General features: G+C 42.4%; 2 protein-coding genes and 1 non-coding gene across 8 annotated transcripts; 1 reads left to right on the top strand and 2 right to left on the bottom strand.

Moving 5' to 3' along the window:
* Nucleotides 1-21,384: 21,384 nt before the first annotated feature.
* ASTN2 (astrotactin 2) lies at nucleotides 21,385-924,131 on the bottom strand. Of its 5 annotated transcripts, none has more exons than XM_063082086.1 (23): nucleotides 923,684-924,131; nucleotides 806,033-806,220; nucleotides 736,648-737,032; nucleotides 670,817-670,969; nucleotides 613,051-613,158; nucleotides 558,382-558,528; nucleotides 526,205-526,372; nucleotides 500,428-500,512; nucleotides 499,828-499,902; nucleotides 498,914-499,051; nucleotides 401,203-401,353; nucleotides 362,625-362,791; nucleotides 348,500-348,688; nucleotides 285,471-285,595; nucleotides 282,144-282,248; nucleotides 278,893-279,072; nucleotides 203,760-204,025; nucleotides 175,237-175,370; nucleotides 173,756-173,904; nucleotides 74,085-74,226; nucleotides 36,349-36,449; nucleotides 34,448-34,631; nucleotides 21,621-21,882 (listed from the first exon to the last, which is right to left on the bottom strand). In XM_063082086.1, the coding sequence occupies exons 1-23, from the start codon at nucleotides 924,129-924,131 to the stop codon at nucleotides 21,645-21,647; spliced, it is 4,026 nt and encodes a 1,341-aa protein (XP_062938156.1). In that variant the 3' UTR covers nucleotides 21,621-21,644. The 5 variants fall into 5 exon arrangements, with proteins under 5 accessions (XP_062938159.1, XP_062938160.1, XP_062938156.1 ...); XM_063082087.1 differs by having other exon boundaries at nucleotides 498,914-499,039; XM_063082088.1 differs by lacking the exon at nucleotides 670,817-670,969.
* On the top strand, nucleotides 235,767-248,756 carry TRIM32 (tripartite motif containing 32). Of its 2 annotated transcripts, none has more exons than XM_063082091.1 (2): nucleotides 235,767-235,822; nucleotides 245,117-248,756. In XM_063082091.1, the coding sequence occupies exon 2, from the start codon at nucleotides 245,198-245,200 to the stop codon at nucleotides 247,157-247,159; it is 1,962 nt and encodes a 653-aa protein (XP_062938161.1). In that variant the 5' UTR covers nucleotides 235,767-235,822; nucleotides 245,117-245,197; the 3' UTR covers nucleotides 247,160-248,756. The 2 variants fall into 2 exon arrangements, with proteins under 2 accessions (XP_062938161.1, XP_062938162.1); XM_063082092.1 differs by having other exon boundaries at nucleotides 235,779-235,822; nucleotides 245,120-248,756.
* On the bottom strand, nucleotides 707,405-707,476 carry TRNAV-GAC (transfer RNA valine (anticodon GAC)). Its single transcript has one exon. It is a non-coding gene; the product is annotated as a tRNA-Val (tRNA).
* Nucleotides 924,132-959,185: the final 35,054 nt, after the last annotated feature.

Raw genomic sequence — 959,185 nt, 5'->3', positions numbered from 1 at the left:
GCCCTTTATAACTTTTATTTAATAATGACTCATCCACTTCAAATGAACTCTTAATGTCTAGTTAGGTCAATTGTAATTTGGGCCAAACTAGTATTTAGAGAAACTCTTCTTATGATATCTACTCAAAAATTGGTTTCCAGAAGAAAATAACTTTGCAAGGAAGCAGCTTCAGAGTCAAATAATCTTGGGACTAACCAAAGAACCCTTTGGTCATGAATCTGAACACCCAAACTGAGGTTTGAAGCCCACCCTAGGTTACACAGGGAGTGCTCTGTTTGATTTTATTCAAGGGTTCTTTTAGCCTTTTTTAAAAAATGAAATTGAGGCCTGAAAAGATAAAAATCAGATTTCACATGCTGTGTGGATTAATCATTCGAGATCATAAAAATGGGGTCTAATTTAAGGGGCAGAATATTTTTTTCCATTGACAAGTAGGTAGACATCGTTTTTATTCTCCTATATTTTCCTGAGAAAGAGCAGCAGTAACAACCAACATTTTAATTAACTGTGATACTGTAGGTAACCACCTATCATCATGCCCAGCAGATAACAGATACTCATTACATGTTTGCTTAAAAACTCAAAGAGTTTTCAGGATGACTCATTTAAAATGGAGTAAATAGGATAGGACTACATAGACTGTACGTGCAACGTACAGGAATTGTTTGGCTTGTTAATGTCAGTTGAAATAATCAGCCAAAGTTCTTATGTGTGGCCTGGTCAATAAAGGTTCAACAATTTTTTTTTTCTCTTCTTTAAAAGCAGCTTTATTGAGGTATGATTTATACACCATAAAATTCAACAATTTCAAGTGCATACTTTAATGATTTTTAGTAAGTTTAAAGAGCTGTGCAACTGTCAGCACAATCCAGTTTTAGAACATTGCCATCCCTCCTAAAGAGTCTAGATGCTTTTTTGTTTTCTCTTTTTTTCTAAATGATTTTTGATACATATTTTAATAACTGCCTCTTATAAAGCTCCTTCTAAGTGTCAAGCCCTGTTCTTTTTTTTAATTTAATTTAATTTTATTTTATCAATATACAATGTGGTTGATTTTTGTGTCCCTTTACCGAATCCTCTCCCCCCCTTCCCTCTCTCCCATCCTGCCCGTCATCATCATATCTGTTCACTTGTCTTAACAACTTCAAGGAATTGTGATTGTTGTGTCTTCTTCACACCACCCCCATTTGTGCATTTATTTATTTATTTTTAGCTCCCACAAATAAGTGAAAACATGTGGTATTTCTCTTTCTGTACCTGACTTATATCACTTAATATAATTTTTTCTAAGTCCATCTGTGGATTGGTAGTATTTCATTCTTTTTTTATAGCAGAATAGTATTCCATTGTGTGGATATACCCCATTTTTCTTATCCACTCATCTGATGATGGACATTTGGACTGGTTCCAACTCTTGGCTACTGTAAATAGTGCTGCAACAATTCTAACTTCTAACTGATTTTTCTTATGAGCTTCGTTGAGATGATAACTGACATATAATAAACTTCACATATTGAAGGTTTTAAAACCATCACCACCATCAAGATAATGAAAATATTCTTCACCTCCAAAAGTTTTCTCATGCCCCTTTATAATATGTCCCTCTGTCCCTCACTCCCAGCCCTTAAAAACCACTGAACTGCTTTCTGACACTATACGTTAATTTATACATCCTAAAATTTTGTATAAATAAAATTATACTTGTACAGCATGCACTTATTATTGTATGACTTAGTTCATTCAGCACAATTATTTTGAGATTCATTCATGTTACAGCATGTATCAATAGTTCATTCAGATAAAGCACAATTTATCCATTAACTTATTGCTTATATTACTTGCAGTTATATCAATAATATACTCCCAGAATAGTCTTTATTTTTATTTTTTCTTGATAATTGAACACAGCCGTCCAGCTTATCAAATAAACCTGCACTGGAACTGAAATGTTGCTGCTTTCGATCTGTCTTGTGTATCTCATTCTTCATCTTAGTAGCTATGTGATCTTTGAATCACATATTTTTATTTAGTTTTTCCATCTGTGAAATGGAAATAACAAAAGTACCCAGCTCATAAGGTTTTTGTTAGAATTAAATAGGATAAATATGCAAGATTTAAATAAGAGAAATATGCGATATGTCTAGAACAGTGCTGGACACAGATTATAAGCTCTTATTACGAGTATTATGAGACCAGGGCTGCTTATGAGAAGCATGAAGTATACACTATTTTTTCTGATATCTATTTTTTTTTTAAAAGAATAAGACCAAGATGCACTAAAGCATCCAAGTACTTGCACAGGCATTTCTATGGAGAAAATTTATGGGCGTTGTACACTGAGCTGTTGGCTGGCAGTACCACTATAAGGCAGATCAAAATATGTGTTTATCTCCTGGAACTTGCAATTTTGAATTTTGCACAGAAAGGCAGTTTGGGGGCATCAGTGTGAATTATACGTAGGGCAGGGTTAGGGAAGTCAAGAACTACTCATACTGGGTTTTTCTGACTCTTAAAAACACAGCCCACTGAGAGAGATAAGGGAAGCCACCAAAAAAAATGTAATTACTAAATTTTTCCAAATAACTAGTTATTTTCAGAGTAAGATAAATAATTAAAGAGAATATTTTACATTTTTTTTTTTCAATTCACTGTGAAAATTGAAACAACACTTACAGAATAGGCTTATGGAAAGAGGTAAATTATTTCCCAAATAGAAAGATAAAGAGAGAGAGTTTTTAATTTGGCTTTTTATACTCCTTGGTTTTGTCTGTAAAGACAGAAGGTCATGGGGCAAGGAGCTTTCTCTTAGCAGATGAAAGATCTCAGTAATAGTGTCTTCTCTCTTTCTCCAACCCTAACACACACACACACACACACACACACATGCACATATACACATGCACAGAGTAATGGAGAGTTTACTGGGCGTTTATTTGCTTAATCTTTCAAATGGGAAAATGACTCCTTTCTCACCTCAAAGCAGACTGAAATATTCAGCATTCAGATCTGTTTATATTTATCATTCAAGTTTTTAGAGTTGAATCAAAGAAAGTGGTATTTAAGTTAAAAAAAATTGGAGAGGGCATTCTATCGTGCTATGCTGACATTGCTTAATGTAGTCAGTTCTGAGCCTTTAGTACCAGAAATAAGAACCCAGGACAAAATCACAGCCTCTCTAATGTTCAGGCTTGCTTCTTTGAGCACATGTTTTTAACTCTAAAGGAATGAGGTTTGAGGTGAAAAATAGCAGTGCTGTACGGGGGGGCAAGGGCTATCCATTGGGGGAACCAGGTTCAAGTACCATCTGCCCTGTGACCTTAGACAAGTCACTTACCTTTGCCGAAACAGAAGGAGTTGAAAATGAAGAAAAGCAGGTGCTGTGTTTAAGCAAATGAGACCAGCAAGTGTATCATCCTAAGTAAGGAAAAGCATGGTACTTTCAAGGAACTGAAAACAAACGATAAAAGCCGATGTGCTTAGAGAGAAGAAGTTATCATGAGCCATACTAAAAATTTAAGGCTTGATCTCAAACGCAATGTGGAGCTGTTGAATAGAATTTAGAGATTTACATGATCAGATTTGTGGTTGAGAAAAATCCCTCAAATGGCAGTATGAAGAAGAAAATCGAGGGAGGTAAGAGCAGATGTATCTTAAGAGTTAAGAGGATATTATGTAGTCAAAGAAAGACATGATGACTGTTTGGACAAAAGAGGTGATAGTGGTTGGCCAGAAGATTTTCTTCCATTCTGTGAAATGGTAAGCTTGGATGGAATGATCTCTAGAGTTTCTAACATTCTGTGATTCTAGAAACTCATTGCATACCACTGCTATTGACTGATTTTTAGATGTCTTTTTTCTTTGTTAATTGACTTTATTTTAAGAAAAGTTTTGGGTTTATTGAAAAAATGAGGTGAAAGTAGAGTTCTCATTAAGTTTATTTTTAAATAATAAAATATTGGGACAGAAAAATGCTAGCTATTTTCTCAGACCAGCTGTCAGGAAAATATAGCAACCTAAGACCTTGTGATCAGGTGTGTAGGTTTGGAAATTCAAGTAATGTTCTTGATGACCCTTCAGTGATGTTGTCATGATAAGGTCTCAAGATGAGTGAGACAGTCTTTGGGGAATGGGTCAGAATAGAGTCTGGTGGGATCCAATCATAGCTATTTACATACTGTGTATCCTGAGCAGTTCCCCCCGACCTCTTTGAGTTTCAGTAGCCTCGTCTACAGAATGGGAGTCAAGCATGGGCAAAGACCAAGAGGGTGAAATAGGACATGAATTGTTTGATGAATGGTAAGTGCTCAGGCCACTCAGGTCTTGATTGGGAAGAAGGGGAACTGAGGAAACCCTTGAAGGAAGAAAGGTACCAGGTGATGTCAGAGAGCTACATTGAGACCAGATTGCCAAGAGCTTTGCAAACGTGTGTCTTAGTTTAGGTTCCTTCAGAGGCCAACGCTGAGACAAGGATTCATATACAAGTAGTTTATCTGGATGATGATCCCAGTAGCTACCAGAAGAGAGAGGGCATGTGAAGCAAGGATGGGAAGGTAGCCAAAGAAGGTATATGATCACACACATGACTACAGTGGACAACTGCAGCTTAATCCCCCTTGGGAACTCTGTGAGCCAGTGGAGAACACACTCCTCAAAGTTACCCCACCTCAGATGCTAGGGAGCTATGGTATTTATCCACCCACTCCCATCAGTCACTGGTTGAGGGATTCCCCTGGAACATTAACCATCTAGCACATCTGCCTTTCATGCTGGGCAGATGTGGGCAGAATGGGCTCAGGCCACCAGAAAAGGCTCCCAGGCAAAGAGATGTGGATACTGACTATGGGAAGTCATACCAGCACACTCGACAGTGGCAGCAGATATGGGCAGAGAGCCGATGGGATCTGCTGCAGCACAGGTGGTTGGACACTATTTTGAGGGTGATGGACAAACGTGGAAGTTTTTAAGGAAAGGGATATCAAGAAAAAAATCTCAATGTGGAAGTAGATCCCTTTGTGTGAAACAAAAGTTGCAGGGAAGGGCTGCGATTCATTGGAACCAAATGGAGGCTGGAGTGATTGTCCAGGTGAGAATGACCTGGTGGTGCTGGGGCAGCGGTATAAAAAAGAAGTTGGGATTGAGAGAGCTGTAGGAAGTAAAGGGAGCACGTCATTGATATCGAGGACTGAGGGAAAAAGAGATGGATGATACAGGTTAGTTAAAATGCACATACTTGCAGTGGATGACTAGATATCCCAGGGTGTTTAAGGGCCAAAAAGTAGCCTGAAAAGGTACAAAGGCCATGAGGGATTAAATCTATTCCAATGCATTTTTCATATAAAAGGGGAACTGAGTGAAGAGGACATAAGACATGACAGAACTGGATGCTTATAGGAGTTCTTGTAACAGTTAAAATCCATAGTACACTTTCTGGAGAGTCCCCAGGAGTAATCTCCTAATACAGTAAGGAATCCTCGCTCAGAGCTCATGATGCGCTTGAGTTCTATTGAAGCTGGAGTTGACAGTACCTTGTAGGAGCTATGGTGTTCCCATTACAGTGGTCCAACTCCTTCCAGACTGGTAGATCTCAAACATTAGCATGCATTAAAATCCCCTGGAAGGCTAGTTAAAACACAGATTTCTGGGCCCTACCCCAAAGTTTCTGATTCAGTAGTTCTGGTGTACAGCTTAAGAATTTGCATTTCTAGAAAATTTCCATGTGATGTGGTTGCTGCTGGTGGGGGGCGGGAAGGCACCCTTTGAGAACCATAGATGCCAGATCTTTCAACAATCCACATACTCACACATCTACTTTGATAGGTTGTAGGGATTCCTAAATAAATAAAATTAACACAACACGATCCCTGCCTTCAGGGAATTTCCTGTCTGTTACTAGAGACATGAGAGTAGAGGGACATATATTTAAATTCCAATGTCAAAGACCAAGGCTGAGAGGGGCTCAGGCTTGAAGGTAGGAATGTGATGCTCAAGTGGAGTTTTGAACATGCGTAAAAGTCAGGCAGATCAAGAAGGAAGGCATGGGGTTCCAGGCAGAAGGAGGAGCTTAGACAAAGGCCTGTGGGTGGGAGAATGCACGGTAATACATTTAGACAACTGAAAGCTGTTAGGCATTATCAGAACATTGTCTGCATGTGGGCAACTGCGGGAAATGGGGCTGGAGAAGAGACTGGAAGTCTTCTTGGAGGAGGTAGCACTTGAGCTGAGCCTTAATTTAGAGAAGGGAAAGAAAAGTAGTCTGGATGAGAAAACTCCAGATCCCTTTGACTTCAGGACTCTCTATTGTCTCCTTATTTCTTCTTCATCTTCCAAACGAATGAGGAAGCATAGAAATTGTGTCCTTTGACAGGATTTTGTCCAGGGCATGTGCTGCTTCCCTATGGCTCTTCCCAGGGACCTGTCTGGGCTTTGCATAGAAAGAAGCAGCTCATTCTTCTTGATACCCTTGCACCATATGGAACACATTCCTTTCCAGGATTAAAAATACGTTGAGGTGACACAGAGCTCATATAGGGAGAGAAGTGATCAGAAGTCCCATTTTCTCCAATCCTTGAAACATATACACACACAGTGCATCTATCCCTTCATTCATCTGCACACACACACACACACACACACACAGCACAGACCAAGAAGGCAAAATTTCCAAAGACCAATTTCAAAACTTCTTTCCAAGGAGCCAGAGAGAAAACTTAGTTTCCAGACATTTAGCGTACCATCCAAGACCTAAACCCAAAACTTGCTATTTCTCTTCCTGTAGCAGAATGACTTTCCCTTGAGTTGTTACAAATATTTCTCTGTATTTTTAAAATATTTTCCACGAAGATCCCTGCCAAATGCTTTAGTCTCAAACATCTGCAGTTCTTCTGGAATTCATGTTAACACATACGAGGCACCAGTTTTGGGGAACACATTCACCTGTAAATGTAGGTTGTCTTCAGAGCCTGAAATCTGTAAACAGGCTCACTTCTTCAAGAATGCTGCTGCCCAACATTTTACCTGGCCTATACACTTCACTGTAGATTCTGCTATCTTGCTAGGCTTGTCTTTCATTCCCATCCCCATCCAGTCACTACCCAGTCTTCATTTAATGCTCCAACCAAACTGAACTTCCTTTGTTGATCTTCACATGCCATGTCCTACTGGTTCTGAGCTTCCAAACACCCTCCCGTACTTACATATAGCTCACTCCTATTAATTCTTCATTTTGCAGCTTAAATAATTATATTAATGATAATTATAGTTTTACATTGATCGCAGGCTCACCCTATGCCCAACATGAAATTAAGTACTTTACACATAATTACTTACTTAATATATGCAATAACCTATTTGTAAATGAGGAAGTGGAGGCAAGAAATTTAAATGTTTCCCAATGTTGTAAAACTAATAAGAAGGTGAAATCTAAATTTGAACCTAGGCAATCCGATTCCAAACTCCCAGATATAGCTATGCATAATGATACTCAAAGCCTTCTCTGAGCCTGGCCAAGGCTGGCAACCCTGTGAATCCCCATCAGCCTCTATTTCCTCAACTGCCTTAACCACACTACGACAATTGCCCATTCGCTTTCCATTCCTTGGAAACACACAGAAGCTGTCTCTCATTCAAACTGTACCTCTGGCACACAGTGGGTCTTCCGTGACTATGTGAAGAAGGTGTGAATACATTTAGAAAGAGTCTAAGTTAAATATCATCCATGAAGAAAACACATGTTAAACCAGTTAGTGGTATAAATTCCAGGCTGTAACTAAATTAACTAAGAGAATCAAGTCTTTCAGTACTTTGGAAATGCCTACTAACACATAAATCATATCAATTACCAATCTTCTCATTGTTTATTAGAGAGGTGCCCCCAAAATACCTTCAATTGCTAAGGCTTCCCAAGATAAGCATGTGTTTAGAGATAAAAATCTGATTTAAAAAAAATCAATAATTTCAACACTATGTCATAATTGCCTGTGTTTGGATAACAGAGTGAAATATGGAGGAGAGTTTGGTTGATCAAAAAGAAAGCTAATGTTTAAAGTTTTGATGCCAGGTGGGGAATTGGGGCAGACAGAAGACATTAAAGCACCTGAGAAGGGGTAGGTATGCCATGACTAGCTCCGCCCCGTAGGAGGGCCAGTGAGTTTCACAGGCTTAGAGGTGAGGGATGGCCAAACTCCTTCTCCCTAGGTGAGGATGGGCTCTACAACTTGAACCTCCAACTAGCAGCAAGGAAAATGAGGTGGCTTCGTGCACTGACCTACCTTCTTTTGATACTCTCAGGTTCTGAATGAGAGGATTGCTGGCCACCAATTAGGTCACAAAGCCAATGACTAGACAGACTTCCAGACTTAGACTTTATTGTGTGACCAGGATCACCCACACAACTGACCTCTTGATAATGACCTGCCTAGGTCAGTTAGGAATTTGTTTCCATAGTTTCCATTTTCACAGGTTTTCTGGTAAGGCAACACTCTCCTTACCTTCCTTCCAAAGTCATACATTCTTTCTTCCTCTTCTCTTCTGCTTTTTGCTTTTTTTCTTTGAGCTTTCTACCTCAATGCAATCAGCAAGAAGGAAACTACAAATGTAAATATCAGAGGCTATCCTGCTAGCAGAATGACACCTATAAACCCGATGGCACTGATGAAAAAGCCCAGACTCCATTGGTGGCCTACTGGCCCTGCCTGGCACTGTCCAATCCAGCAGCCACTAGCCACATGTGACTATCGAGAACTTGAAATGTGATTATTCTGAATTGAGTTGTGCTGTGAGTGGAAAATACACAACGGATTTCAAGGACTTACTACCAAAAACATATACATATATATAAAATTTCAATAATTGTTTATATTGATAACATTGTAATAAGATTTTTTTTAATTTTTATTTTATTGGTTATGTATATTCATGGGGTACAAAGCTGGCCATCACCACCTGTGCCCAAGATGTGACGGCCAGATCAATACTCTCAGCATGCACATTATCACAAAGTGCAATTATTTCCCATTTCTCCCTGAAATAATATTTTGAGTTAAACAAAATATATTATTAAATTTAGTTTCACATGTTTCTTTAGTTTTTAAATGTGGCTTCTAGGAAATTTAAAATTACATACGTGACTCATATTTTGTTTCTGCTGGGCAGTATTCATTTAATTCATACTTAATGTTCAGCTCCCATTCCTGTCACTCTTGCTCTCGCAAGTTCTGTTCCAGGCATGCTGAATTCCTGATAGGCTCCCTAACCTTGCAAGTCCTCTACCACTACCCAGCTTCAATCTATCTGGAACATTCTTTCATTTCATCAACTCTTACTCATCCTTTAGACCACAGTTCAGATATTCTTTCTTGGAGTAGGGTGGTGCCCCTCTGTGTGACCTCACAACTCCCTCTTTTTCCATTTGTTACAGCACTCAGGCTACTGTAATTGACATTTTCTCCCCCTCAGAACCATAAGCAACAACAATGAAGTAACTGCTACTATACGTGGTACACAGTAGGTGTTCAATAAACACTTAAGGAAGGAAGGAAGGAAACCTAATCTGATCATACTGTATCAATGGAACCCAACACCCTATAATAGGGATCTGCAAACTACAGCCCACAGGCCCAATCTGGCCCTCAGCCTATTTTTGTAAATAAAGTTTTATTGGAACACAGCTCTACTCATTTATTTATATATTATCTATGGCTGCTTTTGTGAAGCAGAGGTCAGTAGCTGTGACAAAGACCACACGGCTGACAAAACCTAAAATATTTACTATATGGCTTTCTAAAGAATAAATTTTGCCGACCTCTGCCCTGTAAGTTAAAGCCCAACTCTTCAAGACCTGTCACTTTTTTACCTGTTCAGGTATATATGGCTACTCCACCTTCAATACCTCTCTATTTTAGGTGTGCTGAACTATGGGCAATGCCAAGAAATCTTCTACGCTCTTAGGCTCATCCATCCCACCTCCAGACCACACTGTCACTCTCAACACTCTCTGTTACATACATTATGTAATTATTGTTACATATGTAATATATAATAAAATAAATATATATCCATATACAAGTCTTTATTCTTTATACTAAACTGCTCAAGAATGGGTACAAACCTATTCATTAAGTGCCCAAAATGTGCCAATCATGGTTTTGGGAGCTGGAGGCAGAATGGCCACCATGCTCGTGACACTAATAACCAGATGGAAATAGATGGTAAGACCATTCTCTCTCAAATCTGTGTGCTCACTGACCAACCCAGTGCCAGGCAAGCTGTCACCCAGCATGTGTTTGAATGAATGAGTGTACACCTTCTACCAGTATCATTCTTTCATCTTTGCATAACACTAGAAGAAATAAAGTGAAATTAGGAGTCAGACTTGCTTCTGTTCCCAGCTTTGATAGGCAAGCAGGCAGAAAACAATGATTAAGAACATAGATTTTGGAGGCCAACTGTCTGGGCTTACATTCTGACTTTGCCACTGGCTCTCTGTATGATCTTGAGGAAACTGCTAGACCCTTGTGTGCCTTGTTATCCTCATCTGTAAAGTGGGTATTAAAATGTCTGTCTTGAAGAAATGCCATGGAGAGTATATGAGCTAATTTTATAAAGTGCTTAGACCAGTGCCTGGCCCATAGTGAGTGCTTTATTAGTGCTGCTTACCGTTATTATCACTGCTGTTGTTATCACTGCCTAAGCAAGGGCATGTGACAGTTTTAGGAGCCTCCTTGGTAAAACGGGGACAACAGCAGATGTCTGTTCTGCTGTGGGAATCTGATTAGAGACGTCAGTGAGAGGACTTCATAACCTGTAAAGTACTCTCCAGATGTGAGCCGTGGTGATGATACATCCCAGATGTGTGGGCCAAACCATCGCAGACACATCTGCAAGAGGCAAACATCTGGAGGCCTGGCATGCCATCATCTCAGCCTCTGCCGCCCTTTCCCCTGCTCTAGTTCCTTTCCTCTCACACCCCCTCTCCCACCCAGGGGCAGCCTGCCAGTTCCAAGTTTGCAGCGAGAAGAATAACATTCCTCTGTTCTCTGTCCAGTGTGGAAATTCCGTCTCTTTGCAGTTTCCATCATGTCAGAGCCACACTGAGGGTCCATTAAGGCTTCTTATGGGAAGGGAGGAGGGTGTGGAGAAGGAGGGAATGGGAATCCCTTTTACTGGGATTTTTACTAGCACCCTTAGATGAAATCTTTCCATCCAGTCACCAAAGCACTTATTGGGTCATGGCTACTGCTAGAAGGTGTTTTTTTTGTTTTTTTTTTTTAAATAGGCCAACAGCAAAAGAATGCCTCATTGAATCAAAGCACACATCCATTGCAATTTTTTTTCCCCAACTGTTTTTTTTTCCCTCTTTGCTTTCGCAAACACAACAGTGTCTGGATTAATCCTCAAAGCAGTTTGGGTTTAAGGCTAAGACTGCTTTGTAGGGAGTCCCCCAAAGTAAGTCAATTCAGTTCAACACACTTTTATTTAGCATCAACTTTGTGCCAGCACTGTGCTGGGCACTAGAGGACTGGAGGTGAATGGGGTATTGTGCTGTTGTTGGGGGTCACACAGGCTTTGCAGGAGACAAGCCACAGAACCCAGAGCTTTCCAACATGCTATGTTAGGACTAACATAGAAGAGATCTCTGGTGCTTGGGCATCTCAGAAGAGGGGGCAGGGATCCAGGCTTTGTGTTGCCTGAGCCCAGCATAGAATCAAGCTCATAGTAAGTCCTCCATAGGAATATCACAAATCAATAAATGAGCCCTGTCTCTGAGCGTCTGAGGAAGCTGCCCAAAGAAAACAGCCTTAGATCATGGTTGAATATATGTATCATGGTTCATAGGTTGCAAGAGGCAGCAACAGAGTTTAGCCCAAATGGAACTTATTGCAAGAATTTGGGGGAGTTTGGCTCACAGGTTTCAACCAGCAAGGAAAGGCTGGAGAACACAACTTGAAAGAATTAGAGAGCCAGGCCATTTCAGGGGCTTAGTAGTAGGAAGAGCTCAAAAATCTTACCCAGGCTCTAAAGCTCAACAGACTCCAACTGTTCTTTCCTTGTGTCATTCTGCTCAAGGTTGAGAGTACTGGGAGTGGACTCCAGTTGGCCACCCACAGGTCATGTGCCTGGATGTTCTGGAGTGGGAGAGAAGAAAACACTTGGATTCAAGTTCCACCAAAATCATGCCCAGTGGGGCAGAGGTGGTTCTCCACTTTCTCCCTCAAAAAAACCCAAAACTTACTGAACAACCAAAGAGAAGTTGCTAAAGCAAGAGCTAGGCAGAAGAAAAATATATATCCCAAGAGTATGTACGAAAGGTTGGAGATTTGAAGAAACAAGGGGTGGGCAGAGAATTTTACATAGCTTAACACAACTTGAGTATAAGCATAAGGGGAAAAGGTCTTCTGAACAGGGTATAGATGGGGCAGAGCATGACAGTGCTTAAACCTGATTCTGCACTGTGATGTGATTGGGATAATGAAAGAGGCTATGGAATCTGGGGCAACTCTTGCCCATGTCACTGCTGTTTGGAAGTATTGTGCAGAGAAGGCTGCAGCGTGTTCTATGACTGTTACATCCCACTGACAACTGGGATAAATAGATTAAGCAAGTCCAAATACTATTAACCCAATTACAGATGTGCCGAGCAGGCTCTGAGCTTGGCCCATCCCCAACTAGAAGTTTCACTTGAAGACTTAAAAGCAACAGGGACAGAAAATTCTCCTCTGCAGCCCATGCCCCATGACTCCAGCCAACCATGGAAACCTCAGCTGCCCAATAATCATCCTCTGTCCTATTTTTGTTTGTTGATTTTGTTTTGGTGCAAGCCCCAGCATCTTACGTAACAGAACATGAGGTTGGGTGAGAAGCTCTTTCTCCCTGACGTTGGGCTTTGTGGGAACTAATAGTGATGCCAAAGGAATGGACAAGACAAAACTAAAGAAAAAGCAAACCATAACCTTTACTGAGCACTTAGTGTGTGCTAGGCTCTATGCCAGGCCCTTTCTTATTTACTTATAATATTTTCCTTATAACGTCCTAATGAGGTAGATGAATCCAGTGATTTCTGTTTTTCTGGTTAGGAAACTGAGTTTTAGGTCCATAAAGTTCCTATGTTTGGTGAAGCTGGCATTTGAACTCATGTTGTCTGACTCCAAAGACCAACATTCATTCTTCAGAATGACTCTATCCTTTAACAATTCCTTCTGTAGGTATTTTATTCTTTGCCACAGAGACCTGCATCTCAACTTGGTTTCCTCTCAGTTTGGACCTCTCTGGGGATGGAAAGCTCACCAGATTCCCCCCTGGGTTAGAAAGGCTCTTGGAAATCATCTAGATCTGTGGTTCTCAAACATGGCATGCATCAAAGCCACCCTGGGAAATTTGTGAAAATACAGATTCCCAGGTCTCTCCCAAGACTTATTCAATTGGAATCTCAGTGAGTGTGGTCCAGGAATCTGTATTTTCTCCCAATCTCCCAGGTCATGTAGATGTTTAAACCCAATTCTTCAAATTATTTTGCATGGGATATCAAGATCCAAGGAGTGGAGAAAACTCACCCGAGGCTACACAGCTGATTGGTCATGCTTTTAATTTCCGATAAGGCAAAGCCAGCCTCACTGATCCCTGCAGACAGCCCCCCCGTAAGCACTTGCCCCAGGAAGGCTGTCTTGACTGTGGAGTTGAATAGCTTGCAAGTGAAAAAAAAAACTACGTCATCCCTGATCATAAACCTAGTGAACTGCAACCAGTCTGGTATTTGTGCTGCAAAACCGCCTGGGGAGGCTGGCCTGCCTTGGCACTTGCCTTGAATGCTGAGAAGAAGTAATGCTTTCTCCCTGCCCTTTCCTACCTGCGCAGAGGTCAGGGAAGGGGATAGGCCTGGGGTTACCACAGAGTCAAGAATGCACTGGAGATAAAATCAAGTAATATTCCACTCTTGGTTCTGCCACCTGCATGAACCAAGGGCTTTTTCTTTCTGGCCCTCAGTCTCTACATTTCTAGAATGGGAGCATTGGCTTCTGGAGTAGTAATGAAAATGGAGCTGTAGAATTACCATGTCTTTAGTTAGAAATGAAATCTGGTTCCTTACTAATGACATAACTCCAGGAAAATCACCTAACCTCCCTGAGCCTCAAGACCTGTTATGTAAAATAGGGTTTTGAAAGCTACAATATTGGGGTGGGGGAAGGGGGGAAAGTGGCAATGACTAAATGGGATATTGCAACTAATGTGCTTAGCACAAACCATGGTCTGGAACGTGCTCAGCAAGAAGGCAACTATTGCTCTTGTTGTAAAAGAAAAGTGTCATTCTAATCTAAATCCCTAAGAGACCAGCCTCTCAGACTTAGGGGGAGAGTGCTGAAGACTTACGTTTGAATAGATTTTTCCAGGAGGTCTCTTCAGTCCCTCAGTGGCTCCTCAGCAAATCCATGAATAGGCCTCTTAGAAGACTCCAAAGGGAATTGGTCTGGAGTCAGATGAAAGAAGCCCAAAGTCCTATTCTGGCTTGGAGATCTTGTGAACACAAACCCATCTCTCAACTTTCATTTCCTCATCTACAAAATGCAAATCATAAGCCTCATTCCAGAAGACTTAAATAAAAACAGTTTTGAGACTACATGGAACAGCATTGGCATACATTTTCTGAGCCCTGAAGACATAAAATATGGCCCTATCCAGGAGCTCACATCTCAGGGGAAAACAGATATCTAAAGGGACAATTACAACCCAATCGACTAAGTAGAAACACCACAAAAATATGCTGATTTTAAGAGCCAAAAGTAGGAATGCCTGTCCTGAATTTGGGGGAATAGAGCAACTTTCATAGAATAAGTAATGCTCCTCTTCCAGGAGTTTGCTTTGTAAACATCATCATCCTTCACAAATATATAGGATGGTCTACCCTCTCTTTTTCTAGCTGCGGGCCCTGAGAGCTTGAAAATCCTTGAGTATTTAAGCTTAAGATCTCCTCAGTATTCAGTGAAGTTCTAGTCTATCCAATCTGTTGATAAAGAGACACTGAGGACAAGACTGGGGAGATACTAGCTCAGAGTCCCACAGCCTGTTAGTGTCAGAGCTGGGTCCAGAATATGAGTTCTTAACCACCCATCTGGGGTGCTTGCTGCTACATTAACTAACAACCTCCCCAGCCACCTTGTCTCTCTTGCATGTGGGTGTGTGCACACATGCACATGTGCACACATACACACATATGCACACACACATGCACAGGCACACATGCCTGCTTGTCCAGCAGAGCACACCTGTGGCCCCTTGCCTTCCCCTGCTGCCAACTCTTGTAAAACAGGAAAGCAGAACACCTTGGCTTAGGCTATAACAGGTACAAACACATGGAGCAAAGTTTCCAAAGGGAGAGAGACAGTGAATGCCTTTCAGGGTCTGGCAGTTTATGGGCAGAGGCCAATTAAAAAGCACACCCCCACACAAAGCCTGTGGGTTTTGGTTGGCTGTGGACTTCTCCAGGCCCTCATGTGCTGCATTGAGGGCACAAAGGGGAAGGGCCTCTGTTCTTGAGGAATTCTGGGCATTAGCGGTGTTGCTGGAGGATCCTCTCATGGGGACTCATCATTCTAGGCATCGAGCTCAATTTTACTGGGTGCTAGCCATGAGCTAGGTCCAGGGCAAGGCTCCAGGGTACAGAGAGAATCTTATCAGACCATGCCCTGGTATTGCGCACAGTCCTGTGGACAAGAATGACACTGGGTGGGGAAAGAGCTGAAATGGAGGCAGGGACAGGGTCCCCACAACAAGACCGCAGAGGAAAGAGTTATAGACTCCTGAGAGAGCGAAAAGGTCTCGGGGGGTCAGTGAATGACATTTAATCTGGATCTGCCCAAGTTGAAAGGCCATTCCCAACAGAGGGAGTGGCACATGCAAAGGCTGAGAGGGACAAGTGAGAGGACATTTCTGAGACTTGTGTGTGGCTGGATGGTGTGGTGTTGAGTATAAGAATGCCAACAATAATTATTAACACTTATGTAGCACTTGTCACGTGCTGGGTACTGTTCCAAGTGTCTAACATATACTGACCCATTTAATTCTCACAAAAACCTTATGAGGGGCACTACTACTTTCCCCAATTGGAAAAGGGGTAAACCAAGGCATGGAGAAGTTGTTGCTTGCCCAGGACTACTGGGCCATTAGCAACCAGTGGTGTGTGTGACTGTGACAGGGATAGGGACTGTCTTGAAAGCAGTAGAGTTGGCTGGGGTTGTGGTGTTACAGAAAGAGCTGAGAGTCAGGGGACCCCAGTTCTCCACACTCTGCTCCAACCTCACAGAGAACATTGACCCTCTCCAGACTGGCCCAAGGGAGACAATCACTCTGTCACTGTCAACCTCAAAGAGAGGTGGTGAAGATAAAAGTGAAAGAGAAGTGAAAAGTGTCCTTTGGACACAAGTCATCATCTAATATTGTCCCTCATGTCCATGACACAAAATGTTCCTGAGCATGGTGGGTGCATAGGGAGAACCCAAGAACAACAGAGGATGAACGGCTTGCTCGAGGTCATGCAGCCACTCCACTATAGGGGCAAGGCTAGAACCCAGAGCACTCCTCAGGAGGCAACAGAGTATAGTAGTTAAAATACTGAGGTCAAAGGGATCTGCGCTGAAATTTTGTTCTGCCACATACTAGCTGCCTGAGACCAGGAAGTTTCTTAAATTCTCTGAGGCTCATTTATTTCATGCATAAAATGGGTATGATAATTTATACATCACCGAGTTGTTGTGAGGAGCTTATGAAATAACATTTGGGTAAAGAATCTGACATATGGTAAGCAACTAGTCAATTAAATCATGATGGTGATGAGGATGAGGAGGGGGAGGAGAGCTGAGCACTCATGCCATAAGTCCAGTGCTTCACTCTTCCACAAAATTCTATCCTGGCTTTATACAAGCCCCTCACTATGGTTCACACACCTGCATTTGGAAGTCATAGCACATTAGTGCATAGTTACACACAGGTCCATGCATGGTTTCCTCATAAAGCTAAATTCTATTTTTGGCCCTCTGATGTTCCAATTACTGTACCTACACGATGCAAATCATGCCTCATTCATGCACCATCCATTGAACCTAGGTGATTCACCATCATCATGCCCCAGCTAGTTCTGTCCAGGCTAACACTCAGACACCAGTGAGGAAAGAGAAAACCCAAGTCACTGGGTCTCTTAGTGAACAAGGCCTATGGAGTCAACTTCTTTAACACCTCTCAGATGTAGCCTCATCATTGCAATTACCCAGTCTCAGCCTCCCTCATCTCCTTTCTAAACCACACCTCCAGTCTCCTGTCTAGTCTCCACGCCACTGGCTCCCTCCCTTCTTTCCACTCCTACCTGAAGCCAGAAGGGTCTTTTAAAAAAGCTCCTCTGCCTTTGTGACAACTCTGCTTTCAATCCAGTGCCTTCCAATGGCCATTGGGGTCTGGCTCTGACCACCTCTCCAAACACACCCTCCATCTCTCTGCTCACCCCAGTTGTTCACCATCCTTCAAACATGGTACACTTTGCAATATGCTGGTCTCTGCCCATAATGCCCTTCCTCTTCTGCCCTGCTCACGGAACTCACACATCCTGTGGTTGTGAAGGTTTTCCTGATGATGACCTGCCTTCCAATGGCAGATTCTTCTGCACCCATTCTTTTGCACGGAAGTTATAATAATAACTATTTATTGAGAGCTTTTGTTTTTAAAGCACCCAATGCCTTTATATACATCAGATAATGTAATCTTCCTGACAGTCTTTTGACATAGTGTATTTATCCCTTCGTGGATAAAAAAGTGAGCTTACAGAGGTTAAGTTAATGTCAGTGAACGTGTGCTTCTTAGTCAGCAAGACCTGTTGAGTTTTACTTCCAAGTTTCTCTTAGGGTCCAGCCCCTCCTCACATACAATTACACAGCCAATATTTAAACCCAGATTGGCTTGACTCCAAAGTATCTGCTTTTATCACACTATACTTAGCTAAATTCTAGAGTTCCTTAAGGTCAGGAGCTGAGTCCTACTCATCTCAGCACCCCAAACCTGGAAATCAGTACTCAGTGTTGGCTGGAAGTTAGACTTAGCTCTTGGCTTGAGATGGGGAAGAGAGGCATCATGCCCACTTGCACCAAGAGGTAGTAAGCATAGTGCTCACCAGTTGGAATTACTTTGTCTGCCCAAGCTTAGATCTCAGAATCTCAGCATTGTCACTTACTAGCTATAGGATATGGGGTATGTTATTCAGTATGCTTAAACCTCAGTTTCTTTCATTGTAAAATAATAATCACAATAGCATGTGGCAGTTTTGCACATGGTAAAATGAGCTAAGTGTGTAAAGTCATTTACACAATGAGGATTCCCTAAAGTGGTAGTTATCAGCATTTGTCTGTGGAGTGCAAGCCTGCCTAGAAAAGATACTTCTTGACCATACAGAAGGAGTGGGTCACTTAGGGGCAATTTCCTGTGCACCCCTAACACACACCTCAGTGTACTCATGACTTCTTTATCTGACAGTGGAGACATGAGAAGCCCCACCTTGGCAGCATATTGGGACATGAGTTCTCCTGGCATTTTCTGTGGCAGCACATGAATCAATGTGGCCATGCAGAGGCCAGGGTGCCAGACCTAGGAGTCTCATTTGCATTTCAATAATTTTTCTTTTTCTTCTTCCAGTGAAATATCTTAACAAATATTGGTCTAAGCTCCTTTTCTGCCATGGCACAGTACACACACTACACACACACACACACACACACACACACACACACACACACACACACACACACACACACACACACACACACACACACACACACACACACACCCCTGTCTCACCAAGCTTCTGGCTTCCTGCTCTTGAGAGCCTTTTGATGGCTGGAAAGGGCAACACATTCCACAGTGCTAGAGAAAGATAGTCAAAATCGGAGGTATGTGGATGGGAGAACAAGTTGGGGATATGATGGTGGATATTCCTGGGGACCAAAGCAGTCTAGGGCTCTTACTACTGTATTAGGCTCCACCGTCACAACCACTTCTTTTTAAGTTAAAATTTTGATACTATTTACAATTCATATACCTCACAGAGCTGCTAGTCATTCATTCCTTCTCTTAATCAGCATTTGTTAGGCCTTCCCCAGCCAAATTTTCCTGGTTGTCTGCCCAAGATTCACAGTATTATACGTATCATTTCTGTAGGAGAAACAAACAAACAAACAAAAAACAAACCAAAAAAAAAACCCCTACTGTATATCGTGTTGGATGCACCTTAGCTACTGTCTCACTCAAGCTGCACAACAACCCCAGGAGGTGGGACTGTCATTGACCCCATTTTGTTGATGAGGAAACTGAGGTCCAGATGTCAAGTTACTCACCTAAGGGCAGTAGTTGGTAAAGAGCTGTGGAGTCAGAGTCAAATTTAATTGGGCTCCAGTGACTCTCCTAGCACATCCCATTTTAATTCTCTGCAACTGTAGAACTAAATTTTCCCTCAGGCTGGGTCAAGACAATAGAAAGCTATAACAATCTGGTGGCCTGGCAAAGGCCTGGGATCCAGGGTTCGTGAAAGGGCATATGTGAGAATCGTTTAGAACAGGGCTTGGCACATGGCACATACTCAATGAATGGTAACTGTTACTTTTTGGGGGGAGGGGTGGGTAAAATATTGGTTCCTCTCTCAATGTACTATCTATCCCTGGGAGGAGAAGAGTTATCAACATTATAGATGAAATTTGTTCATCTAAATTTCACCTGTATACTTTAACATAAACTCAACAATAACAAAACTTCTTGAAAGCGTGCCTTTGAGTTTAGATTGGTGGAGATTGAGAAGATTTCCAGGCACCTTAAGTTACCTGGAAGAATCTCCTACTTTTTTTCTCTTTGTATTACCCATTTTCCCCATGTGGACTGGAGTTCTGGTGGGAAAAAAAAAAAACTCAACATGTAGGTTTTCAGGAAGGAAAATGTTGATACAAGCACTCATCAAAATTGAAAAGTAGTCATTTGTTTTTAAAGTAAGCATATTTTTAAGTGCTTATGTTTTACCGATATTCAATATCTATTCCTCTTCTAAATCCCTCATGGTGCCCTACTCTCTTCTCTTTAACAGGGGTCATCTTTGCATTGTGATATATCTAACCTACATCTCATTTCCTCCGGCTAGCTAGCTTACCTGAATTAATATCAGGGTGTTAAAAATTTATATTGCCTCTTTGTACTCATTACCTTCCCAGGGAACACACTGGAGGCAGTACAATTGCCATGTAAAGAGATTTCAATTATACCTCAATAAAGTTGTTTTAAAATTAGATAAATAAAAGGAGACTCTAATATTGGAATGTCTCCCTCATGACCACAGGATCCAAGCTGCCATCACCTCTTGCCTGGAAAACAACAATGTTCGCCCACTTTCTGGGGTCTTCTCCAATCCATCCTTCACCTTGTAGCTGGAATAATTTTTTTTAAAGAGCAAGCTGACTTGTTAAAGTCCTTCGTTAAAGTCCTGAAGTGGCTCCTGGTTACTTCAAGATAATGTGAAACGTCTTGTCCAACACTTGCAATGCCCTACTGAGCTCCCAGTCTCACCCTTGGCTACTTCCTACTTTGATCCCTACTCTCAATGAAAGTGCATTCAGCCCTTGAGTGAATTATGTTTTCTCTTATCTCTGAGTTTTTGTTCATGGTGTCCCCTTTGCCTGGAGCAAATACCCTCCTTTCCACCTCTCTGTCTGGCTTACTTATCCTTATCCTTTAGGCTTGGGTACCCCCTTTTCAAGGTAGCATTTCAGGACCCCCTCCAAGTGTGCCTCATGATCCAACAACAAGTTCAGAGGACCTCCATCCTTCCTCTATCACAGACTGAAGTCACCAGACTGCTTCTCTATAATTTCCACTGTGCAATAAGTTCCTTGAGCACAGGGAGCCTCTCTGTCTTTAGTTGCATGCCCTGTGCCTGGCACATAGTAGATATTCAATAAATATTTGTTGAGTGAATAAATAGAGGTCCCCCAAGCACACTCCATTGGTAAGAAACACCACCCAAGCAGAAAGAGAGACAATAGGAACTTTTAATGCATGGGAAGTCCTGCAGAGACTCTGCACAGACCCACAGGTAGCAGGAAGAGGCAGGGGTCCTGCAATCGCAATAACGACTGGAAAAAAAATTAAGAAAAAGAGAGAGAAGTCCTTAAAGACCCAAGCTTCCTCGCTGCAGCAATCCTCGGGTCTTCCTTCCTGATGCTGAAGGGGTCAAACTGTCTCTCCAGAGGTCTCCTCCAGGGGTCCATGGCAGGAAGGAAGCTGAGTGCGGCAGGAGGCACGAAGAACAGGAAAGGCCGCTTGGTCTCTACCCAAAAGCTCCTGCCTTGGGATTGACTGCCATCCATAAGAAAAGGTTTAAAAAGGAGAGACTTTTGATAGAGTCAAATAATATCTTAGAAAAAATAAAAGATAGAGAAAAATGAATAATTCCATTGGTTACAAAGTTCTCTTTCTGCTATGCACAGGAGAAATAGTTTGCTTTGGCCCTGCTGGCAAGCTCCATCTGCCAGGCCCATCCTCAGCTGTCCCCCAGCCCCCCAGGCCCCAGGATCCATAAGAGTACTGCTCCTTCTCCCCTGGAGAGTCCCTGCACTCATGGAGGGCAGTACTCTCTCTCACCGGCCCTTGGATTCTCCGTACATGTTTCGGGCCATGGACACCATCTTCTCCTCGCACGTGATTTTGGTGTCCTTGAGGATGCTGTACCACACCATGCCTGCAGGTCGGACCTCTTCGCTGCGGCAGAAAAGGTAGGGCACGGTGTCCACGCGGCTCTGGATGTAGGCGCTTCGCAGGAGGCTAGAGCAGTGGCTGCTCACCCTCTCCAGCCGCCGCAGGATCAGGTGTGCCTTCCTGAAAGGTAGAACAAGACAGTAACAATTAAGCAAGAAGCCCAGATCAAGGGGTAGGCCATTGAGGTGAGGAACAGACAAAGGAGGACTTCTTGTCCCAACAATTTCCTGTCCATTCCTGACCGGAGTGTGATATTTCAAACATCTATTCAAAAGTTAGCTTAGAACCTCTCCTCTTCAACTGTGCAATGTGTAAAAAATAAAACAGACATAACCTTTGATCTGTCATTTTTACTTCCAGTATATGGGAGCCCTAGGAGTTAGAAGGTCACCAGAACTGGGGCTCTGACCAAATAAAAATTATTATAGCAATGATAAAAATAACAACTAAAATTTACTGATACTTATCGTGTGCTAGACACTGGGTGTGTGTACTTTGTAAACATTTAAAATTTTTTAATTTAATCTTCATCGCAGTCCTGAACATATTCTTCTTTCAACGCCCATTTAATGGGTGAAGAACCCAAGCGAGGCTCAGTGAAATGAGATTAGTTAACCAAGATCAAAAAGCAAGTTCACCTTTGGACTTGGGCATTGAATCTAGGCCTGAACCCTCCCCAGTCCCTCTCCAGCTGCTTTCTTGCTTCTCTAACCCTCTCATACTCTTTTCATGATACTTGGAAATCCTGCCCTTTCTGCTCCTTTTTTTCATCAAAGCTTGATTACATATGCCCCCAAGTCCGAACTTCTCTGTCTCATTTCTTCCCATCTCTAGAATAGTGATGATGATCTTATCCTCATAAGAGGGTTGTGAGATTAAGTATGAGAAATGCCCAATGCCTGGCACACAGTAAGCTTCCAATAAATGACAGCTACTATCATAAAGAATTATTATAATGACTCCTCAGGATCAAGGTCACACTGAACACCAGTCTTAGCAAGAATCATGCTGTACTACGGTGGTCACTATTAGAAACTTATCTAGATCCAGCACCAGAAAGAAGGTCTGTCAAAGATCCAATGGCTGCATGGACAAATAGAGCTACATAGGATCTTCAAGATCACCCAGTCTAAGGTTCCTCAAGAGTGGCACTATTGACATGTGGGGACAGACAATTCTTCGATGTATGAGAAATCCTGTAGGATGTTTAGCAGCATCTTGGGGCCTCAACTGACCAGATATCAATAGCTCCCCTGCCCTGGTCATGATAATAAAATTGTTTCCAGACATTGTCAAATGTCCAGTGGTGGGGGGTCAAAATTGCCCCCACTGTGCCCCACTGACCTAGCCTGCCCTATTCTCATTAAAAATGTGGAAACAGGCTTAGAGAGGGAATGGGATGTCCCTTTTCCAGGTAATTCAACAAGTCAGTCTCAGTGTTAAGGTGTCTGTCTCCAGGGGGAGCCCACTTTTCCCTACATTCCAGAATCTTCAAGATGCCCAGGGATCCTGGGATGCTAAACGAGTAGCTTGCTCTCCTGCTGTCCTCTCCATGACACTCTGACACCACAGGAGGGAAAGGGTTTTACAACAACAGACCCCACAAATGAGAGACTGTGTTAGGCACCTGTGAAGCAGCTGAAAAAGGACCGGGCTTGTGTGTACATTTTGTGGGCACAATTTATGAGGTGCTTTTCCAAAAGTCCTCTTTGTATAGTTCACCACTTGGGTGGAATATTTCCTGAGGTGCCAAGAATTCATCACTTCATAATCACACTCTATCCACAGTCCTCTCTCCTCTTGGGCAAGTACCTGCCCCACCCCCAAGAGAAGCCTGAGGAGTTCACGCCCCACCTCTCCTCATTTGAATTCTTGTTCTGTTCTATAATAACTGTGACCTCAGGAAATTTGCTCCACATCTATAAACCTGTTTCTTCATCTGAAAAGTGGGGCCGTTGCAAAGTCAAAAGAGATAAAGTCATTCATTGTTCATTTATTGAGCATCTATTATGTGGTGGAGCTTCTGATTCAGTGGGAAAAATGGACACATGGAGAGGACAATACAGGTAACAAGAGCAGTGGTAAAAGAGGTCAGGGGAGCTGTGTGAAGACAGAGGAAGGTGCAGAAATAGGATTGGGGATGTCCAGGAAGGCTTCCTAGTGGAAGGATAACTCCTATAAGTGAATAGGAGTCAGATAAAGAGGAGACCCAAGTCCCAACAGGTGGCATAGGTAATGGCATAGAGATAAGAGATTGCATAGAAGTTCTGAGAACTTATGGCTGCTACACAATGCACACAAGTGGGGACACAGTGGAAAAGTGCAGAAGTGGGCAGGAGCCAGGCCTCTGGAGCCTAGAAACTGGGGCATTGCTTGTATGAAGTAACAGTGATGCTACAGGCCCTAAAGCACTGACTACACAGTTCAAATTCCAGCTCAGCCACTTCTCAGCTGTGTAAGATTGAGCCAATTGCTTCGCCATGTGTGCCTCAGTTTCCTTACCTTACCCACAAAGTGAAAATAATAAATACCTACTACAAAGTGTTGTTTCAAAAATAAAAAGAAAGGAATAATAAATCTATAACAAGCCCACCATAAATGTAATCTATGATTATTGTCTCAAACATTAAGTGCGGGAGTTACTGACAGGTTTAAAGAAACAAAGGGACAGTTTTGGAGCTGGACTGTTTAAAAATATTTGACTCCCTTGCTGGAGGGTAAAACTGGCAGCAAGATGTCAGGTAGAGGGCCCATCCAGGTATTAACTGTTGCCCATCATTGTCCTTAGGGGGGTTGGTTTGATTTTTCTCTCTGTATTGGTCAAAAGCTATTTATTCTCTCCGTTTTCTCATCTGTGAAAAAGGGAAAAACATATCACTTACCTCATAGGATTATATTGAGGGTTAAGTGAGTGAACACAAGACATATAAAACTCTTAGAAAAGTGTTTGGCATATACTAAGGACCTCATGCATGTTAGGAAATATCATCACCATCACATCATTATCATCATCATGTTGAAGTATCCTTTGTGTACCAGGCACTGTACAGATATGTACTGGTTTAGATTAAGATCCTTAAATCAGACATAAACTGTTTTAAGCCTTGAGTGTCTTTATAAGTCAGGAGACAGGCAGACAGAAGAAATATCAACCTCTGATTCAGGGGCAGAGTGCTGGACTGGGGAACATGCAAGTTGCTGTGGAAGTATATAAGATGGGCACCTAATCATTGGTTTGGGAGCCCAGAGAAGTCTTCCCAGATGGTGTAACAGCTGAGCTAGGTTTTCAATGATGAAATAAAATTTTCAGGTAGATGAGAAGACAGAGGAAGTAGTCCATCCCATGTTAAACTGGAGACAGAATAAACCACAAGTTGTTCCAAATAGCCAGTGCAAAGAATGGGTGGGAAACCAGGGAGCTTGGCAGAGATCAGACAATCCAGGCTCATTTAAGTCATGCAAAAGTATTCGGATTTTATTCTCTGGGCAATGGAGAATCATTGCCTGATCCAGACAGTCACAAAAATAAGCAATAAATAAAAAACTTGAAAAGGGCAAGTCTTCCAACATTCCTAAATGCTTTGTCTCCAAATACCCAGCCATTTCCTGAGAGAGAATCTTGCAACTCAACTGGACAAAGCCTTCTTTTGTATGAATGGGAGAACTGGGGTTTGGAGTGAGAAAATGACTTGCCTTAAAGGAACATCTTCAGTTTGTAACAAGGGTAAAGGTAGAACAAATTGTTCCTCATTGCATGGAGTTGAGATGAATATTTGGTTCTGCAGTCCCTGATTCAAGCCCTAGCTCTATAACTTTACAGCTATGTGGATCATGAGCAAGTTTTTCAATGTCTTTAACCCTCAGTTAACCCATCAGTAAAATGGCAATAATAACTGTGTTGTCGGGAGGATGAGATGATGTGGGTAATTTGATTAACTTTAAGTAAATGTTAGCCATGATTCAAAGTGGCATATTATAGTAGAAAGGACATAGGCTTTAGAGCTCATTAGGGCAAGTCACCTCCCTAAGTCTCAGTTTCTTCATTTACAAAATAGTAACAGAGATACTTCTTTTGCAGGTGAACCTCTCTGAGCCTCAGTCTCCTTATTTGTAAAATGTTAATAGGGATATTTATTTTGTAGGTCTGCTTTTAGGCTAAAATGAAATGACTGTCATAGGCATCCAGCACAGGACTTTGTACATAATAGGCACTAAGCCAATGATTGCATGTAAACAACAGACAGAAGAATTCAGAAGGTGAAGCCATAGAGAGAAGGGCTAGAGGTGCTCAAAGGCTGCAGAGAAGGAGAGGGAGTGAGAGGAAGGTGAAAGTGCCAGGTAATAAATTGCAGGCAGTCGAGATCCATAAATCAAAGGCCAGGCATGCTTCAAGCTTTCCCTGGAGGGGAAATCGTAGGTCAGAGTGACCACTTTTCTCAAATACCGGAAATGAAATCTTCCTCATCAGAGACAGGACTCAGCCCGCTGGGACAGGAAGCAAGAGTGAAGGAGGAACACCACACGCTAATTTATCACTGTATCAGCAGGTGAGACAGAGACAGGAATGGCTTGTGGAGGAGTCAGGGGCTGGACCCAGATGCCACTTCTCCAGGAACTGTAGAACCTTTGATCTAACATGCTATTTCCAGCACCATTACCCAATCAGCTGTTGACACAGTTATCAGACAGAGAACTAGTTTCTAAGGGGGCACTGAGGTGCAGAAAAAGAAGAGAGGCAGGAAGGAAACATTCCCATTTCCCTCTCTCCCTCCTTTCTGCCTCCTTGAGTTGAGCTTAAATGTCTCTGTGTTAGTTGATCCCATGCTTAATGAGAGTCGAGGGTATGACGTGGTTGCAAAAAATTGAAACACAACCTTCAGAAGTGGAGAGGGCAGATTAAAAGAAGAAATGATTTATTCATGCTGCCTTTGTCCTGCCACATCTGGAGAACCCCGGTCACGTCTGGCAAGACGGACATATGCAAGCTGTAGCCAAATCATGATGATGGAGGGCATTGCAAAAGCAAATCTTCTGAGCAGAAAACAAGAATGGACTGTGTCCATGGAAGAGGGGATTTAGGCAAATGGTTATGTTGTTCTAGCAACTGAGGATAAATGGGCGAAAAACTGTGGTTCGGGGATGATAATAACTACAATTGATTGAACACCTACCATGTGCCAGAAACGGTACCTATGCAACATCATCTTAAACTAAATTCTCAGTACAATTCTAGAGTGTAGACTTTATTCCCCATCTGTAGGTGGTAAAAGTTAGCCTGAAGTAAGTCATGTGATTTGACCAGAGGGACAGAGTGATAGAATGAAATCTCAAATCTCTGCTGCAAGTCACCCAAGCATTATTGACAAAACCACTCTAAAATTAACAGAAAGTAAATATGGCTCAATATAATAAAAAAATTTAAACTTGAGTTCTCCAAATATAGAATGAGTTCTTTTGGTAATGGGTTTCCCATCATCGGAAGTGATCAAGTCAAGAACGTTTTAAAAATGAGTCTGCTGGTAGTGGGAGTTGAAGTAAGTGTTTGTTGTTGTTGTTTCTTTGTTATCAAAGGAATGGGAGCCTTGATTCGTAGAGAAATACCATCTGACAAGCAGGTCACAACAGAACCTGCTGTGACACAGCTGTCAAAGCCCTGAGCTCCTGAGACGAGACAGTAACTTCTGTTGAGGTTCTATTCATGCTTCAGAGTCACGCTGAAATTTCATCTTCAGGAAGTCTTCCAGATCTTCCTCGCTCTCCTAAGTCATGTTTTCTCCTTTGTTGCTAAAGCATTTTATTTATTTCTCTGCTAAGATCCATATTACCTTCCCTTTTAGTTTGTACGTACCTTGGGACGCAATATGTTATACTGGACAGGACACTGATATGACATAAGAAGACAATATTTTGAATTTTGCCTTTTAATCTTGAACAATTTAGTAACTCCACCAATTCTCTGTTGCTCAATCTTCAAAATCTATTGTTCAGGAGATGAAATGAGATGTAAATGAATGGGCCCATAATAGGTGCTCAACTAATACTTCCCAACTGGTTCTTGGACAGTGTCCAGCTCCTGCCTGTGCAAGAAGAAGGGATTAATAAATATGGATTGACTTAAAGTGAGGGAATTTTTAGTCCTTAGCTTTCCAAATACAACCGTTCTTTAGCAGGGGTTGACAAAGGGACTGAAATGGCACAGGAGCATCCTGTGGAATGAAGGAAATAATCAGGCAAGTGGCATAAAATGTTTATGCAGAATTATGATAGGAGGAAGAAGAAGAAGAAGAAGAAGAAGAAGAAGAAGAAGAAGAAGAAGAAGAAGAAGAAGAAGAAGAAGAAGAAGAAGAGGAAGAGGAAGAGGAAGAGGAAGAGGAAGAGGAAGAGGAAGAGGAAGAGGAAGAGGAGGAGGAGGAAGAAGAAGGAGAAAAAAAGAAATTTAGTTGGACTTTAATAGAGAACTAGACTAATGTGTGATACATTCATATATTGGCATGGCTAAAAGGCCCTTCATAAAGACAACACATTTACATATGCATCCATGGGAAAAGACTTGTGCAGTATATTGGGAAGTGAAAATAGGCAGATAACAGAACATAGTATGTGTAGAGATGATAGATGTGGAGATGTGGTTGTAGACACAGACTTATCTGTAAATTCGTATGTGTTTCGCTCTTCCCATGCATTTCCATGCCCATATCCATATCTATATACGGAAAGGTATATGCACGCTGTTAGCAATTTTATCTCTGGGGTAGGGTTGGGATTAGGGAGTTCGAAGGTGCAACATTTTTACTTTCTATTTTACATACTTCTGTATCATTTGGATGTTATAGAATGAGCAAGAATTATTTTGGAATAAAATACAATTTGAAAACATAAATATATATACACATGTTTTAAAGTTGGTGTGATGAATTTGTACAATGAAGCAATGGTTTTATGGCTTCTCAGTAGTTCACCAGGGTTCCTTTCAGAATAAATCTACATCAAACTTCGTATGAGATCACGTCCACCAAACAGAAAGCCAGATGCTCAGATACTGCCACTGAATACAATACCGTCAACACCAGGTTTGAAATGTAATTTGTCAGGTGCCTAGTAAAAATGTTTGTGTTTGGTTTCCTCTCCTCCTTGTTCCTTCATAAGAAACCATGAGATCTTTTCAAGAATTTATTCCTTGATGATGGTAAGAATGATGGAGTCTCATGTGTCCCCAAGCCATTTCAGCTGGAGCTGATGGGAACATCAAGATTATAACCGACCTTGCTATACTACCAGTGGGGAAACAGACCCATGGGATACTTGTTCAAAGCCATCGTACATTTTATTAGTATTTCTCCATTCTAAGCTATCTTCGATGATAAGAGATGCTATTCTTTAATAACACCCTTTCAAGAAAGAAGAAAAATTACAATACTTAAAGTGCACATGCATTGTGCACGATCCATCGAGATTTTAGAAATGTCAAAATCTGCAGAAAAAAACTTAAAATGTATCTAAGATTATAGGAATATGGCCCTAGCAGCCTAAATCTGCTCTTGTTCCCAATATCTTAAAAAAGATAAGATTAAACTTCCAAAAAAGTTAATTGAAAAATATCTAACTAAGGATCTATTACAATCTTGGAAGAATGTACAGTGACATCCAAGATTTACTTGTTTTCACTAAGGGCACAGAAATGGATCTGCCAACTCTTTTCAGATGTTTTGCTATGTTGAGAAAGATCCCAGGCTGAGCCAAATCTGTGATGCTTTCTGTGATCTATTAGCAATGTCTGCTATGGAAGCAAGGAAGGCTGACACCATAAATATACCGCTCCTAGTCTAGACAGATCAATTTCACTGAAACAAAATCTCTTCAAACCCTTGCACTCTCCTCTCTCGTCTATCAATTTGATCAGACATAACTAACTGAAAGTTTAGAGAAGTGAAGGGTGGTTAAGGATATTTTCACTGGAGCAAATCTGATCTCTAGCCACCTATGAGCTCAGTTTTTCAAGTGTCCTAATAGGAGCCTTATGGCTGGGCCAGCTGGGTGTCAGCGGGTCTTCTTTGAGCAGCTATTTGCAGTAACCTGCAGTTGTCATAAGAACCAGGTTCTTGGGGACATCGGCCTGGCAGATTTATTAGGCAGAGGTAAGAGATAAGAAATGCCCTTTTGTCACTAAATTTTATGGGGATATGTGACCGCGGATCCAGGGAGGAGGTAAAAACATTTTGGGGCTTGGTAATTATAAAGGCCAAGAAAATCCTAACGGAGCTTATCTTGTGATAGCAGCCCTCAGCATGCTCCTGGGAAAAACTTTCATAACCCCAAGATAATCTGGGTCCCTGGACCAAGGAACCGTGACATTCATGGTGCACTTGTTCTCTGGTCTCTACAACCTTCAAGGCTTTTTGGTTCCTGGGCTTCTCAGCTAGAAGAAACTTTGTAGTTCAGCCTTTTTATGTTACAAATGAGGTCTGGAATGGGGATGGAATTTATCCAGGGCCACACAGAAATTAAGTGGCAAAACCAGGACATGAACACTGGGCTTCTGGCTCCAGAGAAGTGTTTTGCTCTCTCTCCTTTATACTTCAATGTTCTGCACAGTTGCTAACCCTTGAGAGGCACAAATTTGTCAAAATCACTCCGTTGTTTAAAATCTTTACTTGGCTTCTGGCAGAAAGAACAAACTCCTGAAAACACAAGAGCCATCATGATGTGACCCTTGCTAAATTCTCTGGCCTTGTTATTCTTTTTCCCTTTTCCCTCTCACCTTGAACTCTCTGTTCCAATGAGATTTACACTTTTTGACTGAAGTATATTCTCTTACCCCACCCATCTTTGCATTGGATGACATGCATCCTTCTGATGAGAACACTCTCCCCCTTCCACATGGAGGACTCATGTTCATTCTTTGAATTTAAACACACACTTCGCTTCCTTCTCCAGGGGTCTTCCTTTAGCTCCAGGCTTAGCTCCAGCTCTCTGCATTTGGAATCTTGTCACTCCAAGTGTGCTTTTTGGACCAGCAACATTGGCATCACCTGACAGCTTGTTAGAAATGCAGAATCTCAGGCCCAGCCCAGACCACTGCATCAATTTGAATTTTCACAGGGTCCCCAGGTGACTCTCATGCACATTAGGTTTGGGAAGCACTGCTCTAAAACATCCATCCATCCTCCCTTTCTTAGCATGTGTCTTGTGATGCGTTTTCCTGCAACTGCCTGCAGCCCAGGCTTTTCCTCACTAGATGCTGAGCCTTGTAAAGACAGGATCTGTCTTCTTCACCCTTTTATTTCCAACCCCCAGGAAAGGACCTGGAACATAGTTAGTACATTATCAAGAAATTATGAATTAATTAATGAAATGATGCTTCTTGAAGTCTTTTCATATTTGCAAAGACATTGTATTTTTTAGAATGTTAGAGGGTCTTAGAATTCATGGAATTCAGTTATTTCCAACTGTGATCTATAGATACTTAAGAGCCTAGAAAGTCTTAAGGGACCCTTGGGGTTGGGTGGGGTGGGGTGGCATAGAAGAGGAGGCCTAGCGGGTGGGGCACCAGGCCAGCCCCTGTACCTTCTGCCAGATCAACTCTGAAATCATCTGGACCACATATATTATCCACCTATTCCACAAGTAATTATCTAGCATCTACTTAGAAAAGTGAATAGGACATAAAGGATCACTAACTATTCATAAGTTACACTGTAGTGGGGAAGAGAGATAATACATAAATGAACATGTAAGCAAGTAAGATACTAAAACTAGTAAATGCAATGCAGAGAATTAAAACACGAGGGTATAAGAGAGTGAATGGGTGCAAATTTTAGAAAATTCTCTAAGGAAGTGGCATTCTAGCTAAGACCTGGGGTTCTTTGTAAGATTTATTTAGGAAAACAAATTCCACTGATTAAAAAAAAAAAAAAAAAAAGAATGTCACCATACTAGTTGATCCTGATCATTGTACAGACAAGGAGACTGAGAGCCAGAGGGAGCAGCGCCCAAAATTGCACAGTGAGTGTATGAGCAGAGCCAGGACGGATTAGGACACAGCACCCTTTATTCCTGCTGACATGCCAGTGTGGGATGTTGGGGCAATCTGATATCCCCTCTAGGAGACTAGAAAGACTAGAGGAGGAGGAAGCTGGGTGCCACAGGTGGAAGTGGGCCGACAGTGGCTGGTGACCGGCTGACGGAGGTCAGTGGGTTATTGCAGTCCATTACCGAGTGGGTTGCCCTGCCTCTGTGGGTGGCCAGGAGGTCTTTCCAGAAGATTTACGTCCTGGAGGGTCAGAAAGAATCCCAGCAGGTTGTAAAGACAAAGTCAGGAGTGGAGCTCTGGTTTAGCTTCCACTCAAACTCCCTGAGCCCTGTGGGGAAGCCCAGTGAAGTGGAAAGCCTTTCTTTTCCACGGGCAAGGTGGCAGCCGAGATGACTCACGTAGCCAGTGCCTTTCATCTGGGGCTCTGTACTCGTGCCTGCCAGTCTGCCCTCTTGTTGCTTTTATCTAAAGAACCTTCCTTTCATGTGAAAGGGAGAAAGTTAAAGTCCTGGGCCCAAAAGAACTGATAAGGCCAACTCCTGGAAGAATCCCCTTTATCCCCTGATTGAGCTCTCATCCTGTCTCTTGAGGGCCTCGAGTTCTTGGCAAGCCATTGCAAGTGTTGAAAGGGCTCGGGATGACAGCCTTCCATGTCATACTCAGTGCATCTTTGGACAGTTCATTTAACTCCATGGGGCCTCGACTTCCTTATCATCCAAAAAATGGGAAGAATATCCTATAGAGCCATTTTGAAGCTTTTGAAAGCATGAAGTACCACTAATTATTTCAGGAAGTCATGCAATTCTCTCCAACATCTCAATGCTAGCCTGACCCTGAATACTGCAGTCTCCCAAGGACTATTATCACAACAGGCTGTAGGGCCTCACTGCCTCCGTCTTGCCTTGGCCCCTCTAGCCACACATCAAACTGCAGCCAGAGGGATCTTTCTTGAGAATCTGAAAATATCACCCCCCTGTGAAAAACACTTGAAAGCGTCTTATTACCCTAGAGAGATAATCTAAACTTCTTAACCCAACTTAAAGGGCATTTAGGATCTGGCGCCTGCTGACATCCCCCTTCTTATTTCTTACCCCTCCAGCTGTCATTCACTTTGCTCCAACTACATAGAAATTCTTCAGTTCCTCCAAACACAGTATTTACCGAAGTGTAGAAGGCGTTCCTCCGGGGTAGGGGAAAGGGTTTTAGGTGGTACTCAAGGTGATCACAGGTCCAGTATGAAACAAGGACGAACCACATTTGGAAAAGTGGTAAGCTTACCTCTTTCGTTCTCTTCCTGTCCTTCAGACTACTTTAGAAAGAAAATCTTGATTTAGGACTGTGTCTTTAACACTTCTTTTGCTAGTCTCCCTTTTAAAGGGACAGCCTCACGCTCTGCTAGGATTGAACACATTGTTTTCTGCTTTTGTATATTGTTTTATTTGGTTTTTGCTGTTCTTGTTCCATTGTATTGAATGGTGGTTAGGTTAAACTTTCTATTAAGGGTAGATGGTACTAGTTTTCCCTTTATAGGATGATACAGTGTTTTCTTTTCAAATATATTTTTAATAGGAAGTGAATCTAAGAAAGAAATATCAAATAAATAAAGTGCATATGGCATGATGAGATGGGAAAAGTGATAAAGATACCAGGCAAATAATCAAAATTTGAGAAGAAAACCCCTGCTCTAATGTAATATTGTCTCCTTAGCATTTCCTAGCCTAGTCTCTCTGCCTCAAATACTCTAACCTCCACCCCCTTCACTTACCTAACTCAGTCATTAGGTCTCAAAGTCTCCATCCCTGGACAGCCTTTACTGGGTTACCTACACCAGATGCCCACTCTCATCTTCCCAAAGGGTTCTGCTCTTCTGCTATCATGACACTTATCATTCCTGTTCTTTGTAATTGCTTATTTAATTACCTGCAACAGGAAGCTATGTGTGGGTAAAGACTGTTTCTGCCTTTTTTTCACTGCATCATCAGCAACACTATATAAGAGGCACTGTTAAATACATGCCGAATGGATAAATGCATGGTGGTGTTAGAGGCGAGACATGAACGGCAACCACCCTTGCATGTACTATTTTATGAAGCTTCTGAAGACAGTGACTGTGCTCTGGTTCTGTTTGAATCCTCCATGGCACAGTCACTGATAGGGACAAAAATAATGCCTTAATACATGTTAAATTAATTAATTAATTTAGTCATAGACACTAATGGACTTTAGTCAAGGTCATAGCTATTTACTCTTAAATAAAATCAAAAACAAAACAAAACAAAAAAAGCTCAGATTTCTTATGGAAGAGTAATAAAGGCCTTAGATTAGGGACCATGGCCCTGTTTCCATGCCCCTCTGTGATCTTGGTTAGGACATAGCACTTCAAGGAACCTAAGTTTTCTATCTGGGAAACTGGAGGTGGGAGGTGGGCAAAGAGCACTGATGTCTCTCCCCTCTCTGACATTGCAGGAGTGCGAGAAGCTAAAATTCCAAGATTCTTTCATTCTTTCTGCTCATTTCCCATCTTTAGACCAGACACGACTAAGGTGACTTGTTTACTCGATAAAGGTCATTCTCAGCCTATGGGGAAAAAGGTCCAGTAAAGTCAACCAGAAGCAAGAAGAACATGCCCCTCCACTCACACTCCTACACCCCTACCTGGGCCCCAGCTCATCCTCACTCCTCCAGACAAAGTCGCCGAACTTCTCATAGTGAGAGTTGTAGTGGTGCTGGACTCGGAACAGCATCGACGCTGAGACTTCCATTAGCGTGTTGTAGGCAGTCTGCTGCTCCTTTCCGCTTGTGTACCCATTGTACAGATTGTAGATCTTGTCAGCTATCTCTGAGAGGGAAGAAGTGCAGGAACAGATCACGGGGCAGTGGGAGAGCGTGAGGACAGAAGCATGGCTTGCAGCAAGGAAGGCACAGCTGTGTGGGATTTGCATGGTCTTTGGGAGCAGAAGAATCTTAATTTCACCCTGAGGATGTCATTGATTAATTGTGTTCAGATTTCTTATCTATTATCTGGAGTTAACAGTGTCTACTCTGGAGGTGCATCGAGAGAACTAAATTAAAAAGTGTATGCAAAGCACTCAACACAAGGCCTGGCACAAAGTTAGAGCTCATAATTGTAAGCTTAATTGTTAATATAATTATTGTATCCATGATTTAATAGAAAATTCCAAACAAGTGCAGAGGCTTAAATAAACTGTCTTGGCTCATCTCAATACACTTCTATCTCCTGTCTGTATTATTTCCAACACATTTCTGTGACAAGCTCTGATTGGTCCCCGTTTGAAACCTTTCAAAGAAAATCCAAACTCTTCTGCTTGTCAATTATGGCCATTCTTGCTCCTTCAGTCACTCCTACTAATAAATGTAATTTAAATTCATCATGAGTAGAAGGCACATTCTTTCCACTTTAAAGGCTCTGATCAAAATCTGTATGTGTCCCCAAATTGTTATTAACAAGTTGCTTCTAGGAGAATCTGGGGAATTTAGGGTGAGGATAAGAGGAGTATTTACTTCGCACTATTTTTTACCCTGATTTTAATTTTTCTTATTTTTTTAATCATGTGGATGTATTATTTTAAAAGAATAACAATAATAAAATTACCAGGAAAATATCTCAAATCCTTTCCCCTTTGAGGTGCAATGGCTCTCTGTCTCCTCTTGTCTGGTAGCACCTAAGACACTTATTATTGAGCTTAGAATTGAGCCATTTGTGAGAATGTCTGTCTCTCCACACACACTGTGAACTCCTAAAAGGTGCAGACCATGTCCCAACTGCATTGTTGTACCAGGGCTTTTGGGAAATATTTGCTGAACCTGAAGTAGCCCACAGGACTCATGACCTACCATCACATTTTTCCAGTCTTGATATAGAAACTACATCTACACATTCTCCACGAGCTAACTATATGGTGTATCTGATTGATTGGTTGTATTTTTTCAGATGCTTTTGCCTGATGTTTACAACTTCATGGGCCAGAAGCAGCAGAAAGGTTTAATCTTCCATGATAACTCTGACTGATAGTCACTGACTGTAGCTTTGTGCTGAGGATTCTGGGGCCATCTCTGGTCTGGATGGGACAGTGTGCTGTGATCTGCTAATGATGTCTGCCATGGGCACAACTAGGTGAAATGGTGCTTATTTGCTGGCCCTAGCATAGACTTCAGTGGAAGAATGTGATCGGTCCCTAAGAAGCCCAGGCTAGGGGACAAGATAGAGCCATGGGGTCTGACTCTCCACAGTTCCTGGTCTGTAAGTCAGAATAGGAACAAACTCCATAAAAGAGGAGCAAGTCTTTCCACTGGCACAGATATAGCTAGTCAATCTCATTTTTTTTCCTTTGTGGCTTTGATTAATTTACCTCCATGTTCCTCCTGCTCCCTCAGTTCCTTCACTTTCCTCTCCCTGTGCCAGTGTGTGTACATGCATATGTGTGTGTGTATGTGTGTGTGTGTGTGTGTGTGTGTCTGGTAGTTAGTGACTGTTGGATGCTGAACTTAGGGGAAATGTGGTAGTTCTCTGGGAAGTCAAGAAATGGGTCACCTACCTTCTGCCTTGTTGTCATCCACCAATGGACAGGCTGTCCGCAGGGTCACTGTGCTGAGCTCTGAGTGCCTCCCCCGTGTATCCACAGCATACAGAGTGAACCTGTTGCACAACAAGAAAACAGAGTATGGAGCTGTGACTTCACAGAAGGCCCTGGAAGCTGCAGAGAAGAATGCAAAATCTGGCATGGGATGCTTATGCTGTAGGAGAAATGATTTAGGGAAAAAAATGAGATAATTATAAAGCATTTATTGAGCATCAACTGCCTAATGGGCACTTAGCACTTAATCTACTAGTCTTCAATTAAGCAAGCCTAAAAGGGAGGGATTTATTATCACCCACAATGAGGACACTGAGTTGTAGACTGTGTACCTTTCCACGAACTCACAGTTACTGAGGAACAGTACAGGGATTTGAACTCAAGCAATCTAAGTAGAAGCCCTGAGAAAAAGTTCCAATACTATCCTGTAGGGCTAGATATCCCAGTTTTTATATTGTTTCATTCATTTGTTTAACAAACACTTACTGAGCACTAACTATGTGCCTGAAACTTTTTTAGGTGCTAAGTTTATAAAGGTAAATAAAAGAGCTCAAGTCCTTGCTTGCATAGAGCTAATCAAAGAGTAGATAAAAAATCAGATAATGGTAAGTGTGATAGAGAATATAACAAGATAATATGAAAAAGACTAATGTGGGGGTGTGGGATGCATGTGCTTTAGACAGGGTAGTTCATAAAGGCCTTCCTGAGAGGGGAGGCTTGAGCTGAGACCTGAAAAATGAGAAAGAACAAGCTTATGGGAGGAAGACCTGGGGAAGAACATTCCTGGAAGGGAGATCACCTCATTGCAAAGGCCCCAAGGAGAAGAGGAGCCCACCCTGTTGAAGGAATAGTCAGCTGGTATGGCTGGAGATAAGTGAGATAAAATGAAAGGGTGGTAGGAGAGCTTGTAAGCTATGACAGGGAGCCTGGGAGTTATTCTAGGTACAAGTCATGTCTCCACCTGTCCGTGATGTCATTTGAAGCTGCATGCTGTATTGGTGTGAGTAGACATAGCCTGTGTGGCCTTAGAAGGGGAGAACTGGTAAAACACAGACCTGGTGGGTTCAGGTCTAATCCAGAGCACAGAATTCTTTCTAGAGCACTGCAGCCTGTCTTCTGTCCTACTTTGAGGAGACGGTGACCCTCATACCTCCAGATCTCCAAGTTCTGTGGTTTACACAAAGTCTAAGGAGGGAGCAGAGAAGACATTCCAGAGAAGGTGAGCTTCAGAGGCCTGGGGCAGTCTGAAAAGAAGGGTTGGGCATCTGAGTGTCCTGTCTTTGTCACACCACCCTTTTTCATCAGCCTGTGACATAGAAGCAGGAGTGTGGTGTGGCTAGAGGGCGTTCTGTGTAAGCAAAGGAATGGGGTTCTAGTGGCCCTATGTCCTGTCCTCTTTCCCCAGCACTTCAACTTATCTCATGTTATAAAATGGGAACGATGGTGTGATTGCCAAGTTTCAGAATGGTGAGCCCTGATTGACTGTACATATGAGGCACTTAATAAATGAGTTGATTGTAAAAATTAATTAATAGGTGCTAAGATCTTAATACATGTCAAGCACTGAGCTGACCAGTTTTACCCACATTATTGCAATTAATTCTTCCAATCAGTCCTAAGAGATAGGTACTATTACTCTCATTATTTTATATATGTTTCTCAGAGATGGGATGCAGCTTGCCCAGAACCACATAGTAATTAGTGGGACTGGCCATTTAAGACTAGGTTTGCCTGACGCCAAAGCCCATGCACTTAACCACTGTCAGCTATTGCCTTCTGGCAACACGTCTGTGCATATCAGCTCTGTACAGATATAATTCCATCAGCTGCATTTGCTGACCCTCAACTACGTTGAGGTGGTGCCATCTCATATGTTTCTCTAATTTTAAGGAAACATGCTAAAATAATTACCCTTATTGTCTTCGTCTTTTAGAAGAGGGAACCGAAGACAAAAATAATTAAGCAATGTGTCTGAAGTCACAGATTCAGAACACAATAGAGCCAAGACTATGGTTTATATTACTTTAAAACCCATACTCTTTGCTCTTAGCTGCCATTGTGCTGGTCCAGCTCTACCACTCACTGGTTTACTAAGGCCTGAACTTGGTAATCTACATGGTCCTTTCCAGCTTTAATAGCCCATGACCTGATGCCTCAAAGGTTGTTTTTACAAAACTTATCATGAATCAAAACTTCTTGGTACCAGGGAAGCAGGCGGTGACAGAGCTTGATCTTGGAGATGGCCTGACATGGGTTCACATTCTAATCCTACTACTTTGCTCTGTGACCTTGAGCAAGTCAGTTCACCTCTCTGAGCTCCCTTCATCTCTCTGCACTGGGTACCTGTGATAAGAAGACCACTACCCACCTCACAGGTTCAGTGAGGATGGATGTAAAATGTAAGCACTCTATGAGGTGAGTTATCATTGGAAAGCCATGTGAAAGGATTGGGAATAAGATCACACACACAAAACCTCCGGGATGTGAATGTAAACAAGTGGCAAAGTGGGCAGGTAAGAACAATTTGCGGTAACACTATGCAGACACTTACCATCCACACACCAACTCATCTAGGAAGTGGCAGAGGCAGGATCCAAACCACAACCTGAAGGTCCCAGAGGGTGTATACTTCAGCTTGGTTACAGCTACAAGCTACATCACTGTCATGGTACTAGGCACATGGTAGGCACTGCATAAATGTTTGTGTAAATGAATGAACCTGCACATACCACATCTCATTTCTCAATTTCAGTTTCTCTACAAATAAAATGTGGATAATTTTACAGACAGTGCATGGCTGTTTCAAGGGTTACATGGAGTGATTTGTGAGATAGCAACTTGTAAGTAAAAGATTTTTGTAAAGACAATATATAGAACACTTATTTGTTCAAAAGTACACATTTTTAACAATGCTTCCTTGGGGTTAGAGGAGAAGGAGATGCATTTCAACTGGGGGAATGTGGAAAGCTTGTAGTGAATGGAATATGTGAATGAAATCTCAAAACATGAGGAGCTGGAATGTTTTTTAACACCATTTTCCACAGGCCATTTATGTTTCTGTGGTCCTTCTGCAAAACATTTCCCCCACCAAGAGGGTCTAGGGTCGCCTCTCTGCTTAGCAAGCAGCATGAGTAACAGCATGCAGGGGAAGAAGTAGTCTTAGGTTTTCAAGTTATAAAGCCTGGGTAAAATTCTTGCTTTCTCCAATTTCTGGTTGTGCATTCTTTGAGAAGTCAGTTTCCCTTCTCTGAGCCTCAGCCTCCTCACCTGTAAAATAGGGTGAAATTCTCCATATCTCACAAGTTGGGGATCAAGACTCCATGATATAATGATCATAGGCCTGGTTCCATCTTTGCTCCCTAAAAGGTAGCTTCTGTTTTTGTTATTGCAGTAAGCAAACATGTCAGTGGAGGCCTCAGGATGCAAAAGGCCTCAGGCCACCCTGCTGGGGAGTGTGGGGAAAGAGGAAGATGTCAGCCTCACAGGCCTGGGTCAAAAGTCACAAGGGCATGTGCTTTCTGCCTGTCTCAGCTGTAATTGTAGAACTGTTCCAGAGACACATCTGAAAGCTGTTAGGGGACCAGGCAGAGCCTGGAGGGGCTCTTAGTAGGGGGAGAAAGTGGTGATCCCTGATGTGGAGAAGGAGGAGAGAGGGGGAGAGAGAGACTGAGAAACAGACACATGTACACGCCACACACAAACCCATAGAACAGAAAGTGAAAGAGGGAGAAACAGAGAGAAACAAAGACAGACAGACGAGGGGTCGGTGGATACAGCCAGACCTCTGTGTTTCTCAGGGGATCAGGAGAGTGTCAGCCACTCTCTGCTGAGTTCTGTCATCTCTCTGAGGCAGACTGAGGCTCACTGATAATCTGAACCAAAACTCCTGAGCCATCACCTAACTCTGAATCCTCGTTTTATGGGTGGAGAAACCAAGGCCCAGGAGGGAAAGCGACTTGCACAAGGACCCACTGCCAATAAGTTCAGAGCACAAATGCCAGCCTTCCTGACTCCTCCTCTAGTGCTGTCTGTACACTGCCATGCCCCTTGTGCCACTGGCTGACCCAGGTCCATGCCTACTCATGGGATGCTTTCGTCATAAAAGAGGTGCCTCTAAGGATAAAGGTGGGAGGGTTAATTATGAGCCTACAGCTCCAAGTCCAAACCATTGCCCTTCCTTCCCCTGACTTGTTTCAGGGGAAAGAACACTGGCCATGGTGGCTGAAAATGTGAGTTCAATGCCCAGCTCTTCCACAGACTGTGTGGCATACATCTTGGTGACCTAAAGTAATATGGTCTCAGTATATTGCAAGGTTGGGAAATCATCATGTTGAAGGGATACCTGTACTCCAATGTTGATTGCAGCACTATTTACAACAGCCAAGAGTTGGAACCAGCCCAAATGTCCATCAGCAGATGAATGGATATGGAAAATGTGGTACATCTACACAATGGAATTCTACTCTGCTATAAAAATGAATGAAATACTACTATTGGCAGCAACATGGATAGACTTAGAGAAAATTATATGAAGTGAAATAAGTCAGGCATAGAAAGAGAATTACCACATGTTCTCACTTATTTGTGGGAGCTAAACATAAATAAATAAATGCACAAAGAAACAGTGGGGTCAGGGAAGAAGACACAGAAATCACAATTCCTTGAACGTGTTAAGATAAGTGAACAGATATGATGTTGATGGGTGGGAGGGGGGAGAAGGAGGGTGGAGGGAGAAATACAGTAAAGGGACATAAAAATCAACTACATTGCATATTGATAACATTTTTTTAAAAGAAATGAAAAACAAACAACAATAACAACAAAAAAACAACAACCACCACCAACAACAAAAAACTGTGCGGGGAAAGTATTTTCAATGTTTCTTCATCGTGGTTAGGACTTCATCATCCTCAGGACATCCTCCTCATCATCAACCCGAACCTCAGAACAAACTCCTCTCCTCGGGGCTCCCAGTGCAGCTCCCGTTGTTCATCATTTGACAGTACTCTATCACTGGGCCCCAAAAAAGTTCTGGCCACAGTTCCAGGCTTGTTTGCTGATCTGTGCTTCCTACTCTGTTTCATAGTAGAGGCATATCCAACCACTGATGGTTCCAGAGCATGCCTCGCACCTCTTGGCCTTTGCACCTGCCACCCCTCAGCCTGGGTCACCCCTCTCCTTCATCACCTGACCCCCCCCAACCTCCACCTTGTCCTTGAAGTGTCACTCAAACCTCATCTCCTCTTGGAAGCTTATTTGGATGGGCCCCTTTTTCCCTGCATGGTGCCATGTCACACGGCTATGTCAGGGCCCCATCACTGCTTTCTTGCCCCATGAGTCTGTGAGTGTCTTCAGGACCAGAATATAGCTCTGGCCATCTCTAAACACCTACACCTGGTGCACCAACACTCAGCAAATACTGGCTACAATGAATGATGTACTGAATGAATGGCAACCAGTTGTGAGGTTTATTTTCTTTTTCTGTAAATCAGTCTCTTTGTCTGTAAAATGAACAAAAGTTGATTAGGTGATTAAAAGGGAAGGGCTAGCAGAAGAGCTAAAGGCATGACTCAGGAATCAGACAATTTGGACTTTAAAAAAAATTATTTTATTGAAACATAATTGATTGTACATACCTGTGGGGGTACTGCATTGAATATCAATAACTGTGTACAATAGGTGATGCTCAAATCAGGATAATTAGTATATTCAGCATTACATAATGTAATCATCTTTGTGTCCCTTTATCAATTTCTTGCTAACCCCTCCTCGTCCTCCCCCTTTCCCACCTCTGGTAACAGGGCTGAGACAAGCATTCCCAGAAGACAATTTGGTTTTAAATGCTGGCTCCCCACATATGGGCTGTGTGAGGCCTTGTCTTAGTCTACTCACCTGTACAACGGGACTCATAATATTAAAACCCACAGTGTAGGGTAGTTGTTAGAACAAAATTGGATGCAGCACAGAAGATGTTCAGAGTGGTATCTGGCATGTGGTAAGCAATCAGTGAGCAATGGCTGTTGATACTATTACCATTTGTATTGGTATTTTGCCTCTGCCCAAGGCTCTGACTTCACCCCCACCCAGAGTAAGTGGTCACAGTGGAGATCAGAGGAGGGTGGAAAGGAAGCTGTTGTTGGTCCCTTCCAAGACCCCCAGCCCTCCTCACAGCAGGGGTGAGAGAATGAAACCGAGAAGTTAATTGGCGGTGAGAGCTTCTCACGGATCTGACAGGGGGTAAGAGCAGGGACAGAGCCCCAGAGGCCCGCGTCAGGCTCGGGTCCCCGAGAGGACAGGAGAATGCGTTTGAAGTCTCCAGGCCAATGGCTGCTCTTCCCCAGCCGCCACATGATTTAGGCATTCTGAGGAGGCTGAAGTCTCCTTGCTGATTTGAAGGGAAACAGATGTTTCCAGGCCAGAGGCCCTGGTCTTGTAAAGTGCTCCTTCCCCCCACACAGCTTTGGCAAACAACTTCCCATTAGCTCAAGCCCACCCTTCCCACCCCTCTACCATCAGTCCCTTCCTTGCCATTCCCAGCACAATGCGGCAGGCAGAGGTGGTGAGAAAACACTGGGTCCCAGCTCCAGCTCTGGGTCTGAGCAGCTGGATGGCCAGGGACACCTAGCTGCCCTCCTCTGAGTCTCAGTCTCCTGTCTCTGCAGTGAGGGAATTGGATCAAGAACACCTATCACCTCTGAGGGATAGGTTAGATCTGATATTTTAGCAACTAAGGATTTTTTTCTCTGGTAGAACTGGTCTTATCCATCCCAGACCTTTCTCCACTAGAATCTGTCACAAAGAGCATGGGCTTGCAAATCAGACCTCACTGGGTTTCAATCTGAACAGCACCAGCTACTGGGCAAGGAGCAACTCAAACACTGAGTCTCAGTTCCCCTATTTGTAAAATAGGGACAAATGTTCCACCTTATAGGATTGTGAGAAATAAATCAGAATTCATTCTCCCCACTAGTATTTTAGGTTTCCTGTGTCAAAACTGAGCACCATACCTCTTCCCTGTGCTACCCAGGATGCCCAGACTGGACCCAGAGTCAGCATGCTATAATGTTTGTAATTGATTATTGGTGGGAAGACTGCTAGGCACCCTAGAGTCCAAGACTTGGGTTCTTAATCCAGCTCTGCTCTAGTAGTAGAAAGAGTCCAGTCTGAATTTCTGATCCACAGAATCCATGAATGGAATAATATGGTTGTTTTCAGCTGCTAAGATTTGGGGTCATTTGTTATATCATCAATAGTAAGTGTGTAACAACCTCCAAGCACTGAGAGCAGCGTAGGCAAACTGCAGCCTAAGTCTGGCCTGCTGCCTGTTTTTGTAAAGAAAGTTTTAGGGAACACAGCCACATGCTTTTTTTTTTTTTTTTTTTTTTTTGCTTATTTTTAACATATTCTCTATGGCTGCCTTCACAACACAATGGCAGATTTGAGTAACTGCAATAGAGACCATAGGGCCCACAAAACTAAAATATTTACCATCCAGACCTGTAGAGAAAAGTTTGCCAAACCCAATGTAGAGCTTTAATGGTATTTAACAGAATGTCTTTTGCTTACATTATTTCATATGATCCCAGGGTTAGAAACCATTCCCATTTTACAGATAGGCTTGGAGAGTTCAGATGATTGGTCTAAGGCCACACAGCTCTTTTGACTCCAGGTCTAATGCCGCAGCTGACTGCTGGAGATCTAGACTCCAGTTTGGGTACTGACACTGTATGAGCAGTGTGACCTTGGGCAAGTCCACCATGATCTGCCCTCAGTTTCCCAGCCTAGGGCATGAGCACATTGGGCAAGGTGGTCTGGAGTGGCTGCCAGAATTTGAATGTCCAAAGTTTCCCCAGCTGGGTGCTGGCTACCAAGCAAAATCTCTCTGTTCCCCTTTAGTCCAGGAGTATCAAACTGAGACTTGAGAATGAGCAGACAGGGGCTGCTACGGATCCCTGCTCCTTTCCACATGCAGACCGCCCACCTCCGAGAACCAGAATCTGATTTTCCTATCTCCCAACTCAGGCTGTCAACCCATGCTTTCTGCCAACATAAATATTTAATTCCAGTGCCCGGCACAGAGAGACCATCATGGTATTAAGGACTCCAGTCCTGGTTTCTACTTTCAAAACAAGCCAGTCTGAGACGTAATTGGGGAGGCCCTGGCCAGGACAAAGGTGAGGCAGTCTGTGGTTGGACTCCAAACATCAGCTCTCACCACTTGCACTCCCTTCAACCTCTCCAGCTGCATGAGCTAACAGGTAAAGAATTGGGGGAGTGGGGAACTGGCAGGGAGAGCTCTGGGGGAAGGGCAAGTCTGGGAACCAGCAATAGTGCTAAGCTCAGGCAGAAGCAACAGCAATCTAGAATTGTTGTGAGGCCTCCACTGCTCTGCCTGCCAAGGCTTCCAAAATTCACTGGTATGTGAGCATTACCCTAAAACTCACGGCACCAAGAACACCAGAGCTCAGAAATAAATGATTACTGTATTGACATTGAAAATTAAATAAATATAAATTGATTTACAATTAAAGCGTGTCAAGGGTATCTCCGATACCTGACTGAGCAGTGAGTGATTATTTAGCAGCTCCACTCTGTGCATTCCTTACCACCAGGGCAACACCTACAAGGTGCCAGGTACTCTGCTAAGCAGGTGAGAAACACCCATGAAAAATAAGCATGTGGTCCTTGCTTTATGGAGCTCACAGAAGAGCAGGGAGATGATCAAATGAACAAGAAATGGGATGCACTGCTACAAGCTCCTCGATAGAAATGTATTCTTGTTCCTACCTTTGCTGGAGGTGTGTCCCTTCTTCCTTCTTTCAGAACAGTGAATTAAGCCTTGGCAGGGGCTACCTTGAACTATATTCTACCTTGATGTATCCTCTGTCAGTGGCAAACTGGGGTTGTCAACCACCAAAGGACTCTGATTTTCTTCTATGAAAAAATGGCAATAAATCTTGCCCTCTCCATCCAGAAAGCCTCTGAAGAGTAAATAAGCCAGTGTATTTGAATACGTACATCCTATGCATATGATCTCTCTGAGCTCATTCACTCACTCATCAAACATAACATGACCCTTCTTGAAAGAAAAATTCAGGTTGGCACTTAGCTTGGCTTAATAGTAGTTGTTGTCCTTGTCCTTCCTAAATGATAGCACATAGTTGGACTGACCATAGTTCTTAGTTAGAAGATGATCATTTTTTAATAAGTTACCTTTGGATAAAGGAGACAAAAACTAAGTTTATGGTCCCAAGTGAAGGAATGAACTAAACATGGAATGCCCAATTATTCCATTCCAACTTGTATTCTTGAGATCTTTAAGCAATTGTAGGCTTTTTCTTATATCTTTATTGCATATGTAGGACAGCATCTCTGAAACCCATACATACATGACGATTTTTAAATGACTTCAGTTATAGAAACGATTTTGCAAAAAGGTGTAACTTGGAAACATGTTGCATTGTGAAAGAGAGGACATAATTTGTAAGTTTTGCCTTGTCATTTACTAGCTATGTGGCTCTGGTCAGATTATTTGACCTCTCTGTGCCTCGGTTACCTGTTGATAACCCCACAGGGATGCTGTAAAAACCAAATGGCCATTATGGATGTGAAAGTGCCATAAAGATTCCGTACACACTTCCTGGGCATCTACTCTGTATCAGACACAGTGCTGGGAGCTCTTACACAGTTGTCTTCTGTTCTCTGTACAACTGCGTAAGGGACATGCATTATTAAATCTCTTTTACAAGGAGTGAACCATGGAAATTTGCATTGACTGTCTCAAGGCTGCAGAGATAGTAGCAGTAGTTCAGCCAGGCCCCAGCACAGGTCTACTCACTTAAAGTCCAGTGCTTTTCCCAAATACATAGAATTATTAGGTATTCATTGGTCCCAACGGGGTCCTGAGTCACAGTTAAAAAGAGGTTAGAGTTTATAAGGAGGATGAACTCCATGTTCCCAACTTTTGACAAGGAAGAGACCTTACCACAGGAACATCATCACCCATATCCCGCTTTCAACACTGACACTGCTCCTCTTCTCACATCCCATCCTAAAGCCCTTCTAGTCTTCCCTGGTGCCTTTCATGTACTAATTTTGCCAAAGCCAAACCCAGAAGAGGAGAGGCCAAGCAGAGCATTAAGTTAGGGAACGCTATAGACAGGATTGTTCTTATCTCCTTCAAGCTGAGCTCAGCCCCCACCTCATACGGGAGCTGTTTTCCCATGGGTGGAGGGGTGGGAGTGGGAGGGGGGAGCAAGCCATGCACTTGGAGTCTGACAGAATGTGTTTGTATCATGGCTCTATTTCCTGTCTCTATCACCTCTCACAGCCTTAGTTTCCCTATCTGTAAAATGGAGTCAACAACACTTGCCACACACAATTGTTCTATGAATGAAATGACGTGGGAACAGTTCTTGGTACAGTGACTGTTATCTTGCTTGTCTTGGTTACTCATGATACTCAAGTGAGATAAAGTGCACACAGTGTTTCTTGAAAGTCAAATCCCTGGGCAAAGGCAGTGGTCCTGGAGGGTGTTGTAAGCAATAAGGACATGGTTTTACATAAGGTTTGGTTAGAGCTCTAGCTCGTCCACTGTAGGTATGGGCAAGTCATACTGTCATACCACGTCCATGAGTCTCAGCTTCTACATCAGTCACACAGTGATGACAATATCTACTTCCAGTACTCATTATGAGAAACAGAGACAACTCACACAGTGAGGCACTGGCTGAGCTGGGGTCTGAACCCAGGGCTGCCTATCTGGGAAGCCCTGGATTTGGCCCTGATTAACAATGTGACCTGGGGTGAGGTTCTTCCCCATGGACCTTGCTTTCTTTTCCTATCTAACATTGGGCCACCAGATGTCTTCACTGGTGAATTATATCGATGGTTAACACTAATAAGCAACAATCCTCTGCAGACTCATCCAAAAAAGTAAATGAGGAGGGAACACTGACAACTAATTCCATAAGGCCAGTATTACCCTGATACTAAAACTAGACAAAGGCATTACAAGAAGAGAAAACTACAGTCCTATACCCCCTATAAATATAGAAACAAGAAAATGCTAATCAAATTTTAAAAAACTATAAAAAGGACTATACCCCATGACCCAGTGGGATTTATCCCATGAAAGCAAGATTGGTTCAGTATATGAAAATCAATCAATGTAATACATTGTATTAATGAAATGACATGATTATCTCAATAGACACAGAAAAAGATTTCACAAAATCCAACACCTTTTCATGATAAAAACACTCAACAAATTATGAATAGAAAGAAACCTCTCTAATCTGATAAAAGGCACTTATGAAAAATCCACAGCTAATACCATACTTCATGGTAAAAGACTGAAAAATTTCTCCCCAAGATCAGTAACAGGACAAGGATATCTATGTTCACCATTTCTATTGAATATTGTACTGAAAGTCTAGAAAAGGCAGTTAGGCATGAAAAATAAATAAAAGGCTTCCAGAGAGTAGAGGAACATGTAAAACTATTTCTATTTGCATAGGCATGATTTTTGTATATAGAAAATAATAAGAAATCCACAAAAAATTAGATATTAAAAAAAAGTTCAGTGAGGTTGCAGGTTAGAAAATTAATATATAAATATCAATTGTATTTCTATGTATTAGCAATAAACAATCAGAAAATGAAATTAAGGGCCGGCCCGTGGCTCACTCGGGAGAGTGTGGTGCTGATAACACCAAGGCCATGGGTTCGGATCCCATATAGGGATGGCCGGTTGCTCCCTGGCTGAGCGTGGTGCTGACAACACCAAGTCAAGGGTTAAGATCCCATTACCAGTCATCTTTAAAAAAAAAAAAAAAAATGAAATTAAGAAATCATTCTATTTACAGCAGCACCAAAAAATAAAACATTTAGAAATAAATTTGGCAAAAGAAGCGCAAGACTTTTACACTGAAAACTACAAACATCATTGAAAGAAATTAAGGAAGACCTACATAAATGGAAAGACATCCTATGTTCATGGATTGGAAAACTCAACATTGTTAAAATGGAAATACTCCCAAATTTATCTATAGATTCGACATAATCCCTATCAAAATATCAGGTGATGTTTTTGCAGAAATTGATAATTGCTCCTATAATTCACATGGAAATGTAAGAATAGAATAGCCAAAATAATATTGAAAAATAAAGCTGGAGGAATAACATGTCCTGATTTCAAAACTTACTATGAAGCTATAATAATCAAGGCTATTTAATAATGGTATGTGGATAGATATAGCTCAATAAAATAAAATTGAGAATCCAGAAATAAACCCATACATTTATGGTCAATTGTTCTTCAATCAGGGTGCCAAGACAACTCAACGGGAAAAGCATAGTCTCCTTAGCAATAGTCTCTTCAAGGAGTAGGACAACTGGGTAGCCACATGCAAAAGAATGTAGACCATATACAAAAATTAACCATGGATCAAAGCCCTAAATGTAAAAGCTAAAACTATAAGAGACATAAGAGGAAAATCTTCATGACCTTGGATTAGGCAATGGTTTTCTTAGATATGATACCAAAAGCACAAACAACCAAAGAAAACACAGAAACATTGAACTTTATCAAAACTAAAAACTTTTGCATTTCAAAGAACACTATCGATAATGTGAAAAGACAACTCACAGAGTAGGAGAAAATATTTGCAAATCTTATATCTGATAGGAGTCTAATATCCAGAATACAAAAAGAATTATTATAACTCAACAATTAAAAAAACTGTACAATTTATAAATGGGCAAAAAAAAATTTGAAGACACTTCTCCAAAGAATATGTACAAATGGCTAATAAGCACATGGAAATATGTTCAACATCATTAGGGAAATGCAATTCAAAACCACAATGAGGCACCACTTCATACCCACTAAGATAGCTATAATATAAAAGACACGAAATAACAAGTGTTAGCAAGGATGAAAAGAAATTGGAATCCTAATTTATCACTGGTAGGAATGCAACACGGTACAGCCATATTGGAAAAGAGGTTGGCAGTTCCTCTCAAAGGTAAACATAAAGCTACCACATAACCTAGCAATTCTACTCCCAGGTTTATATGCAAGAGAACTGAAAACAAATATTCACAGAAAAACTTGCGTGCAAATTTTCATAGCAGCATTATGCATGACAAAAAGTGGAAAATGATGCAAATATCCATCAACTGATAAAATAATTTTTTAAAATGTGGTATATCTATACAATTGAATATTATTCAGCTATAAAAAAAAAATAAAGTCCTTATTCAAGCTACACTATCACTGAACCTTGAAAACATTATGCTAAGTGAAAGAATCCAGACACAAAAGGTCATATATTCCGTGATTCCATTTGTATGAAAAACCCACAAGAGGCAAATTCCTAGAGACAGAAAGTAGATTAGTGGTTGCCAGGGGCTGGGGGAGGGAGCAAGGGGAATGAATGTTAATGGGTTACAGAGTTTCTTTTTCGGGTGATGAAAATGTTCTGGAATTAGTTGTGATGGTTGCACAACTTTTTGCATATCTAAAACCTAAAATCCACTGAATTGTACACTTCTAAAAAGGTGAATTTCATGGTATGTGAATTATATCTCAAAACAAAACAAAACAAAACAAAACAAAACAAAACAAAAAAAAGAAACTGTAAAAAAAAAAAAAAAACTGGTGGAGTCAGTTAGAAGGATCCTGCCTTGATAATGGTGGCTTTGGCAGGGGTTTGAGGCCTGGTTCTCTTAGATCTTTAGCTTTCTGATTTCTGAGTTTCAGCAAGTACCTCCTGCCCCAACCCCTGTCCCATATTTCTTCATTTAAGTAGAACGGGTTACTTAAAGGGAAAATAGGAACGTTTAGTGAAACCTTAAGTGGATAGTTATGGCTCTATTTTACTCGTAAATTTAGGAATCTGAAGACTGCAAAGGAACTGTTCAAATGACTATGGTGCAGAGATAAGGGGCATGGACTTGGAAGTAGGGAAAGTTCTGTGTTTAAATATCATCTCTGTTGCTCTCAGGCTATGTGACACTGGCTAAGTATCTTGCTTCCTCCAGACTTAGTTTCTTAGTTTCAATAAAATAAACATAGTTGCACTTGGCTCAAAGGGTTGTTAGGAGGATTCCACAGAGTAGATACATGCCCTTAGACCAATTCTTTACAAATGGTAACAGCTCAATACATAGTTAGGATTACTATTGTTAATGATCTTCATCTGCATTTCTTATTTCTTTACTAAACAGAAATAAACAACTGTTTTCAACCTAGTGGGGCTTTATCTTGAACCTTTGGCATGCTCCGCACAACCTGCACTGGCTGCTCTCTTTGCCTGGAATGCTCTCTCCCCAGTTCTCTCATCACCTCTTTCAAATCTTCACGCCAATGCCTCCTCTTCAGTGAGGTTACCTTTCAACAACACCCCAAATGCTACACTTCTGATATCATTCACCCAGCTCTATTTTTTCTTCATAACATTTATGATCTTTTAATATTATATAATTCACTGGTTTGTTATATTTATTGTTTTGTCACCCCCACTTTAATTAAAATTCATAAGAACAAAAATTTAGTGTGTTTTATTCACTGATATATCCCCAGTGACCCAAACTGTGCCAGACCACATGGGAGACTCTCAATAAATGTTTGTTGATTTTATATATATATATATATATATATATATATATATAATATATTGATTATATATATATATGTATAATCAATACCATCATCAGTGATGTCACTGAAGATGGTATTGACTAGACGATGGGGCTTCAATCAGTGTGGGTCTCTGAGCAACTCCTGGAATAGAACTCCCTGCCAACCTGTACTGCATATGTTCAATGAGTGAGAATGAAGCTTTTGCTAGGTTATGCACTCAGATTCTGGTGTCCTTAACTCAGCATAGCTTCACCTGTTCTGAATTATATATGCCTCATTCACAGATGGAAGACAATAGGGAGAAACTGATTCAAGAACTGCAGATCATGCAACTGTGTATTTTGGACATTTTAGGGCAGGCATCTTGCTAGGAACTTTACATGAATTGCCTCTGATTGTCCCATTGTACTGCTAAGTTATGGTTATAATTACCATTTTGTAATTGAAGGAACTAAAGCTGTGGTTTGATATGATTTTCCCAAATTCACCCAACCAGTTATTGGCAAGCCAAGTGCTGTACCCAAGTCTGTGTGATTCTAAAGAACACTCCCTTTCTGCTACATTTTGATGCCGCATGGGACACTTTTAAGTACTACACCTCAGATGCATTGCCTTTAGATTGAATGAGCACATATAATGTGCTGGGAAATCCATCTAACTTCACCACAATCTCATGAGGTAGGTTTCATTATTGCCCTCTTTTTACAGAGGAATAAATGGGAACACACAGAGGTGAAATAACTTGCCTGGTGTGCCCCGTGTAGAAAATGGCAGAACTAGGGTTCAAACCCAGGCAGCCTGGCTTCAGAGACAGGGCACTTAACCTGCTGCTGTGCCACATCTCAATTCTTTAGGAATTCCTGTCTTAAGCCACACCAGGTGATAATAATTCCATATTCCTCCTGAAAAGGACAGAGAAAGAGCATTTCCTTGCCTTGGGAGGGATGGGTATTAGGAAATAGTCAGGATTATATTTTGGGATAAAAAATGTTGGAACGAAAGTTTAATGTTTTGCTCTAAATTCACTGTTGACTCCCTTACTCTTTAAGCTAATCTGCTCCCTTTCACAAAGTGAGTAGGTTTGGCTATAATGTAGGGACAATGGGATAATGGAATATACTCTTTCTTAGGTTACAGAGAGGTTCTATCATCTTACCTCAATAGGTCTTATCCACCTAGGATTGCTCTTTAAGGGTAAGTGCTGAGTGAGCATGTGTGTAAGCATACACGAGTGCACACACACGTGTGTGTGTGTATCTACCCATATATGCAATTGGCATATGACACTCTCAAGTAAACTTCTAACCAGTGTAACCCACTATCCACTGGATACCTCCATTTGGAGGTCCACAGACAACTCAAACCCCTACCTCCACACTCCTCCTCCTCCCCCCAAACTGTTCTTCCTCCCGTCCACCTTATTGTAGTGAGTGGCAGCTGCCTCTATTCAGTCACTCAGTCATGCCCTGGGTGTCACCCTCAACCCCTCTTCTCCCTCACTCCCCTATCCAATCAGTTTCCAAGTTCTGTGGAATCTATACCTTCACTATTTCTCAAACGTATCCACTTTTTTTTTCTCCTATGTGACTACTCTAGTTTAGGCTGCAAGCATTTCTCACCTGCACGGTAGTAACTGTCTCCCAGCTAGCCTCTCAGGCTGCCCTCTTCGCACCCCACCACCACCCTGATCTACTCTCCACACCTCTCTAAGGATCTCTTTCTGAAATGGTTATCTAATGATGTCACCCCTCCGCTCAAAGCTATCTGATCTCTCCCCACCACCCATAACATAAAATGTATTCTCCTTAAGCTGGTCTACAAAGGCCTTTGGGATCAAACTTCTATCTCCCTAACTCCTGCTCAGCCTCCTCCCAATGTCTCAGTCCCCATTTTTATGCTTGAGTAATACCAAACTATATATTGTTTCTCAAACATGCCTTTGTTCCTCAGCCTAGGGGCTTTTGCTGTGTTCCTATTCAATACAGGCTGGCCAATTAGCTCAGTTGGTTAGAGTGCCACCTTGTAACACCTTCCCTCACCCCTCTGGCAATCTTCTGCTGCTCCTGTATATGTCCCTTCCTCTGGGAAGGCTTCTCCAACTTATTCAGCAGATGTGAGGAGCACGGTCTTATGTACAAACAAAAAGTCCTCTCCCTCTTCTCTGTTCCTCTTAGTGCCTTGCATAGAACTTCCTTGTGGCCCCATGTTATGTTTTCTCCACTATCTTTCCCCCCAGGCTGAGAACTCCTTGAAAACAGGGGCTGCATCTTATGTCTTTATATAGCCAGAATCCGACACAGCAGAGGAACATTAAAGATTTGTTGAATAAGTAAATGAATTGATTTGTCAGTGTGTGTATATTTATCTATGTATTCTTTTGTGGGTATTGCAAGGTTGCATGTTCCCACAAGGTATTGAAAGGTATTGCAAGTCTGGTGATAATTAATATGTATGAAGATGGGTGAGTGCAGAAGGCATGTATGTGAGGTGGTGATAGAACATATTGTTATGCATTTGATTTTCTAAGTCATACACATTTTTTGAGGATCACCTGTTTGGAATTTATTAATTGTTAGATTTGGACATGGATGATATCATCTCTCTCAGACTCACTTCCATCAGTTGTAATGTATGGATATTGCTGGTACATGCTTCCTCCAGTCACTGTGAAATGTCAATAAAGGCTGAGCACAGTGACTGGCACATGGCACTCAGTACATTATTTACAATTGTCTTCCTTGGGAGCAGTTATGTGCCCATTCACGTATAGATATGTCTGTGGTAAAGCATATCTGAGTACTGAGTGTTTGTATGTCTGTGTGCATGTTTATGTGTATGTGTGTTGGGGAGGGGGTAGAACATGAGGAATTGCCCATGCATTGCTCAGAGCAAGGGTGGATCTTTTTTCCCACACTCGGCATTGGAGTATGGGGAAAGGAAGGGGTGGAGAAAAAAGAGAAGAAAAGAAAGAATTACAGCTTTCACAAACTCAACGACTTAGGATGGCTACTCCCTCTGTGGCTATTAAAGTGACAATTTGCTTACTCCACAGTATGTCTAGAAACCTATGTGCACCCAAGTGCCTTTGCTACAGCTATTATAAAAGCAGATATAGTCCAGAAGAAATTTAAAAGAAATATAGAAATAAAGTCCCTGACCCTCAAGGGGCTTGAATATATATATATATATATATATATATATATATATCAGATATAGATAAAATATCATCTTTATCAATCATTGGCTATATATCATCTTATTTACTCTTTACAACCATCTGAAGTAGTAGGCTGTATTATCTGTATTTATCTATATTTACAGATGAAGAAACAGAGTCTCAGAGAGATGAAATGAGATTCCTGAATCAATGGCATGAGTAGTGAGTTCCATAGCAGGGTCCAACCCAGAGCTTTACCTGACCCCAAATCTGTGGCCTTTGGGTTTTGTAGTACTCATGTCATGAATTAACACTTCAGTCCTAATTCAAAGGGCACTTGCAATCCTACTTGGACAGATAAAACATGTTCGCATGAACAAATGGTGAACAAGACAGGATAGAAAGTTAGGCATTGTTAAAACTATTCAGATAAGGCATAGGGGATTGGCAAAGCCCTTCCCTAGGTGAGAGCTGGGAGCTGCTACCCTCACTGATTTAGGAAGGTCAAAGCGATGGGGTGTGAAATTGGGGAGTACAAACAGTATGACATAAAGATCAACTATTCTATACAGGAAGCCAATAAAAGGTAAAAGACGATGAAAGCATGTAGGATGACTGATATTTCAGTAGGATTCCCACCAGAGTGGGAAACTCAGAGGAGATAGAATCAGCTGCCTAGAAGGCCTGGAGGGAGGTCTTGCCTGTGTCAGCCCCAGGTTCCTAAAGAAAACTTCAAGCACTCTTGCAGCTGAGAAATAGCACTGGGATACAGTCTTGTCAAGTCACTCTTTCAATCCCTCCATTTAACTAAGGCTCAGAGAGGGCAATCAACTTGTCCAAGGTCACACAGTGAGTTCTAAGCAAATCCAAGGTGGGATGCTGTATAGACACTTACCATGGTGAGCAGCTATGCAGTGAGGACTAAAAGCAGTGCTGAGGTAGGGGTGCCCTTCCCAAAAGTGTCACCTGCCTCCAATCCACTTAGCATGAGTGGCAGTGGGGTATCCAGAGAGCCTTTATACTAGGCACTTTTGGTTCTGTTTTGGTGTTTGTTTCCTTATCTCCTCTCATTTCGGTGCTTGGTCTCTGGGCCACCCTGCTCTGGTCTCTGCTTGCTCATATGGACTGTTCTACCATTTCTTCCTATCAGCTGTGTTTCTGGTAAGCGTGTGTCAGGCTCAATGGGTACAGAATATGGAAACCGGCTCAGAGTGGAAGGACAACTGCCTGAGATGCGGCAGAGTACAGGATTCGAGCCCAGGTCTGTCTGCCTCCATTGGGGCTGCACACTTCCCACCATGCCACCCCTCTTTGCTCCAGCTAGCAGGTCTGGTTGCTACTTTGAACTCAGGCAACCTCGCACAGCCTTCATCTAATATCTCAGAGCCCCAGTTACCATCTGCTTCCTTTGCCCCATGAAGATAAGCCTCTCTGGTCGACTGGACACATCAGCCTTAGAAACCTTGAGTTACCAGAATGGGGGCAACAGGCTGGCTGGGCACAGTTGGGGCATCCGGCCCTGATAAGACCTCTCCACGGCTGGACAAGCTCTCAGAGACGTAAGACTTTGCGTAAGCACGAGATTAGAAGAATACATTATTAAAATATTTACTTTCTTACAGGTATTGACATAAAAATGAAAAAAAAAAAAAAAGGTTCCCAGGAGAGAGATAAGACCCAGTGGGACTTTCTGTGCCTTGGTTTTGAATACATGGTTATCACAGAAATTAAATTAATATTAATAATAAATAATAACAATACAAGCTGCAAGTGTTGGCTGGAAACAGCTGTAGTTTCAATTTGCTAATATATGAAACTAGAGATGATGGTGGAAATTAAAAAGCAAGCAAGCAAACAAGCATAAATCCACTTTGCTCTATGGACTGCACTACGATAGATTCAGCACAGCTGTGTGTCTTAGCAGGGAAGGGGGAGAAGAATGATACTGATGATGGGGGACAAAGTAGTCTTTAAGCGTACCTTTAATTTTAATTTCTTTTAGGAGAAAAGAAAGAGCTCTGAAGCAAATGTGACAGAGTAGCGACATGCATTAATCCTGCATGGTGGCACAGGGTAGCTTACTGCACTTTCTTCATACTTTCTGTATTTTATTTTAGTTTTCTTGATTAAAACAAATGAACACATCTCTGACACCTATCAATTTATACTTTGCAAAGCTTATTGCACAAATAACCTTGAAAGCAAGACAAAGCAGGCTTCATTGCCCATATTTTACATTCAGAGAATTTGATATTGTGAGGAGGGAGGGAAGGGGCTTTTTGATCAAGGACACATAGTGGGAGAGTGATAGAGCTGGCACTTAATCAACTGCTGGACTAGGGCTCCTTGCGCTGCATTCACCTTGACTTTGAAGACAAAACTGTTCCCCTTCTTGCAGAAAAATCTCTTTGAGGTTTGCATTGGTCCAAGGACTAAGATGGCACCAACATACTTCTGATCTCTAGCTTCTCGGTCAGTCCATCCACCTTCACATCCCTCCACTGTCCAACAATGCGTCTTATGTTACCAGCTCAGCAAACATTTCCTGAAGCCAGGACATGAGGCTGGGACCTTAGGCATTCCCTGCAGCAGAATACTTCATAATTCATACCAGTCCATTCTCTCCGTCACCCTCTTTGCCTATTCCCTTTTCATTAGTTTGGTTGCTGCACCTGAATAGGGTTTCCACCTTCCCCACACAGAACATTGAGTGTAAGGTGAGGCAGTGCAGCACAGTGGTTAAGGGTCCAGGACGTTAGCATCAAAAAGACCTAGATATGGACCCCTCTCTGTGCTTCAGCCCTGTGATCTTCTATTTCTTCATCTGTATAATGGGGATAATAAGACTCTGAGGACAACAGTGTTTGTTTCCCTTACCCAACCATCCTTACCCCTTCTTCTGGAAGCACGGTACCTGTATCAACTGAAGAAGCTTTTCTCCAACTATCCATGTAGTTTGGGTGGGACTGTTCACCTCGTGTCCCTGCTTCCCATCATAGGAGTGGTGACATCACCCAAGCAAGGCAAGAGTCCTTCCCAACTTGATTCCTACAGTTCCATCCCACCTCTAACCTATTACCAGTATATTAGCCAGAGTGATCTTCCTAAAGAGCAAATCTGACGATGTCTACTAAGCAGCTGGCTCAAGACCCTTAACAGCTCCCTTTACCCTCAAGATGGTCTGCACTCCTTAGTTGGGACTTTGAGTGCTACCAACCTCTTCTGCCTCATCACCTAAACTTGTTCCATCATACCATGATGACTTCAGTATGGTTTGTAAACTTGCAGTGTTGCTCACTTCTCAGAACCTTTGCACGTATGACTTCCTCTCTCTGGAATAACATTTTCTCTTCTCTCCCTAGCTTCATTTTACTGATCCTGATCGCCTTTTAAAATTCAACGAAAACGTCCCCCTTTCTGGCCAGCTTCCACTGAGCTGAGAGGTCTTCTCTCCTCTGATCGTTCCTATCATTGACCACATCTCATCGTGAGTTCTGTGGAAGCAGGGATGATATCTTGTTCATCTCTGGGTTCCAAGAGTGCAGTACAGAGCCTGACAGATAGGTAGACACTCAGGAGATAATGGAATAAATGAACACCATTGCTAAGAGGGAGGATGTCACATTTGGGCATACCCTTAGAGAAAGAGTGTGCATTGGATAAATAAAGGCAAAAGGAGGTCATTCCTGGCTGCTGAACACTTCCTTATTCCTTTGACCGTCTTTGCCTTAGCCCATGATCTGCATGATGTTATAGAATCAGTTCACCAGTTTTAATTGGCTTGTGGTATAGTGGTTTGTGCATGCATCTAGTTCCTTCCAGCAGAATAGGGAACTCTTTAGGTCAAACATTTTGTCTCATTCCTCTATATGTCCTCTTTAGGGAATAAATAGCAGGAAGGAATATAGTGCAGAGGGTCAGAGGACGGGCTCTGAAGTCAGAAAAGACTTGCTTTCAAATACTAGTTCTGTCACTGATTCGCTCAGGGACTTTGGCCAATTTAATGAACCTCTGTGAGCCTGTATTTTCTTACCTCTAACGCGGGGGGTGGGGGGGGAAGTATCTTATAATACTACAGATGTTTAAATGCAATATTATACATATTCATTTATTTATACAATAAATTATCTATTACACAATAAGTACTTATTGAGTGCCTCCTGTGTGTGCACAATTGACTGTATATAAATAAACAAAACAGACACCACCTTTACCCCCAATCTACGATGTGTAATAGGGAGCAGGCATTAACACACATGTAAATATGTATTGCAAAGTGTGATAATTGCAATAAAAGAAAGATGAGGTATATATTTTAGACTATGGGTTTGGGGGATTCTGATGAAGCAATATTGAGGCTGAGAACTAAATGATGAATAGGCATTAACCAAGGGAAAAGATGCAGCATGTGCCAAGGCCCCGTGATGCGTGACAGCACATGCCCTGGTGTACAGTAGGCTCATTAAATGATAATGTGATTTCTGCGGAGGCTGGGTCAGTTAATGATTAGAAACTTGGGCTCTGGAGTCAGCCTGCCTGATTTCAAATTCTGGCTCTGCCACTGACTTGCAGCATGACTTTTGGCAAATTTCTTTACTCCTCTGGGCTTTGGTTTTCTCATCTGTTAAATGGGGCTAATAAAATAGTGTTCTCATTGAGAGGATTGGATGAGATAACTTATGGAAAGCATTTAGAACAGTGCCTGGAATGTCAAAAACGTTCTTTAAATAATAGTCATTCATACCATTGATTCTTTTATTTGTACTCCAAAGTATTTACATGGATGCTATCATGAAAGAGAAGGCAAGGGTCTTGCCTGAAGAAGACTTGTTCAGGTTATAAACTGAAAAAGAATAATGGGAAATTCTGGGAGGTTGTCCAGTAAAGTAACAGGGACTCAGTTTGCCTCTCTGTAAATGCTATAACCCTTGCCTCTAGGAATGGAACATTTTATGATGCCCAGGGTAGTGCTGAGACGCCTTGAGAAGATTCCCCTAAACCTGCCATTGGCTATCTAGATTTGGACAAGGGTATTGAGATTCCTGCAAGAAAGTCATGACTCCAAGACAACATATTATTCAAAAAAAAATCACTAGATTAAAATAAAATCAAACAAATAAAAAAATCTCTGGGGGTTAGCTCTGTTTTGTTTTACTTTGTTGTTTTTTTTTTTTAAAGATGTTTTAATATCTATCAAGAAGCCAGTAAAATTGCTGTTTATTTGTCCTGTTACTTCTGAGTGTCTTCCTTGCCCCTGTGCTCTCTCCCCTCTCTCTGTTACAGGACATAGATACGTTAAGAAAGATCTATTTAATGGTATTGTTACTACACACATTGAAGGAGAGATTTCTGGGGACAGGCCTGTGATAAGGGTGGGAGGAACTGGATACAGTCGTGGGAGTCAGATAGGCAGTTCACCGACCCACCCCCTCTCCGCAAGCAAGACAGCTCCCCGGCCTTCCCTGCTTGTTTTAATCTGTGAATGTTTCCCAGAAAGAAATAGTAACTTCTCCTTTTTCTGGCAGGAGTGCCTGATGAAACTCCCTGAAAACAGGGCCTCTCCCTCCCCTTCAAGCTGGCCTCACACAAGCTAATGCAAATCAGTCCTGACCCAGCCAGGGGTCTGTGGGAAGGCTGCCAGGAGCTTCAGGACAAACACGCAAAGAATGTTATTTCATTTCTGGCATCCTGGGGAAAAAGGGACGGAGAGAGGGAAGTTGGGCAGTGAAGGGGGTAGAGAGAGGGAGAATGAATACCGATGCTTACTGCAACAAGAGTGAAGCAAAAGGAAAGGACGGGAGGAAATTCACAGAAAGGACTGACTAGGTGCCAGAAATAAACACATGGACTACTTTATTTAAGTTTCACATGTACATTTTGAAGTAGAATTTATTACTCTCACTTTTTGAACGTAGGAAAAGGCTTGATCTCCAAGGTTTGGCAATTTTTCAAAGGTTACCCTACTACAAACTGTAGAGTCAGGATTTGAACACAGATTTTGAAATTTCAAATCTCAGGCTCTGTCTTCACACTGAGGCTCGCTTATTGGTTGTCCTTTGAGAGATTCCCCCCAAAAACTAGGAGCATAAGAACCCCCATCTCATGACTCCTATCTTCTGTCTCCTCTTCTGCAGCCTCTGCCATCTTCCAATTCCAGATTCATTCTCTCTTACCAGAACTATTGTAACATACCACTAACTCGTCTCCCCACCTTCAGTCTCCCCTACTCAAACTCATGCACCACAGAAATCTTTCCAAAACCCACCTGTGACCTTCTCATTGTTGCTCAAAACCCATCGATGGTTCCTTAGCCTGAACTGCAAGGCCTTGCAAGTCCTGCATCTCCAACCTCAAATATTGTATATTGCAACTATCTTGAACTTTCTGCTGCCTCCCATATGTGTCCCTCCAACTTCCCACCTTCTTGACTTTCTTTCAGCTATTCCCTCTGCCTGTGATGCAATCACTCCCACAATTCTAAATGTTCAATGCTATCCACTCTTCCAGACCCAGTTCAAAGGCACCTGCCCCAAGGCACACTGGCTGTTAGAGATCATAGCTTTCTCAGAACTCCCATGCCTTTATTATGGGGCAAATCACCCTCACACCCAGAATCACTAGCTGCTTACAAGATTGTCCCCAACACCAGGCAAAGCTCTGTAGATCTGAGCCATAGACTTCAAATTCTAGCTGCGTCCCTGCCTAAAAGAAAAATGCATAAGAATATACAAGTGCAGAATCTGAAGCCAGATAGCTTATGTGAGAAGCACGGATCTGCCATTTTCTAATTAGGTGACCTTGGGCAAGTCATTTAGCCTTTCTGTCTTCATTTGCTTACCTATAAAATGAGTATGGTATATTACTTACGTTAGAGGGTACCATATTGTTAAGGTTCAAAGAGTTAGTGGACCTAAAGATTTTAGCATAACGACCGGCATGTGGTAGAGTTTGATAAACAGTACATGATGACAGTGATTGGCAGGCAGGGGCTGCATCACTGCTATGTTCTCAGGTAATAGTTACAGCTGTTTACGTGAAAGCTGTAATACCTATTACTGATCTTTGGTGTTTGCTAAATTGAATACATACTGAGTGCCAGACCATATTTTAGGGATTCACAGGTACCTAAAAACATGGTTTCTAAAACCTATCCTTCTCTTGGGCACTGACAGTCTTGGTTCTCTATAATCATGAGAACCATATTAGAGATGTATTCAAGGAACAGTAGAAGAAAACAAAAAAAAAAAGAAGAGGGAAGGAAGGCATCTCTTGTTATGTCAGATGTTTGAGGAAAACGCCCCCCAAACTGTCCATATCTCATGTCCAAAAGGCTTCTGAGAGATGCCCAAGAACAGAAAAATGTGAGTAACTTTACAGTGGGCAGGACAATTAACCAAGCATGAGTCCCCTTCATGGTCACTCAAACTAAAGAAAGATCTTGTATGTACTTGATACTGTGCTGAACACCCTGTGCCTGGAAGCTTTGCATTTGTTAACCACTCTGTATTTGTTAGACCATGTAATTCTAACACAGAAAGCAGCAATACCCCCACCTTACAGATGTGGAAATTGAGACCCAGAAAAATTAAGTATCTTGTTTAGTGAGAAGCAGTCTGAGATTTGAAATGATCCGGGGCAGTCTGACTCAAAACCCCATGCTCTTAGCCTCTAAGACACCCAAGAGGATCAGGGACACACAAATACTTGGATTTAGGACAAGAGAGCAGCGGGTGGTCTATAGTGGAGTTAAAAGCCCTGGCCCACCTCTGTCACTGGCTTTCTCTGTGACCTAGGGCTTCAGTTTCTCCTACAAAGAGAGAAGGTTTGGGTCAGCAGTGTCTGCAGCCTCAAGCTCTACTATCCTGTGATTAAAATATGAAAGCAGAATGGGATTGTTGCTCCATGAGGGAGTCTGTCCTTGAGGGAAAGGAGAACAGAGCAGAAAGAAAAACTCCAGAAGTCTGGATTCTGTCTCGCCTCTGACTCTCTGCACCTCCTTAATGGGGATCCCTGCTGTCTGCTAACATCTTTCCAGCGATGACCTCAAGACTGCTCATAGCAACAGCCTCCTTCACAAACGGAGGTGGGAGTAGGGGGAAGGCAGCCCCTCAGTGTGGTGATGGACCCTCAGCCAAGGGATAGGGCAGGGAAATGTTCAGGGGCCTGGCTTCTAGCCTGGGTTCATTCCTAGAGTCCGAGAAGGTCAGAGCACAAAAGGACTTCTCCATCCAACCCCCTCATTGTAATGAGAAGGAAACTGAGGTTCAGAAAGATGATGATTTTGCCCAAGGCCCCAGGTGGATGGGCCGCAAAGCTGGGCACAGAGCCAAGGTGGGGCTTAAGACCTCTTCCCAGAAACCCCTCCTCCTGCTGAGCTGTCTCTGTGCCTGGTCCGTAACAAAGTGACGCTAAAGTAGAAAGTGATGGACACAGCCTGCTGGTAAGAGCCGTGGATCACGAGTCAGGATCCCTACATGTTAATCCCGGCTTTGCCTTCACTATGAAGCCTATGGGTCTCTTAGGGTCTCAGCTTCCTCATTAACACACTGAAAGAACTGACCCAGATTAGAGTTCCCAACTTAATGACCTGCAGGTTAATTGTTACCTATGCAATTGGCTTATTTGGTGAATTTAAAATTGGCTGTCAGCATGAACTAATTAGGAAGTTTTACTCAAACATCTAGATTTCTGGCTTGGAACCTTTGTCATCAGTGGGGCAGCATTCTCATATAGTAATGAGTAGCTGGAGCTAAGTAGTCTCTGCTCCATTTCTAGTTTACTACTGTCCCCACTGTTCCCTGTTATTAAGCATCTGACTACACTGATGCATTGACATCACTGGCAAGTTCCTCCTTACAAAGGGCAACCGAGAGTTTGCCTCATGTCCATCAGCTCTCCACTGCACCCAGCATGGGGTTGTCACTGCCCCCTCAGGCTGCCAGCCCATTGAGGGTCAGTGATAGAATGTTTCCTGATAGTGAGCTGAAATCCACCTCTCTTGTAGCCTTGCACCATTGTCCTGATTTCTGGGGTCAGAGTAAACCCATCTGTGCCCTTTGACCCCTGCACAGCTCCAGAGAGGGTGGAAGACAGCAGAACCATTCTCCTGTATCCTTTCTTAACTTGAATAAACAGTCTAGGTCACCCAAATGTTCCTCAGGAACATTATTTCTAGGGCATTCAGCGATCTGCTTCCTCTCCTCTGGGCATTGTTCAGACACTTGGTCTTCCCCTTGCTAGTCAACTCTTGTCTGCAGCCATGAAGCTCATTCACACATTCTCTCCCTTGCAGCTTTCCCACACTCCTCATGGAGCCCACCACAGCTGACGAGTCCTCATCTGCCTGTACAGCCCTGACTCCCCTAGTTCCCCTTGCCCCTTGCACTCTGCTGCACCATGCTGCCTCCTGTTCCCAGCCTTCTCACAGTCTGTGCTCTGCCCGAGACCCTCTTCACCCCTGTATTGGCTTCTTAGGGGATGCCATAAAAAATTCCCACAAAATGGGAGGCTTACAATGACAGAAATGCATTCTCTCACAGTTCTGGAGGCCAGAAGCCTGGAATCATGGTGTCAGCAGGGCCACGCTCCTTCTGAAGGCTCCCAGGAAGAATCTTTCCCTGCCTCTTCCAGCTTCTCATGACTCCAGGTATTCCTTGGTTCAGGACAGCACAACTCCAACCTCTGCCTCCATTTCCACATGACTTCTTCTCTCTGTGTGTCTCTCTGTCCTCTCCTCTTCTTAGAGTGACATCAATTGTTGGATTTAGGGACCAACCCAATCCAGTATGATCCCAAACTAAGTACATCTGTAAAGACTATTTCCAAATAAGGTCACATTCTGAGGTTTCAGGTAACAGATAGGAGTTTTTCGGGGACACTGTTCTACCCACTACAATCCCTCCTCTCACTTTCTCAGGAAGACCTTGCAGCAGAGTGTCCTCCTGGCTGGGTTAGTGGCTCTTCCTTGGTGTTCCCACAGCCCCTGGACATTCCCATCAGAGAATGAAATGCAGCATCATGTAGCAATCTGGCCCCTTCTCTGTCTCGCTGCCATGACTGTGAGCCCCATGAGGACAGAGACTGTGTTCTGCTTAATTAGCTCTGCATCCCAAGTACCTAAGTTAGTGTGAAATACCTTGTAGATGACCAACAGATATGACCTTTTCCTGAGCACTCTGCACCTCCACCAGTTATGAAGAACAGGAAAAGCCATTTCCAGATGTTTCGAGACAGAGCTAAGGCTGTGCTGCTCCACTTTCGCCCAGCACATTCCCTATGCAGGGCAACACTCATTGGTTCCCCAAATGTGTGAGGACCACCCTTCCCCTTTCCCCTGCACCAAACGCCCTTCCTCACTCTGAACTCAACCCAGACTGTTCTCCACACTGTGGTCGGTGTTATCACCACTAAACACAGGTTAAAAGACATCTTGTCCCTCTTCAAAAGACTTTTCTGGCTCCCTGCTATGTCCAGCTCCTCTGCTCGATATTCAAGTCCTGGTTCTCCAGCCCAGCCTGGCTCCCTTGCCCACTCCACGAGTTCACACCAGCAGTCTGTGCCCTGTCCCTCTGGAACCCTGGCTAGCCTCCCATTCCTGGATGAAATCCTGGATGCAGTTTGAGGAAACAGCCTGCCTGAGAGTCCCCAGCAGGTTTTAGGAGCCTCACTGTCTGTCGGCTGAAAAACAGCGTTATTTTTCCTCTAAAGAGTGTCTCTTGGCTTGGGATGCATGGCTGTATTTGCTTCTGGCTTGAGGACAGCTCTCCCCTTCTCCGAGGCCCCAACTGTGCACTTTGGAGAGGTCAGCATGACCTGTCGTTAGATGGAATTGCGTCTCTAGGCTGCTGCCCCTGCCCCTACCCCCTGACCAGTTGGACTAGGCACTATAACCAAAGGAAGTTCACATTCCACTCAAGTTTGGGGACATCAGGGACCCAGTCCCATGCTGAGTTCTGGGACACTTGGCCACACTCAACTGGCTATTCACTCCAGAGTCACATATTAGGCACAGAACATTATACTCAGGCTGGTATGGGGAGTGGGGCATCGGGGGAGGAGAGTGGAGGAAAAATGCACAGGAGGATCCTGGACTCAGCAAGACAGGGACCAGGAAATGAAAAGAAAAGGAGAAGATGACGGAGATACAGACACCGAGAGAGCAAGTAGAAGGGAAGTACACACAGACACAAAGAGACAAAGATGGACAGGAAGTCGGAGTGACACAGAGAAGGAGGTAGTGTCCATGAGCAAGACAGAAAGACAGCAAGGGCGCAAAAGAGAAGGAGGAAGAAGAAGAAAAAAGTCAGACAGCAACAATAAGGAAAGGATCGAAAGGAGAAAGCAGAGGAGAGGTGGTGGAAAAATGGGAGGGGTGCAGGGAGGGAGGAAGGAAGGGAGGGATGGATAAAGGGAAAGAGAGTGAGAGATGGAGGGAGGAAAGCAGAGATAAAAAAAAGAATGAGAAAAGCTCACAGTGGGAAAGAAACAGCCAGGAAAGAACAGGACAGGAACTCTGTCAGGCCCCTCCTGGCTGCCTTCCCTAGTGTGTCCTGGATCAACCTTGGGCCGCAGCCTCGGCTTGCATTGGTTCGGAGGCTGCCGCCCAGTCCCCTGGTCAGTGTGGAAGCCTTCCTCTGTGCACGTCTCCTTTCTCACAGGAGCTGAAGGGACTTGGCTCAGGACGCCCACTAGACAGACTGGGTCACTGCAAGTAGGAGAAGGAGAAGTAACTGGCCATAAGCTGAATGCGGTTCTTTCACCTGGACTCAGACCCCTGCCTCCTCGATTGCCAGGTGCTGGGGTCCGTCTCCTTGCCTCCATCATCTCTTGAGATGCACAGCCTCCAAATTCATGAAACTGCCCTTTGAGATAGCCCCTTCCTATCCCTCTTCTACAAATGGAGAAACTGAGGCTTCCAAAGTGGAAACCACTTGTCCAAGGTCCCATAGCCACTTACAGCCAAAGGCAGGATGAATCTTGGGTCTCTGGCCTTATGTAGTCTGGGCAAACGCTCTTGAAAGCCAGCCCTGGAGGACTCCTGATGACTTTTGTGCTGTTTCCAGTAAATTCTGCACTGATTCTTGGCATGAAGAGAGGAAATGAAGAGGGTAGGGTAGGAATGTAAATAAGAGGAAGCAGTGGGATTTCATCTAATATGTAATTATATTATCCATGGTGGTGGCCCTGGCTGCTTCTGAGATGTGCTGCCCAGGCTATGCCCAGGGAGGGTGGTGTCCTGGGGTGCTGGGGAGCTCAACAATGCTCCATCCAAGGCTCCAAGCCCTCAGGGCTTTTGGAATAGCATCTTTGGGCCAGGAGCCTGACCTGTTTGCAGAAGCACATGGGAGTTTGGAGACACTGGGAATAACTCAGCTGATGAGAGCTGGGGATCAGAGGGATCTCAAAAATGACACTGGGAGTCCATCCGTAGGCAGGAACAGGGGTCCTCATACAGACTCAGGGTTCAACTCTTTGTATGGAACAGTGGGGGTTGGAGAGGCAGGACAAAGTTTGGAGTTCAGTGGTAGCCACATAGCTTTTGGTGTGAGAACTGAAAACTTGTTTTCCATATTGTTTCCAACCCACACAGGCATGGAGTTTTGTCTAAAAGATCCCTTTCCAAAGCTTCCATCCCCTGACCCCCACAATTTCTGCATGTCAAATTCTTCTCATAATCTAGTGGGATAATTCTGAGTTCAGACACTGGAAATAAATTGGCTGGGCTCAAATCTTGGCTTCTCCACTTACCGGCTCTGTGACTCTGGTCAAATTATCTAACCTCTCTGTGCCTTAGTAGCCTTATCTGTTGGATAAGAACAAGAGCAAATGCCTTAGAGAGTTGTTTTGAGGATTAAATTAGACAAGATTTATGAGAATGAAAGGAAGGAAGGAGAAAGATAAAGAGAAACAGAGAGGGAGGAAGAAAAACACGGAGACAGAAACCTAGAGACAGATGTGGAGATGAGGTACTGGACCACAGCCTGGCACACAGTGGGTGTCCCCTGCATATTTGGTGAGAAAGTGAGTAGGAGGTCGTGAGTGAGTGAAGGGGAGAAATCAGTGTCTCCAGGATTTTTGCATTGACTTGGAAATTCGTTCAAAGCACTCAACAAATATTTCTTGGATTCTTAACTGATGTCAGGCCCTGTTCAAGGCACCAGGGGTAGACGACGAACATGGCAGACACAGACCCCACTCTTATGTCCTTCCAGAGAGAAAAGATAAACAATAAACAAGTAAACAGATAGTAAGTCATTACGGCTTTAGTAGGTACCATGGCTTGTGTGTCTGTGTGTGTGGCAGGTGGTATCTACGGTAGATAACGTGGTCAAGGAAGGCCTCTCTAAGGAGGCGACATCTAATCATGAACCTGAAGGCAAACAAGGAACCAGTCATGGGAAGAGCCAAGAAAAGGACATCCTGGGGAAAGGAAACAGTAGCAGCAGAAACCTGGAGGAAGGGAGAGACTGGCAAATTCTAGCAAGTGCCTGGACACTAACAAGTGAAGGGGCTACTGCGGGTGAAGAAGACTTGCCCTGCTTTCCCAGTGAAATGCTGTGATCGTAACGGTGTCAACAGCGGCCACCCCAGGTGTGATCGCTTAGGTAGAGTATGTAGTCACAAACAGTAATAGCGGTGGTCACTCCTCCTGCCATTTGCTAAGCCCCGACAGTGAGCGAGGCACTATCTTGTGCTCTTTACATGCCTCAGGTCATGCATCCTCACGAACCTATGAAATAGGTTCCTTTATGATTCCATCTTAAAGATGAAAAAACTGAAACACAGATAGGTGAAGGAACTTGCCCAAGGACACACAGTGGGGAAGTGCTGGAGCCTAAAAACCCACCGCTGTCTGATTTCAAAGGCCTTGTTTTAAAATGTGTGTGTAAGGGGGGTGGTGGTGATGGGGGTACCCCCCTTCCTGTTGCTGCTCTCTGACAAACACAGAGTGGTATTGACAACCCCTCACATGTGCACACAACCTTATGAAAATGTTAAAGCATTTTCTCATCTACTATCCAGTTTAATCTTTGCAGCAATCTGGAAAGTTACAATTAATAATGTTCATTTCATGGATGGGAATGATGAGGTGTGCAGTGCCTTCCCCCAGGGTCTTCCAGTCCCCAAGCCTGGTGTTCTTGCTGTTGCAGTGTTGCTTGCAATTAGAAAGCCCTCTTCTACTCCCACCCTCTCCAGGTACCTCTGACAACTCCCCTCTGACAACTCCACACACGAGTGGATGGAGACTTGAATGGCAAGAGGGGAGGGGAGGCGATGGTGGGCTTTGGAGGGGGCTGGGGCATGAATCTCAGCTCTATCCCATCTTGTCATGTGACTTTGGACAAAACAATTCCTCCCTGAAGCCCCAGTTTTCTTATTTGTGAAATGGGATATGACAGCACTATTAGTGTCATCAGTAGGGTTATGGTGAGGATTAAAAGAGATGGCACACGGACCTCAGCATGGGTCCTGGCACACAGTGAATATTCGGTTAAATATTATTAACAGCACTGCTGTTATTCAGAAAGTATTGGTGGCACTGAGAACCAGAACCTTGGTTTGGAGTCCCCACCCCTCCTTCAGCACACAGGTCTTAGTGCCCACTGAGTTTAACCTCTCCATTTCACAGATGAGAACATCAAGGCCAGAGGAGGGGAGGAACTGGTCCAAGATATCACTGGGAGCAGTGAGAACTGCTGACTGATTCCAGACCTCAGCTGTTTTGTTTTGCTTTTCTTACAATGCCCTTTCTTCTCGAGAGCCCTGGTTTTCCTTCTGCTCCTCCGACCCCACCCCTGCTAAGCAGGAGCCTTTCTCCTAAGCCTCCATTCCCACCATGATGTTGGCTCTTGGCTGCAGGACCCAGGCTCCTTTGGCATTCCTTTCATAGAGATGCAGCCAGGGAGGTGAGGGTGGGCCTGGGGCAAGCCTCTGAATGTGTGGGAATGAGTCCCCCACCCCAGGAATCAGGCCTAGCTGCTGCTGGCATGTTTACTGAGGACCTTTTGGCAGCCCGCCACAATTAGAAAAAAGCAAAGCAGCCAAGACAAGACAGAGGCTAATTACCTGGGGTAATAGGAAATTGGAGAGCAGCTACAAGAGGGGTGTCTAGGCCTCTGGCCAGGCAAGGGCAGGGACCGTGATGCCCAGCCTGGCATGAGCAACTGGCTCTGAGTGGATACTCCCACCCAGGGTCACCCTTGGACTCCAACAACCCAAGGGAACAGAAGCTGGCTCCACTGTCAGTCCTTCTGGGGACCCTCTCCCTCTGCTGTTCTTGTTTGTTTTTATTCAAAAGCAAAACAAATGAAACAAACAAGGAAATTCAATTTAAACAGGGCACGGGTGCTGATGTTTCTGTTTTGTTACACCAGGGTGAGCTTAGGACAGAAAATCAGCCTCGACTTTCACTCCCTCAACTGGTCTCACCCTGCGGCGCTGTGCAAAATTACATGCATGGAGGGGCTGCAAAAGCAATTTGCCTTCTTAGATGGGGTGGAGAGAGGGAGTGGGAATGGAGGAGGACCAGAGAGAGAGAAAAACCAAATTGCAAGTAAGGAATATGACAGAGAGACTGAGCTACGCACTCAGAAATAGAAATGAAGAGATCAACAAGTTGAAAGGCAAAGAAAGAATGACAGAGAGAACCACAGACAAAGACAGGAAGCCATACTGAAGATACGTACACAGAGGGGAAAGAAAAGACAAAGAGATACCAACAGAGAAGCAGGGAGGCACAGCTGGGCAAAAGTAAGTGAGAGAGGTGGAAGGTTGGAAGGGCAGGAGCCCAGGAGGAGGGGAAGGAGAGAGAGAATGAGAAGAAATTCCAAGGCAAAAGTGTGCATTCCCAGAACTCACGGCGGGAGTGGACCGGACCGCATGCACCTTCATCTTAAAGATGCTGAAGTTGCAGAATGGGGAGAGGGTATGAATGTTTAGCCCAAGAGGCCAGAGGCAGAAGTGGTGGCAGCAGGACGTGAACCCAGGCTCCCCGGTGGAGAGACTGGCCCTCCACTCCCCCGTCACCTGAATCTGGAAGTGTGGATGGGGGCTTGATGTCCAGCTGAGCTGAGCTGAACTAAGACTTGGCTCTTTCTGAGCCTTCTCTTGTCTGGATCCATTCTCTCCTTTCATTCTTTTTCTCCCCAAAGGATTCTGAATGGTCATTCCTTCCAGGGCTAGTGGGACCCCAGCTTGCTTCATCGGGGCCAGCTCTTCCAATGTTGTCCTTGGAAGAAAAAGACACTGATAACCAGGGACTGAGTCACGAGAATGAAGCAGGAAGAAAAAGATAGTGACTAACACTTCCTACAGACCTCCTATGTGTCAGGCTTATTCTGAAATACCCTGTTCGTGGAGTTTCTCAACTTCATCTTCCTTTCTATAGCCCTATGAAATAGGGATGATTACCAGCTTCCTTTACCAGAGGAAAAAATTGTTGCATAGAAAAGGGAAGAATGACTTGCCCCGGGCAGGGTACGTGTACAGGGCAGAATCAGGATTCATACTCAGCCCAGACTGTCCCCAAAGCCTGCACTCTTTTCAGAGAGTCCAGTAGCCTTTCTGGCTCAAGAGGAAGAAAAAAAAAAATGGTAGGCATCCATCAAACAGAAAATGAGAAACCCCAAGAACTGACACTGGAACTATTTTAAAACTCGAGACTGAGTCGGTCAGACTTCACAGGAAGAGAGCCGCCACTGGGATAGGAGACTGTTCCAGACATGACCCTGGTCCCTGGTCAGAGTGGCCCAGAACCCAGGGCCATTAATAAAGTCAATTTCTAAATATACACATGCCCAGCGACGACCACTGAGCTGCCACAGGAACCCTCCCGATCTCCCCTGCTGGACTGAGGGGGGTGCTGCGGGCCTTGACCAAGCCCCCACCTCCTTCCCACTCTTCACACTCTATTTCTTTCCTCCTTTCCCTCTCTCCCTCATCCCCAACTGCTCTGCAACTTCTTAGAATGTAAAAATAATAATAATATTAATAAATAAGCAAACAAATAAATGAAATAAAGAAATGTTCAGAGTTAGGGATGACAAGTCCATGACAAGCACATTTCCAGGACAGAGGAAGAAAGAATGTCCCCTATTTCAAGAGGTGGGGAGGAGGGCTGGAGTCAGGTAGCGGGGAAAAGAAAGGGCAAGGAAGCGTGTTCATTGCTTTTGAAGGATGGCAGTTTGATTAGTCAGCTCTCAGTGTTAATTGTTTTGGGGGGTTCCTAAAACATTTCATTGCTTTCTACGTAATGGGGCTGTGGGATTCCAGCCCAACCAATGCCAAGTCCCTACAATGTCATCACAGTAAAAGGGTTACTCCTTCTGTCTTAGCAGATAGGAAGCACCGGATGGGGTTCTGCTCCTCTCTGCTAGATGCTGTCTCTCCCGTGGGTTGGAAGATGGATGGGGAGGGAGCTGAAATTAACAATTAGCACAAAAAGGGCAACGACAGCAATGGTGATAACAGCTAACACTTTTCAGGCTCCTACTGGGAGTTCATTGTCAAGCAGAGATTTTGCATGTTATCTCATCAAGGTCTCCTGGAGTCCCAGTGAGCTGGACACTGCAGTATTCACATTTTCACAGGGAAGGAAATGGAGGTTCAGAGGGTCAGCAGCTCACTCAGTGTCACACAACTAATCAAGGGCAGGGCAGGGATTTGAACCCAGCTCTGTCTGCCTCCAGTCTACACCCTTAATGAGAGACAGAGGAACCAAAGCCAGCCATCAGGAAATCTTCAGAAAGTTTCACTTTCTTCATACAATCCCAGTTTTTAGAGTTGGTGGGGACTGTATAGCTCTTAATCTAGTCACATACTTGTATTTCATAGAGGCAGTGACCCCAGAGCCAAGGGGCTGGTGTCAGTGCTTACTGAGTAAGAGGCTGTAGAGTCATGCTCTCGAAGTCTGGATCCCAAAGCCACCACTCACTGTCAGGACTGTGGTCATCCTTTAAGGCCTGAGGCCCAAGCTACCTCCTCTATGAAGTTTGCCCAGATGTCCCACTAGAAGAGATCTGATAGCCTACTGCTTTTCAGGGATTTCATTTCTAGAGCATTCACTGCCCTCAAGTGATTTCAGATAAAATTTGAACCCCCAAATCTCAGAGACAGTCAGTGGTAGGGCCAGGGTCAGAAGACTCAGCTCATAGTGATATTCCTGACTTTGGTGCACCAATGTCAACATGTGGAGTGTTCAAAAGTTCACCACAGTCTTCAGAAAAGTAATGGACTCCAGATAGGTAGAGGAAGGGGGAGATGAGTCGTGTTTTAGAGGTGAGGACGTTCACAGATTGTGGAGGGACTAATATTTATCGAGCACATACTTGGAGATACTGCACTATGGTGTTTCTTGTTTAATTCTCACACAACTCTGCAAGCTAGGATTTTTTCTATCTCTGTTTTACAAAGGCTGAACCTGAGGATTATAGAGGTAAAGCAACTTATCTAAGGTCACATAACTAAAAATATCAAAGTCAGATTTGAATCTACAGTCTGTGGCCTCTCACATCACCACTAGGTTATAAGTTACCTGAGGATAGGACCTCTGTCTTAGTCACACTCATACCTGCAATCCTTAGCACAGAACCAAGACATAGGAAATCCTCGGAAAACGTCTGCTAAATAAGTAAATTAGTTATGAATTAGTAAATAAATATGCAGCTAAACAAAATAATTGATAAATGAATGATTGAATGAAATGAAGTGTAAGAGCAGATGAATAGATAGATGGGTGAATGGGATGGATGGAAGGATGGATGGTTGGGTGGATGGAGTAATGAATGGATGAATGAATGAATCACTGAGTGTGTGAATAAAAGAATAAATGAACGAGTTGAACAACTGCTGAATGAAGCTCGACTTCTTCACAACTGCACCTTTCTAGGTTGATAAAAAATGTGGTCTATGGTTTCATAATTAGGGTCTATGAGGAGAGCTGGTCTCTAGAGCTCTGTGTTATAGCTTATGATGGCTGCATCCAGATGCAGCAACACTCATTGAGGTGGAAAACAAACAAAAGTGAGACCCTGTTTTATTCTGAGACTAACAAATGACTCTCAGAGTAACTTCTACTTGCATTTCCAGAAGTTTGAATGCAATGACTCCAATGTACTCTACAAAAGAGTCATAATGGCATTGTTTCTAAGAGAACAACTGGATCTACTGATAAAAAATTACATATGAATAAATACATATATCTCAGTATATATATCTTAGTGTGCGCATATATTATATGTATATGTGCATGTGTATATACATATATATGTGTGTATATATACTTATGTGTCATTAATGATGGGGATATGTGCTGAGAAATGCATCATTAGTTGATTCTGCCATTGTGCAAACATCATAGAGTACACTTACACAAATGTAGATGGCATAGCCTGCTGCACACCTAGACTATATGGCACTGCATTCTAATCTTATGGGACCACTGTCATATATGAAATCTGTTGCTGACCAAAATGTAATTATGTGGTGCATGACAGTATGTATATACACTGATCTAATATTTTTAAGAGGAGGCAGCATGAAGGAGAGAAAAGAACACTAGGCAGGGATCCCTGTCCCAGCCCTCCTGGATATCTTGCTCTATGATCTCGAGAAGGCCACTTTCCCTCTCAGGGCTGCAGATTCTTCATCAACAGGAAGAGTCATTTTGAATTTCTAACCTCCCTGCACCCTTCAGCACTAATCCTGTGTGATTCTGTGACCCACTGTAGTCACACTTCTCAAGTGGACGCGTCTAAAGCTTAGCATCTCAAGGTGCACACACAGGCTGGCCAATAAAACATTTCTTTGCCCTGGACAGAATAACTTATGTCTTCCTTCCCAGGTTTAAAATTGTCCCGTCTGCTTCATGCTCCCCATCCACCCAACATGTCTTACTTGTAGAGACCGTCAGGTTCCAGACACTTGAAGATGACCGAGTAGATACTGACTTCAGGGGCCTCTCCATGGCTTCGACCAGCTGCCACGCAAGACGTGCCCAGGCCAGAGAGTAAGTCATCAGCAAAACTCAGGAATTCTCCTGAAGGGAGAAAAAGAAAGGTGAGCTCCCCAGCTCAGTCTAGGTGAGCAGACATTCTTGCTGTCATCCAAACCCATCAAATCTGGATACTATTATCAGGAGGATTAGTGGATAGAAAAAGCACATGACTAGAAAATGACACAGATTAGTATGTAGCCTTGATGACTTTGTTCACATTTATGTCTGAAAATTAAAGCGGGGATGTAATACCTACCTCTATAAGATTGCAGCAAGGCTCAAGTGAAATAAAAACATATAAAAAAGCAACAAGGGAATTGTGCTTTCTTTCTGTCCGTAATAACTTTTCTGTCCTTGGCACTGCCACTGACTTCTCAAACCCTTCGGCAAGGCCCTTCTTTCTTGGAGTTGCATTTTGTTTATTAGTATAACGAAGGAGTTGGACTAAGGATGTAAAATAGTTTCATTTCGCAGGTCCACTCTTATGCACTGGTACTGGATTTGTGGAGTATTATGCTGAGATGGACAGAGACCTAGTCCAGCTAAGGAGGAAAGAGTTCTATGATTGATTAGTCACGAAGGTCAAGGGTACTGAAAGGAAAAGTGTAAGAATAAGTGGAACATATTTGTGACCGCCCCCTAAACCCATGATTCCTAAAAGTCAATCTAGCCATGAGAATTTAGGAAGCAGCTGAAATTCACTAGAAAGAGAACTAATAAAGGAGAATAGAAAGAACAACCGAATACCTGGAATCATGGGATCTAGTCTTAATTCTGCTAAAAATGTGCTGTATAGCTTTGGGCACCTAAATTCCCACCTCTGTGCCTTAGTTTTCTCTGCAGGGTGAAGGTTCTAGAATCACTATTAGGACTCTTAAAAAAATTAAAATAAAAACATGGATGTGCACAAAGATTAAGTTATAAAGACAAACACTGAAGTACTATTTATACTAGCAAGGATTTAGAAACAAGAAAATGTTCAACACTATAGAAATAGCTATATCAATTATAGTTCAATGATGCAATGGGATATTGTATAGACATTAAAAATAATTTGTGAAAAAATGTAAAGTTGTGTGGAAGAATATTCATGAAATATTGTTCAGCTAAAAAACAGAGTACACTATTACAGAATAATCCATTTTTTGGTGGAAATGTATATTACATATTACATGTATATGTATTTAAAATGGAAGAAAGAAAAAACAGCTAATGCTTAATGGTGGATCTGTCTGGAGAGTGAGATAATGGGTACTTTTTCCATTTTATTTTTGCTTATCTCTATTTTTTAAATTATCTTCAATGAACATACATTGCTTTTGTAACAAGAAAAAAATCAATAAAAATTACTTAAAAATAGATAAAGTAAATGAGCTACACTAACTGGCCTCTCAGTTCCCTTCCAATTCTAAAATTGGATGATTTAGGAGCAAAACTGGCATGTGAGGTACTTTAGAACACACAGAATGAAATGAAATGAGGCCTCCAACTCCTGTTTCCCCGTTCCCCTTCATGCCTGATGTGGAGTCTCTCAGACTCTCTATTCGTGTATATTCCTGGTCATAAACAAGAGGAGGATACCAGTTCAAATATATCCTCTCTACCCGGGATTAGGGGCAAGCCAATGCAATGGAACCATCATGGGACAATATTGGACAAGTGTTTAAGAAGACTGGGACTCAGAGAAGCCATGTGGTACTTCTCCACCAGGGCACTGGTTGGGCAGAATATACAGATCACTTTCTGCTGGTCTTTCTTTTTTAATTTCTACAAAATCACAATGAAAAACAAACAAAAACATTTAATTCTTCACCTCACAAGTGCAGCTTATAACACTATCTAACTGAATTGCCTGGGTGCCCCTCGGATTCAGTTGAACAACAACTCTGTGATGTACTTGTCCCTATAATTCAACAGATAAGATGGGTACTGTTTTTTGTTTTCCATTTTTAAAAAGACAGTATACAGTTCATAGACTTGACGTGTAGATGCCAGAATAAGTGTCTAAATTAAGCCAATGTCAGCAACATGTAATTCCAGCTGCTATTATAAGACAGACCTGGGACTGAATTCTATTTCCACCTTAAACCTCTCAATGTCTCAGTTTTCCTTTCTGTTGCAAGGGGCTAAGAGTTCTTTTATGGATTTGGACTCTAGAAAGTAAAAGCCAAGAGTCTAGAAAGAGAGAAAGATGTCCAGAACTAGAGGTTTTGCTGGAAAATGAAGAAGTAAATGAAACTGTTATTCATCACAAATTTTGCCATCTCAAATTTCTTTTGTAGATCTCTTATGTCAGCTTCTTCCATAGCATGATCATAAACCAAACAACATCTCCATTCCAATAGATATCAAAGCAGAGCAATGTATGGGGTGAAAAGTTAAAAACAAGAAAAAAAAAAAAAAGGGAGGGGAGAGACCTTGGATTATTCATTGGATGGAATGAGGCCCTGTTTCACTTAGTTTCTCAGGATCCAAGTCTGGCTGCTTGTATTTGTTTTCTTTGAGCTTGGATCCATGTCTGTCTGCTTTTCAATTTGTTTCCAGATAGCCATTGAGAGAGTTGGCTCTTCATGAGGGAATTCAGCTGCTTGTGGCCTGTATTAATTGTCTTGAAGCCAAAAGATGGCTGACATTTATTTTCAAATGGGCATAGCTTACCAGATATTTCCATGAATTTCAGAATAACTTGGACCATGGATAAAAGCCCCATAAACATGTCAGGTCACTGAGATCGGCACAGTTCTAAGTTCTAAACAGTTCTAAGGTTTATAAGTTTAGTTCAAGTGCAGAAACTGGGTAACCTGGAGTATAATTAGTCATATCAATACCATCATAAGGCTATTTAGTACCCAATTCTAGTTGGGCCTATATACATATAATGACCTTCTAATGAAAAATAGTTAAAAGAAAGTGAACTGATATTTCATACATACTTTTCTTTTTTCCACTTAATTCTCACAGCAACCTAACAAGTTAGATGTTATCATCCCTATGGTAAAGCTGAGATTAAGACTGCAGAGTTAGAAAAAGACAGAGCTGATATCTGTTTCCCAATGTTTATCGCAGCCCTCTTTACAATAGCCAAGAGTTGGAACCAGCCCAAATGCCCATCATCGGATGAGTGGATACGGAAAATGTGGTACATCTACACAATGGAATACTACTCAGCTATAAAAACGAATGAAATACTGCCATTTGCAACAACATGGATGGACCTTGAGAGAATTATATTAAGTGAAACAAGTCAGGCACAGAAAGAGAAATACCACATGTTCTCACTTATTGGTGGGAGCTAAAAATTAATATATAAATTCACACACACACACACACAGACACACACACACGCACACAAACCGGGGGGGGGGGGGAAGAAGATATAACAACCACAATTATTTGAAGTTGATATGACAAGCAAACAGAAAGGACATTGTTGGGGGGGAGGGGGGGAGGGAGAAGGGAGGGAGGTTTTGGTGATGGGGAGCAATGATCAGCCACAATGTATATCGACAAAATAAAATTAAAAAAAAAAAAAAAAGACAGAGCTGAGATTTGAACCCCTATTCTTCTAACTCCAAAACCATAGCTTTTCTTTAATACTATGCTGCCTCCTAGAGAAAGTTTTAAAATGACAGTGTTAGAAAAGAAGATTTCTCAGTGCTATTCAATTTGCAGTTGCATTCCTGCCACCCTCTCAGCTCTACGGGGTTGGGGAATGAGACAATAAAAGAAATGGTCCCTGACCTTCTACAGCTTGTAATCTGACAACAGGAGGGGTTGTTAAATACAAGAACAGACCCATAAAGTAAATTGTAATATTGCTTTTCTTGGCACTCTATTTCAGAAGGTTTAAATGCAATCTACATAGAGACAGGTGAATGAAGTGACCTCTCGCTATCCTTCCTCACCTAGTGGCGGGGGTACTGAGAAAGGCCTGGGGGCTTCTCTATGCACTAATGCAAATCAACAGATGTATTGTGGTTCCCCAATGTACCATACTCTGCATCTGGCAGCGGTGCAATTGAATGAGCAATAATATAATGCAGTGGTTAAGAGCTGGGGCTCTGAATTTACACTGCCCAGGATTAAATTCTGGCACACCCTCACTTACCGCTTGCCTTGGACAAGTTCCTTAACTCTCTATATCTATGTTCTCACGTGTAAAAAAGATAATAGTGTCTAATTTACAGAGTTGTTGTGGATATCATATAAAACACAGTACATAAGTTAATTAGCAAAATGGCTGGCACACAGTAAGAGCTCAAAAAATATATTAACTCTCATTGTTTCTGCTGTTCTTATTCTTGTTGTCATCCTAACAGAGTAGAGATAAGAACTCTTACGGATTTTCTTTTTTTATCCAAATTTCTCCTTTCATAAGGGTCAAAACTGAATCCCAGAGAAAAAATGTGGCAAGGTCATGGCCTTACACAGAGTGCAGGAGGATCTGGAACAGAACTTAGTGTCTTGACGCCTATAGACTATGAAATCATTTATATCAGCCAGCCTATAAGATAAAATTGCTAAGAATAGAAGAGTTTTCCAAGCTGCCACAGAAGCTCTTCCTCAAATTCTGACAATTTTATTCAGCATGCATGTGACATACATTTACGGAGCATTTACTATGCACCAGACACTGTTCTAGGTGCACAGTTCCATCTTTGTAAACCTGGAATTTCTGAAAAGATACAAAGTCCAGAAGAGAAAGAAGGAGTTCAGTAGTATATTCTAACAATATATTCTAACAGTGGTTTGGAAATTAAAACATATAGAACTCCAAGAGTAAGGTTAAACACTAATGAGAGAGGGGCTGGGCCCCCCCAACCCCCGCTGTAGCCACACTAATCTCCAGCCAGACACACTCCAGTTTGATTTATTTTATACACTAATGTTCTATGTTTCATTTAGTTAAAACAAGAAATTGTTTATAAAAACTTGGTTTCAAAGTTTTATTGCCGGGCTGGCCAGTTAGCTCGCTTGGTTAGAGTGTGGTGTTGATAACACCAAGTTCTGGGGTTTGATACCTGTACTGGCCAACAGCCATATATAAAAAAAAGAAGAAGAAAGAAAAAGAAAAGAAAAGAAAGAAAGAAAAGAAAAAATTTTTATTGTAAAATGTTTGAAACACAAAATCATGCTACATTCCCTCATAGAAATATAAAAGCTCAGGAATGCTGCACCCTAAATCAAGGTTTGTAGCTCCTTGGGGGCAGAGTCCAGAATCAAACCAAGCTCTTTTGCATATGAGCCCATCCGCCTTCCACCAGGACACTCTGCCTAGGGTGCCTTTGTCCCCTCCTCCCTGTACATTGTCGTAGTCTCTTGATAAAACCCCACTAGAATCCAGGCTGCTGCCATCGCTTCACTCAAGCCTGTCTAAGTCTCTAACATTCTTTTTCTGTTTTTCTTTCCTTGAAAACAGATAGGGAGTTGGGAGTCGCTTGTACAGGAATGTGCCTGTTCCCTATTACGGCTCTTCTGGGGCTGTAACCCGAGTGGGCTGGGGCCAGACCCCCACACATTTCTTTATCCACTCAGACTCGAGCCTTGCTCTCATTACGTCCCACAGAAAAGGTTAATCATGATTCTGCTGCAGCTTCAGAACCAACCCAACAAAGCACAGAGCGATTTTTCTAAAGGCCCCACCCCTTACCTCAATTCTCTCTCTCCCTCTCACTCCCTTAATCCTTTTTCTCCTCATTTTCTCTCTCCTTCTCTTTCTCCCCTCACCCTCTCACTTCTGATTGAGTTGAGGTCACAGTCAAAGTCGGTCACAAGAGCAAATTGAAAACAGGTTGGGAGAAAAGCAGCAAAGAAATTCCAGAATGGAAGGTGGGGGAAGCAGTGAGTTATTTAGCCCAGGTGGGGAAAAAGGTCCCCAGCTCAGAACTCCATGCTCTTTTCAGGAAACACCAATGGGATTTAGGGTCCCCTCTGGACCTGGCCTCTCTCTAACCTGAGATGCTCTTTGCCATGCTGCCGAGGAAGAAGCAGGTCTCTCTCTCCCTTCCCCACCTTTGCTTTACTTGGACTAAAATAGAAGTTCATTCTGAGACCTCATCAGTGACAAACGAATCTTTAAGGGCCTCACACCTATCAGTTGCAGTTGGTTTGTTTCTTCCAAAATATGTTGTTACTTTAAATCTGAAGAACCCGTGTGAACGATTCTCATCTTTATCATAATGGCAGTATAAGGTAGTGGAAAGAAAGTGGGTTTGGGAAGCAGATGAGCCCTGGTTTTGAAGCCATGCTCCCTACTTGTGAACTAGCTTATCCAGGGATGGATGATTAAACTTTCAGCGACTGCATCTTCATCTGGAAAGGAGATGACCATATCTATTTCAGAGAATCAGGTGAGGAGTAAATGAGACAATACATGTAGTGGACCTGACACCTGGATGGTTTGCAAAGGTGAGTGCTCCCCCATTCCTGCTACCTTATCCCCACCAGTTCTCATCAATTTATCTGATGGCAAAATTGATGGTGGTCAAACTTGGATGCTTTTAGATACGTTACAGAATATCTAACTCCCTAGAACATTCCTGTGTTTTGCAAAAGGAAGTAATTATGGAAGAAAGTTAAAAAGAAGGAAGCAGGCAAGGAGAAAAGGAATAGAAATGTTTATTTCATTCTTTTTATGTGGCATCAACAATGCTAGACATTTTTACTTAGATTGTCTTGGTTAAACATTCAAAACAACCTGTCTTGATTAAAATCTGATACAACCCAATGAATTAGGTTAATTGTGCTTTTACAGGTGAAAAACAGGCTCGTGGAAGGTTAAATAACTTGTCTAACGAAGTTCCACCTAGGAATGGCAGAGTAAAGGTTAGATAGGACATGTGAGACCCAAAGTCTGTGCTTTTTCTACTACACATTTGCCTCCAGACTGCAAAACGCTGAAGGTGGGAACTGTGTTTGATCACCTGTGTGTTATCAGTACCCAGCATAGGGCTGGCTATACATACAGCTGTTTACTGAATTCTGTGAAACTGAACTTCACTGGATTCACCCCATTTTCTGAACATCAGCACCTGGTATGAGAAGTCTCTCTTTCTTGACGGCCCGTGGCTCACTCGGGAGAGTGTGGTGCTGAGAAGTCTCTTTCTTGAGAGAGCCAGGCTGCCTCCTGTGTGACCTTTCGGGAGTAAATAAGACTCAAGAGGCACAGGAAAGAAGAGATTGACAAAAAAATAAGGGCTCCAGAAAAGGTGATCATTGTCTAGCAATATCTACCGAGAGTTCCCATGTCCCAGGCACTGTGTTAAGGGACTTCTGGCTCATTCTCACTCCCATCCTCTGGTGGACGTCTGTTGGGTTGACTACTGGAAACCTGTGCCTCTTTCTGACAACAGCACCCCAGTTTTCTGTGGGGGAACCAGCTCTCCCTCAATCTATTTGATTTAGGTTGAGCTAAGGCCCCTTCTATCCTGCAGAGATTGGCATGTGAGCAACGACCAGACAATCTACGTCAGAGGCCAAAAAGACAAGTGACCCAGTCCTGATAAACCAGACTAACTCTTGGGAAATAGACCAAGTCTTGATGTCATCATCTGAAACCCCGGACCCAGTCGTGTCTGAAGCTGGATCTCCACTGGATATTTCAGATACATGAGTCAGTATTTTTTTCCTTTTCTGCCAAAGCTAGTTTCTATTTGTTTGATGTTACTTGCAACTTGGAGTCTTACGAGATACAAATCCTATCAAGTAAGTTTTATAATCACCACATCATAAATCCAAAGAAAAAATGACACAGATCTAAAGCAAATTGCCCAAGGTCATACAACATCTAAATAACAAGGCTGGAATTCAAATTCAGAGTTGTCACACTCCCAAACCTGAGCCTTTCCTGTCATAAAACAGTGCCCAGGAGGAGGAATACAAAGCTTGTCCTATTCAACAAGAATTCATGATATCCCCCATGTCCCACTTCCTCTGGCCCTCCTTTCTTCTTGCCTGTGCTTCTGTCCTCACTCACCCCTTCCAGCCATGCTGGCATTCTTCTTCCCCTCTAACATGCCAAATGCTCCTGCTGCAGGGCCTTTGCACCGGGGGTTTTGACACCTGAAGAGCTCTTCCTCATATCCTCGCATAGCTCACCCCCTCTCCTTACCCAGACCCCTGCTTTAATGTCACCTCCTCAGAAAGGCCTTCTTCCCCCATCCAATCTAAAGGAGCATCTGCTGTCATCCTCTACCACTTTTCCTACTTTACTTCTCTCCAAAATCTTATCACTATCTCTCATATATTCGTGAATTGCTGCATCATCTGTATACCTCACTGTAAGCCCCGTGAAGAAGGGACTTTGTTCACTTAGCATAATGCTATATACAGCAGATTCTCTGTAAATATTTGTCTAGCGAGTGAATGTATCCACTGTGTACTGTAAACTGAGCTGGTGACTGGGAGGACAAACTTCAAGAAGGAAGTCTTAGTTTGACTTCCCTCAAAAGCAGTGCCTAAGACAGTGGCTTGGGTGCAGATGGTTTATTTGGGAGGTGATCTCAGGAAGCAAAGGAAAGGGAAGAGTGAGACAGGAAAGAGGAAAAGTCAGTGTGAAAGTGCATCATCAAGTTTGCTGCTGTGAGGGACAGGGGCTCAACTCTGCAGGGGTCTTTAAGAAGCAAACAGGATGCCTCCTAGAACTTTTTGGCTAGAAGTCAGGGAGCCAGAGCCCTTATCCCCCACTTCCTGATCCCCCTGAGTTGAGCCTCCCACCCAGGAGTGTTAATTTCCCCACCATGTTTTAGCTGTGCTTGCACATGGGACTAGGGAGCTCCCTTGCTCTTGCAGAAGGCTGTGGGGCAGAAAGTGCAAGTGTACGCTTGAGGCCACTGGCAGCACAGAGTGAGCCTGGACGTGCATAGCTGCGGCGGAAACAGCCATGGGCCAAGAGGACATGGCACGGCCCCAGAGGCATCTGCTACGGAGACCCGATCTCTGCCTTTGAGGAGTTTGTAGAAAGAGCAGCTGACGTGTCTTCTTCACTGCGGTTTAGGACAAACTTGTTAGCCCCACTGTTGAAACAGTTCACAAGCAGTTATTAAACACCCACTATGTGCCAGGGAAGGACCTCTAAATGTTTACACAGCTTCGAACTGCACGAGCAAAGCCTTTTCCCTGTGGTGTTCACAGCTTAGCAAGGGCAAATTACAAGGGTTGCTTTTACGTGAGACCCACCAAGGAGTCCTGCAACTTATTAATATGGAATTTAATAATATTAACTTCAGCATTAATATGCACTTGGCTAACAGAGCCTTTCCTTTTCTGCAGTTGGATTAATTAGTGCCGTAAAAACCCTCGTCATCTCCACTGTCTCGAGGACAAATGATGCTAATGCATTTGGCTGGAGCGGGTATTGCTAACATGTGTGAGAAGCTGATTTGGGGACTGGACTTGGGAGGAGGAGGAGGAGGGTGGAAGGAAAGCCAAGCCCCCCTCTCCTCGCATCAGTCTTTAAAGACCTCAGCGTGTGCTTAGTGCCTTACAAGCACTCATCCACAAAGTGTTTTCTTTTCTTTCTTCCCTTTTTAAAATTGCATTCCCAAATGTTAAGTACGCTGTTGTAAAATGGAAAGAAGTGACTGCACAATGTGCTTCTCATCACGTTCTCAGTTCCTCTAACACTTCCAACTTTCCCTGGGCCGAACACTTCATTCAACATCTCCTTCTCTGTGCAAATAGGCAAAAATCATGAGGTTGTCGATAGTGGGTTTTAAGAACCCTGGCGTGCACAAATGTGATGAACCAGCATATTACCAGATAGGGTCAGAGTTGTTATTCTCATTTTGTGAAGAAGAAAACAGAGGCTCAGAGAGGCAAATTACTCAAACAAACAGCTACTACACAGCGAAGCTAGGAGTTTGAACCCAGGTTAATTCAGTTCCAGAGCCTGGGGTTTTTCCACCACAACACGTACTTCCTGCTTGCTCGGTCTCTATGATCCTCAGAATCCTTGTCTCCAAAACTTCCTTGTCTCCCCTTACTCTGCAGGGGGGTTATGAAGAACAAATAAAATTAAGACTATCAAAGTACTTTACAATCTGCAAAGCATGATGCACATGTAAAGGGTTATTGTTAAGGGAAATCCACACAGTGTTAGGTAAGATGGTAAAAATGTCAGATGGATACTTCTGGAGTCAGAGGAGGGAGAGGAAACCTCCTTTGGGAGGTACCGAGGTATGTCAATGTTCAGCCTCAAGGACACACCAGAGCACACACCAGAGTGGGACGGGGAAGAACCTTTACCAACCTGGAAACATACCCATTCAGGACACAGAGGAATTCCAGTGCCAGTGAGCTAACTCGCTCCACATCCAGAGAAAGCACTTGGGGGAATGAGGTTGCTAAACTGCAGGAAAATTTAGGGCTTACTTCCTAGGACTGAAGCTTCCAAAACTCTTCTCCTCCCAGTCCTCTGAAGAGCTGGCTTCTTCTCTTCCTTCATCTCACCTGAAGTTCCACCTCTTCCTACCCCTCGGGGCCACCGTGTCTCATGCAAACCCATACAGCCAGCTCTCAATGATGCCTTATCATAGAGCTCTTGATTTTCTTCCAGCACTAATGACAACTTGTAGTGACTATGTCAGTTTGTTTATTTTCCTCTTTATTTTCATTGTATTCTTAAAATGCTAGCTTCATGATTTCAGGAGCCTTGTCCATCTTGTTCATGATCTCCCCAGTGTCTAGCAGAGTGTGGGGGACAGTAGGGCTAGAGAGGTAACTAATGACTCAGCCAAGGCTTTGTAAACATGTTGAGACAACTCATGTTCATCTTTTACATTTTTGTTCATACCCAATATCTTTAAAAAAAATCTCTTCTTGGCCACCCTTTGCTTCCATCCAACAAGGATAAGAGCCTCTCATCTGGGATCTATAGTTCTCTCTGCCTTTCTCCATTGTGGTCCTTAATTCACTGCCCTCCAATTTCCTATTTTGTTGTCTTCCTCCTCCATGGACTGGGAGGATTTATAGGAAGGGTCCTGGCCTATCTTATCCTCCATTTGAGCCCTCTTGCCTACGCTTATGCAGAACGAGCTAGTTGATGAACCAATGAGCATGGCTTCCTTCCCCAGCTGGAAGGACCATGGGGCGGGGGTGGAAGAAAGCTAAGGATTCTTTGTGCATCAACCTTTGAGGTGTGTTGGAAAGAGCAATCATATGAGGCCACTGGATCTTACATGAAAAAGCACTGATTCTGGGGACTGGCCTGTGCCTCTGCCTCCCTGTGAGACTCTGTGCAAAACCATTCAACTCCCTTTGCCAAAGCAAATGACCAGAATAGAAAATGTTCATCAAGTTCTCTCCCAGTCTTTACCTATTTGATATTGCAACTCACCCCAATGTCCTGATGCTTCTTTATTTTCCTCTCTAATTTCCCTATCACTTTACTTAGTCTTGGACTCCCTGGGTTCTTTGTCTAGCTGCCAATCACCCCCCCCCCCACCCACACATACACCACGAAATTTGCTTAATTAATATTATCGCTTCTTGATGTCTTCCCAACACAGCCTTCTGCTGCATCACCTCAGCCATCCACACTGGCAGTCCTTCAGCCCTTTGACTCTTCTTTCCCTTTACAAGGAGAATTGCCTTTCTCTTATAACAGCCCTCTCCTCTTATAAAACTCTTTCCAGTTTACAAGGCATGTCCCCACCACCTCCTCATATCTGTGCTTCACAAGTGCTTGAGAAGGTGGGCATGATGTGATGAAAGTGGAAGTCACCATTTTTCAGAAAGGGAAAATGAAGCTCAGGTAAAGAACACATCCCCCTGAAGAGGTACAGGACCAGGTCACACACTTCCTGATTCCTGATCCAGTGCTTTAGCAGCTGTACCATGTTCTCTTGCCTCTTCATCCAGGCTGTGAATTGAACCACCATGAACAGGCTTGATAGCCAACCCACTGCAGTGCTGAATGAGAAACCTCCCTTTCTGAGTCCTCCACACATGTTTACGGAGTTAATTAAATTTATTGAGATGCCAATATCAAATCCCCATTGTGGAGGGAAAAGTGGCAGATAAGGCAATATTGTGCTCAGCCCTGGGTCTGAATCCCGGCTTAGCCCAATGACTCAAAGCAAGTAACTTAATCTCTCTTTTCCACATCTGTAAAATGGATGTGAAAATACAAATGGAATCATATTCAGAACTGACGTAGTACGTGGGGAGCACTTAGTAAACTGCCTTGCACATGGTAAACACGCAATACGTGGCTGCTTTATTGTTGTTACTACTGTTATTACAAAAAAATACCAATTCATGAAACATTTCATATAGGTAAGCAGAAAGAAAAAATTCAACCCATCAGGGAAAGTGAATTATCCCATGTATTTAGCACTTTCTACTCCTTCCAAACCAGAACTGCACAACTATGTGCCCAGAGATTAAAAACTGCTGAATGCCCAAAGCTTCCCTCCCTTTTCTAAATATAAACCTTAAAGCCTGCAGTTAGCAGATAACTGGGATATCTTCAATAGATAAGGGAGCCTCTGCTTGTCTTTCTTCTTCTGCCCTAGGATGCGAGAAGAACCCAAGCTTCAAATTCAAACCCAACCAAGACCCTCCAAAGGCAGCCTCTGGGGACCCCACCAAGGTACCGGGGAAATTGAGATCCTGAGCCCATTCCCTTCCACAAGCCCGCTTCCCACTCCACACCCGCATATACATGGTGCTTGCACACACAAATACACATCCGCCTCTCCATTCCATCCCTAGAGGCAGCAAGCCTCCAGAAGGGTGGAGAAAAGGTCTGGGCAAAGATGAGTCAGGTTTTCTGGTCGTGCAAGCAACACCATTTCACCGGGCTGAGGTGAATCACTGAGGAGGAGGTGGGACCTGGGAAGTGGCAGACAGAGGTGGATTTCCAAGTGTGTGTGTGTGTGTGTGTGTGTGTGTGTGTGTGAGAGAGAGAGAGAGAGAGAGAGACAGAGAGACAGAGAGACAGAGAGAGACAGAGACAGAGAGAGACAGAGAGAAGGAAATAGAAAGGAATAGAAAAAGAGGCAGAGTGAGAAAGAGAGAGAATCACATCCAGAAAATACTCAGACAGAGAGACTGAGGCAGAAATAGACAGCAATAGTGAGGGACAGAGAGAGAGAGAGAGAGAGAGAGAGAGAAAGGAAGACAAAGTCATAGACAAATGGAGAGAGAAAGACAAGCATACATAGGGACAGAGACACAGAGAGCCAGAAATAAAAATGCAGAAAAAGGCAGAGTCACTGCGAAGAGAGAGTCAGAGACTTAGAGAGACGGTGATAGAAAGACACATGCAGAAGGAGAGCAAGACAGAAAGACAGAGAGATAAAAAAAAAAGAGAGAGAGAGAGAAACTGAGACAGAAAGAGACCAAGAATGAGAGAAACAGAAAGGAAGGGAGGAAAGAAGGAAGGAAGGCTGGCCAGAAAGGCCTGCACTGGAGATGGATGCCGTTGAGCGTCTGACCAGGGCAACTTTACCTCTGGTCCCACCTCTCCTGGGGGCAGATCACCGCGAGGTAAAGGACAGAGAGTGAGAAGGTAACTGCCATTGCATCCAAGTCCCCTGTCTGTCCCTCCCACCCACATGAAGATTTTTTTCACTCTATTCAAATGACTCCCTTGTTTCCCCATTTATATTAAAATTTTCCTTTAAATAGAGTAGAGGAAACAAGTTTTCTCTTCAATCCACAATGAAAACTATAAAAGGGTTTTTAAGTTTGGAAAGTTTGGCTGGTCAGATTTTCCTACTGTTTAATACCCGCCTTGGGTTACACTGAATGAGTAAACATGTTTTATAAGCTTCTAATTCATACCTAACCCTTTGAGTTTACAGCTTTACGCACTACACACACACACACACACACACACACACACACACACACACACACACACACGGGGGTACTTTAAAAAGTTCGTGGACAAATAGAATTGAAAGATAATACAAATATTTTCATATACACATATATACGTAGACATACGTACACACCTGTAGGCACATATGCAATATGAAACTCATAATACATGCATAAACAAACACACGTAAATACTTATATATGAAGGTATTTTAAAATTTCATGGAAAAATAGAATTGAAAGATAATAAAAATCTTTCTTTTTCTTTTTCTTTTTTTTTTCTTTTGTCTTTTTTTGACCGGCCGCACGCGCACCGGCCATCCTTATATAGGATCCGAACCCGCGGCGGGAGCACTGCTGCGCTCCCAGCGCCGCACCCTCCTGAGTGTGCCACGGAATAATAAAAATCTTTCCATGAACTTTTTGAAGCACTCTCATTTATGAGTGTGTGTTTGTGTGTGTATAAGTAATCCCTCAAATTTGTACAGCTCATTAGTGTTTACAAAGCACTCTCTTTCCTCATATCCTCACAATAACCCCATGAGGTAGGCAGGGTAGAGCTATCAACCTCAGTTTACAGGTACCTGTGGTTAAGGAACCCCCAGGTCTCTAAGGGGTCACACAGACTGATGGCAAGCAGTGCCCATTTCTGGACCTGAAAGGACCCAAAGCCAAGGAGAGCCTCAGGCATCATCTGTTTCAGGGTTTCATTTTACAGACTGAATGACTAAAGCTCTGAGAGACACTGTCAACCTATATGGTGCCTCTGTGCGAATCAGAGAAAAAGAAAAAAGCATCCCTTCTTTAAGACACTTTCCTTCCACGTGTCTGAAAATGGTTTAAAGTTTTCTGTTTGTTAAGATAAGACACTTGATCAATAATTAATGCCTGTTTATGATGTCTACACTTGGAATGGTGAGCTTTTAGATGTGGTACCATTGTGTACTGCAAAACCTGTGAGACTGCACCTGACATTCCCAGGAGGGGGCTCAGCCAAGGTCAGGGCAGAGAGGACAGCAAGAGAAAAAGAAGGGAAGGTCAGATGAGGGAGGACCAACCTGGATTTCTGAGGTCTAAGAAGACAACCCATTTTACTTAAAGAACAACTGAGAAAATCATAATAACTAGTACTTATTAAACACCTAATCTTTTCTGACATTGACAGTAGTACTGTGAGAGTGGGACATACCTCTACTGCTTGCATTTCTGTCTTGCCTTCTCAACTACCAATAATATTTTTAACAATAATGGTGAGAATTCATATAATTTAATCATCCACAATATTGGGTACTATGTCTAGTATTTCATGTACTTCATCTCACTTCAGCCTCACAACAATGCAATGAGTTAGCTATTTCTCCACATTTACAGATGAATATGTCAAGATTTAGAGAGGTACAGTAACTTGCCCAAGGTCTCAGAGCCAATACTTGAGTTTTATGAAAAAAGGATAGAAGTCAGAGATACTTTCACAGCCTCTGAAAGTGATTAAAATGCTTTACATTCTCAATAAACACTAACTATCCTAGCACATCCAACGCACCCTACTTCACACGTGGGGCATCAATATCAAGAAAAGGGAAATGATTTGCTTAAAATCACATTATATGAAATCACCAGCCAAGAATGAGAGCTTATCTCTGACTTCTCTTTCCATGTGCTTTCTAGCAACCCATAGTCTACTCATTCCTTTTAGCACATTGAGGCTGTTGATGAATGGACCCATGTAGACAATGCATCCATGACATCTCTGCTCTGGGGACAGAACGTTGCTCCTGCCAGCTTTTCCTTGGTGCCCAGGTTGCTTCCCTGTTTCCACCTCTCCCTCACTGGTTACCCAATGCATATAAATGGATATAAAAAATCATTAGAATTAAAAATAAAATAAAATAAATAAAAAAGCAAGGCAAAACAAAACCAAAACCAGAAGTCTGCCACAACAGGCAAAGAACCACCTTTGGATTCCAATGGAACTGGGCTTCCTGCCTTGAGCATCCTCTTGTATAAAACAGGAATAAGAAGAACTTTCACCTTGATGGAACGTTTTAAGGATTCAATGTGATGTAAAATGTTAGTGCTTGCCCTTGATACGTAAAATATATTCCCAAGGCAAGGAGAAGTGGCTATGTGTCAAGCACTTATGTTGGACTACAACTTTATAGTGTACTTGGCACTTTTATACCCACCAACCCCTCACCATGGTCTGTAAAGCCTCAGTTCTGCTCCAGTTAGAGCTCCTGCTTTTCCTTTGCTGACCTTACTTCAATGACTGTGCCCTTCTTGATGCTCCTTGAGCATGTCCCAGGGTCTTTGCTATTGCTATGTCCTCAGCCTGTCACAGTCCCCTCCCAGATCGCCTCTCCCTCCCATTTTTCAGGTCTCTGCTCAAGTTCACCTCCTCTGAGAAGTACCGCCTGATCTCCTTGTCTAAAATGGCACGCCCTAACCTTTATCCTCACACCCTGTTTTATTTTTTTCAAGCACATATTACTTTTTGCCATTATATTGTACATCTATTGTATCATCATTCCCCCCCACTAGAATACAAGCTTGTTCAGTGCCTTATCCTAAGCTTCTAGAATAGTGCTTAGTACATAGTAGGTGCTCAATAAATGGTTATTAAATGACTTGTAGTTCTTCACAAGACCCTAAGAGGCTACGAAGACTGGCATTCTGATTCCATTTTATACATGAATAAGCTGAGGCCCTGGAAGGTAAAGAAACCTCCAAGCTCTTCAGTTGGTAGGTGACAGAGGTGGGACTGGCAAACTGAGCCACCAGACTCAAATCCAAAATCCCTTCTATTCCACCAAGCTGTATTTCCTAATACCACTCCCCTTCACCTCCAAGTATACACTGGGAAATGGGTGTTATTTGGGATTCTGTCTCTCAGCTGAGAAGCCACAGGAGATGGAAGTGTGAGGAGTGATTTCTCGATGTGTTCTCCACCCAGACACTGGCCTTTCTAGAGTCCCATGGGCAAATCACAGCCCTGGTCCTCACATGGGGGTGGGCAGCACAGCACTCCTGTCCCAAGCCAGCCACCAGCAGCCAGAAAGAGGAAGAGATTGATGTCAGGTTGGGAGGATGTGGGAAGAGGGCAGGAAAGGGATTGTTGTAGCCATTCCAAGGCTCCAGAGAGCCCGGCAGGATAAGCCCAATTACCCTTTCAGAGTAATTTCCGCTCAGTAAAGAGGCGATGACTTACTTCATCACCCCGAGGTTTCATTTGCCCACTGGGAAAAGCCAAGTCCTGCAAGAAAGGGAGTGACTCGCTGGGGCTCCGGTTCCCTGGAGAGGAAAAGAACCTGGGCTGGGACATGGGCTGTGCTCTGACTTACTTTTTACTCTGTGACTCACCTGCCCTTTCTGGACTTCAGTTCTCTCATCTATTTAAAGAATTTGGGGGCCCAGAGAAATTCTGGGGATTGGTTTGGGGGAGGTGGTGTAGGGAAAGGCATGTGTCATGGCATGGACCAAGTCTCGAGTTCCTTGCTATAGACAGGCACTGTGCTTCGTGCTCTCCTGACACAAGCTCTCTAGTCCTCACAGTATTTCTGGCATTAGGATGCTCATTTTGCAGTTGAACCAATGGAGATGCGACATCAGCAAACATCTCCAAACTCATACAGATGGTGAGCAACAGTTTCGAGATTAGACATCCTCAGAGTCAGAGCTGGGGCCCTTAAAGAGCATTAAAGTAAATCTTCTATTTTCCAGATGGAGAAATGGGCACAGAAAGGAAAGGGATTTGCCTGAGGTCACAGGGCAAGATAAAAGCAGTCTAATTAGAACTAAACCAGGCTTTCTACTGAACTAGGAAGCAAACCAATGTGTCAATGGTAGTCCACGTGCCATCACCATTGCCCAGTCAGGAAGGTGGGTGGCCTGTGGTCTGAAGGGCATGAGTTCCTAGGAAATGAACCACAATATTCCCAGAACCCAGGACCCAGTGCTGGCCCCTAGTGGATATTCAAAATATTTTTGAGTGAATAAATGAATGGTTGACTGGATTCCCTGGCCAGATTCACTCCTGTCTTATTATTTTTGGAAACTTCCCACAGTGGCATTTTTGTTCACACTTGTCTCTGTCTGAAGTGTTCTTTCTGTCCTTCTGCAAACTCAACCCTCAGGTCCCAGCGTAAGGTTCACACCCATTCCCACCACTCTCTCTTTCTACTTCAGTTCACAGGAACCTTCCTCAGCTTATAAACTCAAAGCAGTTTCACAACTTTTCCTAGTCTCTGTTTTCTCACCTAACCAACAGGGGTGGATAGTAACAGAGCTTCCACAGAGCTTCTCTGTGGAACAGCAACGTCAGATGCATTCAGTGAGGGACATATTACACATTTGCTTCATGATGGTGGTGTCACGGTCAAGGTCATCATCTCAGCTAGTTCTATAGCTGGTAGAAATTTCAGTATGTTCCACACTCTCCTTTAGAATGTCAGCTCCCACTGAATGTGTCCTTTCAACAGGACCAGATGACAGCCTGTGCAGGGTGTGTGTGTGTGTGTGTGTGTGTGTGTGTGTGTGTGTGTGTACTAAAGACCCACCATTTGGGAAGCCCTGACCTAGGAAGGCATCGCCAGAACCCTTGCCCACATGCAAGGCACTTTACCATGTACAAAGCTCTTTTCTTTTCTTTCTTTATTTTGATGCTTACAGCAATACTTCTGAACAGATGATGTTATTTTCACTTTGCAGATGAGGAAAGTTGAGGATCAAAAAAGGAAGTTGACTTGCCATAGCAATACGTGGAAGATGTAGAATTATTGTGAAGGTTCTGGGATCTTGACCCAACTCCACTAATTTACCACCAAATACTCTTTCCTCACCATCTCCATACACAAGATGAGGGGATGATTTTAGAGAGCAAAGAAGGAGGTGCTTCCATTGAAAGAAGTTCTGGGAAGAAAGCAAAAGTCAGGACTGTTGGGCAAGGAAGAGGTACCTGGAAGATCCTCACAGGTGCATTCTTGCAGGTGGAAGTACTTGGTGGGGGGGCTCGGTCTCTGTTTCTTCCTTCCCCCCCCCCAATGCCTCTATTCTACCTCTGTTTTTTAAAACATGTTCCCTGTATAATTCACACACACACACACACACACAAAACCGGGGGTGGGGGGAAGAAGATATAACAACCACAATTACTTGAAGTTGATATGACAAGCAAACAGAAAGGACATTATTGGGGGGGAGGGGGGAGGGAGGGAGGTTTTGGTGATGGGGAACAATAATCAGCCACAATGTATACCGACAAAATAAAATTAAAAAAAAAAAAAAAAGTTCATGGAAAAAAAAAAACAAAAAAACATGTTCCCTGATAAGCTGAACTTTTAAACCATTCCCATTTGTTTATCAACATGAATCTTGATTTTCTCCTTTTTTCTTGTGACAGAACACTGATTTTGTTGAGGGATCTACGTCTTAGGAAATGGCAAAGCTTAAGTCATAAGCCAATCACTGTTAATGTTGGTTTAGAGTGGTGGGCACATGATCCACATGTGATGAAGAGTGTGGTGAAGGGCTTCCAGGAAAGGTCCTCTCTCTCTCTTAAGATGTAAATTAGTACAACCACTATGGAAAACAAAATGGAGGTTTCTCAAACAACTACAGATAGATCTTCTATATGATCCAGCAATCGCTCTTCTGGGTATATACCCAGAGGAATGGAAATCATCATGTTGAAGAGATACTTGCACTCCCATGTTCACTGCAGCTCTGTTTACAATAGCCAAGATACGAAACCAACCTAAATGTCCATCGATGGATGACTGGACAAGGAAACTGTGGCATATATACACCATGGAATACTACTCTGCCATAAAAAAGAATGAAATACTCCCACTTGCAACAACATGGATGAGCCTGGAGAAACTTCTATTGAGTGAAATAAGCAAAGCACAGAGGGATAAATACCACATGTACTCACTCATATGTGGGAGCTAAGAGAAAAAGAAGGAAGGAACGAAAGACCACAGTAGTGCATTGGTCTTACAGAGGGAGAGAACATTCCTTGGGCTTCAAAGTGGAGTGGGGGGCAAAGGGGGAGGGGGAGGGAGATGGGGGATAATTGGATGGGGACATGGGGTACAAAAGTAATTTCTGGTAATGGGTATGCTGCCAGTATGAATCTGGCCCTCACATCATGGGCATGAAGGGTGACAATTAGCTTTGTATCTCATGAATATTCATAATAAAAAAATTAAAAATTAAAAATTAATTAAAAAAGATGAAAACACAGAAAGAGTATCCATTCTGCTGCCAGCGTAAGGAAGGAGCCAATACATGGTTGTTTGCAGAAGCAAGGATATTACAAAGAACCAGAGTCAGTCACCTGTAAGGCCACATGTGGTCACACACAACCTTTGGACTTCTGGTAACATGAGATAATCCATTTCCTTACTGTTCAAATCAATTGGAGTTGAGGTTACTATTCCTAGTAGCCAAAGGCCATCTCACTCCTCCTCATGGCTTGTAAGTGCAGACTGCTTTGTGCAGTTCTCACTTATCCTGTTGCAACCTACTGAGTAGGGAGTCAGAAGTTGTTACTCACAGAGAAAGAAGATAAAATATTTAAGAATGTTTGGCTATTGATAATTTAGACCAATGGGTCTTAACCTTTTTCATGCATCAGAATCAACTGGGGTGGCCTCGTTAAAACAGATTGCAGCATCTCCCACCTCCAGAGTTACTAATTTAGTAGGTCTGTGCACAGGTTTAAGAATTTAAATTTTTAACAAGTTCTCAATTAGTGCTGTTGCTGCTGGTATGAGAACCACATTTTTTTTTTTTTTTCCTGGAGGTGGAATAGGATGTCAGCTTTTATTCTGGAATATCAGTGACCTCAGGAGAGATATTAGGCAAACACATCTCTCCAGAAAAACTGAAGGAGAAAGGACAGGCTAAAACCATCTCAATGACTCAGATTTACTGAGGGCTTTTTATAGAGGGGGTTGAGGGAATGGAATGTGGGAAGTGAAAAACAGGAGGCAGAGGGATGTGAGCAGTGGGGGCTCTGAGCCAGGAGCCAGGTGCAAGGTCTCTCCAAGGCTCTGTCCGGTTTCTGTTCCCATCCTTGATGTTATCTCAGGGTCCTGCTGGATTTTGATGTGCTACAGGATAGAATTAGCATAGCTCTACTGATGCCTTCTATGGATTCTCAGGGTCTGGATAGTACGTAACTCATGGCAACGTTGCAACTCCAGGCTGTCCGAAAAACAACATTAGTTCTTTCATACAATTGCCTCCCTACTCTTGAGTTACTTTAGTTCATGTTCTCTGTTAGCTGCCCTAAATCATACAGCAAGCTTTTCAGGAAGAGTTCAAGGTTGACATACTTTCTTAACCCTTGCATCTTTTGAGAATGTCTTCCATTTGCTTTTGTAAGAAAATGATAACTTGTCAGGTATATAATTCTTGGTTCAAAATTGTTTTCCCTTAAAGCTCTGTAGGTATTGTTCCTTTGTCTTCTGACATTTGGAGTTGAAAGGGAAAAATCTGAGGTTAGCTTGACTTTTGTCCCTTTACAGGGACAAAACTTGGTAACTTACTTTCTCTGACTGGATACTTGTAGAATATTTTCTTTATCCTTGAAATTTAAAAGCATCACCAGAATATGTCTAGGTGTTGCTTTCTTTTGGCCAAATTTTAAAGGTACCCTGTGCACTTTTTCTGTTTATCAATATAGTTTGTTCCTCAAGTCTGGAAATTTTTCTTCAATTACTTCCTTAACTACTGTTTCAGCTCCATTTGATTTGTCCCCTGTTTTGGGTATTCCTATTATGTGTAGATTGTATCTCCTGGACTGCCCCTCCAGGTCTCTGAGAACCACATTTTGAAAGCAACTGAGTTAGAAAATTGTATAATAATTTCCATCACACTTACTTGCATGTAAGTATGATTTCTTGGGCAGGGAAAAAGGAAGTGGAACTACAGCTAGTAGTCATGTACCTGGAAACTTCCAGGGGAGCGTGTCCTGCATTGACTATTACCCTGCATATGTGTCACGCAAAAATAAGGGCTGATATTCAAGGTTCAAGATGCTTATTGCTTCAGACTAAGGGAGCTTAAGACCTCAGTGCAATGACTGAGAGATAACCCAGAATGAGTTTCCTGTCTTCATCCTCTTCCTTGAGGCAGCAGCTAAGCTAATACATTTGTGAGATAAAAAAAGGTACTAACTATCATCATTATCGATGTGTCAGTGTCATCTCTTAGACTTTATAAACTCCTTCTTCATCCGACATCTCATTTAATCTTCATAACGACACGGTGAGGATTGTCATTGTGATTATAAATAGGATAAAGAGGATGCAGAGGAGGAGGGAGAAGAGAAGCAGGCAGAGGAGGAGTAGAAGGAGGAGCAAGTCTCCTATTGTGCAGATTTGGAAGCTGAGTCTGAATGACTTGGCCATCGTACAGCGGGTAAATTCCTGAGCTAATACTCAAACTCAGTTCTGTCTATGGCAAAATTCTGTATCCTCTCTACCAGACCGTGCTGCTTTCACTGAGTTGGCACAGGTATTAACTACGGATAAAAGCAATCAAATTTAAGAATTATATGGTTATCTCACTTTTCAAAAAAGGGCTAACTTCTTGCTTCAGAAACACCTCATGTGCTTTAATAACCAACCAACATCTTCATTCAATTAGAAATAGCAAAGACTCAAAAACTAAGGCAGAATAACTATCTAACATATCCTAACATTGAGGGAGACTCTTTCATGACCTCACCTGAGGGCTATTAGCCATTATTTATGATGCAGTTCCATGAGCTTGATTTTATGACTACCAAGCCCATCACGTAATTCAGAGACCATTTTTTAAGATGACAATTATTATAAGAAGTGACGTAAGGCAGCGTGTAGCAAAGGAAGAGACAGGAAGACTCTCAGAAGCAGATGTAGGAACTCAAATTTGCTCTTGTGATATTTAAACACTTTGAGATGGACATTTTAATTAAAAAGGAAGGACAATGAGAAAGAGAGGAATAAGCCTGCCTATTTCTCTGAGTAAACTCAAAGCATTTGTTCACCAGCAGAGTTCACTCAGCTTCCTGGGATGGCATGGTGAAAAAGAGAGCATGTTGATCTTGGTAGGTTACTAAGCATCTCTGAGTCTTCCTTTCCTCAGCTTTAAAATGCAAGGTTATAATGCCTTCCTTGCAGCACTGTGAGGACTGGCAACATGATGCAGAAAGAGCCTAACAACTCCTGTTCCAAAGTAGGCTCTAAATAATAGGTAGTTCTTGTGATTTTGATAATGATGGCATATGTAAGGTAGGGGCAAAGAAGCTCAGATAGGGGTTTCTGGGCTTGGCTTGGGAACGTCCAATTTACAAAGTACAAGGATACTTCCAATTTAACTAGGCTCTCGACACCAGCCTCAAATATTATTTTCTAAAGTCACAATTTGCTAAACCAAGCAGTTCATGGGCCTTACTTCACAAATTATTACTTTGCTGTTTCAAAAGCCTCCCTTAATGAGAACCAGCCCTACATGAGGCAAGCAAAGAATCAGAGCTGAGTCCCACTAAGAAAGCATTCTATCTGGGGCTACAGATGCATGGAATATATTTTATGGCCAGACCTGGGTGAATTTTTAGCAAGAAGAGAAAGACCAAACTTAAAAAAAAAAAAAAAAAGTCACACAGTGGCATAGCTTATATGCTTAGATTTGGACTGAAGTCTGTCTTACTCTAAAACTCTAATTATTATGGATATTGCCTCCCTTATTCACTGACAGAATATAACATAAGTTGAACTCCCTGGTGAAAGAAAAAGAAAAGTTATTCTTGGTGGGAGAAGGATTAGGGGGCTTCTATTTTTGAATGGCTTCTGTATTTGTCTGTATCCCTCACCAGGGCAGGAAAAACTTCTTTCTGTTATTTTGTTATGGTAGGTGCTATGTGAAATATAACTGGATCAACTGGAAGGCAAGTGAATTACTAAATCACAGTGCTTTACTATTGGAGCCATAGATCGTAACCAGCATGGGTGACAATGTTTCCATGGGAAAATGTGGTCAGAGTTCCCTTCCATACTGAGGTGCCAGAAACACCTTTTCCTTTCAGGCTTTCATGGATTTCTGGGAGGCAGCATGGTGTAATGGAAAGGACTCCCTATTTTAGAGCAAGATAACCTGAGTTCCAGTCCAGTTTTCTTGCTCTGTGGGTTGAATGACCTTTAAACTCTCTGAGTTTCAGTTTCCTTATCTGTCAAACAGGCATGAAAACTCCTCATTCCTTGGGATTTTGTTGAGCTAAAGGAAAATAACATTGGCAGAATCACTCTGAAAACCATAAAGCTCCCTGTACAATTGTGAAGAGTTGTTAATAACTCTCCAGTCTGCTAGGATATGAGCCCCTCTACACAGCTTCTACAAGAAAGCTGACATTCACTTCTCAGGGTTACATGGCCAAGGTTCCCATTCCTCTCTGTAGACATGTGCCTGCTTCTGTCTCTACGACAGGTCTTTGACACCAGCTGCAAATATTATTTTCCAAAGTCACACTTTGCTAAACCAAGCAAATTTCCAGGCATCTCTGATCCAACACTTCAACTTCAGAAATTCATAAACTCCGGGCTGGTCCATGGCTCACTTGGGAGAGTGTGGTACTGACAACACCAAGGCCACAGGTTTGGATCCCATATAGGACTGGCTGGTTGCTCACTGGGTGAGCGTGGTGCTGACACCACCAAGTCAAGGGTTAAGATCCCCTTACCGGTCACCTTTAAAAAAAAAAAAATCATAAACTCCAAGAAAAAGAGAACTAAAGGAAGCAGTAATGGGAAATCTCGTGGAAAACATGTGGTGTGGTTCATGCTCCCTCTTGGGGTCCTCCTGACAGAGTGTAGGTTGGAGAGTAAAAGGTAGAGAACAGGAGGTAGCTCCAGAGTACAGGAGCAGGTGTCTTAGGTTAGGGGGTGGGACTCCCTTATCTGTTTTCCCTTCATCCAGTCTCAGAGCCTATGCACCACTGGTAGCTTCTGCCCTCTATGGCCACTGCAAGATATCAATAAATTAATCATCAGATTAAAACTTGCATCCAAAAGCTACTCTTCTCATCTCTAACACTGGATTCCTGGATTCTAGTGATAATGATAACCCAGGGCAGTAGGTGCAAAAGAATTATTAAAGCAAACCACTTGCATTCAACAGAAATGGCAGAAGGAAGTACTGAGAATTCCCAATGAGGCTTCTCACCACTTTATCCTGCAGGTGCCAGACTAACCAAAGCGCTTACCATACTATTCCCTGCTGAAAGGTCCTTAACGATTCCCTATGAACCTCAGAAAAAGGTTTTTTTCTTTTTCTTTTTTACTTTTTTCAGAAAAAGGGCTCTTTGGAGTCACCCTGAACAATGCAGTCCTACCCACCCCTCCAGATCCACTCTTTCCACAAGCCATCCCCTCCAGATTTATCCCCAAACAGAGTTCACAATTTCATACCTCTGTGCTTTTTCCAAGGCTGTTCCCTCAATATGGTAGGTCATTTCACCTCATCCCTTTGCCTGTCCCCAACATAGATCTCTTACTAAAACCCCACTCATTTCTAAGGCCCAGCTCAAGTGCTATCTTCTCTAGCAAGACCCTCTTAATCCAAGACCCCCTCCACGGCCTTCTCCATTGCTTCTCCTTATTCTCTGATCTGCAGCTGATCTCTATTACTTGGGGCTGATTTCATTCACACAAAGAACATAAGGCGGTTCAGACTCACATGCAAGTTTCAGCTTCTGCATTCATGCTTCTACATGCATGTGTACCGTGTCATGGAAACCTGTAAGAGCCCCTCAGTTTTTATCTATAATATGGGAATAATCATAATATCTATCCCACAGGGCTGGTAGGGGTAGCAAATGTGACAACAGATACAAAAGTAAATTCTAATTTCACAAATATAACCAATTTGTCATTGTGATTTTTTAGTATGCCTTCCTAGCAGGATTTTTTTTAACCTCTTGGTGAGCCGTCTGATATGCATATCTTGGGTGCTCAGACTTAATTCTGACCCAAAGCAGGTTATTAGAAAATGTCTGATAAATAAACCAATTGAACAGAATAGAGAACTCAGAAATAAATCCACACATTTATGGACAATTAATTTTTGACAAAAATGCCAAGAACCCACAATAGGGAAAGGACAGTATCTTCAATAAATGGTGCTAGGGAAACTGGATATCCACATGAAGAAGGTCAAAAACAGACCCTCGTCTCACACCACACCATTTACAAAAATCAACTCAAAATGGATTAAGACTTCAATGTAATATTCGAAACTGTAAAACTACTACAACAAAACGTAGGGCAAAAGTTCTCTGACATTGGTCTGGGCAGTGATTTTCTGGATATGACCCTCAAAGCACAGACAACAAAAGTAAAACTAGACAAATAAGACTGCATAAAATTTAAAAAGACTGGGAACTGCAGACATACAGGGGAGCCCTGGGAGGTGAATAATTGAATTTTGGTGCAAGCCAATTGCAGTTGAGTTTCCAAAGCCAGAAAATCCAGGAGAATTTCTTAGAGGAAAGTTTTAAAGATGGTCCAGGCTTTGGAAAGAGTGGCAAATTGGTGAAATTGGAGAATTCCATTGACTATTACAGAATCAGAATATCTGAGGCAGATACTGCATGGGAACAGGATACTAACATAGATTCAAAAAACTGAATTTCGGGCCGAGCCCGTGGCACACTCGGTAGAGTGCTGCGCTGGGAGCGTGGCGACACTCCCGCCGGCGGGTTCGGATCCTATATAGGAATGACCGGTGCACTCACTGGCTGAGTGCCGGTCACGAAAAAACGACAAAAAAACAAACAAACAAAAAAAAAAAACTGAATTTCAAGAGACAGGTACCTATGGGTAGTGGCCATGATTCAAACCAGAGAGGAAGACTGGAGCCAAGCAAGGCAGCTTGGATTGGGAGAAGCATAATAAATAAAAGGCACTCTAGTGTGTTATTTTACATAGTTTTCACAGCAACTCTTCCAGGCTGCTGTCATTTCACAAAAGACAGAACTGAAGCACAGAGAGGTTGAAAAATTTTTCTGAGGTCACACTGATCCGAGATGGTTATGTCAGGATTTGAAAGCAGATCAGATCTGTGTGACTCTGAACTCTGTGTTGAATCCACTGCACAACAATGCCTTCTGGCTGATGTTTAGGCTGCCTCTGGCTGATCTGTGAGGAGTGAGTTAGAGCTGTGGTTCCTGTTCCTGGATTAGAAAGAAATAGAGAAGGGGAGGAGTGAGTGAGTGAGAGAGAGAGAGAGAGAGAGAGAGAGAGAGAGAGGAGAGACAGAGAGGGAAGGAGAGAAAGAGAAAAAAAGAAAGACAGGACAACAGGAAGGAAGGAAGGAAGAAAAGATTCGGGGTTCTACACCAGCCCTACTGAAATGAATCTTTAAGGAGGTGACACATAATTCATATTTAAAAAACTTTCTCCAGGTGATTGTCGAACCCAAAAGCAGAGAATCAAGGGTACAGCGAGGACTCCTGCTCGAGCACTCTAGGACTTGTCTAATATGTCTTCAAGTTTCTGGGCTGTGCCCTACATCTCTCTGCTTGTTCGCGCTCAGAGGGAAAGCTCTTCGTGTTGATCTAAGGAAAAGTACTTAAAGATATATTTCCTGCATTAGTATTTCTAAAACATACACTTGCTTGTCTTTGAATGTGTCTGAAATTGAGACACAGCCTACACGTGATGATGTCACGCAGCCTGGCGGCAGGTCCCATCATCTGTGCCCATGTGAACTTGGCTGTCATTCCTGGTGGTCCAACAGAATAAGTACAACCCTTGACATTTCAGGCCACAAACTATTTAAGAACTAATTGTAGAGGGAATGTGAATCCTGAATGTCATCTGACAACCTTCGTTTACAAGAGCTGGTACCATCAAGAAAGCACCAGCGGTAAAACATAAAGGAAGGGCCGAGCCCGTGGCGCACTTGGGAGAGTGCGGCGCTGGGAGCGCGGCGACGCTCCTGCCGCGGGTTCGGATCCTATATAGGAATGGCCGGTGCACTCACTGGCTGAGTGCCGGTCACAAAAAAAGGCAAAAAAAAAAAAAAAAAAAAAAAAAAAAAAAACCATAAAGGAAAATCCCAGAGACAATAACAGAGTCTTCTGTTAAGAAGTCCAGCAACATGAAGGAATGACGTACTGATGATACATGCCACAACAGGGATGAACCTTGACAATTAAGTGGAAGAAGCAAGTCACAAAAGACAATAAATGGTACAATTTTATTTGTGTGAAATGTTCAGAATAGACAAATGCATAGAGACAGAAAGTAGATTAGTGACTGCATGGGGTTGCGAAGATAGGGGGAAAATAATGAATGGCAACGAATGAATATGGGGTTTACTTTGTGGGTGTTGAAAATGTCCTAAAACTGACTGGTGATAGTTACACAACTCTGTCAATGTGTTAAAAAACTATTAAATTGTACACTCTAAATGGGTGACTTGTAGAGTATGTAAATTATATTTCAATAAAGCTCTTTAAAAATAACTAAGGCAAGGGGTAAAATGCCGCATCACCAACCCTCTGGCTGGTAGAAAGGACAATAGTCTATGAAAAAAATACAGAATTCAAAGATCCTGGGTCAAAAAGTGATTCAGAAAAGGTAGACGTGAATGTGAAGTGGTTTTATGGCTATTTGAATATTTATTTTGCTTTATATTATGAGTGATGTATTATAAAAATATCAGAATAAATTAGCTCTTTCAATAAGTATAAAATCTAAAAACATAATTCATGAGAAAGCATTGGGTTATAGTTCACTTAGAAGCATTTTCTTTGATCTCTTAATGGCACCTAAAATAAAGTGGCTCTTAAAACGAATGGCATCTCAATGTGATAAAATATAGAATGTGAGTCTCAGCTACATGAGGTGATTCTTCCAGTCAATGACTAGCTGTAAAATACTGGGTATATCATTTACCTCTTCCATTCCTAAGCATTACATGTACCTATAGTGGACTTATCTCTAAGGATCCTTTCTCTTGGCTCTGAGATTTTCTAGTTTATAATTAAAATTTTTATTCATATGTGATGGGAAATTTACCATTCATTAGATCTGTACCAGGTCACAGGCATTATAAATAAGGAAAAGAGGAAAATATCACATCCATCTAAATTTATCTTCTACTGAAAAGGATACACAGGAGCATAAAGGTAAAATAATTTCTTCCAGTTTTTCCTATGATTATTTATAGAGTTTCATTTCTTAATCCTCTCTGAATCCCAGATCCCCAGAGACCTGAGGATGAACAGAATGACATATTAAGGAGGAGAAACTCTGGACCTGTGGTCAAAATGTGCTCACTACGGCAGCCAACAGTTTGGGCAGCAGCTTTGGCCCCTGGAGGAGTGCTTGGCAAGGGATCATCCAGCATGTAGGTGCCTTCGTGATGATTTGTGTGCAGGGCACCAACCAGGCCATCGAAAGCCACTAACCCCAAAGGGAGCTTACACAGAGACAGGACTTTCAGAAAAGAAATCAGAAGAGAGCAGCTGCTTATAAGTTCCATCAGAGAAGTAATTTTTTTTTAGTAGACTTGAACATTTCCTTAGTTTCCAGACATCATAAAAGGTCACTTTTGTCTAAACTGCAAAGACCTGTGTTTATTTTTTTAATTTTTATTTATTTATGTATTTATTTTTGCAGCTGGCCAGTACAAGGATCGAACCCTGGATCCTGGTGTTATCAGCACCATGCTCTAACCAACTGAGCTAACTGGCCTTTGTGGGGGGGCAGTAGTGACTGGATATGTTTATATTAACAGTCTTCAAAATAAGTAAGATATTGGAAATGCCTAAATGTTCAACACTGGAGAAATGATTAATAATATCTGAGATATCCATATTATGAAACAGTGTACAGAAACTAAAATGTTTACAAAGGTTTGTGATACTATGAAGAGAGGTTTGAACTCCACATCTACTAAAAAAAGCAGAAAAAAAATCATACATACATTATGTTTTCCCCTATGTAAGGAATGGACATTGACTGGGAAGGAAATAGGCCAAAATTATGACCATCCAAGGCTATATAGTGCTGAGTGATTTGTTCATTTTTCTGCATTCCCACTCTAAAATAAATCTCTGATACAATTTTCTATCATAAAAATTGATTTCATATAATTTTAAACAAATAATAAAATATGTCCATTATAGGAAATTTAGGGAAAAAGGAGGAAAATATAAATCTGCTAAACCTAACACAAAGAAAACAATGGATAATACGATCACATTTTGATAGAGGTATATACTCTTGCAGTCATTTTTGCTCGAATAGACAGACAATACATACACACACACATACACACAAACACAGAGAGGGGAAGGTTCTATAACTGTATAAGCCACTGTGAGGTCTACCCAGCCTATAACTACTTTCTGAGAAGTGGCCCCAATACACACAGCAGTGGGCTCCTTTAGCCATGGTTTTCCTAGGTAACCCTATCCCTTTAATCATAGCTGATTGGACCAAGAGTAAAAATGTAACCCAAGATGGCCCAATACCATTTTTTTTCCCCAGGAATTAGAGCTGGCGATACAAGGTACTCGGAAGATAGGCAGCTAGATGAAACACTAGGCTGTAGCAGGACTCTACACCATGAAGAAGTGGAAATAGACAGAGAAGGAGCCAAGAGGTGATGGGCCTCCAAAAGACTGAGAGAATGGCACATGAGGTTCCTAATAATTTACCAGTTTTTGTGTCTTCTTGACTTACGAGATTTCCCTTTACACTCTCAATAAATACTCCCAACACCCCTATAACAAGAATTGCTTTAATTAAGACACCCCATTAACTATTTTGTAACCAGTTTTCTTCAATAGTAATATTTAAATGATTTTCTTTTATTTTCTATTAGACACTGTCATGAACACCCTCACTTATATTTTATGAACAATTTTTCTTAGAATAAGTTGTCTTTTGATAAATATTACTAATTGGCCTTCAAGAAAGTTTTATACATTTACATTTGCAGCAACATACTATAATAGAGTCTAATAAACATTATATAATTTTTATGAAATAAATAAAATAAACTTTTAGTAGTTTATAAGATCCTCTAAGATCTATGGTCTATAAGGGAGCCTACTAAATCCTGCAACTTTAATTGAATAAGTTGTTTTAAATCAGATCAGTTTAAGTTAATATGTTTATTACTTTTGGTCAAAGATCGTTGCAAGGGTGTCAGAAAATAATGTAAGTTCAATGTCAACATCAATTACAACTTAGAAAAATATGAACAAAGTCAAGTTATATATTCTGGGGAAAATAGATAACATTTTGGAATTATTCAAGAATATAATCAATCCTATTTATCAAAGTGTTGTTTTAAGACTATTATTTTGTAATAACCTTGATGTTCATCTTTTGAATCATCCAGTCAAGAGTCATATAGTATCTGTGTTCAACAACAATATAACATTTTTAGAACTATTTTACATTGAATATTAGCTCTACTAGTGATGCACAGAAGAGATTTAAAGGAAAGGAGGGGAGTTCTTCATACTTTAGGTTTGGGGATTACAGCATAAAGGCAGTTTGATACACTCTATTATTGGTCATGGCATAGTTTTGAAACAGATTGCCATTTTGAAAAAGCTAAAAATTGGTTAAAAAACAGAAGCTACACAAAGTAGAATAACTCACCACCATGCCCCATCCTGTGTTGCTTAGTTGAACTCGTGATCCCTTTCAAATCATGTTCCCTTAAGACAATAGTCTTTATTTTCCTTATCCTCCTCTCCAGTGGCCTCTCTTGAAAAATCATCCTTACCCACAGATGGTCAACATTATGATGGAATTTTGTTTTCCTCTTATGTGAATTTGGAGCTGATAGAAACCTCTAAGCTCCTTGCTGGGACCTGCTGACAAACCCGCTGGCCCCAGAATAACTGTGACATCAGGATGATGGTTGTGAGGTTCCTGTTGGTATATTCTCTAGAGCTACTGTGCCCAGTGGACAAGCACTGATGAGAACATAGAGTTAAGACCTTATCAATGCCCTGGAAAAGCTGGTGTAGACTGGGGTAGATGACTAACCTCTTCACTGTCTTTTCCCCTGTTAGGATATGACATAGTGCAGCTCTAGCAGAGAGAACAGGGTCTGAGTTAACAATGTCCAAATTCCCTGCAGAAGCACTTGGGAAGGGTCTGCCAAAAGGACCTCATTTGTCAACCAAAGCGGCTGCACTCAGAACTCTCTAAGGGCCCTTTATGGCTGACATTCTAGTATTCTATGATGAATCAACCCTGACATTTGCACTGAGATGGTCATACGAAGGAATACACAGTGTCTGGGGAGAAGTGAGATATCTGAATGAAGAATTCAGTGTCCCCAGACATTCGGGGAAAGAGATAGAAGTAACCAGAAGCCTCCCATGTGTAGTCACATGACTCACCTTGCTACAGTATCACCCTCATCCACACCCATCGCCCCCCCCAAAAAGATGTTTATCATCAAAAATTGCCATTGACAGTAAGTGTGTGGGTTGATTTCTGGATTCTCTATTCTATTCCATTGATCAGTGTGTCTGTTTTTATGCCAGTACCATACTGTTTTGGTTATTATAGCTTTGTAGTATAGCTTAAAGTCAGGTAGTGTTATGCCTCCAGCTTTATTTTTTTTGCTCAGCATTGCTTATCTTGGTGGGAGCTAAAAATTAATATATAATTCACACACACACACACACACACACACACACACACACACACACAACACAAAAAACCGGGGGTGGGGAAGAAGATATAACAACCACAATTACTTGAAGTTGATACGACAAGCAAACAGAAAGGACATTGTTGGGGGGGTAGGGGGGAGGGAGGAGGGAGGGTGGTTTTGGTGATGGGCAACAATAATCAGCCACAATGTATATCGACATAATAAAATTTTAAAAAAAATTGCCATTGACAATGGACACAGGTATCTTAGACATGATAGTGGTAGGTCTTTTCCTGAAATGATCCACCTTTTTTTTTCTATTCTTATAAGTGATTTGCTATGTTTACATACCCCAGAAAACAGTGAAAGGATGACTTGGGTTCTTCTATTTGCATAGACTTCATGTGCTTTTGAAACAGTTATATCACATTTCTGGCAGTTACACATTTTGGTTCATGGGTTGTTTGGTCAATTGGTTCTTGGGGTATCAGAAGTTTACACTGGAACACAGTAAGGGCACACAGACCTTATATTTATGACACAAAAGGTCACATTTGGATTAGGTGTTGGAACCAGGTTTCTAGACCACAGGAGCAAACACAACAGCAATTTTCCAGGAGCTAAATCAGTGGGAAATATGGCAAAGAAGATGAAGCTGAGAGACATTTTTGTGGCTGTCTTAAGGACATAAAAAGTCATGAAGCATAAAAAGGCCTTAGAGGGATTCCCCAGTCTTCTCAGCTGCAGAAACATTCTGCCTAGCTTGTTTTGGAGTCTGAGCCAGAAGACCTTTGGTGGGGGTGCCAGTGGCCTCCTCCTGGCCCAGCTACCTGCCTCCCTGTATACCTTAGAAAACATGGATGGGCCCAGCTCCTCTGCAACCACTGAGTCTTTTCCTTCTAGCTTCCCAGAGATGTTCTTGGACTGCACTGGCAGCTCTGACCCAGATGTGCCAACTCGAAGCCAGGGATGCCAGACCTGGCATGGGGGTGCTGCCTGCCTGGGGCCATGGGCTATTCTCAAGAAAAAAATAGTTTGAGAAGGCCTGGAGTTTCACTCCCTAGCTGCGGCTGGGTGCCAGTAGGTATCTGTAATTGCATGTGGTCCTGAAATGGACCAAAAGATTTATATAGAAAGCGTTGCTCCCAAAATTGGAGAATGAACTGTGGATTGGAGTCTTCACATGCACCTACAACTCTATACTCAGGGCCTCACTGGGGGAATATCCCAATTCCTTCTCATTACCTTAAAGTGGTCATTTTCCAAATATTTTCAAAGCAGTAGAATCCACCTTTCCAACAAACTTTATGCTTACGTACTATATGGAAACAGGTGAGAGTGGGGCCATCAGACTCTATTCATGGCCCCTCACCCCAATCAGCTATTCTACTGTACACCTTGTCATCTTCTGCAGTCTGGCCACAGATCCCTTGAGCTCTGACAGAAACTTCTTTGAAAATCATGGATTGATGAGTTTTAAAACAAATACAATCTTTCTTAAAATCCAGTTTTAAAATTACTTATTTTTAGCAGGGAAAAAAAAATTTAAGCAGATTCACATAAGTCAGTGTCAGAATGCATCCAACAAACATTTTCTCAATATAGGGTGCAGGCCAGGTGCTGTGCTAGGCCGCAGGGAAGAAGCGATAAAGAAGATACAATTCTAGCTCCAAAAGAAACCTCATTGCTGAGTGGCCTTGGGAAAGTCAATGGCACCTCTTTGAGTCCCTGGTGTTTTATATCCTCATGAAGTAAACAGTGCTAACAATGTGGGAGCTGATGATTACTGTCATGTAGAAGCTCTTCATTTTACACTAAAGGAAGTTGAGTTCCAGAGTGGGACATCAGACATGAGGCCCACACTCAACTTCTGATCTCCTGACTTCCTGTTGAACAGTGTTTCAGATTCCCTGACCGCAGAGTTACGGGAGAAGTTAGCAAGGAGTTAATGACGAGAGTGACTTGGGAATAGCAGGGATGGTGATGTCTGAGTCTTCTAATCCAACATGAAAACTGAAGATATTGAGTCTTAGATGATGTTGTAAAAGGGCTCCAGAAGTAGGGTACTCAGAGCCTAGCAGAAATGACACCATAAAATCACATACACCAGTTTGACATATAAATGAGTTCCCATTACATTTGACCATTCCTTTCTACTTCCCAGATGCTTTGCAGCTTGAAAAGCATTTACACTGCCAATATCATATTTGATGCTCACAGCAAATATCTGGATAGGGTAGGAAGAACATTATCCCCATTTCAGAGGTGACAAACTGAGTCTCAAAGATGTGAGCTGACTGGCCCAGGGTCAGACAACTAATACGAAGCAGAGCGTGGACATCTCAGGGAGCCGGGGGTCTTAAGTTCCACACTTTATGCTCCAGTTGAGTAATATATTGAGTTGGCAGCAAGCATGGATCTGAATTTTTGCCTAGGAGTGAGAAATAATGTGACTTTGAGAGAACTTTAGAAGAAAGGGAATTGACATTTATTGAGCATATCCCATCATACCAAAATGAAACACAGTTATTTGGAACTGTACAGTAAAATGGGGAAGACAGTCATGTAAAGAGGGAAATAGCATCTAGGGTGATGAGTCCCATATCAGAGATATGTACAGGAGCGTGTTTAATTGTGATAGCAAACAGGTGATAATCTTATTATTATTATTATTATTATTATTATTATTTCCAACTCTCTGATGAGGAAACTGAGGCTCAGGGAGCCGAAGTAACCAGCCTCCAGGCTCCTGCAACCAATATGTGGAGTTGAACCCTTGTCACTAACTCCAAAGCCCTTGCTCTTTGTAGCTCACCCAGCTTCCCTCCGCTTCTATGAGCCTGTCTGCAGGCATGCCAGCTGAAGGGGGTAGAAATAATATCATTTCATTTATGTTTTATTTATGTGGTGCCATGATATTTATCTAGAAGCTTTCATCTGAGAGATGTGAAGTGTTTTATAAACAGATTCTTAAAATTTTCTCCCTCCCCTTCCACTCCTCCACTTGAGCTCTTGAAAACCAAAGAGGTTGCAGGGATGGCCAAGGTCACAAGTGTGGACAGGTGTATACAGGATGGTGGCTCCTCCATGTGTGGACACAGCTGTGTTTGGCGATAACAGCAATAATCTCTTATATTTGTATATCCCTCTGCTGTTTACTAACCCCTTTCATGTTCAGCTTTCATCTGATCCTTGCACCAGTCACATGAAATAAGCAGAGCAAGCATCAATTTACAGACGAGAGACCTGAGGCCCATAAAGGTCAATTAACTGTCTAAAGTCATGTGGCCTGCCATGAAAGGAGTGGGGATTCAAACCCAGGTCTGCTGATTCATACCAAAAAAAAGAAAGTATTGCATAGTGGCTAAGAAGCTGAGCTCTGGAATCAAGCCGACCTGAGTCTGAGTTCTGTATCTGCTGTGTACCTTCAGAGCTGTATACCTGGAACAGTGACTTTATCTCTCTACTCCTGTTTCCTCATTTGTGAAGTGGGAAAACTAACCATTCCTACCCTGGTGCTATGAAGAATCTAAATGAGTGTTACATATAAAGAACCAAACATAGTGCCTGGAAAGTAGGGAGCTCTCAGTAAACAGCAGCTACAACTAACTTTCCAACCGAGGTCTCTTTCCACTATAACTAGTACTGGGGAAGAAGGCTTGGAGCTCACCTAGTCCTGAAAGGGTCTGTTTGGAGGCAGGTCAAGGTGCAGGGTTTACCTGAGCTGCCACCCAGGCTGCAGTTCTGTGCTCCATTCCCTTGCCTTCAGGCATCAGTCTCTGTGTGGGGTGCATTCTCAGGTGTACACTCCCGACCCCCCCAAACCCTACCCACCTGCCTCCACCCCTAGCCACTGGCAGCGCCACTTTGCCTGGAGGCAGGCAGCAAACCTGTGTCCTCAGGTGCTCTCCTCTTAGCTCCCCCACCCCGGGAGACAGCCAAAGAAAACCAAAGCACTCTGTTTGTTTTCTAAGATGGAGCCAAGAGCGATTCCCGTAAGGCATTGCCTGGCTTAATGGGGCTGTGTCTGGGCCTAGCCTCTAAGCCAGGTTCTGGCAGAGGTTGGAGGCTGCTCTCCTGCCTGGCTCTACCAGAGGCCATGGCATTTGCTTAAGGTGATTCCAAGTCAAGGCCAAAGGGACAGAGATGGTGGGAGGCTTGGTTCTGGTTCTGTCTATACTGAATCACCGTGTGACTCTAGACATGTCCCTTCCCAGCTCCAGGCCTCAGTGCCTCAGTGCCTCAGTGCCTCAGTGCCTCTGTTTGTCTTTACCAAAAAGCAGATTCTTCTAAATCAGTAATTCTTTACCCTGGCCACAGAAGAGAATCACCTGAGGGAGCTTTTAAAAAAAATGAATGCCTGGGCCCCACCCCATAAATTCTCAATGGAATTGGTCTGGTATAGAGGTCTTGGCAGGAGTACGTTTAGAAGCTCAATAGGTGATTCTGGTAGGCAGCCAAGGTCTAGATCCATGACCCTAAAGACATGCGGAGGTCCCTGTGAGCTCTGTCATTCCATGATTCTATAAGGAGACAGAGGAGTGGAAGTGGAGAATTACAGGAGTCCTGACAGGCTTTTGCCTTTGAAACTATCATCTAATCAAATTGCTTCATTGGGTAGATGGAAAATGATGGCCCAGAGAAAAAAGGTGAGTCTAAAACCACATAGTGAATCATTGGTGGTCAGGTCCAGAACCTGGGTCTCCTGAATCACACTGCAAATAACAAAAATATAGGCAATGAAAAGACTTAAAGAAGGAAGAGAAAGAAGCTTAACATAAAGAAAGGAGAGACAGAAGAGGGCAAATTAAAAACAGGAAAAACAGAAGAAAGTCAAAGAAAAGAATAGGAGGCAAGGGAAGAGAAGGGGGCGAAATGTAGAGGGGAAGAAAGAAAAGCCATAACAGAGGCACGAGCGACTCGGAGAACTCCTGGTGACTCAGGGCAGCTGTGAGCCACACTTGGCTGTACAGTCCGTTTTCAGCAAAAGCAACCCGGGCAAGCGCTCTGATCCCAGCTGGGGCCCCAGGCCAGGGCTGCAGCCTGTGTGGGGGCGGTCTGACTCACAGCTGCTGCTTCCTCGCCCTTCGTCCAGCCTCTTGCTCAATCTAGGCAGCGGGCGGATGGATGCTCTTTTGCAAAGTGATCTCAGCAGAGAGGGCCCTGCAAACTTTACAAAGGATTTAGGCTAGGGGCAGGGAAGAAATGGGGCAGAGACCCTGTACTCTTGCCACAGTGAAGAGCTAGGTGGCTCCTGAGGGGACTTCCTGTTCCTGCCACCAAGCCTTTGCTGCCCGCTCCCACTGGAGTGCCCTGCCGCACAGACAGCCTGCCTAGCATGGCATTTGAGGTCTCCCACATCTGGTCCTGTAATAGCTCAGGACTCATGGTTTCCCTCCATGCTTCTTACACTACCTGTAGACCATTTACTCCCCAAAATGTGAGTCAAAGTTTCCTACCTCTTCACCTTTGCTTATGATGTACTCGCTCTTCTATCCAAGTAAACCTACAGGCATCCTTCAAATCCTGCAAGTACACATGCACACACACACACAAATCCCACATAAATTGTCCACATCCAATATCTACTTGTCCTCTGCACTACATAGCACTCTGGGCCTTTTATATCAGACCACAAAATTGGAAGTTCCTATGTGACTAGATTTATGTCCATATAATGTCTCTGGGAATAAGATGTGGATTCAGACACACCGGGGTTTCAGGCTAGGTTCTAGCACCTGTTACTCACCTGCTCTGAGGCACAGCATCCTTGTCTACAGTACAAGGATGTAAGTTTTCACCTCCTAGGATAGTTGTGGCCATCACCAGAGATAATATGTGAGGGGTGCCTAGAATACAGTAACAGCTTTAAAAAATAGTTACTTTGCTATGGTCATGAGTCACCTTTGTGATTCCCATAGGATCCTGTGCTGGGCCTGGCCTGTAGTGGTCTTCAGAAATGTGGCTTACATTACTGAACTGAAGCTCAGTCACTTTCTGAAAACAGTGTGTGACAGAAAGAGATTGGGAGAGGAGAAGAAAGAGAAGTCAAGAATGAACCCTGCAGTACAAGGATGTCATTATGCTCTTTTACTGATGAAGAAACTGAGGCTGGCAGATCTGGAGCAACTTTCCTACTCAAAACCTCATTCCTTCCTTAGAATAGCCCTGTAACATGGGCAGGAATGCTTGTCCCTGACAAATGGTGGGAGACCCTACCTGATGTAGGGTAGCTTGGAACAAAGCCATCAGAACTCAGACTCTGCTGACCTCCAAGGTGCTTGGTCTTGCTGTAAGGCTCTGCTGCCTGCCAGGAAAAGGAGCAATATTGGTCCCTATTACAAACAAATGTCAACCTTTTGGCACAATGGGACTGGACTGTGGGCCTAAAGGAAGCCGAATGTATCAGGGAAACCTTGCTCCGCTTTTCACGGGAAGCCGAAATGTGGAGCCAGGAGAGAAGGGGCATTTAAAGGGCCTGGGGTACTCTTTGGGAAAAAAAACAAAACATCTATTTGACTTCATCATCCCAAGGAGATTCTCAATCAGCGTGGTCTCAAACATTAGTAGACATAAGAATCATCTGGGGAGTAGGTAAAAAATAAAAATTCCCAGAAATTCTGATTCAGTAGTTTTGGGGCCAACACAATCATTTGCATTATTAACATGTTCTCCCTGATGACTCTGTTATAAATGGACCACACATTGCAAAACACTGTAACCCATCCCCTGATCTCAATCATTTCTCTGTCCTCCCAGTCTAGTCTGCCACTCAGAATCATTCTTTACTGAGAACACTGAGCAAATCAATGTGCATATCCCCTTCCCTTTCTTCTGCCCTCACATAATGTCCTCCTGTCCTGTTTCAGCTGGGCTCTGGACTAAGGGAAGGGTGTCTGACAGAGCAGCAGCACCTTTGACCTCTATAAGACCAGCCCCGCTCATGGGTTCCAGATCCTTGAAGGCTCCCTTTTTGACTCCTTTGAGACTCAGTTCTATCAGTTCCTATATTTCCTTTCCTCCAGAATTGCTTCCCCTCCACTCTTTTCAAATTTGGAGACTGGCCCCAACATCCATATAGTCAGTGGTCTTGGTTCAGCCCTTAGTGTCTGTACCATTCTGCCCATTCAGTCTTCTCCTCCAGCAACCTTACACGCACACATGTGCACACACACACATGCACACATATCACCAACGTCCCATGGATTCTCCCTTTCAGCACCTACCCATCCTCACTGCTGTCATTCTAGTTTAGTCCTCATTTCTCCTTAGAGCAATGAGGCTGGAAAGTAGAGTGTGTGGGGGTAAGAAACTAGGCTGGAGAGTAAGGGAGCAGGACTTTCTACTCTCAGATTTTCAGAAAATTGAAACAGCTGTGGAGAAGTAGGGGGAGGCAGAGAAAATAAAGGTGCTGTATAACCAAGTTTGTAGCTCTATATGTAAAGATAAGGCCAACAAATTTTGAAATAACCTGCCACATGTACATGTGCACATATGTACGTGTGTGTATGTATGTATGGTGGGTAGATATATATCTCCTTGACTGTAATAATTGTTAGAGAAACAAAAGGCGTACATGAAGACTTTGCTTCTTTCACCCAGTAGCCCAAAGAGGCCAAAGGTGGTACATTAGACTCTCCTAACACCAAAGATTCTAACATTCTTCCCTCATGGGATGTACAAAGGTGTGCATGAGTGAGTGAAGTCTTTTCTTAGTTAACTTCCTTCCCATTTCTCAGAACTATTATCTAAAATGGGCATATTTATCATTGGATGAGTGGAAACGGAAACTGTGGTATAGCTACACAATGGAATACAACTCTGCTGTAAAAAAGAATGAAATACTGCCATTCACACCAACATGAATGGACTTAGGGAAAATTATAAGTGAAATAAGCCAGGCACAGAATACAGCATGTTCTCACTTACATGTGGGAGCTAATAAAAATAAATAAATAAATAAATAAATATACAAATAAACAGGGCAAGGGAGGGAAAGACACAATAATCACAATAATTCCTCGAACTTGTAAGTGAACAGATGTGATGTTGATGGGGGGAGAGGGAAAAAGGAGGGGGAAAAGGAGGAATTGCTAAATGGACATCAACTACATTATATATTGATAAATTAAAAAATAAAAAATGGGCATATTACTAGAAAAATAATGTGTTTTGTTTATTTTATTTATTTCCTTTGGGGGAATTGGTGTGGGTGTGTGTACTTTTGTGTGTGTGTGTGTGTGTGTGTGCTTTTCAATGAGTGTTTTTCAAATTGTCTTATTTAAACAGAGAACCACTGATTCCTCATACAACCTCACGGGAAAACCCAACAGGTAAAGGTAAGAGCATTCTGCCAGTAGCAGGAGGTGAGTAGGCTCAAGCTCTTTCCCAAATTTGCCTCCTTCAGTGAGTCCTGGGGTGCCTCAAAGTATCCCTAGGGTCTAATAACATTGTTTTGGAAATTGCTGATGTAGTCTAAACTCCTTATTTTGAGACCCAGGGAAAGAGGGAGACCTGCTGGAGCTCATGAACCAAGTCATAGCAGAACTGGGATTTTATTTTTTCTTTTACTTTTTTTTAATTATGAATATTTATGAGATACAAAGCTAATTGTCACTACTCGTGCCCATGATGTGAGGGCCAGATTCATACTGGCAGCATACCCATTACCAGAAATTGCATTTGTACCCCATGTCCCCCACTCAATTATCCCCCAACCTCACTCCCCCTCCCTTCTCCCGCCCCCACTCCACTTTGTAGCCCAAGGCATGTCGACTCCCAAGTCTCACACCAGTGCCCCTCCAGCTAGGGAACTGTGCTCGGTGTGCTGGGATGAAGCATTTGACTCAGAAGTCAAAGGAAAGATGAAGATCCCAAGGTCTGGCACCCTGAAACTTGGCATCTCTTGGCACCAGGTTTGGGACCAGCCACTCTGGTCCAAGCTGCCAAGGGCAGTCAGTGAGAATGCTCAAGCTCTGTAGTGCAGTCAAGGGCTTTTGGTGTGATTTTATGGCTTCCTGTGGAAATCTATGAAATTATTAGTGTCAAGAAGACACCAGGAAAGGTTCCAGTGGGGCAGGCCAGTAGGACTAAAGGTGACAAGGTCCAGTACAGGGAAGGTCCAGACAGCACCAGAGGATGGTGCCAGGTGAGACAGAGAGAACTGGATGCTTCCCCTGGCTGAGTATCTTAAAAGATGTCTGAGCTAGGCTCAGGCAAAGCCTCCTCCTGAAGAGCATATCCCCACCCCCCTCCACTTTTTTGTTTCTTTTTCTCCTTTTTAATGGTTAGCTAGTTTGAGGAAGATTCTGTGAATCTGCAGACATGCCAGGGAAAAGAGGCCAGAAAGTCTACCTCTGACTCTAAAAGAAGACTAATCAATAACCAGTCTCACCTCACTTCATTTTAGTTCCCATATTAAAAATAAATAAAAAGATGCAACTTTCGATGTTTATAGCATTCACCTCCAAAAAGCCCTAGGTGAGGGAGTAAAGTCCAGAGAGCACTGGGCTGGTGGTCATTGCTCATTTTCCTTCACTTTTCTGTTCTGAACCTCACCTTTCCCCTGTCTGTTACAGCACCACTATCTTCAGCAGATATTTTCTGTGCAGCAACTGTGTGTTAGGCTTTGCGACAGAGCAGAAAACACACGTGAGAAAAATGTTCTGCTCTCAAAATGTTTGTAAGCAGGGCCGGTCTGTGGCTCACTCGGGAGAGTGCAGTGCTGATAACACCAAGGCCACGGGTTCAGATCACTATATAGGGATGGCCGGTTAGCACACTGGGTGAGCGTGGTGCTGACAACACCAAGTCAAGGGTTAAGATCCCCTTACCGGTCATCATAAAAAAAAAAAAAAAAAATGCTTGTAAGCATGTAGCTCTGAGATGCAGTGGAAAGTGAGAGGTTTTGGAATCAGGAAGACTGGAGCCCAACTAGGACTTTTACCATCCTGGGCTGGTGAGACTTGGGCTGAGCACTTCATCTGAGCCTCTGCTTTTCCATGCACGAGGTGGGGACAATAGCACCTACTAGCACCGTCCTGGCACATCGTCATCACTCAACAAAGGTTACAGACTCTCTTCCCCGCCCCCCTTAGAAAATCTGGGGAAGTTGAATTTGGGGTAAGTCTGTCCCTTAACTCTCTGACCTTAGGGAAAATTTGAAGTTTTAGAAAATTGCTGTGGAAGAACCAGATATCAGGCTTCGAAGGGTCTTCTGCTACGTATAGGTGGATGCATCTAAAGGTGTAAGTTGCTCAGTGAGGAATGAATGATCGAATGAAAAAAATATTCATAGTCGAAGTTCAGCATGCTTGTGAATGATTTACTTTTTAGGTTTTTTACAATTTAGCACAGACTACACCTTATCACCTCATCACTGTAATAGTCACTTTACTGCACTTAATTCTGATGTACTTTCTAAGCAAGGTAGAAAAATACAAAGTGGTAGCTAGAATACTGAAAACTCAATATTTGCCTTAAAAATACCACAGAGATACCACAGGGTGTTGTGGTAAAAAAGAAAATATCCTTTTCTCTGGAAAAAATCCTTACCTATGAGACCCCACTTCTGAAAAGTAAATTGCTCTCTTCAAAGAAGCAACTTGGTAGGTGTTAAGGGAGCAGAGAGGAACCACTCTGGGATTTGGTGACATGGGTGTAGTCCCACCACTGTCACAGATTTACTGTGTGACCAGGATCTGGCCCCCTCTCTGGTAAAAATCATTCCACTGGTTTATATAGTATCTACCAAAGTACATCAGCATAAAATCACTTAATGCAAACAAAACAAAACAAAATTTTTTTAAAAAAACCACTTTCTAATTTTTTTACAGTGGCTTGGTTTAGTGCCTACATGCTCTTCACACCTTTGAAACATTCACCACCTTCTTTTCTTTAAAAATGAGAGAACAAGGTTCTGGTTCAGAACCTTCCAGAGGCAACAGCGTCAGTCTTGAATTTTATAGGATGGTTTTGTTTTCATTGTATTTATGTTTAGAGTTATCTTCTATTTGTGGCAATTGAATCTGGTTTTTCATTTACCGGTAGTGATATAAACTTCCATCTTGAAATCATTGATTTTAACCAAAAATAAAGAAATAAATTTTAAAAATGTGGGCCAGCCTGTGGCTCACTTGGGAGAGTGCGGTGCTGATAACACCAAGGCCACGGGTTCGGATCCCATATAGGGTGGCCGGTTAGCTCACTGGGTAAGCGTGGTGCTGACAACACCAAGTCAAGGGTTAAGATCCCCTTACCAGTCATCTTTAAAAAAAAAAAATTAAAAATGAGTCAATTTCAAGAGGAACACATTAGGTTAATAATATCCCAGGTATGGCACAATCATGAAGATGACGCTCACGTGAGATGCAGGAGAAACGGTGCTTGATGATTTTCCAGAGTCCTTTGAGGAGAGAAACTCTAAGATTATCTGTTCTTTCCAAACCCTGAAACTGCCAGCCAGAACATTATAATGGGGATCAAATAAATTGGTTTTCAAGATAGAGTTTCGGGGAAAACTAATTTGTAGAAAGTGAAACCTGGACACTCGAGCAGCTATTCTCCTCAACCGGTGCCCGTTAGGGAGCAAAGCAGGTCTACAGAGGCCCTGGAAAGAGTAAAGAGCCCTTTAACGTTAGAGGCCAGAGAAAACAGGCCACAGCTGCCCAGAGGCCGCCCCAGAAACAAGCTATGGTTTCTGTGAGCTCCCCCAGTCAGAGCCTCTCTGCTCCCTGGCCAAGAGAGGCAAGGCCAGCTGCACAGGCCAGCCCACTTGCGCACGGCCAGCCGGGATCTCTGAGCCAAAGTGAATCAGGGGCCCGGGTGCAGGTCCCTTCTCCTGCACTGCCCCCACCTCCAGCTTGAAATGTAGCAGAGCACGAGGGTGAAACCAGGACAACCCAAAACTGCACAGAATGGGTTTAAGTAGGATGGAGATCAGCTTTCCCCTCAACACTCAACGTGCTCCACCTCCACACCCCAGCCCCCAGGCCATCAGAGCTCACAGAAGACCTCAGCTGGAGCTGACCTCCAGAAAAGCTATTGGATGGTGCTCGGAAATCACTGAGGAGGAGGAGGTCCCCAGCTCTGTAGGGGGAGAAGGAAAGAAAGGAAGATAGATTTCTCCACGGATTTAACATTCACTGAACAGTAAATGGGGTTAGCTGAATTAAAAAACAAACAAAAAACAAAAACCAAAAAACCCAACCCTGCATCTGAAAGCCGAATGACAGGAGCTGCTGGTTGTGGAATGAGGGGAGGCCTCAGGGTGTGGGGGTGTTGGGAGGGATGGGTTATTATTCAGGATAATTAGCCTCTTGGGTTAGGGGCTGCTAGTTCTGGGATGCACATGTGTGAGTGAGTACATGGACCCATCATTTGGATGCTTGATACTCACTCCCAGCATGGCAGCACCGGACTGGGCAAAAAGGATCTACCCTTGCCCATCCAACTGTCCATTCAACAACATTGTACTCAGCACCTACCACATGTGTGGCTCTGTGAGGGGTACTTAGGCTACAGTGGAGAACAGTCCACATGCTGTCCCTGCCCTTTAAGGACTTCACCTTCCAGTAAGAGAAGATAGAAAATGTGAACAAAGTACTGTCATGAAGCACGAAGACAGCTCCACGTTGAGCGCCCAAGTCCCATGTCACTTCTGATAGGGAGTTTCTGAGAGACTTCGAGAGCTGTCTTCACATCCCTCTCACTGACAACATTAGGGGGGGTTGGATTGATGATTTATAAGCCCTAGGGCTCCTCAAAAGTGCTCAGAGGCCACTGAGAAGGAGGCTTCAACCAGGTCCCTAAGCCACCTGCTTTCACTTTCTACACTGGGTTTGTGCAAATTGTGTTTGAACAAAGGGTTCTGATGATATGAGGGAGAGAGAGAGAGAGAGAGAGAGGAGGTTGACAATGAAGCAACTAGATAATCATTGATATTACCCCTAGCTTTGGCTTTCTGGAACTGGGGTTACCCAAACGTCCCTAAGTTTAACCCAGTGACTCTGAGTCATAAGCAAATACAGATAGGTGACCATACTTAAATGCTGAAGTAATTTTCTACCCACTTTATCCACATGTTTTTCTGTGAACACCTAGAAAGCTGAAGTCATTAGTGTGTATGTACATGTACAAATGTACATGTGCACATTATATTTGCAGTGCATGTAGAATATATATATCCACAGAAGGATGCAGATAGAGAGACGTGTAAATATATCTACCACCAGGTTTAACTAAGTGATGTTCAATTCAGTGAAGAGATGGTTAAAAGTATAGTATTTTGAGTCTAAATGACTACGACTTCCTAGATATGTGATTTGGGGGGAAATTATTCAATTTCTCTATATCTCAACCTCTATTTTTATGAAATGGGAGGAGAAATGCCTAACTTTGCAGTCTTCTTGGATTAAATGAAAGTGTGTCACTATAGCACTCGGCATGGTGTACAGCAGGTAATAGAAACCTGTAACTGATATTTTCCTTCCCATTTATGCTCCTTCCTAAATGTTCAGGCATCATGGCCACCAATTTCTCTGTGTGCCCTTTTTGCTCTCAGATAGGACATTGCCACTTGGAAATTGTACTTAAAGTAACCACAGGTTGTTGCAGAAGTGAAAGTATGATAATGTGGAGGCTCTTACCTTGTCCCTTCACATCCTACATAAATCACCTACGTAATACATGGTCCTCCATTGAAACAGTAGAATGTATATATAACTAGAAAGAAAGAAAAGTAAAATGACCTGCAATCACTCCACTTCAGAATAACCACTGTTCACATTTTGGTGTGTATTTTCCATATTTTTTCTAGGTATATATAAACAAATGTACTATATTCTATATCTTTGAGCAGTTATAAATCCCCAGGATGAAAGAGGCACAGAGATAACACAGACAAATAAAACACTATAACTAACCAATGCACACACCCCTCTCATTTTGTTCTTTGGTTTGTCAACTGCTCTGAACTTTCATTTGCTTCAAGTACTGTCCACGTTCCAAGATTAAATACGCATTGTTGGATTTTTGTTTTTGCAGAAGTCCAATTATGGAGCAATAAGTATAGAAACAGAATGAACATGTCCACAGTGTTGATCAGTCTTTCTTTCAGCAAATGAGCACTGGAAGCCCACTACGGGCCATATCCTGTGTAAAGGGGACTGAGATGAAAGGCACTGTCCCTGTCCTCACAGGACTGTCACACTACTGTGAACACACAGCCCCATCCCATCCTGAGTCCCAGATTTACCTGGTGATGGGTTAGACCAGGTGGAGGCCTTCAGATAAAATACAGAAACTATGCTAAACATTTTACATTCACTCTCTCTGATTCTCTCTGCACCTCTGCAAAGTAAATATGGTGACCCCTTTTCTTTATTGCACTGAAGAGAAAAACAAAAAAGTGACTTGCCTAAGGTAATGCAGTTGGTAAGAGGTTGAGACAGAATCACATAATAAGTTTCCTTCCTTCTCTGTGCAGTAAGAAAGCATATGAAAAGAAATGGACCACTTCTTAGCAGGATCAGACTGCACAGTCATAGGTCAATGACTTGGTATTGCTTTATCCCAGGAAGTTCAGTTCAGAGAGGTGAAACAAAGCAGCCCAGGAATATTAGTTCTGAGAAATTCATTCCTTGGAGACCTCCATGCTTGCTTTGGTCAAACCAAGGGTTCTAATTGGGCTATTCTCTGACCACCCGCTCAGCATACATCTTCATGTGGAGTCTACCTGCCTCGTTCTGGTCTGCCCTGGCTGACAAGAGTCACCTTCCAGATACCAGGTCAGCCTGTCTTTCACAAGGCACCTGATATGGCAGTTCACAGAAGAAAGAGCCAGCGTTGAGAGCAACGTGTGGATCCTGATGGCTTGAGCTTATCTAGGCCTCAGAAGGAGATGAGAATATTATCTACTACATAAAACGGATGTGAGATTAAAGAAATTATGTGAAATTGCCTGGCACATGGTAGATATTTAAGAAATGCTCATTCTCATTTATTTATTCATTCTCATAATAAATATTGAGTGTCTACTATGAGCCAATCACTCTTGTTGATGCTTAGAACATATCAGTCAACAAAAGAAGCAATAGATTGTTGCCTTTGTAGAGGTTACATTTGGGAGTAGGGAAAGCAGTTCTCATCCCATCCTAGCTTTCTTTCTTGCATGGGTCCCAAGCCCTGTGTGATCGGAGGAGATCTCCCCTTCTCCTCTCTCAGGTGTTAAATGTTGCATCTAAAAGGACCCTCAGAAACACCACTGTGGGGCCTTTACTGCACTGTAATTCTCTTTCCCTAACCTTACTCCATCTCACAGACCAATTCAGAGAGCTGGAACCTTGGAAATCTCATCAGACCAGATGGACGAGAAAATCATCTAGGGAGAGGAATTTCAACAAACACATGCTGAATACCTCTCTGTGCAGGGCCCTCTGCTGCTGGTGCTGAGAAACAAACTGGAGCACACACCCAGTCTCTTTCACAACTTATTTGGAGGCAAATTCGATCTGAATTAATTGTGCTCTATGGCCTTTTTTCTTTAATCTCTCTTAGTATGTTTGTGTAAGTATATGTCTAGATGCAGAAGTAAGAAGTTTGATTATGGGGGTGTAGTCTGTGAACCCAACGAGAATGCTACAAAATATATGGTATATGAACTGTACTGCCTTTCTAAAAATTAAAAGAAAGATTCTGAATTCCTAACACATCCAGTATCAAGGATTTTGGATAAGGGATTATGGATCTGTAGTATATTTTCCCTGTTTTACAGATGAGGAAGCTGAGCTGTGGGGAACCTAAGGAACTTGTCCAAGACTACACATCTACTAAATAACAGAATTGAGATTTGAACCTGAGAAGTCTGACTTAAGAACCTGTATTCTTGGCCTCTATACTACTCTACTTTCTTACTTGCTGAACAATAATTATGTGCCACACAGTTTACATTCTTCTTCTTTTTTTTAAAAAAAAAATTTAACCCTCACTACAATCAAACAGGTAGTTACTATTATTGTCTCTATTTTGTTGATAAAGAAACAATTGCTCAAAGCAATGCATTTAAGGACAAGCTGCTTAATAAGTAGCAAGAATGGGACTTGAATGCAGGACTGTCTAGCTATAAGGCTTTTTCGTATTAACCAATGTATCATACTGCCACAGTCCAGTGAGGTCCAAAGTGGGCTATGATTACAGATGACTCACACATTTCTTTGGCTTATGTACCTCTCCTCTCTTGCCTCCTTGCAACTCATTCTCCATATAACAGCCCAGTGATATCTGTAAAATAAAATCTTATCATGTCACTAATTCACTAATTCACTCAATTGTTCCATAAACATTTATTGAGCACTTTCATGCCAGGCACTTTTCTGGTCACTAAGAGGACAGTGATGAATAAGACACAGTCTTGCCAACTGTGGAGCATCAAGCCCTTCCCCAGATTTCCATTATATTTAGAATAAAATCCAAAAGCTTTAACATTAGACCCAGGGGATCTGGACCCTCCCATCCTTCCTCTCCTCTCTTCCATTCACAATAACCTCCACTAAGTTCATGCATCAGCTGCCCACCAGCCTTATGTTCTTAGCACATGGGAGTTCTTCTTTCTAGACTGTTCTTCCTCATACATTCATTAGTTTTATGATTCAATTGATGTGTTTTTCTCCTATAGACTGTAAGTGCCATGTGGTCATGACCATGCCTTTTCTTGTTGACAGAGTTGTCTCCAACCTCTAGCAAAATGTCCCTGGGACCTGGGAGGCATCCAATATACATTTGTTGAATAGTTGAAGGCATAAGCATTATGTTAGAGACACAGAATTTAATTTAATAAGTTCTGACAGAGAGGGAAGATAGAAAGCTTCTCAGAAAAAGAGAAGTTATTTAAACTGTGATTCATGACTGGTGTTTGACAGGCAAAGAAGCAGGAAAGGCACCATGGAGCAGAGAGAGGGGAACACAGAAGTGTCTAGAGGAACCTGGATAGTTTGTAAAAATGAAACTGAGAGAGGGTTTGGGGGAAATAAGGTTAGAGAATTCATACATGTTGAAAACCAATGCTCTGAAGACAAAAAAGAGAAATCCCTGCTTCAAACTTATCCCATGAGCACAAATCCTCCAAACATTCCCACCTGGGGTTCCCCTCTTGCCTTATACCCTCTAATTTAGTACACATTATGATGCATTTGGTCACCTTTTTATGTCTGTCTCCCCTACTATGCTAGAAAGTTCTCATGAACAATGGCTATGATTTATTTATCTTAGTCTCCTCAATGCCTATGATGGGGACCCTGGGAGAAGTTCAAGAAATGTTTATCGATTTAAATGGAATTGAAGTAAAATAAAATACATTGAGGCAAACTCAGTTGTATTGTTCTCATTTCTCTACTATACTAGCTATCATCTTCCACTTCTTAAAGTTTAGCTGGATCATCAGGTTCCAGGTTGGAAAAAGTCATTCCAAATTTATGAGTCAACAGAGACCACCAAAGAGAAAAGCAGAAACACAGATTAACTTTGAGAAAGATACAGACAAAATGAGACTGAGAAACACAAGAGTCTCCTTGTCAAAATCCGGAGGGGCCAGTTGGCATCTTGCACAAGCCCCAGGGAGCGAAGATAAAGATCCCATCCCTGTGGGCATTAAGCCGCATCCATTACACACCACCACTAATTTAATTTTTACAGCATGAGCTGACCTGCCAAACTTTCATTGTTGAGACTACTCTAGAAGGTACAGAGGGTAAGCAGGAAAAAGCCATGCACTTTTCCTCCACAGGCCTGGGTTGTAGCTGTCCCCTTTTCATTCTCTTGGCTTCTTTCCAGTTTTCATAATTGTGACTCTTTATATTTCATGAGGGGTTCCCAACTGGCCAGGAAAATTTTAAAGTCTGAGGTCATTTCTCCTTCCTGAGCAGCCTTTTTCTCAGCAGGCAAGTGGGAGGTAGAAACCAAAACCAAGGTGGCTGCCCTGGGCCATGGAGCTAGGGTGACAGAGGGTGGCTGAGGCTAAACCAAAGAGCATTCCAGAAGATGGGAGAAGCCCAACAATCCCTACCGCCTTCCCTCTCATCCTTCTTTTCTTCCTTTGTTACTCAATCCACATTTCTTCATAGAGTCATATATTCATTTAGTAATTAATGAATTCATCCATTCATTCATCAACTCATATATTTGTATTATATTAATGTATAATCTGCATTTATTCATAAATACATAAATCCACTCATTTTCTTAATCACATCAGGTATTATAAGGGATATTATGAAAGTTACCTGATTTTGAAGAAATCACTTAACTTCTCCAAGAATCATTTTCCAGCTGAAAGAGGAAAAATGATTCAACTCTGTGTTTCCCAAAGTGGATTTCTAAAATGTTCTCCTTTGGAAAAAGGTACACCATAGTCAAATACATTTAGGGAACATTCCTCAACAATCCCTGTCTTTGAGATTCATAAGCCCCTTTAACATATGTATTAAAGTCTGAAAAGTCATTGGATAGAGAAACCCACTTACATTTGATTAACCAACAATTTTTCAAACTGATTGATCCTAGGATTCTTTTTATGTTGTACAGCTCATACATTAGCATACCAAGGGACTAATGTTCTCCTGTGTCAACTTTGTAGATCAGGTCAAGGAGAGGTGAGCACGACCTTGACAAGTTAAAGAAGGCTTCTTGGAGGATGCAAAGCTTATGCATGAACTTGAAGGCTGAAGGACGAGGAGGTTCTGATTAAGTAGAAGAGAGAGAGAAGGTTGAGAAGGCTCATGTGTTCACTTAATAGTGCATTCGATGAATATTCATTCAGTGCCTACTCTGAGCCAGAGAGTATTCTTGGTGTTGAAGACACAGAGATGAACAAGAGAGATGTGGGCCTTGCTCTCATAAAATTTGCACTCTGCAGAAGAAAAGCAGACTATCAAAGACTGATTCCCCTGTCTGGTATGGCCACGGAAAAGAAGCTGGGGCTTGAAGATCAGTTAAGAATTCACCCAACCGAGTAGCAGGGAAAGGGATTTGAAATAGAGAGGGTACAACATGAACAGTGGTCTCCTCGCCATCCCTCACATACATCAGGCATGCTCCACCAGAGGGTCTTTGCACTTGCTCTTTCCTCTGCCTGGAACACTTTCCCCCCATGTCCTCATCTCTTTCCAGACTTTGCTCCAATGCTGCCTTTTTCATACCACCTTATTTAAAATTATGCAGCACCCACTCTTCTAATACTGTTTTCTTTTTTTCTGCTTTTCTTTTTCTTCTGTATTACTTATCACCATCTGATAAGCTGTATATTTTGTGTTTTTCTTTTCTTTTCTAGCTCTCTGTCTTCCTCTCCTTCAAGACATCTCTTAGAGCTGTGTGAAGGGTGCCCCTGGAGTTATGTAACCCTGCAACCCCATGCTCCAGATGTTTGCTCCAGGAAGTCAAGGAGTCTTGTCTCTCTGGTTCACTGCTCTATCCCCAGCACTGCAGCACCTGGTACACAGTAAGCACTCAACACATATTTGTTGAATAAAGGAATTAACCAGTAAATTTAAAGCATGGCACATTTGAAGGACAAAGAAGGGAGGGAGAGGCCAAGCACGTATTTACCATAAACTGTTTGCAAACACATGGATTATTGAAATAGCACAGTGTTGATATTATGTCCATTTTATAGATGAGTAAACTGAAATTCAGAAAGAGAAAGTGACTTAAACCAGTGCCACATAGCAGATAAGAAGAAGAGCCAACATTTGAACCTAGATCTGACTCAAAAGTTAAAATGACTAAGGCCTGGTTAACTTTTAGTGATCTCAGGTAGCTCTTCAGGTTCTTGCTCTTCATCTTAAAGGTCTTCTCCTCCTAACTAAACGTGCACCTTTTGAAGTGGCCCAGAGTCCATGGAACTGATTGGCTCCTAGTCATGGGACGGATGAATAATGGCATGGCAGCTCTCAGGGCTGCGGATGACTCAGCAGACCAGAACTGGGAAAAGGAGCCTGTATCTCCCCACCCCAAACACCTCATTCATTCTCTGATGTCAGGCGCCTTGCTACCCTCACGCTGGGCCAGTTAATAGCTCACTCAATAAACGGGTGCGTAACAAAGTCTACTGCAAGGCCATCATCACTTGGTCAAGTTTGGCCAATCTCTGTGTTGGCTACATGATTAATTCTAACTGGCTGTGGTCCCCTGCCTGGGGTCATTCAGAAATCCGTCACTCCTTGGCCAGAAGGCTACAGACTCCCAGTGTCTGTAAGGGGATTTGAGACTTTCCTTCCTCCCCCATCCCTTCTTCCTTCCCTTTTTCCCTTATACCTTCTCTCTCATCCTTCCTTCCTCCCTTTCTTGGTCAATCCACATTGTTTCATATACTCATATATTCATTTAGTAATTAATTTATGAATTCATCTATTCATTCATTCATCAACTCATGTATTTATATTATATTAATGCATAATCTGTATTTATTCATAAATTCATACATAAATCCACTCATTTTCTTAATCAAGTCAGGTATAGTAAGGGATATTATGAAAGTTACCTGATCTTGGAGAAATCACTTAACGTCTCCAAGAATCCTGTTCCAGCTGAAAGAGGGGGTGAGCTGCTCACTGGCCCAAACCTTCTAAGCCGGGTAGATCCAAAGGCCTCCTCCAACACTTAATTCTTTGAGTTTAAGTTGTGTAGACACAACCCTGTCCTACAGGAGTCAATAGTCTAAAAAAATTTTTGGACTGTGATTCATATATTTTCATTCCCAACCTAGTACACACGTGTGTAAATATGACCAAAATACATGCTTTATGAAATAATCCTTACCCTTGCTACATGTAATACAATCTAGTATATTATATTTTCTTTATTTTTTTAAACATTGGCCACAATCCAACAAGTTGATTTCACAATCCACTAATAGGTTATGACCAGAAGTTCAAAAACTATGATCCAGAAGGTCTAGAGAGAGACCTTCAGTTACAAGTATGTATAATACAAGCTAGATACTTGGGCAACATTTACCATCTTCCAAATCCAATAGTCATCTACTTGTGTAGGCTCTATATGTCTCTTGGTTGATTGTCCTTCTCTGCACTACATGTCCCTGCCTCTTCCCTCCCACTTGGACCAAGCTTCCTATCTTGTCTTCCTGCCTTCTATCTTACCCCACCAATCCATCCTCCAAACAGTAGCCAGTGATCATCTAAAATGCACATTTGATGAAAAGTCTGTAACACTCCTCATTTGTCTAAAGTCTACAAAATAAATAATGTATCCAAGTCCTTAGCCTTGTCTGGCCTTGATTCCTCCTCTAGGGTCATTTCTCACTAATTGCAGTCTCGTGTCTTACCTAATTGCAGTTTCGTGTCTTACACTGAATCAATGTGAAGTCACTTGCAAGTCCTTGAGTCTTCCATGCTCTTTCCTATCTGTGGGCCTTTGCTTTTGAAGACTTTTCTGCCTAGAACTCCCATTTCATCCAATACTGGGCTCATTTGAGAATCAGCTCAATCACTTATTTTTCTATGCAGCTTTCACTGCCAGGCCTGCTAGCTCTCCCCTTACCTTATGTACTATACTAAATGTGTCTGTTTACTTGTCAATCTCCCCTGCATGGAGCTTATATATAAGGGCAAGGACCACGTTCTTGAACATTTCTCCAGCCCCATGCCTCAGCACAGTGTCTGACACAGGTTATATGTTTAGAAAATATTTTTAATGGTGTATGATGTGATCTAGATAAGTGAGATTTGACGTGTTAATATCTGTGGCAGCTGTGAGAATGCACCTTGCAGAAATCTAACTACAGGGGGCTTAATTAACCAAGAGCCCTAGTTTGAGTGCTCTGAATTTTATTCCTGCATTGGCACTGAGGCCACGCTTCCTACAGGCTGCTCCTAGCCAGTGTCCAGGCATGGCAGGGATAGCGAGGCAGGCCCGTTCTTGGAGATGCAGGACTCCTGCTCAGACGGCAGACGGTGTTGAGGTCTCCCTTAGACTGTGCAGCAGTCTGGATGCTTCTACACACTCTTCCTTCCCACTCTCCTTCACTCAGTGTCAGACTCACCACAGTCCAATGGCTCCCAGCCTTGGCAGTAACCTCCCATCTTCTCTCTCATAGGCTTTTCCCTTAATACAATCCTTGGATGCTTTACCCCATCACTGTATCTGCTTCTCAGAGGATCCAGACTAACTATCCTCAATGTACATAACAAGGAACTGAGGCTCAGAGAAGTCACATGGTTGGTAAGCGCTGAAGAGGCTGAGGTTCATTTGAGTGCTGGCAAATGTTTAACAACTGGCTCTTGGTTAGGGGGCGGTGCGGAAAGGTGCTGATTTGTAGTGCTGGCTGATTTTCAGGGTATAAATACTTCCACGCTGGCCAATTTCACACCGTCCACGTGACTTCACTGAACATGGAATTGGGGAGAGATGTGCACAGTGGTCCCAGGAGTCAAATTAGCCGGCTCCAGCACACCTCGGTGAGGCTACAAGCCCAGGCTTCTGTCTCTCTGCCTGGCATCTTTGGACAGCCTTCCCAGTTCTCCTTCACTCCTGAATGCTCTTCTCAGGAGAGGTCCTGGAGACAGCCTGGCCTGGGAAGTCTCTGGCAGGTCACTGGGCTGGAAACCTTGTGCATGTGCAGTTTTAGCATGGGATGAGGACCGTCATGTCCCTGGAAATGTAGGCTCTGCTAGGTGAGTGGCAGTCACAGAAGGCCTGTGGTGCCAAAATGGCCTTGGATGACCTTTCTGGTTGTGACATGGAAGATGGATTGAAGGAGAGAAGGCAGAAGACAGCAAGACCAGTAACAGATGGTTTAAATAAAAGAAAAAAAACCCTGAAAGAAAGATGGTGGTATGGGGACTGTTTCATGAAGGAAATATGAAGAAAGGAAAGGAAAAGGAAGGAAGGAAGGAAGGACCATAGCTAGCAGTTACTAAAACTTTACTACCTGCCAGGCTCTATGCTAACCACTTTCTCATTCTAAATCCCCTCCCTCAAGTGCCAAGGTGATAATCATTATCCCCATGTTACAGATGTGGAAACTGATCCTCAGAGAGACTGTGCCTTAAAATAATAACAAAAGAGGTAGCAAAAAAAAAGTAGCTAACATTCTTTGAGTATTATTATTATTATCACCCCACTTTAAAGATGTGATCAAATGATTAACAAATGGTGGAGCTGAAACTATAATCCAGGCACTTAGCCTCTTGACCAAGGTCTAAGTATCCTGCTCGAGATGCCATTAAGAATTCAGATTAAGTCCCGAAATGCGGGATATAGTCCTTTTCATTTTTCCTTTCCAAATCAGGACAGAGTAGGAAATGCATGGTGTAAAAATAATAGAATGATCCTGAGATCCATTTTGCAGAAGGAAAACCTGAGGTGCCCTCCCTGTTGGGACAAGCATTTCAGTTCAATACTGTACTAGCGGACCAGCTTATAGAGAATTTATCACATGGAAGGAGTTTTGGAGGTGTTAAGAAGGTTAAAGACCAGGAAAAGCTAGGGAGAAAAATATATTTGAGAACAAAGGCAGCCATTAACCATCTCACCCTGGGAATCTAAGTCTGTAGCCACATCTCTGCAGACAGAGACAAATGATGCCAGCGTAAATTTCCTTGCTGAAGAAGAGACAGATTCCACCAGAATACACAACAATATTTGAACACTGTGGACACCCAGCTTCGCCGGCCAGCTCTCCATTCTCAACACGTAGAATCTTTGTGGGGAGACTCCAGCCAGTTATTTCACTAACCTGAGTCTGGTCCCTCTCTGGGGCCCAGGGCCAACTGTTCAGTTCAAGTCTGAACTGGAGAAATCTAATACTATCTAGATGGAACAGAAGCTTGACCAACTGAGCTAGTAAGACTTAAGGGATCAAGAGGTGGAAGGTCCCCCTTCCCAAAGGAGCCAACTGCAAGACAGTTATCAATTGAGCGATGTGTTAAAGAGGAAAGAGGCCCAGGACAGGGTGAATGCCACTTTCTAGTATTCCAAAAAGATCATTCCTGGGCAAGGCGAGGCCTTTTATTGACTCTGCTACTAACTTTTTGGCCAACCCTGAAAAAAGGGTGGGAAGGCCAAGCTTGGTCCAGAGAGTGGAAGGAAGGGAAGTAGATGAGAGGTTTGGAGCTCTGAAGCTTGATAATCAGCTCAGTTACACTGAGCAAGATACTCTTCCTCTCTGAACCTGAGTTCTCTTCTCTCTAAATCTGGGATCAATGTCCCTTCCCACACCTCCAGTTTGGCCAGGAAAGCAACACACGAGAGCAATTAGGAGTGACAGCTAAGAGTCAGACAGGCCTGGTCTGCATCTTAGTGATGTCCCTGGCTAGCTGTGCAATCCACAACAGGCCACAGCATGTCTCTGAGCCTTGGTTTGCTCATGTGTGACAATGACAAATATAGTGCCTTCCTAACAGGAGCATTTGATGAGAAAATATGTGCAAAGAGCACAGTATGAAGTACTTAATAAATATTTGCTATTATGATTATCAATCAAAACACAACATTGATAAATTAAAGCATGTTATTGGACTTCAGTTTCCTACCTATAAAGTGAGTAAACAATCCCAAATATTCCTTCCAACTCTGCTGTTATCTGAGCACCCAAAATAGACACTTAGTGATACAGAAAAGAAAGATGTGCTCTTGCCCATGTGAACGGGGGAACAGAATTTGATTCTCTTCAACCTCAATCCACATTTGGGTTCACCAGTGTTGCTGCCATTTCTCCTTTTCTCTACCCACAGACACTCAGGGAAATTCAAGAAGCTAGAGGTCAGTTCCTAAGTTGAAACCTGACGCCAGACCCAGGAACTGGAGCACAAAAATCCTCAGGGGACGAGCTCTTCACTATCCAATGTTTCCCCTTCCCAGTGGGAGAGTCTAAGGCATTCATTCCCTCATGCCATCTAACTCAGAGACTCTTTGCTTTGACAGTCTCTCTCTCCTCCTTCTGTTGGCTCTTGCTCAAGATTTTAAAAGCCAGAGGAAATGCTTAATTATTACCATGTAGTGGAAAAGACAAGGGGCTTTGAAGTGGCGCTGCTTGGTTTGGATCTGGACTTCCTAACTATGCTGCCTTGGATACATGGCTTCACACTTTGAGCCTTGGTTTCTCCATCTGTAACATGAAGCTGATAATCCCTATCTTTCAGAGCTTGTCTGACAAGCTTTAACTGAGATAATAGATATACGGTGTCTAGCATAGTGCACATAGTAAGTTTTCAATTAGTATTCACCCCACCCCCTTTCCTTATCAATATACAATTAACTCTTTACTCCTCATGGCATAAGTTTTACATTTTATATCTCTCTTCCCCATTAGACTGTATGTTTTGGAAGGTGAGCTCTGAGTTTCTTATTTCTATATCCCAGCACCTTGCAATGGTCTGGGCCAGGATGGTTTCTCGATCGAGTTTTTCAGTCTGAATCTGTTTCACTGAAAATCCTGTGATTTCAAGAGGTGAGTTGTGTTTATTTAGTTATATAATAAACAATCTTTTCTGAGTCCTGTACCATCCTGACCTGTCCTGTCTTCACTGGTGGGACAAGGCCTTTTAGGATCACTGAAGTTATTCCCCTTTTCTTCTTTTAAAAAAGTATATTTTTAAAAGGGGGAAGGAGATATATCCTGAGAATTTTGGTAGTAGTTTCTTTGCAACACTTGTTGCCTGGGGAAAGTCAGATGTGGAACATGAGCAACTCATAGGTCAGGATTAGATGAGATGGGGCAGGGGCCGACTGCGTGGCGCACTCAGGAGAGTGCGGTGCTGGGAGCGCAGCGGCACTCCCACCGTGCAGGTTCGGATCCTACATAGAGATGGCTGGTGCGCTCATTGGCTGAGCGTGGTGCGGGAGAGACACCAAGCCAAGGGTTGCGATCCCCTTACCGGTCACAAAAAGGACAAAAAAAAAAAAAAAAAAAAAAGATGAGATGGGGCAGGCTGGAGCAGGTCTCCCTGGAGATGAACTAGAAGCTGCAGGGACTCGGCAAGACGTGGTTTGTGCCACTAACCCAGCTGAGACTGAGGCCCAAGCCCTGGCCCCAGGCTGATGGCTCACTCTCCCTGGGGCACCATCAGTACCTGCTGTAGCCACCAAGTCGGTGTGGTCTCCCCAAGGGCACCACCTGAAACCAGCTTGCATTTTGCTACTGTGACGAGGGAGAGGTGCAGAGAGGGAGAGATGCAGAAGCAGCTGAGTTGACTGTTGGATCTGGTCTCCAGCCCTCCAGCCCTATATCTCCTCTTCACACTCCTTTTATTCCCTGTCCCCTTTTCCATCTTTCACAACCCTGTTTCTCTTCTCTTTGACCATTTCTGGCCTCTATTTTCTCTTGCAGAAATGTTTACTGAATTCTGAGTGTTTCCGATGCATGTGGACTTGCATTCACACAGTGAGTGGGAGTGTTGTGTGGTATGTGCTGCGTGCTGGGTGAGCAGATGCCATCTAATGTGTTCTGTGTGCCTGTTTGTGCTGGGTGGCTCGACGTGGCATATGGTACATATGTCTTTACAGCATGCCTGTGGGGAAGTGGCTGTTTATGCATCTGTGTGCTTCTGTTGTTTATCTATGATATGCCTCTTGTTGTGTGGTAAGTGATGTATGTTATGTGTGTGTGTGTATGTGTGTGCTATCCCCATGCTGTGTGTCTCTGCATGTGTTGTCAATGTATTGTATGCATCTGCATGCTACCCGTGTGTGTGTGTGATCGTGTGTCTTTGTTATCTGCCTTTCCTATATTGTACATAGCTTGAATGTCCCTGTGGGGTGACAAGCTTACATATCTCTTCATATATGTCCATGTCCGTGTGTTGTCTTTGTTGTTTAGTTGGATGAGATGACTGTACTATGTGTATCTGTGTGTGATGGTTGCATGCTGGTCTGTGTTGCATTTGTTGTTTGTACATAAATGTGCATATTCTGCGTGTTTCCCTGTGTCTCTGTCTCTGTGAAATGTATGCCTGTGTGTTTCCCCTAACCGCTCTTCCTCCCCTTCGGGTGCCCCAGCCTCCCTCGACTCCCATCTCCTCCTTAGGCTGTGACCGCTCTCAGCTGACACCTCCGCTGCTCTGGCAACCCAAGAACAGCCTGGAGAAAGGTCAGCTGGCCGCCTTCTCCCTGGGCCTGCCGGAATCCTTCAGCCCCAGAGTTGTGTGGTGTGGGAGCGCCCTCTGTTGGCTACCTGGACCATGAATGGCACTAGAAATGGGCTTCCTCTTCCCCTCCTAGATCACCCCTGAGATGTTCAGCCCCCTTAGTAAAGGGCCTCAGGAGGGGAAGCGGTAGGGACCCCATTTCATTTATTCAAAGTGAGACGCTGTTGAGAATGGAAGAGGGTGCTATTGAGTGTACTGAGACACTAGCTAATCAATGTCTCAAGCAGATAGTGAGGAAGGCTTCCCTGGCCACCTTCTCAGGTCACAGCTCCATGGAAATGAGCCTGCAAAATCTGTGCTAGCCCCCACAGGTGAAGGGGCCACGAATCCCAATTTATATGCGAGAGAGTTAGAATCGCAAACCCACACTTACCCAATGACTTCATGCTTACCCCGGGGAATAATTTCCAAAGGACTTAATTTCCCCTTTGTAACAGGGACCCAAGGTTGAGACCCAAGGGTTCCAGTTCCATTTCTTTTGAGGGAGGGGTCAGCTGGGCAAGAGGAGGAATGAAAAGTTTCCAGTGGGGCCGGCCTGTGGCTCACTCGGGAGAGTGTGGTGCTGATAACACCAAGGCCACGGGTTCAGATCCCATATAGGGATGGTCAGTTAGCTCACTTGGGAGAGCGTGGTGCTGACAACACCAAGTCAGGGATTAAGATCCCCTTACCGGTCATCTTTTTAAAAAAGAAAAAAAAAAAAAAAGAAAAGAAAAGTTTCCAGTGGATTTAATGTAAAGAGGTCAAAAGCACCCATTTGAGATGAAAGAGAAGAGTCATGGAGACACCCAGGACTTATAACACCCCAGGTATGTGATTCTAGGAACTGCAACAAGAGGAGAAAGGTGATGTGTGCACACATATGGGTGCATGCACGTACACACGTGTGTGTGTGCACACATACACACCGGGAGGCAGAACACTCAGCAGCCTGTGTGGCTAATATGGCAAGGTTTGGGAACATGCATGTTTAATAATTCTTGACTTATAGAAGAAATAGAACTAAAAGGCACCATTTTATGCAAAAACATGGGTTTTCATTGCCTCCTTTTGCTGGTGATTAAAGAGGATGCTCTCATAAGCAGTGGCTGTTGCTGTAAACTCAGGATGATGGCTGCAGGAGGACCAAAGGACTTCTTGGCCCAATGGGTCCAAAGTGTGATTTTCAGAACATTACTTCCCAGGAGACATTAATAGTTATTTCAAAGTGCTGCCAAATAAATTTGAAAAATACAGGGTTAAACAGATTTCTTTCTCATAGGATATCTTAGAGCCTTTAATGTGATAATATTTCTTATGAAGTTCTAAGAAAGGGGGAGACTACACTCAGTGTTTTACAAAAAAACATAGATAATAGAATTTCTCTCTCCAGAATTTTATGAGATTTCTCATGGGCAAAGCAAGACCACAAGTAGCATAATACAATTACTATTAAATAACAACTCACTGCAAGAATCCTGCTTTTTGCTTTTGTTTTTGCTGTTGTGTGTTTATTTGAGTTCTCTCTCTTTGTGTGTGTGTGTGTGTGTGTGTGTGTGTGTGTGTGTGTGTGTGTGTGTGTGTGTGTGTGTACAGCCAGAATAGGGATCCACATCTGTGACTTCAGTGTCAAAGGCTACACTCTAACCAACTGATCAAACTAGTCAGCCCCCTTCTCTTTGGGTTTTGTCATAACCTGCATAGGTAGGTACTATGTTATAATGCTAAATGACAGATGAGAAAAGAGACTCAGAGAGGTGAAAGGACTTGTCCCAAGTTATGGATTGTCAGTGACAGAGCAAGACTTGACCCCAGGCATCTCTCTCCAAAACACACATGCTTCCACTTGGCTAATGACTGTGAGCACAGCTTTACAGAAAGTTTAAAATGTGGCTCCTGCCCACAAGAGCTGTACATTGTACTGAGAGAAAGCTGCTTAAAAAAAACACATATAAAAGGTGAGTGGGGGAAATAAGGTACTATAAAATAGTGGATAATAAGTGGCATTGTAAATCTTGGATGGTCAAGGAAAGCTTTACAGAGAGTTGAATTTGAGCTGTACTTTGAAGAATGGAGAAGGCTTAATTAGACCAAAGGTCAGCAATTTTTTAATGTAAAGTGCCAGATTGTAAATATTTTCTGTTTTGTGAGTCATACAGTATCTGTTCTAAGTGCTGGACCTTGTTGTTGTAGTGTGAAAGCAACTATGGGTAATATGTAAAGGACGTGGCTGGGTTCTAGTAAAAGTTTATTTGCCAAACAGGCAGCCAGTCCAGGGGCCCTAATTTGCCAGCCCTTGAGTTTGAAGGAGGGGAGAGGGGAATGAGGCCTTTCCAGGCTAGGAGAATCCCTTTTGCAAAGAAGGTAAGCAGTACACTCAAGGGCCAGCACCAGCCCCAGGCCTGCTCATAACTGTTTCCCGTTTGTCTCTCACTCCGCCCCAACCCCAATTCAATTGTGTCCTAAGCCCTGAGGGTGAGCTTATTGCAGCTATGCAAAGAGAAAGCTGCCTGCATTAGAGATAAGCTGAATAAACAGCTCACTGATCCCAGTGGAAGGTGCTTGTGAACATATGCCTGGATTTAGTCTGTTGGGAAGGAAGAGAAAGACAACAAGCCTAGTTCCCTCTTTAAAAAGGGATTGGCCTTTTCTCCTTTCAAGAAGTCAAGGCCAATACTAAAATGCTTGCCTGTTTCTAGAGACAGGGTTTACACCACCTGCCCCTTAGCAGACAGCAAAGCCAATCTGCAGAGATCCCAGTTTTATCAGATGTAATACTGTGTATCAGAGCAACATCTCTGTTCTTTCACCTCTAGCACAGGCCCAGGATGTTACTCCTTTGCACATTAAACTTAAGTAGCTCTCCACTTGGTTCAGGGTCAAAATCAAGTGCCACAGCCAGGCATTCAAGGCACTGTATAGCAGACCTCAGTCTAAGACCCAAGCCTTATTCCCTTCAGCGTCCACTCCAACTACTTCATCTACTACACTACTTTGTCTCTGTGTCACTTGTCCCTGTGTATGATTTACAAGTTCCAACCTTCAGACCTTTGTACTTGCACCTAGAACATTCCTTTCCTCTCTTCTTCTCATCCAAATCCTACCCTGCCTTTCAAGGTTCTACTCACTTCTGCTTGGTGAAAATACCCTGTACTTCTTTCAAATTAACTCAACCCAGATACTGCACTTTTTAGGAGCAGTATCACTTTCCTTGGCTTTTTTTTTTTTGTCTTACAGAATGAAATTATCTATTTAATGATCAGAAAAATAAATTTACTGTTTAAAAGACCCAAGCATTCTAGAATCTATAGTAATAACAATAATAATTATAGTAAAAATAATAATAATAAAACAACTCAGGATGGTAAGGTCCAAAAAGATGAAAAGGGGTAATAAGGCACAGTCTTTTAGGGAATACAGCTGCTTTGGTGGAGCTGAGTAAAGAGTCGCTATAGAGAAGTGAAGAGAGTTGAGGCTGGGGAGATGGCAGGGTCCAGATCGCCTTAAATTCTGTAGGTTTCATTGAGTCTTGATTTACAGATTGTCAGAGAAAAGGCAATGGATAGCATATCCCGACTAAGTGCCTAGCTTGACACATAATAGGTAATCAATAAATATTTGTTAAATTAATATGAGGCTGGTCTTGGGGTCTTAGGCTGAGAAAGCACCCGTAACAGGATTTCCTTGCATCGTTCATATAGGAAAAGCATTGTGCGTGACAGAGTCTGCAGTAGAAGGGTCACGGGGCTGGCTCCTGCAGGTGGTCTTCTAAACTAATTCCTTAATCATTTCCCCTTCCAAATATTGACAGAGTGCCTCCCCATGTATATTGGCCTTTGTGCTGAAGCTGGGAGGGAAAATGTGAATGGATTAGTTCTGCAGTGAACTGATGAGGGAAATTAGAAGAATACGTGATGGGGAGTTATCCACTTCAAGGGAGACTGTCTGGCAGTATGCTCATAACACTGGAGATTGGGGCTTGGGGGTGGAGAGAAAGTTGATGAGTGTTCCCCTAGTCTTCAGACGGAATTCTCAACCTGGGAAGGTATTTACAGAGTAGCAGAATTATAACTTTGAATGAACCCAAAGGGTCATTGAGCCTATACCCTTCTATCTACATTTGGGTGCCATTTGGCCCCACTTGGATTGCCCTTCATTACAGGGAACTCATCCTATGTCCAGGAGGCTGACGTGGAGCCGTGTCCACCTGCAAGTGCAGACAACGAAAAGAGGAAGGGGGACTGACTAATCCTCTAAGAAGCACTTATTGTATGTCAGACGCTGACTTGGCATGCTACCTGTGGTGTTTCATGTAACCCTCATGACGACCTTGTGAATGGGGATTAACATCCCTATTTTACAGGCAAGGAAACTGGAGCTCAGGGACATTGAGTCATCTGACCTAATTACAAATCTGGTAAGTAGTGAAACTGGAATTCAAACTCAGGATGTTCTACCACCCAGGCCCCTGGTATTTTAGCCAAAAAAAAGAGCTTCTCAGACTAAGAAAAGGCAAGATGGTTTAAGTAGGCCAGGGTGGGAGGGGATGACCCTGCCAGTTGGTGTTGCCGCAGGGAGAGTGTGAGAGGTTGCCAGGCTAGGCCAGGAATGCAGGAAGCGCTTCAGGACAGGATTAGGGCACCCTGGCAAGGACAGCCCTGCTGCTCATGTGTTGTTGGTTCTCCCTGTGCCTGTGCCTGCCCCACGATGAATGTTTTGGGCATTCCCTCCTTCTCACCCCCTTCCTGAGTCTCAAACAAAAGAGGGAGAGAGTAGGGCTCAGGGGATCAGGAGTGTCCTGGTTTGATCCCATAATCACACAAAGCAAGCCCCACCTTGGATCTGTTACTAATTCTCCTTTGAAAATCATCAGAAAGCTCATCCCACACTCCTTTTGCTTATAATGCACTTTTCATCTTTTCAACAATTGTTGTCTCGTCTCTGGGCCAGGCACTAGGAATACAGAAACAACAGCATCCACAACCACAGCACTGACAGAGTTGTTTCTATGTGCCGGGAGCTCTGCTACGTGTTTTACATGCATTTTCTTACTTGATCCTAACAACTTTGTGAAATGGATGCTGCCATTTACTCCCATTTTACAGATGAGACAACTGAGGCTCAGACTAATTCCTCCTAAGTTACACACAGTAAATGATGGAGCTGGGATATGAAATTGGAACCCAAACACAGAACGACAAGGGCTCTCAAGGAACTAACTCACAGTCCAGTGAAAGAGGAAGACACAAGAATGGGGTAATACAATCCAGCGTGATGAGCTCAGTGATTACACGCAGTCTGAGCAGAAGAGAACAAACAGACGGAGGACTAACCCTGTGAAAGGCACGGAGTTTATGCCAGGTGCTTAACAAGTCATGTTGGTTATCTCATTTCATTTCTCCTTTGACCCTGTGGAGAGGGGATTAATAACCTTATTTTACAGATGAGCAATTTGGAGCAAGAAAAGGTTGAGTCACTTGACCTAAATGATAAATATAATAATTAGGGAGTCTGTAGAAAAATTTCCTAAGACAGTCTCAGGTTGAGGTGGAGGTTCTTGAAAAAAAAAAAAATAGATAGGCAAGGGCATTTCAGCAGAGGAATTATAATTTGCAGTGGCCCCAGACAAAGGTGGGCAGGGACGGGGCAGGGGATGTGAGAAGAGAAGAGCCTGGAGAGTCGAGAATGGGTAAGAGTTTGGAGAACCTTATAATAAGCCACACTAAGAAATGGGCACCTTGTTCTGAGGGCAAGAGAGAATTATGACCGCAAAGTGAAAAGTGGATCAGAGAGATAACAAGGGAAGGACGAATGGAGAGAGGGAGACTAGTTAGGAAAATATTACAATAACCCAGGCCAACAGTGATGAGGACAGGGCTAAGGCTGAGACAGTGCTCCCAGAGATGATGGGACACTTTTCAGAGACACTGTGTTGAATTCTTAGATTGGGAAACTGAGGCTCAGAAATGTAAGTCCCTGTCATTGTTAGAACTGGGACTCCAACTCTGACCTTCTGATCCTGAGGGCCCTTTCTGGAACTATTAACGCCCTTTCTTCTAGAATTCTCTCTCATATCTTTGACAGTGTGAGTACCTACCATGGGCTACAACATACTGCTGCTTGTTTTAAGAACATTTTGAATTCTCACTATAATTAGCTGATATGACTTTTATGTTCCTCATTTTGAAGTTATGAAATCATAAGTTCAGAAAAGCACAAAGCAATTGTGTCTAAGATCGTGCAACTAGGAAGTAGAAGAGACAGGACTTGAACCCAGGCTGTCTGGCTCCAAAGCCTGCGTTCTCTCTGCTCTACCACGCCAGTCCCTGAAACAACATCTTTGTTTCTACTCCCCCTTACTCTATCCCCTCCTTATTTTATTTTAAAAAGTCAGGTTTTCAAGCGGAAAAAATACCGACTGAGCAAGTACAATATGTAATGCATTCTTGGATAAAGTTATTTTTATCAATGGCACTTTCTCCTCTTCAGAAGAATTACAGGAGGTTCAGATTAGCAGAAAAGTAGCCTTGAAATTTTATGCTTTAGTAAGTTTCAAATATTTTTGTATTATCATTTGCTTATTTTCTTAGGAAGTAGATTCTACACTTGGAGGAGGGGGAGGCCAAGAAGTGGCCACATTCACAGGTTTTGAGTCACTCTTAAGAAGTAAGACACCTAGAAAAACCACAGCTTGCAATTATTGATCCACTACCATGGGTTGACCATACCCACTGGCTAATTTAGTTGTCCCAACAATCCTAGGAGAGTGACAATTTTATCCCTATCTTACAAATGGGCAACTGATGCCTAGAAAGGTGGAGTAACTTGCCCAAGGTCACTCGAATGAAAGTGGATGGAGATGCAAACACAGGATCTACCTGTCACAAAAGGTTTTCTCTTTCTGTTGCAATCTACCATGACCTCTTCCACGGTTAGCCCAGCTCATCTCTTCCTTTCCCCATGACTGATTTTGCCAGAAGGTAGTGGGAGCAACCATCATCAGGTTATAATGTGAGGGGCAGAGCAAATACCATCCCTCCAAAGCCACCACTGTTTCTTCTACCATCTGGCTGTCTGAAATCCCACTGTTGGGAAGTCATCCTTACAAAGGAGTGAAAAGGACTTCAGACTAAGTGTCTGGGCCCTGGGGTCTAACCCTGGCTCTGCTATGCCATAAGTGTGGGTCTATGGGAGAACTATTCCCCCTCACTGGCCCTCAGTCTCACTATTTGTAAAGTGAGGAAGTTAGAAAATAATGAGGGGTCCTTCGTGGATTCACAGTTTAGGATATTAGTGTCTCAGAGGAAATGCAGGGGATAAGTCCTCAGAGCAAAGGTGAATACATACAGGACAGAAGAGGCAGAGGTATGGGGTCAGGGAGAGGGAGCAAGAGGTCTTGAAACAGGAAGGAGGTCTCCAACAGAGGGGTACGAGGCATTCCAAGGTGACAATTCTGCCCTACTGTCCACAGCCTTGCTGACAAGCTTCATCCTAGATCAAAGACCCATGGCCTTGGGAAAACACCAACTGGGGTTGATTAGAATCTGGGGTGTAAAAAGGGGAACAGAAGACAGGCGCTGACAAAACTTCCAGCACTCTGAATGACCTGCGAGATCAGGCTGCTTCTAAAGCTGTTCTTTGCTGCAGGGCAGCCCAGTTGGTGGCACAGGACAGCCAGACGTAATTGCAGAACCAGCCTAGCCTTCCCTCTCTCTTTCCCTGGCTGCCATTTTCACATGAAAACCATAAAAGATCCCAGAAATGGGAGGTGCACTTAATGGGTTTTTTTGGCACCGAGAAATTAATCTTTTTTAAACTAAGGGGAATTTTTTTTTTTCTTTCCTAAAGATCTTTGGCAAACAGAAGCTAAATTGCTTCCAGACCTCATGAAAGGTATTTTGTGCAAACGAGGTGTGATTTACACTTCCTTTAATTAGTCTGAACCCTGGAAAAAGAGAGAAATAATAGAAAACAAGAGCTATGTAGAAAACAAGCCCAAACAGCCCTAAAATAACAGTTTTGTAAAAGCATCAGTTGAGGGTGTTAGAAGGAGACCAACAACAAAAAAATCCTTCTAATTCTGGGAGTGGAGCAATTACAAGTGAATTGAAGTTTTGTTGGCTTTCTTTCCCTAGGGATTGGGGCAGGGAGAAAGTCTGGCAGAAAGGAGCCTTAGTGTTCTCAGAGTGAGTTTCAAGTTCTGTTTGACCTTCCTTCCGTCAAGTCTAAGTCTTTTCTTAGGTCATTTGGGGTCTATGGAGCCAGAGAGACAGGGAAGGAAGATGACAGCTCTACTCGCAATCATGGACATTAACCATTCAGCTTGTCTCATAGCTGGTGGCAACAAAACATTTTGGAAGGGATATGGCCTCTGAAATCACAGACCTGGGTTCAAATTTTGATTCTGCTATTTACCACCAGAGTGACTCTGCGAAACTTGCAGCTCCAATCCATTGACCACTCTCTTACTTACTGCAGCTCTCTTTTCCTGGCTGCCTGGTCCCTGCCACTCTTCTGGGTATTCCACTGGGATGCTCCTGCTTAGTCTCTTTTGTAGGTTTAGGCTCATCTACCTAGAAGTTGCTGGAGTTGCTCTTGAGTCTTAAGCCCTCTTATCCTCTCTGTCAGTTGACTTTATCAAGATAATGTATTGGCATGCATTGTATCACCTTTCATTTGATAACTCAAAATTCGATTGCTCAGGCAGATCTCTTCCCTTGGTTCCAAGTCCTCATACCCACCTGTTTCTCTATGACTTTACTTGGATATTTCTAAGTACCTCATATTCAACATATCTAAAATTGAACTCAGGATTTTCCATCTTAATCAGCTCCACTTCCCAAGGCTTTTCTTAGAGAGGAACATCCCCATCCATGCAGATATCATCTCTGACTCCCATTCTCCCCCACCTGATCCAACACCAGGTCCACTTGACTTCATCTTTGCACTGACATAATCCATGATCGTGCCCCATCTCTTGCCCTGTCTCTGTGCAAAATGGAAAAGATGAGTGAGATGGTTTCTGAGCATGTCCTCGTTCTGACCCTGTGTGATGACCCAACTGTGATCATTTTCCTTCATGCACGCCTCTCTTCTTAATTGGCTCACTTATCATCTACTGCAGTCTCTGAACCCTTCCATAGCCTGGGCCCAGGAGCCCTTGAAGAAATTTAAGTTTACTAAGACAATACTGGATATAGCAAGAGCTGCATCAGGGCTGAATCTTATCTTTGTCTTCAATAATCTCATCCCTTCTGACTATTTCTCTCCCTGAGGAGGGGAAAAAAAGAGAGAGAGAGAGAGAGAAAAGCTATCTTCTGGGCAAAAGGAATAGAATGGCCAAGGCCACTTTCTGCACAAGCCAAAAGAACAATTTCATTTGACCTTAAGGGATGTTTAAAGGCCTAGGGCTCCATTTTATTTCTAGAATACTGGAAATCATAAGGCCAATTGATAATCATTGCTAATCTTCCTGTCCATATGTGAATGAAGAGTAATGAACCAGAAGACTTGGGCTCAAGTCTCAGCTCTGCCTCTAATTCACTGCAGGACCTAGGATCAGTCCCTTCACAGCTCCAGGGCTCCATCCCCTCACTATACAGTGAGGGAGTTGTCCTGAGTGGCTTACATGGGCTCTGGAAGCAGCGCTAAGGTTTTCAGGACTGTACTATAAACTATGAAGAGAACGAAGGAAGGGTCCAGCAATTCTCCTTTGCAGCTTTTCTAGAAAATCATGCATTTTCCCGATTAAAAGAAGAATACAAATAGTGACGGCTGAGATTCCTTGAGCACCCCTTACGTGCCACACACTAATGCCCACCGTTAAGAGTTAAACTAAGACCAAAGACAAAAAAGAAGTTGAGTGCTGTATGCAACGTCCCATGGCTAATAAATGATATAACTGGGATTTCAAACCTTGGGCTGACTAATTCCAAGCCTGGGTTGGACACCACCCTCTCCATCTACCCAGCCATTTTTGTTGTCGTTGTGCCTCTGTTTGTTTATCCATCCATTCATTCGTGCTATAAACGTTCCCTCAGTACTTTCTCTGAGCACGAAACTGTGTAAACACAAGTAAGCATGAGAATAGAGCCATCAGGAAGCTCTCAGTTTGGCTAAAGAAACAAGGAATCGTGATCAGGAGGTTTAGGAAAGTTATCTTTCTTTCCAAAGTGCCACTCTGATCATGTTTATGATCCTCCTCCAAAGGCTTCAAAGGCTTCCCTTTGCCTACAGGATAAAGTCCAAATAGCTTAGCCTGTTTTTTAATCCCTCTGTGATCTGGCCCCTGTCTCGTCTCCTGTCAACCTCATTCATTCAACAACATGTTTGAAACACTAACCATGTACCAGACACTGTAGTAGAGTCCTGGAAAGCAATGTTGAGTGACACAGACTGAGTTCCTGCTCTCTCGGAGCTTACACATGTTAATCAGATTATCACACTGAGACAGAATCGGGCATTCTCTTAAACTTTCAGAGTCCAGGCCCATTAGATGCAGGGTCCCCCATTCCAGCAGATGCTTCCAGCCCAGCAAGCACACAGTGATGCAGTTCTCCTTGGACTCACTAAATGATCAATTGACTTTTAACAATATGATTTGTCTTTTTTTTTTTTTTTTAAAGATGACCAGTAAAGGGATCTCAACCCTTGGCTTGGTGTTGTCAGCACCATGCTCAGCCAGTGAGCGAACCAGCCATCCCTATATAGGATCCGAACCCATGGCCTTGGTGTTATCAGCACCACACTCTCCCGAGTGAGCCACAGGCCGGCCCCTTGATTTGTCCTTTTAATCAAGCAGAAATATTTGCATTTGAAGACAGAACTTTTTTTGCTCCCATGAATAAACTTTTATTTTATTTCAAAATAGTTTTTCAACAACAGGTTAAAACTCCTTGCTACATACTGCCATAGAATGTCATGCCCCCCTCCATAGAGGTGGCTGTACTTAAACTTAATTGCTACTGTCTATGTCCCCTATTCACCTCTAAAAGTTCAAAAGAGCAGTGTTTTTGCCCGTTTTTGTTCACCAATGAACTTTGCCCAGTGCTTGGCATACTGTAGACATACATGTGTTGGTTAGATGGAACGATCCTTAACTGCATAGAACCTTAATTCAAAAGAAAACTGTGGCAGACATAGATTTCTACCCTCCCTCTCCCCCCCCCTTTTTTTTCAGATGGGGAACTAGAGCCTGAGAGGAAAAGCTACCTTCCAAACACCAAAGAGAAAGTTGGTAGGTTATTAACTGAAGTCAGAACCAAAGAGAATCAAACAACCTGGGCTCCTGCTATGCCGCACCCATTCACAAACCTTGAGTCTGAAACGGCCTGGAAGACAGGGTCTCAGGGGAAAAAAGTAAGTAACTGGAGGCAGACGCAGCCTCCCCAGTCTTTGCTGTACATGAATTTCCCTCAGAGAGGGTCACTGAGGGGACTCTTCCAGAGCTAGAGGAGCCCATCTTCGTGGGAGAAACCCTTGCCTGTTCCCAAACATGGCCTCTGACTGAGAAAAATATTCAATCACTCCCTTTAACCCAAACTCTCCAAAACACTACTTCCTATTATGTCTCAATAACCAAATTTACCCACCTGCATCTCAAGATTAGATCTGTGAGCTCATAAAAGCTCAATCACCCAATTAAGAGGAGGAAAAATCTGATACTCTCCAAACAAAGTGAAATGTGACATAACCCAGTTGCAAGGATTATGTCTCACTCAGAAAGAAGCAGAGGTGCTAGGAGGGAACGGGTGGGTCATCCATTAAAGGGAATTTTCCAGGAAATTTCAGTGGTGTGGTCCTGCAGATCTCAGTGTTCCAGGCCCCAGAACAATGCTAGAGAAAAGGCCCTGGCTTTGGGAGGACCATGACGGTAAGGATGGCTTTTCTCTCCTCACCCTGAATCCCTGGGTAATCTCCAGGTGCATTCTGATTCCTGCCAGGATGAATGGCCTGGTATCGCTGATCAACTTTACACCCAGGCCCAGAAAATCCAAGAGGAAAGTGCCAACCTCCCAAACCTACTCAATTAGGCTAATGCAGAACATGGAAGAATTCCTCTTAATAAACAAGTCCTTTTCTTCCTCTGGGCCTCAATCCCCACATCCTTAAAAAGGAAGTTGACAGGAAGCTGACTTAGATAATATCTAAAGTCCCTTCTAACCCCTATGGTCTCTGGTTCAGTAATTGAAAGACAGTTTTCCATACCAGAAAGGGCAAGGACTCTGATTGAGCACCAGTTTCCTCTTCTTTAAAACTTCTAGCTCATTGAATTGCTGTAAGGATTTGAGAAAGTATATTTGATGTCCTTAGCACAGTGTCTGGCATACAGATGTATGTCGTAAATGGTAGTGATTACTCTGAGAAAATCTTTGGACTTTGGCTACTTACTGACTGATATCAAGAATGAAACCTTTATGGATAAAATCTTGACACAGACTTTGAGTTTAGAAAGAGGCCATGTTCTCAAGTTAAAGATTCTGCTAACTCATCAGCAACTGCTCATCTGTAAGAGGCCACTAATTCACAGCTGGGGAAACATGCTTTCTCAAAATCAGCTGGCCTGTAAAAAGCAACACTGTTACAGAACATCCAAATTTTAGGCCAGCAAGTGAGGGAACCATTCTTTGCATGTGGAGAGTTACTAAGAAGAACTTCGGTATGGGCTCAGGGTTAGACCATCTAGGGTAACTTCTGCTAGTGACTGAGCCATGTAATTAATTTGGGGCCACTCACATTACCATCCTCAGGTTTCACTTTTCCCATTTATATGTAGGGATGAATGATATAAGCTTCTAGGACTTGCTGAAAGGATTGACTGTGATTACTCTAAATCCTTGCAGAGTGGCTGGCTGTCCACAAGAGCAGGTGTCATTAGCAGTTAAGTCCCAACCACTTCTCTTACTAGCTATAGGTCCTTGGTTAAATTACTTTCCCTTTCTGAGCCTCCATTTACATATCTGGAAATGAGTCAAGGATACTCCAAATTACAGGACTGGTGTAAGCAATTGAAGTGACAATGTATAAAAAGGTTTTTATAAATCAGAAGACATTACTGAAAGGCAGGAGATGTTCACTTCTATATCCAGGCCCTTTTAGGGAAGCATTCCAGTCTCTCCCTCTTATTCTTTCAGTCTTAAAACAATTATACTTCTATGTAGAAAAGAATGTGAAGGCCCCATATCCATCTCTGACCTGCGAAAAGGTTACCAATATTTTTTCTCTTGTTAGTTAGAGGGGAAGTTAGCCAGACTGTTGTCCTAGGTCCAGAGTCTTACTACAAAACTGAAACCCCACCCAGAAACCTGAGTCAGCTGAAGAATGAGGTACTGGGCATTAACCAAGCCAAAAATATCCACCCTCTGCTTTCCAGGATCCCAAATGACACTGGTCATTGAAAACCCATCCCTCTAACCCAGAGGGAAAATTCAGCTCTGCTTAAGATGAATTTAATGCCCAACATTAGTGTTAAAACCCAAAAAGGTCCTTCCAAAACTGTGACCTTCTATTCAAAGACTTGCTTTTGTTTGGTTGTATCTTGTAAAACACTTTAGCAGCAAATTTAAGACTTATAAAATAGGGCAGATTGACAGCCTTGGGAACCAAAAGTCTCTGTTTATTCACCAAGCACAGATAGTGGGGGCAGTAGCAACAAAGAAGATGGTCATTGTGCCAGGGTTTCTGGAGCAAAGATGTCTCAGAATCTGAAATCTTAATGGATCCTGAGGTGGGAATTAGAAAAGACGTCATGGAGAAGGCAGAACTAGTTATAATTGCAATAGGCTTTGAAACTACAATGGGATAAAACTGAACACCACTTGACCGTGGATGTATTACTTAATTTCTAAGAATAGAATTGTCCTCATCAATAAAATGGGATGATAGACTTCCTACTTCATAGCTACTAAATATTGTTATGCCAGAAGGCTTGATAATGGTAGTTTTCTTCTCTGACGCCTACTTACACTTTTTTTAAAATTGAAGAATGTCATTTATATACAGAAAAATGCACAGATCTTAAGCATATAGTTCATACCTTAATGGTTTTGAAATATTGATGGATTATTCACTTTTATATGGGTGGCTGGCCCATTTCATAGAGGCATAGGCAAGAGAAATAAAGGAAAAGAGATTATATCTCTGGGATCTAGGATGTACAAACCTAGAAGGAAACTTAGACATGGACTGCTCCAACAACTTTCTCTTTTTCTTTCAGTGGAAAAACTGAGGTCCAGAGAATTGATTTGGGGAGACAGATGTGGGAGAAGATCATACAATTCTACAGTTATGGAATTGATCTTGATAATTAGCAAATACCTATTTAGTGATTAATATGTCCCAGGAAGATAACTCTCCCCACTAACTGCTCCATTATCAATCATATCAGGGGGGTATGGTCACATGGAGCCTTCTAATTATAGGTCAACATACCGATTGCATTAAGAAAGGTAGGAGGGGCCAGCCCGTGGCTCACTCGGGAGAGTGTGGTGCTGCTAACACCAAGACCACGGATTCGGATCCTATATAGGGATGGCCGGTTCGCTCACTGGCTGAGCGTGGTTCTGACAACACCAAGTCAAGGATTAAGATCCCCTTATTGGTCATCCTTAAAAAAAATAAAAATAAAAGACTGTTAAAGTGAAGAACAATTGCAGTTAAAGATATATTAATCTAAAATTGCCAAGCATGTGTGGTACTTCTACACAATGGAATACTACTCAGCTATAAAAACGAATGAAATACTGCCATTTGCAACAACATGGATGGGCCTTGAGAGAATTATATTAAGTGAAACAAGTCAGGCACAGAAAGAGAAATACCACATGTTCTCACTTACTGGTGGGAGCTAAAAATTAATATATAAATTCACACACACACACACACACACACACACACACACACACACAAACAGGGGGCGGGGAAGAAAATATAACAACCACAATTACTTGAAGTTGATACGACAAGCAAACAGAAAGGACATTGTTGGGGGGGAGGGGGGAGGGAGAAGGGAGGGAGGTTTTGGTGATGGGGAGCAATAATCAACCACAATGTATATCGACAAAATAAAATAAATAAATAAAAAATAAAAGTGCCAAGCATATTGCATATACAGTTAACAGAAACCCAATAAATAACTGTTGAATGAATGAATGACCATGTAGACCCCTTCATCAACTCTGAGTACAAACACTTCTTCAATGTTTGGATCAATTGCTCCCTTCATCTCACATGCACACAATGCTGAAAAGTCTAACATCTCTCTCAGAGCTAGCCCCTCTCCCTTTCGGTTATAAAATAATTTCATAGGTTTTCTTAACTAAGACTTCCTAATGCCTTGTGGAGAGAGAAGGGAGAATTGCATCAAGTCTCCCAAGAGGGCCTTTTCCTCTTTGCCTGTAATTCCTGAAATTGCCACATGATATCACTCTATGCAGTCACGGTGGAGGTGGCGGCATTAGAAAGGAGCCTTACACAGGCCACAGTAGTTCTCCAACAAGGAGAAATCCCATGCCCTCAGCTACAAGAGGCCTAACCTTAGGCTCCAAAGTCTCCAGCTCCCTAGTTTATGTTTCTTTCTTCATTCTCAGGTCATGCCCACTGTGCCAAGGTGGCTGTGCATACTGTGGTTTTGAGCCTGATACAGACTTCTTCCTCCCTCACCTTCATTCTATGGAAATTTCTCTTCCATAGAAATTTCAAAAAGCAAATGAAAGCACTCTGCCACAAATGAATAAATGAAGAGAAGATAATATATCCATTTAATATCTCTTCAGGCTTGAAGTCATAAAGTCTTAAAGACATAAAGTCCCCAGAGATGATCAGGTTCAACCACCTCATTTCATGAATAGAGAAACTGAGGCCCATAGATGGGAATCCCAGGATCACACAGGCATTCAGTGTCAGAATCAGGTCTCCTGCAACCCAGCTCATGGATCTTTGCCCTTCACAGTGTACCTTCCTTCTTCAGATGATAAAGAGGAGATGTGAATGAGGTCTAAAGATGAGCCATACATCAGGATGTCACAGGCTAAAATTTTTCAGATGCTGATTAATATTAATAACTGCCTTGAAAATGGCTTCAGCAGCTGGGACAAGGCAGATGTGGCCACACAAATGTGTTACCCATGACACATGGGTAGGAAGAGTGGGGCTGAGGCAGCTCTTGAGTGAAGAAACAAAAGGAGAGGTTACTGCCTGGAATGCAATGGGAATGAGGATTCAAGAAGGTCATCCAGGGAGAAGCTATGCCCGAACCCCAGAGAAGGCTGGGTGCATTTACAGACATTCCAAACATCTGTGCTTTTGCAAGAGAGATAAAAAGGAATCTGCTTCCCTGCCTCAAGGCATGATAGATGAGCTTCCGAGGCACTGGGTGTGGGCTGCTGCTGAAGGCATGCTGCAGGGTTTGATGGATGAAGGCTGAGGCAACACTAGGCCACACATTAATAAAAATTATCAAACTGTCCTGGTTGGTGGAGTAGAATGCTAATGCCATTCTCCATGTGGATGTCAAAGGCAGAGAATGTCTGGAGGGAGCTATCCTGCTTCATATTTTTACCTTGATTCCACTTGTCCAAATTAGATACTCTGTTCTTCTGCCAAGGCCATACATAAGCCAAGTCTGGCAGGGCCTATGGTACCCCACAACCACCCATGATGCTTCACTTGCATCTCACTATTTTAAACTAATCACCACTTAGGCCCATAATCACCTTCCTTCAGTCTCCACTTCCCAAAGAATAGAGTCCAGATATCTTAACCTGACCTTCAAGGCTTTCATCCACTTGGCCACTAACTCTAGTCTCTCTCATACTCTGCTTCTCCAAGCACCTTTCTTTCCTATCTTCATGCCTTTCTTGGTTTATTCACTTCCCTTTGTCTGAATTTCCTTTTACTTGTTCTCTACTATTGAAACCCTTACCATCCTTCCAGGTTGAGGTCAAAGGCCACTTTCTTCATAAAGGCCTCCCTGATTACCAGCTCCCCAACCCAAACTAACCTTTCTTCCATTGTGAACTTTTGCAACTATTTAGTCATATTTCATTTTTACCATACTATGATGCAGTTGTCCCTTTTTCATGTCTTTCTCTCCAAATTGAGTGCTTCAACAAAGAAGCAATAGTATTTTTCATGTTCTGCATTGATTTTCCAAGACCACAGCAATATGCATATACAATTGCTGAATGGGTATGTATGAGACTCCTTGGAGCTCCTGTGCATCCCTAGCCTCTGATCTCAGACTCAATTGCAGTGGACAGTTCCAGTGTGATTCAGATTCTGTATTGCTCCAATACCTTCCACTGCTAACATACACCAGGTGTGTCTTCCACTTTCTGCGCCAAGGCCATCTCTGATGCCTTATGAGGTCTCTCAGCTCACATGAGCAAGCACAGCCCAGGAACATAAGAAATAGCAATCTGCAATCGATAGAGGTAGGGAGCCTGAGCAGACACTCTCCAGCTTTGCATTCTTCAGGCAGCAACAGCCCTCAATAATGACCTGTGAGGGCCGACCTGGTGGCTCACTCAGGAGAGTGCGGCGCTGGGAGCGCAGTGGTGCTGGGAGTGTGGAGGCTGCGGGTTCGGATCCTATATAGGGATGGCTGGTGCGCTCACTGGCTGAGCGCGGTGTGGGTGACACCATACCAAGGGTTACAATCCCCTTACCGGTCACACACACACACAAAAATAATAATAATAATAATAATAATAATAATAATAATAATGACCTGTGAGAACACCTCTATACTGGCTTTTATTCCTGTGTTGCTGTTCATGATCCCTCACACCTGTTTCCTGTGTACATCTACCAACTAAACTACTGCTCCCAGTGCTTCCTCTGGCTCTATGTTTAGGGTTATCAACATGAAAACAAAATAAAGTAGGCCAAGAGCCTGTTCACAGTTAGGTCTGTCTCTGGCATTTCCCAGTGCCCAAGACCAACAGTCAATAATTTTTTTGTTGGTTAGAAATGAATTTTAAAATATGAGCCACCAGTACCAACTGAGCATGTGGAGAAAAGCCCCCTCGTAAACTACGTAATCATCAAGACAGCTGTCCATGTAGCAAATTCTAGGGAGAAACGTTAGAAAAATACAATCTCACCAACATTCAATTTTGCTCTGTTACTTTAGGTTTAGCCAGTTGACTCTACTCATTGGATTTCATTCTCATCACCCCTTGTCTCCCTATGCTACCAGCCCAGAACTCCCGTGAGAAGCTCAGCTGCTGCAGAACAGTCAGAGCTGACCTTCCTAAGGCATGATTCATCATGCACATGATGACAGAACATCTGCACCCAGATGGTAACCTGCAGCTTCTGGCCCAGAAGATGACCCAAGTGGCTCAGAGCTTAAGTTTTCCCATGATTTCTGCCTTGAAAACAACTCCCAGTGCCACCTCCCCATGTCCCCAGTCAAAAGCAAACCCCCTATAATTTCATTTTTCATTTTATTCTCCTCTTTCTTTCATTAAAAAATAAATAAATAAATCCTTTCCTCTTCAGGCATTCCTTGGAAGTCATCAAGAGTAGGAATAAAAAGCATGGGCTTCTGAGTGAGAAAGAATTAGGTTTAAATCCTAACTCTGTCACTTAATGCTTACTTCCTGGTATGGAGTAGGTGCTTAACAAATGTTATTCCTCTTGCTTTGTTCTTGCTTGGGCTTTCTTTGTATTAGATATCTTTCCGCTTCTTAACTTGAGGTGTAACTGCCTGGTTTCATGACCTCTGATAATAGCAAAATTCATATTTTTTGAACTAGGGATATGGAATGAGGCAGGCAAGTCCTCATTCATATTGAGATTATACTCAAGAGCAGGGGAGCCCTTATACACTGTTTGTGGGAATATAAATGGTACAGCCACTATGGGACACACTATAAAAATCCCTCAAAAAGTTAAAAAATAGAATCCCTATATGATCCAGTAATCCCATTTCTGGCTATATATCCAAAAGAATTGAAATCGAGATCTGAAAGAGATATCTGTACCCCCGTGCTCACTGGAGCATTATGCACAAGAGCGGAGATAACAAAACAACACAAATGTCCATTGACAGATGAATGAATAAAGAAAACACAGTATGTGCATTGAATGGAATATCATTCAGTCTCAAAAAAGAAGGAAATTTTGCCATTTGCAACAACATAGATGAACCTAAAGGACATTCTGCTGAGTGACATAAGCTAGTCACAGAAGAGCAAACACTGCATAATTACACTCATATGTGGAATCTAAAATACTCAAACTCAAAGAAGCAGAGAATAGAATAGGTGGTTTCCAGGGGCTGGGAGGGTGAGGAAACATGGAATTGTTTTTTAATGGACTATAGAGTCTCTGTTATGCAAGATAAATAAGTTCTAGAGATCTGCTGTAGAACCTGGCACATATAGCTGTCAATACAGTATTGTGAACTTTAAAATATGTTAAGAGGGTAGATGTCATGTTAAGTGTTCTTACCAAAACAAACAACCCCTCCCCGCCCCCCCACACACAAGAACACAAGAAAATTTTTGGAGGTGATGGCTATGTTCAGTATTTTGGTTGTGGTGATGACATCATGTCTATATGCACATGTATAAAATCATCAAGATACATACATTAAATGTGTGCAATTTTGGTATATTAATTTCACATCATTTTTTTAAAAAAGGAAAGATCAGGGGAAACCAAACATAAACAGGCAAATGCATAAATAAATGATATAATTTCAGAAAACTCTATGTGACATGAGGGTAATGACACTGGGGAATGTGACAGGGAGTAACGGAGAGCAACCTTTTATCTGGGTAGCTGGTGGTTGGGGAGGCCTTTCTGTGGAGATGAAAATGGGATTACGATCTAAATGCTGTAAAGGAGGTAGCAATCCAAACAGCTGGAAGGAGAACGTGGGGTACAGAATTCTAGGCAGAGAGAAGTAGACGTGACATAATGAGCCTGCTGTGTCTGATAGGATAAAGACGGCCAGTGCTGTCACTGCTCTCACATGGAAAGTTAGTCATCAGCTTCCGGAAAGTCTACTCAAGAAAGGGAAGAGTTTGGGTTATATTGTTCTCTTTTCTCTCAAGGATAGTTTTACAGAGAAATTTATTTTCTTGCCTACTAGAATGTACAGCTTCCATTTTTGTCTGGCCTTTGAAAATGGTACAGTCCATTCCTGGAGGCAATTCTCCCCGGAACTCCGACTCCTCCAAAGGATGACTGCTGTCCAGGGATCTGAAATCATCATTAAGTGAACCTGAAGCCATAGGCATCGTGGTCCAACTCTTGCCCTTGAATGGTCAGAGTTGAGGGCAGGAATTATTCCAAGACTCCTGATCTATCTTCTAGGATCTACAGAATTATATTCATGAACTTTGAATGACCTCAGTGAAGTCACTTCTCCTATCTGATTCTTATTCCTCATCTGTATGATATGATTGACAGCTGAGGGGTGGGTAGAAAACATTGGGTGGAGGGTTATCTGCAATCTCTACAGTTCCTTCCAGATTTTCTGTGATTCTAAAAGGCCCTTTGGAATCTTGCAGTGAACACTCCCATGGAACTTCCAATACTCCCAGGTGTTGGAAAGCTCTCCTACATCACCCACATCAGCTGTGCCTGAGGCTTTTAAATAGGTCAACAGTCTCCACAGGTGAGCTGGAGAGAAACCTGGCAATTATGGGTTAAAGGACAATTACATCAGGACCTATAATTTTTCTCTTATAAGCCCATCTTCATTGTTGGGAAATAACCAAATTCCCTCTTTCCAGGGGACTCCACCGACACCTTTTCCCACAGGGGTAGGTGAGGCTGGATCAGGGCAGAGTTCTCCCTGGGGAGTTTTGGGTCAGGTGAGCACAACTCCTTGATCTCATCTCAGGTGGTTGTAGGGATGTACCAAGAATCTCTCACCTGGGAGGCAGGACAGGGTGACTCAGGGAAAGAGAAGTAAATTGCAGGAAGTTTATGAAGACTGGGAATGTGGTTGGTGGAAAAATCCAAACCTGGATTCATTCTCCTGTTGTATGCTGGAGATAGTCTGCAGAACCAATGCTGAGTGGGGACCCAGGAGACCCTACCTGTGTGCTGGCCATAGCTTTACTAACCAGGAGACTGAGGGGAAGATCCTTGACTCTGGCACTCATTTTCAATGGCAAAATGAGGGGGTTGGCTAACGTGATCTCTAAGTATCTTGTAAATATGGTGTTTTAGGATTCCAGAAGCATTGACTGAGTGGGCTAATTCTGAGCCTTGGTTTCTGCTATTGTGAAAATGAGAAAAACAATAATAACCTCATCGTAGAATTGTCAGGATTAAATTAGTTTAACACAGCATCTCTGCTTTATTCATTTAATGGTTACCCATTAGGCTTCTACTCTAAACCATATTCTGTACAGGAGAGGATGAATAATTCATACAGCAATGAACTAAAGATATACCCTCACCGAGCTAGAAGTCTTGTCGTGTACATAATAAACATTTAAAAACACAAACAATTTTAATGAGGCATTTCTGTTTTTATCGAATAGTCAGATCAAACTCCCCTGCCCATGTTAAGAGCAAACAGCGGGCAAAAATATTCCACAATGAAATATTTCATTTTTGAAATAGTTTTTTGGAGACACTCTCAAGGAAAGATATTTTCTGGGTCTGGTCTAAGTTAGAAATGACACATTCAGATGCCTACAGAACAAAGCCGATAATGTAAATTAATGTAATGAGTTAAACGTCAGATAATCTGGAAGAGGGGGACTACGGCACACTAGAGTTTGCATGCATTTTCTAAAGTGGGAAGCTGTTCCTCATCTCTCCTGCCTACGCTGCCATGTGGGAATGTGAGCCCAAGAAACTTGCCAGAAACTACTAGTTCTCAATAGAAGCCAGAAATCCAAATTGTCATATAAAAATCATCCAGATTTCAAATGATGGCAATTTATTCAAACATTTTAAAACATTATATGAACTCGTTTATTACGAGTTCATTACGTCTAATTTAAGGCCAATTATTTCAGGTAAGCAAGAGCACTGTGCATGTTCTCAAAGAGGAAGGCAAGGAAAAAGGAAGGGGGATGAATGATTATTGAATATTTTCCTTGAGCATCTCACATACATCATATATCATTTCATTTTTTGCTTATAACAATGCTGAGAAGCATTTGTATTTAGTTCTGATTTTTTTCCCCTGATGCTATACACGTATGAGGAATGTGTTTGGGGAAACACTGCTGTAGAGAACTATGACTCCAGCAGCATGAAGAAGGTTGGAATGTAGGAGCAAGACTAGAAGTAGAACAGGCTAGCGAGGAAGCAACAGTGGAAGTATGTGTTATGGCCCCAGTGGGGAGGAAAACAAGAGCATACCTGAGAAAAAATGGAGAAGTTATTAACTAATATGTTTAAAAGTCAATCAGTAATGTCTCAGAGGAAAATTCTACCTCCACATATCAGATGGGGGTGGCACTTACAGCTGTACCCTTCTTCTTATTTTATTTCTTCACCCTCAGGCTATCTGTTTAATGCCTCTGCTCAGTCCCATGTCAGCCATCCCTCCAGGTGGGCAACAGAAACTGAACCTTAGTCCTAAAGGTTGGATCAACTATCCATGCCTTGATGTCACACAGAATAATTTCTTGGAGCAATGAAGTTCTGTAGAAAAGACCGCTGAACCATTATTCCTGATCCCCAGATCCAGAGGCTTCCTGCCTCTGGTTGGCATTACACTGGCAGTGGACAGTGGAAAGAAATGTAGATTAAATGGTCAGGAGATACAAACTCAATTTATGGCCCTACACTTCTTAGAAGTTTGACCTTCAGGGCTGGCCCGTGACTCACTCGGGAGAGTGTGGTGCTGATAACACCAAGGCCATGGGTTCGGATCCCTATATAGGGATGGCTGGTTAGCTCACTTGGGACAGCGTGGTGCTGACAACACCAAGTCAAGGGTTAAGATCCCCTTACTGGTCATCTTAAAAAAAAAAAAAGTTTGACCTTCAACTATCAACTTTACCATCCTGATCTTCAACTCCCTTATTTGTAAATGGATATCATATTTCCCTCCTACTTGGAAGGATTAATTTGTGGGTAAAATGAGATAATGGATTTAAAGATCTTTTAATTCATCCTTCATAGAGCAGCCAGGGTGATAAAACTTTTACTCTTTACCATGCCTTATACATCTCTCCATAATCTCATCCCTTCTATAGTCTCTTCTCTTTTAATTCCATCACTCAGAACTTTTATTCTAGCTGCACCACCTTGGTATTCCTTAATGCTACTGTATATGCTGTTCTTTCTACCTAGACAAATCTCCATCCCCACTCACCCCTCAAACTTCACTTTATCATACTATATCCTGCACATACTTCAGATCTTTATTGGTGCTTACCATGTGCCTGGCACCGTACTAGGCACTAGGAATACAGTGTTGAAAAAAATGAACATAACTACACATTGGAGAAGCTAACATTCTAATGAGAAAGGCAAATACTAAATCCCTGCCCACCTCCCTGCAAGAGATGATGGGTGACTTAGATTATGCAGTGGGAATAGGAAATGCATAAAGTCAAGAGATAATGGAAATCGAAGAAAAATAACCTGGTTATGAATTGAATATGAGGGTGAATAAGAGAAAAGAGTTGAAGATAGTCCTTGGGATTTTGCTTTAAGGAGCTGAGTTTATAGTGGCACCAGTTATATAGAGAGTAAATGAACACCTGGAAAAGAACAAACTTGTTGGGAGATGATAACAAGTTCAGTTATAGATGTGTTGAGTTTAATTGCTTGTGAGACATCAAGTTGCAGATGCCTACAGTAGGTTGAACATAGGTAGGGAGCTCAGAAGAATTAGGTAAAGACAAAAAATGTAAGAGCAATGAATATATTGATTGTTACTGGTGGAGTGGATGTGGTAGCTCAGAGACAGTTTAAATTAAGAAAAGAGGAAGATATAGCACTAAGCCATAAAAACCTTTAAGACTTAAAGAGCAGAAAAGTGGACCTAGCAAGGGAGTCTGAGCTGGAGTCAGACAGTGGAAAACCAGAAAATTATGGTGTCAAAGAAACCAAGAAAAACAAATTTTCAGAAGATAATGGCCAACCCTGTAGAATGTGTAAAGATATCAAGTAAGTTCATAACAAAAAAAAAAAGCTACTGGATTTAATGACATAGAGGTCACAAATGTTCATGAAGAAAAATGTTTCAGTATCTGGGTGGAGCAGAAGACAGGGTGAAGTGAGTTGAAGAATGACTGGAAAGTGCAAAAATGGAGCCAGCTGTTGCAGACTGAACTTCCAAAGGTGAGTTTATAAAGAAGAGGAAAGAGATTACTATGATGGTGGAATATGGAGCGTTTTGTTTGTTTCTTTATTTTAAGAGAAAAAAACCTTATATGCATATTTAAATGATAGTGAAAATAATTTACTGAATAAGGACAGATAGGAAACATAGGATACAAAAAGAGAATTTAAATCATTTCCTAAGAATTTAGGAAGGTACAAGAAACAATGCAAGAAAGGATTAACTTTATAGAGGAGGAAGGGCACCTCCTACATTATATCAAAAAGGAAGTGGAAGAGTATGCACACGGATTTAAAATTGTTATGGAGGGAAGTTGAAATACTCCCTGTTAATTGTTTTCTCTGTGAATGAAGGAAGGATAGGGTGTCATGGGTTAAAGGATGATGAAGAAGGATGGAAATTGACAGGAGAAACCTAGTAAGATTGCCTTGGGACCATGCAAAGCTCAGTCAACATTGATGGCTGGTGATATATTGGTTCCAATATTCTAAACTGTGTACTTATGTCTAGCTGTTTGACTGTACTATCCCAGATGGTGGAGAGTTGCATGTATCCAGTGCAGGTGTTTGGTCAAGCAGGGCAAATAAAGGACACAAAGGTAAGGGAGATCAGGAAGTTGGTGAGATCAGTGATGAAGATACGCACCATGGACCCTTCCATGGATAGGGAGGTGACTAAAGAAAAGTTAGAACTGACAGATAATACCACAGGACAGGAAGTCCCAATAAGTTAAAAGACAGGCATGGAGGGAGTGGGAGATCTAAAAACGAATGAGATGAAAGATTATGGTTAAAGAGTGAGATGTTGCACAACATCATGTTAGAACAAAGTCCACAGTGTGGTCCAGGAGTGAGTGGCTGTAGTACGACGGAGGAGAGTCCACTGGAGATGAGCAGGGGAAGGAATGAGAGACTGGATTGTTGGACAGGGCATTCACGAGGACCCTGAACACAGCTACTGAGAGGACGAGAAAACAGAGGAAGAGATAGCTCCAAACCAGGAGAGCTTAAATACTTAAGAGATAACCAGTTTCAGTTGAAGCAAGGAGATGAAGGACAGATTCTGCTTGACAGATTCTTTTGGGGAATAACTGATTGTCACAGACATAAGGCAGGATGGGTTTTAGTCTTCACAATGTCTCTGGATGAACGGTAGGTACTTGCCTAGCATAATTCTTGCCTGGCCTGGAAGGAGATTCTGGTGAGTGCAGAAGGGAATATGGTTTTTATTCTCTCAGCATCCATCATGAGCAGCTGCTACTCAGGACAAGAACGGCAACAGATGGCAGCAGGGAGGATGTGAGACCTGAAGAGCAGTCTTTTCAGCTGGGGATGACCCCCAGGTGGGGAGCTGGTAGTCTTGAGTATGAGGGTTCAATCGGGATGATTAATTTACTGGAAACAGAATCTCAGACAATTGCCTCATTTCCTCTGGGTAGCCTTTCCTAACCCTACTGGACTGAATTAGAAACCTTCTTCTATGCTCCTACAGCATCTGAGTTATCTCAGTACCTATCCTGCTACCACAGCAATTGCTTACTAAATTGTATCTCTCTCCCAGTAGATTGTAAACTCCATGAAAGAAGGAGTCATGCCTGTCTTCTTACCATTCCACACCCAGCACATATCCAACTGCCTGGCCCACAGTAAGAGCACCTTCCACATCAACAGGATGAATGAGAGCTCTGCAAACTGCCAAGAACTACGTGATATAGAAGGCAGGCTGGGTGGCATGAATGAACAGAATTAAGATCTCCCAGTACCTTTTCCCTTTGGAGGCTCTTGACTTTAGAAACCTCTTACCTGAAGAGCAGCTGGAGTGACAGAAACATTTTCAGAGGCCTTAATATTGGTTCCAGATGTTTGCAGTCATGTTGGTTTGTACCTCACCCTGTAAAATATATTTCCCCAGTCCCCCCCCCACTTCCACTCTAACTGAGGGAGGGGAGCCTAGTCTCCAATGACATCACCTCCCTCAAACTGGTCCAGGGCAAGCAGACAGCAGATGGGTGAGGGGCCCTCTAGCTTGTCAGACAAAGAGCATGGTTCAGCCATGCCCCCCCCCGACTGCTTGAGGAGCTATGAGTAATTTCCACAGGATTTCATAAACACCTCCAATATGACTGCTCCATCACAGCCACTGCTGCCACCATCTTCTCAGCTACTAGAGAAAAGGGGTCTTGCTGTCCTCTGCCTTGAGTTTATTCCCCATACAAAGTCACCTCCATAACTCTCTCCATCACTTGAGAAGGTCTTCAGTCTAAGGTCTAAGATGGGATGGTGCAACGGTACGTTAAACTTAATGGTAACAGGGAGAAGAGAGGATGTAGAATAGGGTTGGGAAAGGGTGGAGATGTCCTCAGATCATGCTGGCTATCCTTGTCTCAGATCTGAATCTAGATGAGCAACTCATACCTGAGCCAGCTTGGAGAGACAAAGACAAAAAAAAAAGGTAGGCTGAGACATGGGCAGAAAATGACATGGGGTGAAAAGAAGAGACAGAGAGAGAGAGAAAGAGAGAGAGAGAGATCAAAAGATGGAGACATAAAAAAGAAGGAAGGAGAGAGGGAAAGAGTCAGGAAAGGATGGTGAAAGGAAGAAACAGAGATAAGAGTTGAGAGCTGGCAGGAGGCAAGCTTGGTACTGATAAGCTGGGGGAGACCCGTCAGGCTCCCAGATGCCAGGACAGAAAGGGGTATTGACCAGCTCCAGATGTTCTGCCTTTTATGAGGGGTGTGGGGGGGAAGGAAAGAGGGCGAAGGGCCCATTGCTCTTGTGGGAGCCAACAGAGCCAGGTGGCCTTCCAGCTCTGAACCAAACAAGCTGAAGCTGGGAATTCCATGATGGAAGAGAGAAGCCTCTGGTTTAAAAAAAAAAAAAAATTCCAGCAGGTGACCAAAGAAAATACATGGGAGTGTGGAGGGAATATCACCAGACTGAGAAATAGGAGATTGTGATGCTAGAGGAGGCCCTTCCCCTTCTTGTCCTTACTCTTCTCATCTTTACAACAAGAAGGGTGGACTCATGCTTAGGGTCCTTCTACTCTGAGCTTTTGAGATTCTCAGAAGCCAGCCTATAGGATCAGAGACCTCTAGTTACTCTCGGGTGGCTAAATACTCCGTTCTGTCCAGCCACGCAAATGCCCTGTATTCCCTTATTTCCATCTACCTTTAAGTTTATTTCCAACCAGACCAAACCATACTAGCAGCAATATGGACTGGTGGAAATATCTTTGGACTTGGTGAGGAGGGCAGGAAAAGAAACCAGAGCCCTAGTTCTAGCTCTGACTCTACTAACTCACTCTGTGCATAACCTCTGGACAAGTCCCTCTCCTCTGAGCCTTTTTCTCCATAGGTCAAACAGGGGATTCAGATTCATTAAATCTGCTTGTGCCTCAGCCCCCTTCCTACTCCCACCCCCCGGGTCTCCCCACCCAAAAGGCCGAAACCCATGCCAGTTGCTCTGATGAGGCCACGTGGGAGAACCAGATGTCTGTTTTTAATATTGATGACAGATTAGCATGCAGGGAATTCAGCCGCCCCCCAAAACAAGCCCCATTTCTGCTCAGAACAACTGGAACAGGAGGCTACTTATGCTTGGCTTTCCTAACAGAGTCCCAGGACTGACAGAGCAATGGCTTTTCTGAAGGAAACACAGAGGGTACTAACCCCAGGGGTGGGGGCAGGGGTAGGACACAGGGAGAGAGAGCGAGCATTTCAAAAGTTAGTTCAAAAGGATGTGGAACAGATGGCAGCCATAAAGAGAGAGAGTATGTGTGTGTGTGTGTGTGTGTGTGTGTGTGTGTGTGTGTGTGTTTTCGTATGTGTGAATCAGAGAGAGAGAAAGAGATGTGCATGCACCTATGTCTGTACACGTGTGCATATGAGCTCATGAATAAATAAATAATTCCAGCACTGGACTTGGCTGCTGGCATAAATCCAGAGAGATCAAAGGAGGAAACCAACATTTCCGTAACCTGGCCTCACCTAAATATGTGAGTAATCCTAATTCTCTATCCAAAACGAGTCTTAAACCTTATTTTGTTGTTTTCTTCCTGACGTTTATTTCTGCATTTTTTTTAATTCATGAAAATAAGAAAAAAAAATAGGTAAAATTTATTAGTATCTACTACATCCCAAGAACTGTGCTATAATAGACCCTCAAAATAACTCCTGAAATAAGTGTCATTTTCCTGGTTCCACAGATAAGACAACTGAGACCTAGAAAAGATGGTGACTGGCCCTAGATCTCTCAGTGTGGAGTGGCAGAAACTGAAAAAAATCAGAAACTAGGTTTTCTAAAGTCCATTCTTCTTCATTAGACTTATGTCCTCCAAGAGGAAACTCAGCTGAGTGCTGATTCAAAATTGGGCCGAGTTCATTTTCCAGAGGATTGAGACATGGTAAAGGTGATGCAGAGTCAAGCAGATAAGGTGAATGCTTCAGATATCCACCCCTACTCATCAATAGCATTAATTGTGCATAAAACATTTTAGAAGACTTACTAGTACCCAGCTAGGTTCTAGCATTACATAAAACCTCATAAAACTCCCAGTGCTCAGGAGTTAATGACAGAGTTCAAAAGTTAATATTTGCCTACCCATATACAATTTGATTCAGTGAACATTGAAAATCTGTGCATGACAGTCGTTGTGGGAAGACACCAAATTATAAAGATACAAGATTCATTATCTTTAAAGAAAATTGCCCTCCCCATCCAAGAATTGGATAATATAGAGAATGAAAATCAAGTCATACACACACACGTGTATGCGCGCGCACGCACGCATGCACGCACGCACACACACACACACACACACACACACACACACAAAAGGTTAAAAGAACCTGTAAAGATGAAGGCAGATATGCCATTATCTTCAACCTTCTGATTGGCTTCAGGAAAAAGAAGGGGTCAAATCTATGTAAAGTGACACTAGACCAGGCAACTAAAAAGAAAATTTTGCCTCAGTAAAAAAATTTTAAAAAAAACAAAATGAGCTCTTGAATTAGAGAACTGTTTCCTAGATCATAAAGAACCTTGGATTTCCATTTCTGGACTAGGTAGAGTAACAGAGACTAGATTTATTGCCCTACTGACTGCAACATTGAAAAATTAAAACACACATTCATACACATATACAAACACATGAAAAAAAATACATGAAATACGTTTTCAAACAACTGGAAATCAGGCAACAAAGGACAGAGATCCTGAAAGATGGAAAACAAATTATGTGAGTCTTAAAATTTCCCCTTGCCTTTTGAGATTTTCCAAGCCACTGTGCAGGGAGAGGGAATGTGTAGCAGATTCTCTAAATTGAGAAGACAGAGCTCTGAGTCTAGGGAGACTAAAGTGACTAGAGCTTGCAGACAGAGTAATGGAGAGGAGATAGCTGCATTATACTAAAATCAACTCAAAATGGATTAAGGATTTAAATATACACCCTGAGACAATAAAACTTCTTAAAGAAAACATAGGGGAAACACTTCAGGAAATAGGACTGGGCACAGACTTCATGAACACGACCCCAAAAGCACGGGCAACCAAAGGAAAAATAAACAAATGGGATTATATCAAACTAAAAAGCTTCTGCACAGCAAAAGAAACAATTAAAAGAGTTAAAAGACAACCAACAGAGTGGGAGAAAATATTTGCAAAATATACATCTGACAAAGGATTAATATCCAGAATATATAAGGAACTCAAACAACTTTACAAGAAGAAAACAAGCAACCCAATTAAAAAATGGGCAAAAGAGCTAAGTAGGCATTTCTCTAAGGAAGATATCCAAATGGCCAACAGACATATGAAAAAATGCTCAACATCACTCAGCATCCGGGAAATGCAAATCAAAACCACATTGAGATACCATCTAACCCCAGTTAGGATGGCTAAAATCCAAAAGACTATGAACGATAAATGCTGGCGAGGCTGCGGAGAAAAAGGAACTCTCATACATTGTTGGTGGGACTGCAAAATGGTGCAGCCTCTATGGAAAATGGTATGGAGGTTCCTTAAACAATTGCAAATAGATCTACCATACGACCCAGCCATCCCACTGTTGGGAATATACCCAGAGGAATGGAAATCATCAAGTCGAAGGTATACCTGTTCCCCAATGTTCATCGCAGCACTCTTTACAATAGCCAAGAGTTGGAACCAGCCCAAATGCCCATCATCAGATGAGTGGATACGGAAAATGTGGTACATCTACACAATGGAATACTACTCAGCTATAAAAACGAATGAAATACTGCCATTTGCAACAACATGGATGGACCTTGAGAGAATTATATTAAGTGAAACAAGTCAGGCACAGAAAGAGAAATACCACATGTTCTCACTTATTGGTGGGAGCTAAAAATTAATATATAAATTCACACACACACATACACACATACACACACAAACGGGGGGGGGTAAGAAGATATAACAACCACAATTATTTGAAGTTGATACAACAAACAAACAGAAAGGACATGTTTGGGGGGGAGGGGGGGAGGGAGAAGGGAGGGAGGTTTTGGTGATGGGGAGCATTAATCAGCTACAATGTATATCGACAAAATAAAATTAAAAAAAAAAAAAAAAAAAAAAAAAAAAAAAAAAAAATGAAGAGATCTGTTGAGAGTTCTCTTTCAATATTCAGCAGAGTACAAACTGATGCATGTGTTTAAGAAATTTACCAATCCAAACAGATTAGAGAGAACAGTGCCTAGTGCTCATGCAAGGGCTATGATGGAGTTTGGATGTATTGTCCTCTCCAAAACTCATGTGGAAATCTGATCCCCAATGTGGGAGTGTCAGAAACTGATTGAGTCATGGGGGCAGATCCCTCATGAATGGATTAATGCACTCCCTGGGACAGGAGGGGTAGTGAGTGAGTTTTCGCTCTATTAGTTCCCACGAGAGCTTGTGGTTTATAGGACCCTGGCACCTCCTCTCTCTCTCTCTTGCTTCCTCTCGCCATGTGATCTGCTTGTACCTGCCGGCTGCCTGCTGCTTTCTGCCATGAGTAGAAGCAGCCTGAGGCCCATGCCAGATGCATCTGTCCCAGAATAGTGAGCCAAATAAACCTCTCTTCTTTATAAATTACCCAGTCTCAGGTAATTCTGTTATAGCAACACAAAACAGACTAAAACAGGCTAGTAGTAGTACCTGTTCCTACCAGCCATACCGGACAAACCTCATAATTCATGGGCTATTGTGTAGAGCACACAGAAAGGTCTTCCCTTAGTAGTATGGAATAACTAGCCCTAGATGAAACACTGCTCTGGTTCCACCAACAAATCTTAAACACAAGATGTAAAAGAATCAAACTTTTTCCATGTAACTTAACTATGTATCAGAACAGAGTTCAAACATTTTTAAGGAATACAAACATATCCAGAACCCCACAAGGCAAAAATCACAATACCTGGCATCTGACCAAAAATTATATGGCATGCAAAGAAGCAGAAAAATGCAACCCATGATAAGGAGAAAAATCAATTAATTTAAACTGACCCAGATCTGATAAAGATGTTAGGATTAGCAAACAGGGACATTTAAAGTTATTGTAACTATATCCAAAAAAGTTAAGACATGGAATATATTAACAGGACTCAAATTAAACTTCTAAAGATAAAATGACAATGTCCAAGACAAAAAATTCACTGGATGGGATTAACAGCAGATTAGACTTTGCAGAAGGTATTGAAGACATTGCATCAGAAACTACCCAAAATGGGCTGGCCCATGGCTCACTCAGGCGAGTGTAGTGCTGATAACACCAAGGCCATGGGTTCAGATCCCGTATAGGGGTGGTTGGTTAGCTCACTGGGTGAGCATGGTGCTGACAACACCAAGTCAAGGGTTAAGATCGCCTTACTGGTCATCTTTAAAAAAAAAATAAAGAAACTACCCAAAATGTTTGATATAGTCCCATTTGTTTATTTTTTCTTTTGCTGCTTGTGCTTTTGGGCTCATGTTCATAAAGCCTGTGTCCTGACCTAATTGCTAAAGTGTTTCACCTATATTTTCTCTTAGTAATTTTACAGTTTCAGGTCTTATACCTAGGTCTTTAATCCATTTTGAGTTAACTTTAGTGTATGGTGACAGACACATATCTAGTTTCATTCTTCTGCATATTGATATCCAGTTTTCCCAGCACCACTTGTTGAAGAGGCATTCTTTTCCCCTACGTAGATTTTTGTTGCCTTTGTCCAACAACAGATGGCTATAAGCCTGAGGAGTGATTTCTGGGTTTTTTATTCTCCTCCACTGGTCTGAATGTCTATTTTTATACCAGTACCATGCTGCTTTGATTACAACGCTTTGTAGTATAATTTGAAGTCAGGCAGAGTTATGCCTCTGGCTTTATTTATTTATTTATTTTTTGCTCAGTATTGCTTTGGCTATTCAGGGTCTTTTGTTTTTCCATGTGAAAGGTAAGATTGATTTTTTCATTTCTGTGAAGAACATCATTGGTATTTTAATGGGGATTGCATTGAATCTGTAGATTGCTTTGCATAGTCTGCACAGCAAAAGACACAATCAACAGAGTGAAAATACACCCTACAGAGTGGGAGAAAAGTTTTGCTAACTATGCATCCAACAAGGGATTAATATCCAAAATATACATAGAACTCGAGGAATTATACAGTAAAAAAATAAATGATCCAATTAAAAAATGGGCAAAGGAGCTGAATAGACATTTTTCAAAGGAAGACCTACAAATGGCCCACAGATACATGAAAAAATGCTCAACATCACTAGTCATCAGGGAAATGCAAATTAAAACCACTTTGAGATCACCTCACTCCAGTTAGACTGGCTATAATAAAAAAGATGGTGAATTATAAATGCTGGCAAGGGCGTGGAAAGAAGGGAACACTACTGCACTGTTGGCGGGACTGTAAGTTAGCACAACCACTACGGAAAACAATAGGGAGTTTTCTCAAACAACTACAGATAGATCTTCCATGTGATCCAGCAATCCCTCTTCTCAGCATATATTAAGAGAAATGGAAATCATCATGTCGAAGAGATACCTGCACTCCCATATTCATTGCAGCTCTGTTTACAATAGCCAAGATATGGAACCAACCTAAATGTCCATTGATGGATGACTGGATAAGGAAACTGTGGTATATATACACCATGCAATACTACTCTGCCATAAAAAAGAATGAAATACTCCCATTTGCAACTACATGGATGAATCTAGAGAAACTTATGCTGAGTGAAAGAAGCAAAGCACAGACGGATAAATACCACATGCACTCACTCATATGTGGGAGCTAAGAGAGAAAGGAAGGAAGGAAAGAAAGACCACAGAAGTGCCATGGTCTTGCAGAGGGAGGGAACATTCCTAGGGCTAAAAAGTGGAGTGGGGGGGGGAGGGGGAGGGGAGGGGGAGGGGAGGGGGAGGGGAGGGGGAGGGAGGTTCGAGGATAACTGGGTGGGGACAAGGGGTATAACAGTAATTTCTGGTAATGGGTATGCCCCCAGTACAAATCTGGCCCTCACATCATGGGCAGGAGGGGTTTAGCTTTGTATCTCATGAATACACTTAATTTAAAAAAAAAAAAAAAGAAACTACCCAAAATGAAACACAAAAGAGAAAACATAAATAATGAAAAGAACATCACTGAGATAAGTAACAATTTCAAAGGGCTGAATATGCATGTAATTGGAGTCACTGAAGGAGAATAAAAACGGGGGGAAAGAAAAAATAACAAAATAATAGCCAAAAACTTTTCAAATGTGATAAAACTATAAACCCACATGTTCAAGAAGCTTAATAAAGAGAAAATCTTTGAAGAAGCTGGGAAAATAAAACCCCAAAAAAGCATATATATCCAGGGAAACAAAGATAAAATTATGGCAGATTTCTCATTTGAAACTGCCAATGAGAAGACAAAGTAACAACATCTATAAGTTACAAGGAGAAAAATCTGTCAATCTAGAATTCTGTATCCATCAATAATATCTTGCAAAAGCAAAATCAGTAAAAAATACATCACTAACTGACAGAAAACATAAAAAACAGTAAAAAACATTCTTCAGGCAGAAGAAATGGCACCAGTTGAAAATACGAATGGTACACAAAGAAATGAAGAGCATCAAAACCAGGATCTACATGGGTAAATATATAAAACAATTTTTCGTATTAAATACTTTTACAAGATAATTGAATACTTAAGAAAAAATTATAAAAATTAATTATAAAAGTTTTAGCATATGAATGAGTAATATGGTACAAACTGCATAGTGGCTTAGAAGAGAGAAATAAAATTATAGTAGTACAAGGTTCCTATAATGTACTTGAAGTAGCATAATATCACTTCAAGGTACACTGTTATGTGTTAAATATTTATACTGTAAATCCTAAAGCAACCATTAAAATAATAAAAGAGAGATATAGCCAATTAGCCAACAAAGGAGGTATAATGGAATCATAAAAACAATCCAAAAGAAGATAGAAAAGGAGGAGAATGAAACAAAGAAAGATGAGACAATAGAGAACAAATAACAAGATGATAAACTTAACCATACCAATAACACATTAAATATAAATGGTCTAAGCATCGCAATTTCAAGTTAAGAATGTCAGATTAGATAAAAAAAGAAAAAAAGATTTAACTATATGCTGTCTACAAAAAAACCCTCACTTTAAATATTAAAGCACAGATTGTATAAAAGCAAAATAATGAGAAACGATAGACTCTAACGTTAATCAGAAGAAAGCTGAAGTAGTTATATTAATATCAGGCAAAGCTGATTTCAGAGCAAAGAATATTACAAAGATATAGATCATTTCACAATGATAAAGGGATCAATTCATCAAGAGGATATAAAAATTCTAAATGTTCATGGACCTAATAACAGAACATCAAAATACATAGAGTGAAAACTGATGAAACTGCAGGAGAAATTGATATGTGAATATTTTAAAAAATTCATAGAAAAATAGAATTAAAAGACAATACAAATCTTTCCATGAACTTTTTGAAGACCCCTCATAAATCCACAATTACAGTTAGAGATTTCAATACCACTCTCCCAATTATTGATACAAGAAGAAGATAAGAAACGAGAAAGGCTTTGGAAAACTTGGACAACACAATCACACAATTTGATCTAATTGGTGTTCACAGAACACTTCACTCACAAATAGCAGAACACACATTCTTATAAAGTGGACACTAAATACAAGGATAGACCATATTTTTGACTATAAATCTAATATAAATAAATGTAAAGACTTAAATTCATCAGAAGTATATTACCTGACTACAGTAGAATCAAATTAAAAACCAATAAAAGAAAGATATCAGAAAAATCCCCAAATATTTGGAAACTAAGTAACATACTTCTCAATAACCCATGGGTCAAAGAAGAAAGCAAAAGGGAAATTAGAAAGTAATTTGAACTAAATGAAAACGCATTTAAAATAAGCTGTGGGATACCACGAAAGCAGTAAAGAAAATGCCTATATTACAAGAAAGGTATCAAATCAATAACCTAAGCTACTACCTTAAAAAAAAAAAAAAAAGGCAGCAAACTAAACCCAAAGTAAACCAAACAAGGAAATAATAAAGATGAGAGTAGAAACCAATTAAATACAAAACAACAGAGAAAATAGATAAAACCAAAAGCTGATTCTTTGAGAAGATAAATAAATTTCTTAAGTCATCTAGCCAGACTGATCAAGAAAAGAGAGGTGACACAATATTTGATATCACTATAAATTCAACAGATATTAAAATAATAATAATAGAATATCATGAACAAATTTTGCCAGTAAATTTGGAAATTAATATAACATGGACAAATTCCTTAAAACACACAAGTTACCAAACATCACTCAAGAAGAAATAGATAACCTGAATAGGCCTATATCTAATAGAAATTAAGTTAATAGCTAAAAACCTCCTTACAAGAAAAGGTCCATGCCCAGATGGTTTCACTGGTGAATTCTGCCTAATAATTAAGGAAGAAATACTATGAATTTTAACCAAACTGATTTTAAACAAACTGGTTGTTTGTTTTGTTTTGTTTTTCTCTTTTATTTTTATTTTTATTTATTTTTTAATTTATCAATATCCAATGTAGTTGATTTTCATGGCCCTTTACCAATTCCTCCCTTCCCCCTTCCCTCTCCATGCTCCCACCCCCATCAATATCATATCTGTTCACTTATTTTAACAAGCTCAAGGAATTATTGTGACTGTTGTCTCCTCCCCACACCCAATTAATTTGCTTGTAGAATAAATTTTAGAAAACTGAAAAGGAAAACGTATTTCACAATTCATTTTGGGAAATCAGAATGATCCTGACAGCAAAATAGACAAAAGCTTTAAAAGAAGAAAGAAAGAAAAAAAAATGCTACAGATCAAAATCCATCAGGAACATAGAAGCAAAAATCCTAAGCAAAATTTTAACACATCAAATCCAAGAATGCAAAAAAAAAAAAAAAAAAAAAAAAAAAAAGATAACACCTCATGACCATGTGGGATTTATCCCAAGAATGCAGGTTGTTTTATCATTTGAAAATTCATCAACATAAGCTGCTATATTAACAAACTAAGAAGGAAAAACCATGTGATCATTTCAAAAGACACAGAAAATTACACATCCATTTCTAATTAAAACAGAACAAAAATCTCTCAGAAAACAAGGAAACTAACAAAGGGCACCTACAAAAAAATTACAGCTAGCATCATACTTATTGGTGAAAGACTGAATGTTTTGGCCTAAGATTAGAAACAAGGCAAAGATGTCTACTCTTACCATTTCTGTTCAACATAGTACTGAAAGTCCTTTCTAGAGCAATTAGGCAAGAAAAAGAAATAAAAGCCATCCAAATTGGAAAGGAAGAAGTATAATTGTCCCTGTTTGCTGATTACATAATCTTATATTTAGAAAATTTTAGGGAGAACTGAGCTTTCCAACCCTGGAGGCATGTGAGCAGAGTATATTTGAATGGTGCACTGAAGTGCTAAATGGGAAGCAGGACTAGGTGATCTCTTAAGATCCTTCCAACCCTGGAATTTTCTACTGATATTTTAAAAGACACTTTGAGGCGATAAATGGAGTATGCCAAAGAAGTGGTAGAAAGAATGAATGCTCTATGTTGACAGGAGAGGTAGAAAACTTTATGCCAAAGGGTCAAGCCTTTGTAGAAGAAACAACACTGGAGTTTTGATGCAGATGCTGCACAGTATATAAGAGCAAGCACTGGGCTGGGAGTAAGAAAGACCTGGTTGTAAAGCCTGGCTCTACCAGGCACTGATTGTGTGACTTCAGGAAATTTACATACTTCTTTGGGATTATAAGGTTGGTAATTGTTCTTAACTTACAAGATGTTTTTCTTTGCTTTTTGGTTTTTGTTTGTTTGTTTGTTCTTTGATTCTGAAAAGAATGGTGTGCTATAGAGATGTGAAGCATTACTGTTAAGGTGTAAGCCCACCATTGGAGGACTTTCACTTTTCTTGGTGATCCATGGTCTATAAAACTCTGCTATTATAAAACAGTACTCCACAAAGGCAAACACACACACACACACAGACACACACACACACACACACACGCACGCACACGCACACACACACACAAAATATGCACTCACCCATTCGGATACTGTCAAATCTCACCCACATAAAAATAATGAACACAAAACAAATGAACACAAAAACACATACACTTAAATTTGCACGCACACACACACACACAGACACAGTCTTGCACAAACACATGTGAACCACACATAGACTCAACAGCATAAGAATTACTAAATCCAAAAGATGAGGAAAAGCCAGCTGCCCAGTTGCTGTTCCACGACCAGCCACTCTGAAAGCAAAGCTCACTCCATCCTCCTTGTAGTGAAGGCTAATAATTTTACATTGTCACTGTATCCATTCTGTATGCAAGCTTAGCTTTCTCATGCCAGAGACAGTGTGCAGTCACCCTTGACACAGTTTCCAGTTCTACTCCACACTGAAATGGCTCGAGCCAGTGGCAGACGTAAGAACTGAGAGGCATCTCTCCCACCTAGCGGACTGGGCTCCCCACTTTCCAGCTGCTTCCTTTAAAGGAAACATTCAGCCACTTGCCTGCAAACTTAAAATGACCCATACCCTATCCTCCAGTACATGATGGTAGTTGCCACTCTATTCTTTCTCTCATGCATTCCCTGACCTCCATGTATGTGCAGTGTAGCCCCCTGGATCTGTAAGTAGTAAAAACTCTTAAACTTTCATGTTGTGGTTGGTGTCATCAAAGCTGTGCAGTAATCCGAGCCTGGACTAAGAGGCCTCCTGGAAGGGACCCAGGCAGATTCTCTTCTGTTCACACCTCTGGAGGGTATTGGGAATAATAGCTACCAGCTAAGTTGATAGAATTTCATTCAAAACACCCCTTCAGTCAATAACATCGAATAAACCCAGTCCACCAAGCACTCACCCTTCTTATGTCAACCATAATTTGGGCCTTTCTGTTTCTGACCTATTTCACATTCACAGCCTCATTTTACCACTATCTTCACAATTTCAGAGGAAGCAAAGCAAAAATTGCTCAGAGAGGGAAGTGAGAATGGTAGGAGAAAGACAAGGTAGAGGGAAGGAGACAGGAAAAGGAAACCATTAAAGTCCTTTTATCCATTCATTTTTCATTCATTCAACAAATAATTGAATGCCACACTTTATGGTAGGTGTTGGGAATTCAACCATGATTAATAGGCAAGTCATCTTTTCTCCTTAAGTTTATAATGTAATTGGGCAAATAACCAAGTAATTATAATTTTAAAATTATTTTAGTATTCTGGTCATGGTTCAGGATTAAAATTGTGATTTGATGGGATATCACTAGCTCAATAATCTTGAGCTCATCTCAATTTTCTAACCTGTGAAATGGGCACAATAAATACCAACCCTCCTAAAGTTGGGAGGATTCAGGGAGATGTTGAACAAAGTACTTATCTTAGTGCCTGGTATAGGAAGTAGATGCCCAATGTTTTCTGATTGGGAAAAAAAAAAATACTGAATGCAAGTCTTGGAAGAGAGCAAAGACTGTAAGCCCCCACTACAGATCACAGGTGAATGCTTAGCTTCTTGGCAGTGTCAGGGATTTAGAACAACTTAAAGATAAAATTCTGAGTTACAACCAAAGGTAGCCCTCTTAGAAGCCACCTTTTTCAAATGGTCCTGCATGCTTGAATCATTACCAATTCACTCTTCCCCAGCACCAGTTAATGAAGTTAATGAAGACTATCTCAGTACATCTCAATAGAAAAGGCAATTGTTTGAATTTCCTCATCGCAGTTTCAGAGATACTATACATACAGACCAAGGCCTTCAAACATGAGACCTGTAGGCCTTCCCAAACAAAGAAAGGTCAAATCCTCTTCAGAATCAACTAACCCTTTGATAAATGATTTTGAAGGTTCAACTCAGAGAATCAGAAACTCTTTCCAACTACAATTTGCTGTCTTTTCTTTCCCCCAAATCATACAAAAATTACACAAAGATGAGCACTGGAAAATCACTAAATAACGAAACCTCCCAAAGCCTTCCCAAGCCAGATGACACCGAATCTCCAAAGACATTAGAAAATCCCAGTTTCCCTCCTCTGTCATACTATCCCAACAAAGTGTTAAGTCATGCACCTACCTGTGTACAGGTCAGTGTCTGTGTATTCATCCACTTTCTTGTGTTGCAGAATATAATCAGAGACCTTCGTTCCAATGGCTGGCTGAACATCCACCCACTCCAAGGAGACCACGGTGCTAGAAGGCTCCACTGTTGGTGACAGCCGCAGCCTACAGGGGTGACAGGGAAAGTTGTTTGCCAGCCCACACTGGCTGGGGCCCAAAAGAGTCTGCATGTGTCAAGATGAAGCACAGATTTCAGACTGGGTTCAAATCCTGACTCCGCCTACCACCTACACCTTGCATGGCCTTTGGCGACTTGTTTCACCTTGCATGACCTCTGTTTCCTCATCCATGAAGTGGGACTATGAAGAGCCACCTTTCCAGATTAGTGTGGAATTCAGTAAATTAATCTATGCACACAATATGTGCTGAATGATAATTGATTAGTTTTCCATTCATTTAAACTATATTCTCAGTGATACTTCATTTTCAGTTAAATTGGCAGTGCTTTCAAACCCAGGAGCTTTCAATCTTTCTGCCATTCCCTTCAATCCCCCAATTTGTCAGTCAACTGTTTAATATCCTTAAGTCAATATTTTCTCAAAAGGATGAATCTTTTTGTAAAGCAAGAAAAACAAAACAAAACAGAACAAAATGATTGAAGGTTACATTGGGAATGATTCCTAGGTAGAATGAAGTATAATTTCCTCATTTCACAAAATGGGGAAAGTAAGGTCTAGAAAAGGGAAATGGTTTGCACAAAGTCACACAGCAAGTTGGGGACAGTACCACGATGGTAACTTTGTTTATCCCTAGCCCAGATTTTTTCTTTCTTTCCACTATACCACACTGTCCCTTCACCCCTCAAAGGTGTATGATAGGACTCTATTTCCCAACATTGGTACCTGCCCACCTCTCCTGTGCTCTACATAACACTTCTCCCTCTTAATCACTCTCTTCCAACCAAGATGACCTTCCTTTATTCCTCCAATGGGAATTTCCTGTGTCAGAGCCTTCACATAGGCTATTCCTTCTATAAATTGTCAGCTCCCTAAGTGCATGGACTGCACCTATCTTGTTCCTTGTTATATCCCCCAGGGCCTGACATGTAGCAGGTGTTTAAAATTATTTATTGAATAAATGAATGACATGAAGCTCCTTATAAGAAGATATACACTTTCTTTATCTCAATAGCCCCAGTGCCCAACACAGGAACTGACAAGCCCAATAAACCTTTGCTAAATGGATGAATGAAGGAAGGAATGATGGATGGAGTGGCATCATTTAAAATAGCACCCACTGCCTATCAGCAGCTAGCCTTGCACCAAGCTTCTATTCTGTCAAAGTTCCTTCCTTCCCAAAGAAGGAGGTAGTGGGCCCCAGAGGCTTCAGGAATCTGGTTTGGCACTATGGGAACAGAAGCAAGTCATGGGCTGGCAGGACAGGAGTGGGAGTTCATGAAAAGGGGTGGCCAAAGGAAGCAGGGGCATACATACGTACACCGGCTGTGGAAGGGGGCTGCAGTTGGGGAGCCCACTGGTATCAAAGGCGCTGAGGTCACACCTGCACCAGTCATCGATCACGTCCCCTTTCCCTGAGCACCAGTAGGAACTCATCAGTGCACTCCTGAAGGCCTGGAATAAAGGAGGACAGAAGAGACAATAATAATGACAACTGTGGAGAGACAGAGAGTAATGGTGCATATGGCCATGGCAGTAGTCAACCAAGGCTTCAGAGAAGCCCTGCTAGGCACAGGACACCGTCTCTTTCCTAAATCCCTAGCACCCTACCATCGGGTTCTCTCATCCTGTTCCATTACCTACCCAGCAGCCAGAATGATCATGGAGACACAATAGTAACAGCATCCATTAAGCACCTGCCCTGGGCCTGGCTTACTACCTGTATGAAGTTATTTAGTCTTCACAACAACCCCACACAATAGATATTATTATTATCATATTCCATCTTACAAATTGGCAAACTGAGGCAACAGAAAATAAGCACACACACTCACAGTTGGTAAGTGACACAGTTGGGAGCTGATCCAAGGCACTCTGGCCCCAGAGCCTGTCCTCTTAAACACTTTGCTACACCGCTTCTTATAGAAGTCTGACCATCTCACTGCTCTGCTTTACAACCTTCAGAGTCTTCCTACAGTCCTCAGGATAAAGTCTAAACTCCTTGTTCTGTCTCCTGATCACCTGCCCAGTCTCATCTCTTACCACTCCCCTGACCTTCTTTGCACAGTACCGTTCACTCTCATGCAACCACAAACATCTCCACCAACAGTGAATTCCTGTTTATATAAAGTGTGCTCTAAATCAGGAAATAGCAAACTGTTTCTATAAAGGGCCAGATAGTAAATATTTTTGGCTTTGCAGCCAGGTAGTCTCTGCCACAATTACTTAATACTGCCTTTGTAGCATAAAAGTGGCATTGACAATACTTTAAATGAATAGACATGGTTTTGTTCCAATAAAACTTTATTAACAAGGGCAGGCAGCAGGTTGGGTCTGAAGGTCTGAGGGCCATAGTTTGCTGACCTTTGCTCTAAATGATGATCAATATTTATTTAATTGCAATGTGCTTCACTGTCCTTTTTTTTTTTTTTAACCTATCCTGTCTTCTGTCTAATAGTCTCCTCTTTGCATTTCGATTCACTCTTTGGGTCTCAAATGAAGCATTCCTTTCTCTGGGAAACCCACCCTGACTTTCTTAAGCCTGGGATCGTGCTCCTCTTCTGAATACCATAACACACTAGACCACTCCGACCGTTACATTTCCTTGCCTGTCTCACCCAACAGACACTGATCCCCCCAAAGGCAAGGGCCAGACCTTATTCACATGAGGATTGTCATGGGAAATAACACAGTTATTCAGTCAATATTTAGTAAATAAATGAATGGGCCCTAAAAAACTGATCATTAATATCCGGCAGTCAACAGAACTTGGAAGGCATTTCTTCGGTTCAGTTCAGGACAGTCTTCAAGTCTTACCTTCTACTTTCATCCCCTCCCTCAGGCTCAGGTGTGAAAGATACCTTCACCGTGGTCTGGATGCTTGAGTGAATGGAGTGGTTAAGTCACTCCATTCACACTGACATTTCAAGGCATCGGGATTCAGAATGTATGAAAGCTCTCTTTAAAACTTAAGGATTCCAGAGAACATTGATCTCTTATTCCTTTGCCAGGTATGTGTTTGTCAGCTCTATGTGCTTGCTTGCTTGCTTTTTCCTTTATGTATTTTTTACTTTCTGTGTGCTTTTTAAATGAAAGTAGCATGCTGCTTATAAGCAAGAACTCCTGATGACTCAGACGTCACTTTTTCCATCCTGCATTGTTCAAAGATTCAAGTATGCATGTTTGTGTAAAGTGGGTTTGTGGTGTCCCTCCTTAACTACCCAGAATACAGATCCAGAAAGAAAAGGTGTGTATAAAGAATGCTGTTATGTAAGCCTCTATAACATTTCTCCTGGAGATTTTGACCAGAAGACTTCAGTTATTCCTGTCATATGCTCTTACCCAAATCCTCTCCTAGGGATGAACAAATGATCTAATTTCACCTGAGTTACTCATAGAGACACAAAGAAATAAAAAAGATTTACAATAAAAGTTAATGTTCATGAAGCACCCAATTACATAGTGCAAAGTGCTTTAGCTGCATTAAAAGATGGAATCCTCACAACAGTCCTGAGATACAGATATTACGATCCCCATTTACAGATGAGAAAACTAGGAATCAGAGCAGTGAAACAATTTTCCCAAGATCACACAGCAAGGAAATGATAGAAGCAGAATCCCAGCACAGATTTCTAGGACTCCTAAGTGCAAGTATGTTCAGTTCAACCATGCAGAGCAGTGTGATTAACCCCAAGTAGAGTTGCCAGATTCGGTAAATAAAAATACAGGATGCCCACTTAAATTTCACTTTTTTTTTAGTATAAGTATATTCCATGAAATATTTGCATATAAAGTGTCTGGGGTAGGATCTGGCACACAGGAGGGGCACTGTTCCTACTATGTGCCAGAACCTATGCTGGGAACGAATGTCCGTTCTCCTACCAGCACCAGAGGGAAGCACTCTCATGAGGACAGAAACCAGATGAGATGGCATGAAGTCATGCTGACTGCCTGACATTTTCTCCCTCCATTTGCAGGTTTTCCCTTAGTGAAATCAATGTGCGTGACTATTCATGGCTTAAGATTCTGTAACATCTCCAGCCGCTGCTAAGTAAAGGGCTTAATTATAACAATGGTGAAATCCAGGGCCATGGGTGAAAGTGACACAAATGGAAAGGCTGCACTGGACTCCAGAAATGGGAGGAGACAGAACATCCTGTTTTGTATGTGTATGTGTTTTTGTTTGTGTGTGTGCATGTGTGTGTGTGTATGGTTTTTGTAATCAATAGGAGACTGAGCTTGTGGAAAACAAAACAGGAAATCTCTCTGGACTTTGTGAGTTTCACCATCCAGGCAGTTCTTGGGAAGAAATCCTGCCTGTGAGTCTCTACAGCCACTGGCTCTTTCTCAAAACCCTGAGGAACAGAATGGGGACTAGTGCAAGGGCCAGGCAAACGTGGTCAGAGCACAAACACACCCTGATAAAAGGCCGACATCAAACAGGGAGTGCTCACAAGGCAGCAGAAGCCAGCATTTTGTCAGCCCAGGATCACTCTTTCCTGACGTCTTCAGTCCTTGCAACACTCCATCCAGAGTCCAATTAGATCCCAGGGGAAGAGAATGATAGAATGTTCCAGCTTCACAGGACTCTGTAAATCATCTAATCTAATCTGTTTTACAGATGCAGATACAGTGGCTCAGAGAGGCTAGCTGGCTAGCCCAAGATGATCGAGCAACTGTGATGAAATGACTCTATTCCTTCATTTAATGCTCAAAATTACCCTTTGAGATGGGTGTCCTATCCCCATTTACAGAGGAGCATGGAGCCAGGGAGGGACTTGAACTGAAGTCTGTTTAAATCCTGGCACCCTTGACCTTCCTAGGTCACACAGAATGATAAATGCCAAGATTTCATCCCAAATATCCTTTTCAGCTGCTTTGCTTGGCTGATGTGCTTGTGGGTGTGTGCGTGTGCATGCATGTGTTGTTTGTATGTGTTGTTTGCATATGTTGTTTGTGTGTGTGTGTGTGTCTGTCTGTCTGTCTGTGTATGTTCTCAGAGGAAAATGAAACCTTACATTGGAGGCATTGTTGACTCCTGGCTTTTGGGTAAGTGGTAGGACCCCAAGAAAGAAATCCTGTACTTAATACAAGGGCTACATTTGCACAACCGTTAGTTTTCATAATAAAGAAAGTTTGCATTTTCACAATTTCTAAATGCTTCCAACTTCTGGCTAATTAGCTAGCAAAACAAGCTGGGCAGGAGGAGAAAACAACCACAAAAAATGTTAAGCAATCAAAATAAACTAGGATTTATTCCTGACTCTGTTGTTACTTTCCTATTTGAATCTGCATAAGTGATTCCTCTTTCTAAGCCTCAATTTTCCCAGATGCAAAAGGGACAGAAGACGTATTTTCGAAAGTTTAGTTAAGTTCAATAAACATCCACTGAACTTCCTACTCCACACCATGTGCAGTCTAAGAGCTAAGAAAAGGGAAGAATATGACCCAGTTGCTAACTTCAAAGGATTCATGGTTTAATGATGAAGACACACACACACAATTACAATTACTATGGTTCGAAGGCTATGAAGTAATAGATACAGGAGGTGTTGCAAATACAAAAGGAAGGGGTCGATCTAGCTCTAAAAATGATGACAATGTCTTAGGAATCTTGAACTTTGAGACTTGTGTTTGATTAAAGTATTTGAGACTATCTACATAGAATGTCACTAAGTCCATGAATTAAATTCTATATTCTGCACTTCTACTAACTGTACATTTTCCACTAAATCTTGAGTCTCATGTGCTGACACTAAGTCTGGATGACTCCAGAAAGATTCCCTAAAGTCCTCTCTCAGAGTCTAATAAGTTTTATTATCTTCAACGTACCAAAAAGTTTGGTAATGTGTCTGTCCAACCCATACCAAATGAGGAAGGGAAAGGCTTTCTAGAGATGAAATAATCCATTATCTTTTTTTTTTTTTTTTTTTTTTTTTTTAGCTCTGGCTTTATTTTAGGGCCTACCACAGTACCTAGCATACAACATAAGTCAGTCAACATTTTGAATTAAAAGTTAACAAGAAATGCTGAATGAAACAAACCATCTTATAAGTGAAAAAAGCAAAGAAAACGTGTATGTTTGTGACTCTCTTCCTCCCCAAATTGCTTGTATTTCTCATTTCAATTTGGTTCTTCCAGCCAAAACAAAACTCAGCTTCGGTCTCTCTCCCTCATAAAGTGTCTCAAAATCAACCTGCCTTCCCTGGTTCCACTGCTGTCTCCTGGTGCAGGTTAGTAATGCCTCTTCAATAGGCAATTGCCGTGGCCTCTGGACTCCTAGCTCCAGTGAATGTCATCTTCTCCAGCACAGCCTCTCAGAGCTTTCTAAAACATTGCTGCTTAATTCACCTTCTTGCTTGGACCCCTTTAAAAGTTCCACCACCTTTTGGTTAAAGCTTTCACTAATTAACCTGAAATTCTAACTCCTCCTTTTCTTCAGCTTGTGACTCTTCTATCTTATCCTGTCAGCTCTACTCTAACTCCTTATAGAAGTGCACTGTTTCATACCCACCAGCCTTTTTTCATGATGTGTCTTTGGTCTGAAATGCCCTTCCCTCACTTATTCCTCCTTGCTAAACTCCAGGAAATTTTCCCTGCCCACCCGGATCCTTCCACACCTTGAAAGATTTTTGTCTCTCTCTCTTTGCTCACATTTCCTTACGATTTGCTAATGTGTCCTTCTCGCCTATTATACTGTGAACTCCTCCAGGGCATGGCCATATATCTGATTCATTATATGTCCTCAGCTCAAAGAAAAAGAGTGAGCACTTAATAGGGTCCCCAAAATACGTGTTAAATTCCATCCATAGGATGCTCTGCCCACAATTAAACTTGTATACTTGCCACTGTAGTGCTCTTCTAGCAAAAGAAATCACAGAAATGCAATTGGTGGGCTGGCCGATTAGCTCACTGTTAGACCACAGTGTTGTAACATCAGGGTCAAGGGCTCAGATCCCCAACCTGGCCAGCCACCAAAAAAGGAAAGACAGAAAGAAATGTCATTGGTCACCATAAAAAGACAAAATTACCTTGAAACAATTGAAAGAGAGTTGAGGTGGGACATGGAAGTAGAATCCCTTTTGGAAACAATTGAGATTAGTGCTTGGAGAAGAGTGAGTTGATAGTTTTTTTGCCCAGGAAGTGCTTGAGATATAAAATAAGAAGCATCTAGGACCTGAGAGATGAGAGAAAGGGACAGTGGTTGATGTTTCAGCTTTGCAAGGAGCCTATGTTGACCATATGTTCAGTTGGTCAGGAGGGAATAGGATTGATGGACAAAGGGAAAATTGAACAGGGCATCTCAGCAGCATCTGCCCAGAAGCAGAAATACAGGTTTCGAGTCTATCCTGGAACTTTGCGGTACAATCTACCTGAGCCATCTGCCATTCAGTCATCAGCACACCCCCTCTTATTGGCTGCAGATTCCAACCACTCATTTCTCTGGTTGCTATAGGAGATAGAGAACAGGGGCTGGAGCCCCCATTCTTTGGGAATGGAATAAGACACGCTGGTTTGACCTGAGGTTGAGAAGGAGATTAATTGGTCATCCTGTTACAAATCAATGAATGCATAATTAAGATGCATGCTTGAGAACACATTTAAGGAGAGAAGTGGGTAGTGTTAGTTGACTTAAGTCTTATTCCCAAAGCAGGAAGGCAGGTGTGGTGAGTCATTTCAAAGATTGCATGCAGGAGGTGGGAACTAGGGAGTAGCTGAGCAAAGGGAAATAGAAACCTCAAGCTACATATAGATGCCCAGATTTCTGGCATTTCACATCTAGAAGCGTCCTGAGAAGTGATACTAGCCCTTGCAACTTTGCACAGCCTAGGAGGCCCAAAAGGTATGCCCAACTATTTTGTATACTTTGGGTCTTGGGTTCAAGCCACCGATCTACTCTGTCATTTTTATGCGAAACAATCATAATAACAGCATTTACTGATAGTGTGGTAAGCACTTTAATACACATTGCCTCATCCAGTACTGTCATTAGCCTAATGTGGTAGAATCTGTTGTTACTATCCCCATTTTACAGATGAAGAAGCTGAGATTCAAAGGATCAAATAGCCTGTTCAAGGTCACCCAGCTAAAAAGCAGTAGTACCAGGATTTGAACTCAGGCCATCTGATCCTGAAGCCTATTCTCTCAGCCACTACAATCATAAGCAATATTCTACTGGGCTAGAAATATTAGCAATAGCACTTGACATTTATTGAGTGACTACAAGCCAAGCACTGGTCTAAGGTCCTTGCATGTATTACTCCTCACAACAACCCTAAGTATTTTAGATATATTAGCTGAATGAATTTTCCCAAGAATCTGTAAGGTAGGTATGGATATCACGTCCATTTTGCATTTGTGCCTGAAATCATACAGCTAGTACGTGGCAGAGCCAGGACTTTAACCCAGGTAACCTTCCTCAAACCCAGGAAACCTGTGCTTTGAAATGTAAAGCCTCCAAATAAACATTCTGATGGGAGACTATCCTTTTTTCAAAAATAAAAATAAAAAAAGTTATTTACACTCCTGATTTTATCCACCTTTAGCATATATTGGGATTTTTCACCATACAGATGGAAATGAACCACTAAAAATGCCACATGAAATTGCCATTTTTGTAAGCCAAATGTCAGCAATTTCATATGGTTCAATGTGATAGAAGCCACAGAGTGAATAAAATCCCACAGAAAGTGGGTATAGAGCCTGAAAAGAATAAAGAGCCAGACACAGGGAAATTTCAGAATTTTCTGACTAATCTGCGGTGTGACCTCAGTCAGTCCCTTCCCTCTCTGGTCCTTATTGTCCCCTGTTAATTTCTTCAAACTGGACATTCAGATCACAGCATTGCTGTTTCTTATCATTTTCTGATTGGTGCTTGGGTTTTGCTTTTTCTCAAATCTGGCCACAATTTTCCCATCCCCTTTAAAACTTTGCATCCTAGACATACTGCCTGGAATTGCCTGCCAGCAGGCAAAACTATGGAGACAGGAAAAGGATCAGTGGTTGCCAGGTGTCAGGGGGAAGGAAAGGCTAAACAGGGGGAGCAGAAACATGTCATTTTACATTTACCAAAACCCATAGAATACAAGAGGCAACCTTAATATAAACTGTTGACTTTGGTTGACAGTGATGTGTCTGTCAATACAGGTTTATCGACTGTAACAAATGTACCACTCTGGTTTGGGATGTTGATAGGGGGCATCTGTGCACGTATGTGGGTATGGGGTATATGGGAACTCTCTGCTCAATTTTGCTGGGAACCTGAACCAACTCTAAAAAAAGTCCATTTGACTTCCTGACAGCTAACGTCCTCTCTGCATAGGAGGTCACACAGTCAATGAACATACCATTGCTAGCTTTCGAAGAAAGAGAAGAGGGAGATGAAGAGAATAGACACCTATTAAGCATCTCCTTATTCTAGGCCCAGTGCTTGGTCATCTGTCTGTTAGCTTCTATAATCCTCCCAACAACCTGCAGCTGCATCAGCTCTTACTGTCCCCAGTAATTTTTGCAGATGAGGAAGTGAAGGGCCAGAGAAGATACTGCCCCAAGGTCTCCCAGGTAGAACATAGTACAGCAGGGAGTCTTCTTCGGATTCAACTCCAAATCCCAAGCTTTGCCCCCTGACCTCCTTCAACCCACCTCTTATTTTCTGCCTCCAATTCCCCCATTCAGGGAAGAACTACTAACTGGCTGGGACCCATTTCCTATATAAGAAATTGTTCAGCTCCATCTATGGCTCTATAAATCACAGAAACGACGCCTAATTTCCCCTGTCAGGATAAACTTTGCTTTTCAAGCCATTCTCCCATGAATTATGAGAGCCCAACAGTACAGGTCCTTAATCTGGGTGACAGGAAGAAGACATTTACAGCCAGCCAAATCCCCATCTTGCCACACTTACCTCTGCTAATGAAAAAATATTAGAGAAATAAATATACAACCCACTGAGTCACTCCTGCATGGGGCACTGTCAGCTGTCTGTTTCCCATGATGTACAGACAAGATGATAGGATTATATGATCCTCAGGCAAGGAACTATTTTTCTTGTCTTTGAGTCCCATATTTCAGCTCCCATCCATCTCACACGGAGGATGAAGTACTAGGTTCTAACACATTAAAAATAAAAGTGAACATTTCTGAACATCTCTATATGGCAGGCACAGTGTTCAATGTTTGACATACAGGGAATCATTTAATTTACACAGCAATACCATGAACTGGGTGCGCCTATTGTTCCCATTATATAGAGGATGAGACTGAGACCCCGGGGAGTTTGAGTTCCTTTCCTAAGTCACATAGCCAGTATTTTGCAGAGCAAAATTCAAGCTCATTTCTCAAATTCCAAAGCCTAAATGCTTAACCATTATGAGCTTATTTAATGCTAAATAAAATTTAATAAGCCTCTATCTTAGGTTGCACTGTCTCCATGCAATCCTTGAAAAAGGTGGAATTTTAAACAGTTGAGGCTCCTGTGATCAGATGACTTGATCAATGTCACAAACTCAGGATGATTTGGAGTTAGGATTCAAACACAGTTCTGATTGCAAAGACTGAATCCTCTTCTCTGTCCTGGTCATTTTTCCTAAATGCTGAGGACAGGTGGCAGTTGAGGCACATGACATATTCTCAGGAGGAAGCAGGGTAACTGCTTAACCTTGCTCTGGTCAGTCATAAGTCCTTATTGGTCTGAACAACATTCCAGAGTGTGTTTCCAGGGACACAAGTTCATTGGGATGTTAACTAACTTCGAGTTCAACAAAATTGGGGTGGGGGTGGGGTTATTTCTGTGGTCAAATGAATTTGGAAAAGACTAAACAAAACTAAATAGATTGCTCTGCATAGGATGTTTAGCGGCATTAACATGCCAGTCGTTACTGGGAAGTCCTGAGAAGGTAATGTATAAAATGCAGCATTTCCGAAACATGTATGTCCATGGAATGTTTTTCTCCCACATGGCATCTGGGGATCTGGCACTCTGGAAGTCTTCTCCTGGTTGTGCTAATCTAGATTCTAGTCTGGACACAAAGCCACAAAGCTAGCCAAGGGCTGTCCAGGATAGAGAGCTCATCCCAGCTCTGTTAGTAACCATGCAACCTTGGCCAAGGTTGGTTATCTTGCTTATAAAATGAGGGTGTGAAACATTCTTATTTCTGAGGCCCTGACCTCCTAGTAGCACCATGAGTGCACGAAACCTTTGCAGCTCTGGCTTGCAGACCAGGCCCTGGGCTGCCCTGATTACCTGAGCCCACCGTGACTCTCACCTCCCTGGCCACCAATTCTGCCTAATCCCATTCTACTACAATAAGTCACTTGGATGCCTTTCTGCTGATGTCAAGGCCCCAGATCTCAGGCCTGTTCTTCTCCCTCCAGCATCGCCTCTTGCTACCACACTTTTCACACTCTGTGCACCACCCATGCTTTCTGACCTCAAGCCTGTGCATGTTACTTCCTCTCCTTGGAACATTTTTCCTCCATTTGATAATTTCACCCATTATTCATCCATCAACTCTCAGCTCAGAAACCACCTCTTCCAGGCAGCATTCCCTGACCCTCTAAAGCTGGGATAGATCCCTTCCTTTGTCATTCATGTTCTCCTGACTTTTCCTACAATAAAACTTAGTTTACTGTGTTAGATTTTATTGTCCATTTCATTACTTATCTGTCTCTCCTAATAGACTGTATACAAGTTGTGGTTTGGGGTCCTGTCTGCTTTACTTACTACTTAATCCCTAGTGCCTAATATAGAGTAGGGACTCAGTAATTGATTAATCAGTTGTTCGACTGTAAATTAATTAATGGCAGGAATCCTAATCCTGTTGTATCTCTCCCTATTCCTTTGCCTTAGAATGGAAGATTTCTCCTCTTCCCAGGATAATTCTGGGCTCCTAACCTCAGCCATGCTCCTATCAGAGGCTACCTTCACTTCTCAGAAGAGCCCAGGAGTTCTAAGAGCCAGAGTCCTTGGCTTAAAAACTTTCCATGTCTTTCAATAAAATATGGAAGGTTTTTTCAAATTTTTTGTACAAGACAACCCAAACATCAGAAGAAATAAGTACAAAATTTCTTTGAATTTTCTTATTAAAATCTTAAATGTTTTTATATATTACCTATTCTAGTCCACAATAAACTTGGGTTGGTTTTAATATAAACAATGGAGTTTTTCTCAAAATGCTTCTTATAGTGTGATCGCCAGGCGCCGGGCCTCTTGGCTCATTAATGACCTGAAGCACATGTTACTAATTCAGATTCCCAAGCTAAACTCACACCCACTGAATTACAATCCTGGGAGAGATGTGATGCTCCAGATTCTGTGATTTCATAAACTCTCAGATGATGCTAATATACCATTAAGTCAAGAATTTCTTATCTTTTTATCCTATGGCTTTGGATATATTCTGGCACTTCACAGGGTATCACCCTGGGTTTGGCACTCCAGTTTGAAATTGAGAAACCTACAGGATTTTGATAGTTAATTTCCATGTATCAGATACCAGAATACAGTTTGGCGGCCTGTAAATAACCCTGCTGTTTTGGCCAAGTCTAGCTAGACTAAAGTTGATTACCTGCCCCAGCTGGACCAATGAGAATTTTTCTTGGGAATTTAGAATCAGATATCTGTCAGTCTCTCTGAGTTCTCAAAGTGGTATGAGACGTAAAACTAGACTTGGCTTAGTCTGGGCTTGTCATGTTGAGCTATGCACATGGAGACCAGAAAAGCTAAGAGAGAGAGAGATACTGGGAGAGACAGAGACAGAGAGAGAGAGAACCCAAGAGTAGAAGAAGCAGAGAGACAGACTCCAGGATTACTGCTGAGGGTGGCTACCTGGATGCTGATAGCTCATCTGTGCTCTCTGTCCTTAAGTTATATAACAAATCACTGTATCATTGCAATAATTTCTGCTTTTTTGCTATGAAAGTTTTGTCAGGTTTCCATTTCTTACTATTAAAAGAGCTTTGACTGACACAAGTATAAATATTCTGCTTTTTTAGCCTTACACCCAGGGCCCTTCACAAAGTGATGTCAAGCAATATCTGTAGCTTCATATCCCATTACCGTACTCTGTCCCAGTCCTACGTACTAGGTACCTTGAACCACTTTTCATGGACAGGCAGGCAACAAACTTTTATGCTACTGTGTGTACATGGCTTCCCTCAGCCTTTGCTCCATTCTACCTTTGATTAAATCATAGGACCCACTACAATTGCAATCTTCTCTGGGAACCCTAATCTGATTTTCTAGCAGAACTGAAGACCCCCACTGCACTTTGGATGACACATCTGTTAGTGAGCTTACCATAGTTGATTGAATTATTTGTTTGTACGTCTGTCCTCTCCACTGGACTATGAGTTGTTTGCCTTATTTTATCAGAGGCACTCCATAAATGTTTGTTGTGTGAACAAGTGTTGCAAGAATGAATTGTAAGGTGTGAGGAAGAGAAGACTGGGAGCTCTTTGGATGTCTAATCTATGTGACCCTAGTAGACCTGCTCAGTCTTCAGGGCAGTAGACTGTGCTTACATTGCACTAAACTGTTTCCAGACCATTTGTCCTGCCTGCCACTGAGCTGATAGCAATTGTGGAAGTGATGAATAGCAGACCAATTATGAGCAATGGGAAACATCGGTTATAACTCTAGGGAGAAGACATAGCCATATCAGTAGCCTCATCCATCTAATCATGAGTCATCTTCCCAAGGCATCTTGCCCTGTGACCTTGAACTGCCAAGGGCTTCTTAGTCTTGTACACATCCAAGTTCTTCAGAGAACAGCGTCTCCTACCAGTCTGTCTCCTTCAAGGCATCACTCCTGGCCTGCTCTATCCTGGAAGAGGAAAGCTGGATGAAACCCATGTACTTTTTCTGAAGGGAAGACTTTAACCAAGGATCCCAGCCGTACCCAATAGACAAGACCTGTCTTCTAAGGCCTCCTGTCCTTTGACAGATAGTAACTCCTCTCCACTGTGGTGAGAACATCTGGAGATGAGAGGCTGGTGGGAAAGTTTCAAGTGAAGGATTTGTCCAAGATTGCGGAGCTTATGCTGCTAAAAGCTAGTTTAAGCTAATGGCAAGTTTCTGAGCAAAGGTTTACAAAATTTCCCATCTGTGGCCACTGGTGATCTCATTTTTCCAGCACACCCATTTTCCCTTAGGAGGCATCTGAGGGAGGATGCCTCTCACTGGTAGAGTTTCCATGGTTGGAACTACAAGTGGGGGCAGGGAAAGAAAGACCTCATCTTGGCCTTTGAAAGGGAGACTTGAAAATTGGCTGAGGAAGTTACAAAAAGGTAGATTCTTATCAGGTTCACTGTAGCCATATTTCCGTTGTGGCAAGTGGAACTCTAAGAAGTCTAGATCACTTAAACTAGAAAAAGATCTTATACATGCTGGAGAGGCATCAGAAAATAAAGTTCAAGAGTACAGTCATTGGAACCAGAATCCTGGGTGCAAATCCTAGTGCTTTCATGAAGCAAGCTGATAGAAGTAACTTCAATTCCCTATGCTTCACATTCTGCACATGTAAAAGGGGGATATATTAATACTTACCTCGATATAAAGATCGTTTATAAAGTGCTTAAAACAATTGCTGATCTATACACATACTGACATGTATAAATACACTTGATAACTAAATAAACATTGATTTAGCCCTGAATTTGAATATTCTCTAGATCAAACTAGATTGATAAGCATAACAAAAATAATGTTGTGAGACACTTATTTATAGACAAAAGAGGTTCTAGGCAAGTCTATACTCACCTAGAATTGTTTTTATTCTTGTAATATTTTCTATTGGAAAAAAAATACTTTACTAGAACCAGCTAGTATACTTTTGGGGAAGTATGACTTCCCTTGTCTCAGTGACAAGAAATGTCCCTTTTGATTTTTGAATCAGTGGATCCCCGAGGGTAAGGCAATGACTATTTATTGTATACCTACTCTGTGCTGAATGCCTTAATCTGAAGTAAGAGCAGAAGACAGGAGGAAGAAAAGAAAGTGAAGAGAAGGATGAAGAAGAAGCAAAAGAAAAGGAAAAAAACCTGCAACTAATACTAATTAAGTGTTTAATCACAGTGGACATTGCTAAGTGCTTTATTTACACACGTCATCTTCTTTAATCTAACAACTCTATGAGGTAAATACTATTATCATCCCCATTGAGATTCTGAGTAATTAAATTATATCTCCACAGTATGTGGCAAAATGAGAACTTAAGGCTAGGTCTTCATGACTCATGTACTGCTTTTACTTTGCATCCATCATCTTATACAATACCCAAAACCATCATATGAAGCAGGTCCTCTTATTATCACCATCTTACAGATAAAAAAAAAAAAAAAATAGAGCTTGAGCAGGCTAAGACACATGAGCAATGCCATCCAACAGGTAAGCATAATATCTGGAATCCAAATCTAGATCTGATTGACCCCAAAACCAGGGTCTTCTCTATGACATCTCACTAAAACCCCCCAAACTCAAAATCTTACTGATAAACCTGTTTACCTTGAATGTAACTAAAACCCTCCTGAATATATTAAAAAATAAGTAAATAAACCTATCTATAATGATATCTATATCTCTACCTATATTTGCTCCAGCTCCATTCAAAATGGGCATCTGCACACTTGAGAAACAACAACCAGGAGAGCACTGTGGAGGGGTGGGAAAAGCTTCTTTAACACGCACTCTCCCACCCCAAGCAGCTACTGTGCTTCCTTTTCCTGGTGTTCCCTCTGATTTTTTGAAGAGAAGCAATAAATTCTGAAAAAGATGCAGGGTGGAGCATGCTAAAGTTGAAGGAGCCAAGCCCAAGCAATTTTGAGAATGGAAGTATGCTCTCTAAAAAAGTGTTAAGAAGCAGGTTTTGGATAGAACTAACAGAAGGTCTTTGTTGAGTTTTTGACAAGAGCTTCAATTAGATGGCAGAGCAGAACCCAGCTTCCAAGTAACTAACAGGTGAAAATGGAGCAAGAAAGGAAAGATGAAGAAGTGGATAGTGACAGGAGAGACTCCAGAAGGCTACTTACTAGTAGAACAGGCTTGCCCATGTCAATGTGTAGTGGAAAGAGCCAATGATGACCTACTGGCTATGTGACGCTGATAAGAGATTTCTCCTTCTGAGCTTCAGTATCCTCTAGCCATTCCAAAATTATGTTTTGAATACCTACTATGTGCATGACACTAAAGATAGAAGCTGTTGTGACCCAGGACAAATCCAAAAGTTTGGAAGTAAGAGACTTGGTTTCTAGCCTTAACTCTGTAGACAACTGAAGCAGTCTTTATGTGTTCTAACTTCTTTCTTCATAAATCATATACCATACTTTAAGACGAACTTAAATACACTGGAGTTCTTTCAGAGGTTAATAACCAGGATGGCTGTGATAAGACTGAGTCTTCTATGGTCCCTTCCAAAATTCATGTTGACACTTAATCCCCAAGACAACTGTATTAAGAGGTGTGGCCTTTGGAAGATGACTGGGTCATGAGGGTTCTACTCCCATGGATGGAATTAGCACCCTTATAAAAGTGTCCAGGGTTTAAGGGAACACTCTCTTGCCCTTCTGTTCCTTCCATCATGTGATGACAGAGTTCTCCCCTCTGAAGGGTGCAGCAACAAGATACCACCTTTGAAGCAGAAAGTAGACCCCGTCAGACACCAATCCTGTAGGTACCATCATCTTGAGCTTCCCAGCCTCCATACTTGTGAGAAAATAAATTTCTGTTTTTTATAAATTACCAAGTCTCAAGAATTTTGTTATAGAAGTACAGACTAAGACAGAGTCTAAGTTAAGATTCGAACTCATGTGATGAAAAACCATTGAAAGAACTGAGGATGATTACCAGAAGAGAAAAAAGTCCAACTGAAACCTAAGAAATCTTCAAATGCCTTAAAGACTCACTTAGAACTTGAAAGAGAATTAACTTTTACTGAGTCGCTTCTATGTGCCAAGCATTATTGCTAAGCACCTTACACTGACCATCTCAGCTAATTTGCAAAAGAATTCTACACAGTAGACATTATTAATCTCATTTTACTGATAAGAAAACAAAACCTTAAAAACTTAGGCCCAAAGGCACACAGAAATTTTTTATCCTCATCTCTCTGATTCCAAAATGTATGCTCTGTCTACTAAGTAAATAGCTAAGACTGTCTCAGTAGAGTGTTGATAGGTGGAACTAGAAACAGTGAGGATAGGAAATGTATAGAAAAATATTTCGACTCATGACTCATGTAAAGAAGAATGTTCTTATCGTGAGGGAACAGGCTGCTTAGGGATCACTGAGCAAGCCGTTTCTGAGAGTATTCAAATACGAGATCTTGCAGGGCATAGTGAAAAAGAATCAAGCAATAGATAAGTGTTGGCCTAGAAGCCTATATAATCCTTTCTATCCATTCCTTCCTCATTGGCACTGCTGTGGTTTTAAAATAAAATAATAAAATGTAGAGGAAGAGAAGAAGGAAGATCAAGAGGAAGAACAGAGAGGAGAAAAAGTGAAATAAGTAATCTTGTCTTTACTCAGCTGTTATTATGTGCCAGGCACAAGGCTAAGCACATTAATACCCATTTCATTTAATACGACAACCTCAGAAATTAGGAATTATTATTATTTATTATATTATTAATATAATTTATTGTATATTATATTCATATAATTATTATTATATGTCATAGTATAATTAATACTTAGGAATTGTAATTATATATTATTACTGTTCTTAAGACATTACATCTGAGAGAATTAAGACTCAGAGTCCCTCGCCAAAAGTCACATAGGAGAAAGGGAAAAACCGGGGCTTGATGAGAGATTTGACTAGCATCAAAGACAAACTCTCAACTACTAGAGTAGAAAGTTTAAGTTCTTCTATTAGATTACCTTGGTCTACAGGTCTGTCAATACTGGTTGTGGTGGACTGCCAAAAAAATCAAGCCTGGTCAAGCCTCTAGACCTAACTACCTAGCTAAAAGAAATGCAGGGCAAGAGGGGCATGTTAAATGACACCATGTGGATGCAGACAGCAAAATCCAGGCTGTGGGGAACTCTACTGGAGAAATACCCCAATTTGTCAACAGAATATCCCAAGGAATAAAAAGAGAGAGAGGTGGAGGGAGAAATTCAGAGACTAAAATAGACTCGCACGTCAGCCAACCACAATATTTAGATCTTATTTAGATTCTTATTTGAGCAAACAAACTGATACCAAAGATAAAAGACAATCTAGTAAGCATGAACAATGACTGAATATTTTGATGATATAGGGTAGTTACTGTTAATCTGGTAAGCCTGGTAATGGTATTTAGGCTATTTTTTGAGTGTTTTTCTTTTAGAGATATGGACTTTAACATTCACATTAAAATGATCTAATGTTTGAGATATGTTTCAAAATTATCAGTGCAGTGGGGACACAGGCTTGGTATGAGTCGATCATTGCTGAAATTAGAAGGTGATAGGTTCTACACAGAGGTTCATTTTGCTATTCCCTCTACCTTCATGTATGTTACATTTTCTTTCAAACTAAATTGGTTTTTGGGTGGGTAACAGAGCCTGGGATTTAACAAAGTTCCCCCAAATGGGATAATTTGAAGACAAAGCTAAAAAAGAAAAGAAACATATGGTCCAAGAAGTAGCCACAGTTCCTGTGGTCTTTCCCTCCTCCCAAGATATGAATTTATGGCCTGAAATTCTTCTGCTCAGGGATGCTTGGAATGATGTGACTCTGTTGACCAGAAAAGGCACTGTACAGACTATCTGCATAATGGTACCAACTCAGGCTGCTTTCAATAGCATATGCCTGATGAATTGCGAGGCACACCTGGAATGGCTTTTTTTCCCGCTTAGATTAGAGAAAGTAAAAAGACAGAGAGAGCTGGATTGTTTGTGAATTCTCTCACAGCCCTTAGCAACACTGCTGACTGAAGCTGCTTAATGACCCAAGAAGAGCCCCCTGAGAACAGGGTTAAGCTCCAACAGGGATGAGACCCGCAGCTTGCTCTCTTCCTGAAAGCCCAGCACTGCCCTGGCTGGGGCAGTCTTTGCATGATACCCTTAGGTAAATGATGGTGGTGTGATGAATAGTGGGTGGCAGACAGCTGGAAAAGGGATTCCAGCCTGGCTCTGACATTGCCTAGCTCTGTGGGACTTCAGGTGATGGTTGCCTATACTCTCTGAGCCTCAGTTTCCTTATTTACAAAATGAAGATAAACCTTGCTACCTTCATAGCCCTATTGAGAGGATTACAGGAGCCAGTGTATGTGAAAGCTGTGTAAGCAAACCAATGCAAATTGGCGACCTTTCTTCACTCATTCATTCATTCATTCTCATTTAAATATATTTATTGAATTTCTACTATGAATCAGGCACTATACTAGAAGCTGTTGATGGGATATTGAGCAAAAATTGGTCCAGTCCTTGGGCTCATGAAATTTACCCCCTAATGTATGGGAAAATATTTTGACTCAATATAAAAAAAGATGTTCTCTCAGTGAGGGAAACCAGATGCTTATGGGTCACTGAGTAAGCCATTTGAAAACTGTGAACGTCCAAACATAGGTTCACAACCTCTTGCAACCTCTTGTGGTAGACGGGAATCAAGAAACAAACTAGGGTTGGACTACATGCCCTCGTATGATCCCTTGCATTCCTGAGTTTACCTGCTCTTTCTTCCTCATAAGCACTGTTGTGATCATAAAATAAAATTTTAAAATGTGGAAGAGGACTAGGAGACACATACATTAATCAGACAGTTTCAAAAAATAAAAGCATAATTAGTGACTATGATAACTGCTGTGGAAGAAAAATAAAAGAGACCCAAGAAAGTAAGTGAACACATAAACAAACAGAAGGCTCTCATCAAATCTAGAAGCCTCAGCAATCTGATGAGTAAGTAGCCGCTCACTCAGTGGAAAGAAGGACGGGAAGAAGTAAAACACATTCCAAGTACAGGGAACAGCAAGTGCAAAGTCTCTTTGGCAGGACAAAACAAGTGTTTCCAGAAACTGGAAGAAGATTATTATGGCTGGCACAGAAAACAAGAGGGATAAAGGTACAAGATGAGTCTTAAGAAATTAGAAGGACCCACTGCAAGCAGTCCCTTGTACAAAGACCATGGTAAGAATTGTTGGTCTTATGCCTAAGAGCAATTGGAACTGGTAAAGGATTTTTTAATAAGGAAAGTGATGTGAGCAAGTTTTAGTTTCGAAAATGTCACTCTGGCTGCAAAGAAGAGAATGTATTAGAAGGGGCATGGGTCATTATTAGCCAGTTAGGAGGCTACTGCAATAGCACAGGCAGGACTTGGATCAAGCTGGGTAAAAATGAACATATTTGAGAAACTGTTAAGAAGACAAATCTACAGGATTTATTAATGGGTTGTACTGGGGGGTGGTGCATGCAGGTGGGAAGGTCTCTGGTATGTCTCTTCGAATTCAGGATTACAAGACCTGGGATAAAAACACTGTCAGAAGAAAGGAAAAGCCATTCATAACAAATATAGTAGAGTGATCTGCAAAGGTTACAAATGAGAAGCTGCTATGTTTCCATTGGGTGGTGGAAGCCAATCTTGGAATGAATGGGGGTGAATCAATGTAGACAGCAAATGTAGTCTACGTTTTCTAGAAATGTGGTCATTAAGTGAAGAAATGAAGAGATGGTAGCTAAAGAATGTAATAGAATGCAGTGATAGTGTCTTTAGTACACATTTGACTTCCATTATTACACTTTTTAAAAAAAGTTGAAGGCAAGTAGCTAGTAGAGAGTATAGCAAAGTGAGAAAAAGCTCAGGTGCTCAGGTCAAACCCTCGCTCTGCCAGTTTCTGTTTGGAGGACGTTTGGACAAGTGATTTAACATTTCTGTGCCTAAGTTTTCACACCGGGAAAAGAAAGATAATAATAGTACACACCATGTGAGGCTGATGTGAGGGTTTGGTGAGCTAAGTATATACAGTGATGTAGCTGAGCTCCTGGCACATTGAAGTGCTCAGTAAATGCTTGTTATTATTAAAAGTACAAGTGAAAGACTTTCTGTCATTCTCTTTTTTATTACATTTAATAACCAAATTCAATGTCCCATGAAAAAACATGCTCTACTCTCCGACATGCATAAATGTTTGCATTTGCTAAAACTGTATGTCTTGTATATCTTATTGAATCTGGTAGTCTTCTGATCCCATGAAAGAGCTACGTTTTCCAGTTTTACAAGTAGGCAAGCCAAGTATTAAGTTCCTCTTTTGTAATTGACCATGAGCGCGTTGAGTAATATGCGGATTATTTCTCCCGCTTTTCTTTGATCTTCCCTGTTGCCAAGGATTGCCTGACAGTATGATTCCTGGCCAGTTCACCTCCTTCTCAGAATGTACTGAGAAGGAGAGGAAGTAGCCCATACTAGCAGAGAAGATTCAAACTGGATTATTGAAGAACTTGATTTTCTTTATTCCTAAACAAGGAATTCCCTGAAGGAATTTCAAAATGAGAGAGACATAAGAACCACAGTCTTGAGTAGTGGTTCTTAAACTCAGTGTGCATCATAATCAACTGGGAAGTTTGGAAAAATGAAGATTCCCAGTCCCACCCCTTAGAGAAACAAAATCAGTAGGAGCAGCTGGGAAGCTGCATTTTTAATGAATGCTTCCCCATCCTCAACCCAAGTGATTCTGATCCACTTTGAGGCACTCTGAGATCCAGATCTCCACACTCCACTAAGCACTCTTGCCCTATCTTATTGTGCTCTACTCTTTTTTTCCTTCACCTTTTAATATACTATAATATTTCATATGCTGAGTGCTAATTTTATGACTCACACACACCTTGGTAGAAATCAAGCTTCTCGACAGTGGAGATATATGCTTGCTTTGCCCTCTGATGAATCCCAAGTGCCTAGATCAGTGTTTGGCTCACAGGAAGCTCTTAGTCAATATTTCATAAAATTACTTGAATTTAATTAGCACTCTCTTCAGCCATCTCATATATGGACTTCTGCAGCAGATACCCCAACTAACTGGTCTCTTTATTTTAGAGTTCTACAACATTTGGGTCAAGAACATTTAGAAAATTTGCTGATGCCATGAGTCTGTTTCCCAGAAACAAAAATCACAAATAATGTATAATTCTGCATAAACTTCCTGGGGATGTGAATCCAAAGACCCTTTAAAGTCAAGGATCTGTTGGCCCCAAATTAATAACCCTTGCCACAAAACCAGCCCTGCTCCCTGCAATTCACCTTCCAATGTTGCTGTAATCATTAACCTGTAATTCATGTCTAGTTATATCTCTTCCTTGACCCCAAATCTTGAATGGTTCTTTATAATCTACATAGTACTCAAATCCTTCAACACCGCATTTAGTATTGCTCACAACTCAGCCTTCAGCATATCACTTTTCCAGTTTCACCTCTCCCAAATCTTTCATACCTGTTGCAAGAGTGACTGATTAAACCTACAAGCTTTGGACTCAGACTTCCTGGATTGGAATTCTTATCTGACAACTCACTAGCTGTGTGATATTAGGTTAATTATTTACCTTCCTCTCTAAAGCCTTGGTTTTTGGTTTTGTTTTTTAATTTGTGAAATGAGCATAATAGCTGGTTGGTTAGCTCAGTTAGAGCATGGTGGTGAAAACACCAAAGTCCAAGGTTTGATCCCTGCACCAGCCAGCTGCCCGCCCTCCCCCTAAGAAAAAGAAAGAAAGGAAGAAAGAAAGAAAGAAAGAAAGAAAGAAAGAAAGAAAGAAAGAAAGAAAGAAAGAAAGAAAGAAAGAAAGAAAGAAAGAAAGAAAGAAAGAAAGAAAGAAAGAAAGAAAGAAATTAAAGTAATAGTGAATACTTGAAATGTGTTGTAGGGGGATACAGAGTAAGAGAGCATATATTAATACACATAAAGCACTTTAAAACATGCCAGGCATTTAGCTGGTACTCTATAATTGTTAGCTTTTATTCTTCTACATGTTTGGCACACAGAATTCTTTTTTCTTTTTTAAGATGACCGGTAAGTGGATCTTAACCCTTTACTTGGTGTTGTCAGGACCACGTTCTACCAAGTGAGCTAATAGGCCATCCCTAAGTAGGGATCCAAACCCGCAGCCTTGGTGTTATTAGCACCACACTCTCCCGAGTGAGCCACGGGCTGGCCCTTGGCACATAGAATTTGACATGCCTTTCTTTTCCTTCTTTTCCAATATCCCTTACTCCAGACCAGGATTTGGCAAATTTTTTCTGTAAAGGACTAGGGAGTAAATATTTTGAGTTTTGCACATCATGCTGTTTTCTGTGGCTACTACTTAATTCTGCTATTGTAGTGGTAAAGCAACCACAGACAATATGTAAACATATGGATGTGGCTGTGTTTCATAAACTTTATTTATAAAAATAGGGAGCAGGCTGGATTTGGTCCATGGACCATAGTTTTCCAACTCTGGGCTTTGGAATCTTACAGACCTGAGTTCATGCTTCTCTGGTCCTCAATCTCCTCATCTCTTAAAGAGGAATAATAATAGTTAACATACTTCCATTGTATGTTGCTGGATGCTTCAATGAGAAAAGCATGTAATAATGTCTTTAGCACAGTTTTTGGCACATAGAATACACATGGTAGATATTATTATCTTCATCATCAATTTACTTACTTCAAGCTGTATCATTATCAGTCCATATTCACCTTCCCTTTCCCAAGAATACTTTTCCAAATTCTCCCCCTCAGAGTTTCCACCTCTCTCTCTGTACTAGCACTGTTGGAATGTCTATTGTATTATTTGAAAATAAATCATGCATTAATGTAGCATATGCAAGTAATTATAGTCGCTTATGTGGCTTCTGCCTTGTCCACTAGACTGTGAACTCCTTGAAGGCACAGTCTTTATCTTCTTCCCATCTGTATCCCACTTCCCAGCACAGTGTCTGGCACACACTAAGCATCCAGTGCAAGGTGACGGCTGTGATGGGGCTATGATGATGGAGGTGGTGGTAGTGATAGCGGTGGTGGTGGTATAGTAATAAGGGTGGTGGTAATGGTGGTGGACACGGTTGTGGTGATAATGATGGTGGTAATAATTGGGGGCAGACTTGGTTGTTAATTTACTTTCAAAGAGTAGTAATTTGGGATTCTCTTCTCAGTTTGAGCCAAGATGCAGAAATAAATCAAACAAATCTTTCTGGCAGAGATAAAGGATCTGCTGGACGGTCAGACAACCACAACAAGACCAAAATCATACATGATTCTTCCTAGGGTAGCATGAAAAGAAGAAGAAAAAAAAAAAAAAAAAAAACTCTCAGGACTGGACGTGAGGAAACCTGAAGACTAGAAAGAATCATCCAGATCTACAGGGTATTTTATAGTCTTCAAAATACTAGCAAATGATCTCTTAATCTTTCAACATAAGGCCCCTTTGGGGGAAAGTTACCACTCCCGATTTCACATATGAGGAAACTGAGTCTCGAAGAAATGAAAGATGTCTCTGAGGGTAGAAGCCATGCCTACTTCAAATTCAGACTTGGCTGTGTGGCCTGGAGAAAACCATTGCTCATCTCTAGGCCTAAATTTTATTATTTGTAAAATAAAGACGTTGATCTATGAAATAAACAGGATATAATTTTAATATCCCTCTGCTTGTAAATGCTGTGTCATTTGGATGCAGTACAAGATATGTATATATTTCTCTTCCCAATATTAAATTTAAGGAGTAAAATTGGTATTGTCTTTGAACAGGAAATAAATTGTATGTCACAGGATGTTTTGTCCAACCCCAAAATATTTCCTTTATATTCTGGGTAGAAGTTAGATCTGACTTTATCACAGTGTCAAAGGGGACCTTGGATGAAGGTAGCAAGTATTTCTCATCAAACAGATAAAGAAACAGAGACCTAGACAGCAGAAGCATGTCTAATGCCATATAGGACAAAGCCTACTTCAGATTCCTGGTGTCCCAATTCTCCAGTTCTCCCAAAGAAAACTCCCAACCCTGAAATGTGTAGGTACAGATACTATAATGCCTACTTTACAAATGACTAAAAGTAAGGTCACACAGACAGTGAATGGCAGAGATAGGATTCAAATTCAATCCTTCACCAAGATACTCCCCGCGTATGCTCCCCTTGGAGATTCTTCTTCACCCACAGGCTAAATTAACAACCACAAACAGTCTTGTACATTTAAGCACCAGTTGTACTGAGCCAAGCTCTGTGGCTTTGGGCTGTGTAAGGGCCATTTAACAGGTGGAGGGAGGAGATTTATGCATTAATCAAATTCTCCATCATAAAGACTTTTTTTTTCTGGTTTGTTTGTTCAAAACCACAGCACAAAGTGTAATTAAGGGCTCCTTTCCAGCTGAGGTGGAAGGCATCATCCTTTTCCATATGTTCACTGGAATGGACCCAAAGAAACCCCAACCACCCATTCTTGGTGTCTGATGATCTCCTGGTGTCTGATGATCTCCAAGACCATCCAGAGCATACCCTGGCTCTGGTCCAAAATCAGAGGCCAGAACTGCTCTACAAATCTCAGGAAAGTCATACCACCTCTCTGTTACTCCCTGACCGTGCCACAAAATGGAGCAAAGGAGCTCACTCAATGCCTCAAAATACTCAAGGAGTCAAAGGTTCTAATATGAAAGAACTTCCAGTCTTCATTACAGAGTCTGCAGGAAAAGGAGGTCCTTTTACTTATGTGTAATTCCATCTATAGTACCCTTTACCCACAGTATATGAGTTCCAGCAATGTTTACAAAGTGAGAAAATGCTCCTAAGATCCCATTTGTAATCTGCTTTTTGGGGTGAACCAATGGTCTCTTGCACACAAAATATGGATCCTACTCTAAAATATCATGTCCCTAGCATTTTGGGCATTAGCAAAGTTACTGATTACTACCTAGAAATGGAGGTACCAAAGGAAGCATAGAAAAAAGATCAGTTTTATATGAGTATTATTTTTATCACTATCATAGATAACATGGTTTGTTTAATGCTCTTTGCAGGGCATCATGTATTCATTATCTCATTTGATTCCCATGAAGTAGGGATCAGGAGACCACATTTTACAGGTATAGAAACGGAGGTTTGGAGACACCATTCTGCATTACACACAGTGAACAGGGGTTTGAGACAGGATTACAACCCAAACTGGGTACAGCACAGAGGCTGCACTACCTCTTTCCATGTAAACAATGTTTCAGGCAGGAATCTCAGACGGTAACTCACTCAACCTATTTGTTTCTTCATGTAGGAATAGAAAGCCCCAGAAAGGTATAAGGAATTGCCCAGGGTCTTGCTATGACTCAGTGTCAAAGCCCATGCCCCTCAATGCCGGGTCAAGGCCCTTTGTGTTGAGAGAAGGGGTGATGGGGGCTTGAGGCACAGGTGAAAAAACAAACAATGGACAAAATCAGAGTGACTGCTTTCTCTTCACACCAGCTTTGTTTGGTGGCCCTATTCCCTTCCTCCAGGATGATTTCCAGACCTGCAGTGGGCCTGTCCCATCCACTCCTACTACAATCTGGCTCCCTTGGGAATGTTTAATACACCCCAGCCCCTAAGCTGCGATGAAACTTTAAACAGGACTGTTATTTGGGCTTAGGAAGGGGGAGAAGAAACTGGAGGCTGGGAAGAACACAACTCTAGTCACCCAGCTCTACCATTTCTTTGCAGAGATCACTAAGAGGAGAAGAACGTGGAACTGAGAAGACAGCACCCATGCCTGTGGGTCTGCCCTAACCTCCCCATGGTTCTCCACTACTCTGAGGCCAAAGTGCTCTCCGCAGCCTGCACAGGTCTGCCTGACCTCTCTACAGTGTTGTTCATGGAGTCCCCCCTGAGTCTCAGCCCCAGCCACATTGGTCCTCACTGACTTCCTCAAATGGGACACATTTGCTCATTCTTCAGGTCTTTGCAGAAGCGGGTCCTGCAACCTGGAATGCTCTCGTACTTCACCTCCTACCCCGAACCCAGTCCTCCACAATCACTTCATGTCCCCAGCCTCCAAGGACTCAGCTTAAATGTCACTTCCGCAGGGAAGCTTTCTCTGATCCGACAAAGCTCCTGTTACACACTTTCAACCCACTGGCCTGGACTTCATAGTGCTTCGCACAATCTGACTTTACTTATTTGTGTAATTGTTTCATAAATATCCATCCTCTGCATAAGTCTGTCAACTCCATAAAGATAAAGACCTTGTCCTTTTATCACACTCTTCACTTCTCAGGGCATAGTACAGTGCTCAGCACAGAGTGGGAACTCAGAAATACTTAATGAAGGAATGCACGACCAAGTGCTTCCAGCTCAGCAGGTCTCCTGTAAGGAGAACAGTGACATCTAGTGACTGCTTTCACACTCTTGGGATTCTTTGATCACACACCTCTAACTGGCCTCAGAAAGACCTCATCGGGTTTCCAAAAAATTAAATATTTCGACGATGCTGAGGGAAACTGGCATAGAATCCAGACAAAGGGGAATCCGGTTCCTGAGCAAAGGGGAAAAGAGCAACCTCCCTTCCTGCTGCCACACATGTGGCAGGAACACATTGCAAAAGCCCCATGACAGCCTGCAGATGAGGAACGTGTGGCCCAGAAAGGCATTCTTTGGGGTAAATTCACATAGCAGTAGACGAGGATGTTCACAGCCTTATTTACCATGTCCTGGAGGGCTGCCTAACAGCTTCCCGTGTGCTGTTTTACTGTCCTCACTGACACAGCCCTAGTCAGACTACCCTCGTTATTCACTGTGAGCTGCAACAGCCTCTCGGGATCACCCTGAGTCTGCTCTTACATCCCTGCCATCTATTCTCACCCTGCAGCCAGAGGTGTGGTGAGATCTATGTATTTTGTTGCTGTTGCTGTTAGTTCGGGGACCACTGATGCACAGAATTAGACTATTTGCCATACTTGGTTCAAGTCTCAAGCTCTTGGGTGTGCCATCCTAGGTTAGGCTTTATTTATTAGGTTAGTTAGTTAACTAGTTAGTTAGTTTTAATACTTCAATAAACTCCCACAAATCCACCACCAAAAATGCCAATGAGGAACTTGACTACCTACATGAAACTTCCTCCCCAACTTAACATTATCATCATCCGGAATCCTATGTACATCATTTCCTTGCTTCCCTTTTTATAAAGTTTTATCACATCTGTATTTATTCCTAGAAGGTAGTGTACTAGAGGTGCATGTATGTGTGTGTGTGCACTCTAACTTAAAAAAGGGGAAAGGGCATCATGCTATGTAAAAATCTATCTTTGGGATTTATTTTCTTCACTTAATATTATATTCATTCATTTCAGAGTAATAGGTGTCCCTACAGTTCATTCATTATGACTGTTGTGGTATATTCTGTTGGATGCATATCCCACACCTTATTTAACTTCTCTCCCATTCGTGGTCATTTGGGTTGTTTACTGAGGGCTCCTTCAATCCCATCAGCCTCCTTCTAATCATGTATCTTCATCATCTCATGGCCCTCAGGATAGGGTCCAAAATCCATGACATATCTGGCTTGCAGAATTCTAAATGATCAGGCCCCTTCTAACCCCTCTGGCCTCACCCTGGCTGTCTCTCCATCTCTTGGTCTTAGTCATGGGGAATTTCTTTTGGTGTTTATACAGACTATGTTCTCATCCTCCTTAGGACATCTGTCTGACACTCTCCCCACCTCCTTATTCCATCCCTTCTCTGTCCTCTATGAAGCCCTACCTGACCATTCAAAACTCTCCTGCACTTAGCCCAATGGAAGGCCATAGGAGAACCACATAATCCATAGAGTTCCGATGGACTCAGTCAGTGGTTTGCCAGATTGTCCTCTTTAGAGGTCCAGGGCTGTCTGGGAGCTGCTGTACAGGGAAGTAGGAGATGCTTTATCCACCTTCCTTTCCTCACTGAAGTGGTGGCATCACTATTCCTGATTTTATGGATTGGGGTTGCCAAAAGATTTCGTTTGGAGAAAAGTGTTCCATGAACACAAGTTTGCAAACCAGTGAACCAAATTATTTATATGATCCCCTCAAGCTCTGACATTCTGTAACTAACAGTGAGAGACAGAGAAGAGAAAAAGAGGATATATAATTTCATGGTTAAGTATGTAAATTCTGGATCAGATCTACTTTGAGCAAATAACTTAATATCGCTGAGGTTTCCTTAGTTGTAACATAGGTATGATATTAGGATAAACCATATGGAATTGCCATTTTTGTAAATCAAAAATGGTCAGATGTCAGCAATTTCATAAGAATCAATCCAGTATTTGTAAGTAAATCACAGATCTGGAGGGCAGACTAAATGAGATAATCCAGGTATAGTACTGAGGCAGACACTGCTACGTTCTCACCAAATCCATGCCTCCTTCTTCGAGGCACATAGATAGAATACATTTCCTTTCCTTCATTACAGACCGGTGTGGACAATGGCTGAGTTCTAATCAATGGAATGGGAGCTGAAATGATGTTTTCCATTTTCAGGCTTGGTCCATTTAAACCTTTCATGTGCAACCCTCCATGTTCATGTTCTTTCTCCTTCTACAGCGACCATGGAAACATCAGGTTGAGGGAGCACAAGGAGGAACGGGCTAGTCCCTGGGAACAGACTGGGTCCCTGAACCACTTCTCAAAGTAAAGCCACCCATCAATCAAAAACATCTATTTGAGACTCTGCACAAACAAAAAAATAGCCTCTATCATATTAAGCCACTGAGAATCAAAGATTTATAAGTTACAACAGCTAGTGTTACCAAGCTATGTAAGTACTTAGAACAGGGTGAGAAATCAATAAATGCTCTCAATCATGATGATGGTGATGACAATCCCATGGACAAAGGGTCCACAATGGTAGGAGTCAGGAGGGTTGGTCAGGTTTGACTTAGCAGCTGGGCCAGGGGAGCTCACCTCCTTTGTGCCATTGTCTTGGATGAGGGTATAAAGTGGTACCACACGGTTGATTTCCAGTAGCACTGGTGTGGGGCTCAGCTGCTCCTTGCCTGGACAGCGGCAAAGGTGACAGGTCGATGGACAGCGGCCCTTCTCCTCGCAGCGGATCTCCACACCTGAGATGAGCTGGTCATCTGACAGCATCTGGGCTGTCAGCAGACCGGAGAGGTAGGTGATGAAAGGCATGGACTTAAGCTCCTTCTTGCTACCAAGCTCTGTGGTCTCTGGGTGGGCACAAAACAGGAAGAGTGAGAGGTAAATTCAGTATTGTTCATAAGGTCAGACTCTTGAACCCACAAAGAGCATATGCTAGGGTGAAGGTATCCATTGGAAAGGAAAAATGGCAAAGTGATTTGCTCCTGATGCCTCCAAAAGCCCACTGGCCTGAGGCTTCAGAGACCAGATGGTGTCTTACGCTACCATTTACATTAGATACGCTCTTGCTGTCTCTTGCCCTCAGGTTTAAGGTTGATACTTTGGGTAGAGACTCCAAAGTTCTTCTGAGGATTCTAGGCAGCTCAGCAATAATTTGCACAGCACAAGAGGGAAACTGAGCAGATAGGATTCAAAACTCAAAACTGTCAGCCTCAAGTAGAGCAGTTCCAGTTTCATTCCTTTTACACACTGGCCTTCTATATAAAATTTCATAAAAAGAAAGGATTCTATGACTATATCAAAAAAAAGCTCCACAATGTATATCGACAAAATAAAATTTAAAAAAAAAGCTCAAGTGAGTGGAGCAAGATGGACTACTAGAGGTGTCTGGTGCTCATCCCCCCCCCCACACACACACCAATAGACCAAAATAACAAATAAACAACTGTATTTTGACTTGAACGACTGAAGAAATACACTGCAGAGCTCCAGAGAAATGATGGAATCCTCGTGGAGCACAACAGACTAGGACAGCACCCTAGAGAGCCAAGCAGGGCATCCTGCCTCTGCCTTGCTGTCTCCCCACAGGGACCAGCTCAGAGTCAAGTGGAGAGAAGTTAACCTGGAAAAACCCCAGCTATTTCCTCTGCTGCCACAAATACGAGCAATACCTGCCACGGGAGAGTCCCCCAGTCTTCTCAGGCCCCAAACCCAGTTTGGAGAGTAGCTGGGAATTTATGCAGCTTATAGACTCATAGTAGAAGCCCAGGGAGAGCAACCCTCACTCTCCTGACCTAAGCAGTTATGACACAGTGCCATCTTGAAACCAAAACCACTGCTACAGTGTGTCTTGACCTGGGCATCAATGGAAACATCCATCCTGAGGCCCTACCTTCATTCTATTACATTTGCATGGGTGCTGACAGGATCATGACCCCAGCTGCCTGCAGCCTAGACCAGACAGAAAGATTGAGACCCCAACATTGGAACCCACCCAGCCTCCCCTAGCCATGAAGAGAACTGGCAGACCTACTCAGTGGGGAAGCTGCCAAATAACAGCTATCCACCACATTCATGTACACCATTCTCTGTACAACCCGCTGGCCTGCTGAGCCCATAGATGCCTGTCCCAGCCAACAGCTAGTCCCACAGTAGCTCTGCCTCTCTCCACAGTCCTCCACAGAGCTGTCAGGCCCTGCTGCACATGTGTACATCTCCTACCTGACTGACAATGATTGGGCATCAGCCTTGACTCTCCATGGCAGACCTCTGCAGAGCTGCCAGGCCTGGCTGCACTCTTGCAGGCTTGCTGCAGATTCAACAGTTCATCTGACAGCCCTCCGTAGAGCTTCTGGACCCTGCTGCACTGGTGCACATCTACTCCTTGCCTGACAGCAGATCAGGCAACAGCTCTGCCTTCACCGGGTGGCCCTCCAAAGAGCTGCACCCTTGCAGGCCTGCTCCAGTCTGAACAGCTCATCCAGTGGCCCTCCACAGAGCTGTCAGACCCGGATGTACCTGTGCACTCCTGCTCCCTGCTTGACAGCAGATCAAGTGGTGGCTTTTCCTCCTCCAGCAGTCTTCCATAGAGCCACCTGGCTCTGCTGCAGCCACACATGCCAATTCCTGGATAGGCAGTGACATCCACTCCTCTGATAGTCCTTTGCAGAGCCACTTGAGTCCCTCACCCTGTACACAGGCACACCTGTATCCAGCCGAAAAGTTGATCAGGCAGTATACCACCCCCTGGGAGAGACAACCTCAGAGCTGCGTGTCCACGCCTGACCTGATAGCCAGTTGGGCAGCAATTATGAGCCTAGGAAAGTCTACCAAATGGCCAACTGGCCCTCTACACCTATACATGCCTGGCCCAACAACCAGCTCAGAGTCCCCAACTCAGCAAAACAGAACCAGTGTTGGTACAAATTCCAAGTCTAGGCCACTGAAGCATTTGCAGACATTGCTGAAGAGGATTATATTGCTCTATTTTTGTGTTGCTATAATAGAATACCTGAAACTGGGTACTGTATAAGGAAAAGAAGATCATTTGGCTCACAGTTCTGGGACAGGTGCATCTGTTGCAGGCCTTAGGCTGCTTCTACTCATCGCCAAAAGTGGCAGGCAGCCAGCTGGTGCAAGATCACATGGCAAGAAGAAGCAAGAGAGAGAGAGGGAGCGGGAGGTGTCAGGATCCTTTAAGCAACCAGCTCTTGTGGATACTAACAGAGCAAGAACTCACTCACTACTCCTCCCCCCAGGGCATTCATGAGGGATCTACCCCCATGACCCAAACTTTTCCTCACATTGCAGGCTGGGGATCAGATTTCAACACGAGCTTTGAGGGGGACAACATATCCAAACTCTATCAAGAATTAAAACCAAAGAAACTCCACAGAGATTACACTACTGAGTCCACCCAAAGCCAAAGCCAGTATAACATATCCAACAAACACCCTATTATCCACATATGGGAAAAAAGTCATTTCTATGTAATCTACTCCATAAAATTGGGAAAATCAACCACCCCATTAGATGAGCAGATATCAATGTAGGGACACAAGAAAAAAGAAAAAGCAAGGAAAGGTGACACCCTCAAAGGACACAATAAATCTTCAGTAACAGACACCAAAGAAAAGGATAGTTACAAAATGTCTGTAAAATAATTTCAAATAATGATCTTAAGGAAACTTAATGAGATACAAAAGAATGCAGACAAAACAATTCAGTGAAATCAGGAAAACAATTCATAATCTGAATGATAAATTTAACAAAGAGATAAATATTTATAAAAAAAGAACCAAATATAAATCTTGGAGCTGAAGAATTCAATGAATGAAATACAAAATACAATTGAGAGCTTCAACAACAGACTAGATCAAGCAAAAGAGAGAATTTCTGAACTTGATGACAGATCTTTTGAAATTGCCCAGTTAGAGGGAAAAAAAGAAATAAGAATGAGAAAGAATGATGAAAACCTACAAAATGTATGGGACACCATTAAGTGAACAAGTGTTTGAATGGCAGGTGTTCCAGAGAGAGAAGAGATGGAGAAAGGCATGGGAACACTACTTAGTTAAATAATAGCTGAAAACTTCCCAAGTATTGAGAAAGATATGGACATTTAGATTCAAGAAGCTCGAAGGTCCCCAGTTAGACTCAACCTGAAAAAATACCTCTGAGGCACATCATAATCAAACTGCTAAAAGTCAAAGACAAAGAGAAATCTAAAAGCTGTAAGAGAAAATCAAGTCACATATAAGGGAGTCCCCATTAAAATAACAGCAGATTTCTCAACAGAAGCCTTGCATGCCAAGAGAGAATGGGGTGATATGTTCAAAGTTGTGAAAGAAAAGAACTGTCAGCCAAGAATACTTTATCCAGCAAAGCTACCCTGTAGAAATAAGGGAGAAATAAAGACCTTCCCACACAGACAAAAGATGACAGAGTTAATCACTACTAGATCAGCTTTGCAAGAAATGCTTGAGGGAATGCTACAACTGGAAATGAGAAGACAATAATTACCCCCATGAGAACATAAAAAAGTACAAAATGTACCCATAGAGATAAATTTGTAATTCTAACTCAGAACATATCAGTGAGATAACGGTGCTACGTAAGTCCTTCAGCCCTCTAGTATGATGGTTTAAAGTCAAAATGGTCAAAAACAGCAACAGTTACAATTAGTGGCTAAGGAAAAGATACAAATGTAAATTGTCAACAGAAATATAATTTGGAGCATGGGGAAGTCTAGAGTATTTTCATGCAACCAAAGTTAAGTTACTACCAGCTTAAAATAGCTTGTTCTACCTACAAGACTATTTGGTTAGCCCCCTGATAACTACACACACACAAAAAAGGACCCACAGCAGACACAAAAATGAAAAAGAGAAAGAAAAGAAAGCTTAGTGTCACAGAAAACCATCAGTCACTTTTAGATCAGGAGGTTTCAAGATGGCGGTGGCTGCGGCGGTTGGCGCGGAGTAGCTGAGGTGGAAAAGGCAGCCACTGGGCCTCAGGCAGCCAGAAAACTCACCATCTCTTAAGGGAGGACCGCTGCTGCTGGCCGGTCGTGGGGGCTGACCACCACTTTGCCCCCAGCAGGAGAGGCTGCCTCATTTACAGGCAACAGCTTTGAAGTGTGTGGAGCAGGAAAAGAACTGTTTCTTAGCTGCAAAAGCGAGTCTCTAAACAGGGAACACGGCACCAGGGCTGTTGTGGATGCAGACAGGGTCCCGGAGGCCAGGGCCACGCTGCAGGTGGCCAGCTGCCCTATTCAGGATTCGAGGTTTCAGGCTGGCATTAAAGAAGATACCTGGGAACGCCGGAGCTGCGCTGCGGGACCGACTGAACAGCCCGAGGCGGCAGCGGCCGAGAACGGGGAAGGCGACAAACCAGAGGCAGAGAGTGAGCACCCGACCTGGCACAGCCCTGTGAGTGACACCTGGCCCAGCCCTGCTTGTGGGGGCTGACGCCCACCCGGCTTCCGCCTGCACCACCAGGCGACTCACCGGTCCCGGGCTGCCTCCATTTTTCCAGGTGCTGGCAACTCCGCCCGGCTCAGGCCCTCACTGAGCCTTCCCACTTGCTTGGCCCAGCACGGGGCTTCCTGGGGCCTGCGGGCTGGCCCCCCCTCCCACTACCGCCGTGGTTCTCTGGCAGGGCTGGTGGCGTGGGGCGTCCCTGGCCAGTGTTGGGATGGCAAGGAAGTACGGGCAGGGCTGACTGTCACTCCACTACACCCTGGACTCTGGCCCCCGGTAAACTTCCTGTTACTGGGAGGGAGGTACCATCTCTGCGGTCACCAGTTTGGAAAAACGCCTAACCAATTTCTGCTTGGGAATAGTGTGGTAGGAGAGTTCCCAAGTCCACTTGAACCTGCCGGAGAGCTGGCTGCTAGACTCGATCCATGCCGGGGGGATACAAAGGTGAACAAGACCCGAGAAAGATCTACACAGTGCTACAAAGGCACCCAGAGTGACTGGTCAGAAACCTGGTAGACTTCCTGGGCGAGGCGGTGCCGAGCAGGGTCTTGAAGGCCCAGCTGATAGACGAGGGTTGCAGAAGACACGTCCCAGCCCAGCACAGTGCACACAGAGTGGGGAGATGTGCGGCCAGGGAGGCAGAGACTCGACAGAAACCACACACCCTGTGGGGTCACCACTGCATGATCCAACAGCCTGGGCCAGAGCACACGGAACAGGGAGAAGTCCAGAACAGGAAGTGAAAGCTCAACAGAGAACACACACCCTGTGGTACGTGATCCACCAGCCCAGCAGAGTCCAAGCTGACCAGAAAGGTGGCTCCCTGGAGAGGCCCAAGACCCGAGGCAACCATACACACAAGGCACTAGAGGCCAACTGAGCAGTCATGGAGGTAGCCATATGAAATTGGCAACCACAGCAACATCTTAGTTAGTCATTAGTCTCAAACTGGTGGACTGTGAAACCCCCTGCCACAATGAATAAACATTAGAAAAAAGATACCAGAAATACAAAAAGTCAAGAAAGTACACCACCAAAAGTTAATAAATCTCAAACTCTAGATCCTATAGAACAAGAAGACTTTGAAATGACTGACAAGGAATTTCGAGTGATAATTCTAAGGAAACTGAATGAGATACAAGAAAACTCAGCTAGACATCATGATGAAATGAGGAAAAGTATACAGGATCTGAAAGAGGAAATGTAGAAGGAAATCAATGTCCTGAAAAAAATTGTAGCAGAACTTGCTGAACTGAAGAAGTTATTCAGCGAAATAAAAAACACAACGGAGAGTTTAACCAGCAGGCTTGTCGAAGTTGAAGAGAGAACCTCTGAACTTGAAGATGGGCTGTTTGAAATAACACAAGGAGACAAAAAGAAAGAAAAAAGAATCAAGGACATGGAAGGAAATCTGAGAGAGATATCAGACAACCTGAAGAGCTCAAATATCCGAGTCATGGGTATTCCAGAAGGGGAGGAAAATGGAGATTCCATTGAAAACATATTCAACAAAATAGTGGCAGGTATAGGAAAAATGACAGATCTTCAGATCCAGGAAGCTCAACGATCGCCAAACGTATTCAACCCAAAAAGGCCTTCTCCAAGACATGTTATAGTCAAATTGGCAAAACTCAGAGACAAAGAGAGAATCTTAAAAGCTGCAAGAGAGAAGCGTCAAATCACCTATAAGGGAGCCCCAATCAGGCTAACATCAGACTTTTCATCACAAACCCTAAAAGCTAGAAAGGAATGGGATGATATTTTCAAAATACTAAAAGACAAAGATTGCCAGCCACGAATACTCTACCCCGCAAGGCTATCCTTCCGAAATGAAGGGCAAATAGTATATTTCTCAGACAAACAAAAACTGCGGGAGTTCACTACCACACGACCACCCTTACAAGAAATCCTCAAGGGAGTACTGGGTTTGGTTCCTGAAAAATAACTACCACTGCCATAAAAACCCAAGAAAAATCTAAACCCACTAGTATAATAAAAATGGCATTCATGAACAGAAAAAAAAAAACAAACACTAACGCTATCTACAACCTAAGGAACCAACAAACACAGAAAGCAAACAGTAAATCAGAAAGCAAGGAACAAAAGACACCTAAGACAACCAAACAACCAATAAAATGCTAGGAATAAATCAACACCTTTCAATAACAACCCTTAATGTAAAAGGCTTAAATTCCCCTATCAAAAGACACAGACTGGCTGACTGGATCAAAAAGGAGGACCCAACTATATGCTGCCTACAAGAGACCCACCTCACCCATAAAGATTCACACAGACTAAGAGTGAAAGGATGGAAGGGATTTACAGTGCAAACAGAAAAGAAAAGCGAGCTGGAGTAGCTATTCTTATATCTGACAAAATAGACTTTAAACTAAAAACCATAAAAAGAGACAATGAGGGACACTACTTAATGATAAAAGGACTGATCCATCAAGAAGACATAACAATCATAAATATGTACGCACCCAATGTTGGAGCAGCCAGATTTATAAAACAAACTCTATTAGATCTAAAGAAGGAAATAGACACTAATACCATAATAGCAGGGGACCTGAACACCCCACTGTCAATATTAGACAGATCATCTAGGCAAAGAATTAGTAGAGAAACACAAGATCTAAACAATACTCTAGACCAATTGGAATTGGCAGATATCTACAGAACATTCCATTCAAAAACCTCAGAATATTCATTCTTCTCATCAGCACATGGATCATTCTCCAGGATAGATCACATATTAGGTCACAAATCAAGTCTCAATAAATTCAAAAAAATTGGAATTATCCCATGTATTTTCTCAGACCACAATGGATTAAAACTAGAAATTAATAACAAACAAAACTCTGGAAACTATACAAACACATGGAAATTAAACAGCATTCTACTTAATGACATATGGGTCCAAGAAGAAATCAAGCAGGAAATCAAAAAATTTATTGAAACTAATGAAAACAATAATACATCATACCAAAACCTGTGGGATACTGCAAAAGCAATATTAAGGGGGAAATTTATTGCATTAAATGCTCACTTCAGAAGAATGGAAAGATGGGAAGTGAACAACCTAACACTTCACCTTAAAGAACTAGAAAAACAAGAACAATCCAAACCTAAAGGTAGCAGACGGAAAGAAATCATTAAGATTAGAGCAGAACTGAATGAAATTGAAAACCAAAAAACAATTCAAAAGATCAACGAATCAAAAAGTTGGTTTTTGGAAAAGATAAATAAAATTTATAAACCATTAGCATGGCTAACAAAAAAAAGAAGAGAGAAGACTCAAATAACAAAAATTAGAAATGAAAAAGGCGATATTACAACTGATTCATCTGAAATACAAGGAATCATTCGAGACTACTATAAACAACTATACGCCAACAAATTTGAAAATCTGGAGGAAATGGATAAATTTCTGGACACACACAAGCTCCCAAAACTGAACCGTGAAGACGTAGAAAATTTGAACAGACCAATAACAATAAAGGAGATTGAAGCTGTTATCAGAAGGCTCCCAACAAAGAAAAGCCCAGGACCAGATGGATTCACAGCAGAATTTTACCAAACATTCAAAGAGGAATTGATTCTTTACAAACTATTCCAAAAGATTGAAATGGACGCAAATCTAACAAACTCATTCTATGAAGCAAACATCACCCTGATACCAAAACCAGGTAAAGATATAACCAAAAAAGAAAACTACAGGCCAATATCCTTGATGAATATAGATGCAAAAATCCTCACTAAATTACTAGCAAACAGAATACAGCAACACATACGTAAAATTATTCACCATGATCAAGTGGGATTCATCCCAGGGATGCAAGGTTGGTTCAACATACGCAAATCAATAAATGTGATACACTATATTAATAAAGTCAAACACAAGGACCATATGATCATCTCTATAGATGCTGAAAAAGCATTTGATAAAGTTCAGCACCCATTCATGACAAAGATCCTCTATAAGTTAGGTATAGAGGGAAAGTATCTCAACATAATTAAAGCCATATATGCCAAACCCACTGCCAATATCATCCTGAATGGGGAAAAGCTGAAAGCTTTTCCTTTAAGAACAGGAACTAGACAAGGACGCCCACTCTCACCACTCCTATTCAACATAGTGTTGGAAGTACTAGCCAGAGCAATCAGAGAAGAGAAGGAAATAAAGGGCATCCAGATTGGAAAAGATGAAGTCAAACTGTCCCTGTTTGCAGATGACATGATCCTATATATTGAACAGCCTAAAACCTCTACAAAAAAACTCCTGGAAGTGATAAATGATTTCAGCACAGTAGCAGGATACAAAATCAACACACAAAAATCAGTAGCATTTCTTTTCTCCAATAGTGAACATGCAGAACGAGAAATCAAGAAAGCCTGCCCATTTACAATAGCCACCAAAAATATAAAATACTTAGGAATTGAGTTAACCAAGGAGGTGAAAAATCTCTATAATGAGAACTACAAAACACTGCTGAGAGAAATTAGAGAGGATACAAGAAGATGGAAAGATATCCCATGCTCTTGGATTGGAAGAATCAACATAGTGAAAATGTCCATACTACCCAAAGTGATATACAAATTCAATGCAATCCCCATCAAAATTCCAAAGACATTTTTCTCAGAAATGGAAAGAACTATCCAGACATTTATATGGAACAATAAAAGACCACGCATAGCCAAAGCAATGCTCAGCAAAAAAAATAAAGCTGGAGGCATAACACTACCTGACTTTAAGCTATACTACAAAGCTATAATAACCAAAACAGTATGGTACTGGCATAAAAACAGACACACTGACCAATGGAATAGAATAGAGAATCCAGAAATCAACCCACACACTTACTGCCATCTGATCTTTGACAAAGCCACCAAGCCTATTCACTGGGGAAGGGACTGCCTCTTCAGCAAATAGTGCTGGGATAACTGGATATCCATATGCAGGAGAATGAAACTAGATCCATACCTCTCACCGTATACTAAAATCAACTCAAAATGGATTAAGGATTTAAATATACACCCTGAAACAATAAAACTTCTTAAAGAAAACATAGGAGAAACACTTCAGGAAATAGGACTGGACACAGACTTCATGAATATGACCCCAAAAGCACGGGCAACCAAAGGAAAAATAAACAAATGGGATTATATCAAACTAAAAAGCTTTTGCACAGCAAAAGAAACAATTAACAGAGTTAAAAGACAACCAACAGAGTGGGAGAAAATATTTGCAAAATACACATCTGATAAAGGATTAATATCCAGAATATAAAGGGACTCAAACAACTTTACAAGAAGAAAACAAGCAACCCAATTAAAAAATGGGCTGAAGAGCTAAGTAGGCATTTCTCTAAGGAAGATATCCAAATGGCCAACAGACATATGAAAAAATGCTCAACATCACTCAGCATCCGGGAAATGCAAATCAAAACCACAATGAGATACCATCTAACCCCAGTTAGGATGGCTAAAATCCAAAACACCCTGAACGATAAATGCTGGCGAGGTTGCGGAGAAAAAGGAACTCTCATACATTGTTGGCGAGACTGCAAAATGGTGCAGCCTCTATGGAAAATGGTATGGAGGTTCCTCCAACAATTGCAGATAGATCTACCATACGACCCAGCTATCCCACTGCTAGGAATATACCCAGAGTAATGGAAATCATCAAGTCGAAGGTATACCTGTTCCCCAATGTTCATCATAGCACTCTTTACAATAGCCAAGAATTGGAACCAGCCCAAATGTCCATCATCAGATGAGTGGATACAGAAAATGTGGTACATCTACTCAATGGAATACTACTCAGCAATAAAAACGAATGAAATACTGCCATTTGCAACAACACGGATGGACCTTGAGAGAATTATATTAAATGAAACAAGTCAGGCACAGAAAGAGAAATACCACATGTTCTCACTTATTGGTGGGAGCTAAAAATTAATATATAAATTCACACACACACACACACACACACACACACACACACACACACACATAAAGAAAAAAGAAAAAAAACCGGCGGGGTGGGGGAAGAAGATATATCAACCACAATTACTTGAAGTTGATACGACAAGCAAACAGAAAGGACATTGTTTGGGGGGAGGGGAGGAGGGAGGAGGGAGGGAGGTTTTGGTGATGGGGAGCAATAATCAGCCACAATGTATATCAACAAAAGAAAATTTAAAAAGAAAACAGTCTTTTATAAAAAAAAAAAAAAAAAAGAAAAAGAAAAGAATCAGTCCACAGAGGTAAATCATAAGAGAAAAATAAAGGAACTAAGGATCTACAAAACAACCAGAAAACAATTAACAAGCTAATGGGAATAAGTTCTCATATATCAGTAATAACCTTGAATGTAAATGGATTAAACTCTCCAGTTAAAAGATACTGCATGGCTGAATGAATAAAAAACAAGACCCAACGATATGCTACTTACAAGAGACTTACCTAAATATTAAAGACAAACATAGACTTAAAGTGAAGGGCTAGAAAAATATATGCCATGTAAGTGGAAACCAAAGGCAAGCAGGAATAGCCATAGTTATATCAGAAAAAATAGACATTAAAACAAAAACTTTAAAAAGAGATTTAGAAGGTCATTATGTAATGATAAAGGGATCAGTTCAACAGAATATGACAATTGTTAATATATTTGCACCCAACACCAAAGCACCCAGATATATAAAGCAAACCTTATTAGAGCTAAGAGGAGAGATAGATTGCAATTCAACAACAGTAGGGGACTTTAACACCCCACTTTCAACATCAGATTATTTAGACAGAAAATAAAGAAACAGCTGACTTTAAAACTGCACCATAGACCAAATGGATCTCACAGACTTTTATAGAACATTACATCCAACTATTGCAGAGTACACATTCTTCTGAAATGCGCGTGTGACATTATTCAGAATAGATCATATGTTAGGCCACAAAACAAGTCTACACAACTTTAAAAAGACAGAGATCATATCAAGTATCATTTCTGACCACAATAGTATAAAACTAGAAATCAACAAGAAAATCTTCAGAAACTTTATAAATACATGGAAATTAAACATCATGCTCTTAAGCAACCAATGAATTAATGAAGAAATTAAAAGAAAAAATTTTAAATTCATTCAGACAAATAAGAATGGAAATACATTATACCAAAACCTATTGGATATGGCAAAAGCAGTTCTAAGAGGAAAGTTTATAGCAATAAATGCCTATATATATATAAAAAAATTATAATGAACAACATAACAATGTACCTAAAGGAACCGGAAAACAACAACAAACTAAAACCAAAAATGTCAGAAGGAAAGAAATAATAAAGCTCAGAGCAGAAACAAATGAAATAGAAACTTAAAAAAGAATTGAAAAGATCAGCAAAATGAAGAGTTGGCTTTGGAAAAAATAAACAACATTGGCAAACCTTTAGCAAGACTAACCAAGAAAAAGAGAAGACTCAAATAGGTAAAAAAAGGAAATGAAAAAGGAGACATTACAACTGATACCACAGAAATACAAAGGATCATAAGAGACTCTTATGAGCAACTATTTGCCAACAAATTTGATAACATAGAAGAAACAGATAAATCCCTGGACAAATACAATCTACTGAGAATAAATTATGAAGAAAGAAAATCTGAACAGACCAAAAACAAGTGAGGAAATTGAGTCAGCTATAGAAAGTCTTCCATTAAAGAAAAGCCTGGGACCTGAGGGCTTCACTGCTGAATTCTAACACACGGTTAAAGAAGAACTAATACCAATTCTCTTCAGACTATTTCAAAAAATTGATGCACAAGGAATACTTCCCAACTCATTTTATAAGGCCAGAATTACTCTGATTCCAAAACCAGACAAGGACACAACAAAAAAAAGAAAATTACAGGCTGTTAACCGAGTGAAAAGAAAACCTATAGAATGTGAGAAAATATTTGCAAACTATACATCTGACAAGGGGTTAATATCAAGAATTTATAAGGAACTTAACAGAAACAAAGCAAAACAAAACAAACAAAGAAAATAATAACCTAATTGAGAAATGGGCAAAGGATCTTAATAGACTTTTCTCAAAAGATGGCATACAAATGACCAACAGGCATATGATATGAAAAAAAAGGTCAACATCCCTAATCATCAGGGAAATGCAAACCAAAAAAACAATGAGATGCCACCTCATTCCAGTTAGAATGGCTATTCCTGAAAAGACAAAAGAAGACAAATGTTGACAAGGATGTGGAGAAAAGGGAGCACTTGAACACTGTTGACGGGAATGTAAACTAGTACAGTCATTATGGAAAACAGTATGAAGGTTCTTCAAAAAATTAGAAATAGACTATCATATGATCCAGCAATTCCAAAGGAAATGAAATCAACATGTTGAAGAGACATCTGCACTCCAATATTTATTGCAGCACAATTTACAACAGCCAAGATATGGAATCAACCTAAGTGTCTGACAACAGATGAATGATTTTTTAAAATGTGGTATATTTACACACAGTGGAATACTATTCAGCCCTATAAAATAATGAAATCCTGTCATTTGCATCACCGTTGATGGATTTGGAAATCATTATGTTATGTGAAGTAAGCCAGGCACAGACAGACAAATACCACATGATCTCACTCACATGTGGAATCTTAAAAAAAAAAAAAAAGAGTTGCCATTATAGCGACAGAGAGTAGAACAATGGTGACCAGAGCTTGGGGACGAAGCAGAGAAGGGAGGATGGGCAGAGATTGGCCAAGAGGTACAAAATTACAATTAGATAGGAGGAATAAGTAATAAGTTCTGGTGTCCTATGGCACATTAAGGTAACAATGGTTAACAACTAGACTAGAGGAGAGGCTTTTGAATGTTTCACCACAAAAAAATGCTAAATGCCTGAGGTTATAGTTACATTAACTACTCTGACCCAATCCTTATACAACATATATACATATCAAAACATCAGCTTGTGCCCCATAAGCATGTACAATCACAATGTGTCAATTAAATACATACTTTTTAAGTTTTAAAAAAGCTTGAGGAAGATAAGTGATTTTTACAACCCAGAGGCTTTCATTTATATCATAGATTATGTGAATGGTGGCCCCAGAGGTACACAATGCACAGTCTGAGTGGCAAAAAATAAAGGGTGACCCTATGCTAAGGGACAGAGCTTGATCCAGACAGCAGCTTCTACCAAGCTGGTAAAGTCAAGGTAAGCTCTTGTCCCACTGGGAAAAGGAGCCTTGGGCACTGAGGTCTGGGAGAAAAAGGAAAGTTTTCTCCTGCTCTTGCTCTCAGCTTGCAGTGACATGCAGCTGATCTGGAAATGGGCTTGCCAATTAGAAATACAAATAAACGCAGCCTTCATTCATTACTCTCCGGGCCCTCGGGCCTGGGATCTGGGCTCCACCTTTTCTGTCTGGCTGTCAGCAAATGCTTATGAGCATCAGATCAAAGGCTCTGGGGGAGGAAGACAAGGCAAATTCCAGCTAACCAATCCTTCAGAGGGATTAAAAAAGGGTAGTTACTAAGATAAACAAAACAAGGCTGTGAAGAAGGCATCCCAGCAGCTGGGGAGACAGAGACAGTCTTATATACAGACAAGTTAAAAGAAGAAGATGATGATGACTTTTGAAAGTGCAGACCAGAGGGATAGTTTTTTAGAGGAGTGACTTCAAACTTGGGAGAGAATAGTCATTTGGAGAAAAGGTCAGGAGGGAGTCGGAAGTATGAGGAAAGTAAGGATCAGTTAGCCCACGCTCTGGCCTTGGTCAACAATCTATAGCCCATGGTCCAAATCCAGTCCACTAGCTTTTGTAAATAAAGTTTTATTGGAACACAGCTGCCCCTGCCCCTATTCACTTACATGTTCTGTATAGCCACAATGGCAGAATTGAGTAGTTAAAACACTCTATGATGCACAAAATATATAGTGTATGCCTAAAATATGTAGTGTATGACCCTTTACAGAGAAAGTTTGGCAATCCCTTCTCTAGACCTAGTTTACATGTGGGGAAACTGAGTTTCAGAGAGAGGACCCACCTCCAGTCACACAGAAATATGGCAGTATTGTGGATTAAAGTAAAATCTTTGGAATCAAATAGACCATTAATATACTTGGATAGTAAATCTCCAAGGAGAAAAAATAGAGTGGGACATCTTTTCTCCATAACACGTCTTTTAAAAACTATTGAAAGAACACGGTTTTGAAAATGTTGATCTAATACAAACCCTCCTATTTTAAACAAGGGAAAAATGTGTTCCAAATCCAAGGTCACACAGTGAGTTAGTGATCCTTTCAGCATATGACACCAGTCTTCTGATAATCAACTGACCAGTTGAGCAACTGTTATCTCACATCTTAAAACACAGATGTCTTGTCCTTCTTAGCACCCAGCCATATGCACATAATTTAATCGGGAAGGAATGTAACCTGGTGCTGGGAGTAAAAATTCCCTCAATCAAACAAACATTCATACTCATTGGGTTACAGGTAGAACCATCCATTTAACAACAAAATAATCTGTAGTTCTTTGCTGGTCTTCTGTTTAGTAAATCTTTAGCTTTTTCAATCTATCATCCCAATTACTGGGGTAAAAAAACCCATAGCTCAGACTGCAAACTGCACAGCAATAGAATAATTGAATTTATAGCTGAACTTAAATGATGATTTTGCAAAAGGAGGGCATTTGGCTATCATTTGGTCCAACCCCACCGCTTAACAGGTGAGGAACCTGAGACCAAAATAGGGAAAAGGGTTTACCTCTAAGTCCCATGTACATGTATTAACAATGATCCTTTTCTTAAAGAATCTTTCATTCCTTAGTCATGATCTGGATAAGAGTTACAGCAGGGAAGACCATTAGCCATTCCATTAATTATTCCTCTGTAGATATTACAATTCTGAAAGCTAATTGCTTCTGATCCAGCAAAGTGATCTCCTGTGGCTAAAGTGATCTTTTCAAATGGCAAATGCTATATTCCTTTCCTTTTTAAAAACTCATCTATGGCACTTTACTGCTGTTAGGATAAAGAGCAAAATCCTTAAGATGATGCGTAAACAAACGTAGAATCCAGCCAACCCACTGCCTCATCCATCTGATCTCTTTCCCTGTCCCTCCTAGTTCTCCTACTTGCAGCTACAATGGTCTTTAACTTCCTTGCATACACCCTGTGCCTTGTTCTCTCAGTCCTGGCACAGGCTTTTCTCTGTGCACAGAATGCTCCCCCTACTCCACTCTCTGCTCCTGCATTCTCCTGGCTAACTTACACTCATCCTTCTGATCTTAGTTCAAGTGCCAGGTCCTCAGAAATGACTTCCCTGGACTCCCCATGCCACCAAAGTATATTAAGTTTTCATATCATGGATTCTCATAGCATCCTGTACTCTATATCTCCTGCTAATATCTTGAGACTGTAAACTCCATGAAGGCAAAGACAGTATTAATTTTGCTGATTCCCATATTCACCTTACTTACTACCTGAACAAAACAGTCTTTCAAAAATATTTTCAATAAATATTTGTTGAATATATAGTATACGTACATACCCCAATCACTGTATAAGTTTATCAAAGCATTAATGAATCTAAGAGCCAGGTATTTTGAGTTACAAGGATGGTAAATAATCGAGGCTTACAACCAAGACACAACCAGTTCCCAAAGTAAAATTAGCTCTCTCAATTAAAAGGCCATCAGATGAATCGCTGATCAACATTTCAGTTGTTCTGAACTCCTCTAAGTTTTCATGTAGGCCCTTGCTATTAAGAGAATGTAAGAGTTAGGTTAAAACAGGCTGTCTTTAACAGGCCAAGAATGAAAATCAGTTTTAAAGAGGCTTATCCTCTGTTCACATTTCCCATCCTTCTGAACAATGCTTCCAAAATAGGATCATGTCTGGTTTCATGCCCAATTCAGTTCCAATGACATTACAACCCATTCATTTGAAAACCTGCCAACTGAACTCTCTTTTTTCTCCTCCCAAATTCCTGCTGGGTATTATTTTGTTGCCACCAAAAAATAAATAAATAAAAGCCTCAGCTGAAGTGACAACTCCTTGTTGGGAGCGCAGCCAGAGCTTTTCGGCAGGAGGTGATGGCATCACTTGCCCTCATCCAGAAAACAAAACAAAGGCTTCAGACTAAGGGCTTCTGGGAGAGCCAAAGCTGCCATGATGTTCGTTCAATATTCAGCAATGGTGCAGGGCACTGCCTCCCTCGTAAGACAGGTTTGCTTTGGCATTAGGCTTGCACTTGAAGCACTTAAAGGCTCCACAGGGACCAAAGGGGCTGAAATTAGAAACGTACATTAAGGAAGGGGGAAAATGGCGAGACTTTGTATCATAAAGAGTGGCCTTTACTACAGCAATGGCCTCCCAGGAATTACTGAAATGGGATAATTTCTCAGGTGGAGTTACTGTCTCCTGTTGGAGGAAAGCAATTGCTCTAAAGCCTGACTCAAGGACCCACAGAAACATCCCTAGCAAAGGGAAAACAGCCAGCTGAAATGTCATCAGCAAGGCCTGAACTTTTGTGTTGTGCAATCCAAACTTTTCAGCCTAATGTTGAAGTCCAGCATCATCGGTGTGCCTTTTATAAATAATAGTGCCAACCTACAAGACTTAGTGTGAGGGTTAAATAAGGTGCCTGGCACAGGTAAAGCACTCAGTCAATACTATCTATTATTTTTGTTGTTGCTGTGGTTCATAGAACTATACTACTGTTGTTTTAACAGGATGTTAAAACTAAAATTTCTATCGAGACACCAAGACCTAATAGAAGTGAAATCCCAAAGTTGTACCCCTAGATGCAGAATTTACAAAGGAGATGAATCCTAACTCTAAAAACCTCAGCTAATACAAGGAGATAAAAAAGAGGTCAGGGAGTAGAAAAGAAGGATTTAGGGGAGATTTTCGTTGGCAAGAACTATTACCATGTTCAAAGTCCCCAGCACTCCAGGTGGGACTTGTGGAACATGTTATCTTCTAACCTCAAGTTTTGTGAGAAGAATCCACAAGAGTGCCACTTGGAGAACTTATGTCTCAGAAACTGCAAAGATAGAGGACTAGGGTCTGTCTTCACCCAAAGAGCTCTAGTGGCCCGTGGCAGCAGAACTGAGGGGCTGCGTGGGGGTTAGTTCAAACTTCCAGAGGTTGGCAGGTAAAAAATGCCAGTGCTTCCTCTGGACCAGATGTGGGTCACGTAGGGGAAAGAGCTGGCCTGGAACTAATTTGATTCCTGCCCAAGAAGAATTCTAACAGAGAGTGAGGGGTCCCCACAGTGAGTTTCATGAGGTGGGCAGCCAGAGAAACAATGGGTGGAGGAGGATCAGCAGCAGCCAGAGAAACCGCATCATGCCAGGTCTTGGGAGAAGTCCTTAGCAATGTGGATGGCTGAAAAGGCCTGAAAAAAGCTCCCAAGAGAAAGCATCATTTTAAAACATCTGCCAGGACTATAGAGCACAGAACCAGGTAAAAGAATACCAGGGCAAGCATGACCTTCCTAATCCTTCTGCTTTGACTATGGAGGGAGGGGAAGAAGAGCAAGGTGGGGAAACAGAATGAACGCCAATCATGCCCACTTCTAAATGCCCCCACTGGGAGGAGCAAGGGAATTTGACTTGTATAATTCAGAGATTTGACTAAAATCTTGGACTGGAAATCTTAATTCATTATTTGAAAGTGTATTAGCAATGTGTAATGTCTATAGCATTGTCTATTCCATAAGTGATAATAAATGAAATGTGGCCTGCTAAGATTTTCTTTTAGCTGATAACACCAAGCACCAGGGTCAAGGGTTTGGATCCCCACACTGGCCAGCTGCAAAAAAAAAAAAAAAAAAAAAAGAAAGAAAGTAAGAAAGATTCTCATTTAGGGGATTTAGGGGTAGAGGAAACTTAACCCAGTGAACACATTAAAAAGAGTGTTGACACCAACTCTCTCTCTCTCTCTCACACACACACACACACACACTTTTGAACATACATATATGCACAGGCTATATTTTGACTACTCTCAACACTATCAGTTGAACCATTTACATTGGCATTATATTGCTTATCACATTTGTAATTTTAGTGAATGTGCCAATTAAATGAGGACCCGTTTTTCTGACTAAACTGGAAGCTCCATTAGAGCAAGGACCATTTTTAATAAGCAAGGCCAATTTTAATAAGAATTTGCATTCCCAGCACATAATTCACTGTTTGATACCATATAAACTGTTTGCAGGTAAATATCTGAATAAATTAATAGATGAATATGTGAATCTGACACCTTTTTCCTTTAATCCTTCCATTCGCATCACATTTATCAGACTTCAAACCCACCGTCTCAATTTATCGCCATCACCCCAAAGGTAGTTCAGCTTCACCTTATTTTATTGATGTACACTTGGTAGCTGGTAGCTCAGAGAGGTGAAATAACTTGCCCAAAGCTACTCAGCTAGTAACTAATCTAGCTATTTCTACCCAGTGACCCAATAACCAGTCTGGCTATTTCTCCTTCCACTGTCTATATTTCCTCTCTGAAAAATTTTCAGCACCTATTTTCACTCATGCATGATGAATCATCTCTGTTCCAAACACTTACATCTTACCTATACCTGCCGCCACTGGGGCAACACCCATTTCCATGGGCTAATAGGTTTTCATGGGTAGAAAGTATTTTAAAGGTCACCTAATCAGAAATCTCATCTAATATTTCATTAACCACCAGATCATCCTCCAATTCCTTCTTGAACACTTCTAATGATGTAGAATTCATTACCTTTTTATTTATTTATTTATTTTTGGCGGCTGGCCAGTGCAGGGATCCAAACCCTTAACCTTGGTGTTATAACACCATGCTCTAACCAATTGATCTAACCAGCCAGGCCAAATTCATTATGTTTTTAGGCCTTCAGTCCCATTGTGGGAAAGCTTTGTTAAACTTATACTGACTTCTCATCCAGGAACTGCATTTCTCATTCTAAGTATCAGACTCGAGTCCAAAGTTATGGACTCTATGCTATCTGGATGCCTTATCCCCTGTACTCAAGCTTGCCCCTATTTGGTGATCATGGTAAAATTAACCAACAAACTAGGTGAATGAAATCTCTATCCCAGGAACTGCGATACATTCTTGAGTGGGTTCTGATAAGGTGTATGTGTGTGTTGTGTGTTGCGTGCGTGCGTGCGTGCGTGTGTGTGTGTGTGTGCGCGCGCACATTTGGGGAATGAAAAGAGAAGCAAAAGGGGGGATTCCAAAAAAATAAACAAAAAAGAAGATGGGTTTACAAAATTGCCAAACCCTAAGGCCACAGATCTCTGGATCTAACCTGATTTTGTGGCTTTCCCCCTATATGCACAAATAACAAGCACAATCACAGAGGGGCAACTATAGCACAACAGCTTGCTTGTGTTTGAATCCCTGCTCTTTCAATTTCCAGCTGGGTGACCTTGGACAAGTCGTTTAACCTCTCTAAAGCTCTGTTTCCTAACTTGTAAAATGTCAATAGCATTAGTACCTAAATCTTGGATTATTTGGAAGATTAATGAGAAACAGAACCCAGTGAAGAATTCCCAATTCTAGGGTGTCGAGAGCATCATCAGAGGTCATTTGGTCTAGGCCCTGGCCTTCATCCTAGCATTATTCAATTCTTGTGCATGTCTGAACCTGTCAATCTTTGCTTGATACCTGCCTGGCACTTTAACTGCCAGGAATTGCTCCTTAAACTACCTGCTTTCTACCTACTGGAACACAGTAGACCAGGACAGAATTGAACTATTAAGTCAAACTACCTGATTTCAAATACCAGGCAAGTCACTTTACCTCTCCAATCTTAGTTTCCTCATATGTAAAATAGGGATACTAATTCCTCATTCAATTGGTCTGAGAATTGAACAAGAGATGCCACAATAGCTGATTTACATATGTAATCTCATACAGTCCTCACTATCATCCTACAAAGTAGGAACTGTTGACCCCTTTTATAGATGAGGAAACTGAGACTCAGAAGAGGATATCTGTCTTCAAGTAAAAGCAGTTAAGTCTCTCAGGAAGGCCATACTCTTTGTAGGAGAGGGACCCCTGGACACTGCACAGTAGTGGCTGATGTCTTGGTCAGAGTCAGAGACCAGTCAGCATCAAAGTCTATCATTTACTTCTGCCTCTTGAGACAAGATAGGTTGTGGCCAGTAATGGAAAGCTGAAAAAAGGCCATGTGTGATCTCCTGCTGCCCTCTAGTGCCTGCTTAAGATGATTGCTCTTGGGAAATAACAGTTCTGATCCTTCCATGCTGAAGAATGATTACCATGTATGTGTAAAGCAACTTGCTAAGAACTGAGGGCAGCAGGGAAGACAGCAAAGGCTCAGCTATGACACAAGGAAGCCCAGTGCAATGACTAAAAGGATTTTGTAAGAGCATTTGATGAGAAGGCCTATTCAGTGCCAGTTTTGGAGCACATTGTTCCAATTCTAGTTGCACTCAACTGCAGAGATTTGATTCAATTGAGTGTATGGGCTGGGAAGGAAAAGCAAAAGAGATGGAGAAGGAAAGACTGGAGATATAGCAGAGAGGAAAGATAATCAATGGAGCAGGGTCTTAAAAGAGACAGAAAGAGATAAACTCCCAGGTGTCAGTGGAAACAATCTGGTCTGAATGTCAGGTAGATCTAGGTTTGAATTTCAGTTTGGTTAAAACTAAGCATGTGACCAGGGCCTCTGTGTATACATAGGTATGCAAGTTGGGCCCTGCAAAAGGGTGACAAGGCAAAAGCGTGAGTGGGGATTAAATCCCATCTCAGCTCAGCTTGCCACACCTGTGCCCACGGAGTTGAATCCAAGTGGAAGAGCACCTTTTCTTAATTCATATACAAAGTCTTATGGGCTAGCCACAGCCCTGCATGTGACCATAGACAAGTACTTCCTCAACAGGAATCTCTGCTTTTTCAGAGTGTATAAAATAACGCTAATATCACCAACAATACAAAGTTCTTAAAACTTAAGATAATGTATGTCTGTACCAGACACTTGGTGGCTACCCGAGAGATGTCAGTTCTTACTGTTATTAGTACTATTATAACAATACCACGTTACTTTTAAGATGCAGTGGGATAAGTGTTTGGAAAAGGGAGAAGGTAGAAAGGAAACTCACCCAGCCTTTAATTCTTTAATCCACAAAGCACAAGCCATTGTGGATCTCATTGAATCCTCACAACAGTGCTTTAAACTAGAGGTATCATAATTTTTACAACCATGTTTTACAGATGAGGAAACAAATGTCCTGAGAAGTGATAGACTGAAGCCAAAGGCCATTAGGCACTCAGAAAAGCCCCTTTTCTGTCCACTAGAGTTCAAAAGCATCATTAATAGGAGGACTGCCTTCTATTAATCCTATTTCTACACTTTCTTAGAAGCTCTGTTCAACTTACCCCCTCAAGGAAGGATTCCAAGATTTTCCTCCCCAATTCCTTTCTCCTCCTTCCAGTCACTTCTTAGGTTAGAAGTCAAAGAGGAAATGTCTAGAAGGGATCGTTCTTGGACAAGGCTTAGGGAATGGGAGGCCTATGAAACGCTAATGACCTGCCTTCGATGAAGACTCCCAGATTGTCCTGCTTGGACATGACCTTGAGGCAGGACAGCAGGCCAACAAGGCATACCAGGGCACCCTGGGACCAGTGAGAGGCTGCCAGGTTCAACAACCAGGAGGGTATAAACTTCGGGGGAAGTCTGCTGGAGGCTTTGGTTAGAAGAGCCATTAGGACACAAACTGCCACCCTCTGACCATTTTCCCAGGGAGTTCAGAGTCTTGCTTTCATACTTCATTTTTATCGAAATTTCTACAATACTCAGGTGAAAAGATTACCTGAAACATGCTGCCAGGCGTTTGTTTTGGAGTACGTGTTCAAAGTTGCGTTACTTCTCCTATTAGCTCCCCTCTTTCCTGTAGCTGTGCTACTAGGGGTAGGAAGAAGGACTAATGAGCCCACCCAACAAAAAATAAAATAAAAATAAAGGGCTGCAGTCCATCAGGAAGTCCCTGTCTTATCTTTGAGGCAAACAATAAAATTGATATTAATAATAACTATGATTTTACAGGCACATATTCCAAGCCAGATGTTCTGCTACTCGTTTTGCATACATTATTGCATTTGTTCTCTATAAATCCCGCTAACAATGAGAGGTAAGTTTCACTGTAGCTTTTTAAAGATGAGAAAAGGGAAGCTCATAAAGGTGAAATTAGGGGCCTAAGAACTGGACTGCCACTTTGACCTGTACCACTTCTAGACACTTTTCCACTATGTTAAGCTGCCTCCTACTCTGCTATGTTGCTAGAGATTCAGATCCAGGTGTTTAAAAATACTGGAAAAGGAATGTGCAATTTCTGTTACTTCTTCCCATAACATCATAATGATCAGCAATAAAACTCTTAAAATAACAATCTATGGACAATAAATAGGGAATTGGCTGAAAAATTATGATGTATACTAACAGTGGGGTACTATGTAGAAATCAGATCTTTTTTGATATTTTTTAGCTTTATAACTACAGAAAAGTTCTACATATTTTTTAAAAAATCAAAAAAGATACAAACAATCTATACAAATTATATACAAACTAAAAAAATATATCTAACTGTACATCAAAGTGTTTATATAGCCATATACAGAAAATAAGAATTTCAACTGGCTTTAAAATGCAATATTTTGATTTTACAGGCTTGGTGAAAAATATTCCAAACACAAAATGATCTGCAAATAAATCTTAAACTAAATTTGATGCTTTTATCACTAGTTGTAATATTGGTATTGCTAGTTTGAGGCAATTATATGTATATTGTGGGCTACAGCAAACAAGCCATCATGTTATACTGTCATCCAGAACTAAGATTTTCTGCATAAGAGACAAACTAATCAGGATATAAAGTGAAGAAGTTAAGAAAAATTCGGTAAACTAAAATTTCAATTGAAAATTATATAAACTTATGATTTGTTTTTCTCTTTTAAAAAATAAACATTTTATAGCTCTGTCCACTGAAAAGGGCTAGAAGTAATGACAATGTATTAGCAATAAATAATCCTAATGCCCAGGCTCTGGTTTCTGAAAACCATTTTCCAATAAAAGGAACAAAGGATTCTTTGAAAAATTCTTGTTTCCAACTCTGGAGTAGGTATGGTACAAACTGAGCCTGGGATGTTTTGTTGTACTAAAAAGCAAGGTCAAGACTAATGGGGTCATTTCCGAAGGACATAGAAACCTACTTAAAAGGGCTTACATTGGCCTAACATTAAACAATTTCAACATCGAAAATAATAATGATTGCAACTGATTGAAATTTATCAAACAAATTTTTATTAATTCATTATGTTCCTTAAAATAAAACCAAAACCAAAACCAATAAATAAATAAATAAATAAATAAATAAAAGGCAAGTGAACAAAGCTCATCATAATCACTCAAAGCCCATGTTATATTAGGGGTCACTCTTGGTGCTGTAGGTTCTAAAGGTTTGTACAAATGTACAATGACACACACCCACCATTATAGTATCATTCAGAGTATTTTCACTGCCCTAAAATTTCACTGTGCTCTACCTATTCATCACTGACCCCTGCTCTCAACTCCAGCAATCACTGATCTTTTTAAGGTCTCCATGGTTATGTCTTTTCCATGTCATATAATTGAAGTCATACAGTATACAGCCTTTTCACATTAGCTTTATTCACTTACTGAGATGCATTTAGGGTTCCTCCATGTATTTTCATGGCTTGATAGCTCATTTCTTTTTAGTGCTAAATGTGGTATGTCTGGATGTAGCACAGTTTATTGATCCATTCACCTACTGAAGAACATCTTGGTTGCTCCCAGGTTTTGGTGATTATGAATAAAGCTGCTATCAACGTGCAGGTTTTAGTGTAAATATATGTTTTCAGCTCCTTTGGACAAATATCAAGAAGCATAATTGCTAGATCTCATGGTAAAAGTATTTATAGTTTTGTAAGACACTGCCAAACTGTCTTCCAAAGTTCCTGTACCATTTTTCGTTCCCATCAGTAATGAATGAGAGTTCCTGTTGCTCCACATTCTCGTTAGCATTTGATGTTGTCAGTGTTCTGGATTTTGGTGATTCTAACAGATGTATCATGGTATCTCATTTTAATTTGCATCTCTCTGATGACATAAGACATGGACTATCTTTTCATATGCTTATTTGCCATCCGTATGTCTTTTTTGTTGACGTGTATGTTAAGATCTTTGCCCCATACTTTAATCGAGCTGTTTTCTTATTGTTGAGTTTTAAGAGTTTTTTGTATATTTTGGATAACAGTTCTTGATCAGATGTCTTTTGCAAATATTTTCTCTCAGTCTTTGGCTTGTCCTCTCATTACCTTGACATTGTCTTTTGCAGAGCAGAAGCTTTTAATTTTAATGAAGTATAGCTTACCAATTGTTCCTATGGATTATGTTTTAAATTTTAAAATAGCAATAAAACCTTCCTATTTTTAGAAAAGTAAAATAAAATAATGAACAGGAAGTGACATGAAAAGTATATGTGGGGTGGAGGTGAGGGAATTGGGCAAAGGAGACTGTCTCTTGTCTGCAGCCAGACAGTCTTATAGATGACAATTGGTGAAGCGATGAACAGTAGCCATCATGGAAAAACAAACAAGAAAACTCCTGCAAAAGGACATTTATGCAGACTTATTTGTGATGGTTAAATGTTCAGAGATGGGTTTGACAACTTGACAAACTCTTATTTTGACAACTATAAAGTCCAAATGATTTCAAACATTTTCCCGTATCAAGTAAATAAAATATCAAAATTTGTATTTATTAGAAAAACACTTGTTAGACACCAATCATTATCATGAACAGGTATGAACAGATTAAGAGACATTTGTAAATATTTATTTATATAAATACAATCAATACAATGATTATATTCAAGTGGTAGATGAAGTTTCTCTTTTCAAATGTTCTTTTATGCTTTAAATTTAAATTGAATTCAAACATCTATTGAGCATTTACCATGTATCAGATGTAGACTAGACTGAGAATCATACAAGGATTTGGTATGACATGGAGATAGACTCAGAGTTTCAGCAAAAAAGTAAACATAGATAGATAGTGATGGAGTTTGGATGTGTTGTCCCCTCCAAAACCCATGTGGAAATTTGATCTCCAATGTGGCAGTGTTGGAAACTGATTGAGTCATGGGGGCGGATCCCTCATGAATGGATTAATGCTCTCCCTTGTGGCAGGGGGCCTGAGTGAGATCTTGCTCTATTAGTTCCCAGGAGAGCTCGTTGCTTAAAAAGACCCTGGCACCTACTCTCTCTCTTGCTTCCTCTCGCCATGTGATCTTCTCGTACCCGCTGGCTCCCTGCCACTTTCTGCCATGAGTAGAAGCAACCTGAGGCCTGTGCCAGATGCAGATGTCTCAGAATCGTAAGCCAAATAAGCCTCTTTCCTTTATAAATTACCCAGTCTCAGGTATTTCTGTTATAGCAACACAAAACGGACTAAAACAGATAGATAGATTGATAAGAGAGGGAGGGAAGGAGGAAAGAAAAAGTGACAAAGGAAAGGCCAGAGGGAGAGAGACAGCCTCTAAAATGACCCTCAATGATCCCACTTTCTGATACTTACTGCCTGTTATACCTTCTTGCTCTTGAGTAACTTGCTCCTAACCACCAGAATACAGCAACTCTTGGTCAAAGCACTGTTGTTACAGGCTATCTCTGGGATGCCCCAGGGCCCCCTTCCTTCAATGCACCTCTGGGAAAAGATAGCACTATATTAACTCTTGAGAAAAAAAAAGGGGGTATAGCAATATTGAGAGGATGCTACTTCTGTGATTAATTTACAAAAATTGTGGCTTCTGTCTTGTTAGGAGACACTTTCTTGCTAGCTTTGATGAAACAAAATGACCCATGCAGAGGCTCAGGTGGGAAGGAACTGAGGGTATTCAAAAGCCAGCAAGAAACTGAGAACCTCGGTCCAACAACCCATAAGGCACTGAATCTTGCCAATGACTACATAAGCAATCTTGGAAATGGATATTTCCCCATATTAGTCCTCAGATGGGACCCCAGACCTGGCCAATAACTTGATTTCAGTCTTGTCAGACACTGTGAAGCAGAGGCCCCAGTTAGGCTGTGCTTGGATTCCTGACTCACAGGAACTGTGAGACAAATGTGTGCTGTTTAAGCAGCAATGTTTTCAGGGTAATTTGCTGTACAGTGATAGATAAGTAGGAGGGTGCATCAAAAAGTTGGTGGAAAAATATAATTGAAAGATAATACAAATCTTTCCATGAACTTTTTGACATACTCTCATAATACAAATAGATAGATAAAATTTTATATTATTTCATGAAAATTATAGTAGTTATACACTTCTAGGCTCAGACAAATTTGGTTAGGATATATTAGAGTTTTAAATCCTTGCATTTTCTCTCCTATATTTTGTAAGCAAGACATTTCTTTTCCCTCTTGGAATTCAGTTGCTAATGAGAGAAGAAAAGAGGACTATTTTGTTGAGAATAGTGATAACAACAATATTAACAATGATAATAATGGCTAATATTCACAGAGCACTTATTCTTTACAAGGCAGTGCTCTAAACTCTTAAGACCTATAAAGACATCTAATATTCACCTTTCTATGTGGTAGAATACCGTTGTCTCCATTTTGCAGAGAAGGGATGTGAGGTACAGGGAGGCTAAGTAAGTTGTCCAAGCTTACAAAGCTTGCCAGTTTTAACAAGTTACCAAGCTTTACTTCAGATCATCTCTCTATTCCTCAAAATAACCTTCCAGGTGGGTGGAGCTGGGGTTTTGCCTGATTCTAAAGCACTCCCTCTTTCTATACAATGGTGTACTTAATAAGTAAACTAATTTATAATAATGACAAATGCAATATAATGAACATTACTCAAGTTAGGCAAGGTGCAAAGTGTTTTAAATTCAATATCTCATTTTGCTCCCAACAATCCTGGGTTAGCTACTGTTAACCCTTTTTCAAAAGAATGAAAGAGAACTAGAGATATTCTTTATAAAGAAAACAATATTTAGCTTATAGGGTGGCATTATTAGTAGAGTTATGTCCCACAATAAGATATGTTGAAAGCCTAATCCCTAATACATTATAATGTTACCTCATTTAGAAATAAGGTCAAGATGTAATCCATTAAGATGATGTCATACTGATATAGGAAGTGCTCAGTTTCCCTGGGGTGGGTTTCAGGACACACCTCTGGGTTTCTAGCCACTCCCCCAGGTCTCAGGCCCCTCCTCTTGGCCCTCCCCGACAGGAAAGCTACTATTGCTAGTTAGACATATTTTTGGCACTAACACAGGGAAATTGAGACCACAAGCAGCAGTCTTATGCAAATCTAGTGGCTGGGCACAGAATATTCTTGACTACGTCTGGTGCATACAATGTGATGTGACCAATGAACATGCTCTGAAAAGAAACCAACTGAGCATGTGCAAGGCTATGTTACATTACAGAGAGCCACCCCCTTAACTGAATATTCATGAGAGAGTATGAATATGTATTGGGTAGTGAAACTATAAAAGCCAAATCCCTACAGAAAGAGGGGTTGTTACTCGCTTTCCTGGGGCCAACCTGCACTTCACTGGCTGAGATATGTATGCTCTACTTCTGTGTTCAGCTTACTTTTTAGCAGGTGGCTGCTCACTATCTTGAGCCAGCCTGCACTCTGTACGAAAGTTTAAGTGTGTATTTCTTACTTTCGTGTTAAAGTTGGTGTGGGCCCTGCTCAGTCTCTGGAGTTAGGCCATACTTTCTCTGTGAAATCTCTATCTCCTATTTGTTACATTAAACCTGTTTTCACTTTCTACTTTGACTCTGCTCTTGAATTCTTTCCTGTGGCAGAGTCAAGGACCTGGTAAGGGGACAGAGTGGATTGAGGCTAACCAGATCCTATCCTCTGACATAAGTACTGGAGTGGGGCAGGCTTTTAATCCAATATGACTGGTGTTTTTATAAGAAGGCACAGACACACACACTGAGGAGAATGCCTTGTGAAGGCAGAGATAACCACCTGAAGGCAGAGATTTGAGTTATGCTATCACAAGCCAAGAATTCCTGCAACCACCAAATGCTGGAAGAAGCAAGAAAGGATCTTCCCCTAGAGGCTTCAGAGAAAGAATGGCTCTACTGACACCTTTTTTCCAGACTTCTATCCTCCTAGAACAGCTAGAAAATAAATTTCTCTTGTTTTAAGCCTCCTAGTTTGTGGTACTTTGTCACCACAGCCCTAGGAAACTGACACAGGTGGTTTAAATGTTAAATAAAAAACCATTATATTAAAATGCTGAATAAAGAGTATTTAAAGTGCTCCAGAAAGTATATTTTTTAAATTTCTGTTTAAGAGGAATGCTAACATTGTGCCAGGGTATGCAAAGCTACAGGATAAAAATGAGCACATTTCCCCAGACTGCTTATTTTACTCTGAGATTTTGTGGGAAGTGTGGTAATTAATTTAACTGGTGAGTAATTTAAACATTTAAAAAAAAAAAAAGACAGTTAAACAAACACAGATTTTTTTTTTTAAAGAGAGATTTTTTTTTGAAGGCATGCTTCAGTTACACGTGTAAAAACACACAAACATTCCTGAATTGAGACTTTGCGTTGGTAATTATGGTTTTCAGCAAACAGAGTGCTAAGTCTCCCTACCTGGTCTGAAAGGGAGTATAAATCAGAAATTATTTGGCAGCAACTCTCCCATATCTCCCATCTGCAACACAGCAGCTGGTAGAAATCCCACAGGCTCCTGTCCAGAGGGCCCCTCTGCTATTCTAGTGGAACAAGCCGCAAGGAAATTCTCACTATTGTCTGGTGATGCGCTCAGAACAGCTCACCTGAGAATCTTTGCCTAGACAGGATTACACTGTGTGGTCAGAATGACAGCCATGCTTTGCCACATATTCCATGACTTCCTAATCATTGTCATCTCTCCTCTCTTTTGAGTCTTACAAATAAACCCACTCAATAAAATAGAAAGATGGTTGCTGTCATAAACTATGGGTAGGCTTTTGATGGTGGTTCTGAGTACGTCATGGGCCTGACTGGCCTGGGACTGTTCTACAGTTCTACTTCCCAAGTGGCGACTGTAAGCAAGTTATTTAATCTTCCTGAGCCTCAGCTGCCTCTTTTGTAACATGGACCCACTAATATCTATTCAAAGAACTGCTGAGGGTATTAATCGTGACATGCGACAATATCTATGAAGTGCTTGATCCATTGCTCAAAAATGGCTACCTTTTGCCTGACTAATCCACTGAGTCATTCTGCAGCTAGAATAACTCCAGGTTGGACAGAAATTGTGATTTTCCTGAGGTCACATTTCCAAGTCTAACCTACTCAGCAACTCATATGCTAGGCACCGTGCTAGTAGATGTGACTGCAAACAGCCATTATCCTCTAGGGAGTTCACAGCCCGCCGGTGGAGATGTTAGGTAAGTGGATAATTAAAGCCCAACTTGGTATGTGCTTTGTGAGAAATCATCAAATTGCAAGTCTTCATTCAGTGAACACACCACAGTTACCAGGAGCCCAGGAAGAGGAAGGTGGGAGAAGCAAGCACTCCTCCTGCCCTGTCCCTGTAAGGTTCTGTCTGCACCCACCAGGTGCCAATTTTGAGCAAAATCTCCTCTGGGCCTTCAGTGCCTCAGTGAGCTCCCTTCTCTATCTAGTTCTGACTCAACCTATTCCAGGACTGCCTGCTCCCCACTTGTTCCTGGACTGCAAGTGCAGATATTGCCAGAGTCCTATGCCAACCTAGCAGTCCAGAATCTCCAAGCCTGTTCAAACAATGCAATGAAGTATGCCAACCCAGCTTTCTATTGCCCTCAATATCTGAAATATTGGGGACTGGGCATTATGGAACCTGTAGTCTAAGAAGTTCTAAGAGCTAATTAAAAAGTTACCATTAAGTACAAACCATTTATAAACTCAATTAATTCTCATAGCAAATCTCATCTTCACTTAGAGATAAAGAAATGAGCAGAGAGATTAAACCAGGCTAAGAGGGTGGGTTGTTAATAGAAATGCTTTCAAATTTGGGCTCCTCTTATGAAGAGGTGGCCTAAGTAGGCATCAGTTGCTTTATCTCAGAGGGTCCTTACGAGGATTAAGTGAGGTATAGGCATGAAGTGCTTGGCTGCAGCCAGACAGCAAGTGTCAAAGATGCTAGTTTTGTAATTGTTTTTGTTATTTTGTCATTGTGCAGGGTCACATAGCTAAGTGGAATTTCAAATCCAAGCCCATCCTACTTCAAACTCCCTTGTCCTCCTAAGCTATAGAATATGGTTACCTTCAGGAGAAGGCAATTGACCCTAAACTACCTCAGGGAGGAAGGTTCTGGCCATCCGGTAGGCCAGACCACCTCTCACCTGGCCAGACTCCCCTGCTACCTCTCCAAAGCTAGGCTTGGGTTTGGTTCCTGGGTAGTGTCAGTATGCAGGGACAGAAGCTGCGGAGGGTATTCCCCGTATCTTCCTCTGCTGTTGGTCTCCCAGCTGAGTAGGTAAAATCCCAGCAATTTGTTCATCAGATAAACTCGTCTCTAGCAGGAGTGTATGTCACAAGGAGAAATACAGGGCCCGAGGCACTGTCCTTCCCAGGGAGTCCAGGTTCTGTGCTTGCCCCACAGTGAGTCTTATTCTTCCTTTGCCCATTTCTCAGATGGAAAGCTGAGGTCGAGAGAGGCCTTTCTACGAGGTGCCAAGGCTTTGTTGAGGACCACTCCAGGAGAACACGGTTAGAGAAGGGGTTAAGATACTGAGTTTGTAGTCAGCCACGCGTTCTGGCTTAGCTCCCGACTCGCTTAGGGAACAGGCCCCTTTTGCCTCTGAGCCTCAGTTTCTTCGTCTGTACAAAGGGGACAGAAAGCTAGATGACGTGCTGCTAAAGCCCTCAGTTCTTACCTGAGAGCCCGCCCCTACCAGGTCGCCAGGCCCCGAGAGCTCGGGCCCGCTGGACTACAAGTCCCAGCATGCCTCAGGGAGGGGTGGGGGCGGGGGCACACTGACTGACAGGCGGCTCTGCGAATTGGCGCCGATAAGGGCCACGCTACAGCGCGTGCGCAGTAGGCAGCGGGAGGGTGGGCTGGCGGCGGTGGACGCGTTGGAGCCGCGGGCGGTCAGGTAGGGGGCGGGAAGGAGGGTCTGGGACAAGGAAGAGTGGCCGGGGTCGCGGGCGGTGGCTGAGCAGCGGGGCGGGGGACCTTGCTGGCGTGCAGCGGCCGGCCCACCCCCGAATGGCAGGGTCCGGGGACCGGATCTGAGGGGAAAGACCGGGGTGGGGGTGGGGCTGTGAGGGGCAGGCTCGGGAGGGATTCGGTGGGCCTGAGGAGATCCGAGGAGATGCAGCTGGGGGAGGGCAGCGAGGGGCTCTGAGAAGATTCGCGGTCGCAGCATCACGGGAGGTATGAGGTAATGTGGGGGCGCGGAGAGACGGGGTGCAGCGTCTGGGAGGTGGGAAGGAATCTGAGGGCCCTGGCGGCATCTGGGTGCAGAATTTCAGAAATTCTGAAGGAATTGGGGAGTTCTGAGATTTGGGGTGCAGAATCTAAAGAGATTTTAAGGAATTTGGGGGCGCTAATCATGGGAGGGGGTGGCGCAAGATCTGAGATCAGAGGGAACTTGGTCTCGTACGATCTTGAGTACTAAAGAGAACGGATTTTCCGGAGTGGGATCAGGGGAAGATTGAGGGGGTGAATTCTTGGGGGAGTCATTGGGAAGCAGTATCTTGTTAGCAAAAAGAAGGAACCAGGCTAAGGTTTGAAAGCAGCACATGGCATGGAGTGGGTAAGAAAGGAGGGAGTAGGGTTTGAGGGCGGCACAGTACCTGATGGAATGCGGGAGATGGGGGCTCAGACTGAGAGACGGCAGACATCTGAGGCGTGGATTGGGGTGTTGAACTGGGATGCAGGGGTGAAGGCGGCAGAGATTTAGAAACTGGATTAAAGGATCTGTGTCAGAGGGGTTTGGGGGCAAGAGTGAAGAACTGGTGAGGACTGCAATATAGAGCCTGAAAGATTGGAATTCTGTATTGTAAGAGGGATGGGAACAACAGGGTTTGGAGAGGACTGAATAGTGAGGTGGAGATGATGTAACTGGGCTATAGAATTAAAGGTCTCTGAGTAGGTGTGTGGGTTGGTGTCTTCAGCTGCTAAAGGAATTTTCCTGTAGTCTGCATGGGAAGCAGAGGGAGTTCTGGGGACCCAAGGACCTAAAAGTAATGTATGAAACTATACATATGAGTGTATGAAGTTTAGCAGAGTTCAGGAACAAAGTCACACTCCTTTGGTGTGTGAGGGGTAGAATCCTTCTGACCTATTAACCAAAGATCCCTTACCATGAGGCAGGTGTGACACTGCCACTAACTCCACTCTGACTCCCTGCCTGCTGAAAGTGGTAGTCTAAGGGGGAGAAGAGACTGGTCAAAGCGGATGAAGCAGGAAACTATTCAAGGTCATCTGCCTAAGCACTCTTTCCCTGTACCCCCATGCTGATAGCAGATTGTATGCGACCACCAGGGCAATGAGTTGAACATTATCTCAAGCCTGAATTAATCCTATATTTAATGTCCATTACAGCTCAGAGAAGCAGTGACTCTGTGAATGAGGTGTCTGGGCTGGGAAAGAGATAAAAATAAGGGGAACTCGTATATATTGAGCATTTAGTCTCATGCCAGGCTCTAAAGCAGTGGTTTTGAACCACGGGCAGTCTTGTCCCCCAGGGGACATTTGGCAGTGTTTGGAGACAGGTGGGGGAGGAAGCTACTACTGGCTTCTAGGTAGACAACAGGGATGCTGTTAAATATCTTACAATGCAGGGGATAGCCTCCACAACAAAGAATTATCTGGCCCCAAATTTCAGTAGTGCCAAATTGAGGGACCCTGCTCAAGAATCAGATATGTTGGGTTCAAATCCTGGTTCTGTCTCTTCCTGGCTTGGTGGTCTTGAATGAGCTATAGTGCCTTGGCTCTTCATCTGTAAAATGGGGTTAATAACAGGACCTGTGTCATAGGATAAATGTCAGGATTCAGTGAAGTAAAATCAGGGTGCCTAGTGTCTGGTGCATAGCAAGTGCTCAAAATTTAGTAATTTTTAGTTTTTATATCTACTTTCTTACTCAGTTTTCATAACAGCCTTTCTAAGTAGGCTCTATTATATCCAGTTTTACACATGAAGAAACCGAGGCTTAAGAAGTCACTTGTCTAAGGTTCCATAGCTGGGAATAGCAGAGTTAAGCTCATATCTAGATTTCTGTAACTCTGTATATTCTCTCTTTCCTTGCTGCTTTCTTGCTAGAACCTACTTATTTTCTTATTTTCTCAGCCCATTCCCTTCTAATGAATTGAGTTTTGTCCATAACTATCACTGAATATCAAACTGAACTCTAAAGAGGGTAAATCTCTCTGATTAGGTACGGAGGAGAGCTGGACTTTGTTCTTGGTTTGCTCTTAGCCGAGAACCAGTGGGTAGATAAGGGAAGAAACTTCAGGTTGGCGGGCATGATGAGGTGCAAGGGACTATGGGTGAAGTATGGAGGCCGTTGGCTTGAAAAAACACATAGCAGGGACTGAGGCTGAAGGAAGTCATACTCTGAAAGAGTAACTACTGTTCTAAATGATGTGTTTTGGGTTTCTTTCCCCTGTGACAGAATAGTAGCATTGTTCTTATGAGCTCCAGGACTAGCTACAGCATTGATGAAGCCAGTTCAGAAACAAAGCTGAACTGGATCTGAGGTTAAGAGACTTAGCTGAAATATCCACACACACCTCTAAGGAAAATATGTAATAGGAATTGAGTTACATTACACTAGTTTGATTAGAAGGGCTTTGCCAACACTGAAGAGCCCCTATGTCTGGAAAGTAGTTGGAGGCCAAAAGTTTGCAAGGCACTTGAAGTGGATCATTGTCCGTGCTCTCTGATGTGCTGCCTTTGTAACATTCCCTCCATTATGTCTTTCTGGTGGAATAATCGGATTTAAAAATCACTCCTAGGTGCCTTTACCAACCTCTCAGCCAGACTTTAATGAGAGGTAATGGTAGTCTAATCAGCTAGGGAACTATAACACAACTTTTGAGTCAGTGTGGTTTTATGACTGGGAGTTAACACATAGGGATTTGAATCCTCATTCTACTACTTACCAGCTTTGAGACCTCGGACAGGTTACTTTTCTCTGAGCATTGGTTGCCTTACTTATAAAGAGGAATAACACATACTTCACATAGTTATTATGAGAATAAGAAATAATGTATAAAAGGTGCCTGACACTCAATAAATAGTAGTTGTTTTAAGAGAGAGAGCAATTGTGAGAGGAAGGTGATGCTGGAAGGGAACTGAGTGTTGCTTCGCCAGATTTTGATAACCCTAAGCAGTCTCTGCCAGTCTGCCATCCTTCTTGTACCTTTCCCAGGACCTGCTTCTGAATCCTTTAATCAAAATCTCATGATTAAATTAACACATGTAATTGCAGAGAAAGGAACTGAAAGAGAGGTAAGTGGATCAAGATTAGTTGAAGGTCCCCTGAGAAAAGGCTGTTGATTTTGCCCTTATTTTGTATTCTTTGAGTCACATTGTCAACATAAGTATTACCCAGATGTTTGTGGAAGATGCAAGGGGACCTTCCTAGGTCCTGCAGTTTTAGAGGAAGACAGAGACAACAGGCAAGCATTTTTTCCAGCAAACCGTGTTATTGATTTAACCCTTGACATAGTGTAACTAAAGTTTTCTTTTTTCACAAACATATTTCTTTCTGGGTTATTTTATGTGCCCCAACTTTGAGGGCATGCCTGTGTTTCCCCATAAGTCCTGACTTGGTGAGTTTATCTTAGCTGTCTGCAGGTGCCTTAAATACCTTTAGTGTAATGAAACATCATCAGACTCCTCTCCCACACACAGGATTGGGTGAATGTCAGGTAGTGATGTCAAGCGAACTTTGACAATTGGAGATAGTTTTTATGTACTTGATTAGCATTCTGTTAAATGCATTTTAAGCATGAGGAATAAATACAGTTTTAGAAAGCTGATATGAAGAAAAATGTAATACACTGTACAAAAAACCCAAACCACAGAAGCATGGCAATACTAAGCTGGACCTATGTCTTGTGAAAGGAAATGTAGTATTTTAATGTTGTCTAGTTTTTAGGTGAAAGCTCTGTTCATGTCTGTTTTTGCTCAAAATTGTATCTCCTATGCCTTTTACAGGATCAGCGTTAAGTGCTCAGTAAAGATGGGTTTAATTAATTGCTTAAAGTTCTCCAATTTTGCTCATGGCCTCAGCCCCCAAGGGGCTCTAATACATGTATAGAAAATAGAGATATCTAGAGAACTACCCAATGATGGGCACTCAAGCATTGGGTGAAGATTTGTTACTTTAGGTCATCTCTAATCTTTTGATTCTGACATCAGGTAAAACAATCTCCGGGAAGGCTCAAAATTTTTGTTATTTAAATGTATGTATCTGATGCCTTGGGTACAGTATCCCTGTTGAAAAGTACCTATTCATTTCTCCTCAGACTGCTGCTGCTGCTACTACCACCACTACTACTGCTAATATTAATAAAAGCCATTATTTACTGCACAGTTAATTGTGTGCCTGGCTTGGTACTGTACTAAGTGCTTTACACCCATAATCTCATTTAGTCTTTGTAGTAACTTTGTGAGGAAGATACTATTTTAAAACCCCTTTTCATAGATAAACAGAGCTAAAGAAGTACTTGCCCAAGTCTGCACAGTTAGTGGTAGAGCTGGGATTCAAATCCAGAAAGCCTGATTTCTGAGACCACTTCCTTAATCTATATAATACTGCCCACTCCCAGCTCCTGCCTTTTAGTCCTAGATCTGACTCATTTCACTCACCTGTTCTGTTTCCTCATCTATATCACTCTTTGAAATTACTGTTAATTTTAGCATTCCATATTTATTCTCTACTAGAGGGAGCTACAGTGGCTTATTTTCTGGGCAAGAGAAGTGAACTCATTTGTCCATGAGTTTATATCCTGGATGTCTAGCATTCTCAATCAGATTTCTCCAAAGCTGACCAGTCCTTTTATTAATCTTTAAGTGCCTTTACGTGCCATGAAAGAAAAGGTTCTTCAAAATTTCTTTCAAAATTTGGTTTGTAAACTGAATGCTTTGTTAGTACTTGTGGTTATACTGTTCCTGATTATTATTAAAATTATGTAAACAGCATCCTTTCACTGCATACCCACCAGTCACAGGCTTATCCTAGTCATCACAGTAACCATTTTATAACCTAAGAAAATAGGTTTAGAGAGATTAAATAACTTGCCTACTGTCTTGCAACTTGTAAATGACAGTACTAAGATTTGACCTCAGTTCTGTGGACTTCAAGGTTCATGTCTTTTGTTTTGTTTTTTCTACTAACCTGGTTACTTATATTATGGACTGGGGAAAGCCGAGTGGTGCCAGAAGAGGCTAGATCAGGCTGGGATATAATCACAGAATTTTCCTCAGTCTTAGAGCAGCCAGAGTGGAAACAGCTTAAGGGCTAGATTTGCATCTGGAGTGGAAGTATAGGCTGTATAGTATTCATCATTAGACCATAAATAGTATGTTGGGTGTTCATTCTGGTTAGTCATAGATTTTATAGCTAGCATAAAATGGACAGCTTACTTAAAGACTTGAGATGATAAGACAATTCCTTTCACCTGTGTAGTCTTTTATTTTTATTATTTTTTAAAAATTTTTTGACCGGTAAGGGGATTGCAACCCTCGGCATGGTATGGTCTGCACCATGCTCAGCCAGTGAGCGCACCACTCATCCTTATATAGGATCCAAGCCCGTGGCCTCAGCGCTACCAGCGCCGCAGTCTCCCGAGTGAGCCACAGGGCCGGCCCAATCTTTGTAGTCTTTTAAAGTTTACACAGGTCTTTGTGACCTCTGAGGCCAAATAGACATTCAATCTGAGCCATTTTCAGTACTGAAAATAATGACCAAAGGCACCCTTCTGGAAGAGAGAGTCTGTATCTGCATGTCTATTTTACCTTCACTTCAGGCTAGGGTCTTCTGAAAACAATGTTCTCGGATTGTGAGAATGAGGAGTGGTTCTGGCTTTTTCCAGATCTGAAGCTATCTTCTTACCTGATGCGTTAGTGACGGGAGAACTCATGTTTCTTATGCCTTGGCAAAGCATGGCAGCTTCAGGGCAGGGATTCTTGACATCCTCAGAGAGCCTGGTGAAGCCACAGTCAGCCGAGAAAATTTGGGTATGGTTGTGGGCATAGTAAATTCATTTTTTAAAACTGTGGCTTAGTAAAAAAAAAAATAAAAAAAAAAAAAACTGTGGCTTAGACAGGGAGGCAGGAAGCTTTTTAATTGAAGGAGGTGGTATGATATTCTAGTAAGGTGGGGAAAGAATTTGCTGGTATTTTAACAAGTTGGCACACTTGTTTAATTAGCTGGTCTGCAGTGCCAGCTCTGGGAAGAACAGATGTCCCTGTGCATTGTAAGGTAACATGCTCTGGATCCAAACACCAAATGTTGCCCTCAGTCTGTTGTCCCAGATGATAGAAGAGAGAATTGAAACTGTTCAAACTGAAACTGAAAAGGTTTGCATGGATCCTGTGTTGAGGTTTCTATTAGTATTTCTATACTATTGCCCAGACCCATGACATTTAAGAATTCAGCATTCACAATTTCATGTATTCACATGGGACCTCATAGGCTCATGATATGTGGTAATTTATTTTGAGGCATGGATTTGAGTCATAATGGGTTGCAAGCCTGGTGTGTGGGAGTGGGTCATTCAGCTAATAAATCAATCTAACCCACTCTGTAGTAGCTGAATCTCATAACTATATTATTGTCCTTTCTTGTGGAGAAAATTATATACTATAAGGCAGCATTTCCTAGAACATGGTCTAAAGAACACTTGTTAATAAGTGTTATATAACAGGAAAAAAAAAAGTAGGTTGAAGTAATGTTGGATTGAGCAAAGTAAAGATGTCTGTACTACAAGGTTCTACCCTGTTTGAGCTGTGTGACCTTGGGCTAGTTTCCTCATCTATAAAGTAAAATAATAAAAATATTGCTTACTTCATAGTGTGATTATGAGGATTAAATGAGATTAATCATATGAAATGTCTGCCATGGTATCTAGCAGATGATGGACACTAGATGCATACTTTTTCCTTTGCAGTAGAAGGGGAGTGGGATTTCAGGAAGGTAGGATTGACTTTACATAGACTGTGCATGTCCGCTGCTGCATATTGGTCAGATTGAATTCCAAAGTTAAATATGGAGGAAATTTTTTGTAATATATATCTCTACATTGAATCCCCTTCTGTATGCCTGGAGAAAGAGTTGATGATGTGTGCAAAGCTTTCCTCAGCTAACTGCACTGTACTTAAAACCAAGCTAACTTACCCTCCACCACCTTCTTCTTGATGTCTACATATCATGAGACTGCACAGGTGTAGCTGTAGCATTTGCATTTAAGAAAGGCTGAATTTATCCATATGCCTCACTTTGCTAGAGTTACTCACTCTAATTTCGGTATAAGTTGACAATGACATAAGGCTGCAAAGCACTGTCTCCCTGGGTCTGCTTCATGAGCATATGTGTATCGAGGAGGGTAGGAGTGTTCATAATATGTACTGAGTGAAGCATGGGGTATTCCAAGCAAGAAGTAAACTGTCTTGATAAGGCACTACTATTTTTTAAATCATCTGGGCTTGATTCTTTGGTCATCTTAGCTCTTTACCACTACCCCACCATAACCCACTCAGCTTTCCAAATCTAACTGATTATGCTTTTGGAATACTGAAATGCATCTTCTTTCCATTTCCACCACCTGCTCGCTAGTTCAGACTCCCATTACCTCTGCCAGGCTATTTTGCTGTAGCTTCCAAACTAATTTCTCTGATTTGTTTCTCCACCTCCATTCAACTTTCGATCATATCAGTTTCCTGCTCCAGAATATTCATTGCCTCACCGTGCCCTTCAAAATGAAGTTCAAAAGTCTCATTTGACTCTGAAGACTGTATGTAATCATTCCTCAGTTTATCTTTCCAAGCCTGTTACTCTATTTCTCCTATATTCTCCCATGATTTTAACCTAAGGACAAGAAAAAAGAGAACTAAAAATCATTTAAGACTTTTTTTGGTACAGAGCCAAATCTTAGCATTCTATATACTACATATATTATCTCATTTAATCCTTACATTAATCCTGTAAAGGCAGTGTTATTCCCATTTTATAAATAAGGAAAATAAAACACAGAGAAGCTAAGTGTTCTCTGTTCTCTTTCTAATAACAAAACTTATTGTCCTTTCCATTGTTTTCTAATCTTTGTTAAGGCTGTACCCTCTGCCTGGTATTCCTTTCCCCCATACCTATGCATCCTTCCAGGTTCATATCAAATGTCTTCTCCCCTCTGAAAATGCTGCTTCTCTTTAAGTTGTAATGAATCTGTCTCAACCTCCATCAAACTTTCATTTATGATACTACCTTCTATTTTGATTATTATTCACCTACATGTCTTGTTTCCTTTCCTAAAGTTTGAGCACCTGAATTGAAGGATATATATCCTGAAAACCTCTTAGTATTTAGTACAGTACCTGATACCTAGACTTAGATAGGTGGATAGGTGAGTAGGTAGGAGTATAGATGAATAGAAAATATGTATTTTCTGATTCAATGTTTTGAAGATCACCTAAAACTAATCACCTTAATATTCAGTTTCTCTACATGATTCCTAGGCCCCCAAACATGACACAATGAACTCTTATGACATGATTTTTTTAAAAAAAGCCTCCACCCCTTTTCCTTACATTTTCTTTGCTTAAAATACCTTTATCCCTCATTTCCACATTTCTTTTAAGACATATCTTAGGAGTGGCACCACTTCTGAGAAGCCTTTCCCGATTCCTCTAGGTAGAATCCATTCTATCCACTACCACAGAATATCATGTGGCCCTCCATATTATACCTATTCCTTTTACTGTACATACTTTTTCTTTGCTTTTCTCCTAGTGTAAATTATGAGTTGTAAACTTCACAAAATGGGAAAATAAGCACTAGCATTTATTCTAAGTATACTAAGTGCATCATATTTATCATGTTATTTAACCTTTATGATAACCATGTAGGGGCATACCATTATTATTTCTATGTTACAGGTTCGTGATGGGAAAACTGAGCTTTAGGAAGTTTAGGTTACTTCCTTAAGGTCTGAGACTTAAGTGCCTGAGACTCCAATACCTGAATTCTCACCCACTGTGCAATGCTTTGTCTGTTTCCCTGTGTGTCACTATCATCTAACACACAGTAGACCTTAATAAAATATTTATTGAATAAGTGAAAGACTGAATGAGTGGTCATAACTATTCTGTAAATATTTCTTGAGTGAATTAATTCATAGAGGCAGTGGAAAATGAATAATGGTTTCCTTTTCTCTTTAGCAGGAATTTGACCATCTGGGGCATGAATACTAAGCTATTCAGTTCTGGACTGTGCTAGCAGGACCCTTCAACAGAATTGCAATGGCCACAGCAGCAGCTTCTCACCTGAACCTGGATGCCCTCCGGGAAGTTCTGGAATGCCCCATCTGCATGGAGTCCTTCACAGAAGAGCAACTGCGGCCCAAGCTCCTGCACTGTGGCCATACCATCTGCCGCCAGTGCCTAGAGAAGCTACTGGCCAGTAGTATCAATGGTGTCCGCTGTCCCTTTTGCAGCAAGATTACCCGTATAACCAGCCTGACCCAGCTGACAGACAACCTGACAGTGCTGAAGATCATTGATACAGCTGGGCTCAGTGAGGCTGTGGGGCTGCTCATGTGCCGGTCCTGTGGTCGGCGGCTTCCCCGGCAGTTCTGCAGGAGCTGTGGTTTGGTGTTGTGTGAGCCCTGCCGGGACGCAGACCACCAGCCTCCGGGCCACTGTACACTCCCTGTCAAAGAGGCAGCTGAGGAGCGGCGTCGGGACTTTGGAGAGAAGTTGGCCCGTCTGCGGGAGCTTATGGGAGAGCTGCAGCAGCGAAAGGTAGCCTTGGAAGGTGTCTCTAAAGACCTTCAGGCCAGGTATAAAGCAGTTCTCCAGGAGTACGGGCATGAGGAGCGCAGGGTCCAGGATGAGCTGGCTCGCTCACGGAAGTTCTTCACGGGCTCTTTGGCTGAAGTTGAGAAGTCCAATAGTCAAGTGGTAGAGGAGCAGAGTTATCTGCTTAACATTGCAGAGGTTCAGGCTGTGTCTCGCTGTGACTACTTCCTGGCCAAGATCAAGCAGGCAGATGTAGCACTACTGGAGGAGACAGCTGATGAGGAGGAGCCAGAGCTCACTGCCAGCTTGCCCCGGGAGCTCACCCTGCAAGATGTAGAGCTCCTGAAGGTAGGCCATGTTGGCCCCCTCCAAATTGGGCAGGCTGTTAAGAAGCCCCGGACAGTTAACATGGAAGATTCCTGGGCCATGGAGGATGCAGCCTCTGCTGCCTCTACCTCTGTTACATTTAGAGAGATGGACATGAGCCCCGAGGAAGTGGTTGCCAGCCCTAGGGCTTCTCCTGCCAAACAGCGGGGTCCTGAGGCAGCCACCAATATCCAGCAGTGCCTCTTCCTCAAGAAGATGGGGGCCAAAGGCAGCACGCCAGGCATGTTCAATCTTCCAGTCAGCCTCTACGTGACCAGTCAAGGCGAGGTGCTGGTTGCTGACCGTGGCAACTACCGTATACAAGTCTTTACCCGCAAAGGTTTTTTGAAGGAAATCCGCCGTAGCCCCAGCGGCATTGATAGCTTTGTGCTAAGCTTTCTTGGGGCTGATTTGCCCAATCTCACTCCTCTCTCAGTGGCCATGAACTGCCAGGGGCTGATTGGTGTGACTGATAGCTATGACAACTCCCTCAAAGTATATACCTTGGATGGCCACTGCGTGGCCTGTCACAGGAGCCAGCTAAGCAAACCATGGGGCATCACAGCCCTGCCATCTGGCCAGTTTGTGGTAACTGATGTGGAAGGGGGGAAGCTTTGGTGTTTCACTGTTGACCGAGGAGCAGGGGTGGTTAAATACAGTTGCCTCTGCAGTGCTGTGCGTCCCAAGTTTGTCACCTGTGATGCTGAGGGCACCGTCTACTTCACCCAGGGCTTGGGCCTCAATCTGGAGAATCGGCAAAATGAGCACCATCTGGAGGGCGGTTTCTCCATTGGCTCTGTGGGTCCTGATGGGCAGCTGGGTCGCCAGATTAGCCATTTCTTCTCGGAGAATGAGGATTTCCGTTGCATTGCTGGCATGTGTGTGGATGCTCGTGGTGATCTCATTGTGGCTGATAGTAGCCGCAAGGAAATTCTCCATTTTCCTAAGGGTGGGGGCTATAGTGTCCTTATTCGAGAAGGGCTTACCTGTCCAGTTGGCATTGCCCTCACTCCTAAGGGGCAGCTGCTGGTCTTGGACTGTTGGGATCATTGCATCAAGATTTACAGCTACCATCTGAGAAGATACTCCACTCCTTAAGGGATGAGACCAGTTTCTTCTGCTCCCCAGCCAACTTCCCTTCCCTTAGCCATTGGTTATTGGTACTATAGAGTAGATTTGGCCTACATCCTGATTCCAGCTGGGTAGTCCTACAATTTTAGAAGCTCTGTCTTTTGGTGTTTTTTATTTGTTATTCTGCCTTTCGCCTGCCTAAATTTAGAGCTTTTACAGATGCATTGCCCCAAATAGGACACACGACAGTGTTAGCTGAAGTTTGATTAGAAATTAGGCATGTCCAAGGCTTCAGTAGAGAGCCACTGTAGCCTTTTGCTCCTGTGTTTGAAATTTGCCCTTGTATTGAATCCTTGTTAATTTTCTCCCTTTTGGCTTTGATATCCCTAGTCCATTGTTTCCTTCCTATTATAATGTGCTTCATCTGTGACACTTTCTCTTCAACTCTGGTTGCATTCACTGCACATGCTCCAGTGGGATCTCCTCCTTTCAGTGACATTTCAGACATCATATCCCTGTAGCATAACATCTCAGGTCTGATCACCTTTACCAGTATGAAGGCGCATTCATTTAGTGCCACCAAAGGAGATACCCGGTCCCTTTGGGAAGCAGTACCTCTCAGCTGGGAATTTGTGCCATCTTGGAATGGTTTCTCATTGCATATGTGACAGAGAATTGGATTGACCCTAGTTAATCAGTGTTGAAGATGTCAGCCAGGAAATTGCTTCCCTTTTAAAGGAGCATATGGATTGGAATTATGCCAAAGCACAGGAAGATGGGACTAAGCGAACAAATGCTAATATAGTCAGCAAACTTGGATAGTTTCTCGGCTCACTTTTCATACTACTTCTCTCCACTGATCTGTGCTAAGAGTTGTGTGAGGAATTGTACAACACAGGCCAGAGTGAACAAAGTGATAAGGTGGACACATCTCATTTTCATCACTAAAAAAAACAAGACTGTTGGGTTGTTATTCTGCATTTTCTTAAAGTGAGTGCATACTATTTGGTTTCAGGATTGATTTCTGTTTCTCTCTCAAGCATTAAATAATTGATAACTGTTTCTTCATCACTGGTGTTCATGTCTTTTAATTAAATATGGAATTTGGGAGGTGGAGAGAGGCATGACTTGTACCATGCAGTTTTGCTTCCTTATCTGACACTGCATTCTTGAGAGAACAGAGATCTACCCAGATCAAAATTTGAGCCCAAAGCACCATCATATAAAGATAATCCAAATCTCACTCCCACATACATGTGTACAGAATCAGCCCCCGAGGTTTAGAGTCACCAACACCCTGTTCTAAACTGAGCCTGTGCCATATGTTTTATCCTTGTAATCACAGTTCAAAAAAGGAAAATAGCCTTATGCTTTTAAGAAGAACAGAAGTGGGTGACAATTTGTGACAAGGTTCTTCAGGCTGTGGTGTTTATTAAGCAATGTATCTTGTTCTAGGTATAAGGGGTGATGGTGAGCCGAAGAGCTATTCCCCTGCCTTCACAGAAACAAAATTCGCTAAGCCACTCAACATTGTTTTTTCAGTGGCAATGGTTTTTTTTTGTTTTTGTTTTTCCTTTTTTGCTTCTGTTGTGATAGCTGCCAAAGGATAGGTAAAGAGGTAATTAAAGTGAAGTTGAACTAGTTTGTCTTGTGCTTTTCACCTGGAGAACGCCCCATGTTCTGATTATGAAATTGCGTCCGATTTTCAAAGATTGTGTAATTCAAAGGAAATTGATCCAATTAAAAGTGCATCACAAGTGACTCCACTAGTTATTAGAGCCACTTTATCTGTGGTGGCACCCGGCAGCAGGAGATCTGTCTTTGCTGTCAGTGGGGGACTTGCTGAGGCAATAACAGCAGCTTTTGGTACACAGTTCACAGCAGAGAAATTAGCATAATATTGTGGGCTGGCTTGACGTAAACGAGGCCAGGAATCTTCCAGATGCTGATGCTTTTGAAAGGAAGTGCTATCACTGATTGGCATTCAGCATTTAGATCTATCCCCATCTCTAAACCATACTCATTTCTTGGTCCTCAAGTAAAGCAGGAATCTGTGTGCTAACTTAGTAGAAGCCAAGTGTGGTCTGAACGTTTTTGTTTCTTTTCCTCCTTTGATGTGAATATTTTAGGCTCTGCTTAGTATAATTTTTAATTATCTGCCATGTTGACTAAATTGGAGAATATGACCCCAAGAAAATAATTTGCTCAATTATAGCATTTTTTTTCTTTAAAGCAGCAGTACCCTTATCCAGATAAAGTCTTATGTGCAATTTTATCATATAAAATATATCAAAGAGCAGCTGCTCTGATTGAAGCTGGTTTGTGGGGCTGGAGAACCGCCTACTTTCTCTTCTCACTTCCTGTGCTACCATTGCAAAACTTGTGAAGCTACAGAATTCTTTCTGAAAACCACTGAACTGTATAGCATTGCTAATCTCCCAGTTCCGTTTTATTGTTCATGTGGCCTTGGACAAGTCACTTAACTCTTTCCTCTTCTGGAAAATGACAAAAATGATCCCTGCCTTCAGGAAAGGGTATGAGATAACAGATGTGAAAATACTTCATCCAGTTCCTGGAATACTCAAATGATGGCTGCTATTAACTGCTTTTATTGAGTTGCTCAAAAGAATGCCTGGTAGTGTGATGCAGTCCAACCACACCAAATAATGCCTGCCTTCTTGCCTACCTTCTTGCTTTACAGGTTCTATTTGGCAACCAAAACCTTTCTCAGGCATTTCATCCCCCTAGCCACAAGTGTACAAATACTATCTCTACATGTTTCGTGTTTCTATTGTATAAATCACTGTGTTGCAATTATTTGTCCGCATTTCTGAGCTTTACTGGGGCTAATTACTAGCTACCAGTATATAACATGCTGCCTAATATAGAGTATGTCCTCAGTTATTTAATTGGTTCAGTTCTTTACCTGACTTGAGAGTGACTCCAGTAAGCTGAGTGTTCCCAGTGCAGCCTCCTTACATTGGGTAAAAAGGAATTCTCAGACAAGCTCTTTTAAAAGGTGTTTAAAAAATTAGTGGCAAACAACTGATTTGCAAGTTGGTTAAGCCCATTTTCCTTTATCATTCTGAGTAATTATATAGAATTTAAGGTTTTGGAGCAGTGATTCATTCAAAATTTATTGAGCACCTACTGTGGGCCAGGCACTATGCCAGGTCTTTAGGAAAGAAAGACTTGATAAATGTTATTCATAAATTATTCCATAGTCTTTTCTATGTGAAGTATTTGAAATCTAGTGTTCTATTACCCTGGACTTTCCCAAATGCTAGGTATAGGCAGGGTCTGAATGATTGTGAGGGTCAATCCCAGTGTACATTCCAGTTTGCAGTAATCTGCAGAGGGGCACTGCCATTATTTCAATCAGTAGGATAAATTTGGCTTGAGTTTCACAATGTTCCTGTGGGTAAGGCAAGTATGCTTAAGTAGTTGTACTTTTAAGCTTGGACTAATTAATGGCCTGTTAAAAGTGAAGTGTTATCCAGTTCTGTAGGAGGAAATGGAAGGCAGAGCCTAGTATGAGATTCAGGTCTCTACTCTGACCTGACTAGGATACTGATTTGCACTCAGGATGTGCAGCCCCTCAAGGGATCTCAAAACAAATTACAGATATGAAACAGCAGGTGCCTGGATGAATTTCACAAGCAGGGCACTGGTGAGGCTGTTTAGCAAAATATACACTTAGACTCCAGACCTATGGCTTTATCTTGTCAATATCATTAATATTCATGGTGCGTGGCTGAGTCTAAAGTTAGTAAGGCAGCTCTGGAAATGGCAATGCAGTCTACTGGGAAAATCACTGGACTTGGAGTCAGTCCTATGTCTGAATCGTTGCTTTACCTCTTAACTAGCTATGTGATCTCAAGTGATCACCATGCCTCTGAGCGTCAGCTTCCCTATCTACAAAATAAGAATGTTGGACTAGATTACTAAAATCCTTTCTAGCTCTATGATTTTAATTAATCTGTTAAGCAACTGGAATTGTGGTTGAGTTTTCCCCAGTGTTTTTGCATAGTCTTTTTAATAATTTCATTGTATTTATATTAAAGGAGTAGGAAAAAACCTGCACTTTGGAATCAGCCCCACCTTGGTCCACTTGCTTCTCTACCCCAACTATTGTGATCTTGTGTCACTTTTTAGCCATTGTCACTCTGCTGAGCTACTGTTTCCTCCTCTGGTAAAAGGAAATAACGGTTTATTTAAGTTTTAAGCGGCTGTTGTGAAAGTTAAAAGATATTAATGGGATAGTATATGTAAAAATACCTAATTAAGAAAATATGACTTCCATTGGAGGGTCAAGTGCTTCTTTCCTATCGTGGTGAGGTGATACACATTCTTCAAGTAAATACTGGGGGAGATTTCAGACCTGTATTGGTGATGCAACAGCACATCACTGCTTGGCCTCTTAATTAAAAAGCCTATTGGAGGAAGATTAGGATTGCTGTAGGGGCAGAGGCAAAACTCATTCACAGCAACGTATCCTGCTAGGAAAGCTGCACATAAAACCTAAAGTCTAATTATTTGATTAAAGTAATTTAGGTGGCATCTTGACTCTTTTTGAGAGGTAAATGGACTTAAGATTTTTAAAAAGTGTATAGATAGAAATTTTTTAAAAACCTAACTTCGAAACATACATGTTTAGCTATTCCTGTAGATGGCTAACTTAAAAGGCTTTTTCTTCCAGGTCAATATTCATTAACTCAAATAATTAAAAAAATAAAAACAAACCTCAAATCTCCCCTCTTAAGTGTAGTTAATATAACATGGCAGATAAAACTTGGGCTTTGTTAGCAGGGAGCCCTGACTTAGTTCAGCTTCCCCTCAGTTATTAGCTCTATGACCATTATGTCATTTAGTCTCTCAGCCTCAGTTTCCTCATTAGTAATATAATAATTCTGTTTCGTACTTTACCGTGCTATTGTGAAGAGATGATGGATGTAAAACACTTAGATTACCAGGCATTTGTGAAGTTATAGTAAACTAAATGCATCTGAAAGTTACCTTAATTTTTTTGATATGAGAATATGAAATTGGCAAGAAAAAGTCTATCCCCCACCCCCTAAAGAAAAATTATTTAGCTACACACTGAAATCCTGATTGAAAACATGAAGTTTGTGTGAGTGTATGTAAGTCAAATGCCTGCTTTTCCCTATACAGATAAAAATAAGGATTTTCTTACAGTGATTTACTCAGTTTACCTGATTGTAACTATAATGGCATTGCATATTTTCACAGAATATTAAGATCTGAGGTTCCATTTACTTATTCCTTCACTCCTTGTTAAATATGTATAAGACATCTACTGTTTATTATTATTAACAATACTCATATGAGTAATGAGTGCAAAGGTAAATCAATCATGAATCTTGCCATCAGGTAGCTTGTGGTCTGGCTACAGAGATAAGCTATGTAAATAAATAATACAAATATACTGAATAATAAGATAAATGGTACAGGATATAAATGGAATACTAAGTATTTGAGCAAAGATTATTTCTAGTTGAGGGATTTGGTTGCTGAAGAGCCTTGAAGGTAGCATGTCATGAACAAAGGAACAACATTAAAGAGAGCAGTGAAAAGTTGGTGCCCCCAGAAGTTAAAACCATGCCAGAGTGAGGGGACATTAAAAAAATTCAAAGGTCTACAGTGGTCCATTTGTCCATGGCACTTCTATAAGCAATAATTCAAGTGGTTCTCTTTTTCCTACCCTAGGCTGTATCACTTACTCCTATTAGTGCCATGGCTCAGTGAGGCTTTATTCTTATGGAGGTAGTAGGGTACAGATTAGAATATCCTTAGAGTCCTGATGGGAGCCAAGGTGGAGGGCAAAGGTATAGCTTGAAAATGCATCCCTTCTTCAATATTCCAATATATCTTCTTATTGGGAACCACTGATTGGCACTGTTTCAGAAGTACATTTCCTGCCTTTAAAAAATCCTGAAGTAATATCAAATTGCTTCCCCCTCAACAGCCTAAGCCAAAGGAGTCTTGTAATCTTGATATAAGTTTGTAATAGAGTCTGACTCGGGTTTTGATGTTTAGTTGACTGTTTTCAAAACCCATGATTCCCTCTTCTGCCCTGTATCTAGATATGACATTTAAAAAGCTGAAGTTCTTCCACCTTTGGTGCCAGTGTGTAGTTCAAACCACATAAGCCCTTGCCCATGCATGGGAGTCCTCACTCCAGCACTACCTCCGACCCATTAGAAAAAGCCGAGCTGGTCCCTTTTCCCTGCTCAAGCTATTTCTGGACCTGCTTGGGAGCCCATACTGTTCTCCCCCAGAAGGCCTAATTATGTAAGTAATAAACTTTTTCATACCTATTTGTTGCAAGTGTAACATCATCAGTCTCAAAATCTGAACCAAGTTTTGGGTGGAGGTTTCCTCCTCTCCATTGTGGGATGACTATAGCAGTTGATGCAATTAGCAAGGGCTCTAGGGGATCATTGCCACCACCGGAGGGCTTTCTTCTTTTGCTTTGGTTTGCTAACTGGGTATGTTGCTGACTAGCATATAGTTGAGTCACTATCTGCTGGCGAGCTTCTGCATTGAGCTGTGCTGCTTTGTACTGCATTTGCTGATCCCTACTAAGGCTCTGTTATAGATTTACTCAGCTAAGTTGGAAGTTTTGATAGTTGGCATTTGAAGACAATCGTAAAGTGTCCCTAGGTCATGTGTCTTGGTCCGGATTGATCTGTATTTCTCAGATTACAGAAGATACAGAAATACAGAAGATTGAATTGTGTGTCTAGATTCCAGCATAAGCTGTGACTCAGGGGAATAACTTATGCTGTGACTTTTGGTTGTCTTAATCAGGCATTGCTCACATTCTATAGACACTCAAGGGAAATACTGATATCCTGTGCAATATGCGGGCCCATTGGTGGTCACTCACGTGGAGGAAGACCATGTAGAATGCTATGGTCCACACTCCTAAAAGTAGATGACTCACTAGAACTTTACAAAATGCCTGTGCTGCTGCTACTGCCTATGTCACCGTGGTCAAAAAAAGATCCTGATCCTCAGGGTTATATGGAAAAGCATCCATGGCACCCCCACGTCATAGCCAAAGGGTTCACTCAAACCCAATTTAGTCCAAGGTCCTTAAACACATGAAGCAGCTATTGACATAAAAGGGACCCCAATCTTTAATATGGATCCGTGACTCTCTGGAGGAAGAAACATAAATATGAGCATTATAGAGAGAGCTCTACCACCATCACCACCGAACTATGTACAGTAACCACCAAAAGAAAAAAAAAAGGATACAGCGGGAGGAAACAAACAAAAAACTGAAACAAAGGTCCACAATTTGACTGAATTGTAAATCCAAAATTTACTAAAAATGTACACAGCAACAAAACAAGATAAAAGCTTGCTAATCGGCTTTTGTACCTGTACAGCCTTGGTTCTAAACTAACTTTTAACATCTACTGATATGCACCAATTGTTAGACTTCTATGGCCTTAATTAATACTGAAGCTTAAATTAAAATTAAACCTGAGAATTTGCCTATATTTAAACAAGGTACCCCTATAATCTTAGGGGAGTTATTGAGGACATTTCAGGACGTGTAAGGAAGACAAATAGCATGCCTCATCGTAATCATAAGAACTACTGCCTTGCCAAAATTCCCCATAGCCTTAGAACCCATTACCCTAAAATATCCCAGAGGGGGCATGGACACTGACCCAGTGAGTAATAAAACTGAATTAAGTCTTTGGTACTTACAATCAACTTCTCCTCCCCAATTGGTTAAAATAGTGGATATGGCCCAGCTTAAATTAAAACAGGGCCTTCAAGATTTGAAACACATAAACCAGACCTATTTAGAGAAGAGTGATTATCCCCATTGCTTCCCCATTTAATAGCCCAATTTAGCCTGTTAAACCTAGAAAGAGTGAATGACACCTCATAGTGGATTACTGCAATCTTAATGCTGAGGTTTTACCCATTAAGGCTCTCATACCAAATACTATTAAAATTACTAACTCTATCCAGTCAACAACTAGTAAATACTTTCCAGTCATAGATTTGCCTAATAAGCCTCAGCCACACACCCCTGACATCTGCATCCAGACTGGTGAGTCCCCGAAAACTGGGGTGGGGGAGCCAAAGGCCTCAGCAGTGTCCCCCCAACATCCCCATCCAGCCTAGAGACAACCGAGCTGCCACTGGAAACCCCCCACGTTTCCAAGCCATAGTCAGGGAGCGGAGGCCTCAGCCATGCCCTCTGGCCCTCCGCAACCAGGCCAACGAAGGAGCTGGCCATGGGCCAGCCCTGCTCCCCACCCACATCTCCATCCCTCTCCCCCATCTCCCTCCCACTGCTCTGCAACATCTTAGAATGTAAAAAAAAAAGTAAATAATTAATAAAAGTTATGTACAGTGCCTATTTTAACAGCCTCTTAGCCACAGCTTACCTTCATCTTCAAATGGACACAATACTCCTTTATTCAGCTACCCATGGGGTATCTCAACAGTCATGACTTGACACAGACTTGGCAGATAAGATTTTAACCACATCCAACTTTCTCCAGGAGCACAGTTATGAGATCACACTGATCACTTCCTCTTCCAAGTATATTCATTTTACATACTTAATGAGGACAGACACAAAAGAGCTCGCCAAAAGGGCTGGACCATTGTCCCACACATAGTACAAGATCCTGCCACCTTAGTTAAATTCCTGAAAGCCATTCTGCCCTGACACTGTCAAGAAACAGTCACAATATTAAAATAAGCCCAATATCTTTTTGGCCTTTTTTATCTCTGGAGACAACATAGACCTCACTTACAAATTCTACTTAAGTCCATTTATACTGTTTACTCACAAATCAGCCCACCTTGATTGGGACCCAGTACAACAAAAGGTTCAAGAACTGCAATACAACAGGCACTCCAATTAATCCCTCCAAGAGGGTCCTTCACTTTACAGGCTTTAGAAACCTCTGTTTCCTGAAGTCTCTGGACGACACTTGATTACCATAAATTGCCTGTAGACATCTGGTGCAAGAAACTGCCTCCTCAACCCCACACTATATACCATTAGAGTGTAATTGCTGGCAGCATACTGGGATCTCCTGGAAACAGGCTGTTTGCTCAGGGCCTGTGACCAGCCATACCCAGCTGCACAATATGCCTTGGGTCATAGAAGCAGCATCCTGAAAACTCAACATAGCTACTAAGGCCTCCTTGCTACAGCATAGAGCCAAACTTCGTATCTCCCATCTGTAGGCTGGGGTGACCCCCTCTATCCTCAGTCCCTTGCCAGACACCATGATGGTGGTGAAAGTCATCCCTTCTTCTAAACTCCTTGGACATCTAGAAAGCTCCTTGGGGGTCAACTGAATGAATAGCAAATTGAGTTTGTACACTTTATAGATGGTATCACCACCATCATATGTGATGAAGCTTGCTGGAAAGCTGCTGATTTTTAGCCCTTAACTGGGACATCCCCGATAATGGGACAGAAACAAAAGTTAACGTGACTGGCCAAACTTCATGTAGTCCTTTTAGCAATGGATGCCCTGGCCAACAATCAGCCCCATCTGAACAGTTCCGTAGACTCTTGGACCATTGCCACTGATCTTCTCATCTCCAGCCAATGGTAGCAAAAACAGTTCCGTATCCAAGGTTGCCTCTTTGGGGTAAAGAACCCTGTGAATCTCTTGCCTCACAGATACCAAAAATTTAAATCAAGTTCAGCTCTACACATACTAAATCTATAATAAAAAGGCCTCACTAAGAACACTCCTTTCAGTGTTCCTGACATTATCGATATTGACCAATGCACTAAATTTACTTCTCAAAATACACAATGTGAGGCTCTTGTTAAAAGCATTTTTTTTTTTTTTTAAAGATGACCGGTAAGGGGATCTTAACCCTTGGCTTGGTGTTGTCAGCACCACGCTCAGCCAGTGAGCTAACCGGCCATCCCTATGTGGGATCCGAACCCGGGGCCTTGGTGTTATCAGCACCACACTCTCCCGAGTGAGCCACGGGCCGGCCCCTTGTTAAAAGCATTTAAGGGAACTTTCACTTCCTTTACCAGCCTCAGTCTGCAGGCCTCATAGAAAGCCAAGATGGCTTACTTAAACAAGTTCGAGTGCAATTAAATGAAACATAGCACATTTCAGCCATCAATCAACTATCAGAGGTGAATTGTAATAAAGATTCTGGACCCCATTTTTGATATTTGACAGCTGACAGCTTTCAAGGCCCACTACTCCCCCTTCCCTTTCAGCCTCACATCTGGGAAAGCTGATAAGAAAGCCTAGGTGCTCCTACCTTTGAGGTCAGAGGCAAGTTCAAAGCATGCAAGCCCCAGGTAGCACATGGGAACAGACCCCAACCTCCCTCTCCCCCCAACCACAATGTAAAAGCCAAACTAGTCTCCTTTCTCTACTCTCTCAAGCCATTTTGGACTTGCTTGGGAGCCCCTCTGCTCTCCCCAGAAAGCTTCACTGCGTGAACGATACATTATTTTTATACCCTGTTGGTGTGCGTGTGCCATCATCAGTCTCATCATCTGAACCAAACACTTGGTGAGAGTCCATCTACTACTTCAGAGTAACAACAAATGTTTAGAATTAAGTATTGAAAATAACTTCATATTATGATAAGTAAAATTTTCATTAATTTCTGAGCAACCACACGAATAAAGCCATGTGCTTTGTGAAATGAAATGTAATATTTAAACTTAAAAAAATAATAAATCTCTAAATCCCTCAGGCCTTAGGATCTGAAATTTGTTTATAACATTTAATGATTCTGTAAAAGTGTTAGAAAATTACATGAAAAATATAATGGCTCAAGGGATGGAGAGGGGATTGGACATGCATATTTCTTCACCTGATCCAAGGCTCAGGTGGGTCTAGGAGAATAAAACTTGCACAATTAATAAACTGAAAGAAAGGTCACATGCAAATGGGCACTTTACCCTGGACCTTCTATAGAAGGCTAATTGTTAGCTAAAGGAAAGGTGCTAATGACCAAGCCAAAGCCCGAAAGTATGTATTCTTCCTTTCTGCTCTGGTGAGTATGGTCACACATGCCTGTTTTTTCTCCTCAATGAAACGGAAATATGAACTACAGCCTACTTAATATGTACTAGGACCCTTCTTCAATGCCCTATTCCATTTCCTGCAAGTAAAATCTGGCCCACAATGAACAGCATGGGCAGCTTCTCCGAATGAAATAAAGCCTCTAGAAATAAAATGTCAGAAACAATACCGGATGTGGCAGGGGAAAGTAGCTCCCTAAGAAAACAAATTGCAAAGAGGGAAATTTATTTTTATCCAGGAAGATACTGTCTTCTCTATGACTTCAATTACCTGTGCAACTAGGTCCCAAAACCTGCATTTTTCAGGTCTTACCTTTCTTTTGATCACCAGACTGGTATATATCCAATTGTCCATTTTATATTGCCAATTGCATATCCCTTAGGAACCTGAATTCAATTCAAAACTGAATTCAGCTGTACCATACCTGTTGCTCTTCCTTTGTTCCACCTAAGAAACACCAGCATTCACTTAGGCATTTAAGCCAAAAAGCGTGGCACCATCTCTAATAATTTTTCTCACCTCTCTCCTCTTATCTTCTACCATTCAATCATAAGCTTCTCATCATACTAGCAACTTAATATTTTTCACATCTTTTTATTCTTGTCATCATCCTCATGGCCACTAAATTTTAAGCTGCTATTATTTTTCTGCTTGAAACACTGCTACAGTTTTCTATCTGGTGATTCCTTCTCTAATCTAGCATCCCATATACACTTCCTCCCATCCCAGTCAATTACTATTCCACACTGGCCAGAGTCAAATTCTAAAGTGCAAATTCTATCATAATACATAAAACCTTCGAATGGCCTTCAATTGTTCGTAACAAAATCTTAACAAATTCCTTAGCATGGTCTACACACTCCAGTGGGACTTAGTTCCTGTCTATCTTCCTAGGTTTGTCTCACCACAGCTTCAAACCCTCCCTAGCATTCTGCTCCATCCACATTTTTTTCTCACCTAACGGACTTTTTTGCACATTCTTTTCTTCCTACTTGAAACAATTTCCCTCCCCATACCCACCTATGTTAGCCTAAATCTTACCTCCCTCAGGTCTTCCTGAATGCCTTTTCTGATTCACCCCACTGTTTGAGTCAGATGTGCACACCACATTTTGTGTTTCCTGCTCTAACACTTACACACTGCATTGTGATTTTCCTCATTACCTATCTATCTCCAAGACTAGAATGAGCTCTATGAAGGCACAGCAACATTTAATTTACTTCTGCATCCACAACACTTAGCACACTACCTGAAACATAGTTGGCACTAAAATTATCACTGAATAAAACTAGGGCAGGGGGTCAGCTTACCTCATATGTTTATATTTATAAACACTTTGGGTAACAATTAGCACCAGCTGGTTATGCCACCTACTGCTCTTCCCACCAGCTGCCTCCCTGAATCACCAAGTATAGCTGCAATGAAAATGGGGTATGGTTGAAAGGTGAAAGGAGTGGTTCCCTTTGATTTGCTTTTCCTTAGAGACTCTTCTCAACTATAAAATAATTGAAAGTTGTGTTCCCTTCTGGACACAACCCAAACTTTGTCTTGGTGCACAGTCACCATTAGAAGAGAAAGCTCAAAAATAAACCTTCCAGGGCCAGCCCATGGCTCACTTGGGAGAGTGTGGTGCTGATAACACCAAGGCCATGGGTTCAGATCCCTATATAGGGATGGCTGGTTAGCTCACTTGGGAGAGTGTGGTGCTGACAACACCAAGTCAAAGGTTAAGATCCCCTTACCGGTCATCTTTTTGAAAAAAAAATAAAAAATAAACCTTCAATTGTGTGGTATAGAAGCTATATACCTCAATAAACCTGTTAAAAACAAAAAAGAGATACCTCTGGACACATGGTCTCTTAAATTGCCTCTCAACACACTTTCTTGGATGGGAGAGCAAACAGAGAGAGTGCTAATCTTGTTCAAGTCCTAATCCTGTTACTAATCTATGGTTCTCTTCGAGCAAATTGTTTCTTCTCCCTAGGCCTCCATTTATCCCATCTATATCAATAGATTATTAAATTAAGGATCTTTCCAGTTGTAAATTTCAATGATTCTGGGGCTCTAGACCCCAGGGGTTTCTTGAGCCAAGATCTCCAAAAAGAGCTTTCTATCTCCTGGGCATCCCTCGAATGAGAGGGAATAAAGAAAAGGGCCCTAAAGACAAAGGACCATAATGAGAAAAGCCTGGGATCTAGCACTGGCACATCAGATGAAGACACCATGGTGAGCTCTGACCCAATGGACCAATGGTCAAGTCAATCTGTAAAGCCTGTCTCAGAGCCTGCACTCTGACCCACAGACACAGCGTTGCTAGGAAACAAGAGTCTGGAGCCAGCTGGCTGGCATTACACACGCTTAAATCATGCTGATCTGTCTGCCACTTTTTTCACCCTTCCTGACTAAGTGCTTCTAATTGTTGCAGGGAGAAAAGGAATGCCTCTCAGAGAGAACACTCTGTTTGGAGTGCCCACTGTGGCTAAGTGATAGAAAAAAGTAAATGGTGAGAGAATTGGAGCAAGGAAAGATAGAAGAAAGAGAAAGCAGGAGAGAATATCATTTGCCAGCTCTATGCTTTTAGATTTTCTATCTTACATTACCCCTTTCCCCGAATGTCAGTTTCCTAGGCATAAAGATACCAATTTTAGAAGGTTGTTTTAGGGATTAAATGAAATTGTGTACATGAAGTGTCCAGCATACCTTCTGGCATATAGTGAGTTCTTAGTACTTGGCATTTGTGGTTATAGGGCAGAGGTAGGGCACATGGATTTTGGAGTCACAAAGTCCTGGGATGGAATCCTGTTTTTGCCTATTATCAGCCATGTGACCTTGAGCAAATGAGTTTTCTCATTTGGAAGATGAAGGTGCTAATCTGGACTTCACAGCCTCGTTATGAAGATGATATAAAATCGTGATTAATAGCCCCTTAGTAGGAATTCAACACATGTAAGTCATTGTTACCCTTTCCTCTGTCACCTACTTCCCCAATACAAACACACACACCTACACATTCTTCTTGAACAATATAAGCTTGGTATTCCGATGTGCAAACATGCCCCCTATATCTCGCTGCTGGTCTCCAGGCTTTGCTTGCTATCTGATAACTTTGCCTTTTATTCCCACCTCCAGGTTCAGGCAGAGCCCAAATTCAAAAGCTGGAAGATTAACCAGGAAGAAACAGCCATGATTTAGAAAGTCTGGAAGGGAGGTTTTCAAGATGGCGGCGGCTGCGGCGGCTGGCGCAGACTAGCTGAGGTGGAAAAGGTGGCCACTGGGCCTCAGGCAGCCGGGAAACTTGTGGACCTTCCTCTGGCCATCTCTTAAGGGAGGACTGCTGCTGCTGGCCGGTCGTGGGGGCTCAACGCCACTTTGCCCCCGGCAAGAGAGGCTGCCTCATTTACAGGCAACAGCTTTGAAGTGTGGAGCAGGAAAAGAACTGATTCTTAGCTGCAAAAGCGAGTCTTGAAACAGGGAACACAGCGCCAGGGCTGCTGTGGATGCAGCCAGGATCCCGGAGGCTGGGGCCGCACTGAAGGCGGCCAGCTGCCCTATTCAGGATTCGAGGTTTCAGGCCGGCATTAAAGAACATTCCTGGGAGCGCCCGAGCAGCGCCGCGACTGAACAGCCTGAGGCGGCAGCGCCGAGAACACGGAATGCAACAAACCAGAGACAGAGCGAGCGCCCGACCTGGCACAGCACTGTGAGTGATCCATGGCACAGCTCTGTTCGGGGGGTGGTTGCCCACGCGGCTCCCGCCTGCACCACCAGGCCACTCACTGCCCCGGTGCTGCCTCCATTTTCCCAGGTGCGGGCAGCTCCGCCCTGCTCGGCCATCACTGAGCCCATTTGCTTGGCCTGGCGCGGGGCTTTCCGGACCCTGAGGCCGGCCTCCTCTCCCACTCCCTCCGCGGTTCTCTGGCGGGGCTGGGGGTGTGGGGCGTCCCGACCAGTGTTGGGAGGGCTAGGAAGTACGGGCGGGCCGACTGTCACTCCACCACACCCTGGACTCCGGCCCCGGTAAACTTCCTGTTACTGGGAGGCAGATACCATCTCTGCGACCACCAGTTTGGAAAAAAGCCTAACGAATTTCTGGTTGGGAATAGTGTGGTAGGAGAGTTCCCAGGTCCGCTTGAACCTGCCGGAGAGCAGGCTGCAGGCGGGCACTAGACTCGGTTTATACCGGGGGGATACAAAGGTGAACAAGACCCGAGAAAGATCTACACAGTGCTACAAAGGCACCCAGAGAGACAGGTCGTCTGTGCCTAGCAGAAACCTGGTAGACTTCCTGGGCGAGGCGGTGCTGAGCAGGGTCTTGAAGGCCCAGCTGATAGACGAGGGGTGCAGAAGACACGCCCCAGCCCAGCACAGTGTGCACAGAGGGGGGAGACGTGCGGCCAGGGAGGCGGAAACTCGACAGAAACCACACACCCGGTGGGATCGCCACTGCACGATCTAACAGCCTGGGCCAGAGCACACGGAACGGGGAGAAGTCCTGTACAGAAAGTGAAAGCTCAACAGAGATCACACACCCTGTGGTACGTGATCCACCAGCCCAGCAGAGTACAAGCTGACCAGAAAGGTGGATCCCCGGAGAAGCCCAAGACCCGAGGCAACCACACACACAAGACACTAGAGGCCAACTGAGCAGTCACAGCGGGAGCCATACCAAATTGGCAACCAGAGCAACATCCTAGTTAGTCATTAGTCTCAAACCGGTGGACTGTGAAACCCCCTGCCACAATGAATAAACACCAAAAAAAAGACACCAGAAATACAAAAAATCAAGAAAGTACACCACCAAAAGTTAATAAATCTCATACACTAGATCCTATAGAACAAGAAGCCCTTGAAATAACTGACAAGGAATTTCGAGTGATAATTCTAAGGAAACTGAATGAGATACAAGAAAACTCAGCTAGACATCATGATGAAATGAGGAAAAGTATACAGGATCTGAAAGAGGAAATGTAGAAGGAAATCAATGTCCTGAAAAAAAATGTAGCAGAACTTGCTGAACTGAAGAAGTTATTCAGCGAAATAAAAAACACAACGGAGAGTTTAACCAGCAGGCTTGTCGAAGTTGAAGAGAGAACCTCTGAACTTGAAGATGGGCTGTTTGAAATAACACAAGCAGACAAAAAGAAAGAAAAAAGAATCAAGGACATGGAAGAAAATCTGAGAGAGATATCAGACAACCTCAAGCGCTCAAATATCCGAGTCATGGGTATTCCAGAAGGGGAGGAAAATGGAGATTCCATTGAAAACATATTCAACAAAATAGTGGCAGAAAACTTCCCAGGTATAGGAAAAATCACAGATCTTCAGATCCAGGAAGCTCAACGATCTCCAAACGTATTCAACCCAAAAAGGCCTTCTCCAAGACATGTCATAGTCAAATTGGCAAAACTCAGAGAAGAGAGAAGCGTCAAATCACCTATAAGGGAGCCCCAATCAGGTTAACATCAGACTTTTCATCACAAACCCTAAAAGCTAGAAAGGAATGGGATGATATTTTCAAAATACTAAAAGACAAAGATTGCCAGCCAAGAATACTCTACCCTGCAAGGCTATCCTTCCGAAATGAGGGGCAAATAGTATATTTCTCAGACAAACAAAAACTGCGGGAGTTCACTACCACAAGACCACCCTTACAAGAAATCCTCAAGGGAGTACTGGGTTTGGTTCCTGAAAAATAACTACCACTGCCATAAAAACCTAAGAAAAATCTAAACCCGCTAGTACAATAAAAATGGCATTCATGAAGAGAAAACAAGCTAACAAAAACACTATCTACAACCTAAGGAACCAACAAACAAAGAAACCAAACACTAAATCAGAAAGCAAGGAACAAAAGACACCTAAGACAACCAAACAACCAATAAAATGCTAGGAATAAATCAACACCTTTCAATAACAACTCTTAATGTTAAAGGCTTAAATTCCCCAATTAAAAGACACAGACTGGCTGACTGGATCAAAAAGCAGGACCCAACTATATGCTGCCTACAAGAGACCCACCTCACCCATAAAGATTCACACAGACTAAGAGTGAAAGGATGGAAAAAGATTTACCATGCAAACAGAAAAGAAAAACGAGCTGGAGTGGCTATTCTTATATCTGACAAAATAGACTTTAAACTAAAAACCATAAAAAGAGACAATGAGGGACACTACTTAATGATAAAAGGACTGATCCATCAAGAAGACATAACAATCATAAATATGTACGCACCCAATGTTGGAGCAGCCAGATTTATAAAACAAACTCTATTAGACCTAAAGAAGGAAATAGACACTAATACCATAATAGCAGGGGACCTGAACACTCCACTGTCAATATTAGACAGATCATCTAGGCAAAGAATCAGTAGAGAAACACAAGATCTAAACAAGACTCTAGACCAATTGGAATTGGCAGATATCTACAGAACATTCCACCCAACAACCTCAGAATATTCATTCTTCTCATCAGCACATGGATCATTCTCCAGGATAGATCACATATTAGGTCACAAATCAAGTCTCAGTAAATTCAAAAAAATTGGAATTATCCCATGTATCTTCTCAGACCACAATGGATTAAAACTAGAAATTAATAACAAACAAAACTCTGGAAACTATACAAACACATGGAAATTAAACAGCATTCTACTTAATGACATATGGGTCCAAGAAGAAATCAAGCAGGAAATCAAAAAGTTTATTGAAACTAATGAAAACAATGATACATCATACCAAAACCTGTGGGATACTGCAAAAGCAGTATTGAGGGGAAAATTTATTGCATTAAATGCTCACTTCAGAAGAATGGAAAGATGGCAAGTGAACAACCTAACACTTCACCTTAAAGAACTAGAAAAACAAGAACAATCCAATCCTAAAGTTAGCAGATGGAAAGAAATCATTAAGATCAGAGCAGAACTGAATGAAATTGAAAACCAAAAAACAATTCAAAAGATCAACGAATCAAAAAGTTGGTTTTTTGAAAAGATAAATAAAATTGACAAACCATTAGCATGGCTAACAAAAAAAAGAAGAGAGAAGACTCAAATAACAAAAATTAGAAATGAAAAAGGCGATATTACAACTGATTCATCTGAAATACAAGGAATCATTCGAGACTACTATAAACAACTATACGCCAACAAATTTGAAAATCTGGAGGAAATGGATAAATTTCTGGACACACACAAGCTCCCAAAACTGAACCGTGAAGACGTAGAAAATTTGAACAGACCAATAACAATAAAGGAGATTGAAGCTGTTATCAGAAGGCTCCCAACAAAGAAAAGCCCAGGACCAGATGGATTCACAGCAGAATTTTACCAAACATTCAAAGAGGAATTGACACCGATTCTTTACAAACTATTCCAAAAGATTGAAACGGACGCAAATCTCCCAAACTCATTCTATGAAGCAAACATCATCCTGATACCAAAACCAGGTAAAGATATAACCAAAAAAGAAAACTACAGGCCGATATCCTTGATGAATATAGAAGCAAAAATCCTCACTAAAATACTAGCAAACAGAATACAGCAACACATACGAAAAATTATTCATCACGATCAAGTGGGATTCATCCCAGGGATGCAAGGTTGGTTCAACATACGCAAATCAATAAATGTGATACACCATATTAATAAACTCAAACACAAGGACCATATGATCATCTCTATAGATGCTGAAAAAGCATTTGATAAAGTTCAGCACTCATTCATGACAAAGACCCTCTATAAGTTAGGTATAGAGGGAAAGTATCTCAACATAATTAAAGCCATATATGACAAACCCACTGCCAATATCATCCTGAATGGGGAAAAGCTGAAAGCTTTTCCTTTAAGAATAGGCACTAGACAAGGATGCCCACTCTCACCACTCCTATTCAACATAGTGTTGGAAGTACTAGCCAGAGCAATCAGAGAAGAGAAGGAAATAAAGGGCATCCAGATTGGAAAAGATGAAGTCAAACTGTCCCTGTTTGCAGATGACATGATCCTATATATCGAACAGCCTAAAACCTCTACAAAAAAACTGCTAGAATTGATAAATGATTTCAGCACAGTAGCAGGATACAAAATCAACACTCAAAAATCAGTAGCATTTCTTTTCTCCAATAGTGAACATGCAGAAAGAGAAATCAAGAAAGCCTGCCAATTTACAATAGCCACCAAAAAAATAAAATACTTAGGAATTGAGTTAACCAAGGAGGTGAAAAATCTCTATAATGAGAACTACAAAACACTGCTGAGAGAAATTAGAGAGGATACAAGAAGATGGAAAGATATCCCATGCTCTTGGATTGGAAGAATCAACATAGTGAAAATGTCCATACTACCCAAAGTGATATACAAATTCAATGCAATCCCCATCAAAATTCCAAAGACATTTTTCTCAGAAATGGAAAAAACTATTCAGACATTTATATGGAACAATAAAAGACCACGAATAGCCAAGCAATGCTCAGCAAAAAAAATAAAGCTGGAGGCATAACACTACCTGACTTTCAGCTATACTACAAAGCTATAATAACCAAAACAGTATGGTACTGGCATAAAAACAAACACACTGACCAATGGAATAGAATAGAGAATCCAGAAATCAACCCACACACTTACTGCCATCTGATCTTTGACAAAGGCACCAAGCCTATTCACTGGGGAAGGGACTGCCTCTTCAGCAAGTGGTGCTGGGATAACTGGATATCGATATGCAGGAGAATGAAACTAGATCCATACCTCTCACCGTATACTAAAATCAACTCAAAATGGATTAAGGATTTAAATATACACCCTGAGACAATAAAACTTCTTAAAGAAAACATAGGGGAAACACTTCAGGAAATAGGACTGGGCACAGACTTCATGAATACGACCCCAAAAGCACGGGCAACCAAAGGAAAAATAAACAAATGGGATTATATCAAACTAAAAAGCTTCTGCACAGCAAAAGAAACAATTAAAAGAGTTAAAAGACAACCAACAGAGTGGGAGAAAATATTTGCAAAATATACATCTGACAAAGGATTAATATCCAGAATATATAAGGAACTCAAACAACTTTACAAGAAGAAAACAAGCAACCCAATTAAAAAATGGGCTAAAGAGCTAAGTAGGCATTTCTCTGAGGAAGATATCCAAATGGCCAACAGACATATGAAAAAATGCTCAACATCACTCAGCATCTGGGAAATGCAAATCAAAACCACATTGAGATACCATCTAACCCCAGTTAGGATGGCTAAAATCCAAAAGACTATGAACGATAAATGCTGGTGAGGCTGCGGAGAAAAAGGAACTCTCATACATTGTTGGTGGGACTGCAAAATGGTGCAGCCTCTATGGAAAATGGTATGGAGGTTCCTTAAACAATTGCAAATAGATCTACCATACGACCCAGCCATCCCACTGTTGGGAATATACCCAGAGGAATGGAAATCATCAAGTCGAAGGTATACCTGTTCCCCAATGTTCATCGCAACACTCTTTACAATAGCCAAGAGTTGGAACCAGCCCAAATGCCCATCATCAGATGAGTGGATACGGAAAATGTGGTACATCTACACAATGGAATACTACTCAGCTATAAAAACGAATGAAATACTGCCATTTGCAACAACATGGATGGACCTTGAGAGAATTATATTAAGTGAAACAAGTCAGGCACAGAAAGAGAAATACCACATGTTCTCACTTATTGGAGGGAGCTAAAAATTAATATATAAATTCACACACACACAAACCGGGGGGGGGGAAGAAGATATAACAACCACAATTATTTGAAGTTGATACAACAAACAAACAGAAAGGACATTGTTGGGGGGGAAGGGGAGAGGGAGAAGGGAGGGAGGTTTTGGTGATGGGGAGCATTAATCAGCTACAATGTATATCGACAAAATAAAATTAAAAATAAATAAATAAATAAATAAATAAATAAATAAATAAATAAATAAATAAATAAATAAATGACAAAAAAAAAAAGAAAGTCTGGAAGGAAGAGGCCATATATTTTAGGCTGCCATAATCAGGACTGCAAGGAGCGACACCATTATTTTTTTTTTTGCTTGGGAAAACTAAGAATAATAATAATCATCAGTAGATTAATTATATTTAATAATAATAATGATAATAATAGCTAGAATCCTGAGCATTTATTATATGCCAGGTACAGTGATAATCACTTTACAAATGTTTCATTTAATTCTCATAACAGAACTCAAGACAAGCTTCATTATACCCATTTTAAAGATAAGGAAATTGAGACTCAAAGAATCAAAAGTCCATGACCTAAGTCACACATCTAGCAAATGGGACAAGTGATACACATAGCTGGATATGTATGTTGCTCTTTATTGAAACTTACACCTTTGGTAAAGAGAGGGCACCAATGACTGACTTGTGTTGAGTTCCTTCTGTGAGCCAATTAATCATATGATCTCATGTCATCTTCATAAGAATACTGAGGTTCAAATGTTTTTCCAACTATTCCTTTGGTACCTCCCAAACTGGCCTGTTGCCTTCACTTAATGAGGCATTTGGATATTCAGCGTCTCCTATTCCTGACAGTTCTCAGCTGTGGGCAGAGGCAATAGAAGCTCCTCTAACTGCTTGGGAGAATGAGGCACAATGACATTCAAAGTTCTAACGAAGAAGCCACTGGCATTCCTCAGGAGCACCTGAGGGGATCCAAGCACTATTCCTCCTAAATGGCCCCAGAGGACTCAGCATTCCACAAAGGTCCCAGGTCTTCCCACACATCCAGCTTTGCACCTGTGCCCCCTTGCCCAGAATCTCCTTCCTCTCTACCTCCCCAGCTGGCAAAGGCCCACTCAACCTTCAGGGTTCTGCTTAGACATATTCTCCTCCAGAGAAACTTCCTAGCCCACTCTGGGTGGGTTAGGGACCCATTTCTCAGCCTCACCTCCTCCTCGCCCCACCCTCCATGCACATGTACACCTTATGCTCTCCTCTGCGACAGCATTTTTTCAAAAGGGTTGTAATAGTCTGTGCCTCTGTTAGTCTTGAGAGCAGACTGTGTCTCACTTACACTGGCATCCTCAGCACCTCACACAGGGCCTGGCGTATATTAGGGGCAGGGGCTCAAAGCACAATTGTGGAATGATGGAGGGATGAGAAAGGAAAAAGGGAAAAATGAGAGGCAGAGGGGGAAGGAAAGTGCCCTTGTGGTGTGGTATCTCAGAGGACTGTCTGTGAGTGAGGCTACTCTCAGGTTGGTAGGTTAGATCTGCTGATAATGACCCAGGGAAGGCAAAAGCTTCAGTCTGTGTATCTGTGCTCCTCCAGACTATTTTATTCTCACTAAGGGGCTGAAGACAGAGAAATAACAAAAGCTCCATATCCATCTCCAGGAAAATGCCATGTTCTTAATGCAAGACTATTGCGAGAGAAAGGTCCTATCTAACAATCTGCTCCCTCAGTCCCTGCATCTCCTGCATGGGACTGGGACAGGGACAGGGGAATGAGTATGGTTTGGCTCCAGATAGAAATGAATCAGGGTAACTAGTTTACAACAGTGTTAATCTCTCGTTGCTTCCCCTAAGAAGAGGGACAATGGGGACAATCTCCAGTGCTTCAGAATGTATTTTGTTCATGTGTATGCGCACACATGTAGTCCCAGATAAGACCATGAGCAGCCTGCCAATGACTGTACCATCTATGCGTATGTAGGGGGCTTTGGCAACCAGTCATGTTTGAATTTGCTCTAAGTTTTTAGGAGGGGAAAGACCAAAAAATGCTTCTAGCTGGTCATTAAGCTTCTGCCTTTGCAACTGCAGATTTTAATTGATCCTATAAGGTGACCTCAACTTTTGCATCTGTAGAATGGGAATGGAACGGTCCATTTAGCTCAGTCGGTTAGACCACGGTGCTGATAAAACCAAGGTTCAGGGCTCGATCCCTGTATCGGCCGACCACCAATGGGAATGGCTAACCTACATGGGAATGAAAAACACCTTACACACAGGTCACTATTTGCTTACTCTCACACCCACGACACACATAGCTAAGCGATCACTGCATTCTTTACCACTGAGCCAGGTCTTGGCCAGAATCTCAATGGAGTATTCCAGGTAGCCACTAACATTTTATTGTAACTGGCACATAAAGAGAAACTCAGGCCTGGCTAGATAATTGGTAAAGTCTCTTCTAGCTCTGGCTTTTTCGAGTTTTTCCTTAAAATGCTGTCCCCCAAACTAAGATTTTGAAGCAAGTTGTGCAGGGGTATATTGGTGAGTAAAGGGAATATTTCCACTCATGTTCAAGCTGAGGGTCTACCTCTGAATCTTAGCTCTCCTCAATTCTTTCAACTGTGGATAAGAGAAACAGAACAGGAGAGAAAATGGTTCCCTTGGGTTTGATGCCAACATCTAAAGAGTTCTCTGAGGCTGCTGTGGTGTAGTTGGATGAACACTGACTTCATGATTAAAGCAGTCTGAATTCAGATCCCTGCTCTGCCAAGTTCCCTCGTGTGAATTCCGACAAGTCGCCTCACCCTTCTGAGCCTCAGTTTCCTCAAGCATGAAATGCAGATAACAATGCCTGCCTCACAGACTTGTTGTGAGGAGTAAATTGGATGAAATAATGCACGCGAGAGTGCTTTGTGATTTGCACTGTGCTGAGCACATGCAACGGATTATTATTCTTGGTGTGCACCAATACGAAAAGACGAGGGTGTTCTGTTCCAGATGGACTCAATCTAAACCGGGGAACAAATGCTTTTTTTGGTAATTTCATCTTGTGGAAATGGCAGTATCATGGGCCTATTTGTGTTTAATGAACCACATCCTGTATCGTCTTTTTACATGGTTCTGAGGAGAGATAAGTTGGCTCTCTGCTCTGATGTGCTGCAAACTAGAGAATGTCCAGCCCATATTTAACCTCTTCTGGTCTCTCTGCTCTCTCCAAGAAAAAGTACTAGACCAATCCTACAAATAGCTTCACAGAAGCCAACATGCAAAGGGAAAGAGGATAGGGACATTTAGCCAACTCTCACCACCACGCTAGGACCTTTACATAGACTAATGAGGCCAGGCTGGGATTTTTAAACTGTGTTATAGTTATAGCGAGGCTCAGAGGTGACTGCCCTGGGGTTCCACGGTTAAGAAATGGAGAAGCTAGATTTATCTGAGTCCAAAACCATTGTTCTCATAAATCAGAAAGTATATCAAATACATCAGTAGTCTTTATCCTTTGAGACTGCAGGAAAGCTATGAAAACTTTCATCCCAAGTAAAGCACGAAATCAGACAAACAACACTTTGCCTATAATATTAAGGCATTTATAACCTTCCTTCCCAGGTTCATTCATTCATTCATTTCAATGAACATCACAGATGCTATTTATATGCCAGGCACTAGCTATGCATTATGCCACAATGGTTAGTTAGCCAAGCAGACATGGTTCCTGCTTACAGTGCAGTAACAGAGACATACATAAACCAATGAATATGAAATTACAAACTGAGGTTATGTGTAGCATCACTCAATGAAAAACTGTAGCAAAGGATCCTGACCTTGCCTGAGGCTTCTTTAAAAGTTTCCTGAGAAAGTGACATTTGAGTTGAGTGATCTGAAGTGATCTAGACAAAAAGAAAAAAAATTAAAACAAACAAACAAACAAAAAACCAGCAGAAAGCCCAAGATGCAGAGGGACTGCAGCTTGTTCTAGGACCTGAAGGAAGGTCAGTATGACTGAAAGGTAGAGATGCAGGGGCTGAAGGGGTTGGCAGGGAACAAATCAGATCTGATAGGGCCTGGGGCCATGGGAAGGAGTTTGGAAATTATCCTCAGGGCAATAACAAGGGACCGGGAGTTTTAATCCAAGAGATGGGATGATGAAATCTCCATTTTAGAAATATCCTGTGATAGTTAATTTTATGTGTCCACTTGATGAGACAATGAAATGCAGATATTTAGTCAAATATTAATCTGAGTGTGTCTGTGAGGGTGTTTTGCATAAAATTAACATTTGAGTTGGTAGACTGAGTAAAGTAGATTGCCCTCCCTAATGTCGATGGGCTTGATCCAATTGGTTGAAGGCTTAAATAAAACTAAAAGGCTGACCCTCCCTAGTGTAAGAGGGAATTCCTCCTGCCTAACTACCATGAACTAGGACATTGGTCTTTTCTTGCCTTCACACTCCAACTGAAACATATTCTTGGTTTCAATCCCAGCCTTCAGACTAGAACTTACATCATTGGTTCTCTTGGTTCTCAGGCCTTTGGATTCAGACTGGAACTACACCATCAGCTATCCTGGGTCTCCAGCTTGCTGACTGCAGATCTTGGAACTTCTCAGCCTCCATAATCATGTCAGCCAATTTGTTATGTCTCTCTCTATATCTATACACACACGTGTGTGTGTGTGTGTGTGTGTGTATCCTGTTGTTTCTGTTTCTCTAGAGAACGCTGACTAATACACATCCTCAGGGCTTCTGTGAGGTTTGGATTGATGGGGTGCAGGGGTAGAGGCAGGGAGACCGGGGGGAGGCCAAGGCTGTAGTCCAGGCAAGCTGTGAATGTGGCTTGGGATAGTGTAGCAGCAGTGAGCAAATTCAAGAGCTATTTGGGAAGTGAAACTGATAGGCCTTGGGATGGTTTAGAAATGGGGGGAGTGAGAGAGAGGGAAATGTCGAGAAGGATTCCTAGGTTTTTGGCTCTGCCTCTACATAGATACTGATGTTTTTCACTAGAATGCCAGAAAAGTACTACATCGTGTGGGGTAGAGTTTGGGCAGGCAGGGGAGCTAGCATGACAGCAAGTATCAGAAGGAAGCTTGGAGCTGGAGGAATAAAGTGGGAGTCATTGGTGTAGGAATGGCAGATGGCAACAGAGAGCATAACTGAGATCCCCCACAGAGACAGTCTAGGAAGAGGGGCCTGAAGGACAGGCTCCTTGAGAACAATAGCATTTACTGGTTTGGCAGAAGAGGATGAAACTGCAAAGCAGAGAGAGAAGCAACAGACAGGAAGGGAGGTGGGAAACCAGGAAGGCCTGGTACCGGGGAATCAAACACAGAAAGTGCCTCAAGCAGGAAGCAGTCAACTCTGTCAAATGCCACTGAAGGGTCAAGCAAGATGGGAACTGAAAAGTGCCCGCAGGTTATTAAATCACTGGGGAAGTAAACCAGTGCCCTGCAGGTCTCAGATCCCCAGAACAACTCCTTTCATGTCTTATTGCTGTCTTTGAAGCAAGTTACCTCAGGAAACTGAAAGCTCTGGAGAGTTCTCCAGCTCACATCAGCCCCTTGGCCACACCTGTCCTCACAAGAGGAGGTGACATTTGACTATATCTTTCCCTTCTCCTCCCCCACCCCCAACCCCTGGGCTGCCTTTCAAAAGCCAAAAACTCCTTTAAAAAGTAGTGTATGAATGTTTCAGCTGACATTCAAAAGTTCATTGTAATTCAGATGAAAATGCAGAAATGCATTCCCTTAGACAGTCCTGGAAAGTTACAGTAGAGATAAAATACCCTTTAAAAGGGGTGATCAGTATTTATCCATAGAGACATCTTTTTACTATAGAATCTCCCAGTCTAAGCTCAAGCCGTGCCAGCTTCACATGGAGAATGTCCTTGCAATGGGGTCACTGAGGCAGTAAACTTGGAAAAGCCATGTTAATTGCATACATTCTTTCGCTTCTAGGCTTTCTTTGTCTCCCCATTTCTTTGTGGATTTTGGTTTGCCTTTGTCTTTTTGTTTTTCATCCTCTCCTTTCCTCCGTCCTCAGTCTCTACACACACTCATGCGCACACACACACACGCACAAACACACACACACACACATATACACAATGAACAATTCCTTCACATACACACACCCTTTACTTCCCATAGTCACTTTCTCTGTGAAAAAGAATGCAACTGACAATTTAGGAAACATATCATATCAGTAATTTCTACATCTACCAATAACCTCCCTAAGCAGAGAATGACGGGATAACAAGAGTCACAGATCTCTTTTGATACCTCCCTAGTCCTGCTCCCAGGCTCCCTCCCTCCACTAGCTCCAGGACTGCAGCTAAACTCACAGAGGTTCCCTCCCCACCCAGGACAATCAACTGCTGTCCTCCGTTCTGGGACAACTGACAAAGGATGGGAGTAAATTAACAGCTATATTCTCCCTGCTCATACACACATGTGCACCTACCTGCACACACACACACACACACACACACACACACACACCACACACACACCTGGGAACATGGTAATCCGAGTGGATGTGGCAGCCACGAGTGGAGGGAATGGGTTGGATCAAGGTAATAAGAATGTGCCAAACTCTGATAGATGGGTCCAGATGGGTCCATCCATTCATCTATTTTCTTATTTGATCTATACAATGACCTCGCATTTTGCCCATGGGGAAATAAACCTGACAGAGTGAATCAATTAGGTCAAGGTCACACAGCTGGTAGAGGTAGAGCTGGGATTTGAATTGGGGTCCATCTGACTGCACAACCTGTGCTTTATCTCCAAATGAGGAAGTCTTTATTGTAGGTAGCTATAGGAATGGTGACTTTATACAGAGAGCCTTAATTATGACATAAGGCCCATACGTCAAAGTCAAATGTAGGGAGAGCATGTGAATACCAAGTCAAAGGGTGAAATGGAGCCCCAATTAGGAGAAAAGTAGCTTTTCAAAATACAGAAGCACCAAGAGCACAGCAACACGTAGTGTAAGTATTACGCTGCATTAAGAGACTCAAAACTTCACATGGTGCTTGGGGAATGGCATGGGGGCAAAGATGGTGGTTAAAGGAACCTGACAGGCTGAACAGCTCCCATTAATCATACCTGGGACCCGAGCTCCCAGGAATGACTTCACGTACTCTAGTTGCCTCCTAAGACGTAGCTCTTCTTACCTTATTGGCCTGTTTAGTGCCCCAGTCCATTTCAGACTGGGTGGACAGCCCAGAATCCCCACCTAGTGATACCTCCCTGCCTGGATCTTTCTAGTTATTTTTGGCATGCCTCGTGCCCCCTCTGGAATCATATCAAAAGCTAAGTTTATTATTCTAGCTTTTATTTTTGCCCTATTACAAGGAAGAAAATACACAGGATAGGGACCACCATGACCCCTTTCTGTATCTAGAACAGACATTACTAACTGAGCATAGCTCTTTTTCCCAATGATGCCAATGACTTCCACACAGTTATCTAGATCAGCCAATCCCCAATTTATCAGAATGGGCCATAATATGATAGTGACTGGGTATCCTACCATGTGCCAGCCCCATCCCTCCTCCCAGCTGTCTACCAATTGATTTTAAAAGTCTATAACAAAAATAGTGAAACGTTGGGAAACTAAGGCAGGCTAGTAGTGAACGATGTAAAGACAGAGCCCATGTCTTAACCACTGTGGTGTCCAGTACCTGGCACAACATGTGCAGAGAGGAAGCACTTGGGAAATGTTCATTGAACCAAAGAATTGATGAATAATAAATGTGACTTTGTTTTTTCCTGTGGGTTGCACACCAAGAAGCACTTAGGGGAATGAGAGTAAAACAAACCTTTAACGGGAAACATTTTAATCAGGCACATTCACCCCAGCTCCCCTGGCTTCCCAGTAATTTCCAGTGGCTGCCTCAGAGCATAAGAGTGGTGAGGGCCTAATCACTGGTAAACCTGGAAAGGCTGGGACATTTGTTTCTAATGTCTGGGGACACTGGGTCTAGGGAGAAGGAAGCACTCAGCTCAGGTCGGGATTCAAACACCATCTCCTTCCCTAATGAACTGTATGATGTGACAAGCCCCTTCTCTAAGCTCCAGGATTCCCTTCTATAAAGGGAATCGTGAGTACTCTTTCCTTCTTTGCTTTGTTTTGTGGGGTAGATGGAAGGATCGAAGGAAGGATCTGTAAACTGTAGAGGGCAAATGTATGAACGTTCATCGTTGTTATCCATGTCCTGTTTGGCTTATTTTCCCCAACCTCCCCTTCCAGGCTTGGCCCTTCCAGTCAGGAAGCCACTATCTGAGTCTTAGATGTCTAAGACTCAATAAATTTCAGAAAATCCTGGAATCCCTCCCCCTCCTGCTTTCTACCACTCTGGGTTGAGAGGACATTTGCAGAAACTGTGCTCTTCTAATGACATATGTAGATCACAGGGAGAAATAAGGGCTGAGGTCACACATTAGCAAGGGCCAGGGCCAGGACTGGAATTCTCAGCTGTTGACCACCATTTTTGTTCTATTTCAAGGTACTGTGTTTCATGTACCTACTATGTGCCAGGCTTTTTACCTGCATTATCTCATTTTAATCTCCCCCAAAACATAGAAGGGAATTACAATCCCTCATTTAATATATGAGGAAATTGAGACTTAGAAGTTACTTTGCCCAAGGTTACCTGGCGAGTAGGTAAGAAGAGGAGTGAGGACGTGAAATTCCATCTGTCCCACTTCAACACAGCACTCTCTCTCCTGTTTCCAAAAGCTCTGCTCCTCAGATTATCAGTTTACAAGCCCAGATTCATCCTGACCTGATGCCCAGTGTTTAGCATGTGTCAAAGGCACATACCCAATGGCTGGGGAAAGAAGGAATGCCAACTATCTCTGAATCCAAAGTATTCTTTTGGCTCCACAGAGGCAAATTCCCAGCTTCTCATCTCCCCACTCCTTAGCATCACACCCAAACTAAAAAACCAAAACCAGTGGATTTAATGTACAATCTATGCAGTCACAGCAGGTGGAGACTGAGAGGAAGAAATACACCCAACAGATAAGTTGGTTTCGATGTATTCCTATGCTCTTCTTGGGAGGAGGTGTGGATGACAGAAGAAAGAAAAGTGCCTTTGCAGACCAGAAGCCCAGAGACGAAAACACCAAGTTCACCCAGTAAGCTTGTGGCAAAGCCAGTTCTTGAAGGGGGGTGTTTTTTTCTGCTCCCCTCTCCCATCTTACTTGTAAAGTGGGATTCCATGCATCCATTTTATAAGGAATGGAACTTTCTGGAATGAGAAAGTCTAAGGCCTGGAAGCAACCAAGGATGGAGATGGGGCAGAATTTAGCATCAGAATGGTGTCCCAGGCCCCAAATGTGGTAGGAAGCAAATTAGTTCAGTGGCCACAGTGAGCAAAGGTTTTTATAAACATAACCTAATTGTATTACTTCAAAGTCCTGAAGCTTATTGCCCTGCTTAATGATGTGTCACATTATTTATAGGGTAGCACAATGAGACTTCTATTGATTTAATGCACTTCCTTAAAGACTCTTATTGTCACAGCTATAAAACAGAGCTATTCCCAGGCAACTCAATTATGTCCCTGATGCCTATAAACCACCCTGTGGCCCACACAGTTGCACGCAGGATGCAGGAAGGGATGGGAGCACAACTGGGGATGCAAAGCCTCCAAAGACTAAAGAAAAGGGTTTGGGACATGGCAAAGGCATGTGGATCAGGGCTTCATCCAGTCAGGAATGTGTGGTATAGTGAGAGACTCTAGACAGAGTATGTGAAGCACATGACTCTGTCCTGGCCCTGCCAAGAGGAGCTGTGTGACTTTGAGCAAGCTTCCTCCTCTCCTCTAGCCTTAGTCCCCCCCCCCCCCCGCACACAACTGGCATGCTGAGCTCAATGAGACCTTTAAGGCCCCTTCTGGCTCCCACATTCTGTGGTTTTATGAGTTACAGTTGATTTTATTCTTGCAAACAGGGTGGCTGAGCCGTATGAAGAAAATGCAAGCAAGTTTTTAACATTGCTTATCACTCTTTTCATCAACTGAGAGCCTTTTGTGTACAATTAATTGATAACAATAGTATTAATTATAACAAGAAGAACTTCAGTATAGTTGAAAGAGGGAAAGGACACAGGCTTTTGCAGCCAGCCAACAAGTCCTGGCTTCCAGTCCTGGCCCTGCTACTCACTACCTGTGGGTCTATGGGCACTTGACTTGGCCTGTCTGAAACTCATTTTCTCATATGTGAAATAGGGGTATAAACACGTTGACCTATTAAAATACATATATGCATGTGTGCAATATTTCTAATGTCATCAAAATACTATTGCATAAACTGCTTCCCTTTAATGTGGGAAGCAGACAAAGGTAGCTAGTTAAGTTCCCATTTCATTGGAAGCAAAACCTGAGGTAGGAAGGAAATGACTTTTCCCAATGTGAGTGGCAGAGACTGGTCTTCTGCACTTGGTCTGGGTAATTCTAATTCTGATAATAGCTGAGAATCAGAGGGAAATAAGACCTGATGTCTCTCCATGAAGACAAAAGCCTGTCCATGGGACAGATTGGAAACTGTCCCCTTGGACATAGGTGATCTCTTCCAGAGGAATGGAAACTCTTCTTGAGTTCTCTCAAGAATCCTGGAGAGAAGGTGTTGAGACACCACTCCCTAACCTCTGCCCCAATCCTGGTCAGGTATTACAAGGAGAGAGAGCGAGAAAGAAAGAGCCTGCAGTAGAAGGCAAGAGCTCTGGACACAAATTTGGGGCATCAGAAAATGTGTTAACTGAAAGAATCCTGAGAAATCATCACAGAATCCCCTAACTCTGCCCATGGTAAAAATGAAGCCCAGAGAGGGACAGGGACTTGCCTAAGACCACACAGCTTATACACAGTAGAGCCAGCATCTGGATCTTCAGCAGCTCAGTTGTCTCCCCAGCCGCCCTACCTCTTCGCCCCAACCAGCCACCTCCTCCAACAAGCACTCAGGCTTACCTTTCTGATACTGGAGCCACAGCTGCTGCTGGACTTTCTTGCTGGGGAAGTGGATGATGCAGGTGAGCTCTGATCCGTAGAGGGCTTCAGCGATGTAGTGGGAGCCATAGTGCTGGATAAAGGACAGCAGCTCCTCCCGACTGCTCTCCTTGGTCAGGATCTTGAGGACGTTGGTGAAACCTGGACAGGAGAGGAGCATGTGGAGGTGGTCACACTTGGGAGGCTGGTCGCTGGCAAATTATACAGCAGTAGGGGGGCTTTTTCCAGCATCGATTCGATGTCTTATCCCTCACCACAGGGGCAGCCTGGTGGCTGCAATAGTCCAAACATGCACATGGTTCCCTCACTTACACAGCAAAGAACTGCTCTCTCTGGTAGACACACAAGACACTATGACCAAGAGAGAATCTACAGGAGAAGAAGGCCTAACCTTGGCAACCTAGACCATGAAGACTTGAAAGTCACAATCAGGAATTTAAAGCTGACGTCTTCTGACTGAGCAACTAATGTGTACCAGTAAAACTGCTAAATGTTTCACTCTCTTTATCTAATTTAACCTAAGCCACAACACTATTGTTGACAACAACAACTCCCAATGTGTAGATGAGTAAGTCAAAGCTGAGAGACTGTAAGTGACTTGCTTTGGCCCTCCAGCTAGAGGAGCTGGATTCCAACCCACTACCGTCCTCACTCCGAAGTGGATGCACTGTATGCTACACCAAATAAACTTCCCAGGAGTAGAGTCTGGGGCCTTCACTCGCCCAGGCTCAGCCTTTATTCCGTGTCCACGGATCTGATCCTGGTTTGGCTTCCTGCAACTTGCCTCCTTTTCTCTCTCTGCTGTTGCCTCCCTGAAACAGTGGTATGGTCTCTCTCCCTAGATTGCCACAGGGCCTTCTTGCTGCTCTATTTCCCTTAGTCCTGTGCTAAGTCCTCAGCACCTGGCACGGGGACTGCACCACTAAATAACAGCTTCTCTCCCTCCTCTCTCCTTCTTCAAATGGGCACATGACCAAGTTATTCTTCCAGAGGCACCAAGGCCTTCCTGAGCTCCTCCCTGTTACTGGATAAAAGCTCAATGGCCTTATTTGGGTGTTCAAGGCCTACAAAGTCATCTCCCGTGAGTCACCCACACCAGGTTTTAGTTCCAACCAAATCAGTTTTCTTATTTGTCCTGAATGTGACCTGAGATTTCCATCATCCTTTCTTCCTGTACATCCTTACTACCGCCAACACATACACACACACACACACACACACACACACACACACACACACACACACACACACAAATGTCTACCTGACAAGGCCTCTCCACTCCTTCCCAAGTCACACCCATGCGTCAAGGCCCCTGAAAGTCACTCCTCCTCCAAGAAGGCCTTCACACCATTCTGGCCAGCAGCACCTACTCTCTGCACTTTCAACATGCACCACCATGAAAGCAGATGTACTGTCTTATTTGTCTCTGAATCTACACATGTATCCTCCCCACACTCCCACCCCGGGTACATGGCATAGTTCCTGGGGCAGAGCAAACACACCAGACACAATTATTGCAAGAACAACGAATTCTGTGCCACATCAAAGTAAAATGTAAACGAGCAAGCTCTTCTCCAACATTAAAAATGAGCTCCAATTTGCCAACATTTGATTTACAAAGGGGTTTTCAGGAGCATCGTTATTGATTAATTAAAGCAGACACCCCTTTGTAGATCTAATAGGAACATCACAGTCTTATTCACAAGTGCAGTATAAGGGGGTGGTGGGGAAAACAGAAACAGGGCTCAAAGAAAGGGTGCTTGATCAGAACAACCCTGCTCCACCAATCTGTTAACTCATGCAACTGGGTAATTAATACAGCAGAATTAATAATGAGATGGTTTCCATTAAGTAATAAATAACAACACCATGGAGATGTCCTGTGGATATTTATCCAGGCAGACAAAATTGCAACCAAATCCCTGCGCTTCTCCCTATTCTGCTACTTACTAGCTGTGTGACCTTGGGCAAGTTACTCAGCCTCTCTGACCCTCAGTTTCTTTATCTTAAGAAAAATGGGATAAATAATGCCTTCTTTGCAGGACTGCTGTAAGTCAGAAGATATGAAACATTATAAAGTGCTTGGCAGATGTCAGCAGTAATTACTCATTGTACTTCCAGAGGTGAAGTCCTTCAATTCCCAACTAAAAGAGCTCCATTTTGCTGATGAACAAAGTGGTATTGAAAAAGAAAATAAAAGATAAGAAAAGGATTCACAAATAATCAGGGGACACTCAGACAATAAACCAATGACAGTGTTATGAGTGAGAGCCACGGTAGAAAAACTGAGGCCAGGTCTCATCTATCCAGAAGCCTTCATTCGTTCTTTATATTTTGGTTCTTTTCTTTTTTTTTTTTTTAAATTTCTCCATCAAATGTGAGCACCAGCAACATGCTGATTCTCTATTAGTTTCTGAGGATACTGGAATAATTCGACCCAGCCCTGCCTGCAGCTCTCAGGTAGTGCAGGAGATAGACAAGACTCAGTTATGAATCAAGCACTTGTTAGTGCTTTGATATAGGTATTCAAGCACAGGGAGCTCCTTAAATATTTTTGAGGGCAATGGAGATTGCGAAAGCCATCACAGAGCAGTTTAGTGTGTGTTAACCAAGGAGATCCAGGCAGAGGGAATAGCATGTGCAAAGTCACAGAGGCATGAAAGAAAATGTCCCACTTTGAACACTACAAATTGTCATCATCTGCTGGAGCTTAGGGTTCGTGTGGGTAAACTGTGGGTGGTGCACATGTGGGGGTGGTTGAATGGGGGTTATGTTATTGTTGCATAGGAGATGGGCAGAAGAAAAAAAAAAAAAACTAGCCATGAGAGAACAGAAGAATTGGTGGTGCCCAAGAAGAATTTACAACCCACAAGCCTGGAATACTTTGAGAACATGAATGTGACTTAGATTGTTGTTTATCCCAACTCTTCTATTCGTCCTTCCACACCCTGCTCAGATACCGCAACCTCCAGGAAGCCTCTCTGACTCCTCCAGAATGGACAGCTTCCTCTTCTGTGCCACTGCTGCCCCATTATTGCGTTTATCCTACTGCAATGTATGGATGTTACTGTCTCAGCTTGTTCATCTCCCCTCCCTGGGAGCTCTTTAATGGGAGGCAGGGTACAGCCTCATTCCCTCAGTATCCCCAGTGTCAGCACAGGTCCCGTGCTGAATCACTCCAAGTCCCTTGGCTGCCAGGTGGTGGCCCTCACCTGCTGAGAGGGTGATGGTGCTGAGCTTCACACGGTAGAGATTGCTCCGGACTCGCCACTGCTGCACCATGGGGTAACCCATGGCCTCGTCATACCTGATATCTCCTGGGAGAGGGAATAAGATGTTTACATAAGCCCAGAACTTAAACATTTTATACCACCATGCCCACCCTGCCCCTCTCACTTTGGATAATGGCCACCTCTTCAAAGTACAGGCTTTCATTGGGGTGGACAATTTTATCTGTACCCCACCTCCAGACCTCTTTCTGGCCTCTGATCTCAGCCCTGACCCTACTTTTTCTCTCTGTTCAACAGCTTGTAAGGTCCCTTTACTCTACAAGCAAGAGCAACCTTAGGTCAGATGTATGTCCCACCTAAGCCCATTGGCAACTTGCCACAGGACATCAGACATCTCAGTGCCTCAGTTTCCCCATCTGACACTGCAGCTATCTCTGCTGATCTTATTTCAAAGGCATGTCATGAGACTCAAATAAGGCAATAGGAGTGGAAGCCTTTTGGTAGCCTAGAAATGATGTACATGTAGACCAAGGGTCAGCCCACTACAGCCCATTTGTTATGTACCATCTACAGCAGCTTTCGTGCTATGACAGCAGATTTGAGCAGAGTCAACAAAGTCTAACACACTTATTATCTGTCCCCTTACATTTGCTGACCGTGTGCAGGCCATTGCCTATTAACATGGAAACATGGATGTTCAAAAATGTTACATAAAACACACATGTACATACATAAAAGTTTCCCATTTCAAGTAAGACAGAAATACTGGCTAAACTAAGCTAAACTGTGTGATTTCTCAGTACCTTGAACAGATTAATATGCATTTTAAAGTTCCATGAAGCTAGTACGCAAACTTCTTTGACCGTGGAACCTCTTTTGTATAGAGGATCCACTGGAACTCATGTTCTATAGAACGCATTTCGGGAAACATAGGTATCAAAAAATAAAGAAAAAAGTACAACAAAATATTAGAAAATGCTTAACTTTGGGTGGTGGATGTATGAAAAATTCTTATTTTCTGATTCATATTCATTCCCATTTTATAAATTTTCTATGCTAAGTTTTGCAAACTCTCTTTTTTATAATCAAGAAAAAAATACATGAAAAGGAAATGTTAGTCACATCAGCAGTTATTATTACTGTTGTCATGTATCTATGCTTTCTTGTGCCTCTGCAAATATCAGGCACATTTTCTATCCTTTTCTCTTGTCCCCTAGTGAGGAGGCACTTAAGGACATATTTGATACCAAGATTAGAATGAGAATCTCATTGGAACAAATGATTTCTTCCTGGACATTACTGCAATATTAAAGCTGTACATTATTGTTGCCCATTTTTTTTTCTCCTTAGCCTTTTCAGGAATAATATGCTTTTTTAAAGGCTTTCATTTTAAAGAAAAATACACATGATCCCCAAAGATATGTCCATTGGAGTGAGGTTGTTTTGTTATAAATATGTCCTCTCTGTTTATCTGCTCTGTCTTTCCTGCTCTTCCTTTGCAGCGGCTGGGGAGAAAAGGAGAGCAGGTAGAGGGAAGAAAGAGAGGGCTGTGTTTCTAACTCAGGGCAGAGAAAATAGTCTGCACAAGAAGATTCAGACACCAGGTCCCAGGCCACCTCTACCCCTTTTATTACTGTTCATCTGTGTTCAAAGAAGGGTTGGTGGGGGGATTGGTGACTGAGGCCTATCTCCAACAGAGGGAGGCAGAACATTCTGATGCAGGCTCTTGAGGCAGCTCTTTCATTTGGTGGCATTACGTCCAAAAAGAAACAAGAAACAAAAGAAATTTCTTCCAATTATCAAGTAACTTATACAATCTTTCCATTAGAGCACAGCACCTCCCCATGGACCATGGAAACGTCTGGTTTGGTCAGTGGTGAATTCCCCATCACTGGAGATATCCAGAGAGGGTTATTATAGACCTAAGTCCTCATCAGTAAGGAAGATTAGACTAGGTGTCCTTCGTAGGTCATGTCAGCTCTGAAATACTATGATCTTATGAAAAATAAAACTTAAGAGAGACATAGACATTTTTGAGCACATTTTACAAAGCATTTTTACATCCGTGATTTCATCCAATTTACATCTGGGCCCTCTTTGAGGTAGGACAGGTTAGGGGAGTGAGTTAAGATAGTGGATATGGCATCAGCTTAGAGGTCAAGACCAACTAGGCTTAAACCCTGATGTGACTATAGACTAGCCACGTGGCCTTGGAGGAGTTGTGTGACCTTCTGAACCAATTTAAAAGAGAACAGTAATGCCCTTGCAGAGTTACATGGGTTAACACATGAAAAGTGCTTGGTCCCCAGGAGACCCTCAGTACATATGGGTTCTCTCTATGCCACTTTATAGGAAAAGCTCATGAAAGTTAGATGAGTTTCCAAACTCTCCCAGAGCTTGCAAGTGACCGAAGGGGATTTAAACCTAAGTCTGTTACATTGCAAGGTAATATCCCTTCTCAGTGGGAAGTGATCATTTTCCCTGGACAATGGAAAATACACCCAACTACCTGTATCACAAAGGCAGAGTCAAGGCCCTGACATCTTAGGCCCAAGAAAAGTAGGAGAGGAACTGGGAGAAGGCAGGGAGGAGCAGAAGGACATCCTGGGGTGGGAACAAAAATATGCAGCCTTAGGACGGCCTGAAAAAGACAGCTTCTCAGTAGGGGTAGAGAAAGTTTTAGGGGTGGGGAGCTGCAAAGTGGAGTGAATAGGGCAAAAGACTTGGTGCTATGGCACCTTGGTTCTAGTCCTGGCAGATATGCTGTGTGAACTTGGGCTGGTCCCTTTACCTCTCTGAGTCTAGATTCCTTATCTACAAAATGGGAAATGTAATACCCACTGGACAGATGGCTCAGTGCCCACATACAAAAACAAGCTGTGTAACTCAAGTGTTTTCAAGCAGGACAGTCTCCTGGTTGAAGAGTCCATTGATTTTACTTTAGAATAATTTTTACATGAACCAAGAAAACAAAATAGCAAAAGTGAAAAAAAGATCAGAAAATTGTCAATGAGAGTAAAAAATATTTTAAGACTCAGACACAGAGGCAAAACCCTCACTAAGAAAGATTGTACCTGTTCTGAGAGGAGCATTTCTCCTCAAAGATAGCCCAGCAGAGTCTGGGGTCTCAGAGAAGTCCCCAGTTGTGCATAGCAGAAATCCAAGAAATGACAGGTCCCTTTCCCATCCCATCCCTTATGAAGGAGGAGGCCTGGCTGGGCCCATCTTGGGTCTGCTGATGACTGATATGCACCTGGGGACCAGGTGTGTGGTTGGGGAGACTGGAAGGGTCTGGCACGTGTGTCTTACCAGTGAGCAGCTGGAGGTCCGGGAGCGGCTCAGACAGAACCCCCCGGCACTGCTCCTCCACCGGCAGCGGGATCACCAACAGCCCATCGGCCAGCTGGGGGAAGTCCTTGATGAAGTTATTCTCCCTGTGAAGAGGAGCAGAGAGACTGCCAAATGGTGGAAGTGGAGACTTCTGGAGCTGAGGGGCAGGGAGGCAGGAAGCTGGTAGTCAGGGCAGCGACTCAAAGGTGAGTGCTTTGCTGCAATGCTTCTGGCTCCCTGAATCCCAGCTCTGAGAACATGGTGCTAATGACAGGCTCTGGAACCAGACAGGCTGGGGTTCAAATCCTGGCCCCCCGTCACTGGCTGTACCATCTCAACAAGCTACTCCTCCCCTCCGAACTGCGGTTTCCTTGTCTGTAAAGTGAGACTTAGATCTCAGGGCTGTTGTAAACACTTAATGAGATAAAGGTGTCGATTGTTTAAGACACTCTCCAATGCTCTATGAATGTTGGCTGCTAAATGTTCCCTTGTATAAGCAACGACAATGGTCAACCAGGATGTGAGAGAACTGAGATCAGTGTGGATTGTTTGAAGAACAGAGGGGCAAGGCTGACCTGAAGAAAAGAAGGCTTGGAAAATGGATGTTTTTTGTTAAAGTGCAAGGGTCCTAAGAATTCTTTTGGCTCAAACTCCTCCTTTTACAGATGGAGAAACTGAGGCCTGGAGGAGTGACTTGCTTAATGACAACCAATGGGTTAGACTCAAAGCCACGACTCCTGACTCCCAGACTGGTGTTCTTTCCCTGCCTAACTTCTTTAGGGACCTCTATCCCTTCCAGGTGGGGCAATCCCAGGGAATGGAAGACAGACTGATGTGAGAGGCTGGTGGTGACAGTGCAGCACAGGGGAGGCAGGCTTCATTCTTCTAGACAACAGACCTGCCTATAACAGGAACAGCCTGCCAAGAGAGGTGGTGAGCTTCCTGTTACTGGGGTGTGTGAGCAGGAAACTTGATAGCCAATTGGCATGGATGGCATCAAGGGCATTACTGTATTAAATCCAACTTTTGAGGTTGCTTCGTATTCAGAGCTCTTCAGAGTTAGAGACACTAATTACAATCTGGACAGGGAGGATGAGGGGGAGAAGAACAAAAAGGGGGGAGGGTGTTTACTGCTTCATTTTGCCACCTGGAGTGGGCAACTTGAAAGGAAAATCAGAAAAAGGAAAACAAAAATATGTGATGCCAAAGCAATGCCTTTGAAGCCTGGATCTCAGGCAGTTCAAAAGCAGCTGCGAAAGTCTTGGGTGGCCCGGGTCACCTTCCTGTCTGAACTCCACGTCTCCGCTCCCCACCCGGGGCTCCTGTCAAGCTCACCACGTATCCATACACTTAGTGAACACCTGCTCCATGTCTAAGTCCAGAGGAAGTGACATTAGCACCATCTTCAACATCACCAGCATCACCACCATCATCATTATCATTGTCATCAGCATCTCTATTACTTCAATTTGCTAGTATTTAGCTAAGCACTTACATCCATTTTATCATTTAATCTTCACAGCAACCCCACAAGAAAGATATGATTATCTCTAAATTACAGATGAGTAACAATGAGATTCAGAGTTAATAGGTGGTAGAGTTGGGATTTAAACCCAGGTCTGGCAGACGCTGGGCCTGCCTGCCCGGGCATGCATGTGCATGATGTGTTTCTAGGTCCACATGTGCCATGTAAGCATGCTATTGTGTGTGGGTGTTCCATGTCAGTCTGCAGAGTCATACTTGTTTATGTCTATGTGTGCACATGATCGTGAGTTCCACCCAGGTGGTTATTCTTTGGTTTGTCTGTAAATCTGGGAGTGTGGAAGGGCAATATGAATAGGAAAAGACAGCCTTCTGGGCGATGGAAGTGCCACCACGTAGCATGTAACGCTAGCCAGGGTTTAAGGGACTAAGTTTTCTCATGCTTCCCTTGCGAGGTGGCCTCTGGTGATACAGATCTTCTCTCCAAGATGTAGCGGGTTGGAGGGGTGTTCCATCCCACTGAACATATACTTGAGGTGGAGCCCTGCGCTGAGTGCTACAGACAGATAGACTGGATCCTCCGCTCGTCCTCTAGATCTTCCCAGCATAGTGGAGGAGACACAAATTAGCCATGCAGAACAGTCAGTGGGGCCTGCTATCAGGAATTCTGTGTGGGCTGGGTGCTTCTGCACAAGGGTTCCTTCCCCATGAGAACCCGAACACTTGTTTCTGGGTAGGAGAGGCCAAGGGTGAGGAGGTGGCAATAGCTCTGAGGACCAGACTCCAGTTCCACATTGCATCCTACCTGCGTGATCTGGAGCAAACCACCCAAACCACAATTTTCCCATTTGTACAATGGGTATCATAAAAGTTAGCCTGCCTTGATGGAGGGGCAATAATAACCATAGCCTTTTATTGAGCACCTCCTATGCACCAGACACATTGCAAATACTTCATATTTAGTCCTCACCCAACCCCATGAAGTAGGTGCCATGAAGATCCCCAGTTTAGAGATTAAAAAGCTGAAGTGCATAGAAATTATGTCACTACTCAAGGCCACATGACTGAAAAGTGGGAGACCCCAGGTGGTCTGGCCCCAGAGCCCATGCTCCTCATCACTGCTCAGGTGCAGGGTACAGGCACAGGCTGTCTAAGCTGGAAGGGGCATAGCACCTGTGAGCATTAGGCCAAGACAGGCTGCAGCTGAGAGAAGGGGCCTGCTGCTCATTACAACTAGACCACATGTCAGGGGCTCCATTCTTAGTGTGACATCACTGGTACTTACACCAACACCAGGAGACAGGCATGATTATATTCCCCATTTAACTGATGGGGAAAGGGAGGCTCAGAGATGTGAAGTGATTTCTGCGGACTTACACAATGAGCACATCTGGGAAGCGAAATTGGAAGGCAAATTTATCTTTGTTCATTTTCTCATGCATTTCAAATCTTCTCTGGAAATGTTTTTATAATTGCAGAGAAGAGAAGGTAGAGTTGTTGCCCTCTGTATCCCCAGTCCCTCTCCTCCAATCCCTCTGCCTTCTGGTCAGGTCATTCTTACCTCAGTAGGAAAATCTGACCCCAAATGGGCAATGGGGGGCAGCCCAGTGGGCAAGCTCAGGAGGCAGAGAGGGAGCCTGGCTCATGACGCCCCCTGTTCTTGGAGGAAGGTTTTTCCTCTGAGCTTCCAGGAAGCAGAGGGGGACTTGAGGCAGTCCATGAGTAGGAGGGAGAAGATGGAAGGGGCTGGTTAGCTGGCCAGGAGGGTAAGGATGAAGCACCGGATGACAGACAGCAACTGCATGGTGGTCTCTGAGGTACTGGGTCCCTCTGTGCTGCCTGGGAAATAGCACGAGTCCTGCAGGGCGTTCGCCAGCAGATGGCGCCCAGGGCCTTTGCATCAATCAGCTCTTTCAGGAGCAAAACACATATGGGAATAGCAGTCGCTGGGAAAGTTCTGCTGGGCTGAGAAGCTCAGGTCAGATAGAAGCCCATCAGATGGAAGGAAGGACAGCAGCTTCAGAATCCACCCACCTGGGACAGGTGACCAGACAGCTGCGGGGGGCTGGCTTAAGCTCAGGTGGTCAGAAACCAAATTCAGGTCCTCAGAACGTGTGTGCGCGCGCGCGCGCGCGCGCGCGCGCGTGCACGTGTGTGTGTGTGTGTGTGTGTATGTAGTAAAAACTACTAGGTAACTAACCCTAATAACAGGAGGAAGAATACATAATACTCACTAAGATTTATTGATAGGATTTGTTGATCATGACCTATTTTAAGGTAGTGTGCCAAGATATGCATGTGTGTGTGTGTGTCATTTTAACCTTACAGGAACTCTGAGACAATTACTATTATTATTTCCATTTTATAGATGAAGAAACAGATGGTCAGAGAGGTTAAGGAAATTATCCAGCTGAGGTCCAGTGTTAGGAAGTGGCAGTGGCCAAGATCACATCTAACCCATCCAGCTCCTAGATGAGTCCCTGGCACTCAGTGAGCACATGTTCAGGTGATTCAGTCCAAAGCCTGTGCTCTTGATCACTGGGATAACTTGACTCATTTAGAGATGAGACCAGGCAGTTCTGCTGTTCACTGCCACAGTGGCATGTGCTTTCGTGAGCACAGATTTGGCTGGTATGTGTGTCTATGTATGTGTGTGTATAAGCAAATATTGTGTTTCAAATAGCAACCGGGCCACTGTTGTTTATACAAACATCTCTCAAGTTATATCTATCAAAACACACCAGTCTCAGTTGACATATGAAAACAATTTATCAAATTCTTAAGATAGCAGATCCTGGGTCATAGGGATGCAGGGAAGAAGAGGCCTCATTCATTCCACAAACACCTACTGGGAGTCTACACTGTGTCAGGGACTGTTCTGGGCTCTAGGAATATAGCAGGGGAAAATCAGAAGAGGTGCCTCCATGTGTGAAGACCAGGAGAGAATCTAAATACTATGTTGAAGTCTCCAAGTCCCCTCACAATCTAGCCCCTGCCTACCCTGGCTGCACTGACTGCTCTTAACTTCCCCTATGGGGTTACTCACATCCTACACAGAGCCCCACTTAGGATTTACACTCTTTCTAGAAAGTTCTTCCCCTCACTCTGCACCTGGACAACTCTTAGTCATCACTCAGCTACACACTATTTCACGGCTTTTGAGAAATCTTCCCAGAATCAGTTCTCTTGTTCCGTACTCTCACAGTATCTTGTTCTTTTCTTCCATAAAGGGCTTCACAATTTCTAACGATAGGTGCGCATGGGAGGCCCTGTTTAATACCTGTCTCTCCCACTAGACTGCGAGCTTCATGTGGGCCACAACTGGACCCATCCAATGTACAGTGGCCTCCCTACAGCCAAGCAGTGCAAAGTGAGTAAAACTGGGTGAAAAGTAGGTGCTCCACGAACATTTGTTAAAGCAATGAAGGAAGGAAGCCCAGAGACAACGGCCATATGTGCACAACCTGTATCTTTTGCTGAAGGCTTTCTAATGTTTTGCCAGAGGGTACTAGAATGCTTCAAGATTGAAGGGATACTGGGGATTTGAGTCTAAAATCCCAGCTCTGTCAAAAAAGCTTCAAAACCATCCTTTCTTTCCCTAACTTCCTAAATGCACAGACACCCTGACTCCCCATGGAGCTTGAACAGAAAGGGCCAAGGGCCACTGATCTGGTAGGAACCCGATGGGAAAAGACAATCCCTCTAAGCAGGGGTGGGCTGAGCCTCCCACTCTTGCCAAGCACTTGTGCAATCTTGAGGGGGTGAGCTGGGAAGAGGGGTGCCAGGAGGCAGCAGAAGCCACACTTCAAAAAACACCTCTTTCATGACAGCATTCCAGTTTTCCCCAGGTGGAATAAATCTTCCTGTCACTTTAATCTCATGAATCTTGTTTGTGAATAGACTCCAGAAGTGGCCTTGGGATCTGATGGAAGAAAGGGCATGGATCTAGAAATTCTACAGTCATGGATTCATATTCTGGCTGTGTGACCTTAGGAAGGGTCACTTAAATTTTGTAAGCCTTAGTGACTTTATCTATAAAATGGGGATAATAAATTTAGCTTCAAGGGGTTGGGAAGAGGATTTATATAATGTTATATATATATATATATATTTTTTTTTACTTAAAAAAAATTTATTATAAAAGAAATTCAAGTTAATCAGAGAAAACTTCGAAGATGTCAACAACTCTCGAGATAAAAATTAAAATACATATCTAAAATGGCATTAATTACAAATATGGTTGTATATTTGTTTTACACTTTTTAATATAACTTGTCTGCAATGCAAAGTTCTAGAGAGTGCTAGAAAAGTAATTCTATATACATTTATATAAAGTTATCTTTAATGCTAGTTTCTTTTCCTGAATCCCACACTAGATTCTGAATCTCTTCAAGGGTCTCAGAGAGCCCAGCACAGGGCCTGGTTCACAGTATATACCCCTAAGCATCTGCTGAACTATGTCCTCTTTATACTCCAACACCACTTGAATATGACCTCTAAGTGACATAAATCCTGTAAAGCATTTTCACGAAGGATGCACCATGTCTAGCTTCCTTCTGATCAGCCCAGCTGACCAGAATGTAAGCATAGGGAGCTGGACTCCTCCGCCACCCTTCTCCATATATTTGCTCCCTTCCACCTCCTTTTAAGAATATGTGTGAGTGTTTTGGATACATTAATACACAGTGACCAGCATGCAAGAGCCATCACCCCTCAGTTCTAGGAAAATTAGCATTTAAATTGAGGTATTTCAGGGAGGTAAATCACCCCAGAGCCAGCCAACACTGTCGGTAGGTTTTTCTTACTTGAAGGAAAAACTAGGAGCCTTGAACTGGGAGTTGCTGGGTTTGCAGGGAGGGGCACACTCTCCCTGCCTGGCTCTCAGGCTCTTCCTAGCCTTCCCAGAAGCCACCAGAAAGGGTTGCATGAAACCCCCAATGCTGATGAGGACATCTCCCCTGGTTTAAACTGTGCCCCATCCTTCACCTCTGAACTGAGCCTTTTTGCCAAGTATGTGACTTTGGCTGAGATCTGGGGTCCTCTGTGAACAAAGAGTGGTAAGACCTATGTTATGTTGGCTCTGACACTGCTTGTCTATGTGATTTGGGGAAGCCATTGCCCTTCTCTGGAACTGAGAGGGGTGGGGGTGAGGGGCTTGTGCAAAATGTTTGACTGAACTCCAGGCTGGGAGGTGTTGGGCTAGATTTGGTAACTGTTCTACGGGTGCTGAAGTCTGTAGGGCCTGGTGATGATTAAACTGATGCTAACACTTGCTTGTTTAAGCTCACCCTAAAGCTCTGCCCTTCTTGGGAAACAGTTAAAAAACTCTATTCTTATATGATCTACTTCTTAATTATAGGTCTTAGTCCTTTGGTCAAGCACTCAGACTTAATTATTCTTTCATTAAACCTTTTGTTTATTTATTAATTCACTCAACAAATTTTTAATATGATGTGCCAAGCAATGAGAAAACAATAACGAAAAAGATATCCTCTGTCCTCAAGTTACATACAGCCTGATAGGAGACAAATATGTGTACAAGGTGAATAGCGTTTCTGAAAACGTTCAAGCAAAGCACCTGTCATTCCCCAGAAATCGTATTTGTCTATGGCATCCCACACACTAAACCAATGGCACTCATCTCTTCGGTAGATGCCGCTTAGGAGGAAGGGGGGCTTATTGTCAGCTTTGCATCTCAAAGTTGACTTTGCAGAGTTTCAAGCTGGACAAAAATTTGAAAGCCAGCCTGTGCTGAGAGTACAGGTTCCCAGGCCTGGCCGACTCCTATCACTGTGTTTTATTTCAATACACAGGTGGTGCAGGTGCTGACCTCAGGTGAGTTCCTACCAGACAGTAAAAGAAAGTAGAAAACCCCTCTTTCTGCCACTGGTGCTGCAAAGAATTGCTGAAGAGGAAGGTCAAGAGGCTAAGAGTTCAGATGTGAGTGTCTCCATGTCCCTCATTCTGATCTTTGGAAGTCAAATTACCACCCCCCTCCACCGTGCACCCCAAATGTGAGGGTGGTGTCAACAAATGCTTAAGATTCCAACAAAGGGTTTGGGGGAAATCTTGAGGCAGGTGAGCAGGGGCCATGGGGTTTGCTCCCCCAGACTCAGGGTATAGTTTGGGGAGTTTGCAAGCCTCTTCATTCAACAAGCCAATGGGAGCTGCTACGAGAGGGTAACAGTAGGTGAGCAAGAGGCTTGAATTCATTCCCCCAAGTCCTGCACTCACAGGATAAAGAGGATAAAGCTGTCAAGACTACTTGGCATAACCCCATGCTCCATGGAGGCAGGGATCGTGGAGGTGGCTGAGGTTAGAACCAAGGGGGCTTCAGAGTGTAGAGACCTAAGGACTTTGGACTTTGGCATGGGTTCCAATACACTGCCCCTCTTAGAAGACTGCCCAAGACTCTCTGTATCATGATGAATGCCAGTGCAAGGGCCCAGAGCCAAGCTCAAACAAGAAATCACATAGTGAATACCAGCAAGTATTCGTAAGACCACATCTGTACCAGAGACATTCCCCATCCTCCCCTCCCCACTGGCCTGCACCCCAAGGTCAAGTCGAGGGGTAGGGAGACTGCTTGGTAAGGGAGAGAAGGGTTGGTGGGGAATTCAACTTTAAATGGGCTAAATATTTATCCTAGAGAGAATGTTATATTTCCTTAATTAGCAAGTGGAAATACTTTTTTGCTATCAGTGGAATGGGAACTTGAGGGAATGATTACATCGGCTGTAGAAAATTAAGAAGACTACAGTGTTTTGCATACTGAGTTGTAGTGAAATTTTTTTTGAGCCCTTGACTCTGTAAATGTATGGTTATAGACTAGAGTGATAAAGTTTAAGGTTCATAGGGGATGTGCAGGGACCAAGAGAGTACGGAGGAAGAACACTTCAGACTAGAGTTCTAGAAGGCTCTCTTATTACTAAGCACCAGATCCTCTGCATATGTCTGTGTTTAAGGACCATGGGCAGAGAACAGACCACTGTGCCTCAGCTCACTACAGAAGTCCCTGGCCTTTCTACCTCTGCCAGCTGTCAGTCCATCTCAGTTTAACTGCTATTTATGAGATTCACAGGAAGATGGCCAGATCTCAAGCAGAACCCCCAGTATTTCCTGCAAGCTCAGCCACCTCCCAGATGGAGGCTCTCAGGGCTACCATTTCTTCCATGGTAGAATGAGGTTTATGACCCCATCTCCTAGTCTGTTTCAAGGATCACGGCTGCAAAGCTGCTTTGCTGGCAGAACATGGGTATATTATTATCTCAGCTGATGCTTTCCAAAATGATAAGCATTACTGTTCCCATTTGACAGAAGAAGAGACACAAGCAGGGCAAAGAAGTGACTTATTAAAGGGTTCCCAGGTTTTTTGTTTGTTTGCAGAACCAGGACTGGCTACCAATTCATATTCTTGATTTCCAACACAGAGCTGTTTCCACTTGCACGTTGTCAAAGGTTAGTAAGAAGAACCACTCAACCTGCCTGACACCCCCACTGAACTATGAACTCCTTTAACACAGGGCTGTATCCGATTGTTCTTTGCAAACTCCTTTGAGCCTTCTTGTGGGCTTCCCAGACAGACTTTATGGTGTTGTCTCCTTCAGGAAACTGTGCCTGAGACCCTTCTTTGGAAGGGATGTCCTTCTGCTTCCACAGCAGTTGACTTTGGCTCTGATCTCAAGATCACCACACTCTGCCAGGAGTGGTTGATCTCTGCATGTCTGTCTCCTGTCTTAGACTTTGTAGTTCAATGTCGCAGGGATCTACTCATATTTGACTGGTTCCCCTCTGAGCCCTCCTCCTCCCCCCAGTCTGATTTCAGGGTCTGGTACAGACACAGCACATAATAGCTGTCTGTTCTAGTTTAGGCTACCATCCCTTCTCATAGGGACTATTGTAACAGCCTGTTAACTACGCTTTCTGACATCCGCCTTTCCCCCTCCAATTCATTTACTATCCTGCAGCCAGAATAATTTTCTAAAATGATGGTCCTAACCCAGATATATCATTGGCTCCATATATTAGTGCACTATTGCTGCCATAACAAAACACCACAAACTTAGTGGCTTTAAACAACATAAACTTATTACATTGCAGTTCTGTAGGTCAGAAGCCTGACATGAATTTCTGAGCTAAAATCAAGATGTCAGCAGGGTTGCATTATTTCTGGAGGTTCTAGGGGAGAATCAGTTTCCTTGCCTTTTCCAGCTTCTCGAGGCTGCCTACATTCCTTGGCTTGTGGCTTCCTTCCTCCATCTTCAAAGCTAGCCCACAGGCAAATCAAGTCCTTCTCACATCACACACTCTAACCCTGTCCCCACCAGCCTCCCTCCTCCACTTTAAGGATTTTTTTCCCATGATGTTTTTATTAAGAATATTCATGAGACACAAAGCTAATTGTCACCCCTCATGCCCATTATGTGAGGGCCAGATTCATACTGGTGGCATACCCATTACCAGAAATTACACTTTAAGGATTCTTGAGATTAGATTAGGCTCACCTGGATATCCAGGCTAATCTCTTTATGTCAAAGTCAGCTGATTGGAATTTTATTCCACCTGCATTCTTAATGTCCTCTTTGCCATATAAGGTAACCTATTCTTAGGTTCCAGGGATTAAAACATGACATTTTGAGGGGCCATTATTTTGCCTACCATACTCTAGTTTGTTTGTTTGTTTTTTCCTCAGGAGGACTTTGTTACTGCCTCTTCTCTCATTTAGGGGTTAGATGCCCCTTTTCCTTGTTTCCACAGCACCCTTCTGCCCCTATGCTAGCATTTTCACACTGGACTGTTGTTCCCAGGCACTCTCTGTCTTCCTCACTGGACCATAAGTACCTGAGGGCAAGAACCATGTCTGCTTTATTTGCTGCTGTGCATCCAGCCCTAATGCAGTGGCTGATGCATGCACTAGGGGCTCAATAAGTGTTTATTCAATGAGTGAATGATGCCTCTTAGCTAATGGAAATGTAGGGGAGAATTCACTGTGGTACTGCAGTCTCCCTCTCATGGTGCCAATGTAATTGCCACAGTCATCTCTGCCCCCGTACCATCCCTTCCTTTCTTCCCTGGATATCTAGCACACAGAATAATAAGCAGCATTTTTAAAGCTAGTATCTACTGATTATTTACAATGTGCTAGACATTATCATAAGGGCTTTGTACGTATTATCTCATTTCACACTCACAACAATTCTGTGACATAAGTATTCTTACTCTACTTACTCTACTTTTTTTTTTAATGAGGGAGCAGAGACATAAAGAGGTTAAATGCACAGAGCTTAGAAGTTGTACTTTGAATAGCCTAAATAGTCTAACTCCCTGTTCATAAAAACCATGCAAATATATGCTAGTAAATATTTAATTTTGCCCCTAAATGAAATGCTGAAAGTAAAGGTTGACTTGTTATAAATGCCGGTACTGATTGGATGTCCCAGACAGATGCCCTTTATTGAATGTATACCATGCATGAGGTTCTTTGCAGGCTTTGTTTCCAACCTTCTTACAATCTTATGAGATAGGTATTATCTCCATGACAGAGGTGAGGAAACTGGGCTCAGAGACGTGAGATCACTTGCCTAGAGTCACATGTGATTGAATCTGGGCCATCTGGCTCCATTCCACCTCCTAGCTCTCCAAACATTCTCTTTCCTGCCCCTCTCTCATTCATACACAGGTGTGCATGGTCACACACACACCACACACACACACACACACACACACACACACACACACACACACACACACACAGAGTGAAGGCTGGGTTACACATCACACATGCCTGCCCTCTCTAAATGTAAAACTGCTTCTACAAGTGGTACCAAACTCACTTAAGTATTCTAGGCATGGCTATTACTAACTCCTGCCCTGGTAATTGTGATCCCTGAAATTGAAAGAAATTGCAGGCTAGAGAAACATTATCTTCTCCTCAGCCACTTCGCCCTCCATCTCCTCTCTTATGTGTGTCAGCACCGGGATTCCTTTTTCTGTCATAACACCAGGAACAAGATGAGTTGCTGTCACTGGGACCTCTAGAGCATCTTCCCAAACTTTTCCCTCCAGTTCTCAGAGGAAGGAATCAAAGGCCTTATGTCTTGACATAAAACTCTAAAGCTGGAGGTGAGGAAAGTTCCACTTCACTAGGTCCAACCTCTGCATTTTTCTGACAAAGTACTATCCTTATCTATGTTTTTCAGATACTATAAATGAGATTTGGAGAGGAAAATTAGCCTTGCCTCAGAATTCACAGCTCAAATGCAGCCAAACAGAAATTCAAATCTAAAGCCTGCCTCCTTAACAGATCCACAGGGTCTGAGTGAAGGATTCCCTGGTCCAAGTGGCAGCTGTACCTTCTGATGAAGGGGCAACTCTTGGCCTATCTAGCCCCAGAATAGGGACTGTAGGCTCCACATGACTTTCGGGACCGTAGGCTCCACATGACTTTCCTTGGTCCCTGAGCTACCTGTTTATTTTTATCACAGTCAAGGGCAGAAGCCAATATCCCTGTTCCTTTAAAAATGTTTCAAGTCCAATTAGGATTTTCATGTTCTGGTGTTCAGGGTATTTTCTGTTTTCAGGAACCCTCTACCTCATACCACCATTTCACTGTACACTCCCCAAGGGTAGGGCCTGGACTCCATTCATTCATATCAGTATGTCAGGGTCTAGCATAAGTGCAGACACACAGTAGGTACACGAAAGTACTTGCCCAGCGAGTCCAAGTGCTGAAGTGATGTCATTATCCTCGTGTATGTCACCACCATTCCTCATGCCTCCTCAGTCCTACCCTGCACAGGGAGCCAGGATGCCTGAGTTCTGCATAGCCATGTCAACAACTTGCTGTATGGTCTTGAGCAAGTCATTTCCCATCTCTGCATATCTTGTATCCCAAGATACGGACCCCTGTTCTCATGGGGCACTTTGTGTCTTCTCCCTCACATTTTTTATATTCTGGTTCCACCTCCCAGACCCTATGTGGCTCTGGTTGGACAGAACATTGAACCTTTCCTGGGCTTCTGTTTGCTTGTCAGTAAAATGGGAATAATAATCATCCTTTCCTCACATAATTGTGGTAAAGATAAAAAGAGCCCATAAAATGAATTGCTTACAGAAGGCCTAAGAATAGCAGGCTCTCAATAAATGATAGCTATTGTTGCTGTAGAAAGATACTTTCTAGCACATTTTAATTTAACACACTTGGTTAATTAGGATTAAGAAGAATGCAAAGTTTAGAGCCAGAAGGGACCTCAAACCCTTTTCTTCTATCTCTGCCAAGACAGCATACACAATTTGTTCAAGTCACATGATACAGCTATAATGAGAACACAGGACACGAAGCTACTAATTTGGAGTTCTTTTCTTTATATCATGGAAATCTTTTTTCACTGGCAGATTTGATTCTTTCCTAACATACCATACCCACAACCTCTGGTAGAGTTGTTCATGCTAAAGGCAGTGCCCCCCAGCACCTTAAGTTAATTATCTTTCTTCCTACCATAGCATGCATTGAAATTGCTGTGGGCGTGTCTATTTCCCTAACTTTGGGAGCAGGGATTAACTTTGTCTTCTCTCTCCTTCTTGAGCTCCTCACAAAGTAATGGGGACGTAGAAGTTTTTCAAAAATGTTTGTGAAATTGAACCTCTAGTAGGATGTACTTCAAATTAAAGGAAAAGGATATTTCAACACTCCTAACCTAAAGCAACAAATAGGAAAAATCAAAGCCACATTTTAACTGACCACACAATATCAGTTCATTCGTAACTTTATTCCTGGCGGTAGTTAGAAAGAGAGAATTTTTTTTTTTATGTTGACCTTTAAAACCAAGCCGTAAGGTGAAATTTGGAATAAGAACACATAGCCTAAGTAGAGCTGGTTTGGGTGTTAATTTGTGGCTGGGGTCACATCTCTGAAAGTTTCTTTTCCCCTTTCGTCTTTCCCATTCTTCCCAGGGCACCTTGGAAGTCTTTCTGTATAGCCTCCTCTAATGAGCTTTGCAAAATGAGAAACCTGCTGCAGTAGAAGAAAGTCTAATAGCAATTGCTTTCTTGTTCTCTCTCTGTGTATACATACATACATACATATATATATATATATATATATATATATATGTTGCTCCTCTTTCTCTCTCTTTTTTTATTAGTCATTAGCAATGGAGAAAAAAACACCCAAAGGCAGTAGAAAGGCAGCAATATTTGCACATGCATTCTGAAACACTGCACTAATGAGGAGCCCTGACCATCTCTCATATCCTTTCTTGTTCAGTTCCAACAGACCTGACATCAGTTGCAGCCAAATCCAGACCCCAGCTAGTGTGAACATCAGCCAGGTTGCTTCATAACTAAGGTGAAGTGTGCACACTATTACAGGACAGTCAAAAATTGTTCCTTAAGAGCTCCTTAAAATGAAGGGATGTCATGACTCAAAAAGGGCTTCAGAAAACAAAAACTTCAATTAATGAACACAATTTTTGGTATTTTCAAAATTTGACACAAAAATGTAATTGAATCCAGTTTCTAAGACCCTGGACCTAGCTTCCCACCTTGTTAGCTAATGCTTATGTTGTCATATTCAATCACATGACCACACTGAGCCTCAGGTTTGTCTGTAATAACCCGAGCCATCCTCATTGAAAGAGGATCTTAAATTGTGCCTCTGACTAGGTGTGTGATCCTGAGCAGGTTATTTAATTTCAGGACCTTCATTTACCTCATTTGTAAAATGAGGATCATAATAGTACCCACTTTTATAGACTCAATTATAAGGATTAAAAGGAACAGTGAATATAGACAGCCTGTGTATATATTTGACTACGTTGTGGTTACTGTTACTATAGTTATTTATTTCTTAGTAAGAAGGACTGGGTTAAAGTTCTGCCTCTGCCTCTTGCAACTTTGGACAAGTTGTCACTCCTTTCTAGGCTTCAGCTTTCATATTTTAATAGGGTCAATATAACAATATCGGTGTTGCTGAGTTATTGTGGATTTAATGAAGTGATGCACGTTGCATGGTCCCTGGCACATCCTACCATGTACTCCATAAATGTTAACTATTGTTATTATTATTATTATTAATAGGAATGTGATTTAGGTTTTAAAAAATAATATGCAGTAGAAAATTCCAAAGAATCAACAACAACAAAAAACCTCCTGGAACTAATAAGTGATTATGGCAAGGATGCAGGATAAAGGTTCATATACAAAAGTCAGTTGCTTTCTTATATGCCAGCAATGAACAATTGAAGTTTAAATTAAAAATACAACACTATTTACATTAGCCTTCCCCCCAAAAAAGTCAGTATAAATCTGACAAAATATGTATAAGATCTATAAATGAAAAACTACAAAACTCTGATAGAAGAAATCAAAGATCTAAACAAATGGAAAGATATTCCATGTTTACGTTTGATACAGTTAAAATGTCAGTTCTTCCCAATCTGATCTATAGATTCAATGCAATCTCAACCAAAATCTCAGTAAATTATTTTGTAGAATTGACAAACTGATTCTAAAGTTTATATGGAAAGGCAAAAGACCCAGAATAGCCAACACAAGAAAAACAAAGTCAAAGGACTGACACCATCTGACTTTAAGACTTACAATTAAGCTAGGGTGGTATCAAGACAGTGTGGTATTGGTAAAATAATAGACAATAGATCCATTGGATAGAAAAGAGAGCCCAGAAATTGACCCACACAAACCTAGTCTACTGATCTTTGATAAAGGAGCAAAGGCAATTCAATGGAGAAGAGATAGTCTTTTCAACAAATGGTGCTGGAACAACTAAACATTCACAAGCAAAAAGAGAACAAGAAAAGACTAGATATAGACCCTACACTTCTCACAAAAATTAACTCAAAATTATCATAGGCCTAAATGTAAAAAACAAAACCATAAAACTTCTGGAAGATAACATAGGAAAAGTCTTGGTAACCTTGGGCTTGGTGATGTGTTTTAGATATAACACCAAAAGCATGATTCATTAAAGAAAAAAATTGATAAGTTGAACTTTACTAAAATAAAAAACTTCTGCTTTGTGAAAGACACTGTTAAGAGAATGAAAAGACATGCCAAAGACTGGAAATATTTGCAAAATATATATCTGCTAAAGGATTTCTATCCAAAATATACAAAGAATACGTAAAACTCACCAATAATAAAACAAACAACTCAATCAAAAAATGAGCAAAAGAGCTGAACAGACATCTTACGTAAGAAGATATGCAGATGGCAAAAAGCATATGAATGTATGCACATCGTCACGTGCCATTCTGGAACTCCAACTTAAACCACAGTGAGACAACACCACGTGACTATTAGAATAGCTAGAATCCAAAACGCTAATACCAAATGCTAGTGAGGATGTGGAGAAACAGAAAGAGTGCATTGCAGGTGGGAAAGCAAAACAGTACAACTACTATAGAAGATAGTTAGGCAGTTTCTCACAAAGCTAAACAGTCTTACCAGACAGTTCCACAATTGTGTTCCTTGACATTTACCCAAATGAGTTGAAAACCTGTTCACACAAAACCCTAAAGACGAATGTTTATAGCCAGCTTATCCATTCTTGCCAAAACTTGGAACAGCCAAGATGCCCTTCAATAGTGATTGGATAAATAAACTGTGATACATCCACACAGTGGAATATTATTCAGCAATGAGAAGGGATGAGCTCTCTAGCCATACTACTAAGTGAAAGGAGTCAATCTGAGAAGACTTCCGTACTGTCTGATCCTAATGACATGACACTTTGGAAAAGGCAAAGCTATAATAGAGTCAGTGAAAAGATCAGTGGTTGCCAGAAGTTCATGGAGAGGGATGGAGGGAGAAACAAGTAGAGCCCAGGGGATGTCTAGGTCAGTGAAAGTATTCTGTATGACGCTGCAATGGTGAATACATGATATCACGCATTTGTCAAAACCCATGGAACTGTACAACACAAAATGTAAACCGTGGACTTTAGTTAATAATATTGTATCAATATTGGCTCATCAATTGTAACAAATATGCTACGTTAATGTAGATGTTAATAAGAGAAACTGGGGTGGGGGAAGAGGGGATATATGGGAACTCTACTTTTTTCTCAGTTTTTCTGTAAACCTAAAACTGCTTTAAAAAACAAAGTTTACCCATTAAAATAATAACAACATGCACAGTCCTAGGTAGTTGTTGTATTAACTTATATTGTTACAGAGTAGGAGTCGACAAACTATAGCCTCTCTCCAGTCAATCTGACCCTCACCTATTTTTGTAAATAATGTTTTATTGAAACTCAGACACACCCATTTATTTTTGTATTGTGTACGGCTGTTTTGGTATTACAATGGCAGCGTTAAGTAGTTGTGATAGAGCCCGCAAGGTCCACAAAGCTAAAAATGTTTATTCTCTGGCCCTTTATAGAAAAAGTTTGTCACACCTGTATGAGAGTACATATAAACTTTAAGCTAAGAAGTTAACAATTCAGAAATTGTTTAGTTCAATTACCAAATAAATGCTGCAATCCTTGCAACCACATCATCCTGGACGAGCAGGTCCCTAGTCTAACCTTTCCAGCTAGTGAACTTCAGTACATTAACCTTGACATTAGAAATCAGCCTCTCTTTCACCCTCTGCTGTTCCTTAAACCAGCAAGCTCACACTTTTGAATATAGACACAGCATGTCAGACTAGAACTTGGGCATGTACTCATCACTCACAGCCTTCATTCTGAATCATTTTTCTTGACCCAGTTCCACCTTGCTTCTGAGCTTCCTGGCATTGACCTCACTGCTCACCCCTCTGCACTAGCCCCTGCTTCTGAGTTTTAGTTTCAATGCCAGATCCAGTTGCCCCAGCTATGGCCCTGGCTCCTTTGGCTCCACTTAAATTAAAAAACACTGTAGTAGGCTAAATAATGACCCCCAAAGATATCAAGTCCTAATTCCTGGAACCTTTGAATGTTATCTTATGTTATGACATGAATTGGGTCTCCCCCACACTTCACTCCCACAAAAATCTCATATGTTGAAGTCTTCACAATAACCCACATGAGCTCAGTATGTGACTGTATTTAGAGACAGGGCCTTTAAAAACATTATTAAGCTAAAATGATGCCATTAAGATGGGCCCTAATCCAACCTGATCAGTGTCCTTATAAGAAGAGGAAATACCAGGTATGTGCACACATAGAGGGAAGGCCACGTGATCACACTGAGGAGGCAGCCATCTGCAAGCCAAGGAGTGAGGCCTCAGAAGAAAACAAACCTGCTAACATCTTGATCTATGAATCTTAGCCTCCACAATGGTGAGAAAGCAAATCTCTTTTATTTAAGCCACCTAGTCCATGGTATTTGGTAAGAGGGAAAGAGGGACATTTGAGTACAGAAGGAACAGAAGACGATGTGAAGATGGAAAGAGAGATCAGAGTGATGTGGCCACAAGCCAAGGACAGCTAGCACCTGAAAGAGACAAGCAAGGAATTCTCCCTGGGAGGTTCCAGAAGGAAGCTCTCTTAACACCATGATTTAAGCTCTATAAGACAGTTTAGTTGTGGCCTCAGAACTTTGAGAGAATAAATGTGTGTTATTTTAATTACCAAGTTTGTGGTAGTTTGTTACAGCAGCCATACAAAACTAATACATGCAATTTCTCAGATAAATATCATTTTTAGCTTTGTTCAGTCTCCAGACCCTCCTCCTCCACAATCACCTGGCTATCAATCAGGAGTCGGACAGCCACTTAACTGCTGTCCTGTCCAAATGAGAGCAACATGCTGATACAACTTACATTTCTAGGAACTCTGCAGAACATGAGCTTTGACATCAGGCAAGACTGTTTGTCCATATGATATTGGCCATCTAAACCTCAATTTCCTAATCAATAAATGGCGATCAAATTATCAACCTCTTAGGGTTATTGTGAGGATTTAAAATGATGTAAATACAATGAACATACTTTCTGGAATAAAGTAGTTATTAATGTTCTCAGTAAGTAATAGTAATTATTGCTACCATTAGTTGTTTTGGGTTCTCTAGTAATTCTGAGTCTAACTGATTTCCATTTCCCAAAACCACTGATGGAACTTGGAAACCATGGTTTGAGGCTTAGCTCTGGCACCAATTCAATTAATTTGTACCAGTTACTTCCCTCTCTCATTCCCTGGCATCTCTGGCTATTCATGAGGTGCTTAGAATAAAAAATCATGTTCATCATTGAATTCAGTACTGCTATTTTGCTCTTAAAGGAGATTAAGCAGCTTAATTTCAGAGAGGCTAAGTGACTTACTCAAGGTCACACAGCTAGTAAGTGAAAACTGTGATTTAAGTCCAGGCTTCTACTGTGCTGTCCGATATGCCACACTGTGTATCACCTGCAAGTCTTGTCTCTCTCAATCCTCCACCCAAGAATAGAGTGTGCCCACTACATTTCCTGCTGAAAGGGATGAATGTGTACCCTGTCCGTAAAGCCAGTACCCCTCCTTTCCTCTTTTGGGGACTCCCTAGGCAGCTCCTAGTGAGGAGACAAATGGAAGGACTCCAAGCAGGTGGTGGGAAGTTCTGCGTCTCTGTGCCCTTGTGTTGGAGAATGTGGCAACACACCTAATAGTTCTCCCTCCCCCCAGGAAACCAGGGAACAAGCACTTACCCGAAGTGCCTTCCCTCTCTGTCAGCCATCCAGACCATATGGTTAATTAGCTGAAATTTGTGACTGCATCTGTGAAGCTATTTCTCTTTTTGGCACATGTGAACTTAATTACTGAAGCCTTGGGAAGCTCCTGGCCCACTGGGAACATGGTGGGCATGGAGGTTGCAGAGCATGCCCCTGGCTCAGGAGGTGGGATATGTGTGTGGTTGAGAGTCTGAGAAACAGAGGATAGAGAGGGTATTTCGACTAGCTAAGGATGGGGGCTTTCTGATGTTTGCATCATTATGTGCGGGACACAGTGCATAAGGGTCCCCGTCTGTGTCTGCTGGCAAGCATCCTCAGAAAGAAACCAACCAACCTCCCTGCATGGTAGGAAGTTAGGTTCACTCTCTGATCACCCACCGCCCTTCAAATGCTATCTTTGGTTAGTCCACAGAATATCTCTTTCCCCAGCACATATCACTGTCTCCCCAGCACATAGAACAGGGCCTATAACATAGAAGGTGTCCAATTAAAGATGGCTGATTGGTCCAATGAATGAGCCTTCATTTCTTCATCTGTAGAATGGAGATCATAAAAGTTATATCCTACCATTTTGTTGAGGATTAAATGAGATAAAATATATGCAGCACCTATCACCATCCCTGACATAAAGATAGGGGTTCAACAAGAATTTGTTGAATAAGGAGAGAACAGAACTGAGGTTACCAGAGGTGGGAAAGGGGAAGGGGGTGGCAAAGTTAGCAAGAAATTGATAGAGGACACAAAAAATGATTACATTGTGTAATGTTGAATACACAAATTATCTTGATTTGAGCATCACATATTGCACATAGGTATTGATATTCAATGCAGTACCTTATAGGTATGTACAATCAATTATATTTCAATTAAAAAAATTTGTTGAATGAATGAATAAACAAATGTATGAATGAATGAGTAGCAGAATCAAATAGTGATTGAATGTCAGTACTGGAAGAAGCCCGAGAGGTCAGAATCTAGTCCAGTTCTCCCACTATGCCTCAGTTTCTTCATCTCTAATATTAGGACAATGAAATCACCTCCCTTACTTGGTCGCTTAAGGATTAGATAACATATAGAACTTTTAGAAGAGTGCTTGGAATGTAGTGAGTGCTTAATAAGTATTGCTGCAGTTGTTATTGTGAATAGTAGTAAAATGGGAAAACTCATTGCTGGCGAGGGAGAGGGCCTTGCCCAGAGAACAGCAGTGTGTGGTATCTCCCGCATTATAACTGCTACTTCCTGAGCAGTATGGGCCTGGAACCAGGCTCACAGAGTTCCAGGGCTCATAGGACAGACATGTCCAGCTCTTAGGCATCACTGGCATGATGGAGAAGACAGAGCCCCCCTTTTGGGGAACACCCAGGCCAAGAAGTAAGATCCAGGGATGCTTCGGCCAATGTCAACAGAAGAGTAGTCTTATTCATTAGGGGGCTCTTTGGGGCTCCCACATGTGGTTCTGCAGATTGTGCCAAGGCTGAGAGGGCAAATGGAGGCTGAAGTTCAGCCCTTTTCTGCAAGCTAAGCTCTGTGCCCATGCATGTGTGTGTCCTTTTTCTATTCATATACAGGTGCTGTATTAGCAGCTGTGGCTTTGGAGTTTCCTTCAGGGTCAGGGCAGCTTGAGGGCAGAACTTGAAGGCCTAGGACACTGGGAAAGGTGTTTCATGAGACCAGAATTGGTATTTGTCTTCCCCATCTCTGTATCCTTCATGACCAGTACAGCGTCTGGTCTGGTGGACACTCAAGCAGATACATACTGAATGCATGAACCACTAGTCCTAATATCGATCATAGACCCTATCACATGGCGTGGGCTCAGTGTGTGCTGGATAAATATATGAATATAGTAGTTGGAGGAGAAGTATGAGTGAGAAAACAATGATTTACTAGAACTTTGACCCTATACAGTAAAAGTAGTTAATTTATTGAGGAGCGACTCCTTATTAGGCACAGTATTAAGAGTTGTATATGCATCATACCCTTAAATCTCACAACAGACTTAAAATATTGTTTATAATTTATAAGTGAGGACTCTGAGGCTTAAAAGGGCTAAGGAGTTTGCCTGTAGTCAAACAGCTCCTAGGGAGTAAAGTCATATTAGAACTTGTGTTTTGCTGTTTCCAGTGCCTTTTTAAACCCCCTGCTCTTCTCTCTGGGCCGATGAGTTGGCTAGTGAGATGTCAGGAGACCTGGCATTCCCTCTGTCTGCTACACTATTTCCCTCATCTAATGGAGTGCTCATCCCTTCACTTCATTCAGACTTTGGCTTGTCACCTCCTCCAAGAAGCCTGCCATAATTGCTTTGCATAAAGCAGAACTTTCCAATTCCTTACCCAATTTTTTTCTCAGATACCTCCACATCCCTATCTCTTCCCAGAAGGCTAGCTCTATGAGGGCAAGGTCCTTATCTATCTTGTTAATTGCTATATCACCAACATCCAAAATGGTACCTCACACATAAAGTGTTCAACATGTCTTGATGAAATGGCTGAAAGGATGACTGAATAACCTTGGGTCAGGTATATAAATGTCTATTTAATGTCTGATTTTCCATTTCTCTTGCTGGGCCCAGGTTTCTCCATTAGTGAGAAAAGATATGGATGCCAGGCCTGAGACTTCCCTGAATATATAGGAAAGGCCATCAGGACAGGTTTAGGAGCTCACCAAAATAGACTATATTATTATTATTATTAAACATCTGTGTACACACTTCATGGCACATATCTTTTGCCCTGTTAGGTACATAAAAGCCCAGGTCACTGCCAGAGGCCCCGCACCTTGCCAGAGCTGGGATGCACAGCCTGACTTCAAAGCCCCAGCTTTTCCACTTCCTGGATGAGAGCCTCCATGAAGATGAGTCATGTGGGGTAGAGTTAAGACTGTTTTTGAACAAGGAAGGAGTGGGCAGGTTTTTTGGCACCAGTGCTTAGTGGTCACATAATATTGGGTGAGTCACTTGTGCAAAACCGAAGTAATGATAACACCAATCTTAGAGGGCATTTGCTAGAATCAAATCAGCTAATGATTTTGAAAGCACTTTGGGAAGTATTAAGCTTAAGACCAATGTAAGGCCCTAATCTGAGGAGATAAAGCAAGGCTGAGCAACTCAGACTTCACTGAGAGTTGGGAGCCATGGGAGGATTTTGAGCAGTGAAGAGACACACTAAGAAATCATCTTTGGGAAGTAAATCTGGTAGTGTGTTCAGACAGGCAGGGCCTCTATGGTTCCTTTTTTCCCTTCTAGTTTGTGCCTGGGGAAAGGGGAGGGGAGAGAGGTAAATTCTGCAGGGTGGGGAATCCCACTCCTAGGACATGCAGTAGGGGGTGGGGGTGGCAGGGAACATGCCTGGGTGACAGGCACCACTTGTGCCACCCTGATTAGCTGGGAAAATGCAAATCTGCACTTCCTTCCCTGCTGCAGCTAACAAGATAATGAATATTTTCATCAGCTGCAGAGAATACAAACATCTGTAGGAACACCAAACCTACTCTCAGGGGATGGAGGGGGAGGGAGGACGCGGAGGTGGGGAAACACAGCTTCTCAGCAGTTTTAGGGAAGAGGAGATGTGCTGCGATGCTGGAAGGGTGGCTGGGAGCTGGAAGCTCTGGCTGGTGCCTCCTGTGCGTAGCACAATGGGGAATAGGTAACTGTGCACTGTCTTCTGTTCCCACTGCACGTTCATGGCTGGCATGTTGTCCTGGGTTTATTTGTTCATCACCCATTGATCCACCCACCTGCACCTGCATCCATACCGCTGCCCATCCACTTATCGATTCACCAAATATTTACTGAATCCTATTGTGTGCCCAGTATGAACCTGGGCTCTAGAGACATGTAGGTAAATAAAACATCCCTTTTCCTCTGTCCTCAAGAAGCTCATTCATTCATTTATTCATTTAATTATTAAATGACTATTCATGAAGTACCTACTGTGTGAGGAGACAGACACGTGAAGTGGTCACTAAAGGTGGGCTCTGCTGGAGAAGTGAGAAGAGGAGGAAGGACCACCTAACCTTTCTGGGGAAGAGGTGTTCAAAGAAGACTCCTGGAGGAGATGACAGACGACAGATAATGGATGTCAATCCATGATGAATTAGAGTTTTTTAGACAGAGAAATTGGAAGAGCATTCCAGATAGAGGAAACAGCATGTGCAAAGTCAGGGAGGCACAAGGAATGCCAGGGAACTGAGGGAACTACAAGTGGCTCTGTAGAAATGGATGACAGTGGGTAAGGCGAGGGTCGGGAGCAGTGACAGAAGATGCTCGAGAGATGGGCTTGAGTCCAGTATGTGCAGTCTTATCCACCATGCTAAGGGGGTTGGACTTTATCCCGGGAACAATGCAGAACCACAGAGCTTTGAGCAGGGGAGTGGCCTGATCAGACATGCATTTTAGAAGATCACTCTGACCACGGCATGGAGAATGGATTGGAATGGATTCAGAATGAAGATGAGTAACGGGGTTGGAACTGGCCCTTATGCAATATTCAGAAAGGCTTGTAGGAAACACTCTCTGATACCTGGCAGAGACCTACAGACATAGACCTGCAGCTTTGCCATTTTACCAGCACTGTGACTTTGCAGAATAACTCAGCTCCCTGAGAGTCAGTGGCTACTAATAATCCCTCTTTCTTGGTGTTTCAGTGAAAAACAAATGAGATAATGTGTGTCAAAGTGACCTATAAGGTCTAAGGCACTATAGAAATATTAGTTACCAGTGATTTAACTATAACAGTAATATTGGGTCTAATCATTACATCACTCTGTCTTTCACTCCCATAGCTGATATCCAGAAACAGAAAATTGTACAATACTGGAGCCTCCAGACCCTAGTTTTGCCACTTTTTGTCTGTGAACTTGGAAAGTCCCCTGAAACTCTGTGCTTCAGTTTCTCTAGCTCTGAAATGAGGATAATATTCTTCTCTTTGCCTGTTTCTCAGGTCCCCCAGGAGGGTTAATTTGGATGGTTAATATTCAAGTGCCTTGAAAAACATAAATCTTTATAGCAACTTGAAGAGGAAAGCAGAGTTGTGAACACAAATCTGTTGAGCACCTTCCATTAGCTCCATATATTAGATTAGGGATTGGCAAACTGTCCTCTGTAGGCCAAATGCAACCTTCTACCTGTTTTTGTACAGACCATGAGCTAACAATGGTTCTTACATTTTTGAATGGCTGAAAAAAAAATTTTGTGTGTGACATATGAAAATTATATAAAATTCGGGATTTAGGTTCCATAAATAAAGTTTTATTGGAACACAGTCACAGCACACTAAGCAGATGGGTGGAAGGATGGGTTTGTTTACATAATGTCTACAGCTGCTTTGCCACTGCAGCAGCAGAGATGAATATTCACAATAAAGATCATATGGCTGCAAACCTCAGATATTTACTATCTGGCCCTTTGCAGAAAAAATTTGTTGACCTCTACTTTAGATATGTTGATTTATTTGATTATTGCAACCCTATGAGTTAAGGGATTTGTTTTTTCTCCTCATTTTACAGATAAGGAAACTGAGTCTCAGAGAAATTGGATCACTTGCCCAATGGGATGCAGAATGAAAATTGCCTCAGTTCCATGACTGCTTTATTTCAAAGCCTGCTTTATTTTTACCTCACCCTGATGCTCCCCTAAGGGGTCAATTTTTCTCCTTCCTTGAGAATATCCAATAATCATGAGTTCAGGGCTATTTTCTCCCCCAGACTATGTCAAGATAGAGATTGAGACCATCTTGCTCACCACTGTCCCTGCAATGTCTTGCATGGTGCTTGGCATGCAGTATGTGCTTAATAAGTAACTGTTGCTAATGTGGACACACATGGCTGGAGGTACCCATTCTGTTCTATCACAGTTCCCTCAGCTTTCACAGGTATCAGCCATAAATCTATGAGGTATACTTCCTCTTTTTCCTTTTTGGAAGTGAGTGTGCATCCATCCCCGAGCACAGCTATCTGGAGATATTAGCTTCTGTTCACACAGCCGCTCACGGCCCCAGAAGGCCATCTTCAAATGCCCAAAATTTCTTCTCCAAACAAACCCCTTTACTCAGATTTCCTGCAAACAGGCAAGAGATTATGCAGCGAGGGTGGAGTGCTGGGACGAGGCACAGCCTATGTTTGTTTGGGGATGTGGAGTCAGGTAGTCCAGGATTTCCATTCCAACTCCAACAATGATTGGCTGTGTGTGCTAGGGCAAGATCCTTCACCTTTCTGGGTTTCAGTTTCCTTATAGGTAAAGCATGGAAGCTAGAGCCCCCAGGTGTCAGGGTTATGGAGAGCACTGAACAGGCTGACAGGTGGAGAAAATGCCCTGCAGCTCCAGGGTCACAGCAGATACTCAGTAAGCTCTACTATGTTCCTTTTACTACAACATGCAAAGCACTGAGCTAGGCCTTGGGAATGGGGGCCACTGGTGGGGGTGATGGAAAGAAACAATCCTATAACTACTGCACCAGCAGAGTAAGACAGCTGCAGAGGAAGCCCAGAGAATAGTAAACAAAAATATAACTCACTGAGGATCTCTTGGGGGCCAATTATTGTGCTGGGCATATCACTCACAGAACCTCTGAATCTTTCTAGCATTCCTATTATGTAAGGCACATTCTCTTCATTACATGGATAAGAAAGCAGTCAGAGAAATTATGTGACTGGGCCAAGGTCATACTGCTAGTGTGGCAGATGCTGCAATGTTCCAACCAGATCCCCCTGCAGGGGAGGACTTGTCCCTGCTGCTTGGTGTGCTGTTAGCATGTATCCTTCAGCTGTCAGCCCCTACAGGGACAGCCTTGGCCACAGAACTGTGTCACCCAAGGTCCTTCCCCTGCTCAGTGTGATCCATTCCCAGGCCTGGTCACTACAGGGGTATAAAGGCCTAGACATCTCAGCCCAAATAGAGCCACTGAAAGGCCACTCAGCCCGGAGTGCCCCATAGGGTAGGCTGAGGCTGCAGGGCAGCTCAACTTCTTTCCAGTGCTGCTCCCACTCATTTCTTCCACAGTGTTAATCCCAAAGCCACTCCCTAATAGATATCCTGTTTGCGGAACGCAGATTCTGCTTTCTTAGCAGTCCCAACTCGCAGCAACACCTACTAAGTGATGGAGCCAACATTTGAACCACATCTTTTTAGCTATCGATTTTAACCTCTTTCTGTAGATAACTTCACAACTAGCGAAGTCATTCATTCATTCACTTCTTCAAATATTTACTGAATGTTCCAAAAATTGTTACCTCCTTCTTAATGCCTACTTTCAAGGAGTTTAGCGTATAATAAACTTAGATTTGTTGTTTCTGATATAACTGTCTCCACCTTTACATGAATGCTGACATCTGAGAACTTTAACTGTGCCTGTTGTTTAAATTGGAAGTTGAGGGTGGCATACATTTTTAAAAAATAATAATGATCTTCAATCTGATCCTCATTCTTCTGAAAGGCCACCACCATACCCTTGTATCTGCTTGTGCCTATGTACTCAGCCCCAGCTCTCTGGCTTTAGTCTCCTTTTTTCCCCTCATTTAATTTTGTAGCAATCCTCTTTATCTTTGAGAGATGTGCTGTGTGAAATGCTGATGTCTCTACAGCATGCCTGCTAATGACAAATTTGAGGACTGAGACAGCATGGGGCTGAATTAAGGTAATTCAGCCCAAGAGGGTTCCTCCTGAGCGGAGGCCAAATTCTACCGGAGAGCATTATCTGATGTGGCAGAGCAGCCGACTGAAACTTTCCTTGCAGAGAAAGCCTCATTCTCCCCCCTTTCCCTACAGCAGTCTACCAGGCACCCTACAATTGAACCTATAGACAGCTCCGGGCAGGTAAATCCTGGACCAGCCAAGGTCCCAAGGCTATCTAAAACCACCTCCTCAAAACAGTGTTGAGTGTTAAATCAGGACTCCACACAACACCAGCTGCCTGCCCTCTGGCTAGCTCAGTACTTTTGTTAAGCCACTACATCAGGGACTTGAAGTGTAAACAAGTCTGGCCTTTCTCAAGGCTATGTGGCCTTGGGTATCAACATTTAAATATGCAAAACCTCTCGCCCAAGAGCTTTTGCTTCTGGGATTTATCCTAAAGAGACAAACAGTCAAATGTGCACAGCTGTATTTACAAGGATGCTTACAGCAACATAGTTTATGCTGGTGAAAAGCTGGAAATAATTTAAATGTCTATCAATAGGAGATTGATTAAATGAATTATAAATCTTGATAATAGAATACTGTGCAGGCATTAAAAACGTACAGCTGATCTTTGTAAATTAGAAGAGAAAGATTTCTAGGGGATATTATTAAGCAAAAAGAAAAAAAGTATATACTGGGCCATCCTTTTATAATTTTTGGACATGTATAATATGGGACTACAGCACAGAAGGACATTTGGAAGGAAGTTCACTAAAATATGTAAGTGGTCACCAGCAGAAGGAAGTTCAAGAGGTTTTCAAGTTTTTATTTAAAAAAAAAATATTGGATTTTCTACAGAAATATGTGTTAACTTTGTGATAAGAGAGGGGACAAAGGCTGTGTGGTTTTGGGCAAATAATTTTCTCTTTTACTCCTTAGTGAAAAGGGGGCTAACATTACCTGTTAATAAGGCTATTAAACATTAAATGAAAACTATGTAAGATGTTTAAAATAGAGCCTAAGGCATGGTAATCCCCAATCAATGGTCACTGGTAATAGTTATTATAAAGACACAGGGATAGGGCAGACGTCCTAGACAAATGGCCTAGAGCTATCACAAAGAGATGACAACCCAACTGAGCCAAACTTCATCCCTCCTACCCCACAGGCACACATTCATATACACACACAAATGCACATTGACCTATAAATAAATACGTGCACAAACACAGACACTCACATCACATTCACACTCAAACATGAATATACTTATACACACCTAGACGCAGTCACATCACATACATATAAATACACACACTCACACTCATACAGACAAACATGCACATTCATACTCACATACATTTAAACACACACAGTCACATAATACACATAAACATACACATTATCACACACATTCACATACACTTAGATATATGCACATATACACATATACACACACAAACATGCTCACACACATACAAACACAGACACACACACTGACATGCACAGCCAGGAGATGGAGAGGGCCAAGCCTGCAGAAATGACCCAGCAGGAACCTGCCCATCTCCCTGCCCACCCCTCACACCCGTGTCCCCTCTGCAGAGCTGCTCTTTGCTGGCTCCTGGAGCTTGTCTCTCTGTGAGGAGAGGGAGGGGTGGCTTGGGAGAGGCAAGGGTGATTGTTGGAGTTTAATTAAGCCTTGATGCTGAGACAGGCTGGGAAGATGCACTGTAAGACATATTCTGCTGAACTCAGAACCCCTGTTCTCTAGGCGGACACAGGCTTGACAAAACATTTCAAAGCAGAAGAGAACATTAGGAATGGAAGGAGCTGACAGCTCCTAATAGCACAGTAACAAGGAGATGCTAATAAAGCATGTGCCTGTGAGTTGAGCAGCTCAGACAGACAAAGACAATAGGGCTTCTTCAAAGGCATGCTGGCAAGGTATGGGCCTTGCTTCTGGGATCTGCTGTCCCCCATGCATCACAGGACAGGGTCAGGAAGTCCTGGTGAACTATGCTCAGAACCCCTGTCTACAAGCTGCCGGTCCCTGCAGCCAGCACTGGCAGATATATCCACAAGTTGTAACCCCAGAGGAACGATGAAGAACACAGCACAGTGGAGTCTTGTAGTAAGTATCTCTGGAAGGAAAGAAAGGAGGGACAGAGGGAGGGGGGAAAGGAGGAAGATCCTGCATTTCCCAATTGTATATCCACAGTAAAAGAGAACTCATTACCACTCTAAACAACCTGCACAATTGTTGATGGTGCTAGTTCTCTTTTCAAGACAGAAGTTACTAAACACCTACTTTGTGCCAAACCCTACGCATTGAAGATGAAAACAAAACAAAACAAAGCAGAAAAACAAAGACCCTGTCTTCAAGCACTTAGCAGTCTAGTAGGGAAATTGTACAAGTAAAAAGACAATTAGAATATATTAACTCCCAGATCCAATGCTCTGCCTCCACTTTCTAGTAAAATTCCTCCTTAAAAAAGAGTAATCCCACTGACTCCAGTTTCTCACCTCTCAATCTCACTCATCCCATTCCAATCAGACTTTTGTTACATTTATTCCACACATCACTGCCCGCCCGCCCACCACCTTACTACAGTTATTGATGAACTCCAAATTGCTAAACCCATCGGTCTCTACCTTCCTCTTAGGGGACCTCTGAGCAGCATGTGCCACAGATGACCAAACTCTCCTCCTGAATCACATTCCCCTGGAGACTTTGTGACATCCTTCACTCTGGTGTTTCCTCCTGCCTCCCTGGCCATTCCTCCATCATCCTGGCTGGCTCATTTTCTTGTCCCCATCTCCAAATAATCTGTCTTGGCTCTTTTCACTACCTATACTCTCCCTGGACAGTTGCTATGGTGTAAATGTTTGTGTCGACCCAAAATTTGTATGTTGAAATCCTAACCCCAAAGGTGATAGTATTAGGATATGAAGACTTTGGTAGGTAATTAGGTCATGAAGGTAGAGCCCTCTTTAATGGGATTAGTTCCCTTATAAAAGAAACCCAAGACAAACCCTTTGCCCTTTCTGCCATGTGACAGCATAGCAAGAAGTTGCCGTCTATTATCCATAAAGTGAGCCCTCACCAGACACCAAATCTGCCTTGATCTTGGACTTCCTAGCCTCCAGAACTGTAAGAAATAAATTTCTGTTGTTTATAAGCTATTCAGTTTATGATATTTTTGTTATAGCAGCCCATATGGACTAAAATAACAATCTCATCTGAAAGGATTATTTTAACAGTCATCTATGTTCTGGTGACTATAAAATGGGTAAGTTTGGGACTCAACTGTGAGGTATGTTTGCCCATCTAGTAGAGTTATTCTGGCCAGCTGGGTATACCCGTCTTTATCTCTGAAGAAAGACCCAGGCTGGGGACACATATTTGGAAGATAGCTTACATGAGATATCCTGAGAGTCTATAGCCCAAGGAGAGTGTGTAGGGAGAGAAGACAGAGCACTGAGTGTAAAACCCCAAGAAGGCTGGGAAGTATCTAAAGAAGCAGGAAAAAAAAACAAGAATGTGCTGTATACAGAAGCCAGAGAAGAAGTTTTCAAGAGAGAGTGAACAATGGTGCTAAATAAAGAGAACAGTTGGTATAAAGCAAAAAGTGAAACATGGGTATTGAATGTAACCATAAACAGGTGCACTTTTGGCCTTAGAAGAAGCAGTGTCTGTGGGTGATGGGTGTAGAAGCCAGACTGTGGTGGGTGGAAGAGGAAGTGGGAAGTGAGGAAGTGGAGACCATTTGCATAGACTTCTCTTTCTAGAAGGCTGGCTGTGAATGGAAGACATAAGGTGGTAGCTGAAGGCAATTGGAAATTTGAGGAGGGGGTGGGATTGGAGAGACAAACATATTTATGGACTGAAGGGAAAGATCAGGAGAGAGGGAGCTATTTAAGATAAAAGAGGAGGGTTACTGATGACATCAGGTTCCTTATAAGACTGGAGGGGATGGGATAAGTATTAGGCATTCAAAGAAACACCTCTTCCTCTTCTGCTAAGGCAAGAGGGGATGTAAGAATGGGTGTGCATGTGGACACTTGCGAAGAAGGGTTGGGAAGTATGTCATTTCTTGCTTGATGGTCTCACTTTTTTCCCCCTTTAAAATAATAGAAGAGAAAGGAAGGCTGAGATTGAGGCCAAAACAAAGGCTCTGAAGGTTTACAAACATGACTGCAGGGATGGGGAGAAGAGGGGGGGGAGGTCCTGCAAGAGAACTGCCTGCTAGTGCTGAGGACCCAGTTGGTATTGGAAACCATGTATGGGGATTGTGCCGATCTGCATTGCAGGGTCGGTTATACAAACAGCACGTGACTATACCTACGCTGGAAAAAAGATAGGTGATTTGTTGATCCGGGACTGGGAATCTATGCAAAACTAGTCCTTCCCTCACCTACATCTTCTTCAGGACAATGGTACCAACAGCAGCTAGCATTTGTTTAGTGTTGGTTATGTGCCAGGTGCCCTACATCCAGCATCTTTAATTTTCAGGATGGTGCTGAAATACTAGTAAGCATTCCGTCTTTCACCCTTAGGAACCCAGGTACCAGACAGGTGATGTGACTTGCCCAAGGTTTCACAAGTCTGCCTGATTCCAAATCCCTGGCTCTTTCATTTACTCTATACCTTGCCACAACCTTTGAGACCTGACATTAGCTCTCAATTTCCCTCTGAGCATTTGCTTCTCTAGAATAAACATATCCAGGCTTTGAACTCTTCCTTATGGGACCTTGTTTTCAGTCCTTTCCCTCTCCTGGCTTCCCTCTGGTTTGTTAGTTTCTCATTTTTGAACACACAGGTACTCACATGTGCCTTTTTCAAGGTGGTAATGAGCTCCCTATGGGAAAGCCAAGACTCTTCAGTAAAAACTTCTTGAGAAGGAAGGACTCTCTGGAGGGTTTTCCCCAAGGACACCTTCACATGCTTCAATCTAGTTTTCTCCCTGATCCAATTTGCCAACTATAAGCTGTCCTTTGAGGAGCCCAAGGCGCAGAACCTGGCTTTACATGGAGCTTTGCCACCTCCCTCCAAAGATCGGCTCCCACACTCTAGAAAGACAAAACCACTTGCAGTCTTACGTGTTTTCTTCCCACATTTTGTACTTTCTTCATCTGCTGATCTCTCTGCCTGAAATATCCATTCCTTTGCCCTTCCCTAATGACCATTCACCCTTCGAGATTTAACTCAGGCATCACCTCTTAGAATCCTTCCAGCTAGCCTAGTGGCATAAGGTGGCCATTGCACTTCATGCTTCTTCTACCATAACATAGGTTTAGCAGGGCATGATGATGAGGAGAGGAGGTTAATGGGCTTCTCGTCAGATAGACAAGAGCTGTTACAGGGCACTCACTGCTTGTGTCACTTCGCCTCTGAATGTTTTTGTTTTCTCAGCTGTAGGATGTGTATAGTGAATACGTGACTCATAGGGTTCCTGTGAAGAGGAAATGAGCTGATCCACATAAAGCACATGGCACTGTGCTCAGCACATAGTCAGTGGCCATTACTCCTGTAACACTTGTCAAAAGGTACTATACTTAATTTATGCTTAGATTTTCCCTGCTAGCCCATAAATATCAAGAGGGCAGGGGTAGCATCTGATTTCTGGTTCAATTTCCAGCACCTCACTCAAAGTTGGGCACATAGTTGTTGCTCATACATAAATGAATGGATGATTCTAAAGCATCTCATTGTCCTTGGGATCACATTATCTGAAATTGCCTATTTAATTTCTGTAATGTTTAAAGTAATGGTGAGAGGTAAGATATACCTGCTTCATTAGAAAGGCGAGAAGCCTCTCAAGGACTGATTGGATAAAGGGGAGTTTTATGGATCAAGGGCCAGGCTTTGTGCAGGACCATAGACAGTGGTGGTTGTGATACCCAACTGGAATATGGTCTCATTTGTTTAGAAATGGCTGAGGACAAGAAGCCAGGCAGCCAAGAGTGTAGGCAGGCAAGGGAAAATCTGTTGCATGGAGTGGTAGGGCTCTGCTTCAGAGCTAACATTCTACTGATATTCACGCACACAGCTTTTCTTCTTTGACAACAGTCAGTCTGATAGTTCCAGGGTCCATTATGATTGTTGGGCAGACATGCTGTTATTTTACAAAACACATTAAATATTCCCTGTCTCTGGAACATCAGGATCCTTGGTTCCCAGCAAGGTTGCAGAAGGTGATGAGGAATACAATTAAAGGATTGCAGACCCAAAGACTAGATTTCTGGTGGTCATAAGCTAAGAACAAAGTTCAAGGTAAGGTAAAGGCCAGCCATCTAGTTGGTCAAAGACTTAGAGATCTGAGCATTGCCATGTAAACTACTCCTTAGAAGACTCTGTCAGCCAGAGGTTCACTATGGGTTAAAATGATCAGTCCCATTCCCAGGACTGCCCTCCCTTTCAACTACCATCTCCTTGGCTCTCTTCTTCCTACACCAGAGTCATGTGCCTTGGGCCAGCAGTCTCATTTTGGCTGCAATCGCCAAGACCTCATTCCAGCAAAAGAAATTTATGAACCTCTAGGTCAAAGCTCAGGGGACTTAGCTTCAGACTAGCACTTGGTACTCATATCTATTACGTACTCACTGCATGGTATAGTCATTATTTCTTTAAAGATGCATCTTTCCCGCTATCCTGAGGCTTTTCTAGAAGCAGTAGGATAAAAGAGGAAGGGAAGGAAAAATAAAAAAATAAATGGAAGAGAAGAAATTAAGCTGGCTTCTGATTTTACTCTCTTCCTAGAAACTAGCTTTGGACACTGGATCTTCATCTTTTTTTCCCGAATACCTGTCTTGAAAGTTTGTTCCGTAAGCCATTTCTTTTGATCCTTGATGTTTTCTCTTTAGAAGCTAGAACTCTATCTCTATATTTTTGTCCCACATCTGGGGCTATTAGCCTTTAGAACATGCTTGATTCCCACAAAAAGGTCCTGGGTCCCAACTCTGAGCCAACATACACTGCCCCAGGGGGTCTGTACTGGACTTCCCATCTGGATACCATAAAGCTTTCCCTTCTGGAATTCTTTCACAGAGTTTATATTCTTGTCGAGGTCTTGCCCCAGAGGTCTTTGGATTCTAAGGAGGAAATGCTATAGCTAAGTAGGGAGGTCATGAGGAAGACGGAATCACAGAGAGGGTGATTGCTTAACAGGGAAAGTAGGTCCGTGCCTCATTCATAAAAGAGTACGTCACTCAAAGACAGGCCTTGAAGAGTTGCAAAAAGCACAGAACTCAGAATTCAGGTGAGGAAGAGGGGAAGAGAAAACATGCACTGAGTATATACCACATAGCAATCAATGTGAAATTATACATATTATCTCATTTAATGTCCCCATCTTCCCTTGTAGTAGGAGCCATTATCCCATGTTTACAGATGAGAAAACTCAGGCTCAGAGAGGTTAAGAATCCTGCTCAATTATCACCAAGCAAGTGAGGGGTGGAGCCTGGCATTGGATCAGGTCTGTATGATTGTAAAGCCTTTCTTCCCTCCTACAAAACTAGATCTCTAGCTTAGATAGACTCAGGACATTCCCACACTTTTAAGGCATGAATTGTCCCCAAACTAGTCCTACATCCCCAGGATACCTATCTTTCATAGTTTAAGAGAGAGGTCACTGTCTCCTCTCCTTGTCTGTCTCCCTCCACCAGGAAACTATAGAATCATAGAACATCAAAACTCTAATTAAGATAGTGATCTGCTGGAGCAGCGGCTTGCAAGTTCTTTTCTGTATTTGTAGCAGAATCCATGTTTGGAATTCCCATACATGAACAGAGATTGCAGCACAGTTTCTAGTCCTCAGCTCCACCTCTCTGGGAGGAACTTCTGAGGCTCTTCTGAAGACCTTATGCCCCTCCAGGAAACAGTCTGATGTACTCTGCCCCCTCATTTGTGAGGACCAGGGTCAAGAAGGGGCTTGCCCAAGGTTACCCAGTGACATTGAGGCAGAACAGGGACAATAATCTACATCTCATGCTCTCTATTCTACATAGTAGCTAAGTCATATTCATCAGGGTTGAGGAGTAGGTAACCTGGGCCTTTGCAGGTGGGCTGTTTGGGAGTGAGTTGGAGAAGGAGCCTTCTTCTGGCAGGGGATATTAATAAATAATAGCAGCAACATTTATTGTGGACCTTATGTGGTGCTAGGCACAATGCTAAGAGCTTGGCTTGCATTTTTCCATTTGATCCCCTCATCAGATTAGGGTCCCATTATGCAGATAAGGAAGCTGAGTCTTACTCCCTCAGCACTAGGTGACCCAGTTAGTAAATATTCTTGCTCCAGAGCCTAGCTCTTAGCCAGTCTGCTATACTGTCTTCCTGGGAGCGAGAATAATCCAGTGAAGACTAGGAGCTCATTCACATTTACCAATGTATCCTTCCCTCCTTTCCTGCTAATCTCACAGAAAATGCTCTGCATGATCAGACATCTCATTTTCTTCACCATGACTGCCAATATGCTGTTCTAGGGTATAAATGTGCACCCCCTACCCTTCCTCCAACAAACCCACATACACCATATACACACACAGGCACACACTCATGCATAATACATAATGCCGAGGTCTCAAATCCTGCTAAATTGAGATTCAGCTGGCTGCTGGGTCTGGAGACACCTCAGTGCCTGCGTCATTAGCTGAGCTCTGAAAGCCATCATTACTGCAGCCTCTGTGGCTGAGTCACTGAGACCGTGAGCAGGTAATAGAATTTTGGGGACACATAATAAAGGGAACGGAATGGGACTCAGGCAGGAAAGGAGGACTATCTGTTATCCAGTCCTGAAGGGTGATATGTAAACAAGGAGCTCCAGGCCCCCAGATGGCGGAGCTGCTGCATCCCTCAGCAGAAGATAATAAACGGCCCAATTATAACCTCCACTCTCTAAGGTTTCAAAGGAGAGGAAGAAAAAAGAAATCAATGAAATTAATTTAATGTGGGCCCATTCTTTATGTCTGTTTTGCTACAGCAGTTGTCTCAGATACCCCTATAGATCTGCTCATCTCTTCTCCACATAGTGTCTTTGCCCACAAGAGCAAAGAAAAAGGAAAGAGAGGGAAACAACAACAACAACAAAAAAAGCCAGGCCTTCAGGCATATATGTCTGTGGAATTTCAAAAGAAGGGGAACAGATCAGAGAGGAAGAGGCCTTCAAATCTCGTCTTTCCTAGCATAGGAGAAGACACAGGGACTCTACCTTGGTTGTGCAGGTGTGCTGTGCATGAGCATACCCCGTCAAAGGGCGAGTGGCTATGAATTGCAGTCCATCCTCTAAATGGAAAGCGGTCCTTGCATGGGGTTGCATCTTCCTCCCTATAATTAACAGGGAGGATCTTAAGGTAGATCCAGAGAGTCACGCTCAACCAGCAATCACGGATCAGCATTCTGGGGGGGGTTCACATTCTAGGTGACCTTTTATATGTCTCCTTTCTAGATATATTCCCTCATTTGTAAAGGGAGGGTACTAGGTAAGGTGCAGGACAAGGAGACTACCATTAATAAGGCACGGAATTCTCACCAGGCACAGTGCTGAGGGTATGAAGCATTTGTCTTATTTAATACTCTCAGTTATCACCCTTGAGGTTTACTTAGTCCCATTTCACAGATGGGGAAAAAAAAGCATGGCTCAGAGAGTTGTGGTCACCTGCCCCAGGTCACAAAACACTTGAGTAGAGAAGCCAGGATTGTAATCCAAGTGTGTCTGGGCTTGAAACCTATGTTCTTCTTCCACAATAGGTCTCTTCCTTAAAGTTGTCTCTAGTTTTCTGTGATTTTGTATGTAAAATAGTCTTGGTTATTGAGACTCAGGGGGTTGGGATGGTGGGGGTGGGGCAGAGGAATACGGTGGCTGTCAAATCAAACAACAGGGAACATCACCTGCTAGGAGGTAATGTGCCTCCTGCACAGGCAGGAGGAGGCAGGAGGTCAGGGAGTGGTGGCAGAAACTGACCAAATGCAGAACTGGTCTTCTTAGGTGGTTAATGAGAGGTAATCCTGAAAATCACTGTCCAGTAAGCCTGGTGTCAATATTTAGTAAAATAATTGGACGAATGTGCTCAGAGAAAATCTGTAAGCATCCATGAGATAATGGAATAGTGAGCAATAAGGAACACTGGAGGTTGATGCAGAACAAATCATTCTGGACAACTTGATAGCTTTTCCTGACGAAATTACAAAATTAGTGGATGACGGAGATGTCGTAAAGGTTATGGATCTGAGCTGCAGCGAAATATTGAATATCGTTGCATGTGATCCCCAACCTGCCAAATTAATTCAAATTGCCTCTGATTCAAGCTGTTGTGTGGATTAGTGTTGTTACTGAAGCTGCTTGAAGAATAGAGACAACAGGTGCTGATACATGGTACTGTTCCAAGGGTCAGGGCCAGAGGTTTTCTTACTCATAACTATGGTCTGGAAGAGAGTGTCAGAAGGGCTGCTGGGATCGCAGGCAAGAAATACAGACATCTACAAAGCAGAGGAAGATCCTGGGGCATCAGGAGGAAGGGACATTTTATAGATAGTTTGATTATCACCACCTCTCAATGGGGCAGGTGTCACCGTTTCATCCTCTTCATCATCTTTATCATCATAATTTTGCTTATATGGAGATGAGGGTCAGAGAGGGAGTGGCTTACCCATAGGTAGTAAGTGGAGGTACCTGGGTTCTAACCCAGGTGTGTCTGATTCTAATGGTTGGTGTACTTTCTTCCAAGCCCAGAGGTTCTTGAACTTTGGTGAGCATCAGAATCACAGGGGGCGGGGAGGTGAAGTGGGAAGGCTGGAAGGGAAGGGTTGTTAAAGCACAGATTACTGGGTCCCACCCCTAGAGTTACTGACTCAGAAGGTCTAGAGTGGGGCCTGAGAATCTATATTTCCACCAAATTCCCTTCCCTGGTGATGCTGAGGTTTCTAGTCCAGGGACCACATTTGAGAACCACTGCTCAATTCGTTTTGCTCAGGTATTAATTTGCATGTAACTCACTTGGAGATCTTGTTAAAATGCAAATTCTGATTTAATGGATTTTCTGGAGAATGAGGTATACTGCGTTTCTAATAAGCTCCCGGGTGATGTCTATGCCGTGAACTATACCTTGAGTAGTAAATACCTATGCCGTGACGTTAAGAAATGAGAAATCTAGAAAGACAGCACCACAATTCAAGAATTTACCTTGGAATCTAAAAGTAGAGGAAATAAATTGGATGGTCTGAGTTCAATATTTGGTCTTGTCTTCCTTTTATTAGTTTTATGTTTGGAGGAATATCTTTAACTTTTATAAATATTGGTGTGCTTATTATTAGAGGATCAATTTTTATAAAAAGTCCATAGGAGAAAAAAAACTTGTGGGGGGCGCTTCTCAAAACCATTGCTACAGACATATTACACGGTATTACTGAACACCATTTCTTGTGTGGAGAGCCATGGATAAAACTGTTCTCAGGGTGTACTGATAACTAGTCTCTCTCTCCCCTGTTGACTAGCTATACCTCCTTCCACAGGAAAGCTGAACCCAGTATATCCCTCCTTGTCAAAACATTTCCTGGACTCAGCACCCATTTACAGAGACTTTATTAGCTCAGAGTTCTAAAATCACCCTATTATAAAATTTAAAAATAAAGTATACCCCTCTGCATTAAAAGCCTCACTATATGTATGCAATTTATTGCCACTTGTGTAAAGTCCTATAGGAAAGCAAAAAAGGTCTAAATCTAAACTATTGACTAAGTGAACACAAATGAAAGGAGTGAAGGCTCCTGCCCAACCTCCTCTTGAGGCTTTTGTGAAGCTCGAGTGAGAGAAATCAAAGAGGGATTATTATATACTGTTAGACACAGTCAGAATGAAATGGCTAATTACTGTTGCGATTATTATTATTATACACTAAAAAATCAATTACTCTTTAAACTTGATTTTTAAGGACCTTGTAAAAAAGAGAACTCCATCCCACATAATTTCCCAACCTCAATTAATTCCTACCACTATCCCCAAAATCTCTGTGTGCCCTACTGCTTTGGTCTTAATGTATCCCCCAAAATCCATGCGATAGAAACTTAATTCTCAATGCAATAGTGTTGAGCGGTGGGGCCCTTTGGGAGGTGTTTAGGTCATGAGGGTCCCACCCTCATGAATAGATTAATGCCATTACAAAAGAGCTTAATGAAGGGAGATTGGTCCCTTTCTTCCCCTTCTGTCACTTCCGTCATGTGAGGACACAGTGTTCCTGGAGAGGAACATGTATTAGTCCAGTGTATTAGTCTGTTTTTGTGTTGCTTATAACAGAATACCTGAAACTGTGAAATTTATAAAGAACAGAAGTTTATTTGGCTCATGATTCTGGGACAGCTGCATCAGGTGTGGGCCTCAGGTTGCTTCTGCTCATGCCAGAAATCGGAAGGCAGCTGGCAGGTGCAAGCAGATCACATGGTGAGAGGAAGCAAGAGAGAGAGGAGGGGGAGGAGCCAGGGTCCTTTAAACAACCAGCTCTCACAGCAACTAATAGAGCAAGAACTCACTTCCCGCCACCAGGGCATTAGTCCATTCATGAGGGATCTGCCCGCATCATCCAAACTGCTCCCAGCATCACCAAGTTAGGGATCAGATTTTGACATGAGCTTTGAGGGACAACACATCCAAACTCTATCATCCAGATAATGCAGTAACAAAGCACCATCTTGGGAGAAGAGACCAGGCCCTTCACCAGACAACAAACTTGTGGTTTCTTGATCATGGACCTCCCAGGCTCCAGAACTGTAAGAAATAATTTTTTGTTCTTTATAAATTACCCAATCTCAGGCATTTTGTTATAGCAGCACGAATGGACTAAAACCTATCTCCACCTACTTCTTCTGTTTGCTGGAGGTTTCCCTGACCTTTCACCTTTGTGTCCTCCCTACAGTGCCTGATACAACAGAACATTCTAAATATCCATGTATTTCTTAATGCTCCTTAAACTCCAGGAAAGTCATCACTAGAACTGCTCATCTCCCAGCCTTTGTTGTCCATTTTTCCAAAGTGAAATATATTTCCCCAAAGACAAGTTTCTTGTATGGCTCTCAGTGGCCAACAAATCAGGTTCAGTCTCCTTCCATGTCCAGCTGGGTAAATAATTAATTTATTCATTCATGCATCTTTTCTTTCATTGTCATGTTTTTATTCCCTTAGTAACTCCTGCCCTCAGCCATTTCCTCTTCTATTTCACCATTCATTCACTTATGCCTTTATTGTCCATATATTAATCATATATTCATGTATATACATTCATCCATTGAGTAGTTCATTTCATCCTTCATTTATATACCAAGCAATTCTCTCATTCACACATTCATTCATTCATGGATCACAGCAATGCACATTGCGTGTTCATTCTGTCAGGATCTGTCTGGGACACTGATTCTAGAAGATGTGGCCTCTGCTCTTGAGAAATTCACAAACCAGTCAAGAAGACAAAGAATCAAACATATGATTGCAAATGCTGTGTGGCCAAGGTGGAGCAGAGAAGGGCAAGAGGTTGGACAGAAAAATAAGTAATAATAACTGCATGCCTACTCTGTGCTCAGTCCTTTACATGCATCATCTGATTTAAAAGCCTCCTCCCTTAAATAGATGATGAAACCAAATTTCCTTAGTGAATAGACTTAGTTGAGATCTGAACTCAGTCATCTCATTCTGCTCCTCAAGCTCTTAAGCACTCCTCTGTATTCACTGGTGATATCCTTGATGACTACATCTAGACTAGCATTCTGAGAGTAATGTGGCAAACATAAATTTCAAAGGGGTGAGAAGCAATTGGAATATGGAGACAAGACATTTCTTTCAACCAGTTTGTTGAAGGGGAGGAGAGAGAAGGTCTCAAATGAAGAGGCACTTAGTACTAAATCCCACACCCATCAGGAGAATCTCTCATCTGGAGAATCTCCCAAGTGTAGCAAGCATAACTAGCTTGTAGATTTCTGTCATTGTTTTTCATTAGTTGTCTTCATTTCTGTTGCCCCCTCCTCAGCCATGAGCTGTTTTATTAACTTCTATAAACACTAGGCCTTAGCTCAGGGCCTGTCATAGTGTACTTGATAAATTAATACCTGTAGAATGAATGTCAAATGGTCTAAAACGGATACACACATTGCCCAGAGTTGCATTATGCAGAGAGGAGGGAGAAACAGTTCAGTTAAGCGGGACTTCCTACCAAGTGGCCCATGAAACTGATTGGGTCCTGGAAGACTGGTGATACAGAGAGAGTGACTATGATAACCAGAAAAATAAACTAACTTAACATTGATAAGAAAAGTATAGATTCAAACACAGGGAAAAGTTGAATTCAAGCATAGCAGGGGGCAGGATCAAAAGTTGAGGATGTTAGTAGGCGCGTAGGATTGTCTTAGAGTAGACAGGAAATTGGCCACAGCACATTCAGACCCAGGGGTCAAATGCCACATGCCTGCATCATTTGGGTGTTTGCACAATTTCCTGGCAATTTGTGTTGGTCCTGCAGCCCCAGCAAAAACAGTCTCAGGGGTGTGGAGAAAATGAAGGTTTTAGCTTCAGTGAGGTGGGTTTTATTAGAACTGTTATTAGTCTGTTGTGCAAAAAGCTCATTAGAAACTTATCGGGTCTTTCAAAAGTGTTGGATATTTTTTAGAATTACATTCCTTCTGATTCCTCCATGGGTTTCTTGATGTAGTCTGAGCACTGAATCTATTTAAGATGTTTAAGGAGGGATGGCTTCCAGTTCACCTGTCATTTGAGTCCAGACCAGGTACCTGCAGATCATGTCCCACATGTTGTTGAAAGGAACAAAGGGACCTGGCAGGTGGTGAATTGTAGCAAATGCTTTGACAAGTATTATTTTATATCACAACAACGAGAGAAACTATAGGAGGATCAAATATATCAAGTAGCCTTCACAACATTACATACTTAGTGGCAGCATCAGCATTCAAACCCCAGTCAGTCTAATACCAAAGCTGTTATATATTCTTTCTAGGACCCCAGACTACCCCCAACAATGGAATTTCTTTTGTAAGAGAAGGGATCTCTCACTTCAGTTTGTCAACCTACATTTTGGGGAAGAGAGAAAAGGAGGATGTAGGAGGAGAAAGGGACAGGAGAAAAAATCATTCCATGCCAGTTTCAGACTCAAAGATCACTCCCCAGCTGTCAGCTAAACCCACAATCACTGTAGAGTTTTATTAAGGAGCAAGAGTTGTAGAAGAGTGAAGTGACAGATTTAAAATTAATTCGCCAAATTCCCCATCAATATTATGACAGTCCCCAAGTACCAGTTCAGCAACCCAGTGCACCAACTTGACAATATTAACATAACTTTGTCAGAACAAAAGCTTCCCCTCTTTCATTTCAAGAGAAGATAATTTTGGGAAGAAAGGCATTCTTCTGTCTGCCTTTTTTGGCACCTTTGTGATAGGTCCCTTTGGGCCAACCTGAGAGCACATGTTTCATAAACCCCCTTACCCTTCCACCTCCCTGGTGATCATCACTCACATGGGATGCTGACATCAGTCAGAAAAGTGTTTCTCCCCTTTAGGGACCTATTGAGTGAAAGAAGACCAGAAAGAGACTTGCCACTTTCTGAACACTAACTTAAGTCCCCTTTAGTTTTTATATTTCAAATGAAAATCAGCATTTGGAGTAATATGCTCTCTGTACCAACTCTTAGCTCACTACAACCTTCACCTAATAATCGCTATGCACCCTTTATCTCTCAGCTGATGGAGTTTGGATGTTTTATCCCCTTCAAAACTCATGTGGAAATCTGATCCCCAATGTGGCAGTGTTGGAAAGTGATCGAGTTGTGGGGGCAGAACCCTTATGAATGGATTCATGCTCTCCCTGGGGGAGGAGGGGTAGTGAGTGAGTTTTCGCTCTATTAGTTCCCATGAGAGCTTGTTGTTTATAGGACACTGGCACCTCCTCTCTCTCTCTTGCTTCCTCTCACCATGTGATCTGCTTGTACCCGCCGGCTGCCTGCCACTTTTCTGCCATGAGTAGAAGCAGCCTGAGGCCCATGCCAGATCCAGCTGTCCCAGAATTGTAAGCCAAATAAACCTCTCTTCTTTATAAATCACCCAGTCTCAGGTATTTCTGTTATAGCAACACAAAACAGACTAATACAACCACCTACCTAGAGTCCTACACCCCACATGGGTTTGCTCCCATAGTACTCTGACTTCCACACATCACACTGCACAGGTCACTTTATTGAACCTCACTGAATAAGCGTCTTTCTTTTGTTAGTCTATGACCTCAGCAGGTAAAGAGACTATATAATTTATCATCCAATCCAGACTACTTTTGTCTGAGATAAGTGTTAAACTGGAAAAAGCTCTGGGAAAACAAATCATAAACTAGAACTGTTCTGGTTAAACTGGAATACATGATTACCCTACAAATATAGGCATATTACATAACTGTCAGGCTCTCTTTGTGTCTATATCACCTTGAACAGTGGTTAAAATTTAGTCAGTGCCGGATATTTACTGAATGGATGAATGAATGAATAGAATGGTTATTTTTCTTTTAATAAATCCTACAGGAAAACTCACAGAACCTTCTCTGAATTCCTTCCTTCCTGCCTCCTTCCCTTCCTTCCTCCCTCCTCCTTCCTTCCTTCCTGTCTGTCTCTCTCTCCCTCCTTTGCCTCCTTCCCACCTGTCTGCCTTCCAACTCCTTAATAACCTTCTATGCATCAAGCTCTGTTTATTTCTATCACCAGGCATATAAATAGACAAGGTTTCTGCTTTGATAGTGAGAGGGAAAAATAACTAGCATATACTGAGCATCTACTACACACCAATTGCTTTAAAAACTGTGCATTATTTAGCTAACTGCCCAATGAGATAGTTAATATGTTCACCTTTTACAAAGGAAGACAATGAATCTTAGGGTTAGGTGACTTGACCAAGGTCACACTGCTAATAGCAACAGAAGTCAAATTCAGTTTTAGGTCTGCCTGCGCCCAAAGCCATAGTATCTCATCATTAAACTAAGCAACTGCCTCAACTTTGTAGAGGGAAACTGAAATATAAAGTAGTACAAAGTGGAAAGAACTATGACAGATGGAGCTTTTCAGTCTGTGGATGGGCATAAAAGCTTCTTTGACCCACAAAATCTCACTCAATTTATCTATGGACTTAATAACAATGACGACAACAACAAAACCACCCTCTATCTTATAGCTTCCATTTGTTGAGAACTTAGTTCTGTAGACACTTTACAAGGTTTTGGGAATTTATAATGATGAAGAGCCAAAGATGGTCCTGCACCTCAGTTCAGCAGAGGAGGTAGACGTTAAATAAAGAATCACACAAATATTAACTTAATTTAGGTTTTCACAGGAAACCTAAATCACACAGAAAATATAGTATGAGGACCAGACATAGACTTGGGGTTTTTTTTGTTTGTTGGGTTGTTTGTTTGTTTTAAATTATTATTCTCACAGACATGGAAAATGAGGCTTGGGTGGATAAATGTGCAAGACCACATTGCAGAGAGCTGGGATTTGAACCCACATTAACTTGACTCCCCCTTTCTCTTGAGCAATTCAATCTTAAAGTCACTAGTGGTACAGCACAAATCCCTCATCACCGCATTTTATGGTCTTTAAACCTCAATACCTTTACATGCAGGATGGATACTGGCTCTTCTCCCTACTCTTCTTGTGAAGATTAAAGCAGACACAGCATTTGAAGCACTTTGCAGAATGCCCATAGACATATGCTCAGTAAATAGCAATTGTTATCATTATTAATATTAGGCAGTACTGAATTATTGACTAAGGATGTATGCTGGTCCATCACACACACACAATGTCCTGTGTTGTCAGTTAACTTCAGTGTGGACACATTTTTATAACATTCTCCCAGTCCCCTACTGTCATCATCACCCTGAAGTCGCTTAGTCCAGCACAGTGATACAAATGGAACAGAATATGTGATCGACCAGGTGGTGGAAGAGTGCGGAGGAATGAATATTTGAGTATAGGTCTGGAGCCAGACTGCCTCAATTCCAATCCTGGCTCTACCATTTACAAGCTGAATGACAAAGACAAAATTATCACTCTTAGCACAGTGTTATCATCTGTTAAAAATAAGGGAGGAGGGTTGATAGCACCTCTAGGCCGCACTAGAGATTGTGAGAAGTGAATGTGTTTAAACAGGAGAAACTTCTCCCTGGGTTCTCTTCTCATGTCACTGGGAGCTCATCCTCAGTCCTTTGCTCGTGGCTCTTCATCTCTTTGACTCAGAGCATCTACTCCCTAGCTAGTTCTTCTCCTCTCATTTCTTTTACCTAATCTATATGCTAAATAATCTGAAATTTGCATTTCAAGTCTGCCTTTCTCTTGAACTGGTGTATTCTACCGGCTTCCTGTCATCGCTACAGGATTATATATTAGACATCACCAGATGATGGTGATGAGTATACCGGGGTTTCGTTACACTATTGCCTCATTCATGAATGACTGAACTATTCCACAATCAAGTTCATTTTTTAACATGGTCAGAAAAAAATTTCTGCTTCTACTCTACTCCCTCCTGTCTGCTCTGCCTGTGGTTTTTCCTGTCTCCGTCAACGCCAAGCCCATCTGTCCAACTGCTCAGGCCAAAACTGGGAGCCAAACTTGCTTCCCCTCTTCTTCTCCCTCATCAGTAAATTTGGTTGCCCCCCCTTCAGAATACATCCAGAATCTGCCCAGCTGTCCAGAGGTTGACTCCTGTGACTGTGCTCCAAATCACCATCATCTTTTGCCTGGACCACGGCAAAAGCCTGGAAACCACTTTCCCTGCTTCCATCTTGCCCACTAAGGTCTAATTTTCACACCCCAGCAAGAATGGTTCTTTTAAGCCATAAGTCATGGCCCTCTTCTGCTCAAACAATGCACAGGCTTCTTTCTCTTCTCACTCAGAGTAAAACCCAAAGTACTGTACCTGTGTGATTCATAGGACCCTACACAAACGCCCACATGTCTCCACTCCATACCGATTACCTCTTTATTTAAAACCTCTTCTCCAAATATTTGCAAAATATACATCTGACAAAGGATTAATATCCAGAATATATAAGGAACTCAAACAACTTTACAAGAAGAAAACAAGCAACCCAATTAAAAAATGGGCAAAAGAGCTAAGTAGGTATTTCTCTAAGGAAGATATCCAAATGGCCAACAGACATATGAAAAAATGCTCAACATCACTCAGCATCCGGGAAATGCAAATCAAAACCACATTGAGATACCATCTAACCCCAGTTAGGATGGCTAAAATCCAAAAGACTATGAACGATAAATGCTGGCGAGGCTGCGGAGAAAAAGGAACTCTCATACATTGTTGGTGGGACTGCAAAATGGTGCAGCCTCTATGGAAAATGGTATGGAGGTTCCTTAAACAATTGCAAATAGATCTACCATACGACCCAGCCATCCCACTGTTGGGAATATACCCAGAGGAATGGAAATCATCAAGTCGAAGGTATACCTGTTCCCCAATGTTCATCGCAGCACTCTTTACAATAGCCAAGAGTTGGAACCAGCCCAAATGCCCACCATCAGATGAGTGGATACGGAAAATGTGGTACATCTACACAATGGAATACTACTCAGCTATAAAAACGAATGAAATACTGCCATTTGCAACAACATGGATGGACCTTGAGAGAATTATATTAAGTGAAACAAGTCAGGCACAGAAAGAGAAATACCACATGTTCTCACTTATTGGAGGGAGCTAAAAATTAATATATAAATTCACACACACACACACACACACACACACAAAAACCGGGGGGGGGGGGAGAAGATATAACAACCACAATTATTTGAAGTTGATACGACAAGCAAGCAGAAAGGACATTGTTGGAGGGGAGGGGGGGAGGGAGGAGGGAGGGAGGTTTTGGTGATGGGGAGCATTAATCAGCTACAATGTATATCGACAAAATAAAATTAAAAAAAAAAAAAAAAAAAAAAAAAAAAAAAAACCTCTTCTCCCACTACTTGCCCCCGTTTCCAGTATGCTGCATCCACCTGGGCTCATTTTTTTGTTGTTCATGGAACATGCCAAGGTTCTTTGAACTTGCTGTGCCCTCTACCTGGAAGCTGTCCCCCAGATACGTGCATGGCTCACTACCTTATTTAAGATCTTTGCACAAATGTCACTTTATCAAGGAAGTCTTCCATGTGCAGCCTGTATAAAATTGAATCCTCTGCCTAGCACACTCTGCTTCCTTAACCTGCACTTCATGGTTGTACCTGACAGAGTATATACTTATTTGTTGATTGTCTGTCTCCCACACTAGATGTAACTCTTGAGGACAAGATTTTTATATATTTTGTTCGTTATTTTATTCCTGGTTTTCTAGAACAGTGAGTGGCATGTAATAGGTACTCAAAGCATATTTTTGATTGAGTGAAGATATGATAGTGCCTGGTGCAGGGTAAGCACTGTATGTGCATCATTGTTATTCTTGTTACTACTACCTCTACTGTTACTTTTACTGGAATTAGGCTCCTAACATTTCCGAGCTCAGTTGTCTCAGAGTAATATGTAATTACACTTATTTTCTATATGTGAAGATGGAAGCTGAGAAAGGTGAAATCACCTCCAAGAGGTCACCTGCCTCCAGAACCCTGGTCTCTCTGCTTCTCGGGAGCCCCTACTTTTTCCAGGTTGGCTTGGTGTCCACCAGTGCCATGCACTGTCTGAATGACCACTGTGTTTTCACTATCTGAGGGCCGGCCCGTGGCTCACTCGGGAGAGTGTGGTGCTGATAACACCAAGGCCACGGGTTCGGATCCCTATATAGGGATGGCCGGTTAGCTCACTTCGGAGAGCGTGGTGCTGACAGCACCAAGTCAAGGGTTAAGATCCCCTTACTGGGATCTTATTAAAAAAAAAAAAAAAGCTCACTATCTGTGGAAAGACCTTTAAGAGGTATCACTAAGTAGATAAAAAGTAAAAAATACTATATTTTATGTATCTTTTGTGAAAGAAAGGGGAGAAATAGTTCATCTCATTTGCTTGTATTTACCTACAGAAATACCGGAAAGACACCCAAGAAACAAATCAAAGTGAGAGACAGAGGAGAAGAGACAGAAACAAGGAGAGAATGACAGTCCTCATTGGGTGTCTTTTATACTGTTCTTATTTTTGAACATTGTGAATTTAGTGCTTATTAAAAAATCAGTTAAAAAAATGAGTGTATCAAACTGTCACAGCCAAAAGGCACCTAAGGAGCCATATGACTAAATGTAAGGTGTGGGCTGAGATGGCCTCAGGATCCCCCAGCTTGACTAAACTCCAATCAGGCTTCTTTCTGATTCTAGTTCCTGACTTCCCTTTTCTTAAAGCATTTGCTTTAGTAATTGCAAATGTTTTCTCTGCCCCTTAGAGATGTAAATCTTTCTAAAAGCTTCTTGCCAGTTTTACAACCCAGGGCTGTCTTTCACAAGGACATGGGAGCCATCTCTTTGAAATATAATAATCAAGGAAGATAGCACCCCTATCTCCCAGTCTCTGTAGGAGGATAGAAACCTAACTTCCATGAGTGCCATTTAGCAAACACATATGGCTGAATTACAGAGGCATACATTTGCAGAGTCAGGAATAACTCAATGTGCTGGACACATCCCACCGTTCAACTCCCCCTATTGTCCTCCAGTCCTTTTCTACTCACTTACACCAGCACTTAAAGACCCTTCTGCCTTGTGTTTCAATGAAATTGAGTTCAGACTCTCTCCCCTATTGCAATAGCCTTGAACAAACTCTCCCTTGCCTATTTAACACTGTCCAGTGCAATTTTTGTTTTGACAGTTGAGTACTGGATCAGAAAAAGGACATTAGGTAAAAACTAAGAAAATTTGGATAAAGTATGGATTTTAGTTAATGATAATATATCATTGTTGGTTCATTAATTGTAACAAATGTACTATACTAATGTAAAAGGATATGAGGGAAAACTGAGTGCAGAGTATATAGGAACTCTCTGTACTATCTTTGCAGTTTATAAGTTGAAAACTGCTTAAAATGAAAAGATTTTAAAAATAATCCTATATAAATCTAGAGGACATTATGCTAACTAAAATAAGCCAGGCACAGAAAGACAAACACTGCATGATCTCACTTACCAGAGACAGGGGATGAGGGGGCAGGTGGAGAAAAAGGAAATATTGGTCAAAGGTACAAAGTTTCAGTTAGACAGGATGAATAAGTTTTATAGATCTATTGGTGACTATAGTTAATAATAATGTACTGTAAATTTCAAAGTTGCTAAAAAAGGACTTTTTAAATGTGGTCACCACAAAAAATAAGTATGTGAGGTGATGAATATGTTAAGTAGCTTGATTTAATCATGTCACAATGTATATGTATATCAAAACATCACATTGTACACCATAAAAATACAGAATTATTATTTGTCAATTAAAAGTGAAATAAAATTTATATAAAAATAATCCTACCTGAGCAGGGATGGAAAAGGCATTCATTGTGATGTACAGGCTAAGTGTCAGAAAAACCCACGTAAGCAAGGCTCTGACACTAGCTGTGTGACTACAGGCACGTCTTGAGACCTCTCTGAGTCCAAGTATCCTTGTCTATAAAATAACACTTGTAAATCCACTTACATCACATATTCTCAGTGGTGGCAGAAACTATTTCTTGCTAGGCAAGAGCATCTTAGACATTACAACAAGCTTGTGGCCCTCCAATGTTCAACTCTACTCATCAAAATTGTATCCATTAATATTTAATTTCTCTCATTAGGGAGAATTCAACCTTAATTTAATTTTTCTTGGGGGGTGGGGTGGGGTGCAGTAATTAAAAAAAAAAAAGTTAAGAAACACAGACTTATATAATACCAGAAAGAAAGAAGTATATTCTTTTCCCCTTTATACCAGCGTTAGACTGAGTCTTGTTCAGCTTGAATCCCCAGAATCTGGCACATAATAAGCACTCAGTGTTACATCATGAATCTGAAGGAGAATTTAATTGCAATTTAGTTTAATTTTCAGGCTATGTTTCCACCTCCTTTACAAATACAGCTGCAAAATGCCTGTATTGCCTCTGGGCTTATATCTTCCCCGTGGCTGAATCTTCACTAATTCCTAAGAAATAATTAGGGAATTAGTAAAAACTTAAAACGGTATCCTTTAGAATAACTTTAGTTCTCTGAACGATGGCGATGGAAAAAAGATGAATTCCTTTATCGTCTTTCCTTCCTCCTACTCTCAAAAGCATCCAAAAGAAACTGAAGCCGCTTTAAGGTCACAGGGTCCTTAATGGAGAACGGAGAGGTTGACTCAAGGGTTAAGTTTCCTTCAAAGTCATCAGGTAAACATTGAATCAACCAGCCCTGGGCTACCCAAATGCCTGCAGCTGTGGTTCCTGGCTTGTGCCTGCTGATTAACTACCCACTTAATGGGCTCCTTTGAGGATCTCACGCAACATAAAAATGAGTGCTCATTTTGGACTCTTTTAAAAGCCACCTTTGAGGTGTTCCACTAGATTATTATTAATAGCAATTATTCAGTGGTGATGTTACATAAAACCCTAACCACTGCCCTTGTAGCTTTCTGTATTAATTCACATCCAATAAACCGTGATCATATCTTTCATGAGAATCGTGACTACACACATTTCTATTCAGGACATCTCCCTGAAATGAAAATATTTCCCTAAAAATTAATTTTCTTGACTCACATGCATAGGCTTATTAATGGGAGCCTAGAATGGACTTACTTTTTCATTTCTCTGGAAGGAATACAAAGAAAGTAGTTAGTGCTGGTGAATTTGCATCGCACATGATTTCAGGTGTGATAGGACACATACTACAACACAAAATTTCAGAGTAATTGGTATCTCACAGGTCCTTGGATTCATGTTGGAAAATGCACGTGTCTTTACAAAGCATCTTAACCTGAGTTTTCTCATCACTTCCCTCCCTCCCATAATTCTCCTGTGAGATAGGTGCTATTATGTTTCCTGATTTAATGGGGAACAAACAGGCTCAGAAAGGTTATTAGATGGTGCAAGGTCTTATAGCTAGTAATGGTCCCCTTACTTTGGGGCTTAAATAGCCCTTCCTGATTGCCCATCCTCAACCATGGCTCACTTACCTCTGCAATCCCATCCTCCTACCCTCTTACTGACCCACCTTGATGTTCATGTCTACAGACCCTCTGTGCTCTCACTTGCCTAGAGCCCTCCCTCCCATAGCTAATGGTTACTCTATCATCCGGGTCTCAACTAGCACCTCTTCCAGGAAGTCTTCCCTGCCGCTCACCCACACTAAGGCTGGGCCAAGTGCCTCCACTGTGTTCTCTTAGACCCCTGTACTTTCTTCCACCATGACCCATCGCACAGTGCAAAATACGCTTGTTCGGTGGTCCATATGCATAACAGTAGGGGCCTCAACTCATCTTTTCACCTCTGGGAATTTATCTGCCTGTTAGGTACAGATGTTCAACAAAACTTGTTAACAAACAAATGAGAACAAGTGGTAAAGACAGGACTGAAACCTCTGACCTCAAGTTCATTCCTCTGGTGTCACCCTATTTCCTCCCATAATTAATAAAACAACAGTAAAAATAACAAATGACTTCAAAGGTATAATTTCTTCTGAGAGTGAGATATTGATGTTGCCTTAGCATTATGCAAATATAGTAAAATTTCAGCATTGTGGACTCCATGAATTAAGGATGCATAATGCTTGGCCAGGGGCTGGACTGGCTCCTACCTATGGAGTGTTTATTTATAAAGGAGATTGTTAAGCACATTAGTGCATTAGCAGTGTAAACCAGATCATGGGGGAAATGGCAGAAGATACTTAAGAGAACAAACTGCCTGGAGTCACTTTGGAAGCACCCATTATGAACAAACAATCACTGTGCTAATTACAATTGCTCTGCTAATTACAATTACTGTGCTAATTACAATCTATCCTTATCTGTTCAGCAGGTTCCCTAGGGACTTTTCCTTCTGAGCAGTGAGACCAGCCTGAGTTACTGCCTGCATTTGAGTGCAATGGAATTGGGCTTCTTTAAAAATTGTTTCTGCTTCAGATGTCTCAATGATTCAGATAGGCTTTTCCCTCCTAGAAAAAGAACATAGTCAGGGATTTTGAAGCCAAAAATTTAAAAACAAAATCAAAAAAGGGGGAAGGGGGCTGTGAAGAGAATTGAAATGGACCCTGTTGCTTTTCCTGTTTTAGCACCTTTTGCAGACTAGAGACACATTTTTAGGTTAGTTGGAGAACGTTCGAAATATGCTGCATATAATTTGTTTTCCCCTTACATGACCATGTTTGGTGTATTTAGGGATGTGAACATTGAGAATAAAACTTAAAAAAAAAAAATAAAGCAGCTATTTTTCTTTTTTCTTTTACTATCAATAGGGGGAGATATTAAAGAAGCTTTGTTTAAAAATTGCTTACAATTCCCTGCTTCCCACAAAATAAAAAATATAAATAAAAGGCACCTTTCGCTAAGCCTTGTCCCCAGTCAAATTAATGAATGTTGATGGTATGAGATTTTTGTCTTGTTGCTTAAGAGTAATGAAACTTCACCCCAGCCAGTATTCCCTCCCAAATGGATTTCTTGATACTTTTCTAGGAGTTTGTCTTCCACCTTCGACCAAAACAGACTGCAGCCCAGGTCTCCGCTGATAAATAGCTTTCCATTGCATCCAATGATGGCCAAAATTGCAGCATGGGCACATAAAAGAGGCTCTGATCTGGGCACCCAACTGTGGCTTCAGGACACTGGTCAGGAGCCTGCCTTGCATAAGTGCCTCTCCCATTGGCATTGATCTGTGAGCATCCCCGTGACCATCAGTGAGCAGGGCAGATGGACACAGAATAACTTATGCTACATCATGTACTGGGAGCCTATTGGATTGCAGGACAGGACTGCACTGGCTGCTGCAAAACTGAAACATTCTCTGTACTTGGCCACTCTAGAGAGGATTGTGGGAGGGGAGACTTCCTTGGGACTCCATGGCTTTATTGACCATTGGCCTTGGGACTTAGTTTCTGCTTTCAAACAGGCAAATGGAGGAACAAGAATTGTCTCCATTCTCAGACATAACCTAGGCAGCTGCAGCTCCCATCTAGCATAAATGTCAGTTAGCCATCTTTCTATTCAAAACTGGTCATCAGACCCAGGAACTCATTTGAAAGGCAGAGTCTCAGGCATTATCTGCAACCTACTGAGCCAGAACCTGTGTTTTAGCAGGACTCTTTGGTTGTGGGTATGCACATTGAAGTTATACCAGAAGCACTGGTATAATTCATGTGTATTGAGCTGTGACTATAAGCTGACATATGGAAAACTCCTACTTTCAGATAGGGTTTTTGTGTATAATAATGGTGATGAGCTACTATTTGCTTTCCTGCTATTAGAGGATCATATGTTTTGAGAACATATGCATGCACATGTACACACACATTACTTGAGACTGTAGAGTACTTCAAAGGGCAGGCCTTGAATCCTGGCTCCATCATTTACAGGCTGTGCGACTTCAGATGCTATGAGTAACCTCTCTGAGCTTCAGTTTTCTCATGTAAAAAGTACAATAGTCAACCTGCTGTGTCCACTGTGCCATGGAGAAACATCCGACTATACCCTCAAAGACAGACTTTGAAAAGAATAGAACAAAAAATAGTTTTACAATATCAATCATGCATAAGGGTATTGGGAAATGGATGATAGAATGTGATGAGGCGATGACAGGGGAAGGAAATCAGGACAGGTAGGAGGTTAGTAAGATTGATGTTTGGCCCAGCAAAGCTGACTGATTAAGCTTCCTTTCACACTGGTTTGGATGGGCCTCCTTTCATATTGGTCTGTGCCACTTCTACACTAACCATTAAATATTTTTAATATCAACCCTGGAGATGAGAGATTTACACACCACTGGAACTCTGGATCTGAGCCCAGGACCAATACCAAATTCCACACAGTAAATATGAGCATCTAAATCCCACGTTCCTAATGAGAAGCATTTCACTGTAGATCATTCCGACAGGAACAAAATGGTGATGCTATAAGACACAGGTGATACAACACAATGGAGAGATTATCTTTTTCCCAAGGCTGGGATACTCCAGGGGGAAGGAAACCCTAAAGCTGCTGCCGTTGCATGCTGCTATCTGAGCTGTCCACCTCCCACAGACCACAGAGCATGAAGGGCTGAGCTTCTACCCTGTCCCGGGCATTTCATCAAAGCACTGTGTTCACCAAAATGTGTGTGTTGCTTGGAGGAAGCTGGGAGAATGACATTGGTCCCAGTCCAGAGATGGGTTTTGGAGAAATGCACAAACAACAAAAAAATCTTCATCAGCTGTATGGTTTCTGGAACTGGGGAGAAAGGAATGCAACTGAAGGCAGAAAAAAACAATGTTTATTAGAGCCTACTTATGCTAGGACCTCTGCTTATTAGTGTGTTAAATTCTCACCACAGTCCTTTGAGGATATTTTGAAGTTAACTCCCATTTTACATTTGAAGACTCTGGGGTTCACGGAAGTTCAGAGATTTGTCCAAAGTCACACAACTAGGAAATTTCAGACATGAGATTTGGACCCCGTTAGCTTTTCATGGCAGCACTCCGACAGCCTGTATTGGGTCCCAGCCAGGTATAGATTGAGTTCCTGCAGAATCACTCACATTGAAGTGGCCTTTGCCTAAAATTCCTCTTTTATTATGAATCTGGCAGCCCCCTGTGGCACCTGGGTCCTCCCTATTTGCTGAGAACAGAGATGGAACAAGTGCCAATCTCAGTTCATTATCAAAGCACCAGGAAGAGGGTATTGTTGTTATTCCTAATTTAGAGATGAGAAAACTGAGGCTTTAAATAATGTGCCTACTGTCACGCAGTTGACAAACGGCAAGCTGGGACTCTGACTCCAGAGCCTGACATCTTATACACCAGGTCATTGCATCCCCAAATTGCTAAGTCATGTGGACCACCTAAGAATACTGGTGAAATTCACTTTCCCAGGCCCCTTATCTGGAAAAATATAGTAGGTCTTGGTGCAACCCCAAGTGATTCCTATGATCAGGTGAGCGGGAAAGGCTTCTCTAAGCCACGGGGGTTGAGTAGAAGGAGTGTTGTACTTTGGGTCAGAAGCCCCCACTCTTTATCTGAGATCTGCACCAACCTTCTTAATATACAGAATGGAAATCAGAGTGGAGAACAGCCATGGATATACAGCAGGAAATGGGAGAACAGGATCAGAAACTCATAGAAGCAGAGAGTAGAATGGTGGTTGCCAGGGGCTGGGGGGAGGGGAAATGGAGAGCTTATGATTAAAGGATACAAATTTTAGTTATGCCAGATAAATAAGATCTACTCTACAGCACAGTGCCTATAGCTAACAACACTGTAATGTGCACTTAAAATTTGCTAAGAAGGTAGATATTATGTTTTCTTATCACAATAAACAAACAAAATAATTAAAATGATGGGAAGAAATTGGGAGGTAATGGATATATCTATGGCCTTGATGGTGGTGATGGTTTCACTGGTATATACTTATCCACCAACTAATCAAGTTGTATACACTAACTATATGCAGCTTTTTGTCTGTCAATCATATCTCAATAAAGTGATATAAAAAAAAGAAAAAAAATCATCTTTCTGATTCAAGGCCCTATGGTACAACCAACAGGGGCCTTGACTCCTGTAGAACACATCAGGAAACCTTGGAAAAATGAAGACACAAAAGAGAGATTATTCTGCAGCCAGCCCAGGAGTCAGCACCAGGAAAATTTCCCCTCTCATCAGGTCTCCAACTGCTGTTCTCAGTTCACTTCCAAGACCTCACAAATGATACCCCAAAGGAGGTAGCAAACTGCTGTGTCTCCAGGTGGCAAGTTGAGGATTTTGCTAAGATCTAGAATATTACTGCACCGAGGGGCTTAGGAATGGCTTTAAAAATAAGAAGCTAATGTCCCCTTTTAATTAATAATCTCTCTACTACCAGCCGCCTTTGCTTTCTCTTATTATAATGAGATCATGGTCTATTAAAAATACACAGGCCTTCCAAGCCTGGCTCTGCCATTAATTATCTAGGGGACCTTTGCCTTGGTGCACCTGTACAGTGTGGTGGATGGGTCCTCTGTCTCCAAGCCTTCAGAGTGGACACAGTGCAGACCAACAGACTGGGGGCTGGAGGCTTGGCTTATTCATTTACTAGTTATATGATTTTAGATAATTCACTTAAACACTTAAACCTCAAGTAGCTCATCCACAAAATGGAAGGGGTTTCACAAACTGTTCTCCAAGGCTCTTCCAGCTACAAAGTCTATGGTCCTTTGGGAATGGAATGAAGAAAATTGGCAAGAGAAAAGGTCATATTATAGTTCTCAGAGGTGGAATATGAAATGGGAGCCTGGGAGGCACGACTGCTAAATGGGCTTTGGTATTAGACTCAGGTGCCACCCTTTTCTCAGCTATTTGATTAGTAACCCAGTTTGCCTAACCTCTCTGTGCTTCCATGTAGTAGACAGTACTGATGTCCCACAAATGTCTCTGTGTCTCTGCTTCTCAGCACATGGTAGGATTGCATGTCTCTGCCCAACCCTTTGAGGTGGCCATGGGACTTGATTTGACCAGTGAAATGTAAGATGAATATCATCTCTAGGAGGAAGTTATGAGAGCCAAGTTTCTTTCCTGCTACAATAGCATTCACAGAAGCACAGAAAGACAAATCTTCTGTCGGCCCAGACACAAATACTAGAATGACTGGGGCCACTGACATTCTGTGAGAGGCATGTGGTATGATCGACACATAAACACATTTGTGTCAAGCTAATGAAATTTTGAAGTTGTCGATTCCTAAGGCACACCTAATGCATTCTGACTGATATCTTCACTTCCTTTTTTGTAAAGCCAATATATTAATGTCTGCTTTGAAACAGGTATTGGAAAGATCAAATGAGAAAGCACATAAAGTATGTGATATAGGACAAGACACATAAAAAATACACACAAGGTTAAAGGGGGAAAGCAGGAAAGAGGAGGAAGAGAGGGAAGGGGAGGACCCCGCATGAACAATTAACTATCTCCCTGGAAGGCACTAGAAAACCATAGGCCAGAATAGCTTTGGAGGCCGCTTGATAAGATCTGACTCAGTTCCTCAGCTGGGCAACACGTGGGTGCCACTAAGGAAGACCAGCTTTCCTTGAATCCTTAACGAGAGCCCTTCTGTCCTGCCAGGTGTGGGTTGTGGGTGCCAAATCCTGAAATCCCACATCATACCTCAAACTATCCTCTTACGTTATACAGTATGCACATCTGATAAGCAGGCCAGATTGAAAAGTGTCTTTCTAGTAAATCTCTCGTGAGCTCCTCATGCTCTTTATAGGTCATTCTTGAAGGCCTTGAAGGTCTGCTGCCAGCAGAATTGTCTTATTTTTGATGAGGGTTTTGCAAAATCTACCATTGTAATTTGCTCAGCCCCAATTCCCAAGCAACTTCTCCTCACTGCCATTTCAGAGACTCTAGGAACAATAATAGTTCTTGACCGATGTTTATCTAAATCCCTGCCATCTATAACCAAAGCTGACCTTTCTTCCTTATAGGAATGAGGTAAGATGAATGAAGATAAAAGAGGAAATAAAAAAAAAAAAAAAACATCAACTACCACCAACCTCTGGAGAGTTTATCTCACTCGAACAGTCTACCAATTCCCACACTGATCAAGAGCTAAGGGCAGGGGATTCTGATAGTGACCCCACATGGGTCATTAAGACCAACACTGCGTGCACTGAAAGGAATTAGAAACAGCAAAGTCTGACATCACTTACTGGGTTTGGGGGCAATTCAAAAGTGAGATCATTGGCTCTTCATATTTCCACATCTGAACCTGATTTCTAATCCAGTGGCCTCTTCCCAGCACCACCCAGTCTCTTAAGACAGTCCTCATTCCCTCCCTGGAAATAAACTATATTTTTATTTTCTTATGAACTCTATGTCCTCCTCTCTCTATCACTTTAGGTCTCTCCTTTGACCTGTCCATCTTCCACAGCTTCTCTGACACTCACTCTTTGCATCTATCACCTTATCTCTTAAATCTTTCTCACTGCTCTCCACCTCTTTCTAATTCTTTCTGTTCATGCTGTTTCCTTCTCTCATAGGAACACCGTCAGGAGTCAGGAACTGTAATTTTCAGTCTCAGAGGAGTCCCAAATCACTGGGAGAACTGAGAAAGGTATACCCTTTTCTGAGCCTCAGTTTCTCCATCTGTACAAAGGGTTAGGTCTGTTAATACCAGTTAATCTTTAAGTGCTTGTCTAGTTCAGAGATTTTAAATTTTGAAGCTTTTTGTAAAGCAGAAGCCCAGGTTGTTCTTTTGGAGAGTCAAGAGAGGAAATGAAATTGCAGACCTGTCTTATATTAGCAGTTGCTAGGTGTGGTGACCTGGGCTGGGGAGGCAGGAGAACAAATCAGAGCAGGAGTTGTCACACGGGAGACTCTTTAGCAAGTAGAGATTTTGATATCCCAGGCCAGACAGTTGTCAGGAAATGAGACATATGGCAAGATGGCTGGTGGTGGTGCTTGCTGGCTACTCTCTAGGGCTGGACTGGAGATTACTTGGAGGAAGGAGGAAGGGAGGAGGAGGAGGAGAGAAATGACAACTGCTTTTGATGCTGAAAAACTTGCAGGCTTTCTGAAACTTGAGGACAAAGGAGTTCCAGCCCCCTCACTCTCTAGGGCTCATGAAGAGAGACTTGAAAAAGATAAATTTAGACTCCTCAGAGGTGGCTCACCTTCCCACAGTGGGGAGTCAACTGATTTAGCATGTGGCTCCAAAAGGTGACAGGGTCTGGGGACAGAAATAATTACAAAGAATGTTTAACTGAAGCCAAGGATGAGAAAGCTTAAATGGAAAGGGTTACTCTAATATAATGGTTCTCTGGGGAGTTCCCTAAATCTTGAGGTTATCAGAAGAGCAAAGCCTGGTCTGTTCACTATACTCTCCTCCATGAGCAAATCAGGACATATATAAGCCTTTGCTATTCAGAGATGGCCCAAGGTTGAGGAGTTGGGAACAATAAGCAGAGTGTTTGAGGCAGAATAATGACTCCTGATGAGACTAAAATTCTAAGCCTCAGTACTCCCAGGCCAGCCTTTAAAGCACCATGTACTTTCTGACTGACCAGTTGTTGGCAGTGGGAAGACAAGCATGCTGGGCAATCAGGTCTGCAATCATGGGCTGCCCTGCAATGACTTGCTTTGTCACCAAGTCCCTTCTCCACATATAAAAATGAGAACCAAGATTCCAAGAAGTCCCTTCAGGCTCTAGTGTTTAACTACCCATGTGGATGATAAGAGACACATGAGAATGAGAACTAGTATATTTGATCATTTATCACATGACAGCCACTCTGAGAGTTGCTGTGAGAACCCAGATTACATAAAACACGCAATGTGCCTATTGGAGTGGCTGGCATCTGATAAAACACTCTTTTAAAGATGGAGTAGGATTATGCTTATCATGGGTGGGGCTGGGATTTGAAGCCAGGTTTATTTGGACATCTGTTTTCCTGACTCCCACTCCTGCTTATCCATATATTTGGGCCTTTGCATGCTCCATTTTGGACAGGAAAACGTCCTTATAGCTCTTATCTCTCCCAAAAGGCACCGTTCCTTGCTATCCCTTCAAACTCCAGTTCACAAAACTTGTGCTCTGAGAAGGTCTTTATCTTTCCTTCTAATTCCTTTGAAAGGCTTCACACAGGAACTCTTTGGAAGCCACTGACATTCCCTGGAACACTACCTTGCAAATGAAATTTTCCTATTTTATTCAGTGGAATGTATCATATTGCAAGCTTGTAAATTCCTTCCTCGAGGAGAAGAGACTATTCCTTTATTTGTTTTCTTTCAGATTTCAAGCAGCATTATTCTATCCACCACAATACTCGAGACAGAGTTTAATAGACAATTAAAATGATAAAAAGCCTGTATTGTAAAATCTCAGCCTTGAGCAGTTTCATCCAGATTATCCTTAAATCTCTCCTAGAGCTTTTTCAACAAAGTAGCATTCAGCGTCTGATTCAGAATCTGAGTCACGGAAAGAACCCTTTATGGGAATGCGAGGACCCAACCCTGCCAGTAAATTGCTGTGTGGACACTCAGGTTGATTCCATATCTTGGCTATTGTAAATCGCACTGCAATAAACATAGAGTGCAGATATCTCTTTGACATACTGACTTCATTTCCTTTGGGTATATACGCAGTAGGGGGATTGTTGGATCAACAATGAATGAATGGATAAAAGAAAATGCAGTATATATACACAATGGAATACTATTCTGCCATAAAAAAGAATGAAATCTTGTCATTGGAGGCAACATGGATGGAATTGGAGGTTGTTATATTAAGTGAATTAAGCCAGGCACAGAGAGACAAATACCACATGATCTCACTCATATGTGGAATCTTAAAAAAAAAAAAAATATATATATATATATATATAATATAAAAAAATAAAAAAAAATATATATAATATATCCATAATATAGAGACAGAGAGTAGAGTAGAATGGTGGTTACCAGAGACCAGGGTGTGGAGAGAGAAAGGAAAAACAGGGAGAGGTTGGCCAGTGGGCGCAAAATTACAATTAGACAGGAGGAATAAGTTCTGGTGTTCTATCACACAGTAGGGTGACTATGGATAACAGTTAAGTTTTGTATATTACATAACATCAAGAGGAGAATGAATGTTTTCTTCACAAAAAAATGATAAATGCATGAGGTGATGGACACATTAACTACCCTGACCCAATCATTATACAACATATAAATGTATCAAAACATCAGATTGTACCCTGTAAGCATGTACAATTACAACACGTCAATTTAAATAAGTAAATAAAAATAAGTAAAAATAAATTCACCCTTGAATCCTCTCTCAACCTTACCCTTGCCTAGCAATAGCACACTGGACCTCACAACTCTCTTTCCCAATCCCTTTTTCTCTCCAATATTGTTTCCATCATCCTGCACAAAGCCACCAACACTCTTTCACAACAGACACCTAATTGATCTTCGTTCCCACTCTCTCCCAGCCAACTCACTGCAACCTGCTTCTCACATAGCCACCGTGACATTGAAAAGTACAATGCAATCACTGCATACTCCCCTCCTTTAACCACATAAGAGTTCTCCCATTGCTGTTAGAATAAAGACTTGGTCTGCAAGACCCCCATGCTACTGCTTACTGCTCCAGCTTCATCTCCCACTATTCTCTCCTGATTCACCCAGTTCAATCAACACTAGACCCCTTCATTTCCTAAAACCAACAAAGTTATTTTCCTTATCACATTTTTCTCTGCTTGAAACGTTTTCCAATGCTAACTCCTACTCATCTATCAGATATTAGCTAAATAATACTTCATCTGAACAGTAGATTCTGAAGCCTGACTACTGCTATCTAATCCAACAGATGCACCCCCTACCACTCTGCTGCAACTAAATTAGATCCCATTGTTAATGGCTTTCTTGGAGCCCTGTATCTCTATCTCTACTTCATGAATAAAATTAAGTAAATAGATAATATCCCCACCCCACTCCTAACCATACCTAAGCACCAGAGGGTTGGGGGCCACTTTTTATCTCATTTTCCATTGTATCCCCAGTAACCAGCATGGTACCTGGGCACAGGCAGTGCTCAAAGAGCATGTGATGACCAAAAGGATGAACGGTTTTAGGCACTTATATCTCCATTCTCATTCTCTAAAATGGGAGGTGAGGGGTTATGTTGAATTAAAAGATAAGAGCAAGGCTTTAGAGTCAGCCAGACTTACATGTGAATCCTGACTCAACTTCTCACTAGATGGTGACCTTGAGAAAGACACTGAATTTCTCTGATATTGACTTTTTAACTGTAAAATGGATGCCACGGTGCCTTAGAGGTTCTGATAATGAAGCTAAAATGGCATTATCCTGGGTCTCTCACTTCCTAGAAAGGGGTCTTGGGAAAGTTACTTTAAATTTCTGTTGCTCGCCTATATAAAGGGAATAACAACAGTCCCTGCCTCATAAGGTTATTGTGAGGATTACATAAGTTAATAGATGAAAAGTGCTTAGAATACAGTGGCAAGTGCTGAGTTAATGTTAGTGGCCATTACAAATATTATTATTGTTGTTATTATTATTATTATTAATGGTAGCAAAGATCTCAACAATGAATAATTCTTAATAAATGGTAACTGTTATTGCCACTCCTACTAAACTATCACTACTATTAATAAGTTGATGGATGAAGATGATGATGTCCATAATGGTGATTTCTTACTAGTTCTGACTTCTATTATATGACCTCAAAAGATAAGTAAAACCTTGATCTGTGATAATATCCTATTCCTTTTTCATGCAAAACTGTCTAAAACTCCAGACTTTGTGTTTTTTGAGTCTCCTTTCTTGTACATGGAACAAGTCTTCTCACTCCACCATCTCACAGTTCTTCAGATTTTGAAGCTTGAATAAATCCCACCCAAGGTCTCTCTTCTCCAGGCAGAGTGTCCCAGTTCCTTCAACTGTCCAAGGAAGCCTTTCACCATGAGTCTGCTTTCTATTCTTCATATAATCTGGTCCACCTAGTCATCATTGGATAAGTGTTCCCTCTCATCTTTTAATTTTGCATATACCTCTGTTTCCAGTAACAGAGAAAGAGGTCTTTGGCATATTGTTGAGCAAACAAAGCAATTCCGAACACCTTTACTGAGATTTGGGGTGTGTATGTGAGTGTGTGCATGTGTGTAGACAGATTAAATAGAGACGTATAAAGGGAGAGAGAGACATGTTTTCAGAGTCTTCAGGAAATGTTATTTCTGGTTATTTCTGTGTGATGGGATTTTTGTTTTTCTACTTCATTAAACATCTTTTTTTTTTTTTTTTTGGAACTGCCTGAATAGCATACATAGGATACTTATTTTTTAATAGACTGAAAAATTAATTAAATTTAAAAACTCCATTAACTGTACTTACAGGATGATCTAAGATTGAATTTGTAATATGTGAATAGAGTTAAGAAAACAGAAAGGTGAGACAAGTAAGTTCTAGGTCAGTGGAAAAGGAACTCCACTGAATGAATTTTGCTGACTTCTAACACCTGTTGAGTGGGTATCAATGAGCTTGGGTAGTTGTCAGCCAGTATAATAAGTCTCTATTCCACTGTGCAGATGGCTTCCTCCCCCTGCCCTTATTTTGGGTCAGTGACTCAGACCAGCATTGTGCAAGTGTCTGCTCCATACCTAAAGGTCATCTGGAAGACTTGGCCTTGGTTCACATGCTGGGTCCGGTTGTTGTAACCATGTAGCATCTCTCCAAAGAGGGTGTCGTTGAATTTGGAGTCAGGTTTGAGGCACTTGGGGCCCTCGCAGACATCTGAGAGCATTACGCAGGATTTTCCATCGGGAGCCAGCTTGTACTCCTCCACACAACTGCGTGATAAAACAGAACCAAGAGTTAGCTCCACATCCTGGATGCCCCACTGGGGGTGACCTAAAACCAAGGCCTCCTTTACCTGAAAAACAGGTCAGAGTTTAGAAACAAAGACAGCTATTCTGGCTGGAATCTATCTAGGGCACAGGTGTCTAGAGAGAAACACATTAATCCTGCAAATTGGTAAATTTAAGGAAAGTCATTTGTGACATTTTGGAGGAGTCGAGGGGGATACCAGCGTGCACATTCACACACAAAGCAAATTTTAAAAATGTGTTCCATGAACACACAGACATTAAAAAGCATGACAGATCAATTCACGGGGAATTATAAACTGCTTTCTAAAACCAGAATCTATTCCCAGAATATCTGTCGACCAAAGTTGAAGACTGTAGCAAAAACAAGGTTTTCATTACCCTTGTAGCTCAGAGGTGACCCTTCCAGGACCATGGACAGTGCACGGAGCAGCAGCCTCTGCTTCTGTTCAATTAGCAATGTTAGCAGCCTCTGTTGACATACCTTTGAGGTAGGAATGAGCTCCTCTATGGACCAAACAGGCAACTAAATGGGTCATGGAAAAAATATTTTCAATTTGGGCATGTTTGCAATGGGAAAAAGGATCTCTTAAAGAGGCATGGGGTGCAGAGGTGGGAATGAAGTGGGGGGAGGAGAGCAGAGGTCTCAGCCCCCTGCAAAATCAATCCAGAAACTGGAATTTGAGTGTCTACCTTTTCATGGTCCTGTGCTAGGCACTGGGGGTAGGGTGCATATAAATAAGACAAAAAAGAGAATGGGCTACACAATTGGAGAGACCTGTACAAATGCCATCTCTGCTTCTTGTGACGTATGTGAACCTGGACAAGTCACTTAACTTCTTTGATCCCCAGTTTCCTCATCTGTAAAATGAGGTAGACACTCCTATCCTACCTTAATTCACTAAGATGCTATGAGGTAACATGATACATTGGCTGCAAAAACAGGAATTGCAATGTAGTTAATATAATTATAGTAGTGGTAATAATGAAGCTTCTATTTATTGAGCATATACTAGCCACTGAACACTTCATATATTTATTTTCTAACCATGAAGAAAAGGTAATATCATCATCTGTGCTTTACACATAAACAAAATGAAGAGCCAAGAAATGAAGTATGTCACACTGTAAGTGATGAAGTTGGCATTCAAATTCAGGTCTGTTTAGAAACAAAGGCATCTTTTTCTACTTTTGTCTCCTCCAAATCCAGTGGTTTCTATTTGCATGGTATGACTCTGGTTATGTTGTGCTAATTAGAGGCAGTATAAGGCACACAGTTTTCTAATTTTCCTTTCCTTCAAAGGGTTGAGCAGAGATCCATTCAGGAACTCATATGGGAAAAGGGAGAGGTTCTGTGAGGTGGTTTGGGAAGAAAATGTACCCAAGTAGCAGGAATTAGTAGCTGATGCTATAGACACAGAGCCCAACTGGAGGCAGAAAGTAGACAAGGAAAGCTGAAAAACTGACCCAAGATCACTTTAGTGGAATTCCAAGAATGTCTCATGCATGAAGCAAACTGTCACTCTTTCCTTGCTTCCCCTAACCCCTGGTGTATTGCACTGATGCACTGATTGTCTTTCTAATGCTCACATGTTCCTGCCCAAAGTACAGTGGAAAGTCTCTTGGAAGGAGGTACTGTCCTTGTGCCTTGGTAAAGTCTATCCCCTTCTTTTTGCATCTGTTAAACATAAGTTACTCCCCTTAATACAATTGCAGCACAGATAAAGTGAGTGCACATGAAAATGCAGAGTATATGATAAATGATCGATAAAGTCTAGTTCCATCCATTTATCCCAGGAGACTCCTAGCAAACATAAAAAAATGGTTTACTGGGTAGACTAGGTAGTGTTCTCTGCCTCTCTCTCTCTCTCTCTTTCTCTCTCTCTCCCCCTCCCTCCCTCCCACCCTCTCCCTCCCTTTCTCTCTCTCCACACCCCCCACACACCTCCACACACATGGCTGTGCGCCTGTGAATGAATACATTATTTTTGTAAATGAGTAAACATTATCAAAGTCTATAGAGTAAAATGTTGAAGTTCTTCATTTCCCACTGCACACTTCCTGTCCCAGTAATCATCACTGTTAACTATTATATATTCTTCTAGGATTTTTTCACTGCACTTAAATACACATCATATATATATATATATATATATACATAAATACATTTCATAATAAACTCATAAACAGAATTACACTATACATTGTTGTGAGACACGCATTTGCACCTAATGCTATTTCTTAGAGATTTTTTCAACTCAGTATACACATAGATCTATCTTTTTTAATGGTTATTTGGCATTGCATAATATAAACATACCATCATGCTTTTAACTAATTTTTATTGATGGGCACTTTGGCTGTTTATAGCTGTTTGTTATTATAAATGATACCATAATAAAGATCTTTGTACATATATCATTGCACACATGTGTGTGTTTCTATAAAAGGTTCTTAGAAGAGTGATTGCTGAGTCGATGTTTTATGAATTTTAAAATTTTGATAGATTTACTAAAAGGCCATTTGTAAAGTTTCTACCATTTTACAATCCTATCATTGATGAATGAGAGACTCCATTTTTCCACATCTTTCATATTTATTATTGCCAAGCTCGGATGAAAGAAATAACTCAATTTTTGTTTGGATTTGTATTTCCCTGATTACTGGTGAAGTTCGGCATCTTTTCATGTTATGATCATATGTATTTTCCCTTCTGTAGATTGTCTGTTCATGTGCTTTGACCACTTTTACATTATGATATTGTTTTTCTTCTTTTTTTTCTTTTTATTGGTTTGCAAATGCTCTGCATATCTTCTGGACAAGTTATCCTTCACCTTCCATATATATTGAAATTTTCTTCCAGTCTGTGCTTGTATTCTAATCTTGCTTTTGATGTCATAACCTCTCTATCCTGGTCCTTTATCACTTATGACATTTGCACAATGCTTAGGAAGTCATAAGATGATAAGATACTTTTCTGTATGTTATCTCAGTATTTTTATTTTTTTTCACCTTTTGTTATTTAATATGTATAAAATTTATTTTTCCTATGGTGGGAGTTGTTATTTTTAATAATTTTTAAAATGGGTAGCCAATTACCTGAAGGGTCTGTCCTTCCACCAAATAATTTGAAATGACATTTTATCATATACTCAATCCCTTTGTACACCATGTATACATAGTTGGGTTTTTCCCCCTATTTTATTATCTGTATGCTCCTACAGTAATTCTACAGTTTTAATTATGATAGCTTTATACATGTGTTGGATATAGGAGTAAAGTCTCCTCCCCCTCATGAACACAATTTTTGGTTTCAAAATTTCCTGACTAATTTTCCATATTTTTTTCCTTCAGATGAATTTTAGCATTAGCTTGTTAAATTCCATGGAAAATCCTAGAGGAATTTTGGGTGGCAGTACACTGAATCTGTAGACTAAGTTGGAGAAAGGTTTTCACATTTTTTTTTTTTAATTTAAAAAATATGTATTGAGAGTCAACTCTGTACCAGGCACTGTTGACAACTGGCAGAGATGACGTCTTGCATTTACCACACTGTATCCTCTTCTTGGTTGCACATTGTACACTACATGTTTAAGCCTCTCTTGCAGTTAGGCTGATGTGACCAGATGACTGGATTCTGAATGATGAAATCTGTGCTGACAAGATGTAAGTCACTGCCGATTTAGCCCTTTCAAAACATAATGTGATTCTCAAGACCTGTCTTCCTTTGCTATCGCAGCCCGGAGACCGTATGTTTCAGATACACACTGCAGGATGGCAGAGGACTGCCTCAATCATAATGGACCTTGCATGGACAAAAAATTAATGTTTGTGCACGCTTCTGGTATCTGGAGAGGGGACCTCATTTGTTAGAACAACAAAGCTTATCTTATCCTGTCTAATACAGTGTCTTTACGTTTAGTCTTCTAATTCAAAAACATAGTTGAAATCTCCATTTCTCAAGTGTTCTTTTAAAACTTTCACTGAAGTTTTAGACTTTTTGTCACAAAGATCTTGCCTATGTCTTGTGGGGCTTATTCATAGGCATTTATGTGAAGTACTGTACCCTAGAGGTTACAAGTATGTGCTTTGAATGCACACCAACACAAACACAGTCCAAATCCTGATTCCACCACTTACCAGCTGTGTGACCTTGGACAAAGCTTAACCTGTATGTACTTCCTTTGCTTACCTGTAAAGAAGTTCCTACCTTACAAAGCCACTGGGAGGATTAAATGAGTTATGTTTGAAATACAGCGTGCCCTTGTAGAGTGATAGCTTCTATTATTACAGTCTTTTCTGCTTCAGGAATAGAACCTGTTTTTCACTTATGTTTTCTCTTATGTTTTCTAGTTAGTTATTTCTGATTTGAGAAAAGTTATTACTGATTTTAGTAATTTGATGTTGCATCTTACCAACATGAAGAACTCATCAGGTCTAATACGTCTGCCAGATTTTTCTACATGGATAAGCATATATTTGCCAAGGCTGCATATTAGGATTATGGAATAAGTTAAAAAAATACTGTTGCTTTTGTTTTTTTCTCTGGATCAATTTATATAAAATAGAGGTTATCCATTCCTTGATGATTTGACAAGACCTGCCTATAAAATCCCCTGGCCTCTATCTTTTTTTCAGCTGTGGATATTTAGCTCTCTTATTGTTTATTTCCATTTTAGATTTTCTGTATGATCATGCCTCAAACTTGGTAATTTATATTTTCTAAGAATATAATGCATTTTAGCAAGACTTTCAAGTGTATTGGTATAAAGTTGTACACAGTATTGTCATTACGTATGTCTTATCTGCTGTGCTTCTGTAGTCATTTCCCTATCTCATTCCTAATGTGTTTATTTGTGTTCTTTCTCTCTCCCCTTTGAAAGGGCTTTTTGTATTTTATTTATGCAGCTCCTTTTTTGTTTATATTCTACTTCATTTATTTCAGCTTTTATTTGTATTAATTCTTTCCTGCTGCTTGCTTCGATTATGTTTTATAATTTTTTGGGGGGGGCTTCTTGAGTTGAATGCTTTATTTGTTTATTTTCAATATTTCTTAATTCCTAATAAATGCTGTAGAGCTTCTGATTATGGCTTTGACTACATCCCACAAGTTTGATATGCAGCCCTCCTGTTCATTTCTAAAGAGGTGGTAATTTGAGTTTGATTTTTTTCTATACTCACATGTTACTTAGAAGGTAGTTTTCCTTTTTTTTAATAATTCCCAAATAGATTTGTTTGTTCTCCTTTTATTTTAATTTCTAATAGTATTGCATTCTATCCTGAAAATGTAGCTCGTATAATTTCTACTTTGGTGAATTTATTGATATTTTATGCTCTCTTACTTAAGGGAAGCATAAGGTGTCAAGTTCAGATTTGGAGCTAATTAAACCTGTATTCATAAAGAGGCTGTACCACCTATCAGGTATATAACCTTGATTAAGTCTGTTAACCTCCCTAGGCATCAGTCTCATAATCTATTAAATGTGGATAATAATCCTTATCATAGGGCTGATGGGATAATTAGAGATAACTATGTAAAGGATAAAACTGTGTCTCTCATATGGTAGCCAAATAATACATTGGCTCTTGTGCTTATTATTGTTACTTGGTCTATTAGCCCATTTACACTTCCCAAGGAGTATAAATTTATTTCCAGTGATTCTCAGATCCTAGTCCCTGGCTCCTCTCTTCCAGATTTCTTAAAGCTGATGGAGTTGCCATTCTTTGACTCCCTTTTTTTTGCTTCAAAGTACATAATAGTGAACTTCTTATGTGACGTTCATTGGAAATACATTATACATATAAGTTATATGTGTATACATATGTAATTATTATGTATAATATACAATAAGTTAAATATATGCATTATATGCACATATATGTATATGTGTGTGTACACACACACATATGCAAAGCTCAGTCCTGCATTCAAGATTCTGCATTTTAGTGGAAATCTTTTTGTATATATGACCTGATTTGCTCCTATTATAACATGTAATAGGTAGAACAATGGTGCCCCAAAATGTCCATGCCCTAATCCCCAAAATTTATGAATATGTTATCTAACATGGCAAAAGGGACTTTGCAGATATGATTCAGTAAAGAATTTTGAGATGGGAAGATTATCCTGGATCATTTGGGTGTGCCTCATGCAATCACATGGGTTCCAAGAGGGAAATGAGAGTGTCAAAGTCAGAGTAGGAAATGCAACTCAGAAACAGAGCGGGGTGGGGTCTATACTGCTGGCCTAGAAGATCAAGCATGGGGTCATGAATCAAGGAATGCAGGCAGCCTCCAGCAGCTGGAAGAGGTAAGGAAACAGATTCTCCCCTAAAGTCTCCAGAAGAAAGGCAGCACTGCCAATGACAAGATTTTAGAAATTCTGCCCTTCAGAGCTGTAAGATAATAAAGCTGTGTTGTTTTAAGCCACTGAGTTTGTGGTAATTCATTACAGAAGCAACAGGAAATACACAACTCTCAGAGGGAAGTATTGCTCCCATTTTCAGAAGTGAAAACTTAGGTTTAGAGAAGTTGAGTGACTTGCCATAGAGATATGCCTAGTCAATAGCGCTGCCTGGAATTAAACCTAGGAGTTCATATTTCAAGGTGTGTGTATATGAGTTATTTGAATGTAACTGTGTGTGCATGATTTTAACCATATCACAACTGTAGGTTCATGATGATTTTCTTTTGTCTGGGAGTGGGAAATGATTATAGCTTAGAAGGAGAGAAAGGAGGAAGAGATAAGAGGCCTGGGATATGCTTAGCAAGATCCATAGAGAGGGAAAAATAAGGACTTAAAAGGGAAAATGGTCCTCTGAGTTTTGAAATGTGAGCAATTCTCTCCCCCAAGCCACCTCAGGGCATAGGAAGATTTGTGCAAAGGTCTGTTTAGTTGTTAGTTACTCTTTTAAATTTTATTTTTGTACCATGCCATATAATTATACCACTCCTTTAGAACATTCTGTCATCTGGGAGATTTTCTTACAGAAATTCTAAAGAGCGTAGGCTGACAGGAAACCAGCCAAGATCTGCATGAAACTATATTTATACATATGCCAAAATGAAAACCATAAAATAAAATAAGTACAAAGATACAAACGGGGCATTTTAGCTGAAGGCAACAAATGTGTTACCCTTACACACCCATCACATTATAGAGACTACTAGAACTAGATAGGACTTGAGAGACTGCGCCATAAAACCTATATGTGCTTAGCCAAGAGCATGTTTTATTCAATCCTCATAGCAACGTCTTGAGATGGGTACTTCCATTCCAATATTGCCACTGAGGACCCTGAGGCTTGGGACATTTAAGTTCACATGAACATTTTGGGAAAGCCTGGACCTGGACTTGGATCTTCTCACTCTAAATCCAGTGCTCTTTCCACTTTGGCACCAATGATTTTCTCTAATTTGCTTGTTTTTCAAAAGTGGAAACTGGGACCTACAGAAAAATGGCATTGTGCACAAATTCTCAAAGCAGATAATTTACTTATTTATTCATGTATTTACTCATTTATTCATTCCTTGATGGTTTATAGAATCAAGAAAATTATGTATTAAAATACATATACTAAAACAATTTTTTAAAATAGGGAAAAAATTTAAAAATAAAAATAAGGAAGGAAATCAATCAAAAAAAAAAAAAAACTAATAGAGAAAACTTAAGGATAAGAATAGCACAAGGAACTGCACACCAGGTAGACTTGGATCAATGTTAGGGATAAATTTAAGCATCCTATTACCAAAGCAGTTCCTTTCACCTGTGCTGATATTAGCACCTGTTAGAAATCCCACCCTGGAGTCATCAGTGCCAAAACCAGCAGCTAAGCACCTCAACTGCATTAACCCCACTAACCAACATCATAAGTATCTTTCCCATAAAGACTCTCATGATTGTCTCAACATTAACTAAAATACTAAAATGAAAACCCGTAAAGCCGTTGTCTCAGTGGTCTCAGTCTGCAGGTTTCACTCAAGTTTCTAGAAAAGCCATTTTAAAGGTAATGTACTCAATGCTATTTGTTACAAAAGAAGGAAGAAAAGAAAAGAAAATAGGATTTCCTTGGGAACTCTTGGGCTAAATTATGTAGTATATTCTACCTACTCTCAGATCCCCAACAATTCTAAGAAACACTAACATCTCACTTAACACCAACAGGAAAAAAAAGGCTGCCAAGTAACTCTGATAGACCGTTGATAGTAAGGTACATCCTAATTTCAGAGATGTTAAAATGTGGAAAATGTGGGCATTTTAAAATCAATAAAATAGGTTTCTCCACTTCAAGATTTGTCAGAGCCTTTACTATCCCCAGGTGCACTAGGAACCTGCAAGAACCTGAGGGGTGGAGTCTATACCACTGGCCTTGAAAATCAAGCAAGGGGCCGTGAATCAAGGAATGTGGGCAGCCTCCAGCAGCTGGAAGAGGTAAGGAAACAAATTCTCCCCTAAAGTCTCCAGAAGAAGACTTTCTATAAGAGTGCATATTTTCCCATGTAGGCCTGATCACTGAGTTTCTCTTTATTATCTTTGAGCATCTCATGGAACTAATGTTCCACAGAATCCACACTGAAAAAACACCTATCTACTTCTTACACCTGAGCTTTTACAAATGTGTAAACACAGAGAGTACAAGGTTATAATGTTTGCAAGAACCTGACATGCAGATATCCTGTGTTAACTGTTAGGGAACCTTTAACCAGGAGTCAGAGGGGTGAGAGCTCAGGCCCTAGCCTAAAAGTTGGAAACCACAACAAAACAAATGCCTGAATAAGGGACAGTCAAAATTAAAAACTCTGTCTCTGTTCTCTAGTTGAGTGTTTCCTACTGCTAGAGCAGACATCAGCTTTGGTGATGAAAATAACTGGCTTCCAGTTAACTAGGGATATTAAACACATGTATTTACCTCCTTCCCCTCCTAAAATCATGTAAAGAGGGCATTAAACAGATAGGCTATTAAGGATTATCTGAGGCTGGACGTGTTCTCTGACCCAATGCTTTTTAATGCATTTTCATTCAAATTAGAAGAGAGAGAAGCTTGGGATATCTCAAATTCCTTTCCCAATTTTACCTCCTAACTGGCTGTCAGACCCCTCTGGACCTCAGTTTCCTCCTCTAAGTAATCTGAGAAATACTGAAACTTAAAAATGTTGACGACACTGCTCACTGTCTCTTAAAGTGGAATACGTAAGAAACACCTCTCTTAACAAATAACATCAGGAAAAGGTGTTTACCCCTTGAAAATAAAACAAAACAAAGCCAAACAAACAGACAAAAAAACAAACAAAAAACCCCCCACGTTCCTTTTCTCATGCAATACAATTCACTATGTTTTGTTTTGTTTTGTTTTTGTTTACTTCGGTTGCTAAGAAGCACAAAGCTAAATGTATCACATGTTAAGTGACTCTCCCATTTCAGGCTCCTGAAACTATCTTCTCTACTTTCCTTCCCCTCTTTACAAATGTCTCTGATCAGTCCTATCTCTATACTAAGAGGTTTTTTTTATTTATGTTAAATTTATGTGGACAATGCATGTTATACATTATAAACACACAAAACACAGACAAAACCCACAAACTTTATGGCTTAGGTAACTTGTCAAGGTCTTCAGGAAAGGTGATGCTCCCTCACCTTTAAGATTCATTCTAAATGCTTCAGCTTAGTATCCAATGACCTTCTCAACCTATTCTGAGTTCACCTGCTTCTCCCGACCATACTGGTACCTGTGCTCTGTCAATCTCTGTCAGGACCAAGTGAGGTTCAGTCACTTGTTCTCAGTGTCCCCTTTATCCCTGGTGGGCAAGGACCTGTACTCAGTTCTCTGATTCTTACCATCTCACAAAAGACCAAGCATAGAGTAGGTGCAACAAATCTTTAGTGGATTTATTCATTCACCCATTATGATTTTAAAGAAGTCCTTGGGCCAAGCAGTGGGGAACTGTAACACAGATACGTAGGTGATTAAAACCTAGTCCCTGCTCTTGAGGAGTTCACAGTGTGACAGGACCAGACAGAAAAGCAGACAAGTCAACCAAGCAATGTGGCTACCACAGGGAGAGGCACGGGGACCATGTGACTCCATTGAAAGGATGCTTTATTCAGTTTGGGGGAACTTGGCCTGAAAAAGGGCTGACAATCAGGGCAGCTAACCAAAGGTCCAGTCTGCAAGAAGTGTCAAGATTTCACTGGCATAAATTAGAATGCTAGGCAAAAATGTAAACATCCCTCTTCCTTACAAGAGGACCCTATGGGTAGAAATGAAAAAAATAAAAACAAAAATAAGACAAGAAAATAAGTCCCTTCTATATGTGCACTAACCCCACTGGCTAAATATTGAGCCAAATTTAAATCGTATCTACTTGAAAGGATGGGTATTATTACCCATCCAGGGAATATTATTATCCATCCAGAGAAGTGCATTTACCCAGCTCCAGGGTAAATGCACTTCTCACTTCTGACCCCCTTGGGGGCTCAAAGAAGATTTGCTGGAGAAAGTAAGACCAGCATCCAGACTTGAAGATGAAATAGAAATGTCCAAGCTAAAGGGCCAGGGACAAACGGGGTTCAGGGGGTACAGGAGGAAGGAGAAGAGAGACAGAAGGAACAGTGTCAAAATTCCAGAAGCTGAAGCCACAAGGCTTAGCGCAAGAAGAGGAATGGGTCTGGATATGCAGCTAGAAAGGCCAGACTGGGATCCAGGTGAATGGAGGAACTTCATTTAACAATTATTAACTGAGCACCTACTATGTGCCAGGCACTATTCTAGGTGCTAAAGATAGAGCAGTAAACAAGACACACAATTTTGTAATTGGATAATTAAATGAGATGACTTTATATCTATTAGGCTAATTATAACTGTGGTTTACTGAGTACTTAAGTATATTGGCCCTCGTGCACGTAAAATTTTATTTAATCCACACAATGGTGCTACAGTCACTTCTTTTTTTTTAAAGATCTGAAGTTTACTCTAGGTAGCGCAATTAATTGTATGAACCACCTTTTTTTTTTTTTTTTAATTTTAATTTTAATTTTTGTCTCTTTCGTGACCGGTACTCAGCCAGTGAGCGCATGGGCCATTCCTATATAGGATCCGAACCCGCGGCGGGAGCGTTGCTGTGCTCCCAGCGCTGCACTCTCCCGAGTGAGCCATGGGGTCGGCCCAGTCACTTCTGATTCTAGGTGAAAGAACAGAGGCTCAGAGAAATTGAGTGACTTGCCCAAGACCACATGGCTAGATGTGTCTTTACTAGGACTGGAGCCACATGGCCTGGGTTTGAATCCTAACAGTACCAGTTACTAGCTGTGTGACCTTGGCAGGTCACTAAGCCACTCTGTGCTTAGTTTTCTTAACTGTAGAATGAAAATCTTAATAGAACCTCCCTTGTAGAGTTATGAGAATTGAATGAGCTAATGTCCACAAAGCACTTAGAACAGTCATGGCACGTAGGAAGTGCTTAATAAATGTTTGCTTTTATTAACCTGGCTGCAAACAGATTTATTCAATCTGCTCCTACCGAGGAAACTCTTAGAAAGGTCACAGAGCTTTAAGCAAGTTGAGAAGGTCCCCTTAAGCTGAGCCAGGGTTTGTTTTGCTTTCCCTGCTTAATTCAGTAGCATCCCACTCCTCTCTGAACCAACTCTTTCACAAGTACCTGCTAATAGCTTTCCTTGTTTACAGTGCTTCTCACAAGTGTGGATAACTTCTCATTGGCACCCTTAATAGACAATTTCCAAAGCTTGTTGAAACGGCAGTTGGTTTTAAGAGACCTGGGTTTTATTTATTTATTTATTGTCCTGTTTATCAACATTTGGATGGGCTTTAACAGCTCACAACACACCCTCGCCCATTCAATCTCATTCAAGACTTTCATAAACCTTTCATGGTAGAGATTAGTTCATCCTACCTCACAGACCTGAAAACCAAGAAGTCAAGGGCATCAAGTCACAGAGCAAGCGATGGGCAACTATCATTTGGATCATTAATTATAGTTAGTTATTTAATGAATGCATACAATGCTAACTCTGTGCAGGGTACTGTTCCAAAACACTTTAAAAATACTAATGTAAATTATAATATAAGTAATGCGATGTATTTAGTCCTCATAACAACTTTACAGGCAGATACTATTATTATCCCTATTTAACAGGTCAGGAAACTAAGGCACAGAGATATTAAGTAACTTGATTTAAGGTCACAAAGCAAGGAGATGGTGAACTACATTACTAGTTGTAACCTTGGGCATGTTACTTAACCTTGACGGGGTAATAAATGTAAAGTACTTTTCACTCTTCACAACCATCATTATATTGAGGTAGGTATTATCAAAGAAACTGAAGGTCAGAGTCCTGAGAGTCTTGTGGATGCCTGAGAGACAGGTAGAGCTAGCATTAGAAACCATGTTTACCGAATCCAAGCTTCCCTGTAGTGTTCGATGGATGGAAGGTGGTGATAGTTTCTGATGTCAAAATCCATTACTGCTGCAGCTGCTGCTGTTACTGCTGGTATTTGCCACAGAAGAACCCGCACCCACCCAAGTACACAGAGAGAGAAAAATAACAATGATAAGAACACGGCTGATTCTGTATGCAAGCCTGCAGATCTAAATCCATGCATAATTTACTCAACACTGCCCTGCAGTCACTTAAGCTGAGGAGAGACTGCTATAAACTCAGGTCTGCATATCCTCATTTATTTCTTATTTATTTTACTGATACCCGTAGATAGCTTCTCCAACATCTGCTGGAAGGCACTTGCAGCTCCAAGTGTAACTAGGGCAGGGAAGGAGACCCTGAAATAAGCCCAAGAAGAAAAAAAATGGACTCTACGCACTAGAACCATGCAAGTTAAATTAATTTTCTGGTAAACTGGGGTTAAACCCCTTCACACTCCCACCCCCTTTCTTGTGATACATAGGACCAAAACGGTTGTTAAACATCTTGTTCTCCTTTTCTATGTTAGTAAAAAGAGCGTTGAGCATACTTGGTATTATTTTTCTGAGTCACACAATGTCAAAAGATGAGCATACTTTCTAACATGAAGACATAACCAGAAAAGGAATGAAGAGGAGAGGAAAGGGTTCTGCTATTTTTGTGTGATCACTGAGGACCAAACACTCTGCTAGGTGCTGTGAGTGGCAGAAGAAACTCTCACTGCAATCCTCAATAAGGAATACAAGGTAAACTGGAAAAAATGTTAACCAGGGTTGTCCAAAGATCTCTTTTCACAGGTGGTTAAACTGTTTCCCAGAGAGAGATGAGTTGTCCCAGACCACTCGCGAATTGGTCCCAACATGCCCCCCTCTTGCAGTCTCATACTAATTTTAAAACTCAGTTTGAGTTCTTCCTGAGACAGAAGCTACAAGCTTCACCTGCTCTGTTTACTTTACACCTCCTCTTGTCCAATGAATTGTCCTTACAGATATGAGCATTAGGGCACAGAGAATGTGAACTCTGAACTCATGCTGTTAGACTCCTGCAGAAGCCAAGTTCAATGCCTGAGCTAAGCCTATGCTCTTAGCAGCACAACTGAAGCTTTCTTTGTGAACATCTTCAAGGCACCCGCTTCTGTCTCCAAACTTCACCAACCAAGGCTACAAGAAGAAATGCAGAAGGAGAAGGAAACTTCAGCAGGAAAAAGATCCTGACCCCAGGATATAGCCTGGACACGTTTATCACATTTATTAATCAATTATTTCTTTTTCTTCAACCGTTCTTCTTTCCGATACCCAACTAAAGGTTATACTCCTGCCTTATGCCTCTTGGGCTGAAACAGAAGAGGCAAAAAGGCCATTTCATTAAAGGTCAGGCTCAGCCTGGCTGGCCTGTGGTTCCTGACCATTTTCTCATGCCTCCCCTGAGCAGGAAGGTAACACATGGGCCTTGGGGACAGAGACTCACCCGCAGAACATGAAGATGGTGCTGGAGGTGGCATCATAGGGCAAAGGCAGCGTCTGCTGCAGGCACAGCTGCTCACAGCCACCGTTAAAGCCATCAGAGCAGTCGATGCCTTTGGAGTGGTCGTAGCAGCCAGAGCCGTCCTTCATGGGCCTCAGCTCCTCGGGGCACTGCTCAGAGAGAGGGCAACAGGGTGGTTATGGCCAAGGAGGCAGCAGGCCCCACCACGCCCTCTCCTCCCACCTTCTGAAAGGGGCATGTGTTAATAGCTGTATGGCCTTGGACAGGTACCTATACCTCTCTGAACCTTAATGTGCCCACCTATAAAATAAGGCTTTTGTGACTATCAGCCTTGTAGAATTGTGAGAGTAAAGGGAGATGTTGGCAAAGTGCTTAGAACACGGTGGCTCACACAACAATCGTATAGCAAATATTAGCTGCTGTTAATATTGACTGCTGGGATCATCTTCGCTATTGTGTTTATTGTGATTGCCTGATAGGGTCTGTTGCTATTAAGATCACTTAGGGAGGAAGCCAGATATATTTTAACGAGTCCCTACCAATATGAGTTTAAATTCCAACTCTTTCCTCTTTCACTGTGTGACCCAGGGCAAGTTACTCACCCCCTTGAGTCTCAATGTCCTCATCTATTAAATGTGCATAACACCTACAGCTACTGATTTGTTGTGATGCTTATATTGCATTATGGGTGTGATTATTTTACTTCAGAACTGGGCACATAATTTGGTAGTGGTAAAATGTGGATTATTTCCCTTCCTGTCTTGAACTGGTCTCTTTTTTGCCTCCCTTGTCTCTGAAGCCCTAATGAGATTCCCGCAGTCTTAGAAAAGGAGCATGAAAAGGACACCTAACCAGTCTGCTGGCCTCCAGTCTGGTCTCCTCTACACCATCCTCCAAATGGCCACAGGATTGATGTTTCTAAATAGCATCTCTTCCCAGCTTAAATAAGTACATAAATAAATTTTTAAAAACTTGGATCTTCCTTAAGCTGATAATCAAGGTCCGATACAGACAATGTCAAATCTTCTGCTCAGTAAAAAAATAACCCCAACCCTCCTTTGTTCACAGTCCTCCTCATAACCCTTGGTCCCTAAGCAAACGCCAGGGATTCCAACCTTCAATGACCTCAGCTGGGACGTTCTTATCATTGTGTCTGGCACCTGCTAAGTGCTCCATGAATGTAAGATCTTATACTGTGGGGACAACTGGATATTTATTTAACTTAGTTTTCCATCATTTGATGAGGCTGAGCTCATCCTCACCAGATCAGCTGACTGAGCAGCAGTTCCGATGCTCCTGCCTTTGGAAGGGAAAATGAGATACTAGGTTTTAATTTCATTCGTCCTGCTGGCATTTCCTGTCCACAAAGATTAACACCCAGTGCCCAGCCCTCCTCATACATCACTGTATGTTGCTGATTAAAATGCCCTCCTGCTGTGTCCCCACCAACCAGCTCTGCAGTCCCCTCCCCAGGCTGTCAGCCTGAACAACATCAATAACAAAACACACACACAAAAATTAATTTACAAAACCCACAATAACCGAAAAGGAAGGTCAGCCCTCTTGGAAATTAAATTTTGCCTAAGAAGAATTTGTAATTACAAATGCATGGGAGAGTTCTTTGAGACATTTGAGCCTGGCGCCAGAAAGGGTGACAGAGAAAGTAGGTTATAGATGGCCTTTGTCAAGCTGCAGAAAGGTTATAAAACTGCTACATTTTATGCTTAAAAAGAAAAATCAATTTTCCATGTGAGTGAAGTACTGTACATATTAATACAAGCTCAGAGGAAGCCCCTGCTTGTCTCTAAACATTTACTGTCAGAAAGAAGGGCTCCTGGTCATGGGGTCATTTGGAACCATTTGCTGGTACTGGGGCTGGGTTGTGTCTGTGCAGAGACTCAGGGATGAGCACTGGAAAGGACGGTGACCTTCTTTCTCATCAGGTAACAGGAGATACCCGAGACAGGGTATCAGTCATGCCTCTTCCCATGACCCTCTGATTTCCTACCACCTTGCTTCTTGAAAAGAGCGTTCACTATAATCCAGGTAATCTCTACATTACTTATTGCCTGTTTTTACTTATTTAATCTTTTTAGCAAATGCATGAGGAAGTGTGATAGGCTGATGACGGCTCCCAAAGATGTGTCCTTGCCCTAAGCCCTGGAACCTGTGAATGTTACCTTCTATGGCAAAGTTTTTGTAGATGTGATTAAATTAAAGAACTTGAGAAGACTACGCTGGATTTCCAGGTTGGCCTAAATGCCATTGTAAGTGTCTTTATAAGAGAGAGGCAGGCTCACTTATACACAGAAAAAAAAAAAAAAAAAAAGCTGAAATACATAGAGAATGAAACAGTGGTTACCCTGGGTGGGGGCAGGGCTGGGGGTGGAAATGGGAAGATGTAGGTCAAAGGCTACAAAATAGCAGATATGTACTATGAACAAGTCCAGAGATCTAACAGCATGAGGGCTAAAGTTATCAAAATTGTATTAGAAATTTCTTATTAAAGAAGTAGATTTTAGTTGTTCTTGTCATACATGCAAAGTGACTATGTGAGATGATAGGTACGTTAACCTGTTTCACTATAGTAACCATTTTACTATTTATATGTATCCCATAACATCATGTTGTAAACCTCAGATATACAAAATGACATTTATTAAATGAGAGAGAGAGAGAAAGAAAACGAGAGACAGACAGAGAGAGAGAGAGAGGCAAAGAGGAATTACAAACACAGAGGAGAAGGCAAGCAGGTGGAGCAGAGATTGGAGCGATTGACCTCAAAGCAATAGATGCTGCAGCCACTAGAAGCTATAAGAGCCAAGGCACACATTCTCCTCCAGAGCCCCCAGAGGGAGCAGGACCCTGACAACACCTCGACTTTGAACTCCTGGCCTTCACAACTGTGAGAGAATAGATTTCTGTCATCTTAAACCACCCACTTTGTGGTAATTTGTTACAGCAGCCAGAGGAAACTAATACTCATACAGGTAGGTACTGTCATTGTTCCCATTTTGCAGATGGGGAAACTGGGGAGAGGATTCCACACTTTGGTGGTGGCAGGGGCAAAGCTTCTCAGGCCTTCTGACTCTGTAGATCTTAACTGCCACGCAGGCAAGTCACTTCACTCCCTGTCACTTATTGACTGATGGATATCCAGTCTTGGGAAGTTGGAACAAGGAAGAGCTTAGTGCTGATGTAACCAGTGTACTTTAAAACTGAGGCTCAGGGAGTGGAAAGACATGAAGCCAGGCCTCCCAGCCCACTGCACTCACTATCCTTTAGGTTAAAGCATTTTACAGCTGAAGACAAACTTACAGATTCTTTAGTCTCTTTCCCCAAGATGATTTACAGGTGGAAAACTGAGGCTCAGAAAGCTGAAGGGACTTGATTAATGTCACACAGCAAATTAAAGGCAGAGCTAGAACTGTACCTAGATTTGAGTCATGAATGTGGGAGAGACATTCTAAGTGAAGTGGGTTTATCAATATGATCATTCCTTCATTCGTCATGGACTTCATGCCTTGCATCCTTGGGTGTGAGTGGGGCAGATGAGATATAGCATTGCCATCATTTGAGCTCTCTTGTATTATTGCAATTATTTCATTGTTTGTCATCTGTCTCCTCTTCCGAAATGTAAACTTTATAACATTATGGACCATGGCTGGCTTGTCCTCAGCTGTATCCAAAACTTAGAATGGTGTCTGACACAGAGTAGGTGCTTGCTGTTTGTTGATTGGACAAATGGCATGCCAGAGAGGATGTTTTGTGTGTCTGTGCATTAACTTTGAGTCTGAATCTAAACTGCCTTGTACAGGCTGCGCAACCTTTGGTCAGTGACTTTAAAATCTCCTACCTTCATATGATTACTGTGAGGGGGTAAACAGTGTGGTAGCCAGCCTCAAAGATGACCCCCAGTGATTCCTGACTATTGGTGTTAACACTCCTGTGTAGATATCTCCCACATAGCACCAGTACTGGTCTCTCTCTCTCTCATCACTTGCTCTAGTGAAAGCGAGCTGCTTTGTTTTTAGCATTAGTATGGACAGTCCCATGTGGCAAGGAACTGAGGCCTCTGGTCAACAGCTAGAGAGGCTGAGGCCTGATGACAATGAGTGAGCTTGAAATGAATCCTTTAACTAATCAAGCCTGTTCAGATTTCTGTAGCTCCAGCTGACATCTGCACCACAACCTTGTAGGGGCCAGACCACACAGCTAAGCTAAGCCACTCTTGAATTTCTGACCCTCAAAAATTGCATGAGATAATAAATGCTTTTTGATTTAAGCTGTTTGATTTGGGGATAATTTGTTCCAGCAATAGATAACTAATATGGTGAGATAAGTACATCTGGTAGCACAGTAATCAGTGAATGGTAGCTGTTGTTATGGGTATTTTTATGGAGCTTAGAATCTAGTTTGAGAGACGAAAAATATACACATCAGTCAGAGAACTAGTTCTAGTTGTAGAACAAACATGAACGAATATGGTATGATTAGGCTGGGAAAATGGAAACTCTACATGGTGACTGGGGAATATTGGAGCAGGGAGGCCTCAGTCAGGAAAGCCTTCCTAGAGAAACAGGTGTGACTGGAGCAGACGGGATGTATCTGGTGGACTATAAGGAGGGAGATCAGAATTCTTGCTCAGGTCCTACCACTCACTTGCTTGGTGACCTTGGACAAGTCCTTGAACCTATTTGGAGCTCGGTTTCCTTTCTCTAAATGGAGGAGACAGCTTGGAGACAATATGGGAACTGAAGTCAGGCCTGAATTCTAGTGCAGGCATTGTGATACTGAGCAGCTGCGTAGAACACTTCACCTCAGAGAGAGCCTCAGGTCCTTCATCTGTAAAATGGAAATAATAATGCTTCTTTGGGAGACACTTCTGGAGACTATGAGAAAACACACCTAAAGTGTCTGGCTCCAGATTTGGCACATAATAGGCACTCAATAAATGAAGGACAAATGAATCGATAAATAAACAAATGATAAAAAAAGTGAACTCAATCCCTTGAAAGAAAACCTAACAGAAACTGTTAGCTGATTATTTTCTTTCTCATCTGTCTAAGCCCTTCAATGAATCTTTTAACAAATATTCATTGAATACCTACGCAGTTCTAAGCAAATGTTTTAGGCGCTAGAAATATAGTAGTAAATAGTATGGATAAGATGCTGCTCTCGTGGGTCTTACGTTCTAGAGAGAAGACAAATGATTAACATTAAAATAAGTAAAGTGATTATTTCCTAGAGTAAAAAAGTGCTATGAAGAAAGAAAAAAAGTATGATGTGACAAAAAGCTAATGGGATGTGGTAAAGGAAGCATAAATTTAGAAATAGGGTAGACAGACTTCTTCCACTTCTTTATTCTTTTTCAAAAGAAGTTTTGGCTATTCTAGTTCCTTTGCCTTTCTATAAATTTTAGAAAAACCTGGGCTATATCTATAAAAATCATGTGGAGGTTTGATCAAAATCATGTTAAACCTTTAGATCAATTTGGGGAGCATAGGCATCTTTTCTAGGTTGTGTCTTCCAATTTATGAATACAGTATGTCCTTTCATGTATTTAGAACTTTGATTTCTTTCCTTAGCGTTTTATAGTCTTCAGCACACATGTCTCATATATGTTTTGCCAGATTCCCATCTAAGTATTTCATTATATTTTCGGGATTGTGTTTTTATTTCAGTGTTCACATATTCATTGCTAGTATATAAGAATACAATTGATGCATATTTTCCTTGTATCCTAAGATCTCGCTGAACTCACTCATTACTTGTAGGAGTTTTTTTTTTTTTTTTTTTTTTTTAATGGATTCCTTGGGATTTTCTATGTAAACAATCATGTGATCTGCAAATAAGAACAGTTTTATTTCTTCCTTTCTGATCAGAATGCCTTTTATTTCTGTTTCTTGCTTTATTGCACTGGCTAGGACTTCAAGCAATATGTTGAATAACAGCGGTAAGAGTGGACATCCTTGCCTTGTCTCTGATCTTTGTGAAAAAGAATTCCATCTTTCACCATACATATGTTAGCTGTAGGCTTTTTGTTGATGTTCTTTATCAAGTTGAGTAGGTTCTCCTCTATTTCTATTTTTCTGAAAATTTTTATCATTTTGGGGGTTGAATTTCATCAAATGGTTTTTGTCTATATTCATTGCTATGATCATGTGGTTAATTTTCTTTTGCCTGTAAATATATTGATAGATTTTCAAATAGTGAAACAGTCTTCCATCCCTGGAATAAACCACACTGGGTCACAGGATAGGGATCTTTTTTATGTATTGTTGAATTCTATTTGCTAACATTTTGTTGAGGAATTTTACAACTATATGTATGTGGACTATTGGTCTTACTCTGTAGTTTTCTGCTTTTTACTGTCTTTGACCAGTTTTGGTATCAAGGTAAGGCTACTGTCTTAAAGTAAATTGGGAGGAAATACTCCCTCTTCAATTTTATGTAAGATTTTTTTTAGAATTGGTGTTAATTCTTCTTTAAACATTTGGTATACTTCTCCAGTGAAACTATCCAGGCCTAGAGTTTTGGTTTTTCCGTTCTTTTTTTTTTTTTCAGGAGGGTGGGTGCTTAAAGTTACAAATTCAATTCTCTTAATAGTTATAGGGCTATTTGAAGTATCTGTGTCATACTGATGAAGTATGGTAGTGTGTGATTTTCAAGAAATTAGTCTATTTCATCTAAGTTGTCAAATTTGTGCATGTAACGTTATTTGTAGTATTCCCTTATTATCATTTTGATGTCTGTAGAGTCTGTAGTAATATCACCTGTTACATTCCAGATATTGGTAACTTGTGCCTTCTCTCCTCTTTTCTATATTAGTCTTGCTAGAGTTTTTTCAATTTTATTGATATTTTCAAAGAATCAGGTTTTTCGTTTAACTGATTTTTGTCTTTTTTTTTTTTTTTTTTTTATGTTTTCAATTGCATTGGGTTCATTCAATTCTGCTTGCTTTGGGTTTATTTTGCTCTCCATTTCCTAAGTTCTTAAGATGGGAGCTTAGATCATTGATTTAAAACTTCCTCTTTTCTAATGTGTGAATTTAGGGCTACACATTACTTTTCATTTAATATAAACACAGAAAAGTAACAAGAAAATGATGAATCATCACTTCAGCCCTGTGTCTCACACACTTTGGTATATTGTATTTTTATTTTGTTCAGTTCAGCATATTTTTATTTCTCCTGAGGTGTCCTCTTTGACACATGGATTATTTTGAAGTGTGTTGTTTAGTTTCCAAGTACCTAAAGATTTTTCTGCTATCTCTGTTAGGAACTAAAGGCTTGTTTCCCTAAAATTTGTATGTTGAAATCCCAGCTCTCAATGTGATGGTATTTGTGGTTGGGGGTTTGGGGAGGTAATTAGGTCATGAGGGTGACACCTTCACAATAGGCATTAGTTCCCTTACAAGAAGAGGAAGAGAAACAAGAGTAACCTCTCTCTCTCCAACATATAAGGAGAGATTGAGAAGGCAACCCAGAAAAAGCATTCACTGGAGAACTGAATCAGCCATTATTTTATTCTCAGACTTCTGGCCTCCAGAACTGTGAAAAATAAAATTTGTCGCTTAAGCCACCTAGTTTACAGTATTATGTTATAGCAGCACAAGCTGACAATGGTACTGTTATTGCTTTCTAGTTTGATTCTACAGTGGTTGGAGAACACACTCTGTATTATTTGAATTATTTAAATTTGTTGGGACTTTTTTCATGGCCCTGGAAATGCTCTATCTTTGTATGTGTTCTGTAAGCACTTGAAAATAATATATATTCTATTTTTATTGGGCACAGTGTTGTATAAACATTAACTAGATTTTTCTGGTTGATGGTGTTACTGAGTTCTTCTATAAAATTGCTAGTTTTCTGTCTAGTTGTACTATCAGTTGATGAGGAAAGGGTATTGAAGTATTGAACAATAGTTGTGAATTTGTCTATTTTTCCTTTTGTTTCTATTAGTTTTTGCTTTAAACATTTTGCAGTTCTGTTGTTTGATGCATAAACATTTAGGATTGCTATGTCTTCTTAGTAGATGTCACTTTTATCATTATATTATGTCCCTCTCTGGTAATTTTTCTTAAGGCCTACTTTATCTGATATTAATATGACTACCCCTGCTTTTGTTTGACTTGCTAATATGTCTTTTTCATCTATTTGCTTTCAACTTGTCCATACCCTTATATGTGAAGTGAATTTTCTGTAGACAGCACACGAATGGGTCGTGCTTTTTAACCCACTCTGGCACTTTCTCTCTTTATTTCTCAACTTAAATTATTTACACCAAATGTGATTACTGATATGTTAATGCTTAAGCCTGTCATTTTATTTTCTGTTTTCTGATCTCTGTTTTTCATGTCTCTATTTTCTTTTACCTACTTTCCTGTGAGTTACTTAAACATTTTATAGAGTTCCATTTTCATTTTTCTATTGTTTCTGATTGCAAATTTTTGTATAATTTTTAGTGGTTGCTTCAGCTATATGTAACATGCCACAGTCTACTGGTTTCATCATTTTACAAGTTTAAGTGATGTGTTCTAACCTTACCTTTCTTTATGCTTTATGTCTCTTTACTCACTCCCATTTATAATGTAATTTTATCAGTTATTTCTCTAAATACATTTAGAACTTCATCAGACAGTGCTATTCCTTTTTTTCTTTAACCATCTAACATAATGAAGGAAACTCAAGAGGAGAAGGAAGTTCTATTGTATGTACCCATATTTTTGCTGTGTTCATTCTTCCTTTCCAATGTTCCCAGATTCCTTCTTTTATAATTTCTTGTTTAAAGAACTTCCATTAACTATTCTTTTAGAAAAAGTCTGCTGGTGACAAGTTCTTTTATGGTTTCTTCATCTGAGAATGTCTTGATTTCTCATTCATTCCTAAAGGATTTTTCACTGGACACAGGATTTTAAGTTGACAGTTCTTTTTTATTCAGCACCTGAGAAATGTGCCACTTCTTTCTGGTCTCTACGGTTTCTCAGGAGAACTCAAATGTCATTAAATTTGTGTTTCTTCTGTAGATAAGAATTTCTCTCTCTTTGTTTTTAAGATTTTTTTCTTGAAAAACTAATGATGTTTTCATATTTGGCTCTAATGTTTTGGTGTGAATTTCTTTGTGTTTATCCTATTTGGGGTTTGCTCAGCTTCTTGAATCTGCACATTTATACCTTTTGCCATATTTGAGAAGTTTTCAACCATTATTTCTTTGAGTATTTTTTCAGTCCCATACTCTTCTCTTTCTGGGACTCAAATGACACAAATATTAGATCTTTTTCTACAGTCTCACAGGCCCTTGAAAATGTATTTAATTTTTTTCAATGAATTTTATCTCTGATGTTCAGAGTGGGTAATTTCTATTGTTCTATCTTTAAGTTCACTGCTTATCTCTTTTATTCTCTCCTTTCTGCTGTTGAGTCTATCCACTGAGGTTTTATTTCATTTATTGCATTTGTGGTTCTAAGATTTCTATTTTCTTCTTTATATCTTCTGTTTCTTTGCCACGTCTTTAAATTTAATTTTTAAAATTTTGTTTCAAGAGTGTTTGTGATTGCATGTTGAAGCATTATGATGGCTGTTTTAACACCTTTGTCAGATAATTCTACTGTCTTTGTCATCTTGGTGTTGGCATCTGTATTAGTCCATTTTGGTTACTTATAACAAAATACCTGGAACTGGGTGATTTGTAAGAAAATGAAATTTATTGCTTACAGTTTCTGAGGCTAGGAAGTCCAAAATCCAGAGACCACATCTGGTGAGGATCTTTGGTGGTGGCTTTACAGCAATGCAGGGGTTCACATGGCAGAAAATGGCAGATGAGAGAGAGAGAGAGAGAGAGCTCCTGATCCACTCTCCTTTTAAAACCTTCAGAACCACAACCCTGACCACCATATTAATCCATTCACTACAGCACGGTCTTACAATCTAATTACCTCTTCAAGGCCCCACTTTTCAATTACCAAAATAGGATTTCCCACCCTCAACAATTACAGTGGGGGCCAAAGTTTCCAATACCTGGAACTTTGGGGGACATAATTTAAGCTTCAATGAATTTGGAGGGCAGCACTCAATCCACAGCATTCTACCCCTGGCCCCCGAAAACTCATACCCTTTTCACATACAAATACATTCATTTCATATCCAAAGTCTTAAGTTGTTTCAACTCAAAAGTCCAAGGTTCAAAGTCCCATCTGTGAAATCAAAACAAGTTATCTACTTCCAAGATACAATGGTGGGACAAGCATAGGATAATATTCCCATTCAGAAAGGGAGAAATAGGTCAAAAGAAAGGTGTAATAGGTCCCAAACAATTCTGAAACTCAGCAAGACAGGCATTAAATCTTACAGCTTGTGAATCATGTAGCTTGACTCCATGTTCAAAGTCCTTTGCAAGCTGGTATGAGGGTTGGATCACCAAGTCCTTGGGCAGCTCTGCTTCTGTGGCTTTTCTGGTCTCAGGCCATGCTTCAGCTCTCATAGGCTGGTGTTGCACACTGGTAGCTACACAGTTCTGGGGTCTCCATGGTGGTCCTGTTCTCAAGGGTCCACTATATATGGCGCTGATGGGGTTTCTCTGCTGCAACTCCAATCCCACATTGCTGCTCAGCATTGCTCCAGCAAAGGCTGTTTGCAGTCTCTCCACCCCTGAGACAGATTTCTTCCTGGGCCCCCAGTCTTTTCCATATATCCTTTGAAATTGGGGTAGAGGCTCACAAGCCTCCACAGCTCTAGCATTCTGTGAGTCTGCAGACTTAATACCATGTGGATACCGCCAAGGATTCTAGCTTGTATTCTCCAAAGCTCTGGGTCCAGCCACACCTGGGGTGAATTTAGCCACAGTTGGAGCAGCCAAAGCAGCTGGGGGTGCTGATGCGGGGAGCAGCATTCTGAAGCGGCCCTGGGCAGAGAGCCTGTGGAGGGCCCTTTGGGCCTGTTCCTCAAGACCGTTCTGCTTCCCTAGGCCTCTGGGCCTGTAATGGAAGGGTTGGTCCAAGAGGCTTCTGCAATGCCTTCGGGGCCTTTTCCCCCTTACTCTTGATAATCCCTTTCTTTTGTACTGATCTTCATAGCATCATTACATTTTTCTTCAGAAAAATGTTCTCTGCTTCTCTTCCACATGGTCAGGCTGCAAATTTTCCAAATCTTTACCCTCTGCTTCCCTCTCAATTATACCTTCTGGCTTTATGTCATGTCTTTTTTGCCATAACTCAGCATAGGCCATTGTAAGTAGCCATGCAGATTCCTGAATGCTTTGCTGCTCAGAAATTTCTTCCGCCAAATACTCTGGGTCAACACCTTTAAGTTCCACATTTCCTAATATTTTGGGGCATGAACAGAATGCAGCCATATTCCTTGTCAATTCATAGCATGGATGATCTTTGCACCAGTTTCCAATAAGCCCCTTCTCATTTCCATCTGAGACCTCCTTAGAATGGTCTTTATAGTCCATATTTCCATAAGCATTCTGGTTACCACCATTTAACTAATAGTCTCTAAAATATTCCAAACTTTCTCTGGTTTTCTTGTCTTCTAAACTCCCACAAGCTGCTAGGCTTTTTCTAGCATGCTCCTTCAAATTCTTTCAGCCTCTCCTCAACGTCCAGTTCCAAAGCCGTTTCCACATTTTCAAGTATTTGTTATAAGGGATACCCCACTTCTCTGGTACCAATTTTCTGCATTAGTCAATTTCCATTACTTATAACAAAATGCCTGGAACTTGGTAATCTGTAAGAAAATGAAATTCATTGCTTACGTTTTCTGAGGCTGAGAAGTCCAGAGTCCAGGGAACAACATCTGGTGAGGGTCTTTGGTGGTGGCTTTATAGCAATGCAGGGGTCTCATGTTGCAGAAAATGGCAGACCAGAGAGAGAGAGATAGCTCCTCATCCACTCTCCTTTTAAAGCCCTCAGAACCACACCCCTGACCACCATCATTAATCCATTCACTACAGCCTGGTTCTACAATCTAATCACCCTCTTCAAGGCCCCACCTTTCAATCAGCAAAATAGGATTTCTTACCCTGAGCACTTACAGTGGGGGCCAAAGTTTCTAATATCTGCAACTTTGGGGAACACAATTTAAGCTTCAATGAGCAGGGGGGTGAGGCATTCAATCCACAGTAGCTTCTGTTGGTTTTCTCTTTTGTTCAGATTGAGATTTTCCTGGTTCTTGGGAGGAAAAATGATTCTAAATGGAAACCTGAATATTTTTGATATTTTATTATGTTATTCTGTTTTAACTCTGAAGCTTACTTAAACCTTTTATTTTATCTGGCTTCCTTTGATTCTGCTCCAGCAGAGGGAGATGGTGAGGCACTGCCTTGTTCCTGACAAAGGGCGTTGCAAGCCCAGGTTTCCCACTTGGCCTATATTGACACTGCCCCTCATTGCTGCTGGGTTGGGCAAGAATCTGGCTCCCCACTAGAACTCCACAGACATCTTCCTAGATGGGTGTGGTAGGTATGCGTAGTTATTGTTCTCCATTTGCCCACCACTGACATCACACTGGGTGGGGGGATGGAGGACTCAGTACTGCTGGCCAGTGGTGAATGCTCTGACTTCTACTAGTCCTCCTCCGGCAACACCCCAGCAGGGTGGTGGAAAGGTGCCTCATTGCTGCAGATTAGATGTGGAAGTCCAGGTTCTCCATGTGGGTTCCATGGACACTGGATGGGCCAGGGGGTGAGGGTGTTCACTACCTGTCAGTGGAGATTCTCAGTGAAGATTAATGGGCAGGCTCCCCACTTGACCTTTGCTGGCATGGGTGCAGGATGGGTCCACTTTTCTTTTTTCCCTGTGGTGTTTGGCTGGAGTAGAACAGTCACTGTTTAATAATTTTCTGACTTGCTAGGTTACTCATTTCCTGGTACTCTGGTTAGAGAGGGCAGGCTTTAGGTTTTTTGGTTTTTTGCATGTGCCTATTGGCATTTCTGAGCTGTTGGCTCCTTCAGTTCCAAGCTTGGGATGAATAAGACAAGAGAAAACCCAGGGAATTGACTACCATGTCTTTCCTTAGGTCCCAGAGTCCTTAGCTGTTCTGCCTTCTCTCCACTTCTCATAGTCTTTTTAAATTTTTTTTTTTAATTTTAACATTTACTTGTACATATTTGTGGGGTACACTGTGTTGTTTCAATACATGCATGTGCTGCACAATGATTACCTTAGGGCAGATAACATAGTTTTGCCCCCGTTAGTCCACCACTTCTCCTCCAGCATGTTTGTTTTATATATAACATCCAGGGTTTTTAGTTGTATTTAGCAGGAGAAATAAAGAAAAGATGTCTCCTCCCCCGCAGCCTGTTTTTGCACAGCCCTGGAGCTAAGAATGGTTTTTACATTTTTTATAAAAAGGAAGAACATGAGACAAAAAAAGACCACATGTGACCTGCAAAGCCTAAAATATTTACTATACAGTCCTTTATACAAAAAAGTTTCTGATCCATGACTCCCACCACGGGAGGGCATCTAAGGCTTATTCTAAGTGCAACTTTAAGGCATTGGAGGGTTGTCAGCAGAAGAGTAAAGTGATTTGATTTGCTACTTTGAAGAGATTACCTAAGTTAGTAAATTCAATTATTATCTCTAAGCACTTCCTTAGACCTCATAAAAGGAGCCTGGGGAAGCAGAATCTGAGGGTCTGGGAGTGGGCATGAGAAAGGGGGCAGGTCTCTCTAATAAAGACCCCATCCCTTGAAGGGCTGCTCCTTTGACTGAGGCTTTACAGAATGTAGGTGAGAGAGCTGGGGGTCTAAACCAGATCAGCTGGACTCCAGGGCTGCACAGCCTCCATTCTGCTCAGCCCCCATTCTGCTCCAGTTCAGGGGAGGACCCATAGGAAGACTCTGGGCCTGGGTTCCTGAGCCTTGAGGCCTTGGAGATCTAGCACAGAGGGAGGGGAGGATGCCTGGGAGATTCCCAACTGTTCCCACCACAGTCTGGCCCCACCCTGCTCCCCCAGCCTCCTCCGCCATCCCCTATGCCTGTTCTTGCTGCTTCCCAGCCTGACTTTTGATCATCACCAAGCCATTTGTTTCTGTTTGTAATTATGCATTTTAATGTTCATTAATTATGGAATGCAAATTGCACCAAGTGCAAAATTTGTAATGAGCTGTTCCACCACCCCACCCCCAGGTCTAGAAGGTGGGCCAGCTGTTCTGAGCAGGAGAAGGAAAAACAAGCAATTTAGAAAACAGAATAACTTTTCCTGGGGCTGAGTGACTCATATGGTAAACAAGATGGGGGAGGGGCTCCTGGTGGGGCTGGAGGAGCAGCCCTGCCCCTCCTGGGTCCTGGGAGACATTGGTGTGGCACCTTCATTCTTTTCCACAACCTGGAGCCTCAAGGGCAGGGTGAGGTGATGGAAAGAGCTCTAGCCTGAGACCCAACCTCTCATCTGCTATGTCACCTTGAGCTAGTCACTTGGCTTCTCTGAGCCTCAGTTCCTTCACCTGGAAGACAATGAAACCATCATCACAGTGGGTATGATAGGCAAATGGCATGCTGGAGATAATAAGCCAGATCCTAGCAGGTCCTGGATCAATGCCTGTGAATAGCTCTCCAGAGAGCTGAGCTCTAGTTCTGCCAGGACTTGGTCTCTGGCCAAGTGGCTTCTGGCCAGCACACTGGACTCTCTGAATCTCAGTTTCCTCCTCTATAAAATGAAGGCACCGCACAGCAGAAAGTTGGAGAAGCTTTTCAGTGCTCACCATTTGTTAAAGAAACTACGAATTATAAAATGGGGAGAACTAGCTCCAAAGTATTTCAGAAGAGGATGGGCAATTTCCTTGGAATTGACTGAACATGTTTTAAGATTTCACAAAAATGCTCCCAAACCTGCTGTATTAGTTTGTTACTGTTGTGTATAACAGAATACCTAAAACTGGGTAATGTATAAGGAAAAAAGGTTTATTTCTTACAGTTTCTGAGGCTGGGAAGTCCAGGTTCTAGGGGGCATATCTGATGATGGCCTTTGTCTGGGTGGGAACTGTCTACAGGGTCCCGTGGTGACCAGTGTATCACATGGTGAGAGAAAGGCATGCGCAAGACAGCTAAACTTCCCACTCACTATCCTCATACAGCTATCAGCACCACACCCATTGATCCATGAATGGATCATTCACGAGGGCACAGTCCTCACAGTCTAATCACCTCTTAAAAGGCCCCACCTTTTAAATATTATATGGATTTCCCACCCTCTTAATTCTGATACAAGAGAGATCAAGTTTCCCATCCATGAACTTTTGGGGGACACATTTGACCCATAGCACCTGCCTAACTATGAACAAAGCCTTGTCCTCCTTCCAGGGCTCAGCACGTACTTGATTCCTCTAAGTCCTGTCACCAGAGCAGCATAATAGTACTAGCTCCTGGTAATCGTACTCCTAACAATAGTGTGCCTCCCAAGATCATGGTCAAGATTAAGTTAGACTGAACACATATGAAAGGCAGAGTATGTTGTCACTCACATACAATACACACAACTGTGAATGAAGTCTGGCTGAGCCACTTCCTCAGTGTGTGCCCTTGCTTCTCTGAGCCTCAGTTTCCACACTTACACATTGGGGAAAGTAACTCCTTCCTCATTCGCCTTGTGAAAAGACCAAGAGAGTTCATGTACCTGACCCATGTCTGCCACATGGCAGGTGCTCACAGAATGTTAACTGCTGTTGTGGTTACCTTGTTACTTTCTCCAAACACCCATTCAGGGAGAAATGTAAGGGGACCGCATACATGGAAAGAGTAGGCAGAATACTGACACAGGCAGCGTTTGCTCTTCCCGGCAATGCTACAGTAGAAACAATATCCTCCTGGCTACCTTGTAAATGAAAAAAACTGAAGTTCAGAGAGGCCAGGTGACTTACCTGAGGTCACACAGTAAGTGAGAGGCAGACTATGCCCACCACTAAAGGTCTCCTGATTGCAATGAGGTGCTCTTTCCCCTGATCCATATAGAGGTGGCCTGCCTGTGATGTCACAGGTGGTTCAGACTGGCTAGGGCTACTCTGGGTTTCTGAAAACCTGTGTGAAGAGTCTGATGATGGATTATGAAGGGACTTTAGGAATAAGTCCCTTCATATAAGGTGCTTTAGGAATAGAGAGGTTGCTTGTAGCATAGTATCAGATGTGCAAATCAGATACAGCATCTTGGGAAGAAGAGGAAGGAGGGAAAGAAGCAAGGAAGAAAATGAAAGGTGTATTTATTGAGCACCCGTCATATGCTGAGTATTTTCCTATATGCTATCATCTAAATCCCCACAAACCTCAGAGGCATCTCTAAGAATATGCCCATTTTACAGGCAAGGCTGGTGAAGATCACGCATGATAAGTAAGGGCTACTGAATTTTTCAGTATGAACTATACCTTTGATAAGACACTGAGTGAGCCTTGTTCTACTTGTCCCAGGAGGCCTGGTAAACTCCCTGGAAGGTGAGTGGGGAAGGCCCTGCTGGTCCGCAGTCAATCCTCCATCCCTCTACCCCCTCAGCCTCAATCTGTCCACAAGGCCAGCTAACCCCTCTATTAAGGCCAATATTGATTTGGACAACCAGGCCAATCAAGAGCCCATAATTACTGGGAGTTTTAATCAACTCATGCCAACTCAGCTGCTGCTCAATTTGTACTTGGCTTCAGTGCTGACAGGAAGGGAAGAGTGGGAATGAAAAAGGATTATAGGGATCAATAGTACTGGCTAACATAAGATAGCAGCTGCAATCCCCACCAGGGGCCTCAGACCTCAGGGCAGAAAAGGCAGAGCCTGTCCCCAGTCCCTAAGAGAGCTCCCAGCACAGAGCCCAAACCACCACCCTGCCTCACCTCTCCCTCCACCTGGGTCTGGAAACCATTTAGGTACCGCCCAATAGGGTCTGTTCTCCACAGGGTCTAACCTCAGTGCCTTTGTCCACGCTATGTCCTCAGCTGGACCTTCCCTCCTCTTCCTAAAAAATCCTGTGTGTCCTATAAATTATAGCTCCAATGCCCCCCCTGCCATGGATTTCTGCCTGATCTCAAAAAGCAGAATGCTGAGGAGACACAAAGAAAAGAAGTCGAATCCAGACGCTGCCACTTCCTAGCTGTGTGACTCCATGCAAGTCACCGCACATTCCTTATCTTGGGTTACCCATTTTAAACCAGATAATAAATAACTGTCCCCTGGGGTTGCTGAAATCACTCAGTGCCATCATGAATGTGAAATCCCTGTGTGGAAGTTCCTCCTTCCTTTTTTATCTTTTTTTTTTTTTCTTTTTCGTGACCGGCACTCAGCCAGTGAGTGCACCGGCCATTCCTATGTAGGATCCGAACCCGCGGCCACTGGGAGCGTTGCCGCGCTCCCAGCGCCGCACCCTCCCGAGTGCGCCACAGGCTCGGCCCCTTCCTTCCTTTTGATGCCATGAGTTGGAGAGAATGACATTTCCTTTTCTCCCATGTTAATTATTCTTCTTCTAGCACAAGCTTCATCCTCGAGGAGGGAGGGTTTTTGGTTCACAGTCTGTCTCCCCATGAGTCCATGGCTATTTGAGGAGAGAGACTATAATGCACACAGCTTCCTCTTAGCCCAGCACATGGAAGGGAGACAAGTCAGTATGCGAGGCAGGTGTGGCCTTTGGGGTCTGGCAGGCCTGGGCTTGAATCCTTTCTGGCTTTGCCACTTCCTAGCCATGTAATGTTAGCCAGCCACTTCATTAGTACTTTGAGCCTCAGCTTCCTCAAAGTAAAATGAGCCTAATTATACCTACTCAGAATTGCTATGGGGGGGAAAAAAGCAGTTAGACATTCAATGTCCCCAGCATAGTTCCTGGCACCTGGTCAAATCCCAGTTGTTATAAAATTTGTGTGATTATGATTATTATCACTTAATATTTGATGCTCGGTAAATATTTTTAGAATGTAGTAAAATGTCTGGTTGCATTGCTTAGTTTTGGCTCGAATTCCAGGGAAATACCAAAAGGCCATTATCCCCACATGGTAACCATCTGTGCAGCATTCAACATACGCTTAGTGAAGACTTGAGAAAGGAAATTCAAATGCTTTCAGGACATACTGTGGCCCAGGCACTACACCAGGTTTTTCTTATACTATTCTGCTGAAGGCCTACAGCAATTCTATGAGCTTGCTAGTATTAGCCTGATTTTTGCTGAAGAGGAAACTGAGGCTTTGAAGCTAGAAGTACCTTTCACTGTAGCTCAGCTCTTGCGAAGAGCTGGGTGCAAACTTGGGACATTTGACTTTAAACGCATGCTTTCTCCACTATACGGCACCCAGCCCTTTCCTGTGGAGACACAAAAAACTAGAAGACATGATATAGCTCCAGACCTCAAGAAGAGGCTTGACCAATTGGTGGGGTTGGGTAAATCCCTAGAAGGAGATAAAGCATGGTTTAAAATGGCTATGATTAAGAATTGTACCAAACAACAACAACAATAAAAGCCAAACAATCTGATTAAACATGGGCAAAGGACTTGAACCGATATTTCTCCAAAGAAGATATACAAATGGTCAATAAGCACATGAAAAATGCTCAACATCATTAGTTATTAGAGAAATGCAAATCAAAACCACAATGTGATACCACCTCACACCCTTTGGGATGATTGTTACAAAAACCAAAAACAAAACAGAAAATAACAAGTGGTAGCAAGGATTTTGAGAAATTGGGACCCTTGTTGTTGGTAGGATTGTGAAATGGACAACTGCTATGGAAAACAGCATAGAGGTTCCTCAAAAAATTAAAAATAGAACTATTATATGATCTAGCAATCCCACTTCTGGGTATACCCAAAAGAATTGAAAGCAAGGGCTTGAAGAGATATTTATACATCCTTATTCTTTTTTTTTTTTTTTTTTTTAAAGAAGACAAGTAAGGGGATCTTAACCCTTGACTTGGTGTTGTCAGCACCACTCTCTCCCAAGTGAGCTAACCGGCCATCCCTATATAGGGATCTGAACCTGCGGCCTTGGTGTTATCAGCACCACACTCTCCCAGGTGAGCCACAGGCCAGCCCTCATACATCCTTATTCTTAGCAGCATTATTCTCAACAGCCAAAAGGTAGAAGCAACCCTCGTGTTCATTGTCAGATGAATGGATAAACAGAATGTGGTATATATCTCTATACAATGGAAGATTATTCAGGTTTAAAAAGGAAGGAAATTCTGAAACATGCAGCAATACGGATGAACCCTGAGAACGTTATGCTAAGTAAAATAAGCCAGTCACAAAAACACAAATACTGTATGATTCAATTTATATGCGCTACCTCTAGAGTAGTCAAAGTCATAGAAATAGAAAGCAGAATAGTGGTTGCCGGGGGCTGGGGCAAAAGAAGGAGTGAGGAGCTGTTTAATGGACACAGAGCTTCAGTTTTGGAAGATGAGAAGAGTTTTGAAGACTGGGTGCACAGCAATGTGAATTTACATAACACTATTGGACTGTACACTTAAAACGGTTAACACGGTAAATTTTAAGTGACGTGTAATTTATCACAATTAAAACAATCTTCAAAAACTATTAGAAAAAGAAGTAGAAGTCATGAGGGTTCATGACCTCAAGGAGAATCTAAACCAAGTGAAAGACTAGGTAAAACCGAGAGGGAGGTAAGTCATGGTTCAAGATGGCTAATGAGTGGGCTGGCCTGTGGCTCACTCGGGAGAGTGCGGTGCTGATAACACCAAGGCCACGGGTTTGGATCCCATATAGGGATGGCCGGTTTGCTCACTGGGTGAGCATGGTGCTGACAAGATGGCTAATGATCAGGAATAGTGCTGGAATGGCAGTACGTCATTGCACTGCTAGGGATGCTCACACACGCTGGTCATGGCTAGTTATCCGAATATGCTTGTATGGTTGCCTGTCTTTCCCCTTAGAAGAGCCCGGGGGCCTTAGAAGACACAGGTAAGTTACTATCCCTGCTTAGGGCACATCCTTTCCCTTCTCTAGCCCTCTGTCTTCCTACCTGTCCAATGAGAAAAGTGGCAGCTGGTTTCCAAGGCCCCTTCCAGACTGGACATCCTATGGTTTTCTGCAAGAGGCAGACAGGAATTCCAAGGGAAGTCAGGTGGTAGGTTCTGGAAGTAGGAAGCACCTGGAGAAGGGTTCCTCTACTGAGAGCAGCTTGAGAATGTGCTTGTAGCTCACCCCTACAGCCTCTTCAAATGGCTGTTCAACCTTCTGGTGGCAGTCACCAAGCCTTCCACATCTCCATCTGGAGCTCCCCCAGGTTCTGCACAGAGTGGGTGTTCAGTTCAGCAAATGCCTATCCAGAGTCTACTGTCCTCCAGGCCTTAACCCAGACCTCAAAGAGGAACCAGTCTAACGTGGGGAGAAGAATACATGAGCATATTCTTATAGCCCTTTGGGCTTTGTTATATGACAGAAATACGCACCAAAGGCTGAAGGAGGGCACACCAGGGAACACTTTCTCAAGAAAATCTGCCAGGAGTCCTGAAGAATGTTTATTCAATAACTGTCTGGTAACGTTAATAAATAACCTTTGGAGAGCTCATTAATAATAATAATAGCTAACACTTAATAGTGCTTACTGTGTGCCAGGCACTGTCTTAAATGTGTGCTGAATATTAACTCATAATGTGGACAGCCTGATGGTATAGCTACCACTATTCTACTCATTTTACAGAGAAGGAAACTGAGGCATGGGCAGCTTTAGTAACTTGTCACAAAGCCACAGGGCAAGTGGCATAGCCTGGATGTCAAGCCACACTATGCTGTCTTTTACAAGACTGTTAAGGTTTCTAATGTACCTCCCCATCCATGATACCAGTCTAGCCTCACATGACTACCAGATAGAGATTCAGATGCAATTTGAAAGAAGAGGACCCTGAGGTGAAGAGATGGAAGGGGACTTCCCAATGTCACACAGTGAGTAGGTGGGGGGTGGAGCTGAGGCTCAACTCAAATCTGCACCTCTCCAAAGCTATGCCCACTGGGCTGATGGCGAAGCTCAGAGAAAAAGCCCTCTCTGGTGTCAAGGTGGGGGCTCTAACCATTTTCCACTTTGATCCAGGCCCTTTGTGGTTTACAGGTGCTGGGAGGGAAATGGACAGCTTTGGTGCACTCTCCAAATGCCAGACACACTTCCAGTCTACAATATTTTATTCAGTATTCCCAACTATTCAGAAAAGTGTGTACTATTTTCACCACTCACAGAGGGAAACTGAGGCTTGGAGGGGGTGATAACTTGCTTCAGGTCCACACTATAGATGCTTAGATTTCTTTCAGTTTTCAGAAGCCTCTTGTCCTATTCCCTATATGAGTGGCACAGAGCCAGAGGAATTTTGACAAGGTATACATGCTACTTGGGGAAAATGGCTTATTGTGACATGGTCTGAGTACTTACTATGGAGCCAGGTCCCATTCTAAGCACTGAATGTGCATTAACTCATTCTTTCCTCACAGCAACCTTGGGTGGTAAATAGCATCATCCTGCTCACTTATAGAGAATCTGAAGCACAGCAAGGTTCATTAACCTGCCCAAGGTCACACAGCCCATAAGTGGTACAGCTAGGAGGTCCAGCACCAGAGTATCTTTTCTTAACCCTTTGGCTATACCCCCTCACACAACAACTATGTAAGGTAGTGTGATATAGGAAAAAACAAACTCAGTTTCTCCTGCAATACTTTCTCACAACATAATCAACACATAAGCCTGGCTGGTTAGCTCAGTTGGTTAGAGCTTGGTGCTGATAACACCAGGGCCCAGGCCCAGGGTTTGATTCTTGTACTAGCCAGGCATGTCCCTGCCCCGCCCCCACCAAATGAATTTGGGCTGGTCAGTTAGCTTACTCAGTGGAATACGGTGCTGATAATACCAACGTCAAAGGTTCTGATCCTCATACCAGCCAGCTGCAAAAAAAGTCAACACAGAACACTTCTGTGACCTCTGGTCACCAAGAAGTATGTGGGGATTTCTTTCCACCAGCAATCAATTCTCTAGTGCATTCTCCAGCAGACACCAGCTAGGTGTCCTCTAATTCCATTCAATTCTGACAATATATACCTGGAGATAGTGTCAAATCCCACAGGTTGAGGGCTCAGTCCCATAAGACTGCCTCCCACTGTGGGAGTAAGCAGGACTGTAGCCATGTAGGGACCTGAAACCACATGGGTTCTAAAAGATTTTAAAAGGACACAGCTTTTTTTCTTGGCGTGCATTTCTCTGAGTTTCCTCTTTTCTCATGATCATTTGATATTTTGAACCTTGGTTATGGGGCAAGATGACATTATTTACATGAATATAAAGTTGTGTTCCAGCTAGCCTGATGCTGTAAACTTGCCATGAGTCATGTACTATACAGACCCGCAGAAACCAAGGAAGAAGTCAATAAAGCTATGCTGATTCCACCTCAAATCAGGACTCTAGGATAACATCAAGGACAGGAGCAGAAACCAGACAGAGCCTTGACAAAACTGCAGCTGGCTTCTTGCACAGAGCCCCCACAGCTCACATCCCCCTCCCTTCTGCTTTTCATTTCCCGTGTTCCATTCCCTCAGCTTCTTTTTAAAAACCTCCAGTAAATCTGAGTCTTTGAGATGGCTTTAGTTTGACCACTCTCCTTCAGGTTTACCAGGGAGGTGAGTTAGTCCCACATTCTCCTCGGGTCACTGGTATTCCTGAATACAATGTGACTTCCTGTTTCATCAACACTTGACTTTTAGGTTGTTTGTTTTTGTTTGGGGCAGGCAGCAGGACCTAGGTTCACTAACAAGATTTGGCAAGCTTCAGGCAGGAGCTGAGCGCCCTGTAACACCACTTCAGATGACAACCGCAAGCCCCAGGTGGTATTGCCTGTGCTTCTCTCTGACTGGCTATAAATTGGGGCTCCTAAAACCCCCTCCTTAGGATCGATTAATTTGCTATAGTGGCTCACAGAACTCAGGGAAACACTTATGTTCACTGGCTTATTATAAAGGTTTTACCTTAATAATGAACACCAGAAGCAAGACATGCATAGGGCAAGGTATGGCCTACGCACGCCCTCCCTGGTCTGCCACCCTCTGGGAACCTCCACATGTCCACCTTTCTAGAAACTTCCCAAACCCAGTTCTTTTGGGGTTTTATGGAGGTTTCATTACATACACATGGTTGATAAAATCACTGGCCATTGGCCATCAACTCAACTTTCATTCCCTCTCCTCTCCTTAGAGGTTGGAGAATCTTGCCTTGGTCTTTCCTATAACCAGTCCTTATCCTGAAACTGCCAAGAGGCAACCAGCCAACAGTCTAGACATTAGCATACAAAAAGGCTCATCGCTTTGAAAACTCCAAGGATTTTAGGAATTCTATTGCTGGAAGCTGAAAGGAAGACCAAATACATAGTCTGCCCTCCGTATCTGCAGTTTCCACATCCACGGATTCAACCAACCATGGTTCGAAAATATTTGGAGGAAAAAAAAAAAAAGGAAAAAATAACTATAAAATAACAAAAACTAATACAAATAAACAATACATATAACAACTATTTACATAGCATTTACATTGTATTAGGTATTTTAAGTAATCTAGAGACGGTAAAATATACAGGAGGATTACCTGCAAATACCACATCATTTTACATGAGACTTGAGCATACATAGATTCTGCTGTTCCTGATGGGGTCCTGGAATCAGTCCTCCATGTGTACTGAGGGATGACTATATTTGACAATATCACAGGTAGGTACAATTATTATTATTATATTTATTTATTTTGGTGGCTGGCCTGTGAGGAGATCCAATCCCTTGACCTTGGTGTTACTAACACCACACTCTAACCAAGTTCTTTTTTTTTTTTTTTTTTAATACACTGGGAGACGAAGACACAAATGTGCTTAAAGCAACCTGTCCCAGTCTTACAGAGTAAGTGGCAGGGCCGGGATTTGAACCTATACAGCTTTACTTCAAAGAACTCCCTCTCACTCACTACTGTGCTTAGTAGTGAGCTGCTTCTTCAGGGGTCAGGACAAGCCTTCCTCAGGGCAGCCTGGAGACATGGGCTATTCCATGCCTGCTGGGTTTAACTGGCTGGTTTCCCTCCCCCATCCTTTGTAACTAAAAACTCAGTTTGCCTCTTGAAGCTGTGTCCTCACATTGCACCTGCTCATTGATCACCCAGACTCTGAGTGAGAAATGATTTTATAAGTTAGTTGGCTTTGAAATGCATAGAGCAGCAGCCATTGAGCATATGCTACTGTGGGTACATATTTATTCAGCTTATGTTGAGTGTAATTTTGGATGGTTTGCATTTTTTTTTTTTTTTTCTGCAGATAGCAATTTAAAAGAAAGAAGAAAAAAAAATCCTGTCCTTGAATGGAGACAGATGCCGTATAAGTTGGACTTTTGGGGCAACAAAGGATGAGGTTCCCCAAGTCCAGTGTTCTGGGAATGGAGGTGGGTGGAAAGATACTCACAAGTGCTGTGAATCAGGCATCAACTCTGACACCTGTGGCAAGGCCCTAACCCCCTAGCCCCCAGGCACGACCCTTCAAGTCTTCACTTCCAAAGCCTCCTCACCAGCCTGTCTGAGTATGTCCTCTAGATACTATTTATCAAGTGCTAAATATTGGCCAGAGCCTGGAATAAGTGCACATAACTCTGGGTAACCCCATGTTGAGATGCTGTTGTACGTATGAGAACACTGACACATCATTGCCAATGTCATCAATCAAATCATCATACTGGGAAGCCTCTAGAACCAGTGCTCTCCAAGTCTCCATCAACCTCATCTCATGGTTACTGGAGTTCTCAGATTACAGTCCTGATACCGATGTCACCAATTCCTATCTGAACGATGATGGGCAGGTCACTTCCTTCCAGGGTTGGCGTCTACCCTCACAAAATGAGGACAGCAATACCACTTTGCTGGGGTGCTGCAAAGGTTCAGAGATCCAATGCTATACTTAAAAGTCCCTCCAGATATTTGTTCTCTTTTCTTTCTACCCCAGCCCCAGCCTAAAAGGTTCTACTCTCACCCAGGATGAACTCAAGATGTAACATTTTAAAAGGAGCCTTAGGAAAATCCTGAAGGTTCTGGACCCGCTGGAGAAAAAAGAAAAAGGTGTGGGTGCCAAAGATTCAAAGGAAGAGAGGCAGCAGCCCAAGCCAGAGCCTACATCAGAGGGAATTATTATGAAAGGAGACAGTTCATCCTGTCAGCATGCAGAAAGGAAGAATCCATGTGTCCATATGTGACTCTAGGTGGCAGATCCAAACTGGCATTTTCTGGCTGGGTAAAATAGACTGTGAGCTCCCTGCTAGTCAGGGCACAGTTCATCTCTGTAACTTTTTGGCCCAGAGGAGGGTTCAACACATACCAGGTACTTAAGTGTTAAGTTCTGAATGCAGCTAAAATTTGAATGAAACTGAGGACTAGCCAATAACCAATTTTTGCTTCAACTAGAGGCAAAGATCAGTTGTACCTAGCTTGGTGCTATATGCTAAAGAATCCACTACTAACTGTCAAAAATAAAATAGTTGCTCTGTATAAGCATAGGTGGGAAAACTATAAAGAAAAGATAAGGGATATGCTTAGTAGAAAAATCAGGGTTGTGGCTACTTCTAGAGGGAAGGAAGGGGTTAAAATGGGAAATGGAGGCATGGTGGGTGTGTTGGGGAAAGGGCTTCTGGAATGCAGGTAATATTCTAATTCTTCTCTTGGATGATGGCTAAATGGGTATTGCTTAATTAGTACTGATGAAACTAAATGGTATCTTCTACATTTTTCTCTCTCTATATTTATATAAAGATATTTTTAAATCCTTCGCCTTGAAGTAGCAAACAGGAGATTTCATCAGACACTTACTAACCTTTCTCCTGAAAAAAAAAATTGCTAAATATACATCATATAAAAAAACTACTAAAAGGAAATATCAAAATGCTAATGGCAGTTATTGCAATAGCTATAGGTGATATTTATTCTCTCCATATTCTAAGCATTCTTGTATGTGTATTTAATAATTTTGTAATTTTAACAAATAAATTTTTAGTTGAAATGCTTTGTTACCTAAATGAAGCAACAACAAAAACACAAAGGTTGTTTCCACCGCTGTTGCCTGAAATTCACCCTGTGGAGAACCTTGTCTTCTCCCCAAGGTTTACTGTGCATGAAAGAACAGCTCTCCAGAGGAAGTTGAGGGACTCAAGTCCCACTGGCTCTCATATAGGCCAATCTTCAGTGTCTTCCCTGTATGGATCCAAGAACAACTCTGATTTATGGACTACTGGGGGGAAGAAAGGCGGTCCAGAGAGAATCAAGATCAACTCTGAATTTGTAGAAAGGGTAAGGAGCTTAGCTAAGGATGTACAATAAGCAGAGCCATGTTGAGAAACAGTCAACTTACCACCTAGGTGTATATCATCCCCACAATAATGAGCTTCTAAAATCACCCTTTCCTTTCCATGATGGTGAAAAATTTTTGAAAACCAAGGAAATCCAGAAGAGGATATCATGTTTTCTAGCTTACCAAGCTCCTCCCTACCAGATAAGAAATGCCCTTGGGAAGAGAGTAATAGATCTGCAGCATAACCAGCGCCATTTCAGACAAGCCCAAGTACAAAACAGCACTGTCCACCTCCTCCCCTCTCCTCCTCCATTCTCTTTTATAAGAAGCCTCATGGTTTTGGAGAAAATGAAACTTTGGCATTTCCGCATGTGCAGAACTCTCCATCCCCATGACCTAACTCAATCCCCACCCCGGAATTACATCACCCAGCTCTTGGCCCCAACATACCAATATAAGATCCCACTGCCCTATGTTAGGTGCTGTCCCCATTTTCAGGGCAGCCCTGGGCTGCCTGCCACCTTGAGCACAGCCCAGCAGATTTTCTTCCTTTAATAAAGCTTGAACGGTACCTGGCATTGTGGCTCACGTTCTTATAGAGAGGTCATGGAACTGGGTTTGGCTCATGCCTGGCCCAGCCAATAACACTGTATGGTGCAAGGATCATTCTCAGTTCATGGAAAAGATAAGAGGGACTCAGACACATTCAGCAATCTGTCCAAAGTCACACAGCTTCCCATTGACAGGGATGAGATTTGAATCCAAGTCCGTATTATGACCAAGTCTGCTCTTTCCACTGGAATGGAATTCTGATTAAGTAGTCCATCTCCCTCTATGAACATATATCACTCTGCTTAGGTAGTATTTTCTCAGTGAGGAGAAAGCCTAACGAGTGTTTGATGAAACCTCCTCAATGTTTGCTACCTCAAGGTGAAGGGATTTAAAAATATCTGGTCTGCTGGGAGAAGACTTTTTAAAGCAGGGGTCAGGGAGAAGCTGGAGGATACAGGGGAAGGAATAACTTTTATTGTTTATACAATTAATAATGATTATGATGATGATGATGATGATGATAATGTACCACCCTGAATGAGCCCAATCTTGTATGATCTCAGAAGCTGAGCAGGGTTGAGCCTAATTACATGGATGGGAGAACTCCTGGGAATTCCAAGTGCTGTAGGCTTTAAAAAAAGAAAATGATGGTGATGATATAGTTTCTCATTCACTTATCCTCAAGACCCATGAAAAAGACAAAAGATAAAAGAAGGGTGCTATCCTGGGTGGGAGAGAGTCCTACACTGGAATTTAAAACACCTGGGTGCTATGCAAGCACAGCTCTTGTGCTCTTTGGCCTCGATTTGATCACTTTTATTTTTAATACAAGGAAAATAAATTATATACAGTTAAGATCAAGCTAAGGAACCAGTTATCTTAAAAAGAAAAAAGAAAATGGAAATGCTCTTTGAAAAGTATACATAAAGGCATTCAGTTCTGACATAGAAAATTATCTCAGAGAAACACAACTGGATGCTTTTTATGCTTCCATTTTTAAACTTACATATAAAAATTCTTATTTATATTTGAATATGCATAGGGGAGAAATGTATAGGAGGATATATATAGACCAAACCATGGCACACTTACCTTTAAAGCAGGTGAGTGGTAGAAAAAAATAATGTTTATTTTTTTTCTTTATACATTTCAGCAGTGTTTAAATTTGTTTTATTTTACAATGAGCATGAGTTATTTTTAAAAAAACAAAGAAAAAAGACTGAAGATCAGATAGAGAAAATACCTTATGAATGCAAAAATTCCATTATTATAATTATGACACAATTGCTCCAGTTTTTCATTTCAGAGCTAAGCGAAAGAGGTCCAATTATCAGCATTTCAATGTCTGTGGAGTCCTCCTTCACAGCCACTAACGACTTGTCATAACCTCACGGAGACAGCAGCCCTCTTCTCATTCACTCTTCTCTGCACAGCCCCCTGCATTTGGACTCTCTCCCACACGCATCTCACACACCTCATTGGGCGCCACTCCCTAAAGTACTACTTTTATTTTATCACTACTCTGCTCAAGGTCAAACACCCTAGCCTGCTCTTGAACTGCATCCTGAAAGCAAAGCTTCACCCTTAAACCAGAATAGCGTGGAAAACCAGTTGTTGTGTTGCTGCTTGTTGGCTTGTTTTTTTAATCCATTCGACACTTTCACGTGAATCATGGAACACTAATGCAGTTTGAAAACTGTCCCAACAGACTTCTGGGCATCTATTCTAAAGAAATAACTCATTGCACAGAAAAAACCTTCTGCTTAAAGATGTTCTGAGAAATATTATTTATAGCAGAAGCAAGTTGGAAGGAATCAAAATGTCCAACAAGAAGACAAAGCAAACGATGTTTCTTCCCCTCCATGGAATATTAGGCTATCATGACAAATGATATTTAGGAAGAACCTGCCCTGGTTCAGGATGAGGATTCTTGTATCAGGGTGCTTGGTCTAAATTCTCTGCTCTGGAACTTAGCAGCTATGTGAACCTTAGCGAGTTAAGTTCTCTCTGCCTCAGTTTCCCATCTGTAAGAAAAGGGATAATAGTGAGACCCACCTTAGATGCTTTGGCACACAGCAAGCACTCAATCTTAGCTCTCATCATCGCCACGACCACCATCATCCTCCTTATGTGAGATTTCAAATAATAATAATAATAGTGACCATGTTTTGTACCCATTCAGGGCCATGTGCTGGCCCATTGTGTATGCGTTATCTCAGTTGGTCCTAATAGCAGCTTTGTCAGGTGAGTATCAATATCTCCATTTTACTCAACAGAAATCCATGAAGCAGATGACTGAGGAACTTGTCCCAAGGTCACAAAGCTAGTGAGGGTCAGAGTGAGATTTGGGCCCAGATTCCTCTGATGCCAGGAACTGTGCTCTTAAGAACTATCCTGACATCCTGAAGGCAGGGGGTGATCGTGGGAGTACACACGTTCGCCTTTAGGGGCACCTTTCCAAAAGGGAAAAGATGTTTCAGGCAGGTGCATAAAACACAGTGAAAATGTCTATGGACAGTCTAGGGACGCCTACAAAAGGGAGGCAAAGGGATGGGGATTTTCCCCCCTGAGTATTTGTTTTTCTACCACCCAATTAAAGTCCCACCCTCAAACCTATGCTGCACTTCCCTTCTCTCAGGCCCTCCCAGTGTTAGAAACACTGCCCTCTGAGAACACAAATCATAGGATCATAGGTTCTAGAACTGAAAGGAACCTTAGCAATGCACGGGCCCCTCTCCGGACTGGTCCCGAGTTCCCTCTCTGGGCTCCAGGGTTCCTCGAACACAGATGGCCACTGCCTTCCTAAAGTGATTTATTTAGTGCCTGCAGCCAACAGGTGGCAGAACTAGGACCGCAGCCGCCATTTCCTGCCTCTGATTTGGGGCTCCTTTCCCTGCACACCATTCTTCCAGAGATCAAAACGTAAAACCCATCACTTTGGAAGAGCGGGGGCTGCTCCCTGACTTTAATGGATAATGACTTCTAGCCAATAAAACCAGCTTGCCAGAAATATAATCAGACCCAGCAAGTTCAGGTCTGGAAGAAATAAAATGAGAGGAAAAAAATAGAGAAGATTTCAAATGTCACGTGAAGAATAAAATATTTAATGCCATAAAAGGGTGCATAGGATTTATGAGAATGCTGCACATTATAATCATGGAAACCCCATGCTACCACTCCTCTCCCTGCCAGCCTAGAAAGGAGAAGGCTGTGCTTGAAATTCACAGACGAAAGAGGCAAACGCAGGGCTCCTGACTGAGAAGCAGCTCCCTCCCTCTCATCCCCAAAGTGTGAGTCCCGTGTGCAAGAAATGAATCAATGGACACAGCTGCAATCGCCTTCTTCACTGACTGCCCCTCCCCCTTTCCCAATATTTACTCTTTTTCTTAGCTTCCTCTGGATCTCTTGGATGCAGAGGAGGAAGAATGAACTCTGGACATTGAAGAAAGGCAGAAAGAAGGAAGTGTCCCCTCCCTTTATGTGCCCTGACATTGGGGACATGAGCTTTATCCCTGGGGAACTATCCTCAGCCTCTGGAAGTTGTCACCTGATGAGTTAAGAGAATGAGCTTTGGAGTTCAATAGATTTGGGTTTGAATTTCTGTTCTGCTTTTACCTGGTTAGATGAACTTGGGCAAGTTTCTCATGCTTTCTCAGTGTATTTTCTCACAGATAAAATACGAGTAGTGACAGTGCTTGCCTTGTAAGGTATCTGTGAGGATTCGATGTGATGATACATTTCAGTGTTTATCCCAGGGCCTGGCACATAATCAGCACTCAAACATTCTTTATGTAAATCTTCATCAGTAATCTTAGGACTGGTATTACTTACAGCACACATTCACTTATTTATTAACAGCATTAATAACATCAGTCCTAGTGTTACTGGTAAAGGCACATATAGAGACCTCTCCATCTAGGGATCTGTTTGATCAGAGGGCACTTTGATGAGGACACCACAGAGAAGATTCTCCACCCACTAAATACTGTTCCCCAACCTAAGAGTCTGAAATAGTTCTTATAAAGATTCCCGACTCTTGACTTCACATCTAAAAATTTTTAAGAAGAAAAATATGGCAAGCACCATTCCTCCCATTTTGGATTCTGGCAAAACCTGTCCTAGTTGTACTCTGAATCCATCACACCCCATGTCACCCATCTGCATGGATAGACTAAGTCTTGAAAGTCCATTTCTGGGGAGGAAGAACCACTCCCCAGGAGGCAGACCCCACCACCGAGGCTCAGCCCAGCTGCACTGTCCCGAGGGCCGGATGCCCAGGCCGACAGGGCCAGGCTTCCCCTGGTCAGCAGGGTCGGGCTGTGCTCCAAAGTGATTTCTCACTCTGCTGATTCTTCTTGCTCATCTTCCCCGATCCCTCTTGAGTTTTGCTTCCTTTAATTACAGCCCAATTGAGTCATTAAAAAGGGGAAAGGATGAGAAATGAAGAAAAGTAGCCTCTCTCCCTTACTGAGCCAGACTCCAGTTTTCGCCTCCCTCTGAGCAGCGCTGTGAGGTTCCTGACCTACAATAGATGAAAATGAATCTTGACTTTTAAAAGGCAGCATTTTGCTGTTGCCTCTCAGCATCTCTGGGCAATTGGGGATCCTATCATCATTCCTAATATCTTGGAGGCCAGATGGCTTTTTAGGTCAAAATAGAAAAAGAAAAAGATGGAGCAGAGGAAGTAGAAATGGGCTGGGTGATTTGTAGGGGGTGGTGAGTAGGGGACTGGTTTGAAATGGGTCTGGAATTCAGAAGCAGGGCTGGGAGCTGACACTAGAGAAACCCGTAAAAGATACATCACTCCCTACCATCCAGTGAGTTTGCAAATCCCTCCTCTTTCCTCGGTCCTTTCTTTGAAGACCCCGGGCTCGCAAGTGTTGCTCCTTCTTTCCAGCCTCCTTCCCTACTAGGCTTCTCCGAATACCCCAGTTTCCTACCAGACAGGTTCACTTTTCTCACATGTAAAGTGAACCTAGCTCATAGGAGTCCTGTGAAAGTTAAATGGGTTAAAATAAGCAAAGCACTTAGAACCAAACCACTGTATGTATGGTTGCTCTTTTATTACTGGAGTTTTCTCTTTCATAGAATGGATATAATAGTACTCATCGGGGAGAACAATTATAAGCATTAACTGATGTGACCATAAGCAAGCTAGCACATAGTAGGTGCTTAGTGAGTACTGGTTCTCTCCTAACCCCCCCCCCCCCCACTTTAACACTCACCCCAACCCTCTTAGATATTCTCACACAGAGAAACAAAGGAACTTGTTCAAGGTCACCCTGCAGCCCTGCTGAAGTCTATCTTGTCTTTTGAACTAGCTTTTTAAACAAGGTGAAGCTCTTGTTTTTGTATCTCCTGCTCCATTCATAGTGCTGGACCCAGGAGTGTTGCTAAAGACACATTTGGACTGATATAGACAGAGGCAAAACTGATGCTCTATGGTCATCACTGTAGGAAGGTGCAACTGGAAGGGGAATCCTGGGATTAAGTCCAGATTCTATCACTACCTCCCTGCATGAACTTGACGAATTTCCACATCTTTCTCGGCCTTTGTTTTTCTGTTTGTATAACACGGATGCTGTCCTGGGTCACATTATCTCCAGGGTCTCTCCCCACTCTGTGAGTCCATGTTATCGGTAAATGGATAGATTAAAGATGATTAAAGATTAAATTAAAGGGTAGATAAAAGGGCCCACACATCCTTTGCTACTCTTCTCACAGACAGACAAGGTCGAGTTCTCTCCCCTTGAATCTGGGCTGACCTTAATAACCTATGTGACCGATCGAATGTGGTGGAAATGACCTTCCAGGACGTGGGAAGTTAGGTGCTGGGAAGCCTTGCAGCTTCTGCCTAGGCTCTTAGAACTCTCAATCTCAAGTTGGTCCCTTTGCAAGCCCAGCCTCCCTGGCATGAAAAGCCCAAGCCAAATGGAGAGGCCATGTGCTGACCCTCCTGTTCACAGTCCAGTTGAGGTCCAACACAGCCAGAGTCACCTTCCAGTCGTACCAACCCTAGCACCAGCCAGGTAAGTGAAAGAGCCTCTTAACATGAATCCTCCAGCACCAGATACCCCATCTGTCATGGACCAGAGACAAATCAGATGCACCCTTCCCATACTCCTGACCCCCCATACTATAAACAAAATGAAAGAATTGTTTCAAGCTGTTGGGGTTCGGCACAGTTTGTTATGCAATAACAGACTGTTGGGACAATGAAGGTGAGCTATGAACTGACATTTCAAAAGGGGCTGAGGAGTATGGATTTTGATCACCAGATTGTCTGGTGCTGGGGCAGTCCTAAGGCTTTCTTCCCATGCTGGGAAAACCAGGATAACAGAGAGGAATAGAGTGAGTGAAATGCTTCAGGGGCAGCAGTTACTTAGAGATGGTGGTGGAAGTTTTCTGTTTTCCTCCTCTATCTTAATATTTTGCAATGTTTATACTGCCACATGGCATCAACGGACCCATAACATACATTTCAAATGGTGCCTTGCTTACTTCATTATGTTTCCAGATTGATAACATTTCTAATATACAACTATTTCTCGTGCTTTGGTATACTGAAGGGAGCACAGGACCCTTCCCTTTTCTGATGCTTCATTCATTGCTAGTTCCTTCATCCCTGGTCTAGAGGTGAGGTCTCCCTGGAAATCATCGAAAATAAAAATAATAGGATAGTTCTTTATACATTATCTACTGTATCACCCTCCCTCCCCATAGTATTGTTTACCCTGTATTCATATTTTATTGCTGTTGTAACAAATTACTACAAACGTGGTGGTTTAAAATGACACACATTTACAGTCTTACAGTTCTAAATGTTAGGAGTACAACATGGGTGTCACTGGGCTAAAATCGAGGTTCCGCCAGGGATGCATTTCTTTCTGGAGGCTCTAGGGGTGAAACCCACTCCTTGCTTTTTCTAGCTTTTAGAGATCACTTCTAGAGGCATTACCTAGCTTATAATCCCTTCCTCTGTCTTCACAGCTAGCAGTGTTGCTTCTCTCTGGCCCATTCTTCCGCTTTCCTCTTCCACATTTAAAGACCCTTGTGATTACACTGGGCCACCTGGATAATCAGGATCATCTCCCTCTTTTAAGGTTAGCTGACTAGTTGTCTTAATCCCATTTGCAAACTTCATCCCCACTTTTGTCATGTAAGGTCACATAACATATTCCCATGTTCTGGAAAGGAGGATGTGGACATCCTTGGGGGGCCATTATTCTGCTTACCTCACACTTATGATCATCCCCCAAAGGGGCAACTACATCCCTGAGGAATACATTATCCCAGGGGAAAGACACCCCAGCAGAACCAGAAAATCAAGCAAAAGAAGTTATATTCCTTATTTTGTGTTTTGGAAGTTGAGGTCTACTGAAATAGACCGGAGGTTACCACAAATGGGGGGAGGGGAGGAAGGAATACTGAGAAGTCATTGCTTAATGGGTACAGAGTTTATGCTTAGGATGATGAAAAGGTTTTGGAAATAGATGACATAGTGGTTACGTAGCATTGTGAATGTAATTAATTCCACGCAATTTTGTGTTTAAAAATGCTTAAAATGGAAATTCTTATATAAGTTTTACCACAATAAAAATAAGTACATAAATAAATAAATAAAACGTTGAGGTCTAGAGAGAAGGTAAAATAACAACAACAATAATAATAAAACAAAGGAAGAATCAGTGATCTATTAGAGAATTAGCCTTCCTCCCACCCACAAAGAAGTAAAGAGCATCAGAGCTGGGGGAAGAGAGGAATGTTGAAAGTCAAACAAGATAACCTTATAATTGCTAATGAATGTCCTTAAAAGGGATGCCATGCTCTATTCCCACCAGGCTAATCACACACGTGGTGGAAAGGGATGAGGGACTACAGAAAATCAGGTGGGTCTGAGGGTTCTGAAGGCTAAGGGGGTCTGTGAGTCACTTGCCACATAGCATCTGCTCGATGTGCTGGTCAAGTGCTCTTCTAGCATGAAAACTACAAATGCCTTCATGGCACCTCTAGATCAGGGGGGCTTCAGCCAGCTTCCCTCAGATCGTCATGGCCTCAGGGTGCTGTAAAAGAGCTGTTGGACACTCCTCGTGCCCTCGGAAGTGTGAGAAAGCTATATGATGGACAGAGCCAGCTGGCCTCAAATGACCTTGTGTGGGATGAAGAATATAAGACAGCAGATGCCAGGATGGACCACACACCTATAAACCAGGTGGCAACAGAGAGGTCCTTACATACACCAGAAAGGAAGGAGAATGACGGACAAGGCCCAGGAGAGACAGCAGGTGCCAGACTGACACATAATGACCCAGAACCAAATATCTCCTTACCCTCTATGCCCTAGAGCACATCAGATCCCTTGAAGTTAAATGTTCAGGAAGAGGTGGGAGGCAGAAAACCGAGATTCACTAGAATTAAGTTTCCACTGCCAATGGATGGAGCAGAACATAAACGAAATTCAGTTACAGAAACAAAAAAATGAGGTATGTTATTTCCTAAATTTGTGTGGCTCCAAATATCATATCGACTACATACAGATATCAGTAATGTATCTCATCATCTTAAACATAAATGGCACTTTGTAAATCCCAAATTATTGCCAGTTATATTCTTTGATTTTTCAGACAATTTATGAGTTCAAGAATCATTGCTCCTGTTTGAAAGACTAAGAAACTGGGGCTGAGAGCAACATAAATCCCAAAGCTGGACGACGACCAAATCAAGGCTTAAACCCGGTTCACTAAGACCAGGCTTCTTTGCATGGTTCTTTACTGCCGCCTTGTCTCAGCTCCCAGTTGGGAAAGCACCCAAAGTGGCCCTGGCCCAAACAATGGTATTGAAGACATGGCACAGGTCCTCCGTCCTGCCTCCTGGTGGTGAGACCTTGGAAACATCACTCTGCTTCCTGAGCCTTGTATCCACATCCAGGAGGGAATCTATTGTCCTGATTTGCTGTGAGAAAGAGTTATTAGATGTAGACATGCTTTGAGAACAATAAGGTGTTCTAAAAATATAAGGTATTATTATTTTTATACCAGATCGAATTTCATAGAAGATAGGCCATGAGAAAAGTTGCTCTTCGCAGGTGTGGTAGAGTCTACAGAGAAAGGGTTTTAAATCTCAGCATAAAAGTGGGCATTGTCTTGTTTATTCTGAAGTCACAGAGAAGAGCTTGCCTTATGTCCACTGAACCCTGGAGTTGCATTTTTAACATTACATCTTTAATCTAGAAAGGAAGGTCTTTGACAATCTCATCAGACTGTTGGATTTTCTTATAACCTCCAGGGAATGAATGTTCTTTCTCTCTCTTTATTTTTATTTTTTCGGTTTATATTAATGATAGGGAAAGAGAGACAACTTCAGCTTAGAGACACACACACACACACACACACACACACACACACAATTTCTGAATTCTGAGGCATCATTGTTCTGGGACATCTATCCTCAAGGATAAGGAGCTTAATTAGTTCAGGAAAGAGAACTGATGGAAAAGAGGAAAGAGGCAGACAACTTAATCCTTTCAGAAAAGTCCGCCTCATGTTTTAAACAGAGCACAGATTTGTGATATCCTTTTGAGGTGCTTGTCCACTGACTGGATTTAAGACTTGGGCAAATCCTCCTCTCCTCAGTGGGTCTTAGCTCTCTAATATGCAAAATGAAGAGCTGAATTGCAATACTCTGAAGTAGATGGTGGCTGATGAACACTGACCTAGCATCCAAGACTCCTTTACCTGTGGCCAGCCAGCACCCTACTTTTCCTTGAGAGTCTATGCCTTCTTCCATCCCAGGGTCACATGCTTCAGATGTTAGCTGCTCCCTAGCCCAAGCTCCACATGTGACTGGTACTAGGATGAGCCCAGTCAACCCACCTGACCACAGTGAGAGATTCCAAATTGGCCCAGTAAGATGGAATCCTGTAACTATAGTTGGAGGGACTAGGAAAGAGGTGTTCTTGTCCTGAAGGAGGGTGCAGATGACCAGAGAATGGCACTGAGCTAAGGAAAGCAGAGATAAGGTAACAAAAGGAATCCCAATGACATTGCTTGAACCCTTCAATCCGATTGTCTCTAGACTTCCATTTGAGACAATACATTTCCTCTCTTTCTTTAAACTAGTTTGAGATGAGTTTCTGTCATTTGTAATCCTATAAAATTCTAATCAATAAAATCTCCAATTGCCCATCCACCTCTGAAGATGTGATGATCTTTGATCTAAAATATAATTTCATTGCCTCTTCTCATATTTGAGAAGCTTCCTCTTTGTATTGGTCTCCTGGCCTTTGTTTATTTCTCAGCGGGCATGTAGTTACATTAAGGACTCACTGTGTATTCCATTTCCCTTGGGTCTCTCTCAGAAAGCCTAGTTTAGAGCAGGGATTCACATCCCTGGCCCATCCCTCCCCTCCTTTCTTCCTAATTTACTGAGATGGGTACTGTTGGAGTGCTGACCTGAATCAACAAATTCCTTGGGTTCTCCCTCAGTTTATTGGGAGAAATAAACTTGAAAACCAGTCCATGCTATAAAGTGTCACAGGTGATATAATAAATGTGGATACAGAAAACAGTCGTGATCCCTAGAAGAGTGCCCTCACTCCTCTTGGATGAGAAAAGGGACATCTTGTGGGACAGGGAAGGCTTCATAAAGGAGACAAATCTGGGAAGATGTTCACTTGTTTGCTACATAGGCTGAGAGAACATTCACTCTAGGCAGAAAGAATTGCATGAGCAGAGGCCCTGAGGCATTAAACAAGCAAGAATATTCAGAGAATGACATCTACCCAGCTCCATTTGGCTCTAGTGTAGAACGAAGGAAAGTGGTAGGAGATGTGGCTGGAGAGGTTGGAATATGGCCAAAAGAAGAAAGGCATGAAATGCCAGGCTGAGTTTAACCTATGGGACAATGTTTCCCAAGTATACTGCCAAGAGACGCCAACACACACACACGCACGCACGCACGCACGCACGCACGCACGCACACACGCACTCACTCACTTGTTAAAAATTGAGGTTCCTGGGACCTAATCCCTTCTACAGAATCAAAATGTCTGGGGTGGAACCCTGGGACCTGCAATTTAAACAACAATCCTAGGTCATTCCTATCAAACAAATCCTCAATTTTTGGACACCCTTCTGTAGGCAACAGGGATCCTCACATACATATCTCCTTCTGTATCCTTATTTCACACTAGATATTAAAACTCCATGCAAATAAGGCTGCCTCCCTCCCTTGACATCTTTGCCTTAGTGGCCCCCACTGTCTTCCTAATGTAAGTTGACCCACCTTTTGAAGCCACTTCCAACATCAGTTTCCCAAGGAAGCCTTATACAAAGGCTAGGTCTCAGCTGAAACTTTCTCTTCTAGACCACATCAAAGCACCTACTCTGTACTATTTCCATCTCAGCAACATGCCCCCCATTGTATTCATAGAGGTAAGGCATGCCCTATCTCACTCCCTAGTGGACTGTAAGCTTGCGGAGGCCAAGAGCTTTCAAGGACCTATTGTATGGTGGGCACTTAAGTTATAAAATCTAATTTCTTTCTTCCAACAACTCCAAGAGTGTGTTTAATTATGCCACTTTACAGATGAGGAAATCAAGTCAGTCTGGTGTGCTGAAGGCCACAGAGGCAGAAGTAATGGGTAGTGTGGGCCTCCTTGACCAGCTTCCCTTCACAGGTCCAGCAGATGGCCTTACAGCCACAGCCAGTGACATGTTCCTGGGCCAATGAGAGCTTACCACACATCCTGAGGAGTCCACCTGGCGGTCAGACACACACTTGAAGTTGCGAGTGCAGCCCCCATTATTCCGAGAGCAGTCGCGAACTGGCCCAAAGGAGGACAGCAGGTCATTGATGGTTTCAAAGTACGTGGACAGCATCGCTTCTTCCCTTGGAGAGAAAGAGGATGGTTAAACCCTAAAGACATCTGCATTGTTAGATTTAAAAAAAAAATAATAATGTGAATTCATTACTTTTGAAACATTATTTATTCTATTTGTAATCAGGAAAATAGTACAAATAAGTATTTTTAAATATTAAAAAGAAACAACAGGTATGGCATTACATGGCATGGTGCTTAGGTCTAGTTGTGACAGATAGAAATGGACATAGAATTTTGTACCCTTTATTTCATGAATCTTCATAATTTTGGAAGATAGATGTCAGATTTCCATCTTACCAGTAAGTGAGCTGTGCCTTAAAATGGCAAAGTGTCTTGCTAAAGGCCAGCCAGCTTGCAATGTCACAGAACTGAAGTTTGTAACAAGTTTCATCTGAGTCCAAACAGAAAGCTATTCCCACTACACAACTCTGAACTTGCGTCGTATCTGTTTCTGAAGATTCTAGAGCTACTTATAGTAACTCTGCAATTGGGCACATTCCTGTTATTCCAAATTTATGGATGTGCCACTGAAACTATAAAAGATTGTGGGACTTAGCCCAAATCCCACAGCCTATAAACAGCAAAGCCAAGACACAAACACAGGAGTTTGCCTTAGGACCCTAGAACATTATTTTTCAGACTACTGCATGCAAGTGACACCATCAAGACTGTCAGCTACAGCTGTTGGAAACATCATAGGATTTCAGGGAAACACCTAATTTCTCCTAAATGAGGTTTCCAAAAGATAAGACCAGACTAGTTACATCATCTATGAATCTGCTAAAATTCTATAAGATAGATTTCTGTAAGATGGAATTCTCTATGATAGGGGATAAAGACGAAAGTTTCTGGATGCTGTTTTCTGGAGAAAGAATTGCAAACAAGAGATATGCTGGCACCGAGGTACATATGATTCCCACAGTTACAGGAGATAGTAAGAGGGCACCACAGGCAGTAAGAAGAGGCACTATAGTCTTCCCTGACATATGCCTCATGGAGCCCGGAGCTGCAGAAGGAAAGAGATGCTGTGTATGCACGTGCAGCAGGAAGAGGCTAATGTGCACTGCCGGTGACGTCTCTGGAGCATCCTTCTCACTTTCGCCCCTTCTCTCCCTCCTTAGGCTTGGAAGCTCCAAACCTGGTCTTGCTGTGGATTGAATGTCCCCCCACCCAAACTCATTGAAGCTTAAATCACGTCCCCCAAAGTTCCAGGTACCAGAAACTTGGCCCCTACTGTGACTGTTGGGAGGGTGGGAAGTCCTACTATGGTAATTGAGAGGTGGGACCTTGGAGAGGTGATTGGATTGTAGGACCATGCCCTAGTGAATGGATTAATAATGGTGGTCAGGAGCGTGGTTCTGAGGGCTTTAAAAGGAGAGTGAGTGAGTAGCTATCTCTCTTTCTGCTCCACCATTTTCTGACATGTGATACCCCTGCATTGCTGTAAAGCCACCACCAAAGAAGACCCTCACCAGATGTGTTTCCTGGACTTCCCAGCCTCCAAAACTGTAAGCAATAAATTTTGTTTTTTTTAAAAAAAATAATCCAGTTCCACGTATTTTGTTATAAGCAACAGAAACAGACTAAGACAGGTCTCCTAACTCATTTCCTGCCTCCAGTCGTATCCTCTTATGTCCCATCTTTCATGCTGACTGCCAGTAAACATGATAAATCCCAGCTCTAATTAGAAACTCCTCTGATCAATAGCTCCCCAGTCCTTAGAGAAGGAAATCTAAATTTGTTTCCTTGGCATTCAAGGCTCTTCACAATCTGGTCCTGAGTACCTGTCCACTACATTGCCCCAGCCTCATGTTCTCGATCTATTAGCCACAGGCCTCTTCTCTTTCCCTGAACACACATTCCTAGGTCGGGTTCTCTGAAAAGAGACTCTGAATTGGAGAGTTGCATACAGGAGGTTTATTGAAGAGCCTTGTTGGGAGATACACCTGTAGAAAGTGAGCATGACAGGATTGGGTAAAGAGAGAGGCTGACATGCAATGTGGATCTGAAGCCTCAGTTTATCCTTCAACTGAGGAGCTCTGGAGCTGGGATTACCCTTTATGAATGTCCTGCATTGAGGCAAGGGACTCAGGCTTTAGCACTCCTACCTCAGCCAGTCATTGGCCGAGGATTGCCATCTGGAAGGAGGTATCCATGGGTGAGGCAGTTCCCTGGGGCTGAAGGCAATGCCCAGTAAGGGACGCAGCTGAGGGCCACAGCAGGGGGAGGGGTGGGTCAGCCCAGAAGAGGGGATCTGGGAGCAGAATGTACCTTTATCTGTCTGAATCCTTAATCATGCTCTTTCTTCTTTCTGGGACGCTCATCTCTAAATTCTCCACCTGATGAAATCTTAAGAATCCTTGAAAACTATTCATATTCATTCATTCATACATTGCACATTCTTATTGAGTGCTTACTATATATCAGGCACTATTCTAGATACTGGGGATACAGCAGTGACATCAGATGTGGTCCTTACCCCCACAGAGTTTATTGTTACCTACTTTATGAAACCTTCTCTATTCCACCCCCCCTAAAATTAATCTATATTCCCTTTGAGCACATTGTTTGAACCTGTTATCTTATTGATCTTAATTTCCAGCTCCATAGTCTCCCAGAGAGGCTGTAAGCTTTTCAAGGGGGACCTCACCCTATCCCCAATTCCGGTTCCCATTCCAAATCGTTCAAGTTCAGGGCTGCAGTATAGACAGAAAGCAAAGAATGAGGGGAGCTGTCAGGATTATCCCTCACTTCCCAACTTTGTAGAGAGAGAGGTGACAGGTTCATGGGGGGGAGGATGAATAGTTCGTGAAATGAAGCTCTTGGGAGCCTTGCCACTTTTGAATCATGGGAAGAGTTGAGGATCCTGAAGACATTAAGGCTATTAAAATATTCATACCCTTAGAGGAAGAAGAAGAAATGGAAAAGCAAGAGGAGATAAAGACACGGGGAGACGAGCTGAGAGAGTGAGGGAGTAAGAAAAGAGATAAATGTGCAGAGAGACTGCAAAAGAAAGAAGAGAAACAGGGAGGCAGAAGCATGTACCACCATCCAGAAAAAGATGACCAGATAGACAGATGGAAAGACAGAGGCCCAGAGACACAGAGACACAGAGGAGATGAAAGCGACTGCAGGTGCAGAGAGAGTGTGTGAAAAGACATAACAAGGAAGAGACAGACTAGGAAAAAGAAAGACACAGGAGAGAAACAGGAGTAAGAAACAGAAATTAAAAGAAAAGAGAACATCGCAGGCAGGAGAGGAGGCGGGGAGGGGACACAGACGCGGTGCCCAGAATGACAGTGGAGAGAAAGACACTGAGAGGAAGAGAATGCTCGGAGACGTGGAGAGCAGACACGGAAAACACAGAGAAAGGGAAGAGAAAAACAAGCAAAAATGTCACCTTCCTGTGGGACCCAGAGACAGTTCAGGCTACACAAATAAGGAGGCTGTTAGCTGTTAAAAGGCTTGATTCCTCATGATCATCAGTTGCATGAGGAGAACGTTACTTAAAACACGAAGACCTGACACAGGGGCTGTTACTACGTCAAGAGACATGACAGCGTCAGGCTGGGAAATAAAGAATCTAAGCATGAGAGAGAAAAGGATTTTAAGGCAGATGCTGGTATTTTCTTAACCTGGAAATCAGTCCCTCAGGGCAGCTGCTGAGTCTAGAGTTTGGGGTCTGTTGCGTCTTACAGCTGCCCCAATAGTGGAGTGGAAGGGATCAAGGGAAAAACATTAGCGACAGAGTTGGCTGGACTGATGGACACCAAACAAGGGCATCAGGAGACCTGGTGAGAGTCCCAGCTTTGCCAGAAATCACTGTCATCACCAACATCATCTGCATTATTTCTGATTTCCTGAGCACCTGCTATGTGCCAAGAACTGTGCTAAGTTCCTTCCCTGTACTGTCTCCTTTGATTGTCACGACAACCCTGTGAGCTACACACTTTTGCTCCCACTGTGCAGCCAGGGAAGCCAGGTCCTAGGGGTGTCACATCACCTGCCCTGGTTCACACCAGCATGCAGCAGCAAGGCCAGGCGTTGACTGCAGATCTTCCTGACTTGCCCCGTACCAATGTTAAGTTTCAACAACTCGGTCTGAGTCTTGGGCAAGTCAGAGCTCTCCTAATGGTACAGCCAGTAGGAACTGCGTCCAATTTCTTTGTGTCTTAGAGGAGGAAGAATGGGAATGGTAGAGCCTGTACTCTCTTTGTGTACCTCCTAGCACCTGATTCCTGACCTGTGCTTGTGGTCTCCAACAGAGAGCCTCAGTCCATGTTGGAATAAAAGGGGAAAACATGGTATAATAGTTTATAAGAGCTGCCATAACACGTACCATGAACTGGATGACTTAAAGCAAAAGAAATTTATTCTCTCACAGTTCTGGAGTTTAGAAGTCCAAAATCAAGGTGATGGCAGACTGTCTGCAGGCTCTAGGAGAGAATCCTTCCTTGGCCCTTCCTAGCTTTGAAGGCTCCTGGGAACCCTCAGCTTTCCTTGGCTCATAGCTTCATGACTCTAGTCTGTGCCTCCATCATCACATGGTCTTCCTTCCCTCACGTTTCTGTGTGTCCTCTCTTCTTAAAAGGACACCATCCATTGGATTTAGGGCTCACCTCAATCCATTGTAACCTTACCTTAACTTTATCTGCAGAGACCCTATTTCCAAATAATGTCACATTTGGAGCTTCTGGGTAGACAATAACTTGGGGGAACACTGTTCACCCCATTACATCCAGCTCAGAGGCAAGTGCTCAAGTTCATGCAGGAGGACAGAGCAGGACTAGACCACCTTGACTCTTACTGCAGAGCTCCTAACACCGCCCTTATGCTTCCAGCTCCAGACTTCTCATGACACACTGGGTCATTTAAAAGGCCTGAAAAATCTTAGGAAAAGGACCACAAGGAAACCACTTCCCACATGATCTGTGCCTTCATTTGAGAGGAGAAAAGACCGACTTTAATTAGGACCAACCACACCCCAGGCACTGTGCAGAGTGCTTTTCACATACATTCTCGCAGCCACCCTACAGAACAAGGGGTGGCGAACTTTTCTGTACAGGGCTGGATAGTAAATATTGTAGGCTTTGCAGGCCTCACAGTCTCTGTTCCCACTACTCAACTTTGCTTTTGTACCACACAAGCAGCCACAGATAATCTGCCCAAGAAAGAGCACAGCTATGTTTCAATAAATCTGTCTTTACAGAAAGACACAGCAGGCCGGACTGTTGTTTCCTGTTTTAGATGTGAAAATCCTGAAGTCAGCGCTGGAGTTAGGATTTGAACCCAGAAACGTCCAACTCCAGAACCACATTTTCTCTCCCACATTAAGTTTCTTCTGCAACTCAGCCTTTTCATCTGTAAAATGGGAACAATATCTGTCTCACTCCCAACTGTGTAGATTATTGTGAGGACACAATAAAATGATACCTGTACGTGGAAATACGTTTTTCAAACTCTAAAACCCAATGCGAATGTATTCATTACTCATTCATTCAGCAAATATTTGAGCACCTACTGCATGCCAGGTATTGAGCTGATTATTATTATGGATTTTCTATGGCCTCTCAGTACCTCAGTTTTTGTACCTATTAAGTACAGACATTGTCCAAAATGTTTCCAAGCAACTCTCTAGCTCTGGCATCTTAATTATTTTTTTCTGATAATACCGGTTTTAAAACATAGTCAGCCAGACCCCTCCAGGCTCGGTGAAGCTTCCATCCCTTCATTACCTGACTGGTCAAGTTCAAATGTGTCACCTGGGTTCACTTGGCTGACTCAGCCTGAGCCCCATGCAGGGCATGCATAGGCAGGGCAGCTGGGAGCAGATGCTGACATGGCCCACTGTTAATAAGCCCCAGGAAAGGTCTGTGTCACTCACAGAGAGGTGTGAATAAATGACACACAGCTGAGACTGTGACAACTCCCCCAGAGATGCAGACTAATCATTCTCTGCTAACACCAGCAACCTCGTTTCCTGAGCTCCCCAGGAAGGAGGAACCTAGGACAGCTCCCTGATAGAAATCAAGTTTCCTCTGCCCACTCCACCTTGGGGCTTAGGGAACCTTCCCAGCACACAACAGCATGAGCCACAGTGGAGAACAGCAGATAAGATGGCAGGTTTGTCTGGAGTCAGACTGCCCTGCGGTAGAATCCCCGCTTCACATACTGTGAGACCTTGGGCAAGTCCCTTCAACTCTGAGTCTCTATTTTCTCATCTGGAAAATAGGGATATTGATACCTAGCTAGCAGAATGAGCATGAGAAATAAATTAGATAATATATGTGCCTGGCACACAGTAAGTGCCCAACACCTGTGCTGTAGATGGGATTCCCCCCCAATCACATCAAAGCTTAATCCCCACTGTAACTGTTGAGGGAAGGAAATCCTATTATGGTAATTGGAAGGTGGAGCCTTGAAGAGGTGGTTAGATTGCAGGATCATGATGTAGTGAATGGATTTAAAATGGTGGTCATGGGCATGGTTTGGAAGGCTTTAATAGGAGAGTGAATGAGGAGGTTAGTGTCTCTCTCTCTCTGCTCCACCATTTTGCAACGTGATACTCTGCCATCACTGTTGCCACTACCAAGGCCCCCACCATAAATGCTCCCTGGACTTTGGGCTTCCCAGCATCCAAAACTGTAAGCAAGAAATTTAATTTTCCTATAAATCACCAGTTCCGTGCTTTTTGTTATAAGCCACAGAAATGGATTAATACAACCTGGTAATAATTAGTGCCATCACAGTGTCCCTCAAAGTTGCAAGAACTATGCCTGAGAATGTCAGGAGCTCAATGTAGGGGAAGGAAGGAGGATCTGGGACCCCATATTTACTCACTTACAATGTTTCACTGATGCCTAATGTGTTCTGAGCTCTGGGCTGGTTTCTGGGGGACATAGGAAAGGATGTGACGTAGTCTGTGCTATGGAGGCCAAAGAAAAATTAGCCCAGCAATGATAAGTGGGGCCATAAGACCCTCAAGAAGAAGCTCCCCACCCAGAGCTTGGAAGTGCAGGGTCAGAGGAGGCAAAAGGAGGCAACATTAAACCTGAGACATAGAAGATGGGCAGGAATTAGCTAAAAGAAGGAGGGTGGTAGGGGATAAGGAAATTCCAGGCAGAGCGAACAGAATATGAGAAAGCATGGAGGTAGGAGAGGATATGCCCTGACTGGGGGAACTTGAAGAGATGCAGGGAATCTGGAGTGTCCAGAGGGAGGAGGGTGTGGCCAGGAGGGGCAGCAGAGAGTTCTCAGGGCCAGGCACTTGGGATTCTGGACTTCACCCTTGGAGCTATGGGATAAGAGCAAGGGATTCTAAAAGCAGATCCTGCTTTCATTTAGATTAACATGGATTTATAGAAAGTCATCATGGCATCAACAACAACGAAAGTTAATGCTCACCACACATTTGTAATATGTCAAGAAATATTTTAAGCACTGCATGTGCCAATGCACTTAATCCTCACAAGACCACAATGATGCAAATGATACGATTATGCTCATTTTGTAGAAGAAGAAACTGAGGCACCGTTTGAAGGATTAGGGTGTGTTGAGACCAGCTGAAGGTAATGTAGGTAAAGCATTCATTCTAGTATTAGTAGTAGCAGTGCCTGGTACGTGGTGACTGCTTTATAAGAATTAGTTGACAAAAGGCTTCTAGGGGAGGGACAGGGTGAGCTGGCACAAGACACAGGGAGGCAGATTTAGGCTTTCCCAAAGTCAGAGCTATTCGGCAATGGGAATGCTACCTCCCAATGCACTGCTCTGGCCTCTGCTGGAATGCAGACTGAAGAGGGATGGCCATTTTCTGGGATGGTTGTGGAGGAAGCTTGCAAGCTACTCACAGGCACCATACAGGAAGCTATGACAGGGGAGTCAAGCTTCCATGGGAGGGATATCCAATATCACAGTGACAATAGCAATAGCAAGGGCTGATATCTATTGAGAATTTATGACATGAGAACTTCGACTTCACATGGATTATTTCATTTCATTCTTACCATACCCCTAAGGGATCGTGCTATTACCTTTGTTTTTCCATTTGAACAGAAATGTGCACACTGACATGCAGGACTTGGCACTGTAGGAGTGAGGGGATTGGCTGTGAGTCACAGTGACAGAGCTAGACTCCACCCAGGGAGAGTCTGATCCCAGCCTCCTCCGTGTCCTGCCTTCCTCTTTAAGATCCCTTCCCACCCAGAGACTCTGGGACTGGTGTTCCAGCTGACACTCAACATTTGCCTTCCTCTGGCAATGACAGTTTGCATTCATTTAGGCTGAGGAGATAGATTGCTGTGCAGAGTGGCCTCATAGCTTCCTGTGAGTGTCTGGTGACTTTGAGTAGCTTGCAAGCCTCCTGCATGCTGAGCGTCCTCCCTGCTCACAGTGCCCTAAGGGGCTGGGCCTGCTGCAGCTGTTCACTGAATGAGGACAGGTGCTGAAGGAAGCAGAGGAGGGAAAAAAAGGCCCATCAGCTGTGTGGTCTTGGGAACAAAGAGAAAATGATTGTGACGTCCACTGTCCATCTGTGAAATGGACACAATCGTATTCAATGCACAGGGTCATGGGTCAGAATTCAATGAATTAAAAGACGTAAAAGCCCCTCATCACCACCAGGTGCAAATGAGACCCTCGATAAAGGGCTGTCTTGTTTGGGGAATGCGTTTGTTCATTTAACGAATATTTGCCCAGCACTCACCATGGGAATTTAAGGTTAGGTACATAGAAGAAAGCAAAACAGACTGGGCTTTGTCCTTCTGGGACTTACAGTTAGTTACTGAAACAGAGCCACTCAGCAAGTACTGCATCAATATCAACATGTGCATCTGTACCTATGCCTGTGCTTGTGTTATGTCTGTACCTATGTCCACGTCTGTATTATACATCTATGTCTGTATATTTGTACCTATGCCTATGCCTCTCTCTATATCTAAATCTATAATTACAAATGGTGATAGATGCTTTAAAAATACTGGGTACTGTGAGAGCCTATGGAAGAGGGACCAATCTAATCTAGGGAGTTGGGGGTGGGAGTGAGGGGGGTGGGAGGCAGATTTCCTTGGAGTATCAGGCCCTGAAGCCAAACTAGCCTGTGGGCTTGCCAAGTTCTGTCCCACCAGGTCTTTCCCCAGGAGTGTTGGGAGGACGTGTGTCCCTCCCACTCCTGCTGCCCCCTTCCACCCATGTACAGTGACTGTGGTGTCCATCTGATCTCTGAGGCCGTCGTTCCTCTGGCAAAAAGCCATCACCTCCTCCTTGTACTTGTTCTGACTACTCAGAAGTAGAAATCCTCTTCCTTACCAACCCCCTTTTTCTTATCTCTTGCAAATCCTATCATTATTTTAAAAAGGAAACAAACCAAAAAAAAAAAAGGTTCAGTGACAATTGCTGAGGCTTGAGGATTATTTATTCATGCAATACCCACGTGGAGTCACTGAGGACTGCTCGTAGCACTCAGCTCAGAGAGACACTCATCCAGATGGGCTCTAGAGGAGGGGGGCCCAACCTCTCAGGAGTGGCTGCCCAGAAGTGTACCCTGCTGCCTGGGACTGTGGGAGACGCTGGTGATCTGGGATGGCAGAGGGGTTGCCGTGAGCCAGGAGAGCCCACCATTAGAGAGTACACAGGGCTGTGCCCTCTAGCAGAAAGAGAACTGACCTGGAGGCTCAGGTGTGGGATCCGGGTCCAGCTCTGCCTCCCTCTGCTGTGGGTCCCTAGGTGACCCTCTATCCCCTCTGGGCCTTGGAAATTTGTACAATAATGAGGTAATCTCTAAGTCTTCTCAGCTCAAATTTCTAATAACATTATGTGGCTTCCCAAGAATGCTGACAACTGCTCCCAATTGCCAATTTCACTGTCAGAGGTAAGGCGGAAACATAAGAATGAAGAAAGAGAGAGAGAGAATATCTTTTATTCCCATTGTTTTGCACATGAGGAACTCAGGGGATTTATACAATCAGTAGGGAAATCAGAAATAAAAACAACCCAGACTTGGCGACTTATTAGCTGAGAGAACTTTGACAATTCATTCAACTTCTCTGGGCCTCAGTTTCCTCAAGCATAAATTATGAATAATGATACCTAATTCTTAGGTTACCATAAGAATTACACGAGGTAATAAAATCTCCGTGAAGGCAGGGGCTTTTTCATGCTCACTGCAATTCAGTGCCTTAAACAATGGCTGGAACATTGTACAGGCACCAGATTTTTATTGGACGAATGAATGATTAAATTTAAAAATGCATGTGAAACACTTTGCAAAGCACTAATATACCTGTTTCTATTGTGATGATTGTTACTAACAATAACCCGCTTTTTATCAGTTCTGAAAATTATTCAAGCCCAAAGAACAGAGGTTCTTAACTTGGTGCCCAGGACTCCTTTGTCAGTCTGGAGAAGCCTAGGGGCCACATCTTAGGATCATGTTTTTATATAAATGAAATCAAATGCAAAAGCATTAAAAAAGAAATCATGTATCAAAATATTTTTAAAAATCCAACTGGAATATAATAATATACATATTACTTTACTGACACATTCAATAAAGAGATCTAGCTATAAATTCAAAGTAGTGATGAGCATAAACTAAATTTTAAGACATCTGTAACAAACAAAATACCATATAAAACTATATGTAATTTCTATGGGTGACAAAGTCACAGGTGCTATTAACACATTCGTATTTGTTGCCTGTGTTTGTCGTAGAAGGAAATACTAAATTTCAATGAGAAGCTGGCAAACGTAAAGATGCATTATTTTCCCATGTAATTTTATGGACCTCTAGCCTGGACCCCAGGTTAAGACCTCCTACCTAGATTGACACTTTGATGGAAAAAGCTTTTCCCTGAATATCTGCTACCTTGTAAACATAATCCGAAGCTTGGGTCCAGATAGGAAAAGACAGGAAATTAAAACTCAGCTATGATCACACAAAATAGTTCCTTCCAGGAGCGGCACATGTGGTGTGATGAAGGAGAGCAGATTTTGGCTTCAGAAACAGGTTTTAAAAGCCCACAGGGGTTTCTCCTTGCACGAGTGATCTTCCTGGTCTAAGCTTCAGTTTCTCATCTGTAAACGTGGCATTGCAATGTTTCCTTGACGGGTGGCTGGGGAACTGGGTGAGACAAACAAGGCCATGCATCTTGTGCAAATATGCAAATATTAGTCCTTCTCTGGCTCCTCGTCTGTTTCTTCTAGAGTAAAAGAGGTTTCTTGCAGCCATCCACACGAACGGCTGCTGCAGGTGCTGTGGTAAGGATGCATTTCCAAATTTTCTGATCACCAACTAGGTGTCAGGCCTTGTGCTGGATACTCTGCACTTAGGGGTGTCAAGCCAAGGCCCCTGCTTGCAAGAAGTATGCAGAGGGGGCAGCCACAGAAAGTAAAGGTTTCTAATATGAAGCCTAAGTAAACCCATATATCACAGACACATAAGGACACGTCATGAGATCCTCAAGAAGAAGCAGTGACTTCTTCCTGGGCTAGCTGGGGAGGCCTCCTAGAGCAGGCATGATAGATTGGGTTTTGATGGAAGAGGAGGACAATGATAAGAAGGGAGGAAGGAAGAGGAAAGGAGGAGGGGAAGGCAGGACAGGTGTTAGAGGACCGTACAGAGGCATAGAATGTCGAAGAGAGAGAGGAGAGAGGGGTGCTGCAGAAATAGCAGTGAGCCTACCATAAAACTGTGCAGTGGGTGGGAGAAAAGGAAGCTCACCAGCTCTGTTGCATGTGTTCTACAGACATTTTCTAGTTCAATCCCATATAGCAGATCTCATTACCCCATTTTGCAGATGAGGGAAGTGAGGCTTTAAGTGGTGAAGTCACTCACAGTCCTATAGTTCCCTGAAAGTGGAGCCGTAACAAAAACCCAGCAGGATCTGGCTCTAAAGTACCTGGTCTTCTCCCAGTATGGCACCAAATTCCACCCAAAGTCGGAATCAGGAACCAAAAGCTTAGGGAGCAGGACTTTGGCAATGGGGGAAGGGCTGCTTTCTGCCACAAGTGCAGCCCCCATCCCCATTCCTTCTCCTCTCCACATTCCATCTCCTTCTCTGATCCTGGCAGGTCCAGCCACTAGCCTGTGAGGGGTGCCCAGGTAGCTATGTGGTGACAGTGATAACTGGTCTGCTCTCCAGACAGCTATAACCGGGCAGCCAGCTTGAGCTGGGCGCGGGGGACTTCTCTCCTGCCTGCCTCAGCCCCACACTGCCAGGGCCTCTGCTGCTGGCTCCTGTCCCAGCCAGGCCTGGCTTCTGCCACATACTTACAGGCAGTTCCCACGGCCAGCCCAGGAGTGGTGGTGAGCCAGCTCCTGCCTCCCTCTCAAGGGACTGCCTGATGGCCTACAGTGAATCCTGGAGCATGAGACACTGCACTTGTGACAGGGAGAGAGCTTTCTGAGCAGTTCTGAGTGTTTGGAGGAATGGAGGCAGGTGCGACTTTGCTGTCCAACCCCCACGCTTCTGCTTGGCCAGTGCATATCAGCTTGACTCTGCCCACCAATCCCCATCGTCTTTGAAGGCCTATTCTTTCTGTCATTCATCCAAGACAATTAAGTTAATCACATTGTCCCTGGCCTCACTGAACCCGAGTATGTTTTATTTTTACAGTAATAGAGCAATACCTGAGATACCGAGTTCTCCACCTGCATCAGCTCAGGCACTACTCACAGCAACCTGTGAGAGAGGCATCTGCAGCCCCCTATCAGATGCAAAAACTGAGTCTTAGGGAGGTGCAGAGACCTGCTTCAGGACACACAGCTCAAGACTCAAACCCAGCTCTGCCTGACCTCACGCTGGGGACTTTTTTAACCTCCATGCCATCCTACCTCCAACCTCAACTCCTTTCATGAGGTAAGTGTTCACAGCTCAGCTCCACCATGAGCAACTGGCCCGGAGAAGAATGTGGTGGGTGTTTGAGCAGAGAAGACAGCAGAAAGGGAGGAAGAGAGACAGGTTTTATTTTCTCCATGTGACTGTGAGTTTCTAAAGGCAGGAATCTCTCTCTGTGCCTCCAGTGTCTAGTGCAATGATTCTTACTAGGGGGTGGCAAATATTTATTGAATATTTAAATGAATGGATAGATGTATACACAAACAACTAAAGGAACTCGCTGAGGAGTTAATGAAAGAGCAAATGCCACTGGCCCAATTTCCTGGTAAAATGGTCTTTAAATTTATCTGAACTTCCAAGAGCTGAAGGCCCCTTGATGCTTCCCCTTTTGGGAACTACAGGAACTCAGTTTTGGAGGATATGAGAAGGTAACTGCGAAGATCAATGTGAAACTCTCTACTCATTAAGACGCTTTGAAATGGGGAGTTATTTTCAATGGGTTTAAAGTTTCATTTATGCAAGATGAGTAAGTTCTGGAGATCTGCTGTACAACCCAGTGCCTACAGTTAATAATAGTGTATTGTGATTGTGCACTTAAAGGTTTTGTTAAGAGGGTAGATCTCATGGTAAGTGTTCTTATCACAAAAATAAGAAAGAGAGAGAGAAAGAAAGAAAGAGAGAGAGAGAAAGAAAAAGGAAGGAAGGAAGGAAGGAAGGAAGGAAGAAAGGAAGGAAAGAAGGAAGGAAGGAAAGAAGGAAGGAAGGAAGGAAGGAAGGAAGGAAGGAAGAAAGAAAGAAAGAAAGAAAGAAAAAGAAAGAAAGAGAAAAAGAAAGAGAGAAAGAAAAAAATGAAAAAAAAAAAAATACCCCAAAGGGACACAAAGAACTTTGGAAGCAATGGGTATGTTTATTACCTTGATTGTATTGATGGTTACACGGGTGTACACATATGTCCAAACTTATCAAATTAGGTATGCATTAAATATGTGCAGGTTTTTGCAAATCAATTATACCACCATAAAGTCACTAAAAAGGTCACAGGGCTCCCTAGACTTCACATTCTCAGGAGCAGCCACCAGCCTGGAATTTCTCTCTCCTCCAGTGTCCTTTAAAGTGGCTTTCTTGAACCATCCCTGGTGCCATGCCGGCCTCCTGATCATAGATGGCCAGAGCCCTGCACTCTCCAGGCCTCCAGACATGGCCAGCTTCCACAGGGTGGACAAGGGTGCAGGGAGAATTTCAGCAAAGATCCAGGAAGGGAGTGGGCTGAGAAGGCCCTGAGGGAAATGTAAGGCAACAGGGACAACAGCCTTGGAACTAGACAATCTCTTGTGTTCTCTAAATGCTTTGTCGCCAAGCTGGCCGAGAACTAGAATAGTGGGAAAAGCACTAGATTGAGAGTCTGGAGACTTGGATTCTAAGTTGTTTCTATTATTTGTTCACTGTGATTATTGAAAAGACCCCTGTACTTTCTGGGTCTCAGTTTCCCCGTCTGTGAAAAGAGGGCTGGACTTAATATTCCCTCAGATTGTTTTCAGTGGGAACTGCTTCAGATGTCACTGGAACTCCTAGAGGAGGAGGATCAGCAGCTGTCGCACCCAGTTGCCCTGTTGCCAGTGGAACCTGGAGGAAGTGTTCCAGTTCTCTAGGCTGGGGGGAGACTCCTGCTTCCTCAGAAGCAGGGGCTGGAAGGTTTCAAAGGAGGTGTCCTGTAGTGGAGGCCTCCTTCCCACAGCTCATACTCAGGCCGTAGTCATGAGATGTGGCTGAAGGACAGGAAGGGCACATTCCAGGAGAGCATATGTAGAGAGTAGAGGAGAAAGAGAGAGATACAGATAGATGCAAGAAAGCCTGGAGAATGGACTAGTGCAGGAAGGAGATAAAATTCCAAGTGGTGTTAGAATAAAAGAAAGAAAGAGTTTGGAGCATTGAAAAGCATTTAGGATTCGATTGAGAGGGTACTGAGTTGGAATCCCAGCTCTGCCTCATGCCTCACTGTGTGACCTCAGGTGACTCACTCAGTCTCTCTGACTCCAGCTTCCTTATTTGTCAAGTGGTGATTATGGCACCTACCTCTCAGGACTGATTGGAAGGCACAATGAGATAAGCCACTTAAAGTGCCACACATATCACCAAGCACAGAGCCAAGTCCAACGAGTGTAAATCCCTTTTACTGAGCTTCTCAGTCTGCACCTCAGGAAGCAGCATGGTGTTGACAGGCTAGAAGAAATTTTTAAAGAGACTCCAGCTCTTGTAGAACACAAGGCACCTCTACCTGCCTACAAATAATTACTTTATAAAATGGAAATCATAGGCAGGAAAAAGCTATGGCTAGTCTGTCAGCTACATGCAAAAATCTTAGTAGTGGACAGTGAGTTATGGTAATTAAACACTAGTTGATTAATTCATTTGCTGAATAAGAACTATTGCTACCTTGAAGTATCAGGTTTATGTGTAGCATAATTTAATGAATGGGGTTTTTATGAGGTGAAAATCACCAGGTAATTACCTACTGATCATCAATAATTGCAAGACCATTAGATATTCTATGCCTTAAATGACAATTCCTAATTTCTTTTGGAATAATTAAATAATTATCATTCATCCATCCATCCATCCACCCATCCATTCATCCATCGCTCTATCAATCCATCATTACAGAGGTATTTATTTATTAAGCACCTACTACGCCTGGCCCTGAGCTATTAGCTGTCAGATATGAGAAAAGCCATGGCCTCTGTCCCCAACAAAGCCAGTAGTTTTGCAGAGTAGAAAAGACATGGCTAAAAGACTATTAGGAAGGTCTTCAGGAGCTCAGAAGGGAAGAGTTTACTTCTAATTTAAGTTCAGGGGGGTGGGTGGGAGTTGGTGTATGGATCAAGACTTCAATCTTTTTGTATCTTTGAAATTTTGGACTGTAGGTATGTATAAATGTGCTTATTCAAAATTAAATAAATGCATTATTTTTAAAAAATCAGTGATGCCACTCGGGGGAAAGGAAGAGGAAATAAAGCAGAGGGAAGAAAGGAGGAGGAAGGGAGATAACAGAGGATCACAGACTGAAAACTATCATTACATTGAGCTAGTGTCATGAGTGGTAAGGCAAAAAGCAAACAGGAGACTGGCCTGCAAGAAAGTGGGGTTGAGGAAATGAAAACTTTGAGTGTAAACTATTCTCCAAAAGCTTCCATATGTCTAAATTTGCATTTATTTGACAAGAAGGTATTAGTTTTCATCCATCAAGTTGCCAAATATTTTTGTCCAATGATAATTCTCAGTGCTGATGGTTTGTAGTGAAATGCTATTTTCCTATTTCACTTGTAGGAGTATAACTTGCCAAGATTTATGGAAAGCAATCTGGAAGAGTGTATCAAGACTCTTGAAGTGTTCATGCACTTTGACTGAGTGATCACAGTAATAAATTCTAGAGGAAAAATGAGCAATGCAGGTGGAGATGTATGCACAAAGATGTTCATCACAGCATTATCTATAATGGAGTTAAAAATGTAATTGGTCCAAATATCCAACAGTGAGGAAATGATTATGAACACTATGGTTCATTCACACAATTGGACGTTATGTGAAAATTTTAAATCACAATTTCCAGGTATAGCTGACTATACCTGGAAAAGCTTATGCTATAACGTTAAATTTTTTTTTTCACAAGGCAAGAAAAAAATGACACTGACAAACACACATGAACGTATAGAGACTTCAAGGAGAAGGAGGCATTTATTTGGGTTGAAAATGTGGAGACAGGAGTGAGACAACACCACAGGGGACAGCACTTACATTTGTTTACACCATATCTACGTCCCCTTCTTCTTGTACCAGAAACCCATTTGGCTTTGTGGAAATTCACAGCCCCCTCCACACACACACACACACGCACACGCACATGCACACGCACACGCGCACGCACGCACGCATGCACGCATGCACAAATACACATTAAATACAGCTATATAGATTTATCAGTTAAGGTGTCTTGTCAAACTCTGGCTTACAGATGAGCAGGTAAACTGACAATTAGGCCAATTAGATGTTTACACTTGGGATTCTGAATCTACACCCTTTCTTTCATAAGTGGCATGAAAGTTGAGGATAAACTAGGCCCGCTCTTATACCTCTTTTCAAGTCACCCCTTCAAGGTAGGCCTACTTCAGATTGCTGACAGTTGTCACGGGACAGCCATTAGAGGCTTCTATACAAGGTGATAGCTTAAATAAAACTGTGTCTACCAGCTATTAAGAAACTTCAGTTCAGAACATTTGGACTTGGCTCAGCATGTCCTGAGATTTTCCAGCAAAAGAGCCAGACAAAGATTCTGAGCTTTTTGGAGCAGTGTGCTGAGAGAGGGGCACTGAAGTGGGATGGTCAGGCCAGGAGGGCTGCCTGTGTTGTGCCACCTGAGGGAAGCCAGCAGAGGGCAGCAGGCAAGGGAAGAGGGCTTCCATGTGGGCCCTGTCTTCACCAGGAGAGCACAAGGCAAGTAGCGGGGGAAGAGAAAAAGCAAGAGTGCACGTGGAGGTCAATGTTGACAGAGAAGCTTGGTGAATCCGGTCTCAAGGCCAGACAGGCAGGCTTCAACTAGAAGCCTGTATCTCACACATCTAAACTTGGGGACCTGTGCTGCTTGGGAGGCCTTGGGGTCCAGGAGAAAGCCACTGGACCTGGAATCTAGGAGAAGTGGATTTGAGTCTCTGCTCTGCTGTTGTGAGAGACTTTGGATAGTCACTTTCTGTATTAGTTTGCTAAGGCTGCCATAACTGAGTCTGGGAGACTGGGTGGCTTATACAAGAGAAATGCATTTCCTCACAATTCTGGAGGCTAGAGGTCCAAGAACAAGGTGTCAGCAGGATTGGTTTCATTCTGAGGTCTCTCTTTTTGGCTTGTAGATGGTCTCCATCCCTTCTGTCTTCCACATCGTCTTTCCTCTGTATGTGTCTCTGTCCTAATCTCCTCTTCTTATAAAGCCACCAGTCCAGCCTCTCTAATCTCTGGTGTTTTGCTGGCAATCTTTGGCACTCCTTGGCTTGTAGACACATCGCCCTGATCTCTGATTTCATGTTCATAGGGTGTCCTCCCTGTGTGCATGTGGGTCTCCAAATTTTCTGTTTTTTTTTTTTTTTTTTTTTTTTGTTTTTTTTGTTTTTTCGTGACCGGCACTCAGCCAGTGAGTGCACGGGTCATTCTTATATAGGATCCGAACCCGCGGCGGGAGCGTCGCTGCGCTCCCAGCGCAGCACTCTACCGAGTGCACCACGGGCTCGGCCCCAAATTTTCTGTTTTTATAAAAACACAAGTCCTATTGGATGAGGGCCCACCCCAATGATTTCATTTTACCTTAATGACCTCTTTAAAGACCTCATCTATAAATACAGTCACATTCTGTGGTACTGGGGTTAGGAATTTAACCTGTAAATTTGGGGAGGACACAATTCAGCCCATAACACTTCCCTTTTCTGAGCCTCAATTTCCCTATTTTCAACAGTGCTGTTTTCTCATTCATTTCAAAGTATGTGCATTCATTCATTCACTCAGCTATTCATTTAACAAATATCTATTGAATGTCTACTACTCTCATTTAGGGACTATCATTAGGTTTAGGCTTGTGCAAGAAAATAAGAAAAATTAGTCTTTTCTTTATGTCATAGGGATGGATGGGCCTTCTGTGGCACTGTCCAGGGAAGGTGGAGGAGCCAGGACCCCTCACTTCTGGGCTTATCCCTTTGCCTCTATTTCTTAAGAAAGATCAGGCAGCAAAACAGTCTAGTCCTGGCCACAGACCCATGTCAGAAATCTGCGATACCAGGAAAGATGCATTATCTTTCCACAAGCCTATTCTGCCAGTCTTGTTCCAGATGAGGGCACTATCGGGCCTGCTTGGGGGTTGTAAAAGAAAGTGTGGGGGACCGGGAGTTGATGGGGACAGTGCTGGTCTGTGAAGTACCGCAAATACAGACTAGGCACAAGCAATGTGGAAGAGCTTTTTTTTGTTTGTTTTTTAACTTTTTTGGTGGGAGAAGAATTTGGCATGTTAGGAACAGAACAAAGGTATTTACTGAGCATCTATTACACCCCAGGCACTGTTCTAGGTATAGAGAAGATAGCAGTGTATAAAGGAAAGCCCTTTTCCTCAGTGCATTGACAATCAACAAGAAGCGGGGGAGACAGACATCAAACAAAGGAACGAGGATTAAAGAGTTGGGTGGTTTAAGTGTTAAATAGTTAATATGACAGGAGGAGGCTTAGGAGAGCTGGAGTGGGGTGTGCTGGTTTAGTAAGGTGGTCAGGAAAGGCCTCCTTGACAAGGTCATCATGGTGTGGGGTCATGGAGATTATCAGATGGGAGAGTGAAACCTTAGTGATTAGCACAGCATTTGGCATGGAGCAGGTGCTCAATCAGTAGCTGCTATTGATGTTGTTATTGTTAATTACGTTCTAAGTTCCTTACATGAATATTGGTACACTACGACTATTTTATAAGGTTGCTGAATAGTTTAAATTTGGAAAAGCATGTAATAAACTTAAATGACAAATTCAATGATTATTGAATACCAGCTAGGTACCAGAGAGACAGACATAAACAAACATATAAATATATCATACAAATCAGACAGTGATAAATGAAGGAAAAGAAGGCAGGGGCTGAGATATAAATTCCTAGGAGGGAGGGCTATTCTGTTTTGGACTAATGGGAGAGGACCCCCTGAAGACGTGGCTTTTGAGCAGAGGAAGGAAGGAAGCACTAGAAACAACCAGGTTGGGAAAGGCATGTTTTAAGTATAGGGGATAGCAGGTGCAAAGGCCCAGAGGAAGGGGTGGGGTTGGCCCTTCAAGAAACAGCAAGGGCCGGTCACAGACGGTCCTAGAGGAGATAATAAGCACTTCGGGTTTTATTATAGATATAAAGCAAAGGCACCGGCAAGTTTTTATTTGGACAAGGAATGCAATGATCTGATTTGCATTTTATTTTATTTTATTTATTTATTTATATTTTTAGTGTTAACTTACATTTATTTTTATTTATTTTTTTTCTTAATTTTATTTTGTTGATATACAATGTGGTTGATAATTGTGGCCCATTACCGAACCCCCCCTCCTCCCTCTCCCCCCTCCCACCCAACAATGTCCTTTCTGTTTGCTTGTTGTATCAACTTCAAGGAATTGTAGTTGTTATGTCTTCTTCCCTGCCACCCCCCCCCCGGTTTTTGTGTGTGTGTGTGTGTGTGTGTGTGTGTGTGTGTGTGTGTGTGTGTGAATTTATTTATTTATTTTTAGCTCCCACCAATAAGTGAGAACATGTGGTATTTCTCTTTCTGTGCCTGACTTGTTTCACTTAATATAATTCTCTCAAGGTCCATCCATGTTGTTGCAAATGGCAGTATTTCATTCGTTTTTATAGCTGAGTAGTATTCCATTGTGTAGATGTACTACATTTTCCGTATCCACTCATCTGATGATGGACATTTGGGCTGGTTCCCACTCTTGGCTATTGTAAAGAGTGCTGTGGTGAACATTGGGGAACAGGTATACCTTCAACTTGATGATTTCCATTCCTTTGGGTATATTCCCAGCAGGGGATAGCTGGGTCATATGGCAGATCTATCTGCAATTGTTTGAGGAAACTTCATACCATTTTCCATAGAGGCTGCACCATTTTGCAGTCCCACCAACAATGTATGAGAGTTCCTTTTTCTCCACAACCTTGCCAGCATTTATCGTTCAGAGTCTTTTGGATTTTAGCCATCCTAACTGGGATGAGATGGTATCTCAGTGTAGTATTGATTTGCATTTCCTGGATGCTGAGTGATGTTGAGCATTTTTTCATGTCTGTTGGCCATTTGTATATCTTACTTAGAGAAATGCCTACTTAGCTCTTTTGCCCATTTTTTAATTGGGTTGCTTGTTTTCTTCTTGTAAAGTTGTTTGAGTTCCCTGTATATTCTGGATATTAATCGTTTGTCAGATGTATATTTTGCAAATATTTTCTCCCACTCTGTTGGTTGTCTTTTAACTCTGTTAATTGTTTCTTTTGCTGTGCAGAAGCTCTTTAGTTTGATATAATCCCATTTGTTTATTTTTCCTTCGGTTGCCCGTGCTTTTGGGGTCGTATTCATGAAGTCTGTGTCCAGTCCTATTTCCTGAAGTGTCTCTCCTATGTTTTCTTTAAGAAGTTTTATTGTTTCAGGGTGTATATTTAATTCTTTAATCAATTTTGAGTTGCTTTTAGTATATGGTGCGATGTATGGGTCTAGTTTCATTCTCCTGCATATTGATATCCAGTTCTCCCAGCACCATTTGCTAAAGAGGCAGTCTCTTCCCCAGTGAATAGGCTTGGTGCCTTTGTCTAAGATCAGATGGCTGTAGGTGTGTGGGCTGATTTCTGGATTCTCTATTCTATTCCATTGATCAGTGTGTCTGTTTTTATGCCAGTACCATATTGTTTTGGTTATTATAGCTTTGTAGTATAGTTTAAAGTCAGGTAGTGTTATGCCTCCAGCTTTATATTTTTGCTAAGCGTTGCTTTGGCTATGCGTAGTCTTTTGTTATTCCATATAAATGTCTGGATAGTTCTTTCCATTTCTGAGAAAAATGTCATTGGAATTTTGATGGGGATTGCGTTCAATTTGTATATCACTTTGGGTAGTATGGACATTTTCAATATGTTGATTCTTCCAATCCAAGAGCATGGGATATCTTTCCATCTTCTTGTATCCTCTATAATTTCTCTCAGCAGTGGTTTGTAGTTCTCATTATAGAGATTTTTCACCTCCTTGGTTAACTCAATTCCTAAGTATTTTATTTTTTTGGTGGCTATTGTAAATGGGCAGGCTTTCTTGATTTCTCCTTCTGCATGTTCACTATTGGAGAAAAGAAATGCTACTGATTTTTGTGTGTTGATTTTGTATCCTGCTACTGTGCTGAAATCATTTATCAATTCCAACAGTTTTTTTGTAGGGGTTTTAGGCTGTTCGATATATAGGATCATGTCATCTGCAAACAGGGACAGTTTGACTTCATCTTTTCCAATCTGGATGCCCTTTATTTCCTTCTCTTCTCTGATTGCTCTGGCTAGTACTTCCAACACTATGTTAAATAGGAGTGGTGAGAGTGGGCATCCTTGTCTAGTGCCTGTTCTTAAAGGAAAAGCTTTCAGCTTTTCCCCATTCAGGATGATATTGGCAGTGGGTTTGGCATATATGGCTTTAATTATGTTGAGATGCTTTCCCTCTATACCTAACTTATAGAGGGTCTTTGTCATGAATGAGTGCTGAACTTTATCAAATGCTTTTTCAGCATCTATACAGATGATCATATGGACCTTGTGTTTGACTTTATTAATATGGTGTATCACATTTATTGATTTGCGTATGTTGAACCAACCTTGCATCCCTGGGATGAATCCCACTTGATCGTGGTGAATAATTTTACGTATGTGTTGCTGTATTCTGTTTGCTAGTATTTTAGTGAGGATTTTTGCATCTATATTCATCAAGGATATCGGCCTGTAGTTTTCTTTTTTGGTTATATCTTTACCTGGTTTTGGTATCAGGATGATGTTTGCTTCATAGAATGAGTTTGGGAGATTTGTGTCTGTTTCAATCTTTTGGAATAGTTTGTAAAGAATCGGTGTCAATTCCTCTTGGAATGTTTGGTAAAATTCTCCTGTGAATCCATCTGGTCCTGGGCTTTTCTTTGTTGGGAGCCTTCTGATAACAGCTTCAATCTCCTTTATTGTTATTGGTCTGTTCAGATTTTCTACATCTTCATGGCTCAGTTTTGGGAGCTTGTTTGTGTCCAGAAATTTATCCATTTCCTCCAGATTTTCAAATTTGTTGGCGTATAGTTGTTTATAGTAGTCTCGAATGATTCCTTGTATTTCAGATGAATCAGTTGTAATATCACCTTTTTCATTTCTAATTTTTGTTATTTGAATCTTCTCTCTTCTTTTTTTTGTTAGCCATGCTAATGGTTTGTCAATTTTATTTATTTTTTCAAAAAACCAACTTTTTGATTCATTGATCTTTTGTATTGTTTTTCAGTTTCAATTTCATTAAGTTCTGCTCTGATCTTAATGATTTCTTTCCATCTACTAACTTTAGGTTTGGATTGTTCTTCTTTTTCTAGATCTTTAAGGTGATGTGTTAGGTTGTTCACTTGCCATCTTTCCATTCTTCTGAGGTGAGCATTTACTGCAATAAATTTCCCCCTTAATACTGCTTTTGCAGTATCCCACAGGTTTTGGTATGATGTATCATTATTTTCATTAGTTTCATAATTTTTTGATTTCCTGCTTGATTTCTTCTTGGACCCGTATGTCATTAAGTAGAATGCTGTTTAATTTCCTTGTGTTTGTATAGTTTCCAGAGTTTCGTTTGTTATTAATTTCTAGCTTTAATCCATTATGGTCTTAGAAAATATATGGGATAATTTCAATTTTTTGAATTAATTGAGACATGATTTGTGACCTAATATGTGATCTATCCTGGAGAATGATCCATGTGCTGATGAGAAGAATGAATATTCTGAGGTTGTTGGATGGAATGTTCTATAGATATCTGCCATGTCCAATTGGTCTAGAGCATTGTTTAGATCTTGTGTTTCTCTGCTGATTCTTTGCCTAGATGATCTGTCCAATATTGACAGTGGGGTGTTCAGGTCCCCTGCTATTATGTTATTAGTGTCTATTTCCTTCTTTTGGTCTAATAGAGTTTGTTTTATAAATCTGGCTGCTCCAACGTTGGGTGCGTACACATTTATGATTGTTATGTCTTCTTGATGGATCAGTCCTTTTATCATTATGTAGTGTCCCTCACTGTCTCTTTTTATGGTCTTTAGTTTAAAGTCTACTTGGTCAGATATAAGAATAGCTACTCCAGCTCGTTTTTCTTTTCTGTTTGTATGGTAAATCTTTTTCCATCCTTTCACTCTTAGTCTATGTGAGTCTTTATGGGTGAGGTGGGTCTCTTGAAGGCAGCATATAGTTGGGTCCTCCTTTTTAATCCAGTCAGCCAGTCTGTGTCTTTGGATTCAGGAATTTAAGCCTTTTACATTAAGAGTTGTTATTGAAAAGTGTTGATTTATTCCTAGGATTTTATTGATTGTTGTTTGGTTGTCTTAGGTGTCTTTTGTTCCTTGCTTTCTGATTTACTGTTTGTTTTTATGTTTGTTGGTTCCTTAGGTTGTAGATAGCCTTTTTGTTTGTTTGTTTTCTCTTCATGAATGCCATTTTTATTATACTAGTGGGTTTAGATTTTTCTTGGGTTTTTATGGCAGTGGTAGTTATTTTTCAGGAAGCAAACCCAGTACTCCCTTGAGAATTTCTTGTAAGGCTGATTGTGTGGTGGTGAACTCCCACAGTTTTTGTTTGTCTGAGAAATATACTATTTACCTTTCATTTCGGAAGGAAAGCCTTGCAGCGTAGAGTATTCTTGGCTGACAATCTCTGTGTTTTAGTATTTTGAATATATCATCCCATTCCTTTCTGGCTTTTAGGGTTTGTGATGAAAAGTCTGATGTTAGCCTGATTGGGGCTCCCTTATAAGTGATTTGACGCTTCTCTCTTGCAGCTTTTAAGATTCTCTCTTTGTCTTTGAGTTTTGCCAATTTGACTATAACATGTCTTGGAGAAGACCTTTTTGGGTTGAATACATTTGGTGATCGTTGAGCTTCCTGGATCTGAAGATCTGTTATTTTTCCTATACCTGGGAAGTTTTCTGCCACTATTTTGTTGAATATGTTTTCGATGCAATCTCCTTTTTCCTCCCCTTCTGGAATACCCATGGCTCGGATATTTGAGCGCTTAAAGTTGTCTGATATCTCTTTCAGATTTTCTTCAATGCGTTTGATTCTTCTTCTTCTTCTTCTTCTTTTTTTTTTTTTTGTCTGCTTGTGTTATTTCAAACAGCCCATCTTCAAGTTCAGAGGTTCTCTCTTCAACTTCCACAAGCCTGCTGGTTAAACTCTCCATTGTGTTTTTTATTTTGCTGAATAACTTCTTTAGTTTGGCAAGTTCTGTTACATTTTTTTTCAGGGCATTCATTTCCTTGTACATTTCCTCTTTCAGGTCCTGTATACTTTTCCTCATTTCATCATGATATCTAGCTGAGTTTTCTTGTATCTCATTCAGTTTCCTTAGAATTATCACTCGAAATTCCTTGTCAGTCATTTCAAGGGCTTCTTGTTCTATAGGATCTAGAGCTTGAGATTTATTATCTTTGGGAGGTGGACTTTCTTGATTTTTCGTATTTCTGGTATCTTTTCTTTGATGTTTATTCATTGTGGCAGGGGGTTTCACAGTCCACAGGTTTGACACTATTGACTGACTAAGATGTTGCTGTGGTTGCCAATTTGGTATGGCTACCTCAGTGACTACTCAGTTGGCCACTAATACCTTGCATGTGTGGTTGCCTTGGGTCTTGGGCCTCTCCAGTGAGCCACCTCTCTGGTCAGCTTGGACTCTGCGGGGCTGCTGGGTGACAGGGTGGTACCGCAGGGTGTCGCTCCTGCCGCTGCTGCTGCTCACGCCACTGCCACCGGCACCACTGCCGCCGGCACCACTGCCTCCGGCTCCACTGCCTCCGGCTCCTCTGCCTCCGGCTCCGCTGCCACTGCTTCCCCCGCTCCCGCCACTGCTGCTGCTATCGCTGGTGCCACTTCCTCCACTGCTGCTGCTGGCGCTGCTACCGCCGGTGCCACTTATGCTGCTGCCGCCACTGCCACCACTGCCGCCAGTTCCTCCACTGCTGCCACTGCCACCGCTACCGCTGGCGCCTCTTCCACTGCTGTCGAGGGCGCCGCTGCCGCTGCTGTTGCTGCCACCGGCTCGTGTTCTTCACTAAATCTTTTCACTTCCTCCTTCCCCGAACTCACACTTTTTCCTTTCCTTTCAGGACCTCGAACCCTTCTCACCCCTCCAGTTGCTTGGGCTTTTTCAAAAACAGTCTTTTCAACAAATGGTACTCAGGACAAGCGCTCCAGCTCCCTCCGACGGCTCCGGAGAAAGCCCCGCCGCTTGCGCACGTGCAGCTGCGCTCTCGTGCCTCCCGATTCACATTTTAAAGGACAATTCTGATGACTATGTGTAGGCACCATAGTATATATATATATGTATCAACTCATTCATTTAAAAAACAGTAATAATAATATTTATCTTTGATGTTTAATGTGATCAGCAGTAATATATGGAATGTGTCTGACCCTCATTCTAAAATAAATGTATTCATTAAGTGCCTAAACTATGTGTAGGCATGTCAGACACAATGGTGTAGACACAGGCAGTTACGATTTCTTGCCCTCAGAGAACTTCTGATGGACTTACTGACACAGTGCCAATGCTCAATAAATTATTCAGTTGATATGAAACCAAATATTATATTATTCATATTTTTACCTCTCTTGCCCTAAAAGTGAGTGTTAAATCCACCAGAGGTTCATTCCTGAGGAAGAGAAGTCAGCAAAAGGAAAAAAAAAGAGGGGAAAAAATAATGCAAGAGGGAGCAGGGGCATGCCATTTCTCATCACCGTTTCTCTGAATATGTAGCTATGACCTTCCTCTCATATGCCTATTCCCTCCTCTCCAGAGCCCAGCTCCATTATCACCTCCTCCAAGAAGCCTTCTGTCTACCACACCACTCAGGCTGAATTTTCACCAACCTGTCCACCTCTCTGGCCTCCAGACTCATCTCTACTGAGGCACCCCTCACTTCTCAGTAGAGGGGTATGCACAGGAGTAAGTTGTGTGGTCACTGGTTTGTTCCTTTCATTCATTTATGCATCTTCAAGGATCAGCACAGGTTCTTGTATGTGGCTAGTACAACAAATGTTTGGGAAAGAAAGAAAGGGAAGAAAGGAGAGAAAGGGAAGGAAGGAAGGAAGGAAGGAAGGAAGGAAGGAAGGAAGGAAGGAAGGAAGGAAGGAAGGAAGGAAGGAGGGAGGGAGGGAGGGAGGGAGGGAGGGAGGGAGGGAGGGAGGGAGGGAGGGAAGGAAGGGAGGAAGGGAGGAAGGGAAAAAGAGAGGGAAGGAGGAAAAGGAATCAATTCTTTCCTCCTTCTTTTCCAGATAATGCTAAAGCTCATTTCAACCAGCAAGTGCTGAGTTTATCAATCAACATTCCTGAAGTATTGAACTGAGTTTCTATTGACAGAAATAACTGGTAACCAGGCAGGGGAAGCAAGAAATATGCTGACAGCCCGCAAATCATGCCCTGGTATTGGAGTTCCTGTCTGTGCCAACAGGGACAACCGTTAATTTCCTGTTGCTTCACAGTTACATTTCTTGGGTTGACTGACAAGTTCATTTTGGGGATTCATCTGGCCCTTTATAAATAAACTCTCTTCTTATTCCATGTTTCTAACTGCACCTGCCACCCAGATGATCGGCCGCCCGGGACTCACATAAACATTTCAAATTGCTAGCAATAGCTCAACATGGTAGTTAAAGGAAATCTTCTGGTTATTGTATGATATAATCAAGAGAACCCACTTTCCCCAGCATTGTAGGCATCTCAACTCCATGCACGGGGCCTAAGAGGATTTCACTTGTTGCCCCTCCCCACATTTAAATAAATGACATCCAAGCATTAAAGTTATAAATTGTCTGCTGGCATGCTGGATTTGAAATTCAGTCTCCTGCACTAGCTGTGCAATTCTGAGTAAGCCACTTAATCTCTGTGCTTCAGTTTTCTTCTTTGAAAAATAGGACACATTAATGGCACCACTGATAAGGAAGACATGGGGCAACAGAAATCAACATGTTTAAACTTCTGTAGAAGGAAGAGAAACTTCTAATATTATCTCATCCAACCTCCTAATGAGTCTCAGGATTACTATTTGCATATCCATCTTACAGACAAGGAAACAGTGATTCCAAAAAGAGAAATGACATATTTCAGCCTGGTAAGTGGCAGTGGTGGGATATGAACCCAGCTCTATCTGAGACAGCTGCTCACAGAAAGAAAACGTATCATTAGTGATTTTACTCCTATGCCTGGCCTAAAACTCCTTTTGATGCCAGTGGTCTTGAATAGGAAGAATTCAGCTTCTGTCAACCAAAATAACAAATAGACAGAGGATCTCTAAAAGAAAATGATGTCTATTCAGCAATAGGGACTTACAATGGGAATGCACGTACCATAGTAAACAATGTGTGTATTCAGGGAGGTAAAGAAAGACAAAAGTTGATAAAGGAAAAATTAGGAAGATTACATGATTGCTTTAAGATAATTATCCTTGTCTACAAGGATCAATAAGAAGGGTGGTGCCAGTCCACAGTTGGACAGGCAGTTGCTGGGCAGATGTCTCTACAGATTTTTTTGTGTGCAAGGCTGTGGTGGCCTTTGTGCAAGGCTGTGCTTTTTGCAAAGCCTTTTGTGATAGTTCTTGTTACCAGGAATTTATGCATGAGATCTCTCCCTTCATGGTCCAATTTGTCAGTCTTTTTTTTTTTTTTTAAAGCAGGTGACTCCATTTTGGTTCGGACAACTTCCACATTTCACATAAACAAGGTAATTCCAGTCCATCTAGAAATAATTCTGTGGCCTCAGGGGTCATCGAAGTGAAGTTTTTAGAACCCAAATGCCTGGTACCTAATGCATTCATTGTTCAGTTTATTTTGCTAACAGTAGCCAGAGGTACCTTGACATTTGCGTTAGTATACAATTTCTCTTAAAGGCTGTTTATGTTTTGAAAAGATTCTGAGGAGTGCTAACTATTAATTGGGCAGGAAAATCTCTCTGTTGAAAGATAATCAGCTGTACGTGGTGGAGCTTTTGGGTTGAGGCACCAGATATTTTGCTTTTGTTTACTCAACAGATGTTTGCAGAATACCTGGCATTAGGTTCAGGGGTGTTCAGTTGCTGCAGCCTTCTGCAGCTTCCATTAGAATGGGGAAGGTAAATATTAATCTGATAACAGTGATGATCTAGTGTAGACTGTGTGTCAATAGTGAACTTGCCATGCGTTGTCTTAACGGACAGGCATGAAGTCCCACAGCATGCAGGTGGAGGATCTAGGATTAGGATTTGGACTTTGATGAGTTAGAAAGTGTCACTTGATTAACAGCTGGGCTCTGGGCCATAACGGGAGGTGATTTTAGCTGGTTGGTGGGCACATGGGAATTCATTATACTACTCTTTTCACTTTTGTGCATGTTGGATATTTTGCACAACAAAAATTATGTATTTTTTAGAAGTATAGACCCTGGAGCCAGACTGCCAAAGCTCTTAACTGTGGGGCAGGGGTAACATGACTGTCATCTTCATGGGGTTGCCATGAGGATAAAATGAATTAATGCAGAGAAAGCATTTAGAACTGGTCACATTACATGTTTTCAAGGCATGTTAGCTATTATTTATTGTAACAGCTACAACAGAAAAGTCCACAGTGCTTAGAGTATACAGCAAGCTCTCCCCACGTAATCCTGCATAAGGCAGCCCACACCCCATTTTCCTGAGAAGATTGTAAGAGTTATTTGATCTGCTTGAATATATAGATTTGTTTAGAAATGTAAATGAACCAGTCACAGATCTGCTTATTTTATTTATTACTTTAGAAATAACCATACCTTTTTAAAATCACATATTATGTAGAATAATAAACAAATTTAGAAATGCTACTCTTGCCCACTCTTTTGTTTCAATAAAACTACTTTATTCTGACTCTTCCCATATAATTCCCGATTAGGTCTAATATATCTTCCCCAAGCAGGTGTCGTTTAAAATAAGTTAGTTGAGAAAGTAAATCTCATGTGTGAGAAAGCCATGCCCAAGGTGGCAGAGTCTTTTCTGATGGATGGTTTTGCGCTGTAAATGCTGGCCTTACATACAAACATTTATGCTAACGTGGTTTGAGGGCAGAGGATTCCTTCAGGAGGCCAAGGAGAGGGGACTGGTTAAGGTGGGTGGGGCAGCTGGGAGCCTGGTTTGCTGGAAGCTTTGAGAATGAGTGGGTCATAGCAAAAGAGAGAAGGCTGGTGAAGCTGTGTCTGTCCTTGTCAGACCTCGCTACACAGTATCCAGTTCACCAACTTTTAATCTATTTTATTTATTATGAAAGTAATACATTGCTGTCCTTAGGTAGTTAGACAACATGGAAAAGTACAAAGAAAAATAAATCTGTTAATCCCCCTGCTCAGAAAGCCCTACAATCATTATTTTGCAATCTTTGATCTAAGCATGGGTGCTCTTTCCACAGATAGACTCAGTGGCTCTAATATCACCTGCTCAATGGCTTGAGGTGACCAATTATTAGGTCATAATACTAGGATTTCTGCATTTAGCAAATGAAAATACAAGACACACATTAAATTTGGACTTTAGATAAATAATTAACACTTTTTTTGGTAAAAACGTGTTCCAAATATTGCAATTATTCATTGTTTTCCTGAAACTCAAGTTGAATTGGGCACTCAGCACTTTACCTGGCAACCCTAACCTATGGCCATTGCACAGTGCCCCTTCTCTGTCCCCCAACACTCTCAATCTCCTTTACCTGCTTTTCATTATGTGGCATGAATTACTGTCTAACACTTAAAATGGTTTATTTTATTACATTTATTATTTATTTTCTCCTTCTTTCCATTAGAATATAAATTGTGCAAAGACGTAGGCTTTTATCTGTTTTACTCATTGAAGTACCTGCAATGTCTATTAACAGTACCTCTCTCTCTCTCTCTCTCTCTCTCTCTCACACACACACACACACACACACACACACACACACACTCACACTTGAGAACTATGCTACTATATATGCATACCTTTGTATTGTATTCTTATTTTTTTTTCCTTAACATTATTCCAAGGACATTTTGGGATGCTATTTTTTCTTTCAAACACATGATTTCCATGGCTATTTATATTCTATTTCAAAGTTGCCCAATTAAATGATCCAATCCCCTGTTAGAGAGCATTAAGTTGTTTTGGCATTTGTTTGGCAGGATTGCAGGCACGTAAGGTTCTGCCCACTCTGAAGCAGGAAGGATTTAGGGGCAATTCTGTCTCCACCCTCCTGCTATGCAATGTGAATTCAGGCAAGTCACTGCCTCTTGTAGCCTCAGTCCCCCTGGTTGTAAAATAGGATGCTAAAAGAAACTGCTTCTTGGGGCTGATGTTTGAATTCAATAAGATGAAGCTTTGAGGTTCCTAGCAGGTGCCTGGCATGGATGAGCAGTCAGTAAGGCAGACATGCTGTTATATAATTGTTAATACCATCCCCTACCCCAACATCTCTCCCTCACTCTTCTCTCTTCTCTCCTCACCTTAGTAATTACTTCTATTTACCCAACAGGCCAAACCTATCCATTTCCAAGCTTCCGCAACTCCATTCTTCTTGGGTCCATAATTTCCCTTCTCTCCCTCAAGCCCACCCTCAGGTTAACACCCGCTGAGAGAGAGATCAGCCCTCGAAGGTGTTCCAGACACCCACCCTACCTCCATGCTGGTTGCAGCCCCCTCTCTCAGCATCCACAACTCTCTCATTAGCACACTGACTGCCTTGACTTACAATGGCCAGAGTACTTGCTTTTCACTGCCTTTGAGTGAGAATCTGGAGTGCAGTAACAACCAGCCTTCCCTTCTTCTCTGCTATGACTGACCAAGAGTCTTCTCTGTGCCCTAGTTCAGACACAGGTTAGAGGGGGAACCAAAAAAACAGATACCTGCCAGTGTCTAGACAGAAAACACGTGGTACTCCTTTCTGCCCCTGAACCTGGGGTTTAGTCTGGCTTTATTCTTGCTCTTCAGAAGGCAGTGGTACTAGGGATGGGGTGAATGGTAATTGAAACTTGATAGTGACAGGAAGGGTTGTAAATAGGTCTTTTTAAAAAGACAATAACTTTTGTTACAATTAAAAAAGAGAAAAAAGAAAAAAAAAAAAAACAGCAAAATGGTAATAATCACATAACAATGGGAGCCAAGCACCCTGCTGTGAGTTTCACAAGCACTATCTGTAATTCTGACAACAATCCTGAAGATGCATACAACATTTTCAGCATTCTTATTTTATAGGTGAGTAAACAGAAAGTTCAGAGAGGGCAGAGAATTTGCGCAAGGTCTCAGTTAATCAGGGAAGAAGCTGGGAATAGAATCCAAGGTCTGCCTGACACTAAAACCTCTGCAACAAGCACAGACTTGAGGCCCTGCAGCTGTTGCTAGGGTGTGAAAACAACTGGTTTTTCAGAAGTGTTCTTGGTTGTGTTATTTATTTATTGCAAAGGTCTTTTACCTCCCTGTGCATTTACGTAAGTGGCCCTGTGAGTGGAGTGTTTGGGTAGAGTTCTCCATGACCCAACACATTTTGAAAGCGAACTTAATACTCACTTTACTCAGTAAGCACTAGGCATCAAGTCTTGGCTAGGAGACCCAAGGGGGCACTCAGTCTCTATTCTTAAGAGGGAAGGAGTGGAAGCTGTGCTTGGGGGAAAGTGGGGAGGAGGGTAGAACAGGGAGAGGGGATGTGGATTAGGACTGGATCCAGGAAGGCTTTCTGGGTGGAGTCTGATGGTAACCTATCAAGGTTTTAGTAACTTGGGCATAGTTTCCACAAAATCAAATTCTACTGTATTAAACAAGATGGGAAATGTAGACTATATTGATTTTTTGCTCAGATCAATAAATAAGATAAATTGACCAGAAGAGCTAAATACTGATCAGGGTGAATCGAACATCAACAGTTACTAAGAGCAAAGGGAGGAGAGACATAAATATCAGAAAAATGGAGATGTCAATAGAGCATCACCGCAGTGTCTGGGCTTCCAGTTAGAATGTGTGTTTAAGGATTAATATCTTAATCAGGTCTTTACAAAAAAAAAAAAAAAAAGAACGGAATTAAGTTATGGCAATAAAATTTCATTTAGTCAGACTGATTGCTGAGAAGACCAACTGAATAATAATAAAAAAAGAATGCCATTGAATTAAAATGCAGTTAAGATATGGCAAAAAGAGGACTGCACTGGGAGTCAGAAGACCTGAGTCTGTCCTTGTTAAGGACAGGAAATCACACATTATTCATGTGTGAATCCCCTTTGCCTAGCACAGAGCCTGGAATTTAGGTGGAGTCTTAGACTTAGTTCTGTGAAGAGCAGAATTGGAGTCAAGGATTTGGGTTCTGGTAGCTGATTTGGGAGGGGATCCCAGGGAGCAAGTGAGGGACAGAGAAATGAGACAAGGAAAGGACAAAAGCAGACAGGGTGTGTTAAGGAGTGGGCTATCAGGTGGCAATAGGGACTCAATCTCTGTATGACCTCTGGGATATTGAGCAGGAACATGCCAGAATCTTTCCATTAAGGGGCAAGGAACCTGGGGTATTTTTCCAACTCCCTGAGCATCATTTGTTGAAGGCTGTGCCTAAGGGTATTACCTCTTTGCCCAACCCCCATAAATAACCTCAGGCAGAGAGATTCAGGTGCAGTCCACTGAAGCTGCAAGTGACCACTGTCAAGAGCCACATGCAGACGGGAGGGACACAAGACAAGCAGTAATACTAGTTGAGGGACTGACTGCAAGATCTAGCTTTGTGCACTGTGACATGGTCAAGTCACTTCACCTCTCTGGACATCAGTATCTAACTCTAAAAAGTGAGGCTTGAATTTTACATTCCCTGCAAGACTGAGTGTCTGTAACTCTGAAAACCATAGGGTCATACACAGAACTGAGGATCAGAGGCCCTTCAGGAAACTTTTTCACACAGATAAAAATGATCTACAATGAGCATTCCACTTGTTAGCTTTTAACTGTAAGCTTTTCAAATGCTTGAACATACACATAGAGATGCATATGTACAAGGTGATCACTGAGGAATTGTTTGTCACAGCAAAAAGTTGGAAACAACCCAAACACCCATCAATTAGGGCATAGCTGAACATAACTGGTATATTAATATGCTGGAATGTTCTCCTGCATTTAAAAGAATGGACTGAATCTATATGTGTCAACATGGGTAGAGTTAAAAAAAAAAAGTACTGAGGGAAAAAAAGCAAGATGCAGAATGTTATACATAGCATGACACCATTTAAGAAAATATGCACATACCGTAGCTTTCCTACAAGTAGGTTACATATATGGAAATGTATTTTTAAAGGACAGAAGTGACAACACAAACTCATTTAAAGTTATTTTGGAAAGACCTGGAAAGATAAAAAACACATTTATACAAGTGGCTACTTTTGTGCAACGAAAGTAGGGACAAAGATAGCACTAGCAATGATAAGTGTGGGTGGAGCAGAGTGATTTTAGCTTCCATGATATTGTTCTAATTTACAAAAGCTGAATTGATTCATGCATTTCTAAGTAGACTTTGATAAGTAAAAAAGCTACTTTTTGGTCAGCTAAATTGTAGTGCCTTGGGAAATCTGAGTGGAGAAAGTAGTCACATCCCATGTCCTAGAAAATGTTATCACAAGACCATTTCTGAAGTGGCTGGTTAGCTCAGTTGGTTACAGCATCGTGTCCATAACCCAGGTCAAGGGTTCGGATCCTCTTACTGGAGAGCCACCAACCAAAAAAAAAAAAAAAGAGAGAGAGAGAGAGAGACCATTCTATTCACCGGCTCACCGGCAGACATATTGGCACCAGAAGTAATAATATAACCGAGAATGCTTCTTGTAACCCTTACCCTAGATCCTTGCATAAAGGATGAAACCTAGTAATAATCCCAAATGTATAGAACATGCACAACCAATAGAAAAATTGATGTAATGATTGGGGGGGGGGCTGTGTGATCACAAAATGCTGAATTCTGCTGACCTCCTTCAAAGCACATCACCAGGCAACTTGGCTGTGTGTCTTCTGGGACTGCACTTTCTTATACACACTCAAATAAATTCCTTGCTATATATATTTGGCCTCCGTTAACCTTCTAGGTCAACAACATGAAAAAAAAGAGAGAGAAAGAGAGAGAAAAGTCTAGTACACAGACTGGCATCACAGGAAACTTCATGATTATGTGGAAGGACTTTGGAGAGTAGAGTCAGAAAGACCCAGTGATCTTAGCAAATAACTTCTCTGCTAAGAGTCTCTGCCACCCCAGTTGCAAAATGTACATGAGACACCAACTTCACAAATCTGAGCACAGACAGACTGACCTAAGTGTCTGCTGCATAAAGCATACATTTGCATTCACCTACTCTTCGTTCCCTGCTATGCATATTCTAGCTGTGTTTCTTATCCTTCAAAATTTTTTAAAAAATTATTCCTTTACTGAGGTGAAAGTTGAGTTTCCTAGTTAATCCCCATGGAATCGGGAATGTGATTGAATGAACTCAATATTAATGAGGTTTTTGATGTTTTATTAATTGCCATAGTGCCGGTCAGTGTTGGAACTGAGGGACATTTCAGCTGAACTTGAATGTGCCATTTTGCCTGGCTTTGTGGGTAACGAATATTAACAAGGAGCCATCCCACAATGACAACTCTAGGGCATGGTATCAAAGTCAAAGGGATGTGCCATGACCCTGTTAGAACTGCTGAGGTTAACATCTTCTGCAGTGGTTCCTAAGATGTCCTGGACTCATGCTTTTACCCGGGATAGTCTGCTACCTAGAATTCAGTAGTCTCCCCAAATGTTCACATGCTCAAATCCTCAAATCCTACTTTTCTTTATGTCATTTTCTCCATCTCGTCTTTGTGGATAAATCCCACATGACCCCCCCCATAAAAATAATAACAATGACGATGATGACTGCTACCATTTGGAGAGAGCAACATTAGGCACCAGGAACTATGTTGAGTCCTCGTCTAATCCTCATAGCAACACTGAGAACTAAGCATCCATATTCCCATTTTATGGAAAAAGAAAGCAAGGCTCAGAGACCGTGGAAGGACATGAACGGGGAGGGCTCTCCATCTTTCATTTTCCAGGGGCTCTGCTTTTTGGTATTCCTCCATCCCTTACCATATTTATGGCTTCCTGGAGTCTACGGTTTCTGAGATACATGATTTGGAGAGACGTAAATCATTTTCAGGGCTTTTCCTTGTTGAGAGCTATATTCCTTAGGCTTACCCCTTAGAAACAGAAAGTTTTAAAATTAAAGTGCAAAGAGAAAAAAGAAAGCCCTCTGAAATAATCTAAAATAATATGTAAGACCCATTGTTGAAGGCAGCAGACCCAGAATTGTGACAAGCAGAGAGCCCACCTTGTATACTAGCCTAACCCTAACCCTAACCCTAAGGACGAGGAGGAACTGACTGAGCTCCTCACCTGCTCCCTCCTTCCCTTTCTCCATCACCCTCTCTTTTTCTTTCTCTTTCTCCTCTATCTTTTCTCTTTCCCTCCTTTTGGTTCTCAGGCTCCACAGGAAATAAGTGGGAGGGGACAATACATTAACTTTGTGAGGCAACCAGTAGCCCGGTTCTTTTCTGCGGGGCTTCTTTTTTTTTGGCCATAGGTTTGATCCTTGCTTGCCAGGGGGTAAAACAATTTGCCACAACACACAAACAACTTATTTTTCTTTCTTTTTTTAAACTGGACTTCTTGAAAACCAAGAAATGTGAAAAAATTTGTCCACGGTCAAACATAGAATGAGTGGCTGGGGCTTCAATTTTACCCAAATTATGACTCTTTACTCTGGCTACCAATTGTATGCATTCTGAATTATTTATATGGCAATTTTTATTTAATCTCCCCTATATGGCCACATTTGTATACATCAAACACATTGACTGCAGGACCATGTGGATTCACCTCTATATCTACCAACATGTTTAGCATCATGCACTGCATAGAGTAAGTGTTCAATAAATGACTGTGGAACAAACGCATGAGCCAGAGACAATTTCAGCATGCTGACCCCCTAAGCCTTCCTTCACATGGCATATCAGTATGGACAGCGATGTGAATGGGGCAGCATTAGCCCCAGGAAAGACCCACTAAAGATTTCTCATCTACAGAGAACTTGCAGGCACAGAGACTGTGCTGCAGGAAGCCAGAAAGGCTGGAGCAGCCTCCCACAATAGGTTGGAGTAAGAGGCTACAAAGTCACATGGATAACAGACAGGGCTGCTTTATCTCCTTCTGGGGAGAAGATCACTGAAATAAGATGGGCTTTTCTCAAATTGTTCAGAGGAAGTATGCCAGAGAAAAAAGTTTCTGGGGCCAACTGGGTTTGAAAAATGCTGTGTTAAACTAAGTTAGGCAAGGTCCTTTTCTTCAGGACTTTTTGGAGCAAGTGTATATTGTAAACACGCAAAGGAGAAAAAAGGAAGGTAGCACTTCCCCACTTGTATGACCGTCGAAGTTGTAGTCCCAGAGCATCTCACAGCACTACCGTTCTACAGGAAACAAATAGGACACCACATCTTGTCACTTAAAGTCCAAGTCAGGGAAAAATAAAGAGCTCAGTGAAATTATTTAAAAGAATAAGTAAGAACCATTTCTCAAGGCAGAGAGCCCAAGGTGTAGACAAGACAAGAAGACTAGCCATGAAGACTAGTCAGTCTCACAGGAAAGATGTCGGGGCATTATAGAGTCATGCTTGACACCTATCTTTCTTTCTCTAAACTCAAGGAAGATCTGAACTTCAAAATGTTTCCTGAGTCTAAACCCTTCTCTCCACCTCCACAGCCACCACCCTGGTCCAAGCCACCATCATCCTGGACCACGGCAATGTTTTCTTACCTGTCCTCCCTACTTGGAGTACACTTGCTCTCCTATAGTCTTGTGATGGTAAATTTTATGCATCAACCTGACTGGGCTAAGGGATGCCCAGATAGCTGGTAAAAGCTTATTTTGGGGTGTGTCTGTGAGGGTATTTCTGTAAGAGATTAGCATTTGAATTGGTTGACTGAGTAAAGAAGACCCTCACCAATGTGGAAAAGAATCTTTCAATCCCTTGAGGGCCTGAATAGAACAAAAAGGAAGAGGAAGCGTGAATTTCTTCTCTGCTTGAGCTGGGACATCCATCTTCTCCTGACCTTGGACACTGGAGCTCCTGGTTGTCAACACTTTGACTTGGACTTGGACTTACAACATTGGCTCCCCTGGTTCTCAGGCCTTTGGGTTTGGACTTGAACCACACCGCTGGCTTTCCTGGGTCTCCAACTTGCATACTTCTCAGCCTTCACAATCACGTGAGCCAATCTCTCATAACAAATTTGTTCCCATACATTTATATATAGTCTATTAGTTCTGTTTCTCTACAGAACCCTGATTAATACAAGTCCATTCTCAGCAAAGCAGCTGGAGTGTTCCTCTTGAAAGTTAGGGTAGATACTGTTTGTCTTTTCTTTGGAGACTTCCAATGGCTTCCCATTTCTTTCACAGTAAAAATTAAATCTTTTCCCATGACTTTGAAGAGCCTATAGGACCTGGCCACCTATTATTTCTTTGACCACACATCCTACTACTATCCCTGCCTTCTTCTCTAGGAACACCAGGCATTCTCTGTCCCAGGGCCTTTTTCGCTTGCTATCCTTCTCCTTGGATGGTTTTTAACAGATATCCACATGGCTCCTTCCTTCCTTCCTCCTCATTCTTATTCAATTATTTTGCTCAATGCTATATTCTTGGGGAAGCCTCCCAATTATCCCATTTAAAACTGTAATTCTCACCCCACCCTCAGCACTCCTGATCTCCTCATCCTGCTCTATTTTTTGTAGCACTTATCATCCCTAACCAACTATATAATTTAAATTGACCTGTATATCATGTTACTGCTGCCTGCCCCCCCCCCCACCCAATGTAAACTCCTTGTTGGCTAAGATCTTTGTTTTATATACTGACATATACTTAGCACCTAGTGTGGTACCTAGTACATAGATAATTGTGAAAAATTATATTTTCCAAAGATGGCCACAACAACATCTTCCATCCCATATACACTTCTTCTAATGTGACCTTGAGCATTAATATGTCTCTGTATTAGTATTAGTTTCTGTCTCTTCTAGAACCTGGCTTGATATTTATGACTGCTTCAACCAACAGAGTACAGGGAATGGGATGCTCTGTGACTTCCAAGTGCCTAGCTCATAAAAGTGCCATGCACATCCACCTCAGTCTCTTGGAACTAAGCCACCATACTGTGAGGAAGTCTAAGAGGCCCATGGAGTGATTCATTTGGAAAGTAACTGAGTCCCTTAGCCCACATCCACAGCTGAGCTCCCAGCTGGTAGCCAGTACCAACTTCCCAGCCACTGGGATTGTGCCATCTTGAATGCTATGCTCCAGTCCAAGGTGAACTGCCCTGGCTGACACACACAGAGTGAGATGAACCATCCCTGCTGAAGCACTTTTGCTGAACCTTGCCCAAACTGTAGATTTGTGAACAAAACAAATGATCATTTTTGTTCTAAGCCACTAAATTTTGGGGTGTTTTTTTATGTAGCACAAGATGGAATCGACTCAACAGATTGTTTGTTCAATGAATGCATAAACTGAGCTAGACACGTGAGTCATTGCACAGACTCAGTGATACCTGCCTGTGCTTCTCCATGACAACTATGAAATTTTAGACCCAAAACACTGCTAAATGGTGAATTGAGAATAGGCTGTTATCTAGAGGCTCCAGAACCTACTTTTGACTCTACCTTTGACCTGTCTTGTGATCTCAGACAAAATACACCTCCTCGGATTCTTCATCTGAGGAGTGTGTGGGGAGTGTTGGAGGAAATGATGTCCTAAGATTTGCCTAGCATAACCCTTCTGGAGTTTATTACAGACAACATGAATGTTCTCTCAAGGAATTCAGGAGTTCAGATATCAGTCACCATCATGTAGAATCTATAGACTGTTAACTCCAATGTGTTTTTTTAATGACTAAAACTAATTTTAAAATAATAACCATTTCTATTTATTAGGGGCTTACTACGGGCCAGGCGGGCACTGCACTAAAAAGGCCCTTCCATTTCACTTGATTCTCAACAAAGGCCAGGACATTAGTTTCCTATGGCTGCTGTGGCAAATTACCACAAGCTTAGAAACTTAAAGAAAACCAAAAAACATGAATTTATTGTCATATCGTTCTAGGTATCAGAAGTTTGAAGTCAGTTTTACTGCATAAAAATAAATGTGTAAACAGAACTGCATTCTTTTTGGAGGCTCTAGGGGAGATTCTGTTTCCTTGCCTATCCTGCTTTCTGGAAGCCACCTGCATTTCTCCACTTGTGGCCCCTTCCTCCAACTTCAAAGCCAGCGGTACAACATCTCTCCTCTCTGAACTCTGCTTTCATCCTGTATCTTCTCTCTCTGATTCTAATCCACCTGCCTCCCTCTTATAAGGACCTTTATGATCATACTGGGTCCACCTGGATAATCCAGGATCATCCCTTTTCAAGATCCTTAATTTAATCAACCTGCCAATCCCTTTCACCAAATAAGGGAACATATTCACAGGTTCCAGGGTATTAGGACATGGACAGCTTTGGGAAGCGTGGCTGTTATTTAGCCTGCCACAATTCGTGTTTCCTTTTATGGATAAGGAGACTGGGTTCATTGAGGTGAGGTGACTTGCCCAAAGCCTTACAGCTGGCAAGCAAGGAACAGGGACTGGATCCCTGAAGTGTCTAGCTTCAGGTGCAAGCACATTCCTCATTCCCAGGCTGCCTCACACAGTGTGTCAACACCATGCCCTGTCTTCGAGAAGCGCCTAGTTGCAAGAAGGCCCACAGATAGCTCAATGCCATCCAAACAGAGAGAGCCAGGAGAATGCAGCCTCCTCATCACTGAGCGTAGCTGGGCTGCAGGCCTAAAACAGACTCTGTAGTTGGGCTTCGTGGGCAGCCCTAAATCATATCCTGTAGGCAGGTCTGACGTCAGGGCACAGGTGTTAGAGTCCCAGGCTTGGAAACATCCCAGCTGGGTGCTGAGCCCACCTGCTCCTCTTTCTGGATATGGGACATTTTTCCTCTCCAGGTCTCCGGTTCTTTTTGAGAAGGTATAATGAGATATCATAGGTAAAGAGCTTGCCTTAGGGCATGATGTGTGACCATCACGAGACTATAGCCTGACATTTGTTCAGGGCACATGTCCCTCTACCATTCTTGCCAGTGTCCTACCAGAGTATGAGTATGATTTGTCCCTCCCACTCGATTGCACATGGTGAGGACAGGAATAGGGACCCTCTTGCTGCTGGTGCAGCTCTAGTGCCTACCACAGGGCCTGGCATAAAGTTGATGTTGAAGAACTCTGGGAAATATGTCTCTCCAGGATGCAGGAGCATCAGGGGTTAAGGCTGTATGAGGCTCCTGGGTCATACGGGCTGACATTCTCATAACCACATGATGGTTTCTTTCTTCTTAGGACACAGAAAATCTGGGGTATGACCATGAAGTGGCAGGCAGGACTGCAGGGCAACATTCAGAATCTGGCCAGGCTGTTTACATTCGAGAGACCATACCATTTTGCAGTGAAGACCTGGTTCTGGGAGCCAGACTGTTTGCTCTTTAATTCTGACTATGTCACTTACAACCTGTGTGACCTCAGACAATTTACTTAAGCACTCTGGCCTTTAGTTTCCTTATCTGTAAAATGGGAATGATGGTATCACCACTCTCAGAAGGCTGGAATTGCAAGAATTAAATTAGTTAATACATGTAAACCACTAAGGATAGCGTTTGGCATAGTTTAAGTGCTGTAGAAGTGTCAGTGATTATTAGTAGAAGTGTCAGCCTGTGGAGTGGTGTCTGTGTCTGTTCCCAGCAGAAAGGCCTGGGCCACTTCCATTTCTTAAAAAATTCACACGACAAACAGGATTACAAAAATAAACTCAAGACTGTCTGTGTGATGACCATCTTTCAATCCTCCAATGCATTTCTGTGACTGTACGCTTCAGATTTCACTTGGTGGTGATGTCAAAGCTCTGTGTTCACAGCTCTTTGTGACTATGAGGCACGGGCCAAATGCCCTTTGACACCCACCCCACCCCCCAACTCTCCTCCGAGCCCTCTGACGGCCCCTCTATGGTCCTATCTTTTGCAGAGAATAAGGAGCAAGACCAGCGTTCTGAAACCCTCTCCGCCCCCTGCCTTGGAAGCCTCTTGATATGCCTCCTTCCCTAGTCTTGGCTATTTCAGGAAACTGAAAAGACCGCCCAGGGAGCTAATCTTGGACTTTGCTTCTGGGGAGGGGGGCGGCTAGGGGTGGGTGTGAGAGGCAGATCTTCCCATACAGAAGAACGTGTGTTCCTTTTGAAATGTCCTAGCGGAAATAAATGTACAACCTATTGTAAGCTGCGAGGAGCCACCAGCAGGAGTTGGTGTGATACAAAAGGGGCATTTGTAAAGGCACAAAACACTTAGCACTTTACCAAGACATGCACAGGATATAAAAGGAGACGAAGGGCCCGACAGATCTGCCAGAAAAGCAACGTGCCCTGAATTCAGGACAACCAATCACCACACCCCAACACACAGTCTTTATCCTCTCAAAGACGCCACCGGGCTTTTCTAGAGCAGAGGGAGCATTTGAATGCAGGTAGGGAAGGCCAGGGTGGTCTTTCTTCTGTGCCTCCCACTCCAGCACTTCCCTTTGTCTTCCTAAGCAGATGGCCGTCCCCTGACATTCATGGTGCCCAGGGCAAGAGAACAAATAGAAGCCCACACATAAGAAGACTAACTATTGAAAAGCTATACATTAAAGTAAAAGGACACTACATAAATGTGTTTTATCCTCCTTAATTGGCAAATATACCTTCATAACAACCTGAAGGGTGAGGCTCAAATTAGCTTCCTTGGATATCCTTGGAACGGTAGGTGGCCTAAGGGTAGGTAGACCCCCAACATTCATGGTTCTCAGGGCACCCACATAAGTTTGGGAAGTGTGGGACTAAATGATTCTCCAGTTGTTTTCTGGCTTTAAGAAACTAGGAATCTGTAGAGACATGTGAGAATCGCTTCTTGCCCTACAGCCCAATCCTGTCTCTTTAAAGTTTTTTTCCACCATTTTCACCATTTCATTCTGCCCCTCACAGCCATGCAGAAGCAGCAGGTCTCTGTTCTCCACTGACCATCCAAGCCTCAGATTTCTGCCAAAGTCCATGGAGAGAACTGCATGCTAGGCACAGAGCTTGAGCTTGGGGCTCCAGATAACCAGGGAAGGCTGCAAACACCCTGCCCTCAAAGAGCTCACAGGCTAACGGGGAAGATGGGACTCCCAGGCCTGTGTGAGCTACTAAATAACACACATGATAAGGATAGAAAAGAGTGGACAATGCACAGAACAGACACATCTGGGAAGCAAATCCTGGGATGCCAGTCCAGATAGAGACTGGAGGGACTTTTTGTTCAATGTTAGGGAAAAAGAAAAAAAAAAAAAAAAAAGCAGCAGAACCTTTTAATCAAACATTGCTTTATGTGGAATCCGGATGTTGGAAACAAAAATGTAGAGCTATTCTGATTTGAAGCAGGGTGGGGGAGGGGCAGGAGATCTCAGCCCTCCAGAATCTTCCCTCCCTTCCCCTTCTCAGAGGCAGAGCGCCCCTCCCCCACACCATGAAATGCCAGCTGTCTGGGCAGCCCTGTTTTTAACATTGTTCTTCCAGTCCAACCTCTTCACGTAGAGGGAGAATGATCTGCTTGTGTGCTCCTCACCTCCTACAGACAGTCGGCCTCTAGCTGAGATAGACCGGACCTTGCTCCTTCTTGTACCCTGGAGTCTGGCACAGGCTGGCCACTCAGGGAGTGCGAGTTGAAATAGGTTAAAGGAGAGATACCAGCCCCAAGTCAGAATGTGGAGGGACTTATGCCAGATCACTCAGCCAGTAGTGGCATGCTTGAAATTCTTTTTAGAAAAGCAAGAAAAAGCATGGGTGAGAAGTTCTAGGAAAGACAAACGAGATAGGAAAAAAGAAAAAAAAAAAAGATTAGAGGAGTAAGTTAAAAATGCTTTGAAGTGAATGCCTTATGTTATTATTATTATTACCTATTATTATTATATCAACAAATATAATAAATATCTATAATCTTTTAAAATTTCTCTATTTAGTATTTTTCTATTTTGTTTCTCTATTTTGCATTTGTTCATTAATTCTCTTACTGACTTACAGTAACACCTGCTAATATTTATTGAGCAACTGTTAGGTAGTCTTTACTAAGAACATTGCATACATTTTTTTTTTTTAATTGAACATAATTGATTGTACATACTTGTGGGGTGCAGCGTCAAATGTCAATTCCTTCCCAGGCATATTCTCATGGAACTCTCAGAACAACCCTTTCAGCTAGGGCTATGGTTCCCTTTATGCAGATTTGAGAATATTGGGACTCAGAGAGGTTAAGTGACTTATCCAATGTCACTCGGCTGTGAAGTGGTGAAATGTGGATTAGAACCCATGGTTTGTATTTGTTGGTTGCTTAACAGGAGTAGGTGATGGTTTAGTGTTGTGGGGACTGGTTCCCTTTTCCCTCGGTCTACGACATAGAACTGGGGAACACATTTCTCTCACTGCATCTTGGAATCATGGAGGTTGGGGTTACTTGTGCCCCAGGCTCTCTTGGGGTTCATGACACCTCAGTTTTCAGTCTGGGACCAGAGAGTACTAGAGAGTGAGGGGCAGCCCCTCAGAAAAATCTCTGAGGCAGGCTCTAAGAAGTGACAGTTTGCTGAAATCCCAGACCCAAGGAAACTCTTCCACCTCTGTTCCAGAGTGTGCTGTGCCTTCATCTGGAAAAGCAGGCCTGCCGTCATGGGCTGCCCCAGTAGTGTTAAGCATGGCTAAATGGGGCCCATATTTCACCGTAGAAGTGGCTGCATTTCAGAAGCAGATTGTGGTTAAGAAAGATGAATGACAGGTAATATCCGTTACCAACACCTCTACTATGCACAGGGCTCTATTTGGCAGAAAGGGGCTATGTAAGAGCAAGATCATTACCATTTGAACTAGAAAACAAAATGTGGTAGAGGTGGTGAAGGGGGGGGGACAGGAGGGGGCAAAGGAGGGTGTGGTGCAGAGGCGCACAGGTAAGAAGGAACTGCAGGAAAATCTGTGCTGCAGGACCCTGGACATGGAATTACAGGACCTGGGTCCTAAGCCCCAGCTCTCCCTCCCTGGGCCTTGGATTCCCCCTCAACAAGATACTGGTAGCCTGGAAGCCTTGTGTTGCGCATTACCCAAGGTTGCAGCAGGCACTGTTTGGATGTAACCACACCCAATAACAAGACTAGATCAGCCTCTGAGAATGCCCGGTTCTGAGTCTTTAGCCAAGTGCCCATGGCATCAGCACCCCTACATTTTGAAAGGCAGCGACCTCTGGCTGTGGACCCTTAAAACTAAAGTGTAAAGGCTTGCAGGCCATAGTGTTTAAGCCAGTGGAAGGAATACGGGCTATTCAGAAAAGAGACCTTGAATGTTATAATCACAAAGAAATGATAAATGTTTGGATTTATCAATTCTGATTGGATCATTATGCAATATGAGCATCTATTGAAACAACATATCATACCCCATAAATGTGTACAATGAAAAAAAAAAAAAGAACACAGGCCATGGATCTGGATGGTTCTTGGTCCCATTGCTTCTGCAGATTCTATAGGTTAATAAATTGAGGCAACATTTTCAAAAAGGAAGGACCTAGGATAAGACAAAAGACAGACTTTGGGGGTAAGCAGATCAGGGGGTACCAGCTCTGCCACTTGTTTGCCCTGTAAACTCAGGCAAGTTGGCAATTCTTTGAGTCAGACTTTTCCCCCATCTGTAAAATGGGGGGAAAAGACCCACCTCATAGAGCTACTATGAGCATTACATGGAGCAATGATTTATAAATTCTTAGCACACAGCCTGCCATACAATTAACTCAACACATGGAGGCCATCGCCACGAGAAAACATCACAGTCACCATCCCCATCTTTAACCCAGATAAGGAAGATTCGTCCTTTGACTTTGGTTGTTTCCTTTCTCTGAAGGCTGTCACAGAGCAGAAATAGAGCCCTCTACTGTTTGGCTCCAGAGGGAAGTTAGGATCAGCAGGCATGAACTACAGAGAGGAGGAGGGAAAAGCAGGGTGAGAATCTGCATGCATCCAGCACACCTTTTCATGTGTTCAGAGTAGCCACTATTTGAATTTAAGAGGCTAGGCATACAGAATTGAATATGACATAAATAAATAGTGTGCAATATAATAATAATATATAAATGTATAATATGCACATTGTGTGTTATAATATAACATAGATATGTATGAAGTGGATTCGAGAAGCCTGGGAGCAGTGATGGAGCTAATCATCTGGGAGAAGTGCATTTCCCAAGAGGGAATAGTGCAGGCAAAGGCCCCGATGCAATGCACAGCTGAACCTGGAGCGCTGGAAGGACAACAGACAGGCCAGGGATTGGAGGGAAGTGAGTGAGGGGGTGGTAGGAACTAGCAGATAAAGGCAGGGGTCAGATCAGAAAGGGCCTTATAGGCAGTAAATACAACACTGGATTAATTCTAAGTGTGTTGGAAAAGCCATGGGAGGGGGATGTTTGGGCAAGAGGAAGCGTGATCTGATTTCTATTTTAAAATGATAATTCCAGCTACAGTGTAGAGGTGGAGAATGGACTGTAGTGGAGACAGGTAAGAGGGGAAGCAGAGACCAGTTGGGTGGTCACCACCATCTCCCAGGTCAGAGATGATGATGGCTTGGACTAGGAGATCAATTGAGGGTATTCAGACATTTTTGAAAAATGGATAGATGGTTTGGATGTGGATGTGGGAGACAGGACTAGTAAAGGGTAACTAAATCCAGGTGTTTTGGTCTGAGTAATGGGATGTGTATTGGTACCATTTCCACCATGGGGCAGACTGTGGGAGAAGCAGGTTGAGGAAATAATGAGTTTGCTTTCAGACATGGTCCATTGAGATGCCTATTAGGCATCCAAACAGCATTTATGAAGCTGGAGCTGGAGCTACTAGAATTTAAAACCACGGCATTGAATGAAATAACTGCAGGAGAGGTCTGAGGACTGCACTTGGCACCCCCTACCACTTAGAGGACTGGAAGGAGGGAGGATCAGGCAGGGAAGAGTGAGAGAGAGCTGTCTGTGGGGTAGTCAGAAACTGGGAGAGAAAGTTGTCTTAGAAGCCAAATAAAGAAAATGTTTCCAGTAGGCAGAGTTGACTAGCTATGTTACCTACGATAAAGGGTTCAGCAAGTGGGGACTGAGAATTGGTCATCGGATTTGGCAAGGTGGAGGTCATCAGTAACATCGACACTGAGATTTTCTCACTGGGACAGAGGCAAGGGATAGGAGCTTGATGGAAGCAGACTTAAGACAGAAGGAGGTGAGGCATCAGAGGAGGTGTGCAGAGGTAGCTCTTTGAAGGTTTATGATGTAAGAAGGCAGTGAACTGGAGGGGAGCTAGAGGGGTCATGGAAGTTTTGTTTCAAAAGATGAGAAATCTTACAATGTGTATATGCTGACGAGCATTGTTATGAACTCAATGTTTGTGTCTTCCCATCTCCCCCAAATTCAAATGTTGGAGATGCGACCTCTAAGGAAGAATTAAGGTTGAAGGAAGTTATAAGAGTGAGGCCCTGATTCCGTAGTGTCCTTATAAGAAGAGTCACCAGAGAGCTTTATCTTTATGTATCTCCTCCATGGGAGGATGCAGCAAGAAGGCAGCTTTCTGCATGTCAGGAAGCCCTCACCAGAACCCTACCATGCTGACACCTTGATCTTGGATTTCCAGCCTCCAGAGCTCTGAGTAATAAACTTCTATTATTTAAGTCACCCAGTCTTCAGTATTTTGTTATAGCAGCCCGAACTGACCAAGGCAGGTGTGAGTCAGCAGAGGGGAGAAATTGCAGGAGCAAAGCCCATTGTGGGGGAAGGAGGTACCAGCACCCGAGGGCAAGGGAGATCCAAATGGTCTGTGGGGGCTGAGCTGATACAATTTGGAAGCCCTCTTTAAGAAAATGAATACAAAAATATGAATTCAGAATTATGTATGGAAGGGAATATATATTTAGTATGAGAAAAGAAATCATAACAAATCAATGGCACTTTAAAGACACATGTAGCTTTCTCCTGAAATCTCTTTAAGCCAGGATCTCTCAACCTCTGCAAGAATGATATTTTGGGTTAAATAATCCTTTTTCATGGGGGGCTGTCCTGTGCACTGTAGGGTTTAGAAGCATCCCTGGTATCTCCCCACTAGATGCCAGAAGCGCCCCCCTCCCAAATTGTGACAACCAAAAATGTCTTCAGACATTGCCCATCCCTACCTGGAGAACTGCTGCTTTAGATAATTTATTTGAAATGCTTATGTGCAAATGTTCCTGATTCCAACCTCCATCTTGAACCTTTTGCAACCCTCAGTAATCTCCACCACTGGCAGGGGCCAGAGAAGGGAAGGGTCCTGAAGCTGAGGCTTCCGGTAAATCCACCTTTGCCTGAGTTGAGGGGCTGGACTTAGAATGAGGTAGTGAGAGCTCCCACCATAAAAGATGGGATGCTACAGTATAGGGTACAGATAACAGTTAAATTGATGGACTTGAATCTTCTCATGACTTATATTTTCTCAGTGCAATAAAAAGCAAGTGTATCTACTGAAAGGGTGATGATGGGAGGCTAGTTGGAGTTTTGCAGAGAAAGAAGGAATCAAAATAGTCACTCTGCAAAGTAAGGGAGTGAATGGACTGGGATTCCTATGAGACTCACAATGGACTAGAAGTGGGTAGAGAAAGAAGACCAGTCTGAGCAGCTCAAGGATGGCAGGAGAGCCTGAGAGAGCAAGCGGTGCCCGACTTATCTCTGTAGGTATCTGCTTTGTAACAGGCATTCAAGCAGCAATGGAAAGTCAGATCAAATAATCCTATGGGTCCTTCATGTTCTGGTATTCTGTGATTTTACAGCAAAGCAACCTGGTGCCCTCCTGTATATCATGCAAAATTACTCCACGGCACCTTCACTCAAAGACAGTAAGAGCAATCCCATAAAATAACAATCATGATGGCTAAGAGTATTCACCCCAGGAGGAGGCTTTCCACGCTTTATCTCATTTAGTGCTCACAATAGATTAGAGATTTTGAGAGAAGTTTAGTTACTTGCTCATTGACACACAGATGGAAAAAAAACGGTATGACCCAAATTGAGGAACATTCTACAAAATGCTGGTCCAATTTTCCTCATAACTGTCGAGGCCATGACAAACAAACGAAGGAGAAAATGTCTCAGACCAGAGAACACTAGAGAGACATGATAACTAAATGCAGTTGTAGTAACTTGGATTGGATTCTGGAACAGAAAGAGAATACTACTGGAAAAACTGGTGACATTCAAATAAAGTCTGGAATTTAGTTAATAGTCATGCACTGATGCTGGTTTCCTAGTTTTGACAAATGTGCCACGGTAAGGTAAGATGTTAACATTAGAGGAAATCCTTTGAGGTATATATGGAAACTCTCTATTATCTCTGCAATTTTTCTGTAAATCTAAAATTAGTTCAAAACAAAAATTTGCCTAGAAACAACAATCACAACCATACCAGTAGTAGCAGCTGCAGCAATAATAGTGATAACGACATTGTGACTCACTCCCCAGCCTTCTAACTCCAGGGTGCTTTGATCCTTTGTGATGTTCATTCAGGGCACTGGAATCTGTAGGTAATTATATCATACTCAGTGTGACTGTGTCAAAGGCCTCTGCTTTATGCTTTTACACCTGCCTATGTCCTCCAGCGAAGAGGCAGCCTGGTACAGTGCAAAGAGATGGCTTTGAATCCAGGCAAACGTAGGCTGAGCCTCAGCTTCTCTGTTACCTAACCTCGAGTATAGAGAAATCATTCTCTGCATCTGTAAAATGCAATTGATAATTTCTCCCTCCCCTAGGCTTGGAGTGAGATTCCATCTGGAAACCGAGAAAAGCATGGAACTTGGCACACAGTAGGTGCTCAGTAAACACGAGGTCTGCTTTCTTTCTTCTTAAGCACTAGGAACCAGGAACTCACCCAGCCTTTTTCAATCTAACAAGAACCTTTCATGTTTAATTTATAGCCTGGTTTAGGTGGTTGAACTTTAAATAATTCATAGCCTTGCTGTTAATATTTGTACTTGTTGAATTCCTTTAATAAAACATTTAGGGATTTCTCCCCCCCCCCCCCTGAAGTGTATTTCGCCCAGAGAATGATTTGTTTTCTGAAATCTAGGACTTGGCTCTCCTCTCTTTATTTTCTTTTCTGCAGCTAATCCTGTCTATTGCTGTGGCAGAGGTGAGAGAAGCAAGTGTGGATTTTGCTCTCTATGGCTGGGGCTCGGGAGGTGGGTTCACTTTTTGGGAAACAGCATGGTGGTTAAGAACAGCGATTTTTATATCAGAGCTGAGTTTGAACTCAGGTTGCCATTTCCTTGCTGTGAGATCTCACTCAGGTAACTTAACATTTCTGACCCTTTGGTTCCTCATATACAAAATAGGAATGATAACACTCTCAGTTTACTTTACCCAAAGTATGACTGAATCTTTACATCCTGCTTATATCCATGGAGTCTGCTTTTTCTAATCTCTCCCAATTTCAACCCCTACTTTTTACATTTGATGTAGCAATGAGACACTCCATTTAATCTGTTTTTTTTGTCACCTTGGTTTGTACTATTTCCACAAGAACCCCAGGCTCTTTCTTGGATCCCATGAAACCATGCTGACTTTGTCATTTCTTGGTACCCTTCGGTTTGGGGGAAGGATGATTCAGTCATGCTGTGATATTTTCCTAAAGGAGGCTCTGGCTCCTTCTTGAAGATGCAGGAGAATCTGAAACACAATGCAAGCTTCACAGGTGCCAACTGTATTGTTCAAAGAATATGCTCCCTTTTATAGCACTTATATTTCATTCTCTACTGCCAGAATGGAGACACATGCTGGGTTTCTGCATTCGTAATTGGGGCAGAACAGATGGGAGAGACGCAGTTGGAAGTAATACTGTCATTAAAATAATCTATACTGCTCATAACTCTCAGGCGTGTGCAAGAAGGTGAGTGGAGCCACGTGGACAGAGTTTCTTTGTATCCATCCCTCATGGAAGTGATGGGGGGGTGCATGCTTTGTTAGGATCTGAAAATGCACATTCTTTCGTGGTATACCTCTGTGGGTATATCTCTAGCTCCAGGGCTCCAAAGATGAGAAAAGGAACAGATTGGTGGCCATATTTCCTTAGGTAAAGGGCAGAGTGGGTATTGTGGACAGGGAGAACAGCATGGGCAAAAGTGTGGAGGCTGGAAAACATGAAATGTTTTAAATTAATAGTAAGTAGAGCAGCTGAGCTGGGGAAGAGTTCTTACTAGGGAAGGGGTACGGGATATGGCTGGAAGAACTTGGCCATGGCAATGATGTTCTTGAATACTAAGAAAGAAGTTGAGTGAGAGTTGCTATGGACTGGTAGAAAAGCACTGGACTGCAATCAGACTCGGTTTAGGCTGTGACTAACTGGGCCTCAGTTCTCCATCTGTAAAATGGGAATAGAATAGATGATCCTAGTAAAACTTCAGTGGCTTCAAGGACAACAGTTCTGAACTTCAGCAGAACACATCCAGTTCCTGAGTCCTTTTTTTTCCCTCTTCTAGCCACGTGGGTCAACTCTACCCTAAGCTCATCCCAGTCTCTGTTGTTTGATTTATAATAATAATAACATCATTTATAAAATAATATAGCTACCTTTTACTCTTTATTGAGGACTTACTTTGTGCCAGGCACTGTAAAGTGTTTGATTGACATATCTTAATCTTGGTCACCATCATTAGAAGCAGATGTTGTCACTCCTCTTCACAACTGAGGCTTAGAGAGGTAAGAGGGTGCACAGGTGGCACCAGCATGGATGGTCCAGCTGGTCCCATTTCCACGGTGACAATGATGCCTCTGAAGGAGGAGCACTGTGGAGATGTTAATGTTCACTGGCTAATTTAATACTTCCCACTGTACTTCAAGGTGAATCCTGGTATTCCCACTTTATAAATGAGTAAACTAAGGCTCTGCCAGAAGAAATCACCAACCCAAAGTTATAAAACTAGCAGGTGCTACAGCTGAGATTTGGCTTCAGATGAATATTTCAGCCCTCTGATGCATCCAGATGGAGCCCAGGATTAGGGTGCAGTTCCAGAACTCTTTACCCAAAGTATGAAAATTCTTTTCTCAGGGATGCCCCAGTTTGCTAAATGTACAGACTGCTTTCTCCTGTCCTGGGAAACATTCCCCACTCAGACTTGTCAATGCCATTGATACAAGGCAAATGTCTGGGCTGATATCATAACAGGTCATAGCAGCAGCCTTAAACTTGCTAAAAGGCCTGGAAGTTTCCATGGCTGCGACCGGACTTCATGGTGAAAAAGCCTTTGGCCAGCAGACCAGCATGTCAATACAAGGTCTAGAAGTTGACATTTCACCATTTACACCTGAGAAGGTGTGACATAATAAGAAATATATTTGGTCTCTATCTCCAGTTCCTGACACAGGGCTCTTAAAACCCTTGCAATTTCCTGAGTATGATCAGATCGTCTTTTGTTTTAATGTGGTGATTCTTGGTGGGCTCTTGGATAACTTCAGAATGGGGGCTGATCACCAGAAAAGACCAAGCCATGATTAGAAGCTTAGAACTTTCTGCCCTTTACCCCATTATCCAGGAAGGGGAGAGGGGCTGGAGAGTTAGTCAATCATGCTTACATGATAAAGCCCCCATAAAAATCCCTAACCTACAGGGTTTTGAGAGTCCAGGTTGGTGAATGCCATTCATGTGCCTGGAGGGTGATGCACTCAAACTCCATGGGGACAGAAGTTCTGGCACTTGGGACCTTTCTGGACCTCACCCTATGTACCTCTTCATCTGGATTGTCATCTGTATCCTTTATAATTAACCAGTAAATGTAAGTAAATGGTTCCCTGAGTTTCATGAGCTATTTTAGCAAAGTACTGAACGTGAGTGGGGGTGGAACATGGGGGACTAGGGTTGTGGAAACAGCAGAATTTTTAGCCAAGTCAGATAGAAGTGTGGGACTCAATACTTGTGACTGGTGTCTGAAGGGAGCCAGTTTTCTAAGACTGAGTCCTTAAATCTGTGGAGTCTGACACTAACTTTAGTGTCAGAATTGGACTAAATTATAGGACACCTAGTTGGTGTCTGGAGTGTGGGAGAATTGGTTGCTGTGAAGATAAACCACCTGCACATTTGGTGTCAGAAGTGCTGTGAGTAGAGAAACAGGTTTTCCTTGAGAAGGTCACCTCATTTCTACACGTTGAGGTTTCATGCTGTTGCCACTATCAGTGAAATGCACTGAGCTGTTAAGGCAAGATCTCACCTCCTCTGAAGAAATTTGGGGCGCCTGAGGTAGGAAAGCTGGGAGGGAAAAGAAATTTACTGAGTGGCTGCTAAAAATGTCATACCCCTGCAAGGTAGGTACTATATTATTATTACCCTTTCACAGGGGAGGAAACTAAATTCAGAAAGGTTTAAATGACTTGTCTAAGATCAGTAGCAAGTGCTAGAGGCAAGATTTGAAATCCAGGTCTTTGGTCTGTCTGACATCAATGCCTGGAACCTTCTGCCTATACTACACTTCCTCCTATAGTAGGTAAAAGTGGATTTGGTCCTCTCTGTTTCCTCCCTATCCCCATCTTTCTCATTGATTCAAGATTTTTGCATAGTTTAGGAAATGTCATTGTTCCAGCCATTTGGGCAACAAAGGTGCTAACTTCTCTGTGGATATTTTTTTCCTGTTGTTATTTTGCTTAAGTGAAAAGGAATTCCTGTGGGCTCCTATGGCTTGCAAAGACCCCAGTCATATTACTATGCTCTTGCTTCATACAGGGTCTTTATACATGTTATTCACTCTGTATGAAATGCTCTTCCTTACTCCTTTACCCCTTTACCCCTGCTCATCCTTTAGATCTCAGATCAATTGTGACTCTAAGAGATGCTGCCCAACTCGCTGCTTAAGTTCCCTAATCCCAATTCACTCTCACTGTACTGTACTGTGGCACATGTGCATGTAGCTGAGTTTGCAAGTGTTGGACAATTTGTGAGTTGTTGGACTTAATGCGAACTTCTCCACTAGATCATAAGCTGTAAGAGGGCAGAGACCATGGTCTTTTTAGATCACAATTGATTCCCCAGTTCCAAGCACAGGGCTTGGAACAAGGTAGATGTTCGACTGGACTGTGTTTACTGAATGAATGAATGCATTAAAGTACAGGATGCTTAAACTTCTGGGTCTAGAGACAATAGACTGTTCTAAACTGTGCTTTAAAGAGGCATAGCTTTCTCTTCAGAACTTGTCAGAAATGCAGAAGCCCAGGTCCCTTCCAAACGCTCCGAATAAGAATCTGCATTTTAAAATGGTCCCCATATGATTCCTATGCACATCAATGACTGATAAGCAATGCAGAGGAGAAAACAAGTAAAAGTGAATGGTGGGGTAGCCCATGTTAATTAGTTAATTAATCAGATAATTGGCTAGTTGTATAATTTTGTGAAATTACGTGAACACCTACTATGTACCTGGTACTCTGTTATAACATGGTAGATATGGTACTTGCCCTGAGATAGTGCTCCATGCGTGCATGGATGGGCAAGGTGCTCATAGCTCCTGGAGTACAGGAAAGGGCTACTCATTTGCCCAGAGGGCAGGGAGGGCTTCTTGTAGGTGGTGATTGGCAGTGAAGGGTACACAGGGAAGCCTCATAGGCAATGGAACTTTCTGCCATATGTCACCAGGATTAAGACTGGAAGATAGGGTCAGAAGGTTGTCATAATAATCCAGACTAGAAATGCAAGCAGGTCTTTATTCCCTTTTCTCCCCAGGTCTCCCTGCATTATGAAGGTGTCTTGAAAAACCTGTCTAAAATACCCTGAGAATCAGATAATGGCTAGATCCCATATGCTTCTCTCAGCCTCCCTCGTTCTTTTCTCATTTACATTCTGCCTCCAAATATCAATCTTCTGCTGCCTTCTTGTCTCCTTTGGTGTTTTCTCCCCTTCCACTGCTTCCCTTCCTAGTGTCCCTCTGGCACATCCATTACGTGGACTATTATGCAACCATTTGAAATGATATTTGCAAAAACTGGGTAGTAATATGAAACATGGTTAGGTTGAGTAGGAAGCCGGGCACAAAGCTGTACGGACATATGATTACAGTCTTATAAAAATAAGTCTGTATGGCTTAAAAAAAAGTTGAAAAGCAACCTCCCAAATGTATCAAACAATATTTATATTTCCATGGGGCCTTAAAAATGAGTGTATTTACAATTTCTCTATTATCCTTTTTTAATGACTAGGGGTTTCTTTTATAGAAGGGAAAATAAATACTACAAATTTAAAAACTGTTGCTATTTATTCACTATGTCATTTTGGGCAAGTATGTTAATGTTCCTGAGACTTGGTTTTCTCATCTCTAAAATGGATCTGGTTAGTTGTGCTTCCCATACAGAGTGTTTTGAGAGTGTCTGAGGGTTTGGCATGGAGTCTAGCATGAGATTAAAAGCTAAACCCATAGCAGTTATTATTGTGTGAGTGATCAGTTTCTAGCTTACCTGTTCAGTATAAATAGGATCAAAGAACAGGACAGGTTTGGTGTGGTAAGGATGGAGGTTGGGGGCAGGGACTCACTGATCTGAAGTCTTGACTTCGGAACTGGTAATGTGACCTTGATGATTTCTTCCATCTTTGGGCTTTTGTCTCTCCAAATGTAGCAGAGGAACATGGCCTCCAAGATCAATGAACTTCCTGTTGCATGTCTAAAAGATAAGACCTCAACTCCCCTGGAATTCACCCTGTGACTGTTTTAACAGTCCTAAATATTCTACTGGACAAATGCTGCAGCCTCTTTCAGATATCCCTTAACTCTCTGAGGTTTGCTGACCTTTGAAGAAAGGTCCATCTCTTTTAAGGTCAGGAGGTCTCATTCTTGCTTCCTAAAAGTACAAGACCTCTCTTCCCCTGATGACCCCAGAACAATTCTTGGAGTTTCTTAGGTTGTGTCAATTGTTTAAAAAAAAAAAAAAAAAGTCTATTTTAAATGTTAGGAATTACAGTGTGGTGGTTTCAATTTGTGGCTGGCAAATACACCCCTACTTGCTCTTTGCAATTAAATACTGCCTCCTTGGTATTCCTCCCAACACTGTACAATGGAGGGTGGGGGGGGTCAGAGGCTCTCTAAAGATGCTTTGAGCTCTACCAGTCTCATTCTCTCTGGGACAGCAGCAGCTTCTGAAGGAGGACCTTTTTCCTGAACATGTGGTCCTGTCACAGAAGCAGCCCCTTTCCCCAGCCCCCCCAGTAGATCTCATGAGCCAGGCCAGCTGGCTTTGCTCTACTGGAAGCTCTAAATAATTTTAATGGCTTAAAAGCCAAAGAGTTGTTTTCTAGCTCCTGTAAGAGGCAACATTAACAGGGAATAATTTAAAGGGAAGAGCATGAAAAAGGCAGATGGAAAGATAAAAAGAAAGTGAAGAATGGGAACAAACAACTTTCAGGGTCCCTTAAAAAATTCTAGGTCAAGGTCCCATCTGTCTCTTGCAAGCTCCCTCCATGCTCAGGATGACTTCCAGCCTTGATGCTGTAAATGAAAATGCTATAGTGTGGTTTAGGCATTATGCTAAGCCCTTGACTGTGTATCGCCTCATTTTACCCTCAGCTAGAATGTCAGCCCAATGATAGCAGGGGTTTTGTCTCACTTGTTCACTGTCGCATCCCCATTTTCTAGAACAATGCCAGGCCCCTGTGCGTGTTCATTAAGTATTTGGTGAAATGATAAATGTTGACTCTCTGGGGTCACTACGGTCACCACCCCGTTTGACAGATGAATACACTGGAGTTCCTAGAGGTTGAGTTACTTACCCAGGTTCACGTAGCTGGTTTAGGAGCAGACCAAGGATTCAGGTCTCTCTAACCTCAAAGTCTGCTTTATTTCAGACTATGTGCCACGGATGATAGCTGCACCTCTCTATTCCCCTATTCAAGTCTCCTTCCTCTGCTCTAGACCACTTCCTTCTCGAAGTTGTCCCTGAGCATTTCTTCGGAAGGTGGGACTCCTCTAGGAAGGAATTAATTCACAGCCTTCTTATCCTTTACTGAGTCAAAAGTCACCTTCCTCAAGAAGGCTGCTTATTATTCCCTGAGCTATGCCTAAATACTTTATATCTTGAATTATTATTGTTTACAAAGTATGTACCCATAACAAATTACAAGCTTCTTGAGGAAGGTCCTATGTCTGATTAATTTTATGTATTGCCACAATGCCTGACTCAGGTTTTTAATCAATATTTGTTCAATAATGACTTGTTTAACCCTTGGAGTCATAGATTCAGGGGGCAATTTGGGAGTGCCTATCAAAATTTAAAATAATTTTCGCTTTGCCATATAATTCCACTTGAAAAAAGAATACTCAAACAGGGTTGCAAAAATACATATATGAAGCTGTTTATTGTTGCGTTGTTTGTAAGAATGAAAAAATAATAACTTAAAGGCCTATTATGGGCTGGTAGTTAAACAGTTCATGATACATCCGTACCACAGTATATTAATCAACCATGTAAAAGAATATTGTAGATCTGTGTGAACTGACATGGAGACATCTTTAGAGCTTTGTGTTAGTAGAAAAAGCAAGTTTCACAAAAAATATTCAGTGCGATCCCATTTGGGTTAAAATTTACCTATGTAAATGCATGCCAACAGTTCTGGAAGCAAGTGCATGAAATCGCTAAGTAGTGGGTACTTTTTGGGTGGGTTGTAAGTTCGGTGAGGGAAGGAGATATCTGGTTTTTTTTACCCAAAAATGCTTCTTAAAAAAATAGTGCCTTTAAACAGTAAACTCACAGGACATATAGACTGGAAGGGACCTTATGGGGCAGAGGCAGTGCAGGGTCTGCCACAGATGGTGCTCGGTTCTCTGCACAGATTCCTCACTTGCACCTCATAACAAACCCTAAGAGGTAAGAACCAGCAATGCCACTTTATAGACAGGGACATTAAGGTTATGATCCAAACAAAGCCTGCCTAATTCCAAGCTTGCCCTTTCTTTCCAAAACCATAGCATGAAGATTCTAATCAAAACCCACTCTGTGGATGAAGACTTGGAGACAGAGCAGGCACAACCAGCTGGAGGCAGCAGCCCAGAAACTCTGCCATGTGCTGGGTCTCCTCCAATTGCTTCTCACATCTGGAGGTTATCACCTCAACCAGCCAGTTTGCTCTTTGGAGGACAAGGAATTTGCATTTTATTTCTTTGCTCCCTGGTCTGGGCTGATCATGATTCCAGATGCTCCTTAACTCCAAGATGAGACGGTCACTCCCTGATGGTCCAAGTCAGCACTTACATGGCTTTTCTTGACCCCTGGGTCTTCAGAAATGAAGTTTTCATGGCAAAATCAGACTTCTGCCTCAGGAAGAGTGGTGCCATCTATGTTTTTGAGAAGAGGTGAGCAAGGAGTAGGGAGCTGTCGGAAACTGTTTTGTGAGGTGACCCAGTGTTCTTTGATCAGGCGTGGCAGAGACCCTGGGGATGGAGTTGCCTTCAGGGCCTCCAATGGATGGTTGGTCAGCACTGGGGGTGGGGAGATCTCAGAAGGAGCCAGAGGGTGGGAACCAAGAGTTCAAGTTAGAATCCTTAAATCTCAGACTTGGGAGGAATGTAGCAGAGGAGATTTCATCTACCTTCTGACCCGTAGGAGGGGTCTCTCAGCAGCGCCCCCCTCATAGCAGCCCTGCTGCAGAGCTAGGGGCTCACCACTTCACATTGTTGACCAGGTCTCACTAAGAAAAGGCTCTTGCCAATGGTGACCAGACCTGCTTCCCAGAGTCCACCTCCCATGTGCTGAGTAGCAGGTGAAAGCACTGGAAGCTTCTCCCCTGACTAGTGTATGACTCCAGACAAGTTTCCCAAGCTACTTAAGAGACCTGAGCTGGGAGGACCCTTAGAACCTAATCTTCCATTTTACAAATGGGAAAAGTGAAGTCCGGAGAGTGGATGTCTTATTGAAACCCAAGTGTCCTGACTCTTAGTTCAGTGCTGACCTGTGTTTGCTTCCTCATTATAAAGAAATAAGAAATTACTTCCTCTCTCCCAATTACCAAAATACCACGCATTTAAATATACTCTGCTCAGAGCCATAGGCCCTGCCTGATCACCACCACCACCACCACCACCATCATCACAGAAATCCAGTGTCTACCATGTGCTAAGTGTTCTACATTTAATGATTACCTCTGAAGAACCTGTGGGGAGGGGTGAGCAGTCTCCCAGTGAGAGAAGGAATGCCCACCTATCATGACAGTCATCTTTCAAGCAGCTTTTTAACAGAGCAGAAGATGTGCTTCTTCCTGCCAGATGTCATTATCTGTGGCTTGTAGTCTCGGAGCAATAAAAACGTCAGGCTGTTTTCCCTATGCCTGGAAGGAAACGTATATGTATGTGTGTTGCACAAATACACACACAGACTCACACAGGCTCCCTGATACACAGATATATTAAAGGAAGCTCGGGGCTGGCCCCGGGAACTGCCTTCTCGTTAGGAAGTGCACTTGGTCCCTGCGTAGTACTTTTGGTTTCTCAAACAGATCCAAAACTGGCCCTGCTGCTCCTATTTTTGGGGGGGACGTACATATTGCAGGCCATGATTAACGACTGAGGAATAATTAAGGAAGATTATACCTCTTATGTCCAGTCTGGATTATGTGTACCTCACGTCCCCTGAGTCACCTTTTTTCCTCCCCCCCATGCAAAAGGACACACACACACACATACACAGATGCATGCATGCAGGCACGTGCGCGCATACATTCAAAAGTGTCCAATGTTCCTTCCTTGTCTGTACAATAAAATGGAAACACCCTAGCCTGGAAATAACACATTTTACTATTTAAATCCCATCCCATCTTCCAAAATTTACTTCTCCCATTCTTTGTCATACTCCACCACAGGGCTCTACTGTGCACATCATCCTGGCCTACCTGTAAGCCCTTTCTCAGGAAGTGCCCCTGTCTGGAATGTCATCCGCTGTCCATTCACCGAGGTCTGGTTCAAATATCACCATGTCCAAGAAAAAATGGGCGATGAGGTCCCCAGGACTCGTGCTGTAAATGAGCCCTCTCTCATCAGAGCTCTCAGGGCCATTTCCAAAAATTGCCTCAAAACACCTATTGATCGCATAGTTTATGCAGATCCCTTAATTGTTATCACCCCTCTCCCACCCTCCAATTCAGAGCTTTCTTTTGTCTCATTCTCTTTGATAACTACTACAGCCACACAGCTTCATCTGCTGCCCTTGTAAGAACCTCGGTTCTCTCTTTCTTCTTTTTGTCCCCTGCCTTCATGCTGTCAGGTCCCATTTTAACCTCTTTGCCTTCATAAAACATGTGTAGGTAATTTTGGCATTGCTAATATTTTTCATTTGTGTTATAAGAGATGTTTGATCAACTCTCATAATGATATGCCTGGCCATACTAATAATAATTTAAATAAGATATTTGATTACTGTGCTCCAGACAGTATGGTCATGGCTTTATATGCATTGCTTTATTTAAATCTTTCACAGAATTGTGAGCTGAGGACCATTTTTAAATTCCCATTTTACAGATGAGAAGACTGAGACTTGGGGAAGTTAACTCAAGGTCACCCACAGCGTGGCAGAATTGGGATTTGAACCTACGTGTAGCTGACTCAAAAACCTAAGCTCTTAATCACTTTATCAGAGCATAACCCAGAGACTTTTAGTTACATGCAGGTTACTATATATGAGGGAGAAAGCCACCATGCTATTATTTAGAAATAAAAGCAAAAAGAAAATTAATAAAAACAGAGAGAAAAGCAAGAAGAGTTGAGCAGACAGTCTGAGAACAATGAATCATGGTTTATAAGTTTTAGGTAAACTAATTAGCTGGAATACAGGAAAGAGAGCAGCCTGGACAACCTATCTTTGAGCAGGCTGAACAAGAGTACTAAAGAAACCCATTGTCATTGTGGATTGCAGAAAACCTTGAGTGTTTAGCTGAGCAGCGCAGGTGGCAGGCATCTCCGTCTCCTTCCATCAGCATCTCTGTTATCATTGGGTTGTTCTTTGCCACCTCCCTCATCAGAACCTCTCCCAAGGGTGCATAGCTTCTTATCTCCCAAAAGATTGATTTCTACCTTAAAGAAAATAATGCATGTGGAGCCCTTAGTATGTAAACCAGTCATTCTGGGATAAACGTACAGCTGTTGTAAGCCTTACAATCATGGGGCTCCTAATTTGTATAATTATCATTACTAACAGGAAGCTGGTGGGTTTTGCCTGCCTGGCTTTTGCTGGTGTTCAGGTTCCTTTTTTAGCCAGCTCCGGTCACTCACTTGAATATTCACAGAGCTCGCTGCTGTGCGTCATTCTGCTCCATCTATTAGAATTGTCTTGGCCACATGAGTGGATTGTAGTTAACGACAGAAGTCTGTAGCAGATAATCCTCCCTCTGGGAGCTTCCAAGGAATGGGGCCGGGGCTCTATTAGGTTCTAACCCCTCATGTGCCCAAGCGCTTGCTCCTCTAAACATAGGCATCTCAGTGAGGGAGTGAGCGATTGAAAACCCTATTGTACTGTGCTGTTACTACACACAACTGACTGTCAGTGTCGACAGCCCCCTGTGGTGTTTACCTTCCCTGGGAAGCCACAACAATTTGGCTTTGGCTTCAGTTCTCTCAGTACACCCTTTCATGTGTATGCAACAACCCCCGGATCTCCTCCTTGCTTTCAGCTTGATAGAGTTTAGCACTTCTCATGACACTCCACAGCCCGACTCAGCTTCCCTCACACCTGCCTCTCAATATAATGCAAAAACAGCTACCACTTACTGACTACCTACTGTGTGTCAGATGCTCTATGTGCAAAACCTCACTGGATCCTCACAACAGCCCCCAAATTCAGTCTATTAGTATCTATTTGACAGATGAGAAAACTGAGGCTCAGAGCAGGTACTTTCCAAGCCTAAGAAAAACAGGTGAAATGCAGACCCAGCTGTGATTGGCACCACTGTCCAGCAGTTTAACTATGACTCTACAATGCATCTTAAAACAGAAATACTGATTAACTTTTTCAGATATTCAAACAAAATGGTACATACAGATTTGAAGGCAAATGGGCAGTCATACACCCTTGAAGTCCTTTTCATTCTCAGATCTTCATGGTAACAGTTCTTCTGTCTCTAACCTTATACACGGAAGCCTATCACGTGCAAGGGAGATTGCTGGGCACTGCTTGGGTGCAAAGTGTATATGATATAAATCATATGTTCCATGGGTTTACAGAGGAACAGAGGGATGAGGTGAGAAAAAGAAAGGAAAAAAAAAACATATTAAAAGAGTTGACTATTAGAACACCCTTAAAGGAACATAGACTTGTGGAGGTACAAAGGACCGGGTTAGGAAAGGTAAAGAAACTGACATTTGCATAGCAGACACTGTAAGCCTGACACTGTGTTAAGTGCATTCACAATAAAAGTTGCCATTTTAAAGCATCTATTTCTGTACTGTGGGCTTTCCATCCATCATCCTCACAAGAAGTCAACAAAATACAAATTCTTATCCCTATTTTACAAATGAAAAAAATTGAGGCAAAGATAGGTGAAAAAATTACCTAAGGGCACACAGTCAGCCATGAAGTGGCAGAGCCAGAATTAGAACACAGGCCTGTGTTCTTCCCAACAGACCCAATGACTGCTTTTCTGACAGTGCTCACCTAAGCCTCTTCACCTTCCAGTAGTACCTGCCACATTATCCCCACAGACAAATAAAGAGGAAGTGGCAGAACCTCAGCTTGGAAAGAACCTGGGACCTGGAATGCTTGTTTGGGGGAAATAAGGAGGGCTTTGTGCAGATGTGCTGGACCTGGAAGGACTGAAAGGATTTAGGGCACAAACACTGTGAAAGCATTCCTGGGAGAAAGGTCTTCATCAGCAGAGGTGCAAGAAAAGAAAAAGCCGCTCGCTGGCCGGTGAGACTGCAGTCTTAGGCTGCTGGAGGGAAACATGGCTGGAATCCTAATTCAGGCCTAGCTAAAATGCTTGACTTTGGAAGACTGTTTGCTTTGAATCAAGGGTGTTGACAATGTGGAGTCAATTCCGCAGGAAGTAAGCCCTGAGGAGAGGTTCTGAGACTCTTTTTGGAAGATCCTAAGAAAGCAGGTTCACTTGCTCCAACCACTAGGCACGCCTGCTCTCAGTCATCGCCTCTGCGCAGTTTTGGAGTATATTGTACGCAACTCTCTCAAACCCAGAGAAATAAAGTTCATAGCGCCTTCGGCAGACAAAATGGCACTCGGTCCCCACTGTCTAATCTGAACAGCCTTTTGCTGACTAATTGAATTACTCTGGCCCACAAACTGATAGACAGCTGCTAAAAATGGTTATTGCATTATTAATTTGCTCCAGCAATTTCACATTAAACCTATACTGTTAATAATTTTTCCCCTTCTATTTCTTCCCTCTTAATTAGACTATTTAAAACTTTGAAGGAATAGTCTTCTCATGCTAAACGGAGGCATCGGGCAAATTACAATTTTGATTGAATACTTCTCTGATAGGCCAGCAAATGAGACTGTTGAGTTGTTAATTATTGTCAGAGTGCCACACGATGCCTGCTAATGAGGCAGTCAATCTCAGCTGTCAGTCCCTGAGTATTAATGGTGGTCAATGGGACGAACTGGGAAGGATGCTTGCTGGAGGTTCAGGGTGTCCAGTTCCCTGGCGGTACATGGAAGGTCAGTGACTTCCCATTGCTAAAGCTAATGGGACCTGTGATGAGTGTGGACAGGCACAGAGGTGAAGACAGCCAGAAAAGCTCCAAGGCACCAGTTGGGCACCCATGGGAGGCTCGCTTGGCTGATGTTCAGTATTTATCACTGCTGGCAAGGCTGCATGTTTGCAGTTTCTTGGTAGAGATGCTGAGTATAAAGAGGTGCCTGTTGAGCAGTCAGGAAAAGGTACAGTCTTTAAGACTGCTGGTCTAGGATCAGAATGACCCAGGCAGGCTCCAATGCCAGTGTACATCTTGGGATTTAGTCCTGACTTTAGCATCTATCATGCTGGTGTGGATTGAGAGAGATGTTAGGTTTCATTCTGCAAGATTGGGGGTGACTATGAGGGGATCCCATCCAAGACTGGGCATCAGAGAATCCTATGCGAAGTCTGGGACAAAGCAAACCTCAGGAGAAGGGAGAGAAATTGGATTTGACCTGATAAACATTTAGTAAACACTTTGTACGCATGACAAAGACTTCAGCTCCCTGAGCAAACTCCCAAGGCAGACAGTTTTGGCTTCCTAAGGCTCACAGATTATCCTTCACTCATTCTCCTCTCCACCTCCATTTCTCCTCCCCTAGTCCCAGGCCTTTCTATCATTCACTGGGTGACTGCGCCAAATCTAATTATTACCCATCTACACTCGCCCACCCTCCCCCAAAGTGACCTTTTTGACCTCATCTCCTACTACTCACCCCAGCTCATGCTGTTTCTCAAACACGCCAGACACACTCCCTCCCTCCCCTCAGAGCTTCTGTTTCACCATCTCTGAACACAGGGCACACCTGGCAAGGTTCCGGTAAACACAGGGCTGCTTTCCTTCTCCTTGGGTCTCTATCTCTAAGACTCATCAATCTAATTAATCTTTATTTTTTCTTGCCATCTGCCTTTCTCTTTGATTCTATCCAGTTTATTATGATGTAGATATGGGTTGTGGGTGGGAACAGGGAGGTTGGCAAGGCAAGGATACAACATCCCAGCAACAGGTGGGGAACTGATGCCCCACATAGAGACTTCCCTCCCACGGCATGGGAGAAAGCACGAAAGCAGATTCCTAACCGGGGAGGGACAGCAGGTGACAAGTTTGGGAACTCATAGGTATTAGGGCTGATTCCTAGGTTTTACTTTGCAATTTTGTGGGAGAATATAATTAATAAAAAGAAAAAAATGGAATTTAACATCTGATGATATAGTCTTGTCACTTCGCTAAATGCACATTGATGCCACAAGCATTTATGAGCAGCTGTCAGGTACACGACACTGTTTTAGGCACTAACATACCATAAGTGACAAAACAGGCAGGGTTTCTGCCCACCAGGAGCATATATTCTAACTCAGGAGGCAAAGAGCCAACAAGACAGGAAATGAATAAGTAAATAAATGTCAGATAATGATAAGGGATGTGAAGACCATATCCCTTATGGGATTATGAGGCCTAACAGTGATGGTGGGACAGGCATATGTGGGGTTGGGAAATACCAGGGAGATATTAAGAGGTAGATTTGAGCTGAGATCTCAATGCAGAGAAACCAGTTAAGTGAGCAAGGAGGTTGGGGGAGGAAGAGAGCATCCAGGCAGAGACAGCAGCAGGCAGAGAGAGCTTGAGATGAACACGAGCTTGGCAAGTTGCACGAACAGAAATAACACTGCTTTGAGGGAACTGTGAGAAGGAGGGATGGGGGTGTAAGAAGGTATGAGTTAGGAGAGACGGGTCTTTAAAGGCCATGGTAATTAGCTTAGATTTGATGCCAAGGGCAATGGGAAGCTGTTGTGGTTTTAAGCAGAGGAAGACACTACTGGATGCAAGTGCTTTCTAAAGATTACACTGAGCACCTCCTAAAGGTGAAACCCAGTGCCAGGTGGTGGATACAGTCATGATGATGATGATGACACAGTTACCACCTTCTTAGAGGTGTCTGATGGTGGAGACAGACACTCGGGCATCTGATAACAATATAAAAACAGACTTATGGTGGATCCCAGTGGCTGCTCATTCCTTTTTCTTTAGTGACAGACATTTTAGTTTGGGTTCTGGCTGCCCAGGATAAATATCACATTTGCCAACCTTCTCTGAAACTGGGTGTGGCTGTGAGATTCCTTTGTGGCTGATGAGATACATGTGGAAGTAAGTGCAGCGCCTGTTGGAGCACAGGGTGAGAGCTGGACTTTAGGGAAAGCGGAGTGTAAGCTGGTAGCAGCCTGGACCTCTAGTTCCTCACGATACAGTAGAACTACGGCTCCAGCCCTGGATAGCCACCTCGTAACTTTGACCCGAAAGACAAACACGCCTCCATCTCATGGAGAAGCAGGTTCTGTTTTCTGTCTGTTTACTGTACACTAACTGAATCCTAAGAGTAAATCATGCTAATAAAATGTTGGGGGTGGGGTTTATGAATATTGAGAGAGAGGAATTCACTCTAGCTTCTTTAAAACAAATAGCGCCCCCTCCTCCTTTCTCCTCATCCGCTCTCCACATGTCCCAGCTCAGTGCTGCAGAAACAGGTGAGACTGGAGCTCTCTGAGACCTCAGGATGGTTTTGTGTTTTCTTGCCTCCCTCTAGCCCACTTCAAGCAGACAGATGAGGAGGCAGAGTGAAGGTGTGCATGAGGCAGTTCCTCCCCACAGAGCAGTCTGGAGAGCCTGTCTCCTGTTTATGAGACAGGCAAGCCAAGACGAGTCTGGATTGGAAACAAGAGCACTTAAGCAATTAAACCGGAGCATTCATTTCACAGGAGGGGAAGGAGATGGAGGGGACAACAGAAGCTAACAAAACGGAGATGGCAACCCTTCTGAAGCTATTACTTATTGGCAAGGATTGTTCCTGAATTTTATTAGAAAAAGAAAAAGGCTGAGGACATTTAGCATTTACTAAAATACCACCATTTAAATTCAATAGGTGGAACATACCAATTATGCTGGAATCCACATGAATTTGCAAAGGATGTTAGACAAGGCAAAAAAAAAAAAAAAAAAATACTGAGAAGAAGATACTGATGGTCTGTCTAACTGTTCTGGACTGCCCTGTTTTCTGGCTAAATAATGTCTTCAGGCAGAGATAATAGCCAAAACATTCAACAGCGGGTACCCAAGAGGGCACCACCAATCAACCAATCTGAATATGGTGGAGACCTGATGTGTTGTGCCAAGGGTTAGTCCTTTCTTTCTGGATCAAGGGGAGGTCTGGAGGATAATCAGCGGAGGGATTGGGGTGCCCAAGGGCACTCAGGGGCTCGGGCAGCAGCTACTTAAGAACTGGGCCAGATGCACATCCATATTTTAAGAACTAAACAGCATGCTGTTGCAAACCTGCTAAATATCGGCCCCACTTCCACAAAGAGAAGCTATTGCTCCAAAGAAGTGGAGCAATAGCTTTTGACCAAAGAAGCCCCGGTTCTTTTCTCAATCGCTGCAGAGGTGCCAATGTTCTGCAAGTTTCCTTCCAAGCCCCCTAAAGATCCCTGGAGGACAGCAGTAATCTCAGCTGCAGCTAATGCACACAAAACACTTTGCAATTAACAGAGCTGAGTGTGTCATTAAGACAACCTATGAGGAAGACAATACCCCCAAGTAAGCCTCAGAGCAAAAATGGCTTTTTCATTCATTTAGCTCTGCAGGCTGAGGCACGGTATAGACAAATGATGGCTGTTCCATTATTTTCTGTTGATATATGTACCCTCATTCGTATATAGTGGCTACTGGAGAAATAGATTTAGTTTTCTAGAGTCAGGCTATATGTGCACATCCCAGCTCTTTTCTTGTTCTAGCTGTGCAAACTTGGGGAAGTTACTTAATTTCTCTTAGCCTTAATTTTTCTCATCTGTAAAGAGGATAGAGGAGTAATATTCATTCTACTAGGGTGAATATTGTTCTCAAGAGTAATACAAAGGGTGTGAATTAATGGTGTTTCCCTTAGTAATTTTTGTGTCTGTCCTGGTTGAACATACACTTCTAAGTTTCACATTTTTAAATAAAACAGATACTGGACTCAATTCCAGAAGGACACCCCATCATTCAATACATTGGGGATTTAAGGCTGAGAGAGTCCAGTGCTCTAGAGCATGGATCTTAGAGTTTTATATACCAGAATTTGAGTCCTGTCCCTGCTGTTATAGTACCATGGAAATAATCATCTTTAACATGGAAATAATTCTGCTTACTTCCTACAATGGTTGTGAGAGTTACATAAGGCAATATAAGGACACTTCAAAAAGTTCATGGAAAGATTGGTGTTATTTTCTAATTTTACCTTTCTGCAAACTTTTTGAAGTACCCTTGTATATGGACCTAGCAATTACAAGACAGTAAATATGAGCTTTTTAAGAGGTTTCTTTCAGTCCCGAAGCATGTTCCCCTGCAGGTCACAACTGGACTTTGGGATAAGCTAGAAAAAAATAAGGCTTCCTGCCACACAGTCTAAAACATCGGTCTTGCCATCTGGCTGAACAGGATTCAAATTCCATTTCCAACCTTTATTTGCTGTGTGACAGGGGCAATTCATGTCACCTCTCTCTGTCAGTTTCCACATCTGCAAGATAAGGAAATGATACTGTCTCTACTTGAGGGAATATATGCTCTATCTTGTTGTTTTGAACTTTAACTATCATATCTATTTATTTAATATGATTTATGCTTATCATATTCCAGGCACGGTTCTCACACATTACAATTTTAACCCATTGAATTTAACCTTCATATCAACGCTTCGAGGTAAGTACTATTATTATTCCCACTTTACAGAGGAAACATTGAGAAGGAGGTGTTGAGTAATTTGCCCAAGGTCACATGATTAGTGAATGGCAGACCTGGGATTTGATTCCATTGTATTCCAGCTTTGATGTCAGTGTTCTTAATCCCCAACTGTGGGAACACTAACATCACCACCACCACCACCACAATTCCAACCACCGTCACAATCACAATTCTAACTACCATCCAGACCATAATTACAACTAGCATCACCACCACCATCGCAACTACAGCCACAACCACATTTATTGTGTGCTGATTAGGTGCCAAGCACTGTACATGCATAGCCTCATTTTATTCTTACAACAGGCCTATGGGGGGTGTTAAGTGACTTGCCCAAAGTCACTCAGTTAGTCTGTGCTAGAGCTTGCACTTGATTTAGGTCACTCTGGCCCCCAAACCCATGCTCTCAGGCATTTTATTATACTGTTGAACCTGCAAAAGCACTCAGCACATCACCAGGCACATAACTGACATTTTCCAAAAGCCATTTCTCTCTTTTAGAGATTTTCAAGATGTAAAGGTTGGGTTTTCTGACAGCCCTCGAGCAATTCGGTATCAATCTTTTCCCCTTGTCCAATTTGAAGGGCGAGACCAGTGGCTTCAGATAACAAATGAACCCACACACAGCTCCACCTTGTTCTCATTTAGCACAGCTCTGCCTGGGGCTCAGCACCTAGCTGATGTCTTTAGAAAAGAAGAATGATCAGCCAAGGTGGGTGGCAGAGCCCGTCTATCTCCTTAGGGAATGACTGGTGGGAAACGTGACTCTAGGGGACTCAAATGTAAAAGTAGGCTTGAATCACCCAGCATTGTTTGGATTGTTTGTGTCGGCTTTCTAATTTGGTTTAACTTTATAAACATAGGTCCAGTATCTCACAGGAGAATCTTGGGCTCAGCCAATTCTAAGGTGGCACCCTTGATTTCCCTTTCTATTCATCTTCCACACTGAGCCAGAATACCAGTTCTAGAATGGAAATCCAGCCATTCTCTCTCCTCTTTACAATCCTTTCATGGTTTCCAGTTGCTCTCCTGGGAAAGACAGGAGCCCTGAACATAATCTACCAGGCTCTTCATGGACGGCTCCTGCACCAGATGCCCTCCCCTCCCCTTCCTTCTCCCGCATCCTTCCTCACTCCCTGTCACCAACCTTCATTCCAGTTACCCAGGACAACTTGCATGTCCCCGACCATGCTACCATTGCTTCCCCGTTGTCTTCCTCTGGCTCCAGATCACTTTTCCTTCAGAGCCCAGCTGGGACTGCACTTCTGAACAGTTCAAATCTGCCCATTTCCTAAACTCTCATTTACTGGCAGTACCTCTTATCTCTCCACCAAGGCCAGGGACTGGGTGTGTGGGGGACGTAAAAAATTGTAGTAGAATTGTAGAAAAATATACCTTTAATGTAAGCAGTTTTGTAACAAATGCTTGCTAAACACATTTTAAGTAAAGCAGCTCCTGAGAGGCCGTATAAAGGTCAGGTGGGCCCAAGCACACTGAACATTCTAAGGAAGGGAATGACCCCACCCAGTTCCAGGAACTAACTAGTTCCTTATCAAAAGGCCACTCAGCCAGACCCCAGGGAAGATAAACGATTGAGAAATGTGCTGTTCCTTATCAGGGTGCCAGCCAGCCCGCTAAAGACTACCTGTAAATCTAAAGGCACCACAGATAATCAACAACTCATCCTGTCACAAAGATCTGTTCAGAAAAACTATAAAAAGTGCTTGTATTGTAAATTCGGGGTCACTTTTGTCTTAATGCTGAGTGACCCCAGCATGCTGGAAATAAACTCCTCTTGCTTGATTGCATCGGACTCTGTCTCGTGGTCTTTGTGAGGTGAGCCATCCCAACGTGTGGGGTTTGTGCATGGTGCACAAATCTTACAGGTGCAAGTCTCTGCCACCTGGCACAGAATTTGACACAGAGTGGGTGGGTCCTCTATAAATATTTATTGATTGAATGAATAAGTAAAGAATCATTTCCAAGGAACATTACTTTCTGGGGGGTGGGTAGAAAGAAAATCATTTAAGATTTTGGACAAGATAAAACTGCAAAGGGGATTGAAATTTTAAAAATTAATAAGAATTATTCTTCTCTGATTCTTAGTTGATCCTGGTACTATACTTAATTCATTTTATAAATATTTGTTATTTTTCATTGAATTTTCAAACAATGTGCTAGACTTGGCTGCAAAGATAAATGTGACATCTTGTCTGTCCTCATAAAGCCCACAGTCTAAAAGGAGAGGCAGATACACCAAAACTAAGCTCAAAAATATATACATATCAGCAATTTGAGGACACACCGTGTACCAAGCCTCTTTCACACAAAATTTCTAATTTTCTTAGCAACCTGTGAGATAGGTATTGATCCCATTTTTACAGATGAGGAAATGGAGACACAGGGAGGTTTGAGTAGGTAACTTTCCTTTGTACAATCATGCAGTGGAATGAGAGAAATTTGAAGTGACACTCCTTAACCCCTGTGGTCTTCTTACTATAAAATACCTTAAAATCACACTCTCCTGTGCTGTTAATACACTTGAATAGCACTTTGTGCCATCATTTTAATGATATCGCCTCATTTCAGTCTCACAAAGCACTGTTTGCAACATAGACAAGGATGCTTTTATAATCCCTAACTTACAGAAAGGAAAACTGAGACCCTGAGAGGCTAGGTCATATATTAATACAAACAGGAACAGAATCCTGGTTTCCTGATAGTGGGGCCTTTTTCTTGTCACCTTACAAATACACCCTCCAAAATCCTGCACCTCTAACTCCAAACTTGTAACTCCTCTTGTCCACAGATACAGTGACATTTCCTCCCCTGGGAGGATCAGTGGTAAGGCTCTGAGCTAGATGCTGGCAGCTTCATAGGCCCCACAGGTCCTCAACAATTCCCCCGTCCCCAAGCAGTGCTTACATTAAGTTTGATTTCAGGCCTTTAGCTGATATCTGAAAGGGCCCTGGAGATCATGACCAGCTTCTGGCCCTGTTAGGGGACAGCACATCAGCCCAAACCACAGCACATTATCTGGGCCTTGATATGTTATCACAATATTGTTTTCTTCATATTGATAACAATTCATTACTTTAAGTACACAAGGGGATATTTCCAGAGAAGAATTGATCATCTCTCTACGACATCTCTTGCTATTAAAAAGTGAAAAAAGGAGAATATTCCCAGGAAGGGATTCCCTCTGCCCTCCTTGTTTCTCTAGACTTTATTTCCTTAATGCAACTCAACAAGCATTGATTTTCTTTACTGTGTGCCAAGCACTGTGTTAAGATTTGAAGGAACAAAGATAAATATGAATAGGACTCTTTTTCTTAGGGTACCCACTCTATTAGAAAAAGACAGATGTGTGGAAAAGTGGTACTAACTCAAAAAGATTGTATAGCACAGCAGCAAACAGCTCTATCTTTTACTAGGCCTTATGGCCAGATTTAACATCAGCACAGCCATGTTAAGCAACTTTCCCCTTACTTTCAGAGAAAAAATGGAATTTGTGCAAAACAGATTCTTATGCAAAAGCAACCACCAAACGCCCTTCCTCTAATTCAAACCTTATAAAACCTTTTTAGTCTGTACAGGGACAGGAGCTGATCTGACTCGGTCTCTCCTCCACACTAGTGCAATAAAGCCTCTTGGCTGAAATAGCACCAACGAAGTCCCCTCAAACTCTAAAAGTCTACAGAATTGTAAGGAGAAGAGCATACTGCACATGCACACAGACATGCACACACCCAGTGTGGTCCTGCTGTTCTGAGGTCTCTTCCCTATCCAGTGGGGTGTGGCAAGTGGGAGTAAGATACTATCACTCAGGGGCTCAGACCTCAGTGCTGGTCAGTTCAGTCTAAGCCTAGGTCCTCCTGCAGCCACAGCAGATCACTGTCTCAGCTCACCTTGAACTTCCAGTGAACTCATCTCTCTAATCTCCCACATCTGGCTCTCCTCCCTGATCTGTCCCTCTTCTCTGACTTCTGACCTTCTCTTTGGGGAAAGTGACTTCTCATTCTCCCTGCCAGTTTTCATGACTCGGTCCTTGACCCATGACATCTTGGGTATTAGGCCTACATAGCCCTCTGTGGGCTAGGATACTGGCCCTGCCCTGCCTCCAGCTTCAAAATGCTTATCCTATCATCATTTTAATTTTAGGTATATGTGCCTGCAATGAAAGCCCTGCCTTTCTTGCACAAGCTGAGGCATTGATTTATTGCTCATATGCATGTGCGCACACACACATTCAGCCTGGCTTCCCAGAGCAGGTGTCCTTTCTGCACCTAATGAAGCTCACCAGAGACAAGTGATGTGACATTTAGAGAACATGTCTAGATGCCTTGCAGAGTAAGAAAGATTGAAACAATGAGAGGCCAAGTTCAGTCCAACACAAAGCAAGGGCTTCAGGGAACATCCAGGCAGTCTTAGCTCAGAAGCAACAATGGCAGACAAGTGTGTAGCTGAGGCACTTGACCTGTAATTGCCAAACAGGCAGTAATAACTCAAAGCCTTTATATTCATAACTCTCCTCTTTATTGTCCCATTTCAACCCTCTTCTGGATGGATACACACTACAGGAATGCCAGCACATTTCTATAGCGAAGTCAAAGCCAGAATGAGGACTAATGATGTGCTTGAGCTTCATAACCATCTTAATTAAATCGATACCTACTGTGTGCCAGATCCTATTGCCAGTAGTTACAGACCGGGAATGAAAAGTTGAATCAGGCATGATTCCACACATCAAGGAGCTCACAGAGTGGAGGGAAGGGGCAAATGGAAAAAGTATGCGATAAGTTGTGTGCAAATGCTGGGCCTGAGGGGGAAGGGGAAAGACTGAAGGCACCAGGACTCATGGTGCACCTGTGGCTACAGGCATGATTAGGTCAGGTCACCTTCAATAGCTCAGGCTCAGAGTAAAGAGAGACAGATACATTCCTACCAATAGCACCTTCATTTCTGGGCTAACCTGCAAGACTGGGTCCCAACTGGCCTGCTTAAATAAGAATATGTACAGTTCAACCCATAATGTAAAGAAGCCAGATTCAAATGTTCTAAAATTGGATTTTGGTGATGGTTATACAACTCTGTAAATTTACCAAAAGTCATTGAAATGTGCACTTAAAATGGGTGACTGTTATTGTATGCACATTATAATCTAAAAAAATACCACTTAAAAAAGGCAGATTTATCTTATAGATATACTTGGGATTGTGCAGTTCTGCAGATCAAAATCATTGATGGTTCCCTAATTTCTTCAAGAAAAAATCCATACCTTTGGCCTGAAATTCAAAATACGACCAGCAGTAAGGCTTAACTCTGCACAGTACCTTTTGCTTTACATGTACTGGCGTCCACACGGCTGGCACGTCCCATTCCATTTCAATGCATTGCGTTTCTTTCCATTCCATTCTATTTCATGTCATTCCATCCCTCAAGATTCTGTTTGTTTCTTTGTTTTGTTTTAAGAACCTACTTCAGCAGCACATGGCTCTGTGATAGGTATTAAGGATGCAGAGATGAAGAGAACGAAGTTCTGCCCTCTAAAAGTTCATAGACTCCCCAGCTCCTTGTGAGACAGATATAACACTGATAATTAGAACAATAAAAGCAAACACTACTGTGGTGCTAACTATGTGTCAGGTACTATTCTCAGTGCTTTTATATATGAGCTCATCTCATTTTTATAACTACCCTATGGAGGAGGTACTATTATCATCAACATTTTACAAAGGAGGGAACTGAATTTTAAAAGGGTTAAGCAAAATGCCCAAGGTCACAAAACGAGTAGTTGGCAAGCTAGAATTCGAATCCAGCCATGCTGGCTCCTGAGTTCATGCTCTTAACCTCCATTAGACATAGATTAGAAGTAGAAAGGTTCCCTGAGGAGATGACATCTCAGTTAGTTTTGGGAGATATCATATGCCAAACAGACACGTGAGAAAAGAGACAGAATAAAAAGCAGGTGCAAAGGTATGAATATCCATAGTGAAGTGTGTTTGGGAAACCATAAACAATCTGATGTAGCTAGAATTTAAAGCAAGAGAGGAGGCAACACTGGTTGGAGAGGAGGCTTGAGATGTGAAGGATTGGATTACAACAAGTGGAGTTATTGTATCAGTCAGGATGCCTTGGCCTAAAAGAATCAGAAAAGCATGACTAAAATTGGCTTAAGCCATAAAAATATGAATTGTTGCTTATATCAGGAAGTCCAGAGAAAGGGAGGATTTCAGAGGTGGTCAATTTAGCAGTTCAACCATGCCATCAGTGACCTATGTTTTCCATCTCTCCACTCTGGCCTGCTCCGTGGTGGTTTATCTCTCAGGATGACTCTCTTTGTGGTCACCAAAAGGTAAAACATCTTCAGGCTTCCTGTCCAGACATGGCAAAGTCCAAAATCAGAAAGCAACCATTACTTATGGTATTTCTTTCTTAAAAGCAAGGGGACATTTTTCCAGAGCAGCCCTCTTCTGTCTCAGTGGCCAGAACTGAGGATCACACAACAACAGTAACCAATCACTGGGAAAGTGAATGCACCATTTTGGTTTAGACCTAACATTATTTAACTCTTGGAAAGGGATGGGCTTCACCTTTCCCTGAGTCACTTGTGCCAGAGGTGGATATCTGCACCGCATCCATGCTCTGTGAGCAACACAATGGGGACCGAATGTCATGAAGGCAACCGGTGTTTCTGAGAGAAAGCTCAGCCTTTTTCCTGAAGGCTATGGCAGTGGCAGGTAGAAAAGAACAAGACACCAAAGTTAAGACACAACCAAACTGATGTTTAGAAGCGATCTGTCATTCATCCTTCTACATTTTACATTCTAGCTTGCATTCCTTCCTTCTCCTCTCTTTCTTCTACTTTTCTTCTCTTGAACACAAGTTTGCCAAGACTCTCCTGGTTAATTATTTGTTCACTATTATTCTTAGTGCTGGAGTCACAGTCCTGAGCAACTCACATATGGTCCTTTCCTGCATTTTATATCCGTGAGTCTTGTCTCCTGTCAACTCACCCCATCCCACATTTTCCTGCAGAAAGCCTTTTATGAACACCCCAGCCCCAAGGGATCTCTCCCTTCTATCAAGAATTTTTTACCATCCCCGAGGCTGCTTGCTAATTCATGTGGAACCTAGTGTGAGAAAATGGGAAGGTGCCCTATGGGAGATTCTGTGGACATTAAAAGCATCCCAGCACTCGAGCGTGTCTCTTTAATTCTCCCACCCCCACTTAAACCCTTCTCTCCTTTCACTCTCTTTTAAAATTCTCTGATAACAATTATTGGTTTTCTGTAGCTGAAGGGCAAAATTAATAAATTCCTCAGCTGCACAACTTTCTTGAAATCTAATCATGATCTTCGACTGTTAGTGCTGGGATGAAAGATGAAGACAATAAAACAGAAACAGGGAAGGAGAGTAAGGTAACGTGTGTGTGTGTGTGTGCGTGTGTGTGTGTGTGTGTGTGTGTGTGTGTGTGTGAGAGAGAGAGAGAGAGAGAGAGAGAGAGAGAGAGAGAGGAGGAATCAAACTCGCCCACCCCAGGAGTGTGGTTCAGAAAGGTGAGGGATTTGAGCCTTTGAGAAAGGGAGAATGATCTTTTGATCACAATGGCTTGAGGTGGGAAGGATGGATGGCAGGAAGAGAGCCAGGTAGGAGTGGTGGACCAGAAGACCAACGTGCCACCCACACTCCACCCTCAATCGCCCTACCTGGAATTGGGACCACAAGTTTCAGGTAGCCTGAGTGATTGGCCCAAAGTGTGCATTTTGCCAAAAAAAGAGACTGTCCTTAAATTTCAGTGTGGGGGAAAGTGGGACAGAGTTCTCCAATGTGTATTAAGTCAATGCTGAATATGGGTAGATATTGGGATGATGCTAGTAGACATAGACTAATCATTGGTATTTTTTTCCAGCGAGACTCTGACATGCATCTTGAAAGGCAGTGGGTGGGCTCTAAAGGGGCTTTGGAATCAGACAGTTCTGTGTTTTATTCTCTCAACCATCACCTGCCAGATATGTGATGTAGGAAAGTCACTTAACTTCTAGGGACCTTAGTTTCTTCTTGTGTGGAATGGGATTTACATTCTCTGTTTATTTTGCCTCTATGAGCTGTTTTAAGGAACAAATGGGATAATGAATGTGGAAGTTCCGTAGAGACATCTGAGTTAGGTTGATGAGGTTGTTATTTCTTCTGGGAAGATACTTCTTGCTTCCCAAAAGGACCAGATTGCAGATTTTACTGAGTAATTAACGTGTAAACAACTTTGATTTTTCGTCTCAATGACTTCTCTCTTCTTTGTTTCTGTGTATCCCAGATCTCTATACTCTCTCCCAAAAACAGGGAGAAAGGGGAGATATCTGCATCATTTTGTTACTCTTGAGGATATCCAGAAAGATATTCCTTTGATCCAAATACGACCAGCAGAAAAACAGGCTTATTTTCAAAAAATAAAATTTGGATTCAGGCAATATTTTTATATTACTGGTCAGACTAAAAAATTTTTCTCATGAACGACTGGAGAGTAAATTGCCAACCAGATGACCCATTATTCAAAAACCTTTTGTGGTATTTTCTGCAAACAAAAGTAGTCTCGTACATAAAAATAATATAAGCATCAAAATCAGGAAGTTAACACTGATACCATGGAATCCTTAGGTCCCATTCAAGTCTTGCCAAATGTACCATTAATGTCCTTTACGGGAAAGTATCCAGGTCAGAACCATGTGTTGCTTCTATGTGTAATGTCTTTTAGTCACTTTAAATTTAGAATGTGTCCTCAGTTTTTCCTTGTCCTTCATCATTGTGAAGCTTTTGAATACCATCACTTTTAAATTTGGGTTTGTCTGCTGTTTCTTCATGATCAGATTCAAATCATGCATCTTTGGAAGAAATATCGCAGAAGTCATGTTTCTTTGTTTATTGCATCCTATCAGGTGACACATGATTTTGATTTGTCTAATTGAGGGTGATATTCACTTTATTAATTCTATTAAGGTGTTATCTGTCAGTCTCCTCTACTATGAAGTAACTCTTTCCTGCTCTGTAATTATTAAGTCTTTCATGGGGAGGACCTTTGAAATTATATAAATATCTTTTTTCTCATCATACATGCAATGTATTCATTTATTAATGCATATTAGTATTGAATGGTGTTTTCTTATTTATTGACTGGGTTATAATATATTACTATAATGATACATTTCAAAATAACTTATACCAAATTTGGCCAGTGTAAGCTGCTCCAACCTAAGTCCTGTGTCCTTTAACATGTCTCCATATTTCTGACTTGCTTTCTGGCACAAAATATTACAGGGTCATCTTTTATTTGGCTTGACCTAGCTCTGGAATCAGCTATTTCTCCAAGAAGCCCTGATTCCTTTTAGTAGAAGTGGTATTTAGAAGCCAAGATCTGGACACTGTGTATGCTCATTGCTATTGGGTGAGAGCAGATTGGGGGAAGGAGGGTTGCTGTTCCCGGGCTCTTTTAGTAGACAGGATTTTACTTATAGTTGTGGTGGGAGAGGGGGGAGAAGAGAGAGGAGAGAGGGATGATTCTGGTTTCTCTTTGTATTATAGCAACCATAATTAGATTAGTATTACATTTTTATTATATCCCAGTAAACTGTTAATAATACTGTGGGGGGAAAAAAAAGATCCAAGGTAAACTAAGCCTATTAAACACTGGACTTCTTGAGGCTTGAAAATGCTCCTGTGCTTGGTGGCCATCCAAAGGGCTCTGTAGTAAGTATCACCTGCTTATGATATTCCTGCCCCAGTGCTAGGATGATTTATTGTTTCTAAGTGATATAAACTACATATATATTTTTCTAAAGTTTCACTTAAATTCTCTACAATTGTCACTGTTTGAAAATATACTAGATAAATACAGATTCTCTCTCTCTCTCTCTGTCTGTCTGGTCCCTGCTACATGAAATGCTGAATTCTCATCTGGGGGTAGGAAGAAAAGAGGATAAACTGAGACTGTGACAGAACCAATGGCTGGTAGAGCCTGGGGAGCTGATATGAAGGCACTGGCTCTGCCTGAATGGGTCTTTGTGAGCTGCAGTAGTTTGAGACTATGATCATGAATTTTAGGGGTACAAAGTCAAGTCCTGCCCAATTCTAGAATGAGTTCATGTTCAAGTGGACTGGTCTAGGAGCAGGAAGGATGACGCCTACCCTCATAACATCTTGATGAATACAGTGAGGATTCCAGGGGTTATGAAACTTTTATTGCTTAGGGATTGAAGCCACAGTCATTAAAATCAGATAGTTTTGAGTTTGAAACTTGGTTTTCCCTCTGAGAAGACTGTGTGACTTTAGGCACAATAATTGGACCTATCTTATAATACCTTTGTGAGGATGAGATATGGCAGCTGCATGAAACACACTTAGACCATTGCCAGGCATACAGTTTCTTTGTTTAGTGCATCCTATCAGGTGACACTAAACTAAAATGCTCAATAAATGGCAAAATTTTTTCTTTCTTTTCTTTTTGTGGCAGTGGTTGTTATTTCAGCATCAGTTGAGAATTTGGATGTTCTCTTAGGGAGGTCTGTAAAAGAATATGCAAGGTGACCAGAAATTAGATAGCTCTAAGAAAAGGAGTCAAAGTTTAACCATCCTGCCACTATTGGCATTTTGATCCAAATAATTATTTGTTGTGTTTTTGTCCTGTGTATTGTAGGATATTGAACAGCATTCCTGGCATCTACCCACTAGATTCCTGTAGCGTCCTCTAACATTGTTTCTAGATATTGCCAAATATCTCAGGGTTGGTGGTAGAGGGAGGTTTTGTGGCAAAATTGTCCCTAATTAAGAACCATTGTGATAAAGGAAGTGACTTTCCAGTGAGCTGAGAAGCAAGTAGTAAACGAAAAAATGGGAATGACAAACATGAAGCATTCATTCAATAAATTTGCTGCTAAAAGGGGGAGAAAGATTAATGAATAGTTGGAAGGAGGAGATCATTAAGAGAACTATATTGTTATTTTTAATTATACCTATTTATTTTTAAAGGGATATAGTTGAACATATTTAGATACTGGGGAAAAAAAAAAAAAAAAAAAAAAAGGGCCAATCCTGAAAGAGAAGTTAAAGATTGTCATGGGAAGCTGTTGGCTTCCCAATGCAAGCATTCCTTTTCACCTTATTCTAGTAGCATCACCAGATTTCTTTTTTCCTTCTCTGTTCATTTCTTTTCTAGAATTATCTCTTTCTCACTCCACTTGGCTATGAGGGAAGGGAGTAAACAAATACATAAGTATCCTTCCCCATTGCCAGACTTAGCCGTAGTAGCTAATCTCTTTTATCAGGAAGCATCCCAGAGAAGGGTATATGTTCTTGGCTTGGCCAATACAAATCCTTCCCTAGGATTTTATACAACACACAGAGGAAGATAGACGATTTCTGTTTCCTTTATGTTCAAGATGTGAGAATGTGTCTCCAAAGCTCCTGGTTCCCATGCGCCATACCTTATGGAGGACACGGAAACAATGAGGTCAACACAGAGAGAGGAACTGACTTACAAGAGAGAGGATAGAGACAGGACTCTGTTGCCCTAGATGCTGCCAGGTGGGAGCCTGTCTTTATCATGGTCATCTCCAGTCCTGTGAACCAATAGGCTCCATTTATTGTAAAGCTGGTTAAGGTTTGTTTTGCTATTGACTGCAAAGAGCCTGGTTTCTATTACAAAGATAAAGGAGAGGGAGGAAGTGATCAGCAGAGTAAGGTCCTTCAATAAACTGAAGTGCGTGGGATCAGGGCCGGGAGGAGAAACGTGACCTGAACAGAGAGACGGCCATATCCTGGAGATCAGTGAAAGAAGGGCGGTGGAAATGAAGCCCAGCTGTTCGTTTGGTGGCAGAAGTTATGGGAGGTACCACAGATATGGTCAGTAGGGGATTTGTGAGTATCTGGTCACCGACTTTTATCTCTTCAACTCAGGAAAACTTTCCAGAATACAAGTGGGGTCTATTTTATTTCTAACATTGTATCCACTGTATTTTTAAAAAATCCCCCCAGAAGACAAAATATTTTCAAATTTGAATAATTTGGTTATTATTAGTATTATAGTTTTCTACTTACCTAAACTCTGGGTGAAACTTTATGGTTTCAAATATTACAAACAAAAGTAACTTGGGTAATTTGACTATTTTTGGTGCTACATTTTTTACAGCTTACCCAAAAACCTGTGCTGACATATTTCCAGGTTTTGCTACAATAGTTGAGAGCTATTGTATGATTAAAATAACAAGATATAAGCATTTCATTAATTGCCTATAACCACATACTCTACTCATATTTTTAACTTACTTTTAGTTTATTCTTAGTGCTAGTGAGCACTTGAAAGAACTTGAGTGTGGTATGAGATAGTCCAAGCATCACCATCACCAGATAGAGGGCAGTGCATGGTGTATGGCTGACTACTTATTCTAGACCCACTGTAGACATCACTAATCAACTCTGGCTTTCATTATCGTGCTCCAGAGAGTATAAGACTGGCCTCAAAGATACAGCTTATTTGCTATTGTTGATTGGCTTAAAAGCCTTTGTGGTTTGTCTCTGCTCACTTCCTGGTGAAGAGGAAATAGCCTCCAGGATCTGGCAAGACTAAGGTCCCAGGAGCAGCTTTGAGCATTTGATACTCTATCTTGACATTCTTGCTTTGCCATTAAGACGAAGTGAGATGAGATGAGAGGCACAGGCTGTGAGGTCCAGGACTTTTGTCTCTGGCAATGACATGGGCAGTATGACATGCGGGTAATGAATTGCCCTTTTTGCAGAAATGAATAAGTTGCAGTTGGTGATGCAATGATCAATTTGCTCCATCACGTTAAGCTGCACATTCATCACCCACAACTGCTGTCAGGAGCTCAGGGCCGTTGATATTAGCCCCAAGCCTCTACCTCAGCCAGCTGAACAGTAGCCTTTGGAGCTGTCTCCCCGAGGATCAAGGCTGCCTTTGATTACAACCTGTGACAAGGGGCCTGATTCCTGCTCAGCCACCAGTGACTCCAAAGACAAGGGACATCATGCTGAACTGTACCACTGAGATGCAGCTTAACACAACGTGAAGAACCCCTTAACAAGGACCTAGGTGGACTGCTCCCCTGTCCTACAGTGTAACCTTGAGCCAGAGCCTTGCGATCTCTGTGCCTCAGCTTCTCCATTATAAAAGGAAGGCATGGAAGAAAACAATTTCTCAGATCTCTGTCTCTGGCCCAATAAATCCTCCAAAAATATCTGGTACAGGAAAGACAGTGTGTGATTTGAACTCCCCCATCCACTGAGGCACATTACAGCATTTATTAGCTGCAACTGTTTGGCATCAGTAAATTGGTTCATTATCTTTTCACAACTGAAAAGAAGGTGTAGTGCAGTTTCTGGATGAGGAAACTGAGGTTAAGTAGGTTGCCCACAGCCACACAGAGGTGTGTTAGAGTCAGAATGGAATCTGTACCTGATTGACTCCTCGACCCTTGCTCTTTCCACTGGGAATTGTTTTGGGTAGAAAGCAGGTCATTAAGATGTTCTAACCAAGCCAGTTTTCTGATAGTTCTGCAGGTACCACGTGTTGCCAGAGCCCGACGTCTGCTTATGGGCAGCCAAGGAGACCCAGAGGAGCCCAAGATGGGACACTCATTTTTGCATTCTCATTTTCCAGTTTGAATTTTCAAGTCCCTGGTTAGGACTCAAACTGTGAAGACCAGACAGCTGTCCAACAAGAATGTTGACAGGCTTTGCAATATCCTCTGGGGTCACTGCTGCCTACAAAATATTTCTTTTTCAGCAAAAAATGTTGGTGCCCTGTATTAAGAATCTCCTGAGTGCCAGGCAGGGGGCATGTGAGGAAGATGGACTTATTATAAAGGCGAGAAGAGAGAGACCATGGAATGGGTTCAGTCAGGAAAATGACACAAGCAGGTTTTTGTGCTGGAAAAAATATATCCCATGACTACCATGTGCAGCCTCGATTTGAGGGTGGCAAGGGTGACAGTAGGAAGTGCAGTGAGGAGGGGAGGAGGTGACAGCAGTGCCCAGAGAGAGAAAACTATGAGCAGTGAGGTGAAGATTGAGGAATGCACCAGCACTGAGACACAGAAGCCCTGTGTGTGGAGGGTGCATGCAACAATGTGGACGAAAGGAGAAAGGGCCTCTGTGCTGGACTTGCCAGATCAGATAAGGCTTCCTGGAGGAGGTGGCATATGCTAAGCCCCAATAGATAAGAAAGCAGCCATCTGAAAAGGCAGGTGATGCCTGCAGTCTAGGCAGAAGAAACAAGAGGCACAAGGAGCTTTTGAGAAGCCTGGAACCTTAGGAGGGTGGCAGGGATGGCTGGAGAGAGAAGCAAGACTAGATCCCCAAGGGCCATGAGTGTTGCACCGAGAGGTGTGGGCTTCATCTTCATGGTGACAGCAAAGGGAGCGATGGAAGGGTCCAAAGCAGGTGTGCAACTCAGAGGAATCCTCTCCAGCTGCATGTGGAGGGTGACCTGAAGGGCAGGAGTTAGGGAACAGGAAGAAAATCTAAGAGGCCGATTTGCCAGTGTTATGGAGGAAACACCAGCCAGGAGTCGGCATGTAGGAGTATTGATGCTCAACTCGCGGAAGCTATCACCTGGGCTCACAGCTCAGAAAGGACAGCCAAGAGGACCCACTGGGGCCTTTGCCAACTCTAACTGGGGTCCTTTCTGTAACCTTTGGTTTGACGGGTTAAAAGAAAAAGAAAACAGCTTCCCATGCAGAAGAGAGGGAGGAAAACAACCTGTTGGCTGGGGATGGGGAGAGGAAAGAAAGAGCAAGGGGCTCGCTCCGGTGCAGAATGAAGACAAATGGGCCCCGAGTTCCGGAGAATCCCTCCTTTCCCCGGAACACGCGCCTCTGCATCAGGACCCGCCAAGGCTGCCAGGCTGCCGCGGGCTTGCGTTGCCATGGCGACGGGGCCATAAGTCACGTCCGCCGCCGCTGCTGCTGCTGCTGCACGTAGGCGCTGTGATTTATGCCTGCCTGGCTGGAATTGTAAACTTTTTTTTAATGTTCACAATTTGTCACAGCAGGGGAGGGCAGGGTGTCTCTGGCTTCTTGGGAGGAGGGGAGGTGCTGTCAGACCTTGCTCGACGCCTGCCAGGAATGCTCCTCCACGCCCCCCAGCTGGGGCCGCGGGACCAAGGCAGCCAGGCTCTGCAGAGCTCCCCTCGACCCCAGCTGGAAGGGGTGAGAGCCCTGAGGCTGATGCTCATTCCTGGGGCCGGGCTACTACTGCCTTACTCCCTAGATCAATTTGTCCCCTCTCCGCAGGCGAAGGCTACACATGCCAGCCTCTCCTTTCATGCCTCAGTTTCTGGCTCTGTAACCTGCACTATACCCCACCCCTTTAGAACTGGGCCTCTAGAAGGGTGTAAAGGAAAGAATGTGGATTTGAAATCATATCTTGTAAGCCTCAATTTTCTCATCTGTTAAATGGAGCTAATAATCTTTATTTAAAGCAGGGCTTCCCAACCTTGGCACCATTGCCATTTGCGGTTGGATTATTATTAATTGGGGTGCGGGGGGTTGCATTGTAGGACGTTTAGCAACATCCATCCCTGGCTTCTACTCACTAGATAACAGTAGCACCCTTCCAGTGGTGGCAACCAAAAACACTTCCAGAGATTGCCAATGTCCTCTTGGTTAAAAAAATCATCCCCCTGAAAACTGATTTTACAGAAGAAGGGAGTGAGGCTTTTCCTTTTGACTTATAGTGTTCTCAGCTTCCATAGGCAACCAAATTTTCCCCCCAAGACCAGGCCCTTCTGGAGTTTGTGGAACCATGGACATCCCTGGCTGCTTCCCATCATGCCTTGCAATTCTGTGTTCACCCTTCTGGGCTGGACACCCTGGCCCCTGACCCATCGCCTAGAACCTGTGAAGTCCAGTGTGTGAATCCAGATCCATGTCACTAGTCTACTCAGGCTGCTCCATTTCAATACAGTTAACTCCATCTTGCTGTACCTAGGAGGATGGTGCCAGGGCTGAAAGATGCCTCGCAGGGGAGGTGAACTTCCCAGCCTCGCTCTCTGCTCCAGGAAATCTCTACCTAGGATGCTTTTCTCTTCCATTTTCCCCTCCTCCTTTCTTCCCCTTTAAAAAAAATTATGGTAAAATACATATAACATCAAATGTACAATCTTAATTATTTTTAAGTGTACAGTTCAGTGGAATCCAGTACATTGTTGGGCAACCATCACCACCATCATCTCCAGAACTCTTCATCTTGCACAATGAAAGTCTGTATCCACTAAGCAATAACTCTCCATTTGCTTCTCCCTGCAGCCCTTGGCAAACACCATTCTTCTTTCTGTTTCTAGGATTTTGTACCTCTAAGTAACTCATATAAGTATAAGTGGAATCATACTGTATTTGTCCTTTTGTGATTGCTTTATTTCACTTAGCGCAATGCCCTTAAGGTTCATTCATGTAGCATATGTCAGAATGTCCTTCCTTTTTAAGGTTAAATAATATTCCATTACATGTTTATATCGAATTTTGCTCATCCATTCATGTTGATGGACACTTGAGTTGCTTCCACATTTAGCTCGTTTCCTTTTTGAAGCATCTTTAAGTCTCACTCCAATGCCTCAGTCACCACGTACTTAACGAGCAATTACTGAATGCAAAGCCTTAGGACAGGAAGATAGAGTATACAGAGTGCGTGAGTCACAATCCCTTCTCAAAAGGCAAGGGTTTAAAATGAGCTTAATGAGAGATTCCTACTTTAATGGGTTAAAGTCTAGGCTACATAACTGTAATAAAATAACAACAATAATAGCCAATATTTTTGTGCCAAATGCATCATGCATCAACTCATGATTCTCAATAGCAACCCTACAAGGTAGCTACAATTATCTCTATTTTGCAACTGCAGAAAATGAGGCAGAGGAAGATAAAGTAACCTGTCCACTGTTACCCAGATGGTGAACGGCAGAGCTGGAATTTGAGTCAGGGAGTCCAGCGCCAGAGCCTGTGCTGCTAATGACTGGGCTATTTTGGGCTATAGGGTTCCAAAAGGCTGCATTGCCTAAAACTTCATAAGTTTTAGTTTTCTCCTTTCTCACAACTTTTTGTCTCTGCTACTTCTTTTTCCTTTTCTGCTAGTTTTAGGAGATTTTGTAGTTCTACTCACCCAGGATTTGCTCCCCCTTTGGAATTGTCCAGCATGGCCATTCTAGCTACGTGGTCCCCCACCCGTGAGGGCCTTATGCTGTCTCCAGAGTAAAGGAGATAGAACAGGGAGCTCAGTGGCCAGCTGGCCTGACTTCTAAGCCAACAGAAGAGAGGCCAGCTGCCCCCTCCCACTCCTACTCCCCCAAAATGTGTGTGTACTTTGAAAGAAGTCACCTGGGAACCAAATCCTTCTTTCTCTGAGGTTGGATTTAACTTATGTAGCCTCTGAGGCTGAATGGACTAATGTGGTATCACTTGAATTATGTCTCAAGGAATGCTGGTCCTGAACCTGTTCCTAGTTGAATAGTGTTGGGGGAGTGTAGTGTCACTTCCTATAGATTCATGCCATTCATTAACATATTAATGTCCCTGGGAAAACAGCCAGCAAAGAAATCAATGTAGCAACTTTATTTATAATAGGATTTCTCAAACCTTTTAAATTAGGGAACCCTTTCTAGAATTTTGTTCTGTTCACTAACTCCAAAGTGCTGTTGTTATTTGGAATCATTTTGACACAATATGGGTTGTTATAATGCAAAAAACCCTATGGCAGGAAATTTTGATAAGGCTATGTTGATGGTAGGGATACTTATATGTAAGGGGACTGGACATAATGTAAAGGTATTTGTTGAGCAATTTATTGGTAATATCAAAATATCTTCATGACCATGGCAACATAGCTATATCAAATTGGTGGCATCAAAATGTTCCATATCCTTTCTCTAAGCCATTTACTGTGCTCAGAACTGGGGATGAAAGGATGGTTAAGATTCAGTCTGTGACCTCCAGGAACACGTGGATTACCATGTTTGTGCGGAGTGGTGGTACTCTTCAATTAGCTGCAATGCAATGCAATGCACTGTTCCATAATTCTGGAAGAAATATTCCAGTGGCATGAACAAAGAAACCAGGGGCTATGATTCTGGTGGATGGGAGGAGGGTGAATTCACAAAATGCCACTCAGAGGAAGTGACACGTCTGCAAGGCTATGATGGATGAGGAATAGTATGCCAGGTACATAGGGGACTGTGTGAGCTAGCTATTTCAGCCTTAGCAAAGTCAAGGAGGCAGGAAAGTATATGGCATTGTTAGGACATAGCAAATGCGGACATGGTTACAGACAAAATCACGGAGGGAATAGTGGCCAGACTGTGAAGTGCTAATGTGTGCCAGCAGAAATAGTTTGGATTTACATTGGGAGGCCCTTGAGGATAGGGGAGAGCTCTAAATGGCTTTAAGCTGGGGCAAGGGATGGCCTGACCTGTGCAGAGATTGGCCTGGGCCTGTGCATGGGGTGGGGTGGGGTGGGGACTGAAAGTAGTGAGACTATTCAGGAGAGTCTGAGCCAGAGAGCGTCAGTGAAGACAGAGAGGTGCGGCATTTTGAGTATATTTTGAAGGTAGGTCGGAAGGACTTGGAATCTATGCTGGATTTCTACCATTCGTCCTTCAGATCCACCCTCAGCTCATCCTTCTCCTGCCTGATGCCTCAGCAGGTTGACTCAATAGGCCCTCTCACCTAACTTCTTACTGAGTTCAGCCAGTGGAAGTGCCAGCAGAAGGTCTGGGTGCAGGTAGAGGACTGAGGTTGGGACATTTATTCCCCTGGATCCTTTCATGCAGAGTCACCATGAGCTATTTGTATCTCTTTGACTAACGGCCACACAGCTCCATGGAATTCTCTGTCCACGTTCTTGTAACTTCACCCTCACCTTGACCTACCGACACTAATCACAGGATATTGCATATCCCCTGTTGCTTTTCTAGAATTTTCCCCCAATTTTGTGAATAGCCTCTTTTAAAACTCTCTCAGCTTGGGCATGCCACCTGTTTCCTGCTGGGATCCTCTTTGAAATTAGTTTCTTTTCTTTGGTTAGCGAGAAGAAAAAAAGTTAAACCTAATGTCCAGATCAATTAATTACTCATTGAAATGTTCAAATCATTTTTCTGACCAGACTGTACTGGTGTGTGTGTGTGTGTGTGTGTGTGTTCATGTGAGTGTGTGTATGTGAGTGTGTGCATGTGCATGTGTGTTGGGTTCCTGGGGGTTGCTACTTATCTGGCAGAGTCAGAGAAACATGTGGTCCTATCCAGCCGAAATGAGTGGATCTTAGAAGGCAAAACGATTGCTCATCTCAGCTTATCTTGGTGATCACTGTCCCTGAGCTGCTGTTTGCATAATTGAAAGCATAGCCTGTTTAAGAGAGAACTTCTAAGGAACATTGTGAGACCATGGCAGGTAATGCAGTGGGAGGCTGTGAGAAACCTATAGGCAGAAGGGGGATTCTATCTACTCAGGACTGTCTGTATGATGGCAGGTGGATAAAAAAAAAGACTCAGAAGGTCCCTTCCAGTCTGTGAGTTTATACTTGTTTACACATGCCTTTGGAACTGTAGGATGCACTTCAAGACCCCTATAACATAGATAGTTTGTTTATAGCTTAAATTATATTGTTCTATTTTTAATACAAGTGGCAATGATAGTGCCAGAGAATATCTAGAAAGCACCTACAAGGAGGCCTCAACACTGCTACTAGCCAGAAATGTATTTCAGGACATTTATTGGCACCAAGATAAAGTTACTAAGCCAGTTACTAAGCCAGCTCCTAACCCATGCCAGGCCAATGAGTCCTTCACTAGGATTTTTCAAAATGCAACTCAAGGAAGAGAAGCATCCATCTTTGGTAGTAGGAGGCATGCAATACTTGGGGACTCATGATTATCACAACCCCTACTATAGCAGGGTCACAGAATGGGGGAAGTAGCTATGCTATAGGAGAGAATGAAGCCATTATACAATGATGCAGAGAGGGCAAAGTCCTAATATCATGTAATTCTCTCAAACTCCCTCATCCCTGTGGCTGAGCTGATTTCCCACCCTTCCCACAACATCATTCCAATATAGTTGCCATGAAGCTCATTTGAATTGGGTCTCTCTCCCCTGAAACCAAAATTATCTTGACTAATGCAGAACAGAAAGCCTCCATGTAGCAGGGGCAAGGTGGCATGATGGATGGAGAAAACATCTTGAGGTCAGAGGTCTATGTTCAAATTCCAATTCGTCCCCTTACCAGCTGTGCTGCTTAAGGTCTTAGAATGTCAGCTTCCTCGTCTGTGAAGAGGCAGATAAAAGTAGCCTTGACATCAGAAGATGACTCTAAGAATCACGTATAGGAAGCCGAGTGGAAGGCTTCAGCCCAAAATGTTATTTATTGCTGTCTTCAGTCTGGGGTCAGGCTTCAAACCCAGGTACCCCCCAGTCCAGCATACTTGCCAAAAACCATACTTTCATGTCTCTCTTTTTAATCTAAAGATCTGCAGATCTGTCTCAACATCAGAAGTCCCATTTGAAAAGTGTTTAACGTCTAATGCAGATATAACAAGTCGTTTCTCAGTTTCACTGTATCTGCAAAGCCTTCTATAATTCAACATCAAATATTTATTATTACATTTATTAAAGTTTTAATAATTTAGCACCTCCTTCATGTAAGAGAGAAGCTTAGTTAACTGGTGCCCCTTTATCCAGCCTGGGTCACTTCGGTATTTGTATTCCAAAGTCTCCATTTGAGTTCCATTTAGCAGAGGCTGTATCTTGAGCCCTCCACCCGAGCTGACAGTCTGTGCATGCTCCAGCCTCCCCAGTGGCAAAGACTAACAGAAATCTGGTGCTGAAAAGTGTTTAAGGAGATTTACTGAGCCTGGGCAGAAACTCATCCTAATAGACTTCACTTTTATTATGAGCGCTAAACTAAAATGGGGGAAAATATATATGTCTCCAGGCTCACTGGCTGAATGACAGGCAGTGAGGCTGTGAAGAGACGAGTGTGTGAGTAGATCCATCTGGTAGGGAGCATGGTGGCCTTTATAGTAATGCTTGCCAGAGGGCCCTCATTCACCTATAAAAGGGGGGTGGTGCAGGGCAAATTCTAATGTCCAAATTCCATGAACTCAGCTGTGAGTTACTAAGTCTCTCCCTTTCCACATTTAATATTTCTTCTCATAGTTGCATAAAGAACACAATCATTCAATAGATCAAATGGTCAACAAGAACTAAGACAGAAAGTCCAGCGAGCCTATCCCTTCATCTCACAGAGAATCCTCTTGTCTAAACAAGACCCAGCATTTACTGAGCATTCACCAAAAAACCTGAGTTCAAGTCCTGATTCTGCAACTTAATGCCCATGTTACATTGCACAAATAACTTATGGTTTGTATGCCTGTTTCCTCATCTGTAAATAACAGTAACTACATCATTGAGTTGTTGTAAGGAGTCAGAATTAACACATGTAAATCACTTAGACAGGGCCTGACACAAAATGCTCAATAAATGCTAGTCATTTTTATTGATGACGATGGGGCTAAAAGTTTAAATGTGTTATCTCATTCAATTCTCAAAAACATCCAAAAATATAGTATTCATTATCATTCCCCTTAACAGATAGGAAACCGAGGCTTGAAAAGTTTAAGCAACTTACCCAAGGTCAGCTAGTAAGTGGTGGAGCTGGATTTGAACCCAGGAAAATCCAGAGCCCATGCTACTTCCTTTTCCCAGTACTCTTCTGTTTCTAGCAGGTGAGTGGGTGGCCTATTGAAGTTCTCTTGCCTTTGGGAAAGGAACATTTGGGAGAGCTGGGGGGAAGCATAATGGACTGGAGATTCTACCTAATATGGGCTGAGGAAGCCCACACACACACACATATTAACAAAATCTGCTGAGGTTGTCAGGAATGCAAAGGCAAGAAATCTGATTTCTCTAATAGGAGGGAGGCATCCTGAGTATTATATGACATGAGACCTGTATCAAGGACCTTCCCCCAGACTCTGCTGCCTGGATCCTTCCTAAGCCAGGTCCCCCGTATAATGCATCAACTGGCCGATCCCCTCTCCTGCCAACCCCACATGATTTGCTGCCTCTACCCTCCCTTGGTTCTGCCATTGATGCCGAATGTGAGCCAGAAAGAGGAGGCAGACACTTCTCTATGCTGCTTCTGCACCATGAACATCTTATCACCTTTCACACTGCACTGTATGGTTATTTCCCTGCCTGTCCTACAGTTCCTACCACTTCTAAAACTTCCCATTCATTGAACACCAATTACATGTAAAGTGCTATACTAGTTACTCTTCATACACTACAGGATCTTAACAAACACCAAGTGAGGGAAACATGCTAATGTCCGTCTTCCAGTTTTTGACATTGAGGCTCCAAGAGGTGAACTGATTTGTACCAGGAAATACAGGTAGCAAATTGTGGAGCCAGGATTCATATCCAGGCCTGTATGATCCCAAAGCCTACACTCCTTCCTACCTCTTCTTCCCATTATGGTCTTTACATTTCCAGAGGTGAGCACAATGTCCATCACACAGGGAAGAGCCTAGTTTGCAATGGCAGAGGATTTTATCTTAAGATGTACAGCCCAAGTTTCCAGAACATACTGTTCCTGACTAGGGATACTGCCTGGGCCCAAGTCAGATTCCAGCATCTGGAGCACTCACACAGGAGCATCACTGGGGACACTGGAGCAGTGAAGACACGTCCTCAAGTGCCCTCAGCATCTTTGCTGACTCCACTAGTCCAGGTGGTCCATGGCTAAGAATAGAGAGAGAAGCAAGGAGAACATACCATGTGCATTCTGTCTCCTTCTTCAGTGCATCCTCTGTCATGTGCTGCTTGGCTTTGCACTGCAGCCAGGTTGAACTGAAGTTCCCTCACCAGGCTTGCCACTTCAAGGCCCTGTGCCTTGCTCAAGGAGAGAATGTCTGTGGTTTTCTCTCGTTCGATATCCATTTGCTGCCTGTCCTGATGTTTCCCTGGGAAACTATCCTACCAGTAAGGTTCCCCTCATCCTTGCTGGTTTCAGGGGTGGGTTGGTGACCCAGTTCTTGCTAATTAGAGCACTCTGTCCCTTCAGGCATTGATTTGGGATATCGGAAAATGTCCCAAAATAGGCCAAATAGAGGCATCATGGTTTAAAGATGAGGAACACGGACTCAAGATTCAGACTCTCAGGATTCAAATCCTGGTTCTGCCACTTACTGGCCATGTGACCTTGGGCAATTATACAACCTCTCTGTGCCTCAGTTTCCTCATGCATTAATTGGAGCTAATAATGGGTGAAGATTAAGTGAGCTCATTTTAGTAAAGTACTTGGAATAGTGTCACGTAAAGATGAGCTATTATTGCTGCTACTCAGTAACAGGGTGTTTGCTTACATTGCTGGGAAACAGGCCATCTCTTTACCCTGGTTATGCTAAACTAAGGTTGTAGCCTGGAGTAGTCAGCCAAAGCATGCCTGAAAAGGACATCAACTCAGAGAAAAAACAGAGATGAAGGGTGAAAGAGATGAAAATACTGATTCCCAACAACATGAGGAACATATAAATCCTGCTATGCCAAAAGCCATTGCCACCTGGAGTTTTCCTATTCAAGCCAGGTGACCCATTCCTTATTTTGCTACCTCATGCATTTGTACTCAAACTTTAGTGGACATTAGAATCGCCTGAGGACTTAAACCAGATTGCTGGGCCCACCTCCAAAATACTTGAGTCAGTAGGTGTATTATTTTCCTGTGGCTTCTGTAACAAATTACCACAAACTGGGATGGTTTAAAACAAGCAGAAGGCTGAAATCAGTATTGCTGGGCTGAATCAACTTGTCAGCAAGGCCACACTCCCTCTGGAAGCTCCGAGAGGAATCTGCTCTTTGTCTCCTCCAGCTTCTGGTGGCTGATGGCACCCCCAGCTTGTGGCTGTACCACTCCAGTCTTGCTCCATCTTCACATTGCCCTCTCCTGTGTGTGTCAAATCTCTTTCTGCTTTTCTATTATAGGGCACTTGTTATTGTACTTTGGGCCCATCCAGGTAATACAGGATAATCAATATCTCAAATTCTTAATAACGTTTGCAAAGATCCTTTTACCAAATGACGTAACATTTACAAGTTCTAAGGATTAGGATACGATGCCTTTGGGGGTCACTATGAGTCTACCATTGACGGAGTCGGAGAATTTGCATTTCTAACAAGTTTCCAGGTGATGCTGATGCTACTGGTCTAGTGACCACACTTTGAGAACCAGTGACCTAATGACTTCTTGCTAATACTTCAAAATTTGGCTCGGAGGTTCTGCCCTAGTTTATTTTCTGTTGCTTATAACAGAACACATGAAACTAGGTAATTAGTAATAATTTAAAAAGGTGTTTATTTCTTACAGTTCTTGCTTCTGGGAAATCCAATGTCGGGGGCTGGGGGGGTGCATCTGGTGAGAGCCCTCTTGCTGGTAGGGACTCTGCAGGGTCTGGAGACAGCACGAGGTAGCACATAGCCAGAGGACAGAGCATGTTAGCGTCCTCACTCCAGTCTCTCTTCCTCTTCTTATAAAGCTACCAGTTCCACTCCCGTGATAACTCACTAATCCATTAACCCATTAATCCATTAATCATGAACGAATTAATCCAATCATGAGGGCAGAGTCTTCATGATCCAGTCACCACTTAAAGGCTGCACCTCTCAATACTGCAACATTGGGGATTAAGTTTCAACATGAGCTTTGGAGGGGACAAACATTCTAACCATAGCAGGTCTTCTCTTCTGTGAGCCCTTCCTTTTAGCCCCCAGGTAATTTAAAGGGCTTCCACCTTTGTGTCCTTTCTCTGCCTTCAACTTTCCCTCTATCCCCTCCAACTGTCACAAAGTATGACATCATTTTGTTTGCAGTTTTGTTTCATTTAATACACTGAGATCCTTGTTTTATTATTTTCTATCTCTAATACTTAGCCTGGCATACAGTAAGTGTTCAATAAATTCTCAGTAATTGGAATTGAAAAGTCAAAAGAACAAGGAGACATTCTTAGTACTATTCAGAACGAATTCAATGTGAAAACTGTCACCAAATGAGCAATGCTAGCTTGCATTCTGATATCCCATTATTCTTTCAACATTGTTCAGGAATTAACAGTTTTTCACCATTTCATTTTCATTGATTTGGGATCATAGAAAAATCACTGAGGGGCTCCAAAAGGTGGATATTGTGCATGAGTATCATTCCAATTATAATAGCTATTCTCACATTTCTTTGACGAGAACCAATCTCAAGTGAAAATGTGGAAGAGGCCCAGTATGTAGCAATGTGTTGTTAGTATCATTTGTTCCATCTCTCAGGTCAGTCTCTTGTTCCATGCTTCTTGCTACACCATGAGACTCCTGAAAGCAGAGGTGGGCCTTATTCATCTCTGTATTTCCGTGGTACCCGGCACATAGGAGGAGCCCAGCTAAGCTTTTTCAGAATTGAATGGAATCTGTATGCAATTTGGCATCATTAGTGTCTCCAATGCTAAAAGTCTCATTCCCAGAAGCTTCCTGCTGAGACAGGCTGGAGAATGGGAGCTACCCAGAGCTTCTCTTCTTTAGTTCTTCAACCTCTCAGACTTAAAAGCCTTCCCTCCCACCTTAGATTCCACACTGCCAAATCGTATCCACAATTCATAGTTAATTGCCAATGTTCTCTCTCCTGGAAATATTTGCCAAATCCCTTTGATCAGATATTTCATCTTTCGTTTCCACAACCCCAAAGTGCTTGACATCTACTCCATATATGGCCCTTCATCCATTTTTAACTATGTCCACGTACATGAAGCTGCAGACCTAACATACTATACTAGAACTTATATACTCAATTAATTCTTCCTCAAACCCCATGATGAGAGGGTTACTGTGAGCACTTAATACTAAGATACTATTGATTTTAAGATGAATAATAGATTGGATGTAGTCTTTCAGCAAAAGAAAGGCAAAATAATTGAAAGAGAAAAAAATTACTATGCTATAGTAACAAGTATCATAACTAATGCTTTTACAGAATTTACCATGTGCCAAACTCATTTTTTGCATATATTATGTCATTTAATCCTCAACATCCCTTTATATGATATGTAGTCACATGTCACATAATGACATTTTGGTCAACGACAGACTGCATATGCATGTTGTTAGGGGATATACCTGCATATATCGCCTAACAACAGCATTTCTCAAAATGTATCCCCATTGTTAAGCAACACATGACTGTAAATAATTTTCTATCCCCCTTATACCTCAGGTGGAACTCACCTACAAAAAGCTCCTGCAGTAAGCAAATGGTGAAGTGAGGATTTGAACTCAGTCAGTTCAGTTGGGCTCTGTAACCTATGTCCTTAAGGAATGAACTTTGTTTAATCAAAATATAGCATACATAGAGAGAAGTGTGCAGCTTGATGAATTTTCAGAGAGTGAAAACACCCACGTAACCACATCAGCATCACGTACACCCCTCATTCTTCCCCAGTTACTGCCCCCTCCGTCATCCAAAGGCAATCCTTATCCTTTCCTCTAATATCATAGATTAGTTTTTACTGATTAGTAAAACTAGCTTTGCTATCTTTACATAAACATATATATTCTTTTGTGTCTGGCCTCCATAATTCAGTATTATATTTGTGAGATTTATCCATGGTGCTATGTGTGGTTGCTGTGTGTTCATTCATATTCATTGTTAATAGTATTTCACTGTATGATTATTCCATAATTTATTTAACTACTTTTTGCTGATGGACGTTTGTGGGGTTTTTTTTGTTTTGTTTTTTTCAGGTCTCTGGCAGTACTGTTAGAATTTTTATAAGTATCATTTATGGTACATGTTTCTGTTAGGCATATTCTTAGGGGTGGAATTGATGGGTTATAGTGTATGTATATGTCCAAGTTTAGTGGGTTTTCCTCAATGATTTACATAGTGGTCAGACTAATTTATATTCCCACTATAGGGATATGAAAGCTCCAGTTGCTCCTCATCCTCACTTAAATTTGTTATTATTAGTTGTTTTAAACTTAGCTGCCTCAGTGGGTCACATAGTCTGTATATTTGACTACAAAGTTCTACTGCCTCCTGTAGCATGAGGTCCCATACTTTCTCAAGAATTTATCAAAGACTAAAAATCAAAGAATCAACTTGCAATGCACCTTCAAATTTTCTGTTCCAATCCTACTGTAATTCTTACCTTCTATCTCCCTTTGACTGTTTTTCCACACAATCTTTCCCCTGATCTCTCTGTTGTGATTCCACAGCAGTATGATTGGCTATCTATAATTATGATCTGTTATTTATTAATTTCTAATGTATCAACTGACTGGAACTTATTAATTCTTTAAATGCCCAGGATATGCTTGCTTGTGCAATGTCAAGTCACATCAGACAAGGTTTATTAGGGCAGCTTAGAAGACTCAATCTGTGCAGTGCAGATTCTTTCAAATGGTAATGATTACAATCTTTTATCCACCATTGCAGATCAGGGTTGAAACTTGGTTTCATCACTTACTAGTAAAGGCATCACCTTTAGGCTTCAGTTTTTTAAATTTATTTTTTGATACATAAAATGAAAATAATATCACCTCATGGGGCTGATGTAAGGAGGTAATAAGACAATATTAGTAGTCTATTTGTCACATAGGAACATGATGGATGGATATAAGCTGTTGTTTTCATTACACTCTGTGAGGAAGGCATGTTATTATCCCCATTTTGCAGACAAAGAAATGGAAACTTAGAGAATTAAGCTTGGCTGGGATTGAATAGTTCACACATGGCAGAGATGGGATTCTAACCCAGTACTAACCAACTCCAGAGTGACTGTTACCATCAGCCAGTCTGACAGCTGTATCTTTTATATCTTTGTGGAAATCCTGAATGCATTGTCAACAGTACAGATCTCTGAGATACGCTAGTGGAGACCGTCTTTCAGCTGATTTCTGACAAGGTAATTGGGTCTCTTTGAGAACCGTCCTTCAACCAGATGGTCCATGCTCCATCTTTAAAATATGTAACGCAGAGAAACCTTAACACATGCTTTACTAAAATCTCACCTACTTTAATTCTATCAATAATGGAAACAATGATATCTTCCATGAATCAACGTGTGTGTTTGTGTGTGTGTGTGAAACCATCTTAGTTCCTTACTTCCTAGTAATTAATGCTTAATTTCCTAAGTGCTATCCTATTATTAACCTATCTTTTTCAAAACAACCTCTTTTGGAAATGTTAATAGCTTGAAAAAGCATGCTCACATGCTTCGTCCCTCCAAGTGAAAGTTGACAAGGGGAGGGTAAATGCACTGCAAAGTGGAGAGTTGGGTTCCAGGAGCTTTCTATCAAGATGCCATGTACATACTGAGAACATCTTGATTCAGAAAGACCCAAAGGCAGTGATGGAGGGGTAGAATAAGAGTCTCTGCTATTTAGGGGAGACATGTTTTAACCCTAGTTCATAAGCAAATAAGCTGTGTGCAAGCTAGTTTAGAAGTAAAACTAGTCAATTTTTTGGTGACATCAAAATTTCTAGAATACTTTCCCTGATCAAAATGGAAGGAAAAAAAAAAAAAAAAAAAAACACCCTCCACTAGAAAACTCCAGAATAGTGTGCTAGGAGCACATCTAGGACCATTTACTTAATTAAATCAATAAACATTTAGTAGATGTCCAATATGTGCTAGGAACTAGAGATTAAAAGGCTAAATAAGTTATTTTCCTTCACCTTGAGAAATGCACCACATAATGGGTCAGAATGATATGCAAGCAACTAATTGAACACAGTAGAGTAAGTCTATAATGAAATTAGCTACAAGGTACAAGGCACATTAGGAGAAATGTAGTCTTTAACCTTCCGTGAGTAAAGAAATAAAAGATCTGACCTGGACATTTAGAAATCATGAATTAGCCCAAAGTCCATCCCTGGTACCAGAGTCACAACAGAAAGCATCTCATTCTCGAACCTTTTGCCTTCATGAGTTTCCCATACATAGTTAAGTAATGACCTTTTATAAGATAAGGTAATGATCCCATGATGAGCCAGATAATGTGTTAGCCTCTAATATTTTATATAAACCCAAAAGGAGAGCAATGCTGTTGAGATGTAATGCATTGAGGCACAGAGATAGAGGACAGTTTTAGGAATTTAGAAGCATGGCATATTTGGCAGTGTTATTTACATCACTTGGGCAATTACCAACATCAATAGGAGAGCACTCCTTACAGGAGTTCCTGGGATCCTGAAGCAGAGAGGCTTCAAGAAGTCTTTGGAACGGGGTACTGGAGCCGACTTCCCTACCTGACATCTGCAGGGTCTTCCGTGACAAGCACATCGGTCTTGCAGCTGGCCAGGGGGTTGATGGACAGCTCCACAGGTGGAACCACGAAGCTTTTGCTGACAGGAAGCCAGAGGCCTTGGCCCAAGCTGAAAGTAGACCTGTAATGTAAGAGTTTCCATTGTGGAACTCCCTGGGAAGCAGAGAGTAAACAGAAAAAAGGGGCCCCACTTTCTATCCCTTCTATAAGACATTTTCTCATTTCTCCACCCAACTGAGTCCCCTGCATTCCCCAAGGCACATTGTGGGCCAACTTTGCCCAGACTTGGACGATCATTTCTTAAATCTGATACTCATTTAGTCCACACATTGATTTGTATTGCTTGCTTTCTTTTCCAGAGTAAACAGTAGACTCTGTGAGGATAGGGACAAGTTCAGCTCTGCTTTTTCTAGCAGTTTTGATATCCAGCAGAGGAGTTCCACAAATGACTACTAAGTCAGCAGGGGCAGTCCAGTACAAAGGTTAAGAGCATGGACTCTGAGTCAATTCGAACCAAGAATTGATTCCCAGTTTTGCCACTTAATTTTCTGTATGTCTTTATCTTCTTAAGTACTGAAGTTTTACACAAGATTTCATAGAAGTGGTGGGAAGAGGATCTACGGCTACAGAATATTTTTGAACCACACGACTAGATTATCGGTAATGTCTCCTCCAGTTCAGATATTTGATTCTGTAAGTCTAGATGCTAGACAAATGGCAATGAGGTTCCCATAGCAACTTGGGCCATGATGGCACATTAGTGCCAATGAGAGTTCTGTTGTACTCAGTGCAGCGCAGAGGGGCACAAGCTGCATAGACTGAGGATGCATGGCTGCACCTTCCTGTCAGACCTTTCTCTACTCCCCAGAATCATGCCCAAAAGGACTGTAAACTCACCTGAGAATCTTTTCTGGGGCTTGCTCCCCTGTCACCAAATCATAGCCCCTCTCAAGTGTTGTGTAAGGCCAAGGTCTATGGGAAGAGAAGAGAAAGGGAAAGAAAAGGGGAGGGGAGATGGTATTAGTCGGAAGCAGGTGGAATTCATATGTGGACACAGCTCAAGAGTAGTTTTATATCCAAATTTTGCAGAAATAATTATTGGACAGGTCTATTTACAATATGAAAGAATATCTCCATTTTATGGAAAGACTTAGCATTTTTATAAAGTTCACTTGTCCATTTAGAAGTTTATGTACAAAAACCCAACTCTCGTTCTTTGTTAGTCCACTTAAAATAGTGTCCACTGATTACTTCCTGTTTGGGCGGGTGACTTAAACATCAGCTTTTGTTCTGCAGAAGATTTATCAGTCATGTACCTTTAATATTAAAATATGATTTGGTGGGAAAGTAGGATTCATTTCCCAATGGGTTTTGCAGGAACACAATGGTTGAAGAGAAACTCCTCTTTGTGGAGATTGTTTGGGTATCTGGTAACAGAATAGAGGAGGTGGAAATAGGTTCTCCACTGTCCCAGCCCTGATGTCCTCTATCACTCACCCTTCACTCTGTCCCCAGTCACTGCGCACACACAGATGTCTGTGAACGGGGTCAGGAGCATAGCCTTCATGACAGCTGCACTCTCCTATAAGCAAAAAGAGAAAATAATCCTGTGAAACAGGGTCTCCCCAAATCAGCTTCTCTCTGGTTTCCTTGTTTTCCTAGGAAATAAAATGAACTGCCTAGTTCTAGAAAAAGCTCATGAAAAGGGGTTGTTCTGATCCATTAAACACTGTGGTTAATAAGGAGTTTGTTCATTTGTTCATTCACTCATTTATTCATTCAATAAGTCCTGGCCACGTTCTGCTAAGCTCTCAGCTCATCACTGGAGATAGAGATCAAAGGTGCAACACAGACACCAGAGGAGCTCACAACTTAAAACAGGAAAACAAGAAGTGGCCAGGCAGCCACAAATGGAGGTCCTATTTTCAAAAACTTAAATTATAATAAAGTGTACTTACTCTAAAAGTGCAATCAGAAAATCAAATTCTCTCCACCTGAATGAACAAATCTTGACCTTCCTTAAACCCCAGATCAAATGCTACCTCCTCCAAGAAATCTTTGTTTTCCCCTTTGGGAAAAATCTCCTGGTTCTATTTGGTTATGTTTTTGCTGTTTATTGATTTTTAAATTGGTTTTTCTCTCCTTTCCTTCTCTCCCTGCTGTCTCCTCTCCTGTTTTTCCTCTTCTCCCCTTTCGTCCCCTCCCCTTTCGTTCATTTCCCTTCTATTATCCATCCATGCACCCATGCATCCATCAATCTATGCATCCAAACTCCATCCATGGATTCATCCATCCCTTCATGCATGCATGCATCCATCATTTTTTTTTTTTTTCTGGCCATGTTTTATGCCTGGTTGCATAAATGCTTGCTAGCATTCCACACTGCCTTAAGTATATTCTCCCATTTTTCAAGTTCATTTCAAGTTGGCCAGCACACGTCTCATTTCCTAGTATATCCTCAAAGTTCAAAACCCTACAAGGGTTTTTGGAAGTGCTTTGTCCTAACTCCTTGCAATTAACATTTCTGCTCTACTGTACAGTTCTTAAGATAGGGGAATATTTTTGATTCAACGAGTTACTGTTTTTCTTTTCTAGTATGTATTTGTGGGATGTTCACAGATGCTTTAACAAAAAGAGATTCTATAAAAAAAAATAAGTTTGGGAAATGCAATACTATTCCTTAGACCCAGTATAGTATGATTTTCCATGAAAGTGATATGTATACAATTTTCCCCAAACTTATTTCACCTTGGGAGGCTTGCTGGTGGACTAACTCAAAGGATTAGCATCCTGTGGAACACATGTTGGGAAATGCTGGTAGGAACTTCCTTGGTTCAGCCTACTGCCTAGAACAGAATAGGTGTTCACCCAGGTGAGTTGAATGAATAGTTAACTGCATATTGTGACTTTGCAAAAATTCCAGGCTATTGCTGTTGGGTTGCCTTCTTTCTTATCTTCTGGTGATCACACACTCAACACACAGATGAACCTGCAATCCTTCCATCCTACAGTGATTCTGATTGACCTGACTCAAGAGTTTTCAAATTATGTTCATGGAAATGTATTGTTCAATTGTGGAGATTTAGGGGTTATGCAAATTTTAGATTTTAATTTTCTTTAAAAAGTGTCATTTTCAATTTAAAAAAAAGAAAAAAAGAAAGGATAAACACTCAGATGTCACATGCCAGAATCAGGATACTGGAGAGCCTGATAACATTGACTTAGGATGCCAGGTAAACTTATTTTATGCAACCTCGAAAAAAAAAATAGTCTACTGTCATCTTTGTTTCATAGAAAAGGACACTGAGACTGAGTCAAAGTGTTCACAAGTCCATGCTATTTGCAACTACATATCTTGTAAATCAGGATTTTCTCAACCTGTGCAACCAAAACAAAACATAGTAAACAGAATATAGGCTAACACAGATTTCACAACTATCACTCATAATTCTTGATTTAAAAATGTTTGTATTCATCAAATACCCTTATCATTTTCACTGATGAATTATAAATGCTATACATTTGACCTTCTATGAAGCAGTTTGAGTATTTTGATAAAATACTCTAACTTGTTTTATACAATGCACTGCTGTTTAATCTTTGTATCCGCCACACCTAGTAAGGACAGGAAGTCTTCAAAAGTTCATGGAAAGATTAGTATTATCTTTTAATTCTACATTTCCACAAACTTTTTGAAGTACCCTCATATTTGGCAAATAGCCTGGGCTCCATAAACATTGGTTAAACCTAAATGGTAGTAAGACAGAATGTGGAGTGAAGAATGGGTCAGAGATAGTATTGAAAATATTCAGAGTAAGGTTATTGCAAGACAGAAATAGAGACAGAAGGGAGAGATCTACCTTTCCTCTTCTCTGCATATACCTGGTGAATAAGGAAGGGGCTGCTCACAGGCAGAAATGTAACTCTCCCCTCTAACATCATGCCCAGGATCTTCCACCGAGTTGAAGTGCTGTAAAGTAAGTATGTGCAACCTAATGGACTGATTGTTGCCAGAGGTAAGGGAAATGGAGGAACGGGCTGAGAGCCTTGAATTTGGATGGGGATAGTTTACCAAAGGGGGGAGTGATGCGAGTCACTAATGATGTGTTAAAATGCAACAGTCCCTTCATGAAATATTCACCACTTTAAACACATCTAATATTAAAGATTAAAAGTCCTAGGATTTGTCCTCGAGACTCTCAAGACTGATTTATGATCTGCCACAAGCCACAGACCTCATGATTCATAATGGGAGAGGTAAAATGGTTACTTCTGGCTGGAGTGGGCAAGGGGGTAGGGGACAAGGGCGATCTTTCTTCTTTATGGGAGGGCAAAGGCTGAGGTTCCTATCTCTCCTATCAGTGACTCTGCAGGAAAGGACACAGTTCATTTCCCCCCCCTCCCTCTTTTTGGGAAGTATTGGTGAGAATGAGAATTTGCACTCAAAGGGTGCTGCTGTATTTTTCTCTCTCCTCCTGTGTGCTTACTAGGCACATTTTTCCTGGCTCAGAATGGATCATTAATTACTGATACTCATTACACAACAAATATGTATTTTTCAGATGAGAGGCATTCACCCTGGGGGCCCCTATAATGCTGCCTCAGATTAGGAAGCAGGCAGAGGGAAAAGCCTACGAGCGCTGGAGGTCGGCAGACCTGGGTCCCACACTTACATTCTCTCTTACTAGTCATGTGGCCTTAGGTGAGCTGCTTCACCATTTTGGGTCTCAGTTTTCTCATCCGATCAATGGGGACGACAGTTATGTCTCTCTCACAGAGCTGATGTAGAATAAATTGAATTAGTGAATAGTAAAGCCAATGGCCCAGGTACAAAATGAGTTGATGTTCAGCAAATTAGTTTTCTCCACTTTCTCTTTTATTGCAACACAACCCCTAGGTTCTGGTATATACTCACATATTAATTCCAGAGGCACAAGTCTCTCCAGGCTTTACTTTCCCCATCTGCAAAATGGAAGGCTGGAGTAGACATTCATCAGTTCTGAGCACCCACAAGAGTCAGCTGTTTGCGCTGTCTTTCTGAAACCCTAACCTCTGCTCTCTGGACACCATTTGTTTTAGCCTCGGCTGTGATCACTCTTAGCAGTAGGCTGGGTGTCTCTGGCAAGATCTCCATCAATGCCATTGCTATTGGCTTTATTGACTCTTAGTTTCCTATTTTGCTTGCTCAGCCAACTTTCCACTATTTGCAGTCAAGCATTTCATTCTTGCAAGTTGCAAAGCCTCTGACAGCCAGAGCTGAGCGTTATTAACCCCTTCCCTGAGTGAGTCCTTTCTTCAATCCTGCATGCTCAGGACAGCCACAACATCAAAGAACAGCCCTCCAGGGACATATGTAAGCGCTGTTTCCACCTGCTGATGGTGAATGCCCATGCTCCCTTATCCTGTCACTGTAGTACAAGCTCCTGAAAGGAAGGTCTTACACCTCACTTATCTTGATCACTGCTGCATCTCAGCACTTGCCACACTGCCTGGCACATAGCAGGCAATTCAGTAAATAAATGTTGAATAAACAAAGAAATATAATTCATGATAGTAATGCCCATGACAATGGAATATAAAATTTTTATTTTCACTTGCCTGTTTTCTCCACTAAACTGGGAGTTTCTTGATTGCAGAAACTGTGTTTTAATCATCTCTGTATTCCAGTAGTTAGTACTTGTATAGTGCCTGATAAAGGGTAGGTGACTCATTTGTTGAATGAATGAGTGAATGAATAAATGAATTAGTAAATACATAAGTATAATTAGAATTTTGTCATGACTTCAGGCTGAGTTCAGTTAGAATAATGATGAGTCGTTGAGGACTGAAAGACACTTTCTTACATCCATGACAGGTATTTGCCAAGGAAACAGAGAGTGTAAACTCAAGTGCTGATGAAATGTCTGAAATAGAATTCTATTTCATATCAGAGCACAAAAGGCCCTTTAAGACATCTGGTTCAAATATTCCCAGGTTTATTTTTCAGATGGGGAACCTCCAGCTCCAAGAATGAAGGGATTTGGCCACATCACTGGACTAGCTTCTGGGTCAGCCAGGATTAGAACCCAGGGCTCCTGGCCACCACTTCAGTCTCTTTTCTGCTGTACTGGTGGTATCAATCCTTCAATGCACCCTGAAGCTTTTTCTAGGATTTTTTTTTTTTCTTTTGTACTCCTCTGACATTTCTGCGTTTCCTATAATGAGAATATATTACAATAGGTATTACTTTTTAAAAAAGTAAAATGGATTTGAAATATCCTTAAGCACATTAAAAGCATACATTGATATGTGGTTAATAATGCAGATCTAGAAAAAAAGAGTTTAATCTCTTCATTAAAGTGGTTCCCATAAGGGAATTCAATTAAGTGAATTTTCATCCTGCTAGTACCTAGAACTACATATTATCAGCTATAGATGAGTTGTGTTGGATTTAAAATATTCACTCTTTATGTCTCTTAAGTCCCAGGTGTTGAGTTCTCATTTATGTAACATGCATTCTCACTCTGCCAACTTTTGGGTAAAAACCACAGAACCCCTAGATCATGACCAATCTGAGTCTATCTTGTGTGGTGCTCTTCCAAACCATTCCAAAGTGGATAATGCCTTCCTGTGAAGGCCAGGGAGCTGGCTAAATGGTTCAGAGTCTGGAATCACCTTGTTCTGCATTCAAATCCTAAATCTGCCCCTTGGCATTTGTAAAAACTTGCTCAAGTTGCTTCCCCTCTCTCTGAGCCTGTTTTCTTATCTGTAATGAGGCTGATGTCATATATCTGCTGGAGGGATCAAGTGATGTGTTTGAAAAGTTCTCAGCACAGTCTTTGGCACATTTCTTCTTCCTGAAAATATAATAGTTGTTTGAGTTCTTCTTCATATTATTCCTGGGTGAGAAGGGCCAATTCATTATCTTGATTTAGTGGAAAGAATAGGTTCTTAGGATGAAGAAGGGTCTCAAATCCAAGGTTTGCCCTTTGCAAAGCCAAAGGGACTGTGGATTCTTTACCTGTAAATTTTGGGCAGCTTAAATAAGATCATCCCCAAGACTGGTCCCTGTGTTCCCAGACTGCTAACATCTGCTGTCTTTGCCTGTGGCTCCTCCTGCTCAAGGAGGCACAGGCACAGCCCAGGCATAGGCCAGAGGCTACTGCCTCAGCTGTGCCCACAGCTCAGAGGTGCTCATGCTTGCCCATGAAAGTGAAAAGCCTTCTTCCCAAGCCCGCCTGGATGTCTGGCTCCCCTTCTCCTACCCTGTCAACCTCTTATGATTCTATTCTCACTCAGTTCCAACTCAGTCATCACTTATCATCACAGGCCAGGGGTGCTGCCTGCTGTTCACTTTCCTATTTACTCGTCTTGTCACTGTGGCTTGGAAAAACATCCCTCTGCGCCCTCAGAGAAACAAGCATCCTTCCCTCTTCTGACTCTGAGTGGTCCACCTTGGGCATCTTCACCTCTGTGTCCCTGTTGCCAGCTCAGGGCCAGGCAAGTGACTGGGGAGGCGTGCACTGGGCATAACATTACTGAGGCCCCACTTTGTGTTAGGAGTGGTAGAAGACACGTGACCTATGTTATCACATGTCATACCCATGACTAGTGCCAGAAGGAAGCTACTAATGACCTTAATGTAAAATAAGGAAACTGAAGGTCAGGCTGGATTCGTCACATGCCCAGGGTCATAGATCAAGTCTCTAAAGCTCATGCTCTTTTACATCACCACAAACATCACAACAGTAAACATAATCACCAGGACAGTAAGAAAGAGAGCTGCCTTTAATTTGACAGTTACGTGTTGGGTACTGTGGGCCATTTCCCTACCGTAGTATTATGCATTCACATCTTTGCCGTGGCTGATAGTGGGAAGAGTGAGCTCTCTTCCCTACCATTGACTGCAGGCTTGGCATATGACTGGCTTTGGCAGATGATATGGTGGTGCACATGATGTGACCCAAGGTCTGAAATGTGCCTTTGTGTTTGGGCTTTCTCTCTGCATTCCTACCTCTCAGCATGAGAAAGACGTCTCCAGGTAGTCTGAAGAAGATGAGAGACGTGTGGAACAGATCTGGACTCATCCTGAGCTTAGAGCCAAGTGCAGCTGCATCCTGGCTAGATAAGTCCACCCAGATGTATGACAAAGGAGAAGAAAAAGCTTGTATTTCTTTGGGATATAATGTCATGATTGTGATGCAGCATTTTCGTGGCAAAAGCTTCTGATGTATCCCAGACCTATACATCCCCATCTCTATGAATAATGGTTCCACTTTCTTTCCAAACTGGAAACTAGAAAAATCTCTACCTGGGCTCTATTTTTACCTCAGCATCCAAATGATATCTGAATCCCACTGATTCTACCTCTTCAGTGTTACTCAGACTCATTCCTTCTCATTTCTCTTCAGTGCCACTGCCCTGGTTGAGGCCCTCAACGTTGTCCCTGTGTGTTACTGCAAGAGTTATGATACTAATGACCCTATTTTCAGTCTCCCCCCCCATCAGATCTGACTGTTGGCCAAAGAACAGCTGCACTAATGGCCTGCTCCGAAATTCTCAGTGTCTTTCAGTAGCTTTCAGGGTAGAGTTCATATATCCTGGGCTAGCATTCAAAGCCCTTCATGACTGGCCCCAGCCAATCTTTCCAACCTTATCAATGACTCTCCCTCCCTGTACCTTTCCTGCTCTAACTTCCCCTAGGTCTCCTAATAAGAACAATGTCATTTGAGACCCACTTGCAAACCCTGGGAAGCTTCTTGCAGCAGGTCTGCCCTGATCCAATTTCTTGAGCATTGGAAAGGATCAGGCCAATGGAGGAAAGACCTGAAGTGGAGAGAGGATAGGAGGCAAGGGGAAATTAAGTGGCAAAATGATTACTTAGTAAAAGAATGAACTAATTTGGACAGTTTTGAGTATAAGCAGTGTCAACAAAGAATACATTTTACAACCCTGACTCCTCTGTCACCTTGGGCAAATCACTCTAGCTTTCTAGGCCTCAGTCTTCTCATCTGCAAAATGAATTGGTACTACTCAGAGATCCCCCAACACCCCTCCAAACCTTGTTCAAGTCCAGTCTTTGATTCTTCCTCCAGCATGCTCAGCATATCTCTGGTGATTGGGGGAGCCAGTTAAGTGTCAGAAGTTTGAAAGTTTGAAAAATTGAGGCTTGGAAGGCAGAGAAATATGATAGGAGCAAACTTACAAGAGGATGTAACTTGGAGCTTCACAAAGTGAGGAAGATTCTTTATAAGCCTACTCAGCCAAAGGTGTGACTTGAAACAGGTGCCTCTCTCCCTGGGACTCGGTTTCTCTATCTGCACAGAGAGGAAGTTGGTTGACATCTGAGCAACCTGGTGGGGGTGTCTCTGAGGTTCCTTCCTTCCTTCCACTGCTGGTGGGAGATATCCCAGCCTCGTTCTTCCCACAGCACTGGGGACAGCCTCAGACGCCTGCATTTTAGTTGCGGCCCCTCATTGCCGTTCATCAGCATATGCCTCTGGGAGCACCAGGAAAAAAATAATCAGAGGCCGAAAGGTTCCAGAGTCACAGGCTGGTGATTGGGTCTGATGGAGATTACAGTCCTTAATCAAGGCTACATGGGGACTAATTGGTGTGGGTTCAGCACATGTGGGCAGCCTGTCGAGGTGACCAGGGCTTCCAAGGGGCTGCCAACCAGGCCACACGAGAGTCTCAGCTGGAACAAACCCTCTCCACTGCCTCCCTCTCTTTCTTTTTAGCCTTCCCACCTCTGAATGCACCACTCACACATTATGTATACATTAGTGTCTGGAAGAAAAGGACGTGGGAAAAGAATAGGAGGCGGGGAGGGTGAAGAAATCTCATCTGCAGACTGGAACAGATACAGAGCAGACATTTCCAGGCCCTGGCTGAGGAACATGGGGTGCTTAACACAGATGCATAGAGCTGGACTTACTGGGTAAGAGGCTGCCCCCCCCCACCCCATCCACCCCAAAGCCCTGCATCCTCCACGCTTCCAGAGGGACCTGGAAAGGGTGGGGAGCCAAGGGACACAGCCTGGTGAGGGCTAGGGTTATTGGCCTGGCAACCAAGGCGACCTGAGGCTGAATCCTCAATCTGCTACTCACTGATGGTAGCTGGATCGATTGCTGCACTTCTGGGCCTCAGTTTCCTCATCGGAAAATGGTCATCTCAACCCAACCTAAACATTTGTCACAAGGACTGTAGACAACATATTAAAAACAGTCACCACATTGCCAGATGTGTAGGCAGCACCCAGGGAGTGGCTGTGTAATTACTGTTACTGCTGCCTGCATGGCTGTCATCGCCTGCGCTGTGGCACAGGCTGGGCCCCTGGGCCATGTTTCCTCCCTGACTTGGTGCCCTTGCCCCTCTCACGGCAGCTCACCTCCTGGGCTTCCTGCTGTGTTAGCTCCTCCCATCCTCCCCACAGGGTTCATCTGCAGTGTAGACCTTACTTCTTCAGACCAGTAGCCATTCTCTGCACAACTCCTCTACCTGGCACAGGGGAGGTGGAGCCATCCCATTTCCTGCCTTCAAGTGGTTGGCACTCGAGTTGGAGGGACTCAGAGGAAAATATATCACTATGACAGGTGCAATTGGCGCTGGAAGGGGGCGTGTGTGCAAAGAGGTGGGAACTGGAGGAAGGCAACTCCAGCTCAGCCCCAAGGTCAGGGGCACATAGAGGAATAACTAACTGCCAGGCAGTGTTGGAAATTCTTTATTTAGATTAACTCATGCAATCCTAACAAGTCTGAGGTGTGTTCGGTTGCTAATCCCATCTTAGAGGAGACAGAGGCTCAGAAGGGTTAAGTAACCTGCTTGCCAAAGGTCACAAAGCCAGGATTGGAATCCAGCCAGCCTGGCTCCAGAGCTCATCCTGCTTCCCCCAGGCTGTAATGCCTCCCTCTCCAGAAGTCAGAGTTTTCCAAAGAGAGGAAACAACAGGCGCAAAGGCAGGTCACAGCAAGAATGGGAAATGGGGGGCTGCTCTGCTTTGCTGGATCGGCAGGGTACATTGCACTCAGAGGAGTCCTGCCTTTGCACTGCAGGTGTGGGAGGGCAGCCCCCAGAATCCCCCTCCGCCCCTCTACTGAAATAGCCATCCCCAAATGCTAAATCGAAGTCATATGGGTAGAGAGAGGCAGTTTAACACAGGGAAGACAGGCACCGAAGTCAGAATGGGATTAGAGCTCTACATTTGTCAGCCAACAGCTCTGTGACTTTATACAATTTCCTGTCTCTGACCAAGACTCAGAGTCCTCATTTGTAAGTTAATCACACCAGCCTTTCTCTTTGCACAACATGAAGGATGCTCGATACCAGGATAGGCTCCACAAGCATCACCTGCTGTTGTGATGATTGGTATTAGGGATCTGGTTGCCTTAATGTTCCTTCCTGACCATGGCTTTTATTCTGAGCCATTGGCTGTAACTTGGAGAAAGGGAAAGGCTAGGAGGCACTTGCGGAGCTTGTCAAGCACAATGTGCTTGATCCACTTTCCACCTTTAATCTACCCAACCCCTCTGCACATCGGGGGCTAACATTTCCTGATTTTAGATGAGGAAACCAAGCCTGAAGGGGTTAAATGACTTGACCTCAGTGCATACAGCAAGAAAGCAACAGGGCTGGGATTCAAAACCAGGTCTGCTGGACTATGGAGTCAGAGCTCCCCGCAACTACACCATGCAGATGAAACAGTTCAGTATAATCCTGTGTCTCACCAACATGACCCGCCTTGGTGACCCTACCTGGCCATCTACCACACCTCTACTGGAGCTTAAAGGGATGTAAATGAGATGAAGCTGTGTGCTTGTCAACACGATGGGACCCTGGAGCTCCGTTTTTCTGCAAGTTTCTAGGTGGCCTTACTCATGCCATTTCATCTCTCTGAGCTTCATCCTTCCTAAAGCAGAGGAGCATAAGCTCTGTCCTCTCCCACTCATGAAGATGCTGTGAGTATAAAGTGTATGTTTAAAAGTTGGAACACACAGTTGATCCCCGCCAGAACAAAGCCTGAAACAGCAAAGTGAAGTATACCCTATAAATGAAGCAAAAAGGTTCTTCACTCCACGAAAGAGACTCACTGATGCTTTATGTGTCCCCCTTGCTGCACGCCCCAAGCATCAGCTATCTTTGGGAGTTTTAAATCAAATTCCATTTATGCAATTCAATCAAAAAGACAAATCCTTTTCCAGAGTGCACTCAGTGTAACAGGTCACACCTATGTGTCCTGCTCATGTTATTGATGCCATAAAACAAGGGTGTCCAGTGACCCACAAGAGGTCAGACAAGGGTGGGACATTTGCTTTTATCTAGTCAGGAATTTGGGGGAAATGAGGAGAGCCCATGGAGAGCATGTGATGTGTGCACTCTGTTTCAGAGGGGTCCCTTCCTCAGAGTGACCTCAGCCTCAGTCACAAACAGATGGTCAGGGGCACAGCTAGCTGCCCCAGGAAGCTAGAGAATTGTCATTTCCAGTCCCTTCCATCTGGGATATTACACTGTTTTGCATAATGTGCACATTCAGCTGAACCCAGCTGATTTTCACTTTGCTAATCTCATTCCCGATTAAATTCACATTCATGCTTTTGCCCTCCCTCTCCTCTGTGTCCTCTTCTGCTTTATGGCTCTCCCTCTTTTCCTCCATCTCTGTCCCTCTTTTCATTTCTCAATCTTTGGGTTTTTGTCACCGCCTCAGTTTCTGTCTTTGTCCCTGCTTCTCTGTCTTGGTCTTTATCTGCATGTCTTCATATTCCTTACTCTCTGTTTGTCTTTTTCTAGGTCTCTCTTTCTCTTATAATACTCTGTAGAGAAAAGAACTTGAGTTTAGAGGCAGAGAGGCCCAAGTTAAATCCCCAGATCCACCTTCATTTCTTCAGACACAAATAAGAGACAGAAAGTGTAGTCTGTCTACTTCTAGGATTAATGTGAAGACTAAATAAGATATGGCATGTAAAGTCGCCTATAACAAAGAATACAGTCCTTTCCTGTGAATTCCACCCCCCTTTTCTTTCTTTTGTTTTTTTTTGATTTCTCTCATTTTTCTTTTTTCCCTTTCCTTCTATCCCTTCTGCTCTCTTTGCCACTGTCTCACACAAGCACACACACCACAGTCTCCTACCCTGGCCCAGGTGACCCCCACTTGCCGGCAATGATGTAATTGCAAAACAGGGCAGGTTTCTACTACTAAGGCTCCCATTCTTTTACAAAACATTTTTATGGTACATGTCCTGGCATATGGTAGAGAATCATTGTGAATCATTAAAATTAAGCAATGCTTTTCCAAGTGGCCTGTGCCAGGCTTCACAAGTGAGTTAGAGTTAGACTTTGCTGTTATGTCCATCTTTGGCTAATTGAGAGGGTTCAGGGGGCTGTTCACACCACACCACAGAGTGAGGCCACCTGATCTCTCCTGACGTGTGTAGATGCCCCGACCTTAGGAAGAGTCCTGGTGTCAGCATAAATTCATAAGCCCCTCCCCACCACCCACCCCCATTGCCTGATAGAAACCCAAATTCATCCAGTGAAGTTTTAATGGAGAGATCATTCAACACTGTAAACAAAAGGCTGAGACACGCACATGCACGCATGCATATATGCACATGCTCCTCCTATTCAAAGGCCTTTACTCATCTATATAAAAACAAAGGTTGCCCTCAGTCAAAAGAGAGGAGAGAAGATAGTGTGGTGCAATGGGCGGGCTCCCCACAGATTTAATAATTCCCAATTGTTGAATATGTATATTGCCATATAATATAGCAGGAACTTTGTACTGGTTGTAATTGTCACAATAACCTGGCAAAGGTGAATACTCTTCCTTCTTATTAAAAAGAGCACGAAATGGAGGCTTGGGGAAATTAAGTGGTTTGCTCAAAATCATGCCAATAGTCAGGGGGAAGAGCCATGGTTTTCATCCAGGTATGTCTGACTTTAATGACTAGACTCTTCATTTTGCTTTGACTGCCTCTGCAAAGAGCAAAATGGAGCCCAATGTTAATACAGCTTGATCACAAGCAAACAGAGAGTGGTGGCCGTGTCTCTTTTGCTGCTCTCCCCGCCGAATGACTCAATCTTGGGGCTCAGTCAATGTTCGTGAAACAAAGACATTAATGAGGCTTAGGCAGAACTTGCCATGTTCCAGATGCTCTGTGCTGAAACACTTATTTGCACGAATGTGTGCACCTTGTCATATTCCTTCAAGACAAGCTTAGAAGAGCACTACCAGAAGCCACCAACATGTTGCAAAAGTCCATGCAAAAGACAATGGCTCAAGTTGCAGTTGGGGGCCTCCATCCCAGGATAAAATATTTTAACTGTTTAATATGTTCTCAAGAGTAGAAAAATCTAGCATCAATGTGGTAGTCAGGTGGCCTCCCCGCTGCCACTAACTTACTGAGTTATGGAGTGAAACTCTCTAAACCTCAACCTCATCAGGTGTCCAAGGAAGGAGTTGGACTTGATTATCTGTAGAACTCCTCCCAGCCCTGGAATGTTTTGTTCTAGAACCCCCTAACTTGCCACTGCAGGAGATTCTGTAAAGGCTGTCATGAATTAATACTTTTCCCTCCCCGAATTGAAGGGAGTACTCAGGGTTGTGCAAGTGCAGGGTTGCCACCAGACAATGAGTGCCTCCTTATCTTTCGTGCCCAAGGCTCCTTACTGCTTACTCACCTCACTCTGGCACCAGCCAGAGTCACAATAGTCAACAAAGCTCTATTTAGCCCCTCGCTTCTATCCCACTCTTGTTTCAGTGTTTCTCTTCTCCTTTCATCTTAGGTCTTTTGTGTCATCCTCTCTTGGGCCCTATCTTTAGAGGCAATGTGAAAAGTGGCCTGGAGCTCACACACATGTGGGAGACACAGCAAACAGATTCCTCAACTCTGACATCAAAGCACGAAATCAGTTTACTAGAAGCTTCATGGGGCGGTGACTACAGCTTCTTTTGCTCACTATCTCCAATACTGAGCACAATGCCTGGCACAGAATTGGTGCTCCCTAAGTAACAGCAATGAATTAAATGCAACATCTGGATTCTGACCACCTCTTTCCACCTCCGTTGCTACCACCCTAATCCAAGCCACCACCATCTCTGGCCTGGATTATCATGTAAGACTTCCCACTAGTCTCCCTGCTATCATGCTTGCCTCTGTCCTTATAGATTTTTTCTCAACAGAGCTGCCAGAGCGATCCTCTTAAAATGTAGGTTAGATGCAGTGACCCCTCTGCTCAGTCCTCCAGTGGCTCCCAGTTGCATTCATGGTAGAAGACAATGTTCTTACAGTGTTCTCCAAGGCTCATCCATGGGTCTGTCCCTTTCACCGCTCTCTGACCATACCTTCTAATATCCTTCTAGTATCCAGTGCAGCCCAGCACATTCTCCTCCATGATCTTCCTCAAATGTGTGAGGCACAATCCCCCTCTGAGCCTTTGAACACTGGCTGTTCCCTTTTCCTGGACTAGGCTTTCCCCAGATATCCACAAAGTACGCTTTGTTCTTTCACATTTTCAATGATGCCTACCTTGAACAGTCTTCTTAAATTTGCGACCACCCCCCTCCTCCACATTCACAGCCCCCTCTTCCTGCAGCCTTAAAACATGCACACACACACACACAGAGACACAAATGTACACACACACACACAAATATACACACACACACATCATCTTCCAACATGCAATACATGTAATTTATTTATTACTACAAATATTTGACCTCTCTTTCTGGCCCCTGCTACCACTAAAATGTGAGCTCCATGATGGCAGAGGTTTTTATCTGTTTTGTTCATTCTGTCAGAGTCTCACATTCTGTTCTTGGTAAATACCTGTTGAATGTTAAAGGAACAAATGAATGAATGAATTAATTAATTAATACCAAAATCAGTTCTTCAACTGGCATGCCAAAGCATTAAATTAACTGACTAGACCATAGGATGCAATTTTTTTTTTTTTCTGTAAAGGGCCAAATGGTAAATATTTTAAGTTTTGCAAGACGTGACTACTTAACTGTACTGCTGTAGCACAAAAACAGTCATAGACAATATGTAAACTAATAAGTATAGCTGTGTTTCAATAAAACTTTATTTACAAAAAACAGCATTCAGCCTGTGGGCTAGAGTTTGCTGACCTCTGTCCTAGACTCAACTCTAGGAGACCAGGCAGTGGGTCTGGAGTGGCTGCCTGTTGAAACCCTGTACATAACACAGTATTTACTATAGTGCAGTCACTCAAATATTTTGAACTAAATGAAATATATAAAATGCAGCTCCACCCTTCACTCTCTGTCACAGCACTGTCTAATTGAATTTGCTGCAGTAATGGAAATGGTTTATATATGTGCTCTCCAAGATGGCAGCCACTAAGCCACATGTGGCAACTGAACATTCAAATATGGTGAGGGTGACAGAGGACCAGAATGTTTATTTCATTTTAATTAATTTACATTTTAATTTAAATGTCTGTATATGGCTAGTAGCTACCATATTGGACAGTGGAGCTCTAACCCAGGCATTCTTTTGCTTTGTGATCCAATTCTAGTTACCCCCTCTCCCAGGAAGTCTTCCTTGACTGCTAAGGCTCACAATAACTGTCCTTTATGATCCTACAGGATTTATGTCATTCAATCCATGTTTTGTCCACAGCTATAAAAAATAGCTAATATTTATTGAACTTTACATATGAGGCATTGTGCAAAATGCTTAATATGCTTTATTTAGTTCAACCCTTAGAATAACCCTCCAAGGAGGGCCATGTTGATATTATTAACACTTTTTACCAATGAGAAAAACAGAGATGCAGGAAAGGCCAGCAAAATCTCCAGTTCTGCATGTTGGGATTTGAATCCCCATCCATGTGATTCCAGAGCGCAAGTTCATGACCACCACAACACTCTTACTGTGTGTAGAAACTTGGGTTGATCCTCGTTTCCTGTGTGCATGAGTTGTCTATCTTTCAAGAGATCAGGAATCACTGCTCATCCTCATTCTACATCCTCCAAAGCCAGAGCTGAGCATAGCACTGGCTTTCAATCACAATTGTCAGTGCACAAAATTTGAGAGCTGGAGTGCACTCAGAGAAAATATAATATACATATTTCCCATATATTTTTTTCAAATAGTAGGACATATACCATTTTTAGAGGCCCAATTTATGTTTTTGACACATTTGTTACATAAAATTATATAAGAGGCATCTCCAAAAAGTTCATGGAAATGTTTGCATTAGGTTTTAATTTTATTTTTCCATGAACTTTTTGCAGTACCCTCATAGAATCTCTAATTTAAATGTTAGTGGTGGAATTCATGATGATACAGTCTGGTTTAAGAAGCTGAGCACTTCACCTCTTTTTGGTACTTACCCCAGATATAATGATCAGAGATACCTTAAGCTACCTGCTTCCTATATGCAACTTTGCAATACAAGATTTCAGATCTCTTACAACCTCTTTCTTTCAAGTTCAGAAGCAAACATTGCCTTGAACTTTCAGTGGGACTGGAGAGTTCCCACTAAGGAAAAGTTTTCAGTCTCTTTTGTAGTCCATTCTAACCTTGTCCTTCTCAATTTTTGAACAATCAGAACTGTTGCTTGCTGCTGTAGGGTCTCTGAAATTTTATGACCTCATCTTTGACACAGATTGTCCCTTTTTAAAAGACCTCGACCATCTTCCACAACATAATATTTTACAACACATTTAAACCAAACATAGCAAACAACCAAACAAAGACATAAAATAGCTTCTCTAAAACTCATAAATGCTGTCGCAGTTCCACCAATCAGATGTGCATTTTTCCCTTGTCCCCAATTCAAGTGGGTCCTTTTATGTTTTCACGTCAACTTATTCTGTAAATTCTTTGTCCCAAGGATTCATGTCTGCCTCTGGGAATTCTCTGCAAATATCTATCACAGGAAGGATGGCAGAATGCCTCTCTATTGGCAATGGTAAGCAAATACTCTTACACACTGACTCCTCAAAACAACAACTTGTCATTCAGTCTGGGTCCAAATCCCAGCAATGAAACTTAGTAAATATATATATGACCTTGGGAACATTAATCAACTACTTTAAGACACAGCTTCTTGTATGGAAAATAAAAGCAAAAGTAACTAACTAGAAGTGCTGTTATGAAGACCAAGGTAGTTATATATGTAATGGTACATGATGCTTGGTACACAATAAGTGCATGATAAGTTATAGATGCTGTTATTGTCACTTTGGTATTCACGTACCTCTATCTCACCAAAACTCTATCATACTTCTCTTAATTGTAAGCTATAACTGGTTTATACCCCCATCTGGTTTAAATAGGTAATGAACCTGCATCGAAAGGATCAACCTGATGAGAGAGAGGGCTTTTATGACTAATTAGTTCATTTTATGGAATGTGACAAAAAAAATATTAGGTGGTGGTGGTTGTTTTAATGGCTTTTGTTGGAAATGGTTTTAAAAAGTTTGACTCTGTTATCTTGCATGTCTAAATAACAAGATACAAAGTTAATTGATTGATCAGTTAGATGAGTTTTGTTTAATCCAGATTCTAGTAAAGTTCAGGACAAAGGGAATGGTGAGTTGGAGATTTTTATGAATTCTGAGGATCAGAGTGACTCACTGCACAGAGCATTTCCCCAGTTGAGGTCCATTGGAACAGCAGCATAGTTAGGCAAGGACAAATGCTAAACAGATAAAGGATAGAGCTTACTTTATTTGATTTCCAGAAAGACTAGTTGTGCGCAGCTCAAGGGTGAAGGTGACTTTTAGAAGAGAATTAGCTGTCCCAGATAAAAGTCTTTATTTATTTAACAAAAGACACACTTTAGTGAGAATGGCGTCGGCACCATGAGAGCTATCCATGGTGCTGACACCAGAACCCTACAGGTAACCCGTTGACCGAGGCTTGGCCCTTCAGAAACTGAAACCTGACTCATTCATTTAATCATTCATTCATTCATCTATCCATCTATTCATTCATTCAAAACAAATGTATAGATACAGAAACTGTTTAATTTGGAGATTCAGCAATAAAGATAAGAGAAGGCCAAGTCTTTCTAAAAGTTATGTTCTCATATACAAATCTCTCCTCCCTAGTTTACCAGAAAGTTGGCTTTATACAGATAAATCTCAGCTTATTTAACTGTGCATCCTGCCTACACACTACTGCACTTCATCATATCTTCTATATTACCTGGAAACCCCCAATGATACCATGTCCTTCAAAGCAAGGATGTTCTCCATCTCTGCGACTTCTTGAACTTTACAGCTTTAAAAGCCCTTGTTCCCCTTTAAGCTTTAATAACATGGGGCTCAGCAAACAATGACAAGAATTTATAAACATTAAAAATATTTAGTACAATATAAGGCAGCCATATGACATAACTATGCACATTGTATTCTCATTTCATATCCTATTACAAATGAAAAGTGGCTGCTGAAGACATGAAAATAAACTGAATATGATGGTGAACATGATGGAAGTTCATATCAATTGTGAAAAGACAATTCAATTTGCTATAAATGTCATTAACAAATTGTTTCAATCATACTTATGCTCTAAGTTATTAGTGCTTAAAAGGTCATAGAAACATGAATTTTTAGCTATAAAATATCTTAGGAATTACTTAGGGTTGTAATTTGTACCTTGCCACTAATTTACTTAGTGATACTGGCCAACTTGCTTAGCCCCTGTGGTTCTCGGTCTCCTCATTAGATCAGACAAGATAATATCTAGAGACTCTTCTTGCACTAAAAATACCTTTCCATTCATTGCTTTGTTGAAGAGAGGGAATCTGAAGTACAGAGTATGTGACATATCCAAGGTCAAATGATCAATCTGTGACTGAGCTAACACTAGGACTGAGAATTCGTGACTTTTTTCACTGCACAAGTTTAAAAGTCATTCAAAGACTAAATGAAAGGCCAGTAGATAGAAATGCCCAGTCAGCTCCTAGAAGGCAGAGACTGTATCTTTATTTTCCCATAATCTATTGCAGTTGCACATTGTTGGATTATATTTCTCATAAAATATATATTGAATTAATAAGCAAAGACACAAATGACCAAATAACTGATTCTAAAAATAAGAGCAAACACTACACATTGAATGTTTACCATATGTTAGGTACTACACAAAGTGCATTTTAAATTTTATTTTTCATCTCATCCTCACAATGGTTCTGAAAAATAGGAATTGCTCTGCTCATTTTTATCGCTATAAAAAATGAGGCTCAAATATGTTCAATGACTTACCCAAAGCCCTACAACCAGTAAACAGAGAAGCAAGGATTTAAACCCGGTTCTGTGTAACCAAAAAGGATATTCCAATTCTACTTTGGCTCATTAAACTCTTCAATAAATTAATAGATAGATGAAAAAACAAATTAGTGACTAATGAATTAATTCTCTGCTGTCACTTGCTTCAAGTGGTTTGGGCCATATTGTCAAAGGTTTTCTATTTAAAACTTAGCATGATACCACATATTTGCAGAACTTTAACAAAGCAGTTTCACAATGAGACATTACCCATGAAGACATTCTTGAGAGCCAAAGCCTGATCATTTTAATATTTTACGGGACTATAGATGGTTGAGTGTTCACTTTCTGTCTTCAGGGAGATGAAGAGTAATAGTGGTCTATTCTGAAAAGTAGCATAATGCCACTCTCGGGTGATATTTTCCATCCCCCACTAAGTCTTTCTTTGCCTTGGTCCTTGAAGGTTTGTTCTCATCGCATCCAGTGTTATGCTGGCAAATTGCTTAACAATTGCTTTTTAAGAAAAGAAACCCTAATTTTATAGCACTTACCAATTTTATTTATGTAAATATCCTGCAAATTTTGAAGCTATCAACACAACAACACTGAACAAAGAGTCAGGAAGAGATGTTAACAGTCAACTCTCATGAGCCTGTACAAGCTGGCTTCAGCACACCATGAATCCAATTCTATAGTCATCCCTGTGGGGGGTCCTAATTTTTGAAATCCCTGGAAAAACACACCTGAGCTGGGCTATGGCAGACAGCCAGGAAAACTTGGCTGGGTTCATCCATGCACCAAGGCAATTACATGTTCTTCAGCTGCAGAGTCTTCCCCATTTTTCTCCTCCTTCCCTGTCACTTGGGAGAAATGATCCTTCTCATGAACATATCCAAAAAAGCTTTAAGGTGTAATGAACGATGCTTTGACTACACGACTCTGTCCAGCTTTACAGATTTGACCCACAGAAGGAGGGACTCCTTTAAAGGAAACTAAGCCACTTTTGGCAGATCTAAAACCTGAACATGTACAGGGATTGAGGATTTAATTTTTTCAGGACACCCCCAAAATCTAATTCCAGATGAAAGCCAAAGAGTAGGGGGAGTAAGTCAAGAGTTGCCCCCCTCCCTGCTGCCAAATGTGAAGAGTAGTTTCCCTATTTCAGTGGGCAACATAGCCCTATTATATCCTTTGCTGGTTCGGAGTCTTTGGATTCTTATCTTCTTATGAGCTCTCTTCATCTCACCTGTCCAACTTCATCTCCTGCCACTCCCCCAATTTTCTGCCTCCACTTCATGTCCAGCACATTCTGCTGATGCCCAACTATGCTACTACCTGGTTCCTAGAATCATTCTAAACTTCCTCTTTTTCTTTTTAAGTCAAGTTCCTCTGCTAATGCACATTTCTACTCATACTCCCTACTGAGTCCATGAGGCGAGGCTAAAAGGTCATCTTTTTCATGATGTATTTCTTAAAATCCCCATCTAGAATACATTTCTCTCTGTTCTCCAGGCATGAGGCACTGTGTTAATGCATTTTTCTTGATTTATACTTCACTGCATTTTTTTAAACAGCTATATATGCGCAAACTCTTTTTATCCCTGTCAGAATGTAAAATGCATGAAGGCAAGAACATTGTTCAATTTGTCTGTGACCTTCCATAGTACTTAACACGCAGACTTGTGAGTTGTGGAATTAAGAAAATCTTGTTTGTATTGAATCTAATGAATTGAACTAAATCTTACAAAGTGGGTTTCAGTCAAGCCCTGTGAAAATATATTCAGAAATCCTGTGTTCCCATTCTCACTTCTCTACTGTAGATATAGTCCTGTCCATTTATGCTTTGAGTGGCTTTTAAGACTAAGGTGTTTTGATAAGCATTGGGGTGGGAAGAATGGAGAGACAAATTAGATACGGTCCGTGGCCTTAAGAAGCTTACATTCTAGCAGAGGAGACAAATTTTCCAACAATAACTAAAGTTTTAACCTGGTTTTTAGTAAACAGAGAACTGATGGTTCATCCATTCTGCTGAGAGGAAATGGAGGCAACTGAGTGAGGAGGATTGTGGAAGTGGACGATTAAAAGGTGGAAGTCATCTCAGGTGCAGGGAGGAGCTTGAACTTTGCATAAGGTATCTGGGGGACAATTGTGAGCATGAGCACAGTGTACGATGCAAAGAGGGGTGCTCTGGGGATGGGGGGCACAGGAGGATGAGACCAGAGCACCCCAGAGTTCAGATGACTGACTGCTGGACAGTTTTTGATGACCCAGTTTCTCTAGAGCTAAAAAATATTTAATCTGAATTCCCTTGTAAGTGGATATTGAGGAAGAAACTAGAATTCTACAAAATTGCCTCAAGGAGCGTAGGGAGGGAAATTGCTTTCTTCCTTCCTCCTTTCATTATTCTCTGTCCACTAATTATGTCAGGCTTTATGGTGAGTTTTAAAGAAAGACAGATAAAAGAGACACACATTTTGAGCCCTCCTCCACAGTCCCCAACCAAGTTTACAGTCTGGCAATAGATCCAGACTGGGAAAGAACAGTGACCCTGCAGAGGGACAAGTACTTTGATGTACAGAAGCACAGAAGGCTGTGACAGCAGAGGGAGGACCCCTTGATCTGGTCAGGGGTCAGAAGAGTGGGGATCAGGAATACCTGTAAGAGGAAGGGTGTTTGGGTTAAATATGAAGGAAATGAAAAGGAACCCCCAGGTCTCCCAGTTAAAGGAGAAGGTCATTTCAAGGGGAGGAAACAGCTGGGAAAGGGCCGCAGGCAGGAGAGGGCGGGGTGCCTTCAGGGAACTGCGGGTGATTGGGGTACCTAGAGTCCAGGACACAAGGCAAGTAGAGGCAGAAGATGAGGTGACAGAAGTGAATATGGTTTTGTCAAGGTAATTCAAGTAACAAATTTGGCATCTGAGGCTTTCTTTTATTATTATTTTTTCCTATATAAAGATGACTGGTAAGGGGATCTTAACCCTTGGCTTGGTGTTGTCAGCACCACGCTCAGCCAGTGAGCTAACCAACCATCCCTATATAGGATCCGAACCCATGGCCTTGGTGTTAGCAGCACCACACTCTCCTGAGTGAGCCACAGGCTGGCCCAAGGCAGCTGAGGCTTTCATGGCGAGTGGAGAACACAAGAGGACTTCAGGAGGAAGAGTGTTCAGAGCCTAACTGCAGAAAGGGTAGTCCTGGAACCAGAAGCCTCAGCAATGGCCAGCAGCTCATTAGAAATGCAGAATCTTAGGCCTCACTTCAGGTCTATTGAAGCTTGAAAAGAACTGGTTTAGAGCATGGATCCTAGGTTTAAATCCTGGCTCTGCCATGGGCAAGCTGTGTGACCTTGGTTCTGTCACCTATATTCTCTGGGCATCAATATCATTAGTGATAAAGTTGAGGAGGTGGGCCCAGCAGATTCCAGTGACATTTCCAGCTATAAGGAGTGTGTGTATGTGTGTGTGTGCATGCATGTGCATGCGTTTAATTCTAGAACACAGTGGTCGAAGACCTGATTATTTTCCAAACTGGCTAATAAATTCCTGCTGCTTTGATGACCCACTGTTTAGAATTATGCCCTCAAGCATGTGGCTAATGGAGAAGATCATCAGAAACTACAAACCTGCACCTAAAAACAGATTAGCTGGGAAACCTAAAGTCAGACTCATAGGCACTCACCACTTGCCTGTCGTGGACTTCATAGAGGGAGGCAAAAAAGAGGCTCCCTCTGTTCCCTTCCACCAACAATCTTTCTTCCTTTTCCAGAAAAGAAAAAGAAAAAAGAGAATAACCTAAGGGACCAGATCCAGAGATACCTAATTCCATATGGGCTCACCTGGCTCTTGGGTGAGGATAATCAAGAATGTGTGTGTGTGTGTGTGTGTGTGTGTGTGTGTGTGCGCGCGTGTGCGCGCTGAGGCAGGAAGGGGTACTGTTTAGAGGGGCAGTGACTTAAAGCCTAAAAGTCTGGATTAATAGGAAGAAGCTGCATGTGTCTGATCAGATAGTGAACAAGAGCTGCAATGCCTTTTCCAAATAGCTTCCCCAATAGGCCCATGTAAAGGCTGCAAAAATATGTCTGAACAGGCTCCCAACTAAAGGATAAGGGGGAATGGTGGTTGTAAATCTGAATCTTGGCCCTACCCTGCAGAGACAAAAGAGTTAGCCTGGAGAAGCCCCCTCCTTACTTCTGAATCGGCACTGTATTGACACGTGGAGGAGTGCTCATGTAAAGGGCACAGACCCTCAGCTGGGCCACTGTCCAGAGCAGACTCTACCTTCTGCACAGAGGCTGTCATCACAGTATACGTGTAATGAGTTTTCCATGCAAGCTGGCCAGAGAGAGTAATGAAGTTCCAGAGAAAACAGACCAACACAAACTGTAGGGTAGAGCAAAGGAGCAAGAGGACCTGGGGATTTCATCCTGCTCCACTTCTAACTTGCTCTGTAAGCTCGGCAAGTCCCTTCTGCTCTCTGACTCTTGTTTCCCTATTTGTGGACAGTAAAAACTACCATTTATTGAGCTCAAGCTATGAATAAGATATTGTCTATTTACTGAACATTTAGTATAAATAAGATAGCATCTCATGAGCTTAAATACCGTCTAGACGCTCTTGACACGTAAATTTCTATCTCCAGCTCAGATTTCTTTAAATTTGAGTTATGAACCAGAATTGAATTCTTATAGTTTTATGTTGCCTTGGCATCCATTCTGAATATAAGTTTAACTTTTTTTTTTAAATAACAGAATCAGATTCAGTCACCCTTGACACAGTTTCTACATCAATACCTTTTCCTAGTTTCTCAATGCAGTTGACCCAGAGATCTGTCTGTAAAAGGAACAATGCAGTAGAGGTTGTTTCCTGGACATCAGAAGTAAAATACCACACCCAAATGGCCCGTGCTAGTGGCCAGAGATAAGAACTTACAGGCATCTTTCCAGCTTGGCAGACTGGGCTCCCTGTCCAGGACATAGGAAAACACAAGTGTGGGCTCCCAGTGCCAGAATGATAGTCAGGCAGGCACCAACTGGACACAGGTCAGACAAGGGCATCTGCCAGTACAAACAAGTTTGCTGTGGGAGGGACCCCCTGGTCACAGGTCAGATCAGGCACTGGGCTGCATGCCAGGTAAAAGAAGTAACCTATGAATAGCATACAGTAAATATTCACACCCAGCTCCCCTTCATTTCCTGTTAGAACAGGGTTGCTAGTCCCTCTGGTACTGGAGTGCCAATTTAACTGGAAGCTCTCAATACAAGACCCAAACACCCATTCTCTATCTCTACTTGACGTTTAGTTGTCATCCTGAAGTTATATCCGCAACAGTGCTCTTTGTCCCCCTCACCCAACCCTAACCCTCCTCCGGCATCCCCTGACTCAGTATGTGGCAGCTCTTCTTGTCCCACTGCTCAGACGAATGACTTGGACTCATCTTTGACTTCAGTGTATTCCTCACATCCCGTAATATCCGATAACAAATATCTCAAGTGTACACTCCAAATACCTCCAGAATATGATCATTTCTCACCCTCTTCTCCCTTTATCCCCATGATTGAAGCCATTGCCAACCCTTGCCTAGATTAGAGTGCTAGGACCCTTTAATTAATCCACCTCCCAGCAGCCAGTGGTCCTGCCAAAATGCAGGCCAGATTGTGATGCTGCTTTGCTCAGAATCTTACAATGACTTTCCATCTCACTCAGAGTAAAACTCAAAGCCTATATTATCCTCTACAAGGCCCTGAAAACACCCCTACCCCAAACCTTCTGCTTCTCATTTTCCAACTCCTGTGTCCCTCTTCTCTTGCTGCCCTCCCTGTCTTCCTGCTAGTGCTAAACAAATGGCACATGTGTGTGCTCCTGACACAGAACACTGGCCCTTGTAGCTCCTGTGCCTAGAATGCTCTTCCCCCAGATACTGGCGTGGTTTCCTCAGCTCCCACCTTAAGGTGCCTGCTGAACTGTTACCTTCTCAGAGAAGCCTTCCCTGACTGCTTTCTATGGATTGACAACTCCACCCCAATCCCAGCTTTGCACTCCATGTGCTTCATACTCTAAGCACTTCCCACACCAGCATTTTTCCTTGCCTGACAGAGGAGATGTACCTACCTGCTTATTTGTCTGTTGCAGAACTATCCAGTAGAACTTTCCGCAGTGATGGAAATGTTCTATATCAGTGTTGTCCAAGAAGTAGCCCCTGGTCACGTGAGGCTCTGGAGCATTTGAAATTTGACTAGTGTGACTGGGGAAAAATTAAATTTATTTAACGTGAAATAAATAGCCACACGTGGCCAGTGGTTACTGGATTAGTGTAGGTTTAGTCTCTCCCCCACTAGAATGTAAGCTTCATTAGGGTGGGGATTTTTCCTATTTTGTTCACTGCTATGTCCCCAGCACCTAAAAATGTGCCTGGATACTCAAGAAATAAATACCTGTTGAATGAATAAATACATGAATATGCTGGGAGCTTTCCATGCATTATCTCCGTTATATCACTTAATCCTAACAAGAGGCTGTGGGTTAGGCGCTATTTTCATTCTCTGTTACTCAAAGATAGGCAGTGCCTTGCTAAAGAGCACCCAGCTGGTAAAGGCATGTGGGGTCTGAACTCAGGGATGTCTGACAACATTCAGACACTTTGCTGTGCTGGAGTTGGACTAGAAGTTCTCTGTGGTCCCTTCTCAATCTGAGATTCTGTGGCTCTCTGAGAATCTCCTCTCTTGCCAGGCAATGGCAGTACATAGTTAAGCATCAATTGGATTGATGGACCTTCACATCAAGCCTCTTGTCAATGGTCAGAATCCACGGTTCTTTTTTTTTTTTTTTTTTTGTCGTTTTTTCGTGACCGGCACTCAGCCAGTGAGTGCACCGGTCAGTCCTATATAGGATCCGAACCCGCGGCGGGAGCGTCGCCGCGCTCCCAGCGCAGCACTCTACCAAGTGCGCCACGGGCTCGGCCCAGAATCCACGGTTCTTTAAGCAGAAGGAGCAGACCTTCCTTCCACCCCTAACTCTCCCTCCCTCTAGCCCTGGCCCAGCCCCCCATGGCTTACCAGTTTCCGGGTCGCAGAGCTGCTCACAGGCATCTGTCGTCCTCTGTCCACAGAGGTCTCTCACCCATGGGGAGGTGGCGTTGATCTGGTAATACAGAGACAGCTTGGCCGGGTTTAACCAGTCGGAGATGTCCAGGTAGCTCCCTTCACTCACCACGAAGCTGCTCCCTAGGGGTGAACAGAGAGAAAGACAGCTACTTTCTGCCCTATTATAGGGTCTCACTGCCGATACTTCAGCAACACAGAAAGGAGCATATAAGCCACCCTCTCCTACCCCTGGGTCAGCTGATCTCACTTGTCCATAAGCATATACAGAGCATTTACAAGGTGCCAGTCATGATGTCAGAAACCAATAGAGACAGAGACAAATCAGACACGAGAAGGAGAGTTCAGCCTGGTGGTTGAGAGTAGGTTCTTAGGACTGAGGGGGCATGGGCTCAAATCCTGCATCCTTCCTTTCCAGCCACTGACTCTGGGCAATTCATTCAATGCCCCTGGGCCTTGGCTACTTTCTCTGTAAATGGCAATATTAATTGGCCTCATCTCATAGTGTTGGGAGAATGAAATAAATCAATGTAGATAGAATGCTTAGCCAGGCCTTGACTTGTTCTAGTAAAGAATGATTAAATATTAAATTTCTAAAGAAAATAAAAAAGCTAATGTTCCTGTCATCCAGGCATCATACCCCTGGGAACAGATGTGACTAATGTCACAGGTGGGTGATGTCAATGGGAAAAAATGGCTGAGCATCCAGGCCTCGTGACCTACCCGGTGTCATATTGTATTTTTTATTTTATTATTATTCAGAGAGATAGAGAAAGGGAGAGAGACACACACACAGAGAGAGAGAGAGAGAGGTGTTTTCAAAGACATCTCCAGCAACTCTAAGGAACAAGGCAGCACCTGGAAACTAAAAGAAATGCCTTGATGTTGGGAAACAATAGGGGAGGTGGTCAGGTTTGGGATGCAGTAAACACTGCAGGCTTCATCAGAATGGAGCAGCTATGAACTAGCCCCAGCCAGTTCTTGCCACTGCATGGAACTAAAGGCCACAGGTTGCAGATCTTCAGATTTTCTTCGGGAGAGGCTGAAAATTCAGACTTTTATTGTAATCAATCCATTTTTCAGTGATGGCTTAAATTTCTTCCTGAATGCTTGCATAGGCCAAACAAAAGGCTCTAGCTTTGTAATCTTTGCTCTGAAATGCTCTTCATTAATCCATATATATACATATATATGGATAACATACATATATATGTGTATATGTATGTTATCCATATATATGTATATATGTATTATATCCATATATATGTATATATGTTTCTACACACATGCGCACACACATGTGCACTCATACTCTTTTGGGAGGCAAGGAACAGTAGCCCATTCAGGCGTCTTCCTCTGGTTTGTAAATGGTGAGTGCATGTTTATAGCAGTAAAGCAAAGCAAAGGTAGAATTTCAAAGGAGGAAACAGTGTGAGTCTGAAGAGGGCCCAGTTTCACTAAGAGGGACTTGAAGAGTAGTTCCAGATTCATGGCAGATCTAGGGACCTCAGCAGCAGGAGACTTTAAATTGTGTTTCATAATGAACATGACTGAGCTTCTCTCCTGTGTCTGCTTCTCACTATCTATGAGTTAAAACAATTTTCCATATATGCAATTCGAATTCCCTAAAGAGAGACTCGGTTAATAAGCATCACATAGGTTTGACAGAGATCTCTCTGTCAGGTCCTATGAGACTCTGCTGGCTGGGCTATGGTCGGGCTCCCTGTGGCTCTGGTTCCCAGCTGCGGTCCAATGGGCAGTGTCCAGGGAGGCAGGTTCACATCAGACCATACCTGGCTGCCTGAGCCTCTAGGGCTGTGTGTGGGTGGAGAAGTTTCTCTGAAAAGGATAAAGGCATGGAAAGCAACAAATGTAATTTCTGTCATTCTGTAGAATGACTTCCTAAGTAAAAGCACAGTGGACACCGTGGTGGGTGCAGATGAAGGATGCGTCTACGTGAAGCAGAGGAGTAGATAGCCTCAGTTCTGAGATAAGGAAATGACCACATTTGAAGTTGGTCCTAAAGTCCTTGGCAGCTAAAGCAAAAAATAAATAAATAACTAAATAATAAAAATAAGAAGTCTGTTGGGTTCCATATTTCAAATTTTTGGCAAGAGAAAACCTGCAAATCTATCTGCAAAGCCATATTTTCCCTCCTGAAACTAAGCCTGAGCAGAAACATGTCACATGGGTCCTTCAGCAAGACACCAAACATCAGTATCAACTACGGAGTTTTCTTTTAAAAAGCACAGTCTGCTGTTTAAATGAATAATTCTTGTATTTATTCTCACTAAAGACTGAGGGATGGATGTTGAATTGTGTCCCAGGGCTGAGTTTGGTTAATCCCACTACTTCAGGAAAGCTGCACAGTGCAGTGCTAAAGAGAACAGAGTCAGTAAGATGTGAGTTCAGATTCTCTGTTAACTTAGTAGCTCTGTAAACTTGGGCAAGAAAACAAACCCTCAGTTATCTCCTATAAGAGTGTGGATACTGATTGATATACAGGTTGATATAAAGATTAGATGAGACAAAGCTTTTGTGTTAGGCCAGGATCACGAGAAAACAGACTGGAAGGCAGAGACTGGCATGTAGGAGGGTTTCAGGGACGAGCAAAGTGGAACTGGGCAGAGGGAGAAGCTGAGTCACCATGTATTTGCAGCAGAGCCCTCAGCTGATGCCCTAGGGAGCTCTGGAGCTGGGAAGGCTCTTCAGAGTTGCTCCCCTTTGAGACAAGGGTGTCAGATCTTTGTACCCCACATTAACCAGTCAGAGGCTGTGGGCTATCTCTGGGGAGGAGACATAACCTTGGGTGAAGTGGTCCCTTTCAATGGAGGACATTTCTCCAAGAAGGACTGAATTGAGAGTGGTCAGCTACCAACCTCCCTGCTAACTGGAGATCTGGGTGCAACATCACAAGATTCACTACAGTACATGAAGTCCCAGGCACATTATGAAATCTCAACCAACAGAGGAAGTTTTGATTATTACTTGGATTTCTATTAAATTTGGAAGCTTTAATTGCAATACCAGATTAACAGATCTCTCTTGAATATGAGAAGTATGAGTTTCCTTGGAAAACTTTGGCTTGAAAGCAAGTAAAACAGACTGAATATGTTTATGTCCTCCCAAAATTTCATATGTTTATACCTAAACCCCAAAATGATGGCATTGGAGATGAGGCCTTTGGGAGGTGATTAGGTCATGAAGGTAGAATCCCCACGAATAGGATTAGTGCCCTTATAAAAGAGACCCCAGAGAACTCCCTCACCCCTTCTGCCGTATGAGGATACAGGGAAAAGAAAGCCGTTTGTGCACTAGGAAACAGGCCCTCATCAGGCACCTAACCTGCCAGCACCTTGCTCTTGGACTCCTCAGCTTCTAGAACTGTAAGAAATAAATTTCTGTTGTTTATAAGCCACCCAGTCTATGGTATTCTGTTACAGGAACCTGAACAGACTAAGACAGCAGTTATCCTTAACTTCTTTAAAAAGATGCTATACAGAGTTAAACAGTTGGTTCAAAGCAGAGGGGAGCTACTCCCCTTTGAATATCTTCTCTGTTCAGAATATGTTATGCATTCCGCTCACTTAATCCTTACAACAGCCTTGCAGGATAGAAATTTCCCCCATTTTACAGAAAGACAATGTAAGGTTCAGACAAAAATTGACCTGGCCAAATTTGCACAAGTAGTAAGTGGCCAAAGTAGAAACTGAACCAAGACTTTTTAACCTCCAAAGCAGGGACCTTCCCATTATCCCAGGCTGTCCTGAGAACAAGGGGCTTTGTTCAGCTTGCTTTCTGTGGTCCACTCACTCCTTCTCTAGTAGTTTTGGCTTTCCTTTTCAGTGCATATCGTGTGGTGTTGGAGGGCTTTTGCTTTCTCTGATCGACTGTGATTTCCTACAGGAAGAGTTCATGAATCATCAGTCCTTATCAATTCAGCTTTCAGTAAAACACCTGGCACATACTAGGAGTTTAGTGAATGTCAGGTGCATTAATGAAATCAAAGTTCCATGCTTGACTAGAGGGAAGGTCAACTCACTTCATCGTGGGACTGTAAAGTAGGAATGTCTCCACTCTGACCCCAGAGTTTAATATCTTTCATCCCATGAGAGCCAGAACATAAAATGAGTGCCTCAGAGTCTCCCCAGTTCCAAACTAACATTTGAAGTTCACTACTACGACTTCTGAGCTCTTGTGCACCTCGTGGGCTTGCAAGGCAGATGGCTAAAATAGATGCCCAGGAAGAGGAGCTCAGTGTTAAGGGGCAAGGACATGTGTCAGGAGATGACATATCAGATAGTGAAAGGAAGCAATTTTGTGCCACATTTAGTGTGTTCATTTAACCGATATTTATTCAACTCCTCCCTGTGTAAGAAATGGACACAGAGACTGAAAAATGGATTGAATCCATTCAGAAAATTATGGATTAAATTAGAGAGATCACCTAGAAGAATGTGGTAAGAACTGCCTGAAAAGAACAGGATGTAAGGGGAAGAAAAACTGGTGCTCAGAGAGAAATCATTGAAGATTTGTCTTTTAAGCTAGACCTTGAAGGATGTGAAGGAGACAACAAACTAGGTGAAGGTCAAGGTGAAGGACGCGTAGCATAATAAACTGTCTCCTCCAAAGTATATGGCAATCCGTGTGGCATTTACCCATAAAGTCTCAAGTCCAGACCTAGCTCATCCTTCTCTTCATTTCTTTAATACTTATGATGTATTCCACTCAACTAGCACCTATATATGCTGTGTTATAGATCCATTCATTCTTTCTTTCTTCCAGATGTGCCAAGCCCTGTCATGGGCTCTGGCTGAACAGAATATGGTGTTTGTCTACTGAGAATTTATAGTTCAGGAAGGCAGATGAGATATAGCAAATCTAAGGCAAAGGAGGAGTGTCTTTTCACCTCTCCCCTCTTACTTATTATCCTGTCTGCATTGTGCATTTCTTGAAGGCAAAAACCATGCCTCATTTAACTCTACAGTCACCATCATACTTAGGGTGTAGAGGAGATTCAGAAGATGTTGGGGTGTGGGTGTGTGGGGAAAAAATGAGAGACAGAAAAAGAGAGTGAGAGAGAGAAAACACTAAGGTCAAAGAGTGCCAAGCTGCTCTCTCTGAATAAATTCTAGCATTTCTTTGGGAGTAAAAACTACATTAGAAAGGAATAAAAATGCATTATTCCATGCATCTCATATCTCTCTAGTTTTCCTCTGCACCGATGTTTTATTTTCTTGGCTTTAGATTACAAGTACCCCCTCCCTTTTCTGGGTGCTCTGAGATTCTTCTCTATACCCATATAGATCTCCTCAAAGAGCAATGACTCTAAAATGAATCTCTGCCAAAATTTCAGATTCAAAATGTCACGTTTCCTTATTTTATATATAGATATATATATTTTCCCACTCTCCCACTGGCTTGTGGGAATATACATCATCTAATTAGCCAAATGGATTTTCAGTTCAGCCCAATCATTTCCTTATCTAGCATTTGAAGCCCGTGTTGCTCAGGGGACTACATGGGCACAGAGGTCCTCATTAACTCTGATCTTCAATTACATTGATTATAAGCCTGCTTCTGTAATTGTGCATCATAGATCAGGGGTGAGCCAGGGACCTGAGGCCACTCTGTAGCATTCTCTGAAAAACCAGAAGCACATCAGCCCACAAAGAAACAGAAAGCTACAGATGAGAACTAAAAATACTGCGGAAGGAGGTATCACCAGACAAAATTGCCCAGAGAGCCAGACGCAGCTGCAAATCCCTTTCATTACACCTAGAATCACGAGACAGACCTCTGAAAACCATGGATAGAAAATGTCAAAAGCAGGCTCTGGGCACAGTGGTGAACGGAGAGCATAGGAAGGAAAGATTGCATGGCTGAAGGATGGTCTTCACAAACATAGCACAGGGACTATTTGGCAGAAAGTGTTCAGTTCTCTTTTTACCCTCTTTCTTTGAGTATTCCCTTTTCTTTGAGATTCCCTTCCTTCTGTTACACCACATATACCTATCTGTCAGGGTCTTGGACCTGGGAGAAATGTCTTTCCTGGGCACAAGATGAAAAAAACTCTTTGTGATGAAGCAGAAATGAGACCACATTTGCAATCTGCCCAACAGACCCATGAAGAGTGTATCTACTTCTCCCCTTTCCCCTTGTCCATGGAGCCTCAAGTCAGGCTTGAACACATTCCATCACCTACCAGCAAGTGAGAGCTATTTAAGGAATGGGTGACTACCTGCAAAATGGGGTAAAACAAATTTGAGGTTTGTGACAGTGGGCAGAGACTACCTGGAGAGCTAGGGACAATCCATCCCTCAGAGGAACAACTCTGTAGGATCATGGTGGGAGTGGGGTGGGGTGGGGGTGGACGTCATTTTCATACACCGGTCTGTAAGAGTCATTAGCCACTCATCCCTGGGTCTTCATCTCCTTTCCTTCCCCGTCCAGCTCTCTTTTCTTCTCCCATTTTCTTTCCTTTTTCCTTGGATCAACTTCAACCTTCTCCTATTCCTCTGTATGGCATCTACCTCTTATAGCTTGGACTGTGTTCCCCCCTAAATTTATATGTTGCAGTCCTAACCTCCAGTTCCTCTGAATGTGTTTAAGTCATACGAATATTGTACTTAAAGATAGGGTATTTAAAGAGGTAATTAAGGTTAAATGAGGTCATTAGGGTGGGCCCTAATCCAATATGACCGATGTCCTTATAAAAAGAGAAGAATTAGGATATAGACGCACATAGAGGGAAGGCCACGTGAAGACACAGGGAGAGGACAGACAACTATAAGCCAAGGACAGAGGCCTCAGAGGAAACCAACACTGTCGACACCTTGATCTTGGACTCCTAACCACCAGAACTGTGAGGAAATAGATTTCTGTTTTTAAGCCACCCAGTCTGTGGTACTTTGTTATGGCAGCTCTTGCAAAGTAATACATGACCTCTGTCTTATTTGACAACAAACATCTCTTAAGCCTACCATTTGCTCTATTTATTACTCTTTATTTTGTGCCAGGATCCCTATGGATCACTTCTTAGAATAGTTTTCATATTTGCAAAACAAAATGCATAGTATTAGAAAGGAAAGCAGTAAGTGAAATGCAGTTCTATCCACGGACCCCTTGGAGATCCATGAAGCTCAGAATGAAGACCATAGTCTGACCTTTGCTACAGTTATCCATTCCCCACATGTCCAGTCTGGTGTCTGATCTGGTTCCGAACAGTTCCAACATCACTGGGTGGCTGGAGGCTGTGGCAGAGAAGTTACAGCACATACGATGTGTGTGAACGGCCAGGGGAAGAGGGAAGCTGAGAAACACCGAGACTCCAGCAGCTGTTTTAAAGAGGGTGAACCCCTTTCTTCTTACTCATTTGACATAAAAATACTATTTTTTTTAAAGCTCTGAAGATAGAAACTTGGCTAAGATTGGACTCTTTTTGGAATCATCACACAGCCCATCAGAATTTTACGATGCTATGACAGTTATATATTTAACTTTAAAGACTAATGGAAAAATTGGAGATTCTCTAGTCAAGAGTGTCTTAACTTTTTAAAAAATTACCTCCTAAGGAGACTTTTTAGACATTTCTGTTCCCAGCCACCCTCACCCATGAAATTTTAATACCACTGATATCCTGTATATACATGTACTGTTTATATACTGTGATTTTACTGTACATAAAATGTAAGAATTTTTCACCCCATCCTTCAAGAATCGATGTTCACTCTTTGGGATATTACAGTCCTCGCTGAGAGTGCAGGCTCTAGTCAGACCCTCTTGTGTTAGAGATAAGGACATTGAGGGTTAAGGAAGGAGAGGGATGTGTCCCAAATCCCACTGGGATTAGTGAAGTATCTGCAACTAGAACCCAGACTTTGTGACTCCTGACTTCTTGGTGCTGTGAGAAGAGTGAGGTCAGAGAGGTCAGCTTACTTTCCCCAGGCCACACAGTTGGAAAGTGTCAGGGCCAGGCCAGAACCCAAGTGCTGTGACTTCTAGCTCAGGGTTCATTCCAGTATTTCACGCTGATAATCAAGAACAGATTCTGTGGAGCTGAGCAAGTTGTCACAGGCTACAGCTCTGTCACTGGAAGTAGAAATTGCTAATAACCTTGAGAAAGCCATGTCAGGGAAGCAACATTGAAGAGCTTGTCACTAGATATCTGAGAAAAAGAAGCATAAAGGTGGACAGGCCACTGGCATTTTGGGTGTTCTATGTTAGAAAAATAGTTGTTTCCAAATAAGCTGTATCAAAATCCCCCTCCTTCTCCTGACATTGAGGTTTCTCTGAAGTGCCATGCCCGAATTTGCTCCAGGAAATTGTTGTGTTTCTACTGTTTTCTGTCATCCCTGCCTCAAACTGTGATCAAACTCTGGCTAAAAACAGATTGCCACAGAATTCTACATGTCTTTGTGTATCCCCGGTCTTGCTTCAAAGTAGAGTCAGGGGTATCTGAGTCTGGACAAAAGAGGCTTGAAGTTGTGACATTTCAAAAAAGAATCCGCCCCACACCACCAGAGAACGGCAATTTGGCACCAAGTTAGGCAATGGGAAAAGGGCAAAGTTACAAACTTTTTTCTTTAACTAGTTTAAATTTTTAAAGAACAATTTTGGTTAAAGATCGAAAGATTAAAAGCATTTAATTAAAAATGTTTTTAATTAAAGCATTTATTTATTTAGTTTCTTAAAAAAAACCCAACTTTTTTCATTACTTCATTGGGAATTTATGCATCAGATCCAATCTCAATGTTGGATTTCATTTTTTTTTTTTAAATTTATTTTATTTTATTTTTTTTTTTAAATTTTATTTTGTCGATATACATTGTAGCTGATTAATGCTCCCCATCACCAAAACCTCCCTCCCTTCTCCCTCCCCCCCTCCCCCCCAACAATGTCCTTTCTGTTTGTTTGTTGTATAGATCACTGCTTCGTGAATAAACACGGTGGACAGTTGCTCCTCAAACCCAAAGGTCCTTTAGCTCTGACTTCCTAATACTGAAAAAATCTCTCCTTGTCAGCTGCCCAAGTAAAACATGAGCTCAAATGGGAGCTTAAATGAGAGCTTTGACAGGAGTCAGACAGGAACAGATTAAACCCTAGCCCAGCCACTGAGTTGCTGTGTGATTCTGGTACAAATTACTTAGTCTTGGTAAGCCTCCTCTATTTCCTTATCTATACAATGGGAATAACACTTAATTCATAGAACTTCTATGACCATTACATAAAATTCATTTGAATTGCCTATGGGTAATACAGTGCCTGGTTAGTGCCTTTATGTTGTTCTATTATAGCAGACAAAATTTACATAGCAGACAATGCATTCTACGTATAATTGTATGTCTATCCACATATGCAATACATATTATTGTGTATTGTGCATATGTATATAAAATTAAATAATTTCATGTGCCTCTGTATACATGCATACATATGTGTACATACATGCAAGAACAGATAATTCTATGAATAATTATACACTATGTAGATGGTGCCTCTAGAAACTGTGCAACATGGTAGTCCTGCCTGGGACATAAAAAGACATTGGTTTTATTAAAAAAAAAAAAAAAGTCACCTTGCTATCACTTAACCACATTATACTCATTTCCCTTAGGCCAGCAGCTTCTCTTCTAATTTTTACAATATCCTGGGGTGAGTTGGGTAGCACAGGAATGAGGAAACATGTAGGGCATATATTACGTTCAATACATTTGGAATGAAATACAAAATGTGTGCCTAAGAAGTGATTGGCTGGGTGAAGTAACAAATGAATGAATGCATCTTGTGACCTTCGGATCCAAGGGCTTCACTACGCTCTCTGCCTTGTTCCCACTTCCTCGAGTCTGCTCTTCTCTCTGACATGTGCTTCTTTCTGCCTTTCCCAAGGAATTGTCACAAACGTCAGGGTCGGTTTGGCAAAGATGGCTCACAACTGTGAGCACTAAGAATAACTATATTAGCAATTGCTCCCCAAATCTGTTTCATTACTACACTGTGGGTTCGATGCCAACCGACCGAATCCAAATTAGGCCCAGGCACCTGCCTGCTTTTGTGTCTCTCACTGTCAGTGTGTGCTCACGCATGTGCTGTGTGCCTGTGTTCTTTTTCTTTTTTCCTGTAGATCTTTTGCCTTCTACTCTCTTCTCTTTGCTCAAGAAGTGGCTTCAGTGGGCAAAGCACAGACCTTGAGGTTGGCAAGCCTGGATTCAAAAGGCGCCGTCACAACTCACCATTTGAGTGTCCCTAGGAATGCGCATTATTTCTTTGCCTGGCTTCCTCTAGTCAAAGAGGGTGAAGAGCACTTATCTTGCATCTTTTTCATGAATATTAAATGTGTGTGTCTGACTTACTGAAAGCACTTATCAAATGGGAATTTTTAGAGCTGCTGCTATTAATCTAATTGACCTTAGAAATACCTTTGGAGGGTAAGTGCTACTTTTATTCCCATTTCACACGCAAGGAAATTGAGGCTGAGGGAGGTTAAAGGTAAATGTTCTAAATTGCACAGGTAGGTTGGTAGTGATCCCAAATTAGAACTCAGTCTGCCTATATCTGGGTCCAGAGCTCTGTAACATCAGGCTGCCTCCCATTTTTCTCACTCCAAGGAAAACCTATCCACACAACTAGGATTTTTGCTTGTTGTGGGGCTTTTGGGCTCCTGTCAACATTCATCTCTGGCTATTTCTCAAAGTACTGAGCATCTCATGGTGGCGGCTGAAACATAAATTACACATGTTGACAGAGAGAGAGAGAGAAATAAAAAGATGGCAGGGAAAGGGTGACATAATATTGTAATTCAATACTTAATATCTCCAAAGACGTGTAATATATCCTCATGACATTTTCAGGAGATATTTTCTGGAAACTGGACAATAATTCAAATTAATGCTTAGCCTAAATCTAATTGTTATATGATGCCACAAAGGACTACATGGGGCAAAGTCTCCAAAAATCAGAGGTTTTGACAGTCATGTTGATGGAACAGATTTTACTGTCTGGCACAGATGAGAACAGCTGCCTAAGTGTGTAATGTTGGTACCTGAAACAACATAATAAAAAAGATCCACACCTCAGCCACACTGCAGCGTTCTCAGCAATTAAGCTTTCACCAGCCAAACCCTACTCTGAATTCTGGGAAAGGTAAGGAGAGAAAGGATAAGGGTTTTATTTGAGGGCCGAACAAAGGCCCTGGGGTTCAAACCTGACACAGGGTGGCTGAGGTCCACATTTCTGGTATATGACACATGAAGGATGGATTCTTTTATTCCATTCCCATAGGGAGTTGGTGGGGTGTAGCCTGTGGGAGTCAGAGTCTGGAGTCAAGCAGAACCAGCTGGAACCCCAGCCCTGCCATTTACCACCTGATGAACTTTATGACCTTTACTTGACTTTGTGAGCCTCGGGGCTCCTCTTCTGTGAAACGGGACAATAACGACCACATACTGCTATTTGTGGTGACACGGTGAGAGGTCGATGGTTTAGGAAGAAAGCAAGCTGCCCAAGAATAGGTAGGTTCTTACCTCAGATTTGGAACAAACAAGCAACATAAAAATAGCAATCTAGGGTGCGCGCGCACGTGTGTGTGCATGCGTGTAGCAAAAATTCTGCAAGGACAGACACCAAAAGAATCATCAACCCAACACACTAAAACTGCAGCCCCCTAACTTATCTTTGAATTAGCTCTCTTTGTTCTATGTTTGGCACTTAGCAGGCAATCAGCAAAACATTTGAATGAAGGGATGGAGTGACTAAGTGACTAACGGTGCTTTCAGAGAATGCTGCCTTATCATATGCCTAGATGCTACCAAATGGAAACAAAGCAAACCACACAGTTCCCTCCCCACACTTTCTAATGTGCTTCACATCTTACCTGAGACTCAGGAATGGGCTTTAATAATAGGTGATTTTTGTTTAGCATTTAAGGCATTACATAGGACCTTTACATCTAGCATCTCACTTGATCCTCACAGAAAGAGATATGAGAGGTTTTGGAGTCAGACAGATCCATTTCATAGCTGTGCGGCCTTGGGCAAACTTATCACCCTCCTTGGGACTCAGTATCCTCAAATGAAAAAAATAAGAAAAATAACAATAACTACCTGTAGGGTCATTGCCAGAAAGGAGTAAGTTAATAAATGTAATGTATTTTTTGGAGTTGTTGGTATTCAATTATATTATACTCTGTGTATATGTACGTGTGTGTGTATATGTACGTGTGTGTGTGTGTGTGTGTGTGTGTGTGTATATAATGATCAGTTAATTACACATAATTACAAACCTGGAACTGGCATCCAGAAGTCCACACTCTAGGTTCTGTACTGTATCTCCTGTCACTTGACCTCTCAGCAGGCTGGTTATTCTCTTTAACTTCTGAGTGTATTTATTCATACATTCAACAAATGTTTATTGAGTACCACTTATGTACCAGGCCTGGTTGTACCAACTGGGTATTCAGCAGGGAATAAAGAAAGCATAGGACTTAGCCACAGAGAATATACAATATTGGGTAGATGAACATTAAACAGGTAAATACACTAACACTTACATGATTACAAATATGAACAAGTGCTGTGGAGAAAGGTACACTGCCGTGAGTACCCAACAGGATTGTCTGCCATGAGTACCAAACAGGATTGTGTGTGTGTGCGTGTGTGTGTGTGTGTGTGTGTGTGTGTGTGTGTGTGTGTGTTGTAGTGGAGAAGGGGGGCGGTGGTAGTGGTAGCAAAATAATAATGTTCCTTGCAAAGGGAACAAGTTATGTGAAGTTTATGAGAAAATAGGTTGGGTTCTGTTTTCAGTTGGACCTAAGAGTCTGGTAAATGATGCTAACTAGAGGATACACAGGACATTTGGTGTATATTTATGCTTTTGCTTTCAAACTTTATTGTTCTTTCTGGGGTGCTAAATACCTGAAAAAGCACAATTAAATAGCTGAACCATAATTTTGTGACTCCAAACCACACCCCATGGCTCTCTCTTACACTTTACACAGCAAGAATGCACATTAGCAGAGGACTTATATAAGACCAAACTAACATAATTTCACTTTTGCAAAGAACTAATTAATTTGCCACCTTTTTTGTTCTTAATTCATTTAGATGATGGAGCCCTTCTGTTTTTTATAGAGAGAGTCCACCGTAGTGTTTAAGAGCAGAAATACAGAGTCAGGCAGCCTGTATTTATGTTGTGGCCCTGCCACTAACTAACCAAGTGATAACGATCCAGTTAGAAGGGCCTCAGTTCCTTGGCTATAAAAATGTGGCTAATAATCTCATAGGAATATGGGAAGTAATATATGTAAATTAAATTTCCGTTGTTTCAAATTACTCACTTTTAATGTAAATGAGGTAATATACGTAAAGTGCTTAAAACAGTGCCTGACACATAATAAATGCTTAATAAATGTTAGCTATTTTTAACAGTACTTCTACCTACATATAGTAGAGAATCCTATTGTGAAATAAAAGGGGATGTTGCCTTATTCAAATACAGTTGAAATACAAACACAAACACAATAACCAAGACTCCTGCTTAGACAACATATTAGCTTTGGTGATAGCAGTGTAAACAAAAGCCCATTCTGTGACTCATTGCTACTTTTTTAATTGCCTGTTCCTTCTCTGGTCCTCAGCCAGGAGTCCGTCTTTAGCCGTGCCATGGATATATACACATCAGATTGTGTATGTGTATAAACAAGAATACACAGCTCCCATTGCCTCTGAGGACTGCAAAGAAATGACATTAAAAGTGAGTGATTTGAAACAACTGGAATTTAATTAAAAACAAAATTAAAAGTTGTTCCAAGCCTGGCGCTTCAGCCAGCAAGACTCAGAGGAAATTAGTAAGTGCTACTAATAGCTGGATCCAATTCACAAGCTTCTAAGAGGAGACAGATCAAAGAAGATGCATACCCTTTAGATGAAACAATTAAAGATCAGTTCTGAAAAATAATCACGAACAGTATCTCAGGGTAAAAAGGACCATCATTTGCTAGTGTGTTTCTTTTTGGCTTCCTCGTTTCCATTATGGGAAAGGGCTCTGAGATTCCCCAAGTAGCATCTTCTATGGCAACACAGGATATTGATTTTGAAAACCAGACTTAAACAGGTAGGAGGTGGGGGAAAATTCCTTTAAAAGATAGTTCTTGCCCACTGCCTGAAACCCCACCTTACTGATTTTCTTATCCTTTGAAATTTCTAATAGTCAAGGTGCTTAGTAAAATTGATTCTCCTCAAATAATGGGCCTATTGAAGACAACTGTCAGCTGGGAGTTGGGGACCGGGCACCAATTGGACACCAGGCACCGGGCTGGAGGAGCTGGCTGCTGTAGGGCCATGGTGATGGAGTCAGAGTGGGCAGTGGGCAGCTGCGCTGTCCCTGAGATGTGGTGCTCAGAGACAGGTCCCAAAGTTCAGTCTGTCCCTGGTTCTCAGGGTAGCATGGAGGCAGGCACAGGAGAAGAAGCAAATTTATTTCAGGAAGCAGGAAGATACAGGAAATGAGCTAAAGAGCAATTAGTGAAGGAGGTGGGGAGAAGGGGGGAGAAATGACCAGAGCTGGGATGCTGAATCTTTTCATGAAAATCAACAGGCCACGAGTGGAGTGGATCAGCTTAACCTAAATACACAAAGTTGGAGCAGACAACAAATGTCCCTGAACAAAGGAATGCTCATCAGATCACTGCCTTGCTGTGCCTCAGTTTTCTTGTGCAACGAGAGTGCCTCATCTACAGAAGAGCTTTCCCCGGCTCACCGCGCCCAACCTCCTCACCCAGCCTGTCCCCACCATGGTGCACGTGGTCCAGCTTCTCCGTCACTCAAGTGCCTTTGCTGCTCCCTCTGCCTGGAACACACTTTCCTCTCTCACACCCTTCATGTCTCCATTTAAATGTCACCTCCTCCTAGAGGTCTTTCCTGACTGCCATATCTGAACAGGACATCCCAGCTCTCCTCTTTGTTTTGATTATCTGACACAATTTAAATTATTTTCACACCTGCTCTCACACATTGCCACTGTGTACTGTGTAATTTTGCTCATTTGCATTGGTGCCTGTCTCCTGCTGAGAGTAAAGGCACCGTGCAGACAGGGACCTGCCAGTCTTTTAGAGCGCAGCATCGCTACCTCTCCATGGCACATAAGGAATATAAAATTAATATTTGTCCAATGAGTGAATACGTCTGTGAAGATTAAGTAAGACACTGTAGGTGAAACACCTAGCATACTGCCTGGCACATGGTGACTTTTGCCCGTTATTTACCTGATATTACGCAGAGTTGGATTCCAGTAGTGAGCTTACTCCTGGGAGGGCAGAGGATGGGGACTGGAGAGCTCCAAATACCAACTTGCTGTCCTCACAATGTGTTTGGAAGACCCACTATGCTGTAAGTATGTGCTTGTTGCCTAGAAGGTTTTATTAGAGGTGTGAGGATGGGGAGGGGTGGGACTGGTGACTGGAGAGGGGAGAAGCTGAGGTCAGTTTCCCTTGGCACAAAGCAGTCTCATCCCATCCTCCAATGAGTTCTTTGAGGTGGATGATAAATCTGTCCAAGCCCAACTTACCCTTTCATGTTTAACTAAGTCTCTGCTTTCCTCTGGAATCTTTTGAGATCTACCTCAGTGAGAATTATCTTCTGTATCTTCCATTCTGTTCCTGAAGTAGCTTTGGAAACTATGCAGCTTATGGCTATTGGGCTCAAGATGGGTTTTGGAGAGACTACCTCATTGCCAAATCACATGACCTAATTTTGGACTTCAAAATAAACTTGCAATAGAGACTGTAATCATGGTAACAATATCACATGTCTCAGACTTGCTTTTTCAGACTTCAAAACATTATCTTGAATGGGGGATGGACCTAAATACCCTCAGTTCTCACTCTATTTTGGATACTGTGACCAATGTGGAACCTATGAAGGTGGGAAGAAGTGTCTCCACCTGAAAGTAGTGTATGGTTCAGTAGGGAGATAACTGGATGGACTGTTACAATAAAGCATCAGCAGCATTCTGATGAAAATAAAATAGGGAGCTTTGGGAGCACAGAGTGGGGATTCTCTCCTCTTCTGCAAAGCCAGAGAACACTTCCTACAAATGGTCACACCTAAGCTGAGCACTGAAGCACTAGAAGGCAGTGGCTATGTAGAGGGGAGAGGCAAGGAGATTTAGGCAAAAGGAAAGGAATGTCTGTAAAGAAACATGAGAGTATAGACTTTCCAGAAAAAGCCATTTCATCTGGCCAGAGTGTGAGATGCCCAAGGTAGTGAATGGGCAAAGATCAGGCTGAAAATAGTTTCCAGCTCTAACATCCTACAACTTAGAAAATTGCCAAGCTAGCTACTCGGCAATGTGTCACAGTGTGCCCTCAGCCCTGTACCCACGCTCTCCGTTTTGGGGTGGTAGAAGCTGCCATTTTAAATTGATTCCATATTTCAAATGCGTCACCAACTCCCATCACCAGGACCCTGGGCCTCCCCTCAGGCCTCTGCCTTCTGGCAAGTCCTGTGCCCAGCACGTTAATGCTGCATTTGAGTCTCTGCAGGAAATGGCCACCCCAGGAATCTTCACACTCCCAGGTCAAGTCAGCATCCATGTGGGTGCCGCAGACTGATCACTCTCTCCATCCTTCACCCTAACCCCAATACTGCGGTGAGACATCACCTGTGATAGTACTGGAACAGTTCAAACCTTCAGAAGAGCAGCCTGCAGAGATCTGGTGAATTAATTTTGCTCACAGAGCACAGTGACATCTCTTACTAATAATTTTCATCCAGGCAGGATTTGTAAAGGTCTTAATACTGTGTGTTCTTCAAAGTCACTTGCAATTTTTTTCTTTTTCTTTTTCTTCTCTTTCTTTCTTTCTTTTTTTTTTTTTTTTTAACAAATGTAGCCAAGAGGTGAGCATCTGATTCTTGATTTCACATCGGGACCCTGGTGCCTGAGCAGCATCATAACAATAGCCAGTCTTCGAGTGTGTTTACTATGGGCCAGAAAATAGCAGTCTGATTTTTGCTGCATTAGCATCCTCACTTTTCAGACGATAAAACTGGAGTTAGGATTTGAACCATGTATTCTGGCCTTGTTGTTCAAGCTCTTCACCACCACATCTCACAGCTTTGCAGAAAAGATTATTCAGTCGGGCTTCTTAGGTTGATGTCTGGGGTCACCAACTCCTCAGGGATCCTGGGAGGCATAGGCTACATCATCTCTGACTTTTGCCCTGCCTTGGCCTCTACTTGCAATTAGCTGCTAAATATCTTTGTTCTAATTCTAAAGGAGCTCCATATTTTCATGTTCATTTCTAATGCCCTTGTTCAGACATTATCATGTGGACTACATATAGCAGCCCCACAACAGGGTTCCTTGCCTCCAGTTTTGGCAACCTGAAACTTACCATTTATATTGTGGCCAGTCAGCCACAAATCTTTATTGAACAATGATTGTGTGCTGGGGATCTCACAGGAAAAAGACAGCTACACTCTCTGCCCTTAAGAGACTTAAAGTAACATTGGCAGGGGCTATTGTTTACTGAGTATTGAATTCTAAGAAAGACTGCAATTAAGTGGTTTAGTGTGATTGTCCCCATTTCACAGATGAGCAAACAGAGTTTTAGAGAGATTAAATAACTTGCTTAGGACTTCGGAGCTACAAAGTATCAGAGCCAGGTATCCAAGCCAGGGAGTATGAGTCTATAACCCAGACTCTTAACCAAATTAGACATTGAAAAAGTAATTGCAAACGTGCTAAGCGTAAAAAGGAAAAGTTCAGGACCATTTAACAGAAAGACCCAACTTAGACGAGGAAGGTGATGATAATGATGCCAATAAAAACTAATATTTCCAGTTGCTTTCTGTTTGCCCAACATTCTACTAAATTCAGATATTATCTCATTTAATTCTCATAACCCTACAGATTAAGAAGTAAGTCAGAAGGGTTAAGTTAACATGGGTAACACCAAATTTGTAGAGATAGCATTTGAACCCAGATGTGTCTGACCTACAGCCTAAACTTTAAATTACCAAGTCGCACTGCCTTTTATCAAAGCCACTGTGATCCCTGCACTCCTTTGTTTAAAATTGTTCAGTGGTTCCATGATCCCCACTGCCTGTAACGTTAAAAGCCCTCCCATTAATCCCATTCATGCCTGTATGGAGCCCCAGCCCTCTGAGCACTTTCTGTTCCTGCTGTTCCCCTTGCCTGGAAGATCTTCCTTCTTCTCTCTCCCCTGATCTCCAGCAGAAGTACACACTGTGTGATCCCTGCCCTTCCAGTCTCCTCAATGGGAAAGCCCCCAAGCAGAATCCTCTTGTTGCTTGAAGCTTTACCCAGATCTGTCTGGTGGAAAATACTCCAGGTTTCCCTGGCAAACTTGCTGCCTACTGTCTATGTACCCTCATGTCCCAGAGATGACCTACCGTCTACTGTAGTGTTTTGCTTTACAGCTATCTTATCACTTCAAATAACACATGTGATCCTTTTGATGGCATAATTAGCATGAACTGGCCATCTATTTTTGGCTGTTTTCGTGCCACTCTGGAAAATAGGGGCTTATAGCTTTACTTTTATGAAATGGGTGGTTTAGAGAAGTGAAGTGACTTGTCCAAGATCCATACCCAGTAAGTTGAGGAGTATAGATTTGAACCTGAGATTTTCCGATTCTAAATCTCACTTTCTTTCTCCCAACTCCCCCACCTTTAATACTGACTATGTCCAATTTGTCCAAGAATGTGAGTCCTGGCCCTGGGCCAGAGCTTCACAAATGTCAGCTGAAAGTCTGAATGGAACAACTCACTGATCAATGTCAAATGGGGATCAGGGTCAAAACAGAGGAGGGAATAAACAGAAGGTTCAGGGGTGGTCCAGGCTCTGGGGATGACCCAGCTGAGAGTCAGATGCCCAGGTCATCGAGGTTCAGAAAGTAGCCAGTAGCTTCTAGAAAACCCAAAGCTGAGCAGCTGCAGACTTGTTTGGCTTAGATAATCCAGAGGGGAGGGCTGGAGAGGAAAGCCATATAGCAAGGCTTTGCTGGGCACATGGGCTGGTGGAGGGAGGCAGCGATGCACAGGTTTTAATTATTCCTCCCATCTCCTTGTTTCCCTTCCGAATACAATGCATTCTCCCCCTCCCATACTCTTGCTGGCATTGGAGCTGCTCAGAATCCCTCGGCAGCTGGGCTGAGAGCTAGGGATGGGCGGTATCTTTCCCACCGCTTTCTTTTTCATCCAGGCAGCCTTGGGAGTCTGAAGTCCCTGCAGAAGCTTGGCTGTGATCCTTGTAAGCTTTCTTCAAATGGCAACTTGTGGGCTGTGGAAAGTTTGCTCAGCTGCCTCTGCTCCCGACAGCTTTGCTCAGGGGGCTGCCTGGCTGCACATTAGCCCAAAGCAGTCTAAAGAGGGAGAACTGGGTGGGGGATGGGGGTACAAGGATGTGATGGTTGCATAAAGACCTTATGGGGTAAGTAAAGGGGGACTGCGAACCCCAGTATTTCTCCTTCTACTTTTATAGCATTAGGGCAGGGAGAAATCAGGGAGAAATTCTAAGTACCATCTACCATCTTGTTCCCCTCCCACATTTTACAATGAAGACTCCAAGGCCTGGAGAAGCAGAGATTCGTCCAAAGTCACGGTCAATTTATGGCTGAGTCAGAACCTGATGTTAGTCATCAAATTGTATTTCTACCACATCCTGTGCCTGATAATTTGTAATAATTCTGCTCAACCCCTTCCTGCCTGTGTGACACTGAGGTGGTCGTGTATTTTCTAGGCTTATGTGACCTTTACATTTTTACGTGTCCCTTAAACTTAAAATTGAGGATAATACGTAGACCTATCTCATGAGGTCATAGAATTAAATGAGGTAATACTTCGCAGAGCACATAGCACAGGACCTGGCATGTAGTAACTGTTCTGTAGATGTTCCCAATTATGAGTGGTGTTATCATTGCAGTCACTCAGAGGTTGGAACAATAGGATCTATACGAATATGGTGAGAAGTGTCCCTCCCCCTCCCTGGGAAGCCAGCTGTCATCCACCCCCCACCTCCAGGTAAATATCTGTGGCTCTGAGACCTGGCTCAGATAGCATCTCCTCAAGACACCTCTCCTTAGCATCACTTCTCACCTGGATTGGGGTCCTTGGCTGCCCCTCATCTGTGTCCCCAGAGCATCCAGTACAAAGCTATCATGAATCCTACCATGCTGCATTTCATCTTTTATTTGCCTGGTGTGTCCCACCGCCACCAAACTGGAGGAGGCCAGAGGGTGTGTTTTTCCCATCTCCGCATCTTTACTCTCTGAGCATGCTACAGAGGAGATGATATGCAAATATCTGTTGGCCATATGAAGGGAAGAGGGGAAGGAGAAAAGGAGACAGGAAGGAAGGGAAGAAACAGATACTATATAAGAATAAGGGGGTGGTGTTATTATTGATGAATTTTTAACTATTTAGCTTCTTCCTTCTGGCCAAAAGAGGCCAAACTCCCTAGCACTGCACCTCTTTCTTACGTAGCCTTACCCACTAAGACCCTACTCCAACCTTTAGGTTGTCTTTATAAATAATAAAGCACTGAACAAAGAGCGAGGGAAAGGCACAATGTTTTCATAATCATATCTACTCTCACCATTGGCAAAGTGCTTTCAAACTCATCAGCCCACTAGTACTCTTTTGAGTCAGGGAAGTTAGAATTATGCTTAGATGAGAAAACTGGAGCTCAGGGAGGGGAACACACCCAAGGTCACAAAACTAGAAAGCAGAAATTCTGGGTCTAGAATCCACATCTCCCAGGTCACAGATCAATACACCTAACCTCTCTACCACCTTCTCTCTATCATGTACTGCCCCATAGCACCAATCCTACAGCTTTTTGCAAACACCAAGCCAATATAGAAGGAAAATATAGCTCTATAGACTCAAACTCCATTTCATCAAAGCTCTCATCCAGCATCCCTTTCTCCCAGTCTAAAAGTCAAAGGGTCTTTCTGTTCACAACAACAGAAGGGAATTATTAATGAGAGAAAATTGAGTTTCTCTACCCCTCGTAACAACCTTCTACCCCCAGTTTTTGGGAATATATTTTTGGACTCAATTTGCTACCAAAACACAGAAATTAGTCTCCAATTTTGGACGTCAAACTCAGTTATCTCTTTTGTTAAGGAGGGAAATTAGAAGCAATTTATCCTGGTTAGAAGCCAAGCTAACATCTTAGCACAGAGTATTATTAAAAATCCCAAACCCACTGGCAGTTGTGATATCTTTAAAAGCTTGAGCATGTTCAGCTGTGTAGAATGGCTTTCCTGGGTTCTTTCTCCCCTCAGCTTCTTGTCACTTTTAACCTAGGGATCAGTTACCATCTGAGGAAGAAATAGCTTGAAGTAATTTTTCCTTCCATGGTTTTGTGGATTTAGACTTCCCTAATGAAGAGGTCTGGGGAAAAAAAACCCACAAAACAAAACAAAACAAAACAAACCCAGATTCCATTTTAGCAGGTATCCACAGCTCCCAGCACCAGCTCTAGGTTATTGCTGAGCAAGTTGCCCATTAAGTACAAGAAGAAGGAAGAAGAAAAAAAAGTTTTCACAGTTTATAATTATATTACCAGTTTCATTACGGATCTCATTTTAATTCTGACTGAAATCTAGCCTTGCCTCTCCCTGCACTCTCTCATGGATAGTTATTAAGTCTGGGTTGGAGTTCAACCTATTCTTCCCTGATTTCAGCATATTAATATGGTTTATTGGTATTTCATTGCCACCTCCCTTATGGGTGTTCTGAATCTCAGCTCAATTTATATTTCCCCTCTTTCTGGGCTCGGGAATAAAGCTTGTTTCATTTTGGGATTGGGAGGGAAGAATGTGAGTTTGATTGAGGTTTCTTTTCTTTGGGGATGGGAGCCTAAACCTTGGGGAGTGAAGTCAATCATAGAGGAAGAGGCAGCCTTAGATTTCTCGTACTGTCATTCTCCAGATGCATTTTCTTATGGCATCTGGGTCCACCCCCCTCAATTATTTTTACAGACACAATTTATTATATGTCTACTGAGTCAGAACCTCCATTAGACATCTAAGTAGGTTAGGTCGTGAATAAGTTGTGGCCCTTGCCCTTGAGGAAATCTAAGTCTAACCATTAAAATCACTTCATTTTTTTCATTTAGTGAATGCTTTCTGGGGAGCACCAACTCTGCTTTTGAACTCTGTCCTAGGTGCTTAACATAATATGCAAAACAAACAAATATGATCTCTAATCTTTATTATTATTATTATTATTTAATTGAAGCATAATTTATTATTCATATTTTGGGGGTACAGCATTGACTATCAGTATTTGTGTACAACATGGGATGATCAAATAAATATTATTAGCATGTTCACTATTACAAAGCATAATTATTCTTTGTGTCTCTTACCCAATTTCTCCTTAACCTCACTCCCCTCCTCCTTTCCCACCTCTAGCAACCATAGGTCTGTTCTCTTCTTTTAAAAGTTCAATGTTTTCTTGTGGTAGGTCCTTCCTTCCTTCCTTCCTTCCTTGTTCCACTTATGTGTGAGGACATGTGGTATTTCTTTCTGTGTCTGGCTTATTTCACTTAACATAATTTTCTCCAAGTTCATCCATGTTGCTACAAATGGCAGAATTTCATTCTTTTTTATGGTTGTGTAATATTCCATTCTGTATATATACTACATTTTCCTTATCCAGTTGTACATGGATGGACATTTAGGTTGGCTCCATATCTTAGCTACTGTAAACACAGCTGTGATAAACATGGGAGTGCAGGAGGTATCCCTTCAACATGGTGATTTCCATTTCTTTAGATATATACTCAGAAGTGGGATCACGAGATCATATGGTAGTTCTATCTGTAGTTGTTTGAGGAACCTTCATACTGTTTTTGCATAATGGCTGTACTAATTTGCAGTCCCACGAACAGTGTGGAAGAGTTCCCCTTTCTCTGACTCCTCACCAGCATTTGTTATTTTCAGTCTTTTTAACAATGGCCAGTCTAACTGGGAAGAGACGATATCTCAATGTGGCTTTGATTTGCATCCCTCTGATTATTAGTGATATTGAACATTTTTTCATGTATCTGCTGACCATTTGCATGTCCTCCTTTGAAAAATGTTTATTCAGCTCTTTGCCCATTTTTAAGTTGGATTCTTTGTTTTTTTACTGTGAAGTTGGTTAAGTTCCTTGTATATTCTGGATATTAATCCTTTTTTGAATATACAGATTGCAAATACTTTTTCCCATTCTGTAGGTTGTCTTTTCATTCTGTTGATTGTTTCCTTTTCTGTGCAGAAGCTTTTTAGTTTGATATAATGCCATTTGTTTATTTTTTTTTCTTTTGTGGCTTGTACTTTTGGGGTCTTACTTATAAAAGCTTTGCCCACTCCTAGTTCCTGCAGTGTTTCCCCTATGTTTTCTTTTGGTAGTTTTATGGTTTGGGGTTTAAAACTTTAGTCTTTAATCCATTTTGAGTTAATTTTAGTATATGGCAAGAGGAGCATATCTAGTTTCATTCTTTTGCATATGAATATCCAAGTTTCCCAGCACCATTTATTGAAGAGACAGTCTTTTCCCCAATGTATGTTCTCATTGCCTTTGTCAAACATCAGTTGACTGTAAGTCCATGGGTTGATTTCTGGGGTCTCTATTCCATTGGCCTGAGTGTCTCTTTTTATGCCAGTGCCATGCTGTTTTGGTTACCATAGCTTTTTGGTGTAAGTCGAAGTCAGGTAGTGTTATGCCTCGGCTTTACTTTTTTGGCTGAAGATTGCTTTGGCTATTCGAGGTCTTTTGTTCTTCCATATGAATTTTAGGATTGTTTTTCTATTTCTGTGAAGAATATTGTTGGTATTTTGATGGGGATTGAATTAAATCTGTAGATGACTTTGCCTAGTACAGACATTTTCACAATGTTAATTCTTCTAATCCAAGAGCATGGAATGTCTTTCAACCTTTCTGTATTCTCTTTAATTTCTTTCAGTAGTGATTTGTAATTCTCGTTGTAGAGATCTTTTACCTTCTTGGTTAAATTGGTTCCTAGGTATCTTATTATTTTGATGACTATTGTAAATGGGCTTGCTTTCTTGACTTCTTTTTCTGCTAGTTCATCACTGAAGCATGGAATTTGAAACTTAGTGGGACAGATTGACATTAACTAGGTAAGTATGTAATTAAAATTAAAATAAGCTCAATAAAGGAAAAGAGCAGGGTTCTAGGAGAATGATTAGTAAGGGACCTAACAGAGGCTGGGATGTGAAAAAGGGAGGTCAATCACTGCACGGCAAATGGGAGAAACTGGAGAGGTGAGAAGAAATCTTCAGGCAGAGAAAGCAACATGTGCAAAGGTTCTGAGGCAGAGGGCAGCAGAGAATATTTACACACACACACACACACACACACACACACACACACACAAAGAGTGGTGTGAGATAAGACTGGAGACGCAGACAGGAGCCTGACCTTGCAGGGACATAAAGGCCATGTTATTTAGTTCAGTCTTCATAACAAGTACAAAAGAAGTCATTCAACAATTTTATGGGAAGATGCACTATATTGAGATTTTTCATTTTAAAAGATTACTCTGTTTTCAGTGTTGAGATAGGATTGCAGGAAGGCTAGATTTAATGTAGGAGGCCAATTCTCAGGACTGTGGCAGTTATTCCAATGACACATAAATAATAGTAATAGTGATGGGAGGTACAGTAGAGTCATTAGAAAGACACAAATGCAGTTCTGTGTATTGTTCTAGGAAGAAAATACTATCTTTGAGGGACTCATTGAAGAGGGTTTTCTACAGGGAGGAGAAAATTAAGTTAGGCCTTAGAGATGGGTGGGATTGCAATGTGGCTATTAAAAAGGGTACTTCTGGTGGGGAATAGTGTATAAGCAAAGATACAGAGAACAGCAGATAGAAGGCAAGACAGTCTATGTGTCTAAACAGTGTCAAGAGTATCCAAAGGAATTAAGAAGGAAAAAGGCAAAGGCTATACTGTACAGCACTTTTACCCATGAGCATGTTCCATGGTGTTCAAAGATTTGCAATCAATACTGAACATTTTCAAACTAAGCCTAGAACAATTCCAGAGAGCAGAATGCCCAAGGAACTACTCTTTTAAAATAAATTGCTTGGCAGTTTATGGCTAAGCAGCCACTTTCAGTGTGGTGTAATTTTCCCTTCTAAGAATTGAAAATACTCCTCCCATGTATTCAAATCACTACAAACTAGCTCTAAAGCCAATTATAAACCTCATTCCTCATTAATGGCACAAAGCCACACATTAGCTTACTCTCCTGGGTTGAAAGACATCAAGTACGGGTGGAAGCAAATAAATATAGGCAACATTCATTGTACACAATTTTGTGTTCAAAAACAGCTACATGTGTGGCATATTAATGAAGCAAGCCATACTAATATGTGGGCACTGATCATTTCTTAGGCTTGGAAGGAATCCCCAGACCCCAAAAACCCCAGCCATAGGAACAAAGAAGTCTTAAATACTGTCTTAGTTCAACCCAAAGGATGATGTTAACAGTTTAACATAATGTGAATAAAAAGAGACATTTTGGCATAGGTATTTTGATGCAACAATCTTATTAACCATATAAAAATCATAGTTTCTCTCTCTCTGTCTCTCTCTCTCCCCCCCCCTCTCTCTCTCTCTCTGTGTGTGTGTGTGTGTGTGTGTGTGTGTGTGTGTGTGTGTATTTAGCTAAGTAAAGTATTCAAGAGACATCTTTGGCCTTCGTTCATTGTGAGTCTTACCCCGTTTTTGAGCCCAGGCAAAGAATGGGTGACACCCAGTGATGAGACAGTAAAGAACAAACATATTCCAGAAGTCCTAAAAAGTTAAGTGCTTTTAAAATTTATATTCTGATAAAATCATTCCCAATCAAAATATTAGGTAATCAAGTCAAATGTATGGCTTCTCTTTTCTGCTATGGCTTCATAGAAATGTGATCATCTATTCTCAGAAGATTCTCTATGATGGGGACCTCATTATCTTTCAGTGGCCCCTTCCAATATTAAGAAAATATTACCACAAGTACTAACATTCATATAATTTATCAACCCATTACTAGGTCTTACATACTGAGCTAAGACCTTTTTGAGCATTATTTAATTTATTTTTCACAATAACTCTATGAGATAAGTGCTGCTATTATACTCATTTAGTAGATAATGAAACCAAAGCTTAGAAAGTTTAAGTAGCACAAAGTCACACTGTCAATAGTAGAGGAAGACATTTCCAGACTAAAGGTTCACTCCTTCTATCCTTGACCATCCTCATTACCCATATAGCTCTAGTTTTGCTTCCTCAGGCCTCCCAGAACTTGCCTTTTTCCTTTTCAAAACAATAATGATAGTCTCTTTTCTGGAAGCCCCTTACATGGCAGTTCCTTGGATCACGGGTTCAGGTATACCTAGGTTTTCGCACTGTTTTACCTCTGTGTGTTAACCTGGCCAAGTCACTTAACATCTCTGAGCCCTCCTTTTCATGCATATAAAATGACAATGCTAAGTCCTGCCATACAGTTTTTCTTTGTGAATTAAGTGAAGAACTCTATGTAAAGTGCTTTTTACACTACCATATATATATAGCACACATGCTCAGTGATATTAGGTTCCCTTCTTGTCTAGGATCCTTCAACACTTCTTATAGAATGATTTTCTTTTATCCTTTCCTTAAGAGGTCATTAGGTATCTACAATGTTTTTCCAATATCATAACTGCCAAATCTTCTCCTCTGAACAAATTCCAGTGAACAACAACTTCCAGAACAGGACAAAGAACTCTAGATGTAGTGTTACCTGTTCACAGTGGTATGGAACCATCTCACCCATTTAATGTAGTTTATTACTTTAAAAGTGGTTTCTTCTACTGACTTACTATATTCGGTGATTAGATCATGATTCACATTGGGACCCTCAGCAAATGCATGAACTAACATCTCAGTTAAGATAGGCTTTTAATATTAACCAATAACCATTCATCAATAATGCTACCTATGTGACGATTTTGATGAAGCCCAAACCTGTGTGATCAGGGCTAATATGTTCTAAACCTTAAGGGTAGACCACTCACCTTGTACTCAATGCTATGGGAAATCTCTGGAGTTATACTGTTAGGCAGGTCCATTAATAAAGTATTGATAAAGTCAAAGATGGGGGAAATCAAAGACACTTATCAAAGACCCTTATAAAGATCCTAAGGGATCTCAATGAAGGATCATATGTTTTAGATGAAAGGAAAGTAGCACTTACAGAGATATTAAAATAGCTCTCAAAATTCTATTAAGGGACCACCTAGAGTTCCTGTAAAGATTATTAATACTTGGGCTCCACCCTCAGAGAATCTGATTCACTAGTTCTGAGGATTATCAGCCAAGATGACACAAATGCAGATGATTTATAGAACACAGATGGAGTAACAATGTTAAATTCAGTAAGTTTAGATGCAAACATGTTCCATCTCTTTAATGTGTGCTTAGCAGGGTAAAAAGCTACTGGCGGCCTGGAAGAAGCCAAGACAAAAGAAGGAGTGAGATTTGTCAGGGGCTTAGATATGGACGGCATCGGTGTATATTGCTCTTGCCAGCTGGGCTCTGGACAAGTGCTAGGCCATACTGACCTTTTTGCCTGTAATGGGCAGTAAGCATTGTGTATAACTATGCAGTAACACAAGGGCAGAATTCATTTTCTTTCCAAAGATGGGACCCATTACTCAGCCACATCCAATGCTTCAGCACCACGGACAGATCACTGTGTCAGCCTGGCTGAGAGCTCTCTTAATAAGAAAGGGCCAGCACCTTGGCAGCTTAGAGAGCTCATGGGGGAGAGTGAGAAAGGATAACTGCCATGGTCATGCTCCTTGGGAGACCTGGTCCCAAACGGCGCTCCTCCTGACACGAGCTGCTCTGCTCCTGATAGGCCTTGTTATGATTCTCTTTTTATTGTTTTTTAAAACTTAACCAGTGGTCTTAAGAGGCCTCTAGTATGATCTGGTTGTTGAAATATATGCAAAATTGCATTAAAATGTACACTTTCCAACTGTGCTTATTACTGTATGTTAGGTTGCAATACATTTACGAATATCAGTGCCAACTGATGACAAGTGTTCAGGAAAAGAGGACTGTCATCACTTTCCCTCTTGTCCTCTTAGTAACACCCTCATAACTCCTGGAATCAGAGCTAGAAACCTCACTAGTCAATCCATAAAAATTGTTCTTTGCTAGGTTCTTCTCCACACCCATAGATGACTGGATATCCTCTTCAAGTCCCAGTTTCCTTATCTGTCAAAGGTGGATAATAAAGACCGCTTTGGAGAGCTTTTGAAGGAAAAAGACAAGCAATGCATATACAGAGGAGATATTGGGCTTTTGCTGAAGAAGGTGAGCTTGCCTGGAACTACCACGTAGTCTGACTTCAAGCACTGGCTGCTCTCAGGACGTCTGCTGATCCCCAGAAGATTGAGAATTTTCAAGTGTTAATGTCTTCAAGTGGGAAAGGTATTTCCATCTGGAGGGGGACATATAATGTACTTCTTGTTCCGTTCACCAAACTGAGGATAGCTAAAGTCATCTATTTAGTTTTCTGTATCTTCTGGCCCAGCCATGTTTCAGCTTCTGAGGTCTCTTTCTCTATGAATTCTTTTATGATTAAAAGTAATAGTAGTTACTATTTATTGAGCAATCACAATGTTTTAGACACTCTACTAGGCAGTTTATACACACTATGTCATTCAATATTCTCAAAATATTTCCTATTTTACAGATGAGAAAAATGAGACTCAGGAAGCTAACCTGACTCTCCTACATTTCACAGCAATGGAACTAAGCAATGGAACTGAGATCCAAACTGAAAAATACCTCATCTAGAAGGAGACCCTCCTAACCAAGACCATATAGCATGGAAGGGAAGGAGATTCCACTATGCCCTGAGATTGAGATCCTGTGGGCCATGTCCTCCCAATGCTGCCTGCTGGGCTTGCTCCATCACATCTCCAGGACTTGTACACTCTGTGGTTATTTTAAATGTTCTTTTGTTTTAGCTATATTTTTGTAATTTCTGTATTATTGATGCTCTGGCATCTGGGGCCTCCCTGACTGGTAAGAGCTTGCCCCTCACAGGGCTAGTGAAATCTTAAGGGATAGCAAAAGACTTGCCCAGGAGATGCCTTTTACATGCAAATTAACCAACCCAGAGCCCTTGCCCCAACCATCTCTCTTATCTGGCTCTTAAAATATTTCTCTTCCCTAATCACCTCAGGGTCAGAGACCAGGCAACTAGGAGCTGTCCCTAAACCTCAGTGTCTGCTAAAATTATTCAATCTAGCCAGTTCTAAACCTGTCTCCCCTGCTTACCCTGCCTCACCCATTCCTTCCTGCACTAGAAATGGGCTCTCGCCCGTGCTTTCTGCTAGTTTCCTCTGCCTCTGTATAGATCCTGGGCTTCCTTACGTGGCCCCACCTGGCATTCTGTGTGTCTAGTTTCTGAGACCTGTGAGTATAAAAACTTCTCATTTCAAAAGTCATTTCTGTGCCAGCACTTCTTACCACACCTGATTGAAACAAACCCTGGGTACATTTTAGAACATCTTTGATCTCTATGCATTATCTGCCTTAGTTTTCTTTGACTTAGCTTCCCCTTTGTTCTTGGAGATCTAGTAGAAGTGTCACATGCAACCACTAATAATTCTGCTTTAACTCAGGCAACATTCATTCACATATTTACTAAACATGCATCATAGACCAGGCACTGTGCTTGTCACCAGGAATACAATATGTCTTCCAAAAGACAAAACACCTGACCCCACACAGATTCCAGTCTATAGGCATAAACAGACAAGTCCACATGCAGCTATAAAAGTGTAAGTCTATGACAGAGGTCAGAATAGGAACCATTGGAAACAACCCCCTTTTTTACCACATTTTGATCTGTCCTTTTAAACCATCAAGATTGTTTGCAGCTTTCTTGGGCGATCCCTTTATTTTGCTATTTCCCAACTACGTGTTATCTAAAAATTTGATAAACATGGAAACGAAAGTAGGAGCTGTAGTCTTCACAATGCCCCTGTCAGATAAGTACTTCTGTTATCCTCATTTTACAAGTATAGATGCAGAGACCGAGACTCAGAGAGGGTAAATCATTCACTTGGCTACCGAAGTGGCAGACAACATACTGAGTATTAGAATTCATGTCTGTATTATCTCAAAGCCTGTGCTCTTAGCCATGAAACTATTTCATCATGACCTTGAGCAAGTTAGTCTCCCAGGGTCTCCATTTCTACAAGTATGAAAATAAATATTAAAACTTGAATATCTCTAGGGTCTAATTTTCTACAGTTAATGACTAGTGACTGGTGAAGGACAAAAGGTGGGGGACATGTCTTCCACAATGGTCAAAATTTGCCCTATTGGTCTTTCCAACTCAGTGTCCATCCTTCCTGCTCTCCCATCCCCATTTTCCAGTTGCACCCAGGGTCTGGCAATTCTTCCAGCCCCAGGCTCCATGAACCTACTTGCCTCCTTGCTTCTGTAGGGTTAGTTCCTACTGCCTCTTTCTGCCACCCACTGTCATCCCACACATACATGTTTACCTGTCTTACGTGCACATAGGGTTTCATAGGGATGGACCAAGAGTCCTGTTCGTAGATCTGAAAATCAACTGAATGTATATGAAATGACAAATACTGAACTTATTTGCAGTCCAAGTGAAAAATAAGTAGGGACTCATCTACTGTGCTGAAGGGGAAGCACTCAAAGGAAGTGTTAATACAAGTCTGCGTGTTTCAGGGAAAGGGGTTAAAACCCCACTTTGCTCTGGTCAGAACATACTGGAGGATAGCGCTAAGTTTCTGAACACTGTGACTTTGAAATTGGACATAATATTGAGTTACATGGAGATAAGAGTGACAAATAGACAATAAAGATCTTAAAAGAATTCAATACATATCCAATGGGAAAGGATTTTTTTAAATGAATGGCACTAATATGTTGCTAGAAATCAGAAATTTGGTTACTACTGGAGAACAATTAACTAGAACCTTCCGAGGAGGTGGAAATGCTTCATGGTTTGATCTGTGCAGGCACCTATGTAATCTCATGTTAAATGTTCTTATCACAAAAGGAAAAAAGAAAGAGGGAGAAAAGAAACTTTTAGAGGTGATAGGTATGTTCATGGCATTGTTTATGGTAATGGTTTCATGGATATAAACATATTTTTTTTATTCAAAATATTTGAACATTTACTGATACATATTTGTAGGATACAGTGTGTTGTTTCAATACATGCATAACTGCACAATGATTCACTTAGGGTAGACAGTATAGTTTTGTACTTTATCTTTAAACTCATTGAGATGTATACGTTAAACAAGTATAAAAAGAAACAAAAAAGATTCATTAAGCTTCATTCTTAAGATATGCCTTCTTTATTTTATTTATGCTAAACTTCAATGTATGTAAAGATAGCAATACCATATGAGGGTAAGGCTTTGGGGAAACAGGCGCCAGTGGAGCCTGTTGAAGTACGTAAACTGGAACAACTTTTCTGGAGGTCACTTTAGCAATAGATATAAAGCACCTTAATCAATTTCTTGGACCATGCTTTGCTAATGAATACGGTGACTACAGTGTCTCATTAATTCAATTTAATTGGGTGAAGAGTAAATGGCAAAAATATAAGATACTTGTAAAGTACATTTACAGGGAATGAGAAATGAATATTCTCTAGGATATTTAGAAAATTCCAACAAACCTCATATGATCTTCCCTGTCATATGCTTTTAATTAGCAAATACCCTTTAGGGGGCATTTTTAGTTTGGAATAAAACCCACAAGCATGATAAGAACCAGTAGGTTCTCTGAAGTAGCTCAATCTTTCTGCATTCACATTTAAATTCTTCCTTTATTTAACAAACATTATCTTTACTCATAGAATAAAAGAAGTCTTTCATTTAATTCAAATAATCCAGGACTCCACATGGTAAGAGCCTCTTCCAAGGCCTTTGGATGCTCCTTTTTTCCTATAAAGGTATATGTAATATAATTCTGAGATTGGGCCAGGCATGGAGACATTTGCCCACCAGGGGTGCCAGGTGCCCAGTAGGGTGGGGCATCTCCAACGCTCTGTTCTTACCGTCTGCAATGAAGTGCTCAGGCACATGCAGAGTCACCTTCACGGTGAGTGGACAGGACAACTGGCTGCCACACACCATGGCCAGGATGCAGGAGCTCACGGCAATCAGTGTCAGGGCTGTCTTGTTCACTGGGCTTTTCAGCAAACCTAATAACACAAACACATACAAAGACACATAATTTCACGAAGTGAGGAAATGAGGATGGAACGAAGTTTGGGAGTCCTGTTATTTTCCATATAAGAATCTAAAAAAAGAAAAAGAAAAAGAAACCATATTTTCCAACCTCTGTGCCTGCTGTGACACCTCAGTGGCCTCTTGTTGGGTCTTGGCTTAACTCTCTGCAAAATGGATTTATTATGCATTTTGGATAAATAATAAACCAAAGATGAAAGAAACAAGCTTCCTGAAAATTGTGGCAATGCTCACTCTTTTCCTCTCAGTTAGGTTGGTCATTCTTGATAATAATTAGATATTAAACTTTCCACTCTCTTTAGAAGCAAGTGAGAAGACACTGTGCTGTTGAATTCGGTAGGGTCTGGTAGAAGAAGCATGGGCTTTGGAGTGAGACAATTCTGGGTTCAGATTTGTTCTTTAGCCCCCATTAGCTTTGCAACCTCAGTTTCCTTAAGCATATGATGAAGGTAATGATACAAATAAACATCTCATGGTGTTGTGATGATTACATGGCATTATGCAAATATAATGTCTGTCACCTAGGTGGGTTTCACAGATATTTATAGGCTGATCAGTTCAAATCCATTTCACAAGCATTCATTGAGCACCTACTATGTGAGACATACAGAGAAGAATAACAGCTCCTGCTCTTCAAGAGTTTACAGGATAGGGGAAAATGCAAGCTTATCCACAGCTAATCAGACGGCATGACAAATTGTGTTACAATCTAGAAGACAGGGAAGGAGATGGGGAGAGGAGTTTTGCCTGGGAAAATTAAAGACAGTTTTATGGATGCATTAGAGTAAGTCAATTGGATTTGCATGACTCAGAGCAAAGAAATTCTATGGAACCTGTCCTGAGCCCTCCTGTGTATTTCATTCTTTAGGTTTTGCTCTTCAAATATACCTTCAAGGTTCTGGTTACCAGTTTTAGAGTACTGCCTCTCAAATTTATTTTACCAGTTATACTCTTCTTTTGAGAAAACCTTTATCCCCAAACCTTCTGAACATCCTGTATGGCTAGCCCATGAGCATGCTAAATATAACACGTTCACAACAAGGCAGATTATCTTCTTTATAAAGCCTCCTCTTCCTTCTGGGCTCCTCAACTTACTGAAAGCACCACCATTTAGACTGGCCAGAAACCTAGATGTCGTCTTTCAGCCTGCTGTCCTCCTCTGCTACAACATCAATGCAGTCATACATTCTTATGTACTCTATGTCTTTAGCATTCTTACCTCTTTCCCCTCATCTCTTCTATTGCTTGTGAGATAAGTAAGGTGTGGGCATATCTGTCCACTTCATGCCCTGTTGAAATCCCTCAAGCTGTTTTATAGCATCTGGCCACAGGATGTGATCTGTGCTCATTAGCCCAGCCTCTGAGGTTTATCACGATGAGTGCCTACACTCCTGTGCTTTCTCCTACTTGGCCCAGGTGCTTGCTGGCATGGCTGAATGACTGCAGTGTCCCCACAGTCAACACTCTTTATCACACATATAAATGTAGGTGTTTATTTCTTTTGGATAAAACTTCACTGTCTCCCCCATCACTCTTCAAGATTCACCGTTCATGTGAATTCCTCATGCTCTAGGCAGATAAACTAGCTACATTCATTGTGTTTCCCCAAATACCTATTCCAAACACTGGAGTCTAGTAAATAGACAGTAAACTCCTTGAGGGCAAGCACCATGTCTTTAGCTTACCTCTGTATCACAGCACAGTTTCTGGAACATGGTAGAATCTCAATATTTATTGAGATTCTCAATAAATGGTCACTTCCAGGAATGACAGTAACAGTACCAGCAACCAGCATGACACAGGCACTGACCAAGCAAAAATCATGCCAACAAACATGGCCACACTGATGGGTTCCAATAGAAAAAGAGCCCTTATGGACAGCCCATTTTGGAATTGTTTGTATGCATATATATTTTTCTTAATAATCGGTGAACTGCTTGAGAGAAGAGATCCCTCCTTCACCATCACTGTATCCTTCATGCCAAGTTCACCACCTGGGACCTAGAAGTTGCTTAATTTAAGAAAAGGATTCTTGTTTTTATTCCCCATTCCAGGATAATGCATGGCTTATGGTAGGAACTATTCTTACATTTGTGGTTATTACAGTTGCAGAATAAACGTTACATAGAAGAATGATTAAAATGAAAGATAGTTCTTGTGTCAGAAGACGGAAAATCCCCCAAACCTAAAATGACCACAGGAAAAAAGAACAAGGTTTTATCTCTTATCTGAATGCCACAAGAAGCTGTTTCAAATTCTGATAATATAAATATTTTAGTATGCATAGACAAGTCAACATTAATGTTTTCAACTAGAAAAAATATGGATTAGGGTTGGTGCCTTGCCTAGATCTCACCTTAAATAATTACTAGAGGCTGGGAAGGGGAGGGGGGAGAGGGGATAGGAAGAGATTGGTTAATGCATACAAAATCACAGCTAAACAGGAAAAATAAGTTCTAGTGGTCTACAGTAGTGCCAGGCATCTGTAATTAGCAATACTTTATTGTGTATTCTCACTTGACTAGGAGAGAGGAGCTCAAATGCTCTTATCACAAAGAAATGATAAATTTTTATAATGACAAATATGCTAATTACCCTGATTGGATCATCATACATTGTATACATGTATTGAAACATAACTCTGTACCCCGTAAATATGTACGATCAATACATGTCAATTAAAAATAAATAAATTAAATAAATTTCCAAAAAGTTAACATATTTCCCCAAGCCTAATTATTTAATAAAATCCCCGAAATAACAGCTAGCAGCAGCACTGAGTTTCTACTCTAGGTTCTACGAAGTCTGTTCTGGGGGAAGAGCATAAAGAGATGAATTCGGCATGAACAACTTCTCGGGGAGGTGAAACAGGGTCAGAGGATGAGGTGTGACAGGTAGGTAAGAGCTCCTGGCATAGGGGAGGACATGTCCTAGACAGTGTGTCATGAACAGCACCCTGTGGATCCCTCAGGAAACATTTCTCATTCCTATAGCCATGGGGCAGCAGAAACAGATGTGACCAAGACATTCCTTTCACTAATTAGTCAACTACCAGAAATATGGTCAGGCTGCACAGGGCTGATTTGGGGTCTTAGGGAAGAGGGCTGAGGGGCAGGGGTGAGATGGCTCAAGTTCCTTGCCGGACTAATTATATCCCCATATGTCATTTAAATCTTCACAGCAATTCAGGATCTTTAAGAGTCAATGGGGGGGGGGCAGTGAAGTCACATTAGCTTATTGATGCATTTTTCTCACCTGGATAATAGTAATAAAATAACTTATCCTTCAAGATTGCTGTAAAAACTACACAAGACAGTACATAACAAATATCTGGCACAGCTTCTGGCCCTTGGTAAATGTGAATTCCAAGCCAGATATAGGTATTTGTCTCATCATTGATGACAGAAACCAGGACTGACGTACATGTTTGTCCAACACATAAGCAAAACTTATAAGGAACTGAATTATTCTATACAGAAATAGAAAGATTAGATAGTGGACGGAGGGACATAAGAAGGGGAGAAAATGGTAGGGAGAATGGGAATGGACGGTGTCCTGGGGCAACTCTTCACTCAGAGAATGCCTGAAGCACCCCAGTTGTCTCCGAGGTCCAGGAGGAAGAAAGCACGCAGGTGAAGCCAACACTAAGGCCAGATGCCTGTGGAGCAGCCACTGTGGCTTGGGGAGTTGCCATGGCAACCGGACATGGCAGAAACCTCATAGTGGGACTCAAGCAACGGTGACTTCTTAAGAGCTCTTGGCCCAGGGAACTGAGCATCAGCACTTAGCTCTGAGTAGGGATGGTAGACAGTGGCAAGGTAGAAACTATCCATCTCATAACACCCACCCTTTCCCCATTGAGACTATGTACTGCATTGCCATTGCAAGGAGCAAAGGCAGGAAAGGGAACCTCTACTCGTTGAGTGCTTGCTATGATACAGGCACTGTGCCTATCACCCATCCATCCATCCATCCATCCACCCATCCATCTATCCATCAACCCATCCATCCAAGCAATTTTTATTGAACATAACTCTTTCCTGGCACTCCTTTAGGCACAAGGAAAATGACAGTAAACAAAACAGCCAATGTCCTTGAAGCTTACATTTTAGTAGGGCAGAATTATTTTGTTTAATCCTCACAGCAGACTGTTGGTACTACCTCTATTTTACTGAGAACAGAAGTGTGAAGCAATGAAATGACTTGTCTAAGGTTACCCAATTTGCGTGTGTCAGAGACTGGATTAGAACCAGTCCTGTTCCATCCTTTCCCCTGGATCATACTGCTTCCCACTTCATCATAAAATAAAGGTCAAAATATCATCATGTAGTTGCAGAAAGTATGGCCTTTGAAGACAAACATATCTATGTTCAAATGCTGGCTTAGCCACAAAATCTCTCTGTGACACTTGCCAATGAATCCAACCATTACAAGACAAAACACGAAATGTGTTCATCTGAAAAATGGGAATGGTGGTCTTTTTTTCAGAGCTGAAGTGAGGACAAAATAAGGTAACACATGTAATTAGAAGAAAAATTTTAAAAAGAGCTCAGCAAATGGCAGGTCCGGATCACAACATGAGTGTCCTCATATGACAAACATTAAAGTTCCTCCCGATTTATGTCCCTGTTTGCAGTCCCCTCTCCATCACTTGCAGGGGAATGTGCTGTGCTGCAGAAGTAGAATTCCACCAGGGCACACTGACTGCTGGGATTGGAGAAAGTTAATAATCTAATTTCCCTTCTATTTCCCCTCCCTCTTGCCCCTCATCTCCTCTTATGGCAGCAGAGAATGGCATAAAATGTATTGCTTGAGAAATTCGACCAGAAATAACTCAACATTGTTGAGCCACACACTGCCTATAATTTGGGGTTTGATTGATTTCTGGTTTGGAAATGCCAGGTTGAGAGAAGAAAATCAAATTTAAGTTAAATTTGGAATTAAATCAATCACACTTTACAATGAAGAAAATAGATCTAACTCCATCAGACCATTGTGCATGGAAAACTTAAATCTGCTGTACTTCTATTGATTCCTTCTTCCTGATACCCTCAAGCATGAGAGACTAGGTCCTTGGCTGAGAAGTAATTTCTTCCTTTAAGTGGCATATGGGGTTGGGGTGAGGGACAGAGATTCTAGGAACCCAGAACATTAGGGTAGAGGATCCCAGGAGGTAGAAAGCCCACTTAGAATAGGAGAAACAGGCTGGGCTTTGGTCCTAGACATGGAGATTTAAACTCAAACTCTTCCATTTAATAGCTGTCTAAATTTTGGCAAGTTACATAAGTACTCAGAACTTCAGCTTTCTAATCTATGGAATGGCAATGATAATTCCTAACTGGTAAAGAAGCTAGGTGGATTACATGGAAGATCGTAATTACAGCATTAAGTTCTATGCCTAAGACATACATAGGGCTCTGTGAGCTCTTGGTATCTTTCGTGTCACTTCCTTAAACCCTCATCATCTAACACTTGGCATCTACATGGGCATCAGTAGGACATGCACTGCTTTTGCCCGCACTGCCTTTCTGGCTTTTATACTTAGGTGGTGAACCTTGTGGACAAGACCACCTCATTCCTCTGAGTCACTTTACTCCTCTGAGACTCAATGTCCTTATCTGGGAATTAACTCATTCGATAAGTAGTTATTTAAGATGCATCTACTATATGTCAGGCCTCTTATTTTCTGCCCTCCTGTTATTTCTAGTGCCTATGGTATGCCTGAATAAGTGAATGAATGAATGAATGAATGAATGAATGCTAAAATGTTGTTTCTCTTTTTACCAAGCAATGCCAGTATTGGAATATTCCTATTGTTTTGTTTTTTTGTTTGTTTGTTTGTTTTCCTAGCTAAATATATTCATTCACTTTCTCTGGCAGGGATTGGTCCCTGCCTGGTCAGAAATCACACAAAAGCTCAAAAAGCTCTGGTGAGGCCGCCAGTCTGCCTTCATATCAGGGTGACCATGGCAGATGGCTGGAGTGTCTAGTTAGCCTTCCTGAGTGCCTCCTGGGATTCCCTCTGCACCTGAACTCCAGTACCTCTGTGCGTCTCTGCTGTATTTCTGGAAACTGAAATTGGGACACATTATCTGACAAGTTTAAGTGTCATGCTAGAGGCAAGAAGAAAGAATATTGGAAATTGGGGTTTTCTCCAAAAGTCTAGGTTATGTGGCTGCATATTCTCAGCCTGTCTCTTGTGTCTGGATTGTCCATGCATTACTTCAGCGTATTATCCCAATATGAGTCATCTTATTCTTCATCCTGCCCACCTGGGTTCATGTTTCCCCCATCACCCCCTACCCCCCTGGCCCCCCTGCCGTGAATGAGTTTCTTGTGCTCTCTGACTTTGGTACTCTCAAATCCATGATTTCTTTTGAATATTATATAATTTCCCTAATATCTCATCTTCCATAGGCTTGTTCTTTATACAATCTGTGCAAGTGTTTATCCAGCTTTAGTCTGCATACTGCCAGAGACAGCAAATTCAACCCTTGCCAAATAGCAATTCTATTCCCAGATAGCTGAATATCTAAACAGCTCTGGAATCTCACTCTTTGAGCCAACTTTTGCTGTCCATGTTAAATAGGTTACACCTAATGCCTCATCTTCAGGGCAGCTATTTAGTTAGGCAAAGGTGACAATTAAGTTACTTTGAATTTCCTTTCCTTCAAACCAAATGTTCCTACCTTTCCTTCATTTCTCTAAAGTCACATTTTGAGTCTCTTCATTAACTTTATATAGATTTGCTTTTTTTAAGATGGCTTTCCTAGTAAGGAATGTCACCATTATTATCATCATTGCCACCACCACCATCACTACCAATATTTATAAAAAACACTTATGTGCCAGACAATGTAACTAAAATTTTTCATGCAGTATCTCATTTAATGCTCACAGAAATTCATTGGATGGTTTCTACCAACATCCATGTTTTGCACATGAGAAACCTGAGGCCACCACTAGCCAAAGGTCATGTAGCTAAAGGTGATGGGGCTGCAATAGGAAACCCCTTGACTTCAGAGTCCAAGCTCTTAAACATAACTGTCTACAATGTCCCTGTCAACCTGCTAGATGTAGCTTGAGCAGAGTAGGAGCTCAGCTAACTTCTGAGCTGCTTCCAGACCTCAGCCTGCCCTGCAGACCTGTGGTGACTGGGGGGGGTTTCATTGTGGCCTCATCATTCCACCTGATGCTGACCACAGGTCTTCAGGGGAACCTCTCTACATCACCAAAGTAAACCTCAAAAGGATGATGACAGAAGGTGAGAGGGACAACCTAGATGGCTGTTTCTCCTTCTCCTCAGGCCCAGAAAATACTAATATTATATAACTTCAATCAGCTCACTCTGCTGCTTGAGACCAAATCTTTATCTGTGAGGCCACCAGGGAATGTCTTAGGCTAGCTCTGCTCCATGGATAGGAAGAGTTTATATTGTTCAGGCTTGAACCGTGGCACCCTGTTTAAGTAAAAGCCACTGGCAATGGACACTGAATGAGAACAGCTGGCTATTTGGATATTTCTCTGTGGCAGTTACAGGCAGCTATGCCTGCAAGTATGAAGGCAACTTCAAGGTGGTGACAAGGGTGATGGTGACAATAATGTTCATGAAGATAAAAAAGATGGTGCCATATTGTTTTAGTTCTTACTAGTTTACAAGGTATTCTCAAATATCTCATCAACTCTTCATCAAAATCCTATGCAATAGGTATTGCTGTTATCCCTGGTAGACAAATAAGGAATCAGAGACTTAAGCATGTTCAAACACCAGAGGCATAATCAGGCTCAGAAGCACTATCTCCTGACTCAGAGCCAAGTGCTCTTTGCAGGACACAATACTATGGGTGCCCAGCCTAGGTCTCACTGGCTGGGTGTGAAGGTAGGATTAGAATCTGTGCCCCTGCCTCTTGATCCATTGCTTTCACAAATGTATCCAAATCCTTCAAACAACCAGTGCAGCATCTCCCACAAAACAAGATATATCTTGAAAAGAAATCTTTTCCATCTTCAGAAAATTCTGGGACATGCTCCATTCTGTATTTTCCTCTTAAAATGCCAGTGTATTTATCTGGTATTAAAATCTCTGAAAAGGTTTGAATTAGATTAAATTAGCAGAATTTAACCTGATGTTTCCCCAAAGTATTAATACATTGCAGAACCATCATTTTACGGAACAAAATAGGAAAATAATGAGTTAGCTTAACAATTTGTACAAAGGTTGTGTTAATAATATTGGGAGATTTCAATAATTAACTGTTGTCCCTATGTCAGGCACTATGTTAAAGACTATATGTATATTATCCTATTTAAACTTCTCAAAAGCCTTGCAAAGCAGGGGTTACTACCTCCATTTTGGAGTGGGGAAACCTAGATGACCACCTACTGGGAAGTGGCAGAGGAAAGGTTCATGGTCAGTTTTGTCTTACTCTTGTGGGTGTACTCTTCTGGTTCTCAAGTGTGAGAAGAAAACAGAGTTTTAAAGTAACAGGAAAATGCACACAAAGAAGGAAAAGAGGCAGGTACAAGAGGTCAGTTCAGGAGGATAAACAGTATTCGACTTACACTGAGCAGACTGATGGCCTGAATTAAGAGAAGGAAAAATATGTTGTGCTCAGTAGGTGAAATGACAGTAGGCAGATAAGAAACAGATGATTCAAAAGAACTAGAATTCTAGAAAGGCTTAGAAATAAATGGGAAAGGAGGAAGGAAAGGTGGCAGTTTGATTTCAGATTTACAGGTGATTATCTGCTAGAACTGACTTACCAAAAGAAAATTTATTTTTTTAAGACACTCATGACTGATCCCTGTGTTAGCCCTCTTAGGCTATGGGCTGCCAAGATGCATCATTGCATTCAGCCCATGCCATTGATGGAATGGAGAGTGGCAAAGAAGAGCTAGTGACCAACTGATGGGTGCTAAGCATGGAGCAAAAGAGCAGCTACACCTCCCATTTCCCTGAAGGGCACATGTCTAGCTCTTTTGTACTCAGATCTTGCTGAATAAGTCACAGTTTCATTCTCTTAGAAGATGTCTATGGACTTTGGCACAAAGTTTTTGCTTGTTTGTTTTTGTTTTTTCTTATTAGTGTATTCATTATTACAAATAGTAACTATTATTTATGCCCCTTAGCTGACCAACCACTCCCCAACCCCCCTCCCCCCATCTCTAGTATCCTTAAGTTTGTTCTCTCCTTCTAAAAGTTCAATGTATTATTCTGGTCTTTCCTTCCTTCCTTCCTTCCTTCCTTCCTTCCTTCCTTCCTTCCTTCCTTCCTTCCTTCCTTCCTTCCTTCCTTCCTTCCTCCCTCCCTCCCTCCCTCCCTCCCTCCCTCCCTCCCTCCCTTCCTTCCTTCCTTCCTTCCTTCCTTCCCTCCCTCCTTCCCTCCCCCTATCTCCTTCCTTCCTTCTTTCTTCTTACTATCTTTCTTTCTTCCTTCTTTCTTAGCACCCAGTTATGAGTGTGGACATGCAGTATTTATACCCACATTCCCATGTTATTGCAGCTCTATTTACAATAGCCAAAATGGAAGCAACGTAAGTGTCTATTGATGGACGACTGGACAAGAAAAATATGGTATATATACACAATGGAATACTACTCAGCCATACAAAAGAATGAAATTCTGCCATTTGCAGCAACATGGATGAGTCTGGAGAAAACTATGTTAAGTGAAATAAGCCACACAAAGACAGAGAAATGGCCCAAGATTTTTGGAATCAGGAACAGGGAAATAATGAGTGGTGTGCATTTAGTAATTACTAGGACTGCTGTGGTGTCCTTTACCCCCAGAATCTCTTTTATTCCATGTGTCCACTGTAAGCTCTAGGCAATGCTGCTTTTATTAGACACTGGAGGAAATGGAAGCTCAGAGAGATTAATTGTCTTGTCCAAAGTCTCAGAACTAATAACGGACAGAGATGGAATATTAACCAAGACCTAATGACCTCCAAAATAAATGTTTCTCCCAAGACTCTTCAGCTTGCCCTTACCCTGTGGACCTGTGGTGACTATGGGTGTCTACCTTCCTTCTAAAGATAGGGCTTTTCTCAAATCTTTGTGCTCCCTCTTCCTCACCTCTTTCTCCTGACTCTCAGGCTGTACCTAAGACATAATGAAAGATGGGGTTTTGCCTGATGGTCCATTAGCCAACTATTGCAGTTAGATTTGCCTGTCCTTTTCCCTGTGACTGGCCGCATGCATTCCCCACCCCCATATTTGCCCTTCCTCTCAATGTGTCTAAGGTAGACCAGCTTTTAAAGATCAAATAATTCCCATCTCCCAGAAGTCTGCCTTAACCGTTGCAATTCAGAGGAACCCAATATTCATCTTAACTGCTGTCTCATGTATCTGTCTAACTGCAATCACAGGACTTGAGAATGACAGGAGACTACAGGGCTTTGACCCCGATGTGTTACTCAATGCAGGTAATTCCCTACAGTGTTTCCCCATGGTCATTTAGCCTGTGTTTCAACATCAACTAAACTGGGAACTTGTTAAACAAAAAAACATTTCATTGATGATGATGATGATGATGACGACGATGATGACAACAACCTTTTCTCTTTTCTGTAGTACTTACAATGTATAACACATTGTGCTAAATATCTTACAGATATTACTTGATTTGATCAATCATAAAAGTTTGTTAGCTCCTCATTTTATAAATGAGGAAACTGAGTCTAGCCCAAGGCTAGAAAACTATCAAGAGGCAAATCCAGGATTCAAATCTAGATCTGGATACCAAGCTCTTAACAGTGTTAGAATATAGTCTTTCTTCACTGGTAACCTTTAGCAAGAGAACAATGTCAATGTGGAATGAAATTCTACTCTTACAACTATAACCAACTGAACATATTCTCACTTTCAAGAGTTCCATGAATTGGTCCCCATCTCTCCTCTTCAAGAAAGCCCTTTGGTTCTGAAGATGGAAAAAAAAGGTTCCCTGTCCTTCTTTCCTTTCAAGCACAGATTCTGTCATTTGATTCCTACATGAAGAAAATAGTCATGAAAACAGAAGGAGCAGAACTGAACAAGCCCCTTCAGATCAGCTAGTCTAACCCATCACGATGAAGGTCAGGAGGAGGAGGAACAGCCTTGCCCTCAGTCAGATTGTCCAGAGTTAGATCTAGATCCCATCTGCCCCAGCTCCCACGACAATGTTTCTGAGTTCACCACGTAGGGTAATTGTCATCTTTTCCTTCCTTAGCCAGCATCTCCTGGAACAAAGGCAGTATATCGAACGCCTCTCTCATTCCCTGTGGGCCTGATCATTCTATCCCACAGATGACGGAATGGTACATGGGCCCAACTAGGATATTTCAGTCAATGCCAACACACATGATCCAGATGAACCATCCCCAAATATTCTCACAAAATGACATTAGCAATAATGAAAAGAGCATGGACTGTGGAGGAGTTAGGAAAATGGTTTGAGTCTCAGCCCTGTTATTTTCTGGTTGGCCTTCAGCAAGTCCCATTTTTCTCATCTGTAAAATGGGAATAATGTCTACTCTATAAGGTCATTAGAAAGATTAAATAAAGTAATATACACTGCATAACGGGAGCTCAGTGAATAGTAGCTATCATCATCACCATCATCATCATTATCATCATCCAATCTATGACCAATAATGTAAACACTGACCTCTGTATCCAACCGACCACCTGCACAAATTCAGGATGGGTCAGAACAGGGAGAAAATCCATGTGGCCCAGAAGGTAGTGGGTTCACAATAAGAGAAGATCCACTGTGTGCTAAGCCTCTACTAGGCCCTTTGCACCCATTGTTTGATTTGTTTCTAACAACAACCCTTGCACCCCAATTTTCTGCATCAGGAACTTGAGCTCAGGGAAGAGGAGTGGTTTGATCAAAGCCACACACCTAGTAAGCTGCAGAGCTGGTAATTCAGCTTAGATCTGTGTGACACTATAATCAAGACATAGACAAGTGGTCCACATTCTAAAGAGAGTAACCAGGACTAGACAGGAGATCACATCACAGTGAACATCAGATGAAGGATTTGGCATATTTAGCCTTAAAATAAGAAAGGTTCAGTCAGAGGAGCCTCTTGATAGAGATGCCATAGAATACATTCAAACACAGCAAAAGAGAAATGAAGCAGCAGATATTCCACATGAGCAACTGTAGTGACCCAAGCCATAGGGCCTGGGCCCTTGACTTGCATTGTGTCCCTTGTCCTTAGAATAATCCTCTGAAATAAATGCTTGTATCCCCGTTTTATGAGTGAGAAAAATGAAGCTCAGGGAAATCAGATACCTGTTCCAAGTTGCAGAAATGGTTGGAGGCACTGGGATTCAAGCCGGATCTGCTTGACCCCAGCAACACCCTTGCTTTTCCCAGTTCTTCCAGGGCTTGTTTACCATCAACATGCCTTGCAGGTCTAAGAAGCTATAAAGAGTTTTGGCTTGAGGAAGTGGGTCTTAAGGCTCTTGTTAGCACCCAAACCCTCACTCTGGCAAAAGATAGCATCAGGGCCCTTCGGGGGACACAGGACTTCTTTCTTGGGTGCAGGGGCTCAGCTGCAAAGCACCTAGAGACAATATTGGAATAAATATGCCCATCCCCATGTCTTTAAGTCAAGGGGCATTTTTTTCTGATTTTCCAATCTATCGCCTCTTCCTCAGACTACTAACATTTCAGCAAAAGCACGTTTGCATTGTTTAAACAGCCATCTGGAGAGAAACAGCTTTGTCTTTAGATATTTGAGGGGGAAATAGAAAAGAGGATAAAAGAAGAAAAAAAAAAAGAAGAAGAAAAAATGTTCTGTGAAGCGTTTCTGCCCAAGCACGTTTTCACATGGAGGTCTCTACCCACGTCAGGCTGACATTCTGGGCCTGAACTTGATGGTTTAAATATGTCACCTTCAAAAGAATAATAGTGGTTCTAGCCCAAGAGACATTCTAGGCCCACTTTCTGTCTTGTTCTTCAGTGTCAAGGAAGTGCCTGAGGGCTGTGCAAGGAACTCTGTTCTGGGAGCTTAGAGCCCAAACTTGAATACCAGCTCTGTTATTCCTAATGGTAAAACCTTGAACAAATCCTTCCCCCTTGTGGGACTTCTCTCCCCCATCTATTACAGAATGGAATCCATTCATTCAACAAATGTTTATTGAGGGCTCACCCACCCTGCAAGAGCTCTGTGCTATGAGCTGTAGATCAAGACCAGAGCCATCAAGGGTCATAGTGTTCAGTATAGTAGCAGGCCCTGAGCAGAAGTGGCAGAGGTTAGTGTAGAGATGCAAACCCCTAATCCAGGTTTGGTGGTCATAGAATTATTACCAAGAGCTGAGCTTGTTATATACGTGAGATATGCTGAGTAGAAAAACAGGGGACGTGAGGTTCAGGAGAAGGGAACAGCAAGGCACTGCACATAAACTGGAGTGGCAGGAGTATCACACACAGGTAGCACTGTGTGGGCAGAATAGCCAGAGAGCCAGGTAGGGAACAGCTCACAAAGGATGTTGTGGTCCATTGCAAGGAGAGTGGTCTTTATCCCAGATGGTGTCTCTAGTCCTATCAGGCGAGCCCTCCCAGCACTGTACAAACCAAAAGCACACCGTCATTCATTTACCTTATTAACAAAAAGTTCCTACGTCATGGGTAAGTGTCTATTAAGTGCCAGACATTGTGCTGGGTGCTAGGGATACAGCAGGGACTTCATAATTACAAAGGGTGAGCCATCATATCAGGATCTGAAGACCTGACAAAGGATGAGATCTACATTTACTTCAGAGTGGGACAAGTAGAGGCACTTGGGCTAGAGGGAGAAATATTATTCTGCAAAGACAGTCTATAAGAATATCAGAGGATGGGCTGGCCCCGTGGCTCACTCAGGAGAGTGTGGCGCTGGGAGCGCCGAGGCCGCAGGTTCGGATCCTATATAGGGGTGGCCTGTGCGCTCACTGGCTGAGCATGGTGAAGACAACACCAACCAAGGGTTGTGATCCCCTTACCAGTCAAAAAAAAAAAAAAAGAATATCAGAGGATGCTTCCATCAGAAGAGAGCATTCTGGATAGAATTAGCACAAAGTTTGGTGATTAAATGCCTCTTCACATACATAGACATGAACAAGTATATGTCTCCTGAAATGAAATATTTAGTTTGAAGAAAAGGAAAGAGGACAGGGGGACTGAGGTAGGTAACTTCTAAATGACTCTCAGTGGTCTTTGCCTCCTGGTGTCCATGTCCTTGCATATCCAATCCCCCTAGTGACTTGTTTCTGTCAAGTGGGATACAGCAAGAGTTGTGGATGTCACTTTCAACGTTGGTTTATAAAAGACTGCCTTCCATGTTGTTCCCTCTCTCTCTGGCCCATCTCACTTTCTGCTTTGGTGAAGCCAGATGCCATGTTGTTTAGAGAGGCCCACATGACAAGGAGCTGAAGGTCTCTGACCAATAGCCCTTAAGGAACTGAATCCTGCCAACAAGCACATGAGTGAACTTGGAAGAAGATCCCTCTCCAATCAAGCCTTGACATTGATTGCAACAGCCTTGTGAGAAGCCCTGAGCTGGTGCCTGGATTCCTGATTCATAGAAACTATGAGATAGTAAATGTTTGTTGTTTTAAGCTGCTAATTTGGGGGTGATTTGTTACACTGCAATAGATAACTAATATCAGGACCTCCTTAACTGGATAACAGAGAGGCTGAAAAGTCCCCATCCCCGGCAGGAGACTCAAGTTTAGAAAACACCTCCCCTCATTTAAAAAACATTCCCTGAGCACAGGGCATGTGCCAGACCTTGGGTAAGTCACAGGATTTGCAAAGGAGCCACAGTCAGGTAGTTGAGAATGTTGGGATGAAACACTGTGCCAGGACAACTGCCTGGCTGTGTACTGAAGACTTTGCAATGTTGTAAGAACTGAGTGCAAGGAGCCACTGAAGCATGCTTGGTAGAATCAGGGCTGGCTTTGCAGAGGAGGAAGCAGGCAAGCTGGTCCCTTTATCTCTGAAGGTATCTCTCTCTGGAAGACCCTGACTAGACCCATCAGTCCTGGAAGGGAAATTGGTGAAGCGGAAGGTTGGCGAATTCTGTAATCAGAAGAATTAGGTTTGAAACCCAGCTCAATAGTTTCTTAACACTGTGAACTTAGGAAGTCAATAAAAAGAACTAAGAACATGGCCCTCAGAGTCCCACTGGGCTGGGATCAAACACCAATGCTGTCCATTACTAGCTGAGAATATTTGTATAAGGAATCAGATATTTCAAAGCCTCAGTGTCCTCTCATATGAAACAACAATATTTAAAATACCAATTTCACAGCATTACTTGAGTTGAAGCAAAAAGTTTTTAGCGTGGTGGCTGATAATAAGAAAGGCTTGATACTTGTTAGCTAATATCACTGGGAAAGTTACTTATTCTTTATGCCTCTTTGTACATCTACAGCCTTCAGCACATTGCCCAGTATATACTGAGTGCTCAGTGACTGTTCACTTCTATACTTATTACTACTATTATTAGCTGACGCCCTAGAACCAGTGAATTCTCATGGTTCATCCTAGACGAAGGGCTGGCCAGCAATGATGTATCCAAGTCACACATCCCTGTGCATTTATAAAAATGCTCCCTGCCCCACCTCCAGGGGGCTTTCAGTTCCTTGCACTGGGATGGAGGGGCACAGACTTTTTTCTGCAGTAGGAGCTGTGCCGAGGTATCATTAAGGTAGAGATGGCAGGAACAAGGTAACGGTAGTTCCCTGAGTAACTGTAATTCAGGTGCTATGCACACCTGGAGCTTCCTGCCTGTGCCGTTAAATTTATGAGACAGCAATAATAGTAACAACATTAGCATGAATTTATTTATAAAATGCCTACACCTGAACCGCCTGAAGAGCTGAAATAGAAACCCTACTAAATTTTATAGAAATCTATGTATGTATGTGAAGATGTGAGTACATGTGTAAGTGTATAAGAATTGAGATCAAGATGTAGGTGTGCTTAGGGTAGGAGTAACAGCAGCCCTGGGAATCGTAACTATGAATTTCTTCTTCCATTTCCATAGTCAGCCAGAACCAGCATTATTAGCAATGCTGCTGCTGCCTTCCTGGTTTTCAAGTAGTCAGCAGCTCAAACAATGGAAAACGCCATTGCAGAAGTCAGCAGGATTCAAATTCCCACATTTACCAGTTGCTGGCTACATGACCTTGGGCTGGTCATTTCTGTTTTTCTCGTATCAGCTTCCTCACACAATCCAATGGACATAAGTCATGCCTTTGTCTACTCCAAGGCTAGTGTGGAAGATAGACACTCTCTCTCTTTATACTCAAGTATGAAGGACAGAATATATCAAAGTGCATCATTTTTACTGACTAATCGTCCAACTGACCATTTGCAAAGTTTATTTAGCAAAGTCCTACAACCAGGCAGAGGGGAAGGTAGAATTTGTCCTCCTGCCATATGATTCCGTGTTCCTCAAGGGCATGGACCCTGCCTTATTTTCTTTAACATAGGACCTAACACTGAATATCAGCTAAATTATATTAATCATGAACTAAATGGTTAATGAATAAATGGATAAAGGAATGAATGGAAAGTGCCTCTAACCAATCACTTATTTCAGAGAAAGAGGGCAGGTTTCATGGGATTTTTCCAAGGTGGGGAAAATAAAATCCAGTCATTACCTTCTTAGTGCAGAAAATGATGTCGGTAGAAGTTTCAGCTAAGGTATCACTTTGTCTCACAATAAAAGTAATAATAGCTACTATGTTTAAGTACTTACTCTGTGCTGAGCTCTGGACTAAGTGCTTTGCATAGGATATTCTCATCTCCTTACAACAACACTGTGATAGAGTTACGGTTACTACGCCCATTTTACAGAGGAGAAAATTAAGTCCACATAAATGAAATTTCATGTCTAAGATCACACAACTAATCAAACTTGAATCCAAGACATCTGATCCCAGGGCACAGCCACTAAGACACTCTGCCACACGTTTTCCAGGTGACAGCCTTCTGACCCCTGACAGGAGACCTCGAGATGTAGCAAAAATGGAGCCACACACAGGCAAGGGAGCTGAAACAGAAATGCACATGGCCTCCATCCACATGAAGTTTCCAATCGGGGAGGATGGAAGTGCAAAGACATGAATATATCATGATATAACACTTGGATTACTGCTAGGATGAAAGAGAACAGGGTGGAATACATGAGTATACCAGAAGGAACTTTTTAAGAAAGAGGCTTGTAAGCCCAGTCATGATGGTGGAAAGGAATGATGTTTCAGGGTGAAATGCAGTAGAGAAGGTAGCGAGTGACAGATCATCAGGCTGGAGATGAGGGCAGGGACATGCAAAGACCTGAAGGTCAAGTTAATAAGTTTGACCTTAACTACAAAAGAACAGGGAAACCAGTGAAGGGAGCTCAGAAAGGAAATGGCATGATGAGATTATGTGACTGTTACGAAGCTTAGTCTGTCTGCGGGGGGAGAATGGTGTCACTGCCAGAGTGATGGTGAGGAGCAAGAGGTGATATGACCTCATTGTGGTGGTGACACTGGACATGGAGAGAAGTCATCAAATGCAAGGAGCATTGGAAGACAGAATTTCTGAGCTTGTGATGGGTCAGATCTTCCAGGAAGTGGAAAGGGGAAGAATGGGCAAGTGGTATTTTGACATTTTAACCCAAACTCTACTTACAGGCAAAATCTCTTCCACAGCTCACCTCACTGCCATGGTGAAGTATAGATAACCACTGGGAATCTCCTAGTAAGAGGACATTGTGTCCTTTTTAATCCAGGGCTGAAGACAAGATTTCCCACCCTCCACTCCAGTTTCAATTATTTGTTTACCATTCAATTGTTTATTTATTCTTCAATCAATAGGTATCTACTAAGTTCCTATATTGCCTATATGGGCCAAACTGTACTAGGCATTGGAGATACAGGGAAAGACAAGATAGAAATTCCTAAGAGATGCATCCCTGGCTCATCCATAGGATTCAACCGTTTGCTCAACTGACTTCAACTGGCTTGCAAAAGCCAATTGTTAAATATTTAGAGATGTTGCATGGAAGTTGTTAAACCTAGTAACATGAAATTGGACAGGGTAGAATTTACATCATAGAAATTTGCAAATGCTACAAATCATGATTTTTGCTCGTTTGTTTTATGCTTTTTAAAGTGTCAGTTTACCACCATACTACTGGGTCGGATCATGCGGCTGATATTAGGATGTCTTCTCTTCTAAGTTCAGGGAGGGCAGTAATACATACAGAAACCTAGGTCACAGTTACAAACTATGCACTAATCCTCTTTTAAAGAACTCCACGGATTTCAGAACCAGATTGGAGACTGAGGAGTCAGACAGTGCTGGGTTTTTAACCTGCTGCCACACTGGTGATCCAGACTGGGCAATTTACTTTATCATTCGGACCCTCAATTCCTTGCTTTTAAAACAGAGCTAATGTATACACACTACAATGTTTGCAAGTGCTTTGTACAGTGACTGGCACTTAGAAAGCATTCAGTAAATGATATGTATTATTATCATTGCTCTTTTTTTCTCCATCCTTTTCTTTTTTCTTTATGGAAAGAGAGACTCCTAAAAATCTACTTTGCTGATCTGTAGTTTAGGTTTATCATTTTAAACACTTGCGTAGGCTCACTGGGGAGAGGACACCTGTCTCAAGGCGCTGTGTTTGCACACAGATAATTTAGATGCATCTTAAGTGTCCAGCTTGAGCCCTTGGCATGTGGGAGGAAATCAAGTGGGTAAATCCTAAAGTTAGTGGGAGGTTGTAAATTGTGTATTACTGATGCACATTATGTGATTTATTGTATAAATTATTAATGCCGGTCCGGGCTGTGGCTTGTTTACATTCTCTGAACAAGGAAATAAATACTCTCATCCTTGAACTTTCAATGGGAGAGTGAAGAGGGAGAGAAGGACCCCAATGTACAATTCTCTGAATTGCCCTGTGCAAAGAGAGAAGGAGGAAGGAAAGGGGAGATTTGGAAGGAACAGAGGAGGGAAGGCAACATTTGGAAACCTACCATGTGCCACATAGTATAAGAGTTTCTTTATCCGCATTATTTTGTTTAAACCTCATTAAAATACTGCCCATACTTCTGCAGGTCAGGACAAGGGGCTCAGGGAAACCATGTAATCCATCCAAGACCACCTAGCTGGTAAATGGTGGAGCTGAGATTTTAAGCATGGTTTGAATTTGAAGAATGGGCCGTCTTCTGCACAGCACACTGAATTCTGTATAGCAAGAAGCATAATTTTATTTGGGGCCAACTCCAGCAGAATTGGCCCTAAAGTGAGGCTTCTGGGTGGCCTGAACTGTCCCCAACACAATACCCATGGATTTACCAAGGTATCAGCCACCCCTGCCTACCTGCCTGATCCAATTACCATTGGAACACCTTCTCACCTTGGACAAGAATAGGGCCACCTCTCTAGACAGCCACCCTTAAACAACTCAAAATACTTGGAATCTGAAAGGGAGCTCTCTTTCAACAGCACCTTGACATTTTTGAACAGGTGGAGCTTTGTGTAGTTCCCTAGCTCAGAATTCCCTATGGGGCTTGTTAAAAACAGTGTTCTTGGTCCCACATAAGATCTACTGAAGAATTCCTGAGGATGGGGACTAGATATCTGAATTTTAAACAAATTTTTAAAAATAATTGTTAACTATTGTTCCTGCAAATGGAGAATCAGAGAAAGGTTGTTAAAAAATATCACAGTGATAAGCTGTACACTCAATGGAATCTCTTCTGGCACACTATATAGGAATACAGAAGACACATTTCCTTATGTGTAGTGAAGGCAATGCTATTCATATGTCTCATATATAGCAGGTTAATTAGGCTTGTAGATAAGACTGGAAACTTAATCCTTATTCATAACTCTATCAATTTGCAGGAGGACTATGAGTCCAGAAAACTTTTTGGAGGGTTAGCCTTGGCTCCACACCACCACTTTTTATCACCATGCCTCAGACCCTCTAGAGTAGAGTTTAGATCAGATATTATGTGCTAGCCTCAGAATCTAACCAACCCTGCAGTATTCTCTTACTTCAGCTGCATTGCAGATTAAGCATAATTTTTTACGAAATAGCCTTGGAACCCAACCACATTGATTTATGCAGATTTTCATTATGTACTTACTATGGCAGGTGTAGTTCTAATTCAAATATATCACATGGCAAAGTGTTAACTATGGCTATTCGAGGAAATAACCACAGATTATAACCTTGTCACCCTTAAGGTACATTTCTTCAGGTTAAAGAACCACTCGGGGCTCATTTGGGCACCTGTGCATGTGAAATAATATTATAATGATTTTGTTCCACTAGAAAGTAAATCAACTTTTGTGGGCTAGCCTGGGAACTTTGCCTCTTGTATATGTTTGTTTTTTATAAGAAAGCACACCCTGCATGTCAAGAGATCTTACAAGTAAATTACTGGCAACCAATGGGCTCCTAGGTTGGGCTTCTAGTGACTCTAGCAAAAAGTTACTAGGGGTGTTGTGAGCCACAGCACCACGAGAGCTGGATTAAAACAGAGCTAGCTGAGAGCTATAAATAGTGTGCCAAGTGACCCTAACAAGCTCGCCTATCCACTGGGGCTGCTCCAACAGCTTTCTCGTTCAGATACATGAAAGCAGCTGAAAGGACTCTTTTCCCGAGAGTTTTTTTGGCTGCCCTGAGCATGTCCAGAGACTTTGCTGTTTCTAATTATCTCCCTTTATTTTCAGGCTGAGACTTGTTAATACAATAAGCTGGCATTTCCAGGACACGCTCACAATGCAGAAACATCTCAAGGTGTTTTTCATGCAGAACATCATGTTAAATCAAATCAAATACCAATTAAATATTAACAGCGGTGTTAGAGAGCTATTATCATGGTCCAGCCAGGGCCGCTGGGATGAATGGTGTTTCCTCTAAACTGCTGCAGTCCAGCTCCCATCCAGATTGCTATTTTGGAATCTATTGGGCACAACAGTCTCTGCCTGAGCCCCAGGGTTCAAGAATATAGACATTGGAAAGATGTTAGAAGTCATCATAGATGATCCCTGTTGTTTCAAATGAGGAAAATGAGGTCTAGAGAGAGGGGGTGACCCAGCATCACCGGATAACAAGAATCCAAGCTCCTTGGAGATGTTCCCAAGAGCCCCTGGTCATTGTCATAGGGCCCAACTGGATACCTCTGAACCTTTTCTCTGCTGTCTATTTGTACTGGATTGACTTACAGCCCCAAAGATATGTCTACCTGGAACCTCAAAATGTGACTTTATTCACAGATTCAGGACCTCTAGGTATATTAGTCCATTTTTGCTGCTTATAACAAAATACTTGGAACTGGGCCCTTTGGAAGAAAAATTTTTTGGCTTACAGTTTCACAGGCTGGGAAGTCCAAAATCCAGGGAACATATCTGGTGAGGGCCTTGTCCTGGTGGTGACTACAATGACTCAGGGTATGACACGGTGAATATGAGGGTAGAGAGAGACCAAGCTCTCATTTGTTCTTCTTTTAAAACCCTCAGAACCAGGCCCATGACCACCATTTTCAATCCATTCACTACAGCACAGTCCTACAACCGAATCACCTCTTCAAGGCCCCACCTTTCAATTACCGTAAGGATTTCCCACCCTCAACTGTTACAGTGGGGATTAAGTTTTGCGGGAACATTCAACCCAAGACATAGCACCCCTGGTCCCCCAAAACTCATGTCCTTTTCACATGCAAAGACATTCATTTCATCCCAAAAGTCTTGTTTCAACTCAAAAATCCAAAGCTCAAACTCTCGCCTGTGAAATGAATACTAGTTATCTACTTCCAAGATAAAATAGTGGGACAAGTATAGGGTACATATTCCCATTCATAAAGAGAAAAAATAGGGCAAAAGAAAGGTGTAACAGATCTCAAACAAATCTGAAACCCAGCACGGCGAGGATTAAATCTCAAAGCTGGTGAGTCATGTATCTTGACTCCAAGTCCAAGTTTGGCATCCTCTGCACCCTGATGTGAGGGTTGGGTCCCCAAGTACTCAGGCAGCTCTGTTCTGTGGCTTTCCTGCTTTCAGGACACACTTTAGCTTTCCCAGGCTGGTGCTGAACACCGGTAGCTCCACAAGTCTGGGTTCTCCATGGCAGTCCTGCTCCTATGGCTCCACTAGGCATGGCACTGCTAGGGTTTCTATGCTGCAACTCTGACCCCATGTTTCTGGTCGGCATTGTTCTAGCGAAGGCTGTATGCGGTGAATCCGCCCCTGTGACAGATTTCTTCCTGGGCCCCCAGAATTTTCCATATATCCTTTGAAGTCTGGGTGGAGGATCCCAAGGCTTCACAGCTCTGACATTCTGTGAGCCTACAGACCTAACACATGTAGATGCCACCAAGACTTCTGGCTTGTATTTTCCAAAGCTGTGAGTCCAGCCACACCTGGGGCCAATTTAGCCACAGCTGGAGCAGCAAAAGCAGCGGGAATGCTGATGCTGGAAGCACCTCTCCGAGGTGGCTCTGAGCAGGGAGCCTGTAGAGGGTGCCTCAGGCCTGTCCCACGAGACCATTCTGTCTCCCTAGACCTGTGGGTCTGAAATGGAAGGGTTGGCCCCAGAGGCTTCTGCAACACCTTCAGTGCCTTTTGCCCTTTCTCTTGATAATCCCTTTCTTTTGGGCTAATCTCAGAGGCACTGAATTTTTCTACTGAAAATGCTCTCTGCTTCTCTATCATATGGCCAGGCTGCAAATTTTCCAAATCTTTACACTCTGCTTCCCTTTTAAATTCTGGCTTTATTTCCTGCTTTTGCTGCCATAACTCAGCATAGGCTGTTTTGCAGGTAGCCATGGGGCTTCCTTAATGCTTTTCTGTTTAAAAATTTCTGCCACAAACACTCTGGTTCACAACTCCTAAGTTCCAATTTCCAGAAAGTCCTAGGACATGGACACAGTGTAGCCAAATTCCTTGCCACTTCACAGCAAGGGTGATCTTTGCTCCAGTTTCCAATAATCTCCTTATTTCTCTCTGAGACCTCCTTAGAATGGTCTTTACAGTCCATATTTCTATCAGCATTCTGCTCGCCATCACATAACCAGTCTCTAAGACATTCCAAACTTTCCCTCGTCATTTTGTCTTCTGAGTCTTCCAAACTCCTCCAACCTTTGCCTAACACCAGTTCCAGAGCTGCTTCTACATTTTTGAGTATTTGTTATAAGCAGCTCCCCACTTCTCTGGTACCAATTTTCTGTATTAGTCCATTTTTGTTGCTTATAATAAATACTTGGAATGGGGCACTTTGTAAGAAAGCAAAACTTTTTGCTTATAGTTTCAGAGGCTGGGAATTCCAAAGTCCAGGGAACACATCTGGTGAAGGCCTTGTCCTGGTGGTGACTATACCAACTTAGGGTATCACGTGGCCAATACGGCAGAGCAGAGGGCGACTAAACCCTCATGTGTTCTTCTTTAAAAGCCCTCAAAACCACACCCGTGACCACCATTTTCAATCCATTCATTAGGCATGGTCCTACAACCTAATCACCTCTTCAAGGCCCCACCTTTCACTTACCATAATAGGATTTCTCACACTTAACAGTTACAGTGGGGATGAAGTTTTGGGGGGACGTTCAACCCACGGCACTAGGTGAGATCACCCTGGATTTAGGATAGGCCCTAAATCCAATGACTGGTATCCTTATAGGAGAAAGACAGAGTAAGATTTGAAACGCAGAGAGGGAAAGGCTGCATGATGGCACAAGCAGACTGGAGTGATGCATCTGCAAGTTAAAGAATGCCAAGGACTGCCGGCAGTCACCAACACTAGGAGAGAGTCATGGGACAGATGCTCCCTCAAAGCTTCTAGAAGAGACTCGCTCTGCTGATACCTTGACTTTGGACTTCTGTCCTCCAGAACCATGAAATAATATATTTCTTTTGTTTTAAGCCACCAAGCTTGTGGTAATTTGTTACCACAAAAAAACTAACTCTGCCTGGAACGTCCTTCCTCCCCTCTTCCACAGGGAGATTGCTTCCTTCGCTTTCAAGGCATAGTATTGCCACCAGCCTCTATGTAAGCCTTCCTACATGAATCCTCAAATAGAATTCACCCCAAACTCCTTGATGTCTTTAAGCTTATATACCCCATCAAGTACAGCTCAGCATGTGTAACTCGGTATTTTAGTTACTTGACCCTCTCCCACACCAAACCCGGAGTTTACCCATTTCATGAACCATATGGGATTCAGTACTGAGCCCCAGAACCAATCATACCCTTGGCCCACACAGGTGTTTAGGAAATGTCTGCTGAATGAACCTGAGCATCAATGAACAACTTAATCCTTATTCTCTTCCTTCCTTTATAATTATAGATCCCAATACCCACTGCACCTCCATGCCCATCTATTAACCTTTCCTCTTCCCCTAATATGAACTCAATTAAGCCATAAACTTAGAGATTTTCTAGCCCACATATGAGGCTGTCAAAGATAAAAACACCAGCTTTGGCTTCACAATACCTAGATATGTCCTGATTCTGTCACTTTCTAGCAAGTAACTGAACCTCTATGAACATCACAGTCCTCATCTGTAAAATGTAGGTAGAAGAATAAATGAGGTAATACATGTAATCTGCACAATAACTTTTTGGGGGAGCACCCTCACAGCCATCTTATAGATTACGACCTTAATCCGAGAGAAGTGAATTGTTGAGGTTACACAGACATTAAGTGCTATTGCAAGGCCTGAATTTGAAACTCAAGTTCATGCTCTTGAACACTACATTATAAAAAAATCCCAAGACTTCCTACTGCCCCAGTAAGATTTCCCCCAATCTATTTGCTGAGTGATAAAAAATTATTCTATTGTTTCCAAAAATAAAGTTTTTCAGAATAGCACACATCCTTGACTTTGTCTTGCTCAGTTTTCAGCCTCCTTGGGAGGCCTCTAAATCCATATCTAATACAGACTCCTCAAGTCTCAGCTGGTTTGAGACACTGTCAATTATAATGCTTAGATTGTAAAAACAAAAGCTTTCTTCCTGAACCATCATCTTTCAATTACAAATCACTGTCTCCATTTGGAAGTGCTCCCCTTTAGATGCAAACATCTTGTAGTCTGGAGCTAGTTAGAGCTGAGGAGAAATTGAGAGAGGGGACATGGGGTGAGGAAGAGATGGGGAGAAGAATAAAACAGGGAGAGAGAAAGGAGAAAGATGGTGGGATTATCCATTTGCATAGACACTTAGAGCTCATCTGGTTCAAGATCCTTTGTAGCACAGTTCCAGGGGTTTTGATTTCATATATCTATGGATTGGCATCCAAAGAGTTGAATGGTGGCTCCTGGAATTGTGGAATACAGTGACACAGATATAGCCCAACTTTACTATTTATTTAAAGTGGTAGATGTAACTAAAGTATGGAGAATTTGAGTGGCCCCGCTAACAAGTCTCAGCAAGGTAATGCAGAACCAAGAACTTAAACTTCTAATTCAGTGCTCTGTAGCATACATGGGGTTAGTTATTCAAATAAAAAAAATGGAGGTATGGACAAAGAGAGTTTTGCAAGTAAGGCAAAGCAGAGTTAAAACTTGAAAGAGGGAAAATGAGAGGAAGAAGGGTTAGAGAAGTGGAGGGAGTTGAAAGAGACATCTGCAAAGAAGAAGAGGAGGCATGAAGAACATGAAGACAGGACAGAGAAGCTGTGAATAAAACAGGGAAAATCAATGACAACATGGTGCAGCAAAAATCTAAACAAGACACAAGAGAGAGACTGCAGAAATAAAAATACGGGGTTGATAACTGATTAGTCACTCTCTGATGAAAATGTTTAAATGCATCCCAATTACTTGCATGCATGAAGTCCTGGCTCCTTAACTGGGTCACCAGGTCTCCTGTGACCGGGCCTGGTTGACCTTTTCCATACTCCCTCAGCTCAGCTTTCTGCTGTCAGGGTATCTCCTGCCTGAACTGTCCCTCTCCACTCTGTCCCACTCCTAGATATTGCTTGGTTCATTTCACCTAATCCTTTGAGATCTCATCTCTGTCAGGAATCCCCCCTCCCCTCTTCCTACTGTCCATCCCATGAACCCCACCGTATTATTTATCACAATGGGCTATAAATGTCTAATGTCTTAATGTCTAATCTTGTCTTAATGTCTAACCCACGTTTCCCCAACAGACTGTACATTTCCCAGGGCCAGGAAATGGTTTATCTTATATCTCCAGCACCTACCATAGGGTAAAGAATATAATACACACTCAATGCAGACTGATGTATGCATGACTGATGAATGAATAAATGGACAAACTACACCTCCTCTAAGAGGAGTGAAAAATTACATCTACAACCACTGGGGGGCACTCTTGGGTAACTCCAGCGATGGGCCCTGAGGGCACAGACAGAGTGGAATTTCTCTCTGTTACCAACACCTCAGCAAAACAGAGAAGGCAAGAGCAATACCAAACTGGAGAGATCCTTCCAGACTTCACCAGGTGAGGCTGAGAATGGAACAAAGCCTGCCCTGGTGGATTAAAGACTAAAATGAAAGTCAGAGGAATTGGACTCTAGTCTATGGAACTGGTAAGCTCTGTGGCCTGGGAAGTCACTCATCACTGAAGAGCAGCAGTTCACGCCAGTCACACATGCCCGGGTGATGGCCATTATTACTGCCGGCCCTCACCTGCCAGGAATAGAAGGATGAATGAGCAATAAAACGTTCTGATCTACTGGGAAAAAAGACCTTAACATTAACAATACAAGGAATGAGGTTATCTGGGATTCTTATTCTAATTGGTAACATCTACTGCATACCTTCTCTGTCACACATGACTTCAGGCACTAGCGATTCAAGTCAGAGCAAGTCACTGCCCCTGGTCTCCTGTTGTCTAGAAGGCAGGTAGAGACATACAGGACTAACCAAGATTTTAAGAGAAAGGATTCAAAGATAAAAAGAGATACAGGGAACATGACACCATGATGGCATTTGAAGGGGACAGGGGAAGCTTCAGAAAGGTGAAGACTTTTATTCTTCATTCCAACCAGACCTAGAAGGACACATGGGTTGTATGAGACAGAGCTGGGTCAACACAGCATCCCAGCAGACACTAGCAGGAGAAGGAACAACTCAGCGGCCACTGGCAGATCTGGACTGCTCAACAGACAACAGTGGGAGAAGGTACAGCCCAGCAGACAATAGCAGGTGAGGGGACAGCCCAGAGGACACCAGTGGGCCAGGGACAGCCCAGTGGACACCAGCTGGTGAGGGGACAGCCCAGCAGACACCAGCAGGCGATGGAACAGCCTGGTAGATAACAACAGGTGAAGGGACAGCCCAGCAGACACTAGTGGGCAAGGGGACAGCCCTGTGGACACCAGTGGGCAAAGAGACAGCTCAGTGGACACCAGTGGGCAAGGAGAGAGCCCAGCACACACCAGCAGGCAAGTGGACAGCCCAGTGGATAACAGCAGGTGAAGGGACAGCCCAGCAGACACCAGCAGGCGAAGAGGCACCAGGTTTGTTTGTGGAAGCGTGAGCAGAGGAAGGAATGGAGCTCAGGCTAGAGAGGTGGGCTTGGCTGATATTAACAACAGGCAATAGCAGCTGGAACTGTAGAAGTAGAAAGACGGGGGTGGGATAGCTGTCGTGATAGGGGCCACAGCAGCAGCTGTCTGATGTGCAGGGTGCCGAGGATGTGCACTGCCACGTTGAATCCTAAACACACACACACACATACATATATGTACTTATGCATATGTGTAGTTTTTATTTCTATTTCATAAGTGAAGATCACAAAACAGAGGGGTTGTATAATCCATTCAAGGTAAGTGAGCAGTGAAGCCAGGATCTACACCATGTCTGTATGTTGCCGAAAGTAATGCTTTTAAATGCTATGCCACACTTCACCCGATGTCAGGCTCAGAAGTTGAGAATTTATTGTGAAGGTCAAGAGAGAGCGAGCCATCTAAGGTATCTAAGGGAATGACACAATCCAACCAATGTTTTCAGAAGACGACCCTACTGCACTCCTACCCCAGCAGCCCTGGGTGATTCCTACCTTCCTATTCCTGATGAAGCCCCCTTTCTGGGTAAGCAGGGGTAGACATGGTCCATTTGTAGCAGTCTGCAAATCTCTCAAAGAAGCACAGAATGAGCCCAGCCCCTCTTCAGCCTCCCCCGGCCCCAGGGAGTGATTTATCAGCCCAAAGTGAGTTCCTCTGCCCAGCAGCCTGTGCTCCAAGACTGGCAGCCCAGGCCAGGGTTTTTAATTAGCCAAGAGAGGGAAGAGTCAAGACCTCTCAGATGGAAAGAAAGAGAGACACCAAGAAGGCTCATAAATCCAGAACCAAGGTCCCATCGACTGGAGTCTGGCAGAGGTGGGCAGGTGGAGGGGGCTGGAGGTCGGGGAGAGGGAGAGACAGACTGATTATCTTTTTTGCTTTTTTGTGGTCTCCCTTGCTTTCTGGTCCAGATATTACAGGGAGGGTGGGAATCTGGATGACCTCTTGGACAGGAATCCCTGCAGATGCACTTTCGTCTAGCATGGCTCTGTGACCAGAGGTCAGGGAACCTGATATTTAGCTCCACCTTTATCGAGCTGCTGTGCAACTTGAGGCAAAAATTACAGAAAAGCTTACAAGCTTGGCAGTTAGACATGAGCTTAAATATTTATTCCATGATGCTTACTAAAATGGTGACTCAGGCAAGCTGTTTTCTCTTTCTTTGCCTCAGTTTCCTCACCTATAAAGTCAAGATAAGATCTCATATTGCAAGAGTAAATGAGATAACACAGGTAAAGTGCTGAACCTGTAATGAATGCTCAATAAATAGTATCCATTTAAAAAATTTCTTTTCTTTCCTCTGGACCTCAGTTTCCCCATTTGTAAAATGCAAAGTCATGCCACCTGCCTTATAAGAGCTTTTCTAGCACTGATTTTCTACTGGATATTTTTAGTTGGATACAAGACTTGGGTGTAGGGAGAAACAATATTATTTCCATATCCAAATCTGGGAGGGAGCACACTTATGTAGGGGGGTGCAGATGTACTCTTAACAGGGGTCCTGCCTTCAGGACTTGGGCTAACTTCAGGATATGATCTTGGGGGATGCATATTTCACGTAGCATAAGAAAGACAATTCTGAGAGTCAGAGCTTCTCATTTAACTCTCACAACAACCCATTGAGATAGGGGATATTAACGTCCCCACCTTACAAATAAAAAAACCTCAAGATGCAGGCAGTTGAAATCATTTGCTCATGGTTTCACGCAGATAGAAGGTGGCTAAGCAAAGACAGGAGCTCCGGTGAGTCTAACTCTGAGCTCTTCTCTGCGCTACACAGGCGGCCACCATCTCTGATTCTGCACCTGACGGCAGAGCCCCAGCTTGGCTCATATCGATTGCAGCTGTCCCTTCCTTCCTCCCCAACCTGTCTCTCCCCACCTGCTGCTCCCCCACATGTATGTATGGTGGGCTGCCTAGTAACAAACGGCTCCTTACCATGCGGAGGGCGACAGCCGGGCGATTAGTGAAATTTGTTACCCATGCGTCTCTGAACAAAATTAAATTAAAAGTGCTGCTTCGCTGTCAAGATAAGGGCCAAGCTGCTGAGATAATTTTTCACTCTCAAACACTCAATTATCCAGTGAGGCTGGATCAGATACAATCAATGGAGGAAAAAAAGAAGAAAAAGCAAGACAGAAAAAATAGAGGCAGGACCTCCAGGAACAGGTGTAAGAGTTGTTATCACTTTCTCTGGCCAGGGGTATTAAGGAGACTGTTGCCATGGTGATGGGGCTGGACCACATGAGGCAGGTAGGTGGGTGTGGCCTGTGATAACATCCTGTAATAAAGAAGATGCTCTCTCTCCCTCCTGCCTTAGGCCGGACAGTGTCCTTTTCCACCTGAATTATTGCACCAGGCTCCTAACTGGACTCCCTCACCCCACACTTGTCCCCCTCCATCCCAATTTCCACTAAAGCTAGAGTGACCTTTCTAATACACAGATCTGAAAACATCACTTCTTTGTTAAAACCCTTGGATGGTTTTCCATTGTCATCATGATTAAGGCCAAGTCACTCATTAAGTCCAGTGTCATCTCTAGCTCTCTGTCCCTAGAACTTTGTATTCCAATGAAATGAACTGGACATGTCCCTCCCACTCTCCCTCCCTCCCCTCCTTTATTCGGCAGGGATTATTTCTGAGGGTCTACAGTGTTCCAGGCATTCTGCTCCAACTCATTCTACACACAAAACCCCTCTGTCTGGAATGATCTTCTTCTTCCTTCTCCCCCTCAGCAAAGCCTCTTGTTCTTCAGAACACAGATCAGATACCTCCTACTCCAGCGTGCCTACCATAATTGCACCAGCTGCTTAGGTGCTCTTGCTTTGTGCCAGCATGAAAGTCACTGCTGCCCTCCACAACAGTCCTTCCCCACACTCGATGGAAATGTTCATCTGATTGTCTCTCTCTACCAGACTGAGACCTACAAGGGCAGAAATGTGCTGCACTTGTCTTTGTATCCCCAGCGCCATGGAGCAGGCATTCAGTACAAGTCTTGCAAACTATCCTGACTTTGGGCTTAAATGGTGGGACACCTGCTGGAGGTCTCCACAGGAGACTGGAGGAGCCACTCTTCTCCTTGTTTCCGGTTCTCCACTACCATTGCCGTAGGCATCTGTTTCACAAGTTTTCTCCTCGGGAGAGCCATCCTTGATTTGCAGACCTATATACTCCAAAACTCTTACTCCAAACCACCTCAGTCATTAATGCATGACTCACCAGACATTATCCTACTTTAAAAACAAAAAACTAAAACAAAAAAGTACCGTGAGATTAGAAGCAGGTAGTTGTAAAGCCAAGATGTACATTACAGAATTCTAATCTATTTTACCAGAGAGAAACTGAGATCACAGAATTTGATCTGATATTTTCCATTATTTCTTGTACCCTCGACAACTAAAAAATCCCTCAGGGTCAGAGATGACTAGTCATGCCCATGTTTGGTTACTTCCTCAAGTTAAAAAAACAAAAATAAAAACCAGAAATGCCCAGGCTCCACCCAAACCTATTAAATCAAACTCTGAATTGAGGCCCAGAGATAGGTGTTTGTTTTTTAAACCCAAGCATGTTTACTAAGTACACAGAATTGGAAACCATGCCAAGAGGGAAAAGTACCCTCTACTCACAACATCGTGCTTCAAGGATAGAGTACAAGAAGGTCATTCTTATGGTCCAGAAATCTTTCCACCTGCACATTCTTTTGATTTTTATTTTCCCTCTTTCTTTTGTTTCCCCTATGAGGAAAAGATGAAATATGTTCATGCCTCCAGGGATCCCAAGACCAGAAACACAATGGTTTAAATGAACAGTGAAAGAGGGATAGATAACATTTTTCAAGATTTCAAATCAGTTTAAAGATATAACAGACTTTTGAGATCATCTGACCTAGCTACCGAGATAGCCTTTTTGTGTATAAAGTGGAGTGACTAGACCTGATGCCACCACTTGTTCAACATTTAGTACCTTCCAGGAACCACGATAAGCTTTACTTGTATTATTCCAACTTCAAAACCACTCTTAGAAGAAGGAGCTATGAGGACGGCCAAAACACAGTTGATGTAATTGAGGGTCAGTAAGTTAGAGTGATCTCCCCAAATTTATACTGCCAGGATGCATAACTAGGTGTGTTTGGCTCCAAAGACCACAAATTAAACATTGCACACTGGGCTACTGCCAGCAGATCCACCCACATCAAATCCCTCTTGGGAACAGGCAGGGTATAAATAATAAACAGAAGGATAAATAAATACATACATATACAACATATTGTGATTCACCAACATATTTCTTTTTAAATGAGCTGTTCTGTTTGTCCTCAAAAGTAATCATTGTGGTAAATCCCACCCTTCCTAAAAAACCATTCTTCACAAGTGTTTGGCTGCCTAATATTATATCAAATTAATGCATCATAATTTACTTAGCCATTCCCCTATTGTTGGACATTCGGGCTCATTATAATTTTTCAATATTAGAAATTATGCTCTGATGACAATTTTCAGATTAGGAGCTTCATAAAAAATGTGTAGTGTCAAATAGAAAACAAGATGTAATGTCAAGTGAAAAAACAGTGCAAATGCAAGTGTCAATTCCAGATACTGCAGTGGAAAGAGCAGTTGTGCACATGAGATGGGGAAGAAATGAGAGGAGCTCTTTGGTCTAGAAGGTTTTGGTTTGTTTCTATTTTTCTATTTTCCTTTAGTGATTGTTTTCGTCCGTTTTGTGTTGCTATAAAAGTATACCTGAGACTGGGTAACTTATAAGGAAAAGGTTTATTAGGCTTACGATTCTGGGACAGTTGCATCTGGCATGGGCCTCAGGCTGTTTCTACTCATGGCGGAAAGTGGCAGGTACAAGCAGATCACATGGCAAGAAGCAGCAAGGGAGAGAGAGAGAGAGGAGGTGCCAAGGTCCTTTAAACAATCAGGTCTCATGGGAACTAATAGAGCGAGAACTCACTCATTAATCCCCCTCCCCCAGGGAGAGCATTAATCAATTCATGAGGGATCGGCCCCCATGACTCAATCAGTTTCCAACACTGCCACATTGGAGATCAAATTTCCACGAGTTTTGGAGGGGACAACACATCCAAACTCCATCAGTGATAGTACTGTATTATTTTACATGGGTGAAAAAAAAAATCTAAAAATGAGCATACCAACACCAACAGAGTTGAAACATCTCAGTTCCATGGATGCCCTCCAAGTGGAGAGATGAGCTTAGGAGTCAGTAGTCTTGACTTCCTCCAGAGACAGAAACCTAGGAAGCAGCTTCTAAAGGCTGGAGCCATGACACCCTAGAAAACCACACTTTTCCTGGAATCTACAATCGGCATTAAATGAGGTATTAAAAAAAAAAAAAAGGCATAGAATTTCAGAGCTTGAAGAGGACTCAGATGTAATTTATTCAAACACCACACTCCAATTTAATGGATAGAGAGCCAAAGGGATGTGCCCACGGTTCCCCAACATTTTAGTAGTGACAGAGCCAGAGCTGACTTCACTTTTTCTAAAGTCTACTCCAATTAGAAGAGGCAGATGGCTGGCAAATTTGCCCAATGGTAGCCGTGAAGGAAGAGTTCATTGCCAGTAAAACACAGAATGGGTTTGACTGAGTGGCTTGGGGTACTACACACTGTTACGCAGGTTGAGTATGTTGCACGGTTAGTTACGAATCTCCCCTGAATCCATATTTTGTACAGCTTCCAAGCTGTTCCCATGACAACTGCCCCTGGGCTGTGGCATCTGTTTTCTTCACATGGAGCCTACTTGGTTTGATTGTATGCAAAATGTTGAGGGAAGGTCACTTTCAATCCAGAATCCATGACTGAGTGGCATACCCTGAGCCCCTTCAGTTTCCAGTCTACATCCTTTCCTAGGATCGTTTCCTATTCTTTTGCCTTTATTTACCACCCTGTAGGAGGCAGAATTCTAAAATAATCCCCAACTCCCACCCCCTGTACACACTCTGTACATCTCCCACCTCCCCCAATCCCCCAACATACACACCCTGGAATGTGGATGAGACTGTGAGTACTTTAGGATATCAGTCCACAATTAGATTACATTATATGACAAAGGTGAAGAGATTTGTCAGATGTAATAAAGGTCCCAAATCAGTTGAAGCAAGAGAGTCTCCTGCTGGCCTTGAGGGAGCATGCAGTGAACTGCCATAGAGGAGGCCACGTGCAAGGGCTTCAGAGTAGCATATGAGTGCTGAGAGCTGTCCCTGGAAGGAAAACAGGCATATCACTCATACAGCTACATGGAAACAACTTCTGCCAACAGCCACATGAGCTTGAAAGAGGACCCTGTGCCTCAGCTGAAATCACAACCCCCACTGACACTCAGACTTCAGCCGTGTGAGACCCTGAGCAGAGAACCCAGATATGCCGTGACTAGTCTTCTGACCTACACAACTGTGAGATAATAAATAGATGTCATTTGGAGCTGCTAAGTTTTTTTGGCAATTGGTTACTCAGAGCATAAACGAGTATGCAAGCACAGAGGGCTGACGTTTGTTCACTCCCTCCCCCAGCTAGACCTCTCCTGAGCCCAGATCTGGAAGGCAAATGACTCCATCTGGAGGATTCACGGGTTCCTCAAAGGCAGTAGCTCTAAAATTCAGCTCATCCCTTTCTCTCCTGAAAACCTTCTCTTCCTCCCGTGCCAGAAACCAGTGCTCATCTTCAGCAGTCCTCAGCGGCTCACCTTCTCAGAGCCAATCAGACATTGGCTTCCGCTGGCTGTGCTTCTAACCTGTTCCTGATACACATCCCCTCCCACGCTCACCCAGCGCGTTTCGTTCTACCTCCACAGCCTCCTAACCTGTCCTTCCTCCTTCGGTCTCTAGTCCTGCCAGTTTTTCCTCCACTGTGGGAAGTGTGATCTTCCTGAAACAGAAACAAGATGATAGATCCCTCTTCTTCATAAACCTCCCTGGGCTCCCGATTTCATGTGGTTCAAATCCAAGCTCCTTCCTGCTCACATGGACATGCCCTCGTTTAGCATGTGGCCACCTCCCATTCATCCTTCAGCTATAAGCTTTAATATACATTCCCCGAGGATGGATTTTATGACTTTCCCAATTATGTTAAATTATGTTACATGTTTAGCATCCCTTATTTGAAATGCTTGAAGTGCTTCAGATTTCAGATTTTTTTTAAATTTTGGATTATTTGCATTATAAATATACTTACCAGTTGAGCATCCCTAATATGAAAATCCAAAATCCAAAATACTCCAGTTAGCATTTTCTTTCAGCATGACCTTTGAGTGTCATGTTGGTGATCAAAGTTTTCCGATTTCAGAGCATTTCAGATTTTGGATTGCAGGGAAACTCAACCTGCCGTTTCTCCCTTCTTTTCATCAGAGGTGTTTCTCACAGTTTGGAAGGATATGTGCATTCATGTGTTTATTTGTGAAATACTCTCTCCCTTCCCTTTGCCTCCTGGCATGCTATAAGCTTCACAAGCACAGCCATGTTATTGATCTATTTTCCACTATATACCTGGTCCCTAGCAGAGAGTCCCAAGAGAATTAGATATTTAGTAGACATCAGTTGATTAAATGAATGAATAAATGAATGCACTTAGTATTCAAAGCCTTTCTCTGCCTGGCGAAATTCAATCTTCCCAGCCTTTTTTTCACTGTCTTCCTTCACATACCTTATACTCTAGTAACACATGGTACTGTCTAATCATCATGAAAGCCCTGCAAAGTGGGATTATCACTTCTGTTTTTGAAAGGAAGAAATCAAAGCCTGGACAGGTAAACAAACTTGCTCCAAATCATCCAAACTAAGGGTCAGGAGTAAATAAGGCCACGCATGAAAGCATCTCACACAGCTGTCAACACACAGTGGATGCTCACAACCTGTCCTGTGGCTTCTTTATCTGGGAAAGAGTTTTGCAAGAGTAAGGGAATCCTGGCCATTCCACAGGATTGGGAGGAAAGGGGATGACAGAGTATTCTTTCACTTGGGGTGGGAAGCAGAGTGTCACAATCTTTCACTTTAAAGAAAAGGGGAAAAATCCTGCTGAGCCTAGTTGAAAAATAAGAAAGTGAGAGAGACTGATTATTCCTTCTCGCTAGTGTAAGCAACTAAAAACGACATGTTTGCTTTATCGCCTTTGGTCTCCCATTTGATTCCTGACAGCCATCTCCCTCCCTGCAATGCTGGGCTGTCAGGTGCTGAGCTGGTTGACACCACAAAGGAGGAGGAGAACGGAGAGCAATTTAAACGATATTTTAGGGACCGCCACGGGCTTGCGGAGGGAGTTTTTGAAGCTGGCCAGCTTTCTCCCTGTATTCAAGGAACATTCATTTGCCAAGACTGCTTGAAGTTTCTGTGGGCTTGGGCAGAGATAGTCTGGAGGGACCATTCAGAGAAAAAAAGTCAACGTCTATTTCCTGTGAGGTTTGAGGGAAGAGAGAGAAGGGAGACATCAGAGAGGAGCTTTTTAAGCCCATAACAATTTCAGAATACATAATTTTCTCTTCTTTAATGTCTCCTTAAATAGGGTCAAATGCAGGTATAGATCAAAGCTAGGTTTCTGCATTTTACTGTGGTTTCAGTAAAAGGAATCCAAACTCCCAGTCTCTTTCTCCATAAGGGAAACTAGACTCTCTCCAGAAATCCTGTGTGAAGTATTACAACTTTCTGGAGGAAGGTATCCACCTACTACAAATCACAAATAGCTAACCATCAAGGCAAGCGGTATGATAAGACGAAAGGGGTAAAAATCTACAAGGTTCTCCTAGGGGAAAGTTCTGGGGTATTGTGACAATAGTCTTTGGAGCCAATCAGAACCCAGTTCAAGCCTCAGTCATGTGACTTATTGGTTCTATGACATTGCAGAAGTTACTCTGCCTGGCTTCAGTTTCATTCTTTTAAATATGGAGACAAGGACAATAACAGATCAAGTAGAAAGATGAGTGACTATGCAATAGACCCAGCACTAAAGTAAGACTTGCTGCCTTCAAGAGACTCACCTCACCGTAAAGAAACATATAGACAAGAGTGAAAGGATGGGAAAAGATTTGCCATGCAAACAGAAATGAAAAACGAGCTCGAGTAGCTATTCTTATATCAGTTAAAATAGACTTTAAAGCAAAAACCATAAAAAGAGATAAAGAAGGCAACTATATAATGATAAAAGCATCTACCCATCAAGAAGACATAACAATCATAAATATATAAACACCCAATGTTGGAGCAGCCAGACTTATAAAGCAAACACTATTAGAGGGGGACCTGAACACCCCACTGCCAACATTGGACAGATCATCTAGGGAAAAAAATCAATAGAGAAACACAAAATCTAAACAATACTTTAGACCAGTTGGTCTTGGCAGATATCTACAAGACATTCCAGCAAACAACCTCAGAATATTCATTCTTCTCATCAGCTCACGTAACATTCTCCAGGATAGACCATATGTTAGGTCACAAACCAAGTCTCAACAAATTCAAAAAAATTGGAATTATTCCATGTATTTTTTTTCAGATCACGATGGATTAAAGTTAGAAATCAATAACAAATGAAACTCTGGAAACTATACAAACACTTGGAAATTAAACAACATTCTACTTAATGACATATGTGTCCAAGAAGAAATTAAACAGGAAATCAAAAAATTCTTGAAACTAATGAAAATAATGACACATAATACCAAAACCTGTGGGATACTGCAAAAGCAGTACTAAAGGGTAAATTTATTGCATTAAATGCTTACTTCAGAAGAATAGAAAGATGACAAATAAACAACCTAACACTTCACCTTAAAGATTTAGAAAAACAAGAGCAATCCAAACCTAAAGTTAGTAGATGGAAAGAAATAATTAAGATCAGAGCAGAACTAAATGAAATAGAAACCTGAAAAACAATACAAAAGATCAATGAAACAAATAGTTGGTTTTTGAAAAGATAAATAAAATTGACAAACCATTACCAAGGCTAACTAAAAAAGAGGAGAGAAGACCCAAATAACAAAAATTAGAAATGAAAAAGGTGATATTACAATTGACACCTCAGAAATACAAGAAATCATTAGAGACTACTATAAACAACTATATGCCAACAAATTTGAAAATCTGGAGGAAATGGATAAATTTCTGGACACATACAAACTACCAAAACTGATCCAAGATGATACAGAAAATCTGAACAGACCAATAACAATAAAAGAGATTGAAGCTGTTATCAGAAGGCTCCCAACAAAGAAAAGCCCAGGATCAGACGGGTTCACTGCAGAGTTTACCAAACCTTCAAAGAGTAACTGATACCAGTTCTCTACAAATTATTCCAAAAGATTGAAACAGAGGCCATTCTTCCAAACTCATACTATGAGGCAAACATCACCTTGATACTAAAAAAACAGACAAAGATACTTCAAAAATAGAAAACTACAAGACAATATCCTTGATAATACAGATGCAGAATCCTCAATAAAATACTAGCTAACAGAATACAGCGACTCATACACAAAATTATCCACCATGGTCAAGTGGGATTCATCCCAGGGATGCAAGGTTGGTTCAACATACTCAAATCAATAAATGTGATATACCACATCAATAAAACCAAAGACAAAAACCATATGATCATATCTATAGATGCAGAAAAAGCATTTGAAAAAATTCAACATTTGTTCATGATAAAGACTCTGTACAAGTTAGGTATAGATGGAAAGTGTCTCAACACAATTTTTTTTTTTTTTTTTTTTTTTTTTAGGTGTTATTTTACTTTATTTTATTTTTTTTATTTTATTTTTTTTTATTTTATTTTTTTTAAATTTTATTTTGTCGATATACATTGTAGCTGATTATTGCTCCCCATCATCAAAACCACCCTCCCTTCTCCCTCCCCCCTCCCCCCCAACAATGTCCTTTCTGTTTGCTTGTTGTATCAACTTCAAATAATTGTGGTTGTTATATCTTCTTCCCCCCCCCCCCGGGTTTGTGTGTGTGTGTGTGTATGTGTATGTGTGAATTTATATATTAATTTTTAGCTCCCTCCAATAAGTGAGAACATGTGGTATTTCTCTTTCTGTGCCTGACTTGTTTCACTTAATATAATTCTCTCAAGGTCCATCCATGTTGTTGCAAATGGCAGTATTTCATTCGTTTTTATAGCTGAGTAGTATTCCATTGTGTAGATGTACCACATTTTCCGTATCCACTCATCTGATGATGGGCATTTGGGCTGGTTCCAACTCTTGGCTATTGTAAAGAGTGCTGCGATGAACATTGGGGAACAGGTATACCTTCGACTTGATGATTTCCATTCCTCTGGGTATATTCCCAACAGTGGGATAGCAGGGTCGTATGGTAGATCTATTTGCAATTGTTTAAGGAACCTCCATACCATTTTCCATAGAGGCTGCACCATTTTGCAGTCCCACCAACAATGTATGAGAGTTCCTTTTTCTCCGCAGCCTCGCCAGCATTTATCGTTAATAGTCTTTTGGATTTTAGCCATCCTAACTGGGGTTAGATGGTATCTCAATGTGGTTTTGATTTGCATTTCCCGGATGCTGAGTGATGTTGAGCATTTTTTCATATGTCTGTTGGCCATTTGGATATCTTCCTTAGAGAAATGCCTACTTAGCTCTTTTGCCCATTTTTTAATTGGGTTGCTTGTTTTCTTCTTGTAAAGTTGTTTGAGTTCCTTATATATTCTGGATATTAATCCTTTGTCAGATGTATATTTTGCAAATATTTTCTCCCACTCTGTTGGTTGTCTTTTAACTCTTTTAATTGTTTCTTTTGCTGTGCAGAAGCTTTTTAGTTTGATATAATCCCATTTGTTTATTTTTCCTTTGGTTGCCCGTGCTTTTGGGGTCGTATTCATGAAGTCTGTGCCCAGTCCTATTTCCTGAAGTGTTTCTCCTATGTTTTCTTTAAGAAGTTTTATTGTCTCAGGGTGTATATTTAAATCCTTAATCCATTTTGAGTTGATTTTAGTATACGGTGAGAGGTATGGATCTAGTTTCATTCTCCTGCATATGGATATCCAGTTATCCCAGCACCACTTGCTGAAGAGGCAGTCCCTTCCCCAGTGAATAGGCTTGGTGCCTTTGTCAAAGATCAGATGGAAGTAAGTGTGTGGGTTGATTTCTGGATTCTCTATTCTATTCCATTGGTCAGTGTGTCTGTTTTTATGCCAGTACCATACTGTTTTGGTTATTATAGCTTTGTAGTATAGCTTAAAGTCAGGTAGTGTTATGCCTCCAGCTTTATTTTTTTTGCTGAGCATTGCTTTGGCTATTCGTGGTCTTTTATTGTTCCATATAAATGTCTGAATAGTTTTTTCCATTTCTGAGAAAAATGTCTTTGGAATTTTGATGGGGATTGCATTGAATTTGTATATCACTTTGGGTAGTATGGACATTTTCACTATGTTGATTCTTCCAATCCAAGAGCATGGAATATCTTCCCATCTTCTTGGGATTAGGATGGAAAAAGATTTACCATGCAAACAGAAAAGAAAAACGAGCTGGAGTGGCTATTCTTATATCTGACAAAATAGACTTTAAACTAAAAACCATAAAAAGAGACAATGAGGGACACTACTTAATGATAAAAGGACTGATCCATCAAGAAGACATAACAATCATAAATATGTACGCACCCAATGTTGGAGCAGCCAGGTTTATAAAACAAACTCTATTAGACCTAAAGAAGGAAATAGGCACTAATACCATAATAGCAGGGGACCTGAACACTCCACTGTCAATATTAGACAGATCATCTAGGCAAAGAATCAGTAGAGAAATACAAGATCTAAACAAGTCTCAACACAATTAAAGCCATATATGATAAGCCCATTGCCAATATCATCCTGAACAGGCAAAAGGTAAAAGATTTTCCTTTAAGAACAGGAACTAGAAAAGGATGCCCACTCTCACCACTCTAATTCAACACAGTGTTGGAAGCACTAGCCAGAGAAATCAGAGAAGAAAAGGAAATAAAAGGCATCCAGATTGGAAAGGATGAAGTCAAATTGTCCCTGTATGCAGATGATATGATCTTATATATTGAATAGCCTAAAGCCTCTACAAAAAAAACTCTTAGAGTTGATAAATGATTTTGGCAAAGTTGCAGGATACAAAATCAACACACAAAAATCAATAGCATTTCAATACTCCAACAGTGAACATGAAGGAAAAAAAAATCAAGAAAGTCCATTTACAATAGCCACCAAAAAAATAAAATACCTAGGAATAAAGTTAACCAAGGATGTGAAAAATCTCTATGAAGAGAACTATAAACCACTGTTGAGAGAAATTAAAGAGGACACAAGGAGATGGAAAGATATCCCATGCTCTTGGATTGGAAGAATTAACATTGTGAAAATGTCCATATTATCCAAAGTGATCTACCAATTCAAACCAATCCCCATCAAAATTCCAATGACATTTTTCTCAGAAATAGAGAACACTATCCAGACATTTATATGGAATGACAAAAGACCACACATAGCCAGAGCAATCCTGAGTGAAAAGAAAAAAATAAAGCTGGAGGCATAAGACTGTCTGACTTTAAACTATATTACAGAGTATAATAACCAAAACTGTATGGTACTGGCACAAAAACATACACACAGATCTACAGAATAGAATAGAGAACCCAGAAATCAACCCATACACTTATAGTCATTTGATCTTTGACAAAGCCACCAAGTCTACACACTGGGGCTGAGACTGCCTCTTCAGCCAACGGTCCTGGGAAAACTGGACATTCATATGTAGGAGAACGAAACTAGACCCATACCTCTCACCATATGCTAAAATCAACTCAAAATGGATTAAAGAACTAAATATGCAGCCTAAAACAATAAAACTCCTTAAAGAAAACATAGGGGAAACACTCCAGGAAGTGGGAGTGGGTACAGACTTTATGAATAGGACCCCCAAAGCACAGGTAAATAAAGAAAAAATAAACAAATGGGATTATATCAAACTAAAAAGCTTCTTTACAGCAAAAGAAACAATCAACAGAGTGAAAAGACAACCAACGGAGTGGGAGAAAATATTTGCAAAACATACATCTGACAAAGGATTAATAACCAGATTATACAAGGAACTCAAACAACTTTACAGGAAAAGACCAATCTAATTAAAAAATGGACAAAGGAGCTGAATAGGCATTTTTCAAAGGAAGATATATGAATGGACAACAGACACATGAAAAAATGCTCATAATCACTCAGCATCTGGGAAATGCAAATCAAAACCACTTTGAGATACCACCGCACTACAGTCAGGATGGCTAATATCCCAAAGACTGAGAATGATAAGTGCTGGAGAGGTTGCAGAGAAAAAGGAACTCTTAGACACTGTTGGTGCAGCCTTTATGGAAAATGGTATGGAGGTTCCCCAAACAATTACAGATAGATCTACCATATGACCCAGCTATTCCACTGCTGGGAATATACCCAAAGGAAGGGAAACCATCATGCCAAAGAGATATCTGCACTCCCATGTTTATTGCACCACTATTTACAACAGCCAACAGTTGGAACCAGCCCAAATGTCCATCATCAAATTAGTGGACTAGGAAACTGTGGCATATCTAGACATGGAATACTACTCTGCTATAAAAAAAGAAGGAAATACTACCATTTGCAACAACAAGTATGGACTTAGAGAAACTTATATTAAGTGAAACAAGTCAGGCACAAAAAGAGAAGTACCACATGTTCTTACTTATTTGTGGGAGCTAAAAATAAATAAATAAATAAACACAAACAAATAAAGGGAGGGGAAGAAGACACAACAATCAAACAATTCCTTAACTTGTTAAGACAAGTAAACAGATTTGATGTAGGGGGGAGGGGATAGAGGGAGGGGGGAAAGAGTAACGGGTAAAGCGTCACAAAAATCAACAACAATGTATATTGAGAAGTTAAAATGGATGGATGGAAGGAAGGAAGGAAGGAAGAAAAGAAGGAAGGAAGGAAGGAAGGAAGGAAGGAAGGAAGGAAGGAAGGAAGGAAGGAAGGAAGGAAGGAAGGAAGGAAGGAAGGAAGGAAGGAAGTGCTTGCTGTAAGCTGTTATCACTCCTACAGTTGTTATTTCTGGCTTGGAAAAGGGGGAATACACTCAATAGGAGCCCAAAGCCAAAATAGGAACAGGGGAGTCCTGTTGGTTAATATGTTAGGGAAGCTGTGGAGTGGTGGTTCTCAAACCCTGGATCAAAATTAGAACCTGGAAAGGATTTTACACCAATATGCAGCCTCCTTGGCCAGACATTCCTATGTAATGGGTCAGAGGTAAGTATTTGAAGAACTGCTATATTTTAAAAGCTTTCCAAATGAATCAAAGGTTAATTTGGGCTTGAGATCTACCTGGCACTCACAGCCCTTCTTACCACACAGCTGAGGACACCTGCCCTGCTGTTGGCTCTGACCTGACCCAGGTTCTAGAAGTCGCCATTCCCTCAAGAGGGAAACACCAGTGTCCAGCCTCCTATTCAGGCCCTAACTATGCAGCTTCTCCAGCTGACCTTGTCATCTGCTATTTATGAAAAGAGACCCTCTGCTGGTGCCTTGGACTTTGTGATTTGCTTTGTTTCCCTGCCTAAAGCATTGCCTCCCAGAAGAGATTCTGCATTGCTTGAACTATTTCTAGAAAACAGACCTTGAACCCAAGCCTGTGGCTAAATTCTTAGTTCTTACTGACAGTCTCCTCAGTGGTGTGCTGGTAATTGTTTAAAAACGGGCTCCATGAAGGGGCAGGGGAAGCTTCTGTTTTAAGTGTTTGCCAATTTCCATGGTGTAAATACTTCCGCCATAGCTGATCACTAGCTACTAACATGACATCACTCACAGAGTTAGGAGGAGATGAGCAGAATGGGCTCTCACACACTGGGATGGGCTGACTCCAGCACAGCAATGGAAGTTCTCTCTGTCATATGTTTTCCCACCTGGCAAAACACCAGGGCCCCACTGCTGGTGGTGTCCTGGGAGGACTGGTCCCATGGATGCTGCCTTTTGTCCTCTACACTGAGCTAACTTCTCAGTGCTGGTTATTATATTCCTTCTCCAAGCTCCTCCGCAGCTGCCTCCCATCCTTTGCCACCTGGAGGGGTTACAGAGCTGACACCAGGAAGTCCTCAGGGATTTCATCAGGGTTCCTGCACCAGCAAAGCCACTCTTCCTGTCTCTTATTGAGTATACACCTTGTTCTAGGCACTGTAGTATGCACTTTATATGAGTTATTTCATTCATTCTCATAATGACTTGACCAGACTTTGAAACCAAATAGCTTAAGTTAAAATCCAAGCCTCCCTTACCTCATAGTAGTCTCAGGTAAGTGAACTCTCTCAAATCTCAGTGTCGTCATCTATAAAAAAATGATAAAAATAATCTCTTCTCATGGCATTATTCAAAATAACATGAGATGACACATTCAAAGGGCACAGACCAGCACAGAGAATTCAAAAAGGCAAATGGGGTTTCTTCTGTTCTGTTCCTCTTTCTCTCCTGGTTGTCTCAATTTCTATCGTGAACTTGCAGAACGGTGTGGTTGAGAACAACAAGAGAGTTGTCTAGAGAGTGCCAAGTTCTACTTTGCTGGTTGACAGGAAACTGAGGCCCAAAGCCTTGCTCAAAGTCTCATAATCAAGCAAGATTAGAACCCAAGTTTTAACATTTCTAGTCTGATAATCAACTAGTCTCATAACAAAACCAAAGTCTCACAACCAAACGGGATCAGAACCCAAGTCTTAGGACTTCCAGTAATTTCATGACACTCTCTGGCTTGGCTTTTCTTCCCTCTGTCTCTGCCTCCCTTATTTCCTTACAGGCTCACCTAGCACCCCATCTCCCTGGCTTTCCTCCCTGTCCTAACTCCCCTGCTTTCCCTTTGCTCATATGCATGCCCTAGGATAACCAGCTAAACTCACCCCGTGAAGGAGCCAATGCATTCATCCATGGGGCTTCCAGCTAATCCTTGTCTGGAGCCTCCAATCATGTTGGCCTCAGTAGGAATCCTTGTTGGGTAGGGAGGAGCAGGCCAACCTTCCCCGCCTCTCTGACACCATTTCCTCCCTCCAAAGCCAAGCATCTTGTCCAGGTCACTTTGGTTACAAAGAATGATTAAACACAGATCTATCTGTCTTCACTGTTAACTCTTTCCTGAGCAGTAGGTCCTAGGCGTGTGCTCTATAGGCTGGCAGAGGACAGCAGTAGATGTGCCTGTGAGAAAGGCTATCTTTAGACAAGAAGCAGAGATCAATCAAGGGAAAATCTGTATCACAATGTCCCCAAGAGACCAGATCCACCAAATACATATTCTTACCAAAACTGTCTTTTTTTTTTCTAGAAGCAAGATTGATTTGCAGGCCAGCACATTGGAAAGAGGCCATGGAGCTGTGCTGGGCTTGGGCACTGATTTGCTGTGCTTAACTGACACCACTTAACTGATCCCATATGATGCACACTCAGATAAGCATTTCCTTTGCAAACATTATCTCATTTAATCCTCACAACCAGCCCACAGGGGAAGAGAAAAACAACGATTAGACTTCTCCTCCTCTACACACGAGAAACCGAGGTCAGAGAAGGAAAGTCTCTGGCAGCTAGGAAATAGCAGAGCAAGGATTTGTACTGGTGTCTGACAGTTCTAAAGCCTATACCCAGAGGAATGGAAATGATCATGTCAAAGGGATACCTGCACTCCAATGTTCATCGCAGCTCTGTTTACAATAGCCAAGATACGGAACCAACCTGAATGTCCATCGATAGATGATTGGATAAAGAAACTGTGTATATATACACCATGGAATACTACTCTGCCATAAAAAAGAATGAAATACTCCCATTTGCAACAACATGGATGAACCTGGAGAAACTTACGTTGAGTGAAATAAGCAAAGCACAGAGGGATAAATACTGCATGTACTCACTGATATGTGGGAGCTAAGAGAGAAGGAAGGAAGGAAAGAAAGACCACAGTAGTGCCATGGACTTACAGAGGGAGAGAACATTCTATGGGCTACAAAGTGGAGTGGAGGGTAAAGGGGGAGGGAGAGGGAGGTTGAGGGATAGTTGGGTGGGGGACACAGGGTACAAAAGTAATTTCTGGTAATGGGCATGCTGCCAGTAGGAATCTGGCCCTCACATCATGGGCATGAGGGGTGAGAATTAGCTTTGTATCTCACGAATATTTATTAAAAAAGAAAAAAAAAAAAAACAAGCTGGAATAAGGGTTTAAATCCCTGGTCTTTTGCTAAAATAAATAAATAAATAAAGCCTATGTGCAATCTAAAAGCAGAACTCGTTTCTGAGTGTATCTGTCCAGAAATAATTCCACACTTACAGAAAAGTTGCAAGGATAAGAAGAGCACAAAGAACACTCATACGTCTTTTGTGCAGCTTCACCTATGGCTATTTTTGTCTCCATTTGCTTTGTTATTTGAGGAGATGACATTTTTAAGTTTGGGGAAAATGCTTCCCTTCTCTGAGCCGTGGATTCTATGTTCATAAAACAGGAGGTTAGATGGATGATCTTGAGGACTGAAAAGCCCTGTGGTTTGATGAGAAGGGATGGATAAACAATGGGGTAGGTACTTTATCAATGGTTCAGGCACGGCTCCCCCTCTTTCTTCAGCCTCATCTCCCATCATTCTCGCAGCCACAGACTTGAGCTCTACCCCATTCTGGTATCTCTGCTCCATCCCCTTCCCCAGGGCACCATGTACCCTCGGGCTTCGCACGTTGGCAGGTACCGTTCTGTGGGTGCTCAGCTTTCATCCTATCCCATTTCCACTACGCTGCTCCATCCTGGTGCTCCCAGCTTGTATTTCAGCAGTCTCCTACCCTCAGTCCCCGTGTGTGTGTGTGTGTGTGTGTGTGTGTGTGTGTGTGTGTGTGTGTGTGTGTGTGTGTGTGTGTGTGTGTGTGTGTGTGTGTAGGTCAGTAAGGGGAGAATCATAAAGAAAAAACACACATCTATACACCTTAGCACAAAGTTTTGCTTACAATTCAATAGTTCTTACAACTATACAAAAATTCCAGCTTAAGAATTCCCAAATGAAAACAAATAAGTAAACCAAAACAAAGAAATAAGCAAAACCAGGGGCATCCATGCCCTGGTTCTCTCTGCTGTGGAACTAATCAACAAGGATTAGGGGAAAGTGCATGGGACTGGGAATCCGAAAACCCAGACTTTGAAAACTGACTGAACAACAGTGAATGAGAAGAGTGAGGTCCAGAGAGGGAGAGAGATTTGCCCAAGGCCACGCAGCACCGGCACAGAGCTGGGCTGGGAGGCTCATGCTGGGTGCTTGCCGTGCTAATGTGATCCAGCTATGGTGGCTGTCTCCTGCTCAGCACTGTGCTTGAGGCTGGATGCACCATCTGTACTTCTCCTCTACACCTCAGTTACACCCTAGCTCACCCTGATCAGCATGGCTTTTCGGTGTGAGCTGAGGATATAACTACCGTGAGGCTGGGGGCTTAGGCTCCATTTCTCACACTGCTTAGCATCATGCTTAGTAAGGTGGTTTATCCTACAAATACAGATTAAACTAGAATGAGCTTCAGACTTAATGACATGAGATGGAAATATCCTTGTATGTAGGATAGGGAAACTGAGACCCTGAGAGGACACAGGCTTGCCAAGGGTCACTAAGCTAGTTCATGGTAGGGTATGAACACAAGTACACCCTTCCTGACTCTGATTCCAGCATTCTTTGCTGTATGGAGTACCATATCCAGTTAATAAAAGTGAAATCCTGCCCAATGCTAAACTATCACATCAGCTTCTTCAGTAGTTAATTCTGTAGAATACCATCAGAATTGGCAAACCTGAAACAAATAATATACTGGATGGCTATTTACTTGACTACAGAACTCTTTTCTTGACAACTAGACTCTTTTAGGCAGTATGATCATGACCGTATATGATCTGAGGTCAGATTAAATCTATAAAGCGTTGTGAAATTCCACACATGCTTCCTGGACCGGGTGTACAGGTGAGGGCAACCTGTATGATGGGATGTTTTATGGCAAAGGTCAGCTAACTCTGGCCTGCAGGTGAAATCTAGATCAGCACCTGTTTTTATAAATAACATTTTAATGGAACACATTTATGTTCATTCATATATGTGTTGTCTATGGCAGTTTTCATGGTACTACAGCAGAGCTGAGCAGTTCCAACAGAAGCTGTATGGCCTGCAAAACTGAAAATGTTTAGTAACTGACGATTTATGGAAAAGGTTGCTGATCCCTTATTTAGGAAGTCCCACAAGATACACACATCTTGGAATTTCAGTCTCGGTTTCTCAGTCCCTTTGTCTCTTCTCTCCTGTCCTCCCACTTACCATATTGATTATTACAGTTCTCTGCTTGGAGATGAGGTTCTACCTGCCATACCCAACACCCTTTCAAAACAGTCCCACTTCCCTTACAAAGAACCTGAGGCTTAGGGAAACCACGGGCTGCTCCCAGATGATACTGTAAATCTCTTTTGAAATAGATCCTATTGCCAAAAATGAGATTTCAGCTGATTTTGTTTGGAGCTCAGAATGTGTTAAAGGGAAGGGGAATATGAGAAGAATGAACAAATATTTCTTGAGCACCTTTGGGTGAGTCCCACAACTTTCCACCTCTAGACTTGCTCACTCTGTGACAGGTGTTAACAGCTCCATTTTATACAAAGGAAAGTGATACAGGAGGTGCTCAGTTTCCCTGGGCTCAGGTTTCAGCACATGCCTCTGGGCTTCCAGCCACTCCCTGAGGTCTCAGGCCTCCTCTACTAGGCTCTCCCCTGGAGGAAAGTTACTTTTGCCAGTTAGACCTATTTTCTGCACCAACACAGAGACAATGAGACCACATGGGGCTGGCTTATGCAAATCCAGTGGCTGGGCATGCTCAGTAGAGAGCACAGAACATTCTTGAATATACCTGGTGCATGTGATATGGTCTGACCAATGAACATGCTCCAGGAAGAGACTGACTGAGCATGTGCAAGACTAAATGTTATATAACTGGGAACCACCCACTTAATTGAATATTTATTAGATGGAGAAACTATAAAAGCCAAATTCCAGCCCAAGGCAGAGTTGTTGCTCACTTTCCTGGAGGCGAACTGCCCTTCTCTGGCTAACGCCAGGTCTATTTTTTTCTGATGGGACATGCTAAGAGAGAGATCTACTACAAAAACTTGTTAGACACTTCCTCTCTTCACCAACTCTGTGTCCTTCCTCCCATCATCAGCCCCAGGGGTTTTCTTTTCTGCCATCGACCTGCCGGGCCTTGTTACATCTCTCCCAAATAGCACACACTGCAAACAGGAAGAACTCAGGCAGGCAGAGGGGGCTTTTCAACATCAATGCTCAGGCTCTGCTATGGGTCAAATATGACCCCCCCCAAAGTTCATGTATTAGAACCTTGATCTCCTCTGTATCAGTGTTAAGAGGGTGAGAAATACGATTGTAATATTTGGAAGGTGGGGCCTTTGAGAGGTGATTGGTTTGTGAGGACTGTGCCCTTGTGAATGGATTAATCCATTCATGGAGTAATGAGTTGTCATGGGTGTGGACTGGTGGCTTTATAAGGGCACATGAGAGAGCTCTCAAGATATTCTTGCCATGTGATACCCTGCGTTGCCATAGAGAGTCACCACCCAGAACAAGGCCCTCACCAGACGTGCCCCTGGTCCGTGGACTTCTCAGCCTCCCAAACTGTAAGAAATAAATTTTATTTCTTTATGAATTTTGTTATAAGCAACAGAAATGGATTAATGCAGCCTCCTACCAGTACTGGACATATCCTTCCCGGGTGGTCTTGAGGTAGAAAAATGGCCAGGGCTAAGGTTTCAGTTCTGATCACCAGGAGCAGGAAGGAGAAGAGTAGAGACTTTTCCAGCAAACAGAAATAGAGTGAGAGAAAACAAGAGTGGACAGACAGAAAAGCAGCGTCTATGCTAAGCACATGCAACAATCCAGACATTGTGCCAGGTATTTCTTTCATTCACTTACTCCTCCTTCCTTCCTTCATTCAAAGATATTAACCCAGTGCCTGCTATAGACCCATCCCTGTGTTTGGTGCTGGGGACAGAAAGCTGGACACTGAAATGCCGATATGCCTATCCTCATGAAGTTGCAGTTCAGTGAAGGACACAAACATTGCCTAGAGAACATATCAGTAATGTAAAATTATGGCGGCGATCAAGTCAAAAAGGGGGAAGATCACAGAATCTGGTACAGAACAAGATACGGAAATTAACATAGGTGTGGAGCGGCTTTGCAGAAGACGTGCAATTTAAGTGGAGATCTCAGGGTGAGTAAGGGCAAGTGGGGTGGGTCAAAGGACAGGGGAGAGCCCTCCAGGAGAGAAATTTTCTGGAGGTTCTGGTGGGACAGGTGTAGGAGTGCTGGGGAAGAGGCCTGGTGACAAGAGGAGGCAGAGCCCTGGGGTGGCAGGCTGGGCACGACCACTCAGGGGCTCGTAGGTGTGGCAAGCAGTTCACAGTCCAGCCTGAATTCAGAAGGAAAGCACTGAATACTTCTAAGTGGAGAAACAATGTGATCCCTAATTACATTTAAAAAAAAAATAACTCCAGCTACAGGGTTGAGAATAGGCTGGGACACAGCAAGTGAGACCATTGAGAAGGGACTTTGAGCAGTTTTTAAGCAAAAGATGCAGATGGCAGGGACTAGGATGGTAGCAGTGAGAAAGGGGAGAACTTGCTGATGGGAGTTGAAGTTATAAAGGAGACAATCATCATCTCATGGCCTCTCTACTGAGACCTTGTAAGGGAGGTGTTATTACTCCATTTTGAAGATGATAATATTGAGACTATGGCTCATGTCATGTGGATGGAAAGAGGCAGAGCCATGTCTGAGACCCAGGTCACTTTCCAGCCTCACCTCTTCCAGGAAGTCCTCCCATATTTAGCTACCATTCCTCCATGTCTTTCTCTCAAAGCTGGGATAATCTGAAATGCTCAGTTCAACCCCTGATTATACTTTGTCTTTTAAAGTCTTCTAACATCTTCCCTATATGATGCAGCCCAGTGCAGAGCCCCCAGGAAGAACTTAACCAGGGCTGACTGGGTCACTATTCAGCATCCGTCTTAAACCTCTGCTTAGGGGTTGTAAAGAGGGACTCAGAGACCAGCAGTGACTTGGCCAAGGCCACACAGAAAAGTATTGGCAAGGCAAGGCTGGGACTGGAAACCACTGCTCCTGTCACCCTCAGATGACCCCAGATGACCTCAGATACCCAACCTTCCTCTGAGCAGTCCAAGGATGGCAACTGTAGAATGGCCTGACCCAAGACCACATGCCTCTAGATTTGGGAAATACAGCTCAGATCCTGTTTTCCAGATGGGACTGAAGAGTGTAAATTAATACAGAGTCTAAATGCTGTGAGATAACTGTCCTCAACCAGCATAGGTGTCCACCTTTCCTGGTATTGTTTCTCTTTCTTCTCCCACCTCCTCGTTCTTTAATCTCTTCTGTGTCATAGCCAGGCTGGCCCACATGTTCCTGGGCAGACCATAGGGGACTGCTGACTCACTGCACTTGTTCCAGAGGAGCTGGATGGTGGTAGCAGAGGTAGGGAGAGGGCTGGAAAGATAGAGGTCCAGGCAGGCCTTGGGGGTGTAGGGAAGAGGAAAGCCACTGGCACAGCCAAACAGGATGACAGAAGCCATTCTGGTGTCAGGGCCAGACACCCTCAGGAAAATGGGGATGCATTGGGCCTGGGGGATGCAAACAGAATGCCAAAGGAGCTGGAATTGGAAGGCAGGGACATTTCAAGAACAGGTGATTCTCAGACACACACCCAGTCCCATTGACACATGAGTGAGAGGGGACCTCAGAGATCAAATTCGACCAGCTCCCACCCTTCCACTCTCCCATGTTCCAGATAAGAAAACAGAGGCCTAGATAAGAGGCAAGACTTGACTAAGGTCACGTAGCACATCTGAGATCCCCCGCCCACCCCCCCACCCCCCACCCCCCCCTCCCCCCACACAGTCCTCAGCAACTTGGCTCTACCACAACTTCTCTTCCTCCCTAACCTCCATCTGAATGCTTTATAGATATCAACTAATGTAATCCTTAGAACAACCCCCTAGAACTTTAATTGTACTATCTTCATGTTATGTCTCAGGGAACTGATGCACAGACATGTCAAGTTATATGTTTAACATGGCACCACTAATTAAGCGGTGGGGCTGGGATTTGAACCCAGGCAATCCGCCCCCAGCATCCATGCTCTTAATACTCTACTCTGTGGCTCTCAAACCCCCAAGGGCATCTGGACCTCCCCTGGCTCACCTCTGTATTATGCAATTTTCCCATTAGGGCAGTGGGTGCTGAAGGTGCTTCAACTCCTGTATAAAGTATAAGAGCAAAGAAGGATCACAGCCCTTTTGTAGGGGACTTTGGTTCCTGAAGAACTGGACCCTGGGCTCTAAGTTAATTTGGCTAGGATGTAGCCTTTGCAAAAGACTGAATTCATTCTCTGTGCTTAAGAAAAAATCAGCAGCAGCAGCAGCAGCTACACCAACAACCTTGACAACATCAAACACAGTGTCAAGAATGTGTTACCTGTAATCCTGCAAAAAAAATTTATTCTCATGGAATCTAAATGTGCAGCTCCTTCCCTTCTCTTTCAGTTCCCTTCCTTGTTGAGTCCTTTTTCCTTAGCATTTGTCACCATCTAATATATTTATATTTTGATGTAATACAAGTTCCACAAGGGTGGGGATTTTAAAAATCATTGCTTGGTTTGTGTCCTCAGTGCCTAGAAGATTGGCAGACATGTAGCAGGTGCTGAATAAACATTTGGGGTATGTATGGAAGAAAGGAGGGAAAGAGGGAAGGAAGGAGGAAAAGACATTAGGAAACAGCTGGAGAAAAGAACAGAGAATGATGGGGAAAAGGAAGAAGATAAGAAAATAAGAAGAGAGAACAGAAGAGAACAAAGGAAAAAAACAGAGGAATGAAGGGAAGGAGGCAGTGACAGAAGAGAGAGGGAAGAAGAAAAGAGACAACATAGAAATTAAACAAATAAGCAAGTTAGCAAACAAACCCAGGATACCGAGGAGGAAGCAAAAGACATAGCAGGAACCAGACGAGGAGGAAGAAGGTCCTGTCACGGGTGGAAAGTAAGTGGAAGGGAGCGGGGAGGGGAGTGGCTGGGCATTCAGTGGGCACTAGGGCCAGCGCAGGAGGTGGGTGGGCATCATAGCCCTGCTGTCCTTACTGTCCAGAGAACACAGCCTGGACTTCTGGAGTGCTGGAAGGCACTGGGCCAAAGCATTTAATGCGAGTCCTGTGGCTTGCTTTTACTTTTCCTTTTTAAGTTGAACCCCCATTTAAGGGGGCATGCTCAATGATGAATATTTTTCCTATTAGCTGTAAATAGCCCAGTCCTGCCGAGGAGACCCACTATCTTCCTCAGCCCTGATTCTGGCTGCTGGATTTGGGGAGGGAGAAGACAGGTCAGGAATCATCGGTCTCCAACGTCTAAAGCTCTAACGCCTCAGATTCCAGAAAGCTAAGGAGTAGGAAGGAGTGAGAGGCAGCCCCCTTATCCTAATGGCTGCAGGGGCTGCAAACCCTTCCCAGCTGGTGTGTCAGTGGAAATGCTCCCCATACAGGGCCTTTGCAATGAAAGGTGCCGGGGGTAGGGAGACGGGGAAAACAGCAATGAGAGTTGAACTGACATTAAAATAACATCTACCTTGTTTTACTCTTAGTGTACATCAAGCACCATAATAATTTTTTTAGGTAACCGAAATTCATTCCCAACCCCATCGGGCACTTACAAGGCCCATCTCACAGATGAGAAAACTGAGGCATAGGGGAGGTAAGTAACTTGTCCAAGAGCAAAAGGAGCTCAGAGAAGCTATATAATCTGTGTTCTTGCAGCAGCCACCGTGCATGGTAAGAATGCATGCAGAAGGGTTTCTGAGGAAGATTGCTCTTCCGCCTTCCTTCCCCAGGTACTCCTTCAGCCCACAGGGTGGGGGGGTGGGGGGGCAGACACATTGCTGTGTGCCTTGCTCAGCTGCCTTCTCTGGTGGGTGGTCAAAGCCTGGGGATCTTCCCTTAACCACTGGCATGGGCTACGTTTGCACCCCAGGGTCTCTTCCAAGAATGCCATCTCAAGCTTGCTGCTTTCCTGTCCTTAGGAAACACTCAGGGATGAGGAGTTACCTTCACAAGTGATTGCTTAAAATATACTGTTTTCTGAATCATCAGAGAATGATGAACATCGGCCATAAGGTTTATCCCTTTATGGAGTTCCACTTCAGCATTTTGACCTCACCTTACATTGAGTGTCATTATGAGAAGTAATTATGTATTGATACTGATTTTGTTGAAGACACTGTCTAGAAAGTGACGTGGTGTATTGTTTATAGGGACCAACTGGAGGACTTTCTCTCTGGTCTGTGTCAGGTAAATAGAATTTCCTGACAAAATGCTTGGTTGTACCCCATAGACCCTGTACATTTTACTTTGGAATATGTTTCCCTTTGCACTTTGGCTGCTAGGAATCCCTTAGTTAAATTGGCAGCTCCTTCTGAGAACTACATAACACAGTATGGAATGGATTACCCTGCGTCAACCTAAATGGAGTTTGAATAATCTTCCTTATTTCTATTTTCCTTTCAATCTGATTAGTTATTTCATTTCCTGTACTGAATTAAAACACAAACAAACAAACAAACAAACAACAACAACACCAAAAAACTGCATAATCCTAATTAAAAATTTTGCCCAAATCCTCTGAGGAATAAGGCAAGACAAAGTAAAGAGCAGGGAAAGGACATAATAAGGTCACTAGTCTGGCCAGAGCAGCGGATGCCAAGCTCAGTGTTAACCAGATTGGAACCAAGTTGAAGAAGATCTACGATTTGTCACTGAGCACAAAATCTGATTCCCAGACTTTCCTATTACAAACTCTGGTTCTAGAACCTATGCAAGGCCTCTGTTACCTTTGCTGCGGCGGCGACTGCGGTACTGCTCCGTGTAGAATGTCAGCTGAGTTTCATCATCTGCCTCTGAACCTGATGTCCCCTTGGTTCTCCCAAAGCTGATCCCCCCTGCAAGAAAGGAAAATCTTTCAGTCAGCCTTACACACCTCTAGAAGTTTGTTAAATCCTTCAACCATTCGGAGATCAGCAACCCCTTCTCTAGGCTTCTCTCTGTGACAGGAGTCGGCATTATTAATGCAAAAGGTTTGGGCTCTGCAGTGAGGCGGACTTGGGCTCCCACCATGGCTCAGCAGCTTCCCAGCTGTGTGACCTTGAGAAGACACCTCACCTCTCTGAGTCCTGGGTTCTTTCTTTCTAAAATAGGGATGATAACTATTAACCTTGTGAGGTTGCTTTGAAGATTAAAGGAGATATGATACGTAAAATACCTGGTCCACGGTGGGTACTAAATAATTGGTAGCTGTTGTTGCCTATTTCTCAACAAAACACTCCAGGCAACTTCATTTCACACACATTTCAATCAAGGGCTTACTCTATGCCAGATCAGAGACAGATATTAGAAATACAAAGATGAATATGACTCAGTCCTTGCCAACCAGAGGATCATAAGCTAGTCAGGGGGACAAATGGGATCCTAAGGAGCCTTAAACCTAATTCATGGCTTATGTTTACTACACAGTGAGATGCCAGGAGTAAGGGGGAGAACAGTTCATTTCAACACAGAGGACCTGGGAAGGCTGTATGGAGGAGCGAAGATTTAAGTCAGGGCTTGACAGATAGATGGGGCTTCCATGCTAGACAAAGGACTTCCAGGAGAGTAAGAGCTAGAGCCTCTCCAGGGAGGGGCAGTGCAGGCAGCTGGAGACAACACTGAGTCTAGTAGTGATTAAGTGTGCTGGGGCCACACAGTGGAAGCCTCTAGTGCTTTGAGTGTCATGGAAGCTTCTGGCGCAAGTTGATCAGCTGCATGTACCAGGAAGGACACTGCAGGGCAACTCAGGTCTGGGAATGGGTGCCAGGCAGGGCGAGCAGCTAGGAGGCTCAGTGATCACGCAGGTTAGAGGCTATGAGGGCAAGGGGAGGGCGTGTGCAGGGAGGAAGGGAGGAGGAGCTGGGTGCAGCAGGTGCTTCAGGGACAAGCTCAGAGGAGCATGCAGGGAAAGGGCAATGAGAGCACATGCTGTGACCAGTTGATTACAAACAGGATAAAGAAACAAGGCTAGGAGGAACTATGCCAAGATACCAACAGTCCTTAAATTGGAAGGGAGGGTATGGATGTGTTTTATTTTTATCTTTGTGCTTTCTGCATTTTTAATTGTTAAAACAAAAAAGGACAGGGTATGGAAAGAGAGGGATTAAAGGATGGGACACTCTTTACCCTAGAGAGGAAAGGACAAGGAGAGAGCTCCAGAGCAAGGTGGGGATGGGTAGGTGTGCAGGGGAGAGCAGGGACTGTGGTTTTGAAAACTGTTAAGTGGATGTGGCTTCAGACTTCTACATTAATAGACTATCTCTGGAAGGAGACTCAAGAATCCAGTAAAAGTCATCGTTCTGGATGGAGAATTAAGTGACCAAGGGATGGGGATAGAGCGAGGCCACTTTTCCCAACAAACCCTTTGTATCTTTTGAATCAAGCACCATGCAAACCTATTACCTATTCAAACATTTCACCCGAGGAAAAGAAAAACACACATTAGAGGAAAATGTTATTCAATTCACGAAAGGATTTACTGTGTAATTTCCTCAGCTAGAGTATTTGAAATGGCATTCAGTGTACAGAAACTCTTTCAGATACGTGCGGACACACTTTCTGCAATGCAGTTATTACACATACATTCATTCCAACAACCTTGTTGAGCAATCTGCTATGTATCTAGAAGATGCATACATATTATTGCATACAATCCTCATCATGATATATTCATAAGGGGGTTGTAATTAAGAACTAGATAATAAAGCAAAGACACAAAGACATGCTGGGGCAAACTTACTTGCCTAAAGTCACACAGCTGACAAGTAGGAGAGTTAGGATTCCCAGTTCCAAATTTGGGCTCTCTAATATACAAATTGCTTTCCTGGAAACAACTCAAGAGGGAACCTTGGTTGGAAAAGCAGAATGTCCTTCAAGTGTTAAGATGCCAAGTACTGAGTTATGAGTACTGCATATGTCATCTCCTTCCAAGCTCATAGTATCCTTAGGAGGGAAGTATCATTGTGCCCACTTTATAGATGAGGCAATCAAGGTTCACAAAAGAAAAGTGACTTGCTAATTATGAGTGAAGCTGGACTTTGAAACAAGGTGTGACTGATTCCCAAGCTCAAATTTTTAACGACTTGTGATACTGTCTCTTGGTTTAATGCTCTGCAAAATGGAAAGATTAGTGCCAGCTCCTCTGCTCTCCCCCTTTGCTTAAGATAGAGTGCTCTAGTGAATGGAAAAGTACAAGGGAAAGCAACATCTGATCTTTGTCCTCAAATGTGTCATCAGGCATGGTGTGTCTCTCTGAGCCTTAATGCTCACCTCCTCAACCCCCAGCAACTAAGGGAGGGCCGGGAGACAGCAGGAGACTCCAGATCCTACCAGATGCAGCTCCCCATGTAAAGGATCTGCTTTGAAATGGAGTTGGCAGAGAACCCACGGAGATTCTGGAAGTGGCTGGAGAGTACAGGTCCCCAGCAAGGCTTTTTAAATTGTCATTAAAATATTGTACTGTCACAAAAAAAAAAAAAAAAAAATGGAGGAGGAGGAAGTGGAAGAAAGAAGGGAGGGAAAGAGGAGGAGAGGAAGACATTTGTCTATGCATAATTCTTGGACAAGGGGAAAATGGAGCATCTGATAAAGTAGATCCCTTATGTACGGGTGATATCTGTTACACTTTTGCTCTTCTGCCATGTTTGGAGCAGAAGAGCATAAAGGAGGGGTCTGCCCCTGTCAGGAGTCCACCCCAGACCCTTCCCTCAGTCCCTTTAATGCCACTCCGATACTTTTCAACATTCCAGCTCCCTTCCTTCCTTCCTTCCTTCCTATCTTCATTTATCTTCCCTGCTCTCCCAAACAAATGACTTATTATGTCCCTACCATGGTGACTAAAGTGGCAGACAGGATTCAGGCAGAATTCTCTTCCCACAGGGACAGGCTAGTGGAGGTGACGAAAACGTCAGCAGGCAATTCTAATGCAACAGGACAAGCTAACACTCACATACCATGATTTCTGCCAGGTGCTGTTTTAAACCCTTTGCATGTGTTGACTCATTTCATCCTTACAGAAACCCTAAGAGGTACAAGACACTCTTTTTATTTGCATTTCAACGGATGAGGAAATGAGGGCACAGGGAAATCAAGTAATTTGCCCAGGGCCACACAGCTTGTGAGTAGTAGAACCACAATTCAAATCCAGACAGTGGCTGCAGACTCTGTGCTGACGTGCAATAAAACATGAGTAAATACCTCATTAGATGTCCACAACCATCCCTCTAAGGACAGCATCACGAGCCTTGTTTTCCAGATGAATAACTCTGCCTCGGAGAGGTCATATGAGGTAAGAAGTGGAGGAGCTGGGATTGAAATTGGGTCTGTCTATCTGCAAAGCTGGCCTAATAGCTAATGCAACCTGAGAAAACATATGTGTGTGTGTATGTGTGTGTACATATGGGTGTGTGTGCGTGCGTGTGTGTGTGCTCACTCAAGTACAGAGGTCGGGGTGGCAAAGACTTGATGAGTTGACCGTTAAGGATTACCAGGCCTGTTACTTGACCCCAATGCCTGGACACATTTTCCACCTCCCCCACTCCTCTGGTAGCCTTCTGCAATGGCACTTCTCATAGAAATTTTCATCCGTCTTAGAAAGATCCCCTTCCTTCCATGTGTCCAAGTGCATGCAGACCATGCCCCTGTAACTACCATGAGTGCATCCCCTTCAGGTCAACCCTCCACTCCCACACTTCTCCTGTCACCCTCACCTCCCTCTTGTAATATTAAGGTACCATTTTTAGAGTGAAAACTGAGGCTCAGAGAGGATGCCTCTATACCAGTCTGCACACCAGAAATATAATGTAAGCCACATGTGCAAATTTAAATATTCTAGTAGCTACACTGAAAGGGTAAAAATAAACAGGTAAAATTAATTTTCAGAATATATTGTATTTCACCCAATATATTCAAAATATTATGATGTTAACATGTAATTAATATAAAATTATTACTGAAATAATTTTTATATTTTTTTCACAATGTCTTCAAAATCCAGTGTGTATTTATTTCATACTTACAGCACATCTCAATACAGAGGAGCCACATTTTAAGTGCCCACCATATTGGAGAGCACAGATCTGAAGGTATTTGTACAGCAAATATTGCTTAGCGTAATTAAGGGCCAGGATCTGAGTACAGGAGAGACATGAATAAGCCACAGGCCCTACTAAGGTGTTAATTCCTTTTTTAAAAAATGTGACTTGGATAAAAAATGGTGCACCTAGGCTTCCATTAAACAACATCCATGGCTCTGGCCCTCAAGGCACTTAGAGGCTAGTTGGTTTCTACATTGGTTCCATCCATGAGCAATGGGATGCAATGTACTTCGGTAGAAAGAAATTAGGGTACTGGAGTCAGACATGAGTTCTAACCCTGTCTCACTAGCTGGGTGGCCTTGGGCAAGGCACCTAACCAGTTTGAACTCATCTTTAAAAGGGAAACAATAGCGCTCAGATAATATGGTCATTATGAGGAAAATGATATATTGTATATAAATATTTAGCACAAAAACCAAAGAAGCGAGGGTGGAGGCACATTCCTCATGTACTCAATGCTCATCGGAATTTAATAGGAAGAAGGGAAATGTTGCCGGGTGGGGGTGGTCACCCTCCTCCCGCCCTCGCTTGCTGTGACATCCTGGGGAAGTGGCAGCCACCCAAGGTACATAGCCTCTAAGTGTCCATATAATCTGAAGGGGCTACAGGCCAATTATAGACTGAGTTGGAGGTGATTCAGATGGCTGGAAAAGGACCCCCTCTGTTAGCACTTTAATATTAAATTGGTGATTTAGTGCAATAAAATGCAGCCATTAATTACAAAGCCTGCCTGGGTATTTCCATTTAGGGGATGACAGAAAGGGGGAAAGGTCAAAAACTGGCAAGAGAAAAGAAGAGGCAATCTGTCTGCTGGAACCAGCAGCCTCTCTGTCCCTGTTCTTTGGGCCCCTGTTATTTCTGGTCTTGGATATTCTGAAATGGGGCCATCAAGAAGATGGGCTAAGCATATATTCGACAGCATGATAAACACTGCTCTGGGCACTCAGCACACAATACCCTGTCTACATCTCACAGGGAGGAGAGAGGTAAGAGTCATTCCCATTTTACTGATGGAAAAACCAACATTCAGAATCTGCATGTTGCTCATCCAAATCACAAAAATTATAAATGGCAGCTCCCACATTTGTACCTGGCTTTTGTCTGATTTTAAAACCTTCTGTTCTCACAAAAAGATGTTCAATGTCAGTAGTCATTAAAGAAATGCAAACCAAAGCCATAGATACCACCTTGTATCCACTAGGTCGGCCGTAAGCAAAATAACGGAAAATAATAGATGTTGGCAAGGATCTGGAGAAATTAGAACCCCCACACACTGCTAGTAGAAGTGCAAAATGGTGCAGCCACTGTGGAAAATAGTTTGGCAGCAGGTCGAAGGGATACATGCAATCCCATGTTTATTACAGCTCTATTTACAATAGCTAGGTGATGGAACCACCCTAATGTTCATGAATGGATGACTGGATAAGGAAACTGTGGTCTATCTACACAATGGAATACTACTCAGCCATTAAAAAAAAAAAAGAATGAAATTCTACCATTTACAACAACATGGATGAGCCTGGAGAAAATTATGAGAAGTGAAACAATGCAGGTACAGAAAGAGAAATACTGCCTGTTTTCACTCATAACTGGGAGCTGAATCCGTAAATAAGGCAATAAACAGCAAAGAGAGACAGAGAGAAAGAAAGAAAGAAACAACAATCACAGTAATACATTGAACTTTTAGGAAACTAGAGGTGGAAAAGGGGAGGGGAGGAGAAGGGGGAAGGGGACTAATGAGGAATTGGTCAATAGACACAAAGAATGATTGCATATTGTAATGATGAATAAGCTAACTATACTGATCTAACCACCACACATTCTACACAATTATTGAAAATCAACGTTGTACCCCACATGTATGTATAATAAAAAATAAAAATAAATAAATAAATAAATAAAAGAAAAGTAAAAATAAACAAATAAATAAAAGCTTCTGAATTAAAAAAAAAAAAAAGAAAAGAAATCAAACATAGAATTATCACATGACTCAGAAGTTCCACTCCTAGGTATATACCCCAAAGAACTGAAAACAGGGTATTCAAACAAATATTTGTACATGAATGTTCATAGAAACACTATTCACAAAGCCAAAAGGTAGACACAATCCAAGTGTCTGCCCACTGAGGAATGGATAAACAAAATGTGGCAAATCCACAGGGAATATTATTCAGCCATTAAAGGGAATGCTGATACATGCTACAATGTGGGTGAACCTCACAGGTATTTTACTAAGTGTAAAAAGCCAGACATAAAAGGTCACATATTGTATGATTCCATTTATATGAAATGTCCAAAATAGGTAAATCCATAGAGAAAGAAAGTAGACTAGTGGTTTGCCAAGGCTGGGCAGCAGTAGCAGAGGAATGAGGATTGACTGTTAATGAGTATGCATTTCCTTACAGAGTGATGGAAATGTCTTGGAACTAGATAGAGGTGATGATTGCACAACCTTGTGCATGTACTAAATGCCGCTGAATTATACACTTTTAAATGACGAATGGTTAATTTTATGTCATGCAAATTTCATTTCAAAAAATGTGAAAAAAGAAACCCTCTGTTCTCTTTGTAACATCTTAAGACTAAGAACTGTAGAATGGGGAATGGGAGAGAGGGAGGGGCAGGGAGAGAGAAAGCCGGGACACAGAGTGGAGGCGTTATAGAGCCACCTGGAAAGGGACCAGGGGCTTAAGCTTCCTGAGCTCTAGACCAGTGTCTGAGGATGCAGAGGGTGACCATTCAGTCTGTCCTAAGCCCACTGGTTGTTTCAAATAGTCACAATAATACTCACTCATTTGTTTGTTCATTCTTTCAACAATTATTTACTAAGTACCCACTCCATACTAAACACTACTCTAGGCACTGGGGCTAAAGCCATGAATAAAGCAGACCAAAATTCCTGACTTCTTTGAGTTTACTTTCTGGTGAGGAAACATTTAAGATATTCTAGACATGATATTCCAGGGCCTAGCAAAGTCCTCTACCTGGGAATTCTTATCCCAGTTTTGCTGATAAATAAACTGAGCTATCCAGAGGTATTTAGAGGCTTCCCTAAGATGTCATAGATATTTGGTGACAAGCTAAGGATCTGACCATAGGTTTGCTCTGATTAGCCAATCTGGGCAACCAAGTAACTTGAAAGTCATGTTATAGGGAAGGGTGGAGCAAGAGGATGTGTAGTCTTTCCTGGGCCTGTGAGAGTTAACTCATTGCTCTTCTTTGCAAATTGACCTTCTCTTCCTGGGATTCCCAGTCCACAGATCTGCTCTGCCAGCCTCCGGTAGGCCCACCCTCCACAATCCATCTCCTGCTCCTGCTATCATGATGGATGGTGGTGACATGTTAAATTATTCAGGCTCCGTGTCTTCCTCAAGCTGGTGACAGCGATATTGCATTTTTAGATTGCCCCGAACTGCACCAGATAGAGAAATATGTGGCTTGGGAATGCAAAAACCCATCTGACCCCAACTGTTCAGAGAATACAAATGGTGCCAGCCACAGGAAGAGGATAGAAGCAGCTAAAACTTTCCATGCCTCCTAAACCACACAACTCACAATTGCTCTGAGCTCTACGGCTAAACCGCAAATGTTCACATGCATTCACCTCTTGGAGAAATTTTGACCACAATTGCCACCTGTCACTGGGCATCTGCTATAGGCCAGGCACAGGGCCAGGTGCTTTATACAGAGGTGGCTACACTCTTCCTCCAAATGTAGACACAGACTGAAAGAGGTGGAGTTCCTCGCCTGTGGTCACACAGCCAGGTGAGTGCCAGGAGCTAGGTTTAAACCCTGGTTTGTCTGATCGCCCAGGGAAGAAGTTTCTGCAGCATTCTTGGGATTCATGTTGAATATTTAAAATTGATCCTTATAGTGGAAAAAAAAAACTTTATGGTAGAAATATAACTAAACATGATTGCTTATAACTTAAGAAAAAAATAGCCAAGAAATCCATTTATAGAAGACTGATTAAAAAAACGATAACATATTTCTAAAATATATTTTCATGAGACCATTAAGTACAGTGACATAAGTCTATATTTATTGACATGCAAACCTCTCCATGATATATACTGTTGAGTGAAAAAGTATACAGAGAAGACAAAGAAGAATCTCACACACATTTAACACATTTGCTGATAACACATATGGACTTGGTGACTGTAATAATGTCTTGTTTTTTAGTCGTGTAACTATTAACATACATTCTCTCGATGTCTCGGTAAATTTGCATTTGATATATCATTGATGAGATCTTGTTCTATAACATTCTTTGGCTACTCATCTGTCCAGCATCTTATTAACCTAAACACTGTGATTGTTGTTTGAAAATCTGTTTCTATGGAAAGAATAAAAGCATTTACTTCACAGCTAGCATGTTCACAGATCTGACAGATATTTCATTAAAAGCACCGTTGCTTTCTTGACTGGATCAGTGGCTCATTGTATCATCCTGCCCATGTTTTGCTCAATAAATTAATAAAAGACCAAAAAAAAAAAAAAAAAAAAAACCACATTTAAAAAAAACACATTTAACACATAAAATTTGCACACATGTGCTGATATTTGGTGTGAATCCCATTGTGTGTATAATAAAAAATAAATATATTTTAATTTAAACAATACAGAAAAAAGAAGTCTGAGATGTTCATGATCTAAGGTTATAAATTTAAGTTTAAAAAAGCATACTGAAAAACTGTAAGTACAAAACGATCCTATTTTGTTTTGTAAAAATCGACACATAAAGTATATAAACACACACACACATACACAAAGATATTAGAAAAAAATATATTAAGGTGCTATGGTGGCTATTTTCTGGGTGAAAACATTTGAGGTAGTTTTAAAAATTTTTTCTTATTGTTGCTCATCTGCATTTTATAATTTTCCTCCAAAGAATACCTACTGCTTACTAATTAACAAAAATTTAATGAAAGTTATTTTTAAAATAAACTTTATTACTGTGGTTTTAACCCATTCCTCATTTTACCTTTAGTGTAATGTGGCCATCCCTGAGGGGGCTTGTCCCATCGCCCAAGAAATCTATCCCTGATTTTTGCCCAAAGAACTACTTATGTGGGAGAAGCTCTCCAATCAGGCTTAACTCACTATTTCATGAAAGTAATGCTTTGTCTTCTGGAATATTCCATTGCTCCCTGTGGGATGTTGTATTTTCCAAAGAGGGCCGTAATAAAATCTCCCATCCCACATTCTCTTCTGCAATGTAAACTTTGCTACTCCCCCCACCAAGGGTGGAGTCTCTCTCATTTCCCTGTCCTTGAATCTGGGCTGGCCTTAGGGATGCACCTGTAACCCACAGACTGCAGAGGAAGTAACTTTACTCTGCCTGACCTCCAGGGCTGGGTCTTAAAAGGCAACCAGCTTCTGCCAGGCTCTCTTGAAACACTGGCTCCTAGATATTCCCTCTTGGGAAAACTGCCACCACTCTGTGAGATCTTAGCCACATGGAGAGGTCATGTGTAAGTGGTTTGTCAACAGTCCCAGTAGAGTCCAGCCTTCAAGACATCCCAGCCCACACCAGGTGGCAAAAATGTTGGAAAAAAAGCTTCTAGATGATTCTAACCCCCACCCATCTGAGCACCCAGAGATGCTGGTGTTTCCCCAGTTGAGTCTCAGTCATTGTAGAGCAAAGAAAATCCACTTCCCCTTTATCTTTTATGAATTCTTGACTCTTAAAACCCACGAGCATAATAACATTGTTGTTTTAAGGCATTAAATTTGGGATGGTGTATCAGAGATAATCAGAGCACTTCTCTTGTGCAGTTCTACAAAAATATCCACACTCCTTCCAAGCTGTCACCATATGGCAGCCCAGGGCAATGGAAGAATGAACGGGGGATCCAGAGACCCAAGTCCTAGGTCTGCCCTGTTACTAACAGACTGTGTGACTGAAAAATACATGAACAGCTGTCAGAAATTGCATAACACTTAGCACACTTACTTGCTTCCCAATTCAGCAACTCATTTGACCCTCACAATAATTGGGTAAGATATGTGTTTCTATTCTCATTTGAAAGATGAGGAGATGGAAGGTCAGAAGGACTACAGATGGCTTGCTCCAGGTCACATAGCTCTTAAATGGCAGAGCAGAGACTAGAATACAGGGCCAGGTCTGGAAGGTACAGTAGAGTAAAAAGGCAGATTGGATCTCTGAGGTTGGCCAAGAATCTAGTTGCCTGCAATTGTCACCCTCTAGATTCTATCTGGCCTTTTGGAATAACAGACTCAGGATGGTCCCTTATCCCATGCAATGACCTTTCAGCTGTCTGAAAACTGTCTGTGTACCTATTCATAATCTTTCCAACAAAGCTAAATATTGCTATTAGTTCCTTCAGCCAGTCCTTATATCATATTCTTTTAAAAAATTATGATTTTTTGGATTAAAAGTCAGTGTGTATTTATTGTAAAAAAATTTTAAAAATAAGAAAAGCACAAAGAATGAAATGAAAATCAAGTCAAATACCTTACCCCCAATGAATTCTCTAACTTTGAGTTTTTAACCATGCATTTATATGCATACATTTTTACAATTGGATTTCATTGTCTTATAACTTGAGTACATCCTGTGAGTTTTGTTAAAAAAATATCTCAACATATATCAATTCATTTATTTGTCAGAAATATGTAGTGGGATCCAATTATATGTCTGACATTTTTTCTATTATGTAATTTATACAAGTTATATATGTGTGTTTGTACATATGCATACATCCAGATCTATATACATGTATCAATATCTTCATCTACATATATAACTATACCTATATTTGCCAATATGGTAATAGTGATTTTCTCTGAATATTGAGATTTTCTTCCTTTTGTTTACCTTTATTTTATTTTATTTTTTACCTTTTTCTGAAAATGAACACAGATTGCTTGTGGAATTAGAAAGTTAAATAAAATATGTATAAGCATTGTCCCATGCTATTAAATATCCAATTCCAATATCATTTAATGCCTGAAAAAAATTCCACTGTATCAATGTATGATTTATTTAAGCAATTCCTTATTGCTTAAATTTTACCTTGCTTCCAATTTTTTACTATAAAACTAAATCACACATTCTCATAGATAAATCTTTTTACACATTCTTGTGCATTTCTGTGTAGAATTTTCCTGAGAATAAAAAGAGGAATTGCTGGGTCAAAGCGTATTGACATATCTAAGACATATTTAAGGTTTTTGATCTGTATTCTCAAGTTATCCTCCAGAAAGGATACTCCAATTTCATCCCAATCAGCTGCATGTAAGAGTGACTATTTCACTATACCCTCTGTTACACTGAGTATTACATTCTTGTTTTCAAATATTAGTGATTTCCATATGCATCCCATATTTCAAATTCATTCTGTCATACTTTTGTCAACATACTTCAATTTGCTCAAGTTCTTTTTGAGTTTTGATGTTCAGAAATAGGCATAATAATCAAGGTGCAATCTGACCCACACAGAGCAGAAATGGACTACACCTTTCTTTCTCTGAACATGACACTTAATAATGCAGCCTGGGACTGCTTCAGCTTTACTGGCATCTGGCTTGTATTCAATATGCCCTCAGTTCTTTGTTCACATGCACTGCAAATAAATATGGTCCTTCCCATCATGTATTTGCAGAATTGATTTTTCTAAACCAAAGTAAAGAACATTTTGTACTACCAAATTGTATCTGTATATTTCAGCCCTTTCTTCTGGTCTCTCAATATATTTTTTGTCTTAATCCTCTGATCTCACATTTTTCACTATTCCCTGACTACATGCTCTCTATGAATTGGATAAACACAAAGAGAAGCAGGAGGAGAGAAAGAGAACAAATAGTTACCAAGTGCCTGCTATATGTTAAGCATCAGAACTAGAAGTTTATGTATGATACAATCATTTAGTACATTGAATATAATTAAGTTAATGCTTATATCCCTTTTTTAAATTATAGGAAATTGATGTTTCCAGTGATTGTTTGTTTCGGGCAAGGTCACACAGTAAGGAGAAGGAGTGGATTGGGAAATCTAACCATGGCTGTTGCTATTCCTAGTATCCCACGCCAGGTCTTTCCTTATCTAAGGCACTGGCATCAATGTTGGAGAGAACTATATGGAGAACAGAATCTGATAGCTCATGGCTAGAGAACTCTCTACAGATTGAGGTCAGGTCCTTAATGAAAACTCTTTGAGAACATGTAATTAAATAAAAATGAACCTTCTGACTATACTATCAAGCAGCCTACAATTTTCCCTTTTGGAAACAAAAATACTATTCATTCAATAAATATCTGTTGAGCACTTATAATGTGCCAAGAACTGAGATGCACTGGGAAGTGAAACAGGAATACTCCCTGTCATCACAGAGCTTACACTTAATTGGGAAGACAGAAGATTCAGATAAACACATGCAAAATCAATACACTTATGAGAAGCGTTGTCAAATATCTTGCTGACATCCAAATATCCTGTGTCTGTGTTATTTCCCTGATCTGGGCAACAAACCAACCCAAAGTAGAAATGCAGTTCACCTGGCATGATTGATCTTAGTGAACCCATCATGGCTGTTGGGGCTCCCAACCTCCCTTCACACACGCTCACCATGCAAATTTGACCAATGCACCTCATTCTTCTTGACAATCAATATCAAGTTTCAAAAGTGCTTTACCACCTATTTGTAATCTGAATAAGATTTGTCCTGTAAAATTTTGGAAGCTCCTCTTCCTGCCTTGATTCCTCCAAGACTATAACCAATTCTCTGGTTTTGAAAACATACCTTCAAATTATTTTAGCACTTGAAGAAGTAATTTGCTTGGGTCTGGAGACTGAAATTGAAGTAGACACTTCAAAGTAAGTACTTACTACCTCCTCTGTGTGTTAGAACTCCATTCCTTATGAAACATCTTTATTCTCCCTTTTATAGTTTTCAGATTTTATTTTTTTAATATAAGTGACAGATTTGACAGATTCAGAATGAATTTAGCTCTGCACTTTCATCTGGTAATAAGGTTTCACTTGTTTCATGCAATGGGACAGTCATTTTCTTGTTCTTGTTGTTAAAAAGCAATTTTAAAAGCTTGTTTTATTTTTCTTTATTTTCTTTCAAATTTGTACACCGTGAACTGAAAAATTTGAAGTCTCAGCCTTTCTGGGAGTAGTCTCATAAGTTTGGGCTAAACTGTTATGCACTTTTTGTCCTTCATTCTATCTTTCAGTCCCCTGTACAAATATATTTTCTCCCCCATGCTCCCAATTTCCTACCTCTTTGTAACTATCTGTGATTATTTGTATGTGTGTATGTGTTCATAAATTTTTGGTTATAATTTTTTATTATCTTTCAAAATAGAAATGTTATTTCTTTGTTTAATATTACCTAATACTGGCAAGGGTTTTATGAAATAATTATTTTCCTAAATTGCCACAAGCAGTGCAAATTTATACACACTTTTTGGGAAGCAATTTGGTAATATAAAAAAGAGACTTAAAAATGTTCATTTCTTTTGACGCACTTCTAGGAATTCACCCTAAGGAAAGCATCCAAAATACAGGACAGGCTTTATGCACTGTTATACTCATTGCAATGTTATTTATAAATACTAGAAAATGGAAACTAGCCTTAATATCCAATTTGAGAGGAATGGTTAATGATGTTGGAATATTACACAAGCCTTGATGATGATGAAATATTGTAGAAAATATTTATCCTCAAATACTATTTTAAGAAAGGGGATAAAAAACATAAGATCTATACTAATAAAATGATTGACATCAAATATAGAGGCGGTTCTGTATATGGTATAGAGGAGTAAGATATTAACGGGCCTTCTCTCCTGCAGACAACAACAATAAATTCTGAACAAAATGCAACAAAACAAAACAAAAATAAAACACTACCTGAGGGCTCTGGAAAGTAAATAAAAGCAGGTAGTTTGGGAAAGAAGTTGAAACTTGGAGGAAGTAACCAGCAGAGAATGAATTTCCCATTTTCAAGGTTTTCCCTTTGAGGCTAGGCCACACTTAACAGCATGGCTTAGGGCAACTAAAACACCGAGAGAAAGTTTGCTGTCTTTCTGTACTGAGGACCCAGTGGATGGGTTCCAAATCACCAAGGCCACTAGAAAGTGGGAAAGGAATCAAGAAGAGGAGAGACCCAGGGAAGGAGAACCAGCAGTAATCTCTACCCACATCTCTGGCTGACATCTGGACCACACATGTGTAAGGCAGATTCTAACAAGCTCAACCAAAGATAATAAAACACCTGAGATCTGAGCTGCAACTAACCACAGCCAATGCAGTTGGAGTTTAAGCAAGTGAACTGTCTTTAAAAACAAAACATCAACATTATTTGGAGAAAAATAACAAAATCCAAGGATCTTCATACATACAAATTCACAATTTCCAAAATTCAATCCAAAATTATACAACACATGGTGACCCAGGAAAGCTTCATCCATTCCCAAGGAAAAAGGCAATCAGCAAAGTCCAACTGTAAGGTCATCCAGATGTTGGAATTATGAGACAAGGACTTTAACATAGCAATAGCTATGATCAATTAGGTAGACAAAATGATGTTTGTAATGAATAAAAATATGAGACTTATTGGCAGGAAATATATATACACACACAAACCAAACGGAGATTTTAAAACTAAAAAATGAAAAAAATATACACGAAATTTAAAAAAAATCACTGGATTGCTTAATAGAATGGAGAAAATAATCACTGGCTTTAAAGACAGATTAATAAAAATACCCAAAATTTCCCAATCTAAAAGAAAGAGAAAAGAAAAATTGAATAGTGCCTAAAAGACCCATGTGACAATATCAAGAAGTCTAAATACAGATAACTGGAGCCTCAGAAGGTGAGGAGAGAAATAGAAGAAAAGAATTAGAGAGAAATAATGACTCAAATTTACCAAATTTAGTGTAAGATATAAACTAGCAAATTCACAAAACTCAGGGAACACCAAACAGCATAACAAGGAGAAAAGGAAGTCTATGCACATCATTGTCAAGATGCTCAAAATCAAACACATAGAGACATCCTTGTTTTAGCCATTTTCATATGGCAAAAAGTAAAAAAAAAAAAAAAAAAAAAAAAAAAAAAAAAAAAAAAAGCACAAAGTTTGAAAAGGAAGGAATAAAATTATATTTGGTTGAAGATGATCTTTACAAAAATAATCACAAGGAATCTACAAAGCAACTATCAGAATAAGTGACTTTAGTGTGGTTGAAACGTAAGAGTACAAAAGCTTATTGTATTTTTACAGATTGGCAGCAAAAAATTGAAAAATAAAATTTTAAAAACAACCCCATTTAGAATCACGTAGGAAAACATCTAAAATAGTTAATAATATGGACAAAAGACATGAAAAAATCTCTTCAGTGAGAACAACCGAACACTGACAAGGTTAATTAAATAAAACAAATAAATGAAGAAATATATACCATGTTTGTGGATTGCAAGACTTAATATTAAGATGCCAACCCCACCCCCCAAATTTACCTATAGATTAAATGCAATACTAGTTATAATCCCAGCAAGAATTTTTTTTTTTTTTTTTGGTAGAAACTGACAAGGTGATTCTAAAATGTATATGGAAGTGAAATAACGCACAATAGCTAAGCAATTTTAGAACAGAACACAGTTGGAAGACTTAACACTACCTGTTTTCAAGACTTACTGTGAGGCTATAGTAACCAAGATGGTGTAGTATTCATTAAACGATAGGCATATAGATTAATAAAACAGCATAGAGGCTTCAGAAATGTATACAATCAATTTTTGATGAAGTTGTCAAAGGAAAGTCTTTTCCACAAACGGTGCTGGAACAACTGGAGAACTTTATACTAAAAATATGGATCATAAAACTAAATGTAAAAGCTAAAACTATAAACCTTCCAGAAGAAAACAAATCAGAAATAGATCTTAGGGCAGGCAGAGATTGTAGATGGAAAACCAAATGCATGACTCATAAAATAAAAATATAGAAATTTGACTTCATAAAAATGAAAAAAATTGTTTTTCAGAAGACACCTCTAAGGAAAGGAAAGGCAAATCACAGAATGGGGGAAAAATATTTGTTATACATATATCTAACAAAGGATTTTTACCCAGAATGTACAAGTATATTCTGGATCAAATATATAATGACTCCTTATAACTGTATAATAATGAAACAAACAACCCAATTTTTAAAATTGGCAAAAGATTTGAAGCAATACCTCAAAAAACATCAATGCCATAAAGAACATAAAAAAGTTCCACAACCTCTTTAATCACCAGGGAAATACAAATTAAACCACAATGGTATACCACTGCACAATCATTAGACTGACTAAATATATATATATTTTTTTAAATGAGCAGCCCTACTTATTTTGACAAGGCTTTGGAGTAAGTGAAACTCTCCTATACCGCTAATGAGAATCCCACATCTACTTTGAAAAAAGACCATTTCTCAAAAAGTTAGACCTACAACAACCACATGACCCAGATATTTCATTCCTAGTTATTTACTCAAGAGAAATGAAAACATACATGCACACAAAGGCCTGTGCATGAATGTTCACAATTCTTTTATTCACAGTAGTAATAAGCTGGGATCAATCCAAATGTCCATCGACAGGTGAATAAGTAACATAGAGCATATCCACATAATGAAATACTATTCAGCATTAAAAAGGAACTACAGATATGCGCAACAATATAGAAGAATCTCAAAATCATTATGCTGAATGAAAGATGCCAGACACAAAGGAGTACGTACTGTGTGATTCCATTTATACGAAATTCTAGAAAAGGCAAATCCGATCCATAGTGACAAAAAGCAAATCTGTGGTTGCCTGAATGTTTCAGGTGGAAAGAAAGATGTACTACAAAATGTCACAAGGAATCTTTTGGGAGTGATGGAATTACTCACTCATGTATAAATCTTCCAAAACTCACTAAACTACATACTCTAAATGGTTGTAGTTTATTGTATATAAATAATACCTTAATAAAGTTGATTTTTAAATTGCATATAGAAAAAATACAAGAAAATCTTGGAAAGACATTACACCAAAATTTAAATGTTGGTAGTATTTGGAGGATGAGGTTACAGGACATTTTTAATTTTCTGTTTGCAGTTTAAGAAATTTTATAAACTCTCTTTAATGAACATGAGTCATTAAAAAACTCCACACACATTCTATGGGATTCAGATTAAGGCCAGCATTATGCTCCTGGTTAAATGTATGACTAAGATACGTATTTTAGTCTAAGACAACTTGTTACCAAATAATACTCGTCTTGGTTGGTTAGACTTAAGGGCAGAGAGGTAAACCCAGGGGGGTGAGTTTCCTTACTTCTCTGCATTTCGGCATGAAATTGGAATAGACAAGTCAATAATTCATCAGAAATTGTGTTTTTAGCAGAATAATTCTTCCTGAAGCTATTTGGAGAATTGATGTTCTCATTGATACACTGCATTGGCTCTGAATTGTTTTGTGTATTCAAAATTTATTATATATATCTATCATGGAGTAGCAAACAATTATTGTATCTGGAGTCATATAACCTGAGTTTGAGTCTTGGTTCTTTAATTCTGTTACTGTGATGGCTTTACACATAGCCCCCCAATTTTTGGCATACCTCCCATTGAGATTTGGGGTCTTCAGTCCTTGAATCTGGATGGGCCCCTTACTGCTCTACCAAAAAAAGAATGGCAGAATTGAGGCTATATATCTTCCAAGACTAGGTCATAAAAGGCCATGCAACTTCACCTGGTTCTCATGGGAGAGTTGTGCTGAGAATAGCCAGTTGCCATCCCCGAAGTCTGACTATCCAGAGCCTACCATGTTGGAGAGGCCATAGGTAGGCATTCCAGTCAACAGGCTCAGTAGAGCTCCTAGCCAACAACTAGCATCATCTGCCAGCCGTGTGAGTGGGACACTTTGGATGTCCGGGCCGGTTGAGCCTTCAGATGACTGCAGCCCAATCTTGCATCTGATACAACTACATGAGAGAACCCAAGTCAGAACTGCCCTGTCAAGCCCTTCTTGAATTCCTGACCCACAAAACTGTGGGCAGAAGAAAAAGGCTGCTGTTCTTAACCACAATGTTTTGGGGTGATTTGTTATGAAAAAATAATCACTGTTAACAGTGATCTTGAGTGAGGCATTGACGTCCTTAAACACTGAGTCTCACATCTCTAAAATGGGAATAACATCTAGTCCACAGTGCTGTTGCAAGGCTTAAATGAGATCATACACTAAATGGATAGTGTAAAACTTGGACCACTGAGTAAATACTTGTAGCTTTATTTTATTCAGCTATTACTTGTTTACTCAACACAGTTTATTGAATACCAACTATGTGTTAAGCTCATGCAGTAGGCTAGAGGTATAAGCATTGGTAAGACACAGTCCTATCAAAGACTCAAATTTGGATGGAAGAAGTTGTTAAGAAACCATGTGATAGAATGAAGTGTGGTGAGGTCACCACAGAAGTACATGTGGGAGATGTGGGGACACATGGCAGGTGCAAGCTCCTACCTGCTGGGGGCAGCAGATAGAACAATCAGAGTGTTAGGTTAGACGTATAGAGGTGGCAGGAGGCAGGAGCGTGGAAGAAAGGTCATCATCCGAGAAAAACAGAACCTGGCTGAGCTCCGCAGTGAGTGTTTTAGTCCGTTTTGTGTTGCTATAACAGAATTACCTGAGACTGGGTAATTTATAAGGAACAGAGTTTTATTTGGCTTATGATTCTGGGACAGCTGCATCTGGCACAGGCCTCAGGCTGCTTCTACTCATGTCGGAAAAGTGGCAGGCAGCCGGTGGGTACAAGCAGATCACATGGTGAGAGCAAGCAAGGGAGAGTGGGAGAGGAGGTGCCAGGGTCCTTTAAACAATCAGCTCTCGTGGGAACTAATAGAGTGAGAACTCACTCACTACCCCTCCTCCCCCAGGGAGAGCATTAATCCATTCATGAGGGATCTGCCCCCATGACTCAATCAGTTTCCAACACTGTCACATTGGGGATCAAATTCCACATGAGTTTTGGAGGGGACAACACATCTAAACTTCACCAGTGAGTAAGCTGAAACTAGAAAAGGAATGTGGACATCTGTGCGGAGGGAAGGGGTTTCTTGTAATCTACGTAAATCTTGGTGAAAACAGACACTTCTGAGCCACGATGGAGGCATCAAAGCAAGTCAGGCTATACAGGAATGTGCCTTCGTACCATGGCCTAATACTTATCCTGTGGCCAGTAGAGTTATTTCTGGGTTGTCAGATGACCATGATTATTCTTAAGAAGTGTATGTATGGCTATGTGTTTGTGCGTGTGTGGGTATGTGTGTTAGTGGGGGTAAGGGGGAGTCCTAGCATCAGCAAAAAAAAGCACTTTCCCATTCATCATTTAATTAGGTCCATTTAACAACTCCATAACATAAGCAGGATGCCATATTACTGATGTGCAAGGCCATTATGTCTAGAAGAAGATGCTAAAAGACTGCTTCATAAGCAGCTCTTGGGTCTCTACACCCCATGCTCTGTCCCTATACCCCTTGTGGACAACGTGGTAACTTAACACTTAAGAACTGTGGCTGGTGCTGATAATGGTGGGGTTTTCAGAGCAATCAAGGCCTCAGGCAGGTGAAGAAAAGAGAGAAGGGGACCCTACTTGGGATGAGAATCTTCTATTCCTGGGAAAGGACTTTTATTCTCTGTGGCAGACACATGAAGGGTTCTACACAAATGCCAAATTTAATTTGCTCAGACCCAAGTGAAAGCAACTAAATTAAATTTGCTATTTGCACTCTTTCATTTCTTTTTGGATGAGTTTAGGGCCTTAAGAAGCTCTGGGAGAGGGGAAAAAAGCAAAAGAAAAGGAAGAACAAGAAAAACAAAACAGCTCTAACACTCAGAGCTGTGTCAATAAGGCAGTTTCAGGAAGGATGGGGTAATTAGCTGGGGAAGGGGAGAGTTCCCTCCATATTGTTATAAAATGCTGGCAGGGCTTTTTCCCTCCCTCAGCTCTTAGTATGGGACCTGGCACATAGTAGGTGTTCACAAGTGTTGGTCAGAAAGCAGGAGGAGTTCTCACCAGCACCTCCCATGGTTCTAAGGACACTGAAAGAAGTGTTCTCCAATTTAATCCTGCTTACTGAGTTATTAGCCTGTTAATCCCTCATGCAAATACTCCATCACATGCTGAAAGCCTACCTGTTCCTCTCCCTGAGCTTCCACTTCCCCCTAAGCTCCTACATTTCCATTCTAGTAAAAAACAGCATCTTTTCAAAGCAGGTGCTGCACCCCTTCTTTCTGCAGACATGGCACTTGATCCCAGAGTGAGCTTCCTTTGCATCTGGAAGAAAGACCCCACCCAAAAGTCCCTATGTCTCCTTGACAGCAGGGTGGAATGCAGGTGGAATCCTCTTTTATGATCACTGTTATGTAAAAACCATAATTTTCAACCTCTCCCCACACTCCATGAGGGCAAAAGTGCCAGGTGATTTCATTGCTGTTTGAAGGAATTTGCATAGTAAGGGCATTTTCACAATGTTAATTCTTCCAATCCAAGAGCATGGGATATATTTCCATCTTCTTGCATCTTCTTTACTTTCCCTCAACAGTGGTTTGTAGTTCTTGTTGTTGAGATTTTTCAAATCCTTCGTTAAATTTATTCCTAGGTATTTTATTTTTGGGGTGGTTATTGTAAATGGGCTAGCTTTCTTGATTTCTTTTTCTGCCAGTTCATTGTTGGGATGTAGAGTGCTACTGATTTTTGCATGTTGATTTTGTATTCTGCAACTTTGCTGAAATCATTTATTAACTCTAAGGGTTTTGGGGCATCCTTGTCTTGTTCCTGTTCTCAAGGGAAAAGCTTTCAATTTTTCTGCATTCAGGATGATATTGGCAATGGGTTTGTCATATATGGCTTTAATTCTGTTTATTTACCTTCTATACTTTCCTTCTATACTCAATTTATAGAGAGTCTTTATCATGAATGAATGTTGAATTTTGTCAAAGCTTTTTCAGCATCTATAGAAATGATCATATGGTTTTTGTGTTTGATTTTATTGATGTGGTGTATCACATTTATTGATTTACATGTGTTTAATCGACCATGCATCCCTGGGGTGAATCCCACTTGATCATCGTGTATAATTTTATGTGTGTGTTGCTGCATTCTACTAGCTAGTATTTTATTGAGGATTTTTGCAAGTTATCTACAGATTCAATACAATCCCCATCAAAATTCCAATGACATTTTTCTCAGAACTGTAAAAAAAAATTCTAACATTCCTATGGAAGAACAAAAGACTGTGAGTAGCCAAAGCACTCCTGAGCAAAAAAATAAAGCTGTAGGAAAAACACTACCTGACTTTAAACTATACTACAAAGCTATAGTAACTGAAACACCATGATACTGGCATAAAAACAGACATATGAACAATGTAACAGAATAGAGAATCCAGATATCAACCCCATGTATCTACAGCCATCTGGCCTTTGACAAAGGCACCAAGACTACACACTGGGGAAGAGATTTCCTCTTCAGTAAATGGTGCTGGGAAAGTTGGACATTCATATGCAGGAGAATGAAACTAGACCTGTACCTCTCACCATATACCAAAATCAACTCAAAATGGATTAAAGAATTAAATATATGTCTGGAAACAATAAAACTCCTTAAAGAAAACATAGGGGAAATACTCCAGGAAGTAGGAGCGGGTACAGACTTTATGAATAGGACCACAAAAGCACAGGCAACCAAAGGAAAAATAATCAAATGGGATTATACCAAACTAAAAACTTCTGCACAGCAAAAGAAACAATTAACAGAGTAAAAAGATAACCAACAGATTGGGAGAAAATGTTTGCAAAATATACATCTGACAAAGGATTAATAACCAGAATACACAAGATACTCAAACAACTTAACAGCAAAAAATCAAGTAACCCAATTAAAAAATGGGCAAGGGAGTTGAATAGCCATTTCTCAGAGGAAGATATATAAATGGCCAACAGGCACATGAAAAATGCTCAACATCACTCAACATTTGGGAAATGCAAATCAAAACTACTTTGAAATACCATCTCACTCCACTTAGGATGGCTAATATCCAGAAGACTGAGAATGACAAATGCTGGTGAAGATGTGGAGAAAAAGGAACACTCCTACACTGTTGGTGGAACTGCAAAATGGTGCAGCCTTTATGGAAAATGGTATGGAGATTTCTCAAACAATTACAGATAGATCTACCATATTATCCAGCTATTCCACTGCTGGATATATACCCAGAGGAATGGAAATCATTATGTCAAAGGGATACCATGTTTATTGCAGCATTATTTACAATAACAAAGAGTTGGAACCAGCCTAAATGGCCATCATCAGATGAGTGGATAAGGAAAATGTGCTATAATTACACAATGGAATACTACTATAAAAATATACTATAAAAAAATGAAAACTACCATATGTGGCAACATGGATGGACTTAGAGAAAATTATATTAAGTGAAATAAGCCAGGCATAGAAAGAGAAATACTGCATGTTCTCACTTATTTGTGGGAGATAATAAAAATAAATAAGTAAATATACAAACTAATGGGGTGAGGGAGTGGAGGAAGACACAACAATCACAGTAATTCCTTGAGCTTGTTAAGACAAGTGAACAGATATGATATTGATAGGGTGGAAGCGGGGAGAGGGAGGGAGGAAAAGGAGGAATTGGTAAAGGGACATGAAAATCAACTATATTGATAAATTAAAAGAATAAAAAAAGAAAAAAAGAAAAAAGAAGGGTTTTGCTGGCCAGTTATTTGGAACGACACATTAACTAACACTTAGGATTCTGGATTCTCACGCTGGTTATATCAGTGTTGCCATGTAGCTCCAGATAAGTCATTTGACTTCTGTTTTCTCTTCTTATATAGAAATATAATTCTATATTCCCCATAGAGTTTGCAAAGCAACTATTCAGTTTAGCCGAGAGACCATCACATGGCCAAGTCAGAATATTTGGTTGTCCCTTCTAAACCCTCTGCTCTGCCAGACTCCCCCATCCTAGAAAATGTGATCTCCAGTCAAGCCCCTTCTCAGGACCAAACCTGGTAGTTGTCATTGGTCCTTGTCTTTCTGTCCCAGAGAGGAATACCCCATCCATACCCGAGTCCCACTGTCTCTATTTAAAAACACATCCTCATGTTTGATCGCATCTCATCACCACAGTTGCAACCATAGATTAAGCTATCAGCTTCTCTCTATTTGACTAGGGCCTGAACTTTCTGCTGCTCTGCATGCATCTATTTTAATATTACCAATGTCTGTTCTACACACAGTAGCTAGAGGTTGTATTGTAAATGTAAATCAAACCAAGTACATCCCCCTGTTCACAAGTCTCCAATGGCTGCTCATCAATCTTAGGACAACGTTACAAAATCCACAACTGGATGCTAATCGTGTAGCCCCAGGCTGTTTCTCCAACCTTATCTCTTTCTGCCCTCATTCACGGTGCTGCACTCACCCTGGCCTTCTTGCTGGCTTTCAAACACATTAACTTTGTTCTTGCCTCGCATCCTAAGACTGCTCTTTCCCTTCCTGGAATGCTTTCTCCACTTCCTAGAGGCCCTGTACAAATGTCACCTCCTCAGAGAAGCCTTCCTTGACCACCCTGCCTGAGATATCCACTTCCACTACTACCCCCATCGCTTTCTATCCCCTTACTCTGCTTTAATTTTCCTTGTAACATTTATTACTGTCTGAGATGACATCATACATTTGTTTATTGCTTCTCTCTTAGATCAGGACCTCTGTCTTTCTGTCACCATACTCTGTGCTTAATCTATTGCCTGGCATATAGTAGGCACTCAATAAATATTTTAGATACTGCACATGAAAACATGCAGAAAAGTTCAAAGCCAAACAGCTGAAGGAAAACATATAAATTGTCAGCTCTGCCTGCCCACTCAAAAGAGGAAAGGATTTACATGGAGGTTTGTAAATCTCTTGCAAACACCTACATTGCAGGAACTCACTTACTTGGTTAAGTACAGAACTCTCTGGGGAAGTGAAGAAATGAAAGAAATGAATTTTATTTACTAGACATGGTGTATTATTTGCCAAATTGCTATGAAGTTCCCAGGAACTGGCTTCAGGCTTATGGAGTGAAAATGCCAAGGCTTGCTGTAGCCAGGACAGGAATGCCCCTATTAATGACCAGATGAGCTTTTCCATGTGTCTTCTGAGGGGAAGGAAGTAGCCTCCAGAGGTCCCTTCCCCGTTCCACTCTTCCCTCACCCCACTCTCTTGTCCACAGGTTTCAGAGTTTTTCACTCTGCAGTTAATAATAAAGCCTAGCCTTGTAAGTGGTAGAAAGAACACATGATTAGAGCTCATGTGTTTGAGCTCAGCTTTTTCCTTACTGTCTGATTTTGAACAAATTACTTAACCTCTTTGATTTTTAAAAAATTTTATATAATATGAAAAACAGAGATACTAAGCCTTTCTGTGAGATAAGGTATTTACATAGGGGATCCCACTGTGACATGCATGTTACTCTGAATGTCACAGAAGTTTTGGGGTCTGACATGAGAAGCTTTCCTGTGGGTACATGTTGCCAGATGGAGCTGAATGGATAAAATAGCACTAGAATCTGAAAAGGTAATTCTCTGGCACTGCATAGCTATTATTTCATCTTAAAGAAAATAATATACAAGATTATGTAATTGTAAAATCCTGAAAAATTACAAAATATTTTAGCTCTTATTGATAATAGGGGGAAATACAAAAGTCTGGACTGGAAGAAGGTGGTGGCTTATAGAAAAACTTTACAATATCCCTTTGTGAATGACTGAAAACTGCACCTGCCCACACACATTCTGAGAAATTCCTGTAAAATGACTTATCATCTTATGATGGCAAGAATTTGCTAAGCATCTACTGTGTGGAAGTGACCCAGTTTTCAGACCTGAGCCCACTGACTAAAGGAGAATCTGGGTACCCACGAGGAAGGCTGAAACACCACAGCAGCGGTGTACAGTAATGCTTCCTCCAGACCTCCCTCAGAGGGACTTATGGCCATTTATTTGGGTAACCATACACCTGGGAAAGGGGAATATCCAGACATTTCAAAGACAGTTGAATACAAGTTATCACTGACACCTAGGGATCCAAGGCATATTTAGATGGCTGGGCAGGTAACAGAACGGAGTCTCGACCTAAGTCTAGCTCACAGTGGGATGGTCATTTCCATAGTCCTCAAGTGTATAATTGACATGGAAATACTTAGTCATTGGCAGATCCTTCCCCATTGTTTCCTTGGATTCTGTGATGAAGTGGAGGGACTTTCACTGCCACCCAACAGAGGAAACCAAAACCAGTATCTCATCTTGAGGGTAATGGAAGCAATCAGTGATGTTCTCAAAGACTTTAAGGATGCGGAGGTGGTGGTGTCCATCATATTCATACTTAATTCAATAGTCTGGTACCTTGAAAATTCAGATGGGTCTAGGAGGGTGGAAATGAGCTACCACTAACTCAAACTGCAGGCCCAATTGTAGCGGCCAGATGTAGGCAATTAATACAGCCTCAGGTATGTGGTATGTGTCCATTGATCTGGAAAATAAGATTTTTTTCCATCCCTATCTGAAAGGAGGATCAGAAGCACTATGTATCCACATGGAGTGTGCACCAGTACACATTTACAGTCTTGTTTCAGCGCTATTTTCACTGTCCTGCCCTCTGTCATGACATAGTCTGAAGGGACATGAACCACCCATACATTCTGGAGAATATCACACTGGTTCACTATGTTGATACGTCATGCTCATTGGGCCAGATGACCATGAAAGGGAAAGTATGTTCAAGGGTTTGGTAGGATATGTGCTCCAGAATGTATGAAAGATTGGGGCTTCACCATATCAGTGAAAATTTTAGGGTTCAGTAGTCTATGATGTGCCAGAGCATCCCTTGCAAAACAAAGAAGACATGACTGTGTCTTACACCTCACACCTGCAGAAAGGAAACAGAATGCTTGCCAGGCCTCTTTGGGTTCTGGAGGCAGCAAATTACACACTTGGGAATATTTCCCTGACCCATTTTTCAAGCAGCATGAAAGGCTGCCAGCTCTGAGCAGGTCACAGAGCAGGCAAAGCTCTGCAGCAGTCAGGCAGTGGTACTAACAACCTTGCCATTTGCACCATATGACCCAGCAGACCCTATAGTATGAGTTGCTGGTGGTAATAAATTCTGTGTGAAGTTCATTGCAAGTGCCAATTAGGAGTTTCACAATGTAGACCCCCAGACTTTTGGAGTAAACTCATGCCATCTGCAGCAGAGAGTTATGCTCTTGGAAAGGGGTTCGGGATGGTGGTGGTAAGGGAAAGTTCCTGGTATGCTACTGTATCCTATCAAGAGACCACACAGCCATGACCTAGCAGAGATCATGAGCTGGCTCTGTCAGAACCACCAAGTCACATGGCAGATTGTGAGTCTCATCATAAGATGGAAGTGGCACCCCATAATTAGGTACATGGAAAGGCAGAGGGCACAAGTAAACTGCACAAGCAGATGGCCCAGGTCCCGTGCGCTCCACCACTGTTGCCCCGGTGCCTTTTACTCAGGGTGCACTTATGGCCACCTGCGAGTGGTGAGGAAAAGCCTCAGCTTGTTTCACAGAGAGGCATTGGCTCTGTATATGGATACAAGGATAGAAGCCAAAAATGGACCACTGCTCCACAACGGGCAAAACTTTGAAGAGTGCACTTGGTCATCCACTTGGTGAGGAAAGAGAAGAGATTCAGGATCAAATAGACTCACATATGGATGCATGACTTGACTGGCTGGTCAAATCTTGACAGAGAAAAACAGGAAGATCCTCCCCTTGTTTGTTCAATATCAACTTAAGCAAAAGCCTTTAAGAAGTCAAGGAGAACGTCTAAGGAATTCAAACAGCTTCACAGTAATAACTCAAATAATCCTGTTAAAAAATGGGCAAAGAAAATGAATAGGCATTTCTCAAAGGAAGACATACAAATGGCCAACAGGTACATGAAAAAATGCTCAACATTGCTAATCATCAGGGAAATGCAAATCAAAACCACACTGAGATATCATCTCACCCCAATTAGACTGGCCAGTATTAAAAAGACCAAGAATAACAAATGCTGGAGAGGATGCAGAGAAAGGGAAACCCTCCTACACTGCTGATGGGACTGTAGAATAGTACAGCCATTATAGAAAACAGTTTGGAGGTTTCTCAAACAACTGCAGACAGAACTAGCATATGATCCAGCAATCCCACTTCTGGGTGTACACCTGAAGGAATGGAAATCATCATGCTGAAGAGACACCTGTACTCCTATGTTCATCATAGCTCTATTTACAACAGCCAAAACATGGAATCAACCTAAATTTCCATCAACGGATGACTGGATAAGGAAATTGTGGTATACATGCACAGTGGAATACTACTCAGCCATAAAAAAGAATGAAATTCTGCCATTTGCAGCAACATGGATGTGCTTGAATAAAATTATTTTAAGTGAAATAATCCAGACGCTGAAAGAGAAATACCACGTGTCCTCACTCATAAGTGGGTACTAAGAAAGAAGGAAGGAAGGAAGGAAGGAAGGAAGGAAGGAAGGAAGGAAGGAAGGAAGGAGAGAGAGAGAAAGAAAGAAAAAGAAGAGAATGAACTACAATAATACATTGATCTTTCAGAAAGAGAGAAAGTTACTAGAAAGAGAGAAAGTTACTCTATGGTTACTAGAGGTGGGAGAGCAGAGGGAGAGGGGGATGGGGAGAGACTGCGTAAGGGGCATAAAGAATAATTACAATTTGTAATAATGAATGCACTAATAATATTGATTCGATCAACAAATGTTGTACACAGGTGATGGTAGTTAATGTTGTACCTCCAAAACATGTATAACCAGTTATGCTTTATTAAAAACAAATTTTTTAAAAAATTGAAAAAAAAAAGAAATAAGTCAGCAAGGTGGCCTTGGTTCTGGTTACCATTGGTGGTGGGTTTATCAAGGAAAAGGCAAACTGAGACTATTGTGGAACCTCTCCCTTTACTTTTAGTGGTTCAGACACATTCCACAACTTAGTGCTCCCCACGGAACATGGCCCAGTCCCCTGGAGCCTGCTCACAAAGCTTTCCACCCTCACCTCTTTTACGCTGACTTTGATCATCCATGTAAAACAGAATGGCACCAAAAAACAGAGACCAGATAGATGAATAACAAAAAGCTTCAAAAAGGGCTGATATTCATGGCCTGCAGGATCACTCTGACCCTGAGATTCCATGAAAAGGAAGCCAAAGATGGGAATATTTTCCTAGGGCAGGGGTGATCTCTCACTTGATTATGCATCAGAATTATCTGAAAAAACTGTTGAAACACAGATTGCCTGGCTTCACCCTAGAGTGGCAGGGTCTGAGAATTTACAGTCCTCAGAGGTTGGTAATGCTGCATGTTCAGGGACCACCGTTCGAGAATCAATGTCCCAGAGCAATGAGGACTCAGGGCAGTCCTTGTGGGCCCCACTCCAGGCTCCACCACCATGCTCTAGGAGCTGGTTTCAATAAGCAGTCATGTTTTGCAGTCAAGACTGTGGCCTTTGGACTTCAATTGAGCTGGGTTCAAATCCAGACTTTACTGCTAATCAGCTACTTGACATTTGGCAAGTAGACCTTGCCTTGTGTGCCTCAATTTTCTCATCTGTAAAATGGGAATGACAGTAATAATATCTACCTTACAGGGAAACTGTGAGGATTTAATTAGATATATTGAACATATGGCATGGTGCATAGTACATAGTAAGCTCTTGGTAAATAAGAGCACAATGACAACAGATGTTGCTAGTGTTTTCTAAACTGCAAGGTGCTGGCTGAATGTAAGAGACTGCATTTCTACTGGCTCTAGCCCTTACTTTTCAATTCAAATGTTCACCTGTGGGACTCAAAGAGGTACCAACATTAGGAGGCAAGCAAAAAAAAGGAAGTGTAATGGGGGCTGTAACTTCCCCCTCCCCAATCCCTCCTTAACCAGTTGTCCTCAGCCCTCTTCTCCAAGGTCAGCTTGTTTAAATTTGAACTTGGACTTCCCTGGGAATCAGTTTCACATGCTTCTTACCCACAGTGCCAAAGGAAAATGAGTAGTGATATTCTTTCCTCCTGTCTCTGCAACATAACTGTCCATGCTTTTGTAGGCTGATGTAACCACAGCAGTTTGCACAAGGTCTGGCACATAATACACACCCAAACAGTATTTGTTACATTGAACTGAATTAACAGGTATTCAGGAGGCAGGATTTCAGGTCCACTTCTGCCTCTGGTTCAAAGCATGACCTTGGATTAGGCACTCCCTTTCTCCAGGCCTCTTCCTGCTTAAGGTTACAGCTATAGTGTCATGAACAGAGATCTGAACTGGCAGTCAGTAAGTCAGGGCCCAGGTCTGCCACTAATTCATGATGGAGAAGTTGCTTCTCCTCTGTTCCTCAGTTTTTTCTTCTGTATTATGGGATGATGTCTACATACCCACCTTCCAGTCCACAGTCCTGAATTTCTAGATATTTTATTCTAGAATTCTAGATATTTTTGGCCTCTTGGTGGTTCAAGGTCAAGACCTTTAAACAGTGTCTGATGGAAAGGAGAAAAGACATGTTTCCTTCTCTCCTGAAGTGGCCACATTTTACTGGAGGCCTCTGGGATCCTGTTGGATGAAATATCCCATAACAACTCACAGCAATAATGATCATTAATATTGCATGTAATCATTAAAATAAGTAGCATCACATTACTCTCAACTCAGATGATATCTTTTAGCTGACAGGCTGCTGATGCTTTAGCAAGACAAATGAAGGCAAGCAAGGATTCTTGTTTGAGTTACTCACTTAAATCTTCCCTGTGTGCATTTTCTAATCTAAAGGGAGGTGGCATAAGGTAGTGAAGACAGCATTGGATTTTGCTTTAGAAGCTGTGGCTTCTATACCAGGTTCTTTTACTTTCCAGCTGTGTGACTGTGGGCAGGTGACTCAAACTCTCTGGGCCTCAGTCTACTCATCTGTGAATGCTTCCCTGCTTACCTCACAAGGTTGTTGCAAAGACCATCTAAAATAATGGATGTGAAAATTTGTTGTAAACTGATAAGCTCTCAACAAACACAAGGCATTGCCATTATAGTAATAAAAAGCAAATGACACATGAATATTTCACAAGCATCAACTGGGACAGATTACTTGTAAAACATTCCCATCTAATGGGGTTTTATAAGTACACACTTCCTCTCTTTATTATAAACTTCCTAATAATCTCTTTCCAAATCTTATTTTCAACTCCCTTTGTCTCCCCTGTCATTTCTTCTTAATATCTCCTCTCTCACATAGCTATTTATTACTGAACTCTGGATGGCATTTGGAGAGACAGTTAGTTAGAAAAATATACACATACACATTTTGTACAGAGACATAAACAACTTGAAGCCAGGGCACCTCGATTCCAAGCCAAGTTATTAAAAAATATACATCTTCCTCGTGGGTCTGTCGGTGGAGCTGCTCACATTATCAATACTTAGTCTGAAATTAGGTTTAACAACTTCATGCCTATATGTAGCCTCAAATCTGTTCACATGTCGCATTAACGTGGAGAAGGAACAGATGACACATGCTCAGATGCATTTCTTTTTTATCTTAAAAAAAAAAGGTTTTACAAAGCCTTTTGGTGTTTCTCTTGGCTAAAAAGAAAATCCTTTTGCCATTAACTGCTCCTGCAGAGAGAGCCTGCTAGCTGCAAAATCATGATGAGGGTAAGCATTAATTAAATCTAACTGGGAGAGAATAATTATGTACACATATCCGTGAGGGCAAGTTGTCACTATCCAGTAACAAAGTTGGATACAAACTCCATCAGCAGAACTGTCAGACGGCTGTTAAAAGGATATAAATGTGTCCCAAAAGGATCTTTTCATGGGGGGGGGGGGGGATTGGATTGCAAGGATTAATGAGGCGAGGGGTTTGTGTTTTCAATTGGATGTAAAATGCAAACTGAACAAGTTGTGATATCATCATTTAACCTTAATGTTTAGCTACATTTGGATTTTTAACACGTGATGGGGACAATTAGACCTTGTACATCAATCCAACATTTTCTACCACAGAATGAGATTAAAGGTTAGCTTTTGTTTGGTTTGGTTTGGTTTTAAGTTAAACTGCACAAAAGTTTACAACAAAATCATAAAATGTAGTTTACACAGATGGCATATTCTTCATAATAAGGAGGCAAGAAAATGAATACAAATCCCACCAGGGTCATTAGGGTATTTAGTAAAAGGCTCATTTTTTTTGTGGCTGCCTTCATTTCTGCCCAACTTCAGTGTAAGCACTGAGGCCTGGGAATGTGCAGAGACAACACAGACGTGATCTGAATGCAAGCGTTGGAGGCAGGCACTGCAAATAGGCACTGCTACAATACAGGAGAAAGGACCGTGGCACACGAAGCAGACTAATCTAAGCTTATATCCAAACTGACTGACTGTGTGGGCTTGGGCAGCTTACCGCATGTCTCTGAACATTAATTTCTTTCACATAATAAGGGTTAGAGAAGCGTTGTTATAATAACACATATGAAAGCACCTAGCACAGTAACTTGCACAAAATAAGGTGCCAATAATTGTTCTTTCCTATCAGATATATGCCCCATACTAGGAAATAGAATAAAAACAAACCACAACACTAGCCTCCTATAATTTCATCTTTGTTGAAGGAACCACAAACATGATGATTTCTAGCCAAGTCAAAGGAATAGGAAGCCTGACTGGTTTGACTGCAGCCTTGGTGGACATCTATGATGGTCAACACCAAGGTCATTTATCACAATGTACTTATAATAATTTGTAATCATTGTATTTGAATGCTTGAGTGATTGGTTGATTGGCTGCCTTTTTCTTCCTCTGTCCCTTCAGCCCCACATGGGTGGGGACCCCATATGTCCGGTTTTCCATTGCAGTCTCAGGACCTAGCATGGTGTTTCACACTCGGTAGGCACTCATTTGGAAGAATGAATGAAAGTCAGCTTGGAGACCCAGGACAGGAATGTGTGCTTAGATAGAAACACCAGGAGGGGCTAGAATCTGGAAAATGGGAATCGACTGCAGCAGCCCTAGGGAGCAGTTAGGAAGAGTCTCACTCTATGGCAGGGATGATCACTCTGACTCTGACTTGTGAGGCTGTGCAGGGACTTCAGACACTGGTCTTAGTAAGAATAAGGTCAGAGAGGCTTTCAGAGATCCCGGTCATTCTGGGATGCTGTAATTATCAGTCATTACCTAGTCTTGAATTCTCAAGGTTTTGTGGAGTTATTCCTATATAGTCCTGCGTGAAAGCAAAATGAGTTCCTCGAGACACTTTCCATCTTAGAATCTACGAAGGCTGCTACTAACGTCACAACACTCCACTAAAGGAAATCACACCAACCCTTGTCAGCCAACTCCTCTGGCAAGGTTACGAGGCTGACACAAATACAGGAGATCAGGTGCTATGGCTATTCCCCACAAATCTTCACAACTAGATCATACATAGATAATCTTTAGAAGTGCCTTTCTCTTTCCAGAAGATAGCCCAGCAAAATGGACTGTTTCCATGGTGCGAAACATAAATATGAAAAATATGGACTGAAACAAATGCCACTACTTTGCCTTGACAGTGACCATTATTTTGAAAGTGTTCTCCTTAACCACAACCTCCCGTATATCCCATCCCCTGCCCCCCCCCCCCAAAAAAATAAAGAAATAAAATGAAATCTGTGGACATACAGGGATACTTCAAAAAGATCATGGAAAAATGGAATTAAAAGATAGTATGAATCTTTCCCTGAACTTTTTGAAATACACTCATAGATGGCTTCTCCCTACTCCAGCCCCTGATTTGGAATACGTGTCTTTCAGAGGAATAAAAATTGAACTACATTTTGTCATAAATGTTGCAAATAGTCATCAATGAAAATGAAATGAAATTTCAGGAAATTGAGCCAAAGCCAAGAATTGAGGTCATAAAATTTCAAGACCCATAAAGAGGATCACTTGCTTGTTAAGAAAAAATTTTAACCTCTAGTTTATGGGGCAGAATTTTATATATGTCCGTTTGATTATATTTTTAACAGTATAGTTAAATATTTTATATTATTATTATTTTGTCTACTTGAGCTAATAGGAAGATTTTTGTAATAAGTCTTTCACTTTGACTATGTATTAATCAATGTGTCAATGTACTTCTCTCTATATTTCAAAGCTGTGTTATTACTATATGTAAATATAGATTTCATTTCTCTCCTGGTGAACAGTTTCTTTTATGTCTAATTAGTGACCCCCTTTATTCCTAAGGATTTTTTTTGCTTTTTGCTGCTGTAGTTTATTTTGCCATATATTTGTATTTTTCTGTAAGCCTTTCTTTTATTAGTATTTGCCTCATATATATTTTTTCCTTCCACTTCACAGTCAAACTTTGTGTATTTATGTCTTAAGAGGATCTCTGGTAAATAGCATATAATTGGATTTTGTTTAGTACAACCTGTCTCTGACTTTTAATATGCAAATTATGTTTACTGTAAATTCTGATGCTTGGGGCTCATTTCTGTCACCTTATCTTTCACTTTTTCCTTGCTCGGGCCTTCTCTTTACTTCTATCCCATCTCATCTGGAGTCACCAGGGCATCAGCTTCTAAACTCATAGCCCGACTTGGCATTTCTTATAAGTTGCATCCTCATTTCTTACACCTGAGGGGTTTCCCGTCTTCATTTTTGAGATAAAGTTGCATTTTTAAAATGTTCTGTTTGTACAACATTTATTTTATGTGAGCGGGAGCCAGGCGCATGTCAGTTTTGTCTGCCATGCTGCTGGAAGATACCACCATACTCCTTGTTTGCTTTCTCTTCATATAGGAATAGGAGCTTTTGCTCTATCAGTATTAAAAATACATATGTTTTATTTTATTTTATAATTTTCTTTATTTTTGCCAAGACATTGAGCTCCAGATTTATTTATTTATTTTTCTTCGTTTATTTTTTTTTCGCCCTTATACATGTTTATGGCGTATAAAGTAATTAGCTTATCTATCACATAAACATGTATCATTTCTTCGTGGTTATAACATTCAAGATCCTTTTTTTCTGGCTATCTTGGAATATACAATACAGTATTATTAGCCATTGTCACCCTAGAACACTGGAACTTATTCTTTCTATCTAACTGTAACTTTGGAGCTTTGTACCTGTTTACCAATCATCACCTATCCCCCCCCCCCCCCTCCTCATTACTTTTCCCTGCTTCTGGAAACCACAATTCTACTCTGCATTTCTTTTTAATTTATTTTTAAAATATATACTTTATTTATATATTTATTTTTAAATATATACTTTCAAATTTGGACTCCCCCCCCCTCACCAAATATTAAAGCACAATATACAAATGCTGGATAGGGGCTTGATAAAAAGAGCCCTAAGAACTCGGCGATAACTCCGTCCCCAACCCCCACTTCCCTGAGCATCACTTTGGAACACAGCTTGAAAACACCTGCTCATAGCTCAGACATCTATCCCATGTCCTCACATGTTTATTCACGTCTATCACAAACATGGGAAATGCAAAGCTTCTCTTTGTAATCTCCTAAGTGATTTACCTGTTTGATTACAATTGAATTAGAAAAAAGATCAAGAGCAGCCAACTTCAAACTATGTACTTTATCAAAATTCCCTAACAGTCAGTCCTAGTGTATGCAATATGGCCTGCATGATTTTCCATGTTCAAATGGCACTAGAGGACTTGAATTCCATTCCTGGGTCTGCTGGTTTCTCTGTGTGACATTGATGAGTCTCCCCCTCCATCATTTTCCACATCTACAAACAAGCTGGGTTAGACAATCTTGAAATTTATTTACATCACTGATGGACTAAGAGACTTGCTTTGACCATCAGAATGGAGCTGCAATATGATGTGTACCTTGAGAGCTCAGTCCTCAAAAGGCCTTGCAGCTCCTGTTCTTGCTTTTTTCTGGAACCCTTCAGCATGTGAACCAGGCTGGAAAAGCTGGCTGACCACAGGTGCATGACAGAGGTCAGCTGAGTCTGCCCAACCCAGACCAGACTACCCAGTGGAACCAAACCCAAATTCTTGACTTGAATTAAATGCTAAATAAATGGTTGCTGTTTGAATTCACACTTCAGGGTAGTTTACTATGCAACCACACTAACTGACATGGTACCATGCCATTCTGGTGAAAAAAATGTCTTAGAGTTGGGTTCCCAGGCCCCACCAGGCCCTGGTCCAGAGCCTTCTGCTAAGGTGGCTTGCAGCTGCCTCTCTACCCACCAGACCAGACAGAACTGACTGAGAACCACTGACATATTTCAGACGGGCAAGGTAAACTGCCTGGAGGAGACATACACTTTCAGGAAAGCAAACTTCTCTGAAAGACACATCAGGGAAGATTTACGGAAGCGGCTATGTTTCTGAGTGCAGATCAGCTCTCCTACACCTCAGTCCAATACAACCTGGGGATCACTGCACAGGTACACTGGCTGCACCTCTTGGGAGGGGCCTGTGGTCAAAAGACAGAAAGTCAGAGACCTAGAGAAAAGGCTTCCTGATCAAAGATGCATGTCATTCCCTGTCTTTGAAGGTGTCAGGAATCTGATTCCAGGATGCAGCTAATCTTTTGTGTGTTTTCATAGAGCATTTCCATGATCATTCTAGTAAATTCTGACAACCACCCTGAGCAAAAAGAATGGCAGGTATAATTACATCCCAGATGCTGGGGATGGAATGTGAGGATATTAAGCAGTCTCCCTAAGGACCTACTGCACATAAGGTAGGGTTTGAGTTCAAACCAGGGTTTTCAGACTCCAAATTCTAGACTTTTCACTGGACAACAATGCTTCCCAATTGGATTTATAATCAAAGACTATTTGAGTTAGAGGAAACCAGTGGAAATTATCTAGCCCATCACCTTTGCTTTCCAAATTAACACAAAGATTTATTAGGTACTTACTATGTTCAGTGCAGACTGCTGAGCACTTTACATACATTAATGCTAATCCATCCAACCTCCCTGCAAGGTGGCTGATTGTACGATTTGTAGATTAGGTAATGGAGGTTTAGTGCATAAGTCATTTCCCAAAGTTTAGCAAGTCAGTGGCAGAGCTGGGACATGAATCCACATCAGTCTGATTCCACAACCTGAGTGCACTGCCACAAAGGTCTTGTCCATGCTCATGGAGACAGTCTGATTAATTGTCCATTAATTCATCAAACATTAACTGAGCATCTGCTATTTGTCAGGAAGTAGGCTATTCAATGGGAACACAGGCATGGCCTGAACATACTTGCTGTACTTGAGGAGATTAATTAAGGGAGAAGATGAGAAATGGCCATAAATTACTCCAATAAAAGGTAATAAATGACAAACGCCTCCGGGAAGATAGCAAAGAGGTTATCAAAGCTTGAAGAAACTGTGCATGGCTTTCATTTGGGAAAAATCTGAAAATACTTCATGGAGAAAGTGGCTCTAAGGTTTTGTTTTGAAGGAAGAGCAGACTTTGGGTATTGGTAATGGACAGGGGGAAGAAATCAAGCTGGAGAAATGTCACAGGGGTGGAGAAAAGGGGCTATTTCATCACAGACTTAGGGTTAGCCTCCAGGTAGTTGGGTCTATGCAGTCCTCCTTCTAACCCCTGTAACTATCTCACAGTTTAAGCTGAACTTCATGTTTATGATGCAGTGTCAAAACTTTCTTTGACAAAAGGGGCAGTGAACCCCACCAAAAAGTCCTTGGTAGGAAAAGAAGGCTGCAGAGGGGACTAAAGTGTTGGGGGAACAGAGATAGGGACCAAAGAAACAAAGACCGACCCTGGGGCTTCCTGTTCAACATTTAGGCAGAGCAACAACCCATGAAGACAACTAATTTAAACTCATTAATGTTTCTGACTATTTTCTTCCGACTAAGTGAATAATTCATAGCCAGTTACTAATAAAATGAAAAAAATGCATATATTAACATAAGCCTGCATTGCAGGCACAGTGTCCCACAATAAAAGAGCACATGAGGGCTTATCTTTCAGGAAGGATAAAGAAACCAGAACTGGCCGCTCCTCCCCATTGTGGGGATGCAGCTGGAAAGCATGGGAGCAAAGTCCAGGGCCTGGTCCTGATGGTGGATCTGATACCTTCTCCCCTCACCAGGATCTGCCTGGTTCACATTTTACCCCAGTTATTCCCATAATTCCCTGCACAGTTCTATCCCCATGTGCCTTTGCATATTTTCTTTCTTCTACCAGCAATATCTTCCCAGCCTCTTCCTGGTTAAAATCAGTCCATTATTCAAGGATTACCTCCTCTGTGAAGGCTTCTTTAATTATTGTCCCAGTTTAGTAAAAACCCCAAGCCAGCCCAGTCCACCTTCATGTTAATTGTGGTAGATATGTCTAATCCTCAGTGTTCTCCAATAAATGATGAAATAAGTGCTTGTGTACCAAGATCTGAGTTGCGCATCCTGTATATGTATGTCTTTAAAAAATGCACAGAGCATGCCCAGTGACATAACCACTGGGGGCTCCTGAGAATACAGGACTGGCTCCCTAGGGTCAGAGAGAGATTGAAGGGGAAAGTCCTGACTCTCTGTTAGCTCAGAGAGGGAGATGCCTCCCATTCTAGAACTTTGTAGCTCTCAAACACCCCTACAACAGCAAGATGACACAGAAACAAGGTCAGTGCAAGAGAAGCTACATACACTTCCTTCCAGCATCTAGACTAGGTTGTATAATTTCACAGCTCAAAGATCTCAGCCAGGGTCACTAAGAGTAGAATTCGAATCATCTGGGAATTTAAATGTGGGCTGTGAATTTAGACGGTCTGGGCTCTCAGTTCATAGCTCCATGATCTACTAGTTGGGTAAACTTGGACAAGTCACTTAAACAGTGTAAGTCTGAGTTTCTTCCTTTGCTGATGGGGGTGATTAATGTAATTACCTCATGGGGTTATTGGGAGCTTTTAAATGAGATAATATGTGTGATGAGCACTGTGCCTAGAACACACTAAATGCTCAACAGATGTTAGGTTGCACTGCGTCTTATTAACCCTTTGCATTCCGTGAGGCTCCCAACTACCTCCTGTTATCCATCCATCCATCCATCCATCCATCCATCCATCCATCCATCCATTCATCCATCCATATATTCTCCTATTCAGCCAATTACTATTCTATTCCAGTTCTTTGTTAGGCATTTGGGCTACAGAGAGACAAAAATCACTGTCCTTTCCATCACTGGACCGAGAGCTGAATAAGGTGACAGATGTGTCCTTGTGTATTTACAAAAGACTGCAATAAGGGCTGCACTAAAGAACAGCACCTGGGCTACTAGTGCCCAGGGACAGAGTGGCTCACTCAGCTGGAGTAAGAGCTGAGGAAGTGCTTCACAGAGAAGACTTTGAAGCTGAATTTTGAAGATGAGGAGCAATTTTCTGCCTTGAGAATAGAGAGGGAAAGAGGAGAGTGTCTTTCAGGTAGAATATGATCATGCTTAAGAAAGCAAGGGGAGGGAAAAATGGCTGGAGGTGGTTGAATACAGTGGCTTGGGGCTTAGAGGCAGCCAGAGGTATGGTGGAGTCCTGGCTAGGAAGGACCCTTGTGTAGCAGGTGATGACAACTTTTTAATCCTACTAAACAATGTGCTCTTCATTCTAAAGGTTCTTACTCTTAAAACTGAGTATATGTATCCCTATGGGGTGGTAATAAGTGTTGTAACAAAATAGTAATGATAAGAATAGTAAATAATACATTGAACTTTCAGAAGGACAGAACAAAGCTAAGGATACTAGAGATGGGGGGAGGGGAGGAGGTGGGTTGGGGAGTGATAGGTCGAGTGGAGGCCATGGGGAAAGATTACGATTTGTAATGATGAAGATGCTAATAATAATTTTAAAAAATAGTAAATAATAAAACAATAAAGTGCATATGTTCTGTGTGCACCTTTCACCAGACTGTGTTAAGCGCTTTATGGGCAGTGTCTTACTTAATCCTATGGAAACCCTTTGAAGGTGGTATTGTATGAAGATCCCCATATAATCTGTTTAATTATAGTTCTTCTGCTTGGGACATCAATATTTTATCTGAAGACTTGAGCAAATGTTAAATTAATTAACTGATGAATAATATAACTTAAACTGAAATAAACAAGGACATATTATGAAATAGAAAGGCATGGGTTTTTTTGGATTTTTTTGTTGTTGTTGGTGGTGTTGTTTTGTTTTGTTTTGGTTTTTTTTTAACGGAACCTGGAATTTGGGTCTCATAACCGATGTCTTTCAAACACAGCTGCAGACCCTTTGGGGGCGTGTTCACTCATATCTGCCTTTAGGCAGACTTCACTTCAAAAGCTTGAGAAACCCCCAATGCAAGTGACAGAATATCAGGAAAATGTTCTAGGCATGGTAGTGACATGGCCAGATTTAACGTGTTTTTGAAGGATCACTCCAGCCTCCAGGGTGGAAGATGGATTCATGGATGGATGAAGAGGCTGCTGCAGGAATCTGGATGAGGGATAATAAACCTCTACTGAGTCAGAGGCAATGGCCCAGGAAGGACTGGATGGATTTGTGCAATTCTGGAGGCCAAATAGGTAAGACCTCAACGGCAGTGGTAATGCTAGCTACTCTTTATTGAGAGCTGACCGTGTGCCAGATACTGGGCTAAGCATTTCTCAGGCATTATTTCACAACCCACATGTGATGCTGCCATTATTAGCACTACTTTACAGAAGGGGAAACTGAGGCTATCCACAGCTCTTGTTCATTTGCTTACTATCATTCAGTTAGGCAATGGTGAAACTGAAGTTCTAATACAAAATCCTGCTTTTAAAAACCTCTCCCAACTGCATGAGCTTCAGAAAGCTCTTCCTCACATCTGAAGGAATCCTCCCCTCCTTTATTTGAATGCTAACACCTCCTTTTTACAGCCCATGGGATATGGAGAGTGGCTTCTGAACGGCTGTCTCATAAAACCCTGTCACAAGTGTGAAGGCACCAGTGAAGTACTCCACTAGCCTTCCTCTTTCTAGCCAAGGATGACACAATTCAGCATCCACCAGGCCTCTCAGGAGGAAGCCACAGCTACAAAAACACACTGGAGCTGCTTTCAACCATGTGCTCAATTCCACAACATGGGTTCTCGGCTACCCATTCCATCTGCTGGAGACCAGTGAGACCACAGACTTAGTGAGGAGCCTAACAAAGTAGAGAGAGGCCAGGTGCTCCCACTCTGGGACAGAAGGCCCATCGCCTCTTCAGTGGCAGGGGCAGGGGAGAGACAGTGAAAGGCTGGGGATTCAGACCATCATATTTGGGATTTTGACGGCATGCTAAAAGAACATTTCCAAAATTGTTTTTCAATGGATACTTCTGTTCTGCAAGATGTTAATAAGTTTTCCAAGAAAAAAAAAAAATAGAGTCTGTGGTCAAATTGATGTCATAGATGTTGAGTTAAACAAAGCAACCCAGCTTTCTGTACTCCAGGAGTTCCCAGAGTCTTTAGTAGACTAAGATTCATTCAGGATTCTCCAAGAGGAAGAGAGAGTGTATAGAAATTCCAAAACATCTTTTTGACCTTGGAGTTCCACTGTTCAAGGAAATCTTGTTGGCTTGTGGTGAACCAGTTTGGAAGTACAGGGCTGATATATACTATTCTGTATATGTATATATGACACATATATTACTCTTCTCCTGCAAAAACTTATCCAATGGTGGCTACAAAATGACAAGCACAATGTTGTTAAGTTGTTTCAGAAATTGATTAAATAGCATCCACTTCAGCACATTTAATGTGTTACTCATCAGTGAGACTGTGTATGGGGAACCAGGACTCTCTGGAGGTCAGTCCCAGGAGGCTTTGGTTCACCATGCTTCCCTCTTACACCATCAATCTGAAGGTTATGAAACTGAGACCCTTTCCAGTGATCTTTGATGTTCATAAACTCATTCAACAAATATTTATTAAACACTTTCTGTGTATTGGGTTTATGAGTGGGAAGCTTATATTTTAAAGAGGAAGATAGTCAACAAAGAAATAAAAATGATTTTAGACTAGTCCACTACGGTGGAAGAAATAAAAAAGGGTGAGGTCATACATAGTAGCAGGTCAGGGACTGAAAGGAGCAGTACTTTAGAAATGGTAGTCCTGAAAGACATTTCTGAGGGGCTGACATTTGAAATAAGAGCTGAAAGGTGAGAAGGGACCAGCCAGGATAGCATCTGTGGGGCAGAAAGAGAAGTGACAAGGAGAAGGGACAGTGAGTTCTCAGGCTCTAAAGAGGGAACTGGATGCTGATTTTGTGAAACATGAAGGAGGACAGTTTGGCTGGAGCACAAGAACATGCAGAGCAAGCAATGTCAGGGGACAGGGCAGGAGCCAGATTCAGATCACGCAGGCTCTGCAAGCCATGGCAGAGTTTGGATCACATTCTAAGGATCATGGAGAACCACAGAAGGATGTTATGCAGGAGAGTGACTTTACCTGGTTTATGTTTCCTAAATAATTACTCTGGCAGCTTTGGGGAGACTGAATCACAGAAGGGTACAGTTGCAAGGAGAAGGTAAGAAGACAGTAATAAGGGTGATAACAAAACAAAAAGGGAGGGCAGATTCGATACACACTGAAGAGATACAAATGAATTTCATCATGCATTAGTTCTCTGAGGCCCCGTCTAACTTGTAAATTAAAATAGAGTAATGCCTAATCCTAGTCTAGGTCAAACATTTTCAATAATATGTAATGCTGAAATTATGCTCTAACAGGGGGCAAACAGACAGATTCCAAAGTGAAGGCAAGTTTTATGCAAATAAACAAACAAACTGTCCGTGTGGCATTGTTTATAATGATGAAATATTAGAAACAGCCCAAATGCCCAACAGTACAGGCCTGGTAAAGAAAATTATGGTGCATAAAAAGGATAATTTTGAAAGATTCAGTGACATAAAAAGTGTTCAGGGTGTGATGTTAAAAAAATGAATTTAGATTAGTAGTGAAGAGGGGGGAGGTGATGGACTTGGACTCAAGTATGTTTATAAAGTGTTAGAGGATATGGGAGGATTCTTGGTGAATGGTGAAGGAAAAAAGATAAACAGGTAAGGATGAAGGAAATTTTGAGTAACCCTGCTGACACATGCTTCCTGAACATTCCAAGGTGGTTGTGAAGGTTAATTCAAGGTGTCAACTTGGTTAGATGAAGGAATGTTGAGAAACCTGGTAAAACAATCTTTTTAGGTGTGTCCATGAGGGTGTTTACAGCAGAGATTAGTATGAGTCTGATTGGACTGGGTGGGAAAGACTCATCCTCAATGTGGGTGGGAACCATCCAATCTGCTTGGGATCTGGAGAAAACCAAAGACAGAAGAAAGAGGTGAAGTTCTGTCTTGATCCACTGGAGCTGGGATATACTCTTCTTTCCTGTGCATGGACATCAGAGCTCGAGACTCTTCAGCTTTTGGGTTCCAGGACTTACAGCAAGGGCACCATCTTCTTCCCTGGTTTTGAGGCCTTTGGACTTGGACTGAGCCACGCTACCGGCATCCAGTTTGCAGACGACCTATCGTGGGACTTTTCTTCATAGTCATGTGAGCTAATTCCCCTAATAAATCCCTCTCATATACTTATAACATATGCTATTGATTCTGTCTCTCTGGAGAACACTTTGGTACCAGGAGTGGTTCTAGAGAAACAGAATCTTAATGATGAATTTTTTCAATTGATTTCAGGGCATCAGACCTAAAAATGCTAACAGCTCAACTTCTAATATTATGGAGAGCACTGATAGTCCTTGGTGTGAACTGTTTAAAGAGATATGCAAGATAAATCCATTTGATGGTCCTGATTCACTGCTTGTAAAAGCAAGGGGTTCGGTGACTCTATACATAATACTTTTGAGTATGTGTGGAAATCTGAGGACTCTAATGACATTGGTTGGTTGCTCCTCACAACACTGGAAAAACTGAAGAAAGGTGCTAATAGTTTGTTTGGTTGGTTGGCTGAAATATGGATCAAAAGATGACCCACTGTGAATGAGTTAGAGATGCCTGATATCCCTTGGTTAACTGTAGATGAAGGGATTGAAAGGCCTAGGGGGATTGGAATGCTAGAGTGGATTTCTCACATAAAATCTACTCACCCACTCTGGGAGGCCCCAGAAGACATACTTTTAACTGATACTTTGAGAAATAGATTTGCGAGGGGAGCCCCAGCATCCTTGAAGAGCCCTGTTATTACTCTTCTCTGTAGACCAGACCTTACAGTGGGAACCACAGTCAAGCAACTGGAACACTTAAATGCAATGGGACTAATTGGATCCTGGGGTGGCAGGGGCCAAGTGGCAGCACTCAACCGACAAAGGCATGGGGGGCGTAGTTACCATAATGGACAGCAGAGGCAAAGTACTAATCAGAATAGTCTGACTTGTATAGATCTATGGCGCTGCTTAGTTACTCATGGTGTTCCCGTAAGTCAAATAGACAGGAAGCCTACTAAATTCTTACTTGATCTATATAAGCAGAAAACTTGTAGTTTAAGTGAACAAAAGTCTAACTTGATTCATAAAAACAGAGAGTCACAGTCCCTCAATCAGTTCCCAGACTTGAGCCAGTTTACAGACCCAGACCCCTTGAATAAAGGGGTGTTTCGGTCCCCTTGAGGAAGGGCCCTGGTACATTACAAAAAATTTACTCTATTAATCTTTCTCCCATTCCTCCCCAAGGAGACCTGCGGCCTTTTACCAGAGTAACTGTACATTGGGGAAAGGGGAATAATCAGACCTTTAGGGGACTATGAGATACTGTATCTGAATTGACATTGATTCCAGGAGACCCAAATCATCACAGTGGCCCTCCAGTTAGAATAGGGGCTAATGGGGGTCAGGTGATTAATGGAATTTTAGCCCAGGTCTGACTTACTGTGGGTCCAGTGGGTCCCTGAACCCATCCTGTGGTTATTTCCCCAGTTCCAGAATGCATAATTGGAATAGACATACTTAGCAGCTGGCAGAATCCCCACATTGGTTCCCTGACCTGTGGAGTGACAACAATTATGATGGGAAAGGCCAAATGGAAGCCATTAGAGCTGCCTCTACCTAGGAAAATAGTAAATTGAAAACAATACCACATCCCTGGAGGGACTGCAGAGATTAGTGCTTCTATCAAGGACTTGAAAGAGGCAGGGGTGGTGATTCCCACCACATCCCCATTCAACTCTATTTGGCATGTGAAGAAGACAGGTGAATCTTAGAGGATGACAATGGATTATCATAAGTTTAACCAAATGGTGACTCCAATTGCAGCTGCTGTACCAGATGTGGTTTCATTGCTTTAACAAATTAACACATCTCAAGGTACCTGGTATGCAGCTACTGATTTGGCAAATGGCTTTTTCTTCATCCCTGTTCATAAGACCTACCAGAAGCAATTTTCTTTTAGCTAGCAAGGCCAGCAATACACCTTTACTGTATTACCTCAGGGGTATATCAACTCTCCAGCCTTATGTCACAATTTAGTTTGCAGACATCTTGATCACCTTTCCCTTCCACAAGACATTATGCTGGCCCATTACATTGATGATATTACGCTGATTGGACCTAGTGAGCATGAAGTAGCAACTGCTTTGGACTTATTGGTGAGAAATTTGCAAGTCAGAGGATGGGAAATAAATCCAACTAAAATTCAGGGGCCTTCTACCTCAATTAAATTTGTAGAGATCCAATGGTGTGGGGCATGTTGAGATATCCCTTCTAAGATGAAGGATAAGTGGTTGCATCTAGCCCCTCCTACAACCAAGAAAGAGGCATAGCACCTAGTGGGCCTATTTGGATTTTGGAGGCAACACATTCTTCACTTGGGTGTGTTACTCTGGCCCATCTACCAAGTAACAGGAAAGGCTGCTAGTTTTGATTGGGGCCCAGAGCAGGAGAAGGTTCTGCAACAGGTCCAGGCTGCTGTGCAAGCTGTTCTGCCCCTTGGGCCATATGATCCAACAGACCCAATGGTCCTTGAAGTGTCAGTGGCAGACAGGGATGCAGTATGGAGCCTTTGGCAGGCCCATATAGGTGAATCACAGCAGAGACCCTTAGGATTTTGGAGCAAAGCCCTGCCATCATCTGCAGATAACTACTCTTCTTTTGAGGCACAGCTCTTTGCCTACTATTTGGCCTTACTAGAAACTGAACGCTTGACTATGGGCCGTCAAGTTACCATGTGACCTGAGCTGCCCATTGTGACTGGGTGTTATCTGACTGAGCAGGTTGGGCGTGCACAGTAGCCCTTGATCATCAAATGGAAATGATATATACGTGATCGGGCCCAAGCACGTCCTGAAGGCATGAGTAAGTTACATAAAGTGGCCCAAATGCCCATGGTTCCTACTCCTGCGACACTGCCTTCTCTCCCCCAGCCTGCACCTGTGGCCTCATGGGGAGTTCCCTATGATCAGTTGACAGAGGAAGAAAAGGCTTGAGCCTGGTTTACAAATAGTTCTGCACGATAAGCAGGCACCACCCGAAAGTGGGCAGCTGCAGCACAGCACCCCTTTCCTGCGGACTTCTCTGAAGGACAGTGGTGAGGGCAAATCTTCTCAGTGGTCAGAACTTCAGGCAGTGCACTTTGCCTGGAAGGAGAAATGGCCAGATGTGCGATTATATACTGATTCATGGGCTTTAGAAAATGGTTTGGCCGGATGGTCAGGGACATGGAAGGAACATGATTGGAAAATTGGTGAGAAAGAAATTTGGGGAAGAGGTATGTGGATGTCCCTCTCTGAGTGGGCAAAGGATGTGAAGATATTTGTTTTCCATGTGAATGTCCATCAAAAGGTGACATCACCAGAGGAGGACTTTAATAATCAGTTGGACAGGATGACTTGTTTTGTGGATACTCATCAGCCTCTTTCTCCAGCCACCCCTGTCATCACCCAGTGGGCTCATTAGCAAAGTGGCCATGGTGCAGGGATGAAAATTGTGCATGGGCTCAGCAACATGGACTTCCGCTCACCAAGACCAATCTGGCTACAGCAACCACTGAGTGCCCAATCTGCCAGCATCAGAGACCAACACTGAGCCCCCAATATGGCACCATTCTCCGGGGTGATCAGCCAGCCACCTGGTGGCAGGTTGATTACATTGGACCACTTCCATCGTGGAACGGACAGCCTTTTGTCCTTACTAGAATAGACATTTATTCTGGATATGGATTTGCCTTCCCAGCATGAAATGCTTCTGCCAAAACTACCATCTGTGGACTCACGGAATGCCTTATTCACCATCATGGCATTCCACACAGCATTGCTTCTAACCAAGGAATTGATTTCACAGCTAAACAAGTGTGACAATGGGCTCATGCTCTTGGAATTCATTGGTTTTATCATGTTCTCTATTTTCCTGAAGCAGCTGGTCTGTTAGAACAGTGAGATGGCCTTTTGAAGTCACAGTTACAGTGACAGCCAGGTGACAATGCCCTGCAGGGCTGGGGCAAGGTTCTCCAGAAGGCTTTATGTGCTCTAAATCAGTGGCCAGTATATGGTACTATTTCTCCCATAGCCAGGATTCACGGGTCCAGGAATCAAGGGGTGGAAATGGAAGCGGCACCACTCACCATTACCACTAGGGACCTGTTAGCAAAATTTTTGCTTCCTGTCCCTGCAACCTTATGCTCTGCTGGTCTAGAGGACTTGGTTCCAGAGGTAGGAATGCTCCCATCAGGAGACATAAAAATGATCCCATTGAATTGGAAGTTAAGGCTGCCACTTGACCACTTTAGGATCCTCATGCCTCTGAGTCAACAGGCTAAGAAAGGAGTTACTGTGTTGGCTGGAGTGATTGACCCAGACTATCAAGGGTAAGTTGGACTGCTACTTCACATTGGAGGTGAGGAAGATAATATCTGGAAAACAGGAGATCCCTTAGGACGTCTGTTAGTACTACCATGCCCTGTGTTTAAGGTCAATGGAAAATTAAAACCACCAAATCTAGGCAAGACTCATAATGGACCAGACTCCTAACGGATGAAGGTTTGGGTCACTCCACCAGGTAAAAAACCACGACCTGGTGAGGTGCTCACTGAAGGTAAAGGAAATACAGAATGAGTAGCAGAAGAAGATAGTTATAAATACCAGCTTTGACCAAGTGACCAGTTACAGAAACGAGGATTGTAATTGTTCTCCCTGTTGTGTTAAGAATATGTCTCTAGAGGAGTTTCAAGATGGCGGCGGCTGCGGCGGCTGGCGCGGAGTAGCTGAGGTGGAAAAGGTGGCCACTGGGCCTCAGGCAGCCGGGAAGCTTGTGGACCTTCCTCTGGCCATCTCTTAAGGGAGGACTGCTGCTGCTGGCCGGTCGTGGGGGCTCAACGCCACTTTGCCCCCGGCAGGAGAGGCTGCCTCATTTACAGGCAACAGCTTTGAAGTGTGGAGCAGGAAAAGAACTGATTCTTAGCTGCAAAAGCGAGTCTTGAAACAGGGAACACGGCGCCAGGGCTGCTGTGGATGCAGCCAGGATCCCGGAGGCTGGGGCCGCACTGAAGGCGGCCAGCTGCCCTATTCAGGATTCGAGGTTTCAGGCCGGCATTAAAGAAGATTCCTGGGAGCGCCCGAGCGGCGCAGCGACTGAACAGCCCGAGGCAGCAGCGCCGAGAACACGGAAGGCAACAAACCAGAGACAGAGCGAGCGCCCGACCTGGCACAGCACTGTGAGTGATCCCTGGCACAGCTCTGTTCGGGGGGTGGATGCCCACGCGGCTCCCGCCTGCACCACCAGGCCACTCACTGCCCCGGTGCTGCCTCCATTTTCCCAGGTGCGGGCAGCTCCGCCCTGCTCGGCCATCACTAAGCGCATTTGCTTGGCCTGGCACGGGGCTTTCCGGACCCTGCGGACCGGCCTCCTCTCCCACTCCCTCCGTGGTTCTCTGGTGGGGCTGGGGGTGTGGGGCGTCCCGACCAGTGTTGGGAGGGCTAGGAAGTACGGGCGGGCCGACTGTCACTCCACCACACCCTGGACTCCGGCCCGGTAAACTTCCTGTTACTGGGAGGCAGATACCATCTCTGCGACCACCAGTTTGGAAAAAAGCCTAACGAATTTCTGGTTGGGAATAGTGTGGTAGGAGAGTTCCCAGGTCCGCTTGAACCTGCCGGAGAGCAGGCTGCAGGCGGGCACTAGACTCGGTTTATACCGGGGGGATACAAAGGTGAACAAGACCCGAGAAAGATCTACACAGTGCTACAAAGGCACCCAGAGAGACCGGTCGTCTGTGCCTAGCAGAAACCTGGTAGACTTCCTGGGCGAGGCGGTGCTGAGCAGGGTCTTGAAGGCCCAGCTGATAGACGAGGGGTGCAGAAGACACACCCCAGCCCAGCACAGTGTGCACAGAGGGGGGAGACGTGCGGCCAGGGAGGCGGAGACTCGACAGAAACCACACACCCGGTGGGGTCGCCACTGCACGATCTAACAGCCTGGGCCAGAGCACACCGAACGGGGAGAAGTCCTATACAGAAAGTGAAAGCTCAACAGAGATCACACACCCTGTGGTTCGTGATCCACCAGCCCAGCAGAGTACAAGCTGACCAGAAAGGTGGATCCCCGGAGAAGCCCAAGACCCGAGGCAACCACACACACAAGACACTAGAGGCCAACTGAGCAGTCATGGTGGGAGCCATACCAAATTGGCAACCACAGCAACATCCTAGTTAGTCATTAGTCTCAAACCAGTGGACTGTGAAACCCCCTGCCACAATGAATAAACACCAAAAAAAAGACACCAGAAATACAAAAAATCAAGAAAGTACACCACCAAAAGTTGATAAATCTCATACTCTAGATCCTGTAGAACAAGAAGCCCTTGAAATAACTGACAAGGAATTTCGAGTGATAATTCTAAGGAAACTGAATGAGATACAAGAAAACTCAGCTAGACATCATGATGAAATGAGGAAAAGTATACAGGATCTGAAAGAGGAAATATACAAGGAAATCAATGTCCTGAAAAAAAATGTAGCAGAACTTGCTGAACTGAAGAAGTTATTCAGCGAAATAAAAAACACAACGGAGAGTTTAACCAGCAGGCTTGTCGAAGTTGAAGAGAGAACCTCTGAACTTGAAGATGGGCTGTTTGAAATAACACAAGCAGACAAAAAGAAAGAAAAAAGAATCAAGGACATGGAAGAAAACCTGAGAGAGATATCAGACAACCTCAAGCGCTCAAATATCCGAGTCATGGGTATTCCAGAAGGGGAGGAAAATGGAGATTCCATTGAAAACATATTCAACAAAATAGTGGCAGAAAACTTCCCAGGTATAGGAAAAATCACAGATCTTCAGATCCAGGAAACTCAACGATCTCCAAACGTATTCAACCCAAAAAGGCCTTCTCCAAGACATGTCATAGTCAAATTGGCAAAACTCAGAGACAAAGAGAGAATCTTAAAAGCTGCAAGAGAGAAGCATCAAATCACCTATAAGGGAGCCCCAATGAGGTTAACATCAGACTTCTCATCACAAACCCTAAAAGCTAGAAAGGAATGGGATGATATTTTCAAAATACTAAAAGACAAAGATTGCCAGCCAAGAATACTCTACCCTGCAAGGCTATCCTTCCGAAATGAGGGGCAAATAGTATATTTCTCAGACAAACAAAAACTGCGGGAGTTCACTACCACAAGACCACCCTTACAAGAAATCCTCAAGGGAGTACTGGGTTTGGTTCCTGAAAAATAACTACCACTGCCATAAAAACCTAAGAAAAATCTAAACCCGCTAGTACAATAAAAATGGTATTCATGAAGAGAAAACAAGCTAACAAAAACACTATCTACAACCTAAGGAACCAACAAACAAAGAAACCAAACAGTAAATCAGAAAGCAAGGAACAAAAGACACCTAAGACAACCAAACAACCAACAAAATGCTAGGAATAAATCAACACCTTTCAATAACAACTCTTAATGTAAAAGGCTTAAATTCCCCAATTAAAAGACACAGACTGGCTGACTGGATCAAAAAGCAGGACCCAACTATATGCTGCCTACAAGAGACCCACCTCACCCATAAAGATTCACACAGACTAAGAGTGAAAGGATGGAAAAAGATTTACCATGCAAACAGAAAAGAAAAACGAGCTGGAGTGGCTATTCTTATATCTGACAAAATAGACTTTAAACTAAAAACCATAAAAAGAGACAATGAGGGACACTACTTAATGATAAAAGGACTGATCCATCAAGAAGACATAACAATCATAAATATGTACGCACCCAATGTTGGAGCAGCCAGATTTATAAAACAAACTCTATTAGACCTAAAGAAGGAAATAGACACTAATACCATAATAGCAGGGGACCTGAACACTCCACTGTCAATATTAGACAGATCATCTAGGCAAAGAATCAGTAGAGAAACACAAGATCTAAACAAGACTCTAGACCAATTGTAATTGGCAGATATCTACAGAACATTCCACCCAACAACCTCAGAATATTCATTCTTCTCATCAGCACATGGATCATTCTCCAGGATAGATCACATATTAGGTCACAAATCAAGTCTCAATAAATTCAAAAAAATAGGAATTATCCCATGTATCTTCTCAGACCACAATGGATTAAAACTAGAAATTAATAACAAACGAACCTCTGGAAACTATACAAACACATGGAAATTATACAGCATTCTACTTAATGACATATGGGTCCAAGAAGAAATCAAGCAGGAAATCAAAAAGTTTATTGAAACTAATGAAAACAATGATACATCATACCAAAACCTGTGGGATACTGCAAAAGCAGTATTGAGGGGAAAATTTATTGCATTAAACGCTCACTTCAGAAGAATAGAAAGATGGCAAGTGAACAACCTAACACTTCACCTTAAAGAACTAGAAAAACAAGAACAATCCAAACCTAAAGTTAGCAGACGGAAAGAAATCATTAAGATCAGAGCAGAACTGAATGAAATTGAAAACCAAAAAACAATTCAAAAGATCAACGAATCAAAAAGTTGGTTTTTTGAAAAGATAAATAAAATTGACAAACCATTAGCATGGCTAACAAAAAAAAGAAGAGAGAAGACTCAAATAACAAAAATTAGAAATGAAAAAGGCGATATTACAACTGATTCATCTGAAATACAAGGAATCATTTGAGACTACTATAAACAACTATACGCCAACAAATTTGAAAATCTGGAGGAAATGGATAAATTTCTGGACACACACAAGCTCCCAAAACTGAACCGTGAAGACGTAGAAAATTTGAACAGACCAATAACAATAAAGGAGATTGAAGCTGTTATCAGAAGGCTCCCAACAAAGAAAAGCCCAGGACCAGATGGATTCACAGCAGAATTTTACCAAACATTCAAAGAGGAATTGACACCGATTCTTTACAAACTATTCCAAAAGATTGAAACGGACGCAAATCTCCCAAACTCATTCTATGAAGCAAACATCATCCTGATACCAAAACCAGGTAAAGATATAACCAAAAAAGAAAACTACAGGCCGATATCCTTGATGAATATAGATGCAAAAATCCTCACTAAAATACTAGCAAACAGAATACAGCAACACATACGAAAAATTATTCATCACGATCAAGTGGGATTCATCCCAGGGATGCAAGGTTGGTTCAACATACGCAAATCAATAAATGTGATACACCATATTAATAAACTCAAACACAAGGACCATATGATCATCTCTATAGATGCTGAAAAAGCATTTGATAAAGTTCAGCACTCATTCATGACAAAGACCCTCTATAAGTTAGGTATAGAGGGAAAGTATCTCAACATAATTAAAGCCATATATGACAAACCCACTGCCAATATCATCCTGAATGGGGAAAAGCTGAAAGCTTTTCCTTTAAGAACAGGCACTAGACAAGGATGCCCACTCTCACCACTCCTATTCAACATAGTGTTGGAAGTACTAGCCAGAGCAATCAGAGAAGAGAAGGAAATAAAGGGCATCCAGATTGGAAAAGATGAAGTCAAACTGTCCCTGTTTGCAGATGACATGATCCTATATATCGAACAGCCTAAAACCTCTACAAAAAAACTGTTGGAATTGATAAATGATTTCAGCACAGTAGCAGGATACAAAATCAACACACAAAAATCAGTAGCATTTCTTTTCTCCAATAGTGAACATGCAGAAGGAGAAATCAAGAAAGCCTGCCCATTTACAATAGCCACCAAAAAAATAAAATACTTAGGAATTGAGTTAACCAAGGAGGTGAAAAATCTCTATAATGAGAACTACAAACCACTGCTGAGAGAAATTAGAGAGGATACAAGAAGATGGAAAGATATTCCATGCTCTTGGATTGGAAGAATCAACATAGTGAAAATGTCCATACTACCGAAAGTGATATACAAATTCAATGCAATCCCCATCAAAATTCCAAAGACATTTTTCTCAGAAATGGAAAAACTATTCAGACATTTATATGGAACAATAAAAGACCACGAATAGCCAAAGCAATGCTCAGCAAAAAAAATAAAGCTGGAGGCATAACACTACCTGACTTTAAGCTATACTACAAAGCTATAATAACCAAAACAGTATGGTACTGGCATAAAAACAGACACACTGACCAATGGAATAGAATAGAGAATCCAGAAATCAACCCACACACTTACTGCCATCTGATCTTTGACAAAGGCACCAAGCCTATTCACTGGGGAAGGGACTGCCTCTTCAGCAAGTGGTGCTGCGATAACTGGATATCCATATGCAGGAGAATGAAACTAGATCCATACCTCTCACCGTATACTAAAATCAACTCAAAATGGATTCAGGATTTAAATATACACCCTGAGACAATAAAACTTCTTTAAGAAAACATAGGAGAAACACTTCAGGAAATAGGACTTGGCAAGGACTTCATGAATACCACCCCAAAAGCACGGGCAACCAAAGGAAAAATAAACAAATGGGATTATATCAAACTAAAAAGCTTCTGCACAGCAAAAGAAACAATTAAAAGAGTTAAAAGACAACCAACAGAGTGGGAGAAAATATTTGCAAAATATACATCTGACAAAGGATTAATATCCAGAATATATAAGGAACTCAAACAACTTTACAAGAAGAAAACAAGCAACCCAATTAAAAAATGGGCAAAAGAGCTAAGTAGGCATTTCTCTAAGGAAGATATCCAAATGGCCAACAGACATATGAAAAAATGCTCAACATCACTCAGCATCTGGGAAATGCAAATCAAAACCACACTGAGATACCATCTAACCCCGGTTAGGATGGCTAAAATCCAAAAGACTATGAACGATAAATGCTGGTGAGGCTGCGGAGAAAAAGGAACTCTCATACATTGTTGGTGGGACTGCAAAATGGTGCAGCCTCTATGGAAAATGGTATGGAGGTTCCTTAAACAATTGCAAATAGATCTACCATACGACCCAGCCATCCCACTGTTGGGAATATACCCAGAGGAATGGAAATCATCAAGTCGAAGGTATACCTGTTCCCCAATGTTCATCGCAGCACTCTTTACAATAGCCAAGAGTTGGAACCAGCCCAAATGCCCATCATCAGATGAGTGGATACGGAAAATGTGGTACATCTACACAATGGAATACTACTCAGCTATAAAAACGAATGAAATAATGCCATTTGCAACAACATGGATGGACCTTGAGGGAATTATATTAAGTGAAACAAGTCAGGCACAGAAAGAGAAATACCACATGTTCTCACTTATTGGAGGGAGCTAAAAATTAATATATAAATTCACACACACACATACACACACACACACACAAACCGGGGGGGGGGGGAAGAAGATATAACAACCACAATTATTTGAAGTTGATACAACAAGCAAACATAAAGGACATTGTTGGGGGGGAGGGGGGGAGGGAGATGGAGGGAGGTTTTGGTGATGGGGAGCAATAATCAGCTACAATGTATATCGACAAAATAAAATTTAAAAAAAAAAATAAGAATATGTCTCTATGTGTACATACTGTACACATATTAAGCAATTATTTTTGTTTTTGTTCCTCTTGTTCTCTACCATGTACCATTAGACTTACTGAGTTTATACCAGCATTTAAACGTTGTTAACATTACTTCACAGTATTTGCAATTTTAAGTTATGGGATATTGGGAAAAAGGTAAATATCATGTAAGGCCTTTACCTTTTTTGAAAGGGATTAATGCATTTCTGGTTGAACTGAGGAAAGTGTATCTTGTTAGGTGAAACTATTATGTTATTGTAAATTTGAAAATTAAGTGTGATTTAAGGAGATAGTATGGACACCAAGTTGACAAGGGGTGGACTTGTGAAGGTTAATTCTAGGTGTCAACTTGGTTAGATGAAGGAATGTTGAGAAACCTGGTAAAACAATCTTTTTAGGTGTGTCCATGAGGGTGTTTCTAGCAGAGATTAGTATGAGTCTGATTGGGTTGGGTGGGAAAGACCCATCCTCAATGTGGGTGGGAACCATCCAATTCACTTGGGATCTGGAGAAAACCAAAGACAGAGGAAACAGGTGAAGCTCTGTCTTGATCCGCTAGAGCTGGGACACACTCTTCTTTCCTGTCCGTGGACATCAGAGCTCGAGACTCTTCAGCTTTTGGGTTCCAGGACTTACACCAAGGGCACCATCCACGTCCCAAGTTTTGAGGCCTTTGGACTTGGACTGAGCCACGCTACCGGCATCCAGTTTGCAGACGGCCTATTGTGGGACTTTTCTTCATAGTCGTGTGAGCTAATTCCCCAAATAAATCCCTCTCATATAATTATAACATATGCTATTGATTCTGTCTTTCTGGAGAACCCCAACTAATACAGTGGTCTGCATTCATCATCAGATCCTCACAGCAATCTTCTGATGCAGGGACTGTCATCCCCAGTTTATGGAAGTAAAAACAGGCTCAGAGAAAGTCAATAACTCTTCCAGAGTTCTGCAAAGTAAAACTGGGCTAGGATTAGCTCTCAGATCTTTCTGACTTCAAGGCAACTGTATTTATCACTGTACAATGGTTCAAACTTGGGGTTTATCACTTTGAGATACCATCTCACTCCAGTCAGGATGACTAACATAAAAGACTGAGAATGATAAGTGCTGGAGAGGTTGTAGAGAAAAAGGAACTCTCATACACTGTTGGTGGGACTGCAAAATGGTGCAGCCTTTATGGAAAATGGTATGGAGGTTCCTCAGACATTTACAGATAGATCTACCATATGACCCAGCCAAAACCCAGAGGAATGGAAATCATGCTGAAGGGATACCTGTACTCCCATGTTTATTGCAGCACTATTTACAATAGCCAAGAGTTGGAAACAGCCTAAATGTCCATCATCAGATGATTGAATATGGAAAATGTAGTATATCTACACAATGGAATACTACTCTGCTATAAAAAAGAATGAAATACTACTATTCACAACAATGTGTATGGACTTAGAGAAAATTATATTAAGTGCAACAAGTCAGGCACAGAAAGAGAAATACCACATGTTCTCACTTATCTGTGGGAGCTAAAAATAAATAAATAAACATACAAACAAATAAAGGGTGTGGGGCAGAAGACACAACAAACAGAACAATTCCTTGAACTTGTTAAGGCAAGTAAACAGACATGATGTGGGGGAGGGGAGAGAGGGAAGAAGGAAAAGGAATGGGTAAAGGGTCACGAAAATCAACTACAATGTATATCAATGTATATTGGGAAGTTAAAATAAAATAAAAGAAATAAAAAAGAAATAAAAACCTGGGGTTTACCACGTGAGTTCCAAAAGGGCACTCCATCATTTCCTTCAGCTTTGATTTATGACCTCAGCTTAACATGCAGATCTTGATTTTTCACCGGATTCAGAATTTCACGGGATCAAGACCTAGATATTCACTCCACAAATAATCAACTCCTACCGTGTGTCAGGCCCTGATGTAGGCCCAGAAATACAAAGCTGATTCAAAAAATAAGACAATCTTCACCTTCAAAGAATGCTCTCTCTGGCTAAGAAAAGAGCCAGACAAATGCATATTATATTACACAAAAATAAAACCAGTGCTTAATACTTAGAGAAAAGCAGGGAGAATTCAGAATGAATTGTGACTGTGACAATCAGTGACGTCTTCATGGAAATATGCCATTCAAGTTAAGCTTGGAAAGAAGGTCGGACATCACTAATGTAGAGTGTAGCGTGTAGTGGCTACGTTAAAAGGTTTGGGACTCAGACTGCTAGGTTCTCTCTGATTCTGCCACTTAGTAGATTGTCCCCTGTGCTTTAGTGAGACCATAAGTAAAATGGGAATTACTACTGTACCTGCCTTATAGGGTTGCTATGCGGATCTACTGACGTAAGATGCATATATCATTTAGCCTACTGCCTGGAATAAGTTGTGTCAATAAACGTCGATGATTATTCTTAGGGGCCAGATAGAGACTTTCACGCAGAAAGTCACTGGGAGGCACACGAAGGGCACAGCACATGGATTTAGGAGAGCAGAGATTAGAGTTCTGCGTGGTTTGAACATATCTGGAGGTGCCAGAAAACCACTGAAGCTATGGGAGAAAGAATGACATAATTGGAACAAAGTCATAGAACATGGAGAAGGGAGAGGTGAGAAGAGCAACCGGCTAGAGACCATTGAGTGGACTGAAAAACAAGATGAGGTTTGGAAATGAGGCAGAGGCTAGGGGGTTCCCCCCATATACATAGTCACACCAATGGTCAGGGGAGGAGGATTATGACCATGATAATGTAGGAAGAGAGGAAGGGAAGGAGGGGAGAGAAGAAGGAGCAGGAAGGAAAGGTCAGCTTCTTATCGAATGCTGGGCTGGGCATATTGTAATGACCCTGTGAGACAGCAGTGGCTTAGAGTAGAGTCACTCAAATCAGGTGACATAGCAGCAGAACTGAAATTTGAATGCAGTGCCATTTAATTTAGAATACTCCTGCTTTTGACCACTATATCATTCAGGCTACTAAAGAGTGGGCCAAAGCCCTGTTCCTGGCCTCCCGCCTGAAGATGCCTTCTGTGAGAATGCTCTGCCTCTCTTGCTCTCTCCAGAGTGACAACAGCCACAATTTAAAGAGCACCTGTGGCACGCAGGTCCTGATGCTGGATACTTTCCACATATTGTTGCTAATATCCTCACTCACTCTCACATTTTGAGGATCTGTTCCAACTCTCAGGTGAGGCAGCTGGAGCTCAGGGAGGGAAGCTCGACACCCAGGGCACAGGTCTGCTGTCTCCAAGGGGATGCATTGAGGGAGAGTGGCACGAGTTCTAGGATCCACGGGAAGCAAGGAAAGAAGTCACAGCTCTCCCCGGCATCTTTGCAATTGGGGGACAGCCCTCTGACCTCATGGCAAGAAGTGCCAGGAGGGCCTACCTCGAGACCTGCTCCTCCGCTTCCGTTTCCCTCCCGTCGCTCTGCGCAGGGCTGGCTGCAGCTGGCCGATCTCGATGGGTGTGTTAGCGCGGAAACTCTCCTTGAACTTCTGCATCAGGGACTCCACTGTCTCCTGCGTCGCCTCAGCTGCTGCTACAGGATGGGCAATGGGGCTGAGGTTAGGACTGGGTCCACCTTCAGCCCCTGGAAGACTGGGCCTGGCCACCCTAAGTCCCTGAAACTCCCTCCCTGACCCACTGAAGATGTAGAATCACAATTAGACTAGGCTCTGATGTACCTGTTGGCTTACTCATTTATTTATTCAATACTTACCGTTTTCCAAGCACCACCCTAGGCTATTGGGCTATGGTGGAGAAAAGTGAGACACAATCCATTATTCAAGTAATTCACAATTTGGTAGGACACATATCCAGACAATTCCAATACGGTGCAACACTCTTGGGATAGGAGAGTATATAATTCCAGAGAAGCACCGAGAAGGGTCAACTCATCCACCCCAGGAGTCAAGGCAGCAACCTTAAGAAAGAGTAGGAATTAGCAAAGAAGGCAGGATCAGGGTGGGGTTGGAGAGATTTGGAAAGAGAGCGTCCTGGGCAGAAGGAGAAGCACGTGTGATGATCTGAAGCCAAAAAGAGCCCAGCGCTCGAGCAATGGAAAGGAGTTCAGTGTGGCTGCAACAGAGCTTGCACAGAAAGGGCTCCAGGAGATGAAGCCAGAGAGACAAAAACACCTTGTAGACCACATTTAGGAGTATGAATGGCGAAAGGTTAACACTGAAAGGTTTAAAATAGTCAACTGACATGATCAAATTAAGTCACTTTGATAACAGCTGCTAACTAGAGTATGGAGAATGCACATTGAGGTGGGAGGGAGGCCAATGTTGAAGCTTCGCAGAAGCCAGTCAGAGGCAAAGGTGGCCTGAACCAAGACAGTGGCTGTGAAGGTCACACAATGATTTAGGAGATAAAACTGCAGTACTGTGGATATGTTGATCACTTAGCATCATATCCCCACTTTACTGAGGGGCAGTTGAGGCCCCCAAACAAGGTGCATGCTGTGCTCCAAGCTAGCAAGGGGCCGAGTTAAGCCTTGCAACCTCCAGGCCCACAATACCCACCAATGATTTGTTAGTAGCCACATTTCCACAAAGTTTCCAAATTGAGACTGATAGGAAGTTCCAGTGAATGGAGAGAGCGAGGTCAGAAGGGCAGAGAAAAAAAGGTGGAAGATAAAAGAAAAAAGAAGAGCAGAGCTTGAGAAGGAAGGAGAGAGGCAATGTAAGAGGCAAGCAGAGGAAACCAGAAAGAAGAAAAGGAAAACCGCTGAATGGCTTCAGTGCCTTTGTTCTAAGAAATGCCCCACAGGAGCCCTGACTTCGAAATCTTCAAACTCAGCCTTCCCTCCCTCTACGTCTCTGGAGGCTAGGAAATTTCTTCTTCGGTTTGAGCTACTTGCTATCCAACGCCAAGAGATGAAACATGCCAGAACTTTCTGTTTCTTTGAATGGGTTTCACCAGACTAGATAAAGAAGGCTCCTGAACATCCCAACACCTATTTCCACGGAGCTCTTCCTTTCCCAGGGGAGATTATCAGCTTAGACAGAAGTGTCCACAAGGTGGGCCATACCTAGAGGGCTGATTTGGGTATTGGGTTCTGTGAGGAGCCCCATTTACAGGAGCACAGGGGAATCTATGACTGCTAAGAAAAAGACAAGTGACAATGCAAATAAACCATGTGGTGGCATTAGAGCTTCCTCACCCACCTCTCCTGCCCATCTCACTCTGCACATATCTCAAGCAGGTCTACTCAAAGGTGAACCAAGAAAAAGATCCCAAACTTGGGATCCTTACTCCAAGCCTGTGAGGAGCAGCCCTCTAGCAAGAGACTACAGAATGATTTGGAGAAGCAATGCCATGCCCAATTTTGATTCTTCAAACCCAGAGCGAGGGGTGATTTCCCCCAAATTGTAAAATGAGGGCTATACTATAGTCAAAAGTCCAGAACAAGCCATAGTCTGGAATCCCTAAAGGGAGAGACCCATACAGGTCTGTCGATATCCATTCATTCATTCATGTCCTCATTTATTCATCTATTCATACAACATATTTTTCAGAAAAACCATCATGTACCTACGCTGAGCACAGGAGGTATATCTTAGTCAGCCTGGGCTGCTGTGACAAAATACCATAGACTGGTTGAATAAACAACAAACATTTTCTCACAGTTCTGGAGCCTAAAAGTCCAAGATCAGGGTGCCAGTATGGTCAGGTTTCGGTGAGGGTCCTCTTCCTGGCTACAGATGGTCACTTACCCCCTGTGTCCTTACATGGAGGGGGAGGGAGAGACAGAGAAAGGGAGAGGGGGAGAGGTGTCTCCATTCCTCCTCTAATACGGCCACAGTTCAATCAGTTTAGCCTCCCCCCATGACCTCATTTAATCTTAATTACCTCCTAATGACCCTATCTCCAGATACAGTCTGCCATGGACTGAACTGTGTGGGTCCTTTCCCCCATCCCCACTACCCAATGCATGTGCTGAAGCCCTAACTCCCAGTGTGACTGTATTTGGGATTTTAGTAGGCAATTGAGGTTAAATGAGGTTATGAGGGTAGAGTCCTAATCTGATAGGACTGGTGGTCTTATATAAAGAGGAAGAGAGAGAGACCCTCCTGTCTCCATACGCACACACTGAGGGCACACACTGAGGAAAGAGCACATGAACATGCAGTAAGAAGGTAGAGTCTCCAGGACAGGAAGAGAGCCCTCACCAGAACTCCACCGTGCTGGCATCCGGATCTTGAACGTGAGCCTCCAGAACTGTGAGAAAATGAATTTCTCTTGTTTAAGCCACCCAGTCTACAGTATTTTGTTATGGTAGCCCGAGCAGACAAAAACATAGTGACGTTGGAGGTTAGGACTTCAACTTATAAATTTGAAGGGGGTGGGGGGACACAAGGATTTAGTCTATAACAAAGTCCATTGGTGAAAACATAAACAAAATCCCCTTATGATGCTTACCATATAGACAGGAAGACCAATATTAGTTAATAATTTACATATAAATGTAAAATTTACAAGTGATAAGTACTGTAAAGGAGAGGTGCAGGATGACACCAGAAGCTGTATTAGAAACTATGACCTAGTCTAGGAAAGTCATGGAAACTTGTTGCAGGGAGGTGAGGTCTGAAAAGCATCAGGGTCGGGGGTGGAGGGCTGAGGGGAGGGGAGGACGACAAAGACTCTAAACAAAGACTTTTTGTGGAGAAGGAACATAGAAGGGTCTGCAGTTGGTCACTGGGGCTGAAACCTGGGAAGCAAGTGATGTGAGGTAATGCTGGAGAAGAAATAGGAAGCCCTGACCCTAACCCTACACCTAATTCTAACATTTCTGGGCCTTGTTAAAGATGGACTATGCAGAAGGTTTTAGGAAGGATTACGGTGTGGTCAGATCTGCATTTTGGGAAGATCAATCTGGTGGAAGACAATTCCTTGGAGAAGGACAGGAACGAAAGTGAGAAGAGCAGCTAGTCCGGGCAGAAGTCCGAGCATGAGATGCTGGTGGCTGGAGTAGGGCAGCAATAGTGCAGAGAGAAGGAGATGGAGCACTAGAGAGAGCAGAGACAGGAGTAGTGGAGTAGCAGTAGAGGCAGAAAAGGGGGCAAACCAAGTAAAATGCCCTTGGAAGATGGTGACTGATTTGAAAAGGTAAGTAAGGGGGTGGGGCGTGCTGAGGACCACTCGTCTGGCTTGGACCAGAGACGTGGAGGAGGAACTCTATAAGAGACCATGTTTGAGAGGCATGCACATGAGTTAGTTTTCGATATGAAAATTTTGTGCCATCTTCAAGAAGACTAAGTGGAGATGTCGAGTAGACAGTGAGTTATGTGGGTCACACACTCCTGGGAGAGATCTGGACTCTGAAGGCTATGCATGCAAACCTCAGCAAAGGTAGAGAGGGAGCACGTGCAATGGTTAGAGTGTGAGCTGAATCCAGTGCAGTGCAGGCAACAGAACACTCATCATCCCTGGTCTGTGAGGTTGTCGCCATGTGCACCCCCAGCTCCACCCCCACCCCCAGGCTCTTTCTGTCCCACTCTATGTCTTGAGGCAGATCCTATGGGCTGCACTGCTTGGCTCCTTTTTATGTGGCTGTTAGTTGGGTTTGTCCAGTGGGATGCTCTGGCGGAATATGATAGGAATTTGGGGGTATTTCTTCCCTTGCTCCTTTACTGTTTCTGTGCCACATTTCTGAAGAAGACCAGGACTCTCAACAATTACAGCTCTGCCAGGGCCCCTTTTTTACAGTTCCAGTTCTCACAGGGTCAGGTAAAACCATTTTCTCTCCCTGCCCCTTCCATTCTAGGAGCCAGTAGTGGCTTCCTGATATTTCTGGTCCCGGGAACTTTGATATCCCCGAGCTGACTCTCCTCCCTCTGCCTACACCTTTATAAATAGTTGCTTCAACGAATTCTCTTAAAATCATCCATTTGAGGATGCCTTCTTTGTCCAGCTGGGACCTTGACTGATGTACCAACTCTCCCCTCCTCCCCCCACCCCCCAAGGCTCTGACTTTCAGCAATTCCTAAACGTCAGTTTCCTCCCAGCTTGTTATTTGTTTTCTTTCTCCTAAACTGATGCACATTTGACCAGCTGGGGGAAGAGGGAGACACACAGAGAGGGAAGGTTTGCTCTTCTGAATGGCAAGGGTTTCTGACCCTGACTGTAGTAAATCCCATCCATCTGTTTGGCTGTTCTTACTTTGGCGACAGTGCCACGAGCCCAGACAGGCTTGGAGGGGGAAGGGCTTCTGCAAACCTCTCCATGGCTGATTTCATCTTTGTACCACTCCCCCCAATCCCTGATCCCTCCCGACCCCATTTGGCAGCTCTATCAATATCAATACATCAAGTTGCTCAAACAAGTCACATTACCTCTAGCTACTCACTGAGCTCTGCCTCTCCAGCATGGAGAAAGGCTCACCCATCGCCTGGATGAATGCAACAGATGGTGCTTGATGTGAGCATCACGGCAGGCCCAGGAAAGGGAGGGGGAGGAGGGGAATGCCGCCTCCATGTAACAGACATATAGGAGATTGTCAGGCCTAATGGGAGTGAACCACTGGGACCTGAGGAGAGGAGCCTGGCCCCTAAGCCAAGCTAGAGAGAGAAGAGAGAAGAGGAAAAGAAAGGAGAGAGCAAGGAAAGAAGACAGACCTGTGCTAAATAATAATAAAAGACACAAGAAAAGAAAGAGGGGGCGGGGCAATGGGAGGGGAACCACTGAAATGTGTACCTGCTCGGGTTCAAGTTCCAGTGTCACTTTTATCACTCACTTTAATTTTTTCAGACACATCCAGTCTATATCAGAAGAAACTTAATTTCTGAGCACTGCTCTTTTCTGGGTAAGGACTGGCATTTCCTATGTTTACTTCTTTATTCCTCCTAACAGCTTTAAAAGGTAAGTACTATCAACTCCTGCTTAGAGGTGAAGATGCCAAAACTCAGAGAAGTTCAACGATCTTCCAGGGTCACGCAGCTTAGAAACCGTGGAACTGGGATTTAGACTCAGGTGACAGTGACTCTGATTCGTCAGCTCCATCCACTGAACCACTCTACACACACTGTCTCTGGTCTGCTTGGTGGGTAGAAAGCGTATCTCAATCTTGAAGTCTGGGTGTGACTTCTCCGGGCCTTGAAAAGTGACTCTAAGAATCCAGACCCTCTTTAGATCATGTAGGGAAGGATCCCCAGGCAATGTAGACCTGATTAGAGACTTGATTGGAGACTGGCCTGCTGTGCCAAAGGGACCCTGCTAAGTGTTGATGATCAAGACTGTCCTACCTAGAGGTACCAGGGTCAGCTCATGTCCCATTTTGTCAGCTCTGCCTCATTACAGAACTATGCTCAGAAAACCAAGCAACCAGGTAAACATCGATTGGCCATATTGCCCAGTGCAAGTGAAAAAGCCCACTTGAGCTCCAATGTCACCTCTGCAATTGGGTGTCCTTGAGTCATTCCCTTCATTTTCACCACCCCTGGTTTTATCCTCTATATTGTCTGCAGGTTTGTTGAGAAAATTCAATGTAATTCTGTACACACAATGTCTAACCCAGCTTCTAGAATACAGTAAGTGCCCAAGAAAGAGTAGTCATTACCCACCTTTCTCTCACTGACCCTTCAGCTTCATGATGTTTCACTTAACTCATTCATTCATTTGTTCAACTTTGAAAGTCATGGGCATTATAAAGTAACCACTTTGGAAATTCTCTTAAAGATGGTATATTTCTTCTCACCAAGAGACAAGGTCCTACTAAAAGTTAGCAGCAGACCAGGGTCCAGCATTCATGTTTCTTGTTTCCACCACTCCTCCCCGCTTCCCCAAATTCTAGGATCATTTTTTTTTTTAAAGATGACTGGTAAGGAGATCTTAACCCTTGACTTGGTGTTGTCAGCACCACACTCTCCCAAGTGAGCTAACCGGCCATCCCTATATAGGGATCTGAACCCATGGCCTTGGCATTATCAGCACTGCACTCTCCCAAGTGAGCCATGGGCTGGCCCTCTAGGATCATTTTAACCTCAGTATATTGTGATGGAGAACTTTATGGGTCAACTTGGCTAGGTCACGGTATCCAGATATTTGGTCAAACATTAGTCTAGATGTATCTGTGAAAGTATTTTTTTGATTACATTAACATTTAAATCAGTAGACTTTGTGTGAATCAGTAGACTCTTCGAGTGGGCCTCATCCAATCAGTTGAAGGTCTTAATAGAAGAAAGACTGATGACCTCTCTGAAGAAAAGGAAACAGACCTTCAGACTTGAGCAGCAACATCAACTTTTCCCCATTTGTTTATTTTTTCTTTTGTTGCTTGTGCTTTTGGAGTCTTATTCATAACGTCTTTGCCCAGTCCTATTTCCTGGAGTGTTTCACCATGTTTTCCTTTAGTAATTTTATGGTTTGGGATCTTATATTTAGGTCTTTAATCCATTTTGAGTTGATTTTGGTATAGGGTGAGAGGTATGGGTCCAGTTTCATTCTTCTGCATATGGATGTCCGACTTTCCCAGCACCATTTATTGAAGAGACCTTCTTTTCTCCAATGTATGTTCTTGCTGCCTTTGTCAAAGATCAGTTGGCTGTAAGTATGTGGTCTGATTCACGAGTTTTCTATTCTGTTCCATTGGTCCAAGTGTCTGTTTTTATGCCAGTATTATGCTGTTTTGGTTATAATAGCTTTGTAATGTAATTTGAAATGGGGTAGTTTTATGCCTCCAGCTTTATTTATTTATTTATTTATTTATTTTGCTCAGGATCACTTTGGCTATTCGGGGTCTTTCGTTACTCCATATGAGTGTTAGGATTGCTTTTTCTATTTCTGTGAAAAATGTCATTGGTATTTTGATGCAGATCACACTGAATCTGTAGATTGCTTTGGGTACAATGGACATTTTCATGATGTTAATTCTTCCCAATCAAGAGCATGGCATGTCTTTTCACCTTTTTGTATCCTCTTTAATTTCTTTCAGTAGTGTTTTGTAGTTCTCACTGTAGAGATCTTTCACCTCCTTGGTTTCTCTAGCCTGTTGGCCTACCCTGCAGATTTCGGCCTTACAAGTTTCCACAATCACATGAGCCAATTCCTTAAAATAAATCTCTCATATAGATAGATAGACAGACAGACAGAGATAGAGAATGTATATAACAAAGAGGATGTGGTTATACACACACACACACACACACACACACACATACACACACACACACACACACACACACATCTTATACATTTTTACCTTATTGGTTCTGTTGCTCTGGAGAATCCTAATATAGACCTCAATTTGTGTCCCCAGGCTTTGGATTGAGCACACTTAAATGCCAGAATTGGACAGCAAGTGATAAGAACAGACATCTCCATCCTAAGATATGCCTTAGCTGGGAAGACCCAACATAAATGCAAAGAATCATCAAATTTTGACATTGTGAGAGTCCAGAAACTGAATACAACATCCATTTCATATAGGAATCACCTCTTCAGGGAAAGAAAAAAAGAAAAGAAAGAAAGAAAACAGCCAGTGTTCTTTAGCCAGATGAGAATGCTCCATGTACAGAACAAATTTAAAACCCATGTACACATTTTTTTTAAATGGCTACCTCTTCCTAACTCTAAGGGATAAAAAAAAATTATAGACAGAATTTCTTCACTTTTTAGTTATTTTTCTCCCATATATTTTCTTAAACCTTTGGTGTCTGGTACAGCTTATCTTCAAGCAAGTGTCTGCAGACAAGACAAATGAACAAACTGCAAAAAATATAAATCGGAAAACTTGGGAATAGCCTTTTCTTACACACAAGATCTTGGGCCTGTTGGTTAATATTGCAGACTTACAGGGTGGTCATGATTTCTGCTAGGACTGCATCAGGTTTGAATGATGAAATTAAATTTAGTGATATTCTCCTCTGTTCTGTTAAAACAACAATACCTTCCAGGTTTTCTGGAGCTGTTTCCACAGTCTCTAGCCAGAACACAGATGGTCTTTAAGATTCCCTCCAGCTCCACCATCCTGTAGATCTAAATGTAAATGAATGTGCTTTTAGGAAGATGAAGCAGGAACTACAAGAACTGCAGTCCTTAGTTGGCAAAGCACTTTCACCTCCCTCAAATAGTGCTAGCCTTACAAGCTGAACTCCCATTTTCTAGACTTCAGAGTGGTAAAGGCCATTCCAAAGGTTGGGCTGGAGTTGCATACATGCTAAACATATATATCCTATCGCTTCTGTAGCTCTGGAGAATCCTGACTAATCCAGATCTGTTCAACAAGGCCTGTTCAAGAGAAAAAGGTACAGGTAACTAGATAGGCTGGGTCAAAGACTTCTTGTTCACTTCATTATCACCTTGATGGCAAGGTGTGGCCTTGGGAGGCTTTGGAATCAGTCACAGTTTGGAACACAGTTAGCCATGTTTTTTCTTTTTCTTTTCTTTTTTTTTTGTCTTTTTCGTGACCGGCACTCAGCCAGTGAGTGCACAGGCCATTCCTATATAGGATCCGAACCCGCGGCGGAAGAGTCGCCGCGCTCCCAGCGCGGCACTTTCCCTAGTGCGCCATGGGCTCGGCCCAGCCATGTTTCTTACCAGCTATCGGACTTGGGCAAATCACTTACCCACTCAGAGCCTCAGCTTCCACATGTGTTAAAATGAGGCTTGCAATTGTAACTCCAATAAGTTGTTTTTGGATTAAATGAGATGTTAAATTGCATATCACAGTACCTGACACAGAATGAGTACTTTAAAAATGTAGTTAATATTATCATTGACAAAAAAGGCATAAACTATGAGGCATAGCAAGTCCAGATCTTCTGCCTAGTCCAGGCAGCAGAATCTGATGGGGCTAGAGTTATTAGCCAGATTCATCTCATACAGTCATCCCTTCTGTAACCTCACAGGAAGGCCACACTACGTGCCTCAGCACTCCTTGGGACTGGAGAGTCACCTACATTCTACAGCTAGAATGCTTCATCTGATACCATTACTGGGTGCTGCATCCAGGGGCGGACACTGGGGACAAAGTGATAAACTGAACATTGTCCCTTTTTAAAACACTGTCCTTTTTAAAGGACACTGTTTAGCAGAAGAAACAGGTAAAGATAATGAAAATAAAGTGCTATATGCCTTGGTAAAGAGAACACTGAAAATGTGTCCCCTAAGTTTTTCTGCAGGTAGAAAGTATATGGAAAATTCCCAGAAGAGATGCCAACCTGCCTGAGCCTCAAAGGATGTGGAACCAGATAAAGAGGATGACAGAAAGCGTAGCATGAGCAAGAGAAAGGGGCAAGGATTGTCAAGAAAATTCCACACAGTTTGGTTCTTCTGGAGCTTAATGTGAGAGGTGATTTTTATTACCAAGAGAATCCATCTTTGGGCTAGGAAGGAGAGCCTGGTGTTTTCGACCTACTCCTATTTCCTTTCCCAGACCCTATTTCAAATTTCCTACTTCTTTTAATAGCTCTGCTATCCAACCCCACTCCCCTTTCCTGTGTCTGTTCTTATCTCAGATACTTTGGGTACAGTGAGAACACTCAGTGTAGGAGGCTGGCAGACTTAGGTGTAAACTTTCATTCTATCTCATATGCATTATGTGACTTTCGGTATGTTCCTTAACCTCTCTAAGACTCCAGTCTTTGTTTGTAAAACCTTGTGCATAAATTTCCCTCAAGAATTAATTGTGGATTTTTTTTAGTGTTGTTAAAATCGAATGCAATAATATATGCAAAGTGCTTAACACAGTACCCAAAACAGATTAAGCAATCAACAAAGTACAGCCTTTATTATCATTATTGCTATCCAGTTTAACTATGATAAGCCTGCAGAAGGTCTTGCACAGAGTTACAGCTCAATAAATACTAGGTTCCCTACTTCCCTTTGATTAAAACCTGCACTTTGATTCCCTGATGTCCTCTCATGTTCAGATCTTACCATTATCCCAAGCCACTGTAACATTCAGAGTTTCCACCTCCTCTCTCCTTTAGCCAATTTCATCATGGTTACACCTTGGGTCTTGCCATAGCTGTAACCTGCATATGGCTGCAAACATTAATCCTAGAAATACGGCTTCTGCTCATGGTGCTGTGTCTGTTCTCATACCTTGCTTTGTCAAGCTCATCAAGTCTGTGCTTTGTCTTCTAAGAGATCACCAGGTCCTAAATGTTAGGCATACTGTGCCAAACATTTGGGAAAATATAAATTTGTTGCTGACTAAGGTCTAGCACCACCGTTATGTGCCAGAGGAATTTGTTTTTCTAGCAGCTAGTTGGCAGAGAGGGGAGAATTACACTCTTTTATTCTACTCCTTTTCTCTCTAGAAATTTAACCTCCTCCTGGTTTTACTTCTCCCAGAGAGTTTTTTGACTTCCCTGGTTCATCTGTTACCAGGGTTCACCTAAATGTACCATTCCAATTTGCCAAGAATATCTCGTTAGCTGGATAACTGCAATGACAATAATGACGTTCACTGTTTATGGAGTGTTTAATATGTGACAGGTATTATTTGAAGGTAAATACAGCCATCATTTAGTATAATCCTCATAATGGCTATGGCATGGAATTATCACCCTCATTTCTTCACTGCTGCCTGAATCCATGCCCTTGCTACCAACTCATTATAGATGGGATGGACTTCATTGTAGATGGGGTGTAACTTTTGACTTGGGCTTGACTGTGTGACTTGCTTTGGCCAATGGTGGGTGGGTGGAAGTCAGAATGTCCTAGTTATAAGCCTAGGCTTCAAGGGGTATCACATATTTCTGCTCACACATTTACATCTGCCACCACCAGGAGGAGAGCATGTTGAAGCTAATCTGCTAGTCCGAGGAGGGTGAGCAACTCATGGTAGCCTCACAACCCTGCAGCATGGAGCAGAGTTCCGATAACCCCTTCAGCCTAGGTCACTGTCCCCAGCCAACCTGTAGATGATGATCAAGCCCACATGGGATGAGCACAACACTCCATTGGACCTTTGGACACATGACTAATCAATATTTATTACTGGATGCCACTGAGATTTTATAATTGCTTGTTATGTAGCATTGTTGTAGCAATGACCGACTGACATACAACCTTTCAAGATACATATCATTATCTCCGTCTTACAAATGAGTAAGTGAGGCACACAGAGGTTAATTAATTTTTCACCATCATAGACAGCCTGTAAATAACAGAGCTGCACAAATATCTTGAAGTACTACTTTATGACTTGTTTTGCAGTGAGACCAATAAACAGGGTAAATAAACTGCCTTCCACACTGGAGAGGATGCAAGAAATGTCTTCCTCTCAGCAGGCTTTGCTTTAGACCATATTAGTGATCATCATGAGAATGATCCCAGAAATGACAACCATCTGAAACTGAGGTGTCCCTCTTCAGAGACATAAGGACACACTCATTCACAGTTTTTAGAGTTGGGCTATGCTTGCTGAATGAATGAACAAATATTTCAGGGTATGTATCTCCAGGCACTCAATGAGGGGTATAAAAATATGCATTGTGACATGGGTATGTTACTGATCCATAATATGGTCAGGAAGGGGGATGAAGAAAGAGCAGAATATGGAGTTTGTACAATTCTCACTACTTCGACTGGCAGATTTTCCACCCATCCCCTTTAAACTAAGGCAAATCTTCCCAGTGCAATAGGGAGGTTATAAATTTAAACACACATAAGTCAACTATAGCAAATGGCAGGGATTTTGGGGTGAAATTAATGCAGTCACATTATAAGTACATCCTATTTCTCAATATTAAACTCTTAAAAATAGACTGGCTAAATATATAGACAATAAAGGATTGAGGCTGAGTTGGCATTACTATAAGGCTCAGGATTTTTCCTTCCATTTAATGACTAATAATTTCAATTTCGTGTTTCTACATGACAGTAAAAGCAGGCATGCTTTATCATTCGTGATTACATGCCACCACCACACAAAAATCCAAGCAGTAACCTAGAGAGCAACATTGGGGGTGTAACAGAGAATCTTGAATGGAAACTCAGCAGATCTGTAGGGAGAAGAACAGGACTCAAGTTCCAGGTCAGCTGCTGTGTGACTTTGGACACCCCACAAAGCCTCTCAGAGTCTCAGGAAATAAAAGTTCCTGTGAGATGAGTGTTAAAGCATTTAGTAAGCCAGGTCACTATAAAAGTTTACAGTATTGCCACTTCACTAGTACTAGTAAAGACTAGAGTTCTAAAATTTGCTAATACATCCTTAATGAAACAGAAAGTTTACATACAAAGGGATGAGACAAAAGAACATGATGAAAACAGATTGCAAAATTATCTTATTATTATATACTCCGAGGTCCAAATCCTGGATCTATTAGCATCTGCTCACCTTTGAATACAATGACATTGCCTCTCTAAGTCTAGGTTGTTCTTCATTGACTAAATGAGGGTAAGGATACCTACAAGGAGGGTTTAAATGAGCACCACTGGGATACCATTCACTCATATTTGTTGAGTGTTTCCTCTATACCAGGCACCATTACCTTATATGCCACTCACCACATGCCTGAGAAGTGGGTGACATTAGTATCCCCATTATGGGGGCAACGCTAGACCTGCAGCCTGAGCATGTCTGACTTCTATGATCTTAACCACTACTGAAATAATGCAGACAGTAAAAGGAGCAAAAGAAAGGTGTGGAGGGGGCCGAGAGGGGATCAGCCTGTGGAGTGCTGGAGTGGTCCCATGCATCTAAGGGAGCTGCCATGTGAATATGGGGTCCCATCTGCATCTCAGGAATGATTTTATTCTCATGGCTAAATAATCCTGAATTATCTTCTTTTTCTTAATTCAGCCCCGGTTAAAACTAGCTCTGCTAAGTATTATGGATACCTCCTTTTTTATCTATCCTTTTCCCAGGGAGCAGCCAAAAAAAACTGAGCTAAGGCAGCAGAAAGGACTGGAAATCATGTCTTCAGTGGAGCAGAAAAAATTCCTCCTCTGATGTTTTTTGGTGAAATAATAGAGATCCATCCTAGGAAGCAATTTGCACAGGGAGCCTGCATGCACGGGCGGATGGGTCTTGAGGAATACTCTCATTTTGCTAGATGTGCACAATGAGGTAGAGAAATGTGATCAAAGAAAGAGATATATATAGAGAGAGACAGAGAGGCTGTGATAGAACCTCCAACTCTGAGCTTGTCTCCTTGCAACACTGGAGAAGCTGATAACCCTCGACAGAAGCTCATGCTCCAGCCACTGTTCTGGTAAGGGTATTCTCGGTTATAGATACTGTGTGCTCTCTCTCTCTCCTCTGAGTACCTGCCTCCTCTATTTCTCCCTTTATCTCTTATCAGTCTCCTTTTGGTTTAAAGCTCCAGAAGCTGGTCCCAGCATGCCTGGATTAGAGGTAGATGTCCAAGCATTTGGAGTACTCATCATTAATGTAATGAACATTTTATAAAGACACACTCAGTTGGGTATTTTTCTCTACTCTCCTCACTTTTCATTCGATAATATAGGCATCAGAGAGCTCAATATGGATTGACAGTAAGGTGACCACTGAGAAAGTAACATATATATTCTTAGGCTATGTTAATAGACACATAAAGTCAAGAACCAAGAAGGGGATGGCCCTACTTTTCATTGCTCAGACCATACCTAGAGAACTGTGTTGAGATCTGAGTGTCACATTAAGCCTACTATTAATAAAGTACAGCAGGTCTAGGTATGAGAAGCTACGCTGATAGGAAAGCCTGTAATGGTATCTTGAGGAACAATAAGACTCTGTGAAGAAGCAGAAGATAGGTGCCTTCAGTTACTTATAGGACTGTAGTATTAGCACTACTTCTAATAGCAATGCTTAACATTTGTATTGCTATAGCTGCACGCCAGGCTCCACAAGACATTCATTATATATGTTATAATTATTAGAGCTAATAGTTTTGAGTGCTTACACTGAGCCAGACATCTGCTAAAGGGCTTTGCAGATATAACTTTATGTCATTCACTATGATGCTGCAAAGCAAACACTATATGTATCTCTGTTACAGATGGAAAAACTGATCCTGAGAGAGACTGAGGTTATTGACTAAGGCAGGGTTTCTCAACCTTGATACTACTGACATTCAGAACAGGTAATTCTTTGTTGTGGAGACTGTCCTGTGCATGTAGGATGTTTAGCAACATCCCTGGCCTCTACTCATTAGATGCTAGTAGAAGTGTCCCCTCCCCAAGTTGTAACAACCGAAAGTATCTCCAAATATTGCCAAATGCACTCCAAGGGGCAAAATTACCCCTTAGGTTGAGAATCAATGAACTAAAGTAACCTAGCTTGTAAGGGGGAGGATTGGGACTCAAATCAGATCTATCTGGTACCAAGACCCATCATCTTAAGAATAATAATGGTTATAACAATCATAATAGTAATTATTATTATTTTGTGAACCTATGATCTAATAGAGCTTCCTAAATAAGGAAAGATTTGCAGAGGTGTTAAGTCCACTGAAACTGGAAGTAATCAGGCAGAGAAATCACCTTGCAAAAATAACACAGAAGAGATTCAAGCATTAGATAAAGGTGGAGTAAAAGGCAGGTCAGACTACCGATAATCCTTAAAGTTCATCATCCCATGAATTTAAAACTTGAGGTTCTTATTTTTATTCTGAATGTCTTTCAGCAATAGTAGATCAATAATTGTAGAGGAAAAAATCTTAATTTGGAATGTCTTCTCTTTAGCATAAACCTAAAGAAATTCACCTTGCTTTCATATGTATGAGATTGGGGAGATGCTATTCCCAACTCCCTTTCTTCACCCCTCCAATACGCACACAAACACAAACCCTCTTGTCTATACCTCTGGATTCAAAAACAATTGATCCATTTTCTAATTCGAGGCCACAGAAAGGTCGGAGACAGCAGCCAGTCATCAGCTGTGTGGCAAATTGGCGAGTCTCCACTCGTTTCTAATAAGTTAATGATGCCTGAGAAAGGAAGACATTGGCAGGAAGAAAGCCCACAGCCTCCCACCTGTCTCTTTGTATGGCCAGAGCATCTACCCCCTGAGCTATATTTGAACACAGAAGAGGAAAGAGGAGAGAGACATGCACATCTCTAGCAATTAGAGACTGGAATGAAAAAAGAGACATGGTTCCAAGTCAGTAGGAAACCTGCTGGAAGCCAATCATCCACACGGCATTTCAGAGGCAGTGCTTAAAAGAGCCTGATGGTGCAAGGAATTATACCAAGACGAAGTTAAATTAAAGCTGTACCAAGTTAGGCTGGACATCAAAAAAAATTCTTCAATTCACTGATGACTCAAGCACCGAAAAAAAAAAAAAAAAATGACAAGAGAATATGGAGTTCCATATCCAGAAAGCCAAGCGGAACCTACCTGTCTGGGTGACTTTAGCATTCACCTGCAAAACACAGGGACAGAAGTAACACTTGGATGTTGAGTGTGGTACATCAAAGAAGGATGAGAACGTTTTCCTAGGTGGCATGTGTAAAGGTGCAGAAGTACAAAGTCATTTCAATTCAGAAACTGATGAGTCATTTAGCCTGGCTGGAGTCCAGAGTTCCTGGAGGGATGCTGCTCTAGACAAGGGGAGAAGGAAGGTATGAACACATCATGAAGGGACCTGAATGCCAAGCTAAACATTTGAACTTTTGTCTGTATCATAGGAATATATGGAAGGATTTTGACACTGTCAGAGTGTCAGAGTGACACTGTCAGAGAGCTACCTAAGGAAGATCAATGTGATGATCACTGTGGAAGAAGGATCTTAGGGAGAAAAATAATGATCATAATGAAATGTATTAAGCCGCTCTGCATGTGCCAGTAACTGTGCTAAGCATTTTACCTGAATTTCCCAAATTAATACACACAACAACTGAATGAGGTAAACACTACAATAATTTCTTTTTCATAGAAGAAGAAATTAAGCCGAGCATTCCAATTGTGCTCAGGGTCTCAATACTAATTATTAGTGGAGTCAAGATACTAACCCTGTTTCAACTCTAGTGACTATGCATTTATTCAAGGAGAACGTGACAAAAAAACATACAAATCTTCACTACAGCAGGTTCGAAGGAAATAGAAAACAGGATATACAATTGGAAAAAATATATTTAGGAGTTAGGATGGGCAGGAATAATAGGACTTAGATATGAATTAAAGGAGATAGAAGTCAAGAAGGCATCCTGGTTTTCTCCCTAGAAAGGACATATAACTATATGATGTGAGGGTTAACTATGCCCCCAATATATCTATCAGTTGCCTAATTGTTCCCCTTTCCAGTTACAGAGTGATGATTTGTCACTGATGTTTTCTTTACCATGATCAACTTGCCTACAGAACTAAATCAAAACATTGAATACAGGGAAAAAAAAAATTAAGTCATGGCATGAAGAAATTTCTACGCCCCACCCTCAGTCTCAGCGAATGGCAGCAGGGCAGAGAGCCTTGGACAAGACCACACCACAGATTCTAGGATTTGGGCAGGACTGAAGGGATCAGCCCAGGAGGGCACTGGATTAATGAGTGGGGGGTCTGTGGAAGACTGAATTTGAAACAGGTAACACTTATGCAAATATTTGCACTCACCTGTTCAATGAGCTTATGATGTATTTCTCTGTGTCTTTGACCTATAAGGTAAGTCAAATCCTTGCAGTCTTGTTGCTCTTCCTGGACACCAGACATTTTGCCCTCTCTGATCTTTGCTGTTTTTTCATCTTCAGCAAAGTCTAAATCCCTTTTTGCCCCTTCATCCTCTCAGATGTACCTGACCCTCCCTACCTCATCCACTCTCCAGTCACAGCCCTCATTCACTTCCAAGCTAATTGTGTCCACTGATGTGTGCAAACGAACCATTTATAGGAAATGCCACGGAATGTTAATTTCATTTGGAATTGGGTAATTGCAAAAAGTGTTTCCATTTTTTTTTATTATATAGAATGAATCAGTATTGTATTAATAGTGCCATTTCCAATTACGACCACAATCACAGGCCTGTCTTCTGCTAACTGTGGGTTATTTTTCATGGAAGATTTTTCTGAACAGTTTTCTTTTTAACCTCCCCCCCCCGACATTCCCTTCCTTGCATAACTGTAATTAAGATAATGCAGAATAATTATAAACACATATTCGAAGCTCAAATGCCAGCATGGACTATCAAACTAGTGCTATGTGCTTATTGCAGTTTCTCAAGCAAAAAAGAAAGTATGGCAAAATCAGCAAGAAACTGGCCAGAGCAGTCCAGAAAACATGGCCAGAATCCACATTTGAAAAGCCAAGCTTGCTTGGATATTTCTAGGAGGTAATTAGGAAAAGTACTCGAAGTTTTTGGTTGTTAAGAAAATATGTGTTGAGTATCTACCATGTATCAGGTGTTTCTTATACATGACCTTGTCTTCTCATCATGGCAACTCCATGAAGTTTGTTTTTTATTACCATTTAATGGATGAAGAAACTGAGAGTTTAAGGGGTTAAGGAAGTTGGCCAAAGTGAAGAGCTAGAATGGGCAAGCTGAACTTTAATCCTTGATCCTATTATTAGCTAGTTATTGCCATTGGCAACCAATCCAGAACTTTTTTCATTCAAGATGGCATTCATTCATGTGTCTGTGGGTCAAATGGGGCTCAGATATTCAGGCTGTCTTCAGCTTGAATCCAAGCCACAGGTAGAGTTCAGGTTTACTTCATGGGTCTTTCATCGTCTTTGGATCAACAGACTACATAGGGCATATTCCCACAGAAACATGACAAGGCACAAGAAGGAAACTCCACTATTAAAGCACATTTCAAACTTTTGCTCATGTCATACCCGCTAATATCTCAGAGCTCAGAGTAAGTCACACAGCCAAACCCAACATCAATGGGATAGGAAAGTCTGCCCTGCCCACAATGGCAGATGGGGAGGGAATGTTTGCTGAACAACAATCCAAGCTATCACACCTATAAATTTGTTCAAGTTTCCACTACATCATGCAAACCATACCCTTAGGGACTAAGTTCATAGAGTATAAAGGTCACATCAAAGGGAGGAAGCTGTGGTGACAAAGAAGTGGCATTAAGTTATATGACCTGAAGCAATGCAGGTCCTCGTCATCTGCATAAATGACAATAATATTGGCCCAATCTTCCTAACAAGCCTGGTGGAGGGTAACTAAGATGTCTATAACAGAGTTCCAAAGAGTAGAAGTCCTCTTGGTATGCTTTTATTCTATTGCCTTGCTCTGCTTTAATTTTTTCATTAATATACCACTATGAACATTATATTATGTATTTATTTTAATATTTTCTCCTCTCGACCTTTTCAAAAGTAAGCTAAATGAATGGAAAGACTGCCTATTTAATTAATCATTGCATTGCCAGTAGCTAAGGCATTGTCTGGAATGTAGTAGGTACTCAGTAAGAATTTTTTAACATATGAAATGCAAGATGTGTGAACCCCAGTTTATAAGTATCCTGTACAGGTAACATAAAAACTCAACTTGCACCAAGGTAGGTAGGTGCTGTCTTGACTCTAAAGAGGGAACAAGGTTTTTTGAGAAGTACACTGGGATGAGGGTGATGGTAATGGGTGACGGTGGTGGGTCACTGTTGGTATTAAAGACAATGGAAATTATAAAGTATATATACATTAAGAAGATCACTCGATTTGGAAACAGAATTACTGATCACATCTTTTTAGCTGTGTAGCTCTGGCAAGTGTTTTAATCTCAGAAATTCTCATGATCTTATCTATATAATTGGCTTAAGTATATTGATTTTGCCAAAATACCTTAAGTCTCTGAGATAATCTGTTAAAGTGGCACAAAATACATAGCTGACAGGATGATGATGATGGTGGTGGTGGTGGTCGTGACAATGACCAACATTCTCTTAACTTGTTTTTCTTGGGGAAGGCATATTAAAAATAACTCTTATAAAAGCAGGTGGAATTAAACCTCACAACAGTTTCAGGAAAGGGCTAGGGATTAAAAGTGAGAGAAAACACATTTATCTGAAAAAAAACGGAATAGCTTCATGGAAGAAGAAGCTTCTATACTGACTCTTAAAGACCATTTAAGACTCATTATGGGGAGACAGAAGAGCAAAATCCCAGAAACAGGAAATAAAACAAGAAAATGTACAGATAGAGAAAAGGGCATAGATAACAGTTAACAGCTGTCCAAACAATTTGTCACACTTTTTTTTAGAACATCTGTTGTATCTAAGCAACTCTAGGTTTATCATATTAGTTGATCCCTATAATAACCATGTATGACATAAGACAGTAATTATCACCATTTTATAGATGAAGAAACAGAGACTCCAAGACAGTGTATAATTTAACTTTGTAAATGAATGGGAAACAGAAATTTCAGCTGAGACCCTCAAGCAACACATATTAGATATCAAAATGAGTTAGAGATAGATCACCCAGGAGATCGTGTGAAAAACAGGTAGATAAGAGCCAGTGAGTGAACAATTAAACCCCTCTGTCCTATCAGGGGAATGATAAGTGATTTTTGAAGGTAGGATATATAGGAGATTTCTTGGGAAATAGCATTGCTGTGAGTTCTACCTCCTTTTTTTCTGGAAAGAAGAGGGACAGTTAGGAATGGGGACTGGTCTCTAATGAGACCACGAAAATGCCTTCAGACAAAGAGCCAGCTAAAATATCTTCTAGGATCACAAAAACTGAAGACAAGTTGCGGCTGTGCCAGTCAATGACGTTCTTACCTGCTCCTTTTACCTTTCATTCCTTCTCATCCATACCCCAGCCCTGGAGGGCTCAGAAACATTAGCTAAAAAGTAGTGGAGGAGGTAAGTGAGAAAGAGAATGCAAGCAAGTTTTACCTACCTTCCTGAGCTTCAAGGATAGGTACATGTCCCAATAGGGGAGCAGAATGGTGAATGAAGGACTGACTCTTATGGCACTGGACATATCTGAATTGAGACTGTATTTTGCTACATTAAGTAAATGTTGGACTTTGTATTATCTAATGCTGATCAGGGCTGGCCAGTTAGTTCATTTGGTTAGAACATGGTGTTATAATACCAAGGTCAAGGGCTCAGATTCCCATACCGGCCAGCCACCAAAACAATTAATAACAATGCTGATCAGAAAAGTCATAGGACTGCCATGTTTTCATACAGGGGCAGAGGAGAAACTAAAACCATAATACTACTAACAAATATAGAGAGGTGATAAGAGACAAAGCTAAAAATGCTTGGACAGCATACTGGGTTCCAAATCTTTAATACTATTTTTGTAACATTTACTATCTTATTACATTTATACATCTTTTTCCACTCTAGCCAGACCTTTCATTTTTAAAAAATTCAATAGAATCATCACAAAATATTGAGATAAAAATTACTTAGCTAGGAAGTGGTAGAATTTGACTTGAGTCTACATCTCCCAACTCGTAAGCCGTTTTCCATATCATGATGCAGCTGATACAGTATATTCAATTTATGATTCTAAATAATGATATTTTTTCCTTTAGCTCAAACTAGGATTGACCATTAGTAAGTTTTTCCCCATTGGATTAGGTACTTTCCCCATTGGATTAGGTACTTTTTATCCTCCTGCTTTATTGTGGACTCCTGCTCTTGTAACATTTTGCGTATTTCAACGATGTGTGGTTGCTACCAATTCAAAGTGAGTTCCACATGGGCAAAGACCATGTTGGTATAATTTACTACAGTTTCTCCAGCTACTAGCACAGTGCCTGGCATAGAGGAGGAATTCACTATATGTCCAATAAATGAATGAATGAATGGATTGATCATTGCTTTTATTCTGAGTTTCAAAGCACTGATCTTCTTGGGTGAAGTGATTTTTTGATTGACAAATAAATGGATTAATACATAAAGATCTGCCTTAAAATATATTCCAAAGTTAAAAATCTCTTCCGTTAGATTTTAAAATCTGTTCTAGAAGGGCTTTTAGAGGTACATGAAATCTTCAAAAGCATGCATGTTTTACAGATGGGGAAACTGAGTCCCAAGAAGTGGGAACAGCATCTGAGGCAGGGTCAGGATGAGAAAGCAGACAGGCATCCACCTCCAAGTCGAGTGTGCTTTCTGCTTCACCAGCTGGCTGAAAAACCCTTTGGCCCTCTGTAACTGATTGTTTTTATGGATTCACACTCCAGGGCATCACCTGGTAAGACTGTCATTGGGTATAAATGAAAAGTGAACAGAAGCCTGGAGGAAACTTCAGCTCTGGTACTAATGAATACACAGCAGAATCCCAGCCTAATGCTGCACGAAGTTTGGGGAAAGATCAAAAACCATCAAATCAAAATAAATCTTCAGCCTCCTGGTCTCCATAGACTCGTATCTCTCTGTCCCTTACAGGCAGCCAGTGGGCCCTGAAGTGTGTTACTCATGGCTGGATTTGAGGCTGTTTATGAAACATCTTCACGAGGCATGTGCCTGAACCAAAGCGTAAGTAAAGGTTCCTCAGAACACAGACACAGGAATCTCTGACTTCTCCACGTCAGGACATCAGGCTGTGGTTGTCAGGCTTTGCCATGAGTCCTGTCACATGCTTCACCCCTCCTGCTGGGAATGCTGCCGGGAGACCCCCCCTTCCCTACCGGGCATCTGGTTCTCAGCAGGTGTGCAGGAGGACAAATGGGGCTGGCCAAGGGTGACTGAGTGCCTTCCCTAGGTTGGCACTGTGCTAAGAGCAAATACTAATTGTCCTTCACTTTCCACAATACCCAGTGAAGTCAATACCTTCTTATGGCCATTCACAGATGAAGAAACTGCAACTTCAAGAGGTCACCTAACTCCCCAAGGTGACATGACCAACACAGGGTAGATAAAGTATTTGAACACATAGTCAGACTTCAGAGCCCACATTGACAAAGAAGCTTCCTAACTCCCATTGCTCGCATGGTGGCAATACAATAATTTGGGGAGGTCATGGCTTCCTCTCAAAACGCCTCCTCTGTGCTGCCCTGCCAGTTCCATCTCTCTCCCGCCATATGGATTTGTTGAACACTTACTTATCACTTGCCTTGTATGATTTTAGTATATTACACTAAATTCTTTTCTTAAGCATCTGCAAGGTAGATGTGGCTCCATCTGCCTTACAGATAAGCGAATGGAGGCTCAGGCAGGTGGAGGAATTTCCTGGAAGTCACCTTGTCAGCAAGGGGCAAGGCTGTGATTCTGAGCGCTGGCCTAGGTTCTTTTCAATGGGCTCCAGAGTAGCCCTTTCTGGCTGTCCCAGCTTGATGTGATCCCCACACTTCTCAGCTGCTGCTCCTTTTTTCCTGCTTCTGTCTTCATGGAATGCAGCATTCCATAACATGAAAGTTTGATACTGAACTCACATGAATGAGTAATTATTTGTGCCATGTAACCCAAGGTTCCTGAGACCGAGGACCATCTGTGTTCACCCTGCATTCCCCATAAGCCTTTAGCCTGGCACGCTGCACACTATGGATACTTGAAATTCCAGAGGCAATACAGCATCTCCTCTCTCCATACCTTCAGCGGAGAGCTGCAGAGCAAGTTCTCTGTGCTTCTTGAATTCTACTCACCATATCCGTCAAAATGGGACAACACTACCTCCCCATAAAATTGGTTGTAAGATGAAATGAGAAACTAGGTATAAAATACCTAACATAATGCCTAACATAAAGTAAGTGTTGAGTAAAAAAATAAAATGAAACAAAATGCTATTATCATCAGAACATGTGCTCTTAAAGCAGCACACTGATTATGTGAGGTTTCTAAACCTCTGGCACATAATCATGGAGTAAAAATTACATCTGGATGAAATATGGGACAAATAAATCTGCTTATTAGCACTTTTAATCAACACTTCTTACTTAGCTGACTGCTTTCTCAATGCACGGGCCTTAAGTCTCGTCAACAAAATTAAATAATAACAATGCTGATGAAAATATCAAGCATCTGCATAACATTCTATAGCTTTAGATTGTATTCATTTAGTAACAGTGGAATGGAAAGAGAACGACCAAAAACAAAGATGCAGACAGGAAGTCTGAAGGGTCAAGTCACAAGGAAGAGTCCAGGACCTCTGGGGTTACTTTCCTTACTCTGTAAATCCTCTGGTTTGCTTTCATTGTCTCTCTCCTCTCTGGATTCACCCTCTCTAACCCATCCCCTCCACTGTAGTCATTTTGATCACCCCAAAATGCAAAGGGAGTCTTTTGATTCAAAAGACTTTTAATGGCTTCCACTGCCCTTAGGACAAAGTCAAATGCTCGTTCACTGTTCTTTACAACTTAGTCTGTAACAGCCTGATCATCACTCCTTGGAGTCCATTCCTTTGTGAACCACCCCAGCCAAACCTAACTTCTCACAGCTCCCTCACTATGTCTTCCTCTCTTCCCCCACAGGTCTTTCTCACCTTCTGGCTTCCCCTGTAGCTAAATGCTACAGATCCTTCAGATCCCCAATCCACTCTGTGCTACTCAGAGAAATCCTTGCGGACCCTCTGGACTAGATGGGTCCCCCTGTTAAATGGCTCATAATACTGCTGATTCTTCTCTCATAACATATGCCGATTGTTCAATATCTTCTTCCCCATGGACTGCAAACTCCCTTAGAATCGAAGACTATAGCCCATGTCTAAGAACCCAGCATAGTACAGGCACATAATATGGTATTTAACATCTTCCTTCTTTCAGACTCAGAACTTGAAAGTAAAATCATGTTGATGACATCCATTCCTGCTGCCACACTAGGGTGGTGTGAAGATAAACAAACATACGAGAGAGTGATTTTAAAACTCCCAATCACCATACACATAGCAGTGGTATTTGTCTTAAAATTTGAATTTGGAAAGATGACCTAAAAAGATAAAACCAAACTAAACCAAACCAAAAGATAACTAGGAATTTTGAGGGTTAAGATTGACTAAATTGAGAAAAAAAAAAAATCATTTGGATCCTGAAACTTCCAAAGTACCTAACAAATAAAATACACTATGTAAATATGTATATATATTTATCTATATCTACACATTTGTCATCTATCTGTCTGTCTATCCAGTGTTGATCACACTAACACATTTTTTTCTCTAAACATCTTTCCTTAATAGTTAAATTATTGTCAGTTTAAGGAGAAATGAAAGCCATATAATTCTGAGCCATTTACAGTTAAATCTTTAAAACATTATTTAGCAATTACATTTTAATGGCCAGGAGATTTTGAACTGATTTAATTCCCTAAAACCACTGCATTTTTCTTCCTTCATTTTACCACCTTTCCTAAATACAATGCCACATTATGGAAAGGAGCAAAATAAAAATATAGTAAATATTGAAAATACGATGAGAACATGAACTTATATAGCAGGAAACAATTTACTGGGTGTTTGAAAATTTGACTAGAAATATCACTGTCTCTCTTGAACCTGAGGGTGGTGGGCAAAACATATCAAAAAAAAAAAAAAATCACCATTCAGTGAATATAGAGCATCTATTATATAGCAGACTCTGAAGAAGGAAGACATTGATTCTACTCTTACAGAAGTTTCCTAAGAAGGAAAAGTAATTTCATGAATGGCATGCATAGGAGGCTCTGTGAATGTATAACAGGGAAATCAGATGTGATGAGGGCCCTGGTCAGCAAACTTTCTCTGGAGGAAAAATATTTGAGCTGGCATCTGACTTGGCCTTGAGCCTAAGAGCAATGTCTTCTGGCAGTGAAAGTGTTAAGAACTGATCTACATTTTAGAATGTTTATCTTGGTGGCTTTGAGAAGTAAAGACAGGGCAGTGGGCAGCATGGCAGGGTGGAGACCACTCACACTGACCACTAAGCAAGTCAGTTTCTCTGAGACTCTGTTTCTTCACCTCCAAAATGGGAGTTACAATCCTGGGGCTGCTTCTGTTGCAGAGTTCCTGGGAGGAGCCAACGGGATAGTGGGTGGAGCTAAGAAGATGGTAGGAGGGGCCAAAAAGATGGGGGGATCTTAAGATGAGGGAGGGGCTAAAATGATGATGGGAGGGGCTAAGAGGATAATGGGAGTAGCTAAAAGGATGACAGAAGAACTAAGAAAATGATAAGTGTGTGAACATTTCACAACCTGAAAATTCTGTGCATATTGAATTAATGAGAATAACATTTACTTTAAGAATATCTTCACTTCCACAAGGAAATGAATAATTTGATGGCCTATGGTTGCAATCTCTTGAGGCAACCTGATGACATATGGGAGTTACTAACTTACAGTTAGACGTTAAGTCCGACACCCGTGACAACCTAATTAAAGTTATAGCCCTTTCTTTAAAGAAATACTTAGTGCAAACAACTGCCTATAAATCCTCACTGATTTCCAGACACGCATGCCCTGAAATCCATCCACGGACCCCAGGTTAGATACTCCAGTTGTAGCAGAAAGTATCCAGTTGTTATAGTAGTACTTAATTTGTCAGACTGTATGTAACTCATAGTAAAAATAAGCATTTTATATTATTGCCCAACTGAACAAAAGTTGCATGAAGCAATACTAATGTGGTATACTATAATACTTTCTGTTCTTTCCTACTCTATTATTCTCTATTTCATTTTATTGCAGTTTTTTTTACATGATTTTAAATGTTGGCTATGACTCATAAATTGAAACTTAGTTGTATTTTAAAAAATAATGTTTAAAGAATGACAAGCATACATACAGTTTTGCCTCTGACAGTTAATTGCTGGTGTAACCTTAACAATACACTTCCTCTCTGAGCCTCTGTTTCCACAGCTGTAAGATGGGGATAATAATGCCTACTTGAGGAGGTGAGAGAATTAAGGTAGTATCATGGGAAATCACTACATAGACTGCTTGGCACAGAATAGGTGTTCAATAAATGTTAGTGATTATAAATAGAGGCTGCTAATGGGGGAATTAGAGCATAGCTAAATCCCTCTTGCCTGGGGGAAACTAAAATGGAAGAAGAAGATGAAAAAAAAAATCTCATTCATTTTCTACCCAGGGGATCTTTCTATCTTCCAAATGTAGCTATTTGCTGTGGAGAGGGGAAACCGGTCCAAATGCCTCTGTTTGCTGTGACAGGATTTATAAATAAGTAAAATGCTTTATCAAACATTTATAGTTGTGTGTGAGAGTCCAAAAAACAGAACGAAAGAAAAAGGCACGTGGGCTTAGGGTTTATTTATAGTGACTCTCTGTTTTTCCCTCTCCAGCCACAATTTCACAGCTTAGCTTTCATTTGCTTATGATTGTTCTTGGATGAACTTCACTTCCAAGCAGAGGGTATTAATTATTAAAAGAGAGACCAGAAAAAAACAGCCCACGCTGTTCCCCCAAACAATCACACAATGATGCAGCAGAAGGAAGCTACCAGAAAGAGGGGCTGAGAATTGCCAACACATGCTTTCAAGCAGAGCCAATCCTTGGTAAAACTCATGTTCACAAACAATCTGTAGGCTCCTACTATGTGCAGGTTGGGGACTGTGCCAAACATGGGGGGGGGGTAAAGACACCAGTGATGAAACAGAGATAATTTCTAATTCACCTCCTAACGAAAGGAGAGAGAGATACGTACACATTAAACTCTAAGAGAACGTGCCTCTGAACAAAGTGCTTTAGGAATGGCCAAGCAGGGGAATCCCTTCTAGCAGGCGTTTTGGTATGGGGAAGGACAGCAGCTTTGGGATTGGGCTGTCTTAGGTATGAATCCCTACTCCAGCTCTTCCTTGCTCTGCATTCTTGGGCACACCAGTCATCTCATCTGTGACACGTACTATAAGCAGTCATTAAATAGTAAATATTTAATAGAAATAACATGGAGATTGGCACACAGTTGGTGCTAAATAAATCGCATATTTCTTTCCTTTGCTTAAGAGTTTTAATTTGATTTTAAATTGTGCCCACCTTCCAGCCCCTCCCACTACAACATTCTTGTGTATTATTGGCATCCTCTCTCCCTCATCAAGTGTATCCTTCTCACATGATCCCAGGCTCAGTCTGCTTCAAAATTAATTTATTAATATATTTATTCATTAATTAATATTGATTGAGCATCTGCTATGTGACAACATTGGTGTAGGCACTTGTGATTCAAAAAAGAAGACAAATCTCTACCTGCATGGAGCTTGCCTTCTAATGGGGGAAAGATAGTAATAAACACATCAGTAAGTAAAATATAGACTATGCCAAATGATGCTAAACATGAAAGAGAAGGATAAGACTGGGAGGAGAAACAGAAATTGCTGGGGGAGGTGGGTGCTGTTTAATACTGGAAAGGCTTGCAAGGACTTACGGAGAAAGTAACATCTGTGTAGAGAACGGAGGATGTCACTAAGCAGCCAGGTGGGCGTCTAAGGGAAGAGAGTTCCAACAGAAAGAACAGCAGGTGAAATGCCCTGAGGCAGGATTTATGCTTGACTTCAGCCCATCTTCCACTCTGACCTTCTGAAATAAGGAAGGAAGCAAAGTGATTTGATTTTACAAAACAATCCTGCTTTTCCCACTCACTAACATAAGCAATGCATAACTTGCCAGGTGATATGTATCCAGTGTCCACATTTGATTCCACAAATACATTTACAAAGAAACAGAAGTCCTGCTGTATTCTCTGCCCCTGGCTCCACGTGAGGAAAGAGTATGGTTCCAGGCTGGGTTCAAAGGGATTGGTGGCCGCACCATCACCACCAACCGCACCATCTTGAGGTCCTGAGTTCTACAAGGATGACAGCTCTCAGCAACATCCAAGAGCACAGACTTTGCAATAATCTCTGACAACATTGCAGGAAGAATTCACATGGAATAAAACTAGAAACAAAGTGAAATAAGATAGACAAAGAGGAAACATGGAATAGAAAAAGTCTCTTTAGCCCAATGGACTGAAATTCTCACAGGTACACAACATCTGACAGAGTACAAGTGAAAGGGTTAGCATTATGTCCAAAGAACAGAGGGCCCAGAGAAAGCCTGTCTGTCTGGGTTCCTGGCCTAGCTGTGTGACTAGAAGAGGTTGCTTAACCTCTCTGTGCATGAATTTCTTCATCTATAAGATAGAAATAATAAGAGCACTTATCTCAAGGTACTGGTATTAAGGTAAAATGAATTAATTTGTATAAATGGTAACCCAGTACCTGACTTGGGAAGAATTATCATAAAAGTTAGTGTTTGGGAAAATGGATATATACATTTTGGTAAACTCATATGATGGAATTTATAGAGCAATAAAAATGGAATGAATTATCAGTACCTGCAACAATGTGGATGAATTGCGCAGATGATACGTTAAGTGAAAAGAAGCCAGACACGAAATAGCACAGCTGTAAGATCTCATATACATAAAGATTAGAAAGTGCCAACTAATGATAAGAGAAGTGAGAATACTGTTTATATTTGAGAGGTGGATATTGTCTGAGAAGTCACAAAAAGGAAACCTAAGGGGTGCTGGAAATATTATATCATAAGGCTGCCCAGTAGAACTTTTTGTGATGATGACATTTTTCATATTCTGTGCTGTGGGATACAATAGGCACTATACAATACAATAGGCACATATAGCTATTGGGTACTTGAAATGTGGCTTTTCAGATTAAGGGACTAGATTTTTAATTTTAATTAATTTTAATTAACTTAAATTTAAATAGCCATGTGTTGTTAGTGGCCACCATATTGGAAGACACAGGTCTATATCTAGGCTTGGATGGTGTTTACATGAGTATATGCATAAGTAAAAAAAAAGAAAAAATCAAGGATACAGTTAAGGTCTGTGAAACTCATATGCCATTTATATACTTAACTGTATATGTGTTATCCTTCAAAAGTTTGCTGGTATTGTTGTTTTACATGCATTATCTCGTATGATCCTCACAAACTCAAGGTAATGCAGGAAGGAAAATCCCTATAGTTTCTCCTCCTGCAGTGGCTCAGCTGTGGCTCAGAGAGGAGGACGTGTTTTGTGAGAGGTCTCACAGCTTATGAATGGCTGAGTGAGCAACAAGCCTACCCAAGTCTCTACTCACAAATGGGAAAAAGTCACCAAATGACCTGCTGAGACGGTTTCATTCAACAATTGACTCATTGAATACTCAGTTTTGTAGCACGTGCTAAGTGCCAGGCACTGTTTTAGGTGCATGAAATGAACACTGGACAAAGGGAAATTTTCCACCTAAGATCTTTCCTCCACTTCAGAGTTTCTTACTCGGGATGATTTGACTGTGAGCCAGATTGTGTGAAATCAGATTGAACTAAGCACGTATGAGCTATCTGTGTTTTGTAAGATAAACCTAGATTTGATCCCTGCTTCTTTTCTGAGCCACCTAGCCAACTTGTTTTAGTTCTTTCATTTGTAAGATAAGAGAAGGAATGAAAGAAGATATACAGGAAAAATACTAACTGAAAAAAGGCAAGCATCATTATTAGCAATAAAGATTCTCATTACTTAATGGTAGAAGACCAATTCCCTAAAAAACTAGCAATCTAAAACTTCATTCACTTAGCAATGCAGCTCCAAAGCAAAAAACAAAAACTGCTGGAAATAAATGAAATTAACCAGTCTAGGTTTTGAATGGAAGATTTTAGCACATCTGTCTCAGAAACAATAACGGTAACCACAAAAAATCAAGCAGGCAAAAGTTAGGTATAGAAATTTGGTCAATGAAATTAACAAGTAGTATCCAATAGTTATGTATGAAAATTTTGTTCAATGATTAGAAAACACAGAATGTTTCTCAAGCACACAAGAGCCATTTACAAAACATAGCTGCCCTAGGGTACAAATAAGCATAACAAATAAATAATTTAATAATATCCGGATCATATTCTCTGCAAAATACAATAAAACTAGTGTCAATAACAAAAAGCTTTAAAAAATTATGCTTAGAAATTTAAACAAAAATCCTCGATACAATTAATTGTTCAAAGAAAAAACAAAGAAATTTGAAAAATGTTTAGAATTTAATAACAGTATGCTTACTACATAGCAAAAGTTGACCTCTAGAGATAAAGCAGTACTTATAAGAAAATTTAAATCAAATATTAGTAAAAAAGAAAGATTGAAAATTAATGAGCTAGTCATTTAATTCAAGAAGTTATTAAAAGGAGACAATAATAAAAGGTGTAGAAAGAAAATAATTTAGAAATTAACGATATAGAAAAATAATACACAATTATCAAGAAACCATGAGCTAATTTAAAAAATGCTAATAAAATAGATATAACACCAACAAGATAGAGAGATAAGGCTCAAAGAAACCCATATCTGGAATTAAAATGAGAATAGAATTATAAATATGGCAGGGATTTGGGAGAGATAGATACATAGGCTCAACATGCCACACATGCATATGCAATGCTATCTGCTAAATATTTTTTTAAAAATATTGAAAACATGAAACATTATGTCATAAATGCAACAACTTAGACAAAAATCAGCAATTCTTAGGAAAAGTAACCAATGCCAAAACTGACTTAAGAAGAAACAGACAACTGAAACAGCCACATAAATAACTGAATCAGAAGTCAGAAATTACCCTTTAACTGACAAACAAAAATATCACATCCAGACAGATTTTAGTGTAAGTTTTAGCAACTTTATGAGATTTTCTCACTTCATAACAATAGCTACACACACAAATAATTATACATAACAGCATGATAGCATAATTTAAGGCAAAGGCTGTTTAAACCTTATGTTTTATAAAGCTAGAATAATATTGATATTGAAACTTTATAAAGATGTTAGAAAATGGTTTACTAATAGAATAGATATTATAGTAATACACTACACAATCAGGCTAAATGAAAAACAACATGTCACTTGATACAGAGAGAGCATTCAATAAAATTAATCCCCAATCATAATTTTTAAAATTATTAATACACTAGAAATAGAAGGGAGATTTCTTTACTACCTAAAGCTTACCCAAATATGACATCGTCATACATAAATATATACAATTTTCATGGGCTAATTAAGAAAAAATAAGGAGAAAAAAATTTTCAGAGACAGAAGTAGATTAGAGGTTACTAGAAACGGGGTAGGGGTGTGATTAGAAATTATTGCTTAATGGGTACAGAGTTTATGTTTAGGATGATGCAAAAGTTTTGGAAACAGAAAGAGGCAGTGGTTACATGGCGTTGTGAATGTAATTAATTCCATGCAATTGCATGTTTAAAAATGCTTAAAATAGCAATCCGTATGTTATACATGTTTTACTACAATTTTTTAAAAAATGAGGAAAAAACCTTTCAGAAATAAAAGAGAAATCAGGGAAAACAAAACAAAATCAGTTGTCTGGGTTCTAGTTTGCCACCCTGGATTTAGACCAAGGCTCATGAACTGGTGTCTTCTAATGTGCTAACTTTGATTGGTGGCTAGGTTGGAATATGGTATTAAGAAGGATTCTGAAGGTGGATCTGGGCTCAGTGGGAAATAATGTTTGATTGATTAATTATGTCTGCCATAGGCATTTTTTTGATCCGTCCTATAAGTTACTTTAAGGACATTGTGACTTGTGCATATGGTTGCCTTTATTTCTTTGCAATGGGTACTAAGAAACTCAAAGTCAGCTTTTAATTCATCTCTAACAAATAAAAAACTCTTATAGCAAAAAAAAAAAAAAAAGGGGGGGGGAGAAAGAAAGAAAGAAAGGAGCTTTATGATTTGGTTATCTACCAAAAACCTACAGAAACATCATACATAATGACAAAGTTTTAGGATTTTTTTTTTTTAAAGCAAGACACCTAAAAACTGACTTGCTCTGTCATTTTTATTTAGCAATGAATGGGAGACTCAACCTATAAGTGCGTTAGGACAAAAGAACTCAAATACAAAAATACAGACTTGAAAAATAACTATTAGAGACAAACTATATAATTTTTCACATGAAAATTAAGGAAAATATACAGGCAAAAAGTAGTGAAGTAATAAACCATATTTTCTGGATTCAAGATCAATGAAAAACGAGTATTTCTATACACAAGAAAACAATTACAAAATGTAATAAAGTGAAAAGATACAATTTGCAATAGTAACAGAAGTGGTGATGCTCCTAGGAATTAGCTATAATAAAAGAGCTGTGATATGTGTATAGATAAAATTTAAAAACTCAATTCACAGACATATAAGAAGAACTAAATAAAGAAAGACAAAATTTCATGGATGAGAAGTCTGGGTTTTATACAATGTAATTGAAATCCCAATCATAGCAAACTTTTTCATAAAATAAGAGTTTATCTTAAAATTCACATGGAAGAATAAAGAGAAAAGAATAGCCAAGACACTTAACAAAAGAAGAACAGTGAAGGGGTCCTGCCCTGTCTGATAACAAGACATTATAAAACTGTAACAATGAAGAGCAGTGTGTTACTCGAACAAGAGTCGATAAATAGACCAGTGAACAGGAAGAGGGAGCTCAGAAACCAACCTCCACACACACAGGGACTTGTCATATGACAGTGGTACCATAAATCAGTGGAGTAAAAATGGACTCTAGGTAGACGATTGGAACAATTAGCTTCCAATGTGGAAAAATCGAGATTATTATATCTCGACTCACACCATATTCAAACAAATTCCATGTTTAAAGACTGAAATGTGACAAGCACCATCTTAAGAATTTAGAAGAAAATACAGGAGCATCTTTAAGAAATTAGGATAGTGAAAGACTTCTTCAGTAATCTGCAAGAAGCATAAAGGAGAAATGAAAAAAAATATTGTAGCATAAAAATAAAAATATGCAAAATTAGGAAATTATTCTCTTAATGAAATTAAAACACAAATCATAGATTGGAACAAGATGATTTTGAATGAAAAAGGACTGCCTATTTTTTTAAATTAGATTTTTATCAATATTTATAAAGAAGTTTTACCAGTTTTTTTAAACAAAGAAAAACAACCAATCAGAAATATATACAAAAGATATAATCAGGAAATTGACAAAAGAGGAAATTTTAATATAAGAAAAGATGTTTAACCTCATTAGTAATCTCTGACATTCAAATTAAATCAACATTGAAGTTATAATTTCAATGCTGCAGACTGGCAAAATATAAATTGTCTGATAATAGGCATTGTCAAGAATTTGGAAAAGTAGAAGGCTCTATACATTGCTGATGGGAGTGTGACAAGATATAAAATTTAAAAGCACAGAGGACAATTCTAGGTATTATGGATACTGTATATGAAGTAAAAGTATAAACATTCAAATAGGATGGAACACCAACTTTAGCATAACAAGGAACAGAATCAGTGGAGATGATTAGCTGTGTAATTTAATATTCTATTCGTAAAAAGTATTTGATGTGTGCCATAAAATACATTTGTTCTACTTTGGGAGCTAAGAATATGGGTGTATATTATATTATTATATTTACTTTATTGTATGGTCAAAGTAATTCAAAAATTCATGAAGTCATTTATAAAGTAAGACTAAATTTTAGGAGGATTTTTTTAAAAGGATGTAATTAAAGAGAAAGGACAACAGATACAAGGGTATAAAGAGAAGCCAAGGGAAAGACCAGCAGTCAGAACTAAGACTTAAAAAGTCCAGTACACTTTGTGGAGTTGTAGCTTCAGATTAGACTCTGAGCATCCCAGCTGATAGCACAAAGTAGAAAAACTGGTTATAATACTCAGATATCCATAAAATTAAAATCACTCTCTGGCCAGAGAAAATAGCAACTGTGATTCTGGCTCCTGAGGACGATATTCCTATTTGGTGCCCTGGATAAGGTATTAATACTGTTCTCAACTAGAACTTCTAGAAATTATAATGAATTGCATCAAGGTCTATTGTTAAAAAGAGTACCTCTGTGGGCCAAGGCACTGTGCTAAACAGTTTATGCTTTATAACTTAATACTTACAATTATTTCATCTATATGGAAGCTGAGGGACAAATAAATTAAATAACCTATAACCTCAATCCTGCAGCGATTAAGTGGAGAACCTTGGAATAGGCTCTCCGCCACCCCGGATTAATGTCATCACCACAACGCCAGCAACACGAGCACTTTCATGATCTCTGAGTGAACTGGTCCACCAGGTGTGCCGCTGTGTGAGGGTCTGACTTTTCCAGCAATTACATGTTTGGAACAGCTAAACCAGGGCTCATTAATCTTGCTTATGTCTGGGACCTTAGATTGTGTGACAAAGCCAAGCTTGGGAACCCTCTCCCCAAGCAATTGAAGATAACCCACATTTTGCAAATATTTTTAGGAGAAAATTCAAACATGAGCCCCACATTAAAAAAAAAAAAAAAAAAATCCTACTCTAGAGAGGAGTGAACAAATTGTATATTCTTAGCTGTTGATCCATGAATCTTTGTTTTTACCACCGGGTATTGTTAATTTGGAAGGATTGTGAAAGGAATTAACATAGAGAGAGTGCAAAATTACTACTAGTTGTGTTTAGAGTCATGACCACTGTTATTGTTATAGGCAACTGTAGTGGATTGAATTGTGCACCAAAACTCACTGAAGCTTGAATTGTGTCCCCCAATTTTTATGTGTTAGAAACTTGGCCCCCACCATGACTGTTAATAGGGTGGGAAATCCTATTATGATAATTGAAAGGTGGAGCCTTGAACAGGTGATTAGATTGCAGGACCATGCTGTAGTGAATGGATTAATAGTGGTGGTCAGGGTTGTGGTTTGGAGGGCTTTAAAGGAGAGTGAATGAGGAGGTTAATATCTCTCTGCTTCCACCATCTTGCAAGGTGAGACCGCTGGGTGACTGCCGCCACCACCAAGGTTCTCTTACCAGGTGTGTTCCTTGGACTTTGAACTTGCCAGCCTCAGAAACTGTAACCAATAAATTTCCTTTTCTTTATAAAATACCAGTTCCCTGTATTTTGTTATAAGCAACAGAAATGGACTAATACAGTAACAATCTCCTAGCTGTTCTCCCAGCTTCTGTTGCCCTATGACCTCTTTAGCAGCCGGAGGGACCCTTTCAGAACATAACTCTGAACTTGTCAGTCCTTTGCTCTGTACCCTACGATGGCTTCAAGTCACCCCTACAGCAAAATCCCAGCTCTTCATGATCACAACTGAGGCCTCATGATCTGGCCTCATGTTAGGTCTCCCATCTCATTGTCTACAATTCTCTCCTTCTCCCTCCACTTCATCCCCACTGTGTCCCTTGCTGTTGCGACGTGTCAGTGCCTCATCTCTTCTCACCCTTTACTCCCACATGGCCCATCACAACACTCATCACTGCTCTGCACTACAGTTTCTAGGAATCGGTGCATGTGCCCAATCCTCCCCATGAGAATGCACGCTCCATGGGGACAAAGACTTATCTATTTTGATCATTTCATTGCTTTGTGTCCACCCTCTGAAACATGAAGAGGTACTCAATGGGTGTCAGAGAACAGAAGGAAAGGACAAAGGAAGGGAAGTTAGTTGGTTTTTATGGTTATGATTCCTGGACACTGTTTTATTTATTTATTTTTTTCCCATTTTTAATTGTGGTATAACATAATGATTGCCATTTTAAGCATTTTAAAAAAATTGATACAATAGCTATATTTTTATTTTTTGTTTGTTTCTTTTTAAAGAGTACAATTCAGTGGGTTTTAGTGTGTTTAAAGTTGTGCAAATCTTACAACAATCAACTTTTGAACATTTTAATTGCCCCAAAAAGAAGCCACATACCCTTTAGAAGTCATTCCCCGTTTCCTTTTGTTCTCCCTCAGCCCTAATCCTTTTTGTTCATATAGATTTGCCTGTTCTTGACATTTTATATAAATGGGATCATACAACATGTGGTCTTTTGTGACTGGCTAACTTTCACTCAGCCTTTTTTCAAGGTTCATCCACATTGTTGCACACTATCAGTACTATATTCCTTCCTATTGTCAAATACTCCATCATATAGACATTTTATTTATCCATTCATCAGTTGGTGAACATTTGGATTTCTTCTACTTTTTGGCCATTATGAATAATGCTGTTAAGCATTTTAAGACATAGAATTATGTGTGGAATTAATTACACTCACATTGCTGTGTAACCACTACCTCTGTCTCTTTCCAAAACTTTTTTGTCATCCTAAACATAAATTCTGTACCCATTAAGCTTTAACTTCTCTTTTAAAAAAAAAAAAAAAAAAAAAAAAAAAGGTGACCGGTAAGGGGATCTTAACCCTTGACTTGGTGTTGTCAGCACCACGCTCAACCATTGAGCTAACCGGCCATCCCTATGTGGGATCCGAACCCACGGCCTTGTTGTTATCAGCACCGCACTCTCCCGAGTGAGCCACAGGGCCGGCCCCAGCTTTAACTTCTCACTGTCTTAGACACATCTGCATGCCCAAACTTGATAGTCTCATGGGGTATAGTGGCTTATGTGTGTCCAACAGGAGGGACCAGCACAGACAAAAATCAGCAGCAATTTCCCCAACGCCCCTCACTAACTGCTTGGGGGCAGGCAGAGAAGGGACAACACTTACACCTTGGACAGGACAAAGTCAGAGGGGGCGAGGTTCCGGGGTCTCTGCTGACAGGTCAAGAGTGGCTATTAACAAGGGCACAGAGAAGGAGCAGGCAGAAGAAGCAAAGGGACAAGCATTGGCAAACAGCATCTGCAAGGGGAGAGGGCAGGGCACAGCTGGGCTGCACAGAGCGGCTCTGGCCCTCATTAAGTTATTAGACACACACACTGTCGCCAGGAGCCCCTGGGCCAAATGCCCATGCACAGGGCTGGAGGCTGATGACTCAGGACTCAGACCAAGCTACCTCCAGCCCTCCCACAGCCCCTTTTCCCTTCTCCTTTCTTCCTTTGTTCCTTTGCAAACATAGTAGATGAGGTGAATACTCTCTGAGTAGTACTAGAGATAACTTACATGTTCATAATCCTGTACAGTCTACATTACATACCATTAGAACAGTTTTTTTATTTATGCGTTTAACTAATAAGTATCGAAGGCTTACCATGTGCCAGGAAATGTTCCAAGTGCTGGGTTCCAAGAGTTTGTGAACAGACTCAAAATTCCAACTCTCATACAGCTTTCTACTTCTGGAGATGCAAGACTATATATGTGTATAACATATGTATACATATATATTATATAAACATATGTGTGCATAAATATTTACAACGATATGTCTCTACATACATATACACACATATATATACATCTTCATTTATTTTATATATATAATAGTATATATTAGTATTATATTAATATTAATTAGTAATATATTAGTATTATATTATATATAAGTAATAATATATTATTATCTACTATATAATAGTAGATAAGTGACTCCATTTATTGTCATTTCCATCTCCAGCATGGTAGAACAGAGTCTCCAAGAAGTAAAATGCATTACTTCAGACAAGACGACACCCTGATAGGAGACCCCATCATTTGTAATAATAGGGATGGGGTCTGCAATATTCTCCTGACTCCTAAGAGGAAAGCTTTCTCCCTCCTCTTCTCAGATGCTTCCCCCTCTCGCACTCCTTCTCTGCCGTCTATCTCTCCTCTTTCCCGCAATAACTAAAAGTGTAACATGGGGACATCAGGGCTTCCCTGCCCTGCTTGCTGCAATCGCAGACTGCCAGGCCAGGCAGCAGTGGCAGGACCTGATGTTGACATCCCCAACGCCAGGTGTCCCTTCTCACATTCCTGTAGATCTGTCAATCATTCACAGGTCTGTTGAAAATTGGTGTGTAAGGATGTATCTTCCCCCTCCCCCTTGTTTTGCCATCTCCTTACTTCAGACATTTCTCTCCTCATTACCCTTCCTAGTAAAGGATTTAGGTTGTGGAAGTTGGATGGTCCCCCAGACATCACTGGGTCCCATTTAAGAGATGGGGAAACTGAGGTCCAGAGTAGGGCACCTAACTCAAATAGCAGATCTGTAGCAGAGCTTTGAATGAAACACAGAGAGGGCCATTCCCAGATCAATACTGTGGCATCTCCTGCAGCATGCTAGCTTCTCATCTCTCATTTGGATCACACTGGTGGTCTTCCACTGATCTTGGTCTCCCTGCCCTTATACTCACCTAAGCTTATGCTGCCACATTAATGATCTTACTGGGAAGAAAGATATATGGGCATGGCAGTCCCTAGTTAAAATCTTTCAGTGGCTCCTCAGTACCTTCTGGATAAAGTCTCAGGCCCCTGTCTTCCTCTCGTCTGCTGTTCCTGTGCATGTTCCCTTGTTCCAGCCACTCTGTACTTCTCGCAGTTGCTAGAATGTGCCATTTTGTCTCTGTAGCCTCAGGGTCTTTGCACACACCTCCCCCCCCCTCCAAATCCTGTGTTAAATAATGAACTTCTTATCTTCAAGATTTAGCTCTTATGTCACCTCCTGAAGCAAGTCCTCCCTGACATCCTCAGCACATTCATTCATTCATTTATTGGCAGCTGGCTAGTATGGGAATCTGAACCGTTGACCTTAGTGTTCCCAACACCACGGTCTAACCAAGTGAGCTAACTGACCAGCACACCTCGGCACTTATAAATGCCATTTCCTTTGTGCTCCGAAAATACCGTATCCGTATTCCAGCATCCTCATAGCAATAATTTATTGACTACTTATTATGCCCAGAGCACTGTTCTAAACATCTAACAAAATATATCACTTCAATTTCACAACTATTTGTAAGCAGAGTATGTTCATATACCTGTTCCAGAGATGTGGAAATTCTGACCAGAGAGGTCAAATAACTTGCCCAAGGTCACAAAGCTGGTAAATGTCAGAGGTAGGACTGTACTCTGACCACACTCTCAAACACATGTCATATGCCGTGATTGCCTGTTTACACAACACTCTCACCACAACCATGAATCTGTCTAAGGTGTTCATCCCCCCCCCCTCCATAACTCCAGCACTTGGCACAGGGACTCGGTTCTCTGCTTGGAGTGTGCACTTGTAAATGGCTACTGAATAAACCTGAAGTCCTATTTCTCCTGGTCTGTAAAATGGGGCTAATGATGAAACCACACCGAATAATCATGAGGACTAAATAAAGAAATCCATAACAAGTGCAGAGCACAGTGCTTGACACAGTAAATAGCAGGTACTCAGTAAGTGTTTGTTAGGAAGGCCATTATCATTCAGTGGGTTCCTTCTCTTTCCAGTTCTCTCTCTCTCCCCCTCTCACCTTAATCAAAAGGTGTCCTTTCAGCAAGACTCATCTGGGGTCTGTGAAGGCATAGAGGGGAACATGACGGCTCTGGCCCGCTGATCCCGGTGTCCTCCTTCCCCACTCCATGCCACCACCTTCCAGCTGTGAAATGGAGTCCCTGCTCATAGCTGTCAGAGGCCTGCCAATTTCACAGTTCATGAGGCTGCTGTTCATCCCCTGATTAATGGGGTGCCAGCAGCCATGGGCAGAGCAATGACACCAGTCAAATGGGGTTGTCTCCCCCCTACCCACACTTTCTGAGAAGGAGCAAGCAGGCCAGCCTCATGCATATTTATAAAGAGAGAGAAATGATTTTGTACTGCATGACTTCCAAAAATATAAATAAGATTTCACCCAAGTTCCGTACATTTCCCTCAGTGAACTCAGCATGCTTCAGAGAAGAAAATCGCACACACATACACACACCCTAGTGAAAAACTGGAAACACTTTATATACCACTGATCTGAGCAGAGAATTCTCATACCAAGGATGACCCAGAAGACACAGGAGATATTAAACCCTGAAGCAAAGACCGGGTTATTTTGAAATTAATCCAGTTCCACCTAATAACCCTAGGGGAATTAGAACAGATAAGGTCCAAACTCAGCTGGGCACTCAAGGCCTGCCCCCTTCTAAGTCACTGCTTTGGTCAAGACTGTCCCTCAACACAGACACAGCTGTCTTCTGCTGCCTGTAACAGGAAAATAGAATCGCCTTCCATGGTATTTCCTCTATTGGGGCTGGAAGAGAAGTTTACATGTCAGGCAGATTCCAGCCCCTCCATCCCAGTAATGTAACCTCTGGAAAGCTACTTCAGCTTGCTGTGCCTCAGTTTCCCCAGTTGTGTTTGCTAGAACACTCTGGCCCAGTCTCCCTCCATGTGTTCCAGTCATATTGGCATTCTGGGTCATCAAACGGGCCAGGCTTTTTCTTCTCGGTTGTTGCTTCCTCTGATCTGCAGCTCATTTGGCAGGATACTACATCTCCTTCTGACTCCAGCTTAAATCTTCCTTCCTCAGAAAGGCCTTCTTACACAGCCAAATTGAGGCCAAGTATCCCCTTTCCTCTTCCAGAGCACTCAGTATGCTTCCTTCCTGGCAGCTTTATGTTAATTAAATTAGTAATCCTGAGATAAGTTGGTTCAGGTCTCAAGTCTCACGTCTGACTTCCCCAGTGGAGGGTATCACCTATGAGGGCAGGGGTCCTGCCGTCCACTTTCACTGCTCTGTCCTAATGAGTATTTGGTGATGAATGAATATATAAACAGCTCAGTAGGTGTGAGAATTCAATGAAGCAGTATGTAAAGCACCTGATATATTTGCAGCACACTGTAACAACTAACATTAATTGAGCCTTTTTTCTGTAATAAGCGTTCTTCTAAGCACTGTGATATGAATTAACTCATTCAATCTTACGGCAACTCAGGGATGCATTCGCTTATTTTCCCCATTTTACAGATGAGGACAGTGAGAGAAAGGGATATTTGCTAATGTGTCCAGAGTTATGCACAGCTAGTAAATATCAGTGAATTTCAACAGCCTAGCCCCGGAGCCCACACTCCTAACCACCATGCTATAGAGAGATCTTAGTTCCATCCCTTCACCTTCCCTTTATGATATTTTCCAGCTTTAAATACTCTGGTTGAAGCCTCCCTCTCCCATGAGGACTTTCCTGATTTGTCATGCATTGACAATTGGGGTTAAAAATGCAGCCCTTGATATCAGAATATTCTCTACCACCCTCTGGCTCTTTTATAAGTGGGAGAAAATTTCATTTTTTTATGCTGTAAGGATACAGTGCAGAAATTGCTTTCTCTTCCAGGGTCCTACAGAGAGACATCCAGTCTTCAGGACCAAAACAATCTAACACTCAGGAGCACCTTCTCCTCTTAGAATATTGACCTCACTTTCTTTCTGGGACACCTACAAGTTGAGACAAAGAGGGTGTGGAGATCTCACGGTCCACCTGCTCATGTACAAAACAGGCTCAGGAAAGAGGAAGGCAGCTCAGGCCATGTGCATGCTGAAGGCAAAGCCCAGGCTCCCTCACTCCCACTTCAGTGTCCTACCCTCTGCATCCCAAGGCCTTCCCTTTCCCAAAGGAGAGCCACGGGTACAACAAGCAGTCCTTGCCAAGGACACAGCTGGAGCCTCACAGAGCCAAAGCAGGCCGCCTGTCTGTCCACGGGGCGAGGCTGCTTCCTGGGGTGATGAACAGCGCCAATCAGGCAGCACTTAACGTAATTATAATGAAGTGGATGCATCTGGTCTCTGAAGGCTTCATTCACCAGGGAAATCATGAGGAAGTGATATCTCTCTCTGCCGAACTCTTCAGGACACTTCCGGGAATATTCCTGGAGCCAGGAGGCTATCCACATGTCCTCTGCCACTTATTAGCCAGCTCAGAATGCTAGTTACTGATGTCCTTTGCCCCCTTTGCATTATTTATGTATAAGGAGGTATGAGTAGATAAGGGATTGCATGAGAGAAAGTCTTCCTCTCTTCCTGCTGTTTTTTCTAGTAACCTCTCTCTCCTGTACACACACCATTGGTCATGCCTGCTGGGCATATGGCACTGAGTTCTGGCTCAGTGTCCACTGATCCTATACCATAGGTATATCCACCACTCCAGAACTCCAGAAAAAGGGGCAGAAACAGAAGAATGTAGGTTTAGACCTGCAAAGTTCCAAGTGGCTCATTATACAGATGGGAAGACTGAGTCCCAGGAGGGGATACAATTTTCTCAAGACTATGAATATTTATGGTGGGTGGGCTCTGCACCAGACTATTCATACATTATTATGTTTTATCCTGAAAGCAACCCCAGGAGAGTCCAACACTATTATTAAACCAGTTTCACAGACAAGGACTGAGACTAAAAGAGGTTATTTAGCCTGTCTGAGATCAAGGTGCCATGTGAAGACAGGATTCATACCAACGAGTTCCCTATTCTAAACCCATCATCTCACTACTGGCCATTTCCCAGAAAGCCATGAAATTATGGTCTTGCTTTGTTTTGTAGACTCATGTGTCTTTAAACGTTTTGGTAAGCTAAAAGTTGGCTAAATCCCCCTCTTTTTTACATACACTGGTAGAGTGCATGTAACCCTGTAGTGAATGCTTTTGTAAAATACAGAACCTTTTAGGAAAATAATTTGTCACCTTCTGATTTATCTCTTTGCTAAGCTAAGCTTTCACAAACCAGGTTCTCTTGAAGCAAGGCCCACCAGCCCTGCTCTGAGCAGATGGTCTCCTCACCATTGTGAACAGGCTACAAGCTTTGAGGGCCTGCCATACCCACAGATGCCTGCTTCAGTGAAAAAGAGTTGCAGATACTTCATAATCCAGAGGGTGCCCTGCTGGGTACCCTGGGACTCCACCATCCTGGCAAAGCTAATGGAACCAGAGCTCCACATTTGAGCACAGGCAGACAGCCCCAGATCAGTTTGTGGATGGTGACGTGGCCTGGTGTGGACCTTCAATATTGGATATGACAATTTCTCTCATGGGGTATTTGAGTAGCAGACATGAGAAGAGAGTCAGAGACAGACAGAGCATGTCTGATGAGGAAAGGAGGTGAGCCAGGCCTAGAAGCTGTGCAGCAGCAGAAGCCATGGGCAGACACAGGTTAAGAGGTAAAGAGAGGTCATTTCCAGATGGAGGCTGAAGATGAGCAGGGAAAGAGGAACACAGATTCATGCATTAGCAGAGCAAGTGGAAGCAGAAACAGTGCAGCAATTCTTACTATATCCAGGCAATGGTTCTTTGTCCGTGAAGCTGGGGACTATTTCTCATCATAGCTGGTCCCTGTGTTCTCCAACAGCAAAGGCAGCAGAGTACTGGTGAAAAGTGAGTACCTCAAGGTCACACAGACCTAGATACAAATCCTGGCTCTAACACAACCAGGTGCATGAACCTGGACTAGTTACCCGAGCTCTCTCTGCTCCAGTTTCTTCATGTGAAAAAGAAGGCAATTAGAGGGACTGACCACCTCAATTTCCTTTCTATTATTTAACATGTAAATATTTATTAAGTGCTGATCACACAGCGTGGTCTACACATATTAACTAACATTACTCCTATTGCAACTAAAAATAAACCTCCACCAGCTGAACTAAATAGTCACTTCTTTGAAACCTGGAGAAGCTGAATTAAGATACTCCAGACCAGTCATTCACTGGCTCTTCACTCATTCAATTTATCTATTCACTCAACAATGATCTATTTGTTGTCTAATCTGTGTAGGCAATGTTCTTGTCAATAACCATACAGCATTGATTAAAACAGTCAAAATCTCCACAGAGAGACAGACAGTAGATACACAAATATGTGTAATAGGTCAAATGCTGAAAGAGACTATGAAGAAAAAAAAAAAAAGTAGGGTAAAGAGACTGCGGTGTACGTGTGTGTGATTATAGACAATGTTTATTTTATATGGGCTGGCCAGGGATAACCTTTGTGATAAGGTGGCACATGAAAATGACCTGAAGAGACTGGGGGAATAAATGTGCAGATACCTGGTGAAAAAACTGTTCAGGAAGACAGAATAGTGATGCAAAGGCCCTGAGGTAGTTCCCTCAAAACAAATCCTTAAAGATGATGATATTGATGATACAAAATAACATTGTAACAATAACACTGCATCCTATGTTTGTGTAGTGCCTTACGGTTTACAAGCACTCACCTCCATAACTGTTTCTTACTCCCACATTCTTGTGAAACCGGTGTCTCCATTTTATCACTGTGACAACTAATGCTTGGAGCAGGATTTCTCAGCCTCAGCCTGATAGATTTTTTGTGCCGGGTAATTCTTTGTTGTGCAGGCTGTCTTGGGCATCAGAGGATATTCAGCAGCATCCCTAGCCTCTAGAGATGCCAGTTGCATCTGCAACCCCTCCTCAGGCATGTCTTCAAACATTGCCAAATATCCCTGGTAAGATGTGTGTGTGTGTGTGTGTGTGTGTGTGTGTGTGCACGCGCGCGCGCGCGTGTGTGTGTGTGTGTGTGTGTGTGTGTGATAACTACTTAGAGAACTACTAGCTTAGAGAAATAAAGTGACTAGCCCAAGATCTCAAAATGTCAACATTAGTGAGCATATGAGGAGACAGGTTAGACTCAGACCCAGATCTCCTGGTCAGGAGAGGTGCAGACCATTGCCCTTCCCACAGCATGCAGAGTTTTCAGAAGTCACTCTGTGCATATTAATACCACCTGGCTGCCGTGTGCTATATTGGGTGGGGGTGGAGGTGGGAGGAATGAGATGAAGAGGGACAGCAGGGTAGTCTTCTCCATTTGCTGATCACTGGTCTTTACTCCAGTACAGAACAGGCCAGCTAGGGGAGGAAGATGTCCATCTCCCCACTCCTGTGCCATCACTGGATGCTGAGGAAATGCAGTGGCTGAGAACTCTCCAGAAACCACCAGGGATGTTGCCCACCCAAAGCAGATGGCTCCTGGCCAGGTTCCAAGGGTGTTTTTATCTTCAGCATTCATTCCATGGATGGGGAAGCATGCACAGAACAAACAACTTGCTTAGGGTACCATCACTGTAAAATGCACAGAAGAAAGGGCACTCAATAAATGACTGACTTGGAAATGCTCAGAAACAATGATTCCATGGGCTATGGCAGTAAGAGAATCTGCATTTGAAGAGTCACATCGGAGCAAAGTATCTGGTGGGGATTATCTATCTGCACACCGGTTGGTGACCTCCCTAGCCATGCTCAATGGGCAGCACTGCATCTGCTTGAGTGAATATTAGTGGATTCCCTTTCCCCAGGAGCCTGGGGTCTTGGAACTAGCCCTCCAGGCTCACCCTGCTTTCCCAATGCCAGGGTCCTCTCCTGCTCCTTGCCTGAGACAGTGGGGCAGAAAGTCCTGTCCTCCAGACATCCTAACCTCTCAGATAGGAGACTCCCACTCCTAGCAATGTTTTATGGGAGGAGACAAAAAAACAAGAGGGTCCTGGGTTGTAAGGAAAGAAAACAATGGCTCTGATAGTGTTCAGGGCATGAGGCCAGCGGAGCTAGCTCCGGAAAGCTGCTGCCCAGCTGACTCTCTTCTAGGGAGCAAACCAGTGTCTCCCAGTCAGGAATACATTCATCCATTCCCCCAGTCACTCATTCATTCATTCATTTTATACATATTTAGTAATTGCCCACAATGTGCAAGACCAAGGCACGTATCCAGGATGTGGGTAGAAGAAAGCATCACTTCAGAAGTGGTGTGGTGGAAGTGCTGAGATGACACTGGCTACTGATTTACAAAGTCTACACTAGAGCCACCTCTCTCACCCCCACCCCCACCCCCACATATACCCAGTATTAACCTGCTGGGCAACCACAGATAAATCTATCCCCTCTCTGGAGTTCTGCCTGCTCATTACAATGAATATTTCAGACAAAATGTCTATATAGCTTCTGTTTATTTGAGTCAATACCCTGTGCTATTTCACATACATGAGCCCCTTTTTACAAGAACCCTGCAAAAAGTCATCCCATTTTAGAGGTGAGATGACTGAGTCTCAAAGGTGTTAGTGACTTGCTCCAGTTTTCACACTTCATGAGTTGGAAAGGTGAGACTTGCACAATGTGTCTGGTTCAAGAGCTGCTTCTTAACTAGCTTCTACTCTGCTGCTGAAGTTCTCAAAGGTCTCTCCGTCTCTGATCTGCTGCCAGCCTCTGTCTGGCTGGAAACACAAAACTCAAGGAGTTGGAGAGAAGAGATAATGATGCTCTTTCCTGCCACCAACATGAGCCTCCCTGCCCCTCATACCAATGGGGCGTGGAGGTCCACATCTTCGAGAAAGTCCTAGAGATCCCAAATCTTCCCACTTTTGCTACACAAAATAGAAGGTGAATCTATTGCTCCTGTGCACTTCTCTGTTCCCCTTGTCAGACCATAAAGGCTGTCTCAATTTCTCCTTCCTCTGGGAGAAAACTTGAGTTCAAAATCTCTCCGGGGCAAGGAGGACTTAGGTTAAGGAAGCAGGTCAGGCACTGTTCATGATGAATTAGAGAGAGCAGTCCTTCCAAAGGAGGCACCACCACTCACCTCCTGCTAAGTGCTGGAAGGTATAAGAATGGGCTAAGGGTTCCCAAATCCCTCAATAATCAAGTGAGTAATAAATGTCAGTTTTGATGTGAAGTTTCCTGATTTGTGATATTGAAAACTTAATCCAAAAAATTTTAAATATACCCTGTACACAAACAAAACCAAAAAAGAAAAAAAAAAAAAACATATCTGGAGACTGAATTCTACCCAAGAGATTCCAGAACACAATCTCTATTCTCTGGTCTCCCCAGCACCCTCTCTTCTTTTCTTTTCTTATTTCTTTTAAATTTAATTTAATTTAATTTTATTTCATTTGTTTTTTTAAAAAATTTTATTTTGTCGATATACATTGTGGTTGATTATTGTTGCCCCTTACCAAAACCTCCCTCCCTCCTCCCTCTCCTCCCTCCCCCCACAACAATGTCCTTTCTGTTTGCTTGTTGTATCAACTTCAAGGAATCGTAGTTGTTATATCTTCTTCCCACCCCCCCGGTTTTTTTTTTTTGTGTGTGTGTGTGAATTTATATATTAATTTTTAGCTCCCACCAATAAGTGAGAACATGTGGTATTTCTCTTTCTGTTCCTGACTCGTTTCACTTAATATACTTCTCTCAAGGTCCATCCATGTTGTTGCAAATGGCAGTATTTCATTCGTTTTTATAGCTGAGTAGTATTCCATTGTGTAGATGTACCACATTTTCCGTATCCACTCATCCAATGATGGACATTTGGGCTGGTTCCCACTCTTGGCTATTGTAAAGAGTGCTGTGATGAACATTAGGGAACAGGTAGACCTTCGACTTGATGGTTTCCATTCCTCTGGGTATATTCCCAGCAGTGGGATAACTGGGTCGTATGGTAGATCTATCTGCAACTGTTTGAGGAACCTCCATACCATTTTCCATAGAGGCTGCACCATTTTGCAGTCCCACCAACAATGTATGAGAGTTCCTTTTTCTCCACAACCTCGCCAGCATTTATCGTAAAGAGTCTTTTGGATTTTAGCCATCCTAACTGGGATGAGATGGTATCTCAGTGTAGTTTTGATTTGCATTTCCTGGATGCTGAGTGATGTTGAGCATTTTTTCATATGTCTGTTGGCCATTTGTATATCTTCCTTAGAGAAATGCCTACTTAGCTCTTTTGCCCATTTTGTAATTGGGTTGCTTGTTTTTTTCCTGTAAAGTTGTTTGAGTTTTTATATATTCTGGATAATAATCCTTTGTCAGATGTATATTTTGCAAATATTTTCTCCCACTCTGTTGGTTGTCTTTTAACTCTGTTAATTGTTTCTTTTGCTGTGCAGAAGCTTTTTAGTTTGATATAATCCCATTTGTTTATTTTTCCTTTGGTTGCCCGTGCTTTTGGGGTCGTAGTCATGAAGTCTGTGTCCAGTCCTATTTCCTGAAGTGTTTCTCCTATGTTTGCTTTAAGAGGTTTTATTGTTTCAGGGTGTATATTTAATTCTTTAATCCATTTTGAGTTGATTTTAGTATATGGTGAGAGGTATGGGTCTAGTTTCATTCTCCTGCATATGGATATCCAGTTCTCCCAGCACCATTTGCTGAAGAGGCAGTCCCTTCCCCAGTGAATAGGCTTGGTTCCTTTGTCAAAGATCAGATGGCAGTAAGTGTGTGGGTTGATTTCTGGATTCTCTATTCTATTCCATTGATCAGTGTGTCTGTTTTTATGCCAGTACCATACTGTTTTGGTTATTATAGCTTTGTAGTATAGCTTAAAGTTGGGTAGTGTTATGCCTCCAGCTTTATTGTTTTTGCTCAGCATTGCTTTGGCTACATGTGGTCTTTTATTATTCCATATAAATGTCTGGATAGTTCTTTCCATTTCTGAGAAAAATGTCTTTGGAATTTTGATGGGGATTGCACTGAATTTGTATATCACTTTGGGTAGTATGGACATTTTCACTATGTTGATTCTTCCAATCCAAGAGCATGGGATATCTTTCCATCTTCTTGTATCCTCTCTAATTTCTCTCAGCAGTGGTTTGTAGTTCTCATTATAGAGACTTTTCACCTCCTTGGTTAACTCAATTCCTAAGTATTTTATTTTTTTGGTGGCTATTGGAAATGGGCAGGCTTTCTTGATTTCTCCTTCTGCATGTTCACTATTGGAGAAAAGAAATGCTACTGATTTTTGTGTGCTGATTTTGTATCCTGCTACTGTGCTGAAATCATTTATCAATTCCAAGAGTTTTTTTGTAGAGGTTTTAGGCTGTTCGATATATAGGATCATGTCATCTGCAAACAGGGACAGTTTGACTTCATCTTTTCCAATCTGGATGCCCTTTATTTCCTTCTCTTCCCTGATTGCTCTGGCTAGTACTTCCAACACTATGTTGAATAGGAGTGGTGAGAGTGGGCATCCTTGTCTAGTGCCTGTTCTTAAAGGAAAAGCTTTCAGCTTTTCCCCATTCAGGATGATATTGGCAGTGGGTTTGTCATATATGGCTTTAATTATGTTGAGATACTTTCCCTCTATACCTAACTTATAGAGGGTCTTTGTCATGAATGAGTGCTGAATTTTATCAAATGCTTTTTCAGCATCTATGGAGATGATCATATGGTCCTTGTGTTTGACTTTATTAACATGGTGTATCACATTTATTGATTTGCATATGTTGAACCAACCTTGCATCCCTGGGATGAACCAGCACCCTCTCTTCTGATGTTAACTTTGTATCAAATGGGTGACTTCTTCATCTACCATAGATCCATCCTCAAATGTTACATCATTATTGAAACCTTCCCTCAGGGCCCTAATTCCTTTCTTTGTTTTATTTCTACCCCATTTTAATTATCATCCTTCAATATTATATATATGTATACATACATATATGTTTATATTTTCTTGTTCATTTTTAATATTCTTTCTGCACTAGAAAGTAAGCTCTATAGAAATATACATGTGTATATTTTATCACTGCTTTATCTTCAGTGACCTAAATAGTTCCTGACCCACAGTAGGTACTTAATTAAAGATTGTTGAATTAATAAATGAACAAATAGAGGAATACATGTTTTCTTATTTAACAAGTGTGTAAGGAGACATCCTGACAAAAGAATGTTGGGCTAAACATGTATCAAGAACTTCAAAATATTCAGACCATTTGACCCAGTAATTCCACCGCTGGAAATACATCCTCAGGATATGATACAGACTGGCAAAAAACAATACAAAATAGCAAATTTTTTTAAAAGTAAAATAAAAACAGGGGGAGCAATTAAAATGTCCATCCATAAATAAACTATGGGGAAGTCATAAGATAGAATTATAAGCATGTTCAAATACTCAACAGATACTATTAAGTAAAAATGCAAGATGTAAAACAGTGAACAGGCTTTCACTTTCAATATATAAAAGAGAAGAGAAAAGACAGGAAAAAACTAGTAGAAAGTTACTGTGGCTATTGGATGAGACATTCTGAAAAATTGTCAATTCATGCTTTTCTTTTTTTTTTTTTTTTTTTTTTATTTTTATTTTTATTTATTTTTATTTTTTAAATTTTATTTTGTCGATATACATTGTAGCTGATTAATGCTCCCCATCACCAAAACCTCCCTCCCTTCTCCCTCCCCCCCTGCCCCCCAACAATGTCCTTTCTGTTTGTTTGTTGTATCAACTTCAAATAATTGTGGTTGTTATATCTTCTTCCTCCCCGCCCCCCGGTTTGTGTGTGTATGTGTGTATGTGTGTGTGTGAATTTATATATTAATTTTTAGCTCCCTCCAATAAGTGAGAACATGTGGTATTTCTCTTTCTGTGCCTGACTTGTTTCACTTAATATAATTCTCTCAAGGTCCATCCATGTTGTTGCAAATGGCAGTATTTCATTCGTTTTTATAGCTGAGTAGTATTCCATTGTGTAGATGTACCACATTTTCCGTATCCACTCATCTGATGATGGGCATTTGGGCTGGTTCCAACTCTTGGCTATTGTAAAGAGTGCTGCGATGAACATTGGGGAACAGGTATACCTTCGACTTGATGATTTCCATTCCTCTGGGTATATTCCCAACAGTGGGATGGCTGGGTCGTATGGTAGATCTATTTGCAATTGTTTAAGGAACCTCCATACCATTTTCCATAGAGGCTGCACCATTTTGCAGTCCCACCAACAATGTATGAGAGTTCCTTTTTCTCCGCAGCCTCGCCAGCATTTATCGTTCATAGTCTTTTGGATTTTAGCCATCCTAACTGGGGTTAGATGGTATCTCAATGTGGTTTTGATTTGCATTTCCCGGATGCTGAGTGATGTTGAGCATTTTTTCATATGTCTGTTGGCCATTTGGATATCTTCCTTAGAGAAATGCCTACTTAGCTCTTTTGCCCATTTTTTAATTGGGTTGCTTGTTTTCTTCTTGTAAAGTTGTTTGAGTTCCTTATATATTCTGGATATTAATCCTTTGTCAGATGTATATTTTGCAAATATTTTCTCCCACTCTGTTGGTTGTCTTTTAACTCTTTTAATTGTTTCTTTTGCTGTGCAGAAGCTTTTTAGTTTGATATAATCCCATTTGTTTATTTTTCCTTTGGTTGCCCGTGCTTTTGGGGTCGTATTCATGAAGTCTGTGCCCAGTCCTATTTCCTGAAGTGTTTCCCCTATGTTTTCTTTAAGAAGTTTTATTGTCTCAGGGTGTATATTTAAATCCTTAATCCATTTTGAGTTGATTTTAGTATACGGTGAGAGGTATGGATCTAGTTTCATTCTCCTGCATATCGATATCCAGTTATCCCAGCACCACTTGCTGAAGAGGCAGTCCCTTCCCCAGTGAATAGGTTTGGTGCCTTTGTCAAAGATCAGATGGCAGTAAGTGTGTGGGTTGATTTCTGGATTCTCTATTCTATTCCATTGGTCAGTGTGTCTGTTTTTATGCCAGTACCATACTGTTTTGGTTATTATAGCTTTGTAGTATAGCTTAAAGTCAGGTAGTGTTATGCCTCCAGCTTTATTTTTTTTGCTGAGCATTGCTTTGGCTATTCGTGGTCTTTTATTGTTCCATATAAATGTCTGAATAGTTTTTTCCATTTCTGAGAAAAATGTCTTTGGAATTTTGATGGGGATTGCATTGAATTTGTATATCACTTTGGGTAGTATGGACATTTTCACTATGTTGATTCTTCCAATCCAAGAGCATGGAATATCTTTCCATCTTCTTGTATCCTCTCTAATTTCTCTCAGCAGTGGTTTGTAGTTCTCATTATAGAGATTTTTCACCTCCTTGGTTAACTCAATTCCTAAGTATTTTATTTTTTTGGTGGCTATTGTAAATGGGCAGGCTTTCTTGATTTCTCCTTCTGCATGTTCACTATTGGAGAAAATAAATGCTACTGATTTTTGTGTGTTGATTTTGTATCCTGCTACTGTGCTGAAATCATTTATCAATTCCAACAGTTTTTTTGTAGAGGTTTTAGGCTGTTCGATATATAGGATCATGTCATCTGCAAACAGGGACAGTTTGACTTCATCTTTTCCAATCTGGATGCCCTTTATTTCCTTCTCTTCTCTGATTGCTCTGGCTAGTACTTCCAACACTATGTTGAATAGGAGTGGTGAGAGTGGGCATCCTTGTCTAGTGCCTGTTCTTAAAGGAAAAGCTTTCAGCTTTTCCCCATTCAGGATGATATTGGCAGTGGGTTTGTCATATATGGCTTTAATTATGTTGAGATACTTTCCCTCTATACCTAACTTATAGAGGGTCTTTGTCATGAATGAGTGCTGAACTTTATCAAATGCTTTTTCAGCATCTATGGAGATGATCATATGGTCCTTGTGTTTGAGTTTATTAATATGGTGTATCACATTTATTGATTTGCGTATGTTGAACCAACCTTGCATCCCTGGGATGAATCCCACTTGATCGTGATGAATAATTTTTCGTATGTGTTGCTGTATTCTGTTTGCTAGTATTTTAGTGAGGATTTTTGCATCTATATTCATCAAGGATATCGGCCTGTAGTTTTCTTTTTTGGTTATATCTTTACCTGGTTTTGGTATCAGGATGATGTTTGCTTCATAGAATGAGTTTGGGAGATTTGCGTCCGTTTCAATCTTTTGGAATAGTTTGTAAAGAATCGGTGTCAATTCCTCTTTGAATGTTTGGTAAAATTCTGCTGTGAATCCATCTGGTCCTGGGCTTTTCTTTGTTGGGAGCCTTCTGATAACAGCTTCAATCTCCTTTATTGTTATTGGTCTGTTCAAATTTTCTACGTCTTCACGGTTCAGTTTTGGGAGCTTGTGTGTGTCCAGAAATTTATCCATTTCCTCCAGATTTTCAAATTTGTTGGCGTATAGTTGTTTATAGTAGTCTCAAATGATTCCTTGTATTTCAGATGAATCAGTTGTAATATCGCCTTTTTCATTTCTAATTTTTGTTATTTGAGTCTTCTCTCTTCTTTTTTTTGTTAGCCATGCTAATGGTTTGTCAATTTTATTTATCTTTTCAAAAAACCAACTTTTTGATTCGTTGATCTTTTGAATTGTTTTTTGGTTTTCAATTTCATTCAGTTCTGCTCTGATCTTAATGATTTCTTTCCGTCTGCTAACTTTAGGATTGGATTGTTCTTGTTTTTGTAGTTCTTTAAGGTGAAGTGTTAGGTTGTTCACTTGCCATCTTTCCATTCTTCTGAAGTGAGCATTTAATGCAATAAATTTTCCCCTCAATACTGCTTTTGCAGTATCCCACAGGTTTTGGTATGATGTATCATTGTTTTCATTAGTTTCAATAAACTTTTTGATTTCCTGCTTGATTTCTTCTTGGACCCATATGTCATTAAGTAGAATGCTGTTTAATTTCCATGTGTTTGTATAGTTTCCAGAGTTTTGTTTGTTATTAATTTCTAGTTTTAATCCATTGTGGTCTGAGAAGATACATGGGATAATTCCAATTTTTTTGAATTTATTGAGACTTGATTTGTGACCTAATATGTGATCTATCTTGGAGAATGATCCATGTGCTGATGAGAAGAATGAATATTCTGAGGTTGTTGGGTGGAATGTTCTGTAGATATCTGCCAATTCCAATTGGTCTAGAGTCTTGTTTAGATCTTGTGTTTCTCTACTGATTCTTTGCCTAGATGATCTGTCTAATATTGACAGTGGAGTGTTCAGGTCCCCTGCTATTATGGTATTAGTGTCTATTTCCTTCTTTAGGTCTAATAGAGTTTGTTTTATAAATCTGGCTGCTCCAACATTGGGTGCGTACATATTTATGATTGTTATGTCTTCTTGATGGATCAGTCCTTTTATCATTAAGTAGTGTCCCTCATTGTCTCTTTTTATGGTTTTTAGTTTAAAGTCTATTTTGTCAGATATAAGAATAGCCACTCCAGCTCGTTTTTCTTTTCTGTTTGCATGGTAAATCTTTTTCCATCCTTTCACTCTTAGTCTGTGTGAATCTTTATGGGTGAGGTGGGTCTCTTGTAGGCAGCATATAGTTGGGTCCTGCTTTTTGATCCAGTCAGCCAGTCTGTGTCTTTTAATTGGGGAATTTAAGCCTTTAACATTAAGAGTTGTTATTGAAAGGTGTTGATTTATTCCTAGCATTTTATTGGTTGTTTGGTTGTCTTAGGTGTCTTTTGTTCCTTGCTTTCTGATTTACTGTTTGGTTTCTTTGTTTGTTGGTTCCTTAGGTTGTAGATAGTGTTTTTGTTAGCTTGTTTTCTCTTCATGAATGCCATTTTTATTGTACTAGCGGGTTTAGATTTTTCTTAGGTTTTTATGGCAGTGGTAGTTATTTTTCAGGAACCAAACCCAGTACTCCCTTGAGGATTTCTTTTAAGGGTGGTCTTGTGGTAGTGAACTCCCGCAGTTTTTGTTTGTCTGAGAAATATACTATTTGCCCCTCATTTCGGAAGGATAGCCTTGCAGGGTAGAGTATTCTTGGCTGGCAATCTTTGTCTTTTAGTATTTTGAAAATATCATCCCATTCCTTTCTAGCTTTTAGGGTTTGTGATGAAAAGTCTGATGTTAACCTGATTGGGGCTCCCTTATAGGTGATTTGACGCTTCTCTCTTGCAGCTTTTAAGATTCTCTCTTTGTCTCTGAGTTTTGCCAATTTGACTATGACATGTCTTGGAGAAGGCCTTTTTGGGTTGAATACGTTTGGAGATCGTTGAGCTTCCTGGATCTGAAGATCTGTGATTTTTCCTATACCTGGGAAGTTTTCTGCCACTATTTTGTTGAATATGTTTTCAATGGAATCTCCATTTTCCTCCCCTTCTGGAATACCCATGACTCGGATATTTGAGCGCTTGAGGTTGTCTGATATCTCTCTCAGATTTTCTTCCATGTCCTTGATTCTTTTTTCTTTCTTTTTGTCTGCTTGTGTTATTTCAAACAGCCCATCTTCAAGTTCAGAGGTTCTCTCTTCAACTTCGACAAGCCTGCTGGTTAAACTCTCCGTTGTGTTTTTTATTTCGCTGAATAACTTCTTCAGTTCAGCAAGTTCTGCTACATTTTTTTTCAGGACATTGATTTCCTTGTATATTTCCTCTTTCAGATCCTGTATACTTTTCCTCATTTCATCATGATGTCTAGCTGAGTTTTCTTGTATCTCATTCAGTTTCCTTAGAATTATCACTCGAAATTCCTTGTCAGTTATTTCAAGGGCTTCTTGTTCTATAGGATCTAGAGTATGAGATTTATTAACTTTTGGTGGTGTACTTTCTTGATTTTTTGTATTTCTGGTGTCTTTTTTTTGGTGTTTATTCATTGTTGCAGGGGGTTTCACAGTCCACCGGTTTAAGACTAATGGCTAACTAGGATGTTGCTGTGGTTGCCAATTTGGTATGGCTCCCGCCGTGACTGCTCAGTTGGCCTCTAGTGTCTTGTGTGTGTGGTTGCCTCGGGTCTTGGGCTTCTCCGGGGATCCACCTTTCTGGTCAGCTTGTACTCTGCTGGGCTGGTGGATCACGTACCACAGGGTGTGTGATCTCTGTTGAGCTTTCACTTTCTGTACAGGACTTCTCCCCGTTCCGTGTGCTCTGGCCCAGGCTGTTAGATCGTGCAGTGGCGACCCCACCGGGTGTGTGGTTTCTGTCGAGACTCCGCCTCCCTGGCCGCACGTCTCCCCCCTCTGTGCACACTGTGCTGGGCTGGGGCGTGTCTTCTGCACCCCTCGTCTATCAGCTGGGCCTTCAAGACCCTGCTCAGCACCGCCTCGCCCAGGAAGTCTACCAGGTTTCTGCTAGGCACAGACGACCGGTCTCTCTGGGTGCCTTTGTAGCACTGTGTAGATCTTTCTCGGGTCTTGTTCACCTTTGTATCCCCCCGGTATAAACCGAGTCTAGTGCCCGCCTGCAGCCTGCTCTCCGGCAGGTTCAAGCGGACCTGGGAACTCTCCTACCGCACTATTCCCAACCAGAAATTCGTTAGGCTTTTTTCCAAACTGGTGGTCACAGAGATGGTATCTGCCTCCCAGTAACAGGAAGTTTACCGGGGCCGGAGTCCAGGGTGTGGTGGAGTGACAGTCGGCCCGCCCGTACTTCCTAGCCCTCCCAAAACTGGTCGGGACGCCCCACACCCCCAGTCCTGCCAGAGAACCGCGGAGGGAGTGGGAGAGGAGGTCGGCCCGCAGGGTCCGGAAAGCCCCGCGCCAGGCCAAGCAAATGGGCTCAGTGATGGCCGAGCAGGGCAGAGCTGCCCGCACCTGGGAAAATGGAGGCAGCACCGGGGCAGCGAGTGGCCTGGTGGTGCAGGCGGAAGCCGCGTGGGCATTCACCCCCCGAACAGAGCTGTGCCAGGGATCACTCACAGTGCTGTGCCAGGTCGGGCGCTCGCTCTGTCTCTGGTTTGTTGCCTTCCGTGTTCTCGGCGCTGCCGCCTCGGGCTGTTCAGTCGCGGCGCCGCTCGGGCGCTCCCAGGAATCTTCTTTAATGCCGGCCTGAAACCTCGAATCCTGAATAGGGCAGCTGGCCGCCTTCAGTGCGGCCCCAGCCTCCGGGATCCTGGCTGCATCCACAGCAGCCCTGGCGCCGTGTTCCCTGTTTCAAGACTCACTTTTGCAGCTAAGAATCAGTTCTTTTCCTGCTCCACACTTCAAAGCTGTTGCCTGTAAATGAGGCAGCCTCTCCTGCCGGGGGCAAAGTGGCGTTGAGCCCCCACGACCGGCCAGCAGCAGCAGTCCTCCCTTAAGAGATGGCCAGAGGAAGGTCCACAAGTTTCCCGGCTGCCTGAGGCCCAGTGGCCACCTTTTCCACCTCAGCTACTCCGCGCCAGCCGCCGCAGCCGCCGCCATCTTGAAACTCCCATGCTTTTCTTTATTTTTAAGTTTTCTACAATGAGTGTTCATAACTTTTGTAATTGGGAAATATTAGGAAAAATAAGGACTGAGCATAATTTTGGGTAATGGTGATGATTTATTGCATACCCAAGGTAGATGGAAGATATCGAAGCCAGGGGCAGGCTGGTTCCCTGTAGGAGACATTGCAGTTGAACTGCTCTGGACTGTCTTTGTGACAGTCAGTCCCCTACTGAGTGATTTCCAGCCATTTCAAGGGAGGCTTGGACGGTAGATACAAAGACCCTTGACTGCTGGGAAATTGTTCCCACTCTGATCCATCAGGAAACAGTCTCTTCGGCCCCTGACTTTTATCAAACCTCCTTCACCCTCATCTGTCACTGTGCGGTGGGCCTGCCTTGCCTGGAACAGACTAATCAACTCAGAATGCCCTGAGGGTCCCCGGAGATACAAAGGAGGGGGCTCCCAGGGAGGAGGGAGAAAGGAGATAGGGAGATGGAAAGAGGCTCATGAGGGAGGAGGCGGGAAGAGCAAATGTTCAGAGAACACCCGTTTGTTTTGCTATCATGGCAATTAATGCTGGGAAGTGACATTTTAAGGGGCCGTGGTGACAGCTTTGGTGACATTCCTGTTTGTGATCCCATGACAAATCTCTGTCTATATCTTATTTTAGCGAGTGTGGAGACAGCTCAGAGGATGGCTATCTGGGGATGCCAAGCTCCTGTCTTGGAGGCACTGCTCTCCTCTGCTTTGCCTGAGCTGAGGCGTTTAGATGCCAGGGCCAAGGTCTAGAAGACGAGGAGAGTTAAGAACCCACAGCGAAAAAGCCACAGAGCCAGGGTCTGGTCTTGGATGGTCTTACCAACTCCTTCATGCGGTGAAATTAACCAAAGCAAAAATTAACTCTCTGCCATTCTGCAATTGTCATTTGCTTGGGGGAGAAAAAAAAAAAGGGAGAGAGAGAGACAAGAAAACTCAATTCTGAATACTTTCCAGGCTGGCTAGTTCTAAGAAACCTGTTTTCCCACACAGATCTTGCCCTCTTTGTTTTCTAAGAAAATGAAAAGGAAACATTAAACTTAGATTTTACATTCTGAAAATTAGAAATAATTACTTAAATTGTGTCTAATCTTCAAGCCTGCTACATCACCCTTGACAGACAGCAACATAGTTTTGCTTGAATACTTGCAAAGAGGAGGAGTTTATGATCTCTAAGATTAAGAGGGGAAGGGACACGCAGATGTAACAAGCCGTTTGCTAAATGATGTGGGGTGCTGCAGGGTTAGATACACTGTGGCAAAATGAAGAGAGCAGTGAACTTGACTGAACCCAAGGGACCTGGCTATAAGTATAATTCCACCACCAAACTCTCTGTGTATCGTGGATAAGAGTCTTAATTTCTCTGAGCCAGAGCAAGGTTCCTTGTCACTCAAAAGGGTTCAGTTTATCATATAATGTTTATGAAGCCATTCTATAAATGTCAAATAACCATATAAAATAAAGCAGCTATTACCATTTTATACCCTTCCAAACTGTGAGCTTCTAGGGGAAAACTATTTCCTATTTGGCTTTGTATGTCTACATTAAACACAGTCTCTGGCACATAGTAGGTGCTTGTCAACATTTCCTAAAGAAGCAAACGAGAGTGTGAATGAATGAATGAATGAATGAGGGAAAGGTGTGTCAGCCTGTCACGCTCTGTGTCTGGCCATGTCTGATGAAGGCACCTAGGAGACAGAGGGGGCACCAATTACCCTTGGGGACATTTTACAATGCAGAATTCAAAAAGTGCTTTGAACAAAGAGAGGGGAGAGGCCGCTTGACATAAGAAGTCAGGGCAGTTTGGTGTTAGAAAAGTCATTTCCAAACTTTTTTTCATTTTCTGCTAGAGAACCTACATTTCAAGGATCATCTTATGTTGAAGGCCAAGGTATGAAGCACTTTAAAGCAGTCCTGCTCTGGTTAAAGCAGTTCTGCCCATTCTCTCCCATTTGCCCTTCACACAGCCCCAGAGCAACCTCAAGGTGCTGTCAAAATGGGACCTGCTGTAAGTACGTGAGTTTCCCCTGCTCTCCGAAACCTCCATCTGGAGCTCCAGGACAGCCAGGAAGAGAGAGGTGTGGCTGAAAGAATGGGGTTGTTTCCCACGTGGGGAGCAGAGGGTGAGGGATGTTTTTGGAGGAAGGATAGAGTGTCCTAAGAAAATAAGATAAAGGAGGGATCCTTTGGAAGGGCAGATTGAGCAGTTTCAAGAAAAAATATGGAGATGGTGCAACCTATGGAATATACGGTTAGGCAAAAGACACCAACAGGCTGGCAGCAGGATGGTGAGGGAAAGACATAAAGCCCTTGCTCCCGCAGACCTCATTTCCACTTCTTCCATCCACCCTCCACCCTGAATCCCTCAAATTATCTTTATCCTCCAGATTTCCAGTCCAGGAGCTGCTCCAGGAATCCAGCCCAGATCCAGTGGTCAGGCAACTGTCCCCACAGTGGGCCTCCCAGCACTTTACTAACCTCTCTGAGGGGCAGATTTCTAAACTTCAGGTTATAACCCTCTCACATACTGTGAAATCAATTCAGTAGCTCACATGGACATTTAAAATATGCCATAAAAATAATAGAAAACATCAAAGCATGCCACATATAATAAGGATATGCATTCTTTTGCAAAACTTATTTTAGAGACGTGCGCACACTCATTCATATATATGTGTGGGGCCACAGCATAAAACATATTTCTTATTGTGGTTGGTGTTCAACATTTTGGATAAACACAGCTTTAAGAGACTTAGCTTGCTAGCATCTAAGCCCATGTCCTACCTCTCCTGTTCAAATAAATGAACAGGATTAATGCACATTGTGTTATCTACAGAACATGCCTGGGTTTCAGAAACAGACAAAGTTAGGTTCAAATTCTAGCTTCATTACTTGTAGCAGTATAACACTGAAATAATCTCTAAATTTTGATCAGGATAATACCTTCTTTATGGGGCAGATGGGAAGATTCAACAAATTGTTGATTTGAAAATACTAAACAAGATTTGTCCAGTGCAGAGAAGGCATAAAGAGTCCATGTAGAGGTTGCCAGACTGTGGAGACACTAAGATATTCATCTATCCCTTCATTCATTTATCCATTCCTCCATCTACTGACCTGACACATATTTATTAATATCTATTATGTGCCAGGCAATGTATTAGATACAGAATGAACCAAACAGACCTGGTACCTAATCTCATGGAACTCTCAGTCGGTCTAGTAAGATAACTCAAATATTTAATAAATAAATTCAAATAACAAAAAGTACTATTGAAACAAACAGGAGAGTTGAAAAAGGACAAAAGAGGAGAACCCATGTAGAGAAAAGAGCTTTATCTGACAAAGTGACTTTTAAGCTGAGACCAGAATAATAAGAAGTCAGTCATACCATGACAGAAAAGGGAAGAAAAGAGGGGATTTTTTTTTTCCGGGCAAAATAATCATGGCCTATGCAAAGGGCCTGTGTTAGAAGGAATTTAGCATGTTTGAAGAGCAGAGAGGTAGCCATTGTGGCTGGAGCATAGGAGTCAAGTGCAGTTAGAACTCTGGGAATGTTTTAAACATGAGACTATTATGACCAGAGTGACTGCTACAGATGAAGTGCTGTGTGGAGAATGCATAAGGGGTGTAAGCATGGAAGCAGGTGACTAGTAAAAAGACAGTGAGGACACGGTGTTTGTAGGGATGCCAGAAAGACTGAAGTGGCTTGAAGAGGGATGGATGGGCACACGGTGGGAGGACAGGGGTGAAGCTGAGGGGTCTGGAAACTTAGGCTGGAGCCTCTGTATGAAGGCGCTTGACTGCCAAGATAACAGTGTTGAATGAGGTGTTGACTGTGAAAGAGCTCTGAAAATTCATAAAGCATTACACAAAGATGACATTTACATGACATTCACAGGGGGTGTCAGCAGAGTGAGTTAATTCACAACTTCTCAGTTTCTGACACCCTAGACTGATTCTGTTGACACCAAACATGAGCTCCTTACACCTTTGGGGACCACTCAAAACACTCCAAAACAATGGGATCTCCCTGTCCCTAAATCCCTTCTGACAATTTCAAAGCTCAGAATTACTATGTGGCAGCTTCCTGCGTCAGAGAACAATGTTAATTATTTGTGGGGTTTATTTGTTTGTTGTTTATTTCCAGATTTCTGGGTCAAGCAAGCTCATGTCATTATGCTTTAGCTATCTCTGGGATTTCAAGAGTACTGTACCTTCCCAAAGATCATAAATCTCAGTATGGTATACTGCATTAAAATCCCACCTCTGCCCCTTACCACAACAGCTCTCCTGCTAGTATTTTAACCTAACTCAGCCACTTTCCAGCTGTGTGACCTTGAACAAGTTGCTTCAGTCCTCTTCTCTACAGAGTGGGGCGATACTAGTACATATCTCATAGGGTCATTGTGAGGTGTAAATGACATGGTTCATGGAAACTTCCCAAAGGAGTACTAGAACATCAGCTGTCGTCGTCAGCAGCAGCAGCAGCAGCAGCAACAGCAGCAATAGTTTCCTAGCCAACACCTCCAACCATCTTCCACTCAGGGTTAATTATAAATGGCTTAATGAGGTGACGTGTGAGAAAGCAGCTGGCTTATAGATATACAGTGAAAGCCCCTTCTTCCTCACCCTCTCAACAAGCATCCCACTCACTCTGAGACTTCTTGGACTGCAATTCTGAGCAACAGCAAGATTCAGCCTACTAGTCCCAAGTCAGAGAGACTACGACCGCTTCCCATCTATCGCCATGGGCCACTGCTGGTATGTGATGCTATTTCTCTTTCCTTCCTCTCCCCTAGATTCTGAACTGAGGCAGGAGAGCAGAGCCTTTATTCTGCATCACTTCACCAAAAGAAGCATTACTCAGGGTACTGATGGGGACTGACTTTTGACAAAAAAAGGAATTCGAATCAATGTTAATTTTTAAAAAATCAAAAGAGAAAACTGCACATGTAAAATGATGGCAACTATATGCTTAAAGACCAGAAGGACCCATGACGATAGTCAATGTGATAGGGTTGTTTGTGTAGATCTGTATGGGAGATCATATGTAGTCCCTCTTGAAAGTATAAAATAGATTTCTAAAGCAAATACATACAGCAGTATTTACCAAAATTACAAATGCGTGTACCCTTTGATTCTGCTTTTGGCAACATATCTGTCCTACAGAAGTATCTCACATTTTTTATTTTCTTATACTTTGCAAGAGTATCTCTCTTCCTATCTACCTAGCTATATATACAAGAATGTTTGTTGATTCATGGTAATTACAGAAAATTAAGATAATGGCCAACAACAGGGGTAGGTAAAGTAAGTTTTTGGTATGGTGGGTATGTTCACATTATGTGATTCTATACAGCCTTTTGTATACTGTATACAAAAGATATAGTAGGTATGCATGGCTGACTTCAAAAGATATTTTTCAAACATTGTTTAGTAAACTATCAAATTGTTGCAAAATGATATATGTGGGTAAGATGATCCCATTAGTATATACCTAGAGGTATGTGTGTGTATGTATGTGTGTGTGTGTGTATACATACAAGTAGATAGATACACACACACACACATATGTGTATATATACACAAACATATATCCTTCTTAGTATATGTACATTGTGTAATTGGGAAATGCTGAAAAATGTAAATCAAATTAGTACCGAGGATTATCCTTTGGGTCCTGTCAGTGGGAAAGAATCAGGGTAAGACTTGTAATTGTTGCTTTATGCAACTTAGACTTCATTTTTCTTTCTCTCTCTCTCTCCTTCCTTTCTCCCTCCCTCCTTCCCTGTTCTGTCTGTCCCTCTTCTTCCTTCTTTCCTTCCTTCCTACTATTACAAAGAGCATGTATTTCTTTCATAATAATAAAACAAAATTAAGAAAACCCAATATCCATTTATCTAGTTCCTACCTCATTCCTCGATAAAGAAATGAATTCGTTTTTCAATTTCCTTGTACTTCTATGCACACCATTCAAAAAAGGGAAACATAAATTTAAAGAGGAATAAGGAGAATCAGAATTAAAATGTATTATTGAGTTTCTGTTATGCACCAAACAGCACTAAGCGGTCACATATTGGCATGAATTCTCAGCCACTTGCTAAGGTGACATCATGGGTGATATTCACAACACCTGAAAACTTCTAAGTCACAGGCACTAAGTAGCCAGAAAAGATGCAAACATACTGCCAGAGTAGTGTCCCAAAGCCACACTGTTGCTGGATAGTGGGAAGTTCAGGAGGCTCCTTGGGGAGTCCCTGTCTGTTGGACAGACAGCAGGAGGATGCTGGGGGGTCAGGGCAGTGAACAACTTATCAACCAGCACAGAAGGAATTCTGATATTTAAGAAAGGGTATGGCCACACCAGTGTGTATCAGCTGACCATGACCCCTGCTCAGTACACTACTCTTGAGGCCTGGGACCTCAAACTATTGTTGCTTTATAATAAAACTTTCTCCCTCCAACCTCCAAACTCTCCTCTCTATTACTTGGTGGTCCAGGGTAAAAAGCAGGTTGAGACAGCTCAAGTATGATGAAGCAGTGTAAATTTAAAGGCAATTCTAAGTATAAAATGTGCAGGTGGGATTAGCCCTTGGCACTATAATTTCAAAGTGCTATGTGATCACTTTTATATGGACTGCCTGGCCTTTGAATGCTTGCCCATTCTTACAAAACTCATGACTATGCCCAGGTCACCCCACAACAGAGACATGTTATGGTCCTCTCCCAAGAGGTAAAGACATGGAGACACAGAGTGGCTGAGATCGGCACGAGGCCACACTGCCAGTGAGCTGGCGGTGGAATCCAAGTCCAAGTCCACTGGCCTCCACTCTACGAGGCTCTTATTTTTCAGGCACCCACCACTTACTCTCTGTACAGCTTCTGTTCTGTGCTTTTCAATGCTAGTGTTGGCCTTTCAGAGAATAAGAGCCTGGCTTTGTTGTTGCTTGAAAAGATTCTGCTTCAAGAAAACACAAGGGGAAGAGTCATCTGTAAGCCACTATGGGGTGGTAGGTCTGGATGTACTCAGGCTCTAGAGCAACCAGTTGGGGAGAGGAGGCCATGAGCACCTTCCTCTACTTTTCAGGAGCAGCCTGTGCACCCTCTGGATCCAGCACAACTCTACCCGCTGTGTTGTCTCAGTCATGCATTCGTCAGTCACCTACTCCCCATCTTTGAGATTAACTCAGAGAGGGTTTGCGGGCAGGTGAAATGTACAGTACCTGAAATTGCAAGGCTGCATTCTCTTCAAGAAGTACCAACTCTCCATGAAACAGGGCCTCACTGCAATGCCCTGTGGCCTGTTCTGAGCATGAACAACAGCCATCTAGAACAGGTTCTTTCTGGCCAGTAGTCTTGGCTGGAATCTGGGTCCCTACCTCGGCTCTGCCACATCCTCACTGTGTGGCACAGAGAGATGATGGCCTCTATTCAAGCTTTGCCTTCATTTTCTATCCCTCCCCAACCATGTTCCACAAGTTATCTCCCAGGAAGATTTCTGTAATGTTCTTTAAGGGCAGAGGTCCTGCTTTCCTCACCTCTATCCCAGGGTCTGTCTCAGTGTCTGGCACAGTGTAAGCACTTGGAAGGCTGATGGTCTGTATGACAATAACAGCAATGTATAGGGAACATTGTGTACCAGACACTTTGCGTGTGTTACCTCATTTAAGGTCCCCGACTGCTCTGCAAGGGTGCATACTAGCATCATGCCACTTTGGTGGGAGAGGAGTAGGTGACTTGTGTAAGGTCACAGCACTAGTAATAGTGGATGAGAAAATTGGTATCTACATCGTTCTGCCTCCTGACTGCAGATTGTTTATCAACAGTATGTACTTCCTTCCAGCTTGGGGAAGGATGGAAGGAAGGAAGGAAGGAAAGAAGCAAAGGAGGGAAGGATGGATGGAGGGAAGGAGGTCCAATATGAGCCAGCAATAACTGCAAACAACAAACATGATCCCAAGCTGCATCAACAGAAGCATAACATCTGGCAAGAGGGAGTTAAAAGCCCCGTTTTCCTTAGCACCAGAGTGACTACTTTGATGAAAAAGAGTGTTGGCTCAGGTGTTACACTCCAGGATGTGAAAAATTAGAATCTCCATCTGGAGGACAGTGACCAGGATTGTGAAATATCTGAAAAATATATCTTGTGAGTCTAACTGAAGAAACTGCAGTTGTTTATGTAGGTTGATTTCTAGAAGTAACAGGGTGCATTTTCCTTCTTTCAAATTTTCTGAGAGCTGCCTTAGAGAAGGAAGGTCAGATCACTTTCTTTGGGGACATGAAGGACTAGTGACACAGATTTTAACTCAGTATAAGAAAAAACCTTCTAAAAGGGGAGGGGAGGGGGAAAGGGAGAAGGACTAATGAGGAATTGGTTAATGGACACAAAGAATGATTGAATAGTGTAATGCTGAATAAGCTAACTAGACTGATCTAATCACCACACATTCTACACAATTATTGAAAACCAGTGTTGTACCCCACATGTATATATAATTTAAAAAAAATGAAAAAAACCTTCTAATAGTCAGTACTGTCTGGAAATGGGATGGGTTCTCTTTTAAGGAGTGAGAAGGCTGTCAAGGGAAGTAATCAAGAAACACTGGAGGGATGTTGGGCTGCATATCTTTGATGCCCCTCAAAACTCAACTCCAGAAGCACTGATGCTCTCTCTCTCTCTTTTTTTTTTTCCTCCTGTCACTTCTGAAGGACCTGAGAAGACAAACTCTGACAACCCAGCAAAGTGGTTGGACATAAATATAAAATGGCTTATCCCAGAAGATACAGCCTGTGTCCCCACCTGCCTCATGTGCCTCTCCCCAGCTCCCCAAAATGCCCCCTGGAAGATGCAATGCAGCAGGGAGGACTCACCTTTCTTCTCAAAGTCCACCTTGTCTTCCCCTGGCCGTCCCAGACTATCCAGGGTGTGGGTCATCTGGCTGCCAAACTCGTCCTCGCGGGAGACATGGTTGGCCCGCCGGGGCAGGTCCTCATCTTCCTCATAGTCATAGTCGTCCAGGATGGGGGTCTCCCGGATGGGCGCACCAATGACAGAATTGTGGGTCTGCAGCCGGGAGGCACGGAAGCTCTCCCGCGCCTGGGGACCCAGCAGCACCGATGGGATGTAGTGGATCTCGTGAGTGGCTTCCGTGCTTGCGCTCTTCTGGGGGATGCGGCGACGTTTCTGCCAGCGCCGCTGGGCATACAGTGCCACAGTGAACACCAGCAGCAGCAGCAGCAGCGCGATGAGACCACCCTGGAGCAGGAAGGAAGGAGGACAGCAAATGGGCTGTTGTTCTTTGGACGATAGGCCCCACCTGTCCATCACACTCAACCCATGTCTCTGGGTTTGTTTCATAGAGTCTCAGGGACAAACAGCCATGGCTTTGAAGCCAGAGAGACACTGTTTCCAAACCTGGCTTTTTCACCAACAAACTATGTGACCTTGGGCAAACTGCTTGACTTCTCCAAATCTAATTTTCACAGGCATAAAGGATGAGGAAGAACCCAGGCCTTTCATGCTTCATAAGGTTGGCATGAGGAGCAAATAAGATAGATGATGGTCATGTCAGAGCTAAATGTTGGGAAGAGTTGGGGCTGTGGCTTCCACAAGGGATGTCTGAATCCGGTTTCTGCCTCCCATGAGCTGAGTGACCCAGTACAGTTGCTCACACTGTCTCAGCGTTGTTTCCTCATCTCTAGTCTGAGCTCCCTGAGGCCTCAAGAGACAGTAGCCTTTCTTCCATCCTGCTGCAAATGTAAGATGGCATTTTTAAATCAAACTTCATTTCTGCATCGTCTATATTTTCTTCATTTTCAAAAACACTAGTCTCTTAATCTCCGATTCTCAGCAAGGGGCTGGGACGAACTGGGTGCTTAATAAATATTCCTTGAATGAATGAATGAATGAATGAAAATGAACCATTTTAGCACTTGTTTAATCAGAAATTTAAGGTAGGGCCAGCCCTGTGGCTCACTCAGGAGAGTGCGGTGCTGGGAGCGCAGTGGTGCTGGGAGCGCTGAGGCCGCGGGTTCGGATCCTATATAGGGATGGCTGGTGCACTCAATGGCTAAGCGCGGTGCGGATGACACCAAGCCAAAGGTTAAGATCCCCTTACCAGTCACAAAAAAAAAAAAAAAAAGCAAGAAATTTAAGGTAAAATGAAGTTTATTTTTCTTTAATACACCCAACTCCTAAATGTTTGTCTGAATATTACATATTGATGTGAAATAAGCTAATGTGTTTATATATAATGTGTTAATGTGAACATATCTCACATGATTCATGCGATTCATGAAGTATTCTGGTCTGTGAGTTCCTTAAGGTCAGGGGTACTTCCAAAACATGTCTGTATGCTCCACGGCACCTGCCAAGGGCTTGGAGTGGAAGTACTGTATTCTCTTGACCTTTTTCCTCATTTGCTCTGAGCCAGAGGCACCTCTGATAGGTAGGCTCTTATCAGTTATCTCTCTTTTCTTCAATTTATATTGTGCTTCATGTCTGGGAGATTGGAAGCCACTTTGTTGAGTCCCTGCTGTGTAATCCCCAGAATTGGGAAGGATCACACTAGTTATATCGGGGGAGAAGGTGAGGCTCAGAAAAATCAAGAGACTCAGAAACTCAGACAGTGAGTAGCAGAGCAAGATCTGAGCGTCATTTTTGTGTTTATTTTGTTTTGTTTTGTTTTTTAATTCTAAAGCCTATATTCTTTCAACTCTACCTATGTGGTTGGCTACTTCTCCGTGATTCCAATCTGATCGAAGGCAAGGACAATGTCTGATAACTACCTGTGCAGCAAATAACAAAGATGACAGATGTGAACCTTGCATACATTATCTTGGGGGGAAAGGTGACTGCTGTTAAGGATACCTATTTAGGCCAAGAAGAACACTATTCACTAAAATCCTGCTGGCTACATTGATATTAGAAAGATGTCATGTACTTCCTGCAAGGCCCACAGCTTACCAAGCTGGAATTTGTCACCTCCACTGGGAGTAGGAAGTGGGGGCCAGAAGGCTGAGTCGTGGGCAGGTATGCAGGTATGGCTGTTAACACTGGAGCAGGGGCCAAAGCCCTGCCTTTACTCAAGAAGTGAGCTTCTTCGGGATCCCAGGAAGGTTTTACTGGATGTCAGAATTTAAAAACAACTACACAAATAAAACAAAGCTATAAGTACTCACATATGTATTTATGTATACATGTGTATGTATAGTCTGTCAAATGTGCGTGTGTATATATAGTTTATCACCTCTGGAGCGCTAGAAGAACAAGAGCAGATCATTTTTGCCTCTATAGAACATACAATTGTGAGTGCTCTGTGTTTACAAGTTATGGTATTGCTTGTCTGTTTTTGTTGTTGTTGCTGCTCTTGTTGTTATTGTTTTGTATCAGAAATAAGGAAGGAGATACAGGGAGGAAAGGAAGAGGGGTGAGAAGGAGAAAGATAATAGAAAAGAAGAGGAAAGAGAGAAAAGGATTGAGCAAAATACTAACCCTTGATAAACACCACAGCTGACCTTTTCCTTACAACTTTTATGTAATGCTATTTTATTTCATCTTCAAGACAAGGCTAAGTGATGGGAATATAAACGAGGCAAAGGTGGTTCAGAGAGGTTAAGTAACTTGCTCAAAGTCACACAGTCAGGATTTAATCCCAGGTCTAGCTGGGTTCCACAGACCAGGAAGTGGTGGAGCTCTGACCAGACCCCAGGTCTCCACTGCACAGCCATGGGCTATTGGACAGCCAGAGAGTAGGGATGATCACCAACCGAAGCGGGGCAGAGGGAAAGAGGGAAAGGAGGTGAGAGTGCATGAAGAGGACACAAGCCTGATCGTGATCGGGCACAGTCTGAGGCTGCCCTCCAGGGAAGTTTTTCATTCTTGCCCACTGATGCCCTTGGGGGCATCTCCTTGTCTGACTCAGCCCTGTGGTTGTTTGATCCTGTTATCAGATTCCAAGACCAACGCTGACCTGGGAAAGAGGAGGCCTAACCAACTTCAACTCATCCATTGTGACCACTACTGCCCTTTCCTTCTCCCCCCGCATCTCAACAACCCATCCCTTGTAGCCCCTGCAGTCCTGGATAGGCTCATAAATCCAAACCAGGAGCTCGTGAAAGTCAGGAAGCCCCATCCTTTGCCTCAAGAGACTTCCAGCAGTATTTGGCAGAGTGGTTAAGAACTGGCCTCAGACTGACATGGTTTTAGTCCAGGTTCTACTTAGACACTGTGTCCTTGACTGGGTCATTTTATCTTTCACAGCCCTGCTTTTCTCATGGGTTAAACAAGGCAATATTCAATATTAAACAAGGGCCACCTCATTGGGTCATTATGAGGGTTAAATAGGATGCTTATATAGTACTTACTATAGTAATGGGCACAAGGTAACTACTCACAGATTGCTAGGCAACGGTACTGTCAAAAGCATTTGGCAAGTGTACACTTAATGTTGAATGCACAAAGGAATGAGTGAATGAATGAATGAATGAATGACTTGACCTTCTGCCCTAGAATGTCTATTCTGCAAACTATGCCTTGGGTCCTCAAACCCTTTTTCATCTGGACCAAACACTTGATATACACTCTTTTGATTACTTTTACAACTATTTGTGTTAGACATTGTAGTCCTATGTTAAGTTAGTAAACTGAGGCACAGAGACAGGAGATCATCTGCTCAAGGTAGTGCAGCTAAAATTCAAAGTAAATGCAGAATGACTTCAAAACTGTGGGTGGAAAGCAGCAGGAGTAGCAAAGACCTAATTAGCCCTTACCCAGCCTCACTTATGCCCAGTCAAATTACCTAGGCAATTTCAGGTGCAGATTTCCCAGCATAGGAACATTCTAGAAGGAGGTGGCAGAGGGACCCCCTGTTTTGGCAGGCACTGAGATTTAGGGTCCCTTTAGCTCAGTGACCTGCCGATTCTTTAGCCCCTGGCCTCGCTGTTTGATTTGAGCCCAGGCCAGTGGCTCTGGTCTCCCTGCCCCTGTCCTCACTCCCCAGCCTGCGCTGAGCTCAGCTCCCACCCACTCCAGCTGAGTTGCTGACCATGTGGCTTCCATTAAAGATGGAATTTCATTGTAAGAACTTAGCCACAGCATAATTCTAGTGTTCAGGGGCTCATTGTGCCACTGACTACTGAAACAGACCTCTCAGGCTGGGCTTATAAAGGGCTCGGGGGCCTCACCCAAGGCACTGTAGCAGCTAGGGTGATGTCACAAGCACAACTCCAACCAGCCCCTCCTCCTTCACCCTGAGAATGAACAAATGGAGATGGGAACAGTTTCAGAGCACTCAGGACAAAGGTTCTGAATTCAGAATTACTCACTGTGTGACTTTGGAATGTCCACATCCTCTTATGGATCCTCAGTTTACTCATCTATAAATTGGACTTGGCCACTACTTGTAAAAATATATCACACAGAGCAGCAAAGACTGGAGGTCACAAAGACTTGGGTATAGTCTCACGCTACCACATATAAGCTAGGAGACCTTGCTCAAAGGCCTTAATTTCTCTGAATCACAATTTTCTCATCTAGAAAATTGAGTCAAAACTTCCTTATTCAGGGAAGTGATATGTAATACATATGGAGTACTTTGCTCAATGTCTGGCACCTAGTAAACCTGTGATACCGGAAAATTCCCATTCATGGTACCCAAAGAGTTGCTGTGCAAGTCAATTCTGAAAATGGCTACAACCTCCCTTACAAACCAAGAGTACCATGCCCAACAAAGGAGCCCATGAGAACCGTTTGGCTGTCTCCGTCCTGGTGGAACATTCCACACAAAGAAAGCAGGTAAGGGACTCAGAATGAAGAACCTATGCTCTGTGTCAACCTGCGCTGGTACAGATGGCAGCGCTGGCCCATCCCATGGGGCTGTCCTCCCACTTCTTTCTTGGCTTCCTTCAGCAATGGTGAGCAAGCAGAAAAGCAGGAGCAATCAATTGGGGTGAGGCAGAGCCCCCCCCCCACCTGTGAGTACATACGATGTGCAAACGCAGGCCCTGGGAGCACGGAACACGCTTCAGGGCAGAGGACAGCTGCGGAGGGAGGAAAAGACGTAGGGAGAAGCCTGTGGATTTTTAGCAAGCAAGTTAAGAAGAGGCCAAGGGGCCAAGGGGTGGCAAGCCGAGGACCTGCCAAATCTGATTTGGGCTGGGCTCAGTCCAGGGCAGCCCAGGACAAACAAGGTTGGAGACACGGCTACATGTCCCAGAAAATAAGAATGCCAGACTCTTAGGGGTTTTTTTGTTTGTTTGTTTTTGTTTGTTTGGTTTTTTTGGCAGGGGTGGAGATTGTACAGGTCTGTATAGACTCTTAGTTAGGGGTTTTTTGGTGTGTGGGAGATTGTACAGATCTGGGGGTGATTCCTTATACCTTCTCCTTATGGATCTGAGAATTTCACTAAGCTGTCAGGCAGGAAGTGGGGAACAGATGAAAGGTAAAACATGCTCCCATGTTCCCATCCCTTCTGGAACCTTCCCCACTACAAGTCTCTCTAGGCAGGATCAGCCTACTCCTCTTGGTCTATAATGACAGTGAGTCTCAGATTCCGTAATGAATCCAGACAAGGGTGAGGATAGGAGATGCCCAGAGCAAAGGGGCATAATGGGAAAACCTGTGTCCAGGGGCATTTAAGCCAGTGTGTAATTCCCCACTTCTCTGCTTGCTGTTGGCTGTGACAAGCTGGTTGAGATATTTCACCTCCTTGGGCTGCAACAGGATTCCTTTAATATGAGGCTGATTGTTTGCAATGTGAAGAATTATGCTAAGGATTAAAAGAGACAATAAAAGGTCTAGATAAAGGGTCCGCCACCGCGAAAGTCAACAGATACCTGCCTCATTCTTTCAGCTTCTCTATTCCTCTGTACCACACTAAATCCTTTCACCCTCGACCGCCTTGCTTAAATCCCTTTCCTGGCTCCCCAGGGCCCTCAGGATAATGTCCAGACTTCCTAGCCTGGCATCCAAGGCCCTTTGTGACTGAGTCCCTGCTGCTTTCCTTCTCATGCCTCAGCTCCCCACAAGCTTCATCTGTCTTACCCGCCAGACCATGTCCTGCAGCCATGCTGAGCAGTGAGCATTACTCTAAAGTGTGACACTCCCTCTTCTGCCCTTGCTGCTCCCTCAGCCCAGAGAAATCTCTCACTGACTCCACCCAGAATCTCAGAAGGTGGCCTTATTTGGAAACAGGGTGTTTGCAGATGTAATTAGTTAAGATGAGGTCCTATTGGATTTGGATGGGCCCTAAATCCAATGACTGGTGTCCTTAAGAAGAGGAGAGGACACACACACACACACACACACACACACACACATGCCCGCACACACGCTGGGAAGAAGGTCTCGTGGAGATGGAGTGATGCATTTATAAGCCTGTGACTGCTAGCCACCACCAGAACCTGGTAGAGATTTTCCCTTGGAGCCTCCAGAAGGATCACACCCTCCTGACATCTTGATTTTGGACTTTTGGTCTCCTGGACTGTGAGAGAATAAATATCTTTTGTTCCAGGCCACCCAGTTTGTAGCAATTTGTTAGGGAAGCCTCAGGAAACTAACACACTCCCATTCACCGGTTCATCTCCACACACCCAGCCGTCCGTGCTTGGTAACCCCTTCCTCAAAGCATCTCTGCCTCTTCATGTTGGGGTGGGGTGTCCTCTTTTCCCTGGCATTCCACATGGTTATCCTTACCCAGCTGTGCGCTGTGATCCAATCATCTGGTCAACCATTTTCCCTCTCCTTGTTCTGAGCTGTCATTCAACTCTACCAATTACTCAGCATTAGATGCAGGGCTTGGCCCAGAGAAGTTGCTTAATAAACATCCAGACACCTAAAATCTCGGGCTGACTTGCCAGAGGAATGCAAATACAAGCCTTCGTATTAGCTCTGACCCCAGCATCCACAGGGCCCTGATCAAACCTCATACATCTCTGCTTTTATCTCAGTGCTAGGCTTCTACTGGTTTGCTTATATACACAATATCAAAAACTAAAAAATGCATAAAAGATAAAAACTAAAAAAGCACCCCCGAACCACCCCACTGAGAGAGTCTTCTGAAAAGTCAAACTTAGGATGCTATTCAGCTGGGCCTCATTTTAATGTATTTTTTTTTTTTTTAATGTTAAAATATCCAGGCATGGGAGAAAGAGCCAGAGAAAGGAAAGAAAGGGATAATGTGAGAAATGCTTTATTTGACAATGTGTCATTCGGAAACTGATTATTTCTGTCTCCGGCCTTTTTAATATTCCCCCACAATGGCCAAGCCGCAAGGGGATTTGGTATTCTAAGGCTGGATTTATAATACTCTGTGCAGCAGTGATAAGAACACGGGCCTTTAATCCTCAGAGCTGTGAACATGCATATTCGCCCAAGTAATGTCCTTCTCTTCTTGCCACTTGTTTCTGGTCCCTGGCAGCCAATCCCATGATGACTGAGGACTGGGGACCCACTGTGTGCTCTTTTAGCCATTTGCTGGGTGATAGAGCCAGCAGGGAAGGGGGCCGCGGTTCCCAGTTCTCTGAGAAGACTCCTTTCAGGCCTCAGTTTGTTTAAGGGGGCAGGATTATTAGAAAATAGTCCAAACCCTTAGTGTTACAGATTAAGAAACTGAGACTCAAAGAATGGGAGTGACTTCACCAAGATCATAGAAGATCCTAAAATGGTTTTGGAGCCAGAATATGCATCCAATACCCTCCAAAGTTGCTAAGAAAACATGTGAATCCTGACAATTTGAACTGTAAAATGACTTCCACAACCTATTTTTCCTCAACTCTATGGCTGTACTATGTCCCAGTTTTCATTGCCTTGCATCATGATAATTTTATTTATTTTCTTTTTTTTTTTCTTTTCTGTATTCCTGTTTTCTTTTTTTTTTTCTTTTAATTGAAACGTAAGAGATGGGACATGTCTGTGGGGTTCAGCATTGATTATCAATACCTGTGTGCAACATATGTTGCTGAAATCAGGGTAATTAGTATATTCAGCCTTACACAATGTAATCATTTTTTGTGACCCTTTACCAAATTCTCACTAACCATGCCCCCCTTCTTTCCCACCCCTGGTGACCTCACTTCTGTTCTCTCCTTTTGAAAGTTCAATGAATTATCATCATGGTAATTTCAATACCCGTTGAATGATCTCCCAGGCTTTATTCCCCCTTTTCCACTATTCTCACTCTGTCATCCTTACCATAACTAAGGCACGACTAGAAACAGATCCCCTCCCATTGACTAAGCCGAGTCCGGCAGTTTGACAGTTCAAGTTCTTTTCAACCAGGCCTCCTCCTTTGTGGATAATCGAGAGCTACCCTTCTCAAAATGTGTGCTTCACTCATCCATGCAACCAAACCTACTGAGTTTCTAGTAAAGAGCAGGGATGGTGCTAAGTATCCAACCATATTGGAACTCACAGATCCTGATGAATGTCCTGAGATTTTGCCCGAGCTATTTCCTTTCCCTGGAATGTTGCCCTCATTTTTATTCTCACCCCCACATCTGTATGTCCAAACAGCACCCAAATTTCACTGCTATCTTCAGTGTAATCTCTTTTGTGAATTCTCCTAGGCTCTTCCCCTCTCCTTGTGCAGAAGCAATCTCTTTATTCTCTGCAGTGCCACAGTGATTCATCACTTAACACTCACTTAAGGAACTTTAGCAATTTCTACCTTGTATTTGAGTTACTGATGCTCTTCATTTAGCTCTCCTACATGTTATGTCAGATTGTTATACCCATTATACTAATGGAAAAATTGAGGTTCAGAAGAGAACCTTCCTTGAGATCACACAACTAGGTGGCAAGTATATAGGATAAGGTCTCCCAATGGGGGAAATTTCCAGTAACTTCAGACTGTCTCTCTAGAACTTGGAATGTTCACTGGACCTTGAGGGAATGTCCACTGGACCTTGAGGGAATGTTGGAGAATGAGAATGAGATGATAAAAAGATCAGAAACTTATTGCGATGGCATGGCCGTTCTTTAGGCATTGAGGATCCAGAGGTGGTTTTGTTTGTTTGTTTGTTTATAAGCAATAGGGTGGCAAAGTCAGCTGTATAACTTGGAAAGATCACATTGGATGTGGTGGAAAGACTGGAAACACGGAGACCATTGAGCTAGCTTTTAACAATAGTCTAGGACAGTCGTTCCCAACTTGGGGCAATCTTGTCCCCCAGAAAACACTTAGCTATAGAGACATTTTTGGCTGTCATGCATGACTTGGGGAAGAGTGCTACTGGCATCTAGTGGGTGGAGGCCAACGTATCTGTAAATACCCTACATGCATAAAACAGCCAAGTGCAATAAGAAATTATCCAGTAAATGTCAATAGTGTGGAGATTGAGAATTCCTGGTCTAAGAGAGAGATGAAGAGACCTGGAACTAGTGCAGTTAAAATGAGTAGCCAGCTACCGCATGGTAGATATAAGACATACAGAACAGGATGGGAAGACTTGTGTTTGATTGGCAGCAGGAAGAGAAGAAAGTGCCAACAATGACATTGAGGTCTAGATTCTGTCACCAGACTAGAGAGAAACCTATCTACATCTTAATATTTTCCAGGGTAGACTCCCAAAAGTTTACACAAGATCCCAGCACATAATCACATGAAGAGACATGTTTACATGTGCAAACAATTAGGAAAAGATAAATGTGAGACAGAAAAAAGATTTTCATATATATGTAAGTATTCACATCTGTAAAAATATACTCACATCTTTATATGTCTATAGTTAACTATATTTATCTCTTTGCCTCTGGACAGCCATAGGGTGACCTATTTAAGGAAATCTCCTTATAGAAAATGAAATATATTTTTCTTTTAAACAAGCCATCCACTTACCAGGTATCTACTGGAGACACTATTTTATTTCTGAACATAATGTCAAGGCAATAAAGTAAAAACACAGTGGTTCTTTGGAATGTATTCATCTCCTACCCACCACCCCTCCAGTTCAACATTCCCTAACCATCTTTAGATCAGACCAGAGTAGGGGTCAAATCCTGGGAGCTTATTCAGAATACTACAGAAATTTATCAAGGAGACAGCTAATAAACACTTGGACACCAGTGCTTGCCCATGAGTAAGACAGACATGAGTTTGAGTCATGTCTGCACTACCTTTTAGTTGTAGGTCTTTGGGTAAGTTATTCTAGTTTCATCAGTTTTCTCATCTGTCAGTTGGGTTATTAGTACCTAACTGAGAAAGTCTTGGAAGGATTAAATGAGATTTCATTACAGAATATAACACATAATGGCTTGCAAGTAGTGGGTCTTAGAAAATATTAGCATCCTTATTATTAAGGCAAGATCTTGTTTCTTAGAAAAATTAGATGCAAAGTAGCGGTGAAGCCACTATTTCCCCTTCACTATAGTATAAGTTATTCTCTGTACAGTTTCCCAACTGCCTTCTTCCCACAGCTTCTAAATTCTATGACCTTCATCACTTTCCTTCCTCTCTTTGGGATAAGAAGGTAAGACTGGGTGGTTTCTAACAGTCATTCCAGCTCTAAAATTCTAGAAGATTAGAAGACAAAGACAAACTTCAAAGCATTTTTGAACAGATGAAATACACACACTCTCTTGACATCCTGCCTGGTATTCCAGGTATAGACACATATATTGCGCCCATTAACCATCCTGTACCCCTCACAGCATCACATGCCACTGTGCTTTTGCTTATGCTGCTCCTGCAGCCTGAAATGCCTTCTCCCCACTTTTTTGTCTAGTCCTTTAAGCCTCAGCTCTTGGGCCATGAGTTCTCTGAACCCTGCTTTCTCTGGCTGGATTAAGCACCCATCTGTTAGAACCTGTGTGACTCATGCTTCCTTCTTCCAGGGCATGCAGCAAGGTGCAGCACAGTTTGACTACCCTCCCGTCATATTCACTGTCCCTGGAGGACATTATTAATCAACTCTGTGTTCCCAGGACCTAGCTTAGACTCTGACACCAATAAGACCTCATTATGTATTTGTTGTATTTCTACACTGAGAAGCTATGAAGAGAAAGACAGGGTTTTATTTACTTGTGCACAAATTTGAATGTGCAGGGCACAGAATAGATCTTCAATTACTTGTTGAAAGAAAGAATGAATGAATCCATTATCAATGCCTCTCTGAAGGTATGTGACTGAAATACACCCACATCTGTCTGGCAATTCTCCATCTGTAAGTAAGAGAGGGCTGATGGTAATTCACATAAGCCATTTAGTACAATCTGTATCCCTCTCCATATCCTCAGGTGGCCTCTCAAGTTCTGTATGAAATTCCACTCCGAAGCATGGATGAATGGAGAGAGTGGAAGAAACTATCATAGAGAGGATCAATTGTCCCCCTGTTCTCTGAGTCATAGAGATAAACAGTTGAGCTGGTGACTAAGGAGGAGCTTTGCCCTCATTCATTGATTTACTCATTTGCCAGGTTAAGGGCACGCCTGGAAACAGGCAGTCCTAGGTTCGAATTTTTACTCTGCCACTTACCACTGATGCAACCTTGGGAAATTCTCTCTGTGATGCTGTTTCAATGATTCTAACATGAGAAAAATACCATTCACCAAAAAATGGCTGTTGTGAGGATTAGATAAAATGATGTATGTAAAATATATCTCACAGCCCTTGACCTATAGATAACATTTGATACATGGTAGTCACTGGCCTCATTGTCACTACTGTTACTGTTACATCCTGAACGTGTGCCATATTTTCTGCTTGGATTTAGGAATACACAAATACACCCTCGAAGAACTCGCAGTCAGTTTGAGGAAATAGATAAGTAAGCAGATAATTACCACAATGCACAGTTCAATAAGCTCTATGCCAGAGGGAAACAGTAAGGAGCAAAGAGTTTCTCACAGCTTCCAAGTGCAAATCATAGAAGAAGTGGGAATAAAAACAAGTTCCTTGCTGTTCCAATTAAGTCAAGTTTGAAGGAAGAAGTGGAGCTGCCCACCTGATCAAGTATGCTCACACACAAAATGGGACAGAAAGACAGGACAACTGACTAAATAGCATAGCGGATGATGGTGCAGGCTCTGGACATGATGACCCTGGGTTCAAGGACCAGTGCTGAGGTCAATGCATTTTTCTGACCTTCAGCTTTCTCATCTGAAAGTTGAGGACAGCAGCCTTCACTGAGTGAAAGTATTTTGATAATAAAATGAATAAATGCACAAAGGTGACCCAAGGTAGTGTCCAGAACACAGCCAGTGCTCAAGAAATGATTTAGAAAATTCAGGCAGAGGAAAAACACACTGAAAAAGAAATCAGAAAACTTAAGTCCTAGCCCTTGATTTGCCCCCGTAAAATATAAACCAAAGAAGTTTGCAGAAAGCTCACAGGTCCATAAATACACATTTTTTGTTTGTTTATTTTTAACAAGGTGGCCACATAAGCTGAATGATCTAGGCATTCTTAACTTCATTTAACAGATGGGGAAAGTAAGCCTACAAGGGGTGACTTTGCCCAAGACTGCAAAGTCAATTAGTGGCAGGACACACATCTGGTTCCACAATCCAAAACCTATCTTCTGCATGCTGCTATAACAATCCTGAAACTCTCAGTGTGTCTGGAGATTTGGCAAGCCTACATCTACCATTCACAGTGTACCATTCTCTGGGAATGTGCTGCAGATTCACAGGGTCCATGAAACATTCCCAATACTGTGCCAACCTCAAAACATTGGGCCAACAAGAGAGACTTCTGAGGTGGGAAGAAGGTCTAAGACTGAAGAGGGAGGTTAAGCCACTGAGAGCTTGGCTCATAATTAATATGTGCAAAGTAAGTTTCATATGGTCAGGGAGCTTCCAAAGTGAGCTGGTGGCAAAAGTCAGCCTGATGTTGACTACTCCAGAAATCATGGGGGGGAGGGGATTGTGATAGGTTAGATGGGGAGGGCCTGATGGTCTGCCACTAAGACTAGCAGTGAGGGTTTCCCTTTGCATCTCCTCCAAAATAGTGACCTTCACCTCTGTCTCCATCACAGCATCTCTATCTCCTTTGTTTTCTTTAGTTTTCTTTACAGTACTTACTCTTCCCTGCCTTAATATTACACATTCACATGTTAACCTTCTTTATGGCCCTGATGGTACAGGACTTCCACAAGGCAGGGCCTTTGTTTTATTATTCTATCTTCAGCACCAAGGACAGCACTTAGTGCTCTGCAGATGTTTGATAAATATTTTCTGGATGGATGGGCAGACGGATAGATGAATAAACGAGTGAACAGGTAGATGTCTTCCCCAAGTAATCTGGTAGCCCCTTAAGCTCAAGGGCTGAATTTGAATCATTTCTGAGTCCTGTCCTCAGCCTATAGCCCAGGACTGAAAGACTGGAAGATACTTAGTAAGTAAAGCAAGATTGCTATTAGTCCCTTGTGGTACCCAAGGAAGGGGTACTTGTTATGGGGTAATTAGGAGGCAAACGTGATAACTGGCTGCTTACTTTTCTCTGCAAAGGGGCCAAAGGGGAAAAATTGGTCTGAATCCCAAGCTTGTTTAATCATTTATTTACTCGTAAATACTCAGGAGACACTGAGCCAGAAACTAAAGGGACTAAGGGATGTCAGACTCAAGTATCCATGCACAATTACTGACCACAAAAAGCATACTGATAGCTGTATCTGTTTGCTATTCCTGTTCTTGTATCTGGTTGAAAACAATAGGAATTTAAGAAAAGGGGGCATCTATAATGTAGCACAATGAGCACTGGTGCCTAGCTGTCACTGATCAGCTGTATGGCTCTAGGCCAGGCACTTTACCTTCTGAGCCTCAGTTTCCCCAGCTTTAAAATAATCATGGTAACAGATACCTTTTCCTCTTTATGTATGAACCCCATTGAGAATCCTGTTTATAAAAGAACTGTATATGTTGCAGAGTGATTTACACATATCAGTGCTTAGTAAAATAATTGTTATTAAAGAGAGAGAAGGATGCAAACACCACCTGTAACTCAAGCAGAGAGTAACTAAAGCCACAAAAAGTAAAGCTGAAAATCCGCAGCCTTTCCAATATTCCTGATGCCTCCATCATGTATCCACCATGCTTCTTCAAAACCTATTACAAGTCACACAATAGGGGTCTTTTAGAGGTACTGTTTTGCTGCCATTTTCCAGCATTGGTGATGAAGCTGCCAACTGTCTTGAAGGCATGTTGGGATGGCTTCAGGATCTCCCCTATTGGGCCTGATCAGGAAATCCCCAGGAAAGTTAGTTATTATGGGCAGAGAGTCAAGCACAAGACGCCAAGCAGTGGAAGGGAAAAGAGAAAGGACTCAACAGGAGGCTGGTTCATGAGATGGCAGGAGCAAGAAGCAAAAGCTGGCTGGTGACCTTGATGCACACACCAGAGCTGACCTGGTATGATGCACCCTTTCCTTTCACCTCCTGATTCACGTTTCTTGAGTTTTTAAAAACACTGAATTCAGTATTTCCTGAGAACCCCAAGTTAGCAGAGAGAATTCCCAGCCACCTGCCACCTTACTCTTAGTAACCCTTCTTACCACTGAGAAGCCTTCCACCCTTGCCAATGCAGCAAGAAACTCAGGGCACAGGCTGTAGGGGAAGCCAGTCAGCCATGCTTTCTTTCCTGGTTCAGGGAACATTCCACATGTAACACTGATAACCACCCACCCCCTGGCCCCACCTTGAATGCAGAACACTCCAAATTCTGTTCTCTGAGACCTTGCTGTCACACACAAGGGTTTCCCCAAGGTGAATCTCCAAATCCTGCTCTCCTTCTCCTTCATAAGGTTCTTCATCTATAGCCCTGCCAAGGCCCACCCTCAGATCCAGCCCCAGCAGGGCTCCTCAGACTGAACAGTATCTTTAGCTCAAGTCCAGAGTACAATACAGGGACCCAAAGCCTCAGCACATCATAGCCTTAAGGGGTCAGTGATGGCTTCCCCCAAACCAGCCACCCAAGAATACTATCATTCTAGGGGCTGCTTGAGCCTAAGACTGGAAAGATGAGGTCTAGGAGAGCTTAGGAACTAAGTGGCATGTAAATTAGATGTAGCTGAACTTAATCTCACAGCTGCTAGATTAAATGCTATGTCATAGAGCCACATCCATTCCATATTGGTGAGGGGTTTGCTCACTCAAGAACAACTGGCCTGGGTTCCTAGACTCTTCAGAGCCCTGTGCACTTTGAATCAACCAAAATGTCCTGGAGGAACAGATGGAGGTGGGATAGAGACTGACCAGAGATAGTCCCTATCTCTTAATTTCACATTGATCCTGGGTCTCCAAAAAAGTTGGTTGTGTTAGTTTCTTAGGATTGCCATAAAACTCACCACAAGCTAGGTGACTTAAAACAACAGAAATTTATTTTTTCTTAGTTCAGGAGGCCAAAGGTATGGAATGAAGGTGGTAGCAGGGCCATACTCCCTCCAAAAGTTCCACAGAGAATCCTTCCTTGCCTCTTCCAGCGTCTGCTGGCTCCTGGAATTCCTGGGCTTGTGACGGCATGGTTCTAATCTCTGCCTCTACTTTCACATCACCTCTCCCCTGTGTCTCTCTGTGTCCTCTCTTCTTCTCAGAAGGACACCAGTCATTGGATATAGGGTCCACTTTGAGTCCAGGGTAATTTCATCTTGAGATCCTTAACCAATTACACCTACAAATACCTTGTTTCCACAGAAGGTTACATTCTGAAGGTCTGGTTGGACGTGAATATTTTGGGGACACTAGTCCACCAACTACACTGTGGAAGAATATCTAGGTCCATGATTTAGATCCAAGAGTTTATGAAGTAATCTGTACTAGATGAACCAAGGAGATTCAGATGGGAAAGAAAAGGATGAACAGAGGATGGAAATAACCCCTTTTTCTATCTCCACATGGCTATGCTAAGTCAAGTAGCACAAACACTGTGTGCACTGTGGGAAGCTAGTATCAGAACCAAGGAGGAGAAATTCCGCAGAGATGGCTTTGGAGTGAAAACAAAAGAAAACACATTAAAGAAAACCTTTTCTCTAATAGCAAACTCAATTCAGCTTTTAAGACACAGCTCGCTTATCTTCTTCTTGACCCTCCCAGCTAGAGCTGACTATCCCCAAACTTGCCTGATCATAAGAATCACCTGGGGAGGCTCATTAAAAATGTTTACTTCCGGGCTTTCCCTAAGCCTGCAGAATCATATCTGCAGGAGATCTTATCATCAGGGAGGTTTGGTGGTGCTGCCTAGCTGTTAAAGCAGTGAGGCAGAAGGGCATGCACATCCCATCCATGGCACTGTCGAGCATCTGATCACAGGCAGGTCAACTGATTCTCTGCACCTCTTTTTCCCTGTCTGTAAGTAATGTCAGCAGTGTTATGTACCCTAGGACTATGAGTCACTCTGCACAGTGACTAAGACAATAGAAATTCTTAGTAATAGACAGCCATGACTATTACCCAGAGCCTGGTGGTGTACGATGGTCCCTTACCCTGCTCTTTGGCATATATTTGCCTACATCTGTGTCTTCTCTGATTGGCTTTTTAAAACTATTATTATTTATATGCACCAATTTAGCTTGTTGGGTAAAGCTCAGATTCTGAATCCACCAAATCTGAATTCAAATCCTAGTACTACTCCACTAGTTGTATGGCCTCTTACAAGTTACCTTACTCTGTATTTGGAAAATGGGGATGATAAGCAATCTACTTCATATGGTTATGCAAATAAAACAAAGTAATCAATATATTGTTTTGAACTGATTTAAAACCCAAAATGGAAGTGAATGTTTGTGAAATTTGGGGGATGGGGGCATGGAAGGGGCAGGAGCTTCTTGTCACTAAAGAAGCCCATAGCTAACAATTTAGGGAGAGTTTGGAAAGAGGGGGAGAGAGATAGAGCCAGAGAGAATGGGAAAGGATGAGTAGAAAGGGGGAAGTGGAAGGTGAGGGGGGAGTAGAGGGAGTGGAGGAGAGTGGAAAGGGGATTCTTATTCAAGAACCCCAGAGGTGGTCTGATCCCATTTTTCAGCCCACGAGAATCTCTTTGATTTGGCCATAAGCTTCTTCCTTGTCCTCTGTCCAGCCCTGAGGCTGCCCACTGAGGCTGGATATAAGCGGGGCACTGAGCGAGCACACATTCCCTTTACCATCACTGCCTTTAAGCCCTGCAGGTTAGGAAGCCTCACAGAAAGGGGTTAGGAGGTCTGCAGAGACAGACAGAACTGCAGTAACATCTTCATCCTGCCAGTTCCCTGTCGGGCTAGAAAACAAAGTTACAAAAGCTACCCAGGGTAAATGCTGCTACAAAAGTAACAGCAAAATGTAAGTGTCTCTTGCAAACCCCTCTAGGAGCCTCATTTCACTCATTTATTTCATGGGCATCATGATGGTCCTCACTTACTGTACTACTGTAGGGATTAAATGAAGACGTGCATGTAAATGCTCTGAATAATGGTAGAAGGAAATGTTTCTCCCTTACACTTGAGGTTTTGATCGGGATGAATTTCCCCAAATACTCTCTTGTCCAAACTTCTTTAGTCCTCCCCACTGAGTAGAATGAATTTGGGATGAGGACTTGGGCTGTCTCTGTCCCTTCATTTCCCCCTTTCACTGTGGGAGCCAGTTGCCATCCAGGAAGAGCCTTCTGCCCTGCCACCCCCTCTGTTTTATGGGGACAGATCCCCACATAAGAAGGTGGCAGGCACCCAGCACATACCTTGCGTTGGCAAGTACACATTTTTGCCGTGTCCTCTAAACTAACCCTTCTTAGTAAGGAAGGCGAAATGTTAAACTCCATCTGCTTTACTCTTTTTTCTAATCGTCTAAATTGTTCTGAATTCAGGAGGAGGAAATATGGGGATTCCACAAATTCCACGCCCATAACCTGGGTCCATAGACTGTTCTCAGTAAATCGTTGTTATTATTATTGTTATTAAATTTACTAGAAACCCCATTCTATGCTCACTTTGCAGGGAACTTTCTCTTTTTTTCTTCTCCTGCCTCCACCTCTCTAAAAGTGTTTAAATTGTTTCCTCTTTATCCATACAGGTCTGAAATTTCACTACAATGCAAGTAGGTGTGGATTTTTCTCACCTTTTGATTCCTCATTCATTGTGTTTGGGACTCAAAGGGCCCTTTCAATCTGTTGCTCCTTTCTTTAGCTCAGAGATGAGTTCTGGATTTATCTCCGACCTTCCACTGTCTGTGCCTGGCTTCTGCAGCTCCTTCCTTCACTGTTAACAAGCAAGATTTCTCGGGGGTTAGCTGTGGGCTTGTGTTCTTCTGGTCTCAATTTCAGAGGATGCCTGTGTTCTTCCAAGAGGCCAAGTGCATGTTAGGAATAGAACTCCTGGTGAAACCAAGGAAGGGCTGCTAATTGGGAGGAGACTCTGTTTCTAGTTCCCCCAGATCATTTGGTCTTCACTCAAAAGCAAGATATCACAAAAAATTACTGGACCTAAACCAGTATTGGGCTCAGTGGAAGCCAGAAACTGGAAACTTAATCCTCTTAATGAGATTTTGGGCAACTGACTCAACCTCCCCTAGACTGCTTTTCCTTGTCAGTTAAGTAGCAACAATAATTTACCTTACCTGACTCCCAGGGTGGTTGGGAAAATCAAATGAGGTGATAAACATAAAAAGGCTTTGAAAATTATTAATTGCTATTTACATATGCGTGTATGTGTGTGTGCGTATACACACACAATTAAAAGATACTCTCAAAACTATCACCATATTGTAGAGAAACCCACTAAACAAATTTCTGCTCATCCTTCATGATCCAGTTGAAATATCCCTGTTTTTATTAATTTGACTCAGTGCCTGAAATAATTACCTTGAATTTAAAAGGAAGGAGGGAGGGAGGGAAGGAAGGAAAGAAGATATTTAAACAAGGGAATTGCACTGGGGGGGGGGCAGAGATCACTGTGAAGAGTGGGCACTGAGAGTGACCGAGACAGCAGTTTTGTGTTTCCCATCCCATTTTCACCTGGGTTACTAATACCCATTGAGTGTAACAGTAAGGGTAATGACCTAACTCCTTAATTTCTGTCTTTCTGTATCTCTTGTCTTTCATAAAATATATATAGGTTAATTCATGCACATTAAGGGCACATTTGATTGGACGCCACTGTTACAAAATGCAGCTTTTATCTGTCTTGTGAACTGGAGATGCCCATTAGATTCTATTTGTCGCAATGATCCCTGTTGAAAATGCTGATGTGACAGGAGGGTGTCTTGGGAGTGTGTTGTATACAAAGAATAGGCAGCAGCAGGGAGTGGGAGTTAGAGAAGAAGGTGGGGGGCTATGTAAGAGAGCAGAGGGCAAGAGGCCAGAGCCAACCCCTCCTCCGCAGACCAGAGAAGGCATCAGTGGTACCCAGCTGCCCACCACCAGCTTCAGAAGGGAGCCTCAGGCGGTGACAGATTGTGTTTGGGTTGGAGGGTCAGACTAATAACTCAGCAGAGACAATATAGACATGCTTGACATTCAGATTCCCTCACTGTGATTCCTCTCCCCTTCCTCCTCCACGCCCCTCCAGTGCCAGCTAATCCCTCCCGAACCGGCCATGTGTGTCATACCATGTTGAACAGATGCTGAACAGTGACTGCAGGGAAACCCAGTGGAGGCAGACACACTCATCTTTCTAAGCTAAAATCCAAGTTTGCAAATGTCAGAAACAGACGGGAACTCGGAGATCTTAAGGTTAATCGACATTGTTAGGATTATTAATGCATCCAAACACTTTCCTTTGAAAATTTTTTTAATTAGGAACCTATTTCTGAATAAAACCATAAAAAACAAGAGCTATTCCAGTTCAAATGGAGGCTTGCAGTCTGAAATCTTAAATACTGTTTCATTTTGCAGACGGAAACGTCAAGGCTTTGTTGACATCCTAAGAGAGGACAAGGGCCTTTTCTAGGTCAAACACTGTTAGTGGCAGAGCCAGGACTGGAACCCAGCTCTTTGGTGGCCAATATAAGGATTGTTTCCATTGTCAGACATGAGCCAGAAAGCTGTTTAGAGATAACCCATGTATCAGTGATTTCAAGGGTTTTAGGTAAGCAATTGGTGTTTGCTATTTCACAGCATATTAGAAGGAGAAAGAAATTGTGAATGCCATTTGCTAAGCCCCTATTGCATGTCATTCTTTGGCATTGACAAATTAAATGCAGTATCTAAATAAATCCACCCTCACTGGAAATCTGTGAGGTTGGTGTTAATAGACCTATTTTGCTGATAAGAAAACAAAGAGGTTAAGCAACTTGCTCCAGGACACAAAATTAATCTGTAGCAGACCCATTATCAGAACTGAGACTTGTAAGACACAGTAGAAAATCTGAAAGGGTTTCTCCTGCCCTCCAGTAAAATCTCCTCTCATCTAAAAGTGTATTACTGTAAGTACAAGCAAACAATATAAGACAAACCACTACCACTACAAAACAACGGCATGTGAAATAGGGAGAAAACGTATTTTTGTACCAATTTTACAGATAAGGAAAGTGAATCTCAGAGACATTAAATAGCATTTCCAGGGAATTAAAGGCAGGTTTTTCTGACTTGAGCTCAGAAGCTTTGAGTTCATCTTAATCCAGCTTTGGGCCTCTCAGCCCTGGGAAACCGGTAATGTAAGTGTTATAGGCTGGGATTAGAGCTAAGTCCCATTACACACACCAAAAAACTGAGGCACAATCACTGAATGAGTTGTCCGAGAACCCATAGTTACTGTGTGGCAGAGCTCAAAAGTAAATTTGGTTATGAAAGGACCCCACACTCCATACTGCCTTCCATTATTACTAAAGATGAGTATTATAATATTCTTGAATAATATTCTAAAACATGGAGGTGCTGCATGAGCCTACAGACAGCCGTAGGCTTGCAGCAGCACTAACTGGGCTCTGTGGTTACCACCACCCTGGTATGGTCACAAAGACTTCAGTCCTAGGCTGGAGGGAATGAACTGGACAGTACTGAACTGGAAGTAGGTTGGCCCTGGAAGAAACTCAGCTCTGTTGGTTGGTTGGAAATGTGTCCAAAAAATGTCATGAGCAGAGGGAAAGAAGCTCAGAGGTTGGCTGTGACATGTGATTCTCATTCTGGACTAGACTGTAAGCTCCATGAGCACAGGGGTGTTACCTGCTCTGGTCACTGATTTCTACTGCTAGTGCTTGAAACAGTGCCTGGCTCACAGTAGTTGTTCAAGAGTGGATGAATGGATGGACAGGACACTTTAAGATTCAATAGAGTATGGCGAACCCCAGCTCCTAAATCTGACTCCCACCTCTGCCACTGATCGCATACAAGGGACAGTCTCACTCTGTCTGCCTCAGTTTCCTCATCTGCAAAATGAATATAATAACAATATGTATCTCATAGGGGTGTTGTAAGGTAAGTTACTATATGTCAAGTCCTCGTTGTAGTGTCTGGCACCTAGTAAGTGCTACATAAATTTTAGCTATTATTAGGCAAAGTAGCAAAACTTACCCCAGAAATTGAAACAAAATAGGGATAGTTGATATATTCTTTTTTGTGTCTTACATTGTTCCAGTCCTAATTGCTGGCCTCAGATTATACAGTGAAGAATAGTGCCAGAACCATGGAGGGGGTGAGACGACCATTTGTATATCTGCCAGCCTCTGCTCTATGTGCTACATTATCTTACTTAATCCTTCAAGTGAGCTTGTGAAGTAGGCTCTGTTATTACCTATTTTTTTAACAGGTACGGACACTGGGCTCAGGGTTGTTAGGGGAAGGGCTGGTCAATGAACCCAACAGCTCTGAAAGCCATGTTCTGCCTCTGTGCCACGCTGTCTCCCACTTTCCTCTAACCCTCTGTGGGTCCATGTGCCCATCTGGAATGCAGGAGCCAGAGAGGAGACAGAGGGGACACTGGTCCAGTGCCTCCTCCATGCAACTCATAGGTGGCTGCTTCTCTCAGACTAGCCCCATCTCTCTGGAGACACACAGCTGTGTTTCACAAAGAGCCTGGGGCAGGTGCTGCCAGTGGCCGTAGCCGTGGGAAGGTGGCACAGGTGATGCTACACAGTGAAATCCCACCATTGCACAAAGCTGCAATTACAACCTGGCTCCCTGGAAGGAAGGGAGAGGGTGTTTTAATAATGACACCCTTGGTCCTTGTCAAGTGCAGGAAGGAAGGGCAGAGGAATGCCTATGCAGGCCTAGGCTTCCCCGGGTGGTCTCCAAGGATCCTCCTAGTGCTGAACATCTTACAAGTGTATGAATTAATAAATCCAAGGCCAACACTTCCAGCTGAATCTCTTCCCCAAAGCCCTTCTCAGGTGGTCCTCTCATTTTTGACTGAGCACCTTCAGTGGTGAGAAACTCATTGCTTCTCGGTCATGGAGTAGTTTGAATAGAATTTTGGGTGACTCTTTCACTGACTTTCGCCGACTAGCTGTGATTCTCAGTTTAATCATCAAAGAAACAAAGATATTAGTGCCTACCTCTGAGGATTTTTGGAAAAATTAAATGTGCTAATGTGTATGAAGTTCCTGGCACCCAAAAACACTGGCTATTATTCTCCAAGTTGCCAAGTTGCCACCCTTCCAAGCAGAAATAATCAATTTTTTTTTTCAGAAAAGTGATGCTCTATTTTATTTCTTATTAGTATTTATTTTATTTTATTTTGAGGGGCAGCTAGTCATTAAGGTGGCCCATACCCTTGACCTTAGTGTTATCAGCACCATGCTCTCCCAAGTGAGCTAACTGCCCAGCCCCTGTGCTCTATTTATATGTGGATATCAGACTTTCTCCAGTCTTTCCCAGCTGTGAGATGTTCCATAGTAACCCAGGAGCAATAAGGCAGAAAGTTCTTTTTTGTAGACTCTTAGCTGCATCATGTCATCAGTGTGAAAACTGAGGCTCTGAGAGTTTATCTGCTTTGCCCAGGGTCACACAGCAAGGCAGCAACAAACTCAGACTCCTGAATCCCAAGCTTGTCATAACTCCACTTGGGTATTCAAGTGGGTCTGTCACATCACTGGCTGACAGCATCACTCCAGTGGCAAAAGGCAGAGTCACTACAACCAATTCCACCAGTGTTTCCTAAGCATCTCCAAAGCCAAGCACTGGGAAAGCATCTGAAGCACATAGATAAAGGAGAATTGGCCCATCCTCCCCAGGGGACTACAAGTCGGGGAGGGGTAGCAGGAGTATACTGTAAAACTGGTCCACATGTTTCTATGATATGATCCTTCTTCACTCCTTTATTCCTTTACCCTCTGTAAAAGGCCCAGAGAAGCAGACAGATGTTGGCAACATCTGGGCCACTGTTGTCAAGGCAGCAAGCGGCTCTGGCTGCCGCTGTATGAAAGAAGCTGTTGGTGTCAGGAATAATAATAAAGGGCTAACATTTGCGTAGAGCTTTCTCCTATTTCCCCACTCCATCTCACCCCGTTCATTAGCTCAAGCAATGCAGACAGCAGATCTCTGAAAGCCAAGTAGAACCATTCCCATTTCCTCTAAGGCAAAACCGATGTTCACAGAAGTTAAGCTTCCTGCCCGAAGTTACAGAGTTCACAGGGGAGCTAAGGCACAAACATAAAGATATGTGACTCCTAGACTGATGTTCATTTAATGTTCCAGGCTCAGGCACAGGCTGCAAGTGTAAAAATGAATGCAGCCCCTTCTATTTAAAAAACGCACTTGGTGTGTGCTTACTAGGTACCAGGCATGGTATCAAGTTGACAGTATGCACACCTTGTTTAATTCTCTCAACACTGTGAGATAAGCATTATTTCATCCTCTTTTTATGGATGCAGAAGTTGAGTAATCTGCCTATGGCCACGTTAATGACTAAGACGGGCTGTTGGTGAAGCGGGTGGTCCAGTGATTTGGTGAGAAGAATTAGGACACTAGGTTCCTTGCCCTGTCCTCGTCACTGTGTGACACTCTTGGTAAGTGGCAGAGATGGAATCTGAGTACCAAAGCCGGTCAACTTTGGGTTTGACTGTGTGTGTTACAATGGAAGGGGATTGGGATTTGGCTTCAGAGAGGATTCTTCCTGAATAAAGAAAAGGGCACTACAGGCTGAAGCCATGTCCTCAATGAGTTATGCTTGGCTTGTTCTCCAAACCCGAAGTTGGAATTGCTGGAGCAGAGTTGGGGAAGGCAAAGGAGAAAGACATGAGATTGGGGGTGTATCACAAAATCAGAGAGCAGAGGGCCAAGAGACCAAGCAGTGAGACTGATTAAGTGCAGTTGCTGTAAATCCACAACAGACTTTGGAGCTACCCTTGGGTAAACCTTCGCACAGATCTGCCCTTTAGTCTGCTTCTGTCTTCAGCTATGTGTACCCATTCTTTCTCTCTGATAAGGACCTTTGAAAAGGTTTCTTGCTTATCGAAGTCAAATCCCCATTTTTGCAGATGGGAGTCTGAAGCCTAGAGAGAGGAAGAGATTTGCCCAAACATAGCACTTCACGGGCTTGACTTAGGATCCAACCCAGGCTTTCCGCCTCCAGGCAGATACTTTTTGGCATGCCACACCGTATTCTCTCAGCCTTCATTTTCTGCAAATTATGAGGCTTAGCATAGGCTCATACTCTTTCACTGACCGCCTGAGTCCTGATTACAGTTCTTATTTCCATCTGAGCCTTTCTGGGCTTCCCCTTCGTCCACCGTAAAAAAAGCCACTCGAGATGGGAGGGAGAAAAGGACAATTCTCACTATGCCAGCTGCTCTTTCCAAGCCTAAGGCTATTCAAAGCCTGTGGGACCATCAGCTCTGACATGAACTGAAACAAATAAACAATACTCCACTGGGGTGAATTTGTCCTTTTGATGCTTTTCAGAGTTGACACAGTAGCTCCTCAGAGTCTGCATGACTCATGAGTTCTCTCTAATGGATTAGTTTAGGTATGTTTTCAGCTAGAAGAAATGTTGACAACTGCACTCCTCCAAACAAGGAGGACGTTATAAAAGATCCATCTGGTTTCGTTCAAGCTAGAGGTCATTTTGACATTTGTATCATTGCAAGCAACGAGAATCTTTAAAGCGGGAGGCTCAAACACAAATACCTACACAGCATATAAATGGGGACCTGAGCAGGGTATAATAAAAGACAACAGGGAGTGGTAGGGACTGCAGCAAACTTTCTAAAGGGGTCCCTGCTACTGAAAATCAGCCAATTTTTTTTCCACATCCAATAATGTGGACCAACTATAGGCAGAACATATAATTTTCACTCATGCATACACACAATCTATATTTTCATATGAAATTTGACTTTAAAATTTTTGGTTACCAATTTTTTTTTTAACTGGGTGGCCCAATTGTGGATAAAATGAGACTCGTCTGTGGCCTAGATATGCTCTTACGCTCCCGATTTACAATTCCTGTTCTATAGGGTCCAATTAGTTTCATTTAACTTGGAGCTAACTTTGACATTCACATTACTATAAATCCTCTTAGAGTGCGTTTCCCATTTGGAATAGTTCCTCTGGACTTAGCCGACATCCTCCTAAGCATTCCTATAGATCGCTGGACTGAAAATTGGCAAGTTTCCACCTAGAGGCTGTAACCTATAAATATATCTCAAACCTCCATTCCTTTTACACTCTGCTGGTGGATATAATTGAGTTTCTCTCTGTACCAAATGAGCTCTGAGTCCTTAGTACTTGATGTACTTAATGGAGAAAAGTAAGGAGGAGTCTGGAAAAGGAAGAATAACATGGAAGGGAACAGGGATATGCCGGCTGGAGGCATCATAAAAGTTTTACCACCTCTTGTTAAAAGAGAAAAGCATAAGTGATGTTATCATCTCACCCTCTGCGTAATAAATGCTTCATGGTACCCTGCCCAGCTACATGCATACAGGTGGCCTTGGAAACACAGTTGAGAGCTCAGCCACCACTGGGAATTGATTCTCTAGAGGAGGCAATAGGTCTAAGGATGATCAGAGGTGATGTTTGCATGGAAAATCTGTTCTCTCAGGGACATGATAAGATGACCTCCCTAAGGGAGTCCCTCAGTACATATTACGTGGTCCCTGTCGGTGTGTGGAATCAGCCAAGTTCCTCTGGGGCTGCCCAGAGCAAAAGCTGGTTTTGAAATCCCACAGGGGACTTAGCTCTGTGCATTCCCCTCTGTGTGGCTCTGTAGAGGGAGGCCACTGACTCCAAGCACCTACTTTTCTTCTTGATTCATTCATTCTTTCATTTATTCCTTCATTCAAGTAATTCATCATCATCATCACCACCACCACCACCATGATCATTGCTGTAATTTATTTAGTCTTTTATTGTTTAGGCACTGCATTTGCACAGACAATGCCTTACAAGTCTTACAAGTGACCTGCATAGGAAGCATTGTTATTCCCTTGTCCTAGTAAGGAAACTGAGGCTTAGCAAGGTCATGTGATATGGCCAGAGTCCATATCTAAGAAGTGGCAGAACGGGGATAAGAAACTAGGTTGTCTGACTTTCGAGCTTGTGGTTTTCTCACTACAAACACTGCCTAATAATGATAGAGCACTTTGATGTGTATTAAAAAGAAATTATTTGATTCTCATAACTGAGAGCAGATCAAATTATCCTTATTTTACAGAAGAAAAATTGAGTCTCAGACAAGTTAAGCAACTTTCCAGAGGCCACACAGCAATTAAGCAGGTCTCAAACATAGTTCTTCTCATTGCAAGCCCAGAATTGTTAAACACAGAATATAATACATGTCTGTAATCCCTTCTGTGATAACGACAACAGTTAAAAATCCTGGAAGTGATCAATTATTGATGCCTTACTATGTGCCAGAAGCGCTGCTAAGCACTTTATTAGAATTTACTCATTTAATCCTCATAACCTTTCTATAAAGTCAGTGTGCCTGTTACCATAATAAAAAACAAACAAACAAAAAACTGGACTCAAAAAATTAAATGCAGTTTGCCAAGCTACACAGCTAGTGAGTAGCAGAGCCAGCATTTGTACCAAAGTTTATCTGACCCTTATTCTTAACCAAAATTCTTAACCCTCCCCCCTGATGTACAGGGAGGGCCTTGTAAAGGATAATGGAGCTGATTCAGACCCAGACACGCTGTTGAATATTTCAAGTGGCTGCCCAATATACACTCCCCCTTTCTTCCTTAGTAACAGACCCTGATTTTCTTTGAATTGAACGCTTCCCTAACCACTGCACCTCAGTCAGGTGACTAAGCTCTGGCCAATGGTATGTACATATAAGTATTGGGAGCAACTTTCCAAAAAGCTCCTTAAAAGGAGAGGTGTGCCTTCTTTTCCCTTTCTTCTGTCCCTTCCTGTTGTTTGGGGCTTGAACATGATAACTGGTTTTCCTGCAGTTTTCTTGGACCATATGGATGGACACTACACCTTAGGAAAGTGGAAAAGAAGGCAGGCAGGCAGGCAGGCTGGCTGGCTGATGTCCTTAAAGACACAATGGGGCTGCTATACCAAACCTGGCTCTCCTATCATTGGACTTGTTTTATACGAGAGAAAAATAAATTTCATCTTGTCTACGGCACTATTATTTTGGCTCTTTTAGTTATATGCAGCCAGACCTAGTGCTAATGAAAACAGATCTGCCCTCAGGTAGCTCACAGTCCTGTAGGAAGATGAATATGCAACAAACACATAATCGTGACACAAGTGGAAGATGACTACAGCCCCGAATGAGAATGAGAAAAGAGCTCCATTCATCCTTCTACAGCCTCCACGGTAATGGCCCTGACAGCAACATCACGGGCCAGGGCATGCTCTCTGTGTAATGGCAATGGATAAGCTGTCCGTTCTGAAAGGCGAATGCATCCATTTCAATTAGATGTGCCCAGCGCTAGGACTGTAACCAATTAATCCTGCCCATCTGAAGGCCGATTAGTAGGAATATTTGGGTGAATGGATAATAACAGGCTAATAAGCCCACTATCTGAATGCCACCGCACATCTTTTTTGACACCATATTGTGGATGCATTTGCAGCATCTGTGACTAATCTCCAAGTGGCAGGAGGCCCAGTTTGTGAAACAGCAGAGGGACAGAGCTCAGGGCCACTGGGGTCTCTGCAGATGGAGCCTCCTCCATCTAGAAGCTGTCTAGTCTTCAGCTTCTGTGTTTGGACCCAGGTGGCCCAGGCTCTTCCTCTATCACACCCTCCTGCTTCTTGAAAGGTGGAGACCCAAAGTGCAGCCAAGGAACTGACATAGGGCTGGAAAGTGGGAGGTATCACTTATGGTTTCTGGTCCACCATGAATACAGCGGGTGACTCAAGCAATTCCCTTCCCCTCTATGGCTTTCAATTTACTCATCTGTATTACTCACAATACTCTCGAAACAGTTTTACGTCTGACTCTGGTATTTGCACCCAATCTCCCTGCCTAGTACATTCTTCTCCACCACCCTTTGCCTACTTAACTTCACCCTATTCTATAGGTCTCTGCTTCCTTCTAGAAAACCCACTCCAGCCACCCTTGCCTAGGACTCTGTGCTACACCGAGTCCCGCGCTTTCATATCCTAATAAACACTGCACAAGTATTTACTAGTCTACCTTCCCATTCACTTCCAAAGTCCATGATGACAAAGGTCACATCTGATTGCTCACAATTTCACCCTTTAAGCCCAGCATAGTGCATGGCACAGAGAAGAAAAAGTAAAAATATGTTTGCTACAGCCTTCTTCTACCCATTCCACTGAACCGAGCAAGAGGCAAATGAAATCTCGGACTTTAAAAAACTCACTTAGTGAACCTCTAAATTGACAGACAAATGTGAGGAATTAGGAGTAATGAAAAAGTCCTTGAAGGTGCTGAAAGATAGCATTTCAATTCTTCCAAGAGATTCACACTTGCTCAGTGTGTCACCAATAATTACTCAGGCTTTTCCTTTCCGCATTTGTTGTAATTAAGACATAGTGTTTTCATTAGAGGAGAAACAAAGGCATACAGCAGCAGAACTATACAGGGTGCAAGTCCTGGCACCATGGCACTAGATGTGTGGCTGGGGACAAGCCATGCCACCCCTCTGAGTTCTGGTGTTGTTCTCTGCACAACGGAATGAAAATCCCCACTGCTGAGCTCATAGGTTGCTATACGCATCAAACAGACTTAACGTGTGTAAAATGACTTGTAATCTGCAAAATGCTATGAAAGTATCAGTTTAATAGTTTCCTGTGGCATCTCTCCCAAACAGACAGTGGATATGGGAATGTAGATTTCCGATCCCTAAATGCTGGGACAGAGGACAGAAGTAAATAATGATGTGGGGTATATGATGCATTTCTTCACCTAATTCACCAAATATTTACTAAGCATCTAGTATGTGCAAGGTTCTATGCTAGAAACTAGGGAATAAGAGATGAATAAATTGTACCTTTCCTTCAAAGTCTTCCCAGTCTGGTAGTTAGAGGTAAGGTGGGCAGGCAGGTGAAAGTGATTACCATAAGGCAGGGTGTCTGCAGAGCTGAGATCTGCTGGAATAGAGGCATGGTGGACACTAGCCCTGAAGTGATTATTCAGACCTGATGCTGAAGGAACATCTGGAACAGGTGAAGGTGAATGGATTCTAAAATGTGAGAGATTTTGAACAGGAAACTACCAGGCCACATTTATCAGTCAAAAGAAAGTTCTGGAAACAGGCAAAGAAGCAAAAGCATTGATAAGGGAGATCATGACAGAAGTCTAGTGGGGTCTACTCAGGATTTTGGAGGGAAGAATGGAAAAAGAAATATTGTAACAGAATGGGAAAGAAAAATAAGAGAGAATCAGGAAGGAACGCTAATTGAAAATGTGAGGAGAGAATGTCTAATAAGAAACTCGTGAAGATAAACAAGAGCAAAAGCAAAGATTAATGGCTTGCCTCCTTATCCTGAGGCCTTCTGAGGCCAGGCACTGACTACACCATTCATCACTCAAGCTGCCCTCCTGGCTATAGGACAGAAACCTGCCCAGAGTGACTCCCCAACACGGATGAAGACCAGAGGAGCAGAGAGAAAGCACAGACGTGGAACATTCCAAGCAAGGGGATGATATGAACAGATGTGTGTTCAGTGACTGGGCTGCATATTAGCCCTGTCCAGTGCTGTGGACATGAATAAGATAGGCCTGTGTTGACTGAACCTTTCTAGAGACTAAAGCAGAATCTGTGCAGTTCCTGCATAGTTTATGCACTCATGTATCTGATCAAAAAGCAGAAAGGCAGCATGGAGTGCAGACCCCAAACAGCCCAAGTGGAGAAGGTAAAAGACATGTAAGAGACAGTGCCAACAGTCTGCACTGAAATTCCAGGTGGGCAACTCCCGCGTCCTCTTTGAATCACCCATCATTGTGTACCCCAGACTTCACCCAGTCTGGAGGGACTATCAGGCAGCCTCACTGCCTCATCTGGTCTCAATTTCTCCATCTGTACAATGGGACAATTGAGCCAGAAGCTCTCTGTGGTTGCAACCACCTCTCTGTGGTTGCATATGATGGGTCTTACTTTCCATTGAATTTCTCAATGTGTATTTGAAACATCTGTTCTCATGAAGAACTTCTGTAAGTCACATTTGTAAGAGAAAGAAAGAACATAGCTGTGGCTCGATAACTCATAACTGTCGAAGTCCTGTGAAGACCTTCAGGTAGATACCTGGAGAGGAGAAGAAAGAAAACAAGGCAATAAAACCCTAATGGAAAAGGGAAAGAAAGGACCTGTGGGAAGTCTGTTCTCCCCAGTCCTAAATCTCAGCATCACAGAGAATGTTGGCAGCTTCTGTTTAATCTAACGCCTGCCTCTCTGCAACCTGTCCTCTTTCCTTCCTTGACTGAGTACTTGAAATCGAAGGCTTTATTTTCACTCTGATTCTCTTTTTGCAGACTGTCCAAACTGGAAGCCATTAAAGATCATTTTTCCCAGGGGTTTTCAAACTGTGTATTGTAGCAGAATCCTTTGTTCACTTGAAATTTCACTCGAAGGACAACATGCAAAACTTACAAAGGGCAAGTTTCTCTCTGAGTGAGGGAGCATCACGCTGCGTGCAGTACCTCTCTTCACCGTCCACCATCTTCCCCCTTGGCCTTTAAGCACAGCTATGATGCCTGAACGTCCCAAGGGGCATGACTTAAAAACCACTGGCTTTGTCTCCCCCGCTCCCATTTTACAGATGGAGAGACTAAACCCCAGATTGAAGAGGCCACTCTCTTAAGCTGTGTTGCTGGAAGGCAACAGAGTTAGAGCCAGAATCCAGGTCTCTGGGCTTCCCAACCACCACTATGCCACTGTCCTGTTGCCATCTCTGCCCCCAGCCTGTTGAGACCTCAGCCTCAAGGGCCCTCAAGGTGATAGTCTCCCCAGAGAATGTCGCCGCCTCCTCATGTCCTTTCTCTCTCTCTTTACAGAATCAACTCACTAACCTCTCATATTCAGGCCAGCCCTGCTGTTTGGAAGCAGATGGATGAACTTCACCTGATGCGGCAGATGTATTCTCTGAGCCTGGGGCTTTCCCACTGTCTGCTGTCCCCGCAGGGACTTCTAAGTCCAGGTGGGACCAGAAGGCTTCCTTTGAACTTCCCTTTCCCTCAGCCACCACATACGTACAGGCACACACACGCACACACGCACACACTCACGCTCCCATCCACCGTCTTCAGTGACATAGCCATAGAACCTGGCAGAGCCAGCACTGGCTAAAAGTCAGAACACCAGGTCTGAGGACTGGTCCCACTCTTTTCAATCTAGCTGATCTATTCTGACAGTTTCTTTGCCCATGGAGGCTCCTGCCCTCCCACCTCCAACATTCATTGTGAAGATCAAATGAGATCATGGAGACAGAAGGCTGGATAACCTGTAAAGTACTTTATACATGTAAGGAATGGTTTTATTTGGTACATTTTTCATCATTTTCCCCTGGGTAGGACATTTGCATCAGTTAATACTTAACAAGTATTTCCATTTGTTTATTTATTAATGGACGGTTTTTGAAACAGACTTTTCTAATCATTATTTGATCCTGCCTTCTACCAAAACTATTCATTTATTAATTCATTCGTTTAAAAAACACCCATAGAGCACCTAATATGTGCCAAATGCTGGCTGAGATGGCCTCACAAAGCTCAAAGCATCATGACAGACACAGGCATTGTCAATCTTGTGGATAGTGCTGCAAGTGGAGAAAACACAGAGGGACAGAAGCACATGGGGGAACACACACCCCAGCCCTCCAATGGCTTCCAGGAGGAAGTGATGTCTCAGCTATTATCTGAAGGTTGAACTGGAATGATCCAGGTGAAGTGGGTGGGTAAGGATAAGACAGAAAAAAACAGTGAATCATTCAGATAGAGGGAAGAGTAGGTGGAAAGAGGCTGTAAGAGGTTCCGTGTGGCTGGGGCAAGCAGGGAGGGGTCAGACAAGAGGCTGAGTCAGAAGCAAGCAGGGACCACAGCACAAATGGTTCTGTGAGCAAAGCCAGGGCCTCAGAGCTATCATAACACCCCTATATTACAGAGGACAGACTGAGAACAACAGAGAAGTGATTTGCCCAAGGTCACAAACTGAAAGCTATGGAGGTAGAATTTCAACCCAGAGGTCTGTCCCTCTGTCTGGAACTTTGCTTCTCCAGATATCTGCATGGCTTGCTCACCCCCTCACCTCATTCACAACTCTCAGAGAAATGCTTGTGAACACCTTTTAAAAAACAGCACCACCTGTCATTCTCCATCCCATTAACCTACTTAATTTTTCTTATGATACTTATTACAAGTCTGATAATATAATATAATATAATATAACATAATATATAATATAGCATAACATAAATTTGTGTATTTTGCATTGTCTTCCTCTGACAAAAACATAGCTCCACGAGGATAGGGATTTGGTTCTATTCATGCTGCATACCTGGTGATCACAACAGTACCTGGTACATGGAAGGAACTCAATTAATGTTGAATGAATATATGAATAAATGAATGGATTTCAACCTATCTAAAGCCCTTGCTATAATACTCAATGAGATATTATGTTCTTATTAGTGATGGGGAGCCTTTGACTTTTTAGTTACTATTAGCAGGAGAACAACACAATAGGATTTGGTTTTAGAAGGTCCATGCTGGTTGCAGTGTGGAGAATAAATCAGAGAGAGGCAAATCTGGAAGCCAAGAGAACAGCAAAGAGGCAGCAACACTAATCCCTGCCAGGAAAGGTGATGCTCCAGACCAGGTGATGTAGGAGGGATAGAGAGAAAGGCCCCCAAAGGACCTGAAGCCCCAGGCCGACCATCAGCCCAAGAGTCAGGCCTTCTAAGAGAAGAGATCAGAGAAGGAAGGACACATCTCCAAGAAGGCAGGACTGTGCTCATTTCTGAATATCATCTATGAAAGTGGTGAGATTAGTGTCTCAAATTAAATTCCCTCAGAACAGCCTCTGATAGAACTATATTCTCTATGGGTTGGAGGAGACATGTCTTTGAAAAAGGAAAAAGAAGTTTTTTGCATTGCCTAATGATGATGGAGATCAATGTCTACATCATGCAGCCAGGCTCACTTGATTGCCAGAGAGTCAGATTTCTCTGAGAGGATGGAGCCAGATACCTAGGTGACAATAGGCTGCTCCTGGACAGTGATTTCATCCTCCCCACTCTGTATACACACACGCCCCTTCTGTGGCCAAAGCTCTCTACCTTTTTAGGTAGAACTAAAAAGTGGTGTTTATCTTTCCAACTAAGCCTGGACAGAAATTAAGAAGATGCTGCAAATACCTAATTTGATTGTATTCATTCACTTGCTCCTTCGTTCATTTAATCAATCGATCCACCAGAGAGTCACTCAACTAATACTTACTGATGTCCTCAAAGTACCAGACACAGTACTACCACCAAGGACAAAACAAGGAACAGGACAGATCATGTCTCCATCCACATGGTGCGAATGGCCCAGTATTTCTCGACTATGTTCTTTGCATAAGGCCATTAAAAAAATCAAATCATCATTATGTTGTTAGAGTGTTTTACATTTGACAAGGACTAGCCATGTCTTGTACCATTTAATCAGCAACTCTATGAGCCAGTTATCATCACCCTCATTTGTCAAATAAGGAAGCTAAGGCTCAGCATGGCTTAGGAATTCACAGAGACGATGCAGCCTGGGATGTGGGAGCATGGATTTAAACCCATGTCAGAATTGTGCCAAAGCCCTTCCATGGCCCTCTGCAGCCTTTTACCTTTGCAGAAATTGGGATGTGAAGTCAAATGGCCCTGGATTGAATCCTGGCTTCACAACAATTTGCCTAGATGCACTTAACTGTTGCCTGGCTCTCAGTAAGTGCTATATCATGTGATCTGTTGCTGTTGTTGCTCTTAATTAGGCAAGTTACTTCACCTAGGAGACACAGAGTCTTTCTCTGTGAAATGGAAACACTAATGCATCATGGAGTTTGGATGAGAATTACAAACATTTAAAGAGATGATGTCTGTTGTGTCCTGTTGGCCGCCTCACACATCAGGTGGTCACCAGTAGCAGGGTCAGAGCTCCTGACTATACCATGGCTGAGGGGCACTCTTGCAGCCCTGGACAGTAAACCTGGGCCTGGTCACAGGAGGGGCCCCCTGAGGAGGCTTTTCTTCCTCTCCATACCTATTTGTTCAGAGATCTCCCAGATCTATTCTGCCACCTCTATTTTCTCTTCAGCAAAGGAAAAGGTGCTGGGTCAGAGGCCAGGAATAGCAATGCCCTCCAGAATGCCCTGCGGCAATTAGAGCTCCAGGCTAGGAACCATCTCCAAAGATGTTTCTGTGGCCACAATCAAGGGTGTCTCTCTCCTGCTGAAAGTGCTCCACAAACTAAAGAAAGAGCTGGGATGGTAAGAATCCAGAAACTTCAGTTGCGCTAGACACTGTCACCAAAGGGGAAGGTCCCTTCATGTAGTGAGCGTCCACTATGCCTCCACTCCTGCTTTGCCTGTCTGCCCCACTCTCATTCTCTCACATATCTAAAACAAACAGGGATTATCTCCTGCATGTGAGAACAAGGAAATGGCAGCTGGAGAATTCTATGAACAGTTATTGGCTATCTCCATCCCTCCAGCCAGACAATATCTGATGTCCATGTCACAGCAGCCATGAAAGGGGAGCAGAGGCACAATGTAGGGGGAGAGGAAGGGTCTGTGATGACCTCCTGTCCTAAAAAGAAGCTGAGTTCAGTCTCAGGACAACTGTCCTTGGAAATACAGTTGCCTGAGCAGTTCCTATACCTTTTGTCCCCCACCCGCATCCAGGCACACACTCAGAGGTTCTTATCTGCATTAATTGCCAGCTCCAGGAAGCCGTTCTGAGTCTGGGCACTCATGGCCAGCCTACCTCACCTGGCCAAAACAGCCTCCTGACAAGCTTAGAGAGCTTGGAGCTCTTGAGTCTGACAAAGGAGGCAAGGGTGAGAGTTCCAACAACAGCTCTGCTTCTACTGAGATTTACTTCCTCGGGCAAATCGCTCCAACTCCTTGAACCTCAGATTTCCCATCTGTCAAATGGGGGCAGAAATAGCTACCTTAGAAGGATGGTGTAAGGAATAAATGACAAGGTGCATTAAAGCACATAGTGAGCATTAATGGTAGTTATTGAGGAACTGGGCTAGTAATGATAAGGCTATCATTTATTGAGTATCACTATGTGCCAGATCTTGTTCTAAACATTTAAGTAGTGATTAATATCTTTAAGCAGCATTCATTGTTATTACTTGTATATTTCCTTAAATTCACTGTATACTTCAGCTATTATATCTTTGTAGAAACTACTGCAACAAAATCCAGAGTTTCCTTAGCCATTTGATTTCAACAGACCTAAGTATCTATGATGGACCAGACCAAATGCTAGAAGAGGGAGACCCAGATGGAGATCAGTTATAGTCCCTGCCTTTGTCAGGGAGCTTAGTGTCAACCTAAGTAATAAAACAAAAGCATGGCAGACTGCCTGCTATGGTTTGAATGTTTGTCCCCTTTGAAGCTCAGGTTGGAACTTAAGCTCCAATATATTTGAAAGGTGGGAGGTGACTGGATCATGAGGGTTATGCCTTCATGACTGGATTAATGGGTTGATGGATAAGTGGATTAATAGATAAGTAGGTTATCATGGGTGTGGCCCTCATGGCTTTATAAGGAGAGGAAGTCAGCATGTGGATTGCTCCTGCTCAGCCCTTGCTTTGTGACACCCTGTGTCGCCACAGGACTCTGCAGAGTCCCCACCAAGAAGAAGGCCCTCACCAGATGTGCCCCCTCAACTTTGGACTTCTCAGCCTCCAAAACTTTAAGAAATGAATTTCATTTTCTTATAAATTATGCAGTTTCAGATATTCTGTTATAAGCAACAGGAAACAGACTAATACACTACCTTAACATAAACAGTGTCATTTAATGTTTCACTAGAGCCCACAATAACAAATAAGTACAATTGTACATATTTGTATATATGTATATAACTGACCTAAAAGTTTCACACACGTAAAGATACTTGCTCTTACCTCAGTAGATGTACCTCAAGATGTTTTGTTCTATTCTGGTTTGTTCTTTCCTCCTCTGGTCCATTCTGTTCCATTCCATATCATTTTCTATTATATTTCATTCTACTCTGGTCCATTCTGTTCCATTTCATTCCATTCTGTTTTATTACTTTATATTCCATTCCACTCTACTCTTATATGTCCTCTTCTATTTCTCTTAAAAATGCTTGCTGTGAGCCACTAAATATTTCATGACTTATTAAATGATTTTGACCTATCTTTCAAAAAGTGCTGATATAAAGAAGTTGTTTTCCAGTTATTTATAGACGAGAAACTCTCACAAAATTAAATCCTAGCTAATACTAGTATCTTAAACACAAATAATTGAAGTTAATCTGGCTTAAGAGGGGTGATGGCCCAGAACTGACTGTTATGTGACCTCCCCCATTCTGGACACCTAGAAATCGGTGAGGACTATTTAGGGCTGAAATTAATTATAGAGACTCCTCTGGGCTTCCAGAGACAGCACATCAGAGAAAGAATGATAAAAAGGGGATCATTTATATTTTTAATTCAATTGGATTATTTGTGTATATTTATCACATACCTACTGTGGGTTAGGTCCAGAGTCAGAGCTGGGATATAGCAGGAAACAAGACCATTCTCACCCTCTCTGAGGTTCTGCTGAGTGCCTACCATGTGCTAAAGCATCTTAAATACAGCACCACATGAAACGCCCACTGTTACACTGTGAGACTATTTGTTATGCCCATTTTACAGATAAAGAAACAGGCTCAGAAGTAGAATAAAATCATACATTGATAAATGTTAGAGCTGAGACTTAAACTCAGTTGTTTAAATCCCATATTCTTTACTTTTAGGTGATACAATCTGATAAAATTGTGGAGGTGGTTTCTGAGATGAATCTATCTGCAGAGGTAAAGAAAAGTCTCCCCCCTGCCCCTCAGAAAACACATTAATGTGAGAAAAATACAGGGAAAAGGATGGGGCTGCAATGCATTCTGGGAGAACACAGAGGAGCCCTATTTGGCAGGAACACGATGTGTGGGACAGAGACCCACAGTGGCTCTTGGGAGAAATGCAGACCCCAACGAGAGGAGGAGGAAGGAGGTTCAGCTCCCTCGAGAGCAGCAGCTGGCTTGGGGCCCCAGGGCAAGCCCTGCACTGAAGAGCAGGTTGGACAGGCCTCTGGCAGGAAGGCAGCTTCAGCCTCCATGTGGAAAGAGCACAGCTCATGGCAGGAAAAAATATGACTCCTTTGGAATCACGCACCTGCAGGAAGCCACCTATCCAAGGAAAAGCATATTTAGTCTGCAGTAAAATGATGTGCACAAAAATAAAATCCTCCCATGTGGAGCACTAACAATGCATTGCCTCATTCTCCACTTTGTTTGACGTTTGTTCCAGGCCTGGGACACAGGCAAGGCAGAGATGACCACTTTCTCTATTGGCTGATGGGGAAGTGGAGACAGAGTGGCAGGGAGTGCCAGGGCCAGGACACAGAGTGACCTCACCCAGGATGCACAGCACAGTCCTGTGCTTCCTATTACCATGCCTTCCAGGGAACCTGTCCCCCTTTCTGTGTGTAGAGGCTGCTGGGCATGTGGGCAGGCTGAACATTGATTGCTGGAATCCTGAGGCATGTGCAGCTGGCACAATCCTCAGAAATACCACTCTGAGGGTGTGGAGAGGATAAAGAGACCTAGCATTTATTGAGTCCCCCTACATGCCACACATGTTGGATAACTCATTCAATCATGAAGCCTCACCATAGGGTAGGCACTAAGATTCTAAAGGTAGAGCAGCTGAGGCTCAGAGAGGTTAAAATACTTGTGAAGATCATACCACCAATGAGTGGAGGAGGTTGGACTTGAACTTAGGTCTGTTCACAAAGCCCATGTTTATCTCACCATATGATTGTGTCCCTTGACTTAAGATCTAATAATGAAAAATCTAGACTGTGCTAAAGTCACATAAAATAGAAGCAGCAGAAGAGGGGGAGGAAGAAAAAGAAATAAAGTAGGAAGAAGAGAAATTATTACTACTGTTTTCCCCATGACTGCTACCATTCCACCACTACATGTATAACTCAGACCTTCTCTCTTTCTAAATTAATTTCACATCCATCATGTTTTATCCTTACAAGAATGCTGTGAAGGACAGAGGACACATAGCATTCTATTCATTTAAGAGATTGGGAAACTGAAGTTCAGAGAGATTAGGTAATTGTTGAAGACACAGATAGCCAGTTACAAATCTGGAACAGAATCTAGCCCAAAAGATGTTTAGCCTAAAAACAGAGAGAAGACCTTAAACAGTATCCCTTGAGTTTTTATAGCGCCTCTCATGATAAGAAAACATTTACCACGAGACACAGTACACACACACACACACACACACACACACACACACACACACATCAGGTGTGTCAGAAACAAAGTTTGTCCTTACTTTCTACAATCCATTCTGATTTTCTCTATTCTGTTCTATTCCATTCCATTCTATTTTGTTGCAGAAAATGGTGGTCCCGGATCATTAAATGGATTTAGTATCTCACTAACAAGTCAAAGACTAGAGTGGGGGAATGGGGATTGACTTTAGGGGACCATGAAATCTTGCTTAAAAAATCCAAAGGACTCCAACATAGAAGAAAAAATAGATTTATGCTCCACTGCTAGAGATGGCAGAACCATGACCAAAGGGCGGAAACTGTACGAACACAAATTTTAGGTCAATGTGAAGAGGTCTTTTTAAGCAGGCAAAACTGTCTAAAAATAGAAAGATTGCCTTGGGAAGTAGTGAGCTCCCTGGCACTAGGGCCATGCAAACTGAAGCTTGAATATCTGTTGACAGGGATGCTATAGATGGGATTGAAGGTGACCTCTAAGTTTCTCTCTAGGCCAAAAACACAATTTAATGTCTTTTTCTCATTTTTCTCACCATGACATCAGCCACCACAGGAAGTTTTGGCTTTGATGTCAAAGTCAGAGGACACGGAGGAATAAAAGAGATGCTGAATTTTGGTCCCACTGGCAAACTGGGGAAATGATATACACCTCTCTCCATTCTCAGAAAATAGAAAAAATGAGGATTAAAATATCAGTCAAGGAGAGGAATCAAGGTATAAAAGAGTACAGGAAATCAGAGAGAAGGAGAGACTTGTTTTAGTCCCTTCTCTGCTCTTTTTTCATTGTGGGAGGGCCATCCTCATTTTTCCCAGCTGTATGTACAGTGGGGATACAGTTGAATTATGTGTCCAAGGATTATTTGTTTTCAGGTTCTAGGTGTTTCTTGTTGCCTTATTTCTGGGTTCCCTTATCCCTGCTCAGGATGCCAGCTCAGCAGCTGAGGAAGGTAAAAAGAAGAGCGGGGAGTGACTTCATCTCTCCTTTGGAGGGAAGAAGGCAGGAGCAATTAGGACCCATCCCCACGGCCTTGTGCTGACTTAGAAAGTCTCATCCCATCAAACACGTGGGTCATGAAGTTCAATTCATTAATTTTGGTGGTGGAGGGAGGCTGACAAGCCTGGTGCTGACAAGAATAATGATGGATCACCAGGAGAGGGTCCAGCAAAATCTGCAGCTTAATCAGACCCAGAGAATCTCCGTGGGCATTAATGTAGGCCAAGCGCTTTCCAGCCAATCAGACCCCATTTCAATTTAATGGTGCAAATTGTTACCATGCAGCTCAGCCTCTGAATGCACAACTCAGACTCAAACTGGGTTACTCCTCTGTTCCCTTTTCCTGCTTATTTGGAAGCACCTGCCTGGTCATTGTCTGTGCAAGTTTGCAGCCAGGGAGGTGGATAAAGTATGGTGACAAGAATTCACACAGGGTCATGCAATGGGGGCGGGCATCCCAGCTTCACCACTTTCTATTCATGTTTCTAAAGCCCATGATTTGTTTGCATATAAAGGCCTGCTGTTTCTCCATAGCTTGCAGGATAAAATTCTGTCTTCACCATCAAACTTCTCTAGCCTTATCACCCACTACGAGCCACAATAAACCATGCTACTCCCACCAAGGTGCTGCGCCTTTGCATCTGAAGCCTCCTTGTCCTGGCATGTGTTGTGCTCTCAGCCTAGAATGACTTTGTTTGCTCCCCTCTGTCACTCCAGAAAAAGGCACACGCCAAACTAGCATACCCTTGAGGGACGGGGATTGTCTATTCCACTTCTTGCCCAGAGTAGACACTCAAAGGTAGGATAAGTAATGAGCGAATGGATGAATGCATAACTTTGGACAGGACATGCCAAGTTTCTTATCCTCTGTTATCTCAGATATAAAATGAGAAAAATCATAAAACTAGCTCCTTCATACATATTATGACTAGGCATGAAGGATGCTTTCCTTTTTAGCCCTTCCACCTTCCAGTGACTTTCAGAGCGTTCTCTGGGTGAAATTAATGATGTAAGCTCTTGACTTCCAAAACCCTCCTCTTAGCTTCCCTGTGCTTCACCTTTCTGTAGCTCAGTTTCCTCATGTGCAAAATGTGAGTACTGAATCTAGGGTTGGGAAAATTTTAAGTACACATTCATTCATCTCTGCTTTCAGTACATGTCAGATGCAAATTATTGAAATGATGTATGTGAAAGTGACTTTTACAGGATGAGGTACAGAGTAGATGGTCAGTAAAAGCTTTCTACCTTTCTTTATCATATATCCTCTTTTACTTCCTGTCTTTTCCTTCCTTCCTGCCTTCCTTCCTTTCTTCTCTTACTGGCCCCTCTCATCTTTATTTTTCCCCAAGGAATGATCCTGGGATATTCAAAGGCTTGGAGAGAGAGAGAGGATCAGGTATAGCAGAGTTCTACTTCTGAGGACCCCAGCACAATGTTGAAGCCATCTACACCTTCAACATAGCCCATGAATTCAGAGAAGTGAGACCACAATAAACTTAACTTCATCACTATTATATGTGCTGGTCTTTGAGCTCCTTTGAGAAATTCACCATGTGAACAGAAGGCAAAAGAGTTATTATTAATTAAGGGAATTGGGAATACCTGCTATACTTCTTCTAGAGATCCATCACAAAAAGCACATCTCATCACTCCAGTCTACCTGTTGGTAAACAAGTGTCAACACTGAGGCAAGGTCTGAAGCAATTTGGTTTTAGTTTCAAACCACAACCCCTAGTAACAAACTTCATACGCTTTAGTACGTACGTAAATTGCCTAAAACTTGTCAGAAACTATATACATACAGAGAGAGCAAGGATCCATGACCTACCAGGTGTCAACATAGCAATATTGTTGAGAAAAATCAAATGGTCAGAAATTGTAATTTCTTGATGTGGTCTTTGAATTTAGTCACCAAGGTGGAGAATTTGAAAGGTCCTGATAGTGTCACTGAGTAGGGTGAGGTATGGAATGTCTCACAGTTCTTCACCATTAACCAACCATGTGACCTTGGGTTACACGGACTTACTTACTTACTTACTCACTTACTTACTTACTTACTTACTTACTTATTTATTTATTTGTTTGTTTGTTTGTTTATTTATTTATTTATTTATTTTGTGTGTGTGTGTGTGAGATTAGCCTGGTTCAGTTTAATAATTAAAAAAAAAACCACTGGGCACCCACCATGTGCTTTCTAGGTATGTAGGTACAGACACATTGACAAATAACACATAGCTCAAATTGAGTGGGAAGACCTAATTTGAAAGTATTCCATACATTGCAAAGTGTGCTACAGAAATATCCTGTAGCTCTTCTGTTTGTGTGTATATGCACGCATATGTATATATGTGTGTAAATATACATTATTACAATGAATAAGTGGGAAAGTAAGAATTTATGATTAGTAAATCCCTCTGACACAAATCGAGAGTCTAGTACAAATGAAATGTTATTCTAGTCCCTGAAGACAGAGCAGTAAGCATAACAAAGCCTCTGCTCTCATGAAGCTTACATTGTAGTGATAAGAAAGTCACATTTGAAGGGACAAAAAAGTATCCCTGAGCTTTTCCACCTAGTTTCAGAGGCATAATGAGAGATGGAACTTTGGTCACAAAGAGGGACCAAGGCAAGTTGAGGCTGTATTGTTCAACCGAAATTGGGCCAAGCAGCAGAAAGGCTACGTGATGGTTCAGCACCTGGGACAGCACCACACCTAATAAATGTTTTGGGCATTACTTGGGCCCCTGATCTATTCAGTCTGACCTGGGCTTCAGCGACCTTACAGAGCCTCAAAGCACATGAGATGTGTATACAGGATCTGATTCCACTTGTATTATACCTTAATTGTTCAGGAGTTGTCTATATTAGCAAAGGTGTTCCCAATAACGGACCAACCAAGCCTCCTGCTTGAACACTCAAAGTCTGAGAAAAAATTTTGAACTCTAAGTCTGAAAAAAAAATTAATACTACACCATTTCTCTTGAAATGTCTCCCATGACTCTCTCACCATTCCTACCTCTGCTTTCCATCTCTTCCACCATCTGTAGCCCTAAACTGTGCATTTGACTGGAAATGTATCACTCAAGGCACCTGTGGTGGAATGAAATTGGTTAGGATTTCATGGCCCCATCCAATTTCAGCTAGCAGCAGGCAAGAAGGGGAAAAGGTTGTTACGGGCAGCCCCATACTTTTCACTTTTCTCAAAGTTTGGAAAAAAAAATTTTGGCTGTTGTCATTGTTTCCCCCAGGGAACTTTGTCTCTGTGGAATTATTTTGCCAAAGACTGTCAGAAAATACTTTAGAAGGTATCCTTAAAAATATATTTCTCAGGTAAAAAAGATAGTTGTCTTTATTTTTTAAAACAATATTATTTCAATTCTCTCTCTCTCTCTCTCTCTCTCTCTCTCTCTCTCTCTCTCTTATAAAATCAGCATGATCCAAGTGGTCTCTATCACCTAGGAATCAGAAAACCACTTAAACATGATAGTATATTTGAGCCTAGGAATTCTCAAGGCTTCATCCAGGAATAGAGGAGAGAATTTGTATCATTAAAAGAGATCATCAGTTTGCTTCTCCCGTGATTAAGCAGAGCAATAGATATGGTATTCAAACAGTAGAATATGAAAAAAATATTTGTGGTCACTAATTTCCTCTTGTATCTAATACTGAATATCCCCATGTGATTTTTTAAAACTCTTTATTATCCCTTCCCTCTTCTCTCTGTAAAAAAGACCTAGTTTTCCTTTGAGATACTAAATAATACCCCTTCAGCACTCTCAGTCCACGTGGTCTAGATCTGGTTGGCCTGAGTCTAGGTTTAGGGGTAGCCACCTGATCCAGGGTTGACCAATTGGAACATCATAGTGACTTGTTTAGGGTTTGTGGTAGGCAGAAAAATGGTCCTCAAAGATGTCCAAGTCTTTATCTCTGAAACTTACGAATATGCCAGGTTACATGGCAAGGGAGAATTAAGGTTGCAGATGCAATTAAGGTTGCTAATCAGTTGACCTTGTCAAGGAAAGATTACTCTGGATTATCCAGATGGGCCCAATACAATCACATGGGTCCTCATCAGTGAAATTGGGAGGCAGAAGAGGAGGTCAGATGCGGTGTGAGAAGAACTTGAGCCACTGTTCTTGGCTGGTAGATGGAAGAAGAGGGCCATGAGCAAAGGAGTAAGGGCAGCCTCCACAAGCTGGAAAGGTCAGGGAAACAGATTTTTTCCTAGGGCCTCCAGAGAGAACACAGTGCTGCCAGCACCTTGATTTCAACCCAGTGAGACCCTAATTTATAAATTACAGAACTGTAAGATAATAAATTTGTGTTGTTGTAAGCCACTGACTTTGTAGTAATTTGTTACAGTAGCAATATAAAACTAATACAGAGATGGACACATGGGTACATGATAGTTTGCGCAGGCACTTTGACCACTTTTACCCTGGTGATTGTAAAGTATAGAGTAATCTTATCACGACCGGGGAGAGTTGGCCTGAGAATGAAATCTACCCAGAGGAAACCAGAATGAAGGAATGGAGACAGGTTCCTGATGACTTTGTGTGAACATTTTTACCTAACCATTTCTGAAACTTAAAGGTAGCCTTAGATACTTCAGTTCCTGGAGAAATTAAAGACCTTATTTGTCCTTTAGACAGTTGGAGTTGGATTTATATCACTTGCAAATTTAAAAAAAAAAAAAAAACAATCCTAACACAGCCATGGTGGAATAAACACCATTTCTTGAAATATCTTATTCCAATTTTGGATACTTTTGCTATTGTTCCTTTCAAAAATAGAACTGGACTCGGCTACCATGTGGCTTCTATTCATTGACTCTTATGCCCTGAGGCCACACAGGACAAATTTAACTCCCACTTCCCCTTGAGAGATATTCAGGATTCGAAGTAGTAAATCCCATCAAGATGCCCAAGTCTTCTTTTCTCCAGGCGAAATCCTCCCAGTTATTTTCAGAACTGTGGTAATACAGTTTTGAATCTTTTCACTACCCTGTGGTTAATCTTCCCTGGACACACTCGATGCTGATAATGTTTTTCTAAAAGATAGCACCACAACTGAGTACAATATTCCAAGAAATGACTAACCAGTTCAGAACATCCCTGTTCTTGGTGGGATACTTTTGTTGATAAAATCTAAATTGAAAAAAAAAAATTCTTTGGTATCCACATAACACTGTTACTTTCCTTAGCTTACTGTCCAATATAATCTATATGTGTTTTTCCTAGGTGTGGCTGAGTCATTTCTCTGCTCCTGCCTCTACATTTACCCGGTTCCTATAAATTATATTTTGAAGTACATAGAGGTTCTTAGAGTTATGCCTGCTGAGTTTCATTGTGGAGAGAAGCAGGTAGTGAGTAAAATATAGGATTTCAATTCAGGCAAGCCTGAATTCAAATCCTGGTTTGCCACTAATGGTGGCATGACCTTGGACAACTGCATAATCTCTCCAAATCTTAGCTTCCTCATGATAAAATAATAATAGTACTTTCCTCATACCACTTTTGTAGAAATAAGAAAGATAATGTATGAAAAGTATTTAGTGCAGTGTGTGGCACGTAAGAAGCTCTCAAAGTATGGTGCCTATTATCACGTTCAGTTAGAAAAAAAAAAAAAACAGATCAGAGCTTTCAATCTCACTTCCACATGTGCAAGTGGAAAAGTTAGTGCAGGAGAAGAATAAAGAAAGAGCAGAAGGAGGAAGACGAAAATACAACTGGCCTTCCAATATTCTGGGTTTACATCCAAAGTCAAATACAGGTAACCTTAGAAAACAGGCCATCCAGACTTGCTGAATACTGGAAGTGTTGAGCTTAAGATTTCGTTTTGAAAATGACCAGGTAGGCAGGAAGCATAAAAATTACCTTAAAACAAATTAGATAAATTCCTGGAAATTATACACATAATGGAAGGTGAATGTGTTTGATAAGATAAGTTGATATCTCAGAACCCGAACTTCAGGAAGGCTTTGGCAACAGCTAAGCCAAGCTTTTCCCCTTGCAAGTAAGAAATGTAGGCTCAGGGAGTGAAAGTGGTTTTCTCTGTTTCAATGAGCAAATCTGTCTCAGAGCTACAACTACAAGTCAAAGTGATTGCTCTTCTCCCTTCTAGGTCCAAACTGCCTGGTCAAAGAACCCACAAAAGAAGCCCATTTGAATTTGTCTTTCTCTAGAAGCAGTTCAAATGACAGAGATTTGACCATAAGTAGTTTATTTGGGAAATGATTCTAGGAATCACTAGTAGGGGAATGGAGAAATGAGGCAGGGAAGGGACGGCAGACAATAAGGATTGTTTATTAAGCCGGATTCCATTGTGGGGAACAGAAGGTGTATCTGCTGGGGCATTCTAAGAAACAAGAGACCTGCCTCAGAGTTACCCCACTGGAATGGCAAGGGAGGTGGGGGCATGTATTAACCAACTCCTGACAATCAGCAGTTAAGGGCTGCCCTGGAAGGTGCAATGATGCTCTGGTAATCTAGCCTGCCCCAAGCATGGGCAGGAGAGTACCAAGCCACCACCTCTAGGCAAAGAGTCACATGTGCTGGTAACTGAAATTCAGGCCAGCATTCATGGAAAAATTTAGTGTTGAGGGGATATGAGTTGGACACCAACAGTGTCTGCTACAAAGTACCAGTGGTCATGAGACAGAGTCTCTGAATGAACCTAAATCTACAAGCAGCAATCAATCAATCCACCAACCAATTAAGAAACAATTACTGATACTGTGTTGGTATTCTAAGATGTTAAGGATACAGAGAGAATATTCAAGTGCTTGATCACTCTACTGATGCAAGTTGCTGAATCCCTACATAAGTTTTCAGAATCAGAAACAATTATAGGCAATATGGGTAGGAAATCTAGCATTTTAATGGGTACGGGATCTCCTAATATCTTTAGATTCTTGCATGCTAACTCTTGCATGCTAATTTCTTTCCAGAATAATTCTGTCAACCTCAGTCCTTCAAGGACCATCTCAAAGGCCACCTCTTCCATGAGATTTGCTTCAGTCATGAAATGAGCTGGCATGACATGCTTATCTCCCTGTGACCCACCCCAGATACCCTGTCTTGTGCCAGGCTTGGGCATTTTGTACACATTCCTGCATTTCCTCGTTCTTGAGCTTCAAGTAAGCCATGGTTTGTCATCAAGGTCTTATGGAACCACATCAAAGATTCAAGTTGCACTACATAACTGTTCAAAGCTAAGGCCACAGCCAAAAGTAGGTTCTGTAACTCCCTCCCTCCCTAAAGGTCATGGGATACAGTAATAAGCATACCAACACAGCAAAAAGGGGGCACACATACAAAACACACACATACACACATGCACACATACAAAGAAACAGAAACTATCAGATTCAGAGACATACATCATTACTAGCTTCCACAGCTAGGTGTATTTTAAGATAAAATATGGAAAAAAATGGGCAAGTTAGATGTTATTGCATTACTTCACAGTGGCCTTTTCCTAACAGAGTTAAAAGAGCCACTCTTGGCAGCAGAGTGAGATGGTTACTGACAGCGCCTTGGCGATGCCAACTAGAACATCCCCTACTGGGACAAGACCAGCAAAGCTCTGGGCACAGAGAGGCCCTTCTCTCTTGGAAAACTATTCTGACCAAGGTTCAGCACCTAGAAAAGAGTTTGGCTTTAATAAGTGTGCACTTTTTCTTCTACTTTTCTTATCTTCTTTTTGTCTTCCTATTTTTGTTGTTGTTTTGGTTTAAAAATCCCTTTTCTCCACTAAGGTAATAAATCACTGCAGGCTAGATCAGCTGATGAATGCTAAGATTAGTGGGAAAAATTTCATGGAGAAACAGTATGTGTGCAGGCTCAAAATATCTCCCCCAAGTATTTATTAATTACTGTGGCAGCTTTAACAAATATCCAGAAATCCTTTGACACTCCTCTCCCCATGAGGTGGATCTTAATCCCCCTCTCCTTGAATGTACACTGAACTTAGTAACTTGTTTCTAAATAATCGGGTATAGAAACAGAAAAAGAGTATCTTGAGGGTAAAGAAACATGGTAGACACCACCTTAAACAAGTGGTCACAGTTACCATCATCAGTAACAAGTCATGTTGATACCATGTATCTCCTGACATGATGTGATGAGAAGGGTGTTTCACCTCTGTGGCATTCTCCCTCCAAATCTAATTATGAGAAAACATCAGACAAACCCATATTGAGGGACATCCTACAAAATATCTGACCAGTACTCTTCAAAGGTGTCAAGGAGATAATAAACAAGGAAAGACCGAGGAGGAGTAGACTAAACAGACACGAGAACTAAATGCAATATGCTATCCTGGATTGGATCCTGAGACAGTGAATTAGTGGAAAACTGAAGAAATAAGAATAAAGTCTTCAGTTAGTAGTGTTGCACCAATGTTAATTTCTTGGTTTTAACAAACGTGCTATAGGGCCGGCCCGTGGCTCACTCGGGAGAGTGCGGTGCTGATAATACCAAGGCCACGGGTTCGGATCCCATATAGGGATGGCTGGTTAGCTCACTGGGTGATGTGGTGCTGACAACACCAAGTCAAGGGTTAAAATCCCTTTACCGGTCATCTTAAAAAATAAATAAATAAATAAAGTAAACACACTATAGTTATGGATGATGTTATCATTAGAGTAAGGTGGGTAAAGGGTATATGAAAATTCTCTGTACCATCTTTGCAAATTTTCTGAAAATCTTAAATTATCTCAAAATAAAAGGTTAAAAAAACCACAAAAACAATTTCTCCTCTCAATGATGGCATAGTGAGCCTTGGAATAGGATGACAGAGAGCTGGCTCCTGGCTTCACCTCCCTCATTAACTTCAGTGATACCTTGAGTAAGTTCCTTCTCCTCTCAGGGTACTGTTCCTCTATCAGTTACATGATGTGGGGAGAGGTAGGGGGAGGTTTAGTAGTTTTCAAGCCATGTTCCCTGGGGCACAGCTTTGATGGTGTGTGGGATGAACTGAGAAACTGAAGTCATGTCCCTCCAAATCTTCCCAACTTCTAGACAAAGCAGATCCACTTTGATTTGTTATATATTAGGTGTCCACATAGTGTTTCATTCAATGAAAAGTGTCTGCTGTAAAATGTTGAAAGGTATTGGAATAGATCATTTATATGCTTCCTTTCTACACTTATTTTCACCACCACTGCCCACCAAGTCTTCCTTGAATTAACTAAGAATGACTTAAATATGCTGTTGTTCTCTCCCTTCCCTCTATAGTCCACAAGCTTTCTGTAAATGGGAGCCATGTCTGTTTACCTGGGTTGATCAGTTTCCAGTCCTTTTTGTGGATAGTGTAAGTCAATATCAGGTGAATCAGTGTTAACTGAATGGGATACTAGGAGTCTAAAATCCTTTTGGAAAGTGAGAAAGTGTGGGACAAATCCCTGACCCCAAATCTTACCAGTGTCACATACTGGAAAAAGATCTTGACTAAGAGGCTGAAGTTGTCAATTATTGACTGATATCCAGATCTACACCACATTTAAGCTCTGAATCAATGGTCCCTCCCTCCAGGAAGCTCTTCCTGTTCTCTCCAGCTGCAAGTGACCACTTTCTCCTCTGTATTCCCCCATCTTTGGTCTGTGCCTCCTACACCGTGTGTTCCCTGAATAGTTAATGCAGTACCCCTACACAAAGGTATGGGATATTTCATTTTGGAGTGAAGGTGAAGTGCTTGACATAGTCCTTTGTACATATGAGGTGCCCCATTAATGTCCAAGAAGTAAATGAACAAGTTCCAGGTCCCCTTGTTTCAAAAGAGTCAAAACAAGACTCCAACAGATTTGGTCTTGAATTCCAGTTCTGCCAGTTCCTGAAAGGTGAACTAACACAAGTTGCTCATTATCTCTTGGGCCTCAGTGTCAAGTTAGCCACTCTAGTTAATGCCGTTGATAAGCCCTGTAGACCAGATCATACTTCCAGGGGTCTAACACAGTACTTCACACACCGTGAGTAGGTTGTTTAAGACAAATGAGTTTAATAAATAAGTAAATTATAACCTCTCTTTGTTTCAGCTTCTTTACCTGTAAAATGGAAATCCAAATACCTACCCCTGCATCACTCTGGTAATTTAAGTAGCAGAGCATAGGAAAACACGCAGCACAATGTCTGGTGAGTGGCAATGGCTCAATCAATGTTTGTTTCTCTTCTAGTCTTTTCCCATCAGGTATCTCTCCAATGAGGGGACTAACTTAAGCACTTCTCCCAGCCATGTGCTTCATTACAGAAGCCAAATTAAGAATCCAAGGTACTTACATTTGAGAAAAAGCAAAAAAAAAAAAAAAAACCCCAAAAACCAAAAAAAAACACTAGAACACAGAGTGCAGCATGGGGCGTAATGTATTCACTGTAGCTCTGCTAAGAAAACATCGAGGCCCCCAGGTGAGAGACTAAGGCAGCACCATTAGCATAACAGGTGTCTTTGCAACAAGAATGACACTTTAAAGACAAATTCCCCTAATGCATTCCCCAAACACAGGAGTGTATATTTAATTACACTTAATGCCATCTTTTCCTCTAGCTCTGTGCTTAGAGGAGACACATCATCCCACAAAGTTAGGAAGGTTTTACAGAAATAGCTGGAATCCAGAACTGCTCAGCTCCAGGGCCCAAAGGAAAATGTCAACAATGGTGCTTCAGGGAAGGAGGAATCATGGGCTTTCTTTGTTTGCTTGAAGAACATATTGCTGAGAGAGGAAATGATGAGATGGAAAGAGAACACACTGGGACCCATGAGAGCTGAGGTTCACCATGAGCAAGGCCTTGGGCTGATTGTTGTGACAGATTATTTTTAATGCAAACAGCAAACAAAATGGTCCAAGCATAACCCCCATTCTAATTTGCATAGGAAAAAACTGAGGTTTTGAAGATAAGAGTGATTTTTCCAAAGTTACATGGCTAAGGATTAAGGAGCTAAGAGTTGAACCCAAGCCTATCTGGCCACAGGCCCATGTCTTTCCCTGCTTGTGTACAGTCCCGATGGCTTTCACTTTTCGGACACATGTTCTGTGACATGTATCCTGCCACCAGCTTCATAGACATTATCTCATGAAATCCTCATGCCAATTTAGTAGTGTTTTTCCTGTGTTACAGGAGAGAAAATCAAGGCTCGAATAAATTAATGTGGCCAAAAACACACATAGAGGTGATAGAAAATTTCGGTTTAAAAACCCAAATTCATCCACCTTTTATCCTCGATGTCACACTACCTTGCTGTGTGAGTTTGAAGATATAAATTCTCATCTCTGAGTATTGGTTTTCCTTATTTTATAAAAAAATTTTGTTTTATTATGGTGATTACACTACACATGGGATCATGAGATCTACTCTCTTAACATTTTTAAGTGTACAATGCATTGTTGGTGATAGATACAATGTTCTACATCAGGTCCCTAAAAGTTATTCATCTTGCTCAGCTGAAACTTTGTGCTTGCTGATTAGTAGCTAACTGCTCATTTCCCCCTTCCCCTAACCCCTGCAAACCACCTCTCCACTCTTCGATTCATGAATTTGACTATTTTAGATACCTCATATAAGTGGATTCATGCAGCATTTGCCTTTCTGTGACAATGAGGGTAACAGAGAACCTAAAGCAAAGACCTTAAGGGTCCCTTGTACCTCTAACGTTCCATGATTTCATGAGTTTCTCTGTCATGAGCTTTCCCCTATCTGCCACCCTTCCCTTTCACTTGTCACTGGGGGATGCCCAAATATATGATACAGGGATGTTTGGTTTTACCTTTGAATGTCTGCATGATCTTGGAAATGATAAACCTTTCTAAATCAACCCCCTCATCTATAAAACAGGGATGATAATAATAATAATAATAATAATAATAATAATAATAATAATAATAATAATAATAATAATAATAATAAAAGCTACAATATCAATGCCTAACTGTCCAAGGGTGGTTTTGAGATAAAATGCAATAGTAAATGCGTGAACATTGCCTTGAAACTAACAAAGCACTGCACAAATATTAGCTATCATTATCATTATTATTATATTATTATTGCTGAGGTGAAATGCATTCTTTGAGCGAGATTAACTTCTGTCAACATAGAGTTGATTCGTGAAAGCATAAATGGTCCTCATTGGTGCACACATGAGAATCCCTATGTCTTACAAGTCTAAGTTCCATCACTTTAGCAGGAGAGTTTTCCTCTCTGAGCCTCTGTTTTCTCACAGGTAAATGGCCATGAACAACAGTCTCCTCACTGGACTGTTGTGGGCATTACATAAGGGAAGGGTATGTAAAGCATTTGGCACTGTTCCTAGTACATAAAAAAAAACTCAGCAGACTATGCTATTATTAACAACAAAATTTACTGATGCACAAATGGCAGACACCAAGAGGATGGGGTCATGCACATGAGCACATAGAAGTAGAGCAAGTGGAGAGCCCAGGTGTCCCTTTTCCATGCCCGCACCTCCAGTGCCTCCTGCTCTGATACACACCCTTCACATAGTGTTAAGGGGTGAATGGAGCATTTGCTTAAAACCCATCTGCTTTTTATCACTTCAAGAGACCAAAATCTGCATGGGAAGCAGTTCTGTGCTGCCCCTAATTAATTCCTGAACAAAGACCGCTCTGGCAGCAGCAGTCTACGGAGTCAGTTGACCTCCTGGTGCAGAAACGATGACACAGATGTCATTGCTGCTTCGCAACCTCATTTTTCACTTTGCACCACTTGGTCAGACTAGACATATTTTCACCTTCTGAAGAGCAGGAGATGGTCCCCAGGGTGGCTGTGAGACCTCCAGTGTCACCTCCCATGGCTGCCAGCCTTCATCAGTTGGGGTCTCCCAAAAGCAGTGTGGGGTGGAGGAAGCCAGAAAAACATCAGCTTCATTTTTGGTGAATCTTAGAGATTCCCAAATTGAGGGATTTCTAATCTGTAGGGTGCTTAGGAAGCTCCCTGTAATAATAATCGCAGTCACCATGAACTGGGTGTCTATTACACACCAGGCACTTCTGAACACTATACCTGCATTTCTCATTTCATTCACCAATTTTTTTTTTTTTTAAGATTTGAGTTGCTGTCCTAAATTTAAAGTCAAGGAAAGAAGATATTTGAGATATGAAGAGTGGTTCTGCAACTCTAGAGGTGCCACTAATGTAGCACTTCCTTCTGGCAAGGGACTGAGCCCTTCACTCTAGTTACCTCATGGAGGCCTTTCTCCACCACTGTGAGGTTGGACAACTCTTCCCATGTCATACAAGTAGTGGGCAAAGGAACGGACTTCATAAGGTGTGGACCTCTCCTCTGAATTAGTTGTTCTTCCAATCTCACGGATCTCAATCAATATGTTGTTGGGGACAGCATGGGCACAAGACTCAGAATCCAAGTCTTGGGGGTGCATGGGACCTTGGGCAATCTCAGTTTCCTCATCCATAAAATGGGCATATTCTTGTACATCTCACCTGTGAATAAACATTAATAGGCAGAGTTTTGTAAAACTGAATGAATTAGTATGCAATAAAGACCATGCTGGCATAGAATAGGCACTCAAAAACAAATGCTGCAGTTACTAGATAAAAGCTGTTATGATCAGCTCTTCTCTTTGCAGTCTCTGAATCTGCATTTGTTGCTGTGATGTTGTGAAAAGATCACAACTGTAACACATGGCAAGATCATCCATTCGTCTCTCTCCCCATCCCTCCCTCCAACAGTTCAGTGAGCTCCGATTACAAGCCAGGCACTCCCCTGTCTTCTAAAACCCTCTCCTCTCCTTTCTTCCCTTTCCTACTTGTTCTCCTTCTGCTTTGTGATCATCTCCTCTCTTCTTTCTAATTTTCTTCCTTTGTCCCAGGGAAAGAAGAGAGGAGAAGGAACAGATTTATTCCAGCTCCCCTGGTTCCCTCAGCCCCTGGGGAATGTGGAAGCATTAACCACAGCCCTGTGCTGTGCCCATCAGCTCAGGGTGCCCAGACAGACTACCACAGACTGGATGACCTGAACAACAGAAATTAGTTTCTCACAGTTCTGGAGGCTGAAAGTCCAAGATCAAGGTGCTCACAAGGTTGCTTTCTGGGGAGGGCTCTCCTCCTGGCTTGCAGATGAACACCATCCCTCTATGTCCTCACATGGTCTTTCCTCTGTGCACATGTATCTCTGGTGTCTCTTCTTCTTAGAAGGACACCAGTTCTATTGGATTAGGGCCCTGTCCTTATGACCTCATTTAACCTAATTACCCTCCATCTAAATACAGTCACACTGATAGGGTTAGGGCTTCAACACATCAATTTGGAGGGGACACAACAGAGTCCATAACATGTGCCATTCTGAAGCCCCAAAGGAAGGGCAGGCAGAGGGTCCAGCCCAAATTTCACCCTGGACCTTAAGTCACCTCTCTGCAGGACTTCAGGCAAATGTCTGCCAATGGCCCCACTTCTGGCAGGGATTCAGGGACTTCTAGTTCTGGCACTGTGTAGGTAAGAGAGCCCTTCTCTGAGGCTCTGTCTCCTGTGCTATAAAACAACATTTAAAAAAAAAAAAAACACCTACTTAATATATTGGCAGGAGATCTTAATGAGATTTTAAATGGGAACATACTCTATTAATGTTAGTTGTTCAAGAGTGTTTGGGCTTCAAGAATAGCTAAAATTTATTGAAAAATTTCTATTTAGCAGACATCAAGTTTGCACTTAACATGAATGCTTCCATTCCTCATAATGTTTTTATTAGAAGAGGTACTATTGTTAGCCCTATTTTACATTTGAGGAACCCAAGACTCAGAGAAGGAAAGTATTTAGCCCAAGATCACCATTAGCAAAAGGTTAACAGGTCCAGGGCCAGTGGATTCTCCTCTCCCTCACCAGGCTACTGCAATGATTGTAATGGCCAAGACCTTCCCTGCGGGTAAGGCTCTGTCACCTGAGATCTCCTGCAATGAGGAGAGAGGAGAGCTATCCCACACCTTCCCCCAGACAGCCTCCCAGTGTCTCTATGCACCATCTAAAGAAAGCCTCTGGCACAGCCTAACTTATTTCACTCCCTATTAAGGAAAACCAAGATAGGGCAGGCCTCTGGACACTTCATTAGGGCAACATCAGGACACATAAGGACTGTAATAAAGCAGAAACTGAAGAGGGTGTCTGTGGGGAAAGCCCAGAGCCACCACTTTTGTTTGTGCCTCTGCAGAATTTTAGAGGAGGAAGAGAGGACTGGGGACATGGAGAAACAGGGGTAGGGATAGATGAGATAGGGCTGCTGTGTAAGAGTGAAAGCTCTTCAGCCAGAGAGGCAAACACAGGGTCTGGATCCCAATCTGGATCACACTCTTCCCAGCTGTGTGATCTTGGGTAAGGCCACATAAATTGATATACCACAGTGTTCCAGTCTGTAAGACAGAGATATCAATGCTTGCCCGGCAGGGTTTTGTGAGAATTAAATAATGATTCAAAAAATTAGCAGGTTAAGGCTATGATTTTTCCATTGCTGGTCTCAATAAACTGTTGGCTAGCAATTCTCCACTTTTGCAGATTCCTCAGAACCCCACACTGGTGTTCAGATCAGGTGTACCTGAAGCAGGACCAGGGAACTGCCTTTTCAGCACCGCACTCTCCCGGTGAGCTACGGGCCGGCCCAGGGGGAACTGTCTTTTAAAAAAACACCTAATATAATTATTTTTATTGTTGTTGGTGGTGGTAAATTTAATGTATCCTTTTTTTAAACCACTTTAATGAACTATGATTGATAAAAAGCTGTACATATTTAATGTATACAATTTGATGAAAAGTATCCTGTTAGTGGTAATATAAATTGACACAGTCATTATGGAAAACAGTAGGGAGGTCCTCAAAAAATTAAAAATGGAAACTAACACATTATCCAGCAATCCCACCCTGGTAATTCTTATGTAGCAAGATCTTGCTCAACACCTAGTGAAATATCAACAGTAAACAGCAGAACTTAATAATATTAAGTGATTTTTAAAAATCCTAGTGCATAGCGATAAATACAAAGACTTTAGAATCAAGACAATTCGTTTCCAATAGTAAATTGCTTATGTTGGATGAAATGCATAACATCGATGGATTTCAGTCTCCTTTCAGGTGATATCGACAAATTACCCTAAAGAACTGTTTTAAGCATTAAGTAAAATAATATACATAAAGCTCACAGCATATTTCCCAGCATATAGTAAGTACTCTTAAGATATTCAGTCTTACTGTTATGATAGATTCATTTTCACCAAAGCTCTTCAAAAGAACTTGTAATAATCCCATAACTGTGGAAAGCTAGGGGCATAACAAAATTTTCTACCTCAATTCTAACTCTTCACATTTTGTTTAATCAAGCAATTTACAGGGGGCAAAACTAATTAGTGGTTTTAAATGCTTTGATACAAGCAGGCGCTGCAACCGTGATAAATCATCTCTGACATATGCCCAGCTCCTACAAGAGACAGATGACAAACAAAAGCAGGACAAGGTCCTCCATCACAAGCGGAATCATTGAGTTAATGGAAGAATTATTGCTTCTGAAATCCACTCCAGTCCTATTGAAGGGAACGTTCCAATTTATCAAAGCCAAATGAACATTAATTGCAGCAGTCTGGTAAGTTTTCCAGCTGCTATGACCTTCATTGAATTCTAATCCAAAACAGATAAGATTTCTTTCCACACAAGAGGCAACAGCACAATTAGCTGGAAACGACAGCTAGATTACGAAGCAGGCACACACACAAACATCTCACACACACATTCACCCTCACGCATGCCCCCAGTGGAAATATTGATTCTATTTGACTTAAAATTCAGCACAAAGGAAAAAGGCAGAGGAAAGGTAAATAAACACAATAACACAGCTGTATAACCCCCTCCCCTGCTTCATTGAGAGGAGAAATTTTGGAGGCAGAAGCCAAGATGGAGAAGGTGGTAGGCAGTTATGAAGACAGAATTTCTGTTAACTGCTGTAATTAATGTTATGTTCTCATTGCGGAGAGATTAGGAAAAAAACAGACAGGGAAGGAAGAAAAAACAAGTATTATTTTGCGATTAAAGATGCCCTTGAGCTGGGGAACATTAGCAGCAGAAGTTTGAATTGGGTAATTGTAATTGTGTGACTGTATCGGTGGATTTGCAGACAGGCTGATTATCACAATGAGGTGAAATACGGTTGTGCTGAAACTACACTGTGAACTGCTCCCTCTGCGTGGAGCCAGAGGCCTTCTGCCGAGTGGGGTTCGCTGCTGGGGAAGGGCTGGGCAGCGTGGCATGGTGGGGACCACCCCCACAAGCTGCCGTGAGATCTAGATGGAAGGTCAGCTCTGTCGTTGACCTGCCACATGACATTGTGAGTCCCTCTTTGAGACCTAGAAGCTTTGTTTCTGTATTAATTTTCACTTTAAAATGAGAGGGTTGGACTTGATGATTTTTAAAAGAGATTTCTCTCTCTCTCTTTCTCTCTTTTTTTTTTTTTTTTTCGAGAATTAAGTCAGAAAGTTTTGTTCTTATCACTTCTAAATATTCATGGCCAGGAAGAACCAGCTGCCTTTTTCCACAGTTCCTGGGTCGGGCCTGCATCAACAATACATAGAGTCTACATTGATTGGCAATTATAGACATGGACCCCTGAAAGGTCCTTCTCTAGTTTTGCCCTATAAGAAAGGAAATGCAGTTATTACAGAGCACAGAGATGATGTGAAATCAGAGATGTGTTTAATTCTGGGCTCACCCACTGCTTGTGTGATCTTAGAAGAGGGTTATTTTAACCTTGTAGGCTTTGGTTTAATCACTTGTGAAACAGGAGCCTCAGGAGGAATAATATGCAACATTTGTACAGAGTTTACATTTGTTACTTCGTTTTAATTGCAGAAACTATTATTATCACCACTTCACAGTGGGGAAAACTGAGGCACAGTGACTTTAAGTAACTTGACCAATACCACATTGCCAGTTACACGGTGAGGCCAGGATTCTAATCTAGGCATTCCTGTTCCAGAATCAGTACTCCTTTTTTGTTTTTATTTGTTTTATTTTGGAATAATTATAGACTCACAGGAAGTTGCAAAGTTAGTTCAGAGTGTTCCTGCATACTCTTCACTCAGCTTCCCCCAATGTTAACATCTTACAGACTCATTATAAATAATCAAAACCAGGACGTTACCCACGATTCAATACTATTAACTAAACTATAGGCCTTATTTGACCTTCTCTGAACTTTTCCGGTTTTTCCACTAAATGTCCTTGTTTTGGTCCAGGCTTTAATCCAGGATCCCACGTTGCATTTAATCGTTATGTCTCTCTCATCCCCTCCACTCTGACAATTCCTCAGTCTTTCCTATCTTTCATGATCTTTACACTTCTGAAGGGTGCTGGTCAGTTATTGTGTAGAATAACCCTCACTGGGATTGTCTGATGCTTTCTCATGATTACAATGGTTACACATTTTTGGCAAGAATGCTACAGCAACAGCAGTGTGCCCTTCTAAGAGCTTCATATCAGGAGATTCATGATGTTAACACTGGTGATGTTACGATTGGTAACTTGGTTAAGGTGCTATGGCGTGTTGAATGGTGGACTTCAGAAAGATATGTCCACATCCTAATCCATGTGGATGTTACCTTGATTGGAAAAAAGAGTCTTTGCAAATTAATTCAGTTAAGGATCTTGTAAACAGGTCCTAAATCCAGTGACATGTGCCCTTTGAGAGACACAAGAGGAGACACACAGGAGAAAAAGATAGAAGCAGAAACTGGAGTTAGGTAGCCCAAGTCAAGGAGTAGTAGGAGCCACCATAAGCTGGAAGAGGCAAAGAATGGTTCTCCCTTAGGACCCCTGGTGGGAGCATGGCCCTGCCAGCACCTTGATTTCAGACTCTGGCCTCCAAAACTGTGAGAGAATAAACTTCTGTTGTTTTGAGCTCCCCAGTTTGTAGTGGTTAGTTACAGCAGCCCTAGGAAGCTAGAATATATACTGGTATCTACCAGAGCTCTCCACTGCACAGTCACTGTTTTCCTTTTCTAATTAATAAATATCCAGAGGCAGGGATACTTTCAGACTCTGCAAATACCCTTTTTTCTTCTCAAAGTTCCATGCATTAATTTTGTTATACTTGGGTGGATCTTGTCAGCAGTAATTACTACAGTGGTGACTGCCTAACGGTGATCTTCTGTTTCTCTCTTCCCTTCTACATTTATTAATTGAAATGCAACTGTAAGGAAGAGCTATCTCTTCTACCTCACTTATTTATTTAGCTAATTATTTATAGCAATATTTTAGAGTTCATATTCTTAATAACTCCTGCCCAACTTAGTTCAAAGGATGTTTGTAAAAGCTGAGCACAAGAAATCAGGAAGGAAGAATTTTTTTAAGGCCAAAGGAAAAGAAAGGGGCCTTCTCTGAGCACCATGCTAAGGCACTCGTTGAACCTTTTATCATTTATTTCTCCTCTTGGCCTCATGGATGTGGTATCCCTAGCCACATTTATAATTCAGGAGAAAGTTAGGATCAGAGAGGTTCAGTAACATGCTTAAGGACAAACAGCAATAAAGGGAAGAGTCGCGATCTGAATCCACATCCGTCTCTAAACCCACACGCTTTCCACCAAGCCAAGCTGCCTTCTGAGAATAGGGGAGAAGGGCCACAGGGCGATTAACTGAAGCAGGAGGTGGGAGCTCTAATGTGTTCAAAACTAAGCTCACCTCCCGTTCTTACTGTGGGCTAACTCGGGGCATGTGGGAAAGGGAGTGAACAGCGTGAGCCCCTCACCACTCAGGTGCACACCCCCGATCATTCTGTGTTGTTCTCGAAATACCGGACAAAAGCCCCAGGTCCTTGGAGGAAATTAAAATGTGCAGCAAGAGGCTGGAGCTGAGGAGGTTGGGACATTCCCCTTAGCTCTGCTGCCAACCTGTCCACCCCCACACTGCTTTGCTACTCTGCCGTCTCTGGATCTCCCCTCTCTAGTTCCTGCTTCAGGACTTGGCCCTGTAGCGCCACTCACCTTCCCTCTGTTGCTGCTTCTCAGATCTGCCCGTGCTGGGGGCCCCAGCCTCAGGCCTCCCCGCCTCTGCCTGCACTGCCTGTCTGTCCCAGCCTTCCTCTCCAGCCTCTTCCTCATGCCCAACGCCCTGCCCTGCACTCCGGCCACCCCCACTGCTCTTTCCTGGGACAGAGTTCTCCCTGTCCCTCTCAAGCCACTCTCTGTTTCTCTCTTTCCCTGTTTACTTCTTCTCCCTGGGTTGCTTCCTCCATGTTTTGTTGTATTTTGTTTTTTAATTATTCTCTGCTTCCTCTTCCCTTGTTTCTATTCCTATGGCTAAATGGTTTTCTGTCTGTATCTGCCAATTTCCCTTCATCTTTCTACATCTCTCCCACTGTCCTCGGCTCCCTTTTCTCCCAGCCTCCTCTATTTCTTTCCATGTCTGGTAGTTTCTATACACCTAGTGTGGAATAGTTTCTTAATAAATATTGGTTGATATCTATTTTCTTCTGTCGGTGTTTCTCTCTGTCTCCCTCTGTCTATATTATGCAGAAGTTTTGCTGTACACACTTCTCCTCCTGCATTCTCCTTTATCCAGAAGGCTCAGAGGAACAGCTTTCAGGCCCCCTTCCCACGTTGCCTCCTGCCATTTCCAAGATGCCTTAGTAACCTTTTCTGTCTGAGCTTGATAGTTGGCCCAGACTAATGAGGTACAGATGAAGAACATCCACTCTCCAGTCTCATTTTCCCCATCTGTAAAATGAGGGTGGGGTATGTCCTATATTGCTGTTTGCAATCGTTCATGTGCACATCCTCTGTAAAGAACTGCCTCCCCCCACCATTGCCTCTGAGCTTGGCCATGTGGTGTGCACTGGCTGACAGAATGGGAGAGAACCCACCTCTGAGCACCAGCTTTAAGAGGCATCCTAGATTTCTAGCTGCTCTCTCGCTCATTCCCTCTGCTGTGAAAACCAAATGTCTCAGACTGGAGCTCCCCTATAGCCAAAGTTCTAGAATGAGAAGATATACAGAATCAAGCCACAGTGACTGCAGCTGCCAACGTGTAACGGGCACAAGAAATAAAGCATTTGGCCAGTTGCTGAGATTCAGGTGGTTTGTAGAATAAACGAGCAAAAGTTGACTAATCTAGAAGAGTTGGATTCTGTGAGGTCTAAGGTGCTTTCAGCTCCAACATCCCAAATATATTATATAGTTTTATTGCTGTTGAAAAAAAAAATCTCACCACATGCTTTTGCGTGCATTATCTCAGTTTGCTGCTATGATTTTAATTTTATCTCCATTTTGCAAATAACCCAACAAGAACCTCAGAGAAGTTAAATGAGCTGCCCAAATCTCTACAGCTGGTAAGTAGTAGAGTCTAAGCTTGAAACCAGGCCTCCTGACAACAAATTCTTTGCTGGTTCTGCTTCCCTATGGTGTGTTACTGAATGCTGTGGGAGAGAAGCTCCATTTCCTACAGACAGAAGCCATGGCTTATTCTCCTACATGGCCCATAAGCCTAGCTAGAGACCCTACAGGCTTTTAGTGAATCCTTATTGCTGTAGCACAGGGCCAAGCTGCAAGATTCATGTAATTTAAACTTTTAGAAATTAAGAAAAAGTATTTATTATATAAAAAATTCCACCTTCTGGAAAAAAAAAAAAAATGAAAGGCACTTAGGAAGTATGACCCGCTTATTTAAAAAAGTACTTGGGATATCTGCACTGCCAAACTTCATCATGCCTTGGCAACTGATACAAACTTTGTGATCTTAATTTACAGATGGAAACACTGAGGCAGAGAAGGGAATGTGACTTGCATAAGGTCATGAAGCACATCAGTGCAGGGCTTGACACCTGAGTCCTGGCCACAGCTATCTGTATTATTCCTACCACATGATTTTTCTGCCACTTATTATAATTCCTCTTAGTCAGGATCTGTTTTCCCTACTACTCTGCCTTCTTTGAAAGGCTTTTGGGACCCACAGTCTGCAATGGCTTGGTTTCTCCTACCCTTGTTGTCCTGGGTGTCTTTCACCAATATCACTTATAAGTAACACGGTGATAGCACTTACTGTTATTGGATAAATTGTATCTCCCGAAAAATAATATGTTGAATTCCTAATCTCCAATACCTCAGAATGGGACCTTATTTGGAGATAGGGTGTTTACAGAGATAATCAAGTTATAATGAGGTCATTAGGATGGGCTTAATCCAATATGACTGGTGTCCTTATAATTAAGGGGAACATTTGGGCACAGAGCCAGACACCCACATAGGCAGAATGCCACATGGAGATTGGAGTTATGCTGCCATGAGCCAAGGAACTACCAGAATCTAGGAGAGAAGCTTGGAGCAGACCTTTCCCTAATACCCTCAAAAGGAGCACAGCCCTGCTGACACCTTGATCTCAGACTTTCAGCCTCCAGATCTGTGAGATGATAAATGTCTGTTACTTACTTAGGCTGTGGTTCTTTGTTACGGCAGTCCTGAGAAATTAATACACTTATAAATAGCAGAGTCATAACTTTTATAAAGCCAGGACTACTCTAGCAGCATATGTCCTTTACTTATATCATTTTAGGTAATTCTCACAACCCCCCCCCACACACACACACACTTAGGTACATACTTCCATTATCAACCCAATACAGGTAAGAAAATGGAGACAAAGAGAAAAAACATGCTCCAGTCCCACTGCTAGTAAGTCAGTTATGGAGCCAGAATATGAACCTCAGGACACTCCGAATCCACAGTTCTTACAGTTTAGTCACATTCTGTGTGTGCTGTGGATTGGATGCCCCCTGCCACCACCCTCACTAAAGCTTAAATCCCCACTGTACCTGTTGAGGGTGGGAAATCTTGTTATGGTAATTGAAAGGTGGGGCCTTGAAGAGGTGATTAGATTGCAGAACCATGCTGCAATGAATGGATTAATAATGATGGTCAAGGGCATGGTTCTGAGGGCTTTAAGAAGATAACATGTGAGAGCTTCTCTCTCTCTGCTCTGCCATTTTCTGTCATCTGAGACCCCTGCATTGCTGTAAAGCCACCACCAAAGAAAACCTTCACCAGATATTTTCCCTGGACTTTGGACTTCCCAGCCTCTGAAACTAAGCAATAAATTTTGTTTTCCTAGAAGTTACCCAGTTCTAAGTATTTTGTTATAAGCAACAAAATTGAACTAATACACTGTGCTTATATTTTCTCAAGAGCTGAATAATAATAATATCTATTGAATTGGGATTACTGTAAGAATTGAAGGATTTAAACTACTATGTGTCAATTTCTATAAAAGTAACTAAGCACTACAACAGTACTTGTTGACATCATTATTTTAAGATTCTTTATGTCGCTATTATTTTCTCATAACTTTTCTAATCGGTTACTATTTCTTTTTACATGTGGTCCCAGAAATAAATACAATATTCCAGGTCCCACCTAGAACCTCTTGAAATACTCATTCAGAAAACTAGTCTTTTTCTAAGACAACTTAAACTATATGACCACTTTCAGCAGTCAGACTTCATAGTTGGCTTATTCTAAGCTTGTTATTAATTTTTTAAGAGCTTTTTTTTCCTTTTTTTTCCTAGCAGATAGGATTTTTATTGTTAGATTTAATAGGCAGGTAAACCATTACATGATTGAGTGATTAAATCAATAAATGGAGGAATTAATGATATGCTTTGAGTAAATAAATGCAATGGTCGGGGAAATGATCTAAAGCCATCTTTCTCAGAAAGCTTTAAAAAGTATTATCCCAATATCACAAAGATCCTTTGGAAATGCTACTGATTGGAACAAAGTTATTGATTGGAAATGGTGATGGTAATTTCTTAGATTTATGTGGCATTTTATAATCCTTAAAGTATTTTTCTATGTATTATTATATCATAGAATCATAGATCATCTAAATTGGAAGAAACTACACTCATCATATAATTTAACTTTGATTCCTCTCAAAATCCCAATGAATAGGGCTTCCAGCTTGAATACCCTCAGAGACAAGGAACTCACTCCTGCCTCACTCAATCCACCGCACTGATGGGAAGCTCAAACACTTTGAAAGGTTTGTCCTGCCACAGATGGGAATTTTGGTCCCTTGTAGTTCTCCCTCACTGGTGTCACCACTACACTGTAGCATTTTCTGCAGGATGCTCCTTTTGAAAGAAAAGTATCCTCAAAGGTTTTTTTTCTTTTTCTACATCAAACTGAACATTTCCTTTCATCCCCTTTCACAAAACATTTTGTCTTCAGAAAGACCAAAAAAGAAAACAAAAGAGCCATGATGAAAGATATTGATCTTAAACAGTCTTTACCCAGTAACTTTTGTGGAAATCTTTAAGACAAGACATGCCATATTAAAATGAAATAATATTTATCACTGTTGGCGGGGAGGGTTATATCACTAAACCTTGGAATTGCAAATGACGAGTATTTTTGTTGTAAGAAATTTGATCAACACAAAAGTAAAATATATCTTACAATGCCAATGTAACAATGACAACAAAAAAAGCAAAAACAAGAACAATGTCTAAATGCAAATAAAAAGTCCTGATGGCATTTGCTATAATTTTTTGCATTTAACCTCATAGTTGCCTGAAGCAGGTAAACTCTTCCCACTTTCTAAATAAGGAAACTGAAAGCCTCTTTCCCTAATATGTAAATTTACATACGTAGATCCCAAACTGAGGTGGCAGGTTGGACCCCCTGATAGCTTGTGCTAATGAACAATGAATGCCAAGTGCACCTACAGGATTCTACCAAGGTTTTCCTGATTCTCTTCACCTGTAGCCAAATCACTCAGCCTCCTTTGGGTTTCTTTTCTTTTATCTATAAATTGCTGGCATGAGCAACTCCTCTCTCCCTAACTGAAAAGTTTCCAAGTTCTATCAAGTGTTTTGAGTACCTAGAGTGAATGTTCCATAAATAGTAGGCATGATGGACCCTCACCACAGGTAACATGTTAATAACAGCTGCAGCTTTTTGAGCACTTACTGAATCTCAGGCACTGTGCTTTTCAGAATTGTGCCCAATAACATAGACTCCCAAATTGAACAGACTAGAGTCAGAATCCCAGCTTCAGCCATTGTTGGTGTTAAGAATGAGCAAGTTGCAAAACCTCACTAACTCCCCAGATCTGCATCTGTAAATGAGGGGCATAACAGTACCTATCTTGTAGAGATGTTAGAAAAACTAAACAGAATAACACAGGCGCGGCACTGTGCCTGGCGTACAGAAAGTTCTCAGTGATGGCAGTCATGATTTTCATTGTACAGGGCACTTGTGAGTGTGACCTTATCCTACAGTTAGAAAAAAAAAAAAAAACAAAACAACTCTAAGAATTGGGAAATATCATCCCAGTTTTACAAATGATGAAGGCAATTTGGCCAAGGACATAAAGCTAGTGACAGAGACATATTTCAACCTTGAAGTTGACTTCCAAGTCATAAATTCCTTTAATACACCCATGGATTCCACATAAAGAGGAATCTTTGTAAGAATTCACTCATGAACTTTCCTAATTTAAGTTAACAACTATTGCACAGAGAAGAGAAATGGCGGTGTATTATATAGATTAAGGGCAGAGTTTCTGGACTTAGCCTCTACGGAGTGAAATATTGATTTTATCAATTAAGCTTTGTGTGATCAAAGTCATATAGATAGCTCTGTATTTTATTAACCTTTCAGGTTTCTCATCTAAGGGATAGTATCCACCTTAAGATTTGTTGTGAGAATGAAATGTGATTATGAAGGAAAAACAAAATTTGGAACACTGTCTAGCATATAGTAAATACTCAAAATAAACGTCAGGTGTTATAGTTATTTCTCCAGATCAGACAATAAAAGAGCAGCAAAACTAAGACTAAACCCAATATCTTCTTACTCATAGATTGCAGACCTTCAAACATTGGTATAATGGTAATAGTAATAGCTACTGTTACTGTGTACTCACTATGTGCCAGGCAGGATATTAGGTACTACTTGTACATTTCCTCCAGTCTTCTCCATAACCCTGTGAGATTGGTATGGTGAGTCTTGTTTCATAGATAAGGAAACCAAAGCTCAGAGGCATGAAGGGCCTCACCCAAGATGAAAGTATCAGGAAGCAGCAAGTAAGAGAGACTATGTTTAGAGCCAGGTCTGCTGAATTCCAAACCTGTGCTTTCTTCTCTGCCTCATGCTGCCTGCACGGCTGAGGAGGGAATGCCACTGCTCAGAGTAGCTGAAGCTGGGGCAGGGGACAAGATGAGATGACTGTCCACTCTGTTTTTTTAGTCTGGGTTCACTGAGTACCTCCGTGTTGCATGACCATTTGGGATATTACTAGTCAGATGATGCAATCTCCTGGGACAAGGTAGATACTCAATGCTGGACTTAACAAGCCTAAAGAGCATTCTGGTTCCACCCCAGTAGGAATGGACTGTAGAAGTTCCAGCGGCTGAGCAGGAGCTGGTTTCCCTACAAGGGTGGGCAGGCTGTTTGTGCTGAGAAAAGATGGACCCTAGCCTCTAGACTTCTCTGAGATTTGGCTAGATGATTTGGGTCTTCCCACAAACCGTCTCAGAACTTTACCAAAGATGAAAACAGTGGGACACCCAGCAAAGTCACAGCTATGGTGTCATGTGAAGCCATGTGAACAGGAGTTTGGAATCTCAGGAAAGCCTGGTCCCAGAACTGCTTATTTGTTTTCCATGTAGCCCTAAGCAAGTCAGTTAAACTCATTGGATCTCAGATTTCTCACCTGTGAAACAGGGAGACAGATCCCAGCCATCCTGAATGCCATTTTGGCTAGTTGCTTGGGGGCAGGAAAAGCAAACACTCCTTCTGTTCCTGCTGAATTGTGTGTGGCCAGAACCACAAGGACAGAGTCTGAGCCCTGATGAACGGCTGAGGAATCCTGCACAAGTCCTAGCCTGTCTTGGACCTCAGTTTAACCATCTGTGAAATGGAAGGGCTACACTAAATCAGAACATTCAAACTTTTTACCTGAAGTGCCCCTAATAATAAAAGCAAATGCTCTTGCATGCCAAGCTCCTCTGATCCAAGGGCTTGGTGTATCAACACAATAAGTATTAGTGTAACTCTCATTTTATAGATGACAAAAACAAGACCCAAAAGGGTTAAATACTTTGCCCAAGATCATCCAGAGAGTTAAGTGTCAGAGAGGGACTTCATGAAACTCAGGCACTCGGGTTCCAGAGTCTGTGCTTACAACCTCCTCGTCTTCCTACCTCTAGATAGTAAACAGCATTTTCAAAGGTGTGACCCACCTCTGAGAGGCAAGGCTTCCATTGACAGACACCTTGGGGTTCAGCCTCTCCTGAACAAGACTCTGTTCCTTCAGGGTAGGGTGGGGACAAGAAAGATCCATATTATGGAGCCCCAATGGAGAAGAGAACTGGTAGACCACAAGGTGGTAGCCTTGGGCCACTTTGGCTTGTGCGCAGGGAGGGTCTGGAGTGTTCCAACTTCCATGTTACTCTGCTGACCAAATTCTAAACTACAGGGAATTGTAGTGACATCTGGCTCTTAGTGAGTTGTTTTTTCTGAGCTGCACTCATGAGCAAAAGGGAAAGGTGAGGAACAACTACAGTCTTGGGGGTACAGTTTGGTTTACTGGAACTAACACTGGGCCTGGATGCAGAAAAAGCATGTTCAAGGCTCATTTACAACTGAGATAATACTATCTAGGCTACTGGGTTATGGGAAGGATGTATGTAAGCAAATGCTATGCTGAAACACAGAAAATATTTAGTAAATATTCATCAAAAGTGAGTCTCACCATCAAACGTTAAAGAAAAAAGAGCAGTCACACCCTCTCGGCCCTTCTTAACATCAGGGGGTGCCCTATGTCCTAAGAGGAGCTCAGCAGGTACCCTGAGATGGTGCTTACAAATGTGCACCCCAAAGTTAGCATGCAGGCCCCTGCTTGCCTGATGTGTGCCTGCATCATTTGCTAAATATATATATGGAAAAAGTCTATCACACTCATTCCATGAATAACACAAAGGCCTTGATTTGTTCCTCCACGTGATGAGCATGCGTTAGGTCCAAAATTAACGTTGCTGTCTGGATGGGATATGTGTGTGTTTTTCCAAAAAGAGAAAACTTCTAAGATCTTACTCAGCTCTCATCACAATGTCTCATGCACAGCGTTAGTTGAAGAGGAACAAGGAACCGAGACCAAAACCAAAGGTCTGCTCCGTTGTAGAGTCTCAATAAATATCATTGACTATTGAATGAAGGAAGAAATGAAGGGGAGCGAGGTAGCTCTGCTGTGTTGAGTGACCTTATAGCAATTGCTTCACCTCTCTGAGCCACACCTTCCTCATACACAGGCCGCCAAGTTGGGGATACCATTTCCTACCTTCATGCATCCAGCAGAGCTGTACCAAAGGAGAAAATACCCTAAGAGTGGCTTTGAGGAGTGTAAAGCATCAGTGAGGTGTCAGATGTTGCTCTTATTAGATCTCGTCCTGAGCCCATTAGACCCTGTATTTTCTGCATATTGGATTTGTTTTCATTTGCCTTTTTTTCCTATCTACTTTGCAAAGCCATTAATTATAGCCTTTTAAAGAAACCATTAATATAAGCCTACCTCCATCATAGACTCCCACCTGAGTGATTTCAGCCCTAGTAACCTTCTCGGAGGAGGCAGCAGACTCACAGGGTTCTAAATCACGGTGCCAACAGAGCTGGAAGTTCCTTCACTCTCTGTGCCCATAACTTCATCTCTAACATGGAGGAGACATGCTGGATTTCTTGCAGTCTCAGCAAGAGTGCAATGAGATAATTTCCATAAATGTGCCCAGCACGGTGCATGACACATGCTAGACACACAAGAAATCTTAAATTGAGAGAAAACAGGGTATACAGGACATAGTTCAGGCCTTGTAGCCAGACAAATTTGCATGTGAATCCCCAGGAGCATCTTCTTCTCTTACTCGCTACGTTGGGTACGTGTCTGTGCCCTCTGCCACGGGATTCACAACTGCAAGGTGAGAGTGACGAGAGGCTTCCATGTTCAACTGCACCAACCAGTTCAACTGCATCAACCATCCAGCCCTGCTCCAGGGGCACCATGTAGCTTTTGTGAGGGTTAAAGCACCCGACCCATCAAGGACACTTGAAAAAGGGCAGCCCATTCCTGTTATATTCCAGTTTTATTTTTCGGTCATTCTTGGAATGACCAGCTATATGGTGGAGCACTGAACCTCATCCCTCGGCAAAGCAGGCCAACCATGTGACAGATGTTAATCAGCTATTCCCAGAGATGTCGGCCAAAAGGCCAAGGAGTGGCACACCCTTTATTTTCTTCTCTGAAGCACAATTAGATTGTCCCAGTTGACAGATGATGGACAGGTACGCATCAGTCCAGTAATACTGCGGAATCCATGGAACCTTCCATTTACCATTCTAACCTGCACTTGCCCAGCTCTTTCCCTCCATCTGCTGACATCCCCTGCCCCCTCTGTCTCTCCACCTTGCTGCCCACTCCCCGACCCCCATCACATCCCCACTCACTCACCATCACGGAAATGTGAAGGATGTGCATCTGCTCCTCAACAATCTCTGAGGGCTCCTGGAGCGTGGGCGCAGTGGCCCGGGCCAGCTGCCCGGAGCTGCTCATAGAGACGTGGAAGTACAAGGTGCCATTCTCCAGCCACTGCTGTCTCCAGTGCACCAGCGAGATGTCCGCCGCTGTGCCAGACATCTCTGCAAGACAAGACCCAAGGCCTGGATGAGTTGCATGCCTGGCCTCAGTGCTCCAGGGAGGAAAGGGGCTCATGTAATTCAGGAGCTGGAAGGCACCCCCTTTGTGCTAGGATGCCTTCCCTCACATCAAATCTGTGAGCCAGGGATTATCACTTTCGTTTGTAGATGGGTCATCTGTGGCCAAGGTTTGCCCCAAGTAACAGAGTGGCAGAGGCAGGATTTGAACCCAAGCCTGTTTGCTACCTTTTTAAATAAACCGTGCATAACAAGGGTAACTCATTCTACCCTGATAGTGAAGGCAGCTAAGAGGGTGAGAAAGCTCCCATTCTTCTGAGGCTGTGAAATTAGAAAAAGCTGAGCTGGAAGTTCTCATGGCAGAGCTTCAGAGTCAGAAAGAACCAAGAGAGCATCTGGCTCAGCTGAGGTATTTCAGTGTCTTCCTGCAAAGGACAGGAACTCGACAAGTGGGTTGTTCTGAGCCTGTTTCTCCTTCTTTGATGGGAGCAGCTCCACTTTTTTCTTTTGTAGTGTATATACCATTCTTTAAAGAATGAGTGTTGGCATGAAGATTTCCATGGCTTAATAATACTAGAATAGTCACTGCCCCACCCCAATGTTCTCATAGAATCAGTGGAAATTTAGGACTTCTAGTAAATTGCAAAGTCAGATCTCTCAACTTGAAGTTCATAACTCTTGTCTCTATGCTGTTTTCCCTCCATTAATGCATTTTAAAAGTTATCATTTGGAAAGCATTTCTATTTAATATTATCATACCAACATAGTCTCTTATTAGGTAAGAAAGGTGGTGGCATGAGATACCAGAAGTATCATTGCAGTGAGATCACACAATCTTTCCATAGTGCACTCTTCTAAAGGGATGTGTGTCTGGAGATGTCCTACAAGGACAATACTGATAGGTATATCCTGTGTATAAAGGGGAAGGGTGGCAGGATTCCTAGAGAATTATCAGGTCTGCACTCAAGTGAAGGTTACTATAGGAGACAAGCAGCCTTAAAAATGTCCATTAGTAGACAAGGAGCTTTAATAGTGTCTGAGGCTTGGAACTTTGGACCCTCTTCCTGAGACACAGAGGTGACCTTGAGACAGTATTCCTACAGTCCCCAAAGACTTCGGATGCATACAACACACACACAAATGTGCACGAACTTTCCCTTATCCAATTAGCTCTTCCTATGTCCCACTGCTGTCCCCATCATATCTGGTGATCCTGAATGAGAACAAGTCACCTTGAAGAGATATCTGCTCCCCAAATTCTATTGAATTATTCTTGCATCATCCATTCTCAAGAGACTCTAACTCCTTGTGGCTCACCATCAAAAACTCTTTGGGGAAGAGTGTCTGGCACTTAATAAGTGCTAAAAAAAAAAAAGTTACCTATGAATTTGTAAACTATCTATTGATTTACTATCATCATCATTATTATTCTGGGGACAGGATCTAATTCATCCTTCAGCTTTTCTGAAAAAAAAAAAAAAACCTTGAGATATCTTGCTTTCTCTCCCACTCCTCATCCAGTCCAACAGGAAATCCTACAAAAGCTGTCCAAAATGCCACCCTTCTCAGCTATTCTACTTCAGCCATCTGGGCCCAGGCACCATCCTCTCCCACCTGGCTCACTGCAAGGGTTTCTCAGCTTGGCCCCTCTCTTCCACCGGTGCCCCTTCTGTCTGTGCTCAACCGGAAGCCAGAGGAATCCTGCCAAAGCATGGCATCTCTCCTCCTTCCATGCTCCACTCTAAATCCTCCCATGGCCTTGCACCTCATGCAAGTAAAAGGTAAAATGAACAGAACACTAGAAGGTGTTGTTCCAAGTGAGCAGTGCCCAGGCTTTCCCCACTACTTGAAGAGTTGAACAGGGCTGGAGATGATCACAAAAGCTCATCAGCTCTTAGAGTATGAGTTCCCAAGGGCCCTTAGAGCTCACTGAGGTGCCCAGCAGAGGGCACTGACTGAATGACCAGTCTGAGAAGCAGGTCTCTTCCCAGCACCTTCTCTCCTTACTGGGCTGGAGCGATCTGCTCTCCCCACCTCCCCACCTCCCCGCCTCAGCACCCGAAGCCTTGGCAGTAGCTTCTCTGGCAGCCAGCCAGCTGGGCCAAGAGAAGGTGAAGATATTATGGTAAATGGCCTTGCTCAGCACCTCACTCATTTTTTTCTCAGTGCATCAAAGCCCAGATCCAGAGGCCCAGGGCACCCAGGGCTGAGAGTTGCCACTAGAAATAGTGGTGTCTAATTCAGCTACTCAAAAAGAGGGTTATATACTACTGGACGGGCAGGCACTTAATGTGCTGAGTCCCTGGAATGGCAACAGTAGAAAGTCCCAAGACAGGCCACATCTGGTTGACACAGCCTGGCATAGACGGAGGTGGAGTAAGCAGAAGGATTCTTGCAGAAACCAGAGTTCCTTGATCCTGGAGCTCTGTCCAGCCTGTGCCTGAAATCCTATCACTAAAGATACTTTTCCTTCCAGATTAGAAAACAGAGGTTCACAGAGGGTTAGTGACTTGTTTTAGGTCACTGGTGAATTTCTACCGAGAAGGACCCAGTGATTTCCAGTCCACACAATTTCTACTATGCCAGTTGCACTTACGAGGTTTCCTTTTCCTTGACGAAATTAACCCATGAAACGAAACTTGATTGAGCTCTCTGTTTTCTACGGCGATGACTGCACAGTCAGCAGACAGTAAACGTTAAATGATAATAACAATGTGTGAGACACAGTAAATATTGAATCACACAGAATAGCTCTGGACTTACTCTATTACAAAGAACAGACACCGTTGTTGGGGCTGGAGGCTGGGGTCACAAGAAGTCAGAGGGAAAACTGCTTTAGTGGAAAAAGGCCTTGATTGCTCATTCACTCTCCCATTCATTTATTCATCCCTTTATTTATTCATTCGACACACTTTATCAAGGACCTACTCAGCTTAAGGCAGTTTAGTAGCTCAGAATATGAAGTTAAATGAGACACAGCCTTGCCTTCAGGGAGCTCACAGTCCTTTGTCAGCAGAAATTCTACCCGGCTGCTGTCCCCCTCACCCCATGTTCCTGTTCCCACAAATGCACACTCGCCATTTACCGTGGCCCACCCAGGAGAGTATGCATTACCTGGCCTATCTCCTACCATCGCCCTTCAATCATGTGCTCCAGCCCTACAGGACTTATTTGTTTGTTCTCAAACAAGCCAGGCCGTAAGTACTTTCTGTCCAATCTGCCTGGAACTTGCAAGCTAACTTCTCAGCATTTGTCTCTCAATCCAAATGACACCTGATCTGAGAGGCCATGCCTGGCCACTCCAGCTGAAGTACTCCTCTGCACATATATCCCCTGATCTCTATTATATCCCCTTTACAAAACTTTCTATAGCACTTATCATGACTAGAAATTTATCTTATGTACTTTCTTGAATGTGTGTTAATTGCTTGTCTCTGCGAGAGAGCAGGGACTCTACATGTCTTATTGTCTGCCACCACTCAAACACTTTGAAAAGTGCTTGGCACATAGTAAGTGCTCAATAAATAATTACTAAATTGCTGCTTTAAGTATATATATATTATGAGATATATATATGAGGATCCTTCAAAAAACTTTATGGAAAAATAGATTTAAAAGATAACATGGATTTTTCCACGAACTTTTTGAAGACCTCTTGTGTGTGTGCACATGTGTGTGTGCATACACACACACACACACATGTATTTACACAAATCCATAATAAGATGGTGGAGATAGTAAAAAATAGAATACAAAGAGTGTTGAGTCTCATCAGAGAACTGAAGAAAGAATAAGCAAAGGTCTACTGAGAACTCAAAGGTGGGGAAAGACCCTCCTAGCTTGCAGACCAAGAACTACACCCAAAACACGATGGCATGAGCATTGCACAGGCGGGCATATTGATGTCTCCCAGAGGACAGTAGGAGGAGCAAAGATCAACTGAGTATCTCAGAGGCAAGAAGCTGCACATGTATGTAGGAGTGCCACTGAATGTCAGGTTGGAAGTGCAGTTCAGACACAGAGTAAAGGGCTTTGAATGCTCGGTGACTGAATATATATTTTATTAGGTATGCAGTAGAGAACCAGTGCAGTACACTTGATCAGAAAGCCAGTCCTGTGTCCATTAAAAACAGGTCAAAGAAATAGTAGCATAACCAAGGCCAGCTCTTGAAAGTCTCTGCTGATTGATTTTCCAATTGCATGTTCCCTTTTCTCTTTCCCTAGTCCTTCCATATAAACATTTCATTGAAGTCTTCAAGTCATATTACAATCAAACTTAAAGCAAAAGGGGGACTAAACGCATTTGGTCAGGAACCAAGACGATTCCCATAAAGGCAGATTATGCTGACATGATGAATATAAAATGAAACAGCAGATATTAAAGTGGGAGAATTGGTGCACCCTGCCTTCCGGCGGTGGGCTCGCTCCAGCGCCTGCCTCCCTCCCACCCCGGATAGCTTGGCTTTATATTGGAATCATAAAGAAACACAGGGATTGCCTTTTCACCTTTCTCTGTTCTCTCCCCATGGGCTGCAACTTGTGAAATATTCAACAGGCTCAAATCCCCTCAACCACCCCGCAAAAGCCAAGTGAAAGGATCAGACTTCATCAGCGATTCTGGGTAGTCCTCCATTCTGCCTGAGTAGCCACCAATGCCTTTCAGCCGCCTGGAAAAGAAATAAAAAATCCCGAAGGCGTGTTGTGCTTTTAATCGGCTTGTTCTTCCTAATCTATGGCTTTCGTTGTATTTTTATTTAATTCTTGAAGGTCATTATGAAAATGAGCAGCTCTGCTGATCACCAGCCATCTTGGTAACATCTCCCAAGTGGCTAACTAACCCGCCTTCTGACTCCACAGCACCAGCAGATTATCTGCAGAAGTCCAGAGAGTGCTTCCAATGAGTTTGTAAACGGTCTTTGCCTCGCTGGGGGTAAAAAGATATAATGTGAGATAAATGCATGACCTAGGCAGTTGGGAAATGTAGTGACATTGACCTCAACCACTGTTGCTGCTTGCTGTTCCAGAACTCATGCATGATCATCATGCAGCAGGTCGTGCTGAGTGGGCCTGGGAAAATAATCTCAAATCCACACCTTCTTTTTCATCTCTACCATGGTTAATTAGCGAGAACTTTTATCATCTCTCTCATGGGTTATTGCAGATGGTTCTGAGCCAGTGAGGGTCTCATTGGAAAAGAGAAGACATACTCAGTAAGGTCATTGAGAAGTGCATAATGAAGGGACCATTTACAGAGGCTTGGGCAAGGTTAAGGCAAAAAACAATAATGGGTGATGAAGCACCTCCATGTTGGCAACAGCAAGGAACTGCCACCACCCTAGGCCTGAAGTGGCAAGGGATGGCCACACTGTAGGAAAGGGCTACCATGTAGCTGCCGTCAGTAGAATAACTCAGCCACTGCCACTGCGTGGCCCAGGATGGAGGCTGCCAAGGCATAAATGCCCTAACCTTACCCTCTTTCCACCTGCCAAGTCCTTGCAGGTGTCTCAAGTGACTCGACCTCCTCCAAATACCCAAGAATGCTTAATGAAGCAATCATAAATGTCAGCCTTATAGGGTCTGCAGCAGGGTGGAAAAGGGTGGGAGTGGATCTCAAGGATCAAATGGAGAATACCCCAGCAGGCCCCTTAACTGGTACCTCTCCAGGCTTCCTTCTTTCCAACCATCCATCACATGGCTGCCAGGATGAAATCTCTCATTTGTAAATCTGACCATGACATTCTTTTGCTCAAAACTCCCCAGTGGTCCCTAATGTCCTTTGGGATAAAACCTAATTTCATGAACCTGACACATTTGTGATCTGGCAGATGCATCTCTCCCCATCTCACCTCTTTTCACTCCTTTCCTTTTACATATATACTAAATCTGATCACATATTTATGTAATTTACCACATACACTATGCTATTTCCTAATCCAATGTCTTGAAGATACTTTTTCTGAGTCTCTATTAGCCCTGCCCACTCCACCCCATCCATTGCTCTGGAAGTTTTCCATGATCCCCACAGGAGCTAAGTGCTCCTCTGTGCTTCCACGGGGAGGAAGTACTGCATGCCACATGAGATCACAGGCTCCAGAGACCAACTGCTTGAGGATGGATCCTAGCTCTCCTGAGATCAATCTGTGTCTTTGGACAAGCTTTTAACGTATCTGCCTCAATTTCCTCATCTGCCAAATGAGGATAATAACAACACCTGCCTCCTAGAGTTATTTTTAGAATCACAAGAGATAATACAAAGAAATTAGCTCTTAGCACAGTCTTGATACTTAAAAGCACTCCACAGTTACATTTGTTATATATTTCTTCATATACACTATGACAGCATCCTGTTGTACCACTGTCTTGCTTCTTTTATATATATGTGAAAATGATCCCTTTATACAACTGATCTCACTGATTGGATTCTAGTGCAGGGACATGTCAGAATCATTTCTGTAGCCTGGTGCCTGGCACAGTGCCTGACCACAGAGCAAGGGCTCCATAAATGTTTCATAAGCTGAACTGAGCTGTCCCCATATCTGAATTCAGATGGGTATCCCCAGAGGACAGAGGGAAGTGATAGCAACTCAGGGTGTCAATGATGCCTTAATTCCCACATAGTAACTCTACAGAAATTTATCTAACATCTGGCTCAAGTTTAGGCACTCTGGAGAATGCAAACAAAGAGAAAGATATCTTTAACTTTCAAGGAGCTTACATTCTCATGGAGTTTATATAGGTTTATATAGAAAAAAAAACCCCACTATTTTATGGTTTTGTTTAAAAAGAAGTATGTCCATATAAAGCTAGAAAGAAATACACTGAAACATCAAGAATAGTACCCCGTAAATGATGGAATCAGAGTGATTTCAATCATGTTGATTCACTTTTCTCTACATTTTCTGCATTGACTATATATTACCTCTGTAGCAAATGCAAATACACATTCACTTTAAAGATTCAGTTAATCAACCAACCTTTTCTGAGATCTGGCATTGAGGTGCTCTGACCTTAGGAACATAGTCCAAGGGACTGAGAATAGGCATGCTATAAAAAAAAAATAGGAAGCACAGAGGAGAGATGACTTCTGGCTGGATCTAGAAAGCCTTCCTTAAAGAGTCTTAAGGGATGGGCAAGATTTCAACCAATAGCTTTGTGGCAGAGGGCACTTCAGATGGAGGAGCGACACGAAGGCAAGAAGGCAAGAGCGCTGCAGATGTACAAAGGGGTGCAGCGGGAGAAAGCCAGTAGAATACAGAGGTTCATCATTAGGGATAAAGCAGAGGAGACTGGGACATCAAGTCTGTAGTGGAGAAAATAAAAAGGGGGCTACTATCTCCTGCCCATGGAGCATCTCCTAGCAAAATAGTAAGTGCCAGATCCCAGTTGGGGATCCTTTGTGCAGTCAGGCTAAGCCCTAGTTCAGAGGCAATGAAGCTCTCCACATGCCATAAATTAAAATGACAGGACAGATGAATGAATGGATAGATGGGTGCAAGGATGGATGGATAGAGAGATCCCAGTTGTTCCAACCGAATCAAACAGCCCAGGTTAGTGAAAAGAACACTGAATTTTGAGTCAGAATCTTAGATTGATGTGATGCTGCTATTTTACCTGAGGACAAATCACAGAGCCTCTATGATTTTATTAGTAAAATGAAGGTCACAATCTGTTTATTTCACATCTAATATAGAATTCAGAGAAAATAAGACCACACATAGCATCATGCTTGGAAATCTGCAAAGTTCTGCAGTTAGTCCTGAAAGAAAATACAGTCATTATCCTCATCATCCAACAATGCATCTCCCATAAATTATTTACTGTCTAAAATGTGCCAGGCATGTGACAGGTCCTGAGGATAGATTGGAGGAAGAGGTAAATTTGATTGCTGCCCTCACAGTCCTTCCAGTCTAGGCTGGGTTTTCCTCTGTTCCCACTAAGCAGCAGCAGCATTTACCCTGGTTTAGTTTCTTCATTCATCCCCCGACTTAATCATTCATTCATAGCAGAAGACTGTCTAGGCCATTGCTGTCCTCAGTACTTGGCATGCGGTAGGTGCTCAATAAATACTTGTTGAATAAATGCGTTACTCAATACACATTTCCTGAGTTTCTTGTCTTCAAGAAAGTCACAATATAGGAGAGCAGAAAAGGAAAAAGTAATGAAGGTGACAATTGTGTGCTCATGGCCACAAAAGAGGATGCACAGGATTCTGTAGGAGTACATGTGAGAGGTCAGTTATGTGTCTCATCTATCAGGGGTTTAGACAAAGCACACAGGCAGAGTCTATAATCTGGACATTTCATAATTCTGAGCGATCCTGATGTCAGACCAGGTTTGATGCCTGCAGCCCAACGTCCATGCCGTGCTGGGTTTGAGAGGTCGCGTGGGCGTCCCAGGAGTGCCTCAGAACCCTCCTGCCCCACCCTGGGCTGTCAGCACTTATCCCTGCCTCTGCTCCAATCTGCCCATTTCCACCTCCTTTGGGAACTGCATGTTTTACACAAAACTGTTTTCCCAAGCCACTCAGTGGAGATAAATAAGACAGTTATATCCAGTTAAACAAGGGAGGAAAAGAGAAGAATTAAGAGATATTGGCAAGGAAGAAAAGCATATCATTTCAAATTAGATTTGAAAATAGATGGTGGGTTGATGGAATTGATTCTCATTACTTCTAGTTATTCTCTCCCAAACCATCTCCCGCCCTCTTGCCTGTGTTTTTTCATTTGGTCTTTGTCATTTAGCTTCACTATAACCCCCTTGGTTTCTCTGTGTGTTCTTTCCTTTCTTTTTCCTTCTGTCCTTCCTTCCTTCTCATTTTCCTTCCTCTTCTCTTTCCTTCTGCCTCCCTTCCTCCCTCCCTCCTTCCCGTTTTAATCCATCCCAACAGTCGATGAGTTTTTCTCCTCCTTCCTCTCTTCCCTGTCCCACAACACTGCAAACTGATGCAGAGAGAGGCCACCCAAAGAATGAGGACAGGAACAAACATTTGCCAGCACTGGCTTCTGTGCCAGGCTAGGGGCTTTCATTGATTGTGTCATTTAGCCCTCGTGGGAAACCATGCAGGTAAGGTAGAGAGTAGAATGCCCACATGCAACTGAGCTGAAGCCCACAAAGAGGACTAGACATTCCCAGAGCACGTCCTCAAGCCCTGGTGTCCTGATTCCAAATCCAGTGCTCTCACCACTGTCTTCATTGGGCTGAAAGAATGGGCTTTGCCCATTTGAGTAAAGAAATCAAGAGGGCAAGTCCATGCCAGGGGGTGAGATGTGATAAGTTCCAGGACAGGCATCCTCCCGGGTCATTTCGATGCTCTGTCCATACATTTCATCATTATACAATCACTTGCTAGGGTTGAGTGTTGCTCCCCGTTTTTAAGAGGAAAATATCTCCTGGGAGACAGTCATATGAAGCATTCTGTCTTACAGTGACTGAGTTTTTAACATCACCTTGCTCCTTCTTATATTTCATGGAGTTGACCTTTAACACATTAAGTTCATCTCTCTGAGCCTCACTTGCCTCATATGGAAACATGGAAATCATATATCCAATCCCTTACGATTGTTGTGAGAATTAAGGGAGATAAAGTGTGTGAAGGAGCCTAGAACAGCATTTAGCACACGGATATTCCCTGTCAGTCGTCTGTCTTCTTGTCACTCTTTCCCATCTCGCCACTGCCACAGCAAGAAGAAGCAGGCTGTGCTGAAAGCAATAAGGGTCTGCGTGACGTATCAAATACAAAGTAGAAGGAGCAGGGGTCACGGAGGACTTGGGAACAGTCTCCAAGACCCTTCCATCGGGTCCCCAGTGCCTCCCACACTTTTTAAGTCATCCCTGTAGCAATGACCTGGAATCATGGAAAATCAAGGCAGAGAGTGAGTGTAAAGGGATGGAGATCAGTGATTTAACCGACTCATTTTGCTGGTTTAGAAAATAAGGACCAGAGAGGGGAATCTCCTTGCCTTAAGTCACACAGTCTCATCAGTGCTCTTCTTGTCTCACTGTTAAAAACGGGATTTGCAGGGGCTGGGGCAGGGTGCAGAACAGAGGGTACAGGCAGAACCTCCCTGACTCCCAGAAGTAACTTAGCAGCATGTGGTGGGGGGTGAGGGGGAGGGGAGAGAGAACAAGGGGTGGTCAAATTCCCTCAAAACACCAGGGCTCTCTCAGCCTTTCCTGAAGATGCTGCCAAGAGGGCTCCCCTGTCTCTGTTGCTGAGTCTGATTTGTCAACCCCCAACCTGCTCAACCCAGCCAGGAAACTCAGCATCTGAGTGCCACATGTGGACCTGACAGAGCATCAAATGGGAAGAGTCAGGAGAGCATGGCACGGCACCACGCAGTGTGGCAAGTGAGGGAGGAAAAACGCACATGTGAAAACTGGAGACAGAACAGAGACTGGGAGTGAACATACCTGATACCGACTCTACCAGCTATTGCTGAAAGGATGTGGAGGGACACCTCTACATGACGAGGGCACTCCCGCTGTCAGGCACCAGCTGAACCCACTGCCCATGGAAACCATACCAGAGTCCACTGGTCCCAAGGAGCATCCCTGCCTCAGGGTCATTGTTCATATTGTATCATCGCCTGAAATGCCTAATCTCTTCTTCTGCACACACAGATGTCACCCCACCCTTCAAACCCCAGCTGAAGTGACCCTCTGAAGAGTCAGCCCAAATGCTCTCTCTACTAGCTCTGACTTCCCCTGGCAGGTTTCCCCTCCCTTCCCTGGTTCACTAACCCCTGTCACTTACTATGACATAAGATTCTCTGGGCCCAGGAATCACTGTTCTCTCCTGTCTTCCCCTTGGTAGCCTAGCATTTTTTGCAACAGCAGGAGCTTGATAAATATGGACTGATACAAGATTAAAATAAAAGCTCGAATAAAGAGGACAGCATGGAGAGATTCCTGCTTCCACTTTCACAGACTGGAATACTGAGGTACAATGGGCAGGAAAAGTGCTTAGAGATTAACACCCAGATGTGAGAGAGGCAGGTGAGAGCTCCTCGGCCTAAGAACATACAGATCCGCCTGTTCCCCACCCTCACTTTATAACCCCCTATAGCATCTGTCAAAGCAGCACTGAGCTGGATCAAATGGCATTTGAGACGGCCAAACCACGACAGGTGAGCTCTGCTGCACCTCGCCTCTCTCCCGTCTTGTCGTTCCCTTGTGCTCCTCTTTTATGCTCATAGCTCCATGCTCTTGTTCACGCTGTTCCCTCTACCTGGGCTGTTCTCACTCTATTTTGCCTGCCCACCTCTTAATCTTCAGAACTCAGCTGTAAGTAGACTACGTAGTCAACACCTCTCCTCCTCGCATCTAAGCCAGTGTAATGGCACGCTGCAGACCCTCCTATCAAGAGGTGAATTTATGTCTCCCCCTTGAATTAGACCAGGCTGTGTGACTTTTTTTGACTGCTGGGTTGATGCCAACATGGCACATGCACACTTGAAAAGTCTTCGTGTGCTGGTGCTCGCCTTCTCCTGTTGTTCTTCAGAGCCCTGCAACTGCCCTGAGAAGAAGTCAGGTCCAGCCTCCTGGATGGTGACAGAAACATGGCCCATTTGCCTATATTACCCCAGATAAAGCCTATTACTAACCACAGGACATGTGAGAGAGGTCATCCTGGGTCATCCAGCAGCCAGCAAATCTGCCAGCTGACCCTAGGCACAGAAGAGAGTCCACACTGTTCAGCCAAGACCATTAGAACTGCCTAACTGAACTCAGCTTCAATTACCTGCCCAGATTAATGAGCTAAAAATTTGTTTTAAGCCCACTAAGTTTTGGGGTGTTTGTTACACAGCAATAGCTAACTGGGAGAACAACTCAGATGTCTCCCCTTTGGAAAGCCTCCGTCCCTTCAAGGCTGGGTTGGGTGTCCCTGCTCTATGCTTCCTTTCACTGATGTGTTCCTCACACTGGATGGTAATCATTACTTTATTTATTTCACACCTCACCTACCTTCTGTTCCCCAAGTCTCCGAGCTTCTTAAAACTAAAGGCCTCCTCTCCCTTGCTGCCTGCTACCTTCCCAACACCTAGCTCAGACTTAATGGGCATGTGTAGCACAGAACAAATGAATACTGAAAAGTTCCCCTGCATGGGATCCTACCATATTTCCCTCAGCCCCTCCTACTCCCAATCAAAGTCTCCCTGGCCCTGATTTGAGGGAGAGAGTAGGTATTGATTGGCCCCAACTGCAGTGCTTCAGGAGCATAATCCAACTCTGTATTCCTTAAATATGTTCTATGCCTGTTCGATGTGTTCATAGCAGGCTTGATTGTAATTCTGCCTCGACTCCATTACCCTTATTTATAACGCGGTGCTGGAGCACAGAGCCCCAGGCCGTCAGCAGAATGATTACAGGACCCTTTTGACTTGCAATTCCACACCATTCAGTCCAATTTAGACCAGCCACAGATGGTGCCCTGTGTCTGGGAAGGGACGATTAGAGTATGCTAGGCTGAGGGTGGGGAGGAGGGAATTACCCTCTTGATTTCCTCATGTCATCATAGGGAGGTTATAAAAACACTGAGGTCATTCAACGCTCCTCCTGAGCAAGACAGTAAGTCCCCTAATGATGGCAAATCATGCCCTTCTCTGACAGGGTCAGGCATAAGGAATTCTGGGATGACCGCTGGGACACCTTTCTACTCAGTTTAAATGCCAGACTCCTTTCCCCAGGTGAGACAACAGAATCTTCTTCCCATGTTGCCAGACTGGCAGTGAAAAAGTCTGATTCCACTTCTTTTCTGTGCTCTGGGACCTTGGTGAGATGTTTGTATCTCTGGGCTTGAGTCTTCTCATTTGTCAAACAGGGAGACTAATCCCCACCCCACAACCCCGTCACTAGGTCATTGAAAGACATAAAGGAGAAATTCATGAGAAGGAACATTGAATAAAATGTGAGTTGTTCTCCCAGTTAGCTATTGCTGGGTAACTAACACCCCAACACTTAGTGGGCTTAAAACAATGTGCAAAGTCATAGTTATGTTTAATATCAATCCACCTGATGGAAGATGTCCAGAAAACTGAAACCAAGCGGCGCAACAGGAAAGGCTGAAATTCCCTCTCACTTTTTAATACCCAAACTCCTCATTAGAGCACAGGGTCAGGCCTTGATCTCTGAAACCAGTTCTCACCTCTGTCATTCTATTAGTGGAATAAACTTGCAGAAATCACTGAACTTCTTAAAGTCTCATTTTCATCATATAACCTGGAGAGTATAAAGCCATGATAATCACTGGAGTGAGAGTCAGGAAGACAGGAGCTGAGCTGTCTCATTCATCCATGCATCCAGTGCCTAGAACAGTGCCTGGTATAATGTAGCCACTTAATCTCAAAGTAACACGATGACTAACACTTATTAAGCACTTACTGTGTGCAAGACTCTGTTACCAGCTGTGTGTACATCATCTCATTTCATCCTCCGCACGTTCCTATAACTTATGAATGATGATAAATCCAGAGGCATGTAGTGTTGAGATAACGTGTGAGCACAAGGACCAGCGCCGGTCTGTGCCCAATAAGGTACGCAGCAGCACATGCTGCTCCTACTGCCACCTCTTCAGTGCTACGCAAATAAATTGCTTTTAATCCAGTTAATACAAATGTTTGAGATCAATTGCTCAGAAACACCAGGGCTTGTCTTTGATTGTAAATTCCTGGAGGGTAGGAATCACATCTCTTCAGAGCATTGTGGTTAGAACCTAGAATGTCCTCAGGGTGTCACATTAGGAATCATGACGTCTGAATTGTCACACCTCCCTCAGCCCCACTCCTCCTTGTTCCCTCCACTCCCAGAACCGCAGCAATGCTAACCTGAGACTGTGTCAACTCAGCAAACATTTCTAAAGAGCCTTTGCTGCACCAGTGAAGCTAGAAGCTTTGGGGCGTCATTTGCCTGAGTCTCCACTTCTCATTTAGAGTCAAGGAAACTGAAACTCAGAGAGGAAGAGGGGTGGGGAGTGGGAAGGTGGTCTGGGGTGCCAGATTACATAGGAAATCAAGGATAGGGCAGGCAAGAATCCAGCCTCTGGACCTTAAGGACAGACTCTGTACTCTGCCTCCCAGATTCTGAGCAGCCTCCTTGCTCGGCCACTGACTTGCTGTGTCACCTGGGAAAGGCACTTCCATCTCTGAACCTTACTTTTCTCGCTTGTAAAATGGTCACAGTCATGGAGTCTGCAGAGGCTGTTTAGAGGATTTACTAGAGAATATCACTAGTGAGAAAGATTCTTTGAGCTTATTCTCTCTCTTAATGGAAACAGTGTTATGCTATCAGAGAACAGAGAGAACTATGCTTTCTAGGCCACAGTTTACAGGCTGTATCTCATACACATGTACCAGCTCTGCCATGCTTCTGAGAATTATAATAGAAACTGGGAGACGAAGGGCCCAGCCATTTGGTAACCCATCCACTCACTCCAAGCACCCCATTACAGGCTTTTCTCCTTGTCTGAATTTTTCTCTTTAATGACCACTTGCTTGATGGGGTAACGCCTATATCATGACCAATTCCTGTTCGTAGTGTGATGTGGAATACACTAGAAGGAACTATGCTGCCAGCCGCTGGAAAAATGCCCTGTGATGGGCGGCTCTGCGTAGCACAGAGGGAACCATGCTGTGTCCTGGCATTGGGAATCAGGGCCAAGTTAGACAAATTATCTCTAGGGAATATATAACATCAGTCATGCCAGGTGAGCCATAGATACACAGGAAATCATCTTTGCACACACTAAAAATACCTGCAAAGATGCTCAACATGTTTATATGTCTGTCCTCCCAAAGCACAAGTATGCTCACAGATACATGTACATGTTCGTGAATCTATACATCTGTATTCTGTCAGGAAAGCATTCGTATCTCCATGTATACTCAAACACACATGTTCACATGTGGCCATTTCCTTGTACACATACATGCATGCACAGGCTGATGTGTTCGTGTATGAAGACAGACATTCATGCTACAGAATATGGGATTTTGCATGTAGATACACACATGCATTCTGCAAAACTGCTCCCTTCCTTACACTGGTATCACTTATATTTCTGCATGTGTGCACAGCCATGCATTTTCCAACACACATAAACAGGTATCTACACTTTGACAACACAGCACCCACAGGCCTACATGGGGCCTTCCCACGTGCACCCTCACATAGTGTGTTCACTGCTGCATGTACTTTGTTATGCATTCTCCATCGTGAATGTTCCAACCAACATATGTGTGCACTGGTTCTTTACACACATATGTGTATGGCCACCTTCATCGGCAGACATACACAGATGTGCTCAGGCATGCACACACCTACCGATGTAGGTACAGTTAACCTAAGGACATACCCAAGTCCTCATCTGTGTCCTCACATACACAGGCACATACCTGACATCAGGAAATGTCCTTCTGAGCCCCTAGAATATCTATGGATCTGTCCTCCTAGAGGCCTCATTTTGCACTCAAGGAGAAAGACCAAATCGTCTCCTGCAGTCTCCTGAAAACCTGTTTCTTCTTTTCTAGTATGACTGACAGGTCATCGTGAAGCAAAGAAGAGCAGAACAATCTCTGTTCCCAAGCTGTCCATCCACTTAATCCTTTCTGATTTTGTTATGGGGAAAAAATTTCCACCAATTTGCTGTTTCATCCTGGCAGCCTGGTGTCCTTGAAAGAGACAGACTGACATGAGGCAGAAAGAGGCCCACTGATGCCAAGCCCTGGGGACCCTCTGACGTTCCTAAGGGGCTCTGCCTTCCTTATTGAGCAGGAAGCCTGGCTAGGAAGTCAAAGCCAGTGTTCTGGATGCTGTGGCAAGACAAACCAAAGCAGGAATAATGTGTTAACACTCCCTAGGCTCTTCTTATTGCCAGACATTATATGCTCAGCCTTGTCACACACTGCAGTTCATCTGATGCTCAGAACACTCTCAAAGGAGCTATAAGCAAACCCCTTTTACAGATAGAGAAACTGAGACTCCCAGATGTGCAGGTGCTCGTCTAAAGCACTGACCTCAGTTATGAGGAGGAGGACTGAGATTTGAACTCAGGTCTGTTTACCTCAAAGCACTTTCAAAACTCAGGGGAATCTGGAAGGAGGCTGGCCATCCATGTGTTACTGTCTGGCCTCTGAAATGTTTCTCATTTCAAGTGGACTTTCAGGATGCCACTCCCTAGATGAGGACCAATGCACTCCAGAGACATTTTCCCAGCCTGATCAGGGAACAGGGAACTGAACAAGGAGATAAGGAAAGGGAGAAATTTGGGGGAACAAAAAAGAATGGGACAAGGTCCAGAAGAGAGGAAGGAAGAGAAGATGGAAGAGAAAGAAAACAGCTTTATGAGGTGCCATAAAGTTCATACTTCTGTTTCTCCTAATAACATGCACTGAGCCCCTTCTCTGTGCTGAATCTCATAGACAATGCCTGCAGTGCTCAGGGGGCAGGGCAGGATTTTCATCCAGGGAACTCCTGGACTAGCGGGACCAATGCCTTTTTTATAGAGCATGATAAGCTTGACTGAATGTTTTAAAAATATGTGCACACTCTCCAAATCAGTGAGGAAAGAGAGATGAAAAATGACCTCCAATATATCCTGTGATTGTCACAATGACGAGCATAAATTATCCATCAAGCCTTTTACACATTTGCCCACATAATCCTCACAACTACCTTTCAAGACAGTTATTATGTGCTGCTATATCTTCATGTATGTATGTGTGATGTACATATGTAGGTGTATGTGTATATGTATACACACACATACACATGTTTGGCTCAGAGAAGTGAAGACACTGAGTAAAGATCACACAGGACTTCAGTAGCAAATGCCCTGAGGCATTCCTCTTACTGCCCCTCCTGCCACTGGCTGCATCTACTACCTGTGGTAGCTGACTCATTCCTACAAGATTGGCTACCTCGCAGAAGACAGCACAGCTGGATGGACTAAGAGGTAATCTAGAGATAGCAAAGCATAGGTCAGGGGAGGTGAAGTGACCTGGCCAATGTCCACACTAAGAGTAGGGTCCAGCCTTCTCACCCTAAGATCAATGCTCTTTGCAGATCATGCTTTGTGGCAGGCCATGCATTTTCAAGAATGGTGAATTCTCACTCTGAGATTGCTGACCTCGAAGGCAGGAAAGCAGATGCAGGAATGGAGATGCCTCCAAGTTCTCCTATAAGTGCTGGAGAGAAAGCAATCCTTCCATGCCTGGGGCTATAGGATTAGCAGCCCCATTTTACAGATAAGCCAACTGAGGCTCAGACAGGGAAAGGGATTTGCCTAAGAAAAGTGGGGCAGATCTCTCAAACCAAATTCAGGATCCTTCCCCCTAAAATCCACTCTGAACAGCACTGGAAGCAACTGAGAATAGAGTTCAAAAGATCAGTGTGGGAGACAGGTAGACTGGTGGTTCCAGAGGTATCACTGCATAGGTCTGAGCTTTTTGAACAGGGCAGCTTCACAGGCCTGGGACTTGTAAGGTCGTGCAGGGCCCAGCATTTAGAAGGGCCCACACTTAGTTTAAGGCTATGCTATCATCCCCTTGCAATTGTTAACAAGGGGCCCTACATTTGTATTCTGCCCTGAGCCCTACAAATTATGCTGGTCTAGTCTTTGACTTGCTCTTTTTCAAACCTTTACTGAACTTTGAGATGAGGTTAATAATGTAACTTGACAGGGTGTATGGCCAACACCATCTTTGCCTTGACTACATCTTCTTTGGCACTTATCTTTCTAGTGCAGGCCAGAAGAGCTTTCTTCTCTAGGCACCTGCAGTCTCTGCCCTAGGGTCTTCCTAGCCCTCATGCATGGCAGGACAGAAATACCAGGCAGTTTTGATGTCCTCCATCCATCAACCAAGAGTAGCCCTAACCTAATAATGGATGGAAGGTGGAACACAAACGCCCCAACTTGTTTTAATCCTGGGCATGTTCTGTGCTGTCTCCTAGAGTTCTCCAGTGAGACACACACACACACACAGCTCAGTTGCCCAAAGCAGCCCCCTGCTCAGTTACACACCAGTCATTGTCTCCCTTCCCTGTGTGCCTCTCGTCCCCTACTGGGGATTCCTGGGGCCTCACAAATTACTTGCACTCATCTCCTTATCCCAGGGTCTGCTTCTGGAGAACCCAATTTAAGGCAGGGCTGCTGCAAGCATAAATGCAACATTCTAAGATGTTTAATACAGCATCAGGCATAGGCACAAGCCTTCAATAAATCGTAGGCTTACAAAAAATAAAAATAAAAATAAGCTACTTTACGAGAAGACATGAGGAAGACGACAGAACATTTATAATTGATTTCTAAATGTATCCTCCTAATGAAATCATCTCCAGCAGACCCTGCTAGTAGCCAGTCAGGAATGATTTTCAGGGCCCCATTTCCCATCACAGGCAGATGTCAGTCACTCTGGCTCCTGGGACCCAGACCACAGTGAAAGCACACGGAATTGCCATTCACTCACGTCCTGGCCTTCGCAGCAAGAGGGGAGCAAGACCCCATGCAGAATCTCAGGGCCTCGACACTGGGACACTGACCATTTCATTCACCCTTTGTTTTACAGATGCAGATGCTAAGGGAAAGAAACACGCTCAAAGTCACTCAGTGTGTAAGGGCAAGTCAGAAAAAGAAATCAGGTAGTCTGCCACCCACTCTGGTAATAACCTCATTATTTACTGGTTAATCTATTCTTTTTAATTGCCCCCCACCAACACACACACAGACACACACTAAAAAGTAAGCCCCACAGATGCAAAGATTTCTGCCTGTTTTACTCACTGCTACGTTCCCTGAGAGCCTGGAACAGTGGCTGACACAGGAATATTTACTAAGTGAATGCTGATCTTTTCAGACACCCATAGTATATCCCTGTTGAAGCTCTTCTTGGCCTGCCTCAGGCAGAACAACAATTCCAAAGGATCAAGGAACCCACCTCCCATTACAGTCAGAATAGCATGGACAGGAGGGGGCTCTGGAGTCACACCACCAGGTGAATCCCGGCTCCTCTAGTTAGTCCCTACAAGGCCTTGGGCAAGACAGTATTCCACTGTCTCCTCATCTTTAAAGAGGGCAGCTGACCATATTTACCCAAGGAGGTACCATATTTAAAACACTAATCCCAGGGTAAGCACTTAGTACATATCAGCTGGTAAGGCAAAGAAAAGCCCTTTCACCCCCTAAGACTTCTATCTTGCTACTAATATATTAGGGAAAATTTTGCCAAAGCTTAGGAGAATGCAGTAATGCTGGAATAAAGGTTGACTAGGTATAGACCATTTTCATCAAATTAATAAATAAAAAAATCACAAAATGAGAGAGTTCTGTCCTCTCCAGTCTTGTTCACCGCAAGGAGAAAGTGCCAGTTAAGTGCTACAATGTCCTTAACAACAGAGAGAGCCAGCCTCAGGCTCAAACCCCAGGTGGGCTGTTGGGACCAGGCTAGATTGTAACAGCATTGCTTTCATTGTACTTAGGTTTACAGTAGTGGCCTTCTAATTTTAGTAAGTGGTGCTGATTTTCCATTTGTCATCATGATATTAAAGTTTCCATTTACAATACCTATATTATTTTAGAAAAAAATAAAAATTTGAAGCAGAAAAAGAATGTAGATATGGCCGAAATGATAAGGATCGCCCAGAAATGACTGTGGTTTGGAGCTTTCTGGCTTAGTCTTGGTTCATAAGTCCCCTGGGACAAGGACTCAGGGTCCAGGGTTTCATTTTAGCCCCACCATTCACTCATGCTCTGTGACTCTGAACAAGCACATTCTCCTCCCAGGGCCTCGATCCTCCTACCTCAAAAATGAAGGGGTCAGAAGTCGAAGGCTTCCTAAGGCCTTTCCTTGTTTGAAATGTGTTGAATCCTTTCAGAACACCAATAAAAAGTGGAATAAACCTGTGGAAAATGCATCAAGGCCACGTGGCCACCCTGCTGTCTCTAGGATGTCTCACTCCCAGAGGAAAGTTTGCAAACTCCAGGGACTTGTTGGCACCCATTTGTTTATTAACACAGTGTCACCTTTTATGTCACTTCTTCCCTCTCCCAGCCTAACTCCTGACAAAGGAGCTAAAGGCAGAATGTAAGAACCCATGTTTAGAAGCCTCCCTCATTACAGTGCCGCCCCAGGTGGTCACATGTGACACTGGTGGCAATCTCAACCTCCTTCACACCTCACCGTCTGCACTCCCATCCCCCATGCAGTGTTTTCATGGAAAGAGCCTTGAGGAGGGCACAAGTGTGGTCATGATGGATCCTTGGGAAAGGGGAAACCTGGGCTTTGGTTTTGGCCTGGCTCTTCTCTTTGGATTTTCTCATATTTACTGAGCTTTGGCTCCAAAACAGCCTGTGAGTTAGGGAGGCCCGAGAGACAAGGAGGAACCAGACAAGGTCTCCCGTGCCTCAGTGAAGCCATAGGGTGGTTGGGTGGTCATTCAGCTCATCAAATGTACTCTAAGGCAGCATGAGAAGGGAAGCCCTAGGAGTGTGTACGTGACCGAGGGGCAGCACAGTCAAGGGGTGGTTCCATCACCTTGGGAGGCAACCACGGGAGGTTTCCTGGACACATAATGTCTGCGTGCAGTCATGAAGAATGGACAGGTTCTTGCCAGGTGAAGGCAGGGAAAAGCTTTCTGGGCACGTCTTGAGGACATACAAGCCATAGAGTGCCACTAATTCACAAATGGGGCCACCTCTGGATGACATTGTAAAGTCATCAAACCTCTCCAAGCCAGGTGCCTCCAGCATTGCCCATTCCCAACACTCAGGAAGGATTCACATGGTGAGACATGAAGTCTTCAAGTGAATAGATTGCCCAAGACATAGTCATGGATGTGCACAGAGGACCAGAATTTCATTATTCCAAAGCAATTTGGAAAAGGGTGTGGGGAACCTCAAAACCCAGACCCAACAAGATCTGTCTTTCTTCAGCCTTCTAAATTATCTCTGAATCTCTTTTTTGCCTCCTGCTTTGACACCGTGCTCCTGTTTCTTCTCTAAGCTCTTCTTTCCACCCCTCTCTTCCAGAAAATACCCTCCTGTTCAGAAATGAAACATAAAAAGCACTATGTAGCACTTCCCTAACTAACAGGCAGAGGCTTTTAACAGATTTCTAATGCACTGCTAGACGACTCCTTAAGGCTCAGATCTCCGAGGACACATCTCTGAAAAGGATAGAGACATCTGGTATTACCAAAGCTCTGGACTTGGTTGTTTTCATAAAATACTGCTAATGACATGTCCTTTTTACTCACAGGTAGATACACATGGAGTTAACCTACCCGCCTCACCCTGAATGTTTAAGTCACATGACATATAGACAAGAAGTCTGATTCATTCTAAACAAACAGCATCCCAAGAGGACCAGGGTCTCTGCATTAGCAATGAAGCCATGGGCTGCAGAGAGTGGGTATCAGTGGCCAAACCTGGAGGAGCTCTTCCATCTCCTGAAACTCAGTGCAGGTCTCTTTTGCCAAGACCTAAATATAGCCCCCCCTTACAAAATCTGAGCCAGGAACCCAGGGCCCCGCAGTTGCCCTCTTAGCTGCCTGGGTTTTCTCAATGCGTCCCCCAGTCAGATCTAACCAGAGTAGAGTTATTCCATGTCTAATTCCTTCAAAACACATCCATGACACTAATACAGAATACTTATTGCAATACACTCTGGTGTTTTCCATCAAAATCCCCTGAATTTAGGGACTTCTAGTCTTGCTAGAACCATAAGTGACTACACTTTCCTAAATGACCTAAAGTATTTCAAAATGTTTTATGAACTTTAAAGTCTTATACAAGGTCATTTTCTCCCTTTCTTTATTTCAAGGAATAAGCCCAGTAATGCTTAAGAAGTTTTTATGTAACCCTCCACAGTGAAACTGTGTTTTCTTTAAAAATAATAACCCCGAGGCACTGCCCATGTACTTAGCTGAGCTGTTAAAATGGGGAAGGTGTGATGCTCGGCAGCTATTCCCCTGTTGCCAACCTATGTCTGCTGATGGGTACCTGGAAACACGTGGCTCTGGAGCCAGCCTGGATTATGATCCCAGCTGGACTTCTTACCAGACTGTGAACTTGGACAAATCACTCTCTCTACGGCTCCGTTTCCTCATCTATCAAATGGTGATAATGGCACCTTCTTAGCCAGGGCTGCTGTGATTTTTTGCACAATCTGGCACACAGCAATTCTCAGTAAATGTTCATTTCCTTTCCTTTTCTTCAAATCTTTGTGCAATTGGTTTTGTTTTTCCTTTTTTCTCTTTTTTTATTTTTGACCCATAGGCAGAACTTTTCATTATGTTTAGTTTTAATTCCTTAAATTCTGCCCACCATGGAGTGGGTCAGCTCTCCTCCACTCTCTCTGAGATTCATCTTTGCCTGGAGGTCTTTTGAATTTAAAGTGGGAACACTCTGCAATAGGAGAGGGAAAACTCTATTATTAAGCATTTGGACATGGAATAATTTCAGAGAGTAAGTTCCCAGGCATGCAGGTATAGGCTCCCCTGACTACACAACATGGTGGGCAGATGGTAATCATAACAGGCAATATCTGTCGAGTGTTTGCCATGTGCCAAGCACTCATCTAAGTGATCTAAATAAACAATATCATGTAACCTGCACAACAACATTAGGAGGTACTCAGTTTAATCCGATCTTGCAGATGAAAAAGACAAGTGCTCAAAGACCTGATAACTGATCACAAACTGCATAGCTTAGACTCAAACTCTGCACTCTATGGCTCTCCAGCCCGTGCAACTGACCACTCCTCTGCAATGGCTTCTCTGACTATGGGCTTTGGAATCAGGCAGCACTATGGCATATGTCAGCTCTAGCACAAATTACCTGAATGCCAGCCGGTAAGTCAGTTCCTCTCTCTGTGTCTGGATATCTCATACACAAAATGAGGACCATTAACCCTAACTTGCCGGACAACATCGAAGATTCAAAATGAGTGGGGGTGTGGGGGGAAGAAAGGGAACGATCTGCATGGTGTGCCCTCTGTAAGTGGTAGTTCCTTACTTTCTCCCTCACAAGAGTTTCTTGGGCGTGGGAGGATGGAAGCAGTCATGTTGTGGTTCAGGGATCATCGTGCCTGGGCCATGGTACCATGAGTGGTCAGGAAGAAGCCCAGAGCTCTGTCCAAGAGGAACATGGGTTGATGTCCTCTGGATGAGGACATCACCCCTCAGAATCGTGTCCCTGCCTCTACTGAGTGGCTGCAACATTCTCACTCCCTAAAATCAGGTCACCACTGGGCCTCCCACCTTCAGGTTCCTCGTGGGGATTCTGGGGAGAAGAGTAAACTGCAGGCTGGTGGGGGACAGGCAGCTTCCTGACATGCAGACAGCTTGTAGATACCTGGCGGATGTAGACTCAGGCCTGAGGATCTGTTGCTCCAGAAGGACAAGGGAGGTCAGAAGCTGTCCCAGAGTCCAAGAAAGGTGGAGAGGGGTTGAATGCAGATCAGGAAAGTGCGCTCTGGGTGTATCTGGGCCCTAGATATGTAAGTGGACAGCCCTCTGGCTCAGTTTAATTTTCCCTTCTCTCGTCTCTTCACCTCTCCCCTTCGTGACTTCTTCCTTCTTTCTTTCCCTGCTCCTTCCCTTTTCCTTCTATTTCCCCTCCTCCCTATCTCCATTTCTCTCTCTCTCTCTCTCTCTCTCTCTCACACACACACACACACACACACACACACACACACACACACACACACACACACACAGAAGCTCATCTTCCTCATGATGCTGAAATGAGACAGATTTGGAGCCTTTTATGTTGTTGAAATAGTCTTGCAGATCCAGAGGGAATTTCAGAGCCTCAGGAAGCTTCCCTATATCTCTGCTTCCATATGCACTTCCCACCTGCCCGCCGGAAAGTTCAGTGTTCACTCATGGGCCCCTTGAACACCAGGACTGAACAGAACTCAGGGGTGTCTCTACCCAGCTATTATTATTATTACCCAGTGCTGAGGCAGCAGAGCCTAAAACAACGCTGGGGAAATAGCAGGTACATGATAAAGATTTGATGAATTAATAAATTGCTGAATACAAGTTCTTGACCCCATATTATAGGTGGAAGCACTGACATCCCAAAACAGCTAAGATTCCTGACCAGGACCACACAGTGAGTTAACAGCATAACCAAGATTTTAACTCATCTTCTGATGCCCAGCTCATTTCCCAAACCTGATGCTATCAGGATTGTCAGGCCCAGGCCTATCTTTTAAGTACTGGAAGTGGACCTGTGAGCCTGCAGATTCTTCTGGGAGAAGCAACACTTGCATCTACTGCCAGCCATTGACACCACAGCCTAGACTGGCTTATCAGAAGCCCAGCACTGAGGGAACTGATGAGAGGATTCCCCAGAGAGCACAGTCCTCCATGCAGGAGCAGCCCTTGCTGGCCACAGCTCTGGCAGGCCTCTGACTCACCGTGAAGCAGGCCAAGTGCCAGCCCTTATCTGTCCACTCCAGAGAGGGGTTGTGACCAAGGGCAGAGAGCTGGCAGGCCTGGGATGCGTAAGGTGGTCATGCAACTGGTCAGAGATGCTGGGAGCTCAGCAAGGGCCCCAGATCCAAGCAGTCCAAGAATATCAGACCTTTGCCCTTTGAGCTCATCCCTCTTTTGGACTCCTGCTGGAACCACGATGGAATGCAGGCAGAACAGACTGCCAAGATGCATCACACTCATGACTAAGGCGGCAGAGCACAGGGATAAAGGTGCGGTCTCCAGAGACAGCCTGAATGGGTTCAAATCCCACCCCTGCCACTCACTATTTTGTGTGCCTTTGGAAAGTTGCTCATGTTTTCTAAGCCTCAGTTTTACCAACTATAAAGTGGGGATACTAATAATGCCTACATCACTGAGTTTTGTGAGGATAAGATGTATTATTATGTGCAAAGCACTTACAACTTCACCTGGCAGAAAAATCTACATTTTATATATGTTAGCTATTGTTACTGTCATTGTGCATCTGAATCCAACATGACCACAGCAGTCCAACAGTTTGGGCCACTCCAAACTCCTTGGGGTTCCCATCAATGATGCTGAAGAGCCCGTGGTACAAGAAGGCCAGGAATCCACTGTCGAGGCTAATCTAGTTGTATTGTACACTCTGAGGAATGTGTCGCTCCTGTTCTGTGTGCCCAGCATGAGGCCCCAGGTATCTATGTGCTAATACGGCCACCAAATATGATGCTGGAAGGACTTTAGAATGAACTCATCCGATGTCCTCTTTTTGTGATGGAAATCAGCCCCTGAACTGGTGCCCATGCTGCATAACCACCTACGTCCTGTGTCTGAGCCATCCTCTGCTGCTCTACAGAAGGCCTGGGGTTGCCAAGGTTCCAAGGCCTTATTGCTATAAAAAAACTTCATGAAAATAAAGTACTCCAGAAGGACAAAGGCTGGTGCTGGTTGGGCAGCTCCTCTGAGCTGGGGAAAAAGGGTTGGTACTCAAGTCACTGTGGGAGGCAAATTAAGGCATATTTGTTTTATACAGGGCACCACTTAGAAAATTACTTCTTCCAAAGACTCCTGGGAAAAATTCCTTCTCTTCCAAGGGGTGATCCATTTGCTCCAAAAGAACCATTTATTCTGATAAGATCAAAGCAATCATTAAGGACTGTGCTCCTCTCTGGACGTGCTTTTTCATTTAATATATAGCGAAGGCCCATAATGGGATGTTTTATGCAGATCTATAGTAACACATAGATGTGACTTCCACATGACGGCCTAAAACTCAATGAGTTTTCACTTATGTTTTAGTCCAATCCTTCCTTTCAGCAGCAGAGTGAGACATATAGCACAGTAGAAAAACTAATAATAAAACTTGCATTCTACCACTTTACCATTGTACAACCTTAGGCAAGTTACCTTACTATAAAATGGGAATAGCAAATTCATCCTCGTCTACTTCACAGGACATTCGTTATCAAGAGTCAATGAGGCATCTGTGCTCACTCCCTCTCAGCAGGCCATTATTTCACAAATCAGGAAATTGAGTCTGAGAGACCTAGATGTGGAGGTGGTGAGGCCCAAGACCCACAAGGCATTTTGTGGGAGACACAGGCTGCCCAATCCCCAGCCCCAGAATTCCTTTACTACACCATGTGCTGGAGTCAATGACATTAAAATTGACTCATTGAAAGCTGATTCAAGTAGGAGTTGTTTTAAATGAACGTTCTGTCCTCTTGCTTCATGCACAAAATGGAGACCATGATATACCTACTTCACAGGGTAGCTGGGAGAGTCCAATTAAACAACAAAATGAACTTGCTTTGTCAACAGTGAAGAGATGCATTAATTTTAGAGAATATCGAGGGTTATTTCTCCTGTTTAACCGCTGAGGACATTGAGGCTTAGCAGCAGTGAGCACCGCTGAGATGCTTGCTGAAACACAGATTCCCAGGGCCCACATAGACTGAATTTGAAAAGGAACTTGGCAGGAACCCAAGAATCTGCATTTTCATCAGCTTCCTCCTGGAATGATTTTATGTAATACTCAAGTTTGAAAATCATCAAACAAGACTGTCTTGCATGGCTCTCAAAGGAAAAAGATGAAAAGAGCTTACCACAGGCCAGGCCCTTTCCATATAGAATCATATTTGCTTCTTAGAATCATAATAAGGGGTAAGAATTATTATACTCTCTCAACCACTGAAGAAGTAGGCTCAGAGAGGTTGAGCAACTTGCCCAAGGTCACAGAGCTAGGAGTGGTAGCTCTGGGCTTCATATCCCAGGTGGGTCTAACGCTACAGTCTGTGTTGACTCCATAATGTCACTCTGCTCCTCCTTAGCGACTAGAAGCACCCCTTTCTGCCTCCTTTCAGGGCACTCTGAGGAGTGCTCCCAGACTCTGGACAACTCTGTCAGATGTGCTAACTACCCCTCTCACAGCTCTTTAATTTCTTTACCTGCAGTCTAAACAAGGTCAGTTGGTTCCTCCCCATCCCAAGCCCCCCATAACTCTCACGCACATCTCTTCATGCAATAGCCAATCAGCAGAAGCATCCCATCTCCTCTTTGCATACCTGCCTGGGACAAGCACAATGGCAGAGATCCAAGAAAGCGTTTAAATGTGGATTTATAGGTGAAGCCTGCAGAGGCAGCCTGGGCTGATGGGCAGCCTGGTGTTCCAGTGTGTTGCTCGTTCATGTGCATTCTACATGCATAAAAATGCACATCCCCTCCACCACTCTGGCAAGCGAGCCCATGCATTATGCTCTGATAGTTTCTTTTACTTCATGTTGTCCAGTGCAGACCAAAAAACCCTGCCCAGGTGGTGAAAGAGACACAGCTGCCTCAATGTATAGGAAGGTGACCTGCCTAGGGATTAGGCACCTGTATGTTAGCCCAGGTTCTGTGGCTTTGGCAGGGTCTCTCTAGATCTCAGTTTCCTTACCTGTGAAATGGGGTGATAACAGCCAAACCATGAGTCCCAACACACTGAACGGCATCCGGCATAGAGTGGGTGATCAGTAAGTATTTGTGGACAGAATAGAAGAATCGGTGAATTCTTTAAGAAATTATGCAGTGACATGCCTAGATCAATACTGGGTTGAGAGCAGATATTCCAAAAAAAAAAAAAAAAAAGAGTTTTGCCTCTGGGAAAACCATAAACCTCTCTGGCTGCAGGGATCAGCCCCAGAACACAGCAACTTCTCTGAACTTCCCGGACCTCCACACAACCCAGTTCCAGAACTTTACAGACCCTGTTCCAAAGCTGTGTGTCCCACTCCTGCAGTTCTTTGTTAAACAACTGGATAATCTGATGAATCGATTCAGGCTAAGGTGCAAATGGCTGCTGGCGAATAACTCAGAGGAATGGAATCAAATCATAGACACCATCTGCATTTCATTCATTGTCATGAATGTTCAATTCTAAGAGGAGACTGTGGCAGGAGCTGGGGAAAGTCTGTAACTAGTCTTAAGTCAAGGAGGTAACCAGCTTCTCTGCCAGGCCAGGTTCTGATGTGCTAGAACAGGGTTTCTCAACATCAGAACTGCTAACATTTTGAGTCAGATAGTTATTTGTTGTGGGGTCTGTCTTGTGCATTGTAGGATGTTGAGCAGCATTCCTGGCCTCCACCCATTAGTTGCCAGTAGCATTTCCCCCTCCCTCAGTTGTGACAGCCAAAAATGTCTCCAAACATGGTCAAATGTTCCCTAGGGGGCAGAATCACCTCCTGTTGAGAACCACTGCTCTAGAGTGAAAATAATAAAAATTTGCTAATCCCATAATACAGAGCTAATCTGGTTCTTGAATAAACCGTGGTATCTCTCCCCACTCCAGCCTGTTCCCTCTGTCCAGAAGCTTCTCTCTTCCTGCCCCCTTCCCAGCTCTCCACCTGACAAACCTTACTGCTCCTCAAATCAGATCCTCGCAGGACCTCCTAAAATGGGATGAAAAAGAGACCCCTCCTCTGACAACGTTTCACTCCCCTCTATTACACTGTGGTTATCTCTCTGCACCCTTAAACTAAACCTTGCACTTTTTGAAGGTAAGGTCTCTGCCTTATTTGTGTTTAAATTCTATGTCCTAACACCATGCCTGGGCACTGAGTAAATAAATGCATGAACAGAGCACTAACACTTAATGATCCCTACTTTGTGTCAGGCCGACCGCGTGTCCTATTTCAACACATCCTCCCATGGATATTGCATCATAGGCTCTTATTACTCCAAGTAGAGAGTCACTGGCTCCCAGAAAGTAGAGATAACTCATCCAGTGTCACACAGGCAGAGAACGGCACACCAGGGCATATGAACGTGAGTCTGTGTGGCTCCCACCCTGCCAGTCTGGCCTTCTGTCTTGCCACATGTGTGCTGGCCTGGCTTGCTTCCTATCGCAGCTGGTAGCAAAGCCTTCGGCCTTCAGTCCTCAGGTCCTGGTGTACCCCACTGCTTCCTCCTCTCCAGGCCCCAGGACCCTGTTGACTCTGGGCAGTGAAACAGCAGGCAGATGGGTGTGAGTGGGTTGATGTATGTGCCCTAGGCCCCCAGCACAGACACGAGTGGGGATCCAGCTAAGCAGCTCTCCGGCGTTGAGAGCCCAGCCTGATGGGAGGTATGCCCCCACAGCAGCATGAACCAAAGCAGAGGGCTGTGGGCCTTCCACCACACTCTCCTGTCTCCTGTGGTGCTATTACACTCCTTTAACCTACCCAGTAATGGGGACCTTTGGGGGCTGAAAGAAGAAGAAGTGATTTTTTTCCCCTTAACTTTCCTAGAGTCAAGTCCTGAATTTAATAAAGGTTTAAAAAAAAAAAAAAAAGAAAGAAAGAAAAAACCTGAGGTATTCTAATTCCTCCTCACTGCAGATTTTTTTTTTTTTTAATTTAGTTTTAGCCCTGATGTTAGACTGACAGTCCTGGAGGCTGAACTGTATCCATTCCCATAAGGGTCTGATGCAGAGATAGAGTGAGTCATTTTTATGCACATGTGCACACGCACACATATACATCCCTGGAAAAGAACAATTTCTTTTGTAAATACAGAAAACCAGCTGCATTAAACTCATCTGGGCATACTCTGTCTGTCCCATCTCTGACCTCCAAAGCCTCGTTCTCAAGTGTAAACTGCCATTCCAAGCTTTAATCAAGACCTTCCCTCTCCACAACCATAACCACCGTTTAGCCCTACCTGTTCATACTCCATGTCTGAAATTCACCTGTTGGCTCTGGCTCTTTCCAGATAGAATGTCTTCAGGGGACATGGGTCTTAGCTCCCAGAATGGCTTATAGTTTTGCTAACCTAAGGACCTCCCAAAGTCTCTGGTGAGGGGCTCCACTCCAGCCCCCACCCTGCACAACACCATCTGCTACCTGTTCTTTCCTTGAATCACCAGCAATGGTCCCTCAAAGAGGCTGGGGGTAGGCTGCATGGGAGAGGATTTAGTGACCATAAATAAACCTTCCTCCTAATATTAGTAATTTCCCTCATATGGAGGAATGTTGCAGACATTCTGTCTTTCTTCATGTACATTTTTGCTTTTGGTCCTCGTTGTAGCTAAGTAGCTATTATGACATGCACACATAAAAGCTCAGAGTAAAACTGAGTTGAATCTACATCTATTTAATTCAATTCATTTGATCAATCAACAAATATTTACTGAATGTCTATCTATCAGTTGGACACCATGCTAGACCCTGGGGCACAATGAAAAACAAGACAGATGTGGTCATGTGCCCTTCTCACTGGGGAGAAAGTTGTGCCCATCAGCCCTTACAGAGCACACCACCACAGGACAATGCTTGATGGGGTAAGTGCTATGGGAGCTGAAGGAGGACGCCCAACCCAGCTGTGGTCACACAAGCTCACAGGAGGACATGGTATCTGTGCTGGGAGCTATAGGACGAGTAGAGTTTTCCAGGAGAACAAGAAGGACAAAAGTGTTCCAGCAGGAGGGAATAGGTGTGAACACTCAGGAAACAACAGATCCAAATACGGATCCTTCAAAAAACTAGAAAAAAGTTCAGCATGCCTGGTGTGTAGATTTGGGTAGGCAGGGGCAAGCTATAGCAGGTAATGCAGCTAGAGAGTTGGGCAGGGGCTGACCCATGCCAGACCTTGCAGGCCAGGCTTAGAACGTGGAATTTCTCCTGATATACAAGGAGAGTCACTGCAGACACGTAGGCAGCTTAAGAAGAGATAAAACAGCTAGCTGGTTCTCCATCTACTCTACCTCCAAAAGGCAGAGAAGGGATCTGAAGGCAGTTTGAGGTGGGAGGGAGTGATGTGGAAGGAAACTTACTGAGGAGGCAGGAGTGGACCTGGGCCCTTAAGGCTGGGGACTCAGAGAGGCAGGGATGGAGATGCAGGGGAACAAGAGGTCTAGGACAATGCATGTTGTGTTCCAGGAGCACTGAACTTAAGAGGGCAGGAGCTAGACACTGCTGGAGCAGCTGATTGGCGAGAGACTGTGGCATCATCTATGCAACTTATTTATTAACAAAACATGGAGACTTCAGATGCCATCTGAGGTGTAGACTTCTGGCCCTGAGCCCTGAGGGAGCGGCTGCAGACAGGCCAGACTCCTGCCAGGCCAGTACAGAGTCTGGCCTCCCCTTCCACGTAGAGCAATATCATCCACGTGGGGATGCCAGGGCCAGAGTGCTGTAGCTCACCTCTCACCTTCTGGCCTACAACCAGATGCAGACAGCACTGTCCTCCATCTCCTCTGTCATCATGAGTTCTTCAGCACCCTTTCTGATGTCCATTGGAACAGTCAGCCCAGCCAGTCCTGAGTATGAGCTGAGCAGACCCAGACAGATCACGTGACAAAGGCACTGGGCACTTAGACCTGGAACCCCATGCTCCTTCCCAGATCTGGAGTCTCCTCTCCTCCCCTTTTCCCTGCCCATCAGACTCCTTAATGATGAAGAGTGTCTCATCAGTTTCCCTACTAATTACCTGCTGTATGTCCTCATGGAGACTGATAAGGAAGTAATTAGGATAGACTTGTAGGGATTACAGGAAGGGAAAACGTTCCATTGTCAAGATAATGCCACTTTCCCTCTGTTCCCTCCCCCAACAAATGGCTGAGCAGGATTCGGGTGTTGTCAGAAATGCAGAGGCTGGAAAAGGAGTGAGGTGAACGGAGGGGGTAGAAAGGATGGAGAAATGCATTTCAGAACTGAAGGGGCCCTTCATGATCAGCTAATTCAGGAGTACACAACTGGAAGCTCTCAGACCTCAGCCAGGTCGTATAAATGAGTGGAGCAGAATGGATGGAAGCAGGGCAGCAGAACGCTGATGACAAATGACAGTGACACAGGGCCTTAGGGAGCTAGCTTGAGGGAGGGGCAGGGCCCACAACTGAGCCCCCTCCGCACATTGCCGTGCAGGAAGGAAGCCCAGTTTTGGCAGCTCTTGTAATGTTTCAAGAGAAGCTGGAAATCCAGCTGTTGTGTGAAAATTCTCATTTTGGAAACCTGCTTTCTTTTTTATTTTATTTTTTTTAAAACAAAATGCTTTACGAGCCAAACAAAATGGTATCTGCACACCAGATGTGGCCTGTGGGTAGCCAGTTTGAGATCTCTAATTTTAGTCCAATGCCTTCTCTATAGACATGGAAACTCAATGGGTGTTTGGAGATAGAGAGGAACTTGCCCAAGGTCACAGAGAAAGCTAACGGTAGAGCCAAGACCCAACAAGCTTTCACTCCCCACCCTTCCACTGTTCACAATATTATAAACTGGAGGCTGATCACAGATCCCAGGAATAAAACAGGCACGTAAATAACAGCAATGAGTTCAAGCAGAGATATCAAATTGCCCAAAGAAAACACTGCAGTGGAAAAGGAAGAAATACTTCCGGTGGTGGCTGTGGGGGAAGGGGAGAAAGCAGACAAAAGGCTTAAAACAGAAGAGGCCGAATCATTTATGGCTTTGACATTAAGAATCCTGGAGCTTTATTGTTTCAGGGTGTATATTTAAATCCTTAATCCATTTTGAGTTGATTTTAGTATATGGTGAGAGGTATGGATCTAGTTTCATTCTCCTGCATATGGATATCCAGTTATCCCAGCACCATTTGCTGAAGAGGCAGTCCCTTCCCCAGTGAATAGGCTTGGTGCCTTTGTCAAAGATCTACACAATGGAATACTACTCAGCTATAAAAACGAATGAAATACTGCCATTTGCAACAACATGGATGGACCTTGAGAGAATTATATTAAGTGAAACAAGTCAGGCACAGAAAGAGAAATACCACATGTTCTCACTTATTGGTGGGAGCTAAAAATTAATATATAAATTCACACACACACACACACACACACAAAAAAAAAAAACGGGGGGGGGGAAGAAGATATAACAACCACAATTACTTGAAGTTGATACGACAAGCAAACAGAAAGGACATTGTTGGGGTGGGGAGGGAGAAGGGAGGGAGGTTTTGGTGATGAGGAGCAATAATCAACCACAATGTATATTGACAAAATAAAATTTAAAAAATAAAAATAAAAATAAATAAATAAATAAATAAATCAACACTGGAAAAAAAAAAAAAAAAAAGAATCCTGGAGCACCCACCGCTGTATGAAGGGATTGAGAGTGGGGATATGGGCTCAGTCCTAACGCTTCAAGCAGCCAGTAGACTGGAGTGGGGGGAAGCAGACCCATAAAGTGTTCCAAGCACCAAGAGAGAGTGTCCTCGAGAAACTGGGCTAAGAAAGGGGTGTCGAATCTACATGGAAGTGATGATCGGAAAGTCCTCAAAGACAAGAAGACACTTGAGATGGATTTTGAAGGGTAAATACTTTACCAGTCGATGAGGCAGTGGATTTAAATTAAACTTTCAAGGACATAAAGGATTAGGACATTTGAAACATCCTAATTACTTCCTTATCAGTCTCCATGAGGACATGCAGCAGGACCTGGAAGGAATAGATTCCAGACAGTGGGACCAGAAATACAATAGTCCTGGGATGGAAATGCATGGGTGCGTGTATGTAGCTGGGAAGTGGAGGTTCTATTAGGTAGAGTTTATGTTCAAGAGGCAGCTGTGCTGAAGGCAGAGCTGAAGAGGGAAGATGAGCCCATACCTGAGAAGGCAAAGGGGCGAAGCAGAGAAGTGTGTATATGTTAGGTAGGAAACGGGCAGCCGCTGAGAGTTCGTAAGCAAGAAACGGAGATGGTGACACTATTGGTGTTGTGTCTGGGGAAGACTCACCTGGCAGTACATATACAGTCAACGAGAGGATGAAAACTCATGCAGAAATCCCTTGGGAGGTTGCTAAGAGCTCACTCATCCCTGCTCAGCAAATATTTGTTAAACAAGTATCCAGTTCCTGGTGTTATGCTAAGATCTGGAGATCCACTGATAAAGCAATCATTCAACACACTTACTGCACACATACTATGTGCTACGCACCCTTGGAGGGCAGGGTTTGCATTTCAATAATTTCAGAGCCCAGAACAGATTTGGGCACACAGTAAGTGCTCAATAACTGTATGCTCCTTCTAAATGAGCAGTCCTAAAGGAAAAGCTGAGGAACTGAGTTTGGGGAATTCCAGTAAAGCTCAAAGGCATGAATGGGTGGGAAGATGATATGGGATGAAAGAGCTCTGATACTTAAATCAGGGCCCTGGGCTTCAGTCTTCAGTCTTTCGAATTATTGTATGACCCTCAACAATTCCTTTTCCCAGTTGGGGGTCACTTTCTGCATCTGCAAACTCGGGGAACTTGGACTAGTTCCTGAAGGTAATATATGAAAATAAAAACATAACCAGATGGGATAGGTTGGGAACACATACTGTATCTAATCATGATCGGATGGGATAGGGTGGGATAGAATGAAGATAATATAGAATGTGCAGACTCTCTGAGGCTGGAAAGATAGAGTGCCAAGAAGAGGAGCGGGAAGAAAAGCCAGACTTGAGAACCTTTTGGACTCCTTGGAACCACTGAGCTGAATATCCATCAACTTCCAGATTCACCTCCCCATCATGACCTGCCCCTTGAAAGGCCTCAGGCTGAATGGCCACTGCTGTTTCCCACCACGTTCATTAGTATAATTACTGAGTTCATTGGTGTTCTCTGGATACTCTACCTGCTGTGGAAAAGCACTTTCCTGATGACTACTGATTAATCCCTCATCACCCCCATGCTTGGGAGGGTCTGCTGAGTGGCCTCATTGTTCAACCCAGAGAAATGGGTGCAGAAATGGGTTGGCCGGATCCCTCAACCAGGCTGAAACTGATTCAGGACTGGAACATGGACTTTCTCCAGCCATCCATCACCTTCCCCCATGGGTGACCCCGACAGAGAAGCACACAGTGAATGGACTGAGTGACAGGCTGCTGGGAGAGGTAAGTCATGGCCAATCCATCAGAGTGGGTGGAGAGGAGGATGCATGCCCTATGGTGGTTGAAAGGGAAAAGAAGGTGGATGGGAGGCTTGGATGCTGTCCCAAGGAGTCTGGACTTTATAGGAGAGGCCCATCTTTCTACTGTGATTCAGAGAAAGAGGACCTACATTCAGGTCATGGGAGGCTGACCTCCAGCAGGAAGGTCGGGGAAGAGTGAGCTTCCCCAAAAGGTCAAAGAAGACTTCTAGGCAGAGGAGGTGGTTGAGCAGACTGCCCTTAAAGAGCCTCAGGCCAAAAAAACAAACAATAAAAAAGCACAGATGTGTTAAGTTGCTGTCACAGCTCCAGGCAAGAGGCAGCTGGTCCACCTTCTTCAGGCTAAGCTGTTAATTTGTCTAACTCATTGCTTCCAAGTTCTCTCTCTCTCTCTTTTTTTTTTTTCCTAATTTTTGGAATTTTTATTATATGCATTTGCTAGCTTTAACCAAGACAGGATTAAAACCATAGGCATGTGTTAGATACTGCTTGTTGTCTGTTGTTCACTCTCCACTTCTTATGTGGGGATCAGGTCTTGGCCAGTGACCTGTGAGCAGAAGGGAGGGCTCATCATCCCTCAAACACTGAGACCAGCAAGTCCAAGAAACTCATGTTGCAGCCAGCAGGAAGGGGAAGAAGTGAAGGGCAGGGCATGCTCCCATCTGTGAAAGATGGGACAGAGTTCATTTTTGACACACATTCAGGGTCACTGGTGGGTGAGGATGAATCAGGATTGGGTGTTGCAGGGAGGGACAGAGAAGGAGAACCAGCAGTAAAGGTGGAGAGAAAACCCTGCTGTTTTTAATCAGCTCAATGACAAAGGAGAGGGAACATGGAGGAAAGTTGAGAAGCAGGGCCATGTGCACCTCCTTCTCTAAGGTGACTTGGCAAGAGATTCTGGCTCTCAGTATTCCATATAAAGTGACCATGCTAGGTTGCTGCTGCGGGTCATAAATGCAGAGCCCAGAAAAGCCAGGAGACTGAAATGATAATTGCTACCATTTATTGTTTACTGTGTTCCAGGTATAGGGCTTGACACTAAAATAATAATGGACATGACTACCATCTTTAAGCACACACTGCCCTAGGAGCTTGTGCTTGGCCCTTCTCATGCTCTGTCTCTTTCAATCCTCAAACTGTCTTAACTGTTATCATTTTTATTTCCAAATGAAGATGGGGTTAAGCAGTTTAGCCAAAGTCACCAGTAACTGGCAGAGCATGACCTTGAGCCCAGGTCTTTGCGACTCCACAGCCCTTAGTCTTAATCACTATGCACCCCCGCCATCTGAGGACTCCCTTCTCAGGTCCTTGCCTTCAGCCTGTCCCTACAGCTTCCCCATTACCAAGGGAATAGCTAACGTGGCCAGAGTCCCAGAAGGAGAGACAACCCAAGCCACCCTGGCTTCTCCCGTTACACCCTCCCACCAGGTTGCTTCAGAAAATTCCGAAGAGGGAAAGATTGTGAGGCCCAAAGGTAGTAAGAAACTCCTACTCATTTTTACACACTTCAGTCTAAGGTTTTAGGAAACTCAATTGACATAGGAGGAAATGAGCCCAAATGAGACACAGGGGAAGAGTTCTTAGCCAATTGCTGAGGATGGGTGGGAAAAGAGAGCAGAGTTGAGCCCCGCTGCATAGCCCCTCTGTGTTGGCTCCTGGGGAGAACTGAGCATTGGTTAGTGATCTCCATGCAGAAAACAGAAGGGAAGACAGGAAGGCATGAAGCCTTGGGCTCCAGGCATAAAAGGGGACAATAACTCATGTTCTCCCATCCTGACTTCAACACTTCAGCTTGACTGGTTTAAGGCAGCTGGCCAGTATAGGGATCTGAACCCGTAACCTTGGTGTAATAAGTCTGCACTCTTCCCAACGGAGCTAACTGGCCAGCCCCTCCACTTGACCATTGGTGTGAAACCTTGCCTCCAGCCTATCCTTTCCTCTTCCCTCTCCCCTCTCCTCGCCACCTGCTCCTCTTCTGTGTCAGCCTCCATCAACACAACTGGGGGGAGAGAATATAGCAGAGACAGCTCCCCATCCCTCCACAACTGAAAGCACAATCTTCTCTTTTCAACAGTACAGAATCCCCCAAGTTTACTAAGCAACATCCGCCTTCCCTTGGAACTACTTGTGACTACGAAAGTGAGTCCTGGCTCAAGTGATATAAATGGAAGTTCATTCAACTTGCAGAAGATTCCTGACTTGAAGGGAATATGCCCTTCACCAGAACTTTTTTCCTTTACATGGCTGGAATTTGGACACCATAGATACAGCTAGGACAGCCATGTTGGTGCATGAAGTGAACTTGGGAATGCATGCCATGCACAACAGAGAAACAAGACAGAAGGTCCTACAGCATGGAACACCGGAAAGAGAAACAAACATCTGTCTTGTGTAAGCCATTGGAATGCTGGATTTTCTGTCACTCATAGCTGAAGCAATACTAGCACAGGCAAAGGGAATGAGATAGCAGAAACTATAAATGTCTTGATTGCATGAGTCACATTTTCTGTGTCTTTTGTTTGTTTCCAGTGTGGCTTAAGGAAAGAAGAAGGCTTTGGAGACAGACAGGAATTCCAATGGATTTCGACCACTGACTAGACAGCTTAAGCTTACTGAGCCTCAGTGTTTTCATCCATTAAATGGGGCTCTGTGGGTTAAATGAAATAAGCTGTGCCCTTCTGGAGGGAGGGCTGTGTCTGTCTTGTTCACTGACATATCTATCCACCAGTGCTAGCAGAAAGTAATTGGCACATAGTAAACACTAGATTAAAGAACGGATACATGAATAAATAGTGTGCACCAAGCATGTAGCGTACTGTGAGTGCTCTCAGAATATTATTAATTAATTATTATCTCAATATTATTATTATATGCGTTCACCAATAAAGCTGTTTAAAATAAAAATTTTTAAAAAGCTGATGCCTACACCAATGGCTGGAAAGCTCCCAGCTCCCGTTTATTCCACCTCATCACCTGGCCCTTGGCACGCACCAACTCCCTGAATTCTCAGGATGGTTCTGTGTGGTGTAGATGACCATTCTCATTTCATAAATGAAGAAATTGAGGGCCAGAGAGAAAAAATAATGTGTTTTCTTGCCAAAGGAAAATTTAATTTACAGAGAAGAAAACTGATTTTCTCAACATCTCTCTATTTGAGGAACCCACCCAGGTTCATTATAAACAGAGAATGTGAGAGCTGCAACAGACCCTAAAATGATCTAGTTAGTGATTTTTAAATTGCCTCCAAAATGCCATAACTTAAAGGTGCGCAGGGAAGTGCTCTGGAGACATTGCAGAGAGACCAGAGAGGTTCAATTAAAGCAGTTTTTTAAAATTTTTATTTTATTTTTAACTGACAGATAATAATCGTATATTTGGTATTTAACTTATGGTATATATAGTATATGGTAATGACATAATGGTTTAAAATAATCATGGTATTTATAATTGTGATATAACATCATAACGTGATGTTATGACACATGTTTACATTGTGGAATGATTGAATCAGGCTAATTAACATACCTGTCGCCTCACACACATTTCTTTGTGGCAAGAACATTTAAAATCTTTTATTTTAGAAATTTTGAAATATACAATAATTATTATATAGACACCCTGATGTGCAACAAACCACTAGAACTTACGCCTCCTGTCTAACTGAAACTCTGCACCTTTTGACAGACATCATCCATCCACCACCACTCCAGCCTCTGGTAACCACCATTCTACTCTCTCCTTCTAGAGCTGTTTTAAATTTCTATTTTAGAGACTGGGCTTTCATAGTATCTACGTTTCCACTAAGACTTTAATGGAAAGTACTGCTAAGATAGTTTGGAAGCCACTGATCTTGTCTAACTTGTTCATTGTAAACATAAGATCATTGAAACAGGAAAGGAGCAAGATCTCTAAGTCACAAGGTGAGTTAATATTACTGCTGGGCAGTGGGCCAGCGTTCTGCCCCTTCCATAACACACACTCCTCTTAGTCCAGATTAATGGCTTGGTGCGAGAAGACGAGGCTGCAGAACTTGGTTCTGTCCACCAACTCAGGATCCACGCCAGAGGTCAACAAACCTTTTCCGTAAATGGCTGAATGGTAAACATTTTGGGCTTTGCAGGCCATATGGTCTCTGTAGCAATTACCTTGGCCTTTTTAGTTTTTTTATAGTTTTGCTGTCTAATGCATATTCATGTTATCTAACGCAGAGACAATACATCAGAAAGGGGCATGGCTGTGTTCCAAAGAAAGAGTCGGGGCCAGATTTGGCCTGCAGGCCAGTTTGCTGACTCCTTCTCTGAACAGACCCCCTACTATCAGTTGCTCCTCCTTCCAGAAATGAGAGGCATGAGATCCGATAAGGAGAATGCCCACCCTCCAGCACCTTTGTTGGAAACTGTCTAATGGTGGTAGTGTGGAGTGGGGAGGAGTCAGGCACACGTGCTTCAGGTGCAGGCCTCCAGACACTGACCTCTGATAGTGGAATCCATCAGACACCTCTTGGAGAAACTTTCCTTTATTTGTAACAGAGGGACAACAACGTTCACCCCGGGCCCTTATAAGGATTCCATGAGACATTGTATGTCAGGGCTTCTTTTGACCATGGGGAGAACAAAGATTATCACCAAGGCCAGGTGTACTCTCCACCTTCATCTCCTGTCTTTCTGCCTCTACCACCTGACTCCAACCACACTGGCCTCCTTGCTAAATTTCTTTTACACACCAAGCTTGACCCAGCCTCAGTGGCTTTACGTTCATTGCTCCCTCTCCTTGAAATGTTTTTCCTCAGACCTTCCTGTGGCTCATTCTTCTTATTTTCCAAGTTTCAGCTCAATTGCCACTTCCTGGCCATTTCCCTGATGATTTTGTCTAAAACAGAAACTCCCTCCCTGTACCCCCACGCACTGCATTGCATTGCCTTGCTTTATTTCTTTCATAGCCCTTATTGCTATCTTAAATTTCATCGCCATTGTATTTATTTACATGTTTATGGTCAGTTTCTCTCTAAACTCCTAAAGGATCTTACTGGGTCTTTCTGATTTCCTAGTGATGCTGGAGAAGGGTCTGGAGGACCCTATAGCTGACCTCAACCCACCTCGTCCTCTTACCAGTTTCTTGACTCTAGCACAGGAAAGAATTGAAGAGCAGAGTCACTGTAGAAAGTGAGAACAGGTTTAATTTAACAAATAAGAGATACAGACTTCACAGACAAAGTGTGGCCTAGCTCCAGAGACTGACCAGGGCCCGCTCCAAGTTTAACACAAAAGTAAGAACTATACATTTAAAGTTCATTACACGGTACAGACTGGCTCAAGAGAGTGAGCAGCCACCTGCCGAAAGTAAGTTTGATACAAAAGAAAGTATACACACCACAGCTAGTGAAGTGTGGTTTAGCCCCAGGAAAGTGAGCATATTTGCCATATGATGCATATTCATGTCATCTAATGCATATTCATACTATATAATGCATATTCAGTGAAGGGGTGGTACCCAGTTATGTAACATAGTCTCACCCATGCTCAGTTAGTTTCCCTTTGGAGCATGTTCATTGGTGAAATTCTATCACATGCACTAGACATATTCAAGAACACTCTGTGCTCTTTAGCACCCCTAGTGGAAGGTCATTCAAAGGATAAAATCCCTTCCACTGAGCATGCCTAGCCACTTGATTTGCATAAGCCAGCCTCCTGAAATCTTGATTTCTCTGTGTTGGAGTGAAAATAGGTCTAGCTAGCAACAGTAACTTTCCTCTAGGGGAGAGCCTAGAGGAGGAGCCTGAGATTTTGAGGAATGTCTTGTAACCCAAAGGTGTGTCCTGTAACTGCAGCCCAGGGAAACTGAGTACCTCCTATCTCACTAGAATCCAGAATGGTGCCTGGAACAAAGTAGGCACTCAGCTATTTGTTGAAAGAAAAATTAAGGAATCATGATCCCCAAATTGCTGTAATTTTCTGAATTACCTTCTCCATCTTAAGCGCCTGTGTCTGGGAACACATATCCCCACATCAGAAAGGTCAGTCTAATGATGCGTCCCTCAGTTAGGTGCAGATTTACCTAGAGCATAGAAATCCTGTTTCAACTTATCTGAGCCTCTAATGACACTGATTGCCAAGACCTGGCACTGCACCCAAATTGCAGAAAGAACATTTCATTAATCTCCACAATGGATTAGACTTGTAAGCGTCCTTTAACACCACCCTCACTTATATTTTGCTAATGGGTACACTGAGGCTCAAACAAGGAGAATGGACTTTTTCACAGTCTTGTTCTCCATTGAATGAGGAACCTCTTAAGTCAATCAAGTCATAAAATCCTAGACCCATAAGCTCCCTTAAAAATCCCCCCATCTAATAATATAGATAGAGAACTCAGAACAAGAGGGAAAAAGGGACTTGCCCAAGATCACACAGAACTACACTGGCAGAATTAAGACTGGAACCTATGTCTATTTGTAACCAGGGCTGGAATCTCATCATCCTGCTTCCATGCTTCTCTCTGAAGAAAAACAGAGAAGAAGGAAAAAGAAATGAAATTATTCCAGGCACATATTTAGCAGTGCTCATAAATCCTGACGATATTAACAACACACGACAGCTTCGTTGAACAAATTGGCAGCGAGTGCAGGAAGTTTAAAGAGGCAGGAGGTCTGGAAAGAGAAAAAAAAAAAAAGAGAGAGAGAGAGAGAGAGACCACCAGGCATACAAAAATTTTCCCATTCTGCTCTTTTCTAAGTCTGTCTGTAAAACATGGGCTCAGACAGGAGGCGCTGAGGTATGGTAAGAGTTTGAAGATGGCATGGAGTGTGAGCGTGTGTATGTGCGTGCGGGTGCGCAGCTCCCAAGAGACTGCACAGGGAATAATCCATTCGTAAGATGTCACTCATCCTTTATACAAATTAACCTCCACCCCCCTCATGCCAGGATTAATTTGTTCTTTGTTTCCTTGACATTCAGCTGTGGAGATCTCAGAAGAATTAGAGAAAGTTCTTCAAGAGGTGAAAAGGGGAAGTCAGGGCTTCTGGGGCCTGGAACCCTGGAAAGTCTGCACCTGCTGTACTGCTCGTCTACAGGGACGAAGAGGAACATCGCCATGGTTCTCATTTCTTCTTATCTGCAGGAGGAAGCTCACCTCGGTAATAATAATATCTTATATTGACTCTGTGCATGGTCTGTGTTAGGTGGTTTGCAAGCACCATACCAACTCCCAGCAACTTAGGGCCATCAAGGTTCTGGCCAGCCTAGGTCTTCTGCGATGTTTCTGATATTCCCTAGGAGGTTTGAAAAGTTCTGCCATAAAGGATGGATTTTAAAAGTAATACAAAACCCCATTAGATAGACACATGCTCAAAAGTATGGACTTTCCATTTTTCCTCTTAGCTGTGTATCTGTTTGCTGTCACAGTCTGCATGAATAAATAAGCCATCTAACACTATTTTTGGAAAGAGAAGAAATATAAATAAATAAAATACATAAATAAGAATAAATAATGCTAACACTGGATTAATGAAGATGGGTTTTAAAAATACATATATGCAAATCACATTTAATGTGAGAAATCCAAGGAATCACACACACCTACAGCACCTCGGCACTGATGTGACTAATTACTGTGAAATGGGGAGTTTCTCATTTTACAGATAGGTCAACAGAGGCCAATGGGGGGAAGAGAGTCGTAAGTTAAATGGCTTATTCAAAAGATTAAAATTAGCTCATTGTTCACAAAACAGTAACCTGTGACTTCTGGGTTCCAAAGAGAAAAATCCCTGCACATTAAGGCCAATCATAATAATCTTTGAAAAGTCAGGACAGAGAGCAATGAAAGGAGATGTCATTTTTCTTTCTCTATTACCTACTATACACTGCAGAAGACCAGGTACATGACCACATCTGGCACTAGACTGGGTGGTTGGCCAATATTGTTCTTTTAATTCTTATAACAACCCCATGAAGTAAAAACAGTAAACCCATTTTTCAGATGAGCATATTGAGAATTAGAGAAGGAAAGTGACTCTCTGGCACTGAAACAGCTTTTACGTGTATTCTGTGCATTTGTATACCTCCAACACATGTACTTCCTGCTGCTGAGATTCCCATCTAATGATGCAGGTGTCAGGTAATAAGGCATCACAAGAGAAAAAAAAAAAAAATGGGAAACTTCTTTTCAAATAACCAACAAGTAGAGACTCTGTTTTAAGTATAAACACTGTGTAGGTGCCCTGAGTGAGCTTAGAGTCAAGGGGAGAAGCAGGAACACACACAACTAACCTAATATCCAAGGCATGGGGGCAGTGGGCTATGGGCTAGTGGGCTATGGGCTACTGTCCCTGACCTTGGGCAAGCCAATATAATGGGTATAATAAATTGATTCATCTTCACTCATGTAACTAAATGAGGCAAAAGATGTGATCATGCTTTGCCATGTAGAAGTGTTACCACAAATCTATATTCCATGGATTTATCTGAATCTAACTTTGTTCTTATTATGTGATTAAAATAGAAAGTTGATGATGATTTATTATTTATCTATCTATAATTTCACGGTGTTTAGTACTCATTCATCTCTGTCTTATCCGCATAGACTACTTAGACAGAACAGGAGGATTAGGAAAGATTCCCATTTTGCAAATTAGAAAGTGAGGCTACCAATCCTCTGTGGAAATATTGACTATTTTTCAAATTATTATTTTCTACTCAAATTACCCCCTAGGACACCAATTGTCCTGATCCAATCTCATGCTCAACAAGGCCTCAATGGATGTCTCCCCAATCTTTTGAACCCCCAAATAAATTTAGACTCTATTCCTTCCTAGATCTACCTCCAAAACCTCCTTTCTTTAAGCATATAAGAACTCACAACCTTATAGCTCCTGTTCATTTATCAGTTCATCCATCCATTCATCCATCCTCCCATCTGCAAATCTTTCCAAAAACTTTTTCAGAAGTCCTATCTTGTGCTGGGCACTCTTAAGACAAGGTCCTTTCCATAAGGAGTTTAGCGACTAATTGGAAAAAGAGATGATACTTACTGCATACTCTGAGACATAGAAGTAAGTCATCAACCACATGAAATAAATATAGGGGAAGGCATTTCTGCACCCCACCCCTCATCACTACCACTAATCTACCAAGCATTTAGCTCTTAGATGGTTTGGTCAGAGCCTAAGAAAATGATTGTATCATCTTCACTTCTGGGCTGGGTCACTGAAATTAAACAGCACACCCGTCCATGGGAACTCTCTTTCCTACCTCTCCTGACCTCACAGATGGGTGGGTAGGTGCACTCATTCAGCTTTGATGCTCTCTCTCATCAACCATGTAAGTTTGTGCAGGTATCTAGGGGACAGCTAGACCCCATGCTCTAGACTGAGTGAGGGGTGATGATGGGGGGGAGTAACAGATCCCACTTGGGCTGCTGGCTTCAAACCAGCCTTCCCTCAGCACAAGATGTAAAGAGCATGGCAGGATTCAGATGTACTTGGGTTTCTGGCTAAAACAACATCAAATCTCAACTCCCTGGTATTATTATTTCCCACTTTGCAGATGAAGAAAAGAAGGTTCAGAGAGAAGAACTGAATTTTATTTTGTTTGTCACACAACTTTTAAGTGACAGGGTCAGGGTAGGAACTTAACTCCACAATGAGGGCTCTTTACACCATGCAATGCCACTGAGATTCGCCAATGAGCTGAGATTTGAAGGGTACATAGGATCTGTGTATTGTAAAGGCACAAGAGGGAGGGTCACCCTGTCCCACTTCAAAAGGCCCACTGGGGGGCCGAGCCCGTGGCGCACTAGGGAGAGTGCGGCGCTGGGAGCGCAGCGACGCTCCCGCCGCGGGTTCGGATCCTAAATAGGAATGGCCGGTGCACTCACTGGCTGAGTGCCGGTCACGATAAAAAAAGACAAAAAAAAAAAAAGGCCCACTGGGGTCTGTCTGTCTGTCTGTCTGTCTGTCTCTCTCTCTCTCTCTCACACACACACACACACAAACAAACACAGTCTGTTGCTGCTACACTTCCAATGTCATCAGACCAGCTTCCCTAACAAATACCAAAGAAGGAGCTCCTTTCCGGACCTTCCATTTACAAAGAATGCAGAAGAGAAACACCATGCCCTTTCCTGGAGAAACTTTTTCTGTTAAGAAGCAAGAACCCAACAGCTTCCCTGAGACCCATTTTTTATACGATTAATGTCAGGCCTCTCATGTTTCCTAATGAAACCTGACACTAACTGAGAAAAATGGATACATTAATATTGAGTTCATTAGTAAATAGATTACCCAAATGTTTGGGGTGCAGGGAGGAAGAAGGTAATGGAAGGAGGAGAAAGGGGAAAGACGCACACACACACCACTCAGCTCTTCTGGCAAGAGCCCCCCTGAGGACCACATGCTGATCAAATATTTATGGATTTTAATGCACCAATCTGTTAAGTCAGGAAATATTCTCTTTTACCAAAAAAAAAAAAAAAAAAAATTTTTTTTAAAAAAGAAGCCTACGTGATTCTGTAGCATTTACTTAGATGGGAACTGAGGCCTATTGAGGAAAAGGCACAGCGCAGAGTGTGGCCTTTGTTCCCTGCACAGGGAGTACAAGTGACTGCTCTGGAGATATTGTATCCCCACCCCCAAACCCCTCCACGCTAAGAGAAAGTGTTGCATAGATGAGAGGAGGTGTGGCTATCTGGGGGGAGAGATGCAGCCTGGTGAGAAGAGTGTTATAGAAGAAAAATGCCCTGTGTCTCCTGCTAAACACATCCTCCTTCTCTAAAGAATAAGTCAGTGACCAATGGGTCACCACTCCCTACCATGCTAAGCCATCTGTGGGATAAAATACCAGACAGTGAAAGAAGCATGTGGTCAGAACCAACACAGCAGAAGAGTCTGGCTCTGCCCCTTCCTTGGTGTGTAAACTTGGACAGCTCTCTTTGCCTCCTACCTTAGTAAATAGATGCTAAGGGCAGCCTGAACCTGTCTCATGGAAGCACTGCTACCATGGTCAAATGATGGGCAGGGAAGCTCTTAATATAAGCTGTCAAGTGTCATACAAGGCACAATGTTGCTGTTTTTACAAGACATCCCCATCCCTTCATGTCCATGTTATGAGGTGGAAAGTGAGAGGAAGGAAGCCAGGGTCCCACCCCAGCTATACCAGCTGTTCACTTTGTGACCTTGGGCAAGGTCCCTCTAGACCTCCAAGTGCCCATCTGCATCATTGCCACACCACATCACTTCTAGATAACCCCTCGGAGCCTTTGTGTAGCTTCATGCCTACGACAACCCTGAGAAGACTTCAGGAGGAGGCCTTACTGTTGAGCAGCTCCAACATGATGCTGGCTTCTCTAAGGTCCCGTGATTATCCTTGATTATAAAATCAGAGTGGAGAGACATTGAGGATCATATGATCTCAGGACTATTGTAGCTCTCACATGTTGTGTCTCTTAAAGTTCTTGAGCAAGGAAATTTCATGTCATGCTCTGAGGAGAAAGTAACTTAATAAAAATGAGGACGGAAAGAAAGAAGGAAACAGTCCAGATAGAAATGAACCCCAGAGCAAATAGATGTCCATGAATCACATAGTTTCTTTTCTGGTTGCTGTGTTTCACTCTGTCATGGGCCCTATTCACTGAGATAGGAAGGATTTGCAAAAACATTTTTACACACAAGAGATGGAGATACACAGACAGATGGTGAGAGACAGAGGCAGACACAGCCTCTAAGCTAGAGGCAGAAACTTTCCTGTTCTTGTGAGCAGGAGGTTAAGAAAACAAAAAGAAGAGGAAGGCAAAAAAATAAGTAACAAACAATCAAACATAAGACAATGCCAGATGCAAAGCAGGTTCTTTGTATTCCAAACAGCAATGACATTTTCTTAAACAGAAAAGCAAATCCTTTTATATGGGCCTTTTTATATGGGCCTCTTGCCACCAAATTTATTAGCAGAAAAAGAAATGCATTAAAAAGAAGTTGTGAAGTGTACAGAAAGATATAAAGCAGAGAACAAAAGATGCATTTTGTTCCCCCAAATTTTCTAATGTGACTCACTAGCTTTATTGTGACAATGTGAGAGGTCTCTGAGGAGTTCACTTCATGTGTCATCCATCCTCTGAGGAATGAGAAAATCCCACCCTATTTCTGCAAAATATTCGCACACACTGTGTGCCATAGACACTCAATTCTATTAGAGGTAATAGAAGAAGATTATCCCAGAGGTTGTTTTCAATTGCTTGAGTGCATCCTTCATTTAGAGAAACAAGATATATGAGCTGTTTGACTAAAGTTGAAGTGTGGAGCCAAGTTTGCAGCTATTTTCTTATGAATGGCTAGGTAGACACCTGCTCAAATATCACCTCTCCCCATGGTTGAAGAGATATTTAGCATCTCCATTTCATGCCATGCATTACAAAGCAGCACACAGATATTCATTAACTGCTGCTAATGAAACACATGTTTCTGAATGGTCCACACCCACAAAGGCATTCCCATTCTGTGAATAGGACAATCAGGTTCAGAGATACCAGAACACACATGCTAAAATGCCAGATGGCCAGGAGTTTGAATCTTCTCTTCTGCCACTTCTAGCTGCTTGGCAAGTCCCTTAGCCTCACTGAAACTCAGTTTTATCAACTGAAAAATGAGGCAAAAATAATACATGTTTGTTGGAATAATTCAATTTATATGTCAAGAGCAGTGAAAAGCCTGTTGGAAACTGTATAGAATTTGGAAAGTGCTCATTAGCAGTGAGTTGGAGTTTCCTAGAATTCTACCTCTGGGCTGTTCTCCTCTATGTGTGATTTGGTGGGCTTAGGATATCATTTTCAGTGCTAGGAGTAGGAGCCCAGGGACCTGAAATTTAACTCCTAGTACTGCCTTAAGTTACTAAGACCAATCTCCTGTCACCTGCCATTTGTCTCTTCTAGCTGGGTTACTCTTTCCTCACCTACAAAGTGAGGTAGGATGGACTTAATATATAATTTAGCAACTTTCAAACTGTTTTAAGAATAGAATCATTTCCTCAAGAACATCTTTGAATAGCAATAAAACTTGCATAACAAATGAGAGTGGGTATGAAATGGCCATGGTTTCCCCACATATATCCGTGCCCCTGACCACCTTTAGTGGCATCTCCTTTTGAGAATCCCGGGGAATCATGGAAGACAGTGAGGAAAAAACACCATCACAATGACATTGAGTTCCTGTCAAATGACACACAGACAAGAAGCAGTGTGGGAATTTCAGGAGCTTGGTGGGCTGGATAGCTCCTTCCTGACAAGGTTTCAAAGCTGGGGAAGAGGGATAGTTCCTACCCCATTGCTCTGTACTCTAGACACAGAAAGCCAGGGCAGGAAGTACACATGAGAAGCACAATGCTTCCAGAAACAAAAGGCAGTCAAACAGGAATTCTGTCCACTGTCGTTTCATTCCCACACAGGGATGGCGTATCTACCAAAGGGCCACCCCTGTGCTGAGCTGGAAATACATGCACATTATCATTATTGTATCTGTTTCCCATGACCGCTGTAACAAATTGCCACAAACTTGGTGGCTTAAACCAGTAGAAATTTATTCTCCCACAGTCCTGGAGGCCAGAGTCCAATATAAGTTTAAGTGGACTAAAATCACAGTGTTTGCAGGGCTGCACTCCCTCTGGAGGCTCTAGCGGGGTATCCATTCCTTGCCTCGTTCAGCTTCTGGTGGTTGCTAACATTTCTTGGCTTGTCAGAGAAATCCCATCACTCCAGTCTCTGCCTCCGTGATAACACTGTCTTCACTTCTTCTGTCTGAAGTCAAATCTTCCTCTCTCTCCCTTTTATCAGGATACTCATGATTACTTTTAGTTGAACTGCACTCGGCTCTCACCCCAAATTCACTTGCACATAACCTATTCCCCCTTAAGAATCAGTTTGAAAATAACTCATCCAAGAAACTTCAGATCACCATGGTGTCTGAAGTTGCTTTTTCCTGGGACAGACTCACAGGAAACATTAGCTGAACTGGCATGATATCATTGACAACTAGTAACAGTACTCACAGATAACGTTGGTGCAGTACTCCCTAAGACTCAGGCACTGTGCTAAAGCCTGATAGGAATAACATTATTGCATCCTCATAAACACCCTATAAAATAGATACTATAATTTTCAACCCCATTTACAGATGAGAATACTGAGACTTGGAGAGGTTGAGTAACATGCCCACGATGGCTCAGCTAGCTAGGAGTGGAAAGCACATTCCCACCCCACCCTCACCACCCTCGTGTGTGATTCCAGGATCCCAGCTCCCAACACAGCCTTCCTCCTGAGCCCACTCTACCCCACATTAATTAGTTCTATGCCAACTTTATATTTCTAACTAAAATGTGCATTTCTCAAAGGCTGAGCTTTCTGCAATTTGTATCCCTTCTGCATCTGGTGCAATCCCTGGATCTGTGAATAGTTAAGTAAGAAAAACATATAAAATGAAGAAGGAAGAGATCAAGGAAGGCAGGAAGGGCCAAAGGACGTAGAACATGCAGGGAGAGAAGAGAGGAGGAGGAGGGAGAAAAGAGCTAAAACTACTCAGAAAATGTCACATGGAGTGTCTTCTTACATGTCACTCCAGAAATTCCTGAAGCAGCAAAAGTATCTCCCAACGTGTACTCATAATTAGTTCCAGTAGAGAGACATGGGGGGGAAGGGAAATAATTCCAGCATAGCATGTATGAAAAAAGAAGCCAGCAAACCTACACAGCCCATCCACACAAGCACATGGAGGAAAAACTCATCCCCAAAAGCTACATTAACAGGAGAAAATTAAACCCTACACCATGGCACAGCGAATAAGACCTCAAAGCCCTCTACATGTGGAAATAACTCCTGCAGGCAGGTTTGGGAGCTGGGACTCGGACGCCACACACCGAAGCTGATGAAAGCACAGGCAGTGAGAAGATACACAAAGCCATAATGAGTTGTGCACCCCAGAGATCCTGCCCCTCCCCAGCTTCACCCATCCTCAGGACCCTGGGAGTCCCAAAGAGAAAAGGGCTGTGTTAACTCACAGGGCCACAAACAATTTGGGATGATGTCTGGATTCTGGAGAGTCCCAGGGGTGGCCATGTTCATTTGTGGATACACATACAACCCATGGACGCACACCCCACAGAGCAACACAGAATCACAGACAACATAGCTCTTTGTCTAGGAAGCAGTGTTTCCTTTATGCAGTATGCTCCCCCACTTTGCAATGATTTATTTTGTTTTCATTCCTTCATTCCTGAGCCTAAAGCTAAGGAAGGAGGAAAGAATGAACGTGGCTTTCAACTCTAAACCAAAGAGTAATGAAAAGGGTAAACACAAAGAGTTCAGGGAACGGAATCAGCCTGGGCGGATGCACTGTGTGCCATACTAATGTGAATGCTGCCGTCCCATCACCCATTCCTCCTAAGGGCCCTGATGTATTTTTCATATAAACATAAATGAGTTTTATTTATTTCTCTAGAATGTGGATATCATCACTGACACATGCAGCCTGTATAAAAGTGGGGAACATTGTTTTCTCCCTGGGGCACGGACAGGTTGTGGTTCAATGAAGAAACCCAGGACCATAAGGAAGGCAGGATTAGAGGTGGGAAGGTCCATCAGAATAAAAGTGGCCACCCGCTTTTTCCTTGGAGTTGTGTTTTTGCAGCGCAAAGGAGCCAGGAGGTGATTTCCTGGAGCCAAGCCTGTGGTCTATGAATTCTCCAGGCTGCAAGCCTTGCTCTTGTTACTCACTCTTTGTTTTGTTATTTTACATCCGCTTTTTAATTCATTCAACCAGTATATATTGAGTTCCTAATATGTGTCAGACATAGACAAGGCTCTGGGTGTTCAGTAGAAACTAAACAGATAAAATCCCTGCCCTGATGGATTTACAACACAGAGGAGTGAACAAACATAAACAAGTATGAGTCATAATAACTATAGCTGCTTTCTGAGAGCTCTCAATGTACCTTGCACAATTCTAAGTGCTTCAGGGGTAGTAAGTCATTTAATCTTTACAAAAACCCTACTATAATCCCTAGATGACAGATGAGGAAACTGTGACACAAAGAGACTCTGAATTTGTCCCAAGTCACATGGCTGGAAGGTGGCAGAGCTTGGCAGTCTGGCTCTTACTCAGGAATTACAACAAAACAAAACAAAAACCAATGTAAGGTTACAAATGGCATTAAGAGCCATAGAGAAAATGAACAGAATGCAATGATAAAGAACTGGGACAAAGGGCTCCTTTGGACAAGGTGGTCAGGGAGGGCTTCTCAGAGGAGGTAACATGTAAAGTAGGAGAGGTAACAGATGAGAAGAAGATGGCCATGTGAAATGCAAAAGAAGAGATTGTTTCAAGAAAACGTGTGCTTCCCTAGTTTTTTTTTTTTAACCCCTTAACTTCTTTCTCTCTTCTATCCATCCCTTCTCCAATAATCTCAATTTTGCAGGTTTCTCTCTGTCCTTTTACACGTCCTTATTCTTGTTAGTTAGTTCTCTCTATCCATTATTCATTTTTTCCTGTGATTCCCATTCTGACCTACATTTTAATCCTCATTTTGCAGTTAAGCAAACTAAGGGGCAGAGAAAGGGGAGGAGGAAAAGGAATGCTTACACCAGGCATTTTCCTAATGCTTTCTTGGCTAATCCCCAGTGGAGGCTCAGGAGTGTCACAAAATTTGCCCAAAGCTACATAGCCCCTGAGGATTACAGTCAAGACTAACCTCATTTGTACTGACTCTTTGTCCAGTGCACCATGCTAGTCCACCAGAGATTTGGTTATATATATATATATATATATATATATATATATATACACACACACACACACACACACACACACACACACACATATTTTCTTTTTTTTTTTTTTTTTTTGCCCTGTAAGGGGATCGCAACCGTCAGTATGGTGTTGTCTGCACCACGCTCAGACAGTGAGCGCACCGGCCATCCTTATATAGGATCCGAACCTGTGGCCTCGGTGCTATCAGCACCGCACTCTCACGAGTGAGCCACGGGGCCAGCCCTTAGAAGGATTTACAGATCTCAGATCAAGGTAAGGCATAGACAACTGAGAAACAGAGTATAACCAGTAAAGCATTTGCTAGTTTCCCAAGCAGAACTCAGATCCATACATCGTACTGAACCCTGAACTTGACCACCCATTTAGACAGCATTTGTCCAATTAACCAACCACACTCCCAACATGCTCTCCTGTACTTATTCATGCAATCCTATTATCTTCATGCTGCCCAATTCTTTCATCCTGCAGACATAAAAACTAATACCAAATGAAGAACAGAACTTAGGTTTCCTGATATATCATTAGACAGAAACAAGGAATTAAATATGGAAGAAAAATCACTCTGCCCTCCTATGTGAAGTAGTAATATAGACACCTGAGATTTTCTCCTCTATCTCCTCTTCCCGCCAAATGAATCTGCCCTGGGCCATCTCTCTTCTCTCAAGTTGATATACATGGTATATAAGTATTAAAATCATGCAAACTTGGGTCCAAATCCTATCACTGCTAACCTTGACCAATTTATTTAATTCCTCTGAACTTAATTTTCATCATCTGTAAAATGGGGGCACTAACATGTATATGTTTAAGGTTGTTGTGAAGATTGAATCAGAACACATATGAAGAACCAAACATAATGCCTGACAAATAATCTGTGCTCAATACATGCACATTCCCTTTGACTTTCAAGGGAAGTAAAATGTAAGGTAACTGACCAGAGTCACAGATGCAGTTAATTATCTTTAAAGTGGTTAGGACTTACTGGGCTATCTACAACCTATCCTGCTGCTTCAGTGAAACATTACCTGAGGTGGGATGACCTGGTATACCTCGTACCCATGGACGTCCATGGAGGGAGCTTTGGGGTGGAAACAGTGGAAAATAGAATGGAGGCAAGGTCAAGGAGAAAAGGCACATGCAATTAACATTTCTCCAAATCATTACGGGGCAGATAGTTGGGAAGCAATCTCTGTAAGGGCCAGAGAGCTTCGTGGAGAGGTGGGATTTTAGAGTGGGACACTTTAGAAATTGCTTTGTAAATACAGTATACTGATAGCTCAAACCTCAGTGGCACTCAACAGTGATAGAGCATGTCCTAGTTCACTTGCTCTCACCACCCCGTGAGGTTGTCCCCATTATTCAAGAGTCAGCTCATCCCTGAGCAGACTATATGTGTCTCCCTATGTTCCCACAACAACCCTGCATGTAGGTCCTCTCATTAGCCCCATTTTACAAATTAAAAACCAGGTTCAGAGAGGTCACTAGCTAGCTGAATCACACAGCTAGCTTGCAAAGTCTTCTGCTTTATAGAGAGCAATTCTCTTTTCCAATTGCAGCCAACTCTCTGTTCTTTATATCTAAATATAATGAAAACATATTTTTTCTGAAAATCAGAAATGGGTAACAAATAAAAGGCTAGAGTATGGTGACTATAACCACACAAAGACAGAAGCAGACTCTCAAGGGCAGAGAAGGTGTGAATTGCTAAAAGGGAACAGAAAGGTGCATCTAAGCTCACACCTCTCACTGTGCAGAGTCCTCAGCACTGGATGACAAGGGTACATGTGCTAAAGGGCAGCGAAGGCCTAGGGACCTACGTGTTATATGTTCAGCTTTCTGAAGACTAAAATGGCATATGAATTTATATTCCCAAACCTTGTGCTTACTGCTTAGCTGGAACCTAGAAGAAACAAACAAAAAAATTCTAATCAGAGAATCTGTTACCAGATCAGAAGATTACACTTAACATACATTTTCATTATTTTTAATGTTTTCAACCAACACTGCACCAAGCTTCCAATCAGAGAGGAGCATAATCTATGTAGGACCTGGGAGTTCAGGTCAACACTGCTCCCAAGGCGGGGAAGATTAAGCAATTTGGCCAAAGGCAAAAAGAAGCAGGGATTCAAAGTAATTTTTCAAGTAGTTCAGTCTAAAATTTACCACTCTGACTGAAAAAGCAAGACAAATGAAAACAATATATATATATGTATTTCCTCTAACTTATTTCAATTTGCCATTCTCCGTCTGCTACAAATTTGTTTCTCAAAATACACTCCATGGAACCCTATATCCATAAGACATTAATAGGAAATAAGGTGTTCTATGGTTAAATAAATTTAGGAAATGTTGTGATAAGCAAAGGGAAATAAGTCTATATGCTGTAAATCTGTTCAGAGCCTATTTGCTGGAGAAGCAGATCTGTACTATTGATCTCTAATATGTGTGTATTTTTGCCTGTTTGGGTGTGGGTAGCCATTTGTCCACACTTTTTCTAGACGAGACCTTGGAAAATTCTGGTTTAGATTATTTCAGCTCTACATTACGGTGGGAGAAAGAGGGACAAAGAAAGACTTCTAAGCTTTTATTTTATAAGTGCCAAACACTTTGTGTAAAGCCAAGGGCTTCATTGCTATAACATTAGGTTGGAGTATTTCATTAATAACTGATCTCCTAATTCATGTTTTATGATCCTGTCAGCACATAAAGGCATCTGTCTCTGTTCAAAAAGAAAGTGTGTGTAGCTTCTAATTGTGTGCCTTCCCCCACCTCTGCCCCATTAACTTGGAAAAGAAGAATCACTACAAAAGGTGGACGAAAGTCAAAACAATTGAGTTGTCTTTTTATGGATTTATCGAGTGGCAACTGGTGCCATAGAGAGAGCTAGGCGAGAGCGGTGAAGCATGCCGGGAAGCCCATCGATCATCAGGCACCGGGGTCAGAATGGATTTTATCTTCTGTCCCCAAGTCCAGATGGTAAACTCATGCACACACACACAGCAGACAGGAGGCTGAGGACTGGCAAAGACTCTGTCCTCCCCATCCCTGTCTCTCCCATGGAGAGATCTCCAAGTTCACAGTAGGGTAAATAAACATGGTCATCACTGCCTAGCCTATGAGGTCACTGAGTCCGGCTTGTTAGCATTTTTTATTTTTTTATTAAATGGGAAAAAATGAGGGCCATTCAGCATGTATAGCTTGATTCCCTACCCATTTAGGAGAAGTTAAGTTTAGGTCAAATTCGTTACCGAGAATCTATCATGGGCTAAATTCTGTGGAGACAGACAAATTAGACATGGCCCTTGCTTTCAGGAATTCACTGATTAATGGGGGCAAGACAGTCAAATGAACTTATTCATGCCATTAAGAGAGGAACACTCAATGTTTAGAAGAAATACTGAAAGGGAATGCCTCACTGGCCCTTAAGGGGCCAGAAACTCTCTCAAAAGGAGATGATCATTCCTTCTTCCAGAAGGTGAAGCTTAATTCCCTCTCCTTCAATGTAGACTGAACTAAGTGACTCACTTCTAATGAACAGAATAAACAAAGCGAATAATAATAGGCTTGCAGTGGAGAAACCTGAACTACCTCAACCAAGTGATCGAGGTTAACATCAGCAGGGTTAATGACAAGTTAGGTTGATAGCATATACTCCCTGATATGTATGACATGATGGCAAGAATACTTCTCCTCTGTGGCATGTTTCCCAAAAAACCATATGATCTCAGTCCAATCACGAGAAGACAATAAACAAATGCAAACGGAGGGACATTCTACAAAATACTTGACTGGCGTTTTTCACAGCTAAGATTTTTTTTTAAAAAAAGAAAAAAACGAAAAACCGTCACTTACCAGAGGAAAACAAGGAGACATGAAGACTAAAAGCAACAGAGATTGTATCCTGGGACAGAAAAAGGACGTTGGTGGAAAATGACTGAAATCTGACTAAAGTCTGTAGTTGAGCTAATAGCAACATACAAATGTTCATTTCTTAGTTTTGACATATGTACCATGGTAATGTGAGATGGCAATAATATTTGCAGAAGCTGGGTAAATTCTGTGTTATTGGCACCAACTTTCTATAAATTTAAAATTACTCCAAAATGCAAAGTCTATTGGGGGGGGGGGAGATACAATGCTTTAGAAGGGCTTTGAGAGATTGATTACTCCTGGAAGGTAGTTTGGAGGAGAGAGAAATGAAAATCAAACAAAGACATTGAAGTCAGAGGGAAGCATATGCACAGAGTGACAGAAAACTTATTCAGAACACTCTGTATTTGATATGGCAGCAGAGCATGCTGGGCCATGGGGAAAGAGGCTGGGAAACTTAGATAAGAGCATAAGGAATCTCCTAGGTTAGGCTAAGAATGTTAGCAAGTCAGCGAAGGATTTAGAGCAGAGAAAGTATCAAATATGAACAAAATGTCTAGAAGTTAGGTGAGTTGGCAGACAACCAGCGAGTCACATTCAGTACAGAAATAAAAGAGTGGGGAAAACAGTAACTGAAATCAAAGGTAAGCCATCCTGTGTGGACCCTGCTCTGATGTGGCTTCTACGTCGGATGGTAGACAGGAGACAATGGAGTTGCATCTCACGTTTTGACTTGAAAGCAGGAAGGTGGAGGCTTGCTGGTTCTCTTTGCACACCTAGCGTCTCTACTGCTCCTCCCTTCAACAGAAATAAGCAACAGAGCATTTGGGGAAAGATATGGGCAACTGGGTACAACTGAGAAATGGAGTAACAAAAAAATGAAGATAACTCATGATGACAAATTTATCACTAGATATAAAGAAGTAGAATTTGGGGGACCAGGTCATAGCCATCCCAACTCAAAAAACTGAATATCTACCCAGTGTTTTCAGAGTAAAGTCCAATCACCTAATGGAGGTCTATTAACACTTTCTGTAACACTTTCTGTAACTACTTTTTACACCTCACATCCCTTCTTGTTGCAGTGTACCACATGTCTCCCAACCCTAAACCTTTAAAAAAAAATAATGAAACAAAACTGAATTCCCCATTTTTGTGCCTGCTCATAAGCTGTCTTCTCTGTCTGAGCTGCCTCTACTAAAATCCCACACCATCACTGGATACTTCATGCATATATCACTGCCCTCATGAAGTTGTCCCTGAATACACACACAGTACAAACTATTCTTCTCCTCAAGTTTCTACAATTTCCACATTTCTCCCTATAAAGGATGAAAAAGCTCACTTGCATGTAGACATTGCAGATGAATTATAAGGTGAACTCTTTGGAGGCATTTCTGGAAAAGACTTTTCTTTGAATAAAGGAGAAAGCTCACAGGGAGGGCTCTGTTTTCTGCCTGCCATCCCTCCACGCTTGCTTTCCATGCTACACTAGTTTATGAATCTTGCAGGTGCTACAGCCTCCTTGGAACCTGCTATGGGTCAAATGTGTCATCCCAAAATTCATGTATTAGAAACTTAATCTGCATTGTAACTGTGTTAGGAGGCTGGGGCATTCAATTATGGTACTTGAAATGTAGGGCCTTTAAGAGGTGATTAGGTTGTGAGGACTGTGCCATTGAGAGTGGATTGATACATGCATGGAATAATGGGTGTGCTTCTGATGGCTTTAAAAGGACAGCAAGTGAGGAGATTAATTCTGTCCTGCTCAGCCCATTTGCCATATGCTATCCTGCATTGCTGTGAAGAATTCTCACACAGATGGCCCTCATCAGGTGTGTTCCCTGGACCTCGGACATCCCAGTCTCCAAATTGAAAGAAATACATTTCATTTCTTTATAAATTACCCAGTTTCAGGTATTCTGTTATAAGCAACAGAAATGGACTAATACAGAACCCCAAAGAGAAGGACAAGACAACCAGAGAGATTCTAGTCCTGCACACTGACATCTTGAGCTGCAAAGTCACCAATCTCCAAACTTTCTCTCTCATGACATCACTGACTTCCCGAATTGTCTAAACTGCTAGGACACAAATAGAAGTATCCTAAGTAAGACACTGCTTAATACCTTTCTTAATTGAATTAAATGTGAGGGCTTTCTATCATTTGAGTTGATTTTGGAGAGAAAAACCTGGCCTTCTCAATGTACCTCCATCAGAGAGAAACAGTCCCTTGAAACTCAGAATCTGTGCTTCCAGCCCTGAACTGCAGAGAACTCAGGTCAGACCCCAGAAAACAATTACTCTCTCATGTGAATTTCTAATCTGGCCCCAGAAATGCTTTCCAAGGCCAAGTCATAATCTCCTTATGACTTCATCTACTTTGAAATGTCAAGTACTGATTTTCACCGCACTTCCCCTGAGAGGAATTAATAGTTTAATGAGGAACATGGGCCATCGTCTACATCCCAGGACTTGTGACACTTAAGAGGTTTAATCTCCACCAACCTGGAACCTCCTACACATTAAACACACAGAGGTCAAATGAAATATTCTCCTCATAGTTTACAGTCCAAGAGTCAGAGCTGAGCTAATGGACCCAGAGAGAATCAACAGTTGGCAAATAGTTTTTGAGCTTCTAATGCTCGGGGACCCAGAACCAAGGGGATGGCAGATAGTAGTGGATGAAGAGGGGGAGGAGATTTACCAAATGCTGAGCTGGAAACAATATTTCAAATTCTTTATCTTTGACGTTTCTTCTAGTTCTCACAATAATTCTGGGATTTAAGGATTAATGTACACTTTTTATTGACAAAAACAAATTAGATAAATTAAGCAGATTGTTCAAAATCTCATCATTCAGCCAAAAGTTGGAAACAATCCAAGTGTCCATCAACAGGTAAGTGGATAAATGAAATGTAGTATATACCCATAATAGAATATGATTTAGATATAAAAAGGAATAAAGTTTTGACACATGCCTCAATACAGATAAAGCTTGAAGATATTATGCTAAGAAAAGAAGCCAGGCAAAAAAGGACAGATTGAATGATTCCATTTATATGAAATATCTTGAATAGGTAAATTCACAGGACAGAAAGTAGACTGGAGGTTATCAGGGTTGGGGGCATGAAACAGAGAGTTATTGTTTAATGGTTGCAGAGAGTTTCTGGATGGGGTGATGAAAAAGTTTTGGAAATATATGGTGGTGATGGTTGCACAAACTGTGAATGTGATTAATACTACTAAATTGCACATCTAAAAATAGTTAAAATGAGAAATTTTTATGTTATATAAATTTTACCATGAAAAAAATTCACATTACTAATAAATGTTTTGACAACAGTTTGAGACCTAGCTCTGGCTCTAAAGTCCATAATCTTTTTAACAAATCATAAGGAGGTCCTCGAAGATTTAGTTCTGTGCTTTCCAATAGGACTTTCTGTAACAATGTATATCTGTACTGTCCAATATGGTACCACTAGCCACATAAGACCGTTAAGCACTTGAAATGTACCTACTATGCCTGAGCAACAGAAATTTTAATTTTAGTTAAATTTAGCTAATTTAAACTCAGATTATAGCCACATGTTGGATAGCACAGGTTAAGTTGAAGAGTAGAAGCACAGAAGCCTGAGGGGACATTATAACAAAACGATGACACCATAGCAACTGAAAAGATCAAAATATTTCAAAATAAGACTTCAGCATCAAAAAATATGAACCCAAAACTCCAAAGACTACCAGAACAACCCCTAACACCCATCTCCTCAATTTTGGTTTACCTTTACCTCCAATCCATCCATCATGATAACAGCAGTCCTAACCATGTCATTTGCTTTCTGAAAACTCCACTAAATAGGAACCTTAAATGCATATTATTAGGTGAAAGAAGCCAATTTGAAAAGGCTACATACTTTATGAATCCAACTATATGACCTCTGGCAAAAGCAAAACTATGAAGACAGCACAAAGATCAGCGATTGGCACAGGTTAGCAGGAATGGACGGATAAATAGAGCACAGTGAACCTTTAGGACAATGAAACGATTCTACATGAATAATCACGGTTGATACATATACATGAGATTCATTACACATTTGTCAAAACCCACAGAGTGTACAACACCACGAGTGAACTCTAGTGTAAACTATGAACTTTGTGTGACAATGATGTGTCAATGTTGGTTCATTGATTGTAACAAATGTACCACTCTGGTGGGGGGATGTTGATAATGAGGGGGGTCTGTGGGTGGAGGGACTGGAGTATATGGATATCTCCGTACTTTCTGCTCAATTTTGCTATGGACCTAAAACTACTCCAAAAAATAAAATTGTTTATCAAAAGAACACTAGAAGGTAAAACACCATTAAAACTCACTGTCCCATGGCACAGGAGTCCCCTGACTCTCCTCAGGTCTCTTTTCTCATTGCCCTCATCCCTGTCCCACCCCTGGCCCCATTCTTGTCATATGCCAGCTCCCTAAACTCACCAGGATGTTTCGCACTGTGTAGGCTTTGCATATGCTAATCCTTCTGGATGGAATGCTCCTCACCTTTCTACGACAGCTGCCTGGCAGACTCCCTTCTATCTTTCAAAACCTGAATTTCCCTCTTTGAATACTTTCTTGAGCCTTGAAAACTGAGTTAACTACTCCCTCTTGTGTGTACCCATGCACTGAATAAATATCACAGCTCTTATCATTGTTTTGCTCCCAATCTGTCTCTCCTGACAGTCTCTAGGTTGCTTCACAGTAGGTCTTATTCCTCCCCACTAGACCTTGCCTGATCCGGCTCCAGGCAATCTCTTAAAGCCTCATCGCTCCTCTTTCCAACCCTCCAAGAACACACACATACAGCTCCTCACCTGAAAGCCCTTCCAACTTCTCTTCTTGAGGAAATCCACTTCCCAGGGAACTCAAACTCAACCTTTAGCTCAAACCCCACATCCTAGGGAAACCCTTCCCTGAATTCCCAGCTTAAAATAAATGCTCTGGTTATAAATTCTCAAAATATTCAATGCTTTTTCCTTTAAGACCTTTAGTAAAACTATGTCTAAATAATTATTTATGAAAGTATCTTATTTTTATCTCCTCCTTTAGGTTATAGGCTCTTTGTCCGGGTTATTTGGTTTGTCTTTTTCTTTTTTCACAGTTTTGTCTATGATTCCTGCCACATCAGATGTTCTCAGTATATATTTGTTGAATAAGTGAATTGATTTCTTTATACTTCAGAGTCAAGGTGGGTGCTTAATAATCATTCGTGAAATGACTGCATTTCTTTTATCTCCCAGGTCTAGGACAGTCCCTGACACACAACAAGTGAACAGCAAATTTAGTATTTGTTGAATGAACAAATGAATGAAAAGTTCAGAAATTTTTGCACAAATGAACTGCTCTGCTCCTTCATGGTAAAAACTATTCAGCCCCATATTCAGAGTTTCAGACTAAAAAGGCTGCTCTAAGTACAGATAGAAATAATGCTTATGAGTATGATAACAGTTCTTTTTGTTCACCAAATATTTTCAAACATGCTATCTCACCTTACTCTTTCAGTAATGTTGCATGTTAGGTAAGACAAACCCAATTCTACAAATTGGCACTGAAGTTTGTAGAAAGGACATGATCCGCCACATGTAACATAGTGAGCTATGACCAGCCAGATGCCTTGCTGTCTGTCTCCCAGACAAAGGCACAGGATGGGAGCAGAGGCTGAGGCAGCCAGGACAGGGAAGGAAAACAAGCCCTCGGGATTCTTGGGGACCAGAGCTGGATGGGGAGAGACAGAATGGACCCTGATTACAATCTGAGGTGGATTCTTCTGCTGAAAGAGACTTTGATTGGATTGTGTTGTGATGCCAGAGTCTGTCAGCAATCAAACACCCTCTGGCTACCTCTGGAATTGGAAAGCAGCTGGAATTGGAAAGTTGGAGGCAGAGGCCGGCCTGCAGCTGGGGGACATGCTGGGGGACATGGGAGCAGCTCAGCTTCAGGCTACAGCTAAAGTGGCAGATGGCATACTTGTCCATTCACAGCACTGCTAATGAAAAATGCTTCCTCCAAAGAGCCTAGAGAAGGGAAGAAGCCTACACTGGGAAGCAGGGGACAGAGGAAAATGGGAATACCCCTTATAATTGCAGAGTGCACAAATGATTACAGAGAGTTATACAATATTATCATTAGATCCTTCCCCAAACCCTACTGAAATCATTGTTATAACCCCCATTTTGTAGATGCACACATCTAGGTTGGTAGAAAGGAAATGTCTCACTCAGGGCTACAAAGTACAAGATGAGAATTCCAAGTCTGCCTGATTCTCTCTCTTTCTAAGTGTCTTTTAATTGTAATCCAAAACAAGAGTCTCCATCCTAAAGTTAAAAATCTCAAAATACTGAGAGGTGTTAGATTTTCCCAAGGAGATGAAATATGGATGTGGATTCTTCCTGGACACCTACTATATGTCAGTAGGTACTCCCTATGGGCCATCATGTATAACCTGTGTGTTGAGATTATTATCCCATGTTTGATATGATGAAATTGAGTGAGGGTCTGAGAGTGAAATCATTTTCTGCAAGTTGCAGTGTCAGCAGTTAATCAGACCAAATTCTTTAGATTTCACTCTGAAAATCTGAGAAGCAAAAACCGTGCATAAAGTTCCCTTACCCTCTCTCAAGCAATATGCTGGAACTGGCTCTACAATAAACAGTGGTACCACTTCTCCTCAATCTGATTTCCAATTCTAATGGGATTCCATGTAAAATATGGTTCCTTACAAAATGAAAAGAAAGTTGGAGTATGTCAAAAGTGGTTAGGAAAGGGGCATTTAGAGGACATATGCAAGAAGGTAAAAAGTATAGATTAGAAGACCTCTCTCCATACCATCTTGGGAAAGATAAAGAATTAGATATGAAGCTTGTGCTAGAAGGGCTGACTTACCCACCAGACACGGTGTCCAGGACCCATAGAACTTCTAGGGGCCAATGGAAATATTTTAATTTTTCTTAAAACTAGAAGCAAATAAAAATTTATTTTTAGAGTGAAGAATATGTTTTAACAAATATTAATATAGACATCTTTATACCAACACAATTGTAACCTTTATACCAACACAATTGAAATAATAATAAAATAATTTTGGGATGTTTTTATGGAGGAAGAGCTCACAAAGGCAAAGATGCCTAGGCTCACAAAATTTGTGTACTGGACCTGTATGCTGGCTTTGTGATGATTACCTTGGCTATTGCAGGTGCAACTTATATGAGCTAATGAGGATTTGTGGAGTTGAGGAAGAGAGTTTTGGGCTATGTTTTGATGAACTCTTGCATGGAGTTATCATGGGCGCAGCAGGTTCTGAGTACTACCAAGAGAACTGGAAGTATGTGGCTAGGTACAGGTGCGTATTTCTCCTTTAGCTATGCCAAGCAGAGAAGACTAAATTAAACTTACCTTTACCATTATCATTTTCTCCATCTCAAGAATCACATTTATTATGTACCCTTGGGAACACATGAGATTAGAATTAATATCTAGTCTCTTGTTAAGCAGGTCCTCCATGCCGAGCCCAAATCCTATTATTGTTACAGTCTTTAATTTTGCTTTTTAAGAGTGAAAATCTACAAATGATGCTTTTCCTGGAATTGTTGTGGGGATTTCCTTGTAATAAGATCCTTCTGGAATTTGGGGTACCTAACCCTTTGGAGAGATGGACATAGTACATATCAAGTACTACTTGATAAGAAATAAGAAGACAAAGACTGTAGTAACAATTCAGTCATAAATTTTTTGTGACCTGCGTGTCACCTATCCTTTTGGGATTTAGTTTCTCCCATCTGTAAAAGGAAAGTTGTTGGTGTATGGAAAGTTGAAGATTCTTTTAATACTGAACACATGGAATATTACAGATGGAACTCTCACAGACTCCCTTATAGTAAAGTCATTGTCATAGTGAGGATTTATTATGTGTGGAGTTTAAAAAGACTTATTCTAGTTTTCTCAAAAGCCAGGATATGCCTATTTGTTTCTGCACAGGCAGTATCACTAATAAGAATTTGCAGAGGGAGAGAAAGTAAAGGTCAAGCAGGTTAGGAAATACACACACACACACACACACACACACACATCCAAGGTCACACAGCAAATCAAGGGCATTGCCAGTTTCAAGTCGTGGGCACAACACAATGTTGGGGGCATTTAATGAGTTGTCACATTACAAATACCTCAGTTCTGGGGTTGCAAACACTGCTTTTGGGCATGACAGCAGAATGGGAAAACCCATTTCCTTTCCAATCATTTGAATGAGAAAGGGCTCAACATTAAACTGGGGTCAATTGTCTTTACATCACCCTGGGCACCACTTCTAATCACAAACTTACGGACCACCAGCCTCTTGTGGCACCTATGTGGAGTGTGGAAATTATCATGTAATTTACGACAGGCAATGCCTGAAAGTGACTTTCTCTGCATCTGTTCTCTAGTAGTCCCAAGTGCAGAGAAATACAGAAAGCTCACAGGATTACTGGAGAAATGTAATCTCCTCAAGTTGCATCCAACTGTTCAATAGCTTCCCTCCAAACAACTCAAACAGATCTCCTTTCTCTGCTTCTCTCATCCTGCCATGCCTCTCCCCATCCTGCTGTTTGAAGTTCTAGCCATACTTCAAAACTTCCCCTCATAAGTCCCACATTTCTGCAAAAAGCCTGCCCAACTGAACTCACCTCCCACTACACTCTTCCTGGAATATGAGTCTCCATCATGTATGAACTGGGGAAGGGAAAGTTAGCATAGTTTGAATGTTACCCAAATAAAATGACTTTATGAGTCAATCTCATATCTGGGTGCACCCTCACATCTCTCAGGGTCCTTTTCTCTGCAAAACAGACATAAGTTCAATAAAAAACATTGGCTAATGCAATGAGTAGCAAACTTCTATTCTTGACAATTTCATTCCAGTTCCACCACTTTTTAATTCTGTGATTTGGGGCAAGTCCCTCCACACCTCTGAGCCTCAGATTCCCCATCTATAAATTGGTAAGAATGTAGCTAAACCTTAATGGGTTGTTTTTGAGAATTAAAGAAAGCAAAAAATGATAATAGGCATGATATGAAATCCAAATTCAAGGATGGTTATTATTATTACTCCAATAGTAACAACTGATGTGTTTAAAAAAAAGTAACAAATAAACTTGACATTTGTCCCCCCCCCCCCTTTTTTTTTTGACTCAAGACAGACAGATACCCTCTTCAAGATTTATCTGCTCTATGCTTGGATAAGGGTTTAATCATTCAATTATGAACTAGAAGATATTGCTAAGCATCTTTTACGTGCCCATCTAGGCTCCTTCCATAGAGAAATTGCCATCAAAATAAGATGCAAATAATTAGCCTCTATGCCTTAATTTTGTTGCATCATATTCTTAAAATCTGTGGGTCCCCGTTTGGAGTATAGGGATTCTTTTGATCAGCAGCCAGCACAGTATGGATATGAAATCAGTATTTGTGAAATACTACATTGATACTTAAGAGGAAATTCTAGTACTATAACACAGATTTAGTCTGGGTTCTCTAATGATGATATTTTAACTTGAAAGGAGAATAAACGAACTTAAATCCTAAACTATCAGAGGCAACGGGGAGGAGTCAGGGATTGCAGAGCCATTTGTGACTTGGCCACTCAGTCTTGGTGTGAGCCTGTATCAGTGACTTTACTTTTCTGAAACTCAGCTTCCCTGCAAATCGGGAAAGAAAGGTTCAATGACTATATCAAGCAAGAACAACTTAATGAAGAAAAAACATAGAGGCAAGAGTTAAGAAGTCAAATAAAGGTGAACATCAGCCCTTCTCAGCAGGAATAAGCTAAGGATAAGAAAAAGTAAATGCAAACCCATTGGCTTTGACTGGTTGCTAAACATAAAGCAGAAGAAATCAATGAAGGTCTAATTGACTCTTTGACCCCCAGGACCTGTGGGTAGCTGTCCAGCACTCAGAGATCCTTGGATTATACTATGTGGGTAGGGCCATCTTGATTTTACTCCTCACAAATCTGTCAAATATTTACTGAGTATGTTTGGCTCTGTGCTAGGCATACTTCCTGGAAAACTAAGAGTAAACAAGAAAGTCACAATCCCTGCTCTTACAGAAATTATGGTCTAGTGAGTAAGACAGACAATTAAACAAGAAATGAGAATTAAGTGTAATATGAGAATCAGGAAAGAGTCCAGGGAAAATGGGATTATACAACAGCAGGTGTCTACCATAACTCAGTCAGAGAGTTTCTCCCATTTGAATGTTACATAATGTGAGAAGTGAAGGATGAACTGAAGGTAGCCAGGCAAAGAAGAGTGGGAACTATACCAAAGAAAGGAAAGGGCAAGTGTGCTGGGGACATAGAGAGGAACAGGAGATCATTCCTGCACACATGGAGCTGCCAGTCTAATGGGGAGAGGGCGGAGCAAATAGGCATTCCAATACAGTGTTGTATGAGCTGTATGGATTACCAGATCAAATGAGGCCGCTTCCCACTCCCATGACTCCACAGGGGACATGGTATGGTCTGAGGGTCACTGGAAGCAAGCAGCCAACCCGATTTCAAGGCCTGGCTTTATTGGTGGCCCTCCATGTGACCATGGACAGTCCCTTCCTCTCTCTGACCTCACTCATCCCATCTGTAAAACGAGAGGTTTATGTTAGATAATCGCACATTTATACTTTTCTACTCTGAAAATTCTGTACTGTAGAATGACATAGCACGTCTCAGGATTCCTTCTTTCCTTCTAATAGAAACACACTTTTTTTCCTTCCATATTATGCCCCTTTATGTAGAATGGGTGACATTATTTATTTCTCATATCCTCAGGCCTTAAATCCCTGAATTATTCTAAATCTTGCCCAGACCTGACATCACAGATAAATTCTCAGTCTCAGGGGGATGGAGATAAATGGGGGCTACCACTCCTGTGACCTCCATCAGGGATTTGGCTCCAACGTTCTATGCAAGGAAAATGTTGCATCAAGTCAGGCTGGAGGGGGAAGGGGAACATAAAAAAAGACAGACATATAAAGCTGGGCATTCGTGAACAGGCAGAAGAAGCAGCTCCCCCCTGGATGGACCTCAAAGACACACAGCAGATCAAGGAGATTTAATGTTGGGTCTTTGCTTCTTATTTTCAAAAAGAAATGAGTTTCAGCGTAAGTGGGAGGCAGCCGGGCATACCAGATTGCTCGCATGCAGGGGGTCATGGAGAGCCGAGTTGTAGGTCTAGCTCTGCATCCCTATGGTCTGTGTAACCTGGGCCAGTCATTTCATTGTCTCTGAGATTCTGTTCCTCAGGTATAAAAAGTGAAGACAACATCACCTCCTCAAGAAGTTACTGTAAGGATAAAATAAACCTGCATAGGTGGAAATGCCTGGCACAGGCTCAGGTCACATAGAGTATTTAGTGAAGAACGGACACAGCTAAATCGGGGTGGGGGCCCTGTAGACAGCTGGCTGGAAATGCCTATGTCTTTCAGCTCTCTGGCGCCTGCTACCTCACATGGGGCAGTTCCTAAGACCCCAAATAGGGAAAAGGCATATAATGTAGCGTAAAGCATATGGACATTGGAGTCTGTTGGGTATAAATTTTAGCTCTACCAATCTCTAAGACTCACCTAACCTCTCTGATCCTCAGATTCCCCATCTGTAAAAAACGGTACCTATTTAATGTTGTTTTGAGGATTAAAAAATATACTTTGCACATCAAGTACCTAATATGACACGTGGCACAGGACATGTGCACTGTCAGTGACGGCTAGCTAAGATTCATGATCTCGCTGGTTTCTGTTTGATTCCTACCCTGGGTAGCCTCCATTTTCTCTGTCTCATCCCCAAACCATTTTCTGTGGTGCTCTCTGCCCCAGGAAGCCGATTTCTATAGACTACGTATGTCACCCAGGCTCTCTTGCCTTTTGCTTCCAGTTGGGTTCTGCTAAGAGAGGCACTGGCAGATCATTGGGCGGTAGGGGAGAGAGAGGTCAGTGTGTCATTATCCTCACTCCATCCCTGTTGACCTGTGGTCTCTGCAGTGGGTAGAGTTCCCTATGGCCAGTCCCCATAAGGGGGTCCTTGTTTTTGGCATCACTGCTCCTCTCCTGGCTCTTCAGAGTGTCAAGAGCTTTCTCTTGTAAGGAGGGCTTCTGACTCCTTTTCATCATGTGTGATTGCAGACAGCTTTTAAGTCTCACCCCTTCTCTCCCCACTGTGCCCCCTATCTGGGCAAGCTGACAAGAATGCTTGGCTCCTTCCTCCTTTTGGCACTGGCTGTAGGTTCAAATCACGCAAGCTCCTCCTGCCTGGGGGTGGGAACCCTCACTCCAGCCCCACCCTTGGACCTCAATAAAAAAAAAAAACAGTCTCTTTTGCTGGCTTTCTAGCCATGGTGGACCTGCATGAGATGTCTGCCCTGTTCTCCCCAAAGACTTCAATTATGGTAGTAATAAACCTCTTCATGCCCTCTTGGTGTGTGTAGCATCATCAGTGTCAACATACAAACTAAATTTGGAGCAGGATCCCACCTGCTGTCACGGGGTGACCAAAATAATCCTGCTGAAAGCCTGCAATGCCTCGTCACCCCTGGCTGGTTCCCTTAGCCCTGTCCATGCCCTTCACTAAACTCTCCACTGTTACCTCGCCTGAATGTGTTCAGAATGGAGTCATCTGTTTCCTGCCAGGGCATTGACTAATGTAGCTCCAAAGGTCCATGTGTATGCTGCTCCATAAAGCATCTGTTAGTCACCTCCTTTCACGAGCTACACCATGTCTGTGGGCAGTGGAGGGTAGTGGAGGATAACTTCACAGTAAGAGAAATTAAACAAATACTATACACACATTATCTCATTTCATTCTCTCAAGAGCCCTGCAAAATTGGCACCACTAGTCCCATTCTGAAAGTAAACCAAAATGCAGAAGAAATGAGAAAATTGTTAGAGGTAGAAGGGAGACAGGAATCTAGGACTAACCCCAACCTCTTGCCTCTCTTTGTGAAGACAAAGGCACCAATGATTGCCATACGGGGCAGAACATGTATGAGATGCATGGACAGCATGCTGTGAAAGATCAGCGCACAATGAATTGAGCCAGGAGAGTCCATTGTTGTTGGTTATGGTCGAGAGTCTGAGAGAAGGCAGCACATATAACACGCCTGAGAGTATGGGAAGGATTTGAAGATTTGGAGATAGGGAGGAGAAAAAAGGACATAGGGCTACATAAAGATGGTCTGTTAGCAGCACTGGGGACAACATGTGGCAATGTGGGACTGGGAGATTGAATCTTGGCATTAATGGCCTTGCATGTCCTTGGCCATCAGTTCCTATTTAATGCAGCCTTGCCTCATCCAGTTATGAATATACCTTTCCCCTAACTCACTAGGATTATGTAGTGCGTATTGCTTCTTCATGGAATCTCAGTTTTTTTTTCATCTACAAAAGGTGAGCTGTTTTGTTTTGTATCCATCTGTTTAAACATGGATTAAGTCCACTCGTAGCGTGACAGCTGGTAATGGACCTAAGAGTTAACACTCTGACTCATGTTCACAGTAACTTACGTCTCATCTTACCTTCCAGCCCCACTAGCTTTTAAGCCCTGTGATGGAAAACATGACCAATATATGTTTCCTCTTTAAGTCTTCACAGTACCTACCTACAGTGTAGGAATCCAATAAATATTTTCAGAGAAGTAAATTAATGTAGCCCAGCTTCCTCCTCTGATAACTTAGAAAATCAAAGACCAGTGAGATAGTGACTTGCCCAAGATCTTGCTCAAGCAGATTAATGGTTTCTTTTGAGCATCAGTAAAGACCCACTCTTCGAACTCATCCCCTGGGCTTGCTTTTCAGGCACTGGGCTACAGTTTGCCAAACCCCATGTTTGTCAACACAGGTGTGAGGTTAAAACAAGAAATGGTCCAAGTGGGTCCTTATTTCTGTGAGCAAAGAAAAATATGAGCCTTTTGAACTTGCCTGAATTCTCTGACAAGTTTAATCAAGTGCGAAATAAAAGGTGAGCATGATTTACTTAGTTTTCCCAAATACTACTGACGAGAAACCTCGTGAAAGACTGCAGAGGCAGACAAACAACTGGGGATGGGGTTTAAAATGTGGTTGCAGAACAGGAGGCAGTTGAGCCTCAGGAAACAAAGGTCTGGCAGCTTCAAAAAAGAAAAGATGCCAGTTGAATAACACCAATAAAAGCGCCCTACGCTTCCAGAAGTAGCTGGGTTTAAACTTGGGTTATCAAGTATATCAGGAACTCCCAGTCTCCACACTGCATCTTCAAGGATCCTATAAAAAAGCCACAATAAATAAGAAAGCAGGATTTGCTGTTCTCTCCCTACTTCTGTCTCAGCATTGTACCTATATTAGCATTAGTTAGAGCATTCCTCAGTAACAACTCCCAAACCTCAGGGGCTTAAACAATAATGGGTGAAGTTTCGCTCATGCTCTACGTTCATCCCAGATTGGCAAGGGTCCTCTACTCGTTATCATTTTTCAATGACCCAGGCAGATGCAGCCCCAAACCAGCCCAAACATTGCCAGACTCCATGAAAGAGAGAAAAAAAGAGCTGTGGAGAGTCTTCCCCCATTAGTCAAGGCTCTGGCCCATGAGTGGCATTCACCACTTCCACTCACAGCTTAGTTAATTACTTGAGACATCCAACTAGAAATGGGCCAAAAAGGACAAACCTAGCATGTACCCAGAAAAGAGAGGAATTAGAAATCTTTGACCAAAGAGTATTAACAGATTGGTTAATAGATTCTCCCAGGAAAGCCTGCCTGTTCTGATGATGCAGGGAGGCCACTGGGACCCCGAGCTTAGTTGAAGATAGAGGCAGCTTGTATTGGTCAGTGGAAAGCACTGGGCTAGGAGTTTGGAGGTATCTTTGGCAGCCTACGCTCCTTCCCACTGTGTGATGCTCCAGGCTCTTTCCAAGACATGGATTCACCTTCGCAGAGTGTGACAAGTTAACACAGCATTCTGTTTGCTCTGCGCACCTGACACATTACATAACTTAGTGCCATTCTGCAGTTATCCGAGGCCTCTGCTCATTCCCGTTGTAAATTCCTTCAGGGTAGAGGCTTTGTCTTATTCATCTTGTAAAACCTAGCACAGTTCTTTACATACTGGAGGCACTCACTGCGTGTTTATTTAATAAATGCACAGATTAAATTTTCCGAAGCAGATGCCTTCCAGGAGTCAGCCTTGCCAGCTCGGTAGACGTCCTAATTAATACATACAGTAACAACACTGGTAATGTCAGTAATCAGCTGATAATATTAATGATAAATACTACTAATAAAAATAATATGGATGGAGCACTTTCCAATTTACAGGTCCTTTCACCTTTATTCTTTCTTTGGATACTCTCATTAACCCTGTGTGGGAAGCAGAGCAGAGACTGGCATCCCCATTTTATAGAGGAGGGACGTGAAGTCACAGGAGGTAAGAGAACTTTCCCCAAGGCCACACAGCTAATGTGATAAAAACTTAACTCTTTTCGCTCCTTAACCATGCCATGATCTTTCCATAAGAATTCCCCTTCTCTTCCTAATCCCTCCCACAACACAGAAACAAGCCCTTATTGTAATATGTGGACCCAATCTTTCCCTGCATCTTCCCAGTTAGACTCCTGATCCACCCTCATGACCTCCACTTTTGTGTCTGAGCTCCCTGCACCCACCATGACCACGACCACCCACTTTGCTGCCCTGTTCCAGCACCTCCAGCTCTCCGTGAACACCTGCTCTGAACCACAAATAGCATCCACAGTCCTCAGTGAGTTCTGTAATTAGCGATGATGTTTTCAGAGCAGAATGGAGGCTGTCTTACGTGGGCTCACTACTTCTTCATTTTGTGTACTGTTTTGTAGCAATGACAATAAGTGAGAGTGAACAACAACAAAAACATGGCATATTACACAGGCTTCCCTCAACGACTTCCTGTAACAGCAAGGACACCCATCTCACAGATGATGAAAGCAAGGTCTACAGCGAGTGACAGAAAAAGCAGGCCAGCCACCAGGGGAGAGCAGAATCTCTGGGTTCTCTTGTTGGCTCTGCTACGTAATACTCTATGACCTTTTGCTATTCACTAGCACTTCCAAGTCTAAAATTTGTTCTCTGTAAAGTAGGGACATCTGCACAATCTTCTTAGGATCATTGTCCAGATCAATGAGAGAGTATATGTGAAGCTTTTGCAGAAGTCCCTGCTCACGAGAAGGATTACGTCCTTCACATCTGCCTTCCCTCTGGATGGTAAGCTCCTGAAGGCTGAGGTGTTCTCCGGCTGCTTACACCTGATCCTCTGAGTCTAACACAGTGCCTGGGTTATGGCCAATGCTTTACAAACTCTTGCAATTACCACATGACTTGGCCGAGTTTGCAGAGACACTGAATTTATCTATAAAATTGACAAGGCTCTTTCTTCTCAAATATAAGGAACACATCTGGCTCTCACCCAGTGTAATCTTTAACTTCAGTTAGAATCACAGGAGTTTTGAGGCAGGAGGGACTTTAGGTCAGTCCCATCCACTTGCAACTTACCTCTGTAACGCCCCGTCTTATTTTCATACATCAAGCTCTGTGTAATATTCCCCTCCAACAGTACTCAGTGTGCACCTTTTAACAAACGACTTCTATTTGTAGTTTTCAGGTTCTCACTTGTAAGCAAAATACAATCCCAAGTGAGGGTGAGTGGAAAATGGCTTTACTATAGCTAAGGATCTGCAAGTGAGTGTGTCTGAAGCAGCAACTGAGGATAAAGGGATTCACAAAACTCGTGTAATATTTATGTAGCAATTCTTCATTGATGTTGGAAAAGCACCATAGTTGACAGGACTAGGCTTGAGAGATCTAGAATTCTTATCAAATGCGGTGTTCTAGAAAATATACCATAAGTGCATGTGTGTGCACATACACAAACACACACACATTCACAGTGGAGTCTCCTACTTAATACAAACTACAGAAGGCGTCCACTGAAACAAAAACAAAACAAGAGTGTTCAGGAAACACTGCTGCAGTATTGAGAACTGGTGAAAAACATTCCAGTACACATTTTCCATTATGGAACGTGCATCTCATTCTAAAGTTTAAAGAACAAACTAATCTCTGTGTTTGGGAAGGCTAAGCATAGGGTTGTACTTCTTAATTTCTCCAATGTGTGTAACAGATAAGTTTTTTCAGATGATCACTGTGGAAAGAGAACAAAACATGGGAGATAGTACCCTAACCCAGTACTGAAAGTTGGAGGTGAACAACTCTCTCTTTTTTTATACTACTCCATAGAACTGCCTTGGTTTCCAGGGGACCAGAATAATGATTGTCATGTGCTGTTTAAGGGAACTGATCTGAAAACCTTGTATATAAAAATAACACACATTTTAACATCTTGATTTATAAATACAAATCTCATTATCACAAAGCCACAGTTGGCCAAGTCCCCACTGATGCAGGATTACTGTGCATTTAACACAGTAGGAACAGTAATCATTTGTAGGCTTAAGAAATGCCCTGGACCTTGATTGAAGGTGTCGGCACAGAATAGTTGTGCTTGAACTTGGGTCAAGTAAAATGGGACAAATTCATATAAATCATCACTTACTTAAAGGGATCTAAAGTGCTATTAATGAAGACAGGAAATCTTACAACAAACACAAGATAATACTTGCCAACAGAAGTAGAGGCCAGTCTGGATTAATAAATTCTCTAAGTGTTCTTCCCTGCCATGGCTATTTTTTGTTTGTTTGTTTGTTGGGGGGGGGGGGGGTTAATTTAATTTAATTTTATCAATATACAATGTGGTTGATTATCGTGGCCCATTACCAAAACCTCCCTCCCCTCCCACTCCCTCCCAGCAACCTCATATCTGTTTGCTTGTCATAACAACTTCAAGGAATTGTAATTGTTGTGTCTTCTTCCCTCCCCCCCCCCCCAGTTTATTTGTGTATTTATTTATTTATTTTTAACTCCCACAAATAAGTGAGAACATGTGGTATTTCTCTTTCTGTGTATGGCTATTTGTTAAAACTGGAAGAGTGCTATTCAAACGTAAAACCTCTACTTATTGGTAATAACTTTATTTTATTTTTCTAGGCGCCAGTGATCCTGACTGCTCTTGGAACCTCTTGGGGAATGAGTCTCTATGTAACATGATTATAATGATTCATTATGTTTGTGTAGGGTTTTATAGCTTAGAAAGCACTTTCTCATCCATTATTAATATTATCATTATTAATAATAATGGCTACCATTTATTGTGTGCTTTTTAGGGGCCAGGCACTGTTCAGTGAACAGTAAACACAATATCTCTAATCTTTACAATAACTCTGCAAGGAAGTTATAACATCTGTACAATACAGTGGAAAACTGAGGCTCTTAGATGTCAAATAACCTACCTAAGATCACATAGTTCCTGCCTGACCCCAAGATCCAGACTATTTTTGCCCTATGACATTTTATGTGACATTAAAATGACCTGTTTCCTATCCATTATCTATCATTCCTTTAGACTAAACACTATTTGAAGGCAGGAAATATATCCTATTCAGAGCTGTAATCCTACTACCAAGCACAGTACCTGGAACACTATAGGCACTTGATAAATATTTGCTAAAAGAATGAATGAACAGATGAGCAACTGAGTGAATTCTTATGTCTCTTCTGAGGCAAGGAGAGTACTTGGTATTTTCCCTGCTAACAAACTGGGATGCAGAAGCTCTGAAAAGAGAAGCAACTTCCCCAAAGGTACAAAGCTGTTAAATGCTAGAGACAGGACCCCATCCTGATCCTCCTGACTTCTGGTCTTATTGGCCATCCACGGACCTAGGCTGGCTCTTTATTGTATCAAAAACATGCACATTTGCTGTGTCATGGTGCATGGGTTGACAAGTGGTGAACAGGAACCACAGGTCAGTTCACAGTCCAAGAATATTGCCCACCTTCCTCCACACCCCATCCTTCTATCAGACCAGCTTGGAAGCCCATCAATAAGTGTGAGTATAAGAGTGTAGGCTTCTACTCGGGGGTAGATGAGGGTGGGTAGTAGATGAAGAACTGACAATTCAGGCAACCATATTCAATTTGAAGGAATTTGGTTCAGTGCTTTCCGTTAACAATGCTCTAAGAAAAATACAATTCCCAGGACTAAAGAAGAAAAGGGGGGAAGGGGAAAGAAAAACAACTTTTCATCATGTGCAGCCAATGCAAAGTAAATCAATCACACTTTTTCTCCCCAACCCCAGCAATGCCTCAGTGAACACCAATGAACACCCAATGCACATGGCCTCGGAGCTGTTGTTGGAAGAGAGAAGAATCAGGACAAGCAATAGCTGACCCAGAAAAGTTATCTACATTCCAGCCATCTTCAATCATCCAAAGAAATTTAACAGTGTAAAAAGCACTTTAGCTGTATTCAGTCATTTGATACTTCCAAAAACCTTTTTAAGTAGGTACTTGGGCCTGGACAGTGAGCTCAGTTGGTCAGAGTGCAGTGTTGTTAACACCAAGGTCATGGGTTCAGGTCCCCATACCATCCAGCCACCCAAAAAATAAATAAATAAAAGAAGTAGGTACTATTATCATTCTTATTTTGTAAACGAGAAGCTGGATCAGAGTAATTAAGCAACTTGCTCAAGATCAGACAGCTAAATAACCAGCCAGGATTTGAATGAACCTAGGTCCCTTTAACTCCCACAGGCCAAACACTCAAGTTGTACATTATCAAATGCCCTGCACATTCCTAGGGAGAGCCAATGCTACACTCAGCTGGATGCTTCCACACACACAACTGGGAGTTTTTCATTCCAATTCAAGCTCATTTTCACACACGAACTAAAATGACCTACCCATTTTTCATATGGTAACATCACTCCTGCCTCACTCATCCAAGCAAAACTTGAATAAAAATAGCAATGCCTTAAATTCCCTTAGTGCTATCCTGTAAAAGTGTCCTCTAACCTGCAGACAGCCAGTTGGGGAACAACGTTTCCAAGGAAATTAAAAACGCGAACTCAGGAGCCAGACAACGTGAGTTTGAATCCCAGCTTCACCCTGAATAGGTATGTGACCTTGAGCAAGTCTCAGAATCTCATTTTGCCCCAATTTCTTGGTCTGCAGAGTCAGGACAGCAGTTGCGCCTCATCTCACAGGGTTGTTGTGAGGATGAAATGCGATAATACCTGAGGCAGTTAGACGGTGTCTAGGAGGCAGAAATCATTTCATACAATTCTGTTATTGTCGTTGCTAGATGTCAAAGCACAGTGGATCATCAGTGGATTTAGGATGCTAAATTGAGGAGGCTCCTGGCCAGGTCACTCAGTCTAATTTTCTTACTCTACATTGGAGTAAACTGAGAGCAAGTGAGCAGTCTTCTATGCTCAAATGGGGGTCTTCCGCCACCATTACACACCCTTCTCAAAGTCTTGCATTCCCATAGGACTGTTCATCTACAAAGAGCTCCCCTTCTCTCACTTGGCAGAGGTGGTAGGCTGCTCTTGATGGAGCAAGGGTTTCAGGAAATCCTTAATGCTACTTAGCAAAGTAGCTACCCATATTTTCTGCGTCTCATTGACCATCTTTAATTCAGAAGCTGCACGATGCCAGACTGCAGTCTCCAGGGCCAGTGTGGGCATATTAACATCCAGCCAATGCAACGATTCAAGGGCTGATTATGTCCTTGGTGGATCAGACGTGTGTGCGGATCTTCTTTTCTCTTTCAGATGCCCTCTGGTCATGTCATGGCTCATTGACTCTTCCCCCAGTGGGTGAGGAGGGAAGAGAAGAGTCTGAGATGCTGATCAGCCAGACACTGGTCCTACTAGGAGCATGGGGGAAGGGGAGAAGCTAGTCAATGGGTACAAAGCTACAGTTAGATAGGAATAAGTTCTGGTGCTCTATTGCACAGTCGGGTGACTATAGTTAACAATAGTATATTGTATATTTCAAAATAGCTGGAAGAGAGGATTTTGAATGTTCTTGCCACAAAGAAATGATAAATGTTTGAGGTGATGGATTAGCTAATTACCCTGATTTGATCTTTACATATTTTATATATGTATCAAAACATCATATCGTACCCCATAAATGTGTACAATTACTGTGTCAATTAAAATCAAAACTTAAAACAAAAAACAAAAAACACTAGTACTAGTTAGCAAGACTTACCAAGCCTTCCTGTGAGATAGCTAGATCTGCAAACCTGGACCTCATACCTATGGAAATTTGAGAGTTGAGGGCTGTTTCCATAGTCACAAGACAGGATCCTGGATTTTGAGGGGTCAAATCCTACTGCTGCAATTTCCTAGCTATGAGTATTTAGGCAGCTCACTTCATCTCATCCAAGCTCAGTTTCTTCCTCTAAACTGGGAAGAATAAGTATGCTTACTTCAAATGGTGAGAATTAAATGAGACAATGAATATAAACCATATGCCTATCACACAGTAGGTATAGAATAAGTGGTGAATTAATTTTGCCTATTCCTAAAAATATTTTTAAAACTATGTTCTGGCTAATGTGTGCTCCAAATCCTCAGGTGTTGCAGCGCACCACTTCTTCCCTACTGACCCCTGGCTCGTGTCAGCTATATGGAGGAATCCTTTGCAAATTCATCAAACAGGTTCTTCTTTGCAAGCACAGTGGAAGGAAGAAGCATAAAGAAAAAACTTGGATCTCGAACCAGAATATTTCCACTTGATTCCTGTGGTTCTAGCACTTCTTAGTTGTAGCATTCTGTCTGGCAAGTCACTGAACTTCTCTGAGACTCAGTTTCTTCATTTCTACATTTGCGGTGAAGGCATTCCCTGAAAGCAAGTGTGGGGAAAGGCAACAGACATATTTTTGATGCTGTCATTGGCCCAGTTATTTTACTGATAGTGGCAGAACATAATCATAATTACTGAGTATTAAGTATGGGCCACACACTTAAAGTTCACCTAATTTTATGCCCAAACTGAAAAGTTTATGTTAATCATTCCATTTACAGATGCACAAATTATGGCTTATAAACAAACTGTTTAAAATCACTTTTATAGCTTTTTATGTGCTGCCCATTTGCTCAAATTCTATAAGTTTTGCTTGTGTTCCCTTGTTTACTAGAGTGATCTTTCACATTTTCTTGTTATATGAGCACATGTTTACCTATGGGAGGTGCTCAAACCAAGGACTGGGTTTCTTCATTTCAGCAACCTTGGTATCTCACATGGTACCTTGAATTTAATAGATATCAGTACCACTGTCCACTGCAGTGAAACACTTTCAGGTCACACTAGGGGATGCACATGTGCCCTCACAGTGTTTAGAGCATCCTTTCAGAAAGGCCTCTTTTGAATATGATTACAGAGATGCTGAGACTGTCAAGAGTTCTTAGAAGGAATTCAAGTGGGAAATCAGACAGCAAACTGGAACATATTCCTGCCTGCATAATGAGGAAGAAAGGAAATTAATGATGACTCGAAGGTGGCAAGGATCCTGAACTCATCTTTGATGATCTGTCTTTTGCCAGAAAAAGAAAAAAAAGAAAAAAGAAGAAATGTGGACAATTAGGAAGTAATTAAGATCTCACAGAAGCAGATATGACAGAAAGATGTTAAGGGAATACTTAGCAATTTGGGGGAGAACACAAATCAGCAGGTTGGACAGCATGTATCCTAAGGTGTTCCAGGCAAGAGCTAATATAGTTACTGAAGCACTTACAAGTATTTCTGAAAAGTCACGGAAGAACAGAAGCAGAACATACACTTACATTTTTTAAAACATCAAATGGCATATTGATCTTTTAGACAGGAGGGTAAAAGACATGAAATAGGAGTTGTAAGAACTAAGAGAGAGGGAAAATACTTTCAACTGCTATGTGTCAGGCATTTTCAGATAGAGCATCCCATTCTATCATCCCCTCGCAAGCCAGGCCTGGATTCTTCTCATTTTTCTGTCTAGGAAGCAGGTCTCGGGATGGAGAAGCAAATTGTCCAAGGACTGCCACTAATGACTGTCCGAGCTGGGATTCAATCCAGTCTGCCTCATGCTGCCAAGCCCCATGTCTTACCACTTTTTTATTGCTCTTCTACAACAGGGATTAACAAACTGGACACAACCCAGAAAAACAAAGGAATTATGAGGCTGCATCAGACCAGGGTTATAAAAACAAACAAACAAACAAACAAAAAACTACACAGATCACAGCCTGCAAACATGATAGCTTTTCAATAAAATTATAAAGACAATGGATGAAAGATCACAAGATGACTTAATCTGGACCACAGTAACTCAAAAACGTTTCTCGCAAAATTAATTCAAATGGATTGGGAGAGGCTGCCTAGCTATATGTCTGGAAAGTTAGCTCAAAGGCAATAAACAAAGAATAATGGTGGAAATAATTCAGATACAAGAGAAGGCACCAAGTCTGGTAGAGCTTGAGGCCCCTCACAATGTCATCTTATTAATCCTCCTGGCTAATTGGCAATGAAGACAACTGGACTAAAGAACTGGGCAGAGTAGAGTCGGGTTGAATGAAGCCTCATTTTGAGGCCTGCGGTTATCAGAAGTAAGGTACAGACTAGGACTAGTTTCTCACCATGAGCACCTACTAAAGGTAAAGAGGAGCTGTAGGCTTTTCATAAGGGAGATATGGGTCAGGCTGGTCAGAAGCTTGACTTTCTGAACAAACCAAATACCATCAACCCAGAATTGAAGACCCATTATGTCAGGTCCTGCCTAATCTCTGTCATTCCCATCCTGCCCTTTCCAATTGACCCAGCCAGCAGGCTCATCTTTAGAACCAATCTTTCCTTCTCTGGACCTCCCTAGTCCCAATTCCTTATCTAGACTACCCTCTAAGATCTGGGGTTCACTTTTGTAATAGTAGACTATACTCTCTCCCATTACAGTTCAGTTTATACAACTAATATTCCCATGCGCACCTATGTGTCATGTGCTCTGTTAGGTCCTAAGGATAGACAGATGGACAAAGCTAGGGTCCTTGCCTTGCCCCTAGAGCTCAGTCTAGAGAGGGATGTCTGGGCCAGAGTTGCACAGTATATTCATTTAATATTGCTTGAATGTATGTATGGAAGATCAACATCTTTCATAGTGGTTTAGGTATATTCTCCAAGAGTCACAGAGGTAGCAAGTACCAGAGCTGGCAATCAAAACAGTGTCTCTCTGGTACAAAAGCCCAGGTTTTCTCTGCTTAACTAATAAGTTCACCAAAGCCTTCCAACGACTAATGTCTGTGCCATGAGTTCACAGCCACAGGTCAAGAAAAATAATAACTTTCATGACTGAGCATCTATTTTGTGCCAGATGTTTAGTTTAACACGTGATCTCATGCCATCTTCATAAATCCTATTCAAGAGTCATCATTAACCCCATATTGCACATGAGGAAATGGAGGCTCAAACAGGCAAAACATCACAGCTTGTAAGTAGAAAAGCAAGAGATTCGTGCTCCAGTCTGCGTGTCCTGCAGACACTGAGAAGCCTACCATCTAGCGAGGATGTGTTTGAGTTTCCTACAGCTGCTGCAATTACCACAAACTTAGTGGCATGAAAAAACAATGCAAATTTATTATCTTACAGTCCTGGTGGGGAAAAACCCGGCACGGGTTTTACTGGGTCAAAATCAATGTATCAGTAGGGCTGCATTCTTTTCTGGAGTTATAGGGGAGAATCCATTTCTTTGCCTTTTCCAGCTTCTAGAATTTCATTCTTTGGCTCCTGGAGCCTTCCTCCTTCTTCAAAGTGCACAGAATAGCATCTTTAAGTCTTTCTTTGCCCCCATCTTCACATCTTCTCTGAGCCTAAGCCTACTCCTGACTCTTATAAGGACCCTTGTGATTACACTGGGGCACCTGAATAATCCAAGATAATCTTTCCAACTCAAGACCCTTAACATAATCACAGCTCCGAAGTCCCTTTTGCCATATGCCATGGACATTTTGGGCGGAGTGGGGCACTGTTCAGCCTACCACCAGATGAAGGAATCATACTTAATTATTGCAGAAACCATAACTAATGTGCCCATTTTCCTAAAGAAGACACTTAAGTTCACAGAAGTAAAGGGAATGTTTTGGGACATGTGCATAAGCAGCAAAGAGGAATCTGACCCCAAATTAGCATATCTTCAAAGTCCATTTTCCCCACTGACCACAGCACATAGCCTCCAGGAAAATGTCAGAGAGAGATAAACCATTTGGCACATCAAATGCATAAGCAGCCAAATCAAAATGAATAATCCTCAGGGTCCGTTTCAAGACAGACTTGGTGATTCTCTGGCTTGATGGAAAATGTTTGTAGATGATCTGCCACTTTGCATCTTTGAAAATACTGAGCAATATATATTTGGGGGTTAGTTGAATGCTGAGAAGTGGGACTAAAGTAAAACTTGCTCCTTCTCAGCAGCTAGGCACAGTGGGAGAAAAAAGCCTGTGCTACATATAAATTCAATCCCAGATCTTCTGACTCTGACCATAACCTGATAATGTCACTTCTTTGGAGTCAGTTTCCGCATTTGAAAATAGGGACTACAATGTCTTCTTGGGAAGAGTAAATTAGATAATGTCTGTGTGGTTCCCAGTATTGCCTCCAGCACACAGTAGGAGTTCAAAAAATGGTGGGCATTTTGATTTTCTCTCCTCCATCCTGACTCAGGATTAAGGGTAAGAAACAAAGGTATCAGGGTATTGTTTGAAGAAAGACTGTTAGCTATGTAACTAATCTTTAAAAAGCCAACCACTCTCTCCTCTTGCCTGTGCTCAAGGCTCAGCTGAAGGCTTAGAGACACGAGGCAGACAAAGGAGGGAAGCAGGTGGATGAAGAGAAAATGCAGCCATCCATCAGAACAAGAGAGGATAAATACAATGCATTATTCAGGGAGTTCAGTGGCAGGCCACTGCTAGGAATGGGCAAAGGAGCTGGAGAGGTCTTTTGAACTCCTTGGGATTTCGCCAATATCCAAGCAAGGCCAGGTGCCACAGCCCCTATTAGTCAGCTGTCTGCCAGCCCTTGGAGATCCACTGGGACATTTTCAGGAAACCCAGGGTTCTGAACAGGGCAAAAGGCTAATCAAGCCACCTCCCCCATTCTGGAAATCTTTTCTAAAGCCCTGTTTTGAAAAGCAGGCAAGCACTGAAGTGCAGAATCCAAGCACAGAAGGCACTCAGGGCAGGTCCCACCTCACCTGTAACAGAATCACTAATGGCTTGCAGAAGGTAGTATGAAGGTGATAGACAGAATCCTGGACCCACAAAAGTTTCCATACCTTTGTTGCCATATCTAAAATTCCACCTTGACTCTCTCATTGGGTGTAAATTGGTATAGCCTTTTTGGAGGGCAATACAGCAATATCTATGCAAATTGAAAATGCCTGTATTTTTATATAGTAGTACTATCCCTGGGTACCTAACCTAGAGAAAAACACACAGCAGAAAGCTATATATACAAAAAAAAGTTCACCGTAGCATGTTTTTAATAATGAAAGATTAGAAACAACATAAAACGCCTATCAATAGAATTATATCAATAGGATATAAATTATAGTAGTCAATAAACAAAATAAGGTCATTAAAAAAATGAAGTAGATTCAAACATCTGATACTGAAATATTTACAGTCATTTTTAAGTGGAAAACATACACATACAAGTTTCAGAATAATAGAACAAAGATCCTATATGTGGGGTGGGGGGGAAACAGATGCATGTTTGGGTTTATACATACGTGTGGAAATAAATAAAGAGAAAAATGTCTGGAAATGATACATATGAAAGAGTTAACAGTGATTATCTCTGGTAGGAAAGTGAAATGGAGAATACAGAGGGACTGTCACTTTTTAGTTCATGTGATTTTACTGTGCTTATAATTTTACAAAAAGAATGGCTTTACATGTAACTTATACAATTTAGAAAAGTATAAACTAAACAATGAAATCCATTTCCACAAATGATGAGCACAGGGAGAGGCTTATCAGGTGGATTCAAGTCCTTCATTTCTAAGATGGGACAGCAGGCAAAGACAGGGGAGACCTGTCCAAGGCCACACAATGAGTTCAGAAATTTGATCCAGGGCTCCTGGCATCCAGCACAGAGCCGTTCCCAGCACCTTCAAGGTCTGGATCTTTGAGTATCCATGTTATTAAAACAAATCTTCACTGGATAGAGGGGAACTTTTATTTAAATGTAATTCCTCTTGAGAGGAATAATAAAAGTTAATTCAAGTAAACAAACATTTTCTGACAGTTGCTTGAAATGAGGCACTCGCGAGGCACAGTAGGATGTCCAAAGATGACTAAGATATAGTTTCCTGTCCTCCAGGAGCTTATAGCTCATTAGGAGCAGTTAAGATGTGTGCCAAATAACTTAAAACAAGGGCCAAAGTTTTTTAAAAATAAGACAAAATAAAAAGAAAGCTCCATCACCATTCTCCTCTTTGTATATTTATTTTATCAAGAGCTCCACTGTACTTATCACCTGGGGGAGTGGGGGAGGGGTGTCCATTGAAACGGCTAAAAATTCTGTACCTTATTTGAAATATAATCGATAGCCATAGATGTTTTCTGAGTGAACAAGAAGGAGTGGCATGATTTTTAAGAAGTATTTTATGAAAATTAATCTGATAGTTCTGCAGAAGATAGATAAGAAAAGGCAAGGCTAGAGGCCAGATGGAAAGGTGAAAAGCTACTGTGAAAGGTTTTAGAAAAAAAGAAACAAGATATGAGTATATGGCAAGAGAAGGTGGGCTCTCGGAAAGATAAAGGGATCCACTCATGTTTTTATTCAAAAGTACTTACTACAGGCAAGGCTCCTGTGCTGGAACCTCAAAATGCAACAGATGACCCTACCCTCGTTGAGCTTAAAGTTGAGTTGGGGGATCACATAGTAATCTAACATCATAAAAATAAATGTATAACTCAAAAAGCATCTTAAGTACTCTAGAGAAAAAGGTCACAGGAGGCTAGGAAAGAACATTGAGAGTTGCTGTACTATTGGGGCAAACCACTGGGGATGTCTTTTTTTCAAGGAGTCATATTTGATCTGGATTTAAAGGATAAGTAAGCATGAACTAGGAAAATGAGATACCACTTCATCCCACTAGGATGGCTATAATCCAAAAGACACACAGTAACAAATGTTGGTAAGGATATGGAGAAATTGGAATCATCATAGGGTGCAGTCTCTTTGGAAAGCCATGTGACAATTCCTCAAAAAGTTAAACTAAACACAGAACTACCATAGTACCCAGCAATTCCACTCCTAAGTACGTACCCAAGAAGAATAAAAACATATGTCCACACAAAACTTGTATATAAATGTTCATAGGCATTATCCGTAATAATCAAAAAGTGAATGAAAGCAACCCAAACATTCATCAACTGGCCCAAGGATAAACAAAATGTGGTCTATCCATACAATGGAAGATTATTCGCCAATATAAAGGAATAAAGTATTGATCCATGCTACAACATGGATGAACTTTGAAAATATTAGTGACAGAAGTAGGTTACAAAAGACCACATATTGTAGGATTCCATTTATATGAAATGTCCAGAATAGATGCGATGGTTAATTTTAGGTGAAAACATGACTAGATTAAGGGATAACCAGATAGCTGGTAAAGCATACTTCTGGGTATGTCTATGAGGGTGTTTGTTGGAAAGAAATGGCATTTGAATCAGTGGACTGAGTAAGGAAGATCGACTCTCACCCCAAATGAATTAGCACCATCCAACCTGTTGAAGGCCCAGATTAGAACAAAAAGTCATAGAAAAGGTGGATTTTCTCTGTCTCTTCTGGAGCTAGGACACCCACCTTCTTCTGTCCTTGGACATCAGAACTCTAGGTTCTCTGGCCTTCAGACTATAGGATTTAAACCAGTGGCCTTCCCAGGTTCTCAGGCCTTTGGTCTCAGACTGAGAGTTACACCTTTGGCTCCCCTCATTCTCAGGCCTTCAAACTTGGATTGAGCCACATTACCAGCTTCCCTGGTTCCCAGCTTGAAGATGGTACATCGTGGGACTTCTCAGCTTCCATAATCACATGAGTCAATTCCCCTCAAATATCTCCCCTCATATATCTATATCTCTATATTCTCTGGGTCCTTTTTCTCGGATAACCCTGACTAATAAAATAGATAAATCATAGAGACAGAAAGTGGTTATGAGAGGGGAAAGGGGAAATGAGTGCTAATAGGGGTTTCTTTTGGGGTGATGAAATGTTCTGGAATAGTGTTGATAGTGTCACAAGTTTGTGATTATACTAAAAAACACTGAGTTGTACACTTCCTTTGAGAGAGTGATTTAAAAAAAATAAACAAGGTAGAAAGGGTAAAAATGAGACTAGTACTCTGGTCAGAGGGAAGAGAATGCATTAACAGCCACAGGAGGGCAGACGTGGTTCATAGGCAAAACTGAGGTCAAGGTCAATGTGGTTGGAGTGTTGGGAGCAAAGAGAAGGGATACCACATAAAGCTAGAAATGTAAGCAAGGGTAGATCATGTGTACCCTCTAAGCTTGGGCTTCATCTCCAGAATAATGGGATGCTGGTGGGGAGTTATATGCAAGGGAATAACCCAGTTATATTCTTTGCCTATACCAGGCAGTATGAACTGGAGAGAGTGAAGGAGGATGTGGAATATGACCAGTTGCACTGACCCAAGCAAGAGAAGACGGCAGGTCGAGAGAGGGTAATGGGGATGGGGGACATGTAGGGAATAGACTGATGTTTTGGGAGTGGATGATGAGGAGGATTCTGAGTTCACTAACCAAGAGGGACAGGTTTGGGAAAACAGAACAAGTCTGATCGGCAGACATTTATTTAGTACCTACTCTCTGCCAGAGACTGATCGAGGCATTTTATATCCATATTTCTTTTACTACTCATAACAAACCAGTGAGATCGGTTTTATTATCCCCACTCTTTAGGAATGGAACCACAGGTTCAGAGGAGCTAAGTAACTTGTCCGAATACACAGAGTTGGTTAAATGGCAGCACAGGGGTTTAAATCCAGGTTTGTCAGATGCCAAATTCTTTGCATGTTTTCTCCTCTCTATAATGCTTCAAGCCAGGGATGGCAAATGACTTTCAACACACTCCCAACTCCAATCTATGAGTAGTCACTGCTTGGAGCACTGGCTTGAGACAAATTCTGAGTCAGAGCCCAGGCCCAGCAGGAAAATAGACCATGATTGATCAAGAATGCATGCCATGGGCACAAGAGGCAGTGGTGGGGAAAGTGCACCATATTTTCCTTTCCCACTCTATGAGTTCAAAGGAGGAAGACGTAACAGCTAGCTGAAGGGGTTAAAAATGGCCATCTGTGAACTCCAGAAACACGCAAAGATAGATGAATCTCAAAAACATTATAGTGGGCAAAGTTGTCAGAAACAGAAGAGTGCATCCTATATCAAGAGCTGGGAAACTTTCTGTAACGGCTTTGGGGACCGACCAGACAATCGCTGTCACAACTACTCAATTCTACCAATATAATGTGAAAGCAGCCATAGACAATATGTAAACAAATAAGCGTGGCTGTGTTACAATAAAACTGTTTATGAACATGGAAATTGGAATTTTATATAATTTTCATGTGTCGTGAAATACCATTCTCCTTTTGATTTTCTTTCCAACCATTTAAAAATGTAAAAATCATTTTTCACCCACAGGTCATACACAAAGAGGCAATGTGTATATTTGGCACGCAGACCATAGTTTGCTAACCCGTGTACTATATGTATCCATTTATAAAAAGGTCAAGAATAGACAAAATTAATTAATAGTTACAGGTATCAGGCCAGTGTTTGCCTGTGGGTGGATGAAGACCGATTGGAAGGGGTTACCAGGCAACTTTCTGGGGTGATGGAAATGTTCTTACTTACATAATATATATATTTGTTGAAACTCATTGAAATGTACACGTAAGAGCTGTGCATTTCACTGCATGCAACATCAATTTAAAAATGTTGCTTTGAACTGAAGCACTGGTTGGGGGCAGGAGGGACAACCTGGAGGAGGTGTCAATTGAAAGAGCCTTGAAGAATGAATTCAGCCTCTGAGGTAGAGAAGGAAATGTTGAAGGGGAGTAGGGGTGATATTAAACCAGGGCTCAAATGTTAACAGGAAATAGGGGAAAAATTTTAATTGGCAAGACACAGTGAAAGTATGCCCCCATCCACATGCCTTATTCTCCAAAAGCTTTAGCTCAGAAATAATTGCCTTGCACGACAATTGAGGGCTGCAGCCTGGGAGCTGATACTAGTGGAGCTGCGTGCAATTTGGGGAGATTTGTTACGCTCAGCTCCCTTCTATCAATTCCAGCGGCTCAGATGTCCCTGACCTGTTGCTTGGCATATTGTGAAAATGGTTTTTATTTACTGCACTTCCATTAAAAGATGAAATCCACAAACAGGGGCTCACAGGCCAGAAAATCATCATTTACGTCTCCACTTATCTTTCGACGGCGGCCAAGAACCTCGTCTTCTTGGCGCCTGGGATCTGGCTTCAGCTGCCTGCTCCAGCGCTGCCTGGGAATAGCAGTAGAGCAGCCCAAACCTGAGCAGTGGGATTGGGCTTCCAGCCGGGGCTGGGCTCAGTGAAAATGGTAGTTCCAGGAAAGTGAACAGTGTGACCACAAAGGATAGCGCTGGGTTGCAAGAGAAAGGGACGGATAAGCAGTCAGGTTTTACCCAGAACTCAAGATGCCTTGCAAAGTCTGGAGAGAGGGTGTGGTGACTGCTTAGAGGAAGTACTGGAATGGGCTGGTAATTCAAAGACAGAGTGAAACCCAAGATAACCTTCACCTGAGCAAATGAACACTGGTCCTTTTTCAACGTAACACATGTCTCAGCCTAACTAAGTCAAGAGACTTCTGCTCAAATGTCAGTTTTGCTGCCAGATAAATGACTAGATATGATACTAGTCCCTTCCCCTCTCTGAGCTGCCCTCCCTTCTGAGCAAAGGGAGGAGAAATCAAACTAAGCAATCTATTTTGGCTCTAAAGTTCTTTTAACCCAACCTTAGTTTTCCTGCTAACTTGGTGAGTAGCTTTGAGCAAGTCATTTCCTCTGGGCTGTGGTCTCCATATTATACACTAAGAGAGTTGAATGTGACGATTTCTATGGGCACTTTCAGATTTAGAGTTTTCTGCTCTTCCCTGCTCAGAAGACAGAGCATTTATCTCATTGCTTTTGTCAGATTGCACCTTGCAGGTATAGTTGAGTATGCATCGTTCCTCCCACTCCAACTTCAATTCTTAGCAAAGAGAATGGATGGATGGATGGATGGATGGATGAACAGGTAATGGATGAAGGATGAAGGGGTGGAATGGAGAATGCATGGATGGCAGATGAATTAATCTGAGGTAACATGATTAGAAAGATAAATGGATGAAAGAGAATTTGGGAATATTGGAGACTAGAGAAACAGGAGGATGAACAACCACAAGCAGTAGCCCAGCACCCACTTCACTGTCCATGGTTCAGTCCCAGTATACTGAGTACCCATTATGATAAACTCCACTCTATATATACTCATAACTTCTGAAGCTTTCTGGAGCCTTCACATCAGGAAAGAGACCATAACATTCTTTTTATGTCAGAGTAAGCACATGAATTTAAAGCACACATCATCATGCCTATTAATATGCTAACTGTGAAAAGAACATAAGGAAATATGTGATCCCTTCACCTACTGGAAAGCATAACCCAAGTTCAGGAAACCATGTAGTGCAAAAAATAAAATAATTAATTTTTAAAAATAGTGTTTCTGGAGTATATGGTCCAGACAATACACATTAAGTAAGGAGTTTTTAAGCAGAGGGAAATCTGTGTGGACGGGGGAGTGCAAGGGAAGAGGGGAGGCTAGATGGAAAAGATTTCCCTGAGAGGAGCTTTTAGAGATGGGAATGAGTCAGTCAGGCAGGGGATGAGCATAAAGGAAAGCAGGGAAAGCAGGGGTAGGGGTATATTGACATCTGCTTGACCAAGACTAAGGACAGTTATAGGAGTTGTTCAGCTCAGCCAAGCATGCATATATCTCTAGCCTTCTGCCTGCCCCAGGAAATACAAAGGGAAGCAAGGAAAGAAAGGGGAGCATGGGAGAAAGAGAGAATATGAGAATGGAAGAAGGGGTGAATGAAGGAGCGAGAGGAGAGCTAAATAGCAAGCAAAAGAACAGACAAAGAGAGGCATAGGAAATTCTCTGCACCCAGGAGTTCTAATCCCTGATCAAAAAAGAATGAGGCTGTGGCTGAATTCCCTGTAGCAGCAGGGAATGCCTGGGCAGCTTTGGAGCCAACCCCAGCTGGGTGACAACAGGAGTTGATAATGGATGAAGAAGAGAGGGGTGCCTTGCTCAGTGCCCAGTGCCCGGACACAAGGGCCACCTGGAACCCTGTCTCTTTCTCCACTGCCAGCTCTAAGTTGCTAAGGTTACCTTCTTAACTGCCTAATTAGAGAAGCTGTCACTGTTTGACAAAGATCATGAGGAAAGGTGAAAAAAAAGGAAAGCAGAAATTTCATACTCAGACAAGAAGAAAATAATAAAGCCAGTCCCACAATCATAGAAACTGCCTGCAGTCAAAGAAGACTATGTCTTTATCAGGACCACCCTCTGTTACTAGCTTGAAGAGAGCTGGAAACAAGCTGCTATTCTGTTAACAGAAAGCTGCTGACAGCTTGCAAGAGGTTAAATGGGGTGTAAGACAGGAAAGTCAGGAAGAAAAAGGTTGTGTGCCCATTCTGCTGCCACAGTCTGGCAAGTCTCCACAGCATGGTGCCCTTCTTAGCCAGCAGAGGCTAAAGTAAGCCAATGCAGCCTTTGCATGGCTTTCCATGCAGCCCCACCATTTGGGGGATCAACGTTTACTACTGGGACCAGGATGGAGCATGAGCTGCCTCCAGACTGCACCTCTGGGGATGAGAGTTGAGAAAGAGATGGGAAGGAGGGAGCGCAGTGGGAAGGGACCAGGGGCAGGAAGTGGAGGGTGAGCTCTGTGAGGTCACAGAACTGCAAGTTCCCAGATGAATGTCACACCCTCTGAGAGTGGAGTGTGTGCCACTCTGGGATACCAGCTCAGTTCCTCAGCCCCTGGGGTACCACTGTACCATCCTGTACTGTGGAATCCCACATGTGCCCCAGCACCCTCTTTTGCTGAGCTCCTCCTTCTTTTCTTCCCCCTGTACCCACACACCCCATCTTCACCTAGTCAAAACTACTTTCTCCCTAGGAGAAAGAAGAGCGACACTTTGTGTTGTGCAAGAAAGTCCAATTTCAGTAATTCCACTACTCTCTGCAAGAATGGGAGAAGCAGAAGAGCACTGGGCCAGGAGTCAGGAAGCTCAGGCTTCAATCCTAGCCCTGCTACTGACTCACTGTGTGACCCTGGGCAGGTCCATTGACCTCTCTGGGCCTCATAGTCTATACCCTGTTGACCTCCTGGGGAAGAGTGTACATTAAATGGAGGAAGAGGAAAATTCTCCTGCCCAAGAAAATGAGCAATGCAAGGTCTTGGATCTATCTGCTATTCAGAGATCCATCACCAACCCCAGCAGAGGACCTGGTATACAGAAGGTGCTCAATGAATGCTCACTGAACTCAACCAATACTTTGAGAATTGTACTACACTCTGTATTAATTTCTTCATTTAACAAGTATTTTTCTTAGCATGTAATACATGATTCTTGTCTTCACTGAGTTTCCAGTCAATAAATAGTAGAAAAGACACACATCAAATAGAAACAAATATACAGGTATATTTAAAATCTGTGATTAAGTGCTACCAATGACAGGAACTTATATATAAAACAGGTAGACCAGTTCTAACCTGAGAAGACAGGGGAAGCTTTTGTGAGGGAGTGACATTAACTCAGAATTTGAAAAATGAGTAAGAGTCAGCCAGGCAAACAGGGGTGCAGGCAAGACCTTGTAGGTACAGAAAACAGCTTGTGCAAAGGCCCAGAGGCAGAGTAGGTTTGTTCCATTAACGGAATCAATAGAAGACCATTAGAGATTTAAAAAAAAAAAAAAAAAGCAGAAAATAACAGAGAATGGTAGGGTATGAGGCTAAAGATGTAAACTGAGCTCAAATTAGAAGGTCAACATGCTTTCTAGCATCATTTCCTTAAGGTAAAGACTCTTTCTTTCTGGAAGGAGATGCTGAGTCCTGACTTCAGACATGGGTTGAGGCATGAGCAGGAGGCCTGATAGAGTTTGGATGTGTTGTCCCCTCCAAAACTCATGTGGAAATTTGATCCCCAATGTGGCAGTGTTGGAAACTGAGTCGTGGGGGTGGATCCCTCATGAATGGATTAATGCTCTCTCTGGGGAGGGGGATTAATGAGTGAGTTCTCACTCTGTTAGTTTCCATGAGAGCTTGTTGCTTAACAAGATCCTGGCACCTTCTCTCTCTCTCTTGCTTCCTCTCACCACGTGATCTGCTTATACCTGCCGGCTGTCTGCTGCTTTTCCGCCATGAGTAGAAGCAGCCTGAGGCCCATGCCAGATGCAGCTGTCCCAGAATCGTAAGCCAAATAAACCTCTTTCCTTTATAAATTACCCAGTCTCAGGTGTTTCTGTTATAGCAACACAAAACAGACTAAAACAGAAAATTGGTACCGAAGAGTGGGGTGTTGCTATACAGATACCTGAAAATGTGGATACATCTTTGGAGCTGGGTAATGGGCAAAGGTTGGAGGAGTTTGGAGGACTGAGAAGAAGACAGAAAGACGAGGGAAAGTTTGGAATGTCTTAGAGACTTATGTGGTGGTGAGCAAAATGCTGATAGAAATGTGGAAAGTAAAGGCCATGCGGATGATGAGGTCTCAGATAGAAATGAGGGACCAATTGGGAATTGGACAAAAGATAACCCTTGCTACACCATAGCAAGGAATCTGGCTGCATTGTGTCCATGCCCTTGGACTTCATGGAAGTTGGAGCTTAAGAGTTTTGAACCAGAGCATTTGGCAGAAGAAATTTCTAAGCAGCAAAGCATTAAGGATGCTGCATGGCTACTTCTAACAGCCTACTCTGAGTTATGGCAGCAAAGGCATAACATAAAGCCAGAATTTAAAAGGGGAAGCAGAGCGTAAAGATTTGGAAACTTCGCAGCCTGGCCATGTGGTAAAGAAGCAGAGAGCCGGAGAACAATGCAAGGGTGAAGCAGATAAACTGGTTGCTAAAGACATTATCTTGGTGGTGAGGCAGCCAGTTGCTAATAGTGGAGAAAATGAGAGGAAAGCCCTGCAGGCATTTGAGAAGTCTGGAAGGGTGCCCCACCCATCACAGACCCTGAGGCCTAGAAAGACTGAGTTGTTGGCAGAGCTGTGGAAACAAGGCTGCCTGATGCTTTGGGGACCCCAATGCCCCATTGTGCCCAGGATGCAGGACTTGGAATCAAAAAACATTATTTTGGAGCTTTAAGACATAATGTCAGTCCTGGTGGGTTTTGTACATGCTTGGGGCCTGTTTTTCCTTTCTTCTGGCCTATTCCTCCCTTTTGGGATGGGAACATGTACCCAATGTCTGTTCCACCATTGTATCTTGGAAGTAGATAACTTTGGTTTTGTTTTTCAGGTTCACAGCTGGAAGGACTTTTGCTTTTGGTCTCAGATGAGACTTTGGACTTTGGACTTTTAAGTTGGTGCTGGAACAAGCTAAGGACTTTTGGGATTGTTGATATAGAATAATTGTATTTTGTATGTGAGAATGACATGAGTTTTGGGGGTCCAGGTGTGGAATGATGGAGTTTGGATGTGTTGTCCCCACCAAAACTCATGTGGAAATTTGATCCCCAATGTGGCAGTGTTGGAAAATGATTGAGTCATGGGGGTGTATCCCCCATGAATGGATTACTGCTCTAGAATTATAACACGTCTTCCCAGTCTCTTTTCCCAAGTCTCATGGGGACTAAAAATACAGTTGCCTATTTTCCTCTCTAGATCCTCTAACAGAACTCACAGGCTAACCTGCCCTCAGGGTCCTTCATCATAAATCTGAAATTAGTCACTCTTTGTTGAACAGAAAATAACTTATTAAATGTGCAGAGAAATAACTAGAGATATTATGCCAGCTGCTGGAACTCAAGCCAAACAAAATCAAGTTAAATTCTTAACTGCATCCTAACTTTTACTCCGAGGGTATGCGTGTGGCTCTCTCTTCCTCCCGAGCAAGGACTAAAGGAATCTTTTGCAATCTTCCCTGCTTCAGAAAGCACCTGTGAATATGCTGTTTCTACATCCCTCCTCCCTTTGCTCACAATCTAAAGACCAGTCAATTTCCTATACGAATGAAGCAGTAATGAGGATAGGCAATGGAGGTAGGGAGGAGGGAAAAAGGCTTTCGGTTTTTCTTCTTTAAGCTTGCTTATTGACTGCAGAGCCGTTTCCAACAGTAGCAGAAGTCACTCCCAAGGTACTTGAAGGAGATAGGAACACACAAGCTTAATTGCATTATACTGCAGTTTGACCAAGCGATCACTAACTTTATCGCAGAGAAAGAAAATAAAAATGACAGAGACAAAGTTAACTCATCCACTCCCTTACTTCATCTCAGAACTCAGGCCACCAGCTGGAGGGCAAAGAGAATAGAGGGGAATGCTCATGGATCATTAAGGAAGTTACTTCTGGGTTCTGCAGGCTCCTTGAGGGAGTGGAAGGGGGGTCTGGGCACACTGTGTCTTACCTAGCTCCAGCCACTCACCACTACTCCCCGATGGTCCCCTCTGACTTGCACTATAAAGGCAGGAGGGAAGAGCATATCAAGCTTTAGGATCTACTCATTCATTAGTTTTTTCATTTGGTAAATATTAACTGAGTACTAATTGTGAACTAAACGCTTTGAAACATACTGGATATGTGGTGTTGAACAAAATAGACCAGGTCCCTGTCCTCAAAGACTTTAGTCTAGAGGGGTCCAGAGACAAAAAACATAAAGAAACAGATATCCAAATACAATGTGGATAACTGAGTGGCAAAAATAGAACAGGGTATTGTGAGAAAGACTGTGGAGGAGGTGGGTAAATGGGGACTCTAATTAAGGTGAATGGTCAGGGAGGGCCTCTGTGGGGGCCTCTGGAAAGCCAGAGACAAACAACATGAGTTAAAGTAGGAAGCAGGCCAGGCACCGAGGGGCAGTGGCTCTCCACTCCAGCTGTACTTTAGGATCACCTAAATCACCTGCAGAGATTGCAAACAAAAACAAAACAGAACAACAATGCTTGGGCCCAACCCTCACTTATTCTGATTTAATTGGCCCAGGGTAGGGCTCAGATTCTCATATATATATTTTTTATTAGTAGACTTTATTTTTTAGAGCAGAGAAACTAATGCAAAAAAACAGAGGTCCCACCTACCACCTCTCTCTTCTGCAAACAGTTCTCCCTTTTATTTATTAAATACATTCTGTATTGTGTGGTACACTTGTTACAACTGATGAGTCAGTGTTAATACATTATTATTAACTGAAGTCCATAGTGTACATTAGCGTTCACTCTTTATGGGTTACATTCTATGGGTCTGACAAATGTATAATAACATGTATCTATCATTACTATACCATACAGAATAGTTTCACTCAAAATCTTTTGTGCTCCACCTGGTCATCTTCCCCTTCCTCCCTCCCAAGCCCTGACAATAACTGACCTTTTCCTTGTCTCCATAGTTTTGCCTTTTACAGAATGTCATATAGTTGCAATCATACAATATGTGGCCTTTTCAGATTGTGTTTATTCACCTAGCAATATGTTTTTTAAGGTTCCTCCATCTCTTTTTGCACTTGATAGCACATTTATTTTTACTGCTGGAAAACATTCCATTGTCTGGATATACCACAGTTTGTTTATCCATCCACTTATTGACGGACAACTTGGTTGCTTCCAAGTTTTGATGATTATGAATAAAGCTGCAATAAACATTCATGTGCAGGTGTTTGTGTGGACATAAGTTTTCAACTCATTTGGGCAAATACCAAGTAGTGCAATTGCTGGATCATATGGTAAGAGTTTGCTTAGTTTTATAAAAAAACTTACAAACTGCCTAACCCCCAGTAATACTAATAATTTAATTGGTCTAAGGTGGAACCCAGATCCTGGTATTTTTAGAAGCTTCCCAAGTAATATAATGTACAGCTAATGTTGAATATCTTGCAGGCCTTGATTGCGGACCATGCATTTCATTACAAACACAATGGGAAGTCATCATGAATCTAAGCAGAGAAGAGGCGTGATTTGATGCACATGTTAATAAAACCATCCTGGCAGCATGTGAGGATGGACTGGGTAGGTCTGGATGGGGACTAAGAACAAGAGAGAATCTGAGAGACCAGTTAGGAGACTATTGAATTACAAGTCAGACATGGTGGTAACTTGTGCCAGAGGAGAGATGGAAAGAAACGGATGGTTGCAGGTCAAATGTTGAAATGGGGGGAAACGAAGGGAGAAATCCAAGGATTGCAAAATGTACGTCCAATCCTGCTCCAGAAGCAAATTTAAGTTTTCCCTGCAGATAGACACAAAGGGTTACTAGCCTGTTTTCCTTTCTGTCATCATCTTCTCCTCCTCTCCTTTTTCTTTGTTCTGTATGTTTGTTTGCTTGTTTTGTTTTTGAAATAAGAGTTAAGACTCGATACCAACTGCTATTTTAAAGGACTAATAAACTAATAAATCCTTATGACTAACTTAATTGGGCATATGTATGTCCTTAAGGTCAAACTCAACCTCCTCTGCCCACATCAGAAGGCTACATGATATTCTGAAGACATGATAGCTTGGTTCAAATGCCTTTCATTGTCAATAACAACCAAGTGTTGAAATTTTAGAAGAGATGCTCTGTTAAGAGGGTTTATCAGTCTTGCAACTTTTCTTCTGTCGCTCTCCAGCAGATGTTTCTAAAGCCCTGAGGGGCGGTGGGGGGCATGAGTTTTAAAAAAGAGCTAGTGGTGAACAGTGCAACAGCAGCAGAGCAGGCTGAGAAAGAGGAGCCCATCAAAGTCACAGAAAAAGAGCTTTGAATATTTAGTAAACAGGAATAAGACACTTGGGTCCTCTCTACCAGCTGCTATCAAAAAATCCACCTCACACTGAAAATCAAAGTCATGGCCAAATTTCTACAAGATGGACAAAGTGGTCACTGAGGCCTCTGAAGTCACTCAAGACATTTGACAACAGGGATAGTAAAGGAGGCCACCTGTCAGGAGTGTCAAGGTCCTGACATCAGAAGGAAGCAAGAGCTATACCCTGCAGGGCTCTGCCCACCTCAGCCAAGAATCTCACTCCTCTTTCTTCTTTCTTTTGCTGCAAATACCACACTGGATCCTCCAGCTCTGAGCACAGGAAGCCAGCCCTGAACTTTGGATGGGGCCACGCTGCTGCAAGGAGCTTGGCCGGTTTCTCTAGTCAGAGTAGGCAGACAGGAGCAACTTGTGCTGAAGGATTTTAAAGAGAACTCGAGATTGTGGGGGGTCAGATAGACAGACACAGAGAAAGACATGGAGACACAGGGAGAAAGAGAGAAGAAAAGAAACATTAAGAGTGGGAGAGAAAGAAATCAAAGAAGACAAAGAGGAAAGAGAAGAGATGAAAGAGAAAGTGGGAATGAAGAGGAAACCGAGAGAGACAAGAGGGCAAGGAGGCAGGGAAGGAGAGGAGAGAGGCGAGAGGAGACACCTGCCTTCTGTTCTCAGGCCCTCACTCACAGGGGAGTGTTTGCAGGAGTTCTCTCTTGAAGAAAGACTCATAAATCTTCCAAGAAACAACGATGGAAGCTCAAACTTGTGCATTCGTGTCAGACAGCTCCATCCACACCTGTCTCCTGAGGCCCCTCTTCCTAAGGCCCAGCTGCTGGAATGGCTGGCTCCAGGGTGGAGGCAGGAGGAGGACACAGAAAAGAAAAGCATGGCTGAGAAATGACCCACTGGGGACCTGGAATTCCACCAGTAACAGTGATTGACAGATTCATCTAGATGACCCGGACTCTAAGATGTACCAGACTTTGCAAATGAAAGCTTATGAAGCAGTATTTTTCTGAGCAAACTTTCATGTGCTTTAGAAATAAACTGCTTTGAACTTCCTCCTTCAAACTGGATCACTTTGGGATTATTGGTTATACAAACTTGCCATGAAAGTCAGTCCTACCAACATTTATTTATACCTATTCAATAACAGGCCTCACACCAGGCAACAGAGAATAGAAAAGACAGGAAAGACCCTTTCCGATCTTTGAGGATCTCATAGGCAGTGCTGTTCAGCAAAACTTTCTGCAATAGTGGACATGTTCTATATCTGTGCTGCTCAATACAGTAGCCACTAGCCACATGTGGCTACCATTTAAATGTAAATTTATTAAAATTAAGTATGTCTGGGGTGACTTAGTTCCTCAGTCACCCCAGACATACTTCAAGTGCTCAGTAGCAACACGTGGCTGGTGGCTACCATACTGGTCTATACAGGTAGAGCATAATATAAGATATGGATATTAGTATTTTAATATAAGGGAGGGAATCTAAGAGAGAAATAAATCTTCCTAAATAAATTTATTCAAAGCTGACTTAGAGGAGGAAGGAAAGAGGAGGAAGAAATAAGAAATGGAAGTTTCCATGAAGAAAGCAGCTTATAAAGGACAGACAGGATTCCACCAGCAGAAATGCAGGAGAGCAAGGGCATCCATGACAGAGGACACGGCTTGACCAAAGTCACAGACATGGGAAAGAACAGCTGACTTTCTGGGAGCAGTAAAAAGCCCAGTTCAGCTGAAGTGTAGACAGAGGAATTGTAAGAGAGAAGGATAATAAAGATGGGTTTGGTTCTTATGTGGAGGACTCAGATGCTAGGGAATTTGCTATTAATCCTGTAAGCAGTAGGGAGCCTCTGAGGATTGCAAGCAAGGGAGAAACAACCTTTGGGAAAGATTCTTCAGGCAGCATATGAAGTATGTACTTGAAGGAAGAAACTGGAGCAATGTTGTAAGCAACTGGGAAAGAGATGACATAACATGAAGAGGTTGGGGAGAATGGGGAAGGAGTAGCTGCTATTAGATTGCAAGATGCAGGGCTGTCTAAAATAAGAATGGCATCTAAAAGTCTAACTATCATTGTGGAAGGCAGATCCCTGAAGTCATTTCCTGAGCCAATGTCTTTGCAGAGGAAAAATCATCCAAGAAAAGTGAGCTTTTTCACAACCGTTTGTCAGCCAATGAACCTACACTTCAGGACCCGTTCTCCCAAAACCACTCACATTGTGTCCCCTCATAAGCCACCAGGGCAAGGACCCTGAGAAAGGCATAGAAGAAAGGAAGCAGAGAAAAGAGGAAAATGAGATGGAGAGAAGAGTTATTTAAAAAAAACATGTGCTAGGGAAATCAAAACACACAGTCCCAGCCATTCTTGCTGGAGGAGATTTTATGGGGCGAGACGTCCCCACAATGGGTTTCGAATTATACTCTGCACCTCATAAAGCACAGGAACTCTTGGCAGCCTGCTCATACACACTGCCCTCTCATTACCTGCCCAATCCTCCTCGGCAAGTAGGCATGCTGGGAAATGCAGTGGAGGCAAAAGAACCCAGGGCTGGTGTTCTGAGGTCTGCATTCATAAGCAGCCTCAGCCCCCTGACTTTGGGCAAGGTAGCAGCCTTTGCTGGGCTTTGGTTTCCTTGTGTGCAATAGGAGGGCTAGCTTAGATAAGGCCTGAGGGCCCTGAGAGCTCCAGAATTGGATAATGCGGAGAGCTGGCATGTGGACAGGAGAGTCACAAAGAGCCCTTATAAAACTGTACATGTGTATGGGAGGAGATATGTCATTAGAAATGAAGAGGACTTGAAGGGAAATCCCTGCTCAGGTGTGGTCATAGCCAAAAAAAAAAAAAAAAAAAAAAATTATTTGACAATGTTTAATTATTTTAAAAAATATTAGAAAACTGCCTCTGAACAAAGGAATATGTGGAATATTCCTGCTGTTCAGGAAGTCAGCATGATCTGGGAATTTAACTGCAGCTGTCACGTGTTCGGTATCCCGTGCTTGATCACTTCAATATGTGAACCACAGTTTTCTCTATAAAATAGGAAGAGTGCCCCTAAGAAAGTCACCTAAAAGCAAAAATACATTGGTGGCAATTGTTGTGGAGTCCTAAGAGGGGCCAAGAACTCCAAGAGCCCAGTGACTTGACTTCCTGACTCATCTCTAGGATTCTGTTTCCTTCTCTTTAAATCAGAGTTTTGGACAAAATGATATCTAAAGGCTCAGTCACTAAAATTGTTATGATTTAATGCTTTTGTCAACCTGAAACATGTATATAATTCGAAAGCTTTCAGCTGGCCTTCTCTCCATTGACCGTCAGACTGGCCTGTGCTGTCCGTGATCTCTGCAGAACCTCCTGGACTCACAGCCGTGAACGCTCATGCTGGTAAGATGCTGCTCTCCAGCACCCTAAGGACTCTGCCTGCCACCAGTTGAGGTGCATTTTTACAGACAACCAGTTTGCTTCCCAAACGTGTGTGTGCTCATTATGTTTCTTATAATTATAAAATTTTATGAAACACCATGCAAATTAAAAATGTATGATCATCCAAAGAAAGTGGTTTCTATGAGGACTAAGTTGATTTTACTGTCAAAAACAAAGACAGTCACTTACATATTGCTATTGAGTTAGGTCAGGTATGACAACTATAAAAATTTAGGAAGGAATCATAAAACTCTACCAGAATTACTTGGCAAGCACCCGTAAGTCCTGAGTCCCCTTTAATGAAACTAACATTGGAGATTATATTTGGTGCATTATGAGCATGGTTTGGAACTCTGATCAGCTGACCCAGACTCGAAGAGGCCTTGGGCTTACATCCAATAACCGGCAAATGTAAGCACACTTATGTATTTTAATTTAAAATGAAGTGTTTAAGGCGTATCTATTATTTTTTATGATTCTCTGTTTTAATAGACTTTTTCTACTAACGAACCAGCTGCCATAGTCCAGAAGGCATAGTCCTCAAGGTCCAATCACCTCTCAAAGGCCCCAGCTTTTAGATATCATAATCAGATTTCCCACCTTCTTAACACTGTTACAGTGGGGATCAAGTTTCTGACATGTTATCGACAGGTCAGGCTCGGCTTGCCCTCTCGCCTTAAACTAATGACCTGAAAGTCCAAAAGTTGATGCAAGGATTGGAAGGTTTATTCAGATTACCGGTACTCAACTAAATGTCTAACGAAGCAAACAAACAAAGAGAAAAGAGGAGCAGTGGGGTCCAGTTCAGCCTAGTCCCAATCGGTGTGGCCAACCTATTCCATTAACAGTAATTGATAAAAGCAGTTCTCCCCATTGTTTTCAGCATAAAGAAAAGTATCGACTAGATTTGAATCAGAAAAACAAAGCATAGCCAGGAGCCCTCCAGGGTGCACCTATACAGAAGTGGATACAATCCAACCAAACAGAAGAGGGCTCAGAAAATCAGAGAAAGGTAAAGAGAATAAAGCATTGCCTTGTCAGAATTTAGGCCAGGGACTCCAGGAGAGATCTACCAGCAGCAGAGACATGGGAGCAAAATAGTCCCAGTGGCCACTTGCCTCTTGCAGCTAGAGTCCTCTCTGGTGCCCAAAGCTTTCCAATTTTTGCCAGTGATTCAATTAGGCTCTCAGATTCCAAAGTCATAGAAATAAACAATGTACCCAACAGTAAGGCAAGCAATGCTTTATTAAAAGAGGAGATAGACTTATGCATAAGGAGGGTAGCAACAGTAAGGCTAGTCCCAGGAGAGGGGCTGTTCAGGGTCTTTTATAGGGAAAGGAGTTAAGGGGTGGCAGGCCAGCGTCACTGGAGGTGGTCCTTTCTGTTCTTCCTGATTGCATCATGGGTGCATGCTCAGTAGGCAGTGGTGTTCATCACTGTCACCCCAGGAGGGTCATTGTAGCAGTCACCTTGATGCTTTGTGCACAGGTGGGAATTCCTAAAGGGGTCTTAAGGTTAATCTGTAACTTTTACAATTATAGTAAAAAAGCCTTGGGGAGGGGTTTTGCAACTCAGTAAATACCTGTTTCCTCTCTTATCACAGTCTGTTTTGTCAGGGCGGCCCATGGGGTAATCATTTGCCCTGAGGGGTCTCATGACTGAGGAGTGGAAAAGTAACAAAGAGTCCTCTGGAGGGAAAACAGAGTCAGTTTGGTTCACAGGACTAGCCTTACTGTTTCAAACACATGAACTTTTGGGGGACACATTTGACCCATAGTATCTCCAGAGTAAAAAACAAAACAAACAAACAAAAAAAACCAATGCCCCAATGAAAATATGATTACATCAATATCCTTGAGCTGCCTGCAAGAAACTTGCAGTGACCTTGGACAAGTCACTTCCCTTCTGCTGCTCCACCAAATGTGGCTGTTCAGCACAAATCTATTCTGCATTGCCCAAGGATCCCAGCAAACCATTCATCAAGACCACCTCTGGGAAATGAGTACGGATGGAGAAGAGACTTTCACATTTTTCTTCATAACGTTCCTGAGTTGCATGAATTTGTTACAAGCTTGTATTCCTTTTGTTAAAATTAAAAATTAAGGTTAGAAATTCAATAAACATGCACGCACTAGCTGCTGGAGTTCCAGATATTAAAGAGAAATGATGTTTAACTTAGAAAGCTTACAGACCTGCAAGAGAGACAATCACAATATTTCCACGAAAATACTGACTGATGAAAATAAAAAAAAAAAATGCTTGGAAAAGAACTGTTCTTGGGGGAGCCAGGAAAGTCATCTTAGAAGCAGTGAAGGGACATTCAGGCTGGATCTTAAATGATGGTAGTTATGACGCAGGAACAGTATTTTTTAAATGTATATATTAGAGAAAATCTGACATGTAAGTGAGCAAAATTTGAATTTTAGAGGACTATCTTCATCTCCGTGCCTGGGCTGATTAATGCTTCCCAATGTATTATGTGAGAGATGAATTTAGATGGCACCTGTGACTTTTTTTCCCTTTTTACCTCAATAGTTATATACTTACTCTTACAGGCTATCTTCCATTTATAGCAAGTTATTCTGATATTCCATTCATGACAATGATACAAAGTTTCCTTTTCAAAATAAATAGAGCTAATTCCATTTACTGTGTGACCTTCTGCAATAGACTAGATCTCTCAGAATGGCCATTTCTTCATCTGTAATATGGGGATACTAAAAATATTCTTGGAAAGGAGTTTTATAAATCAAAAAGTGCAAATGTTATTACCTCAATAGACTGTGAGCTCCTTGCATTTCTGTGCCCTCGGGGACCCAGCACAGGATCTGGAATGGAAGAACCACTGAATAATAACTGAAGGGGCTTAGCTCCAGGCAAGGAAGCTATGGTTTTCAGGTGAACTGGTTTACTGTAGTGAATGTGAATAAATTTCACCTCCCATGCCAACCCCAGTTGATTGGTAGTGACTGATAAGGCATTCACTGAAAGGAAATCTGAAGCTGTGATTAAGTGATTGGTTAGCAAGGTCTGTCATGGAGACAGACAGGAGTGGAGCGTGACAGTATGACCATACATATTTTCCAATCATTCATTCACTCATTAAAAAAGATTTATTGAGTGTCTGCTCTATGATGGGCACAGCTCTAGGCACCTGGGATTCCAGAACAAACCCAACTGAACGATTTATCCTCTCTCCAATGCAGCCCAATCTTCCCCAGTTTCCTGAAGGAGAGCTGGGTCTGACAATATTCGCTTAATTTTGACTGAAGCCCAAAGAGGGACTGTCATTTATCTGAGGTCACACAGAAAGCCAATAGCAGAAACAGGACTAGAATCCAAGGCACTGCCTCCAAATCCAGCACAGAAGTGTACTTACCTGACTTGCAAAACCCGTTTAGTTTTCCTAGGTTTGCTGCTGCCCTTTCTCAACCCCGAGCCTTCCCACTTGCTCTGCCTCTTGGGGGAGGAGAGACCTTTCGTTCCCTGGCTGGAAGTAGGGAGGCAGATGAATGGGGGAAATTCCCTAGACTTTTCTGTGGTTTGGACAGGTGGTTTAAAGAAACCAGGACAATATAGAGGGGAGAAGAAGAAAAGAGAGGGAAGCACAGTAGGAGTCCTGCTACTGGCAGACGACAGGTACTTGGTCACTTTGAGCAGTTGGCTTTCCCAGTCTCCCTCCCTGGGGAGGCTAGAGAGAAAGTAATTGAAGAAGGTTCCCTAACACATGAATGTGAGACTGGGCTTGAAAACTCCAGTCACACCTGGGTTCAGAGCTGAGGGTTTGATCTTCAGAGGCCTCAGGAAGAATGCAGAGAGAGGGAAAGGAGGAAGTCGGCTCTATCTAGCTTTATCTCCAGATGCAGAAGCCCCCTCACTGAACCTTTCTCTCCCTCCTGATAAGCCTAGGGGGCTGAGAAAGAGCCTCACAGATCACTTGATTTAATCTCATCACATTCAGATGGAGTTTGGATGTCCTAAACTCCCTCCAATTGAAAAGAAGGTGGGGAGAGAGCTGGTACTAGGGATTAAGGTACAAGACTATATACTTTTATTTACTTCACAAACAGGTAACATTTACTAAGTGCCAGGCACTGCTCTACGTACTTTATAGACTTTAGCTCTTGGAATCCTCTTCTTAATGTGCTAATAAGCAAGAGAACAACCCCATGAGGTGGGTTCCCTCTAAGGTGGTGTTCACAGACTGCCACCCACCTTCCTGCCCATTTGGTCATGAAATACCTACTCAGCTCCCACTTGTGATGTGTCCTGAACTATGTAGCTCAGCAGCAAAAAGATGAACAAGACACGCTCCCTACTTTCACCTTCAAGATAAAGATTTTTTAAAATAAATGGGATAGAAAGTTATGGGGAAGGGGAGCAGATAAGAGTGCTACTTTGCTCAGAAAAGACTTCTTGAATGAGGTAATATTTCTTTTTTGAACAAGAGAAAATGGTGAAAGATGAAGTCAGAGAGGAAGCCAAATGATTTAGGATTCTGCAGACCATGAAAAGGAATTAGAATTTTATCCTAAGAGCAATTGAAGATTGTAAACAGGGGAGTGGCAAGATCTCACTTGCTTTTTGGAAAAGATCACTGTGACTCCTGTATAGAGCAGGGGTCAGCAAACTTTTTCTGTAAAGGATCAGTTAGTAAATATTTTAAGCTTTTTGGGCCAGATACTCTGTTGCTACTATTTGATTCTGCCATCGTACAGTGTAATCAGCCACAGACAACACGTAAACGAATGAGTGTGGCTGTGTTCCAGTATATCTTCATTTATGGACACTGACATCTGCATTACATATAATTGTCACATGTCAAGAAATGTTCTTCTTCTGATCTTTTTCAACTGATTTAAAAGAGTAAATAGGCTCATGGGCCATACAAAAACAGGCAGTGGCTGCATTTGGTTCACGAGCTGTCCGCCATATGATAAAGAAAAGATGGAGGACACAGCAGCAGCCCAAAGACCAGATAAGAGGCTAGTTTGAGCAAGGATGGTGGCTTGGATGAAGGTGACGGCAGTGGACAGCATCTGGGAAATGCAAATCAAAACCACATTGAGATACCATCTAACCCCAGTTAGGATGGCTAAAATCCAAAAGACCCTGAACGATAAATGCTGGCAAGGCTGCGGAGAAAAAGGAACTCTCATACATTGTTGGTGGGACTGCAAAATGGTGCAGCCTCTATGGAAAATGGTATGGAGGTTCCTCAAACAATTGCAGATAGATCTACCATACGACCCAGCTATCCCACTGTTGGGAATATACCCAGAGGAATGGAAATCATCAAGTCGAAGGTATACCTGTTTCCCAATGTTTATCGCAGCACTCTTTACAATAGCCAAGAGTTAGAACCAGCCCAAATGCCCATCATCAGATGAGTGGATACGGAAAATGTGGTACATCTACACAATGGAATACTACTCAGCTATAAAAACGAATGAAATACTGCCATTTGCAACAACATGGATGGACCTCGAGAGAATTATATTAAGTGAAACAAGTCAGGCACAGAAAGAGAAATACCACATGTTCTCACTGATTGGTGGGAGCTAAAAATTAATATATAAATTCACACACACACACACACACACAAACCGGGGGGGGGGGGCGGGGAGAAGATATAACAACCACAATTACTTGAAGTTGATACGACAAGCAAACAGAAAGGACATTGTTGGGGGGGAGGGGGGAGGGAGAAGGGAGGGAGGTTTTGGTGATGGGGAGTAATAATCAGCCACAATGTATATCGACAAAATAAAATTAAAAAAAAAAAAAAAAGAAGGTGACGGCAGTGGAAATTATGAGAAGCAAATTTTTAAGCCATTTTAGAAATAAAACCAATAGGGTTGGCTGGCTAAAAGGATGAGAGGCCAAGAGAAGGATGAATTATGACCCCTCAGTTTGAGTAAGAGTGAATAGCAGTTCATTTTCCTGAGATGGGGAGATGTGGGTAGACCAAGTTTGAGGGGCAAATCATGTATCCATAGTGTGATCCCAGACAGGAGAGAGAGAAACAGAGGGTCCCAGGGAGTTTACAAACAAAATACAGGATGCACAGTTAAATTTGAATTTTAGATCATCAATGAGTCCTTTTTAGTATAAATATGTCCCAAATATTGCCTGAGACATACTTACACTAAACAAGTATTCATTACTTATCTAAAATTCAAGTCTAACTGGGCATCCTGTATTTTTGTTTGCTAAATATGGCAACCCTACCAGGAGGGTATGCTCATTTAGAAAAAAACAAAAATCTATCTAAGCCTGGGGAGAGAAAGAGAAGGCTCCGTGGAGGAGGTGTAGCTGAGCTAAGCCTACTGGTTGGCCAGGTGGAGCAGGAACGGGAAAAGCATTCTAAGCAGAAAGAACAGCATTCTCAATCTGGGGTCAGGAATGTGCACTTCACCCTCAGAAATGTGAAGTCATTAATGGGCTAGAGCCTCAACTAAGAAAAGGAACATCAGGAGGTGAGGCTGAATTGTTATGGAAAACTGTATCAAGGTTCCTCAAATAACTACATGTAGAACAATCCAGCAATTCCACTGCTGGGTACATACCCAGAAGAATGGAAATCATCACGTCAAAGTGATACCTGCACTCCCATGTTTATCGCAGCTCTATTTACAGTAGTTGAGAGTTGGAACCAACCTAAATGTCCATCCACGGATGACTGGATAAGGAAAATGTGGTATATATACACAACGGAATATTACCCAGCCATGAAAAGGAATGAAATTCTGCCATTTGCAGCAACATGGATAAACTTAGAGAAAATTATGTTATGTGAAATAAGCCTGGTACAGAAAGAAATACTGCATGTCCTCACTCATAAGTGGGAGATGAATAAACAAACAAATAAATAAACAAAAAGAAAGAAAGAGAAAAAATACAACGATCACAATAATTATGGAACTTTCAAAAGGAGAGAAAGGAACTAGTGATGCCACCAAGGGTGAGAAATGGGAAGTGTGTGTGTGGGGGGGGGCGGTTAGGGAGAAATTGGTAAAGGGCCACAAAATACACTGTGTAATGATAAAATAAATAATAATAATAATTAATTTAAAAGGAGGTGAGGCTGAAGAGCTCCACAGGGGCCACTTCACAGAGGTCCTCCACGACACTTGCTAAATAAAGTACAGATTCCCAGGCCCCTCCCCGGGTGCCTCAGCGGGTCAGCCATGGAGAATCTGGGCTGTGAGGTGATTCTCACTAGGAGCTAACTTTAGGAAAGACTGGGCTAAATAATCTGGGAGCTTTTCCGCCTACAAATCCCAGGAATGGAGGAAGTTGCTGCTGGTTCTGAAAGTCTTGAAAAGAGTAATCCAGGTAATCAGAGCAAAGTCTGCGGAGTAAGTGCGCAGCCTCCTGTGGGGACTTTCTAGAAAGGAGCTCTGTCCATTTGGAGGGAAGTAGAAGGTCCAGAACGTCTGTCAAACGACCAACCCTGCTCCTCAGTAGTGGCCCTGCGTCTGGCACCTGGCTGTCATTCGCTGCTGTCTCTCAGTTTCCTGCAAGGAGACCAGACGTCTCCCTGTGTCTTCCCCTGCCGCCTCGTCGCCCTGCCCCCTTCCCTCCTCCGCCCACAGCCACCACTGAAATGATTCCCCCAAATGCAGCTATTACTGTGACTGGAAATCTTTTTACTGCTGATTCTGCTAATGGAAATGTTCCTTCCCTTTTCGGCTGCTTGCAAAGCCACTCGTGACTTCCCTGGGTGCATGAGAGCAAGGTTTTGTCAGCCAGCCGCCACCAGAAGGGAGAGGATTCTGCCCCGCCTGCCTCCCCCAACACCCACCTGCCTCGGCTCAGCTCTAAGAGCTTCTCTGTCCAAACTGTCCTCAGACAACCCCAGAATTCTCTGCTTCCCCCAGCTCCCCGAGAACAAGCAGAGATCAATGGTCAATTTCATCCTTTTCTGCCTTGCTGGGGAGGAGGGAGGCAGGGGAGAGGCATAGGCAGAGCTTGCTGGAATGGGAAGAGGGGGAGGGGAGAGGGAATTCACATTCATTATTTATTCATACTTCCACCTCCTTCCAAAAAAAGGATTCCAGGTGGTGAAGAGGCACGAAATACAAACTGTGTGCCAGACGCTGTGCTAGGTGCTTTGCACACACTATCTATCGATCATACGGCTTAGTGTAACTAAAAACTGAGCACAGTGCCAGGCACCGACTAAAATTTGGTTTATGGAAGGCTCTCCAAAAATAATTATCACAGCAACCCAGAGGAGTGACTACTCTGTTTTCTTCACTTTATTGATGGGCAAGCAAAGGCTCTGAGAGGTGGCATATGTGAGTCTCAAGTTAAGAATTAGTACATCTGGGATTCGATCCTAGGACTTTAGTGCTCAGATCTGGCACAGATTCTGCTCCAGCACACTGCCTCTCAGTCAGAGGATCTGTGCTAAGACGGAATTTTGCTTTGGATTATCTGTGGGACCTTGGAAAATATACTTCTCTTTTCTAGATACATGAGAGAATTGGTTTGGATCTCTGAGGCATTATTTTACCTAGTTCTTAGTCTACAAGTATGCACTATTTATCTAGATTTTTAAAGCATTATTATATCTGCATCCTATTATTTAATGTGTATAACATAGATCCCATTTTCAAGGTGGAAACACAATATTTGCACAATGCTGCTAAGGAGCACCAGGTGGACAAAACACAACTTGGGAATGAGTAGGAGAGTGACAAGAGAATGCACTGAGCCAAACAGGGGATATATCTCAGCCCACTACTGCCCTGACCATCCTTAGAAAGAGAACATAGAGCTTATACACATCCCTTGAAGGACAGATCACAAGACCCCCAGTATAACTCTATGCACAGCATAAGATGGCAACAGCCTAAGAGTTGGGACGGAAGAAGAGAGGGAAAGAGAAGAAGAAAAGGAGAGGGGAGGGAAGGCAGGAAGGCAGTAGGAAGGGAAGAAGAGAGGGAGAGAGGAAAAGAAAAAGGGAGAAAGGGAGAAAGGAAGGAAGGGAGGGAGGAATTCATTAGGAATTGAACTAAGTAAGGAAGGGAGAGAATAAAGGAAAGGAGAGAACCAAGAAGGCACAGAAGCATAAGGATTTTCTTGTCACGTGGATCCAGGGATGATGAGGGACCTCTAGAGAATATGAGAAGAGGCCCTGTGCTGTCTCCTGGCCAAGCAGCAGGGAGCAGGTGACGGGCCAGGGAGATGCTGAGTCAGCTCCTAGCAGCACAGAGACAAGGTGTTCAGTCCCTCAGCCCGTGAGGCTGTCACACCTGAAGTTCCTATAAAAGAAACGTGGGCAGCTTCTTGGTAATGAGAAGAGGAAGAGATAAGAAGTGAAAGAAGTTGGCAGGTAGAAGAAAACTTGAGAGCCCCCTTAGTTCTGTGAAGCATGCAAGGCAGAGAGAACACAGACTGTGGAAGGAGGCAGACCTGGGTGTGGACTCGGCTTAGCTGTGTGATCTTGGGTATGTCCCTTAACTCCTCTGAGCCCCAGTGCTCACCTGTAACTTGCAATGAGCCACATTTGTCTTTCAAATGAGCTAAGAGATGTGCCAGCACAGCACCTGGGGCCTAGTAAGTGTTCAATAAACAGTCACTGTTTTCACAGCCTCTCCCATGCCAGGATGATAAAATCAGTTGCCTTACACCTCTGCAATTCCAGCTCCTCCCATCCCCGGTTGTCCAGTTGTCCTTCCCTACGATGGGAGGAAAACACTGTGGACTCACAGTCAGTAGATCTGGGATTTGGCATCTGCTCTACCAACAACCTGCTTAGATGACCTCGATTTCTCAATGATTATACAGAAGTGTTTCATTTGGATAATGTCCTAAATTCTTTCCATTTCTGACATTTGATAATCCCAGAACCATGGTGTATCATCTTCCAAAAAGAGCTCAATGCCTCTTAGTTTCCCACAATGCAAAAGTCCTAATCTTTATCTGGCTTCTAAGTTTCTCAAGGTAAAGTACCAAATCTGATTAGTCTTTAATTTTATTTCTTTCATTTAATTACTTTAAATATTACTTCCTTTATATTTCTCCAGGAACACATTCCACAAACCCAACACTCTTCCCTTTGAACAAACTGGTCTCATGACCCATCTTGCAAACACCCCAGAATAATTAGGAGACAGAACAAAGTAGAGGAAATGGCTATGGGAGTTCCAAAGAGGGGAGACTCTATGGAAGAGGTGGCATTTGAGTTCATCAGTGAGTTCACAGATTAGTGGAATTTCAGCACCTCTCTAGTTTTGCCCAGTAGGGATTCTGGGATAAGACTTGGCAAGCCCAGTGTTCTAATGATCTGAGATCTCCTGTACACCTATGGTGTGCCAAGCACAGGGTGAGCCACTGCAGCCCCAGAGATGAAGGAGGTATGTCTGCTGCTTGTGGGGTGCACAGGCAAGCAGCACAAGACACAGGAGACACACATGTGGTCAGTCCTGATGTCCTACGCCAAGCCACTGTCATCTCTGGCCTCAACAGGCTCCTGCAGGCCTTCCTGCTTCCACCATTGCTCGCCTACAGAGCAGTCTGAGTAATTCTCTTGAAACATAAATCAGATCTTGGCACTCTTTTGCTTAAAATCCTGCATAGCTCTCCATTCACTCAGAGTCAAACCAATTCTTGACAGTAGCCTGCATGACCCTGTGTGACTCAGTTCCCCTTTTCTTCTCTGACATCCTGCCCCTGCCTTCCCCCTTGCTCATCCTGCTGTGGCCTCAGCAGCCTTCGTGCTGTCCCTGGAAGACGCCAGGTGTGCTCCGAGTTAGATCTTCACTGAGCTGTTCTCTGCCTGGAAGGTACTTTCTTCTCGGCTAACTCCTTCGTCATGTCCGTCAGGCCTCTGTTCCCATCTCTCACTTGCAATCAGCTCTTCTCACGCTACCTTATTTAATACTGAAACCAATCTCCTCCTCCCAAAACTCCTCATTCTGTTCTTCCTGTTTTATTTTTTCCCTCTTTTTCAGAGAATTTATCATTCATTCACATACTACCTAATTTGCTTAATTATTATGTTTCTTGTTTCTGTCTCTTCCCCACCTCCCACTTCCTCCACCCACCCAGGGATGTAAGCTCCCTGAATGCAGGGATCCTTGTCTTTTGTTCTCTGAGGTATCCTGAACACCTACAACAGTACCTGGCACATCACAGGTGCTCGATAGCTCTTAAGGGACTGGTTATTGTGACAATGGTCTTGGTACTGATAGTGGGTCTTGGTGCCTCTGTAAGAGAAGAGATCAGGAGAGGCTTCAAAGACAAGTTGACACTTGAATTCAGACTTAAAAGGTGAAAAGGAGTTTCCGCAAGGGATGGTGAGGCAGAATTAGAGAATGAGAAGAAAAGCCTGTTCGTATAGGACGATGAGATGAAGTATGCTCATGCACCCCATACTGCAGTAGGGATGTGAACCTGACCCTCACAACCATGGGAAACCTGTGAAGTGCTCTACAAGTGGATGGCTATTACCAGATTTGGACTTTTAATGAAATCATTGTCCATAAGTATAGAGGATGGATCAGAGAGGTAAGACTGAAGGTAGACCAGTGAGTGGACTGTTGAAATTGTCATAGAGAGAAATGGTGAGGCCCAAGCTCACCAGGGGCTGCAGCCATGGAGATGGAGAAGAGGGTCCCCCATGGTTAAACCCATAATGGTTTATAACACACAACACCTTTGTCAATTTTCTGCTGGTGTGTTCTGGTATGCCAGTGATGAAGCTACAAATATTTCAGTCCTGAATCTTACATTGTGTAGTCACCACCCACTCCTTTTCCATTCAAAAGGGAGGTCTTCGTGGGGGCTGTTGTCCAAAAGAACCAGACAGTAGGAAAAAAAGCCAGTGAAAGCAGAGAGCAAATCCTGCCAAGCACTGCTGCCTCCTCCTTCCGGGGCAGAGAGGCTGCACATTCTGCTGCCAGGAAGAAAACACAGGCTCTCTCACCATAGTTAATCTTCTGTTGCCACTAGCTGGTCAGTATGAGAACTAGGGAAGTTTCAGCTCCATAAAGGAAGCATCCCCCTCATGCTGCTCCACCCCAAAATTAGACTTGACTCTTTCTTTCCATTCCTAGAAAAGATTGGACTTATGCCCACCCACAAGAGCAGCTAGAGTGAAAGGCAATGAGGCTTCCTCTTCCCCAGAACAAAACCCATCAGCTCAGGTGCTTAGGAGAGATTGGAGCCGCCCAGCTGGATACTTGGGCAGGACAGCAAACTCAATTTCCCTAAGGAGATTATTCTCCTTAGGTTTTTTTTCCCCCCAGAGAGAGGAGGAAAGAGTGGTGTGCTTTATGATGTTCAACCAAGTTGCAGCACTGAGGTGTGTTTAAACCCAGTCCAGCACTGTGATAGAAAGAGGCACGGAGTGGGATTCAAGACCACTGGGTTTAGTCTGAACTGTAGATGCTCGAGTAGGTTTCTTCCCTTGTCTGGGCTTCAATGTTACATAAAAAATGGAGGGAGTAGATCCAACGCCCTCTGGGAGTCTGTGATGCTGGGAGCCCAGCAAACTCAGTGGTTGTGGTCATAGTTCTCAGGACTTCACACAAGTGGTCACTGTTAGTGTCCATCCTTCCCTCCCTGCCAGCACATACTTTCACACTATGCTATGGCAGACAAGGCCTAGTGCACAACCAAGCAAAGAGGTGACAAGCAGGAGCCTTTGCCTGCCAGAGGCCTGGTCAGAACTCCTGCCGCACCTGCTGTAAATTAAAATTATAAAAACGTCTTGCAGCCTGAGGGCCCCGTTCAGGAAACCAGTCAAGCTCTGGGTCACACCAAAGCTTGCAGAGCTCTGCTGTCTCGGCTGGTGTCAACGACCCCTGGAAACAGCAACTCTGGTTGACCCTGACTGAATCTGAGCCTCTGAAACAGCTCAAATGAATCCTCCCTTCTCCCTGCCTCATTACGCTCTCAGTAACATGCTACTTTCTGAGGGCAGAAAACACATTTCTCTCTGCTCTGAGTATTAAATAGGTTTCATCAGCTCTGAGCTGGCAAGAGGTGGGTGGGGTATAAATTGAGAGAAGTCAGCGGAAAAGGGAAGCAGTCTCAAATCAGAGATCACTAAACACCTTCACCCCAAGCCCTTATTAACAATATCTCAGGGACCCGGACCATCACAGCAGATGGGACCTTGAAATCTGAGTGTGGCCCAAATACCTTGTTTAGTGATAAGGGACCCCATGCCCAATCAGGGAAATAGCATACCCTGTTTTAATCCTAGCTTTGTTTTAAGACATCAAGTTCCCTCTCTTCTCCATCCCAGAATCTCTCTCTCATACATGCAGAAAAAGAACGCCGGAATTAATGCTAATGAATATTCTGTGGTCAAAAATCCCTACAGAAGAAACAGTTTACCACTATTTGTAATCACTTTTCCTCCCTGTAAATAAAACTTCAGAATCAAGCCAGAAACCAAAAAAGTATATATGGCCCAAATGTCTCCCAGCACTTGGGTCCTTTCTCTGAATGCCTGCCAAATAGCTGCCTGGTCTCTGCTTGAACACTTCCTCTGAGGTCCCGCCATCAGGGTCAGCACAGTGGGTTGTTGGACAGCTCCCTAAGACACATCCTCATCCCCTTAGTATTTGCACCTTTTGAACATTAGAATCAGAGCCCCCTCTCTCCCCCCCAAAAAGGTATATTTCTCTTTCTGTGCTGACATTTAAAGAAAGCTTCTCCAGCTCTTCATGGATTGCCCGTCTTAGGCTAAACTCCCTGCTGCCAGCAACCCTTCTGTCCGGGTACCTGGCCCCTCACTCCTCCTATAAGCTTTTTTCTTTGGTTAGCCATTTTAATCTGTATTTTAAGAAACCATTGCTGACCTGACCAAGTTGGCATCGCAGACTATGTCTTTCTCTTCCACCCAGGCAAATCGGCTTCCTGTAAAGAGCATCCTTTTGGGACAGACCTTCAGGACACTGCCACAGTTATTCAAGCAGGTGCATTTAAAGGCATACTACAGGGGCTGGCCAGTTAGCTCAATTGGTTAGAGTATGGTGCTGATAATACCAAGGTTTAGGGTTTGATCTCTGTACCGGCCAGCCACCAAAAAAATAAAGACATATTACTGAATGGTTTTTCCTTCTTCACACTCCCTTCCCCAAATACACAGCACACTCTTCTCCTGTCAGGTGTACATGGCAAAGCAAATTACTAAGAAATGTTGACAATGAGTGGTTGCTCAATTTTATTGCTTTTTCCACCTTTTGCTGAATTAAGGCAGATGGTAAACAGTCCGGCCTGGCCACTATGAAGCACAGGAAAAAGGATGACATTTCCCTACCTGTGGGCATAAAAGCTAAACCCACGAGCTGACTCCAGGGCTGCCTGGGGGTAGGTGAAGACTGAAGTGACATGCAGGTTCACCTCAGAAGCCCTGTGCTGGCAGTTGTTCCTGCTCAAATACTTTTTTTCAATTAGTCCTTCTCAACACCCCCAGGTTACCGGAAAAGTAAAACAGTCAAAAGCAAGAGGAGCTAGTTAGAGTCACTGAGTAGGTCAGGGCACTTCAAGTTCATCAAATCTTTACACCAAAGGACTATTTTAGGCTTCATCTGCCCACTCATATTACAGCACAAGGAACTGAAGCTCTCAGGGAATAAATGACTTGTTCAAGGTCACAGTGTGCCAGAGCTGAGATTTCCAGATCCTAACCAATGTTAAGTTCCCATGCTGTGTTTTAGCATTCAGCTTTTCCTCAATCTGTCTATGAAATCCTTCAAGACCTACTTTAGGTTCTTTACAGTCCAGGAAATGTTCCCAGTCTTCTCCAAGTCTGTAGAGTCGTCTTCCTTCCCTGATGGCACAGAATGTATCATCTCCATCACTCACTGGCTCCATTAAATAGAATGCCCTTGACATCTCCTGAGTCATGGAACTCTGAGCTGGTAGGGTCATTGGAGGTCATTTAACTCATGCCTCACTTGCAATCTCTCATACGTTAGCTCACCAGTGTTGCTGAAGTTCCTTTGGAGAAAGATTCTTGTCTTCTTGTTGATCGTTATACCTCTCTATCCAGCACCATTCTCTACAGAAATTGCATATTTGGTTCAGAATGCCAGTTTAGCAATTACCAAGAATATAGGTGTCTGGTAGATTGGATTCCAGTTCCAGGCCTGCCATGTACTCACAGTGTGACTTTGGACTAGGTACTTGACCTCTCTAAGAATGATTCCTCATCTGTCCAATGGGAATACCAGTAGTGCCCACTCCATGTCATTTATGTGAATTAAAAACACAAGGCAAGACTTTAGCACTACGTCAGGCTTCAATGACTATTTGCTATTCCTTGATCACTTTCAGGGAAATTCACTTTGTTAATGTCATTGGCTTACAATCAGATTCCAAAGAAGAGGCCCAGGCATAGAAACTTGGGGGAATCTTTCACATCTGAGGGAAACTTCCATCTACATAAAGCAGGCTGGAACTTGACAGGGAAAGTGGAAATACAAAGAGGAAGAGACCTAAAGAAATCTTACTTTCAGTCTGTGCATTATCAGTAACAGCCAATAATTCCAACAAGAAGGCGAACGTGGGGAGGCAGGCCAGGTATGAAGGTGACTTTTGTAAATGTGGATGGTAGGCAGTTTGTGCAAAACTACCTTGAGGTCCCCCTGCTGGACTTGGAGTAAGATGGAAATTCTCTTTTACTTGTTTGTTTGTCCCCCTTTAATGCCAGGGATGTTCTACTACCACCAACTCTGGGCCCAGGACCCAAAGCATGAGCGGAGGGCTTCAGCATACACCATCACCCCCTAGTGGTGGCTCCACAAGCCCCATTATTGGCAGAGCTTGGCATTCACCAACTTTGCACGCCCAGCTGTGGTACCAGCCATCTCCAAATCCCCTGAATTGACAAGCTACTAGTAGAAGACTCACCTAACTTGCCAGAGACAAACGCTAGGCAGGATGTTTAAAAGGTCTGGAGATGGGAGGGGGCTGCCTTGGGACCCTGGGAAAGAAATAGCCATAAATGATTCATAGTACCCTTCCCCCACCGCCGTCACCAGCACTATTTTCCAGCCAGCCTGGCCCTCCCAAAGCTCATTGTGCACTCCGTGTTTACACGCAAACAGTCGAAGACCAACACAAACAAAAAGCCCACGTCTCCCTACACAGCTCCTGCTACACCCGGCCATCTGGTGACTACCTCGCTAGCCAAATCCCAGTAGAGCGCCTTCAGCTGCCATGCCAGGGCGCTGAGGGGAGGAGGAGGAGGCAAGAACCCAATTCCCTGCATGCATGCAAAGGGCTGAGTGCTGCCAAGGAGGAGAGCACCAGGCCACTCCACAGGCAGGCAGTCCCCAGCTGCCAGGCTCAGCGTCTGTGCATCAGAGAAGGCAGAAGGCTCCAAGCAGAGGCACTGGGAGACTCTCGAGCTCACACATGGGTCCTGAGGGATGCAAGACTTCCAGCTCCTCACTCAGCTCTTCACTCACCCCAAGCTCCCAGACACCCAGCCCCTTTGAAAGTCAAAGTTAAAAATGGCAGGGACCTCCAGCTCCAGGAATTCCCGGGCACCTCTGTAGCTGGCTGGACCGGGTCCTTCACATCTTTGGGAATTGGAATGCTCCGGGGTCCTCGCTGCCAAGTCAAGTCATACCCAGGGACCGTCTCCCTTCCCCCCTCATTTGAGTGGCAATTTAGAGAAATTTCCACCCCTGACCTCACAGGGCACCAGAGTAGAGAGATCTAGAAAATGGAGAGAGAAGGGTAGGATTGAAAGTGGCGGCAAAGGGACACCTTCTCTGTCTCCAGAAGGACCCATCCCCACGAGGAGGAGGTAGGAGGTAGAAGTGAGCCTGAGGTTATCTCTGCACCCTAAGGAACCTCACGTCCACCCACATCTCCTTCCTTGGACATGGGCAACCAGACAGGTGTAGGTAGGAAAGGCGTGCGTGCGTGCGTGCGTGCGTGCGTGCGTGTGTGTGTGTGTGTGTGTGTGTGTGTGTGTGTGTGTGTGTGTGTGTGTGTGTTTGCATCGCACGCCCCGACGCGTCGCCGCGGGAAGTCCCTAGGGAAACTGCAAGGCGCTCTCCCGCCTTGCCTCCCAGAAAGCTTAGCACGCTCAGGTTACAGCCAGGCTGGAGAGCACAGGAGCCCGAAACCCGGAGGCGCAAGCTCAGCCCACGAGAGGGCCTGGCACTCGCTCAAATCCCCAGAGGCGGCCAGCATAAAAGGGAGGGGGGCTGGGGTGTCACAAAAATACATTAAAAAATATCAGGGGCTCCCAGGAGTCTAGTCCACTGATGACTCTGGGGCTTGTCAGGCAAGAAAGGAGTTGACCTCGGAGGTTCAGGCCAGGATCCTAAAGGCGCTGACCACGAAGGCCGGCCACCACAGCGATGCGTGAGCCGGATCCCGGGATGCCAAGGACCCGGGGAAGAAGAGCTCCGGAGTCTGGGGGCGAGCCCCCGGCGCCTTGCAGACGCTGCTGTTGGTCAGACTCCGACAACCAATAGGGCCCCGCGCCCCCAAGAGGGGAGGGGAGAGCGAGCGAGCCGCGAGCGCGGGAGAGCTGAGGGGAACAACGTTTTTGTAAACGCTCCCCGAGATAATTAAGCTATCAATTACCCGGGTGGGAAATCAGCCGCGCTTCCCACAGCTCCACCGAAGGGCCGACTCCTCCGGGATTCGCGCTGGGAACCAGCAGGCAGCAAGCTGCGGGCGAACTTTCTGATTAACTTTTCCCTTGGAGGCCCCCACCCCCGCCCGTTGCCTGTCCCCTCCTTTTTTCTTGCCTTTAAGTTCTTGGTATTAGTCCAGTGAGTGAGCTGCGGGGACAAACGTGCTCTCTGATGGAAGCGAGGTAGACATGCGAAGGCGGTGACGGAGACGGAGGGAGAACCTCAAAGTAGAGACCCTGGGCTCAGAATCCCAGACCTCAGCAATCACTCAGTCCTCACCAGCCCATTTCACAGATGGCCAAAACTGAGTCCCAGAACGGGAAAGCGACTTGGCCAAGGTCACACAGCCCCTGTGAAAGCCGAGCTTTCGTGGGCTGGGTGATTCTACCTGAAGCTACTCCTCTCGGATGCTGTTGGAAATCCATCTGGAAGGGCCGATGCCACAACTCTGAGGCTGGAGCGAGGGGGCGGTAACCTCGGAGGACCAGTGACCACGCCTGGAGGAGCAGAGGGCTGCTGGACCGGGAACCGGCTTTGGAGCGGGGGGACTGCCCCGTCCCCTAGCCAGAACGATTTGGGGTCTGGCGTCCGAGACGGGTCAGCGTAGAGCTCAACATCTGGACTGAGAGGCAGAGGGACGGGTTCCCACTGCGAGAGGGTTGGGACGCCCCGGGCTCTCCCGCCGCGCGCTCTCCAGGACCTCCTGCCCCACACTCCTTTCCAACCACCTGTGCGCCCTCCGGGCCCCTCAGCTGTCCTCTGCCAACCCCACTCGGCGCAGCCCGGGGCGGGGATCCCCAGGGCGTCCCCCATCCGTCCGGCCTCATTTAGGGGATCAAGGTTCCTGGGGGTCCCGGGTGTGTCGGCGCCTAGCCTTACCCAGGGTGAAGAAGGGCAGCTCCGTGTTGTCCAGGTCGTCCTGCACCGCGATGCGCCCGGGCAGCTCGTTACGCACAAAGAGCAGGAGGCGCGACTCGGTGGCGGTGCCGGCAGAGCCGGGAGAGCCCGGAGACGCGGCGGCGGCGGCGGCGGCTCCGGCCCCGGTCCCAACCCCGGCCCCGGCGCGGGCACCGCTCCAGCCGATGTCGCTCTCCCGCAGGGCGGGCAGCGTGGACACCGTGACGGTCTTGAGCCGGCACGGGCTGTCGGGCTCCCGCGAGGCGGTGGCGGTGGCGCCGGCCAGCAGCGGCGGCGGCGGTAGCAGGAGCAGGAACAGCAGCAGCAGCGGCGGCGGCGGCGGCGGCGGCCCGGGGTGGAAGCCGAGCCTCGGCCGCCCCCGGAGCCCCGAGCCGGGGCCGGGGCTGCGCCGGGCGCCGGCGGCGGCCATGGCGGGAGGGGCTGCGGTGCTGCGGGAGGCGGCGGCGGTGGCGGCGAAGAAGGAGGAAGAGGAGGCAGCGGCGGAGACGGCGGACGCCAAGGCGAACCAGGACGCCCGAGCCCAGGAGCCGAGAGAGCCGCTCGAACGCAGCCCCCAGCTCCGGGCTCCGCCTCCCGATCGGCCCTGGACCGCCCCCCCGCGCCGCCTCCCCGGGCCCCGCCGCCCGCCCCGCTCCTCTGGCTCCCCCCGCAGACCCCGAGCGCTTCGGAGGCCCCGCCCGGCCTCGTGCAAGTCCCAGTAGCTCCCTCCGCTTTCCCAGGATCCCCCAACGCCGCCCTCACAGCGTTCTTGAGCCACAATCCCCCTCCTCAAATTCCTGATACTTAGGGAACCCCCTCGCGTCTCCACTCATCCCCACAGGCTCAGCCCAGCCCTCCTAGCTTCACCCCACCCTTGGCTCAACCCAAAGGCTGCACCTGGGGCGCGCCTCAGCCCTGCCTCGCTCGAGGCCCCGCCTTCCTGGGGGTAGGGAGCGCCCCTGGATGGCCAAGACTTAACTTTGTCTCCCCTCAGGCCCAAGAACAAGTCCTGTCTTCATTCTTTTACCCTTTTCTAGTTCCTGAAATAACTTTCTGTGGCCTCAGAGCCCCTTCCCCACCCACTTGCCCACAACTCAAGCATTTATTCTCCCACTGCAAGGAATCCCCTCTGCCCTCCATCCAGGCATCAGTGGTCGGTCGCACTAACTGCTAATGGACAGAGGGGCGTCGAACTCCATCCACTAACACGCACTCCCCCACCCCACCCACCCCCCAACCCACCCCCCATCTCCCACCTCCCCACCTCCAGTCAGGACGCTCTGGCCTTTTAGCGGCCACCCTGCAAGCCAGCCCATTCACGCGCTTTTATTTTGCATCCCTGCTCCCAGCTTGGAGAGACTCTCCTTGGCTGCTTCTGCCCTCTGTGTGAAATTCCTGAAAAGGGTGCGGGGTAGAGACCTACTACTCTGTCTGCTCCTGGATCCCTGGCTTCTAGGTCCTCTGCCCAATTCCCAGAGGAGGGGTCGTCTTACCAGTTCTCCACCCCATCCCCACGCCCCCTCCTCCAAGATTCAAGTTGAGATGTAAACCTAGGTCCTCAGAAAAGGCACCCTTTGGCCTTGGGCTGATTCAGTGAGTCTCTGACCTACATACCTCAGACACTCCAGGGAGTGGTCACCTCTGCAAGGATCCAGTACTTCCCTACTCCCTACTTTTCTTCATGTTGCTTCTCTCTCTCTTCTCTCTTTCAGCTCTCCACTCATTTCCTTCTTCCTCATCTTGACTTTAATCTCATAAATGCTTTCTCCTTATAATTTGTGACCCGTTTCCCATTTCTGTCTAGCTTGCACCCCTGCACATTAACTTCTCTTCTTAGTTCGTCCCTCTTCTGCCTCTTTCCCCCTTTCCATCTTTAACCCTTCACATGAATCGCTTTTTCCTTCTCACATCACATGTTGTTTATTTCTTTCTTTCTTTTAATGATTTTGGATAAAGGCAGAATACTGAAAACCTGTTCTGTGACCTTGGACTTAACAATACAGTTTATTAAGCATTCTCCAACTGCTAGACATGTCCGTATGTTAGCTTTTATACACAACTATAACTTAATGAGATGGGTATTATGATTCCCATTTCCCATATGAGGAAACTGAGGAGGTCAGGGAAGTGAAGAGACTTTCCAAGGTCATGTAACTAATGAGCTGAAGAGCTGAGATTTGAACTCCAGGCTACAAAGCCTTGGCTATTTCCATTAAATCCCTCTGTCCTCAGTGACCTTGGAAAAGCCCACCCATCAAAGAAGCTGTAAAAGGCAAATCTACAGAGCACAGCTGGGTCTGTTTCTGCTGTGAGGTTTGTAAGGTATGCTTCTCCTGTCTCAGTTTACTAATCTGTGAAACCAAGGGGGGCGGGGGTGGGGGGTGGAATCCAGCCTTTCAAGTCCTCTGATTCTAAACCGTCTCCTGCCTCTCTGATGCCTGCTCCAGTTCATTTACTCCTGCAAAATATGTCGCCCTGCCTCCCCCAGTCTCTCCTTTGTACCCTTACAATCCGCCACTATCCTCTGCAATGGGGCTTTCTGATTCTCTATGCCCCTTTCTTCAAATATGCTGACATAGTCCATTTATAGAAGTGCACACCAGGAAAAAAGGGCTCCCTTATGTAAGGCAGAGTCTGTGCAAGTCCTTCATGGGCCTCTGGTACAAAGGCCTGTCAAATGAGACCAACACTTTCATTCATTCATTCACCACCAGATATCAAGTGTGCCTACCAGGCACTATATGGGGATGCAGAGTTGGAAAAACACAGCTCCTGCCCTTGGTGAGTTTATAATGATGGGGGGTGGGAGGCAGGGATGAGCCTGGCACAGAAATATCCTGGGTACCAGGCAGGCAGGCAGACAGACACACATATGTTTCCTATATGAGGTACCTTACAACTACTGCTTAGAGAAATCAAAGAAAGCTTCCCAGAGGCAGCGGCATCAAAGTTGAGCCATAACATACTAGTCACATGGGGACGGACATTCCAGATTAAAACCGGCATTTGGCATTCTTTGCAACTGCTTTCCTACATCAGAGGGTGTTTCATTAGAGGGCACAGCCCATCTCCGACAAAGAAGCTAAAACTTCTAGATCTTTCTCAACCTCCATTGCAGCTAAAACTTGTACACATGATGCAGACTTCACTAATCAGATTCGTCTACTTCAGTTGCTGGGAAGGAAGCTGGAATCAGGTAGAATCCATTGGGGGCCCAAGGGGAGACAGTTGGGGCAGTTACATCTAGGTTTCATTGCTAGTGGAAAGGGTTCTAATGGCACTGCCTGCAGCCCACTGACACTGGTGTGAACAGTGTGAGTTGCCCTATTTATGTCTGGCTGCAGCTGCAACAATATCTCTCTCCACTGGTCCAGTTCTGTGCTGATTTGGAGTGGTGCCCTTGACTTCATGGACTCTAAGCCCAGATCCTGTGCCCTCCTGGGATTCTAAGTGCTGTATTCTAATATCACTTTATGAAATTCTGAATTCAGTTTCTGCTTAAACTATTCAAAATTGGTTTCTGTTGCTCACAACTAAGACACCTGCCTGAGAACACAGAATGTGGAAACAAATGGTGAGCAGAGAAGGCAAAGCTTATGAAGGGAAATGGAGGAAGTTCAGCGAGGGGGAGAAAGAGTGTTCGAAGACAAGACAGAAAAGGAGGGCAAAGAGTACCCACTTTATCCAGCAGTCAGTGTCAAATCTGAAATGACCACGGGAAAAGAACTCGTACTTCTGAACACCTGCTCTGTGACTTCAAACTTTAAGCAGTATAGCAATAAATGATGATAACAATTCCTGCCTTATGGGGCTTGTGATGCTACAGAAATAATTATGCAAAGTGCTTAACACATAGTAGGTGCTCAATAAATTATAACTACTGCTTTGATGTATAATGTCAGCAATATCTCGAGTAAATCTTGTTGTCTCCATTTGACAGACGTAAAATCTGAGGCTCAGGGAAGCTGAGAAACTTGGCTTTGATCATGCGGTTATCAAGGGGTGAAACACAAGAATGCCTCACTCCCAAACCTTGCTCTATCTGCCATCGCATGCCACCTCCTTGCACGAACCCTTCTCCACCTGTTCCCCAATATACTATAACTTCCCTACTCATACTCTAATCCCCTGTCATTGCATTTGATGACCATCACTTTTCTTCCCCTTAATCTCTCTTCCCTCCTCCTTTCCCCTCTCCATTCATTTACGTTTCATTATTGATTTAATTTATTCTCCTCACAGGTCCCCTGTACCCATCTCTGACTCCACTGATCTGAAATTCCTTTTCATTCTAACTCCTTCCCAACCCTCCTTGCAAATGCTTCCTCTTCCTTCATCTTTCATCTTTCATATTTGCCTTTCTAGGTAGTTTTGTAACATTTTTTTTTCTTTCCATCTCTCCCCTTCTCCATATTCTAGTCGGTTTTACAAAAATCCTTCTGTTCATACCACCTCACTGAGGCAGCCTAGCATAGTTGAAAAAGTAGGAGCTGGGGAGGCCAAGAGGCGTTGGCTAAGATATCATCTTTGTTTTTTACTTACTGGACCAAATCACTTAATAGCCCCTACCAGAACTTTCATTTCTCATTTGTGAAATGGAGAAAGGATCATTATGGGAATCGAATGGGACCGTACATATGAAACCGTCTAGCACATATGAGGTTCTCAATAATGTTATAAGTAAGTCCAATCATCTTTTGGTATTTGACTTGCTGTTTTCCCTTCCAGCCTTATGTCACATGATCTCCACAAACGCCACCTGGTTCTAGCCATATTGATGTCTTTTCTGTTCCTGGTTCAAGCTTCTGTTGCCCAGCATCATCGCCTGGGCTCTCCCTTCTGCCTGGAAAGGTCTCCCTTTGTCTTCACCTAGCTATCTTTCACTAATCTATGTCACCCAATAAAGCACTTTTCCTAAAATGACCACCCAGCCAGCTAAAGTATCTTCTCTGTCTTCCCTGTTATGCCCTTTCATGTCTCCTTATAGTTTTTTAAAATCACATTCATTCCATATTTTATTAGTTGTTCATTTGCTAAGGTGTTTTCTTGATGTATTTTCCCCACTGGACTGGGAGCTTTAAGGTATCAAAGACAAAGTATGTCTTGGTTACCACCGTGAGCATACAGTAAACAACATGGGACAGAGACACAAAATAAGGACCATTGAATGATCCTACATTCATTGCATTTTTACTCTGAGACAGGCACTGTACTGGGCGGCAGCCACACTTCTGCAGACAATAAAGCAGACCACCTTTTTAATTTCTACAACAAAAACCTTCCTCCTTTCCTCCCTCTATCTGTCTGTCCATCTGTCCCATCTTCCATTCCTTCTTTCCTATCTTTTTTCTTTCCATCCCTCCTCTGTTCCCAGCTTTCTGTAATTCAAGTAATTTTTTTTAACGGTCTTTCTTCTTTAAGGCTCCAAATGATGTCTACAACACAAATAAATCCCAATTTAGGAACAAAGAGTGCAATCTCCTGCTCCACCTCTACTCTATCTAAACTCAATCCTCCATCAGTCCTTTTCATACCTAGGAATCTGCACCATTTGCTTCCTCTGGTTTCAGTCATTGCCTTCTCTTGTAACTCACATTGTCCTTTTAATCCTGCTTTGCTCTCTGCAATACGTTGATGCTATTCATTACTCAGCATATCCTGTTTCCTTTCTTTCCCTTCAGCCACCTTCCCTCCAACACTCTCTTGGCCTTAGCTCTGCCAACCCGTCAGCATCTTGACCCATACGAACCCAGCTCCATCACCTGGTCTACAATCAATGACAAGATTAAGGTCTATCTTGAAGTTTTTCCTTTTATTGTTGATAGATCCAAAATACATTACTATAAATATATCTATCACCACTATCTATTTCTTTGACTCAGCAACCTCTCCTTATGATGTAAGTTCAAATTCTTTTGTCTATCATTTACTAGCTTGCTCATTTTTTGTGCAACTCATAACCTCCCTTAATTTTCTTACCTGTAAGTGGGGATAATAGGGAGGTTGAATGATTCAGCATGTATAAATGGAAGTACCCAGTGCTATCTGGCACATAGTAGGTTGTCAACAGTAGTAGATTGTTTCCACCTCCAAATGTCTATTCATTTGGTCCTTCTGTGACCTCTTTCTCTTTCCTTTCATGTCTCCATTTCTCATTTCCTTTCTCAGAACATTTCCACTATGTCTCATTTAGAGCAAACTTTTGCCATTGTCTATAACTTCTCTTTCATAAAAAATGAAAGAATATTTTAATCACCGTTGTCGTTCTTCATTTCTGCTTGCATCTGTTTGACTGATTTCTGCTTCAACCCAGTTCTTCTCTGACTCTTTCCCTTAACAATTCTCAAATTTATTATCTTTTTTTCTCCAGCTCTTACCTTTCGCTACCTCCCACTTTCCCCATCCCTGGTCCTCTAAATCAACCCCTTCTTGTTCTGTGATTTACTGCAGTCATTTCATATTCTTCGTAACAGTCAAATTCTTCACAATACTCCTTGAAAGTCTCTCTTTCCTCTTTCAGCCTTTTGCATTTTCTTTTTCAAGACCACTCATCTTTAATTCATCCCCATTATTCATTTGCTTGTACCCAAATCTCTGTACCTCTTTGCCTACTTAATCATTTAACTTATTCATGTTTCCTTCCTCCTTTTTTTTACATTCATCATCTTCCATCATTAATGCATATTAAAGAGACTGCTTCTTCTTGCAAATTCTATTACTGGTGTGTTTCAGGATCTTCTTTCTGGGTCTGGCTGACTCCTTTCTGGAATCTTCTCTCTCTCTGGGACCCTGCTTTAGTTAGGAAAAAAGAAAAAGATAAAGAAAAAAAAAGGAAGTCCTGTAGTATCTGCTCTGTATTTATTCAAGCTGAACTGCTACCCTGGTGCATTCGAATGTGTATTACTGATGAAAAATGTAAGCTTTATTCTATGCTATAGAGTACTAGGTCATTTTCCTTTCTGCAGCACATTATTTTTATTATTATATTTTGAACTGGTAAAGGAAGTGTGCTGTGGTTTGAATATACTCTCCAGAAATCATGTTGAAGTTTAATTGGCATGGTAACAGTGTTGAGAGGTGGGAACTTTAAAAGGTGATTAGGTCATCAGTTCTCCACCCTCATCAATGGATGAATGTCATTATCATGGGAGTGGTTTAGTTCTTTTGGGGGTGGGCTACTGATAAAAGGATAAGTTCGGCTGTCTTTCTCTGTCAGTGTTCTGCACTTGTTTCTGCTTTCTGCCCTTCCTCGACAGGGTGATTCTCACCAAATGCTCGCACCATGCACTTAGACTTCCCAGCATCCAGACCTGTGAACCAAATAAATCTTCTTCTCTTTATAAAGTAAAGTGGTATTCTGTTATATCAGGAAAAAACAGACTAAGACCCATTGCCAGCATAGAGTCACTGTTTCCACAACATTTACTGGGTGCCTAGTATATGTTAAACATAAACCACATTGCTTTTCATATTAATTCTTATGGCAAATCTGTGAATTTGGCATTTTTTAATCCCTGCTGTACATGGGAAGCATTGGGAACACACAGAAAAGGCATGGCTTGCAATATGCCAGGCAATTTACATTGAATAAAGCCCTTCCAACTTTTTCGGGTAGAGACAGTATAATGTAAGAGTTAAGAGTTTCATACTTTTATAACAGGGATGATGACAACCACTTTGCAGGACTGTTATTTAATATTTGTTTTCCCTGCTAAATTCTAGTTTCTACCAGGGCAGAAATCCTATCATTGTTCCCTGCTGCATGGCATGTCTTAGGCCATCAATGATTATTGTTGAGTAAATAAATGAAGAATGCATGCATGTAAAAAGCACAATTTTTTGCATAAGACCACACTGGTTTTGAATTTCAGCTCTGCCATTTGATAAATGTGTGACCTTGAACACAACAGAGAGAGAGCAAATATCTTCCAACGGTCTGCATCTTTAAACGCTGTTGATGTGTGCTGTTGTATACATGTTGTTTTTAATTTTTAAGTCATATTATTTAGCAAAACTCAAAACTGGGCAAATGAGCATGCAAATCCCAGCTCTCCTGCTAATTAGCCTTGATGCCTTAGGCTAGTTAATATATCTCTTCAAGTATCACTTCTTCATCTATAAAATAAGAATGATACTGTCTTTCTGCTATACTCAAGGACAGGTGCTAGTTTGGTTGATTATCTGGGATGTAGCCCCAAGACTGCCTAACTTCAAGTCTTCTCCATGTTTTACTATTCCAGGGGACTCATTGTCCTGACTTCCAACTCCTAAGATTCCTTTCATTGTTTCTTCCACTATCCTAAGGAGCTTTATGAAACCTAACTCCCACAACCAGGCAGGATCCACTGCTTCCCCCGCCCCCACTCCTGACCCACTTACCAAGCTATATTTGATGACTATTGTATGTCAATCCGCAGACTCAGCAAGGCTGTGGCTCTGCAGGTTCCCTATGTCTCCTAAAGTTTCAGCCTCACCCCATCTCATTCTAAGAGGCTTTCAGTGAAATCTATGGGAAGTTATGAAAAGCCCTCCTTCCCAAATCTAGGGCATTTTTTATTTTTTAATTGAGGCTCTAGTCTACGGAGGGAAAAAATTATAATTTTAACTCAGAAGAGGCTTCCTTCCTCCTTCCTTCCCTGTCTCCCTGTCTCCCTCCCACCTTCTTTTCCTCTCTTTTCTTTTTCATGGAATACTGTGGAATACTATTTCCCAGGCATGGGAATAACAATGATGAACAAAACTTAAAATGATCCTTGCACTCATGGTGCTTACAGTCTAATCAAGAGATAGACAAACACAAATAATCAAAAATGAATATATGTTTGAAAGTTTGTAAATATGCAATGCTGAAAACACTATGGTTCTATGAAATAGAATAATGAGAGAGCTACTAATTTATATTAGAGGGCCAGGTAATGCATCTCTGAAAAAGTGACAATTAATTTGAAACCAAAAGGGATGAACAGGAGTTGTTACAGCAAAGCAGGTCAGGGGGAAATTCCAAGTCAAGGAAGGCACAAGCACAAAAGGCCCTGAGAGAGAATGTGGCCAGTTCTAGAAAGCAAACATGTAAGGTCAGTATGGCTAGAAAGTTGAGAGGGAAGACCAGAAACAAATGCAATGAGTCTCAGAGAGTTAGCATGACTTAAATTATTCAGGCCTATGTAGGCCATGGATAAGAGTTTGGATTTAATTCAAATTTCAAGTGGAAAGCCATGGAAAGTTTTAAGTAAGGGGATGACATAGTCAGATGTACATTTTAAAAATTCTGATTTGGCTTTAGGTGGAGAATGAAATTGAGTAGTTCAGGAGAGGATAAAGGAGTTAACCTGGACCCTGCCATGTATAAACCTCTCCAGGATGTGGACCTGCCCACTATAACCTCCACCCACCATGGGGACACTGCAAGTGGGGAACTTGTTATCACCACTGAAAACTGGTTCTACCTTTGGTCAGCTCTGACCAATAGAATGTACTGACATATATCTTCCTTGCTGAGTCTATCACTTGCTGATTCAAATTCTGTATTCTGGGGAAGCCACGTGGTATAAGTTTTATGAAAATTCTCCAATTATCTGAAGGCATCTATCTTTTCCTCCCTTTCAAGGAATGATGTCTCTGACAGCTGCCTCCACTGTTATCTTCATAGGTATTAAAATAATTTTTTTTTAAAAAAAACAATAATTAACAATTCCCTTTTACACTGAATACTTCTACATTCATCATCACAACATTTGACTTCCACACAGCCTTGTGAACCAGCAGGACAGGAAATTTTCACCTCAATTTACAAGTGACAAGAATAATATTCAAAGATGTAATTTGCTCAAGATTGGGCAAATAGCAAGTGGCAGAATTGGGTCCTGAAACAAGTCTTATAACTCCTAGTCCATGCTTCCTTTCACCCTACAGCAAGAGGCAGAGCAAATGGAGAATAAGCTTTCAGTTCTGGTATCGATTGATTGTCTAAGATCAAATTCTGACTCTGATGATTGCTGTGTGATTCTGAGAAAATTACTCAATCCCTCTGAACTTTGGTTTCTTGATTTTAGAAAAGCAAGAGTACCTACCTCAGGGAATTGGATGAGGATAAAATGAGCTAATAGATCAAAGGCATGAATCACAGTTTCTAGCCTATATTAATAATAAACAAATACATAATCAATAAACATTCACTATTATCAATATACTTCACTATCTTGTTCAAAAGCAATACTAGTGAAAAAAAGTAGCTGTATTGGATTGAATTATGTCCCCCCCAAACTCACTGAAGCTTGAATTGTGTCCCCCAAGTTTTAGGTATTACAAATTTAGCCTCCGCTGTGACTGTTAAGAGGGTGGTAAATCCTATTAAGGTAATTGAAAGGCAGAGCCTTGAAGAGGTGATTAGATTGTAGGACCATGCAGTAGTGAACGGATTAAAAATGGTGGTCAGGGGTGTGGTTCTGAGGGCTTTAAAAAAAGAGGAGAGTTTCTCTCTCTCTCTCTCTCTCTCTCTCTCTCTCTCTCTGCTCTCTCTGCTTCCACCATCTTGCAATGTGAGATCCCTTGGTCACTGTCACCACCACCAGATGGACTTTGGACTTCCTAGCCTCAGAAACTGTAAGAAGCAAATTCATTTTTCTTTAGAAATCACTCAGTCTCAGGTATTCTGCTATAGCGACACAGAAAGAACTAATACAGTAGCTCAGCTTAGAATATCAATTCTTCACGATGTCGTGAATAAAGTGTTTAATCAGTTACCTAGTTCTTCATCTGTAAAATGGGCATAATCATACCTAGTACACATTGTTGTGAAAAGTCACTTCTGTCAGTAACAAGAGAAATGGCCTAGCACCAAGAATGATGTACTTGATAAAAATTAATTTCTCTTCTCTCTTCTTTGATTTAACATCATTCCCCTAGCAAGACTTCTGTGTTAGACACCCCTTCTTTCTTTGCTTTTAGCTCCTTGCACTTACCTGGAGCAAAACATAGATAATCCTGCATTAAATGTATCTACTTGTCTGTTTCCACCTTTAGACTGGAGCTGCTGTATGTGCCAGGTACTGTTCTAAGCATTTTGCAAATAACAACATGTTTAATCTTCATATGAGCCCTATGAAAGAGGTATCCAATCACTTCTCTTTGTATCAATTAATAAAAAAGGCAAGAGAAAATTAAATCACATGTCCCAGATTGCATGGCCGGTACCGAGGGGGTGTTCACTTGTTTCTTCTTGTTGGATCATTACAGATGCCATCTCCTAAGAGGTGACTCCCATGACTCCCCACTCCAGAGGATTCACCCATTACCAACATTTCCATCGACATTTTCTCCACCATGACTGATTCACTGATTAACTGATGGATTGACTTCCATCACCCAAATGTAAACTCTAAAGGGATATTGCCTGTCTTGTTTATTGATATGTACCCATATCTTAGGATAATTCTCGGCACATAGGAGGTGCTCAGTAAGTATTTGTTGAATATATGAATAAATGCATGCATTTATTAATTACCGAATTTAGTTTGTAACTTAAAAACAATAGCCTATGTTAGACCATACATTCTTATGTTCTTGTGAAAGTTAGTGGCATTTTAAACTGAAGATGGGTCGGGGGACAGAGAGAATACTCCCTTCTGCCCTGCACTGGGTCTTCTGTACTCTCAATAACATCACTTCTCTCTGAGCAGCTGGCCAGCAGCTGGAGAGATACCCTGCCTTTAAAAAACAGGAGGAGTTTCTGCTCAAGGTGACAGGACGGGAAAGGAGGAGGGAGCTGCACAGGGAAGAGATATACTGCAATACAAAGCATTAAGCCTGAGGTTTGTGATGCCCACCAAGATTCACTGGGAAAAAATAATACTTGAAAAAAGTGTAATGTCTGGTATTTATCACCTTGGTCTACTGGTAGTTCATTCTCCCTGACATCTATGGAGATTCTTAGGAACTCATATTTTGTCTGTCGCTTACCTTGCCAGTGTGCGATGCACTATATTTTTTGTTAGCTTTAATTCTTACTTGTTATTCTTTAATTAATTTTTGTTGCTCTAGGTGTTATGTAACCCATTAGCATGATATCCAAGTTCCAAAACAACCTTCCTGATATATTCTCTGGCTATATTTCTTCCTATAACCTATACTCTCATCATAATAAACATCTGAATCTTCCCTGTATACATGGGGTTCTGTTACCTCTGTCTAGATTATTTTCCTGTGACCAGCACTCTGAGGGCACCTATACAGCATACATCTTTCAGGGCCACTTCTGATTCTCATATTCTTTAAATATAATAGCCTGTTTCCTTTACATATCATTATTTCTTATGTAACTTATTTGTTACACTTTTCTATCATGTATGCTATTTGTAGTCAAGGCTGTGATGCTTTAGATTTTTGTCCAGCAAATATTTACTCCCTTCCTCTTCTCACTTTTCTAGAGCCTATTGACGTTGAGCGTGGCTATGTGATTTGCATTGGCCAGTGAGATACTGGCCATCGTGGCATGAGACATGACTTGTGTAGTGGGGGTGTCTCTTTGTGTTTCTGCCATTGCCACAAGGAGAACATGCTCCACCTGGCTTACTGATAGAAGTAGGGTGACAGACATAAGAACAGACCTGGACCTAAATGCAGTGTGGAGACAAGCCTAGCCAAGCCAGCCTAAATTAACAAGTTCCCCCAGCCTACCTTCAGATGTTTGAATGAGAATAAGTGATTGTCACTTTGAGCCACTGAGTTTCAGAGTGGTTTAATTACACACATTATTGTGGTAATAACCGATTGATACGAAGTCTTAAAGTCTTAACTCCCATCCTATACTCTAAGTGTCAGAAAGCTAGAGACAGTCTGATTCATCTTTTTTTTTTTACTCATGCAAAGTTCCAAGGCACAATCCTAATGCATATTTCTTGAACAAATGAATGCACGAGTAAAGGAATGATTAAAGAGCTCTAGAGAGAGATTCAAGATCTAGAGGGACTAATGTACTAATTAGTTCAACAGAATTTATAAATAGAATACTTATTTTGTGTCAGGCATTGTGCTAGAGAAAGGATATTCCATGGGAAACAAAATGGACTTGTCTTCTAGATGCTATGTGGTGGTTTGGGAAAGCTTGAGAACCGGGGATTCATAAAGCAGTCAGTGTGCAAACTCTGATTATCCTTGAATCGCATGCGAGGGCACTAAAATAATCAGAGAAGTGATAATGGATAGAAGAGAGCAGAAAGATCCCTCTCTCACTGCTGCTTCCCATTATCTCAGGTTAAGAGCAAATCCCTGACAGATGGATGGTATTTGCATCCATTTGAAGAAAATGAGTTAGTAGAAGCTGGCCCAAGGGGTAAGATCAAAATCAATGGTGAAACGTATTGGTTGGTCACTTTCTGATTGCTGAATAATACCTCTGTCCCTTTCCCCTATTATGGAGAGGTTATCAGCATGCTGAGTCTAAATGTCTTTATCATCTGTAAATCAAAAGCCTGGATTCATGACGTCTAGATCCAACAATGTGACCTCAAAGTCCATCAGCGACTCTTCCTGAACCTGGATAAAAAAATCACTGTTTCCCTTTTTTGAGAACTTTTCCTGATTATTAAGCATTTTTGTCACACTCTCCTGTATTCTATTTACTCGCTCCAAACAGGTGGCTAAGGTAGCTTGTGGCTGATGCCTTCCATTTCCCAACGGTGGGAACTTCAGGAATCAGGAACATAGTGCTGAAATTCCTAAATCATGGAAGGCATCAACAGAGCCAAGACTTAATTCCATTCTTTTTCATAGCAGAGGAGAATTCCATTGTGTAGATATACCACATTTCCCATATCCACTTATCTGATGATGGACGTTTGGGCTGGCTCCATCTCTTGGCAATTATAAGTAGTGCTGCAATAAACATTGGAGTAAAGGTATCCCTTCAACATGATGATTTCCATTCCTCTGGGTATATTCCCAGCAGTGGGATAGCAGGGTCTTATGGTAGAACTATCTGTAATTGTTTGAGGAACCTCCAAACCATTTTCTATAAAGGCTGCACCAGTCCTACCAATAGTATAGGAGTGTTCCTTTCTCTCCACAAATTTATCATTCTCAGTCTTTTGGATATTAGCCATCCGAACTGGAGTGAGATGGTATGTCAGTGTGGTTTTGATTTGCATTTCCTGAATGCTGAGTGATGTTGAGCATTTTTTCATGTATCTGTTGGCCATTTGTATATCTTCCTTTGAGAAATGCCTATTTAGCTCCTTTGCCCATTTTTTAATTGGGTTACTTGTTTTTTTTTGCTGTATTCATGGCAACATGGATGGACTTACAAAAAATTATATTAAGTGAAATAAGTCAGGCACAGAAAGAGAAATACCACATATTCTTACTTATTTGTGGGAGCTAAAGATAAATAAATAAATACAGAAACAAACGGGGGTGGGGTGGGGAAGAAGACACAACAGTCACAATTCCTTGAACTTGTTCAGACAAGTGAACAGATACGATGTTGATGGGTGGGAGTGGGGAGGGAGGAATTGGTAAAGGGACACAAAAATCAACTAAATTGTATATTGATAAAATTTTAAAAAAATCTTGCATTTTAATGCTCAAAACCATAAAAAAAAAAAAAAAAAAAAAAAAAGGCTTACGTCCAGCTTCCCTTGGACACCATCCACTAGGGAGCAAAATTCATCCAGCATGTGCTTTGATATTACATGAGATTTTGTTTGTTTGTGTCTGTGTTTTGAAAAGGAGGTGATTAGGACAGATGAACTATTAGAAAGAAAAGGCATCTTTTGCAGGGCTCAAAGAATAATGCTCCAAAAGAAATGCATAGCTGTTTCCAAAACTAGCATCTTTCACTTTGAAAGAACAAGTTGGGACATTTTACCTTCAATAGATACCACTTTGATATGCAAACAGACGCTAAAGGGGACAGCAGCCATAATAAAATGAACTTTTAGGTCAGGTGGACATATGCTGACCACAATTTATTTTCTAATTGCTATGCAACTTAAATGTGTTAACACATGCACAGCATTTAGTATACTATTTGGTATATGGCAACAACAACAGAAATAATAATAGTATCATTTATTGAATACCTACCCTATGCTGGGCATTATGCTAAATGCCATGAAAGTCCCATCTCAATTAGTCCTTTCAACAACTGTAAGGCAGTTAAGGCTCAGAAAGGTGAAATTCCTTGTCGGGAGTCACACAGCTGGTGATGGGGCCAGAATTTAATCCCATGCAATCTTACTCCAGAGACCCTGGTTATAACCACTGCTCCATATTGTCTCTCATTGTTAAGATTAAGCATACAATAGTGACAGCTAGCATAATCATCAGTCATCAATATTTTTTATCATAAACATAATTATTAGGTGCTATAACAAGAAATGTCATGGCATAAGGGTAGTTTTCTAGACTATTATGAGTAAAAGAAACTGTTGATTGAAATGCACTCAAGTTTAAGAGTGGCCTTTGGGGCCAAATTGTAGGAGATGGGTAAAAAGGAAGGGAAATGTCTTTAGAGTCCAAAAGACTTGGATCTGAGTTCACCACCACATGTAGTCTAGGCATGGTACTTGCTAAGTCAATCAAAAAATGGAATGCACTAGATTATATTATGATCCCAATTCTTCACTTCTCCCCATGTCTGCAACTTCTGCCCTGTGACTCTGCAGTTCCTCTTACTAAAAAGGCAAGGTCTATTTCACTATCCCTTGAATCAAGGCTTGGCCATGTGACTTGTTTAGCCCAAGAGAATGAGATAGAAGTGGTCGTGGGTCAGTTTGATCCTTGTGTGTTTTTCTGCTTGCTGTCTTACGCTTCTGCAGTCACCAGAAGGACAGACCTGGGCCAGCCTGCCAGTCCCAGAAGGAGGATGAAAAATATGTGGAGCAGAGATTTCCCAGCTAATGTGCCTCAGCCAACTCCAGCCTAGAGATGAGTCCCAGCTAACTTGCAGACCCATTGATGAGCCAAGCCCAGCCCAGATCGGTATATTACCAACCAGTCCACTGGCCTGCAAGCTGTAATTATAAATAATTGTTTTCAACCACTGCATTTTGGAGTAGCCTGTGTTGCAGAAACAGATAACAGGTACAGAGAATAGTCGTGCATGCTTATGCCCAGTGCCTGGCATACAGCAGCTATTGAATAAAGGATCGGTTCATTTCCTTCTTAACCAATCAGAAGTTGCAAAATTATGTTAAGCTCATCAGCTGCAAAGGTGGAGGAAATGAGCTCAGGGATCCAATTTACTAATGCTTCCAGTTTGGTTTCTTACTCAGGTGGGGGAAGCCAAGGAATAGCCGGAATGTGGACCTCCTGCTCCTGCAGGAGCATTCAGCTCCACGAGCAACACACGATGGCCTGACAGCTTCAGATCAAGATTTCCTAGAGTAATCATATCTATGTCAAAGCTAGTTCCCCTCCTCACCCTGATTTTCTTTTCTTTTTTATTTTTATTTTATTTTTTTTTTAAGTTTTATTTTGTCGATATACATTGTGGCTGATTATTGCTCCCCATCACCAAAACCTCCCTCCCTTCTCCCTCCCCCCATCCCCCCCAACAATGTCCTTTCTGTTTGCTTGTCGTATCAACTTCAAGTAGTTGTGGTTGTTATATCTTCTCCCCCCCCCCGGTGTGTGTGTGTGTGTGTGTGTGTGTGTGTGAATTTATATATTAATTTTTAGCTCCCACCAATAAGTGAGAACATGTGGTATTTATCTTTCTGTGCCTGACTTGTTTCACTTAATATAATTCTCTCAAGGTCCATCCATGTTGTTGCAAATGGCAGTATTTCATTCGTTTTTATAGCTGAGTAGTATTCCATTGTGTAGATGTACCACATTTTCCATATCCACTCATCTGATGATGGACATTTGGGCTGGTTCCAACTCTTGGCTATTGAAAAGAGTGCTGCGATGAACATTGGGGAACAGGTATACCTTCGACTTGATGATTTCCATTCCTCTGGGTATATTCCCAACAGTGGGATAGCTGGGTCGTATGGTAGATCTATTTGCAATTGTTTGAGGAACCTCCATACCATTTTCCATAGAGGCTGCACCATTTTGCAGTCCCACCAACAATGTATGAGAGTTCCTTTTTCTCCGCAACCTCGCCAGCATTTATCGTTCAGAGTCTTTTGGATTTTAGCCATCCTAACTGGGGTTAGATGGTATCTCAATGTGGTTTTGATTTGCATTTCCCAGATGCTGATTTTCTTTTCTGTAAAAATGACAGTGTCTGATCGAGCTTTGGTGAAAGGACAGGGAATCTGGGGAGGAGAAGCAACATGGAGGAGAGAGGCAAGGTAGGAAAGGAGCAAAATAACTCACCAAAATGGGCTTTGGAAATACAAAGCACTAATGAAATTCGAAATAACTACAATAATTATGCTTCCGAGGCCAAAGCTTCACATTTCTCAACATGAATATTCATTCCCATGTTATCTTTATAAGGAAGAAAAATGGTATGAAACAGCAATGTGTTGTTGTTGTGTTGTGTTGTGTTTTGTTTTCCCTTCTTCTGCTCTATTTTTACCTGAACCAAGGCAGGCCCCTGGCTTGAGACTGTCTGTATTCTAATATTTTTGGAGCTGTGATTTGTGTCTCACTGAGTGTCCATGGGCAGACACCTTAAGTGGAAGATGCTTAAAATGTCAATAAAATGTAAGTTAAAAAGACGTGTGGGTAGGGGGAGCTGTACCAACTCTCTTTGTAGCCACTAAATGGTCACAGGTGGAATATTACTTTGACTTAGAGCTTGATAGCCAGGAATCTGAACTAGGGTATCCAATGCATCGTTTATTAACTGGCATGGGAGATTAAGCGGTTATTGCTAAGTTATCAATAGAAGAGTGTAGTTTGCTGTCTGCAGTGGTCTTTAATTGGCTCCCAAGCCCAGAAGTTACATCTGTGCAGCAGCATTCATTATAACGCAACATAAATGCACATGTTGTCTATTAATCTGCTTGGGCTGCCATAATGAAGTACCACAGGCTGGGGGGGATAAACAACAGGAGTTTATTTGTTCACAGTTCTGGGGGCTGGATGTCCAAGATCAGGGTGCCAGCTGGGTTAGTGTTTAGTGAGGGCTCTCTCCTTGGACGGCAGATGGACACTTTCTATGTTCTCACATGACCTTTCCTTGAGAGGGAGGAAGGGAGAGAAGGACAAAGGGAGGGAATCTCTTTCTCTTCTTATAAGGCCACTAATCCTATCAAATTAGAGCCCCACCCTTATGACCTCATTTAACCTTAACTACTTCCTAAAGGCCCTATCTCCAAATGCCTTCACATTGGGAGTTAGATCTTCAACATATGAATTTTGGGTGGACTATTCAGATAATAGCATACAGTGTAGCCAGCTGTCTCTGCAGATTCTTGTGAAGTTGGTATGGTTCCCATTGTCAACAGTAGGATAAAAAAGGTTCATATCACCCAGCTATGATGTAATCACTGGCCTGTATTTCAGGGCTAAGTGTCAGGATGTCAGCATGATAATGCTACCCCCAAAGGGGTGGAAGAGGGAGAGAGGAATCACATCCTTCAGCAAATCCCATGGGAACAACTAGGTCCAGGGCTGTGAGCCAGAGGGCTCCCTTTCCCAGGTCTTTGAAAAGCAGCCAGGTTTACCTATGTCAGCATCAGGCAAAAAGCCTGAGAGACAGGGGAGGGGTCCTGAGGAGTTGCTGAGAGCTGGTGTGCTCTGGGAGGCACTGACACCCAGGTCAGCGGGCTGATGGGGCGAGAGTGGGAAAGAAAGCATAATAATACAGCAAATGTGGACACATTAAGACTTCCTAAAACATAGCTCTGATTATGTCACCTATAACTTTGCTCACAAACTGTCAGCAGCTTTTTGATGCCTTTATACTAATGGTCTAAAATTTTAACCTGGCATTTATGGCTCTGCTTGCTGTACTTTTAACTAACTCTTCCAGTTTGGGGGGATGACTCTCATAGCTAATATTTAGGGAATGCTTATTTGAGACAGTTGCTGTTCCAAGCCCTTTACCCATAGAAACTCATTTAATTCTGACAGCAACTCAAGAAGGTGGGAGTTACTGTCCTCACTTTACAGATGAGAAAAATGGGGCTCATGGAAGGTAACTGATTCAACCAAGGTTACACAGCTAGTAAACCATAGCTGGACTTCAAACCCATGCTCATAAATATTACACGATACACTTTATATGACAGAATCTCTGGCCTTCTCCCAAACATGTCCCACATTTTCTGTTCCTAGAGTGTTTAACCTTATCCCAACCTCATCCCATTCTCTGCAAATCCCAATTCTGGTCACTATTCAAGGTCAAATTCAAGGGCATCTCCTCCATGAAAATGTTCCTGTTTCCCCCACTGTAAGTGGTATCTCTTGATTCAGACACCACTGAGCACTTGACCCTTTCTTCTCTTGTGGTGATTACCATTTGAGACTGAAAAGAAAACTGATATGACTGGAGTTCAATGTGTCAAATAATCATCAGATATAGTGACATTAAAGCTCTCCTGCAGTTGTCTGAGCTCCATCCAGGCATGGGTCACCTATGTCAGCATGTCTCACACACCTAGAACAGTGCTCTGCACTTAGCACTTGTATCAGCTGGGATTAGGTTTGATTGTAAATAACAGAGAACCAAAACTAGTGAATTACATGAGATAGAAATCTGTTAATCTCTTAAATAAAACAACTATAGAGATAGATGGTGCAGAACTGTCCTAGCAATTTCATAGTCACCAGGGATACAGATTACTTCAACGTATCTGCTTCTTAAGCCCTGGGGTGTGGCTCTGGTCTTCATGGTCCAAAATGACTGAGTTCCAGCTATCACATGCATGATCTAAGTAGCAGGATAGAGTAAGTGTAGGCTTCATGGAAGTGCAACACAATGCTTCTGTTTATATCTCATGAAGAAGACTTAGTTACACAGCCGTTCTTAATGGCGAAGGAGCTGTGATGTCTTTTTAGTCATTTAGTTAGGGGTATGGCCTTCCAGGTAAAAATGAGAATTATGTTATCAAAGAGGAAGAGAGAGAAGGACCTACTATGCTGAGAAGAAACTAATAGTCTTGCCACAGTAGGTACTCAGTACATATTCAAATCAACAACTATTTCTTGTAACCTACTCTATGTCACTTCCTGTGTGAAACACTGGGGATACAGAATTCAACAAAAGAGCCAAGATCCCTGTTCCCCAAGAGTTTATACTTTAGTTGGGAAGATGAATAAAAACATAACACTTACCAAAACTCTGTGATAAGGGCTTAAAATGGGGTGAGTACAGAGTGCTATAAGAGCCCCGAGTGAAGGAGATGTTTACCGCCTGCTTGATGGAGTGAATAATTTGAATACAAAGATAAAATAAGAACTTCTTTTGTTGTATTCTAGGAGGCACAGAAGAGCAAGCGAAGACACACAGGAGCTGAGGGAAGGAGGTAGTTCTTGTGGTTTGAATGTCTTCCCCAACATTCACATTGAAGTTTAATTGCCATTGTGAGAGTATTACAAGGTGGTGATTGGTTCTGTCCTCGTGAATGGATTAATGCAGTAATCGTGGGAGTGGGCTCCTAATAAAAGGATAAGTTCAGCCCCCTGTCTTCTCTCTGTCTTGCCAGCTTGCTTGCCTTTCTGCCCTTCCACCATGGAGTGACACAGCAAGAAGGCCCTCACCAGATGGCCAAGCAGATGCTGATGTCTTGCCTTTAGACTTCCCAGTCTCCAGAACTGTGAGCAAAATAAATCTCTTTTCCTTATAAATTACCCAGTCTGTGGTATTCTGTTATAGCAGCAGAAAATGGGCTAAGACAGAAGTTTTGGAAGAGAGAATATAGTCAGACCCATCATATTCCAAATGTGGGTGGCCCACTTGTATTCTGGTCAATTTTTTTAACATCTCCCAAACTTAGTTTCTGTAAAATAAAACTTTATTGACTTTTTCGTAGGGTTTTTGGGAGAGCTGATATAGCATACGGTAGGTGCTCAACAAATGTTAGCTTTTTCTTTGGAAGCCACAGAGATGCAGCTGTTACTATACTGCACAGCCCTTCCCTTCTTGCTTCTGTCCTCCAACACTGGGCAGAGCCCTCCAGCTTTGATACAAGTCAGTTCAGGATGAAGCTGAGATTGAATTTGATATTTTTCCCTTGAGTTGACATAAAGGGGTCTGTCCTTTAATTACTAGTCATTGCCCTTCACACACAAAAAATGGTAACCTGCTCAGCCCCTCAAAGCATGCCCTTTGAAATGCTGAACTAGACAGTGAACAGAACGTATCTGCCAAAAGGCTTCTTTTCCCCCCGAGATAAAAGCAACTTGAAATACATGTAAGTTCCGCGCCCTTGCTAATTAATCAGGATTCGCATTAAAAGCTTAAATATCTTTGAAGCAAGAAGCTCAGGGAGCCCAAACCTTTTTTCTGTTCTGTAGAGGGGAGATGGGTGGACAGGGCAGCACAAAGGCGTGTGTACGGAGAGGGGAATGGGTGACTTGATGGTCTGTTGCCTACCAGGACAGATGTAACAGACAGGAAAGGGACAGTATCCAAAGTGAGAGAGCACCATGTTCATGAAAGTTCTACCCACTCATTAAAGAGCAACACAGGTCTCTGAACTACCTACTAGTGCTTCCAACACAGCTTTCTTCCTAAAGTTTATTCGTTCACCAGGAGTTTATAGAAGGAACTTCTGTTCATTCATGCAACACGTGATTAGTAGTCTGCCACACATGCCACGTTGGGGATACAGTAGTGAGTAAGACACAGACCCTACCTTATGAATAGTCTAACACAGTGATCCTCAAATCACTGTGGGCATGATTTTGTCCCCCAGGAGACATTTGGGAGTGTCTGCAGACATTCTAGGTTATCATAACCAGGGAAAGTGATACTGGCATCTAGTGGGTAGTGGCCAGGGATGCTGTTATACATCTTACCATGCACAGCAAAGCCCCCCACCAACAAAGAATTATCTGGTCCAGGATGTCAGTAATGCCAAGGCTGAAATACCCTCAGCAAGAGAGGCAAAAATTTTAATGAGCAATTTCAATAAAGCATCATAAATGCCATGTTGTAGCGGGAACAAGTAAGTGTCAGGAAAGCCTCCCTGTGGATGTGATATATAAGCTGCGACTTTAAAGATGAGCAGGAGTGAAGGGGCTGGGCAGGGCTGGGCGGGGCCTGCACAGGGAGCAGCAAGAGCAAGAGCTGGAAGGCAGGAGAGAGGAAGAAGTGCTGGAGATTCTGGAAGGTCTGTGTAACCAGAAGGGAGAGTGAGAAAGGCGGATGGTGGCAGTGAGGCTCTGGGCTAAGAGGGGTTGGGGCAGAAAGGGTTTTGTGAGCTGTGTTTAGGAATAGGGTTTTTTCCTAAGATGAATAGTGACTTACTGAAGGATTTTAAACCAGAAAGTGGCATGATAGAAAGGTGTTATAGAAAAATAAAAATACATTGTCCCACGCTGTCTCAGGTGTTTGGGAGGAAATGCAAAGATCATCTGTATCTTGGCAGTCTCATAGGGAAAATAAAATTGGTCAAAAATCAGATAACTGTGATGAAAATTACATGTAAAAGCAGCATTAAGACAGATTGGTTTCCATGTACAAGGCTGGGGAAATCGGTGCCCTTTGAGATCAAAAGGAAGAAGGTGTTGGAGCACACTGGGGAGATGATCTGTAGGATGAGTGGGAGGTTGTTAGAGCTGAAGCTTCAGCCAAAATGGCAGAGCCTAACCTTAAGTGTGAAGGTGCCAAATATAAGGTGATGCTGGAAGTGGAGACATAAGTAGAGAAGTTGGATTTTGTCCAGACTAAAATATCTTTTTTATTTCTTAAATGTAGCAGGTTCTCTCTTGCCTCCCAGATGTGCTACTTGGAGCATTCAGCTTTCCTAACCCTATTTTCACCTGATTAACATCCTCTCAGCCTATAGGTTTTATGTTGGACATCACCTCTTTTGGAAATTTCTCCATGAATGCCTTGGAATTGTTTAATTGTCTATAGTCTCATTAAATTCTAATCTCCACGAGGGCAAAAAACATGAACTGTTGTCCACTGCGGTACCCCATTATTTAGCATAATCCCAGCAAACAGCAAATGCTTGCTGAGTATTGACTTGAAGTTGGAAGCCAGAAGAGTACAAACAGGGTAAAATCTAATCTGAGGAATGGCTCAGGATCAGAGTCAGAATTCCAGAACTGAGGCTGCAGATTCCAAGAGGGCTAGGGATCCTATTTATTTGGTGCCAGCTGAATATTGTTGGGGCTGGCATGGGTGTTCAACGTTCAGGTCTACACTAATGAAGTGAAGAAAGTACATAGATTCAGAAGAACTTAATTCCTTCAATAGGAGAGAGAAGCCCTGGAAAGCTATATGAAAAAAGTGGCATTTCAGTTTGGCCTTGATGGACAGACAAGCTTTGGTGTTGCTATTGTATGGCTCTGTTCTCTCTACCTTGGCATATGTTGATCTGCCAAGTTTTTATACACCACCATCTCTGAGCACAGGTGCGGCTTAATGTGCAGAGTGTCACCTAGGTTACATCCCACAGAGGACACCTATTATGTGCTGTTATGGGCTGGGATCTCCAGACTCACGGATTCAAAGCACAAAACACCTACAGCATATTCACCACATTACGTATTCATGATCATGAACAGTGTATGTGTGTGCAGATCCAGAAAAACCTGCATTTTGTTCAAGGGATTAAATTCTCAAAGAACTTTCCACAACTAATACCTCATTTCTTCTATATAGCAATAATATGGGGCAAGTGAGGAAGACATTGTCGTGCTCACATTACAGATGAGAAAGCAGGGACACAGAGAGGTTAAGAGACTTACCCAAGATCACACAGCTATTGTAATACAACCAGGGATGGAACCTAGGCCTCTTAGTTACCAGTTAATCCAGCCCTTCTAGCCCAATATAGATGAACTCTCTAGATTTTGAGAAAATTTTTGAATGTGTTCAGGAAAACAACTGCCATTAACTCAAGATACTACTGTAGAATGTTTAGTGGAGTTTTAAAATGAGATCACTTGATACATGAATCATTTTTACTTCAAAAGCTGTATATTCTTGATTCACCTAATGAATTAATTTCTTCAATTATAAACTTGAGATTCTTGTATTTTAGTAACCTGTTAGGGTGAATTTTACAATAAATAAATAATTGGTAATAGCATGAATTTATATTCATCTAGATTTAAAAACAGTTAGTTATATACCTGTTTACTTTGAAATCTGAAATTAAATGAAGTAAGTCACTCAGGATCAAAATCCTCCAGGGAAACCTTTTCTTCCCTGAATCTGCATAATAGGCCAAATTGAACAGGCTAATGTTGAGATAATCTGGTTAATAGTAACACATAAATACATATCCAGCTGTAACTAGGTACATTACTGTGTAAAACACTTATAAACCCTTTCAAATCAAACTTTGCCCAACTGCAAGCACTCTTGCATTCTCTTCATTTCTCCCCCTCCAGTCTTTTCTTTCCCTCATTTTCTTTTTTTCTCCCACCTGTTTATCTCTAAGACTGTTTCCTTTCTGTGATGGTTTATATAATAAAGCCAATGTTAATGCAGGCGCACTAATTCTGAAGAAGAAAGAAGTATAGCTCTGTTGAATTAGGCACAAATTCATTTATGTGGTCTGAAGTCTTGCAGCATGGTATATTTTCAAGCATTTGTAAAAAGAAGTGCCTTTTTATGATGTTCAAGTTGTCTTTATCTTCCACTCTTGCTGCGTTATGCCCACACTCACATACACACATGCTTGCAGAGACAGAGTCTGTTCCTACGCAAACTTTGCTGAAACTGTGTGCTCCCACAGATAAATCACTTCCTTCCCAAGGAAGCAAATACCTTTGCCACATGGCTGGAGTAGGCGGGAGACTCTTCCTTCTGAGATACTCACCCTGACTGTCAATCATTTCGCACTGAAACAAGGAGAGCCTCTCTGAATGTTGAGCAATCAGGAGAGCTACCCACACTGGACATCAGCCCCACAGTCCTTTTCTCAAGGTGACTCCATTCACCAGCTTCAGGATGGACTGAAGAACCCTACATCAGGAGACAATCTGATTAGTAGTAGTAGCCACCCAGGATGACTTCTATCATATGCCTGAAGAGCAAAGCATGCATGAGCTTCCCTGAGCTAACATGGAATCTAAGCAGAAGCCTCAGACAGATGAATTATTGCTGGGAGACCCTATGGAGGGCACCTTTCTCCTCCCACATTACTCAAGGGGGAAAAAAAATCACGTACAACATACTGATAAGTTGCAAATATATGAATGCTGATAATGTGCTTCCACAATTGCACAAAGGAGGAAAACACGTAAATGGGTTAATTAGCTCCTATGCAGAATTTAATTAGAGCATCTTTGTTCACTCTGCTTCAGCCAGAATCTCAATTATCAATCCCTCTTTCCAGGATTTTTGAGCATAAATGTAAATTTTCACTTAGAGCTTCCCATCTGAAGCTCGGGGTCTCAGCTGCCTTCCACATGTTGGTAGTAGCCAATTTCAACACAAGATTTTGATTACTTTGAAGTCATCCCATTATCACAGGGAACAATGACTCTTTTCAGCACTCAAAAAGTATTTTCCACCCCCAACTCCCCCTTGAGTGTGTATAATGACAAGTTAGCTTATAAAAAAGCCCAGCATAGAGCCAGGGCTGGGAACGTGGTGATTTTTCCCTAAAAGGTGAAACAATGATGAGTGACCTTGATTATATAATAATTCATTTCATCCTTCCAATAATCCTCTAAGGTAGGTATTATTATTATCATCAGCATTTGCTAGATAAAGAGAGTCACACAGAGGTTAAGAAATTTATGCAAGGACTTGAGCCCAGGTGTTCTGGATCCTGAGTCCACAGTCTCAGTCATCATGCTCCTGTGTCTTTCAGTAAATACAATAAATAGTCTCTTGCTGAGAGAAAGCCAGTATCAATTTTACTGGAATCATAAATTGAAAAAGTTAATTTATTTCATAGGAATGACATTATTTAGGGCTATTTTGATTCTGAATAACAGAAATCAGGCCCATATTTAATTTAACCAAGAGGGGAAATTTATTATAAGTTTGGAGGGGGTTGGTTCTTGAGGAACCCAAGGTCAGGAAAACAGCTAGACTTCAGAAACAACCGAAGCTAGGAACTGGACCAGCAACAGGACTCTCCCATCATCCTTCATCCTAATTTCTTTCTACTTTCATTGGTACCTGCTTTCTTCTTCATTCTGTCTGCAGAGCTGTATCCTCTGAGTCCCCAGTCCCCAGCAGAGAAGCACATGCCCACGATTCTGAGCTTTATTTCTTACACTCTAGGATCCAGAGAGAGACTGGTCCAATATTTGGTCCTAATGTGTCCAGAGAGCCCAAAATGAAATATGGTGATTATTACTATGGTTACCACTGAGGCCCTTGTGGAGGACAGACCTATTGATTTGTGACTCCAGTGTTTGGAACAGCCCCTTTGCCCTATACCACTCACATGTAGGAACACCTGCATTTCAATGTGCAAACATTGCAAGAGTTTGCAAACCTCACTGAGCCAGTAAAGAGCTTCCCTGGGCTTTTTACAGATCTATAAGTGCTTTTCAGAATTTGATACTTGCAACAGCATCAAGAAGCAGGCAAGATGAGTACTATTACTATTATTCTTTTTTGACAGATGAGGAAAGGAGGCTCAGAGAGGTGACATTTCTTACCTAATTTCACACTGCTAGTAAGTGGCAAAGCTCTTTGTGAATGCCTCTCTGTACAACTAAATCAAAATTCAAAATTCAGCATTTAATCCTGGTCTCCCCCACATTGGAGAATCCAAAATGTTGTACTTGATTTTGGGATTAAGAGCCAGACCTCCTGACTTCTGATCTTGTCACAAAATATTTCTCTGCATTCCTAAGGAGTCTGAAGCACACATTTTTTTGTCAGCCCAGCCTTCAGAATTTAACTTTTTTCCTAGAATCATTCATTTTTGGCACTGACCACAAACAATTTTCTTTTATTATTTTCTACTTAGCTCCTTGTTTCCTCTGCCAAGTCTGGATTCTGAAAAAGTGGCCGGTGTTATAGATGTCAAAGCTTTGAATGTTCTGATTGACCCCACAGAAACCATGAGTTCTTTTGCTCCTTCTCTACCTTCTTTAAGGTATTTCCTCCACTTGATGACCTGTCAATCATTGTCATCAGTTAATACATGTGGGAACCACTCCTCAGAGATTCAAACTGAGCTAGGCACTGTTCTCTGCAGGGGCTCCTACAACACATTTCCAGGGAAATGAGAACAGATCTCTTGGGTGCATGACGTCCTACAAATCATGAATATGTAGTAAGCCAGCTGTACAGCATCTCATATTCTAAGGCAAACAAAAGTTGGTTTTAGTTCTGCATTTAAAACATGAGAGATTCAGGTTGGAGCTGAAAGAAAACTTCTTGATCATCCAGAGGAAAAAACACTGGCATGAGCCACTCAATGATAACGTTGCATCTTTGTCTCTGGAAATCTGTACTAGTGCCTTCTCTTGGGATAGCCAGCCTCCAAGGTGGCCCGAATGATCCTCACCTCATAATATTCAAGCCATTGCATACTCCTCTCCCACTATCAATAGAGATGACATGTAAAACCAATAGGATATTACAGAAATGGCAGAATGTGACTTCTGAGGCTAGGTCATGAGAATCATTGGGGCTTCTACTGTAGTCTCTCTTGGATTGCTTGCTCTTGAAAAGCCAGCTGCTGTGTCATGAAGACACTCAGGCAGCCCATGAAGTGGCCCATAGAGGGAGGAGCCTCCTGTCAACAGTCAGCATCAACCTTTAGGTGTATGAGTGAGCTACATTGGATACAGATCCTACAGCCCCAGTCAAGCCTTCAAATGACCACAGCCCCAGCTGACATCACGACTGCAAGTGCATGAGAAATTTTGAGCTACAACCGCTCAGCTAAGCTGCTACCAAATTTTGGACCCACAGACACTGTGAGATAATAAATGTGGTTTCAAGACACTAAGTTCTGGGGCAATTCCTTATGCAGCAAGAGATGACTAATACATCTTTAAAATCCTGCTCTGCCCATATCCTATCTTAGAGAAACTACATCTATTTAACACATAATGAATGGGCACAGCCATGCTATGTGCCCAGTGAGCCCTTTTGCCTGACCACAGCTAACTGGAACAGGCAGCCAGGCACAGACACAATGGAGTAGACCCATCAGATTCCTCTTTCAGGAGTTTGAGTTTGGGTAACTGAAAGACAGAGTCAGTTGCTGGTGGGCACTGATTTTTGAAGACGCAATAGAGACCTGGGGTTTGTGTCAGCCAGCATGACCCAGGGGTAAGCAGAAGGCAGTGGATACCTGCGGCTGAGGAATAAGGAGCAGAGGCACAGAGAAAAGCAGGGAGGAGGGAAAATGAAAAAAAATTTTAAAAAAGAGGAGAAAGTAGCTTTAGGTCCTGGTGGCTTCTGAGTGCCTCTTGCCAGAGGACTTGAAGCTGACTGAACTGCTGGGTTTCCAAGAAACTCCAGATCCCTTGATTTAAACCAATCTAAGTTGCACCCCACTCAAAAGCACCTTGAGGGGCCAGTAGATGACCACCTTTCAAGACTTTTAGATATTCACCTAGAAGAAGGAAGGGTTCTGGACTCAAGCTCTGAAGTGACAGTGTTTCACAGAGGAAATAACATACCTTTGTTGCCATCTCTTCAATTTGAGGTTAAAGGCTGACTCAGAGAAAGTGGCTTGCACATGGTCCCATTGTGATTTCAAGAGGTAATGAATGCTCTCTCCTTGGCGCTAAATAGGAACATAACTAAGAACACTGTGTCTTCTCTAGACACGTGATCACTCCTTTTTCCTAACAACAAACTCAAGAACAGAGGAGATTCACATAGTTTTGAAACATTGATCTTTTCCTTCTGAACCCCGTGACTTGCTATGATGGATAGCTGGAGCTGCAGGTCCTAGGAGATACAGGCAGAGCCCTGTGTGGCTTATTGATATAACCCTATTTCAGGAAGAGGACACATCCTTGAGGGGCCCGAATTGGCCTACATATTAATTTAGCATTGAGACTGAGTCCTCTGTGTGAGCCCTGGTTAGAGCTTTTAGTTTCCATAAAACAGTAATGCTAGGTACCCAGATTATGTTCCAGTTTCCTGCTCTGGAGAGAGCTCACAATAAATGAATCTGTACACATGAAAAGCGGTAAGAACTCTCTCTGCTTTTCATTGCAAGAGGGTGTAATACTAGTATGTATGCTCCTGAAAAAATGAGGCATGTGAGGTACTCAAGGCTGGAGGAAGTCAGGTTAGGAAAAGGCAGGTGAGGATGGGTGCAGCTGGGGAAGCCCATGTGCAGGAGGTGGGGAGGGAGCCGCGCCTCACACAGGTGCAGAGGTGGGAGGAGAGCCCTGCAGGCCAGAGAGGTGGAGGAACACAGCCCTTGTGCTAATTTCCAAAGGGAGCCTGAAGATGTTTCCATCATGAATGCGAAATAACGTCCTCCGTAAGGAATGTTTCATGCTTCCATAAACAGCCCACGCCTGTGTGATTTTATGGGAGAAATTCTCCATAATGGTGAGGAATTTCTACTTACAGGGGGTTTTTAAGTGAGCTGCAATGATGTGTCTTCAATAAAAGAAGAAATGAAACATCAGAGACACTTAACAGGAACAGTCTTGGAATATGTAACTATCTTCTTTCTTTGGTGTCTCTAGAGAACATTGACTGACTTGTATTCTTGCTTCTCAGCCCAGGGGATTTAAGGTTTTGAGTCCTTGGCTCCATTCACCATTTTAGCTTCAAATCTCATCATTCCCCGTTCCAAATCTATGTTCCAGCCATACTGAACTGTTGCCATTTCCCAGAGGCAAGTTTCCCCACTCTCCAAGCTATGCACCTGCGTTTCCACCTACCTTGAACACTCCCCTGGACCTGTCTTTACCTGGCTAAGTTCTTTTCTTGTTTCAGAGCTCAGCTGAGATAGCAGTACCTCTGAGGAGCTCTTCACGTTCCCTTCCACTCTCCACCCACCCCCCTGCCCCCACCCCCACCCCAAGTTCTCCAGTGGGGATCCATAAGGGATACCTGTCTTGATTTTTCAGCTGCTCAGCAGCTTTTAAACACATACCCTCTCTCTTTCTCTGATTGGACAATGTCCTGCCTTATTCTCAGTTTGATTGGTACAGTCTCAGCCTGACCAATCAGGCACACCCTACTTAGGCCTTATTAGAAACCCAGCAACATGAGGAAGGGGATATGCACAAGATCTCTTGCCTGTCCAGGCTGGTAGCAAAAGCATCCAGCGTCAGGTCAGACAAGATGGAAGTTCTGGCGTCCAGCACCCAGGGCAGAGGGAATGACTGCTGTCTTTGGTCAGGGGGATGGCAGTGTGGAATTTGATGATATATTCCATACTATGGTTGGGGTATTGTATGGTGTTCAAGCCTGGCTCTCTGTGAGCCACCTTTAATCTATCCCTTTCATTAATTCCTTTTCTGTTTAAATTACCTAAAAAGATTGCTTTCAGCTAAGAATCCTGACTGAGGCAGTACCCCTCCTCTGGGCCCCAACAGCCTCCTGAACTCCTTTTCTTTCCACAGTATAAATTCTTCTATCTGATTGTCTTCATATCTGTACCATCAATTTCCTGAGGCCTGGGACCAAGGGTACATTCTTCATAATTATACCCCAGTTCCTATTGCAACACCTGGTGAAATAAATATTTACTAATCAAATAAATGCACAAAGGAAAGTCTTTCCAAGTACCTCTTGCTATTCTCTGATTCAGCAGGTCCCTTCTCAGCTTCCTTTCACTCAGAATAAGTTAACCTCATAGCACACGTCTGTGGGCACCAGGGTATCCTAGGAATGCTGGTTAGGATCAGAATAAGGGTGGACAGTTACCCAGAATAGCCAGAAATAGAACAGAGAGGCTTGTACCCAAAGAAGGTGGACAAACTCTTTACCAGGCAAGCTCAAGATCATATTGAAGATGTGAGTGCAATTCCTTGGACTGAGAACAGGGAAACCAGGGACAGGAGCTGAGGATAGAAGCAGGTCTCAGGAGTGCAGTGTCAAGTGGGAGGAAGAATGAGTAAGCTCCTACCTGATGGTAACTGGAGGGTGGGTGGAGATAGCAGAGGCACAAAGGCCTTGCGATGGGAGGCCTGGGCACATGCCAAGAATGGAAAGAAAGATAGTGGTGCTGGGGGTGCTGATGGGTCCAAAGCCACTGGCACAAAGAATTCATGCTGCCTGAGAAAGTCTCTGTGGCTTTCACCTGGAAAGCTCCTATTCATCCTTTACATCAGCTTGGGCCTAAGTGCACCACTAGGAAAATTTTTCTGACCCTGGGCTTGGTTAGGATCATTCACTGGGATCTCAGAGACCCCTGCTGCTCCTGTCTGAGCATTTATGACATCAGAATATAGTTTTCTGTTTACCTGCCTGTCTAGTAACACTAATAACTACTGATAGAGTAATAGTTAATATTTTCCACATGCCAGAACTTTGTATTTACATCATTTTTTAAATTCTCCCAACAACTCTGTAACATAGGTACCATCATTATCCTTACTTTTCAGATGGTGAAAGTAAGGCTCAGAGAGGTAAAGCAACTAGCCTAAAGTTGTACAATTAGTAAGTGGCAGAGGAGAGATATGAACTCAGGTCTGCTTGATTCCAGACCCTCTGCCCTTAAACACTAGGTTTTAGTGATATAAGGCCACATGCCAATTGAGTAAACAAGCTGTAGTTTTCTTACTTCTTTTGAAGCCAAGAAGCCAAGTGAGGATACAGGAGTGAGAAAAGAAAAGTAACTTGTCTAGGTGACACAGGTAGTGGATGGCAGAGCTGAAACTGGAATCCGGAACTCTCACCTCATCCCAGAGAGATTATCTTGCTTTGGGAGAATGATCTAGGAAGATGAGGTTGGCCCAAGTAGATTGGAGTGAGTTTGGAAAGAGGAAGGGGATACCAGCAACTGGCTCTGTAGGTGGGCCAAATACCAGTGTGTGCGCAGGGAAGATGATTTTTGCACAGAGAGTCTGCACTGCTGGTAATTAATGTCTTGTGAATCTGGACGAGCTGCTGCCATGCAAAGCGAGCAAAGCCTGTACAGTCTTGCTGCTCCACTTACCTGCCATAGCCAGACATTAGATGCTTCGAGGGGAAAATGCCTCCGATCTGCATTGGCTCCATTCCCAAAAAGCTGAGATTTATGGGCAGGCCCACTGGGAGAGAGCTGACAATGGCTTCAGGCTCAATTTCAGCTCTTCCACATGGGGCCCATTCCCCCTTTTCTTACTTCCCAGCTGACAGATGAAAGGATACTAGAAGTAAGGAATCTTAGACCTGGTTGTGTCCTTTGGGATCCCCTTAAATGGAGGACTCCAAACCTAGCTGATCCGCAATACGGGGCATTGTGAAAACACACATTATAAGCCCCATTTAAGACCCCAGAGACCTGGGTATTGTCAGTTTTCGATAGCCTCTTGAAGGATGCTGATGCCCAGCCAGGTGGAGGAATCTCTGATGGAAGCCAACAGAATGACAGTCACATTTTATAGATGGGAAAACAGAAGCACAGGAGGGGAGAGGGGCAAGCAGCCTAAGAACGTGGCCACAACCATGCACTCTGCCATGTGCTTGCTTTGTGGCTATGGCAAGTAACAGAGACTTCCCAAGCTCTAGTTTTCTCATATTAAAAAAAAAAAAAAATGGATATAAAAACAGCTTATTTCAAAGCACTCGTACGAGATGTAAATGTAAAGTTACATAGTTCTTGACAAAGTAAATGTTTGCTCTTATTAACTAGTAGTGGGAGAGCAGACAAATAAATAACCATAATTAAGTGGAATATATAATTTTGATAATTATTATCATTGTTTTTACTCATCACTTTTTCCTTTGTACCTTGCTAAAGGAAACCATTCTCCAGACCGTAAGATGAGTCCCTCACATGTGTCTGTGCAGATGAACTCCCTTGCTATGATATGAACTCTCATGCCAGGTCAGCCTCCAAAGACCGAAATAGACCCCACTGCCTGAGCTATCATCAGTGTCCCTTTGGAATGGAGCATCTGAGAGAATAGGCCTATCCTACAGTCCAGAGACGCAGAGGCAAGGACACGAGTGATTCTCGGGGACATTGGCCCACTGCCTGACCCCAATGCATCTCCAGCTCTTACTCCCTGGCAGAGAGCTGGCCAGTGTGGATGAGTGGTCCTGCATGTATTTGCATATCTGAGATTGAATGCAGGTGCTTTGTGTTTTTATGTGCGTGCATGTGTGTGTACGTATTTGCAGGTACAGAATAGACAAATCTACCACGTCAAGACTGGGTGGGAAGAAGACACTGAATCTTACACATATTCTATGGTGATAAGTATGCAACATGTGTTTGTTAAATGGATGAATGAAGAGATGATAGAACAAGTGAATAAATGAATGAACAAATTAATAAATGCACAAGTGTCTCAAATGGAAGCCAAGGGAAATGTCTCTAAGTCCAAAGTCTAAAGTCAGGGGCTGACAAACCTTTCTCTGAAAGTATTTGTTCCTTCATTTGAGGTGGCATAATTTTCAAAGTCCTACAGATTCTGTGCTTCAACAGTCTTGGATGAGAGTTCCAGCACAAGCTCCTTAGCCTCTCTTAGTAGCAATTTCTTTGTGTGTAAATCAGGGATGTCAATTTCTGTTTCAGATTGTGATGAAGATTAAATAAAATAATATGTATATTATGTGCCAAGCACAGTGCCTATCAAGAACAATTTAATCATTCATTCATTCCTTGCTTCCTTCCTTTCCTTCCTCTTTCCTTTCTTCTTTATTCTTCCTCTGTATTTCTTCCTTCAGAAATACAGCAATACTTTCAAAATACTGTACTAGAAATGTTGGTAGAATTGCTTGGGGCTGGGATGGTGCCTGGAAGCTCATCTTGGAAATGGGAGAATGTTCTACATGGGTCTGGGCATGCTTTCCAAACTTCAAGTAATGTTAGGAGCTCACTAATGCAATTCAGTTCCTTCTAAGAGTCAGCATTGTGTGGTACGGGAAAAAAAGGATTAAAATAAAGCAAAATAAACTGATTTATGATTTTGTCCAGGTCCTGCTGTTATGGTGAACTAATGACCTTGGATCAATCCCTTCCCCTTTCTGGTCCTCAGTCTTCCTATCTGTCAGACGAGGTGATGGAATTAGGTGAGGAGATGGAGTTAGACAAGGACTCTCATAACTCTGCAATGCTGGATGAGCATATAAATAGTTTGTGTGCTGGAGGGGAGAGGTTCCCAGTATCCAGTGTGCAAGACCCAGCATGTCAAATAGGAACTGAATTTACTAAGGTCCCATTCAAATGCACCAGACCATATAAGGTGATGATGGGATGGACAACCAGAAGCTAGTGGCAGAGACCGTAAGTGCTAAGGCAGGTCAGGAAAAGGAGGAGCCCTTGGGAGTTGCAGTAGGTCTCCAAATGTGAGGTGTTAGAACATCCTTCGAGAATGCTTCCTCTTATTAGAAAAAAATGATAATCATGATTATAATAATAACTACTATTTATTAAACACTACTCAATTCCAGGATCTGTGCTAAGTGCTTTATGTGCAATATCTAGAAAGTTTTTTGCAAAACATAGGCCAATGCTAGTACTATATTCCCATTTTATGGATTGGAAGTGATGCAAGGTGAGTGGGAGGCAGAATGTGAACTAAGATTCTCCAACTCCATAGTCTGTGTTCCTAACAGCTACCATGCCCAGCATCTCTGAGTGCAGTTACAACTCAACAGACAATACCAATGGCACTACGGCCACCACCAGAACTACTGCAAGGACTAATAATGGTGGCGATGATAAACTATCCTTTATGTTGACATTTTGCACTTTTTTATAACCTTCCCCATTGTTTCTCAACACCATCCCAAAGGAAGGATGAAAGAAACTGTGATTGGATTTTTTTCTGTTTTGCAATTAAGAAAATGAGGCTCTGGGAATTTGTTTCTTGTGTAGAAACACACAGTGAGTAATAGAGATAACCCCATGGCACTTGACTCCAAATGTAGCCCTTTTCCTCAACGTCATGTTGAAGTGAAGTACAACTGCACCTATAGCAAGAGGGTCAGCTGAGGCACGGAGCAGTCCATCTGTTTGTCACATTTCTCACACAGGGAGATGTGAGTGCAGGCACTGCAGAGACTAGTCTTTCTGCTCTTCGTCCTCTCTGTCTTGGCTGCTTAATTCTGCATGCCTGCCAGAAGATTCCCCGGCATCAGACAAGAGAGCAAACCTTGGGTAGATCAGGCTCTCTAACCCACATGCCTCACTCAGTTCAGCACTCAGCAGAGAGAGCTCAGATGTCATTAATCACTGTTCTGTTTCTATAAAGTGTCATCATCCTGTGTCCCAGGCAAAGCCAGACATGCCCGGGGGAGAAACTTGAGAAACAGAAACCAAAGCATGCACCCTAGCACCAGACAGGAAGGAA

This window comes from Cynocephalus volans, chromosome 17, assembly GCF_027409185.1.
Source record: "Cynocephalus volans isolate mCynVol1 chromosome 17, mCynVol1.pri, whole genome shotgun sequence".
NCBI lineage: Eukaryota > Metazoa > Chordata > Mammalia > Dermoptera > Cynocephalidae > Cynocephalus > Cynocephalus volans.
This window is presented reverse-complemented; position numbering and strand designations above follow the sequence as displayed.

Bases quoted from the DNA above. Each gene is read 5' to 3' on its own strand.
- ASTN2 (XM_063082086.1), bottom strand. From the start codon at position 924,131: ATGGCCGCCGCCGGCGCCCGGCGCAGCCCCGGCCCCGGCTCGGGGCTC. The intron at 348,689-362,624 runs GTGAGTCTCTGT...TTTATCACGCAG, and splicing joins ACCATCTTCATGTTCTGCGG to TTGTGTGGAGGAGTACAAGC. The intron at 173,905-175,236 runs GTACGTATGTAT...TCACCCCTGTAG, and splicing joins AGCCCCCTTCCACAGCCGGT to GCTGCGGCTGTCACCAACAG.
- TRIM32 (XM_063082091.1), top strand. From the start codon at position 245,198: ATGGCCACAGCAGCAGCTTCTCACCTGAACCTGGATGCCCTCCGGGAA.